The sequence below is a fragment of the Hesperophylax consimilis genome, chromosome 13, assembly GCF_061612785.1.
Source record: "Hesperophylax consimilis isolate HC1 chromosome 13, BYU_Hcon_1.0, whole genome shotgun sequence".
Classification (NCBI taxonomy): Eukaryota; Metazoa; Arthropoda; class Insecta; order Trichoptera; family Limnephilidae; genus Hesperophylax; species Hesperophylax consimilis.
The window spans coordinates 6,115,727-7,269,159 of NC_142848.1; the positions used below are offsets into that span (position 1 = coordinate 6,115,727).

Sequence of the window (1,153,433 nt, forward strand, 5' to 3'; positions counted from 1 at the left end):
AAGGTAAATCACAGATTATTAATACATAAACTAAAACGCATGGGTGTTCATGGTACCTTGCTAAACTGGTTTCACTCCCATCTAACTGACCGTGAACAAAGAGTAGTATTTGATGGTTATGAGTCAAGAGGATTAGATGTGCCGTCTGGAGTACCTCTAGGGTCCCATTTGGGCCCGATCTTGTTCCTTGTTTTTATAAATGACTTGTGCGATGTTTTTTTGGATTCTTAAATTTTATTGTTCGCCGATGATTGTAAGATTTTTAAAATTATCCACACATTACTTGATTCAATACTCCTTCAAAATGATATCAACAGAGTTTCTAAGTGGTGCACTGACAAAAGAATGTTTCTGAATTCTTTAAAATGTGTCCACATAACTTTTACACGTAAACGCAACTCAATCTCAACTCAATATTTTATCGACGGTACTAAACTCCAGGAAGTCACAACCATTCGGGACCTAGGCGTAATATTTGATAAAAAACTAACTTTCACACCCCATATCGACAGCATTATTTCTAGATCCCTAAAAATGCTAGGATTTATCAAACGAAATAGTAAAAATTTTCAGAATCCCAAATCAAAAATAACGCTATACAATTCCTTCACCCGCAACGTGTTGGAGTTCGCAAGTTCTCTATGGAGTCCAACCTAAAAAGTTCATATTCAGCGAATAGAGCGGGTTCAAAAACATTTTATGTACCACCTAGCGTATTGTGATAAGCGAGCTCGATCACTTCCTCACTACACCGATAGACTAAATTTCTACAATGTACGCACCCTTGAACAGAGAAGACTAAATATTGATTTAAATTTTCTTTTCAAAATTGTTAATGCTCTAATAAACTGCCCTTTTTTACTCTATCAAATTATGTTCAACGTTCCTAGAATTGGTTCCCGACTCATACATTATATTTCGTTACATATTAAAAAATATAAAACTAAGCTGGGGTATGACTCACCTTTACCAAGAATGTGCCGTTATTTTAACGAGACATATAAAAGTCATCCCATTGATTTGTCAATGTCATCACTGGCCACCTTCAAATCAAACGTAAACAAGACTTAAAGCTACCTATCGTGTTGATCTATAAAATAATTACTGTTGCTGTTATGAAATGTATATGTAAGTGTATGTATTTGTGTATACATGTATGCATGTAGGTGCATACATGTACATTATTCTTTACTTATAGTTTTGTGTTCATCAATGTTGTATTTGTCTGTAATTAGTGATAGTATCAACCAAGTTTAATTAGTGTAATTGAATTTCGAGAGCTTTGATATGAATCACTGTTGACAAACCTAAGAAAAAAAAAAAAAAAAAAACTAATATTGTAGGTAATAGGCATTAAAATCGCTTAACAAACAGAGTCTAGAAACGTTCGATTTCAAGCACAAAATTGGTTTTTATTTATTTTGTAAATAACTTTATAAGAATGCAAAAAAGTTAATCTGTCACAGATTATCTTAGCTAAAATAATTATTTTTCAAAAGTTGTTTCCATTACGCGTTCATACATTTTGATTGAATTTTTTTATTTTATTAGCTTACATTAATATTTTTTATTGAGTAATTTATTTTTTATTTGTATTCTACTCAAGGGAAACGATAGAAAAACCTTAAATTTATCTAAAGCATATTCTTTGGTATTCATAATATACACCAATTTGTTATAAAGATTAATCAAAATAGTGATTTATCACTAAGCTTCGCCTTAACGCCCCTTTTAGGTTTTAGCATGCATACGTTAACATTACGCTTTATTTTTTTTTTACACACAAAACAAAACTTTCAGTCAAAATATGTTGTATTTTTTTTAATTTATATTATTCGATGTACAAACATATTAAAATATATTTTGAGATACAGATTGTTCTAGGCTAATTTCGAAAAGGGGTTTTTTTATCGAAACTGCCCAATTTCATTGAGAAATTATTTCTCGTTTGAATTGGGGAGTGGGTATACATTTAGTGTTGAACTGAAGATGTCCACTGACTTGGTATAACTATCTCATTTCATTAGTATTCTGGGCAACGATGAGTAAATAATATATAATATGCTAGTTAGTCCCAGAATTTCCGCCCTGAAATAAATCATGACTTCTACTAGGTATTAAGCAATGGAATTCTTAAGCTTATTAATGTAAGCGATTTTTGACTATCTTGTCAGATTGTCAGACAATTTTAAGTTTACTAAATAATACCCATTCTAAAATTTAGTGTAATATTATGTATTATTTGTGTATCATCGTAGGTTATCACCGATAACGCAAATTATTTCAAGAGTCGTACAAAAGAACAACATTCGACTGAAACAGGAGGGAGTGCTAAGATAAAACAATAGATATGTTTATCATCTTTACGAGACGGGAGATGTCCAAATATCCTCCATAAACGGGTGCTTACACACATTTTTATGTTTTTATTTTTTAAATCTTAGTCATTAAAATTCCACATTTTTAGTGCCTATCTATCTATCATTATTTTTCTTACTCTAATTATTTTATATATTATATCGAAATATGGAATGTATTGCATTGCACTACCCCTGCATGGATACTGGAATATTTTTTTTATTATTATTATAAAATTTATGATATTTGAATGATTTTTATAGCGCTATTTTTGTGCAAAATCGACTCAAGAGCGCTTTACCTATCCCAGCATTACCTACATAAATTAATAAATATGGCCCTGGTGAAAGACTTCAATTCACAAACGAAACTTTGCAACCTTGATTGAAAATTGCTTAAGACGAGTTAGTAGACTTGTAATCAGATCTGAATAGCAAGGTATCTACTTTCTAATCATCATAATAAAAGATATATTACAAAAATATTTTTTAAATAAATTAAATACAATAATGATATTCACACACATAATACGATAAGGTGTAATGAAATTAGGCTACCAAAAATGGACAAAGGATCGTAGGAGTCATATTGGTTGAAAGAAAATGTAATGATGTATCTATATAAATAAAAAAAATATATAAAGTTGGTTGTATATGTACAAATGGCTAAAATAAAATTAATAAATATACATAAAATATCTCATTTTCTTCCCTTCTACACGTCCCCCAAATGGGATTGTCATAGTCTAACTGGTTTCGCGCACCGCGATTTTGGCTAGCTATCGAGGTATGCAAAAAAACTAATCAAATTTGGTCTTATTTTTCTAGGTAGACAAGGTAAAACTCAAATCAGTACAATTCCTTAAAATTACCGCAGTAAATAATGTTTTTAATACCACGAATTCAGCCACAAAAATGATTTCAAGCAAAGTAATCCGAAGATAATTTCAACGAATTGTCCATCACTTCTGGTTTTATTATTATTTGTAATGCTGCCACCCTTTGCGACGATTATTAAACTCCCCTTACCGGGAAAAAACACATTCCTCGATATAAACCGAAGGACGCTCAATTTATTTAATATTCAAACATGGCAGTTCTTCGGAATTATTGCTGTTTTACGCTCCTCGTCATTACTTTGCCTGAAATATGGAAAAGCATCCTCGTCGTAACTTTTTTTATAACTCTTTTGTTCCAGAAAAGCACCTGCGGTCTAAATGGGCGCAAAACCGCTCCCGAAAAAACGCCGCGAACCGCGGATACGCAGTTGAATAATGCTATGTATAGAACCTGCCTGCCACCGTCGCTCCTTTGCCATAACATAGGCACAACTCGAAAAAGCTTTTGCTGGAGAGCAGCAAATATATAACATCGTTTTAGCGTATTACGTAGGTACCAGTGAAAAACTAAATAACTAGGTTTTCTTTTTTTTTAATTGTTCAATGCATTTGGTAGTAGCCTCTCTATACGTGTAAGACGTGGAGTTACTACCGAATTTGTTCGATGGAACGATTCCGAACCTAATACAACAACGCCTGTAGAATTATATTTGGATACATAATGCAGCGCACCGACAACGTTTACGCCTGATAAGACACCGGGTCACCGGAGTCAGATGCGGCTAATGGTCTTCGAAAATCCGGTGGTGACCGCAGCCTACTAGTACAAAGCGTCACTCCTTAGTGAGCGTTGGGCCCGAGTTCACTCATGACCACGCCCTACATAATCAATCATTTTTTTTTATTTATCTAAAGATTTACTACTATCTCTTAAAATTCATTGCAATCACAAAATTATTGTTTATTTTTAGATTTACTTGTATTTACTAAGAATTATTATTATTTTCAATATATATAACTATATGGGACGTGTGGGATTGTGCTAACCTTCCCAAATCTTAGAATAAAAATTATCATTATTATTAGAAGAATGTTTAACTATCGTGCGATAAAACTAAATCAAATTTAACTTATTTAACCTAAATGAGATTCGTGCCACGGCAAAAAGACGTGGAGAGAAAAAAATCGCAAACCATGAAAAAGGGGTAAATGGCACGGTCATGGTGACAAAATGATAAAATTATTAATGATATATAATTATAATTTTGCTTTAGCTACTGTGTAAATTTAACGACAATACAATTTTTAAAAAAAATACATTATTGAAAAAGCATTTTGAGGGGCTTCAATTAAAATTACAAATCATTCACTGATTTTTGTTAAAACACAAATTTGTAACCCTTAACTTTAAAATTTCAATCGATATAATAAAATAAAATTTAATATTTGCTTAGTAGGTAAGTAAGATTCTTTTTTTAATAATTAACGTTAATTTAAAATAAAATGCCGAATTCTCTAATGGCCTATATTTTATAATTTAAATCATAAATGTGTATGACTTCCTTTGATTAAAAAACATACATATCAGTTCGGTAAAGCAAATTTGTGTGGAAAAGACCGCACAGACGATTTTCTTATATCATCTGTAATAATGGACCATTCATATATTTTTCATTCAATTTTAGTAAAGTAGATATATTAATGAAAAGAAAATTTGTATTTTTGAACATTAAAATATTTTAAGGATCTGTTTCGCTATCATTACTCAGGTGCGATATTTCCTTGAAATATTAAGATGGAGTCACTTTTATTTTATACTTTTGCAAACTGCCACAGTTAGTTAGAAGGATATCTGATTGCCGGGTCCAGTTTCCGAGTTTCAGGAATAAGCCATGTGAATTAGGGTATTTCTTAAGTGGCACTTTTTTAGATTTCCTCACACCTCTTCATGTATTTCGAAATTCTATTCTTTGGTAAATTTTTTTTTTTCTAAAAAGATATTTTAAAAAAGAACATTTACAGACATTTATTTTCAATGTGTACTTATCTACTCTAACACGATTGCATACACAATTTGAACAGAAACAGTTAAAAATCGTCAAAATTGTCATCTTTGGGGATGCTGGAGGCCTGTGTGGAGCAAATGTAAACAAAAGGAGAGGAATATCTGGGAGGGAAAAAGGTACGAGTGACGGTTAGGGATCTAGGGTCAGTGTGTCCAGGAGTGACTGACGTTTAAATTGATCGCTCCCACTGCTATGCAACGCAATGGGTCAAGAAAGTCTGGAGAGGTAAAAAGAACTCGCTCAACCAGTCTTTCCAAATCTGGCCCGCCACATAGTTGGTAGACAAACAAGAGGTAGACGCATCCGCTGCCAAAACCTCGACAATCCTCACTTCATGAACTCAGGGACCCCTTCTAAGTCATCAAACGTAGCGAACTATTTAGAGTGACCTATGACACGGGTGTTGAATAGCAAATAAATGGTTCTCAAGGCAGCTGTACCCATACCCGCCTCCCATTTGAAATGGGTAATTTATTTATTTAAACGCCATAAAATGGCTTTTACAATAGAATGTTACATCGGACTATAAGCGTACAATGGTACACGGGAAAATATGAGTAATAAATTACAGAACAAGTAATGTGTACGCAAGAATATTATTGCAAGTGATACAGTTATTAATAGAAGTTCAGTGAGACATTACATAATTAAAATAAATATCTACTAGTGTAATAATAGTTGAATGAATACTAGGTTTGTAAGACCTGACATACATTGAGGTACGAGGTGTTTATGATAATAGATAATAATCAATATAAAATTAATTCTATAAAGGTATAGAATGTTATAATAATAGAGAATATTTTATTTGAACAGTACATTAATATGTATTGTAAAAAGTGACTTGTCAACATGTATAATCTAGCAAAATATTATAATCGAGTAATTAGTAGTGAGTTTATGCTGTCAGCGATTTAATGATACTTTTGAATAAGAAATAATCGTTTTTAATAAAATAATACGTATGATAGCTAACACTATAAGATATCTGGAGTAAATAGTTAAGATGTGGTAAGTATGGATTAAATTTAGTAATAAGTCAGTTTTTTAAGCCGATAAATTCAAAAGAAACTCATATTTTTCTCTTCAAAATGTTTATTAGGGCGTCATTGTGTTCCCTAAGCCAAGCATTTGTATTATTAATCATATGATGCACCCGGATTTCCCATAGGTAAAATTAGAACTTTGTTGCAAACGAACAACGCTGGGCTGTGGATCAATTATTCCCCATGAGCTGTGTTCCCTACTGCAAGGTACTGACTAAAAAAGGTAACTTGTTATTTTCAGAGGTAGTTTATTCAACTAAAAACTAGTAATAAGGAATAAAATATTTTTTTAGCCTAAAACTACAGCGTCTTTGTAAACCATCTTTGGCATCTATAAAAATAAATAAATGTAATACTTGTCCGCCATATTTATTAATTTGTTTGTTATTTCTACTTCACAGTAGCGATGTGTCATGACTCATTTTATTAAGAGCTGGAGCCTTGGTACAGCTCAATATTTTAGTATGGCTCAAAGAGTCGACTCAATTCAACGAGAACCTTGAGTTCAGAGCATATATGAGCAATGAGAATACTGTGCTTGCTCGGCTCCCCTGGCACGAATACCCGCTACGGCTCCGACTCCACCGGTACAGTTCCCACGATAAGGCTCCCAGCGCAAGCGTTTGAATGATCGTATGACTCTCGGTAGTGGTACGCCGCCTCGTACCACGAGAAAAATAAGATGCTAGGTATGTAGTTATGTAGTAGGTGTAGGCGCATATATCCAAGTCCAGATGCCGTACTGTCAGACACCATTCACATCTCTGAGTATTTAAACAATGAATACTTGGATAATTTTTAAGGCGCTATTTTTCTAAAACATCTCTGATGAAAAAGTAACCGTTCAATTGAGCTGTGGTACGGTTTATATGGAGTCGTACAAATACGGCTCACCAAAAAGCGGTAGCTCAATTCGGCGGCTTGTTCGTGAACGACCCATTGAACTTTACAGGTCCCGAAAACATATATATCAAAATTCAGGGTGGGGGCGTAAGCGGATAACGGATGCTGCTCAATGCAATCAACAGAATTGATAATGACTGACAGCTTTGATATTGTGATAGTATTACGCTATATCTAAAAGTTAAAGATTGTTGATCTACATAATTTAATAGTAGGTATATTTGCCGCGGAGATGAAACAATTTACAGATATAAAATATTTTTATAGGGGAGATATGATTTTATTGTGTAGTAGGTGTGTATTTTAAGTCATTACCAAGTGCATTATTTTCTTCGGTGGGTGAAGATAAAAATACTGAGTGAAAGCGTTTAGTTTTCTTCTTAAAATAACAATAGTTAACCTACACCCCTACGGTATTATGAAGGAAAAGTTTTTGGAACGACCGTTATCTTTTTGATATTTTAGTAGGAACATAACTTGTTAATTTTTGATAACAATTTTGCTTAATGAATCAATCAACGACCGATAACAACTCAATATAAAATATGATAAACCGCTTTTGGAAAATGTCAAATGGTCAGAATTTAAAAAATGATGCTGGTTGTCCATTTCTGATGATGTCGATGTGACGGTCGGTGGAACAACTGGCCCTAAGTGTTCCAAAAATAGAATAATGCCTTATACATAATAATGGTGCCTACATTGTTAATCTAGGCAATTTATTGCCAATTTACTAGTTTGATAGTCGATGGGTGTTGAACCCGTGATTCCATGATTACAAACCGCTTGCCCTTTCAACACCGGGTCGAGGTTACTTCGAGGCAAAAGTCAGGGAAGGTTAAATGGCTGCAGGCTGTGTTCCTTTGGCCCGTCTGGCCGGCGATAATTTACTCAAAATTGAAATTTCACGGAGCGCTTGTTTGAGAACAGTTTGATACAATCTATAGCAGGGGTGACAAACAAGAAGTGGTAGTGACAAAAAAAAACAATAAAACTAAACAAAAAATTTAAAAATAATTACTGGAAATTGAAAAAAATCATTGGTGTGAAATAATAATTATATTTGGATATTTTAAAAGCGTATTTTTGTCCTAAGAACCCACATAAAATTATCATTACTACAAGATATAATAATAACCCTTAACGTCATCCTAATTACAATAAAATAATAATATAATATGGTTTGTTTCAGCTATTACACAATACAGCTAAAAATTGGTTTATATTGAAAACGTATCAAAATAACGCTCTATTTAAAAGTAGGTACACCATCTTATTTTTTTATTTTTTTTATTTATTCTTTAATATATTTGTCATACAATGGTATAGTATATTGTCCTCCACGCTAGAAGTTCACCTGTGTTGTGAAGGACTTTTTCAATTGTAAAGTTATATAATTCTAAAACAATACAGTGGAGTTGGTTACACAGAGAAACATTCAAAATTAAAATATAAAATCGATTTTTCCATAGTTATAACAGTAGTTTTTCCATAGTTATTCCAAAAAAAGTGAAATATAAAAAATTAAATATTAAAAGGATTGAAGCCAGTTCCGTATGTGTTTTTTGTATTCTGTAAGATTAGATGTCTTATATTGTGTTGGAAGTGAATTGTATAGTTTTATAGCCTGGAATCTGTAGTGTTTTTGTCCAAAGGATGTGTTGTTTTTTGGTATTAGTAGTTGGTGTGCATGTCTTGTTCTGGTATTGCGAGAAGTTTGTGAAGTTTTAAATGTGTTTAGGTTCTTGTAAAGGAAAGTAAGTATTTGTTTTGAATATAATTTTTGAATCTTCAACACTGGGAATTTTTTAAATATGGTTGAAGTGGGTGTTAGTATTGGTACTTTAAGTATTACTTTTATTAAGTATTACCATTTGTTAAAAGCCTCTGTTTTTTCTTTTGACCGGTCGGTGGCTGAGTTGATATCGCGTTTGGGTCCCACCCGGGTGTAGTGTTTTCAATTCCTCCATCACAACAAAAGCAACATTTTCCGCTAACTGTGGTGTTTGTAAGAGATTTTCAAATATTTTCAGGTTTTTTGTAACTCGGAAATGTTTGCCTTTCTTTTAACATATATATATACACATAAATTCTTTTCCTTTATAGTCTTAGTGCTAAAGTAAGCAATAAAATAATAATTGAAAATTTTACTATTCGTACTTATCTACTTTAACGAATTACATTTATATCACATTTACCAAAAATAAAATGTAACAATTTTTACTTTCTCAATGCAATGTACCTACTTACTACAACACCTAATAATTACCATATTATGAATTATTTATAAATTACTACAATAATGTTCTGTACACTCTTCTTCCAAACACAAGTTAATGCTTCTATGGAAGAGTAGTATTAAAATCTCTGAATAGGTACAGACCCAAAGTAAATACGATTATATTTGTAATTACATCATTTCTTTAATAAAAAATAAAAATAACTGGGGACAATAATAAAAAATCCTTCTCTCAAAAGTATTTGAACATAGTAGGTACCTAGCTACATTAAAAAAATGATATCCGCTATTTTAGAAATTTAATTTTATAAAAATACGTAAATCCAACATGAATTATGAAATAAATTAAAAATGTGTGGAAGTTTTAAAGTTTATTTCTTTAATTTTGATCATTGTACATACTAAGAATGTGTTGTTTTCATATATTCATTAATAATTATTGACTTCATAAACAATCTAAAACAGCACATTTCGAAATGGTTCTATCTGGCTACAACCACTACCGGTGGTCCGTTTGATAGATTCCACTAGTGAATAGCAAACTTAAGACCACGTGCATCAAGTAAGTATGCTATTCTTGTTCTATCGGTATTACAATGAAAGATGCTCCGAGAAACTAGCGTCATTGATCCCTTCAGCACCGGTGCATAATCAGGAAACAAGCCAAACGGGCGCCCAACATATGTACATGGTTGACATTTGTCACATGGGTACGGGTCGCTTCTAAAACTCGTTAAAAAGTTAAGGTAGTCGAAGTTAAAAAATCATCGTAACGTAGAATACACTACTAGCTGGTAAGAGGGCTGGGACCGACGTTGCCCGGCGTGACGACATATCGCCACATTCGCAAATAAATCTTTTTCAAAGTTTTAATAGAAAATGATACATTTTAAATTGTCATAGAAAATTTATTCGTCATTATAAAAATAAAATAAAAATTCCTTCTCTTTCGTATTTTTTTCGTCAATAAAAAAACGGTAAAAAATACTCTATTACTTCAATAAATCATGCAAATTTATGTAGGTAACGATTTTTTTGGTTCCATCAATTCAATATATTCTATTTTACTTGCCGACATATTTTTTTATGTTGAGAGCCCCTGGCCTGAAGGGCGGTCATGAAGTTTAGTGTAAAGTGGGTGTAGCGTTTTGAATTATTACTTTCTGCATAAAATTTCCATACATTTAAAATAATATACCTCCTGAGCCTACATTCCGGGCGTTTTTCGCGCTGCCAACTTTTTACTAGTTGCCAAACAATAATAACTGCGATATATCCATTTGCATTTAACTAGAGATTGAAAAAATATTTGCCTTTCTCATAACAGTTTCAACGTGCTCTTCAAAACTCTCACCTGATGCACAATGATTTGGGATTCGATTTTAGAAAGGTGCTAACGTGGAAATTAAGTCTTCATACAAGTTCACAAACTTTTGTATGTAATTTCGTTATGCTTTTTTTTCATTCCCAGATGCTTTTGATGGGACCTTTATATTTTTATTTTTCGTTTGTAAATTTATTTTTATATGATTTGTCGGAATATAAACATCTTTAAGAAGTGCAGTCAGTTTTTATTAAAAAACTTTTGTTACAAAATAATAATGTTCATTTTAAATTTTAAACATGAGAATAACAAAAATTTCGTACAATAACTAGATGCCAATTCCAATGTTCAAGTGATTTAAGACCTTGTTCCGGTAAGACCGAAATCCTGGGTTTGGATTTTTCTGTATCTTGTTTCGTTTTGATTTATTAGTATTATCTTTGTAATCAATGATATTTACGTTTATGGGTATAAACTTCAAAAGGTATTAAAAAAAGTGTTATAAAAAAAAAATAAACCCTTTTTTTTACCATCAACCACTGTTCAACAAAAATATGTAAATTGAAGACGTTGTTGTGTTATTTTATGTAATAGTTTTAATTAGTTAAAATAATAGTTAAATTTTTTTTTTAACTTTCGAAGAGGTAGAGTTTAAATTTTGAAGTCTTGTTCATTTATATAATTCATTGGAAAATTAAAGCAATTTATTTAGTTTTTCTTGTAAAGTATAATCCCTTCACTGTTCATTTTGCGCTGAATATATTTGTGATCAATAAAAAAAATATGTATGTCACTGTTTACACTAATAATTAAAATGAATGTTACCATTATATGTGAAAATAAAAAATTATTTTCGAAGAGCAATAAAGTACCAAATATTCATGGGTCAATAACCACTCCATGCTGGGATATTATCAAAGCCCAAAAATTTTATAAATATGTTAGTGTTAAATGGTTCAACCAATTGCCTGTTAGTACTAGCTTCGAAAAAAAATTATCAAAATTTAAGAGTATTATTAAAAAACTATGTAAATAATATTTCTCAATATGTTATTTGATTTATAATTTTTATTGTTTAAATATTTTAGAATATTCATACTATAGGTAGGTAAGTATTGTTCATTATTTCAAGTCAATTCATTTCTGAAACATATAAAAATACTTTGTTCTACTTAAGTTGCTTTTAAAAAGGTAACACAAAATTTAATAGAAAAACAACTAGATATTTTATCTTAATCATTAGTTATTGTGATAAATATAAATTACACATGCATTTATATAGGTATGTAATTTATCTTTTTTTTTTAAATATTGAAATGAGGCAATTAAATTTATGACATGTAATCTAATATTTTATATTTATAAAATCTTATGATTTAAAAAAAAAAAACATAAAAAATTAGCTTAAAAATCATTATTTGCGATAAAAATACATAGAAAAGTTTTATTCACCTTGTAAAATATTCACAATCTATTCCTGATCCATATTCACAGCTTTTCCTGTGATAATATAATGAACTTTCCTATACAGTCCTCTGACGCCTACTTCGAACCTCATCCTACCTTTACGAATAGCTTACGTTACGAGGATATTCTATAAATAAAGTCAAAGCCTCCCCAGGTGGGGGTGGGAAGTAGGGGTAGGGGCTGCGTGTGAGCCTTGGTGATTGTGCAAATAATGTCAAAAAATCGGAAGAACCACCCTTCTGAAAACTGTTTGCCCTTACTTACGCAGCACAACCTCTTTATCATGCCTGACACCCTGTTAAGAGTTAATTTGTGTATTTGTATGAATAAATCAATAACCGCGTTAGTTCAATAGTGATTTTCACACAAATCTGACATTATTTTTACGATTTTTTCATAAATATAACGTGATGTTTTTTTCTTGTTGGTTTCTCTTAAGCTTTTGTGATTGTGAGAATTTATTCTCAAGTTTGGTTGAAAATGATTAGTATTTTGTTTTTAAAAGCTAAAACTACTTATTCTATAATACTCTAATGTATCCCCGTTGAATCAACAAATTATTTATTTTAAAATTAAAATAACTAATTTTTAATTTTAAAATACAGAATAGCCCCAACTGCCCCCAACCGTCTGTAGCCAGTGAGATAACGGCATTCCCAATTGGTGTATGTTGTGAGGCTGAAAGTAGAGGGGAGGGGAAGAATATGAGAAAGAGGAAGATGTGGAAGTACTTGGCTATTCAGATCTGGTCACTAACTACGGCCAAAGCCATTTCAAGCAACGTTTCAGTTCCGAATGGTGCTTTTACACCAGGGCGATACACAGAGTATCTTGAACGCTAGAATGTGCCGCAAATATACTTTTTGTTAATTTTAATGAGTAATATCACAAAATCATCAAATATAATTTATAATAATTAAAATAAAATAACTTTGTTTAAATACCACTTTATTGTATATATTTATAACCAACCGGTTTCAGTTCAGCCCGAACCTTCATCAGGGTTAATAAAAACATATTGTTTTATTAACCCTGATGAAGGTTCGGGCTGAACTGAAACCGGTTGGTTATAAATATATACAATAAAGTGGTATTTAAACAAAGTTATTTTATTTTAATTATTATAATTATGTATACCCACAAAGTGTTTGCTACAAGTGAAAAAATAAATATAATTTACTTTTGGATTTGAACCCGCGTCCTTCAGCTTACTAGTTGAGAGCCTTACCCCTGGATCACCGAGGCCAATTACATCGGAAAAGGTGTAGGTCCAACGCTTCTAACTAACTGTCATATTATTTAATGACCTCTGCCTACCTTTGAAGAGATCGGTAGTTGGCGGACACAATTGAATGCAATAAACTCCAGAATTCTCAGTCACACATGATGTATTTCTGTCAGTGGAACTCTTCCCATGTAACCTATTATGCGTGACCTCTTCCGCACAAATCTTACATTTGGATTTGAACCCGCGTCCTTCAGTTTACTAGTTGAGAGCCTTACCCCTGGATCACCGAGGCCAATTACATCGGAAAAGGTGTAGGTCCAACGCTTCTAACTAACTGTCATATTATTTAATGACCTCTGCCTACCTTTAAAGGGATCGGTAGTTGGCGGACACAATTGAATGCAATAAACTCTAGAATTCTCAGTCACACATGATGTATTTCTGTCAGTGGAACTCTTCCCATGTAACCTATTATGCGTGACCTCTTCCGCACAAATCTTACATTTGGATTCGAGGCCCATATACTTGAAAAACTGAATAATTATTTATTTTGATTTTTTGAATAGTTTAATGAGTCAAACCAGCCAAATAAAATTGTGCGGTGAGAAAATAAAGATAATGTTGGTAGTTCTTATTCGAAGTATGATACAGTTAAATATGACCGAAGAAAATAAGGTCCCAGCTCAGTTGGTAGAGAGGCGCTCCGGCAAGGCGAGGGTCCTGTGTTCAAGTCCAAGATGCGACCGTATCTTTTTCTGTTTTTTCGGTTTCAAATTTTCGATTGAGAATCGATAATATTGTCATCAATATTTAATATTTTTTTGATAAAAATGTGTAACAAATATGTACTTATATGTAACAAATGTGTATGGACATGTACCACTTTATTTATGTACGCTTCAAATTATAATTCAAATTCCTTTAATAAAATCAAGTATTAACGATTTTAGAGACAGCTTTGTTAATTATTTGTGAGTTAATGATAATTGTTTTAAAAAATAATCTCTCCTTACCTACTACATAAATACAGTTAAACATGAAACTAAAAATATTACCAATGAAAAAAGCATTTTGATGAGGTTGAATTTAAATAATAAATAACCGATTTACGTTAGAGCACACATTTGCCGCACGTAAATTAAAAAAATTGAAAATGCTTATTTTTACGATGATTCTGATAGTATTATTATCATACTGATTGTGGAGTTTATTATTGTTGGAAACGGAAGTGGCGCCCTCTGTTATTTTCGAAAAGAACCGTTGAAGTTTTCAAACCGCGGCAGAAGATTTTCATCTGCTAGTTTATATTATTCGCATGGTACAGGGAATTTTTCATTTTTTTATTTGTATTTATTTATGTGCATTTACCAACACACAAACATTGTGTGAAACACTTGCTTTTAAAATCATGAAAAATAAAATGCTTCAATGGTCCATATTTTATAATTTAAAACACAAATAAATAAGATAATACAAATCCTTACTAGATATTCTGTATATTTCGATTAAAAAAAGATTTCTCCAGTATATTTTCCTCAAATCAAAATTTTATTTTCTGTGAGAAAAAGTGTCCCTCTTAAGTATTTGATTCATTTATTCATTTTCCTATGGCATCTATGAAATCTTCTTCTACTATTCAAGTTGACCAATCAAATGAAAGTAGCTTGACGTTAGCTAATGTATAATATTCAAGAAAATGTTCAAGTTCTGAGGCCTGTGTGCGATTCAGTCCCCTAGCGTGCATGTGACGGTCAGCTCGACCAATGGCGGACTCTCTATTTAAGTGGCGAATATAAATAAATAAAATCTGTCAATAAAAATAGACACTTGGCTGTGCAATATTCAGGGGAAAATTGCTTTCTGAACACGAACTGGGATGCCTGTCCGAGACCGGATTTCGTGATAAAAAGTATTTTTAAATGGACGAAAAAGCTGATAAATCATTTCCAAAAAGAGTTTTACCTATGGTATGAAATTATTTTTTCCGTTCTGATCATTGGTTTTTATTAGAAATCAACAACAATAATTTAATAATAATTAAAAAAATGAGTCTAGTTTTTGCACTGTTAATTCGTGGTGGAATTCCATTGTAATAGAATTAAAATTAAAAAACTTTTTCACTTTGTTCCACTTATTTAAGTTTTTTAATTTTAATTCTAATAAATAAGTGGAACAAAGTGAAAAAGTTTTTTAATTTTAATTCTATAAATAAGTGGAACAAAGTGAAAAAGTTTTTTAATTTTAATTCTAATAAATAAGTGGAACAAAGTGAAAAAGTTTTTTAATTTTAATTCTAATAAATAAGTGGAACAAAGTGAAAAAGTTTTTTAATTTTAATTCTAATAAATAAGTGGAACAAAGTGAAAAAGTTTTTTAATTTTAATTCTAATAAATAAGTGGAACAAAGTGAAAAAGTTTTTTAATTTTAATTCAATTAAAAAAATATATTACAACTATCCTTAGATCATGCAATACTTTTACCTACCTTTATTTCGCTAAAAACTTTATGCATAAGTGTGTTTTAAATAAAGAAAACATTTATTTACGAATTAATAAAATTAAATTCGGTTTTTATTAATAAGATTTAAAAAAATCGAATTATTTATTTTTGGATAGTTAATTTTTTCATAATATTTTAAACGCTTAACTATTTCGTCGGTTCAGACTATTTTCGAAGTTATAAGATTTATAAATGAGCGCGGAAGACTCGGCTCGAAACTCATGTAGCTATATAGCAAACATGATAGCCCAACTGGAGATTAAAGAGGCCAGAAAATTGAAAACAACTACTCAAAAGGAGTTGGCGACCTCATGTACGGTCCCGGAATCGCAGAAGATAATTAAAAAAAAAATGTTCTGAGACGCTGACACCGTACTGTTTTTTCGTTTTTTAGAGACGTTGACTTAAGATATCTCAAGATCCACTTTACCGATTTTGTAAAAATTAACAAAACATATTCTTTATAATTTTATTTGCTAAGATGTTGCATAGATTTTTGATTAAAGTTTAAAATTTTAAAAGTTTAAAAATTTTAACCTAAAAAATTCTAGTATTTTTTTCAAACAGCTTTAATTTACACCATTTGTTTCAAATCCCTTCACTTCATCTTCTATAACCTTTCTATATAAATAAAATTTAAAAACCTTTATGTCTGACAGAAAATAAGTGCACCAAACATCATTATTTAAAAAAAAATTATCGTTATTATTTTAAAAAATTTCGTAAAACTATTTAAAATAAAAATTATTTTATATATTTAGTCAAAAATTATTACCCCTTAAAGTTACTGGGTTATTTCCGCTGCAAGAGAATTGAATCTACAACCTCGATATTCTGGTATGTTCCAGGTTACCTGCCTACATTTATTCAAAACAAGAAAAAGCTTACTTTAAAAGAAGTTGATAATCGAAGAATAAGATATCTTTTCGTCAAATATTTGATGATATGATGTGGTCATGTAGAATGTAGATGTGTTAGTTAGTGGTCAAAAGCATAGGTTCGCCACTCTCGTTAAGTAATGAAACATACTAATTTGGGTTTTCTGTGATCAACTCTGGATCAATGAATACAAATTTATTTTGATTATAAGGGTCATTTTCTAAACCGGAACATTTTTTTTAAGTTAACCATTCACATGAGGCTAAGAGGAAAATTATTTCTCCCAGGGCCTATGTTATCTTTGGGGATGTTGTGTGGAGGTTTTTTTTAAGGAAATGAAGGAGATGAAGTTTTGGGAAAGAACAAGTTATAAGGGATGGGAAGGAATATAGGGATCAGCGTGCCCAAAAGTGGCGAACGATCTATCCCTTCGATGGGTTAAGAGATCGAAAGGTCTCCCCAAACAAGCCTCTCCAGTAGGCGCATCCTGAACACACCTCACTCGATGAACCTGGACACCCCTGCTAAATCACCAAACGTAGCCAACTACTTGGAGTGACCTATGGTTGAGGTGTTGGTCTTGATGCCTCCCAAATTGAGGCATTGTTTGAATGCAGAATTCAGACAACCGATTGTACATAACTAGTACTATGATATTTTGATCTGAAAATTATTTTTGCAATTTTCTAAACTGGAAACGATTTGTCAGTAATTCAAACTATTGCGTGATTTTTCAGGAAGTTACGTTAGTCTTCTATAATATTCTCCATACATGATACTATAATTATCATATTTGAGATATAAGTAGGCAGCTACACAAAAACATAACAATCATTTTTTCCTTCTGGAAAATTCTTTCAAATAATCCGAATTCAATATACGCCTCTGTTAACTGTAATGCAATAATTTATGGATAGCAAAAATTGAATAAAGACGTTTATGTACTCGATTCCTTATTCAAATTTATATGGTGAGGAAGGAAGTATGACGAGCCTGGCGGGAAGTGATTTTCGCAATATCCTGTTAACAGTATTGGTTTTCGTAACCTTTTTTGATGCCCTCTCCGCTGTAGTCTTGACCACCCCACGCCCCTGGTCCCTGAGTGTTTGATGCCAGGGTTGAAGGCTACACGGGAAGGTTGAGATTAACTAAGGCTTCGATGGACGGCTTAATAGGGTCCGAGAAATTCCATTTTGTTTAAACAGGCCGGAAATGGAAGGCCTATTGATAGTTAATATTGTATCAAAGGAATTCATCAAAGGCTTTATGGAACTTTAAATCAATATTGATATTAATTTTAAAATAGCTATAATAGTTTTATTATTTCAACAAACATTAAACACAAAATAAATGATGGTGGTAAAATCGTTCTCTGAAAATTTCAGCTTCTATAAATTTTTATTGTTTTTTTGATGTAATAGAAATAACAGTGAATTGTACTGTAACCGAATTTTTAATTGTTATTCTTAATTCGGTGAATAGAGAAATATAGCGTTTGATAATATGGAGTGGAGGGTTTTATGTCGATATTTTGAACAATGGTAGTTTTAAATGGAACGATATAGTTATTTAATTGACATTTAGAATTATCAAAACATCGATATTTCAAACTTGTGACGTCTTACTTATAAAATCGTCACATAAAACCCTGCAAATATTAGTACATTGGTCAGTTTCACAATACCAACGCTAAACCGACGCGTAAAAATCTAAGGTGACGGAATATATCGATAGTTAAGGAGTAGATAGAGAATTTTACAGAAAACACGGAAGGTTGCTTACAAATGTATTGTTATGTAACATAATCACTTCTGTTGTCAGTGCATGCAAGTGTAGTGAAATATTCAAGTGTGATGCGTAAAATATTCAAGTGCAACAAACTTTTGAAATCATAATAATAGCTGGGAACAACTTTATTTTTAACTTATATTCAAAGTTATACCAATCAAGAAGATAATAATTATAAATCTAAACGAAACATGAAACAGAACAAGACAAAGAAAAATAAAAAGATTACGGTCACAGCAAGAAATTGAATTCCTAGTTGTTGAAAGTCAGTTCCTAGTTGTTTTACATCAAAACACTAAAAATAAATATTATTATTTGACGGCCAGCATAGTCCAGTGATAAAGCATTGGACTGCCATTCCGAAGGTCGCGGGTTCGAACCCGGCGTGCGCAAATAAATTTTATTTGATTAATTTGTGTTATTTCACAATTAATTAATTAAAATAATATATAGTATATTTGCGGCACGTTCCAGAGTGGAAGATACTACCAGTATCGCCCTGGTGTAAGACCACCATTCAGAATTGAAACGTTGCTCTAAATGGCTTTAGCCGTGTTTAGTGACTAGATCTGAATAGCCAGGTACTTCCCCACTTACCTTCAGCCTCACAACATCCCCCAATTGGGGATGCCATAGTCTCACTGGCTCCAGACGGGAGCAGTTGGGACTCTTGTGAGGTATTCACTATAAAAAAAAAAATTAAAAAAAATTGGCGAAATCAATGTATCGTCAATTAATAATGAACAACATTACTATATTTATTTATTTAAACTTTAATTTGTAGAACAAAATTTTTTTTTCCCTTTTAGATGTTCAATAATATTATTATTAAATTAACAAAAAAACAGTTTATTTACTGTGTAATTATAATTAGCGTGACAGCTGTTTTGCCCTCTGAGAGAATTATCAAACTGTTTTATAATAATTATTCAGCAGAACTTGTTTATAAATAAACTGTTTTATTGTAAATTTAATTTAAATATCGTGAATATTGAAAAAAAAACATTACCAAACAATCTATATATACATCCTTTATAAATCTTGGATACCGTAAAACCTCGTCGCCAAAAAAAATGTGGTGTTCGTAAAAGGTGAGACCGTTCTATAAACAATATAACGTAAGTCCATGAATGATCATTTGTTGAAATTTTTTTCATTTTATTGTATTTGTAAGTAAAATATAAATAGGTAGTAAGCCTTTAACATGTTGGTTCAATATTGCCGTCACGTAGCGATTTCACTTGAGAAAGTCAAGAAGATTTTAAGCTTTGTATACGCGGCACGTCGGACCAGCGATTCTTAAAATGTGAGGCCAATTCGTTTATTTTAAAATTATATTCAAAACGTACCCGCGTTAATTTTCGTGATGGCTGCTAAAATTACTATGTATACCTACCCTACTAGCAGATAGTCCGTAAATGGCGTGATTTTTAAATCTTTTCTTTTCTCGCAATTTAATAATTCAGTTGAAATTCCGAAAACTGCGTATAACTTGTAACTTTGTGCAAAATATTATCTGTTTATGTACCTTTGGTATATATACCTATAAAGAAGAATATTTCTGGTGGGCGGCGTGGATTTTTTTAAAAAATTCAAATATTCAGTTATATTCCGAGATTGAAGAAATTTTACACACTCTTCAAAAAAAGGAAAGTCTTATGAGATTTTGAAAAACCACCCATTTTCCCAAGCTCTCAAAGCAAAAATAAAAAAAAAAATAAAAAAAACTAAAATCTCTTCACTTTATATGTTTTTATGATTCTTTTTTTCTTCTATTTACATATGTATGTTAAGTTTTTATTATTTTCCCTTTACACGCGAGTTTTAGACTCTTGTAAAGGTAAACATGTTAATTTTTATTGAAATATGTAAATTACTATGTAAATTTAAACATTATACTGTATTTTATAAAATAAATAAAAATATTTAAAAAAAAAATGTTGATACTTAATAGTGAAATTTTGCAAACTTGACATTCAAAATTACAGGAAAAAATAGTTCACATCTGCCTTTGAAATACTCTGCGTAAAACCCGGGCAACGCTGGAGACTGACACTAGTTAGGAAATAAACATCTATATAATAAACAAAGTTGACAAATGTAATCCATTAGATAGCAGGAAAGTATATAAATTAAAATGTATAGTAATAATGACACGGAGAAGCGAATTAAGTACTAAAGCGGGTTACATTAAGAGTTGTGAAAAAAAATTGTAGGTATTTGACACTTTGTGTAAATGTGGATGACGTATATAATGATTACTCCCAAATATCAATACGAAGGTCGCGGTTTCAAATCTCTGCGTGCGCAAGTAAATTTTACATAATGAACTTGTGGTATTTCTTGATTTATTCATATAAAATAATGTACGAGTATAGTATACTTGCCGGACGTTCCAGAGTGGAAGATACTCTCAGTATCGCTCTGGTGTTAGACCACCATCTAGAAATGAAACTTTGCTTGAAATGGCTTAGGCGTTGTTTGGTGACCAGATCTGAAAAGCCACGTACTCCCTCACCTCCCCTTCCCCATCTCTTCCCCTCTCAACTACTATCAGCCTAAAACAAGAACCAATTGAAAATACAAAAATACAAGCTAGTATTTAAAAAAATAATAATTGTAAACAAAAAGATCCCAAAAATGCAAAGCGTGGATACTATTTTTTTTTTTAAATATTCATAGAATTTACGGGTTTTAAATTATACTTAAAATATTAAGTGGGATCCAAAATCTTAGTTTTCTATAAAAAATTGTAAAAAATGAAGTTATTAGACAGATTATATAATTTGATAAAATGAAAAAAGGTAACATTCCGACTAATAAAGTAAATACTATGCTTTATATAATTACTGTGAATGTAAACCAATATTATATAAATTATATAAAGTTATTGCTCTGATGCGACATAGTCTTTTCAATATCAATTAGTGTGTTGTACATTTTAGGGGCATAAAAATTAATATGTCTTTGGGCTAATCAAATTTTGCAATGAGCTACTGCAAACACACAAGTGCCATGTATTTTGCAATGAGGTACTGCAAACACACAAGTGCCATGTATTTTGCAATGAGGTACTGCAAACACACAAGTGCCATGTATTTTGCAATGAGGTACTGCAAACACACAAGTGCCATGTATTTTGCAATGAGGTACTGCAAACACACAAGTGCCATGTATTTTGCAATGAGGTACTGCAAACACACAAGTGCCATGTATTTTGCAATGAGGTACTGCAAACACACAAGTGCCATGTATTTTGCAATGAGGTACTGCAAACACACAAGTGCCATGTATTTTGCAATGAGGTACTGCAAACACACAAGTGCCATGTATTTTGCAATGAGGTACTGCAAACACACAAGTGCCATGTATTTTTAGCTACAACGAACGGTTTGAATTTATTCTGAATAAATTTCATAATTTTAATGCTGTAGGCAAAGATATTAGAAGAACGAGATATGCTATGTTGGCCGCCGGACCGTAGCCGGAGTACTACCTAATTAGGGTACTTTGAACGGTATCGGGACGTGTACGCACAGAAATCTGTTCTATGTATTAGTGCGGATACCTTAGCGCAAGCGAAGGTGTGCAGTAGTATTGGTGAACAAAACCGGCGACACTGGGCAAAACAATTCCACTCAGTACGAACTGCTCATAGCACATCTCATTCTTCTAATATCTTTGGCTGTAGGTTAAAATTTTTAATTTCTTGCAACAATTCTGTGTAGGAGTAAGTGTTAATTTGATTATACATAATATTGATAACTGATTTTTTTGCAATTTTTAGGGGTTTTATATGATTTACGTAGGTTTCACCACAACCAATTATAAGTAATGTGGTATATTGTAAACAAGTTTCATGTATTTTTATTTATTTACGATCTTACTGTTTAGTTTAAATATATACAATATACATTAAGTAACTCGGTAATAGTAAACTAGCAAAATTCTGGAATCTTTCAGGATATTAACCATAATATTATTTTATTCTCAATTTATTCTGTTTTCTTTTCTTTGGTTTTCTGTTCTATCTTTTTGTTTTTGATTATATATTTTATTGTATCTCTATATGGAATGTGTGGGACTGCACTAACCTCCCCACATACCGGAATAAACACTTTATTATTATTATTATTATTATAATACCACCCCTCAATATAAAGCAAGAACATTATTTAGGTAATAGTTTTAATCAAAGTTTGAAAGTTGAAGAAGCACAATGACCCAAAGCTATAATTTGTATTCTAAAACAATCGTACGGGCCATCAAGTTAACTTGCCCTATGACCGGCGGGAAATCTTGACAAACGGAATACTATCCAATTTTATCTCTTTTCTTAAAATAAGGTGGTAATTGAGATGGAAAATCTTAGATAGGCTCCCATCAGATCCTCTGCTTCACGTTAACACTTTTTTTGTCGAAGGAAAACACTTACCAAATTGGTTCAATTCAAGAACAAGGGATGTTTGTTGATATCTGAGGGAAAGAATATTAAATTTAAAAAATTGGGCGTCTGAATGACATGAACTGATTTAGGATTTTTTATTTGTTTGAGATTATTACAGCAATAATAATTTATTCCAGAAGGTATGCAGATGTGGTAAAATGCAACATATGCCATAATTCAAAATACCAATTTATAATAAAAAATACGAATGAATCGAAAAAAAATAACAAAAAGATCTAAGTTTGGGTTAAATCTATCAAATGTGAAAAATAGATACATCATGTGCAAGTAGGTATACCCTTTAAGTTTATTTTTGAAATTCATTGTCTATTTACTTTGCGATGGGGAAAATACCAAAGGATAGTTTTACACCTACGTGTTATATAATGCAAGTAAACAGTTTACCTAACGTAATAAAACGTTGTAAATGTTACATGTTTGCAGATGATACTTGCATCATATGTGCTGACAGAAATCTACAGAAAATTGAGGAATTTTTACAAACAGACCTAAATAACATAATTAAATGGTCCCACGACAATGGAATTATTATTAATGCAAGAAAACAAAATATATGCTTATACACTCTCCATATGCAAGTTGTCAGGATAAAGAACTGCATATAAAAAGTCATTCATACGATTGTTTACACACAAAAAACCAATCTCTTCCATGTAAATGCCCAAACATAGAAAAATTTTATCAATATACATACCTTGGTCTTACAATAGATGTCAATTTTAACTGGTCAAATCACATTGAAAATGTATGTAAAAGATTAAGATCCATATAAGGGAAATTTTATCACCTAAAAAACTTTGTTAATAAAAATATATTATACTTGAGGTGTTTTTGCACAAAAACGGCGCTATACAAGTCATCCAAGTATTATTATTATACTGTATATATAATGCATTAGCGGAATCAATTATAGGATACGGAGTAAATAGTTACGGATTAACGTATAAAACGTACTTAAATAAATAGAACAATTACAAATCCGTTTCCTAAAATTGATATCAGGCAAAAAAAAATACAATTATGTGAAGGCGATTATAAAAAATGTTTTCTTTGTGTTATGTGCTCTCTATACATAGTAGGATAGATTACCAACTAACGCTAGATGAACTCTGGAACACAGAATTCAAAAAACCTGTAAACCATAACTACCCTACTAGGCGTAGAGAAGCACAAATGTTTATTATTAAAATATCGCAAAATGTACACGGAGATAGAACAAACAGACATAAAATTCCGGAATTATTTAACGCATTACCTGAAGATATTAAAAATGAGAAATGTTATTCAAAAATAAAAACGAAAATTAGATCGTTCTACCTCCGTCAAACATAAAAACAATTAATATTGAGGATCAAGATATCAAGTTGAAATTAAAAATATTATTATAAGCTAATAAATAGGAAAAGTGAGAGATTTCTTACAATTAAACTGATTGATCAGTTTTGTAGGATCTAAGTAAAGAGAAAATAATGTAGGTACAAATAAAAAAAAACTGAATAAACACATTAAAAAAAACATCCTTTTTGGGACTTGCACAATGCTCAAATAATACCATAAGTGAATTATACCTATTACTTAAGATTTATGAAATATTTGAAATGTCCAAAATCCAAAGCATTTCTTTCATTGCAGCACAAAACTTTTCTAGATTTCTTCTCATTCTACAAAAATTGGGTAAATGCAAGGAATATCTGAAAATGCATGAAAATAGCAACTGAAAATGCATGGAATATGAGAACATTACATTTTTACTCTTGTTTACAAGAGAAATTTTTATTGAAATCTACGGTTTTATTCCAAGAATGATGAATGAATCGTACAAAATTAGAGTTAAATTAATATTTACATCTGTTCTTTGAAAAAATCTTCGTTAAGAAGGAACTTCAACTAGTAAATAAATAATCACTAAAATTGTTATCATATTTTACTGTTATGTTAATAATATAACGGCAGGCATAAAGACATGAACTCAGTAAATAATATGTACTTTTTCTAAAAATTTTGTACAAATCGAATTGAATTTTAGAACACGAATGATATATTTTTAAACCGAGTCCAGAATGTTCGCAAACTTTGTTAAAATATCACTTTTTTCTCGAAAAAATAACAACTATCATTTCAAAAGTTCTAGGTTTACATACACTTTCTGTTTCATATTGAAAAAACCTTTTGTGCAATATTCATATATTTGAATTTTTTATATATTTCCAAAACTACAGTAAAAATGATCGTTTACGCAGGTTACGTCGTAGTTAATGTTCAATTACATATAAATTTCAGTAAATCGACATAGAAATCTATTTGGAATTTTCATCCATATCGACATGCTGGAAAAGAGTTATTGCATTGCGTGAAGCGGGTCCGAGTCAATAAAGACCAGTATTCTTAAATTTAAGTGCTACAGACGCCACTGATAGCACCGTTATAACCTCTCCCTCTTTCACATTAACGACCCGGGCGCCAGAGAAAGATGTTATAACTGAGCTATCAGCGGTAGGGCCGTACGGGCCATGGGGCAGCTTGGTCGTTTGCAATAAGGGGACCGTAATTTTGCATATTCATGTGGCGTGCGACATATTTTGCTTTTCTCGTAATATAATATTATTATCGTTTTGCGTATCGGTGGATGGAAGCTTGGCAGTTTTATGAAAAACTTCGAGTTCCTATTCAAAAAAAATAAAAAATCTTTTTGTTACACAAGTTGTACGTATTAGCTTGGCAGTTTTATGAAAAACTTCGAGTTCCTATTCAAAAAAAATAAAAAATCTTTTTGTTACACAAGTTGTACGTATTTCGTTCGTGATCATCAGACATTTTGCTTGAATTGAATTTTACTTAACACATGGAGAAAACTTCCTTAAATATTGCTAATATATTAAGAATATTTTCAAATTATTCGTATTCCTGTTAAAAATGGGATTGTTGGCCATTAACGAATGAATTGATAGGAATCCTGATCCCGATAAACTTTAAGTAAAATACCAATGTTTTGTCACGATGTTCGAAACCGTGACCATAAAATTCCTAACATTTCTGCGTTATGTCATGATGTTTAATGTATTATGTATTATGTATACTCTATCAGTAAGCTGTTTGCAGACCCGTTTGTAACAAGATTACCAATGATTTTAAATTCTAAATATCTTTACTAAATCAGCAAAACTCATTTATCTCCGTGTAACAAGGTACTTTCCAACCTTAATCATTCCTATCTCTCTCACTCCTCCCAGTCTCACAACACACCTCAATTGGCGATAACACAGAATAATCTTAAATCATATCATGATATTCCGAGAAAAAAAATTATAACGACATGTGCACCCTCACCAGAGAGATGCTGAATATATATTTTACTGCTTTAACCAGTAGGTATTATCATCCGCTTCTGGATGAAGACCTGCCCAAGTTTCTTCCACTCCCCATGCTTTACGCTGCCACGTATTTGTCTTGATTATTTCATCGATCCCTCGTGATGTAGGGTGGCCTTGAACCTTTGGGAATCCTCTTGGGCACCACTGAATGAGGCGATCTTTCCTTTGATCTCTCCCGTCTTAGCGACGCACGACGTGTCCTGCATCTTTTTTGGCCTATACAATTATGTCGGTTACTTTCGTTGACTTCTTTATCCGTTATTTTTCTTTCAATCCCTTCGATAGGAAAATGAAATTAATCTACATTACCGATTAGTGGCTGACTTTCACTAGCTTCTCCATCACGAGCATCATATTCTGCTTATAATGATGGTAAAAAGAGGTTTTAAGATATTCTATTTATAAAATATGTTAGGTTTTAGAAATCCGTGTATTTCTTTCAGAAAAAATGCAAAAGTAGGTTAATACATCTGTGCAAACAAATTTTCAACTTGCAAGTATAAAATCGTGACTGTTATGCTTTTCAGCTGATCACAATTTGATCAAAAGCTAAAACAGGCCGAAAATCGGCGTTTAATCGGCGACCTTATAAAGAACAAACATGTAAAATGATGATGAGTTCAAAACGCCCCTTACTGTTTGCATATTTTAAAGCGTCTGAAGAGTTAAGAGTGTTTTTTTTAGGTAATTGAGCAGGCAGGTGTATATATTTTTTTCATTTGTTGGATGCATTACCCATTCATGTATTCCTTGTCGCTTTAAAATTCCGCCCACGTAGGTCGATTCATAATGCTATTATTTGACCACTGTAAGGAGCACGCCACTCGGTGGACAGCGGTGACTGCGTGTTGGACGGCCTCACTGAAGAGATACACCGATAGAAATGTCTTGTGGGCCTGCACGTATTATTCATTTACTTGTTAATTCGTTGTTTTCTTGCTTACGTTCACGACCTCCAATCCAATCAAGCAGAAGAAGCAGGCTCCTCCTCTCCTCACAGTCCTGCGCTGCATGTGATCCTTCATGCAATGGTGAACTTCCTCTGATTCTCTTGCCTTCCTTTTACCATTGACCATAAGCTTATCCAGACTCGAGTTCTCAGTTTAGTGAGCAATATGTTCAAAGCATGATTTTGACTAACGAGCAACTTTTCACGATAATTTCCTGCCCGCTGGGTATTTACGTCAAGATTTCCGTGTAACGATCAATATAGATGGCGCAAGGTTCAATTCGATCGTGAATTGCCTATTATTGTCTTGGCGTTGAGTTCGCTTAGCTACCGATATAACAACCATATTGACGGGCCAAATCTATTTTCTTCTCGCTCTGTTACATATACAGGGTGTCCAAAGGTAAGTGTTCAAGGTATGATGATAGAAGTAAAAAAGATGAATGACTTTTTTCGAAATTCCGTCGTTTTTTCCAATACAAAATTTTTTTCCCGTTGAAGAATATTATTTTTTCAATACAAAAAATTCAACTGACGTATATGAAATCCATCTCAAAACGTTGAAATTTCTAAAAAAGATTTTTCTCTTTATTATTTGTAATATCATGTAGAAAATCACCTCTTGAAATTAGTTCGCTTTACCCGGGACACTACCCATATACGAAGTGTCTCGGCTTGTCACCTACCTGCTAACAAAGCTGTGATAATTTTTAACGCGTTTTCGATTTTTTTTAAATTTATGCAATTTTGGTAGAGTTGTTTCAAGAAATGTTGACAGTTTTGTGTTGTTTTATTGACGGGACATGGTAATATTGAGAGCCGACACCTAGTCCCTGCAAGTATATTGATAACAAGTACAATAGGCAATGATAAGCATTTTATCTTGCTCGTTTACATTATTTAGGATACGTTGTAAGCAATTATCTAAATTCAACAAAACGATTTCATTGGCCTGTTTTGCTGGGTCGTATGAAGGGATCACACGAGGAAAATACAGAAGACAGTATAGTATTGTCCTGTCTCTGCTCCGTGAGCAGCCTCGACTGCGCAGAGTAGGACAATGGATAAATAGAATAACTAGTATCACCATAGTTCAAATGCAGAATGAATGGAATCGAAAATGGATGCACGACATGGGTCCGGGAAAAATGTTAAGTCTTTTATACCATGGTGTAAATTCCATTCATGCGACTTTTTTCTGCTGAAATACGAGATCCGAGTGCCGAGAGCGCTGAGAGCCAAGGTGAGAGTATCGAGCAACTGGCTATTGTCCTACTGTCTTGTCCAATCACGTTTACAAGCGGAAAATGCAGCTGGGCCTGGTTGTGGAAGTAAGACTATCCTGCAGAAATATGTAGCTTTCCGTCAATATCTGGAACAATGTATTGTCCTGTTCTCCAAAATAATGTTCATACTAGGACAGTGGGTCAGAACTGGGACAAGCAAGCATTGTCATGTCCTCGTGTGAACCCGTCATAGTAGTTGAAAGGTTGTACTCTTAACTAGTGATGGGTATCAGTTGTTTTCAAGTCAGTATGGATCACGCTTCTAGCGATTTCTGTTCAGTGGATGGCCTAAAACAATATTCACTTGTCGTGTCTCATATGACGGATTCGTTTGACGACAGGTTATACAAAATATAAATGTCTTTTCTGTATTAGTGATGGAGTTTGATCATCAAAGAAAAAGGTAAATTAAACTTCATACCAAAAAACTAATTTGTTGTTAATTTCAATATAACATTATTAAACAATTGCTCCGTGATGAAATTTAAGTATCGAACTAAATAACATTTTGGAGAAAATAATAGACAGTGACAATAAAAACAGTCAAGTGGCACAATGATCTTTGTATTATCCATGATATAATTAATTGTAAGAGCTCACCTACTGATGGCACTATGTCAGTCTGTTAGGTTACCCATAGATGGCGTTTAGTTGTCGAGTATTGTAGAGACCGAATGAATAATAAATAAGATTGAAACCTCAAGGTATCAATATTATTCTAACCGCCTGCTTATTAAGACATCAGAGTTCATTGTCAATTTATCACATTAATGTTACAATTGTTTTGCTGAAGTTGGAGTTTTATTTAATAAGAGAGTTTGTGAGAAAATCCGGAGATACAACAATCGTCGTCTTTCATAACAAAAAATGGTCATCTCCACCCTGCACGTTGCAGCAAGGAATGACCCAGCTGAACATGTCATACTAACATCGACCAACAAAGTCTAGACAGGACATGTGGATGTTAAAAATGACACCGAAACCAAAATTATTGGTTCCAAAAATTGGGCTACGAAAACATTTAAGTATCGAAAAGAAAGTACTTTATTTCGCAGGATTCGCAAATAAGAAGCTTTTTATCTTTTGTTGGTCTGTGAGGACCAAATTTGTCTCCCAAGATATTATCCTTTCGAAGCAAGACGACGGAATCAGATGGGGAGTTTGGTTATAAAATTACTCGTTGGTGGGCCGAATTATTCGACCGAATGCGTATGACACGCCATATCTAGAGTTAATATATCGATGCATACTAAGTATTACAGATTGAAGTATTAAAGTCTGACAGATATTCTTATGTTCAGGTTAAAAAAACTTATATCTTTTTTAGGTGAATACCTCACAAGAATCCCAAATACTCGTAACCTTCTGGATCCAGTCAGACTATGACATGTACGATTGGGATATGTTTTGAGGCTGAAGGTAGTAGGGAAGGGAAGGTTATGGGGAGGAGGAAGGTGGGTCATTAACTGGCTGTTCATATTTGATCACCAAACATCGCTAAAGCTATTTCAAGCAACGCTCCAATTGCGAATGATGATCTTACACCAGGGTGATACTGAGAGCATCTTCCACTACACATTTTTTTAAAAGAGTAAATTGTTTATAAAATTTACCTGGGTACGCCGGGATATGAACCTTCTGGCCTGCTAGTCGAGAGCTTTACCCCTTGACTGCGGGGCCGTTTATGTAAGTATAGTGGAAGACTTCGAGAGATAAGTTTGTTAAAAACAACCAAAGAAATCTCGCTTGGACTTGGTTTCGTATAAAAAACAACAACAATGTATGTGATGTGGGTTACCATTGTGCTTATATTCCTAAAACCACACAGAAACGCGGTTTCGCATTAGAGCTACCGGAGTTGGGGGAAAAACTATACCAAAGGCGAAGGAGTCCCACGTTGCCCCGTCAACATGGCATAATCTTCCTCGCCTTTGTAAAAGTTGTTTAATGCAAGCATTGTCCTTACACCATTGAAGTCATTTATGGACCTAGCAGGAGATAAACGTGTCGGAATAGCGCGACTCGGCAAAAGGACGCTATTCTTCAGTTAATTAAATTGTGCCCCATGGCATGGAATAGAGGAATGGTGGAATAGTGAACAGAGAATATCACCCCAATGTTTTCACGAGTTGTGGTTCTGGTGGAGTTAATCTTGATGAATGTAAGGGCCATGTGAGTACTTAAATATTTGACTTGGAATTATGTTTCTTGTTTAGTAGTTTATTTAAAAAAAATATTCTCCATTTACACAAAGTGCTATTGTACTCGTAACATGTTTTATTCGTACGGTACCCATGTATATTGTTCGTGAATTTCAGAAGCTCTTTTTTTAATAATAATATATTTTATTGACGTGTTTCAAGGAAAATATTTTCTTCTTTAGTGTAAAATGTACAGAAACGTTGTACCTATATTATATCCTTAGCATACATTCTATCTTGGTGTAAAAAATATTGGGCTTGAAACATGTTGATATGATCAAAAAATTGACGTTAAAACTATTATTCGGACATTTAGAATAATTTACACCAAAAAATTTCTTGAATACTTTTTAGCTACCATCTAAATAGTAACACTACGAAAGCGTATCTTCTAAAAACGCAGGATTAAGTTAAATCAGAAAGAATAAAAAATTAAGAAATTTAAATAAATATTTCGATAGTTCGAGTAACGAGATATAGATCATAATCATCTAGTTTATATAGATCATAAAGGTTATAAAGTTATCCAACAGATGATGTTGGTAGTCGATAGTATATAAGTGGGCATATAAACAAACGAGCCGAACCGCCGAGCTGAACCACAACTTATAGGAAATGAATGAAGCAACCGCAAATGTCGTGAAATGCCGCTCGCGGTGTCTTCGTTCCTTTCCCACAATTCGTTGGCTATGCTGTATTTCTATATACAGCATAATAGCGAGGAAGTTATCCTCCTGGCCGACCTACACACTTGTTTCTAATTATAAGAGTTCTTCTAAAGTAGAAATAGGTTTTGATGTGACGAAGGAGTTTTCATTTCAAGAATCCATTTAATTATTACATTCATTCACAACTCACGATGCTTATAATGTCGCTTCAATGAAGCCAAAGAGGTCTAGTAAATAAATAACATATCCGAAATATACTTTTACGCCCCCTTATTCACGTAAATATAAACCTTACTTATATAAAAAATGTCTACTTCCTCCCCAGGATTTCCTTTTGAATTTATTTGTGGGTTGTATTATATGAACGAAATATTGAAAATTAAATGAGTCGTAGAGGAAAGTGAGTCTTAATGCGGGTCTTTTTCCTTTCTTTCCTTTCAAGGGTTTAGAAGCAAAAAAGCCAAAGAGTTTTCATTGAAAAAACATAGCTAGGCTCCGTGGAATTGAGTAGAAATGTTGAATCAGCTTTTCAAAACATACAAATTTTCTGAGGAAACGAAAAAGATTTTTTAATGAATTAGTAAATTTTACCCTACGTTCGAAAATTATTCCAGCTTATAAGCTCGGAAATATGAAAAGTAAGTCACGTAACGTTTTTATGGAAAAGGTACGCTGGTTTTCTATAGTTTGAAAAATTATTAAAGAAATACGTTGAACTTTTTTTCGAATGGTTTTAATTTGCTTGACTTTGTTGAATTTTGATGAATCTTAATAGTTATTACTGGAGAACTATAATCTTTATTGCTCGAAGATATTCTCGACTATTGTTGTGGAAAAATATTACCTTTTGTGATATTTATTTTGCAACCAGAAAAGTGGTAGGCCGTTTAGTAAAAGGTTTGGTGTAATTAATAAGCCTTTAGAGTTGAATTATTGTTAACGGACTTTTTTATTGTATATTGTTCGGAACAACAAAGGTCAAATGACTAAAAGGAATATGTGCCTACATGATACTTAACGGAAGTATTACTAAAGAATTTGATTTCGCATCTGCGTATGTATCATTCTATTGTGGGTATATACGTAATTATCAAATATAGTAAAGTATAGTACGTAATTAGCTTACATTTTCAATATCTACACATAATACATTTATGCCGCCTTACTTACAATTTTTTTAAGTATATTAAATTTAGTTTTAATATAAAACATTTTACATCAAGTGTATATCTATTCTAAAACTACTATAAAATATTCCATAACCTACGTACTAATATGTACTTGAAATAAACAGATTAGACATAAACCAAGAAAAAATACAAGATTTTTAGCTTCCTTAACATTTAAAAAGAGTTCATTGAAGATTTTGAAAACTTTACAATAAATATTATTTTGTGTTGCCTGGACTGTACACATAATCTGGTAACATTTTTAACATGTATATAAATACTAGGGTATTATAGACCAAACGTTGCCACACACTTAGAATATTGAGTTCCAATAATAATTGTCTGTCTAATTGTCTGAATATTTGCCGCCCAAGCAATTGGTCGGCCGTTGCAAATTTAATTTAATTAATATATATATTTTTTTAAACATGTTAATATTTTTAAAACACTTTTTTTTAAAACTTCAAACCAAGTAATTTTTCGCAAACTTAAGTCACGATAATCTTAAATTATTAGACGTTCCTCAATTGTTCGTGATCAATGGGCTAATATTCATTAATGATCTAAATTAATGAACTTGTCTTTTGAATGCTCCACTTCTTGACACAATCCAGCGAAAAATAAAGCAATGGGCCTTTAATTTAAATTAATTCAACCTAAACACATAATTAGGCAACAAAAAAATTAAAATCCTGATCTCCATCGACTTAAAATCGATGAGTTAAAGTCAGGAAGTATGGTATATGTGGGAAACATTGAACAAGTTACATCGAATGACTTCCGAGTTATATTAATTCAGACTGTTATTTATTCAGACGTCCCTAAAGTCTCAGCCCTAATAGGCAAATTTGATAGACACCGTTGGAGAATTTTAATTATCCTCTGCCCTTCCATTCCTCGCTTGGGTAGTGGTAGATATTAGGTAGATGGTAGTAGGTAGAGGATAGTTTGGCCAGAACGGGGCAGCCTGCCAATATCTAGTTATGCCCGACCCTTGCAAACTTGCTAACCGAAATAGCTGAAACTTGCCTAATAGTTTCCACTGAAAACTGTAGTAATCAGCAAAACTAATTAAATACTTGTTGACAGTTGTTATTAGCTGATATTGAATAAATAAGCCGCATTTCATGAAAGTTTAATGAGTTGGTTACTAACATCGGTGGTACTTGTTCTAACTCAGACATTTAGTGCGTAGAGATTCAGATTGCTTTTAAGATCGTCGAACTTGGTTATTTCTTGGCTTTGTCAAATTATACTAAATAACTTGCGTAAGTTTTTTCGAAATTTATCTAGTAGTCTACTACAAAAACCTTGCGTGATTTCATTAAGGGCTTTAATATATCCAAAAATTGATTTTAAATAAGAAAAGTAAAAACAGGCATTGGAACTAAATTTAATTTTATGTGATGATTGGGTTTCGGGAACTTTTCTCTACATAATTAGATATTATGGTTCAATGACGATTTCAATTTTTAAATGCTTAAGTAAAATGTTACATAAATTTACCCTTTATAGATGTAAAGGAGTCTTATTACAAAAATAAAGTGGTCTTATTGAAAAAATCTAAAATAGTTTGGTCAATAGAATCAATGTGATACTATTAATAAATAAGATTTTTAATTAGAAACAATCTCTTGTAAAATGAATGTTTTTTTAAATCATTGAAGACAATATTAGCGACCTTTAAACGAAAATTTGAAATTTGTTATTGGGTTTACAAAAACAGTTTATTTTTAAACAAAAAAAAAAAAACAAAAAAAGATAGGAATTGAAACGAGAAACTTAGCTTTGCCGGGGTTTTGCTCTAACACTGAGCTAATTCGACCCTATTCCCTTTGATCATATTTAACGGTATCATGCTTTGACTAAGAACAACTAATATTATCTTTTTAACGAATATTTTAAATGACTGCTATTTTTATGTATGATTTTCCCGGAATGAATGCAATCTAGATAGTGTCTTGGATAAATATGTTTTTTTTTAACGTGCGACATCTATTGACTTTTTTGCCATTTCTCTGATATTTTTAATGTTGAATATTACAATTTGAGGTTTTAATCTTAAAGTTATGTACTTAAAATATTGTTTTAATTTATTTCTTGGGCTAAATCGGTAAGCAAGTTCACATTGGTTTCGATCTTCCGTGATGTGGCTGTTTAAAAAATATATTGAAAAACTAAGGTATAAACAAAATTTACACTTGCATCAAATTGTGTTGAAAAGTCAAAAGCGAAATTTAACAAAATACGAAAAGTACGAAATTTCTTCACTTCAATAACGAATTGTGTAAAAAAAATGTGAAACGAAGTAATTTAATATTCGACAAGCATCTTATTATTGAATAAGACGATATTTTGGAAAGCCACTAGGAACTAGGAGCCTACTGCATATGCAATTAATAAATATAGTGCGGTTGAACTTAATATTTAAGGTGTGTCGTGAAACGTACTAAGCGTGTATGTAAAACGTTTTTCTTTGAGTCTTGAAATGCGTTAATCCTGCCGAATTAACGGGATGCTGTTAATCACACTACAGGGTCTCGATTCTCAACGAAGTCATTCCACTCGAACATTGAGTGGAATGACTTTTGACATTTGGCGTATGTAAATATGTACCTTCGACAAGACTCAACTTCGAACGATGCATTGGAGAATCGAAACCCTGAATATTAGTTCGGGTACCTTTTACCGAACAGCCTACACTTCGTGCATAGAATTAAATTAATTAAAATAAGCAATGTAGTAGCCCATGAATTCATCCACTACGCAAAGCGCGTAACGAACCTGATATTTATCTCTTTGAATGTTCTGTAGGGGGCAAATTTTAGAAGTTAATTTTCAGTACCACCAGTATTTCAAGAGAAACATGTTATTTCTTCATACTGACCAAAGTCAAGTTAAAAGTTTATCTTGATACTTAGTTAACACTCAGTGTCCAAATAATATTACTTGTTATGGCATCGTTTTGCTATGATGTTCATTGATGCTCGAAAAAATACTTACCTACTTGGACTTAATTCCGCCAATTAGAACCAACCCATGCAATATTATATATTCAACAAAAATAGGATTTTTTCTCCGTGTGCAATGTCTCCGTGTGAATAAAATAATATACATAACTATTTTCGTATTTCCAATGCTTAAGTCTTTTATAAAATTAAGAATTATACACTGCCATAGGTCACCCTAAGTGGTTCGCTACATTTGATGGCTTAGCAGGAGTGCCCAGTTCATCGGGTGAGATGTGTTCAAGATAAGCCTACCCACCAGCTGAAGAAGCTGGTTTGGGGATACCCTTTGACCTATCTTGACCCATCGCCTAGTGCCACAGCGGAAGGGATATATTCATGGACACACTAATCTCTAGATTACTACCCAACCCTCATACCTTTTACTTTCCCAGATTTTTTCTCCTTCTTTTCTTAAAAAAAAACCCTCCACACAGCATGCCAAAAGATGACATAGGCACTGAGGGAAATTATTTTCCTCAGGGTTAATGTTAAAAAAACTATATATATTTCTGATTTCATATATATATGTAGTTTTTCATTAACTCTTCTCCTTATAGTTTAGTAGGATCCAGTTTGCACAACTATCTCGGTACAACCAGCTGTGGACCAATTTGCTAGTATATAGTCCAGAATTATTACTTTCTTTCGTACAAACAGAAAGTTCATTTAAATGGCTTATGGTCCGCTTGCCTCTGAAAAGGTCCCTCTTCCTCGCTCTAGTAATTCATTAGACCTTTATGTCCCAGTACGAATAGCCTACAGTCTGTAAGAGCACAGTAGTACGCTCATCAGGTCTCGAGCCCTATTAGTTTGAATAAGAAAAAATACGCTCATTGGTCTGGGGGACGTGAACTGCGGCCAGCCATGTGAAAGGAAGACTTTATTTACTTGAGTGTAAATGTTAACAGGAGCGAAATGTTACGTGAATGCTGCAGGACTAATTAATTAAGGTGTACGAGTATTCACTTTAATTAATAAAATAATATAGTTTCTTTCCTAAAATTGGATGGATAACATTTGTTGGTGTTGGTTGGATTGTAATTTTGTAACGATTTTCAATCGAATTGCAAATTTAATGAAAACCTAACCTAACTTATATTACCAAATAATGATTTGTTATCCATAACTAGAAAATACTCCTACCTACTAATATTCCAAATCAATAATTTTTTATAATTTTTGGACCTTCGAAAGCCTGTGAGACTAAGGCATTCTCGTTTGGGATTAAAGTGAAAAGTCATTTCATTTTAATTTGGGAGGCGGGTATGGGTACCGTTACCCATTTATTGGATAACCAACACCTCTGCCATGGGTCGCGCCAAATGGTTTGCTACGTTAAGTGACTTAGCATGGGTGCCCGGTTCATGGGGTGAGGTTGGCAGGCCGAATCAGTGACTGGTTAATCAGTGACCTCACTTCCGAACTCACTAACCCCCGGATTCCTACATACCCCTTGTACATTTTTCCTTCCCAAAACTTTCCAATCTTCCTTTCCTCAAAAGATCCTCCACACAGCTTCCCCAAAAATGACATAGGCCCTGAGGAGAAATATTTTGAAGCTAATGTAAAAAAACTACGTTTCAATTCTAAAACGTTTTCTCACACCAGGGCGATAATGGAATGTAACGTATTCTACTCTGAGACGTTCCGCAAATACACTTAAATTATTTTAAATAAATAAATTGTAAATTGAAACAAATTAATCAAATTAAATTTACTTGCGCACGCCGGGATTTGAACTGTGAGCTCAGGATTGCTAGTAGAGAGCCTTACTCCTCGGCCATGGAGACCGTTAAAAATATGTACAATAATAATATATTATCTTTATTGTAATAAATTTTCAACAATAACTAAAAATATATATTTTTTAATTATTCCAGAAAGTGGGGAGGTAAGTGCAATCCCACACATTCCATAGAGAGTATTGTTATAACATATTTATTAATAAGAATAAAAGTAAAACAAAATCAAAAATAAATAAAACAACGAAATATAGTAAAAAAAAGAAAGTGTGCATAGTGTATATTTGTTTATAAAGAGGAGGTTTATATAAACGAAATTAAATGTATAGTTATATGTTGAGGTTTCTCATAACCCACCTCACTAGGCTGGCCAGTGCTGAATCCATCATTTTACAAGTTAATTTATTACACATTTGAATATACCTACACTTAAATGCAAATATATTCACTCAATAGTTTTGTTAAACCAATTATTTCGAATTTGGGTGAGTGCACCGGTAAAAGGCCATGTCATTATTTTTGATCCAAATTATTATGTTATCATTGAAAAAAAAATTATCACATTTTGATCGTGTCTGTAAGAATGTTGTAAAATCTTGTCGCATAAAATTTTGTTGATCGAAATTCGTATGCATTACAGGAATTTGTAGTAATGCTTTGTTATCGTTTCGAATAATGGGAGTATTTAATCTTGTCATGTAGAATTTATGTTTATTTCTAGATAATATATGCATGAGGATTGTTTTTGCATTCACATTTGTAAAATGAAAATATAAATACAAGTCATATTTTTGGAACATTTTTGTGCTTTGTAACTTATTTTTAAGATTATATATCATTGAAGAAGAAGCTTATACTAATAAATCTTAGCGAATCATGAAACAGTACAAGATACAGAAAAATAAAAAGTTAACGGTTACAAATATGAATGTATTCGATTCCAAGTTGTGACCGTTATGCTTTTGTTTTTCTGTGTCTTGTACTGGTTCATATTTTATTTAGATTTATTAGCATTATCTTTTTCTTTAATTAATATTTTAATTCTTGTAGAGTAGTTTAACTTTTAGTGAATACATGAAGTCGTCAGGACATAAAACATGATTGTAGTTTTTAGTATAACTCTGAGATGCCAAGTACATAATGTCAGGGTTTATTGTTTCCAGTGGCATGAAATTAAAATTCCTAATGGATAGTAGTAAAATTTACTCAAAACGCTACTAGTTTATTTAAAAAAAACAACAGTTGTTCTTAATTCATCTGACTTGTTATATTATGAGTGATAAGATAAACAATCATCTTCAGTAATATTATAAATTGTTTCCTTAAGATTCTACGAGATGAATTATACAATCAGAACGCATCGACGATTGCTTGCAAAAATTCATTCAAACCAATGTTTATGTTAATCTCCTCTCACAAATACTCCGCTAAATTGCACACTGTTGAATCGCTACAAATAACCACTGTACTGTATTGTAAATTGTAACTAATCCCTAGTAACAGGTAGGTTGTGTCTCCTCCTTAATCTGCATAACCGCGCCCTAACATCCTCCGCAGGTAGTTGTAGGTTGGTACCGTTTTCACGTGTCACCTGACTACTGCTTCCTTATTAAATCAGACGAATAAAGGCTTATTACTAATTAATAGAAGTAGAGTTATCTTCTGGAATGTCTATGGGATCGTATCCTGATATATTAATATTTCTCCCTACATAATAAAACACATAGTTCACTTGAATACCAAGCCGTTAAAACATATATCGTTAATCTAAGCTTTAAAAGCGGTTCCTTCTCTCACCAACTTAAACATGCAATGGTTATCCCAATACATAAAGATGGTGATAAAACAAATATAAAAAGTATAGACCCATTTCCTTGCTAAGTGTCTTGTCAAAAATCATTTTTATTTTTATAAGCAATAATTGTTCGCCTGAAACACTCATCCACATTGAAAAAATCTCCTGATAAAAAATACATGACGCCAACGGGACACGAACCCGTGTCCATTCGATTTCCGGTCGAAAGCTCTGACCACTGAGCTATGGAGGCTTATCTCTTACCCGCGAAATTATTCAATATATGCTAGTGTTTCATTCAACAATTACTGCTTGTTACATTTTTTTTTTCACCTGAGAACAACCAACTTTATTTTATATGTATTTTCATGTATTTTTTATCAGGAGATTTTTTCAATGTGGATGAGTGTTTCAGGCGAACAATTATTGCTTATAAAAATAAAAATAATTGACATCCTTTGTGCTATGCATAAATAAAATCTTGTCTTAAAAACATTAATTTATCAAAAAAATAATAATTGAAAAAATCGTTAAAAGTAGGCTTGTCTCCCATCTAGAAACCCAGAAGATTCTCCTACCCAATCAGTTTGGATTTCAAAACAACCTCAACACAGAATCTTCAATCTTAGACATGACTGATAAGATCACTAACAGCCTGGATGAAGGCGATTACTGCTTAGCCATATTCTTAGACTTAGTCAAAGCTTTTGACACGGTTTCCCATCCCATACTTCTAAAAAGGCTGACTCAAATAGGTATTTGAGGAAGAACTCTTAACTGGTTTTCATCATATCTAACTGATAGATCGCAAACGGTGAAAATTAACAACATAACTGTAAGTAACCCTTTACCTATCCAACTCGGAGTTCTACAAGAAAGTGTCCTAGGCCCTATTATGTTCCTCATTTATATAAATAAACTCTGTAACCTTCCCATTACCGGAAAACTAATATCTTTTGCAGATGACACTGTGCTTATATCCCGATACAAAAACTGGAAAGAAACATTCGAAATAGCTCAAAACGACATAGAACTTATAAAAAAATGGTTAGATGATAATTTCCTTACCGTTAATGCTGGAAAAACAAAATTCCTAACCTTCAGTCTGTCAACTGCAACCCAACCTACAAAAAACCAGAAGATAATAATTCACTCCTGTCTGAGAACTTGCTATTCCTGTAATTGCCCAGTTCTGGAACAAGTCACCCACACGAAATACCTGGGGGTCATCATTGACCAACATCTTCGTTGGGATCAGCACTTGGCCAGTCTAACCCCACGCATCCCCAAGCTCTCTTATGCTTTTCGAAATCTAAGAAATATCCTTACCACCTCAATTCTTAAAACTGTATACTACGCTCTCTGCCAATCCCTACTAGCTTACGGCATTGTAATTTGGGGTGGCTGTGCACAATCTATCATCGAACCTCTTTTAGAAGCCCAAAAAATGGTAATACATGTCATTAACAAGCGATCAAAAAGATACCCCTCCACTCGACTCCTCATAGAGTATAAGGTCTTAAACATATGACAAATCCCTTAAAATTTTCGCTAATACATTTCCTGTTCAAATATAAAAACAAAACTCTTTTACAACACAACTACACCACCAGAACAATAACCAACGGTCACTACAAAGTACCTTCACTACATACCACGTGAGCTCAAAGACAATTTTTCTTCCTAGGTCCTAAAATCTTTAACCTTATCCCTGAAAACCTAAAAACCGTGAGTCAACCCCATCCCTTTAAAAAACAAATTAAGAAATGGATCCTTACACACGGAATATATTAAAATTACAATACCCATTCATTTTACACTTTATCAATTTAATAACCTTTCAGACAAAACATAACATATCTTTATTCCCTAACTTAGCGGTATACTATGTAAATAAATAATTACTCTGATCTTTTTACTAATAATTACTCAAATTATTAGTAAATAGATCTTATAATCTTCTTATAATTCTATAACTTCTCCATTCTCTTCTTGCAACCCAAACTAGCTTTTCATCATTTTTCTTATTTCTCTTTTTCATATCATAGTAATGTATAGATTCTGTTCAATCTGTAAAATTCACCCGCCATAACACAGAGTCATCCCTAGCATAGAGGGTGAAATATCACAAAAAGTGGCCGAAACCATATAAAGCATTGTTTCAATTCTGAACCGTGGTCCTTACACCATGGCGATACTGAGAGTATCTTCCACTCTGATATGTGCTGCAAATGTACTTAAATTTGTTTGTAAACTAAATAGTCTTGGATAAACTAAACATATCCATATTACAAACACATTATTTCGAACTTTGCAATAATTCAAAAAGATAACAGCTAAACACATGGGAAAAAATAGTTGAGAGATAATACCTATTGTGAATTCTAAATTTGTTATATGATATTGACATAAACTAATTAAGTGCCAATGGCTGAGTGGTAAGATACTTTCTCCCAGTAAGACAGAAATCATGAGTTCAGTTCCCAGTTCAGACCGATGCATTTTTATTTTCTGTGTCTTGTTTTGTTTCTTGTTTCGTTTAGACTTATTAGTAATTTCTTCTTCTTCAGTAAAATGATCATTTTCTTCTCCTTTCATTTGCAAATAAATTTTTTTATAGACTTTCCCATCTTTTTGGTTAGGTAGAAAAGTTATTCTACTTCAAGATTTATCGAGCATTCGTAAAAGAGATAAATTAAAAAAGCTTTAAAGCACACATACGTCATATTGCGTTGTGAATCCGTTAAATTAGACGAAAGTGATTTTTTATTAGGAACACTTTAATGTGCTTATTTTAAAGCCCGCATTAAAAAGTGTCTTTTTACTGATTTACGCAACAGAAAACAAATCTTTGAAGATGTAGTTGTAAAATTACAACAAAATGAGAATTTCTAATGAAGTCTTCTTGTTTTAACTTTTATCCATAAAATGTCATAGAAAAATGGCAAGTGTTGATATACTAATCAGCAACCTACACGGAAAAAAAATACTTATGTAAAATATTGCTTATTTATTTTGAATCTCTTCAAATTATTCGTTGTCCGGTTAAAAATGGGATTACATGCCTTTAACGAATGAATTGATAGGTTTCCTAGTAAAAAAAACTAAAACATCATAAAGTTATCGAATTCTTATATTTTCGTATTTCGTCACTGCAGGACAAATGCAGGTGCGTGAACAAGTTTTTGCATATATTAGGAATATACTAAATGTGTATTAAAAAACGGCCACCAATCCTGACCTTAACTGGATTTTAATAAATCAGCAATAATATTTTTTCTCCATGTGTAAGGCTTTAAATCTCCAATGTTTTTTGAATTACTGAAGAAAAAATCAATTTTTTTCTTAGTAGTTCTATTGCAGACTCACTATAAAATTACATCAATACCGTTCGTTTCCCAATTAAGCACGAGTTTCACACCGCTGCGCATAATACCGAAATATCAGCCCAAATGAATGGCTCCAGGTGAGGAAGATTGTCTTGGATTTATGATGCGATTAGTTCACTTGTCCATTTGCTTCAGATTCAACACACAACACACCAATCACACGCAGGGAATAATCCATACAAACGCTGCTATTATTTATTCGGTATTCTTGGAGACATGATTTCATGGAGATCACTTATATTTAACTCGTAAAGGATAGGTAGGAATATTAAAAAAAAAATGTTTTTGTTCTAGAGTCTTAATTCTATACAGTAATAATAGTAATAGTAACCTTTTGTCAGTCTCACTCTGTCATAACCACAGAACCAAATTATAGTGGTTCAAGAAAAAAAAATGGAATCAGCGTAAATATCATTAAAATTATAATATTATTGTAATAAATATTTTTTTAAATCCAGAACTGAAAAGAATATATTTTCGTCACAAGCTATCACTCTGTGTTTTGATACAATGAAATAAAACAATAAATTTCATTAATCATCAGAGGATCGTGCTTGTGTTTAGCGAAACCAGCCGGTCTATAAAGATTATAAAAATTAAATAATTTTCTTGGTTATAAGCAAATTTATCGTTATGCGGTATTCTGTCACCATTCCAACCATCTTCAAAAAGAAAAAGGCTTCCAAGAAACACATTATTTCCTATAAATATTGTAATGTTACAACCGTCTTAAACAAAGCTTCCAAGAAACACATTATTTTTGCTAAATATTATAATGTTACAACTGTCTCCAACAAGGCTTCTTAAGGAGCACATTATTTTTACTAAATATTATAATGTTACAACTATCTTGAAAAAGGCTTCCAAGAAACACAATATTTTTACTAAATATTATAATCTTACAATTGTTTTGAACGAGGCTTCCAAGAAACACATTATTTTTGCTAAATATTATAATGTTACAACCGTCATAAACAAGGCTTCCAAGAAACACATTATTTTTACAAAATATTATAACGTTACAACTGTCTTGAACACGGCTTCTAAGAAACACATTATTTTTACTAAATATTACAATGTTACAACCGTCTTGAACAAGGGTTCTAAGTAATGCACTATTTTAGGAATAGTGTCATCCATTACTTGCGCATCTTTGTCACCTGGGTAATAATTTGGTATTCTTCAAGTGAACAGCGCGTGCCGAAGTCAATTTCCTCCAAGCAATGGGCAACGGGGACTACCTATTTGTTATTTTGATTTGGGAAACTAATTGCGCGGCTCCCACACCGAATTAAGATAACTGTGCTAAGTCCGTGATTTGTCGACGTATCCTGATTTCGATATAAAATGTACAAAACCCAGTGATTTCATTGTTTTGTACGACATTTAAAAATTAGTTAAGAACGAACCTATTAATTAACTTGAGATTAAGTATGATAATTCTTAGCAGTCGTGTTTCTTCTAAGAAATCAACTGGTCCATGAAATTAACATGTCCGATCTTTCTTTGTTCGCTTTGTTAAAATATTAATTCAGGTAGGTACCTACCTACTTCAGATTAAAAAAGACATGCAGTTCTCAGTGATGGCTGATAATAATATACGTACTCGTAGGTATATATTCTGTACACAAATAAAAATAAATAATGCGTATCTCATCAAATTATTGGTAATTCGGTTAAAAACGGGATTGCAGGCCGTTTCTTGATGAACTTTTAGTCATATCCTTATATATCGGAACATATAATGACGGATTGCGAAAATATTAGAATTTTCATGAACACGCGTTCCGAGATCGTGATATAAGTCGTCACAAATTTAGTAAACCTACTAATTCATTCGTTAAGGCCTGAAATCACATTTTTAAACGAAACAAGAATAATTTGAAGAGATTCTTATCAATTAGAATACTCATTTTTCTCCATGTAAAGCTGAAGTTTTTTTATCATAAATTCGATCTACATTTTTTGGAAATTCAAAATCCCGGGACAAACTGACCCCCGGATTTTTATTCAACCCTCATACTTTTTTTTACCTTGAAAAAAAATTGATTTGATGTTAAGAGATAGGTGTGCTGCTTAAAACTTTCTGTTAGAATTCGCTTTCAACGAGTTCACATTATTATAAAGTTTATAAAAAGCGCCTCACAAATATATTCTATCTCAAGAAGGTCTGTCTCGCGCAAAATCCCGAGAAATGTTTGCGTCGAATGATACCCAAATACAAAAATTTGAATAACTCCGATGTCAATCGGTGCCCGCATTACGTATTCAAAATATCTTGCCTTTTAAAATTCAATTGAAACGCCAAATGGCAAAGCTATATTCGTCTGGGTGAGCAGAATTTCCATCTCAATTTATGATTTCATTTTTTTATCCGTTCGTGGAAATCTGTAAGTAATTCCTTTACATTTCTACCCTAGTCAATACAATTACACTTATCCGCCCTTTGCATGCTGCTTCACATTAATTATATCTTTAGAGCTGAACCTGAAAACAATAAAAAGCGTAGGTTTTTAGTATAAAAAAAATTTCTTGAGAAAAATTAAATCAAATACATGGATTTTTTATGTGCTTTTGTCACAAAATTATTCGTTAAGTAAGAACTTTTTTATTTTAACTTGATTTGAAGGTTAAACCCATCAATTTAATGTATCATTGTATACGAATTAAATACTTATAAATCCAAATGGAATTTAAAACAGTATAAGACACAGAAAAATAAAAAAAAATAACGCGAATTTTGAAGCAACCTTTATTACTGACTATATATTTTTTAAAGCAGAAGTTTTTAGATTCTGATTAAGGCAATGAATAATCTTGAAGTTACGATACAAAAAATATATTTTGAACATAATATTTATTAAGACAGTATGACTTTTGATGTACTCAGTACGTTGAACATGCTATTTCCGCCCCCAGTCTTAGGTACTTATTCCAGAGCTGTCTGATCCTAATAGTTCATCATTATTTTAGCTAACTACCTCATACATTATTGTATTCATCTTCAAGATATTTATTTTATATTAGTGTTATCTTCGAAGAATATAATACTATTAAATCGAAACGAACCAAGAGGCAGAAAAAGACACATAAAAATAAAAAGATAAATTTAAGGAATTGAACCCAGAATCTCTGCTTTATCAGGACAGGCGTCTTTAACTACTCGACCATTGGACTTATTATTATTTTACGTCATTTTTGTCGCTTTCGTATTTCAAATACAGAATTATCAACATTATCTTGCAACTAATTATAATAATATTATTTCCCCAGTTTTCGTTTCGAATAGTGTCAATAGTTTAGATTTATTATTTATTATTAATTATTTACTATTAATTATTTATTATTTATTTTATATTATTTATTTTAATTTAAAAATTATTATTTATTATTGTAGAAAGCAATCACTTTGTGGTTTGACATATTTAATAAAATAAAATACTTTTTTATTTTAAAACCACGATATTTATTAATTTAAGAACCGACCGGTTTCGCTTTACTTAAGCATCATCAGGGTACAAATTAATACTAACCAAGAAGTACATAATGTGTGCATATATATAACAAAATATAGAGGGAGACAACATGATACAAATATAAGCAACACAAAGACGGTCATAAAATACATTAACATAAGTGCACAAGTAATGGAAAAACGGCCAGATAATTATGTAGACTAAAGGGTTATACCAATAAATCGGGAGAAACAAAGCATCAACTGGCATGGTGGTAAGGAGGTAAGGAGAACTGGGATTTTTTTTTATGGGTTCAGCCATAATTTTACCTCCTTAACATATTCTATTGTTTTATTTATCATTTGAGTTTGTAGTGGTAGAAGGTTAAATGTGCGAGGACCAATTAAACTGCTATGTGTCTGCATTAATTTAGTATTTGTTTGGGGGGTGTAAAATATATTATTTGTTCTTTTGCTCATTCTATTTTCATTTATTTTGAAATTATTTTTGTTTTTAAATAAATATTTCATAGTTTGTAATATAAATAATTTAGATTCTTTGTATAATAGGTCGGTCGAGAATGTTTTATTTTTGTTATATATGACTTTAATTATGTGTTTTTGAATTATTTGTAGGGGCTTAATAAATGTATCAGATGCACCACCCCATCCTATTATGCCATAAGTGATTGCAGATTGCACCAGGGAGAAGACGATCATTTTCAATTTTTCAGCGTTTAAAATTTCCTTGAGTCTATAAAATATGTGGGTAAGATATCTTAGTTTAGAAGTGGTTTGATTAATATGTGATTTCCAATTAAGATTTATATCTATTGATACTCCTAAATATTTTATATTTTTGACATTAGCGAGTTCGTTGCACAGGAAGCACATGTCTTGATTGCAAGTTGCATTATGGATTCTAATTTTAAGGTTGTCTTTTGGTTTGTTTTTTATGTTTTTGTAAAAAGGTAAGTAAAACGTTTTGCTGTAGTTTAAGACAAGTTTGTTGTATTTTAACCATTTTGAAACAAGTGAAATACATACAGTTGCTTTCGAAAAAGTTTCTGTCCAATTATTACCATCCACTATTATTGCCGTGTCATCGGCGTAAGAAACAATTTTACCCGGGATGACAAAATTACATAAATCATTTTTATAAATTAAGAATAAAATCGGGCCAAGCACAGTTCCCTGCGGAACTCCGTTTTTTATCTGTGTCTCTGAACTATAATTATTCCCAATTTTTTTTTTTGTGTTCTGTCTTTAAGATTGTTTGATAGTAGTTTTAGTGTGTCTTTTTTGAATCCCAGTCGAGTTATTTTTTTAATGAGTAAATTATGATTAACGGTGTCGAAAGCTTTTCTTAAATCTAGGAATATGGCAAGACACTTCTTTTTTTTATCGATAGATGTGTAAATGTTTTTTGTCAATTCATATATGGCATCCTCAGTGCTTAGATCTTTACGAAAGCCGTATTGGTTTTTAGATAGAATTTTATATTTTTCTAAGTGTTCAATGACTCTAAATTTGATGCATTTTTCGAATATTTTTGATAGGTTTGAAACAAGGGATATTGGTCTGTAATTGTCTAATTTATGCGTATCCCCAGATTTATGAATAGGTATTATAGAGGAAATTTTAAATTGTTCTGGAAAATGACCATCTTTGAGGCATAAATTAAAAATATGTTGTAATGGAGTTAAGACATGTTGTTTTATTTTTTTTAATGTATCACATGATAGTCCATCATTTCCCTTAGAGTTGGATGGTTTTAGGCTATCAATATATTTTTTTATTTCATTAAATGTAATAGGAGAAAAATATTCTATAGAGTTAATTGAATCGTTGTTAGAATCTAATTGAGGAGATGTCTCCATATAATCATCATTAACATTAATGCCGGAAGATTCAAGTACCTCGTCTACTATATTTGTAAAGAAGTTATTAAAACCTTCTGCAACGGTCGATTTGTTAGTTATTATTTCATTATTTATTTTAACCTCATTTACAATATTTGAAGACATAATTTTTTTGTTGGCAATTTCATTTATAATATTCCAAGTTTTTTAGTATTATTTTTAGCATTTTCAATTTGTTCACAATAGTATTTCTTTTAGCAGTTTCGTATCAGTCTATTTAGTAAGTTTCGGTACATTAGATATTTTGTTTTCAGATAAGGCATTGTTCTCAGATTATTATTTTGGCAATCCATTTGATATTTTAACATTTCTCTACACAATTTATCCCTTTGTTTAATTGATATAATTGATCCAACTGTAATCCAAAGTTTATTTTTTTTATATTTTCTGTTTGTGACAACTATTTTACTTTCACTTTTTAGAATATAATCTCTTAGAGTATTATAGAAATTTTCTATTGATATTACATTTTCCCAGTTTTTTGACTGAAGTAAAGAGTTTAGAGTTTTATAATCAATGTCTACTTTTTCAAGAGTCACGGAATTTCTGTTTAAAGGTGTATTTTTGAAATGGTGTCCATAAAAGGTCGGGTAATGATCTGTGATATTAGTTTCGACATTTGAAGAGATAATATTGGCCGCTTTGTGCGACTTGACAAATATGTGGTCTAAACATGCAGAGTTACTTAAGGTTACTCTTGTTGGTGAGCTAATATATGACATATATCCAGAACTTGATAAACAATTTAGATACTCATTTTGACAATTTACATTTATATTGTTATCATTAATACTTATATTAATGTCACTTGTCAAAATGGAAAAAGTAAAATTGTTTCTGTCAAGATTTCTAACATAAGATTTTAGTTCTTTTATAAATAAAAAATCATTTAATGATGGGGATCTGTAAATGGCTAGTACATGATACTTATAGTTGTTTTGAAAAAAGGTTAATTTTATTGCATTGGCTGACTTAAATTCAATAAATTCAGTAGCAACATTTTTCAGAGTATTATGAAAGAATACAGTGACTCCATCATGACCAGTATGCTTACAGGCAGAGGAAATTGTGGTATATTCTGATAAGTTATATGGAATAACATCTTTCGTTTAAGTTTCAGTCAAAATAATTACACTTGGAGAAAAATCTAGGTTATTTATAAGGATACAGAGCTCATCGAAGTGTTTCCTTAAACTTCTTATATTCATGTTTAATATCGTGAAATTAACATTTTTAAAAAGTAGATTTAGTTCATATGGGTTGGTACATTTATAATTTTCATGTATATGGTTTTCTTCAGCCATGTTAAAGGTTGATTGGTGTTTACTATGTGGCGTATTATTATTTATTCGGAGGGGATATCTTCTGAGCTTCTTATTTGTATGATTGGAGATTTTTCATTTTTTCTCATCCAATTTTTTCCGTTTTTTGCCCAAATAAATTTGTACCCAAGCCTTGATGATTTAGCTAGGTAAAGTAGGTGTTTATTGTGTTGGGTCAGTTGTTCGTTAATATATGTTGTGTTGTTTTCTTCAAAATTTATGTTTTTTGCATATAAAATACCATATTTCTTTTTATGTGTTATGATTACATCTTTACTATCTTTGTTTTGTAGACCAACTACTATGGGAGGATTTTTGTTCGGGTTTTTATTTTTGCTTCTGAAAATATTTGCCACTTTTTTAGTTTCTTTATCACATTTGAGAGGTTCCAATATATTATTAAATACTTTTGTGATATTTTCATTTTCCTTCAAAGGAACACCCTGTATTTCGACGTTATTTTGTTTTTCATTTTGCTCCATTTTATTAATATGTAGTTTTATTTCTTTATTTTTGCTTGAAGTTGTTTAGTCAATATTTCTTTATTTTTGTTTTTTTCTTCATATTCGTCTAGTTTATTTATTTATTTTCACATATACGGCACAACATGTGCCATTCACATACTAAATTACAGAGAATAGTACAGCAACATAAGAAATGCAACAATATAAATGTAAGTATAACGGTATAATCAGTAAATAGTAGTAAGGTTAAAAGTATGAAAAAAAGAGACATAAATAAAATATAAGTAGCAATCTGTAGTATAGTATTAAGTCAAAGTAAGACATTATATGTAATAATCTACAATAAAGTAGTATAAGCAAGAATGAAGTGCTTATAAAATGTCTGAAAGGCAATAAGAGTTTGTAAAAAATAAAATAAAAATTTTTAGAAAGGTATAAACTATTAGAAAATGAAAAGAATAAAATATATACTATTATGATATGAAAAGGAAACAAAAAGAATAAACTATTAGAAAGGTATAAACTATTAGAAAATGAAAAGAATAAAATATATACTATTATAATATGAAAAGGAAACAAAAGTAATAAATGGGAGAATCGCGTGTATAATAATAATGTGCGACACTGCTTGACAGTCCGATAAAGTTTTACATAGTATCTATGATGACTATGATAATATATAATGCACTGATATCAGCTTCTACCTATCGAGTACTAGTAGTTTTTAATCTGAAGTACATAAACATTATGATGGTATGGTATTATTCGACAATTTTTGTTTTATGCATCTTTTATATGATAATAGACAATCAGCGTGATCGATGTTGGAATATTCATTGCCTAATCTGTGCAAGCGATGTATTATTGAATTTTGTTCTGCGTTAGTTCCAGTATTGTTGCAATAATAAGGTGACTTGAGTCTAGTTTGTCTACAGGGAACATGGTAGTTTATCAACGAAGTTAATTCAGGGGAGTCAAACCGGTGATTGATTATTTCAAATAAAAAAATTAGATCATTAAGTATTCTTCTATGTTTTAACGATAAGAGATGCATCAATTGTAATAATGAATCATAATCAATGTCGTCAGAGGGAATTCCTAATTTGAAGTTAATTGTTCTGAGAAATTTATGTTGGATTCTTTCAATGGAGTTTGCATAGTTTTTGTATGAAGGGTTCCATATAGACGAATTATATTCTAATTGACTTCTGACTAGAGTTGTATAAAGTAATTTTAATGTATGGATATTTTTGAAATCTTTAGATATTCTAGTAATGAAGCCCAACATTTTCATTGCTTTACTAGTAATGACATTTATGTGATTATCAAATGATAATTTACTATCAAAGATTATACCGAGGTCCCTAATTTCAGGTACAGATAATAAAATGTGGTTGTTCAGTGTATAACTATATTTGATGGGGTTTTTTATTCTGAAAAAACTCATAATTTGACATTGACATTGTAGGGACAAACAGTCATTCATATTTTTAATGATTTTAAATATTTTCATATCATCAGCAAATAATAATATGTGAACATCAGAGAAAATAGAAGTGACATCGTTTATAAACAGTATAAATAATATTGGTCCTAAGTGTGAACCCTGAGGCACACCGCTAGTGGCTTCGAATTCGTAAGACAAGTGTTCTTTGATACATACAGTCAGTATACGTTTCGATAAGAAATCCTTAATCCAGTGTAATAGTTTACCACTTATTCCAAGTTTTGACAATTTATTTATAAGGATTTTATGACAAACCTTGTCGAACGCTTTATTAAAATCCGTATAAATTGAGTCGACTTGTTGCCTGTTAGCGAGAGCACATGAGATAAAGATTTCGTATAGTGTAAGATTAGTTAGAGTAGATCGGCCAGAGACAAAACCGTGTTGAAAAGAAGAAATATTAAATTTTACACTAGAACATATTTTATGAAGAATTAACTTTTCAAAAACTTTCGGTATCGACGATTGTATGCATATCGGTCTGTAATTTTCAACAAAAGACTTGTCTCCGCTTTTAAATATTGGAGTAAGAAAGCTGTTTTTCCATATTTGCGGGAACTTACCCGATGAAAGTGATTGTTTAAAGAGTAGGTATAGTGGGTAAGAGACGCTACCTGCACAGTTTTTAAGGAATATGGGGGGAATTTTATCTGGTCCTGAGCAACATTTAGGTTCCAGTAGTTTAATACAAGCCGCTATGTCTTTAATTTCAATATTAATCTGGTATAATTCTAAATTTATATCTGACTCGAAGTTTGGAATTGGTTCGTTAGGTATATCTGCTTCATACACATCTTTAAAAAAATCTGCAAATAAATTGACAATTTCATTAATTTTACAGGAAGTTTTCTGTTTATGGTGCATAGTTTCAGGTATTCCAAGATTATTGTTATTTAGTGATTTATAATACTTAAAAAAATGTTTTAAATTATTTCCAATTGAAAGTTCAACATTATTAATATAATTCTTGTAACAAATGTTCGATAGTTTATTGCAATTTTTTCGTAGCATGCTGAAATTTGAATAATCAGAAATGTTTTTAGTATCTTTGTAAATTTTATGTGCTATCTTCTTTTCAATTACTAGGTTAATGAGGTCCTTGTTGAACCAGCTAGGGAAATTAGAGGATGATTTAAAGCTGATTGGGACAAAAGTTTCAATGGCTTTATACAAGTGGTCATAAAAGGCTTTAATATTTCCATCGAGGTCACCTCCCTCTAGTATAGACCAGTCAACGTTATATAGATAATCACGTATTGTGGCATAATTGGCTTTAATAAAGTTTGGATACTGGGTCTTAGTTTCAAGTTGGTATTTCATAGGGCTACATAATATAACAATGTCTAAAGGTGGGTGATGGGAGTCGGGTGCAAGAATCAAATCCATTGACTCATCAACCTTAGTGGCCGTGTCAGTACAAAAAACAAGATCTAGTTATCTGTTATTGACATTTTTTACATTGTTTAATTGATTAAGGTTAAGGAAATCACATAAATTGACAATTTCTTTTTCTGTTTCGGATAAGATTGAGTTTTGAGAATCAGTAGAATTATCGCAGGTGCCCCAGTGGATTTTGGGTAAATTGTAATCGCCGATGATAGTTATTTTACTATTTGGAATTTTGTACGACAATTGCTCTATATCCTCAAAATGACTTTTGTATACACTTATATCCGACGATGGCGGAATGTAAACACTGCCAATGATATTTTTTTGGTTTTTACCGTTTAATAAGATGTAAACTTGTTCCACATTACAGTTTTTGGTTTTAAGAAGTTTTGAGCAATGCACCTTGTTGACGGCTATCATGACGCCGCTGCCTCTAGGATTGAGCTGGTATGTTGACTTCTGTCAGCCCGGTAAACGTGATGGTGGGGAAGTCCAAGCTCAGCTGTGTTGATAGATGGTTCTAGCCAGGTTTCTGTTAGTATGATTATGTCGTGGTGCAGAGTTGGGGCATGTATTTTGAAGTCCTTTAGTTTTGTTTTTATTCCTCTGACGTTTTGGTAGTAGCATTTCAGTTGGTAATTATTGTGTCGTTTTTTGGAATAGTTGCAACAATGGTAGGTTTAGAGTTAATGTATTTAATGGTGAGGTTTGGTTCGCCATTTTCTTGCCGGGACAGCAACTCTCTTCTTAGTTCAATTAAGTGATTCCGCTGGAGAACAGTTAGATCTTTACCAGCTTTGATGCCGTTTTTTAATTTTATGCTGTTACGTAACACAGTTTTTGGTGTGATTTTATCATTAAATTCAAGTTTGATTGGTCTGTTTTTGTAAGGAGTTTTTTTGGCACCCAGTCGGTACATTTTTACATGAAGTAGATCGAGAGATGGGTCAATATTTTTAATGGCAGAAAAAACTTTATCTGTGTCTTCGGCAATGCTTATGACTTTTTCTTCTGACGTGCTCTCCGGCACGTTATATAAGATAATGTTTTTAGATCGATTAGCTCTCTCTTCCATTTCGGTTCTTCCTAGTTTCTCGCAACAGGTTCTGTAAAGAATAATATTCAATACCCGTATTCAATAAACATGCTTTTTAACACACAGTTTTTATAAAGAAACATTCAACATTGAATCGTTAGTTCCATTGGAGAGTAGCAGACAGGAAACGGTGCTTGTTTGAAAACTTTGCTCCCGCTAACAACTAACAAGTTGTCTGTGAAAGACTGTAAAGGCCCAGCGGATGCTGCGAGCAGAGAGCACGTATCTGGAATAAGTAATTTCCATTCCGATTAACGAGTATTATAACCGTTGTCAACTATTATCCTAACTGTACTTCAATGCAAGATGTTCATGTTGAGGATGTCAACAACTGTAGTGGATATTATTTTTATTGTTTCGAGTAGATATTTTTTACAGGTAAATATTTTAAAACCTGAACATTGTATGAGATCCGCATCTTAATAAACATTTAGGTTTCAATAAAGTTATTCAAAATGAGAAAATATAGGAACACGTTATATTCACAAATTGTTTGGGAAGTCAATAATAACCACAATGGTTTAAATACGTCGAAAATAATGCTTATTTATAAGGTGTTTTGTAGTCAATTAATTGTAAATAAAGCTTTTTTAGTTTCATAGAAAAATTTATAAACCTACAGCTTTTTTAGTTTAGTCACAAATTATGGATAAAGGCTTTTCAAATTGTTACCATAAATCGAATCAAAAGATACATAATTATGCACGTATCTGCATACTTTTCATACGTTACATTTAATGAACCATTGTAAATTCTTAAGTTCTTATCAACCGTAAAAAAACAAAATCACGTTATAAATGTGTCTACAAAACACTATGCGTGTAAGAAACGTAATTAATGCGTCTGTGCTGCCGTTTACAAAAAAAATAAAGCACGATTTTATTGCATAAAAAAGCTTTAAGGCTTAAAAGGTTAATAACTTCGCTAAAAAGACGAATGAACTTCAAAACAAGCGAACGCCTCGCCATTTCCCCGTGACATAGAAAAACATATGAAAGTACTTAAGGAACGAGTCGTGACCGTGTTGCTAACCGGTTGTACCACAACAACATTTGTACCATGCTCTTTAAAGTTAAGTTAGACTCAAACAAGAAGTTGAAAAAACATGAGTGAATGCAGGGATGAAGCAAACATCCAAATGTGCCTTAATAATAAAAGATCGTTAATGTCTATAAACAATGACGCAGTATTCGACACACATACGTAGTATAAGACACACGAGACCACACAATGATATCAATATTTTTATTAACATAAACAAAACTTACATTTCTTAAATTACACCGATACTATTAAATACCACAACTTCAACTCCCTTCACACACGACGTTTGATTTTTGATCAAATCTTATTATTTAAAATTCTTAACAATGGCCTCGACTCACCAGAGCTAACCAATTTAATAAATATTCATATTCCAACAAGATCAACACGGCAATCCCATTTGTTTCATTTACCTACATATAGAACTAACTTTAGAAAAAAATCACCCATTCCACGTATATGTGCCCAATATAATACTAAATTTCAAAACATAGACATTTTTAGCAATACACTTCACAAATATCGATTAGAAGTAACTCGTACGATCGAAAATTAATACAATAGTATGGAATGTATCCAGAGCATCTCCTATCCTCATCCTTAATTCCTATTCCTCCCCTCCTCACCTATAATATATTTATATATATATAAAAAAAAATTTATGCAATAAAACTCCATCTCCAATCAATTCTAATATAGGAGACTTTTTTGGCTTGACTATAATTAACATTATATATATTTATATTTGCTCTGTTAAAGCTGTTTGTCTCTCTACAAAAATAAATAAATAAATAATATTTGCGATCTAATAATCATTCACGATTATTGACAATTTCTTATCGCGATGTTTCGCTTTCAGCTATGCCTTTTAAACGCATAGGTACTCGTATGATGTGTGGCGCGACGTACCAAAGTTCATAATTTATTTAAAATATTAATTGATTTAGTCGAATCGTTTTAGTTAAAACCACAAATCCGTGAAAAAAATTATTGTGAAATACTATTTGTGAGATTTTAAAAATTGATCCGGCTCGGAGGACCAATTTAGAAGCTCAAATTTATTTATTTCGCCCACAGGAACCAACATCAGTAACTTGAGTGCAATTAATTAATCAACTTGTGGGTGTGATGCATGGAAAGAACTGATATTATGCAATTATAGTTTTTGTAGGTTGCTTGACAAGGTTGTAGTTTTACTTGCGATGAATATGCAATTAGTTTTCACTGATACCTTTTTATCTCGCACAATGACTTAAAATCAATGCCACATTATGTATCACGTCATCGTTTTGTTTCCGATTTCATGTCACTTTCACTATCGTCCTGGTGAATGAACAGGTACATCCTAACCCTCATTCTATATTCTTCTACTTTTCCATCCTCATTTCTTACCGCCTTACAATAACCAAAGTAATACAAGCTATATTAACGTCACGTAGAAGGACTCTTATTATAACATATTAATCAAGTAGGCAATATTAAATTAATATGTAGAACTCCATTTTAATTTTTATTTTTTATGTATTCAATAATATTTGTTATTGGGTTTATAAAAACAGTTTATTTTTTAACAAGTTCTGCTGTGTAATTATTTTTACGCGTGACAGTGCCTTTGATAATGTAAGTTTGATAATGCCTTCAGAGGGCGAAACAGCTGTTACGCGTAATAATAATTTCACAGCAGAACTTGTTTAAAAATAAACTGTTTTTATACATTAAATTAATAGATTATTATTTTTAACAGTTTATTGGTTTAGGTCATTGATTAATGTTTGGTTAGATTTCTGTTCAAACATCGTCATATTGATGTTCAAGAAATAGCTGCATCCCTGTTGCACCGCATTGAATTGGAGTGGTCTGGCATACTATTCGACTGGAGGTGGTGCTATCTCTCTCCGCATCAAGACAATCATACAGCTGGTTGAGATGCTTTCTCATTCACACGGGGACCCACTTTGCAAGTTACTGGTGTATAGGAGATCAAGATCCTTGAATAGGGATGCATCTCCTTTTTTGTGTCGGGAAGAAATGGTTTAAATGGAGAGGTCTTACAAACAGAATGAAAAATAGATTTCAGACGACTTCTTTAGTTGGAAAAGACAAAAAGACAAAAGATAAGTACAAGTTATTTGATTCTGAGCTCGATTCCCGAACTCAGAATCGACGTTAAAATTACTGCATTACTGGGTACAAATATGTAAAATTGTTTATTAATTTATTTACGCCTCAGTAGGCTTTCACACAAAGGAAATATAAATGTAAGTAATACAGTTGTGTTAACTATGTATTTGTCGAACATTGTAACAATGTTAAAGCAAGTACATGGAACTGATTCAACTCAATTCTTTAAAAGGAGAAATATCATTAATTTATTAAATGATACTATTGTATAAATTAAAAGCAAATAAAAAAATTAAGAACATATGAAAAATAAAGAAACATATTAAAAGATGTATATTCTATACGGAGTGGTAAACTCATACAATTCAAAAAAGGAATAATGAAGATTTATGTTCACACTGATATAAAATCTTTAAACATGTATAAAACATTCCCAAACCTATTACCAAAATTATGCAGTTTATTTATAGGTGTATAAGCCTGATAATTTGTTTTAAAATTGTCTCAGAAAAAGGTAGAACTTTTTCAAGAATTTCTGGTAGGCACATATAGTTTTATGGCGAGAATCAAAGCGCTGTCAATACAAACATTCATAATTTTACTTAATAGAACAAGGTCAGAAATAATCTGCCAGCGTAACAAAGTTGGGTTGCTTAGTGAGAAGGATATAGTTAATGCTTGAATTGAAATAATCAATTAAAAGTTAATAAATCTAGGAAATTTGTACTGTACCCTTTCTATGCTGTTGGAATGTATTTTATAGAATAGAGGCTAATTAGGCAAATTATATTTTACTTGACTTCTCACTAAATAAGTGTCGTGCACAGTGTTTTTGAGATTTCTAGGAACTTGAAATCACTTGCAGTTCTGCATATAAAACCAAGCATTTTTATAATTTTATTGGTTATTTCATTTACGTGTAGAATAATTGTTAGCTTTTAGTCAATTAAAACACCTACGTTCCTGATTTGAGAAACTGGTGTACATTTAACATTATTTAAAGAGCATTTATAAATTATGTAACTATAGGTATTACAAAAACGAATAAATTAACACATTTTAATATTAAAAAAATAAAGATACGATGATTCAACAAAGATTCAGTCGATGTAAATTAAATTATGAGATGTAAGAATCATCTATTCCTAATATCGTTTTGTACATGTTCAAATCGTCAGTGAAGAGTAGAGGGTTAAATACACTTTCATTGTCATTTACAAATAATGAAGAAAAAAAATGGCCCAAGATAAGATCCTTCGGGAACCCCACTTGTAGACTCGAAAATGTATGATTCTACTGAATTTATTTAACAAAAAGTTTTCTTTTACTGAGGTAACTGTTGATTCAAAATAATATAATCCCAACTGGCTTAGTTTGTTCACATTGTTTGGACTTTATTTAATTTAGATTGTGAAAAAGCTTTTATCGTTTTGCATCATTGCTGCATTTCTTTCTCAAAGTCTAGGACGGGATGTCGAGAACATTTACGGAACTTGTAAATCAACTTCGAAATTTAATGAATTGTTCGAATTCTCTGAAACAACCCATACATAGTTGTGCATTAATTTATTCTTCTGCGCTATTTTTCTAACAACCTGTTTTGTTTTAGGTTTATCAATTTTTTAATGCATTAAGTTGTGACGCTATGCAACTTTTTTATAAAACAAATGTCAAACTTGCAAAAAATCGTCGTTAATGGAGCTGCTCCTATAATGCATCCCATGGACCGGTTTTTCCTGTCCTAAGTACCGGTTTGCAGACCGAGAGCAAGTCGCCCGACAGCCTGCTGCTCGCCCGTCCGGTCTCCTTCCCTTCTCTTCTCCCTCTCTGCGCGCCATCTGTCCGCGCTCACAGAAACTATGCCTTTTCGCGGTCATCTCCACACCGAGTCCCGCATTATGAAATCACTGCAGGGGGGGTTATTGTTGCATCAGATGGGTGGGGATCTGAGGTTGCATTTCTCTCAACTTTTAATGAATGATTTGCTACAAGGATTTTTCGTTCTCTTATCATATGGATTTCTTGCAACTGAATAGAAATCATTTTTCCGTTATTGTTTAGTTTACGATACAACAAATTAAATTCTTTCAACATATAAATATTTATAATTAAAATAATAATATAATTAAAACACACTTTATGACGACGTTTTTTCTTGCATAAATCAAAACAGGCGACTTGTGTATGTAGGAATTTAAAAACTGTATTTAAGGACGGTTGTCGTTTGCGGCCCGATTACAAATGTTACATGACGTGGTGCATCGACATAACTTCAAAATCCGGCGGATTTTAATGTTTTTTTAGCTAATCCGCACAAAATTTCTGACGCCTCTAGTGAGCGGAACTTTTTTTTTTTTATTCCTTTATTTTTCCCAATTTTAATTTTTTTTTATTTATTTTAAATACATAAACGGCTATACTGCTTTTATAAATAAACATATAATAGAGTACAAAAGTAAGAAAAATAATATCATTACATAAGAGTAGTTTTAAACTTAAAAATAACATACAATTATTTTGTGTATCACAACCAAAAATAACAAAAAAAGAACAATGAGAAATATCATCATTTCATTTCAACATGTCCATATTGCATATTTAAAGTTACATTATGGAAAAATAATTTTTGAGTGCATGTTTATATTGCGCTAATTTTAAGAAATAAATGTCGCCGATGTTAGCATGTTCATTTCCCAAAATGTGTAATCGACTGATTGGTGAGTAATAATGTGATAATGTATGTGTGTTATTATAGTAGAACGGTAGAGTCAGTCTATTGTTAGCGCGACCAGGGCAATGAAATCGTATTGGTTCTATTTAATCAGGGGTATCCAGGACCGAGTGAATTATTTTATATAATATTAATAGATCACTGATTTTTCTGCGATCTGATAAATTTACGAGATTAGTCCAGTTTAATAACAAATTATAGTCCACGGATTCTCTTGAAATACCTAATTTAAAATTAATATACCTAAGGAATCTGTGCTGGACTTTTTCAATCACTTGAATAATTACATACTTACATACAATATATAATAATAATTACATAGAATATTTTATAAATATATATATAATATAAATTATTTTATAAAAGTAAGAATCCACTAAGGCGCAGTATGAGCGTGGGTAATAAATTTAAGTTATTGTGTTATTGTACCTAGAAATAAACAAACTGTGGGCATATAAAAAAAAACAAGATTACATTTTGTCTAAGCGGTTTGTATAAAAAGTGTTTACAATAGTGTATAGTGAAGTAATAAGTGTTTAGTGTAATATACGGTGAATATTTTATGAGAAATATAAATTGATTAAAATTAAATAAAAAAATTATCAATTGCTGTATTAAAAAGCCATAAGTTTAGTAATCACTAGAATATTTTTCGGTAACAGATTGAAAGTACGAGGTTCAATGAAACTGGAGTGTGTTTGCATTTGTTTTGTGTTCGTTTGGGGAGTATAAAATACATTATTATTTCTAATATTGATTCTTTTTTCATTAATTTCGAATTTATTTTTGTTTTTAAAGATGTTTTTCATAGTTCTATTACATTAAGATTTGGGATATCTAGTGAGTCTGAATGATATCGTGGGAGAAATGAGATAGAATTGTAGAATCCTAAGGATTTGAGATACTAAATTTATAGAGCTGTTCATAATTTTGACAGATGCACGGAGAAAAATAAATTCTGTTAAAAAATTGAAAGCATGCACACTTCTTAATAAAATATTAGTCATTCAGAATATATTGAGAACTCGTGTTCTTTTCCTTATAGATATCATGACGGAATGCTAAAATATAAGTACCTATTTCAGTATCAATATCAGTATTTGTGAACACGTGTTCCGCTGTCCTCATAAAACATTTTCTTATGACTGTTTTTTTCTGTTAGGAACTCTTTCAATTCGTTTGTTAAGGGCTTGTAGTCCTATTTCAACAGGAAAACGATAAATTAACAGTATTTCATATCAGTAAGTTTTCTCCGTGTGGTGAGTCATAAAAAAGATAAATATAATAAAAATAATAATATTTGGCTAATTTATATAGCGCCATTTTCGTGAGAAATCACCTCAAGGGCGCTGTACAAATATATTTCTTAAATAGTTAATACTAGAACTACTGACTTAAACTAGTGACTTATCTCTAAGACTTATATCTAGTGACTTACGACTAAGGCCTATAACTACTTTCTTAATGACATATATACGAGTATTTACATATTTGGCAACTTAAAACTAAAATTACGATTAACAATCTAATCTTACTAACGCCTGTACTAATATACTGAAAGGACTCACTGGCTCCAGATAGATGAAAGTAGTTCGGACACTTGTGTGGTATTCGCATAAAACAATATTACCATTATTTCAAAAACAGTTCGAAGCTCGCAATAAATTCCGATGTCGAAACGTCATCAACTTTGATGACGTTTAACTTTATAAAATTATTATTGGTTTTCAGAAAAATATTTTCTCAAGGGCGCTAAATATTTTTTTGTTATAATTATTGTATTGTTTTCTTGGTAAAATATTAAAATAATTTTCAACAGTGGCGTCAGAAATGTAACGATAAAAGTCAACAATTTTTGATTTCACTGATGCAAACCGATAGGTCGTTAGCAACTTAGGTTGGCATTGCGTTAATGGGTCTCACCCTGGCATCGTGAGTTCAATTTCTCGGCTGGCTAGTCTTCCATTACGATAAAAGCAATATTTTTTGCATACTGTGGTGGTAGTAGAAGATAAAAAAAATTAAAAAAAAAAAAATTCTCAAAACTTTCAGTACCCACCTATTGTTGAAATAATGAGTCACAATTTCAATGTTATACTACGTTATTTCAATACATGCTATGATAATTTTTTAGATTCAAGTATAAAACTACTCTCGGAGCTCTATAATAAGATAATATGAAATGACCAGTTTATAATATCTTTGGCGGGAAGTTCCCACAAAGCGCCCTCCCGTAGACAAGTTCACAATTCGACTCAGACAGCCGAAAGCTTTTCTTCCAAAAGCTCTGCTCAACTTTAACCACAAACAGTGTTCACCGGACAAGTTACGTTGTCTGCTAAAATCTTTACATAAACTTACATGCAAACTACACCGTCGGTGGGGTTTATTTTGCCTCTCTTAGGTTGCAGATACTCAAAGTAAATAGTATTTCTTAGTTATTTTGCTGTACACACCGAGTAGTCGGCCAAATAACTTAATGATAATGTAACTGGGTTATTTCCTCGAGCAGGTCATAAAGTGTTCGCGACATTTTAATTTTACATATATACCATATCATAAGTGGCTTTTAGTTACGGTATTTCTAAAGAACTAACTAAGTTTAAAGTTAAATTTGAAATTTTTTAAGACTTTCAAAAAACCATAAAATACATTGGAATTCTTTACTTTAGCAAGACAATACTATTTTGTATCAAAAAATTAAAAATAATTTTATTAATTTATACGAAAAATGCACTGTCATTTTTTGACCACGCGCGATGGAAAAATGGATGAACACTGATATTTTAGAGAAAATTTAAAAAAAGATGTTTCGTTTCGAAGATGGAAGAATTTTCCTACTTAAAAAAATTATAAAAATGTTTAAAAGCTCATACGAAATAACGTAAACAAATTAATTGCAAAACGAAAATCTTGTTTTTTTTAACGATAAATTCAAAAGTGGTGTTAATGATACTAAGCAAAAACTAAAAGTAATTGCGATGAAGTCATTTTGTGATATGTCTCAAAGGAACAGACAGTAGATAGTGTAACAAACCAACATGTAAATTATTTCTCAGGTAAAGCTAAATTTTGCACAAACGTGATTTTAAAGAATCTAATGTCGATCCAGTAGAATTACCTCGAAGCATGTATTTAGCCAAGGTACTGAGATTCAAAATATTGTTCACAAAATGAAAAATTCTAATTCTGTGTGAATGGAAAATATAAGAATATACGATATAAAAAAACTTTATATTATGAAATTACCAAATAGACTTCTTACCCAAGCTAAAATGCCTGATGGCCTTAAATGTGCGACCTTGCGTCCAGAAAAGTGTTCATAACGTTAATTTATTTAATAAATCGAAACATTAATTGTCTGAGAAATCGTAAGATTTAGTAGGTACTATGTATATAGTTAAGTAGATAATTAAATACCTACCTACTTAATTATATACCAAAATAATACTGTACGTAACATTTGGTTGTTTTAAATAACGAAATAAACATTTTTCTAAAGATATGTCGTTATCTCAATTATAACTCTTTTAAGGTTTCTTCAGACAGATAGCTAGCATAATATTGAAAAGCTCAGTCAAAGTTCAGCCAACTAGTCAAAGTAAGGCTTCCCAAATAATAAAGTGGATGCTGCAGATTTTCTTAACTGGAAACGGAACGTATAATCAAATACGCAGACAGATTAAACGTCAAATCGTTAAAACAGCAATTTGCTATACTCAGTTGATAATTCGATAATATTACCTCAAGTATAAATGAGGTTGTTTTAATCTATTATTATTCGATTAAAATCTATTATTTTAATCGAATCATTTCACATGAAGTATAAGCTGCTAGAACCACCTTTTATTGGTTATGGTTGATATTACAATTTAAAATCAAAATATTTTTATATTTACCTTTCATTATAAATAGTCATTCTATAATAATTATCTTATATACGTAGCAAATTCTCAAATATTTCCAAATCAACTTTTTAAAGCATTTATTACGATCCGGCTTCGTTCAAGATTTTTTTTCCTTGCAAAGAATTAATGAAAATTTGAAATAAAATGTCTACTTCATTTTAAATTTATTAAAAAGAAGCCGACAACTAAAATTTTATAATACATCACATTATATTTATATATAAGTTATATAACTATAACTTCTTTACCTCGTGATGGAAATGGCGCTGGAACCTGAATCGTCTTAAAACGCTGTCGTAAATCACTTCAGCCAGAGAGTATTGATTTTCATGATGAACGCATTATTGTTTCAAAACAGCAAAATCAATCAAAGTACCAAAATAAAAAAAAGTGCAATATTAGACGTATAAACCGAATTCATGTAAATCACATCAGTTCAAACCTGAAAAATTCGAAATTTCTGCTGCCCGTTCTATCACGATTTCAAAAACAGATTCGATGTTTTGTTTTTCAAAAAATGATGGCATTTGTTTTCCAATTTTGAAATTTAAAGTCTGCATGTGACTAGTAGCCGGGCAAAGTTCCTGCCGATTGATAGTTTGCAAAATGCATCCAGCTTTGGATACAGCCAAACTTTGCCCACCAGTTTTTTCATTAACTCCCGCCAAGAACGGCGTACGCGGACGGAATAACCGACGGATGGCTGTTTAACTGGCAGCGAGTTTATAAATTTGTTTTGCAACTTTTGTTTGTTTCAGAAATTCATGTAAAAAGGCGAAGTAGTTGTGAATAATAAACCATTTTTGTTTGTTGTTTCGTATGGTTTGATATTGAATAGTTAGGTTATTTTTAAAAGGATTTTTATATTTTGTGTACCATGTATAGATAATATTGTGTTGTATGTACGTATTTGACTATGATCATTTTTAGAACCTGAACAAGACTTTTTTAATAATTTTGAACTCCTGTTCAACATTTGTATTATTCAGACTCACATACATACAATCAATTTAATGCGATAAAACTCAACGATTAATTTCATTAATTGAAGATTTCAATATTTTTATAGAAATCCAGCTAATCCCGTGCACCCCTGTTCTAAAATTAATTATAAAACACCTTAATAATATATTGAATATTCTTCTTTTTAAAAAATTAAGTTTTGTATTTATTAATGTGAATAATGTATGTGGAACATGGTACGTACGTATAGAATCCTGGATTCACTCACAATAGATAACTTCTATGTTACCTTTGTTTAACAATTGATATGTCCCTATATCTACAGAGCTTATTTTTTATTATTAACGTATATTTTTAAATGTAAGTATGTTAGTTGTAAGCTTTTAACTTTAAGCCACAGTTGTAAATATGGATGTCAATGTAAGTAATTTTACATCAGTAGTTATTAACCTTTGTTAAAGTCACTAGATATAAGTCTTAGGTGACTGGTTAATATTACAAATTTTAGGGTTTTTTTTCAAAGTTTGTCCTTAAGGTATTATCGCGTTAAACTGCAATGAAGCAATTTGTAAACAGGATGTACATGTTCAATTACAATGTAAATATGTATACATAGTAGGTATTATTACTAATTATAAAATCTTCAGTTTATCGTTATTGGCACACATAATTTAAAGTAACACTTAATCTACATCCTAATGAATTACTATTGACCAACTATTCATTGATAGTGATGACTTTTATGAAGTATTGCTACTTATCAGACATGTTTTCAGCATATACCTGAATCTTTTGGAAATTTTCAATTTCATAATAATAAATATTAAATCATTACATACGTATAATTTTTTTTAAGGAAGACAAACATTCCCAGGATATGAGTAGCCTGACAATATTTGAAAATCCTCTACAACCACCACAGTAAGCGAAAAATGATGCTTGTGTTGTGATGGAGGACTTAGCCAGCCGAGGAGTTGAACACACTACGCCTGGTTGGGACCCAAACGCGATGCTTAATAAAACACTGAGCGGTCATATATATAAACATTGTTGATGATGTGATTTTTCCAAAAATGAGTTATAGAAATCAACCTTTTATTATTATACTTTGGAACATGTAAAGATAAAAATAAAAATAACATTATTTAACAATAAAATTATATATTTTTTTATTTTTCAGAACGACTATTGCTAATGTTGTGTGAACGGAAAAAAATTAGTATTGCGTATTTATTAAAAAAATCTTCAGATTATTGGTCATCTGGTTAATAACGGGATCCAAGCATTTTAAATGAGTCTTTATTGAGGAGGGTGCTTCCATCACATTGCACCAGAAAGTCATTGATCTCCTTTTTTGCTGACTCGCTTTTTCAGACACGCTTGGTTTTTTGAGAAACTGGCCATACCTCAGGCAAGAACCTTCTTGGGGTGGTGGTTAACTTTTTGTCACAAAACTTCCCGAACTGTTCGGACATCATAAGTGAAAGAGGGCTTGTCAAAAATATATCCCTTGTGAACGGTGTTTTCGTCAGCGTGTTTGGCTTGATAATTGTAAATGTATATACTTAAATAATAAGTTTTAACATTTAATTTTGCAATTTTCTCTTAAATTTGTGTTACATTCCGACTTCATAAAAATCTTAAGATATTGAGAAAAAAATTTCAAATTTAATAGGCCAATTTAAACTAGAAAATATTTTTTCTCAAAATATTTCCAAATAGTAAATTCCATACAGGTCCCTTGATATGCAGGAAAAAGGAAGCGAAGAAAGAATCCTTGAAAAGTAATCATTTTATTTTTATTTTATTTTTGTTTATTGCAGAAACAAACAGTACATAATTACATAGATGACAATAGTTACAAAGTTATAAAAGTTAGTATAATAATTGGTACCAATGACATGTCGCTGACATATATACATAGGAGGTATATTATACATTTACGGTTAAGTTACATTTTTAAGTTAAGTTAATTAGTGTGCTGGGGAAGGAGAGAGGTGTGAGGGTGTGTTTGTGTGTGTGTACGTGTGCGTGTGTGTCTGTGTGTGGTTGTATGTGTTATGTTGGCGAATTTAGTGTGCTAAAAAAGTTTTTCTTAAATAGAGGGAGAGAATCAAAAAATATATCGGTACTTGTGCTTGTTTGAATTGAGTTGAATGTTTGAAGGATGCGAGAAATAGGGGAATTGGCTGCAGCGTTTGTATTATTACTAGTTGTGTAAAAAAGGTTGGTGTGTCGAGTTCTTTTAGATGGGGTGTTAAAATTTATTTGGGATAGAAGTTCTGAGCAGTCTATTTCGTTGTGTATTATTTTATGGAGAAATGTCATGTCAGCTACCGTTCGCCTGGATTTCAGGGATTGGAGAGTGCAGATATAATTATTGTTGTATTTATAACCTAGGTACTTAATAAATTTATTTTGTATGCGCTCTATATTATTGACATAGTAAGTGTATTTGGGATTCCAGACAGGCGATGCATATTCCAGTGTACTTCTGACTAGTGAGGAATAAAGCATTACTAGCGTACGTGGATTTTTAAATAATTTACTCAGACGCAGTATGAAACCTAACATTTTGTAAGATCTAGCAGTGATTGAAGAAATGTGCGTATTAAATATAAGTTTACTATCTACGTAGACTCCAAGGTCCTTACATTCGGTTTTTGAGATCACGGGTTCATCGCGGAGTGAATAGGGAAAGTTAATTATATGCTTGTTTCTGGTGAAGGACATAGTGTGGCATTTTGAAACATTGAGGTCCAAATAATTAGCTGTGCAGTAGTTGCAGAGCCTATCTAAGTCACTTTGTAGCTCTCTACAGTCCGATAAAGAGATGACCGTTTTATAAATTTTCATGTCATCTGCAAACATTAAAAATTTTGAGTGTTGGAAACATGAGCCTATGTCGTTTAAGTATATATTAAAGAAAAGCGGACCAAGATGGGAACCCTGAGGAACGCCCGAGGTTGCGTTTATTATTTTGGATAAGACACCATTTATTGAGATAACTTGACTACGATTACTAATGTATGACTTAATCCATCTAAATAAATCACCGTGTATTCCAAGACGAGTAAGTTTATTTAAAAGAATTGAGTGAATAACGCGGTCGAAGGCCTTTGAAAAATCGGTGTACATAGCATCGACCTGTACCCTTTCGTCCATATTGCTGTGCAAATAATTGACAAATAGGACCAGGTTAGATGTAGTAGACCGGTTTTTCATGAATCCGTGTTGGTTGTGTGTAATTGCTGTAGCGATAGTCGGGTAGAGTTGGTCGTAAACGATTTTTTCAAGAATTTTACTTAAGATAGGAAGTTGAGAGATAGGTCTATAATTTGTAACGTCATGTTTATCGCCTTTTTTATAAATAGGAGTTATTACGGCAGATTTCCACTTATGAGGAAACGTTCCTTCACTTATTGATTTTTTGAAAATTGCGCTGACCGGAATAGTGATATATTTACTACAGTTACGTATGAAGATACCAGGCAAACTATCTAAACCAGGTCCTTTGTTAATGTCAATGGATGAAAGATATTTGTAGGTGATGTCTTCATTGATTTTAATTGAGTTTATGGCTATATTATTTAGCGGATCAGGTTTGTTAACATCAGGTGCTAAATTTGGGGTATGATCAGTGAAGACGGTAGAGAAATAGTCAGCAAACAGGTCAGTGATCTCTTTACTGTTGTGTGCAATTTTAGAGCCGTATGTTAGGTGTTCCGGCATGTAGGGAGATTTTCTTTGCGTTTTGACAAAGCTCCATATTTTTTTTGTATTATTTTGTATGGCGTGTTCTAAGTGTGAAATATAATTGTGGTATGTGAGAGTAGCGATTTTCTTTTGTCTTTTTCGGAGCAGTGAAAAGGTTTGGTAATCTAGTGGGTTCTTGTGGCGTTTCCAGGCTCGAAAGAACTTCAGCTTTTCTTTTGTAATGTTAATAAGAGCCGATGAGTACCACGCTGGGAAGTTGGTTGGTTTCAGAACTTTCTTTGGAACAAAGTTATCTATCAAGGCGTCGATGATTAGGTAAAAGCTGTTAACCGCCGTGTTAACGTCCTGTGCGTTTAAAACAGAAGACCAGTCAGTTTTTGACAGAGCGTTATTGACTAGGTCATAGTTGACTTTATTGAATAACTTGATCGTCTGGGGTGAGGAAGTGGTTGTGGGGGCGTAAATATTGAGTTCAATTATTAAGGATGTGTAATGTGCATCTTCCGGAACCAGAGGAGAGTCAGCAGGAGAGACGCAGACTGTGGTGTTACAGAGCACTAGGTCAAGTGTTCTACCGTACCTGTTTGGAATGTGGTTGTATTGTTTTAAATCCGAATAAGATAGACAGTTAAGGAGGGTGGTGGAGCAGATGTCAGTACCACGGGGATGATATGCGGTGTTCCAGCTGATGTTAGGCATGTTGTAATCGCCAATTAATAGAAAGATATCGTTTGGATAGTTTGTGGTTAAGTCGGAAATTCTGGACGTATGACTGTTGAGAAAGGATAAACGCTGAGTATTTGATAGCTTTGGACCGACTCCGGGTAAGTACGAACAGCAGATGTGAATATTGGATTTACGGCGTTTTGGGTCTTTTAATGCTAGTGAAATCCAAATGTCTTCAGCTTCCGAGCTCCACGACTCGCGTGAGTGAACAGTAAATTCTTTTTTTATAGCAATTGCGACACCACCTCCTTTGATTTTACCCGTTAGGGGCGTGTCTCTATCTTTTCTGTAAATATTATACCTGGGGTCGAAGAGCTCGTTGTCAGATATGCTGTCTACTAACCATGTTTCAGTAATTAAAATTATATCGAATTCATTTGACAAAACATTATGATAAAACTCTTTCGTTTTACTGCAAAGGCCACGCGCGTTTTGATAAAAAATTATTAATTTTTCTGACATAAGAGGGCGAAGTAAATTACCGATTTATTGTTGTCTGCCACAAGTCCACTGGGATATGCATTAGGCGAGTGTAACGCTTGATAATATATTGAATGTGCAAGTGTGTAGGTATGATTGCTAAACATTTTAGCGGCTGTTATGGATAGAATGAGTGTGTTGTTGTGATGTGTTGTGAGCGTGGGAGTAAAGGATGGATAGTTATGATTTAATGAGTTATAAAAGAAGTAAGTAGACAAGGTAGAGGGTTTTGTAGTTATAACAAGTTTGATAATTGAGCCAGGCCAGATATTAGGATTGCGGGAGAGGTATCGTTCTTCCTTATGTATATTTTGGAGTTTCGCACCCATAAAAAATTGAAATTGTTAGCGTTTTTAAACTCTTTCGCGGAACGTAATAGATATTTATTTTTTCTTGTAAGTTGGTCGTTAATAAATATTTTCCCTCCGGCTAAACCTATGCTACTGCAATCGAGTCCTTTCTTCTTCTTGATGGCGGCAATCAGTTCGTCCTTCAGTTTCTTGCTAACAAGTTTGGCCACAATGTTTCGGGGGCGGGTATCGCGAGGAGTAGCAAGTCCGGAACCATCGGGTAGAGGATGTAGGCGTATTTTTACCCTGCTGGCGTAAACAATGTCTTCTCTGTTTATCTTTTGTCCCACTTTGGTTGCAATTTTAACAATCGTGTCGGCAATGTCTTCGTTGGTATTTTCAGAGATGCCGAAGATTTCGATGTTGTTTTCCAGCAGCTGTTGGTCGTGGTTATTATTCCTTTTGTCTAGGTGGTTAACTATTCTCGTAAGCTCCGCAATCTCGCCTTCGAGCCTAACTGATTTTGTTTTTTCTTCTTTAAGGTCCAGGTCCATTGTTTTTAGTTTTCCTTCATAATCATCGATTTTTTTTTGACATGTAGTCTATTGTTTTTATGAGGTCCCTTATTTCGGATTTAAAAGACATTTGAAAACTATCAAATTTTAAGTCGATGTGCTTCAGTATTTCGGAGTCCTCGGACTGCAGCTTCTTAGGAGGCATTGCAAGTTATTTAAATCTTTTGGAATTTGTTTACCTCAGTCACGGCCAATAGGAGTGAGCAACAACAGCAGTAAGCCAATAACGAGGCAGCAGAAGAAATGGCGGCGATTACACCCAATCACAGCTGTCAAAACAAGAGTGACAGTTAGTTTTACACGGATCACTGATATTAGGTTATAAATGCTGAGTTTAGATTTGAATTAAAAGCAATTTTTTCTGCACAGAGTCCGTGGATAACAGTCACACTTATGGATTGCACTTAGCACTATTCGTTTTACTGGAACTAGATTCCGATGGTGTAGAAATGAACAATATTAACGGTTAATACAACAGGTGTAACTTGAGCCGGTAAATGTATCTATGGTTGATATCATTGGTCAATCAATACAACAGGTGTAACTTGAGCCGGTAAATGTATCTATGGTTCAAATCATGAATGCTTGACGTTTTTTTAATAATAATTGATTAGTGATTGTAGTCAAGTTTTAAGGATTTTGCTTGTCAATTGGGTATAAATTTGCTTGAATGCGTTTTAATGCGTCCTTCATTATTGCGTAACATTTTTTTCAAGTATGTCACATTCATCACTATAAATACGGAACGGTATTTTCTCACGAAAGACTTCACCACGAATCCCGTAAGCTTTACGCTTGTTCCCAAGCATTACAATTTCGAACGTACATAATTTGAAATGCACATTTGCCCATCGCCATTGGAAGAGAATATACTATAATGGACTATTCGTCTCTGAATATAATCCATTTTCGATGGATTAAAGCTAAACATTACGATTACCGTAATGACCACTATGGTGTAAATCGTTGACTTAAATTGGCAGTATTATTTGATCATAGTGCTTTCGCACAATTGAATTCCTTAATTTTAACTTAAGTTTTAAATCAAAATAAGTTGCTGGACATCACTAATGTAATATTGGGTTTAAAATTATGATTCGTGTATGTGTCTTGTAGGGTAATCTAGCATTCCTTATTTCAACAGATACAACGCATAAATCATTCGCCTTTGCTCAATATTATTTGTAAGGAACATTGAGTACTTAATGCTGTTCGAACGTCAAAAACAAAATAATGAATAGCCCTCAACTTACGTGCATTGTGGAGCCATTCAAATAACAAACAGTCGTAGGACAGAATGCTTTCAACATAATGACAGGAATTATTATAGTTTTGAAACGCTTCCCATGACGCCCACACATAGAGTTCTTGTCAATTGGAGCATTAAAATAACACCTAGTTTTATGAACACGAAGTTAAAATATCACAAGGTAGTGGATATATTTTTTTTTTCTCAACCGGCTGGAGCGAGGCCTTGGCATTTTTTTGGTTGGTGTTTGGAGGACCTTTTTAAGGAAATGAAGGGAGTTTTGGGAAGGAAAAGGGTATGATGGGTGGGTGGAAATCTGAGTATCAGTGAGTCAGGAGTGAAAAACGTATGAATTCTGCTCTTCCGCAGTAGTGAATTGCAATGAGCCAAGAGAGTCCATCTGGAGAACAAAAGATAATTATTTTTTAATAATTAATGAAGCACAATGAGATACTTGTATTTTTTTCACATCATTACTCATACCACGTCTGCCCAATTCACTTTTTTAAAGTAATTATAAAGAAAATCGTAAAAAAGTGCATTCGTTTATTAATTGCAGGATAGACACTAACTTAGATTTTATTTCAGAGTGTATATCAAAATCGCAAGATAATTTTTTTTTTTTAAAGAACAATTAATTTTCCATTCAAATCTATTTCGATATCTTCCCGCACAAACCTGCAACTTGCTTATTATACAGGCACCACATGCAAGATTTCCAGGCAGGAATTCATGGTGGAGTTTGCCGAGGAAAGAAAGACTTCTGGGAATGTATGATAATATTTTAAGTATATTTGAGCAAGAAAAAGCTCAGTGGAAATTGTGAAAAACAGTTGAAGGGCTTATTTTAATTTTAAAATCTGTATTTTTATGATAACTTAAAAATAACACGTAAAAAATATGGATATTCGAAACATTTTGTAAAACATTTGTACCGATGTTCATACATTTGTACAGATTCATGTTTGTGCGTATTAAAAAAATATATTTTTGTCTCAAATGTTCTTCATATTATTATTACACCCCACATGTGGGTTAGAAGTACTTGATTGGTGTGTTAGAGTTTTTTCCATCTAGCTTGTATGAAACGAAACACTGTACGCCGTGTCATACACCTGCGCGGAGGTTCGTACACAGGTACATGTTGGAAAAAAAAGTTAGCAGTCAAAAACTGTAAAATTGTATTGTTTTAACTCTAAGTACACTTGTTTTTATACACAATGCAAACATTATGATTTAGGGTTCTATTGTATTTCATTAACCTCATTGTAGAGCATCGCATCCAAATTGCCCTAACCACGGATAAATCATTTAACTAAAGAAAATCACACTAACAACGTAAAAGAGGTTGAACCCAAGCACTACCTTTTCTAGAAATCGAGCTAGAAAATAATTATATTAAAACTTGTAGCCACAAGGGATTTTTTACTTCGCAGCTACACTAGAACACTGTAATTGCAGAGCCGCTTAGTGTTTACTCACTTCAAGTCGTAAGCGGTAAACGTGTATCCATTATTTGTTATTCCGCCGCCGAACAAAGAAAACCTCAAAATGATTTCAGTAAGAAAAATAGGGGAAGGACGGGGAGGTTAAGTTACGGGGCAAGAGCAAACACAAAGGGAAATTTCGGGTGAAAAATCACTCTGCCGATCGAACTAAAGAACTTCGGCGCTTCGAGTCAAGATTAGCTGATGCTAAAGAAAGTGATTTTAAAATATCGCTCTTCTATCGAGACATGTCTCATCATTTTTTTAATGACATTGGATCCCTGAGTATTTGTGCGAAATCTTATTGTTTTGAATTGTAGAGCGAGTGGGCAGAGAAAAGCGTATGATTCTTTTTGACGCTCAAGAGGATAGAAGATCTATAGATCAACTCTATTGGAAATTATATTGAAAGTTGAAAACAGTTTAAATGACCTAGATTGTCCGCAAACATCGAAGGGCGCAAATTTAATGACGCCAGAGCTGACGAATAGTGATTGCTTCAGTAACAAGTAATAAGATTGATTGTTTGTCATTGTTTCATAACTTGAAGATGTCCAATGACCAAGATAGGTGTTTCAAGTTTATATGGAATAAGTGGTGAAATCCAGATGGAGTAATTGGATTTAAGCCGCAGTAAGCAGTTCATATACGTTTCCATATTATTATTTTTAGATATTAATTTAATCAAATGGTCAAATCGAAAACCAAACACCCTTTCCCAGAGTGGTTACGTGATCCGATTATTTACTAATTTTAACAAAATATTTGCTTAATGAATGAAAAAATTACTTTAAAAATCTTTGTGTAGAACTGCGTTATAATTTTAAAAGTTAGACGAGAACTCATATTTTTTTGATTTGAATTGAATTTTGTCATACTCTTTTTAAATATCTAATTGTTTTTTTGAAGGAACGTTAAAATTATAAAACTTTTTTTTGTTGTAAAGCACTCCGTCTATAAAAGCAGTTTAACTAGGATTGTTACATACTTACTCTATAAAAATGTGAATATAATAAAAAAATATACCTATTTATATAAATAAATAATGTTAATCAAATTAAATGAATTGAAATTTATGAACATAATTTTTACAAAAATTAAATGGAGTTCTACCATAGACATATGAATATTAGTAGACCTGCCCTAAGTGATTAAAAGCGTATTATCCCCACTCCCCATACCGGTTCCATTGGAGCCGGCTGTGCTCGCGTATGGCCTCAAGTGAAATTTGAAAACGTGACGTCATCATTCTTGTGCAAACTATGGTCGAGGCATCATCGGTTCATTTTACGAAATAACACTGCAAAATGTTGACTTGTGATATGAAAACTTGTAAAAATAGATGTGAAAAAGAGAATAAACCCAATTGTCGTATTACATTCCATAAGTAAGCATTATTTTACTTTATTTTAAGCTTATTCACACCGTATTATATGGATCAGTTTTAGAAACATATACTATCACATCACAATGTAGCGATTCTCAAGTGTGCTCATCGTTGTTTACTGGGGTAAGTAAATTATGAAACATTTGTAAAAGTGTCTTAACTAAATACTCTGAAACTAACTACGACTCTGAAAATAGAAGCTGCCTTACTTTGCCGAATTTGGACTTCGCAAATTAGTTCATAACGTGGCGAGTAATTTGCGCTCCCATGTAAAAATGTCTATTCATTCAAAAGCAGATTTTCTTTTAAGAACTAAATGGTGATATTATAATGCGAGATGCCTATTTACTGTCAGATTGATTTATTGACGAATCACAGTCAGCCTTACCCCCTTCGTTCTTCAACAGTTGATTTTACCCCTCGCCATTATCTTCTCGTCTATTAATTCCTATGTCTGTGAGTTCTACATATTAAACACAAAAACATTAATTATTAAATTTCCTGGGCAATCTATATTTTTTTTTAAATTTTGTTCAATTTGCTTTCGTCGTAATAATAGCGAATGTAGGTTGAATAAAATAAAGTGGTCTTAATATCCAGCAAAATAAGAATCTATAAAACTGAAAAATTGTATGTGATATAATATATGAATGCGTATAATGTAGGGAAAATATGTTTTTTATCGAGAAATCCACATTTTAAACTGAGTTCATTTTGATTTCGTCGTACACCCATCTAGGTAAACAAATAAGTAGGATTAAATATCGCCCAGATATCTGTGGCTGCGCACACCGTTCCTGATAGTCAGTAAATAGTAAACACCCCATCCGGCACATCGCACCGTTCAAATATTTACCGTCAACAAAAAATATCGCCCCTATTTGCCCTCGCGTCGTTTGACAAACGAAGGGACGTAGCACGTAGCACGAAGCCTACAGCCTACACGGGGAATGTACACGGGGATGGCACAGGCATAGCCTCGCAGGATGTACAAGATATATTGTTTAATACAAGGCGCTAGTACAGGGGAGGATTAATGTGGACACGGCTGTATTAGAGATTTGCAATGTTTATTTGGATATTTTTTGTTGTCATCTTGATATTTTTGGATTGAATAAAAAAGTAGAATTTCTACCTTTCATAATAACTACCTTCTAACACTCTAATGATATACTAATAATGTTATTCCGGAGATAAAGATAACGAGAATGGTCCGTTTGACAACTTTGTCCTAAAACCCGCCACTGATTCATTTTCATTCTTATCTTGTTATGAAAAACATACTAATTACCCAAATTAGCAAAAATTAATTTAATTAGTGAAGTTATTAAGTATCTAATTTATTTTGTTTTCCGGACGATATTGTTTTTGATGTTATCACAATTTCATCACTTTTGGTATACACCGTTGTTACAAACACAGTAAACGTAGGGTTGCATTTTCAGGCGGTTTATCATAGGGACTGTAATTGGTGATTTGATAATGCGGGTCTTGAAGAGGATCGGATTATATGTAGGAAGAAAACAGAAGCCACTGGTTCATTCCACCGAGTAAAAACCGACGTTTATTTTTAACTCCTGGGGCTAATTTGATATTATTCGTTGAGTCAATTTGCTTGCTTCTCGGAACAGCTCATACGTTCTTATGGAAATCGTTGTTTCTCCCATACCGTCATAGTTAAAAACAAGAAATAAACAGTATTATAAAGAAAAACAAAAATGTTTATAATTTATAAAATATGTGTTTTCAGTAATTTTAGTTTAGTGTTTATACGATAAAACGGACGATGAGCCATTTTTAAACTTTTTAAGTTTGATTTAGAAAATTTAAATACCAAAAAATCTAAAGAACGGAACGATTGCCCTGAAATTAGAAAATTAAATAAAACATTTTTGACTGAGCGTAACGAAATCCTGGGTATCGATTCTCCAATCCAGGTCGCTCGCAATAGCCGTCAAAAGTACATACATTGATCGACATTCTTATTCCTGAGTGTCGTCGAAGGTACATTCTTACGTACGCTAAACGTCAAAAGTCGTTTCACTTGTTGTTCGAGTGGAATGACTTCATGGAGAATCGAGGCCCTGTTCTTTGAGACTCGACCGTTTAGAATTTCGTCTGTCTGTAAACTTGTTCGTATGTTCCGTTTATGTTTCAAAATGGTGGCCATTTTAATGGTTTGGAGAAGATTTTTTTTTAAATGTGATTTTGTCGTTTTATTTGAACTTTTGAATGTTATTACCCACCTGCCGGAAGAAAAGTTGAAGAAGAATTGTCATTGAGATGGCGGCGTTTCTTTGAAAAAATTGTCTGATTCATTTTATAAATATGCATTAACTAATCTGTTAAATAAAAAAAGCATGGCTTATAATTATGCAGATAGATATTTGTACCACCTCACATATCCCGTGATTTTCGAAGAAACAATATTTTTGATTCACTAAAAAAGGTCAAATTAGAAATGTACTTTTTCGAACTCGGGATGTACAATATTGATTTATTTTGGAGGTATTATGCCGTGTTGCGCTACTCCCTAGCCAACGTTTCGGATATCATCATAGTGTCCATCATCAGGGTAGTTGTGTACAAGATCAACACAAATACAATAACAGAACCAATTAGAACTGTCCGAAACGTTGGCTAGAGAAGGATCAATAAAACTTTTGCTTGTGAAAAAATTAAATAATATTTGGTGAAGCGAGGTTCACAGAACTACTAGTTTAACTAGAGGTCTTTTTAGCTATACGCAGTAGATTGTTAAATAAAATCGAAGTGGTGACGTATTTCATATTTTTTATATGAACCGTTGCGTGCCTTCTCATATGAATTCATGTCTCCATCAGAACAAATTACCACCTTTGCCGATCACGCGAAGATACCTTTTCTCGTGATCCACAATATGGTATATTCAGAATTCAAACATCAATCAAACTTTCCGCCACATAATTCGCTTTCTGTCAATTCCAACGATAAACTCAAGTTCCATCAGAAATTTTACATATTATTTCTTTGAAAGAAAAAAGTTTCAGAAATTCTCGAAATTGGTTCCCATCATGTATTAGGTTATTTTAAAAATCTGAATAAATTTTGGAAACTCGAGTCATCATTTCAGTATATGTTTTAAACTTTATTGAATTATTTAGCTTTTTATCCATAACTCTATTACTTCAATGACTCTGGGGAAATAAGGTTTTGAACCACTCTCCTTCCTGTCAAGTCAATGATAACTTTGGTACGCTTTTTGATACAAAAATATGAACTCTAAATTAATATTTTTATTTGGTTTGACAAAATTGTGATTAGTAGGCGAATACATAAAATACAAAACATATACGAAGTTATCACAGGGTGTGTTCAAATTGTCATAACGTACACATATTAAGTACATTATTCAAATCATATTTTTTTAGACGTATTCATAGTCATACCCGAAAGTTTTTACGATTTATTAATTTTAAGTTGGATTTGAATATTCCCTTAGAACAAATACACTATACTTTTATATTAAATACATTAAAATTACATGCACTTGAGTATCGACAAAGGATAACCGACTTTTGGATGATTTTTTTTTTAAACTGTAAATTCAGATCTCGACTATTTCGAACTACTGAGTCTAGTTAATGTAAGAGTACTTAGTCGACATACTAGGCATAAGGACCTATGTCATTTTTACCGTTCATTAACAAAATAAGTTGTAAGATCGCCAAATCCTCGTGTATTCTTTAGCAGACGACTATGTAAATAATATCGAAATTTTCAACATAACAAAATGGATGTTTAAAACTTAATTAAACAAATCTTTTATGTCAAAAACCTTAGAACACGTTTGAATTTTTACACATATTTTTCAAATTTATCCCATTGTAAACCATCTGAAACAATTGTTTATTACTAAACCTTGTGCTAAAAATTGTAAACATGTATACCTAATTTAAAAGCCCTATGGGTTACAATAGTAATAGAAAATATTAAAATATATATTAGGGTGTCCCAAAAAAATTAAAATTGTTATTTTTGAACGCATACCCTCTAATTTTGTTTTAATAATGACAAAACACTTATAAAAAAAACTTGTTTACTTTGGACAACTGCAACCCGTGCCGATTTGCATCGAAAGATGTCAGTACTTGTACATTAAGACGCCAGCGAGCAAACGTGTTGATGAGCTTGTAGTAACTTGCTATTTTGTTAGGAAACGAAAATCACTCGTTCAGGCAAGATGTTGTTAGATTTACGCACTTCTAAAAAGAGTATATTTTTAATAGGAGTTGTAAAACACCAAATATCGGGTTCTAAACTGCCATCTAATTGACAAGTTCTTGAAGTTTTGTTCTACAATATCCGGAAAGTGAATTTAACTGTCAATATATATCAAGTATAGCCATAGTTGGTATTAAAAGCTGTGTTTGAAGTAAAAATCAGTCAAGTGACTACAAGCCCTGACATACCACTCTTCAAAAAGTTTCGAGATAACTGTAAAAATGTTGATCCCGATAAAATTCAGTGCTACAGAGAAAATTGCACACACACATTGCACCTAACCGCTTCCAAAATCGATGATTTGCTTGACTTTTACCGTACTGCACTGACCACAAAAATACTTGGAGATGACTATTGAGAGTTTTTAGAGCTCTCTGTGATAGTTTTAGGAGGAGATACAGCGAGAAAATTTAAGGTTCGGCCTCCAGGTGCTCGATTGGATGGCAAAGGCGCTTTATTCCTTGAAAATATCATTAATTTGTGCGCAATTTAAAATTACCGGTAAGGATAAGGCGGCACTTTTAGACGTTTGCCTGTTCATAGTAACATCCTATGTCAAGCCATAGTTACAATGTATTATAGCAGTTAAAGCACCTTACCAGGACTTGTGCTTTTCGAAATCGATGAAGGCTTAGGAAAAAATTGATGAAAACATCTCAATGGCAGCTTTATTTCTGTTCAGTAAGCAGTTATGGTATTTGACCGATGAAGGATCTATTTTATCGCTGTTTGACGACGCTGTAGATCAAACAACTAAAATAAAAATGCTCGAAATATCAAAAAAAAAAATTTATCAACCCATGACAAACGTTACATCCCATCGAAGGAAGATCTTGATGGTAAATTGAATGGTAAGTTAATTAAGTAGTTTAAATTATGTTTTGTATTGAGGTTTTTGTTCATATCATAATTTAGTGACTTTTGTTTCAGAGAAAAATATTTACGACTTCATTTCAGTCAAGAGCAAGTATTTGTTTGATCGTCTGAAAACAGATGCCAGTTTTCTTAACGAATTCCCTACGATGTGGTCAAATAATGCATCGTATCAAGAAGTCAGAAAGAAGGTGTCGCCGCTGAGGGTAGTGAATGATACAGCTGAAAGAACTGTTAAGTTAATGCAAGATTTTCATGGCTTAATCTCACGGTCGAAGAGGAACAAAAATATTTTTTGTTACGATGCGTTTAGGAACAGCGGATGATTTATCCTGACTGTAAAAAACAAACTATGAAGAAAAAATTAAATCAATAAACCATTTTTAAATATAAAATACTACATAATTGAACATTTGTGCATTTTTAATTTTTATTTATCCGACAAAAATTAAAGTTGAAAATCCTTCCATATTAACTCTGTACCATATGTTTGGCATCAAGTCGGCACGGGTTGCCGGTGTTTAATCAAAATAATATTTATTATATGAGTTATTGAAATTAAATGGAATAAAATAAGACGGTATGCATATTTAAAATCATGAAAAAAATATTCTTCCTTATGTCCTGGGACACCCTAATATATATACTACGAAAAGGGTCAATACTTTTAATTTGATGTGTAAGGCAGTGAAAATTCTTAAATTTTGAGATCTGGCGTAATATTTACAAAGCATTTATAAGGAAGAGGGTAAAAATTTAAATTAATATCACAAAAAATTACAATTCCACTATAACTATTTTCAATGGTATTGGTTTTTTGTTGTTGTTAATTTTGAAAGAGCATTTTATGCCTATCAATAATTGAGCGAAAATATATTTAATGTCTAGAAGTTATTTATGTGTAATTTACATTCTGTCATGATGTGTCAGAGATGAATTGAACATATCGCTTCCCGAAGGAAGGCGATGATTACCATGAAAATCTGAAATAATAACGTATGCGGTCAGGAAAACGGCGCGGATATGCTACCCGTCCGATAAGAAACATGTGTTATTGCTGAAAAAATTCTGATAAAAACGTCTGAATATTTTAGCAATGTTTGTGTTCATGAGCGCCATACCCGGGCTGAAATAATAGCTTTACAGGAGATTCTTCAACTTCGGGGCACTTTTCGGAATTTGCGATGGGAAATAATTTTTTATTTTCATTTTTTCCGACTCTGTGTCTGGGTTAAATCTTCCCTATAGGAAAAAATAAACCCTTTAACACACTTTCCCACAAATTATTATCTAGTAAATCCACATTATGAAAGTGCATTATATAATCAAAATAAATACAAAACCAGAGATCAAATGTGAAAATAATTCACCGACCCAGATATTTTCATATCAGAGGGTTCGGCTCGGTGGAACTTCTAACAGGGCCTATAAATCCTACTGATCCCTGAATATAAGTATTAAAAAAAATCGTAATCCTACATGCTTTTAAAATGACTTAATCCTACATGTATTTAAAATGACTAAATAAATTTATATTATTAATTTATCAATATTATTAGGTTAATATTATTAATTAATTGATAATATAAATAAAATATTATTAATTGATTTATCAACATTAATATTTTATTTATACAAACTGATTTTTGTAGTAGAAATGGGCGAATTAGTATCATCATTGAAATAAAGTTGATTATATCAACTTCATAGTTTGAGAGACTTTGTTCAAAGGCTGTATCTCTATACGGTATACAGCCTTCGGGCGTGTCTTCACTGTCAGTGATACGGAGTTGGTAGAAAAATTAATGTGAAGTTATCTACGCCTTCCTGGAAATTCATGGAACTTTTTCTGGCCTTCTTGTTCATCTCTTGCAAAAAACTTTTTCAGAATATTCCCAACAAAGTATGAACATGATTCGGGTGTTGTTGTATTTTATATTCGAAAAATAAACAAGATTATGCTACAAGGGTACTTTATTTTTTCTTGGTATTTCATAGTTAATCAAATAGCAACAACGAAAAGAAAACAATGTTTACTGATAGATTTTCCGGTTACACAGACTACAAAATATTAGACATGGTAATAATTATTCCGTTTTCAATTAACTTCAGAAGTAGTTTCAATGGTTACATAATTGAAAACAGTTTGATCAATGTTGGATGAATGGTTACAAGCATCGGCTACAACTTCAGAGGTCGTGGGTTTGAATTGTTCAGTGTAGGCAGAAAAAATATGTTAACACTTCTAAATTTTAAATAATAATTTAATCATTATATTTGCTAGTTGAAGATTAATTTAACGACTCTAAAACGGATAATATGAAACAGAAGACATAAAAAAATTTAGTCGCATCAGTCGCAATTGAACCCAGGACCCCTTTTTTACTGCTAAGTGCTCTGACCACTGAGTTAATGTAACCATACTAATTTACGTCATATTTAATATTGACATACTTCGACTGAGAGCTTCCAAGATTATCTTCCTTTTTGATGGTTTTTTTTTCTATTTTTTATACAAAAATTTTGAGGTTTCACTCATAAAGAGTAGTATAGCGCGCTTCGTAGCAGCCGGACGCGTCCTAACGCGTCCTAAGCGTCAACCGCTTTGTGTTGTTTACGTATTTTCAAGGGAAACGAGGCAACATCCCTTTGAAATTATTTTAAAATCAATCAATCCACATTTTAAATAAACTTATTAACAATTTATTAGCACTTTATATGTGATTTGTGTGCAGTGTGTTAAAAGTGAATATTCAGATATTTTACTCAAAATATTCGGCATTCAAAACGAACGTCGATCTGTAAATGCACCCCAGATGTTTTCAACGCAATTCTCGGAAACTCTGAAGGGCCTGGCAAGTGTTAGCAAGCTAAGCCCAGGGTAATTTATTATTCCGACTGACGCCTTTTATTGCGGGCAGAATGCACTGCTTCAATAATCGCCCGGATGGACTCGCCGAACGTCTATGTGAGGTGTCAGCACTTTATTAGCAGCAAAAACATACCTCGACGGATGACGAACCTTGTGATGGCACTGTTGGTGGACGTGGTGGACTCTCTCGCTGCAGCAACTGGTCCAGTTTCTTCACCATCTAAGATTCATGCTACAGAGTCTCCATCTTCTATCTTCGTCGAACGTCACAGCGGTGCTACCAAAGTCTGGTATCTGTGAGAGGATATTTTGTCAGTGCTTTATTAGCAGCAGGCAATTACCTGAACGGATGACGAACCTCGTTCTTACACTGTTGGTGGACGCGGTGTACTCATTTGCTGCAGCAGCTGGTCCAGTTTATTCACCACCTAGGATTCTTGCTGCAGAGTCTTCATCTTCTACCTTCGTGTCACCTGTTCCTGTACTTCATCTTACTTAACTTAACTTTATTTTTGTAATATTTATATATTTTTTTAATACCTTCATCAATTGTAAAACGCCCCTGTGGTGATATCTCACAAAAGCGGCGCTATACAAATTGTCCAATAAATAAATAAATAAATTTATTTTACAGTATAAAAATATATTTGCCCCACCTTCAAGAGTGGAAAATACTGTGCAATATTAAAATATCTAGATTTAAAAAAAACGTTTTAGAAATGGTCTAAGCAGTGTATAGTTACCAAATCTGAATATCCAGATATTCTCACAACCTTCCTATTATCTACCTCTTTCCACTCCCCATTTTATTCAACTTCACAACGTTTTCTAAATGGGGATGTTATAACCTTACTGTTTCTAAGCAGACAAAACTCTTATGTGGTATTAACGTAAAACAAGTACTTAACGTAAATTTTTTATAAGTTTATTATTATCTCAAATACATTTTTCTATAACTGCCTTATCTACAATAGAGTTACATATCAATGCAAAAACAATTAAAGTTCAAATGTATTTTATAAATGCTTAAAATAACTAGGAGCACAAATTAAAACTGAAGGTAAATGGCGTTCAAAATAAACATTTCGCAATGATGCAAGAAGGAAATACATACGAGGCCGTTTTACCGTATGTGTAGGCAGAGAGGATGGACTGCCACACAGCTCTATCTTGGCACACACTCCCTGCTTCATTCATATTCATACATCGCATCGTCTCGAATGGAATGATGTATAAAAATGAATTTGAATGAATGAATGTGAATTTATATAGATATTTTTTATCCGTTATTGTGACTTGTGACGTAACTCTTCTCGGGTAGGTAGATTGATTGATTGATTGATGGTAGGTTGATTCGCTTGATCGTGTCATGTCATCCTCGGGCCCCCATGTTAAACCAGAAAATTAGAGCATTAAAACCATTTCAATTGTCGTTTTAGGGCCAAATCACACTAAGCGTGTCTTGCGCAGATCATTTAATGTCGCGCTAAGCGTATACATCGTGCTACATCCTAATTCTCCTGCGCAGCCTCACCATGCGCGTTATACGTCATTGCGCCGAGTGTAATAGGGTCTAGAAGTCTTATACATACTGGCTTGCCATTTTTACACGATTTAATATATATTCAATCATCATTTAAGCGTAATTTTGTAATACTGGCATACACAGCTCCGGGCCAAAAAGGCCCCTTTCTCTTTCATCATGAGTTTAAATTGGTTGTTGAAAAATATTACTATTGACGCCTTAGTATGTTTTAAACCATTAAACATTCTAAACCGACCACGCAAAAAAATAAATTCATTCGTAGCCAAAAAAGTATTGTGAAATGCCCGAATTTAAATGTAGCCCCTGAAAAAAACACAGTTCAAATGTGTACTTAATTTAGTATAAAGCTTTATAACACCATTTCATAAAAAAAGTTGCTGTAAAAGCATCCCGGAGCAAAGATAAAACCATATTTATAAAAAAAGTTATTTCTCCACACATCCTGGGGCTAAAGGGGTGAATATATTAATATTCCTTCAAAGGGATGCTGCCTATTTCACCAGTGGCTAAATCACCAAACCTTAGGAAAGTAGATAACTTTTCCCACCGCCAATTCAATAATACCGAAATATATTATTTCATTTCTCGTTGCATGCAGAAAAAACTTTACCATTTTACATAACCTTGTATTACGTCGGTTTACGTGCAAACTTTCGTTTATTTTTTGACACAGTGTTTGGGGTGACGCCCTTTGGTATTATATTTTCTAGCAGGGGTAAGCATAGAGGATCGACTGCCTTATAAATCTGCTTCAACACAGATACCTTGCCTTATTCGCATTCATATATCGTCACATACACATTATTACCCGTTATTCTGACACTTGACATGACCTGACTGAAGAATATATTATATGATTCACTTGATGTTATTGTCTTCCTCGAGCATCCTGAGTTTTATTAAGTTACATTGTTTTAAAATGAAAATTAATTTTCTACACTCGTTAAAAAATCAATTACTGACCTACACGAGTAAATTATTTAAAAAAAAATAAAAAATATATTAAACGGCAATTAATCTCAAGTGACTCCGAGGTAAGTATGGTACTGTATATTATCGGCCTGTACAGAATATAAATAAATATCTATATATCGCACCTCCGGTGCTAAACTGTCACTTATGCAAATAATGTAATTTTTCAGGAGAAGCGTTTGAAAATTCGACATCCTATTATAATGTTTAGTTCTTCTTGTCTAAAAGATGAACTGGTAATTATTTAAACTACAACTTTAAACTTCATATCAAAGTAAAAACAAACGGCTCACAACTTTGTAATAAAAAATATAAACATTTTAAATTTACAACCCTCCCAGAAGTGACGTTATGGCACTAGAAAACAATTTACCAGGCAATTATGTCATAACAATCAAAACACGATATCATACTTTTCTAAAGTTTTATTAATTAAAATATCAAAGCAGTATAACAAACTTTCTTAATTCTACATATATAACTTTACTATTAATCAGACTTTTTAATCTCAGTCTTTTTACCATTTTACGAACGGTTTTCAGCGACGTTTCATATTAAATCAGTCATTGGTCACGTATGGTACCTATTTAAATACTATAATTACGCAATTAACAACAGTATCAATCAAATGAAATTTCTTTTACTTATTATTATTATTTAATTAGCATTAATTTTGTACTTATTGGGTACTCTTAAAAAATCAAAAACCTTAAATTTATTGTCACATTCCCAGGAAAATCAGGGAGTCTTTAACGCTGCGGTTTTAATAAACTTGTTTTCCCTGCAAGTGGAAATGTGACTTTATAGAATGTAAGAAGTACAAAAAATTAAATGAGATCATTGTAGAAACTTTCATAGTATCTTGATATGATATTTGCTTCCAATAATTGCAATAAATCAAGTGTATGCTTGTGATGTTATAAACATCCACATAAATAAACGAACGTGCTCAAAAAAAAATTTTTGTTTAGACAACGACGGAAGATTTATTGACAGAAGGCCTGGAGTAAACAGATTCTCACGGGAAGGAGAGACCGGAGGGGCAGTCGAGTCTTGAACTTAGATACGTGGGGAGCTCCGAGAAATCAATACAAATCAGAAGTGTTGTGTGAAATTAGAGTTAATTAGTGGATTCAAATGGTATTAGAGAATATTGTGGAATATTGAATTAAAGTGAAAGATTATTGAACCAGTGCTTGTGTGAAGTGAAAGTGGTTCGACTCAGTGAGAAAACAATTAAAAATAATGACAATAATAATAATTGGATAATTTGTAGAGCGCCGTTTTGTAAAAACCCACCTCAGGGACGCCCGGTGTTGTGCAATCGCGATTGTGTTATAAAGTTGTGTTGATTTAAACGTGATTTCGTATACAGTTCGAACTAGATTGCTTGTCTTAAAAACATGAAAATAATAAAATAATGATTGCGTTTTTAAAGCAGAGTGAATGTACTTAAAGGCAGGAAGTGTTTAATCGGGCTAAGTTATTGATTTGGCGAGATGGCATTCTATCCACGGAGACCGAAAACCAGAGAATCAAATAGATTATTAACTGTGGGTTCGAATCCTAACAGATTAGGGAGGTACAATTTTATTTACAGGAATATTTAATTACCCTTTTATAAGCGTAGGGAGGAGGTCGAAAATTAAAGTGATTTAGCTATATAGTGTAACCAGGTAAGTTTCACACGAGGATTTGGAGGTGACTAACAGGGTGAGTTTTTTTATATTATTTATTAAATTTCAGAGGACCCTTTTAATAATAAGATACAACCGAGGTACAGGAACCGAGTTTGCAACGCCTGCAACCCAAATAATCTTCCCATAAGAAGGGATACGCTAGACGCATTGTCAATCAGCTGTGAGCGAGAGACGAGTCAACGACCTTTTCATATATAGGACAAGACGCAGGTACAGTCAGTCAAAGGGGAAGTTTTGCTAACGTATGCCGTCCCGAATTGAAAGCGTTCGGATGCAACCAGACGGAACAAAATGAAAACTTTTCTTCTGTTATTTGACTTTTCTAATTTAATACTTTTCATCTATTGTTTGACTTTCTAAGTTACGAATTGGGATGCACAAAAACAAATCTAAAGTCGGAAGAGGGAGATGGTAATCTCCGAAATAAAACTACCAACCGAACAACTTTTCTCAACAGGTACCTTTCGAGAGGTAGGCAGCCTCTTTAAATTAAATGCAAAAAATCAAACCAATTATCCGTTTATACCTTACCTGAGAGGATAGGTATTCAGTAGGAGTTACCCATACCTAATACACGAGGATGCTAGTAACCTCATAAAATAAATACTGGAACCAAATATTAAAATACAGACAGTCCTCATCCCAAATTTGACATATCGAGTAGACCTTACATATATCTCACATGATAATTGGCTGAATGGGTAGGCACACAACCTATCGTTAATAAGCGGGCAAAATGTCGACAAGATCGTCGTGTGTTATATATGTATTGACCTAGAAAGGGATGTAAATCCCCGACGACGTGGGAGTTACAATGTTTTCTAGAGGTGGCTCGTAACTTAGGACCTTACGTGTCACACTTTCGCGACTAGATTCGTGATAAAGGGATGTCATGGCTTTCCCCTTCTACACTCAGTAAAGTAGGTTATCCTGGAGGTGTTTGAGATTGGGGCAATTCTGAAATTGGTGATGAGACCTGGTTTTCTTTATTCTGGCGTGAAGGTTGCCGATTTGGAACAAGGGGAGACCCGGCCGGTTGTGATATCCAGACACGCAGATATCGATCGCCTTGCTCAAATTATCATCCATCAGTTTTGTTTGGTAAGAGGAGGAGTCAATCTTAGCTTGAAAAAAATTCATTTCCTTTCCTCTCCTTCCCCTCCCAAAATATATACATGGATGGCGCCGACAACTAACACCATAAACTTATCGTATGTATATCACATATATAAAATCTAACACTTTATTATATTCACATTACCCTACGATAGGTAGAATCGAGTAGCTAGTGGGGGGAGAGCAGGCGACTTAGAAGATAAGGTTTATAAAATGGTTTTAAAACACAGCAGTAATGAATTCAACTCACTCTATCTCAAAAGAACCAAGGGATACCACACATATATAGATAACTAGGTTTCTAAACCGAGAAACAAAAACCCAACACAACGTTCGGTGAAGCCTTTTTATACTGAACCGTCACGTGAAATGAGTACGTTCAAGGTCGTACGTCACGTAGACAAACTAGGATGTACACACTTGAAGGGGTGTGAAATAAAGAAAAGACGGCAGGGAGGACCTTCCTACCCCGGATATATACATAACCAAAGCCTTATGGAAAAGTTACCTATGGGACTTAAAGGAAAATTTATCGTAGAAAGAAGAGAAGGAAAAGTTGAAGTAGAAAGGGCAGATCATTACATCTGATGCCGCAAACCAGGAGAGATAGATATAAAAGCTGGCTTGAGTTCATTACTGTTGTTGAGAAAAAAAATGGATTTCATAAACCTTATTAATTCACATTAACAGCAAAAGAAATGGTACCTATCGTCAAAAATGATAACAGAGACATCGTACTTCAAAGGCAAAATAGAATAAACAGACAGACCCGGAAAACATTGAATTCATTGTGACGACAAAAAACATCTAAAATGTTCATAAACAACGAAGCCAAAGGATAAACAAACATCGAAATCGGATTAATTATAACACAAGAATAAGATAGCTGGGACAAATCTAAAATAAACATTGCATCGGATATCGTGAAGTATATGGCATATTTTATACCATTGATATTAGAATAACTGTAAACAATTATTGTTTATTCCAGATCTAAAAGGCAGAGAATGTTTAAGTCATAAATAACACAGACGGACAAAAAACCATCGGATCACAGCCGAGGACACAAAATAAAAACAAATCAACATGGAAATAAATAACACTCGAATATAATACAAATAACGCATTGAGATGAAAAAACACAAAGTTAAGTCAAGTACTATTATGTAATAAACAAAACTCGGAGTTTAAAATTCAAAAATAAACAAGTGTGACATGACATATTGAATTTCTACCCATAGAGACACAAAAACACTTGAAAAAGCTGAGGGCGGAAAAAAACTCACCAGTAGAACAAGCCGATAATCACGGGAACCAAAAAATAAACAGATGCTAGGTTAGAAACGAAGAACAGGGGCGCTCAACATTTTGGAAGAATTAAAATAAAATTTAAAATAAAAATAAAAAATAAATACAGAGGTATTCGAGAAACGTAAATTACCTATAGTTATTTCTAATCCCATCGACTAACACGTGGAAGCGAGATTACCCGCTGGGCTTAGAACTAAAGGGAGGCTGTGATGTTATAAACATCCACATAAATAAACGAACGTGCTCAAAAAAAAATTTTTGTTTAGACAACGACGGAAGATTTATTGACAGAAGGCCTGGAGTAAACAGATTCTCACGGGAAGGAGAGACCGGAGGGGCAGTCGAGTCTTGAACTTAGATACGTGGGGAGCTCCGAGAAATCAATACAAATCAGAAGTGTTGTGTGAAATTAGAGTTAATTAGTGGATTCAAATGGTATTAGAGAATATTGTGGAATATTGAATTAAAGTGAAAGATTATTGAACCAGTGCTTGTGTGAAGTGAAAGTGGTTCGACTCAGTGAGAAAACAATTAATAATAATGACAATAATAATAATTGGATAATTTGTAGAGCGCCGTTTTGTAAAAACCCACCTCAGGGACGCCCGGTGTTGTGCAATCGCGATTGTGTTATAAAGTTGTGTTGATTTAAACGTGATTTCGTATACAGTTCGAACTAGATTGCTTGTCTTAAAAACATGAAAATAATAAAATAATGATTGCGTTTTTAAAGCAGAGTGAATGTACTTAAAGGCAGGAAGTGTTTAATCGGGCTAAGTTATTGATTTGGCGAGATGGCATTCTATCCACGGAGACCGAAAACCAGAGAATCAAATAGATTATTAACTGTGGGTTCGAATCCTAACAGATTAGGGAGGTACAATTTTATTTACAGGAATATTTAATTACCCTTTTATAAGCGTAGGGAGGAGGTCGAAAATTAAAGTGATTTAGCTATATAGTGTAACCAGGTAAGTTTCACACGAGGATTTGGAGGTGACTAACAGGGTGAGTTTTTTTATATTATTTATTAAATTTCAGAGGACCCTTTTAATAATAGGATACAACCGAGGTACAGGAACCGAGTTTGCAACGCCTGCAACCCAAATAATCTTCCCATAAGAAGGGATACGCTAGACGCATTGTCAATCAGCTGTGAGCGAGAGACGAGTCAACGACCTTTTCATATATAGGACAAGACGCAGGTACAGTCAGTCAAAGGGGAAGTTTTGCTAACGTATGCCGTCCCGAATTGAAAGCGTTCGGATGCAACCAGACGGAACAAAATGAAAACTTTTCTTCTGTTATTTGACTTTTCTAATTTAATACTTTTCATCTATTGTTTGACTTTCTAAGTTACGAATTGGGATGCACAAAAACAAATCTAAAGTCGGAAGAGGGAGATGGTAATCTCCGAAATAAAACTACCAACCGAACAACTTTTCTCAACAGGTACCTTTCGAGAGGTAGGCAGCCTCTTTAAATTAAATGCAAAAAATCAAACCAATTATCCGTTTATACCTTACCTGAGAGGATAGGTATTCAGTAGGAGTTACCCATACCTAATACACGAGGATGCTAGTAACCTCATAAAATAAATACTGGAACCAAATATTAAAATACAGACAGTCCTCATCCCAAATTTGACATATCGAGTAGACCTTACATATATCTCACATGATAATTGGCTGAATGGGTAGGCACACAACCTATCGTTAATAAGCGGGCAAAATGTCGACAAGATCGTCGTGTGTTATATATGTATTGACCTAGAAAGGGATGTAAATCCCCGACGACGTGGGAGTTACAATGTTTTCTAGAGGTGGCTCGTAACTTAGGACCTTACGTGTCACACTTTCGCGACTAGATTCGTGATAAAGGGATGTCATGGCTTTCCCCTTCTACACTCAGTAAAGTAGGTTATCCTGGAGGTGTTTGAGATTGGGGCAATTCTGAAATTGGTGATGAGACCTGGTTTTCTTTATTCTGGCGTGAAGGTTGCCGATTTGGAACAAGGGGAGACCCGGCCGGTTGTGATATCCAGACACGCAGATATCGATCGCCTTGCTCAAATTATCATCCATCAGTTTTGTTTGGTAAGAGGAGGAGTCAATCTTAGCTTGAAAAAAATTCATTTCCTTTCCTCTCCTTCCCCTCCCAAAATATATACATGGATGGCGCCGACAACTAACACCATAAACTTATCGTATGTATATCACATATATAAAATCTAACACTTTATTATATTCACATTACCCTACGATAGGTAGAATCGAGTAGCTAGTGGGGGGAGAGCAGGCGACTTAGAAGATAAGGTTTATAAAATGGTTTTAAAACACAGCAGTAATGAATTCAACTCACTCTATCTCAAAAGAACCAAGGGATACCACACATATATAGATAACTAGGTTTCTAAACCGAGAAACAAAAACCCAACACAACGTTCGGTGAAGCCTTTTTATACTGAACCGTCACGTGAAATGAGTACGTTCAAGGTCGTACGTCACGTAGACAAACTAGGATGTACACACTTGAAGGGGTGTGAAATAAAGAAAAGACGGCAAGGAGGACCTTCCTACCCCGGATATATACATAACCAAAGCCTTATGGAAAAGTTACCTATGGGACTTAAAGGAAAATTTATCGTAGAAAGAAGAGAAGGAAAAGTTGAAGTAGAAAGGGCAGATCATTACATGCTTGCTTGAAGGGAATTTCATCTATTCTTTGGGCGTTGACTCTACTTCCGCGTAAATTTTTCCTCTTGGTTGAATTATAGCTTTTGCTTCCTCCCAGTTTTCAGTTTTGTAAGTTGTTCGATATTGGTAATTTTCACAATTCTTTGTGAATTTAATGCATTTAATACCACCAGTTTTGATTACATCTCCGTTTAAATTTTTTGCCATATTGAACTTTATGTTTTCCTCAAGTGATTTCAAATCAAAGAAATCATCGTAGTTCATTTATTTTACCACAAATGGTTTACCAGTCTTCTTCGCCCCACGAATCAGTGATATGTATTGGTCGGGTACATAAATAGATCCAGCATTTTTTGCTCTTGTTACAGCTTTTTCAATAACCGAATGCCCTACGTCGCCTTCGTTTTGCGTATGACCTCGAATCAAAAAGTTATGTTGAATGTAATTAATGTCAAACTTACTGACTGCATAATAGTACATCGCAAACACAAACCTGTTCTTTTGTTGGTCACAGCAATTGTCCGAGTAAATAATTATATCGCAGCCATGACTTTCAAGTGCAATCTGCACCAGGTATTTACACACACGATCCTATTTCTATGGCTCCTCTATTGCCCAAGCCTTCGTTCCAAAAATAACAGGTTGTTTCTTTCTTTTTTGCATTAGACATTGTTAAATTATAACAATTTAGTCTCGATTTGTAGTAAAAAGAGCTTGATTTGCCAACAGGACAGAGTAACACTGCTTGTAAGTCATAGATGAAAACAATTGTGTTGGTGTCAGGTTCATGACACTTTTTCATATCCCTGTCTTTTTCAAGTCTACTTAATTTTTTTTCTTCCTGATGTAACTTGAACCTGTCATGTAATTTATTATTTTCTTCTTTAGAAGCATTTTCGTATGCTTCGCACTCGTCGCAGCGATCTTTTTCGGGTTTGAAAAATCCAATATTAAAATCTTAATTGAAAATCCGTGAGTAGGCGTCGTAGTTTACAATAGGCTTATTTTTTGTTTCTGAATTTCGGAATAATTTCTGTGCAACTCTGCGACTGTCAAACCCCCATCAATGAATACTCTGCTAGTACTAGCCCTGAGATAGTGACTTTCGATATTTGGGATTGATTCGATGTGATCCTTTACGGCTTGTATGACTTCAAGTTGCAATTTGCAATGTTTTCCGTTTTTTCCTCGTAGATCAGGTGGAACAAAACCATCATTCCGTGCCTTGCCATCGATAACAGTCCGTATAATCCGTTATGTGATGCCCAAAGTGTTGATCAGAAAAGTTTTACAGACGCGAATATCTTTATTTTCATTAACCAAGTAATATGCAGTGTTTTCTTTTCTGTCGTATATTTTGTTGTTTTTTATGCGGCGGTAAGTACATTTTAGTCTTTTTGTAAAAGCATTCAAAAAATCCCGTTGCCTTTCTATACTTGTCAACTTACAGTAAGATTCAAATATTTCCGTCCTCTTTTGTTCAGTAAATTTTGAAACACAAGACAACTGACATTTAGATGTACATGTAGGTCCCATTGTTTTACCTTGATTTATTTTTTTAGATTTTGCTGAGATATAAGCTTGGCCAGAATTTTTCAATCGCTGAGCAACATTCTTTTTCCAGGTGGTTGGATTACGAGTTCGCTTTTTGCCTCTTGATTTAGTTATAGGTTGCGCAGGTTGGTTATGCTCGTAAACAAGGCTCTCGTTGTTAGAATTATTATTTTCAGCAGGAGAATCACTGGAACTGCTACTTGAGCTGCCACTGGAACTACTGGAACTGCTACTGGAGCTACTGGATGAAGACGTCCTCGCACGGGGGCCAGGAATGTATTCATCATTGGAATTGGTGCCGGAAAAATCGCCTGTTGAGAAGTCACCTCGTTCATTCGATTCATTAGTGTCAGCTAAAATAGACGAAGAGTTACTGGGATTCCCTAAAGTAGTATTATCCTGCTCTGGAGTAGTAGTTGTTGGTTCATCTGGGTTGGCTGGTGCTGCTTTATTCTCGGAGATTGTATGATGAGACACTGTATTTTTTGTTCTGTATGTTGCACATTTTGCTCGATCCTTGTAGCATTGTTGGCTAAAGCTTGCACTTCAACCAAGTTGCCAAGTTGTGCAAGTTGCACAAGTGTTTTGCTGCGTTGATTCATTGAAGGTCTGAATAGAAACAAATTACCTACATAATAATAACAAACCTAAAAAAAGGTTATAAAAACAAAACAAACCATTGACCGACCAAAATATTGATATTATAATTACCACTAAACAATTACTTAATAGATATTCTAAAAGGAATCACACACCCCATTAAAATAATATTTGTATGCAAAATGAAAAGCATTTTAAAGCAATAACGTCATTACTTGTATAAGGTCATTTTTTATACAAAATAAAAAATTAAACCTTACTATTCTGGAGGAACATTGTCACAATTGTTAATCGAACGAAAACTTTATACCATAAAACATAAGGATTGGGGAAACAATGTCACTACGTACACAAGTATCTTTATTATTTCAAGAAACAAATGTCACAACAAACTTAAGTGTTGTTATTGCTCCAAAATCATAAAAATGAATTGTCACAATTACCTTAGTGGCGTTGTAGCTCCAGGAGACTGCTACTCGTGCGGGGTGCAGCGCGCAACTAACCAATCAAACGTTGTTTCTCCCAGTGGAGGTTAGATTTGCACCAAAACCATAACGACATAACTGCCCTCACGCGGAAATTATACGCACTACACAAGCGACGAAGACGCACCAAGTAAAGAGGTACTTTAGTTATTTTTTCTCCTACTCAGATCAATTTTGACAAAACTTGCATAAGTGACAGTTTAGCACCAGAGGTGTGATATGTAAATTCTAACATTGCATCACGTTAATTGGTCAATTGCGTTGCACATTGTGATGTTTTGGACACTCACATAAAATAAACGAAACGAACGTGCTCAAAAAAAAAAAAAATTGTTTAGACAACGACGGGAGATCTATTGACAGACAGGCCTGGAGTAAACACATTCACACGGGACAGGGCGCAGGGACGGGCAGTCGAGTCTCGAACTTGGGTGCATTGACAGCCCCGAGAAATGGATACAAATCAGAAGTGTTGTTTGAAACTACAGTTAATTATTGAATTCAAATGGTATTAGAGAATATTGTGGAATATTGAATTAAAGTGAAAGATTATTGATCCGGTGTTTGTGTGAAGTGAAAGTGGTTCGACTCAGTGAGAAAACAATTAATAATAATGACAATAATAATAATTGGATAATTTGTAGAGCGCCGTTTTGTAAAAACCCACCTCAGGGGCGCCAGGTGTTGTGCAATCGCGATTGTGTTGATTTAAACGTGATTTCGTATACAGTTCGAACTAGATTGCTTGTCTTAAAAACATGAAAATAATAAAAATAATGATCGCGTCTTTAAAACAGAGTGAACATATAAAGGCAGGAAGTGTTTAATCGGGCTAAGTTATTGATTTGGCGAGATGGCATTCTATCCACGGAGACCGAAAACCAGAGAATCAAATAGATTATTAACTGTGGGTTCGAATCCTAACAGATTAGGGAGGTACAATTTTATTTACAGGAATATTTAATTACCCTTTTATAAGCGTAGGGAGGAGGTCGAAAATTAAAGTGATTTAGCTATATAGTGTAACCAGGTAAGCTTCACGCTGAGAATGAGAGGTGACTAACTGGGTGAGTTTTTTATATTATTTATTAGATTCCAGAGGACCCCCTTTAAAAGACGGATACAACTAAGTTTACGACACCTGCCGCCCAAATAATGTTATCATTAAAAGGAATACCCTAGACGGATTGTCAATCAGCTGTGAGTGAGAGACAGGCCAATGACCTTTCATATATAGGCTGAGAGGCGCGGTGTACAGTCAGTCAAAGGGGAAGTTTTGCTAGCGTATGCCGTCCCGAATTGAAAGCGATCGGATGCAACCAGACGGAACAAAATGAAAACTTTTCTTCTGTTATTTGACTTTCTAATTTAATACTTTTCATCTATTATTTGACTTTCTAAGTTACGAATTGGGATGCACAAAAACAAATCTAAAGTCGAAAGAGGGAGATGGTAATCTCCGAAATAAAACTACCAACCGAACAACTTTTCTCAACAGGTACCTTTCGGGAGGTAGGCAGCCTCTTTAAATTAAATGCAAAAAATCAAACCAATTATCCGTTTATACCTTACCTGAGAGGATAGGTATTCAGTAGGAGTTACCCATACCTTATACACGAGGATGCTAGTAACCTCATAAAATAAATACTGGAACCAAATATTAAAATACAGACAGTCCTCATCCCAAATTTGGCATATCGAGTAGACCTTACATATATCTCACATGATAATTGGCTTAATGGGTAGGCACACAACCTATCGTTAATAAGCAGGCAAAATGTCGACAAGATCGTCGTGTGTTATCTATGTATTGACCTAGAAAGGGATGTAAATCCCCGACGACGTGGGAGTTACAACGTTTTCTAGAGGTGGCACGTAACTTAGGACCTTACGTGTCACATTTTCGCGACTAGATTCGTGATAAAGGGATGTTATGGTTTTCCCCTTCTACACTCAGTAAAGTAGTTTATCCTGGAGGTGTTTGAGATTGGGGCAATTCTGAAATTGGTGAAGAGACCTGGTTTTCTTTATTCTGGATGGAAGGTTGCCGATTTGGAACAAGGGGAGACCCGGCCGGTTGTGATATCCAGACACGCAGATATCGATTGCCTTGTTCGAATTATCATCCATCAGTTTTGTTTGGTAAGCGGAGGAGCCAGTCTTAACTTGAAAAAAAATTCATTTCCTTTCCTCTCCTTCCCCTCCCAAAATATATACATGGATGGCGCCGACAACTAACACCATAAATTTATCGTATGTATATCACATATATAAAATCTAACACTTTATTATACTCACATAACCCTACGATAGATAGAATCGCGTAGCTAGTTGGGGGAGCAGGCGACTTAGAAGATAAGGTTTATGAAATGGTTTTAAAACACAGCGGTAATGGATTCAACTCACTCTATCTCAAAAGAACCGAGGGATACCACACATACATACATAACTAGGATTCTAAACCGAGAAACAAAAAACCAACACAACGTTCGGTGAAGCCTTTTTATACTTATCCGTCACGTGAAATGAGTACGTTCAAGGTCGTACGTCACGTAGACAATCTAGGATGTACACACTTGAAGGGGTGTGTAATAAATAGAGGAGCAAAGGCTTATAAAGACCACAGGGAGGATATTCCTACCCCGGATATACATAACCAAAGCCTTATGGAAAAGTTTCCCATGGGACTTACAGAAAATTTATCGTAGAAAGAAGAGAAGGAAAAGTTTGAAGTAGAAAGGGCAGATCATTACAACATATAGATTTATATTAGTGATCGACGAACCGGTGGATGCAATCTGGTAGCCATAGGTTGATAATACAGGGTTTTCCAATAAGAGGTGTTATTTTGAATAGCCCGCTATTTCGGTAGATGTTACTTTTGAAGCTGTCATTTTTTGACATTTGTTAAGTTAAAACTACGTCGTTAATATAAGTGGAACGATATAGGCTTCAACAACGCATTAAAATTATTAAAATTCACTTGAGTGAATCAAATTCAAATCATCTTGAGTGATTAGGCCATAGACTAAATACAACTAGACAAGCCGTGTAACCATTGAAAAATAACCTGAACACAATTTAGGTTTGGTTCACGTGCACATTTATGAAAAGGCGAACGTGCATTGTGTCGCAATGCGAAATGGGCACTGTGCATTGCGTTTTACCTTTTATTGGTCTAGAGTTAAGCTATTTTGCTTGTCAGCTATGCTGGGCAAGTTCATTTTTTCAATCACAAAAATAACCCAGCTTCAAATATTTTAGATTGTACCTATCGCGGACTTTATTTTAGAAAATGTAATCAGCTATCTGAATAAAAAAATATATAATTACCTTACCGATAGATTGAAGGCAACGCATTAACAAATATCAGAAATTAATAGAATTTCACTAACGACAAGTAAATTTTCTGACGTCATCTTTCAAACTAGTCATAATCATGACGTCATGCAGTGTGTAATACGCTTTTAACGAATACATATAAACAAGAGTACATGACACGAGCTTGCCACATGATAATTATTGATGTGTTGCTTAAAATCACGCGTTTTTACTTGATTCGCGCAAAAAACTTTAGAAGTATTGGTTATTTTTTAGTCATGTCACTAATTCAGGGTTGTATTAAGTCCACAATTATTTGCGTGTTAAATTATATGAAAAAATCGCGTCGTTGAGTAATTTATTTTGTGTTTACTATTTTAATTACATTTTTCTTTTCATTGAAAAAATATATACTACAAAGTATTTATATATTTATATTACACTTACCTTTTTTATTATAACTATTGCTGTAGAGGCGATGAAGGTGGTGGAAGATATGTTACATGAAAAGGAACGTTCATGTAGGCTTAAAATGTTAGGTACAGGAATAAATATTTTCTATATACATTCCGATAATTATTCTTAAAATGTCTCATTTTCGCTTAGGTTTCCCCACAAACAGAGAAAAAATTGAGAAATGGAAACAAGCAATGAAGAATGTGAAAATAACTAGAAAATATTTATTATATAATATATAACATTCGAAAAAATTCCCCGATTCCTCGTATATGTGCACAATCTAATACAAAATTTTACAGCATTGACATTTTTGGTAATAACCTAAAGAAATATCGATATGATACTTCATATCGTACGATCGATTATTAATATGAGAGTATGGAATGTATCAGGAGCATCTCCTATCCTCTTCCTATTTTACTCTTCCTCTCCCCTTCCTTTAGCACCAAATTAATTTTAAGGTATTAAAACTTAATTTCCAATGAACTTTAACATAAGAAACTTCTGTGGCTCGACTTCAGTTAACTTGTATATTTATATCTATCATTGTATATTATATAAAAGCTGTTTGTTTCTTACAAAGTAAGTAAATAAATATTTACAAATACGGAAAAAAGAGTGTTTGCTAATTTATTTAAAAAAAACGGATTGCAGGCCTTTAACAAACGAATGAACAGGTTTCTGGTTGAACTTTTATTAAATTTAGAATACATTCATTATCACGATGTCGGAACAGAGTTTTTCTCATTTATTTAAAAAAAGGGATTGCAGGCCCTTAACGAATGAATAAACGGGTTTCCTGTTAAATTGTTAGTAAATTTTGTATACATTAATTATCACGATGTCGGAACACTTTGACCGTACCATCATCAGGAAGCCATTTGTGCTCAAATCATTTTCATCCCAAACGTTTAGACTGCAATTTCCTTCAGGTCCTTTATAATCTTTGAGCATTCTGTGTGGAGGAGAGAATGTAATATACCCACAAATTAGGTATCGTTGCTTAATCTGAGAAAGGTTATTTTAATTACTGGTTGTTATTGTATAGCTTTGATTAAGCACCATCTATATATTTCACAAAAATGATACTACAAAAATAGACCGAATAGGCATTTCTTTGAAATCGTATGACATTACAGCAGTTCATATACGAAATAAATGTCGGTCCGATCGGCATGCATTTGGTAAGGTTGTTGGCGTGGTTCACTTAAATCCTTGGGAAGGAAGGTACATTAGGGTGGAGTGACGTTGTATGGGACTTTTTTTTTAAAGATGCCAGTACTGTAATAGCAAAAAAAAGTTGCCTTTATATAACACCTCTTTCGTCTAAAAAAATCAACTCGATCGAAACATTCCTTTATTCAACAACCAGCACATTTATATTTAGAAAAAAATTGTATGAAAAAAGTCGCTGAAAACTCTGCCAAGCATTATAAACAAGCGATATTCATACCAAAAATACAATTTTATTAGGGGTTTTATAGCTAATAAGGTGCATAACACATGTGAAAATAAAAATAAAATTACCATAGTTTCAAGGCGGGGTCTATTTTTGGTTTTTTGAAGAGGAATATTGATTTTTTATTGTTTTTTTTTGTGTTTTTGAGAAACATGTTTTTTTATTAAATAAAATACTTTAACAAAGAGAATTTTTTAAACATTATCGAAGTTTTATAATATTTATCGTGTTTTGAAATGAGATTTGGTGTGAAATTCGGGCATTATATGCCTAGATTTTATTGTCGCCCGAATGCATCCATCTCTTGCTTCAGGCCCAACTGTAGACAACGATGCCTGGGTAACTAATTTGATGCACCTTTCGACTGCTTGAGTGTGGCAGGGAAATCTGGGAAATTCAATACTGTCCTTTTCTTCACCGAAATTATTTATCATTTTGACTAGGTCGTCATTACTGATTTCGGATAGTATCAGTGGCGGTATAACTTCGCATTCCTGCCAGTTATATATTATTACCGTAATATTTTCTTGCTGAAAAGTTTATTGTTGGAATAATAAAGTCTCTAACAACAGATGGACTCGGACATCTATCTCGCGCCTTTAATATTCGTCTCAAACCCAATTTGCTAAATTTGGTGGGCAGTGACCTGTTGTAACTCCAAAACATATTTCGTACAAGTATTTTTGGTCCGTGCTCAAATTTTTCAATTCCTCTGCCTTGAGTTTGTGCATCTCAAAGTGTATTGGTGAATAATTTATAACGGTGTTTTTAGAGCTGCTTGAAAGAAGTTTTCCAATAGGTCCTGAAAACCCTTTAGGTCCTGTTGTAGCACCATCTAAGTGTTGAAACAAGTGGCGAAGGGGAAGTTCGTTTGCATGCAGCTGACAGATAAACCATTGTAACGGATGACCTAATTCCAATTCCATGAATCTAATAGTTCCATTTTTTCTACCTGTATTGACAGCAGTCCCATCACATCCAATCGCTGATAAATCATTCAAATTAAAACCGTTCATTTTTAAATGGTGTAACATGCTCTTTGCGATGTTTTTGCCAGTTCCTGATGAGTCCAACATATTGAGACCCCAGCTCAGATAAAATGGAATAATGTTCTTCTGAAATCGTTCTCCAATATCGAAAGCAACATCGAAAAGTTTATTCATTTTGATTTTATAAGAATTTAACTTAACATAATAATGCACACTTTTTTTTGGCCAATTTTTAAGTTTTAAGTATTCGTTATAATGATCTTGGATCAGTTTCATCACTCGATTGTGTGAAACAATGGGAATAGAAGCGCGCTTCCAAATTCCTTCAACAATTGCAGATATAACACTTTTTATTTCGAATACTGACGGTTTTTTTGTAGAGTTAAGATTACGCTCATATCGTAAGAACAAATAATGTTTAATCACTTCTGAGACAGTAGGTAACACTTGAGAGTTCATTTCAGTTGGTGCCCCGAATATTGGACATAAAATTTTGCTTCTCGTGTAATTTGCATTCATTTTCACAACAATTATATGTGTTACAATTTAATCGGACAAGGATTCTAACACGTCTACGGTCAGCGGTAGCCGAAACGAAACTAGATGCAAGTAACAATAGGAGCGAAATTATCCCCCCCACCACCACAGCGCTCACAAACTCACTAGTTTAAGAGCAATTTTTGCAGTGTTTTTTTTTATAAAACATGTAACGTTCAATAAGGTAAATGCAATTGAAAGTAATGGATATTATTTTATATTTTTGAGACTGTATTCAGATTTTGGGAAAAAAGGCTAAATTTACGTTTTTTACGTTACGAAATATCTAGGTTGTTGAATGAAGACATAAGTTTAGATTTTTTTAAGTATTTTTACGAGAATATGAATGACATGAAGCATCTTTTGGCAGCTATTACAATACCGAGATTTGATTTTTGCAATGTCGCTCCATGCTAAGGTACAATCATATTTTTTTCCGTAGATATGTAAAGTTTGGCCTATATTAAAAAAAGGAGACAAACACAATGTAAAAATGTAAAAGCTTATTTAATGGGCATAAATAAATTGATATTATTACCATGTAACCCCCACCCTCCCCTGTCCCACCCCACCACACCCTCTCTGAAGCTCTGTCCTCGTCTAATATGATTTCTCTCGCTTTATTTTGATATTATATTTTATACATTATTAATAAGTACCTAGACTAGTTTCTTATAATGCTGTCTTATAAACCTAACGAAGCGGTTAAAAACAAAATAACTTTTCATTTGATTAGTGTCAAGCCACAAAGAAAACGCTTTCTTTGATAATTATATACTATTTTATTTAAATAATTTTGTAAATTCATAAAACTTCTACTCAATAGTAAATATGTGTACGTTTCCCGTTTTGGTTCAATATGTAGTGTACAGAATCCAAAACTTAAAATGTGAAAATAAAAACTTTTTTGTGTTATTTATTAGTCCTTTACCTGATTCAGACCTGGTAAAGCAAAAAAATGTTATTTTGGTGACTGTTTTGTATTCAAATTATAACAACAACTCGATAACAAAATGAACGCTGTTCCTTGGTTTCGCTTACGAGTTTGAACGTTTGTACAAGGAGTTTAAACAGAGTTGGGTTGTTGAGTTCATCTCCATATTTGTGACGTACGCTATGCGGTGTCATTTTTAAAAAGGATTTAACTAGACAAGGCTAATCTAGTATAATACATCAATGGATGAGGCCCATTTCTTCCTCGGTGGCTTCGTCAACAAGCAAAATTGTCGCATCTGGGGCTCGGAAAACTGTTGAAAAGCCTCTCTATCTTTAACGTGTGACTGTTTTGTGAGGTTTATGGTCCAGAAGAGTCATTGGACCTTACTTTTTTTGAAAATGAGGCTGGAGCAACAGTTACGGTGAATGGATTGCGCTATCGAGAGATGATTAATGATTTTTTATGGGCGAAATTAGATGGTATTGATCTGAACAACGTTTACTTTCAACAAAACGGCGCTATGTGCCACACAAGCAACGTAACCATTGATCTTTTACGATTGAATATCAAAATAACACCTCTTATTGGAAAACCCTGTAGTTTGTCTAGTCTATAGTTAGTATTAGGTAGGTTGTAGTTCGTAATGAGATACATTCAATCTTTTACCGAACTTTCTCAATACTTAAAAGAATTAAAATTATGGCTTTTCGATAGAGCAGTTGAAAATTTTTTTAAATTAATTTGTATCAATTTATGTTTCTCATAAAATATTCACCATATATCACACTAAACACTTATAACTTCACTATACACTATTGTAAACACTTTTTATACAAACCGCTTAGACAAAATGTAATCTTATTTTATTTTATATGCCCACAATTTGTTTATTTCTAGGTACAATAAAATAATTACTTAAATATATTACACACGCACAGGCTGCGCCTTAGTGGGTTCCCATTATTCGTATTGATTTATATAATATTGAATGTAATTACTGTAAAAATTGAGAAAAATAAAGGAATTAAAAAAAAAAAAAAAGCTTTGACCGTGTTTTGTGACAGATCTGAATAGCCAGGTACTCCCCCACGTTTCTCGCATCTCCTTCCCCTACCCACCACCTTCAGCCTCACAACATACCTCACAACATACCCCACGAGGATGAGAATATCACGGTTGGGAGCAGTTGGGACTTTTGTGCGGTTACACATAAAAAAGAGTTTCAATCACAAACAGACCCACGATCGAAATTAGTAATATTGTTGTGTTCAGGCAGCTGGGAGTAGTTGGGACTCTTGTGCCGTATTCATTTAAAAAAAAAACGGAAACGCTCATCAGTTTCAATTTAGTTCGTTTCACTTCAAATAATAAAATTAAAGTTCTAACAATTTCGAACGTTATTTTTCATTCCTCTCTGCTTGTGCTTGGGTTTCGGCTTATCCAATCAAAATGCTCTTCCTAAAAATATTATGTAATAATGATTTTTTGTTGACGAATTAGATTGACTAAAAAAATAACGATTTTTGCGACTTCTATAATTTATTGCAGCTTGAGATAAAATTCTATCGGATAGCAATATATAAATGGGCGCAAATGCGGTAGGCATTCAGTAGAGTGGGGTAATATTTTATTTTATTTTTGATCAACAGAAGACCAAGAGGAGCTCCGCGAACAGTTTGAACTCCTGAAAATGGGGACATGAGGACATCTCAAGGCTAGAGTATACGAGAACAAGCCCGAACTCTGGACGAATTGAAGGACGCAATTCGCGTGGAAGTCGCCCAAGTTGAGAGAGCGATGTTGGAGAGAGTCTACGTGAACTTCCAAGAACGCCTCCAGCACTGCATCAACGATTTCGGCCACCACATGCCTGATGTGATTTTCCACACTTGACTGTCTCATATTCTATTTCCTCGCGGACCTGATTCCATCAATAAATTTGTTTTTGAGTAAAAATTAACTATTTTTTGATTTTTTAAAAACCGTCCGTCCTCTCTGCCGCACCCTGTATATATAGTCAACTGTCCAAAAATAAAAACAATGCGCAATATTGTTTATTCCATGTTTTCGAAACCAAATCTCGGGTGAAGCTGCTTAGCTAAGCCAGTAGTTTATTGGCGAAATAAACAATTTTTATTTGGTTGCGTCTATTCTCAAATTTCCTCAAAAACATTTTTATGTATTAGTTTTTACATGGAAGAAGAAAAAGAGAGAACTTATCCTCCATAAATCTTTTGGCCAGGGGTTATGAATTCCCTTTTCGTTATTTTTCGTTACATTTAGCGAATTTATGGTATGGCCCGAAAAAGAAGCCAGCGGAAGGGGATAGCAAAGGGGAAGATTTACCGGGAAAGTGAAAACGCTACATCACTCCTTTGATCCGAGCAATATTTGACTGATTGGTATTTAAGACAATCCTTGGTAAAAATGTTTGGATAATATTAACTTATTTTGCAACAAGTAATAATGCGTAGCTCCGTTGGAACTTCAATCTACGAAACTTAAAAGAGAATGGTTGAGGATTCGATGTTCGATTAAATTGTTTTAGGTCTGCTAACTGCGGGTCGGGTCGTCTGTGTTAATATGTTCAGTGTATTTGACGCTACGATTGTGGCGTCTACACTATCATTTTACATATTATACTATCATTTACAGTTTTCTGATTTTAGACCATAGATATTTCTCCACGGTATGGGCGGTCTTCAGATAAAGGCTTTAGAATTATGTCATGGATGAAACATTCCGATAGTGTCAGATCAAGTTATCGTGAATCAAAAACAAGGTGAAAATTAATATTTTCTGTCATCGATTACAGTTTGATTACCGTGAAAAAGATTTTGTTTTTGGGTTTGTGCTAGTTTATATTTAAATCTCAGTTCTTATAATGAAAGCAAAATTTGTTTTATCATAAAAGATATTTCAAATATTTGCTAGGAGACAATTCGAACTGTTAGCGATCGGAATAGTTTCAATCTTTTAAATTCCAATTTTGAAATATCAATAAAAATATTTTTACTATTATATAATAACAGGTTTTTTTTCGATTGTTTTCATAATTGATACCGATTTTGAAAGCGACTCGATGGATCAGTTTTTATGCAGGAATAACTAACGCACATAAGAGACAATGTTAGCAATGGTGACCGGATAAACCATCACAATGATAATTCATCACATCTTTAAAAAGTTATATAAAGTCATGAAAAGTGATGAAACAAAAAACTTGGATGTATCAGATTTCCTCAAAAGAATGCGCCCTCCTCTGGACCAAGCATGTTTATAATTATGATCTCTAGCAAATTTTTTTTTTTATCACAAACAAAAAAATTTGCTAGAGATCATAATTATAAACATGCTTGGTCCAGAGGAGGGCGCATTCTTTTGAGGAAATCTGATACATCCAAGACAATTCCAATAAATAATATTGCTGATTTGGACCGTGGAAAACGGCAATTACTGTGACTAATGATACAAATTACTGTGCTGCTATACCACTCCACAATATTAGACATTAATGTTTGATTTATAATATGTTTTTATCCGTTATTCAATAATTTTCAATATGTATTCTTACTTTTCCTGATGGATAATTTAGACAAGATAACACGTACTCATAATAATGTACTCGCTCTCTACCTAATAATTTTAATATCTAGATTGACTGTTTTTTATTTTTGTTTTATGAGTCATAACACAACCATGATATGGTACACGAGATATAAATTGTTCTCCTATAATCTATCAAGCATGTACATGAATGTTTGTTTTACAATATGCTTTTATGACACTACATATGTATTCTTACTTTCCCTGTTGGCTACTTTCGACAAGAAAACACATACTCAAAATAATGTACTTCCTCTCTACTTATAATTATTATTATTATCTAGATCGACTGTTTTTTATTTTTGTTTTATGAGTCATAACACGAGTCAGAGTCAGTACACGAGATATAAATTATTCTTCTTTAATCTATCAAGTATATACATTAATGTTTGTATTATAGTATGCTTTTTTCAGTTATTTTATAATACTACATTTGTATTCTCACTTACCCAATTGGCTACTTTCGATAAGAAAACACATACTCAATATAATGTACTCGCTCTCTACTTATCATTATTGTTATTATATAGATCGATTGTTTTTTTTTATTTTTGTTTTATGAGTCATAATACCACATAATGAGATATATTATAGTCATAGACAAATCACACACTTTCACATATTTTTGGTTTCTTGGAACGGGCAATTTGCCTAGTTAGGAACCAATAATTTCGACCTGATAAGGTACAATAACCTATAATCACTAAAAATAGTTTAATTATATCTCGTATCATATTGTACTGTATATAAATCTAAAGGAATAAAAAAAAAAAAAAAAAAAAACTTTATTAACCGAGTTAAGTAGGTGAGGTTAGGTTAGGTTATTTTTTTTTGTTTTCATCTTTTCTAATGAATTTATATCACTTTTTAAAAGTGTGTTTTTAAATTGACACTGTGTTGAGTTATCATGGAACCGTTAGTAATAACATGAAACATTAGCATGTTTCATGTTATTTTATAACTGAAATAAAAAAGAACTTAAAAAAGAAGGTTAAAATTTGATGAATTGTTCAAATTCTCCTAAACAACCCGTCCCGGTTGGAAATAGTGTCACGCGTACCGTCGGACAATCGACGACGTAGCACTGATGAGCTGCACCGGTGGTCCTCGTAAGCAGCGCGTAGCGAATGGCGTGGCACTACAGTTCTTCATTAATTCTCTTACAAATTACTGCAAACGACCGACTACCGCGTAGCAATATTTTTTACGGCCTGAGTAATGTAACTGTCAGGGATCTGTAACTAAATGGGGTGTTCTGGTTTTCCCTCTCTACTAACCTTTGCCCATGTGATGTCTGGAAGACAATTAAGTCGTGCTTTTTGTGATAAGGTTTATGGTAATTTCACATACTGGCAAAACAAAAAAATAATAATATAATAATTTTAAACTCGGTATTCACATTGAAAGCATCAACTTAAATTACTCGATGAAAGAATTCAATTTATTAAAACTCGAATTATTATCAAACTTAATATATATGTTCAAAATTGAAAATGGTAGCATAGACAGCCCTGATTTAATTAACCTCATTGAATTTAACATACCTACGAGAACTACTCGTTCCAAGATCCTGAGTAAATTTAACAACACCAAAATGAAGTTAGTAATAGATACGCAAATGTGGCGGATCTATTTAACTGCACGGAAGATAGGTACAAGCAAGCTATGTTAATTTAACCTTGGTCTAAATAAACTTGTATATTATATTTTGTATGTAGGTACTTGTACGTCCTACTTATATGTCTTACTAGAGCTGGTGTTAATATTATACTGCTTGTCGTCATTTAACGTTCAAATGCCACAGTTAATGGTTATTTTTAATAAAAATTTCCTTGTACACTGATTTTTCTTGTATACTGTAACATACGATTATTATTTATGGTATATTTATACCATCAATATTAAATGAATAAATAAATCTTGTTTATCTTACCGAAAAACTCAAGCAAATCAAAATTATAAAGATACTATCGCAAACCAGTGAAAATCACAGAAAATTATAATTGTCGGATTTTGAAACCGAAAGTATTTATAAAAACAAAAATATTTGCCTCATTGTTTTTCAACAGAAGAAATTCACCCTTTGAACGTACGTAAACATGAAAAATTGAGATATCTATTATTCCATTAAAGAGCAAAGTTGTAGTGAAGTTGAGAGTACTGTTGATAGTATTTTGGCCGCCTGCACTGATTACCATGTACGTAAATACAATATAAGTATTCATAGGTACCTAGAAACTTAATCAAGCTAACTCAACTACTAGCCAAATAATAATAAAATTTGACGTTCTCTTTTCGTATCGAAGCCAAACAATATTTATGAGAGTTCATTTATTTTCTTTTTTATTGTCATATTTGAACATGTACTTGAATTTTTTGATATATTGATATTGATTGACATTGATTTTACAATAAAAAACATGATGTCCTCACAAAAGGAACTAGACATCAATAACAGAAGTAAGTAATTCACATAAATGTTTAACATAAATCAACTACTCTTCACCTGATTTGCAGGAAAACTTGCAGGACATCATGCTGAAATAAAATTGTGCGCGGGCCAAACTGCCAGCATAATTATTATTATTTCGGGCAAACTTGTCTGCGTGCAAAAGCTCTTTAAAAAACAATGATATGGTGACATCTATTTAAGTCGGAGGTTTAATTTATTGATTTTTATGTGGTTTTTCTATTCGGTGGGGTATTTTGACATCTGTTTTCCCCGCATTAATGGCAATATATTCTTAATTGTTTAATAATTAAGTGACTGCTATTTAAATGTGTTACATTGTTTAGGTGTTGTGAACATATTGAGAAGTGCGGAATAAATAATTTGTCTTTATTTATAAATGAATGTTATGTTAGGACCATTCATTCGTTTATTGATTTCTAATTGTTCAAGGAAATAAACTAAGACCCTTTCTTTAATAATAACAATAACATTTGGATGATTTGTATAGCGCCGTTTTTGTGCAAAATCACCTCTAGGGCGTTGTTCAATATGTAAGGGTTAAGGCTCGACGTTGTTAAATGGAAAATGGTAAATATTCGGAATCGCTGTACACGGATTATACGAAATATTTTTCGATAAAACCTTCTGATTAACCTTAATTACTTTAAAAGGAATCTGACTGCATTTGTGATATTTTTAATTTTAGCATTTTAATTTTTAATTACTTAAATCGAAAATTCACTTTCGTTGTATGGGATGACAGCTGGAATTGGGTGGAATGATTTCTGTTGATGAAATTTTCTCTTGTTGGTATTTCCGATACAAGTAGCTAGAATTTGAATCATTTCTGAATGCAAATTCTAGTTAGGTACTGTTTTGGCAAAACTCGAAAAATAAAATATTTTTATGTTACTTAAAAAACTTAAATTATTTATATTTAGGTATTATTATAATTATTGTTTCATTTTACCTAACTTATAGTAACCTAACCTATAATAATCAAACCTAAGCTAACCTAACCTAAATCCTAACTTAACCTATATCCTAACTTAACCTATAATAATCCAACCTAACCTAACCTATGCTATAATAATCCAACCTAACCTAACATAACCTATAATAATCCAACCTAACCTAACCTATGTCCTAATAATAAACCAACCCTATAATACTCGAACCAAACCTACAATAATCCAACCTAACCTAACCTAAGCTATAATAATCCAACCTAACCTAACCTAACCTATAATAATCCAACCTAACCTAACCTATAATATCCAATCTAACCTAACCTAACCTATTATATCCAATATAACCTAACCTAACCTATAGTAATCCAACCTAACCTAACCTAACCTATAATAATCCAACCTTACCTTTAATAATCCAACCTAACCTATATCCTAATAAAAATCCAACCTAACCTAACCTATAATATCCAATCTAACCTAACCTAAATTCTAATAATAAATCAACCTAACCTATAAAAATCCAACCTATCCTAACCTAACCTATAATAACCTCACCTTTTTTAATTTTTCTATTTTATAAAACATACCTAAATATCTTTATTTTATTTTTCGAGTGTGTAAAATAGTACCTACGTAGTATTTTCATATGGTAAAAAATCTAGCTACTGGTATCAGGAATGCCAACAAAAGAAAATGTTATCAACAGAAACCATTCCAGCTGTCATCCCATACAACGAAAGTAAATTTTCGATTTACGTTATTAAAAATGAAAATGCTAAAATTAAAAATATCCCAAATGCAGTCAAATTCCTTTTATAGTAATTAAGGTAAAGCAGAAGGTTTTATTTTTAAATATTTCATATAACCCTTGTCCAGCGATTCCGAATAATTACCAATTTTTTTTCATCGTTTGCAGTGGATTACGATAAGTTCATCAAAAGTTGCATAAAAGTTTCTGTTTGTTCAATAAAAGTTGAAACATTCATGTTTATTGTCAATTCAACTTGACAAAGTTAAATAAATAATAAAACGTAACCAAAACTAGGAACCTAATAACCTAGATTGTGCAGTGTTTTCCATATCCCCCCGAAGTAAATAGTTTTTTCTATTACAATTATTATTTTGCTTTAAAGCCTGCAGCGGGATATTGTAACTTAACACATTCGGAGAAATCAGTTAAATATTTTAAAATATTAAATTAAATTATTAATTATTAAATTAAATTAAATTCACTAAGAAAATCTTGTAAGTAGATTGAGACATTAATTTTATATAATTCTAGATGTTTAAAAAACGTAGTTTGTTTTGAAAACAATGAAAATAGCGTATCGTGCACTAGTGTAATCATCAATATGTTATTGAATAATTTATTGATTGTGGAGGTATTTATAACACAGCGATCACACGAGGATAGTGCAATACTGTTCTGTCCCAGCTCCGGACAGTTTCGAAGATAAAACAATGAACAGAGACACAGTCCCAGAGATACACGGGCAAGCTGTCTCTGCAGGATGGTGCCTTGCGTCCATCACCGCGCCCGGCCGCATTTCCGCGTCTACATACACGCGTTTTGACAAAACAGTGCAACTTGGTGATCGGATCTCGTAATTCGGTTAAAGGTTAAAAATGTCGCGTAAATGGAACACTACAATACATCTTGATTTAAGACCGATAGAAAGACAAAATTTTTGCGAAGTCGCTCGTACGCGCGTCGTTGTGTATCCATTTTGATACCATTCACTACAGTATACCACAATGTTACTGCTAAAAAACTAAATTACACCAATTTTAATTCGACTCCGTATCTCGTTACGGTGCTGATATATTGCGTTAAGTATTCCTCGGGAGTCCCAGACTTCGTCTACAATTTAAACATCTCAACACTCCTGGAACTAATAACAACAAACTTTGAAATTTTCAGCGATATCGGTCGACTACTTTTCGAGTTTTGCGAGCACAAACATACGCCAGCTGAATTTTTATAAACTAAGATTAGAATTAAACTCAACCATTTGGAATGTATTTTATAATATAAGACGTTGTCGTGCCACAGACCGCTTTCTATGAAGGGAAGTTAAAATTTGTGGTTTAATGTATTTTGATCTCGACAATAGCGCAACCTATCGGGTCTAAAACAATCATATATTTCAAGCTGGAACCAACAATACACGTTCACAAAATTTGATTGAAGTCGGTTGGGCGGTTCTGGAGATTAACGTGTACAAACACAGTGACATGTGCTTTTTATATATTAAGATTATGTTTTTACATTTTGGTGCTGGAAAATTATGGATATAATAATGTAATAATAATATAGAAATTAATGGTACAGTGAAAAACTAGAAACATGGACGTTTGTGTTTTAAAATTGCTGGAAAGAGTATACATTTTTCTGAATTTAATAAGTCAGTGGGAACTTTCAGGAAGCACACCGCCCAGACTTGTCCCCAAGAGCACTAAAAGCAGCAGGGCGCGGGAGCTGCTGAACCTTAAGAAGAACCCATCATCCAGCACTGCCCCCAATACGCCAGTAATGTACATTTATCATCAGCCACCTTATCACCTATTTGTCCAGCTGCACAATTCACAGTCTCAGACAGACATTCTGGATAATATGGTTTTGGCATGAGGTTCTTCTACGCGGGGCGGGGTCTTGGCGGCGGATGCGTCTGGCGTGCCAGATCGCTGGTTTGCTGTTGTGCTGGTTTAAGAGACTCTTTGACCTCTCCAACTAGTTACTAGACCCATTGCTCTAAGCCACAGCGGGAGGAATAGATTCATACGTCCGTAACTCCGAATGAGTCTGGCAGACCCGTTGCGTGGCGTACCAGATCCGGAGAGGCTGGTTTGGGAAACCCATTGACCTCTCCAACTAGTTACTCGACCCGTCGCTCTGAGCCACAGCGGGAGGAATAGATTCATACTCCTGGATACGCTGATCCCTAGATTTTTACCCACCCCTCATACCTCATTCCTTCTCAGAACTTTCTCTCCTTCCTTTCCTTAAAAAGACTTCCACACAGCATCCCCAAAGATAACATAGCCCTGAGGAAAATTATTTTTCTCAAGGCCTCCTATTTCGAGGCGGATAGTAGGTTATTGCTAAATTAATTGCTAACGTATGGGTGTTGCATCATGATTTCCTCATACATGTTAATTCCAAAAAAAATATCAAATTCATGTTAGTTGACATTAAATTTTGTTGAGTTTTTTTAAACTTTTTTAAACTCCATGGTTTTTGCAATTTCATTTGGAAGGGTATTATTTAGTTTTGTAGAATGGAAACGATGTTTTTTCTGGCCAAAAGCTGTATTTAATTTTGGGATGTTCAGTAGATTTGATAGGAATTATGAAACATCTCTGATATGATAAAACCTGCGACAGATCATTATCTGGCTTGGCCCATTTCAGCATAACGCTCGCCATACATTCCCATTGGGAATTCCTTCTAACACTGTTTAAATCATGCACCTTCCCGTAATATAAAATTAGAGCATTACTTCCTTGAGTCCTCATTAGGCCGGTAGAAATATCTCTCAAAAATACTCTAGGCGTTAAAAACCTCGACTTTTACTCCCATGTCTCTGAAATGTTTATTAACAAATATTAACACATTGTAATAATTACAGCGCACTTCAATGAATTCATTCAAACTGGACCTTGGAACAAAAGAAGTAAATAAATATGTCGCATTTAAAATATTTAGTATTGACACAAGTTCACTATTTAAAAAAATAAATGTTTTTTCATAGAAAAATACTTTGCAAAAAAAAGATGTGACCCCCTTGGAATGTGTGGAACCCGTAGAGGAAGTGGGAACAGATCATTTGACATCTACGGACGATATACAATCTAATTTGGGTACGAATTCTGTTGATGAAGTCACATTACGTAAATACTTGTATATAGGAAATAACATAATAGTTAATACATATTTTAACACAATAGTTTCGGTTTCGGTGCATTGGTGTTTGATTTGATGTTGTAATCCAGCATAACGAGTAACATTTTCAAAATTGGATTTGATATTTATTCATCTAATGTCTATTGGACATATACGAGTGGATAATTTCATTTTCACTCACTCATTCTTTGGATGTCTATTCTCTTCATAGACAGTGCTTTATTTTTTGTTCGATTAGTATAAATATAACTTATCTTGTATTTTTATAATGTTATTTTATGGATGTCGTAATTTTTCAAGTTTACTAACATTTGAAAGGTAAATTTCTTCTTTTGAAAGGCATGATTATGAGGTAAATATTTGTTTTTATAAATACTTTCAGTTTCACAAATCCCACAATTATAATAACCCAGATTTTTCACGGGTATTGCGTTATATATAAATATAACTAATAAATACGAATTGAAAAACTGAAAATATTTAAAATTACATAAACAAATTTTATAGTTCTTCTGAAGTTAACGCTTTGGGTTCGTTCTGTTGTGCCAGTAAAAGTAATGGAGAAAAAAGGATGGACTATTAACAACAATACATCTAGAACGATTTTATACAGTCCTTGTGGTATACTGCAGGGGTCTGTGCTGGGTCCCGTTTTGTTTATTTTCTACAACCAGTCATTTGGAAATTCGTTTCACAATTGTATTCTTTTTTGTAACAGATAGATATAAAGATATCTTCGTAAGGATCACCCGTGCTGAGAATTTCATTAACATATTATTATAGTAGTATGGATAATATTAAGTAATTATAAACATTTAAATAGTGTTTTTTTCTGAAATAATTATACGTGTTTTACGTTACGTTTTTTTGTTGTGAGGTTTCAGTTTCAGTCTGTATTTGGTGTATTCTATATTGTCTATTTCTGATCTCCCTATGTTTTGTATCCAGCTTTTTATTTGAGATTTAAATGTTTAAATATTGTTGTGAGTTTTGAATGAGAGTGGGATTTTGTTGAAGATTTTAGTACCATGGTAAAATAAGCTTTTTTGCCCAAATATTATATTTGTAGTCACTAGTTGGATATATTTTTGACCCTGAGATAGTATTTCTTTCAAACATATGTATTAGTTGTTATTTCTTGTGTTTTTTATTTAAGAATATAAAGGAGTTTTTTTTAGAATATAGTTGTTTATGTGACATGATGATAAGTTTCTTGAAGATTTCGTCAGTGCTAGTTCTTACAGGAACTTTCAGACTTATTTTCACTACGGCTTTTTGGGTTTGAATTAGTTATTTTGGGATATTGTCATTTCACTGCCCCATCCAATAATACCGTATTGTAAGAGCAATTATCAAAGAGGCTAGAAGATCTTTGCTAAGCCTTTTTTTCTGAGAACATTCTAAATGGTTTTGAAGAATTAAATTAATTTTATTATTTAAAAAGTTAATATGCTCTGTCCATTTTTAATTTTTAACAATTTTTACACCTGGATAAGTTACATCGCCAAAGTAAAGCGTTATATGTTGGGGTATTATGCGCAACACGGCATAATACCCCAAAAACAAATAACAAAAATACGTTTGGCCGTGAAAATCTTAAATCATATTCGTTATATGTTTGTATGTTTGCAGAGAACGTTCTACCAAATAAAATAGCAGAGTTGCCGACGCAACTTACAGTCCTTTGTAATGAAATATTGACTAAATGGGATACCACCATCAAAAGCATGATGGTTACGGGATCCTCTCAAGTAAGATAACAAAATAAATTATATTAATTTGTGGTATCGACCGATTCCATTAGTTTTTGAATAATTGCATATTTTCAGGAAATGGGGGGAACCATGTTCACGACTAATCTCGTCAAGTGGGGTTTGCAGCATGAATTCCTGCGCAATCAGTTGAATGTCGCAACAAAACAAAGTGAAGAAAATGCCCGGAGTATTTCTATGGAAGTGTCTGGATTGGTCCAGAGGGTAAATAATCATCTCAGTTGTAGAGCGTTTCCTCGGCACGGAAAGTGTCCTGGGTTCAAGTCCTAGATGTGACCGTATCTTTTTCTGATTTATCAGTTTCAAATCGCCAATATTGTCTTCAATAATTAAATATTACGATTTTTTACGATTTTTTACAATATGACAATTTTTTTATTAGTAAAGAAAAAAAAACTCACACAAACACTTAAATAAAAATGGATCCCAGACCAAGCGAGTCTGTCAGATATGTCTCTCTATTTGCGGTATATAAGCATATTATCTTCATAAGTACCTATATTGCTATGGTGTTAATTTTTGTCTATGAAAATAGACGCCATACGGAATATCCTTAACAAGCGATACGGAAAATACTGGCTTATTTGTTTCACAAAATTAAGAGATATAGTTTTTTCTCTTTGTAATCCTCGGTAAAAGTGTCTTAACTAAATACGTAAACTAAATATTCGACTCTGAAAATAGAAGAATTTTTTTTTCCGAATTTGGACTTCGCAAATTTGTTCATAACGTGGCGAGTAATTTGCGTTCCCATGTAAAAATGTCTATTCATTCAAAAGCAGATTTTACTTTTTAGAACTAAATGGTGATATTATAAGGCGAGATGCCTATATACTATCAGATTGATTTATTGACGAATCACAGTCAGTTTTACCCTCTTCGTTCTTCAACAGTTGATTTTACCCCTCACCCTTAATTTCTAGTTTATTAGTATTCATATGTGTGTGGCGCTAGCAAAATAAGTCCAAATTTTTTTTATTTTTTTTTCTAGATTCTTATATTCCATGAAGTGGTGAATCATTTAAATTTACTGAATTTAAAGTTAATGTTCTTTATACAAATAGACGGCGAAATATATGCGCCTCACAATTTTTACCTCATATGGGTTTATTCAAATATTACCTGGCTTTTATAAACTTAGAGGCCTTGTATTTTCTCGGTAGGAAAAAATTTGTTACCTAAAAACCCTAATAAAATTGCATGTATTATCCAGCATCAGCACCGCCAGCGACCAACGGCGGCCATATACTACATACGTGTCTGTTTGTGTTGTGTTGGGATCGGGGGGGAAATTCGGCTGCGTCCTTTTGTGGGAATCCTACCGCATTGTGGTAAGGGAATCCTACTGTTGGGGTAAGGGAAACCGCAGAAAACCTTACCCAGGAAGGAGCGGCCGATCGTCAACTTGAAACGTATGCGGCCTTCGGTAACATCGGTATATGATGTTCTGCATTTTTGAGGTGTGTGTGTGTGTGTCTGTTTTTATGTTAATATATACTTATGGGAAGATAAGAAGAGAATAAACATACATATATATATACATTATAAAGTATTATATAAATATATAAATTGATATATAAACATTATATATTAAGGAAGGACGTAGGAAGGAGTTTAGGAAATACCTACTGCTCGCTATTCATCCGCGTCTGAGTCTGGTTCGAACTATATGTGATCATGGTCCATGAGGATGTGTTTGGGTAGTCTGTGTGAGTATTTGAATGTCAAGTCGCTCGGGGCATTGCATTGTCCTATGTCTCGTATGAGTGGGTTTTTACTAAGTCTGAGTGATTTGTAAAAGCGTTCAGTCAGTCTGTGTGTGAATTCGTATAGAGTTGGAATTTGTTCTCGTTCGTGTAATCTCTTCAGGTTTGTTCTGAGTCTCGTGTTGTATGTGATTTTAATGCAGAGATTTTGAAGTGTTTGTAGTTTTGTGTGGTCTGTGTGTGAGATGCTGCTCCATACGGGAATCGCATAAGAGAGTACCGGGTGAATGAGCGAGTAGTAGATGAGGAGTTTGGTTTTGGGAAGTAGCGGACTCTGTCTGTTGAAAATTGGCTTCATCATGCCGATCGCTTGTCGCGTGCGCGTGTGCATCTTGGCTTGGTGAGATTTCCAGTTGAGGCGCGAGTCCATGATCAGGCCCAGATATGTCACTTCATCTTTCCATTCAATGCTGTGTCCTCCCATTTCGATGTTAAAGTCAGGTGTTCTATTTACAGGTTTTCTCGTGAACATGATATCTTCGGTTTTTGCCTCGTTCAATTTCAGGCGCCAATTTTTGTAGTATTCTACGAGCGCGTCGAGCACCCTCTGTAGGTAAATAGCGGCCATATTCGCTTTCAGCGAGGAAACGTATAGTTTGACGTCATCTGCGTAGATAGACAGATTGCATCTCTCGTCTCGGGGGATGTCATAGGTGAACAGAATGAAGAGGAATGGTCCCAGTAAACTTCCTTGTGGCACGCCTTTTGGAATCTCACGCGTTGAAGATAGCACGTTCCTTATGAACACTCTGAAGGATCTATTCTTTAGGTATTCCTGTACCAGCCTCGTTAAGTATATGGGCGTGTTAGTGCGGTGCAGCTTGTGCATGAACCCGTCTATCCAAACGGTGTCGAATGCCTACTCTAGGTCGATGAGCGCAGCGGCGGTAAAGCGGTGTTTGTTGAATTTTCTTGCGATGAATTCCGCTACTCTGGTTAGTTGGTGGGTCGTGGAGTACCTCTTTCTGAAGCCAAACTGCTCGTCTTGTTGTCGTCGTGGTGTGGGACAAGCCTGTTGAGTATAATTTGTTCGAATACCTTGCTCAACGTAGATAATAGGCTAATCGGCCGGTAACTTGTCGGCTGTGTACTGTCTTTATTCGGCTTTGCAAAGGGCAGCACGGTCGCCGATTTCTAAATCTGGAGAAAATGCCCGGTCATGAGGCAGGCATTGAACAGTTTTCAGTGTAAATGATGGCTTTTTGAGGGAGATGTTTCAGGAGAATATTGTGTATTTGATCGCTTCCCGGCGCCTTGTTCGTTCTTAATCGCTTAATTGTGACTGCAATCTCGCTTGGCGTAGCAAAATGAATATCTTCAGCGTTTGTCTGCTCTGATTCGCTCAAGTCTCGTAGAGAATCTGCTACGATCCGGTCCGTAACCGGGTAGGAAAGGCTGTTTGTAGAGGCGTAGGCTCTCTCGAACCCGTCGGCGAGTGTGTCTGTTTTTTCTTATAGCGACAGCGCCGTCCCTGAGCCGTTCAATTTCACTAGAGGTGGGATCGTGAAATCTTTATATCTCAGCGCCCTTTTCATTTTCCATAGGGAATTATCCTTCGGCGTGAGCGACGCGACTTTTTTGTTCCAAAGTTTGCGTTTGAGTTCTGCGATTTCGGTCTTGATTTCCCTCTGCAGGCGGTTGTATGCTGTCTTGAAATATTTGTCGCGCGTGCGGTGAAACATGCGTCGCAGGCGATTTTTGTCCTTGATGAGCGATAAGACATACTCGGGAAGCTTGATCGTGTATGAGTGCACTTCTTTGAGAGGTATGTGTGCGTCTTGTGCTGTTTGAAGTGTCTCCGTGAGAGTGCTATCCTCTATCTCGATCCTATCCTATCCATCCTCCAGTCTATAGAAGAGAAGCTAACAGTCCACAGTAGAGTGCTGGTACATACCCTGATGTATAGCAGTGAGGCACGGAACTGGTAAAAGATTGTTAAGAGTAGACTGATTTCTAAGGCATATGTGTGGTAAAACTATATATGAGAAATGTAGAGATCCGCAAATCATGCAAGGCTGATAAAATCATAATGAGTCAGATTTAGAAAGGAACGTTAAGATTATTTGGGCATGTAGGGAGAGCGAATGAATGAAGAAAGGAGTATTATGAGAATATCTGACGCAAATGTGAATAGTAGAAGAAGTCGGGGTACGCCCGAGGAAGACATGGCACGATCAAGTGAATCAGATACTTGAGTCGGGCCATGTCAAGAGTCAGAATAATATTACAGTATGTATGATACGATATATGAATGTGAATGAGGAAAGGAGGGTGTACCATGACTGAGTTTTTGGCTCTGAGTTCTTTCGTCCTCTCTGCCTACCTTTCCATCGTGGAAACGTCATGATAGCTAGTTATTTAGTTAGTTACTTTTACTTTACTTGACTTACCTGCTTGTTGTATAATACAGGCTAAACAGAAGGAGGACCTGCACATGTCTTCCATGCGCTTATTAAAATACGAAGCAAGTGTACGGGAAAAACAAATAAATGAACTTACTGATGAAAGAAAAAAACTACTATCCAGGTATTTGGAAATTTTGTATTTCTATTTAATATATATTTTTCATTGAATAGGTTTGAATAGTGGAATAACCTTAAAGATTAAAACATCAAATTGGAGCATTTCATTATTGAAGACAATATTAACGACCATCAAACGACAGACTAGCTCTCAGTAGAAGAGTGATTCAGTTACAAATTACGTTGATTTGTTCGAGTTGGCTAAGTCGTCAGAGCACTTCCCCGGCAAGGAAGAGGTTCTGGGTACAATTCCTAGATTTAACTGAATCTTTTTCTGTTTCAAATCTGTCATTTGAGATTCGTTTATATTGTCGTCAATGATTAAATTTTGAATTAATTCAATTAATTTATAAACATTACAAAATTTTACAATTTAATTTGTCTTAAAATAAATACATACGAGGGCCATTGATCCAGCTCATCAGCGCCAAGTCGTCGGTCGACCGACGGTATGCATGAGTATAGTATTGTTAGTTAGTAAGATAGTCCTGCAGTCTGGGATATAGAACATTCTATGCTGTCGGTATAACATTGATGCGAGTATGCCGATATCCTAATTGATTCTATGCAACAGCTATATTGCTATTGGCAAGTTAGTCCTGCAGTCTGGGAGATAGAACGGTCTATGTTGACGGAATAACATTGATGCGAGTATGACGATATCCTAATTGATTCTATGCAGCAGCTAGATTGATATTGGCAAGTTAGTTCTGCAGGCTGGGAGATGCATACGAGGGCCATTGGTCCAGCTTGTCAGCGCCAAGTCGTCGGTCGACCGACGGTATGCATGAGTATAGTATTGTTAGTTAGTAAGTTAGTCCTGCAGTCTGGGAGATAGAACATTCTATGCTGTCGGTATAACATTGATGCGAGTATGCCGATATCCTAATTGATTCTATGCAACAGCTATATTGCTATTGGCAAGTTAGTCCTGCAGTCTGGGAGATAGAACAGTCTATGCTGACGGTATAACATTGATGCGAGTATGCCGATATCCTAATTGATTCTATGCAACAGCTATATTGCTATTGGCAAGTTAGTCCTGCAGTCTGGGAGATAGAACAGTCTATGCTGACGGTATAACATTGATGCGAGTATGCCGATATCCTAATTGATTCTATGCAACAGCTATATTGCTATTGGCAAGTTAGTCCTGCAGTCTGGGAGATAGAACAGTCTATGCTGACGGTATAACATTGATGCGAGTATGCCGATATCCTAATTGATTCTATGCAACAGCTATATTGCTATTGGCAAGTTAGTCCTGCAGTCTGGGAGATAGAACAGTCTATGCTGACGGTATAACATTGATGCGAGTATGCCGATATCCTAATTAATTCTATTCAGCAGCTAGATCGGCAAGTTAGTTCTGCAGGCTGGGAGATAGAACAGTCTAGACTGTGGGTATAACATTTTTTAAATAATTAAACTAGGTTTATTTTTTTAAATTAATTTAATACTGATGCGTCCGATGAACTTTGCTCATAATTACAGGAAATTTAATGCATATCAAGAGAATGAAGACGTGTACAAATGCAAAATAGCAGAATTAGAACAATGTCTTGAAGAACAAACCGAAAAGGCGGCCAACGCCAATAAAGACATAGCTGAATCCGAAATCTACATGAAGAGAACGGAACAGAAACTACAGTTAGTTTTAAAATTAGGAAAGTTGAAGGACAATCAACTGAGAAGTAAGTTTTTACCATGTTGATTATAAAATAACATATTTTTCATAGGCCTCTGAAATATTCACTCAGAATGTTGGAGTATAGCTTTGCAATAAAATCCAAATAAATGGAGTACTTATGAACCTATAAAAAGCTTAAAACGAATACATTTATAAATACTAAAATGTTGATACAAACATAAAATAGTATTCAAAATAGCTCACTTTATGTTTTTTAAACACTGAACTTAGTTTATTGATAGTGAAAAAGTTACATTGTATTAGACAAATGCATTGTAAACACTACAATACATTATGGTGATTAACATTACTGTCACCTCATTTTTTCCTACAATAATAATCCATAAATTTCAAGACATAAATAATTTTCAAAATGCGATCGGAAATCCTGGTTCCAAAGAGGTGTACATTTTAATTCTTATTTGGTTAACTTCTAGATTTAAATATAAAGTCTGGTGTTGTCTCTTCCTAATACCGTTTAGATCATATTTCTAACCACGACAGTAAGAGAGACACAACATGAGACCATATGAACTGTTCACAAAAGAGAACAAATTAGCCTGAGATTAAAGTATTTTTACGATGTGCACTAGATTCGTTAGCTAATAAAAACAATAACTCTCATTTTAAAATGAATAGATGACAAAGCGTTGATAGAAGAATGCAACGCCCTGAGGTACAAGCTGACAGAAAAAGAAGACAAATTGAAAACCCCGATGCACGAAAACTGTGGAGATTCGAACTAAAGGATTTATCTTATACTATAATATTGTTAATGATTTAAATAACAGATACATTACCACTTTAACAATGTAATTTATTATATAGTAATTACGAAACTGCTAGAGGAAGCGGCCCAATTTTGTTAAAAAAATAAATAAAAAATCTTATGGTTATTTGATTTTTAATTGCCTTATTTAACGAAATCTTTAGTGTTATAACACAAAAGGAAAAAAAAGCTACGCTTCATTTAAAAAAATATATTTGTAAAACTTGAGAAAACAGATTGAAATTATGAAGGAAAAACACTGAAGCCTAGTGCTGGATACCCACGGAGACCTTAACATTTGAATTTGTCACGACTAAAATAAATGAAAGCGTATTCAATTTTTATTTAAGTTAATTCAACATTTCGCGACCTCCGATGATCTCGGTGGTCATTGTTACTGATATGATTTGAGATTTTCATGGCTAAAAGTATTATCGTGATAATTTTTTGGGTTATTATGCTGTTTTGCTTTCCTCCTTCTTTAACTAACATTTCTGATAACTTTACAGTATCCATCAACAGAACAGATGTTACTGTAAAAAGACTACATTATATTGATTTAATTCGACTAAGTATTTAATTCCAGTGCAGAGATAATGCGTAATAATGGAACAGAAAAGATCGAAGGATATATAAATACTAGTGAGCCCGGGCTGACGTTTTCTTGCCACAGACCGCCTTCTATGTAGACCAGATTTTGTATAGACCTCATTTTATGTAGACCGCCTTTTATCTGTTGTCGTATATTTTATGCATTTTACATACATAGAATACATGCGCAAGTCATATCCATCGTAGATATTGTTTTGACGTTTCATTTGATGTCGATCATTTCAGCGTATAGTGATTAAATGTATATATATATATATACATATATAAAAAAGATGTATATGATTACCAAATCAACTTAAATGAATTAGGTGCTTATAAGTGACCATCAAAGTTGATAGTTTTATATATTACACGTCACGTTATCAATGCGTTTTATACTGATTTTTTAAAAAAAAATTATATTAACTCCACACAGGAGACCCTGAAGAAAATAATTTCCCACAGGGCCTATGTCATCTTTGGGGATGCTGTGCGGAGGGTCTTTTTGTGGAGAGGAAGGAGTGAACATGGGTCTTGAAGAGTCTCATGTTGTAGGAGGGAGGAAACACAGAGGCCGGCAGTTTGTTCCACAGCCGAGCTGTTGAACTTAAGAACGAATCGTAGAAGCGACCCGTTCTCATGTGACAAATGTCAACTGTGTACAAATGTTGGGCGCGCGTTTGGCGTGTATCCCGACTACGCACCGGTGCCGAAGGGATCAATGACGCTAGTTCCTCAGAGCATCTTCCATTGTAATACCGATAGAACAAGGACAGCATACCTACCTGACGCCTGTGCTCTAAAGATTGCAGTCCGCTTGTTAAGATTGGGGAATCTATCAAACGGACCGCCCGTTTTTGCACAGAGTCAAGGGTTTTTTTCAGGTATTTAGGGGCTCCGGACCAGAGATGGTTGCCAAATTCGACAGTAGGGCGCACTTGTGATTTGTTCAAGGTCAGCAGTTGTGTATTATTAAAGTATCTGCGGGCCCTGTACAGTACGCCCAGCTTCTGAGAGGCCAACTTTACTCTTGCTTCGATGGAGCCCCCGTACCTGAGCTGGTCACTTATAGTTATTTATTTATTTATTAACGGACATCGTCCAAATTACAAAATAATAACACGAATAAAGTAAAATGCAAAATATAGGAGTAGACAAAGGTACATGAAAGCAAAGACATATGGTAGATATAATATTAGAAAATAAAGTGACAAGTCGAATCAAGTCAAGAATACGCCGTGGGTCAGGACCACAGGACACTTAATATTCCGTCACTTGTTTAGCGACTGGCAAAAATCATTTAGACTTATCCCAAAAAATTTAAGGTTTTGACTTGAGTTGACCAGTCTACACATTCTGGACAATGGTGAATAATATCCATAATTTGTCGAATGATGGTTGAGGAAGAGCAGTTCATTATTTCTGAGTCTTTGCGAGGGGATATTGAAGGGAATGAGTTGCAGTAGCGTAGGTGAATCAATAATACCATTTATAATTTTGAAGAAGCAAATGAGGTCATTTCTTTCCCGACGGACTTCCAAAGGAGAGAGGTTTAGAGTTCGTTCAATTTCATCATATGAGTATTTGCCTTTTTCTAAACCTAGCCTCCTAGCAATCCCTCTTAAGAACCGATGTTGAACAGATTCAATGCGTCGAATGTAGACAGCATAAAAAGGAGACCAAATAACACAAGCATATTCAAGATGGGGGCGAACCAAGGAGCAGCAAAGAGTTCTAAGGGTATTTACGTTTTTGAAGTCCGAAGTGATTCTAGTGATGAAACCAAGTAGTTTGAGCGATTTATTAACGATTGCAGTTATGTGATCCCGAAAAAAAAGCTTGCTATCAAGAGAGACACCAAGGTCTTTAATAGATGTAACAGTTGTTAAGCAAATATTATTAAGTTTGTATTCGAAGACAATCGGTTTTTTTGATCTATAGAAGGACATAATTTTGCATTTATCGACATTTAGTTTCAAGCAATTAATTTTACACCAATCATTGAAAGAGTCGATATTCGATTGGAAATGAAGGCAGTCATCGTGATTTTTTATTATCTTTAGAATCTTATTGTCGTCCGCAAAAAGCCAAAAGCGTGTATGAGAAAAAATACTAATAATGTCGTTTATAAACAAAATAAAAACAAGCGGTGCTAGATGTGCTCCTTGAGGTACGCCGGACGTTACTTCAATAATAGTAGACACAAAGTTGTTTAATTTAACTCTTTGTTTTCTATTGCTTAAATAAGAATTGAAGAATGATAGCAAGCTATACCAAGCATATCAATGGAAGGCCTGTTAGGAAGATTGTTTCCGTTGAAGGAGACTAGATTATCATTTGGATCCCTTTTAGACGTAATCAGACAGGATTGGGTCTTTGAAACATTAAATTTGACGAGATTATTTTTACTCCAGGAGGAAATACTCTCGAGATAACCGTCCATTCTCTGCTTCAAAGCCTTCCAAGCCGTTGGAGTTTGTGTGCCCTTTGGGGGCTTGTCAAACAAAAAGCTATCATGAACTGTACTGTCATCCGCGTAACAATGAATCGGTGCACATGTCAAAAGGTCATTGATGTGCAACAAAAACAAAGTCGGAGACAAAACCGATCCCTGTGGGACGCCAGCATTTATGGAGTGCGAGGAAGAGGTGAAACCGTCAGCAACCGCCTGAATCAACCTATTCCTTAAAAAGTCAGCAATCCACGTACACAGGGATGCGGGAAGTCCGTAAGAAGGCAATTTGTTGACAAGTCCTCGGTGCCAGACCCGGTCAAAGGCCTTGGATATGTCTAGTGCGACCGTTTGGGTCTCACCGTGACGTTCCAGGCACCGCCCCCAAACATGCGTTACATACGCGAGAAGATCACCGCACGAGCGGTTCCGCCGGAATCCGTATTGACGGTCGTTGATAATTTTGTTCTTCTCGAGGTATGTGAGCAGTTTGTCGTTGATCACACGTTCCATCACTTTGGACAGAACTGATGTGATCGCTATGGGGCGGTAGTTGGCTGGGTTGGAGCGGTCACCTTTCTTGGGAATAGGGTGAATGACCGCTTTTTTCCAACCAGAGGGCACAGTGCCACACTTCAGGGACATTTTGAAGAGCTTTGTCAAAACTGGAAGTATTTCCGTAGCACACCTCTGCAATACCAGGGCAGGTATTCAATCAGGTCCACTAGCTTTGTTAACATCGAGCCCCCGTATGACGTGGAGTACATCCCGATGCCGGATCCTCAGCTTTTTCATATAGAAGCCGCAGTGAGGAACCGATGGCGGAACAGCACCTCCGTCGTCGAGGGTCGAGTTTTCCGCGAACATTTTCCCTAATAGGTTTGCTTTTTCGGTGGCGGGGTTTGCTAGTGAGCCGTCAGGTCTGGTAAGAGGTGGCAAACTGGGTTTGCAAAAATTTCGACCTATTGAGCCCGCAAGCGACCAGAATGCTCTGCTGCCATGCGGGCAGGCAGCCAGCTTTTTGCTGATCTGCAGGTCGTGTTCGAATTTTGACCTATTAATGATTCTCTTGCATTCCTTTGATAGACTGATAGACGTTACATTAAATTATAACCATTGATTATCACTACGGCAAATTTTGCTACTATTGTAATTATTAAAAAATTAAATAAAATTTTTGACGTGGAAACATTTTATTGTAACTGAAAAATAAATTAACCGAAATAGAGTAAGTTTTGCACAAATATCAAGAATTTCTCTTTTTTAGAAATTTTCTTTGAAGAACTACACACTGCAATGATGAATTTATTTGTAACCTTGGAAACATTAAAAACTTTTTGCGCCGATAATAAAAACGAAGTGTGTGAATAGTTACAAGGAAGTGGTTATTATGAATCAATGGGCGAACACTTTTATTAATGCCGTCAACCTTCAGGTATTTAGTTCGGAAAATATCTTGGAGCAGTCTTAAATAATATAAGAGTACTTCCCCAGCGGTTGTTTTTCGTCTTAAATGAAGTAGCTGCTTATGGGTGGCTATCAAAGTTGAGAGTTAACCCGGCGAGGCTGTGGTGGGGTGTGACATACCCCACGCTTTACTTCAACGATCGTTTTGTTTTAAATTTTTGCTGTAACGGTTTGTCTCGCCGCATAGCTGGAGCTAAGGAGCTGCGGGAGGGGATAGTGGCGTGATCGCAGTGTTGCGCTAACCGGCGCTTGAGATATACGTGTGAAAACTCCTGTTGGGTACGTAATACCCCACCACATAGTTGGTGTGTGGTTATTTCGGTAAAATTGAAAATTGTTTTTTTGGTTTATTAGCTTATTATTTGTTTATTTTTTTAGTTTTTGAACGAAAATGAGTTTCGAAAGAGATCAAAGGCATCTTGAGTCCATGATAGAGCAGGTTTTCCAAGAATGTTCGGACGAGTCAAGCTCCAAACCCGAATTTGATCATTGCAGCAAACATAACCTAGGATCTGAGACAGAACAGGAGATTAGCGATCGAGAACAAGAGGTCAGTGAACTTGCACTAGATTTTAATGATTTTGACGATGATATCCCGCTGTCAGTTTTGAGAAATCGAGGTTCTTCTTCTGTTCAAGTTCCTTATTATGAGTCCAAAGATGGTCAGAAAAGGCTCAAAAAACCACAGCGGACTAATGTACGTACTCGCAGCGACAACATAATTTTCGAACAGCCTGGCGTAAAAGGAATTGCAAAGTTAGCTAAAACGGAAGTTGAATGTTGGAATATTCTTTTTACTGAACAAATGAAAACTTCTGTTTTGACATACACAAATAAAGAAATTATTAACCGGCAAACAAAGTGTAATGATCCAAAAAAATGTACTATATGAAAGAGACAACAGCTTCGGAATTCGACGCTTTTGTTGGTTTGCTATATATTACTGGACTCAATAGATCTAGTCGCCAGAGCCTCAGAGATTTGTGGAGAACGGATGGTACAGGTGTTGATATTTTTTGCACAACTATGTCCCTACAAAGATTTTACTTCCTGCAAAACTGTGTACGTTTTGATGATAAATCGACAAGGGACGAGCGAAAGAAAACTGATAACTTAACTCATATCAGAATGCTTTTTGACCAATTTGTTGATAGCTGCCAGCAAGCTTATATTCCTCATGAATATATGAACATTGACGAAATGTTGTTAGCCTTTAGAGGGAAGTGCGGATTTTGCGTATACATTCCGAGCAAACCTGCTAAGTATGGAATAAAAATCCAAGCTCTTGTAGATGCAAAATCTTTCTACACATTCAATTCAGAAGTTTATGCAGGGAAACAACCCAGTGGACCTTATGCAGTTAGCAACAAACCGTTTGATCTTGTGGAAAGACTTGTTCAGCCCATATCACAGTCCAACCGCAACCAGACATTCGACAACTGGTTTACTAGTCACGAATTAATGCTACATCTACTGGCTAACCATAGGCTTACATCTACAGGAAAAGTTCGAAAGAACAAAAAATGCATTCCGTCCGCTTTATTGAAAACTGGAAAAGAACCAGGAAGCTCATTGTTCTGTTTCCAGAAGGACATTACATTAGTGTCCTACACCCCGAAAAAGAATAAAGTTGTTATAGCTATGTCCACTTAACACCATGATGATAGAATTGATGAGACCACGGGAGATAAAAAGAAGCCTGAAATTATAACATTTTATAATGGTACAAAAGCAGGAGTAGATGTTGTCGATGAACTCTGCGCTACTTACGATGTTTCGCGTAACAGCAAGCGGTGGCCTATGACCTTATTTTATGGGATACTAAACATAGCTGCTTCAAACGCAACTATTATTTTTCGGGAAAACAAAAATGAAAACATAAAGCGAACAGAGTTTATCCGTAATCTAGGGTTAGCTCTGGTGTATGAACATTTACGATTACGGAAAGACCAAAAAAACATTCCAGTCTATATTCAAAAAAGGATCTGTTCGCAAATTAATGAAGAACCAAGTCGTTCACTTCAGAATAGTACTGGGATATATACGAGATGTGCTGATTGTCCAAGGAAAAAAGATCGAAAGACAAAGCACTCTTGCTCAACATGTGGGAAGGCCATATGTATAGAGCATGCAAAATTTTCCTGCGAAAATTGTTATGATGATGACCCTAGTTCCTAAGCTGTTCCAAAGTATTATGATAGTTTTTTATTTCTAATTCAAAGACTGATGTTTTTTCTTAATTAAATAGTTGTTGTTTAAAGTAAAATTTTGTTTTTGTTTATTTTAGAGGTTTATTAAGATAAGGCCTATTTATGATTAAAAAAAACTCAGTTTCTTATATTTTACTAAATAATAATAAAAAAATTATTAAAATATTAAAGTTTTTTCATAAAAAGCTGTTTATTGTTTATATTAATATCACAAAACATAAGATTAGAACTTAATTTATCGATATTATGATATTTATGGCCAATTTAATAAGTGGGCATGTCAAACCCCACCACATACTCATTGTTACATTTTGCCACCACAGCCTCGCCGGGTTAAATTTCATTTATCAAAATGAATAAATAAATATCATGAATTAATTTTCGAAGTATTAAAATCACTGAAACGATCCTGATGTGTCAAGATATGTTCTCTGGGCATAAATTTTGATAACCGGCGGGCTAGGACAACATGGTGAATGGTGATAACTGGTCTCTTGATTTGGTGCTAAGCGAACGATGTCATTTTTATGAGGCATGGTATTGCATGGGATCGTAGAAACCTCTGGAGCCAGCGGAACATTAGTCGAGGAGCTATTATTGGTATCGCTGGGAGTGCAAGGGTTAGGAGGATAAGATGGTTGAGTTAGATTTACTGGATGAGGATGGCAAACCGTGGGACAAGCATAAAACGAAGTTCCAGGTAAAACCCATTGTTTATACTGATCACATTGTTCATACTGACATACTGGACCACGCGGATCACTCTGGCTAGATTGAAAACAAGGACCGTATGGAGCACACGCAACATATTGGCCATTTTGACCAAATTGACAATTTGGAGCAAAATGGGCGCCAGTGGCACATTGCTGACAGTATCCAAACTGATTATGTGGATTTTGTGGACTGCAAAATGAGCAATAGGTTAAGCCTGGACCAAACCGACCGGATGGTATAAAATGAGCTGCATTAGTAAATTGTCCACATTGAACACATTGATTCCGTGGGTCACATTGACCACATGAAACACACTGGCCACTGGAACCACACTGACCACTGGAACCACATTGGCCACATTGTCCACAGTGAGCAAATTGACCAAACGAAACACATTGACTACAGAAACCACATTGACCACATGCACTACCCTTCCTGCATAAACCACACCGAATACATGCCCCACATAGGTCGCATTTTTTACCATCCGATCCGCAAACATCGCATGGACTAAACTGGTAGCATGGATCACATCGGCAAGCTATCCCGAACTTTCCACAAATTTTGCACTTCTGCAAAACCTCTTCGGATATTGCGGCAGTTGGAATTCTATCGTTTCTAGGAACTTCTTCACAGGTTTCACACCGTCCAACTAGTTCAAACTTCCCACATTCTCTGCATTTTGCACATGGTACCCACTGCCCGCATTTGCCACATTTTTGTAGACAAGATTCAAGATAAGCAGGATCCTCTCTAAGTTCATATCGTCTTGAAGCAGATATTGGAGTGATGGAAGGTCCACAGTTGACCCACGAGGGTTTTTTCGACGGTAGTTTTTGTTTAGCTTTTGCTTTGCCGTGGGTTTTAGATTGAGCATAGGAACTTCCACTGGTACAAGGACTTCGACATGGATTGCAGCCACTTCTGAACATTGGATTAGGCTCTACGTTTCGTAACACAATCTGTAATTGATAAACATATATTTATATATATATATGTGTGTGTGTATATCTGCTAGTCAAAGGAAAAAAGTGAACCACATCACATAATAAGAGATATATGGAAATTTGGATACTTACATGGATTGAAGTGGTTTTTGTTTACTAAATAGTTAATGATATTTAGTTTAGGGACAGTTAAATAAAACAATAAATTTTACAATGTTCGCGAGGACAATTTACTTCAAATTTCATTCAATTTAGATTGGTATGTTAGAAGAAAACTAAAATTTTGATGACAGTTTGATTTAGGATTGTTAAGGATGGTCTGCGATAGTCTACGATTTTTTGAAAATGTAAAGTCAATGGAATGTTTTTTTCCGGATATTTAATTTTAAAATATAAAATTTAAGTTCTTACTTTAATATCTTACAACAATCTTTATATGGTAGGTGGCTACCCCAGCAGTTTTTCATGTTGGGTTTTTGATTTATTTCTTAAATAGTAATCACAAATTCACTTTGAATTTTTTTTGTTGAATTAAAATTACTGGTTTCGACAAAGTTTGTTATTTACATTTAATTTTTTACTTATAAATCAGTTCATGGATATGTAAAAATTTATAATTTCCTTAAAACACAAGCGTGAATTAATACTTTACTATATTTATTCATATTTTATAATTAATTAATTTTAATTGTGTTTTACAAAATTTATTTTCTCTTAAAAACTTGTCATAAAGAATATTTAATTGTTATGTTAAATTGAATTGAATTTAAATGTTAAATTGATGCATAAGAATATTTGTTTCGTATGGTTAAAAGATGTCCAATTTTTTCCGTGTTTCATGTTCAATTATCCAAGATTATAACAACACGAGTTTACCTGCAATAAATAAGATATTTATTAATACAAAATATATTTAAAATTCTATTTTTTATACTTTCCAGTTTACCTTCTCACATAGAAAACAATATCCTATTTTTTACAGACGTAAGATATTAATTACATAAATAAAGAAAATAGAAATGGAAACGAAAAATACTAACGATGTCATAAGTATTGGCAGGCACATAAGCCACGAATGGGTTGGTGATGTCACAAGGCTTTCTGTCCAGCTCCGTGGGCCTGAAGGATCTGCAACTGTTGTGGACTATGAGAGGTCTGCAGGGGTCATCAAAAAGCATCTTATCAGCACATCTGGAAGTAAAAAGGAATATTTGTATTCGACTGTAGCTGGAACGGTATCACCGGGCAGTTAGTACTTACAAAATGTTGAAACCGATAAGCAAAAAAGCTTCTCCTAATGTGGCTGGGTACTGTGGAGAAAACACTGCGCATGTAGGTATAAAGGCTCTAAAGGATCAGCAAGGTATTTTTGGAGATGATTGCAAGAGGATTGCCTATTCTTGTCGACGTATCGCCATGTCTGACCTCGCTCATCTATCGATATTACAACAATATTACCGAGCCAAATTTGATTCCGTCTCGCACTGTAACATATACGTTGATATTTTTTCGCTGCCCGCTATCAAACATGTCATGATTTCGAACGCGATTAATATAAGGACGGGTTGTTTCGGAGGATTTGAACAATTTATCAAATTTCAACGTTGATTTCCGGGTTCTGTGAAAGTCCTATTCAAGTTCTGTTATAATATCAGCATAGGGTAGTTGCTTGACAGAACTGAAATGAAAACAGAACTTGAAAAAATCTATCACAGAACCTGAAAATTAACTTTGAAATTTGAAGAATTATTCAAATTTTCCGAAACAACCCGTCCTAAGTAAAAATAATTTTACTTCCAAGTTTATAAAAGTTCGGGAAGTTGTTGCAGGAGATCGTTTTTTGAATTGTGAATTTTTCTTAATACGTTACGGCAATCTTGATGGGATATGGCAATATTGACGGCCAACAACTTGCCCGCTAAGACAATAGGCATTAATAAAAAAATTAACTTGCTCATTTACCAGCACCAAGGAATTGTAATGAAATAGTAGGATATTGGTAAGAGTGTAGTAGACAATAGTGGACAAAACTCTACGAAGGTTACAATAGTGCCAATGATGTATGTATTTAGTGTAAAATATTTATATTTTTTTAAAGGAAAGACTGACCTTAACTCTATAAATTAATAATGGACACAGGTTTATACAAAGTTACTGGACATTGTTTTATGTTAGCTCAGACTTTAGACTATTTTGTACAATAGCCAAGATGCTAGCTTTGCGGATATCAACAGGAACGACGGGGCTTAGATTAATAGTTTTTGATATTCGGTAATTGACGGTTAAAACAAAATTAAACTCCAAAAAATACACTTAAACGAAAATACAAGCCATATAAGATGAGATTTGACAGGATTAACGCTTTGAACACGGTATCGCTTCTAAATAGATAGTTGCATACTTCACCAAAATCTGATAATGGACACTGTACCACTGTCCAAAACTTTAGTAAATAATGAAGAAGAGCTATATTTATATTTTAACGTCACTGTAAAGCACTAAATGGCATAGTAACCCAAAAAAATCATAAAAATTAAGAACCAATTCACATTCCATCACATACAGAAGAGACTGCAGCACATAACTGACAAAAACAGTTGATTATTCAGAATATGTACCTCTTTGGTTTGCAGTTAGGGCCAACACAGGCAGGGATGAAAGGACACGGGGGAGGTAGCTTTATCACATTCTTACATCCTTTAGGCACGGGCTCACAAGTCCAAGGTGCTGGACAATCCATGGAGGTCGAGCAGCACTTACTACAGGCCGGAAGAAACCTGCAGTAGTCATTATACAAACGTAAGTCGTGCATTTTATTTTTAATTTACCGTGGACTGATCGAAGAATATAATTTAATCAATAACTATTTTGGTTTTTTAATTTTTTTTGCTCTTTTTTGACAACGCTGCTTGAGAATTTGATAGTATTATAAGTCTTTTGTTTTTGAAAATAATAGGAAAAAGAACTTATTTTGCTTTCAAAATTTTAATTCTTTTAAATATATTTAATTGATTTTAAACAGGTTTTTGAGTTAAAAACTTTTTATTCAACAAAGATGTATGAAGTTTTTTGTGTGGTCAGAGGCATCGCAACTGTTGATCAATAAATATCATTTTTCAAATGTGAAACCGTACAAGAGTCCCAACTGCTGTCAACCGTCTGGAGCTAGTGCGTCTATGGCATTCCTAAGTGGGGTATGTTTTGATGTTGAAGGTGTGGAGATGGGAAGGAGATGGGGAGAGGAAGGTGAGGAAGTACCTAACTATTCAAATCTGGTCGCCAAACAAGGCCAAAAGCCATTCCAAGCAACGTTTCAATTCTGCACTGTGGTCTAACACCAGAGCGATACTGAGAGTAACTTTCACTCTGGAACCTATCGAAATTATAATCTATATTTTTTATATTAATAAATTTTGAAACAACACAAAATAATCAATTAAACTTGAGTTGCGCACGCCGGATCTGAACTCTCGATCTCTGGCTTGCAAGTCAAAAGCCTTACCCGTCGACCACGGAGGTTGACTGCTTATTAAATATTGTAGATCCTCTTTCGCAGCCAGCAAACAGATGAGGTATATTATCAGTCAAGCCAGGTTGACACAATTAACTTTGCAGGTGAGAATATAAGATACTGTCGAACTAACATTTTTTTATAAATTTTACATCACAAAAAATATTGCACTTGGCACGCTTCAAGATGTTTATTAAATTTAATATTATTCACCATAGTGATATTATTAATAATAATTAAACATGTCATTTTATATATCAATCATTATTCTAGAGATTGCATGTAAACTATTGTGAAAAATCGTTAAAAGGAATGACACGTTTAAATTTGTTTTTTATGCATCTAAATAAATAAATAATATTATGAATTAATTATGTAAATATGTTATTCTGCAGTGTTCTTGCCGTATGTCATACGAGTATACCTTATACCTTGAGTAATCCATTTGAATGCTAATCACTGGTGTTAGATAAAAACAATAGCTGATTTTCTAAAAAAAAAATATAGTATTATTATCTTAATGACTGCACAGTTTTTCATGATTGTTGTAAACGTATGTGGCGCCTTCTGTTATTTAAAAAAAAAACAATAAAGTTTTTAAACCGCAGCAATGGGGCTTAATATCTAGTATAATTTATTGCTTGAAAATATAAATATGTTCAAAATTTTTCAATACTATTTTCACCTTAATTGCCTCATGTTCGCTTCATATAGTTAATCATTTTCTTTAAATTTCACTACACAATCACTATGTCTATATTATACCATTATGATGTATTTTAAGTGCTAATTAGCAAATAACATAATAACATCTAAAACAAACACAGCATAGGTTCTCCTAGAGAGGTATTCACAAAACATTACGACATTACATTTACATTCAGTTACTGATGATTTTACACGTATCATGTTTTAGGTTAAGATCATTTTTGAATTACTTGCACGTATTATTATCTAATAACCTGTAAAGTATATGTACGAGTATAGAAATAAATAGAATAAAAATATATTTAAAAATGCACCCCACCACAAGATTTTATTGTAATCGATTTCTTAGATTTTTATGTTGGCTGAACAATTAACTTTTCTTTCCAGGAACTGGAGTCGACAACCATCTTGCTAACGGCCGATCGGGTAGGACCGACATTTATTTCGTAGTTTAGCTGCTGTACCTACTTTAAATGTCATCCGATTTCAGAGAAATGCTTACATGTCCACACGTGTGTGTGCGTGTTTGCCACCAAAAGTTAATACGATGTATTTTCATCAACAAAGAGTCTAACTGCTGAGTTTCAGCACAATCGGAAGTAGAGAAATCGGAAAATTTTTACTTCATCCATTCAATCAAGAAAATAAAATCAAAATTCTTTTTTTTGTGTTTTAAAAATAACTCATTATTTCACTTTTCATTCACTCACTATCGAAAAAAAAGTAAAATTTACCTTTTATATAATTTACAAGACTATAATTTACCTTACAAGATTCCCAACTGCTTCCACCCGTCTCGGGTCAAAAGGACTATTGCATCCACTACTGAGATATATTGTGAGGCTGAAGTTAGTAGGGAGATGAGAAAGTACCGAATATTCAGATCTGAGTTTAAAGCTGGGTGAAAAAATAATGAATCACATTCATGGGTCATGCAAAGAATCGAAATATTTTTGTATATGAATGTAAATGAATCAAAACACTTTGATTCATTTACATTCTTCATTGTCTCTGTATACTCTTGTGGAAAATTTAACGTTGATTATTTACTTAGAATAATGAAATCTTTAACCTTTACCCATAGATGAAAGAGCCGGTTTTGTCTTTTCAATATATAAATATTCTGTTCTGCCAAAAAAACTTATAAAGAAACCAATACCAGATATAAATCCAAATATTCTATGGATAGTATTGTAACATAGTTTGACCCGGAGTGACGTGCATTTTGTGCACGGCTGCTCAAGTTTTAACATCATGGACGTGCTAAAATTAATCGAAAACATTAAAAGTGACCTAAAAACTATAACTACCGTAAAAGATTCGAAAGTGCGAAATAACCTCGAATTAACCATAAACCTCTTAGAAGAAACCTGGAAACAAGAGAGAAACAATTTCCAGGAACAAATAATAGATCTTCAAAAAAAAGTTATCACCAAACTCGAAAAAAATTATGAACCATAATCGTACGCAATGGTACTAAGAGAACGAACAGTACAAATCGAAGAACCCAAATATGCCGTTATGATTGCTGCAGAAGGCAAAGAAACATCTGAGGACATAAAGAAAATTATTACTAAAACAATCAAAGCACCTAACCTAGGAATTGGTATAAATGGGATCAAAAAAGCATCAAACAATAAAATAATTATGACTTGCTCTAAAAAAGAAGACGCAGACAAACTTAAAACGGAAATAAATAAAAATAAAAACGGAATATCTGCTACAGAATTAAAAAAGAAGAGACCGTGCATGGTCATTAAAGGTGTGGGAGGGGAGTATATGAAGATAATTTTCTTAACGACTTTTTGTTGCAAAACAATGAACTAAGTGATGCCCCAAATGATTCAATTAAAGTAACTAAAATATTAAAAAACAAGAAAAGTGACCAACTCCGCAATGTTCTAATAGAAACAACAGGCCAAATCCGAAAGATATTACTTGATAAACAAAGTGTCAATATTGGTTTTGTTTGAGCGCACATAGAAGATTGCAATCCCTTAATGCAATGTTACCACTGCCTTGGTTTCGGACATACATCACTAAAATGCCTGAACAAAATGAATAAGCCTAGATGCATACACTGTGCAAAAAACCACAAATTTAGTGAATGCGAAAAAACCAAAGATATAGTCAAATGCTACAACTGCGACAAAAACAACAATTTATTCGGAACAAAAAACAATACTGAACACAGTGCGAATAGCGATAAATGTACTTACCGAAAACGAATGGTTATCATAGCTCAACAGAGAATCGATTATGAATAAGTGATGGATGATTTTCTAGTCGAGGAAATTGACAAATTAACAGATGTTTCACAGCACATTTGCGAAAATTCACAACATTGTAGAGATCTGCTAAAACAAGTCCCAAGTGCTTTCATTGTTCTGCACCAAAACATCCGAAGTTTAAAAAAAAACCTAGATGAGTTTGTAGTAACACTAAACCTTCTTGAAACATTACCGGACCTCATTGTTTTAACAGAACCGCACTTAAATATAAATAACGCTGACACACTGTACAGTATTCCGAATTACACATACTTTTCGTCAACTACCTATATTAATAAAACCAGTGGTATAGCGGTGTTCATTCTAAATAAATATAACAATGCCACTGTCACAGAAATTAAAATGCAATTAGCAAACTGTTTACAACTGAGTGTAAAAGTGAACGACATTATGTACCATATTATTGCCATCTACCGGACGCACGGATCGAATCCCACAAAATTCATTATAGAAATCGAAAAATTATTACTGAGTCAAAAAAGTACCATTAATATTATTGTTGGTGACATTAACATTAATATCGGACACTGGGTACAAAGCAAAACGAAAGATGATTATATAAATGTAGTGATTTCGCTAAACTATAAATCATATATAAATAATGCAACCCGAAATATCAGCGGACAAATCTGTTACAAATTCATAAAGACCATTTCAATTCAACGATTTCTACAAAAATAAGTAACCGATCTAGATCACGTGGTAACTTAGAAATTCCTAAATGTAATACTAGTGCTGGTCAACACCATTATAATTATCAAGGTATAAAATTGTTTAATGCCCTTCCGGATAAAATTAAAACTGAAAAAAATTACAAAACTTTCAAATCACAAATCAAACAACTATTAGATAAACCCAACGGAAATCACAAGTTTTAATTTCATTGGATACATTTTTCAAATAATTGTTAATGTGAACTCGTTTGTAATTTTTATTAATTAAATTTTCCTAAATTTACGTTATGAATTTAGGAAAATTGATTAATGATTAATAAAAAATATATATATATAAACAAAATTTAATATTTAAAAAAAAATACATATCCTCTAAAGTTATATTATCCGCTTCCTAATATGTGCTAATATGCGTTTATTGTTGTTGCATTTTATTAAGTACCCATTTCATACAAGAATGCCAGCTCGGTCTTTGAACAATTTACTACCAGTACTGTACCTACCTACTATTATTTCGTACCTAATAAGTACATTTTTTATTTTTATATCTTATTTTTTCTAAGTTTAATAACTATTATATTATTTAAGTTATATTTTTTATTTTTTTGTTTGTAATTAAATTTCTTATTTTCTTAATTATATAGTGTTATCAAATTTATCATCTAGTTTTATAGCTATTTGTTAATTTTTAGCTACATCAACTAGTGAAATTTTACAACCTATAAATCATAATGACTCACAACACTCCCCAACTCAAACACGAGAAATAATTTCTCAATTGAGTTGGGCAATTTTTTGTTAAAAAATATCTAATTTTTTCGCAATCAGCCTCGAAATATCTACATTTGTAAATTATTGTAATGTGTTTATATATTCAATAAAAAAATCTCAATATGGGAATTACAGTAAAGTAATGATACTTACTTGTTTAAATTATGTACATGGAACTAAAGCAAGGTAATGGTACGTACCTGTTTGAATTATGTACACGTGAATTAAAGTAAAGTAATGGTACGTACCTGTTTAAATGTGTGCAATTTGTGTGGTAAGTTAATTAATATGAATCAATATGAATAATAATTAATATTATCTGCATGAGCTAAAAAATTGTGTTAAAATCTTTCAAACAAATGTATTATTTTATTTTTACCATCTCTGACCATCAACTTATTATATTTAAAAAAAAAGTTTTAATTCATGATTTAAAGATATTAAATATTTCAAGGTAGGTACCTAAGATATGTATCCGTGTAATGTCTCATATGTGGTGTATTCAGTAGTTACCGGATGACGTGCGTAGTGTAAAGGATTGTTTGTGTATGTGTGATTTTGTGTGTATATGTATTCGCATTGAACAGTTTATAATATTATTGATATGATGTCTCTTTTAAATTTTCTGCAGTGAATCCTAACAAACGTTATTTGATGTTAGTTATTTTCAATGTTAAATGTGAGTTATTATTCATATTAAAGTCACCTTAGGACACAGTGTTTCGAAGAATGTGAACAATTCTTCAAATTTCAAAGTTAATTTTCAAGTTCTGTGAAAGATTTTTTTAATGTTCTGTTATTAATTCAGTTCTGTCAAGTAACTAGCCCATATTGATATAATAACAGAACAGTACGGAAGACTTTCACAGAATCCGAAAATGAACGTTCAAATTTGAACAATTCATCAAATTTCAACGTTCATTTTCAGCTTCTGTGAAAGTCCTATTCAAGTTCTGTTACTATATCATTGTAGGCTAGTTGTTTGACAAAACTGAAATAAAAACAGACCTTGAAAAAATCTTTCACAGAGCTTGAAAATGAACGTTGAAATTTGATGAATTGTTCAAATTCTCCGAAACAACCCGTCCTTAGTATTTGACGTTCAAATGCTTATTTTACAGTTGCATGAAAAAAAGTAGCTAAAGAATTTTTTAGGAGTACCTATAAAGTATGTGATGTAAAAAAATAATGTAGATACCCTACAAATCTCTCGTTTGGGGTAAGTGTATTACCCCACTTCGGAACGGGAGTGTTAAATACTACACATAATCAATAGTAATAAATTTGATATGTACTTCTTTGTTACATTCATATTAATGTTTTTAGTTTTTCAGTTAACACGGTAATTAATTACACAGGTAATGTGACTTCAAAAATTTGTAAAAAAATGTAATTATTACATAATCACCTTGTCTTATTGTTTGACAGTTAAATGTGATTATTTTACAGTTTCGTGAACAAAATGTTAAGAGCTGAAATGAGTTAGTTTGTCAAAATGAAAAGACTGCATAATTAATGACACCAGATTTAACGTTTCGTTAGATTTAAGTGTTCCTGAAAAGAAACAGATATTTGCTTTATAGTTTATGCTCATAATTATTACTTTGTTACGTATCTAACTCGACTTTGAATTACGCAAAAAATCGTACAACTTTAGCACATAATTTCTCAAAAGCGTATTTATTTCAAACTAGCTCTCACTAGCCCCGCCACGCGTTGCTGCGGCTCAGTTTATCGGTGTAGTTACGTGTTGCTTTTACGGCCAAAATTGGCGCTGTTTTTCAAAAAAGCATGTTTTTACCTGTCACAGGTGACATCTATATAATAAAAGTATATAAAAACACACGCGTATTCGAATGCAATGTTGTTTCAAAATTTCAAAGCTATCTGTGAAGGACTTTCGCAACTTCGCAACTGGGTCCCTGTAAAATTAGAAAGTTCGAGTGCCAGTTGTGACCGTTGAATTTAGTTGATATTATCTTCGTTAATGATAAAATTATTGAAGACAATGAAAGCGATTGTGAAACGAAAATTAACTGTAACAACAACATATTTTTCCTAATAAAAATTGAAAAACGGGTATTTTATAAAAACAAATCGTCGATTTACATAATACCTTGGACTCGTAGGCTTCACACAAACCAATGCTACTCTTCCGCTGTTTGGGCCCCATACTAGCAAAAGTACCTTGAACATATAAATTATTATTGTGAATTTATAAAATATATTACTATAAAAAAATGAAAAAATGTTTCTAGTATATATTTGTACGAGAATGCATGGTGAGTACCCCCTATTCGTGGATTCATAGATTTCTTCTCTGAACTGTGCTACGAAAGTCTCCAATCTAGAAGGAATGGGGACCTTAAAGTAACAGCATCTTAAATAATAAACTCTTTTATTGACACCCCATACCTCTTGGAATGCTATAAATTGTTTGTATTGAATAACTACCACTAGGGTTGACATCACGACTTGCTCTATATTCCACATTGCAGAACGGTCGTTCATAGCATGACAAGAGGTATTGTACTGCTAAATGAAATCTCTTGGTCTCTTGACATTTACAGTAACGATTACGACCTTTCAGGTTTCAAGAGTCATTTTACAAAAGAATTCTAAAATATATATTTGTTAACAGTTTAATGATTTGTAAATAATGTCATTTGAGTTGTAATCTTCTTAATACATAAAAATATGTTCGTACACGCTAATCTCTGAAACCGCCCAACCGATTTCAATGAAATTTTGTCAATATGTATGGTTGGTTCCAGCTTAAAATATAAGATAGTTTTGGACCCGATTAATGGCGTTGTTGTAGAGATATATTTTGTTATAAGAATTCTCATCCAAAAATACGTTCAACCACAAAATTTTACTCCTCTACACCCCCTCCTCCTCAACATTTTTAAAGCGATTTTAAAGATTTTTTATAGGAAAAAAGGTCATTATTCATTTTTAAGGTTGTATTAGCTTTCATTAGATGACGGTGTGAACAAATCTATTGACATGTGTATTACGCATATAGAGAAAATACCACAGTCAAACATCGTTTCATTTTCAGTGCTGATTTAAGTGTTTTCCTGAAATTGCAACGATGTTTGTGTGAGGTATTTTCTCTATATGCGTAATACAAGTCAATTCACGTAAGGTGGTCTGTGGCAGGACAACATCTGCCCGGGCCCAGTAATCAACATAACTTTACATCGGGCGCACATGCACTCCCACTACAGACTTCTAGCATTTAAGATGATATGATTTATTTTCTTTCAGAGTGTTTTTAACGAATTAACCTTAAAAGTAAATATAATATTTAAAGCTTATCTTGGCTGCAATATGCATTAGACACAAAACTTTTCAAATCACATAATAATTATTTCACTATAAAAAGACGGCGGTTAGGCGCTAACGAACCAACTTTAAACTCGCACTCAGGAATCAATGCCCCATTTGCTTATCTGCAGGCATTAAGTTGTCAGGTTCATGCGCGGGCCACCCCTCCCCGAGGACTTACTATCCCTCGCATTCCAAAGTCACCCCTGCCACGAGTGGGTGCCGGTACCAACAACCTTCCCAAAACAGAAATATACCCACTGTTTACTCTGACGCAGGGTTGGAGTGCTATTTCCCAAGTCAATAATAGCTTCACGCTATTTACTGTGTGCTGGTGTTGTTTATTTTACGTTTTGGATCAGAGTCAGTGGAAGATTGACGATGAGGTTGACGGCGATATCGAAAATCGCAATGATATATAACACTACCTGAAGTTCTTGGCGTTGCGAGGACTTTTTGGAGAGTTTTTCGAAATCAGACGTAGAAAGTAGTAATTCTTCTGTTCAATATATTTTGAACGTGAAGTGTGCAAAATTTCATCACGAACTATCAACATTAAATACGAAAAGGCATGGAGTGGTTTTTCGAAATCTCGCATAGAAAGAAAACTTTCTCTTCTTTGAAAGGTTACTTCGTCTCGGAATAAAACTGTAGATTTGTATAAAAATCAAAACCAACCACCCACAGACGCGCTTCTTTTTATAGCATTATACAAGATAGAAGATAAGATTATAACTTTGAACACTATTTGCAAACGATGGTGTCTTTTGACTTATCTTTATGTATGAAATTAAATCTTACAAAACATGATCCTCTTCCAAACTAGTTGCTTCTCATGTAGCTTTGCATTAGTCTTCATCAATCAAGATTTTTGCTCTCATTATTGTATTATCCTTGATATTAGTACATGAGCTCATCCATAGATGACATTAGATTAGTCTTTTAGGTTTTAGGTTAAATAACCTCAAGGTTGGGGTCCATATTATTCCAACCGCTTGCTAATTAAGATATTAGAGCCGTTGCCAATTTTCCACAATAAAAGTCCAAGTGTGTTGTTGATGCTGGAGTTTTATTGATTGAGATAGTTTGTGAGAAAACCCCGAAGATTAAACAAAAATCATTATAATTTTTGTCTTTTTCCTGCTGCACGAAGGCCTCCTCTGCCATCTCCCTTATAGTTTTTTTAAGTGGTGTTTTTACATTTTCCATTGACCTCATAGCTCAGCTTATTGGGTGACCTTGCAACCTCTTAGTTTGTTATGTGTGCCACGAAATAATGAGACTCGCTCATTGGTTATTCAGCCTTCGAGAGATATGCCCATCAATCTCTATTTGTTTTTTTTTAGGTATTTGGTTAAACAATACAACATATCCAGTCTACATATTAATTAGTATTCATCCCATTTTGACGTTTTTGGCTTGACTTGAATTTAGATTTGGTGTTCCGCACTCATAGCTTTGAATCATCGGACATTTTTTACATTAAGTGCACAAATTAATAAACCTAAATTTATTAATTAATGATTCTTAAAAAAGTCGTAGGAGGTACGAAATAAAGATATTTTAACCTGAACGTACCTGAAGGTAAAATCACATACGATCCGTTTGTTTCTGTTAATTTTTATTTTTTTGCTTATTGATTGCTCAGATATTGGTTACTACTTATTACTTTTGGGTTCCGCCGCCCCGGGAACTTTTTATTGTATAAGCAGCACCTATGCAGTAGATCACCCCAAGTGGTTCGCTATGTTTGGTGACGGGTGCACGGGTTTATCGGGTGAGGTGCGTTCAGGATTTTTATTCACTAGCTTCGTGGCGTGCTAGATTGAGAAGGGCTGGTTTGGGGAGACCCTTTGACCTTACACTTGGACACAATGATCCCTAGATTCCTACCCAACCTTTAGACCTTCCCAGAACATTATCTCTTTCATTTTCTTAAAAAAGACCCTCCATACAGCATCCCAAAAGATGACATAGGCCGTGAAAAAAAATATTTTCCTCAGGGATCCTGCGTGGGGTTAATTTTTAAAATAAATTGCACATCGCTAAAAATTGAAAATCAACCAATAAACATATTTGGAGCCATTTCCATAAAAATGCAGCTTTTACGACGACACGAAGAAATAAAAAAAACAGCTCATCAAATGGAGTAAAAAAATTTACATCAAAAAAAATAAATTCAAACCCAAAATCGGTAAACACTCACCAAAATTTGACACCCTATTTCATACTAAAACGTTACGTGTATATTTAATTTAAAAAAAAAGTAGCTGACATAAAAAAAAAATGGGTGTGTCAAGCCTACGCAAGACAGAAGTGAAACTTCTAGTATTCTTCTCTCTCTCTCTTTTCATTTCATTCTCTCTTTTTTTCTGTCTATTGACATATTTATAAGTAGCATGTGATAAAAAAAATTAAAAGTTATAAAAAAAGAAAAAAAAAATTAGTTAAAGCGGGGATCGAACCTCGGTTCTTCACGACCACAGTCGTGCGCTCTGCCTGTAGACAGCGAAGATGAGTTAGGAGAGTGAGTTAAACTAGGTATATAATATTTACACCTTGCTAATGTTTTCAGTATTATTAGGGCTTTTTTATACTAATTTTCATATATTTATTGGCAGGTAGAGTAGAAATTAATATTGTTTAGCGTTTGCCAACGACCATACCATGTTGAACACACCGGTTCTCGTCCGATCACCGAAGTTAAGCAACATTGGGCGCGGTCAGTACTTGGATGGGTGACCGCTTGGGAACACCGCGTGCCGTTGGCCTATTTTTTATTTTAATTTCATGTTTTTTTTATTTTTTTATCATTACTATAATTAATAATATCATAAAATTCTTTAACTTTTCAAGTATGCTACAGGCCTAAAATATTACTTAGTGGATTGATATTATGGTCAACCATTGAAAAAAAAAATTCCTACAAACTTATTAATGTAATTACGATCTTTTTCAAGCGCGTATGTAATGATTATTTTTATCAACCTCGCACACACCTTGCTAATTTTTTCAATATTATTAGGGCTTTTTTATACTAATTTTCATATATTTATTGGCAGGTAGAATAGAAATTAATATTGTTTAACTTTTGCCAACGACCATACCATTTTGAACACACCGGTTCTCGTCCGATCACCGAAGTTAAGCAACATTGGGCGCGGTCAGTACTTGGATGGGTGACCGCTTGGGAACACCGCGTGCCGTTGGCCCATTTTTTATTTTAATTTTATGTTTTTTTTCATTTTTTTATCGTTAACATCATAAAAAATTTTATATCATTCTTTAACTTTTCAATTATGCTACAGGCCTAAAATATTACTTAGTGGATTGATATTATGGTCAACCATTAAAAAAAAAAAATTCCTTAAAAACAAAAAAATAATATTCCATGGCCGAGAATCGAACTCGGATCAACTGCTTCGAAAGCAACTATGCTGACCATTACACCACCAACGCCAGTTGTCGAGATGAGCTAAGAAGCATTTATATTTTACTTCAAAACTTTTACTACATCAAATGAACTTTAATCGGTCCCGCATTTTCGTTTCGGTCATGAGTTGGTTTTACTCCTCGAAATTGCATGACGCGCGTAAAGAAGTTTCACTTCAATAATACCGTTTTCTCATAAATAGTAAATGTTTATCAAAATTTGAATCCCAATTATTCTGAAATGTTATCTAAATATGACCCTTTCGTTACTCTAATAAAATATCTGCTTCTAAAAAGAGATTGATTTCTTCAAAAAAGTAAGGTTTGTTTTCATTTTGAATCGTATTTTATTCTTCAATTGATTTTCAATTATCAGGGTGCCTATTTTAAATCTTGTGATGCAAGAATATAGTCTAATTATGACAAATAGTAGAAATCGCTGCCTTATCAATGAGGCCCCTAAATTGTACTTACTCTTTTTGTATATGCCTGTTTTTGATGTAGAACTGTTTACTCTTCGTCAGGAAGAAAGTCAAAGAGTTTTTAGATAGTAAATAAAAGTCATTAAGGATTTTTTTATTCAAATTTTAATAGTAAAGTAGTAATCCATCAACCGTCGAAATGAAAGATAAATATTAAATTATCAAAACTTATTTTATAACTTTTAGCTTATTAGATATCGCACAAATCTCTCGTTTGGGGTAAATGTATTACCCCCGTTTGGAACGAAAGTGTTGAATTCACTAAAAGTTTATTACGTGATTTATTTTTTGCATATTTTGTATTATTGTGGGTATTGAATTCTCATTATAATATTAGCAAATAACACGTCTATTTAAATCACAGCCCTGTTTCTGAGTCCTGGTCTACCGGTCTACCCAACCCCCTCCGATCCACCCCCTAGTTCCACCCACGCCCAAATATCTATGGCGTATAATCAATACAAACATCAGGTATCAAATAACTAGAGGAGAGTGCAGCGCCCGGACACCCTAGATCTAGGAACACTGGACCTGGCTATACAGAAATTTGATGATCATTAACCCCCTTACTTATAAACGCGGTGTAAATATAACGCGGCGCGTTAAGTCGGAACAGTGATAAACTGGACTTATTACCACGGCGTTTGAACGCTTAAAACGGCTTTGAGCCAGGCTTAAGGCCGACTTGAACGTTAAACCGGCATGTAAGAATATAATTAGTAAGACGGAAAGTTGTTAAATTTGTAATGTCCGCACCTCATACGAACCACGTGGTGACGTGCGAAAAAAATTAAATCCAGACAAAATTGTTGTGACTCCGGGATAATCTTAAACTCTTAATAAAAACTCCGGTTTCCAACAAAACGGTTTGAACTTTATTGTGATATACAATGGAATCGAATACAAACGCTGGAATAATCTGGACCCCGACCTTGAAGTTGCCACTTTATTTATTATGCTGTTATTCTCGACAACTGACGCCATCTACGAGTAAATATGGGTTATATATGTGCTATAGATAGGTGAGCTCACATAAAAATATCATGGGTAGTATAAAAATCAAAATGAGTAGGTACTGAATACATTCATGATTCCTGCATTTTGGCTGATTCTAAGACATTTATTATCAAGAACAAACGAACACAAATCATATAAACTTATCTACGTTTCGTTCGAAAAAATTAGAGTAGGTTCTCTGATTCATACCTAAAGCGTTAATCATAGGTTCTGGCCACACAAAAACCCGCACAAAGCACTGAGATGCTCCCAACTAGCAAAATGCAAAAATAAAGAGTGTATGGGCTTTCAATCAATTTTCAAGTATTTATTAACCTACATGAAGTTATATTTTTATCAAATTATTTAAACTAAATGTATTATTTATATTTTTATGGGTTCACATCTTTAATAAATTTAATGTCAAGACGAATTTCAGATGATTCAATAGAATATTTTCAATTTTGTTTTTCTTTTATTTGCTGGTAAGCATTTAGCGGTGAAATAATATTATTTCATTTTGTTATTCATTGTTAACAGTAACTTATCTACTTCATATGGAAACTGTTTTGGAAATTTGTGGTTTTTAAAATCATTCATTTATTTATTTATTTTAATATCAACGGTATAAAATATTCCATATACAGTAAATTATAAACAGTGACATCAGAAAATATACAATTAACAGAAACTCTAGATGGATATAAAAAGTTAGAGATACAAGTACATGCAAAACTTATAGGTAGACTAGGTTAGATTAGTATTGATTGAAATATATGATAGTATAGATACATGATATAATATATTACAATAGCTAAAATGTAAGCATTTATATTCAGGTTTTGGTTGAAAGTAGTTAAGTGCCAATCAAGCTGTTAGTTCACCTTATTGACTATTTTTATTGACCCAAGTTTCCTCAGTTGCCCCAGGCAGTTCATTTTATATACATATTTATTTGACTTTTTACGTAAGTATGAGTAGACTTACATTTTATTGGCCATTATTTAAAAGATATGATATTAGTATTTTTAATTTTAAATGTATAATTTTTTTTTTTTTTTTTTTTTATAAATTTAATTTAGATTAAATTTGATAATATTATTATTAAGTTCTGCAAGTGTTTTAGTTTTTTATTATTGTGACAGCTGTTTCGGCTTACAAGGCCATTTTCAAACTGTGGTTAGTCCACATTGAGACGACGTTTTTATACTATTTCAAATGTAAATTTTGAAGGTGCATACATTGATTTATTACTGGTTACACCGATGACATGATCTATTGTTGGTTAAACCAATCTATGTTTTCCCCTCAGTAAATGGTAATGGGTTCTTAATTATTTACTAATGACTTTATTGCTATGAATTATTTGGGTGCATTATACTGCTTGGGTTTTGTGAAAATACTAAGAAGTGGTGAGTAAATTACTTTCCGCACTTTATTAATTAGTGTTAAATTTGGGTCATTCGTTCGTTTATTGATTTCTAATTGTTCAAGTAAATTTAATCTAATGCCCTTCTTTTCTATATGCAATGGTTTAGGACCCTTGTTGTTAAGTGGGGTATGACCATTCACCAAGAGATGCTCTGCGAATTTTGAGGATGTGTCTTTATTATTATAACATCGTACATGTTCTTGGAATCTAGTTGAGAATGCTCTCCCCGTTTGTCCGATGTAAGTGGCGCTACAATCGGCGTGGTCACATTTTAATTCATATATGCCACTGTTATTGAGTATAGGGATTTTACTTTTAGAGTTTTTAAGGCTTGTTCCTAAATTATTGTTTGTTCGAAAAGCTATATTTAAACCACATTTTTTAATTTCTTTTGCAATTTTTTCAGATATTGGGCCGAGGAATTCGAGACATGCAAATTTTTCTATATTTTTGTTATTTACCGGATATATTAAATTGATTTTATTTTTATATTTCTTATTTTTTATTATTTTTTCAATGTTATTTGCCTCATAGCCGTTATTAATCGCGATCGTTTTTATCGTTTCCTTTTCTTTTACATAAGCTTTATTGTCTAAGGGAATGTTAATGAGTCTATGTACCATTGAATGGTACGCTGATAATTTATGAGACCAAGGATGATTTGAATTTGAATTTATTGTTGTATCTGTAAAAGTTGGTTTTCTAAATATTTCAAAGGTATGTTTATTATTACTTTTACCAATTGTCAGATCTAAAAAGTTTATTTTACCTTCAATCTCATGTTCAACTGTGAAGCAGATTTTATTATTAACGGTGTTGGCCCAATTAGTAAAGATATCTAACTGTCGGTTGGTACCATTCCAACATATAAGGATGTCGTCTACGTATCGGACATAGTATACTATATGTTTAGCTAAGGGAGATTTAAGAATTATATTTTCAATATAATCCATAAATATCTCCGCTAGAAGTGGACTTAATGGTGACCCCATGGGGAGACCATCATGTTGTTGGTAATATATATCATTGAAAATGAAATAATTTGTATCTACGCAGATTTTTATGAGCTGGAATAACTCTTTTCTTATTACCGGATTGATATTGCATTTTTCCAAGATATTTTCAATTATTATTAGGCATTCTTTAATGGGGATGTTGGTAAATAGGGATTTTACGTCTAGAGAAATGAATTTACAGTTATGCGGGAGATTAAAATTCTTTATTTTATTAACTAGTTCTATCGAGTTTTTGACACTGTAACGTGGTGAAAAATTTGTTAATTTTTTGAAGATGAAGTTAAGTCTTTTAGCCAGGTTTGATGTAGGGGCGTTAATAAAAGATACTACGGGCCTTATTGGATTATTCGCTTTATGGAGCTTAGGTTGGCCATACAGAGCTGGGGCTCTTGGGTTCATGACCCTTACGTTTTTCTTTGACCATTCGGTGGGAAATATGGCATTGCAATTATTTATAAGGATGTTGACGTTATTGACAATTTTATTGGTTGGATCCTTAGTTAAAATTTTAAAATCTTCTGGTAACAAGAAGTCTTCCACCTTACTGATGTAATCAATTCTATCTAAAATAACGATTGAGTTACCTTTGTCAGCTTTGGTTATAGTTAGATTATTATTTTTAATTTTATCTCTAATTTCTTTCAATGTTCGGGTTTCTGTACTGACAGCATATTTATTTTTATTGTTTATCGATTTTAGTGTTTTTTCTAAAATAACTGCCGTGACGTGTTTTGTTAAATTATTATTTTCCACTTTACGTAGAGAAATTTCAGTGTCGATAGCTAATGATTCTATTTGTTTGGGTGTTACTTCGCTAGGGATTTTATATTTAAAGCCTTTATCTAATAAATTATTTTCATCCGTTTCAAATGCAGTTTACCATTTACTGAGGGGAAAACATAGATTGGTTTAACCAACAATAGATCATGTCATCGGTGTAACCAGTAATAAATCAATGTATGCACCTTCAAAATTTACATTTGAAATAGTATAAAAACGTCGTCTCAATGTGGACTAACCACAGTTTGAAAATGGCCTAATGTTTGAAATTAACATTTAAACTTCACGCATGGGAATTTGATACCCTAGATTTTGATACACGTGAACATATTAATGGAATTATATTTGAAAAATTTAAAACACAACAAAATAAACTTCAAAATTTGATTGATAACAAAAATAAAAGTTCTAAAATAACTAAGATTCCCACCAGGAAAAATATAGAATTTTATAAAAAAACTGTGAATTTGTCAAACACTGCATTTGAAACGGATGAAAATAATTTATTAGATAAAGGCTTTAAATATAAAATCCCTAGCGAAGTAACACCCAAACAAATAGAATCATTAGCTATCGACACTGAAATTTCTCTACGTAAAGTGGAAAATAATAATTTAACAAAACACGTCACGGCAGTTATTTTAGAAAAAACACTAAAATCGATAAACAATAAAAATAAATATGCTGTCAGTACAGAAACCCGAACATTGAAAGAAATTAGAGATAAAATTAAAAATAATAATCTAACTATAACCAAAGCTGACAAAGGTAACTCAATCGTTATTTTAGATAGAATTGATTACATCAGTAAGGTGGAAGACTTCTTGTTACCAGAAGATTTTAAAATTTTAACTAAGGATCCAACCAATAAAATTGTCAATAACGTCAACATCCTTATAAATAATTGCAATGCCATATTTCCCACCGAATGGTCAAAGAAAAACGTAAGGGTCATGAACCCAAGAGCCCCAGCTCTGTATGGCCAACCTAAGCTCCATAAAGCGAATAATCCAATAAGGCCCGTAGTATCTTTTATTAACGCCCCTACATCAAACCTGGCTAAAAGACTTAACTTCATCTTCAAAAAATTAACAAATTTTTCACCACGTTACAGTGTCAAAAACTCGATAGAACTAGTTAATAAAATAAAGAATTTTAATCTCCCGCATAACTGTAAATTCATTTCTCTAGACGTAAAATCCCTATTTACCAACATCCCCATTAAAGAATGCCTAATAATAATTGAAAATATCTTGGAAAAATGCAATATCAATCCGGTAATAAGAAAAGAGTTATTCCAGCTCATAAAAATCTGCGTAGATACAAATTATTTCCTTTTCAATAATATATATTACCAACAACATGATGGTCTCCCCATGGGGTCACCATTAAGTCCACTTCTAGCGGAGATATTTATGGATTATATTGAAAATATAATTCTTAAATCTCCCTTAGCTAAACATATAGTATACTATGTCCGATACGTAGACGAAATCCTTATATGTTGGAATGGTACCAACCGACAGTTAGATATCTTTACTAATTGGGCCAACACCGTTAATAATAAAATCTGCTTCACAGTTGAACATGAGATTGAAGGTAAAATAAACTTTTTAGATCTGACAATTGGTAAAAGTAATAATAAACATACCTTTGAAATATTTAGAAAACCAACTTTTACAGATACAACAATAAATTCAAATTCAAATCATCCTTGGTCTCATAAATTATCAGCGTACCATTCAATGGTACATAGACTCATTAACATTCCCTTAGACAATAAAGCTTATGTAAAAGAAAAGGAAACGATAAAAACGATCGCGATTAATAACGGCTATGAGGCAAATAACATTGAAAAAATAATAAAAAATAAGAAATATAAAAATAAAATCAATTTAATATATCCGGTAAATAACAAAAATATAGAAAAATTTGCATGTCTCGAATTCCTCGGCCCAATATCTGAAAAAATTGCAAAAGAAATTAAAAAATGTGGTTTAAATATAGCTTTTCGAACAAACAATAATTTAGGAACAAGCCTTAAAAACTCTAAAAGTAAAATCCCTATACTCAATAACAGTGGCATATATGAATTAAAATGTGACCACGCCGATTGTAGCGCCACTTACATCGGACAAACGGGGAGGGCATTCTCAACTAGATTCCAAGAACATGTACGATGTTATAATAATAAAGACACATCCTCAAAATTCGCAGAGCATCTCTTGGTGAATGGTCATATCCCACTTAACAACAAGGGTCCTAAACCATTGCATATAGAAAAGAAGGGCATTAGATTAAATTTACTTGAACAATTAGAAATCAATAAACGAACGAATGACCCAAATTTAACACTAATTAATAAAGTGCGGAAAGTAATTTACTCACCACTTCTTAGTATTTTCACAAAACCCAAGCAGTATAATGCACCCAAATAATTCATAGCAATAAAGTCATTAGTAAATAATTAAGAACCCATTACCATTTACTGAGGGGAAAACATAGATTGGTTTAACCAACAATAGATCATGTCATCGGTGTAACCAGTAATAAATCAATGTATGCACCTTCAAAATTTACATTTGAAATAGTATAAAAACGTCGTCTCAATGTGGACTAACCACAGTTTGAAAATGGCCTTGTAAGCCGAAACAGCTGTCACAATAATAAAAAACTAAAACACTTGCAGAACTTAATAATAATATTATCAAATTTAATCTAAATTAAATTTATAAAAAAATTAAATGGAGTTCTACGAATTAAACACAAAAACAATAAATATATATAATTTTTCTCACTAAATGTATTATGAAGTTTATATTTCATACTATAAAATGAAGGCCTCAGCACGGGCAAGCCACCCAGTGAGGCCTACATTACTGGAAAACATGAATTGTAAAAAATATTGTACCTAATAAAAAAAAAAACAAAAAAAGATTTTTTGTACCTAGCTTCTGTGCAGTTAAACAGATCCGCTACATCTACGTACCTATTACTAATTATAATATTATATTAAAAAACAGAAACATGTTTTTTTGAGTAAAGTATTGGCGTACCCATCAATAAAAATTATTTTATGTATCTGTTAAAATGTTAGCTAACTCAATTCAACAATTTTCTTCATTTTCGATACGGGGATAAAAAAAAACAGAAGAGACAGCTTACACCACTGCTTTGCTTCTGACACTTTTCGATTTACTTAAATTTGATTATGTTGAAAATAAATCGCATATTTAATATGTAAATAAATTTTAAATGCCAATCCGGAATCCACAAAAAAGTTGTTTTCCAAGATATTATGAAAATAAACCACGAAAACAAAAACAAAATTATCTCCACAAATGTCATGAGTAGGTACTTTTGAAAGTCATTGTTTCCGTACTCCAGATCAATAATTCGCTACTTTATACTGTTCATATTCCATATCCCTTGCGACATGTTTCCATTTGGACACAACGAACTGAGAAACACGCAACGCGCGACGTGCACTGGGGGCACGAGACCACGCACGCAGGTACAATGTTCCTATCAATTTGCTCACTTTTGACAGAATCATCTATTTGGATGTCAAACATAGATAGGTATCTGAAGTACCTATATCTTGAATTGGATTAAAGAGCACGAAAGCACGGCATATGTCACGCCTTAAAGCCAAGACTTTGTAACTCCAATTTTTGATCAAAAAGAGCTATGAATAAATAGGATAATTTAAATTTCTTAGTGTAAAATTATGATATCTTTGACTCAAGCCATTACAAATAAACTATTTTGGTATACTTTACCAAATCTTTCTTCTTCGAAAAAACTTATAAATCCAAAGAAAATTGATGTCATCGACCTATAATATTTTTGTCATTTATTTTAACAGTTTTTACTATTATTTTTCGAGAGATGAAAGAATAAATACATACGATCAAATGCAAACCCCTTCGATTAACTTTTTTGCGATGAAACGTATCACTGCACACAATTTTATTTATGATTTACATACATGGGATATGCAAAAACCACAAATTTATATTTATTTTGCACTTACATCATCGATTGCATTCTAAAATGCATTATTCTGCACACAAACAATTGGTCGCTTGTGTTAAGGGCAGTAGAATTACTGTGGCTATAACATATTAATTATTAATATCACTAATTACTATTAATTGCTAACATCAAATGGATGTCAACAATCTTTTTATTCGATAATTTTATCCTAATACCATTATTCCAGAATATTTACTTATTGCCATTTCCAAATCAGTTTCTAAAAATGATGTTTCAACAATGTTTAAAATTAAGGTATAAACCACTAAGTCATGAAATAACTTTAATCATGCGTCGGTCTAGCTGCTCGAGTTTTTTTACTGCGTTATATATGGCATTATATCCGGTAGAGAGATTTTTGAAAATAGCGTTTACATATTGTTATGATTTTAATTGAGAATTTTTAACCGGTATGCATTATTTTACTTGAGAAGTTTTGAAGTCATGATCTAAATTAAGTTATATCTTTAAAATGACCCCCGAATGTATTGTCTTTATCTCAGATTGATATCTTGAACCCAGTATCACCCTGATAAGAGACAAAATATAATTTCCGAAAAGTTCGTTGAATTGGCTTTAGCCAGGCTCGGGGACCAGATCTGAATAGCCAGGTACTTTATTTCTTTCCGGGGACCACATCTACCTTGTTTATCACGTACTCAAAAATGGGGGTTAAGTTTCCCATTGAGTCTCCGGATCTCTTGTATTGTGCGATATTCACTATATGAAGCTAAAATATAAAAAAAATAAAATTTGTTATAAGTTGGATGGATTCCCAACGAATGATAAAAATAAGTCATTTAGATATGCAATAAAATATTTATCGCTAAAAAATGTAAAAATATAGCAAAAATTTGATCAATACAAATGGGTCTTTACCGGTGCACTCGCCCAAACTCGAAGTTTTTGATAACAAAACCATTCAGTGAACATAATTTATTATTCATAAGTATTATAAAATGATTTAAAAATTTACTGCATCATCACAGATTAATATAGTGACTAGTGAGACGGAAGAGAAACCATAACATAGAACTGTGCATTTCTGTGCCTTACATAATATAATCTGATTTCTCTTATTAATTTTATGTTTCTAACTTTTAAACTACTGTACTTTAGTTTTTGATGCTAATTTATTAAATCAAACTGAAAATTTGGGAGCTATTCTAACATTGAGCCAAGACCCGGAAATGGCGGTGCTTAAAGAATGCCAAGGAAATGAAACAGAGCGTAAGAAGCTTACAAAACGTCATTTCACTTGAAGCGTTATTCCATTATTTATCACTTTGTCGTACCAGCGAGTTAAGCCTTCGACCACGTGGTGTGATTCTAGTTGGCCTGACATTGTTTGGCACGCCCGGCACGTCTTTTCTTTCAGCGATCGGTGCTCTGGACCCAGGATGCTATGTGACCATCAAAGAGAGCAACATCGAATGGGCTGATTCGTGAGATGTATAATTGTGCGGCTCTTTTTGTAAGAAGTCTTATATAAATTAATCATTGATTACCATATTCAAAATAATTGATTGTGGATTCGGTAAATTCTGTCAAAGCAATCTATTGATTGCTAGTTGGGCGAGTCGGGTCCCTAACTTGATTATAGTCACACGTCAGAAAAGTACTGTGTGTACCTCTAGTTTTTTTTTAAGCCGCTGTGACGATATTTTTCCGCCAATGTGACGGCTAGGGCCATTACATGACATACAGTGAGATTTAAACAACATACAGTGCTATTCCATAAACTTAATTATAAGACAAATGCAGCGTCTAATTCGCCAATTAACCGAGTTTTTCATTCTCTAAATAATATTTGTCTAAACTCAAAAATTGGCCTTTTTTTATTCACTGTCCAAATTTTTTTTGGAGCTAATTGGTAAAGCTATTTATTTAATATCCTAGTAAAATATTTTCTCAAATGGTTTATCAAAAACAAAACATGATATTTCAGCTCAAAATGAAATAGAAACGTACTTCCAAGAAATCAAATACCGTACAGCAAATCAGTCATCAAATTTTCCGTTTTACTTCCAGTTGTTCTCCGTACGTAAAAACACACAAACACTTTCTGGGAAAGCTTACACCTAACTGAGTTTAGTTTTGATGTATGAAGCGCATGACTGACACCGAAAAATATTTTTTACCCAGAGGCATATCAGTTTTATACGAGCAGATAAAATAAATGTGTTCGAATATAAAAAAATATCAAAATGTGACGGTCTATTGTGAGTCTTTGGGTATCGATATGAAAGAGTATTGAGCAAGCTAAGATTCGAGATAACTCCCAAAAAACGTATGACTCTGGTTCGCATTTTTACGGCGGAACTTTATGGCGGCGGTTTGAGATTATTTTATATTTATTATGCTCGGGTAGCAGAAGGAAAAGGAGTGAATATTTTCTAATAAAGGAAGCTATGAATATTTCGGGAATTTATTAAATATCTGCGCGGCAAAGGGAAATATATAGTTAGTTTTTTATGGAAATAGTTCTGTTAAATTGTAGATGTAACATAAATTAGTGTTTAATCAAATTATTTACTTCGTTTTGCAGTATTCTTGGAATAATCTGAAACTATTGCTTAAAACTAACCGTATGTAAATAGATTTATGTTGAGTAACCAGATTTTAAGAGCTATATAGTTACTTGCCAATAAAGTAAGTGAAATCATGTCTTTAATATATTTAGCTCCACAATATTCAAATTTGTGAATGCCAAAGTCAACTTACAGGACATTGCGCGCTGGTGCGTTTTAAAAAAAATTATGAATTTTATTTTATAAGACCGCAGAGACCGTGGAGGAAACAATTTCCGTCATGTCATTGTTGGGGATGCACTGGAGATGAATCTATTTTAAGAGAAGGAAGGCACTCATCCCGGGTTTTGAGAAGGATAAAACACGGATAAGTAGGAGCCGCAGTCCAGATTGAAAAGCGCTGAGATAAATAAAAAATACTCTTATGTTTCGGATCCATTATACGTAATTATTCGTAGGGTACGTACCTACTTTTAATAATGTAAAGTATTAATGGAATCAGTATTACTTAAATGGCGTTTAATCTTATTTAGGTAAAAATAACCAATAACTCACTTGTATTCAAAGAACCTGAAAATGCTTCAGATGACCTAGAAAATTATAGTGAGATAGGAAATTCACGTTCGTTACTTATCTAGTAATATTTCACTTATCGCATATTTTCTTTATAGTTCTAACTATGAGAGAAGGTACCACACATCACACGGAGTGCGGTTAACATCAATATAAGAACAGATTTTACTTTTACAGTGCTGATAAAAAATATTCTTAGTTTCTTACACACCTACAAGGCACATATTATTTACAGTAGTTGGTGTAGGATCTGAACTGGTGTCTATTTAAAAATAAAGTTTTCTTACTATAATACGTCTATTTTTTACAATAGATGAATTTAAAAATTAATAATATGTTATATATTTTTTTGTTTGACTAAGGATAGTACACATATTTATTTCATATATTGACTGCTGTACATTTTTATTTATTAAATAAATTTTCATCCACTTTCAGAAAAACGCACTTGTGCATGAGTTCCACCAAAAGCTGATACAATTCATTGTCATCAACTAATACTTTATCTGCCGAGTTTCAACTCGACTGGATACTTCATTCATTCATTTATTCAATCACGAAAACAAAATCGAAATTCAAATATACGAATTTCAAAACATAGGTAACGTGTGATTGAGAAGAAAATAATAAACAAGAAACCTAAAATCATTGAGGGCTGCAAAAAAAATCATTGATGACATATCAATTTTAAACGGCGGTACATGAAAACGATCACAGTTTTTGTTGCCTGTTAATGCGATATGTATTTTTGAATTGTACCTACTAGTATCAAATATATATATTTTAAATAACTAAATGCGTTGACCTACCCCATACTTTAACTGGTCGACTAAGTACCCCTTCCCTATTTACCTGTGAAGGGGGGAGTGGGATGCAATGATGCCGTAAAAATGAAAAGCGTAATTTTCCATTTATATCCGCAGGCGATAAAACGTCCATGGTTGCAATAAAAATCATCTGCGGCCGTTGCGGAGCTACGATACAATGAAGCTGTACAGTTTGAATTCTGTTATAGTTTGTTTTTTTATCAAATCCTCGTACTGGGAGAAAGCTATTAACAGATTGTTTTTCTAGATTTTTTTATGTAAAACCGCACAAAAGTCTCAACATCTCATATAAACTCATATAAACATCTCATATAAACATCTCAACTATTGCCCTGAAAAATTACGCATAACGAATTCACTGTCATTGTAAGCTATAACCACAGACAATTTATGTTTTTGAATTTTTGAAATCTTTTTGAATTTGTGAAGAGGTTTTTTTTGTCATAGACAAATAAGTTAAATTAATTTTAACTCAATAAGGGGTATTTCTGAACAACTATAAGAAACCTACCTACAAACTAAGATATAAATCAACCAAAATGTCTAAAACTCGCAAGGTTTGCAGTGCAAAGAAAGATACATCTTCACCTTTAGCAACCACGTCTGGCCCTATTGATTCACCGTCGGCGCATCAGTCAATGATTAACATTGACACTGACTCATTAATCAATTTTTTTGAGTCGAAACTTGAAATCATGCGCACTGAAAACAAGAAAGCAATTGACGCTGTTCAGTTAAAATTAGATGCGCTATCTAACGAGTGGAAGGACCAATACACAAAAATTCTGGGATGTGTGAGCGTTCTCCAAGAAGAAAACTCAAACCTCCGGCAAGAAGTCCAGTCACTCCGAGATGCACAAGATGAGATGGAGCAGCGCAGCAGAATATGCAATGTAGACATCCATGGGATTCCCGAAGCAAAGGGCGAAAATTTGATGACATTAATAGAGAAAATAGGATCCAACATTAACGTCCCGCTTCCAAGTAGCTATGTGGTTTCTGCGCATCGCGTCGCTCGCGGCCACTCCTCGCCCTCCAACCGTCCGCGCAATATAGTCGTACAGCTATCCACAAAACGACTTCGTGATGATGTCATCGCTGCAGCAAGGACTCGCCGCGGCCTTACCACGGAACAATTAGGATTTGGTGCTCCCACCACCAATTTTTATATAAACGAGCACCTTACATTGAAAAATAAAATCCTATTTGCCAAAACACGAGCCGCCGGAAAAGCTAACGGCTTTAAATACATATGGGTGCGAAACGGCAGTATTCTGGCGAAGAGAAACGATCTCTCTCGGGTTTTCACCATTCGCCGTGAGGGAGACCTTCAAAAGATAATCACACATGATCAGCAAAACATGTGACTACAAACATGTTACTGCTGTCTTTGGTATCCGCTTTCTCACAGTATTCTGTATCCTGTAATTTGTTTCTTTCAAAGCTACTTTATATTTTTGTTTAGCGCGCAATATCCCTATAACTTTAAACCAATACCATGTTTCTCACATATTCATTCACATTCTAAAATGTCAACATATTTCACATTCATTGATCTAATAAGTAGTCTATGTTTTTTATGTAATTTCGAAGCCTCATATGCCCTGCATAATGTATCACTCGTGCGATTGTGGAATATGTCAAACGGCACTCCCACTCTGGTGAAATGATCTCATCATCATCTATAACCGTTTATTACCAGAACTGTGGTGGTATTAGGACCAAAACCCAGGAGCTACTAATTAATGTATTATCGAATAACTACGACGTTATAGTTATAGTTGAAACATGGCTTGTAGCAAATATAAATACTGCTGAATTCATAGATTCGCGTTACACGGTATTCCGACGTGACAGGGACCGTACACTCACTGGTAAAATGGATGGAGGCGGTGTTTTGGTAGCAGTGCGCAAGGAGCTTGCATCTTCCCGGCTCGATGACTGGGAAAATGGTCAAATCGAACAAATCTTCATTTCTATTCCGGTAAGGTCTTTCAATCTCATCATATGTGCAGTATACATACCTCCTGCCTCACAACCTACGGTCTATGATACGTTCTCCAAAAACCTGGAATCTGTATATTCATCACAACCAAATAATACTTTTTGTGTACTAGGAGATATGAATCTACCAACTCTGACTTGGTCATTTTCCGAAAACAGCAGTCAAGGTCTCGCCTCCTCAAATACGGCTGCATCGAAAACGTTGCTTCAAGCAATGTCATTGATGGACTTATTCCAATATAACTGTATACCTAACCATAATGAAAAATACTTAGACCTCGTATTCTACAGTCGTGAAACAAATGTTACACGTAGCAACAACCCTCTCATCTCAGAGGATAGACACCACCCAGCCCTTGAATTTGATATATCCTTCGTAATTCAACCAAAAATCAAAAACAAAATACAGCGTAGGCGCAATTTCAGGAAAGCTAATTATGCTCAGATTAATGAGGACATTAATTGTATTGATTGGTTATCTGAAATCGCAAATTTATCAGCCGAAAAAGCAGTAGATCGATTCTATTTAAAAATAAACAATGTAATTGATAAGCTTATTCCAGTATTGGCACGACGAAATGACAAATTCCCCATATGGTTTACTCCAGAACTTATTAGGTTATCAAGGAAAAAAGATAAAGTCTGGCTCAAATGGAAGACATATAAAGGTCTTTCTGATTATCGTGAATTTTCCTTCTTACGTGCTACATACAAAAAATTGACTTATGAAACCCGAAGGTTATTTTTTGACAACATCGAAAGTTCATTTCAAAATAACATCAAAAGCTTTTGGTCATACATATCCTCATTAAAATCGTCTGATGGATACCCTGCTGCAATGTCCTTCGAAGGGCGCAAATCTGACGATGCCCAGGAAATTTGTGATATGTTCTCTGAATTCTTTAAGTCAACATTTGAACCTTCCTCTATCAATGACCCAATTATTAACATTGACCAACTTGAGGAAGTTCAGGACTCTGGACTTGCGCACATTCACACAATTAAACTAACGGAAAAAGAAGTGCACTCGAGTTTAAAATCGATGGACATAAACAAGGGTGCGGGTCACGATGGAATACCGGCGTTTTTCCTTAGATCTGCTGCGTCGTCACTGTGTGTGCCGCTTACCATAATATTTAATAAATGCCTGAGTGATGGAGTTTTCCCTGATAGGTGGAAGTTGGCATATATTATACCGGTCCACAAGGGTGACTCGCGTCAAAGAGTGGAAAACTATAGACCAATATCCATTCTCTCGGCGATCCCTAAACTATTGGAAAGACTTGTCCATAACAATATATATCCCCAGCTTGCTGCCAAAATTACTGAACAACAACACGGGTTTGTAAAAGGCAAATCTACCATGAGTAATTTACTTATTTACTCAAATTTCTTATTTACTAGTATGGATCGAGGCCACCAGGTAGATGCAATATATTGCGATTTCAAAAAAGCTTTTGACAAGGTTGACCACCTTATTCTTATCAAAAAAATTATGTACAACGGAATTAGAGGAAATTTATTACGTTGGTTTATCTCATATTTAACAAAAAGACAACAAGCCGTATCATTACGAGGACACACTTCTACATGGGAACCAGTTACTTCTGGCGTGCCTCAGGGGTCAATCCTGGGTCCGCTGTTGTTTATTCTTTTTATTAACACTGTTACTAAATGTTTCGTGCATTGTTTATATCTTTTGTACGCTGATGACATAAAAATATTTGCCATTGTTCGGAATCTAAACGATTGTCTGCTCATACAAAGCGACTTAGTAAGGTTCGAAACGTTTTGCAATGAAAACAAAATTTACCTAAGCTACAATAAATGTAAACAAATAAGTTTTACTAAAAACCACAACGCTATCAAACACAATTATTGTATTGGTAATTATTTACTCGAGCGCGTTTACTGTATAAGAGATCTAGGCGTTCTTTTTGATTCCAAACTCCACTTCGATGCGCACATTGATAATATTGTGAATAAAGCTTACAGCATGCTAGGATTTGTCATCAGAAACAGCCGTGAATTTCGAAAACCTGAAACATATCTTCTTCTTTACCACACTCTGGTCCGTTCTCAACTTGAATACTGCACCTCCATATGGAATCCACTTTACGATATCTATAATGAAAATATTGAAAGTATTCAAAAGAAATTTCTGCGTTGCCTCAATTACAGAATGAGCGCACCCAAACGCGGGTACATAAATATGCTCTCGAGTTATAAAGTCTCCACTCTATCTAACCGGCGAACATACCTTGATCTCATGACTCTGTATAAAATCTGTAACAACGTTATTGACTGTCCCGACTTACTGAAATTAATAAACTTCAAAGTACCACCCAGAGTAACAAGGCTTAACGACTTATTCCACATTAGCAGGACGCGTACAAATGCTGGTGTCAGGGATCCAATCAGAAGAATGTGCGAATCACTTAATCAGAACCAAAACCTCAAGGACTCTGACTTATTCTTTGATACACGCACTACTTTTAGTAGAAAAATGAAGACTGTTTTCCTACAAAGTTCACAGTAAAAAACTTAGACATACTTGTTTAAATATGTATATATTTTTTAATTTCTGTTTAACATTGTTTATCTATTTATATATATATATATTTTTTTTTTGTTTTACTCTCTAAATTTTTTCAAAAATAATTTGTAAATTCTTATAAGGATATTGCGCATTTCTTTCATATCTCTATTTGTAAAATAATATTCTTATGTATATATTTTTCCCCTATTTATAAGTCAAAATATTTGTAAATGTTTTTAACTGCTGTTTAAGTTAATTCGTGAGAAATAGTTTGGATGCAGGTAAATTCTCTAGTTGATGTTTTGTATATTCTTGTCAATTGATATCTGTATCTGTTTTTTCTCCTAAATAAAAAAAAAAAAAAAAAAAAAAAAAAAATCTCCCAACCGTCTGAAGCCAGTGAAACTATGGAACCCACGATCGACGTACGTTGAGAGGACAATGGTAATGGGGAAGAAAAAGGTGGGTAAGTGGTTAAGTAAGGGTTCAGACCAGCTAGATTTACGGCTGAAGTTGGATATCCTGAAAATTTAATATACATTTTTGAAATCTAGTCATTTGTTTCCGGATACCGTGTGAATACGCATTTTAAAATTAAATAAATTGTAGGAACCAACAAAATAAATAATTTTTGGTAGTTATATAGTTAATAATATTGGTAGTATCAAAACGGATGTCCTTTATTTTTAACTGGGCCTTCTGTTGTGAACCTTTGGACATAGATATACATCTCTCAAATACATATCGGCTTTCGCCCATCTGGCTATATAGCTAGTTTGGTTTGCAAGAAGAGGATGGAGAAGTTAGAGAATTATGAGAAGATGAAATTTCCAATTTTGTTTAGAGATTGGGATGTTGAACGACAGTTGTTTACCAATATTCAAAAACAAATCATTTTAACTGGTTTACAAACGATTATCAGCAAATCACGACTAATCAAGCCATCCATTCTATTCTAACGTTCGTGGAGGCAACCTTCCCTAGGAAAGGGGCAAAGGGGAAATGTCCACTAGAAAAATAGCCACCGACGATGTATGGAACGGAAAAAATAATCCCGGGTTTCGTGACGCATTTTGCGCATATTCGATAAATATTTTAATATTCGTGTTTGGGAATGGCGGACACACATGCACGAACCTTCAAACAGATTCAGTCACACAATTTTACAACGCAAGTTAAACAAAAAAAATAGCTTTTGGAAATTTTTTTTAGAAATTTGTTTTCTAGAGCAGCAATAACTCTCAAACTGTGAACTACGGTGTTACAAAATATGGAGAACCTCTAACAAAATAAAATTTCGGAACAATGCAAAATCCTAAAGCTCGCTAGGATATTTAAATATTGAGTTTTTACGATTTGGATATAATTTGAGATTTTCACGGCCAAATGTAGTATGGTGATTTATTTTTACCTTCTTCATTAGCCAACGTTTCGGACAGCATTATAGTGTTCGTCACCAAGGTAGATGTGTTAAGATTGTGGTGAAGTGTGTGCTTATGTATATAGATCATCTACAAACATAATAATAATAATATTTGACAATTTGTATAGCGCCGCTTTTGTGAGATATCACCTCAGGGGCGCTTAGAACACACTTCACCACAATCTTTGCACACCTGCCCAGATAATCGACACTGTAATGCCGAAACTTTGTTTAAATAAGTAGATAGAGCAACATGGCATAATACCCCAAAAATAAATTACAAAAATATCGGACTTGGATTTATTTCATTAAGAAAATAATGGTTTTGTACTACTAGATTACATACTATTGTAAAAGACATGTAGGTATATATTTACTCTAAGAATACAGACCAATTTAAATACATACTTCATTTTTCAGTTGATTACATCACATTTATGGATTTTGTTAATATGAAAAATCTGTGTATCAAAACATAGCGCCCTCCTTCGTGGATGCCTACAATTTACACAACATTAAATAATAAATTGATTTAAACTAACTATTTTTTATGAAAAGATATCCTATGCAAAATACAAAGAATAACAAATTATTATACGCAATAATTATTAGCCTTAAATATCTTAACGAGTTGAAAAAATATTCCGAGATAAAACACGTGCCGCCAACTGGAATTTAACCCGCAGCCTTCTGTTTGCTCTAGAGAGCAGAGTCATAAGTCAATCATAAGGCTGTGGATTCAATTCCCGTCGGCGGCATGTTTTTTTTCTAGGAAGATTTTTTTTAAAAAATTTGTATGTGTGTTTTGGGCTAATAATTATTGCTTTTAATAATTTAATATAATCTTCTTTATTAAATGTAAATTTACTTGGTGGCAACTTTTCAATTAAAAATAAATATTGAAATTTTTAAATAAAAATGTGGTTTAAATAAAGTACTGTATTGTCAGCGTCATAAAACGTAGGCATTGGTAGATATTTAAATATTCATTGGTGGAAATAGCTAACGCATAAGGATTAATCATTAAAAATATATTGTCGTGCACATTTTTCCTTATTCCTGCTGTGGAATTTTCTAATAGCTAATTTTATAAATATGACATCTGGTTAATATGTGCGTTAATTACATCATGAGGCAAGAAAATAAATCGTTTGTCAGCGTAAAATAATACGAACGGGTTGGTTGCATGTCGCATTCTGCACATATTCGTTGAATATTTAAATATTCGTGTTTGGAAATTGCACACGCACACGAATAAGTTGTCAAATGCATGATTAAAACCGTGATAGATATTTTTTTTTATTTTTGTCAACTTTAAAAATTGATCGGTCTGAATTATAATATTGTTTTCTTAAATGAATGAATGAATAATTTAACTAAACGGAATATGGAAGTGGAATCCGAACGATTTGATACTCGGTAAATATACTCGTTGTCGAAAGCAATGCATTCTATGAACTTTTGGTAACACTCACGTACACATACGTGCGCACACACACATTTTTTCTGAAATTGGATGACATTATACAAATTTATAGCAGATTATACAAGAAATAAATCTCGGTACCATCCAATTAGGATTTTGCTAAAGTTCACTTCCTGGGGAGGAATGTTCAATCCTCAGTCAATTTTTTTTTGTTTTAAATTTTCAAAATTAAGCTCCATTCCCTGGAGAGTAAGGTTAAAGCCGTAGTAAAACCAAAAACAAAAAAAAAAGTATATCGATTAGTAAAATTGGACGAATCATAGTAAAAAAGATGTTTTGTAGAATTTGATTTTTAGACAATAAGTATTATATCTGTTTATTAATCCCAAACAGGAGGCCCTGAGGAAAATAATTTCATGCCATCTTTTGGGATGCTCCGTAGATGGCTTTTTTTAAGGAAAATAAAAAAAAAAGTTCTCGGAAGATAAAAGGCATGAGGGTTGGGTAGGAATCTAGGGATCAGTGTGTCCAATAGTAACAGACATATGAATATATCCCTCCTACTGCGGCGCAAGGCGATCGGTCGGGATGCCAATTGTAGAGATCTAAGGTTCTCCACAAACCAGCCTCTCCTTACCTTGATACCTACTCAGCCGTCATATCTTTTACCTTTCCAGAACTTTCCCTCCTTCTTTTCCTTAAAAATGACCCCCACAATATCCTAAAAGGTGACATAGGCCACAAGGGAAATAATTCCCTCACTAATTTCCTGTAAGGGGTTAATTTTAAAAACATTAAAACAAGTCATATTTAAATGTGTTTACTGAATTTCTTTAGATAACGAAAAATAACCCATTCTCTGGTATTGAAAAACGCCACAAAACTTAAATATAAACAATTGTAACATTGCAGTTTTTGTAATGCCTATAATATTATTTTATGATGGGGTTTTAGAAAAATAGAAAAAATAAAAGAAATTCATATTTCATGTTTTTTTCGAGAAATCTATCTATACAAAAATTTAAACATACCTAATAAGGAACTTGAGTGGAAAATATTAAGTTTTAAAAGTATGTTGATATTCATACAGATCAACAAAACGCTGATTATGATTATTTAAGCTAATTACATATTACAAACGTAGAATTAATAAATCGTTATTTAAAAACGATTTAAACCTGTAAGACACGCAAACGCTATGTGATTGGTTGGAGCGTTCTGATAGCACTTACATCAGGGCGATACTGAGAGAATCTTCCACTCTGGAACGTGCCATAAATATACTATACATTATTTTAGTATTATAAATTGTACGGTAACATTTCATGTTTACATTTATGTCTTTATGTATCCCCTTAAAATTATTAGTTTTGTCATATATTTAGTTATTTGAAAGATTTTTATTATTATTTGTTATCAATGAAAACATTCTTAACAGGTTTTTTTTAAATATTTCTTTGTATTTTTTTGTTGTTGTTTTCAGTACATTTTTTTGTTTGTGGTTAGAATTTTTCAAAGCTTTCAGTAAGTGATGTCATGTTTTCTGGTAATTTATTAAAGATTTGTGTTCCTATTTATTTATTTATTTATTCATTTAGATTTACACACAGTACAATATGATACAAGATATAATTAAAATATTTTGTGATTATTGATGACCTATGTTTGTGTACTCTGTTGAACCAAAGTATTTTACATAGCGTAATCGGTAACATGTATTTTTCCTTAAGATTTGTTGTTTTCTGAATGGTGCGTCTTTATTTATATGCCATATTGAAAAAACCTTTTAACAAATTGAGATACCTAAAATATATTTTTACAAGAATGATTAATGTAGTAAATATAAAAACTATGAAACTAGTTTATGACTCAATAGTTCATTCATCTCTTTCCTATGGAATAATTGGCTGGGGCGGAAGTTTCAACAATCATGTAAAACCACTAGAAATTGCTCAAAAATCAATTATTAAGATAATGTACCAAAAAACTCAATCCTATCCCTCTAAACAACTGTTCCAAGAAACTCAAATTTTGGACCTTAAGCAGACCTATAATGCTCAGTGTCTTAAATTTATTTACACGCGACCAAACAACTTTATTAAAAATTCAAATCGTGCCAGCCAACGACATGGCGCTTGTGAATATGCTGTGCCTCACTGCAAAACCAGGTTGGCCCAAAGTCATATTAGTTTTATTGCTCCAAAAATGTATAATTCTTTATGTACAACCTTTAAAAGGGCCACGTGTGCAAACATTCAATCTTTTAAAAACTACCTCAAATCTTGGTTAAAAAAACACTGAACTAGATTTTTTTTCTTATAAGTTTTAGCAAAGCTATCTGTAACATTTATATCCATAGACAGATTATTTTTTTATTATTTCACAGACATACAAAACATCGGATATACTTTATGGTTTGTAATGCTTTGTCTGCTAATTCACTTTTTGAGATGTCTTCTTTAAAAACTAGTATTTACCTTATTTTTCGTGTTATTTTAAAACTCTTAATAGTTTCTTGTATTGCATCTGTACAGAAACTCTTTAAAAATAACATAAATTTATATTTGATATTGTATCTCCACTTAAACCATGGAAATAAGATAAAAAATACTTATAATACCCACACTCAGGCTTCGCCTTCGTGGGATTTTTTTTTAAATTACGTACATTTATTACAATATTTTTTATACAGTTTTCAATATTTTATATAACTATCCACGTATGTATAATAAAAATTAAATAATAAATAAAAAAATAAAGTATATTCCTCACTTACTTATAACGTATAAAACAGAAATGTATAAAAAATAGAGTTCCTTGAGTAAATAACGCTAACAATTTCGGTAGACCTAATCAAATTCTATACTTTACAATATTTCCCAGGCGCGGTTATTAAAAGGCGAACTAACTGTATTGCCGCACTACTCCGACGTGAGCTAATATTTCAGGTTTTTCGGGGTTTCAAATATTTTTTCAGTCTAACGGCATAAAAAATTGAGCAGACATGCAAGGCCATTAATTACGGCGGATTATGTACGGATCCGTTCACATTATGTCAGCTTAGTTCGAGCTTCTTTAAATACGCGAGGCTTCGTTCGCCGTGTTTTAGCGTTTCAGCGGCGTCATTCTGAACTGAGCGATTGGCGTTAATAAAGTGTTATAAAACTTTGTAATCCAGTGTTATAAAACTTATTGGGTGTAATCGAGTCTCATAAAGCTTTTGAAATCGAGTGTTATAAAACTTATTGGCTGTAATCGAGTGTTATAAAACTTATTGGCTGTAATGGAGTGTTATAAAACGTATTGGCTAAAATCGAGTGTTATAAAATTTTGTAATCGAGTGTTATAAAATTTTGTAATCGAGTGTTATAAAACTCATTGGCTGTAATCGAGTGTTATGAAACTTTGTTCAAAAATCAACAGTCAAAAACTCGTAGAGAAAACTGTAGAATTACATATCGTTAAAAATGATTTTATTTCATGTGCATTAATCGTTCCTTAAGACAGCAAATATATACAGATGATCAATATGTATAATAATATAACTATTGGCGATGAAATGCGAATTAATTAAAAATCGTGTTCGTATTTTTGGTATGAAAATATGATCGCTTAGAATTAGTAAAGATTATTATTTTATTAAATACTGTGAGTAGAACACATCTTGATCTTTAATTTTTGTATTTTTTTGTAAGCTTTTTATAAGCCTAGAAACAAAAATAAAGTATCAGGCTTTCAAAAAATGCCTTGAGTTGTAAAATTTGCTACTTACGAACAACTTTTCTAGTACTTTAGTACTTTTTTTATTGTATTAGGTGGAAAATTTATTTTTCTAGGAGGAAATAAGGACAAAAGAAATCAATGATAATTGTTATATTTAAAAGGTGTTTTAGATAATATAAATTATACAAAGTTTCTGAAGTAAAAAATTATATATGTATATGTATATATATATATAGTTGATCAGTTTGTGTCAAGTGGTTAGTTTGAGACAAAACTCAAGGCATAAGACCTCTGAAGATGGACAGCGAGATCTGCCCGAAACGTCAGGAGTTAAAAGTCCTTTTAAGGACTACGTTATGCGGGTAAACCGAGAAAATTATTGTACATCTTACACCCGTAAAAACCTTAACCATAACATATATATAAAATATTAAATTAAATTATTATATGTACATAGTTATATGCAATATAATAAAGGAATGTGTGTTCAAGAATGATGTGTTAAATTTAATTGCATAAGTCAGTTTTTAAGGAATTTTCCATTGTTCCGCCAATTCTGACAACTTAATGAAAATAATACTATTTTTCGAATTTTCTAGTTTGAGAATTCACTGAAACATGCTTTTCGCCAAAAAATACTTAAAGTTAGTGGGTAAATAAAAATCTTAGATGAAAAAAAAAGTGTTAAAACTAGACCGAATTTTTCAACGTCCAGATGTGGAAATGTATAACGTGTTCAGAATAAGTCTTATGATTGCATACTGCAACGCCTTTTTACACAAGTAATATTTGAATATACAGGAGTGAAATAGGTTCTCGCAGTCCAATAAAAGTGACAAACGATATTGATCCGTGGCACGCGAGCTGCAAATTCGACAATCGCATGACCGCCTGCATTTAAGGCCGGCACAGAACACTAGTGGGATTTTCACGTAATGCAAAATACGGTTATTGCATTTTTTTAATTTCACAAAACACAAGTAAAATAGGTTAATCTCTTACGTGGCATTTTTTTATTCGCAAATATGACGGTAAAACTGTTTGAAGTTGATTAAAATATGTTAGTTTGCTCGAACACATTTTGTATTTAAAAAAAATAATTATCTAATTTGCAGCGGAAATTCAAAACGGAAAGGTTCCCAGAACTGCTTGAATACCAAAAGATTGCTTCAGTAAGCCACCTTTAACGTTTGTTAACGAAAGTAAAATAAATATATTGATATAAACCTTAAAGGACATGCAAAGTGAAGAGAAATTTATGGGATTGAATTCATTTTCACCGTTGTTTCAGAATCAAACATTTGATTTTACGTATTCCAAAAAAGCATTCATTTAATTTTAGGCGTTGGAGTGAGAGGTCATAAAATGAAAAGAGATAACTAGGGGGACAACGGGGAACTTAGAAGCACTTGAAATCAGAAAATCTCTTAATAATAATTCAAGTTTATTGAATAACCAACTAAATTTATCTCATAGTCCTATTCTAGACATATTTTCGGAAAGCCGCTATTTACTCACAATAATCCTCATAATTACCCCTTCTCCTTTGTTGACCTCCCACTCCAACATCTAACATATTTATTTGAAGCCTTTTGAATGAAAGCCTCTCAATTTGTTTGCCACTCCTTTGTGCCAGGGTTTGTATTGTAAGCCCGCTGAACTAAATACATGCTTGTCACCAGACAAACAGGTCTTGATTCGTCCAGGTTTATTTAGTCTCGTTGGTCTCAAGTCAATCACTCTTCACATTCACCTGTTTTTCTCAAATTGAATAAAGCGACCAAACCAAGAACACACCAGTTTTGGCAGGTATTCAACTACACTTTTTAAACTTTTAGTTTCAGGATCAAATACGTTTTACGTGCGGTTTCTGTGGTTTCATAATTGTAAGTAATCACAGACGGAAGTTTTTTCTGATATCTAGCAAGAAGTCGCATAGAGCAAAAACACGAATGAAAATCTTTTTTAGAAGATAAAGCTTGCTAGTTTATGTTTAAAACGTTATAAAAACAACATCAAACGTTTTGTATCACCTCCCCGACAGTTAACAGCGCAACATGAAACTATAAAAAGTTGAAAGGAGGCAGTAAACGGCGAGCAAGAACTTGGCTTACTTGACATAACGTTATTACTTTTTATTGAATCGACATTATAATTTTATTTGAAAACATGGAAATGCACCCGGCCAAAGTTTCCGTTACACCTGTTAGGAAAATGAACCACTCGTGGAAAGGTCTGTGTGTTCACAAATGCGCGCGGGACGACATCCCAGCAGCATAACGGATATTTATTACACATCTGTAACAATAATACCCAAATTTCGCAACTTTACCCATTTGACAAGTTATATCACAATACAATACCCACAATTTCATTTTTTCCGACAACTAACTCGGAAGCTATAAAATAATAGCATATTATAACAGTTTTGAGAATTGAATTAAATTTTTTTTACTTAAAAAATACCATAAGATTTGATAATTCGTAACATTACGAAATTATATTATCTATACTGTATTTTTTAAATCTTGGTACAAGGATTACAAAAAAGCCCAATGCCAAAAAGATGCAACAACCTGCTTCAACTTTACTGTTTAAATATATAATTTTTTTAAATTGAATTTGTTTTTACCTTTACTAGTAATTTATTTTTGGGGTATTATGCCGTCTAGCGCTACCTCCCTATTTAGTCACATTTTATACATTTGCCTTGATGATGGATACTATAATGCTGTTTGAAACGTTGGCTAAAGAAGGAAGTAGCGTTACACGACATATTACCACAAAAATAAAATACTACTTTTGGCCGAGAAAATCTTAAATCAACTTGTTTTAACCTGTGATTTTTTTACAAATTTAATTGATGATTAAATAAAATCCACTTTTATCTAAATACCTATTAATAAACGATATTTAAATCTTTAAACTAAAATTTGTATGCCTTCATGAAAATAAATATATCACGCTACAATACAAAATTGTATCTTTCATAATATTTATACATTCAACTCATCTGGTAGGTACCAAGTAGTTTTTTTTTCTTCTTAAAACATCAAATTAAATCATTTATCTTAAGCCAAACAAATCCCTAAACTAACAACGGCAACCTTATAAAATAGATCATTCCTGCAGCATATAAAAAATTATGATTTTAATTTTATTAAATTGAATTCATTTTCTTTCGGCGTATAAATCTGTCACCCGATCAGAATATTAAAAAGTAGTCGAAATTCCTGAAAAATATTATTGATATTATATGATTGAATATATTTTGTTTCCTCAGTTCATTTCAGAAATTTAAATTGAAGCTATAATGCTATTATACAACGCCGAAAGCAGACAGAGTTGCCAGATGTCAGCGATTATTGAATTCACTCTCCAATCTGAACTTGGGAGATTGAAATTTCCACTTGGCCTGTGCGATATTTCAGTTCCGAGGAGCAGTCGAGCAGGCGGGCAGTTGTCAGTGGTGAGTTCTTCCGTCATTCGCAGAAATGTCGGGATGCTGCCAAAATAATATGCGTGTGTCAATTAGAATAAGATCTAAACTCAGCGAGAAGATGGCTGGTAATGGCTCTGTGCGACACGTTGACGTCTGAACTTTTTTAATAATATTGATTAAATATTTGCACCACCGGAGTTCTAAATTGTAACAAAGTGTTTCTTAAATATACGCATTTTGACGATTTTCCAAATCATTTTTATTATTAGTGGTAAACAATAGAATAAAGAAGAGCAATAGAAACGTCTTTGTGGACGTGTTTCGTGTTCCATATATTTGTCCAATTGTTGCTTAAATTTTCAACACGAAACTGTGTTTACAAAATTAAAATGGGGTAGAGATCTACGATGTTAGGCGAATGTCAGTGAGACAGAGCGCTGCTGGGCTATCGGGTTATTTCGCGTCGGAGTATTTCTTGATCAAAATATTTTCCTAATCGAGACTTAATTCCAATACAACACTGTGCTTACGTAATTCAAATGAGCGCTGGGCTATTGTTCTAAATAAAACATTTGTTTCCATTCAAATTTGTGTGGAACGCACTTTTAGTTTTGTTTCATTCTACGGTTACAACCCTCTGATAGTCCAGGTAGCCTCCTGAAAACACCTGAAAACATTATTGTCAATTTCCTGCTGTTGTCCTACAGTTTTTAAAAGTTGCGATATTTGCCTTCCATCCCCCACAAATGTTTTAGCCTCCTAGTAGCTGCATTTCTTCATTCTGTATGCTTTTAATATTTGAGGAGCCTCATTGGAGGTCAGTTTCATCCAATCTCTGTTTTATATACCCTTGAAAAAAATGGTGTTGCTTATGGTTGTAATAGAAAAGGGTTAATAGTATTTTTGTATCACTGGTTAAGTTAAAACTTATTTATTTATTAATGTTCTCCATAAAACCAACAGTTTTTGCACCGATAAATTATGGAATAAATATATTGTATTTTTAACAATTATGTATATCGTATTATAAACAATGTTGATGATCCATGCAGAATCGTTAAGCATCTGAGTCGCTCTTTTGATTAGCGTGTTCTGATGAACGAGAGTCCTCGCTTCCGGAGTGTAAAAAGTGAATGGGGTCTTCCAAGAGTATTCTTGTTAGGCACGTATTGTTAGGTTACCTCCTTTATATGGCACGGGGGACAATATCAGATAATAATATGTGGGATTTGTTTAAAAAATTACGCCAATGTCTTGAATCTCATGCGTGTTACATTTTTATTAACGTGGAAGCATTTGAATTAACGTGGAAAGGGAATGTTTCCTTGGATCTTGCAAATGTGATAACACTGCATTTATTGATTGAATTCAGTAGTCGGTTTTGTTTTTGTGAGAAAGATGGTGTCCGTAACTGGCATAATGACGAAGATTGTGTTAGTAGCTAGCAACAAAAGCAAAAAAAAAATCAGAGAGAATTCGATGTCACTCAATGTTTTTAATAAAACATCAAATGCTTTCTCGAAGTCTATAAAAGACACATCGATATGTACAAATTTGTGAAGTTCATAAGATTTGTTGAAGATAACAGAGAGAGTGGGGGCAAAACCAAATAAAATCATCTAAAGATGATCTGCAAAGATCTTTCCTTAAGTCTGATAATACTAAGTTGCATTAGAAAGACTTTTCCCCGTCCCTGGAGGGCATCGGGACTGGACTACCCAAAACGACAGTGACTTTGTCTCTCATCTTCGCCGACAAGGTTGAAGTTTGTTTTCTTCAAGTTTTCCGCGAATTTCCCTCTGACGCACCAGTTATAGAACACAAGCTTACATGTCCCTCCACGCAAAGTAGATGATGGGACCCGCATGCAATATGCATACGTGCCAATGGGCTGGTAGTAAAAACATAATATTTTTTAAGAATTGAAGATAATAAAACAGAAAATGAACATATCATAATTCATTTATTTTCGGGGTATTATGCCATTTTGCGCTGACGTATCAATCAGGACTATTTTTTTTCTCTAATTACCTAATGCAAAACGACACTGAGATTGGTAGTTCATATCAGTCGAGAGCTGCGAGTTTAAAATTGACATCAAAATTACCAGCAACGTATTGTTCTGCTTTGTGATGTTTCTAGTGTTCCAAGAAAATGTAATTGAACCTGATTAAAATTACCACCAAAACCCTTCAGATCGAGGTTTTGTTTTTCAAATGATAGCTCTGTCATTGGCGTTTGATATTTCGGTCTTGTTTCGGTCCCGCACCCAATAAAACAATAACTTTACAAAGCGACAAAGTCAAAGGACAACTAATAGTAATAACACTGTTGCAGTTGCCAATTAAACTGCAAATACGCCAAGAAATTTCCACAGAAAGCAGTCGTTAGCTAGCTGGTGATTTAAAAAAATAATTACTGAACACTTTGAGTAAGGATTGCTGTAGCAGTACCGCTTGGTTTGTGGCAAGGTTTTTTTGTTGTTTTAAATACTGCTTCCGAGTAATTAGTGACATATTATGAAGCACTTGGGATAAATCACAGCTAGGGAGTTTCTGGCAAATATTGAACGGCATCCAAAGTAAGTTTAAGTTGGGATAGTGAAATGAGACATATATAATATATTAATATAAAAATATGTACATGATTTGGCGTAAGTGAATTGTTGTAAAAATGTTTAATAAAACACGACATATTTGAAATACTGAAGAAACACTGTCACATACCTATAACGTGTTAAATAACAGAAACAAATTTGTTTTTTTATAATTTATTTTTTCCATCGTGGGAATTTTGTAAATACAATAATTACCTTTTCAACTCGGCTGATTTTATTTATTTTTTAAGACATATACAGTACAATAATATACATTCAAGGATATTTTTCGTTACTACACAGTTTTAGTACCTATTATTTATGTCCATAAATATAATTACGTAATTTCCCCTGAGATTGTTCTGAAAACTTAACTGATGATTTTAATTTAAAATCAATGAATTTAAATTTAAATTATATGTAAAGATTTACTTCAAAAATAGTTATATCTTTTTTTAGAGCTTAAAAATTTGCGGTCTTACAAAACAGAAACACTCCACAGCCGTTAAACGGTGTTTTTGTTTCACATTGTACGAAGACTATAATTTGTATTTTTATTTTTCGGAATAACTTTATTGAGTAAAACCTCAAATAGTAATATTTAAATATTGAAGACAATATTAGTGATTTCTAAACGAAAATCTGAAACAGAAAAATCAGAAAAGGAAACGGTCACATCTGGGACTCGAATCCAGGACCCTTGTCTTTTCCTTTTTTTCTTTCCCAGTGCTCTGTCCCGGAAAGACAAGGGTCTTGGGTTCGAGTCCCAGATGTGACCGTTTCCTTTTCTGATTTTTCTGTTTCAGATTTTCGTTTAGAAATCACTAATATTGTCTTCAATATTTAAATATTACTATAATTTGTTTTTAGAATTATTGGAAGCGTACCATTTTGGTAGACTGATGCGCCTGATGAGCGTGTTTTTGCCGGGAAAATGACAGCTTTGATTTTTCATTTGTAATGTGTGATTAAGAACATGTTTTTGTTCAAAATATCTATTTTAAAGACCAATTCACTAGTATTCTTTTAACTTTTTTTTAAATTTCATTAAAATCAAATTTAATAATATAATTATTAAGTTCTGCGTGTTTTTTTGGTTTTTTGTTATTGTTACAGCTGTTTCGGCTTTCATGGCTATTTTCAAACTGTCTAGTTTGAAAATGAATAAATTTACTAACGAAACACAAAAACAATAAATAATAAAAAAAATAAAAAAATATATATTGTATTATCATTCAATATATTTGTTTTATTTTTTATGAGTTTTAATTCGTTCAATTTCAAATTGTGAATAAATTTTCATATTATCGTGAAAATCGATGTTATTTCAGACACCTTGTTTTTTAATTAACACTTCAATGAAAATGATTTCTTAATAACATAAATGTCTTTTGCGTGTGTATGTAAATTAAAATTTAAACAAAATCAACGCCTTTATTGTGCCAAAATGAATTCAAAATTGTTATGGTTATTCTTTGGGAATTATAACTATATTATTTTTTATTGTATGGACCTAATAAAAGGTGAAGTAACATCTTTCTTGTAAACTTCTCAAATAAAAGGATTGTGTTTTTTGAATTTTGCTTTATCCAAAATTTTTATTGGTAACGTTTGTGGTAAGATTTATATAAATTTGTTTTACTTTTGAAATAACGATATAAATTTTTTAATCGTTTAAGTATATTTCAAATGCAAAGATCGAAAGGCAATTTTGTTTAGTTTCTAAAATAGTAAATATTCTTTCGAAATCTTTAAAGTGAAGAAATACAGGATTTTTTTCTTCTAATATCGTGTAGAATTACCCCCCAAAGTTTTGAAATAATATTAACTTCTCATCGCCCTGATAGTCCACTCTGCCAGTGCGGCATGGAAAATGAGACTCTTGATCATGTTTTCTTTAATTGTAAAAATCATTCATCTTTCAAAGACATTTATCGTTTACTTATAAAAATCACCCACCAATCAATAATCTCCCATTAGTATTCCTTATTTACTTTCTCTCAACAATTCTCGAATTTTCTCAGTTCTATACAAGTTCATAGACTTGAATGACTTCAATATTTGAGATTTCCTATTCCCGTATAGATTTCCCATAAAATTATAACCATCTCCCTTAACTTTAACGGCACATAACACTCTTTTTAGGGTGAATTGACTAATACAAAAAAAAAAAAAAAAAAAACTTCTCATCGAAATTTTAAAATTTTCCAGTGTACAGTGTACAGTGTACATGTGAAAACCTGACTGATTGAAAGATAAAATAGAAACTGATATAAAATAATTATTTTACAAGAAATAATTATTCGCCTGAAACACTCATCCACATTGGAAAATCTCCTGATAAAAGATACAAGACGCCAACGGGACTCGAACCCGTGTCCCTTAGATTTCCGGTCGACAGCTCTGACCACTGAGCTATGGCGGCTTATCACTTATCCGCGAAATAATTCAATATATACTAGTGTTTCAATCAAAAATTACTGCTTGTTACATTTATTCACCTGAAAACAACCAACTTTATTTTATATGAGCAAAGCATTGTAAGTGATAACTCTCTCACTAGATGGCGTCGAGACAAATTGTCTACATTTTTAGGTGAAATACTAGAACTTGTCAAATATTAATTATTATTACTAGGCGAATAATTATTGCTAGTAAAATAATTGTTACCCTTTGTGCTATGCATAAAAAATCTTGTCTTAATCATTAGTTTACCAAAAAAATAATAATTGATATAAAATAGTTCATTTAAAGATATTTTATATACCTTTAAGTCAATTAGTCAGGTTTTCACAGACACGGTCGTTTATCAATTGAATATCATTTTCACCACGGTTTTTAGTGAAACTGTAAGTGTTCAAAAGAAATATGTTAAGTAGAAATTCGAAATACGGGGTCTTTAACAATACCCATTATTTTTAATATCTATTGTAATTTATACATTTCTCTATGCATTTCTGTATTGCAATACTTATTTGGGGTAACCAAGTGGCTCATGAAATGCTTTCTAGACCAGATAGCGGTAACAATCTACGACATAGTAAAATCAAGAAATAATTCAATTTAGCGTTGAGTTCAATGCCAATAAATGTTTTTTTTCAGAAACCGTTAATTAATGAACTTGAACCCCGTATTGCAATCCCTAGTTGGGACCACCATGCGTCCCAACAAACGCTTTCCAGGTAATTACCGGATTCACTTCAAAGTTAATCACTGAGGCGAAGATCAAAGTAATTGCACACGCGTTTCATTATTTATAGTCATTTTTCTTGGCATTTTTAGCGCGCGTTTGTCGTCGCCTGTCACCTCGTCCGTCTCGTCAAAATAACGTCATCGCCCCAACAAACTGTGGGAACTAAATCATTAAAGGAATAATTACTGTCCTTTGAAGCGTACATAAGACACTTATTATAATTATAATTCACTTTGAAGAATCCGATGATTTTGTATGTTTGTGCTGTTTGTGGATGTTGTTTTATATGTAGCAATAAAATAATATTCATAACGAGCTGCAAAAATGACTTGCAACAACTTTCGAGAACGTAAGCAAATAAAGTGAGTTGTCAAAAATATATTTTTTTTTACACTTGTTTTTTTTTAATATAAGTTTTAAAAAATCAATAAGGCATAAAATATTTTAGAGGTACATCAATTATTATTGATAGATTTTACAATTTAGTGTTTCTGGTTTGACTGAGGATTAAACCTTCCTCCCAGTACGGCAGTACTGCGTTGAAACACGAACGGGTTTGTTACGCTAATTCTCTTTCTAAACTGAAGTACTACTGTCTTCTATTGAATACGGAGAAGGAATATGCATCTCGATTGGATAGGCCGATATTTTAAAAAATGCGTATTTGTCAGCAGGCGTACGCTTGTTTTACCAAAAGTATAGTAAAATGATATGCATCATCATTGACAACGAGTCTATCTGGTGAGGTTCAGATCCATCGTATGTCGGGAAGTATAATTCAAATAGATGCATTTTGATATCTCTGCAAACCCCTTCCTACCAATTGAACCTCAATAATGCATTCAAATTTATCGGCGTATAGATATCTTTTTGGCTGACGAAATATTAGGTATTGTAACAGCCGAAAAATCATATTGTTTTATTTATTTGCGTTATTATTATAAGTATCTATCATATTTATATAATTGATATCACGTCTGTCGTGGTTTCCAGATAAATAACACATATAAAAAACAACCTATTCGTGATAAAACGTGTTTTTAAACAACATAATAACTCTTGCAAGACTTTGCTTGCAAACACATACAACATAGTCCCGTGCAACAGCGCACAATTGTAATACATTTTTTTCGCTATGCTGTCATGTCTATAACAGTCGATCCGCAAGAACCTAAAACTTATATTAGTAAATAACTAATAATCGTTCATCAAAAAGTAATTTCATTTTACTGCTGCGTTATTTTTTAATGTATGTAGTCGTTCGGGTTTTTTCAACGTGTCTTTGTTTTGTTATCAGTTGGTTAGAGTCAGTGGTGGGGCGTGACGCGCTCGGTGCCAGTTCGTCTACAATTCCCGCACCAACACATGCAGACATTCGTGTTGTTAAGTGTGTGTAATACACACCCACACACCTCTGCACACCTGGCGGAGGCGGTAGTTCATTTTCTCACCGCTAGATGACACTGGCTATCACTTTTTTCATAAACTAACATAAAATATTAATCAATCTTGACTTGTCTAGTCATTTTAGATTGATTTGGGAGCAATGAATTGCAGCGAATAGATCACTTCGATGATTGTTCTGTTTGACATTGACAATCGATTAATTGTGTTGATTTTTTAAATATCATTGACTCCTGAGAATGCCACCTTCGTACGTAATTTAATGCTTTAGAGTTGTACGCAAATAAATAAATGCTGAGGCAAGTAAATGATTTTAGGAACGTTTGTTTTCGAGAGTTGTTAATTTGATGTACAAAAAAACGCAAGTTATGGTGAGTTTATACTTACTAACTATTTTGTTCAATTTTATAAATATGATCAAAACTTGTCCAAAAATATTATAGGTAAGTTTATAGTGATTTTTTTGTTTTTATTTGTAGGTTTGTCGGTGTGCTTTATGCCTTTCCATTCCTTAAATGTTTTATTATAAATTATAAAAAAATAATATTTAATAATTAATAATGGTGGAAATAACTCCAAACAAAGAGTTTAAATACGCATAACAAATATTTGCCGTTTATCTAGGAAGCTTATCTGAAGAGCTACAAATCTAACAATTACAAATATAACGATTACGCAATTTGCTGTTTTTAATCTATGGGTGGTTCGTATTTAAGGACGTGTTGTTTCACAGAATTTGAACAATTCATAAAATTTCAAACGAGATTTTCAAGTTCTGTGAAGGTTCTATTCAAGTTTTTATTTTATTATTTCAGTTTTGTGGAACAACTGGCCAACAACGATAAAATAATAACTTGAAAATCAACTTCAAAATTTGATAAATTGTTCAAATTCTGTGAAGTTTATAGGTCAAGCAGATTCTTCAATAGTGAGCATCTGCTAACCTTTTAAAAATCTCAAGTTCGCTAAGCAATTAAATTTCGGGGCCACCTTTGGGCTGGAGCCCCACAAAGGAGGGCGGCCCGTCTGATTGAAAATCCATTGATTACCGTCTTTAATACACAGATGCAATGTGGGCATGCTGAGTCTGTCCTTCAGATATTTTAATGTAGCCTTTAATCAAAAGGCATAGCAAACATCTAGTATAAGTATAAACTGTTTGTTTTTATTTATGTTTAAATTATAAAATATTGGCCAAATTCGATTTTTTAATGATTTTTTGGTTCATAGTTTATTTATTTATTTATCAACGCCCTACTGGGCTTTTACATAAATATAACAAAATAAATTTAAAACCACAGTTTAACACAAATAATAAAGCATAAAATACAGTAAAATTGAGTTAAGTTATTATCACAATAAACTTTAAAAGAAACTCTTTAAATTTATACACGTGTAATAAAAATTAAAAATAAATTATAAAAAGATATTTTGTATATTTAAATCAGCATATTATGTTTAAATTATGATTACCTACTCGTTATTTACATGATTCGAAAATTGCTGAACTTGGATTTATACGGGTCTAGAATTAGAACAAGAATATCAGCGACATCCATAAACTCATTGCCATGCCTATTTACCCTCTCGATAACTGAATTGAATACAAAGTTATTGTTGTGAAATAAAATATTCCATCTAGTATGTTTGGGAGTATCATGTAGTGACAGCAAACATATAATATCAGGGCTGTCAAACATAGAATTAATAATTTTATACACTAAAAGAAGATCAAATATTTTTCGCCTTTCTGATAATTTAGACAAATTTAGTTAACTTCGTAGGTTAACATAATTGATTTTTTTTTTATTTATTTATATTACACGCCCATTGTGGCTTTTACAAACATGTGATATAAATATAATAATTTAGCACTAATATAACACAAGTTAATATACATATTTATTTATGAGGTATGTTACTATAGCCTTTTTGTAACTACATTCCGTGCAGTTGAACACATCAACTACTTCTGAGAAAACATTGCCAACTGCATGTAATCTAGGTAAAAGCGAGTAAGTTGAGGGGTAAGGCTCCCGACTAGCAATCCGAAGGTTGGGGGTTCAAATCGTGGCCCGCGCAAGTATAATTTAGTTAATGTCTTTGTGTTATTTCACAATTTATTAATTAAAATAAAGAGTAAAAGATACTCTCAGTGTCGCCCTGGTGTTTGACCACCATTCAGAATTGAAACATTTATTGAAATGGTTTAGTCGTTTTTTGTTTTTAATGAGTTTTTATTATTCACAATGTACATTTGTTACGTATAAATTTTTTATAAAATTAGCGACCGGTTTCGACACGTCCGTGTCATTAACTAGCTATTTTAAAACTAAATTTTTAAGTGCAGAAATATGGGGTTTTATTTAGTTTGGTTCTTTGATGGGAGGGATTTGAGGGAGGGGGAGGGGGTTGAGAGGGAAACGGAGGGAGGAGTCAACATAACGGGGAACATTGTCAATAGAGGTGATTTGCAAGGTGCTATTATTTTATTTACTATATTAATGTTTGAATTAATTTTTTTGTTGATTTCTAATGTTTCTAATGCGCACAAATTAAAATATTTATTAATGTTAGAATGTTTAAACTTAGTTTTATCCCGGTTGAAGCTATGGCCTGTCTCTATCAAATGATTAGCAAACTCGGAGAAATTATTATTTTTTAAACATAGTTCGTGTTCCCTAATTCTGGTTTTGAAATTTCTTGTAGTCATACCTACATACTGCGAGTTACAATCATTACACTCTAAAGTGTATATCCCATTTTTATCTAATTTATTTGAAACATCCTTGTTATTAATTAAGTTTTTTATTTTAGAATTAGTGTAAAAAGCTGTCGAAATATTAACTGGTAACAAGCGGGATATTTTTAAGGATAAGTCGCCTGTATAAAGAAGTTTTTTATATATTAGATTTTTACTAGATTGAGTGTTATTATCTCCACTATAAATGTACTTTTTAGAAAATATTGTGGTTTGTTTCTTATTAACTAAACGATTAATTATGTCAGGTTTATATCCGTTGTTTAGAGCTATTTGTTTTATAATGTTAATTTCATTATTGAAATTCTCCATATTTAAAGGGACATTAATGGCTCGATGTATCATTGAGTTGAAGGAGGCGAGTTTATGGGACAAAGGATGAATTGAAGAAAAAGGTAACCTTTAAACAGTCAGTGTGTGTAGGTTTTCTATAGATGTTAAAAACACACTTATTATTATCTAAGCTGATGCTTAAGTCTAAAAAATTTAAATTGTTATTATCGTTATGTTCCAGTGTAAATTTTATACTTTGGTGAATGTTATTAATAAAAGTGAGAAAACTAAAAAAAGTCACTTTTATTAATAACATTCTGACTTTTGACTTTTTTTAGTTTTCTCACTTTTATTAATAACATTCACCAAAGTATAAAATTCACACTGGAACATAACGATAATAACAATTTTAATTTTTTAGACTTAAGCATCAGCTTAGATAATAATAAGTGTGTTTTTAACATCTATAGAAAACCTACACACACTGACTGTGTTATACCTTTTTCTTCAATTCATCCTTTGTCCCATAAACTCGCCTCCTTCAACTCAATGATACATCGAGCCATTAATGTCCCTTTAAATATGGAGAATTTCAATAATGAAATTAACATTATAAAACAAATAGCTCTAAACAACGGATATAAACCTGACATAATTAATCGTTTAGTTAATAAGAAACAAACCACAATATTTTCTAAAAAGTACATTTATAGTGGAGATAATAACACTCAATCTAGTAAAAATCTAATATATAAAAAACTTCTTTATACAGGCGACTTATCCTTAAAAATATCCCGCTTGTTACCAGTTAATATTTCGACAGCTTTTTACACTAATTCTAAAATAAAAAACTTAATTAATAACAAGGATGTTTCAAATAAATTAGATAAAAATGGGATATACACTTTAGAGTGTAATGATTGTAACTCGCAGTATGTAGGTATGACTACAAGAAATTTCAAAACCAGAATTAGGGAACACGAACTATGTTTAAAAAATAATAATTTCTCCGAGTTTGCTAATCATTTGATAGAGACAGGCCATAGCTTCAACCGGGATAAAACTAAGTTTAAACATTCTAACATTAATAAATATTTTAATTTGTGCGCATTAGAAACATTAGAAATCAACAAAAAAATTAATTCAAACATTAATATAGTAAATAAAATAATAGCACCTTGCAAATCACCTCTATTGACAATGTTCCCCGTTATGTTGACTCCTCCCTCCGTTTCCCTCTCAACCCCCTCCCCCTCCCTCAAATCCCTCCCATCAAAGAACCAAACTAAATAAAACCCCATATTTCTGCACTTAAAAATTTAGTTTTAAAATAGCTAGTTAATGACACGGACGTGTCGAAACCGGTCGCTAATTTTATAAAAAATTTATACGTAACAAATGTACATTGTGAATAATAAAAACTCATTAAAAACAAAAAATGTCTAGAAATTGTTACATAGTGAATGCCAAAGAAATACAAAAAAATGGTTTAGTCGTGTTTGGTTACCAGATCTGAAGAACCAGGTACTCCCCTACATTTCTCTTCCCCATATCCTTCCTTTCACCTACCTTACCACAATTGGAGATGCGATAGTCTCACTGGTTCCAGACGGTTGGGAGCAGTTTTCACAAAAAAAAAGAAAATGCCCTAGATAAAACATATAAACGTAAAAAACGTAAATTTATCACATTTTCAGAAATTCATATTATTTGTCTCTGCAGTTCGTTGACTGTGAGAAAATATCCATTCCCGTGTCAAATCGGCACCATAAAATATTCACCCATAATTATCTAGATAACTATCAGAAATTTTACTGATTCAAATAATTATTTGATTGCTTTGAAATTATACCTAGATAGCAGGTATTCACTTAAGTAATGATATGTATTTTAGGACCCGGTGGAAAACCTACGAGAGAATAATAAACTTGACGACGACGGCCGTAAAACATATTTTCGTTTTTTAAATATTAGTGTTGATGAAACATTTATTTAAATTATTTTCTTACTGTTCAATATCTAGTAATTCCATTTTTACAAATCACCTTATAAACTAATTACTTACAGCGACACGTGTTTCGTTGTCTTTCGATAGAAATACTATTCTTTGAATCTATTTTGAATAAGAGTCGGTACTTAATGTAACTACGGGACAATGCAGGTACCTTCCAATTCAACGTATTAATGTGATAAGGATTTAGGGGTCGCGGGTTTAAAACCAGGCTTGAATATTTTACTATAACATTTTTGCACATCGTTCCAGCGTTATAGATACTCTGAAACATAGTACCGCTTACGTGATATAACCCGGTTGGAAACATAGTACCGCTTACGTGATATACCCCGGTTCGGAAACATAGTACCGCTTACGTGATATACCCCGGTTCGGAAATATAGTACCGCTTACGTGATATACCCCGGTTCGGAAACATAGTACCGCTTACGTGATATACCCGGTTCGGAAACAAAACGTTGCTTGAAAATGACTTTAACACATAAATTAAACGTTCTTAATAAATAGGCTTAAAACAAATTCCCTAGAATATAGAAGAAAAATAAATTACTTCAATTTTTTGTTCAAAATTATTAAATCTAAGGTAGATTGTTGTGAACTCCTGCATCTCATCGACTTTAAAATACCAAATTTAGCAACCAGGAAAAATATATTACTCTACCCAACAATCTTGGGTCTACTATTTTTCGTCAAATTCCACCAAATCCAAATCTAGCAAACCAGGAAAAATATATTATTCTACCCAACAATTCCGGGTCTACTATTTTTCGTCAAATTCACCTTAAATATCGACATATTTAATATAAGTGTAGTCGTATAACGTAATCTCTTCCTTTACCTAAATCAGCATTAAAATAAATATATTAATTTATTTTTTTAAGTGACATATAAATTTCAGTATTACTACGCCAATAAAAAGAACTAGCTGTTGAGCTTTGTGTGGGAGTAAAATTTATATCATAGAGTGTATACCAGTATAGTAAAAGGATGTTGTAACATTATATCAAAGAGTGTATACTAGTATAGGATGTGCTAACATTAAATAATAGAGTGTATACTAGTGTAGGATGTAGTAACATTATATCATAGAGTGAATGCTAGTATAGGATGTGGTAGAGTTATATTATAGAGTGTATATGATAGGATGTGCTAACATTATATCATAGAGTATAATATACTAGCATGGGATGTGATAACATTAATTAAAAAAATTACAATAGATTTATCCTGACGAAGATTAGTTTAGAAATACGTTGTTTTGATTAAATAGCGGTGTATAAATATAATTTCATTTTCAATGCAGTAATTGCATTTTGTTAATGACGTGACGTGTGTTTTTTTAAACATTATTTTACTTTTTTCTTGAATAATTCAAATTCATTTCTTCTTTTTAGTTCTTCGAAAAGACAATCCCTCTCTAAATATAATTATTATGCATTTTTGTGTCGAAAATAGAGGAATTTGGATATAATTTATATGTCTTAATAATGAATTGAGTTTAAATTTATTATCTTTTAATATTTAAAATATTGAATCATTTTTTATAGATAATCAATTTTTGGAACTTCGAAAATTAAGAACAATGTTGGTGAAGTAAACGTAGGTAATTTTTGAATAATGTCGCTGAAGGAATCGTAGATTGTTTTTTAGCAAGGTTGCTGAAGGAAACGTGGGCTGTTTTTATGCAAGGTTGCTGAAAGAAACGTAGGTTGTTTTTGAATAATGTTGCTGAAGGAAACGTTAGTTGTTTTTAAGCAGAGTTGCTGAAGGAAACATAGATTGTTTATGAACAACGTTGCTGAAGGAAACATAGCTTGTTTTTGAATATAATAATCATAATAATAATAATGATTTACTGTCTTCTTTTCTTAGTAACATATAGAGATAATGATATCCTCACTGAGATCTCCCATGCTGAGGATTCCATTTACATATTATAATTTGATTATAAGAAGTTAATATTACAACAAAGTAACATATGAATTTAATTATAATCATATATCATGTAATATAATTTTGTTTTTAAATAATTTTAAAATAATTAAGATAGTGTTTTTTTGGATAGTTCAGTTTAGTAGATTTGGTTTTAGTCTGTGTTTGATATCAGTATATTTTCTATTTCAGATCTCCCTATATTAAGTATCCAGCTTTTTATTTGAGATTTAAATGTTATAGTGTTGAGGTTTTTGAGTGAGAGTGGTATTTTATTGTAGAGTTTAATACTATGATATAAGAAGCTTTTTTGCCCAAAAGTTGTATTAGTAGTTATTTGTTGGATAAGTTTTTGGCCATGAGATCTAGTGTTTCTATTGTACGTGTTTGTTGTTAAATCTTGGGTTTTGTACTTATGAATGTAAATGACTATAGTTTTAGAATATAGTTGTTTGATTGACATGATTTTAAGATTGGTGAAGATTTTGTCAGTGCTAGTTCTTACAGGAACTTTCAGTATAATTTTCAACATGGCTTTTTGAGTTTTAATTAGTGGATTTAGTATATTTTTATTTGCACTGCCCCATCCGATAATACCGTATTCTAACAGTGATTGGCAGAGAGCCATGTAAATTTTGATTAAGTCTTTTTTAATGAGCACATTCCTGATAGTTTTGAAAATTAATCTTTGTACCACTTTTACAGAGCCTACAACTTTTCATATGCACCTCCCCATCCAATAATTACATACCGAATTAATAACTGGACAAGCATATAATACACTTTTTTTGAATTATAAATACATTTCCGAATGCGCTTAACAAGTTCAAACGTATTTGTTACATTTCATATGTTGGTCTATAACTACACCGAGGTATTTTATTTCAGTTGATTAGTTTGACATGGTACATGAGATATTACTGGTAGTTTTGACTATTTGTAATAATTTCAATGTTTGGGCAAGTTTTGCATTTATTTATTGAGAAGGGAATGTAATTAATTACTTAATCTGTAAAAAGATGTATTATTTTAATTATCTTTAAAAAAACAATTTTCTAATTTGTGTACCCATGTTAATATTATGTTTGTATTTATTTCAAAAGTTTTTGATTATTGTTTAAAAAATCATTAGAACTAAATGTAAAGACTCCTCCCATAAACACGAGCTCCTGGAGCTCAACTTATGGAGAAATAGAATAATAACGAAAAAATTATTTATAAGTCTGCATATTGTAATCATTTATAATGTTAAATAATAAATAAATAAAATAAAAATAAAAAAAAATGTTTTTTTTAATTGATAATTTAGATACACGTTATTTCTATTCCTTCGTTATGATAACCACTATACAAATGTATTGTGGTTGTCACGTACGTATTATTTATTGTAAAAAATAATAAATAATTCAGGTTGTATGGATTTGAGAGAAGGCACAGCGCAGGAGGCGTGGTGTCATTCTAAGTACATTAATATTGAAACACTTATTGTGCAACAACATGCTTATAATACTTGCAGATGGTTTGTCAGACACGATTTAATAATAAATGCAATTTAAATGCAGTAATAACGGATGATGATATGGTGATGATTCGAAGCGATATTTCTCTTGGAAATACGTTTTGAAAATTTTCCAGAAATAATTCGATCTATTACAACAAATCAAAGTGAATTATTTATTATGATGTGGGATTCTATCACAGATAATAAACTTGCTCTATTTTCTAATAATTACAACCAACCGTTAAATAATGCATATTTTATTAGCATTTGTTTAGTTCACTAATTACGGTTAAAATTCATAACGGTACGTACTCTCAGTATCGCCCCGATGAAAGACTACCAGTCTAAATGGGAACGTTGCTTGAAATAACTTTAGTTATATTTGATAAACCAATCTAAATAGTCAGGCACTTCCAAATTATTCTTTTCTCCACCTCGTGTCACTCTCCATTCCCTTCAGCCTGACAACATACCCTGATTGAGGATGTCTTAGTCCCACTGGTTCTGAACCTTTCCATTTTGAAAAAAAAGTGGGTGTGTCAAGCCTACGCAAGACAGAAGTGAAACTTCTAGTATTCCTCTCTCTCTATTTTCATTTCATCATCTCTATTTTCTCTCTTAGGTTAGTTTGAAAATTAGAGGTTAAATAATTCAACGACGAAGCATGGATTTGCTTTTTCTGATATTTTCTTATAGATGAATGACGTTCGATTAATGTATAGTTCCAAAAATTTTCAATTTATTCACAAGTATACAATATTACATAAATAACAATATTACAATTAAAAATTACAAAGAAATTACAATGACAATTTACCAATCATGTGCCATTTTCATTGTCAATTTCATGAATATCATTTCCTAATGTCGTGATAATTGGGTTATGGTAACTAAAGTGCGAGATATATACATGAGCACTTAAATCCTTAATGAATCGTGCAAAAACTGCATCGATTGTTGTCCCGTGTCGGGAGAGAACGTTCGTGAGCGGCTCCCCCACCTCAACAAGCGCATATGGTGAGAGAGGGACAGTGAACGGTGAGCGGTGGTGGGGGTACCCGCATTTTCGTGTCGATCCTGACTCGGTTTTACTCCGTCCCAGAAAATTCATTACGCGCCTAAAGAAGTTTCACTTCAAAAAAAAATTGTCTCAGAAAGAAAAAAAATGAAATAATATAGTTTGGTGGTGGTTCGTTAAAACGTTTCAGTGTAACCTTACAAAACTTAAGCGATTGCATTTGAGTGTAATGATTGATTTACAACTCGAACCAGACGGTTTTTTACCCGCACTATTTCAAGTAGGTTTGAAAGTTCGTTGCCTTGCCGGACAGTTCACGGGAAGTTATTTGTGTAATATGCAATAGTTTTATTAATCCAATATTCTTTCTACTTCATTTATTTTGTGTGCTAACTTGTACATTGATTGCCACTTTATTATTGATGAAGTTAATACATGTTACGAGAGGTTAGGTTTTACTTGAAGTTTCTTCAAATTCGAATTTATGATAATACTAAACTTGATGAATGCAACCCTCCTCAAATTACCCACAACGAATCTACGTACGGCTCACCAAACAAAACAACCAACTTTACCTTTCGAGCAGTGCTCAAACATAAAATAAAACTATTGTATTATTGTTTGTGCTAGTCATGCACAGCATACATTTGTTTAGTTCGTAGAATATAAATATTTTTATTTTAAGAAAAGCATTTTCACAAAAAAATATCATTGAATTCATCTCCAAAACTTTCAAAGGCGAAATCTCACAAAAAGATTTTTTACTCATTGTTGAAAATCCAAAAATTCTGAAAAATTCCCAGTCATCATGCGGATAACATTAAAAAATATTAAGTTTTAAAAATAAAAGATTATCATCAAGAAGTTCAGAGCTTTAAAAGTGCTAAAGTACCGGTATTTATAATACGAGTTAGTTGGGTAAACAGCCTGCAGTGAACGAAACTTCGGCCTCGCGCCGGCCCTTGACCGTGCGAACTGCGGGCCAACTGCGGCTAAGGTCATACGGACGGACGTCGGACGCCGCGACGCGCCTGAACGCCCGACCGCCGGCGTCGCGCGTCGTTTGAATCTATCCCTGAACCGAACGTGGTTTAATGGACTTTATCCTTATGAATATTCATACTGTTTTGATCATATTCTGTAAATTGGAAATATTTGATAGTTCTCTTTATGGCGTACTCGTGTCGAACAGATTGTTGAATAATTGAATCACTGATTATATTCCTTTTTTATTCACGATGTTGCTTGCAAATTTATGTATGTTAACAAATACATAAATTCTTCTGGTGGATATTCTCTGTTTATTTAATTTACTTTTTTTATAGTTCTTCAAAGAACTAGCTTCAATGACCTCATCGGCACCAGGGCACACTCAAAAGCATTCCCCAAATTGGTTTACAGCTGGACTGTGATATTACTTGCCAACTTTCCCACAACGTGGGTAATATTAAGACAGGGTTTACTGTTTTATTTTTTTTTAATAATTTGCATTACTCTATAAGTATGGTAAATCCTTAGATGATCCGAAGGAAAACTAATTACGCAAAAAGTAAAATCTACCCAATTATCTGGATTCAAATAATAAGTTAAAATAACTTTAACATACCTTTTCTAACCATGTAAATTCGAGTTGTTGACCTCGTTTTTCTACGAAAATCGTTATTGCACATTTCCTGAAAATTACTAACTTATGAGATTAACAAATTAGCAGTACTAGTAACAAAAGCAGATTTTACGAAAAGCGACAAGAACAAATTGAACATACCCATTCGACTGTGGGGAAATGAAGTTAACAAGGATTTCATTCATTACAGCTTTGCTCTGAAGAGAACAAATCTGCGACACAGATGTGTTAATTTGAAGTCTAGGCCGCAATTAAAACGATAGGTCTTTGACTTGCGAACTAATTATAGAGTTTTCTCAAAACGTTTCCAGATTCTCGACTCCCAATGTCAATGGCAAAGCGGAAAAAAACTTTTCCGAGAAAAGCGCGCTAGTTTAAAACGCTAATGACAAAAAACGAGAAAATAAATAAGAATCCAACCGTTTCATCATTTCTGTGTATTTTTCATCACAGTTGATTATACTTTTGAGCAGTTGACAAGAGGGATTTTAAAAATACGAAAAGATTTGATGAAATCATTTTTATTCCCAGATTACGTGTCATGCGTTATATGTTTTTGAGTTGTTGCCATAATTAATTTACCCAATTTGTTAACTTGTTTTTTCACTTATCCTAAACGAAATTGAAAAATGCCGGCAGAATATTTCACGCTGGAATCAGTGTGGTACTTTTTGAAAAGGGTTGCATTCTTTAAATAAGCATCTAGCAAATTGGTGGGTAGGGAATTTTATTCGCAGGGGTTAAATTAAGGGCTGACTGGGGAGGCATAAACATGGCAAGGGTTACATAATATCATTCTAAATTTCAAACAAACCCTAAAATCTCTCTTAGCCTATATTCAGCAGTAATTGTTGGCTTTTTTATGAACACTGTTTTAAAAACCCTTATCCACGTCGTTCTGTGCCTTATGGGGTAAAAATATACAAATATACGTGTATTCATACCACATATAAGTGATTGAGACTTTAATTTTATATTGTGCAACATCTTTTTTTTTTCAAATAATAAGAATTCGTAATGAATCACATGCTTAGTAATAATATTTTTCCAAGGAATTACAATTATCTTCTTACTCTTAAAGAGTATGGAATGAAAACGTGGCGGCTTGCACGTAGATAACGTGAGTTGGAATACCATTTTATTTTTACTCAGAGGAATAATTTTTCACAGTTGCTGTCATATAAATAAAGCATTAACGATATTTTAAACACTTAAAAAAAATCTTTTATTTACTCTCATTTTTGTGATATGTTGCGATAATTTATTTAGAGCAAGAATTTTTAAGTGAATTAAATTAGAAAAGTAGAAAAAAAACGACCGTGAACTGACAATTAGGATGACAGACATTTGTTATGTAGCCAGAGTCTCACAACTTGGATCCAGTGGGTCTATGATATCATCAGCTTAGGAGTTTTGTGATGTGCGAAGGAGGAAGGTAGGAAGAAACAAGTTTGTAAAAAACTGACTTTTCAGGTCCGACTTAAAATTTTAAGTGCTCATCATAGGCTCGTCTACAAAACTCAAGTAACATTTCATCGTGGATTGTAGCGGCTCACTAATGCAATACTGAAAATAAGTCTTTATAAATAATGAGATGTGATATTGAACGCTATTTTTAAAAGCTTTTTTTTTAAATAAACTCACTCTTAAGGGGGGAATAATTTTTAAATGAAAATTAGTCTTTATAAATAATGAGATGTGATATTGAACGCTATTTTTAAAAGCTTTTTTAAAAATAAACTCACTCTTAAGGGGGGAATAATTTTTAAATGAAAATTAGTCTTTATAAATAAAGAGATGTGATATTGAACGCTATTTTTGATGTTTTTTTTTTAAATAAACTCACTTTTAAGGGGGCAATAATTTTTAAATTTAAATTTCTGCAACTGTACACGCGGCATGTGTATTACGATGATAAAATTTAAAACATTTTTGTGGGTTTATCACGTTAACCCTTTAGGCTTTTTTGTTCGCTTTTGTGAACACTCATAATCTTTTGCTCTCACATAAATAATTTTGTGTCCTTTACTTCCATGGTGAGAAATATGATCTAAACAGTGCTAGAAATAGAAAACACCACGTTTTATATTCAAATCCACAAATTACTCACAGAATAATTAAAATGTACACCTTTATGAAACTTAAAGTTCCAACCGAAATATTAAAATAATTTACGAAACTTTTTATGTGTTATTATTTTTTTTTATAGGAAACGACAAAAAAAGTGACGCTACAATTAAGGTTTATAATAAAAATGTTTAATAAAATAAGCTTATTTTTTTTCAATGGCATTATTTTAGTTGGCAAAAACTGTTCAATTTATTTCTAATAATGAAATGTATTATTGCATTTCATCACCTTTGAAAAATATTTTTTAATTTTCGGAAACGTTCAGAAATATTCAATTTATTTGGATTTTATTGCAAAACGAAACTCCTCCGACCTTGTGACATAAGGTGTAAGGGGTTAACAATGAATACAGTTCAAAACACATCAAAAACCAAAGCGATAATATTTCTCTTTTGTTGTACAAGTATTAATTTCCGGTCCCAAATTCAATTGGTTTTACCCCTCCTCCACGGAGGCCATTAACCCAACTGATTACTGAAAGTATTCCAAAATCGGATGACTGAGCTAAAACCAAAGCGGTTCATGCGATCAACTCAATAATTCAGCAACACTTCTTACGGGTACTTCTTTCCGCATAAATCAATTTAATATTTCTCCCCAGTTCAACCCCTAGTTAAATGTTTAGCCTTCATTAAGGAGTAATAAAGACGTAGCGCAAGAAGGCAGTTGCGATAGAATATTTTATCCAAATAATTTTCGCTACATAAGCTTTTGCAACGGCCCGGAGTGGAGCATAAGATAGATAAAACGAGCCATTCTCTCCAAAATATCGTGCACAAGTAATTGCTTTGAAATGGTTTATCTTTTGAAGTTTTGCCTACGAAATTGAAACTTACTTTTTTAATGGACTGACTCAGAGAAATATTTTTTCATTTATAATTTTAATTTTAATTTTCAATCTTATTACGATACTATATAAGTTTGACGTACTCATTACATAAAATATTTCTCTTGAACTTATTAAGTTCTTAAAAAAATTGTTTCCGAATATAATATCTACACAATTGTAGAACCGAAACGGCAATTATATGAAATTCCCTCGGTAGATAAAAGTCGTAAAGTATGCTTCGAAAAATATTAAAATCACATGTTGTTCTATTATTTAACATGTCATAGGTATGAGAAAAATCACAGTGTTTCTTTTAATGTAACTTTAATGCATTTGTCATTTTTTCTATCAATTTCGCTTAATTATTATCATATTCCTTACACTTGTGCGGTATTACTGTAAAAAAAAAAAAAAAAAAACATATCTTTCAAACATTTTTTTCTTCTTTTTGTACGCTTACTACAGAGCCTTAATTGTATGCGTCATTTTTAATATATTTGTGAGGCCGAAGACTGAATATGGAAGGGTAGAAAATTGTGTTGCTCTATGTGAAAACTGCGCAGGGGTCCCAACTGCTTCTAACCGGCTTTAATTACATATAATGAATATTATAATAATGAATATTATTATAATGAATATTTATGTTCAAAATTGTAAATGGTAGTATAGACAGTCCAGATTTAATTAACCTCATTGAATTTCATATACCCACGAGAGCTACTCGATCTAAAATTTTGTTTAAATGCAACAATATCAGGACTGAGTATTCCAAACACTCGCTTGTACCTAGGTTGCATGAAGTTAGTAATAGATACGCAGATGTGGCAGATCTATTTAACTGCACGCAAGGTAGGTACAAGAGGGCTATGCTATCAAATCTTTTCAATCAATATTAATTTAATCTAATTCTACCTTATTTGCACTATAGAAACTTATGTACTTGTATCTCTTGTTCACTTACTTACTTACTCTCTAATGTCATTTCACAATCAAATGCCACATTTATTTGTAATTCTTTTTTAAAAATATTTCTACGATTTTAACTGTGACATGTTATCATTGTTTATGGTATATATATACCGTTGATATTAAATAAATAAATAAATAAATAAATAAATCAGTAGGTACAATAACCACTCGATGATTAGTGTCATATATATATATACAAGTCTTATTATGTCTAGGACGGAGGACACGGGTTGATAAGCACTCACTTAGGTTTTGTTATATATCTAATTATATATATATTTTTTTTTTTCATATTATTAAATTAATAACGTACTTCGAAAAATTGATATATTGATTGATAATTGATTATCGTGAAATTTGCGTACAGGAGTTGAACAAGTTTATAATTTTATTTATTTATCTATTAACTACCGTTAAATAGACTTTTACATATATATTTGTACATTGTATACAATAAATTCACAAATATAAACAAGAAAAAGTATGAAAAATTAAAAAAAAAATTCAGACATCAAACAACTTTATTTTGCGCATTCAGAGTTCACTAATATTGATTGATAAATACGTTAAACTTAGAATTACTTAACAGAGTAATGACCTTTGCAAACGAACAAAAAATGTCGGTTTTTCTTAGTTTTGACTGAAAAAGCCGTAGGCCATGAACCACTCCCCTTTTTTCCCTTGTAATCTCAACGAAACAAGAAAAATATACAAGAAGTAAGAATCAGCGATGCGTATTTAAGATTATTAATACCCGGCCATTTGCGAAGGACAACAAAGTGTGTGGGCGACTTCGCAAGACAGGGCTCAGCAGAGGCAGACGGCCTGGTGTCTTCTCGGAACAGAGTCTCTTGCCTCTTGCGACCAGCCGAGCGTGCCGGGTATTACAGAGCAGAGAGGCTGTGTAAGAATTAGTTCCGAGCGTTGACGACTGTAAAAAAACACGAACGTCGCTGTCGTTGGCGATTGTGAAACATTAAATATAACCGTTGTAAATAACGCCGACGTTAACGCGAACGCTAACAAAATAATATACAACGTTCTTATTTTATTGAAATCCAACGCTAGGTATTCAAAGTCGTCTGGTAGGAATGTAAATAACTGACAATCGATAAAACACCCAGGTGTGTTCAATTTCTTGGCTGGCTTACATCACAACACAGGCAACATTTTCCGCTTACTGTGGTGGTAGTAGGAACTTTTAAAATATTGTCTAGTTATTCGTAACCCGGGGATGTTTGTCGTTCTTTTAATAATATATATATATAGTGGATTCAACCTTTCTCCCAGGAGACTGAATTAGGGATGGGACTGACATATATTTATTTCTTATATTGATGCTGTATATTTTTTAATATAATGTTATCCGATTTCAGCGAAATGCTTATATGGCCACGTGTGTATGCGTGACTGCCGCCATAAAATAGAATGTATTGCTATCGACAACTAGTCTCTCTGCTGTGTTCCAGCTCGATCGGGTGTCAGGAAGTGGATTAATCTCCATTTCCAAGTTTCCATTTCGTTAATTCATTCAATCAATAATGCAACATAGTAATTCAAATGGATGTTGATTCAAGTAGATAAATCACTCTATATAAGCATATACTACCTATTTTTTCAGAAATTTACATTTTGAATTATCACCGTTAGTAAACTTGATAAATCATTGATTTTAAACAAAAGAAATACACAGTTCAAATGTATAATTTTGAATTAATTGCATAATTCTGGTACTTTATCGCTTTTCCGAATCGTTCCGACAGTCGGTTTCAATTTTCAAAATAAAATAAATCCCAAGTCTAGAGGTCATTGGACCAGAGTTAGAACATAGAGACACGGTAATTATTATTGCTATTTAATATGTTTCTCATTCTTCCTAAGCTTTTCAGTAAATGTACTGATTGATTCATTTAATCAATTTGCGAGGCAGTTTCAGGTACCGCCGCTTCGGCAATCATTTATTGGATAACCAACACCTCTGCCATAGGTCGTCCCAAGTGGTTTGCTACGCTTGGCGACTTAGCAGGGGTGCAAGGGTTCATCAGGTGAGCTATTTATTTTTTTATTTATTAACGAACATCGTCCAAATTACAAAATAATAACACGAATAAAGTAAAATGAAAAATACAGGAGAAGACAAGGGTACATGAAAGCAAAGACATATGGTAGATATAATATAAGAAAATAAAGTGACAAGTCGAATCAAGTGAAGAATACGCCGTGGGTCAGGACCACAAGACACTTATAATATAAGAAAATATTCCGTCACTTGTTTAGCGACTGGCAAAAATCATTCAGACTTATCCCAAAAAAGTTAAGGTTTTGACTTGAGTTAACCAGTCTACACATTCTGGACAATGGTGAATAATATCCATAATTTGTCGAATGATGGTTGAGGAAGAGCAACGTTATGAAAAAAAAATAGTTATGTTCAGAATGCGCTTACCCTCTAGCTTCCCAGAACTTCCTCTCATTCCATTCATTAAAAAGACACTCCACACTGCATCCCAAAAGATGACATACGCCCCAAGGGAAATTATTTTACTTAGGGCTTCTCGTGTGGGGATGATGTTAAAATAAAATAAACGTTTCCAGAATTTAGCTGCTATTTCCAACGCCTAGTTATACTAGTAGGAATCAGCCGAATTATGTACCTATAGTGCGCAGGCAAAATAGACAGTCTTATCTAATTAAGTTACGAAGCCTTTTTAAATTTTTACAGGGTTGACAGCTTATTTGATCAAATTCGGTAAAGGGGATCGATGCTTCTATAGAGCATTAACCTCTAGGTCATATATCAGATAGCTCTGTTTTCAAGCTTATTGTGAGTGGGGAATATTATATATTGTGTACTGAACTCATTGGTGTTTTGAGATTGAGTGGAGAGTCAATCAAATGATTGTCTGTATTCATTAAACATAATGGTACTCATTCTAAGTACATCGCATCCCTACGTGGAAACAATTCTATATAATACCTTTCGATTCTCCAAAAAACTGTGCTATGTTTTTTCAGGTGTCCGGATAAATGATCAAAATGACAATTCATCACATCTTAAAAAAGTTATATAAAGTCATGGAATGTGTTGAAACAAAAACTTTTTTAACTGGGTGTAGGTTAGGTTAGGTTCAAAAAAATAAATTTTTATCACTTTTTAAAAGTAGGTTGAATAGTAACTTTGTTAAATTAATAAATTATAAATTTTTCATCGCTTTTAACGACTTTATATCACTTTTTAAAAGTGTGTTGAATAGTAACTGTGTTGAGTTAGCATGGAACCGTTTTTTCAATGCGAAGAATTTCTTATGCTTCCTATTTTTTTTATATTTAGCTGATGTAAATTATTATATTTTATTTATTTTTCGGAATAACTTTATTGAGTAAAACCTCAAATTGTAATACGGTAGAGCTCTGTCCCGGAAAGACAAGGATCCTGGGTTCGAGTCCCAGATGTGACCGTTTCCTTTTCTGATTTTTCTGTTTCAGATTTTCGTTTAGAAATCACTAATATTGTCTTCAATATTTATATTATATTTTAATTTCATTTAAATAATACACAAAACACGCCCTAGGAGACGAACCAAAAATTAACCACGGTTTCATAATTCGTAATGGTTTCTGAATATTTTTTCTTGTAACCTTTGCATTATTGTATGATTCCTAAAATAATTTCTAATACGTCCGTAATCAATTCTTCCAACTAGTGCACATTACAGATAATATACCGTTTTATGACTAAAATAAATGGAAAATCAAGTACCAATAAACGGAGAATAATGTCAGAAGCGTTGAAAAAAATAATACCTACATACATATTATGTTAACTCAAATTCCGGAAAATAAATAAATATTTAAATAACCCCCTACAAACATGTAATTTTATACTATTAAATACTAGTACCCTTGATTTGATTTTTTTTTTCACAAAAAAGGAACTATACAAATTATCTAATTGTTATCTTTACCTAGATAGTTATCTTTCTGATATAAACTTAATGACCATTGCTCTTTCAATTTCATTTGTATGATTATTTCATCACGTCATATTTTTTGTGATTAATGAAGAACAATAATTATAAATCTCTTCGATTTACTTGCATTGTTTTCATCTGTTTCAATAGTTATTGGTTTTCAAATCGTGATCTTTATATTGTGAAAGAGTTTTATATGCTCATTTTGTATATTTTTTTGCGTTTTTTATTCAGAAATATCAATTGTCTGAAATTTAAATTGGCACCGCGACTTGTACGTCTCTTTATCCGTCCAAAAGTTCAAAACTTGACTGCGAGATATATTTAATTCCTTTTAGGAATAGGCCAGAGAAATGGTTCCTTTTATTGTAGCTACTTGCAAAGGCATTGTTCACAAAACTTTTTCTGATGAATTTTATCTTTGTCGCAAGAACTTGCGATAGTATAAAAAGAAATTCTAGAGCAAAGAGTTTTTGGGAAAACCCGGAGTGATTTTTTTTCCTTTCCGTGGGGCATAATTTTTCTTTTGAAAACTTTTAATGTTTCGGGAATATTCTAATACAGCAGATCTTTTTTACGATTTTCTTCTGAAATTCGTCACGGTATTTAGGTATAGCGGATTCCATGAAGATTTAATAGAAGATATTATAAAGTTTCTTTTGAGAAAACAAAACATGACACGAACCATTTAATAATCAACAGAAAGATATACAAATTTATCATTTTTTTTTGTTGGCTTGGTTTCAAATTCACTTGGAAACTGAAAAATTGATTTTTCAGCAAGCGTGCGAAATACCATTTAAATTATCTAGGAATTAACTATTTTGGCTTATAGAAAATCAGTATCCATTATTATTAAACAAAACACTCTAGTTTATTCTCTGATAAATATTTACAGTGGGTTTTTCGTAAAATATGATATTATTTCGTGTCAACTGGGTAGATACTGTATAGCAAATAAATAATATTACAGTCGAATACCTACTTGTTACCGAATTCTAAAAATGTGATATCAATATAAATACCCTTTGGGAATAATGTATCTGAAAGTTAAAAAATCAACCAGTAAAAAACTATCAATTAAAATTATAATATGTCTATTTTAAAATATCTTAAATCAACAAAAATCTTTTGACTAAGGTTTGAACCTTCCTACACAGGAACTGGCGTGGACAATTTTACCAACCTCGCCAAAGGCCGATCGGTCAGAACCGACACTAATTTAGCATATTAAGCCTCGCACTCCCATTTTCTACAGATTTATATTTCATATCAACATATTTCTCTTTAACTCTAAAGTTTTTAAGTTCCGAAAAAATAAAAATATTTTTTGAAAATAATATTTATTCATTTGTTATGCCGAAACGGTAATTATATGAAATTTCCTCGTTAGAAAAAAATCGCAAAGTAAGATGCAAAAAGTATTAAAAACATGTTTTGTTCTGTTATTGGTATGAAAAAATTCACAGTGAATCTTACAATGCAACTAAAGCATTTATCGAGATATTTTTGCTCTATTTCAAACGAGTCGTGTTTTATTAATTTTTTTTTAACATTTTCGCTTAATTATTATTATTTTGTTATATTAGCGTGCTCCCTCCAATATTCGCATATAAACATCTCCCTTTCAAACTATCTTTGAACGCTTACTACGGTGCTTTAGCTGCGGTAATGTTAAGGCACCGTTTTTCATAAAATACAGATTTCAGAAAATATGTAAACATCCGCGTCTGTTGTTGTCATCAACAACGAGTTCATCTGCCGAGTTTCAGCTCAATCAAATGACAGAAAGTGAGTTAATTTCCGCTTTCAAGATTTGCATTCATTCATTACCGAAATCAAAAGTGAAATTCAAATAACCGTTTTTTAAAATGGGGTAACTGAAAAAAATAAATTATGTATTGATTTTTTAAAAATGGGGGCTCGTGTTAGTAAATCGTTGAATATGCAAAATGGTTTTCCAGATTATTACTAGACATGAAACTGTCCATAATCATAAAATTTTATTATTAAAAAAGCATTTTATCCGGGTACCATTTTATTGGATTTAAATATTTCAAAATGGCGGAGATTCAACACCAGTAGTAGAAAATGGAACAGAAACAGGTAGTAGCGGCAAGGAGCGCAGGAGGTACAAGAGGTAAAGGAGGTAGGAGGTTTAGTCTGATACAATACCGGGAGTAGACAACTGTAGATTGCCTTTCACCGGGAAATGCTATTCCATTTGACAGCTGGACGTGCATTCTGACATGAAATGGCGGCAACAAATCGTTCGCTGGAAATGGCACGGGCTAAATTATGCCATTTGTTACAAAGTACCCTTTTAAAGCGAGTCCGTTTGTGCATCGGAGTTCAGATAAAGGATGCTCATAAACAACTGAATATCCATTCGTTCAGTGTCGCACTTTTTTTAAATATGTTCTTGGAAAGACTCTTAAAATGATCATTGATGATAAATAACATAAAGAAAACAAGTCAGTTTCAGCGGTGAATAATTGTTATTTAAGATTTTTTTTGTTTTTGTTTTAAAACTTTGGTGAAATTTTTACATACTTTCGATATCCGCGTCTGCCTGTTTGTGCGCTTAGTTCTTCTAAACTACGCCACGGATATTGATAGGGTTTTCAATATCAATTAGATCATTTCTTCCGAAAGGTTTATACATATAATATTTGCATTTAATATTTATAGAAAATAGAAAAAAACGATGTTTTGTAATCAAATAGTAAAAAAATATTTTCGTGTACTTTCATTACTTTCATTAACGCGGCAAGAGGTGGTATAAGTTTATCTCCTAAGGTTTATCTCCAGCAACACCGGGTTAACGTCATCTGTTTAACTCATTGTTAAACTATATAGTAGTTTTGTTTTTTTTTTCTCAAACGATTTATGTTACTAACAATTATTTTTAATTGGAGTTAGTAAACGTGTTATTCTACAACTTCATAAAAACTTCATAATTTTGTGGAAGTCAATAACCGATTTTTAAAAAAAAAAGTGCTCCATGCTCTAAAATTATATTTCGATCATAACATTAAACTACAAATAATATACTATTGATAATATAATGAAAACGATACCTACGTATATTGTGTGTATTCTGTTAGTAAGTACTTCACACGATTCATTTTAAGTAAGTAGTGTGGTTTCTTCATTAAATTACATTTGTACAATAATTCTTATGTGAAACCTGTACCTATGTGTGTTGTTAATGTTTTGTTTGTATCTTATACATATTTACGTTACATTTTAAGAAAGTAGTATTTAAGTAGGTATATTTTGTGTCGCCATGTCACGTACATATAATTTTCAAAAAATGTATCTCTTTGGAACCTTAATATATGTCCTGATAAACCTTTGGAAATTTTTTTTTGTCTGTTAGACTTGCTTAACAAATTTATTTTTAGAACGGGTTCAAATATTAGGTATATGTAGGTACCTATTCATATGTTTAAGAGGCATCAATGTATTGTATAATCTATGATAAGAGGTGTATTTTAAGTTGAAGTGAATTTATTTCAGAAATATGTAGAAAAATAATATGAGGTTGAGAAATAGTATTGAGCAGTCGAAAAGGATAGATCAAAATAACATATATTTTTGTACAGATTCGAATATTTAGTTGGTGTTAGACAACCGACGATACGAATGTACCACCCCAGCCAGGAGCACTCCTGGCACAGTGTGAACCCAATCGGTACACCAGGGAGCACTTCTTAGTTAGGATTTGAAACACGTACTCTGAGAATAGGAATGATATATAGAAATGACCGGTATACTATACATGACAACTTAAAAGCCAAGATTGGAATAGTGATTAGGCAGGAATAAAGTAATTAATTGAGCGTTGTGTTTTCCTCATGTCTTTCTTGCCTCTTTTTGGTTTTTCTTGGCTCTTCATGGTTCTCATTGGCCTTTACGACTCGCCTTGACTCTTCTTGTTTCTTTTTGCCCCTTCCTTCTTATTCTGCACTTGTTTTCTCTTCTCGATTTTTCTTACCTCTTCTTGGCTCGCCCTGACTTTTCTTGCATCTTCTCGGCCCTTCCTGGCTAATCTCGGCTTTTCTTGGCTTTTCGTGGTTCTTCTTGACTCGTCTTGACTCTTTTTGCATATTTTCACCCACACCTCCCTTTGCTTCTTCTTGACCCAATTAAAAAAACTCGTCAATATTAAATGTTTTAAAAATTGAGGGAAAAACTTTCTAAACACAATCTTCGTGTGTAGTTTTATGAGTTGCCCATATCCTCCGTTAATCAAGCATCTCCACGATCACAAATCATTGAGGACACGCCAACCACATCAATTACGCAGCAATGAGGAAAAGTTGAGAAAAGTAGTCCCTTTAAAATATTTTACCCTTACTCATTCACCTCTTTAAAATATAACAGTTGGTATATAAAATTAATGTTGTTCGGTATAAGATTTGTATCTTTACTTCTCTCTAGCTTAGGTAAAAGAGTTGAACTATTGGCAAGTATGTAATGAAACCTCAAATAAAATGTTTTTAATTTAACAACAATGGCTATGAGTTTAGTTGCATTCATTGAGTGGTCCTGTAACAAAAATAACATATTATGAAAGAAATCATTGTATGAACGAGATATTTTAGAATTCCTCTGATTTTACGGTACATTTCAAACTGACACGGTGCCAGCAATTCTAAATGAAAATAAAAAGTTTTTTATGGTAAAACCTTCACCAATTCATTGCGCATACCAAAAGTTTTTTACTGTAGGGTGGCATCTTTACGGCAAAACGGTTATTTCAATATGCAGTAAAGGTGTCTCGCAACATTGCTGCATTGTTTTAATGTTAAAATGTACGTCAGGATTATTGTTGGTACATCTGTTACACCCTTGCAACCGCGTTACGCAGCCATTACGACTTGGACATTTTCGCTTTTTATATACCTGAGAAGCAGTGCGATCACCGCTGTGGAACGAAATAATGTAAATCCGGCCATTTAATGGTCCAGCCACCCAAAGGATAAACCGACAGAAGTGTGTTGGGGGCGTGTCCATGTGCATAAAACAGTGTATTTCCTTTTATGTGGCGGTATTCAAGTATTATGAATCTTCGATATTTTTTTCTGACACTAATGATTTTTGCATAGAATGTCAATCATTTTTTATTTTCATTCCCCGTTTACGAATAACCTTTGAAAATTTCATACTACAGCCACAGGAAACGGAAAATATTTCTAGTGTCATGATGGAGAACTTAGGCAGCTGAGGAATTGAACTCACGACGCAGGGTGGGACCCAGACGCGATGCCAACACAGCCACTGACCGGTATATACCTATAACTACGGTCTGAATATCTATCTTTTCATGTGTCTTTGGCAGAAACCGTTTGAATTTAGTTGTATATAAATCTATAGTTTTATAGTAAATTTCTAAAAAATATGCATAAACCCTGGTAAACGCTGGTATAATAATAATAAACTTAAAATGTATTAAAGTTTGTCAAATATAGAAATTATTTCTTGAAAAAATAGCAATTTCAATAGCCTGTCTATAAGTCGTATTATGTAAGCTTGAGACATCAGTATCCTTTCTAATTGGTATAGATTACACTTCTAGGGATTATCCGTTCACTGTCGAGTGGGTCCAGCCCTGCTAACCGCGTTACGCACGCTGGATGAATGATGAGTTATTAATCTCCCGGCCGCCGACTGACAGCAGCCGTCAGGCGCGGAATGAGTTTCTGCTTTATTCGGAGTGACCGCAAAAGACTTGCTGTTCAGATCTGCTCTCGAAATCGCAACCGCAACTTTACTGTGTCGCGGTGGAGACCTACAGGGCCTAAGAGTTTATCTCTGTCGTCTGATGCAGGGATTATTTACCAGCTGTACAGGATCTAGAAAAATCAAATGATGTAATAACAAAAACGAAAATTTGAAACAAAATAATCAAATTGTAATATTTAATTATTGAAGACAATATTAGCCTAGATATAGGATGTAAGACAATATAGTACTAGATGTGACATATCTTTTCTGATTTTTATGTGTCAAATTTTCGTTTAAGTCAATAACTAAAAAAAATAATTAGTAAGTTATTTAATGAATGATTAAAGTGAAAATAAGTTTCCGATATATATAGGTATTAACAATCAGTTCTAATTTAAAAAAAAAACGCCACAGGAAATTTTATTTCATCGTGCCAGATGTCACGCAGAAAATACTAACGCACACACAACTGAATTTAGTTGGTAGATGGATTTAATGAAATATCACCTCAAAGGCCACTCCATTATTTATTATTATCTGTATTAGGACATCCTCGGTGACCGATGGTGACCAAGATCCTCGGCTACGATTGCAAAGGTCGTATGTTCGAATTTGGCTTGGCCAAAAAAGTGATGTATTTATTACAAACCTACCTGCCAGTATGCATGGTGAAAAAATCCATTCAATATCAAAACAGTGCTTGAAATGGCTTTAACCGTCTTAATTTACCAGATCTGAACAGCTAGGTATGACCAGCCATCCACAAAACTTACTCAATTTGGTATTCCATAGTTCCAGTGGCTCCGGAACGTTGGGGACAGTCGTATTTTGGTGTGAGCTTGATTTGTTGGTTGGTAATCTTTCTCTTACATAATATGTTATATTGATATGATAATGTCAACCACTAATCCTAGTTCTTAAAAGAGGTTCGCGGTTTTCATCTGATTCGGGCAGAAGAGTTCACATATTTTATGGTCATTTTAAAACAGTGCGATTTTTATTATTTATACATATAAGAAATTTGAGTGGGTTGTTTCAACTTCAAAGAGGTTCAAATAGATCCTACGTTTGATCTTTTATTACCCGTCAAATTCTAGAAATATAAGCATTGGGTTCAATCCTATTCGAATTTCAGACATTTCACCATCGAACATATTTTCGTACAGGACTTTAAAATATTTTAAAACATTCTACTACCGTCACACGAAACGGAAATATTGCTTATGTCGTAATGATGGGCCTAACCAGTCGTGGATTTGAACTGACGACGCCTGGGTGGTTGCCAACTCAATTGACAGAAATTATTCCTTGAACAGAGTATCTGGGGCCCAGTAGCCGAATGGTCTAATATTAATAGACGACATCAGTTTTATTTAAAATCTTTAAATCACACTTCTTGGGATTATTCAGTGGTTGCGTTCATTGGTTATGGTATTAATAATTATTTTAAAAAATCAACCACTAAATAATAAAGTTTTTCTTACTTTATTTTTATATTTAAAAAAAAACACTTTTTTTTTCCTTTTTTGTGTTAGACTTAGTATTCCTCTTAACTGCCGTTAAATTTAAAATGTAATCTGAAAAAGATTTTTTTCGTAATAAAAACACATAAATTTTTTTTTGACCACGATAGTTTTATTTTCACTCTACCGGCTTCGGAAGATCCCTTCCTTCGTCAGGAGAATATTTAAAACTGATCTACTACACAAAATATTGACACATAAATACAAAAATTTTAAGTGTTTGAGGGAGATGTGGACAAAGTGGAAGGGGTAATTACGGGAATTCCAGGAAGAACATATTTATTATTAGGAAGAACGGTTATTTATTAACTTTGCAAAAAGGCTATATAATTTTGCAACAACGCTATATAATGCTCTCCCACTAGCCATTAGACTGAACGAACTTTTTTTGAAATATAAAACAGACATCAAGTCTTGGATCATCAGCCAAGACAGATCCATGATCAAAAATTTTATAAAAATCCCTACATAAGTATGTACTCCAAATAGATGCTGATTAACAAATTTATCATTTATTATTATTAATTATTATTTTTTTATCTTTTTCACAATGTCATTTAATGTAATGAAATATTTTATGTATCAAAAAATATGTAAACATTAATTCATGTATTAAATACGTCTGTCTCGACACAGGTTTATCCAGTGAGACAGACATCGAAAAAAAACCTGTAAAAAACTTTATATTGATAATAAAAAATAAAAAAAATAAAAAAAAATATACTGGAGTTATTATTGAGGGATTTTCTGATTTCAAGTGCTTCTAAATTATCTAATTTTTTGCCTTTATTACTACGGTGAAGAATTTTAACCCCTGTATCTTTACTAAAAGTATGATCGGTGGAAATGAGATGATTGGCAAACTCCGAAAAATTATTGTTATTTAAACATCTTAAATGTTCCATTGAATCTTCCTCCCCAGGAACAGAAGTCAACAACCAAAAGCCAAATCCCAATTAGGATAATACCGATATTTATTACGTATATTAACTGCTGTAAATGTGTATTTATTGAATATAATGTCATCAAATTTCAGAAAAAAATGTTTGTGTGCTTGTCATCGACAACAAGATTATCTGCCGAGTTTCACCTCGATCACATATCGGGAAGAGGGTTTATCTCCACTTTTAGGATTTCATTTCATACGTTCATGCATTTATTAATTTACTCATTCATATAAGAAAACAAATTAGAAATTCAAATTGGCGTATTTAAAAATTAACTAATATTGTGTGTTGCTGTACCAGTCACGTGTTGTATCGGCCTTATGAACCTGTAGGAGGTGTATGCAAGGTATATTTGTATAAATATTATCTGTAAAACCCAGTCGATTAATCATGTTGGTGACGGATCGGGCCGACAATGCCAGATCTGGGTTCAACGCTTGGCAAAATAGTTCAAGCGTTGATATAATGTGAACTGGATACCCTTCAATTAAAATAAAGTCTCGAGCATAAACATTTTGCCAGCAGAGATGTTGTATTTTTCATTTTTGGAATGTTTTTTTCCTCTCAATTATGTATTAAAAAAAATATGTAAAAAAGCAGTGAATAATAAAAATAAAGAAATAAAAAAAAAAATATAAAATAACAAAAATTAAAAGTTTAAAAGAAAACTTAGGGTCTCATCTAATTTTTTGGGGTGCTATGGGTAGGATCTTTTAAGACAAAGGAGGTGAGAAATTTGTGAACCGGTGAAAGATGCTATGGTATGATACGAAAGATGTTGAAGATATGAAATATAAATATATAGTAAACCACTGCCGATTACATATGGAGTTCCACAAGGTAGCATACTAGGGCCCGTTTTTTTTACTATTTATATAAATGAACTTTGCAGCATGAAAATAGACGGTCAAATAGTAAGCTATGCTGACGACACAGTTTTACTCTTCAAATCTAAGGATTGGAATAATGTATATTACATCGCGAATTTGGGAATCTTGCAAGTGAAATCATAGCTAGACTCAAACATGTTTTTTTTGCTCATATTTTGCAACAATCAATCGATGAGTTCACGTTGTGTCGAGTCATTTACAATAACCATAGTGGTGTAGTATTACAATTAACTGAACACACGTAATTTACGTGATACGTAGTGCAGTTTAGAAACCTACGCTGTTGCTTTATGATACTCTCACTTCTTTACCATAACTACCCTGAATTAGATATAGAATAAGGATGTTCATTACATTTATTGAATATCATATCGTTGATCAACTATTTCAAGTGTAAAAACCCAACATGAGAACAATTCTATTCAAATGAAAGGTATGAAATTAAAATAGCTGACGAACATTGTAATTATTTCGAATTAAATTAACGACAAAATAAATTAAATGTATGATTTTTACTAACAGAAAAAAATGCACCCTAAAATCACTTTCAACCCATTCTAACTATAAATATTTTTTTAAATAAATTAAATAAACTACACAATTTGTTTACAACTTGAAAAACTGTAATGTCATCTGTTATCACTCGTCACCCCTACCAGACTGATGACGCAGTCATAGTCTTATTTGCCTACGAATTATTAGTGTAGGTTTACCACAGAAACATGTTATTTTTGGCAAGAAACATACCGTGTCCTATATTCTATATCGGCAATTTAAAGTGATCGATTGGAGCCAGGTTTGCTAGTTCGTTAACCCATCAGATAATTAATAAATTAAAAAGTCGTGAGTTTGCTTAATTAGTTTTGTTTTTAAAGACCGCATAACAGGGCTTATTCAACAATAATTTGTTTCTTGTCTCTGTGGATCTTTTGCCGTTTTTTTACACGGTTTTATGGGGAAATTTTTTAATTTGACTATTTCATGCGCAAAAGAATTTTACCCAAATTCTTATATTTTCTCAGTGTTTGAAAAAAAAGCGATCCTGTACTGAAATTTTATTTGAGTCTACCACTTTATTATAACTGCCCTCAGTATTTAAACTTAAACTAATGCAAAAACATTGTTGTCATTGAATAAACAAGAAAACTAGGAGTGCCTTCCAAATAAATTTGAATGGAAAGAAGTGTGCCACTGACTTTAGTACCTTTTGGTTCTAGACCATTTAGCGTGTGGTCTATTTCTCTTATATGGTGAAACACACTTTTGTACTGAAAAATAATTCAACATATGTTTGGATCACGAAACACGCCCACTAGGCACTTCTTGTGTTATTCTTTACTCTGTGATTGAAACAATAACCAAAGATTTTTTTAAATGTAGGGGGCGTCGACTCAACGTTTTTAAACTTCACAGAGGTTTCACTAGAAGTCGAAAGAAGAATGAACAAGTGTGATGTGGATGTATTGGAATTTTATCTTCTCCGATTTCCGAGTACTAACTGCTGCTAAGACTATGGCATCCCCTGTTGAGGTATGTTCTCAGATCTCTACACCAAACACTGCCATTTCAAAGTTCAAACAACGTTTCAATTCTGGATGGTGGTCTTACACCAGGGCGATGATACGAGTATATTTTTTAAGATGAGAGTGCAAATGAAAAATGGTTGAATTCTTCCAAAACACAATTAAAAAATGTACTACAGAAATTTGTACATTGCCTTCATCGATTTACATAAGATAATAAATACATATACGTTGATATTGCTGGCCCAGCCACGCGAAAATCAATTGTCCCTTTAAGGTTACGGGCTTCGTTGTGCCGTCGTGTGGTCGGGGCCGTTTAGGCTTTTTTTCCTTTATTTGTGTCTGCTGATATGTACACGGCCGCTCGACAAGAGAAGCCCGTCATTTTTTGCGATGAACTAAGCGCTATCAATTAGGCAGACCGTTTGGGTAAGAATCTATACCCGCTAAGCCAGCTGCAGGTAATAAACGATTTGCGTGTTTTCATCGAACTTTGAGAAGGTCTTTATTGTGTTAATGAGTTTGGTAGCTGACTAAGAAATAATATAGAAGGTGAAGAGTTTTCCTTTTTTTACTGCTTCTCACCTATGCAGGCTGTAAGTAAAGATAAATCTGATTTCGAAGGCAATGCATTGGAAGGTAGCTAATTATTTACCTTTTTAATGCGACAACAAATAAGATATTCAATCGTAGTGGGAGTTTATGAAATTTTTGCATCGCTTATTTGGGTACTAGCAAAGCCCTGTGAGAAAAATTACGGGATGATTATTATAATATTAATTTTGGGATTTGTGAAACTGAAAGTATTTATAAAATATTTGCCTAAGGCTTGCATTGCCTTTCGAAAACAAAAAGTGCCAATTTTGCATAGTTTATTTGGGTAAGATCACAGCCCTGTGGAAAATTACGGGATATTATAATTGTTGGATTTGTGTTGCTGAAAGTAAAAAGATTTGCCTAAGTCTTGCATTGCCTTTCATAAACAAATATTGCCAATTTTATTTATTGTTAAATTAACTTATATTTTTTGTTGATAAATTAGAGAGACCACAGAAATTTACTTTTCGATTGCTTATTAATCCTTTTCGGTCTCCGTGTATACATTATAATATAATGTATTCCTTCGCCGCCCTAATACCAAAATCGGTTGTCTGAGATGTGGTTTACATTGATTTTTTATAAATTGGAACTAATAATCATGTGAATTCTACAATAGTGAATAAACGATAAAGTAGGTGCCTACCTATAATTATAAAACTATTTTAAATTTGACCAACCATTTCATCAATCAATTTTTTAAGTTGGTATCCATTCGACTCTCTAACTTAACAACAGCAAAAAACTACATAATTATGAAGAAAAATGGTAATATTTGTTTTCAAAATTCAATGAAGATGATGCAAAAAGACTTCCTGCTTCACAAATCGAACAAAAAAAGAGTATCTGTGGCAGGCGGGTGGACGTCCTGGATTTGATTTTTATACGAATACTATCTATAGTTTTATTTCGAGAATTAGGAAATTTTGAATGCATGACCTGCAAAACGAGAAAAACGTTACAATCTACATCTTCGGCAAACTCTGTGTATATCCTGGAAAACGCCGGGGACTTCAGCTAGTTATATTATAATAAGGAAGTCTCTAAATTAGCGCCGTGAGGTATGAATTTAATTCTTCGCACAGTTTTTTTTTAATGACAACTAAAAAAATTGCTGATAGGAATTGTAGTATATTAATTATTATCGTTCGGATATTGACAGTGGGAAATTTATCTGTTAGGATCGGTACACTCCTACTTATTGAAAATTGTATAAAAATGACGAAATACAATAATATATAGGTGTTTTGTTAATCCACTGTTTACCTTGACAATGTGTTATACAAAGCAAAAGTAATATAAGCCTTCTCGCACATCGTATTTCAAGGCCACAGACTAGTACCTGCTCATTCTCTGCACTTCCCATCAGATGCCCGCCATATCGTATTGTACTGCGTATTCGAATGCAGTTTGGATATTCCTCACAATTTTATATTAAAAAAATATGTAAAAAAGCAGTGAATAATAAAAATACAGAAAGTAAAAAAATAAAAAAAACAAAAATTTAAAAAAATAAAAAGTTTAAAAGAAAACTTAGGGCCTCGTCTAATTTTTTGGGATGCTATGGGTAGGATCTTTTAAGACAAAGGAGGGAAGAAATTTGTGAACCGGTAAAAGATGCTATGATATGATACGAAAGTTGTTGAAAATATAACCACTATTTTATATGCAAATGCCTTATTTTACATTAGGTACCTACTCCTGTTCGCGAACTGAATTGAATCATTCGAAAAAATTGTAACGAACTTGCGACAGACGTCTGGTATAAAGATAAAATTAGAGCATGCATTGGTGTCCAGTATCCCTTTGTAATCACCTTTCACCCCAGATAACAAATTGTGTTCATTACTCAAAAATTGATCCATAAATTAATGTACAAAAAAAAATGATGTTATCCATCCAACCTACTTTATAAGGAATGTAATGTTATGTGTATAAAACAGCTATATATCACTCAAATACTTTGTCGATTTTTTATCAATATTAAATTTTCTGAAAGAACACAACAAATGCGGACAACTAGAATTAGCTCTACATTGAACTTTCTGGTTGTACATACTAAAACTTCTTTTGGTCAAAGAAATTATTTATATCAGGCACCACTTAATATTCTTCAAAATCATATTAAGTCTACCAATTCCTGAGTTAATTTTAAAAAGTTAATTAATATTTTTGTACCGACAGACGATTGTCTTAATATTTTTTCATACTTGTCCTTTTTTTAAATAGTAAGATTTTATATTCCAGTAACAGAGAAAAATATTTTTTTTACATTAAGCCTACTATATCTATACTGTGTGGAGGGTATTTTTAAGGAAAAAAAGGAGAGGAAGTCCTGGGAAAGTAAAAGGTATAAAGGTTGGATAGGAATATAGGGATCAGTGTTTCCAGGAGCGTCGTTTATTTGAATATATCCCTCCCCCTGCAGCGCAAGGCGATGGGTTAAGAGACCAGTTGAAGGGTCTCCCTAAATCTGCTATCCTCCAACTAACCTCTCCCAATCTTGCACGCCACGCAGCTGGTGGGCCCGATGAACCTGAGCACCCCTTTTTTTTGTGACACCTCACAAGAGTGTCCCTGCCTTTGCAGTGTACAGACAGGGGAACTATGTCACCACCCGGTTGGGCGGCGTTGTGAGGCAGAATAAGGTAGGGGCTGTAGGAAGGGATTTGTTAATGCGGGCCTTGAAGAGGCTCGGATTATAGGAGGGAGGAAAAACAGATGCCGGTAGCTCGTTCCACATACGAGCCGACTTACACAAAAACGAGTCGTAAAAACGGCCAGTTCTCATGAAGCCAACGTCAACCGTGAACGGGTGTTCAGTTCGTGTCCGTCGAGTTTCGCGCACGTGCACCGGTGCATCAGGAATCAATGCTGCTAGCTCCTTGGAGCAGGCTCCATTGAAATACCTGTAGAACTATAGAACTAACCTGTAGAACTGTAGAACCCCTGCTGAATCATCAAACGTAGCGAACAACTTCAGATGACCTAAGAGAATGTGTTGGTTATCCAATAAATGGCGGCAGTACCCAAACCTTCCCAAACTGAAATTTAAATGTGAAAGGCCACAAAACAATTTATTTGAATACCAGTCCAATTGCTCCCAACAGTCTGGAGCCAGTGAGACTATGGCATCTCCAATTGAGGTAATTTGTGTGGTTGAAGGTAGTGGGGAGGGGAAGAGGAAGGTGGATGAGTACCTGGCTATTCAGATCTGGTCACCAATCACGGCTAAAACCATATCAAGCAACATTTTAAATCTGAACGGTGGCCCTACACATGGACTATACTGAGAGAATCTTCCAATATGGAACGTACCGCAAGTATACTATATATTATTTTTAAATGTATTTATTGTGAAATATCACAAAAACATTATTAAAAAAATTTACTTGCGCTTGCCAGGATTCGAACTTCAGCTTACTAGTTGAGAGACTTACCCATCGACCACGGAAGCCGCCAATGGTAAAGACATTGCAATAATGAAATTAATATATTTTTTTATGACATAGTACTTGAATCAGATTTCTCTAGTGGGTAACGAATAAAACACGTAACGGTATCAAGTTACAATCAGCGTAAAATAATAACAACCCGCACAAAAGGTTCATGATTACTGGTTAAGAGGGAGACCGCAATAAATCGTGAATCTGCAATAATTCTGCGGGTTCAGACAAACGCTCCCCGGCCAGGTCGCTCGCACTCGCGCTAGCAATACGCGGTCAAATAATCAAGCGCATTAACACTGAACACATAATGTCTAGAATTGTGCTAATATAAAAAAATATGCTGGAGCCATATTACATACGAACTCTCGACTACTGAGGTGCAGGCCTGAAAGCCCGATATCGACAACAACTTCATGGTTAGGTTTATTGCTATTATGTATTATTATTATTTTTTATTTTTTTTATTTGGTACAATATTTTTTTACATTTCAAAGTTTTCCAGTAATGTTGGCCTCACTGGGTGGCTTACCCGTGCTGAGGCCTTCATTTTATAATATGAAAATATAATCTTAATACAATCAACAATATAAGATAAAATAATACATTTAATATATAATCTTGTGTGTTTGTGAATGATGTGTGTTTATATTGGTATTGTGTGTTACGTGTAGGTTTTATTTTTATTTTATGCTATGACATTTTGGTAATATTGTCTTTTTTGTTCTTTAATCCATTTTGTAATTTTGTGTGTGAATTTATTTTTATTTTCCTCCATTTTAATTTCAATTTTTACACTGTTGAAAGCTTTTATAGCTTGGTATTGGTAGTGTCTTTGTCCAAAGCTTGAATTTACTGTCGGAGTTTTTATGTTTTAAATCTTAAATCTCTAAGAGCCAATCTTAAATCTTCAATATTATTATCATTACTTCTTTTTACATTCAGTTTTATAATGCCTTCCGCGGGCGAAACATCTATCATGCGTAGTAAAATTACACAGCAAACTTTTTTTATACGAACTCTTTTTTTTATGTATAAATTGAATAATAATAATTTTTATTTTTCTTTATTCAGTTTAGTTTCGTAGTACTTTTACATGTGTAGGTAAACGAGGTATAATTTTGGACGATGCATAATTAAGAACAAATAAAATATGTAAAATACACAAACGAAATTATTCAAAAATACTGAAACCTTTACAATACCGCGTATTCATCAAACTAGGTCAAATAACAATGACATAAAAAATGTACCAGGTCATAAAACCGCTTTCGCACAAATAAATTATATTTATTTTGCTACGAAACTCCACAACATCCTGCCCCCTAATATAAAGCAAATAGAAAAATTGAATGATTACAAATCAAGAATAAAAATCTGGCTGAAAGAGATTAATGAAAAAACCCAGAAAAAAACATTAAAGCGACATATAAAGAAAACTAAAACAGAAATGAATAACTTTAGGTTGCCTCAGCACAGGTCACTCTAGTAAGGAGCACTAAAAAATACAATTTACTATCCAAATATTCAATATCATATTTTCATGTAGATTGTTTAAATAGTCGCTTTGAAAAAAATAAAAACCACAAAAATATATGTATGTATTCATGGTTTGGGTAAGGTTTTTTCAGTGACTTTTATGATGATATTTTTAATTAATTTATCAGTTCTTTTGGTGATCACTATGTCAAGGCTGTAATGATTTTTTTAATATTTACTGGATGGCGAGTTTGTTCTTTACCATTAATGCTAAAAACTCAAGCCATAAAAAACAAAGTTTTTTTCACTACAATACAACTATTTTCAATTTTCAAACTAGTTGCACTATCTCTTCAGCCGGCTTAAAGCCAATTCCAAAATTAGTTTTTTTCGGTTTGGCTAAGGATCTAACCTTTCTCTCCAGAGATTGGCTCTTAAAACTGAAAAAAAAATGGATTTTCTAATATCTTTTAAAAGATTAAAAGCGTTCGAAAATGTTTGACCGATTTCCGAGTTAGGAAAAATTGGGCTTATTTCGGGCATACGGACACGCCCACAACACTCGCCTATCGGTTTATTTATTCAGTGCGCCTTTATAACTGCTATAGTCGTAATGGCAACACTTCATATTGTTATTGCGGGATCACTGGCGGGATGGAGGTCAGCTCTTGCCAATGCGATCCTGGCATCAGAGGGATTCGTCAAGACTCAACTCAACAACTGGTTTTTACCATTACCTTTTCCACCTAGACCTTGATACCATGTTTTTGCTTCCAATAGCTCCGTTGTTACTTAACTTTATTTAAGAATAGCTGATGTCCTCGGCGTTGCCCGGAATTTATGGAGAGTTTTCGAAATCAAATATAAACAGAAATTTTCCTTTTATTTCGTACGTCAGGGTGCATTATTTTGTACACGCTAGGTGGAAAAAAGAGATGGAAGCGGTCCTTGTAGACAAATCTGATGTAGACAGTGATCATTCTCATGTTTTGGAGGTCAAATCTCTGAATAAAACTGTAGATTTGCACAAAAAACATAGCCACCCATAGACAAACTTCTTTGTATTATACTAGCAACAGTTACTTGCGTTTCCTGGGCATTAAACCGAGTGTGTAAAATTTCAGCAATTTCGGAATAAAAGGGTAGATTTGTTTAAAAATCTAACAAACGCCTCCCGCCCGCCGCCGCCACCGACAATATTCTTTGTATAAATATAAGAGAGAGAGATAGATGAAGAAGGTTTTTTTGCAATAACATAAAAGCCAGTTATTTTTACTTCGTTAATAACATTTTACTACGTATTTTGTCGCTAACACCGACAGAGCTATAAGGAAAACGCACATAATTTCTGCAGCCAAAAACGAACAACTATTACTCGGAAGATTATTTGCGGCCCGTTTTCGCCCAGCAATGCCAAAGTAATATTATACGTGTAAGTCACATCACTTTGAAAATAAAAAAAAGAAGAATTTTGCAAAACCCTCTATTGCGAATTCGTTTTATTGCATAGTATCGGATATCGGCACTCTCATGATTTGGAACTGTGTTGGAAATGTGGCTATTAATATTGGATGTGTCGGAAATGTGGCTATTAATTTAAGATGTGTTGGAAATATGTCTACTAATAATATAAACAGAAATGTTTTTGGTGGATAAGAAGCATCGAACAAGTATTATATTAAAACAATGATGAGGACGCTTCATATTGATTCTCTTAATTTCTTCGATTTCTTCATAGAACATAGATTTCTTTTAATAAAATCTTTGGTTTCGATCACATTTCCGGGAAGCCATAGATTTGAATAGAATGGCCAATTTTCGAATCTTTTTTATTATTTAATAATAAACTTTAACAAGCCGACAACACACTTCAATAAATAAATAAAACGTTTTAATTGAAAACACCGCGAATACAATTTCATCCTTCATGCGTTTCCGGGGGTACAGTACGCAAACTTCGGGAGGTGCACATTTTTTTTTTTTTTTTTAAATTTTTTATTCTAGATAAAAGAAAAATACATTTTTCACTTATTTAACTAGAAATAACAAATACGTTATACAAATATATTACACAACGATATTATTCACTTTCATTTGAGTTTTGTTAATTGAGCATAAAACTGAACAATTTTTTTTTAAATGTACCTACCCTTTTTTCATTTTTAATTTCGTCTGGGAGGCAATTATATATGTTGCTCCACTCGTAACCAATGGATTGCTTGCCATAATTAGTATGTATGATGTTTAAATGTATTTTATCGTGTTGCCGTGTAAAGTGTGTGTGTACTTGGGACGTTTTAATGAGTTCTGTATTTGTATGTATGAGTTTATGATTTATTTTGTAAATAAGGAGACATGTATTATATTCATATAATTTTCATAATTTTAATAGTTTTGTTTCCATGGATAATTTTTTTGTTGATGTTCTAGGTTTGAAATGAAATAGCTTTTTGATTAGTTTGTTTTGTGTTACCTGTAGTTCATTTATATATGTTTCACATGCATTTCCCCAGATTTCAATTGATTAAAATTATAATTAATAATTATTATTAATATTATAACAAACATATTACCTCCTAACATCCTGTATGGTGCTTTATTTTAGTTTTTAGATAACTTACTGGAATATAATATATACAATAAAATATTATGGGAGCTGCACATTACCAACGAACATCCTGTATAGTGCTTTATTTTTGTTTTTAACTAACTTAGTGGATGTAATATCTATCCGAAGGCAAAATGAACACATTATTTCAAAACTTCAATTGCAATGCTTCGTACCGTGTGCCTGCATGGGTAGCGGTGAGTCGTTCATTAGCGAGCCGCACAATCGATCTAACTCTTTTGATGAGCCATATTCATACGACTTCCGGTAAACCGTACCACGGCTCCATTGATCGGTTACTTTTTTATCAGGAGATATTTTATAAAATTAGCTCCATTAATATTTCCCAAGCATTAACTGTTATTACATACTCAGACACGTTGACGACATGGGAGTTGTTACCGGGAGAGCTGCATCGAGCGAATCGTATCGGGCGAGCACAATATTCTCATACGCTCAGACGTTCTGAGCTCGCGACTCCCGTTCAATTGAGCCGTTGATCAATGGAGTCGACTATTTGAGCAGTACCAAAATATTGAGCTGGTACCGTGGCTCCCGCTCTTAATAAAAAGAGTCATAACATTTTTTGTAAATATTTGTTTATTTCGAATGCCTTCCTACAAAGATAGGTAAAAAGTTCAAAATGAGAATTTCGTTATGTGTAGGTATATATTGGAACATCTTTGAAGGAATTCAAAATAATTTGATTAGAAATTTTTCGTCTTTAACTAACGTTAAATTCTGCTTATTTATCAGACATGCAGCACACTGCTAAATGTTATTCAATCCCTTTATTCCAGAAAAAACTGCTTTGTAGCCGTAAAATTCAAACTGAAGCGACGCACGACGTACAGAGCGAAAGTACACAATACAATTACTCTAGACATCAGCGCTAAAGCACAGTCCTTTGAATAATATCACGGAGCTTTTTACGATGAATTTATTACTCCTTGGAACGTATCCCGTGAACACCATTCTCCCATCCCGTCAAAGAGTCTTCTGTAGGAAATTGAATAGCCAACTTAGCCTATTTGCATTGAATAAAACATTTTTTTCTTTGCTTCTTTCCACTAAATTATAGTCGTTCACATTCGTGATAAGATTGACATTGAATACCGCACGACTCGTGGCTTCTCGTGAGAATGGAGGGCAATTTTAATACTTTTTATATAAACTAATTACATATTTTACTAAAGGCTTTTCTGTATCGGTATTCTGCATGTAATTATGCATAATCTTTGATTGCATGCGACAGTCGACAGGCCTTGGATTATGGTTTTGTTGTTATGCCTTATTTAAATGCAATTTAGATTGTCTAGAATACGTCACGTATTTATGTGATTCCTAGCGAATAGATATCAAAAATATTAGATATGGAAAAATAAATGCCTAAATTTGTACAACTTTTACAAATACGAGCATTTTTTTCCACTACGCATGAAGCGGTATTCAGAACAACTCATTTCATAAATTTTGTGTAGTATTTTTAAATAAATTAAATAAAAATACTTGGTTTTAAGTCACTTAATTGATAAATTTTATTGTCTACCGGTTTCAGTACCTCCGTACTATCATCAGGACAGTTATAAAAATAATTATGCTGTTAAATACGGAAGTACACATATATATTTTTTATATATGACCGGTCGGTGGCCGATTGGCATCGCGCTTGGGTCTCACCCAGGCGTAGTGTGTTCAATTCCTCGACTGGCTAAGTCCTCCATCACAACACAAGCAACATTTTCCGCTTACTGTGGTGGTAGTAGGAGATTTTCAAATATTGTCAGGTTATTCGTAACCCGGGAATGTTTGTCTTTCTTTTTGAAAAAAAAAATATAAATACATAAATTATTAAAAAAGAAAGAGACAGTATACTAGAGTGGGACAGTACGTCAGTTGAGGGAGAGAGGTGGGGGAGGGGAACATGGGATAAGTGAAGTAGTGGGGAACATACTAAGAATTGGGATGACAGTTAAATTTCATTTGTTTTTAATAATTTTTACTGATTTTTTTTTATTTCCAAAACTTCTAAATTATTTAGTCTTAAACCTATTCCATTTTTATGTAGGACTTTGATACCTGTATTACGGTCAAAAGTATGGTCTTCATTAATTAAATGATCCGCGAACTCTGAAAAACCTGAACTAGTTAAGCATCCTACGATGAACACTTAAGATACAATTTCATCAAACTGTATAACTGCTTGCCACATAATCTGAAACAACATGGTGATAATTCACCAATACACAAACAGAAAAAAACAGATCACAGAATGGATAAAAACTAAAGGTACAAAATTTTTCCAAAACATGCTCACCCCAAACCAAATGTAACACATTTTAATTAACATGTACATTAACTCTTAGTTCTAGATAACTAACAAGATTATTTTTGGTAATGTTTTAAATACCCTGCATTTTAAATACTTCTATTGATTATCATCTACTTCCATTTTATTTTATTTTCTTTCGTCTTAACTGTATCTTTAAGTACACTTCATGTAGTATCCTTTTCTTTTCTCTAAACTATGTCTATATAATGTGTAAAATTATGGTTTAACAACTATTAACCTATTATGTTTACATTATTGTCGCCATGGATGGAACCACAGTATCCTCCTTGATTACCTGAAGGACGATGATGTGTTTTTTTCTTATGACGTCATAATAACACTTTCCCAAAACATGCGAACACCTCAGCACAGTTTTTCCTAGTTAGGTGTTGACAAAAATTATGTACATAAACTTTATATTAAAAAAATAGAAATAAATACCACGGTCCTGAAGAAAACAATCTAAGGGCCTATGCCATCTTTGGGGATGCTGTGTGGGGGGTCACTTTAAGATGAGGAACTTTTGGGGGAAAATTGAGTAAGGGATTGTTTGAAATCTAGGGATCACTGTGTCCAGGAGTGAGTGACTCATATCCTTCGCACTGCAGCGCAAGGCGATGAGTTGAGAGACCAGATAGAGAGGTCAAATGGTTTCCCAAATCCAGCCTCTCCTGATCTGGCACGCCACGCAGCTGGTGGGTAGGCGCATCCTGAACACACCTCACCCAATGAACCCGGATGAGGTGTGTTCAGGTGTGTTATATCATAATCGTGACGTGGCGACCTTATCTAGTTACTCCATTCTGTTAAAAAGGGGTTTATAATAATATCATTTCTGATACCATACTAATACGATATAATACCGTTAGTCATAGATTTGACTCCGTTCATGAGCAATATTACAGCAGTAGGTTATATCATAAACGTGACGTGACAAAGTTTTCTAGTTATGGCTGTCAGATGATCAATCGAAAGGTAGATTAAGTCACGATACAGACCATTTTGCCTGTGATGAAATATTAAAATTTATTACATTTATAATCAATGTATAACATCATATTATAAGAAGGCCTTTTTCTCGTGTTGTGTAAAGGAAAATCATCATCTCTTATGGATGGATCACCACGTTTTTTTAGGATACGTGGTAATACGACAGCGTTAATGGTAATGATTATTGTAATTTTCCGTGCATGGATATGTTATATCTGATGTAATGTTATGACCTCTATTTGAAGATGGTTTAACCAAATTGTTTTATAATCACATATAAATTATTGTATTTCAAATATTGCAACTAAACATATATAACATATTAACAATGGTATGAAATTTGTTAATAATGTTAAATAATTTACAAGTAATAAATAAAAAAATAAAAAATAAAAATAAAAAAAATATTAATTCTAGTGGAAATTTCATTCAACTAAATCAAAGTTTGAAGATTTTTTAATTCCTCAACCATCAGCCAGATTCTTTCAGACGGCCCTAAAACTCAAAACAGTTCAAAAATATTTGAGTAATTTGTTAACAAAAGGAGAAATCATTCCATTTTATTTTCTGGAATCGGATCACTAGGCTAATGGGAACATAACATACTTCTTCCATTTGAAGGTTTAATTTGTAGATTTATATATTTTATTTATTTATTAGGTTCATCTAATTATTCTCTCACCCTTACTAATAAACGTGTTTCCATAATTACACAACCGATAAACTATCCCCTAAATTAGAGGTTGTTAATTATTTGTGTTAAAGTTAATACACCATTTAAGGTCCAATTGAGCCCCACTAAAAAACTTTTATAATGTCATCTACAAAAGTATAAATATGATTTAAGATTTTCACGGCCAAAAGTATTTTTGTTATTTGTTTTTGGGGTGTTATGCCGTGTTGCGCTAACTCCTTCTTTAGCCAACGTTTCGGACAGCATTGCAGTGTCCATCATCAGGGCAGATGTGTTATTAAATGTGTTATTATAAAGAAGGAGTTAGCGCAACACGGCATAACACCCCAAAAACAAATAACAAAAAAAGTATAACTAATTCTACACTTTACTTTTACCGAAGTTAACCTAATGACAATTCGCAAATATGTACTTAATGACAACACAGTGACAAATACAAATTTTTAAATATCGGTGGTTAATTTCTTTCTGATATCTGATAGTACGATAATCAAGATGCATTGATTATGTTGACTCGTTTTTTCTATTTTTCTCTGGAAACGATTTTATGATGTCATTTGTCGATTTTCACCACATAATCAAGATTGAAAAAATTACCCACGGAAACCTTGTCGTGACCATTTTTCTATTTATATAAAATAATTAAAAAGTGTGTACAATACACTTACTCACGTGTATCTACCTCCACCTAGTGTGACTCACATGTTTCTGTAAAGCATAAATTGCTTTGTTAGGTTTACCCTACCGTATACCGTGGATATGAGAATGATATTGTCGTGCACAATACCCTTGAATTACAGAAAAAAATCCTATACTTTCAAATAATGAGCTCAACAAATCCAATTTCGTTAGTCATTGTAGATATATACTGTTCACACTGTCGCAAAAATTGCATTAAATTCAATAAATTGCATTGCTCGATTCATCAATATACCAACACTTTTTCAACTACTTTATACTGCACATGAGTTGCAACTGCTCAAAACCGCTTGGAGTCAGTTAATGTGGGTATGTTGTGATGCTGAAGGTAATGGGAAGGGGAAGGAAATGTGAAAGAGGATAGTGCATATGTACCTGGCTATTCAGATCTGCCCACTAAACACGGGGAAAGCCATTTCAAGCAAAGTTTCATTTCTGAATGGTGGTCTTACACTAGAGCGATACTGAGAGTATCTACCACTCTGGAGTCTACCTGAAAAGTGACAATGAATTGAACAATTATTCTAATTTATTATGCTAAAATTATTATGAATGTAACATTTAATAATAAACTCATGATCAAGGTCGTCAAATTTTGTTAGATATGTTTTGGATTCCAAGAAGAACGTCAACATGACCCACAACCTTCATGGAAAGATGACTGAAGAAATAATAGAAAATATAGTATTAAAACAGTTAAATAACCTTTTCGTATTTGTTATAGCACTAGCTGTACCCCACCACACGTTGCTATGGCTGAGTCTGTTTGTGCAGATTGAGAAACAATAGCGCGTTTTGCTTTTACGATTTTGCCTGTCACATATAACATCTATATAATATAGACATAAAAAACGTACGCGTATTTAGATGTGTAAAAATTTGAAAGCAATCAGTGAAAAACTTTCGGAGATTTATAATTTTGAACAAACGAGCGTTAACATTTTTATTTACATAAAATATATGAATGATATAACGGCCATGAAATCTATGTTGTTTTATCAATTTTACATCTAAAAATGATTATTTAGATGTTTATATCAAAAATAAAAATAATTTCAATATATCTATAAAACACTACCAAACCCGTCAAAACAAAAATTAATGATTTTCAAAGGCTTTCAATATGCATGACTCCCGCGATAGACTAGCTCATTTGGTTTACCGTTTATCAGTACAATGAATTCATGCAACGAATTCTAGTTTATTATTCATTTAATGTCCAGTCCTCGTGTAGTAGGACATAAGGACGTGTACCAACACGGGCATAAAGGATATAATAATATACTTGTGTTTCAAGTATAATATATTATACTTGAAACACAACAAACAATCTAATTGATGTTGTCACATTATTTCTATTGTTGCATTAAGAAATATTTATATAATGTCTTATTTCTGTAACTTATGTATGTTATGAGAAAGCCGGAAAAATCAAAGAAGATAATAATTATATTAGCTAGGTTTATTTTTCATGAATCGGTATGCACTTCGTTTAGAAAAAATCAAATCAATCGATAAGATACTACAGAATCATGTCCGAAAAAATAAAATTAACCTCTATTGGCATCGAGTAATAAATATGACACAAAACTTTGATAACAAACTACGACTATATTATAAGTGATATGAAATCAGAACTAAAAATTTAACAATTATCGAAGAAAGTAATGTACTTATCCAATGTTTATACACATCTATTACTAAAAAATACAATGTTTTCTGATAATTTATTTCTACTGGTAATTCGCTAACTATCTTCATACTTCCATACATCAGCAAATTTTAAACAATTTTTTTTTTTGAAGGGAATTGTCTTCTTTAGTTGCTTTTCATCATCTCATGTGTGTTAATGCTGCAGGTTTTTAAATTTTTCTTAGAAATTCATTTGATTTATGGCCATTAATTTTTTTAATGATTATTATTACTATTTTAACTATGAAAAGTAACTTAACAACTTTATTAGATTTTTAGCACTCCGTCAACTATTTTCGGTTGCATCCTAAGCTTATTGAGAACAATTCATATTTTATTATCAAAAAAGGAACAGGAATGTTCAAATACTATTTCAAAGTGACATTTTAGGTTAACATCAAATATATATTACAATAAACATATGTTTAGCTTGTGTTTTCTTTTAAAACTACATATTTTAAAGTTTTATAATAAGAACAGCTAAAATATATATTATGAGAACAGTAATAAAGAAAAAGCTTATCATAAAAACCTGCTTCACTGAGCAAAACTGTAGTATTGAGGCAGATAATATATATTTTTTTAATGGTTTTCCAATTAACAGACAGCATTACACTGTTATCCCCTTACTAATAAACGTGTTTTAAATTTTCACAACTGATAAACATTCATTTACCCTAAATTAATGATTGTTTATGAGTTGTGTAAAATTTAAACATCCTTATTAATAAAGTCCTTCGTTTATATTTATTTATTTATTGTTTGTTTGTAAATATTACATAATACAATTAATGAACTTAAAATGTCCAACTAGGCGATTGCCCGTTTTAGGACATTCCAATATGATAATGTTTTTACATGTAAATTATAGTAAATTATAGTGTTGACTATTCTGTTGTTAAAAAAATACATATGTATATTCATATTCTAGAATACTTTCAGTTATATCACGACATATTTTACTATTGTTTAGCTGACATAATAAACTAAAGAAATATTAATAGATAAAAACAAGAAAATGAATTTGAAAATGAATCTGAATTGAAGAAATTCTGTTGGTAAAGTAATACAAATGTATATTCATAATCTAGTATACTTTCAGTTATACCACGACATTTTTTTTTTTTTTTTACTATTGTTTAGCTGATATAATAAACTAAAGAAATATTAATAGATAAAACAAGGAAATGAAAAATAACAAAAAATAAAAAATGAAAGTAAAGAAGGAACTTTTCCTTTACGGAAAAATATCACGAAGAATTGAACAATTTTCGAACTTTCTTTAAGTAAAAATACAGTTCCTGTAATGCTAATATAATACCAATATAAGTTAAAATGTAAAGAAGAATGTAAAGAAAAACAAAATTTACAATTTAATTACTGTTTTTTAGCATATTCTCGCATTCAGCTCTCCCCAAGACCAGAAGCCAATTGTTTACCTGCATACGCAGAATATTATAATATCATTATATCACGTAGAAGCTTACGATATAATCGAAATCAGTTGGCGTAATATATAAATTGTAGTAAAGTTTTTAAAAACAAAATAACTTTTGAATTGAGTGATTCGAGATTATACTGCAAAATTATTTTTATTTTTATAAATAATGGATTAAATTTAATAACTTTTCTGTAGCAGCGACCAAAGAAGAAACCGTCCAATTAACGAAAAATATTTCATTTAGCAGGCAATCGCATTATCTACAGTAGCTACTACTACAACTGCGTAGATAATTTTGTGTCATACCATGTACATGATATTATATAACACACAAATCTTTAGTATTACTATCCACCATATTTGTTCTCCCATTATCAGGTAATGCTAATTAAACAATTTCGCTCGATAGTTGCCTGGTAAGACGATGAATACATGTTTTTAATATTCTCGAACATCGAAAAAAATTACGAAAAACAACACTGTTTTTGTTGTTTTAAAGCAGTCAAAATATATAATGGTGTTTTTTTTCTCGCTACATTTTCATAATGAGTAAAAAAATACATTTATTTTCATTTATTTATTTACCATGCGCAATTAGGTTATACAACTTTGTATGCATTGCCTGACTTGGAATACAATTTAAATATTTATCAATGTCTCGAGGTCTCAAAATGATAATAGGTATTATTATTATTAAATCGATCATTGAATTAGATCTAATATTTGTCAACAGATGGCAGTAATAGTACGATTTTAAGATCGTTAATAAATTCTCACATCAAATAATAATTATTTTACTAGCAGTTAAAAATCCGCTCTGCGGGTTTTTTTCTGCTAGGCCCTGCGGGCGGCTCTTCGTTGGGCTTCGCCCATTTTAAGTGATATTAACAACAGTTACATTTAATAGATAGATATTAGGACGTTCACAGAGAGAGGGTGAGTATATATATTGTTAAAACACGGAACAGAAAGGAGTTAATTAATAATAACATGCTAAATTTACGCATAATAAGAATGACAGTTGTTTGAATAAATTAAATTTTACGTATTTGTGATGGATTATTTCAAATGAAACACTATTATTGACTACATGTCTACAACTGATATTAACTGTTATCTTAGGTACCTAATATAATTAGCTCATAGGAGACTTGCAGTGCTTAAATATGTGTTACAACCGTCAATGTCTATAAATTGAATCAATATCGTTTAGTTTGTCACAATTAAAGATAGTTATAACAAAGTTGACTTAAATAATAGATTATTACATATTGATTAATTGTACCCGTGTTTATGAATAAAAGGAGGGTAATTGTGCGATGAGATTAGAAGTCGGTTTAATTAAAAGGTGTTAATTTTACTCCAACTGGTGGTAATTCTTTACCTACAACTGTTACTGTATCTAATAAAGTTTAAAGTTAGATTATATATACAACATCATCAGGAGAGTAAAAATCTATATATAAAGGTAGATTATTACAATATAGCGCCCCTGAGGTGATATCTCACAAAAGCGGCGCTATGCAAATTGTCCAATAAATAAATAAATATAATGTTTACATTTTATTGTGTATACACCGAAGTCAAAAATTAAATATAGATTGCAATTGGGAAAGAAGAAGTGGAAAGAGGGAGGGGGGAGGGGTAAGAGTAGGCTGGGTTTATAATAATTAGGAATTACAATATCGTTAGACGGTAAAGACCAGTTGAGTGGGAAAATATTTAAAAGAGAGTTTATAAAAAAATTCTTGTTAATTATATCTGCTTTTATATTAACATGTTTCCTCGTTTCCAAAATTTATATATTATTAATAGTGAAGTATTTTAAGACCTGAAAAAAACAAATAGCATACAACCTTAAAACAATATATCCATAAGACAAATAGCATTTAATAACGGTTATTCTAATAAATTGATAGTTGAAATACTAAATAAAAAAATTAAACATATTCTCTTCAAACGGTCTTTCTAAAGATAGAAATAAACAATGGCGTAGAATTCTGTTTGTGGATAACGATACTTCTAAAATTATATATAAAAACAATCCTGATACTATTCAACTGGCGGTTTACACTAATAACAATGAAGAAATATATTCTTAATAAGAATGACAGTTGAACAAAAAAATCAGGAGTTTAAAAACTCAACTGGGATGATTGTAATTTCTTTTACAAAGGTAGAACCAATAGAAATTTTGAAGTCAGAACTAAAGAATATCGCACGGCTCTAAATGGAAATAGTGAATCTGAGTTTGCAAATCATCTTTTGAATAATGATCACACTTTCGATAAAAAATTCAGGTCTTAAAATACTTCACTCAGGATATAAAGCATCGCAAATAAATAATTTTGAAATTAGAAAACATGTCAATATAAAATCAGATATAATTAATAAACAAAAAAAAATATAAATAATAATGAAAAATGCCATTACAAAGTGATAAACTTCCAGAAGAAATCTGCTTGTTAATCGTAAGTACTCAAATATTGTGAGCTGCATATTTAAATATTCGCGCCATTCATTTGGTTCGTTTTTAGACCGCCAGAGGTGCGCTCTGTCGGCGATCTAATCTAAAGCCGTGCGTATCGGCCATTGAAGGATCGCGTGATTTTTTTATAAACGTCAAACATAATTACGTAACTGTGGATAATTTTCACTGTAATGTAATTAATCCAATGAATTATGAACTTTCTAAAATATATTTTCTTTGATATTATCCAAAAATTATATGAGGAGAAACGATGCTTTTGAAGAAATCTCGTATTATTATGAGGCGATCCTATTTTAGTATGAAATCGTGTCATTTTCAAGTTGGCGGAATTTAACCGAAACAGACAAATTTGACCAATCAGAGGGCCTACACCGTCCAGACGCTGAAGTATTAATACTATCAGATTTTATGGTTTCATGATATCAACAATGACTTAGGATAAATGATTCCAAAGTTTATTATTTAAATAATAAAATATGAACCTTCTAATGTTAATAAATACATGTAAAAAAGTCAAAATATATAATTCTACAACAATAATTCCGAGTCTAATTATCACTTATTTCCCGCCTTCATACACTTAGAAACAAATTCATATCGAATATCGACATATAAAATAAGTTTACCAGAATATAAGGCATGCCAGAATTATGTTTTTATGTAGCATTATATTATTATTTAAGAGCATCGCGTAGGAGCGATTAAATTTTTTTCTTTATATTCTTCTTATTGTAAATTACTTGACACTTGATAATAACTTGTATTCAATTTTAAATGACTTGTATTCACTTGAAAATTACTTGCATTCACTTGTAAATTTTTTGTATTCACTTGTTAATTACTTGTATCCACTTGTTAATTACTTGTATCCACTTGTTAATTACTTGTATTAACTTGTATTCTCTTGTAAATTACCTGTATTACCTGGTAAATTATTTGTATTCACTTGTAAAATACTTGTATTCACTCAAATCTTGTATTCACTTGTAAATTACTTGTATTCACTTGTAAATTATGAATTATGAACCTAGTATTTTACATTATTTATATGCCATCTGCCCTTTTGAACTGTTTTTTTCTCTTTTCTTATATTATTTACATTTAAACATAAAACTAAAATTACATAGAGTCGCTATATATCTCGTCGAAACTTGTTTCAATATTAGAACGCGATAAGCGGTGCGCGTTTTTTAGTCAGAGCGTTGGGAGAGTTGGAGTATCATCTAAATATAATACTTCAAAGCATTTAAATGCATAATTATATGGAACATGTATAATTATCTTTGAAAGAAAAACATTCCGGGGTACGAATAACCTGACGATTGGAAAATCTCCTACTACCATCACACTATGCGGAAAATGTTGGCTGTGTCGTGATGGAGGACTTTGACTTTGACTTCGACTTTAGGACTTCGAGGCAGAAGAGGAATTATTGAACTATTTTAATGTATGGTTCATGGGACGTGACAAAATGCATATAGGTTACACCCCCGAGGAAGGTATGTATTTTGGAGCCGTGATTAGAACATTAAGAGTTATTTCAATGGTTAACTCCTAAAAATGTCTATCGTCGGGATTTTATATGGCTTTTTGGGAGAATGTTTTATTTTAAGAAATCAAACTCACGAGGTTCTGACGAAAACAATTTCCCTCAGAGCCTATATCATCTTAAGGGATGCTGTGTGGGGAATTTAATTAGGGAAAAGCGCGAAAGACGGGAAAAGAAGATCTTGGAAAGAAAAAAGGTATGAAGAGTGGGTAGGAATATTGGGTTCAATGTGTCCAGCGGTGACAGACGTTTGAATTCAGTGATAATTGTGTTGCAAATTTTTCACGATCAATTGTATTATATTTTACAATAAAAACACATAAATTTGTTTTTGACCACTATAGCGTGTTTTTATTGTAAATTATGGTGAGCCACAAAGTGAATGCTTTTTACAATTAGGTATGTATTATATTTGTTTGTTCCTTATTTGCGGAGAAAAACGAGTATTGCTAATGTATTAAGAAACTCATAAAATTATTGAATACCGTTTCCTGATAAAATATGTGTTTATGCATATGCATCTTAAAAATATATTATGATGAAATGCGAAAATGTTACGAATTTTAAGAATACGTGTTCCGACATCGTGACAATAGTACATTGGTAGTCTACAAAAGTTTATCAGGAAACCTATCATTTCATTCGTTAAGGGCCTGCAATTCCCTGTTTTTAACCGGATTACGTATAATTGAAGATATTCTTTGTAAATTAAATTTTTTTTAGTAATCTTTCGCCCTGTTATTTTTGGGCCAATAATTTGAACGGGTTTGTAGTAGGTATAATTCTGTACCAACAGAAGGATTTCATCGGATGGTAAAACCCCAAATGATAATCTGTATAAAAACTAATCATGAACAATATATCTGAACCAAAGTAAGTTTTCATGTGGATAATAGTCATTCCCCGCGAATCAAATCATCGCGTTATTAAACCATCATCATTATCATCGGTGTAATATAAGCAAGCCTTCTTGCCTTGGCCTTTTTCATGAAAATCTTCCACTCCTGATGGTCTCCTAAGGGGCGATACCGGTTCTAATTGAATAAAGAATTGTCTTTAACACTCCCGTACCGGACGGGGGTAACACACTTACACTAACGAGAGTTTTATGCTATATCTAAGTTGTTTTTTACACCACATACTCTGTAATTTAGTTAATCCTAAAAAAACTATTTGGTTATCGATCTGCATTTAAAAAATATATATTTTATTTCTAGTTTCTTAGATATTAAATAATTTGTACAAAATTCCGGCAAAATTCCTGTCCCCTGCCCCGCACCTCAGCTTCGTAGCATCGGCTAAAATTCCCCCGTCCCCATCCCCACTATCCGCTCACCACCGAGAACGATCCAGCGAGCTACGAACTGGACCGTAAAAGTTGCATTTTATGGAAAGGGCTAACTCCCGGTCGCGTACACTGCACTACTGGTATTTCCTTTTGCGATGCTAAAATGTTCACTTGCCGGACAAAGATCGGCCTGTCTAGCTTGCATCCGGTAAATGTTTCATGTTTAGAGACAACATTAAAATTATATCTGTCTCTGTTTCTCACATGGAAAAGAAATCGGTCAGAAAGAGACACATATTTTGTATACATTTTTAAGTAATTTGAAGGAACTTGAATAAAAACAGAGTACTATATGGTTAAAAAGTCTATCGCAAACGTCTGTTAAATTTTATATTGGGTTATAGTTGCTAATTCTCTTAATTTTCGTGGTAAATAATTCTCTGCAAAACCGGACTAGTTTCGCCCTGCTATGGGCATCTTCAGACTGGTAAGTAGTTCATTCACACCTACTTGTGAAATGGTGTTTATAAATTAATATCTATTTCAGGATTGTAAAATATTTATTCTGTACTTTTAATATTAGAATTTATGTAATCAGTCGGCATGTATTTATTGCAGTTTCTTACGGCATATTTACCAATGTTTTAAATTAGATCATAAAATTCTATGGTTTTAATTAATTTGTGTGAAAGCTGCACAAGAGCCCCAACAGTCCTATCCAGTGGAACTATGGCATCCCCAATTGGGGTATTTTGTGAGGCTGAAGATAGTGGGGATGGCGAGGGGGAGGATATGGGTAAGACAAAGGTGGAAGTACATGCATATTCAAATCTAGTTACCATATAGGCTTAAGTCATTTCAAGCAACGTTTGGATTCTACATGGTGGTCTTTCACTAGGGCGATACTGAAAGCATCTACCGCCCTGCAACTTGATATTATATATTTTTTTCTTTCATAAATATTACAGCATCCGTTGTCGAAGGGTAAGGCTCTAGACTAGTAAACCGGAGGTCGCGGGTTCAAATCCCGGTGTGCGCAAGTAAATTTTAATCTTTGTGATATTTCACAATTTACTGACTAGAATTCATTTAGGTTGTTGCTTGAAATAACTTTGACCTTGTTTGGTGACCAGTACTGAATACCCAGCTATTTCCCCAACTTCCTCTTCTCCATCTTCTTCCCCTCCCCACTACCTTTAGCCTTACAAAATACCAGTACCGGCTCGTGACTTTTGGGTCTACTATTAATTGTAATATTATCACTCTTTCAAATTTTATTTGATTGATTTGTGTTATTTCACAATTAATTAATTAAAATAATATATAGTCTATTTGCGGCACGTTCCAGAGTGGAAGATACTATCAGTATAGCCCTGGTGTAAGACCACCATTCAGAATTGAAACGTTGCTCCAAATGGCTTTAGCCGTGTTTAGTGACTAGATCTGAATAGCCAGGTACTTCCTCACCTTCCTCTTTCCCTTCCCCACTTACCTTCAGCCTCACAACATCCCCCAATTGGGGATGCCATAGTCTCACTGGCTCCAGACGGGAGCAGTTGGGACTCTTGTGAGGTATTCACTATAAAAAATAAATAAAAAAAAGTATCGCCCTGGTGTAAGACCACCATTCAGAATTGAAACGTTGATCCAAATGGCTTTAGCCGTGTTTAGTGACTAGATCTGAATAGCCAGGTACTTCCTCACCTTCCTCTTTCCCTTCCCCACTTACCTTCAACCTCACAACATCCCCCAATTGGGGATGCCATAGTCTCACTGGCTCCAGACGGGAGCAGTTGGGACTCTTGTGAGGTATTCACTATAAAAAAAATAAAAAAAACTCTAGTACACCTAAAAGTTCCGAGCCGCCACTCCAACATACCCCATTTGGGAATGCCATAGTCTCACTGGTTCCAGAGGATTGGATAGGAGCAGTTGGGACTGTTGTGGTGTTTTATATAGAAAAATCAAAAGCAGGAATATCTGAGGTTACAGTAAAATATAATTTACTCCACGTTTAAGTTCTAAAAATACCTTTTTTTTCACTATATTCGAAAAATTCGTTGTATTTCGAACCCCTCGACATACAAACGAACCCATTATTTATGGTAAGGCAAACACTACGATTTGACCCTAAATGTAAATATACTACATAATATCATAAATTAGGAACTATAACCTTCACTAACATCTAAATATTCCATAATATTCGAAATAACATCCGTACCTAGTTTAGTAGTGGTAGGTTTTTAAAACTTAAAAATATGTATTTATAAATAGATCCATCATTTACGGACCACCCTGTGCAACAAACTAGCTACGCTGTAATCGCCAATCGCCAGTCGACATTCAGAATCGAGGAGTTATGCTCGTTATCGGCCCGCCTTCCCTGTTTTGTATGGAAAAAGGCGCATTATTATCTAAATTCATTAGAATATTAACTACGACTTTATTTATGAAAATATTTTGATAATGACTTCTGAAACACTTCGAATATACTCCCCCCTAATTATTACGAAAACAAATTACACAATATTATGCCATTAACATCCTTTAATAAGCAAAACAAATTGGGGTCTCTAGTGACCCCCCTTCGGATCTTATGTGATTTTTTTCTCTCCGGGACGAAAAGGTTAACCTTAAAATTAACGACTTTTTTGCTGTCATTTGAGAGAACTAGAATAGCTGTTAATGAAAAAGTCGTTAATTCCAAGGCTGAGGACAATTATGCTGTCATCCGAGAGAACAGATGGGCGATGCCGGTTCGATTTAAAGATGGGGTATTGTCCTTAAATTTAACCACTTTTTCGTTGTCATCCGAGAAAAATGGAATCGCAATTAACGAAAAACTTTGGTTTTCAGTTTAATGACCACTCTTTATCTTTAAGTTGAGCCGGAATCGCAGTTAATGTATAATTCGTTAGTAATTTTATGGAGACAATATTTCTTATCCTCCAAAGTCACTTCTCGTCTGCTGTTTCCATATAACGCATTATGCCTAACAATGCTGTATTCGATGTATTTCATGTTTATTTTTAGTATTATGAACAAGGTTACTATATATTGCTCTGGAACTACTTTCTAGTACCCTTGTTATTATATATATATTTATAGAACTGCTTTATACAAAAGAAATCTCTATAATAACTGTTATAGAACCTGCTTATATTGTTCATACTTGGCTTGTTATGTTATTATTGTATTCCTGAATAACTCACCTTTAACAATGTATCATTTGCCATGTATCTTCATGACATGAATAAATAAATGGTTTAGATTAGCTTTCACACACCACTATCCTTCGTAATGCACTGCTACCTACTTATAAGAAATAAGTCCACTAGAATATCGATTATCTTTCATTGTTCCTACATGAATAAGCTTTTGCAGTAGAAACTTGTTAACAATTCAGAAAAATTAAATTTAACCCACTTTGTTCTATTTCATAGTAGGTGTATCAGACGTAATCGTGTGACACACAAGACTGTAGATGGGCCGGTGATCCCAATCTGTGGAGGCGGAAGTCGTCGTCCTTCAGTGGCGTGGAGGGGTAGAACGGGGCCGTCTCTGAAGCCGCTGTAGAGCTGGTCCGTTTGCTTGTCGCTTGTTCTTGATACTGATTCCGGGTCTGGTCCAAAGAGGTAGGCAAGTCCGTGGTCCAGGGTGAGGCGGGGGTCAGAGTGAAAGAAGGCGAGCAGAGGCAGAAGTCGGAGCGAGGTAGAGGGCAGAGCAGAGAGAGAGGTGTAGAGCTGGTGGTGGTTTCTGGAGTTCTGACGTTTTTAGGGCCTGTTGCCCGTTTTATAGGGCGCCAGCGGGCGCGCGACGCGCATACGGGCCCACTTTCTCTTTGATTCCTGGCTGGAATCCGTGAGCCGTATTGCGACGCTATGGCGGCGCCCCGCCGGGCCGTTTACCGCCGCTCGGCCGGTAGTTTCGGGCCGTGGTCGAACGTGACCACGGCCTTCCTTTGTTTGGGCACGATCTTCAGAACCGCGCCCGTGGGACGTAATGACGGCGTACCACCGGTCATTTGTGACGCTATGACGGTGCATGGTTTTGGCACGGTTCTAACAATCGTGCCCGAATTAAATATGATTATGATTTTACCAGCTCTCACAATACTTCTCTGCTCGTATACCCCTAGCCAAGCTCCGACGTTTCATTTATTGTATTGACATTACATAATTTTTCATACATTAACAGGGAGTTTATTCAATTTAAATGGCAGATTTTAATATGTGGCGACCGCGTCCGATCCCGGAGCAGTACGTCCGTTACAGTAGGTATGCGTACCTACCAGGAAAGCTACATAGATATTTGTATAAAGGCATGGATGCTGTTTGCAAATTTTTTCTTAACAGTTAATAACTGACTAGATAACTAACCATCACGCCGTTTCCCCGCAAGGGTAGGTAGAGAAGAAGGATCGCCCAAACAACTTGTCATGTCTTGGCACACTCAACAACAGTCTTGGCACACCCTCCTTGCCTCATTTACAATCATACATCGTCTCAGACAAACTCTCTATTATTCTGACTTTCAACGTAGTCCGACTCAAGTATCTGATTCACTTGATCGTGCGATATCTTCCTCGGGTGTCCACGACTTCATCTACCATTCACATTTGCATCATATATTCTCCTTACACTTCTTCGTTCATTCGCTTTACATGCCTAAACCATTTAAGCGTCCCTTTCTTAATCTTACTCATTACGCTTACATCAGCCAAGCATTCTTTCCGGTTTTTTCTATTTCTCCCACGGTCATAATGATTTTACCAGACGTACGAAATACTTAATCCTTAAAGAAAGAAATAATAATTCTATGTGGACAGAAACAACTTTTCCTTGTTTTTAACAAACCTATAATTATTAGAGATTTCCTAGAAACGGTTAATGCAAAACTTTTTTTTCCTCTTCCGAAGCACAAAATAGGAGCATCATCAAAGGTTAAAAGAGAAAAGGGAAGTGAAAAGGAACACAACTATTTTCCCAATATAAATCCCTTTACAATGCGGTGGGAAAAAGGCTTTTTCGACGCAAAATATTTACTTAATCCTTATTTTCCTCGAAGGCACAAGTTTTATTCTTTCAATTTGGATCTCTATTGTAGAGGGACCTGGTTTGCTCCATATAAATATTTTTCAACAATCTTCTTATGGTAATCCAAGTGAAATAGTTTTTTTTTCTCACAATGAAGGCGTTCGCCTTGATCCTTTGAGAACCTCGAACAATGAACGGATATACAAAAGTTAGCTATTTTGAGCCGGCACTGAGGTTTGAATATCAATCGAAAGGATCTAGGAATTTTATCAAAGTCTGCGTAAATTTACTTATATCCCAATGTAACTTAAGACAAAAAAGATTACGCAATTTTCAAAATTTTTGTAAGCGATGGTTTTTTTGTAGAGTTCCATAAAATTTTCTTCGCTCTTGGGCATAATATGCAATGTACTCTCCACACGGGTACATATATATATAATAAATATAATTTTATTTAAATAATATAAACAAATAGTATATTAGTTAAGGTGTTAAAACAATTTATAGATATTGAATATTTCAATGCTGTTACCTATGACTTTTTATTGTAAGTGGTATGTATGGTATATTACCGTATAGGTGTGTGTGTGTGAGAGTGTGTGTATGGGCGAGTATATGTGTATGTGTATGGGCATTGAAGAGTTTATAAAATTATTGACATGACACCACTTTTAAATTGGGCAGTGAATTCGAAAAAAATGACGATTTTAGAATTTAGAAAAATACTATTGAATGAGAATCTATGATCAATTTTAAGAACAAAATTTGAATACGATTAAACTCCATTCCATACCTCAGAAAACCCGTTCTCACTCTTTTCAACAGATTATATTATACAGGGTGTCCGGAAACTCGTAGTACAAGCGGGAAACTGGTGAATCTACATCACATTTGGAGTCGATTTTGTAGTATATTTTTTTTTTATTTGAGCTTTCGTTATCGAGTAAATCGAGTTTGAAATTGATTTTTTTTTTTTTTTTTTTTTTTTTTTTAATCAAATTCTTATAAATTATTACTGAAGATCAAAGTACCCAACTAATTAAAACTATTTGAAAGTAAAACAAATGAAGAAACTCGGATTTGAAGCATTATTTTGAAATCACCCTTCATTTAACCCGGTGTAATCATAAAATATTTCTGCTCTGCAGGGTTAAAACATCTGTTATTCAACCCTAAACACCAGAAAAAACTTTAACCCTAAAATAGCCGAAAAATATTTTTTTTTGGTTTTTTTTTTTTTTTGAAAATGCTCAAATCAAAAAATTTTATGTTTTTTTGGGTTTCCCATGTGGTGTAGATTCTCCAGTTTCCCGCTTGTACTACGAGTTTCCGGACACCGTGTATATATTTTTTTAATTTAGACAAACATTCCCGGGTTACGAATAACCTGAAAATTTTTAAGAATCTCCCCTATTACCGTCGCGGTAAACAGAAAATGTAGCTTGTGTTGTGATGAAGGACTTAGCCAGCCGAGGAATTATTGAACTCGCGACGCCTGCGTGGGACCTTAACGCGATTCTAACTCAGTCCCTGACCACTCTATGAAAAATATCAGGGATCCCAGAAAAAATTCCTTCGGGGCCTATGTCATCTTTGGGGATGCTATGTGGAGGGCCTTTTGAAGGATAGGAAGGAGATGGAAAAATAAATGAGGGGTTTGTAGGAATCTGTGGTCAATGGGTTCAGGAGTGACGGACGTATGAATCCATCCCTCCCACTCGGTGCAAGGCGATGGGTTAAGATATTCCGGTTAGAGAAGTCAAAAGGTCTCCCTCAATCAGTGTCTTCCGATCCGGCCCGCCACGCAGTAAGTGGGCAGACGCATCCGCGGCCAATACCTTGATAACATTACCCCATGAACCCGGGCACCACTGCTAAGTCACCAAAGCGAACCACTTGGGGAGACCTATGCATGAGGTGTTGGCCTCCCAAATTACATTAAGTACTTATAGCAGGATGAGTCTCTTTACTCTGATTTATTTCCGTAGGCACTACTTATGTGGACTTGATCTTATCTAGTTCTTTTCAAATCCATATTCAGTTCTTATAAAGAAAATGTTTGACTTGAATAAGGAAATAATGGTAGGTACCTACTAACGTAATAATATTATGTTATGAATTAGTGTATTCTTATTTCAATCGTAAAGTAACAAAATGTGCGTTCTGATGAACATCAATACTATATTATAAACAATATAATAATCATGCAAGACATTTTAATACGAATCCAACCACCATCTCCACTAAAGTCGTAAATATGAGTCGTTGAGGTTTCTCATCCTCCTTCCCGCCCCCTTATCACCTTGATGTCTATCTGCCAGTGATTTATTAATACCTTTGCCGACTCTTGTGCTGAGTTCCTGCTGGAGAATGTTGTCATCGGATGATCTTCTCAGCGCGAAAGCCAAGGAAGAATTCTCGACTGCATTTTTCTGAAATGGGTTAACAAGAAGTAGGTATGCAGTTTTAATGGATATTTCTCATAGCAAAAGATTAGATGATTATATAAACAAATAAACAAACGGGTTGAATATTTTTATAATCAATATAAGCTAGGCTATAGGAATGGTAATTAGTGCAAAATGACTAAATTACACTAGTGACTCGTTTGAGCAAGTACTCCCTCGACATTTCACTCGCTCCCCACTCGGTCAGTGCGATCAGATGAGTCAGTCAGTGAAAGAAAGAAAATTAAATATTTTATTCGAGTTTTTAACGTTTGTTGTTGTAAAAATCTCGCAATTTTTCTCTTTTAACCCAATTCGAAACTATGTTAACATCACATCAAACTAATCTCAATTAACTGACTCGCCTACTGTTTCTTCTACATGTGATCACCTCTACTCTCCAATAAGTTCCTCGGTAAAGTAACAAAGCATGAGACTTGAGGCCGCACACTCAGCAGGTGTAATTGGGCCTTAAGGATTGAACTTTATTATTGCTTCTTAAATATGTTTAGGTTTTTTTAAATATAATAATAGTTATGTGTCGCATGTGTTTGTAAAAAAATGTTTATGATTGCATTACATTAATATAAATAAATCAAGGCTGATGAACTGAGATGAATATATCACGCGACAATAATTGTTAGAAAAATTCGAGAACGTATCGAGAAAGACGTAGCACGATCAAATAAATCACATTATACTTGAGCCTAGTCAGAATAACAGTATTAATGAATGCGATTGGAGTGTGAAGTATATCTACTATTGTCTATAAGACAAGATTTTTTTTTATACACAGCACAAAATATAACAAATTGATATCGGCAATAATTATTCGCATGAAATATCAATACAAATTGAAAAATCTCCCTAGTAAAAATAAACAAATGTGCAGCAAGCTGCGCTAAGCCACTAAGCTACTTCGGCTAGTGCCAAACTGGCAAATGATTCAATATAAACTGGGTTAAGAGCAGCTTGTCGGCAATCAGAATGCTGTTGGTTCAATTCCCTTTGGCGGCATTTATTTTTTGCTGGGAGATTTTTCAGTTTACAGATTTTAAAACATTATTGTTTGGAATTTTATCCCCCTTTTCCTGCCCCTACAAATAAATGGTGTTATGCAAAGTTAATTAATTGGAAGTACAAATAAAAACTAATTTAATCTCCACGCAGGTTTGTTTTGATTGAACGTGTGCTGCCAATAAAACGACTAGGGTGACCAATATCAAATAGATCATTTTTTCCCATCTTATTATAATATATTTTTTTTACTTGATTCAGACTCTGGACCAGCAAAACGCGGCCCGCGAGCCACCTTTTGACCAAATAATATGTCAAAAATTTGCGGAAAAAAAATTCAACGATTTCTATTTTGCAAAAGAGGTTTAGTCTTTAATAGTTAGCTTTGCTTACAAATTCTTAAAATAATTAGTTATTGTAGAAGTTTTTCACCTTCGTAGTGCAGAGTTTTTTTTTATAAATGAAAATTTGTTTTACTTTACAAACAATAAAAATCAACAGCATTAATTAATGACTTGATCTCAAGTTCTTCAAACCTAGCAAAATTTTTGTGAGCAGATCTGAATAGCCAGGCACTTTCTAATATTTTTACTCTCTATCTCCTTCCCCATATTTCTTCTACAGTATCTGTAATGTTCCTTAATATTTCAAACTTATGAAAATTTACAGAATGTATTGGTTGACCTTGATATAAATATATATTTTTTTGGCATTATGATTGCTTTATTAAAAATTGCAGTTTTATAAAATATAAATAGTTTTGCATCACACATCACCGACTGCAAAGTTAAAAATGCCAAGCTGCATGTACCCTGTCCCCTTCGTCCCGCGAACAATTATAAAATTGATAAATTGGCCCTCGGGTTAAAAAGGTTGCTTATCACTGCTGTAGACTAATAAAAAAGCCATATTAACAGGCAATAATTTTTAATCTTGATTAATTTTTTGCGAAAAATGGAGCAATCAACAAAAACCGGTTTTCTGAACAAAAAGGTTAATGCAGTCGTTTGAATGAACAAGAACCAATAAATAAATAATGTTTTTTTCAGATGAATAAGCAGTTTTTTGTAAATGTCTTTGAAAACTTTTTTACTAAATTTAATACACTTCAATCCTGAACACCAGTTATTTAAATTTAATTTATTAGTCATAACATTTTAACTGTCACATGAGAAGAATGATTTACATAGTAACAAATTAAAAAACCCAACTGCTTGCAGAAATATTTACGATCAAATTTAAATAAATACAACTATCTGCAATTTATTAAATACTAGTACAAAAATACAAAAACTTGATTTTAATCCTTTGCTTTGAGTTTTTCTTTAATATGTCACGAATGCCTTATAAAAATATGACTTTCCGATTCATTTTCCCTTTCCGGATGCAGAAGCCTCACTACAGCCTTCAACCAAATACAATATAAAAATGAAAAAACTTATTTAGAGCTATGGATCGCTAGACGCTATATATCGAATAATTTCTATAAATAAAAATGTGTTGCCCTAAAGCACACTTAAATATTTTTCTTTGGTGGAATCCATCCTTAGATACGAAATACATACCTGGGGACATACGAGTATAAGGAACACTAATGTATAAAATATTAAAATAATTTTAAAAGGTCAGTAAACATCTTTCATTTATCACTTAAAAAGTATAAAATATTGTTACTGAGACAGTTTACTTATGTATAGTGAATAAGAGTATGTATTGTATTCATATATAATTTTTACTAATTATATGTAAACGCCCCCAAAAAGGGCGTTAATAAAACAAAGTAACAAATAAATAAACAGACAAATAAGCAATGTACAGTCATTGTTTTGTACGGAGGGTTCCTTGCTATTATGGACAAATGGGGAAAAAAATATATATATAAACCAATACTGCACAGCCACAGGACACGTTTTACGCAAAACAAAGGTATGAAAATTCCACTAATATCTAATAAGTATGGATGCTGAAAATATTGTGTGCCAGTGATATTTAAAAAACTAAAAAAAATAAATTACATTTGATAGTAAAGAAAAATCCATGTTTCCATAAAAGTGTTTTATTTTTTTTTATTAATTACACCTTCAAAGACATTAGTCCATAACTCTTTGCGTTCTTCAACATTCTCTAAGACATCAGTCCATAACTCTTTACGTTCTTCAATATTCTCTAAGACATCAGTCCCTAACTCTTTGCGCTCTTCTACATTCTCTAAGACATCAGTCCATAACTCTTTACTTACTTCCACATTCTCTTAGACATCAGTCATAATATATTTTACTCAGCATATTGTTGATTCTCCTGGTGTTTAAACAGCACAAACAATATTTTTATCTTTTCCATGAATGTAATATGTACAATTCTTATTAATTAAGACAATATGTTAAAGTAGAACCGGGATACAAGAAGCCATGTAGCAGTTTTACTGGACTACTTTTTATCATAATTATATATTATTATTAAATTGAATTAAAAAATACATAAATATACATTTAATCGATTTTTTATGTAATTTTTTTTAAATAGTGAAAATAAATGAAAAAAAGTAATCACCGCGCATTTTTACCCACTTCATAGAAATAAATAAACCGTCCAACAAAACTTCATTAACATTCATAAATGCGTTATCTAATGCATCCACTTCTGTTGTATCAACTGTTTACATGCCCAACTCAAGAAATTAATTATTGATTAATTTTGCAAAAAACAGCACAAAAGCCAATATGCAAAAGCGATATATTGGTTTTTAGAACAAAATTTAGAATAAAAAAGAAAGTTAAAAAGTTAAAGGACATGCAAAAATATCCATTATTTCCTGCAAGGCGTTTAATTAACCAAGAAAGTCTTTCCAAGGGCATCAGCATTGGTAAGATTTTTGTGCAAATGGGAAGAATTCGAAGGCTTTGTTGTTGGCTTTGCATGAAATTATACGGAAAAAGAATACTAAATCAGCCAGAATGTCTTCTATTGAGACGAAACAGTGTAGAATCTTTTGGGTCATCAGCAGTATTGTGTCACTGTCCTGCTTTTCTAACAACTGAAAACATCCATGGATAAAAACTGAACATCTCATGTGATATTGTAAAAAAACTTGGTGACCACTTGGCTCTTTCAGATGTCCCACATCGTCTTACATCTCCTAGTGCTTCTATGATTCTCCTGACTCCTGACAATCCTTTCTTCTTCAATCCGCTGTAAATATTCGTCATTTGAACTATCACATTAACCAACTGATTAAGCTATAATTCCTATTCACTGCAGGATAACGCGCCATTAATGGGTTATTCATTAAATTCGATGATGACGTTGTGAGTAACAAAAAACCCATTCTTAGAACTCAACGTTTGTGGTGAAACTTTGTTTGCTGGAATCGTTGATTTGATTCGTCGAATAAACCGAGGAAATAATAATGGTCGATTATTGTTTGGACTATCCCATTCATAAACAATTTAATAAGCACGTGAGGCATTATTGTAATTTATAATAAAGGTTAATGGCAGGTCAATGCCATTGTTGACTGTGCATCACTGGAAATAATTACCAAACACGAGGAAAATGTTTTAAATCCTACATTGTTATGTTTGTGATTTCTTACTATGTGCTAATAAAAAGTTAATTATTCTACCTTATTTACACAAAATAATCGACAATCATCTCCTGTTTCCATTTTCATCTGAAGACAGTTCTGTTAAAGTTTACTGCGAATCGCAAGTGAGATCACCTCTGATCTATAGAATGCTTGGCACCGGGTAAAACTCTCGACGCCCTACGATAACGAACAGTGTGTTTATCTTTGGAATAAAGGCATCAGATATTCTGATTCAGAAGGTGGTCCGAATAGCCGACAGCCAGGATCTGCAAGTCTTGCAAATTTTTACGACGCGTTCCTCTTTCTTGAAGAAAATGAACCCCTACACAACATCCCAAAAAATGATACCTTTTATTTGTGAATACAAGAGTCCAAACTGCTCTTAACCGTCTGGAGCCAGCGAGGCGATGGCATCCATAATTGGGGTATGTTGTGAGGCTGAAGTTAGTGGGGAGAAGAAGGAGATAGAAAAAAGAAGGTCAAGAAGTATCTGACTGTTCAGATCATTTGATATTGATTCTTTCAGAAAACAAAACAGCTGTCACGCGTAATAATAAATACATACTTTTTATTATGATTATTTTTTAAATTACTAAGTGAGTAAAACCTCAAAATGTAATTCTTAATTATTGAAGACAATATTAGTAGGACCTAGATGTGACCGTATCTTTTTCTGATTTTTCTGTTTAAAATTTGCAGGAATTGCTAATATTGTTTTCAATAATTAAAAATTACTTACTTGTTAACGAATAAACTTTTTTTAATAAATTGTATAATATGTGGGAACTTTTGTTTAATATCATTGAAAAATATACATGAAAAAAATTGCAATAAAATATTTATTATTTTGTTTTATTAATTGAGCGAAAATTTAAATTGATTTATCTCAAAAGTAAGAAAATGGGGATTGGCACTGTCTGTGTCCAGGCCATTCAAATGCAAGGTTAGGTTCGGCCAACGGTCAACAAAAAAATGAACCCAGTCGTCGTGCAAAACTACAAACTAAATCATACTTATTATGTTTAATATTATGCTGGTATTATTTTCATTGTGTTGCGTAGTATGTGCGATGTAATGGCAGTAATCTGTAATGCAACAAGAAACATTTTAACAGCAACTAAATTGATGCCGGTATTGAAATTTCTCGCGCTCGGGAGTCTTCCAGTTCCCGTTTTCCCTGATTTATTGCCTTGCGGTGTGTAATTTACGACTTGCGCTGAAGGTCTATGATCAGAGGATGATGTGACGCCATTTTCTTTCAATTTTATTTAATAGTATAAAATACCGCAATATTTTATCGGCGTATTGAAGTGAAATTTGGGCCTTAAAATTATTAACAACTCTTTTTGTAATTATTTAAAGGTTTATATTCTTAATACCCGGCGGCGGCCCTGACCCGAAGCGCGCTTGGCCCTAGTAAAAACCACGAAGGCGCTGTATTAGGTGTCAGATATTATCAAGCTTCTTGGCAACAAAAGCGAACTGCTCCTTTCCTCCTGAACTGCATAAGAATTCCAACTAGCTAGACCCAGTATACCTACACAAAGTTGCAATCATTGTGGAAGGAAGGAAGGCAACCGAAAATATTCCTAAATACAATTATTGCAAAAGACAGTCATTAATTTTTTTTTTAAATATGAATGCCGCACTAGTCCTTTATTGTTCAAGAATACGTCCCAATTCGTAGACCCAGAAGGTTTTTGTTATTAGTTATTACCATTAGGGTATTTTCCGAGTATTTTATTTTTATTTTTATTTTATTTGGAAAACCAACAGTTATAATAATTACAAGGTATGGTGTAGTAAGTGTTAATTATTTAACCAATAATAGGTTTTCACTAAGGTATTTTAGTTATTTAGTGAATATGTATAATATTTATATAAGAAAAAAAGTTACATTAGCCTATAGGGATGGGATGGGGAAGGGATTATTTTTAATTGTATTTTTTTATTGAAGAAATAAATTACGATGTTCATGGATTTTTTTTAAATGTTGACGACTACTTTTTCTATATCGATTTGAAATCTGCCGCCAAAACGGCAGGTTCGTATATGTTAGTGAATGTGGCGTTGTTGACTTACCAAACAGTATCGTTATATACGTTATGTACATCATAATGACTTTATAGCCAATTTGAAACGCTTAGGATCGTGGGGTTCTTAAATCCAATAATCTATATAAATAAAAATATAAGGGCGGGTTGTTTCACAGAATTTTAAAAATTCTCCAATTTTCTTCAAAGTTAAATTCAAAGTTAATTTTCAAGTTCTGTAAAAGTTTTCTTTAAGTGTTGATATTATTTCAGATGTGTAAAAGCCCCGAAAAGGGGCGTTAATAAATAAATATGTCACGTAACTAGCCTATAATGATATAATAACAGAACTTTGATAGGACATTCATAAAACTCGCAAATGAACGTTTACATTTGATGAATTATTCAAATTATATGAAACAACCCATCCTAAATGTAGGTTTTTCAGAATCGCAAATCTTCGAAAGTTTTTCGTCGATTGCTTTAAAATTTTGCGTGAAAAATATACGCGTGCGTTTAATGTACCATTTTTTTAGATATTACCTATGACAGCTATAAACATGTTTTTTTTTCAAGTAAAAGCAACACGTGCCATTGTTTCTCTATCTGCACAGACTGTGCCACAGCAACGCCTGCGTGGTACGTCTAGAAATTTATAAATATATTTATATTACACATATTCGATGTTCCGAATAAGAATAATAAACTTAAAATATTCACCATATTTGTTTTAAGCTTTCGGGTAAAGCAGTCAAGGTATATTGTGAGGTTCAAGAGAATGGTGAGAAGAGTGAAATTGGTAAATGGAATATTGAGAAATGTTACCAAACGAAATTTGGTAATATTTATCAATAGTGGGAGGCGAGAATAGGTAACGCCGACAAGAAATTAACCATTTATTGGATAACCAACACCTCTGCCATATGTTACCCAAACCTGTTCGATACGTTTTGTGACTTACCAGGGGTGCCCGGGTTCATGGAGTAAAGTTTGTATAGATTCTAATTTGTGGATGCATTGCACAGTTGAGGAAAGCTCTTTGATTTCTCCAACAGGTCCATCAACCCATCGCTCTCGCACGCAGCGGGAGAAATGGATTCATACGTCCATCACTTCTGGATACACTGCCCCCTAGATTCTTGCCAACTCTTCACACATGTTTCCTTTCCGGAACTTCCTCTCCTTTATTTCCTTAAAAAAAACTCTCCACACAGCATTCTCGAAGAGTCCATGATGTAAAAAAACCTATGTTTTGCGCTCCGAATCGGCAAAAAATTCTGAGTCTGTCTATCCCCACCACATTATTCTTCGATTAGAGTGCCGCAGTTCAATTAGCATTGAAAATAATAACGACTTATCGACTTTTTCTTAGTGAAAAAACTAAATAATGAATAAATTGTACAACATGAATTACTACATATTTTCGTTTCCTGTGTGGAAAATGGGGATAGAAGATAATGTGAATTTTAAAGTATCAACTTTCAAACATTCAAATAACAAATGTGCTCTTGGTTGATGGAATCAATAAATGAATTGCTGGTAAATGAGAATTAATATTAAGAATGACGAAAATAGCGCGTTCAAAGGTTGTGGAAAGGGTTGACCGCAACTGCATATATGTAATGGGAACATTATACGAAACACTTCATCGTAATAAGAAATGATACGTTGCTTAGAACAACCCAATTTATGCGTGAAAAGAAACGTGAGGAAAAATGTAAATATATTTTATAAATCTTGTTCTATATTAGAAAAAAGTAATGAAAGGAAATTTGTTAAACTTTACAATGTTGATTTTCATAACTTTTATAACAATTGTTGAATTTATGAATTTATGAGGTGAGAACCTTATTCGATCAGCAAGGACACAGTAATTCGTTTTATAAAGATTTAAAGTTACTAGAAACCTAGTTCAAAAAGTTTGGATAGTTTTTGTTGCCTCACAGTACGAATTGTAATAAACGTACATCAAATATTGAAACCTCGAATACCTAAATATTTGTATTGAAATCTCGATTACCTAAATATTTGTACTGAGAGCTCAATTACCTAAATATTTGTACTGAAACCTCGATTACCTAAATATTTGTACTGAAACCTCGATTACCTAAATATTTGAATTGAAACCTCAATTACTCCTAGATTTATTTTTAAACACCTACTTAACGGTTAAAAATTTTCAAAAAGTTTGAAAAAATAGTTATTTATCCAAAATAATAACATATCTAACAACCTAACTAATTTATTTTATTATTTTATGTTACCCGGGAATCTTTTTAGTAAGATTTAATATAATTAGGTATATAATAATAAATATTGAATTTTAATTAATAACAGTGCACCAAAATTTCATAGGGGCGGAGTAGTACGTATTCCCTGTCTTGTATTGGCATCAATGGAAACATTGTTTTTATATATTTTTCCTGCAATCTGGCATCTTATATAATTTACTGCAATAAAACTGCGACACAAACAAGATTTTCCGCTTACTGTTGATGGTAGTAGTAGATTTTCATATTATTTTAGGTATATACTTTAAAGGTTTCACACAAACCACCTATCTTTTTAGGTAAATAAAAATTAATATTGATCTCAGTAAGGATTTTTGTTTGTATATAGACTGTTCTATTGAAATATATTGATTTCTTTTTATTTTTTTAAAAGAAAGACAAACATTCCCGGGTTACAAATAACCCGACAATATACACTTTTTTAACACGAGCGTTTGCTCCGGAAAAAAGTGTTTTACGATACTGTTTCAGATTTTTTTTTTAAATTGTAATAAGTATAAATTGTTATTGTACATATTTAAACCAATAAAGATTAAAAAAAAATTGAAAATCTCCTACTACCACCACAGTAAGCTGAAAATGTTGCTTGTGTTGTGGTGGAGGACTTAGCCAGCCGAGGAATTGAACACACTACGCCTGAGTGAGACCCAAGCGCGATGTCTACTCGGCCACCGACCGGTCACATTTAGAGTACAAGATTTAACAAACAAAAACAGTTTTAAATATCCTATTTATCTGGATTTTATTGAAAAGATTTAGAGGGAAATACGCAAAAATTCTCTGACTTTCTGACAATATCTTTAAGAAATATAACAATCAATATGCCTCAAGCCTGAAGGGTTAATAATAATGAAAATATAGATAAAAAAAAACAAATAATCAACGCACCGTTTGACCCAAACGAATTTTGTTTTTAATAGTCAGTTAGGAACAAAATGTCAATTGAACAAGATTCAAAGGAACGTTAGAAGTTGGAACCTTTTCAAAATAAATGAAAATTAAAAGTTTATTTTTTTGAATAACTTTATTGAGTAAAACCCTGAAATTTTAATATTTAATTATTGAAGACAATATTAGCGATTTCTAAACGAATTATTGATTTTCGTTTAGAAATCGCTAATATTGTCTTCAATAATTAAATATTAAAATTGTCTGATGCAAGAACTTTGGCACTTTACTAACTTCGCTAATTCAGAAGGACTTAAAAAGGAAAATTATTTTGGATGAAGGTATTAGCTAACTGATTAACTATCACGTCGCTACCCCGAAGGGGTAGGCAGTGAGGACGGACCGCCAAACAACTCGGTCTTGGCACACACTCCTTGCATCATTCACATTCATAAATTGTCTCATACATACTCTTCTATTATTCCGACTCTTGACATGGCCTGACTCGAATATCTTTGCATCATATATCTTCATTACACTCCTTTCTTCGCTCATTCGCTCTATATGCCCAAACCATCTAAGCGTCCCTTTCCTAATCTTACTCATTACGCTTACATCCGCCTTTCACTCTTTGCGGATCTCCACATTCCTCACACGATCATACATGGTTTTACCACACATACGCCCCAGGGATCTCATTTCAACAGCATTTAATCCACTTTAATCCTTTCTTTGCCAGTTCCATGCCTAACTTCCATACATCTGAGTAGGTACCAGCACTCCATTGTGGACTGCTAATTTCGATTCTTTGGACATTTTTTTGTTAGCGCCAACTGCGTTCAGTCCCCCATTAATGGAGTTACCTGCATTTACTCTTCTTTCAATATCTAAAATTAGGTATTAGCTAAATAAACGGTTTCCATTTCAAAGGTCATTTTAGTCCAAAATATCAGTTAGAACCTTGTCAACCCAAATTGACGATAGTATTAAAACAGTGAAGAATCTCAACCTTCAACAAATTTAGCTAAAAGGAGCCGGTAGGAAATTTAGCAAAAATATGATAATAAACAGTATAAACAAAATACGTGCATCTTGCAGCGCATTTTTGTAAATTATTAATTTTATTTAGGACTGATTTTTGTCAAATTAAACTGTAAGTTATTAAGTAGCTAAATTAGAAACTATTGTCGATTTTATATTTTTATGCAGTCTCTAAGAAAATGAATACTTAAGTTTTTTTGCTACTCTGTAAATTTAGGCGTTTTTTCTAATGCTAACATAAATTAATAGGCCAAAAGTACATTTTTGATTTTTTAGATTTCTATTAAGAAAAAAACGGCCCGTAAATACTGAAAACAAAAGAAATAATTTTGTTTTTGTAATAATATGTAATAATAATGTGTAATAATTGTTTCTAAATTTTAATTCAAATCGGGGGTCAGTATGGACCAAGTAATAAGGGTTAATGGCTGAATTGCAAATAAAACATTAATGGAAAACAAAATTTTTTTTGAAAGATTCAGACATTATTCAAACACTTCAAAAATTTTAATTTATAATATCGAAACTCGCTTTTATGGGTTACGTTGTTCTTTCACATGGGTCCTCATTATATACGAAACAGACTAATAACTTAGTCCAGAAAATTTCATTTCATAATACTTACAGTAAACTAAGTCTCAATAGTAAATACTGAACATGATGTTACGTGCCACTTTGTCTCACTGAGCGTAACGTTCGTGGTATGTTCGAAAATTATTATTATTATGATTGTTAGCCAGACGTAAAGTTATCGTTATCAGTTATCATCTTCTCGCAGCTGCAAAAGGTACCTACACAGAAAAAAAGCAATTGCGCAGCGGTTAAGGCAGATAAAATAATTATATTAAATACAAATAAACGTGTCCAGACTGGTCTGGCTATCAAAACCGCACGAGCCGCGAGGCTCGGGTGATAAACTTGATAAAAAATTAAACAGCTTCTACACAACAATAATTAATTATTATTATTAATTTATATGATCACTTTGATGATAAAGTACGCTGGTAGGTACCTAATACTAATCAAGTTAGATATTATTTCTTTGAGCACAAGCATTTTAAGATCTCGACTTATATTATATTATTATTTTTTTGTGCGACATTTCACAAAAGCACCCTTGTAAAGGTGGGGGAACTATGTCGCCACCAGTTGAGGCGGGTTAAGGTAGGGGTTGTACGAAAGGATTTATTAATGCAAGTCTTGGAGAGGCCCAAATTTTATGAATGAGGAGAAACATATTATGCCGGTAGCTCGTTCCACATACGAGCCGACTTACACAAAATTGCGTCAACATCATGTTTGAACGGGTGTTCCATCACGTTTCACACACGTGCACCGGTGCACCGGGATCAATGCTGCTCACTCATTTAAGCAGGCTCCGTTAAAATACTTGTATAACAAAGTCAGCATGCCAACTTTGCGTATGTGGATTATATATGATGGAATCGGTCTGCTGACAACGGATTGTCAATCAGACGGACCGCCTTCCTCTGCACAGAATCAAGTGGGTTTTTGAAGTATTGAAAGGAGCTACAGGCTAGAGGTGGCTGCCACATTCAATTGTAAGGCGTGCTTGAGATTTTTTATATGGTCAGCAGCAGTTTCTTGGAAGCCAGATTAACTATAGAGCCTCTATAGAGCCCCGACACCAGAGCCGGTCTGATGTATTTACTCCAAGTATTTCAATGGAATCTTTACTGAAGAGGGTGTTACATTTAAAATGGTTCAATAATAGTCAGACTCTAGTATTTTATTTACTTAATCTATGCCTCCCTCAGACGTTCACTTCTTCCATTCACTTGCGTGTCACGTATCGTATATTTTCAAAAGCTGTTGTCTCTGGTCAAACAATCTGAATGTAGTGTTGAGTACCCCAAACAAGGTGCACTACAAATGTCACATACAGAAAAGTAAAATGTTCTGCCACCTCACAAAATATATTAGTCCCAACTCTTTGTCTTTGTGTCACTACAAAATGTTTTGTATTATTTTAAATACATATATATTTTAATCTGTTCAGAAACTAGAAGTAAGCCTGTGACCGACCACGATATTAGTGCGCTGTATTCTTGTGGCTTGGCTTATTTCAGCATATCGCCCGCCATACATCCCGTTGGTATTTTCAGGCGACCAATCTGTTGAAATAGACCAAGCCATGATGCGTATCGTGCAATTTGTCATCCCTATTAAGAGAGCGAGAAATAAAGTATGATGGGTAACGCTCTACTTATCCCTGTGAATATGGTGGATAACGCACTACCTATCCATGTGAATATGGTGGGTAACGCTCTACCTATCCATGTGAATATGCTGGGTAACGCTCTACCTATCCATGTGAATATGGTTAGTAACGCACTACCTATCTATGTGAATATAGTGGGTAACGCTCTACCTATCCATGTGAATATAGTGGGTAACGCTCTACCTATCCATGTGAATATGGTGGGTAACACTCTACCTATCCATGTGAATATGGTAGGTAACGCTCTACCTATCCATGTGAATATGGTAGGTAACGCTCTACCTATCCATGTGAATATGGTAGGTAACGCTTTACCTATCCATGTGAATATGGTAGGTAACGCTCTACCTATCCATGTGAATATGGTAGGTAACGCTCTACCTATCCATGTGAATATGGTAGGTAACGCTCTACCTATCCATGTGAATATGGTAGGTAACGCTCTACCTATCCATGTGAATATGGTAGGTAACGCTCTACCTATCCATGTGAATATGGTAGGTAACGCTCTACCTATCCATGTAAATATGGTAGGTAACGCTCTACCTATCCATGTGAATAATTTGTTGGAAAAAATAGCCATATTTTTTATAAGGAAAATCATATTGTACCCACTTTTATTACATTTTTGCCAACACATTTAAAATGAAGGCTCTTTTATTTGAGTTCTCGGAAATTGAATGTTCAGGAATTCTTTCAGTTGATACTATTGCGTGTTTACAGTATGCTGTTTCTTTGATCAAATAATGATTCCACGTATTCTCATTCCCCACCGTTTATGACCCATAATTGAACAATTTTGTGTAGCGCCGTTTAGTAATAAAATCACCCTCAGAACGGTTAAAAAGTTGTCATTTCAAAGTAACTATTTTAGCAAGAATATTTATTAAGAGAAATTGCTTTAAAATACTCACAGATTTTTAAATATATATTTTTTAATAGATATTTTGAACTTGACTAACGTAGTAATTATCAACAATACAGGGTGTGGCAAAACAGACAGTGCAATTTTGAAGGGCTATTAAAAAAACTGAGCTTTTTAAATCTGACTAACGAAGAACATCTGATCTGATGAAATATTTGGCATTTTTATGAAATATTTATTTTTTTCTCGAAAATCGTTACAAAAAAGTTGAACACTCCAAATTTTAAGAAATAATCATTTTAATTTAATAATCTCTTATTCTCTGTTTGTATGCTTGCTTGCAAATATTATCAAGAAATATAATCATAAATTATTTGCCTATGTAGAAATACCCCATGTCTAGTTAGTTATGTTTGTTTTGCATTTATTTTATTGCTTCGTAGTTAATAAATCAATTAAAATCAATAATCGCTTTAATATTTAGAAAAAAACTTTGTTTTGAAACAAACATTTAATTATATTATTCAATTCTGTTTTGTTTACAAGTGGAAGATGATACTTATCTGTCAATCCATGAACTGAGATGTGCAACATTGCGTCATTATTTTCAGAGATAACGGAAGTCGCATCTGGTAAGAAATATGCAGGGCTGTTGTATAAGTTCATTCATATATATATATATTTTTTTAAATATAATAATTTTAAATTTTAAACACAAATTTCTCCAGGAAAAACTCAAATTATTTTCTTAAATAGTTGCTTGCGTAGCGATAAGAGCTCGTAAACGAAGTAATTAAATAAATCAGTAAACTTTAAGAATACAATAATATATGCTGCAAGTTGTTGTTGTTTTTTTTTTTGGTCAAAACGCATTAAGTTCTGTGCACCACAAAAACCACAAACTTTGACGAAATTGGTAAATTCAAGGCGTAATTATCTAATACGATTAGAGCGCTAGAAATATTGGAAATTGAATTATTATTATATTATAAATTATTTTGCATAAGATTCCCACTTACAATTTAAAAGATACTAGCTAACGTGTACCCGGCGTTGCAGTTGGTTATCTATAGGAAATAGACATTATACCATCGCAGAATTTTTTGTAGGCCTTTTTAAGATATACAATTCCGTAGTACATAATTTTTTAAATTTTTAAATTTTTTTAAATAATTTTTATGGAACATACATTGGTATAATTTTACAATAAAGGGAACAGTTTTTTTTTATATGAACAGTTAAAAAGTAAAGAATAATACATTTAGCAGATTAACCAAAAAAGTTATGTGTATCATAAGTTTTAAACCAGCTTTAGCAATGTAAGCGCCCGAGAATATATTTTTACGACTAATGTTAACATAAAAGGCATGTATTATATATATAAACGTTCCGAAAAAAAATATATGAAAATGAAAACCCTATCAAAATCCCTCGCATAGTTTAGGAGAACTAATCACACAAATAAATAGACGTGGATTGTGACTTGTTTGGAGGTTTATAAATTTCGCTTGTATAAGTTGTAATTGTAAAATCTTAGAGTTTGATAAATTTTCATTTCGCAAAAATGGTGGAGAGACTCTAACTATCGATATTTTTCTATTTAAGAAATATTTCGATTAGTTTTAACTTCATTGAAGAAGAAGATAATACTAATAAATCTAAACAAAACACGAAAAAGAACAACACACATAAAATAACAAAATAACGGTCACAACTAGGAATCGAACCCAGGATATCTTATATTACCGGGACAACGTCTTAACCACTGACCAATGAGACCTAGTTATTTAACGTTTGTTGATCTCATATTTCAATATCATGTTGCAACTAATTTTTTCCATATTTTTGGCAGCTACCTTTTAAATGAATCGGTTTGTAACCTAGATAGTGTCTCGGATAAACATTTTTGATTTTTACTTATATGGGATTCCTATTGACTTTTTTTAAAAGTCTCAATGAATATTTGGGAAGATTTTTTTATTTTCCTTATTTTTTTTTTTCGTTTTCATGTTTCGTTAAGATTTTTAATTATTATTTTTTTATCCAATAAAATATTACGTTAACGGGTATAACCTTCAAATTAAAAGTTGTTCTTAAGTTTTTACTTCATTTTAATTAATTCTGCTATCTTTCAAATAACACCTAAAGAACTATTATTTAAATTAAAACGATTCATAAAAAAATTATCTGTCATTATAAAATTAATATTTCAAACACGGCCATCACTAGTTCTCACTATCAGAAGAGTTGATTGACATACAATTTTGATTGTAAGTCAACAATGATGATTAATATAAAACGAATGATGATTTATAGTTGAAAACAGACGTCTTGTATAATATTGATTTTACTTGTTGAGTTGTCACAATATTACTTAAGTGAAAATCAGACTGATCAAACATGGATGTTTTTTTAGGGTAAAAATCTATACATTCTTCTTCGAATAAATTTATTCAGTGTTGACTTTATTTCGGGTTGAAACACAAAATTCTGATAACGAATTAAAATATTTATCTTTTTTAGTACTAAAATAATATTTTCCTTACTAAACATAGTTTAAACTCGATGACACATAAAAACGAACGTTATTTCATCAGGTGTTCTTTCTTACACCCATACGATATGTAAATAATATGTTGTCGTTTTAAATCACTTAGGAATTTCTAAGGTTAGGTGTAAAGATGTCTCTTCAGAAATGAGAAAACCCACAATTCACAATTAAATATCATAAGATTAACCATTTATAATTATTAAAGTTAAATGTATGAAATAGTGATTTCTTCTGAACCTATCCATAATACACAGTATGTTTTTCATGATGTTATCTTTGAATCGTACAGAGTCATTTATAGTTGAGCAATGTGTGTGATGAATCTAGGACATAATGCACAATAATAATTAATTATGATTAAATAATTATTATAAATAAAGATAACTCAAGCGATGTGATAATCAAATCAAAATTGCGTCACTTAATTAGTAGGCGATCTGCAAGTTTTCAAATATATATATTTTTTTGAAATGATAATTGATCATGAGATCACACAGTTTTGTCGGTAATATGTAGGTACTTGTAATACTTTATAATACTAGCAACGACCCGTGAAAAATCAAGGGATATTATAGTTTGTGAAACTGAAAGCATTTACAAGAATAAAAAATCTTTTACACTTACCCCACGTAGGAGAAGTGGCGGCTCGTGCCTTTTGAGTGTGATGGGTTCTAGGTTTGATAAATTTGACATTTTTTATGTTTTTTTGTTATTTGTTTTTGGGGTGTTGTGCCGTGTTGCGCTAACTCCTTCTTTAGCCAACGTTTCGGACAGCATTGCAGTGTCCATCATCAGGGCAGATGTGTTATGTGTTATCTAAATAAAACATCTGCCCTGATGATGGACACTGCAATGCTGTCCGAAACGTTGGCTAAAGAAGGAGTTAGCGCAACACGGCATAACACCCCAAAAACAAATAACAAAAATACTTTTGGCCGTGAAAATCTTAAATCATATTTTTTATGTTGTTTAGTCCAAAACGAATTTTTTTCATTTTCAAAAAAAAAAATTTAAAAAAAATCATTTTCGGATACAACAACATCAAGAATGCAATTTTTTGTAATATTAGCACTCTAGTACACCCTAATACACTCTAATACACAGTCACGAGCCGCCACTGCACAAGAGGCCTTGATGAAAATGATTTCCTTCAAGGCTGATTTTATCTTTGGGGATGCTGTGGAGTGGGTATTTTTAGGGAAAGGAAGGAGAGGAAGTTTAAGGAAGGAAAAAAGTATGATGAATGGGTAGGAATCTAGGGATCAATGAGTCCAGGAGTGACGACTTAATGATCTATGCCTCGCACTGCGGTGGAAGGCTATGGATCAAGAGAGTCCAGTTAGAGATGTCAAAGTGGGTAGGCGTATCCTGAACACAACTCACCCAATGAACCCTGCTAATTCACCAAACTTAACAAACCACCTGGGGTGACCTATGGCAGAGGCGTTAGTTATCCAATAAATGGTTCCAGGGGCAGCGGTACCCAAAACCCGTATCCCAAAATGAAATTATTTGTTTCACGATCATAGCCTATCAAATACAAACTGACATTGTCAATTTTAGAGACGTTCAGAAAGTTTTCATTCGAATGAACACTGTTAGGATACTCGAAAAAATTACTACATCTGTCAAAAATTAAAACAAAACAAGTTGCCATTTCGAAGATAGAATTATGAAATAATTATTTAAAATAAAATAATTTTGGCATTTCTGCTTTATCGCTTCTCTGAATTGTTCCCACAATCAGTTAAATTTTTTTTTATATGACACTAATCAAAGCAAATCAAGGCTCTAGAGTTCATCGAACCTTAGTCGGTTGACTGTATCTATTTAGGAAAAGCGAAAAAAACGATTGAATATTATATGTTTAAAAAAAAACAAATACATGTATAAAGTAAACAATCAGATTGAGGCGAGCAGCACAAACCGGCGAAAAAAAAAAAAAAAAAAACGCTGTTAACTTATTGATATGTTTGGTGTTAATATTTTTTGGGTTTCAAAGGCAAACCAATTCAGGCCTATTTGCTCGTTATTAAATTTTATCATTTCTTATTTTTTTAAATCTTGTTCATTGTATACCTTTAATGACTGTATACATGTATGAACATACTTGATTTATATACTGTTATTTTGTGTTCTTGTTTTAAAAATAAAAACCTACTTTTGGCACTGTATTTTGCAGTAAGTTATTTAAAATATGTTTAATATCATGTAAGTCCATCAGGGCGTTTAAATTAATAATCTCTAGAGTTATGAAATTAGGACGGATTTTTTATATTATCTTGTTGCATATTAGATTTTTCAATCAAAATCACATGTGAAGTGGGTAGTATATCTAGAGATCTATTAATAAATAATGTATCGGAATCTTGTTATGAAATAAAAAAGCACATATACACTTAGAAAAATGTGTATTTTCAATGTATTAAGAATCTCTATAAATTATTGGTAATACAGTTAAAAACGGGATTGCAGGCTTTCAACGAATAAATTGATAGTTTTCCTGAAAAATCAATGTCGAAATGAACAATGAAGTGTTCATAAAAATCCTAATATTCATTATACACGGTTTAAAGGGACGTAATGGACTTTAACAAGTGATTCCAACATAACATTATTTCGAGTTAAAAATAAACCTATATGACATTTTGGTCTCCAGTGACACTATTGATGTTTTTTCGACGACGTTTATAAAAAAAATAAATAATTATATAAGAAAAAAAAGTCACCGGGAACCAATTTTTTTTCTCGAAATAATGTCAGGAATCAAGTATCAATAGTAAGTCAAATACGTCTCTATTATCAAGTCAATGCAGGTGATTAAACACTTGTTTTGATTAATTAGGAATTTACTAACAGTTTATCAGAATACAGTCTAAAATCCCGATTTAAACCGGATTAACAATAATTTGAAGAGATTATTAATAAATTAGCAGTAGCTAGGTACCTATTTTTCTATGTGCAGTTTTATTCTAAAATATGTTTTTAAGTGCGGCAGCAAATTCTTCGTATGATTATCAATTAATCGGAATTCAGTCGTGTGGTAACTTATCATTTAACAGATAAAATACACTTCTCACAAAAGACGGTGTTTATTGCACGGTATTGTTGTGTTCCTAATAGGAACTTCAAAGAGACCGCCATTACCGCCTGGCCTCCAATTGTGGGAACAAAACGTATCGCTGCGGCTTTCGTTTTGACTCCGATAAGTCAGCATTCATTAAATGATTAAAACCGATGTATTTTTAATTAGTTCTATTTAATTAAAATTAGTGATCACTGACAGGCCAATTGCGAATTTCTTGATTTAAGTCATTTTAAATGATTTGTGATAAATACAACATGTACTGTATTAAAGTCACATTGTTTTAGAATAGATTTTTTAAAACAAACAAAACTGAATTTTAATTAAAGATGTAACTATGCAAATTTGTTTATGGATGAATTTAAGATATGACAAAATGGGATTTTTTTATGGATAAATTTAAGATATGACAAAATGGGATTTTGTGCATGGATGATTTTAAAATATGACAAAATGGGATTTTGTATATGGATGATTTTAAAATATGACAAAATGGGATTTTGCTTATCGATGAATTTAGGATATGATAAAATGGGATTTTTTTGATGGATAAATTTAAGATATGACAAAATGGGATTTTTTTTATGGATAAATTTAAGATATGACAAAATGGGATTTTGTATATGGATGATTTTAAAATATGACAAAATGGGATTTTGTATATGGATGATTTTAAGATATGACAAAATGGGATTTTGTTTATGGATGAATTTAAGATATGACAAAATAGGATTTTGTACCTATATGGATGATTTTAAGATATGACAAAATGGGATTTTGTGTATGGATGAATTTAGGATATGACAAAATGGGATTTTTTTATGGATAAATTTAAGATATGACAAAATGGAATATTGTAAGAACGGGACACAATATGTACCTACCGCTTATATTGTTGTATTTAATTTAATTTCATCTCAGTTTTATTTCATTTGATTTGAATTTATTACTCTTATCGAATTCTGCATCATTCTGCTTTATGAAAAAACAACACTTGATTTCAACTTAAATTTCAAATGGAGACAACTATTTAAGTCGATCATCCACAACATAAGTTTATAGAATTTAATAAGGCTTATTTAAAAAAAATGCGAATTGCCTAAACTTCAAACATAATTTTAATTTGGATAAAATGAAACATAAATGCATCGCTTAGCATATTCCATCACATAAATACTTATTATAAATAATAGTTATTTAATCATAAATAATTATTATTTATATTAATAATTATTATTCCTCATTTCATATTTTCTTTTTTACTTAATATTATTAAATTGTTAGATGGCAGATACCCACATTATCATATATAATGTTTGAAAATAATAATATTGTTGTATCAACATATACTAAAATGCACGGCTTGTTTTTGTAGTTGCTATTTTATCCGTCTTTACTATTGATTTTTTTTTTTTCGTTTTGTATTTTTTTATTTTTTATTTAATATTTGTATGTTTTTTACAATAAATATACAATTATACATATTATACAGTGGTATCAAGGTAAATAATAATAGCTTTTCCTCACCATAAAGAGACGAGGCTCTTGTGTTTGGTGAGTGAATCCTAGCTCAATTATATGGAATCATGTAAGTAAGTAAATAATATATTTGCAAAACCAAAGGGATAAGTAAGAAATAGGCAAGATTTATCAATAATACAGTTTCAAGATTTGAAGGAAATAATAATAAGAGTAAGATATGGACTTTTATAGTAGTTTTAGGTATTTTTTTCATTATATTTTAAATTCCTGAATATCTTCAATATTTTTTAGATATAATGGGAGGATGTTAAAATATGTTATACCTAGATAGAGATAGGTATTTTGTGTGTGCTTTGTATTAAGTTTTGGGATTTTGATAGTTTTTCAGATAGACATTATTTGTAAATGTGAACCTTATAAGTTGCTTGCCTATGCTGAGGCCGCCACATTACATTAATTTAAAGATTAGTGGAAAGAGGAGAGTTCATATTTATTAAAAATATTTTTATTTTTACTGTTCAATTTTCGCTTTGGGATTTTTTTGATAAAATGCCATTAAAAAGCTTCGTAAATCAACCCATGAAAAACATGTTTTTTTAGTACATGTATTTTTATAAATAGATGATGTATTAAAAAAATCATCATTTGAAAAACATGGGTTTGACTGAGGATTGAGCCTTCCTCCCTAGGGACTGCAGTCAACCGCGCTAACAGCTGAGATAAATCCCAACTTTTATTTCACAAATTAACCGCTATAATGGAAACTTATTTCAGATAAATGCGTATATATCCGGGTGTATATGCATAATTGCCACCAAAAAATGATAATAAAAATGATTCAGCTCCATCGAATTTCGGAAAGGACATAGATTAATTACCACTTTCAAGATTTGCATTAATTTATTCACAAAAAAAAATCAAAATTCAAATAGATTAATTTAGAAAGAATATCACTTTTTTTGTTTAAATATGAAATTATCAATAGTTATTTACATTTTTACTCATTTAGTTATTTACAATGCACTCCAACTGTGAAAGGTTGGCGTGTTTTGACGCAGTTCGCGCTGATGCATGAAATAATTTACATATTTACTTATTTTATATAAAAAAAAACAAACGGTATATTGGTAATAGTGAAACAATTTACAGATATTTATTTCAAGGTGGGTACCTATATGTTTCCTTGTAATGCCTCATGTGTAGTATGTATTTTCAGTATAGACGGTGTGTGTGTGTGTGTGTGAGCGTTTGTATGCGCATTGAACAGCTTATAATATTATTGACATGATGCCACTTTTGAATTTAGGCAGTGAATCCGAAAAATGTCGATGTTAGGGTCTAGATAAGTATTACTGAACGTATGAAAAGCACGGTAAATTGGAAAATTAGATGCTGCATTTGTTTTGTAATTAAGCGTGTGGAATAGCGCCGTATGTCGTGTACATCTTAAAGGTACGTTAAAATGATTTGTTATTCCATAAGTGACTTTAGGTAGGAACTCACTAACCGACTAGCCCGGCAATGCAGTTTGGGTATGCATTTGTTACATTTATGGATATGATTGTTTGAAAAAATGAGTTTCAATTTAGCAAGTTTTTTGAATTGGTTGAATATGTAAACATATGTAAATGATTTATATTAAGGGTTAATCTTCATCACTCTGGAGGGCCTTTCTGACCAATGTGTACTTCATTAAACAAGTGTTAACTATTTATGCATTAACATTCGACACGTTCTAGTGTAAATATTTTATTTTATTGAAGTCGGTTGTAACGTCGTTGTTAGTAGGGATCAGCAAAGATTTTATTCAATCAATTACGATTTATGATTCTACCTTTTAATAACAATACATTTTCATTTCGATCGGGATACATGGCATGGACTAATAAGTATAAAAGTAATCATGTTGCTCAAATATATGTCCATGTAACTATGCAATCTATTTGCTTTAAGATAATAAGATATAAGTATACATATCTACAAATCATATATTGGTATGACCTCGATACAGGCTTAGTCCTAGTGAGGTTGATTTTTACGAGAAAAACGTGATTTATGTAAATAAATAAGTGTAAAACTAATGTCTAATTAAAACATATAACAGGAAAAGCCCTAGAAAGAACATTTAATTTATATATTACAGAGTCATATATATTATTTAGTATAATTTACGTAAGAAAAACATATATGCTTACTAATAAATTCAACCAGGAGCAAATAAGTCGATAGAGATAAGCTACCATCAGGCACACGTACATTACACATAGATTGCTACTATCGTACATATCAGAATATATGTGTAGCGCAACGCACATGTATATAAAGTAGTAGTATATATTAACACATCATGATTATTCTATAAGTGTGTATTAGAGTCGTAATCAAATATGTATCCTTATCTGAGTAGCAGCAGCTGCGATTGTGCACGTCACGAAACGTTGACATATAAAAATAATGTCAATGTTTACTCTTGCACTATCATGGACTCCTGGCACTCTGTTTAATATTCTGTCAAAACACATCATAAACATTACATCAAAGAGTTATTGTACCCATTATTTCAGTGACAGTTAAAAATTGGTTTCGTTTAGCATGATATAATTAATTTTATACCCGTACAACGTTCATAAAAAAACTAAACATGCTTAAATATTGGTACCTAGCGGAACAATGATCACGTTGCAATACAACAAGCAGAAGTCTCCAGTGATGCGCTGGCTTTACGCGGAGTTTTAGTAATAATTTCATTCCTATGTTGAACGTCAAGTGTGCAACATTTCATCACGTAGTACCAATCAATATTCGGCTTATAGGGGTGGTTTTTCGAATCTCATTTTAGACATCTTTTTTTGTTTTGAAGGAAAGCTTGCGTTATTCTCGGACCACACTTAATAATTTTAGATTTGTATTAAAAACAAACCACGGACATTTAAAAAAAATATTATGTTTACCAACTTAGGTATTTATAGATATGGGTAGTCCGAAGATGTTATTTATCTTATGACAGCATTGAAAATAAAACGGAACAAACGATAAAATAAAATAATAACTGCCAAAGGGTTTCGACTGCCCGGATCCAATGAGACCCAGTTTGGGTTTGTTGATATGTTGTAAGATGAATGGAGTGGGAGAGTGAAGGAGATGAGAAATATAAGAAGGTTGAGAAGTTCCAAGATATTCTGATCTGGTTACTAAATACGTAACGCTTTCAAGTAACATTCAGATTTCTTATTTTTTTCCAGGGCGATACTGACATTATCTACGGCTCTGTACTTCGAATATATCGTTTTGTCTTTGTTTTTTACATAAATCAAATATATATCTTAAAGAATCATTAAATATCCCCCATATAATAATTTATTAAGTATGCTGTGAGATTTATATTTTTGGTTTGACTTATACGCACGTTTCATGATGACTAAATTCATCTTTCCAGATATGCCGCTGTTAATATAATATTGTCGATTTATTCAAAATCTGGTAAAATTATTCGATTTCCCGTTAGAAAACGAACATGTTTTGAAGATGTCGGAACACGTTTTCATAAAAATTCTAATATTGTCACATTTCATCATTATATTTATCAGGAAAAGCGCAGATATATTCTGAATGGAATAATGTTTTAACAGGTAATGGGATGCAATCACGTTTTTAACAAATCATCTGTTCTCATTTTTTCCGTGTACTAACCAACCCATTTATACATATTTTTTACAAATACGAATCCAGTAATATTCATATTATGATAATGGAATTGTCAAATGAACCTACTATTTATGTAGTTTTGAGAACCTAAATTGTAGTAATAAGCAATTTTACGTATCTACTACAATATAAATAGAAATAAAAGAAAAAATAAACAATAAGAAATTATAAGAACAGTGAAAACAGTAGAAGTGAGCTTGAGTATTAACAATTTTCGATAAATTCAGCCAGTTTGATTTTAATCATATTACGAATAAACTTGTTTTATCTTTTACACAACTGATAAACAACTATTTAGCCTACATTGTTGTTAACCAGTTGTGTAAAATTTAAAAGTTTTATTACACATAAATTGACATTGGAAAACCTTTTTAAAATTTATTTAAATGGCGTAGGTATTTGCGTTACTCATATAGCTAGACGTAACATTAATATTATATTATTTAATACACTTGAGCTGTTAATATTATTAGTAAACTTACTACACGTGGAAATCTGTCATTATTGATGATAAACAAGTGATTATTATTTTGTTTATTTATTTGGATATCAATTATCGATAGGTTTATAATAATATTCAATTTCCAATAGACACGTGAAATATTGTCAATAAAACATTAATCAATACGCATATTAAGTACCTACATATGAAGTTACATAAGGAAACTACGCATATCATCTATATTTTAATTGACTTAGCACTAATTAATTATAGTAAATAAAACTTAAGTGTGTGATTTACTGCGATTAACTGTCGAGGCAACTCGTAAGATGTGTAGACATCAATATTTAAATTACACACCGGCCCTGATGAAAGACACTGTAAAGTTATCCAAAACGTTGGCTAAATAACAAGGTAGGTGAACACGGCATAATGCCCCGAAAATAAACCACCATATTACTTTTGGCCGTGAAAATCTCAAATCATATCTATTAAGAATCTCTTCCAATTATTGATAATTCCGGTAAAAAATGGAATTGCAGGACGAACAAATTTACAAGTTTTCTGATAAAGATTTAGTAAATTACAAATTCATTATCATGATGTCGGAACAAGTATTCAAGAAAATCCGAATATTTTTGCATTTCGTCATGATTTCAGAAAAGGAATAAAGTACCTACCTACTACTGGTTGATATTTCTTTTGCCAGAACATTATTTTAATTCTATATTTGAAATTCTTATTTCCTTACTTTGAATTTCTTAGGGTTAATTGACGAGTAATGTCAGATTTCGTGATTTGTCAAGGGTCTGCACTTTTGTCATTTTCAAGAAAGCGTTATATAGTAATTGACAAACTAGATTTACAAACAAAATATCTTGTGTTTTTTCACGACTATTATTACTAATAATTCTATTTTCTCTAGTACTAATAAATCTAAACGTAACATGAGAGATATAAAATAAACATTCAGGATAATAAAGTTAATTAGGTCCAATGGCATAGTGGTTAGTGACCAGAATTCTGACCAGAATTCATTACATCCCTGACCAGCACATTAGCATTTTTAAAAAAGTAAGATTCACACAGGAGGCCCTTAGAAAAATAATTCCCCTCCGGGCCTATGTCATCTTTTGGGATGCTGTTAAGAGGTTCTTTTTAGGATGAGAAGGAGAGGAATTTTTGGGAATGAGAAAGGTATGAGGGGTGGGTAGGAATCTGAGGGTCGGAGTGACGGACGCACGAACCCATCCCTCTAACCACGGTTCAGGGCAATGTTCTAAGAGCGTCCTGCTGGAGCGACCAAAAAGTCTTTCTTATCTCATGAACCCGGACACCTCTGCTAAGTCACCAAACGTGGTGAACCTATGGTAGAGGTTTTGTTATAAACGGGTTTCCCAACCAGCACCCCAAATTGGCGTTGAAATAAATACTTAATAAGATATTCTCTCCGTTTAGTTTTTACCGACAGAATCTTTACTCGATTAAAATCAATGTTATTTATTGTAATGTGGTGTGCGTCACTTCCAAAGGCGCTAACAAGTCTCGTGATCGCGATATTGCGCTCTATTCCGCATGGTTATTAAACTAAAAAAATATTGGAAAATGTGATATTTCCTTATTCTATAAATTTATTTTATCCTTAGTTACTGGTTTATAACCTCTATACGGTAATATCAAAGTATCCTTGCCATTTAACATATTAAATCCATATAAAGAAACGTTCTCACACATAGCGAATAATAAAATTACACATTACGTATTTAGCTCCATAAGTTGAAATATCGTGAACTTGTACAGGTGTTTAGTTTTCTTATTCCGGTTTGGTGTGAAATCACGTAGGTAATGCATTTGACTTGATATTTATGTATTCTTATAATAAACTGACGGATTTATCAACATTCTTTAATCGCCTAGCGACGAAGGTGATTGCGACAAATGAAACTTTTCCTGTGTTGAACGATTGCATCCACAATTAAAATACAAGAAGAATATCCAAATCCAAATCCAAATCCAAAATTATTTATTGTAAAATTAAAATTACAAAAGGTATAGCTTATGGGTAGACCCCATTTCTTCCAGCTAACCACATTTATTTAATTACAATGTTTATACAGATAAAATAACAATATACCAATGAAAAAATAAAAAAATACAAATATATATACCAATAAAAATAGGTGTTTCATTTACGTGAGGTATTCACTCAACGTGTAGTGACATTTATTAACAAGGAAAGTGTTTAGTAACGTTTTGAATTTGTGTGTATCTTGTATTTGTTTAATGTTATGTGGAAGGTTGTTATATACTTTAATGGCCATGTAGTATGGTCCTTTTTGGAATATTGTTTTGTTTGCTTTTGGTATTAGTAAGTTTTCTGTGAGCCTTGTAGCGTATTTATGTGTTGAGTTTTTTAGTGGGAACTTGTCTGTAGATGATCGCACTAACATGCATAACTCCAATATATATATGTCTGTGACTGTCAGAATTTTCAGATTTTTAAACATAGGTCTACATGAATCTAAACGATCAGAGTTTTTAATTTTTCTTATGCATCTCTTTTGTATGATGAAAACATCTTTAGAGTTTACCGAGTTTCCCCAAAAAATAATACCGTATTTTATTATTGAGTATACATAACCGTAGTATGCGGCTATTACTGATTCGGTGTTTAATATTTTTCTTAAGGTACCCAGAACATAAGAAAAACTACTGATTTTTGCTACAATTTTTGAGACATGTTCTTTCCAGTTTATGTTTATATCTAATTCCATTCCCAGTAGTGAACAGGTTTGGGAAGGTTCGATAATATTATTATTAATGTTTACATTTATATTTATAGGTGTAGCTTGCACTGGACAAAATTTTAAAATTTGAAATATTCGAATGAATATTCGAAATCAAAATAGTTTAATTAATTATATTTTTTACAATTGATCTCTCGTATAGCAGATGGGTCATTATCTTTACCCTAGAACAACACAACTTGAACTGAAATCGTAGTCATGCAGATTTAAAAATCACGTGTATTTTAAGTCTATTAATTTAGATAATCTAATAATACATTGTTCTCATGAGGAAGATAATTGTGTTTTCCACATGCACATAATAAATTTTTTTGTTTCTCAACTTAATTATATTATTTCAAAACTCATTTTAGGATGGGAGTAACTTATAGTCATAGGTGAGAGGTAATGGGTCAATTTTACGTAGGTATTTTGATATCAAAGTTATGAGTTTCATATGCAAAACATTACAAGAATCAAAAAGAGAAAAGTATAACAAACAAAAAAGAATTCATTAATATACTATATATTCATTAATATTTGGTATTAATATACAATTGCAAGTTATTAGTGTAACAATACCAATTTTGGGCGTAGGTTGAATTCACCCTTTCTTCTTCGTTATTAATATATTGTTGTGAAGTTTAATTTGTAGAATTCAATTTAATGTTTTTATTATATAAAAGCAATTATATTATTATTCAATTTAAAAAAAGGTTTCTTTATTGATTAATGTACGCCTGTCCGGCTTTTACATAAAACAAGATAAAATTTATTCTATTACATAGTGCTTTCAAATTAACATAAAAGTTTTCAACTAGCAATAATCGCACCTCGGATAATCCTCATTGGTTACGATATCGCCACTGCGGAATTTATGTATTATTTTTTTAATTATATATATTTAATTAACAAAAGAAGATTTAAAAAATATATATATATCGAGGGATCCGTAGGATTTATAGGTCCAGTTAGGAGTTCTACCGATCAGAACCCTCTGATATGAACATATCTGGAGTCGGTGAATTATTTCCCATTTAATCTCTGGTGAGTTGACGTATTTTTCTTGTATTTTATGTATTTATTATGCTTATATTATGTACTTGCATAACGTGGATTGACTAGGTGATCATTTGTGGAAAAGTGTGTGGAAGGGTTTAGTTTTTCCTGTGGGGAAGATTTAACCCGGACATAAAGTTGGAAAAATATAGTAATATACATCACTACCAAACAACAAAAAATAGAGAATAGAGAATATAGAAATAGCATTAATACCTGCCTGGAGTAATTAACAAAAATCAACATTAAAGATTTAGTTAATTACAGATTGTATTATATAATAATGTTAGCAAAACAAAATGTTAGAAAATTTCTGATTCAAATTTTAGTGTGGAGTAAATAAAAATATAAACAAGCTCTGCTGTGTGATTATGAGTACGCGCGACAGCTGCTTTGCCTTCTGAAGGCATTATCAAACGGTGATTACATCTCCGTTGTTGTTTTCTAAATAAAGATCGGGCAGTGTAATACTTTGATCGTGTTATATTTTAAACAGGTAATGTATAAGAAACTATAATATCTTACGTATTTTTTTCCGTATCAAATGCGCAGTAAAATAATTAAAGAATTTTACACTACTTGCTTCTGAAAATAAATAACTATCTAAAGCAAGATAAACTTTTTCGAAGAAAACGAACATTTGTGTCAACTTCTGAGCCATTATGTAGCTTCTGAAAAATTTTATAAAAATACCTGACGAATGATTGCATCGGTAAATAAAATGTGTTTATTATTTGTACGCTGTGTTAGCGTATTGTTATCAACATAAGCCGGTTGTGTATCAAAATATTTACTTAAGTTTGTAAATAATAACAGTCGTTCCTGTATAAATACTCAGATCTCTGTTATCCGGCATTCATATTTATACCGGAAAACTCTAGTGCCGTTTAATTCTCTTTTATTTATTTCATTGACGCACTGATTTTTCAATACGAATTGTGGGAGAAACATACTATTTCTTTTAAAATACAATACTTATCGAACACCACTTTTATTTTAATGCTTAAGCTTCTTCAGGGATGTATAAAACATTACATATACTTTAGTATTATATAGCCCTGAAGAAGCCGCGGTTGAAGCGGAACCTGGTCGACATTAAGTTCAAGGAGAAAAATTAGTATTACGATTTATTAAAATCCTGTGAAAATTTTGATAGAACGCCATTTACGAATAATCTATTAGTACTTTCATAATATATCGAAAAACGTATTCTGAATTCTGACATCCCCGTAACACATTCGTGTTTTACTAGATTTTTACCAGAAATTAATTAGCAATATTTTATATGGGTAAGTTTTCTCCTTTTAGACATTGGAGTTGTATTTATGTTCTTTAAAATCAACCTTTAATATAATTGAATAACACAAGTAATATTAATAAAAATCAAATTATTTAAAAATAAATTATTCTCAGACTATAAAAAAATGAGATAAAAAGAATATGGCATTCAAAAATATTACCAATCGTTATTTCGGCTACTGGCATTATACCCATCTCTCTCATTAAAAATTTAGGCGTATAAGATCTATCAAAAAATTATATATAAAAATGCAAAAAACAGTCATTTTAAGTCCATGTAGGATTACGAAATATTTTTTAAATATTTATGTTGAGGGATCAGTAGGATTTATAGGCCCTGTTAGGAGTTCTACCGAGCCGAACCCTCTGATATGAAAGTATCTGGAGTCGGTGAATTATTTTTCCATTTGATCTCTGGTGAGTTGACGTGTTGTTCTTGCATTGTTATGTATTTATTTTGCTTATTTAATGCACTTGTATAATGTTGATTGACTAGATGATCATTTGTGGAAAAGTGTGTGGAAGGGTTTAGTTTTTCCTATGGGAAATATTTAACCCGGATATAAAATTGGAAAAGATAAAAAGTACGTAATTATTTCAAAAATAAAAAAACAATTATTAATATAATATTATTTCTTACTCTTGTGGTCGTCATGGTTATACGATTACGGTCAAATTCTTGTAAAAAATACTTTAAATTTGATAAGAATATCATGTACCTAATATTAAAATATTATTATAAATATAAAAATGTGCAGTGTATATGTAGAGTATACAATATGAAAAATAATCACGCAATTACTATTGAGAATTTTGACAAAAATGAGCATTGGTAAATTATTAAGAATCTCTTAAAATTATTAGTTATCCGGTTAAAAGCGGAGTTGCAGACCCTTAACGAACGAATGAATAGGTTTCCTGATAAACTTGTAGTGAAATACGAATAAATAATCACGATGTCGTGTTCATGAATATTGGAATATTTTCGAATTAGGTCTTATTATATCACATTTTTTACAAGATTACCGATAATTTGAAGAGATTCTTAATAAACCAGCAATAATAATTTTTCTACGTGTACATCCAACCGTAATCTGCTTACCTATTCTTACTTCTTAAAGTAAACATCTATCTACTGAAAAGAATAATAAGTACTTATTTATCATTTTATCGATAGACAAAAAAATATCCAAAAAAATATTTTCCCACTGAAAGATAAAGTAATAAATCCAAACGTGATTCATTAGATTTCTTATTGCAGTACGTCACCAGTCACTAGTTTTTATATCCAGTGCACTGACTATCTCTAGATGTGTAATTTATACAAATTTGAAAGAAAACTCGATCGTCAATTTATATAAAACCAACTTAGCCCCACTGGAAGTAGTCCAAAGAAGATTTATTCAAATAATTCATAAAAAACGTCAGATTATTCGACTCGTGAATTATTTCAGGAATTTAAAGTTTTAAATTTTATCAGAATCTATCAAAAAATGCATTACTCCAAATACCTAGTTCAAATCCACCAAAATAAACTAACAATAGAGTCATTGAGCACCAGAAAAACTACCGTGGGACAAATAATAATCCCTAAACTCAACAACGGCATGACACTTTTAGGCATACTCAGCCGTTAAATGTTTTGACAAACTCCCTAAAGACAAGCTAAAAAAATAATTGAAAATTTTCAGAATAAAATTAAAATACACTTTACTTAATTTGGTTGTGTGCTATAATATTTTATACAAAATCAGTGTTAAAAATATATGTATGAATTCACTTTATTATTCAATTTTATTTTAAATTAATTTCATTTATTTATTAAAAAAAACAGTTTTTAACATAAAAAACATACTTCAAAATACATATTTTTTTAATTGTGAAATAATTAGAGGGTTCTGTACACATATGTTAATAATTTTAAAGCTTATATGTATGGTAGTATTCCTGAAATTCATTTAATTTATAAAACTCAAGATTTGACTCCTATGACTAGAAGAAATCAGTACTCGAAAATGTTTGATTAATTTCAGCATAAGTAAGAAAAACAAGGCTTACTTCGGGCTTACAGACACCATCAACCGCTTCTACTGGTGTATATCTTCAGTGTATTAGTGACATAATAACTCTACTATAGTTGTACGATATAGATATCTACTAGTCATGAGTATATCACGAACACAGTTCCCTGATTCGAATGAAGTCATCGTCGATTTTAACGTAAAATATTCCGCTGCTTATAAAAACTAACAATGATAACCTAATTGCCGTCGGTACGTTATCCACGGTATAAAAAACATGCCAAACTAACATCTAATTTACGTATAATGATGTGGAAAATTGAAACTTTTTACTTTTTCATTCGAATATTAAAAACGTACTTATTTTTTTTATTCTTAAATTTTACCATAAATTTTTTTTTCAACAGAAGTGATCCCAACTCTTGACACATAACTAACAAACGAACTAACTAACTAACTAACTAACTAACTAACTAATCATCACGCCGTTTCCCCGCAGTGGTAGGCAGAGAGGACGGACCGCCAAACAACTCGGTCTTGGCACCCTTCTTGCCTCATTCACATTCATTCATCGTCTTATGCATACTCTTCTATTATTCTGACTTTTGACATGGCCCGACTCGAGTATCTGATTCACTTGATCGTGCCATGTCTTCCTCGGGCGTCCTCGACTTCTGCTACCATTCGCATTTGCATCATATATCCTCCTTACACTCCTAACTTCGCTCATTCGCTCTACATGTCCAAACCATCTAAGCGTCCCTTTCTTAATTTTACTCATTACGCTTACATCAGCCTTGCACTCTTTGCGGATCTCCACATTTCTCACACGATCAAACATGGTTTTACCACACATACGCCTCAGGGATCTCATTTCAACAGCATTCAATCTACTTTCATCCTTTCTTTGCCAGTTCCATGCCTCACTTCCATACATCAAGGTAAGTACCAGCACTCCGTTGTGGACTGCTAACTTCGCTTCTTTGGACAATTTTTTGCTAGCGCCAACGGCGTTCAGTCCTACATTAACGGAATTACCTGCATTTACCCTTCTTTCAATATCTCTGTCAGCCTTTCCATCTCTCGTAAACATACTTCCTAAATACACAAACTCATCCACCTGCTCCAAGTATACATTGACACATTGAATCTTGACACATTAATTTTAATGATTTAGCAATCCTGTTAGTCTAGCACAGATGATCGATGAATCCCTATGTCAATACGATATTGACTACATTCATCATCTATGGTCAGTGAGCACGGTCAACGATTGATAATAAATATTCTGTCGGCTGATAAAGACTGTCAATATATACATCTTTTTGAATAATATCGTTCGTTATGCAAAATTATTGGCCTATTAACGAACGTAGTTGAACTAACGAATAATATCGGTCTGGCTATTAACAGTTTGACTGTGCTCAGGAAATCGGTATAAAGTCATCGGTTGGTACGCCTATTGATAGGACATTGTAAAGTTATCGATTTCACTGTGTTAGAACCCCAGGATTATTTTTTTTTTTGTTTAAATGAAACCAAATCAAAATACCTACTTTTTTTACTTTTGCGAACGTATATGTGCTTAAAACCCTTTTACACGTTAAGAGATGGGTATAGAAACATCGATAACCTGTGAAAAAATATGTACCACCTTTTTGCGTATTTGCATCTTGTTTTAAGAGCATAAATTCACACTTTATCAGTTGTTCCTGTCAGAAACCATTCGTCAAATTCAAAACGTTCACTAGACGTGGCCTAGCTCTTGTAAATTATCAAATATGCAGAGGTATTCAGGTAAATATCTAGTATTTTTAAATTTATCTGTTCCCTCATCATTTAAAATTTCTACTTTCTTTCTATAAAATGGGAAAACCGTTGTTCCACAAGAACCAGGCAGTTAACACATAGAGACAAAAAGATATCTTGTAATCAGCATTTGGCAACTATTTTCATTGTTTCTGCTTCTATCATGATTAAAATTTTTACGCAATAAGGAAACATGAAGAAATTCATTACCCTAAAAGCAAAAACTTTGTGCTTTTCGGCTTTGACAAAACTTTTCACACTTATCAATATTTGACGACAGCCATGTGACGACCACATCATTGCGTTTTTTTTCCATTTCGCGAACCAAAAGCCGCTGGTTTTTGCTCTTCGCCCGGAATCACGGTAAGTAGGTTTTAATTTATTTTGTCGTTTTTACCGACCCGCTCTCGAATAATCACCTCCATTCAGCCTTTAATGATTCCGCGGTTCGGACATTGCCTCTCGATGAGGGAATTATAATTTATCAACCGAATTTACCAAAGGATATTTTTTTACCATATACTTAACCCTTTATAACAAAAAATGAAAATAAGATATAACAAAAGAAAAAAGTCTGTTTAAAAAAAAATAATAAACAACTGAACATTAAAAAAACTAATTTTCGAGTCGATTAAGATTTATAAATTTATGTATTTATAATTTAGAAGTATTTGAACAAGCACACCTACTACATTCAAACATTATATATCATTATACACTCTCACACACACACACACAGAGGCCCGCACACCGGAACTTACACACATTATTACACACCCTCCCTCTCTCTCTCACACACACACACACACACATTATAATGAATAACAAAATAAAACTTTTTGAATATCAACCAAGAACTGACAATAATAATAAAAATAAAATAACTCATCAAGGCGGGCTTTTACCCAACAATTCGGAGGATACTGGATCAAATCTTGGCGTGCGCCAGTAAATTTTATTTTATAAGCTTGTGTTGTTTCAGAAATAATTTAATTTAAAATAATATTTAGTGGATTTTCGCCACTTTTCAGAGTGGAAAATTCTCTCAGTATCGCCCTGGTGTAACACCACCATTCAAAATTGAAACTTTGCTTTTTTTCTTGTGCTTGAGGTTGATGTAGTCTATTTGGTGACCAGATCTGAACAGCAACCTTCTTTTCCACATTTTCTTACCCTCCTCAGTACCTTCTGCATCAAAACATATCCCTATAATTGAGGATGTCATAGTCTGCCTGGATACAGATGGGAGCAGATGGGTCTCTCGTGCGGTATTCAAACGATTTCCTTTTGCAGAGTCAGGTAAATCTTCAATTTATCACAACAAATACAAAAAATTGTTTCTCAGGCATTTTTGTTACCCATAATAAGAACTGCATAATTTTTACTATTCATATGTAGAAGCCCCTAAAAAGGCATTAATAATAAGATAAATAATAATAATAACATTTTGATGATTTTTATAGCGCTGTTTTTGTGCAAAATCACCTCAAGGGCGTGTACAAATATATAATACCTACATTTCTACAATGATCTATATTATTACTAACTATATATGGAGATAGTATACAGTAAAATACTTACCTGGTAGGTGTCCTTCTAGGATGCGTCCTAATATAGATTTCATAATACATAGAAAATATTAAATATATGCAGATATCTATTTTTTAATAATAATAGCCTAGTACAAACTGATACAAACTATTTCTTTCAGCGAAGCATAAGTCATAATGTGTTCAGTGTTCAATTGCCGCGTTGTTTTAAACAACTGCATAATTGCATCAACTTGTCTCGTTGGACTATCGAAACTGCCTCATTTGAATTAGTCAGAATGCTTTTATGTATGTTTGACAGGTCATAAAAAGTATGATGTACCCATCAATACATTAATTAGGTTCGCATTGTTTTTTGTGGGTTTTTTTTAAAGTGGTTGAGACGGCAGAATTTATAAATGAGTAATAATTGTTTGGTTTGTTACATAGGTAGAATGTAATAATTGGCGTCCTTGACAGATTGGCAAGGTCATTGCTTCGGACACAAAAGTCACGTCTTACCCGCTATAGAACTAGTAAACCGCAACGACAATTATTTTTGTGAAGTGACAGTTTAAGATTTTTGTAATATTAGCAATAAAGTATCATTACGATTACCTTGGTGAAAGATATATTGCACCATATTGCGTTTCAACTTTTAACTTCCTCTATTCCAACGCGTTTCACAACAAATTGATTTGATTGCAAAAAAACGAAATTCTCGTAATAATTTGTGTGCGTTTTGCTAAACTGATTAGAACTATTACGTTTAACTTGTAAAACATTTTCATTTATTCAATTTTGCCTACTGTTTTGTCAGAGGCTTGTCAAACAGGTCCCGACGTTTTATAAAATTATACAGTAATTCTTGATAAGGATGCGGCCCGTTTGAAGTCTCCAAACCGCATTTATTTTAATGTTATACATTGTTACCGTTTCCATCTAAAAGTCAACATCTACCGCAGATTGATTACAAATCTCCATTTAATGTATGCGGTGATTAACAGTCGCATCCGGATAATTTATCGCACACTACAAAGGATATCCAAGAAACATTTCCACATACTAACGGTGTGTGGGATTTTCAAGGATCCCTTTCTCACTAGACCAAATATACTTGATGTTTGAGAACATAGTTTTTATTCACTTTCAGATAGGTAGTAGGTAACCTCGTGTTTAGGAAGAAAGTGTTTATTTATTTTCAGATACGTAGTAAGTAACCTCGTGGTAAGGAAGAGAGTGCTTATTCACTTTCAGATAGGAAGTAAGTAACCTCATGTTTAGACTGAGAGTGCTTATTCACTTTCAGATAGGTACTAAGTAACCTTGTGATTAGAAGGAGAGTGCTTATTCACATTCAGATAGAAAGTAAGTAACCTCATGTTTAGGAAGAGAGTGCTTATTCACTTTCAGGTACGTAGGCAAGTTTAATATAATATAGACATTTTTAGAGGCAAGTATTTATTAAATTACAACTGCCCCATACAATAGTCCGGAGCCAGTGGGTCGAATATTATTGAAGATGTTTTTAATTTCATTTTGTGTGTGTACGGCATAAGAGTCCCAACTGCTCCCAACCGTCTGGGGCCAGTGAGACAATGACATCCCCGATGGTGGTAAGTTGTGAGGCTGAAGGAAGAGGGGGGGGACAGGAGGTGGAGAAAACGAAGATGGTGAAGTATCTGGCCATTCAGATCTGGTCACCAAAAATGGCTAGAGCCATTTCAAGCAACTTTCGATTGTGCATGGTGGCCTTTCATCGGATGATAATGAAAGTATCTACCATTGAAATATATTAAATTAATTATAAAATTACACAAATTCATCACAGAAAGTTTCGCACGCTGGTATTTGAACCCGCGACCTCCGAATTCTTAGCCGAGGGTCGAAACCCCTCAACTACAGACGCCGTCGAATATTTAAAGCAGTCAACATACTCAATAAAATAAATCTGTTCCGTTTAGGTTTTTGCAGGCTAAGTTTACTGCTAAGGTAATTTTTTATCTTTTTAATGAAAATTCGAAGTCCAGTAAAATTTATAAGAACTTCCAATCAAGAAATAAATGAAATTGATATTATAGTTTATTTTGTATAATAGAAAACGAGCATCATATTCTCAAAATAGTACGTACGAAGTTACATCCAATTACGTACGTTTATATTCTATCAGCCTTACTAAATAATAATTGTGTTGAAAAATTTATTCAATTCAACAAAAACATGATTTGAATCATACATCACAAATCATCAAATCAAACCATATTTTTTCCACAGATCTGCCAAAATAAAATGTTGGCAGTTTTTTCACAGCCATTCAAAGACATTTTTTATTAGTAATTATTCGAAATACAAATTTAATAATCATATAATGTGTAACAAAAACACCGTTTAACGATTGGGAAGTGTTTTCTTATAAGTAAGGCTGTATTATGAATTTAAATGTTTTGTATTGTTTAACGCATAACATATTGCATTGAAAGAATATTCATTAGCGGCAGTTTGTATTTAAATGGGAATCAATTAAATCACGTCCAAAATATATTCACGTTCATCGTTACGGGTGATTGATTTGGGATACGCGGCTTAAATTTGTTTAACCCGTGATAATTACTGCAACGAATCGGTTGATGCATTTAATCAATTCTGAAATCTTAACAATGTTTTGATGTGTTAGTTGATTAGATTGATGGATAGTGTTAGGTTTGTAGCTCTAGATGCTAGCGGACCCGAAATGTAAATTAGAATTTTAAGAGCTCGACCGAAAGAAATATTGATTGAAATATTTCGACTAGTTGAGTCTTTTTATAACTTTTGTAGGCATGGAATTGCTTATTTTTTAAACATTTTCAGAAACGTTCGTGGTTGAGCGGTTGAGTGAGAAAAGGGAGTTATTTAACATTTACTTCAAGTAAAGTTAGGTATATATCACACGAGTAGGTATGTATATTTTCATTATGCACGGTGGTCGGAAACTCGTAACACAAACTGGAAACTGGTGAATCGGCATCACAGAGAACTCATAACAACATATTTTTGATCCAAGCATTCGGGTCTATGCTTGAATTTAAAAATATCATAAGCAGCTTAAATTAACCCCCTATTGAAAGGAAACTTTGCTTGTAATGGTTTTATTCATGTTTATTTACCAGATCTGATTAGCCAGATACTTTCAAGCCGTCCTCGTTGTGAAACGTTGTGCTACACGGTGAAAAATGAGTATTAATCGGGTTAAAAACGGGATTACAGGTCTTTAACAAATGAATTAATAAAGTTCCTGAAAAAAATAGTTAATTTCGAATAAATTAGTAGAAACACGTGTACCGACATCGTGATAGTAAAGCTTCGTCAGGAAACCTGTTAATTCTCATTCTGTTAATTTATATTTCGTCCCCATTCCATTCAGTGTAACCCAATCGAGGATGTCATATTCCCACTGACATTGGGACTGGAATCCTTGCGCGATATTGACATAAAAATATCAATATCCATATTTAGATCCGAATAGTACGATACGGAACAAGGGTGAAATTGAAAGTACTACCCTTTAATTTATGGACGTTTTATGTGATTTTTGGCGTATTGCCTATAAAACAAAGAAAACTGCCATGAATAAGCGTTTAAATTGATAGTATTTACATGCTTACACGCTTAGACAAGTTTGATAGAAATAAAACAAGCCAAAAAAGAGGGAACATTTTTTGCTGATAAATTATTATTTGATATTCACAAAGTGAGCGGCAATGCATCACAGAGCGCGCCGCCGCGGTCGGCCAACTCAAAGGGATCAACAGAGACGCTTTTTTATGGTTTCCTAAACATTCGCAGTTGTCCTTTTGGTTACTGTAGGACTGTTATATCACCCAATGTCCAGGTACAGTAGGTAAAATGTACGGTCAGCCTGCGCTTGACTCACCAAAGACTTTGAAAGATTTTTTGTTTGTTTTATGTTTAAATGGTTATTTTTTATGCATGTTGTTTCGTAAATCTTATTTTTTTAGTTATTGAAATTGAGATGTCGTTATTATGTATTGTATGGTTTGTCGTTATTGAAGGTAGCGATTAATCGTTTGAATTGATATCGATAGGATTCTGGAACCTAGTACCTAAGCGGGAAACTGGTTAATCTACATAAGATTTAGAATTAGAATGTGAGGTAAACCTTTTTTGATTTGTAATTTTTTTTTCGAATAAATCGGTCCAAAGTTGAAAATTTCTAGAATTTATTTTTAAAATTTTCGCTAGGGGGATAATATCAGCTGTTTAATGTTTTTTTTTAAATGAGTCGAAGAATAAACCCGTTTTTAACCCTTTAGAAAAAAATGTAAAAATTTAAAAAAAATACCTCAGAAACATTTTTTTTGGGTTCTCTATGCGATGTAGATTGACCAGTTTCCTGCTTGTAATACTGGACACCATGTATATATTGTATATACCTACCAAAGTCCGTGATATTTAGGTTTTTTTTTTTTGCAGGGACGTAACCACTGAAGAGATAAGGTAAACTGATAGAAATGTGTTACTGGAGTCCGCGGAATAATTTTTCCTTACTTCGAAAGAAATTGATACAAAATGTCAAATATCGATACTCTTTCTTAAACAGATAATCAATGGGATTGACCTTTCTGGGGCCTAACAGCCGAAAAGTGTAATGAAAACTGGTGACATTGGTTTTCTTTCACCACTTCTTCAGGGTATCCTTTTATCTTTACCGATGATTTTCCAAAAAAATTTGATAAAACTCAGATTAAGATAAAGAGCCTGAGGGTCTGGCACAGTGAAATCGATAACTTTACAATATGCGATCAACAAGCGCAATAACCGAAGATTTTATACCGACTTCGGGAAACCGCGACCGTGCTCGGTAGCATGGTCATGAAGCTGATAGCCAGACCGATATTGATAAATTAATAAATATGAAATCGATATTCGAAGCCATACACGACTTCTTCCAATTCTAAGAGCTTTGTTAGTTCATCTACCTTCGTTAATAAGTCAGCGATTTTATATAGTGAACGAATTTTGACAGTTAACTAATAACCCGACACTAGGCCGCGCTAAAATTTGTCTATCGGCTGTCGGAACATTACTTATCAATCGTTAACCATGCTCGCAAATATCGTTAATTGACCATAGATCACGAGCTCTGCCAATATCGTATTGACATAGGGCTTTATTGATTGCCCATGATAGATATTCTGGTTGAAGTCAAATAATTTTACGTTTGCTTGATTCAATTTGACGAGCTAGTTTCTAGTTAACTAATGTTTCTTAACTTCTTAAAATTTCAAATTACACTTGTTTGGTGTTGGTTTGGTATTACTGAGCTAATGAATGTTTGTAAATTATCCTGAACCAGGGGCCTTCCGTGGTAATCTATCATTAAGCTCTTAATTACCTAAGTCGAACGGTTAAGTTCAAAAAGGTTTAAATAAAGTCATTTTAGTCAACCTAGACAATGAACAAATAAACCTGTAATATTTTGTTAGCAAAAGTATGGCAAATCGATGTACAAATCGATAATACAAAATCAATGTAAAATTAAAATAAGATGACGATATACGATGTGAAGAAAGAGTGTGTGCTAAATTGTTTTCTTTCATGGTACATTGGCCTCAATTCAAATCTACATGAAGGCATTTCTAGTATTCAGTGTATTCAGTGAGTAAAACGAACGTTATTTTTGAATTTCAGCTTTTCTTTGAATGTTAGCTTTGAAATGAGTGTTTGGAGAATATATTTATGAATTAAATGTGGATGGCAGAAGAAGTCGGGGGCGTGCGAGACATGGTATGATCGAGTAAACAAATAACTTGAGTCGAGCCACGTCAAGAGTCAGAATAACGGGAAAACATGTATGAGATGACAATAGATAATATAGACAATTTAAATGAAACAAGGAGTGTGTGAGTTGTTTTGGGGTCCGTCCTCTCTGCCTACCACTGCGGGGAAACAGATGGTTAGTTAGTTAACTTTGAATTCTTCAAATAATAAAAAATTATGTTTTATATAAGTTGTAAAAAGATTTTTTTTTAATGATGGGAAATATTTGGAAAACTTAAAACTTTTAAGGAAAATATCAAAGATTTTTTAAATATAAAAACTATGGCGGCCCTCCACACTTGCGAATAAAATCTTGTTAAAGTGTTTTCAAGGTTTATCCTAAGATGTATCCTGTGATTGACAAAACAAAACGATATCCATGTTTTATGTTTTTCAAAATTAGGTTTGTTGCCTGAATAATAACGTATGATGTTGCTTTAAGAAGAAAATAAGTAAAGTCCTTGATATTTATACAAAATATGAATCTTACATTTCTAAACTAAAAAACTTTAATTACAGTTTTTGTGTTTTTTAATTAGCGCATGAAAAATAGGCAATGGATATATTATTGGCTTTGCCCCCGCAACCAGTTAATTTTTTCAAGAAGCGTAAAGCTGTTGATGATGACAAAAATGTTAACTAAGGAAGATAATGTAATATTTTATCATAAACAAATATTTTATAGTTGTGTATTGCAATATATTATATTCCTCAGAATTAAAATTTTATTATTTTTTGTTGTTATTTTTTTTTATCTGAAAATAATATCTTCTTATAGCCGGCACTCCCCTGATGTATTGTGTTGAGGTTAAATAATTAATTATTATCATTATTTAACACAAACGTAGGTGGAACACATCATCAAGCGATAAACACGCTTTTGGCGTGTCAATGACGTAAGTTTTTCGTTATAAAACCGCCATTGAATTGATTTGTTTTGTTTGGTATCTTATTACAACTACAATCAGTGTCTGTTAACACATGACAACTCACCGAAAAGCCAATTTAAACCTTCGGTGTAAGAAACAATATTTGTTGAACATTAAAACATTTATACATATTAGATAGGTGCTGGTTTGCGCTATTAATTGTACTACACAGTTCAAATAAGACAGTTATTATTTATACAGTTACCTATATGTACCTTGAGTATTATAATCTGTAGGTGCTTCATCAACATCACCATTGCAATCATTAGACTTGTAAATCGATTGTTTTAAAATGAGGTCATTCTGATATTGCTTCAAATACCCAACACCGATTCAGATGCACCTATCATGAATATCTAAAATGTTAACTTTACATGTTTGATGTACGTTATAGTTTTAAAAAACCAATTAGTTTACTTAAAAAGCGAAACATTGTTTTAATATCCAAACAAATTTTGCATAAAAACACAAATTTTACCCGTCACCACACAGATTCAATATCTTCCTCACAAAAAACAAAAACTTACATTACTCCAAATAATCTGAAATGGCTGCTTAAAAGATTTGTTATATGGTTGACATAACAAACATTTTAAATATTTTCAATTACTAATAATTCATATTATGAACACACTTCATGCAATTTTTTAACGAAATTATATAATGTTGAAATATAATAAAACACACAGTGTACCTACTACTCTTTTTTAATGTTCATTTCGTGTACTTACTGTATTTCTAACTGTTATATTTTAATATTTCGTAGATAAAGAATGTTTGTAATTGTATTGAATAGTAAAACATAGTCCGTCTAACTTGTAATAGATAATACGGGAGGATAAGAACTGGTTAGTAGAACACGTTACTCATAATCACGCGCATGCGTACTGCGTATATTGACCTTAATAAGTAATAAGGCAGTATTAGTAGTTTTCAGATTTTTAAACAACCTAAACTCTAAGAATATGAGCGTATTACGATCGTAGTAAGATAGAGATGGAAGATTTTGTTAAAAATATGGTTGATTTGACAAATATTGATCGGTCGCGTAATGAAAACGTGAAAAAATTACAATACCAATTTGCAGAACTATCGGAGTTATATTTTAAATCGAAATAATGATTTCGATGCAATTCAAAACCGACCGGGTCAATGACATTACAATGCCATCTAAAGAAACGTAAGATTAGCAACAAAACGCGAAATGCGAAAATGACCGTGTTTTTGAGGTTTCACGCCGATTTGCTTTTGACAGGCCGTGTACTGACCAATAGTACCTACAGTCAGATTTTGAACTGTACGGTTTGGAATCACACACGTAAGCTATAATCACCGAGTGCCGTGAGCCGTACTATCGCATCGAAACGTTCGTCTTTTAAAACCAATGTATGTACTATCGCCGGTTATTATATCGGAAAAATCCCTTAAACCTATTTTATCGCAATTATCGCAATGCAATTCCACATAACGAGTGCTACTGTACAACGATCACCGTTCCAGTGCTGACAGATGATTCTCGAAATGCAGATTTCGTGCGCCACCCGGTATTCGTGCGGACTGAGAATTAACCTTACAAATTGTCATAAGCCTTAGGCGTTATCCATGCTTTATCTGTGTGGCCCTTTAAAATACGGCTATCCCAACCCTTGTTCGTTCCTCGAACAGTCCGAGTTTTAAAAAAATTGCATGAATATTATTAAGAGTAAAAATTTTAATCAGAGAACTATACGGCACTCTTCCCCGAACAGCTATACCAACGCTGCAGTGTCGTATTAGGGAATATTTATAAGTAAGACTGCCTGCTTGTCTATAAATGATTGTATTACTATTTAAAATAATAAAATATTATGTGGTTATTAACGGGATGGGTAGGGAAAACCAACGTTTTGAAAATTTCAATAAAATAAACGCCCTAGTTACCGGCACTGAAGTTGAACTGATATAAACTTTGGCTTTTGTCAATTTCTTCCAAAAAACTTAAAAAATATAAATTTTTGAGCAAATTTTACAACTGCGAAAACAAAATAATGAAAAAGTAAATTGAAGTACGAAATTATTATTCAACAGATAATCCAGATGATCGATGATTGATATAAATGAAGATACAGCACCTCATGACTTCAAACTTAAGATGATTGGTACAAGTGCAGTTTTCTTGAATTGTTACAAGCTATTAATTGTAGCTGGCAGGGTTAATCATGCCCCCGTATTAGCAAACCCCCATACAGGTATTGGTTTCAGATGGAAAAGTAAAGCAAATTAAATTATTCGTGTTTTTATTTGAGCATTCGAGGTAATCGGGCAACCCCGGAAAGTGGCAATTAAACACACTCTTCAAAAGTGATAAAAAGCTAGGTTAAAAAAGTAAGTTCCTTTGCTATGTTTTTCATCGCCTCTAATGACTTTGTCACTTTTCAAAAGTGTACTGAACAGCCGCTGTCCTGAATTACCATGGAACTAAAATAGAAACGTTCGATTCGGAAATTTGATAAGAATCGAACAATTCAGTTCTAACCGCACATGGAATTGACCATAAATTCTCGATTTCCTTCTCTTCCTGCACTCTATTATCACTTTGACGATGCTGCCTAAAAAGAGATCATTGCAAAACCAATATAGTACAAATACTTATTATTTTGTTCCAAGCTCCATGCAGGGGTTTTGCAATTCAATGTAATGTATATTGGAATTTCATACAAGATTAGATAACAAAGGAAGAAAATAATTTTTCATTTTACAGCTGATAAAATGATAGTAAAAAGTATTGGTACATTACAATTTAATATCACAAAAGCTTTATAAGAGGAACTACAAAAAAAATATCCTAAAAAATAATATTTTTTACTATAATACATCCATTTTAAAATGTCTTTAAACCATTATTAAAACTTGGTAAGAGGAAGATTAAACCTTTCTACAAATACTGAACGGATGGGACCAACATTTATTAACTTCTGTAATGTCATCCGATTTCAGAGAAATGCGTATAATATATGTGTGTGTACGTGATAGACACTAAAAGTTGAAAGAATGCATTGTCATCGACAACGATTCCTATCATCGAGGATGCTGGGAAGTGGGTTATTTGCCGCTTTAAAGAGTTGCATTCATTCATTACCAAAAACAAAAGTGAAATTCAAATAGAGGTATGTAAATGAGATAAATTGATATTTTAATTTTTACATAATAAGTTCCTCTTATGGAAGATTTTGATGAATCCTTTTTTTTTGCACTGGGGCATTTAACCAATCGATAGTGACTTTTATAAAAGGTTTTCGGGAATTAGGTTTTTATTCTTGCATTGAATAAAAAAAATTTAATCTATCTGATGTAAGCATTTCGATGGCACTGCAAGTCCTCAGAAACCGAGACAATTGTCTATAAGCGTTGTTGTATAGAATCTCTATAGCATTCCGTTGTTCTTGGGTACAGTGCATCCAAAGTATTCAATGTAATATATATTAAATAATTATACGCTTAGGTACCTATTCCGATTTAAAAAAATTGTAAACATAAATACGGCAACTGAGATTGCAAGCAATGAAGCAGGAAAAATCATAGTTATTTCTAATATGCTAAATAATGCTGGGTATCAGGGAAGGTCCAATATTTAATATCGCGCGCCCAGCTCTCGTGTTGGTGCAGTGTTTTTGTAGCACCTTGAAATCGCGTCACGATACTTCGAAGCTGAACATTTTATTTCGCTAACTTATGGAAAATGCAACATAGTCCGAGGTACTCCTGTTTGTTTAATGTTCGTTTACAAGCTTCATGTATAAAGTTTTATGGTTACTTTAGATATTAGCTGAAGTTGTTATTCCTTTGTCCTTGTACTATACGAAACTTTTTATTATGCTTCTTTATCATTTGCTATATAGCATACATCGTTATTTAATCATTTGGACAATTTATGGTCGTGTAAAATTTCGCAATTTCAAAGTTCGGTATTTGGCTCCTTGGGAAGATTGAATCTACAATGTACGGATGATACACACCCTTCTAAATATAATGTGTTTTATAAATTTTATGGGGCAATTTAAAAACTATAGGCAATATTAACCACCAATGATCATGCAAACGATCGTAAAATTTTCATCATCTTTTTGATCCCACAAAGTATTAATTACATTATGGGTTAGTCATTCGAATCTTATTTTTATTTCATCCGAAATGTAGGTAGGTACCTGTGTATCTATGAAGTAATAAAGCCGTTTTTTGCATATTTAAAAAAATCTGACTCTCGACGGCCTTCGTGGTCAAAGTGTAAGGCTCTCGACTACGAATACCGGAATGCGCAATCCATTTTTATCGTATTGGGCTGTTTGTCTAATAATTCATTTCAAATAAAATAAAATAGACAATTATTGCAGCACGTTCCAGAGTGGAAGATATTCTCAGCATCCACATGGTAAAACACCACCATTCGGAATAGAAGAGTTGCTTGAAATGGCTTTAACCATGTTTGGTGACGAGATTTGAATAGGTACTACCCCACCTCCCCCTCTCCATTTCCTTCCCCACCCCACTGCCTGCTGTACAACATACCCCAATTAGGGATAAAATAGTCTCATTGAAGCAGTTAGAAATCTTGAATACCCCATCACATTTAAAAAAAAAGTTTTATAATCAGTTTATTTTATTTTATTTATTTATTTATTTATTTTTTTTTTTTTGTATTTCTTTGGCATTCACTATGTAACAATTTCTAGACATTTTTTGTTTTTAATGAGTTTTTATTATTCACAATGTACATTTGTTACGTATAATTTTTTTATATATGACACGGACGTGTCGAAACCGGTCGCTAATTTTATAAAAAATTTATACGTAACAGTTTATTTATGTTAGAAAGAATGTTAAAATATGTTTACCTTACGAATTGTATTTAAGAAGCGGGTATTTAGTAATCAATATAGGGTCAAAGTTATATTCCTTCCTGGTTTCGATAAATATAAATCGTGGTACATAAACAAACACATGTTTAACAAATTATTACAAGCAATAATTACTTGCCTGAAATATCTCCCGAGTAAAAATAAATGCCGCGGACGGGAATTGAACCCGCACCTTCTGATTGCCGGTCAGGTGCCCCGAACCACTTAGCAACGTAGGCTTTTTCCTAACCCGCCAAATAATTCAATATGTACTAGTATTTCAACTAACAATTATTGGTTATTATATTTGTAACTGTTAACAAACAACTTTATTTTTGTAGGAAAGGCTCTGTTAATGCTGAATTGTCCACTAGATGGCGTCGAGGCAAATTATATCTACATTTGTTGGTGAAATATTATGACTCGTCGATTATTATTATTTTTTAATGATAAATTAATGTTTATAAGACATGATTTTTTTATGCATGGCACAAAGGATAACAAATTATTATAAGCAATAATTTTTCATACTTATATATATACTTAGCAATAATTGTTTATTAAAATACTAGTACGTATGGAATTATTTAGCGGGTTGGGAATAAGCCGACGTAGCTTAGTGGTTCAGATCACTTGACCGGCAATCAGAAGTTGCGGGCTCAATCACCGTCGGCGGCATTTATTTTTACTTGGGGGAATTTTTTTGATTTGTATGGATATTCCAGGGGAGTAATTATTGCTTATAATTATTGTCCTTTGTGCCATTCATAAAAAACCTTGTCTCATAAATATTAGTTTATCATTGAAAAATAGTAACACATGTTTATTATGCATCCTTTGAAAACCATATATATAATAAGGCCAATTTCCATCACAATGGAAAACTCAATGTCCTCCACCTGAACAGCTTAGAACTGAGAACTGAGTACTGAGCGGTGTGGAAACGTAGAAACCATAAACAATTTATGTAATTGACCGGTTCTGTCTTGAGGCTATAAAATATTAAGTGCATGCTTCTACTGCAGAACTAGAACTAGAAGTTCGTTCGTAGTTACTGCGAATGGTGTCTACCATACAGCACTGCGATAAGTGTTTGAGAACCATAAACTCTATATTTCGAATGGTCTGCCATTTCATTCTAAGTAAATGTGCTTTTGTAGCAGTCGCGACTGTCGACTTTTTTCAAAAATTCTTGTTAACTTGTACTTTTCTTTATTTTCTATGTGATCTTTGTCTACAACTCCGGGAAAGCCCGTCTAAGAAGTTGTTAGTAGAAGATACTAAAAAGTTGCATATCAATAAGTAAATAAATATAGTTTTAAATTTTGCACTTCACTCTATCTTTACATTTACCTTCATATTTTACTTTCCTATTTGTGTATATTATTTACAATATCAGATTGAAAAAGTCATTAAAATTAAATAATAACAATTTTGACATGTAACTCAATTATGCAGGATATAAAACTAAAACCAAATTATACCCATAGTGAATTATTCAAACATTCTTTTCATCACTCTTTTATCCATATCTTGTGTTTCACTTCCCCCTCCCCACCACCCCTCAACACAGTTTATGTAACTGAAAAATTCAGTTAGATTACATTAAGGCGATGCATTACGTCGTGTAATATTTTAAATCGAGCCGCTATCAATAACACCCCTCACGTAGATGGAGATAAGGTTTAAATTCCCGCTTATTACCATCCGCCTATTTTGATTTATGCAAGAAAAAAACATAGCCAAAAAGTGCCTTTTATTTTATTTTGTGGATGTTTAAGCATAAATATTAAATTTTTTTCGATCATTTTATAAATAACTTTATTTTCCGCATTGTAAAATAAAATCATTACCGAAAATGCGTTCGCAAGTAGGAGAATTTGAACTTTAAACAGTTTTCATAGGCCTTATACATTATTTTTTTCTGGGCTTATAAAAAGACTTATCCAAAAAATACTCGATTATTTTAAAGACTAAGGTGTATTCTACTCGCAGTATTTAATTTAAGCATCTGAAACATTTCTAGGCGACCAAATTTTCAAACCAAAAACACATGATTTTGCATTACTACGTAGTGCATCGCCTTAATAACATAATTTACATATGAAAAACCCAATTAAGTTGCATTAATTACCTAGTTCACTGTACAAACTATATTATAAACAATCGGTAATAAAAGAACGGTAAACACAAATAAAAAATAAAAACATAATTATTGAATGCCTGAAGATAAATGTACAGTAACATTAAGAGAGGGTCAAAGAGGAGGGGTAGACAACCCAAATTGGCTGAAAATTTGGTGGAAAGTGAAGAGGGTAGGAGTGGGGGAGGGCATTATTAGAGTATTAGATTTACATGGTCATAAGAAGGAAGAAAATTGTTATGTGGGAACTCATTTTGATCGCTAAATAAGTTACTTTCCGATTCCGAATATTGACATCTCACTGGAATACAGAAAACATACATTAACCTCCTCCCCGGAACGCGTTGCGAAAAGCACGCATAAATTAAATGCATTTCTATTCGCCATCACCGTGTTTTGACCTCCGAACTCCAGGTACAGAGCCGACGCGCTTTAAGTTACTAGCTATACAGCACAGTCTTGTCGATCAGCGTACGTACAGTAATACATATATAGTCATTTGGCTTAAGAGAGTAAGTACTGGTAACTGGATAACAGTCGTAATTCACCTCGAGATGTTTTCGGGCTAAGCGGCCTTATTAATACAAAACTTTAATTAGGATTTCTGGCAATGGCCGCTGATAAAATCTGGAAACGATTTACATAATGTATTACCAACTTGATTTTAATAATATATTTTGATACCTTGAAGTTAAAATAAATTAATAATGTTATCACTTCGTTTAGTATCAAATCATTTTGAGATGAATAAAATTGTGTCAATGTCCTATTTATATTCTATAGAATATGGTTTTAAGTTTATTTAAATATGAAATCATCTTTATTTGAATTTGGGTTTTTTAATTTTCATTTTCGCGGTAAATCAATTTTCGCTTCTTCAAGGCTGTATAAAAATAAGTATTTCAAAAAATAACAAAACCTATTCGGTTTTAAAAATATAAACCTTCTTTTGTGATGTTAAAAGAAAGATTTAGAATTTATAACGTCTCTAAAATATGCGAAATTCATCCTCAACTCAATGTATGCTCATCATGAAAAATATATTTATTATATTATTTTAGCCATTTGTTAATCCAAGTTTACAAATTTCTAATGTATTACAACTTACAAACAAACCTAATTACGTTTTTATTTCATTAGCATCATCATTTTCATTGATCAACTTTAATCCATCAATTGGTGCAGACTTTACAGTTTTTGGCAGCGCATTATAATATTACATTCTTTTGTACAGTAAACTGTTTTGTGTATTGTTTTTGTCCTTTTTTGATAGCCTAATTTCATTGCATGTTCTTTTGTCTATTTGTGAATGTCCTTGCTGCATATATTTTTTTGTTTGAAAAGTGTTATATTAATTGGTTGTTTATTATTTTATATATAAATATCATCAATATGATTAATGTTTTTCCTAATTAAATTAACAATGTTAAACGTACGTATGCATATTAGATTCCTGATAAAACCTTACTTTGTGCAAATAATGAACACAATTAATTATTATTTGATTTAGTTACTGATACAAAGTCTTTTAAATGTAAAATTTGCATTTTTCAAATAATATCAAGAAGTTCTTTAAAAACCCACTTACAATACAGGCTCCAAAAATATTCATGAACAAAGTATCTTTATCTTAGGAGAGCTGTACCTATATATCAAGATACTTTGTGGCTTTTTAGACACAAGAACATAGGTTTATTCTGAGAGGACACTTTAAATTTTCACAGTGATAATTTGCATATGCTTGCGAGAGTTGCGGTTTTGGGAGAATTTATTAACAGTTTTCTAGATTCAGTTATTTGTGTAAGTGGATAAGGGTTAAGTGAATGAAAACCTCGAGGATATAAATTCCACGTTCTTATAAATTTTGAAAGATACATTTGCATATTTGCTTAAAATCTTTTCCCCCACAAGCCATGAGTTTAGGGCGTAATGGATGTTAAGTGGATTGAGTAATAAAAATGTTTTAACAGTTAAAAAGTAAGAAAAAATACAACTGACTTTAAAGAAGAGATATTATAAAAAAGTATGTTTCGGGATCCAGGTTTAGGTTTAAATGATTTGCTAACAAAATAGATACTTAGATGTCAGTGGTATCAATTAATGCGAAAAATCTTAAACCGTGAAAGTCACCATAATTTTTTATGAGAAGAGGGGAAGGAGATGGGAAAAGGAAGGTTGAAAAACTGGCAAGTAAATAAATACTGCTTTTGGATCATATAGTGGTCTTTGATATATACTTACTTTTATCGTTTTATTATTAGTAGTTCGTTCAAATTAATTACTTGCAAATCTCACAATGGTGCGAGAAAGTACCCACATATCTTAAAATAAATGTAAACAGACGCCCCATGTCATAAATACTATTTTATCGTTGAGGTTATATCAAAAAATATCTTCTTTCTTATATTTCCCAGTATCAATACATCAGGTGTGACACAGGGCATAATATTTCCAAGCATGGCATCAGGCTCGCACGTTCGTATAAGGGGCAACTTATATCCAATTATTTTTGCAGGGGTGTAAAACATACTCGCTTTATAGCACTGGCACTGGAGAGTGCAAAGTGTGGACTGTGGACTAAAAAATAATATTTTTACGCTCGGAAGGACGCAGTGATTTCACACGTGCATTGTGCAAAATGTATCATATGTTCAATCAAATAATTTTAACGTTTCACCTAACGTAAGTACATTTTTGTAACACATTTGCTTTAAGGATGGGGTAGTTAATGCTTGCACGCAATAATTATTTTGTTTACTTGTGAAGTGTAATTATTCTCTCTACATAAATTCCATTTGAATAAATAAGTCATGGATGCGAAATTGGGCAGGGGACGGGCAGCCAGGAGAAGAGAACCAAGAAGGGACGAGAAAGGAAATAAATATGAAGAAGAGGGGAAGAATGAAGGAAGTAAGAAAAGGAAAATGTTAAATAATGGGCGTTAAAAGCTGGAAGAGAGATTATTTACCCAAATGACGAGATTGAGAGATAGCGAACATAACATTTTTGCCAGAACTTTTAGAAATTCTATTGAAATTTTTTGAGATGTTCACTCGGCTGTTTTCGCCGTAATCGCGTTTGAAATATTGCCTTACAATTTGGTAAGAATTTTGATGGAAAGGTGGCTTTTGTCGTCACAAAAAGATAACCATGAAATTGTTTACGGTATTCTATTTCTCTAGTCAATTGCAGCCAGATTTTTTCAATTTTTTTTCATTAAAACGTTAAATATTTACAATAACTTATTTACCCAAAGACGAAACTTTTGCCTTGATTTGTTTTTATATATTTTTTATAGTTTATAAAATATTGTATCAAAGATGAATCAAATGATTTAATGTTTATAAATTAAAAAATAAAACCAACAACATAACCTTAACTTATTAAAAATGATTAATTTGGCTAATTATTAGTATCACTTTATTTTTTTACTATTTATTACACATTTTTTCAAATATTTATGTTAAGTTGATAAATTATTTTCGCTTTACACACGAGTGATTGTACTCTCGTAAAGGCAAGCGTGTTTTATTTACAATTAATTGGATTACCAACACCTCTGCCATTGATCACTCCAAGTGGTTCGCTACGTTTGGTGACTTAGCCGGGGTGCCTGGGTTCATGAGTAAGGTTTGTCCAGGTCTTGACAGCGGATGCATCTGCCCATTAACTGCGTGACAGGTGGTATAGGGTGAGACCGTTTAAGGGAGACACTTTTTCAGGTCTTCATCCGAACTCTCTCTACCCATCGCCTTGCATCTCAGTAGTAGGTTTGGATTCTAACATCTCTCCTGGATATACTGATCCCCAGATTCCTACTCACCTCTCACACCTTTTTTCTTACCAGAATTTTTTCTACTTCATTCCCCTAAAAATGGCGGTATTTTCTTCCCGCATCCTCAAAAATGACATAGGCCCTGAGGTAAATTAATTTCCTGTGCCTCTGTGAAGTTAATTTAAAAAAAAAATTCATTGAAGAAATATATTCATGGATGTTTAATTATTGAAAATTAAAAATATTCCAACAGAAATAAAGAATTCGAATTTGAATTGTAAGGTTTCAGTATATTCAGCGCTGAATGTGGGCAAATTGAGATAGCGCCAACTTTTGGTTCAGTAATTGAAACAAGGAACAACTTTGACCGATACTTTTTCAATTAAATCGTGGTATCTCGTCGTTACAAGTTGTTTGATTTTGTTCAAACTAATTTAAATTGAAGTGATGATTGTTGAAGAGCTCTTATTGAGTATGCTTATGCAGTGCGGAGTCAGTTACTGTCTGTATATTTTGATAGCGAAAATAATTGGATTCAAGCGTTCATCATACAAACTTTACTATTTCATTTTGAAATTAATTGACAGCATTATTAAATCCTAATATGGAACAAAAATAAACGAATAATGCCTTTGCTTAAATGAAATACTAGCGCACACCCGTAAAAAATCACGGGATACTGTAATTGTAAGATTTGTGAGGCTGGAAGTTAATGTGAGGAACACATCAGAACACAGACAATTTCTATAAAAGACAAACATTTTTTTTGATCAGTCATGTATCAAAGCATGTCTGAATTCTTGACATATCATTTCCAATTTTGAAAATGACAAATCTAATATTTATTTAATGGAGGGGCGTACATGAAGCAACGTGACATTTGGAAGACTTTTGAAAATGTCCCCGTATCTTTAGTTAGTCATGTGCACCTGGACTTAATCGTTAGTCAGAAATTTTGAAAAAAAAAATTAAATAAAAAAAATAATAATAATATTTAAATAAAATGAAACTTAAATTCAAAAAAAAATCCGAGTTCATTGAACCAGAATTACCCACAACCAAAATTAGTATTATTTATAATAATGACCTACCTTCGATAGTGAAATAGGTAGGTACGTATCTACGTTTAAAAAACGTATAATATTTTCGATGACCGTTGAAGACATAGAATACAGAAAATAGTTGCCTTCTTTACAAATTTAAATGGAAACAAATGTTCTACACTAGCTTGTCATCGTAGATCTTAAGCCGATTTGAATTTTTTAAAATCTTTTTTGGGTAAAAATTTGATCACGAAACACGTGTCAATTATTGTGTTTGTTATTCTTTGAAGCAAATAACGTTAAAAATTTTAAAATATTTGTATTTGGCGTGTCGATGTTTTTTTAGTCATTGTCCTACAATATATTATTATTACAGACATTTAACAATAAAATTGAAAATAACAGTTTCACAAAAAAATATGTGTCTAATGCAGCGACTGCATGGATTCTCGTTTACTAATGGTAAAGTTATTCCAACAAGTTAAGGTAGATTGTTTATGTATGACTAAACAAATAGTTATCTCGCGTCATTGTTTAACTGGCTCGGGAAATCGAAAGCAACACATCATAATTTACGGTTTAAGTAAATATGGTTTCCCCGCATTGAACATTCCTCTGAAAATATTCAAACAGTTACGTGTTTAACTCAGAACTGAGTCAGTCTTGTAATTCGATGAGGAATGCCGCATAAAAAAGTCTTCTTACTGCAAATATATAACAATAAACAATATTAAGTATACTTACTACGGCGGCATTCCATCATTCTTCCCTACAGTCAACTTCGTTAGCCGAAATAGAGGAAGGTTTTAAGCCGGGGGAATTCCAGCGAAAAACAATTTTCAAAGAAAATCCAGGCTTGCATGCCAACACGGTGTTCAAGATTTCACTAACTAGCAGTTTAAATCTGGGCTTTGTGCTTTGAAAAAGAAAGAAAACTCATAAAGAAGAAGCGTGCCTGTGTCATTTGTAGATACAAGATGGGGAAAATTAAAGCGGATCAATTGGCAACATAAGGTTAATAGATTTTTTGTTCGCGGTTCTCAATCATAGACACGACATTAGTTTTGTAACTATTTTACAACGGAGTTGTTTTTACTTATTTTTATTTTATATTCATTGCTATTCAGAATCAAAGCGCAATACTAGGGTGTGTTAGAATATAGAAAGAATGTAGAGCTATTTTTTTATTAAAGGTAAACTTATGTTTACAAGACAAGGATTTTATGTAAAGCAAAGTTGATAACAAATTATTAAAAGCAATAATTATATCCTGAAACACAAATACAAATTCAAAAAAATTTCCGAGAAAAAATAAATGCCGCCGATAGGAATTGAATCCGCTCCTTATGATTGCCGGTCAGATACACAGAATCACTGTGCTACGTCGGCTTATTTTTTAAGGCGATGCACTACGTCGTGTAATATTTTAAATTTAACCGCTATCAATAACAACCCTTACGTAGATGGCGATAAGGTTTAAATTCCCGCTTAAAACCATCCGCCTGTTTTGATTTATGCAAGAAAAAAACATGGCCAAAAAGTGCCTTTTATTTTATTTTGTGGATGTTCAGGCAAATTTTTTTTTTGATCATTTTATAAATAACTTAATTTGCCACATTATACAATAAAATATAACCGAAAACGGGTTCGTAAGTAGGAGATTTTGAACTTTAAAGCAGTTTTCATAGGCCTTTACATTATATTTTTTCTGGGCTTGTAAAAAGACTAAAAAATACTCGATTATTTCAAAGGCCAAGATGTATTCTACTCGCAGTATTTAATTAAAGCATCTGAAATATTTGAAAAACTCATGATTTTGCATTAAATTATAGGTGAAAACAATCAAAAAGCAATTTTATTTATTTTTCTTCAAAAGTACTACCCTGTTAAATTGCATTTAGGTAGTTTGTCAAGAACTCGAAGATGATAACAATCAATCAATCAAACTGATATAGTCGATGTGTAGAGATCCTTTTAATTTTACAACAATATATTTTCAGACTTTCAAAACATGTTTTGCAAGAATAAAATTCAAAATTTAATTTGGGAAGTGGGTGTGTGTACCGCCGCCCCGGGAACCATTCATCGGATAACCAACACCTCTGCCATAGGTCACCCCAAATGGTTATCTACGTTTGATGAATAATGGGATTTTCTAGGTCTTTGTGGCGGATCGTCTGCCCACCTACTGTTAGGCGGGCTGGATTTGGATAGACTTGTTTAGGGAGATTTTTTTTACCTCTCTAGCAGAACTCTCTCAACCCATCGCCTTCCACCACATGGAGAAGGATGAATTTAAATGCCCATGTCACTTCTGGACACAGTGAGCCCAGATTCCTACCCACCCCTCATACGTTTTTCCTTCCTAGATCTTCTTCTCCTTGTCCTCCTTCCTTTTTTTAAAAAACACTCCACTCAACATTCCCAAAGATGACATAGGCTTTGAGGTAAATTATTTTACTCAGGGCCTCCTGATTGTAGCTAATATACAAAAAAATCAATATTCGTATTTACCCTTAAATACAAGGGGTGCTAATAATCTAAAAAAACGATAGTTTAGCATTTCGAGTACTCGAGTACCAGTGGTACTAAAAGAGATTATGTGCTACGTATTATGCATTATTGTTATATCAAAATTGAGCAAGTTACCGACTGAAGTTTCTTGCGAAAAGAATTTAGTTGGTAAAGCGTCTAGCCCTAGGAGCGCTGCCGTTACCGTTGCATGCCAGCGGGGTGTTTGCACGGGGACAAGTCACTAACTAGTAACTGGCGCTCTAAGCTGGCCGGAACATTACAAGGGAAACTTCTACTGAAATTTACATGATTCACCGTTAAGCTGAATTTAACGCAGTCTTAATATTCGGCGTTGAAAGGTTCACGGGTTGATTCACCCCTTTCAGCGATTACTTTTAATGTAATCGATTTAGGATGTTTATTTTCCGTATTCTAGGGACTTGTATGATTCTTGAGATCGGAAAGTTTCCTAGATATTTTCACAAAATCGTTATTATTATATATAAAACATAACTATATAAAAGATTGTAAATACAAAATATTATGGTGAATTTTGGTGTAAAGTAATGGTATTTATTAGTTCTCACAATTTCGTGTGCTGAGGCGGACTAAAATTATTTATATCTCTTTTATTTGACTTCTTTGTCATATTTAACATTTAAAAAAAAAAAATTATCCCTCTTTTAGTCAGATTTTCATTAGTGATTTGTACTAATTCAACTTTTCTATTTTATATTTGAGGGAAGAATGTTGAGGATTTTGTCGCATAATAAATGTACTTAGTTTCTTTGTACGAATGCGGTTTGATAACCTGTTTTTAAAGTTTTTTATGTAATTTTAATTCCATCTAGCGTGATGGATTTACGATTTAGTAGAGCAATCTGTATTTTTGAAGACTTTCAATTGTCTATTTTTGGCGTATATTTCTTGTAGATTTGTTAAGTAAACAATTTTCAATCTAAGGCGTTCTCTAAAGACTGCACTTTCAGTATAGTCTTTATGATGCCTTTTTTAATTGTATTCAGGTTATGTATGTACTTAAAGAAGGTAAAGGTACGTACTTTCTAAGAATTACCTTATTTATTGAGTATTTGATTGCTGGTCTTTTTTAGGGAAAAAATTGAATTTTTTTGGCAAGTTGTATTGTTTGAGAAATGGTTAGTTATTTAGAGCTCAATCAATTTTTTTTTTAATATGAGTATTGTATAAAATGGAAACTACCCAGAGGCGGTGGAACTATGACATCACCTATCGGGGTATGCTGTCAAGTTAGTTATGGCGATCTTATTTTTATTTTATTTTAAGTATTTTTTTAAATAACGAGTTTATTTGTTTTCAAATAAAATAATCGTCACACTTCCTATCATCTTAGATAGCTTAGAAAAGCTAATGTTTTTTTTCTGCATTCAAAATTCCAGTCAATTTACCTGGTGAATTATAGCCTTTTTCAAACCTTCTAATAAATCTTTTTCACATAGTAAACTATTTACAAGCAGGTACGTGTAAAGAAAAGGAACTTTTAGTTATAATGCGATACAATTAATAATTAATTTACCAGTTATCATTCGATCTCAAAGCACGTTGTAAATCTTTCTCTACGGTACAGTGGCTATGGTTTGATTCTCATTATCGATTACAGTTTAACGCTGTCTATTGTCTAGTACCATTTTCAATTTAAAGTTATAACGTTTTGTATATTTTCTCCATATTCAATGATAATATTTTGCTTCATATGATCATATTTTACAGAGCAAAAACAAATGGTTTATTTTGTATATATATTATTGGAAGGAAAGCAATTGAGAAGAGAAAAACAACAAGAAAAAAGGGTATTCAGCGGAAAACAAAAGTTTGAAATGAGTTTTGTATAAGTGATCCAACTACAAGGGGTCACTTTTACTATTTAATTTCCTATTGGGCATGTTGTACTTCTTACGGAATAGTTGAGGAAAGTAGAGAAGATGGAAGAGATGATGGTTGTTAAGTACTTACCTGAATTTTCAAGCAACGTGTCTACTCCGAACCATGTTATTTTCATCCTATTTACTGAAAAAAGCTAACACTGAAACATATTCAATATAACGTAGAATAATAACAAATGGAATCCCTGGGGGGGGTGTGTGGTAAAACCATGAACGAATGAACAAAGAAAGACGCCCAAGGAAGACAAAAACGATCAAGTGAACAAAATATTTGAGTTGGACCATGACAAGAGTCAGAATAAAGGAAGGGTATGTATAAGACTATGTATTTATCCTCTCTGCTTATCGCGACGCGAAAACGGTACTACGGATAGTAAATTAGTTAGTTACTTGGAATTATACCTGGAATAATGTTACTGGAAACATTCAACTGTTTGCTAATTATCGGTGGAGATCCAACACTGCTTACTCTTTCAATGATAATTCGAGTGTAAAGCATTTCATGTGCATAATTATATGCCGAAATTTTCCACCGTCCGCATCACGCATATGCAGAAACGCACGGTGGTTTCGCACAAAGGGCCAACTGTCCAACATCCACGATGAATTCACAACAAAAAAGCCGGCATTATCAGCAAATTGTATGTTGTAACGATCCAACAATCGTCCCATTATCATAAATGATTGTTCTCTGTCTATTATGCGTATCTTTAAATGGAATCAGTTTTCCGAGTGGCTGTGTTCGACGGTAGGTACTTAGTACCTGGTGGCAGTTCTGTGGTGTGGGATGTTTGCACGTGGCTAAACTGACTAAATAATTTACGCAGGTAAATGCCACATTTACAATAGTGGGTACAAGTATTGGAGTAGGCACTTACGCCAATTTGCACTACTTATCATTATGTGTGCGGATTAGATAACTGTACCGATTGTGAATAGTTTTATGTTACGGCATCCGCGTAATGTTGACAGAACATGCTATTAATGGCCTCGGTGGTCGAGGGGTAAGTCTCTCGACTGGCATGTCGTTGGTTCAAATCCTGGAGTGCGCAAGTAAATTTTATTTGAATAATTCGTGTAATTTCACGATTTATTCATTAAAATAATATATAGTTTATTTGAGGCACGTTCCAGAGTGAAAAATACTCTCAATATCGTATTGGTGTAAGGCCACCATTCAGGATTGAAACGTTGTTTGTAATGGTTTTGACCGTGTTTGGTGAACAGATCTAAATATCCAGGTACTTTTCCACCTAGCTCTTCCCTTTTTCCTTCCACTTCTCCTTCCACTCCCCACTACCTTCAGCCACGCAACATATCCAATTTGGGATCCCATTGTCTCACTCGCAACAAATGGTTGGAAGCAGTTGGGACTCTTGGAAAAATAATAAAAAAATTGATGCGAATTTTAATGAAACTTTTAATTAAAAATTTTTTAGTAGTTATAATGAATCTTCTACAGTCATATTAGTAATAAATGTTTTATTAAATATTTTATTTTTAATAAAGAGAGATAATGATATCCGTGCTAAGGATTTTATTTTCATACGTTTAAAATTTATTATTGCAGTTTAATATGAAGTAATTATAAATAAATTATGTAGTGTTTTTTTCTTAAATAATTATTAGTTTTTACACGGTATTTTTTAGATCAATTTAGTTGTTTTGATTTCGGTCTGTATTTGGTGTCAGTATATTTTCCATTTCTCATCTCCCCATGTTGTGTTTCAAGTCTTTTATTTGAGAATTAAATGTTATAATATTGTTGTGAGTTTTGAATGAGAATGGGATTTTGTTGTTGAGTTTTTTACCATGTTATATGAAACTTTTTTGCCTAAATGTTGTATTTTGTTGCTTGTTTGATGGGTTTTTGACTGTGAGTTCTAGTATTTCTAATATAAGTATTCGTTTTCATTTCTTTTGTTTTGTATTTACTAAAAAAATTGAGATGTTTCATATATTGTTTTTTAATTTATTTTAATAGTTGCAATTTCAAAGTATGTACATGATGTAGGTATAAAGTATAATATAAGTACAAATATTTTAAAAAAAAATCACAGTCCTCATCACTAGGGTTTCGTTTTCTGAGGCGGCCTGTAGTTTTTAAACTGTTGTATTTTGTTTTATTTTCACGGTCTTCGTAATGTTTGTAAGTTAAATATCACTTTGTTTTCTCATCGATGTTTTTACATTTTCTTTAAATATATTCATTTCTGTTATGTTTTGTTTGATTTGGCAGAGCATAATTTTTTAGTACCCACTTCCAAAAAAGTTATTTCATAGCTTGGTGAAGCAACCTTGAGTTCCCATCTGAATATGATTAATAAAGACTTGATAGAAAACATAATTTCAACAGACTTTACGACTAGGCACAGGCTAGAGAAAAATATGATTTAAGATTTTCACAGCCAAAAGTATTTTGTTATTTGTTTTTGGGGTATTATGCCGTGTTGCGCTAACTCCTTCTTTAGCCAACGTTTCGGACAGCATTGCAGTGTCCATCATCAGGGCAGATGTGTTATTTGAGGTTGTGTTAAAATGTGAGATGCAAACTGTGTGGTTGTGTTAAAATGTGAGATGTATACTGCAGATGCAAACTGGAAAAACCGAATCGTGGATTAAGGATTCAACAGATCTGATTAGTAAGCTCAAGAAAGTTAAGACTGAGGAAGGAGATATTCTGGTCAGCTTTGACGTCGTGTCACTTTTCACAAATGTGCCTCTAGAAGACTCCATGACAATGCTAAGGGAGATATATGAGGAAGACATTTGCAAACTTTTTGAACACTGCCTCAAAACGGGATACTTTGCGTTTCAGGGTGAACTATTTGAGCAATTGGAGGGAGTTGCGATGGGCAGTCCGTTATCGCCAGTACTAGCCAACTTTTTTATGGAGAAGTTTGAAGAAGTGGCACTCGACACAGCTTCGGCTGTCCCTAAAGTATGGTGGCGCTACGTCGACGATGTCTTCGCCATTTGGCCTCATGGAACGGAGAAACTAAACAAATTCCTGGATCATCTTAATTCTCTCCACAGCAAAATTAAATTCACAATGGAACTGAAAAACGAAGATAAAATCCTGCCCTTTTTAGATGTGGAGGTGATGCGGAAACACGATGGTAGCCTAGGGCATACTGTATATAGGAAACCAACCCATACGAATCGGTACTTACACGCTGATTCACACCACCACCCAGCGCAGAAGAGAGGACTTATCCATACATTGGTGACCCGAGCGACCAGAATATGTGAAGAACATAAAATCGGAGCGGAACTTACGAAGCTGACCGATGCACTGGAGCGTAACGGCTACCCAGCAAGTCAGACAAGGCAAATCATAAGAGCCAAATCTGCACCAAACGAAGACAGAATTGAACAAGAGTCGAAAGGCTGTGCCTTCCTGCCTTATGTGCACAATGTGACAGATAAAATTGCCAGGCTATTGAGAAAGGAAAATATCAAGACTGTCTTCGGAACAACAACAAAGATACAGGACTTACTGAGGTCTGCAAAGACTAAGTTTCCTCTGGAAACAGATTTATTTATTTTATTTTATTAATACAAGACTTAGAAGGGTACATATGGTTTTTGTGATATTTCACCCTCCATGCTAGGGATGACCCTGTGTTATGGAGGGTGTATTTTACAGTTTTTGAGAGAATAACATTAATTAAACAAGTAAGTATACATAGAAGATCTACAATCGTAATGGTTATTAAATGCAATGAAAGTATCAGATTTATTTGTTTGATTATAACTATGTAGATAATTATAATGGTGGAATGGATTACATGTATAATCAGAGTTACGCAAGTAAGGAACGTAAGCGTTGGTGTTGAGGGTAAGTGGTGTAGGATATGACTTGTGGTTATGAGCACTGATGTGTGAGGGGTTAGTTTCACTTGAGGTTATTGCTATGATGTTTTTGTGTTTATGGATGAACCTGGTAAAATGATAGGAATTATTTGAGTGCAAAAGAGTGAAAGTGGTGCCATAGGTGTTTAAAGATGATAATGGTAGTGAGAATTTTTTACAGTATCTATACATAGTTCTGTCATAACAGAGTTCAATGACATTTTTATTGGTGTAGGTGGTGACTTTCTGGTACTTAGATAATAATATTTTGGTATTGCAGGGTAATAAGCAATGTTTACATAAAGACTGTTATAATACAAAGATATAATCATTAAGTAATATTTAGAGAGAAAGCAAGAATTGTGGCTATAGTATGCTGTTTTTTTTTAATATTTATAGATAATGAGAGTGGTGTGATTGAAGAGGATTACGATGTTGGCAAGACTAGGAAAAAAATAAACCTGGATAATTTGGATTTAGTAAGTTACAGTTACGTGTAATGATAGTAATGCTATTGTTAATTAAAATATGTTTTTAGTGGTTAAAGAGGTATAGAGTGGCGGTACTTGGAAATGTGTACATGATGACATTAAATATAGGCATATCGTGTATCGTTAGTCATATAAGTTGACGTTTCACTCGTTCAATATCTCCTTCATTGTGTATTGATATTATGTTCGAGTCGTCAGTCTGCCTAAGTAAGATACGGCCAGATTTTACCCATGTGTATTTGAATTGATGATCTTTAGCAAGTTTTTTTGTCTGGGCCAGTAGAAATTTGCCTTTTGGAGTTATGTGTTCCGAGATGTAGATTCTATTTCTTTCCTGCGAGAATCCAAGATCTACTGTGTTAAGCTTGTTAAGATTGCTATTAGTAGATTTTATATATGATTTAATCTTGTCTAAAAAGGTGTCTCGTGCTTGGGTGTTATTAAATGTCGCTATAATGGATCTCGTGGTTTTTTCGGATGTTTTTTGTCCCAGCCTGCAGATTTTTATGATTTCGGTATTCAGAGGAGAAGAGGTGTTATTGTGGTTAATAATTTTTGATATTTTCTTCATTAATTCCATGTTGTTTTCAGCGGTTGTCTCGAGAACGCCTCTTATATCGATGTTACAGAGAAGGCTTTGATACTCCAGTCGATCAATTTTTTCATCTTGTTTGGAGATTATGTTTTGTAAGACAGCATACTGATTTTTTAATTCGATTGCTTCAGAGTTGATTTTGACATTTGATTTTTCGACAGTATCCAGACGGTTCTTCATTTCTTGTTGTTGGTCAGCAACAAATTGAATAGATTTTATGATTTCGTCGTTCTGTTGGACGATTGCTTCATATTTATTTAGAAAAAAATCGAATTTTTGCTCTACAAGATTCATTATTTCATTTTTTAATGTTTGAATTTCCGATGTGAATATTTCTGTAGTTTAGATGGTGCGATGAGCGCCATCTGTGTTTGTGGGTATGATACTTTCTGTGTTATTGGGCAGAGCATTTTCCAGTTTCTGTGGTTGGATTATCTGTTTTGGTTGTTTGGCAATAGATGGCAGGTCTTCGTTTTTTGTTGTTTTGTTTGGGAATTTTGGGTTTTTTGTGTTTTTTATGCAGGTTTTACATTTCCACTGGGAGTTTCTTGCAGTGCGGCGAGGTGTTTCATAGAAATCAGCACAAGCAATGTGGAAGATGCCTTCGCAGATGCAGCATGAAGTGCAGTCTGAGGGGTTATCGATGTTTATTCCACAGGTAGAGCACTTAGTATTCATGGTTAATGTTTTGATTCAGGCTTTGAATAAGAGAGAATCCACTAAAGTTTTTAACTGAATAATGAGGAGCACCACTGAGTTATTTTCACTTTTTGATTTGTAGTGATAGCCGAAACGTTTTGATCAAGTGACAGTTGTAGAGGTGTTATGATGAGGTTTATGCACTAAAAAATCCACTTCTTGAGATAAAAAATATGCTGGTTTGTCGCGCAATATCCAGTTTAGGCTAGTTAGGCACTTTTGATTTAGTTCACTGTCTTTTTTAATGTTTATTTTTGATTATTTTGATGCGGGCATAGAGATGCGTCAATACTATACTAGGATGTAGGTAACTATGTTAGATGGAGTGTATAAACTCAGCTGTTCCGGATGTGACAAGGTCTATTGTAGGCCAGACAGAGCGGACTATCTCCAAAAGGATTTCAGAACACTTCAGAGCTTGTAAACTCGGCCACCCTGACAAATCGGCAATTGCCGAGCATTTGATTGACACCGGGCATTACTTTGGATTTGTTCCTGAAATTCTGGGGAGACCGAAAACTTATAGAGCACGGCTGATTACGGAGGCCATTGAAATTCATAAAAATCCCGTAAATATTAATAGAGACGATGGAGCTAAGCTTAATAGTTCTTGGTATCCGGTAATTGACGGATACACCAGAGCTAAACGAAGAAAACCGCTTTAAATAAAAAATAAAATAAAATAAAAAAAATAAAAATAAAATGATACGTTAATATTAGCTCAGAGGGTTGGAGCTGGCAACACGGTATCACAACATCATACATAAGCTCACATTTTAACACAACCTCAAACAACACATCTGCCCTGATGATGGACACTGCAATGCTGTCCGAAACGTTGGCTAAAGAAGGAGTTAGCGCAACACGGCATAATACCCTAAAAACAAATAACAAAAAAAACAGGCTAGAGAGTTCAAGAAATAAATTTCGATCATTTTCGCAAAAGTAAAGAAAAATTCACATCACTTAGTACACAAACATGCCCACCATATACTTCTGTTTATCTTTTCAGTGAATCGGCTGGTGAGCCACTACTTCTGGCACAAAAAAATGCCCACCACATACTTCTGTTTATCTCTTCAGTGAATCGGCTGGTGAGCCACTGCTTCTGGCACACAAACATGCCCTCCACACACTCCTGTTTATCTCTTCAGTGAATCAGCCACTGCTTCTGACACACAAACATGCCTACCACACACTTCTGTTTATCTCTTCTGTGAATCGACAGACGAGTCGCAGATTCTGGCACACAAACATGCCCAATACACACTTCTGTTTAGCTCTTAAGTGAATCGGCCGGTGAGTCACTGTTTCTGGCACACAAACATGCCTACCACAAACTTCTGTTTATCTCTTCAGTGAATCGGCAGGTGAGACACTGCATCTGGCACACAAACATGCCCACCACACACATTTTATCTCTCCGGTAAATGGGCCGGTGGGCCACTGCTTCTGGCACACAAACATGCCCGCCACACACTTCTGTTTATCTGTTTAATGAATTGGCCGGTGAGCCACTGCTTCTGGCGTGATTATCTAATGCATAAATTTTTAATGTTAAAATAGTTTTCTTAGGCATTATTTACATATTTTAAAACATTATTTGGTAATGTGGGTCCCATTTTACAATTTAATAAATTCAATAAATAAATTAAATAAAATAATGATATTTAACACAACTAAGATGTAATCATTTAAAATACAGTGATAAAGGCTGTAACAAAAAATGGGCAAATTTTATGAGTTATAGTTGTAAATAATAAAGTGTATATTGTGATGGTATTGTGTATTACGTACAAATGTTTTATTATTTATCGTTACAAAATTTTTGATTTGCTTTCTCAAATGTCTTTTGTTTCCCTCATTTTTAGCATCGCGTGAAAGATTGTTCAATGCTTTTATTACCTGGTATTTGTGATGACTTTGTACAAAGTTTGTGTTTCTCGTTGGAGTTTTTTTATTTTTGACTCATTTGTCTTACGAAAGAATTAATCTCACCTATTTATAAAACCTATAAACAGGTATATATAAAAAAGAACGTCTGTGGCGGGCTGGCAGGGGTGCTCGTCGGGCGGGCGGCATTGCTATCTTATTTAAAAAAAAATCTATAGTTTAATACCGAGATTGATGAATTTTTGCACGCTTGACATAAAAAACAAATTTAAGGTCATTGTCTTGATTATATTTATGAAAGTCGTCCCCATCATCTTTTTCCATTCTATAAAGAAGAGTTTTTATACGTCTTGATGAAATTTAAGTTAAAACATATGAAAAATAAAATTACTGTTCACATCTGATTTCAACATCGGGCAACGCCGGGTCTTTAGTTAGTAGAATATAAGCCGAGCACTCTATACAGAACTACTCATAACCTTCATTGCAACACTACTGTCTTTTGTGACTCCGGCTAATGTATTGTGCGGCGCGCGGTGGGAGAAATAAATCATGTTGACAATTGTATCAATTTATTGTCCTTATATAAGGACAATGGAAACAATACAGAATTGGCTCCCTTTTATCTATGCTTTGGTCAGACCACTCAACCATCGGAAAGGGCCACTCAAATGGGTGAGTTTTATCAGTTATTCTAAGGAATTAATCTGCTTATGTCAACGTACCTATTGCCTATTGGCAAGTAGAATTTTGTCTGAAGTGATGGAGATAGGCAACAAATAGGATCGTATTAAGTATAGTCTTTAAACCTGACAATAGGGGAAAAATAGTTGAAGTAGTCCCAGAAAGAACTCGTAAGCACATCATTGACTATTGTCCTCTTCCTTCTCACGCGTCTTGTGTGAAAACATAAAAGACAGAAGATACCAGAACGATGACTTTCCCATACATGCTCTCTCTGGGACTAGTTTATATTATGTACTGTTAAAAATATCCCTGTTTCACAAATTAATTCTCACGTTTTACTGGTTTCAAAACAAATATGAAAAAAGTATCTACCTACTCACATTTTGTTTATCTTAAATAATAAATAAAAAGATATTTATAAATTAAACATTATAGGAGCTTCAACAATCAGGGCCTTATTATAAGCAATAATTAGTCGCCTGCGACCTGTCGGTTGGTTTACAGGTGAAAAAAATAATTCTCAATTTAGGAGGCAGTTTTGGGTATCGCCGCCCTGGGAACCTTTTATGTGAGGTGTATTCAGGATGCGCCTGCACACCAGGTGCATGGCGTGCAGGATTGGAATAGGTTGGTTGGTGGAGGCCCTTTGGCACTGAGGCTTTTTTGGGGCACTGGTCTCTCTAGATCCATCGCAGCGAGGGATAGATAAATATGTCTGTCACTCTTGGACATACTAATCCCTAGATTCATACCCATCTATCATACCCTTTGCCAGAACTATCTGTCTTTGATTTTCTTAACCCATTACCTCCATGATTTTTTATTTTATTTTTATAAACTCGAATCATTATAACCCGATAGTATAGACTTAAAGGAGAGCCCAAAATCAGTTTTAGAATTTTCCGCCCGCCCACCCTCTCACCGGAGCGTCTAGAAAATTGATGCCTAAACGAAACGCTTGGAGGTAACCCCCCTAAGCAAAATTTACGTCAAGTATGGGTAAAATGCTGTAAACTGTATGATTTATATTGATAATTTAAAATAAATAATTGCCATTGTTTATAATTCAATGAAAATACAATTTATTAATGGAAAATACACAAAATAACAAAAAATTCAATATTAGAAAAAACCTTCTAGAATGAGGAAAACTACAACCGTTTTTTTTTGCATGCTTCCTTCAAAACTTTGCCTTTTTTGTCTTTCTTCAATTTCTGCCAACTATGCACTTGACTTACTGGCTCCATTCGATCATAGTTCGTGGCCACTGTTACTTCACGGTTGTCCTAACCAACGGCATATGAAGATTTGGCTTTCTACGTCTACCACCGCATCAAATTCACCTGCTAAGTAAATGTTCGCTATGCGCAAGGGAAATATAGAATAAAATGTTACCTTAAGGCAATTACTTTCCTGTCTTCAACTTGCCTGAAGCTTCAAGGTTAGGAAAGCGAACTGGCTTACATATGCCAGTAGCGCACATTCTCTTATCCTTCAGGATACACATCAAATGGTGAAATGTGAAGAAATTGTCCATAAATAACTCATGGCGTGCGGGGAACTCTATATATTCCATCATAGACAGTACGAAGGATAATCTTTGACCTAATACGGGGTCATATGTATCAGATGCTCAGGAATATGGCATTGCTTGGAAACAGGTAGCCTTCGGAGGAAGCAAGACACCAAATCTCGTAGCCAACTTTGATTGGCTTATTCTTAATGTACATCTTGCAATAATGTCGACCGAAATATGGCACCATTTGCTCGTCGATGGAAAGTTTGTGTTCAAAAACATCAAATACGAATAAAGATGGAACGTTAGTCATTATTATACCTTAGCCATTCTATCGGTTATATCTAGATTTTTGTTATCGCAAAAATGTATATAGCGCTTTATAAGCTCGAAATGTGGACGTTGGTTCCTTTTTTGATGACGCTTACACCCAAGGTCGGGTCAGACGAATAATAATCTGTGGTAGATGGCAATGTATTGTAGCCGGTCAACACAGAAACCAAGAAAACGCTTCAATTCGTATATATCTTACTGGAATTCGGTATTGGTATATTGGTAAGTGATTCAGTTTATTCTCTCAAGAATAAACTGAATCACTTCGTCATCAAAGAATAATGAAAACACGTGAAAAGCATTATAAGACTTCAGCTTTTCGTACATATCTTTATGCACCACATTCGGCGGTTCAGGAACGCAACAGTTTACTGTAGTTTTAATTTTTTGGCTGGTGGTGCATTTGAAATAGATATTCGCAAGGTATTACGACTCGCACCAGAGGATGTCGAAGGCTGATTCCAGTCAAGTCGTGATTTGCCATCAAATCATCGTCAATCAGCTCTTCGTCCGTCTGTTCATCAACATTCTCTGTTTAAAAATATCCGAAAACTGCAGACTAACTATTATTTTTAATAAAAATCACCCATAAAAACACAACAAAACCGTATTATTTGAAGGCAAGCTAACCAAAAACATATGAAAACACTGTCACAGCTAACCTCCAAACGTTGCGCGCAGGCATCACCTGATTTCAGTGACATCCGGCGGTCATCTAATGCATATAATACTATGTTGAAACAGTGTTGTCGACTATTTCATCTTTTGATAACAATATGTGATTCACACATGTTTTATTTTTTTCCGTTTTAAATTTTTTTTTTATTAAAAATGGGTCTATTTTCAGGGCTTTAGTAAAAAAATATTAAAAATAGAATAATTAATAAAATTTATTAAATTATGTTAATTATTGAAAGCTCACATACCAATCTGTAAATGCTGCATAACAACTTGGTGGGATTTAGCTTTATTCACAGTGAAAAAAAATCATACTTTTCATCTATTTTTTTGATGCCTATAGACATCGTCATGGAGGTAATGGGTTAAAAAGATCTTCCACACAGCATCCCTTGTGTGGGGTTAGGTTTTCTTCGTATACACTGGTTATGCTATTACAATTGTTCATTCCAGAATGAATTCAACAATACACATCGCAAATAATTTTGATAAAAGATTCATTTTCCCATCACCAGTTACAATAGCACAACATAATATTTCTTGCACACATCTGCAAAGTAAAATCCCAAATAAAATATATATCTAACAGCCTGTTTAATTGAAAATGCATTCCTAAGGTACTGTAAATATATTTCTATTGTTCATGCCACGTCCCTTTGAAATTTTTATAAGCTAAGATAAATATATTCCACACGCACACCCTGGCGTGTGAGAAATTAGCCTTAGCAAGTTCACCTTTTTTATTGTGTTTCCTTGTAGTTTTAACTTCAAAGAGCAGATACCCCGAGTATCGAGAGTCAGTTTTCGAAAGTGAGGTTTGGACAAGCAGCCTCGGAGAGTAGTCTGTGACAGTAGTCTATCAGAAGTGGTAGGTAGTGGAATTCCACCATTGATTAAGGGTAATTAGAACCTCAATCTGGTACATACCAGTAAACTTAACCTGCGGCTAATAGTCAGTAATATTTGGGTAGATATTTTATAAAAATTAAAATGATGTGCACAAAAAACCGAAAAAAGTGTTTTCCTGCCTACCATTGGGTGTTCTCGTACCAAGATAGTAGAAACAACCATGATCCTAATTTACTGCCAAGTAATTACCTTAGCGGTAGGAAGGCGAAGCTTAATGCCAAATTAGTATTTGATTAATATTTATAACGAATTGGTGTACATTATGAATACCAAAAAATATGCTTTAAATAAATTGAAGGTTTTCCTGTCGTTTCATTTGAGTGGAATATAGATAAAAAATAAATTACTCAATAAAAAATATAAATGTAAGCTACTTAAATTTTTTTTTTTTTTTCAAAAAAATGTATTAACGCATAAATGAAGGATAAGATTATCTGTGACAGTTTCACTTTAGTAACTTTTTGGCTTTCTTAAAAATTATTTACAAAGTAAATAAATACCAGTTTTGTGCTTGAAATCGAACGTTTCTAGACTCCGTGTATCAAGCGATTTTAATGCTTATTACCTAAAACATAAGGTATACCAAAAATATACACATTTTTGGCTTGTAGCATCCTCTTAATAAGCTTAGAACAGCATTGATGACAATTTGAATGAACAATAATTTCAAGTAACGTTTTAATTCACTGACGGTCTTTCACAAGGACAATATTGAAAGTATGTATTAATAATTAATATTACGAAACAACAACACAGATTTATTGAATAAATTAAGAAGATGAAAGAAAAATAAATGGGCTTTTGTATAAAGTTATTTATTCCAAACTATTGTGGACGCCTGCATCTCATCGACTTCAAAGTACCAAATTGAGAAACCAGGCAAAATATATTACTATGCAAAAATAATGCAGAGACTCTTAGGACGGGTTGTTTCGGAGAATTTGAACAATTCATCAAATTTCAACGTTCATTTTCAAGTTCTGTGAAAGATTTTTTTAAGTTCTGTTTTTATTTCAGTTTTTTCAAGTAACTAGCCTACAATGATATGATAACAGAACTTGAATAGGACTTTCACAGAACCCGAAAATGAACGTTGAAATTTGATGAATTGTTCAAATTCTCCGAAACAACCCGTCCTTAGTCTTACTAACCACCACAAATATGCACTAATTCTTCGCCTTCATAAATTCAAAATTCGAAAAATAATTATTGCACAAAAAAAAAACAAAGACTTTTTGCAGTAAGTAATGTAAAGCCCATCAGGGCGTTAAAACAAAAATAATGACTTGCCCATACCGGGATTTGAAACCGCGAACCTTCGGATTCGTAGTCAAGGGGTAAGCGTCTGATGAAGGTGGCTGTCTAATCGTAAAGTTTTCACAACGAAGTAGTGAAGATTGGTTTAAAACAAGACTATTGGAAATTTGAACAGTAATATTGAAAATATATGACGGCCTCCATGGTCAAAGGGTAAGACTGTCGAATATCAATCTGGTAAGTTTTTGTTTGATTAATTTGTGTTATTTCACATTTTATTCATTCGAAATAATATAAAGTATATTTGCGTTACGTTCCAGAGTAGAAAACACTCGCAGTATTGTCCTAATATAAGCCCACCATTGAGAATTAGAATGGCTTTAGGCGTCCTTGATTACCATATCTGCATAGCCAAGTGCTTCTACACCTATTTCTCCTCTATACCTGCCGACCTACTACCGTCAGCTTTAACCCCAACTGGGGATGCCATAGTCTCACTGGCTCCAGACCGGTGAGAGCAGTTGGGACTTGACCAAAAATGAACACCAATATGTAATTCAGAATAGATCAATTTTTTCAGAAAAAGAATTAATTTATTTTGCCTCTGAATAAACTCAGGTTTTAGACGAAAAAATATTTTTTTAAAGATCAAGATTCTATTAAACTATTGTCGGCAACGAGCGAATAATTGTTTGGTTCTGTATTAAAAATATCGGTAATAAGACATCAACCAATGATGTATACATCGATGGTAAGAACACCATACACCGGTAAGTGTATATATTTTAACTCCACTAAACCGAGACCATCTTGAATTTCTAATCAAATCTGCAAGCACCCACCGCCTTGTCCGATTGTATGAGCAACAACAATTTGAATATGAGACGTGAAGTGTACAGCAATAACAATACCAATAATAACAAGAGCTACAGCGCGTTTGGAGCTTGGTGCTATTTGTTCGGCGCTTGGCGCTTGAACGGGTCCGGGCAACTGACCCCCGGGCCGGGCTCGTGGCCCGTGACGGACATTGTTTCATGGGGCCCTTTGTTAATTCGACCTCACCCATCTATCTGACACTGGATAGGGTAGGTATGCACTGCCTTCCTTTGCCTTTGCCTTAACCCTCTCCAAACAAATATCATATAATTAGATCATTTTTTACATTAATATTTACTTCTTGCAACTATAAGGTCAACACACCTGTTTTTAGCGATGAGAATTGGTACCTACCTTAAATTATTACCTATCAGTCTTTCATAAAATAAGACGTGACCCCAAGTTGTTACTTTAAAATTAAAAAAAACGTTATCGACTTAATTAAAAGAGTAATATTTAACCATTCTTACTTTTTAGAACTTATATACTTTTAGAGTTTATATATTGATAATTTATACTGTTTGAAGGTAATAATAATATTATAACCTTTATGCATGAGAACTGAATAGAGTTATTTTAACATTATCCTAACTCTTGACGTCTGATCACATCCTAATTTATATGTATGTATTTTTGATTGTGTTAAATTATAGAATTTATTTAACGGTGTGCTCTACTTCTACTATAAATTTCTTATAAAACCTTACAGTTTATCACTTGATGATGATTGTTATGTGGATGTTTCTTTGTACTGTGTGTGCGTAAATCTTTATATGGTTGTCTTTGATCAATTTTCTAACGTGGCCTTACAAACGAAAACGGAAAGGGAAGACTTTACAAGATGCGACGCAAGGCTGACTACAATACAGGACTCGACACGCGTGTCAAGAGATCAAGTCAGTGCCATCGAGCAACGACAGTTTGCAAATGGCGGCGATAGTTGTTGATACTCATCGTTACTACTGATTTGTGTGTTGTTTTACCGCAAGCATATTAAATACACAGAGTGATTAGACTTTTATTTACACACTGAAGTTTACGTTATTTGGCGGCTGTAGACGTTGAATTTTATCTTTTTCTTTTGATACTATACACTTACAGTACTTGTTGTTATTTTCGATTTATTTCAGAACCCAGGTAGCAAAATGTTTAACATTTATTGATTTGGACAGTTAAAGGGTTAATTCGATGATAATTCACCGGTAAGTATCGGTCCGATTGTTGATTGCCCGGGTGAATCAAATGAATGGGAATCAAGATTAGGAATCAGATCATGCTAACCATGTAATTGTTTCCTTTTCACCCAACATGTCAAGAAAGCATTGCGTTCCGAGAAAGCTAATAAGTACGCAAACGTACTCAGCACGGAATTCAACTTACAGACCGCTACCAATAATAAGTGGATAATTTATCCGCCAGGAGAAAACACACGAAGCTATAGATTAGGTACCTTCCACGGACCAATACAAGAACTGAATCTAATTCTACGTATCATTTGTATTTTATAAAGAAATAATAAACCGATATAAGATTGCTGTGGGCGTGTGGCCGTTGTGTTTGAAGTTGGGTTAATAAATGAAAATTTCTCATTTTTTACCCAGACAAAGCTTTTGCTTAATGGAACAAGTTGGTGATCACATTTAAAAAAAACTTAAGAAGCTTAGAAAAAAAAAATTGTTTCAATTAATGAATTTGACAAACCAAAAATTAGATGCTTTCCATGAAAAAGAAACACTACTTGTATCATTCACAACATTAGATAGGGTGTGATCCCTTAAATATTTAGAAGATTTTTTTTTTTTAAATTAATTTTAAAAAAATCTTCAACAATCGTCAATGGCCACTGAGCTAAGTAACCGCTTTATCTCCCTAATTGACCTTAACTGTCCAATACCTTGTGATTTTCAACGTTTTTAGTGTGAAAAAAAACATTAAAAGTGTCGCCGGAGATAAACAATTTCATACAATTATTTTTAATCCAAATAATGCCAGGAATCACTTGAAAATCACGGGAGACACTCATTTAGGGAGACCTTTTGACTTCTCCAGCCAGACTCTTTCGACCCATCGCCTTGCACTGTAGTTGGAGGGATGAATTCATACGTCCGTCACTCCTGAACACATTGAACCCCAGATTCCTACCCACACCATATAAATTTTTCCTTCCAAGAACTTCTTCTCCTTCCTTTCTAAAAAGACCATAATTTAAGAAACCTACTGTAAAAAAATATTTAAATAACCATTGTAAAAAATTGTGTGAGCCCTAATTATTGCATAATAAAAGTAATAAGTAAATACATTTGGAAACACAAAGTAAATCTCAGTTTTAAAGTTCATTAAACCATAGTTACACAGAGACGCACCACCGAAATATTTATTTTTATTAGTTGCTCTAAGTTATATAAAATTACTTTTTTTAAAATACGTACTTGTTCACTGGGTTGAAGTTTGAGTCAATTAAAATACTACTAATTTTGACTTAAAGGTAAAAAAAAATGTTCTGTCACAATATAATATGTAATACATAGGAGTTTTTTTAAAAACGAACATGCCTGTGAAACTTTGAACTACCGCATTCTTTATACCAAATTCTACTGATTGTTTTCTAATCCTCGTCTTTTTCCCACTGAGCTTTCCTCTTGCATTTATTTGCTGCTCTAAGGGTCATTTTTCTCAGTGGTAACATTCAGACACATCTCCCTTGACTATTTTTCATATAAACAGAGGTAGACAATTACAATTGACAATATTATTGATTACAGTGATCACCTACCTAGGCATCTACTGGCTTTGACAAAGGGAGCCATCATTTGACTCGCGCCAGGCGCTGCTTGGCTCAGGGCCAGCCCTGTTAACAATCCTTAAAGATAGAAAGTGTTATCTGATTTGGAAGCCCAATACAACAGGTAGGTACCTAATTATATTTGGATACATACTATCTTATTTACGATGCAATCTGCTCAAATCCAATTAACATGCTGTAATTAATTGTTTTCTTTTTTTCTGTTAAATTTATTTCTGGAATTTGAAGAGATATTACTTATAACAGTACTTCAACATTATGCTCCACTGGTCCAAACTCAGCAGTAGTGGCATTATATAAATTACATCCTTATCGAAATGATCAACTGTTCAATCAATCTTTAAATTGGTTTTGATCTGTTTTAAGAATCTGTGATGTTTATAAGCATTTAAAATAACAAAATGAAATAAAATAACATTTGTGTAATCTTATGTGAAAACACCCAAGGTCTTTCAATTTGAAAAATATTAATTAATAATTAATTTTTAAGGTTTTTTAAAGAATTAACATAAAAAATTATTATAATCAAATCAGAATTAGTATCGGTTGTTTCCCAGAATTTGAACAATTCATCAAATTTCAAAGCAGATTTTCAAGTTCTGTGAAGGTTCTAATCGTTTTTAATAAATATTATGTAATTGTACGGCACCGGTAATATTAAAAAAATAATAATAAAAGACAAATATTTCCAGTTGACAAATAACCTGAAATTAGTTTAATTTCTCTTACTAATACCATAATAAGTAGAAAGTATTGCTTGTGCAATGATAGAAGACTTATCTAGCATAAAATTGAACTTGGGAAGCGAACCCGTCGCATTTGTTAACTCTTCTATACATAGAACTAGGTATTTCTACATACATAATTTTATTTCGGATTTAGATGATTTTCTAATAATACTAGTATGATTTTTATAGCACCGTTTTGTGAAAAAGCACCTTAAGGGCGCGGTACAAACAAGTTTATTTCACACCAAACTTTATGCTGACAAAATTTACTGGATATGATTTGATATTCTCACGGCTAAAAGCATTATCGTGATTTATTTTTTGTGGTGTTATACTCCTCTTTTATTCAACGTTTCATACACGTGACATTGTTCATCATCAGGGCAGATGTGGCTAAAGAAATAGATATCACAACACGACATAATTATTAAAACACGTTGCTTTTCGCAATAGACAAAAGAATAATCTTTATTGTTCTTGAAATTTATTTGAAATGTTACACATTGTTTCAATATAGATGGCGCCACTAAACACATTTGATAATTTTGTTACCATTATTCTAATACTCCCACTTAACAAAATAAATGTGAATTTTTAAACAGAATACATAGATATTGTTTTATTTAACTTTAATTCCCAGCATGTGCATGAACTTATAATGCTTAGTTGACAAAAGACCCTTGGTTAACAAGTCAGCGGGCATTTCCTGAGTTGAAATGTATTCAATATTAATTAATTTATTTTTAACTGCATCTCTAACATAATGATACCGAACATCAATATGTTTTGATCTAGCATGTGCCTGATGACTTGTTGCTAATTTTATTGCACTTTGATTATCACAATTCAATTTAATTACACATTTTTTACCAGTAAGTTCATACATAAGATTTCTGAAATAAATAGCTTCTCTAGATGCCTCTGAGAGAGCAACATATTCTGCCTCAGTACTGGATAAGGAGACAGTCTTTTGTTTTTTACTTTGCCAGGAAATCCAAAAACCACCCATTACAAAACAGAACCCAGTATAAGACTTACGATCCAGACTATCACTAGCCCAGTCTGCATCAACAAAACCTGTCAGCTCTACATTTTCCTTACAATTCGTTAAACAATAGTGTTTTGTCTTTTGTAAATAATTTAATATTCGTTTAGCATAACTAAAATGAGTTTCATTATAACTGTTATTGAACTGGCTGAGATAACTAAGGGAATACGACAAGTCTGGTCTAGTCAAAACTGCCAAATACATAAGGCTTCCAATTAGCTTTTGATATGGAATGTTTACTACACAATTTTCAGCCTTTTCTATGTTCAACTTACTCTCAATGGGGGTATCCGAAGTTTTACAATTGGACATATCAAACCTTAATAATAATTGCTCTTTATATTCCTGCTGATCTATAGTTATAGTCTTACATTCTTTGTTTACACTAATTTGCATGCCTAAGTAACGTCTAACAGGACCTAAATCTTTTAATTTGAATTGAGAACTTAATACATTTTTTATTTTTTCTGTTTCTGCAATACTATTAGAAAAAATTTAGAAATCGTCAACATATATAGCTACAACAATCTTGAAATTCTCATAAAAAAATGTAAACAGGCATGGTTCAAATTTACTTATTTTAAAACCAAAGTTCAGCAAACAATCTTTCACTTTTTCATACCAGACTAAAGCAGACTGTTTCAGTCCGTATATAGCTCTTTTTAATTTCAAGACCTTTCTAATTTGCTTATTTACAAAACCTTCTGGAATTGACATGTAAATATTTTCTTTTAAATTTCCATTTAAAAAAGCTGTTGTCACATCTAGATGTGTTATGTCCATATCCCGCTGTACACTCAGAGCAAATAACATTCTCAGCGTAGAATGTTTTATGACAGGAGAAAAAGTGTTCTCATAATCAATACCACGTCGTTGCGTAAAACCTTTAGCCACGAGTCGGGCACGATACCGCACTTTATCATTCACATATAGTTTTTTATTTAACACCCACTTGTTTTGCACAATTAATCCATTACTTGGTATATCAACAATTTCCCACGAATCGTTATCCTCGAACGACTGAAGCTCCTCTCGCATGGCCTGTCTCCACTGATCAGCTTCTGGTCCATTCAGCGCTTCTGAGAAGTCTATTTGTTCGACACCTGGATTGGAATTGGAAATACAGATATTACCAAACCCAAAACGTTCCGGAGGTTTTCGTGTTCTCTTCTCCTGTTCTGGTAATTCTGGAATTGGTTGCAACTCACTGATTGAGATATCTGTCTCTACGTTTGTGATGCTTGTATCGTCATCATTTTCACTAGCCGGATCAGTATATACAGATGTATTTGAATTTTGGAGAGATTCATCCATTGAAGATTTCCCCACTGAATCTCTGCCATCTTTGTTTGTTGCCGGAGACTCATGCCCTTCAAATTCAACATCATCCTGTATCCATTCTGCTATGTTTTCTGCATTGATTTCCGATGATACTGTTTCTTCTTCTATCACTATTATATCTCTCTTTATAGTTATAATATTTTTTATGGGATCATATACACGATATCCCTTTACTGTTTCTGAAAATCCTACAAGAATCTGCATTTTAGCCTTCTTGTCCCATTTTAATCTTTTTTCCTTCGGTATGTGGACCATTACGGGGCTGCCAAATAGGCGTATATGACTTAAATCTGGTTTCTTTTTATACCACACTTCATAGGGTGTTTTATTTCCCAAACTTGAAGTTACAGATCTATTTTTTAGGTATACTGCTGTATTAGCTGCTTCAGCCCAGAACTTTTTTTCTAATTTCGCATTAAAAAGTAAGCATCGCGCTTTCTCTATAATAGTTCTATTAGCCCGTTCACAAACACCATTTTGTTCAGGTGTGTATGCAGTTGTCTTCTGGTGTATAATTCCTTCTCTGAGTAAGTAATTCTCCATCTCACCACTGCAAAATTCACCACCATTATCTGTGAGTAATATTTTTATTTTTGTTTTCTGACTATTTTCAGTCATTGCTTTAAAATTCTTAAATATCTTGAAGACTTCATTATTATGTTTGTGGAAGTATATGAAGGTCATACGACTGTGATCATCAATGAACAAGACAAAATACCTAGCACCACCTATGGACTTTGTTTCCATAGGACCACATACATTTGCATGTATTGTATGTAGTATTTCTGTACTTATTTTTCCAACATGATGAAATGGTTACCTCATTTGTTTACCTTCGCAACAGGTCACACATTTCGCCATTGTCATATCACTGGTACCCGGGTAGGACAATCCATCTACAATGCCGTTCTTCATTTTATTTAAATCATTACTGTTAATATACGCTAACCGACTGTGCCAAAGATCTGCATTTGCTACAGCAGGTGATGCCAGTATACAATCTGCTACTTTGATATTTAGCTTGTACACTCCATTTATTGACGTTCCTGTGGCCACCAACACATTCTTAGTGTTACGTATGTAGCATTTGTTTTCACCAAAAACAACATTGTTTCCGTTCTTGATTAGTTCGCTCACTGACAACAGGTTTGTTGTTAAGCTCGGTATGCAAAGCACATCTTTAACCATGATATCGTAGTTGCAGTTAGTTATTATTTGTACATCTCCGGAACACAAAACTGGCACTTTCATATTATTCGCGACGGTTATCTCTGAAAAATATGGCGTAAAATTTGCGTGTTTTATCCACTCTTTGTTGGCCGTCATATGTGCACTTGCGCCACTGTCAATGTACCATTCGTTTTTATTGTATTCTTCGTTCAAAAAAACTACACTAAAAGCATTTGAAGGTTTGTTTTTTTGTAACACTGGACACTGGTTTCGATAATGACCCGTCTGTTTACATTTGTAACAAGTGATGGTCTTGTCACCTGTCACTTTTGAATTTTTCGATGACGTCGCGCCATTTTTAAATTTCTGCTTGTAGCTTTTATTTGAAGCAAATGCTGCGCCGCTGGAATCCACGTCATTCTTTGAAACCTCCATATCAATCAACTTAGATTTTATTAAATCGGTGGTAATCTGCATTCTTGAGTGCTTCACCGCCATAATCATTGGCATGAATTTTTCTGGCAGACCTGCGAGAAGTAACGATCTGACCCATTCTTCTGTAATTGTAAATCCTGTGCCCTTCAATCTCTGAGCTGTTTCGACTACTTGCGTGACGTAAGAAGTCATGGAATCACAATTTTCCTGTCGTAACGAGATTAAATGTCTTAGTAGAGATATTTTACGAGAAAAGCCTGAGTCATCAAATATAGACCTCAGTTTAATCCATAACTCTAAAGTTGTTTTTGTTTCCTTAATATGCACGTACAATCCAGGGTCAATAGTTAAAACTAGCTTCGCCTTGGCTCTTGCGTCATCTGATGCTTTTGACTTTTGACTCGAAATTTTTATCTGGCTCCGACTTGATATAGTTTGCGAGGTTGTCAAGCACCAACAGATTTTCGACCGCAAAACTCCACTCATCATAATTCTGGTGTCCTGTCAGCTTCTCAATACTTTGAAAATAGTTTACAGCCATATTTCCACGAAAAGTCAACAATTTTCGACTGTTTTATACTAAATTTACACAGTAAAAACCGAAAATATATATGGATATTTGCCGATAACCTATTAAAACACGTTGCTTTTTGCAATAGACAAAAGAATAATCTTTATTGTTCTTGAAATTTATTTTTTCAATTTCAATTCAGTGCCGGCAACCCGGGCGTTTATTTATTATTAGTTATGTACATACATGATTTTTCTCCTTACCCTCCTCACTAGACAAAGTCTGTTCTGAGGCTGGTAACTAACAATTTCTAATTACATAAAAACAAATAAGTGGTAAAAAAAATATATATATATATATATTATAGTAAAAATAATAATAATAAAATAAGAGGAAAATCAGAATTTAAAAACAGAGTAGAAAAAAGAAAATATATAATTTTAGATATTAAGAATATTACTTATCTCTCTTCTTTCATTGACATTCAACCAGTTTAAAAATCTTTTGAATACCCAATTCAAATTATTAGATGCGACGTAGGTCTTTGTTTGGGCTACAAACTTATTGAATATATGTGGTGCCAAGTAAGATTCATGTTTTTTTGCAAAATTTGATTTGATATATGGTACTTGTAATTGATTGTGTGTATTTGCTCTTGTGTTTTGCGAATGAGTTATGAAGTGTGGTGATATTTTTATGCAGTTTTTGTAGATGATCTTCTTTATGAATAGTTTATTTATGTCTAATAGGTTATTGTTGATCATTAGCTGTTCTGTCGGATGTAGATAAGGCTTTCTAAACATAATTCTGATTATTGTTTTATGATTAATTTTAAGTGATTTGAGATGGGTCTCTGCTGCTGCTCCCCATACTGAAATGTTACACATTGTTTCAATATAGATGGCGCCACTAAACACATTTGATAATTTTGTTACCATTATTCTAATCATAATACCCCGAAAAATAAATCACGTTATATGTAGGAACAACGTACATTAAACTTATTATCACCTATGATCGTTTTTCTGCGTAAAAATGTACATAATATTGTATTACGTACAGTTAGACAATATAATTTACCTTGTAGGTCATTTTAATTCCTATATTTTATTTATCAGTATGTGCCCACTTATTTGATTGAAAGATACATGTTTATTTATTTTTATTTTTTTATTAATTAAATAATCAATCAATTTACAGAGTATGTTAATTAAGATAACTCATAAAACTAGTTTTCGTTGCATTTTTATGTTTCTTTTCTATAGAAACTGGCTTTTAATAGCTATATCTACTACACTACGGCACGTTTATTTTATTGGTAAAAATCTATTTTGGGTGTAAATAAATCAAGACGTGCAGAGTTTTAATCAATCTCCCCGTGATCAGATTTTTTAAATAGTTATGACACCGTGACAAAAACCACGTTGAGCAAACAGTGATTGGTTGAATAGATATTTATGAAATTAAAGTGTATTTTTTTCTGATTTATTTAAATGGACACGGGCAACATTTTTTTAATCACGGGCCAGTCATTTTTACACATAATTATTTTCTAGATTAGCGGAGTCCCGTGAAAAATCGGGATATTATATTAGGATCATAGCCTATCGAGAGACGATAAGGAATTACTCTTTCACATTGATCCATATTTAAATCATTTCATCTTTGACATATTTAGATTTATCAACGATATTATCAAAAGAAATACACATTTCAATTAATACAGAATTAATATTTAAATAAAATAATTTCGGCACGTACTTTATCGCTTGGTTCCCACAATCAGTTACATTTTTTTAAATAAAAAATAATTTTTACACATTACATTACGCAGCAATATTTGACATCAAGCACATTATCACAGACAGCCGATATTATCGTGTTTGATTATGTTGTGTTATTGTTGGAATGTACTGCAATGTTGATGGTAGTGTTTACTCACAAAATGCTTAAAACTGGGCGGGAAACACCCTAAGGATGGGTTGTTTCACAAAATTTGAACAATTCTTCAAATTTCAAAGCTGATTTTCAAGTCCCGTGAAGGTTCTATTAAAGTTCTGTTGCTATATAAAATAAAACACAAATCTTGAAAATCAACTTTTAAATTTCATGAATTGTTCAAATTTTGTGAAACAGTTATCGCCCTGGTGAGAAATACACATTCAGAATCACAACTTTGTGTGGCGTTGCTTGAAATAAAATTAGTGGTTTTTAAAGAAAAGATCTAAATACGAGTGAATTTTTTAGAATTTCAAAATTCCTAAATTTTAAATCACTAACCCTTTAAAGAATTAGAAATAAACAAAAAACTTTATCGACCTGCGATGGTGGCTGCGACCAGCTTCAGGTGGCGTGGTTAATATTGAATTTTAAAAAAACATTTTTTTACATATTACTAAAGCTCCGCGAAGAAGCGCAACTTAACTCGCTTTTGTGATTATTATTATTTAAAGTGGCACGTGTTCGACTATTTTTTCTCCCTCTCGCAACTCTTTCTAGTGACTTACTTTAAAACAAACAGTCGTAAATTGTCTTAGACGCGAAGCGCATGAAACTCTAAATCTCTACTTCGCATCAATTTCTTGATGCCACACTTATTTACTAAAAAATACCCAACACAAGAAAAAACTTGTCCTATCCTGTGTTTGGTGAACAAATACAGTTCAAATTTCAAAGTTGATTTCCAAGTTCTGTGACAATCTATTCAAAATCGCTTAGTTTTTCAGCCGATATTGAAGAACAACTGGCCCGTAATGATGTAATGACAAAACTTGAATAAAACCTTCACAGAACTTGAAAATCTAATTTGAATTGTTCAAATTTTGTGAAACAACCCGTCCTTGGTGTTTGTAGTTAATTATGATTTTTCAAGAAAATATATGTAAATAAACGAGATGAAATTTATATTAATTATGAAAATAATTTTATTATTTTGGTGTTTTCAAATTGATTTTCTCTTTAATCGCTTATAGTAGGTTTTTATCGTTTTTATTTTTTGGAAGACTGTTCAAGTATTTTTTCCCTAGATATATGTAATGATGTTGTACAAAAGTGCTGTTACATTTTTGTGTTGGAAATATTTGTTTTTGACGAGTACGACTTTCAGTTAAAACCTGTGATTCCGTTTATCTTTTATTATTTGAATTGTTATGTTTTTTCGGAAAAGATCATTAAATTTAAATGCTTTAAATTCTTCAAAAAATGAGGTGTGTTGGATAACCTTGGTTATTTCAATATTATTTATATAATTAGACGTTGAACAATTTGAACAGGTAGTAGATTTGTTTTGTATGCAGCTCCCCATTCCACAGCTGACGACAGCGTATTGGAGATTTGATTGTACTATGTTGTTAGATTTTCGATTTATTTGGTTATTTAAAAAAAATATTCTTTATCTATTTTCTATGTAATTACCTTTTTATTTATTTAGGGGTGAAATGCAGATTACGCCAAACTCTGGGAATTGAATAAAAATGCACTTTCTAGATGAGAAAAGTGTGTAGAAACTCATTAAAAAAAGAATTAAGGCGCGGAAGAATAAATTGAGGGAGATACAGCCGATCAAAGTTTAATAAAATTGCACTTCGCGATCTGAGGGTAAAATTAGGTTTATGGGAGTATAACCGAAATTGAAATTTGAAAGAATTAGGTGGGGGTCGGCACTATTAACTGAGTTATAGGGTTTTGAAACTTCGTACGCGATACATAGAAACCATGTTTTATTTATCAATTATGACTTAAGAAAATCAAATTAACAACTATTTACTTTTGAAATTTCAGTAGTGCCAACCAAAAAAAAAAAGTGTTGCCATATAATAATAATAATTTTTTACAAAATAGGTTAGGTTTTTAGTTTGGGTTAGAGTAGGCAGAAGAACATGGGAAAAAGGTATTAGAATTAAATCACAAACCAGTCTATACAAACCTAGCGTAGCCCACAAACTACTTGAAAACTGGGATATAACTCTAAAGGGGACGCGAGCAGGCGTTATTAAAGGGGCAATTTTGTGTAACAGGAAATAACATGGAAAAAAAGGTATTAGTATTAAATCACAAACCGTCTATACAAACCTAGCGTAGCCCACAAACTACTTGAAAACTGGGATAAAACTCTAAAGGGGACGCGAGCAGGCGTTATTAAAGGGGCAATTTTGTGTAACAGGAAATAACATGGAAAAAAAGGTATTAGTATTAAATCACAAACCGTCTATACAAACCTAGCGTAGCCCACAAACTACTTGAAAACTGGGATAAAACTCTAAAGGGGACGCGAGTGGGCGTTATTAAAGGGTCATTTTTTTGTTATAGAAAATAACAGTTAGGTTAGGTTATATATATACATAAATTAAGTATTTACAAGATTTTAAATAATAAACTACCAATCTGGCAAATGATATTTAATTTTCAGAATTTTCCATGCATTGATATTATTATATGGCAACACTTTTTATTTTTTGGATGGCACTACTGAAATTTCAAAAGTATTAAAATAGTTTTTAATTTGATTTTCGTGACAAAATATGGCGGCGGACTGTCCGAATATGGTGATAATATCAGATCGCGAAGTGCAATTTTATTAAACTTTGATCGGCTGTATCTCCCTCAATTTATTCTTCCGCGCCTTAATTCTTTTTTTAATGAGTTTCTACACACTTTTCTCATCTAGAAAGTGCATTTTTATTCAATTCCCAGAGTTTGGCGTAATCTGCATTCCTCCCTTATTTAGTCCTTCTATGTTGGTTGAGACTGAAAAAATAAATGATGATTTTTTTAATTATTAACATTCTTGAATATCTAGAAAGACCACGGGTGGTCGATGACTGATATGAACGATGATTGGTTATGACTGTGATGGGATGCACGTTCAAACCGGCAAAGTGGATAGAGGTCAAACACTCGGATGAAGGTTGAGCTGCGGTTTTCCTCAAATATTTTATTGTTTCCGTTTAATTTTGCGTATTCGGTGATCAATCGGATTGGTTTTGTTCTAAAAAAAAAATTATTGTGTTTAATTGAAAGGTTCCCAAAAATGGTGATTCAGGTAGATTCATTCGCAATTTGGTTTGAAAATATTATGACGGATGTCATGTCGGTGACCGGATAAATCATCACAATGATAATTCATCACATTTTAAAAAAGTTATATAAAGTTATGGAAAGTGATGAAACAAAAACTTTATTAACTGAGTTAAGTAGGTTAGGTAAGGTTAAAAAATTTTTTTTTCATCCATTTGAATGACTTTATATCACTTTTTAAAAGTGTGTTGAATTGTCACTGTTGAGTTATCATGGAACCGTCATGACATAGGTGATTTTGAAATATTACGACAAATATTTGGGAGTAAAATTTTTTTGACCAAATAAACCATAGCTAAAAAGTTGAAGAAATTTTAAACCTTCATGTATACAATACGGTACAGTTGATATTTCACTCTTCAGTATATCAGAAGCGTAGAAACTGACAATGCTAATGGTCGAAGAATGGCCACTCTGCAGGTTGCATCTCCGAGAAGTGGAATAACACTCGTTCTAGCTATGTAAGTTTCAAAGTCATGTACGTTGTTTTCATCTGCTACGTCTTCCATCAACCCATTTCCCTGAATTATTAATGTGACTCAAATATTTTTGCATGTTTTTATATGCTATCTTTGAAGTGATTGCAAAGTTCTTACCATTAAATGTGAACCCTTAAAATAGGAAGAAAAATAATCGAAGATAATATTAGCAATAATCATTGCTTTAAAATAAAATAAAAATAAGCTGTTTTATTAAACAGCTCTGATGAAGTTACGGTTACCAATTATCCGGTCAGAATTACGTATAGAAAAGTGGTGTTTATTAATTTATTTTAAATTATAATGTCAAATCACAAAGTATAAAAAAATATATTAAATTGAAATATGAGATCAATAACAGTGAAATAATTTAATTAGGTCCCTCTAGCTTAATTGGTAGAGTGTTGGTTGAGCAGCGTCCTCGTGTTGACTCCAGAAGCCTCCAGTCAGTTTGTAAGGCTGATCGGCTTGTGTTGGCTTCTTTCGTTTCACGCCAAGGATTGGCTTGCCCTTGAGATAGATTGAGAGATTCGCTTCTCATTAAAACACTTGTGTTTTTTGTTGATACGTTTAATATGTCACAAAGAAGAGGGTAGACATTAAAACTTAGAAAGAGAAGCGAGAGTTGGTTGATAATGAATGTTGAAGAATGCTAATGTAGAATTGAATCGTATTTGGATCACAACAAGCTATTTATAAACAAACATAGATTTGACGTGACTACAGACACAAGATATTATAGACGCAAAATTATGACAATATTACACTATGACGTGCCATAGACAAAAATATTTAACATAAAAGGTGGCATAGACAGAAAAAGATAATGTAAAAGGCTCTACACATCGAGATTATAAAATGAAAAAGTGAAAGAGTTTAGGCTTGACTGAAGTTAAATAAAACAGGACAATCACAAGATACGACACGCAACATTGGTGAGACTAGAGGATCTGGGTTCGAGCCTCAGTTGCAACCGTTATCTTTTTATTTATTTTCGGTGTCTTTTCTATTTTCATAGAGTTGATAGTATCATTTTCAATTATTACTAAATATAATGAATTAAACATCAATAAGTTGATCATCAATGTCTCATGAATTTATTGCTACAAGCGCCCCCCCCAAGGTTCTAACCTGACACCTTTATTATTTATCTTATTCATCAATTTTAGCATTTTCTACAGTATTGAAGTTTTACTCTTTTCTTTCGTTTTATATTTACAATTGCATAATCTTACAAAAGAACGTTAATACTATTTTTCAATGATAAACTAATGTTTATAAGACAAGATTTTTATGCATATATAAGGATATTATTTTTACTCGGGAGATATATATGCAAAACTAAACATCCAATAATAATTCTATGTGTTCAACTGAGCTTTGTATCTCAGATAACTTCTGTCACTAACATGCCTATGAAAATATTGTTTTTTTTTAGTAAGCATTACCAACGATTTAAAAAATATTCACACATTAAAAATTCTGTTCACATCCTTCGTTAGAAGCATTCTAGAATATAACTACAATTTGGTCACCTGTATTTAATAATCACGTTCATATTAGTGAAAGAGTCCGATGCAAATTTTTGAGGTGTATTAATTTTTTTGATACAATAAATGAAATCATTATATTCAAGTGACAGAAGAAATCTTATAATTTTATATTAAATTGTAAAATAAATTATCAGTTGAATTACATTGATAATTTATATTCTTTAATGTTCATTCACTTTCATATTTCTACCATTACCTCGTATTGTAGACAATTGGTAATTCTTATGCTATGTTGGCTTATGTTTCTAACATGCCTTTATTGAAGTTTTAACATTTAATCTTAACATTTAAGCAGTGCATATTTTAAAGTTTCTTTTGCATTTATTTAATTAATACCTATATATTATTTATCATCTTTTTTACTTTCATAATCAAAAAAAAAGTTTTCTTTTTCTTTCTATGTTGCACTATGACGGTCAATAACTATCATTTATGTAACTGGCATTTTTACTATTATTTATAAATAAATAAAGATTACGTATTAAAAAATACATAACTTACAAATTTCCTTAATATCAAATAATTGCAACACTCCGCTTGACTTCATTTTAAAGTGCGGCGTGTGCTTGAAAGGTGCGATCACACAAAAAAAAGGAATACAATATTCCTTCACGCTTCGATGGCCTGTAATGTCCACAATTAGGGGTCCATGAATTGGAAAAATAATCACCCTATGGAACAATGGGCGGTGTTTGTGCTTCGCACGGCACTATAGGAGCTGAACCCTGAACTTCTGGATTGGACTTGGAGGATGCAGACAATTTGGGTTTATTACGCATCATCATTATCGCGATGCTTTCAATTGGGGTGCAGATTAGGGCGGAGTGAAAAAACTTTTTTTCAAATTTCGTGTTTCCTATATTACCAATGGGTGCCTTGGTAGTACCCTATAAAGTACACAAAATATCATCAAATTCCAACTTCATCTTCAGGTGGCGCACTGACCCTAAAGTTCTACAAAAAATGGTGTTTTTTCAGATTTTGTTAGTAAATAAGCGCATCATCTAATCCAGCTTAAACCTCACAAAATGTATTTTAGTTTTAGCCATCTAACTTACTCCTCTTCCCCCCACCCTTTGACACTATTTTGCGTAACAATAGCTGCAGTTAATCAGTAATTAACAGACATTAGCACGTTCGTTGGAACAGCTGCGAAAACTTGATTGTGATTTCTTTGTAATATGCCTAAAACAAGTAAAAATTCAATGTGTTCTATGTTTGGTGGCCCAGAAAAATTAAAAGACAATGTGTTGCCAACTTATTCGGATGTAATAAAGTATTATTTGTGGATTAGAAATGACTTGCAGTGGTTATCAAATGGAAAAGATCCTTCTGAGAAAGATATATGTGAAAAATTGCAATTGATCTAATTACGTTGTGGAATAAAGCGTCTATTCCTATTGTAACTGAACGTCAAATTATAACTAAACTAACCCGGTATTATCACAAGTACAAATGCTTGAAATGTCGAGTACCTACAAAGAAAACTGAATTTTATGAAGATGCAACAAAAAAACTCTTTGATATTGCTGTTTGCAAGTGCATTTGTGTCGATTTTTGTAAATGTTTAGTGAAAATACCCAAGAAGGAGCTTAGAATTCCTGCAAGATCAGAGAAGTACCCGCAAAATGCATATCGGCTCAAAAGATATAGTGGCATCCAAGGCTTTGGAGCGTTGGCAATTACGACTGATGAGGCAAAATAAATTACTTCAAAAGCAGACTGTTGAGAAACCTCTGAGCCCCTCACCAGAGACTTCAGAGACCTCGGATGATAGTGTAAGATTATCAGACAACAATCAATATCCAGACTTTTATACACTTTTTACGACATACTCTACGCCATCCACATCGAAATCACAAACAAATCAGATGAGGCATCGATTAAAAAATCTTGCCACTGCCTGTGACAGGACTGGTGTCTCCGACAGATCAGCATCAACCATTGCCAGTGCAGTTCTTCAAGATATTGGTTTTATTTGTAAACAAGATTTCTCAAAAGTAATAGAAAGAAGTAAATTACGACGCGAGCGCCGAAAAGTTCGAGAAGAGTTGCAAAGAAGGCAGATTTCGAGCTTCGGGAGTTCTGACGGTAAAATAAGTGGGTTATATTTTGATGGTCGGAAAAACAAGACCATTGTGCAGGAAAAACATGATAACAAGTACCACAGGAGAACCATTACTGAAGAACATATTGTTTTGCTCTCCGAGCCAGATTCTCAGTACATTGGCCACGTCGCGCCTCCTTCTGGAACCGCTAATTCTAATAAGGATTCAATTGTAGAATTTTTAAATTTGCACTTCGGAGATTTATCAACCATTGTAGCCATTGGATGCGATGAAGCGGCTGTAAACACGGGCTTCAAGAATGAAGCAATCGCACTGATTGAAAGACATTTAAATAGACCATTACACTGGTTTATATGTTTGTTGCATGCCAACGAATTACCACTGCGTCATCTTTTTAATACTTTGGATGGCAGTACTTCAGGTCCCAATTCGTTCGCAGGAGTCATTGGAAAGATGTTACAGCACTGTGAAGACCTCCCTGTGGTGAAAATTGATAAAATTACAACAGTCTTACCCGATATCGAAAATTCTAAGCAATGATCATCATAGATGTGTGAAGCTGGTCACTGAAGCTAGCTTAGCTATTTGCAGAAGTACAGCACGCGATGGATATATTCGAGCAATAATAAAATCGTGAAAAGAAATGCCGAAATTCGGAACAAAATTGCACTTTTCCTCTGGAATTCAGGGAGCTACCCCATACGCATATGCCACGACTGAAGGCTGAAATGATTAAAAAATATATATTTTCTTAATTTTCCTTATATTTTAATGCAAATAATAAAGTTAAATATGAAAATAATTTTGTTTTAAATTTTTTAAAAATTTCTAGAATCGATCATTTTTTCAAAATTTCAGGTCCTCTGCGCCACCTGAAGATCATATGTCAAAAAAAAATAAAAAATATTTTTCAACAGCTATTTATCTACAGCAACATTAAATGATATAGGGTTTTTGAAATTCGAAAAAAAATTTTTTTCGACCTCTTTCACTCCGGGCTAGTGCAGATTCTGAACGCAATGGGAGTGCGATGAATCCTTAGCACAATTATATTTTTTGTTGGACTCTTTCATTGCTAGTTAAGGAATTTCACAATCGTGAAGAAATGATTTTGAGGTTTACATATTGCGAATAAAATACATTACATGTAAACGCGCAAAACATTTCTTAGGCTGAATGCATGTAACAGTCATGTAAACATGTTTTTAGATCGTTTTTTTAGCATCCAACATTCCATTTAATTAACTCCACCCATGAAGCCCCGAGGAAAATTAATTTTCTCGAAGTCTGTGTCATCTGTCTGGATACTGTGTGGAGGGTCTTTTTGAGGAGAGGAAGGACTGAACACGTCATTTCACAACTGACCTGGTGAACTCGAGAATGAGTCGTAAAAGCGACCCGTTTTCACGTGACAAATGTCAACCGTGTACATATGTTTGGCGTGTTTCAAAGACGCAGAAGACCCAAAGACGCTAGTTCCTCGGAAAATCTTCCATAGTAATAGCGTAGAACAAAGACAGCATACTTGCCTGTGCTCCAAAGATTGCAATCCGTTTGTTATATATAGGGAAATCTATCAAATGAACCGCCCGTTTCTGCACAGAGTATAGGATTTCAGGTATTTCGGGTCTCCAGACCAGAGTAGGCTGCCAAATTCAACATGGGACGCACCTGAGATTTGTACAGGGTCAGGAGTTGTGTACTGTTATAATATCTGCGGGCCATGTACAATACAACTGATCTGACTGATGTGAGACTTATAATAGGTTCCTTCTTGTTATTTATATTCTAAGAAAATCTATGGTCAAGTTATAAAATTGATAGTTGAGATCGATTCTACTTTGGGTTTTTTCGCAGAGAAACCTGTGCATTGATCTAATTTATAGAAATAGATCATAAAATAGATCAGGTAGCAACCTACCTTTAAATAGTTATTTATCAATGAATTATATATTGATGAGCTAGCTTTAATTCTTGTCATTAGAATTCAAATATTATCATGCATTCAATACAATCATCACCTCACTAACCGGTAATAAATCATTCTTAATTGCGAGGGGGTAAAATAGAATCATGTAAATAAGTCGTCTAAACGTGGTTATAACCACAGTTTGAAAATGGCTTTGAAAGCTGAAAGAGCTGTAACAATAACAACAACTTGCAGAACATAATAATTATATTATTAAATATGTTTTTAATTAAATTTAAAAAAATAACCTTAATACATCATTTATACCGATTATCCACCTTGGTCTAAGCAAGCGCATGTTTTAAAATCCATCCATACATCACAGCGGATTTCAGAAAATTAACTTTTAATTGTAAAAATAATAATGAAATGCTCAAATTTATATATTAAGCAAATAAAAACATACTTTATTTTATTTTCATTAGTAAGAACAATTCAAGGAGTGAATTCCGAATCTATTTTTAATGCCAAATCAAGTTAGTCAAACGTTCACGAGAGCCGATGAAATTTTAATTTTAAGGAATATGCCAAAGCTTACAATAATTTAATCGATTAAACTTTTTTAGTTAGTCATTGAAGCATGATAATTACATTATATCGTCTATAAAAAGCGGAACGACAAAATTACTCGTGTTTCCTATTTTGTTATTATCTGTGGCAAAATAGCATTTTTTTAGATAAATAAGCTTTAAAAGGGGTTCAATAAAAAGTCCGGACAAAGTTCACGAATAATAGTTCATTTCTAACTAACTAACCAAGACCGCCGTGTTTAAATTGTTTTTCTATTTCATAAAAGTGAACAAACTTTATTTTTCAAGCAGATGTTGCATTATATTATAAATTATAACATTGATGACAAAAAATATAAAGTAACAGTGTTAATTATCTTGGCAGTAATAAAAGGACTTGACATTATTATATAGGTACTCAATATCATTTATAGTAAAAGTGTTCAACCGTGCATATGAAAATACCATCGGCGCTTTAACTCTTGAATCCTGTCCTAAGAATGTCCTACTGTTTCCTTTCAGTTTTCTGTGCCCAACGACCAAGATATAAGAATATAAAATTCTTATATCTTTGGTCCAAGGATAAGGTTGTCCCTCTGCATCATCTTCCAATCTAAATGTGGATCTTCCAACACCCCTTCGTCTTGCATTTACAAGTACCCTCTTGTGGTCAGATATCTTCCAGTCACCCTAGTTTCATGTATCTTGTAAATAATAAAAAAAAAAATTCTTTAAAAAAACTTGAATTTTTCATAATATCAATAAAAAACCTAACCAAGTATTATATACAAAAGACGTAGAGAGAAAAAATAGAAATTTATTTTATTAGATATTTTTATTTTTAAAGCCAACTGTGAAATTTACTAACTAAATAAAAGACCAAATCAAAAACCTTTACTGAAATATGCTTTCTAAATATGGATTCTACATTTTTCCAAGGTTATAGATCTGATAGAGAGAGTACAATGATGATTTACAAAAATACTAAGAGCTTTGAAAGACCATCAATACGAAGATACACTCAAAGAACTAAGATTACCTTTATTCTTATTTTTTATGTTTCAAAGTATCTGTCAAATTAAAATTATACTACCAACCATGTAAAAGCCCTCTGGGCGTTAAATAAATAATAAAAAAAAGATATCTTTAAAAGAAAGAAAAGAAAGGAGTGACAAGATTGATACTTTTAAAATCTAATCTGGCTATTACAGAATCTTAGAAATCTTTTCCACCAACAAAAATATAAATCTCCGTGGGCACTAACAAAATACCTTTTGCCTCTAATCCTATGAAACATTTTCTGCAAATAGAGTAGTGGATGCATGGAACACAACATTCAAAACAATGTGTCGATGCTACTAATATAAACCATTTTAAAGCTCGATTGGATTCTAATTTGAAAGGAGAAAGGAGTAAACTTTATTTTAATTAAACTAAAATATGACTGTTAAACTTACTGTGAAACCAGATTTGAGCGCATCAGAAGAATGTTGACTACTCATTTAATAATAATAAAATCACTATTGAAAACGAAATTTTGCCATTAAAAAATATCTCTTCGTATTCAAAGCATCATATGATACAATTTTAATATTTGGAATAACTTGATAAGTAAAACTTCAAATTGATATATTTAATTATTGAAGACAATATTAGCGATTCTTAAACAAAAATTTGAAATAGAAAAATCAGAAAAAAGATACGGTCACATCTAGAACATGAACCGAGGACCCTCGCCTTGCCATGACCTAGTTGTGACCGTATATTTTTCTGTTTCAAATTTTCGTTTAAAAATCGCATAAACTATATTAATCAAACAATTATCATTGATATTACTTGATTTAATCTGTACACTAAAAATAAATATACATCTATGTATAGGTCGGCCCGCATCAAATAAAAAGCAGCAAACATCGAGCATCGCCGGCAAGTAGCTATTAGGCACTAAGATCGCAATACTTTTCCCATTCCTCCGTAACATCAAAGTGGCATTCTCCACCTGATACGAAATTCCCTTCGTGGAACTCAAATTATTTGTCTGCCTTCACAAAAGAAGATTTCAAATAACACGAAAAAACGAGAAACAAGGAAATGTAACGAGATGAGTGTTTTTAACGTACAATGAAGCTTTTTGTAAAATTGAGTGAGTTTCCATTATTTTCTTGTTTTGTACAACTTGGTTTTCAGAATTTCCCTGTTGACGTTTTTGTCGGATGTTCTTTTCGTTTATTTGTTTTTCACTTGAAGTACCTGAGAACAAGATCTTTGATAGCAAATTATTCCCATTCTTTTTTTAATGTAAAGTTATACATTTATTTTAGGAATTTGTTTTAAAATATTTACCATTATTTTAAGTGTTTTTAATTTCTGAATAGAATCACCTTTAGAATTTGGGTATTTTAAATCGTATCAAAAATATTGTTGGGTTATTCAATTCATAAATTAATATTTTTTAAATAAAACATTTGTTTATCTACCCTGGTTTAAAACATTGTTGATTTTTAGAACTAGGCTAAAATAATATGTAATAAAAAGAAATAACAGCTTTTCCAACTAAACTGTTGTATTAAAAGGATAATTTAGAAAAATAATTAATATTTTTTTACATTAGATAGGGATAAGTTTCCAAAATAAAAGGCAAAAAATTATTAAATATAATAAATTGGGGTGTCTCTGTACCTACGTGTAATTCAGGTTCAGTTCGAGAACTGGGAATTGCTTTCATTTTTAAATTTGCAATTTTGTAAACGATTTAGCAAAAGGGTACGGTAAGCACGAAAATCATTTAAATTAATTAATAACTATATATTTTTTGATTGCGTATTTTATTTGTTTAAATATTTGACTGAAGATCTCGATTACACATTTTCCCTGATCATGGACACTGCAATGCTGTCCAAAACGTTAGTTAAAGAAGGAGGTAGCGAAACACGGCATAATACCTGTTATAAAACAAATCGCTATAAAACATAACCGAAGATGTCGTAGTTTTTCATGTTTACTAAAGGTTTTAAATCGAAAGATATATTTGTGATCGTCTTTTGAGAGCCAATGTAACTGAAGCAAATTTTTATCATTTTTTATAACAATTATAATATCCCGTAATTTTTCAGGCGGTCTGAGCTAGAAAGAGTATAATTTCGGTTGTGAATACATATCATTCTAAAAATCAAAAATTCATTTATATTTTCAATCTATGCAATGTATTTATTTTGTTGGTGGTTTAATGGCCATGATAGTTGCTTTTCAGGCAGTTGATCTGTAGATGTAACATTTTTTTAAATTTTAAAATTTATACGTTTCATAAGTACACATTTTTTCTAAACTTTTATTTAAAAGAACGATGTACATCATGCGCCTTGAGTTTAGTTCTTCCGAATTTTTTTGTGATGAGTGCTTTTTATGCATAGGAACTTCAAACGTATGCTGTCGATCAGTTTTTATTGATTTGACATTAGGCATTTTAGACGTGTAAATATAAGCATTCATTAATAACAATTATCTCATTATAAGTAGATATCTACTATTTGCCAAATATGGGAAACCAAATCTAAAGATCATGCAATGGCTTTATATCAAATTGTATTTCCTATCCATCATGTTCATAAATTATTTATTTGTACTAAATCATCAACGTGCTTATTCCTAGATACTCTTGTGTAAACAAGTAAGTATTATTATCCTTAATTTATTTGACCTTTATCATTATTTTTTCAGCCTTAATCTACCTGGGTGGAATACTGATGTACAAATATTGTATTTAAATTAAGGCAGATGGACGTTAAACCACAAGAATTATGTTAAAATAGTCATTCGTTTTCCGGATACTCGGGTATTTTTAAGCAATTATAATAGTTATTATTGAGAAGAAGATAGTACTAACAAATTTGAACGAAACATGAAGCAGAACAAGAACGTAACATAAAAATATAACGGTCACAACTAGGAATCGAATTCAGGATCTCTTGTCTTAACGGGATAGCGTCTTAAGGCCCCGTAGTAAGCATTCAAAGATGGTTTGAAATGGAAATATTCAAATACGATTGCTAGAGGGAGCGCGATAATAATAAAAAAACGATAAAAGTTAAGCGAAAATGGTGAAAAACTTAATAAAACACGACTCGTTTGCAATACAGCAAAAATCTCTCTCAATGTTTTAGTTGTATTTAAAGATACATTCTGATTTTTTTCATGTCTATAACAAAAAAAAAAAAAAAAACAGAACAAAACTCGTTTTAAATAATTTTCGAAGCTTACTTAGCGATTTTTTTCTAACGAAGAAATTAAATATAATGAACGTTTTGGCATAACAAATGTATACATATTATTTTAAAAAATAACTTTTTTTTTCGAACTTAAGAGTTATCGAGAAACTTGTTATAAATCGGTAGAAATTGGGTATACAGGGGTTTAAATGTGACGTTTAATAAGTAGGTCCCAATGGTCGAGTGGTCATCACCTTTTTTGAAAACGACAATTTTAAAATATGTTAAAATATTTTTATTTTTTCAATTTTTCTTTTTATTTTATTCGTGTTTATCATCGGACCAAATTCACTGAATCATTGAATGACTAGTTCAAAAGGTAAACTTAGTTCCGTACTCTGTATTCGTCTAGATACGCTGTTAAACTATTTAATTCACAATTCGAAAAATGTTCTTTGCTTCTATGTCCAGTAACTTTATATGGATTTTCTGAAATTAATATATGTAGTTGGCAATAAATGTCAATTTTCATACCATGTGTGACTGCACACTTTGAATAAAGGTTTGGATTTTTACGATAGTACTAAAATATTGTTGTTTTTTCCACTCCAAGGTAAACCCTTTGGCAATACGAGTTTAAAAGGTTTTCGTAAAGCGTTCAATTAAACGTCACTTATAATGTACTAGACTTTATTTATGATTAGTTTCCATTTAGCAATTAGCAAAGTTTGTGCATTATCGTGATATATTTTGGGGTATTATGCCGTGTTGCGCTACTTCTTTTTTTAGCCAACGTTTCAGACAGCGTTACCGTTTCCATCACCAGGGCAGATGAGTAACATTGTAAAATTATTAATTATCAATTTACTGTGTTTTAAAAATATTTTTTTTAACACACAGTCTGTAGTACACAAATTTAAAAAAATATATATACATATAAAGCGCAACACGGCATTATTATTAACCCGTAAAATTAAGCCTATTTCTCCATGAATTTATTGACTGCAAAATATGATTATTACCGTAAGCCCGTCGTCCCACGGGTCGGTAAGCAATCGACATAAAACGAATGCTGTAAGACCCTGCGCAGAAAAGTTCCATACTGAACTGCGCTGCAGTTATACTATTTTGAATTAAATTTTCATGGGACGTCGAGCCAAGTTATATATTGAATTAAGGAGTTCATAAATTAATGATTCAAGTTAGTTTAATTCGTGTTACATTATTTAATAAAATTTAAGCATTATATAAATAACATAAGTAATATTGCATAATTATCAAAACTGCTCGAAAATAGTGGGACTGTCAACGCAAGTCTGTATTCCAAATAGTGGTCCTACCGATATTGAGAGTATTTTTCAAGCTGGCAGACATGCCTTAATCAACAGATGTGTTAGTCAACATTTTAGAATCGATAATTTTATTTCGTAAAAAGCTAAGTAAATATAAATTAATTAACTGAAATTTTACTTATTTACAAAATATAGATTAATCAATCTATTTGAATTTTAAGTAATTTGTTACTATGAGAATAAGCAACGTAGGTACTACACGGCTTCCAGGATTTCAATATGAAATTATTACGTTCAGTAAGTAATTAATTTCTTTCTCAGAAATAATTTGGAAAGTTGTCTTCAACAGATATTTCGAATTCTCTGAAAATTCTCCGAAACAATTGATTGACATTTAAAGGTAAGTTTTGCGTCACGAAACTCCAAGCGATTTACGTCGATATCACGTAGATACTCACATTTTAAAATATACCTTGTACCACTGATGAAATAAAATAACAGAAATGCGTTGTTGGGATGTCCGTGTGCCCGAAGTAAACTATTTTTTCTTGATTCCGGTGAAATAAATCAAATTATCGAAATTCCTTCTTTACAACAAAATCAAATCCATTAGCCCAGTGGTTCTTAACCTTTTTGGGGGTACCGAACCCCACCAGTTACATATGCACATTCACCGAACCCCTCCTAATTTGAAAAATTAGGAGTAAATGTCTATGGTCCGTATATAATGACTATGGTCATTTTCGGGCGGCCATCTTGACCGGTAATCGCAAGCTCTACCGCTGCGTGATCACCTGCAGCCAATGATGGACAAGCGGGGCGTGTCACCACGAATCATATAAGTCGGGGGTCTTGACCTCCACCGAACCCCCGAGACTGACTCACCGAACCCCTGGGGTTCGATCGAACCCAGGTTAAGAACCACTGCATTAGCCTGTCTGGGCCTGGGACTGGGAAGCAGTGGCGCACTTAGGATTTTGTCTTGGGGGAGACTAAAAATATTTAAAATATGATAAGCTTATTTCGAATGCCTCGGTTTTCGAGGGGTAAGCTTCTTGACTAGCAATCCCATTGGTTCGGGATTGGATCCCAGCGCGAAAAAGTAAATTTTATTTGTTTAATTTGTGTTATTTCACAATTTATTAATTGGAACTATATAGTGTAATTTCAGCAAATTTCAGAGTGGAAGATACTTAAAATATTGCCCTGGTTTAAGACCACCATTCAGCATTGAAACGTTACTTGAAATGGTTTTAGCCATGTTTGGTGACCAGATCTGAATAACTCACCCTTCTTCTCCCCCATCCATTTCCCGTCCCCACCACCTACAGTCTCACGACAAATCCTAATTAGGGATGATATAGTCTCACTTCATAGTCGGCTTCAGACGGTTTCGTGAATCTTGTTCGAGATCCACATATAATAAATTATTTAAAATTTTTGAATTCAATATAACTCGTAAACGTAAAACCTTTTACAGATGTTCTCAGGTATGTGTGAACAAACGAATTTCAAAAACATAGGATTAATAAATAAGAATAATCCAAATATTTTTTTCCCTTCAATACCGCACAATAGTTCAAATTTTAAATTTGAGTTTATCAAATAAAATGAATAGCCTTAGCATAGAAGCAAAGCAAGGAGCAGCCAGTTTCTCAAAATTTTGCCCCGTGAGCAACAATCCAATAACTGTTAAGTTATTGGATAGCAATAATGTCAAAATTACAATATGGCTATTAAAAGGTTTGCCAAAAGAAGCCTTAAACAGTTGACTGGGGTGACCTCCGTGACCTTGTGCAAAATTGACAGGTCGTAAAATCGTAAATAATTTATTCCAAAGCCGTCAGAGAAACTGCATAAATCAAATAAAAAATATTTAATGCAACTGATACTGAATCTATTCTTCATGCAGTTATTTTGCAAGTAAGGGATAAAATCGCTTTAAAAAAATCATAGACATTTTTATGGAAGACACCGGTGTCTACGAGTTCACAGGTTAAGAGTCGTAAAATCTATTTGAAAATATGCAAATATTTAGATGTTATATACGCACTTATAGAAATCTATTTCGATTTGTTAACATTTAAAATTGACGATTGTGTACGTGCATTCCACAAAAATGCTGATATTTCAGTTAAAACTGTTGAAATTCGAAATTTTTGCTCACTCATTTAGAAGTACGCAACATACAATATAAATTATCTCAAAACAACAGATTTGGACTTGTTGCATATATATATATTAATTTTTGGGAAGGAGAAAGATGGCCCGGTGCGCCACTGCCTAGGAGTAGGTACCTTAGTTTTCTATCAATATTTTTAATTTTTTTTAATTAATTTTTATTTAAGGTTATTAACAAAATCATTTACGTTACCCGACTCACTAGACAATATCTGTTCTGAACCGGGTAGCAGTATAATTACATATATTTTGTAGACAAATCAGGGCTTAGTAAAAATACAAAAGAATACGTAAAATAATGTAGATATAAAATATTACATACATATTAAAAAACAAAATAATTTAACAAACTTTAGTGTGAGAGTTCTCATTGAAATAGAGAGATGGATTTAGATATCACTTCTAGAGATTATCTGTTCATTGCCTAGTACTTAACAACTGACTAACTAATTGGCCCGCCATTTCCCAAGAACGGTGGACTAAAATAATCGAGCACTATCAAATATTTCAATGCTTCATCCTCTCTATATTTTCGTACATCATATTTTTCTATTATTTAAACTACTTGATATCAACCGACTCAGACGTTGGCGTGCCTTTTTACTTACTGGGACTACCCCGACACCTCAATCCAACCACTTCACATATTTTACATTCAGAAAAAAAAAATGTTTAAAAATACGTTATATATTTATTTAAAGCAACATAAACTATGAAGCATTGGGTTAATTCGTGATGAAATTCGAACAATTTGTTACTGTTTTGAATGTATATGAAGTGACCTATGTTCAACTCACTACCTCATTTCTATTGTAAGTCTTTCATCAAAATCTTCTAACTGAGCTAACTTTGTTATACAAAAAAAATATATTTTAGACAAACGGTGTGGAAATATCAGAAGAATACGGGAAGTAGGTACCTAACTACAAGTTACGAAAAAATTCTTTGAATAAACTTGCGTAACGATCGGTAATTAAAATTTGTCATTTTATACAACAATAATACCGGGGAATAGCTGATCGTAGGTGTACAGGCTCTCGCCCGAAGTCCCCTCTTACCCCGCAAATGCCCAGAGATACAGAGTGTGTAGCTACGTTTATCAATTCCGCTTAAATTTAAACTCGCGATTCAATTCGACATATGACATGATATTTTTAAATAACATTGTCGAATTAATATAATTGTTTTATTTTTGTTATTTTAAATAACATTGTTGAATTAAAATAATTGTTTTCGGGAATGAATCCAAATCTTGAATGCGGAAATCAAAGCAATTTTTAACGTCCAATCGAGCTGAAGCTCGACAGGTACACTCGTTGTCAATGAAAATGTATTTCATAAACTTTTGGTTGCACTCATGCACCATTATGACATTATGGGAAAATATTTACAGCTGTTTAATATACAAAATAAATGTCGGTTGGCACCATCCAAATAAGATTTGACTAATTTGTTTTTTTTTTCTTTCATTATTCAGCTTCCTTACATGAACAATATTATTATCAGGTTAATTAATTTGTTTTTATTCATTCAGTACACCACTGCGTAAGCAAGGGTCAATATAAATGACAAATATATTATGATTTACCTTACACTTATTTAACATTTCAAACACATTTCTCTGGATTCTCTGGAATCATTTTCTATTACAATTATACATTTTTTGGTATTATTTGTTTATCAAAAAAATATAACCTATCTCGATTACATGAACATTTAAAAAATATATTACAATAGTTTTTTTTTCCTCACGTCTAGCGCTTTACCGTCTGACATTACAAGAAAAAATACACTTGAAGTTGGCCGTATATAGACAAAACTAGTATCAAGATGCCGTCTATGGAAGCGGGCCCCAACCTTGAATATGTCAATGCTAAATAATTATACCCCGGATGGATTGGACTGCTATAGGACTGTGCCGTGTCGCTGCCTCGCAACACAGGTGTGCTGACGTCATAACTCTGCCAGGGATCATTACTTGTGTGGATTTATAATATTAAACATACATAACTGTATACGGCAAACACAAGCCATGTATGATTACACGATCCTTAAATCAGAAAAGTCAAGGTGTACATGCTATTGTCTGGACAGTTATGTGATCCAGGGACTGTTATTATTCAAGCATCAATTGGATTTATTTTTGGGATGCCTTTATTGGATGGCTAAGTTTTTAAAGAGCGAAAGTATAGAAACAAATGTATTACTGTATACTATTTACAGTTTTAGTAAGGTCAGTTTTTGATGTAATATATAGGATGAGATGCTGTTCATGAGCAATATGTATTTATTTATTTATCAAAATAAATGATTGCTTAATCTTGTATTGTTAACTTATTTTTGTATGAAAATTTGCATCAGTCAAATAAATGTATAATATGAATTGATGTTTATTAACACCTCCCAAATTGAAACGATCTCGTGTATGGGGAGAGAGGGCAATGTAGTCCTACATTTCTTATCTATGATGTCACTGACTAAGACAAATAGCTGTGTTTTTGATATGGCTTCGCAGCAATCTGAATAAGTGGGTAGCGGCATTGCCCTCTTTTCTGAGCTGCAGGGAGTGAAGTCCAAGCATGCCCAAAACAAAGTTCATCGGGTGGTGCCATGGGTAGTAGCCGAATTCCCTCATGCAAAGAAATCTCAGAAACTTTTTTGAACCCTCTCCAACATTAGAGAGCATCTCATGATAATTCCAGATAGTTATTGTTTATTGTACATGCGTCAACGCTACCCCTTTCAGTCAATTTTTAATGCCAGGATCATACGAGAACAATGCAGAGACAATAAAATATTTTCCTGTCCTTGAATCGTCAACAGTTTTGACAGCGCAAGGAATGGGAAAATATAACAATGATTTAAAGCGAGTTCGCCAAAAAATATTAGGTATTTTATACACAAATGTATGGTGATATTTAAAGCCGAAATACGAGATTCGAGCGCCGGGAGCGCAGAAAGTCGAGTAACATTCGCGCAGAGCGTTGGCTAAATTGTCCTGTCAAAACGCGTTTACATGCGGACAATACCGCCGGGTGCGGCGATGATGATTAGACACTGATGATTAGACACTTATCACTACTACCTGCGGAGACAGCTTGCCCGTCTATCTATGAGACAATGTCTTAGTTCATTGTCCTGTCATTCTAAATACAGTTCAAACTATGACAATGGGTCCGGAACTCGAACAAGACATAATTGTACTGTCCTCGTGTGATACCTGCATTACAGATGTTAGATTTAAAAAAAATAGATTGAACTAAAGTGTCAATTCATACAATCTACAAATAATAGTAAAAAGACCAATTTTTCATCCACAAGACGAAACATTCTTTTTAAATTCTAAATTAATGAATTTGAATTAATTTATCAATTGCCTCATTGATGTATTTACCTAATCTGACCTTATTTTGTTCGTATTCTAAGGACGGGTTGTTTCGGAGAATTTGAATAATTCATCAAATTTCAACGTTCATTTCCGGGTTCTGTGAAAGTCCTGTTCAAGTTCTGTTATTATATCTTGATAGGCTAGTTGCTTGACAAAACTGAAATTAAAACGGAACTTGAAAAATCTTTCACAGAACTGGAAAATGAACGTTGAAATTTGATGAATTGTTCAAATTCTCCGAAACAACCCGTCCTAAGTAAGCAATTACCAATTAATAATTATTACAGAATTCAGCACGTAGGTGAACCAAAGATTATTTATGTTTTTGGATTATAATTTTCGGATGTTATCTTGTTTTTTTATGACTTGACATGTAAGACTCTTTTTGTTAAATATCACCTGGAAAAACTAAAAATCTGGAAAATAATGAACTATAAACTACCTTGAAGCTATTTTCTTATGTCATAAATCAAATAGACACCAACTGGTAGTTTTAAGGGATAAAATACCAAAAAATTCAACAAATTTACAAAATAGTCCAAAAAATAATGAACGAATATTGTACAATTCAATTTGAGAAGCGGTAATGGGTACCACACAATATTGGATAACCATAACCCCTGCAATAGGTCACCCGAAGTGATTTACTACGTTTGGTGACTTAGCAGGGATACTTGGGTTCATGGGGTGATGGTTTGTCTAGGGAGACACCGATTGAGGGAGACCTTTTGATTTCTCCAGCCTGATTCTTGCGACCTATCGCCTTGCACCCCAGTGGGAGGGATGGATTCACAAGTCCTTCACCAATCTAAACTAACTACTAAACACATTGACCCTCAGGTTCCTACCCACCCATACAACTTTTTACTTCCTGAACTTCCTCTCTTACTTTTACCTAAAAAGACTTTACCTACTACTTACTTTTTACCATACAGAATCCCAAAAGATGACATATGCCATGAGGGATTGTTTTTCCTCATAACCTCATATTATAATTTTTTTTATTAAGTTATTTTTTATACTTCCTATGTGAAACCATCATGTTTTCATCAAATATACTGTGTAATGACTGTTCGAAAATTTATATTTTTTAACCAACTTTATGTTCCATATCATTTTGTTTTGTAAATGCTTCCATATTTCTGCATTATGCCATCAACGTCTTCTGTTATAATTCATATCACAAGATCTGTCTCCTTTCAATATAGATAAATTGTCTTTTCAAGCAATCTCGGTAATGGAATGATGCGAATCAATCATATGTACGAAATACTCAGAAAAATAATATAATGATATTTAATATAACCGTAGTACAAGATTGATTACGACATTTCCGCGGCGGGACTTTTTTTATGGACAACTAATGGAAATAACTACCGAGGATATGTTTCATTCATATTAATTTTTCAACCATTATTTTTTTATTATTATGTTCACTTAGGATGAGCGTATGCTTAATTTAAAAGTAGAAAAAGTTTCGTACATAATGGACTTGACTCTGTGAAAGTTTACAGAAACAGAAAAAAAAAATTGTAAAAGTTTTTTCATATTTAGGTGTTTCACATGTTTCTCCCAGGCAACCTGCTTTTTATACTACATGATTAGAAAGGAGTGTAAGGAGAATAAGAATGTAGAAAAAGTCGGGGATGTCTGAGGAAGACTTGAACCAGATACTAGAGTCGGGTCATGTCAAGAATGAAAATAATATAAGAGTATGTATTATAAGATGTATGAATGTGAATGAGGCAAGGAGTATGTGCTAAGTGCGAGCTATATTGCGATATTTCCTCACTGCCTACATCTACGGGAAAGTGACCAGATTGTAAGTTAGTTACCTTTGAACGAAAAAACGCAATACCCGAACATGAACCGATTCGATATGAAACAGGTTCATTATTCAACAGTTATGACTATGTTCCCAAAAACGTCATTTTCAATAGACAAAACGTGTATATCATGCGCAACACAGAAAACTTAATAAATTCCAAAAAAATATTAAAAAAATTCGGGATCCTAGCAATCTCGCATCGTTTCCTGATATTGATGCTTCAAGCTTTTCAGTTATAAATCTTCGAATGCCTTACGTTTCGACGCAGACGCAATTAAACGTTCTTCAAAATCATAAAGCATTCAAGTAATGAATGGCTGCATTACGTACATACATACATAAATACAGGCAGCGCGCATACATCATTGCTGTTACATACAAAGTAATATTCAGGTACACACATTCATCATTGCGTTGCTGGGATACAAATGTACATCATACAATTATACCTAACCCCTTAGCAATTCATCTCTATATATTACTGTGTGAGTAAATACGCCATCTAAGTAATTTATTCATGGCTGCGAACGTATTCCGGTTTTGATCAAAGAACAAAAAATGTCAATCGTCTCAATTCTCAATAGGCTGATACTTGGTTTTAATCGGTTTTGTTGAGATGTGTTTTTCAGAACTTACATGGCGCCGTGAGATCAAATATCGCACTCCCGCAACTACACTGCCATAAATCAAAATTTATCAAAATATGATAGTAAACTTTATTGTGTTTTTAAAAGCACTTTCTTTGTTGATTGAACTCTTTTAGGACAATTCAGAGGACGCCCAAAAATTACAAAATTACGCTTGGTAAACATAAAAATAAGGAAACTTCAAATCCTTGTCAGAACATGAGAGGTTATCGATTTAATTTTACTCTATATCATATAATCATGTACATTGAAATTGTGACCGGATAAATCATCACAATGATAATTCATCACATCTTTAAAAAGTTATATAAAGTCATGAAAAGTGATGAAACAAAAACTTTATTAACTGGGTTAAGTAGGTTAAGTTAAGTTAGGTTAGGTAAAAAAAAAATTACATTTTCTAATGACTTTATATCACTTTTTAAAAGTGTGTTGAATTGTCACTGTGTTGAGTTATCATGGAACCCATTGAAATAGTTTACAAAAAATATATATATTTATACGATTACAGTTGTTTATAAAGATAAAAATTAAATTAAATTAAAATTATTCTACGAATCAATGGTTTTTGTTGTAAGGAGAGACGCAACACCGTTTACCTATATAGACGATTGGATTCGTTCTTCGTAATGGAAGAACATTATTTAGTAACGGAATCGCAATATGAACTAAACCATATCCTAGAAATAAAAAAAATACAAAAGATATTATGCGTTATCAATATATGAGAGAAGATAAGTACTATCCATACGTACATCCATCTACATTCATTCCATCTACCTCCATTCTCATTCTACATCCATCCTTGTTCTTAACAGGAATGCTCGATTGCAACATCGTAGAAGCATGCCATAAAATATTTTAGGCAATTTTTTGAACTGACTTATATTGAAAGAAGTTAACTTATATATCCTTAAAAAGTATACTCGTGGAAGATTCCATGCACTCTTTTATACTCCGAAAGACTTAGAACGCGCCCATCAAAAGAGCGACTCATTCTTCTACGTTGACCATTGAAATTTTCAACCTCACTTACATATAGTTCAGCAACTATCTTTTGACATACGTCACAAAATAGTAAAACTGCCTCCATGACTTTTTATACTTTCATAAACCTCAAATTTGTGATCTTCTCCGTAATATAGGGTATCCTTTTTACTTATAATATCATGTAGTGCCACCTCCTGAAGTTAACACACTTTACTACCGGACACCCTGCTATTGGTGCTTATATTTTTACGGAGAATATGAATTCATAAATAAATAAATAAAAATTGGTTTAATCTCGGTCGGTGAGTGAGTTGACATCGCGCTTGGGTTCCACCCAGGCGTAGTTTGTTCAATTCCTCGACTGGCTAAGTCCTCCATCACAACACGAGCAACATTTTTCGCTTACTGTGGTGGTTGTAGGAGATTTTCAATTATTGTCAGGTTATTCGAAACCCGGGAATATTTGTCTTTCTTTAAAAAAAAATAATGTTTTCCGAGACACTACGTGAATTACAAACCAATTTAATTAGAAAATTTGAAAAAAATTGGTTGCAAGATGACATTGTTAATTCTGAATTTGAAATATGATATCTACAAATATGATGCTTAATAAATAGGTCCCAATGGTCGAGTGGTTTAAGATTCCGGTCCCTTTAAGAAAAAAAAACCTGGGTTTAATTCCTATTTTTGACCGTTATCTTTTTATTTTTCAATGTCTTGTTCTGTTTCATGTTTCGTTTACATTTATTAGTATTATCTTCTTTTTCATTGAAATAAATGTGTGACTGCAACAAATCCAGTTCCACTAAAATGTAACGCGATGCAGTATGAAGAGTTATAATAGCCTATCTATAGATTTTGTCACGTTGTTATACTTGAGATCTGCTTTAAAATTTCCAAAAAAAGACGAGTAGAATAAAAAATTATCGCACACAAAATATATGAACAACTTTTATTTTTATCCACTTATCTCCTACGCCTTGTTTCCAACAAAAACGTTTTAATGTCTTAACACAATTGTTCTAAATGCCTTCCACTTTGATCTTGCATTGTTGAAACTTTTTTTGCAAAAACTATGTCTCTTACGAGAAGCGTCCAGTTTTAACACACATTCACAAAGATTGACTTGGAAACATTACTTTTATATACAAGTAAAAAGACTATACCCATATCTTACATATTAGCCGTGATGATGAACCTCGTACATCTGTCTAAAATATTTGATTAAAGCAGCCAAAAGCGCTATGCGATTTTTTCCTATTTTTCACCCTAGTATTATTTAATTGCTTTCTTGACAAGGTGAGAAGCTAAAACCAAGGGCGGGTGAAAAGCGATCTTCATCTTCATGTTGGATTATTCATATTGGGGTAAACAGTTTTATTACTCCATCGATTATTCCACTCTGTTAGGGCAGTCGCAGAAAACCTACCTGAAAATAAACTTTATCTTGTCTTAAACTCTAGTGTACCGAGAAATTCATTGTGAATTTCTGACATATGTTCACATTTTTCACGTCGTGTGCTGGCAACCGTGGATTTTCTTGCCTTTTATTTTGAATTTTAAAATGCTCAAAGCATACTTAAATACATTTTATTCGCTTGGCAAAGAAATAATGTAACTTAATACAGGGTTTTCCAATAAGAGGTGTTATTGAAGTGAAACTTCTTTAGGCGCGTAATGGATTTTCGGGGACGGAGTAAAACCGAGTCAGGATCGACACGAAAATGCGGGTACCCCCACCACCGCTCACCGTTCACTGTCCCTCTCTCACCATATGCGCTTGTTGAGGTGGGGGAGCCGCTCACGAACGTTTTGCTTTGAGTTACGAGCGAGATACGAGTTCGGTTTAGCAGGTCGGCCGGTAGCGCACTTGCGCGGCCACGCCCACCACGGCCAGTGAATCAGTTAGCAGCGTGCTCCCGCTGTGATAAGTTGTGTTCGCGTTTTGTGTTGCGTTTACATTTACATTTATAGTTGTAGTTCATTTAATTAATTAATTTAATTTTTGATGAAATGAAAATAGAGAGAGAGGAATACTAGAAGTTTCACTTCTGTCTTGCGTAGGCTTGACACACCCACTTTTTTTGAATAGCCCGCTATTTCGGTAAATGTTTCTTTTAAAGCTGTCATTTTTTGACATTTGACAAGAAAAAACTAGACCATTAATAAAAATGGAACGATACACGCTTCAACAACGCAACAAAATTATTAAAATTCACTTGAGTGAATTAAATGCAAATCATTTTGAGTGATGAGGCCCATTTCCACCTCAGTGGCTTCGTCAACAAGCAAAATTGTCGCATCTGGGGCTTGGAAAACCCAAGAACTATTGTTGAAAAGCCTCTTTTTCTCAACGTGTGACTGTTTGGTGCGGTTTATGGTTTGGCGGAGTCATTGGACCTTATTTTTTCGAAAATGAGGCTGGAGCAACAGTTGCGGTGAATGGATTGCGCTATCGAGAGATAATTAATGATTTTTTATGGCCGAAATTAGATGGTATAGATTTGGACAGCGTTTTCTTTTAACAAAACGGCGCTACGTGCCACACAAACAACGAAACCATTGATCTTTTACGATTGAATATCAAAATAACACCTCTTATTGGAAAACCCTGTATTATTCTAGCTCGTAGTTTCGTCACTTTCAAACATGTTTATTTTATCTATGAAGAAGAGCGTCGCAAAACTTCATGTGTAATGATATTATTCCGATTCTTACAAGTCATATAACTGTATTTATTTACAGGAAAGCCTCATGTGACTTATTCTTATTACCATGATTGCATATATAGTTGGAAATATAATACAACTCAAGAATGTTTTCTTATGTAATGTATGCCTGAATACAAGTGGCAATCCTGGTGTGAATATGTACATATTTTTAATAATATTTAAATACATTGTTCGGTAAGACGGTACAATTTGCTAAACAATATATATTTAATTTTAAAAAATCAGAATTAAGGTTTTCAAAGCGTTCAAATTTGTCAACGTCGTATCCCGAATAATTGAACAAAGTCTATACAATAATTCGACTTAACAAAAGCTTTGCATTGAAAAGTTTTTTATTCAAACAAAAACCTATTGCTTGACTCAAAGGTCAGCGGAATCCATTATTTTCAATAGTTTTACCGAAAATGAGTGTTCATTTACTTGTATTGCAATTTCAAGGGGGTGAATTTTTGAAAACGTTGTTGAAAACATATCTTTTCAAATGCCAATAAAATGAAACAAGCAATAGATAACCCAATAAATATCACATTTAATGCGGTTGCATGGGATTCATTCTCATGAACTGCGACCATAAAATAGGTGTTTTATTTCATTTGAAGTTTATGGGAAATGTGTACAGCACTGTACAGTTGTGCACCGAGTACTTGGTGGTGGATACTGTTAGATTTATCTCCCAGATAACCATGCAATCCCAGGAACCGAACCCTTGACCTGGGACTTAATGACTGTGGTTCAACGCTCGTCTGAATACAAATAGCACAGATGATATTGCAAGTACAATCGTACTATTGGACAGAAATTATATTCATTAGTCTTGTTTATATCTCGACATCTTTTACAACCTTCGGGACTGGTGCACTTGCTGTTATTTGTGAGGGAGTAAGAAGTTATGCAATATGAATCGTAGAATCTCTGATGGCGTAATTATTTTAGAATAATTGCACCATGGAATGAGCTCTCATGATCAGCATATTATCTGTCTAGCTATCTTGTACTATGTACATATAATGAAGAATGTTTGCAGGTGGCTTTGTTTTTTAATACAAATCTACAGTTTTATTCCAAGTTTGGTGAAATTTTGCGCACTTGTCCTTTAAAACAAGAGAAAGGTCACCCTCTACATGAAATTTTGAATAACCAATCCTATTTTCCCACTCCTTAAAATACAATTTTGACTGTTTTGGCATAATTTTGCATTCTTCACGTTCAAAATAAGAGGGAAATTCCAGTTGACATCTGATTTCAAAAAATTCTGTGTTAAACCTGGGTAACGCCGGGAATAGTTTAATTATTATTTATTACTATTATAAAATCTTATAAAGTTTATACGATTAAAAGAGGAAAGTCCTTGAGTATGTGTTAATACTGTTTCTATTTCTCCTAACATCTCGTTCTGTTCTTTTATTGGTCCGTTGATCAATATTTTTCATTCGTCAATGTGGTTAGCCCATTACAAAATTGCCTTAGAAAAGTTTTTTTCCACACAATATGGGTAAATTACCAACGTCGGTTTTCAAATACATTTTCCACACTCGCCTGCGATATATTTTGTGAGCCACCCTGTTGAACACCTGGGACTTCAGTGAGTGTCAATTTTATCTACACCAGGAATACCTACTCATGTAGATAAAATTAGTTTAAAAACTCACCTGACTATCGAGCTAAAGTTATTCATTTTATCCATAATTTAATTTACTTATGTTGATTTAATTAGAATTCCGCATTTTATACTTCTTGTTTTAAAGTGTGCGATCTACCGGGATGTTCAAAAGACAGTATAAATTGTCAATCAGCTGTTGCACATTTTGATCAGTAATCCAAGTAATTAATTTAATTTCCTTTATTGTAAAGCAGGATGCAATAACAAAATGAACGCTCAAAAGCAGATTGACGGTACTACTTGCAAAAGTTAGAACACCAGTTAAAGGTTATAATTTTGGGCGCGTTGTGCTCAAAACTACAATTTTAGTTATAAGTTGTTATTGCATCCAGTTCTTCAATTAAGAATTTATTGATAGATATCTCGAACTTTTCCGCGATAACATAACGTACAAATTTTTAAATTTGATTGAAAATATTTATTCGGGTTAACGTGATCGTAGATCCAGGGTGACTTAGCACGGACGATCAAAAAAGATTTATCGAAAATTTTGATAACTTGTCTTCGTTCCCGAACACGACTGCAGATCGACAATTAAGAATACGTTGAATAAATTAAGGATACTTAGTGGTAAGACTTGTTTGTTCGTTGACGATCTGCAGCTCGTGCTCATGCTCAGGAACGATGAAAAATTTCAGAAATTATCGATAAAACGATATCGATCCGATGGTTGGACATAGGTTCGAAATTTTTAACGATTAGTTATGAATTTTTGTTGAAAACAGAAAACATCGAAAAGCTTATCTTGATTAAGTCAATCCTGCTGATCAGAACGGGTGCTAAATATTTTCTAATAAATCCAAGTTGTTGACGGATTGGATCCACTTCTCGCGTAGAGAAGATCAATGCCACGCATTTTAAATCGGCATTTTAATGAGGTTGGTCCGTACTGCTGAGATGGAGTGGAGATCTTTAAGCCAGTGATATAGTTATAATAAACTTTTGGTTTGTGCTGCTGAAAAGAAGTGGATATTTTTAAGTTGGTGATATAGTTATAATAAACTTATGGTTCGTGCTGCCGAGATGGAGTGGAGATTTTAATCCGGTGATATGGTTATAATAAACGTAAGAAATCACACACTGGAACCAATAAACTATTATCATGTTACAGTCATACACTATTCACGAGAGTAATCGATTTTTCCCCCCGATAAATTAACAGATCTTATTAAAATCTATCTATGGCTATTTTATCGATTTGCCTTAGAATATAGAATGACCTTTCAGTAAACTAATGGAGGGAAACAATTATACCAAGTCAGTGGATATCTTCAATTTATCTTTAAAAAAATATAAAATGTTTTTAATGAAGCAATTTAGTTATGTATAATAAATGATGTATATTTCTTTATATTCTTATGTAAAAGCCCCAAAAAAGGGCGTTAATAAATAAATATATATTACGATGTTCCTACGAAAATTATATTATAGACCTATTCCCTTGAGGGATTTTTAACCAAAACGGCGTTATATAAATCATCCAACAAAAGGTTAGTAACTACTCATAAAATATCATGAAAGCGAATAAAATGTGAGTTATTTACCGCGAAATTACCTGGAAGATTTTGTATAGTTGTAATTGAAAAATATTTTGTTTTTAATGCACACATTTTTCGACATCGTGATAATGTATTCATAATTTAACCAAATTTTACCAGGAAATTTTGATAAATCGCGTCCTAACCTTTTTTAGTTCACCACTTCCTTCTAATTCATTCGTTAGTCTTGCAATCCCGTTTTTAACCGGAAATACAAATAATTTGAAGAGAATTCTTAGTAAATTAGCAAAACATTTTTCTCCTTGTAATAACGCGATTACCGCTAGTAAAAATTGCTATTAAATAACTATGATCGTGCATTATATTCAATTAATATTTTTTCAAAAACACAGAATTTTTATTTTATTCGTTTTTACGTCCTGTTGGACTTTTACATTTCACCGGTCAGTGGTTGAGTTGGCTTTGCGTCTAGGTCCCACTCAGGCGTCGTGTCAGCTTGATTCTTCGGCTGACTAAGTCCTCCATTGCGATACAAGCAACATTTTACACGTACTGTGGTGGTAGTAGGAGATTTTCAAATCATTGCCAGGTTATTCGTAATCCGGGTATGATTGTATAACTTTTAAAAATATATCAATTTCAAATAATATTTACTCAATTAATAAGTTTTATAAGACTGACGGCTTCCGTCGTACAGGGGTAAGGCAAACTAATAGAAATCCGGAGGTGGTGAATTCAAAACCCGTCTTATTCAAGAAAATTATATATTTTTTTTATTTTTTTATTAATTTTTTAAAAAACCTGACATATTACATATTACAGTGATCTTTGGCTGTCCAACTAGGAGATTACCTGTTTTAGGACAGTTAGAAATAGGCATATTTATTAAAAGCGATTCATGTTTAGTCTAGTGTATTGACTTTTACTTAGTTATTGCACTTTATAAATAATATGAAAAAAATTTATATTTTACAACTCATTAATTTAAAATAATGCTATATTCATATAATATTAACGCATTGGCGAATTATATTTGCCACACGTTCCAGAGTGAAAGATACTCCCATTATTGCCCTGGTGTAAAACCACCATTCAGAATTGAAACGTTACTTGATATGGCTTTGACCATGTTCGTTGACCAGATCTGAATAGCCAGGCATTTCCCCACCTCCTTCTTCCCTATCTTTTTCTCCTCCCTCACACATACTCCAATTGGATATATCATAGTCTGAACACCTCCAGATGGTTGAAAGCACCTGTGCGGTGTTCACTATTAGAGTTCTGCATTTTATAAAAAAGGTCTTACTTATTGTGTTACTTACAATTAAATCATGTTAAGTATTTAAAGTAAATGTAAAACTTAAATACCCGATCTAAAATAGAGCACCTCGGCAAATAAAACAATGCCGAGTAGAGGAGTAGAGGGTGTTTAAATTGTAGCGAATTAGTGACATCTATTATTCTATCAGGGATAGAACGGAAAACTAGTTTGCCTCGGAATAAAACATACGTACAAACTGTTTCTGCATTATACATTGAGAGTACTGCCATTGGCGTTGCGTGGTATAACAAATACATTTTAAAAACATAGGTACCCAAAATACTCAAAATTTAATACAATTAGGTATAAACATAAATGCTGGGCTTCACTATTGGTACTGATTTTAATCTAAGAGCACTTCAAAATTAACACGTAAATAACAAAGTTTTTTCTCTGTGGTACATTCATTTTAAAACTTGAACCTTTCTACACATGAACTGGAGTCAACAACTCTACTAACTACGCCAAATGCTAATCGGGTATAATCGAAGTTTATTTTGTTTATTTTGCCGTTGCCCAGTGGCAGGGAGCGCCTCTACACCGGAGATGGAGAATTTCACTCAAGCCACCATAAAGTCCTAATGTGCACATCAATGTATTGATTTTTTATTTATTATTTTTATTTTCATGTATGTCTTTATTCATTTTATTTTTATGTATTATGTAAACTTTTATGGCAGGCAGAGCAATGCACACACCGCTCTGTCCAGCTGAAATAAACATTATTATTATTATTATTATTATTATTTAGTATATTATCTGCTGTAATGCCATCCGATTTCAGGTAAATGCGTATATGTCCGGGTGTATGTACGCGATTGTTATCAAAAGTTGACAGAATGCATTGTCATTGACAACGAGTATTTCTGAAGATTTTTAGCTCGATAGGATGTGGGTTCATTTCCGCTTCCAACAATTTGTATTAATTCTTTCGCGAAAACCAAAGTGAAATTCAAATAAATGTATTTAAAAAAGGGAAATTATAATTAATTTTCTAAAACCATTAAAATATTTTAATTTTTCCTTAAAATTCAACTTATATCTACTGACATATTTTTTGATTTTAGTTTGAAAGATAATTATTTTTTTCCAGCGACGATAAATATTGGCTGAAATATAACATATTGAATATTTTTTTCTATATTTTATTACACTAGTTAGTTACATATTATTTAATTTTGTTATTCTAATTTTCACATTAAAGTGACGTGTTTTATGTTAGTTTTACATGTGTTTAACTCACGTATTATTTGTTACTTAATTACATGTAAATCAATACTACCTGCTATATTATTGTTACTACAACAAATAGTTAGCTTATTTGTGTTAACCCTGTCATAGACACTGGGCCATAAATACATACATTTACATTGGCATTGAATGAATTATAGCGAAGTTTATGGTTCCATTGATAAACAAAGACTAGAATTTATATAGTATTTTTTTCAAACACAGCCAACTTATTTTTTGGCACCATTTTAGTAAAAAATAATTTAAAAAATTCGTTGTAACAACTATTTAAATACAATCGACATGCTTCGTGAGCAATCTCTGAGCTAAGCGTCCCGGAAAGCACTGGTCTGAGGCAGTCAACTCTTAGATCAGCAACATCAGCAGCTGTAGGCAGACTGATGGAACATAAGCGCAAGCCAAATACTAAGTTTGGTGATCGCGCTTTCGGAGAATCTTGGCCGAAGGCTTGGAATAAACTCCCTACGGAACTAAGATCCATAACACGTCCAATAGAATTTAGGTCTTAAATAAAAACTTACCCTTTTAAGCTTTCATATCTTTAAATTAAATATACAATTCCTGAGAGAAAGTCCAGTTATATCTATTTTTTTTCCCTGAATCCTGTATTTCAATTTCGCTAATAAACAATTAGTTAATGTTAATTAAGTGTTAATCTTGAGTGACCTACCAGGTAAGTATTGCACTGTATATTATCTCCATATATAGTTAGTGGTAACATAAATCATAGTAGAAATGTATTAAATATTTCTACAGCGCCTTTGAGGTGATTTTGCACAAAAAACGGCGCAATACAAATCATCCAAATATTTATAACCTACTCGGTGAAAAACTAAATTACAAGATATTGTTAAACATGCTCACTTATTTGTAATAGGAGAATGAGTGGGGGTTTAAAATGAGAACAAATTAAGCAGAGGATCATTTAAAACGTTTTTTGATTATTGATAATAATTAAATAGATCTTAACACTATTTCTAAATTGTAAAATTTAAGTTAACAAATATAGGTTATATCCTAGCAATGAAAGCAATTATTTATATGTAGTTGGGGCATGCATTTAAGTATTTAGCCTCCCAGAGCCCAGAGCTTTAATTGCGCCTTCACTGGAAGCGAACCCGGGCCCAGTCCACCGCGCTCTGCTGAGTGTATGTAGTCATCACTTATTCAGCGGCATCAGGTTATTCTAGGTACTTACCGACTACCGACTATCCAACAACCAGACAACCAAGCCGCGAATTTACCAACCCGGGTGGGTTAGTCTGGCTTGCTACTCTTGTGGGCGATAAAACAATAAAATCAAACTTTATAGTTTGATTTCAATATGTTTTACATATCCCCTATCTATACACGGTATCCGAAAACTGGTAGTATAACCGAGAAACTTGCGAATCTACATCATAGAAGGAACCCAAAAAAAAATTAAATTTTTTAACTTTTGTAGACATGGTGTATGAAGAAGAGTATTTGTGGGTTTGTTTTTAAAACAAATCAACAGTTTATTTCCGAAAATGATGAACTTTTGCACACTTGAACTTAAAAACAAAAGGTCACTGTCATCCTCCCCCATTTTATTTTCCCACCTCTTAAAGCAAATGCAGTCCGGACAACGATGGGTACGTCAGTTATTAGTATTTAAGTTGTAAATAAATATAACATATTACTTAATTATCACATCTAAGTAGGGCTTATTGTTGGCCGAACTTTAGTTTTCGGGGTGTCTCAAGGAAGTATTAAGAGTTACTGTATTACCTACATTTATATTTACTTCATCTGAAAGCCCATTGTGGCGTAAATAAATAGATTAACTAACACATTCGCTGCCAGGAGCTTTGGTTATCATTACAATTATATATGATTGGTTAGCCTATGGGAGTGATTGGCACTGAACTGGACAATATAAATAACAAATTCGCTGCCAGGAGCTTTTGTTATCATTAAAATTACATATGATGGGTGGATCATGGGAGTGATAGGCACTGAACTGGTCATTATCCATTACATCTTCAGGTTAGAGAGAAAAAATACTAATATAATATATTATGCAGGTGTGCTTATCAGAAAAATATATAAATAAAATAATATACCATAAAAAGTACATCTATGAAACATAATAATATATAAAATTTACGATATGTTTTATCCATCCATTTTCATTCGAAATAATATCGTTTTGCCAATCAGTCACAAACTAAACATTAGTCATTTTCAAACGTAGATTTTTTTACCGTTAAATGTTCAAAGTAAAATAATAAAAAAAACTGTCATTCTCAAATCACAGTCGATGTAGATTAATGTAGCACAGTTAAATACGTTGGAAATAATGTGGATTTCTCGTTTTAACTTGTTATGTCATAAGTAATTACTTATTTAAATTCTAAGAGTTCTCAAAATCATCCCGTTGCTTAGAATTTTTTATGTTGTACACCTTCAAACAAGCTTTAAAATTTCTTTCTATCGAGTTTTTTAAAAATATACAAATAGTCGTGGTACCCAGGTATTGTTATTATAATCCACATGGTGATGTGATATGAATGGTGTCTCTCTCGTAAAAATACAAACATTTTTTAACCCCTGCATTACATTTTTCAACGCTTCATGTTTTATCATTATTCTCCCCCTTCCCCTATCCAATCACTCACGTGAAATTTGCAATATTGCAAAAAGAGTCTCATGGAAAATTTTAATATTTGTTTGCAATTTGGTCGAACACGGTAAAAAAATATTGCAGCGCCTAAATGAACTGCAATTTTAAATTTTTCGGTAGAGGTAATTTGCGAAACCTGATTATTTATTTTCTTTAGGTGGAATGCAAAAACAAGTGTAGCTTTATTAATAACAGGGGATAATTAATTTATATTGAAAACCCAATTATTTTGTGTGCATTTAATTTTTTTGTGTAATAATTACCAGTGTTGATGCGATATATTTTAGGGAAAAAGTAAAACCGGATAAAAACCTCTTTTAAACAGTACCTACAAAATATGATTTTACCTAATAACGTCCACTAGGTATTTATTGAAAGCAAAACCAATTGTATTTACCGCGCCACAAGAAAAAATATGTTTTCTGAATCGTGATTTTCATAACAATTTTTTTTTTTAAATACCGAAATATTTTTTTACCCTTTACGCACAACAATTTAGAGAAATACCTATTGTGGTTCCATTAAATAAATACATTAGTAGAAAAGTACTTTACAAGTTCAGTATTTAACCTGATTAGGTAATTATTATTATTGTATGGGGCTAGCAGATTCTTCAATAGTGACCAGCTGCTAACCCTATACAGATATCAAGTACGCCAAACAATTGAATTTCGGAGCCACCTATGGGCTGGAGCCCCACAATACTTGATAAACCTACTTGAGTCTGTGCAAAGAAGGGCGATCCGTCTGATTAACAATCTATTGTAAGCAGACCAATATCTAATGCACAGACGCAATGCGGGCATGCTGAGTCTGCTCTACAGGTTTTTTAATGGAGCCTTCTCTAAAAAGCTAGCAGCATTGATTTGCGTGAAACTCGATAGATTTGAGCGGAACACCCGTTCACAGATATCGGCTTCATGAGAACGTGTGTTTTTGCGTAAGACGGCTCGTATGTGGAACGAGATACCGGCATATATTGTTCCTCGTTTATATAATCCAGTCTTATTCAAGATCCGTATTAATAAATCCTTTTCTATAGCCCCTATCTTAACCCGTTTCCTAACGCTGCCCAACCGGGTGCCCATGGTTCCACTGCCTCCACGCTGTACAGAGACGGGCTCTTTTGTGAGGTGTAACATAAATGAATAAAATATATCTAAATAAAATTGCTTCGTAGTCATTACTAAATATAAACTATTTTCTTGTATTATTTTTTTAATGATAAACTAATTTTTATAAGACAAGGTTTTTATGCATGGCACAAATAATTTATTATTAGCAATAATTAGTCGTCTGTAATAGCAATACAAATTGAAAATATCTCCCGAATAAAAATAAATGCCGCTGACGGGAATTGAACCCGCGCTTTCTGATGTCCGGTCAGACTCTCTGGACCACTGAGCTACGTCGGCTTATTTCCAACCCACTAAATAGTTCAAAATGTACTAGTAATTCAATCAACAATTACTGCTTATTATATTTTTTCTATCTGTAAACAGCCAACTTTATTTTTGTATGAAAGGCTTTGTTAGTGCTAAATTTCCCACTAGATGGCGTCGAGACATATTATATCTAAATTTGTTGGTGAAATATTTAGACTTGTCAAATATCATTATTTTTTTAATGATAAACTAATGTTTGTAAGGCAAAGTTTTTAAGAATTTTGTATGTTTGTTTTCAGTAATGGTTGCTCCAGATAGTGCAATGACATTCTACTTCTTCCTTTCACCCTCCATTCTTCATGAATTCCCCCAGGACTAATTGACCCGCCAAAAATATTCACAGCGATTCTCCCAAAATATGAGAGAGTTGAAAAATGTTTGACGCGAAGGTTGTGATAAACAAAACAATTTTTTAAGTTTTTGTTTTTCGTCGCATCATTTAATAAAATTTTTATTTTTTAAGTCAATACGTTATAAGCAATCAGTGATAAAATTAAAATAACAAACAAACAAAAAAAATCATTTAAGTATAAATTTCAGCCTTTTTTGATGGTAAAAAATAATACATGTGGGTACAGAAATTGTGGAAATAATACTAATAATAATATTTGGATGATTTGTAAAGCTCCGTTTTTTCTCAAAATCACCTCAAGGGCGCTGTACAAATATATAATTCATATCTACAATGATTTATGTTATTACTAACTATACTATACTTACCTGGTAGGTCACTTGAAATTAATACTTAATTAATATTAACTTATTGTTTATTAGATAAATTTAGATACAGGATTTAGGAAATAATTGGATATAATTGGACTTTCTCTAAGGAATAGTATATTTGATTTAAGGGTATGACAGCTTAAAAAGGTAAGTTTTTAGTTTAGACCTGAATTCTGTTGGACTTGTTATGGATCTTAGGTCGGGAAGGAGTTTATTCCAAGCTTTCTGCCCAGATACTGCGAAAGCTCGATTACCAAACTTAGTATTTGGTTTGCGCTTAGGTTCCATCAGTCTCCCTACAGCTGCTGATGTTGCTGATCTAAGATTTGACTGGTGACCATTGCTTTCCAGGACGAATAGTTCAGAGATGTAGGGTGGGACTATTTCATTTATGGATTTAAACACAATCCAGGACAATTTGTAATAGACCGGTCAGTGGTTGAGTGGGCATAGCGCTTGGGTCTCACCCGAGCGTCGCGTGTTCGATTCCTCGGCTGGCTAAGTCCTCCATCACAACACAAGCAACATTTTCAGCTTTCTGTGGTGGTAGTAGGAGATTTTCAAACATTGTTGGGTTATTCGTAACCCGGGAATGTTTGTCTTTCTTTTTAAAAAAAAATAAAAAAATTCTTTCAGGACACTTGAGCCAGTGAAGGTTACGAAGGTGTTCTGAAATGTGCGAATAATGTAATAATGAATAAGGAATTGGACGATATTTTATTAAAAAAATTATAGCGGTTAATATACGAAATAAATTTGGGGTTTAGCATTTAGCATTTGGCTTAGAGGTTAATAATTTTGATTCCAGTCTTTGGGGAAAAAAGTTCAATCCTCAGTCAAATCAAAAAAAAAATTGAAACTGTCTTATAGCCGGTCCAAGAAGTGGCGCAACTAGGTCAAAAATTGAAAACAGATTCTAGAGGAAAAACTTTGTTTTTTATTTAGATATTTATATATATTGTGTCGTAAGTTTTAGTTGAATCGATTGTCGAATATAAAAAAAATGATCAAACAATTACTTCGAAAATGTAAATGCATATTATAAATCTACGTATTTCTAAAATCCCGGCCTTCCCATCACTAGACTTTTAAACCTCTTGCTTGAAGTACACTGCTCGAGTGACAAAAACACAGAAAAAAAATCGTGTTGAAATTCAACTCATTCAAATGAGAAAAAATATCACCTGGAGAGTAGTGTATCCTACCGGAGGTTGTTGGAAGTTCTCTCCCTAGGAAGAACATGGGACAAAGTCGGCTGAAGAGTGAAGAACGCGGGCGTTGATTAAATGCTTCCAAAATTGCTATTTTGGAGAGGTTCCTGATATATTTCACACTAGAAAGGTTTTTTTTAATCTTATTTTATTTATGAAGAAATCAGCCTAGTATTGAAGATACTGATAAAAGAAACCTTGTGAAAGACCACCATTTGGAAATGACCAGTTCTGAACAGCCCAGCAATATGCAACTTCCTCTCTTACGTTGCCTACTCAACCCCACTCCCTCCAGCAACACAACATATGCCATTTTGAGATGCCATTAAAGTCTTACTGGCTCTGGACAGTCTGAGGACTCTCAGCTTGTACTTGATAATAGTAAAATAATCAATACAGAAGTTGAAAAACCTCATTACCATATATTATTGCTTGTTAGCTGCTATTACGACGTAAATAAAACATAAAGAATTTCCCTAGCTGACTTATTTGGTCAAAACTGATTATTTTTGTACTTTTTACCAATAGAACAACATACGTTGTAATGATCTGCCCTTTTTACTTCAAACTTTTCCTTCTCTTCTTTCTACGATAATTTTCCTTAAGTCCCGTAGGTAACTTTTCCATAAGGCTTTGGTTATATATATATCCGGGGAGGGAAGGTCCTCCCTGCCGTCTTTTCTTTATTACACACCCCTTCAAGAGTGTACATCCTAGTTTGTCTACGTGACGTACGACCTTGAACGTACTCATTTCACGTGACGGTTCAGTATAAAAAGGCTTCACCGAACGTTGTGTTGGTTTTTTGTTTCTCGGTTTAGGAACCTAGTTATTTATGTATGTGTGGTATCCCTTGGTTCTTTTGAGATAGAGTGAGTTGAATCCATTACCGCTGTGTTTTAAAACCATTTTATAAACCTTATCTTCTAAGTCGCCTGCTCCCCCCCCACTAGCTACTCGATTCTACCTATCGTAGGGTAATGTGAATATAATAAAGTGTTAGATTTTATATATGTGATATACATACGATAAGTTTATGGTGTTAGTTGTCGGCGCCATCCATGTATATATTTTGGGAGGGGAAGGAGAGGAAAGGAAATGAATTTTTTTCAAGCTAAGATTGACTCCTCCTCTTACCAAACAAAACTGATGGATGATAATTTGAGCAAGGCGATCGATATCTGCGTGTCTGGATATCACAACCGGCCGGGTCTCCCCTTGTTCCAAATCGGCAACCTTCACGCCAGAATAAAGAAAACCAGGTCTCATCACCAATTTCAGAATTGCCCCAATCTCAAACACCTCCAGGAAAATCTACTTTACTGAGTGTAGAAGGGGAAAACCATGACATCCCTTGTCACGAATCTAGTCGCGAAAATGTGACACGCAAGGTCCTAAGTTACGTGCCACCTCCAGAAAACGTTGTAACTCCCACGCCGTCGGGGATTTACATCCCTTTCTAGGTCAATACATAGATAACACACGACGATCTTGTCGACATTTAGCCCGCTTTTTAACGATAGGTTGTGTGCCTACCCATTCAGCCAATTATCATGTGAGATATATGTAAGGTCTACTCGAAATGCCAAATTTAGGATGAGGACTGTCTGTATTTTAATATTCGGTTCTAGTAATTATTTTATGAGGTTACTAGCATCCTCGTGTATTAGGTATGGGTAACTCCTACTGAATACCTATCCTCTCAGGTAGGTATAAACGGATAATTGGTTTGATTTTTGCATTTAATTTAAAGAGGCTGCCTACCTCTCGAAAGGTACCTGTTGAGAAAAGTTGTTCGGTTGGTAGTTTTATTTCGGAGATTACCATCTCCCTCTTTTGACTTTAGATTTGTTTTTGTGCATCCCAATTCGTAACTTAGAAAGTCAAACAATAGATGAAAAGTATTAAATTAGAAAGTCAAATAACAGAAGAAAAGTTTTCATTTTGTTCCGTCTGGTTGCATCCGATCGCTTTCAATTTGGGACGGCATACGCTAGCAAAACTTCCCCTTTGACTGACTGTACACCGCGCCTTGTCCTATATATGAAAAGGTCGTTGACTCGTCTCTCGCTCACAGCTGATTGACGGTTCACCTAGCACATCCCTGTTAATGATAACATTATTTGGGCGGCAGGTGTCGTAAACTTAGTTCCTGTACCTCGGTTGTATCCGTCTTTTAAAAAGGTCCTCTGAAATTTAATAAATAATATAAAAAACTCACCCAGTTAGGCACCTCTCATTCTCAGCGTGAAGCTTACCTGGTTACACTATATAGCTAAATCACTTTAATTTTCGACCTCCTCCCTACGCTTATAAAAGGGTAATTAAATATTCCTGTAAATAAAATTGTACCTCCCTAATCTGTTAGGATTCGAACCCTGTAATGGACCTGTTTGGGGTAAAGGAACGTAAAGAATTTTTTTTTCATAAATTAAAATACGTTCAGAGAATAGGGAGAAACGAACAGACTATGGACATCTCTGGGACATACTAGAAGCTTTATTATAGAAACCTACGTCGGTAATAGGTGTTAACCACGTAATAATTGAAAAGAGGCGTGATGGAGCTCAACGAATCAGATCATTCCCAAAATCAATTAAATAATTTTTCGCCAATCACGGAGACTAAGGGCGGTCTAAAGACACGAAACACTCTAGGTTGATTTACTGTTGAGCTAACCTTGGGATCCGGTCTCACGATGCGTGTAAGGGCACTTGGAGAACGACGATAAATTTGCATTCTAAGGTAGAAACGAAGCGATACCCAACCAGCGATAACGAAACAGGGGGGTGACGGTTTGGCGAAAGAAGATGGTTTTTTAGAATGTTTTGGTCCAGAAGACATATTACGAGGTGATCCTCATAGAGAGAATTGTTTACGATCGCTGAGGTTCTGAGTGCTATTTCAAGTGTTGACAATGGACACGAATTTTAACTTAAGATGGGATGTTTGGCCGAAATTGCCTAATTATATTAACACGGGGGAGATGCAAGTTGGGTAATTAAGAAAAGACATAAAAGTTAATGGGTCACGAAGTCTTTGATTAACGATCAAAATTTTACGACCTTTTTTTGCGCGTAAACAAAGTTACGAGGATAATATATTGAAATTCCTGGATGGAGCGAGAAAGGGGTATATGGGTTGGGCTAAAACTAGACGCAAAAAAACTGTAAAAACAGGGATGTACTGGGCGTAGATCACCGAAAAGGAAGGACCAGGAATCGAAAAGAAACCCGAAAGGTAGTTTAGCTCATGATGGAAGAGGTGTCACCGACTCGGGTAGTGGACAGCGATGGGTTACGAAAAATTACCAGAAGATATGCGGCGGATATCACGAAAAGAGTCAAAACAGGTAGGCGAAATTACAAAAAACGTGTCGAATCAAATTTTGGAACGAATGCCTACGTATGTCATCACCGAGAGGAAGGTATATGTGTCCTGGGATCACCCACGGATCGTGTAGACACCAATCAAATGCTAGAAGGCAGCACACAAGGAAGGATACTGGATTGCGCAAGCGCTGGACATAATAGGTGAAAAGCTTCCGTTAGTTGGGATAATTTATCGATTATATTATCGATATCAATAGCGAATTTCTCGGAAAGATTTCGAAAGCAACGATATAGAAATGAGCTACACCTAGTCTATAGGCCGGAAATCAACCAATATTACGGACACAACACGCGTACGAGAAAAAATAATCAAATAATTTTGCGCAATAATCTACATCGCCGAAAATCATTTACGGGAGGGCGCCCGGAAGTCAGGTCACCGAGTACACGCCTGTACCCGTCTCGGCAGGGGGGTAGGTGTCTACCTCAACTCGGCAGGCGGGGGCCAAAAATCCTGAAACGGGGTTATGCAATTCTAAACTGAACGGGAAGTGAAACCTTGGATTCATAAAGGCGAAAGTCGCACAAATTTTAAGTCGATTTATTCGAAAAAACATGATTAAATAGCGTTGTTCGGAGGAAATCGGGGCTTTTTCGTTTTAACTTGGTTGGAGTCGGGCTTCGATAACTTAACGTCGCGACAGTTTGGTGTGCTATCTTTAAACTAAACTGATAGAGTTTTAAATATAGTGAAGTTGTGGTTTTAATATTAATTGAAATAATTGAAGTGTTTTAAAATTTAATTAGATTCAACCAAAAAAAAGGGTAAACTCATAATTAGACGATACTAAATTCACGGGTTGGAGTCTCTTGGTTCAGACTAATATAAAACGATGAAACTCGACTGCGGTAATGTTTAATAATAACGCGTGTGCCATTAGAGGAGAAAAAAATAGAGAACCATAATAATTATCAAATGACCAGACGAAAACGGCTAAGTCAAAGTTCTAAATTTATTGTGAAATTGAAGAGACAGCGTACATTGATCAAAAAGAAATAATAATAAAAATCGTGTAGAAACGCGGCGAATGAATTTACTCGGAGAATAGAATTTAATAAGAGCTAAATACATCATTCGTAAATCACATGTGGACCTTCTGGTCAAAATTAATAATAATTAATTTCCAATATATAAAACGTAGGGTAAATTGCTCATTTGAATTGGGGGTATAGACAGTGTTTTCCTTGCGAACACGGGAAGGTTTTAACGGTCTACACGATATAAGAATTGAGTGAAAAAATCGAAGTGAACGTGGCAGATAATATATGAAAGGTTCTAGGGAGGGGAAGGGGGTTCTGGGTAGATCTCGGCAAATACTTACTTAGATACTCTAAAATAGTCGATAGGGAGAGATATCTAGATTAGGTACAGTGGAGGCCAACAGATACCGATGCATGTCAACTATCAATTTACGGTTAGGGAGGAAGAGACCATTCTATTGAAAGAAATGATCCGCTTAAACATTCCGAATTCCAGTATCAGGTAATTTATGTGCTATCTACGGAGCGGCGTATGAAAGTAGAAATTTTAGCTAGAAAAATTAGATACAATATGGTTATAGTTTCTACCGGCGAGTAGACGGGTGACATAGAGAACCGATTTCGAATTTAATACGAACCCTTAACGGCTTAGGGGCTTCTACATCCTACCTACAGCCCCTGGACGTGGATTAATGTACATGTCGTCGATATCCCGACTGGACTGGTAATATAACGATTTTGGGTGAGTGATCTTGCATGAATATATATTTCCAGAACGTTAAAATTGCGACGAAGATGGGGCTGCAACTGATAAAATAGTATCACATTTAGAACTGTTTGCTTGCTTCTAACAGCTGTGTTTAGCACGAGGCCAATGACCTACTTATTTGTAAGCAGTTAGTGGCGACACACGACCAAAAGGAAGAAAGAGGACCCCATAAATCACTCGACGTCCGTGCCTGACGACAAAAGTCGTACACTCTACCGAGTTGGCGGCCGCGCAGAGGCACCTCAAATCAACATGGAAGCGACTAGCTGCAACCAACTCATGCTCAAAACAAATAAAAAAATAAAATTAATAATATTTGTATAACCTTATATGTTCACTAACAAATTCCTACATACCTTTGGCCTCGGCTTAGAACTCACCGTTGGAGTATGTTGTCCGTAAGCTGTCTTGGGAAAGCACACAACTTCCTCGGCTCAGAAGATTTTCTACTTTCCTCATCACGCGATTTCGGGGCGTCAACGTTGTATGGAGAATCACGAAGAGTTCGGAGGGTTATCCCTTTTCGCGGAACCGGGTCGGATGAGAGGACACGAGAGGCAGTATGAAAATTAATGTCAAGTTGGAATGTTTGGGCCTTGGTTCGCTGCGAAGGCGTTTAATTGAACGGGCTCCAAGTCTTTCAAAATCGCGTGGAGGGGACGTCGGCGTGATGAACGAGGGTTCAAAATCGGAGGACGAACACATACTAAAGCGGGGTTTACCCGGAGGTTGATGCAACTCGACTGGAAAACCCTCGAGATCCTTTGCAGCATCCTTCGTGAGGTGGATAGTAGGCCTGGCGGCTAGTGGACGTTGAAAGCCTCACCAGAACAAACCTATTTGAAACATGCACGCGTTTAGCATCATGACAAGGGACGCAATGAAAAATTCCCCTTTTACAGTCAGTAAAGTAGTCCGTTGGAGGAAGCGGGGCGGGGTGATTTGGGATATTCCAACAGGTGCATTACCTCTCCCTCTGACGTGAGCGGTCCGGAGGTGTCAAGGCGACTATAAGAAGAAGTTAGACCAGACCTCGGGGAAAGCCAGACACGTATTGGTTCTTGGGGTTTTGCATTTGGAAGAATAGCGACCATTTCATTTGGGGCAGTGAGGTGCCGACCCAGTTTGCAAAAAAAAACCTTTTTTTTCTCGTCATTTAATCCGTTCCCATCTCCTTTTCTCTCGTTTCCACTTCCATCCGCAACACCCAAAGTTTACTAACCACAGCTAAATCCATTTATCTAGTTTTAGTACATCGTTACAGAGGTCGACGAGAGAGTCCCAGTACTTATGCGGAAACAACACACTATTCAACGAAGGGTTTAATAGCCCGTACACAAGAGGGGGGGGGGGGGGGGGTTCGGTTCTATGTCACAATCTAGAATTTATAAACACGGGGACATTAGGTAAGGGCGGGGATACAAGGAAATTGTAAAGATATGATATAAGCTGTTAGGTCGATTAGTAATAGGGTCCAGTATTCGAAAGTTAGGTGAGACACGTACTCGTTCCTTGTAGAACTCGCTGAGGGTCGATGGACGTTTTCCCCACGCTTTGGCTAAAAAGAACCGGGAGTTACCACAGAAAGGAGACATTAAATACCTACCACCCCATAGCGGGGGGGGCTTCGAATTAACAAATCACACAACGTGAAGTTAAGGGATTTATTGTAGATCAACCCCAAAGCGTAGGCCTTATTTTACTGTGTGCGATACCACAGGGGCGGGGAATATTCAGAGTTAGCTAGGCCCAGCACGATATCGTTTTGCAAAAGCGAAACTGAACGCTGGAGAGAAGGAGGTATAAAAACCTCATTCAAGCGAGTTAGGACAATTAGGGGGTCGAGTCAACACATTTGGTGCCTTGAGAACCAGGAGCCGAGAGTTTTACAAGTTGGGGTGGCTTCATTGACCTTATAAGCGATAGAGGTACGAGTATGGTGTCTCAAGAAAAAAAAACATGTCAGGAGCGAATAGAAAAAAAATAGGTCGAAACGAATGTGGGTCAGTTGTAAAATAGTCTAGACAGGTGAACAAAAATTAAGCTGGACGCACTGTTAGACTCTAGTGTCATTTGTGATTTAATTACTTACGATGGAGACGGCGAGGCGCCGGACAATAGTGGAAAAAAAAAAGGTTACCTACTCTTACGTATCTACAGCCGGTGGTAGATTTATCGCTCTGAACACGGCAGGGATGTCGGTCGGCTGTTTGTTGGGACTCGTGTGGCGCCGTTTTGGGTAAAGTCGCCTCAGGCGCGCCGTACAAATGAATAAAGAGAATTAATACACAATACGGTAGTTAGTAATGAATAATATAAATTGAGTACTTTCACGAGACTAATAATAAAAGGGAAAGGTTACACAGTTAAATGGAAAAAAAAAAAACGTAAGCTGATGTTAATCAACATTTCATGAGAAAAAAAAAGAGAAAATAAATAAATAGACAAGTTAATTACGGAATCTTTATTTGAGTGGAGATTTGTATTAGTTGATATTGCGAAATGTACGCCAACCTTCGATAAGGAAAAAATATACAAATCAGTTAAATGATCATAATTTGAGAAGGGCTCGCATTTAGATGGTGAAACGTAAAGCATCTGACTAGTATTTTGTAGACCGCTTGAAAAAAAAAATAATATGAAATGAATATTATTCAAACATTTTAAATGCCTTACGAAAGTGGGTAAAAACCGTACTAATATCGGTTTGTCGTTTCGAAGAGACCTATCGATGGTCACTTGAAAATTATTGCAAGCTAAAAGGAACTAATAGACCTTTTCATGATTTACAACGGTCGGGTCATAAATCTTAGAAAGAAAAAAATATCCACCGAGCATTTGCGAGACGATTTGTAGTACATAAAAACGGTTTGTTATCTTTGGATAGCGTGATATTAAGGGGAAACCTAACCGGTGAACATTTTGAAGGAAACAGCTTCGAAAATACAAGCTTTCATACAAAAGGGATCCGTCTATCCTCTTAATATAGAGTTAAACTTCGCAATGGGTGGTGATAACAGATAACAGATATTGTATGAGCTTTTGTACGACGTAGTTTGGAAACGTTATGCGTGCAGACATCGGTAGTCTCGGAATGTGTATATTACAAAATGGTCGGTAGACAACGGTTTTTCGATACCTAGCAAGCAATATAAAGAGGGAGAAAGTGTGGGATAGTAATAATAATAATGTAAACCGAAGACTAGTGAGATTTGACTTGGTTACGAATCGGGACAGCCGGGATTGTGAGAGAGGGAAGATAATAATTATTTTGTTATGTTTTCGTAAAGGTTTAAATTAAACGTAGTGAGTACAAGCAGGGATACAATACGTTTGCGTACCACGACGAGTTCATTGAACCTACAGTGTGTTTGTGTAATCTAAAAGTGAACGGTTGGTAACAATTTTAAGAAAAAAAAAGGTTAGACGATAAGAGACCGGGGCAACGGTTTCGTTTGGAATTTTACTGCCTGGTGAATAAATTCAGTGTAAAAGTGTTGAATTAGAGTCAGTGGAGTTTAATCACTTAAACGGGGTTTTGAGAAGAGACAACGCAACAATGCCCGGGAATAAGCGCCGCGTCGGGGCGAGGCAGGGAAAGACTGCAGGGGAGATACAGATGACGGCCGCGTTGGAGAGCCCTGTGAGCGGGACTGCGCAAATGGATATGGGTCAAGTGACACTCATTATACAACAAGCTTTAGGACCGTTGGTCACGAAGATCCAGGAACTAGAGAAAAATAAGGAGGCGCCCGCAGCAGCGATTGTCCCGATAGCCGAAGAAACGCCGACTAGGAGTGTTATTCAGCTGGTGGAAATGTTGCCGGCACAGGAAAAACCTACGTTCAGCGGAGGATCTCAAAACCCGATAGCATTTTTGGAAGATATTAAAGATTACGCGCGCCGTACGAAGAGGGCCGACGTCATGATGCAAATCAAGGAGAGCTTCAGGGGTAGCGCCCGCAGTTGGATGAAATTGTATTGGAAGCGATGGGGTAACATAGAGGATTTTGAGCGGGACTTTCTTGCTAACTACTGGGGCGACTTGCAACAAAAAAACCTTCGCCGGAAGTTGCAAGATGACGTGTGGCAGCCGAAGAAGGGGGTGTCGATGCTGGGGCACTTCGCCAAATACTGGGAGATGGCGAGGGCCTTGAGAATAACCGACTCACCTTTGGGGATAATAAACGAAATAATGAGGCACTTCCCTAAGGATGTACAAGGCTTATGGTTCTCGAAGAGCGGGGAATCAAGTCTGGATGAATTATCTGCGGGCGAATTTCTAAGAAGACTAGATAACATGGTGTGCGCGCCACAGGAAAGGACTGGAGAAAAGAGGGGGCGAGACGACGGGGAAATGCCTGACCGATACCGGGAGCGCCGACCGGCAATACGGCCGAAAGTTAATATAATCGAGGAGAGGATAAGGCCAGGTTGCGGTAACTGCGGAGGAACTGGAGCACGGACAAGGACCGTTCAAGATGACAGCTCAGCGACCGGGGAAGCAGAAGTATATGTCGTCGGAGTCTCGGGAAACGGGAGCGAGTCGGTTCAGTAGCGCTGCAGATTACGACTCCAGAAAATAGCCGGACAGCGACATCGAAACATAACATTGCATTAAAAATCATGTTAAAGTATAATTGGGATGTGAGTAAGGGTTTAGGGAAAAATAATCAGGGAATAACAACTCCTATCAAAGCGAGCAAGGCGGTATGTAGGAGAGAGCGCGATGGTGAAAGAGAGGAGAGTGAAAGAATGGAATTGAATGCGTATGTGAATTCTTTACAACAGTTAAGTGACGTATGGAACGAGGTACAGATGAGGGAACGCGAGTGTGAAAAAACCAGCGTGGGATTTAACACAATATTTGAGGAGGAAGGGTACGATGAGCCAGAGAAAGGCAGCACATTACCGCAGTTACCCGAGGCCAAGGCATACATAGATGGGTTGCAAGTAAATTGTTTGATAGACACAGGTAGCCAGATAACCTGCATTGCGCAGGAGTTTTGGGAATGTCACCTGGGTGATCAGGCGAAGTACCCAATTATGCCTGTAAATACAATGCAGATAAAGGGGGCGATGGGACAGAAGAGTATAAAGATATCTAGATTAGTTTTAATACCTTTACGTTTCGGGGACTTTCAAATAAATACATCTTGTTTAATTGTCCCAAAATTAATAAGATCCGTTATTCTAGGGGTAAATTGGTTAGACAATTACTCAGCAGAGGTAAAATGCGGGGAAAAACGGGAACTTATAATCGGTACGGAAAGGGGAAGGAAAAAAATTGAATTAATAAATTCCGGGGTTGTGAAAAGTAGGTCAGAAGAGCAGTTTTGCGGGGAGACCTTAGATTGCGCCAATAAATCAATACATGTCATCGAAAATAGTCACGTGTCAAACTTTGAGGAAGAAACTAAACAAAGGATAGGGACATTGGTAGCAGGGTTAGAGTTAGATGAAGCTAAGAAACGGAGTTTGAAGAGAGTGCTAGATAAACATAGCAGCGTGTTCAGAGACAGGCCAGGTTTAACAAATAGGTATATACATGAGATAAAAATGACAGACGGAACACCTTTCGTGAAGCGTTCCTACCCGGTCCCATTCGCCTATCGGGAAAAGGTGGATGAGAAGATACGCGAGTTGGAGACCTTAGGAATAATCAGCCGGCAGCCAACTCCATTCGCCAGCCCTTTGACGTATACTATTAAGAAGGATGGGTCGGTACGAATTCTGCTGGACGCGCGCGAATTAAACGCTCATATGCAAGGGGAGGTAGAGACGCCCCCCTTAACGTCCGAGATATTGCAACAGTTTCACGGGGTACAACATGTAACCACTCTAGACCTTTTATCGGCGTACTTTCAGATACCCTTAAGCGAGGATAGTCGTAAGTATACTGGCTTCGTCTATAATGGGAAATCTTTTGTTTATAATGTACTCCCACAGGGGTTGAAGACTTCGGTCGGAAGCTTCTCGCGTGCTATGGGCAAAATCTTGGGGGACGATGTGAGAGGATATTGTACAAACTATCTTGACGATCTAGTAGTATTCTCCAGCGGGGACTTTGATGAACATCTTGACCATTTAGACAAGGTTTTGGGGAAGTTGGGGGCCGCGAATATGACCTGCAAATTAGAAAAATGTCAGTTTTTGTTCACCGAGGTGAAGATGCTAGGGCACATTATCACACCGTATGGGGTACGGATGGACCCCGACAAAATATCTGCAATTAAGAATTTCCCGGCACCGAAAAGGGTGAAACAAGTACGCGGGTTTTTGGGATTGTGCGGCTACTACAGACGTTTCGCGGACAAATATGGGGGAGCTACCCGGGTGTTGTGTGATCTGTTGAGAAAAAACAGGCCTTGGAGATGGACAGCCGTCGAACAAAATGCGTTTGATAACGTAAAATCACTATTCCTAGAATCTGTCATGTTGACTCACCACGATCCCAGTAGTACCTACTACTTGCAGACTGACAGCTCGGGTTTTGCTATCGGATCCGAGCTATACCAACTTGATAACGAGGGACATCACCATGTTATAGGATTTGTCAGTAAATCATTAACCGGCGCCGAACTAAAGTGGACCGTGTCGGAACAGGAGCTTTACGCGATTATTTATTCATTACATAAATTCGAAACTTATCTGCGGGGCGTGCGGTTAGTAATACGTACTGACCATCAAGCTTTATCATTCCTGAAGACATGGAAGTTGTACAGCGCGAGAGTCACGAGGTGGATTCTATATCTAAACCAATTCAATTTTACAGTTGAGTACGTGAAGGGAAAGGATAACATTGGGCCCGACATATTGTCTCGCTATTCTCAAGATGCGGTAAACGTACAAGAGGGGAAGGCGTTATGCCCAGAGGTCGCTGCGTTTGTTGTAAGCGGGAAACGACTGATAAGGACACACCTAGGAAATTTGGAACAGTTACAAAGGCGAGACGAGTTTCTAGGAGAAATAAGAGATTGCTTAAAGTGGGGCTCTCGAATGGCACTCACGAGGAAGGTGCGTAGGTATTTGAAGAATTACAGTTTGAGGGATAGGACATTATACTATAGAACAGGGAACAATCGTACTGTGTTGGCCATACCTACCGAGTTATCTAAGGGACTAGTCGAGCTTGTGCATCAGGAAATCGGCCACGCCGGCGGACTGAAAACGGGTCTAGCATTGAAAGAGCGCTATTTCTGGCCGGGAATGAACAAACAAATAAAGTGGGTGGTAAAGACCTGCCACCTATGCCAGTTAGCAAAGCGCGAGATTCGTCCGACAGTAGGACCGGGAAAATCAATTATAACCCAGAGGGTAGGTGAGATAGCGATGGCCGATATATACGGGCCTTTACCCAGGAGTGTAGGGGGGGTAAGGTTCGTCTTTGTAATACAAGACTCATTTAGTAGGTTCATTCAATTATATAAATTAAAAGTGGCGAAAACAAGTTCGGTACTAAGTTGTGTGGAGAGGTTCGCCAAGAAAATAAAAGTGGAGGCTATGCTGACGGATAACGGGTCCCAATTCTCTTCAAAAAAATGGAATCAAGGTTTAGAAAGATTGGGAATAAAAGTTATGCATACTTCAGTGCGGAATCCAGGCCCAAATATCACCGAAAGGGTGAATAAGGAGATGGGACGTATCTTTAGGACATATTGTCATGAGAAACACACCAGGTGGTCATTGATCTTACATGATATTACGAGGGCTTACAATAACACGGTGCATTGTACGACCGGATTCTCGCCGAATGAAGTCGCGTTTGGGAAACAACCGCAATACAGTCTAGACAAATTCATGAGACAAGTCAACATACCCAAGCTAACGAAGACAGAGGTTCAGGACGCGGTGCACAAAAACCTAGTAAGGAACGCCACTAAACGACAGCAGTTCTACAACATAAAGAAGAGGCTAGCTACATACGAGGTGGGGACCTACGTTAAACTAAAGAAATACACGCAGTCTAATTTATTGAGAAGGGAAATAAAGAAGTTCTCCATGGTCTATGAGGGGCCTTATGTGGTCGCCGCTGCTCCCTACTCCAACACCTATACTCTGGTGGATCCGAAAACAAATGAGGTAAAAGGGGACTACAGTGCAAAACATCTAGCTAGATATTATTTCGCGGAGACGGAAAAGCTGCAAAAAAGGGGTGCAGAGGGTGAGGGCTTGGGTGGGGGTTAACCATTTGAGGGATAATTGTCTTACGGACATGTGTTGTCTAATGTGGTTATGTGTTCGATGGGATAAGAGGGAAAGGGAGGAAAAATGAGGAGAATCAATCGCGTAGTGACTATAGGAAGTGTTAGGTTAGGGCTAGAACTTGTTACGGGAGGGATGAAAAGAGGTTATTTGGACGAAGGGAGGAAGCAGAGCTAACACCGAGCAGTGAGGGACTTTGGATATGTGTAGGTTTAGGGGGGCTTAGGTATAGTCGGGAAGAAAAAAAAAAAAAATCAAGATCACTATAAGATTCGGGTAAGGAAGTATATTCGAGGGGCGACAGGGGGAGTATGAAAGCAACGGATGCTAGAGGAGTTCCGCATCAGGCAGAGTGAAATTGTTAATTTAGAGGTAAGGGATTTTTTTTTGTTATCTTAGCGTAAGGAAAAAAAAAAAAATTTTTTTAGTTATAATCCTGTAAACCACATGGGGTGCGTATGGGTAGTGAACCGAAGTGGATTCAAGTAGACTTAAGTTTTGAAATTATCTACACCATAATAATGCTGCAAGCTATGCACATAGACATAAGAAAAATTTAAATACGTCATTTCGGCGCACCTACCGTAGCTCATATGGTCGGATAGGACCGCGAGATTTCTAACAATCTTATATTTTGACCATGTACAGGAGGCTTCGGTCCACCTTAGGTTGGAAGTCACTTGGTGGCGCGGGCGGGGGCGTCACCATAACCACAACAAGATTAAATAAATAATCTATTTATATGTATGAAAAAAAAAAACAACGCGGAAATTACAACAAAGAACTGGTCACGATCTAGGGTCGTTTGAGATCTCAAGGACTAACACAAATAGGGAGGAAGGGAGACGTTAATGGAGAGGTGCGTAAATAGATTCAAGTTGCGTGCAAATAAAAATGGGAAAAAAAAAACATACAACCAAAACTTCAGTCAGGTACCCATAGAACTTTGCTTCGACCCTTTGGGGGTGCAACAAAAACTTAGCCATAAATGTGTAGTTAAGAGGAAACACGTTTACTGACGAAGCGCCTAGAATATAAGGCAAAGTTACGAGTTTTGTGACAAATGAAACCGTGTTTCATCTTAATGAAATCACGAGTGGTAGGAGGCGGCAGATTTATGAATGGCATTGTGCCTTACGTTTTGTTTAAAGGCATTTGAGTTAAGACACGTACAGGGGCGAACTTCGTGGGAAGCAGATAAGCCAAAAATTAACGGAAGATTGGAAAAAAAAAAAAGGAAAAGACCCATTCTAGAATTTATTTTGCATTTAGGGAAAATAGGAACATCTCCTCTTACGGAGGTAAGGGGTACGCAACCTTTGGAGTACGAAAAAAAAATTTTGAAAAAGGAAGAAAAATGAGTCAATCTAAACCTATTGTTAGTAATGATTTCACCAAATAAACACCAAAACGTGTTTATCCGCTGTAATCCTTACTAAAGGGAGGCTGTAATGGACCTGTTTGGGGTAAAGGAACGTAAAGAATTTTTTTTTCATAAATTAAAATACGTTCAGAGAATAGGGAGAAACGAACAGACTATGGACATCTCTGGGACATACTAGAAGCTTTATTATAGAAACCTACGTCGGTAATAGGTGTTAACCACGTAATAATTGAAAAGAGGCGTGATGGAGCTCAACGAATCAGATCATTCCCAAAATCAATTAAATAATTTTTCGCCAATCACGGAGACTAAGGGCGGTCTAAAGACACGAAACACTCTAGGTTGATTTACTGTTGAGCTAACCTTGGGATCCGGTCTCACGATGCGTGTAAGGGCACTTGGAGAACGACGATAAATTTGCATTCTAAGGTAGAAACGAAGCGATACCCAACCAGCGATAACGAAACAGGGGGGTGACGGTTTGGCGAAAGAAGATGGTTTTTTAGAATGTTTTGGTCCAGAAGACATATTACGAGGTGATCCTCATAGAGAGAATTGTTTACGATCGCTGAGGTTCTGAGTGCTATTTCAAGTGTTGACAATGGACACGAATTTTAACTTAAGATGGGATGTTTGGCCGAAATTGCCTAATTATATTAACACGGGGGAGATGCAAGTTGGGTAATTAAGAAAAGACATAAAAGTTAATGGGTCACGAAGTCTTTGATTAACGATCAAAATTTTACGACCTTTTTTTGCGCGTAAACAAAGTTACGAGGATAATATATTGAAATTCCTGGATGGAGCGAGAAAGGGGTATATGGGTTGGGCTAAAACTAGACGCAAAAAAACTGTAAAAACAGGGATGTACTGGGCGTAGATCACCGAAAAGGAAGGACCAGGAATCGAAAAGAAACCCGAAAGGTAGTTTAGCTCATGATGGAAGAGGTGTCACCGACTCGGGTAGTGGACAGCGATGGGTTACGAAAAATTACCAGAAGATATGCGGCGGATATCACGAAAAGAGTCAAAACAGGTAGGCGAAATTACAAAAAACGTGTCGAATCAAATTTTGGAACGAATGCCTACGTATGTCATCACCGAGAGGAAGGTATATGTGTCCTGGGATCACCCACGGATCGTGTAGACACCAATCAAATGCTAGAAGGCAGCACACAAGGAAGGATACTGGATTGCGCAAGCGCTGGACATAATAGGTGAAAAGCTTCCGTTAGTTGGGATAATTTATCGATTATATTATCGATATCAATAGCGAATTTCTCGGAAAGATTTCGAAAGCAACGATATAGAAATGAGCTACACCTAGTCTATAGGCCGGAAATCAACCAATATTACGGACACAACACGCGTACGAGAAAAAATAATCAAATAATTTTGCGCAATAATCTACATCGCCGAAAATCATTTACGGGAGGGCGCCCGGAAGTCAGGTCACCGAGTACACGCCTGTACCCGTCTCGGCAGGGGGGTAGGTGTCTACCTCAACTCGGCAGGCGGGGGCCAAAAATCCTGAAACGGGGTTATGCAATTCTAAACTGAACGGGAAGTGAAACCTTGGATTCATAAAGGCGAAAGTCGCACAAATTTTAAGTCGATTTATTCGAAAAAACATGATTAAATAGCGTTGTTCGGAGGAAATCGGGGCTTTTTCGTTTTAACTTGGTTGGAGTCGGGCTTCGATAACTTAACGTCGCGACAGTTTGGTGTGCTATCTTTAAACTAAACTGATAGAGTTTTAAATATAGTGAAGTTGTGGTTTTAATATTAATTGAAATAATTGAAGTGTTTTAAAATTTAATTAGATTCAACCAAAAAAAAGGGTAAACTCATAATTAGACGATACTAAATTCACGGGTTGGAGTCTCTTGGTTCAGACTAATATAAAACGATGAAACTCGACTGCGGTAATGTTTAATAATAACGCGTGTGCCATTAGAGGAGAAAAAAATAGAGAACCATAATAATTATCAAATGACCAGACGAAAACGGCTAAGTCAAAGTTCTAAATTTATTGTGAAATTGAAGAGACAGCGTACATTGATCAAAAAGAAATAATAATAAAAATCGTGTAGAAACGCGGCGAATGAATTTACTCGGAGAATAGAATTTAATAAGAGCTAAATACATCATTCGTAAATCACATGTGGACCTTCTGGTCAAAATTAATAATAATTAATTTCCAATATATAAAACGTAGGGTAAATTGCTCATTTGAATTGGGGGTATAGACAGTGTTTTCCTTGCGAACACGGGAAGGTTTTAACGGTCTACACGATATAAGAATTGAGTGAAAAAATCGAAGTGAACGTGGCAGATAATATATGAAAGGTTCTAGGGAGGGGAAGGGGGTTCTGGGTAGATCTCGGCAAATACTTACTTAGATACTCTAAAATAGTCGATAGGGAGAGATATCTAGATTAGGTACAGTGGAGGCCAACAGATACCGATGCATGTCAACTATCAATTTACGGTTAGGGAGGAAGAGACCATTCTATTGAAAGAAATGATCCGCTTAAACATTCCGAATTCCAGTATCAGGTAATTTATGTGCTATCTACGGAGCGGCGTATGAAAGTAGAAATTTTAGCTAGAAAAATTAGATACAATATGGTTATAGTTTCTACCGGCGAGTAGACGGGTGACATAGAGAACCGATTTCGAATTTAATACGAACCCTTAACGGCTTAGGGGCTTCTACATCCTACCTACAGCCCCTGGACGTGGATTAATGTACATGTCGTCGATATCCCGACTGGACTGGTAATATAACGATTTTGGGTGAGTGATCTTGCATGAATATATATTTCCAGAACGTTAAAATTGCGACGAAGATGGGGCTGCAACTGATAAAATAGTATCACATTTAGAACTGTTTGCTTGCTTCTAACAGCTGTGTTTAGCACGAGGCCAATGACCTACTTATTTGTAAGCAGTTAGTGGCGACACACGACCAAAAGGAAGAAAGAGGACCCCATAAATCACTCGACGTCCGTGCCTGACGACAAAAGTCGTACACTCTACCGAGTTGGCGGCCGCGCAGAGGCACCTCAAATCAACATGGAAGCGACTAGCTGCAACCAACTCATGCTCAAAACAAATAAAAAAATAAAATTAATAATATTTGTATAACCTTATATGTTCACTAACAAATTCCTACATACCTTTGGCCTCGGCTTAGAACTCACCGTTGGAGTATGTTGTCCGTAAGCTGTCTTGGGAAAGCACACAACTTCCTCGGCTCAGAAGATTTTCTACTTTCCTCATCACGCGATTTCGGGGCGTCAACGTTGTATGGAGAATCACGAAGAGTTCGGAGGGTTATCCCTTTTCGCGGAACCGGGTCGGATGAGAGGACACGAGAGGCAGTATGAAAATTAATGTCAAGTTGGAATGTTTGGGCCTTGGTTCGCTGCGAAGGCGTTTAATTGAACGGGCTCCAAGTCTTTCAAAATCGCGTGGAGGGGACGTCGGCGTGATGAACGAGGGTTCAAAATCGGAGGACGAACACATACTAAAGCGGGGTTTACCCGGAGGTTGATGCAACTCGACTGGAAAACCCTCGAGATCCTTTGCAGCATCCTTCGTGAGGTGGATAGTAGGCCTGGCGGCTAGTGGACGTTGAAAGCCTCACCAGAACAAACCTATTTGAAACATGCACGCGTTTAGCATCATGACAAGGGACGCAATGAAAAATTCCCCTTTTACAGTCAGTAAAGTAGTCCGTTGGAGGAAGCGGGGCGGGGTGATTTGGGATATTCCAACAGGTGCATTACCTCTCCCTCTGACGTGAGCGGTCCGGAGGTGTCAAGGCGACTATAAGAAGAAGTTAGACCAGACCTCGGGGAAAGCCAGACACGTATTGGTTCTTGGGGTTTTGCATTTGGAAGAATAGCGACCATTTCATTTGGGGCAGTGAGGTGCCGACCCAGTTTGCAAAAAAAAACCTTTTTTTTCTCGTCATTTAATCCGTTCCCATCTCCTTTTCTCTCGTTTCCACTTCCATCCGCAACACCCAAAGTTTACTAACCACAGCTAAATCCATTTATCTAGTTTTAGTACATCGTTACAGAGGTCGACGAGAGAGTCCCAGTACTTATGCGGAAACAACACACTATTCAACGAAGGGTTTAATAGCCCGTACACAAGAGGGGGGGGGGGGGGTTCGGTTCTATGTCACAATCTAGAATTTATAAACACGGGGACATTAGGTAAGGGCGGGGATACAAGGAAATTGTAAAGATATGATATAAGCTGTTAGGTCGATTAGTAATAGGGTCCAGTATTCGAAAGTTAGGTGAGACACGTACTCGTTCCTTGTAGAACTCGCTGAGGGTCGATGGACGTTTTCCCCACGCTTTGGCTAAAAAGAACCGGGAGTTACCACAGAAAGGAGACATTAAATACCTACCACCCCATAGCGGGGGGGGCTTCGAATTAACAAATCACACAACGTGAAGTTAAGGGATTTATTGTAGATCAACCCCAAAGCGTAGGCCTTATTTTACTGTGTGCGATACCACAGGGGCGGGGAATATTCAGAGTTAGCTAGGCCCAGCACGATATCGTTTTGCAAAAGCGAAACTGAACGCTGGAGAGAAGGAGGTATAAAAACCTCATTCAAGCGAGTTAGGACAATTAGGGGGTCGAGTCAACACAACCCACAGTTAATAATCTATTTGATTCTCTGGTTTTCGGTCTCCGTGGATAGAATGCCATCTCGCCAAATCAATAACTTAGCCCGATTAAACACTTCCTGCCTTTAAGTACATTCACTCTGTTTTAAAAACGCAACCATTATTTTATTATTTTCATGTTTTTAAGACAAGCAATCTAGTTCGAATTGTATACGAAATCACGTTTAAATCAACATAACTTTATAACACAATCGCGATTGCACAACACCTGGCGCCCCTGAGGTGGGTTTTTACAAAACGGCGCTCTACAAATTATCCAATTATTATTATTGTCATTATTATTAATTGTTTTCCCACTGAGTCGAACCACTTTCACTTCACACAATCACCGGATCAATAATCTTTCACTTTAATTCAATATTCCGCAATATTCTCTAATACCATTTGAATTCAATAATTAACTGTAATTTCAAACAACACTTCTGATTTGTATCCATTTCTCGGGGCTGTCAATGCACCCAAGTTCAAAACTCGACTGTCCCTCCGGTCTCTCCTTTCCCGTGGGAATCTGCTTACTCCAGGCCTGTCTGTCAATAAATCTTCCGTCGTTGTCTAAACAAAAAATTTTTTTGAGCACGTTCGTTTATTATTTATCGTTTATTTTTGTGGATATTCAAAACATCACAACGTGAACTACCAAAAGTTGCCATTGCTCATCAGCATGTCAGCATTGCTTTTCTATATTATTAGAATAATTTTCGAACTCGCTTCCTGGAAAATCGATAATTTTGAAACGTGTCATTATTGGAGTCAACAAGCGATTAAATATTATTATTATACTCTAAATTTCAAGGTTTTAAGAAATTCCATAACTCTATAAACCAAAACAGTAACAAATCACACTTTTGAAATTGGCTATAAAGTCGGGAAAAGTGATGAAAAATGGTTTATAAGGTAGGGTTAGACTAGTTTTATTTTAATCACTTTTGATGACTTTATTTCATAACTTTTAAAAGGTATTCTAATTGGTCTTTGAACGGTAAAGCCCCATAAAATTAATTCCTCTGTATCTTTTTTTCCTTTCTTTTATGATTTTATTTATTGCTTTGGTGATAACTTTGTGGAACTCCATTTTAATATAAAATTACGTTAAAAACGGATTCACCATGGTTGATAAGTATGCAAATGATATTGCAAGACGAAACGAACAGCATCACTTGCAAAAAACTATGATTATTTTTATCTAAACATCGTATTTATTAAAAAAGTATGAAATATATTTTTATTTACTATTTTTTTATTTGAGACACAAACAGGACATTTAAACTACATTCTTCTATAGTATAAAATAAATTTAAATACAAATATAAATGTCCCTAGACCAATGTGTCTGCAGCAATCACATTTGCACATTCACTATCAAAACAATATAATTTTTTTTATACAAAGCTTAGAAATTACCGAAATTATAAGACATAATAATTTTGAAAATATGTTTAAATTAGGTATATAATAGAAAATATTAAACCATAAAAAATCAACAAACAATATTTGTTTTTTATTAGTTAGCATGCACTTTATTTAAATTGTGGCATTATGTTTGAAAACCGTGCATTGTTTTATCATAACGCTACCAAGAATGTGAACTGTTGTTGAACAACTTAAACGCTGACTGGAGTGAGCAAGTCATCGTTTGAGAAAATTGCATTAATGTGAAGGCAAAATGTCACTAATTTACGTAATTCTAAAATAAATATGCACCTTCGAATCACGGAAAAGTACTATGTTATGCTCTTATGTACCCGTACCTTTCGGGATGCTGTACGACTGTACATCCACATATCTTGGCAATTTATATCTATGGAATTCGGTCCACGGAGCAATGAAATTTTTATGTCACACATTGATATAAAGGTGGCAATAAAATTGTTTATCAGAATTGGCGGTTTTGTGTTTGTTCACTGGACAGGTAATCTCAAAATGATTTATGAATTGAACCCGCGTGGAATTATTTATTATTTTCCTTCGGGTTTTGTTGTAAAAGCGATGGGTAAACACAGGAATACTCCTTTTCCGTCCCTAAATTGCGCTTCGGAGAGGAGGCTGCGCTGCGAATGGAACATAAAAATAATGATACGCGGCAGCGCCAGTTTTACAATATCGTACGCCAATAAATATAGAATAGCTTGTTCCTAACTTATTATTGTCCATGGTTTATGGCATCAACACATAATTTTTGCTTTTACCTTGTTATGTAGGATAACATAATATGTATGTACATATACATATTAAAAAGAGGTTTATGCGTTACCTATATATGAGAGAATATACGTTCTCCCAATTCCTGTATCCATGTTCTTAACAGGAATGCTTGTTTTCAATACCTCCGAAGCACCTCGAAAAATATTTTTACTCAAACAATTTTTAAACTACTTAAGCCACTTATATTGACATAAGTTAAATTATATCTGCACAAGAATACTCGTTTAATTTCCCAAGAACTTTTTTATAATCTGGACTTCTGCCCATCAGAACGCGCCAATCAACACAGCAACTAAACTGCTTAAAGATTCTGCATTTACCATCAAAATTTTGAACATCACTTAAAGACAGTAGAGCAACAATCCTTACGTGTATTTCACAAAATAGTAAAACTGCCCCCATGACCTTTTATTCTTACTTATTTTATTTTATAAATTTTTATTTTTTATAAATTTTAAAAAAGAAAGACAAACATTCCCGGGTTACGAATAACCCAACAATGTTTGAAAATCTCCTACTACCACCACAGAAAGCCGAAAATGTTGCTTGTGTTGTGATGGAGGACTTAGCCAGCCGAGGAATCGAACACGCGACGCTCGGGTGAGACCCAAGCGCTATGCCCACTCAACCACTGACCGGTCTCTTAATATACTTGTATCTCAAATTTGTAATCGCCTTCGTTATATATTGGTGCGGAGTCATTTCCTAGAGAATATGAATAAAAATAATAATATTCTCTGATTTACCTACATTATTTTATAATATAATAAAAAAAATGAAAAATGAGTTTGAAAGACAGACCTGCTTATCGTTAAAATAAAATAAAACACTTTTACCTACACCGTTTCATATTATTAAATAGAAATTATAATGAACAATTCATACGCATACGAGTATAAATAAATACGCCAGTAAATGTTCTGTCAAAAATATTTTTCGCTTCACGAAATTTAATAATAATATGCAAATCATATTTAAAAGTCATATTGGAAAAATAAACGAAATCCGAGGGTTGAATTTTATTCTCATATAGCGAGTTAGCAACCCCATGTATTATGCCCCATTTCAGATTGAATTTTGCTTTCCCTATTTTAATAGCCAATGCATCGTAACTCAATTCAGAATTTCAGTGCAGAAAATTCCATTAATGGTCTGATAGGTAGATGTCAATATCTGAGAAAGGTACTTTATTTGCATTCATTACCTTTCTCCTACTACCCCAAAATCACCACTATACCCTCATCTACAAATACTAATTATTCTGTACTTGCTTAATTTTTAAATTAGTTTTTGAAACCGGTTGGCAAACAATTGAAAATCAAGTAAAAAATGTCCATGTGAAATAAAACTCTTCAAAACAAAATGTCTACAAAATGTTACACAGTTAATGCCCAAGAACTACAAAAAATAATTTAATGAGAGAAAGAGACAAATAGAAAAAAAGACACCTTGTTAGTGAAAAACAGAGATACGTACGATATGTCTTATTTCTATTTGTCTCTTTCTCTCATTTAATTATTTGCTTCCTTCGAACATATTATCATGAATAATAGTTTTGCTAACATTGCGTTTTTAAGCTCGCTATCTGTCTTGGTAAACATGAATAAATAATAACAAAAACTGTTATTATTTATTCATGTTTAAGTATTCTGTGGTATCTATTTGACAATATTTTTACTAGGGTTTGTTAGCCTTATAAAGTAATGCTTGAGAAAAATAGGTTGTGCCTAATTTAAATAATAATAAAGCAAATATTTGAATAGAAAACGTGAGAAGCTCGCGAGTAAATTTAAAAGGGCGAATCCTTAAGAAATAGCTCACGTATTTTATATGCTCCGAGATAACTTTGAAAGATTTTCTTTTGTGCTTGCCTTTCATAAGCTTATCATCCTGATAGCTTTTATACCAGATGCCTCGATATTGAAAGCTTAACATCGTTTTGCTTAATTTTTGATACGAGCTCGAGTTACGTGAAGAGTTTCACGTTAAGTTACCTTAGTTTTATTTAAAGTTGGTCTCGTACAATGCCGCTCTTCTTGCTAGCAAATGCATGAGTTGGAATTTGAATTTAAATAGGAAAATATTGTTTCAGAAGCATTATTACGTGGAAGTTACCGCGTAGGTACCGCAGAAGTTATTTTTACCACCACGGAGTATGAAACTCAAACTAAACTTACTCAACGAGTGAATAGTTAAGTTGGGGACATTGATAGTGATATCCTTTAAACGTTTATGATATAATAGTGAAAAAAGATTTTTTTTTTTTTAACGAAAAAATTATTTTGTTGGTTTACAGGTGGAAAAAATATGGTAAGCAGTAATTTTTTATTGAGGTACTAGTACATAAATTGAATCATTTGGCGGGTTGGAAATAAGTTGACATAGCTCTGTGGTTTCGGAGCACCTGACCGGACATCAGAAGGTACGGGTTCAATTCCCGTTGGCGGCATTTATTTTTACTTGGGAGATATTTTCAATTTGTCTTGATATTTCAGGCGATATATGCAATATATGCATAAAACCTTGTCTTATAAACATCATTAAAAAAAAATCCGCATGTTCATGTTGGCTAGTAAATTTGTAGTGTTGAAGATTTTTTAAATTTTATGTGCTCGTTTTACTTGTTTAAAAATTAATCTTTCTTAAGAAAAAAATGTACATTAACCACTCAAGAGATATTCGGCATATTAAGCCAAGTTTGTAAAATATCTAGACTGATTGCACGCCATAATGTGCCATTTTTCTCAATCTTTTGTAAAATATTTATATTTCAAAAGTATCTACAATATTCTCAGTTTATGATATTTATCTAACACGAACATTTTCTACCATTCAAGTTCTAAGAAGGAAGCTAATTTACGATTTTTACGTTTATCTTTGATATTTTTCGATAGGGAGTTTTACGATGAGAATCTTTCCACGGCGTAATTAAACTTGACATATTGTTACATTTTTAAAGAAATTGTTTTCCAATATTAATTGGAACCAGTGAGATGAAGCATTATAAGATAAATATTTAGAAACAAACAATAATGAAGACGATGGAAAAATATTAAAAAGTTATTAGGAAAATCATAATTTTCAGAATCTTGACACGAAACAAATAATGTATTTATTTATTTTTCATGGTGGTACTTAACCTGTGAGATGCCAAGAGGGAGGCAAAATATATGAATTTAAAAAATTGAATCGAAAACGTTCACCTATACAGATTTCAAAGTATAAAGGTTAAATTACATCAAAGGCAAAATTTCGGTCGTTATAAAATTTTTTTGCGTGTGAACCTGTCTATGACAACTTAAAGTTGTTTAATGTCAATTTTGGAGGAAAAATTGTATCCCTAACTCTAAAACTAATATTTTCAATCTTGAATTCAAACGAGATAATAATAATTAATATGCGAAAATTCAAAACCGGTTGAAGCGAGGTGCACTTTTTCTTCGTTGATAGCAATTTTTTTTTTTCAAAAATATTTTAAAAATACACAATCAAAAAAATTACAATCCAGATATAATGTTTGGAATTCAACTTTGACGACAATTGCAACTCCAACTATTTTAAGAACGACGGCATAAATTAATTATATTTAATCATTGAAACAACTCTCAGCAGAAAAACAAGAAAAAGATTTGGCCAATTCTAGGAATCGATTTTTCGAACCTCAGCCTTGTCGGGTCTTCACTAATTATTTATTTTAAAAATAAGATTTCTATATTTTTAAAATTTAGCATGTTTTTTGTAATTTTTTGAGTCATTTTTCTCAACACTTACCGATTCTCTTTATAGTCGTTATACGTACAAATACAGCAATGTTTATATTTGAAGTGCACCGTTCATCTTTTTGAGCCGCTTCCCGAGAGGTTAGTTCGCGAGGAGCGAAGAGAGAGGAGCAGTCCTCAAAGAATGCCTCGGATTGTTGGCTCCTTTAAAACAACTAGTGAGGAAACTCAATCCAAACTTCCTCCTCAGCGGTAGCCATGTAAATATTGTTTCAATATTATAATCTAAGGATTAGAGTTGTGGAGGGGATACCTCGAAAGTTTGCTGGCTTAAACTGAAGAGAGATTGAATTTTTTTTTGCCTGTGAAGTTTTTACAATCGTGAACAGGAGGTTTGTTGTTTGGATAACAAGACATTATACTATATATTCAGTAAATTTGGTTAAACCTAATAATGGGAGATGAAAGTCATTCATTCAGGTCAATCAATGTTTTTATTATTTTTCAGTAAAAAAAGTAAAGTAAAGTTAACTACTTTCCGAATAAATAAATAAAGATATATAAGATATATAGATATATAAAGAAAAGAAAAATAATTTTCTAGAAAATCGCCAGGGTTAAATAGTTCGTGCAGACGGGCCGCACAACACACGTGAGCTGCTCCCAGCTAGTATATACGTGCTTTTATAATTCCAAGGGTTACGCCCCAGCAACGCCACAAATAAAACAAAAAATACGTACGTATGCAGTATGTAAGAGAGTCTTGTTGATAACGAAACAAACTATGTACCTACGTATGTCTGCTTCCAATGCATCATAATGTAATCATCAGTTCAATAATTACAGTTTAATTAGTTTACAAAATACAGTTAAATTGAATTATATTAGTGTCTTGTGCGGCCCGGCTTGTATGTACCAAGATAATTGAAAGCTTAGAAAATCTTTGTTCAAATTCCATAAGAGTAATTGGAAACCAATATCACAACGACTGTGGTTTGGTAAAACCCTTCAAGCCACAAAATGGAAACTTTACAGAAGGCGACGAAAACATTTTGTATAATTTCGTAAAATGAATTTGAAATCATTTTACAATGAAAAGTTTATAAAAAAGTGGTTATTTAATTCTCAAAATTTTGATATAAAAAATGCAATTTTATTAATAATTATGAGAGTTTTATGATTGAGTAATTTCAACTATGGCATTCTCGAATTACCTAAAAAAAATCGTGTAAATAAGTAAAATGCTTTAATCAGCAAAAATTACTTTAGCATGTTGTACTTTGAAAACTATTCTATTTGACAACTCTAAAGGTAACATTTTCAAAAAAATATGGATTGAAGAGTTTTACCAAAACAGTCGACATGTGATTTTGAAGACTCATAAATTAGGTAAAAATCCAAAATAAAGAAGCATATTCAATTGCTCTTTGTTTCTGGGCTAAATACAGAAGAAAACAACAATATTCATGTGTTTATCAGATTATATTATAATAAATGTCATTATGCTTTTAGAATTATATTGATTATTGATTATTTAGAGTTGTGTTAAAGTTATTTTTAAAGCTTTTTTTAATTTTAATATCTTTTTTTTTAATATCATCTACTTATAATAATCTTTTTTTAATATCATTCTTAGAACAGAAATCTTCTAGTGAGGCGGGTTACTTTCATGTTTGTAATATTGATCATGTTATTACAATAAACGCCCGGGTTGCCGGCAATTAAAAAAAATATTTATACAAATATATATATATAAATGCTATGTTAAAGTTCATGCGTATTTGAGAAAACGTATTTAATTCAAATAAATAAATAAGTATGAGAAGTACCTACGTATGTTTGTTGCTAGCTGCTAGTAAGTAACGTAAGAAGACCAAATAATGCTTCTTCATCCATATGATAGAGGCATGCTGTGTAACTGAGAAGTTTTATTTCCACCGGAAGCAAAGTGGAAAGCGGAAGTATTGAAACTGCTTCCTTCTGGATGTTGGTTGCGTTTTCTCCAATCCACTGACTTCCCCGACATTACTTCTTATTACCCGCATGACTAGAGCTTTTCGTTTCCTTCATTTTTACCCCTTTGCTGAATAAGTGAAATTAGGTACTCTACTCTAACATAATAATATACGTAGGTACCTGCACATTCTTCAGGAAAACTAATATTTCAACGGGGTAAACAAACTGTCGGTTTTATATTAAGAAGCACGAGTGGTTCATAAATGTATTGCTTATTTTGAAAAATTATTACGTAAAAAAAATTATGGTTGTATGCAGATTGCATTTTCAAAAAATGTACTGGAAGTGCAATTTAAATGCAACCTACGCAGGGTTCTAGATTTTATCAAACCTTACTTTACCAAACTGCAAAATTTGAAAATAAAATTTATTTGTTTGTACTGCCTGTTTTTCATGCTTATAATAATATGTCGATACTTGAAAGGCAAAAGAGCGTAAGAGACAATTTTGTCAAAAATGAGTTAAACTTACAGCTTTGATGAAACAACAATTCTAATCGAAACTGTATAAATAACTTATTTTTGACAATATTGTCGCTTATTCCCTTTTGTTTTTCCGCTTATTTCCTTTTGCTTAGTGCGCTGTTTATTTTTCACAAACAATACTTAACATTTATTAATAAAAGTTAGAATTAATGTAAATGAAAATAATTGATCTTGAAAAACCCATGTCTTTTATTGAACGTGTGATAGAAATTCTTTGAAACATCAACTAGTTAAAAACAAAGTATTTTTCAACAACACATCTTTTTCGACTTAGTTTAACGATTTCAGAGATTTTTTTTGACTGAGGATTGAATTATTCTCCCCAGGGGATATCCCTTAAACTGCAATGACATTTTAAAATGTCTTATAAAACTTAAACAAAAAATTATATTGGTCAGTTGCCGAGGTGGCATCGCATTAAGGTCTCACCCAGGCTTAGTGTGTTCAATTTCTCGCCTGGCTAAGTCCTCCATCACAACACAAGAAACATTTCCCGTTTACTGTGGTAGAAGTAGGAAATTTTCAAATATTGTCAGGTTATTCGTAACATGGTAATGTTTGTAAAAAATAAAAAAATATCTATAAATAATTTTTTTTTTTGGTTTCACAGAATTGAACTGTAGCGGTTATGTCACCGCTCCTAGAGTCATCAAAATCATAACAAGACGGAATGTGTTAAACAGCCGAGACAGCAATCATTCTTACGAAACTTCGGTACCACCATACGTAGACTGCTGATTTGCATATAGGGTGATACCAACGCTCATACAATAAACCGAGTCAGCGGTCCTGCGGGTTCGAAGTCCAAACGCTACTCCAACCCGTGGCAGACGGGAACAAAGGAATCAGCAGCTATATAAGCGGTGGAGGACCTAAGTACATCAGTCAGTAGTCAGTAGTCAGTAGTCAGTAGTCAGTAAGTCATCAATCTGCCGCCAACGTTTTACTAATCTCACGAGTGACAACTGGGGGGCCCCGCGCCCCTCCGCGAAGGACATATACCCGGCTTCGCCCGTACCATCATGGACTCTATCGGAACATCATCTTAGCGCCTTGTCCGGATCGCCGTCCCTGGCAAGCGCTACTCGGATTACAAGCGCCTTGGTCCCAGCGTTTCTGACCAGCGCTTCTTCCACTCATCATGACCACCACAAGGACACGCAGCATCCTCAATGGTCACGCCGCGCCCGTTCAACCGCCTACAAGGTCCACCGCACCTTTGGCCGTCTCGTCAGCACTGGAGTGCCTGAAGACCTACGTTCTTCGCCAGTACCTGACCTTCATCGAGTCCCGGTCACCAGCGCCCGGCGTCGACTCACTGACTCGCGCTTGACCACTACATCATCGCAGCAACCGGAGTATTCAACGTATGTCCTACATCATCTCCTCGTCACGGCAACTGACTCAATAAATGTATTATCCTGACACCAATAAACACTGTGACAACAACATCATATTTCATTGTCTCACTACCAATTCCCATAGAAAATTTCACCTCAGGGACAGATTTCAACACCTCCACCACCTAAGCCAAATTAATCCTAATCGGAAAGTACTGAAATTTATTTCGCATATCAACTGCTGTAACATGGTATCATCCAATTTCAGAAATATTTATTTATTTATTTATTTATTTATTTATTTAGACGCCGTAAAAGGCTTTTACAATATACATGATTTATGATTACAGAGGTTCACAGGAGCGAAACAGTATTATGTAAAACAGAATAATTACTGAGAAATTATGTTGAAAATTAAACAAGAATAACATCTGGTATACATAGGTACAATAGCATTTTTATTTTCAATCCGTACAGTAGTTTAGTATTGAGGTTATTGTTACCTTCAATATTAGATTTGGTTGAATTTGCTGAGAACTAAGAGTTAGCTCTATTGAAACAGGGCTGTCAGTAAGACATCTCATAACAATTTTGGGAAAAATTATAGTTTTGATTAAGTATATAAAATTATTAGATAACACTCTTCTGTCTGAAATCTGATGTAAGTGCATAGTTTAGGTTCTGTGATAACTTATGAATAGAATGGTATTATGCCTAATAACATTGATAATTACGACAGAGGTATGTTATTATAGCCTTCTTATAACTATATTCCGTGCAGTTGAACACATCTACTACTTCTGAGAAAGCATTGCCAACTTTTTTTTTTTTTTATAGTGAATATCTCACAAGAGTCCCAACTGCTCCCGTCTGGAGCCAGTGAGACTATGGCATCCCCAATTGGGGGATGTTGTGAGGCTGAAGGTAAGTGGGGAAGGGAAAGAGGAAGGTGGGGAAGTACCTGGCTATTCAGATCTAGTCACTAAACACGGCTAAAGCCATTTGGAGCAACGTTTCAATTCTGAATGGTGGTCTTACACCAAGGCGATACTGGTAGTATCTTCCACTCTGGAACGTGCCGCAAATATACTATATATTATTTTAGTTAATTAATTGTGAAATAACACAAATTAATCAAATAAAATTTATTTGCGCACGCCGGGTTCGAACCCGCGACCTTCGGAATGGCAGTCCAATGCGTTACCACTGGACTATGCCGGCCGAAACTGCATGCAATCTAGGTATAAGCGAGTTTCTAAATGACTCAGTCCTGATATTGTTATTGAAATTAAAAAGAATTTTGGATCGAGTGGTTCTAGTGGGTATATGGAAGGTAATTAGGCTTAATATATTAGGGCTGTCTATAATACCATTGACAATTTTAAAAATAAAAGTCAAATCGGAAATAAGTCTTCTATCTGAGAGTTTAAGTAAGTTTAATTCTTTCATCAAGTGATTGTAATTTATTGATTCTATAGGTAGACCGAGTTTATAGTTAATGTATCTTAGGAATTTATGCTGAATTTTTTCAATAGAGTCGGAGTGGATTTTAAAGTAAGGACACCAAATAGGAGAATTATATTCGATTTGACTTCGAACAAGTGAGGAATATAAGATTTTTAGTGTTGAAATATTTTTAAAGTCTCTGCCATTTCGGAGAATGAAGCCGAGCATTTTTAATCCTTTGTTGGTGACTGTTTCTACATGTGAAAGAAAGTTAAATTTTGAATCGAAAATAATGCCGAGATCGTTAATTTCACTTACAGAGGCGAGAGAAACATTATTAATTTTGTATTGATAGTTAAGGGGTTGTGTTGTTCTAAAAAATCTTATAATGTGGCATTTACTAATATTGAGATAAAGTTTGTTAGTTTTGCACCAATCTTGAAGTTTATTTAAGTTTAATTGAATTTGAATACAGTCATTTATTGTTTTTATAATTTTAAATAGTTTAAGGTCATCGGCAAAAAGTAGCACTTCAACATTTTTATCAAATACAGTAACAATATCGTTTATGAAAAGGAGAAACAGTATTGGGCCTAAATGTGACCCTTGGGGTACACCGCTAGTAGCTATGAATTTGTGTGAAAGGTTAGAATTATTTTTTACTTGTAGATTTATATTTGTTAAGTAGCTTTTTATCCATTCCAATAGTTTACCCTCAATTCCGATTTGACTAAGTTTATTGAGAAGAATTTTATGGTTAACTTTGTCAAACGCTTTTACAAAGTATGCGTGTGTGCGCGTGTTTGTATGCATGAATGCCATTAATTGGCAGAATGAAAACATTGTCATTGAAAAACAGTCTATCTGCTATGTTTTTCTCAAATCAGATATCAAGAATTGGGTTAATTCCACTTCCAAAATTATTTATTTATTAAATTAAGAAAAGAAAACCAAATTTCAAATTGATGTAGGTATTTAAAAAACTGATTGGTGGACCTGCTTAAATAAATAAAACATCATTAAATTAGGGATGACATTTTTTATGTGTGCACTATATATAGGCACCTACTTAATAGAAAAAGTTCCTACATATTCTATTTTCTGTACATACTAGAAGGTAACAAACGAAATGCATTAAAAAAGCTCCATTTGGAAACGTTCCGCCAGAAGCTGACAGGCACGTGGCTTGTAGAAAGCTCCGTCCACACTGACAGAAATCTCTCGAAGTAAATCAAATAGAAATCGAAAACATGTTACGTATGGCAAAATAAAAGCAATTCACTCGAAGCGCGAGGGCCCGGGCTAGACCCCTAAAACCAGGCTTTGTTTAAAATGTAGATTCATTCAATACAATAAATATATATTTTACATTATGTTTTTCACCATAGAACCTTATCACCATATTACCTAATTAGATATTTACTAATTTGTAAAATGTAAACTGGATATTAAATAAATGTTTTATTTGTGTTTATTATTTAGTATCTGAATAATATAATTTATTATAAAATAATGGAAACTAAAACATTGGGTAAGCAACGACCTCGGTGGTCGATTGGTAAGGCAATCGAGTAGTAATCCGGAGGTCGCGGGTGCAATAAACTTAAATTGATGTGGTATTTAACAAATTATCGATTTAAAATAATATATAATTCTTGCGGCACGTTTCTGAGTGGAAGATGCTCTCAGTATCACCTAGAATTGAAAAGTTCCTTAAAATGGCTTTTCCTGTGTTTGGTGAACAGATCTAAATAGACAAGTACTTCTCCACTTTTCCTCTTCCTCGTCTCCTTTTCCTTCCCACTACCTCCAGCATTACAACATACCCCAATTGGGGATGTAATTGTCTCACTGGCTCCAGACGGTTGGGATATTCTAGTGCTGTATTCACATAAAAAATGTAGGTACAATCGGTTGTTAGAGAATTTTTTTTTAGTTAACTTGACATTTTTTTAATTTTTGAGATTATTATTTTATATTCAGAGTTGTTGACATTATTTAATTTTACATTCAATGGATTTCGACATTCAAAGCGCTGTTAGTTTTTTGACATAAAAATCTTAGTAAACGTGCTGCACGTTAATTATAACTTAATATTTTTGTAATAAATGATTGCTTTAGAGCAGCCCGCACTAAATAATTGAATTAAAACACAATGACAAATAATAACGTATAGTTGATTAATCAATCAAATTAACAAAAAAAAAATGACAAAATTTTCCTTTCCATAACTAAAAGGTAAATTTATTCATTTATCGCTTAACATTCAAGGCCTACTATTTTATCTTTATTTAAAGTTATACTGTACAAAACTTATTGTAAAATTAAGTGAGTTTGTGAAAAAGATAAGAAGTAATATTTTTTTATCAAAACAATATTTCGACGAAGTTATAAAACTTTTGAGTGTTTCTGTATTTGACAAAACAAGTATTCCGGATGTGTCGTTTGTTTGCATTGCTATCCAATGGTAATGGTGTGAAGCTTTTTGTATCACTGCTGAAAACAGAAACTGAATTACAGAATAAAAAAACACAATAGCAACTTCAAACAATGGAGATGGACTAGCGGAGGTGGCTACAGGAAATGGAACTAGAAAACTCCAAAAACGTCCAAAAAATGTATTCGTTTATTGACGTAAATAAGGGGGAATATTTTTCAACAGATTTTTATCGTAATTTTATTTTCAAATTCCTTGCCATCGGAATGTCTTCAGGATTGTTTCAGAAAAGGTGAAAAATGTTATTCTGGTACAAGGTATGTAGGCAGGTACTAGGAATGAGGATTTTTATCATCGCCTTTATGTTTAATTTGAGAATATTTGTAAAAAAATTACAAAGCTAATTGATGGCTACGAGCGGCAACCTGGTGCCGATTTTTAAGAAAGTGGATTGTACTGAGCAATGTAGTTATTATAAAAACTGAATTTATTCCTACATATTTATCCCATTTATAAAACCACTAACGATACTATTTGCGGTTTATGACTTTTTGTGCCGAATAACGATGCACATGGAGAAAAATTATTGATAAAAAATATTGCTAGATAAGAATGTCTTCAAATTATTCGTAATTTGGATAAAAACGGAAATCCAGGCACTTAACGAATGAGTTGATAGATTTCCTTATAAACGATGCTGGAACACGTGTTCATAAAAATCCTAACATTTTAACATTTTGTTATTTTATATTATCAAGACATTCGCATGTACCTACATGTAAATGTGTTCCGATATTATCGGGAATTTACTAAAAGTTCAATTAAAAGATCAGGAAACAATTTGAAGAGATTCTAATGAGAAATACTCATTTTTCTCCGTGTAGTAGATAATTTTTTAAAACATATTTACCTGAAAAAACACGCTTTTGCAAGATTATTTCGGAAAAAATTGCTTATTTTTCAATCTCACAACAAAATGATGACAGCAAATAAATTCAGTGTTCTCTCATAAGGAAATCTTATAACCTCACCAAGACAAATCGTTAAAACGTCATTCATCCATAAATGAATAGGTGAAGTTTAATCCTTCCGAAGCATTCGCAGAGTTGCTTATTACTGGGTTGACAGCCTTAGAGGGTTAATCGAATAAAAGCCACGTTACACGTCGCTCACAGTAACACTAAGTCACCTACGTTTCACACTGTAAAACGTTTATTATGTTAACGAGTGGTATTCCCTCACTACGCTTACTAATACTGACAACGTCTCCGTTATCTCAAGGGACAAATAATACTTACTTGAAACTCGAGTGAATTTCTCGAAGCAACGATACAAATAGTTTTCAGTAATAAGTTAATATTGATATTAGACAAGTTTCCCCTTCTGAGTGGATGTAAGGCTTAGAGTGATAAGTGATGGATGGAGGAATGTTTATTGTGGCCTTGATGGAAGATGTCATAGAATAATTCAAGCTATTTCTGCATTTGATCGAGTTTATTATTAAATTACTATTTATACGAGTCACGTGATCTTGTGAAAAGTTGAACACAACTTCTAATGTAATATATGTACTTAACCTATTCTGATAATATTTAAATATACCATCAGTCTTTGTATGATAAACAAGTAACATTCAACGCAACAAATTATTATTTGAATCTACTCTATCAATTTTTTTGCATATAATGGAAAGTTTTCAAAAATGTTTGGGCGATCGCTTGTCATAGAGTACCAAATTTATGGAATCTGAAAATATGGGATCATGAAAAATCAAGTTGAATTGATTGGCTTCAACCCGCAGTAAGCATTAATTAAATAATCTGGTAAATGTATATGAAAAACCAGTCGATTGAGTGAATGCGTTCACTTTACTACTATCCACATTTGTCTTATGGAATATAATGAAAAAGTGTATATTTTTATTTACTTTATTACACTTACACGATGTAATATATTTAAGTTAGATATATTTTTGATTTATTTTGCTTAGTTAAAAAAACATCGTAAATAGTTAGTAGCAAAAAACCATTACTCTATTCGACTTATATAAAAAATTATCCCTTCGAAAAAAAAAATTCACTAAATTTACATCGCGAACAGGGTATTAAGAGTTCTGTATTGAGACAGAAAATATAATTTCAAGTTGTTTCAATGTTGGAGTCGTAAACCGGCAGACTGCGCTAGAAGCAAGCAATATGCTACAAGGCCGTAGTTAGCAGTTTGCAGTTAGCAGTACCTAATTTCGATACAGGAATATAGCTAGGGGGTTTAATTGGCTGTTTACTGACCATTCCAATTGGAAGTTGCGTTTCGCTATGCGGCGGTTATTATCCCTATTAATATCCAAATAAGTCGCTTTGGGTCGGCGAAACAGCCGGCCTGTGGGCTAAAACAACATGAGAGAGGAGAATGTAACGGTAACATTCCCTTTGATCCTTACCGGCCATTTCAGCAAGCAAAGAATAATTTAATTTTATTAAGAACTTCTATCCCAAATAAATTTTAACACCCCATCTAAAAGAACTCGACACACCAACCTTTTTTACACAACTAGTAATAATACAAACGCTGCAGCCAATTCCCCTATTTCTCGCATCCTTCAAACATTCAACTCAATTCAAACAAGCACAAGTACCGATATATTTTTTGATTCTCTCCCTCTATTTAAGAAAAACTTTTTTAGCACACTAAATTCGCCAACATAACACATACAACCACACACAGACACTCACGCACACGTACACACACACAAACACTCACACACACCTCTCTCCTTCCCCAGCACACTAATTAACTTAACTTAAAAATGTAACTTAACCGTAAATGTATAATATACCTCCTATGTATATATCTCAGCGACATGTCATTGGTACCAATTATTATACTAACTTTTATAACTTTGTAACTATTGTCATCTATGTAATTATGTACTGTTTGTTTCTGCAATAAACAAAAAAAAAAAAAAAAAAAAAAAAGGGATTACAACTTTGTATGTGGCATTGCATTTGGTTATTGAATCCACTTCCACGTATTTAATAATCCTGTTATAGTCAAACATATATTGACATATAGGTAAAGTGGCCACTAAGAAGTTGACAAACTGAAACTCTGAGTAAAGCAAACAAACCTTTTAATAACACAATTAGTTTACCGTATTATTTATTTCACTAACAACTGGAGTTGTGTTGAAAAATTTTATTAAGAAACCTTGACGAAAACCAAAACTGTTTTTCAACAGCGTTGATATTGCTTGAGGAGGTTGGAGGAGAAGTAAGTCAATAGTAATGAATCTTCACAAATGGATTGTCATAATCAAGGAAATTGAGGCTTTGTGTAAATATAAAGTATTTTTGAAGAATTTTAGTTAATTTTAAGGTTTTTAGCACACCAAGCGAGAAGGTTGATAGCCCAATGTTTTCAGTTAAATTGAACAGTTTAATTGCATACTAAAGCTCTCTTTTTTTCATTTAAAAACCTTATTTTCTTTATATAATGAATAAACCTTATTTAATAAATCTAATGAGTATAAATTATGTAAATAAATTTTATGAATAATATACCTTATTTAATGAATCTTCAATATATATAAAACCTCGTTATAATAAGAATATAAACAGCTCTTAAAATATTGAAAAAATATTTTTTAACAGTAAAATAATCAGGTTTTTCTAATTTTTAAGGTATTTAGTTCAAAAAATTTTAAAATTATGAAATTCATTGCAATTGGTACTTACCGTGAAAAACTAACCCGAATTTGATTGGAGTGGCACTAATACACCCTCTGCACTATTATTTGACAGTTTATACCAAAGGGTTGATCTGGCGAGGGTGGTCAACTAGGTGGGATTGGATGGGGTGGTGGTCACAGGATCTGGGATGAAGTGGGCTGGCTGGGTGTGGTGGGGGGAGGGGGAGTGTGGTTTCAAAATGGAACCGGATATGAAGTCTGGAGTGTTCGATTGCACTGACTGAATATTTCGAGTTAATTAACACTATCCGTTAAAAAATAATACGGAAATATGATGGTATTTTACTTTTAAAAAGTCAAATATCACAAAAAAGGCTAAATAAACATAATATTATATTATTTTAATTTGAAATTAATAATCAGTTTAACATTATTCGGCAAAATATTACAAAGATTTTTTTTTTAATTTGAATACCTAGCATGAATGCAAACTGCTCCAAACTGTCCAGAGGCAGTGGGACTATGTAATCCCAATTAGTGTAAGCATGTTGTGAAGCTGAAGGAAGTGGAAGAGTAATGAAGTTGATTATGGCCGAAATGTACAAATAAATGTTTTTTTTTTAATGAAGTCAACAAAATCACTGAACGGTTTTGGAATAAAAATGAAGTCTAAAATATTTTTACAAAGAAAACATCGATACCTTTAATATTATCTTGAATCAATGATCATTTTTTAAATTATGATTTTCCCATTTCTGGCCTAAAAAATATATAACATTTTTGGACGGTTAGTAAGTAGGTTTAGACATAAACAACTTACAAAATTAAAGTTTCTCTCACATCTCGATTTCGGCATTGTGTTAGCTACCTTATTCTATGAAACAACCCTCAATCTAGCATCTTTGAATAATATTGTTGAACCTCCGTAAGTCCCAAGACTCATTCCAATTACGCACGTTTGCATATTGGATCAGACAGCAACTGTCACGAACATGAGCTATTTGCGGGTGGGCCCCTTTTAGTTATATTTACGTCATTTCTAAAATGCAAAGCAAGGAATAATACACGATTACCTACTCCTACGTAAGTGGAATGCTAATTTACAGCGGTGCTCCCGAATTAATTAACTAACCTGAGTGTACAAAATGATTGCATTATAATCTAAGAATATTTGCTTGTTCATGATTTCCTGAGGAAACCGTTACCTATTTATTTTTATTTATAATATTCTGTTTGATGTTTCGTTTAGATTTATGATTATTATCTTCGTCTTCAGTGATTTATATATATTATGTTGATGGGTAGACAAAAGTTCATAAACAAAAAGCATTTAATTGAATATTAAGGTTTAAATTATTAAAAATAATTAATTAGTATTGTAGCGGCAAGCTACTACTAGAAAGAACTAGAACAACAATATGTGCAACGTGCATCGCATTTGGAACCAACGAGATAGCGGCGAAAGCATCTACCTCCTCACATCTGCTGTAATATTTTCAAATGAGTGTTTCTTCTTTTCAGCTTCTTGAAACCATAGATAAAATAATTTACAACAAACAAACAAAACTTTTATTCAATAATACCCCCATCACCGAATACATTTTTGATTTTTGCAAAATATTTTCCAATCAATTTTACGAAAAAATAAACAATATTTAAAAATGTTTCACGTGAATTTTAAGAATGTGCGACGACTTCATACAAAGACACATTACTTCTTAAATCAGGTCCCTTTCCAGGATATTAATAAGCTTTGAATATATTATGCGAACAACCAACCTGGAAAAATGTAACACGATATCTTTCACCAAACTTATTTTGTACAAAAAGAAACATACTGGCAGGTCACTTCAGATAAACTTATTAGAAATTTTAAGACTGGTGAAGATAGATTAAGCACGCAGGGACACTAAACACAGAGGTTTAAACCTTTATGTCATTAAAGTTAGCACTGTCTCTTGATATTATATTTCCTTTTAGCGTTCAGATTTACAGTAAGTAGGTTTATGTTTATTTTAGACTGGAGACGATTTTTCGACGTTTGCACTGTCAAAAAGTATTGTTGTAATTGAGTTTATTGAACGTATTATCATTTTTCTTTTTTTTTAAATTTAATCACCCCAAAAATATGAAACCTGTTACACTACCCCTTAAGTACTTACACCATCCATATCTTCTGGAATGAATTGGATTTATTTTTATTGGTACCATAATTTTGGCAAAAATAATGTTGGATGATTAAAACACAGACATGGGTTGTTTGCATAAGTGCTTTAAATGCTGGAGAGCCGAGTTTTCACACCATTACAGAAATTAAATAAGAAATAATAATCCCTCCGCTTTCGGAGCTCTAAATTTTACATGACGTCTGTTATTTACGGCATTTTCTCCATTGCCTCGCATGCCACGTCTATTCAGGTTGTAAAGAACCACTGAAGATAAAAACGATAGACGTTTATTCTGGGCTTGTTTGTGTGCCATAATTAAGCTCATTTCCTGACTTTTAATGAAATTTTTAATAAAAACTATTATTATTTTAATGACAGTACAGCTTAGGATTATTATAAACGTAAGTAGCGCCCTCTGATATTTTCAAAAATAATCATTGAAGCTTGCAAACAACATTCCCGGTGAAAAATTTTCAAAAAGTGAAAACTGAAAATAAAAAAATACTTATGAACCCAGCCTTAGGTATGACGGAATCAGTGCCATTTGGCTTTTATAAAATTCGAAAATTTGAGTTGTGCCCATAAACAAAAAAATTTATCTAAAATGATACATATTATATGTTATGGTAATTTCGAAATTTTAGAAATTCAAACCAATTTTATTGCTATGGGGAAGATTGGAAAGGGGGGATAAACTCGAATTTTAGGCTTCACATTTTTTTTTCAATTTTTTTTTCACTTCACTGTCGGGGAACTTTACTGATTTAGGCAAAGATCCATCAATAAGCCGCCAGCAGGGCCTAACAGCAAAAACCTGCGGTAGCTATTGGGTTAAATATTGAAATTCTTTTTTGAACAAAAAGTCGTTTTCAGTTCCTTGATAGGGGCCATGGGACCCTTCAACCCGGTGTCGATCACGATTCTTGGTTTTATCTGTTCATTGTACAAAACCAACAAAAATGTTCAGATAAAATTATATAATTTTAAGCATTAAATTATAGGCCAGAATGGCTGTTTTTTTTCTAGAGAGATGAAATAAAATTTAATTTTAGGATAGTGTAATTTTGTAATCTACAGAATACAGAAATACAGAAACCCCCTGGAAAAAATATTCATCATTTTCAATTAGGCCAACTTAATTATATTTCCATAAAATAAATGCGAAACGGCCATTTAAAAAGTTATCGAATGAACGAGCTTTAATCACATGTTCTTACTAACAATATTATTTTTTATTCAATTAAATCTGTTTAATTCAATGTATATTTTAAAAGAGATTGAGCATTTGACGTCGCTTTTTTTGTTTATATCAGTTAACTAATAAATCTACTAAATTAATTCACCTGCAAAACAGGACGAAAAAACAAAAACACATTTTTTTATACTTTCTGCGGTGTTTTTGCAAAATATTTCACTGTAATATTCTTTCCCTTTATTTCTATAAAGAAGGTTGCAGAAAAAAAATATGAACACAGAAAAAATCCTTTTTAAATCACATTGCAGAGAAGAAAATGCAAGACTGCACTATCAAAAAAACCTTAATTTAGTTTTGTTGCAGTCATTCAGATTGTCTATTTAAGATCGCTTTTGCCGGAAAACTCATTTGTAAGAAAATCTCGGAACAAGGTGGGAATAATTTAACCGTAAATCCCTTTACACATCGTTAGGTTTGTAATGAACTCGAGTCTTGTCGTTCTACAGAGATTCTAAAAGTATTATCGTTTAATTTTTCAGGAATATTTAAAACATTCGTTTCTTACCACGCAACTTAAATCTTTCCTAAAAATTAAATGATTATACATACTTTTCCAAGCCAACATCATAACATTTGACATATTATTATAGTTAATTTTAATGTATTATTGTCATAAAACATCAAAGATCAGTTAAAACGATCTTTAGTTGTTTACTGGCATTAAAGCTTTTCTTCTATAAAACTAGTAGGTACTCAGAAAATTATTACTTCAAAAACAGAACACAAGAGAAAGAAATAACAAGTTAGGTTCAAAAACATAGATTATTCGTTTATTGAAATATTAGGGGAAGTCCTGTCGTTTTAATCAACATCAAAACACTCCATTCATACAAAAAATATGCGGAAATATAAAAATCCGACTAAAACTATAATAATGTGTAAACAAGTTCAGTTACATCCTTCTCATAGACCACGATTTGTTATTAATTTTTTTATTTAAAAATGCTCAACGTATATTTTAAGAATGTGCGACGACTTCGTACAAAGACATTACTTCTTAAATCAGGTCCTTTTCCGGGATATTAATAGGCTTGGAATATATTATGCGAACGAACCAACTGTTCCGTTACCTGGAAAAATGTAACACAATATCTAATAAAATAAAATACTTTTTTGTTTTAAAACCACGATATTTATTAATTTAAGAACCGACCGGTTTCGCTTTACTTAAGCATCATCAGGGTACAAATTAATACTAAACAAGAAGTACATAATGTGTGTATATATATAACAAAATATAGAGGGAGACAACATGATACAAATATAAGCAACACAAAGACGGTCATAAAATACATTAACATAAGTGCACAAGTAATGGAAAAACCGCTAGATAATTATGTAGACTAATGGGATATATCAATAAATCGGGAGAAACAAAGCATCAACTGGCATGGTGGTAAGGAGGTAAGGAGAACTGGGATTTTTTTATGGGTTTATTGGAAACAGACCTAATATTGGACTACTTGATATGTCTAATTGATTATTAAGTATCTGACTTTTGGTTTTTACAGCTTTTTTAATTTCTAGTGCCTCTAAGTTGTTTAGTCTGTTACCATGCCCGTTTTTATGTAAGATGTTAGCACCGGTGCTATGACAGAATGTATGATCTTTATCGATCAAATGATTTGCGAATTCGGAAAACCCGTTATTATTGAGGCAACAAAGATGCTCCTTTATCCTAATATTAACATTACGTGATGTCTTACCGATATAGAAAGCCGAACAATTATTGCAATTTAATTTATAAATCCCCGAATGACTTAATTTATCGTCCTTATCTTTAGAATTAATTAGAAATTTACCTATATTGTTATTAGTATAAAAGGCCGGTTTGACTTCAGAAGGAAGGTTTTTTACACTTAAGGTATAAAAGTGATTAATAAATAAAATTCGCCGCCATTGATAATTAATATTATTATCATTGATTTGAGGACAAGGACTAGCAAAGAGGAAGCGATTAATGGCTATTTGTTTTAGCTTTTTATTTAAGATTAAATCTATAAAATTCGATTCATATCCATTATTTACTGCTATGTTTTTAATTAGTTTTAGTTTACTATCAAAATTACTATCGGACATTGGAATTGTGACTAAACGATGGACCATTGAATGGAATGCGGAGTGCTTATGTGAAATAGGGTGATTGGAGGTGCTGTGTATGACAACGTCAGTATAGGAGGGTTTACGAAAAATGTTAAAATTAATTCTGTTATTAACGATCGATAAGGTAAGGTCTAAAAAATTTAAGGTTGAATTTATGCCTATTTCTAATGTGAATTTAATCTTATTATGAAAAGAGTTTATAAGTTTGAGGAAGGAATTCAGTTGACGCTTAGTCCCTGTCCATATACACAAAACATCATCAACGTATCTTTTCCAGTACAAGACATTTTTAATAAGATGTGAGGTACTAGATAAAATTTTATTTTCTAAGTTATCCATGAATATATCAGCAATCAGAGGACTGGTAGGGCTCCCCATAGCTAGGCCGTCACGTTGCTGATATATAACATTATTAAATTGAAAATAATTTTGATTCAGGCATATATTAAACAAGGAAGTTAAATCTTTTATAAAATCTATAGAGAGATCGGAACTATTTAATAAATCAGAAATTAAACATTTACTCTCTTCTATGGGAACATTGGGGAACAAATTTACAACGTCAAAAGAAATTAGTGTAGAATTACTAGGGAGAATCATATCTTTCAATTCTTCCACTAATGAAAAAGAGTTTTTAAGGGTATGTTTAGGTGAAAAAACATTGGTATTTTGAAACACATTAGTAATAACGGATGATATTTTAAAATTTGGGGCGTTACAACATGTACATGCACCTCAAACTTATAAACTCTTTTCATAATAAGATTAAATTCACATTAGAAATAGGCATAAATTCAACCTTAAATTTTTTAGACCTTACCTTATCGATCGTTAATAACAGAATTAATTTTAACATTTTTCGTAAACCCTCCTATACTGACGTTGTCATACGCAGCACCTCCAATCACCCTATTTCACATAAGCACTCCGCATTCCATTCAATGGTCCATCGTTTAGTCACAATTCCAATGTCCGATAGTAATTTTGATAGTGAACTAAAACTAATTAAAAACATAGCAGTAAATAATGGATATGAATCGAATTTTATAGATTTAATCTTAAATAAAAAGCTAAAACAAATAGCCATTAATCGCTTCCTCTTTGCTAGTCCTTGTCCTCAAATCAATGATAATAATATTAATTATCAATGGCGGCGAATTTTATTTATTAATCACTTTTCTACCTTAAGTGTAAAAAACCTTCCTTCTGAAGCCAAACCGGCCTTTTATACTAATAACAATATAGGTAAATTTCTAATTAATTCTAAAGATAAGGACGATAAATTAAGTCATTCGGGGATTTATAAATTAAATTGCAATAATTGTTCGGCTTTCTATATCGGTAAGACATCACGTAATGTTAATATTAGGATAAAGGAGCATCTTCGTTGCCTCAATAATAACGGGTTTTCCGAATTCGCAAATCATTTGATCGATAAAGATCATACATTCTGTCATAGCACCGGTGCTAACATCTTACATAAAAACGGGCATGGTAACAGACTAAACAACTTAGAGGCACTAGAAATTAAAAAAGCTGTAAAAACCAAAAGTCAGATACTTAATAATCAATTAGACATATCAAGTAGTCCAATATTAGGTCTGTTTCCAATAAACCCATAAAAAAATCCCAGTTCTCCTTACCTCCTTACCACCATGCCAGTTGATGCTTTGTTTCTCCCGATTTATTGATAAAACCCATTAGTCTACATAATTATCTAGCGGTTTTTCCATTACTTGTGCACTTATGTTAATGTATTTTATGACCGTCTTTGTGTTGCTTATATTTGTATCATGTTGTCTCCCTCTATATTTTGTTATATATATACACACATTATGTACTTCTTGTTTAGTATTAATTTGTACCCTGATGATGCTTAAGTAAAGCGAAACCGGTCGGTTCTTAAATTAATAAATATCGTGGTTTTAAAACAAAAAAGTATTTTATTTTATTAAATATGTCAAACCACAAAGTGATTGCTTTCTACAATAATAACACAATATCTTTCACCAATTTTTTTGTAAAAAAAACCATTCGAAGGGCGCTGTACAATTAATGTTACTTTTTAGAATAAATCTTATTTTTTACAAAAAGAAACAAACTGACTGGTCACTTCAGATAAACTTTCTAGAAATTTTAAGCCTGGTGAAGATATATTTAGCACGCAGAGGACGCTATATTAAAAAGGCTGAAAGCTGCACGATTTTCCAGGTGCAATGTTTTTCTTTTGTACTATTATTTTTGGTCAGGGGAAGTTTTTATAAAATGGGTAGGTACCTTTATTATATGTTTTTTACACTCTTCTCTTTCTCCCTATTTTCATCTTCCTCACAATTTTCTGATCGGGAGTGCCATAGTCCAACTTGAGTCAGGTTCTGCATTTTACAAGTAAAAAAATTTTTAAAACCTTTTATATACTTAGTCCTAGCTCTACATGTTTAGTTCTTTAAAAACACATTTTTACAAAGTTTTAGCGATAATAGCGAAATATTTATCATTTGTAATGTACTTATAATTGGGGCGCATCAAGTAAAAGCATTTTAAGCTACACAAGCTACACAAATCTTTCCCGAACAAAGAAAATTATTATGTTTTTTAATGTGTAATATTAGAATTCAATAAAATATATATATTTCATTTTTATACCACGAACGTATGGAGAAATGAATACATTATGAAAGTATAATCGACGAAATAGACTGTGGCGAAACAATAATTGATAAACAATATACAATAAACAATAAAAAATAATCAACATAAAAAACAATAAACAACAAACAATAACAAAAAACAATAAACAGATTTAGGCAGAGAATTTCGTTGACACAAGTGCAAAATTTAATAATTTAGCTCGGAACAAAATTATATATTTGCATAAAAATCAAATCAACGCCTCCCGCCTGGTGTCCGCCACAGCATTTATTATATAAATAGACGACAGGATACTAAAATGGCATTCCATACTTGATTAATCAAATAAAACTGTTGAAAATAGTGTCTGATTTCAGTTATTATTCAGACAGGTTTCTCGTAACAAACTCCTTAATGGAATAGCTACTAAAATATAGAGCGAACTTTGAAAGTGTCATTTACAATTGCGCCCTGAAAATGTATAACATCTTCTTTATTAAAACTGTAATTTTCCACCCCATATTCCGTCATTCGGCAACCTTGGCCTTCAATTACAAATCCAAGATAAAGCTTTTGTCTCAACCTTCAAGCAAAAGCTATTTATCCCAAGGTCGTGCATTCGCCATCTGCGCTCCGGCTAATCGTTACAACTTCCTTTATCCCTGCAGATGCATTACAACGTACCTATATTATATTATTTACTATCGTAAAGTGATGTGACCTTGGCCCTGATTTGTTCTTTTGATACGGTCCTGGAAACTATTACTTTATTCAAATACAACACATTTTCCGCGGAAATGTCGGATATAACCGAGGGTGTATCCATAACGCGGTAAGCCCGCCTTGAGTTTTGATAGACTGTACGTGGCATAATGCAGTATATCCTTGAATCGCTTTGCTAAAAGATGGAGATGTGGAAAATTATCATACATTTCTACAAGTTGCAGCTACTGTACAAATTGAAATTATTTTTAATGTAGATACAGCAAAAAACACTGTGTTTCTTAAGCAAATAATAATGGGACAAACAAGGACTAAACATAATAATCAATATCGAATATTTTGCTTCATTGCATCGTACTTTTGAATGTGAGGTATTACTATCAGTGCAAGGTGTTGAATTTTACTCGGTAAAAACATATTTTAACACGTAATTATTCATTTGCAAACTTATTTCAATTTGTGGGGCGGGTTTGGGGGCATTTATTGCATAACCAACACCTCTGCCATCGGTCACCCCAAGTGATTTGATATGTTTGGTGATATAACAGGAGTGGCCGGGTTCATCGGATGAGATGATGTGTCAGGATGCGCCCTCCCAGCAGCGGGAGACCCATTGGCTCTCCAACAGGTCTCTCTTAACCCATCGCCTTGAACTGCAGCGCGAGGGATAGATCATATGTCCGTCACTCCTGGATACACTGATCCCTAGATTCCTACCAATCCCTCAGACCTTTTGCTTTCCCAAAAATTCCGCTAGTTCCTCTCCTTAAAAAATCTCTCGACACAGCATCCCCAAAGATGACATAGACCCTGTGGGAAATAAGTTTCCTCAGGGCCTTTTGTGTGGGGTTTAAGTAAAAAAAAATGTTTATAGCTTTACGATGATCTTAAATGATAGCTTATTCAATGTTAATAGCATTTTTATTCATTTGTTTACATTTCGTGTGACTTAAAAATAAACAAAACAGTATGATAGATGCCAAAAGAGCAAAAAAAAGTTTGAAGGAGATAAAAAGCGAGTGTAAAAATTATGCTATAGGTACCACTAATAATATTTTTAATATAGGATAATAATAAAGATGAATTTTTAGAATAGTAAGGTAAATAAGTTTATTTTTTATGTGAATACCGCTAAAGATTGTCTGGAGCCAGTGAGACTTTGTCTAAGGAAAGAGATGTGGAAGAGGAAGGTTGAGAAGTACCTGGCTATTCAGATCTGATCATTTTACCATTTCTAGCAACGTTTCAATTTGAATGGTGGTCTTACACCTGGGCGATACTGAGATTATATTTCACTCTGCTTAACTTTTTATTACTAACCTGTGTATCAAAAAGTTCTATAATGGATAATAATGCTGTATCAATTATCTCGATTAAACAGATTTTAAGCAAATTTTGTGAAAATGAAGAAGCACAACTATAAAATTCTAAGTTGTTAATTATTCTCAGAGCGCGGCTGCGGGGAAGATATAGATAGGTATTGAAAATATTAGCAAATAGCAAATAAAAACGATGGATACTGCTTAGGTCTTATTAGGTACTCTTATTTTCAAATATGTTTTAATAATTAGTTTTTGCTTAAAATAAGAATAGTTTATTTATATATTTGAACGTCTTTATTACGTATGACGTCAAATCCCAACATTCAGAGAGAAACTGCAACGTAATGTTGGTTTTATGTTCTAACAATGGGGCCCCGAGGTTTCGAGTCTGGGTTAAGGTTAACCCAGATATACTGTTAAGGATGGATGACGTATTCTGATGTAATTCAAATAATTTTGAAGTACAATATGTGGAGCAGCGGAAATACAAGAAACTTATTCAATTTTTTTGTTTACCAGCGTCATGTTCCGTCGCAGATTATATATTATTATGAATCAGAGTTTAATTAATTTCTCGTTATATGAAGAAACATGAATATGTTTTAAATTTATTTTTTCATATTTTTATCCACCGAGAAGGATATAAATTTTGTTCGTATTACACTTATTGCATATTCACATTGATAAAACCACTGTTGAATCAGAAAATGTAACAAAAAACCCAGTTTATAAACGTAGGCAATACTAAGCCGTAAATATGTAATAATGTAAATATGTATAAGTATTTATTCATTTATTTTTACTATCCAATATTTGGTGAGTCAACTAATATTAAAAAGACAGTACCGAAAACACAAGTACGATCAAGGTTTTCGCAAAAACAAAAAAATTGCTTGCCTCTGAAGCAAAGCAAATCTACTAAGGGAACTGATCCATTTGTAACTCTTTTATGCTTTTTCTTGTTCCACTAAAGTATACAATTTATTTCTTAGATTTTATCGACTTTATGTCCGGGTTAAATCTTCCCCATAGGAAAAACTAAACCCTTTCACACACTTTCCGCAAATGATCATCTAGTCAATAAACACTATGCAAGTGCATTATATAAGCATAATAAATATAAAACAATTCAAGAACACCACGTCAACTCACCAGAGATCAAAATGAAAAATAATTCACCGACTCCAGATATTTTCATATCAGAGGGTCCGGCTCGGTAGAACTCCTAACAGGGTCTATAAATCCTACCAATCCCTCAACATAATTATTTAAAAATATTTCGTTATCCTAAATGTATTTAAAATGACTGATTTTTGCATTTTTACAAATAAAGTTTTGATAGATCTAATACGCCTAAATGTTTAATGAGAGATCTAGGTATAATGCCAGTAGCCGAAATAACAAATGGTAATATTTTTATAGTCTGAGAATGCCAAATTCTTTTTATCTCATTTCCTAAATCTGTGTATTTTCTTTTTTTTTTCATTTACAGATTTTTGAATATTACAGGCATTTGGAATGGCGACATCAATGATATAAGTTTTTTTTTAAATTTTGTAATGTAAAACTATATCGGGTCTATTATGACTAATCGTTCGGTCTGTTAGTATAGTTTTATCATGATATATTTTGTAAAATTCATTTTCTAAAAATGAATTTGGTTCGTATTAATAATATGGTATTATATTGCAGCATTATATTATTATATTTTTATTATATCATTATATTATTTTTACTATTTGTGTGCATTTAACATTATAAATGTCTTATTAATTAACTAATTATAACTTACATTCACACATTATTATGTATTTATCATTTATAACCTATTCTTTCGATTAATCTACAAACCAGCTTGAATCTATCAACTTGTGTAAACTTTATGTTTTTCCAAAAGTGCATTATAATTTTGCATTTCTTTGAATGGTGAGCTGTTATTTGTATTAGCTTCGTCCTTTTTTGGTAGCCTTATTTCTTTGTTCGTAATTTTTATCTCTGTAATGTCCTCGTTGTATGTAATTATATTTGAAAATTATTTTGGTAATTGGTTGTTTATTATTTTATGTATAAATATCATCGCAAAAATTTTTGTATAAATTCCAAAAAACAACGAAACGAAATACGTGTCTCCGAGTGATTTAAAAAATGAAGAATGAAAAATAAATCATGAATAAAACGTCAGAGAACACAAAAGCATTTTAAAATATAAAATATAGGTAGATAGAATTGCTTAGATCATTCTCTCTAAGGATCACTTGTAATATTTCACCGCTGGCAATAAGCTTGCCAGTGTAGAGAGCTTTTATCTAAACATCAGTAATAATACAAAAGCTTATATGCAGCTGTGAAGGCAGCGCTTATGTTGGTTCTATAAAGGCCAAGGTCGTCTTTGGCTTTGCGGGAGACTTACCCAAGGTCTAAAAGAGCTTTTAATATTATTTCTGACATTAAAACCTTTTGTTTATTGTATCAACATTTCACGTAAATATTTTCATGAGGTTAAAACTGTTTGAATGAGGGCCAGTAAATTATAATATGTTTAATTTAGTTTATGTTACAGTAAAAATACAAAGTTTTTTTTTCTTTTCATAACACACATCTACGCTACGGGATTTCAATTCCATTGAATCCAGTTTAAGTTCACCTCTCCTCTACCAATTGGGTGTCTAACTATACGCCAAAGGGTTAAACAATAACCTCCCTTACTAATAAACGCGTTTTAACTTTTACACAACCGATGAACAACCACTTACCGTACATTAATTTATTAGTCTTGCAAAATTAAAACTCCTGTGTATTTATTCCGAATTTGGTAGCTAAAGTTCATCATAGTGACTATCATTCAGGAAACCTAATCAAATACTTAACCCTGAAATATATTTATTTATTAGTGGGTATTATGCCGTGTTGCGCTTCCCGCTTCTTTGGCCAACGTTTTGGACAGCGTTACCTTATTCATGATTAGAGCATCATCAGATCTGGCCTGATAATAGACACTGTAACTTGGTCCGAAACGTTAAGGAGCAAACTGTAACTGAAAATTAAGGAAGAAGCGCAACAGGGCATAATACCCCAAAAATAAACCACGTGAATACTTTTGGTCGCGAAAATCTCGAATCACTTGAAATGATAAATTATAACAAACAAAAAGGCAGTTTTTTTATGAAGCAGTAATCATTCTAAAACTGTGAGCCATTAACTATGCATAGTTCACAGTTTTATCTGTTAGTGTTTTAACTGTCAGTACTATATAATAAAACAATATTAAATACCTACTACTTTCAGCTTACAAAGACAAGTTTGAAATATCGATGTAAATATTTCAACAAATATTTATTTTAATACATGGGTACCACACAACATGTGCCATTAACGTAAGTATAAATTGAAAGTATAAAATATTTTTTTTAAATTATAAAAAAAGTATAAAAGTATAAATGCAGGTATAAAAAGTTATAAAAAAATGTCATTAATTATTTATTTATTGTATTATCAAGTTCAATATTATTGACATGATAATTAAATAATTAGCATGAGACAAGTAACTTCAATTTGATAGGCGGGTACGGGTACCGCTTCCCCGGAAACCATGTATTAGATAACCAACACCACTGTCGTAGGTCATCCCAAGTGGTTCGTGACGCTTGGCGACTTGTTTGTTTGACGAGCAGGGATACCCTGATACCCTGGTTTTTGGAGTGAGATTTTTCCGAACTTGGAGACAAATGCGTCTGCACTCCGACTGCGTGGCAGGAAGGATTGGGAAATACTGATTGAGGGAGACCTTATGACCTCTCCAGCAGAACTCTCAGAAAATTTACTGACACCGCACTGACCCTCAGATTTCTACCCAACCCTAATACGAGTACCTTTTTCTTTCCCAAAACTTCCTCCCATTTCTTTTCTAAACATACCCTCCACACAGCATCCCCAAAAATGACAAAGGACCTGAGGTGTATTATTTTTCTCATGGCCTCCTGTGTGGAACTTATGTTAAAATAATGAAGAAATAATTATTTATCTTTTCGTGTAGAGTTATTATATATATATATATGTATATGATGCCAAATGAAACGAAACTGTCTCCAAGTCTGCGGCTTAAATATCGACAAGCGAGAATTCGCCATAAAATAAATGATCCAATGTTTCACCCTGTTTTCACACGTCACCCCTTTATTTTTATTACGCTATTCGGTAATTTATCAAATTATCTCACTGTGGATTAGAATTCAGAGGTTTCATGTATGAAATAATTCACAGTTAACGTCCTGACGCCGCGAACGCAAACAAACCATCCCCCGAAACGTCGCATTAGATAATTATAAATCTCTTTATGTAGTAGATATTTCACCCAGTGTATTATACGGCGGGCTAAAGGAGGTACGTACTATCCCTTGTGTCATTATTCACCATGTTTCTGGGCCCATACACGGAAAAGGGTAGTTATCCCAAAAGACCGCCAAAAAAGTGTTCCGAATTGAAATATGATGTTTACTAGGAAGCCGACAGTTTATAGTGGAAAAGATGTTGCATTGGGGAATTCCGATGTGACCTTGACCTCAGTTTTTATTCCTCTTACGACATTTTTTATTTGTTTGTGTTTGAAGCATTACATCTTTCTTTTTACATAAATTCACAGTTTATGGAATGCTTACAATATTTAAGATTTTTTTTTTTCAAAACTACGAGAAATGGGAAGGCTGATAATTAAAGAAGCGTAAATGCAGGCAACTCCATTAATAGAGAATTTAACATGGTTGACGCTAGCAAAAAAATTCCAAAGGAGCGAAGATAGTAAGTATGGCAGTGAGGCAAAAAACTGGTAGAGGAAGGATGAAAGTAGACTGAATGCTGTATAAATGTGATTCCTGGGGCATATGTGTGGTAAAACCATGCATAATCGCGTGAGAAATGTGGAAATCCAAATAATGGAAGGCTGGTGTAACTGTAATGATTAAGATTAAGAAAGGGACGCTCAGTTCGTTTGGGCATGTAGAGACTGAAGAACGGTTCCATGATAACTCAACACATTGACAATTCAACACAGTTTTAAAAAGTGATATAAAGTCATTAGAAACGATGAAAAAATATTTATTTAACCTAACCTAACCTAACGTAACCTACATAACCCAGTTAATAAAGTTTTTTTTCATCACTTTCCATGACTTTATATAACTTTTTAAAGATGTGATGAATTATCATTGTGATGATTTATCCGGTTACCGAAGAAAACAGTGTACGGAGAATATATGACGCAAATGTTTATGGTAGAATAAGTCAAAGACGTCAATCAGATACTTCAGTCGGGTCATGTCAAGAATCAGAATAATAGACGAGTAAAAATGATGTGATGTATGAATGTGAACGAAGCAAAAATGTGTGCCAAGAACGAGTTTTTTGGCGGGCTGTTCTTTCTGTTTACCTTAGTAACTTAGATTTTAAAGATAAAAAATTTCCTCATGTTACGTGGGTATCGCGAAAAGAATCGCTTTCTTTAAAAACTTCCAGAAACCAACTTGTCAGACTGGATATTACAACAAAGCTATTGTTACTATTTGTACAAAGTTTTTAAATATGAATCGTCAAACAAACTGAAATTTAAGTACCCAAATATAAACATATTTTTCGATAGAAAAATTTGTCTTCTTATTTCTCTTTTACATTCGCAAAACGCCTTATAAAAGAAACATATTTTCATAATTTATTGGGCGAGGAACTTAATTCATTTAAAAAAATAACGTACCAATCGATACACAAATTTAGACGTATTTATGGTAGCAGAGTAATAATTGTACTGCAAGTGTCCTAGAAAAACATTTATTTAAACCTTTTAAAATTAACTATTTTACTATTTATCGATGAAAATTTACTGTAAAGAAAGTGACTTCGAGTACAAGGAAAACTGGATAATTTGTATATTTGATACATTTTGTATGTACGAATTAAACATGATATCAAAAACGGTGTTGAGAGATTATCTCTCTTCGCTCAGTATAAGATCTTGAGTTCTTAACCCAATGCTCAGTATCATTCCTAGTTAAAACATACATTACATAATCTCTCCCATAAGTAGCTTAATTATATTAATATGAGCTTCAGCAATACAATATGAGCAGTTTAATTCCAAGCTTGTACCCGCCTCTTCGTCGAGTAAGCTCAAATTAATTTTAGCTTAGTGTGTCCAATCCCAGTTATCGTAAATATTTCGAGATATATTAATAAAACCGTTTTACATTTTGAAATTTCTTAAAACGTCTTAATTACGTTGATTGGTGATGTTAGTTTTTTTTAAATTGGTTGAGATTGTACATCTAGATATTTCTGTTCAGTGTCTTAGAAGTAATTAGTTAGACTAATTATTTGACTTTTCTTGTAGCTCGTCTGTAACACCGGTAAGAGTGAAGCTAGGATTAGCGAGGCGTGGAATTCCCTCCGCTAAGAATTTTCCAGTTCTTTCTGGAATATTCCTCCTGCAATTTCCTTAGCTGGCTTTCACCGTGTAGCGGATTACAGCGGCTGTCTTTATTTGCGGTTGTATTCATCAGAGTTGAGCTGAAGATATTATGGAGCTGTGTGCTAGCGGAAAATGCATTTTCGACTTTCAAACATTTTATTCATGTGAAAATTTCGCCTGATTGCAGCTTTTTAATAAATTTGTGGTATTCGTTAGGAAATGCTTGATGCGATAGTTATGTTACCCAAAAGGATAGTTGAAACCATCGTTTATTAATGTAAAATGAAAAATGCGCAGAGATTCTTAAAGAGTCTTTAATATTTTTAAGGCAATCCTGATTTTAACTCGGAAAGTACTTGAAATAAGCAATACTTTTAACATAGCTCTACTAAAACGTGAGTCCGAAGGTCGCGAGTTCAAATCCTGTCGTGCGCAAGTAATTTTTATTTCATGAATTTGTTATTTCACAATTTACTAAGTGAAAATAATATATAGTATACTTGCGGCACGTTTAATAATACAAAATACTCTCAGCATCATCCTGGTGTAAGACCAACATTCAGAATTCAAAAGTTGCTTGAAATGGCTTTAGCCGTGTTTCGTGGCCAGATATGAATAGCCTTTGTACTCCCCCACCTTCCTTTTACCCATCTATTCCCCCCCCCCCTTACAACAAGTTTAAGTTTTTTTTTTTTTTTTTCAACCTTTCAGCTTCACAACATACCTTAATTGGGGATGCCGTAGTCTCACTGGCTCCAGACGGTTGGGAATAGTTAGGACTCTTGTGCGGTCTTTACATAAATAAAAAGTCTTTCAACAGTACTAAGCATGTGGTGTGTATATTGGACTGGGTTGTCAGATACTGACATTTCAGTTTTTACAACTGCGGTGAGGAACATAATATTTTTGAAAAATGTGTTTAGGTAGATTTTATTTATGCAAAATAAAATTTTCACTTGCATTGCAGTCGTAAAATTGTCAAATATCAATCAGTTTTTTATAGATGCAATTTTTTTTTAAACAAAGACATTATTGAAGAACAAGTTGCACTGAAAAAAATTATAAGAAAATTAAGTTTTTTGAGATGGGTTCAATTTACTCCTGGATGGGAAAGATCATTTTTGATGCTAAAACCATATCTGTTTGTGAAATGAATCCATTTTTACGCAGCAGGGAATGAGTCTTGATAACACAATAAACGCAAACATCGAAAGGTTGATTGTTAAAGTATTATTAAAAAAGAAGGTTGCACTAATAAGTCTAAAAAAACATGAAACAGAACAAGCCACATAAAAATAATAAGGTCTCTGTCTTACCAGGATAACGCCTCTAACCACTCTACCATTAGGACCAAATAATTATATACCATTTTCGTCGATCTCATTTTAAATTCAGAATTTTATTCAGAGATCTTATTTTAAATTCAGAATTAACAATATTATCTTGTGACTAACGTTTCCCATATTTTTAGCAGCAATCTTTTTGAATGATTATAAAGTACTTAAAAATTGATTTGTAACCTAGATATTGTCTCGATTTGTGTCTGAGATCCTGGGTTCGATTTCCAGTTCATACTGTTATCTTTTTTTATTTTTCTGTGTCTTGCTCTAGTTCATGTTTTACTTAGATTTATTAGTATTATATTTTTCTTCAATGATTTATAACATTTATGGGTATAACCTTCAAAAGTTGTGAAAACAAAATATATTTTTTTTTACAAATATTATTATTATTATCTGTTATGCAAGCGCACTTGAAGTTAAATAATAAAAAAAACTTCGCTAAACAAGAGTGTTATATAATTATTACTTACGAGGTTAGACTTAGAGAAGTTGAAGTCCTTAAAATCGGTATTTATTTCATATTTAATTTAATGACTAAGATAAAGTAAATAGTTTATTCACAGTCTTCTTCACCAGGGACTCCTGAACGACGCAGACTGTAATCTGTTGTACTCGTATTAAATAAAAAAAATATGATTTCCTCATTTGCCCTCACATTTGTAGACCTCATCTTCATTTTTGTTGACTTCCTTATCTGTGTGTTGTCTGATCCTTATATATGTGATTACCTCATTACAGTTACAAAAATTTGACTATATTGGGTTCTAACAGAACATGATAGCTGAGGGCATAAGTTACTCACTCTCTATCGTTTTAAGATCGCTTATTTTACTTTCGTAATCCTCATAAAAAAGTACCTAAACCAATATATTTTTTACAGAAGTTGAAGGTGTAAAACACAAAGATACATTACATGAAATTCCTAAAATAATTACCTAAGCAAATAGTGAAGTAAGTAAATAACATACCCGTAGTGTCATTTTTGCCACGAAAAAAAAAACAGTCGCTTAACCACGTTGTGTCATACGTGCCACTGAACGACATGACTTCATGGGGTTAAAGATTTTAAAAATACTAAACATATTATAATCTGTATTAAACTTAAGTAAGTTACTTACTTACAAGGTCATTTATATAATGCTTTCATATATATTTTGATAATTTTCTAAATCCAACAAAACAATTTCAAACTTTTCTAAAGATAATTGTCGGTAATATTAATGATGAAATAATAAGAGTAATTATTAACGCTTCTTGTAAATCACTTAAAAACTTTGATCAGATTTCGATATCAGATTTAGAGGAGACAAATCTCTCAGATTCTTGAATAGTACTTCACATTATCGCTTTGAAGATTTAATTACAAATTTCAGATGACGATCTCAAAGCCAACGATGGCATTCCATTTTGAAACTGAGATTATCCTTGAGAAAACTTAAATTATATTAATCTGAAAATGACTTAAATAATGTCAATGGTCAATGCAAAATCGTTTAACAGTTGAGTCGATAGAAGAAGTCGTAAACGGCCAAGGGAGACATGGTGCGATCAAATGAATCAATAATTTCATTAGCATTTTACCTCATTTTTATCATATGAACACTTCATAAGAGTCCGAACTTCCTGAAGTCATTTCTGTGTCACGACTTCAATACTATGGCATCCTTAAATGTGGTATATTTTGAGATCAAAGGGAGTACGGATGAAAAAGAAATGCGAAGAGTAAGGTTGAGAAGATGATACCTTATTCAGTTCTGGTCACCAACACTAACTCAAACAACGTTTCAATTCTTAATTGTGGTTTTTCACCAGGGCCATTCTGACTGTTTCTACCACTCAGCATTCAATTTTTAAATCGTAATGTACTTTGTCTCGGTTTATTACCCTATCCAAACTATTTAGGGAGTGGGAAGCTAAAATTAAGTTAAGATCTGGAAACTCAGAACGATTCGATTCTCAGTGGTATTTCTCCAGGGCGGTACTGAGAGTAGAAACTGCTCTGCAGTCAATATCAAAGCTGTAAAGTAGGTAGGTGCTCCGTCTCAGGTTATTATCCTATCCGAACCATTTAGGTAGACAAACGTAAAAGCCATTAGATCTTCCCGAATGTAAATCCGATGTATTGAGTTAACCTCACTGCAGCTCCACTTAGCGCACGAGTTTCTAGGGTCATGATCCGGTCGTGCCCTTTGCCAGTGGCTGCCACGAACAAGAGATTGCCCAGTTAAAATGGACATTTACAAATACAGTTTTTATCACTGACTAACAACAAACGTATATAATGCCCTACAAAATTAAATTGATAATCCCATGGAAATAAACAAGTTTTAAAAAGACATCAAAATAAGGCTAAGTAAACATGAAGATGAGGAAATCATAAAAAATATTAAGTAACACCAATACAACACAATACCGAGATGAGGATATCAACAAACACAGTTAAAAACACGAAGATGAGGAAATCAACAAACATGAAGGTGAGGCCTACAAACATGAAGGTGAGACCTACAAACGTGAAGAAGAGGTCTACAAACATGAAGATGGGAAAATCATAAAAAAATGAATAAACACAAACACTAAAACCCTCAGTATGCCTCAGAAGAGGAATTCCTATATAGGAGGAAAGTTATTATCTATCCTATTATGCTTTGTACTTACCTTTAATGCAAATTAATTTATAAAATAAAACCATCTCGCCTTTTTTCGCAATGATAGACAGAATAATAGACACAACTCTTTCTGGGCATACATTCTTTACTTTATTTACATATGGTAAAGAGTGTCATTATAAGTGCTATAGTGTTATTCAGACTCCTGACACGGCCAACTTAAAAAAAATAATAATTAAAAAGAAATAGAAACATTCCCGGATTGCTAATAACTTGATAATAGGTATTTAAAAATCTCCTACTTCAATCACAATAAATGAAAATGTCGCTTGTTTCGTGATGAAGTACTTTGGCTAGAAGCCACCGCGGAATTGTACTTAGGACGCCGACATCTTCACTTTCACTTTATAGATACATTCAAATTACACTCCTTTTTAAACTCTAAAATTTAAACTAATTAAAAAAAACATATTTTTTCATCGTGTAACCAGTAGGTAGGTTTTGTTCTCTTTTAGATGAAATCTTCGAACAATTTAACTACTAGCGAACTCCATGCACATAAGCTCCCTGGTGGGTAGCTCGTTCCTGTTTGCAATCCGTATTTGGGAGCGAAATCGTCCCGGCTATTCTAACTGCCATTTCGTATCACGATTTTACGTTTGTAGTTAATTAGCCGGTATTATCCAGCGGAGAATTTGTTATTTCGTTTCCTATTCCCAAACTACACCTCTAGGCTCATGGCTCACGCTGTCGTGGACTCATCGCTCATGTGGTTACTGGCGATACATGGATACTTGTGGTCAGGTCCAAATTCTTCCTAAATATTGACAGCCGTGGTTGTCCGTCAAAATATATATCTTAGTCATATTTTGAATAACGGCTGATACGGACCGGAAGTAAATGGGGACTGTTAAAATTCTAACGTCAGAAATATTCATAATAGTCTTGATCGTAGAAATGATTCTTATTATGTGATGTTGTATGACACACCCCAATCTTAGGCTACTTCGATCTTACTGTTTAGATTATTACACGTCGATTCAACGTTGGTGTGGTAGAGTCAGCCTTAAGTCTGGTTTAATACCGTTTTGAACCAATCAAACGCCATGGTAATAAGTCAAAATTTTCACCATTCTAACTTTACGCAATATTTACACCGCTTTTATGAGTAAGGGGTTATAATAAGGTACATAAGCAATAGTTTAAGAAACAGTAATATAATTTTATAAAATGGTGAACGAAATTTAAAGTACCAATGTTCACCAGATCAAAATAATTTTTTAACTTCGGAATTCTATTTTCTAAAACCTGTTTTCAAGTTCTCTCTTCAAAAAATAGATTTTTATTACTCGGCATTTTATAATTTGATTTAAATGAAATATCTCTAGTCCTTGAAAGCTTTCCGTCCGTTTTTTTCCCATCAGAATTTATTTAACTTAATTTTTGGCGCTGACTCAAGCACACAGTTCGCGGTAATGAAGTGCGAGCAAATTGAAAGCGCGTAAAAATTAATTTGTATTTCCGAAAAAATACAATTAAATTTTCAGAACTCGGTTAATCCGGTTAAAAAAATCCACGGAAAATATTTTCCGCCCTCCGTCTAAATGGCCGCCCCTTGGCAAGGGAAATTTTCTGCCAGTGGCGTAACGAGGGGTGGTCTGAGATAATTTCTTGTTTTATAATAACAATCACCGAGGGACGTGTTTCAATTTACTTTTAAAAGTAGGTACAAACACCAATAATACACTTGATGTACTAATTGTGTCATTATTTATTAAGTTTCGAAGAATCATGGATCGATCATAGACCACTGCATGAAGGAGAAAATATGTTATAAGGAAAAGGAGAAAGACTCAAGATATATTTGCAACAAAGTACTCTGCTTCATGCAGTTAATCTTCATTTGCGAATTAGCGACTTATTGGTTCACTGTGTAAATGACACGCGAGGCACTCTAAAAAATGGGCATGAACTTAATGAGGCTTTAGTGGATCTGCGGTAGGATGTCATCTTGAAGAAAGCGTCGAGTGAACTGACATGCACAAGCGGTGACAGTTATGACGGAAGACAAGGAATTTTGTATTAAGTATTTAACAACAATATTATCTCAAAGGACAGTGGTTTTAAATGTGTGTGTAAATGAGGTGAGTATTGAGTAAATGTTGTATGAAAAATATTTTTTCTAAGCGCAAAATACATTTGAAGAAGAGCTAAAATTTAATTAAATTAATTTAATTTATATACAGATATTATGGAATAGGAAATAAATCACGGTATGCTGTTCAAACAAGATGCGTCTATATTGCTCCTGGCATTTTTTCAAATAACTAGTATTTTGTGCAAGCTGCACATCTGAAATTTGTCATACGCATGCGTTACAGTTATTAAAATCTGCAAAGCTTCGCGAGATAATTTTAACTATTCTGAAAAAGAAGTTACGTTATATTTAAAGTGGAGGTTTTAAAACTTGATTCAATTTCTTTGGGTAAATAACTCGTTAACAAAAGTAGGAGAAGCATTGACGCATCGCGAAAACTCAAGTGGTTACTGACAAAAAAGTTCGCATTTAAATGTCGACGCAGTTAATGTGCATTGCCAAAGAGTTTGAGTGAACTTACATAAATATTGATTGTGTAAACGCATGTGATAAATGATTTATTTCATTAAACATCGTTTTCGTGATTAAGTACTGGGAAAAGACATCATAAAGGAACGCACTTAAAAGTGTTTGATGCCTGAAATGACAACTCACTGGCGCCTACACGACCACAAAGAAGACTATTAACTAAGATTAGATCTTTTCAATTTAATTGCTAATATAATCTAAGTAAAACATTTTTTTATTTCAGTCGGATTTTACCGCATTTTATTGACAGCTTTTTCCTACAGAGCACTGGTATTTTTGATTTACGGCTCCAGGAGGTACGTTTTTAGGAATTAAGTATCGCTTATTATTTTGGGACACACATAGACCAAGAATCGAACAGATTAAGTCAAAGTGAAAAATTGATTCTCTTTTAATATGACGCAGTTTTTACTCACGAATTAAGTTAGTAGGAAAAAGAAAAACACGAGTAACAAACGAGGTTTACAGCTAAACACAACGTAGGAAACAAGAGTTTAATAAGGCTCAGAGCCAAGGCTAGGTATTTTAAGGAAGTTTTTAGGACACACATTGTAGGTACTTACATAATAAATAAAGTTATGTTTATTTCAGTCAGTTTTTATCCATAAGAGGACTGTCTTTTCTTCTCCATTTGATTTATTAGATTTGAATATTTAAGAAGAAGAAAGAAGAAGCAAGAAGAAGCAATAAGATATAAGAAAAGCGAAAAAGAGCGAAACTTTGGGGATCTGGTGAGGAGGCACGGAATGAAAGATGTTGTTGTGAAGGTCAGAGTGTTTATTTGTGAGTCAGGGTCGTGATGAGAGTGGGCGTAGGAATGATGTAGTATTCTCCGGATGCAGGCGGTGATGGCAGGTCAAGCGCGGGTCTGTGAGTCGACGCCGGGCGCTAGTGACCAGACTCGTTGACTGTCAGGCACTGGCGATCTTGGCAATCAGTACTCCAGTGCTGACGAGAAGGCCGAAGGTGCGGTGGACCTTGTAGGCGGTTGAGAGGGAGCCGAGTAGACCAGTGAGGATGCTGCGTGTTCTTGTTGTGGTCATGGTGAGTGGATGAAGCGCTGGTCAGAGACGCTGGAACCAGGGCGCTGTAATCCATGTAGCGTTGGCCAGGGACGGCGATCTGGGCCGAAGCGCTATGATGATATCTCGATGGAGTCCATGATGAATACGGGCGAAGCCCTTGATCACTCGTTGAGCACCTTGTTAACTGATGGCAGATTGATGACTGACTGACTAACTAGATTCTTCATGCTGTCGCTTTTAAAAGGTGAAGAAGCTTCTGGAACAATTTGGTTGCTATGTAAAATTTTCCAAACAAATAAATAAAAGAACATCCAAGAAGCTTGTTTGGAAAAATCGAGACTTCTAGAATTTCGTTCGAATGAAGTAGTTGCGTACCACTACAAAACAAAGAAGAAATAGATAAGAAGAATCAAAAAAAGGCAGAAAGAGGCTAGAAAATATAAGAAGAGAAAAGAAAGGCCATGATAAGGCAAGAAAGGTCAAAATAAAGCGAGAAGATGCCTGCAGAAAATAGGAGAGCCAAAAAGAACCAAAAAGATACAGGCAAAGAAAGAACAGTCAATAAAAAGTAAAAAAAGCAAGATCATGAAAAAAACTCAACTCAAAGCCAGAAAAACCATAAAAAGTTTAGCAGATATAATAAGATGAAAACAGAGGCCAGGAGAGCCAAAAAAAGCTAAAAAGAAGCAAGAACTGAAAACTAAACAAGACATAAAAAGTAAGATGAAGAAAAAAAAACCAAAACGACACATGAAAAGGCTTGTAGACCCAGTAAAATACAGGCAGAGACTTGAAGTTACTGAATTAGTCAAGAAAAAGCAAGAAGATCAAGAAGAACCAAGGCAAAGTAAGAATAGGCAAGAGAAGATCAAAATAGGCAATATGATTACAGAAGCGAGAGTCTGAAAATCAGAAGAGGTAAGATGCAAAAAAAGAATTCGAAAGTGAGAAACCAACTCTTAATCAATCTCTTTATTCCTGCCCATCCTACGTTTAAGTATTGGCTTATTGGGTTGCTATGCATACCGGTCAAAATAATAAGTAATAAAAGCCAAGAGAAACTAAGAAAAGACAAGAAGAGACAAGCAGAGACAAGCAGATCCAAGAAGAGGCAAGACGAACCAAGAAGAGCCAAAAATATAAAAGAAGATTTAAGAAGAGCCAAGAAAAGGCAAGAAGGAGGAAGACACAAAGAAAGAAACAACACTCTGTTATTCCTGCCCATCCTAAATTCCAATATTGGCTCATTAGGTTGCTTGTATACCGATAGATTAAGCTCCAATCTCATTCCCATCCTCAAAGCACGTCTTCCATTCTTAATAAATCAGTCCCCCACTGGTTTACCGGTCGTACCAGGACAGGAGTAATCCCGGCTGGGGATGGTACAATCATATCGTATCCTGTAGGTACAAGGGTCAAAAGATATGAATTGAATTGAAGACTTTTTAGGCATGTGCAAAAATTACCGTTTCGGTTTTTTTTTAACAAGTACTTGTAGCGTATTGTGCGAGTACGTATAGCGTCTGGTCCTGGGACACTAATACTCATACGTATATTATCAGATAATAAAAAATACGGCATTATTTATAAAAAATAATCTTGAGCAAGACAAAAGCATCGATACTTACTTTTCACTATTTCAGTAACTAAATGCATTATCAGTGAGGTGGATACTCTGAAGAACCGGTTGTCTCAAAGAATTTTAACGATTCATAAAATTTCAAAATTAATTTTCAAGTTCTGTGAAAGCTCTATTCAAGTTTTGTTATTATTTCAGTTACGTGAAATAACTGGCTAATAGTGATATAATAACAAAACTCGAAAAGAACCGCCACAGAACTTGAAAATCAACTTTTAAATTTGATGAATTTTTAAAATTCTGTGAAGTAACCCGTCCTTAGTGTCGCTTCACTGAAAGCCACCTTTTAGATACGAAAAATATGACTAAATCTGAATATTTGATCCAAGACAGGTGCTGAGTAAAATAGGTGCAATTAGGGATACTATAGAAACACAAGCTATGTGCTTTATTTACAATTGAGCAAGTAAAAAAGTTACAGGTAAAATCTATATACGTAGTTTCACAAAGATTTATTTGACCTCTATGTAATAACTAAGCCACTGAAGCATCAAACAAGGAATTTAAAAAACGTATATTTATATATCGCCAGCGTCATTTCTCACCAAGTTATTTTCTTAATTTTTCATTCAGACAAAGCCTGAGAAAACAAAAGCCACGCATGAAAGAAAGTGAAGTAATTAATAGAACATCCCGTTACTTTCAATCAAAAGCAAAGAGCTGAGAATATTTTAGGGTAATGAGAGCTTTAATAAAAGATAACCGATTGCCAGACTTTAATGAAAAAAACTTCGAGATAATATTTACCTTATTTATAACCTTCCTTTTAATAATTTTCACATTAAGTTGGTTTATTTTTTTACCCACTTAAAAATTGAGGATTTTTTATGAAACTTTTAAGACTCGGACGATAATGACCGTGCTAGGAGAAAAAACTTTAAGAAATGAGCCCATAAATGTGCTAAAATAATCTTTTTCATTTTGTTACTTTCACTCTCACATTTCCACACGTTAAGAAATCAACATTTATAAATTATATTTGAGGCCTTGCCCGGAATAATGTTGCAGTCAATGTAATTATCAATATTGAGTAGTTGATGGAATAATGTTGGATACGTTAGTATGCATGCTATTTATTTTCTGCGATATAGCATTATTTATTTCTAATTTGCTTCAAGCACTTTAAATTATTGGTTTGTGAAAGAACATTGCTGCCAAAATAGTGTTGTCGTCACCCAGTATCACAGAGCGTGGTTTATTTCATGTAAATAAAGGAAGGAAACTAACCTAATGTTTTAAACTGGAAAGATATCAAATGCAAGAAGTTGAAAGATACAGGAAAGGAGTTTTTGTTTAGGAATAATATTACTAAGCCAGCACACGACCTGCCGAAACAGGTTCGTGTAATATTGTTGTATACGATCGAACAGTTCAGTTGATCTCATGACAATAAAATGTCGAACGCAAATCGATCACATTCAATTGATTTATCCTATTGTTACCCATTTTTTTTGAAAATGTTATGGTATTGTAGTACTGTAACTGTACTTGCAACTTGTTTCAAATGTTTCAAAATGAAAACTATTTATTAATCGCTAATTCACTAAAAAAAAATTGTATAAAATTAGAGTTTCAACTTTTCCTAACCGTGTGGAGATAGGAGACTATATCATCCCTAATTGGGGTATGTTAAATTAAATTTATAGTTAAAAAAAATAATGCATATTCTAATTGATGCTTCTGTATCTATCTATTATATGAAGTTGATTGTCATGACAATCAACTTCATGCAAACGGGCAGACGGCGTGGATTTGATTTGTACACATATGAACAGTTTTATTCCGAGATTGATGAAAATTTGCACACTTGACCTCCAAAACAAGAGTAAAGTCACCGTCTTAGTCTGATAGTAAAAACTGTTTGAAGCCCGAGCAAGCCCGAGAGTTTAGCTAATTATATAACGCAGAATGTCTATGATTGGGGGGGGGTGTGGATTTGATATGTATACAAATCTACAGTTTTATTCCGAGATTGATGAATTTTTTCCAAACTTTAACTTCAAATGAGAGAAAGGTCACTGCTTACATAAGATTTCAAAAAACCACCCCCATACCCTTTTTCCACTTACTAAAGCAGTATTTTGATACCTATTGATGAAATTTTGCACACTTGACTTTCAAAAGAAGAAAAAAATTACGATTTTTATCCGATTCCGAAAACTATGTGTAAAGCACCGGCAACGCTAGGATCTTATGGTGGTCATAATAAAGCAAACAATATTTTTTAAATGCTTAGTTTTTGTGGAAAAGTACTTGTATCGAACATCATATCAAACAACTAGATAAAGTTGTTGCCAACCACTGTATAAATAACTTGAAGTAAACACCTAAAAGTTTGATGATTTTTCCAAATCGTAATATTTACCAGTTGAAAAATCCATCAATCTGTTACTAGGCGGCAAAATATTGACAAAACAAATCGAAAAATTATTCGCACCTAAAAACACTTGCGTCTGGAATGTAAGCAAGTTGTGGTGATGATATTGACGTCACAAGAAGGCTTGTTAGAGAAATTATAAATAGCTGAAAACAACACAATATAGGGCATTAAAGTTTCAAAAATTACCACGAGTGGACGGAATACCTCCAATTAAAACGCGATCTGTTAATTATAAATTCCTAAATGTCAACTGAAATCTGTAGTCGCTTCTGCTCCTACATCACGCACAATTATTTTAAAGATTACAACTATTTGCAACGAGCTGTTTACGGCCGGCACTCTATCAGCTGAGCCAGACGCATCTGTCATCATTACAATAATGGGGCGTCTCCGTGCGCCGGCTCTTATAATCAAATGACCATGCTGCCGCTGATCACCTAGAGGCTGGCCAATCCCTGCTGCATTGATGCTGACAACCTAGAGGCTGATGAATTCCTCCTGGCTACCGACTGAACCAGCCACAGATGCTGACAACCTAAAGGCTGACGAATACCTGCTGGCTACCGACTGAACTACTCACTGCCGCTGATCACCTAGAGGCTAGCCAATTCCTGCTGCATTGTTGCTGACAATCTAGAGGCCGGCCAATTCTTTAATGGCTACCAACTGAATTAGCCATTGATGCTGACAACCTAGAGACTGGGCAATTCTTCCTGGCTACCAACTGAATTAGCCATTGATGCTGATAACCTAGAGGCCGGCCAATTCTTCCTGGCTACCGACTGAATTAGCCATTGATGCTGACAACCTAGAAGCCGGCCAATTCTTCCTGGCTAACAACTGAATTAGCCATTGATGCTGAAAACCTAGAAGCCGGCCAATTCTTCCTGGCTAACAAGTGAATTAGCCATTGATGCTGGAAACCTAGAAGTCGGCCAATTCTTTCTGGTTACCAACTGAATTAGCCATTGATGCTGAAAACCTAGAGGCTGGCCGATTCCTGCTGGCTACCGATTGAACTGGCCACTGCTCCAGCAGTCGCCTACGCCATTTGCTGTATCGTATGGCGCGATGATGCACAATGTGCTCCAATATGAAATTATCGCTGAAAAAATTTCGATTGTCTCAGTTTTCTATCTGTGTTTTAAAACCCAGTTGTGTTGAAATACATATAACTATTTCTTGTGAATTGGGTTGGCTGTAAAAAATAGGAAGTACCTATAAGCTACACCCCTTTGTACGTTCTGGATACCAGTACAATACTTGTAATTAAAATATGAATTTTGATTTCAATCGTCTTTCCTTAATGATGGTTTGGATAGAACGCCTCACGGTGTTTTATTTAAATCATTACCCAGGTTGAGGACTGATGTGTACCGGTGCTTATTATTTACAGTCTTTTCTTGTGCTGGCAAGCACGTCCCGTACAGCACTTTTCGGTATATCCTTAGATTAAGTACTTACCACATAACATATTAAAAATCTGTAAAATTGCTTTTTCAATTATAGGTGATGTTTCACAAATATTTTAATCTATTCACAAACACTGACGTTCTAAGCACAATTAAAAATTTACATAAAATAGTATTGAAAATAAAATTTTGCAAATATGCTGCAAAACAACAACTTTTGTTTATGGTATAAATTGTACTAAAATGAATATTTTATTGAAAATAGTATTAGTATCTAATAAGTACTCGTAGTATTGATTGCCATCTTGTTTCTGCAAGCATTACTTTCATGTAAAAATAACACTACCTTCCTTGAAAGCTCATAGGATTCAGTTAATTTATGGAAATAAGTTTTCCTCATTGCATCCGCATGAGCTTGCATCTCTTTAGCAGTTAAAGTCCGGGGTATTAGGGCATAATTGCATGAACTGAAGTAGTATCATTGCTTTGCAACTCATAATCAAACGGTCCCATATTAGGGACATGATTTTCATTAATTTACAATTGCCGGCCCCGCAAAACTATCCCACATTAGAATCCATATTCTCTGACGCATTTCTCCGTGATCATGGAAATCATGGGACCCTCGTTACAACCAGAGGGTATCGTGAGAATGCACTTATACAAAGTAGATGTTTCGAATGATTGCGAAAGGAATGAAGATATTTTAACGAAATAATCGTCAATACACCAGGTCTAGTAAAATTACAATAATAAGAAACTTGTATGGCGCTGTTTTGTGCTATTTCACCGCAAGTGCGCTCCTCCATAAAAATAAAGATTTAGTATAAAAACCTTTCAAGACTCGGAAGGAAATTCCTAGCCACAAACATTATATTCCGTTAGAAGCTCTGAAGGACAGGTTTGACCGTGGCGGTATAAGTATTTTATTTCTTTTTTTTCTATAATGCGTTAATATGTAATTTTTCCGTCGTTGGAAAGATAAATAATTATTCTTCTCAGTTTGTCTCCAATATTTATTCGTGATTCCATTCATAAAATACAAAAAAAAATTGAAAGTTATGATTACAAATTGAGGAAATTTTTCATTTACAATTAATAGTTTTAAAAAAAATTATTTTTTTAATATTCAAACGGCATAAAACGTGAAGATAGAGTTTTCATGCTACACGTTTTGAGTCAAAATTTCACAGTAAGTTTTTTGTTAACATTTTCACGTTTGATATTAAAATCTTATTTTAAATACAATTATTTAAAAGGTATTTTTATCTAGTATTGATAATGGTGTTTTTTTAACAACTTCAAAAATAAGAAATATATATATCATTTTAAATACCTCAAATTTCACCGTGTCGGTGGGAATTGTGGGTAAAATTATTTTAAAACGTAAGGGGTTAAGTATTTAAATCCAGAATTTCAGTCATAATATCACCATCAATATATTTATATATGTCGTTGGCTTAAAGTCAAGATATATATATTGTATCTCTATATACCAATATTTAGAGATAAATCTAACGTACAAACTTCGGTGGTCTTTGTTGTGCATTACTCCTGCGTGAAATTATTCACGTTTATCAAACTCAACCCGGGAAGAGCCAACGAAATCAGATATATAAAAAAAAATATTTGTTCAGTCGCGGCAGTATTAAAAAATATGGATTGAATTATCACAATATTACCATACATGCTGGAACGAATATCCGTGGATTGTGTACATTGCGTGCCGCAATTTTGCTAGGTCTGATCTACTTACACACCATGGAGGCACATTTCGCACAAGGTTAAAGTTTTCATCACGATGTGCATTAATCCAAAACGTTGAAGTTAATGCTTTTAACATAATTGGTAACTGGGAATCAAACCAATAGCCTTTGACCCTTACAATCCCTATTATGTACGTAATTCACTGGATCATTCATGAAAGAATAACCTACTATTAACCATTAAAAACTTTGATTGTCTTATTACTAAAATATCAGGTTTATTCAATATCAAAATTTCTTAACACGTTGAAGGCCATGTAGGTCACCGGTGACTTCATAATGAAAATCGTCATTTTTCTCCCATAAAGCCATTGCGGTCACCGGTGACTGCAGTTAATTTTCTTGATTTTCATGGAAAATTATGGTAAAAAAAATGAATACATTTTAATGGTCGCCGATGCCATCTGAGTATTTTTTTCCAATTTAAAATGGTAATTTTTCTTCATTTCCACAATGGCGTTCAACGTATTTTAACCACACCGACACCTTGGTTAAGATATTTTCATGTCTACTTTTAGTGGAAATGAATTGTTTACTAGATTTTTCTAAAGAAAACCATTTTTAATGTATAAATATGACATTTCTTAAAGACAATATAGTGAAAATCAAACGTTTTCTGATAATGAAATTTATTACTTTACAAGAGCAGACCCGCGAAAAATCACGAGATATATAAGAAGTAAAAATATTATCGCTTAAGAATATATGTATTCATGTGGATCAAGAAACGCTGATTCTGACAATATAAGTTTTATTATATATATTATCTTACGTATATCCAGCGTTGCTCGGGACTTATCCATGTTTTAGGGTAAAGTTTTGAGGTAATGATTTCTAGAGTAGTTCGTTTTTAATTTGAAAATAATATTATCGGATTGTAAGAAATACTGGTTTCACATGATTGTGATTTCCTCGGGCGTCCTCGATCTATTCAACCATTTACTTCCAAGTCATACACTCTCCTTACACCTCTTTCATCGTTCACCACGTACGTCTCATTTTATTTATTTATTTATTTTCACATATATGGCACAACATGTGCCATTCACATACTAAATTACAGAGAATAGTACAGCAACATAAGAAATGCAACAATATAAATGTAAGTATAACGGTATAATCAGTAAATAGAAGTAAGGTTAAAAGTATGAAAAAAAGAGATATAAATAAAATATAAGTAGCAATATGTAGTATAGTATTAAGTCAAAGTAAGAAATTAAATGTAATAATATACAATAAAGTAGTATAAGCAAGAATGAAGTGCTTATAAAATGTCTGAAAGGCAATAAGAGTTTGTAAAAAATAAAATTAAAAATTTTAGAAAGGTATATATTAGAAAATGAAAAGAATAAAATATATACTATTATAATATGAAAAGGAAAAAAGAGTAATAAATGGGAGAATCGCGTGTAAAATAATAATGTGCGACACTGCTTGACAGTCCGATTTACCACATAATGTATGTCTTATCTTCCTCGGACATCCCCAACTTGTTGTACCATTCACTTCATGTAGAATCATAAAATACACTCTCTTATTGTTAAAATCAAATATTATGTCGACTTTAATTCGACTTCGTATCTCATTCCAGTGCAGAGATGATGCGTTAATAGTTTTATAGTATATACAGCAGGAACGAATACGGGTCAAATAAAGGAAATTCATTTATTTATATATACTAGTGGGCCCGGGCAGACATTTTCCTGCCACAGACCACCTTCTATTTAGACTGCATTTTAAATAGATCTCATTTTATGTAGACTGCATTTTATATAGACGTCATTTTATGTAGATCATATTTTATCTGGTGGTGCTGTTGTCAAATATTTTATGCGTTTGACATATATAGAATACATGCGAAAGTCTACTGCCTGGATGTACATATCTTTGAAAGTGTGATCTTTGTGCCGTACAAATACGATCCATAGAAAACACTTTTGATGTAATTTTTTTTTTTTATTTCAGTTTTTAATTATCGCGTACTCAAGTGTAATTAAATGAAATGATTTTTTTAAATTGATTATGGATAAAAACGTAATGTTATAAATGCGATACAAAAAAATTAAATCTTAAGTCTATACACTATTGTTGTTTTAAATTAAAGTAATGAATTTAAATTGAATGTAGTTCGATTTGGTGAACAATATTTTATGTCAATCCGTCTTTTGCCAATTTGAGTAGATTAGATGGTTTTGGGAGAAACATAGATTTTTTAAGTCCAGGCTACAAATGGACATTGTCTGCCCTTGTGATTTGTTGATTGCCATTTGCGAATGTCAAACGAATTGGAAATTGAAGCCTAATAGGATTGTAGTCTCCGACGGTATTATTGGGATACGTGGCAACAAACCGATTTCTTCCTTAATCTTAACATTTCCGGTGATCAATTTTATGACCGAAAGTGTGCCGTTGCATAATCTGGGTGGTTTTAAATTGCGAAGCAGTATTATCGACGAACCAATCTTCGATCGAAGATTGCGTGGTGACATTCCTGGCTTATCTGGTGAATTTAAAAATTCAGTTGGATAATTTACTGCTTCATTTTCATTAACGATCAACATTAGTTTTTCGAAAGGGTCTTTCGAAAGTTAATTTCGTCGACATCAACATTTTTACTGCCGAAATAGCACATTCACTGTGCCAATTATTGTTCAAGTAAGTATTCAGTATGGCCGGGAAGATACTATGAATTGATTTGTGTTTTGAATTAACGCTAGTGCAGATATTTTCTGGTAATTTGATGCATTGTGTGTCTGGATACAGTTCTATTTTACAGTTGCCAATATTCAGCAATTGTTCAGATCAAATTTGTGCCGACGGATCATTTTGCAATTGTATTTGCATGTTGATGGTCAATCAAACTGTCCTGATGCTTCGCCCTAAAAAAATATTGTTTTAAACATGCTTTAATCTCATCGGCATAAATAGAGTATGGAACGACTGGCAATGTCTGTCGGAAATCAATAGACAGTAGTAAGTAGCAAAAATGAATTACATCCATTTTTTCTTATAAAAAATATTAAGGTGGGTGTTATTATTAATCTTTCTTCACTCCATTTGAAAATCCAATCGAGCAATAAATTGAAATATGATAATAGCATCGATGACATGCTGAAGAAATTTGTCCCATGCTTCCACTAATCTGTTTGCAAGGAAGTGTTTCTTAGGATTAGATACAAAATATGTTTCGTTCGTATTTTTGAGGGCCACAGAGGTTTGTATTTCTGTTAATGGTGAAGATTTCTTAAATACCAGGGCAACTACAAAGTCCAGATAAAATTTCCAAAGTCAAGAAATCCCTATCTTTCAAGCTGGTACCAACCATATACATTCACAAAATTTCAATGAAATCGGTTGGGCAGTTTCGGCGATTACCGAGTACGAACACACGACACTTGATTTTTTTATATATTAAGATCATTGACTTAATATATAACACATCAATAATTAGGAAATAAAGACTTTATACGTAGAATTTATATAATATCATTTAAAAACGAATAAAACACGATTTTGTTAAAACACGCCGTTTGGTTAGTACGTTTCAATTTGTTATTCATCACAACCAGTCTACGTGAGAAATATTTCTATGGTCTACAACATCCACATTGGGGTTACCAGTTCGTGGAGAATTCCCTAAATTGCGGAGAATTTCTAAGATTTTGAAGAATTAGGTTTTTGCGGCGAGATCCCTTCGATACCCGACCACAGCAGCAAACTCGCGCTGTGGTCGGGAACAGGAAAAAGGAACAGGCCCATATTAAGCAAGGACAAAGCGGCTACCCCAGGACTGATCGGCGCCCTATTTTACAGTCTATGTGAGGGACGTGAGAATGTCCCTCACAACATTTGTTAACTATTTACCTGTATTTGCTACCATTTATATTATCATACCGTATTTGTGAGTAAAAAAGAAATAAAAATTCTTGTTTGACTTAATATAAATATTTTAACTATAATATACTTGATAATAACGTTATGTATCACCACCATTACAGTGAGTTAATTAATCTTAGGCGCGGTTGAAACACGTGACAATAGACAACTGTCTTGAAGATATTAATGTTCTAGATTATTACAATTCAATGTAATGTTACAAGTAACATCTCAAATAATAATACGATCCCGGAGATTTACGTAACACCAACATTACAATATTCATTGGGAACCGTCAGAGGGCAGATGGGTTTCCCAAATAGAACCTTTCTGAGCCCTTTATACTAAACTAATGATAGTAGAGTTGGGGAGTCGTTTTACAATGTAAAAGTAAAATTAGTTTAAGTTTAAGTCTTAATATAATTTGTCACAATAAGGAAACTCTGTCATAATATTTTATTTATTTCGGCCCTAAGGGTTTTTACGTAACTAACCATTGCGCTGTTTCTCCACTGGGGTAGGCAGAGAGGACGGACCGTCAAACAGCTCAGTTTTGGCACACACTCCTTGCCTTATTCACATTCATACATCGTCTCATACATACTGTTCTATTATTTTTGACATGGCCCGACTCAAGTATCTAATTCACCTGATCGTGCTATGTCTTCCTCGGGCGTCCCCGATTTCTGCTACCATTCACATTTGCGTCATATATTTTCTGACATTCCTTTCTTGGCTTATTTGCTCTACATGTCCAAATCATCTAAACGTCTCTTTCTTAATCTTACTCATTACGCTTACATTAACCTTGCACTCTTTGCGGATCTCCACATTTCTCACATGGTAATACATGGTTTTACCACATAAACGCCTCAAGGACCTCATTTCTACAGCATTCAGTCTATTTTTCGTCATTTATCTGCTAGTTCCATGACTCAATTCTATACATCAAGGTAGGTACCACCACTCCATTGTGGACTGCTAGGTTCGCGTCTTTGGACAATTTTTTGTTAGCGCCAACAGCGTTCAGTCCTCCATTAACAGAGTTACTTGCATTTACCCTTCTTTCAATATCTCTGTCAGCCTTCCTATCTCTCGTAAACATACTTTCTAAATACACAAACTGATCCATCTGCTCCAGGTATTCCTTTTTCACAACCATATTGCACACTGTTTTACTTTCTCTTACCAATACATTACTATTTTACATTAAATAAATAAAATAATATACATAGTGGATTCAAAGTCAGGTTTCAAAATATGTATACTTTCGCTTCAATTTTAAACTTGTTTTTTAAAATTATGTAAGTATTTTTAAATTTCTAATTTTTTCTTTAATCTGAAATAATCAAATAAGAAATAAACATGGTTTTAATAAAAATAAAAGTATAGCAATTCAATTTTTAAAATCAGAAAAAATGAACTAAAAAAATAATAAATTAAAATATGAAAATAAACAAAATATGAAAAAACTACAGTATGCGTACACTTACCCTGGCTACGGGCTGACGGCCATCGGTCAACGGGAGGTTGACGGCCTCCGTGGTAAAGAGGAAAGGCTCTAGCCAATCCGCAGGTTCAAATGCCGGCGTGCGCAAGTAAAGTTTATTTTATGAATTTGTGTTAATTCACAATTTATTAATTTGAAAAAATTTCACACGTTTTAGAGTGAAAAATACTCTCATTATCCCCTGGTGTAAGACCACTATTCAGAACTGAAATGTTGCTAGAAACGGCTTCAACCGTGTTTCGCGACCAGATCTGAATAGCCAGGAATCCTCCCACCTTCCACTACCCCATCTCCTTCTTCTCCCCTCTACCTGCAGCCTCGCAACATACCCTAATTGGTGATGCTATAGTCTCACTGGCTACAGAGGATTGGACGCAGTTGGGCTGTTGAGCGGCAATAAAATTAATAAAGTGCACGCAATCGAGATGCATGTAAACTTTTCAAAACCTTCAACGTTTGAGTTACAAACCGTGTGAGTTTTTTTTAAAGTGAAACTTCTTTACGCGCGTTATGCATTTTTGAGGACCGGAGTAAAACCGACTCATGACCGTCACGAAAAACCGTGATCATTTCGCTATAGGAGCCTAGTAATAAATAAATTTATGCTTTTTAAAACTATAATTTACAGCATTCTGAATAATAATAATATGAAATGAAAAGAGAGAGAGAAGAATACTAAAAGTTTCACTTCCGTCGTGCGTAGGCTTGCCACACACTGTATTTTTTTGTTTGTTTGAGATACCATGGCATTTTTTGACGGCCGGCGTGGTCTAGTGGTATACGCTTTTGACTACAGATCCGAAGGTCGCGGGTTCGAACCCGGCGTGCGCAAATAAATTTTATTTGATTAATTTGTGTTATTTCACAATTAATTCATTTAAAATAATATATAGTATATTTGCGGCACGTTCCAGAGTGGAAGATACTCTCAGTATCGCCCTGGTGTAAGACCACCATTCAGAATTGAAAAGTTGCTTGAAATGGCTTTAGCCGTGTTTGGTGACCAGATCTGAATAGCCAGGTACTTCCCCACCTTCCTCTTCCCCATCTCCCTCCCCTCCCCAATACCCTCAGCCTCACAACATACCCCAATTGGGGATGCCATAGTCTCACTGGCTCCAGACGGGAGCAGTTGGGACTCTTGTGCGATATTACTGTAAAAAAAAAAAAAAAAAAAAAAAAAAAAAAAAAAAAAAAAAAAAAAAAAAAAAAAAAACCATTCAGATTAATAAACCAAAAATTGGAATAAAATATAATTTAACCCTTAAATGCATACTGTTGCAAAACTGCAACATACCGTTCAAACCACCTTTAACTCTTTGGTGTATACTTAATGCATGCCGTTTTAGAATTATCAAGTTCACGGTAATATATTATTTTATCGAGTGGCATCACCTTTTTTTTCTTTCACGAATGTCAAATGTCACTTTTTCTTTAACAAAGTGAAGATTCTCGAAAATTGGTTGGAGGTTAGAATTACAGTTTTGTTTTGCTGTTATTATTTTGATTTTCTCAGGTAAGTAGATACAATAATACAATACTTATATGTTATAACTCGTATTTTTCCGGTACACTTATTAGTATTGAGAAATTTTTTTAGGTTTTTAATTTTTTTTTCATACGTAAATTGTTCATATTAATTTTTATTAAATACATGGTGTTGTAAACCTGCAACATTTTTTCTAATCAAATTTCATTAAAAATTACAAAAAAATTAAATTCTTTATATTTCCTTGCATATGCATGTAAATATCTACAAAATATATTTTTTTCCAGAAAAATAAATTAATCATGAATTTAAGGGATAATACAAAAATCTGTTTGCGTACTGTTACCCCACTTGACTCTAGCTGATTGCTGGTAGCTGGTACTAACTCGGTTCAAGAACACGCGTCATCTACGCGTGTATCTCGCTATAGAAGCCTACCGAAAGACCTCCGCTCCTTCTTTTCCCTCATCTTCAATTTTATAGATATTGCGGTATCAATAAGGCTCCCTGGCCCATATATTCCGGTCGTCAGAGGAGTGGGAAGAGGTGACGAAAGTGGGGAACGATGTTGATGTTTCCTGTTTGCGATACATGCCCAGAGTGATGTGTGATATATCGAATCGGTTGACGTACACAAAGTAACAATGACCAATAAATAAAAGGGAGACGTTGAAGGATAGGGAAAAATATAGAAAATGGGAGAAAAGGATAAGAAAAGAAATAGTGATGGGGGAAGAGGCTTTTGTTCGTGACACTATTTCAATTTATCAGAAATAACACACGGCCCTAATCTTTCGTTTATTTACACACTAACCAAGTAAAACTGTTTTTAATATTTCTATGTTCATGTTCAAAAAGGTATAAATGTATTTATATCGTCGAAAAATATTGCATTAGCATAAAAGATCTTAGGTTATTAATTAAAATAAATATATTATTTACTCCTCAGTCTCAGTCAATAATAAATTAAAAGCTTTCAGAATTATTTTATCTCCTGAATTATCATATTATTATGAAAAGTTAACTTACTAAGAATCACGCCGTTTCCCGCCACACAACTCTGTTTCGGAACGTACTTTATTCACATTCATGTACCGTCTCAAATACGGACTTTTGTTTTTCAGACTAAAAAAAAACAGAAAACAATTAAAAAACAGTAAAACGGGTTATTTCATTACCCGACTCCAGTATTTGATTCAATTGGTCATAATGGTCATACCGTATCTTCCTCCGAAGTCCCTAACTTCTGCCACTCGCTTTCGAGTCATATATTTTCCTGACACTTCTGTCTTCGTTCATCCGCTCCACGCTCATATTCTAATATATTTGACTCCACGTGTCCTTCTATCTCTGCGTCTCTTTCTGGCGTATGTTATTATTTGCTTATATGACCTTCCACATTTCGTCAGTCAATAAGTTTAAAAAAATATTTTATGTGTTAAACAAAATTATAATAAAAGCAAAACATAAATGATTTCTTAGTTTAAATAATGGTATTTAATATTACAATTATTTAAGTGTAAAAAAGTAATGAAGGTGTTTAAAAACATAAAATCGTTTTAATATATTTATACTAACATGTGATATAATATCAGAATCCTTACAAATTTTCTGTTGACTTTAAAAACACGTGTTCATAGAAATGGCAACCAACTTTAACTTGAGAAGATTTAATTATAAAACGACATGACGTTGACCATGTATAGATAGGTTATATATTAACAGTAAAAGTAATATTTTCAATATAGTTTTTTTATGTTTGTTCTACATTGTATGTAAAAGCCCTTAAATAAAATAAAATGATATATAATCAACGTTAGTTTTTTTTCTTAATTTCCTTTTTTGATTAAAATTTATTTATTTAAGAAAGACATTCCCGGGTTACGAATAATTGACAATATTTTAAAATCTCCTACCACCACCACAGTAAGCGGAAAATGTTTGTTTTGTCGTGATGAAGGTCTTAGCCAGCCGATCAATTGAACTGGGGAGACCCAGACACCATGCCGACTTAGCCGCTGACCGGCATTCCCTTTGAAATTTCCACAGCCAGTATTATAATAGGTGTACGAGTTCAGACCATGAGTCCATCAATCACTCATCTCTCCACACGACCGTTCGGTCGTTGAAAGCCCGGCCCGGTCACATCGCACATTGCAGATTACAGGTACACATTCAATCCGCTCTCATTCCGCTCCGAGTGCAGGCTGCAGTTTACTGCCCTCGGGAGGTACGAGCAGAAGGTCGTGATGTTTAGTGCATTTACCCTGAGCCTTGGTCGCGGGTTTACGTACCGCCCGCTGCACCTTTTTTCTGAGCTCACGACCGCGGCTTTAACGCACATTCACCTGGCGATCTGTCGGACGACATGGCTGTCAAAAAAGAACATTCAATGGATATTATATTAATTTACTACGTGTAATGTCAGATGTGTAGTAAGCTGAATAAGTAGTAAAAGATGATATTTCCCAATAAATAACTATATTACAAGAATCTGAAGAAGTTTACAAATTAAAAGCAAAAATAATATCATTTGCTTACGATATGTGCCATTTTCACATAATATTTATTTATTTCATTTGTTTACAGACCATTATTAAATAATAATATAGTACAAAGTATATAATATGATCTAAAAGACAATAAGAAGCATTAAATGTAATACGTAGAAAATATATATGTTCGTAGTAAGAAAATGGTAATTATAATAGTATTTTAATATCACTTTTAATATTGTTAATTCATTTTTCTAAAAAAAATCTTTTTTTCAATCAGTTATATCTTTATTTTTATTTCTAATATGGTTTCTATAATAATATGAATTTGTAATTACAATAAAATTTTCCTTTTCGTTGATGTTTTATTATTGTTATTCTTAGATAAATCATGTACGACTACCATAATACGGGCATGAGAAAATCACCAAAATTGTATTTTTTTATGAATTTATGAAATTAATAATGATTTTGTGTAATAACTACATTGCTTCTAATATTTAGAAATTTAAAAAAATATATTATTTATTTTTGACGCGTATTGTCAGCCACTATTTTTTAATAAAATATTATATTCTATTTGGGTGATGGATATCCCCTAGTATATCCCAGAAACCATTCATTGGATAACCAACACATTTACCATAGTGGATCGCTACGTTTGGAAACATAGCCGGGTCTTACCGGGTTCAAGAAGTTTGGTTTGTCCAGGTCTTGGCTCGGTCTGCGTAGTGCGCAGGATTGAGAGAGGCCGTTTAAAGGAGACCCTTTCATCTCTTCAGACGGACTATCCCAACTCATCGTCTTGTTTCAAACTGGCCACACTGACCCCCAGATTCCTACCCACCCTTTATACCTTTTTACTTCACAGAACTTTATCTCCTCTTTTCCTTATAAAACCCTCCACTCAGAATCCCCAGGGATTACATAGGTTCAGAGGGAAATTATTTTTCTTAAGGCCACCTATGTGCAACTAATGTGAAAAATTAAAGAAAATAAAGCATTTCGTAAGAAGGAAGCTCGATCGAAGGGTTTCTTTCAGCATTTTCTTATTTTGTTCTGGCTCATCTCGAAAGCGAATCTTTGAAATTTGAAAGGGATGTTTTTTATGAATCTTCTATGTTTCATCCCTAGTTAAACTTTGGTATAAAACTTTACGTAATTACAAAAAAAAATATGACCAGGTTATACTTCTTTAGAAGCATCCGTAATATTCTCAGCATAAACGACAAAAAGTATACTACTCTTTGTGTCACTAATAGCGTATGGGATAACTGGATGGGGGTCGGCCTTAAGCACTCACGCAGAGCGGCTCAACATAGCCCACAAATGGTGCTAAATAACAATTCTGAAAGTTCTGGTTAAAACTCTAATTGTAATATTTAAAAATTTCAAGTCTACAAGTAACTTTATTAATTTTGTTATTTATTTAAACAAAAATAGAAAAAACATTAAATTATATGCTAGGCCAGTTGGAGAGGTTAAATGGTCTCCCCAAACCCGCTTTTCCTGATCTGGCACGTCACGCAGTTGGTGGGCAGGCGCATCCTGAGCACACCTCAGCCGATGAACCCGGGCACCCCTGCTAAATTACCAAACGTAGCGAACCACTTGGGGTGACTTATGGCAGAGATGTTGGTTATCCAATAAATGATTCTCGGGCGGCGGTACCCAAAACCGACTCCCAAATTATGAAGACGATGTAAAGACAACTTGAAATTAAATACAAAAGTTTAAAAAACTACAGGCCGCCTCAAAAGAGTAAACCCTTGTGAGGAGGACTGTAAGATTAAACTTATATTATACTCTACACCTACATCATATACTAACGTTACCATTAAAACTAATAAAAAAATTAAGCTATTTACAATTGAAAAAATACAAAAAGGAAGCATTCTGATGAGAAATCTCAAATGTTATCAAATTGAAAGACTTTTCATTTCTTTTTTAATATTTTGGATAAGGTCTTCGGTACCAACACACACGTGACAGGTAAATATGGACATCATTAAAAAAATATATAAAATTATGATTATCTAACATTTCTTATCTTGAAATATTTGACAAAAGAATTTTGTTATTTTAAAGAATCTAGTTATCTCCAATGATATTGTACGATATAGAAAATACATTTTTTTCCCAATCAAAATGCAATATTCAATCAGAAAGTTTTTAGTGGGACAATGCAGCTTTTCTATCTATTCCTTTACATACTATGCTTGTATTCATTGAAACTTACTTATGAAATGCTATTAATTTTTGCTGTTGTAATAATTTGTTTGTATGCAAGCATTGAATGCCACACAACAATATGATAAATAAACTTAACAAAACATTATTCATTCTTACGAGAAATGAATTTGCATAACAGAAAGATATTTCAACAAAAACACTTTGTATCGTTTCATCAATATGAATAAACACCAACTTTATTTCATTACTCAATATAATTACGAAGGCATTGACAGATAAAAAAGTACACTGTAGCAACAACGTGTCATGATGGTATGCAATCTGCCCAAGAATGAAGGATAATCTGACAGAATTATTACTCATCGATTGTCCGGAGAGTTGAATGGACCGAAAAGTTCAGCAAAAACCTCGCTGCAAGTTCATAATACTACCTTACGTATCATTCGGGTTTCTTTTGTTGTTATATTTGTGACCGTCGAGTGGGGATCGCTATAGCGAATCCCCAAAACACCGGCTCATTATGCACGCAGATGAGGTGATATCATCAATTATTTTGTTTTGACCGCTTAAAGTAATACAATGCAAGCAAAAATGTGGCGTTCATTGTGAAACGGTTTTTTAAAAATTGGTTAATTAATATTATTCTTCTTATATTTGTTTTAGAGTTATAAATAACTAATCGTCACGCCGTTTTACACAGGGATAGGCAGAGAGGACGAACCTACTCCTTGCATCATTCACATTCATACATCTTCTCATAGATACTCTTTTTTTATTCAGACTCTTGACAATCACGACACAAATCTGTTGACTAAATATCATCAAACCAGAGTAAGTGCAGAAATCTTATTAGTTAGTTATTACTTAATATGTTGTTCAGGGCATCACAATCCTACCGAATTACAAGTCTTCCTAGAACAGAAAGAGGTTCGAACTCTTTTCTTTCACCCATTTGCGGTGACACAACCTATAGCATCATCATACACTTATTAATTACAGGATTACATCACCATTCATTTTCAAATCTGGAAGATTCGTACACGTAATAAATAATAAAATTATTTACACCAAAACAAATTATTTGATACTCAGAGAATACCAAGATCACTAAACTTAACTAATTAACAATCACGCCGTTTCCCCCACAGGAGTAGGCAGAGACGACGGACCGCCAACCAACTCGGTCTTGGCACAAACTCCTTGCCTTATTCACATTCCGATTCTCGACTCAAGTAACTGGTTCACTTGATCGTGCCATGTCTCCCTAGGGCTTCCCCGACTTCTGCTACCATTCAAATTTGTGTCATATATTTTCCTCGAATTTACACTTATAGATTAAACACTCTTTTTTTCGTTCATTCGCTCTACATGCCCAAACCATCTAAGCGCCCCTTTCTTAATTTTACTCATTGCGCTTACATCAGCCTTGCACTCTTTGCGGATCTCCACATTTCTCACACAATCATACGTGGTTTTACCTCTTTTACAGCATTCAGTCTATTTTCATAGTTTCTCTGCCAGTTCCATGCCTCACTTCCATACGTCTGGGTAGGTACCAGTACTCTAATGTGGACTGCTAGCTTCACTTTTTTGAACGATTTTTCGCTGGCGCTAACTACGTTAAGCCCTCCATTAATGGAGTTACTTGAATTTACCATACTTTCAATATCTCTGTCAGCCTTCCCATCTCTCGTAATTGCACACTGTCCTCGACTTCTACCATCATTCACATTTGCGTCACATATTTTCCTTACATTCCTGTCTTCATCCATTCGTGCTTCATCACCAAACCATCTGAGCTTACCTTTCCTGCGCCAACCGCAGAGGATGACATACATGATACCTCATGTGTGGGGTTAATGTATAAATTAAAAAAATATATATACCGCGTTCAGTCCTCCATTAATGGAGGGACCTGCATTTACCCTTCGTTCAATATCTCTATCGGTCTTCCCATCTCTCGTAAACATTTAAAATATTAATAAATATTTTCAAGAACCTTCAATTGTTTTCTGATGAAATTATTTCTTAAACGGTTACTAATCCAATTTGGTTGGAAAAGTTATTTTCTGTTCAAGATAAGAACTTTTTTTTATATTTGAGATTAAAATAGTTTCGGTGGTTTCAACGTGTTGGTAGTTTTGATTACTGTAAAAAATTTTAAATGCTTTTTTTACACATCCTTTCAAGGACTATTCAGAATCGTAAGTTGAGAGTTAAATATTCTTTGTTTTGTTTAATACTCATAATCATTCCATTCGACGAAGAGTGATCAATCAATTTCAAAACAAAACAAATTAAGCAAACACAAAATCTACGCTTTATTTACCAGCACAGTAGGTACCCACAAAAAGTAAAAAAGATATCAAACATTATCCCAATTATTATTAAAAATATATATAAAAGTTACTTTAAATATATTTATTTAAAAAACAGTTTTTTAACATAAAAAACATACTCTGCACATCTCATTAGGGCATTCATGTATCAAGATGTGCAGCTTTACAATTACATCATTTAAAGAAATACATATATATTATGTAAATTGCCAAAAAATAAATATTCCTTAAATCAATTGCTTACAAAACTATCCAAAAGAAGTAGGAAAATTACACTTTTCAATTCTCTCTTGCACACCTTCAGTTTATTTATTTATTTATATTAGACGCCCATACTGGCTTTTACAAACATGTTAAGTATATACATAATAATCTAGAGGAACAGTAAAATTTTTGTATTAGGAAAAAAGTTATCTTTCTTTTTTTCATGTAGACTCACCCCTTGAAGTCAGCGCATTTTACTCCCGGATATTCTGCATTGTTATAAAGAGTTATTTTTTACTTTTTCAACATTATGTCGGAAATAACCGATTATTTTCAATCTCGGTGAAAATGTCATGGCAACATTATTTCTACGGTATTTGGACAGTTTAAAACAAACCTCATAATGTGAATAAAAACATTATAATAATGATGTTCAACGTTTTTACTATCCGGGATGCATTTATAACTGAGACGCGTTCGTAATAAACACTGAACAAGAACGGTGTTGCGAGAATGATGGCAATTAAAATGATTTTCATGTTATCCTCGGCTAAGTGCAATAAGACAATGCAACATCCTCTGCAGTGCAGAAAATCCGATACACTATTGCTCTACAGGAAGTTTTTAGAGAAATTGTTCATTTTTCTTCCAAAATAATAAACTGTGAACAGAAAAAAATTATTTAATATTTTTAAAGAACTGTTTTCATGAATCAATTGCATCTAATAACGCTTTCTGAATGAAGAATTAAGTCAGACATGGTTGTATTACACAGTCACTAAAAACTTAATTGACAGCCTTACCATCGTCACCACTATTATATTCCATGTACCGAATAGGATTACAACACAACATTTAAATTCTTCTGAAATACACACACGACCATTCACACACACACGAACTATCAGACACACTCACTAATTAATCGGATGTATGATCCGGGCAAAAATTTGGGTGTAGGTAACTGACTCCAAATATAGAATTAATTCAGTACTTTGTTGAATCCTACAGATTATAGTAGTTTTAGTGATTTGTCAAGTTGTATTGTTCTAGTTTCTATTTTATTTTATGTTAATGTTACATATTTTACTAACATTGTTTCGTATTTAGTTTATCGGTTTAACGTTATATCATACTTTAAAAATGTTGTATATAATTTTCAATGTCAACAAGTATATTCTGTTCTTATGTAAAAATTCAGCTGGGAGCAAAACCAACTACCAAAAATGACTTAATAAATGAAGTAGGTACCAACATATGAGATGACAACCAAACTGGGTCAAGTTCTGTGGCGAACCATTTTGCTTCCAACCATGTAATACAAATAAAAATCCTTTTGAACTTTCATAATGCATAATATAATATATTTATCGACAATCTAAATAAAACGGCCACCGCGCACAAGGACCTCTTGTGAAATTATCTCAATATAATTAAAATGCCTTGAAAGGAATATATAAACGAAAAATATGTCTGTTCTTACTGTTTATTCTTAAATAACCACGAACGTGAAATAATAATTGTCATAAAAAATGCTTGCTTAGCGTAGTCTGGATTAAAAGTTAGGTTTATTAGGTCAATTTATTTTTTATTTATTTTGTAAGAAAGTAAAGGAAAATTTTTCATTGAGCGTTCATAATTTTCTAGGAATTTTTTTTTTTAAATTTTTCCACGTAAAAAAACGATGTTATTTTAAATCCACTGAAACAAAACTAGGAAAACTTCAATTTATCAAAAGCATGTTTTTTGGTATTCTTAATGTAACCAATAATAATTAGTTGTAAAGATTAATCTAAAATAGAGATTTTACTGATTGCTTCGGCCTAAGCGGTATTTAAAACCCAGATCTGAATATCCAGGTGATGATCTTCAGGCTAACTATTTATCCCAAATTGGGGATGCCGTAGTTCCACTGGCATCGGTCGTAAAGGAATTTCGTGCATTTTTCACAGAAAAGGGGAAAGCATCTAATAATATATTCTCAAAACCGATAAGCTTTTTCAATCACCCAGTACGTCATGCCGGCAATCTCTAGATCTATCATGAATCTCAAACATTTTAAGACGGTGTTAAAGGCATCAGCAGCGGAATTAACACCTATCTCCCTTTTTATTAATCCTTTTATTAACTCATAACAAAAAGATTATGGCCTCAACATGCTTCGCCATGGTCTTGCGGTTTGATTTATGAGTTAAAAATACAACGCTATTAAATATTGTGATATTATGAATGCAAAAAACGTGTTTTATTTTAATTGTCCATCTGAAGGCAATATGGATTCAATTTAACGTTCTTTGTTGAACAAAACTAAATCACCTACAAACTTTGTTGATTTTATCAGATTGTAGCTTCTGAATCATAAATAACTTTTATAGAAATCCTTATGAGGTCCTTTTTAATGAATAAAAATGCTTAAGGAAAACAGAGTCATTAATGTGTTGAAGGATAATTGAAAAGTATTAGCCATTACCAAGCGTTGTGTTTTTTTCATGAATCACAAGTATTTTAATTATCAAGTATTGAAGTTAATGCATTTTTAAAAGCAATATTTTCTTTCTTCTTCTCGAGCCTTCAGGCGTCAAGCTGTTAAAAAAAGCCAAGGTAGTTAAAAGGCTGTTTTTCGGACGCAAAAAAAACTATAAATAGTTTTGCGTGACTGTATCAACTGTACAAACCTCATTGTGCCTTACCCACTAAACGTTTACGTAACTAAGGATAAAACTCACGTATCACCCAAAGAGGGGTCACCGGGATCTCCCATATATGTCTCAATATTCTTTTCGCTCTCAATATAATAATCCACTCTAAGTACCCTTCCTTTATTGGGGTAACTATAGTGGATTTAAAAAAAATAATGGGTATTGAGTCTGAGTATGAATCTTTCTGTAATCTTAACTCAGGTCATGTACCTAAGAGTAGACAAATGGTACTGCAACTTAGGATCATATTAAAAAACACTGATTTTGCAATCAGCAAACAACTAACTAACTAACTAACTAACTAACCATCACGCCGTTTCCCCACAGGGGTAGGCAGAGAGGACGGACCGCCAAACAACTCGGTCTTGGCACACACTCCTTGCCTCATTCACATTCATACATCGTCTCATACATACTCTTCTATTGTTCTGACTCTTGACATGGCCCGACTCAAGTATCTGATTCACTTGGTCGTGCCATGTCTTCCTCGGGCGTCCCCGACTTCTGATACCATTCACATTTGCATCGTATATTCTCCTTACACTCCTTTCTTCGCTCATTCGCTCTACATGCCCAAACCACCTAAGCGTCCCTTTCTTGATCTTACTCATTACGCTTACATCAGCCTTGCACAAACAAATATATGTATAATGAAATGTTACAAAAAAATAACCTACGAAACCTGTAAGGGACTCTACCTTAATTCACTTCACCAAGGAGCAAACTTTTCTGGTTCCTTCTCAAATGACAAATGTGGTCGTGACAAAACAGACATTACTCCAGGCTTTGGCGAATTATCTTACAAATCCTTGATCCAAGATTAAAGGCAGGGAGTTGCCTATGTTTGGGCCAGAACCTCTTCACATGAATGCTGCATATCCATAGCAGCATGGACATTAATAAAATCACGACTTCACCAAAATGTTGGGAAACAATATATAAATACGACCTTTTTGATATGGTTTGTGATTATCCAATCATTTTGGTAAGAAAATGCCTCGCTGGGCCAAAATATATTCAGATTCCTTCGGATAAGCATTGTTTCACTTTTAAAAAATGACTATGTCGTTCGATCTTGATTCATTGTTAACACACCAAGCAAGAGCTCTTGTTTTATCTCGTGATTTAATAAAGAATCATCTTTGTACATAATCGTAGAAAAATATCGGAATACCAGTGCGTAAAAGCATCAAAGACAAATTAATGGCTGGGAATGAAGTACCCTTTAAAGTTGCATATTTTATATTTAACAACTTAGAACTTAGATATTAGTGACTTTTTTAACGCGAAACGTTAAAGAGATAGTACTTAATCGAGCGTAACTCAAATACATACCTACATAGTATTACTATATCTTTTTTCAGTAAAATGCAATTTTTACGTCAGCACTTCTTTGCGGCGAGGATTTTTTAAGTCCTGGAATCAGGATAAGAGGAGAGGTGAGTAATTTTGTTGGATTTCAATAGATATTATTAAATATCTAAAATTGTGACGAGGTATATCGATAGGATTGCCTAAATTATAGAGAATTCGTTATGTAAAAACACAATTTAGATAACGCGCAAAAGTTTGTTACTTAACCCATTCCTATAGCGTATAGTACTTGTTTTAGTGCCCAGTTTTGCAGATCCCCGCATGTATTCTTCATCTATTGGGTTATATTGCAAACGATCTTAGGTTTTTTCTGTGTAACGATTATATTACTAAATGTATGTTCCTAAGCCATCAACAAATTTAGTATAGTTTGCTAGAACCCTATGTTGATTTTTTTTACCTTTACTGCATACTATTAATAATAATTTCCCTCAGGGCCTATATCACCTTTGGGAATGCTGTGAAAAGTCGTTTTGAAGACAGCATGGAGTCAACATGTGTCTTGAAAAGACTCATGTTGTAGGAGGGAGGAAACACAGAGAAAATCGTTTCAAAGCCGAGCTGTCGAACTCAAAAGTAGTTGAAGTAACCCATGTTACAAAGGTCAACCTTGTAATTAACTTAATAATAATAATAATAATAATAATAATAAAAACGTTTATTTGACAATAATTTTTTACATGTTTGCATATAGTTTGTACACATACATTTAGATGATTATATTGTCAAAAGGGCAACTGCTCAGCTGTACATTCCGGATTTCTCCGGGAATGTAGCTGGTTTTCAGCAGTGCCTTTAATATAATGTGTTATAAATCGATAAATACAAATTTCTTTAAAATAAAATAAAATATAAATTCAGGATTAAATTTACATAAAATACATAGATAAAAATAAAAAAAAATAATAATCACAAGTAGGTGTCCCTTTCATTTTAAATTCAATCAATTATGATGTTGTGCGGTTGACTGTGCTGTCAGCAACCATTCGCTGCAGAGCTTCTTAAAGCACTGCAACGATGTTGTTGTTCGAATAGGCAGTGGTATTTTATTCCAAAGTTTTGACGATGAGTAGCTAAAACTACCCTCAAAAACAGCAGTTTTATGTTTGGGGAGAACAAGTAAATGGTCTCTTTGGCGTGTACTATGTGCATGTGAGTCACGGGACCACTGCAGTCTTTCAAACAGATAGGAAGGAACCTTTGAATTCATCAAGTTGAACAGTTGACACATTTGATGTAACTTCCTTCTGTTCGACATATTCAGTATTCGATGCCGATAGAGGTAAGGCGAGATATGCTCGCGTCTCGGGACATTATAGCAATATCGGACACATGCATTTTGGACTCGTTGTACTTGTTTTTGGGTTTTTTTCAATAAAGATGGACCGTAAACTGAGTCTCCATAGTCCAATATTGAGAGAACAAGACTATCAGTAATAATCTTGCGTAGTTTCACTGATATGTTATCTCTTATATTGTACAATAGACGAAGCCTCGAGTAGCACCACTGTGACCTGTTTTTAACATGTTCATCATACCTCAATCTACCGTCCACCATTATTCCAAGGTTGCGCGCAGCATCAACAAAGGGAACGGTGGTTTCATGTATTTTTACAACATGTCCTCCATTTTTACGCATGATATTTTTTGCTTAGTTCCCATTAATAAAGCAACAGTTTTTTGAGGATTGAGAAGTAACGCGTGCTCCTTTGCCCAACTGCAAACTCTACGTAGGTCACCATTTACCATATCCACTGCCACATGAGTTTTACTTACGTCAAACGATAAATATAGTTGTGTGTCATCAGCATACATGTGCGAACCACAGTGTTCAATAGATTGCATCATGTCAGCGGTATATATAGCAAAAAGCAATGGCCCTAGTATCGATCCCTGGGGTACCCCTCTTGTTATTATAATGTCAGATGAATATTTTAGAGTTCCATTACTATCCTTGCAAACTGTGCGCTGAGTTCTATCTTTGAAGTAATTTTGAAACCATTTTATTGCTTCATCGTCAAAACCAAAGTAACGCAACTTTGCAATAAGTAATGGAATGCTCAGTAAGTCAAATGCCTTAGAGAAGTCCAGCAGAACTAGTATCGAGGCTTTGCCTGCATCAGTGGAGGCAAGAATATCATCTGTAATACATTGCAGAGCTGTTGTAGTGCTGTGGCCTTTACGAAACCCCGATTGATGGCGAGGTATAATCCCGCATGTTTCAGCGTAGACTACTGTTTGCTCAAACACAACTTTTTCGAGTACCTTGGATAATGCTGGTAATATGCTAATCGGTCTGAGATCACTAATACTTGAAATTGGTTTCTTTTTCGGAATTGGTGTGACTAAACCATTTTTCCACAGTGCTGGAACTATACCTGTCCGTAATGATTGGTTAATAATGGTTGTTATAGTGCTGAGTGCATACGGAAGTATGAGTTTAATCATTGAGATACTTATTTTATCGCAACCGATAGCGTTTGATTTGATAGTATGAATGTGTTTTGATATTGTAGTTTCATCAACTATTTGAAGTGAAAATGATTTTGCTATAGAGTGATTTTGTGTATTATAATGGTTGACTAAAATTGGACTATGTTCTAGATTTTGACTGTGATTAATAAAATGATTATTTATGGCTTCTGGGTCATTTAAATGTGTTGGTATATCTCCGACTTTGTCTTTAACATGAAGGCAATTTTCTAAAGATTTCCAGAGTTTTTTTGAATCATGTACATTATTATTGATGTTATATTCAAAAAATGCTTTTTTTTCTCTTTTCATGGAAGAGGTTACTAGATTTCGTAATTGTTTATAATAAGTGTAGTGTGAGTCTAATTTTGATTTTAAATACCTGATATACGCGCGATCTCGAATTTTCATCATATATTTAATGACATCTGTTATCCAAGGTTTTTGTTTGTCTTTAATGGTTATTGTCTGTTTTGGTGCATGCGTATCGTAGATATTCAATACGTACGCATTGAAGTGTGTGACCATACTGTCAACATCATTCAAAGCGCTTATGTGTTGCCATGGCCCGTTAGCCAAATCGGCATTTAGCCTATTCATGTCTATGTCTTTAGTGTTTCTGTAAGTTATTGTTTTTGGTATATATTTTGGTTTTGAAAATTTTAAGTCGCATATAACTAAACCATGGTCGCTTATAGTTTTATAATGGTAAATTTGTGTACGTGTAACTATTTCAGGTTTATTAGTGAATACCACATCTATAAGTGTCGAGGAAGTACCTGTTACTCTTGTTGGTTCGTTTACAGTTGACGACATATTAAATGCTTGCAATGCATCTATTAACTTTTTTGCATCCGGTTCCTGTTTGTTTAATAAGTTTATATTTAAATCGCCAAGTAAAAAAAGTGTTTCACACTGAAACATGTGGTCAGATAAATTATCACTGATACAATCGATTGCGTCATTGACGAGGTTTTTACAAGTTCTGTATGCTGTGCCTAAACATATATCGATATTCGGAGCCTTAATTTTAAGCCACATTTGTTCCAAGTACTTGTTTTCGTGTGGTAGTATAACGCTTGATAATTCACGACGTACATAGAAACCAACACCTCCCCCACGTTTAGGACGAGGGGAAAGATATAAGTTATAACCCGGAATTGCTCTATCAGTTGTACCTCTGCTCGCATCAATCCAAGTTTCGTTCAAGGCTAATGCATCGATTTCGTGTTCTCTAATATAGATACATAGATCATCAAAGCCTGTACCAAGCGATTGTGCATTTAGAAAACCAATAGTCAGTCTACGTTTTTTATTATTATTTGGAGCCATTTATGTAATATGCAATCATCTTGAATGGTAAAGACAAGATATTGTAATATACAGTATTTGAACATAGAGAAGTTGAATGAAATAACAACATGGATAATTTAAGCAAACACAGCACAAGATTTAAATAATCTGGAGGTAATAAATAAAACATAAGGTTTTTAGCGCATGAGAAGTTAATGTAATGAACGTGTAGGAATTGTAAGATAAAGAGACATAAGAATAGAACAGAAAAAATAAAGTTGGAACTCAATACCACTGCCCGTCCGGTAAAATTAATAATATAATATGGTTGACATAATGTCACACTACGCGCATAACAACAGCAATATAATAAATCGAGATCATCAATATTGGTAATACTTCGTATATTCTGGTGTACAATTTTTAGACTGTACGATTCCCAACAGTATTTATTTATGTCTTTAGGATTATCAACTACATAATTGTTGCATGTGAGCATAGATTCATCGGGAATTTCAAAAGAATGTTGGATCATTTTTAGAGTAAGTTATCTGTAAGTAAACCCACACGGTAATATTAATTTGGGATGGTAAATTTATGTTTTTGATGTGTGAACAAAGAGTACATAAGTTTGGTTGCTCAGTTATTGACATAAAATAATATACATAAATTATTGTAATACATAAATTGTGAGAAAACTTTAGCCATTTCATGTTCTTCGAATGGTACAAATAAAAATTGCAATTGGTATTAGTGGTGAATTGAGGGTTAGCTAGTAATTTCTTACAATAAGGAAGTAAAGTAGCGGGGTCAGAGAGACACAATGATATAGTTGTAAATTTGTCATATAAGAATTTCCTGATAATGTGTGGGTAATATAAATGCACCACGATGTTAATAATTAAATTATTAATTGAAATGTCTGACATCGTGCGTATTTGGGGATTGAACAATGCAATATTGTAGTATTTTTTTGAAAGGAATAGAAATATCATGAAATATAGGAACACTCTGATTAACATTTTGAAAAGGGATACAGGTAGTATGGGTATGATTGCATTTGTGAGTCATAGTGCAAGTAAGATATTCTCAGAGGTGATATGTATAGCTCTCGATTCCGTGGTTTGGCGTATATATACTCGTCCCGCTTTTACCCATACGAATGCAAATTTTTTATCAATAGCCGTCTTCTTCGCTAGGTAAAGTAGGCGTTTATTTGTTGAAGTCAGGTGTTCCGATATATATACCGGCGTGCGCGGTCCGGAGAGTCCTATTGAGGTCGTGTTGAGTTTGTCTTCCTTAGTCACAGCATTCATATTGTACCTTTTTACATCGTTTAAAAAGACATCTCTTACGTGAACGTGCTTAAACCGCACAATTATAGGTCTGGTTTTTTGGGGGATTGTCTTACCCGGAGACCTATAGCTGGTCTCAATGTCATTTTTCGTAGTGTTTGTTTTTATTTCTTGATTTATGTTAAATAAAATATTTGCCAAATTCTCACCTTCAACCTCCGGTATACCTCTTATTTCGGCGGCAAAATTTTTTTGTTGCCGATCTTGATCGTCGATCTTTAATTCGAGCATAGTTAGTTTTGCCTCGAGTTCTGTGTTTTTTTTTTGAATGGAGTCTATGCTTTGTAGTTTTATCAGAGATTTTTTAAAGTCTTCTTCAAATCCCTCCATTTTGCTATTAAAGAATGTTAGCGAGGCCTTGAAGTCCTTGAATTCATCGAACATTTCGTATAATTTCGTCTGGACATTCTTGAATCCCTGTAGCTCAGTCTTGATTTGACGTAATTCATGTGTAATTAGGTCGAGCTGTGTTTCACCTACTTTAGTGGTGCTGGCCGCTGGGGTCTCCTTACTGGAAATAGAAGTAGAACGCGCCGTACTGCGCGTTTCCGTCTTGCAGCCAGTGCATTTGGTATTATTGCGTTTTTCTTGGGAGAGTTTTCGGTAATGACCTTCACTTACGCCACCGCAGGCGAAATGTAGACTCTCCTTGCAGGAGGAGCACCAGAACATTGATTCCCTCGTGAGTATGGGTTCCGGGCACTTGCTGCAGGTGGTGCTCTCCATATTGCAGGGAGTTATTATGTATTACACTGAACAATCGACACAGAAACTGAGTTGTAAAAAAATTATATTTTAGTATTACAGTTTTGAAGGATTTGTATTAGAATATTATATTTAGTTTATTTTGTTGTTAGATTTAATATCACATTTATTTTTAAAATTACAGTATATATTTGATTTAGTATTGGATTTATTTTGTATGATTTATTGGATTGCCATCTGTTGGACAAAATGTAAATCAAACTTCACAACGTAAAAAATAAAAAATAAATGTTTACTCTGGGTTTCGAACTCACGTCCCAGGAAGGTAGATCGGAATGTGTCGGCGCCTCTCACCACGCTGCCAAGTACCGATACACAATTAGCGTGATTTAATCCAATATAACTGGTAGACTTGCGAAATAGTCGTACAAAAGGTCTAAATTGTGGTTTAGTTGTTTGACACTTATATAACGACTGTTTTTTTTTTTAAATAAATCATGAAATTCACGTTCGCGCACAACGGGTTCACTGGTTTAGTAGTAATTATTTTTAATGTTTGTTATTTAGATTCACTTTTCACTATGTTTATTACGATTGTTTGTTACCTTCTTTTGTATGTCAGAAGGTGTTGATATAAAACACAAATTTAATGTCGGTTTGTCGTTTTTTAGAATAGCGCAGCTCACAGATAGTGCGCAAACGCAAAAATGATTATATTCACTTGAATTCTAACTTTAATTCTAACTTTAAGATTGTTTTATTTTTAAATTAGTTTATAGTAAAATGAAATGCGACTGGTCGGTAGGTAGTATTTTTGTATTATCTTAACTTAACTTAACTTAACTTAACTTGGTGTAACTAAAATTTCAGAAGCCAGCTGATACTTTTACCTCTTCACATTAGTTAACTGTTAACATCAAGAGTTAATAGTTATAAATCATAATCCATTATTAATAGGAGAAAAAATTGTCGTAAAATAGCTGTTTTAATGTTTGCTAAAAATGTTTACGCTTCAAATAATTCATATTCCAACTATTTGAAAATCTGTATTGCCATTTGCGATATTCATTCCGGTTTTGGGAAATGTTTTAATTACTTTAGCACAAAACCTATACGTATTTGGTCCGATTGGAGCCGCGTTGATCTGAATAGTAAATTAATTCGGCTGACGGAACATCCGCCGCTCCACACGGAAATATTTTATTAATATTTACGATTTTCCGATGTCAATAATTGACTAAATTGAGTATTTGTCGGTTGCACTCGAAAATCAATAGAGTGCTTTAATGATGATTTGGTGATGGGAAATGAGTCTTTCGTTCAAATCGGATTATTGTGATTTATTCGCTCTTATATAACTTATTAAATTATACATGAAAACAAGCCATATTATCGGAGATTGAAACATTTCGAAAATTAGGTGATAATAACAAAATTAAGTGAAAAATATTATGACTTAAAAATATGTATTCATATAGATCAACAAACGCTTATTCTGAATATAATTTTTTTTACTATAAATTATTACATTTCATATTAATAAATTGTCATTTAAAAAGCTATTGAAACCGTGAGATACTTAAACGCCGTATTATTGGTTATCAGGGTCTGCCAGCACTTAAACCACTACCTCAAAAATTGTCCGCATTAAGAATGTGAACAATTTTGGGTCAAGTTGCACAGGGTTTACTCGCAAACGGGTCACTACTGGAGTTTACAAAGTATTTCAAAAGAATTTTGGAAATCTTACAAAATATTTAAATTGTTTTTTTTTGTTGTTTTTATACCGGCCCAAGAGGGATTGACAATACTATTAATCAACAAAACCAAGATACGTAAGACTTCAAGCGTACCCGGTCAGATTTTGATCGATTTACAGGCTTTGAAACAGTCAAAATTTGTAAATTATTTTAACTACGAAATCTACATTTTACAAACACATAAAAAACTGATATTTAATTTAGAAGGCAAAAATTCACAATCAAAATAAATTCAAAATTGACTGGAGTTTCTGTTCATCAAAAAATGTTTAGTCGCAGTTCCCGTAGTTATCCATATTGTTTATTTTCGTAAAAGAAAAGCTAGTGTTTTGCCTGCACTTATTTGAAATAAATGTAGCCTGTGTAAAATGGACGAGGTACAATATTTCGGCATTTCAACATTTTTTAACGTACCAACGAGTAATTTATTCCGATTTTTTTTAATTTTTGTCGACTATCTGGACTAGAGCACCTGGTTTGCAATCTGTTATTTAAGGCTGAATCCCCATAAATCTGAATCATTTATCTCATAAATCGCTTAAAACCTGTGGTAAAGTTATTAATATCACTATTTGAAATGATTCCAGGTTTATCTTGATCTCATTATGTTCCCAGTCTTATTAAGATGCTCACAATACAATTATTTCTTTATAGATATTGTTAAAAATGTACGAACCATTAGCAAAGTTCACCACCAGTTACTTTACAGGCTTCTGCCTAGCACCTAGCGGTCAGAGATAAAACTAAGACTAACAGATAAAACAGATGTTTTGCCTTATCAATTGGCTTTCTTTGACAGTGTTTGTTTACAATTAGCTTGTCAATGTGTTTTACTTGGTTGGATTATAAAAAGCCTCGCCGACTGGATTCCTTCTTTTCTCTCCTATAAAATAGTAACTAACAGTCATTATGGTTTACAGACCATTAGTAAAAGTGTTTTGTCCGGGTCGGGAATAATTTAACTCTTTGTTACATTAAATAAAGTGAAATGCAGTTTTGTGCAGTAAAAACAAAAAAAAAAAACATGCGTCTGTTATTGAAGACTTCATTAAGCCCAAACAACTCTTAACAGATATAATTACGGGGTATTTTCAGAAACTATAAATAACGTTAAAATTGGTGGAAGTTTTGATGTTTATTTTTTTGACGCCGAGTTATTATCACTCATAGTTAGTAATTTAAAATTTATCTAAAACGGCACAATTTGAAATGGTTAAAACTAGTTATAACGTCATTATGACGTCATATTAACGCCGCCGAATTCTCGAATAAAAACAAAAAAATTGGTTTTAGCGGCATATCGAAAATGGCATATTTTAAATCTTTATAGATAATTTATTTGTCAATATATAAATAAAATAAAAATACCTTCATTATCGTTAAAAGTTGAATATATCTTATTATTTATTAAAAGGAAAATTTCTCCTAGTTAATTAATATTTTAAAAAATACGACTAATTTTTGTAATTGCATTTTAATTAACGTATCTTAACCCAAACCGGGCCACAAACTTTACCGCTTTGAATATTTCTATCTTAAAGCAGATGAAAATTAAATCTTTGTTTTTAGGTAGGTAAATCAAAAACCATCTGGGCTCTAAGATCTCTGGCGTTGGTCCCTTTAGTTTTCCAAATAATTCTAAAGGGGCGAGGTTTAGGAGGGAGAAGGGAGAAGGGAGATGAGATTACCCTCCAATCCTCCCCAACTCCTGCTAACTTCCACCCCCTACTGCTCTCCCGGTGTTGATGGATGAAATACACCCAGTAAACGACACATAATTCCTAATAGCTTTTACAAAAGTATAATCCATCTAGCTGATGTATTCCTTGTGAAGGATTTGCGGCGCATCTGTCTGTCATGGTGTCTGCTTTGGTAAACGTTTATTTTTTCAACCTTTATCGGATTTGTCGACAATTTTTTTTTTATTGTAATGATAACATTACCTAAAAATATAAATATTTTTTAAAAGACCAACAGAAAGTCAAAAACATTTTATCTAGTTAATAATAAATTATCCTCCTGAATAAAAATTATGCTTCGTGCATATGACATCATCAATATTTGCAAATGTTTTCGGACAGAACTTACTTTTTGATATCGATAATAATTTTCATGATGTATATGTTGTGCTGGCCAATTTTATAAATGTGTCTATTAAAACATCTAAAAATTTCATAAAAAAATTTCATATTTAAAAATTTCATTATATTTGTTTGTTATCAATGAACAAATTACCATCTATTTAAAAGATCCGCCAGCACGGAGAAAAATTACTGACACAAAAATATTGCTAGTATATTTAAAATCTCTTCAAATTATTCTTAACACGGTTAAAAATGTAACCCTTAACGAATCATTTCCTGAAAAAGTTTTAGTAAAATACAAATGAATTGCCACGATGTCAGAACACGTGTTCGTAAAAATCCTACCATTTTGCATTTCGTCATTTTATATTATCAAGACAAACGCAGATTCATGAGCACGTGTTCCGATATTATTACAATTTTACTAAAAATTGCAATTTTTTCGTAATATAATTTGTGTAGGCTAATAATATTGCATACCCAAAAATACCCCTAAATGTGCGCAATTTTTCAACCTTAGCACTGACGCGTTTGTTTGCAGTTAATATTCATGGCCGCGATAATGGACCGCAAAGGGTAAGGCCAATTAGCGCCTTGATGATAATGCACTTTAAGGGTTGAGAAGAATGAAACGGGTGACTTTTAATACAACTTTAGTATGCGGAAGTCAAAAGGTCGAGTGAAGGCGGTAAAGGCACGCACTAATGGGGATATTTTCCATCATTTAATGTAGGTCGAAGAATTAGTGGATGGACTTCGGGGATTTTCGTGGAGTATTTTTAATTCTAGTTTTGGCTCAGAACTGACTTCGCTAGTCAATGCTAATGAATATTTCGATTTTTGTAATATTCGAAAGTGTACTTTTTTCCCGAATTAGACTTAGGTTTCCACTTTTTCATATTTATGTAATTACACAAAGTTTTATTGCATCGCAGAAGAGTACCTACTGAAGAGCGTTTCAAGACTGAAGATATGGGCGGGGGGATTATAAGTTACGACGAACTAAATATTTGTATTTATTTCGAGATCCGCAAAGAGTGCAAGGCTGATGCGTATGATGGCGTAATGAGTAAGATCAAGAAAGGGACGCTTAGATGGTTTGGGCATGTAGAGCGAATGAGCGAAGAAAGGAGTGTAAGGAGAATATACGATGCAAATGTGAATGATAACAGAAGTCGGGGACGCCCGAGGAAGACATGACACGACCAAGTGAATCAGATACTTGAGTTGGGCCATGTCAAGAGTCAGAACAATAGAAGAGTATGTATGAGACGATGTATGAATGTGAATGAGGCAAGGAAAGTGTACCAAGACCGAGTTGTTTGGCGGTCCGTCCTCTCTGCCTACCCCTGCGGGGAAGCGGCGTGATGGTTAGTTAGTTAGTTATTTATTTAATGCGAACGAAACAGAGAATTATTTTATCGCAATGACATCAGAAAGTATAAAATTAACAAGCTCTAGAAGCACACAGAAGAAAGAGATACAAAATATATAAGTAGACTTAGGATAAATTTCCTTTCGTGCAGTTAAATCGATCGGCCACCTTTGGGTATATATGTAACTTGGTATTTTTTTATTTTTCATTGCTGTACAACAGATTATAAATCCATTCTGACACTTTCAACACCTGGAAAATCTACAAACAATCTTAAGGCCATTTAAAGAGGAATTAAATACATCCACTGTTTCGGAAATTTCATCTGCAGTGTGGTATCTTGAACAAGTCATGGCGATGACTACGTCTGAAGTTTTTTAACGTATAAGCCATATCATTCCAAGAGGAATGGGAAAAATGTTTGCCATTTAATGCTGTACTCAAAAACTTTTTATATTTAATTATAACTTGCTGCTTGCCATTCTGCTACGGTATCAAGGTCATATTGCATTTTTAAGCAGTTTTGGTAGTAGATCATTTACATCAAAAGTTTGAGGTCATCCGCAAACGGAAGACATTTGTCATATTTTACACAGACTTGGAGATCGTCCATAAGTTTGAGGAACAACAAAGACCCGAGGTTTGACCCCTGGGGAAAACCTGTCAATTCGTTAATTTTTTTAGATTTAAGTCACTAACACATAAGCGAGCGAAATGCATATCCTGGTATTTTAGATTTAAACTTGATTAAGGAACAAGTAATTCTTGTAGGTAAATAAAATTCTATGAGGTTAAGTAAATCAAGGCTGTCTAATGTCAATACTACCATTTACTATTTCAACAACAGTAATAATAATGCATGGATCATACATGAAGCGTCGTTTTGTTAAAAACTCTCCTCGTTGGGTATTCTAATTAATGGACATACCATAACAACAAAACAAACTTTAATTGTGGAATACACCATCGGTTCTTTACATGTAGGTATTAAAGATACTTACGTTGATATCCCAGAGATTTTAATGTGGAATTATTTTGAAAGTGGATTAATTAGTGGAAGGTGACAGATTCAGATTTTTTTAAGGCGGATGTATTTTACAAAGATAGATTTTTTTAAATTTAATTTAAATTGCAAAAATTTTCTGTATATTTTGTCCATCTAATATTTGCAAAACTATTTTGCCAATTATTTCAATGGGTCGTTTTTTTATAATGTGTTTTAGAAAACTGATTTCATTATTATTATTTGGTTATCATAGATTTTGTGAAAAGTGAATACTAATTACGATTATAGTAGTAGGCGAGTATATGCAATGAGCAAGCGATGAAAAAACGCCCGATGTATTTTTATAATTTACACAACCTATCCTCCGTATTGTAAAAAACCAAAAGTCTAACTTTAAGCATTTGAAAAGAATAATTTCATAATTCCCAGAGAATAATAATTATATTCCGAGGCGTTGACTCTAACCGTATAAAGGTCGCTTGAGAATCTAATTCTTTACATTTTTCACTTTAGCAAACTTATCCGTTAAATTTTGAAGCGGTTCAATTTGGAAAAAGTTTCAGGGAAATTTAACCATCTAAGTAAAACCTGGATTATATAGCTGAAGAGGATACAGTACTCAACACTTATAACGCTAACTGTTTTTTTTCTGTTCTATATAAATATGTGTACCTACCTCCTAATTTCAGTTGACTGTGACATGGCTTAGTTAGCCTTGTGTTAAATCTGATTCAATAAACTCAAATTTACTTTGCAATTAAGTGTCATTTTCAAAATTGGAACTGATAATTCGGAGAAGCCATAAAGTATGTAAAATAATGTTTGAACAGAAAATTGTTGATTGCATTTTTCAAAAATTGGATTTATAATATCCCATGATTTTTTGCGGGTCTTCGATAGTCTTCGGATCGTCTATATTCATTTAATATCATTCGCCATAACTCAGAGAAATCCATAAAATGGCTGGTGAAATAGGTAATACTAAATTAATTTAATCACTGCACAATTTTTTAACTGCATGAAATACAAAAATGCAACGATCCTGCACAAGGGTGGTGACTGTCAACCAGTGGCAATCCTATTTGCGAAATAATTGAGATTGAAAATAATAGTAGATGGAAAGGATTTCTATTCCGTATTAATGTCTTCCCTTCGGAAGACTTAAAAAATTCAATTCGTCTTTTCACATTTGGTAGCTTATTTATTAATTAATCAAAACTTAATCCATTTAAATTAACGACAACAACTGCCTTCCAAATCTCTTTAGGTAACTGACCAGGGTGATTTTACAGTTAACTATTAAATAAAGAGCCTAAAAGTGCAAATGAAAAAAAAATAATCTTGCATTTTTCTCACTAAAATGAAAAGACGAAGAAAACCAACGTTCCATTAAAATGATTCGTCTTCAAGAATCGAGGTTTGGTGAAAGTCAACTTGCGATGGTCGAGTTCGAACACAGTAGAAATAAAACGTGATTCTTATCTTTTTATTAAAGGTAAACTTTTGTTCACGTCTATGTAGAAAAAAATCGAAAAACAATAATTGTTTAATGAAATACTAGTATTTATTGAATTATTTGGCGGTTAAAAATAAGTCGACGTAGCACCGTGGTTCCGTGCACCTGACCAGCGGAATTTATTTTTTCTCGGATCATTTTTTCAATTTGTATTTGTGTTTCAGACTAATAATTATTGCTTAAGGCGATGCACTACGTCGTGTAATATTTCAAATTGAGCCGTTATCAATAACGACCCTCATGCAAATGGCGATAAGGTTTAAATTCCCGCTTAACACCATCCGCCCGTTTTGATTTATGCAAGAAAAAACATGGCCAAAAAGCCTTTTATTTTATTTTGTGGATGTCCAGGCATAAATATTTAATTCTTTTCGATCATTTTATAAATAACTTAATTTGGACACATTATACAATAAAATCATAATCGAAAATGGGTTCGTAAGTAGGAGATTTTGAACTTTAAAGCAGTTTTCATGGGCCTTTACATTATTTTTTCTGGGCTTATAAAAAGACTTATCTAAAAAATACTCGATTATTTCAAAGGCCACGATGTATTCTACTCGCAGTATTTAATTAAAGCATCTGAAACATTTCTAGGCGACCAAATTTTCAAACCAAAAACACATGATTTTGCATTACTTCGTATTGCATCGCCTTATATGTAATAATTTGTTAAAACGTAATGCATTTAAACCTATTAGTATGACAAAAATATTTTATGCATTTTTAGATCACTATTATTATTATTTACACGTATGTTGGCTTTAAAGACCCATGATAAAGTCGCAGACAAACAATAAATATAATTGCAATTGACACCTGTCTTTATTAAAACCTCATTATTAAAAGTTACTCGCCCTCTAAAAGTTACCTGTCGTTGAAGAAAACAGAAAAGACGGAAAAGTTATACGCCCGCTCATTTGTTGGCCGGTTTCAAGTTTTTTTTTATAATTCTCTCCACTTCTTTCACAAATAATTTTAAATTCCCTTAAAAATAAGAAATTACAAGAGAGCCCTCATAGCTCTTAGCCCCATTTGAGGAGAAAATTTGCAGAGATTTGTGGAGGTTGTTAAAATGGTTTAATTAAATTAACCGAGTTTGTGTTTTGGCTGAAAACTCTTTTATCAATCTTGTTTTCGTATTAATTGGCTCAGAAATAATTTATAATCCGATTTTGAATTTATTAGTTCTACTGATATAATTAGGTTTCTGCCGTATTTTTTGGAAGGTGTTTATTTAAGAATCGGATATTTCATGCAAAGCTACACACTTAGCTACCTATTAGTAGGTACTGGAAATTATACTAAGTTTATTGGAATTACTTTTCATCGATGTCAATGTATAGTTTATAGCGAGCGACATGGTGAAACAGGCCAATACACATATTATATTATGAGGGTATAGCTTTTGTGTGAGATTAGCAACACAGTAAGTGGGGATCGAACCCAGGGCATCTCTCTTACCACTGAGCTACTGAGACCTTGTGATTTTATGTCATTTTAATCGATCTCACATTTCAATTTATTTTGTTATATCCAATATAACCTCAATTATTCATTTTTTACTGTTATTTTTTTTGCATGACTACAAAGTTTTACCCGAATATATTTGTAATTTAAATAGTGTCTCGAATGTATCGATTTTTAATTTATTTTTTATTGCGTTTTTACTGTTTCATGCTTCGTTTATATTTAATAATACTCTCTATTCGATGAGTTTTATACTATTTTAATGAAGGTGTTAGGTAAGTAAGTAGGTAAGTTTGTTACTATGAATTATTTATATTTGTGAAAAATTGTAATGTTATCACTGCTTTGCTTCTTGCCTACGGCGATACCTATATATTAATATCAATTAGCAGCCACAATAAACATTAATTAAAAGTGGAATTCAAGAACTTTGCTGACGCAGATGATCACCGGGGGTTGGGGAGTAGATAGGTACAATGCTATGGATGAGAAAATAAGAAACAGCGGGTGGGGATGAAGCGGTATGTCTAAAATATGAGTGGATAGGGTAGTTCATTTGAAACAGTGATAGGCCTTGTGACACCCCGTAGGGTGAAGGGTGAAACATGTTGACTGGCACGGAGGAGGCGGGATGGAGTGAGTGAAGCAGGGGGAAGCGGGGAAAGCAGGGGGAGGTAAAGTTGACGGAAGTCAAGGGGTGGGATGGGGCGAGATGAAAATGTAAATGAAAGGATTTTGTAATTAGTTGTTGCGAACGGGCTCCCATCTCGTAAGGCATAGTGGAAGATTTTTTAATGTAAAATTTTGTAAGGAAAAACAAAATTATTATTGTGATTTTTCTGATTAGAAATTCTGCCAAAAATCTCATTTTAATGCATTTAATAAAATACTTATTTTTTCTGAAAGCCGTCCGATAAAAAAGTCAGAGTTTTAATTTATATTTACCCCCGCTCTTAGAGCTTTGTGACAGAAGCAGTCCAAGGAATTTGGGTCACGAACCAGAAAAACAAGAACTATTTTTGAATGCTCAATGAGATGGAAAACAGTTATTGAACTAAAAAATATGTACAAAAGGGTTTAATTATAATTGTAGAAAACGTAATACATCATCTCATTTATTTACTGGATAATATTTCGTGTAGATCGCCATCAGTAAATTTCATAATAATATTTAACAAACTGCAAAATACTCGTAGAACAGGGTCCAGATCATATCTCTGACACAAAATTTCCTTTATTTAGATGTGTTTCTCTCTATATATACAATTATTTATGTAGATATATACGATTCAATTTTCTGTATTTTTATTGGTTCTAAATAAATTAAATGCTAACATTTCCTCTTCATGATTGCTAGGTAACATGCGTTCAATTACTTACAAACTTGGGGTAGAAATTTAAATTCTCAAAAGGTTGTACTGTGCAGAGTTTAGGGGGAGTAAAAACAGATTGTAAAGAAGGCAGCTCTTATTAATTTACAAGCATTTACCCTACACTCTAACCCTTGAATAAACAAACCTATGCCTAGTGTCCAAGCAATCAAAACACCCATATTTCAATATTTTATAGACACTCAAAACAAGTTAGGATTGCGTCGTCACAAAGTCAAAAGTAATTTAATTTCTGTACGCAATCCCGTTATTGAGTTTATTCAAAAATATAATTCAATTATATTTTTGATTCCAGTTTGTAGATACATAAATTGAGAAGTATTAAAAATCATAGGCCTATTCAAAAATAACTTGATCATCAAACATACCTGTACAGCATCCCAAAGGGGTGAGTCAAAATATAAATGGCGGCCGGCTTAAACTACTGGGACGTGGTATTAATGACTAGAGGAAAAGTACTGGATTTTGCCTCAAAATACTTGGTTGAAATGTTTGTTAAGGAAACTGGGGTGAGCTTTCGTTCGCCAAGAAATCCGTTTAAAATTTGTACGTTTTGAAGGTTAAGATTTTGATTCTGCGGAATATTTCTGGTAATATTACATTTTTTGTTGTTTACTTTAATTCATTTGCTATCAATATATTACACGTGGTACGAGGGGGCTTAATTAAGTTCGCGGAATGGGTAGGTAGGTGATTAGTAGGGGTGTCACTGAATTAGGTACTTACTGAGCAACTCATTATTAGTATAAATACCGGGTTTTATCGTAATTAGGTTATTAGTCTTGGAGCTATCGTCGACCATACAAGTCAATTAAGGGGATAATTGTGAATATGGAGAAAATCGAGTTCCGCGTTGTTATAAAATTCCTTGCCAAGCAAGGAAAATCAGTTCGGATCATATTGAAAGAGATGTCATCCGCGTACGGGGACTCATATTCAAGTAAAACTATGGCTTATAAGTGGAATTTCTCTTTAAACAAGGCAGGGAGTCGCTTGAAGACGACCCACGGCCAGGAAGGCCTATCGAGGTGACCACTCCGGAAATTATTCAAAAAGTCGAAATATTAATTATATAAGATGCCCGACTGAAGAAAAAACAGCTCGCAGAAATGGTTGGAGTATCAGATACAACCATTTTCAAAATTCTTCACGACCATCTTGGCATGACTAAAGTCAGCGCAAGATGGGTGCCGAGAATGCTCAAACCGTCTCAAAAACAACAGCGCGTGGAGTATTCTCGTGCATTTTTGGACCTCTGTAGGGAATACAAAGATTGAAAGTTGGCTCAAATTGTTACTGGTGATGAAATTTGGGTCCATCATTATGAACCTGAGTCTAAACAGGACTCTATGCAGTGGCACAAGAAAGGCACACCAGCACCTAAGAAGTTTAAGGTGTCACAATTGGCTGGGAAAATCATTGCCACAGTCTATTGGGACTCAGGAGGAATTCTTTCGATCGATTACAAAGATGTTTCCATAACCAGAGCTTTTTTCGGTATACATAAGTTAATTGAAAGATCCGAAAAATGTATTATGGTAGATGGTTAAAAAGGAAAAATAAATTTGGATTTTTATTTCCACTCCTTATTCCCCATTCCTCTAACTTAAAAACATTCCCTCGTATAAGCAAAAGAAAGGACGTTAATCTTGTACGTATTTACTAATAATCACATCTACAAAAACTTTGTAATTACAAGTACCTACATTTTTATTTTTCGCATATTTAATATATAATCTATTTAAGAGGAAAATACCTTTTTAAGAGGAAAAACAAAAATATTTGGATGTAAGTTGGGTCACCAAAATGCCGGTAAAAATAATAACATTTCACCATGTCCAATTCTCCAAACCTAACCATTTATAATCGTACAGCGCCAGGTGCAACACTGCTAGTCAGTAAAATTTTTCGAATTTACATGTAAAATATATATTTTAATATGTTCAAAAAATTATTTTGAATCATTTACATAAAAAAAAATCATGTTACAAAGTAACGTACCACCATAATTAAGCTGATGTGAATGCGGTGTGTGTTATTAAAATTATATCGTTAAAATTTGTTCATTATTTATTAGTTTACATTTCCAATGTGTTTTTACGGGGAAATTTAAAAACTTGTTTTTTTAATATTGAATCGTCGTGGTAATAATTTGATGTAAAATATACACCAAGATATTTTCAATATTGAATTGCCCCACTGTTTTTTTTATTATTTTGGTGTTGGTAGAATTTATGTCTGTCTAAGATTTCTATTATTTTTAATTTGTGCGGTGCTTGGAAGAAGAATAATGCATTTAGTTATCAGACTTGAAATTATTTTAGTAGTTCTTGTCAATATGTATTTGATTTAAATTTTATTTATTATTGTTAATTTTTTGCTATGTAACGCGGTAGTGTTGGTTTTTAATAATTTTCACCCCATCCTATCATCTATATAGAAGGCAAAGTACGTCATTCTAAGCATACCTTTATTAAGAATATGTCTAAGTCATTTGTTTATATTTTTGCTCTCCATAAATATAAACAAAAAACGTACTCAAAGATATATTTGCAGAGAAGATTAAAAATTTAAAGTACATGTAATTATTAATGGTTATGAGGTAGTTTTACTATTTCCTAACATCCGTCAAAATATAGTTGTTATACTATTTATAAGTGACGTTGAAAACGTCGAGGGTCAATACAGAATCGTTAGGAAGTTGGTCGCTCTCTTGATTGGCGCGTCCTGATAACCAGATATCCTAGTTTTTGGAGTGCAAAAAAAAGTGCATGGGATCTCCTATCTATCGAGTATAGTCGTTAGGCACATATAAGTTAACCTCTTTCAATATGGGTTCATTAAGTATAGCTCCAGAGATCAGTTTATAAAAATGTTTTGGCGGCGTGTGGAAATCGAGCATTCCTGTCAAGAACAAGAATGAATACAGAAATATAATTATGCATCATAAAAAACAAACAGATATTTCCAACTCGGCCAACGTTCTAAAGAATATTTCGATGGCTACAACTTTGTCTAGAACCTTAAAAGTCGAGTGGAGACAAGAAGAGAGACAGACAAGAAGAGGAGAAAGTCTTTTATTGTGATGGAACGTCACTCGCCCTAGGGGAGCTCAAACTTTTATAATAAATGAGAGGCAACTTGAACAAGCAATGTCTTAATGGTGTGCCCAACCAGGCGGAGACGGAATGGGGACTGGATCATCCCCCACCAACTTCGGTCCAGAACAATGTTTCATTTGGAATACGAAGAAAGTGTTGTCTTGGTTACAACATATTAGAAGTCGCTCTCTGCACCTATATAGTTTATGGTATTCGGTTAATTTGATTTAAACAAATTAATTCCAGTATTTGTATATTAGTTTCCAATATCTACAAGGTGTTAAATAGATATTCTAAGTATCTAGCCCAATCTATGAATTTTATTCATAATAATATATCACATAATACCCCTAATAATATTTGAACATTTATGAAAAAGCCAAACGAATATTTAACCAGAATTGCAAATGTCTTGACCTCTGTACTACAAACATTTTATATTACTTTAGCGTGAACATTTTATATTACTTTAGCGTGCTCGAAGAAAGTATATCGGGACCGTTTAGACACGAGTGTGTCTCATTCTAATCTACATATATTGCAGGGTGAGTGTTTCAGCTAGCAGTTTCACCTTAACACGTATATAATAAATGGGATGAAGATTAATTGCTTTTGCAAATGTACTTGATTATTATAAGTAATGCAACAACGAGTTAAGTATTTGCGCCAATCTCAATTTTAGTATTATTCTTCAGTAACAAAAGAAATATAAAAATATCGGTTGTTTTCGAGAGGTGCATGCAATCAGATTGTTGGATAATTGACGCTTCATTTCACCTTATTACGGTATTGTCTAGAAAAAATATGAATAGTTTATGATTTGACTGTAGACTTTCCTAAATACGCCTGTTACGCAAGTGTATTTCTATATCCCTTGTCCGATTTTTTGGTAAAATCTTTATTGTAATAAATTAGCACCCATAGTGTTAACAATTTTATTAGATGTTGTTCCGACGAATTCCCAACACCTGAATTTGTGCCGAAGATATTCCCCTCCTCACAAACAATAATTTAGGATTATCTCTAAATAGTAAAGGGTACTTAATAACCATTAATAATTTTCGATGTTTTCTCGGAAATCAATAATGGCATGGGTAATTAAAATAAAATCAATTAATTTTTCATTTCAAGTGCGTGAAAATCATATAAATATATTATCTGCAAGTGGTTTTACTACTGATAACGTCTTTAGAAGAAGAAACTGCTGTTTTTATAAATAAACTGGGTTTATAAATTGAATAATAGTGTTATTAAATGCATAAACAAAAATCTTTTATAAAATCTGCCAAATTTAAAGCAATTATTGCTTTCAGCTTCACAACATTACTAACTTTGGGTTGCCATTGCTGATAATTGGGTCTCTCGTATGGTTATCATTATCATAATATTATCATAGCAACAGATTAAATCGCAGATATATTAGTTTCGTTAGTATCAGTAAGTTAAGTAACTAAAGCAGCCCACTTAAATTTGAACGAGTATTCACGTACTTAGCGAGCAAATATAGAAAAGAGTGACTGACATACCGGCTTATAGTACAACAGGTAGGTTGGATACCGCAGTATGACGTCTCATAAAGACATAGAATTAAGAATAAAGCGCCCTTGAGGTGTTTTTGCACAAAAACGGCGCTATACAAGTCATCAAAGTATTATTATTATTATTCAGAAGAGAACACACGTCTTTTTCATACATGAATGAAACAAATGTTCCATTCAGCCCAATAGCCTAGCGCTCTGTTTCATTTACACTCGCCTGATATCGTAGATATCATTTGAATGTCGTTAACAGTTTTATGTTGGAAATAAGCCTTGATTGGATAAATATTTGGATCACGAAACCCGGAATTTTTAGTTTTCTTCTTGTGGTCGAAGGATAAGACTCTCGACTAATAAGCCGGAGATCAGGGGTTCGAACCCCGGCGTGCGCAAGTAAATTTTATTTGTTTAATTTGTGTTATTTTATATTTTTTTAATTAAAAATAATATACAGTATATTTGCTGCACGTTCCACAGTGGAAGATACCTTTAGTATCACCCCGGTATAAAACCACCATTTAGAATTGGAACGTCGCTTTAAATGGCCGCGTTTGGTGACCAGATCTGAATAGCCAGGTATTTACCAAGCTTACTATTCCTCAACATACCCCATTTGGGGATAACATAGTCTCAATGACTTAAGACGGCTTGGAGCAGTTGGAACTCTTGTGCAGTATTCACATAAAATAAAATATGTGTTTCTTTAGGTATTTAAAAATATGTATTTATTTAATTTGCGTAGAAATTGTGAATTAATAGTTTGCAAAATATTTGCTTATATAATGCTTTCATATTATAATTATATAGTGCAGAGTTCTAAATGATATATTTTCAAAACACAATTAAAATTGCTTTCAGATAATTTATCACTATCGTTAAAGGTGAAAGGCGGCCTGCAATTTGTAACAATTTGTAATAGTTTCGTCACAGTTTGATAAACAATTTATTATGCGTAGCTTACTAGAGTTCGATACATACCAAAGATTGCGGATAAAGGGTGCCTTTTTGATATATATTTTTAATATATATAAGATATACCAATATTAAATTAGTTGTCTAAAACGAAGCAAAAAATGTTATAATTAGTAAAAACTCAGGATGCAAACAGTTCATTTATAGATAACGCTATATAAATAATTGCATTGAAATACCGATTGCACTTCTTGTCTTCTAATTTATTATTTTATTATTGCTCTTTTTACGGGCATATGAATATTAAAAAATATTTAATAATATAATACATATCTATTACACATAATTAAACTGTTTCAGTAAAAATCTTTTGTTTTTGATAAGTCATAAAGATTTCCACTGACTAATTATTTCCCTCCATAAGTATTCTGGGCAACGAGAAATACATATGGTAGTTAGTACCAGAATTTCTGCACTAGAATAAATTCCGGCTTCTTGTTTCATATACTGGAATCAGAAAGTTTATCAATGCAAGCAATGTTAGACCATCAAATGCATTATTTGGGACCGGTTGTTTCGGAGAATTTGAATAATTCATCAAATTTCAACGCTCATTTTCAAGTTCTGTGAAAAAAAATTTCAAGTTCTGTTTTTATTTCAGTTTTTTCAAGCAACTAGCCTACAATGATATAGTAACAGAACTTGAATAGAACTTTCACAGAACCCGAAAATGAACGTTGAAATTAGATGAATTGTTCAAATTCTCCGAAACAACCCGTCCTTAGAATTTTATATAGAAATTTGAATAGGTCGGTAAAAATCCTTCTTTCAGGCATTTCAGACAAATTTATTTTATTTAACAGAGTGTTTTAGTTTTAAAAAATGCTATAATACCCATTTTAAAACTTTAAAATGTAAAAATTTATTTTGTATTATTTTAATAGCTTGTACATGAATATTACAATGTGGGTTCCAGGCGGGAGAATCGTACTCCCGTTGACTTCTAACAAAGGCAAAACATAACAGTTTATTACATTTAACATTGTTAGTATTTCTAATTAACCTAGTTATAAATGCTAACATTGTAAGCCCTTGTTAGAGATTTCCGTTGTGGTAAACAAAAGAAAAATTTGATTGAAAAGTGGTGCTTAAGTCTTCAATTAGTGTACATTGTACATAACCAAATGAGAAATCAAAGAATTAAAAAAACTTTTTTTTTTTCGATAAACAAACCACTTCTTCACAATCTCTTAATAATTATTACAAGACATTTCAAAATTGAAGTACAAAAAAAATATTATTTAATTAACATTTTCTTGCAAATAAACCTGTTTTTTACTGTGCGTCCCTGTGCTACTATGCTAATGTGCTTACATAATCTTTGCATCTAATTTTATTAAAATATGTATTTAAATATACAAATAAGTCTAATTATTTCGGTTTCACCGAGAATAAACCTTCGTACCCGGTAACTGAGTCAGCCGCACTAACGACTGAGCCAAATCCCAAAATCTTAGGCCCGACATTTATTTCGTATTTTAACTACTGTAACGTCATCCTACCCCAGAGAATTAAGTATATGTTCGCATATGTATGCGTGATTGCCACCAATCATTAATAATACATTATCATCTGCAACGAGCCTACTTGCCGAGTTTCAGATTGATCGGATGTTGGTAATTGGGTTAGTTAACACTTCCAAGAATTGCATTAATTTATTCGTGAAAACAAACTATTAATTCAAATATGTGTATTTAAAATCTTGAGTTTTTTGTCTAGTTAATAGGAACACCCTTTCTAAGGTTTCTTTATATCAATTAAATGCTTAGTATGCAAACGTCAGTAGGCACCAGAAAGGCTGATAGTTAGACCTGTCGTCTATCCTGAGTCTTGCTTCCGACATGTTTTTATCAAAGTTTAATTTAGCAACTAAACTATAATTATTCTATAACGGATGTGTAAAACTATTTACGTATTGAAACATTTCCTGTACCGGGAAAATAAATGCACTAAGTAGTGCATTCAAAATGCAGTACAAATTACTGGTTACGAAGTCGTTCTTTAAAAACTTATTTTTATTTAATATTTTTCTGAATGTGAATATTAAATAATTAATAACTAAATCTGACAATATTAATAACTAAATCTGACAATATGGAAAATTCAAATTACCTTTATACATATTTTTTCAAACATTATTGAATTATGTACAATTTAGTGAAGTAACGCATTTTTCTGCATTTGCTGAGAAGAGATTTTTAATTTTAAAAATCTCATGCACTCTCAATAGTTAATGTCATGTGATGTTAAAATAAATCTACGAAGCTTTGTATTTGAAACGTGAAATATTGAACCAAAAATATTGTAAATCGTAATTTTTCGTCTGTCAGAATTTTACGTCGCTCGGTGTAATGCGATCTTCAGAGACCAAATGTTTTGGATCAAACATTGGTCGGGGCCACACGTTTCCATCTGCCCCAGAACGCAAATACATTATGGCCCTGCCCCAATATTTCATATTTGCCCAAACATTTTTTTCAATGTTTAGGGAAATATTGTCGCTGGAGTCTCGGTTTAATACATATTCCATTACACATTCAATCGGGGATGAGGGAATAATAGTATATTATCTCTAGTAAAATGATATGAAGAAGGAATTTGGGACATTTTTGGTTTGTTTAAGTTATAGTTCCTAGATGTCAGCCCCACAGTCATTTCTAGAAAAAAGAATTACGATGGTAGGATTAAAAGTACAAAATTTAGATTATTTGTTTTTGTATTTAATTCGTAGAACTCCATTAATTTTTTAAAAATAATGTAAGTCAATTTTTTATAACTTTATTATTAAGTTCTGCAGGTATTTCAATTTTTTGAATTAGCGTGACAGCTGTTTCGGCGTTCAAAGCAATTTTAGAACTGTTGAGACGTTCTATTTATATGAATCAATTTCAATTTTTGTGGTGTCTAAAATTATTTATTACCGATTGAACCGATTTATTATAATTCTTAATTCTATTTTCGGCGAGGAACTTTGAAATCTATTTTCTCCACATTAAGTGGTAGATAATGTTTGCTCTACTGCTTAGTAATGAAATGACTGCTATTAGCTTATTTAAATGTGTTGCTAAATGTGTTGATAAATATTGCTTAGGTCTTGTTAACATAGAAGTAGGAACGATTTTCCTTGCTTTTATTAATTAATGTTATATATCAAGATCATTCTTTAGAATGGCCTGATTTGGTTGCATTCTATAAGTTACGTGATGTACACTAAAAATTATTGTACATTCCCAAGAAAAAATATGAAAATTTGATGCTTTTGTCGTCAACGAATATAGCAAATTTCTTTTGATAAAATAATACAATATATACAGTATTCATTTTTACATTGATGATGCTTCAGCATAGCGGAACCGGTCAGTAAATAAATTAATTTAAGATTCATGGTTGTAAAATAAATAAGTTTTTTATTTTTATCGTATATTATTTTAATACGAGCTTGCCTTGCTTATTGACTTGCATGAATGCACTAACGGTTCAAACGAATTATTATTCAATTATCTGTCGAGTAATTCGTACGCTGAGTGAATCCCAATATAACCTTAGCGCGGCGGCCGAAGATAATATCTCAAAAATGAAACAATAAGAAATGTTGATTATTCCAATTCAAGTCACATTGGGCAGTCAGCGGAGCAAAAACATCGCGGTAATAATAAAAATGTGCATTTTGTTGAAGGATTTGCGATATGATGGAGAACACCTATGATGAACCGCATTTTTTTATTTTCTGTCAGATACCTGTATGCATATATTTACTATAGTGCAAACGAGATGGATGCTTGTCAGTTGATAAAAACAGTGTGAATGTGTGTCTCGTCCTCTTTCACATATTTTTATCTCCCAAAAAACACCCGAACTAAAACTACCAACATCACCTCATTTAGATATTAAACACCGCTCCCGCAAATATTACATTTGGTGCAGCCATATAAGAACAAAAAAACTACGCAAAAAGACGAAATTTTCAATTATCGTGATATATGGGCTATATCACTTTTGGAAGAGCCAATGCAATTGGACTCAAGATTCAGTTATAAATACACAACAATTTTACTATTTTTTCTACCTAGAATTATTATTATCACAGTTTCATTTTCAGGTAGCATGCACTTAGAAGTTTTGATGAATTGTCTACTGTAAATATACAAAAAAATGTAGTTACGCTTTATACGCACATTTATTTTAAAACGCTGAAGTTGTTTGATTTTAATGAGAAGTACGTTTTTCAGATTCTGGAAAGAGAAATAATGCGTTTTAGTGGCAATTTCGTTATAATTAAAACCGATTGTTACTAAGAGGCCATTATAATTGATGTCGAAGTTTTAAGGTTAGTTTTTTTTAATATCTTATTTGAAGGAAAATATGAACATATGGCCCTAAAATATGTTATTATGTTGTCAGTTTGGGAATAATTAAAACATAAATACATAGTGGTTTTTCTATTAAAAGTGCGTGTTGACCGTGTCCATACTTTCTATATATTTACCTTGTCTACAAATGAGAAATAACGCCACAATGTTTAATTAATTAATTTATTTATTTATTGGACAATTTGTATAGCAACGCTTTTGTGAGATATCACCTAAGAGGCGTTTTACAGTTGATGTAGGTATTACAAAAAATACAAATATTACAAAAATAAAGTTAAGTTTAGTAAAATGAAGAACAGGAACAGGTGACACGAAGATAGAAGATTGAGAATCTGCAGGAAAAAATCTAGGTGGTGAAGAAGCTGGACCAAATGCTGCAGCGAGAGAGCCCACCGTTGTATATTTTCAATTAAATTGTAAACTTTACATGCATACAGTAGTTAAAAACCACCATTGGCGATTTTTGTCGAGATTGTGGAAAGTCACTAGCTCTTGCTACTGCCTAAGCATAAATAAGAATTAAAAGTTATGTTTTTGCGTCCTTTATTTGATACAAACCCAAGATACAATTGAGTTTGAACCATTCTGAGTGTAAATTTTATTATAATACAAATTAAAATAGTCAATACTATTTTGCAATTAACTAATCAAGAATAACTTAATGGTAGGAACATAAACAAAGCTTGCTCCTCGATTTTGGCTTACCTTATCATTGTTAATGCATTTTCAAAAATATTATGATAAGTATAAAAAATATTTTGTTTGAATGAACCGAGTAAAGAATATGAATCCAAAATCGAAAATAAGGTACGAACTAAATTTTCATTGTAACTTAATAATAACCTTCTTCACACTTCTGGAAATAACTCACTGAGGAGCAAAAATACCGCACATTGTTTTAGTAACATATACATATATATTAAATCCTCCATTTTACTTCCCACGTCCGAAAACTTACAATATGTGCATAATGTATCTTATCACAAATGTTAATTATTGCAATATAAATAATTCATAGTATCACCCCTTGCGTTAGTTATCTTGCGAATTGTAGCGAACCTATTGCATTATTAATTATATTGTATTCGAAATAATAATAAATAAACATAAAATACTGTAATCTGATTTGACGCAGTAATTTTTGAACACCAATATATATGTGCTGTTAACCGGTGCAACGAGGAAGTCAGAATTATTTACTAACTAGATGACTGACCATCAAGTTTTTTTTCCAAAGACGTAAGAAGAGAGGTGCACAAGTAGGTGTAGTTATGTACCTACTTGTATTGGAATAACTTATTTTTATTGTGAAAAATAACAATTATATTTGGATGATATGTATTGCGCCGTTTTTGTGCAAAATCACGTCAATACCGTACAAGCGTCCCAACTACTGCCAATTGTGTGGAGCCAATGAGACGTTGGCATCCCCAATCAGGATATGTTATGAGGCTGAAAGTAGTGGAGAGGGGAAGGAAAGTAGGAAAAGAAAGAAGGGGGAGTACCTGGCTATTCAAATCTCGTCACTAAACACGGCTAAAGCATTTTCGAATAACGTTTCAATTATTAGTGTTCTTACACCAGGTCGATACTGTGGTCGAGAGCCTTACCTAGCCCCTTACCTTAGCCTTCCCCTTGACCACCGAGGTAGTCATTATTATTCCAGTCCTTATTTTATTGCCTTAAATCATACACCTTCAAAACAATAAATAAAACAACGGAAAGTAATGCAATTTTCACAAAATAAAAGTAATTAAAGTTTTCCAAATGGTATCATTTTATATGATTTCAAGTTACAGTTGAAAACGTCTACATCTCGTGAGAAATGTGAGTTTTACAGATACGACCTACTCTATTAAAAACCATAACACAGGAGCGTTGATACGTAGCTGTCAGGTAGTTAAATTAAGTACAACTCCAAAACAAGAATAAAGAGTCAGTAGATGAATTCGTTTGCTTTTTTTTTTATATTTTGACATAGACGGATATTATGCAGCCAATTAACACCAAACAATGAGTGAAGCCCAGGTGTGTATGAATATTTGTTACATTTTTTGTGCACAATCATAAATTACTATTTCTCCTTTTTCTCCGGCTGCTAAAAAACCGCAAGGTAACCTTTAAAACCGACTCAGCAACTCAGTGGATATAAATGTTCTCAAAGTCGTGCAATTCATTGAGCGGTGAGCAGTGCAATTTTTCATATGAAATTATAACTATTTAATTAATCAACTATTGCGCAGAGATATGAAAATATCTAATAATCATATAACAATTTTTAAAAATGGCGTAATCAAATTAACATTTTTTTATTTGTTTTGATAAATCGTTAAATTTGTGAAATTATTTCTCAAATTGAGTTTTCCTTTCTTTTTTATACTTTGCCTAATACAAATATTACTGTGGTATTCTCTGTTTTAAATTTTCATGAGAATTCAATTCCCTTGTATATTTTGTCATCTTTTTATTAGACTTATTTTCAACTTTAATTTCATTAATTTTCTGAAATTAGGCTTCAAAAAATCCTAATGTTACCATTGCAAACCGATGTTTTAATTATGTAAAATTTTGAAAATTATTGTAATAAGCCATTAAAACAACTTTCGATATGAAAGGTTTTGTGATTAGGAAATGGTAGCATTAACACAATTCTTTTTAGACGATAACAGAATATAAAATTAATCAGTAAGACTTCAAAATATATTTATATAAATCTACATACATATAGTTTGTATTGTAGATAAATATTTTATATAGATTCTAGTAGCATTTTTGAGTGTTACTGTTTGTGTATTATGTGTATTGCACATCATCTATATACTCGTAGGTATAATTATGTTGAAAGTATACCACTTTTCCTAATAATAGTGCTACATTATTTATTTGGCAATTCAGAGTAAATTAAGATGTTAATCGACTATTGAAACAGCACTTACTTAAAAACGAACTAACCAACTTGAATAAGGAGCTATTGCGGAAAATTAATTAGGTCTGTTCTAAAATAAAATGATTAGAATTTTTTAATAAATAATAAGTATTTTGAATAATTTTTTTTATTTATATAATAAACGCCTTTCGGCTTTTCACACGATACATATAGTATAAGAAACATGAGTAAATAACAAATCATATTGAGATCCTGTTTAAGTATATATTTTGAATTTATTATAGGTATTCTGAATGTATTATAAGAGTTTTTAATGTATTATAAGTATTTTGAATATATAGTGATTATTTTGAATGTATTTTAAGTAATTTGAATGTATTATAAGTATAAACGCAAACAGATATTATAAATTTAATAACTATTATTGTTGTTTTTTTCATATAAATTATTGTTTTTGTAAAATTTGCCATAAAAGAAGAAAAAAATAATTTGAAAAAAATACTTTGGGGATCTCTCGCACACGCACTTCGACCAATTTATTAAGGAAAGTTTGTTTATATTTTTTGTTTCTATAATAAACAGACTTATTATTTCAGTATTTTTCTGATTGATTTGAGATTTTTAAGGCATGACTAACGACGTTTCATTGGGCAGAGTGGTAAATTAACAAGTTTATCTAAAAAGTCAGTGAAAACTTTCATGTTTTTAAACCTGTTCTGATTAAATGATTGTGATCTTGGTTTCAATACGTTGTATCAAAGTAATGTTTAACTATTTTAGTCAGTTTAGCGAATTTACATAAAATGTTTAAGAACAGGAAATAAAGCGCAAACACATTTAAAAAATCTTTTTAGCTACTGGTCACTGCCAGTTTTAAATAAGCTAGGTAGGTACCTATATAATTATAAATAAACAATATTGGTTTTGAGATCTCCATCCTACGAAAACCCTTTGGCTGAAATGCTAAAAAAAACCTTATATAAAAAAATAAAATAATCGTTGAAAAAATGTTCATGTCTCTTATTCCAGTCTCCGTATTATGATTCAATGTTTAGAGAGGGTTTATAAATAATTATTGATGAAATGAATCGTGTTTTGATAGATATAATATTATGAGTATCTGTTTGAAGTGGATTCACCGAACACTATTTTTGTTTGTTTAAAAAACGACAGATATAAAATTGAGTTTGAGTTTCAGTGCCGGCAACCCGGGCGTTTATTTAATTTCATGGTTATAAATTAAATTTTGTGACAATTGAATATAGATATAGCGTTTACATGATAATTAGTATTGCAAAAATAAAGAAGTTCGTCTTATTTTGTTATGATCATTTTAATTATGAATTTGTATCGATATGTATTAAATTTATAAGAAATAAAATTATATATTCTAAAAAAATATATATATATCTTCCGTATTAAATTGGTGTAATTTTAATTCATTCAATTTTAGTAACAAGTTGGTACATAATTGTTTAACAATAAAATTAATGGTAACTTTTTTTATAAAATCATGTAGTAAATTTAGTAAGAAATCAAGAAAGTGAAGTAAATTTTCTTATCATACTGAGGACTTAATAGCACCAACACTTTCCGCTAATTTCATTGTGAAAAAAATTATATTATTTATTCGCTAACGTCTGTCGTACATACTCGCTCCACGTACTGGGTATAAATGTAAGTGCTTCTATCTATAATATTCAAATAAAAGTATTGAAGCTTTCACATAATAGTTAGCCCGCGGAAGCTGGTTTTCACATGCAAGTTGTTATTAATACTGTTATTTTGTTATTTTCACTTCATATAATTAAACGGCAGTTCTTAATTATGTGCAGTCCGTCAAAAAATAAATAAAATACTACATACATGATGTTGAAGACTCCCAGATCCCTAGTAAATAAGCAGGAATCAAATCCGCTAATTCCGAATAACTTTACAACTGGGCAACACGTGCTGAAATGATGACCTACATTACAATAACCTTCGGAAAACCAAATTGGTTTCAATCCTTATGAAGAAAAATACAAGCATACCAAATGGAGTCCCCGACACAATAAAGCAATCTTGCATTTTATAATGAAATTATCTCTACTATCTTATCCATTCTTCTTTTATTGGCCGGGAAAAGTATGGCAGAGTGTTTTATGATTTCATTGTCTTGAAAATAAAATAACGATTAGAAACTGAAAGGAAAGTCTCATGGGAGATATAATAGACCGACTTATGTCATACCCAGGAGGAAGGACAATGGATGATTTAAATTTCATGCGATTTTCTGCGTAATATGTTCAGATTATGCGCATGTGTTTAACTGAGAGAGCCATTAGAGATGCTAAATCGAGAATAATGCCGGGCTTGCGGTTTTCTGGATTATTGTGCCAGTTGATTCTATGTTTCACGGCTTGACTATAATATCAAACACGGCTTTGGTAGTAGACATTATTAAAAGCATTAATTAATTATGTAATCATGATTTTAGTATCGCTATTTGCAACACACATGCACCCGCAACCTTATATCACGTAAATGTACCTAGATATGTCCCAATTGATAAATGTGTTTTATGAAATTTGGAAAAAAATATTCAAGTCGTATTAATAGGTTTCTATCTGAAATAATGACAATTTAAAAAAAAACTTTTTTATATTTTTTTGATTTGAAAACGTTCGTATAATTTTATTTGAAGTATTTTTAAACTAACTAACCAGAACGCCGTTACTACAGAGGAAAGCAGAAATAACGGACCACAATTAGGCCTTGGCATACACACCTTGACTCATTCACATTCATAGATCGTCTCAAATATACTCATATCAGTTATTCCTATTCTTGACATCACTTGATCGTGTCATGTCTTTCTCGGGCGTCTTTTTCTACCATTCATATTTACGTCACGTATTCTGCTAAATCATTCGCTCAGCATGCCCATCTGATCATCCCTTTCTTAATCTTACCCATTAGGCTTACATCAATCTTCTTTGCGAATCTTAACATTTCTCACAGGATCATACATGGTTTTACTACACATACGTCTTAGGAATCTAATTTCTACAGCATTCAGTCTATATTATTCTTATGCCAGTTCCAAGCCTCACTTGGAGCCAGTGGATCTACGGTGTTCCACAGAGTGAATTGTATGAGGTTGAAGGAAGTGTCTTAAAAGAAAAAAGGGGAAAATTAAGGTTGTAACGAATTGAAAAGTTAAGCCCAGGAGTTTGTTACAATAATAACAATACAAACTGAATATCGATCAAACGGTAGTCAATAATGTCAGCATTGGTGAGATCGGGACATATTCATGACTTCACACGGAGAAAACATACTGACATGAATTATCGTTAATTTTTTTTTTTTTTAAAAGAAAGACAAACATTCCCGGGTTACGAGTAACCCAACAATGTTTGAAAATCTCCTACTACCACCACAGAAAGCCGAAAATGTTGCTTGTGTTGTGATGGAGGACTTAGCCAGCCGAGGAATCGAACACGCGACGCTCGGGTGAGACCCAAGCGCTATGCCCACTCAACCACTGACCGGTCAATGTTTATTTATCATTATTATTTTTCAATAACTGGAAAAGATTTTTACTATTAAAAATCTTTTCCAGTTATTCGTTTTCCTTTAAAAAAACGGGACTGGAGGTCTGTAACGAATGATTTGACAAACATCAAAAAAATTTCATAACACACTATCAGTAAAGCACGAATATGTCATGAGGAAATCGGAGCACGTGTTCTTCAAAAGTAATAATATTTTTGCATCTCGTCCATTGTATTTTTTCGGACAAGGTCACTTGCATTGAACACGTGTTCAGATATGTTCTGAATGACTAATATGTTACTAAGAAATGGTCATGTAGTCACATTTTAACAGTATCTTAAGCCGTACTCATTTTTCTCTGAGTAGTCTCTGAGAGTTTCTCTGAGTAGTTGGCGAGTGGATAAGAAGAAAGGTTTTTTGAGCGAGTTTTCCAGAAGTTGATTGGAAAGCAATCAGCTGGTATTATTTATAATTGTATGCTTGGTTTTACCTTTTCATTATTCTTTTAATTTTACGGCGCCCACGGATTGATTAATATTTAAAGATATTGTAATTGACTTACCGACATGTGATAATCACATAAGTAAATTTAAAGTTATTTTAACTTATGAGACTCATATTTAACCCTGAGACATTTAAACATCTTATTAGAGTCAATATTTAACCTAACATTTAAAATGTTTAAATCTTTAAAACAGTTAAGAAAGGTACAGAATAATAAGATTAATTATCTAATATCACTACAAGAGTAAAGTCAGTTCATGAAGTAATGTCTTTTTATTATCTACCGAAAACTATTTCAACAACACTTTAATAGTGAATCACTCTCAGAATTATGAAAGAGATTGTGTAATGCACTCTGACAGGAGGTAATAGTAACAATTTGAAAATTTACACCGCGCCATGTCCGTAAAAATATATATCCTCAACCAAAGTTGCATCACCGGGTTCCGAGTAATCAAGAGCTAACAAGCATACCAAATTGCTTTAAGCTTTTTTATTTATTTGAGGAGAAAACACAGATACAGACAGTAATTAAAAGATAGTTTTATAAAAATATAACTTGAGAATTCGCCTGCATCCTAACTATTTCTCACGGATTGACTTGGTAGATAGTTTTACTTTAAACTAGGGATTTGTGAAGCGTGTTTAAAAATAAATATTTGCCTCAAACTTGAAAAATTACTGCGTGTGTCAAAAATTTAAACAAAACATTTCAAATGTTAAAGAATTATTTTATGGCTTACCTGAATAGTTTCCACAATCACTTTCGATTTTGAAAATCAAAGAAAAACTCTCGTTTAGAGTTCATCGAACCATAGCTACACACATACACAGAGACAAACCAATGACAAATAATTATAAAATATTTTTTTAAAAATCATCACCTACTTAATACAATAATAATGTTTATGCAAATACTTGCACAGAAAGATGGCAAGATTTTACCATTAAAAAGTATAAATTATTGAATATCAACCCATCGTTATCTGTAATCCGTCAGTAGTCAAGCTTCATATTTCAATTATGACCGTCAGATGTCTGTGTTTGAATTTGTGGTTATTTAATATCATCACTTCTGACAATAGGCGATTGTTTCGCAAAATGATTGTCTACGAGTGGAGTTATACAAGTATGTAGCTCTCGTCTTCAAATCATTGAACCTTACGAAGGATGTCTCGTGTCCTACGGGAGATTGCAAGAGAAAACCTATTGTTTTCCGAGCATTACGTATTCAGTTAGAATACTAAGATATTGTGTGATCATAAAATGCACTGACTTTCACGCTCTATGGCCACCATGAACAAGGATATTATGCAAACTGTGTACGGATTTCCTTTTGACTTATCGCTCCCGTGTTAGCGAAGTGAGCACGTCGCTAGGAAGTGCAAAATGTAATGTTTTCTAAAATAACGGGAATTTAAACATTACTACTTCATCTTAGCAAAATCTTGTTACTGAGTTTAAAACATTGAAATATAATTTAAACAAGTAAAGCGTTTTAGAGATGACTTGATGAAAATCTCTGCATTGAGGATAAGGGACTTGTTTGTCATAGTGTTAGGCAATCCGCAGAGAAAACTTATGATTTGAAATATTATAAATACACGATAACGGTAGATACCTACTTTTTCAAATGGATTCTTTCGTAATCCTGTAACTAGTTAGAGCTTATAACGGTGACCGGATAACTCATCAAAATGATAATTCATTCCATTTTTAAAAAGTTATATAAAGTCATGGAAAGTGATGAAACAAAAACTTCATTAACTGGGTTAAGTAGGTTAGGTTAGGTTAGGTTATAAAAAAACATTTCATCGTTTCTAATGACTTTATATCACTTTTTAAAAGAGTGTGTTGAATTGTCACTGTGTTATCATGGAACCCTTAAAACAATACCCTTTCATGTATCGATAATTAATTCATTAATAATGCATACACTGCATGAATTTGATGGCCTTCATGGTCGAAGGGTAATGCTCTCGACTGGAGGTCGCGCGTTTAAATCTCGACGTACGCAAGTAATTTTTATTTGATTAATTTTTGTATTTCACAAGTTTATTGAAATAATATGTAGTATATTTGCAGCACATTCAAGAATGGAAGACACTCTCAGTATCGCCCTAATGTAAGACCACCATTCTGAATTGAAATGTTGTTTGAAATGGCTTTGGCCATGTTTGGTGACCAGATTTGAATAGCCAGGTATTGGGACCTACACAAACCCTAATAACATACCCTAATTGAGAATGCCATAGTCTCACTGGTTACAGATGGATGGGAGCAGTTGGGACACTTGTGCAGTTCAATTAAAAAAATTACGTAATTTAATAGTTCGTACCTACCAGTAGCGTGCATTGCTTTTACGACTAATTGTCTGTGGTTTTTCAAGTTCACGAATGAATATTTAAAAATGTTAATTACCCTATTGTTATCTTACTAAACAGTATAAATGTATTTATAATAAGTGGCAATAATAATGAATGCCCTCGAGTTGATTTTTCATATAAACGGCGCTATTCAAATCAGCCAAATAGTATTATTGTAGAATGATTACTTCTAAAAAATTTCACACAAAATTGTTGACGATTTTACTATTTTTTTTTTTAAGTAGTAATTTTTCTTAGAGCAGGCAAAGCTTTTCAGCATTTATTTGCTGCACGACAATGCTTAATATATACAATTATAATTACATTTTGAATACGAGCATTGAAAAATCAACGCATATGTATTGATACTAATTTCAAATGTATTTTATATCAGTAACAAGAATGTAACGACGTATTGTTTCACAGTGTATTTCAGGAATAATAATAGTAATAGTTGGCTAATTTATATAGCGCCGCTTTCGTGAAAAATCATCTCAAGGGCGCTGTATAAATATATTTCATAGTTAATACTAGAACTACTGACTTTCCTCTAAGACTTCTATCTAGTGACTTACGACTAAGGCCCATAACTACTATCTGTGAAAAAAATGGTTCAAGATGAAATAATAACACCACTTGAATTAACTTTCACAGAACTTGTATTATAACTTTCATATAATTATTCAAATTCCATGAACAAACTCGTCCTTTAAAGTGCAAACGTATTACAAACCTCATTTGAGACGCAGACTCAAAATGACAACAATTAGATATTACGGTTACAAATACATGTAGTGGAAACCAAAACACGCTTTTACACTAAGGTTTAAATAAATTATCACATCATATCGTTATTACCCCTCAGAATACGTAAAGGGGAATCAATAATATATTGTGGCACAATTTTTGATATACTCAGAGGCACTTAAAGTGGTAGGCGGGCTGAATACTAAGGAGTTGCCATTTGTGATTACGGTGGCGGAAGGAACGCTTGGCGACGTGTGCCATGTCAATATATTTTTTATTCTAAAGCTTTGGCCTTTCTTAAAATTAACCAGGTCGAGCGGGTAATATCCTTAACCATGAATCCAAAGGTCGAGAGTTCGATGTATGATTTATGATGCGGAGAACATATGAGCCCTTGTTCGCAGTATCCTGGACTACAGATCGATAATTTGGGCTCCTTCTGAACAAAACCATATCTTGAAAATAGAAAAAATTCAAAAGAGGTTCATGCTTTACCTGTACATGAGGGAATGTAAGTACCATCTATTTCTGTATCCATCCTTGTTCTTAACCGTAATGCTCGATTTCAACACCTTTAAAGCACGCCGAAAATTATGTTTACCTCTGGAACTATACTCAATCAACCTATATTGAAAGAGGTTAATTTATATACCTAAAGAGTATACTTGTGGAAGATCTTATGCACTCTTTTACAATTCGAAAGACTGGATATCTGCTTATCAGGACGCACCAATAAACAGAGGGACTCAACTTCCTAACGATTCTGCGTTGACTTTCTTTTCAGCAATTATCTTTTGACTTATTTCAACAAACAGTACAACTGCACCATGAATTTTTATATTTACGTGTAGGTACATCAAATTTGTAATTTTTGCCGTAATATATTGGTGAATAAACTTTTGACAGAAAAAATGAATACATAAATTAATAATTTAATTTTTTATATTTAATATTTCATATATTGAAAAAAAAATCTGATATTAAAAAATATAGGCACATTCCAGAGTAAGAATTGGCTATAACCGTGTTATTGCTTAGTTATCACATTTGAGTAACCCGGTCCAACTTGCCAACAGTTTTCTATCCCATTTTCTTTTCCATCTTACCCCCTTCCCCCACCACAACTCGCACAGTACATCAATAATAATTGGAGACGTCATATTCCAATACTAACAATTTTCAGTTCACACTCCGTCGTGAACTGGGTTCAACAAAATAAAAAAAAGTATTATGACAGTACAATGAGGTTATCATGGTACTATTAGCTCCAGAATTCTGACGTTTTTTGGGTATTCACAAAAAAAGTAATCACCTGCTATTTAAATGCACATGGAACACCACAAAAGTCACCCGCCCGCATGTATATACGAATGACTAAGTTTAACGTATCGCCCTCTCTCGTATAGACGGCGCAAGTAAAGTAGTGGGAGATAAAACCATTTTATGGACTTAGCTTTTAATTTTGAAAAATAAATGATAACAGTTATGGACTAGAACAAAAAAAAATAAACAAATCGTACGTACAAGTGCCAATTATTTATTGTTGCTTGAATGTCATGTTTTCCAAGAGCAGTTTATGGCTTGCCTACTCGTCATTTGATGGATGGAGATAACCTTTTTGACAATCAAACAGACATCGCTGGCTGCAGTAACCTTAAGTTTATGTGCAGTTTTGTTGACGTACAAAACCATTAAATTTGATATAGCAGACAAATCGTAAACTGGGTTATCTGATTAAAATTAATGTTACATTTTATGTTCATTGTCCACATAGCCTAATATCCTAGCAAAGCCATAGTAACTTTACATTTTGGGTTTACTTTACCTGGTTCTACCGAGGTAACCTTACATTTAAGTTTGCAATCTAGGCAGCCTAATCCGTTAATGTGACCAGTTTAGGTAACCTAAGTGTGTATTACATCTAGGCTATTTTTTATGCATGTGTAAAATTTCAAAACATTACTGAGAATATTATATTACCTAGGTATTAAAATGTTTTCAAAAGTATCTAATGTGGAAATGTTTATCATGTTGTACCAAAAGTCTTGTAAACTCACCGTAGGTTTCAAAGTATACGAAGGTTTCAAAGAATACGAATGAATTATTAGGTATATCCTGATAAAATTAAAGTAAATTTCGAATACGTATTCTGAATTCCGACATCGTGATAATACATTCGAAATACACTAAGGACGGGTTGTTTCGGAGAATTTGAACAATTCTTCAAATTTCAAAGTCAATTTTCAAGTTCTGTGAAAGATTTTTCAATTTCTGTTTTTATTTCAGTTCTGTCAAGCAACTAGCCTATAATGATATAGTAACAGAACTTGAATAGAAGTTTCACAGAACCCGAATTTGAACATTGAAATTTGATGAACTGTTCAAATTCTCCGAAATAACCCGTCCTAAGAGTTTATCATCAGGAAACGTGTTTATTCATTCGTTAAAGGCCTGCAGAATAATTTGCAGAGATTCTCAATAAATGAGCAATAATCATTTTTCTCTGTTTAGGTACCCTACTATATGCGGTACTATGAAACCTAATATTCCCTTGGCCAATTCTGGAAATCTTACATTTCCTCGCTCAACCTAGTATTTTTACTAGGGTCAACATTGTTATTGTTTAACCTTAACCATACTTTATTTGTCTTTTTTTTCAATTTTATGGCTGTGGTGACCCTGGCTGTTTTGGGCAAAACATAATTTTCAAAACTTAATGCGATTAACAGATGTTTTTGCTTGCTTGATTGGCTCTTAAGACAATGCTATAATGTAATAAAAACATTCTTTATTTCAGGAATACAATTAATTCTCGCTGATCGAAGCGTTGATCTTTTGCCAGAGATTAGTAAAATATTTTATGAGTATTTTACGTGTCACAAAGAAAAAAAATTACGTGCAAGTATCTACATAAAATAAAGAAAAAAAGTTACGTGAAAGTATCTACATAAAATATTACCAAAAAATACTTTTCATCTACTTCACATACAGTAAACGGGGAAATAAACAAAAAATAATATCAATCATCAATAAATTAACCAAAATAATATCAGCAGTCAGGTTATTTTAGATTAGGTATGCGCGTTAAGTAAATGCAATTAAGGCTATCCATGAAACTAAAAGCAGTGATGTTGTTGATGAAAATTTAAAGCATAGCTTCACAAGTGTACATGAACATAGTTAGTTTGTTGCGGGCGTTTTATTGGTGTTTTGGCAAATTATTTGCACGCGCCGCGCGACAGTGATGGATGGCTCCTGCCGCCGAGAGCTCGGACTTACTACGCCATACAGCGGTGCAGAATTATCATATGCTTTGAATCTAAGTAATAAAAACTCACGATTAGAAATTAACTTTTAAAAATTGTTGAAATATTGATACCGCACAAGTTGAAGTATCACCCTGGTGAAATAACGATAAAAAACTCTGCTTGAAATGGTTTTGGCTGTGTTTGGTGACCAGATTTGAATAGCCAGGTACTTTCCATACCTCTTCTTCCTAATTTCCTACCCTTGTCAACTTTATGCTGCCCCACAACTCGAAACATGCCGTTCTTGAGAGTAATTGGAACTCTCGTGTAGTTTTGGCATTAAAAAGGTAAAGGCAAATATATTGCAATTTGAGAGAAATTTTGTATTTTTCACTCAATTTCATCATTTATTTCTAATTCTCCAAATATTTGTGTAAGTACTGTTTACTTTACATTTGTAAGATCTATAAATAATATTTTTTTAAATTTAAACGCTCCATAAAAGAACGCTAAAACTCCAAGACCAGTTTTAAAATGATAAAAAAACAGTGCTTCCTTTTTTTGTAATTCATCTATAAATATGTAACTGCAGTGAAAAATATATATTCATAAGGATCAAAAAAACCCTGATTCTGAATATATAAGTTTATTTTATAAATACGTATAATTTATAAATCGTCATTTAAAGACGAATAAAACACCATGTCATTAAAACACACCGTTTGGATGGCTGATTATTTACTCCCAATCTACTTGAGTAATATATTTAGATTATTTATAACTTTCACATAAAGGTTTGCAGGGAACGTCTTATATTTTGAGAATTTGGTTTTTTATGGAGATAACTTTTTTGTGGGGAAAATGCGGGTATTCTGGGAATTTCTCGATTATCCAACCATATTAAAAAAAATAATTACAATCATTGTGAGAATACATTATATTCCGTTTTCGTTCACAGCAATTTTTCAAAAAATGTCTATATTCAAAGCTTGAATGAAAAACGAAATCCGAAAATGACTAGATAATGAAAAAAAAACAATTCTAACCTCAACAGAATTTTTTTTCATTATGGAGGTAAAGGAACTTGTGGAAAATTAGAAAATCTCTTCATTTCTGATGGGTATTTTAGAACATATCTATATACAACTCTGGTCCATATTCACATTTGAACCGATGAAAATATTTTATTGCAGTTTTTTAAATACCGGTAAATTATATACCACGTAAGGCCATGGATGCTTTTTGCACTTTGATTCAAAATGATAATATTAGCGACGAAATGCTGACATTAAAATGTTTTTAGACTAGTTTTATTTGATGTCAAAAGCGGTAATTTTGAGAGTAAAAAACGTGTCGACTACTATACGAAGTACAGCGCCGGTTGACAAAAAGAACATGAGATTTTTGACGGGTTGACCCAAAAAAAAACCTTGACAGTTAATTTAACTATTAAAATTAAATATTACATTAAAAAAATATATTGAAATTTAAGTCATTGTTAAAAAATTAAATTAAAAATGGACTGTATTTCCTCTTTCCACAGTTTTATGTGGTGAATTTAAAAACAGCGATATGTTTTAAAAAGCCGCTTTCACACTAGACGCTTTTCAGGGCCGCGCCGCACCGCGTCGTGCCGTATCTCCCGCGCGGATTACATTCAGGTGATTAGGGACGCTATTGATACTGCCGCCCGTGTATAATGCTATACTGCATAGTAGAGATGCGCGCTTTACCGGGTGGAGGTGTTTAGATACATTGTACGGGTATGCTATAGCGCCGTGTGCTGAGCGCGGTGAACGGCAGGGTCGCACACAATCTGCACCGCGATTACTGCCGTGTAAAGGGAGCTGAAAAATATCCACGAGGATTTTCCGTATACATGCATACGTAGATTTTTTGTTAGGATGTTTTAAAATCAATCATAACAGCCGAACTTACACAAGTTGTGGTGCGTTGCATTATGTCACATATCCACACCAATTAAATCTTCCTTTCCGGTTCCTTCTTGAGCGGTTATGACGCCAGAACTCGTCACATCAATTTACATAAGTAGTGCGTTACACGATATCACATTCCCTCACCAATTATCAATCTCCCTGATTGTCACAGGTTAGTTCTCGGACAGTTCTTATGTCGCCAGACCTCGTCACATCAATCTCCCTTTTCGGTGACTTATGTTCTTATGATCCAGAACTCGTTGATCAATTTTTAGATATCCAATGTTGGTTAATTCTGTTATTTTTTCTTAATCTCCTAATCAATTGCATTTGGAAAACCACACGTAAAAATGATTCATATTTTGAATCGATGCTTGCTATTCTTATCTATTTGATAATATTATGCACACCAAAATGCTATTTTATAAATTATTGGCTAGAAGATATTTATCATATAACAATAAGTTAGAATAAAAATGATTTGCTCAATTTCTGTGTAAAATCAATCACTGCGTTTCATAAATCAGGAAACTCAATGCTATCTTTTAATGATATACCTAAATATTTTTTAACTATGTATCTTTAATTTTTCCTGTACCTACAACGTATCAATTAGTGACTGGGTTCAGACCTACAATCCTTCAAGTCCTCCATCATTGCACAAATAACATTTAATGCTTTCAATGATAGTAGTAGCATGAATTTAAATATTTTCTGATTATTTGTAACTCGAGAATTTTTGTCATAAAAAAAAATAAACTTTTTAAAATGTCTCGGAAAAGAAAGAATGACCGTCTCAGAGTTAGTAAGTACCTCTATAAACTTAATTATTACGAAAACAGTTCATTTTTCATCATTTTTAGCACGATGCACAGGGTGTTTCGGCAGTTTTTAACAAGATTTGAAATAATGTAAAAAAAATAGCACCGGTTACTTTTCAGAGCACCCTGTTGGAAGCGTTCTATGCACAATGCGGGCCATTGTCACAACCCTGATAAGGCCAATAGCACGATGTATGATGGTTTATCGTGGTTTTTTGAGCAGGATTTGGGAAATACAATTGCATTATAAAGCTAAATAAAAAAAAAATACATTCTCCACATTTTCAATAAAATTATGAACGCGCTTTCGGAATTTAATTCCCCTTTGTGATATTGATTAGATTTTCTTATTTTAATATTCAAACAGTTAATAATTAATAAATTATTAATTTTATGGCTACTGCAATTTTTGATAGAATTTTTTGTTGTTTTTTTTTTAGTAGCTAAGCAAGTACATTTTTTAAAGTATTTAATAATACACCAAATCCATATTGCAAAATTTTATTTAACTAGTTCTGTTACCTTACTTTGGTTCGAAATAGGATCCGGGCGGATTTCTTGTAAAAATCCTATGGAACATGCTTGTAGATGATTAAACAAAAAAAAATCTGTAGCCACTAATGCTTCTGATGAAACACACGTTATTGCAAGCTAAAAATTGTTTCCTCGACCTATGAAAGAGCAAATCTCGATCGCCTGATATTTTGAAACCGATCGCGATCATTACTAATAAAGACGCGCGTCGGTGGTATTTTTACTCCCGGTGTGAAACTGGAAAAATAATAAAAATCCAGATATTCCTTGTAAATCTGATAGTATTACTACGCCATCGTCTGGACGGTTTCGGTCCTCTGATTAGTCAATTTCAAATCTTTTGTTTCAGTTAAATTCCGCATAGCCTGCCCTGATGGCCGACAGAGCGCACCTCTGGCGGCATAAGAACGAACCAAATAACTAGCGCGAATATTTAAATATGCAGCTAACAATACTCATAATTAATGCAAGATTACTTGACCATTAAAAAGTGTTTGATAAGAAAATTTCTTCTGAAAGCTGATCACTTTGTGATGGCATTATTTATTTTATTAAAACACAAATTACTTTGTTTACATCACTTTATTATATACAACCTCTACATGTTTCATGAACGAAGTTCACCTCACCAGGAGTAAATATTTGCTCCGCGGGTTTTTAATATTTATTTATTCTTGCAATCTTAAAAAAATAAATTCTAAATTAGTTAAAATGTACGTGACACGCCTGTCCGTCGGTAACGGGCGGAATGTTCTGCGCCGGGCGCACTTTTGGGAGGCGTCAATTTATTTTGCCTATCGAATTATTTTCAGCCGGGCCTCGGCTTGTCACGACCGTTAAAAAATTCTACAAGCTTAATCGGGCAAAAAATGGCACGGATTATTTTTGTATTAAAAATTTTCCTGCTCAAAGGTAACTGCGAAAAAATCTGATAGAATATATGGCATGTTAATTTTATAATATAACTCAACACCGAAATTATGAGAAAAACAATTTGTCTTAGGGAATGTGTCATCTTTGGGGATGCTGTGTGGTTGTTCTTTTACAGGAATGGATTTAAAAGAAGTTTGGTGTTAAAAAGTGTATAAGGGATCTTTAAGAATTTGGGGGGTCAATGTGACGGACCTATAAATCAAGATGATATAATAATATTTTTTATTTATTTATTTATTTATTTATACGCCCATTGGGCTTTTACATAAATAGTTCATAAAGAATAATATTCTAAGATTGTAAGTTCACAAAAGTAATAGTAAAAATACATAAAACTATATCCATCTGACATATTATAACAGCAAGTAAATAGTAAATGCATACAATAATTATTTGTAGGTATAAACCTGTTGTACAAAAATAAGAATAAGAATATTCCTACTCTTAAGTTATACAGACTTAAATTAGTAAATAAGAAATGTAAAGTTTATATGTAAATGCTAGGTAGTGGCAGCAGTAACATGATACAATACGACACATAGTGTATGAGGCCTTTGAGTTAGAAAGTTAACGAAATAATTATTGGCAGTATTGTTAACAAACATACTGCGTTTGACTGGTTGTCGTGGCCTGCTAAATCGAGGACGATTGGTCAGCCATTTTACATAGTTTATATAAAAAAAATATTGTGAAGATTATAAATATAGAATCTTCTCTTCTTCGATGGCGCTACAGCCCATATCGAGCTTTGGCCTCCTGCAACAGTCGCCTCCAACTCCTCCTGTCCTCAGCGGCTGACTTCCAGTTTGTCACCTGGAGAAGCTGTGCTGCATCCCCTCTTACCTCATCTTCCCACCTCAGTCTGGGTCTTCCCACTTTTCTCTTTCCACCTGGGTGACCAGTCAGAATTCTTTTTGGGACGCGTGTATCCGGCATTCTCTGTACATGCCCAGCCCATCTCAGCCTGAGGAGTCTCATGTGTGCAGAGATGCTAGGGGCCTTATATATATCGTACAATTCTATATTGTGCCGGATACGCCACTGTTCGCCCTCTTTCACGGGTCCACATATTCTTCTCAGCACCTTTCTTTCAAAAGTATCCAGCATTTCAGCCATCTTTACCGTCAGTGTCAGCGCCTCACATCCATATGCCAATACAGTTCTTACAATGGTCTTATATATGGTTATTTTGGTTTTTCTGTGGACACTACGTGACTTAAACACTGGCAGCAAAGAGAAGTATGTTTTGTTGGCTGCTGTGATTCTCCTTCTGATTTCTGCTGGATCCTCATTGTTCTCTGTCAGGCTGGAGCCCAGGTAGGTGAATTGGTCGACCACTTCGTATGAGTAGTTGTCTTTAAATAGTGCACTACTTCTTCTTCTGTGTGAGGGGTTCCTGCTCTGTACCATCATTTTTGTTTTGTCAACATTAACTCGCAGTCCTACTTCCCGCGCCGCTGTTTCTAAAGGGTCGAAGACCTCCTTAATGGCTGAAATTGATCTTCCGACAATGTTGATGTCATCCGCATATCCGACAACTTGACTGCTCTTGAAACAAATATTGGAGCCAGTGTCTATTAGTGTTTTTCGTATTACATGTTCGAGCACAATGTTGAAGAGAGTGGGAGCCAGACTGTCCCCCTGTTTAAGTCCCTGTGATACTGTAAATTCTTCCGACAATTCTCCGTCTATTTTGACCTGACATCTTGAGTCTGACATTGTGGCTTTTATGAGCCTAACCAATTTAGGTGGAATCTGGAATTGTAGTAGTATGTCATATAGACACTCCCGATCTATGCTATCATATGCTTGCTTGAAATCAATGAATAGTTGGTGTATGTCTATGTCAAATTCCCAGCACTTTGCCAAGATCTGTCTGACGGTGAACAGTTGGTCTGTTGTGGATCTACCGGTGCGGAAGCCTGCCTGATACTCTCCCAGTAGGTTTTCTGCATATTTATCAATTCTTTGTTTCAGTATCATGGTGTAGATTTTATATGCTGTGCATAGAAGTGATATTCCTCTATGATTTTCGCATTTTAATTTGTCACCTTTCTTGTGAATTGGGCATATTATGCTTATTTGCCATTCCTCTGGGATTTTTTCCAGTGTCCATATTTTAGTTATTAAATTGAGTAGCAGATTTCTCAGATGCTCATTTCCATATTTGAACAACTCTGCCGGGAGGTTGTCTTTCCCAGGTGATTTGTTGTTTTTAAGTTTTTTTAGTGCAGCATTTATTTCTTGCATTGTTGGTGGATTCGCTGATTCTTCATTACTTGATTCAGTGGGGATGTTGGTAGGGTGACTTCTCAGGTCGCTATTAGGGTTGAGAAGTTTATAGAAGTAGTTTTTCCACACTGTTTTTATTCGTTCCTTATCTGATATAATTGATCCATCAGCGTCTTTGCATAGTGTTGTATTCGGTTTGAAACCCTTCTTGAAGAAGTTTACTCCCCTATATGCTTCTCTAGGATTATTATTGACAAAGTCCTGTTCCATTTTTAGCAGTATATCATTCAAGAATTTTCTTTTCTTTCCCCGTATCAGCTTACTCGTTTCTTTTCTCGCTTGTTCGTACGCCTGTCTTTTGTTTCTTGTTGACGTTTCCAAGTACTTCTTTCTGAGTATATTCTTTTCAGCTATCTTTCTTTCACACTCTTCATCAAACCACGGGTTCCTGGGCTGTCTGGGCATGTTTCCGACACTTGATTCCACTGCTCTTACAATTGCTTCTTTTATATCATTCCAATCTTTTTCGAGTGATTCTTGGGAGTTCTGCTCAGTGATCTGATCTGGGAGGCTATTTAAAAGGGCGTTGTGATACTGCTCTTTGCCTTCTGGTGTTTTTAGAGCTTCCGTATTGATTTTTGGAATAGTTGGTGATTTTCGTGTCCTGTTGATTGCAATTTGGCTCCTATAGGTGGCCACCACCATGTAGTGGTCTGAATCACAGTTGGCACCCCTATACGTCCTTACGTTTGTGATGCTCGTTGCCCCCCTTCTTTCTATCAGGACATGATCAATTTGGTTATGGTGTCTACCATCTGGCGACGTCCAGGTCCGTTTGTGTATGTCTTTTCTTGGGAATTGAGTCGAGGCCACTATTAGGTTTCTTGATTCTGCGAAATCAATCACTCGGGTTCCGTTATTATTAGCGTGCTTGTGTAGACTGTTCATTCCTGTAATGTGTTGGAGCAGAGGATCCTGGCTATCTTGGCGTTAAAGTCCCCAATTACCATCTTAATGTCGTTCGATGGTAATGTGTCGTAGACCTGTTCGAGTTTCTGATAGTATGTATCTTTCATTGTGTCCTCTTTATCTTCCGTTTCAGCATGTACGTTGATCAATGTTACATTGAAAAATTTCGTTTTTATGCGTAAGCTGCACATTCTTTCATTGATGGGTTTAAAGTCTAATATGCATTTTCCCATTTTCCAGTCAACAATGAAGGCCACTCCGAATTTATGATGTCTTTCATTTCCACTATGCAGTATCGTATGCGTTCTTGTGTCAAATGGCTCAGATCCTATCCATCTGGTTTCTTGCACCGCCATTATGTCAATTTTATATTTCGTCATCTCCCTAGTGATCTCTCCTAGGGCTCCACTTCTATACAGCGTCCTTGCGTTCCAGGTAGCTATTTTCAAGTCCTTATTATAAATATAGAATAGTAAAGCAATAATATACATAATAAAAATAATGATTTACTGTCTTCTTTTCTTATAAACATATAGAGATAATGATATCCTCACTGGGATCTCCCGTGCTGAGGATTCCATTTACATATTATAATTTAATTATAAGAAATTAATATTACAATAAAGTAACATATGAATTTAATTATAAACATATATCATATAGTATAATTTTTTTTTAAATAATTTAAAAATAAGTAAGATAGTGTTTTTTGTGTAGTTCAGTTTAGTAGAATCGGTTTTAGTCTGTGTTTGATATCAGTTTATATTTTCTATTTCAGATCTCCCTATATTAAGTATTCAGCTTTTTATTTGAGATTTAAATGTTATATTGTTGAGGTTTTTGAGTGAGAGTGGTATTTTATTGTAGAGTTTACTACTATGATATAAGAAGCTTTTTGGCCCAAAAGTTGTATTAGTAGTTATTTTTTGGATAAGTTTTTGACCATGAGATTTAGTGTTTAGAGAGATGGGTTTAGAGATGGGGAGTCTTGCTGGAGTCTTCCAAAACCGACCTGTCCGATCCCGCCCACTATAGAACAGACGCGTCGGCAAGACCTTATCCTATGAAGGACAGTTATTAAACAATATAATTTCGGTTGTGATGTGATGTAAGTACGTAAAAATCAAAAATATTCAATACAAAAAATATATAAGTCATATTTTGTTACTGATATCTACATAAATACGTAATGAATTTATGGTGAATGATATTTATGTGGTGTAATTCTCAGCATAGTTGCCTTCGAAACTGTTCATCAGGGTTCTATACTCAGCAGGAGGATTTAAAAAAAAATTATTATTAGTAAAATAAAAATTATTATAAAAATCATTGGTTTGCGCTAATTAATAACAAAATATTTGAACATGTGACTATCTCAGAAGTGTCCACTTTTAAATGATTAAAGTTTATTACTTTTATTTTATCTATGTAAATATGACATTTTTATATCAATTCGGTTATGTTATAAAGACATTTTAAAAAGTATTGTTTCTTGGTCCTACTCACGTAATAATTTTTTTGGTAAGTTGTCATTTCGATTCGTCCTTATGTTATTTAAATAGTTTTATTTAATCTATTTTTTTTAACTAGACGGTTTGCCGATCACCGTACTTAATTCATCCCTTGATATCGGTTCTGCCTATATTCTATAATGGCTCTACTTTGCCGTGTACACATAACATCTTTGAGTCCGAATAATAATAATAATTCAGGTAAAAGTTCAAATTGGGACCGGAGTGTTCCTTGCGGGTGTATAATTTGAATCCCAATCATATTTGAACATGCGTCAAGAAAAAAATCAGAAATAAATAGATAATTGCAACATTTCATCGTCTTAATATAATACAATTGCACCTCGAAGTTTCGACCAGGATTTAAAATGTTATTTCCCGCATAGATTATATGTACAAATAATATTATATACAAGTTATCGAAATAGTAATTTTCTACAGTATCTCTTCACAAGGGTACACTTATTTCTAATCGCATTATTTCTTCCACACCCTCGCCTCTCTGTCTTTCTGGTATTTCTGATTTTACCTACGTAAAAGTTAGAATCAAATTTAACTGTCAAATATTGTTTTCTTTGTGGAAGTAGCTATAGATCTACCAACGAGTTATTTATATACTAATGACAACAATGTACGATACGAGTTTTTTTATAATGTTATTTTCTTGACCTGCCTGATTCCAAATTTGATAATACTTTACCATTTGGATATTACATACATTTATTATACGTTTAATAAATTATGAATTTATTTATTTTAAATTTTCTCCATAAAAACAAAAATGAGTCTTATGCTTTAATTAAAAAATACATTTAATTTTCTGAACAAGAATAAACCCACATTTCACACTGCAGCAGCAGTATACTTGAAAAAATTATTCGTATATTATATGTTTAATTACTCCAATAATTCTAGATTCCTTTGAATAATTCGGTAGCCAAGTTAATTGCCAAATTTAAACCACTGACATTTAGGGATAAAATAGTTTTCTTTAGATTTAAGTCGAAAAAAAAGATTTGATTATTTTCATTTCGATTTTATTATTTTTTCTTTCAGTTTATGTTTCAAATAATCCGGCTTTTACACCAGACTACTAATATAATAAGTGGTTGTTATAATTAAATAATGACAAAATCTACTTATGTAAGAATAATTGTTAAATCTCACTCGATACATTACGTGTTGATTTTTTTCATTGTGCATATTTGCAAAAACTGAACATAAGATCGAATCATTTTTTTATTCGTTGACTGCTATATGCAAAAAATATGTGGGACAATAAAGACAGGTATTTGAATCCGTCAGTGCAGAGCGAGACAAATATATGATGGTAGTATTAAAGCCCTTGTATTAGTCTCATCTCTTTCATACATCATATCTCGCAACTAGTAAACACGCATGCGTAATCTCTGTACTCACTTGATAATAAATTAAGTAATCAATCTTATAGTAGCATTGCATAAATAATCCAAAAACATTTAAATAATTCTGGGACAGCAAAAACAACCATATTATATTAACGTATATCACCATAAAAATAATATTTTTTTCTTTCATTTTGTTGTGCAACATCACTTCGTAAATCAACGATAAATAATTTTACTATATAGACATGGTTTGAGCGAAATGAGATTCTTGCAAGTCTTTCATGGTTGTGGGTTGTGGGTCATACCAGAGCTATACCTGGTAAAATCACAGTAGCTAGTAGATACTGCCGCTAGTCCCGTCTATTCAGATTTGTATCAAGTTTGACAAGAGGCTCCTGCTGACGGCTCACGGAGCACTCCAACATGTCAAAAAAAAACTTTTCATTTTACATTTTTGACTGCGGACGATTAATAAACACATTTTTTGTGAAAAGTTATTTGGTGGAAAACGGGAAAACGAAAATAAAATTTTTTTGCGTGTGAGAGAAAATTGGAGATGTTTGTGCTTGGAGAAAAATAATAATTATTTCTGCCATGAACATGTTTAAATTAACCCCCTTATGACACTCGTCATAAAATATGGTGTTCGGTGTTACCCGCGTTCAAGAACAACTAAATATTTTCGTAGTGACTTTCACCTCATCTTAATATTCTAATGTTTTTTTTTTAATATTAATTACGTGCTGTTAAAATATATGATATTAATATTGTTTTACAAATGAATTGTTACAAGGCATAACATCTTTGCAGTGGCAAGTTTTTATTAAATATATTTATCATATGGATATTTATTAATAGATTTTTTTCTTTAATCATTAAAGACAATATTATCTGTATGGGGCGTGTTTGCCTGCACAAGAAAAGACAACCGTGAGGTGTTCTATCCAAACCATCATAAAAGAAAGAAGATTCAAATCAAAATTCACATTTTAATTACAAGTATTGTACTGGTATACATAACGTACAAAGGGGTGTAGCTTATAGGTACTTCTTATTTCTTACAGCCAACCCAATTCCCAAGAAATAGCTACATTTATTTCAATACAACTGGGTTTTAATACACATATAGAAACTGAGACAATCGGAATTCTTTCAGCGATAAATTCAGATTTTTAGCACATTGTGCATCATTGCGCCATCCGATACAACAAATGGCGAAGGCAAATGCTGCAGCAGTGGCCAGTTCAATTGGTAGCCAGGAAGAATTGGCCAGCCTCTAAGTTTTCAGCATCAGTGGCTAATTTAGTCGGTAGCCAGGAGGAATTGGCCAGCCTCTAGGTTGTCAACATCAGTGGCTAATTCAGTCGGTAGCCAGGAGGAATTGGATAGCCTCTAGGTTGTCAGCATCAGTGGCTAATTTAGTCGGTAGCCATGAGGAATTGGCCAGCCTCTAGGTTGTCAGCATCAGTGGCTAATTCAGTCGGTAGCCAGGAGGAATTGGATAGCCTCTAGGTTGTCAGCATCAGTGGCTAATTTAGTCGGTAGCCAGGAGGAATTGGATAGCCTCTAGGTTGTCAGCATCAGTGGCTAATTTAGTCGGTAGCCAGGAGGAATTGGATAGCCTCTAGGTTGTCAGCATCAGTGGTTAATTCAGTCGGTAGCCAGGAAGAATTAGCCGGCCTCTAGGTTGTCAGCATCAATGCAGCAGGGATTGGCCAGAATCTAGGTGATCAGCGGCAGTGGGAAGTTCAGTCGGTAGCTAGCAGGTGTTCGTCAGCTTTTAGGTTTTCAGCATCTGTGGCTGGTTTAGTCGATAGCCAGGAGGAATTTTCCAGCCTCTAGGTTGTCAGCATCAGTGGCTAATTCAGTCGGTAGCCAGGAAGAATTGGATAGCCTCTGGGTTGTCAGCATAAATGCAGCAGGGATTGATCAGCCTCTATGTGATCAGCGTCAGTGGGCAGTTCAGTCGGTAGCCAGCAGGAATTCACCATCATCCAGGTTGTCAGCATCAATGCAGCAGAGATTGGCCAGCCTCTAGGTTGTCAGCATCAATGCAACAGGGATTGGCCAGCTTCTAGGTGATCAGCGTAACTGGCTAGTTCAGTTGGTAGCCAGCAGGTGTTCGTCAGCTTTTAGGTTTTCAGCATCTGTGGCTGGTTTAGTCGATAGCCAGGAGGAATTCTCCAGCCTCAAGGTTGTCAGCATCAATGACCAGCAGTCGGCAGCAGCAGGGATTGGCCAGCCTCTAGGTTGTCAGCATCAACGCAGCAGGGATTGGCCAGCCTCTAGGTGATCAGCGGCACTGGCTAGTTCAGTCGGTAGCCAGCACGTATTCGTCAGCCTTTAGGTTGTCAGCATCTGTGGCTGGTTCAGTCGGTATCTAGGAGGAATTTACCAGCTTCCAGGTTGTTAACATCAATGCAGCAGGTATTGGCCAGCCTCTAGGTGATCAGCGGCACTGGCTGGTTCAGTCGGCAGGAATTCAGCGGCGGCATGGTCATTTGATTATAAGGGCTGGCACACAGAGACGTTCCACTATTGTAATGGTGACAGATGCGTCTCGCTCAGCTGATAGAGTGCCGGCAGTAAACAGCTCGTTGCACATAGTTTTAATCTTTAAAATGATTGTGCCGTGATGGGGGAACAGAAGCGAATACAGATTTCAGTTGACACTCAGAAATTGCAAGAACAGATCGCATTGTTACCGGCGTAGTTTTAAAACTTGAATCCACCAATATTTTATTTTAATGGGCTATTTATAACATCTCCTACAAGCGTTTGTATGACGTCAGCTTGCAAAAACATATTTTCGTATTGTGGTGTGAATAATACGTATTTTGTCCAGCAACTGTTTCATGTTCGATCCAGTCTTTTTGCCGCCTGGTAACAGATTGATGCATTTTTCAACTTGTAAATATTATGATTTAGAAAAAGGGGTCATCAAACTGACAGTTGTGCAACTTTAACCGCAATTGATATTAATAAAGGACCCCGCTAGTTCGTGAATAGATAATTGAATGAATGAATAAATATATAGACTAGCTTTTATGTTTCGCATAGATATTATGTTAATACCACTACTCTCTGGTATGTTCATATAAACTTAACATTTTTATAAATAATTTTCGTTTTTATACCTTAGAAGTAGGCATATTATTATTTTCTTATAACAGGCTTATACCTACAAACTATCATGTTTAATTTGCTTTTTGCTTGCTTTTATATGTCAATGGTGAAGGTTATATTATTGTTTTACTATTCTATATTTAAAATCTTCAAAATTTTTTTTTATATAAACTATGTAAAATATGTATGTAAAATGGCAGGCCGAACGCCTTCGATTTAACAGGCGACGATAACCTGTCAAATGCTCTATATTTTGTTAAAAATAATTATTTCGTTAACTTTCTAATTCAAAGGCCTCATACACTATGTGTCGTATGATATCATGTTACTGCTGCCACTACCTACTATGAACATATAAATCTTACGTGTCTTTTTAACTAATTTAAGTTTGTACAACTTCTTATTTTTGTACAACAGGTTCATTCTTACAAATAATTATTGTATGCATTTATTATTTACTTGCTGTTATAACATGTCAAATGGATATGGTTTTATGTATTTTTCTGTTACTGTTGTGAATTGATAATCTTCAGAATATTATTTTTGTATGAACTATGTGTGTAAAAGCTCAATGGGCGTATAAATAAATAAAAAAATGCAATAAAATCATTTTTCATGTTCGATACAATTAGCAACTTTCAAACGAAAACTTGAAACAGGAAAATCAGAAAAAGATTCGATCACATCAACTTTTAACACAGGTTTATTGGCTGCTATCTTTCTGTATGATTGCAAGATCTCGAAATAAATGCAATCTAGATAGTATCTTGTATAGGTTTATAATTTTTTTTTATGTGCCACGTATATTGACTTTTAGTCTATGATGACTTGCTTACTGAGTTGCTTATATTGTTTTCAATAATTAAATTACAGATCAAATATTACAATATGAGGTTTATTGATTAAGTTTTATATGTTTATTTTTTTAATTCTACTCTCATAACGATGCAGATGTCTTTTTTTGTTTGAATACCGCAAAAGAGTCACAACTGCTCCCTGCTAACTGGAAGTACGGCTAACTGAAGGGTGTCGGGAAGGGAAGGAGATGGTGGAAGTAAGGAGGGCAAGCATTTTGGCTCATTTGGTCATCAAACACGGCTAAAACCATTTCAAGCAAGACCTTGATTGTGAATTTCTGTCGTTCACTAGGGTGACACTGAGAGTATCCACTGTACTATTACTTTGGTTTTTACTAACAGTAATTAGTCTTATTGAAAAATGTACAAATATATTATAATTTTCTAAGTTTCCGACGAGATACGGTTAAAAATATAAATGCTATAGTTTATTATTAGACTTGAAAATTATTCTTTTTTTAAGAATCACGATTTTTAAAAATCGTAACAAGTACCTACTGCGAAAGATTATTTGCGTTATGAACTTGTTAATTTACACTCTAAAATTAGCCAATTTTCTTTGGAAAATTATGACAGCCAAATTGAAGCAGTTATTTTAAAAGCTAGATTAGCAAATCGTAGCGTAAGCACATATCTACTTTTCATGTATATTATGCTTCCATTTCCTCAGAAAACAATAATTTCAGTCGAAGCCTTTCCGGTATTTTCGCTCTTGCGTTCATTAGTAAGAATTTCATCCCCTCGTAGCAATAATCACCGTAATGCTAAAAGACTGCTTGTACCGTAATCACAAAAGAATTTAATAAAAGAAATGTGCTTAAGGCGTGTGCGTGTGCCAAAATAAGTAAAAATTTTAAATTTTTTGTAAAGGAATTCAGGAACATATTATGTTTAAGAGAGATACGTATAATTGCGTCAACAGGTACAAAATAATATAAACAAGTTGTAGATAATCTTAGTATTCCAGAATCGAAACGTTGTTTGAAACGGCTTTTGCTATGCATTTAACCGTATCCTACCGGCTGCGCCAAATGTAATGAATGGTGTATTGTAGCGCGTGAAGGTCGTATTCATTAATGATACTTGATCTATGTACTGGTATTTATTGGAGAGCTGCTTGTAACAAAAAAGACACAATCCTAGTGTGCATCGCCTTTTATAGCATCTCGAAAGCATGCTATCTTGCTTGCAATTACACACATTCATACAGACATCATAGTTATGAAATTTGATTTGTCACACAAACTTCCCCATTTCCTTCCCCACCTCACTTTCTTTTTATTTTATTGTAATAGTTGCCATAGTCCCACTTATTCTAGACTGCTGGGAGCAGTTGATACTCTTTTGTTTTATTCACATACTAGCTGAAATAGCCGGCCTTACCACAGAGTTATTTCGAAATCAGATATATAAATCAGACAGTTTCCTTCCAATTGTTTAAGGTCAGATTTGCAAAAAAATATCAATGTTGGAAATAACATGTTAATTTATATTAAAAACAACGCCACAAATTTTACAAACATAAAATATTAAAAAATGCCAGTTTGGCACATTGGACTTGTAAAAAAGAAAGGTTTTATGTAAAAATGCAGCAACCGTTTACTTTCAAATCGCTGTACGTTCATGATCACTTCTAGGAAGAATTTGTTCTGTTACTGTAATATTATAACGCGGCGTGTGCGGTCACTCCGACATATAACTCAGATCTCATGATCCATAATTATTACGTTTTTATGCCTTATGTGTGGGAAACATGCGATATTTTTATCACGTTGCGTGTCGGGGGGTTTTTCCAGCCATCCCTTGATTCGTACGAGGAAGTTCCCTCCCCTGCCCGACCTTTTTTTTTACCAAAGACTTCCTCACAACAGATCTTTTGCTACTATTTGTTACAGCAAAATGAATACAATTGATAGTAAACTAAGTTTTTTAGAATACTGCATAAGAGTTTTAACTGTTTGAGGCAGTGGAAATACAGTATTCACAATTATTTGGTACCTTACGAGGATGAGGGTAGTGATTTCGATTATTCGAAGTGGTCCACCTTCTCTGCCTGCCACTCCTGCGGAGAAACTGAGTGATGGTTAGTTACTTAGTTTAAATTTCATTTGTTTAAGCATAATATTGTAACGTATATGAATATGAAGGAAATTAACTTGGTATTTTCAGTAATTATATTACTCACGCTTTTGTATTTTTAATGATTCATAATCTGAGATGAACTGGAAATTTGGTTAAAAACTATTAAAAAATACTATAATAACAAGTTAAAAATATACATTTATCACACAAATAAACAAAAAATATTTATTTGTGTGTCATCGTAGGATTACGGTATAAAAAATAAATAAATTAATAATGCAATAACAAACTAATGATTTTCATAGTGTCAAATTAAAATAAACTGAATGAAATCTTGTATTCAAAACAAAGCATCTATTGAACTCTGCAGCAGTCCTTCGTGGCAATTTTAAGTCGATTTCCGTGGCGTGCAGTATTCAGCGGTGGAAACCAGGTTTTTATCTATGATTTGTTTAAATTTTTTAATTGCATTTACCTCCCTTTGCATTTTATTTGAAAATTTTGGCCGAATATTCAGTGAGATCATCAATAAATAACATTCGCAAAGCAAATATTTATGAAATAACGAATAAATACGCAGTGATTGCTTCTTGTTCAAACGTTCAAAATGAATAATTGCATTTTGCTGTGCTGAATTTGTGAAATCCGGACTAATAATGTGAGTATTAGCAGCCTGCAATATTGTGGAAAACATCATTACGTACAGTTTAATCAAAATTCAAATATATAACTAAATACATTTCAAATAACAATTTATGTAAAGGTTTTTGTGTAAAATATCCAAAAATCTAATAGTGTGAAACCACCGCGTTAGGTAACTTGAAAGCATTATGTCAGCAAAGCGAAAGTATAAATATAATAATTTTTTGCATAAAAATAGTTTTTTTTTTCTCTCGCGTTTATCAGAGAAATTAGTTGAATATCCTACCTGTCAGTGGCGGTCTGTGACTTTTCACTGGGTGGTGAGATTGAAAATATGATATGTATGAAGTTGTTAAAGAAAAAAATATTTTTTCAAATATTTTTTTGGGATGTTTCGCTTCCCCAAATGTGAGAATTCTGAAAATCTTGCTAGAAAAGGTTACATATTTTGAAAAAAATATTTAAATTTAGATGTTTTTAGCTACGACAAACAACATCAATAATGTCGTATTTAAAATCTTACTTCTCTAGCTCAATGTACCTAACCATTCATAGTTAAAGGGTTATGCTAGGTTTCGTGCATCTAAAAGACCTCTTTAAAAAAAACTTTATTTAATTATTAAAAAAAAAACAACTAAATGACACATCCTCCATATACACAAGCCTAGCTTTAATATGGTTGTACATCTTATTTACAAAATTAGGTGAAATATCTAACATAAGAGTATTTTATGTAAATTATGTAATTTTTATAAAATTAAAATGAATGTGTAGTTCCAGCCAACCTCTCGCCCCCATTCACTTCCTTCAAGGTTTTAATAAAAATTTGATAACTTATACATTGCTGTTTTTTATTAAAAATCACCTCAAGGGCGTAGTAAAACCAATTATTTTGTTATTTTATAAAATAATTATTTGATAAAACAACAAGATATCTCTATCTATAAAATTAATTTATAATTTTTGAAACAACTGTCGTCTGTGACAAAACCTATATTTTGTGGTTAATTTTCGAAAATAGTTAATGCGATATGCCACGTCGTGTGATATTTGGAATTGGGCCGCTAGCAATAACATTCCTCATGTAAATGGCGATAATGTTTAAATTCCCCTTTAACACTGACCGCATGTTTTGATTTATACTTGAAAAAAAAAATCGTCAAAAATAGTAGTTTATTTTACTTTCCGAAGTAAGCCAATCTATCCCTACCTCCTGGAATTGTCGGTAGACGAACTGTAAACTAAAGTGGCGAAAAGATTACGAGGCATTGGCAAGCGCCGTTCATGTTTCGGAGAAATTTCAAAGCTGTGGTCAAAATCCACGCTCAGTGCGAATAGATAATTGATGTTCCCGGGTGATGTTTCACGATGAGCGATATGGAATTCGCTCTCACCACGTTATGACACGTGATACAAATAACAAAAATTCGAACCAGTTGGATAAAACTTAATACTTTTATTACATTTATTTGCTTTTATTTTCAATGATAGTTATTATTTTAGACGGACTGAAATTTTGGGAGTGCGTTGGTCCGACACTCCTTAGAGCTAGCGGCCACTGTTCGTAAATAGGATATTCTGAACAATAAAGCAGTTTTTTAAAGGCTTAATAATTTATTATTTTCTGGGCTTATAAATTCTCAAAACGCTCGATTATTTCAAAGGCCAAGATTTTATTTTATTTTTTATTTTATTTTATTTCATTTAAACGCCCATAGGGCTTTTACATATAATAATGTACATCTTTATTTTTTTAGTTATACATTTTATATTAAAAAAAATACATATAGATTACATATAAAAATGTCAGATTTAGCAAAATATAGGTTACATAAAATATAAGAGTTTAAAAAATTAGGTATGATAGAGTGCAAATAAGTGCGACAAAAAATATAAAATTTGCCAAAATCCTCCAAATCAACGATAATGTTAATAAGAAGGTATAAAATTAGTTGATAACAATAGTTTACAAAGTATGTAAAAATAGTTCGCACATACTCCGTTTAAAGTTGGCCAAGTTCAAATTATTGTCAAATACATTTATATTATTTAAGTATTTGTTACCAAGACTGTGTAAACGTTGTATTGGAGAGTGAAAACTATAGTTGGAATGAGATGTATGTATGTAAAATGTTGATATTTGCCTAGTTGTTCGTGTAGGTATGTGTAGATTTATTAAATGCAGGAGTTCACAACAATCGAATTTAGAGTTCAATAATTTTAATAAAAAGGTTAGGTCGTTTATTTTTCTTCTGTTTTCTAATGTCGGAATATTTAAATGATTCAATAATGACTGGTAATTTATGTGTTCTAAAGGGATGTTAAGTTTAAAATTGACGAAGCGTAGAAATTTTCTTTGAATTCTTTCAACATTATGAATATGTACATTGTAGAAGGGTGACCAAACTATGGAGTTATGTTGATGTGTTATACTCGCAGTATTTACTTAAGACGTCTAAAAAATTTCTTTCAAAACAAAACGACATGATTTTATATTTGTTCGTGGTGCTTTGCCTTAATTAATTATATTTGTGCGCAACTTTTTAGGCCAATGTAAGTCCGTTTACTTTGTGTCGTACAAAAAAAATTGCAAGATTGTAATCCAAGAATTAACCGTAAATTTTTAGTGCATCTCAAATGACGGCCCATTATTACCCCAATTCAGAAAACAATAAATCTAGTACTTTTCCTTTGTAAGGCCCGCCTCCCCAGCGATTCGTGGCTCGGCGGTGTAACGAAGGCAAGCCGTGGCTTTACGATCGACACATTTGCTACATCTTTTTCATTATCACCACTGCTGTGATGAATCGTAAAACGGACGGGGAGTGGGGTGTTATTATGATTATTTCCATTCAGCCCCCTTTGATAAAACTCCTGCTACGGTCTCGAAACGTCTTGAAAATCTGCCGGTGAAATTATTTTGGCAGGCTGCGGAAAAGAATATTAAATACTTTTCCAGTAATTTTGAAATTCTGTGATGATGTAAGTACAGATTACCTTACAAAAGCGTGCAGGTTATACAGATATTTTTCTACTAGGACCTGTGTCTTCTTTGGGGGATGTATTATGGAGGATATAAATTTAACCCAATATCCTAAATCGGGAAAATCCTCCTAGTTGGACGCTAAATATATTTTTTTGTATTCTCTCATATATAATGTGTTCTTTATGTACTAAATAAAATCAAATAATTGAAGAGATTAGAAAAATTGAGGGAAAAGAGATAAAACACAACATTATGTAGATAAACAAATGCTGAATTTGAATATATATGTTTTATTATATATAATACACGTAAAATTAATTGATCGTCATTTAAAATTCATTCAAACCGTGTGACACTGAAATACCACGTTACGCTGCATATACTCGCACACGGGTCACTGCAGCGATTTACAAATTATTTTAAAAAAATCATGTTTTTTTTTAAATCTTGCTCACTTGTTTTCATACCCACCCGAGTGGGATCGACAAAAACTGAGGTACGTACGCGTCACGCGTACCCCGTCAAATTTCGATCGTTTGGCAGAATTTGAGAAATGCAAACTTTGGAAATTATTTTAAGTATGAAATAGACATTAAGAAAAAAAACAGTTTTTTAAGTTGGCAGGTGAACATTCATTTTTTTAATTGACTGGAATTACTTATTCGAAATACTTTATAACAAACAGCAAACATATTTTAAAAAAGGAAGGTATATTTATTGTGTACCAATCTCATTGCACTATATTCTTTACAATACGATTATGTAAAGGTATAAGATAAATTATCTTCGTATCTCTTATAATTGGAAAACTTTTACAAGACTCATTGTGTAATTAAATATTATCATTAAGTGCACAAAATTAATTTAGATTTGATTTATCTAAGCAGAAAATATAATACTTGCACCACATCGATGCCAAAGTTGATTTCTTCTGTACCTACTTCTATTCATTATTTTAAGAAAAGCACTCCTTGTACCAACTTCGTATTATTAATGGGAGGAAATTAGAAATTCGTTTGGTAGTCCAGAGGACAGGTGTTTCCCGTCATTGTGTTTAATTGTCACGGAGTGCTTTTAATTTTTGCTTTCATTATTTTTAGAGCGATAGAACTGACTCCTTATAATTTTTTGTATGTACAGTTTATTGCTATAATTTTTTAACAATACTAAAATATTCTGCATACGCATATTGACACAAACTTGATAAAATAATTTTATACTTTTCCGGCAACGTATTGGGTAGTTTAAAACGCTCGCGAATGAAAACGTACTTATATGAAATACTGTTATGTATCTGGTAAAATTATTCGTTTTCCCGTTTGGACTGCAGGCTTACAACGAATGAATTGACAGAGTTCCTAACAAAGTATCAGTCTAAAGCGAAGGTTTTATGAAGACGGCAGAACACGTGTTCACTTAAATATTGTTATTGATATTTATATACTGATATTGTCGCAATCCTCCACTATATTTACTAGGAAAAGGACACAGGTTCTCGATATAAATTATTCGGAATGACAAATATTTTATCAGAAAATTGGCATGCTTCAATTTTTTGACAGAATTATTTTTTCCATGTGTATTCATATTTTTAAATACATGTTTGGAAACCTGCGGAAGTAAGTGCTACTAGCACGAACCACAACAGCACAGCATCACTATATATTCAAGGGTGTAAAATTATTTAATAAATTACCCCTTGATATACGATCGGAAGAAAACTGCGAAAAATATTTAAAAAAATTAAATTAAAATACTCTTGTACCACCTCATAACTTTACTTATTGTTTAGAAATATGTTTTTGCCTTTTCAATTCTTTGAATCATCTATTAACTAACCAATATTTTTATTACTTTTATTGTTATTTTTTGTTAAATTACAAATATTTTTAGTTTAATTCAAACAAATGTAAAAATATTTTGTTGTCCTCTCCTAAACACAAGCAGCTGCTTTATTAGGAGAGTGATTGAAGTATTGGTGTTTATATTGTCATTAAATTGTAACCTTGTTTATATGTTTCAATAAAAAAAAAATAAAAAAAAATAATAATAAAAAAAAAATAAAAAAAAAATAAATAAAAAAAACAGTGACTGTTCGTAGCCTATGTCATTGGGAGTTCAATCGGAGATCAAAATAGGTAGAAAAAAATTGACAAAATATTATTTTGGTCTTTTCGATGTTATATATTTATCCATCGACTAAAGGAATCTTATCATATTAATGCGCCAGAGATTAGTAAACTAGCAATAAAATACAATTCTGCAATTCATTAAAATTTTCGTTTTAATGAATTTACACAAGCAACTGTTAATTTGGCTATAGAAAAATTTAACGTTTTCAGTAATTAATTTATTTACTGTTGATTCTTGCAAAATGTTATTACATACAAATTTCGTGTTTAAAAATCTCATTTAAGATTAAGATTTGCACGTCTACTGCTCTGACGCCACTATGTGATTTTTCGTAAGAACTATCTCTTACAACAGAAAATCTCGTAGTCGTTAACGTTCATAACGCACACATAGTGGGATTCATTTCGGACTCGGTCTTTTTTTTTAAATTTGAATGGATGGTAAAATTATAATACAGGTTTGTCTTATTTTCTTCTCTTTTTTATGGGAGTTCAATGTACAAACTCTTCTTAGAGAAAATCGTCACTTGTAAAAACATAATAATTTGCAAAGATTTATCGACTGAGCATTGTGCGATTGCCTCTGCTGTGGTGCCTAAAGGGATTCCGTGACTTGTGACATCGCCATTCTGAGTAAGGACACAATGTCTGCTGGTATTTCCCATACGCTGCAGCCAATATATTAAAGCGTAAAGTATTTCAAACCATTTGCTTCCACCCTACGGGTTTTGGCAAATTCAACGTCCCAGATAAGGGTTGGTGGGGCGCTGCGCGAAATAGGGATGAATATTTCCTCAGAAACATCGATCGAGGGGTTGGTATAAATATCTAAGAAAACTGCATACACTTTCCTAAAAATATTATTGGCATTTTAGGAAATACTTAACTACTTCGTCCCTTCGTATCGCATCAAAGATTATGGCAGATTACATAGCAAATGGATTATACAAAGGTTCAATTTTATTGTGAATTGGAGCATTTTCACAATCGTACTAAAAATAGGTATTTTTAATATTTTCATTAAAAATTATTGATTTTGAAGTATTACATTCTGAAATGGTTACAATTAGCTACAACGTCATTATGACAGAGAAAACTCTAATATCTGCTAAGACAGCAGTTACCAATGTCGCGTCGCCCGGCGTGAGTCAACGCGTATTCATATCGTTTTGTCGGAAAATCGGAAATGGCTTAAATCGTTATGGAAAATTTATTCGTCTGCATAAAAATATATTTGTCATCGTAATTTTATGTCTTTATTTTTTTCGAGAAATGATGAAAATAATCTATGAATAATATTACTATTTTAATTATTTAGATACATTACGCTTTTTGTAAGGTAGGTATATTAAATTTTACATCAAATTTTAGTGTTTTTTTAAAAGTATGTAAGGTACCTATTACATATGTCCATAAAATATGTTGGTGATTTCGTCTGCAATGAGAATGATTCTTAATCTTTACTACTGAAGGTGGTTATGATCAATAAAATAAAAAGTAATTAACACGTTCAAATTATGTAAAGAAATCAATAATTATATGCCCCCTAATTAATAAATACTAAAATTTATGTGGTTAATTAAGCGTAAGGCGTGTTAAATTAATTTAAATGACGCTAAAAGAATCATTATTCAATGTTTAATTCAATCTTTATCTACAAATCAAGGAAAGCCTTCCTAATCTGTTCTTAATCTTCACGCTTTCATTTGCATCGCAATGCATTTTCAAACAACTTGATTATCATTATTTTGTCAAAAATGAATCTGAAATAGTTTTTTACAGCGTAATATTTCTTTTAGTATTTATTAGGGTGATTTATGGAAACGATAATTGTTCTTATGTGACTTTATTAATCCAGACGCCATTAGAATTATTACTTTAACAGATCGCAGGCGATAATAATATCTTCGCTTGATAATAGTGTTATGACAGTTAATCAGATGATCATATAAATAGCATCCAATTATCACTTTATCTTTACTCAGTGCGCGTGCAAGTCTTTTAAGCCTGCACTTAGATATGAAATGATATATTACGACTTAGAAATTAAGTTATATCAATTGAATAAATTCTTTTTCTTTATGAAGAATTGCGTTTTTAGCACATCCCTGAAAAAAACAGATTTCCAAGTAAAATCGATACGCACTCTAAAAAGAAACATCTAAATAGCGGATGTTTTTTCCACCCTTGGCAAGGGGTGCTTGTAGTGGAGGTGGGCAGCCCCCGCCCCCTGCTCTCTCTTGCTAAGCCAAGGATGTTCATGATGTTAATGATCATATTCCTCATTGCTTCCTTTCACTTCCAATGTAACGTGCAGAAGATAGGCCGAGGAGAGATTTGATTTTATCTCGGAGGCAAATCTTTATTTGAAAATAACAAGGATTTGTGGAAACTAGTCAAACGGTATCAGAAATTATTCATGTCTTGGATGTTAAATTTCTACAAAGATTTTAAAACGGTAGTTTTCATATTGTCGATATTATAATAAAACTAGCTCAGACCCATGAAAAATCATGGGATATTATGTTAGAAAATCTAGTTAATTAGTAAATAACGCTACCTTGAAAACCGAAAAATCTTGCTTTACTTGTGAAGATTAACACTAAGAAATTAAAAAAAAGAAATACATACAGAGAGTTTTAAGATGATTTACTTTAACTTCTTTGTCTTAATTATATTAAAGTCTGATTTCTGACATTATTTGGAGTAAAAAATGTGAATGAAACTTTGGTCTCCGGTGACATTTTTGATGTTTTTTTTTTCAACTCAAATATATTATTATGTAATAGGTAGGTGTTCCACTTCTCTGATTTTTTAAAACTTCAGTCCCCGTTTTGAAAATGATTATTAAAATTATTTTCTTTTAAAATTTAATGGTAGATACTTTACCATTTGTTAGAATTATTTATACAATCAATCATAATTCTAATGATTTCACTTAAATCCACACTCACAATCACAGACAAACCAACAGCCGAAATTAGTAATTTTGTTGGCCATAATTGCTGTAAAAAGATTTAATTTATCAGTCTGGTGCGTCACATCTATCTTTTATGGGTAATACGGTAGAAAAAAGCTGTGTGCATTCATCCAGCGGTGCATCTTGTAATGCTGGCAAAAAGAGGGGGCTTATTGATTTCGTGTAAATCAGTAAAAAATACGCGTAATAATGTGAAGATACATATATTTTATTATGTACCTTCGCTTGCAATATTATCAGCTCCGTTTACTCAAAATGAATAAAATAATTCCATGTACTGAAACTGCCTACTACCTACTTATTAATCGAAATGTAATAATATTATTTCTATTTTACTACTATTCTCAAATTAATGTCAAATGTAAATAAAAATATTCTTAAATTTATTTAAATTTACTGTGTATCTAATTTATTAACTACTATTTTTTATCTATACTTTTGTTATCATGCTATATACATTTGGTTTATTTCTTACTTTATAAATAAAAACTTTCTTTCTTTTCTTTACCCTATGTATATTGTAATGGCACTACTCCCCAACTCAAACACGAGAAACGTTTTTTTCTCTATTGAATTGGGTAGTTACCACAGACATATTTCATATGTCTATGGTAGTTACGTTAAAAAGAAAACATTTTTATTGTAATTGGTTTTTTTAGTATAACATATTTATATTTTTATATAAAAGAAATATATTTTGAAAAAAAAAACATTTCTTAGTACAATTTAGTAATGTTGGCCTTACTGAGTGGCTTACCCATGCCGAGGCCTCCATTTTATCATACAAAAGAATATTCATAATACATTTAAAGTAAATGTGTATAATGTTGGCGATGAAAAAAAAAACTTAATATTAAGATAAATTTAAACTAAAAATAAAGATTTACAACAATAGAAAATAATGTAAATGCAATGAAATAAAGAAATCGGTATATTTATATTATATGTTGTGTGTTTGTGAGTGATGTGTGTTTTATGTTGGTTTTGTGTGTTACATGTGGGTTTTATTATTTTATGTTATGAAATTTTTCTAATATTGTCTATTGTAATTATTGAGAATCTGGTTATAAACTGGAATGCAGGCTTCTTCCTGATAAACTTTTAGTCAATTCGTAATAATATCGGAACACTTGTTCATGCACCTGCATTTATTTTAATAATATTAAATGACAAAATACGATTTTTTTTTAAATTTATATCTCGAGATTTGCATTTGATAAACCACAATTATTTTAATGTCAAAGAGCTACCAGAGGTACAAATAATTAAAATAATATATTTTAGAGGGCATTTTCATGCCAAGGTATCTAAATTACCCAAATCTCAGGTCGGCACTTCTTGCGTTAACCCCAAGCAAATAAAATATGGCTTCTGAACGTTACCAAGTAACCAGAAGTGCTGACTTGGATACGTCAATGCAAATAATAAATTTCGGACCAATTGCCCCTTTCCTCTCTCGCTCGCCTCTCCCCTAGGCTTGACTGATAAACGCCGGGAGGCTCGAGTGAAACGGTCCTACAAATAATATCTCCCAACACTCCAGGGGTGGTGTCCTTTGCGAGGGGTGCATTAAAAGCGGAATATGGAGTATTAAACAATCCAAATTTCACCAAAGTGTTCGGCTGAAGGTGAAAATTTTTATTATTCTTCATATTCACCATATCTTCATGCTTGAAAGTATTATATTATACTAATTATGTTAGCTTATAATTTCGGAGTTAAGTACACTTTCGAAAATTAATAAAAAATAAAAAATTACAAAAAAAACATGTTTTTTTATTTTCGGTGCACATTATGGAATAATTCCACCGTTCTTACAATTGTTATTTACATATCTAATTACTATATTTCTTTTATTTATATTTCTTATCCGTATTATATATCTATATTATTTGTTATATGTATTTCCAAACTATAAAATATGTTTGCCATAAAACATGTATTCATACAAATTCTGATATTGATATACTGATTTTATGTCATGAAATTTACTAGAAAAAGAATCGGGAAATTGGCATGCTTTCACTTTATTAACAGGATTTTTCTGTATAAACCCCGCATAAAGCCGAATTAATTTTCAACCACTACTGCACTCCGTATACAGACTGTAGTAGTGCACAGAGGGCTGTTGTGTATTTTCTCGCCTCGGTGCATCTTTTAAAGTGCTTTGAACAGTGTTCAGTAATCATGCTCATCATACGACGAACCCAAGTTGGGCAGGTGTTCCATGTTTCTTGTTCGGGAGCTAGTGAAAGAAGCTCACGGGTGGAGGCACACGAATGGCAATGGTAGCCCGAAGGGGAGCTTATTGAAATATATACTTACTTTTAATGAAATTAGGGTAGTGTGTAAAAGTGAAGTTGATTGTTTAATGCTTTTGGGATGAGAGGAAAAGGCTGATCTTGCACCTGGGGAAACTTATTGTCACTGGCAAATTTAATCAAATGGGGACACAGGAAGATCGTTGATACGAACTGAAGTGTCATAAGCGGCCTGAACATCGGTTTTCTCAATTTTTCTTATTCAGCTAAGCAACCATTATTTTATAATGTACCAGTAAATGTTGAAAAAATAGAATAAATCTGCCTTGACTCGACGGTTTTGCAATTCCCTCATGGCCTTTGTCATCTTTGGAGATGCTGAGTGTAGGTTTTTTATTAGGAAAACGAAAGAGAAGAAGGAAAAAATGAACTGGAAAGAAAAAAGTTATGAGGTTTGGGCAGGAATCTGAGGGTCACTGTCTCAGGAATGACATGCGTTTGAATTTATTCCTCCCACTACTGTGCGGTCCTGCACGAGAAGTAAAAAAGTCTCCCTCAACCAGTCTCTCCAAGCCCGGCCCGCCCAACGGTAGGTGGGCAAACGGTTCAGCCGCCAAGACCTATACAATCCTCACCCTATGAACCCGGACCTTCTTGCTAAGTCACCAAACGTAACCACTTGAGTGGCAGAAGGGTCTGATAATCAATAGAAACTACCACGTGGCGGTTATTTCTTTTGACCAATGATAGTGCTTTTCTATACTAACGTCTACTGTATTTAATATATGTAACTAAATTTTATTTAATATCTTTCCAAACTAGCAATTATTTTGTTCCATTTCAGATTGTTTCACCGTATTGACAAAAAAATCATATTACGTAGTTCACAAAAAACTTAATTCAAAAAATTTCCAACGGTGCTAAAATATTCAATCTAATTTGAGATATATCCAATCAACATATTTGAGTCGTAAAAAACGCTGCGGTGTCGGGCACGAACCCCGGACAGAAATTTATGATTTTTCAATCAAATTCAACACCATTTAACGAGACACTTAACACCCTTCGAGCTAAAGCGTTCACGCCCAAGGGAGAAGGGAACAACTACTGCTGGGGGTGGAATCAATCGATCAGATTGTAAACGTACCAACTTTGGTGTAGAAATTAAATTAAATACTCTTAAATTTATATTAAAAGTTCCATTTAACATACCTACGCATTAATTATTTTATCACATATCTATCTCATAACTCAGTCACGTGTTGTAAATAATTGCATTAGCTAAATTTACTCTACCATTACTATTGAACTTTATTTATTTTATATATATATAAATTACAAATTACATATCTGTTATTATTGTTTATATCGTATGTATGTAAAAGGCAACGTTTGTATAGTATGATAAATACATAACTTACTGTCTTTTTTAATACCAATTAAAGGCAATATAAAGCGTTTAAAATAGTGTGGTAGATACCTACTCTCAGTATTGTCCTGGTGGTAGACCACCATTCAGAATCGAAAAACTGCTAGAAATTAAAGATAATCATTTTACACTATCTGGATCGATAACCACCCACGTGCGAAATGATCGGGTCGAAAGTACCAGCTAATTGATCTGGTACTTTTATAAATGAGAAAAATCCGCCAAAAAGAAGAGAGATCGATGCGCCGTCCGTTACTGGTCAACGTAACTCAAAAATACCCATCGCTTCTGAGACTCGAGTACCAGAGACCCAATCATGGATCGAATACTTTCATTTGACTGTACCTTTGAGGTAGGTAGTAAGTACTGGAGATAAAGCATTCCGATGACATATAACTGAAAATTGTGTGAGCCAGGCGTCTCGAGCATTGTTCTCGTGATACAGAAATGGAGGTGAAATATTATTTATCTATAGTCGGTCACCACACCGGCACCCACAACGGGACATGGATCCCGACGATCAAATCATTGGTGGATCGTGAGCGGGTTACAATAATCTTGTAGTTGATGATATAATCAAGCCTACTATAAAAGCTTTTAGTCATGTTTGATGTCCAGATCTGAAAAGCCCACTAATTCCCGATCTTCCCATTTACTTTCCTTCAAACACACACAATACCTGATTCTAAACAGTTAGGACTCTTGTGCGGTATTCACAATACAAATTTAATTCTTATTTTAATGGTACCCTCTCTTATCAAAGATTATCTATCATCAAGGAAATCTTCACCCTGCAGACTACAATCCAGAACAACCCCGTGGGCATGCACTATTCCCAGCATTGATTTCGAAACCAAGAGACTTAAAAAAATAAAAGTTCTCTTATAGTGTAAGTTTAATCTTCACTATGATTATCCACTTATTATTATTGTATTATTTATTGTGATTTCCTGTAAATACTAATATAACATCTTGGTTCTTATCAGTGAGTTTACAATATTAAAACATCTTTTCATGGAAAACTTTAAAAAAGTGATTAACCCTGCAGCATAAATGAGTCGTCGACTTGCGAAACACGCTCTGGAAATCTCCAATGGTTTTGATACATTCACAAAAAGTGATTGAAATAAATTGAAAATAAATGAATTATCAATATTTTTCACTGAAAAAGAACTATGTATAATTTCGTTGATATTTAGCAAGATATATTCTTTTTTTATATTTAAAGAGTTTTAAACAGTTTTTCAAGAGATCCACAGATTCCCATATATATACAATATATCTAATCCATATATGATAGAAAAATGTATATCATTCACCAGATTTAAAAAAATACAAATAATAAACTTTATATAAACGATCATTTAAATAGTGGTCTAACACTTAAGGCCTCTGGCATATCGACCGTTATATTTCTTAAAAGTCTGTCAAAAAGGTAAAAAATATGTGGGTATTTATTATTTATTATTCTCAGTAAAATCCAAATAAATGATATATTTTTTAACGTATCCGAAAACTAAAAACTGTATGTCAAGGGTGATATAAATAAATACGCTTTTCTTATTTTATTTTTGAAAATATATATAAAATTGTGTAATTTAAAAATTTTCGAATAAAACAAAAACGTTTTAAAAATGGCTCCACTCCTTACGTTTTTTCATCAGAACTGAACTAAAATTACTGACTACGTAAAAAAACATGTATTATCAGACAAATTTATTATTGACATTACTATTTTCTTACTTTTCATCTATTCATATAAAAATAATTAGTAAAATGTTCACAAAACTTCATAAATTTTATCAAATTGCTGTAGGAATTTTCGGTTTCATAGAGTTGACTATTTAATTATTCTGTGGTTTTTTTATACATTATGTAAGTATAAAGTATAATATAAGTATAAATTGAATTTGAAGTTTTGTGTTTCTTCTCTTTCTAACACCATTTAGTTCATATTTCTAAGTATAACGGTAAAGGAGACACAACGATTTCTATGAGACCATATGAGCTTTTCCGGAAAGCAAACAAATTTACTCTACGGGTGGGTAATAGCTATTACTTCCAAAAAACCGAACAAAGCCACAAATGATGCAACCAAGAGAAAATGAAATTACTGAAGAAACCATATTTTTATTATTATGTCTGTGAATAAGATTACAAGCATAATTTATGTTTTGCTTACATGAGTGGCTTCATTTTTATCTCAAAGAAAATTTGAGGGTGAACAACCATATCACCCCTGAGCAAAAAGCTGCGTCTGGCAAAGTGAATTGTGAATTATGAATATTGAACCAAGGCAAGGGAGTGATAAAGGATTTCTGTCAATCATAAAAACCAAACAATACAAATCAATTTTGAATCCATTTAGATATTTTTCACATTGGGGTGACGTTAGAGTGCCTTAACGTGTTTATCAGACATTGGTTTGTTCGTTTTACTTTTCCGTCCCTTTGGAATTTAAAAGTGAACGAATAATGATATCATATTGAAATGATGCTGGGTCTCCAAGCAGTAAGTAGTCATTGCACATTTGATTAATTCTCAATCAAACCATACCGTATAAAATTTATAAAATTTGACGTGAAGGCTTACCATTTTAAGTACCCATATACTAATTAGAAGTATTGGCCAAATTTAACACAACGGGAATCTTTTCTTTTAGCCACAGCCTTCATATCGCTGGGTGAAAGTCTTCCAAACGAACTTTGAAAGCTCTTTATTCACTCATCGTATGGTTTCACATGAATATTTAATTTGGGAGGTTGCCACCCGAGAACCATTCATTGGATTACAAGCATCTCTACCACAGGTCACTCCAAGTGCTTCACTACATTCGGTGACTTAGCAGGGGTGAGGAACTTAGCACGGATTGAGGTAGACCCATTGACCTCTCCAGCTGTACTCTCTCGTCCCATTGCCTTGCACCGCACTGGGATAGATGGGTTCAAACTTCACTTCAAACGAAAAACGTTTTCCTTCACAAAACTTATTTCCCTTAATTTATTTAAAAATACTCCTAAAACAGCAACCCCAAAAATGTTGTAAACCCTGGGGAAAATTGTTTTCCCCAGAGTCTCCTTTGTGGAATTAACGTAAAAAGATGGACATCGTCTGTAATGAGCTTAAACACCCAGGCTGCAGGTCCATTCACCTTTTTCTGTATCGGTTGCATAATCCTTAATATGAGCGAGTTGTAATTGGGTATTTGGCGAAGTCTTTTATGTGATACGGGCTTTTATGAATGAGTATCTCTTTATCTTCATGTACACGTACAACTACAGGTGATAGTGTAATTAAAATGTCCTGCTTGGTCACTCGGAAACTTTTATATTGATTTGGTACTTGGCGAGTTGGTTTGCGATTGGGACTGTCTACGAGTACCTACTCAAGATCGTCTCACTCAAAGAATACCTATCTACAAAAAAACAATTATGTCAAGGACAGAGAGGTCATTTATTGTTAGTCTGCCCAAGAAGTCTGCGTTAAGACAACTGGACATAATTAAGAACTTTTTTGTGAAAATATTTCAAATTAGCAAAACGGTCGTAAAAGAGAATTTTCGCAAGCAATATAAACATTTTCATCAATCTTTATATTGCCAAAGTTTTGGCGGAATTGGTAGGAATGAACACAAATATGATACAAGTTTGTACACAATCGGCAATAGTTAGTTTATTTTCTGTGGAATTGCCCAGAAAATATGGTTTGTACCGCGTTCTTCCACGCGTCATTTGCCATAGTAATCAGATCCGCTCGCAGTATCTTGCCAATGGAAAAATGAAACCGTTAACAGTTAACCTGAGGTTACGGACTTTGATTAAACGTGTCCGCAAAGTTCGAAATTGCATTTTATTCTAACAGTATGAAACTGAACACACGTAAACGAAAATATATTGTAAAACACAATTTATTCTATCGAGTGAAAAGTTTTACCTTTTCTCTTTGTATTTAGCTTTTCAAATGTTTCCTAAAATTGATTTCGCATGGGTGATAGGAGATCCATGTACATATTCAACTTACGTAAAAATAAGTTTTAGGAACTTCGCTCTACCAATTCACTGCGGAAAATTCACCGCGTAACATTCACCGTCCAGAATTCACCGTTGACGGCGCACAATGGATAAAATAAAATATCTGATTGGTCATAGTGACTTCTTTTTTACATTATCTACACACAGGAGGGTATATTTGGAGATGCTGTGTGGGGCGTTTTTTTAAGGAAAGGAAGGAGAAGAAGTCTGGGAAGAAAAAAAGGATAGGTAGGAATCTGAGAGTCAGTGTTCTTACTAAAAATAGTAAAGAGTTAATCTTATCTAACCTAAAAAACTATTAAATATATTTAATTTCTCTTAATAAATTTGTAATAAATTATTTCTGTGAAAAACAGTTTTTAAAATACTTGCAAATAATTTTGTAAATTTTCTGTGTTGATTTGTGGGCAGTGATTTGATCTGGTAACTTAAAAATGATGTGTTTTTTTAAATTATAATTCACAAGATACATATGTATAAGTTTTGCGCGTCGGTTGAAAACACATTGTTTCGGAAGAGAAGAAAATTTATTCCAAATCAGAAATACTCTGCCAGAATATGCCAGATACCAGAGAGATTAACACACTCGCTTTCAAGAGCTTTTGTTACCATTAAAATTATCTAATATGATTGGTCCGCCCATAGGAGGGATTGGTACTGAACAGGTTAAAACAAAATGATTCGCATTAATCAAAAAATAATTATTTTGAGTGCAACAAGGAGTTACTAAGTAATGATTAAAGTATAATGAAACAAAAATATTTGTCTAAAAGGGTTTAAAATTCAAAAATTGTAGCAAACTTTAAATAGATCTTTAAGCTTATCCCGTGCTTTCATTTCCTCTAAACTGAAATGTTTTTTAACTCTTCACGAATTATTATTGCGCTGTCTGTAAAATAGATCTCCAAAATTTGTAAGAAACATAAAGCATGCACCATCTACCTTTGTTTCACATCAATACATTGATGTTACACCGTATCGCAATGTTGTACAGTTGAATGATTCACTACCAAACTAATTTTAAAAGTGATAAAAGTAATCATCCCATTATGGCATCCATGCCCGCTTTATTGCCCAAAATTTACGACCCACTTCCAACTTGCCGCTCCTCCCCTGTTCCTGCGCCACTGGGTTCCAGAAGAACTACCGCACCACGCCACTGCTACCACTACCAGTGGCGTAGATTTCTCTATTATAATAATAATATTTGGCTAATTTATATGGTGCCGTTTTTGTTAAAAATAACCTCATGGGCGTTGTACACGTATATTTATTAAATAATAAACACAGCTGGCTTACAACTGGGATTCATAATAACTAGTTCCTTACATCTAAGACTTATATCTAGTGACTTACGACTAAGGCCTATGTCCACTGTCTTAATGATATAGATATTTACATATGTAGAGACTTATAACTTATATTTAAAAATACAATAAATACTCTTTCTAATTTGAAGAAGAAGGAAGTTCTATAATATTAGGGTGTTTCATAATTAATTTTAAAACATGGGTGCAAAATGCACCCATTAGGTTAGCTGGATTTATAGAAAAGTAACATATTTCTTAAATAAAAGAAGTGAATAAATTAAATTAATCGTCGAACTTTTTAATTATTTAGATGATTCATCTGCCAACAATTAAACCGGTTGACGTATTATTATTCCAATACGCAAGTCACTAGCATTTTTATTTATTTATTTATTTATTATTATTACACGCCCTAATGGGCTTTTATACTCTACAAAGTTTAATAGTAGAGTATCACAGTTATTATAGATTCTACAAAATTAAAACAATAAAGGAAACATAATACAACGAAAAAAGAAAAAATATTAAATGTTACATTAAAAACATATAATAAAATAAGATACATTAGTAAAAATGATAAGAAGTCTCACATAAATAGATATTTAAAATAAAAATATATATATTGCGGAAATTATAGATGTCTATTTGTGTCTCGATCTATAAATGAATTGAAATAAACAATATTTATATTGATTATTTTTAAGATGAAATATATCTCCCAGATCAGAGTATTTATTTCCGAGACTGTGAAGTCTTAGAATTGGAGAATTTTGATAGGACAGTGTCCTGGTGTTGTAAAAATAAAAGGGTAGTAAATTTCGGCAATTCATTAAATTTATTGACCAGTTGAACGAAATTTCAAGAGAATTTATGTGTATGGATAAAAAATATCAATATTTTGATAGAATGACGGATTTATGGAAACGAGTGTCTGAAAAAGTGAGTTTTAACTGTGGATCTAAGTTTTTTAGGGTTGGTTATACCTCAATTTCATAGGAAATTTATTTTTATTACTCTAAATGCACTTTCTGAAAACTTGAACACTGATTGTAGTTCATCAGTTTGGCATTTAAGGGGACATTATACCTTGAAAGGTTCCTACGAACTGACTGAAGTTCTTTTAGGTAGAATAACCCCGTGCTGATGATCCTATTTACCTGACTTACTAACGAAAGGTGTGAATCCAGATAAACTCCCAGAAGTTTGACGGTTGTTTTAGCAGTTACATCGTTGCTGGAAATAACAATTGGTGAATTGTCTATTAAATGTTGGCGTCTATTTGCGGTTGCCCTGAGAAACTCGATTTTTGAAGGATTTAGGTTAAGTTTATTTGAGGACATCCAGAGAGAGGTTTTTTTTTTTTTTTTATGTGACACCTCACAAGAGTGTCCCTTCCTGTGCAGTGCACAGACAGGGGAACTATGTCACCACCCGGTTGGGTGGGTTGCTTCTAGATACTTAACTGTGCGAATTTTAAGACCGTTGATCTCATTTGGTGAACAGTAAAAGTATACTTGCTGATCGTCAGCATAACAGTGAGATGAAATACCTAATGACATCATTTGTAAAGAGAATGAAGAGAAGTGTACCCAAAACGGATCCTTGAGCTACCCCTGAAGAGAGTTTTGTGAAATTGGAGTATTTATTTCCAACCTTTACTGCTTGCGATCAATTGGATGGATAGGATTCTAGCCAATTTTTGATATTAGAATGTATACTAAACTTTACTTCTAGTCTCTTGTGTGTGTGTTTAATGTGAAAGTAGTGGTCAATGGTGTGAAATGCAGCGCTCATATCTGAAAGTGAAATAAGTGCTAACTTACCTGACTCTATGGCGATAGTTATATGTGACAGGATACAAAATAATCCAGTTTCTGTTGAGTGGAACTTCTTATATGCAGATTGATGATTGGTAATTAGTTTGTTCGGGTTTAAGTGGGAGGTTATTTGAGGAGCCCCAATTTTTTCTAGTAGTTTAGCTACGAAAGCAGATTTGATAAAGGTAAATAATTACCCAAGTTGTCGGCATAAATCTGTAGTTTTTAATAATTGCTCTGACTACCGCAGACTTAAATGGCTCCGGGAAGTCAACTGTGCTTTTGATCTTCGAAAATATCATCCATATTTTTTTGGAAGAAAAGTTTTGTGATATAAGAACTGCACAAGCATTAGAAAAAAACGGTATTATTAATAATATAAATTTAACATTTCTTTTCTTTTAGATTATTTAAGTCCATTTTTAGCCTGTGTAGACTGCACGCTACTGACTTTACTACTACATACTGTATATAGGGAGAGTACGGTTGGAATGGTGGTGTGCCGGATTCTATTGAGGCAGCTTCCCGCCTGCATAAAACTAAAACAGGCGTAAACAAACCCGCTCTCCCCGTGGATGACATTGACGACCATTGCGTCCAGTGTATGTGATAACATATAGGGTGGTTGCGGTGTGTTTTAAAACAAAATTACAAAATATAAATCTTATCCCTAATTTATTATTAATTGAAACATGCAATGCATAAACTATCAATCGACTTGGATGATTGTAAAGGTGACTTTTCGGCTGAGTGTCTTCAGTAAATAAAAACATATCACAATCAACCGTAAATCTACACATCAATGCTATCAACAAGTTGAGTAGTGGGTTCAATGGTTTATGCAAAACATGAACCAATAAATTAATTGTTAAGACCCAATCTATAGATATATTTTTTTTATGTGATTACTGCAGAAGAGTCAACTATTCCTGGCCAATCGGTCTATGGTAAGGCTTAATATAGTGGGGTAATAAATTAAATTGTTAAGAGGAAGGTTGAGAAGTACTCTAGGCTATGCAGATCTGGTCACCAAAAACGGGTAAAGCCATTTCAACCAACATTTTGATTTTCAACAGTGTTCTTTCACAAGGCGGTCCTAATAGTATCTATGTCTCATTATGTGCACAGGTCTGTGCCCGTTTACCATGGCAATACTACAATAATTTGTAAGTTTTAACAACAATATTGTTTTTCATTTTTCGGAATAACTTATTGAGTAAAACCTCAAATTGTAATATTTAATTATTGAAGACAATATTAGCGATTTCTAAACGAAAATCTGAAACAGAAAAAGATACGGTCACATCTCAAGGGTCCTGGGTTCGAGTCCTAGATGTGACCGTATCCTTTTCTGATTTTTCTGTTTCAGATTTTTGTTTAGAAATCGCTAATATTGTCTTCAATAATTAAACAATATTGTTGTTCATGTACCAGTTCATTGGCAGTTACCATTTTTTTACTATTTTTATTCCTTCAAAAAAATTTGCAACAAAAACATTTGTGAAGATTATGGAAAACAGCATAATATGATGTATAACCCGAAGAAGACGGATTTTTTTGCGTTCAACCACGGAAAAATCCAGGTACAAGTAAGATGCTCCCCGTATACCACGAGGCAAGAATAAATACATGTTCAAACGTAAAATACTTGAGGCACATTAATCAAGACCTGTCGGACGATGGCGATATCGAATGACAAAGGATATGATTGCCCGCAGATTTTGAAAATGCAGCAATACCGTTAAAAAAATACTGTTCAACGCATTCTGAACTGGCCTGTATACGTGTGAAACATGGTGTCATTACCGAAATTGCTCGATGGAAAGTCTCCGAATTCAATAAAATGACGCCTGTAGAATCATATTTGGATACCGAAGATACAACAGCGCATCGACAATGTTCACGGAATTAGGACGAAATGGATTTGCCGGACTGGTGAGACACCGGGTTACTTTTTTTTTTTTTTTTTTTTTATATTTACTCCACACAGGAGGCCCTGAAGAAAATAATTTCCCTCGGGGCCTATGTCATCTTTGGGGATGCTGTGTGGAGGGTCTTTTTTTGGAGAGGAAGGAGTGAACATGGGTCTTGAAGAGTCCCATGTTGTAGGAGGGAGGAAACACAGAGGCCGGCAGTTCGTTCCACAGCCGAGCTGTTGAACTTAAGAACGAATCGTAGAAGCGACCCGTTCTCATGTGACAAGTGTCAACTGTGTACAAATGTTGGGCGCGCGTTTGGCGTGTATCCCGACTACGCACCGGTGCCGAAGGGATCAATGACGCTAGTTCCTCAGAGCATCATCCATTGTAATACCGATAGAACAAGGACAGCATACCTACCTGACGCCTGTGCTCTAAAGATTGCAGTCCGTTTGTTAAGATTGGGGAATCTATCAAACGGACCGCCCGTTTCTGCACAGAGTCAAGGGTTTTTTTCAGGTATTTTGGGGCTCCAGACCAGAGATGGCTGCCAAATTCGACAGTAGGGCGCACTTGCGATTTGTACAGGGTGAGCAGTTGTGTACTATTAAAGTATCTGCGGGCCCTGTACAGTACGCCCAGCTTCTGAGAGGCCAACTTTACTCTGGCTTCGATGGAGCCCCCGTACCTGAGCTGGTCACTTAAAGTTACACCAAGCATATCAATGGAAGGCCTGTTCGGAAGATTGCTTCCGTTGAAGGAGACTAGATTATCATTTGGATCCCTTTTAGACGTAATCAGACAGGATTGGGTCTTTGAAACATTAAATTCGACGAGATTATTTTTACCCCAGGAGGAAATACTCTCGAGATAACCGTCCATTCTCTGCTTCAAAGCCCTCCGAGCCGTTGGAGTTTGTGTGCCCTTTGGGGGCTTGTCAAACAAAAAGCTATCATGAACTGTACTGTCATCCGCGTAGCAATGAATCGGTGCACATGTCAAAAGGTCATTGATGTGCAACAAAAACAAAGTCGGAGACAGAACCGATCCCTGTGGGACGCCAGCATTTATGGAGTGCGAGGAAGAGGTGAAACCGTCAGCAACCGCCTGAATCGACCTATCCCTTAAAAAGTCAGCAATCCACGTACACAGGGATGCGGGAAGTCCGTAAGAATGCAATTTGTTGACAAGTCCTCGGTGCCAGACCCGGTCAAAGGCCTTGGATATGTCTAGTGCGACCGTTTGGGTCTCACCGTGACGTTCCAGGCACCGCCCCCAAACATGCGTCACATACGCGAGAAGATCACCGCACGAGCGGTTCCGCCGGAATCCGTATTGACGGTCGTTGATAATTTTGTTCTTCTCGAGGTATGTGAGCAGTTTGTCGTTGATCACACGTTCCATCACTTTGGACAGAACTGATGTGATCGCTATGGGGCGGTAGTTGGCCGGGTTGGAGCGGTCACCTTTCTTGGGAATAGGGTGAATTACCGCTTTTTTCCAACCAGAGGGCACAGTGCCACACTTCAGGGACATTTTGAAGAGCTTTGTCAAAACTGGAACTATTTCCGCAGCACACCTCTGCAATACCAGGGCAGGTATTCCATCAGGTCCACTAGCTTTGTTAACATCGAGCCCCCGTATGACGTGGAGTACATCCCGATGCCGGATCCTCAGCTTTTTCATATAGAAGCCGCAGTGAGGAACCGACGGCGGAACAGCACCCCCGTCGTCGAGGGTCGAGTTTTCCGCAAACATTTTCCCTAATAAGTTAGCCTTTTCGGTGGCGGTGTTTGCTAGTGAGCCGTCAGGTCTGGTAAGAGGTGGCAAACTGGGTTTGCAAAAATTTCGACCTATTGAGCCCGCAAGCGACCAGAATGCTCTGCTGCCATGCGGGCAGGCAGCCAGCTTTTTGCTGATCTGCAGGTCGTGTTCGAATTTTGACCTATTGATGATTCTCTTGCATTCCTTTGCCGATTTGTTGTATGCTGATCTGCTTTCGGGCGTTCGAGATGTGTTGTAGGCTCGGTAAGCCGCGTTTTTTCGTCGAACTGCTTCGGAGCATTGTCGACTGAACCACGGCTTTGAGCCCACACCAGTTTCTTTAGTAGTCGATTGTATGAAGCCATCCATTGCCGATTTGATGACTTCACCAATCTCCTGGGCACATCTTGAAGGGTCCGAAGTCCGAAAACAAACAGCTGACCACGGAAAAGCGTTGAAATGGGCCCGCATACCGAACCAATCTGCTGACCTATAGTGCCACACTTTTCTCCTCAGCCTCTCATTGGTTGGTCTTGATGTCGTCACTAGGCAGTGGTCAGATGATCCCAGAGGCGCTGTGACGTCAATCTTATAACCGTGTGGCACAGTAGTTAAGAATAGGTCTAACAGATTGGAGCGGTGAGTCTGGACATCAGGAACCCTTGTAGGCTCCTGAACCAATTGCTCTAATCCGTAGCAAATGGCAAAGGATTCCTCCTGTCGGCCAGCCGAGTCCGTTGGGCCTGAGAACTTCAACCATGATTCGTTATGAACGTTGAAGTCCCCCAGAACAACAAACTCGGCCGAAGGGTAGCGGGGCAAGAGATCATCAATAGTATCGCTCAAATGTTTGAAGAGCTCGGAAGTGTCTGATTCGCTATGGTTCGGTGAGCGGTATAGACATGCGTAGAATCTTGCCGTACTGGCAAGATTGACGCGCACCCACATTACGTCGAATCTGGAGTTTTCCAGACTCAATAGTCGCACACAGTTGACGTCAGCTCGACTATAGAGGCAGACTCCTCCTTTCAGTCGGAATTTGCTTGCGAGGGTAAAGTCCGGGCAGTCCAGATAGGAGGAGTCTGGCGGCTCGGCTATCTGAGTTTCGGATAGGAAAAGAAGGTTGGGACGTTGGGACAAAAGATGGTGATGGACGGAATTTAAATTTGTGTGCAGGTCGCGAATGTTGGCAAAATTTACCAACAGTTTTGGCCCGCACCGGGGACGCCTGCTACTCGCCGCTGTAACGATGTTAAAATTGTTGTGTTGTATGTTCATGAATTTATTTATTTATTATTATTATTTTTTTTTTTATAAGGGTAGGAGGTGAAAGGAAAGGTCTGGAAAGGAAAGGTATGAGGGGTGGGTAGGAATCTGGGGTTCAGGCTGTCCAGGAGTGATGAGCGTTTGGTTCCAGCCCACCCACTGCGGTGCTAGGCGATAGGCTGGGAGAGTCCGGCTGGAGAGGGCATCCAATGCGCCCCAAACGCTGCTGCTGGGTCCCCTCCGGTCACGAACCGGCACAACAGCAGTGGCAGGGTTTTTTCACTCGCTGATGGGGCAGCCCACCCTTAGTCGTGAGCCTGAGGGTCGGGCCCCTGTACTATCGAGCGGCCCGGACAGCGGTAACCGGTTGTAAAGGGTCTCCCTCAACCAGCATCTCCCAACCGGCCCGCCACGCAGAAGGTGGGCCGACGCACCCGCCACCAAGACCTGGGCAAACCTTAACCCATGAACCCGGGCACCCCTGCTAAGTCACCAAACGTAGCGAACCACTTGGGGTGACCTGTGGCAGAGGTGTTGGTAATCCAATAAATGGTTCCCAGGGCGGCGGTACCCATTCCCGCCTACCAAATTGAAAAGTTAAAAAAATTGGAGCCAGGATGCGGCTAATGGCCTTCGCCAACACGTTGGTGACCGCAGCCTACCAGCACCAAACGCTACTCCTGAGTGAGCGCTAGGCCCAAGCTCACTCAAGACCACAAAAAATTTAATAATATATATTTTTGTGCAGTTTACAAAACTTTTCGCTGTTCTATAAAACACATTGATTTTTAGTGAAACTGTTTTATTTTTTTAACTTTTAAACGTAACTTCGCTTGTGAGCAAAAGTAAAGATACGATTACACCAGACAATTTTTATTGCAGATTTTGTTCTTTTTGGTAACTAGAACTGCTTTGCCCAAAAAATTTGTATTTTTTTGTTAGATTATTGTGATTAATCACCCCCCAAAATTTCGTGGCATGAGCGTAGAACACTGTGTTTATAAGGAAAATAGACAGGTAGATTTCTGTGGGTTACAGAAATGTTAATTTGTTATATTTATAAGTATAATATAAAATATATGTTTTGAAAAGAGGAGTTAGTGAGTTTCTGAACAGTCCATGTTCGTCAGAAAGAAGAGGGAGTAACACAAGGAGTAATGGGGTGGTGTTAGGGTGAAACTATAATAGGATTTTTTTGACAGTGAGTCAAAAATATATTCATTCAGTATGTGATATTATAAAATACACGTACTTCCAGGCTTTAATAATGCTTGAAAATATGATATATTATTTATTTAATGTTTTCAAAATCGATTCTGTTCGACAAAACGTCATTCTCAAGTCGTTGGCAATACCTTCGATAGATTGATATAAAAGTTCATTTAGAAAAAACCTAAAGCATGATATAAAAGAACTGCGATTGGGGTACTATATTAACGATTTATCTTGTAGTATGAAGTTTTATTTTAGTGATCATTTTAAATATTTATTTTTTAATGTGAAAACAAGAGTATCAACTGCTACTCAACTGTCTGGAAGCAATTAGACTACGGTACCCTTAATGCTGTGAGGCTGAAGGTAGCAAGAAGGGAGAGGATATAGGGAAGATTTAGTTGGAGAAATATCTTTACTTTATCTGATCACCAAACACAGCTAAAGCTTCAAGAAGCGTTTTGATTCGGAATTATGGTCTATAACCAGAGCAATGCTTCAAATTATTTTGATTAAATACATGTGACATAATACGCCAAAAATAAACATGGCTGTGAAAATGTCAAATTATATCAAAAAATTAATAAATTAAACTTATTGATGTATAAAAAACAACTAATATTTCCATGAAATCTACAATTCTATACCTTGAGATGAATGTGTGCGTAACTAAATTAATATTTAGTCACTTCGTAGGTTGTGTCCAATAGCCATGAATCCGGCTATCAGCACTTATAGAAATCAAACATTCAAATTGAATTATATATTATTTAATTTGTTTGAGTTGTCAGAACTTTGAAGTCGGTGAATGAATCTAAACGAGGTTCTGCTGAGCGGAAAGGTAGCCGCTATAGATTGTCAGTAGGCTCAGAAGAACTTATCCCTTTTAGGGGAGGAATCATTTTACATGGGGTGGCGGGCGGAATCGCTTCTGGGGAGGAGTGGATCATTCAGAAAAGGGGGAATTATCGGGAGCGCGGGGATTATTCTAATACAGGATGCAAAAGATTTGAAGAAGCTTTTTAAAAGCTTCAATGTTTAAGGTTTTATAAAACTCTACTCCGAAAATGCTATGTATGACTTTTTATGACTACTAAACTACATTTTTAACAAAAAAAATAAATTTCAACATACACAAAATAACACTAACAGACCAGTTAGACAAGCGTACAAAGAAAACATTAAAACTCCAACAGTAAATTCAACATTTGGACAAAGACACTACCAATACCATGCTATAAAAGCTTTCAACAGTCTAAAAATTGAAATTAAAATTGAGGAAAATAAAAATAAACTCACACACAAAATTACAAAATGGATTAAACAACAAAAAAGACAATATTACCAAAATGTCATAGCATAAAATAAAAATAAAACCTACACGTAACACACAAAACCAACATAAACACACATCACTCACAAACACACAAGATTATTTTCATTGTATTATTTTTTTAATTTTAAATGTATTATTATGTATTTTTATTTTTAATTTTAAATTTATTATTTTCTTTTCAAATTTACTATCTTCTCTTTAAATGTAATATGTAGATAAGATTTTCATATTATAAAATGAAGGCCTCAGCACGGGCAAGCCACCCAGTGAGGCCTACATTACTGGAAAACATAAATTGTAACAAAATAATGTACCAAATAAAAAAAATAAAAAAAAAAAAAAAAAAAAAAAAAAAAAAAAATAATACTTTACTGACCAACACACCCACACGGAGAAAAATGATTAATGCTAGTTTATTGAAAATCTCTTTAAATTATTAGGCGTTCTCTTTAAAACGGTACTGTAAGCCACTTCCTGATAAAGTGTTGGTAAATTAAAGACATGAATATCCACCTGCGTTTGGTCTATAATGTATTAGGAAGAAATGCAAAAATGAACACGTGTTCGGACATCATGAAAAAACATTTGTATTTTACTCAAAGTTTTTTGGGATACTTATCAATTCTTTCGTTAATGGCGTACAATCCCGTTTTTAAAAGAAATATAAATAATTTAAAAAGATTTTTAATTGCATAGCAATTTTGTATAAAGATTTTTTCTCCGTGTACTAGGATTTTTACTTCATGGTCAGAAACATAAAATCTAATCACATACAAATTAAATACCTACGCATTTTAAAAGAAAAACCATCAATTTCATGCAACCAAATTATGCAATACCCTTTAAGATGAAGTTAAAAATGCTATGGAAATAAACAAGTTTTAAAACAACATCATGTTAAGGGTGATTTAACACGAATATGATGAAAACAATTATTGAGTAGTATCACCGCAACCACATGCAGTCTATAAATACGTAGATGAGGAAATCAACATACCTACTTAAAGATGAGGAAATCAACATACCTACATAAAGATGAGGAAATCAACATACCTACTTAAAGATGAGGAAATCAACATACCTACATAAAGATGAGGAAATCAACATACCTACATAAAGATGAGGAAATCAACATACTTACATAAAGATGAGGAAATCAACATACCTACATAAAGATGAGGAAATCAACATACCTACATAAAGATGAGGAAATCATGAAAATGGTGAATTATTTTCATTTTTATAAAAAAAGGAAATATGAAGCATAATTTATCGATTAAGTACAGACTAATGAAACACTGTTTTGGGGGCGTGTTTGTGTTCCTAAAATGAATTATTTTTTTCTCACTTCCGGTGAAATAAATCAAATTTTTTCAAATTTCAAAATTCTTTCTTGATCAGATAATTAATTTCAATGAATTGATCTTAAAAATAACCCTAATGATAAGTGACGCTTTCTTCTCCAAATGTATTTATAATATTATGTTTTATTAATAATAACATTATAACTTCTTATATTTACTAAACATGCAATAAAATAATTATTTTTTTTACTTTCTCACTGCAATTTACTTACTACAGCACTTAATACATGTACCTATAGTATTATTAATTAGTGATAAATAATTGCAATGATGTACTGTACACTCTTCTTTTAACCATGGGCTAACACTTGTGGTTGGATTTTAATACTATCTTCCGTGGAAGAGTAGTATTAAAATTTCATGCTATGTAGAAACCCAATGTTAATATTTTTTTATGTACTCACCTTATTTCTTTAACAAAAAAAATAAAAATAAATGAACAACAAAAAAAATTATTAAAAATGGCTTTTCAGGGACACAGGCGACATTATATTATAGTATTTTTAACGTAGAGAAAATATTATTGCTTACCTCACTCCTTCTCTTGCTAAATTATTGATTATCTACTTGTAGGCATGAAGTAATAGAAATTAATTGATATTGGTCAAAAAGTATTAGCACAGATGTTTTACATATGCGTATTGATTTTAGTAGTGAAGTTAGTTCTAGCTATCTATTCTCCTTGAAAAATATATATACATACTGTACAATGAGAGGGGTTCTGGGGGAGGGTTCGTTTGGGAGTTGGAAAAGGTCCGAGGGGGAACAAATGGGCCGGTACGCTCGGCAATGGGCCCTTCTTAAGGGATGAATGTATGGATCAACGGCGAGACCAACTTTGCACTTAAATGCAGGCAGCTCCACCAGCAGAAAACCAAGCCAGGAACTGCAAACTGCTTTTAGTCTCATGTTGTATTTCACCACAGAGTTGGTTATTTTGCCAACTACGCGTTCTGTCGTATGTTTACTAGGTAGAAATGCATCCGAAAATCACAACAAAAAATAATGAAGGTATCGCTGAGCTGGATATCCCAGAAGGTGAACTTTTTGTGATTAATATTTCAACATACCAGGAGGCTGATTCCCGTTCTTTATCCTTGGCTAGTGATATGTCCTTAGTGTACCTATCTCACTTATTTTGGTTTTGGTATAGACCGGAGTGAATGAGTTAGCCACATAGCTTAGCACATAAGCTTTCTCACTCGTTCTGGTTTGTGCCAAGGCTTCAATGAGGGGGTGGGAATATTAAGGAGCATGTCTTTAGCAAGGGATGCGGAGCGGGAATCAGCCTAGAGAATCCGAATTTTGTGCTTCGCTTTCGAAACAGTTTGATTACATGAGAATGTAGGTACTACAGGTAAGTTCATAATGATAATGTGCTTTACAAATATTTATTTGGTCTACAAATGAATTTAAAAACTCATTATATAACGTGTACCAAATTTCAATCGTGAAATATAATATCTGCCTGCATATCGCTGATCGGTGAGCTAGGAGTCATTCAATTCCACGGCTTTTCTACTATAGAAAGTTCGCAACGTGATTCCAAACTAAATATTTTTCAAAATATTGTTCAAAAGTAAGTACTTACCGACTCTGACTGTACAACACCCCTTTGAAAAGTGATATTAAGTCATGAAAATTGATGAAAAAGTAGGTTACGTTAGGTTCTTGACAAGTTTTTTTCATAATTTTTAATGATCCTATACCACTTTTAAAAAATGTGCTGAATTACCACTGTCCTGAGTTATCGTGGAACGCATGTACCTATTGTTGAACTAGAAGGCAACCAAATATCAAATACTACTGGCTAAATATTACACATATTTTTTATCGTGAGCGACATTTACTACCCCTGCTTTGTTTCCGTTCAGCTTCCTAAAATAAAAAGACCTTTCCAAAGAAGACCATTTAATAAGTTGAGCAATTCACGAGAAACAAGGTAGGTAATTATTTAGATTAAGAAAGAAAAAATTTCTCCTTAACGATTTGCTCCGCTCATCCAGAGATCCTACTTTCTAAAGATGTGACTTTACCTAAGAAAAAATGGATATTCATTTAGCCCATTTTGGATTCAATTGCGTAAAAGTGCATATTAGAATGAACGATTGGTTTTTATGGACAGGTACAAACCGTTTTCTTTCTGCTCAATTTAACAGCAATCGGCTGACTGTTAATAACAATTAAACGTTCCGGGGGGGAAAACGGGTCGTTGAAAGTTATTTCACGAAAGAATGTTCGAGAAAATGAATGCAGCGTGAAAAAATCTGATAATTTAAAAGATACCTACAATATATTAATATGTATATATATTTTTTTAATAATAAATATACAATGTTTACGTTTAATACCGTATTATAATGTAAAATAAAAATACCCATTCTTAACCGAAAAAGATACAAAATTCTTGGTTTTGTTGAGGGAATTATAGCTCAATCAAACAACGAGTATATCATACAAGTTAGTAATTTATAAAATATTGTAAGGATGAGTAAGAAAAATTAAAGATTTATAAAAAAATAAAATTAATGTTTTAAAATAATAATAACAGATGTTAATTATTATTTTTTTTGATAAATTAAAGACAAGATTTTATTTATGCATAGCACAAAGGATAACAATTATTTTTATAAGCAATAATAACATGTCCCGTTGGCGTCATGTATTTTTTATCAGGAGATTTTTCAATGTGGATGAGTGTTTCAGGCGAACAATTATTGCTTATAAAAATAATAACAAATGTGTTAACTCTTATGTTTACTCTTATAGTAGCCCAAGATAATTTTTCAATTAGCCGATACTGAAGAATATTTTCGAATTTTTTTAGATTTATAGGAAGGTTGTCAAATTAAGTTATACCTAGATAAGAATTTTTAATGTTTTTTTTTATAAAATTTTTGGATTTTAGTATAATTCAGAAATATTAAATGGTTAGTAATGTTTTATACATTTTGTATATGGTAGGTACATTGAATATTGATAGCAATATTATTTTTTATTACATTTAAATAGTATTTTCAGCAAGTTTCTGAAAAAACAGTGAGAATACCTAAACGCGCAGTCAACCGGTTCAGTGCCAATCACTCCCATAGGCGGATCGATCGTATGTAGTTTTAGTGTTAAAAAAACGCTCCTGGCAGCGAATGTCGAGATAGTAAAAGTGAGTCACGGTAGTAATGTACTTAGATATATGAAAATATATAAATTATAAAGTAGAAATCAAAAAAATTAGGATTAGTGTTTTTTTCGCCCTCCATAATGTCAAAATATTTTATTTCAACACGTTTTTACATGAAAACACTTGTTTATAAACTCGAAAAATTAATGAGCTGGTTTTTAGAATTCCTTGAAAGGCAAGAAAAAATTTTTATGATGTTTTCTTGGTCTTGGGTGGGTGTAACATCCCGGTCATTTAATCCTTTAATTCATTTTTTTCTCAAATAATATTTCGTCATCAGTTATTTTTACGTTAGTAAGATTGCTCATAATTTTTTTTTTATCTATTTCGCTTTCTGGGTCAATATTCGCAAATATTTTAAAATGTGTTCAAGATATTGTTCTTTTAATTAATCATACTTGTGAAAATACGAAATGCATTTTGTATAAAATATTATGTTTATGTAAAAATATATAAATACACAATATCTAATAGTGTTATCATTTTTTATTAAAAAAAAATCAAATAAACAAACAAAGGATAAACATATAAAACATGTTTTTTTTTAATGTTGATTAATACTAACCTATTTGAAATTACTCATGTTTAGTAAAGGAGTTTATCATCAAATATAAAAATTAAAATTAAAATTACTGAACATACATGTACAGAATGACGGATTTATGGACGATTAATTTATCAACAGTTTTTTTTCGCAAAAAATTAAAAACAAGAAAATTCATGTTTATATATGCATGTAATTTACTTTACATACTAATCTTTTTCACTAGTGAAAATAAATATGCCATGGTCTTGACAACGACAAAAACGATCTCCCCAGTCATGTATTTAATATGACACTTTCAGCCTTAATTCATCAAACACTATAAAACGGCCGCGTGCCCCACATCGTCGACTAACTTAAAATTTGCATTATTTATCCCAAATATTAAAATATCCCCCCGGATTTGTCACTTCGACAGAGGGATGAATCTATTCGGGAAGATATTTAAGAGGCTTGTCTCCCCGTTTTATGATGTTTTCGGGGGCTGGATGGCATTTAGGGCCCGGGAGGGGGTGTTACATTGTTTTTTGGATATTTTCGAAGGCGAGATGCCCCCGTGTGCGCCTAACGCCAGGCATACATTGCCGCGGAAGGGTTCATTTTGCATATATGCTAACTTGCGGAAGTTTGAGGGTTGGGAGTTGACTGAGAGTGCGGGTGGTTTAGGCTGTGGAATGGGGCGGAGAGCATGAGCCCGAGAGTTATGGATATTTGTTTTGGAAATTTGTGCAAACATCGGTGCGTGCCATTAATAAAATTGAGTGCCAGGAATTTTTTTATGCCCTAACCGAAATTCGCACTAGAGTAAAGATTGGAATAAGGTGTTGATTATGATGTAAAAGCAAAAATGATTTTTTTAGCAGCATTGGTTTTGTGTTGGTTATTTCATTTGATTAACTTTGTCATTTCAAAATGTATTCGTTAAAAATAAAATAAAGTATATACATGTAATTCAAGCCAGACAAGCGTACAAAGAAAACATAAAAACTCCGACGCTAAACACTACCTTTGGACAAAGACACCATAAATTCCACGCTATTAAAGCATTCAACAGTCTTCCACTTGAAACGAAAATTGAGGAAAGTAAAAATAAATTCAAACACAAAATAAAAAAATGGATTAAAGAACAAAAAAGACGATATTACCAAAATTCAATAACATAAAAGAATAAAACATATAAACGCAACACAAAAAAATATATAAAACACGCAACACGCACAAACACATAAATCATTATAAATGCCGATTTCCATTATTTTTTAATATTTTTATTTTAGTGTGATAATTATATTTTAATTTTAAATCTTTATTTTTAGTTTAAATTTATCTTTATTTTAATGTTGTTTTTTTTAATGTATAAATTCTTATATTATAAAATGGGGGCCTCAGCACGGGTAAACAACCCATTGAGGCCAACATTACTGAATTAGAATATGAAATATTGTAAAATAATGTATCAACAATAAAAAAATAAAAAAAATTGAGTCACGTTCCAGAGCGGTAGATACTTTCAGTATCGCCCCGGTAAAAGAGCATCATTTAGAAGAAAACGCTTATTTGAAATGGCTTTAGCCGTGTTTGATGGCTAGATATGAATAGCCACCCGATAACAAAGGTAAGGAAGTACCTATTCACAGCACATTGTATTACTAACATTAAAATATGTGTAAATAATTGTCGTTTTATTCGTGGTTAGTTTATTGCCCTCGTTACTGTTACATTTTTATACTTATTGTTATTATTTTATATTCAGTTATCAATTTATTGTTATGTCAAGTTGTAATTTTTTTTGGATAATTTACTAGGTATACTCTAATAGCTCAATAAGTATGCCCTGTTTTTAAATTCCATGTAAAAGATCGTCTTGGCGTGAAACCAAATAAAATAAAATGTAAATTACATATTGCTTCTAATGAAAATCTTCTCTTACGCCAACCCATGCAGGCACCGTACAAAAAAGAATTAAAAACGAACTTATGAAAGTAAATAAATTTTTTTATTTTTTTTATTTATTTAATTTTTGTATGTTTTTTACAATAAATATACAATTTATACATATTATACAGTGTTATAAAGGTAAATAATAATAGCTTTTCCTCACCATAAAGAGACGAGGCTCTTGTGTTTGGTTAGTGAATCCTAGCTCAATTATATGGAATCATGTTAGTAAGTAAATAATAGATATATTTGCAAAACCAAAGGGATAAGTAAGAAGTAGGCAAGATTTATCAATAATACAGTTTCAAGATTTGAAGGAAATAATAATAAGAGTAAGATATGGACTTTTATAGTAGTTTTAGGTAATTTTTTAATTTTATTTTAAATTCCTGAATATCTTCAATATTTTTTCGATATAATGGAAGGATGTTAAAATATGTTATACCTAGATAGAGATAGGTATTTTGTGTGTGCTTTGTATTAAGTTTTGGGATTTTGATAGTTTTTTGATATCTTGCTGATGAATTGAATTGTAAGTTATTTAACTGTATTTCTTTATAAATTTGTAGAATTTAATATTTTTTATATATATTTTCTATTGTGGGTACATTGAATATTGAAAAGAGAATCTCAGTAGAAAATTTGAATGGTTTTTTCAATATTACTTTAATTATCAATCTTTGAACTATTTTAAGTGGATTTAATATATTGTTATACGTTCCTCCCCAGCCAATAATACCATATTGTAATATAGATTGTACAATTGCATAGTACACTCTTTTTAGGTTTTCTAGTCTAAGAATATTTCTAAGTCTTATAAATATATAAATACATTTTCTAATTCTTTTGACAAGTTCACAATTTTTTTTCCATTTAAAATGTTGATCTATATATATACAAAGATATTTAATTTCAGAAGTTAGACTAAGTATAGAAAATTCTTGCTTGCAATTAGTTCTGTTACATTTAAGTTGATGTATTATAATTTTTAATTCTGGTATTAATTTAAATTTGTTGATAGAGAATGGGATACATTTTGTTTTTTCAATATTTAATGTGAGGAGGTTTTTATCGAACCAATTTTTCAGTATATTAATATCAGTATTTGCTAATTTATTAACATTATTCCAATCAGTGCCTTCAATTATTATGACAGTGTCATCAGCATAAGATATTATTTTTCCATTTAATCTTTGATTGAATATGTCATTGACGAGTACATAAATGATAAACAGTAACGGTCCCAGGACTGTACCTTGAGATATGCCGAAGTGACTTGTTTATTGTTTACTAAGTACATCGTTGATTTTTACGACTTGAGAGCGTTTGAAAAGGTAGATTTTTATCCATTCTATAGCTGTACCACTTAATCCAATGTTTCTTAATTTACCTATAAGTTTGTCGTGTGATATGCTATCAAAAGCTTTTTTAAGATCTATGAAAATTCCAATGCATTTTAATGAATTATGAACAAGACTAGTTAATTTTGCAATTGCATCCTGAGTGCTTCTACCTTCCATAAAACCGAACTGATTTTCATTAAATAATTTATTACATTTTACAAATTGGTTTATCCTTTTTTAATAATGGTAAACAATTAAAATTTTACTTTAAAACTGGAACTATCGAAAACACCACAACATTCATACATTTTACTGAAGATATTATATTATCATTACTAATATATTTTGGCGCATGTACAAATTGCGAATTAAAATGCGTTTTTATCTCGCAAACCAAATCGTTATTTATTTTCGGAAAGTGCATCTGAGCCGTGTAATCTGCTGTTTCTAATAACTTCCGAGATGTTCAACAGATGCCTCCGTTGAGCGTTTTATCGGTTCACGCTGGTACGCAGAAAATGCATTTTCGTATATTTAAGCAACAGCTTTATGGAGTGCCATAAGTTCACTTGGCGTATTTACATACACAATTACTTACAATATGTTTCTTTAATTCCGATTTAAGTAAATAGACTGCTTTTAATAAAGTTAAGATACTCGTGTTGTTTTTTTTAATTTATCACATCTGGTATGTAGCCCCAAAATACCTGAAAATATCACATTTGGAGAAACAGGTAATGAATTTGATCTCTGGTAGGTTGACGTGTTGTTCTTGTATGTATTACGTAGTGCACTTGCATAATGTGGATTAACCGGATGATTGTTTGTGGAAAAGTTTGTGGAAGGATTTAGTTTTTCCTGTGGGGAAGATTTAACCCCGACATAAAGTCGAAAATAAATATATTTAATGTGATAAATAATAATTATTATTAGAGTAATAAATTTTTTTTTTAAATTTAAATTTTAATGACGATTAAAAAATTAATAATTTATTAATTAATAATAATAAAAACAGTAAAATAGTTACCATTATTGTGTCTTATAATAATAATAACGATAATAAAAATAATAATGACATCAAAAATAATTACGCCACATGTGAACAGCTTGCCTCACTGATTTGTTGTTGTATCCAAAAAAATGATTTGCCGGCTTCTGTGTTTCCTACCTCCTAAAGACCCGGGTTCACTTCTTCCTCTAGCTAAAAAGATAATTCAAACAGCATCCACAAATATGAGATAGATACCGAGGAAAGTATATTGAATTGTAGTAATTGTGCTCACCTGTAAAACAAAGAAAAAAATTATCAAGACAAAAGTTCTAAAGGACCGATAAAAATACAATTTAAGAAATACTTAATTTTACAAGGATATTAAAAATTATAAACATCTTGAAATTATTTTCGAATAATTAATAAGTATAATGTATTTGAAAGAAGACAAAAATGTTAAATTATTGAAATAGGAATTTTTTGTGACAATTGGCGCGACATCAAAGATTAAAAACAAAAAATTGCCACCTCAACTAATTGAATGATTTGGTTTTATCACTAATTGTGCACAAATCAAATAATGTGTCGCTTTTTAATTTATTTTAAACATCCTGTGTGGTCACCGCATTTTTATTTTATTTCAGCGGTTATTAAAATTGCTCTTTGATGTTCCCCTCGTTTAAATCTTCTTTTGGCATTTACAATCAATTTAAATGTGTCTTCATTAAAAATGTTATGACCTTTACAATGTGGCTTAATGTCATGTAACGAAGGAACGTGAGTGATTAAAGTTTTATTACAAAACCCATGTACCATCTTCTAACTTGTATTCAAGTTGATTGGACGTGGAATGTTAAAAGGAAGATAAGACTGACGATTGAATACTACACTGCCTACCCTTATCAGCCGGATGTATGATGACCACCGTAGTAGAGTGGTAAATGCCAAGTTGAAAGACCAGCATTCGGAATCCAAATGTTGCATAAAATGCCTGATCATTTTATTACATGAACTCTACGCGAGAGGCCATGACAAAAATAATTTTACTCATCATCCATGTCAACTTTGAGGATGATGTTTGGAAGGCCTCTCACGATCAGTCACAAAGACTTGGAGAAACCTCACCCCATGTACCCGGACACCCCTGAGCAGTCACCAAACGTAGCGAAAAACCTGATTCAAATACCTGAATAGTCAGGTACTTCTCAACCTTGCTTCCCACTTCATTCAGCCTCAAATCATATCCTAATTAGGTATGCTAAAATCCTTTAAAATAAGTGGTTTCGAAATCTAAATCCGATGAAAATATTTAAGTGCTTTTCACATAAACAATATAATCAACATAGCATTCCTAAGCACGCTTTGGACATGACTGGGAAAACTGTCGTCGGGATGTAGAATATGCCATCGCTAGAAAAAAAGTCACCTCAATATTTTTAACAAATTTAAAGTAGGTAGCTAAAAAAAATTTAATAATGTTTTTATTTAGTTCCACTTGACTCTCTTCCGGCGTTCAAGGCCATTATCAAACGGTTTGTAACAGCTGTCACAATTATTAATAATTAAATATTTTAAAAACTTCATTAAATTTGTAAGTCTGTAAATGTCTTTGTGAAATAAGTATGTATTAATGATTGTGACAGAGATAATGAAAAAAAATTATTACGACTATGATGTTGCTCTTTAACTATCTAACCAACAATTGTATCATATTTTATATTCAAAACATAATATAAACATAAAGGCTTGTATGATCCCTCGACGTTCTGCATTCCAGAATCCTGTTGATACAGCCACCAGACAATTAAGAAAAAGTACACTCATGTTAAATCCAGATTACCCAATTCCGCAAGAAAATAATCTATTTGCAGGTACCATAATTTATATTACAAATGCACAATAAGTCGTTAAAATTTATTACTAACATTTTGGAATACGTGGGATCTTAACATCTCAACATATTATGCATAAAATTAATTGTTGCAGACATTTGACTTTTCCAAAATCGTTTTCAGGAATCAATGCAACTAATAAATACCAGAATGCTGCTTAATGGCCATAACTTCCTTTGAATAACAGATGCAATTAAAAATAATTATTGCAGAACAGCGCGTTGCATTATTCTCCGAAATACCGAAATTAACGGACCATACTGTCAAGTGGCATTCGTGTCCACGACGTGGAAGACTACTTTTGGTAGCCAGGTGTTCTTTATCTTCTTCTTCTCCCTTTTCCTTTTACCGTATTCCTAACCACTTTTCAGAAGTGTTCACATAGTTTAGTGACAAGTAACAAATAAATCTTTGTATTTAATGTTTGCTTAAGAATTACATTTTTTTTGAACGCACGTAATTTTTACCTTAAACAACGTAAAGATACGCAAAACGTGGAAGTCAAATTGAAAACAGTGAATTTATCGTTATTTTTAAATTCTATAAATATCAATTTCATCACACACCTGGAATATTCTTTCCAAAAACCGAAAACTTTCAGAATATGCATCTTTGGTTAATTATTAAGAATCATTGATTTTGGGAAATGATTTGGATACAAATTGCTAGGCACCAATTAGTAGGTTAACAATTTGCATTTATGACGTAACTATTTGAAACACGATGGAAGGTTTCTAGAAAAAATCATGTAGGTACATGCCAGTAATTATAATTAATTATTTTTATTTTTAACTTAATGAGTAAAACGCAAAATATAATTGTATTTCCTTGATACGACCGAACCTCTTTTGATTTTTCTGTTTCGAATCTTCAAAATATTGTTGTGAATAATTAAATATTATAATATGAGGATTTACTTATGGAGTTATTTAAAAAAAAAAACATACTAGAAAAGTCAACAGATATCGCACATTAAAATGAAAATGGATATATTTGTCAAAAACACTATCTAGATTGCATTTAGTTCGTGGGGACTCTTGCAATCCTACATAAAGATAGCAGCCAATCAAAATATGCGTTTTTAAAAATCAGATTTAGACGATGATTTTTCTCTTGTTTTGAAGGTCAAGTGTTCAATTATTTATTTATCTAACTATAGATTTGTATACAGATCAAATCTACGCCACCCACTACAAACACACAATTAACTTAATATATTAGAAGATGGTAGAGTAATGTCTTTTTGAGGCGACTCCAAATTCTTCCACCATTACCTACTGTATACCACAAAGTTATTATTATAAAACTACATATTATTTCATTCCGGTGTGGAGATATTGCGTGAAGTATTACTTGGGCGTCCCCGACCTCTTCTACCATTCGAATCAAACAAAAGATTCACTAATTTCTGCACAAAATTACGCAAGCTGATATTATATTATATTATATTTAAAAAAATTATATATATATAGTTTTAAGAATCTTATATATATATATTACATATATATATATATATATATATATATAAAATTCTTAAAACCGCTTATCTGCCCACCATACAAATATAATACAAGAATCATTTTACAAAAATATTGAAATTTGATTTTACACTAAAAGTTAGTATAAAAAGAGAGACTTGTGGATTTAAATAATATATGATAGTTCTGTGAACAGTAGGCCTCGAGTGATGATGATTACTCCAGACTTGACAGCTCGCAACAGTCGCAAACGCTCATGCGCTCTGGTAGAATAAAAGATACTATCAAGCACGGCTACCATCTTGACAGCAACACACAAACAAATTTACAGACAGGCAATATGCAAAGTAGTCTAGTCAAAACAGAACAAGAAAATAAAACACATTTGTGCATCGCCCTTGAGGTTATTTATCACGAAAACGGCGATATTGAAATAATTCACATAATATATTATTATCAATAGAGTATCTGAACATGGTTTGATGCAATACAAATAATTTGACATATTGATATAATATTTTCCTACGCCATACTTTAAGCGTGTTGGTGCTATTTCATTTATTAGAGGGCATCGTACACAAATATTTTATTATTTACTCTGTTGGTACTTGTACAGTACACACGTAGTGAGAATTCGACCTTGCTAGGTTAATCCCGCTGCCCAAAAGATATTTATAAATAACATGGGCTTGTAATAAGGTTTGAATGTCACGAACAATCTAATTGCAACCATAAATTAAATTTTTCAATCTAATAGTAACTACCGAACCTAAGACATCGTTAAGCGTAAATTGTTTAATTTACTTCGTGTATTTTATACAGTCTCCTGTGTCAGGTTTCTCATCACTTTTTTTATAATGTTTTTCAATTTAGGAGACGGGTCTGTGAACCATTTATTGAATAATCATCACCTCTGCCATAGGTCACCCCGAGTGGTTCACTGCGTTTGGTGACTTAGCAGGGGTGCCCGGGTTCATGGGATGAGGATTGGCAAGGTCTTGGCGGCGGATGAATCTTCCTATCTGAATTTGGAGAGACTGGTTGAGGGAGAGCTTTTTACCTCTCCAGCAGGTCTCTTGACTTAATACATCAATGCTGTGGACCCATCGTCTTGCACCGCGAAATCAAAGAAGTCACTCGTGGACACGTTGACCCCCAGTTTCCCACCCATTCCTCGTTTCTTTTTCTTTCTCAGATATTCCTTTACTTTTTTTTCTTTAAAAAAAACCCACACAGCATCCCAAAATATGGCATAGGCTCTGGGGAAAATTATTTTCCTCACGGCCTCCTGTGTGGAGCTAATGAAATAAAATGCGTTAGATCTGATTGCATTTTAAGTTTTTTTCCTTAAACCACCAGGAAAATAGCACGCGAACTTCACCCAAGCCAGCAATAGTACATTAACCAGAAAATATACTCTCCAGTCCAAGGCAATTTGGTCGCATTACAAAAATTGCAAAAAAACAACAACAAAAAAATCATAAGAGAAACTTTAAAGTATTTACGACATAGCCGAGGATTAAACTCTCACCTATGTACTTATCTAAATAAAACACATGTGTAAATTAATAAGTGTGCCTGTAAAAAAAATACAACGCGCTTTACACCGAAACTTTTTTTCTCAGTTATACAGAAATTTATCTGTTTTTAAATGTACAACTATTTATTTGTGTTTAAATAGACTGCACGATTGATTTACTGTACAATATTTTTGGATACGGTCGTTATTGGAATATTTACCCCGATCACCTACAATTTTTTTTACTTATTTACGTATTCAATAACATTACTATTTTTTTTACTATAAATTGTCGGAAACTCGACAAATTTATTCGCAATACAGTTCATTGGCTAGCTCTTACAACTATCATGCATGTTTTCTTGCAGTACTTTATTATGTTTAGAGTTATTCACATGAATAAACAATATCTAAGCGAAGAAGTCATTTTATTGCTAACGCTGAAAGCTCGTGAAAAATATTATGCTCTTGTATCTTGTTTTTATGAAAAAACTTAGAACAACAAGGTTTCATCCGCCATTGGTATGAAACTCAAATATTGAGATTCAAAGATAGAAACACGAGTAAAATACTAACGCTTGAAATTTGTAAAAAGTTGAATATGCAGAACGTATTGCAATTGAATTTTCTTTATATTTAAGGACATTTGAATAAAAAACATGGCTTAGAAACAAAACAGGAGAAAATTTGCTAAAACTTTGTTGCTCTGAAAATGAGCTAAAAGTAAAGAAAATTCAATTTCCAAACGTATTGCATTGTCTCTTATTCATTAATGTAATTTTCTTTTATTTTCTCAGTTTCAGCCGATTGGCAGGTGCAACCTTGTTGCCCCAAGCAATGAGCTTGAACAGAGTGCAAATGGAACCATGTTGCAAAAATATTTTATTTGTGGCAGTTAGAACGAAGTTGCCTTTAAAATTTGCAAATCAAACTTAGTTCCGAAAATAAAAATAAGTTTTTTTAATACATGGAACAAAGTTGCTCACATTGCAAATGAAGATTTATTGTTCTAAATATAAATATAAAATATTTTAATACAACTTTATTGCATATTATCTGCGAACTTGCATAGAAGGCGGACATGTTTTAGACGGGGTTTTAAAGAGAAAAAAATCCAAGAAACTTTATGCAAAAAGTAAATTTTGGCAAAAATATCAGATAGAACAAATAACCTGTTTGCTGTCTCTAGACCACAAAGATAAGTCAAAAAGGTCAAACAAGTAACGACGTAACATTGTCCTATTAAAATTATTCTTTTTCTCTAATAACTAACTTGCTTGAAATTTGTCCGAATCGAAATAATTTTTTGCATCAAAATTAATAAATCAAATTGAATTTTTGTATATCTAACTACCTAACGACAGCTATATCTATTTCTCATCAGTATTTACTCATGTCAAACCCTTATTGAAGTATCAGCATTGAATGCGGTCGGAATTAACCCTTCTGTTATTAAAACATTTTCGCCTGCAAGTACCAATGACACTGTGAAATTTCATGGTATTTTGAAATGCTTCCGAGATATTTAAAATGTTCTGAACATTTTTTAGTTTGGAAGTTGTCGTAAAAAAATACAATTTTTGAAACTAGATAAAATTATCTTTGAAAATTTTGTATGTGAAATAATCACTGACCTTTCTTACTAAAAAAAATATTTTTTATATCATACATGACATTGTTAACAAAAAACTTATCGGGACATTTGACAAATTCGAAACTTATGTAATTTTGAAATAATTCAGTATTTAGAAAAAATATTCCGTTTGTGGATGATTTTAGTAAAAAAACTGTTATTTTTATGCAGTTTATACAATAAACAATAATTATTTTTTTAACTTAAAACTGTCAATGAAAAAATCTCGCCAATTCGTAATCATTGAAATTTTTTGGATTTTATTCATGTAATCATGTATAAATAAGTGAGACAAACTATGAAAAATATATTATTATTATTATTATTTATATAATTACATATCTACACATTATAGAAAAAAAGTTAAAAATACTTCTATAACGTATGGACCCCGGTCAGATTTGTCCTTCAGAGCTTCTAATGGAATACAATGTGTGTGGCTAGTAATGGAAAGTAAAGGCTTGAAGGGTTAACGAATGAAAGCAATTACATAACCTTAAGTAACCCTTCAATAAAAGATACAAATTTATCTTCTCTAATATGAATATTTTTAAAAAATAAATCTGTTTGAATTTCACTTTTGTTTTTGGGAATGAATGAATACAAATTTTGGAAGCGGAAATTATCTCACTTCCCGACATTCAAACTCAGCTGAAACTCAGAAGATAGACTTGTTGTCGATAACTATGCATTCTATCTATTGGTGGCAATAACGTATACACACGCGGACGTATGCATATTTCTCTGAATTCGGTTGACATTACAGCAGTTAATATACAAAATAAATGTCGGTCCTACCCGATTGGAATTTGTCGACATGGGTAGGTTTAATCCTCAGTATTTTATGAAAGTTTTTATCAATACATTTAAAAAAAAACTGAATTAGTAAAAATTATTTTTTTCTTCTTGTATGACAAATTGTAAGTAAAAACAAAATCTTACATCCAACTTGGTTAGTCTGTTACCATAAAATATTATGCACGTTTATTTGGCGCTGTTTTAAATTATTGAGAACGGCTACTGCAGGAGGCCCGTACGAGATGTCCGGGCGACCTTGCTGGTTCAATACTCTTACGCTGCCGATGCGCCACAGTGGTGGGTGTATGTGTATGCGTACTCACTTTGTACGTAGTACGTCTCTGTACGTATAATTCTCGAGTAAAGGATGTGACTGTACTGAATAAGAAGTAATCTTTCAGGAATTATTTTTCATAATCTGATTAACAGTATGCAGCGTAAGTATGATTTAAAACTTTCGAGCGGAATATCGTCAAAGGAAAATTATATTGCTGTTACCGTCGCTATGAACGAAAACCTTTTGTGAAATATTACCAAATAATGCGTTTGTTCCTATTTATCTCCAGGGCGTCTAGCACAGTGAAATCGATAACTTTGAAATATTGTGTCGATAATTTCCTTGGAGCACGGTCGCACTATTGATATGCAGACCGATGTTGATAACGTAATAAATAATAACACTGGCAACGCTCGCGCATCTCTATAATATGAATTGGCATTTCGAAACTTAAGACGGCTACGTAAAAGTTTTAAATACTTTTAAATTGACAACATTGAATTGAAGTACTAACTTTTATATACATTGGCAATCCGCTTGTAATTTTTGACACTAAAACGGGGAATTAATTAGTTAATGAGCTCATTGGCCATAACTAACAACTTTTGTATCTGGATGCTGGAACGGAATAAATTTATCGCGTCTTAGTATGAATTAATTAATACTACGGATCGTTTGTCCGATTTCTTTCAGTTCTAAGAACTTAGCTGGTTCATTAATGCTAAATCACTATTTTGATTAATCTTTATAACGAATCGGTGCACATTATGAATACCAAAAAATATGTTTTAGATAAATTGAAGGTTTTTCTATTGTTTCGCTTGAGTAGAATACAAATAAAATAATAAATTACTCAATAAAAAATATGAATGTAAACTACTAAAAATTTTTTTTTTTCAATAGATATGTATGAACGCGTAAAGGAAACAACTTAAAAAAATAGAGTATTGTAGCTAAAATTATTTATGACAGTTTTAATTGATTAACTTTTTTGTTTTCTTATTAAATTATGTACAAAATAAATAAAAACCAGTTTTGTGCTTGAAATCGAACGTTCCTAGACTCTGCTTGTCAAGCGATTTTAATGCCTATTACCTACAATATAAGGTGTACCAAGAATATACAAATTTTTGGCTTGTAGCTTCCTCTTAATAAGAAAGTTATTTTGCATTACGAACGACTGTATCCAAAAGGTGTGCATATCCGACACCTTGGGGACCGCGCTAAAGGTAGCGACTTTTGTCTATCTACTGTCGGAAAATTCTGACCATCCTCGCAAATATCGCTATCGCAGGATGACGGATTTTGTCAATATCATATTGGCATATGGCTTTATCGATCGTATGATATAAATTGAATAATGTTCCATCATTTCTTGATAGTTATTTCATTTGGCTTTCATTTAAGAGGTAGGTCCGATCTGAATGGTTTGCAAAAATAAGTAGTGACACATTACTAATGTATCAATTTACAGGCAATAGTAAATCGTACGAAAAAAATGATATTGCTGCGATCGAGATTTGAACTCCGGTATCTTCAGTTTGTAAATGCTCGAAACTCTGAGCTATCACGGTAGTAGGTGTTAAAACCCACCGCCATCCCCTGATTCATAGTTTTCAGTAAGCTTACAAAATATTCTGAAACACAGAGTTTTTTTTAATGGTATTACAGCTAGTCAACTCTTAACTGCTCCCAATTATCTGGAGCAAGAGGGGTTATGAAATTCCTAATTATTGCGGTATATTGTGGGAATGGAATGGGCAAGGGATAGTGATGGGAAGAGCAAGGTATGATAGTGTTTGGCTGTTTAAATTTTGTCACCAAATAGGTTTAAATCAATTATTAAAGCAGTGTATCGAATCTGAATGATGGTCTTTCATCAGAACAATTCTGAGAGTATTTACTTCTTAGGAATTTTATATTTATTACTTATCTTTAATCTAAAAATATTAATAATATTAAGTTAATTAAATAAAAAAATATTTCTGCTTGCTGGGAATTGAAGCCGCAACATCTGGATTTGTATTCAAGGATTTTAACCGCTCCACCACGGTTGTCATCGTTAAATTATGAAGTTTATTTTTATCACTTTAATTTTTAGGCAATCTATTCAGATGACCTAACCATGCGAGATAATAACGATTTCTGTTGTGTTTTTAAGGCCAGTGCAAAACTTGGAAACTCACGCTTGCTCTTATAAATTAAGCTTTTTTAGGTGCGTTTACCTCTGTTCATACTTATGATTCATTCAATTGAAGTAGTATTTATATATACCATATACTATTAAATTCTTGAGGTTACAAGCATTGGCAATGTCAACCACCTTTTGATACGTAAAATGGAATATGCATTCATCAGGATTACAGTCGGTTATGTTGTGGTGCTCACAATAAATACAGTCATTTGCTGATATTGTCCAGTTTTTTTACAAAAAGTACAAAACTAATCGGACAATAATTTATATTGCGTCGTTTAGTAAATGCTGCATCTCAAGGGCGTTTATATGTGTTGTAGTTGTTTGATACTGATGAAGAATGTTGGCACTAAATGTTTGTTGTAAGTTGTCACTGACATCTGATCGTAACAATAACAGAAATTTATGTAGGAGGATGTCTTGTTTCTTCATTATAGCTGTCATAACAAATCTTTTACCATTTGCAAACTTGCCTTTGTAAAAATATATCAACTTTGTTTTTGGGTTTTTACTAAAAATAATAATCATAAATATAATGCTTTTTTATGTGACTATTTGGCAATAGGATAACGCTGTTTCATTTTTAAGAATTTACTTAGTTTTTGTCCTTTAAATGGTGTTTCACATAATATAGAAATACATCATATATTAATCAGTGGTCTTTCTAAAAAATTAAGGTGGGAAACTTCAATATATAGGACAACTTTTTTTTATTATTAGCGTATTCGGAACATTGATGTATTATATTTAGATAAGACATGAAGTGAAAAAATAGGTTCCGCTTTTTTACTTCCAACTGACATCCAACTCTTAACTACCGAATGCGGTCTATGCGCACTGCTTATTGCGTTCTAATAGTGGAAGAAGTTTCGACGAGATTAATATGCTCTATGATTCGGAAAACTTGTTTTTTTGAATGATTAGTAAAACAAAGTAGGTTTAAATCACAGTTCCTGCTTATTTTAATGAACAATAATTACTGTTATAATCGAACTGCAAAATATAATGCACTAATTTAAGATTAAAAGTACCTCATAAAAACGTATTATCAAATGAAAAAAGGATTTTGTTTGTGATTTTATTCTGATGATCGTCAATAGCTCATTTTTTTTACTAAAAAAAAAAAAACTAAATTTCCATAATTTTATGAAGTATTTTTCACCATTTCCATTGCTTACTGCAAATGTGTACTGCAGGGTTGTGACGAATGTCGTTAGTAACGTGGTAGTTTTTTGTTGCATAATTGGTACTTAATAAATAAATATATATACTTATATATATATATTATATTAACTTAATGCAGGAATAATGTATAATGTCAGATATTCTTGCCACAGACTTGTAAAAAACGTAATTTTAAATAACACTATCATAAGCCAATAAAGAATCAGGCGAAAGTAAGAACATCGACCTTACTCCTTCCCGAGGCAACGACTCCGTATTTTACAGATCGGTACAAACCTTCGTATGGAAAAATACATACATTGCATTTATGTATGCGTAATTGTGGTTAAGGTTGAAATTATGTCGGCCATCGGCTGAACAAAAGGAGAAGATTGGGATCACCTGGAAACATCATCATCGGCAGTATGTCTGGGTCCGTAAAGGACAAAGACCTGCTTAAACCGCTTTGATGATACGCTGTTAAGAATTGACCAACAATATGGTGACATTCATAGACATATGAATATTAGTAGACCTGCCCTAAGTGATTAAAAGCGTATTATCCCCACTCCCCATACCGGTTCCATTGGAGCCGGCTGTGCTCGCGTATGGCCTCAAGTGAAATTTGAAAACGTGACGTCATCATTCTTGTGCGAACTATGGTCGAGGCATCATCGGTTCATTTTACGAAATAACACGGCAAAATGTTGACTTGTACTATGAAAACTTGTAAAAATAGATGTGAAAAAGAGAATAAACCCAATTGTCGTATTACATTCCATATATAAGCATTATTTTACTTTATTTTAAGCATATTCACATCGTATAATATAGATCAGTTTTAGAAACATATACTATCACATCGAGAAACGTCTGGACGCGAAACACAAAGCTGGTTGGTTGCTGGGAAGTAAATTATGAACATTTATAAAAGTGTCTTAACTAAATACTTAAACGAAATATTCGACTCTGAAAATAGAACCGAATTTTTTTGCCGAATTTGGACTTCGCAAATTTGTTCATAACGTGGCGAGTAATTTGCGCTCCTATGTAAAAATGTCTATTCATTCAAAAGCAGATTTTACTTTTAAGAAGTAAATGGTGATATTATCAGTTAGTTAGTGCGGACGTGTTTTAACCGCTCCGGTTTGTTTAATCCTTTCAGAAGGTTTCCCTTGTTAAGAGATCGCTGAAAATTGTTCAGCATCCGTGTTTTATATAGTGCTTACCTTCTTATTTCACGAAATGCGCGTAACTTCTACCGTTTAGCCGGAATTTGCAATTATTATAGCATTTTAAACCGATTAAATTTTGAAAGTGAAGCTAGAACAAAGATTTCTCAATGCAGTCGAAGATTTTATACCTGACTCAAGTGTCTAGTGGTGTCGGGATTTACGGGACCTTTTCAAACGAGGATGTCTGCCTGGAGGACAGATAAGCCATATTTTGTTTAAAGTTTTTGTTTTTGTTTTTATTTTCTGTTTTTGTTTATGTATTTTGTTACAGATGACACACATAAACTTCATTTTGACTTTGGTTCAAGATTTTGCTTATGATAGCCTGCGATAAGCGAGCCCTAAGGGTCTGAGACAGAGGTGTGAAATCGTCGGATCACGACAATAGAAATAATGTATTGGAGCCAGAAAGGAGTCTGAAAGGGTCGAGAGGATGCACTAGGTGGCATGAAAGGCTGGAAGGTGACTGGAGAGACTAAGGTAAACTAGGATGAGGTGATTTTGCCCAGCGGTGCTGCCAAGGTCTGTTATCTATGTGAGGATGTTGTGTCGGCGCTCTTTATTGGCAGCAGATACATGTCAGCGCTATATTAGCGGCGGACACATGCCTGAACGGATGACGAGCCTCGTGCTGGCACAGTTGGTGGACGGGGTAGTCTCTCTCCCTGCAGCAGCTGGTACAGTTCCTTCGCTACCTAGGACTCTTGCAGCAGAGTCTCCATCTTCTGTCTTCGTCGAGCGTCACAGCGGTGCTGCCAAGGTTTGTTGTCTATGTGAGGATGTTGTGTCAGCGCTCTTTATTGGCAGCAGACACATGTCAGCGCTATATTGGCGGCAGACACATGCCTGAACGGATGACAAACCTCGTGCTGGCACAGTTGGTCTAATTAACAAATGTAGATCCTAGGAAATAAATTGTACAGCGCCCTTGAGGTGATTTTTCACAAAAACGGCGCTATACAAATTATCCAATTATTATTGTTATTATTATTATAATGCGAGATGCCTATTTACTGTCAGATTGATTTATTGACGAATCACAGTTAGCCTTACGCCCTTCGTTCTTCAACAGTTGATTTTACCCCTCGCCATTATCTTCTCGTCTATTAATTCCTATGTCTGTGGTGACATTGAATGAAATACAATCATTTTTTTCTGCCTGTCGCAAATGTATATAAAATACGAAAATGTGTAGATGTGAAAATGTATTATAAATTGTGTAAACGTAAAAACTTTGGTGAACCATATATCCTGCATGAAGTTATCAGTTAGTTACATTGGGCGACATATATAATTTCCTTCCAGACAAAGTTAAAAATTAAAAAAAGTATGGGGACATTTAAAAAAAAATTCAATCAACAAAACACTGAAAGTGAATAATATTGTTGTTTAATGTATTTATGTGTAATGTATTAGTTATTTCTAGTTAAGTAAGTGATATTGTAATTTTCTTTTATCTAGAATAAAAACTAATCGGTAGGTACCTACCCAAAACTTATTTTAAGTACCTTCCTACATACTTAACATAAAATCACATCTTATCTTATTACAGAAATATTTGAATATGTTTCAGTCAAAATATTATTTTAAAATGTTTCTAATACAAAGGTACTCATTCTTCTTTTTCTTCAGGAAAGTATTTCACAAAATGAGAGAGCGATAAAAACGTACCTCTTACTATTAAAGTAAATTCCCGGTTCCCGGTAGCCGAGCAAGTTTGTGTAGGGAATATTTTACTTGCACCAGTTACTGTGTAATTTTGCATACAAGTTAAATCAGTGTCTCGAGAGGATAACAGTCGCCCAACGATCTTCGTTTCGTTAAATCGAGGTTACACTTTTACAACGCTATTGTGGCACATTGGTACTTCAATAAAGTCCTGGGTCTACGTCGTAATTTTGTAGGTAGCGTGTAAATCACAAAAGTATGAAATATCGATGAACGATCAAGTATGGGGGAAGGGTGAGGGAGATGGAAGAATGAGGAATTATCCTGCCGATGGTATTGAGTTAACAGGCAAATACATGATATATATTTAATTATAAAAAGGATACATGCACAAATACTGCATATTTGTTTAGAAAATTTCTTGAGGCCCCGTAGTAAGCGTTCAAATGAATTTGAATGGGAAATATTTATACAAAGTTTGAATGGGAAATATTTGAATACGAATATAAGAGGGACCTCGCTAGTATAAAAACGATACTAATTGAGCGAAAATTGTAAAAGTATTTAATAAAACATGACTCGTTTGAAATACCTGTTGCAAAAACCTCTCGACCAATGCTTTAGTTCCATTTAAAGATACACTTTGAATTTTTTCATGCCTGTAACATATATAATAACAGAACAAAACGTGTTTTTAATAATTTTTGAGTTTACTTTGCGATTTATTTCTATCGACGGAATTTCATATAATAGACGTTTCGGCATAAGAAATAAATAGATATTATCTTAAAAAATAACATTGATTTTATTTAGATCTTAAAAACGGCATGCTGAGCCCCTGAACAGAGAAAGTAAAGTTGAAATGCGTAGCATTATTTTTTAGTTCATTGCCGTCAAAAGGTTAAATAAAAATATGCATAAAACAAGTAGTAACTAATTATTATGTACAAGAACGCACCCATAGTTATTCAATTCAATTATTTTTTTTTCCTTATATTTTATAGATTTTTAAACATTACAATTTTCAACTACCATAGGCTGATGCCCGTGTTATGGTAGTTATTAATTTTAAAAATATTACAAAATTGTTTATTTTTATTCGTTTTTAAATACATTTGTTATGGAAAATTCTTACATAAGTATACGCAGTGGGTATATCAACTATACTAGTAAAAACAGAGCTTGCCTCTTAAAGGCAGCTTCATTGATGCTAAAAATGTCGATATCCGAATTAATTCTGTTCCACAGCAAGATCGCTCTCCCCACCGGCATGACCGGGAAAGTTAGTCCTGCAGGCCGGGAGAGAATAGTATAATATGTTGTTGGCGACGGAGATAACCATCGGGAACATGGAAATGATGCTCTCCATTATAACCGAGTTTTCAAACCATCCACGCTTCAGTCTAAAGAAATGTTTAGCAATGCCCAAATCCCTCTTGACCCGTGGGTAGTAGCCATACTCCCTTAGGTAGAAAAAGCTCTAGAATGTCTTCTGAACTTTCTCTAATATGAGAGAATACTTTGCCTGTTGTGGACTCCGAATTACCTACCATTTTCACATCTACTCCTTACTAAGGATTTAAAGAAAACGATGAGAACCCGGGTATCTCTAAAATTCTTTAAAACTATTTGGGGCGTTATTGCAAAAGTTTATTTGTCACTTTTTTAAATTTGGTTTATTTTCTCAAAGAGGATTCTCTCGCCAGAGAGGACAGTCCTTGCAGTGTAGTGGCAAAACTTCATATTTCTATCGATACACAATTATGAGGTATTTTCGTTTGACTAAACTCAATATGTCGATTTCTTAAAAAGGATTATTAGTAAAAACATGATAATTGTTACATGTAATTTTTGTCATCACACTCATAAAAAATATTTCTCGTATATTTATGTAGTGGCATTACTTGATATGGATAAATATATCAACTTTTGGCAACAAAACTTTTTTTAAACTCAGTGAAGAATTAAATATGATTTAAGATTTTCACGGCCCATATCTGCCCTGATGATGGACACTGTAATGCTGTCCGAAACGTTGGCTAAAAAAGGAGTTAGCGCAACACGGCATAACACCCCAAAAACAAAAAGCAAAAATCAGTGAAGAATTTATTTTAATAATATGAAATCAAACCGGATTAAACAAGTTTCGGTTTAGATAACTATATGTCGAACTGAAGCTTGAGTGATTTATTAAAATAGGAACTATACATGTAGAAACAAAACATCATAAGTCACAAATCTGTATTTTGAAGCTTAATATTATAAATAGTAATATTTGCATGATTTGAAAATGACCTCACCAATCAAAAGTGCAATATGTGTTCATTCTTAGATATGTAGAGCACAAATTACTGAAAAATTATTATCTTTCTATTCTGATTTTTCGTCAATTATTTAATTTAATATTTCCTTTCCTATAAAGTTCTGTACATCACTCTCATCAACTTTAGCTATAACGGCACGGAACTATAAACCTACACACTGTAACTTATAATTCTAATAAATATTTTCATAATTGATAACAAGTCATAATTGACAACAATACATGCTCATCTGTTTTACTATAAATCTATTTGATACATTTAATGTGATATCAGTATTACCGACATTTGGGTGCTTCATACGACATTCTCATCAATAAAGCATCATGATGTGTCTACAAAGAACACCGTGAAACTTACAACCCAAATAAAACACGAATCAATATTTTCACCAATAGTTCTTTCAATTAATAACCTAGGATTTGTCAGGGCTGACTTACAACAAATTATTATATAACCCTGACAAAATTGTTACTAAATTGTTTAAAGCGTACATCCCTGAAGGAGTTTGGGTAAAAGCCAAGCCAGATGTAATATTTTAACGAAAGTGGTTTCACAAAGCTGCTGTTTAAATTTTATGTAAATATCACATCACTAAGCGTCTGCTTTAAAATTCAAAAAAACTTTAATTCTTTAAAATGTAAATATTATAGGTACAAAAAATTTCTCGGGGTAAATAGTCATATCTTTGTGATTTGTTTGTTGTTGAAGTTTTGTTTGAAGAATATTATTATAATTGCATAAAAAAATCAGTCATGTGAGAATTTATAAGAATTTATTTTTACGCTTTGGCGAAAATCAGCATTGTTCAAGTCGAGGGTACCTCTTGTAATAATACTGCGTGGCCCGAAATACCACAGCATTACAAAACCATTATCACATTTCTGTCTCTCTTCAGATGCTTCATTCAAAATGCGACCGTCAAAACGTCCCTCGGGCTCCCTTCTTGCTAATTCAGCATTAGGGACCGGGCGCCCCGAAAAAAAAACACTCGCGCAGTTGTTATTCGTAGGCAAAAAATATTATTTCTCCGTGAGGCAAAAAGAAACGCTCGACTTGTTGGAAATTCTTCGAGCGAGATAAGAAAGGCCGACAGGCACATTAAAAATACACTTTCCAGGGTTTAATTTCTCCCTGATAAGGAATTATTTGAAGCGATTCGTTTGGAAACCCGGCAAGAAGCTGACTTTATGTAGACATACGATTTTTTAAAAGTATTATTAAACCCAAAGTAGTACAATATTTTTGACTTTTTACCAATAAAGCCGATCTCGAAAAAACAAAGCGAAAATATACAAAATGGTACGATACAAAATGAAAAATTAGTAAAGCTGATTTATTGAAAATCTTATTTGTTATTATTTTTTAGGTAACCTAATGTTTAAGACAAAATTTTTTATGCATAGCACAAAGGGTAACAATTATTTTATAAGCAATAATTATTAGCCTGAAACACTCATTCACATTGAAAAATCGCCTGATAAATGATACCTGACGCCAACGGGACTTGAACCCGTGTCTTTTCGATTTCCGGTTGACAGCTCTGAAGCAGTAATTGTTGAATGAAATCCTAGTATATATTTAATTATTTCGCGGGTAAGAGATAAGCCGCCATAGCTCAGTGGTCGGATCTTTTATTTGGAGATTTTTCAATGTGGATGAGTGTTTCAGGCTAAAAATTATTGCTTATAAAATATTGAAAATCTCTTCAAATTAATCATCCCGTTAAATACGGGACTGTAAGCCGCAATCTGATAAATTCTTAATAATATTAGAATTAAATCACAAACCATCTTAAATCATAAACCGTCTATACAAACCTAGCGTAGCCCACAAACTACTTGAAAACTGGGATATAACTCTAAAGGGGACGCGAGCAGGCGTTATTAAAGGGGCAATTTTTTGTTATAGAAAATCACATTTAGGTTAGAATATTTATTTAATATTTTCACCACATTTTTACGCATTACATCACATCATAAATATAAATGTAGGCACACACCTCTTACTCCACCCGCATTCAACGCCAAATCACACATTCAAAAGTATTTTTACCCATTAGTTGCCTGCAACGGGCAAAAAGCTAGTTCTTAATAATCAGAACACGTATTCATCCATCTGTGTTGGTTTTAATAATATATCAGGACGAAATGCAAAAATGTGAGGACTTTTACGAACACGTGCTCGGACATCGTGACAAAACATTGGTATTTTAAATAAAGTTTTTTATGATAACTATCAATTTATTTGTTAATGACCTAGAAACGTTTTTAACAGAGATTCGAGTAATTTGAAGAAATTTTTAATAAATTAGTAATATTTTTTTTAACAGTAAGTATTCTTCGTGCAGTTTCTGATATTTAATCGCAACCAAACGGGTTATTGTAGGTTGTTGTCATTCTTCACATTAATATGTTTTTTTAATAAACGTTTCGGAAAGCCTTTCAAGTCAGTATCAGAGCAGATCTGATGATGGACACTACAACGCTCTCCGAAACGATTGCTCTGGAACTAGGAGAAAGAGGATGCATAACACTCGTAAAAATTGTAATTGTCCTGTAAAATTTTAATTAGGTCATTAACTTTGTTTGTGTTATCTCTATACTTAAGTCCTTACAGACACACCATTTTCTAAGCACCTTAGATCTCTAGAAAGAGGAGCTAAATTGACATTTTTTTTATACTTCCTGCCTATCTGGTTTTTAACCCGTAACCATCAGGGGGGGAGGCTCAGACCCAGAGTCATGAATATCATCGCTCAACTCTTCACTTTCACAATTTTCATGATTCTAATAACCAATGATAATACATAATATTATTTACGTTCGCGTATGTATCATCTTATCCCAGTATTTTGATAATTTTAAATTATTTATTAGAACTAATTTGTAAAATGAATTTTCGGCCAATCTTTGCTTCTAACATCCGTGTTTAATAATTGGTAAATAATAAATTTCTTGCATAAATTTAATTTGTGTTTCATTTATTGTAAATCACGAGATATTATAGTAATTCTAGAATTTGTGAAGCTGAAAGAGGTTATAAAATGTGACCAAATAATGACCAAAATGGCAATTCAACACACTTTTAAAAAGTGATACGAAGTCATGAAAAGTCATTAAATAGGTAAAAACTATGTTAAATAGGTTAGGTTATATGTTTTTTTAATTAGTTTTAATGACTTTGTGTTGAATTGTCACTATGTGGAGTTATCATGGAACATTCAAATATTTAAAAAAAAAAATAAAGTTTATTCAATAAAAATAGTTTTTTTACTTACTTTATCGATTTTTTGATAAAATTTATGCGTCAGTTCTGGAACTGATGTATAAATTTTATCAATAACAGAATGAAAATTAAAAGTTTATTGAACTTGAATAACGCGTTTATAATTTTTTTTTTTTTTTTTTTTTTTTTCTCCACACAGGAGGCCCTGAAGAAAATAATTTCCCTCAGGGCCTATGTCATCTTTGGGGATGCTGTGTGGAGGGTCTTTTTGTGGAGAGGAAGGAGTGAACATGGGTCTTGAAGAGTCCCATGTTGTAGGAGGGAGGAAACACAGAGGCCGGCAGTTCGTTCCACAGCCGAGCTGTTGAACTTAAGAACGAATCATAGAAGCGACCCGTTCTCATGTGACAAGTGTCAACTGTGTACAAATGTTGGGCGCGCGTTTGGCGTGTATCCCGACTACGCACCGGTGCCGAAGGGATCAATGACGCTAGTTCCTCAGAGCATCTTCCATTGTAATACCGATAGAACAAGGACAGCATACCTACCTGACGCCTGTGCTCTAAATATTGCAGTCCGTTTGTTAAGATTGGGGAATCTATCAAACGGACCGCCCGTTTCTGCACAGAGTCAAGGGTTTTTTTCAGGTATTTTGGGGCTCCAGACCAGAGATGGCTGCCAAATTCGACAGTAGGGCGCACTTGCGATTTGTACAGGGTGAGCAGTTGTGTACTATTAAAGTATCTGCGGGCCCTGTACAGTACGCCCAGCTTCTGAGAGGCCAACTTTACTCTAGCTTCGATGGAGCCCCCGTACCTGAGCTGGTCACTTATAGTTACACCAAGCATATCAATGGAAGGCCTGTTCGGAAGATTGCTTCCGTTGAAGGAGACTAGATTATCATTTGGATCCCTTTTAGACGTAATCAGACAGGATTGGGTCTTTGAAACATTAAATTCGACGAGATTATTTTTACCCCAGGAGGAAATACTCTCGAGATAACCGTCCATTCTCTGCTTCAAAGCCCTCCGAGCCGTTGGAGTTTGTGTGCCCTTTGGGGACTTGTCAAACAAAAAGCTATCATGAACTGTACTGTCATCCGCGTAACAATGAATCGGTGCACATGTCAAAAGGTCATTGATGTGCAACAAAAACAAAGTCGGAGACAGAACCGATCCCTGTGGGACGCCAGCATTTATGGAGTGCGAGGAAGAGGTGAAACCGTCAGCAACCGCCTGAATCGACCTATCCCTTAAAAAGTCAGCAATCCACGTACACAGGGATGCGGGAAGTCCGTAAGAATGCAATTTGTTGACAAGTCCTCGGTGCCAGACCCGGTCAAAGGCCTTGGATATGTCTAGTGCGACCGTTTGGGTCTCACCGTGACGTTCCAGGCACCGCCCCCAAACATGCGTCACATACGCGAGAAGATCACCGCACGAGCGGTTCCGCCGGAATCCGTATTGACGGTCGTTGATAATTTTGTTCTTCTCGAGGTATGTGAGCAGTTTGTCGTTGATCACACGTTCCATCACTTTGGACAGAACTGATGTGATCGCTATGGGGCGGTAGTTGGCCGGGTTGGAGCGGTCACCTTTCTTGGGAATAGGGTGAATTACCGCTTTTTTCCAACCAGAGGGCACAGTGCCACACTTCAGGGACATTTTGAAGAGCTTTGTCAAAACTGGAACTATTTCCGCAGCACACCTCTGCAATACCAGGGCAGGTATTCCATCAGGTCCACTAGCTTTGTTAACATCGAGCCCCCGTATGACGTGGAGTACATCCCGATGCCGGATCCTCAGCTTTTTCATATAGAAGCCGCAGTGAGGAACCGACGGCGGAACAGCACCCCCGTCGTCGAGGGTCGAGTTTTCCGCAAACATTTTCCCTAAAAGGTTTGCCTTTTCGGTGGCGGTGTTTGCTAGTGAGCCGTCAGGTCTGGTAAGAGGTGGCAAACTGGGTTTGCAAAAATTTCGACCTATTGAGCCCGCAAGCGACCAGAATGCTCTGCTGCCATGCGGGCAGGCAGCCAGCTTTTTGCTGATCTGCAGGTCGTGTTCGAATTTTGACCTATTGATGATTCTCTTGCATTCCTTTGCCGATTTGTTGTATGCTGATCTGCTTTCGGGCGTTCGAGATGTGTTGTAGGCTCGGTAAGCCGCGTTTTTTCGTCGAACTGCTTCGGAGCATTGTCGACTGAACCACGGCTTTGAGCCCACACCAGTTTCTTTAGTAGTCGATTGTATGAAGCCATCCATCGCCGAATTGATGACTTCACCAATCTCCTGGGCACATCTTGAAGGGTCCGAAGTCCGAAAACAAACAGCTGACCACGGAAAAGCATTGAAATGGGCCCGCATACCGAACCAATCTGCTGACCTATAGTGCCACACTTTTCTCCTCAGCCTCTCATTGGTTGGTCTGAGGCTAACGGGGATTGATGTCGTCACTAGGCAGTGGTCAGATGATCCCAGAGGCGCTGTGACGTCAATCTTATAACCTTGTGGCACAGTAGTTAAGAATAGGTCTAACAGATTGGAGCGGTGAGTCTGGACATCAGGAACCCTTGTTGGCTCCTGAACCAATTTCTCTAATCCGTAGCAAATGGCAAAGGATTCCGCCTGTCGGCCAGCCGAGTCCGTTGGGCCTGAGAACTTCAACCATGGTTCGTTATGAACGTTGAAGTCCCCCAGAACAACAAACTCGGCCGAAGGGTAGCGGGGCAAGAGATCATCAATAGTATCGCTCAAATGTTTGAAGAGCTCGGAAGTGTCTGATTCGCTATGGTTCGGTGAGCGGTATAGACATGCGTAGAATCTTGCCGTACTGGCAAGATTGACGCGCACCCACATTACGTCGAATCTGGAGTTTTCCAGACTCAATAGTCGCACACAGTTGACGTCAGCTCGACTATAGAGGCAGACTCCTCCTTTCAGTCGGAATTTGCTTGCGAGGGTAAAGCCCGGGCAGTCCAGATAGGAGGAGTCTGGCGGCTCGGCTATCTGAGTTTCGGATAGGAAAAGAAGGTTGGGACGTTGGGACAAAAGATGGTGATGGACGGAATTTAAATTTGTGTGCAGGCCGCGAATGTTGGCAAAATTTACCAACAGTTTTGGCCCGCACCGGGGACGGGCGGACGGGTAAATGTATAAATAAAATTTATACATTTACTTACGTAAACGCGTTAATAAACTTGCATAACGCGGGAATATAATTTTAAATCACGCATGCACCCATGCAACGAAAGCAGAAATTAATATGTTTAATTACACTATCTGGAATTTATTTTCTTTACTTGAATTAGTATCGGAACTGAATTAAAGAGAAGTTAAAAATAATTATACTTTTATAAAAACGTCACATCATAGAAATAATATATATATTCTATGAATAGGTTTTGGCAAAATCGATTGAGTCGTAACTTTTGACGTATTACAATCAGTCATGTTGGTGAGTTAATATGACAGGCAGAACGATCTGCCTGGGAAGGGCGGCAGTTCCTACTCGTATTGCCTACTGCCTACTGTGCTGTATATTGATCCGCCATCCAACCCCCGCCCAAGGGTGTACCTCCCCCTGAGGGAGGTACACCCTTGGTCAGTCAACGTGATAGCGGGGTGCGATATGTATGCAGGTGCAGGGCGTCTAGAGAGGCAAAAATTATGATTACAAAAATGTCTAGTCAACCATACTTAAATGATAAAAAAATGATGATTAAATGATACTTTGTTGTTACCTCGTCAATATCATCCAAACATAAACATGAAATCTTCATGCATCTCAAACGGTGGTTTACTTTAAATAATCGTGTAGAATCTGGCAGCAAAGCGAAAATTTATAAAAAACTCTGTGTAGTCTAATTGAAACTCCAGGAACAATGTCTTCTTTGTGCAGATTGTTAATCTTGATGTAATTAATTTTAAAACATGGTAAAAATAAGAGAAAGAAATGAATTTTAAAAACTAACCCATCCTGCGTTTTAGCATTTTAAATGACAGGGCGTTCGTCTTTTACAAAAGTATTTTTATCTTTTTTTATATGATGCTGAAATACTTTTTTTGATATTAGAAAGAAAAATAATAATTCTTTTCAGTTTGCCTTTAAATATATATGCTGAAATTCATTAGTAAAATCATAAACATAGCCAAAATGAATAATTCATATTTCGCGCCACTAACGTAACAATCGGTTAATACATAAAAAAATATTTTTCTTATTTCTATTTGTCTTCTTACAAATTCCCCAAATATCGAGTTTTCTCCATTTTTCTATGATATGACGCTTGGCGTTTTCGACAACATTTTTCACGTTTGGTATTAAAATTTTATTATTTAAAAATAGCAATGTTTATTTTAAATGCATTCACCGGAAACAAAATTTTATCAAGTTTTTAAAACAGTATTTTTTACGGAAAATTATTAAAAAAAAGATGTTAATAGCGCATTTGAAATACACAGAAAACATTGCAAACTGTACAAAAGTGATAAAAGTACCGAAGGTTTAAGAGGTAAGTAAAAAAAGTTTCATTGAATAAAAACATATCTTTTATAATATAAAGACTGGAAAGCCCAAGAAGTTTCGTATGCTAATATTGGTAAGAGATGGGTGTTTTATTTTGCGATTAAATAATTAATGGCAAAATAATTAAATTTAAAAAAAAGAATTCAAAAATTGAAGATTTAAAATTAATAATAAAGTATAGGAAAGATGATTATAGGATAAATATAAAAGATGCTCTCGATAAATTATATACTTGTGTCTTAATTCTCGGTTCGATAATTCTTCTAAGTTTATTGTCAAGAATTACGATTTTATGTGTTACATAAATGGGAATATTTTATAATGTTAGTTCTGCCCGTGGACAAATGAACATTTCGGTTTTTCGTGCTATTCTTGATCTTATATGGGTTTTTATAAAGATCTTAAACTCAGACAAAATGTGGCCATTATTTAAAACTTAAAATAATACCTTTGCATTATACAATACTTAAATATGAGTTGGGTTGTCAACATCGTCCGATTTTCTCTTTTTTCGATTTCATTTACACATTTTTATCAACAACGTGAACTGATAAGAGTTTTAGAATTTGAATAAAAAAGCCTTGCTGTCCGATTACGAAAAAAAACAAATTTTAATAGAAATATTAATCTTTATGTGTTAATTGTTCCTTAAAATTATGAATCATATCCCAACCATTAAATGCCCATCTAATTTCCATTCTTACCAAATTTTAAATAATCATTGCACACGAAATATTAATTTTGAATGAAAATTTAATTTTCTATAAAAGAAAGCCGTTAAATTTCTTGCAAAACCTCTCTAAATAGAATGTTAAGAACGCGCTACATAGCCTGAAACATCCACCTACCCAACAGCTTAAATTTCGGATATTTATAAAATTATTCTTGTATCAGTCTCTAATATGTTCGTTTAATCCTCGGTACCGCACCCTGTGCTTTAAGCGCGAACGTTTCTGAGTTCGAGCGGTGCATTCCCCAGCCCTAGCCGGCGGTCGGCCAGCGTGGGAGGAACTAAGTGTTCTATGAATATCTTATGAGCCGGACAAGCCCGATGTAATGATGGAATCACGGCAACCGGCAAACCTTCTCAGAGGCACGAGTGCGACCAATGGCCCTACCCTACACCCTGCAAAGCACAGACTACTCTCATGCTCCTTAGAGGGTGCACAAATAACAACGTATGCATAAGAAAATCAATTAAAAGAAACCCTACTTGTGTAGTAGTGTACTGGATGGATAAAAATTGTAGATTATGTACCTTTTTGATGCTTGACGTATGGATGCAAATTCAATTTTCAAAAATCTTTATTGAACAAATATATCTAATGTATGTAATATTTATCTAAAGTTAAAATCTACAGTTTTAAGATGTATGAAATTTGGCACAATCAAAATAACGGGAAAATTGCTCTCTACACCTTATTTCTAAAATTTCTAGATATAGTGAAAAACATCAAGCGTGATTCCGTCGCGGTCGGGTGACTAATATTATTATTATTAATTATTACAGCACCTCGCCACTTCCGCCATTCCGCCTGAGTAGGCGGTATCTTAACACTTATTTTTAGAAATTAAACATTTTTTAGATTAGATTTCATTTTTAAGTTCATTTTCACCTTTTAAGTGTACCCACAGCGGCAGCGAATATCGCCTATACGTGAATAGGCTTTGAAGCCTGGTAAACGCCGAGAATTTCATGTGATAAGATTCTATTTCTGGCATTTATTTACTTCAATTGCGAAATGACACACATTCATGCCCTTGTTTTTTTTTTAAAGTATACCCAAATTTTACGTCTTATTCCATAGAAATGTGTTAATAATTACTATAATTCCCATGCACAGGCTTTGTCTTCCCAGAATATTTTGTAACATACTAAGAATGCATTTTTATTTTTACAAGTGTTCCAATGTCAGCAAAAACTGTTAATATTTTAAAAATATCTTTTTTTTGAAGAATCCATAATTAATGAACAAAAAAAGTGCATGTCATGATCTTGGGTCATAAACCACTATTATTATAATCAAAATGTTACAAAAGACATGCCCAACACTTTAATGCGCGCTTCCAATCAATAAATGCAAATCGGATACTGTCCCAGCGACCGTAGGTATTTAAATATATCGGCTCGTAAATTCACGAAATTCATTAGAGCTATTTAATTACGAACACTCAACTTGATTATGCCTTAAAACTCGCCGTGTCACTAGAATAAATATATATTTTTGTTTAAACGAAGGTCAGTTCAAAGACAACCAACAAAACAACAACAAAAGCAACAGATCGGTGTAATATTGAAGATAATTTGAAAATGAGATTTGTGAGGTATTGGAATGAGGCGATGTAGATAGGTGTTATACCTGTGTTTAATTGGGAACAGGTAATGTAGGAAAGAGATTGAAACACGCATTCATTCGTCTATATAAACTGTGCTAGCATTCTTTCTTGCTTGCACACATCTTCTTTCACGCGCACCCATATTTACAATATAAAATTCTGTCAAAATTTATACGAAGCAAATATTTAAATAATTCATATTTTATTTTAAAAAAAAAATTATTTCGGATATTTTGTACGGCTTGGCTTTCTGAAACGCAATATCCCTTCCCATGGTGTACGGAAACTGGAAAAAAATATTATTATGTCCAAATCAGACCGTAGGTAAAGCAATGGTAAAAGTAAGTTTTAGGTAATTTGTGGAAAAAGAAGATACAAGAAAGTTTATTTATAACTATAACTGGTTGTCGTAATATTATTTTAATTAGCTGTTTGTGTTGTAGGCTTGTCTGTGTTCCCGAAATAAGGTCAATTTTATCTTATTTCCTGTGAAATCTAAACAAACATAATAAACAGGGTGTATAGGCACGTTCCCAAAATATTTTGAGCAGTGATTCCCGAGCGTATTTGGAGTAAAAAAAAATAAACCCGCAAAAAGCAAAGATTTTTTTATTACGTCTGTTTTCAAATGTGTTTTTTTACTAAAAATTGAACCTTCCCACCCAGCAACTGGAGTCGACAACTCTACCAGACTCGCCAAATGCCGATCAGGTAGAACCGATATTTATTTCGTATATTCACTGCCGTAATCTCAGCTGATTTCAGAGAAACGCATACTCGTATATGTCCACGTGTGTGTTCGTGATAGACATCAAAAATGTATAGAATACATCATCGACAAGGAGTGGGTTAATATCCGCTCCTAAGAATTGCATTCATTCACGAAAACAAAAGTGAAATTCAAATAAACGAATTAAAAAAAGATATATATACATATATTATATAAATATATATATTTATAAAAATACACACATATATAAATATATATATGTGTGTGTATTTTTGCTGTCCGATGATATCACACTGCCACACCTCGCAATGGATAACGTATCACGCGTTCTGTCTCGCCTACACGGTGCTGCTGAAAAGAGACGGAGTGCGTATCACGTGATGTTCTAGATTGCCAGTGGCGATGTGTGTTGGAAAAATATATACTTTTCAATTGAAAAAAAATAGTAAGTCGTCTCAGTAATAATATTTGGATGAATTGTATATTACCGTTTTTGTGAAAAATCACCTTAAGGGCTTAATTAATTAAGGGCTTAATTAATAACAATTATTTTTAGGTATAAACCTCTTCAACAAAAATAAGAATATGTATTGTTAACAAAATATAGAGCGTTTGACTGGTTATCGTGGCCTGTTAAATCGAGGGCGATCGGTTGAAAACAATAAATAATATAACATATTTTAGATTACAGTGGCAGAAAAAAGTTGCATAATATACATTTACCATTTTTATGTAATTTACAATTCATAGTTAGAATAACCTTTTGTGTGTATTTGAACTTCATTTAATATCGATATAATAATGTGTACCTACGTATCAATGCTCTGCACTGTAAACTGAAGTTCGTTTCTGCTCTCCGATACATATAATTAGCTGCTGAATACAAATATTTAAAGTCTGTGAGGCTCTAGGCCTTGTAACCTTGGCTGGTACACTATGGGCTAGTCAAATGTGGTATAAGCATCATATGATATAGGCTGCTAACACTGAACCGGGAGAAAAAACAGATGGTGTAATTAAGCGCCTCTGTGGTGATTTTCCAATCCAATCATTATACCATATCATATTAGGAAGGATGTATTATGCCACGATGAGATAAAATACATAAATGTGGTCAGAAATACTGATCTACACCGATTAAAAATAAAACTGATTTTTACATTTACCTTTCTACAAGACAGGCCAATTGGTATTGATCAGGTAATTGTTCAAGAAATTACTCGCCACTCGGGAACCATTCATTGAATAACCAACACATCTGCCACAGGTCACACCATTTGGTTTTCTATGTTTAATAATTTAGCAAGGTGTAAAGGGTGGTGTTATCCAAGTATTGTTGGTGGATGAATCTCCCCATCAGCTGCATTACGGGCCGGATTGGGAGAGGCCGGATGAGGGAAACACTTTGACCTCTCCAGCCGGACTCTCTTTCAACGTAGTGGGAGGATTGACTCATACTTCAATCCTGACGCACTGACCTCCAAACTCCTACCTACACCTCATACATTTTTATTTCCAGAACTTCCTCTCCTTCCTTTCCTTACTTCCTAACCCTCCATACATCATCCTCAAAGATGATCCATCCCTAACAAAAAATATTATACTCAGGAACGTGTTTTCTATATTTATAAATATTTTATCAATTTTTAGCAGTGAGAAAAATAGAATATATCGGGCTCACGGACACGCCCGCAATACATTTCTATAGGTTTATCAATTCAGTGGCTGCTAGGTAGCCCCGAGCGCGGCTACTGCCCTGGGATTTTTCAGGGTTTAGTTTTACCTTCTTGGATATAAGTTATTTATTAGTTAGAATTGAGTGTTCGAAATTACAAGGCGTAATTATATGCAATTTCCAGCGTTTGATATAAGGAATGTGAACCCTATATAAAAACTTAGATTTTTTCAATTATGGATAGCTAATTAATAAACCATCACGCCGTTTCCCGCAGACGCAGGCATAGAGGACGGACCGCTAAACAACTCAGTCTTGGTATACATTCCTTGGCTTATTCACATTCATTCCCCGTTTCATAAATACTCTTATATATATATGAGAAATAGCATCTGGCACAAGTGTCACTATCAGCTATATTAAATTGGGTTAATTAGGTACAATCAAAAGCTTGACTGTTGGATTTCATATAATGATTGAATGGTATTCCTTCTAATCTTTTGATGATTGAATGGGGTTTCCTTGTAATCTTTTAATTAGTTTAGAAATATTTTTTAATAAATTTTCTAAAAGAGCGGGTTTGTTTAATGTACCTGAATCATAAAATAAAACTATCAATTTATTAACCTATTTGCGTAGATACAACTTATTTTATCAATGATCTTCATAATAATTATTATAATTTGATGGTTTGATAAATTGGTTAACTGGATTGCGCCGTTTTTGTGATTTATCAAATCACCTTACCTCTCACATGTGGCATCAGTCATTTTCTGATTTGTTTTTTTTTCATTCTTTTAGGACGGGTTGTTTCACAAAATTTGAACAATTCATCAATTAAATATTCTAGTTCTGTTAAAGTCCTTATCAAGTTCTGTAATTATTCAAGTACTTTGAAACAGCCCATGATGAAATGATAAGAGAACTTGAACCTTCACTTTGAAATTTGACGAACTATTTTAAATCTATGAAACAACCAATCTTTATTCTTTTTTAAAATACTTTACTCAAAATGAATTAACATTTTGTTCATGCTTAACAGCATTATGTCAATGTATCAACGTGCAAAAACCCATCTGGACATCACAAAAAAAACATATTTTAAGATAAGTACGTGAGAAAAAACATCTCTTCATAAATTTACTGTACGTTTACGTCAATAGAACCTTTCCTTTACGATTAATCATCTGACGACAATATTGTAAGCACACATCCGTAGGTCAGTACCACGTGAATCACCGATAACTGGGAAGTCATCCGGTATACTGTACTTACAACAAATTGCTGCCCTGCGGATTTAAGAGATATTTTAATCCGTTTTTTTAGACATTTTAACACCAAACTACGAATAAACGTATTAAATGCTACAATTTGAGGCAGATAAGCAACCATGTGGCAGCTTCGTGGGACTATCTATCTATTGTATAAATATATATACTATGCCAAATGTGTTTTGTTAGAAATAAAAAAAAAAAAAAAATAAAAAATAAATAATAATAAAAAACATAAAAAATGGTTCATTGCATTTATATTTTAATTGATCGTTGAAATTGTCAGCCTTCAATCGTTAATGAAGAAATAAATTATTGACATTAGATCATACCGATTTCTTCGAAAAAATTTGTGCAGACTGCAGTTAGTCAGTTATTTAGCAGTACTATTGAAAATGTACCATTATTGTTTCAATCTGTCGAATGCATAACAATGAGAATGCATGATTAGCTTGAGAAAACAATTATAAATATATCACAAAAAATTAAAATTCTGTAATTAGCTGAATCACATTTTTTGAATCAGAGATAAATAGCATAAACATTTTTCTTGCTTATATATTTTTATACCGCACAAGAGTCGTAAGTGCTCCTTTTCAACCGTCTGGAGCCAGTGAGACTATGGCATCCCCCATTGGGATATGTTGTGAGGCTGAAGGTAGTAGGGAGGGGAAGGAGATTGGGAAGAGGACTATAGGAGTACCTGGCTATTCAGATCTGGTCACCAAACACGGCCAATGCCATTTTAAGCAACGATTCATTTATGAATAGTGGTGATATCACCAGAGCGATACTTAGAGTTACACAATAAGCGGAATCGATGGAAAAAGAAAATCTTTTAAAAAAGATAAATAGTAAAGTAGAAAGATTGATAGTGAAAAATTAATCCAATATCCATAAATGATAAAAAAAATAAAAAAAAGAGAAAAAAATTATGAAAGTTACACACAGCAGGGGTAAAGGGTTTGTTATTAACTTTGTTATTAAATATTTTCTAATATGCATTCCGTAGTCGGGATACACGCCAAACGCGCGCCCAACATTTGTACACGGTTGACATTTGTCACATGAGAACGGGTCGCTTCTACGATTCGTTCTTAGGTTCGACAGCTCGGCTGTGGAACGAACTGCCGGCCTCTGTGTTTCCTCCCTCCTACAACTTGGGACTCTTCAAGACCCATGTTCACTCCTTCCTCTCCACAAAAAGACCCTCCACACAGCATCCCCAAAGATGACATAGGCCCTGAGGGAAAATATTTTCTTCAGGGCCTCCTGTGTGGAGTTAATACAAAAAAAAGTAAATTGACCCGAATCTATTGTCACCAGCGTTGTTGATGATTTGTATAAAAAAACTTGTTCTGATATATTTATTCTATCTGAATACCTACACTAATTTCGTATGGCCTTTATATAAAAAAAAACAACTAAATAAAAAACGATAAAAACCTGGATACATTCAACTATCTCAGGTTACAAGACTTACAATTATTTCTACATTAATAAAATGACTGCAATAAAATCATTCAATTATTTTTTATTACGTTCACTTATGAAAAGCGTAAAGAAATCAACTTCTCGTATATCTTTATTTTACGATAAAATTAATAGGTAATTATTGAAAGTAGGTTCCAACTAAATTAAAATGATGACAATTCGGCATTTTTCAAACGAATGCCGACAACCAAATTAAACATATTTGACTGTAGGATGAAGTGAAGTGGATAAAACTAAGACATTTTGATGTTTAACATAAATATTTCAGGTTCATAATCCATACACAATCTGTAGTGTAATCCATAAATGTACTCTGAAATTAATTTGAGAATTTAATTTTCAATGCTTAATTTCGCTCTAGCTTTAAACTGATTTCCTATTTTTATTCTACAAATAAGCAATACATATACGTTTCATTAACCCTGATCATATGGCCTTGAACTGGAATAAAATTCCTGGAATTATGATCTATGCATACCATTTATAAAGAAAATTGATTTCACCGATTTACAGAAAACCTTTCGTCATATCGGCCTAAGATTTGAAGATGATATTGATTATAATTATAATTTTCTATTTTTATACTACTCATTTTTTTACTTCTATTTTTTCTTATTATTTTTAAATATTTTTTTATTAAACATTCAGTTTATATATAAAATGTTAATTACCAGCCTCAGAACAGACTATGTCTAGTGAGGAGGGTAATGAAAAAAAAAATCTGTACAGAACCAACCTTGAATAAACGCCCGAGTTGCCGGCACTGAAACTGATAATTTCAAAAAGAATTATTTATGAACCGTCGTATGAATTTTTTTTAAGAATCACACCCGTTTAGAGAAAATTTACTATACTTCTGGCACACAGACACGCCCATTAATCATCCGGCGTCGTAAAAATATAACACAACCATTTTGCCGAAAAGAATGCAAAGTCGATAAAAACGTTGTATTTAAAACTAATTTCAAAGCGTGGCTTATAAAACTGAGTGTTAATCAATTTGTACACATCATGAAGACAATGCAAAGTCAAATAGCTATTTGATGAATACCGCACAAGAGGCCCAACCGCTACCAACCGTCTGGAACATGTGAGACTACGTCATCCCCAATCGGGGTATGTTGTGAGGCTGATGTTAGTGGGGATGAAACGTAGATGGGGGAAGAGGAAGGTGAGGGAGTACCTGGCTATTCAGATCTGGTCACTAAACATGGCCAAAGCCATTTCAAGCACCGTTTCAATTTTGAAAGATGGTCTTACACCAGGGCGATACCGAGAGTATTTTCCACTCTGGAACGCGCCGCAAGTAAACTATATATTATTTTAAATAAATGAATTTTGAAATAAAACCAAATCATTAAATACAATGTACTTGCTCACATCGGTATTTGAACCCGCAATCTTCGGATTACTAGTCGAGAGGTTTACCCCTCGACCATCGAGGCTATACAAAATACAATCAATACAAAAATATTTAAAAAAAACTACAGGCCACCTCGGAACAAGATACCTTATTTAGAAGAATCGTGAACACCATAACATTATTCTATACAGGATGTTAAGGAACGTACTTACGTTAAAAGTAACTGGTTTAAAAACCAGTGACTTTTTTGGTTTATTTTTGGTTTTCAATTTTTTTAATTAAATCGAATAATTTTAATTTTCTTCCGCATTTCATCATTTGTCACTCAACAGAGTAACTGCTCAACCCCTCGGCTTTAACTATCCAATGCCCGCTGATTTTTTAATGTTTTTTTTATTTGGAAAATAAGACTAAAATTTGAAGTACATTTTTTACTCCAAATAATGTAAGGAATCACTAGTTAAAGTAAGCCAAGCACATCCCTTAACACCCTGTATACCTACTTTATTATGCATTAATTTATTACATTCATATATACTATAATTAACACTGAAGTCATAATCACGTACAAATGTTGATTAAATAGAAACTCAAAACATAAAAAAGGTCTACGAAAAATTTCCACGGCGCTTTCAGACCTTTCTCCGATAAATTTCTACCCGCTCTAAAACAAACTTAGCTTGATATAATATAATAATGTAATCGTTTGCCTGTTCCCTTTTTATCCTAAGCTTTAAATAATTACCAACGTACCACGTTTCCGAAACCACGGCTAACGACATCCGCCAAACATGTGAAACATCCCGAAAACAAATAATATGGTGGGGTGCAGCAAAGGCGAGTAGTTTGCAGTAAGCAAAGCAAAGCATCCTACGAGACGTGTGAAGTGGTAGACAGTGTTGTATAGGGTATAGTACAGTGTTATGGGTATAGCAACGTAGTATTTACGTCTCGCACACTCTCACGCCGCCATGCCGACTGATTTCGCAGAAATGCAAATAATAATCGGCCTCTTCCGGCGAGACCGGTGAACGTACCATGTGACCGGGGCTTAACCTTTGCCGGCTTCGTACAAATTGCTGGCGCGCGGTTCTCGCTTTAGTGTACAAACCCTGTTGGAAGTACAAACACGGGTAAAGCGGCATTTACACGATCCGAATATTTGCCAATTTGAACAGAAATCATTCAAATCATCCTGTATTAACATAATTATTTATGATGTAATTACAATACAGATTCTAATTCTAACCAAAAAATTAAAAATGAACGCATAAACTGTAATTACTTGATGAAATAACTAAATTTACTAAAACTCTCAGACGAAGAATTATATCCGACTAAATACTTTTGTTTTTAAATTGTAAATGGTAATACAGACAACCCTGATTTAATTAACGTCATTGAATTTCAAATACCTATGAGAGCCACTCGTTCCAAAATCCTGTATACATGTATGAAGACCAGAACTGAACATTTAAAAACTAGCTTGTAATAGATAGAAAAACAGATGTTGAGGATATATTAAACTTTACCAAGTGTAGGTACAACTGGCATATCTTTTCAATGAACATAATTTAATCTAAGTCTACTTATATTTGTTTACGAGTATAATAGCTTGTATGTCCTTTTAAGGCTAGTATTAATTTTATACTTTCAATAGTTTATACATTTGTAATTTACTTAACGGTGATACCAATTATAAATATCCTCATTAAAATAATACAAAAAACATTTAAATATATATATTTACAACTAAAGATTTTTTATTTATAACTATTTATATTTTTTTATTTATAACTTTATTAACGCCCTATTTAGGGGCTTCTAAATGATAAAAAATATATATTAATACAGTACATAATTAACTAAACTGCCTAAGTAAAAATCTTTTGTATCATTATTATCTACATTTTTTTAGTTTGGTTTAGTTGAGATATAAATGACTTTTTAATGTGGAATTAATATCTATATATCTATGTAACTCTAGATGGCTTCGTATGTTATGCAAAGCACGGTTATTTTACAACGACAATTTTCGTGAAATATTTAATATTTTGTATATTGAAGCCAAGCATTTTCGCTGCTTTGTTTGTTATTTGATTAATCAACATTTAGGTAGTAACTTATTTTCGAGAATCACACCAAGATCTCGAATATTGGAGTGGGTTACAAACTTACTTAATGTAACAATTTTTTTGTCGATTCTGAAAAATATGACCTGGTGACATTTCACATCATTTCATCAAAACTGTTTATTCTGACAATCAATAGAAAGTTACACTACTTAAATCACCTGTAATTTTCTATAATTATTTAGGTTATTTTAGAGTTTGTGAGGTTTGGCATAATCGGCAAATACTTCAATTTGGAATTTTTTTTCCAACATTCACTAAATCACCCTTGTTTGATGCACGAGGAGATTTCTTTGCAATCAGATTTATGTCATTTTATTTCTATCTCCTGTAATCTTTTAAAGATATTTAATGTTACCCAACGAAATATGTTAGCACGTTTAATAATACAATTATTAATCAATAATCTTTATTGATTTTATCAAATGCCTTGGATAATTCAGTATAAGAAGCGTCTACTTGAGTGGTAGTCCATGTGATTAACGAGAAAATCGGTAAATAAAACATAATTGGGTTTTTTTTCATTTCGGCATTTTTGAGGCCATGTTATTTTTGTGTTTTGATATAATTTCATTGTGAACTTAAACATTGGCTGACTATTTTTTCCATTAATTTACTAAAAAATTATAATTCAGAAATAGGACGATAGTTTTAACCAACATTTCTATCACGATTTCAGTGGAACATAAAATCTTTTTTTCATAAATCTGGTACAATGCCTTCAAAAAAAATATTATACAGATAGATTAAGCAAGTCTTTCAGCGCAATTGACGATCTACTATGATGGAATATCATCACATCCAGCGCTGTGTTAATGTCAAGCGCGTCAAGTGATGTTTATTTTGTATGATGTATATGAGGTTTCTAAAGTGAGTAAATTATTATCAAGTAAATCAATATACATATTTTAAATATATTCCACGCACTAGTTAAATTTCGTATTTCGTCAAAGGTTATCCTTTCTGAAAGTTTTCTGAAAACTCAGTGTGATGAATGTTTTTTGTGCATTAGCTCCACCCAGCATATAATTTACCTCATGGCCTATGTCATCTTTGAGGATGCTGTGGCGAGGGTCTTGTTAAGGAAATGAAGGAGAGGAAGTTCTGGGTGGAAACAGGTATAAGGGGTTGGTAGGAATATGGGAGTCAGTTTGTCCATGCTTTCTATTACAGCGAAACGGCAAAAGAAACTGACGCTAAAATACACTTTTTGACGTAAAAGTTATAAAGAATTACAAATCGAACACCAAAATAGTACATGCAAATATTGTTTGTGGCGATTATCATATTGGTTTGAAGAAACTTATTGTATTTAGTTTGTTTAGTAGTATCGTAAATATGTTGCATATTGGTCTATTGTTTCCTAACTGAAAGTTCTGCAAGCCATTAGGTAAGTTCTCTCTGCACTTGCCCACATCTGTTACGGAAACTGCGGTCCATCCATATCCCCCCGCAGAACTTCCAAGACACTAATCGAATACCTTGACCATCGGGAGAGTAAACTATACTAGTACTTGCGGCTCCAGTTCCCGGGACGTCATTTGCATCCACCGCTGCGCTGCGGCAATAACACTGACTGAGGAACCATCGCGGTGTCAGCACTTTTAGGTGCTTACTGCCTTCTGTCTTATGCCCTCTGGCTTCTTTGTCAGGTATTTGTTTAAGAGGCCACGAGAGATATGTATTTCAATATTTTATGGTTTTTGCGTGTTTTTGAATTCGCCTGTGTCCATAACAGGAACTCAACTTTTTTTTACGTGAAATAATGATTCATACATGTTCTATCCCACGAGTTATAATCATTTTATTATAACTATTTTCAATAAATCATCAATCGACCTCCACATTTAATCTTTTATTAATCAACATCAACTGCACAAGAGTTCCAATTTCTTTGTTGTGAGGCTGGAGGTAGTGGAGAGGGGAAGGAGACGGGGAAGAATAAGATGAGGTAGTAGATGGCCATCCAGATCTTGACATGGAACACAGCCAATTTAAATTAGATTTTTGAGCCCGTTTTATTTTTATTTTCATTGCTTTCAATGACTAAATATCACTTTTCAAAAATGCTTGATTTGTCACCGTTCTATTTATAACTTTGCTTCAAGATTACAGCATTCATCAAACATAAGCAAGCAAAAAAATAAAAATACATGATATTAAGAAAGCGCTTTATTATACAATTGGTCATTTTTATGTTGCAGAAGCCACTCCCTCTCCTTCAATCTTGAAATAACGTGTAATGCTAACTTGGTTCTCAGGAATAATATTTCCATTGTTTCGGCTAAGTAACTAAATAGCCCTAGCAGTTTGCCAGCAGCGGCTCCCAGAGGAAATCGTCCTGTAGACTTGCCAGGGGATATTTTAGTTTCTCTTCTAGCCTGGCTGGAGCGCTCTATTCAACTGAGTTTAAACTTTTCCTAACTAGTTTGCATACCTACAAAACCAAACGATCTCTTGATAAGTAGGTACCATGAAAAGTGTTATAGAACTTGAGGGATTATTTATCATTGAAATGTCTTCAATCTGAAGTGGTAGAACACTTGAAGTTGTTTGAGGATTTTCAGAGTTCAATTCTGTTTGTTCGATGATTTAATATACCGACAGAGTACGTTTCCATTACACGAGTGATAATTTAATTAAACTGAAATATATTTAAAAATAAATCAACAGTTTATTTTTTTTCAAACATTTATCTATTTGACTTCCTATTTTGTTTTTGTGAATGAATGATCGTAAATTTTGGAAATTAACCCGCTTCCCGACAACTGATGACCCGAGCTGAAATTCGGCAGATAGACTCGTTGTCAATGGAAATACATTCTATTAACTTGGTGGTAATCACGTACACATACGAGGGCATATACGAATATCTCTGAAATCACATGACATTAAAGCAGTAAAGTTAATATACGAAATAAATGTCAGTCCTACCCGATCGGTATTTGGAGCGGTTGTTAGCATAGTGAACTCTATTCCCAGGTAAGGAAAGTTCAATCCTCTGATGAAACAAATACTTTTATTTTATTTTTTTGTTTTTTTTTAAGACATTTTAAAATAGACGTGGGTATTATAGAAGAGTGGAAGAAACTGTCAGTATCGCCCTGTTGTAAGACCATCACTGGGAATTGAAACGTTGCTTGGCCGAATTTGGTGATCAGATCTGAATAGCAAGGTACTTCTCAACCTCCCTCTTCCCCCTCTCCTTCCCCCCCAACTACCTTCAATCTTACAACATACCCCAATTGGGGATGTCATAGTCTCACTGGCTCTAGACGGTTAGGAGCAGTTGGAACTTGTGCTGTTTCACATTTCAAAAAAATATTATATTATTTATGTTAGATTTTTATAAAATATTTGTTTAAATTACAACTTTTCATGAAAATATTTAACACGTTTGTTTAAATACCAAAAATGAATGATAAACATGTTGGATTGAATCAAAATAACATGCATCTTAAAATTACGTCCGTGATAATAATATTGTACTTAACATAAATTTATTATCTTATCATTAATGATTAACTTTGAATAGAGGTATTATTTAAAACTTTCTCGGCCAAATGTATAATAGTGATTTGTTTTTGGGGAATTATGCCGTGTTGCGCTACCTCATTAGCCAACGTTTTGGACAGCATTGCATCGCAGCATTGCAGCGTCCATCATCAGATTACACATCTGCTTTGATGATGGACACAGCAATGCTGTCCAAAACGTTGGCTAAAGAAGGAGGTAGCGCAACACGGCATAATACCCAAAAAAATCACTATAAAGCTTTGTATATAGTTTGATTTGATAAAAATCGTAAATATTTTGTTGTAATTAAATCGAAAATTAATATTTTATTTAATTAACAGCGTAATTATTGAATACTGTCAAATTCATAATACTTGTGGGCATGTTTGTTTTGTAGTATATTTTTTGAAAAGGGTATAAATAGCAATAATGAATATCTCATATCAGAGCTGATGTCAAAAGGGTATAAATAGCAATAATGAATATCTCATATCAGAGCTGATGTCAAAAGGGTATAAATAGCAATAATGAATATCTCATATCAGAGCAGATGTCAAAAGGGTATAAATAGCAATAATGAATATGTCATATCAGAGCTGATGTCAAAAGGGTATAAATAGCAATAATGAATATCTCATATCAGAGCAGATGTCAAAAGGGTATAAATAGCAATAATGAATATCTCATATCAGAGCTGATGTCAAAAGGGTATAAATAGCAATAATGAATATCTCATATCAGAGCAGATGTCAAAAGGGTATAAATAGCAATAATGAATATCTCATATCAGAGCAGATGTCAAAAGGGTATAAATAGCAATAATGAATATCTCATATCAGAGCAGATGTCAAAAGGGTATAAATAGCAATAATGAATATCTCATATCAGAGCTGATGTCAAACATAAACGACCGTTAGAGCTGTATTATTTTATTTGAGAGTTACTGAATATTCAGAACAATTGAACTCCTCATTCTGTGAACTCTAATACAACAAATGAAATGCAATCGCTTAACAGGGGGTCTGTCAAAATATGATCTACCAAACAAAATAAAATATTTCCCGTTCCCTTAGCAATAATTCCATACGGTAAGGAATATGCTGAGGAGCGAAATTTTATATCGGGCAAGCGGAAATTAAACCCATAAGGCTCTCATACCAGATACCCGCCTGTTGCAATAACTTGCAATATTTGTTATTTAATAATACGAATGATGGGAGTTGGTGAATATCAGGGATTATATTTATAGGGAGGGGTTGAAGAGAGCGATAATATACAGTGCATTTCATATGAAATAAGGGTAGAGCGCCTGTATAAGTCAGTATCAAAAGGATTCAAATTTGCTGCGTGAGATATCCTAGCAGCGGCTTTATTGATGTAGTTGAATTACACAGTCCAAATAAAGTAGCCAGAGTAGTCACAGTTGTAGCTGACAATGAATGACGGGGTCGTCATTGTAGTTGATGTGCATCACGATAGGATGCATGTAGGTCACATCACGGTGGGATGTGAATCCGTGGTCCATGATCACTGCGATGAAGACTGGCCTAGGTACCGCGATGTCGCCGTGTTTATATGGGTATCGCTTATTCGAAAACAAGCGGTAGGTAGGTTGGCGGCTTCACTATTATTCTAGACAAGTAGATGCAGCGTACATTCGCCGTCTTACTCGTAGGTTCCAATGTGATGCGCGTTGTGTGTTTTGAGTTTCCAGAACCTTCTCTTAGCTACCGCTACAAATATAATGTAGTAATTTTTCATTAGGTGTAACTTAAATGTGTACAATGTAAACTAAAGGGTGCCGAATAGGTTTCGATTTTCGCAGTTAAAAGTAACTAGTTTATATTATAAAGGTGAGTTAACATCGAAACCAGGTAGGCATTAAAAATGAACATAAACATCTAAAAGTTTTTTTAAATGGTAGACTCACATGATATATTTGTTATCGTGTATTTACCGGAGATCTGAGTAAGCACCTACTTTTGTGGACTCGCGTGACATATTCGTTATTATGCATTTAACGGAGGAAAGAATAAGTTCCCAATTTTGGAAGGTGGGCTAATATGACATATTTGTTATTGTAGATTTTTCGAAGGAACGAAAAAAGAACACACTTTTGGAAGGTGGACTCATATGACCTATTTGTTATTGGATATTTTTTGGAGGTTCAATTCCCTTTTTTTTAAGAGTGGACTTCGATGACATATTCGTTAATTTATATTTTTTTCAGGTTCAAGTTTGTATCTACTTTTTTAAACTAAACTCATATGTCGTGTGCATTATTATCATATAATAAAGGAAAAAACCGGTAGGGCTCCACAAACAATTTGAATTTAAACAAATGATCCAATTAGCCCAATAGCCCAGTGCACTGTCTTTATGACACTCACCTGACATCGTTATCTCCATCCCATTTGAATTTTGTAAGCATAGTTTTGTATTGGGCCAAAGTTTGGCAAATATTTGGATCACGAAACAAGTCCACAAGACATTTCTTGTTTATTCTATGGTTATAGTTTATTTATCGAAAGTACTAGTAAGTATCTAATTGTGGAAGCTAGAGTCATGTGACCTATTTTTATAACTCATATTTTTTAAACTACACTATTTTTAGATGTATTTTTTTATGTCGTGTTGCTCGAAAATGTGTAGCAAAATTATAAGTCTATTATAAATATTACGTGTGTCTTGTGTCTCTTGTGATTCTTGTTTCTGTTTGAACTATTCCTCATTTGAGTGGGTTTTTATAATTTTGTAATTTATGTAAATATCTTGTATTTTTTATCTGGGTAGGTTTTGTATAGTAACTGAGTTGTTAAATTAGATCGTTCTCACGTAACTAAAAATATTTGAAAATTGTATCTATTATAAATATACAATATCTGAACCCAGTGTTAATATTAATATAATCAAATAAATATGCTATCGGAATATCTCTTGTTTTCCATTTAGTGTCCACTTTTCTGGGGGCGTTCTTAATACGAGGTGCATTAATAAATTACCGAGCCTCTGACCCGTGGGGTGGCATATTGTAATAGTTGAGATCGCGTGACAAACTAAATACTGAAATAAAACTAAATAATAAATTAAGGACATAGATAAAATGGTACGACCGCTTGCGCTATTATTACCTATACCTTTTATGCCCGGTGTTTTTCCGGAATCGCTTTTATTGGAGTTCTATTTAGCTTTGATTTTCATTTCAAGCATATCTGTGGTCAATAAATAATAAAATCGAACGTTTTGTGAATGTTAATTGAAATATAATCAAAAATGATTCTAACCTGATGTTATATTAACATTATTCTCATAGTTTTAATTTCTTATTTTTAATAATCGATTGAACGCGCCATAGTCCCAGTGGCTTCTATATATGTAATAAAATATTAAATTTAAAATTATGGTTCATAAATATTTATAATATGGTATCTTAAACACGTACAGTCTATGGATCATGCAAATTATTACATGGTACATTATTTACGCACGAGAAATGTGTGAATAACACATTAGTTTTGATTTGTGTATTTCTAATGTCAATAGGTAGAGAATTGAATAGCTTAATAGCATTGTATTTGAATCTTTTTTGTCCATAAGAGGTTTGAAAAACTGGGATGTTAAAAGATTTTACATGTGAATATCTCAAGGCTCTAGTGCTTGTTCGTTCTTCATACATATGGGTATTTTTAAATTGATGAAGCAGGATATTTTTTGAGTATAATTTTTTCAGGTTTGGAACATTTAGGACGGGTTGTTTGGGAAAATTTGAACAATTCATCAAATTTCAACGTTCATTTTCGGGTTCTGTGAAAGACTTATTCAAGTTCTGTTTTTATATCATTGTAGGCTAGTTGATTGAAAAAACTGAAATAAAAACAGAACTTGAAAAAATCTTTCACGGAACTTGAAAATGAACGTTGAAATTTGATGAATTGTTCAGATTCTCCGAAACAACCCGTCCTTAGTGTCTTCAAAATAAAAACAGTTTTTGTCCTTAATGGGACTTTTAGAATAACCTTCAGAATTATTTTTTGAATCTTTGCTAATGGCTCCAGACAAGTATGTATGGCACTACCCCAACTGACAATACCATATTCAAGAGGCGATTGAACAAGAGCACAGTAAACTTGTTTCAGTTGTTTTTATTTCAAATATCCCTAACATTTTTCAAAGAAATAGATGAGTTTCCTCAGTTTTGTCGTCAGGTTTGCAACGTGTTTATTTTTATTTTTTTTATATTTACTCCACACAGGAGGCCCTGAAGAAAATAATTTCCCTCAGGGCCTATGTCATCTTTGGGAATGCTGTGTGGAGGGTCTTTTTGTGGAGAGGAAGGAGTGAACATGGGTCTTGAAGAGTCCCATGTTGTAGGAGTTCTCATGTGACATGTGTCAACTGTGTACAAATGTTGGGCGCGCGTTTGGCGTGTATCCCGACTACGCACCGGTGCCGAAGGGATCAACGACGCATGTTCCTCAAAGCATCTTCCATTGTAATACCGATAGAACAAGGACAGCACACCTACTTGACGCCTGTGCTCTAAAGATTGCAGTCCGTTTGTTACGATTGGGGAATCTATCAAACGGACCGCCCGTTTCTGCACTGAGTCAAGGGTTTTTTTCAGGTATTTTGGGGCTCCAGACCAGAGATGGCTGCCAAATTCGACAGTAGGGCGCACTTGCGATTTATACAGGGTGAGAAGTTGTGTACTATTAAAGTATCTGCGGGCCCTGTACAGTACGCCCAGCTTCTGAGAGGCCAACTTTACTCTGGCTTCGATGGAGCCCCCGTACCTGAGCTGGTCACTTATAGTTACACCAAGCATATCAATGGAAGGCCTGTTCGAAAGATTGCTTCCGTTGAAGGAGACTAGATTATCATTTGGATCCCTTTTAGACGTAATCAGACAGGATTGGGTCTTTGAAACATTAAATTCGACGAGATTATTTTTACCCCAGGAGGAAATACTCTCGAGTTCACCGTCCATTCTCTGCTTCAAAGCCCTCCGAGCCGTTGGAATTTGTGTGCCCTTTGTGGGCTTGTCAAACAAAAAGCTATCATGAACTGCACTGTCATCCGCGTAACAATGAATCGGTGCACATGTCAAAAGGTCATTGATGTGCAACAAAAACAAAGTCGGAGACAGAACTGATCCCTGTGGGACGCCAGCATTTATGGAGTGCGAGGAAGAAGTGAAACCGTCAGCAACCGCCTGAATCGACCTATCCCTTAAAAAGTCAGCAATCCACGTACACAGGGATGCGGGAAGTCCGTAAGAATGCAATTTGTTGACAAGTCCTCGGTGCCAGACCCGGTCAAAGGCCTTGGATATGTCTAGTGCGACCGTTTGGGTCTCAACGTGACGTTCCAGGCACCGCCCCCAAACATGCGTCACATACGCGAGAAGATCACCGCACGAGCGGTTCCGCCGGAATCCGTATTGACGGTCGTTGATAATTTTGTTCTTCTCGAGGTATGTGAGCAGTTTGTCGTTGATCACACGTTCCATCACTTTGGACAGAACTGATGTGATCGCTATGGGGCGGTAGTTGGCCGGGTTGGAGCGGTCACCTTTCTAGGGAATAGGGTGAATTACCGCTTTTTTCCAACCAGAGGGCAAAGTGCCACACTTCAGGGACATTTTGAAGAGCTTTGTCAAAACTGGAACTATTTCCGCAGCACACCTCTGCAATACCAGGGCAGGTATTCCATCAGGTCCACTAGCTTTGTTAACATCGAGCCCCCGTATGACGTGGAGTACATCCCGATGCTGGATCCTCAACTTTTTCATATAAAAGCCGCAGTGAGGAACCGACGGCGGAACAGCACCCCCGTCGTCGAAGGTCGAGTTTTCCGCAAACATTTTCCCTAATAGGTTAGCCTTTTTGGTGGCGGTGTTTGCTAGTGAGCCGTCAGGTCTGGTAAGAGGTGGCAAACTGGGTTTGCAAAAATTTAAAAAGATCGTCTATTTGAATACCAAGATATTTAATAGTATCAACTCTACTTATAGAAGGACAAGTACATGGGGGTTATTACAGGGTTGCAGCTGTGCAGTTTGAGGCTTTGTTGCGACGGAATGAGCTTATTTGATATTCGAAATGTTAAAATTTTTGTTTTGTCTGTATTCAAGGTTAGTATCTGAGCATCAAGCCAATTTTTAACAATACGAAGGCCATTTTCTGCCGTTTTACAGACTTCATACCAAGATTTAGCATAAAATAGCAAAACAGTATCATCGGCAAAAGTTGTGATTTGTCCACAAATTTGTAGGTTGCATAGATCATTAATCATACGCTTATCACCAATATTATTTAACGTCTATATTAGGGTGTCCCAAAAAAATTAAAGTTGTTATTTTTGAACGCATACCCTCTAATTTTGTTTTAATAATGACAAAACACTTATAAAAAAAATCGTTTACTTCGGACAAATGCAACCGTGCCGACTTGCATCGAAAGATGTCAGTACTTGTACATTAAGACGCCAGCGAGCAAACGTGTTGATGAGCTTGCAGTAACTTGTTATTTTGTTAGTAAACAAAAATCACTCGTTCAGGCAAGATTTTTTTAGATTTACGCACTTTTAAAAAGAGAATATTTTTAATAGGAGTCGTAAAACACCAAATATCGGGTTCTGAACTGCCATCTAATGGACAAGTTCTTGAAGTTTTGTTCTACAATATCCGGAAAGTGAATTTAACTGTCAATATATACCAAATATAGCCATAGTTGGTATTAAAAGCTGTGTTTGAAGTAAAAATCAGTCAAGTGACTACAAGCCCTGACATACCACTCTTCAAAAAGTTTCGAGATAACTGTAAAAATTTTGATCCCGATAAAATTCAGTGCTACAGAGAAAATCTCACATTGCACCTAACCGCTTCCGAAATCGATGATTTGCTTGACTTTTACCGTACTGCACTGATAACAAAAATACTTGTAGATGACTATTGAGAGTTTTTAGAGCTCTGTGTGATAGTTTCAGGAGGAGATACAGCGAGAAAATTTAAGATTCGGCCTCCAGGTGCTCGTTTGTGCGCAATTTAAAATTACCAGTAAGGATGAGGCGACACTTTTAGACGTTTGCCTGTTCATACTAACATTCTATGTCAAGCCATGGGTACAATGTATTATAGTAGTTAAAGCACCTTACCAGGACTTGTGCTTTTTGAAATCGATGAAGGCTTAAGAAAAAATTGATGAAAACATCTCAATGGCAGCTTTGTTCAGTAAGCAGTTATGGTATTTGACCGATGAAGGATCTATTTTATCGCTGTTTGACGACGCTGTGGATCAAACAACTAAAATAAAAATGCTCGAAATATCAAAAAAAAATAATTTATCTACCCATGACAAACGTTACATCCCATCGAAGGAAGATCTTGATGGTAAATTGTATGGTAAGTTTATTAAGTACTTTAAATTATGTTTTGTATTGAGGTTTTTGTTCATATCATAATTTAGTGACTTTTGTTACAGAGAAAAATATTTACGACTTCATTTCAGTCAAGAGCAAGTATTTGTTTGATCGACTGAAAACAGATGCCAGTTTTCTTAACGAATTCCCTACGATGTGGTCAAATAATGCTTCGTATCAAGAAGTCAGAAAGAAGGTGTCGCCGCTGAGGGTAGTGAATGATACAGCTGAAAGAACTGTTAAGTTAATGCAAGATTTTCATGGCTTAATCTCACGGTCGTAGAGGAACAAAAATAAATTTTGTTACGATGCGTTCAGGAACACCGGAAGATTTATCCTGACTGTAAAAAACAAACTATGTTGAAAAATTTTTATCAATAAACCATTTTTAAATATAAAATACTACATAATTGAACATTTGTTCATTTTTAAAGTTTATTTATCCGACAAAAATGAAAGTTGAAAATCCTTCCATATTAACTCTGTACCATATGTTTGGCATCAAATCGGCACGGGTTGCCGGTGTTTAATCAAAATAATATTTATTATATGAGTTATTGGGATCAAATGGAATAAAATAAGAGGGTATGCATATTTATCATGAAAAAAAAATTCTTCCTTATGTCCTGGCACACCCTAGTCTATATGAATGATTTAAGCAATAAACTCACCTCGGCGAATATAGGTTGTTACCTGGGAAACATTTGCGTGAATAACATTGCGTACGCAGATGACATGGTTATATTGTCTCCAAGCATTAAAGCATTAAGAAAGCTATTAAAGATATGCGAAGAATATGCCGCTGAACATAACATGGTCTACAACCCAACTAAATCTGTGTTGCTAGTATTTAAAACGGGCGCAGGACCTACAAAAGTACTACCCGTCAGCCTAAACGGCACAAAAATAAGTGAAAAACTGGAGGTCAAATACTTAGGACACATTGTAACAGCGGAGCTCAATGATGATATGGATATTGAGCGACAGAGAAGATCACTGTGCATCAGAGCAAATATGATTTCTCGACGATTTAACAAGTGTAGCCAAAAAGCAAAAAGGCAACTTTTTAATACATACTGCACGAGCCTATATACATCGGAGCTGTGGACCAACTTCAACAAAGCATCTCTAAAAAGAATGGAAGTACAGTACAACAATTCCTACCGAATACTTTTTGGGCTGTCCTGGTACTGCAGTGCCACTGAGATGTTTGTAGAAGGGCGTGCTCCCAGATTCCGAGCACTAATGAAAAAACGGATCACCAGCTTTCGAACACGACTAGCCACGAGCGAAAACGGTCTTGTGATGGCAGCACTGCACTTCTGGCAGGGACCTATTTACAAGCGCTGGAGCCAAATCCTGATGTCATAGATAAAAAAATAAAAATAAAACATATATATATATATATATTTTTTTTTTTTTAAATATTTTTTCTTTTTTTAAAAAACATTAATAACATTGTGTTTTTTGCATTATTATTATTATTATTACTGTCTTTTGTTTTCGTTTATTTTGTATGTATTATCTTACAATATTTTTTATATTTACTTTATATATATTCTATGTATAATATGGAGCTCGTGGGATTGCACCACCCTCCCCGAGATCTGGAATAAAAATTTAAAAAAAAAGAAAAAAAAAAAATATATATATAGAATAATAGGGGTCCTAAAATGCTACCTTGTGGGACGCCACAGACCGTTTTTTAAAGACGACTATACGTACTGTTTATTTTAACGCATTGCGTTCGATCTGTTAGATAACTACAGAATAATTGCAGGACTGAGTCTGATAATCCTATCCTCTTAAGTTTATCTAAAAGTATTTTATGATTCACAGTGTCAAACGCCTTTGCAAGATCTAGGAAAATTGCTAAACATTTATTTCCTTTGTCTACATTACTTATTATGAAGTCTGTAACGTTGGCGATGGAATTGGAGGTTGATAAGTTTTTGCGAAAACCAAACTGGTTTGCTGATAATATTTATTAGAGTCAAGGTAAGTAGTCAGTTGATCTCTTAGTAGTCCTTCAACAATTTTTGAGAGTTCACTTAGAACAGAAATTGGTCTATAATTAGTAATTTCAGTTTTTTTTCCACCTTTAAAAATTGGAGTGATAATACCTTGCTTTAATACATTAGGGAAACAACCTTGAGAGAAGCTCTTATTGATTAGAAATTTAAGGGGAAAGGCTATATGAGATTTCAGCGATTTTAATAGTTGGCTTGAAATTTTGTCATGTCCAGGTGATGTCCTCTCTTTCAGTGAGTCTATTTCTTTGATTATATCCTCAATTAATACCTCTTTTAGAGAGAATTTTTTTAAGGTTTCTTTTGGGATATCATCTGGTGATGGCATTTTAAAGCTGCAGTTGATGTTTTCTTTTATTTTACCGGCTAGTTTCGATCCAACGTTTGTAAAAAAGGTATTTGCATGATCGGCAATGTCTTCGGGTCCGATTTAAAAGTCACACTATGAGTATCAATTGTGAGTTCCTTAATTTGACCTTTTAATTGTTTTGCATAAGTTATCTCATTAAGAATTTGCCAAATCTTTCTGGAGTCATTATTACATTCCATAATTTTTCTTGAGTAGTATTTATTCTTTGCATGTTTAATTAGTTTGGTAAATATATTTCTATATTTCTTGTAGAATTTAGTAAGTAAGTAATTATTTGGATCATTTCTGACTTCTTTGTGTATGGTGTCTCTTTTCCTAATACATTTTAATAGTCCAGGTGTAATCCATGGTTTTGTGATTGTATTTTTTTTCTTCGGTAGCTCTATGAGATTGGTGTGTAGATTTATTTGGTTTTGAATAAAATTGGTGAAATAATTCCATGCCGTATCATTATCGGTAATTGTGTACAAATATTCCCAATTTTCTTCTAAATCTTCTGTATCTTATTCGAACACGGGAAATGTGTGGATGACACAACAATATTATTACATCGTATTTTATTTGAACTCGGGAAATGTGCGAATAACACAATAATATTATTTCATCGTATCTTATTTGAAAACGGGAAATGTGCGAATAACACAATGATATTATTTCATCGTATCTTATTTGAAAACGGGAAATGTATCACACAATACTATTATTTAAGCGTTCTTTTTATTTAAAGACTTGGACTGGGTGGACCACGCAAATTTTTACAGGATATCTTATTTTAACATGGAAAATGTGTGAATCACGCAAAATTATTACATCGTCCTATTTACACTTGAAATGCATGAGTCACCAGATATTATTACGTCGTATCTTATTTATGGACATTTTTTTTAACTGAAATTCCATTCAAAAAGGTTTGCAAATTTGAGCAACGCTCAAACTTTTTTACTTGAGTATATTTTTTTATAAGAAAATACTAATCTTTGACCAGATAACACCTAGAAGTATGATCTTCGCCGATTTAAAAAGAAACCGTAGTCGCAAATTTACCTAGAACCTTTCGACCCCGAATTCGCTGACAGGACAAATAATTCATAATCTGCTCGAGAAAGCAAAGAATTTTTTTTTAGATCAAATTCACCAGAGGTAAGGAAAAATTGAACTTGCTAATAAAAAATTACATTGGATGATAGATTTTAAATGTTATTTCAACCGCCATGCTAGAGGTGCTCATGTGTTATGGCGGGTGAAGTTTACAGATTGAAGATTTTCCAAATAGTTAGTAAATTATACAATTCTGATTTAGTTCACATTTTATGTGACAAATAATAAGTTAATAATTAATTAAACATTGATATTTATTATATTCGAAATGAATTAAGCCAATTAAGGAATAAGAGAAGGTGTGGAGGGAGATTATGGGGTTAAAGTGTAGAATGTATGGATGTAATTGAAATGTATTGCAGATCTAAAGATCCATAGAGTTATTTGTGTTTTGAATGTATGGAGTTTCTTTTTTAGGATATCAGGGAAGGTTTTGGGAGATAGGTAGGTGAATTGTCTTTATGCTGATTTAGTGTGATGTTTACCTAAACTTCACACTACATGTACTATATGTACCTACATTGTAGTGTCATTTGGTTATATTTTTGGTGGTGTGATTGTGTTATAAGCGTGTTTTTTTATTCTATTTTAAATGCAGTTAACGTATACTTAAAACATTATAGTAAATCGTGTCGGTCACTTGTTGATAGTACGTATTACTATTTTTATGCTCTTTGCAGCGGATCAGTAATAGTTTGATCACTGCCACCCCAAAAAATGATGCCGTTGCTAATATGGATTGGCAGAAAACGTAGTATGCTGATTTAAGTGTTGTAGGAGTAAGGTAAGAGTTCGAAACACATAAGAGAGCTTGCAAATGCGGGGAATAAGGCTGGCTATATGCTAATCCCAGCGTAGATGTTGATCAATCAAGACCCCCAGATATTTTGTATTGGTGATTTGGAAGAATCAGGTTTTAGACAGAAGTGAATTATTATGTTTTATTGTTAGTAGGTTGAGTGGCAGAGGACAGACTGAAGGATATAAATTTAGTTTTTCCAGCATTGAGAGTAAGGAAATAATCATACAACCAATTATTTACAAGGCCTATGTCATTTTGAGCTATGTTGAATGTTCCTTTCCAATTTTTATGTCAAACTATTAGCACAGTGTTATCTGCAAAAATATTTAATTTATTTCCCCTTATTTAATTTATTGGGTATATTACAAAGATTGTTAATATATAGGAAGATAAAAGGGTCTAGGACACTTTCTTGTGGGACACCAAATTGAATTGGTAGAGGGTTACTTATATCGCTATTGTTAATTTTCACGGATTCCAATCTGCCAGTTAGGTATGAAGAGAAACATTCTAAATTTCTATCCGGATTCCTATAAAAGACAATCTTTCAAGAAGCATGGGGTGGGAAACTATGTTGAATGCTTTGGCTAAGTCTAGAAATATGTCTAGGCAGGAGTCATCTCCGTCCAGGATGTTAGTGATACTCTCCGTCAGATCTGTATTAAGTTTTTTTTTGGAATCCAAACTGATAAGGGAAAAAGAATCTGCTGGGTTTGCAGACGGGAGACAAGTCTACTTTTAACAATTTTTTCAATGATTTTCGACAAGACGCTTATCAATGAAATGGGTATATAATTTTCAATATTTATTTTAGCGCCACTCTTATAAATTGGGATAACCGTTGCATCTTTTAGTTGGTTGGAATGGATCCGCTTTTTAAGCTTAGATTAACAATAGCTTTAAATGGTGCGGTAATAAAGAGTATGTATTTTAATATGAATGGTGAAATTTTATCATTTCCAGCAGCTTTATTTGTTCCGAAAATTTCTTAAGCAGATGTTGGGGCTAGGATAAGTGCGGGATGAGGAGAGTTCTGTTGTTTTACCCGTGTGGTCTAAAATTTTGAGTTTTATTAGGGTTTTTAGGATTTTGTTGGCTAATTTCGTTCCGATGTTAATAAAGTAATAGTTGGCATGATCAGTTAAGATTTTTGGGTCTTCAAGGACAAAGAAATTTTCCCCGTTAATATCAAGTGATTGAATATTGAGTGAGATTTTTTTTTATTTCCGAGATATCACGAATCTTCATTTGTTTTGCAATAATTTTATTTGGTTATCAGGTTATTGCCAATATTACGATACTTATGTGGGATATGGATATGCGGGTAAAGTAAGAAAACTCATATATTTATTTAAGAACATATGAAACATAATGCAAACGAAGACTCTAAAAACAATATATTACGCAATAACCTAAAAAATTATCACTCAAGGTATGATTGGTTGGGGTGGTGCTGCTAAAACTAATTTGGAAACTATTTTGAAAGCGCAAAAAGCCTTAATTAAAGTTATCATAAAAAAACCGTGCAGATTCTCGACAATACAGTTATTTAAGAACTTCGCCTCACTGAACATACAGCAACTGTAAATAAAAATTATAACTTTTATTACCAAAAAGACAAATTCAACCATCATACTATACAACACAATTACGAAACAAGAAACAGATATCAACACATGACCCAGAAGACAAATACCACCAATGGACAAAGACATTTTCATAATCTGGCTCCAAAAATTTTCAATTTAATGGAAAAAGATATTAAAGACCTGGCAACAAGTGTAAATATAAGACACAAAATGCACACATGGATAGTCAACAAAGGCATTGTATACTGCGGACAGATAACATCTAAAATACTATAAATTATAGCACACTCCACGCCTGTATTTTTCTCTTTTGTTCTCATTCAATAATGAAAATCCAAGTATTTGTATTTTCATTATTTCTTATATTTATCTATCTAATTATTTTTTCTTTTTATTTATCTTTTCTATATATCCTTTTATTTATATCTCTGATTCTGGGTAAATTCGCATTATATAAAATTAGATTAAACTCCCGCTACCTCGGAACAGGCTCAGCCTAGTGAGGTAGATTATACCAAAAAAATGTATGTTAATTTATTGGTTAGTAAATAATTTAAAAAAACTTTTAATAGAAACGTAACAATTAAGGGTCTGGGTTAATGAGGGCTTGTTCATGAAGTATGTATCTTTTACCTATGCAGCAAATAAGACCGTTCGTAATCCACGGTTTCAGCTTTTTTTGTTATTGGGACAGATGCCTCATTGATGTGAGCAGTAAGTGATGCGGAAAAGTTGTCAAGGGCAATGTTAAAATTTTAGGGAAGCAGAGTTGTCTCCCATTTTTCTTGTTCTACTACTTTATCAGAAGATCCATGTTGACAATGTTATGGTTAGAATTGCTGGGCTTAGAGGGAGATGACTTTGAGTTGTGCCATTCTAGGAAGATTCAGTAATTATCTGTGACAGTGTGTTGAGCACTGCAAATTTAGCAGCCCACTTTGATTTAACCGTGATGTGATCTATGCATGTCTAAGTAGTGAGTTTGACTCGTGTAGGTATGTTAATGTATGTGTAAGGCCATGTAGGGCCATTAGGTTTAGGTTGTCTGTGGAGTGCGGGCTGGTTTAGTTTAGTATGTCTATGTAAATATCACTGATTATTAATATCATCAAGTTTTATGTCGAGAGAGTGGAGAAAGGGTGCAACAGCGCTAGGCTTATGGAAGCAATATATGGGAAAAACAGTTAAGTTATCAATAGTAACGTTGAGACAATTTGCATGGTCGACAGAGATTACAGACACTATATATGAGTATTTTAGATTGGATTTGACATAAACTATGTGCTGGAGTTATCAAACCCCCCTTTTGGCAAAAATTATTTATATTTATTTATTTATTATATTTATTTATTTGTATTATTTATTTTATTTATTTTATTTAGTTTATTTATTTTATTTATTTTATTTATTTTATTTATTTTATTTATTTTATTTATTTTATTTATTTTATTTATTTTATTTATTTTATTTATTTTATTTATTTTATTTATTTTATTTATTTTATTTATTTTATTTATTTTATTTATTTTATTTATTTTATTTATTTTATTTATTTTATTTATTTTATTTTTTATTATTATTTTTTTAATTTATATTATTTATTTTAGTTATTTTATTTATTTAATTTATTTTTTTCATTTATTTTATTTATTTACTTTATTTATTTTATTTATTTATTTATATAGCGCCGCTTTTGTGAGTACATGTACATTTAGTAAATACAATTCTCTTAAACCCATATTTAAAAAAATGTATTCTGACTTGCTTATGTTTCGCCGACCTGTAGATTAATATGATTTTATTATTTTTGTGAAATAAAATATGAATTCAAATAATCGTTCAATGTAGCACAAGTATGCAAATCGGTTTTCGTTCGACACTAATGACAAAATAAAAACAAATCAAATACCCCGTTATGTACGGGTAATACCAGAGTGCCGCCGCTATTCTCGAATGAATGTGAAATAATATTTGTTTTATGCATTTGCATTACTTACGAGTGACATATTATTGCTATAAATCGTTTGTAGTGGAACACGCCCCACGATTAAATAAAAGCATTCAAAATTATGGGGTACGTAATTCGAGTAAGTAATTTTGACGGCTTTCACCTTACAATTTTAAACTTTGTTTTCGTGAAACCACGGAACACTGTTTTTTGCACTTTCGCACGTATATTATTATAATGCACCCGTAGGGTATAACTTCTCAAAATTTATGGAAATACTCTAATTCGTAGATAACATACTATATATATAATATAAATTATTATAAAAGCATTCAAAATTATGGGGTACGTAATTCGAGTAAGTAATTTTGACGGCTTTCACCTTACAATTTTAAACTTTGTTTTCGTGAAACCACGGAACACTGTTTTTTGCACTTTCGCACGTATATTATTATAATGCACCCGTAGGGTATAACTTCTCAAAATTTATGGAAATACTCTAATTCGTAGATAACATACTATATATATAATATAAATTAAATTATTGCCTGTTGTATGCTGATGATGCGGTGCTGATTGCTAATAGTATAGATGATCTACAGTCTCTCGTGTCTAGGATGAACGAAGTATGCATGAAGAATGAGTTAATGATGAATGTAAGTAAGTCTAAAGTAATGGTGTTTGAAAGAGAGAGTACGAAAACAGTGTGCAATATAATTGTGAATGGGGAATACTTGGAGCAGGTGGATGAGTTTGTGTATTTAGGAAGTATGTTTACGAGAGATGGGAAGGCTGACAGAGATATCGAAAGAAGGGTAAATGCAGGTAATTCCGTTAATGGAGGACTAAACGCCGTAGGCGCTAACAAAAAATTGTCCAAAGAAGCGAAGTTAGCAGTCCACAACGGAGTGCTGGTACCTACCTTGATGTATGGAAGTGAGGCATGGAACTGGCAAAGAAAGGATGAAAGTAGATTAAATGCTGTTGAAATGAGATCCCTGAGGCGTATGTGTGGTAAAACCATGTTTGATCGTGTGAGGAATGTGGAGATCCGCAAAGAGTGCAAGGCTGATGTAAGCGTAATGAGTAAGATTAAGAAAGGGACGCTTAGATGGTTTGGGCATGTAGAGCGAATGAGCGAAGATAGGAGTGTAAGGAGGATATATGATGCAAATGTGAATGGTAGCAGAAGTCGGGGACGCCCGAGGAAGACATGGCACGATCAAGTGAATCAGATACTCGAGTCGGGCCATGTCAAGAGTCAGAATAATAGAAGAGTATGTATGAGACGATGTATGAATGTGAATGAGGCAAGGAGTGTGTGCCAAGACCGAGTTGTTTGGCGGTCCGTCCTCTCTGCCTACCCCTGCGGGGAAACGGCGTGATGGTTAGTTAGTTAGTTAGTTTTAAATTATTGCAATGTCTTATAATATGTCATAAAATATAAAAATGTATTATAATATGTCAAAATATATTATTATATGTAATAACATATTACGATATACACAAAATATCACTGTTTATTATAATATGTTATAACGTATTACTACATATAATAATATGTAATAACAGATTACAATATATTATAATGTGTTATAACATACTACAATAGGTTATAATATGTCATAACTTATGACGATATATTTTAATATATTATATTTTCCAAATACTCCACACAAAATGCAAATAAATACTTTTTTGTAGGTTTAATGTCATTTTGTGGTAGCTCAGTAGCAGGAATTTTTATGATTGTCTTATAATGTATTTTACATATAAGTGAACAAATTGACAGCCAAGAATTAAAATTTCACTTAGTTAAATGTCAATTTTCACAATTTCGTTTTATAATTGGTCATTAGATGAGTGGACAAATACGTCGGGTTCGTGGGGTAAGTATATTTCCTAGCTAAGTCTTCGATTATTGCTCAAGCTTGTATTATGTTTGTTTTGTGCAATATAACTTTACGTATGAAGAAATAAAGTGGTAAATCGCTTTTCACTATAAAATAAAAGAATCTGTTAGTAAAAAAATCAGCTGGAAAAAATAAGCAGCAGTTCTAATAATATTGTTTCAAGAAAAATGCTAAAAGTGATGGTTATTATTTTGTTTTTAAAATATATGTTATATTTTTGAGACGTTACAGGGTGAAAAATACTCTCAGTATCGCCCTGGTGTACGATCACCAATTGGAATTGAAACCTTTATAGAAATTGTTTTGGCAGTGTTTGATGACCAGATCTGAATAACAAGGTACTTCCCCAACTTCCTCCTCCCCATCTCATTCCGCTCTCACTACATTCAGCATCACAACATACCCTATTTGGGGATGCTGTAGTCTCCCTGGCTCAAGACGGTCGGGAACAGTTGGGATGCAATCTTCACATAAAAAAATATCTGCATTTAAAAACAAAATTCTCTACGCAAACAACCGGGAGCCAAGTGCTATTAATCTCTTTCACCGTTTTGAATTACCTAGAAGATCTGGGATTCTGAGTATTACTAGAAATGGGAAAAAATAATATTAGTCAGGGTCGCTTTGCAATTTTCTGAGGGACGCTAGTGATCACCATTCGGATCCCACGTTATTTTGTTACCTTCTGGTACCTACGTACAGGTTTATATTATCAAGGAAAGAGTACCTACCTGATTTTTTTTAATACTTTTAGGTCCTGCTATGCAAACGTGACTTGTTAGCAAATGCTCACAAACTATAACTATACAAATATAAAATATAATTAAAATCTTTTATTGATAAATCTTTCGTTTTTTTTACTTAATTTCTTTATGTTACTATTTATAATATTTTATTTTGTATTTATTTATTTGTTTTAAGGAAAAAAGAGTCTTAATATTAATTTAATATACAAAGGAGGATGCAAAAAAAAACAGACCAATTATAAATGTTAACAAATGGTTGATTTGGTAATATACTACTAAGTATTTAGTGAATGTAGACTGAAATATAAAAAGCAAATTTAAAAGCCGAACTAAGTAACAAGTATAAAATGAAAGTAGAACAAATGTAATACACCTATATAATGCTTAATACAAGAAAATATGTGTTTTTAAGTATAAAGGACGGATAAAGTGGGAGACAGGTTTTGGCGTTGTAGCGGGGTGGGGGAGGAAAGGGATGAGGGAATGTTGCCGCGCAAGTAAAATTTAAAAAAATAATATATTACCAATTTTAATATAAAATAAGGTAGGATTAATTTAATCGTTATAATGTTGTATAATTGAACAAGAATTTCCTCACCAAAAACAAGAAAAAATATCTAACACTAGAATAAGAGTTCATACATCTGTTATTTTAATTTTTTTAATCCTAAAATATATTTTTGATAATTTATTTTATATTTTCGTATCTTTTTAGTTATTATTTACAATACTTATATTAATTACTTACTTCTGTGATATTGTTCAATTGAGCTAGAATTCCTTCACCAAACCCAACAGCTTTGTCTCTTTATAGTAAGGAAAGGTAATTTTTGTTTTACATCATACTACTGTATAACATGTGAAAATTATATGTTTATTGAAAACAATGTTAGCGATTTGTAACGAAAATTTGAAACAAAAAATCTGAAAAAGATACGGTCGCATCTAGGAAAAGATGCTTCAATAACTAACTAACTAACCATCACGCCGTTTCTCGCATGGGTAGGCAGAGAGGACGGACCGCCAAACAACTTTGTCTTGGGACAAACTCCTTGCCTCGTAACTCTTGGCATTTCCTGACTCAAGAATCTGATTCGCTTGGTCGTGCCATGTCTTCCTCGAGCGTCCCCGACTTCTGATACCATTCACGTTTGCAACATATATTCTCCTTACACTCTTTTCTTTGCTCATTCTACATGCCCAAAATATCTAAGCGTCCCTTTCTTGATCTTACTCATTACGCTTACATCAGCCTTGAATTATTTGCGGATCTCTACATTTCTGACGTGATCATACATGGTTAGGTACATACGCCTTAAGAATCTCATTTCTACAGCATTCAGTCTACTTTCACCCTTTTTTGCCAGTTCTATGCCTCATTTTCATACAACTTCGCTACTTTGGTCATTGTTTTGATAGCGCCAACTTCGTTCAGTCCTCCATTAATGGAGTTACCTGGATTTACCCTTCTTTCAATACCTATCTCTGTTAGCCTTCCCATATCTCGTAAACATACTTCCTAAATACACAAACTTATCCACCTGCTCCCAGTATTCCTCATTCACAACTATATTGCACAATGTTTTCGTATTCTCTCTTTCAAATACCATGACTTTAGACTTACTAACATTCATCATTAACTCATTCTTCATACGTATTTCGTTCATCCTAGACATGAGAGGCTGTAGATAATCCATTTTTTTAGCAATCAGCACCGCATTATCAGCATACAACAGGCAACATACTTTCAGATTACTCAAATTCGCGCCCAATCCCAACTCTTTCAATTCTTGTATACAATTCATGTATCAATTATCAAACACTAAATACTTCAATTTCAGGTTTGATTTACTAAGTTTTAAAAAAAATGTTAGAAAATTATTATAACATAATATATATAAAGTATTATTACATTTTTTTATTATAATATCTACACCATGAAAACATTTCAATAAGTCCGTAGTCGAATAACACATTGGGAGAGAACATGAATTATTTATATTTAAAACAAACAGCAAAATTGTACTTTTTGAAACTGATAAAAGATTTCAATAATAATTACCGTTTGGCTTTCCAAATAAATTAAATCAAACGCGTCTTTTGACGTGAGCTTTATCCGTTGGAAGATTTAAGCTCGTAACATTACCGTCAGAAATTCCGCATTGAAATTATAATTACCCAGCGGTATTCTCACCGTAATCTGAAAGTGAAAAAAACTTTATCATTCCCTTTCGCAATTTGCTGCATTTTCCGTGGCGCTGTCACACGTCAGTTATTATTAACCATTTCATATGTCGGCCCCGACTAGAAGGGTCGAAGCACAGAACCACCACGTCCCTAGCTCTAGGGACCGACACTTTTTGACATCGAATAAGCAAGTTGGGTTTGGGAAGTAAAAACGAAAAAAAACTTTGGACAGTCTAGGTGAGATCTCAAGGTGTAGGTAGGTTCTTAAGCTGACAAGAATTTATAATTTTGGTGTAGCCAATTGACAATTTTTACAAACGTTCAGGCTCGTTAAGGTGAAAAACATTTATAGATTTATTTTTGTTATTTATAATATGTAGTTAAAAAAATTTATAAATATTTCGCTTTATAAATAACTACGTAATTCAAATCTATATAATGTTAACAGAAGTAATTTTACATAAGATAACAATCTTCTGTAATACATACTCGACCAACTATCAGACACACTCACTGACCAATAGGATGCATGATCTGGGCAACAAGTATGGGGGTGCTATTGATTTATTTATTGACTCCATATATAGAATTAAGCATAATCTACACCAACACTTTGTTGAATCCTACTAATTAGAGTAACGTTGATAAATTAGTTTTAATGATTTGTCTTATATGTAGTGTTGTTGTAATTTCCTTTTTACTTTATGTTACTCTTACGTTTTACTAATATTGCTTCATATTTTATAACATTTTCTCATTATACTTGTAGTCACAATTTTACAAGTGTGTATTTTTTACCTTCTTTAAAATGGATTACATCTATTTACTGTAAATATCTCCTGTATAATACATATTCTCTTATTGTACTGCATCATGTATCACTTCTTTTTTAAAGCTTTTTAGGCGTATATATAAATAAATAAAAAAAATATTAAAGTGATTTATTTTGGGGAAATTATGCCGTTTTATGCTACCTCCTTCTTTAACCAACATTTCGGACGGCATTACAGTTTCCATCATCGGGGCAGATGTTTAAAGATTGTGGTGAAGAGTGTGCTCGTGTATTTAGATGTGATACTCTGTCGCCAACTCAAATCCTCAAGCGCTGTAAAACATTATAATTTAATTTTTTTTGCGTTTAGTTTTGGTGTAGCCGTCAGTTATCGAATACCAAGAACTATTGAGATTATATTTACGGGATTTTTATGAATTTCCTCCGTAGTAAGGCGTGTTCTATATGTTTTAGGTCTTCCCAGAATTTTAGGAACAAATCCAACATTAGTTCATCAGTAACATATTAGTTATCAGTAATACATGATTTATTAAAGTACATTATAATTTTGTTAACTTACCGTATGATTTAACAATTTATTATTATTTATTTTTTTGATTCTTCTCCAAAGTAACAAGTTTTATATAGGTTATTCCTGTTTTCTATGTGAAATTTTGTTTATTTCTGGGCATACTACATATTGATGAAATTTGTTAAAGTTGGTTAGTTGCTCTGAAAAACCCCAAATATATATCTCCCAACTGGACACATGACACCATACATAGAGAGACGTAGAGGTGCTGCTGTGATTAAATATTTTTACCTTTTATTAAACGGTTACATATCAAACAATGAGATTCTGGCTCAAATAAATTCTTTGTACCAGAGCTTCACTCTCGGGGACGTTTCAATAACCTCTTTTACTGTGAAGCGAGCCGCATCAATTAGTTCACGAACTCACCCGTGGGGAGAGCCACGTACTTCTTACATAGTTGATCAAAAGATTGACATGTTTTTCATGTCCACTTTTGGCATAGCAAATACACTTTGAAAATTACTGTAAAAATATTTTTAATATTGCTTTTAGAAGTAGATTAAATGTATTTGTTTATCTAAAGTATTGCTTTTAGAAGTAGAGTATTTTAACTTATTAATGATGGTATTATTCCAAATAATAAATATTTCTACACAATATCAATAAGATAAACCATTGATTATGATATTACATATGATTTTGTCGGTACAATTACTCATATTTTCATAATGACAGATGTGTGTTAATTTTGACAAATTCAATCAACAGGCTTTCGAGATGTTTTACTGCAAACCCTATTTTGTGAACGCGTCTGTTTGTTATAATATAGTATCTATCATTTTCGGTTTGGTTAAATTTTTTTCATATTATCGTTTACTCACTGACATGAAGTATCCAGCTGTCAACTAACTTCTTCAAATTATGAGTTAACTTCCTCAGTTTCTTTTGTAATTTCGGCTACAGGGTGTGACTTGGAGTGTTGCAAATTATCGGGTACGAAATATCCGCTCTGCATTCCAGCCACTAAGCTGGAGTCACATATTTTGTCAGCCAGCACGCGATTCTTTGATCGGCGTCAGTGACGTGTGGCGTTAGAAGGAGCAGTGTGGGTGCTTATCGTGGGGGACTTTTAATCCAATAGTCGCCAATGTCACCTGTTACCAGCCGGTGGCAAAGTAACGACACTTTACTGCGTTAGGAACTGTTATTTTTAAATTAATGTATGCACTCATTTTACTAGATTTATTTTAAGTGTGTTTTTATGAATAATTGGTCCTTAGTGGAAACGCTATTACGCTGTAGTAGTGAATTTTATGAGCTTTCAAGTTCTTTAAAATGGAATTTTTAACTCAGAAGAATTTTCATTGCGATAAAATACATGGCTTTCTTGGAAAATTACGTTCAAATTTTACGTTGACTCACCGTTACGAATGTTGACTGGGTCCTACATTTATACATGTATTGAAATTATGATTCTTTGACTAGAAGCAACCACAATGAAACAGAATATGGACGGTCATTACTAAGCAAAAAATATAGGAATAGCTTTATTAACACTTACATATTAAAACTATTCACACCTCAAAATACATGCAAACAATATACATACTCAGCCACCTCATTTCGGAAGTCCCAAAATACTCTTCTAAAAAAACTTTTGTCAACTCGTTCCGCTGGTCAAAAAAATCCTCCACACTAGGCCGTAGTATTTTTTTTTTAGAATTTAAAAATCCTAATATTTTTAATAACTCACCGAATGCCATCTTCATGTAAAGCTTTTTACAATACTTTTTCTGTAATCGAAATTCTTTTTCTTTTACTAAAGAATAATAAATCATTTTACAACACTAAATACACCACAATAAGTCAGCAACATGTTGTATTTAAAATTTGTTGGTTCCCAAATGCCCAACACAACAAATATTTCCTTTTTATTTTCGTTAGTTCGTTTTAACGGAAGTATTTAGAAAGAGTTACAAGAGCGAGAACCAGTAGTCCGACATATGCCACCATATATTTTTTTAATTGAATTGCCCTTTGTGGTGAGCTCTGGAACATTTTTTTTTTTAATTTTAAGGTTAACCGCGCACCTGAAGATGTCATTGCAAGTCAATAATATTAAGTGGTTTTTTCATATAATAAAGTATAAAAAGTAAAACATAAAATATTTTTTAAAATCGTTCCGGCCTACTCCGCACAGCATCCTTAAAGATTACATATTCCACTAGTGAAATTATTTTTATTTAAAAAAACATAATGGCTTCCTACGGAACAATAAAAATTGTTAGTAAAACATTCTATTTTTTTGCTTAAAAGCTCTGTCGTACAATGGTTTGCCTTTAATGTTTTCTTCCTACTAAATTACGTGTCTCTTCAAGGTCAACGTTTACAACTTTTCAAATTAATCATCCGCAAATAATCCCTTTAATTCTAAATTAACAGGGCTTTAAGGTTTTCCTCCTGAACTTCAACAAAAACTATCCTGCCTTTGATCATTCTCATTCCCGTTGAGGAGCCGTCGCTTCGATAAGGCGCATATCCTTGGCTACTTCATTTGCATTATCATTAACAACGTCTCCTCGTACAGCGGTAAAACTACAAATGGATCACCTGCCTGCTAAGTTTCAAAACTCCCCTAAAGTTCCTGCACCTACCCAAAATGTCACTTACCTAACCCATGTTCTCCGTGCGGGCGACGGGCAGGAATGTCTTGAAAATCGCAAAATAGTTCGCTTTCACCGAAGACGCATTGTGCCTCACAATGGGGCGCATTTAGGTAAATGAAGTTCCTCCCCGCTCTACCCCGCTGACATTACTAATTACTTCTGTAACATTTCTCCCGACTTTCCCCACAATACCTACCTACTCCACCTCTAGACCCAACTGAACCCGTTTCAAGTGAAGAAAGAACGACGGAGGAAAAAAATCATTTCAGTCATCGTACCCATAATTCTATAAGATGCTAATATGTATTGTTGTGTAGTATATCCTTTTTTTCAGTGCTGTTTTCTTATAACAAAAAATATACTCGTGTTATATTACCAAAACTTTTTTTCGGTTGTTGTGAAGAAAATTTTCAAAAATTTATGATGAATACTGAAATCGCTTGTTTTTCTAGTAAAAAAATTACAAACAATTTAACTGTACCATTTTTTAATCTTAAAAGTAAATAGAACAAGCAGATGATCGATCTTCGAATTCTTCGCCCACTCATCTGAGCCCCTTTTTCTATTTAAAATTTTCAATAATTAAGAAAAGAATCCTTCATTTAGTATCGTCAAGTTTATTTTGTAGAAGTTTTTCTTGATAACATATAAAAAACAGTTTACTTAACAAGTTCTGCTGTTTAGTTATTATCATGTGAGACCGCTTTTTCACCTTCTGAAGGCATTGTCAAACTGTTGATTATGCAGTGAAAAGGCGAAACAGCTACTTCATGTAATTTTTAATCGTAGCATTAGCTCTTAACAGGTCCTAAAGAAAATAATTCCCCTCGAGGCCTATGTCATCTTTGGTGAAGCTTTGTGGAGGTTCTTTTTAGGAAAGAAAAGTTCTGGAAAGTAAAAGTTATGAGGGTCAGTTTGTTCAGGAGTGACGGACGAATGCATCCATCTCTTCCGCTGTGTTACAAGGCAACGTTTAGAGAGATCTGATGCACAGTTTATAAAGTCTCTCTCAAAAAGTCTTTTCCGATAGGCAGACACATCTGTCGCCAAGATGTGTCTGCCCATCCCAGCCAAACCTCACTCCATGAACCCGGGCACCCCTACTAAGTCACCAAGCGTAGCGAACCACTTGGGGTGACATATGGCAGAAGTGTTGGTTATCCAATAAATCTCGGGGCGACAGTGTCTGTACCCGCTTCTTAAATTGTATTAATAATAATAACACAGCAGAACATGTTTCATAAATAATGCTATAATAAATTTAATAATAATTTGTATAATACCACCAAACTAGGCCCATGATGTGGTGGTTGATTATTAACCTGGGCCGCCACTGTATGGCGAAAAAAATGTTTACTTATTTCAATAAGCGCTAGCGATAAAAAGTTGTCTTAGGTCTTTATTGTTAATAAAAAATAAAAAAGTCATTTAATGTTATCATTTTTAAGTTCCATTTTGCGATCGAAAATTGATTAAACTACATTTTTGTGAATTATTCCCAAGTGATAAGGTAATGAAAGAGTTATAATTACAATTTTCACAATAATTTATTTAGTATTAAATGCTGTTTCAACATTAAGAATTTAACTCATAAATATTACAGATATCGTTTAGAAATAAACGTAATCAATTATTCCGGTATGAAATCACGCTTTGTTTCAATTTTTGGCATATTTTTTCTGGAGATTATGGTGGTAGTAATAAAGCCTTCCCTATTCTTCTTGCCACACACTTTCGAAGATGCTTCAGTTACAACCTTCACACAGCGTTCTACCGATTGTGTGTGACAGGGGAATTTCTCAAATTTTATGAAAATGGAACAGATTTCTGAAGTTAGGTTAAGATCCTCCAGGTCTTGTTTTGTTATACCTTCTAAAATGGGAGGACATTTGGTCGGCGTATCTTGCCAAGATATCATATCAATATGGCATTGTGTATTAAAATTCAATGTTGGTACTTTAAATGTTCGGAGCTCTGTCCGGGAAAACTCTCTGGCTTTCAACAAACGTCTTATCCCAAGTTCTTTGATGATAGGCGATTCATCGGTTGTCATTGATGAATGTAAGACATAGTAAAAAGTAAACAATTTAAAGAAACAACAAAAAAAAGTGAGAAGTTTTTAAAATTATTTACATATAGCATCAAAGTGAGTATGTTTTACCAGGTAAGCAAATGTAAAAACATGGTAAACTGTTGATAAGTATGTGCGAGTTACGAATAATATGGATACATTATGCTTCAGCATTTTAAGTATAGATTCTTGTTTGAACTCCGGCTAATAATACTAGAGTGAAAAAACTATTGTCACAATATTTAAACAAATACTGAAGCGATCCTAAATTACATGAAACTTATCAGCGCTGTCAAACCATTTTTAATAATTAATGCAAAAAATAATAAATCTTTCTGCTAATGTTATTGTAATTTAAACACGAAAACTTTTTGTGGTAGTATAGATTCATATGTTCCTTAAAGAAATTTCGCCCCTTTTCAGATATCTATTTTTGGACATCCGTTTTAAAACGAGTACTTGTCTTGATCTTTTGATGTCATTATTTAGTGCGTTGAATATTTAATGTTCGATATATGAGTATTGTCTCTGTAAAAAGGTAGTTTTTGTTACAGGAATTTTGCATTTTATATGCGTTGAGTAGCGTGTGTGTATATTTTTTTTTGTGTAGAGTTTACAAAACCATTTTTCCAGATATGGATGAGAATTGTCTTGATGTATAGTTGGCGAATGTCTAGGACTGTAAGTTTCCTAAAAAGTGGCTCTGATGGATGAGAAGAGAAACATTTGAAGATTATTTTAAACACAAGTTTTTGAACGGTCACTAGAGGGTAGAATAGGGATGCTGTACAACCTCCCCATCCTATAATGTCATATGTTGCTATCGATTTAAATAGAACAAAATAAACACTTCTTAAAGTTTTTATGTCAAGGATTGATCGAAGACAGTAGAAAATATAGCACAACTTCCGGAGTTTCCTTGTAATGGAGCTAATATGAGCCTCCCAACGTAATTGGTTATCTATAATGACACCTAGGTACTTTATGCCATTAGTCGGTTTGAGAATTGGGCATGCACAACTGTCATTAAGAGATAGTGGAGATGTGTCTAGGTTTTGTGAGCAAGTGTGAATGATTAGTTTAGGAAGGTTTTCTGGAAGCTTTATTTTACGGATTAAGAAATGTATGAATTGTGTTTTTCGAACATTTAGGGTGGGGAGGTTAGAGTCTTATCTTTTTTTTGTTCTGTCCACAATTAGCTTTCTCTTTTGATGTTTTTCATGTTTTACTTGTAAATATTATAACCGTATCGCCTGCGAAAGATATTACATTACCGTCAATGTCCAAATTCAATAAGGAGTTCATATATACGAGAAATAGGAGCGGACCTCGAAAACTTCATTAGAGCAAACTTTTTTAAAAAGAATTTAGTGTGAAATTGTATCGAAGGCTTTGGACAGATCTAGAAAGTCAGCAAGAAGTTTATAATATTGTACATGTTTTGGTTTTATATCTATTTAACTAACTTAGTATTTATTTTTGATTTTCGAAAATTCAGCATAATATCATATGAAAATTAAATTTTATTTTCATAGAATCGTTTCGTCCTTACACCTAAGGCATCTATAATGGATAAGTCCCATTTAGAGTAGGCCTGTCTCACCTGCGAGGCAACTTGCAGATGACGAGCAGTGCGCACCTCACACTTGTCTTCCAATGACAGTGCCAGAGGTGTTGGAGAAATACTAGAAGGTCTTGCTAATGATCTTACCTACTCCTGCACCTTTCTCGTCTCCTGTGGTTTGGGGAGAGCAAACAATCACATTTACAATACTTAATCGACTTCTGAGGAAACGCACATGAATATGCATACATTAATGAATTAAAGTTAATGCAAAATAAGGTAATCAACAAGCCTTACTTTATTTATTCATGGAACACCCGCCAAATAATAATTCTATAAAATAGAACTGCTATCGATATGTTATGATAGAGCTAATAATAAATAAAAAAATAATAAGCTCATCCGTACAAACGAGTACACGCACACTTTGCACGACAACATGATAACATGTGTAATAACGGCTCGTGCAAATTATGCAAGATCATTATTTAAATTATAAATTTAAAATCTTCACTTAATTATAAAACCATAAACGAATTAACGTTTGAAAATACGCAAATCTCATTCACAAAGCATCGGACAAAATTACATCAACGAAGAAAATCACAATTAACACATAGCATTTTACCAAAAGAAAATGAAAACGTAAACCACATAAATAGACTAATGTTAAATGAAATGACCAGTACTGAAATTGGAAATGTAATTGCAATCCTTGATGCTGATTAATAGACGGGAACTGATAAAATCTAAAAAAAAAACAATAAATCATTTTCAAAATAAACCGACCTTCCCATTGACATATTTGATCAATTTTTCTAAATCTATAAGTGCCTTCCCTTCTCATCTTAAAATAGCTACAACTTACACATCTTTAAAAATGGAAAACCAGTAGGATATTTATATAATAAATCTCAAACTGTCATGAAAATTGGATGTCACCATTTTGTGAAAAATCACCTTTTCCTGCACCTTTCTCGTCGCTTGTGCTCCGGGTAGTATTTTAATGACAACTGTGTCAATAAAAATATTGTGGACCTTTTTCGATTGATTAAGGACAAAATAAAGACTGGGGACTGAGCTACAATAAATCTGATCAAGTTTAAGAAAAACAAAAATAAAAATGTCGCGTATTTGTAAAAATCATTAACTTTATGGCTCGTCATAATTTACAATAAAATTATTACGAATATTTTTTTAATATTCTCCTGATGGAGGAAGGGTTCTTCCAAAACCGGTAGATTGTAAATAAAATTTAAGTAGTCAATAGCAAATTTATATGTATTTATTATAAAAATATTGGACTTTGAATAATTATTTTTTGTTGTTCCATACTTAAGACAAAGCACAATCCACTAATATCTTCGTGATTTCCCGAAGAAAGCCCATATGAGATTCTCCTAATCGAAAAACAATAATTTAATCCAATCATTGAAGTGTTCTTTAAGTGAAATATCATACTTTTATACGAATACTACTTCAATTCGTGTCCATTTTGAAAATAACAAGTTCAGACCTAATAATTACCATAATGTATAAAGGTCCACAGTCACACGTAAAGTTTTATTGCATTTCTTTTTTGATTCGTACTGATTGCACTCTCTATGCAATAAACTTTCCCCTGTCTTTTTGTCGGGGAACTTAATGCGACTTCCTTACATAAATAATGCCCAACACTAAAGAAAATGGCTTGGTCTAATGCATTTTCATTTTTCCATTCCCTGTCGTCATGCATTCACTCTGGCCGGACAATGGAGAAATTTATTATGAATTATTTCCTGCGCGATTCTCAACGTTTCTGACCGCTGCCGCTGTTATGTTATTAAATTCGCAAAATGTTTAAAAAATTGTCGTATTTTTTGGAAAATTTTTCAGAAAATTTTCATTCTAGACAATGAAATGGGAAACACTAGACTAACCAATGCGATTCTGACTAAAAAATACAGATACTCACTCAATGAAAGTTGAAAATGAATAAAAACAGCAAATTATAAATATACTATCCATTCATAAGAAAACATCTATTGTATGCACAACTTTATATTAGGTCCAATTTTTAGGTATTTAAAAAATATTCTTAATTCAAACCTGTTGAACAACTACTACAGTCTTACTTATAAAATATCCCTAATACGCCGCTGTAGCTGTATACTGCTCAGGTTAAATATTCCGCGATCTCCTTCTTTTTACGATAGTAATACCGCTCTAATCCTGTGGGTCTGGCGGTTTAAAAATCTGTTAGCCCCTAATACTGTGGTATTACGCTCGGTATACGCAGTACGCAATGTACGCATGCGCGTGATTATGAGTAATGTACAGGAGCGGAACACCCGTTCGCAGTTGTGTTGGCTTCATGAGAACTGGCCGCTTTTTCGTCCTTCATATAATCCAGGCCTCTTCAAGACCCGTATTATAAATCCCTTCCTTCCTTAACCCTACTCACGACGCTGCCAAACCGAGTGGTGACATAGCTCCCCAGCCCTTGCACTGTACAGACAGGGACACTCTTTTGAGGTGTCACATAAACAAACAAATAACTTTCTGATACTGAAGTACGCTTTACGAAACCATGAAGTTTATTCAATTTGTTAATTTTGAAATAATCATATTTGGAAATACATGTTAACCACTGTAGTGATTGGTGTCATATATATACATTTACCATAATATTTAATTATTACCATTTCTCAAAATATGAATGTAAACATTTGAAACTGCTTACTACGGCTTAGAGCCAATAAAAATCCACCTAGATTTCGCTGTATATGTCATATTTTTAGGTTCTACAAGCGATCTCAAAACGTTTATGCAAAATGGTAAAATATGCCAAGAAATCACTACAGATGATTTTAATTCAACATTATTTAACAAACGAAAACTCTTGATACATGTACAGATATTTTGAGGGTGGAAAGGTAAAGGTGGAGAAGTAATATTAGGTGCAAATAAGAAGTTAGATGATTTATCTTGTAATGATCTAAAGTGGTGTAAGGTTGTCAGTATTGGGATAGTGAATACGTTATCAGAGTTCAAAATGTAAAGTTAGCAAAATAAAAACTCATCTAGTTTATTTTAAACCTTTGGTCCTATACTTACAGCCACCGGACATAGGATTATGGCACAGAACGCCAGGCGCCATTATTTATACCCTTTGAATTAAAGATTTCTCTTATCAAGAATTTCCAAAGAAACAAAACGCAACTTATTTTACTATGAATTATGGGTTTCGTTCGCCGTTAAAGGAATTCTCCATGAATTGTTGCTGCAAACTGAAAAGTGAAAACTGAATACCAAGTTCTTTGTATTATTTTAAGCATTCATGTCGAAATCATTGGTTAATTCGCACTGATATACGGGTCATTTGCATACGTTAATTTACGAAACACCACAGTTGTGAGCGCGCAGACATTTTTTAGGGTAGGGGTAACTATTAAATGCCTAATATTGAATGCACGAGATGTGTTTTTTATTGTTTTTATTTGTAGGTTGCGCTCAAAAAGGCTATTTTTACGCGTAACAGCCATATCGTTGTTTGAAAGCATTTATATATTGACATGTGGTGTCATTGGAAATAAGGCATATTGATATTATGATACGAAAGCAAATTAAAAAAAAGATAAAGAAATAAGGGTGAATGGAAAAATAATGTTAACAGAAATGTTAATAGTAAATAATCTTCATTTGGTGAAACTGATTCCGCAATTTCAAATAATACCTACAACTTGCATTGCACCTGTGAATTCCCTTAATGCAAGAATATAATGTTTTAAGGGGAAATTAATCGGTAATTAGGGTTTTTCGAAAATATTATCCAGGTACAAAAATAGTGGGCAGGCTTTTGACATAATATATCCGACAACGCATTTATAGCAAATATTATAAAAGTACAAAAATGTAGGGCAGGCATTTGGTGAATATTCCGGCTACAGATTTTTTGGTAAATATAGTATACAAAAATGTTAGCCAGACGTTGAAGAATCTCCCAGCTTCGCATTTGTGGTAACTATTATTGATATATAAAAATGTTGGGCAGGTGTTGGTGAAACTTCCGGCTACGCAGTTATATCAAACATTATGAGTTTATTTATTACACTGTTATACGTGGTGGAATTATATACTATTAAAATAGAAAATAAAACATTTTTAAACTTATTTCCACTTGTTTATTTTACCAGTACGGTACGTACAGTACAAAGTTGATCGTAAATATGTCATGAATAAACAGTTGGAACATGGTGCTCAGTCGCCATTAATATATACATTGTAATTAATTTTAATAATGTTACCTTAGACTCTGAGGTAACATTTTATTCTAAGTAATTTGCGATGTATGTATTGATGATTATTGAACATTTTGTTATTCATGACTTATTTACCTTAAATAACAGTTGTGTAATTTAATTATGTAATCTTCTGATCCTTTGTTGCAAACGTTAAGAGTTTTGACATCTCTATCTTTGTAGAAATAATTTTCGTTTTCTGGTAAATGCAAAATTATGTTCAATAGATCATAACCCCCCCCCCACTTTTTGATTTGCCCAACTAAGGAGGTGTTCTTTTGTACAGTTTGATTCTTCTCTTCCGGATTGTCCTGCGTGGTATGCAGGAAAATTCATTATTTTATTTACTAAATTATCGATTATTCTGCTATAGTGACCATTGTTATATTATTATTTCTTATTAATGACATATTAACCTTAAAGAACCATTGTAATTTAATAACCCAAACATATGTACCTACCTTGACATTGTGTACCTAATTTTGTATAAATTCTGTAACAAAAGAATTTCAATTGCCAGCCTGAAGATGTCCATAATAGGACGAAACCGGTACTGGTAAAATAAACAAGTGGAAATAAGTTAAAAAATGTTTTATTTTCTTTTTTAATATCAAACATTATTAATGTTTTAAAAAAATGTTTGGCAGACGTTTGTTTAATTTTCCTGCAACGCATTTTGGCAAATAGATTAGTGGCATTAGCCTAAACGCTTAACTTGCCGTATTGATATATTAGTCACAGCATTATCAACTAATGATTACGATTAAATTATTGCAATCCATCTGTTAAAACTAGAGTTAAAACTCTGTTAGAACTAGTACCTATCAATGGGAAAATTTTAAAAAGGGAAAGCGTTTAAAAACTCCTGCAATATTTTACAATTACTAATGTGTTGATAAAAATCAACCAGTAAAATAATAAAGTTTTTTACAAAAAATTTTAAATGGCTCTTACAATAAAAATATATAATATTTTTCGTTTGGTTGACGATTGAACTTCAATTGGATTGGACTGGAATTGGATTCAACAACTCTACCAACCTCGCCAAGTGACCAATATTTATCTCGTAATGCTGTAAAGTCATCCTGTTTCAGAAAAATGCATAATATATATATTATGTGTGTAGCATTGTCATCGACAACGAATCTATCTGCCGAGTTTCAGCGCAGTTAGATGGGTTGTGGGTTGATTTCTGCTTCCAAAATTTTCAATTTCCGAGAAAAATGTTAAACTCAAATAGATGTATTTCAAAAAAATAATATCAATTGCCTGTGTTAGTTTCGAATTCACTCCATATTTGAACACCAGCTTTCATAGTTTTTTTCTTGTTGACTCGGTCGGATGCTTTTTGTAGTAACATTATGTAGATCGTAGATCTATAAAGGCACAAAAAACTTTCTATTTTTTTTTTGCCAAAAACTTCTCAGTGAGCATATACAATGAGGAGATCTGGTCCATGTACCCCCTTTCACTCATAAATGCACCTTGCACGTCCCATTTTTTTGTCTTTTATTTCCTTTCTTACCCTTTCAATCAAAATTCTACCATACAGTTTGCCAACTAAGCTTAAAGGCCAATAGCCTTATAATTCACATATTCCATACGTGACCCTTTGCCTTTTTATAGCGCATAATAACAGCCCTTCTCTAATCTAAATGCGTGTAACCCTTCTTTGAACATTGGTTAAAAAGATTGCACAACCACGTCAGAATTACATGTCTATCTCCTTTTAAATATTCAGCAGCAATATTGTCAAACCCGACCGCCTTTCCATTCTTCATACATTTAATCGATCTTTTTATCTTATCCATGATGATTTTGGTAACATTCACCCAATCATCATTCATTTCTGATTCCCCGCTGGTATTGCTGCCAACCCTATTTTATTTCTTCCTTATTCGTGAACATTTTGGACTGGACTTTTTCACTCCTGGACTTTTTTACTTCCTTCCAAAATAGTTTAATATATTCTTGAAAGTGGTCATTTTGATTCCCACTTACTTTTCTAGGTTTTCTTCTTTCGTTATTTTAGTCCAACTCTTACTCTTTTATTGCATCCCTTATACACATACTCTGGAAGCACAGCCGGCCTCTATCAGACATAACCATGATTTTTTCTTCTATGAAAAGTGCTTTAACCTCATCATCCCACCATGCATCACCTTTTTTCCTACCTTGCATACTTATTCCACATACCTCTCTAGCAGATTCACAAAGACTCATTTTTATGTGGTTACACGTTTCATCTATGCTTCGCCCGTCCATTTCCTTCTCATTCAATCTCATCTCTGCACAATTCACATACCTCCTTCTCACATTATCGTTTTGCAGTTTTTCTATTTTATTTTTAATGTTTTTTTTGTTGGAGTCAAAACCGTTTTCACTTTAAAAATGTTTACCTTCGACACTACCAGAAAGTGGTCAGTTTCAACCTCAGCCCCTCTTGTGAAACTCTTGTGTCCTCGGTAACAGCTCTCAATGTAGAGTCAATTACTACACAGTTAATAATTGACCTCTCATTTCCTCTTTCCCGTGTATATTCGTGGATACCTTTATGATCGAAGAAAATATTCGACAAAAACAGGTACTACTCTAAACATACTTCAAGTATTCTGTTCTATTTTTGTTGTTTATTTTTGGGGTGTTATGCCGTGTTGCGCTAACTCCTTCTTTAGCCGACGTTTCGGACAGCGTTGCAGTGTCCATCATCAGGGCAGGACATCTTCGGATCTACCGGATCTGCCCTGATGATGGACACTGCAACGCTGTCCGAAACGTCGGCTAAAGAAGGAGTTAGCGCAACACGGCATAACACCCCAAAAATAAACAACAAAAATGCTTTTGGCCGTGAGAATCTAAAAACTTACCTATTCTGTTCTAGATCACTGAACTTATACGTTCAAAATCGAAAAAAAAAACTTTTGTACTAAAGTTCCGTAATTATTATCGGTCGAAATGGGGTCAAGGGATCTTTTTAATTTAAGCCTTACATATAAACATATTTTTAATTCTGCCAGAGCAATTGAACCATTTAAACCCTATAAAACAATAATAAATAAACAATAATTAATAATCTTCTCAAAATGCCTTCCTATGATATGCTTCGTGTTACTTTAGTTGACCAGCTCAGGCACGGAGGAACGTACAGTGGAAGATGCTCCGAGGAACTAGCTTCATTGACCCTTTCGGCAAAGGTGCATAATCAGGATACACGCCAAAAGCGCGCCCAACAAATATACGCGGTTGAAATTTGTCACTCGTTCTTTGTAATTTGTCTTCGACTCGTTTTTGAGTTCGACAGCTCGGCTGTGAAACGATTTGCTGGTATCTGTGTTTCTTCTCTCCTACAACATGGTTATCTTCAAGTCCCATGTTGACTCCTTCCTCTCTATTTAAAAAGCCCTAGAGGTGAAAAAGCCTGCGAAGGAAATTATTTTCCGCAGATTCTCCTGTATGGATTGAATGTAAAAAATCGTACGTGTTATTTAGATTTTATCGTAATATTGATTTATTGCATATTTTTATACACTTGCATTACGTAAAGAATTTTCAAAAAGGGGTAACGGGGGTTTATCAGTCTTTTCTCAACTGATTTTGGTTTAAAAAATTGCACCAATGTTTTCACTTGATTTTTTAATGTTGCAAAATTAATTGTAACGTCAAAATTTTGCTACATTTGTACACAGTTGACATTTTTCACGTGAAATCGGGTCGTTTCTTCGACATATTCTTGAGTTCAACTTGAGGTTCTGTGTTTCCTCCCTCCCACAACAAGAGTCCCATATTGACTGCTTTCTCTTATCAAAAAACCTTAAAAAATGGCATCCCATAGGTAACGTAGGGTCTTAGGTATATTGTTTTCTTCAAGGCCGCCCGTGTGGAGTTCAAGTAAAAAATAACTTCATAAAGGATTACGGAACATCAAAATTTTATGTGCTGAAATTAAAAACAAGGCAAATATGTATTACAAAACTTACTACGAAGCAGGTGGCACTGTTTTTATAGCAGAAAGCAGGCTTTTCAAATTATTAAACATTTGAATTCCTCCAACGTCCCGTGGAGGAAATCATTCCTCGTGGCAGTGCGGCGGCCACGCGGTAATGCGTGCGCTTTCACGATTTATAGTCGCCCATACGTCACGTGACGTTTGCAAATCGGGAACTTGAACCCGCAACCCGGCCACGTTGCTACACGTCGTTATATCTGTAACGTGTAACGTGTATGCATGTTGTTTCAGATTAGTGGCGGAAGATGGCGAGGTGCATTATAGTATGTAAATAGTATGTGGCGTGCGCAAACCTTCCAAACTGACATCGTGTGTAAAAAATGTGTTAAACATTTTACCGACAAGTTGTTCATTAACAATATAACATCAGACGAATGGAGAAAAAACAGAGCTGACTGCGAAAGGGGAGCACATGATTAGAGTATGAAAAAATAAAAATGTACATAAAGAAGATACGTAATGCAAATCCTGAGCAAGTTCATCATATGTTCGTAAAATCTTCACTGCCCAATGTAGGCGATTAGCTACATACTACCGAAAATGTACAAATTCTAGTCACTCGGTGTCATATAATCATAGAAGTGCCAGCCAATATGATTTAGTTCCATAAACGGCCACCGAAGGAAACTTGTCAAACAATATTTGATATTTGTCAAACATTATTTGGAATTTGTCAATCAATATTTGGAATATGTTAAACAATATTTGAAACAAAGTAAGTTGTTACGAAACAGGTCAAAAGTGTGGGTGAGCTGGTAGTGATTTCGGCAGATATTTATTTATATACATCTATTAACATTAAAATGATTTTATCGTGTAGGTATTTAAAAAAAATATTTGTTTTCATTGACTTGATAGAATTAGAAAGTTAAATGATTGTTTTTTATGATAAAACGGTATATCGCAGATCATCTATGATGGGCGTGCACTGACAGTAAATATTAATGGCAAGCCGTGGATGTAATGACAAACAATATATTAAATTTATTGGTAGATTGGAATGACAGTGAAGACAATTTAGATAAAAAAAATTGACGGCTTTATCAACCTTAATGAGTAACGAAGCCGAAACATAATATTTTTACCTTACCAATCGATATTTCTGGAGGAAATTCTCATACAACTCAAATCATTGAAATATGCAAGAAAATAATTATATTTTTGTTATTTGTTTTTGGGGTATTATGCCGTGTTGCGCTAACTCCTTCTTTAGCCAACGTTTCGGACAGCATTGCAGTGTCCATCATCAGGGCAGATGTGTTATTTAAACAACAAACAACACATCTGCCCTGATGATGGACACTGCAATGCTGTCCGAAACGTTGGCTTAAGAAGGAGTTAGCGCAACACGGCATAATACCCCAAAAACAAATAACAAAAATACTTTTGGCCGTGAAAATCTTAAATCATAAATAATTATATGTTTTTGGTTTGAAAATTTGGTCGCCTAGAAATGTTTCAGATGCTTTAATTAAATACTACGAGTAGAATACATCTTGGCCTTTGAAATATAATGAACATATTTAAAAAAAAATAATCTTAATACAAAAATATAGTAATATTTTTTTTTCAATAAGAAAAAATGATCTCAATTTTTATAGAACCCAAACTGATTTTGAGAAATATATACAATTATATTTATATTAAATATGTATGTATATATATATATATGTAATAAATATACATAGAAATATATACGCAAACTCACCCACCACTCGAAAGAACTATATACTCAAATAAGGGTCTTGGATATTCGTCAGTTATTTACTAAGATAAGCATGCTTGTGCATGCTTGTGCATATTATTGAAAAATTCATGTTATCAAAATTTTAAATAATACAAAATGTGTACCTACTTAAAGTTTTTGAAAGCACAGCTCGTATCCACGTCATCATGGGACCATTCGAAAGCTACGTACGGCGTAATTTACTTCTTGTAATATTGATGGGTGACAGTGACCATTTTTCTATACTTGACGGGACCTTAACAATATAATATTGATGGGTAACAGTGAACATTCTTCTATAGTTGACGGGACTTTGCCAATATTATGTTTTTATATTATTAATCAATAACGTACGCAGATCGATGATTTAAATAGATAATATTTTACTTTTAAGCATAAATTAATAAATACGTGAAATCGAAATAAAAAGAAATTTGAAATCTTTTCCTTAAAATAACCAGACAGAAAAAAAGGCGCACATGCTTAAATCTAAAAAACTTAAATCTTAAAATTATAAAGTCATGCCTGGAACATTAGTCTCAATTGTAAAGAAATTGTACTTGACCAAAAAAATCCACACCGTATGTGTTGTAGCCTCATCTTGTTGGAAACACAGATCACCCAGATTACTTTAGTCACTCAATTGTTGCAAATTGTTGCTGCAAGAAAAGCAGCCCAAAACTTCAGAAATAAGCTAAATCAGTATTTTGCTGCTAAAGGCCGCCATCTTGCACAAGAGGTATTCAAAGCTTGATTATATAAAAATGGATTATATACAGATCATATAAAGAAAATTAAAAGGTTCTAAGTTTATTAGTTTTTTTATAACTTCTCAAGAGCCGGGAACTTCTGCCCTACCCTGAATATAAACAATAACGACTACAATGCTACGAGCTTTAACTTAGCATCGTAGTAATGAGAACACTAATAAATTGTAAAAATATTTGAATACAAAAGTTACATAAAATATTTAAAAACATAAATGGGTTTCGAGATTTGAGTTTTATAAAAAAAAACATTTGTTTGCGAAACAAAAACCATCTGGACTTGTACCAAAACATCTCTGTTTTACTTGAGTTGACGAGTCTCAACATTTTGGACAAAAGAAAATAGTAGCCGTTATTAGTAGTGTTGATTGAGAAACAGCAATAATTATTTTACATTTCTTATTCATTGTTAATGGTATATTAACTATAAAAACCCTTCGACCGATTCAAACCGCCAATCATGTATTGTAATATTCTGTGTGATTTGGAGTTACTAGTCTGGACACTATTGCCTAAAATTTAGCCTGTCACAGCTCGGCATACTCTGTAGAGCGTTTAGGTAACAAATGTGCGAGCTACTTTAAAGATGGCAGCCACCTCTTGTCCGGGGTCTCCAGAAAAATGAAAACAAAACCCTCGGCCCAAAATGGGGCAATCCGCTTGATAGATTCCCCTATCCTAACAGACGGATTGCAATAGTTAAAATACAGAATTTTTATGGAAAGTGCTCTTAGGATGTAGAATCATCGATCTGTACCGCATGGATGCACCATCGCATATTGAATAGGTGCATTATATAAATAAGTATGGTCAATTTTTCCCAAAGTGTGTTTTTCTCAACATATTGGTTGCAGAACAAACTACTCGTATCTGTTTTTGTTTGGTATATTCTTATGATAATATAAAGACTCAGGTGCATTTTCAATATCACATAGGCCTTAACACTAGAACCACTAGAAGTGTGGACCTACGCCGATTTGTAATAACCAATAAATTTGATTATTACTGTTTTAAATGCAATTGCTAGCATTTTTCCTACATATTTTTATTTTTAAATACAACTTTACTCTATACATATGATAAGTTTTTATAGGTACTCCATCTAAATAAGAACTCTCTTTATATATATATATTATGTAATATTTTATAATCAAGATTATTTTATGCTGCTACCCGGCTCTGAATAGATATTGTCTAGTGAGTCGGGTAGCGCACATGATTTGTAAATAACTATTTATGTTAATAAGCGACCGTGTTACCGGCAATAATAATAATAATAATATAATTCAATTAAAGTGGTTTAAAACAAAATTTAATAAAAGCATTTCTATAATTTCAAGCAACAAAGTATTTGCTTCTTCAATGATTTTGTCTTTTTTAAAGAATTTCGATGTTTAAAAAGGTGTGTTTAATTTCGGCAGATGTAAGTAAAAGTTTGCTTGTCAGACTAACGGATACGCCCACACTATAATTTTATCGTTATATTATCTCGTCAGCTGACCCAAAGGAGAACCTTAGTTCATTACCGAACTCATGGTAGGAGTAAAGAGAAAAATAAACTCTTTATACGCAAGAATTGTACTAAGATGATCAACCTCTATTGTTTCGTTGTAAAACTTATTATCATAGCGAGATATTATTTTCATAACATGGCATCCAGCTAGCGTGTAACAAATTAAATAACTACTTCTTATGACACAACTATTCATTACCCCAGACCAAAGTCACACATCCTATCACTCGGCGAAAGGGATTTTCTTCCTACCCCGGGCGGAAAATACTAAATATAAACACTTGGCACCATTTTCCTAAAATGTGTTCACCGCAAAGAGAACACAATAAATTACGGAGTCAAAGAGAGAATTTATGTCATTATAAATATGGTGGCTAACAATGGGATACAAAATCTGGAAAAGGCTCGGAAATTTTAGTGTTCAAAATAAATCAAACACTTCATAAAATAAATAAAAACAGAACATTCTTTCTGTTTTGGTCACACAAGTTTTTATGTAATAACTGGTTTACATAAAGTAAAGATTTATATTAGCTCCACTCAGGATGGAGGAAAAAAAGTTTCATATGGGCCTATGCGATCTTTTGAGAATGCGGTGTGGAAGGTATTTTAAGAAAGGGAAATGCAAAGGGAGGGGAGGTTTTGGAAGGAAAAATTTATAAGGGGTGGGTAGAAATCTGGGGTCACTGTGTCCAAGAGTGACGTGCGTATTAATCCACCCCTTTCACTGTGGTGTAAGGCGATGGGTCGAGGGAGTCCATCTGAATAAGTTAAAGGGTCTCCCTTAACAAACCTCTCACAATTCTTACGCATTTGATGGTTAGGCACATCCGCTACCGTGAACTGGACAAACCTCCCCCACGAACCCGCGCTTTCCTGCTAAGTCAACAAACTTCTTTGGGTAGTTAAGTATAGGAACGTTATAAGGGGATAATTCTTAAAATTACTGCTGAAATATTGAGATATAACAGTTTGCACACTACTTATTAAAAAAAATGTTCTGAACCAAGGTTACTGAAATAAAAGTGAAATTAACAAGTACAAAAAATACTTCTATGGCTTTTATTAATTTTTTTTTTTTTTTTACAATATTTTACATTTCATATTACAATCCAGTAATGTTGGCCTCAGTAGGTGGCTTATCAGTGCTGAGGCCTCCATTTTATAATACAATGAATATTTATACAAAATACATTTAAAGAAAATATATGTAATGTTGGTGAAGAAAAAAAACAAGATAAATAAAATATAAGATTAAGATAAATCAAATCACTGATGCTGACAAACTAGAGGCTGGCCAATTCCTCCTGGCTACCGACTGAACTAGCCACCGACGCTGGCAACCTAAAGACTACTGATGCAGCAGTCACTTGCGCCATTTTCTGTATTGTATGGCGCGCTGCTGCACAATGTTCTCTAATCTGAAATCATCGCTGAAAGCATTCCAATTGTCACAGTTTCTATCTTTGTACTAAAACCCAGTTTTTTTGAAATACATTTAACTATTTTTTGTGAATTGGGTTGGCTGTAAGAAATATGAAGTACCTATAAGCTACACCCCTTTGTTCGTTCTGTATACCAGTACTATACATGTAATTAAAATTATTAAATTACATTAAATTGATTTGAATCGTCGTTGAGGGCTGATGTGTGCAGGTGCTTATTATTTATAGTGTTTTGTTGTACAGCCAAACACGTCCCGTACAAGAGTTATCAGCAACTACATAGTCGAAAAAATTATGAATTTAGCCAAATTTTGAAAAAATAATGTCAGCCCGGTGTTTATTATTTAAAAAATCTACATACGTCTATTTTAAAACGTCTATAAAGTGAAAAAAATATTTTTTCTTGTTGTTTGATTGATAATTATCAATTATATTAGGTTCAATTATAATTGCAATTATAATTGAACAATTATCAATTATATTAGGTTCAATTATAAATAACCTTCTTGCCCAGGAACTAGCCTTAAATTCACGGCTAGTGCCTATCGGGTAGGACCGACACTCATTTATTATTGCTACCAATTAAAATAGCAATAATTATTAAATTAGTGTTTTTAATATTTAATAGATTTTTTTTGATTTGTCGTTTAAAAGTTTTAAATTTTATCTTCAATGATTGCATAATATGTATGTAGGTCTAATAAATTGACAAATATAAATGCGATCATGACGTAAATAATATACAAGTAATTTTACTGTCGTCAGATCAGAGCTATTTTTTATGTTATGTTTGAGAATGCACAATACCTTTCACAATTGAATGATTCAGCAATATTCTTTGAAAAGCCGTAATACAGGATAACAGTATTAGAGAAGGCTCTGAAAAAGTCACATGTCCCGGCCTAGGTGTTCTCATTATTGGACCTTAAAAGTTCGACATAAAAAATGGACAGTCATTGAAGCAGTGGCGTAGTCTCTCTTTTTTATGTGAATCATTTTTTGGGACGCCTAGGGGTTAAAACTGACTCTAGCGTAGCAGGGATGGCAAGACGGAAAGACGGAAAGACGGAACGATGCTCTTACACGGAACGAAGTTTCATTCGGCCAGACTCGTGATTCTTCGGCTCTTTCCGCCCAGCCGTCAAAACTCTGTGCGAGGAAGGCCGATTCTTGTGTGGTGTGACGGGACGACGCTTTATTCGGTCTTCATCTAGTGACTCGTCGGCTCTTTCCGCTGCTCAGCAAATTTCTGTGCGGGGCCGATTTGCGAGGCCGAAGGCCGATTCTTCTACTAAATGCTTTTTCGCTTCATTTTTACATAACGGTGTGAATCTCCATGTTTCACATCTGCCAGGCGTCCGGTGACTTTTTTTAAAATTATTTTTTTTGTTTAAATAAAAGCACATAACACTGAATATTAAAGAACGTTAAAGAAACCAATCAATATGTCCGTAAATGTATACCAATTAAATGCACTTTCAATTTTCTTTTTTTCGTCGGTTTGGTTTGATTTAGACATTAGTGATGCAAACGCGACTTTTTTTTATTTATTTTCAATATTTTTCAACTTTGTAAATGAAAATCTTAAATATATTGATAAAGTAATTTTTGATAAGATATTTTACACAAATTTGTGTAATATTATTTTATTCTAGTATTTTTATTAATGAAAATATTTTCGGGATATTTACAGTACTTTTGTTAACAACCTACTCATAGGAAGAATTTCCCAGTTAAAGGACAGCTAAATAAAACCAATTGGATCACATAGTGCTAATATAGTATTTGTCGCGAAACCAAAATAACATCTGTTGACGTTGTGCTATATCCGTCACCAAAAGACACGCCCTCACGTTTTCATAAAACACTTTCAATCTCCTTTTCTAGTATAGTCAGACATATGAAATAAACAGTTGTATGAAGAGAGTCGTAGAAACATTAAGCTTGTTTTTTGCATTTAAAAGTTTACAGTACATTAAAATTAAATTGAATGTCAAGTGGAAATATTTCTAAATTCATCTTAAATCTGAAAATGTATGTAAGTAACGTGAAATCATATTATCTTCTATTCTGATTCACTCAAATTATTAGACCAAAAAATATTTCTAATAAATTAAAACCCGTTTTTTTATCTCCGTCCCAGCATCTTTACAATGTTCTTCTCACAATAGTATCAAATATGATGATGACGATGCAAGTCTACAAACTTCGTGAGACTAGCCTTTGGTATCCAGTACGATCTTCACAAACCAAAGAGAATACGCAAAAAAACCAACTTCAACAAAAGCTATAGTGTTAACCTGACCTGAAATAATCAGTAACTTTTTCACCAGTGGTCAAGTTTTACGGTGTTTTTATCGGTGGATGGGGCTGTGTTTTCGTCCAGAGGATGACCCATTTGTTTCCCTGTCCCTACTAAAAGAAGTGCTGTCTAAGAGCTGATGGGACCGACGCAACGGTCTGTGAAGACAGCTTTTTACTCTATTACTGGAAGTTATTACGAACCTTCTTTAAAGCACACGAAGTGTCGGTGTACTTTTTGGCTTAGTTAAAGCTTATAGCCTACTACTGCAGGGGTTGCGAACATTTTAATGTGACACGCATGCCTTTTGTTGTCAGCCAAAACAAATTGGTTGCGCACTCAATTTACATATAGAAAACTTCTAGAACGTTCATTCAAATCGAGTTTTGAAAATATTTATTGATAATATATGAATAAGATTATCCGTGGGTGTAATTTTAACCAAAAATACTATCTACTTCTTCCTCAAAAACATCTAACTGATTTTTTATTAATATATATATATATATAAAGAAGAGTGTCTTTATTTTTTAATATATGTACAAGTCTACGGTACTTTTCCGAGATTGATGAAATTTCACACACTTAACCTTCAAAATAAAAGGAAGGTTACTGTCTACATGAAATTTTAAAAAACCACCCAGTCCCCTTTTCCCATCCTTTGAAGCAGAATGTTGGTACTTTGTAACGGTTTGAGAACAACAAGCCCTAACCTTCGTGACTAATATCGATTCGAAGATCTAGGCAATCGTATCAATGCGTACTACACAACTAGAATGACAGCTGCGTTTGTTTCGATGATCGCTGATGAGGAGAGCAACAGGGAACACGTTGTGGACACCGGGAGACCAGGGCGAATCACGTGGACGCAAGATATTTCAACTCGTAAACAATTAATCATATTTTTTAGTTTTCTTTCTTACAACTTTTTGGTTTATAATTTAGCATTTATACTAACTTGCTTATAAACAAATTGATGCCCTATAAATTCATTGATTATTCGACTAACTTAAATATAATATTGTGGTGATATTTTGTAAATGAACTCTCAGAAGTTATCTTCAAGTTTCTGACCACCCTTGATATTTCATTTAAATTAACCCTAGAAGCCTAATCTATTTTATAGGTTTATAAAGCCTTAACATACGTTTCAGAAGCGTACAAATGTAAATGACAGCATGTAGGCCAAAATATACCTACTTGTGCCCTATTTTTCAACGGAAAGTTAAGGTTAGTATATAAACTAATAATAAAACACAGTTTAATCAATGAAAACTACTATCACAGGTATTTATTACAACGAATCAAAACATAATGCTTGTATTCAAACATAAAAATCATCTTCTTGAAAATCCAGAAAAAATAAGAAGATAAAAGGTAAACCATATGTGCAGGTTTTGGCTTATTCAATAGGAGTGTCAGAGGGCCATCAAAATAATAAGTAGAACTGTCAACAGGTCGAGATCTCGAGTTTTTCACTTGTTCGTGGATTTCCCGCTTATTTGATCGAATAATGCTCACTAGATTTAATTTGTAATTTGAGCTAGTCCTCGAGAGGTGCGGACTGTATTCATAGCTGAAGTGTGAGATGATTGATACTTATTAGTTGACCAAATATCCCGTGTCCATAATATTTCCAGAAACACGATGAATTCGCCCTGAGTTGGCAGATTGCAAAGCATGAGCAGAATCAGATGCTAAGTCAGCTTCTGCAATTTCGAGTTGGCTTATTCAGTGGGAGTAGATGCTTGTGAAGGGAAAGCCCTAGTTACATAGTAGGGTGGATCGATTTTTTGTTTTTGTGTTTTTCTTAGCAGCGGGGTGTGGAATGGATGCTCTATGGGGATACTTTTAAAATTCATTATAACAGCATTAAGATATTTCGAGTGCAAGTACTGCCCCAAGTCAATTCAAATTTAAAAAAACAGCGTGAAAATAGAAAAAGAAGGGTTTAGTCTTTGCTCAATAAAAGTAGTTAAAATATAAAAAAATAACATTTTATTTACTAATTACATTATCTATTAATCAAGAAACAATAATAGTATCATTGCTACACAAAAAATCACAAACAATGTTAAAAATAAAGTCAAAAATCATAAAAGTTATTGTGTTTTATAGTCCTTCTTCAAATTGAATACTGGCATTATACGACAAGATTCAAGCTTGTTTTGTATCCACCCTTCACGTCTTTCAGGGCCGCAAACAGCAGAGCATGATGCCGTAACCACTTTGATGCATCTTTCCGTGGCTTGCGTGTGACAGGGCATCAGTCGGAATCTACACAAAATATTGGATAATTGATTGATAATTTCGTGGTCTGCAATGGCATCAATTATTGTCTCGCTAAATATCAGTTTTGTAAGAGGTGGTTCTGATGGATTTTTCCCAGTAGATCAAGTCAAAATAGTCTGTTGCGTTCAAATTAAAAGTAGATTGCTTAAATACTCTTATTGGAGAGAACCCTGACTTACGTCCTCGGATACTTAGAATCCGTCTTAGAGCCAACTCTCTAATTTGTCTTCGTTCGTCGTTTAACATACTAATAAGTATATTTTCGCTGTGGCCAAAATACCCGTTGCGTTGAATTACGGGATCTACCACCTTTTTCAAATGCTTTGAAAAGTAATGAGACAATTTTATGGTTTCGTGGAGGTGTCTCGCCCCGTAAACAAACGAAAGCTGTGTTTTTTATTTTAAACCACATCAAAGCATACACTCTTAGCACACATTCAGTCAATATCACCTGATTTTCTGTCGAATTCTTGAAGTTTTCGTTACATTGTCCATATTTTCAATAAATAAAGCTGGTCTGTGCTATGGTGCTAACGGGATTTTGTAATGTCCGGTAAGTTGCATTCTATTGCTTGAAATTTTATCACAAGATCATGTTCACAGTTCTTGAGTAACTTTCCTAGTTGGCCGCTAAAGCTTCTAGGACCACCAAGGTATTTGAAAAGGTGTCTTAAACTTAACTCGTTAGCATATAACTGACAGACCAACCACTGAAGTGGACGATGGAGCTTTCCTTCAAAAAGTCGAATAATGCCAGACTTAGTTCCAGTATTAACTGCTGTTCTGTCACATCCGATAGCCACGATGCACGCTAAATAAATTAATTTTACCACAAAATATGCAAACAATTTGTGAGCTATTGTTTTAGCATCACTGAACTTAACGCCTACGTTGCCAATGTATTGTGAGCCAGGTTCTTTCAAAATACTGATATGTTCTTCTATCACAACTTTTCTGCGTCCATCCTCCATGATTAATATTTTATTCTCTCGACCGTCAAACGATATGCAAATGCACGAGTCAAAATCGGACTGACTGATGGCAGTCAAGTGTGTTCCTAGTTTTTCCACGAGCACGTCGAATCTTATTACGATTGATCACGTCTGTTTGATTATCTTTTGTCACTAATCCAATATCTTGCAATGTAGCACCTGCCCGATCAAAAATACTGTATCGATCCAATGTTCTGGATACAATAGATGGTCCACTGTCTGTTGGATTTATTGCATAAGGAGAAGAAGTAGATGAGGCAAAGTATTGTTGGTCAGTTGAAAGATCAACGTTAGTAAAACTTGCAACTGTACTGCGAGATATGGACGGTTGATCTAAAGATGCGCGGTGCGCGAGCGAGGCGCAAAAGTGGACTCAGCAATTTGTCAAATTTTCGCGGGAAAATAAATATTATCTAATTTTTTTAGTATTATTATTTAAGGCGCGGCAATTTTTATTCATTATGAAATGTAAAAGTAAAAAATAATGTATTAATATTGACACAAAACTGTTTTATAAAGGGCCAATTTTTTACCAGATTTTAAATAATTCAACTGCTTTGGGGCAGTACTTGTTGTCAAAATTTTAAATTGATATTTTGTATGCTTAATTGTATGTACCTAGAGCATCTATTCTGCACCCCGCGAAAACTGATTTATAAAAATAAAAAAATTCCATACAATGGCGATCCACCCTAATGTATAGGACGATGTACGAATATGAATGTGCATTACGTGGTTAGTAAGTTAGTTAATATAGTTTTATAATTTTAAATTTGGAAGGTAGGTTTGGGTACCGCCGCCCCGGGAATTATTTATTGAATAACCTACACCCCTGCCATGTGTTACCCCAAGTCGTTCGGTACGTTTATTTATTTCGGACATGGGGTGGGGTGTGTTCAGGTTCACCCCAGCTGGTACACCAGCTGCGTGGCTTGCCAGATCTGGAGAGGCTAGCTTGGGAAGACCCTTTGACCTCTCAAACTAGTCTCTCGACCCGTCGCCTAGCGCCGCAGTGGGAGGGATATATTCATATGTACGTCACTACTGGATACACTGATCCCTAGATTCCTACCCTACTCTCTTACATTTTACATTCCGAGAACTTACTCTCCTTCCTTTCCTTAAAAAAGACCACCCACACAGCATCCATATAAGATGGCATAGGTCCTGAAGGAAATTATTTTGGAATAAAAATCCGAAAAATGTGTTTCTAAAGTTTTTCTTATTAGTAGAAAATCAAAAAATGTTTTCCAGAAAGAATTTTATTAATCGGAGAAAGCGATATAATGGCTTTGTAATATATTGGATTGCATAGTGCGTGGGATAAAAAAGCTCAAATTAACATCAGTCAAAAATATGTTGGTTTTTTTCGTAAATATGAAAATACATATTATTATTATGTACTCGTTAATATGCCACCTACTTCATTTTATTGGTTTAATTTAAAGAAAACGAAAATTTGGGGTGATTGATTTAAAAATATATCTGGATATTTTGGGTAAGTATTTATTTGACTTCTTTATCATCTAATGATACCCACCATTCTCTCATTACGTCAAAAATGAATCAAAATTCGGTATTCTGATTGGAAATTTTTTTACTGTATTTCCGTCCACGGACGAATATTACTTAATAATTATTTTCGTGTATATCCTCCTCAAAAGACGATGACCTTTGTGGGAGAGCGAGAAGTTCCTGGTCTCTTCGATCCTTGAAAGCAATAAAAAACCATGTGCTTTGTCTTGATTTATTAGTTTTTTAAAATATTTACTACGAAGTAATATTTGGACCTCGTTCAGAAGTAATAAAATTTGAAAGCATTTTTCAGGTAATGCCAACCTTCGTAAGGTTGGCGTCACTTAAAAAGGCTTTTGCTTTTTTTATTAAATTGGCCTATTAAGCTAGTTATTAAGTACCAAAAAATCAACTTCCCGCTCTCCTTCCCCAATTCATTTCCAGTTTTTCAACATTTCACAAAAACTACCAGCAAGCATTCTCACTGATTTCGGGATAAAAAATATAAATAAAAATCTTATGTTTGTTATTACGCAACGGCCTTCATGGTTAGTTAATTTAATTTTATTTCATTTAAACAATTTTTTTCAGAATAAAACCAAGCTGCCAAAACATTTTGCCAGCACAATAATTTAACAATAATTATATAACTAACGTTGCTTAAGATGGCATTAGTCGTGTTTGGTGGCTAGATCTGATTAGCCAAATACTTCCCCACCTTCCTCTCCCCCACCTTTTTCCAATCCCCACTAATTTCAGCCTCACAATCCAATGTTTGATGCCATAGTATCACTGGCTCCAGATAGTTGGGAGAAGTTGTGACTCTTGGCCGGTATGCGCATAAAAAAAGCGTAATAGAATTTTGCAAATATTCATTTTTCTCGGGTATGTTGCGAGGTTGAAGGTATTGGGGAAGATAAGAAAATGTGAAAGAAAAAGATTGGAAAGTTCTTGGTTATTCAGATCTAGTCGCCGAACACGGCTAAAGCCATTTCATGCAACGTTTGAAATCTGAATGGTTGTCTTACACCAGGACGATATTGAGAGTATCTTAACCATTACCAAACTTTGTTGTAGACGTTTGTCCATAAAATGATTGTTTTGTTGTTTTATCAAAATTGCCTTCAAATCTGCCCTCTTCGCGTCGCCCGGTGTGAGCAATACTGTAGGGAATAGTAGCTTTAATAATTGTTGAATTTTGTGGAAATCATTACGATGGTAGAACATACAGCCTCTATTGTCTATCAGGATACAAGAGGAAGTGGGGGAAGAGAGAAAAGAGATGATATAATAAACCCAGGCAGAAAGGAAGCGATGTTTATGTGATAAAGTTGTTGGGAATTTCCGGAGGACGATTGTTTGTGTTGCAGAAGTTTCCACATATTTTTCGGCTCAGGCCATGACGTGTCCGCTATGAAACTTGCTTTTACTGAAAAGGGTTGAATTTCGGGAACAGAATGCTTGGAAAACTGGTAATTATATTGTATTTCTATGTTTACTTATGTGATAAGTTTTTATTTTGCTTAGCAAAATCTCTTTTACCGACTTTGGTGTCATTACCGGAAAATACTGGTCTAAGGCAGTCAAGTCTTAGATCAGCGACATCATCTGCAATTGGAAGGTTGAAAGAGCCTAAGCGAAATCCGAACACTAAGTTTGGTGATCGTGCATTCGGAGTATCCGGCCCTAAGGCTTGGAATAAACTTCCTATGGAATTGAGATGTATAACCAGCCCAACAGAATTTAGATCCAAACTAAAAACTCACTTTTTCAGACACTCATTTCCATAAATCCGTCATTCTATCCAAATATTTCTTTTTTTTTCATTTTTTTATACTGTAATTGTTACATTATCTAGCGATTCCGTTCATTCAATTTTTCTATTGACTTGCCTACCAATGGACAATGGACAATATCAGCGGGAACATAACAAGTCAATCGGTTTAATTGTTGGCAGATGAATCATCTAAATGCGTTTAAGATTGACGATTGATTTTATTAATTAATTTCATTCATTTAACATATATATCCAGCTAACAATAAAAACACCCTAATATAATGTAACTTCCTTCTTCTTCTGGCGTTAGTAAGATTAGATTGTTAATATTAATTTTAGTTGTAAGTTGCTAAATATGTAAATACTCGTATATATGTCGTTAAGATAGTAGTTATAGGCCTTAGTCGTAAGTCACTAGATATAAGTCTTAGAGATAAGTCAGTAGTTCTAGTATTAACTATTTAAGAAATATATTTGTACAGCGCCCTTGAGGTGATTTCTCACGAAAATGGCGCTATATAAATTAGCCAAATATTATTATTATTATTATTACATTTGTTCTGTTTTTTTTCGAACGGAGTGTGTTGTCTATGAATGTAGAATGAATAAATATAATGATGAGCTACAGAGCTTTAATATATCAATTTATTAAAACTTTGTTTGATATGTGCATCTAGGTTTATCGTTTTTGCTAAAAAAAATTATGAAAACTAGTAGGACAATGGAACGTTTTTGACCACATTTTGGCCAATTTACAAACAACTGTGAGCGTCCGATGGCCACAATGTGGCCAATGTGACTACGAACAGCACCTTTATAAAGTTGAAGTTTATTTGCCTATGCAGAACAAATTATGTTTTGGCCTATTTTATTATGGTTAGCACAATGAATTTTATATTTAAATTCCAAATACTAAAAAATTAGATATAATTAAAAAAATGATTATGTTAAATAGTATTTTTCAACTATTTCTTTAATACTATGAAAACCAATTCAAAAAATTAAGAGAAAACCACAAGTAAAAAAGGGGTATGTTTTCAGTGAGCCTTATATCGCCACGAATATAGGTAAGAGGTATAAAAGTCACTTTTCAAACAGAGTCCAGAAACGCTAGATTTCATGCGCATTGTGGTTTTTATTTATTTTTAATAATTTTACAAGAAATAATTTTTTTCAAATGAATCTGTCATAAATCACATTAGCCATAATATTGCATTTTTTAAACATGTTTTTTTTTATACGCGTTTATATATTTCTACTTATAAAAATTTTGTGTTTACGTAAAAAAAAATTAAAAATATATTTATTGTTTTTAGATAAATAATTTCATTTTATTTCTGCTCAAAGTAAACGAAAGGTAAAGTTATAATGTAAACCGATTCGTAGTAAAGATTAATTGAAATTGGTGATTTATCATTTCGCTTCACCTTTAAAAATCTATAATGGAAAGATATGTATTAAGCATGAGAGAAGATGTAAATAATATGTTCAGTTATCATAAAAGTTATATTTATTTCCAAAAATGATCAATATTACCAACAATTTTTCCAGCTGTTTCATAAATTAACATAATAATGTAGGTAAGACATTTGTATATATACCCAGTTTATTTGAATTTACTATCTTAAAAATATCAAGAAATTCTGGCTAGAAACCTCCTTAAAACTTTTCACTTGTGAACCGTTGGAAATGTATTATTACAATGTTAACGGAGCTTTTGTTAAAGTGAAATGAGCATGAATATTTGATACAGAGAAAGGAAAGGCACTGTTCCAACGAATAAAGCTTAATTTTGAATTCTGACAGGTAAATTACGATGTTTTAGAAAATGCGCAATCTTGTAACCTAGATATTATAAACGTAAGAAAGCAAATTCATCAAGAAATCACAACTCGGTTCTATTACAATAAACACATTATTCATATATGTCAGCAAGTCGGGTCGTGTATAATAAGTGATTGACTCGACACAAATAGTTGTCTTACCACAACAGCGTAAATCTAACTCCATTCCGCACCCACCCCATGCCTACGCAGATTGCGCCATTTGCCTAGAAACTGGGTCACGACAACTTTATGTGGGCAATCCAATAGTTCGGAACTTACGTGAGCACGCATTTGTCTCACATATCCAGTGACTAGTATCTTGATTGAATATTATTTCATCCGAGGAAAAGTTCTTTGCGATTACTAATTTCTTAGCAGTGTCTATCTTCGCCTGTTTCTTTATCATCCATTTCGTTCAGAACAATATATTAACAAGTAATACATATAATATATTTTGATTCTCATTACAAACAATTGACAAAATTTAAGGGTGGATAAATTGTTTTTAGTTTTTGTTATTTTAATGTTTATTTAAGCGTTCCTGGAAACCATTTTTTGGATAACCAACATCCCCAAGTGATTTACTACGTTTATTGATTTAGCAAGTTTCCGGGTTCATGGGGTGAGGTTTGTCCGGGTTCTGGCGGCGGATAAGTCTTAATGGATTTGTAATGATATGAAAGGGTCTTTTATGTAAATGACTTTATTACCTTGAGAAGGAAGATACCTTGACGAGTAAACTCTGACAATGAATGCTGACCTGAGCGGCGACTGGAAACGAATACAAAGAAGCCGGGTCTGCAAGTGCAAGAATTATATATGCAATAATTAGTCACCACAGAGTCATACTCTTGTACATATTAAAACCCAGATTCATAGCCACCACTCATACATTTTTCCTTTCCAAAACTTTCTTCAGAAAGACCCTCCATAGAGCATCCTCAAAGACGACATTCCTTGAGGGGATATTATATTAATCAAGGACTCATGTGTGGAGTAAATGAAATAAAGTTTTAATTTCTGATGGTGAGCGGTCGCGAACTTATGTGAGTTTTGTTAAATGACTTCAAGTTATCAGTGGCTATCACAAAAACATATAGGTAAATGACAGATTCCACAAAATTGAACAATTTAAGGAGGCCGAAGGTTAAAAGATCTCTAGATATCGGAAATATTGTCTAAGTTGCACTGGTTCTAGACAACAACGGTGTCAAAGATTCCTACCACAGCCAACAACCTAACACTTACCTACGTGTTACGAAAAACATTGTACCTGATTTAAAGCTTTTAAAAGAAACTCTTATTTCGTGTTCTTCAATTACATCACGTTTTAATGCCCCTTTAATCCGGTTTAGCGCCCCCTCGCTACCTCCGTACTTTGTGCATTGTTTATTCTAAGTTAGCCGGTGCTGGCAGGGATTCCAGAGACGGCCAACTTTGCTAAATAACTTCATGAAGATTCCAGGGGCGGAGCGAGGTGCGATTTTTGATTAATGCTCCCGCCAGGCGCAGGCAGAACTTTTTTGACGTGAAATAATGCACGCTCTTTGCGAAATATTGTGCGCAAACCTTCCCTCCGCTGAATCTTTTATACCAGTTTGCAACACCCGCGAGGCCGTATGGGGTGTTTTGTACCCTCAAGGATAGTTTCTTACAAATTAACTTATTTATGAACTAAATAACTCACCACAATTTCATTTCCCTGCACGGGTATACAAAAATGATCAATGATCGTTCCACAATTCCGTCTTAGAACACACACCTCGCATCTTCTCGTTCATATAAACTCTGCTGTGCAGACCTTGATCCGACTCTAGTATTTGACGATTTTTTGAAATCAAGTCTCCCTTGGGTGTCCATAACTTCTTTCCCACCTACTTCTGCTTTAAATTATATTCTCTAAACACCCATTCTCTAACGTTCTAAGCCTTTCAGTAGATTTTCTGAAATTTTTAAACGATTTTTCCATATAAACTCCTCAAGTATATAATTACTTCTATATTCTGTCTACTTTATGTACCAACTTCTTATTAGAAACCGGTCTGTTAATAATAATGCCACTTAAACGGTTTCCAGTTGTGCAAAAAAGCTATGTTGTTTATAATGATATGACCTAGTAAGCCAGTATTTCCTAGAGTTTAAGTAAACAAAGCTATACAACTTAAATTTGCCATTTTCATCACGTCTTTTTGAGGGTTAATCTCTTTCACAACTGCTTTCGATTGCCCTACCTGTCAAAACTCAAATAACTTGTTATATTGAATTCTGCAAAGCTGCAAGTCATCGCCGAATATTTGAATTACACCAACGCCTTAACAAATGACGTCTACCAGGGCCTTTTTGTTGAGCTCGCATTTGGTCGATGAATTGCAGAAATTATTGTCAAAAATGCACTCTTCTAGCATTATGAAATTTAATAACTGATAAGTGGAATTTCGGGTAACATTTTAGTTAATCGATTAAAGTAAAACTATAAACTGTGTGTTCTTACTCGATTTATATCATTCGAAGTCTTACTCCTCAATATGTCTCATACCAAAGAATTGTTGACTTTTAGGAAGATAAATTCTAATCAAATTCAAATATAATAATTGCTTTTCCTCCACTAAACACGCTCATTAAAGAACATAAATACGCTTTTTGAAAAGGAATTGCAGAATAAATAAAGGCATTTCTAATTACATGTCTTCCAATTACGTCAACTGCGTGCAAACTATATCTAAATTTCTCTAATAAATAATAAACAATGTTAATCTCAAATGATCTTCCTGGTAAGTATTGTTCTGTGTATTATATGCCTGCACAGAAAATAAATAAATAATATATTCATAATACATATATATGTAAATTCTATCGCAGCATCTCATTGGTCAAATTCATGTTACATATAGTTTTGTATTAGTGATCTATAAACCAGTGGATGCAATCTGTTAGCCATAGTTGATAGTAATTTGTTTAGACAGTATTTAGTTATAAGACAGATCATTGTAGAAATATATCATATATTTGTACAGCGACCTTGACGTTATTTTTCGCAAAAACTGGGATAAGCAAATAATTCAAATATTAGTGTTATTACCTCTTATTAACGAAAATTAATTAATCCACCTAATTACATTTTAAATTGAATGTATTGGACCCCTTGTAAAAAAATGTTATTACATAAGCTATTTTGTTTAGTTAAAGTTGAAAGTAAGTAAGTTGTTGATTGAAAATTATACGCCTTAAAATTTTGTTTAAAATCTACAAATATAGAAAACATCCATGGCAGAGTGGTTTTCAAATCGACTCTAATAATAAACATAAACATAGAAACGTACCCTGCTTTCATAAAATTTAAAATAAATTTTCCTCAAATATAGACATATTTAATATTTTGGCCATTAAATAAGACATACCTAAATGATGTTTTAATGTAGCATTATATTATTATTTAGGAGTATCGCGTAGGAGCAATTACATTTATGGTTTTTCTTTCCATTCATATTGTAAATTATGTATTATCAACCTGTTCTTTCAATTTATATTATATTTATGACACTCCACCTTAAAACTGCTTTATTTACGTTTCCTTAGATTATGTACATTTAAATGGAAAATTATATGTACTATGTATTATGTAAATTGTTAAGTTTTTTTTATTATTTTAAAAATAAAAAACCTTCTGTTCTTGAAATATGTATGATATAAAACACTATCTAATTAATAAATATTAGAATCAGACAGTTTTTTTCCGTTCATTAAATAATCAATTTACAGAGTATGATCATGAATGTAAACTAAAATAATTCACAAAATTAGTTTTCACTGCTTTTGATTTTTAATGTTCCTCTTCTATAGAAGCTGGCGCTTGTGTCTAAAAGAGTGGAGAGCATCAAGATGAAGAATATTTAGTGTTTGTAATTGTAATTTAAAGAAATATGAATATTAAAATTTATGATTAATTAAAAAGATAATCTCATCATTTTGGTATTTTAACATTGAACTTCTCTTTTATTGCTTTTAGTACGTGTTTATCGTTTTCGATTGTTCTGATATTTTCGTGTAGGCTGTTGAAGTATTTTTCCCTAGATATATGTAATGAGTGTGGTGTTACATTTTTGTATTGAAAATATATATTTTGATGGCTACGACTTTCAGTTAAAAAGCTGTGATTTGTTTTTCTTTTATTATTTGAATTATTATGTTTTTTCGGACAAGATCATTAAATTTTAATACTTTAAATTCTTCAAAAGTTAGGTGGGTTGGATAATCTCTTAGTTTTTCAATATTATTTTTTATAATAAGTCGTTGTACAATTTTAAAAGGGAGTAGATTTGTTTTGTATGCTGCTCTCCAACTGATTACAGCATATTGGAGATTCGATTGTACTATAGCGTGGTGGACTGATGTAAGAATTTCCGTTGAGAGGAAATTTCGAATTTTCAAAAATATTTAAATTATTTTTCTTATTTTGTCAACATCGTCAACGATTAAGGAGGGTTGTTTCGGAGAATTTGAACAATTCATCAAATTTCAACGTTCATTTTCCAGTTCTGTGAAAGATTTTTTCAAGTTCTGTTTTAATTTCAGTTTTGTCAAGCAACTAGCCTATAATGATATATTGACAGAACTTGAATAGGACTTTCACAGAACCCGGAAATGAACGTTGAAATTTGATGAATTGTTCAAATTCTCCAAAACAACCCGTCCTAAGTTGATTTGATCTTTCCGGATAAGGTTTGTGTCTATTATTATTCCTAAGCTTTTAATTTTATTTAAAATTTTCAATTTGGAACAGTTTATTGTTTAGTTTTTTTATTATGTGTTTTTAAATTGTCATGTAGGTATAATTATGCCAAAATTTTGTTGAACATCATTTTATTTTATTTAAAATGGTATAACATGAGTTTTTTCGCGTTTTAGAGATAGTAAGTTTATGTCAAACCAGTATTTAAGAGTATTTATATCCTCTGTTGCTTTTAGTTTTACTAATTCTCATGTATTGTCACTTTCAATGATGACTGTATCGTCATCACAAGAGGTTATAATACCATGAAGTGTTTGAGAAAATATCCCATTTACATATAAAATGAATAATATTAGACCCATTACTTTTATATCCCATACAGCGCAAAAATATGTTAACTTTGCTTTATTGAGATATATTGTGTATTGTTGTACTTCATATAAGTGGTGTCATTACGTACCCCACTCTTTTATTTTTATTTTACGTTAAACATCACCAGATCGCTCATGTCCGTATTTTTTAAAATCAGGGAGTCTATAACGCCTTCCAATTAGGTAACGTCGTGGCGCGTGTTAAGGTAGGGGAAGTAGGAAGGGATTTATTAATGCTGGTCTTGAAGGATAAAAACATGTTGGAACGAAATATTGCTAAACAAATAAGGGTTTGCTGCATTTGTTATTATTTCTTTTAAGTAGTCAGGTAACCAATAAATTTCAAAATAAGCAAAATCATTCCATTAAAAATTTAAATTGGTTTATTACTATTCTAAAAAATGTGTAAATCAATGGCGTATTGGATCTCTCCCCAGATATCAATCTTTCATTTAAAAGACGATTAACTTTTAAGTATTTGCAGACTTTCATTTGAAATTAAAGCAGCATTTGAAAACGAAGCGCGTAAAACAATTTCCTGAGTCATTTCCCTTTAATATCCGTGAAAAGGGAAAACGCACTGAAAATCGACTGAAAAATTTTGTTCCTGAAATATTATTGAATTTGCGTGTCCTTTCTTACACCCCGTCACTTCCTGAAATGGACGACTTTCTTTTTCATCTCTAAATCAAACAGAAATTATTTTATTTTCAAAGTTCCCAAATATAACAGAAAATATAATGATTCAGTTTCCCTCGACCTTCAAACAGGCCAAAAAAATTATTGAAAATAAATATGATATTCTATTTCATTGAAATCGTTGTGTTATTAATTTGTTACAAATCATATCAAACTTTTTTATCTATTTTCCCATCATCTACACATATCGATATAATATATACAAAGAAGAGTGTCCACAGATTTTTTAAAAATCAAATCTATAGTTTTATTTCGAGATTGATGAAACACGAAAAGGATCGCTGTCACATGGAAAACCACATCAATCCCCTTTTCCCTTCAACTTTGCAAAATATTGCATTCGAATACGCCTGTTTTTTATATACCTATATTATGTAGATGTCACCCGTGATAGGTAAACATGTTTTTTTTTAAAATAGCGCCATCTGTTGTTCGTAAAAGTAACAACTGAAATTGATTCTCTATCTGCACAGACAGACTGAACCAGAGCTTAAATTGTCTTAAATTTAAATAAAAAACTATCGACTTACACAAATTTTTCGCATACTAAAAAAAAATTTTCGACCTGAAAACAGCTTATTTACATATTTTTAATTTTATATTTCATTATTTATTTACCAACGCCCTACAAGATACCCAGCTACTCCCAATCGTCTGGAGCCACTGAGAATCCCTAATTGGGTTATTTTGTGGATGTGGATACATCGTGGATGGAGATGGGGGGAGGAAGGTGGGGAAGTATCTGATGATTCAAATTTGGTCTCCAAACACGGCAAAAGCTATTTCAAGAAACCTTTCAATTCTGAACGGTGGTCTTATACCGGGGTTATACTGAATGTATCTTCTACTCTGGAACATGCTGAAAATATACTTAAATTAGTAAATTGTGAAATAACCTAAAATAATCAAATAAAATTAACCTACACACGCCGGGGCTTGAACCTGCGACCTAGTCAAGAGCCTCACCCCTCGACCAAGGAAGACGCCATTGTAATTAAAACTAAAGTTTCTAAAGGAACCATTTTTATTTTGCTCTCGGAATTTTTTTTTAAATTTTTTTATTAACTTCACACAGGAGGCCCTGAAGAAAATAATTTCCCTCAGGGCCTATGTCATATTTGGGGATTCTGTGTGGAGGGTCTTTTTGTGGAGAGGAAGGAGTAAACATGGGTCTTAAAGAGTCCCATGTTGTAGGAGGGAGGAAACACAGAGGCCGGCAGTTCGTTCCACAGCCGAGCTGTTGAACTTAAGAACGAATCGTAGAAGCGACCCGTTCTCATGTGACAAATGTCAACCGTGTACAAATGTTGGGCGCGCGTTTGGCGTGTATCCCGACTACGCACCGGTGCCGAAGGGATCAATGACGCTAGTTCCTCAGAGCATCTTCCATTGTAATACCGATAGAACAACATACCTACCTGACGCCTGTGCTCTAAAGATTGCAGTCCGTTTGTTAAGATTGGGGAATCTATCAAACGGACCGCCCGTTTCTGCACAGAGTCAAGGGTTTTTTTCAGGTATTTAGGGGCTCCGGTCCCGAGATGGCTGCCAAATTCGACAGTAGGGCGCACTTGCGATTTGTACAGGGTCAGCAGTTGTGTACTATTAAAGTATCTGCGGGCCCTGTACAGTACGCCCAGCTTCTGAGAGGCCAACTTAAACTACAACTACAACTTTACTCTTCTCCCGCAAACCCCTGATAATTACTCACTTATCCTTGTATAATTTTTCATTACACTTCTTAATGATCTCTTATGCTTTCATTACATTACTTAATGATTTCTGATTTTTTAATTTATTTTTTTGTTATTTCATTCACAATACGAAGGATGAAAGGTAATTCCGAAACCGATCAATATTATAAATATAAACATTAATTCTTTTTTGAAACATGTGTTTTTATAAACGTTATTACACGTTTTCTTAAAAGCGCCAGTAATGAGTTATGATTATGATTAATTTCAGGTTTTAAAGATTTTGCTTTCATTTTAAATAAATAACACAAATACCCACTTTTATTACTTTTAGAGGCATAAAAAAAAAAGATGTAAAATATCTTTTTGGGGAAGTTAATATTTTATACAAATTCCATTTTGTTATAAGCAGATTAATAATTTTGTAAATATGCATTATCGCAAAACATAAGAATTTCATATCAAAATAGCTGATATCTTAGCGACTTAACAGCATTACTTCCTCTTCGATTAACTCTAAATAATGAGCAATATTTCCAATACTGCGCGAGCTGTTCATGCGATCGGTTTTATCTAAATACTCAGATAAAGTTCCACGCCGAGTTAGGTGGAGATAATAAATCCATAAAAGTGCCTGGGTAAATCCCAGCGCGTTTCTTGCGGTGGGATTGGAGCAGAGAATGGGGGCTTCCGAGCAGCCGATAGATTCCCGTTTTGATCTTGGAAATGCATTGCTGCAAGTCAATTTCTGTTTACCTACGTGCCGTAAAATTCCACTTCTTGTCAGGTACGTACCATTTTCAATGTTGTACGTCTGCTAACGGGTAGGCGTAACAGTTTCCAAAACGTAGATTCCGTTTTTGATTTGGTTTTACGTGGAACTGCATTATTGTCATGATCGTCGCGAATTTGTGTAATTATGTATTCTCAATTTGGAGAAGGTTATAAATTTGATATAATCACGAAACAAATAAAATGTGGGGACGTTGGTAATTGGGATATACCTGAATATTCAGATCTAGTCAGAAAAGTTATTTTAAGTCACTTTTTCTGGTGGTCACAACTCTCAACCAAAATTAAAAAACCTAACGGAAGATAGTTTTGTTTAGTTAATGTAAAATGTTCGACGGAGGTTTTTGAAGAATAACCTACTAATCTCAACAAAAAATAAAATCAATAAATAAGCAATTTGGAGTACCATAACAATTCACAAGACCTCTGTGCTAGGGCAATAAGCTCCTTGGCTCTGGACTGTGATCTTGTATTTAAAGCCCGACAGGGATAAATAAATAAATCTTCAATTTTTTGTCCCAACTGTTAAGTGCAAAGTGAGCCCAAGACATAAATGAATAAATTGTCAAAAAATCAAGAGAATCAAATAACATTTTACATGCGCACGCCGTGATTTGAATTCACAACCTCCGGCTTTCTAGTCGAGAGCATTACCCCTCTACCACGGAAAACGTCAAAAAATAAAAATGGGGTAGACATTTTACAAATTAATTTTGATATAATTTTTTAATATATTAATGCCTCACTCAAGAACTTTAGATATGCTCAGTATCATTCCGATGAGAGAATACCAAATGGAATCGAAAGTTGTTTGGAACCTAGGCTAAACTAATCTTCGACTTCTCCTTTTCCTAATCGACTTAGTTCCTCAAAAACTTTTTACCTTCCAAAGATTAAATGAAGTAGGAAAAAACAAATCTGCAGACTTTGAAAGAAAGTGGTAAAGTTGTTCATTAAAAAAACTATTCTCGTTGATTAAACACAACTTGTAAAAGTTTGACAATCACGTATGGTAACATCCCATCGCCTTTTAAAGCCTCAATCGTTTCCTTTGAAAGCGTCCACAAACAAGAATATTTACATTCAGTACTGGGCACCGAGTCAAATAACCCATATAATTTTCATGCAACCTCATTTACAGTCTTACAACAATTTTATTTTTGCAAAGTGCCTCCCTCCTACTCGAAGCATGAAGATGCGACTATTGGACCAGTTGCTTTCGATTAACGCGATACCGGAACCTTAAAGCGGCTTCCGGTTGATCTTTTCAGCAAAGGGGATTTCACATCGAATTGTCTACATACCTAAGTTAGTACCTATATGATACCCCCAACTTGCTATTGGAGTTAGCTTTGAATTGTCTTCTTGACTCAGAGCTTAGCTTTTTTCGTTTCCGGTAGAACAGCAGGATGGATTGACGCGTTTAGGATTAAAAGTTAGGAAAATAAAATAAAAAACATTTATGGTTCGTTCTGGAGAAAGTGCTTACAGGAAATCACAAGGGATATAATGGTATAAGTTGGTGCCCGTTGTGAGATTTGAACTCTGCTCTCCAGCAACTAGTCACCACAACATGCACAGATAATGCATAAATGCTAGAAGTCCAAGGAGTTCTTTACGTTAAAAATTCGATTAGTTTCATTACTGTCCGTAACATCATCAGACCAATTAAAAGCGTAGAGAATTTAAGTAGGTAGGCACCTATTAGTGAATTCAATCTCAGTGATAAACTTTTTATTTTACTTGACATCAAGTGGTCAACCGAAAAAACTTATTACACAATATTATTAAAGGTTTAAACTAATACAAAAATGTGGATTTTAAACGATTTCTTAAACTTTTTATTTTTAGTATAGTAGAAATTTCTGTTTTCGTTCTCTTTATTGTTATTTTTTTTATTTAATTCCTTTATTTTTCCCAATTTTTACATTAATTACATACAATATTTTATAAATCAATACGAATAATGGGAACCCACTAAGGCGCAGCCTGTGCGTGGGTAATATATATAAGTTATTATATTTGTCTAAGCGGTTGGTATAAAAAGTGTTTACAATAGTGTATAGTAAAGTTATAAGTGTTTAGTGTAATATATGGTGAATATTTTATGAGAAACATAAATTGATACAAATTAAATAAAAAAATGTTCAACTGTTGTATCGAAAAGCCATAATTTTAACTCTTTTAAATATTGAGGAAGTTTAGTAATCACTTGAATATTTTTCGGTAAATGATTGAAATTACGAGCCAATGAAACTGCAGTGTGTTTGCATTTGTTTTGTGTTCGTTTGGGGAGTATAAAATACATTATTATTTCCTATGTTGATTCTGTTTTCATTTATTTCAAATTAATTTTTGTTTTTAAAGACGTATTTCATAGTTAAAAGTCTGTCATAAGTTAGTTAGCCATAAGTACTGTTTGTACCTGACTTAATCTATGCTTTACTTTTAACAGGAAACGATTTGTTTTACGGTAACTTGTCATATTTCCAAATGCAATAGAAACACCGCTCCCCGCTGACATTGCACCCACACGAATCTGCATGTAACATTGTTGAAAACGTATTTCGGTTCTACCAAACCAATACGTCTTAATCACTAAAGGGATTAAATTTCCATAAATATAGAAAAGGGGTGTATTTATTCAAAGTACTTACCCACTGCAAGCCGCCTTATCAAGAATTCACTGGAAATTACAAAGTAAATCGCGTGAGAAAAATTGCACAGAAGCATAACACAGCTACGAGTCCCTAATGGTACACATTAAAAGGGAAACTTTGTTCCTCAAAGGTTGTTATTCTGTTAGGGGAGAGTTCTGTATTTTATTTGCACGCTAAAAAAATCAGTTAGCAGTCGCGTGCTCAATAATATTACAGATTTATAAACGTCAAACACCCAAGTAAATGTAATTTTGTTTGCTGTTATTGGATTGTAAACTTATTTTAGTGTTTCTGAAAAGCTAAAAGATGAAAGCGTTCATTAAAATATATCACATTCTTACAATGATTTTGAATCATTTTAAAATCATTACTTGTGCTATTTGAACTCTGTTACTTATCTGCAGTTTATCAAATATGATTTCTTCAGAATAATTTATAGTAATATCCCACGATCTCTGAACGTAAAAATTTTAAATTAAAAGAACTGTTTCATTTCGTAACACAAATTTGATTCCAAAACTAGCACATGGATCTGTGTTGAAATATTAAAGTTTTTGATAATAAACATTAACTTTGCAAGCACAATACAACACAAAATATTTCTAAAGTTTTGGGTTTGAATGTGAAGTCAAACTGTTGAAGTAAAAGTAACGCCCTACAGTTTTATGACAAAATGATAGAACTAAAACCCCGAACGAAACTGAATGTAAATGTCTTCAGCAATATCAGTTAGAGGTTAACAGAAGTAAATAAGCGTAAAAATCCATCGGCATAAAGTACACTAGATCGACCCTATATACTTTGAAAGATGTCGTGAAATTATTACATTGAAGAGATAAAACGACAGAAATTTCTCGTTGGCATGATTAGTGTCTAAAGTGAACTCATTATTTCTCTTTACTTCTTCGGAAATTTATAAAAACCTTCATATGTCGTTTTCTTTCTAATCCATGTACCTATATGTAATTTTTCGGGAATGTCTGTTCAGAATATTTCTTCCCAACTAAGGATACTTCATGTGATAAATGTAGTTCGGGGACCACAGGATAATCGTGGATGTATATCTCTGATGAATGTAAAACGCGAACTGTAACACGAATTACAGGAAAGGAACGAATCATTTGCGGTTGCTTTATTTCATTCCCATAAGTTGAGGTTCAGTTCGGCAGTTTGGCTCGTGTATATATACGTTGTATTAGGTATAAAAGGCCTCTAAGCGTGAAGTTTCTTAGATTTATAATCGCCATTCCAGTTGTACTTCAATTTGTAATATGCTTACTGCCTGAGTTAATATTTTATCGAATTATTATAATAACAAAACACCAAATTTTATAACAACTTCACGGGTTACATTTATTTATGAAAGGAAATATAAGGTCGATTTGAAAATCAATGATGTTTTCAATGTTCTAAATTTTATCATTTCATCATTCAAAATTATTGACTGAGCGTAACATATTTTCCTATTTTCACACGCACGTCAACCTTTTTTTCACATAGAAGTGTTTATTGTCTGTTTGTACGTTCCGATTCCGTTACAATATGGTGGCCGTATTTATGGTTTAGTAAAAATTATGGTTTATGGTTTTTTTCAAATAGTGAAAAATCGTCTTGATAATTTTTTCAATATTATGGTACTTACCTCCCCAAAGAACGTTTGAAAAAAGAATTGTCACTGGGATAGTGAGGACGTTTGCTTGGATAAATTGTATAATTCCTTATTTTAATTTTCGATTTACTATATAAAGGAAAATAAGAAATAATATACTTTTTTGGACGTGAGATCTACAAACTATTCACAGATTTTTTTTAGTTTGAAACAGCACTGGAGTCCCAACTGCTCCCAACCGTCTGGAACCAGTGAGACTATGGCATTCTAAATTGAAGTATGTTATGAGGCTGTAGGCAGTGAGGAAGGGAAGATGATGATACAAATAAAGGTGGGGAATAACACGATCTAGTAACCAAACATGGCCAAAGCCATTTCAAGCAACGTTTCAATTCTGAATGTGTGTCATTTACTAGGGCGATAATGAGAGTATCTTCAAATCTGGAACGTGCCGCAAATATACTGTATATTATTTTAAATGAGAGTAATTTGTGAAAAAACACAAATTTTATCAAATAAAATTTACTTGCGCACGCCGGGATTTTAAAGCGACCCCTCCAGTTTGCTAGTCGATAGTCTCACCCCTCTGCACGGAGGCAGTCGACTACTAGTAGTTCTTGTTACTTACCGTTTGAGAGATAAGTATGTTTGGTGTATTCCTTATGTTAATTAGAGAGATATGATATTACGTTCTTATGTATTATAAAGTATTTAAGCCCCCAATGTAGTAAAAAGTGTATCCATGGATAGGGGGTTCCAGAGGGGTTACCTTTGGGCTTCCGAATTGTTTAAACAATGGCAATAAAATGAAGTTTGACCATTCAGATTTGAAAATATCAAGTTGTTATGGCTCCAGTAATAACAGTAGCGGGCAAATTTACCGCGCGGTTTATACGCTTTAACAAATGCGCATTTAAATTTAATTGTAGTAGCGTGCTCTTTACACTATTAATTTTTATTGGTCAATATAACGAGATGAAACAATTTAACTGTGTGCCGGGATATTGGAACAGGACTCCCAAGTCCCGTCTAAATCAACACGAGCCGAATGTAAAGCCATATTTAATTAATAAGCTGGGAATTATTGCACAGCGCCGGGATTTCAAATATTTTATCAGTTTTAATTACTTGGGCTGCATTATGCAAAGTCATTTTGCAACGGGAAATTTTAACTTTATATTCAACTTCAAAGCCCAATTATGCGTTGATCATTTTTTTTACAAAGCATTCTATGTTTTAATATACAGGGTGTCCGGTGGTAAAGTGCAGTAACTTCGGGAGGTGATTCTACGTGATCGTAGGAGTAAAAAATATAAATAACTTTTTCTGAAATTCCAACTTTTAGATGTACTTTTAAGCTAATAACGAAAAATTTCTCCGACGTGCCTAGACGGCATTATTTTTTTCGTCGTTGCCAAATCTACATCCCGCGCCCCCCCGGTAACGAATACCCACTACCCCCGGCACCCGAATTCAGTCGGTCAGCTGGTAAACTGTCCCCCGCATCCCCTCCTGCACCCCCCGCTATTAGTAAATCGTGATTTGAATGTAATGTGTCACAAAATTTGACGGGCGGAGTAAACAACTTTGAAAATTTAATTTATCTAAGAATTTTTGAATTCTTTCACTAGATTTATTGTTTGTTCTCTGCGAACTTTTCATTTGGTTTGAATTTTTGACAGATGTGAAGAGAACCCCGTACAATTTAGATGTCGGTACGTGTTTTAGAGGTATAATGGTTATGGTGCTGATTTTATCAAAATCAAATTTTATAATATTCTTATTATTATTATAATTTACAAGTACAAGTATATTACAATGGATTTATTAATATAGACGTTGTACATTATAATGATTTATGATCAATAAGATGGATCAAGGAAAAAAATATTTATGAGATGTAATATTTTTGGTATGCCTCGTTATTCTGCTGTGTCATTCGTGTGGAAAACGTTCTTTTTTTTAAATGATTTTCGGCTATGTAATTATTGTTTTTTCTCACCTATAAAATTATGTCCCGTCTTTCCGGTTTATAAAAAAAGGTCTGATTTTTCGGATTGAAATTTTCAAAAAATCCCCAGGGTTTCAAAAATACGATTAAAAAAATAATAATAGTACAGAATGTCTTAGAATGTTTTCCTTAACCGGAAAAAAAAATAAAAAAATATGATGCAAGTGGCCTTTTAGTAAAAAGCGATGAAATTAGTTAAGTGTTCAATGAGTTATTAATATTTTTTATAATAAAAAGTGTAACGTGATTTTAGTGCAGTTCTCTTTTTGAATTTGGTAAAATATCAAAACATACGGCGAACTCTGTGTTGTTATTGTTTACAATTCACATGCGGTTTCCATGGATACGCGCCACTCACAAATGTGCAACGTTGCCACGTTCACACTTGCGAATTTATCGGGTAAGTTTGCACCTACACTATGGCTTTTTAGCAGGTATGTCTTTTTGTATGAAAAATAAAAAATTGGAATTTCGGAAAAAGTTATTTATCTTTTTTACTCCTACGATCATGTAGAATCCCCCCACGAAGGTACTGCACTTTACCCCTGGACACCCTGTATAATGATACATTAAAGTGTTACTACTACTTTGTAAAATTATATATTTTCTTTTTAAAATACATATCAACATTTGAATTTCACTTTTGTTTTCGGTAAGAAATTCGGTAAATAACTTCAGAAAGAAAAACTTCACTTTTTTTGTCGGTAATAAACTTGGTAAATAACTTCAGAAAGAAGAACTTCACTTTTGTTTTCCGTAATAAATTCGGTAAATAACTTCAGAAAGAAGAACTTCAATATTGTTTTCGGTAAGAAATTCTGTAAAAATCTCGGCAGAAACTCGGCAGATCAACTTTTGGTGGCGATCACGTACACACACGTGAATATATACGCATTCCTCTGAAATCGGATGACATTACAACATTAGGATATATAATAAATAAATGTCAGTCCTTGTCGACTCCAGTTCCTGGGTAGGAAGGTTTAATCAACAGTCAAACCAAACATATTTAAATATTGAAGACAAAATATTGTCTTCAATATTTAAATATTACAATTTGAGGTTTTACTCAATTAAGTTATTCCGAAAAATTAATAAACATATTTAAATTTATGTGTTCAAAGATTTTTTAACATTATAAATTAAATTATAAACACACTTCGCAATGCACAACGCAATTCAATTTAACATACTTATTGACAGGCTTTGTGTACAGGGTGTTAAGAGATGTAGGTACCTAACTTACTTTAGCTAGTGATTTCTGAGGTAATACAGAGTAAAAAATGTACTATCATCATTTTGAAAACATTAAAAATCATTGACAAGTGACGACATGTGAAAGATCATTGGTTTTGGAACAAAAAGTTGAAAAAATAACCGAAAATATTGTCAGAAATATTTCAAATTCAATAAAGAATTATTTAACAAATATTTGGAATTAAATATAAAGCTGGCTGACTATATATTAAATTGAATAAAGTGGTGCATTACAAAGTGTATTTATTTGTACCATTTGGAAATTTGAAAATCTGAGCCGCAAAATTAAACTCTAAAATGAATGCAAATTAACAATGTGTAATATTTCTGGTCGAAATCGTAACTCATAGCAGATAACAACTGACTTTCTCTCTTTCAACCTATGTAATATTTATAGGCGAGGTATGTACTATAAATGCAAATGGTCAGGTGATTTGATTTTCATAGCGTTAAATAACTCATTACACGTTTGTATAGTTTATTTCACATATTTAAATGCAGTATTTATTTATTTACTATCCACAATATAAATATACTATAAACAAGAATTGCATGCACAGTATGAAAGCACAAGCAAAACTAGATTTTTATAAAAAATAACTATTAACCGTGGTATTTTATCGTAAAATGATAAAAGAAGGTATACAATTGGCTCAAGCTCTAAAAAGACACAATAGTAGGAGATATAAGTAAATAACCATATAATTTACAAGTATAAGTAGACAAATGTTGATTCATTGCAAATTGTTGAATTAATGTTGATTGATGCACCTTCGGTGCAGCAATAAGATCCGCCACATCTACGTCTCTATTACTAACTTCTAAACTCTGTGATCTTGGTACAAGAGAGTGTTTGATTATGCTCAGTCTGGTGTTGTTTCATTGTTACAGGATTTTGGAACGTATACCTCTTGTAGCTACATGAAATTCTATTATGGTAACTAAATCAGCACTGTCTATACCATCATTTACAATTTAAATATAAATATAAAGTCTGACATATTACGGCGATCTGCGAGGTTTATATAATACGAAATATATATATAATAATCTACTGGCTGACGTGAACCCGGCGTTGAACGACTTTTCTCTACTTTCAATAAATATAATATTCATGTATTGTATTCATAAAAACCTTTCGGAAGAAATTCTCTCCATGATAGTGAAAACTCTATGAAACTCAGTTGCATAGGTCAGAAGAACTAAACGTACAAACAGACAGACGCGGATAGTGACTTTGTTTTATACTATTTAGAGATGTGGAGTTGAGTTTCGTGGTTTATCCAACCATAACACTGTCATATTTGATACATCGTACCCACTATGATCTTTACCAATAAATATTAAACTAATAGTTAAATTGCGGCCTCATATAAACACAAGTTGAATTCTTAACCCATGTGACTTGTGACGTAATTCTTTTGAACTCTCTCTAGTTCGCATTGCCGGGTTTCACCCTGTGTAAAATAATAACGTGACTCATCACAATAAATTGTGTAAAGTCACGGATAAAACACACAGTTTTATAACTTATCTGTGTTTATGATATAACTATTAATATTTGTCAACCCTTTTAATGTTCCCTGCAATAATATGTTAATGGCGACAAAACGCACGCAGTTCGAACACGAGGTAAATCAACTACAGGGAACATATAAATAATTACCTTTATTGTCCATTACCTAGTACAAAATTTTTAATTCTTTTATTTTCTGTTGTTGGAATAGAGTAACATGGTGGCACCAAAACCTCCTAGACAACAAGGCCGGGACATTAAATCAAATTAACCTCCTAACTTATACGAGAACCTCCAAATAATGTATTTTCATTTCTTTTTTTAAATTAACTAAAACGTTTTGAGGTGTTTAAATAAATAAACATTATATTTTGGTAAAAAGCAGTCACTTTGTGGTTTGACATCTTATTAAATAAATAAAAAATTGTTTAAAAACCACAAATTATAATATTTTATTAAGACCGACCGTTCTTCTAATATCTTTGGACCGACCGGTTTCGCTTCGTAGAAGCATCTTCAGGGTTCAAAATTTAACTAATCAAAAATACAATGGATCTGCTTAGAATATATACATATCATAGAGTGAGACAAAACATTATCTATAATAGAACAGTGAGATAGCAGTGAAATAACAAATTTACAATAATTCGTGGTTTTTAAACAAATTGTTATATTTTTATTTAATAAATAAAAATAAATTGAAAAAAAAATAAAACGAAACTTTTGTAAAATGGCGTTGTGATCTAGGAGGTTTTGGTTGAACACGTATTTCCAGTAACTAAAAGCACTTACTATCGTACATATTAATACAGTAAAATTACATAACCCGATCGTCTGAATTTTTAAAAAATAGTGTAGGATCATCGACTAAGTATGTGTATGTAGGGTTTGTCCAGGAGACAAATAAAAATAAAAAGCATTATTCAGAAAATAAAAATTTGTGAAACCGCACAAGCGTCCCAACTACTCCTAACCATCTAGAGACATTGAGACTATGGATCCCCAATTGGGGTATGTTGTGATGCTGAATTTAGTGGGAGGAAAAGGAGATGAGGGAAGGCGGGAAAGTACCTGGTTAATCAGATCTGGACACCAAACACGGCCAAAGCCATTTCAAGCATTGTTTCAATTCTGAATGGGTCTTACACTAGGGCGATATTGAAAGTATCTTCCACTCTGTAACGTGCCGCAAATATAAATGTATTATTTTGAATGAAATTTTTGAAATAACACAAATTAATCAAATACTTATTTGCGCACGCCGGGATTTTAACCCTTGATTTTCCGCTAGCTATTGAGAGCCTCACCCCTCGGATACCGTCAAAATGTCCATAAATTTGAAGGTAAATAAAAAGAGAGTCAGTACGATGACTCTTGACAAAGTAGTTTGATATGGATTATATTATCAATCTCAATATTCTATGATTTTAAATATTGAAGACAATTATTATAATAGTGCAGACCCGTGAAAAATCCTGGGATGGTCTGAACTTAATTAGAACTTAGTGCTTCTAAGTTACAATTAGTAATTTTTTTAGTAATAACTCTAGTGTATTGAATAATCCAATAAATTTATCATTTAGTCCTAGTCTAGACTTATTCTAGTCTAGTCTCTGTTCTTCCCAGAAATCCCCTAATTGCCCATTTCCTTTTATTCACCTCCCACTCTTAAACCTAAAAATTCATATGTATTTCCTTCAGTATTGTGTATCTTTATTTAGTTTTAATAATCTCCTGATGAAGGAAGGGCTCTTCCGAAACCGATTGAGTGCTTAATAAAATTAAAGTGGTCTAAAACTAATGTATTTTTACTGTAAATTATGGCTAACCACAAAGTTAAACTTTTTACAAATACATAAAATAATTTAGTTACAAAATATTTTATAGTACATATATACTTAAAAATTTTATGAATGTTATTTTTAATGATAAACTAATGTTTATAAGACAAGGTTTTATACGTAGCATAAAGGATAACAAATAATTATGAGCAATAATTAGTCTCCTGAAATACCAACGCAAATTGAAACTAATTATTGCTAATAATTATTTGTTATTCTTTATGCTACGCATAAAACCTTGTCTTATAAACATTAGTTTATTATTAAAAATAATAATATTTGACAAGTCAAAAATATTTCACCAATAAATTAAGATATCATATGTCTCGACGCCATCTAGTGGGAAATTTAGCACTAACAAAGCCTTTCATACAAAAATTAAGTTGGTTGTTTACAGATGGAAAAAATATAATACGCAGTAATTGTTGATTGAGGAACTAGTAGTACATATTGAATCATTTGGTGGATTGGAAATAAGCTGACGTAGCTCAGTGGTTACAGAGCACCTGACCGGACATCAGAAGGCACGGGTTCAATTCCCGTTGGCGGCATTTATTTTTACTAGGGAGATATTTTCAATTTGTATTGGTATTTCAGGAGACTAATTATTGCTTATAATTATTTGTTATTTTATGAATGCTTCACAATATATATTGTGATTATGGTACATAGATACTTAAACGTTTGTATGAATTCTTCATACTACTAGTGTCTATTGTAATTATGGTACATAGATACTTAAACGTTTGTATGAATTCTTCACACTACTCGTGTCTATTGTAATTATGGTACATAGATACTTAAACGTTTGCATGAATTCTTCACACTGCTCGTGTCTATTGTAATTATGGTACATAGATACTTAAACGTTTGTATGAATTCTTCACACTACTCGTGTCTATTGTAATTATGGTACATAGATACTTAAACGTTTGTATGAATTCTTCACACTACTCGTGTCTATTGTAATTATGGTACATAGATACTTAAACGTTTGTATGAATTCTTCACACTACTCGTGTCTATTGTAATTATGGTACATAGATACTTAAACGTTTGTATGAATTCTTCACACTACTCGTATCTATTTTAATTATGGTACATAGATACTTAAACGTTTGTATGAATTCTTCACACTACTCGTGTCTATTGTAATTATGGTACATAGATACTTAAAAGTTTGTATGAATTCTTCACACTACTCTTATCTATTGTAATTATGGTGCATAGATACTTAAACGTTTGGATGAATTCTTCACACTCTATTGTAATAATGAAATTTAATGTAAATTTTAGTTCATCGAACCAGAGTTACGCAGGATGCAGAGATAACTGAAAAATATTTTTCATTCTGTATCTACAGAAAAATATTGGTATCAAAGCCAACATTACTATTCAAACGGATTTATGTGTTTTTAAAATGCAATGCCATTATCAATGTCGTGGATACTGCAGATATCCATCTATGTTTCGCAGGCTTCAGTATTTCTAGTATTCCTTCTCGTCAAAGCAGAGCCTCCCGCACAGGGGTAGAGACTTTCCCACCCTTTACTCCCCTGGTAGAGGTACCTACGCCTGCACCCCCATAACGCTGAAAAAGGAGATGTGAATTATAAAACTGTAAAACAAACCATGGAAAATTTTGCTTTTCAGATGTTACACTGCATACTCGTATCGTATGGAGCCGGTTTTTCTTTATTTTCATTTCCCTTCCTGCCGCTCCTTCGTAATAGGATTCCGGGGTTAATTTTGCTCATTTTACTCCCGAGCATTGAAAATTCTAATAATGCGAGACGGTTGTTTTGTTCTATTTTTATAAGCTTTGTTCATTGTGTTCCGCGACGGACTCCCATTTACCAATGTGAAATTTCTTTATTTGAATATCGCTGACGAGTTTCTCGCAAAATGGTAATAAATTTCTCCCCCCGATAAAGGAACACCATTAAAGAATTCATGATGGACAAAATGTAATGATTCAATTTGAATCCCGATAAAAAACATAGTAACACACTTTTCTCTTATTAAAAGTCAAGAATTTTAAATTTGAATGAAAAATATGGTTGCCTTCCCTTTTTTTTCCCGACCAAGGATTTTTTTGCTCTACGCTGATTTTATTAGTAAATTAGATGTCACTTTCTTACAAAAAAAAACACTTCACATTAGTTAAACAGTGTTTTTGCTAAACATTGTATAAGGACTGTGAAAGATTAGATTCGAGTTGGTACTAGTAAAAATATCTTTAACCGGACTCCGAAAGAACTGGCAAAGTCGGATTTTCCTCAGACTGACAAGTGAAATTCCTGTCTTGAAAAAGTTAGGTTACTTCAGACACTTTATTCTTTAATTGACACATTATTCTTAAAATGATATTTGTTTTTGCAACTTCTTAAAAAATAATAAATGCACAGCACATTTAAAATAACTTGAAAACATTCCGAAATTCGATGAGAAATTTCAAGTTTATACAATAGATAAACAACCCTCCTTGACAGTGTAAACAATGTATATATCTTTCCATAAACTATTTTATTTCAGTTTCTATATTAGTAATGTTTCCGTATAAATGGTGGTTTATCAATTGAATGCAAATTTCACTACGTTTTTTAATAAGACCGGTGTTCAATCCTTTTTATTAAATATATGGGGTATTATTTAAACTTTCTTCGTGTTCTCACTTGAATCTTTAAAAAAAATACTTTATGAATAAGGATAGTTTTGTTGAAAAAAATGGCGTTGATCATATATGAATTGTAATGGTCATAAAAAAATAAAAAATATATATTTATCTTCAAAAACTGTTTTATATAGAGAGAAGAGTGGTAAGTATAATTAAATGGACATAACCTAACTTTGCAAATTAGTTTAACATGTATTGATGCAGAATCATACACGGTTTACCAATTCACAGGTATAACATATGAGTTCCTATAAAACTATTTATTTACTAGTACAACATTACTGATTTTTGCATGACCTTTATTTGGTATCCATTGTTAAATGCCGATTTTTAATTGATTTAAACTTTTTATTTGTCTTATTTTTTCGGGTAAGTTATAATATACTTTAGGCGCCTTCAATCTGAAGGTTTGTTACAAATTTAAGGTAACCAGTTATTGTTTTGGGCTTTTTTTATTTATTCTTAAATATATAGTATTACAAAGGTATTTTATATTGTCCTCCATGCTAGTAGTTCACCTGTGTTGTGGAGGACTTTTTCAATTGTAAAATTATATAATAGTAAACAATACAGTGTAGATTAGTTACACAGAGAAACAATAAAAATAAAAATTTAAAATGGATTTTTACATAGTTTTAACAAAAAAAATGTGAAATATAACAAAATTAAATATTTAAAGGATTGTAGCCAGTTTCATTTGTGTTTTTTTTATTTTGTAAGATTAAATGTTTTATATTGTGTTGGAAGTGAATTGTATAGTTTTATAGCCTGGAATCTGTAGTGTTTTCTCCAAAGGATGTGTTGGTTTTTGGTATTAGTAGTAGTTATCTAGTATTGCGAGAAATGTGTGAAGTTTTAAATGTGTTTAGGTTCTTGTAAAGGAAAGTTAGTTTTGGTTTTGAATATAATTTTTGAATCTTCAAAAAATATATTACATTATCTTTAGTAGGTATTCTTTTGATGCATGTCGCGTTATTCAAGTTTTTTGGATGGTATTGAAAACAGAACATTAAAATTGATTTGGCGTAAATTTTCAGAACATCTAGTACCTCTTGTTGAAATTTGTTAAATATATATTCAGTGCTTGTTTTTAAAGGGAAGGGGAAATAATTTCCCTCAGGCTTATGTCATCTTTGGATATGCTGTGTGAAAGTCTTTTTAGGAAAGGAAGGAAATGAAGTTCGATCCGAAAAGGAAAAAAATTAGGAGGGGAGGGTAGCAATCCGAGTATCACTGTATCCAGGGGTGACGGAAGTAAGAATCCATCCCTCCCACTGCGGTACAAAGTGATGTTTCAAGAGAGTCCTGCTGCTGGGTCTCCCTCAACCAAACCGCAACCACGCTGTAGGCAGACGCATCGTAGGGGAGGATCTAAACGTATGAACGAGTAATGATGGAAGTTGTTTATATATTACAATGTATATAATGACATAGACATAAAAAACATATGTAAATAATAATGACATAATATGTTTGGCTTAGACAGACTATATAAAGTATCGGTAAATTTATAAATTAAAAAAAATGACAAATACCGCACTAAAAATAGTATTTTTAAGCAAACACATTCCATACAACACACGAACATTCGTTTTTTCGCTTTAAGAAGTAGAAAAAAAAAAAAACATTATTTTAAATAAAATATTTAGTCTACTCTCCAGCGAGAGCAGGTAATTTGCACCTGTAGTTGTACAAAAGTATAAACATTGAATGGTTAAGTTGAATAAGCTGAATAAATGCCATGAATTTCGGTTACCGGCGAATTTATGAAAAGCTTTTGGAATAGCGAGCTTAAAACTTCACCGACGTCACATGCATAATTGTGCAAATATTTTATGAACACGCGAATAAAGTAAAACGAAAAGCGCTTTGAAATGAGGGAGTCAACATTGTGCTGAAGGTTGCTTTTGGAATGAATTTACCAGGCTGTGGTTTCCTCCGAACAAGAACTTAACGTTTTGGCTGATGTACTCAAAGAGGCTTTATGCTTTGCGTATAGTTGAATGGATGATGAAAATATATCTCACTCAAAATTGCCACCCCAAGAACCATTTATTGGATAACCAACAACCCTGCCATAGGTTACTCCAAGTGATTGGCTATGTTTAGTGACTTAGCAGGGGAGCCCTGGTTCATGTGGGTGAGGTTTATCTTAGCAGCGGATGTTTTGAGCCACCTACTGCCGTAGCGGGTCGAATCGGGAGAAACTGGTTGAGGTAGATCTTTTGACCTCTCAATCCGTATTCTCTCCCTCTCTCGACCCACCGTCTTACACCACAGTGGGAGGGATGGATTCATACGTCCGTCACTCCTGGACAGTGGACACATTTACCGCGTAACCAAGCCCTCATAACTTTTCCTTCGCAGAACGTTCCTTCCTTTACTTAAAAAAACCCTACACATAGCATTCCCAAAGATATCATAGGATATAAGATATATCTTGGATCCTCTCAGGGGTGTTAATGAAAAAAAAGTTAAGTTCTCAAAAACTGTATCATTATAAAATAAAAATAAATCTCAAATATATCTATTTCATCATGCTCACTTTTCAATACATTGTCCGTAAAATCAGATGTTTACTGTGAAATGAGTTAACTTTATAGCGTCGCGTCGTTTGGCGTTTCAATTATATCAAGGGTTTTACATTGTTTATTGTATAGATAAGGCATTCTTTCCCAAAAATGTGTTTCCTAATCAAAGTAGGAAATGCGTAGCCAAACAAAATCATAATGTTGATCTTTCACCGTAACGAAATTGAACAATCTTAGTAGGTACCTACATAAGTATTATATTGAAATACATTTGCTTAAAAATAATATTTCATTTCTAATCATATCTACTAGGAATATTACGCACTCATACCAAAAATATACATCATACCGGAGAATCCAAATAAATATGTTTTAAATTTTACGCAACTGAAAAGCAACCATAAATGTATGGTAAATGATTCTTTGTCATCAGTTGTGGCAAATTTAAAACAGGTTTATTAGTTAGGGAGTTAGTATATTACATACATATAACACTGGGATATCGCTGACAAAGGGATCGAAAATAAGCAAAAAAAATAAGTTGATAATTTAACCCTAGAAACACATTCAAAATTGTGCATAAAATTGAGTCATCACTATTTTTTCAATATGTTTATTTGAATTTCACTATTGTTTTTGAGTATGATTGCAATTCTTGTGTAAATTAACCCAATCGTGCTAAAACTAGACATTCTTTCACGCACACAGGTAAATATATGCATTTTTCTGAAACAGCATTTAATAGACGCAATCAATTTCGGTCTTATCCAATCGGGATTTGGTTAGGTTAGTAGAGTTGTCAACTGTAGTTCCTGGATATGAAGTTTCAATTCAATTTTATATATATATATATATATATATATATATATATATATATATATATAAGTTTTAAATGTTGAAATAGATGTATTATGGTACATAAGCCTTTTTTACGTGTTGATTTTTTGCAAATTTTGATACGGTAGATTTAATTATTGTCAAAAATCATTGAATTTCATAATTAATTACTATCTCCCTGACATGTGACCTAATTGTGACTTCATAATGCAAAATATTCCATATATTTAAGCTAGGCTACATATTAAATTTAAACGAAAGTAATTTACACTTTGTAGCCACTGGACTAGTTTGCATTCCTTTCAAACAGAGTGGAACAAATTTTAAATAACGTAATTTACCGTAATAAATATTAGCCTCGTAGAGAGAGCTTCAAGTTGGGATTCGTGAAAAAAAATACCTTGCACTTATAATAAATGAGTAATACTCACAGCTAATGACGGCTCATATATTATTCCACTAAGATATGCAAACTGAATTCATACAAAGGCGTGTCCCATTCGAAGGCGGTGCCAATGGCTCAGTCACGCGAGGTGGTTTTCGCCAGCATTATTATTTTTCGTCTGTTTTAGTGTTAGTTTTATTTTAACATCGTGTTTTTCTCAATAAAAACGTTAAAAAAATTCGGCAGGTACTTGTCAAACACCGTAATTTTTTTATCAAAGCGATAATCAAGCAATCTCAGAAATTGTCCTGTTTTATTCAAAATTAAAATTATAACCCGTTAATAGAGAGTGGTGCAAAGCTTTAGAAGTCCTTCAACATCTTAATGATAGGAAGGAACATTCTACTAATGAAGGTTTTTACAAGTAAGGAGGGTTGTTTGGCAGAATTTGAATTTGTCAAGATTCAAAGCTAAGTTTCTAGTTTTAATTAAATTCTGTTATCTTATCATTATAGGTAAGTTGTTTACACAACGAAACTTCAAAAACACCTTCACAGAACTTGAATTTTTACTTCGAAATTTTAAGAATTTATAAAATTCTGTGAAACAACCAATCCTAATTTTAATTTTATTTATTTTTCATAAAAAACTTAGTAGTTATGTAAGGAGGTTTGTTTGTTGTGAATTTGGTGACTTAATAAACATATCGGCGTATTTTGTGGCCTAATTAGTTTAAAACAATTTCGTTTGATTAAATTAAGTTTATTTCACAATGTATTTTTTCTAAATAATATATAGAATATATTTGTGGCAGGTATTTTCTCACCATATTTTTAGCCCCATCTCTTGCCCCAACCTAATACCTCCAGCCTCACAACATACCTCAACCGATGCCATAGTCTAACTGGCTCCAGTTGGAAGCCAAAAAAGCCAACTTTCCTCCCCCTTTTGCTTTCCTTTGTAAATTCTATCAATTCGCACCTTACAACATTAAACCAACATTTTTTTTCAAACAACAAAAATTTTAGTGTTTGTAGTTTTATATCACCCCATATTCAGGGAATAACAACCCGCCACCCCCTTTCCATACAAAACTGTTGTGCTCGTTAAAATCGGTGTGCGAAAAAAACTCAAGAAAACGCTACTCAAAGAAAGCATGTAAAAAAACCGAAGGTTTTTTTTTTTGCACTCCATTTGAGGCTCCGTATAAAATAATGCACTTATACATAAGCAACATTTCGATGACCGCGTTCAATGCATAATTTTGTTTATAATTTATTCAGAAAGCTTTTTTATCGATTGTATACATTTTTTATTTATTTGTTATTGTTTAAGTTTATTTATTTATTTTAGTTTATTTAGCCATTTCAAATTCTATTTTAACCATTCCCTCATTGCATAGGATTATGGCTCCAACTCCTTGCCGTGATGAACTAGACTTCTCCACTCCTGATGGTTTTGAGTCGGCTGAAAAGTTTTGTTACTATGTCATCAATTAAAAATTGGAGATAAGATATTTCCATTTTACAAAAATTTTGTCTTTTCCTAGGTAAAGCAAATTTAAAGTGACATTTGATGAAATGCTACATAAACAGAAGAAAATATTTTTTAATAATTTGTGAAAAATTACTTATTACGACTAGTAGCCTAGTGTTTTGTTTCACTTTTATTCAAGCATTAGCATGTCGTATAGAACAAAATAAAAGTATTATTATTTCAAAAACTGTGAAAAATCTTTTTCGTATTGTTGACATTTCTCACATAAAAAACAAATAATTTCAACAAATATTCAAAAACATGTCTGTGGAATAACTTTTCACCTTTCTAAAATAAAGGTTTCTTCAAAAGCCAAGTTTGCTCCATTATTCCTCAAAAACATCCGCCACACAATATCCTAAAAGATGATATAAGTCACAAGGGAAACTATTTTGCTAAGACCACCGGTTAGATTGTGGAGAGTAAATACAAATTTCATAAGTAATCTCATGACTCTTTATATGCCAATCTAACTTCTTATATAAAATGTTCTTTTGATTGTCATCTGATAAAGTAACCCCTAGCTTTGTCTTATATCTAATATCGCATACAAAATAAATTTATTAAGTACCTCGGTTATAAATACATCAATAATTATATCAGCACTTTCCAATCCCTAAAATCAAGGCAAACGGTAGCTGACATGACATATCTCCATAAAATAATACACAACGAAATAAACTGCCCAGAACTTCTATCCCAAATAAATTTTAACACCCCATCTAAAAAAACTCGCCACACCAACCCTTTTTACAATATTAGTAATAAAACAAATGCTGCAGCCGATTCCCCCATTTTTGGCATCCTTGAAACACTCAACTCAATTCAAACAAGCAAAAATACCGATATATTTTTTTGATTCTCTCCCTCTATTTAAAAAAAACTTCTTTAACACACTGAACTCGCACACATAACACACACATCCCAACACAAACATGCACATGTACACACACAAAAACTTACACACACCTCTCTCCTTCCCTATCATACTAACTAACTTAACTTATGTAAAATTTATAATGTATAATATACCACATATGTATATATATAAGCGACATGTCATTGGTACCAATTATAGTGTTAAGTTGTATGACTTTGTAACTATTGTCCTCTATGTAATTATAAACTGTTTGTTTCTGCAATAAAAATAAAAATAAATAATAAAATAAGTTTATCTAATACCCTTTTGGATTACATAATAACTACTGGATACAGTAATCCCTTGATTCCTACCCCCCCCCTCTTACTTTTTTTCCTATCCTGAACTTCCTCTTCTTCCTTTCCTCAAAAAGACCCTCCACACAGCATCCCTATAGATACATAGTCCTTGAGGGATTTTTTTTTTCACTAGGGCCTCCTGTCGGGAGTTAATGTAAAAAAATGAATATACTGAAAAAAATGGGTTGAAAACAGTTTGGGAAGATCTGGCATCATTAACAAATAATAAGCTGACTTTTCAGAAACTTCACATTCTTAAGCTGAGCTTAAAGCTTGTTTTCAGGAGTCTACTCACAAGCACCTCATTAAGCTCGTATGCACAAAATGTACACTGCGTTCGTTCATCCTGAAAACGTATGTTTCTTTATTTACTTACTACGTGCCTATTATCTTACATAAAAAAAATCATTTATGTACTAGGTTATTGATTCTCTTTAAAATGTTATATCAAAATTGAACATCAACAAATTAATACTGCCAACAGGTTCTGCTTTTGTAGGTAACGTTTTTGTAGCAGTTTTGAAAATTCAAATTATCACGAACCGTCGATGTATCATTTTTCTGTAAATTTAGACAAAATATTTGCGTGGGTTCCGGTGATGCTGATTTATTTAATGGTGATGAAATTTTTTAACAATTTAAATAATTAAAATGTAAAGTATTGCATTTGTGTCTCTACACCTATACTAAAAATTATTAAAAAAATAAATTGTTTTAATTGGTGAAATTTCACCCTAAGTGGTTCTACGCTACGTTTTGTGATTTTAGAGGGGTGCCCGGGTTCATCAGATTAGGTATGTTGAGGATGTGTCTACCCACCAGCTGCGTGGCGTGCCAGATCGAGAGAGGCTGGTTTGGGGAGATTTGATCTCTCAAACTGGTCTCTCGACCCATCGCCTTGTGCCGCAGTGGAAGGTATATATTCACTCTTAGACACATTGATCGCTAGATTCCTACCCAACCCTTATACGCTTTACCTTCTCCGAACTTCTCCTCTTTCCTATCCTTAAAAAAAACCACACACCATCCCAAAAGATAATATAGCCCGTGAAGAAAATTATTTTTCTCAGGACCTCTTGTGTGGGGTAGTGAATAATAAATAAAGGTCCTCTCAATGTAAAAAAAAACATCAAAATATATGTATCATACGGCTGGCGTTAAGCGGGAATTTAAATTTTATCGCCATCTTTGTAAGAACTGTTATTGTAAGGCGGCGATTTCAAATGTTGCTCGACGTGGTTAATCGTGTTAAGATTTTTTGTGTAAGATTGAAATTTTCACAGAAAAAATATAGAAAAAACGATTTTAATTTGCACTCTATATGCTCGTACGTAGCGTGATAGATGTACAATATTATCAATAATTAATAATTATTAATAATTAAATCATGAATTGAAATATGTAAATGTGTTGTTTTTATTGATCCGAATTGTTAAGTTTTTTGGAAAAATTACATTTATAGTGCAGTAAATGAACTGACAGTGGCATAAATTTAGCAGAGTAACTGCGGGCAATACGCAATGTATTCTTCTTCTGACCCGTGTGTTATACACTCGTAAGGAGAACAGTACGATCCTTGTAAGGTGACTTTTCTAAGTTACTGTTGTACAGAATGGTGTTTGTCTGATTGTAACAACTGTTAGTTAACTACTGGACCGGAATTACAAGTAAAAACTATATTTGGGATATTTAATCACGAGCATAAAATAAAGGGGTTGTAATTATCTGTAGGTATAAAAAATTAAATGATTAGATTAAATTACATGTATATATGTACAATTAAATGGTTAGGGTTATAATTACCTGTAGGTATGTACAATTAAATGATTAGGGTTTTAGTTACCAGTAGGTGTGTACCATTAAATGATTAGGGTTATAATAACACGTAGATATGTACAATTAAATGTTTAGGGTTATAATTACCTGTAGGTATGTGCAATGAAATGATTAGGGTTTTAGTTACCAGTAGGTGTGTACAATTAAATGATTAGGGTTATAATTACCTGTAGGCATGTACAATTAAATTATTAGGGTTATAATTACCTGTAGGCATGTACAATTAAATTATTAGGGTTATAATTACCTGTAGACATGTACAATTAAATAATTAGGGTTATAGTTACCAGTAGGAGTGTGCAATTAAATAATTAGGGTTATAATAATCTGTAGGTATGTACAATTAAATGATTGCACTACATGATGAATCATTAGAAACCAAAATTATTTTAGGTTATGCTTCAGAACAGTCGTGCGTCGTTCTAGAGAATGAACTTAAATGTTTTATTTCTTGGCACAGCACGTCCATTTGTTTTACATGCCAAATGTCACTTTATTATTTTGTTTGACTTTTTGTCTTATAAAAGAGAAACGAGTTGAGTCGAGAACATTTGCGAGATTGAAAAAGCACCCAAATTTAATACTTTTTCAAGCAACGAGTATAACTTATGGGACATAAAAAGACATTTACTCATATGGAAATTTTAAAACTGAAAACAAGAAGTCAGTCACCTCTCTCAATTCGCGGATCTAAAAAATACTTCAATTCATACATGAAAAAATGTATTCAATACAATATTTATTAACTCAAGTTTTGGAGCAAGAGCAAGTTTTGGAGATAATATTTATACAAATAACAACCAAGTGTAGAGTCTCTTCTGGAGATATTCATCCCAGCCTGACATGGTCGCATGAAAGTTAAACTATTTTATTTTGCAATACTGTGAAACATATTATACTTTAAATTTAAGAAAGAGAGAATACTGCGCTAGCATTAGAAAAATTACTGTTATTTGAATGAATTTATTATTTGAAAAATATTTGTAAGAGTCGGTTTTTTTTTGTAGTGATTTTTTGTTACTAAAGTAAAAAAAAAATAAGATACATTGATTTTTATAATGCTTAATAGTAAAAAATTCTTTTTTTGGATCGTGTAATGTAGTAACTATAGTTTAAACAATAAAAACCATCGGTAAGGACGTCAAAAACTTTATCTTTATTTGCGTGCAAAACATTAATTGCATTCAACGATTTGTAACATGAAAGAGTACATTTTAAAACTTAAAATCTTACTTATTTAACTTTTATATCGAAACTTTGCACACTTGACCTTCGAAACAAGAGGACAGTATAAGATAATCTTAATAAGATTTCCGAACACTACCCTTTACACCTTTTACCTCCCCTTATAGCAGAATTTTGATACATCGTGATAAAATTTTGCGAAACATTAAATTCAAAATATGAAGATCATTACTGTCTAACTGTCTTTATCTGAATTTAAAAAGCTAAACATTCGCGGACGTTTAATTTTCTTTGACTATCGTGACAAACTTATAGACCACAAACTAATATTTTATAAAATCCAAAAGTACAAAACACAGAGCTCGAACTCAAATCTCGAAGCTCAAATCTCAAAGTTCAAAGCTCAAATCTCTAAGCTCTAAGCTCTAAGCTTATGGCCCTAATCTCAAAGCTTATTCTCAAACATTCTTAAAAAGGCCTAAATCTCAAAGCTTATTCTCAAAGCTTATGCTCAAATCTCAAAGCTCAATGCTCAAAATCCAAAGCTAAAGACCAAAGCTCAAAACTTAAAGCGCATAGCTCGAAACTAAAAAATTGCATTTTCAAATCCAATTTATTTACTTGTTATATGTGTAATAGAAAATGTGAAACATCTACATACCTACAACTATATAAAAGTGAAATAACTAGGTAGGAACACAATGTCGAAGACCCATTATTATCTTATTTCAATATATCTGGATAGTCCCACCGGTTTTATAAAAAAAACATTTATTTCTGATAACCTATCAACTTGTTGTGTGGACAAAGGTAGGAGTTATGTTTTCATTATTATTTTTCTTATTTATATCCATTTGATAAATTAACAAAATGATGCTTTGATAGAGAATGTTGTGAGATTATATGACGTAGAAGTGAATGGTAGATGGAGTCAGGGACACCGTAGGAAGACATGGCAAGATAAAGTGAATCAAATTCCTACAAAAATTAACTCTTCCAATTATTGACAATATTATTTGTTCCACTTTGAAACTACGCCTAGTTTTATAGAATCACGACCCCAAAACTTTACTTCAAGCCCTTAATAACCCCGAGCAAACCCGGATTCACTTCAGCTGTTGATATAAATTAAATTGTCTGCGGCGGCCGGCATTTGTTTGATGTTTATAAAAATCTACAGTTTTATTCCGAAATTGATAAAATTTTGTATACTTGACCTACAAAACAAGAAGAACTTCGCAGTTTAAGTCTGTTTTTGAATAACTCTATGTAAAGCCATAGCTCCGCCGGGAAGCTCTGCTAGCATAGTATACAAATGGATTATAAAACCGTTTGGAACGTCCTGTAAGTTTTATTTTAGAACCCGACTAACATAACGACTTTCGTAAAGGACATTTAAATGTCTTAAAAAAATCATAATGTGGTCTTTCATAGATGGCGCTAATTTAATTAAATTAGACAAAAACGCAAATAGGTAGTTACTTAAAAATATTAAATAGATTAATTTTTTGCCCCCATACATACGTAATATGAAAATGAATAGTTTCGTCCGCATACAGACTCATTTTTTTCAAGAAATGTATACAAATACAATATTTGATTGAACCAAATTGTAATTATACGCCTTTCTTGAATGCATATATATTTTTTTTTAAAGATAAACTTATTTTTATAAGAGAAGGCAATTTGTTATATTATGCAAAGCACAAAAGAAAACAAAATACAAAAGCAATAATTATTTTTCCTGAAACACCCCTATAAATTAAAAAATAAATACCGCCGACGGAAATCGAACCCACAGCTTTCTGATTGTCAGTCGAGTGCCTTATACCCACTACGCTACGTTGTCTTACTTTTAAACCGCCGAATAATTCAATTCAAGTAATAGTATTTTATTGAACAATTATTGCTTACTAGATTTTTTTAAACCAATCCCAGGATTGAAACCAGAGAGAGAGAGAGATTTTTTTTCAATTTATGTGTGTATTTCAGGCAAATAATTATTGCTTAAAATAATATATTTATTAATACTCTTTTTTTTCTTCTTTTCAGCATATACTTAAAAATATAAACATAGTACCTACATACAAACTTTTTAAATTATTATTATTATTATTAATACTTAACTTTACAAAGTACCGTTTAGGTATTCATCATATTATTATCAAAGTTTGTAGCCCTTTATAAAAAATGTGTGAATCAATAATAAATTTAATGCGTATTTATGACCTCAAACTATAAATATTACTCACACCGGTTGTATATTCCTAAAAATTGTTTCCTCCAAGCCTCTTTTAATAATAATGTGGTAAGCAATGAATAATGCTTCGAAGAGTTTTTTGTATTCAGATTTAAATTGGAAGTAATCGCTTGGAAATGAATTTAATATCGCTCACTGTACCGATGTTGACTCTATTAATGTTGGCATTAAGCTCTTATTCTCTTCGTTTATCAAATTACCCACTAAGATTCCTTCATTAGTGGGACTTGTACGCGCTTTCCACTGAAAGTAGAACAGAAAGCAAAAGACCAGCGAAAAAAAACTGAAAAGTCGAACGCAGTTGAAAAACCACAAAACGTCGCGAAAAACTAAACGGCTCGCTGAGAAAAAGCCCGCCACTTTTCAGTACGAAGTTGCCAAGACCTCGCATCTTACGGCAAGTAATAAAAAACACATCGGCGAGCTTTAATAGCCGGTCATAGTGAATTATTTATTTCGACAATGTCATTTTCCAGAGCGCCGGGTCAGGCATACGGAGTACGGACGCCGAGCGGCAATGCATAGAGACGCGCGCGACGCCGGAATACGCAGTCATATGGACAAGGCAACGATAAACTTTGCTTTGAAGCTAAAGTGGTCTCATACAGTAAAACACTTTTTTAATTTATGGACGTCATTTGGGAAAGAAATCGTCCAAATATTCCCAAGTAAAATAAGTGATGTACAAGATTTTAAAATATTCGCTTTAATTTCATAAAATTAATGAATACCGACGTCTCGAAACTTGGACGGAGAAGTTACATACTAGAGATTGAAGGTAGAGATAAAAAATAAAATGAATGCATAAAATAGCCACCTTAAGTAACAGTAAATTAATTACATATAGCATTACAAATGGTGATTGACTGAAAGGATGGATATCATTATGGACAAACGATGGTCGAAAAACATGATTCAACGGATGTCACCTGAGGCTTCTTACCTATTATAACGGCAATTATATTTTTTTAACTTTTAGATAGATGCGATATAATTTAAATTTATGTCACTTACAGTTTCCAATCTTAAAAGAAATACTAACAGATGCAGCGAGTCTGTAAATATGTGGTTAAACGTCACGGGAAAGTGACGTGTGATAAGTAAATTTGTGATATTATTAAAAAGTGCTTATATTATACAAGAATATTTTAAAACCACATCGATATGCGACATGAATTCTTTTTTATATTTGAATATGTCTTTTTTGAGGTTTAAAAAAGTTAAGCACTTTTTTTCCATTAGGAAATGTTTATTTATGTTGTATTTACCGTTTGAAGTATTTATGCACAAATTAATAGTTATATATATATTAAATTATATATAACATTATTTGTATCAGTACAATACTTTTATATTATGTAATACAGTATATGATGCAGCAATATAAATTTAAATCCAAATGGAATCATGACCGAGAAAAATCACATAAAAATATATAAAATATCCTGTGTGTAAGTTGAGTGTCTTCTCAAAGGTAAAAAGGAAGAGGTTCTAGGAAGGAGGAAGGTATGAGGGGTGGGTAGGAATCCGGAGGACAGTATGTCCCACAGTGACATTAAGGTGAGTGGTTATAGGAGTGATACACAATAAATGTTTGTGAAAGTCATATAGTAAATAAAATATTAATCTGAACGATTAAATTAACAGAAATTTCTTCGAAAAGTGAAAATTTGTACTTACATTCTGGTCATCATATATTAACGCAGATACTTACTTAAGGCCGTGAAATCATGGGATATGTTTTATTAAATCTAAATATGTAGCTAATAGATAAAGCTTTTTCGAAAATGAAAAAGAGCAGACCCTTGAAAAACCATAAATTTGAAAATCAGTTCTAATTTTGAAGATGACACATAATTTTTTTTTTTAAATCCTAACCAGAACCAGAGTTACAATAACTCACAACCAGAATAAGCATTATGTTTGATTATAAGAGAACATACGAATACAGGCGGGCCAATCAACCCGTATAGGTTTTTGTGAGAGAATTTGTTTTTACTTCTCATCGTAATGAAAAGTATTTATTGTAGCTACTGATATATATATATATATATAACATGTACTTAAATATATTATATTCCTCCCTAATTTGTATTTATTTATCTATTTCATTTGTTTGTTCATTTTCTATCACTTTACATACAGTTTACATAATAAGTACCTGTTATAAAAGTATGTTAAAATCAGTATCTGAATGGGTTAATAGGAGTGTTTGTGAACAACTCACTTGGAGAACTGGGCTGAGGTATGCACATACTTTAGAAAAAGTGTCATTATTCTGTCATAAGTAAAAACACATAATAATCCTTGTATTATGTCTGTAAAAGACGTACGGGCGTTCAATAAATGAATCAATAATGATAGGTAGTTTAGAAAAAAAATTAAATTATTATTAATATCCGCAATACTCAGGTACCATTTTTAATAACTTCAATAGTCAATTACACACAAAAAAATCACATTTTGACCAGAGTACGTATCGCTCAAGATATATAACGAGATAAAGCAATCATAAAACAAATCTAAATAATTACTCATTTGGTCAAAACTGACAATTTTCATTTATTTTACAATGACAATGACAATATTTTACTGGTTGGACAACATTCTCGAACTACCAAAAATTAACGCGAGACATCAGTACGTGTTACTATTGCTTCAAATTTTATTAAAACAACTTAACATTTTCTCGTTTCCGGAAAAACAAAAATGTTTCGAATTTTATCATTAATACATTTTACGTTAAATAGTAGTAAACAAAACTTCAATGCAATCGATAATCGATCGATGCTACCAGTTTTACAACAGCAAAAATATCATTTTTCCGGGGTGGATAGTAGAATGAAAAACAAGGAAGCAGATTATAAATAGCTGTGGACAAATTAAATGCACTAAATGCGGGCCGGTTTGTACCGCCAACCATTACGGCTACAAACGGTGCCAACATTTTTGTACGTGCACAGTTCTTTGGCGAAGGTAAAAAAAATAAGTCTGAACTAAAATACACCGTAGCGGATCGTTTCGTGAGATTTACTTTCGTTGAGCATGCATATTTTTAAATAATTTATCGAGACCGCAGGAGAATTTCCCGGAAAGAGTGCAATGAAACGGAGCGTTTGTTCCTCGTAATTTACAATCGGACTTTTCGTAATTAGTAATTTGGTTCATTGGTATCTAATCAACCTAACTCATCAGTTAAAAAAAAACACGCTTTTAGTATAGATATTTTTAACCAGACAACAGTAACAAGATAAAGTTTTGTAATCTTTTGTATGTGAACGAACCAACTTACTTGCTTTTTACCTGAGATAAATCACAGTAAAACTTTTATTCTCGTGATTTATGATTGGCTGGATTTAATTTGTGTACTACCTACTTAATATCGTAATGCGAAAGAAAAGAACTATTGCAGAGATTTATGAAAGTTGTATTGATTTGTTTTGTAATTATGATTATTGTCTAGTCAGAAACGATAACCACAACTAAACACCCAAAATTATAGTGTAGTGTATTATGTTATATTTCTTGATTTTTCTTTAGTAATCAAGTAGGTAACAATGGACAAACATGTAAATTCAAATAGGTAGTGTATTTAAATTTACAAGTCTTTTAATGTTTGAATACTCTTTTCATTTGATTTTCATCTCCAACCCTCCAGGCCTCTGGCATATTAACCGTTATATTTCTTAAAGAAGCTGTCAGAAAGCCGGAAATTATGTGTGAATTTCCGCTTTTCAATAAAATCAAAATATATTGGATATTTCTAAACGAATCCATAAACTAAATACTGTTTTTTAAAGGTTTTGAAATAAACTTTCAAATTTTTCTATTAAAAGACTTTTTTCAATTCCATATAAAAAGTTTAAAAAAATGTTTCATACAAAGACTAAACTAAAATTACTGATATCAAAAACATCAATGGATAACAGCCGCAATGTGAAAACCTTACTCATATAAAAAAACAGACATAAACTAGTTCCTGAAAGGTAAATACATGATTATCCAGCCAAACACGATTTAATATCTGATATTATATTAATATTAACAAAAACAAATTCTAATAGAATTTCTGAAATTTTCCAAGGTATTCTTAATGTTTTACATATTTCTTCAATTTTAAAATGTCGTACAAACAAATACCATTTTAGAAACTAATTACTTTTTAGAATTTTTGAATTTGAAATATACTTATATATTAATTAAATTACGTTATTAATGGATTAAAACTCACAAAAAACAACACAAATAATAGTAATTTTATTGGATTATACTTAAATATTAGTGAATTGTTCATTAGAATAGAAATGGTGAAGAAGAACAGGATTTGAATCAAAAATCAAAAATGTCATTTTACCAGGGAACGTATGTCTGCCAAAACGCGAAATTAACAAATCTTTCGCCAACAGTTAAAGACTTTTTTTATAAGTAATAATTTGAAATAGAAATTGTGCAGTCTATATACAATTCGTATCAAAAACACATTTTAACTGTTGGTAAGTGTTAACTAGTAAGACTGTTTAAAAATACTCGGAATAAAAAATAATTAATATTCTTACAAAATATTGAAAATCAATTGTATCCAAGAATTGGCTACTCAGATCGATAATTCTAATGAAATATCAACAATAAATTCTTCGCGTGAGCCGTAAAGTAGTAAATACTCCCGCTAGCTTTCAACTTATTTTCAAAACATACACAAAACTTGAGAATGAGCGGGTTATTCAAATAAACTTTAGACAATATTGGAGTCAAAAACTTCATTGATCATTTTATACAGCATGTTTTTTTTTACATTATGCCAGAACATAGAATTTAGCACCGCATAATAAACTTTGAAAACTGTATTTTTCACGTGCTTTAAACAAGTATTCGAAACTTCAACTACGTAAAAAATAAAAACATCACTATAAGCTCGCCGCCATATTCAATTAAATTTACTTATCATGTAGAAAAATACCTAAATTTTGATTATCTATTCGCAAAAAGATTAACTTTCGATCGAAATTAATTTAGAAGATGAAGCTTTAGATTGTCTCTGTTCACTGTCAAAATTTGTAGATAAATTAGATAGGTTATTTTAAAATACATGCAAAAATTCCGTAAACAGTGACGGGAACCAGGAGAGCAATATAACAGGCTCAAAATTTTGTTGTTTTTGAAAATTGTTTCGCGAAATTTAAGATTTTCATATGTTAACTCTTCAATTTCCTTAGCGAAATATGAATATAAAATTTACTTCGAACATCAATTAAGACAATATATAATAAAGATTTTGTTTAAATTCTATTATAATATCCATTAACTCGAACACATCAGGATTATTGGGTAAAATTCTAAATAGTTCACCGATCGTGAATTTTCAACTACTCCCGACAGCTTGGAATCCCCAATTAGGGTATATTGTGAGGCTTAAGGGAATTGGGAGATCTGGTCACCAAATACGGCTAAAGCCAATTCAAGCAACGTTTCAATTCCGGACAATGGTATTAAACCAGGGCAATACTGAGAGTGTATTGGCACGGTACAACGTGCCATAAATATACATTATAATTTTTTAAATTGTTTAATTGTGAAATAATTACATATCAAAAAAAGTTTTCCCTGTGTTACCAAATCCCCATACGTAGTAGGGTAGATTACCAATTAGCGGTGGATGAATTCTGGAACACAGAATTCAAAAAAACCCATTAACCACAATAACCCTACTAGACATAGAGAAGCAGAAATTTTTGTAATTAATAAATGACAATATTTGTACCGAGATAGAACAAAGAGGCATAAAATCCCTGAATTATTTAACGCATGAGCTGAAGACGAATTTTTAAATATAAATGAATGTATAATACCATATATGCAATATTTAAAAAGACGTACCGTACCCATATCAAACCTAGTTTATGTATACTACAAAAATTTTGTATGTTGCATCACGTAATATATATATAATTAAAACTAAAATCCAATTATCAACATATAATACGTATCAATTAATAAATTAAAAGTATAAAAAAAATAATGATAATACATTTCTATATTGAAAAATTGAAAAAATTAGAGATTTTTTACAATCAAACTGAATAATACTCAGTTTTGTTAGACACTACCTAAAATACAAATACCTGGAAACGAATACCTGGACCATCTTAATTCTCTCCACAGCAAAATTAAATTCACAATGGAACTGGAAAACGAAGATAAAATCCTGCCCTTTCTAGATGTGGAGGTGATGCGGAAACACGATGGTAGCCTAGGGCAGTGTTCCGCAAACTTTTTATGTTCACGGTACACCTAACTAATCAATAAATTTTAACGGTACACCAAAGAAAAAAAAAACAAGGTAAATTTTGGATAGGATTGGCTAGGCTTATTACGAATAACGGCGAACTTTGAGGTTAAACTACGAAAGCTGCATGTCATCATAATTTAAAAAAATATCCCAGGTTTTGAATGGTTTGTTTGGCAAAGCAGGGTTTGTCTTGCCGGGTTTGTGTAATTATGATTGATATTTATCACATAACAGTGACAGAATGACCGCGAACTGTCACCGAATCGGTTCGAGAAGTGAATTTTAATTTTACGCAATTGATAATTAAAATGCTTCTTTTTCCGTCGCCACCAAGCCAAAAAGTTTCCTTTTATAGTAAGTACGGCATATCTAAAGTTTTTTTCTAAAAATTATTCATAATAAGCGTGGCCACTCCGAATCAAAATTTACCAAAAACAATATTTTATTAATATTTATTATTAAAATCAATATTACATGAAAAGATGTTTAATGCGAAATGTGGGCCTGTTTAACTGAACACAGACGATCAAAATTTGGAACAATCGTTGATAACGCTGCTCGCATCTCTTCGTCGATCGTCCTCAGGCGTTCTCTTTTTTTTGACTTTATCGTTGTGAGAGTTGAAAACCCCAATTCGCATAAATAGGTCGTAGCAAATGGTAATAGAATTGCAATAGCTCGCTTTGACAGGAGTGGATACTCATTTTTTACGTGGAGCCAAAAATATGCTAACTCTGTTTCAGAAAATTTTAATTTTAGTGTCCGATCAGTTTTAAGCTCCATGAATCTGATTTATTCCTGCTCGTTTATTGGTAAATGTCCAAGGGAAATGCTTTCCGAAAATGGATTTCTTACCCAGTCCATAGGTTGCAGGTCACACTTAGGAAAATATGAGTTCATTTTTTCTGCTAACAGCTCCAAGTGTTTCACTATCAAAGCCACCTCCGGCCGCCGCGCCGCACAGAAAAGTAAAGACCGATTTACAGAGCACTTTGTGAGAAGTGACGCGGGACTCGCGGCACACTTACAAATGGCCACGGCACACCAGTGTGCCGCGGAGCACACTTTGCGGAACACTGGCCTAGGGCATACTGTATATAGGAAACCAACCCATACGAATCGGTACTTACACGCTGATTCGCACCACCACCCAGCGCAGAAGAGAGGACTTATCCATACATTGGTGACCCGAGCGACCAGAATATGCGAAGAACATAAAATCGGAGCGGAACTTACGAAGCTGACCGATGCACTGGAGCGTAACGGCTACCCAGCAAGTCAGACAAGGCAAATCATAAGAGCCAAATCTGCACCAAACAAAGACAGAGTTGAACAAGAGTCAAAAGGCTGTGCCTTCCTGCCTTATGTGCACAATGTGACAGACAAAATTGCCAGGCTTTTGAGAAAGGAAAATATCAAGACTGTCTTCGGAACAACAACAAAGATACAGGACTTACTGAGGTCTGCAAAGACTAAGTTTCCTCTGGAAACAGATGGAGTGTATAAACTCAGCTGTTCCGGATGTGACAAGGTCTATGTAGGCCAGACAGAGCGGACTATCTCCAAAAGAATTTCAGAACACTTCAGAGCTTGTAAACTCGGCCACCCTGACAAATCGGCAATTGCCGAGCATTTGATTGACACCGGGCATTACTTTGGATTTGTTCCTGAAATCCTGGGGAGACCGAAAACTTATAGAGCACGGCTGATTACGGAGGCCATTGAAATTCATAAAAATCCCGTAAACATTAATAGAGACGATGGAGCTAAGCTTAATAGTTCTTGGTATCCGGTAATTGACGGATACACCAGAGCTAAACGAAGAAAACCACTTTAAATAAAAAATGATACGTTAATGTTAGCTCAGAGGGTTGGAGCTGGCAACACGGTATCACAACCTCATACATAAGCTCACATTTTAACACAACCTCAAATAGATAGAGATAGGATAGGTTGATAGATAGATAGATAGAGATATCGTTTTTGTGGTTTGTGACACAACCACACAAGCGTTTTTGTCTGGCTTGTGTACTCAGCCAGGCCCCGCTACTTTTGCCGGCCGGAGGAATCCCGCCGGCCCACTGAGCAGGCGCTCGCGCCCCCCAACTGCCTTTCTCAAGGCAACACTTTTCACGCAAAGTATTACTCAACATAAAAATCCACGCTGGCCCCTACAAACCGCCCGCAAGCACCCGAGACGTGCTCTCTTTTTAAGAGGAGACACAGACTTCCGCATGTCAAGATGTTCCCGACGAGGATGCTACCTGAAGACCACGAGGACTCCCCGGTCGTGGTACCGCCCGGCGCTCACCAAATCGCGCTGCGTAAGAAGACCGGGACCGTGCGCTATACGGTCCCCGCACCACAGCCCCGCCCCGAGGACCCAAGGACCCGGAGACCATCCACCACCACGGCTCCCACGACGCCCGACGCCACCGAGATGACGGAGCCCGTAGCAGGCCCATCCTGGGCAGCAGGACCCAGTCCTGCCCCCACGCGCCCCCCGATAGGCCCAGCGTCGGCCTACGTGGCGCCCCCGAGACCGCAGCAGCCGATGGAGACGGCTGCCCCCCAGGATGGAGGCTGGACGAGGCCGTCCAACCCCGTGAAGAGGCCCATGTCCCCACGGGGACCACAACCGCTCCAGTGTGGCAACCGATTTGATGAGTTGCCCGAGGTAAGCGAAGGCGCCGGCGCGCCGCGTATAAAGCGTGCCAATACTAATAATAATTTCTCTCCCGCAGGTACCGGCAGGAGAGACCGCGTTCCCCCGGTTGTGATGACCCTGGGGAACATGACGCACGCGCAGATCACAGCTGCGGTGCAAGGACATCTGGGAGCTGGTAAGCATTTTACTTTCAGGTATAACAGGGGCGGCACGGCCAACATCTTCGTGCGCACGATGGAGGACCATCGCGCCCTCACCAATGGACTGCGGGCGGAGGCTCGCGGCTTCCATACATTCACGGCCGAAGCAGAAAAGATGAAAAAGGCCGTCATCAAGGGCCTGCCGCTCGTAGAAGTGGAAGATATCAAGGCAGACCTGGAATCGCAGGGATTTCCAGCAGTGAAGGTGGTCAAGATGACCGCCTCAATAGAATATCCCATATACTTAGCGCACTTCAATAAGGAAGTCAACATGGGACAGCTGCGCGCGGCCGTCAAATACCTGTGCCACTGCCGAATTCGACTCCAGAAGCACAGGAGCAACCATTTACAGCACGGCACCCAGTGCTACAGGTGCCAAGACTTCGGGCATGGGTCCCGAAACTGCTCGCACACAGCAAGGTGCGTAAAATGCTTACTGGAGCATGCTTCGGCAGAATGCCCCAAGAAGACGAGAGATGAGCCCGCCGCATGCTGCAACTGCTCAGGCCCGCATCCCGCCAACTACAGAGGCTGCCCCAAGCGGGTAGCATACGTCGCCTCAATACAGCAGCGACCTGCCAGAAGGGCCCAACGACCACCGGCAGAACAGAACCCGAGCAGGCCACCTCCTCAGCCGAGGACGGATGGACGCACATGGGCCAACGTAGCCGGAGGCACCGCCCCCGCCCAAGAGCAGCGCGAGACCGCGCCGCCCCCACAACCCCGCCCACAGCAGGAGCCCGTGCGCGCGTCCACCTCTTCTGAAGATAACCTGGACTTGATGGCCCTACTCCAAGGCCTCCTGAGGATGCGATCACAGCTCGCCCGCTGCGCAACAAGAGCAGACAAGCTCGTCATCCTGATTGAGCTCCTAGACACCCTCGATGCCTAATACCGAGACGGTGAAAGTCCTCGTATGGAACGCATTTAGCGTGCGCAACAAGACAGACGAACTGATCGCTTTGGCAAACGAATTACACACCGACATTATTCTCCTATCAGAATCTCACTTGAATCCAAGCGTACCGCTGAGAGTGCAAGGTTTCGAGATTTATCGTGACGACCGACAAGGAAGATCAGGCGGAGGAACCGCAATATTCGTTCGGCAATCTATGACGTCCACAAGAATCCCCACTCCGAAGTTGAAGTACGCCGAAGCCACGATTATCGAAGTCACCATAGAGGGTAGAGCGCACACCATCATCTCCGTATACTGCACCCAACATAACCTAGTGAGAGAAGATCTCAATAAATTGCTCAATCTGGGACCGATTGTTGTGATGGGAGGCGACTTGAACGCCAAACACAACTATTGGAATAACTACAGAGGAAATGCGAACGGAAATACGCTCTTTACACACATGCAGACAAATACCTATTCGATAATGGCGCCCGACAGACCTACGTACTACTCGCAACGATCTAGATATCCGAGTACACTGGACATAGTACTCGAGAAAAATGTCAAGACAATATCTCCACTGCGCACACTAGACGAACTGTCTTCGGACCACCTGCCCGTGAGCTTTACTATAGGCGGCACAACTTCAAGGACCCCCAGAAAACAGCGCAATTACAAGGATGCGAACTGGGAAGGATTTAAAAAGGAAGTCAACGAACGAATTCATCTCACTTCGGGAACTCTGCGCTCGCCACAAGAAATCGACGAAGCTACAAGCACTCTCACAGAGATTCTTCAAACAGCACAAGACACACACATTCCTCTCAAAGAAATACATTCATACACGATCAAGCTTCCCGAACACGTTTTATCGCTCATCAAGGACAAAAATCGCCTGCGACGCATGTACCACCGCACGCGTGACGAATACTTCAAGACAGCGTACAACTGCCTGCAGAGGGAAATCAAGACCGAAATCGCAGAACTCAAGCGCGAACTTTGGGACAAAAAAGTTGCGTCGCTCACGCCGAAGGATAATTCCCTATGGAAAATGGCGAGCGCGCTGAGACATAAAGATTACACAATTCCCCCGCTACAGAAATTGAACGGCCCCGGGACGGCGCTTTCGCTACAAGAAAAAGCTGAAACACTCGCCGACGGGTTCGAGAGAGCTTACGCCGCTACAGACGGCCTTTCCGACCCGGCTACGGACCGGATCGTAGCTGACTCTCTACGAGATTTGAACGAAGCGGAGCAGACAAACGCTGAAGATATTCATTTCACAACGCCGAGCGAGATTGCGGTCACAATCAAGCGACTCAGAACGAACAAGGCGCCGGGAAGCGATCAAATACACAACATTCTACTCAAACATCTTCCTCAAAAAGCCATCATCTACACAACAAAATTGTTCAATGCCTGCCTCATGACCGGGCATTTCCCCCAGATTTGGAAATCGGCGACCGTGCTGCCTTTCGCAAAGCCGAATAAAGATAGAACGCAACCGACAAGTTACCGGCCGATTAGCCTATTATCTACGCTGAGCAAGGTATTTGAACAAATTATACTCAACAGGCTTGTACCACACCACGACGACAACAAGACTTTGCCAGACGAGCAGTTCGGCTTCAGAAAGAGGCACTCCACGACCCATCAACTCACCAGAGTAGCGGAATTTATCGCAAGAAAATTTAACGAACATCGCTTCACCGCCGCTGCGCTCATCGACCTAGAGAAGGCATTCGACACCGTATGGATTGACGGGCTCGTGCATAAGCTGCACCGCACTAACACGCCCATATACCTAACGAGACTGATACAGGAATACCTAAAGAATAGATCGTTCAGAGTGTTCATAAGGAACGTGCTATCTTCAATGCGTGAGATTCCAAAAGGCGTGCCGCAAGGAAGTTTACTGGGACCATTTCTCTTCATTCTATTCACCTACGACATCCCCCGAGACGAGAGATGCAATCTGTCTATCTACGCAGATGACGTCAAACTATACGTTTCTTCGCTGAAAGCGAACATGGCCGCGATTTACCTACAGAGAGCGCTCGACGCGCTCGTAGAGTATTACAAGAAATGGCGCCTGAAACTGAACGAGGCGAAAACCGAAGCCATCATGTTTACGAGAAAACGTATAAATAGAAAACCTGACTTCAACATCGAAATGGGAGGACACAGCATTGAATGGAAAGATGAAGTTACATATCTCGGCCTGACCATGGACTCCCGCCTCAACTGGAAATCTCACCAAGCGAAAATGCACGCGCGCACGCGACAAGCGATCGGCATGATGAAGCCAATTTTCAATAGACGGAGTCCGCTACTTCCCAAAACCAAACTCCTCATCTACTACTCGCTCATTCGTCCGGTACTCTCTTATGCGATTCCCGTATGGAGCAGCATCTCACACACAGACCACAAGAATCTACAGACACTTCAAAATCTCTGCATTAAAATCACATACAACACGAGACTCAGAACAAACTTGAAGAGATTACACGAACGAGAACAAATTCCAACTCTATACGAATTCACACACAGACTGACTGAACGCTTTTACAAATCACTCACACTTAGTAAAAATCAACTAATACGAGACATAGGACAATACAATGCTCCGAGCGACCTGACATTCAGATACACACATAGACTACCAAAACACATCCTCATGGACCATGACCACATATGGCACATACCAGAACTAGACGCGGACGAATAGCGAGCAGTAGGTATTTCCTAAACTCCCGACCTTCTTCCCAAATATATAATGTTTATATATCTATTTATATATTTATATAATATTTTATAATTTGTATGTATATGTATGTTTATTTTCTATCTTCCCATAAGTATATATTAACATAAAAACAGACACACACACACACATCTCAAAAATGCAGGACATCATATACCGATGTTACTGAAGGCCGCAAACGTTTCAAGTTGACGTTCGGCCGCTCCTTCCTGGGTAAGGTTTTCTGCGATTTTCCTTACTCCCAACGGCAAATGCGGAAGGACTCCAACAAAAGGGCGCAGCCAAAATTTCCCTCCCATTCCCAACACAACACAAACAGACACGTATGTAGTATATGGCCGCTGTAGGTCGCCGCTGGTGCTGATGCTGGATGATGATACATGCAATTTTAGTAGGGTTTTTAGGTAACAAATTTTTTCCCTACCGAGAAAATACAAGGCCTCTAAGTCTATAAAAGCCAGGTAATATTTGAATAAACCCATATGAGGTAAAAATTGTGAGGCGCATATGACGCCGTTCTATTTGTATAAAGAACATTAACTTTAAATTCAGTAAATTTAAATGATTCACCACTTCATGGAATATAAGAATCTAGAAAATGAAAAAAAAAAAAAACAACCTCAAATAACACATCTGCCCTGATGATGGACACTGCAATGTTGTCCGAAACGTTGGCTAAAGAAGGAGTTAGTGCAACACGGCATAATACCCCAAAAACAAATAACAAAAATACTTTTGGCCGTGAAAATCTTAAATCATATTTGAAAATTATTGTACATTTTTCTTAGAATACGAAACATACTAAATTTTAAATTATTAAAAACCATCTATTTTTCACTAATTCAATATGTATTACAATATGGAATTGTTGGTTGGGGTGGAGCATTCAAAACTTCTCTCTTACCTTTAAAAATCATCCAAAGAATATTAATAAAAATAATTTTGAAAAAACCGTACGATTACCCCACAATTAGATTATTTCAAGAATTTAAAGTCCCTTCACTTCATATTATTTATAAAAAATAACTCTTTTTCAAATACATAAAGATTGTTTCAACAATGACAACTTAATAACTTTTTCGAACAGCAATAGACATAGTATTCTTGGCTCTATAACTATCCCACGCTGTAACACCACCACAGCCCAACAATTTTCTAAATATTTTGGTGTCAAATGGTTTAACCAATTACCTCTTAACTTAAGATTGGAAACGAATTATAAAAAATTCAAAAACTCAATAAAAACACTATACCAATAGCATATCAAAATCGTTTAACTTAAAAACACAATATAATCTCTCATTTTATTATTATATTGAAATCCTTTTCTCTTATTTCTTATTCTTATTTTCTTATTTCCTATTCTTATCTCTTTCCTTCTTTTACAGCCTTTTCTTTTTGATATAATTATGTTATATATATGTTAAATTATTATTTACACGCGTTTTCTCCGCCTTTTCAACACGAGCAGTTGCTCTAAAAAAAGGTGTATCAAGATGTACTAAAAAGAAAACAAACTCAATGTAATGTAATAACATGTTATTGTAAATTTAATGTTATATTTGAACTTCATCATAACTTTAAATTACCTAATAAAAAGAAGAAAAAAAATAGTATTGGACAATTATTATAGCGCCGCTTTTGTGAGATATCACCTCAGGGGCGCTTTACAGTTGATGCAGGTATTACAAAAAATATAAATATTACAAAACTAAAGTGAAGTTAAGTTAAGTAAAATGAAGAACGGGAATAGGTGAGACTATACAGCAAGAATCCTAGGTGGTGAAAAAACTGGACCAACTGCTGCAGCGAGAGTATACCAAGTCCAACAACAGTGCCAGCACAAGGTTCGTAATCCATCCAGGTATGATTACTATGTCATGTCCAACCCAGGCGTCGTAAGATCAGTCCTCCATGATGTCATAAGCAAAATTAGCTGCTTACTCTGGTGGTTGTAACAGATTTTCAAATATTGTCAGGTTATTCGTAACCCTGAAAAGATTAAAAATAATAGTACATATTTACAGGTCAGTAGCTCAGTTGGCATCGCGTTTGGGTCCCACTTAGGCGTCGTTCAGTTTTTCGGCTGGCTAAGTCCACGTTCACTATACAAATATTATTTTCCGCTTTCCGTGGTTAAAGTTGTCGATTTTCCGTTCGGAAATGTTTGCCTTTCTTTAAAACAAAAATAAAATGAATTTAGACATGGTTTACTGATTTCTTTGAAATATTTAAACGACTAATAGGTACATGCACATGGATACATTAAAATTATCAAATAAATATTGTGCGTATTGTACCCGAGTCTGTAAATCAAACGCCCCTATATCCGCATAAGTGAAAAATCCCTAGGAATTCAGGTATTTTATCAATCAGATATTTCGTCATTTCCAGCATACAAACATACCTATAACCTATGAACAACATGACAACTTTAGAACGATGTGGTCGATTGCCAGTGGGTTGGACGCTCGAAGAGCATTCTAACATTCTATACTCACAGCGGGTACCAACTTATCATTTTCAGGACAAATCAATTCGCGGGAAGATCTGCCTAAAAATCTCATTTAAAAACTAGTCGAGGTAAATTTTCGGGATCGCTAGCCACGTTTAATATTTTTTTTTAAAAAAACCTTTTATTCACCTTGATTTGTATGAAAGTCAACCATCTGCATTCGGGAAATTTTTAATTTTAACATTATAATTTTCTGTTAAGTAAAATGAATATTCGCTTTAGTTGTATGGGATTACAGCCTGTTTGTCTATGATATTTTATTTTGTTGTTGTTCCTGCACTACACGGGGGAGAAGTAATTACCATTTACTTCAAGCATATTAGATAGGCACTATTTTGGAAATAAAATTAAAATTTATAGGGGTAAATAATGTATTTTTTTAAGTTAACTGTTTTTATAAATTTTGAAAAAAAAAACCTAACCTTACCTTATCTTTTTTACAAATATTTTTTGTTATTTAAAAAACATGTCTACATACCTTTATTTAATTTATTTTTTGCTTCGTCAATGCAGTAGGTACCTACCTTATATTCATACATTGAATGGTAATAACGTATCTTTTAGTCACTCGTATAGTATCAGGAATATCAACATAGGAAAATATGATCGACAGAAATCATTGTAAATGGCTATCATCATATACATCCCATTTTCATGTAACTGAATCGAAAATGAGAATATTTAATTTAAAAATGTTCCAAATGCAGATGGTGATGATGCAGTTTTTATTTTAAAAAAATTCGTATTAAGCGTGGTCAACGATCCCGAAAAGTTACGCCAGTCGCTTATTAGCTGAAACTCTCAACTATTTGAATGTTAGTAACAGCTTATCAGAATTTGATCAATTACTGAAAGACCTTCCAAATATGTCAAAATTTTAAAAATTTTCTGATCGACGATTTTACGGTAGGGCAGATTATCGTGGATTCTCAAATTACTAGTACTCATTTCTACGCAATATTTTATTTTTATACCGACAAATTATAAAGTTGCGAGCGCGCAAATCTTCGTGAGAATTTCCCGAACTTAGCTCCCGAGTAAGTCAGCCGAGAAGCTGGGACTCGGCTCACAAATCCAGATCTATAGCCAGTAGTGGTAGCGGCCAATCTGTTTTCGCGTGTTCCGAAATAGCAACTTTTTCAAAGAGTGAACGTTCTCTCGCTGAGATGAAAAAATAAACACAACTCAACGCAGGTACGGGAGTGGAAGTGATAGGATACACAGATTTACGAAAAGCATAAGTTCATTTGAATATTATTTTGGCGAGGATTGGCGGATTCCAGGAGAAGATTCGAAAACTTGTTTATTAAAATAAAAAAAAAACAGGAATAAATTTCTACCAAACAATTTATTTCTGAATAACATTTGGATTTTCTTACAGATTGAAATGTTTTATGTAGAGTTATTATTATTTATAATTTTGTAAACTTTAATTTATAGTAGAATTCCATTTCAATATGTTTTTTATGGATTTAAACACCTTCACTTTACACCAGCCCCCCAGAGACCAGAGTAAACAACGCTAACAATTAAACAAATACCGATATTTATTACGTATATTAACTGCTGTAAATTTTGCTATGAAATATAATGTTATCCAATTCATCCATCCAAAGTGTGTGCATAATTACCAATAACGCGTATATGTCCGCATGTGCATGCATGATGGTCGACAACATAATTAATTATGAATGAACTGTCAATGAGAACCAGTCATCTGCTGAGTTTCAGCTCGATCGGATATCGGGAAGTGGGATAATTTCCACATCTGAGATTCCTCTTAATTAATTCATTCCTTCATTCAATCAAGAAAACTACATAGAAATTCAGATAGCTGTATTTTAAAAAGTCATTCATAGTTTGGAACCGGTTTACTTTAGAAATCATTAGATTCGATAGATTTCCAAGTCCCTTTTCAAATTAAGTTAATAATTTTTCTATTTTACTAAAGTAGACTGAATGCTGTGTAAAAATGACACCTGAGACGTATGTGCGGTAAAACTATGATTGTTAGGACACGTAGTTTATGTATGAGACGATGGACAAAGAGTATGTATGAGACGATATATGAATGTAGCTAAATTTATTTATTTACACTATATGTGACTTTTACAAGCAGGTGATATGTAAGTAATATAAAAGTGGAACAGATTCGTACTGTAAAATTTGCTATTTAAATAAAATAGTACCCACGCAGACGAATATTCTTATGCTGACCTTAAGTATTATTGTTATTGGGGTATGTGTAAACTACCTTCTTGTAACTGTATTCTGTGTAATTGAACACAACTATATTTTCAATGAAAGTATTGCAATTTGCATACAATCTAAGTACAAGAGATTATAAGCTTGGTTTGTGTACGAAGACAGAGTTGTCGGACGGTTGAACCTCTCTGCATACGAGGTAGTTGAACTGCTCATTGAAAATGCATGTATAATACATAGCATCAGTAGTGATATTAGTAAAATAAGTGTACACGAAACAAATAAATTGGAATTTGCAATAGTCAACGGAATAGCAGTGCAAGTGCACTGACCATTGCCAAGGATGAAACGCGGCGAAGTCCTGTCCGAATTAAAACCCCATTTTTGCGCGGTTTTTTTCGCGCGCAAATGAAAAATTTGACATCTGTCAGGCCGCGCGCATCACCTGAAGCCGCAATGGGCCGTTGCTGTCACTCGGTGGACTCGTATAGATAACTCGCTGAAAATAGAACACCGAGGAACTGTTTGTTTTAATGGTAAAGCGGCTTTCAAAGTTTTAGAGGGAAGGCAAAATTACCATGAGAAACGCCTTAGCAGAATAAAAAACTAGACGGTAATAATGTGTTACGTTTAGTTGTTTCTTCTCCTAAACGGTCCTCCACAATAGCGATCAAAGTCATGTAAAATGAATGCGATAACGACATAATGATTTAATCGACTGTATGCTGCAACCCGCAATAAAATTTGAAATTTTGGCCTGTTACCTAACCCTAAATAATCGGTCGATTTCCATGTTTAATCTCCGTACACACATATTTTGTCAAATACCAAATATTTCACGTTTTTCCAAGTGAATTAGGAAAATAATTAATAAAAGTAAGATCATTTTAACAAACACACGTATTTGTTTGTTTACGTAGTGCTAAAAAGGTCGCGAATCGTAGAAATGAATGAAGAACAACAATCGTTCGATAAATTTCTTTTATTTTAAATCACAAGATACACGCGACATATTTTTCATCAGAAGGCAAACGGGGGAAGGAACTATTTATTTAGTTTTACGCCCAGCTGGGCTTTTACATGGATTTTAAGAACAGAATATATCTAGTGAGCTACTAAAAATTATACACAATTTTTTTATGCATGATATAACAGTAAACTTATAAACTGAATATGAAACAGTAATAGTAAAACATGTATCAGTAACATAAAATAATATAGAAACTAGAACAATACTAAATATAAAACAAATCAGTAAAACTACATTACCGAATCTACTATAATTTGTAGGATTCATCAAAGTGCTGGTATAGATTACGCGTAGTTCTGTAAATGAAGTCAATAAATAAACAATTATATTTCAAGCGAATTCATTGAATGAACTTGAAATAGTTGCTAACAATGATATCAATACGTTAAAAGAATGGTTTGATAAAAACTTATTAACATTAAATATTGAAAAAACATATTATATAATTTTTAGTTTAAACAAAATAAACCCTTTTATTACATTAAATATTAAAATACATTCAAAAAAATGCATATCAAAAAAATCTACTTGCCAAAATAATGACTGTTTATCCATAGGAAATAAAAATGAAATTAAATATTTAGGTGTAATAATAGATAGTCAACTTAAGTGGAAAACTCACAAAAACAATATCATAAATAGATTAAGAAAACTCATTTACATATTTATTAGTAAGAAATATACTTAACTTAAAAATTCTTAAAAACATTTACTACGCTCTAGCCCATTCAATAATACAGTATGGTATCGTTGCGTGGGGGGGAGCTTACAAATCATCACTTTTACCACTGGAAATCACTCAAAGGCTGTTAATAAAAATTTTAATAAAAAAACCATCAGACTTCCCAACCTTACAACTTTTCCAAGATTTTCAAGTCCCATCACTAAAAAATACATATACGAAAAATACGCTACTTTAAATCCACAAAGATCTGTATAAGAAGTCACACCATGCCATTGTTGGTGTCGAGAGCAATAGGCAAAATACAATGGGTCGCTTATGGACTCCATTAATGCATACCAGTTTTGCACAACATTATTACACGTACACTGGAGTGGTATGGTTTAATAAATTAACGACAGAGATGAGATTAGAACCGGACTTTAATAAATTTAAAAATAAAATTAACTTCACTACAATAAATAATTTAACGAATTAGAATGAAGATGATATCTCACTATATTATTTTATAAATTATTGTATAAAAAAACTAAAATCTCTTCACTTTATATGTTTTTATGATTCTTTTTTTCTTCTATTTACATATGTATGTTAAGTTTTTATTATATTCCCTTTACACACGAGTTTTAGACTCTTGTAAAGGTAAACATGTTAATTTTTATTGAAATATGTTCTTACTATGTAAATTTAAACATTATACTGTATTTTATAAAAAAAATAAATAAAAAAAATAACAATAGTAACCTCAAACTGATTGCTCACAACAGTTTTTTTTACTATGTAAGAGAAAGAGATATTATTTCTCTACACGGTCGGAATGTTTCATTTTTCGCCGTGCTGATAGGGGCTACGTATCATTTCGGTGTGGCAAGCTGGTAAACCTTGCCAGTAAATAAAAATTAAATACGCGAGAGTAGTTCCTACAGGGTCAAATTTTGAGGTTGAAGGTAGTGGAGAGAAGAATGTGATGAGGTAGAGGAAGGTTATGAAAGTATCTGGTTAATCAAATATGATCACCAAACACTGCTAATGCCATTTCAACATTAGAATGTGATTTAATTACGCCGCCATCTTGAATAAGCTTTCATCAAATCGCTGCATCCCGGCACCTAGCACGATGATATTTCATCATTATGGCGTGTAGGTCCCGGCGAACAGCAATGGTGGCGTTTATCGTTCCCGGCCTTCTCCGGTAATATATCGCCGGCGGTGTTTTCCTCTTGTCGCGCGGCTGTTTGTTTTAATGCTGCGCACAGATTTATGTGCAAATAACCGAAAACAAACTTGCCAGCACACTGCATAAAAGTGCATACACTGCTGTTGAGTTGCATATAATGCACACATTCATTCCTCAGCACTCTCTCTCTTATATTCACTACATTCTAATAATTTATAATTGTGTTTGATGACCAGATCTCAACAACCTATCTCCTTCCTCTCTCTTCTACCTTCAGCATTGGGAATCTTGGACTTTATTCATATAAAAAAATAAATATATGTTTTGACTGAGGGTCTGGCTCTTACAACTGTGAACTTTTAAAATGACTTTTAAAACATAAAAATCTTTTGTTTGACTGAGGACTAAACCTGCCTCCCCAGGAACTGGAGTAAACAGAATTGGGTATGCCCGACATTTATTTCGTATATTAACTGATGTAATGTACCTAATCCAATTTAAGAGAAGCGTATTTAATAATAATAATAATAATGTTTATTTCAGCTGGACAGAGCGGTGTGTGCAATGCTCTGCCTGCCATAAAAGTTTACATTTAAGTTAATACATAAAAAAGAAAATGAATAAAGTAATAAATAAAAATAATAAATAAAAAATGAATACATTGATGAGCACATTAGGACTTTATGGTGGCTTGAGTGAAATTCTCCATCTCTGGTGTAGAGGCGCTCCCTGCCACTGGGCAATGGCCTGGACAAGAGTGTTATCCGATCTCTGGTAGCGCTGACTCGTCCCGGCTGTTCTGTGGCGCATCAAAGCAGCGAACATCTGTGAGGCGCTGCATCGCCAGGGGAGGCCAAATAGGGCTCTGTATGCGTGGTTGTACTGTACTCGGAGTGTGTTCATGACGCCTTGAGCTGGGTCCAGACATGTTCTTTTGTCCGTACCGTACCTCCGTTTCGTACCAGCGTCGCGATCCAAAAACTCTGGACGCATCATCTTTTGTCCGTACCGTACCTCCGTTTCGTATCCGCGTCGCGATCAAGAGCCCGTATCTCCGTAACGTCGCTGCGATCATCGCGTGTCCATTTCCTCCCACCATGTCGTCGACTGCGGAAGTGTTTGAGAATTTGACGATTGCTTGCGCGTCCTTCATTGTTATTCACAATAATATAACGAAAAAAAAACAAAAAAGGCGACGTTGGTGGGAGTTAGAATTGTTCAAAAACAGAGAAAGATGTAAGACGCCGCGAACACGTCCAGACTGGCGCAGACCCGTACCGTATCGCCTTTGAACGGGCCGAAAAACCGACTCGCGATGGATCGGAGCGTACCTCTATCCGTATCGAGATGCCGTACCACCGTACCGTACCGAACGGGCGTCCAAACTAGTGTTCTTGATCGCGACGCTGGTACGAAACGGAGGTACGGTACGGACAAAAGAACATGTCTGGACCGAGCTTTGTGTGTATGTCGTCCATAGCTCGCTAGTGTAGAAGCTCATACAATATGCTTGGAAAAGTTGCTTCTTCACCGGAGGACTGCATTTGTTGAATCTTCTGGCAAGCATGTTTGCTCGCACACTCAGTACTCTTCTTTGACGTTCTATGTCTTTTTTATCATTTAGGTCATCGGTGATGACATGCCCCAAATATTTGATTTCGCTGAATAGTGTTATGTGATATTTTTTTCTGTGTAGCCGTGTTATGTGATATTGATAGATACACCAAAAGTTGATAGAGTTTGATATTTATTATTTTATATTTATATAATAATTATTATTATATATTAAATAAGATTGACAACGAGTCTATCTGCCGAGTTTTAGCTCGATCGAACTGTTATAAAACGATACACATTTGTAATCACTATCATTTGTGCCCAGTAGCTACAAAAACTAATCTATGAGTTTATGCATAAAAACAAGATGTTGATTATTATTTCTTTTGATTAATCACATTGTTTACTTTAATATTTGAGATTGCATAATTTATTTGTTTCTGAAACCCTAATTTACCTACTGTATCAACTGATCCACATTCCTACACCCTGCACCCTGTGACATAATATTCCTTATCTATGTATACAGTACTAATGACTCATCTTTGTTCTTAGTGTTAGTTAGCTTTTAGACGGTACAGACGTAACTACCATTATTTATATACCTGTTTTTTTTACCTGGTTTTGTTGTTGTTTCTGTGTGTTTTAGTAAAAAAATCTATACTCTCTGGATAATATAATTTTGGTGACATATTTATTTGAAACTCCTAAACCTGAATACAATGGACGGTATTTTGCGTACAAAATAGGGAAAACACGCGTGCAGAGAAGAGGCAATATAAATAAGTTCTCTTAAGGATTAATCACCAAACAGCTGCCCTCTTGATAGGCGTAACTATTAGTGGTCATCGTAAAAAAAAACCTAGGAACCATCAGGAAACAGGATCATGCACCTAACAATTAGCTTATTTGATGGAATCTCGGACCAGCTTCAAAATAGTCCTAGTGGCAGAATGTCGGGAAGTGGGTTAATTTTTACTACCAAGATTTATTTATATTCATCCCGGCGGGGCGTTGACATTGCAGATAACAGAATAATTGTAATTTATCAATGTATTAATTAATTTATATCAAAAGTACATTGCGGCACGTTTTAGACAAGTTTGTTTTCAAATAAAATCATTGCTTGAATTGAAAGATTTGTTCTGTGACCAGAACTAAATAACCAGGTAAGTGGGTACATTAGTATTTCTCTTCCCCATCTCGTTATCATTATTATGAATTTCATAGTGCCGCTGCATCCGGACAGTTGGGACTCTTGCACAGAATTCACGATAAAAAATTGGGACATATTTAGAAGACAGTACCTACCTACGAATCAAAATAAGCAAAAAATGTTTACCAATACAGTATTATGTAGTTATCCATACTCTCTGCTTATCGGAAAATGGCTTTTTCCATTATCTACCCGTTTTAAATAAATATTAATCTATGGAAGAAGAAGATAATACCAATGAATTTAAACGAAACATGAAACAGAACAAGACACAGAAAAATAAAAAAAGATAACGGTCTCAGCTGGGAAACGAATCCAAAATCTCTGTATAACCAGGACAACATTTTTCACCACTCAACCATTGGGACCTAATTATTATACGTCATTTTTGTAGATCTCATATTTCAAATTCAGAATTAACAATTTAAGTATTTTTTCCCTTATTTTTGCCAGCTACCTTTCGAATGATTTCAAACTTCTAAATAATTCTTTTGTAACCTATAATATAGTCCCTGGAATAACCATTTCTGATTTTTATTTACGTGGATTACCTATTTATTTAAATTTTGTATTGATTGGAACAACTTTTGAAGGGAATAACTATCAATGTAATATATCATTGCAGAAGAAGATAATAATTATACATCTAAACGAAATATGTAATAGAACAAGACACAGAAATATTGAATGTTAAATAAAACAAGTTTTTCTAATAAAAATTATGTTTTTCGCAAAAACTCAAGGGGCAGTTTCCTGGTTTTCCACGGGTTCCGGAAATATTATCGCTACGCTGCTGGACTCAATACTAGGTGATATTTTTGATCTGTTTACCATCTTAGTCCCACTATTATTATCAATACTAAGAAATGGTCTTCACCCACTCATCTACTGGCACACAACTGAAAACAACTCATTGATTAGATTTTTATATAGGCCAAACAACATCGTTACTGAGAGAAAATTGTAAATAATTTGAACGTCTATCTATTCCTGGAAAATCTGTTAGTAGTGGGTACAAATGTTGCATTTCATATGAAGTTACCTACGCACACTTTTTATTACAAATATGTCACCTACACTATGAAAACTTTTTTTCGTGGAAATTCAACGTAGACTTTTACGTATCAGCGATGTTGATGCAATTCTCACATTGAATTGTTTATCAGAAAAAATTTTAAAAGATATTTAAGTACGCATTTACCAGACGTTACAGTATTTTTATTCCCAAAACTTTAATATTTTCGGTGGAGAAGCTAAAGATATTGTCATATTTATTCATTTTTTTTAAAACTGATGACGGGTTGTTTGGGAGAATTTGAACAATTCTTCTAATTTCAAAGTTAATTTTCAAGTTCTCAGACGTGGCTCAGTGGTCCAGAGCGTCTGACCGGACATCAGAAAGCGCGAGTTCAATTCCTGTCGGCGGCATTTATTTTTACACTTGATATGTTTTCAATTTGTAATGATATTGCAGGCGACTAATTATTGCTTATAATAATTTATAAAAAAATGTTTATCACAGTCCAATTTAACATAAAAAAATGCCTACATCGATAAAAGCTCCATAGGACAAAAATGAAAATTAGTGATAATACATTTTGAAGATCTCCAGAGCGTAACGGTTTTTACAACTGACCTTGAGTCGAATGTACGTGTGTTCAATGCACAACGAAATACAAAATTTGGATAAATGGGTTATCTTATTACAAAACTTTCGTGCGATACCTGTCTAGATGGAGTGAATTATAATGCTGATGATGCAAATATTTTTACTAAATATTGAAACAAAGGACTGATGTCGTTTAGAAGCCTTAGAAAACATTTTTTTTAAATTTTTTATGTTTTTTTTAATGATGTGAACTAAAAGTATCAGTTTATTTTACGTCACCCTGCACTCTCAACCAAAGAGCGACACATGGTAATCTGCATTTGTGCCCGGCGTGCAGTAATGTGTGGGCAGAAATGCGATGATTTAGTGCACGTTTGTTTTCACTGTATCGGGGCAACAGACTTTAATAGCCGGTGGACCGAATTAATTTTAATTTGCCAGACGTGATGATTTAGACCGCGGGTTCCCTCAGAGATGGACGATGCGATGGGGGGAACGTCCGGCGGAGTCAATGCCTTTGCGCGTCCTTGCCAACTTGGAGCGGACGCCGAACACCGAATGCCGGACGTTTTGGGAATGCTGGAAAAGACCTAAGACAGCATCCGCTACGGAAAATATCTCACATTCCTTAAAGTGCGCTGACGAGATTGTCCGGTACTGCCTACCATTGATCTTGCCCACTGTACCGTGTCACATGGCTAAGTATCAAGGTTACGGCGCGCATCATGGATTCGATATAAAAAAACGTAATTGGTTGTAATGAACTACATAATGTACCAAACGCCCTTACTGCAGTGGCGGACCGTGGCATTTTTTAAAAATATTTTGAATCATTGAAGAAACATAGTTATTTATGCGAGAACGAAAATTCAAATAATGTATTATTTAACAGTTACAAACAGTTGTAACGGCCAGAAAACAGTCTTCTTGTCATGTTTTGAGTAGTAACCGGACAATTTAACAAAATGACAATTTAAAACACCTTTAAAAGTTACATAAATTCATATTTGTAAGTTTTTATTCATCACATTTAATGACTTTATTTCACTTTTCAAAGGTGTGTTGAATTTTCCTTGTGTAGAGTGACCTTAAAACGCTTTTTCTGATTTATTGTTTATAATTTTGGTTTGAGAATCGCTAATATTGTTTTCAATGATTAAATACACAGTATAATATATTTGTATACATCTGCCTACTTGTATTTTATCTCAAATGTAAGTCGGTATGATTTCCTTCTGACGTAATTTGGTCTATCTGTTTTTTTTCTTCTTAAACTTGGCAAGTTCCGGGGTATTCCCCATTTCGTTTAACGCCAGTGTATCCATTCTCAAATCCAGGCCGCTTACAATTGCCGTCGAAAGTAAATACATTGGTCTACGATCATATTCTTGAAACTTGTCGAAGGTACAAACGTATATAAGCCAAACGTGAACATTCCACTCGAACAACGAGTGGGTCGTTCGAGTGGAATGACTTCGTCGAGAATCGAGGCCAAGATGTTAAAATTAATGTACTCGTACATAACGCTCTATTTCAAAACATATTCGTCAATGGAAATAATTCGTAGGTAAAAACTGCGACATCGATGTTTTGATCTCTAATAAAATATAACAAAACATATGTTTACTGCGTACACATCATTTACTGCGTACAGTCGTAAGGCTACGCAGTTGATAATAACGCATAACAAAATCACGCGACTTACAATTATTTACTATGGTCCTATCAAAATGATAAACACTTTTAAAAACTAATAAAAATTTACACAATTGATTAAAAGACATTTACCATAACCCTTTTCTTTAAAAAACCTAAAACCTAACATATTCTGTGAATCGGTAGAATTTAATAATCTGTGGTCTAAAAAGTCAAGTCAAAAGTCATAATGGTGACTGCTACTAGTATTTCATTGAAAGGAGCTTAGAACAACTATTATAGTAGTATCTTTAAAAATATATATTATCCCTATTATCCCTATTATCCCTAAAAGGTCGTAGAGGTTTTTATGTCGAATTTGAGCCAGGGCTATATATTTATGAGAAAATACGACAGTGATAGTTTGAGCTACGTAGCATAGATGGATCTAGTGATAGTAGCTGATGAAGTTTGTAGATTTCTGCAAGAGATGTCTCTAGTGTATATATTTATCTCTTCATTTTCCGAACACATGTGAGCTAGCAGTTAGATTTCTAGCTAAATAGATATTTTAAGAGCAAAATAAAGAGTACTTAGTCCTCCCGGCCGTCCTACATGGTAGTCCCGATTACAAGAGTTTCTAGCCTGGAAATAAACGTGTAATAATATTACACAGCTGATAAACAATCATTTATCATAAATGAAAGGTTGTTTATCAGTTGTATTAAATTTTAAACATGTTTATTAGTAAGGCCCTTAGAATAATACATTAATGTTATAAAGAGCATCCGTTCAATTACTATCCCTCTCGATCATATGTCATATTATTAAATAGCTTCAAAATATCGCTTTTACGAAACGCGCCACGCATAAACAGGAGGCTTAAATTAACAAGCAAGCATTAATATTCCTTACGATGAAAACGTCATCATTTTCTTGGAAAATCACATCTGTATCCACGTGTGCTGGTCACTACTGGATATGTGCCAGCTAGCATTGGCAATGTCAAACAGCACGTGTGATTTTTTCACTTGGTTCTAGCAGAAATTAGGAAATCACAAACCGTTATACTGTAGATTAAGGCTGTTTTTTGATATTTACTCAGTAAAATGTACAATGATTTTGAAATCCGTAATGCGGAAGACACTTAATTTCCTTGGAATATTAGAAGAATTCTAGAATCTAAATCTAACTCTGCCTAACCTTCCGGAAAGAATTCGCGACGTTACACAAGATTTATGTATGATAATATTACAAAATATCCATGTTTTAGATGAAAAGTTTCTTTTGCATTAATTTTTCCTCCGCGTTTATGTGTTAAGTTCAAAAGATGGTTTTCTGAAAGTATTCGACAGAAATAGTTTATTTTCAAAATAACGTTTTTAGCTATTTTTTCAAATCATTTGTTTTAGAAAAAACTGTAATTTTATTTAGACACCGTAATGCAAATAGCAACATTTTTAAAATCTGTTGTGCTTAGTTATTTAATTTATAGGTAAAATATCTTGCTATTGTGGGTTCAAAGTCCAGCGAATGCAAGATAATTTTAATTATAATTTTGCATCTATTTTAATCTTACTTTTGATATTTTTATTTTCTTTAAAATGTCTTTTTTATCAATCTATTTTTATTTATCTTTACTTTTATTTTCTAGTATGATTAAAAAAAAAAAAACAATTTTTGTATTAACATAACATGTCCCTTCCCCTTATGTTATATTATTTATTCTACAAGATATTACTTTGTTATTCTTACATAAATCATGTACCATAATACGGACATGAGCCTAGTATGGTAGTTGTGAAAATCACCAAAATTGTAATGAAAAAAATAAATATTTAAAATAAAAAAAAATCATCACTTTATACTAATCCATAATTAATTCATAACGTTGACCAATCGGGTGGCGACATAGTTCCCCTGTCTTTACACTGTGCAAGGTACAGACAGGGGCGTTCTTGTGAGATACTCGTGTTCACCAATTTAACCAATTTTCCTCGTGGAATTTGTGAAAGCTTCTAATATTTATAGTTTGAAGTCCTTTCGATGATAAATCATTAATGTTTTTTTTTTGTATTTCTTTGGCATTCACTATGTAACAATTTCTAGACATTTTTTGTTTTTTAATGAGTTTTATTAATCACAATGTACATTTGTTACTTATAAATTTTATTAATTAGCGACCGGTTTCGACACGTTCGTGTCATTAACTAGCTAGTTAATTTCGACACGTTCGTGTCATTAACTAGCTAGTTAATGACACGAACGTGTCGAAACCGGTCTATAATTAATAAAATTTATAAGTAACAAATGTACATTGTGATTAATAAAACTCATTAAAAAACATTAATGTTTTTGTTACAAAATTGACTGAATTAAATAACTAACCATCTCGCCGTGCCGCAGTGGTAGGCGGAGAGGGTAGAGGGTAGGGCTTGGCATACACTATTTGCCTCATTCACATTCATCCATCGTCTCATACATACTCTTCTATAATTCTGACTCTTGACATGGCTCGACTCAAGTATCTGATTCACTTGATCGTGCCATGTCTTCCTCAGGGCGTTTCCAACTTCTTCTACTATTCATGTTTACTTACTAATTTTCTCCTTTCACTTCTTTCTTCGCTTACTCACTTAACATTCCCAAACCATCTAAGCGTCCCTTTCTTATTCTTTCTCATTACGATTACATCACCATTGCAATTTATGCAGATCTCCACATTTCTCACATGATCATTAAGGGGTTTACCACACATATGACTTAGAGAACTCATTTTACATCATTCATTCTTAAAAATTGATTAAGTGACAAATATGCCTACTTCTATTAAATATCTTCTTTTTTAACCTTTGCTTCTCGCTTTGAATACACGAGTTTGTGCTTCATTCTATTAAGCTTTTCTAACTTCCAAATGCATAACTGTTTTTTTTTAATTGTCTATAATAAAATGATTACTTGACATAAGTCATTCTGTTGCACCTGAGAGTGAAATTTTATTTTCATACCAAACTATAAAACCAATTTTTATGACTGAACTTGCTTTTGCTAGATGATCACGATTAAGTGAATTGAAAGAAATTAAACTTTCACAAGTAAAAACGTTCGGCAATATTTTATCTCTACACCTTTTCTGCACACCCAGAAGCGAACAAGAAAGCTTAAATAAGTTTCAGTAACAAGAATAAAATTTATCTTGTTCTAACTGTCGCTTCTGTCTGTTTTTATTTCAATCCAATTTATCCTGGTCTCAAGCTATAAAATAATAATAACATCAGGTAGTGACGTATTCCTCTCGGTATAGAAACAGTAATGACATTGTCGAGTCGTTGAGGTGACTTAACTTTAATGGAAGACTATTCCTAGAATTTATTAATGTCTCGAAATCCCTTGAATTGTATTTTAAAACGGCACAACATAACTATGGAGCAACTCGTATATTTACACAGCTTAACGTATGAATTAACACAACAGACGGTAAGAAAAACTGTAACAGTGCCAAAGAAATTAAAATTTTAACACGAACCATTTAATTATTAAATGATACAAGTCAAATAAAAAAGATTATGATTATCTTTGGTTTCAAGCTGAAGATAAGTTTTGAACCTAACTCATGTAAACATTTAAATAGTCTTGTACAAATAATTTACCCCGTCAATTGAACATTGAAGATAACAAAACTTGCTGGCAACATGTGCAGGTAAACACAGGTGTAGCTTTTTTCCAATGCTATTAATTTATGAACGAAAGATGCTCTCAGTAACAACCTGGCGAGACAACTGTTCAAAAAAGATTTATCTTTCTTAAATGGCTAGTTTTGAAGAGCCAGGTACTTCCATTCCGTCCTTTTTTTCAATCAAAGATGTTGGATATCTAATAATATTTACCCAACAATTTTCCACTCGATACAAAAATATGAGCTAAACAATTTTTTTTTAAATATATATTATAAAAATATAAAATTCCAGACACAAATTATGAAAAAGTATAAAAAGTAAAAAAAATAAAACGTAATATATACATTTGAAATGTTGGCTAAAGAAGGAGGTAGCGTAACACGGTATATACGCAATTCATAATACACACTTCATTATAGAACCGTATCTTGTAGTTGCCGATTTTAGTTTTCATTCCTGCCTTTTTTTATTGTATTTTATTTTATCTCAATTCATTTTAATTTTATTTAAATTTATTATTTTACATTACCTTTTTTATTGGTTTTTATTAAATTGTAAAATGGAAGCACGGACAAAATACCCGGTGAGGCCAACATTATGTAATAATATTTTAAAAGATATAATATTATTGTAGAAATAAAAATAAAAATGGTTCCGGGACGTGAGTACCCGTAACCACCTCCCAATTGATTTTAAAATGATTGGAAAAATTGAGCTTACTTCTGACTCCCAGGCACTAACATAATACTCTTTTATATGTATATTTCTTCAGTTGGTGACACAGTAATGTATTTTTTATTCCCCTTGCTGCAACATTAATAAAGTTTATTTTGCACCAATAACTTTGCCTCAATTTTTCCAAAGTGGCACTGACACGCCTCTCGTGCGCGATGTCCCTCTTGTAGAATTAATTCATAACATGTGACAGGAATGAGCTTCCTGTATCCAAATATTCTGTTGAAAGCTTTGAGGTGACCTTCTAGCGAGCACCTTGACACTTGGCACGTATCACGGATTGATTTATTATATTTCTGGTAAAATAAAATCACCGAGGCAAAAAATCTAATTCCTGTGAACGTCGTAGGTAATGCAAATATATTAAAGTGTTGTCCCCTTTTATAGTGAAGAATTTTATTTTGTTTTGATTGATTTTAGAAGAAATGTAGGTAAGTGTTTTTAAAATAGAAAATAAAACATTTTTTAACTTATTTCCACTTTTTTATTTTACCACTACCGGTTTCATCCTATTATGGACATCTTCAGGCTGGCAATTGAAATTCTTTTGTTACAGAATTTATACAAAATTAGGTACACAATGTCAATAAAAATAATAATAAAAAAGTGGAAATAAGTTAAAAAATGTTTTATTTTCTATTTTAATAATATATAATTCCACCAAGTATAACAGTATAATAAATAAAGTCATAAGTGTTTTTAATATCGGAATTATTCAAATATTTGTTACTCTGTCATATTATGAAATTGGTTTTACGTAGTAGGTGCAACGTTGAGTTCAAACATGGAACTTAGAAATAAGTGTAATGAAGTATTTATGTGTTAATAAGGGCAAACAATATGTAAAAGAGATACATATACAATGATTTTATGAATAATTGCTAGATGGGAACATTAAAAACGTTTTTATTTTCTATGTTTAAACATTATTTATTACAAAGTTTTTTTTTGCTGAGGAGTTCCGGTACTCAGACATGTGTAATAAAATTAAATATAATAATTTAAATAAATATATAAATAAGCATTTTAAACTGGAGGGAAGGAAAAAAGTAAATGGAAAAAGGTGTTCCGGTGCTTATTCCAGCAAAGATTCTTCACTGAATTTGTATAAAATTGTAAATGTACTGCTGTATTCCTGTACTGTGGTTAGATTAAAAAAAAACTATCAAGCAAAAAACTACATAACCAACCTGCCAAGCTTGGCGTGTAAAAAAACGCACATTGTAAAACAACGGACATAATTATTGAAATTTCGCATGGCGTGTTAAAAAAGCACCTGGCGTAAGGAATAAATCGCAGTACATGAAACGCAGTATAATATTACACAGTGAAAATAACTTTGTTGATTTTTATACAAAACTTGCTTTGGCATTATGTAGGTATTTTTTACAGGTAAATCTCTGAGAGGTAGCTAAGAATTAAGCAATTGAGATTTGTTATGACTTCTGGAAATTTGTTGAGCCGCGCTTTCAGTAATTTACTTACTAGAGAAAATTTAGAAGCCATAAATTAGTCGAGAGTAGTTAGATATTGTATGCCAAGATTCGGACGGGAATTTCAGTATTCTGTGAAATTATAATACTATGTTTATAAATCTCGGACAAAGCAAATTCGGCATTCTCAGAATTCATTACATTACAAATGGTTAAAAAAACGGTTCCACGATAATTCCTTAAAATGACAATTCAACACACCTTTAAAAGGTGATACAAAGTCATTAAAAGTTATGTAACAAAAACTAGGTTAAGTAGTTACTTATGTAACCTATTTAACAGAGTTTTTGTTTCATCACTTTATAACCCTTTTTGTAGGTATGTTGAATTGTCATTTTGATGAGTTATCCGGTCGTTTAAATTGATGTTGGTGAACACAACAAATCAGAATTCGAACACTTGAATTAATGTATTCCTAACGTCAGACGGCTACGTAAAAAAATGAATTAATTGACCATTTCCAATTGAAATACGAACTTTAATACACGAGTACATTAGCAGTGTATTTTTCATGTAATCACTTAAAAGGCAGTTATGAGATCAATTAGTTAATGCGATCATTAGTCATAACTCATAACTAACAACTATAAAAATGTATATTTCTTAATATGCATATGTTAAAACCCCAAAAAAGGGCATTAATTTATAAATAAACTTAGTTTCTCAGTGTTGAAATGGAATCAATTGATCGCGTCTTAGATATTATAGATTGCTAAATTTTTAACGATTTATTTCAGTTCTAAGAGCTTAGTTAGTTGACCCCCCATTCATTAATAGGCCATTTATTTTACATGACAAATGACATTATTCAAATAGTTGTGCATATTGACTTTTATAGCGGCTTTTGTCTACCGACTGTCGGAATCATATTCTGACCGTGCTGCAAATATTGCTAACTGACCATAGATGACGGATTTCATCAATATCATATTGACATAGGGCTTTATTGATCTTCCGTTCTAGACCTCAATGTCTTTCCTTTATCCGCCTCACAACGTTACCTAATAAGTTTACAATTTAGTGAATGAAGTTCGTATGAGGAGTCACGAAAACGCCTCTAGATCTAGTAATAATAATTGCTTTTAGAAAACTTTTTAAAGCAGATTGTGAAAGATGTACTCATTTTCATCTGATATAATTATTGAGAAATTAAGGTATTTAAAATAATACTTTAAATGATTCGTGATAGCTTAAAATACGCATCGTGTTGCTGGCTACGTATTACTATATGCGAAAAATCATGGAATAATAAAACAATTTGTTTGTTCAACAAACTTTATTTCTCATTTTCCAAGGAAAAATGATTAATGTCTCTCAAGACTATCACCATACCTTATAATAGTTGACTATTTTGGAAAACTTTATTCAAATGGCGAATGGTGCTAAGCATGCTTTGATGGTGCAGAGTGGGCCAAAAGCGGAGTGTAACAATTGTTTTTACATGAAAATATTTTTTCTGACAAATAGTATTATGATAACTTAGCAATCTTCCGATGGCAGAAAACACAAATCCTATAGCACAAAAAATACCTATAGCACAAAAATCAAACAAATTCGGTGTGTTTAAAAACTATATTTTTTTTGAACCATGAGTTTGCAACTGATAGAACTTCCTAAATAATTGACGCTTCAAATCACCAATTTCTTAGTTCTTTTCTGAAAACACCAAAAATGAAAATAGCTTAAAAAATTTTTGAATAACTATTTTTATTCCAAATTTTAACAGGAAGCCTTGAGGCTAGTTGCTTGAACCCCCATCACATTTTATATCGTTGTAAATAACAATTAGCGACAATCTAAATTTTTAGACAAAATCACTTCAAATAATCACCTAGATTATTTCTTAAATTTTTCGCCCAACATAAAGATTTTATCAAATTTCTAGCGTGAAGTTTAACTATACGACCTTTATGCAAAATCATTGCTAAAGTTGCTCGGTATTTGCAGCCTTAGTTCTAGGAGGGATTTCGAATTGCTGCTGATGGCTGGTAGCTTCTGAACGGTTTATTATCAGGATAAAACACGATTCAATGCCGCCAACACAGGCTTCTAATATTTCTCAGGTGCAGAACTAGCTCACCAATGCTGATGCCCCTGGGAAGACTTACCAGATTAATCAACTACCTCGCAGGATAGATATATGTAGATATTTTCGACGTGTCCTTCAACATCTTTAAGCACGAAGTATCATTTAACTTTTAATTTTAAAAACATTTTTTATTTTTTTATTTAGTAAAAGATTATACATTTATATACATTATTTAAGAAATGTTTTGACTGCCCAACTAGGACAATCTAACATTTTTTCCTACATTATCTATGCTAAATTTTTTGTCGCTTTTGCAATGAATTGATTTTTTAACTGTTTTCCAAACCTGAGCCACTCAGTATACAGCTTTACAACATCATACCTTTTATTTGTATGCATGCAGCTTTAGCTTTATAAAGGCGCTATCACACGATAAGTTTTACGTGCAGTAACGATCCTGTCGGAGATTTATTCTCTTTAATACATCGACAGTTATAAATGAGGCGCCTTTCTGCTCCTCTGAACTCTCTGTTGATGGCGCTGCAATATTTTTGAGTAGGTACCCACTTTATTTTATTTAAATTTTAGTGCATACAACTAGAAACATTAACTTACGTCGTTTAATTCTATTGAGCTGAACGTAATTTGGAAATGCTTATGGGATTTCTCAAACACCTAATGTAGTCTATAATCTATCAAATTCAGGAATTTTTTGGATAGTGAAAATATTCATTTTCCTTGGTTTTATTATTATTATTATTTTGCACAGTATCTTAAAACTACAAGAAAAAAAAGTGGGTGTGTCAAGCCTACGCAAGACAGAAGTGAAACTTCTAGTATTCCTCTCTCTCTATTTTCATTTCATCATCTCTATTTTCTCTCTTAGGTTAGTTTGAAAATTAGAGGTTAAATAATTCAACGACGAAGCATGGATTTGCTTTTTCTAATATTTTCTTATAGATGAATGACGTTCGATTAATGTATAGTTCCAAAAATTTTCAATTTATTCACAAGTATACAATATTACATAAATAACAATATTACAATTAAAAATTACAAAGAAATTACAATGACAATTTACCAATCATGTGCCATTTTCATTGTCAATTTCATGAATATCATTTCCTAATGTCGTGATAATTGGGTTATGGTAACTAAAGTGCGAGATATATACATGAGCACTTAAATCCTTAATGAATCGTGCAAAAACTGCATCGATTGTTGTCCCGTGTCGGGAGAGAACGTTCGTGAGCGGCTCCCCCACCTCAACAAGCGCATATGGTGAGAGAGGGACAGTGAACGGTGAGCGGTGGTGGGGGTACCCGCATTTTCGTGTCGATCCTGACTCGGTTTTACTCCGTCCCCGAATTACGCGCCTAAAGAAGTTTCACTTCAAAAAAACAAGCGTTTTCATCCATTTCTCGTTACAAAATTTTGTTTCAACATTATTATTTTACGTTCATAGCGAATGGCGTTTTACAAGGAGAAAATAACAAAATTAAACATTCACAGTAGAACTACTTTATGTTAGCATTTATTTACTTCTTTGTAAAATGCTCTACTAATTTATTTTATCCAAAGTTTTTCTTTAAAATTAAGATTATGAAGATTATATCCGTTTGATTTCACGCAGTTGATGTATTGCAAACATCTTCAAAGGAAAGCTGCCATGTTAGTTATGGCATGTTAATTATGTTATGCTGCATGAGGCATTTATCATTTCTGGCTCACATATTTTATTCAAGAAATGCAAAAAAAATAAGGAAACGATGTAGATTATCTTTTTTTCCCAACCTTCCTTTCCCTCATATCCTTACCTTCCTCATTCCACTTAGGGCCCGTTCCCACTTCCGTTTTCAAATCGGAGGCGGGTCCCGTTTTAAAAACGGATGCCCTAGTGGCTGTAGTGGATGTATGGAGCTGTTCACACTTGTCCGACACGATTTGAAAACGGATCCGACATTTTTTGTCGGATGGCTCGCCTACGCAGCGCGTCCGTTTTCAAATCGTGTCGGAACACGCTCGCTCATAGTGTTGTATGGAGCTGTTCACACTTGTCGTCCAGTCGTTCCGGCAGAGTCCCCGCCAAACCCCGACCCCTCCCCGCCCGCTCCCTGTCGCAAGGAAGCATGCACGCTGCGTGCTTGTATTTGGTTATTTTGTTAAGTAAATAAATCAAAACTACAATAATGGATAAGGAAAAAAATCCCGAAAATTTAATACCGCTGGTCGAAGAAAGAGTATGGTAATATTTTATCTTTAACCAAATAAAAACAAAACACTTGGTGTACACAACTTTTGTACATCAAAATTTTTATTTTTATTTTTTTTAAGTTTACTTTTTTTAAATTTTAAAGCTTTAATGAGATGCACGGAAGAGCTTATTATTTTAATAAACACATAATAAAAAATATTTGAGTTGTTATTGTTTTCTTACTTTAAAATATCGATAGCCTTTCTTCAGGACAAATGCACTTTCTCAATTTTGTATTTTGATATGTTAAGTTCTCTGAAACTCATTCCAGTAGATGGTTAAAGGAAGTGATAGACATTCTCTTAAGCCATTAAGCGCCCTTGAGGTGATTTTTCATGGTGAAAACGGCGCTATATAAATAATCCAATCATTATTATTCTAAAATAATTAAAGAACTTTAGTTCATCACTTCTCAACTCACCAATTAACACTTGGAAAATTCCTACAGAAAATCATTCGGCTATGATTGGGTGTACCCAAAATTTTCTTTTCACTTTTTTCCTTCTTTTTAATAAGTACAACATGACAACAAGAGCTTCATCGTCGTTCATTGCGCACCATTACTGAAGAATGAGCAAATAACATGTTTTTGTTGAATCGACAATCATTTTTTTTCGTAGAGTATGGTCCGTTTTTAAAACGGTAGTGTGAACAGGGCCATTGGCCATCCGTTTTTAAAACGGGACACGCCTCCGATTTGAAAACGGAAGTGGGAACGGGCCCTTAGCCTCATAATACCCCCCATTAGGCATAGCATTGTTTTACTGGCTATGAACTGTTGAAAGAAGTAGAAGAAAATAAATCATTCTTAAGCAATAGGTATTCACACAAAAGAGTAATAAAAATTGATGAAAGAAAAATCGTCATCATACTTTTCTTATTTGAACTAAAATTTCACATTACCCCATTTAATTCATCTTCACAATATTTCATTATTTGACTGTCATAATCTTACCTTCTCCCGAAAGTGTGAAATCTGATTTGAAAACGTAGTTGGGTACCTATTTGTATTAATCATCGTTTAACAAAATCTGTTTTTTTTCGCAAATAATTTTGTCACCTGCTCCGTCCACAATGCAAAACATTTTTAAGTGTTTATTTATTTAATAAATTAAATTGAATATAATTGACCTTAAATAAAATCGCTGTGAAAGCTCTAATGGCCTGAAGGTATGCAAATGTCTCTAAACGAAGATAAAAACATTTTTGCACTTTTTCCTTTTTTCATGAAAATCTTGCCAGCATCGCTGTTTGCTGTCGGAGAGTCCCATTTCAGATGTATTATTTTGGCAACAGCCAATAAAGCTTGTTAGAAATACTGCATACATCTGTGTTTTTAAATTCTTACATGCACTTGCTCATGGCCGAGATGAAATGTTTACAGTAATATATTGATGTTCAGTAAAAATTAATTTTCTATGTATATAAATTGTATTTTTTTCCTACCACCAACAAATAATAAGTCTATTATTAATAAAAAAAATATACTTTTTTACAGCTCCACCTTAGATTATACCGCGTTTACATCCTATCTCCTCCTCTCACTCTTTACCAATCCCTAGTCACCTGTCACCCCCACCTTAACACCTTATATACGTTCACCAATAATAATTTTCTAATATTCAGTTAATATTTGCCCCACGGAAAGTTGTCCCAAAACAGGTCGGCGCTAATATTTAAAAAAATATAGTGGTTATAAAGAATGTATTATTCTTTCATCTTAATTTATCGTTTTATGAAAATCTTGGTCATTCCTATGTGGGTTAATGTAAACATAAACACACATGAAGTATTTCTTGACCTTGGTATGATGTAAGAGGAATTAAAAAAATATTTTTAAACTCTTTAAAGGTTGATTTGTACAAACGGAAGCTAGTCGGAAATTAAATGAACTGAAATATGTGTGACCCACTAAGAATTTTAATGGTTGTTTTTAAAGAAAATTGATTTAGTTTTGAAAGCTTTACATTTGTATTAACAATAAGGCCACCAAAGTTTACATTGTTGGTTGATTTTTTCTGCAATGATGATTGGAATGATCGACCACTCGTTCTTCCTGACTTCACCTTCCATCTACTTTCGCGATATTTTTTATTCTTCACGTTACAAACTCCTCTCTTCGTCTATTTGACGAAAATGTACGAATCATCTTAACGTCACTTTCTCAATCTTAACAATTAAACCATAATATTGATTTTTTCAGGTCTTCTCATTTGTAAATCGGTCAAAATTGGTTTTTACCGTACAAATGGATCTCATTTTCAATGAATTCACTCTCCTCTCCGTTATATGCATAGTTTACGACAACACATCAAGGTAAATATCAGAACGTCACAATGGACTCACAACCAACTTCGTGGATACATGTTTATTAAATATTTAAATTATTGCAGAAGTTTAAAAAAGTTTTATTGACCGCATATACAAGCTGTATAAAAAAAATACTACGATAAAAGAATTTATCGTTTATTTACCTGTGTTATAATTTATGTCGCATGATACATCGTTATTAGCGCATGCTTAACTATTTATCTACGACTTATTTCTGGCTTCACGGAAATCAGAACCACGATAATAATTTATATGTCAACACGGCTTAAGGGTTTTATTGGAATACAAATTTCCACATAGTACTCGGATAACATAAAATGTTTGCTGAACTTAATGAAACAACACCCATTTTTTCCTATCATATAAACAAGTAAAAACTCTAAAGAAGAACTGCATATAATAACGTCTAAGATTTGCGATTGGCCCAAACAATTGTGTTCTCACACAAACGTGTTCTCTAATTATACTACCGATAAACGCAAGAGTAGTCAAATAAAAGTGATAAAAGTGGACAAGGGATATGCATGATGTTTAAACAAAATTTGAATTAGAAAAAGATACGGTCGCATTTGGGACTTGAACCCATGACCTTCGCGGGGCGCTGATCTACCAACTGCGCTAATAAAACCCTATTTTATCCGGTCATATTTAACAATAGGTGACCGGATACCGGATAAATCATCAAAATGATAATTCATCACATCTTTAAAAAGTTATATAAAGTTATGGAAAGTGATGAAACAAAAACTTTATTAACTAACTTAACTGGGTTAAGTAGGTTAGGTTAGGTTAGGTTAGGTTAGGTTAGGTTATGTTAATTTTTTTTTTCATCGTTTCGAATAACTTTATATCACTTTTTTTAATTAAAGGAATATTGTTTCAAAGATTATTTTTGATATCTTTTAACACTCTGAAGGAATGTTAATATAGCCGGGAGAAATTGCTGAAGCTCAATTTTCATTTAATCGTTTTGTAGTTTTAATATTTTACTTGATTTTATTTGCTTGATCGCATTCCTCCATAGATCGCTAGTATTTTTATCTGACATACTTTTCTATTTACACAAAACTGTTGTTCGGGAAAAAAACACGTCGCAAAAATCCAGATATATTTAATGGCGCTTTATATTAAAGCGGATCACAAGGTTACTTGTACACATCGATATAATAATAAGAATATTTGTTTATTTCAGCTGAACAGAGCGGTGAGTGCAATACTCTGTCTGCCATATAAAAGCTTATATCTAAATAAATTACATGATATTAAGTTGAAAATAAAATAAAACATATTTAGCACTTGTACTACGGTGGCTTGATGGCGACGACCTTTTCCGATCTCCGGTAGCGCTGACTCGTCACGGCTACTCTGTGGCGCATCAAGGCAGTAAACCCATGCACCCTTCCCTCTGCTAAAAACTGTGAGGCGCTGCATCGCCAAGGGAGGCCGAACAGCGCCCCGTATGGTTTTACCATACTCGGAGTATGTACCGGACGCCTCACATGCAGTATCTTATTATAAATTATTAATATAAAGTCGAGGACGCCCGATTGAGAGGATTGACTGCCCGATTGACTCAGAGGGCAATGCAAAGAGCTTGCTTGGAAGTCCGCAAGATAGCAGCTAGTAGTAAGTAGTCGCTAGGGCCAGTTAGGCTGCTTCCAGACAAACATGGTGTTTGCAGATCTCATTTAGCCAGCTCCTAGTTAGGTCGACCATCGAAGTCACTCTTGTAATACGCGAAGTATTGAATAAATCCCTGATAAAGAACTTATTCTCTAAAATCTCCTTCCACGACGATTTGGAGAACTGTTTGTGGGAACACAACAAATACCTACTTAACGTAATATCTGTGCACCGTAATGAGATACGGAGTTGAATGGTGGAAGTAGTCAGAGGCGCCCGAGAAAGACATTAACAATAGCGAAACGTTGCGGGAGATCCACTAGTGTTATATTAATATCACATCACCAAGCGTGTTGAAATGTCTTAAAAATACACAAACGGCTAGTAAAGTTATCTAATAAACCTCCTGATTTTTGCTTCCATAGATCTATGTTATAACACTTTTCGTCCATGAGTTTCTCCTAATAACAAAATCTCCTTCGACATTATTTGATAATTTTGTTAAGTTCACCACGAGTTAAAGAGATCCAGTTTACATTGATTTTCTATTTTCCCGAAGGCAATAAAAAACATTCGTGACAAAAAAATTCAAATCGGTGAAAACCTTTTCATTTTAATGCGTTTTACATTCATCAAATTTCTGGTGAAATTGAGGTACCTATGTACCTACTGTAAAAAAACATTGCCGCATCATCCATAGCTATGCTTCTCAATACTTTTATTGTTACTTAGTATAGAGGGAGGGTAGATCACACTGGTAATCAGTGTGTCCAGGAGTGACGGACGTATTAAATTTTCCCTTCTGCCGCTGTTATAAAAGAAATGAATTTTTGTTAGCATTATCATTTCTAACACGATTAATCAGAATTGACACATGTTTTTTTTAAATTAAATATTTTAGAGAGTTTCCACACCTATATTGTCCATTTAATAAAAAAATATCTAAGAGAAATAAGCACAAATACACAAGAAACCAGGAAAAAAATTACAATCACAATTTTTTTTAATACTCAATTCCATTACAAAAACATGTTTTTATTTGTTTTTCTCCAGATCTTCATGGAAACTTACTGATGGAATTGATCCGTCCTCCTTGCCACGATTGGCTGCTTCCTCTCAAAGGATATTGGATACAACTTGATGATTGAAACACGTGGCCGATAACAATATTGTATCTGTATAAAGAACTTGAGCTGAATAAATTTTCCTTACCAATACCGCAGGCCTATCATTTTACATGAAAACAAAAAGATTACTTTATCTCATAGGAATCTTAATGCAAAAAGATCCAATACTTTCTGTAAAACCCGCGAGTTTTAATTTAATTTTTACCACCGGTATTGCTTTGCTCAAGCATCATAGGGGTGCAAATTAATACTGTCGGTAAATTAATCAATTTAAAACTCGTGGTTTTTACACAAAAACCCGAGAGTTTTAATTTAATTTTTACCACCGGTATTGCTTTGCTCAAGCATCATAGGGGTGCAAATTAATACTGTCGGTAAATTAATCAATTTAAAACTCGTGGTTTTTACACAAAACAATTGTTTATAAAGTACCTACTGATTCGTTTATTGCCCCTAAAACAACTTATTTTGCTAATATTTTTTTATATTAATAAACGTTTTGCATGTAAATGTTTTTTTTAATACACTGGATACCTGTTACTTTATATATTTTAATAAATATGTAAATAATGTAAATAACTTTTTATTATTGATAACTGGATTATATCTACAAAAACTCATCCATGAAAAAAATTACAGCTTAGAAAAAATTGCGCAATTTATTCCAGAAACACCAATAATTTATCACCTTTGATAAATAATGTTTATTACCGAAGTTATGATCGTTTTGGTTGAGAGAGATTTCGTATAATAAAACATTAATTTTCATGACTGTCATCAAAGGATTTAGTGACGATAGATTTTTTCTCAATATATCGCAAGGCGGTTTCGATAAATTATTTTTTTTATAAAGTCTTTTAAATTTTCCCTGACTTTCGAATTTGATTTTGAATATAAATCGTATTGGTTGACAGACGTATGGACTGGATACACTTCATTATAGATTTATTAACAGATTTATCTATCCAGTAAACTGACGATGCTTAAAGTCTACACTGATTCTAACAACTCAGGGAAATCTAATATAAACATGACGGCCCTCCACACTATTGACCAAGTTCTTGTGAAAGTATTGCGCATTAATGCATACATATGTACTACCTAACCATTTCAAAACCTCTCTGCCACCCTAATACATCTTTTTAATTGTTTTGATTTTTTTATTTATGTTCAACAATAGACGTATCATTTTGAACATCATGTAATCATTTACTCCTGCTTAGAAGAGCATCGTTGTAACCCATCTTTGTGTCAAATGTATATTTTAGAAAAGTGCTCCGCAACCTTTTTTCATCTTCGGCACACAAAAGTTCTTCCCAGAATTCCGCAGGACACCAAAAATAAAAATATGTTAAAATACATTGGATACCTAAAATTCTCATAGACATTTTTAATTGAAAATGCAATAAGCAAGAACTTTAGCTAGGCTAATCATTTTTTTTAATTGTGACAATTTATCAATGTTCGGGACTGTAATTATAGCGGGGGGTCCCGTGGGAACAATGGCCCCCCATCTGTTTCCGAGTCCCACATCCAACGTATTTTATTTAAATAATACTTGTTGACGTGTATTTTTTATAAAGTGAATTTAACTTACTTATGTTACTTGTGTATTTTGAAACAAAAATTGGTCGCGTACCAAAATGCGAAAAGATAATGATTGTTATGGACATTTGTTCCTACATCGCGCTAATACATTCCTTTTTTACTAAAAGTCTAACAGGAAACCTATCAATTCATTCGGTAAGGGAACGCAGTCCCATTTTTAACCAAATAACGAATAATTTGGAGAGTCAATTTATGTCGGTTAGTTTTATTCGTGCATGTCCGTGTAACTTGTTAGTCCTAGAACTGAAATCAATTCGTTTTTATAATTGATTTTCATGAATATTTAACCATTTATTCAATGTCGTTTTCAGTCCACCTGAAATTAAAATTGAGAAAAAATATTTGTATTGCAATGTCGCACGAATCACAGGCCAAATATTCTTGGCAGCCAATCTGCTATTTCACAATATCGAATAAAAATGGAAATGAAATTAATCAATTTTCAGGTCTATATCACGATTCGAAAATATCTGCAGTCTTTGAAGCCGAAAAATATTTGTCAATTTGATTTATTTTCCGGTATAACTGTTCTCAAGGTAACTTTCAGAAATATATTGTCATAGAAAAAAATTATGCACATTTTATTTCAACACGACGTTTTTTGGAATTGTACGATTGACAATTATTAACAAGAAATGGGCAGGTACCGTGTAGTCAGATTTATTAATTTCGCAAAACGTATGTTATTTATTTTGTCTCTAATATTATACATTTGTTTTGATTTATGAATTCGCATGTTTATCTCTAGACTTAGCTATTATAGAAAAACACACACCTTACCTCGTCATAGTTATAGTCCAGTTCAATCGATGCGTCACCACTCAGAGTAAAATATGAAGATCCGCAAAGAGTGCATGGTTGATGTAAGCGTAATGAGTAAGATTAAGAAAGGGACGCTTAGATGGTTTGGGCATGTAGAGCGAATGAGCAAATAAAGGAGTATAAGGAGAATATAAGATGTGAATGCGAATGGTAGCAAAAGTCGAGGACGCCCGAGGAAGACATGGTCGGGCCATGTCAAGAGTCAGAATAATAAAAGATTATGTATGAGACGATGTATGTATGTGAATGAGGCAAGGAGTTTGTGCCAAGACCGAGTTGTTTGGCTGTCCGTCCTCTCTGCCTTCCCCTGCGGCGAAACGGCGTGATGGTTAGTTAGTTAGTTGTATTCCTATATTACACTTCAAACTCCATTGTACAACTTTAGATTTATCATTATATTTTTCATAAATCAAATCAAATGAAATCAAAAATTATTTATTGTAAAATTAAAATTACAAAAGGTATAGCTTATGGGTAGACCCCATTTCTTCCAGCTAACCACATTTATTTAATTACAATGTTTATACAGATAAAATAACAATATACCAATGAAAAAATAAAAAAATACAAATATATATACCAATAAAAATAGGTGTTTCATTTACGTGAGGTATTCACTCAACGTGTAGTGACATTTATTAACAAGGAAAGTGTTTAGTAACGTTTTGAATTTGTGTGTATCTTGTATTTGTTTAATGTTATGTGGAAGGTTGTTATATACTTTAATGGCCATGTAGTATGGTCCTTTTTGGAATATTGTTTTGTTTGCTTTTGGTATTAATAAGTTTTCTGTGAGCCTTGTAGCGTATTTATGTGTCGAGTTTTTTAGTGGGAACTTGTCTGTAGATGATCACACTAACATGCATAACTCCAATATATATATGTCTGTGACTGTCAGAATTTTCAGATTTTTAAACATAGGTCTACATGAATCTAAACGATCAGAGTTTGTAATTTTTCTTATGCATCTCTTTTGTATGATGAAAACATCTTTAGCGTTTACCGAGTTTCCCCAAAAAATAATACCGTATTTTATTATTGAGTATACATAACCATAGTATGCGGCTATTACTGATTCGGTGTTTAATATTTTTCTTAAGGTACCCAGAACATAAGAAAAACTACTGATTTTTGCTACAATTTTTGAGACATGTTCTTTCCAGTTTATGTTTATATCTAATTCCATTCCCAGTAGTGAACAGGTTTGGGAAGGTTCGATAATATTATTATTAATGTTTACATTTATATTTATAGGTGTAGCTTGCACTGGACAAAATTTTAAGATTTGGGTTTTGTTTGTATTGAGTGATAGATGTTGCGATAACAGCCAGTTTGCTATTGATTGGCAAGTCTCGTTAACTTGTTTGTTAAATTCGTCAAAGTCTCCATTACATTCAAACAACAAAGCGGTGTCATCAGCAAACATTGAACATTCTGTGCCAGCAATTATTGGAAGTTCGTTTATATAGATAAGGAAGAGGAGAGGCCCAAGAATGCTTCCTTGTGGCACACCCTTGTTTATTGTTCTCCATTTGGATTCTACCATGTACTGGACCATTTTTTCATTGATATTTGAAATTTGAACTTTCTGCTGACGATTTTTTAAGTACGATTCAAACCATTTTAATGCTAAACCTCTAATACCCACATGTTCAAGTTTAGTTAGAAGAAGCTCATGATCAACATTGTCGAATGCTTTTGAGAGGTCGAGAAAGATACCTACAGTTTTTTTACTAATATTAATATTTTCTAGAATTTTGTTCAAAAAATTGAAAACTGCCTGTGTTGTTGAACGGCCTTTACGGAATCCAAATTGTTGTGGACATATTATCTCAAAGTTTTCGAGAAAGTTATAAATGCGATTGTACATGGCTCTTTCAAATATTTTTGAAAAGTTTGGTAATAAGGATATCGGTCTGTAGTTTGAGATTTCCTGTTTAGGACCCTTCTTATACAAAGGTACAATAATAGATTGTTTTAATTGTTCTGGGAAGGTTCCTGATTCAAAAGATTTGTTAATTAATATTTCCAACGGGTAACTTAACGCTTCTGCACATGCTTTTATAATTTTTATAGGGATTTTGTCAGTGCCGACACTGCTTTTATTTTTCAGTTTTACGATGATTTTAATAATTTCCTCCCTGTTTACAGGCGTTATAAAGAATGATCGCGACTGTTTGTTTTTGACTGTTTTGGCAGATTGTGGATGTAGAGATGTGTTTTGTGGTGGTGGCGGTGGTGCAAAGAAAATGTTAAATTCATTTGCAATGTTTTTTGGTTCTGATACCAGGTTATCATTTATTTTAAGACAGATTTTTGGTTTACTTTTAGAATTAGAATTATTTGAGTTCTCTTTTATTATGTTCCACGATGTTTTGGTTTTATTTTGCGCGTTTTGAATTCGTTTACTATTGTAATTCCGTTTAGCTACCTGTTTTACTTTACTGAGAATTTTTTTTGTATTGTTTGTAATTGTTTATGATTGTGAGGTCATTTGTGTTTTTTTGTTTCATGTACAGATGTCTTTTTTGTTTAATAGATATCTTAATACCAGTCGTTACCCAATTTATTTTGCGTTTTTGGGGATATTTATACTGTTTAAAGGGGAAACAAAGCTTCATACCATTATTTATTTCATTAATGAAGTATTCGTAGCTGTCATTAATGGATTCAAAGGATTTAAGTGGTTCCCAACATATACACGATATGTAATTGTTAAAAATTTTTGTGTTTTCTGTGTTAAATAATTGTTTTTTTGTATACCACGTTTGGTTTATATTATATTCTGTTTTTACGTGCATTAACTGTGCCATATGATCTGATACAGCTAATTCTGTGACTTCCCATGTGTAAGAGCTTTTTGATATATTTGTACCTATATGATCAATCATACTTTTTTATTTCCTTGTATACGAGTAGGTTTATCAATAATCAAGCGTATGTTGTGAGATTTTAGTGTGTTTTTGAGTGAATCTGCGTTTTTGTTCTTGTAGCTTGTATCAATATTTAAGTCACCGCAGAGTATTATTTGTTTTTTGTTGTTTTTGCAAATTTTGTTTAATAATAGTTCAAGTTGTTCAAAAAAAATATTTATATCAGAGTCATTATAGTAAACTGTACAAATTATCATTTTAAGCTTTGGGATTTCAATACCAACACATTCAAATACAAATTCTTTCGTTATATGTTTAACACTTTCTAGTTCTGTAAAAGCAATGTTTTCGTTTAGGTAAATGCAGACACCTCCATGAATATGGCTCTCACGACAAAAAATTGAACCTAATTTATAGCCCTTAAAATTACTCCTTTATACTCCTTTATGTGCACTTTTCATCGCTGTATTAATTTGGCTATGTTCTTTAAAAAAACCAATCTGGCCTAATAAAGGATTGCTAAATACAAACACGCTTACAATAAACTAGTCTTGTTTATTTTTATAAATATCAACAAAGTTACTACACATTGCTCTGTAACCCCTTTCATACTACCAGGACTTATTTTATACTATAGTTATTAAATACAAAATTAATACTCAATTTATTTGTTGTGTACTGATACACTTATTATTGTAAAACTTACCTATAATAATTTATACATTTTAAACCTTTCAAGGCGTGAATCAATAAATTAATATGAAACCTGAACTTTTTTTATTATTTTAAGGCGATTTCACAAAACGATCTAGTAGGTATAATTGCCCGTCGTTTCAGAGTGGAAGATACTAACGAAATATTAAAATATCAATGAGAAACCACAATACAAAATCGAAACATGACTTGGAATGGCTTTGGATATATTTATGCTGTTACATACTCTTCCTTTTATCCTTCATGTCTTTCTATTTCCATTTATTCCACAACATGCCCCGAAAATGTGGATGCCATAGCTCTACTGACAGTATAAAAAATCAAACAAACACTTCACGAAAAAAAACACTGTCCAAAGTATAAATTTTTTTTAATTTGGTACAAAGACTTTTGTCACACCATTTGATAATTTCAACATCATTGGTTCCTCTAATCGTATTGTATTGGAAATATAGCATTCGTATTCCATAGAATACTCGTACTCACGACGCCAGTGTTTTTGGTGCTTCAGATATTAGGCAAATAAGATTTCTTCTCTAGAGTACCTTTATTATTATTTTTTTGGGTAGGTAAAACATTACCTTGATGCATCCTAACTAAATACACAACAGTGCGAATCTGTTTTACATCAAATCCTTGGGCGCAGTGTATTATTTATTTGCGCTTGATTCCGCTAATCTGCGCAAACATCACGGACGGAGCGGGCTATGAACGGGCGGAACGTACGGACCGCGCGGTCGGTAGCCCGCACATACGACAGCACGCACGGTCGGCAATCCGCACGGGCACTGTGTACGCGGGCGGGTCAGGGGCTTTAAACTCTGGGAGTTCTTGACACCGGGCGGAGGTGATCTCCAGGAATAGACCGCGGCTACGGCCGGCCGGGTGCCAAGCGGCAAGCATTGACAGCGCGGTTGGCCCGATTTATTGACCCGAGTTCTCCAAATACTAATTACGCGTATTTATTTCATATATTTCTATAAACTAAAATACACAGTGTCGTTAACATTAATCTAAAAATAATGGCATTTAACATTGTTGTGGAGTGTAAAGACAGAGTAGGTATGATTTATTATTCTAGTGCCATCGCCTATCGGAGGTTGGCTACCATTCATACAATATATTACGAAACCATGATGTTCAACGTCGTACTATGCTTCGTCTTCCATCAATCTTCCCCTGGGAATTATCACTTGATTTATCAATCTCCAAAATGTGTCAAAGATATTAGAGTTCTCTTAGAACGGTTAAGTTCGCAGAATTTGAACAATTCACCAATTTACAAATATAACATTGAAAGTCCTATTTAAGGTCTGTTATTATCTTAGAAGGTACAGTGAAACAACAAGTGATAACAGAAATTGAATAATACATTTACAGAACTTGAATTAAAAATTGGATGATTTGTCGAAATTCTGTGAAAACCAGTCCTTTTTATGATAAATAGCTGGTACAAATGTACCATTCTTTGTCAATCATGTATGAATTTCTTAGTTGGTTATTTCATCAATCAAAATGTTCAGATAATATAAAAAATTTATAATAATTAAAAAATTTATAATATCATTTACATACATCTAGGTACTCATCAACCCGGCAACATACTAGGAAACCCGGGATTATAAATGGTTCATTAATTTGTGATTCAATTTCTGTAAATGTCCATTTATGTCGTTATTTTCCGTGAACACGTCTACAGAAAATAAAATTTTGAAAAGTGCGTTTTTACGTTTACATGTTTTCATTTAATTGCTATTTATTTATTTATTTATTTATTTGTTAAGACATACACAGTACAATAAGATACAGTTAGAATTTTTTTAGTTATTACATAGTTGTAGTACCTATTACGTATGTCCATAAAATGTCATTACGTAATTTCGCCTGAGATTGTTATAAAAGGAAGGAAGTGTGTGGATAGATAATAATAAATGAATTGAAAATAAGACTTATAATAAGCTCACGAATTGTAATTGACTGTTAATACATAGGAGTTTTGAAAAATGATGTGAAAATATTTTTGAAATTTGTCATGCTAAGAAATTTAATAAGTTAGTTTTGTATGTTAGAAAGGAATCATGAAAGATGTCTAAATGTAGTAATTTTTCGTAATGGGTGTATGTTGTGATTGCGCGAGTAATTACTGAGTTGTTTGCTGCATTGGTATTGTTGGCTTCAATATGAAATAGTGTAGTGTGCCTGGTACGCCTCGTTGGAACATTTATTTAGCAGATTATCTATCTATTTTATTATTTAGCAGATTATGTAGAAACAACAGGTCTGACAATGTGCGTCTTTTTTGTAAAGTTAACATATTATTTGTAGTATTGTTGTATTTCTTGAGTAAATGTTTCGAAAATTTATTCTGTATACTTTCTACTAAATCTATGTATACCTTATATTGAGGATTCCATATTGTGGAAGCATACTCCAGTGGACTTCTGACCAATGAACAGAACAAAATTTTCAGAGTCTTAGCACTTTTGAAAACTTTGCATATTCTTAATAAGAAACCTAGCATTCTGTAGGATTTAGAAATAATGTGTTCAATGTGCTTGTCAAAAATTAATTTGCTATCTAAGTAAACACCTAGATCTTTACACGTAGACATAGGTTGTAAAGGTTTGTTATTCAAGTTGTATGGATAGATGATTTTGTTTTTATTTCTAGTAAATGTAATTGAGTGACACTTAGATATGTTTAAGGACAATAAATTTGATTCACAATATACGCACAAATTATCAAGATCGCTTTGCAATTCCATACAATCGGATAAACACTGTATAGCTTTATAAATTTTCATGTCATCCGCGTATAAAACAAAGTAACTATTTTTAAAGCATACGGAAATGTCATTTATATAAATATTAAATAAGAGTGGTCCAAGATGCGATCCCTGGGGCACACCTGAGATGATTTCCGCTAAGCAAGATGCAAAACCATTGACAACCGTGATTTGGTGCCGATTATTGACGTATGATGCGATCCATCTATAGAGGTCACCGTGAATTCCTAGACCTAATAACTTTTGTAAAAGAATATAATGATTAACACGGTCAAATACTTTAGAATAATCCGTATAAATGGCATCTACCTGGCATCGCATATCCATTTGAGCATGAAGAAAATTTGTAAAAAATGCAAGATTTGAAGTTGTTGAGCGATTTTTCATGAAGCCGTGTTGATTATTTAAGAGTGAGGGTGAGATAGTAGAATATAATTGATCGTAAACAATTTTTTCCAATACTTTACTTAGTATCGGTAATTTGGATATAGGTCGATAGTTCGAGACATCATTTTTACTGCCATTTTTATATATTGGGGTAATCAGGGCTGTTTTCCATTTGTCTGGAAATGTTCCTTCGGATAGCGATAGTTTGAAAATAACAAAAATGGGGGTTGTCAATTGTTTACTACAATAATTTATGAAGATCCCTGGAAGTTGATCATCCCCTGGTCCCTTTTTGATATCAATGGACTTGAGGTATTTGAATGTGATGTCTTCATTGATTTCGATTGAGTTGATTATGCTATTTGAATTAGAGCAAAGACTGGCATTGCTTGTATGTGCTGGTTGAGCATTCGAAAATACAGATCCAAAATACTCAGAAAATAAGTTGGCTACTCCTCTACTGTCATTAGCAGTTTTTTCACCGTAAATCATATGATCAGGGATGGCAGGAGATTTTCTTTGAGAATTGACGTAGGACCAAATTTTTTTAACATTGTGCTGTATACCGGATTCTATTGTAGAAATGTAGGTTTTGTAAGCTGCTGAAGCGACTGTTTTTTGCCTTTTGCGAAGCAATGAAAATGAGAGATAATCAAGGGGGTTCCGATGGCGCTTCCATTTTCTAAAGAATTTTAATTTTTCGTTTGTTATTTTTATTAAGGCTGCCGTGTACCATAGTGGGTATTTTCCAGATTTCACAACTTTCTTAGGAATAAACGCTTCGATAATCTGTTCAATTATAACATAAAACGAATTTAACGCTGTATTTACATCTGGTGCATTTATAACGGTTGACCAGTCAGTTTCTTTCAGTCTCTCATTGATCTCTGCATAATCTGCTTTATGGAATAATTTTATTGTTCGAGGAGTTGAGAGGGTTGCAGTAGTGGATGGAAATTCTAGTTCTACAATCAATGATTTATGATGAGCATCTTCTTTAACTAATGGGTGGTCGGCAAGCGACACATTAACTGAAGTGTTACAAAAGACGAGGTCCAAAATTCGACCGTATTTGTTAGGTAAATGGTTAAATTGGGCTATAATATAAATATAATCCCGATGCTTTATATAAACACAAAATCACTGATCCGTTATTCCTAATCCGTTATTTATGAAATCCTATCGTTAAGTTAGTAGTTTTTAAATTAAAATTTTGGCAAACAGATGAAAAATAAACGACCTAATCTTTTGATTGAAATTTTTAAACTCTATATTCTATTGTTGTGAACCTTTGCATTTAATAAATCTACATGTACCTATAAGAAAACATCAACATTGTTTATATGAACATCTCATTCAAACTATACTAGCATTCTCCAATGAAACGTTTACATAGTCTTGGTAACAAATATTCAAACGATAGGTTGTATTTGATAATAATTTAACTTGGCAAACTTCAAACGTCGCAAGTGCGAATCATTTTTTTACAAAGTATAAATTATTGTTAACAACGGTAACGGGACAACTCAACAAAATGACAAAAGTGATGTAAAGTCATGAAGAGTGATGAAACAAAAACTAGGTTAAATAGGTTACGTACGTTAAGTTAGTTATTTAAAATAGGGTAATTTTTTTCATTGCTTTAATGACTTTATTTAACTTTTTTAAGGTGTATATATACGCGCGTTAAATTTAGGTGAAATAATATAAATGGAATATAATGAAGCACGGAACAAGGAACGTGAGTGAAGAGTGAAATAACCAAAATGCTTTCGATGTTCACGCAATCTTTTCGAGTGCCAAAATTACACGGGTATAGTATAATAAAATCGTATCCACAATTTCACGTGTTATAATAATACATGTTGTATATAAAAGCGTACAAAGTGCAGTACGCGTGTAACTAAGACACTGTAAACATCTCGCGACCTCTCATCCCACAGGATCTAAATTTAACTTTGTCGTTTACGGCTAAAAATTCCTGCGGAAATCAAGGCGAGGTTTGATAAAAATACACTCTTCCCGTTTGAGGTTATTCGATGAAATTATATTACTCTTTTGATTCTTCGTTTATATTGTCAAGGATATTCGCATAAGGACTGCGGGTTATTTTAATACGATGTAAAATTAAATTCGATAAATCGTATTAACGAATTATTTATAAGACTCGTGTTTCACCGTTTCATGGCCAGTTGAATATTCATCTGTTTTGTTGGTGTTGTCACTTCGAATCATTGGATTGATGCTTTGGATATCGTAAGGGCGTCTGTCGTCGGAATAAATGAGCGATCGCAGCGTGCTGTCAAGACAATAATATAAATCCAATTAATTAAAACAGAGTTTATCTGACACTGCTACTGAGAAAAAAATATACTCGAAGAGCTTTGATAATTATTTGACTTTATCTGTATTTACAAGGAATATTATTAATTTAGGCGATTGACTATTCGAGATCAAGGTACATCGTCCGTAGATGTTTTGAAAGAACAATATATAATAATTTATTTATTTTTCGGAATAACTTTATTGAGTAAAACCTCAAATTGTAATATTTAAATATTGAAGACAATATTAGTGTTTTCCAAACGAAAATCTGAAACAGAAAAATCAGAAAAGGAAACGGTCACATCTGGGACTCGAACCCCGGACCCTTGTCTTTCCGGGACAGTGCTCTACCAACTGAGCTAATGGGACCCTATTCCCCTCGGTCACTTTTAACTGTATCATACTTCGAATAAGAACTACTAACATTGTCTTCATTTTTTCACCGCACATTTTTATTGGCAACTATCTTTATGTATTATATATGTTCATAATATTATATATATTCATAATTACATTATATAACATTATATATATTCATAATTATAATAATATAATTATGAATATATATAATTATAATATATAATAATTTCACGAGCAATATGTAATAATTATATCGACTGAAACATAATTATTACGCCTGCACTTAAAATAATTTTTAAACTATTTATTTTTTCTTCCTAAACTAGAAGAGAAATTGGTAATTCAGTTCGCTGAAAAGTAATGATTTGGAAAAAAAAACAGTGGGTAGGTAGATAAATAATTTATTATGGCTCAACAAAGCTGGAGGTAGCGAGTTTAAATCCCGGCCTGCGCAAGTTTTTTTTTTATGTAATGACGGCCTCCGTGCTTGATGGGTAAGGCTCTAGACTAGCAAGCCGGAGGTCGCGGGTTCAAATCCCGGTGCGAACAAGTAAGTTTTATTTAATTCGTTTGTATTATTTCACAAACTATTAATTAAAATAATATAATTATATTTGCAGCACGTTCCAGAGTGGAATATACTTTCAGTATCGCTCTGGTGTAACACCACCATTCACAATTAAAACGTTGCTTAAAATGGCTTTGGCCGTGTTTGATGACCAGAACTGAATAGCTAGGCACTCCTTCACCTTCCTTTTCCCCATCTCCTTCCCCTCCACACTACTTTTAGCTTTAAAACATCCTCCAATCGGGAATGCCACATGAATGGCATTGGAATGGCTCCAGACAGTTGGGGAAGTTGGGACTGTTGTGCGGTTTCACATAAAAAGGGCTTACTAGTTGAGAGCCTTACTCTTTGACCACGGAGGCCGTAAAATTACTTTTTCATCTCTAATTATTAATTTAGAAACGGATTGTTGATGTAGATTACTAAAAAATCAAATATGGAAGTCGATTTATGATTTATTGAAAACAGCTCTTTTATAAAAAGTTATAAAAGAGCTAGCCAGGCACTCCCACATTCCTCTTCCCTAATTCCTTCCCTCTGCACTACCTTCAGCCTCATAATATGCCAATTGAGGATGCCATAGTCTCACTAGTTCCAGACGGTAGGGAGAAGTTGAGACTCATGCGGTTTCAAATAAAAAATTGCACATTCTGGAAAACAATTTCTGACAAGAAAACAAATTAAAATATGTATTTAGCTTATTTTTGACATTTTTAAAAATTTAATGTAATTGTTTTATTATTAAGTTCTGCAAGTGTTTTGATTATTATTGTGACAGCTCTTTCGGCGTTCAAGGCCAATTACAAACTGTTGTTAGAACACGTTCAGACGACTTATTTATATGATGCCCCAACCAACTGAACTTAACATTATTAAATTTAATTTAGATCAAAATTTTCATAAATTAAATTGAGTTCTACAAACGAAACGAATATACAATTAACAATGTTTATATTGACAAAATGAATTGAATTAAATGCAAACATACACCTTTTGGCAGACATTTTTCAAGGTCGTTTCTGAATACGCATCGCTTTTAAAACTTTGTGCTGTATTACAATCATGAAACTATAAGAATCATTAACCTGCCGACCTCTGACGTAGTAACCGTTATACTTCTTAAAGATGCTGTCAGTAACTCTGAGAATTCATATTTCCGCTTCTCAATAAAATCAAAATAAATGTAATAATTCTGAAAGTATCCGAAAAACAAAAATTGTTTTTGAAAGGTGATAAAATTTACTTTCAAAATTGATTATTTGAAATAAAAATGTAACTTTAGATATAATATAAAAAAGTTATATAAATAAAATATGTTTAGAATAGATATTTTACAATAAACATGTATTGTATGTATTCTAAACATTATAGCCACCTCGTTTTTTCGTCATTTTATATAAAAATAATTTCTAAACAATTCACAAAATTTCATAAACTTATATCAAATTGCGGTCGGAACTTTTGTATTGATAAAGGTTTACTTTTTATTATTCTGTGGTTAACATCTATTTGCAATATAAAACTTGATGTTTTTCTCTTTTTTAATACCGTTTAGTTCATATTTCTAACTAAAACGGCAAGGGAAACAAAGATTTCTTTGAGACCATATGAGTACAAAAAAGCGAACAAATTGTCTCCACGGGTACTAGCTGTTTTTTCGCAAAACCGAACAAATTAGTCTAATGAGTTAAATAATGACTTATCAAATAGCTCACAACTCTTTCATTAATTATTGATGGAATACGATAAGAATATTGCTGGCAAAGAAAACATAAAAAAAATTCCTATACAATTTCCAGACTTATATTAAGATATTAATGTAGGTAGGTAGATACATACATGTATTAAATTAAATAAAGCTTTGATTCACAAAAAACGATATTCTTAGTGCGCCTTATATCACCACGAATATAGGTAATAGGCATAAAAATCGCTTGGCAAACGGTGTCTTAAACAGTCGATTTTATCGCAAAAGCGGTTTTTATTTATTTTGTGAATAATTTTACTGAATGAAAAAACACATAATTTACTAGTTACGCTTATAAATAATAAAGTAATTAGAACATAATTTTATTTTCGTTCAACACAAGTAAAACTATAGAAAAAGCTTATTTTAGTTCTACCTAAGCAAAACTATAGAAAAGGCTTATTTTAATTCTACGCAAGCAACACTATATAAAAGGCTTATTTTAGTTCTACGCAAGCAAAACTATAGAAAAAGCTTATTTTAGTTCTACGCAAGCAAAGCTGTAGAAAAAGCTTCAATTTATGCAAATAATGTTTTTGGTATTTATAATATAAACCTATTCGTGGTAAAGAGTAATCAAATGTTTTCCCTTAGAGCTACATCAATGGTTGATAGTAAATAACAAATACATGCTTCGTTTGTTACCTAATACACACTCGACATTTTTTTTTCCGACATATTTGTCGATCAACTGTTTCAGATGTTTCGACTGTTCCTGTTCGCTTCCTACCGGATGTATTATGTATGGCATCTACGTGTTTACCAACTAACTTCTTACGCCGTATCTTCTGTGGAGTCCCCTCCAGGTGGGTAGGTAGGTAGGCACTCGTATATTTCCGTGAACTTTATCGGTGAAACCTGTCAATTTATTGAATACCTACCTCACGAAGCTCTTTCATTGTCGACTCGAAATTTCAAGTCGGCTTTCAATCAGATTGTACCAATATGCTCGCGCTCAAGGGGCTCCAAATTATTTGAATAATTGAAATACGGGATTTATTTACTTACAAAAATCCAATATCGTGGGTACAACGTGATATTCGGTAAATCTGTAGTGATTTGCCTGGAATTTAATTCAATATTATATAATTTAATTCAACACTTTAATTAATTTTTATAATTTAAATTAAACATACTTTCGAGTCTTATAACAGTCGTGCGATTTTTATTGTAAACAAGAATCTCAACTGCCCGAAGCCAGTGGAAGAATGGCATTCTAAACTGCTATAACTATATTGCCTACACACTCTATAACTCTCTTTCAGATATGTATAAAAACAGCTAGCATAATCCAAAAATACAAAGTAAGGCTTTAAAATAATATTTTTTAAGAATACATGAAAACGAAAATACGTAATTCTTGTCGTGTTGTACTTTGTTTTGTTTCTATCTCTCTCCTTTTCTATCCCCTGTATTTGTAATTGAGCATAATCTATTTTTAACAGTGTATTAGTAGGTAATTACCTTTTTGCAAATTCCTACCTTGGCTTTGTGCTTATGTACCTTGTTTGTTTCCTTTTTTGTTGTTTCTTGTTTGTTCTATTCAACCTCCCTTTTTCTATTTTTGTACTGTTTTGTATGTGAAACTTATATATTATTGTTATCAAAATATGAATGTGAAACTGTACCTATCAACTCCCACCTGTGCATTGTAAATTTCTCTCATCCTACAGTGAGTTTTGTAACTCATCGGGATTGCTCAAGTAAGAAATAAAAATAATAAAAATAAAATAATAAAATTGAATTATTTTATTAGTGAAGTTGGAAAGGAGAGGAAGAAGTTGATGGTTGACCGGGGCTTAACATCTATTAGATAGTCATGATTTTTTTTGTTTCGATGTAAATACCGCATAAGAGTCCCAACTTCCCGGGTCAGTGGGACTATGGCAACCAAATTTTGAATGGATGGGAAGAGGAAAGATATGGAGAATAGGAAAGAATGATGGAGTCAATGATACTACGGCATCACTAATTATAGTAATACGTTTTACGGTTAAAGATAGTGGGGGGAAGGGAAGGAGTTAAGGAAGAAGAAGTGGAAGGTAGGAAGGTATCTGACTCTGCAGGTCACCAAACACCAAACCATTTCAAGTAAAGTTTCAATTTTGAATGGTGGTCTTTCACCAGGGTTATAGGTACTACATTAAGTAGTATTAGAAACGAGTCGAAAATAGAGTGTAATTTTTTATATTTTATTTGATAAATTGTGAAAATAACACTTATTAAATTTTTTTTTTAATTATCTACAATATAAGAGTAGTTACATTAACATGTTTACAAATTATTGATTTACCACAACTTTGTAATATAATTGTAGGTGAATTCAAATGTATTAATTAAATCGTAAAATGACTACCTAAACACAGGCTAGCCTAATGAGGCGGATTATGATAAACTTTAAATTATAAGTTTACATTTCTATTTGTTTTAAACTACCTAATGTTTATAAATTTCAATTTTTAATTTGATTTGCTTATCTAATTTGTAAACAAGTATACACACATAAGATGTATTTTTAGTTATAATTGCAAATTTCTTAAAATAAAGATATACTATCATAACTATTGTTAAGTAAAATAAGATGGTTTCGTAAAATAGATTCTCTTTTCATAAGATTAACAGAGACTTTTCTAAATTTACAGATATAAACATATTTCGAAAAATTATGGTTTTTTACGTAATCGAATTTTCCGTCGACAATTTTCTGTTTCTGGCACCCCTGTCTGCCTGACACGTGCCAATCGCAACCTCCCCACTTCCCACACCACGCGTTTGGCACATTCCGAAGATGTGACAACCGAGATACGCTGATAGCGCCCCAGCATCCTTACCTATGTCATGGAGATCAATTGTTGAAATACTGACTCAGAAAGCGCGTTGTAGAGTTTCAAGATTCGATTTGAAACTTCAAATCGAACGTCTGTCAATTTCGGATGAGAAGTTCATTTCATTATGTTGCCTAGATAAAAGATTGTGTAATAATGCGATTGCTTGAATTTCATTTTCTGGATTAAAAAAAAAACACAATTCTAAGAATTAATCATTCTACTTTATCAAATACAAACAGAAGTTTCATTAATTATGGCTACTAAGGAAGGTCTAACGATCGATCAAATAAATTGGAGCAATTAAAACAGGTCAATTTTTCTTACGCAGTCCTATCACTTCAGTCAGCGTGAAAAACAATTTTAGTATTTTGGTTTTTACTTTTTCATTTGATATAAAAGCTTATCTGTCTTGCAAAGTCAATAGTAAAAATAATAATATATGATATAAATAAAATAGCATTTATGTTGAACAAATCGTTATTTTACGTTAGCTCATTTGGTATGGTTTTTACCTAATAGAAAAGCAAAGCATTTATAGTTCTGGTGAAAATTTCGGTCTCCAACTTCGGATTCTTTGAATAGAATTTGAACAATTTGTCAGATTTCAACTTTATTTTTCAAAATCTGTGAAAGTCCTGTTCAAGTTCTGTAGAACTGGAATAATAACATAACTTGAATAGAATTTTCACAGAAGTTGAAAATTGTATTTGAAATTCGATGAATTGCTAAAATGTGATAATTTTTATTTTTTATTATGGATTTAAATATATTTTTAATGTATCTAATAATCTGCTGGTAGAAGAAAATAGAAAATATTAATGTTTATTATGTAAAACATTCATAGTCAAATTACTTTGCGTATCAATCTATCAACAAATTTACGTTTGAGTATCTACTTATTTTGAAAAAAGTTTGTTTGTAAATCTTCACAGCTTTCTGATTTTGTCGTAAGATGGCACCCAATGGAGCAAACTCATTAATTAATTATCAATATTATAATTTTAGCACATAAAACGCCACATTTTTAAATATATGTATCTGTTGTGAAGTCTAATAATCTTATTTTCTAGCGAATTAATTTACCTACTGGAATCATAACGCGAAAACGTGTCACACAGAAAATAAAACAGTTGGGCGTGAACAGTATTTTCTAATTATTGTATTATTTGTAATTTTGATATCGAAATACTAATGTAAAATTGAACCTATTAACTCCCACCTATGTATTGTAAGTTCCTCCCGTCTAAGTAAGTTCAATCCATCGGGATTGCTCTAGCAAGAAATAAAAAATAAAGAATATATTTTCGTATATTACTAGCATCTTTATATTACGTAACACATGAACACGTGAGTGACTAACTAACTAATCATCACGCCGTTTACCCCAAGCGGTAGGCAGAGAGGAAGGACTGTCTATATACATCGTCTCATACATACTCTTCTATTATTCTGACTCTTGACACGGCCCGACTCAAGTATTTGCTTCACTTGATCATGCCATGTCTTCCTCGGGCGTCTTTGAATTCTCTTACCATTCACATTGTCGTCATATACTCTCTATACGCTCCTTGCTTCGTCCATTCGCTCTACATGCCCAAAACATCTTAGCGTCCATTTCGTAATCTTACTCATTACGCTTACGTCAGTCTTGCATTCTTTGCGGATCTCCACATCTCTCACACGATCATACATGGTTTTACTACACATACGCCTTAGTGATCTCATTTCTACAGCATTCAGTCTACTTTCATCCTTCCTCTGCAAGTTCCGTGCCTCACTACCATACATCAAGGTAGGTACTAGCACTCCATTGTCGACTGCTATCTTCGTTTCTTTGGACGTTTATTTACACACACGCTAGTAAGGCAGAGATTAGGTCCGCTTCTGTTGTTTAATTTGAGGCGAGCCTTAAAAAACGAACACTTAAAGTTAAATCGATCATTTAAAATTAGCTCTAGCGCTTTAGTGGCCGATTTTTTTTTAAGTGGAAGAAGAAAGACAAACATTCTCGGGTTACGAATAACCCGACATTATTTAAAAATATCCTACTACCACCACAGTAAGTGGAAAATGTTTCTTGTATTGTGTTGGAGGACTTAGCCGGCCGAGGAATTGAACACAATACGCCTGGGTGGTACCCAAACGCGATGTCAACTCATCCACGGGTCCCCGGTGTTTGGTTTCGTGATTATTTTTTATCATCCGCGGCAATACCTACATACGAGTAATGCGGCTATTTGGATTCATTTAGTGCCGCGAATTTGTAGGTCTATTTAGTGTCCGCGAGTTTAGTAATTAACTTGATTTACACATTATTATAACAGTTTGACGGAGGCAATAATTGTTTATGTCTCCTCACTTTTCAACCCCGCAAACTGCCACTGAAATATAAGTATAACAGCTTTAACGTAGGTACGTATTTAACACAGATGCTCCAGAGACATTCAAAAACACCTCTATCGTCGTAAATCGCACTGCCAGTTGGTAAAGATCTCATCTTATTGCGTTAACCCACAGTCGTAAGCTTCACAGATGACTTGTCAAAACAACTCCAAGTTCAAAGAACTTTCTTGGCCGTGATCTAAAAGTGAGAGATGAATCACTGACAATACGATGGCCCAATCTTTTTTTTAGCCTCACGGAATTAGAATTGATTGAGGTTCTAGTTTGTTTTTTAAACTCATTTGTCATGGCTATCTTAAAACTGTGTAAGATAAGTGCAAAGTTTCTAAATTAACTCAATTAAAATTGGTTTGGATTAAATTGTTCGACACGTGACCGCGAAACGAAATAGTACGGTAAAAACTGTTGTAATTCAAGGTGGCTTACATAATTAGTTATGCGATGAATTGTTTCACTAATTATAACCATTTTCTCGTTTTGTTCCATGGTGATACTAGATTAGACGTGATAATAAGATCTGTAATCAAATTTGCCGCGTCAGCAGATCAAAAACTGCCTACAACTTATTGCAGCCTAGCGGTAACAAATATTTTAAGAATTCAAAAATAAATTCCTTCACACTAATTATGAGTATCTACTTACACACTTGCCCAAAGATTTTACAACTGCCTAACTTGACATATTTTAGCCCGTATTTTGGCAGTTTTAAAACCATTACATGTAATGACTGTATTTAATATAACTTTCTCACTTTTGTTTTTTGATAAAATTTTTATAAAATTGAATCCTCTAAATGTAATATTTCTGGTTTCCTTGAATATCAGCTATAATTTCTGATTACCGAATATTCTGGCGTCATGACGTCTGAAGTTGCACAATGGACAAAGTATTCCGTAAATTTTTCTAAGAGGCTCTCACAGTGACTTCGGAAGGAATAATTGTTATAAAATTAAATCCTCTAAATGTGGTATTTCTGGTATCCTTGAATAGCCCTTTCATTAGCTACAATTTCTTATTAAAAAACCCTCTTTTAGGGTGAATTGCCTAATACAAAAAAAAAAAAAAAAACCTCTAACGTCATGACGTCTGACGTTGCACAATGGACATACTATTCCATCAATTTTTCTCTCTTTTGGCTCTCACAGTGACTTCGGAAGGAATCTTTTATTTAAAAATAAATAAACACAGAAGACGTTTGTGGGTGCCAGATGAGATGAGTAGACGATTGGAAAGAGAACTGAATATTTTCAAAGAGTTAAAAACCTTCAAAAAATACAAACTCCTAAAAGCTGAAGAGGGATATTCCGGATCCGTATTCTTAGATGATATGGCCATGATCTAAAATGTGGTGATATACTCACAAAATACATTTGATACGGATGCCAATATAGCACAATTTTAATGCATTCTCGCGTATGATACGGCGATTCTACGACTAATGATATGCCACATTATTTACTAATCAACTTTTTTGATTAATTTGTGAACACAATACTGCAGAAAAACCGAAAAGTTGTTTCTGTTTCCATGGACCAAACAAATTTATCCGGTGACTTACTACTTCATTATACTATTTTCGGTCCAATGGACGCTGGGTTCATTGTTCTCCTGTATTGTGAATAGCGGAAGATTCTTAATTAGAATTGAGATAATATTTTGAATAAGAAAATTAATGAATAAGTATAACATACATACAAAAGGTCACTTATTAGAAATATTCCAACAGTGTGTATTAACAAGCCTTGGGTAGACTGTAAAAACTCATCATGAAGTTCTACGAAGAATTCCCAAGAACATGTATAGGTACATATCAAAATTATTATGCGTGAGGAAAGAACTTTACAAAAAGCAAAAATTCGTAACGCTTTATCTTATAATGCTGGAAAAACAGGGGGCCAAAGAAATGCAAGCTGAAGGCAAATATAACTACAGAGATCAGTTTGACGGTTTTGCAGCAATCCAAGGTTCAATCCTGGAAAAATTGTCAAAAGTTCAGTATATTTTCATGATATTGTACCTGATGTTAAAATGCTATGTGAAATTCACCATTCCTGCTCTTTTTCGTGACCTATAAGATAATTAGATATACCAAAACAGTGTCCTATTCTTCATGAGACTTTGGCGTCCTGTATTGAACGTAAACCTACTGCAAATTGGTCCACTTTTGCCTATTCTTAGCAGTTCTTGCCCAGCCAACGTCAGCAGTTCTTATCAAGTCCTCAATTCGGGAGGCGGGTTTGCGAATGGCTTATGCTTCTCTTACCACTTTCAGTATTTACTGTATTAGTGCACAATTTATTATGTTGTCTTGTATAGTGTTCATAAACTTGTGACATCTTTATAAATATTGAATTCATGTTTATTAAGTCCAATTAAGTCCAATTTGTGGATAAAAAGGCATATAAATACCTGACCTTACTAATAACTATACACAACAAAAAAAACTTTTCCACTAATATATATTATACTTTAGGTACTTGAAATATAGTAATCGTTTTATATTACCCACACTCAGGCAGTGACTTAGTGGGTTTTCATTTCTTGTGTATACTATTTGGTATTATATATTGTGTTATTATATACTATCTATTAATATGTATAATATGTGTAAAGAAATGAAAATAAATAAAGTAATAAAAAAAAATTAAAAAAAAAAGACGTAAGAATTTTACTCATGTCACAAACAAAGATTATTGGTTTATCAGTTGCATAAAATTTGAAACACGTTTATAAGTAAGGCTCCTAAGAGTTGAAAAACTTAGACATAGATAATTCAATAGTTCGTTTGTGTGAAAGCAACATGAAATAAAACATATTCATGGAATTTCAAAAGTATTGAAATTTTTGAATCTCGAGCTTTAATTTGACCTATAAGTACATAAAAGAAATATAATATCGTCGCCGGAAAGGCAAAGGGGCGTATGCGACAATTTAGTGAAAAATTAGTAAATCATACAGTTTTGATTTGAGTTAACTTATTTTTATCTAAGCTTGTCGCTTACGCCTTTTTTTTCTTTTCAACGTCGGTATATAATACAAATGTAGATACTCGTGCTTTTTAATACGTCTATGGGATTAAAATAAAAGCATTTTTTTATTCCATTATTAAATATATTTTCATCGTATTACAAATCTGTAAAAAAACTTCTTCAAATCCAATTTACCGAACTTTCATGGCCTCAAGTAATTGTTTATTACTAGAAGGTGTGGGCATAAGCAGAATAAGGTAGGTAGGAATATTATAATGTTTTTATCGCTTGCATGATTCATGATTAGAATGCTTCACGAAGTCACATGAACACGAAATATAATATGTATTAAAGATAGAACTATAATTAGAGGTGCTAATATCTCGTCGAAACTTGTTCCACTATTATAAAGCGATAAGTGGCGTGCGTAGACCGGAATTGGTAGTTTTAGTTAGAACGTTGGGAGAGTTGGAGGTCGGTTGGAGGTCAAAAAGCGGAACCTATTTTTTCGCTTCATGTCTCATCTTAACATAATAAATCAACTGTTTTTTATTCACGCCACACATCCAGCTGTTAAAGAAAAACATGTTGGTGAGGAATAGTAGTTGTATAGTATTGTAGTAAAGGTAGTGAAGGAAGATCGTTGGCTGGTGTCTGGTTATTCAAATCTGGTAACTACAGACAGCTCAAATCATTTTAATTTGCAAAGCAAAAAATTATGATAATAAAAGAAACTCGTTGTAAGAAAAGTAATGGCATATTATTTTAACCTTGCAACACAACAGAACACAGATAAAATTAGATAAAACATTAAAAAAATAGCAATGTATTAAACATTTTTAAAAAAATTATAAAATTTTTTAAATAATAGAAATAAAATCAATATAATATCATGAGGCAATCCAATTACAATTATATTGGAGTTTTTTGAATTCATTACCAGAAAGATACCGAAATAAAATTTAAAAAAATTAAAAATTAAAAAATTTGGTATTTAATTATTTTATTATTGCAAGACAGATTATTCACCTAATTACAGTACAACGTCTAGGAAGATAATTATAAAAAAAGTCTTAAAGTAATTAAAGAGAAATTCAATATTCCACTATTTCAGAAATTTCATTCAACAGCACCATTCGTTGTGTCATGCTATGTTGTGTTAAACCATCTGTTATGTGGTGTGGTATCTCCAGATATTAAGAATATTCCGCAGAAGAATATGATCATTGTGTCACAATGATCGAGTGAATAAATACGTTGTCCCGGTAAGACAGATCCTGGGTTCGATTCCCAGTTGAGACCGTTATCTTTTTATTTTATGTCTTGTTCTGTTTTGCGTTTCGTTTAGATTTGTTAGTATTAGCTTTTTCTTCCATGTTATAATTTCGGTTAATCAACACTTTGTTGCGTTTCCTTTAGACATATTTATTCGATATGAGTCACCCACGATCTGCAATAATAACGACTACAAATCATTAGATTTCCTCGCGAAAACGGATTAAATAATCGAAAATTACTCGAATTAAGCAATGATTTCTCGGATTTTTGCGATCACAGCTGCAGTTTATCTGAACCGAATTGAGAATTGCACCGGAGGTCGACTGAAAGTGACTGCAATTATATTCAGATACAATTGCAGCTTTATAATGCAAGGCCATTGGAACAATTTGCAGATCGGAGTCATGCAAAGGAAAACAAAACATTATTACTTATTTCGTCAGTAGTAACTTTGTTTTGCCGCTCAGAAAAGATCGTAAATAATAAGTTTTTTAATGCATTTCTTCAATTACCAACTTACTTGAACGTTCACTAGATAGCTAAAGGAATATTTTATTAAATTCGCTGTGATGAATATTCCATCATTTTTTAATGTTTAAAATTCACACATTGAAAATAATCAATAATTTCCTTTTTCCACCTTTCTTGAAAAAAATAAATTAATTCAAAATAATTAACACTTAGTTTTAACCGCTTTCTTTAACATTGACGGCCTTCGTGCGAAAAAAAATGAATTGCTGATTTTATTATAATCCGGTTTAAAACTGTATCGCAGGACGTTTCCTATTACTCTTTTAGTACATTTCTGATATGTTGGAACATGTATTTTTATATAATGATTTTTATAAACACGTGATCCGACATCTCGAAAATACATTCCCTTTTTACTAAAAGTTTTACAGGAAACCTATCAGTTTATTTTTCAAGGGCCTGCAGTCCCGTTTTTTACCGGATTACGAATAATTTTAAGATATTCTTAATAATTTAGCAATATTTTAAATCTGTAAATTTTCCCGTGCGGTCGGGGGGTGAGGCTCTTGACTAGCATTCCAGCGGTCGCCTTTTCAAATAAAGTGAAAGAAAAGTTTATTTTATTAAGTTGTGTTATTTAACTTTTTTTAATTAAAAAAAATATATAGTACATTCACGCCACGTTCTAGAGTGGTAGATACTCTCAGTTTCGCCCTGGTGTAAGACCACTATTCAGAACTTAAACATTGCTTGAAATCACCTTAGTCGTGTTTAGTGGCCAGCTCTGAACAGCCAGGTACTTCTCCACCTTCCTCTTCCTAATCTCCTTCCACTCCGCAGTACCTCAGTCTTACAAAATACCCCATTGATGCCAAAGTCTCACTGATCTCATGCATTTATATCTTATATTAGTTATGCATATTTACTTTTAATCTGTGTTTTTTTAAGATTCTGTTTTTCATATCAATTCAAATTAATGTTTTTCTTTTATCATGTATGATTTTTTTAACAAAATATGAATCTTTTACAATAAACCAAACTACAAAAAAATCATGAATCCATTATTTTCAGCAAGTCTTCTGGCTGCACTGTGTTGTTAACTGTTACCTATATTTTAGGTATAAGTGCAAAACCAATAAAAAATATTTAAAAAAACAGGCATGGCAATCCCTTCGTGTTAAAGGAATTCCTCACTCACTTAAAACACCTGCATAAATACGAGTATATGTGATGGCAGATGAAAACATCTCAACAAAAACCATAATTTGTTTATTGCGTATACAATGTGGTTGAGATCGGGTACGAAAATTAGTAAGTATGTAAAGAAAACATTTTCAATGTTTAATTTCATTCAAAAGCAAAATTTAAACATCGATCATTTCTTTGTATTGTTTCCAATTAATAAATCACTCACTACACATAGATTATTGCATGAAAATTATTTCACAGAGTTGAATGATTAAAAATGTTAATTGAAATATGAATTGATTTCGGAAATTTACTATTATAGGCACAATGTGTTTGGTTTAATATTGCAATGTTAAACCCAGTACCACATCCATTTATTATTGACTGTGTTGGACTATTATTCCGAATTCATTTTGTACTTTACCATTTTGAATCGGCCGGTTATTAATCACGTGGCTTAAAGCATTATGACGCGGCTACATTTATTATCAATATTACTTTTTAAAGCTCGATGTTGCCTATAAAAAATGTAGAGAACTGAGAATCATAATCAAAAATTTATTCTGGTTCTTCTTTGTTACGCTGCAGTCTATTTATTCGGTAACAATAATGAAATAACACAGAGTAATTTTACACGGGTATCTAAAATAACACGTGAAGTAAATTTTATCACTACAGAAAAAAAATACATATAAATACCCACTGGAACGTTCTACTATATAATCAATTTCAGCCTTTAGCGCTCGGAAATTTCCTACCCTCTTTCAAAAAATTATGTATCCAAATTTTAATATTGAGACATATAAACTGCTTATAGTACTAGGGAGCCATTGAATACACCTGTATTTTATCTTTTATCGCATATTTTTAGGATAGTGAAAAAATATTTAAAAATGGTTAAATTGATAAAACATGAATTCCGCTTGTTATCTACTATAAAATTGCCGTTTATAGTACCTACTTACTGTATGCTGTCTATTGCCTACTTGGTAAGATTTAAATCACATTTAAATTCTAACATGCAATTCTTAGTATGTAAACAAATCAATGGTTTGTAAGAAAAATACTTGAATAATTTCGGTTCATGGAATATCAATAACAAATAAGTCTGAAGAGATTTGAGACATCTTTTGTTAGAGTGTGAAACAACGAAGTTGGATTTATGATAAGTCAAATTTTCCAATGCATTTATGAAATAATTCCAATAAATGCTTTAAAATATCTCTTCAAATCACCAACATTTTGGCCAGCGTGAGTTTGCGGACGTTTGTAAATTGGCCGAAATGTGGCCAAATAAGTTCCAGTGGATACAGAAAAAATATACTCGTTCAATTTACACAAGGTGAAAATGTTTTATTGATTTTTGTTGGTTAATATTGCAAAAAATGGATCACAATTATTATTACACTGGACTCCCCTTTTCCATCAAATAACATGGTGCGTCGTATCAAATGTGTATAAATGGATTAGTCTATTATCTAATAGTTATTGTAAATAATCTTTGTTACGATTAATATAAAAAAAATTCCTAAAGCAAATTCAGAAGATACCTAAAACAATAATGATTTTTATTTTTGATACCCTGCATTTATTTTTATACAAGGATACTTTTTACACAGTGTTTCGTGGAACGTATCCACCGTATAAAGAATAAGTCCAGTGTATTGCTTATTTGCACAGTAAACGAAAATAAATCAAATAAAACCATGGTTGATATCGGACTCGAAAAATTAATACCTTAAAATGTTTTTTTTCATGTTATTGAAGTTTAATAACTTCGGGAATATTGTAAGTGCGAAATTGGGTAGGTATCAACATTCAATCACAGTGGCGTAGCGTAACTAAGTTGAGGGTCAGGATTCAAATAACAACACGAAAATGATTAAAGACAAAATGTAAAATTATTCTGTAATACATACACAACCAACAATCAGACATAAGTTTGGGGGTAATATTGATATATTTACTGACTCCACTTTTAGAACTAAGTGGAATCTACAGCAACACTCAATATTAAACGTTATTTTATGATTTAAAAAACTTAATGTAGGTGTATTTTTCGATAATTCATTGGGTATAAAAGGCATATTCTTATAATCCATGTAAAAACCAACTGGGCCGAATACCAGATAAACTAAATATTTTGAAATTTCATACAGGATAAAAAATGTGTTTGGGTAACTAAATAATTTCCTTTCACGTGATATTTATAAAATTAAAAAAAAAAAAAATATTTAATTATCTCACACCATTAGGTACTTTACCTGTGATTTGCCAATGATTTTCTAATTGCCCCGCGGGTCTTAGACCGGTCGCAACGCCACTGCACATATATATCGGTATCAACACACTTATTCAGTTCTCTGAAAAGGAATAAGAATGATTGTCCAAAAATATGTAATTTGATTGAGCAAAAAATATTTTAGTGTAAACACGTAAATGCAATTTATTTCAACGACTATGCAATATATTACCCACCACGATTAATCGATTTAAGGTGTGACTGAAGTAAATCAACATCCATTAATGGCAAAAAAGCACTGAAATTTTTAAATAATTAAAGTAATTTAAAAACATATTTTTATGGTTTTGCTGTTTACTGATAAAAATGTTGTGTGTAGAATTTGTAACAGTTAAATATTTGTTATGTTTGCACAAAGCTAGCAAGAGCTTACTGTATAGTTATGTATGTCAATCACGCGTGGCTGGAAATCAAACATGCACCCAAAGCGTGTAAACACACTAATATATACGCATCTCGGCGTGTCTACAATCGGGTGAACACCAATACATACGCAGGAGCTCGCGACATCACCGCCTGATATTGGTCACGTAGGCTTACAAGTACCTACAACCAATCAAATGGATAGTTGACAAAAACGTATCCTTATATGGGCATCGGCCAGGCACCTAAAAGAGAGGTGGAAGGGACAAGCTTCCCCCCGCGAGCGACCAACGCAGGTCAAGTACTTGCAGCTAGCAAACAACGCGTCAGTTTACCGCCGACCTCGCTGAGCTCCACACGATGTAGAGTTCAAAGTTAACATTACCGCCAAATAAGTGACGCCGTAAATATGGATCGGCGGAGTTGTTTCATCTCGCGGGCCGCTGCTCGAGTACAAGTTCTCAGCTTCAAAGGGACCCCCAGAACCACAGCCCACTTGTTATAGAGCTGTGTCCTGTCTCCATCTGCCGATGGCCACCAGCCCCATACGTTATATAATTGGGTCATGTCTCCATCTGCTTGAGGTCCACCAGCACGCAACATTATATAATTGGGTCATGTCTCCTCCGTCCGGGCCACCTGCTGTCCACGGCCCAGACACCGCTGCTCACCAAAGCCGGGTCGTGAAGAACCCCTTGGCGAACCGACCCGTGCTCCAGCTCTTCCTCGCCGCATCCGCCCTTGCAGCGAGCCGCCTACCTCTGTTGTTGTCGGCCGCCCTATCTACCGTCCACGCCAGGCTGAGACCAGTGAACTTGTAGACCCCTGCCTCAGTCCTGGGCGTCTGCCGCCCTAGCCTGTTGTGTGGAGCCCCTTGGCCCTCCAACCAGTGCCCCCGCCCTGCTCCATCGTCTCTGCGCCTCCAGCCGCCGCCTTGGCGCCCCCCTTTGTCATCTAGCGTGGTGCGCCTTGGGGCCGCCCTTCTGCATCCATCCGTGGCACCTGCCCTGGCACCTGCCGACCGTCTCACCGCATCCGCCGTAATCCACGTGAGCTAGTATTATACCTTGTCCGTCAGAGCCTAGATTCAGTAGATCGCCAATATTAAGGATAGGCCTTAAAGAGCTTTGTACCTTTCATAGACCTGTTGATAACCTGTTTTACCTGTACAATAAACACTCATATCAAGAGACTTGTTTCATTTGGGAAATTGACTATATATTAATCCACACCCTGAAGATTGGAGTACAAGCTCAGCTTGTGTACTCACCTATAGTATATTACTTGGCTTGAATGCTAATGTAACAACTTATAACTATAAGTTACGTTATCAAGCCCTAATGTAACATATTGTTCATTTTTTGATATTTTTTTTAACTGTGGGTAATCGAAGAATTGTAAATGGTTGCCAATGACTGTCTATTTTTGTCTGTTTGCTGGAACTTAAAAAATCATATTAAATGTGAAAAACAAATATGGATTCCAGTTTGTAGTCGAGTGTTCCAATGCACACATGCGTTGCAGGTTCAACCCTCTGCAAGATAAAATCTCAATAATTGTATCACTGACATTTTTACATTGTTCACAAATTTTTTTTAGTATGGAGAAATCAAATATATCAAATATGTTATTCGAAATACAAAACGTAAGATTTATAATATTATTTAATCGACAAAGAAGATAATTTATGTAAAACTCTCAATGAAAAAATAAAAATAAAATAAATAAATAAATAAAAATAAGCACTTCAATTGAGCTACCAGGACCTCGTTATATTCGGTCGATTTTTCGATTTTGTATTTCGATTTTTTTTACCTAATTGCCTAATTAATATTCCAGTTTTTCATGTGAGTGTTTCGTGAGTTGTTAATAACATTATCTTCTGTGTTGATTAAATTTTACAATAGAGATTTTTAAAAACATTTTCAACTTATTTCAAATAAATTGAATTGTAATGCATATTATACGTATTTTAAAATAGGCCCTCGCAATAGCGTACAGTTGTAAATTTTTTCCAAAACCTAAAGTGCATGGTTTAACTATAAGTGACCAGCTCAGGTACGGGGGCTCCATCGAAGACAGAGTAAAGTTGGCCTCTCAGAAGCTGGGCGTACTGTACAGGGCCCGCAGATACTTTAATAGTAAACAACTGCTGACCCTGTACAAGTGCGCCCTACTGTCGAATTTGGCAGCCATCTCTGGTTCGGAGCCCCTAAATACCTGAAAAAAACCCTTGACTCTGTGCAAAAACGGGCGGTCCGTTTGATAGATTCCCCAATCTTAACAAACGGACTGCAATCTTTAGAGCACAGGTAGGTATGCTGTCCTTGTTCTATCGGTATTACAATGGAAGATGCTCTGAGGAACTAGCGTCATTGATCCCTTCGGCACCGGTGCGTAGTCGGGATACACGCCAAACGCGCGCCCAACATTTGTACACGGTTGACATTTGTCACATAAGAACGGGTCGCTTCTACGATTCGTTCTTAAGTTCAACAGCTCGGCTGTGGAACGAACTGCCGGCCTCTGCGTTTCCTCCCTCCTACAACATGGGACTCTTCAAGAGCCATGTTCACTCCTTCCTCTCCACAAAAAGACCCTCCACACAGCATCCCCAAAGATGACATAGGCCCTGAGGGAAATCATTTTCTTAAGGGCCTCCTGTGTGGAATTAATATTAAAAAAAAATCTAAGCTTTGTGACAAAAAGCAATTATGATATTTTCTACTCGACATACCGAAAATACATTTTCTATCGATTTCCCGTTATATGCTAAATGCTTTCCTTATAATAATAAATACTTATAATCTCTCATATTAAAGATTTTTTAATATTTTATTCCCGCTTGATATTCAATTTAATTTTTAATACATATTTGATAAACGTATTAGTGCCAAGAAGAAAAATTGTGTTTTCGCTTTCTGAAACTCTCTATATCATAATATGATTTCAGATCCTAATAGAAAAGGAGATATGTATCAGTTTTATCCTCATGTCAGTTGATGACCTATAGAGCACAACATAACTCAGTGGTTTTGATTTTTCGTGACAAATACAGCACAACGTGGGCTGAGTGATTTGGATGTTAACTTAGAAATGAAAAAAATAACTACAATGAACAATAATCTTGTTAAAAGCGCTTATTTTTTTGCAATTTATAGCCAAGATCCTTGATTGATCTTAGAATTCATTAAATTTTAAAGAAAATTATTTCCAAGAATTTCATCGAAATATTTGATGGCCATTATGTATTATAATTTACTTCTACATTATAATAATATGTTAACTTCAAAACAACAGTAAAAAATATGAGAATTTCCTATGTCAAGCAGTTTTTTTTTTACATATTTCAGCACTGCAGACTTCCTTGCGAGACGGTGTGTAGTGTATATCCTTCAGACATCTTTATAAATAATAAAAAAAAGATTAAAACCCGTCTGCAATTTTTTTCACTCGGCTTTCTTTGAATCTCAAAAGAAAAGACTCCCGAAAATACGACATTTTCCCTTCAAAAGGCAACTCTTCATGTTGCCAAGCTGCATTAATTGAAATTCGGATAGACACCGTCAGGTATGAAGTTAGAATGTAGATTTTTTGTAAAAATGTAAATATGATACTTTGATAGGGAGATACTTTGTACCGAGACATTTGAAAAATTGTCATTTTTCAAGTGTGGATAAGTTAACGTGTAGAATTTTTATTATATGTGTAGCATAGAATAAAGAATAACACAAGAAATACTTAGTGGGCGTGTTTCGTGATCCAAATACGAGTATTAGCTCAATTTGAGCTTATATTTCCATACAAAGTTGTGTTTCACCATGATAACGAAATTTAAGTGGGATAGAAATATACGCTTTCAAGCAAGTGTAAGAGAGACAGACCGCGTGCTAAATGGTGTAGAACCAAAAGGTACGAAGTCAGTGGCACTCTTGTTACCATTCAAATTTGTATTGAAGACTCTTCTAGTTTCCATTCTTTATTCTAAGTTTCAGAGCCGGCAACCAATTCTTTGTTCTATGATATGTAGGCACGATTAAATAACAATCAGTACGCAAAACTATGATTATGTAAAACAGATAAAAACGATAAAGATTTTAGATTTTACAAAATTATTCTGCTCTTAAGTAATAATAATAGTTTATTCCAGAATGTATGCAGCGGTAGTGCAATGCAATACATACCATATTTTGAATACGATTCAAAATTCTTAGTTACTTAAGGAAATCACATCGCTATTTTTTTGTACACATATATATTTGTGTTATTACAACTTTTTGTTCCATATTTTCAAATAGTGCTCATTGAAAGAATTTTCGTGCTTTAAAATAAAATTTAAACTCATGTTTTCCACAATATGTAAATTCCACATAAGCAAAAGTACTTGTATACTCGTAAAATAGTTAGTTTGCAGTCACCCTTAAAAGCCTTTCACAAACAAGAGAGTGGAGGGTTTTGTTTTCAACGACGTTTCCCCTCACATTTCCCACCGGGCGAGGGTAGGAATTTGAGACGCCGAAATTAAAAATATTTCACAAAAATAATGCGCCGTCTACTGCGCCCTTGTAAGGTTGTCGCCCCTCCACTTGGCTAGAAATTTTAAAATGGTGTATCTGTGCTCAGGCACACTTCTGCTTCATTCCAGAACCTTTTTCCAGCTCTAGTAGGTACTCTGGTCTCTTCCAGACTCGAGACTGGGCGAATGAACCGGAGTGAATAGACGCCTTACCCAACTATGCCTTAAAATGGTAGATTGCATGCAGTTGGTATTACATGTACAATGTACTAAAGTCGCTGAAGCATTTAACTGCTCGAAAAACAGATACATGAACATTTTAATGAATAATCTGTTACGGAGTAAAATTAATTTACATTTTTTTCAAATTTATTAAAAATCGCTCCAAATTATTCGTTATCCGGTTGGGAACGAAATTGCAGGCCCTTAACAAATAAATCGATTTTTTTTTCTGATGAACTCTTAGTGAAATACCAATGAATTTTCACGATGTCGGAACACTAGTTCATAAAAATCCTAACATTTTCGCATTTCGTCATTACATCTTAAAATATAGAAATCACGTGTCACTCGTTCGTACACGCTAATCTCCGAAACCGCTCAACCGATTTGAATGAAATTTTGTTAATGCATATGATTGGTTTCAGCTTGAAATATTTATGTATTATTTATTAATTTATTTTACGACCAGAGGGCTTTTACATGGTTGGTAGTATAATTTTAATTTGACAGATACTTTGAAACATAAAAAATAAGAATAAAATTACATTTGATAAAAGCTATGCAACAAGTCATACAAACACAAGAAACAAAAACAGAAAATTACAGCTATTTGTAGGTTCACATGATGTGCTTAGGAGTATTGTTGAAATAAATATAGGAAATATAGGAAAGTTTTAAAACCAAGATGGCGCTGTTAACGGGATCTAAAAACAAAAATTAAAAAACAGATTTCTCATCCAAAAATGCTTCCTGCATAGAAGGCGGTCTGTGGCAGAACAACGTATTATATTATAAAACGCTCTTCAAATAGTTGAGTTAAATTCTAACTGGTTTCTATCTTAACATATAAATATTCAGCTTGCTTATGTTTGTGTTCGCAAAACTCTAAAAGTAGTAGGCGATATCGCTGAAAATTTCAAAGTTTGTTGTTATTAGTGCCAGGAGTTTTTAGAGATGTTTAAATTGTAGAATGAGTCGGACACGCCCGAGGAATACTCAATGCAATATCTCCACACTGTAATGTGATACGGAGATGAATTAGAGGGTGACCGTATAACTCATTAAAATGATAATTCATCACTTCTTTAAAAAGTTATATAAAGTCATGGAAAGTGATGAATAAAATTTTTATTAACTGGTTTAAGTGGGTTAGGTTAGGTTAGGTTGTTTTTTTGTCGTTTCTAATGATTTTATAGCACTTTTTAAAAGTGTGTTGAATTGTCACTGGGTTGAGTTATCATGGAACCATTCTGTTCTTAAAATCCTTGCAAAAGCCCGGCTGGGCGTAAAAAACCAAATAAAATAAAATAATATATATTTTTACGAAAATCGCAGGTGCATTAACACGTGTCCCGATATTAGTACGAAAATACTAAAAATTTATCAGGAAGCGGCTTGCAGTCCCGTTTTTAACCTGATTACGATTATTTGAAGAGATTTAAAAAAATAATGAGTAATACTTAGTTTTCAATACGAATGTATTAATTAATTATTGATTATTATGAGTGATTAATAATATCGAGTAAAATACTAATTACAGTTGTGATTCTACCTGTTATTCCGGTTCAATGAACGCTGGAACTTTTGCTTTGAATTGTAGTTTTATTTTATAAATTGGAAGTGCTAGTATGAAGAATTAAAAAAAAAAGTGCCTGCCCACTTACAGTACAATGTCACAACAGAAAATTATTTTATTTACCATTATCGAAATTGGAACCGATGTATTAATCGCACTTTACTATATAGATTATAACAATGCGAAAAAAATGATTAAACTTTTTCCTTAAATTAGTTCGATTCGACCTCCAACGCTCCCAACGGTCAAACTCCGGACGACCGGAAACTACCGAATTCGGTCCCCGCGCACCAAAACTCGCGTACTCGATACTAGAAGAACATGAGATACGCCATAGCACCTTAATCTCGTGATTTTTCCCGTTTTAGTTGAGTAAATAAATAAAATAAGCAAGAACGCAACAAAGTGATTTAACCTCAATTTGATGAACCCACTGAAGAGATTAACAAAAAGGTCTGATGTGGTCGTTTCTGTACCCTCCAAGTGAGGATAATTTGAACTTCCTTCTTGCGAAAGACTAAACAGAATAGTACGATTAAAATCGACCTATAAAAAAAACTGTGGTCACCAATTACTCCTAGGCACAGACAGTAACAACATAATTGATTTTCTGCTTAAGATAAAATTTCGTGCATTTGAAAAGGTATGATTTATTTCAACAGTCGTACAGCAAAGGTGACAAACTTCGGGCATACACACAGACACAAACGGCACAAAACACTTATTTTAGTTTACCTCTTTAGTTGAGTGAAAATATGTAAATGCTTTCTTGGACAGATCTTTACAAAACATATAAAAACACAGCCGATTAAAAGCTTTCCGTATTTACGTACTATAAAAATCACATCAACATACCTGCCGTTTCTCTGACTCGCTTTATTTTCGAATTCCGCAGTAACACATGGTCCTGTCAGCAGAAAGTTATATAACTTTCAATGTTTTAATGTAAATAAAACACAAACAACCAACCTCACATTTATTTACTGAAATTTCCCGAAAACACGACGTTAATCATTTTAATTATCGAAAATTAAAAACTAACGTGCGTGCGGTCGCGGTTGGCGGTGGCAACGACCAAACCGAACCAAATACAAAAAATATTACAACATAAAATACTATCAACCGGTGATATAAATCACACTAGGAAGGTTGATCACTTAAAAGCAGTGGCGGCTCGTGGCTTTTGGGTTACTAGAGTGCTAATATTACAAAAATGGCTTAATTGGTGTTGTTGTAGCTGAAAACGATTTTTTTTTTCGAAAAATTGTTTTTTTGTAAGAAGATTTTCAGGAATTCCGTGCGGCGCACGTCTATACTGATATTTCCTGAAAATCTTCATACAAAAAATCGATTTTCAAAAAAAAATTAAAAAATCGTTTTCAGCTATAACAACATCAGAAATGCCATTTTTTATAATATTAGCACTCTAGTACACCCAAAAGTCACGAGCCGCCACTGTTTAAAAGTTGAGAAACGAACGCCAGTAATACATTATTCACCAAAATTTCCAGAATTGATAGTTTGTACAAATGGCTGTATTTTAAAAATTGACGAAAGTAGTAATACTACAAACACCTCAGTGAAAATATATAACAGACAAAGACACAAATAAAAAAGTTAACAATCGCAACTGGAACTCAATTCCAGATCCTCTTGTATTACCGGGATTGACGTCTCTTCCAACTGAACTATTGCCACCTCATTACATTGCTTATTCTTATATCATATACCACGTAAATCGCTGTAATTCTAGATGTTAAGTATTAGGTAATCTTTATGAATTACCGGACACGCTTAGTAAGCATTTTTTCAAATCACACTTGTTTTCGGATTCATTACTACAAGTTACCACTATTTATGTCGCGGGAGACGAAAAAATGTGCACAAAACAGTTATTAATAATGTAAGATCAAAAACATAGTGGTCGAAACGGTGAAATGATTGAAAAAATAAACTTTAAAATGCAGTATTTTCCATGTCCTCTGAAGTAAATATAGCAGTCGTTTATAGTAATTGAGTTAAATAAAAGTGCTATCAGTTCAACAAAATGTTCGTATGAAGCGTGTTCAGCGGTTATGAAATTTAATCAATTATATTATCCATTCGGTTAATTTTTGGTGGGAAATAATTGATTGAAAAATCGATAAAAAAAAATTTCAAATGTATTTTACAAATGCATTTATGTTTACAGAATTATTTTTTTATTTTGTTTTAAGAAAGAATTTTGTTTTACGAATCACCTAAAAATATTTGTGTTTGGTAACGTGCTCTAATTATATCCCAAAATATATCACTTAACTAATACTGCGCCAAAACATCTTACATTATGTTATTAAAATATGTTTTGTTGTTGGCACCTATGTAATATTTTTTTTTATGAGCAGCATTCGGGTAGTAGATACTTAATATAACAATTCATTACTATAAAAATATATATTTAATTAATTTTAATGTTAAACTTTGACATCTCGCATTTAAATATACTGTAACAATATTTTTATAAAAACAATATATATTTATACATACATTATTATTTCTTACATTTTCAAATATTTATAATTTTTTTTTTCAAATTGTAATGTAATTGTATCAAATCAAAAAATATTTCTATATTTAAAATTTATGTAATTAAATTTCGACTTCATAACCTTGTGGTATAACCCTCGGTAAGTTAGTTCCTACACTTCCCACGTAGTACGTAGGTAGTAGCGTTGTAACGCAACTCAACTATTTTCTCCTACATAATACTAACACGTATTTATCTCATTACACCACTGAGCTAGTCTTATTTTAGTGGTAAAGTGGTTTAGTGATGAAATGTCAAAAATTGGATAGATAAAGCAATAATAATAATTAATTATTCATGTCGTGCCAAGTGTAAAAAACGCACCTTTATTTTTTAGCATAAAGCGCACGCCGGATTTACATACGTTCATTAGTGTGTTTTTTCGTTAAATAGAAAATATCTATATAAGCAGCATTCGGGTAGTAGATACTTTATATAACAATTCATTACTTTAAAAATATATTTAATTAATTTTAATGTTAAACTTTGACATGTAGTATTTAAATCTTTTTTTTAAATCTACTGTAACAATATTTTTACTAATTTATATATACAATATATATTTATGCGTTATAACGCGTTAGTCAACTATTTTCATTTTCTCCTATATAATACTAACACGTATTTATCTCATTACCCCACCGAGCTAGTCTTATTTTAGTGGTAAAGTGGTTTAGTGATGAAATTTCGAAAATTGGATAAATAAAGCAATAATAATAATTAATTATTCATGTCGTGCCAAGTGTAAAAAACGCACCTTTATTTTTTAGCATAAAGCGCACGCCGGATTTACATACGTTCATTAGTGTGTTTTTTTTGTTAAATAGAAAATATCTATGCTTGAAGATTATATAACATTAAGAATCAGATGAACGATGAAAATTTGATAAACGATATATTTTTTTATTAAATTAGTAGTTGAATTAGCACCTACATAACTCGACAAAATGTCAAAAAAGTATAAGATTTTCTAAATGTAGATATTATATGATTGTACCACCCCAACCAGGAGAACTCCTGTCCCTGTGAGACCGGAACACTAGACGGCACTGATTTCTTGGGACTTGTAACACGTGCTCTGAGGATGGGAAGGATGTTAGATTTTAATCGACCGGTATACATAATAACCCTATATTAGATTTTAGGATGGGCGGGAAGAAAGTATTGGACAGAAAGTTGTTTTTTTCCTTCCCATATTTCTCCTCGTTGCCTCTTCTGGGCTCTTCACGGTTCTTCCTGGTCCTTATTGTCTCTTATTGCCTCTTAGAAGATTATATATATATTTATGTACATTTTATAGAAGCAACTCGTTTTTTTTTTGTTGTTTGTTTTTGGGGTGTTATGCCGTGTTGCGGTTCTACATCTTCGGATCTACCGGATCTGCCCTGATGATGGACACTGCAACGCTGCCCGAAACGTCGGCTAAAGAAGGAGTTAGCGCAACACGGCATAACACCCCAAAAACAAACAACAAAAATGCCTTTGGCCGTGAGAATCTAAAAACTTAACTCGTTTATTGGTTAAATATTTTTTTTGTATAGTGATCGACAAACCGGTGGATGCAATCCGTTAGCCATAAGTTATTATAATTGTTTGTCTAGTGGTCTAGTATATATTTAGCAATAAGATGGAGCATTATAGAAATGTAATATATTTGTATTGAGCCCTTCAGGTTATTTTTCACAAAAACAGCGGCGTAAAAATAATTCCAGTACTATTGTTACTATCCCTTTTAGCTAATGGAATTGTCAGGCGTAAAAATAAATAACATTTTTCCAGATCAATGGTTTGGTCCTCAAAAAAAGCAGTGTAAAAAAATAGTTAAGAATAAACAAACAAGTGTAGACAAACAAGTACTTGTAGACAAAAATATAACGATTAGAGGTGATTAATTAAAAAAAGAAAAAACATCTTTAATAAATAAAATAGGTCATTATTGCAATTATGTAGATATTTATATGAAAAACTTTTATACATTAACACACTAGTTCAAGGAGTAACTTAGATGTCTGAATAAAAACAAAATAAATTATTTTCAATATAGGTATTAATATGAGAGGATAATTTAAATATGTTGATTATTTTTTAAATTGTGGTGTGTACGAAGTTATTTATTTTCACCATTAAATGACGCCGCAAAGTGAATTTGCGATTATGAAGATATAAACGAATATTGTTTTTTTACCTTCCTTTTCTAAAACGACATTTTTAAACCTTTTATATGTGTGTAGTTCTTTGATCTCCGCACCTAAAATAATGAAAAAAACATCGTTGGTACACACATATTATTATTTATTCGTTGATTGTTTATCAGATGATTAATCATGAACAAACTGTGAAGTATTGTTGGGCTGATTGCTTTTTAGGATGGTTTTTATTATTCACATAGCGTGGATAGAATTAAATAAACTTTCCGAGTAATTTAAATAAATTAATGATTCTGCAATAAGTAATAAGCTTTTTCGAAATACGCTTTGCAACATACTATCAATTGTGTGAGCAGGATGCAAATAAATTTTACTGTATGTAGTTACGCGCATTAACTATTAAGTTACTTAGTGGTAGATACTCTCAAGGTCCTCCACTGAAAACGCCGCTTCAAATAGCTTTGGTTTGTTGATCGGATCTTAATAGCCATGTACGTCCCAATCTTCCTCTTTCTTCTCTTCCACACTCTCTTCAGGTCACTTAATGTCCAATCCAAAATAGGGATGCCGTAGTCCTACTAACTAAATTTTACAGTATTTACATTAAAAAACCTTGGTATATATAATATTTGCTTCATCTTTAGATTGCCATACACCACTTTATCATGATCAATCAATAAAAACAATGAAAACTAATGTGTGACAGTTAAGTTGATTTCTGTCCATGATACAAAAAAGCCTTGTTTGTAAAACACCTCTGGATAATTACGTTAAAAAAATTGACTATCTCAATCCAGCTGATTGTGTTTTTAGTGCTTAGTTTTTCAAGAAATTTTAATGAGTTAATCTCAGACTAACCCGGAACTAACACAGATTTGGATTCAGTCATCTGTGTGGGAGGACACTGACACGTGACTTATGAGTCTTAACTATAAGATAAATACTCAATTTTAAAATATATTGCTGCTTTATTGTCAGTTGAGGAGAGTTGGATTAAAGAGGCTACCTGAGTAAGAAAAGTAAGTTAAAGAAAAGTAAGTTGTGACTTTTAAGGATGTTGTCTTAAATTAATCAAAAAATATTAAATTAAAACAAAATAATCTTTCGGATAAATTGTTCTTACTTTGTTGATGATTTGTTTCCAATGTTTAATATGTTTATGTATTTTCGGAACTATGATTTGTGGAATAAAAATTTGCTGGCTTCTTCTTGTTGGAAATAATATTTATGAGTACCTTTCAAACAAATTTTTGATCATGTTTACTCATGTAAGAATTATTTTTTTTATTTACCTACTGCCGAAATGAAAGTAAGATATAACATTAAAGAATTTTAGTTTTTTTTAAATAAGTTAATGTTATGCTTATAATTTAATTTAATAAACATAAAACATAACAGATAGATAAATCCGTTGGTTTTGCATTTACAAATTCAAATCAAAACTAGGTAATCAGCATTATAACCGAGCGGTTTCAGAAGGCGGAAACTAATAACGAAATAAATCAACAAAAAATAATAAAATTACGTAAAAAAAGCAATTACGAGACATTTCTTTCGAGTCAGCAAAAAGCCTAGAATATCTACCGCCACTGGTGTAAATGTTATTTACCAGAGGTCACGTCCAGTTAATTTATTTTTACTAGCAGTAGTTTTGAGAGCTTGGTGTTTTTTAAATAATATCCGCTTTTAGGAACTAGTACCACTGTTTCAAAATACAACTAGCTCTTGAAAATTACAGCTAGGTGCCGCCAATGCTCAACGCTGTTTACCAAAATTTGCCTCAATAGTTGGAAGCAATTATTGATTATTTCAGTAACTACCACAACATCAAAATGTGGCTCAGCAAACATGAATATGAGGAAGTTATTAAAATCACATATTTATTTATTATTAAAATAACTAAGAAATAAATACCCGTATTATGATGGAAACATAATACATTTAAGATTAAGATAACAATAATTTAGTGACATTGTAAAACTTATAATAGTTTAAAAACAAAAACCAAAAAATTATTCAACATTTTCGAAGTCAAACAACGAACACAATATACGACCATCAACAACGCGAATACTTACCGAACTTACACGAGACGTACACTACATACAATGTTATTCCACACCCTTAATTACAAAACAAATGCAGCATCTAATTCACCTATTAACCGAGGTCTAATATACTATATATAATCATATTTAATATTTGTCTATACTCAAACATTGACATTTTTTCGGATTCACTTCCCAAATTCAAACGTGGCTTCGTGTCAATAATATAAACTGTTCGATGGGCACACACATACACACACTCACACAAATATACATACATACATACACACACAAACATACACACACACACACACTTGCACATTGATATACTACTATTGTTTCATCACTGTAACTGATGTACTGTTTGTTTTTGTAATATCGAATAAATATATAAAATTAGGAAATTAACAAGCATGAAAATAAGATCTACAAACATGAAATGAAGTTCACAAACCTTAAAATGACGAAATCATGTTGCAACATCAACACAAAATAGGAATCCCTAGTGAGGAGGACTTTTGATGTACAATTATTATACTACGTATCTTTTTAGTTATTAATTAACCCTCCGCTTGCCTGGTAATTTTTTTTATTATTTGTATGCATAAATGTTTGATTTTTTTTCTCTTGTAAATAAATACAAAATAATAAATTTTCAGAAATCTCTCTTATTCACCATGAACCAATAACCAATCTCCTAATTTTTATCTAACAAAAGTGTAATGATTTTTTGTAATCTCATAAAACTCAAAATATAATAAAATTATCAGCAACACCACGTTTTGTGTGTTGTATAGGAACCATTAATTTTTAATAGTTTATTAGGAAGAAAACATTTGTCACTAAACATTTTTTGCAGGAGAAAATTTGCTGCTCTACACAAATATGAATAACGCAAGAATGACATACATACGTGCCGGGTAGGGTATGTGGCACCTACCTGAACTTTGACGACGTGTGTTTTTTGAAGGAAGTGTGAGTTGAACTCCACATGTAATGCTAGCGAAGTAGCGGCAGTTACTGAAACAAATGATAATCACGCTCAAAATTTTAAATAATCAGACCCTACCAGGCATACCAGGCATAGTATGTATATACAAATCAATAATTTTCAATGGTATTTTATTTACTATGTACCGTTCTACTAGACGTCTACGTGGACATTCCTATTCCATGCGTAGCAGTTAGCATCACGCAAATCTTCTGGTTGCAAGTAAAAGCTGTCTTCTAATCTGCCAACGATAACGACATTGGCGTTTTTTAAATTATCATCAACGCCTGGTTAGTACTTACTTTTAACGTACCAACGTTACATTAGTATTCATGAGTTTCTATGTAAGGCGCGACTACATCTTGGCATTGAATTTGCCTTGAACCTTAACATATTATCATATATATGTTAAAAATAATATCTAAACATATAATCCACCGTGAAATAATGATTCGTACGTAATTAGGTAAGCCCACGCACAAAATAATAGCATTTATGAAGGCAGTGTTACTAAATAAGTACATTATTTTACAAGTAATTGATAAGTGTTTCCATTTTGAGTTTTAAATTTAAAGATAAGATTATGTTTATAATGCTCACATCAAAGACGTTGTAGCAAAACACGAATCGAATTGATATGTTGAAAACATATTAGCCATTAACAAAAATTTTTACCAACTGGATTATTGCCATTAACAAAATAAACTGTTATATCGATTCCATTTACATTTAAGCGTGGGTATAATCCAATGCCTCGATTTTTAAACATTGAAGATTAGAATTTTTTTGAAAATAAAATCAAAAGTATGTTAGAAGGTATCAAATCAAAACTTGAAAAATACCGCTATAAAGCCACACAATTTGCAAAAGTATTTTTTACAATATTTTCTAGTCATAAAGCCACGAAAACTTAATTTGTTGCATTACACAATAATATAAAATCTGATAGAATGGTTTGTAAATGGAAGATATTCCACTTCAAAACAGGTTGGAATGTAGCTTTATTTTTTATAAAAAGATGTGCTAAAAAATGCCTTCTTAAAACAAAGGTTGTGTTCTACTCCCAGTATTTAATAAGTAAAATTATATTCTATGAGAACATTTCTAGGAGATCAAAATTATCAAACCAAAAACACACGATTTGACATTATTTTGTAAGGAATGACTTTTTCAGTAGTAATGAAAATTGTAGTATGTTTCCATCAAGGCACCCAAGATCGTAATTTTTTCTTATTTTAGGTTATTACTTACTAAAAAAAATGTTTCAACCGAAACCGTTGAAATGATATAATCTGTACCAAGTTATTAGATCGAGGCAAAAAAAAATACTAAGTGAATTCGTAATTATCTTGTTCGCATTCGTCTGTAGGTACTCTGAATCATAGTTCATAAAAACGCTTATTTTTTTATTTATTAAATAATTAATCAATCTACAGTATAATAGTATTACAGAGTATAATCAATGTTGACTAAAATAATTCATACAATTAGTTTTCACTGCTTTTGATTTTTTAATGTTCCTCTTCTATAGAAGCTGGCGCTTGTATCTAGAAGAGTGGTGAGAATCAAGATTAAGAATATTTAGTGTTTGTAATTATGAATATTAAAATTTATAATTAATTAAAAAGATAGTTTCATAATTTTGGTATTTTTACATTGAACTTCTCTTTAATTGCATTTAGTGGGTGTTTATCGTTTTCTATTGTTCTGATATATTCGGGTAGGATGTGGAAGTATTTTTTCCCTAGATATATGTAATGATGTTGAGCAAAAGTGGTGTTACATTTTTGTGTTGGAAATATATGTTTTTGACAAGTACGACTTTCAGTTAAAAAGCTGTGATTTTGTTTTTCTTTTATTATTTGAGTTATTATGTTTTTTTGGACAAGTTAATAAAATTTTGATAATTTAAATTCTTCAAAAATTAGGTGTGTTGGATAATCTCTTGGTTTTTTTCAATATTATTTTTATAATCAGAAGTTGTACAATTTCAACAGGGAGTAGATTTATTTTGTATACACTATCAAACGATAGCACTTTTCGTATGTATTAGCGTCACTTGCTAGTTGCTCTATTAAAGAAATATCTTATCAGTTGTGGATTCGTTGAATGTGCCATTGAACATGAAAAGCCAGTTTGCATTATTAGCGTAAAATCAATAAACACCTTGTTCGCACCATATTTGTTTCGCTTCCTTTTAAAGTGGTTAGCAAACTCAATCAGTATTTATTTTGCATTTCTCAGCACACGTTCTAGTTCAGTTCAGTTCTAGTTAACTGTTTCAAGTTCAACGAATTCCTTCAAATTAAGTATTTTTTTAATGATGTTCATAAATACAATATTTGTGATATTCTAACCTCAAAAGTAAGGCCGCACTTTGATCATATTCACAGAACATTCAAAATACATCTGTTTTAAAATGTCTTTTAAAACCAAAAAAAATAATTATTTCACTGAGGATCACACCTTCCTTCACATAGAGTCAACCGCACTCGCAACTTGCCAAATACTGATCGGGTAGTACCGACATTTATTTCGTATAGTAACTGCTGTAATGTCATACAATTTTAGAGAATTTGGATGACATTACAGCAGAGAGGTGTCCTCGTGTTTGAATGGGATTACCACCAAAAGTTGATTGAATGCATCGTCATTAATAATGAGTCTATCTGCCGAATTTCAGCTCGATCGGACGTTGGGAAGTGGGTTAATTTTCGCTTCTAAGATTTGCATTCATTCCCGAATACAAATGTGAAATTCAAATAAACGTATTAAAAATTTATGACAATCGTAAATTACAATCGGGTGCGTGGACGATTTTAATTAACTAAGATAATTAACTATCATGCCATTTCTCCGCAGGGGTAGGCAAAGAGAATGATCTGCCATACTGCCATGTCGTAGTACATACTGCTCCATAATTATTCAAACAGCGTCCCATATACAACATATCTACCCTTCTGTCTTTCTGATTCTTGACATGACTCGACAACTATTGTATGTTATAACGTATAAAATTAACTACTCGGGTGTAGACCATGTTAACTGACAAAAACAAGTTCTGAGAAATAGCATTTTGAATGTTTGAATGCATACAAATAACATAATTCGTAATAAATTAAGAGTTATTTTTTATATTTTTTTATTATATGACAATACACAATGTTAATCTTATCGCAGTAATTTGATTTAAAAAAAAAAATAATTCAAAATTTTAAAATAGATTTTTGGTAACGATCCTTTACAGGAATAAACGAACCAATTAATGGTACAACCCATAAAATATAATACATGAAAAAAGGAAGAAAAATAAATACCAAGGCGAAATATACGGTAAGTTCATTGAAAGTGAAATTAAAGTTAGTTCAAAAACGATATAATTTTTTATCCACGATTAATCATCGTGATCGTAAATCACAGAAGATGTGATTTGATTAAGAATTGACTGATAACATGACATACCCTGAAATAATAAAATTTTCAGGTAAACAGTGGTAAGTGCATAGAGATACCATCAATTAAAGTTATAGCGCGTATAACGTGTTAAATAAAACAATTTAGATGCTATACACAAGACAGGTAAGAAATGCATCAAAATCTTATCGTCATCATATGGTCACTTCTTGAAGAGTTTGGGTTATTGTTTTCGGTAGAAAACGTGAGATCAGTCACACTGTCATCACTGTCAAAAAAATCCACAGAACTTACAATGTTCACTTCATCCATTAACTGTGATGACCCAGAACATACTATGTGTTGGCCATCTGCCATCTTGCATTACTTACCATTCTTTACTAGAAACAGTATGTCGGAATACGTAGAGTACACATCACAAATTGTACATTTAAATAGTGCTGCTACTACTACGATAGTGGTCTCCAGCGAAAGAACACAATAAAAAACACTGTTTACACGAAATACGATTTTCTCCAAAATGTCAGTTAACATGGTCTACATCCGAGCAGGTCAATTTAAAAATCTCATTGCCAAGTAAGCTCAAAAAAATAATTTTTTACTTTCTAATAAATGTCTTAATATACCTATGTCTTAATATACCTATCCTTCTGAAAAATTCGCATAAATATTTGTGTCTTAAAATAAACAAAATTTATTACATCGTCAATGCATCCATCGCTTTGAGTGCACGTAAATTCGACGTATCACCTTCTGTTAACCGTTTTGCTTTTATTGCAGAGAAGTTTGCATATTTGCTAAAAGCATCCAAAAAGATGCCCCTTGTCAAAGCTTTTGTTGAATTTATAACACACCCCTTCTGCTTAAAAATACATGCTAAAGGTGTATGTGGAGCAGGATGATAAAATAACGCAAGGGTGTGTTATGTTATCAGTGGCTAGAGGAAATAAAGAAAATATTGAAACAGTTCATAATTTCTGAGAATCGTGACCCCCACTACTATTTCCGCGTTGCTCAGACCCCTCTATTCCTCGCGGTTCTGCACTGTACAGAGAACCAATCCTGAACTAATTCATTCTTGATCGAATGAATTCCCTTCGACAAGCACTTTTTTTTAAAATCCCTGTTGCAACTGTATAAGGCGGCGAGAATCAGATCAAATTAAATTAATGATATACCAAACTTAATTTTTAACCTAAGAGATAAGAATAAGAACTAAGAATTATAAACTTGGTCATGGAAATAGAACGGAAAAATATTTTTGGAAGGATAGCCAGATTTATAGCTCTTATCTTCAAATGACTCTTTGAAGTCGTACTACTTTCTAATTTATTTATTTACCCCCAGAGGGCCTTAACACGTTAGAGCTAGCATAAATAAATTAAAAAATAAATCCCATGTGATATAATTTTTAATATGATAAAGTATTAACAAAAATACGACAGTGTAAGTTTAATAAATTACAAAAAAAACGTAAATCGGTTTACAGAAATACAACATGTCGTTAAATATTAGGGTGGGGATAAGAACTTAACGCTATCCATAAAATTCACAAAGTTGACTTTGTGGCAAGCGAACACAACAGCGATCTAATAACAGAGTGCCTTATATTGGCGACTAGTCTAGCAATAATGGACGTGATGACTGGCACGGTCTCCAGCACTGCGATGCACGGTGTCTTCATCCCATAGAACCGATGGGACGATATGTTAGATCAACACTTTTTATGATTAAAAATACTCTTTGATAATCTTGATTTGATTTGAATGTAAATTGTTGTTGTTGTTTGTAGGTATAACTTGACTCTATTTGAAGTAATTTAAACGTTGGTAGTTTTTTGGTTGATTTCGAAGGCTCGTAACCAAAGATATTAGAAGAACGAGATATGCTATGTTGGCCGCCGGACCGTAGGCGGAGTACTACCTAATTAGGGTACTTTGAATACTATCGGGATGTGGACGCACAGAAATCTGTTCTATGTATTAGTGCCAACTGAAACGATACGTCCTTAGCGTAAGCGAAGGTGTGCAGTAGTATTTGTGAGCAAAACCGGCGACACTGGGCAAAACAATTCCACACAGTATGAACTGCTCATAGCACATCTCGTTCTTCTAATATCTTTGCTCGTAACATTATTATTGTGAATTTTAAATGTAAAACATCTTTTGGTTTTAATCGTAGATATTTTTTTCTACATTTCTACTTTCGGATTTTTTACTGTCTTGAAAACAATTCAATTTGTATATATATTTTTAACTAAAATATAGTTTCACACCTGAGTCCTCCAGGAAACTTATAAGTAGGGAGCTAGGTTAAAATACAGATTGAATTTTTGATTTATAAATACAGTTAACATGTCCATTCCCCAAGTATTGTTTTTCCATAGTATGAAACCTATGTAACAGGAATGAGCAAAATAGGGAATGTGTGCATTGGTAGGTTGCAGTAGAAAAATGTATTTCGTCGGATTGTTACTGCATTGGTAAGGTGAGTTCAGGAGAGTCGGATTAGGTGATTGTATTCGGAATTGGCTAGTGGAAAGCCGTTAAGGAAGAAATATTGAAGCTACAAGCGTAAGAGATGAGAAAATTATAGGTTCTTTCTGTAATAATATTTGGACGATTTTTGCAACACGGTTTTCGTAAAAAATCACCACAAGGGCCTTGTGACTTAGCCGGAGTGACCGGGTTCGTGGGGTGAGGTGTGTCTATGTCTTAGTGCCGGATTCGCTTACCCACCTACCGCGTGGCTGGTCAGATCGGGAGAGACTGGTTAAGGCAGACCAACTGAATTCTCCAACTTGACTCTCTCTCTTTATCCATCGCCTAGCACCGCAGTGGGATAGATACTTATACTTATCTTCAGGGCACCACCGGGTGGTCGGCTAAGGGGTGTGGAAGTCCTGACCTGCACCAGTTGCCCCAACCACCACCAATTTCTCAACAGGACTGCCAGTCGTGGTTCGGCGAAACTCCCCCTTCACTCTATTGTTTATTTTACTTTTATGTGTTTACAGGTACTGGAGTGTGGGTCCCCTCCACCAACTATCTGCCTGACACTTAATCTTGATTTTTTTGTTGTTTATTTTTCTGTGTTGTCCTTAGTTTAGTGCTTGTAAGCGCTTGCATACCGCTTCATAACACCGTATGCGGGGACTTTGAAGGCCTAGCTTCATTTATATAAATTGTAGAGCCTTTTATTCAAAAAAATTAGATTCATGCGAGAGCTCCGAAGGGGTGACCATAAGTCACCTATACCGGGGTGGGACAGGGTGGGTGTACCTTCAAAGTGGGATAGATGGATTCTTACATCCGCCCTCACACATTGACCCTCAGATTCCTACACACTCCTGATACCTTTTTCCTTCCCAGAACATTATCTCCTAGCATTCATAAGCCCTGAGGTAAGTTTTTTTTCTAGTTTTCCTTTCTTTTCTTCCAGTGAGGCTAATGTTAAAAAAGGGCACCGCACAAATATTTTTTTTCCTTACTATAGCCAAATATTGAATTCATTATTTAAATATTATTAGTAGTACCGTTCAGTATGTAGATAGATACGAGTATTTGGGCACTGCATCCTCTGCAGCACTCCTCTCCATACAAGAGTGCAGATACACACTGTTTTCTTTGTCAGACTTTACCATATGCAAACGCGTTTCCATCAGCAGTTTCCTCGTAGCCGTGAAGAAATGGAGGCAATCGATGCATTTCTCATTTCCATCGATGCAGTGGTTGTACTAGCTACGAACATAGTAGCAGAAGTATCGGGAATTGTGCAAACCCGCCGCTCAAACAATTCCGAAACAAAAATTCCAGCAATGCATTTAACTGCACTGCAAATACTTTGTATAAGAGAAATCATTTTGACTGTGTTAAGATATAACGTTAACTACCATTGATAAATAACCCGTTAGAGTGTCTGTTTGATACAAACAAAAACCTTTCATAAAATGAGCTAGTGTAAAAGTAAATTGTCTTCTCTGAAATTTACTTTACTTTCTAGTACGTATAATGTAAGATGTGAGCTATGAAGTGAAATGGTCATATATTATTAGTTTTAAATGGATTTATATAACAACTCATTCTTAAAAGTAAAACACTATGCCTTTATTTAGATTAAAAAACTCGTATAATTAAGAACGAATGCCTAGGGCGGCCTGGAGGCTAAATTCCCTTCTCAAAATATCTCGGATTTTCTAAACTTCATAATTCCTCGTGCCTTGCTACCCACCGTGGAGAGGCGATCTTATATACTACCGACATCTATTATTAAGTCTATAACCTCAAAGCTCCATCTACACTAGAACCACCTAGGTACGCCGTGTAGTTCGAACAATCACATTATACTTTTTATATGATATTGGGTTAGGCGACAAATTTAGAAAATTGACAATTTGACAAATCTCAGTATTCCCGTAACAGCGCCATCATAAAGGTCATATTTGACCCCACATGCAGTGGCATCAGTCTGGATCGAGATTAAGTACCTAGAGGATTATCGTACAGTTTTAGCAATGTTTTTCAACAGCAAAAACTACCAGATACAACTTTTTTACGCTAATGTAACGTCAACTAGCCAGGATTACTTCGTTCCTTGTGCGACTGTGACCAAAATGAACTATAAATTTTTTGGACTAAACGATACTGATCCGAGGAAAGGAAATTAAGGTTCAGCCAGTTTACCAAACAATCTTACCAGCGCGAGACCTAACTTCGATCCAAAAATTCTTTTTTTAAATTTCTGCATTTTGCGAAATTTATGTGTTTGTTTTGTAAATGAAGAAACTGCAGTATCTGGGCTCCTCGTCTCAAAGTGCGCTTGTTCTGGTGAGATAAAAATTCAAAACATCTTCAGAATGAAAACTGGTAAAACAGTTTGTTTTGAATACAGAGATCTTCAATTTTTATTTATCCTCTTACTACTGTTTGGAAGCCAATGGAGTCAGTTAAGAATTTTTGAATGTACCCCTGTAAGTATGTACCCCTAACAACGCGTTGGTACAACCTTCAAATTTGAATAGAATGTACAGAGATAACCTCAGTACAACAGCACTTTCGTAAGTTTTGTAAGTACGTACTTACCATTTTGAGATCTGACCATTAAGTTTGTGTATAACTGAATTAACGTAGTTTATTCAACGCATATGCACGTATAATTTATATGCATAAATAAACCGTACCTTACCTTACAAGAAACTCAAATAGTTCCCCTATTGGAATAATGTGATACGTAGCTAAATGGTTAAGGAGAAACCATTAGTATAAAAGCAATTACACATAAAATATGGTTCTTAATGTAATATCGCACAGGAATTTTTACTGATCAGTACCAGTAGGACTACGTCACTAGGAATGGAGACTGATCAAAGTAGGAAGGGGATAAATATGTGATTTAAAAGTTAGGAATTACAAGATTATTTTAATTGGGTCAAATGGCCTAGCTAAGGCCGTTTACGTATTTTTCATCGCGAAACATATATATATTTTTTTGTTTACACCACGGTTGAATAAAAAATTTGAACATTTTTTTTTTTTTAATTTATTTATTAACCAATATACATATAATACATAATTAACCAATATATATAATATATAATATAAGTGGTAACAATACCTCCCTAATTGTGAAAATCTCGTGTTTAGGGAGGGAGAATATAAAAAAAACTATTATTATTCATAACAATATAGGTACCTACTGAGAAATTCTTCCGTCGTAGATTCAATAAAACGTTGATTTAAGTTATAATATCTTGTAACGATATCTGAATAGCCAGGTGCTTTAATTTTACCGCCTCCTCATATAAATTTTAGTAAATTCTTCCCAAGAGGTACAATATATTTCGTTTACAAAAGAGTAGTAGATATCTACAATTTGTGTGTGGTATAATCTTATCAACATTTATCATATGGAAGAAGAGGTCGGAGTCGCCCGAGGAGACATGGCACGATCAAGTGAACTAGATGATTCAGTTGGGCTTAAGGCAAGAGTTCAAATAATACCCGTGTATGTATGAGACGATGTATGAATGTGAATGGGGCAAGGAGTGGGTACCGAATTGTTTGTAAGTCCTTCCTAAAAATGATAAAAAAATTATTTGCATAAATAATACAAAAAAAAAAGAAAAAATTGTATTATTTATTGGGTAGGTAAGTAGGTATTCCTAATATCTTTTTGGTGTTAAAAAGTTGATTCCTAAAGAAAAGTGTTATATTTATAAAACTGGCCACCCAATTAATTAAATGATGATGATTGCATTTATGTATCTACGGGTTTTACAATGGGTATTTTTACACAATGAGAATTCATCGTTCATTTTACCGGTACCTACAATTATTCAACGCTGTTACAGAAGTAATGATTCAAGGCATTTCTGGAAAGGGAGCCGCGTCCTCAAAGCGTGACGGCAGGACACAATCAATCCAACACTAATCTACAACGACCGTATTTTTTTATGGCTGCATTATCTCCTCTGGTACAAGCCTGAAGGATAATTTGTCCTTTCTTTTTTACAAAGTGTTATTACGGTTAATCTCCCGCCTTTGTTATTATGGGCCCTGGTCTGGACAGGTTCAATAAGTTCAGAGGAAATAATAAACAAATTTAATGAATATTTATTTTTAAATTTGTAAATGGTTGTGTAGACAGCCCTGATTTAATTAACCTCATTGAATTTCAGATTCCCATAGGAGCTACTCGTTCTAAAATCCTGTTTAAATGTAACAATTCCAGGACTGGGCATTTCAAACACTCGTTTGTACCTAGATTACATGGAGTAAATAGGTACGCAGAGTTGGCGGATCTGTTGCATGGAATGTAGGTACAAGAAGGCTATACTATAATATATTTTCAAACAATTTGAATTAAACCTAAGTAAACTGATACTTGTTTACTATATTTTGTATGTACTTGTATCTGCTTGTGTTAATTTTATACTTTCTGTCGTCATTTTACGATCAAATGCCATAGTTAATTATTATTTAAATTATTTCTAGTATTTGTTTATGCTTGTATACTGTGACATGCAATTACTTTGTATATTTGAGGCGTGTTGAAACAAAGACAGCAATCTCCACCATTGGTGTAAAATGAGTTAGATATGGCGATGGATAGAGAATCAAAAATACTATCGACTGCTGCAAAGGTTTCGGATCATAAATGACAATATTCCATACATTTTTGAATTTTAATATTTAGTTCCACAACAAACATGGCGATTTCCTTCAGGTTACGGAACAAAAACAGCAGTTTTTGTTTGAGCCAATCAGAGACCCAGAAATATGATATTTAAAACCGCCACCCCATACAACGTGTGAACAGCTGGTGTGATACATAAGGTATTGGAAAAATACAAAAAAAACATTTATTGCATTTTACTCAAAATGAAAAGAAGTGGAGATTGCTGTCTTTGTTTCAACACGCCTCATTTATACTGAGGATATTAAATAAATAAATTAATTAATTGAAAAGACGTTGACTTTGTAAGTTCCTCTGATCAACCGGCTATAGTGAAATTGTGATTTTATTTATATATCCCTGCTTATTTATGGGGGTACATCAAATACTAATATTATGTAATATAACTGTACTATATTGTGTAATTATATTATGTAATTGTTATATTATGTAATTCGTGTATCTTTTTTTAACTAATAAAAAAAAAAATATATATATATATCGCTATATAAAATTTAAGTACTTATGTAGCATTTAGTATTCAAGGGTATGTGTACCACTGCCCGCGGAACCATTAATTTGGTAACCAAACTCAGCCACAAGACTCCCCAAGTGGTTCGCTACGGGTTCATTGGTGATGTTAAGTTTGTCTAGATCTTGGCGGCGGATGTATCTGCCCACCAATTACGTGGCGGGCCAGACCAGGATAGGCCGGTTGAAAGAGACCCTTTGACCTCTCCTGCTGGAATTTCTCGACCTGTGGCCTTGCACCGCAGTGAGTGGGATGTATTTATACTTCCGTCACTCCTTGACACACTGACCCGGATTCCTACCCACCCTTCATACCTTTCTCCTTCCCGGAACATCCTCTAATGTTTTTTTTTCATTTAAAAGACCCTTCACCCAGCATTTCCAAAGACGACATTGACCCTGAGCAAAATTATTTTCATGAGAGCCTCCTGGGTGTACCTAACATAAACAAATAAATACAAAAGTTTAATTTTACTGCCCGAAACCATCCCTACGACATCGACTATGACATCCCTAATTCGGATTTTCTATTAGGCCGGGTACTGGTGAGAAGGCGAAGACGATTTAGTAAGTACCTGATTATTCATCGTGTGGTACATAAACACGGCTAAAGCAATTTCAATCAAAGTTTCGATTCGGATTTTTGTAGACTTGCTCCAGGGTGATATCTGAGAGTACCAACCACATTGGTTCTGAACAACAACTTACCTACTTAACTTCAACTTACTTATATTCAATTTGAAGAAACAAACAAGTTATATATAGCAAAGATCTACCTGTACATATTAGATTAATTAAGGTTAAGCCCATAAAGTTTCTTATTCTAACTTTGCTATGAGTACTTTTATTTTGTCTTATAACTAATTAGTGAGAGGGATAGAAGAGGAATACAGGATAAGGATAGGAGATGCTCTAAACATAATTATGTATAAATTTATGATCTTTCCCGCTACTTCTGAAGTTTATTGCTAAGAATGTTTACATCGTGAAATTTTGCGTTATACAGCGCAATATTATTTAATAAGTATCAAGGAAAAAATTAACATTTTGTTAATTGAGAATTGATGTTAACGAGTTTTTAAGGGTCAATTTAAAATCTAATATAGTGAGCTAACCATAAAAAACGATTTAAAAGTATTTTATCATTTTTTTTCAAATTTTAGACTATCTTGCAACATTGCGTCTGTAGTACCTCTCAACTCATTCCGATACTGCTCTAGTATTGTGACACGTCGTACCGATCTTGTACGGAAGGTGTACAGTATTGTACAGCCAATGTTTATTCATTCCTCTCACGTTCCGTCATACATTTTTAAATAAATACATCACGTATCGAAGATCAGGAACATGGGTAATGGATCAGGGAGGGGGGAAGGATGAAGGACGTTCTTGAGGGATAAACAAATAGATACAAATCTCAATACAAAATAATACACTTTTCTGGAAAACGAAGCTTATAAAAGGATCTGTTGTATTTTGTCCCGCACCTTCATATGAAATGTAGAGTTTTTGTGAGGTTTGGTGATTAATTTTTGTGCTTACTTAATAGCCTTTGTTCCAAATCTTCAATTGGAAAAAATCTAATGTGATCGCGGGAAATCAGTTACAATTTTTAAATAGTACCTTCTTTATATTTTGCCTGAATTCTTCACAAAATCAGTTCCAAATTTTGAAAATGTAGCTTAAATTCAAAGCAAATTTGATTTCATTGAACCAGATTTCACACAGGACTAACGCACAGATAACCGTAATTACTGTTTTTGTTTATGTAAGATTATTTTCGGAGCGTATTTTTACTCCTTATTTTATTTAAACAGATCCTCCACACAGCATCCTTTAAGATTAGATCGATAAAATAAGGCCTAGACATTGTATTTGTAATCTGTACGGCAAAAATGAGTTATGAATACCATACAATAAAGATATTCTAAAATTTGTATGCATAAAAATATTGCACCTCTATCTCACACCATTCCACAGCATTCATACATTTCAACTGATTAAAATCCAAATTTCAAAGAGATTCTTATTTCTTCATCACTTATTTTGAAATAATATGGAGATTGGAGTTAAAATATCTCGGCTTTAATTCATATTCCCGGAGAAGTGATATGCCCCAGGGCCCCGTGTTTACAGTTAAAAAATTACGATTTTCACTTTGCTGTTTAGATTCCCTGCTTCTATCCGACTTAGTGCCGTCTAGCCGAGACATTACCTACCTATTACTCCCTTCCTCCAGGACCTCACTAACGTCCTACAACGACAGTAGTTCTACACTACATCTGATAAATGAAATGATAATTGCTTCACAGAAAATGAAATTACCAGGCCATTTTTCGCTCCGACTGCCTCGCCGGCAAAGGGAATCGGGTTTTTTGATAACTAGTTAGTGTTTAATTCTTCAAACAGAGAAACAATGTTATTTTGTACTAACTGCCGGCATGCCGTGGAATTACCACGTACGTGGACGCATTCGAGATTCAGCTTTTTGGTTTTGATTCAGTTAGTTTTTCATTAAAATTCTTCAAGTTTCTGTGTTTATATTTTGAATTGTCATGCCAATGATTTCTCCGTACAGAGCGAAATAGGAATTTCAACCAAAGGAAATATGCAAAATAGAAACCTGCATGAAACGTTAAAAGGGAACGCTCACTTGAATAAATAGTCAAAGGAATAGTATAGTTTAAAAGGTTAAAATACTAATTCAACTACAATATTATACATTAATGTGGATCATAAAGGGAAGTATTCAACCTAAAGCATGCAAAACATCGAGAGAAAAGATCAGAAAAAAGTTTATGGTTAAAAATTGAACAAGTGATTCAGCCAAAAATGTCATAGAAATAGTTAAGGTTGCTCAGGGGATGAACTAATAATGTACAGTTAACCTATGAACATTAATTGTGTTTTGGATATTTTCTCCTAATAGTAGCTTTCAATCGAAAGGAAACAAGAATGCACAAAGCTACATAAAAACCCGTTGTATCTATCAAATAAGAAAGCTTGTCGCCGCTGATGATATTCATATTGATGACTTAAGATTATGGATACCAACTTTTGCTATGTTTCCATAACTTTGCTGTTAAAATGCTTCACCAATTATCAGAGCTTCTAGAGAGATAATAAATCACTTAATGTATTTATAAAATGTTGTATAATCCACGTTGGTTGCTTTCCGAGAAGAAGATAATAGTCAATTGTTTGCTATATGGGCCGTAATAAGATTTTCTCGGTAAAACTAAATTTAATACAGCGGAATTGTTCATGCGTCACTTTAGAGTGAGGGCAATTTGTTTAAGATACTTAACGTACACGTTAACGTTAAATGGTCCACGCTAACAAAAACTTGGCCCGCTGTTTCTTTTCGGAAGATACACAACCTTCTTCCGTTTGTAGAACTTTCCGCTCTTGATCATCCTTCCAAATATTTTAAATGCTAAGAGACTTTGCTAATATTGAATCTGCTTTCCTGAAACAGTGTGTCACGCGAATGTTTTATATAATAACTTGTCTCATCTATTATAGTATATGTATAACTAGCAATGTAGTTTTGCTGATTTTTAATCCATATGTGAATTAGGTTGAATGCGTGTGCCCATTAATTAAACAAAACAAGGGTACGTCAGAATGTTTGGCACCAAAAACAATCACATGAGTACTAGGTAGTGGTCATCAATAATATAATAATGTATTCCATATTAAACCATACTTGTCTTTTTTCCTTATCAGTGCAATGTACCATTATTATGATAAACTAATAAATTTTCGCAAAAATGTACACTCCTCTTTCAACTATCAGCAAATATTTCCATGGAAGGGTAGTATTAAAAATTTAACATTATGTAAGACAAAAAATTATCCAAAACCTATTATGGCTAAAATGTCTGACATATATTTATTCTTTTTTACATAGTTACCATTGACAAAATAAGTTTTATTTTTAGAAAAAATTAATTTTATAACCACCAATTGTAATATTCAATCATTAAAAACTATTTGAACGACTCTCAAACAAAAAATGTGAAAAAGATTCGGTCGCATCTAGGAATTGAACCCAAGACTCAGCCCTGCCGTGGCTTTGCGTTTCCACTTAACTAATTAAACTCCTTTCGGTCATATTTAACTGAATCATACTTTGACTAAGAGCTACCGACATGATTTTCATTTTCTTAACGTATATTATTATTAGCTGTTTGCAATGTATGTATGATTGTAAAATTGTACCCGAACCAAATGCAATCTAGATAGTGTCTTGAGTAAATATACCTAGTTTTATATAAATGTTCGACATCTATTAATTTTCCTACAAGTCAAATGCGTATTTACGTATAACTAATTAATATCTTTATTTTTGGAATAACTAATGAGTTAATTAAAAAAAAATTGCCTTGAGCACAGTCTTCTTTTAAATACATATTTTGACTGGCTTCGATGAAAATCAATTGTTGTCGTGTCAATCATATCTGTCCTGATGATGAACCTTGCAAGGCAGTCTGTTTGACTTAAGACTCAGGAAGAATCGCAACACGGCTTTTCTTCCCATATATTTTTTTTCCATGTACTACCATCTTCCTGTCATCACGTATATTTTTAATTTCTGATATTCGAGCTTAAGCCATATTTTTCGTTGACTAGACTAGACTGACAAGTCTAGAAATCGTACTAATTATAATGGTACGTATACATTTGCGAACCTAAACGCGAACCGAGCAACAAATTACGGAAAAGGAAAGAAGCAACTGCAAGCAACGTTTCGTGCCATTTGCGGATGCTTTGTACCTTTCCCATATGTTGTGGTTCAGTTCAGCAGTTCGGCTCGCGTATGCATACGTAGCATAATGTATCGTATTTATGGTTAGTTTCTCGCGATGAATTGATATCCACTTATTACTAAATAATTTAACTGTTTAACATATAATAACAATCTCTTTGGCGTAGAGATCTTTAATAGTAACAAACAAATTACCCCGATTAAAACAAACCATATAAAAATAATGATATATTATTTGATGACGGATATTATTGAGTATATCTTGTTATAATTATATACTAGTAATACCTGCTAATTGTTATGAAAATGCTGTTTAATTTTATTAGTAAAATGAGGAAATCTTTAAACCAACCACATTATTTATTTATTTTGTTAGAAACAAACAGCTTTTACATAATATACAATGATCGATATAAAAGTTAACTGAAGTCAAGCCACAGAAGTTTCTTATCCTAAAGTTCATTGGAAATGAAGTTTTAATATCTTAAAATTAATTTGGTGTTAAAGGAAAGGGAGAGGAAGAGGAAAATAGGAAGTGGATAGGAGATGCTCCCGATACATTCCATACTCTCATATTAATAATCGATCGTAGGCATTACTTCATATCGATATTTCTTTAGGTTATTACCAAAAATGTCAATGCTGTAAAATTTTGTATTTTGTGTTCCTTATCGAAGCCTGGAATCAATTATGAGAGAGAGCTTGCTCTTTCGCCCTTTTCATTTACGTTTCGCGCGTGTTTATTCCCTATATTTGCCCCTTTTCTCCACTTGCCACACTTTCTCTCCCTAATAAATTTTATCGGTAGGTAAAATTATTTCATTATATTGTGCACATATACGAGGAATCGGGGAATTTTTTCGAATGTTTTTTCTACACGAGGCTAGATAAAATAAATCAGATTGTCGGGTTGATCTAGACGGAATATGAAAATTTATTAAATTGGTAAGTTCTTGTGAGTCCAGGCCATTATTTAGGATTTTAAACAATAAGATATGATCAAAAATTAGACGTCGTGTTTGGAGGGAGTTAAAATTTAATGGATTCGGTATAATTTGAGAAGTGTAAGTTTGGTAATAAGTTATGTGTTTAATTTTTCTTTTAATTCTTTCTATTCTTTCAATATGGGCTTGGTATAGAGGAGTCCAGATCGGTGTACAGTGTTCCAAGTGCGGGCGAATATATGAGGTGTAAAGGAAATATTTAAGGGAGGGTTTTTTTTTGTTGTGGAAGGGTTTTGCTATGTGAATTATAAATCCCAGCATTTTATTGGCTTTGTTAATGATTTCATCAGTGTGTTAGATAAAGTTTAATTTAACGTCCAGTGTTACCCCAAGGTCCCTGATAAATTGTACTTCATTGATGTGTTTGCCGTTTAGCATGTATACAAATAAAATTTTATTTTTATTACGTGTAAATGTTAATTTATTGCATTTTGCGATATTAATAACAAGTTTGTTTAATTCTGAATAGACAAAAAGGAGATTGAGGTCTTCTTGAAGTTTAATGCAGTCGTTGATTAATTTAATAACTAAGTATATTTTTTATCATCTGCATATGCTAGGTAATTAGCGTGTAAAAAACATTTGTAAATATCGTATATATACACATCAAATAATAATGGTCCTAAATGAGAACCTTGGGGTACACCGGAGGGCACAGAAAAAAAGCTGGACTTTGTTCCCTCAACTGAAGCACTTTGAAGTCTACTCCAAAGGTATGAAGTGAGCCACTGGATTAAGTCACCATGGATGTCTAATTGTTTTATTTTTTTAATTAGAATGAAATGGTTTACCTTATCAAAGTCCTTATAGTAATCAGTGTAGATTACATCTACTTGGTTTCTATTGTCCATATTGCTCGTTAAATATTCCGTAAAATTTACCAAGTTTGTTAGTACTGATCTTTTTTGAAGAAATCCGTGTTGTTGGTTTTGTATATTACGAACAATTGTTGTGTAAATTTAATCGTAGACAATGCGCTCAAAAAGTTTACTGAATTCCGTGAGCATTGAGATCGGGCGGTAATTTTCAATGTTCATTTTTGAGCCTGTTTTATGAATAGGGATAATAATAGCTTTTTAAAACTTTGTGGGAAATTTACCTGCTTTTAGTGACATTATAAATAAGTTAGTTAAAGGGCAGGACAGATTTTTGGCACATTTTTTGATGAAATATGGCGAGATACCGTCACTACCAGCACCCTTATAACATGTAAATTTTTCTGGTATTTATTGATTGTCAATATTGATGTTATCAATCGAAGAATGATTATTTGCATAAGTAGAACTATCGATTGTGCTGTAAAATATAGATATGTTAGTTAATGGGTAGGAAAGATTTTTTGCACTTTTTTGTTGAAATATGGCATGGGTATGGTAATTATACATTTGTATAATTAATTATAAATTACCTGTATGTAAGTGAATAGCTCTACAGAGTATGTTATTATTATATACTTGGTGGCATAGTGGCTAAATATTTTGGCTTCTTGTAAAGAGGAAGCAACTCTCCCGAAGTGCAACAGTTATGGTTTTATGCAGAAATTGACGTTATCAGTACATTTGCTGTAATGATATTTTAAATATATTGTTACAAGGTCTTTCAATTATCGCGGAATATTGGTTAAAACCTGTAATGTACGGGTATATAACGATTTAAAATCAGACAGCCAACATAGGTTCACTTCACTTTTATCTTAAATATCATTCATATGACGTTTTTTAAACGGTAGCAAATTGCTTATTCACCTTACTGCCACGAGTTTATCAAATGCGTTGTATTAACAATCGTCAATATAACGAAAACACATATTTTATGACACAAATTCTCATAAAACAATATTTAAATAACATTCTCCGAATCTATCACCCTTTAAACAGTACGTAGTACAGTACTCACTCAATTATAATTACACGGAAAATAGGTGAATTGCGAAATAAATGAGGTCGCACCATAAATAATACCAAATATTTTCTAGCTTTAAAATGCGTAAGTCAAATATGAAAAAATCTATTAATTTTATAATGGTTATATTATTATCAAAGTGATACTGTCATTGTTATAACGACATAATAATGACGAAGGTAATTCAAAGCTTTTATACTAAAGCTACATAATTAGGAGTGCAGTGAGTTTTTTTCAATTATAATGAAATTTTAAATCTAACCGTTTACTTGTGTTTAGAACGTATGTGAAATGTCAAAAAGTATGGCATTAATTATTTATTAATGCCTTTACCTTCAATTAACTGCACTTTCAATGAGTATATGACGTACCTACTTGTATTTATTTATAGGGCGGAGACGGTTTACATTTAGTTCCCGTGAGCACTTAGGCCAAATGCCCATTGTCCTATCTCCCATTTATCTCATTCCTTTAACAGTCACCCAATCCTTTTTATAAAGTTCATCAGAGTTGTCATTGCATCTGTAGCTATGTTGTCTGATTCCACAATGTGTCTTCTCAGGTCTCATATTACCTCTCCAATCCCCCTTGTTCCCTGAAGACTCCACAAAAGAAGAGTTCAAGGAAGTGACCTCATCTCTCCTTTAAATTCCACTTTACTCTCCCTTGGTTCCCTAAAATCCCCACGAGGGAAAAACTCATGGAGGTCACCTCAGCTATCTTCTCCACTCCTCCTTGTTTCACCGAAGGCCCGACAGCAGAGGGCCTCCGGAGAGATCCCTATAAGGGCAGAGGGTCTCATCTCTCCTCTCCACTCTTCTTTGATTCCCTGTAGGCCCCACAAGGGAAGAGTTCACGGGGTGGCCTCAGCTCTCCTCTCCACTCATCCTTGGTTCATTAAGGCCCCACGAGGTAAGAGGGCTTTGTTTCTCCTCCCCACTTCTCCTTGGTTCCCCAAAGACCCCACGATAAAAGAGTTCACTCCTCTTAGGTTCCCTGAAGGCAAGGTAAGAGGATTTCATCTCTCATCTCCACTCCTCCTTAGTTCCCTGAAGGTCCTATCAATGAAAAGGGAGTTTTAGAATGGTCCTCTAAGGAAAAAGAAGGTTCACTCCAGTAAAGCCCCGAGTGCTGGGGTAAGGTCTAAATACTTTGAGACGCGACCATGTTTCCCTGTGGTACCTAGTTAATTTTTTAATTTTTTTTTAGCACATAGCGATTGAAGCAATTTGTTCCAATCATACTTTCCACACTCAGTACACTCTTTTTGTCCACAGCGGAGGTTAGATCACTATTAATTTTCCAATTATTTGAGATGTTTCACAAAAAACGTACTTGCATTAATGCTAGTAAAGTTAATCAGCAAATTAAAGTAATTCATAATTAGGTGCACAGTGGTACAATTCCCGGAATTGGTTGGACAGATATACTTTACTCTTTACTCACATGTCGTCAAATTAAGTCTAATCTACAAACCGGATACACCTAGTCCGAATTAATAAAATAAATGACCACTGCGCAATGGTCTCTTTAATTCTGTACCCCTCATTGAGCGTAGGATGGTCACAGCGCTTAACTACACAGGCGCTAGGTGATTGCGCTAACAGCTGACTTATAATTTAGAGTGACCATCAATTTTCAGTGTACTATAAATAATTTGGAGATAAATTAGTCAGAGCGTCGAGATTGATAAAAAGTGCGCAATAACAGTTAACTAGAACATTTAATTATTGTTTTTAATGTTTCTTTCCATAACAAAATCATAAGACAGAATCAGTTTCGTAATATTTACAAACCTGCCGAACATTTATTTTTTTTAAATAAAAATTTCAAATAGCAAGTAGCATTCTGAATTTATTTATATGATACCTATTGCATAGATATTTATCGCTTACCAGTTTCAATTATTCTAAATTTCGTTGATGTTGTATGATGTCGACTCAACTGTTAACCGTTTGGTCAACTAATTTAATTTATATTACTGTAAAAAAGTGACATTCAATTTGTTTAATGTCAAATATTCAGAAATACGTAATTATTTTCTATAAATCTACCCATTTATCAATTAAACTTTAAATTATGGAATAACAACTAAACGTGCGATTTTAAAATTATTTTTTAAGAATCTGCCTTTCGAGGAAGTAAATAATTATAAATGGAAGAAATCTTATAAATTCACATAAAATATATTTTCTCCCCAGAAATTATAGTCCACCTTCATTGCGATTTTATAAATGGGAAATAATGGCGTACAATAATTAGCAAGCAGTGATTTTCAATAAAAACATAAACGCCATCGTCAGGGTCACAACACCCGTTTGTGATATTGACTTCGGCAAAGAATTGCGGCAAAAAACTGCTCCATTCATCAAGATTCCTTGTACAAATGTTGCAAAAATGTAGATCGTCACATAATTGCGATGATTGTCCGGTTTAATGTATCAAATGGTCACTGCACGGAGCCGTAAGAACACATGGAATATTCAGGAGAAAAGCTATCAGGACCCGAAAAAAATGAATAAATGCTAATAATAAATATAATAGTAATCATTTATTGCAGAAGAGGTGCGAATATAAAATAAATTATAAAACTTTTCAACTGATTTGAGAGGATTTTAAAAATATGTGATTATTAGATATTTATGTTTCATTTACGAATAAATTTTATGTATTTTTGTCATTGATTTAAAAAAGTTGTCATTTTAAAAATATGTTATTTAATAATAATAATAATAATAATTGGATGACTTGTATAGCTCTGTTTTTGTGCAAAATCACCTCAAGGGCGCTGTACAAACTTATAATACATTTCTACAGTAATCTATGTTATTACTTATCTATTTATGGAGAAAATAACTATTTACTAATACAAATAGGTAAATAATTATATCAGCTGCACGACCTTGAAATGGTGAACACTATTAAATAATTTTATCAGCTGCACAACGTTGGAATAGTGTATACTAATAAATAATTATATCAGCTGCATGAAGTTTGTATGGTAAATACTAATAAATAATTATATCCGCTGCACGACGTTGGAACGGTGAACACTAATAAATAATTGTATCAGCTGCACGACGTTGGAATGGTGAACACTAATAAATATTTGTATTAGCTGCACGATGTTGGAAAGGTGAATACTATTAAAAATTATCTTAATATTTCTATAATGTAATTTGGTTTAAATTGTTAGTTAAAATCTTTAATGAGTCAATAATGATTGATTTTTTTCAGAAATGCCCTAGGAATTGGAATGTATGAGGAAGAGTGGTTGTCATCAGATAATTATTTGATTAAATTATTTTGTTATATTTGGGGGTCTATTAAGTCGGATCCGGCATAATGTTTCTTTTCATTTACCAACACTCTAATCCCCATTCTCCCGAGTCCCCATATCAGTTCAGGATCCCATCGGATGCTGTAAATCTTCTTTTTGTGTCCATTGCTCAGCTTCTATGGCGCACCGAAGACCGCGACTTGCATCCGGTTCTGGCTTGCGTTAACGCCTCATGATCCCTAAGTGCCCCTGGAACCTACCTTCAACATTTTATGTTGCAACTTTTAATTATGAGCCCTTCATTGAGGGCAATTATACGACAAAACACAAGTCAAATTAAACACTTTATCGAATATAAAATGTAGAAAATTTAAAGCTGCATCCATAAAATAAATAGAATATCCAATGTTCGGTTAGTTGGTCGAGTTGTCCTAAGCGTAAGATTCCTACACAGTCGTCGTAGGTTAATTCTCTGCTAGGCAAGTCCTCCACATTTAATAAACAATATTTTCCGTTTTTTTTATGAGAAAAGGAGGAAATGCCAATGACGTTTCGTTATTCTAATTATAATCTTTATTTTTTTTTTAAATCATAAAGATTATTCATTTAAACAAAAAAACATTACTTTTCTTATCGGTACATTGTTTTGATTGTTTAATTTTTCATTTGCAAGAAAAAGCATTTCAAAGAAAAAAACGTGTTTAGATTAAAACAAAAAATAAAGAACTATAGGCAAGTAGGTTGGGCGAATAATATCCAAGGAAAGATAGCTAAAAAAAATCCCGACTTATCCAAATTGATGAAATTTCTTTCAGAGAGATAACAAAAGTGATAACAAAATGTTTAAAATATCCGGCCATACAAGGAGAAAAGTGAGCATTTCTATTTTATTGTGAATCTCTTAAAATTAAAGTTAATCCCAATAACAACGGGATTGCAGGCCCTTAACGAATTAATTAATAGGTTTCCTGATAAACTTTTAGTAAAATACAAACGTATTACGGACTGTCATCCTGTTTTTAACCGGATTACCAATGATTTGAAGAGATTTTTAATAAATTAGCAAGACTTATTTTGCTCCGTGTAGAAACCAACGTACGCAGCTTACTTCCTCCAGGGCAGGTAGGTTATTAATATGTACATTAAATAAGATTAAAGTTTCTATTTTGCGAATGATTAGTGAAACTCCAAAATAGAAACTTTGTAGTTTGACTAAGCATTCGCTAGAATTCATAACTGAACAAAAGTTTGACTAAGCATTCGCTCAAATTCGTAACTCAACAAAAGTTTGACTAAGCATTCGCTCAAATTCGTAACTGAATAAAAGTTTGACTAAACATTCGCTCAAATTCATAACTGAACAAAAGTTTGACTGAGCATTTCAACGAATGGTTAGTCAAACGTGTTTACGGTGTTGATATGAGCAATTATTCATGAGTTTTTATTCATTATCTTTTGTTCAGTTATGAAGTAAAAGTGAACCTCACTGTCAATCAACTTTAAATTAAATTCGGTAATTATATAATTATCTTTTTTTACAAATAGCTTTATATCTACATATATATATATATATATACTTAAAAAAACTGATTAAAATTTAGGTGTGAGGTGGTAATACCAATTTACACAAATGTTAAGTTACATGATACTATGTTCATTGGTAATACGTGAATATTGGTAGATATGATTGCTTGGTTGCATAAGAAAACACTTTTCATTATGCGGGTGGGTGTATCTTGCGCAATCGTTTTGCTGAAGGATTATATCTTTTAATAGATGGTAATTACGCAGTACCCAATATATAATACAAAATAATTACCAAATATGAATAAAGTTACACGGTAATTTTTCTATTTATGTCGGCTTTTAAACCTACCTTAAAAGTAAAAATATATAATTATTTCCAGAAATTGGAAGTATAGATTGTAACAGTATTTGTATAGAAGGTATTCAGTGGAAACTCCACTGTATTATGCAAAATTCTTGAAAAAACAAATTATATAAGCAATGACAAGATAATTAATGATAATTTAGAGTCAGAATAATAGAAGAGTATGTATGAGACGATGTTTGAATGTAAATGAGGAAGGAGTGTGTGCCAAGAGTTGTTTGGCGGTCCGTCCTCTCTGCCTACCCCTGCGAGGAAATGGCGTGATGGTTAGTTAGTTAGTTAGTAAAGCAATGTGCATACAGATTCCAATGGTCAATTTTTTAAAAATGTAACGACATCAAACAAAAAATAACAATTTTTTACTACTATTTTTACATATTTTCACTATTGTAATAAATTATGTAGCCGTGTCTACATGTTGTATATATATATACGGTGTAGAGTGTGTGGAAGTGTGAATTAATTTTAATTTTCATTTGCCTACGACTATATGTTTACACTACGTAATATATATATATATACACTATAATAAAAATTAAAATTCACACTTCCACACATTCTACAAATTATTCTATATATATATATTTATAGAGACAAATATTTCCGAGTTACGAATAATCTGACAATGTTTGATTATCTCCTACTACCATCACAGTAAGTGTATAATATTGCTTGTGCCGTGATGGATAACTTAACCAACCGATGAATTAAACTCACGACGCCTGTGTGCGATGCCAACTTCAATATAATATAATAGATTAAAGGCAAGAACTGAACATTCTATAGGTACAAATTAGCAATAAATAACGTTGGCGCAATAATTGATAATTTGTATAAATGGAAACACGAGAACAGTTTGCATTCATCGACAAACGAATAGGTTTCCATGATTACTACAGTAATGTTTTCGCCACGCCCGATTTTTACGTTTGCCATTGCGCATACCATCATAAGTTCTTGAATTAAATTCAATACCAAAATAATATACTTATCGTTCTGATTCTGCTTTAAAGGCGTAGACTAGCATTATCGTGACAGTTAATTGCACAGTTCATGGTGAAATAATTAGACTCTATTTGGTCTATTTTGGTTGCTTCTTTGAATCTATAATCTAATTGTGTACTTGAAACTTGAGGCATTAATTTGTTTATAAATCGTGTAAATATAAGATTGTGTAAGATCTTGATAGTCTGTGAAAATATACGAAGTTTGTTGAAATTCGGGTAGAAAAGCAATTATATTTACGTAAAATATTGATTCTCCCTTAATCTTCCCCCAGTTACCAAATGCATGGAGAGAAATGAGTACGAATTGTTTTTATCAAGATACCGTTAAAAATTTAACTGCATGACCATTTCCTAATAAAATATTAAATAATATCCTAAAGTAGTTAATACAAAAAAAACATAAAAGTCGCTACTATCCAATTAGGATTTGGCTTAAGTGTTAGGCGATGTTGACTCCAGTCCATGGAGAGGAAGGTCCAATCCTCATTCGAACCAAAAAAAATCTTTGAAATTGGCTACTAGCCGGCCAAAGAGATGACTCAACTACACGGAGAAGAATAAGTATGGCTTTTTTTATCAAAATGCTTATAAAAATGTGACTACATGACCATTTCCTAATGCAATATTAGTTATTTATAATATATTTGAATACGTGTTTACGCAGGTGGCCTTGTCAGAATAAATATATTGGACGAGATGCGATAATATAATTATTTTTAAGAACACGTGTTTCGAATTTCTAATAACATATTCGTGCCATATAACCAAGAAGTTTTTTATGTGTCTTCAATTGTTACCTACTATTTTAAGAACTTCTTAACCATTCAGGTTTTGTAAATATTTTTACCAACGACATGCGACATGGTGAATTTTCTTGGAATTTCGGATTGCTTCAGAGGTATCTACAATGTGCTACATATTACTTATTTTTGAAGTTGTCGTTAAAAGAAATACTATTTTAGAAAATTATCTTTGAAATATTTGCATTTGAAAAAACATTGATCTTTCTAAAAAATACATTTTTAATACCAAACATGAAAATGATAACAAAAAACTTACCAGGACATTTTGACTCGAAACGTTAATCATATTAAAAGAATTCGAAATTTATAAAACATATTATTTTTGTGTAGGTAATTAATTAGTAATAAAACTATCACTTCACTTTTTATGCCGTTTAAAAATATTAATATTTTTTTAACTTTCAACTGTCAATGAAAAATGCCGCCAATTCGTAATCATGCTTTTTGAAATTTTTTTATAATTTTATAAATGTAAAAATGAATAAATATTTGATAAAAACTATGAAAAATAATTAATTATCTTTTCAATGACGAACAAATCGAATATGTAAGCATTATAGAAAAAAAGATAAAACTACTTTTATAATGTATTGAAGCCCCAGTCAGATCTGTCCTACAGAGGCTATAATAATATTCCTTCAGAGAATATGATGTTTGTGGCTAGTCATGTCCTTCCAAGGCATGAAGGGTTATAAGTTACCCTATCTCTCCAGGGTAATTTGGGAACTCGCCTCTAAATTCACACTTCAAAGTATTCTACAAAAACAACGAACGAACCTTTTTAATTCTTAAATTAGGTCATATGTTTCAGTAACGGAATAGATTTGTCTTCTAAGTGAATGTTCTTCTTATATCAAAACTAACTTCTTAAGATTAAACTAATTTTTATATATATTCATTACGAATAAAGTTTTTCGTAAAGAAACTTGTTTTTTGCTGTTCATTCAAAAATGAACCCGACTGTTTTAAATATACAGCCTCCATCCCCTACACATCCATTTACTATTCCGTACAGATAATAACCTTGTTTAAATTTCCCATACAATCCCATTCCATTCGTTGTGCATAAATATCCCGGCTTATCTATCGCGTTTTATTAATTCTGTTTACATAAAGCCCTCTTCGACACCCACTGGAATTTATAACCCCGGCCCTTTTGGCTTTCGATTCAATCTCGGAATTAATTCCTCGAACCGCCATTATACGTAGTTGGTGAGGGAATCCATCTTGGATAATGCAACTGTAAAGGAAAGACGTAATATGGTGAAAATAATCAATTGGTATACCCGCAACTATGCTGCAGCACGTCAAAATGTATAAGAAGCTAAAAACAGAGTTCTTGGGCAGCTAGCATAGAGGACACCCTTCTGGTGCTATGTGATCTGAACCCCTCCACATTCCTACATAACACAGTAATAATATAACAATAATAATGATTTATTGTCTTCTTTTCTTAGTAACATATAGAGATAATGATATCCTCACTGGGATCTCCCGTGTTGAGGATTTCATTTACATATTATAATTTAATTATAAGAAATTAATAGTACAACAAAGTAACAAATGAATTTAATTATAAACATATTATATCATGTAGTTCAATTTTTTTTTAATTTTAAAATAAGTAAGATAGTGTTTTTTGCTCTGTGTTTGATATCAGTATATTTTCTATTTCAGATCTCCCTATATTAAGTATCCAGCTTTTTATTTGAGATTTAAATGTTATAATGTTGAGGTTTTTGAGTGAGAGTGGTATTTTATTGTAGAGTTTAATACTATGATATAATAAGTTTTTTTGCCCAAAAATTATATTAGTAGTTATTTGTTGGATAAGTTTTTGACCATGAGATCTAGTGTTTCTATTGTACGTGTTTGTTGTTATTTCTTGGGTTTTGTATTTATGAATGTAAATGAGTATAGTTTTATAATATAGTTGATTAATTGACACGATGTTAAGGTTAAGATTGGTGAAGATTTCGTCAGTGCTAGTTCTTACAGGAACTTTCAGTATAATTTTCATCATGGCTTTTTGAGTTTTAATTAGTGGATTTAGTATATTTTTCTTTGCACTGCCCCATCCGATAATACCGTATTCTAACAGTAATTGGCAGAGAGCCATGTAAATTTTGATTAAGTCTTTTTTAATGAGCACATTTCTGATAGTTTTGAAAAATAACTTAGTTTTTTAAATTTTACTATCTAAATAGCTAATGTGTTTGGCCCATTTTAAATTTCCATAAATTTTTAGACCCAGATACGTTATTTGGTCAACGTTTTCTAATGGGGGACAATTACAATGCTCATTTAAGTGATGTGGGCTATGAATTTTCAAGTTAAGGCTTTCTTCAGAGTTTTTTGTTTTTTTATTTTTTATTTTAAAAATGATGAATTTGGTTTTATTAGCATTTAGTGTAAGTGAATGGTAGTCTAGCCATTTTTTAATCCTGTTTAGTGTGTATTTTGCTTTCTTAATTGTTTCTGTCCAATTTTTCCCATTTAATAAGGAGAACAGTATCATCCGCAAGACTGATGATTTCTCCGTCATATTCTATGTGACATATTCATAGGTCATTAATGTAAATTAGGAACAGAATCGGACCCAGAATACTCCCTTGAGGTACCCCGAATTTTACATCAATTCACTCACTGGTTATGTTGTTATGTTTTACAGTTTGCTTTCTATTTCCCATGTAGCTTTTAAAAAATATCAGAACAAATGCTTAACAAATACTTAACAAATGTATCAGAAGCTACAAACATAGTAGTTGGGCAACTAGCACAGAGGACACCCTTGTATAAGGTGCTTTTTGATCCAAACCCCTCCACATTCCATCACGTATTCCTTTACAAATAAAATTTCTAAAAGAATTAAAAATTATTTGACTCTTACGCCTATTAGAGAACTCCAATTGGATAGCTCCATACCGTTCACAGGCTTAAAACATTGAAACATTGTTATAGCTATCTTAAGTGACCAGAAGGTCTAGTAAGGACGTTTAATAAAGCCCTTTGTCAATATGATTGTTTGGTGCCGACGGTTAGATGAAATCAAGAAATCGTGTTTATTTATCACAAGGAATACTAGAAGTGAGAAACGGGAGGCATTTACCTTTTAAATTATGTTTATGATGTCAGTTTAGACAATAGATCAATTATTATTTATTTTATTGTTTGTAATATGAACACATCTTCCCAGTTCCTTCGTCGTTGGATTCCATACACCCTGATAAAATTCCCTCCACGTAATGGCGAGCTACCAGTTATGTTTCAACTTATTGAAATAATGTTCTTGACGTCTTTAGCCGCCTATATCCGGCCCGAGTCTCTCTACGTTCTGACGTTGCTCTACGCGTGACTTCCATCCTATTACACATTACACAAGGCACGAGGGCTAAAACAATCCCTTCACATTATTATGTAATATACCGAAAGAATCCAAATTGTTTATTTTTAAGCACAATGTATTGTTCTTTCGAATACGTGTTCACCGGCATTGTGGCGTTAAGGGGAATGTGTATAAATGGTGTTTTATATAAATATATACTGGCATAATGCTTATACACTATATCCGGAAACTCTCAGGTAGGACAAGTAGAAAATTAGTGATTCTACATCACATTAGGAGTCGATTTTTTTGTAACTTTTTTGATATGAGCTTTCTATTTTGAGTAAATCGAGTCCAAAGTTGAAAATTTTTTTTAAAAAATTTTAAAAATCACCCGGTTGTAAGACCACCATTGAATTGAAGCTTTGATTCAAATGGCTTTGGCCGTGCTTGATGGCCCAATCTGAATAGCCAAGTACTTCCCCACCAACCTCCTCCATCTCCTTCCCCTCCCCACTAAATTCAGCCTAACAAAATACCCCCAATCGGGGATGCCATAGTCTCACTGGCTCTAGGATGGTTGTGAATAGTCGAGAAACTTATGCGGTTTCACATAAAACAAAACAAAATAAATTATAAAACTTTAATCCAAGTCATTGGACGCATCAAACCTCTAAGCAAAGTACATATTAACTGAAGTCTTTACTACTTACAATGCAGATACATTTGATGCTTGCGAGAAATTTTGTCAAGGAGCATTTCGATCAGTGGCGTAGCGATCCCCTGCCCCGGTTGGCGTGTGTAGCCGCTTTGGGGCCCGCGCGCGGACACCAATAACGTGTTGATAATTTAGTGAAAAATTATTACGCTGACTCTCTCCATTACTCTAAGTATTGGTGGAAGCAAAACGTATTTTTAATTGCAAAAAAAACTGAAACCAAGTCATTTTGAAATTTGTGAAAATATTGTGCAAACCAGATGCATGTTGATCAACTTATTTGCCACCTTTCTTAACCTTTTTAGGGTCTGAATAATTAATCTATTTTTCGAGAAACGGCAGGGAGTTAGTTCGCCTGCGGTACATTTACTAATCTGTCTTAACCCCATACGTACGTACAAAAATATTAATGTTATCAATGGTTCCCTAGTGGGTCTAGAGCTACGCCACTGATTCATAGTGCTCCCTAAGAATTACACATACTCCTAAATACCAAGGCGGTACAATAACATAAACTGTAGAATATACCAATGGAGTTATGATGTCATGGAGGTTCTAATATAATATAAACAATTTAGAATAATTACACAGCGAAGAGTCACTAACACAATCGTAGCATACTTCTTTCGGCTCAAACCTTCGGGTCTAGACAAAAATATATAATATTCCCGCTTGACATTCAATTTCAAATTCATTCTAAGTTTTATAATTTAAGATACCTACTGTTTTAGATAACCGATGAAAGACTTTCAGGTTTTAATATTACATATAGATACCATTAGCTTAGGTTTTGAAATCATTTTTCATCCCTTTACAAAACTAAGAATCACGTTTGGTTAGACAAATTATCGTAACTTCACAAAATTATTGTAACTTCACAAAATTATTGTAACATCACAAAATTATTGTAACTTCACAAAATTATTGTAACTTCACAAAATTATTGTAACTTCACAAAATTATTGTAACTTCAAGAAATTATTGTAACATCACAAAATTATTGTAACTTTACAAAATTAATGTAACTTCACGAAATTATTGCAACTTCACAAAATCATTTTAACTTGGCAGAGTGAAATGTTTGGCGGTTTTCCGTTTTATGAAATTCTTTCAAATTATATGGGAGCATCTATAGTAAACTCTTCAATGTAAAGAGAGATTAGTGCTCTCTCTTTCTAAATCTATACATATTGCATATCTGACCGTAATTGGTGACAGATAAAGCACTACATGACCCGAGTGGTTTTAAATTACTTGTTATAATTACTATCGGATATAAAAGCCTTCCACAAACAAGCATCCAGTCCCGAGGAGAAGCTCAACACTCTGAACTTAGGGATTGCCGGACCAAGCTCACCAGTCTACGTTGCGGAACACCTGACATTTCGTGCTAACCACTTGTGGTACCTGGCCCGCAAAGCTACAAAGGAAAAATTTTTTAAGTATTCGTGGATCAAATCAGGGCAGATCTACGTACGTAGAGATATCGGAACACCTGCAATTCGTGTTTCTAATGCGGAGACACTGGCACTACTCTCACCAAATTCATCACAATTATAGTTCTAAAATTATCATGTGTAAAACTTTTATTGTATCGTATTATTATTTTTTATTGTACTTGTTTTGAGGTATCACATATATTGTACTAGTGTCAGAATCAAGAATCCGGTAAAAGATACTATTCCTATTTCTATTGCTTTGAAACATCAACATTATTTTCTAACATTGCCAACAGTAAAAACTCTACATACAACTTGTTTTCTAAATTGCTCGCCAAGTTTTGTTCAGCTTCTAGTCTTCATCCAAAGTTTAGCTACCAACACCCTACACCAATTTAAAAAATGGAAGATAATATAAATAATATTTTAGACAATTTGTCGCAGATTCCTTGTATCGAAACAAGTAGTTCTGTAGAAGTTCAAAAAACCCTAAATAAATCCAACCTAAAAATATTTTCCATGAATATCAGAAGCATGAACAAAAATTTCAATGAACTAATGATACTACTTACAGAACTTGACTCAGACTTTGACTTGATTATTCTGAGCGAATGCTGGATCAGAGATAACTATATTCCTAAAAACATAAAAAACTATAATCAATACAGTACTCAGAATAACCAATTACAAAATGATGGCGTTATTATATACATAAAAAATCATATACAATACTCTATAAAGAAAATCACAATAACTCACTCAAATTGTCTTAAACTTGAAATAGAAAATAGCGTTACTGTTCTAACTATATACCGATCACCGAGCACTTCCAATATAACACCATTTTTAAACTCGCTTAATCAGTTTCTGGCATGTATTAGAGATCATGAAAATGTTCTAATTATTGGTGACCTAAATATTAATATTATAAATACAATGCATCCCCAAGCAAACGACTACATAAATTTATTAACTCTTCAAGGATTTATCCCAGCTATTACAGCCCCTACTCGTGTCTCAGAGTTATCCGCCAGTTGCATAGACCACGTCTTTGTCAAATGTAAGCTAAATATCAAATCTCTCATATATCAGTGCACTGTGACAGATCACTACGCTACTATCACCTCCATTTCTCATAAAATTCAAAAATTACCAGCATCCACTATACAACTAAAGAAAATTTCTTATGACACTCTCTTCAAACTGGTTTCCAATGAAAACTGGTCAAATTTCTACAAAATTAGCGATCCAAACTTAGCGTGTGAATCTCTCATCAACATCCTACATAAGCATCTGAAAAATGCCACATCCCACACACACAACAATCAAAGTAGTCGTACAATTAAACTAAAACCTTGGATAACTACTGGTATTTTACACTGTATCCGCAAACGTGATAAACTTCATAAATATTGTAAAAATAACCCCACTGATTACGAATCTCTCTTATTTTATAAAAGATACAGAAATGCCTGTAAAAACATAACCTGTACGGCCAGAGAAGATTATTATAGGAAACAGATAGAGGAAGCTGCGAATGATAATAAAAAAATCTGGAAAATTGTCAAAGAAATATGCTACACCGACAAAATTACCACACCCATAAATAAAATAACCATCACAAATAAAACACTAAATGCAACCGAAAATTCAGAAACAATCGCAAATCACTTCAACCAATTCTTCTCTACAATCGGATCGGATCTAGCAAATAATATTTTAAAAAGAAATAGCAAGTCTGAAAATAATCTTGCAAATACTATCTTTCTCGATAATCTGAGCTATGACCCTTTCAATCTCACACTAACAACAGAACAAGAAATCACTGAAATCATCAATTCACTCAAAAATACACACTCCACGGGAGTTGACAATATATCCACTAAACTAATTAAACACCTTAAACCAATCATTGCTAAGCCCCTTGTATACATCACAAATCTAAGTTTTCGAACTGGCCTTTTCCCAAACACTCTAAAACATTCAACAATTATTCCTATTTTTAAATCAGGGGACAGATCAATCGTCAATAACTATAGACCAATATCTCTACTGAGTCCAATCTCTAAAATAATCGAAAAAACAGTAAAACAAAGGCTCTACAAGTTTCTCGAAGAAAATAAAATCCTGTCAAAAAACCAATACGGCTTCCGCAAAGGTCTTAGTGCATCAGATGCAATTGCAGCTTTTACTAAATTAATTTCTGATAACCTCGATAAAAGTCGCAAGCCCCTCGCTGTATTCTTGGATCTGGCTAAAGCCTTTGACACTGTATCTCACCACATACTTTTGAAAAAACTCTCACAGATAGGAATAAAAGGTGTTCCTCTTAAATGGTTTGAGAGCTATCTAACAAATAGGTCCCAGTCAACTATTATTAACTCCGCTAAAGAGTATAGAAGTACAAGTTTGCCAATCACATATGGCGTGCCCCAAGGCAGTGTGTTGGGCCCACTTCTGTTTCTAATATACATTAACTCGTTATGCAATTTGGATACTGGTGGCACTATAATATCTTTTGCCGATGATACGGTTATAATATTTGCAAATGAAAATTTGAATTCAACATTTGAAAAAGCAAATCATGGTATAAATGAAATAAAACACTGGTTAGATTCCAACCTCCTCACTCTAAATATTGAGAAAACTAAATACTTACTTTTTTCCATACGCAAACCTAATCTCCCTCAAAACTATCATAAACTTACCATACATTCATGTTCACAGAAATTCAACATGGCTACATCACCTCACAAAAATTGTTCATGCGATAACCTTATAATATCAAACGAAATTAAGTACTTGGGGGTCATTATAGACAATCAACTGCGATGGGAGGCCCATATAAATTCTACAACAAAAAGGCTTCGCAAATTATGCTACATTTTCTACTCTCTCAGATCTATCCTTAACCTACAAACACTAAGATGTGTATACTTTGCACTTTTTCAATCAATTACTACATATGGTATAGTGGGATGGGGAGGTTGTGCAAAAACGATTCTTCATCCCATGGTTTTAATTCAAAAACTGTTACTAAGGATAATATTCAAATGTAAGCCAACAAACCCATCAGAACCACTTTTTAGAAAACTCAGAATATTAGATATTCGACAATTATATGTTAAGACCATTCTCATATACATACGGAAAAATGACTTGGTGAATAAAACACAACAAAAAATTAACACCCGTTACTCGTCACACCTAAATTGTAAAATTCCCCAAACGAAAACAGCTTTCGCCCAGCGGCAGTTTTCTTATATTGCTCCCAAAATATTCAACTCGCTGAGTATTGATATCAGAAAATCAAAAACTCACAATTTGTATGTCATAAGTGTTCAAAATTGGTTATTTATAAAGGGAAGGAACTTTTTCAAGGAATGCCTGCCATAATTAAATTAAATTAAGCTCATTTTCTTTTCTTTATTAGTCATTTTTGTTTTTTCATTCAATTCTGTAAAGAAAAAAGTTTAATAATTAATTAATTAATCTTTATTTTCATTATTTCAATAAGTTCATTTTCATAATTTCTACTTTATTTTCATTATTTTAACAAGTAAAGTAACCTATTTATTTGCTGATTGTGTTCATTTTATCTCATTAATATCAACAGTTTAAAATACGGTTGATGTACACTTGAGCAATCTACTGAACTGGGAACCAGTAAAAGTGTCACCTATTATACACATACATTGCATGTAAAAAAAAAATACTTAGATTAACAAGTTATCAAATATTACATTTATATAATTATATAAACCTATGTATATAAATTTCGACTACCATAATACGGGCGTGTGTCTAGTGTGGTAGTCGAAAAGCATGTAAAAACTGTACACATTAATATTTCATGAATAAAGAAAAAAAAAAAAAAAAAAAAAAAAAAAAAATTTATACATCTGCATCTAGGTCTAGGTATAGGAATAACATATGTAGTTACAATTTTTACTATCGACAAGCTTATTGCCAAATAGAAATTTTGCCGTGTAGCGCCAATTTAACATATGTTAATATTTTAAAATGAAAAGAAACAATACAGTCGTCTTTTCAAATACATCTATTTGAATATTGATTTTTTTTATGAATGCAACTTTGGAAGTGGAAATTAATCCTGATCGATCTGAAACTCGGCAGATGGACTCGATTTCGAAGACTATGCATTCTATCAACTTTTTGTGGCAATCACACATACACACGTAAATATATACGCATTTCTCTGAAATTGGATGAAATGACAGCAGGAAATATACGAAATAAATGTCAGTCCTATCTTGTCCCTGGGCGAAAAGTTTTAGTTAAATTTTTTTTTCAAAGTTTTAAAGGACAATTTAATAGTTCACAGCAGTTAAAAGTCAGTCCTTGGGAAAGAAGGTTCAATTCTCAGTCAAACCAAAAACTATATATTTTCAAATACTACAATAAAAAAAAATAGTCGTATTAAAATAATAATCTTTGATTTTTTAAATTTGTTAAGTACGCTTGATGGTCAATGTGAGGCTAGCATCATCCACACTCTCCAAATTCTGAAATATCCCAACATTTATATGGCAGTCATATTGCACTGTGGAGACGAATAAAATTAGCGTGGACGCATGACAAGAATTCCGAATATCATTTTTGGCTTTTTCGCTACTCTTGAAAATTTGCAAACATGTTTATTGCCTCTGGGATAATTTAATAAGCGAATGCCCCGGGCTTTCGTTGTTAGGAATATATCGCGTTTTCGCATTACGAAATGGGAATGAGATACTTTGCAAGGGGACGCTTAAAATCCTCCGAGAGATTAAACAGATCTAAATTATGGTATTATTGTATTACTTTTTGGGTGTAAATCTGGAGTGAAATTATTCACATAAAAATTTTGTCGGAAATGTATTTTTTCAACGTGAAATAAAGCCTGACATGGGCCATTTGAAATGCTTCGTGAAAATGAGGATTACTGGTGAAACTGTGTGAATAATAGGAAAAATTAAAGCTTCCACCACGAACTTCATTCAAGGGAAGACTTGTTTAATATATGGATGAAAGACATAATATTATGTTAAATAAGACAATCGCATAGATAAAATAAAGGTTATCAAAACTCATAAGTTTTTTTACCATTTATTTATTTAATCCAATTAGATTTATTTTTTTATAACATGAGAGATTTGGGGTGTATGTAGTTATAATTGTACCGTTTATGTAATGTTTTTGCAATGCCAAAAATTTTTTTAGTTATAGAACATGAAAACCTCTATCTTTTGATCAACTGCATTTGAGAAGTACCTCTCCCCGAAGGTGAATTCATTATTCAATTGCTGTGGCTGGCTCTACGATAAATATGGTGACGTTCACAAGAGTTGGACTCTGATACAAAGAAATACGTACTCCTACGTAACTTTTTAAATTATACTTTCCTACCTATCTTTTTAAAGTATACTAACCATCCTTACTTTTTCAAAGTAAACTAACCTACCTAACTTACCTAAGTATACTTACATTATTTTAAGTGCCTGCATACTAAAAGATAGGCACATATTATACATAGATATTGCGTTAAAAATAACAATAATTTTATTAATAAATTGCATTTTTATTCCGCTGGTTTACATTCCACCACTCATTTAACCAAATAATAATTTTTAAAACATATCAAGCTTAGATTTCATACGAAATCTTCTATTAAATGCATATTTTGCATATGAATAGAAAACAGGTGTATTATAAGACTGCACATCAAATCAGTAATTAAAAATATGTGAAAGTATTTAGTATGTATCATTGTGACCGCTATTTCACTACTTCACCGAGGCCATTATCAAACTATTTAATATCTTAAAGTAAAAAAAAAATAAATTAAAACTAAAATACCTGCAGAACTTACGAGTAATAATAACATTGAAAAAAAATGGAGTACTACAATGGCTGTTACTAATTCCATTTTTACATGCAAGTTCAACATTGGAGTGGTAAAGCCGGCCTTGAGCCTGGTTTACGGCCGTTTTAACTAAACAAACGCCATGGTAATAAGTCTTTCACGGTTCTGACCTTACGCGTCACGTAATATTTAAACCACGTTTTATAGTAAGGCTGAATGACGATAAATTCACAGTTTCTCAATAGTACATTATATTACTTTACTCGCCTTACACCATAAAAACCCACAGACAAAACTTTAAGCTGATATTTAATATAATTTAATTAAACTTGAATTACATCGTCTTTGCTATGCAAGAGCTTCTTAGTTAAATGTCAAGTGCAGATACAAGCGGTAACTTGTTAATTACGCGCCAAAAAGCGCGGGGAAAGCTTGATAAAATTATTTAGCTTTAGAGATAAGATATTTCTGGAAAGGATTTCAAAAAATTACAGTAGTAGTAAAATTCAAGAGATTGGCTTTGGTCGTTTTCTCTATTCACACAACTATTTGTCAATATTTCTATTCTACCAAATTTTTCTGTTTTAGTTTATTTTTTTTATATTAACTCCCCAAAGGAGACCCTGAGGAAAATTTCTCATAGCCTATATCAGCTTTAGTGATGCTGTGTAGACGATCTTTTTGAGGAGACTAAGGAGTGAACATTGTTTTACAAAAGCATATTTTACTCGCATGTGAAAAGAAGTTTACTTCTTATGCTTTTTATACCTTGTGAGTGAATACTTCATCATTCAAAGCAATATAATATATGGGGCTCTAGCAGAGTGAAATCGATAAATTTACGTTATAAAATGATTTTATACTGATATCCCGAGCACAGTCGCACTGTTGATATCCAGGCCGATGATGATATCGCAATAATAACGAATCTCTCTATGAATTGACATTCCTAAATGACAGACGGATACGTTAAAGATAAAAAGACTAATACATTGACAATGTTAAATTGAAATATTAATTTTAATATATATTGGCAGTCCGCATATACTTTATAAAAGGGACTTAATTAGTTTATGAGGTCATAAGTCTTGACCAACAACTTTTGTTTCTCGATGCTGGAACAGAATCAAATGATCGGGTCCTAGATGGATTAATTAAGTCTATGGATAATGTACAATTTTTTGTCAGTTTTAAATGCTTAGTTCGTTCACCCGCATTTATTGGTTATCCAGTTATTTTGCAGAACGAAAGACATCACCCGAAAAACGTCCACAGTAGCCACTTTTGTCTACCAAATGTCGGAATCATATATTATTCTGACCGTGCTCGCAAATATAACTTCCTGACCATATATGACGGCTTTCATCCAATATCTTATTAATATAGGGCTTTATCGATCGTCCGTGCTGGACCTCCAGATACAAGATACACACAAACATTATATTATATATTCGCCTCTAAACATAATAATAATAATCCCTTTAATTCAACTCCATGGCTGCGTTTTGTTACATAACATCACTGAAAACTGATTAATTTTGATTCATTAATCATTTATCGTGAAATATTAATTCATGTACATCAAAAAATTAAATTAACGATTTCTGAGTGGCTTAATACATTCTTAATTCATTCAAAATAACTAATTAGAAGATCAATGATGTTAAGAGTAATAATTCAACACAGTAACAACTCGATAGTTTTTGTTGAATTTTTAATTGTATTGTACATCAACGTCCGTACTTACAGTAGAAAGAAAATAAAATTAATATTCTCTTCCCGTCTTTAGAATGCCGGATCCATAAACTTAATGAAAACATAAATATTTTTCATAGGATTATCCATACGTTATAGCGTGCAGTTTATGATGCCCGAACCCCAGGGTTTTGTGTGCACGGCGGACTGCGTAATCCACACTCTGGTAAGCAATACACGTCCTTAAATGTTAAGTTCCACCCCGATTTATGTACCTCCAAACAGGACACTATCATAAAATCATAATACTATAAGGGTTCATTTCGTCGTTTTACAGTTTGGCAACACCGCAACGACACTTACTAAATTATGACGAAGGTTATGCAACGTTGCATTAAAAAACAACAGGTGACCTTCGTGGCAGAGCGGTTAGTTTAGATTCAAGTTCAAAACCTGGCATGAGCACATTTTATTTTTATTTTTATTTTTTGTGAGTATCGCACAAGAGTCTCAACTGCTCCCAACTAGCTGGAGCCAGTGAGATTATGGCGTCCCCAATTGGGCTAAGTTGTTATGTTGAAGGTAGTGAGAGGTAAAGGAGATGAAAAGGAAGAAGGTGGAAAAATACATGGCTTTTCTGATCTGGTCACCAAACTTGTTGGATTCTAAATGGTGGTCTTTCACTAGTAAGAAACTAAAAGTATCTACCGCTCTGGAACGTGCCGCAAATATACCACATAAGATGTTTATTAATAAGTGCTATTTTATCTTCTATTTTGCAATAAACATAAATAATGATATCATCACTCCCCGTGCTGAGGATTTCAATCACATATTTTTTTTTAAATTTTGTAGTAAGAATTATATGAAATACTTATAAATATATTAAGTAGAGTATTTTCAGAAAAAAATATAAATTTATTACATGGTGTTTTTTGTTCAGTTAAGTGGTTTCGGTTTATGCCTGTATTTGGTATCAGTATATTGTCTAATTTTGATCTACCTATGTTTTGTGTCTACCTTTTTATTTGAGATTTAAATGTTTTATATATAATATTTTTGTGCGTTTTGAGAGTGGGATTTTATTGTAAAATTTAGTACCATAGAAAGGGAATCTTTTTTGCTAAAATGTTGTATTTTGCTTGTTGTATTTATTGTAAAATTACACATTTTAATCGTAGCAAATTTACTCGCAATTCCATCCCACGAACTCTGGATTCGTAGCCAAAAATCATAAACACGGGGCGTCATATTTTGTATTAATATAATTAAATTGTATTGTTGTAGATATACATTCGTATTCTTATGTGGTGGAAGATAATCTTTTTACTACCCTGATAGAGAAAATTAAAACATTGATGGAAATGAAATAATATGTTTTAACAAAAATCTATAGTTGCCTTTCTCATTTCTACTTAGTCATCTGTTTTTTAAATATTTCCAATCTCTTTGCTCTCCATTTTATTATGGGTGAAAATGACTGCAGCTTCCGGCCAATTGTGAGTGCAATAGTCTTGTACCGTTATAGTTTCATTGTGACAATCGTGTTGAACAATAAGCCCTTTCTATTTAAATCTTTTTTTGACAAAAATATTCGAACATTCAATCGAATCGATTTTCTATTAGTCGTACCTATGTATACTTCGATTAACAATATGTGTGTATATTATTCCACGCAGAGTAAAAAAGATTCTCAAAAAAACAGCAATACTCATTTATCTCTGTGTACGAGTACATAAAGGTTAGTTGGACAGTCAAAAATTTCTTTCAAAATTACTGAAGTAATGTTTTCCGTTCTTAGTAAATTAATGTACCTATTAATTGGTATTACGTTTGACATTTGTCTATTGTTAATGCGTTTTGTAACTGCCGACGGCAAAACCGCAAAAGCCATAATGCGTTTACTGCATAAATGCATGACGCCAATGCGTAAATCAGTTCAGTATATGAAACCACCATGTCACAATACGACATAACGGCCCATCAAATTAACTGCTCCATTTCACAGCTTCACCCGAAAATTGTCCATTAGTCCATTGCAGAGTTAAAACTAATGTCTCATGCGTACTAACTAATGCAGTCAAATTTAAGTGTTTCAGAGAGCTTGCAGATATATTCAAAAATAATACTGTCATTCTAAAACGAGCTGCGATTAATGAAGCATGTATCAAACAACGCAATAAAGTTTTATTGTTAGAAACGAAATTAAGTTTTGCACAATAAACACAAAAATAGATCTTGAAAAACACAATTTTATGTTTCGTTAGTTACGATTAAAAAACTTTAATCCACGTAGATATTTATTTAGTACTTATTTGTCTTGTTTGCCCGGTTTCTGACATCTTCAAACTGATGCAATTTAAACAAATGCTAGGATGTATGATTTGAGATATTCATGGCCAAAAGTTTTATAGTGATTTATTTTTGGGGTAAATCTGAAAATTAGATTCTGATCTAGTAATCTGTGAGTAAACTGATCTTTAGATCAGAATCTAATCTTCAGATTACACATCTGCCCTGATGATGGGCACTGCAATGCTGTCCGATACGTTGGCTACAGAAGGAGGTAGCGCAACACGGCATATTACCCCAAAAACAAATCACTATAAATGAGGATATTTTCACTATTTGGTATTGATGGTGAAAAACATTAGAAGAGTATCCCATATTTTAATGTTTTATAAATTTGGCACGCTATGGCAAGCGATCGCTCAAAACGTTTTTGCATATTTTATAATATGCCAAAAATCGATCGAGTGGTTATGTAAAACGCTAAGAGTCGTGTTATGGATGTGATACATTTCTCAAAGACAAGGCTCAAGATGGAACTGACATCGATAGATAAAACTAATGCGTATTACACAGAAATGTTTCAATTTCTCCATTTGGTAGCAGGCCTTCCATCGAAATGCTTAGTATAACTCTATGTGATCAGCTCAGGTGCGGGGGATCTATCGAAGCTGAACGTACTATACAGGGTACACAGATACTTTAATTGTACATAACTGCTATCCTTGTATACATCGCAATTTCACCCCCACTGTTGAATTTGGCAGCCACCTCTGCTCTGGAGCTCCAAACCACCCGAAAAAAATACCATCGAATCTATCTACGTTTGATAGATAAACCTATCTTAGGGGCCGTTCAAGTATTATGTAAGCACTATAGGGGGGCAGGGGGGTCTTTGCTTTGCTTATTTTTGATGACATGGGGGGTGGGGGGGTCGAGATAGTGATTACGTCTGCACTGCTCAGCAGTAGTTATTTTTTTTTACACATTGGCAACCCACACATTGTCTATGTTTGAAAACCGAATACATATTCGGGGATTCCCACAAATAATTAATACGTTTAGGTACTCGCTTAGTTTGTTTAAATGAATATTATGTGCATTAAAGTCCTCTAACCTAAGTCTATTTTATAAGTGCTGCTTATGAATCAATAAAAAAAAAACAGAATACATTAACAGAAAAATGCATATAGGTACCAATTTTTACGTAAGCATGGGAGGGGGGGGGTGGGTAAGAGCTTTGCTTACTTTTGGTGACAAGGGGGAAGAGGGGGTAAATAATTGTTATAAATCTGCTTACGTAATACTTGAACGGCCCCTTACCAAACGGAATTCAATCTTTACAGCACTGGCGTCGGCAGGAAATTCTGTCCTTGTTCTAGAGATATTTCAATGGAAGATACTTCTAGAAACTAGTGTCGTTGATTTCTCCGGCAGCGGTGCACATTCGGGTAATACGCCAAATACAGGTTCACTCCGACTTTTCTACAAAAAATACCTACACACAGCATTCCCAAATATGACATCCTGTGTGGAGTTAGTGAAAAAAATATGTTCGTTAAACTCTATAACGTATTTGCAGGTTTGGAGGAAATCGCAGCTGTGCCGTGGTTGTGTCGTCCGATGGCCGCAAATACACGACCGTCGATAGGGTGAACCACTATACATTCGTACGTATGCGAACCGGCCTAATGCATCAGGTTGTACGACAGGCTTTATCATCTGCAACTATTTAATGTAACCTACTGTACGTAGGTACTAACGCACGGTTACATGATGAAATTACACAGGCGTGAATTTTACGTACCACTGCCACTGCCAGAATCACTCATGGACGAGACCACGCGTAGAGAGAATTATACGGAGAAAAATGAGTATTTTTGCCTATTTATTACAAATCTCTTAAAGTTGTTTTTAATACGGTTAAAAACGGGATCGCAGCTCGTTTCCTGTTAAACTTTTAGTGCATTCCTAATATATCTGAACAAGTATTCATGCACCTGCACCGTGCCTTTTTTACATAAAATGGTGACCGGATAAATCATCAAAATGATAATTCATCACATCTTTAAAAAGTTATATAAAGTCATGGAAAGTGATGAAACAAAACCTTTTTTAACTGGGTTAAGTAGGTTAGGTTAGGTTAGGATAATATTTTTTTTCATCGTTTAAAATGACTTTATATCACTTTTTTAATGTGTGTTGAATAGTCACTGTGTTGAGTTATCATGGAACCATTAAAAAATAAAACGATCTCTTTTGCTCCACGAATGCCGCATTGAAGAATATTACGGCAAATGCTTGAATCTCTTTAAATGAATTAGAATGATATAGATTCAAGGGCAGGGAGTAACTGTCAGTCATGACCGACTTTTTCAGCCCTAAAAATCAGCGAGAGCCTCTCGAAGGATCCGTGAGTTCTGCTGCCTCACGGATCTTTCCAACTGCCCGTTCCAACCCCCTCCCTTAAAACTCTCGAGCAATGCAAATGCATTTCAGTGTTACCGTTTTTTGACAACCAAATATTAAATACTCAGTACTTGACGTAAAATATCTTACGGGGTTGAATATTAAACTTTCAGGAAATTCATTTCACGACATTGTAAATCGGAAAAAGATCGTTGGCTTCTGTTATATTCTATTTCACAATAATATAATTTATTATTTATTCATGTTCTCCATGAAACAGTTATGTATTACAGAGCAGATGACAAATTTGAGATTTATTTTTTTTATTTATTTATTTATTACATTACATTAGATACATGTATATAGCAAAAATGATAAGATAATAATATTGCAATTAATAACTGTATATTAAAAATAAGTACAAGTGTTATTATGATTTGTAGGTCGATATTAGTTTCTATCTAGGCAGATTGCCCGTTCTAAGAAACCAAATGCTGTTAAAATTATTCAAATTGAATATATAGTAATATTTTACTAAATGAGCCATTAAAAGGTAACCATGTAAAATTTTAAGTGACATTATTTAATAGTTTTTCAGACTTCAAGACTCTCAAGAGTTATTATTGATCCGATGAAGGATGTTTTGCAAGTTTTAATATTTAATTCTTGGGGAATTTCACTATTTGATTTCGGTCCCAGATATGTTTTCGACTTTTGATACTAGACCGTATTTCTCCATGTGACCACGAGATCCTTTCGGGTGTGACTTCTTGTGTTTTAATTGTGATCATTTTATCAAGATTTACCAGATTGTTTTGTAAGTGAATAGCAACTCTTTTTATGTTATGTTGACGAACATCAAGTACATTAAATTTTATGTAGAGTTGGTCGCTAGAGTACTTATAGGGTTTACGCAAAATGACTCTAATAACGGATTTCTGGGCCTTCACAAGCGGATCTAAAATTGTTCTACCTGACGCTCCCCAACCAATGCAACGAGATATACGATATACTGTTACTGCTTAGTGACATGCGTCAAAAGACAGAAGCTGAACTGTCTGTGAGTATCGTTGAAAATATCGATGGTCAACACAGAATCGCCAAGCAGTTGAGTCGTTCTGTTGATTGGCGCATTCTGATAGGCAGAAGTCGTTTCAGAGTATAAAAAGAGGCATAGGATTTTCCGCGGGTATACTTGTTAGGCACATTTAAGGTAACCTCTTTCAATATAGGTGAATTTAGTACAATCCCAGAGATAATTTAAAAAAGATAAATGACATAGGAGGTTAAAGAAATTGAAAACCCCTACTTAACCGTACATACTTATTTTTGGTGTATAAGTACCTAACCTACGCAAAACATGTTATACGAGTACAACACCGCAATTGTTCCTGTAAGGTAAAATAATGCTATCCATCTTATCGTTACATACATAAACATTTGCGGCTTCATTCGTGACAATCACGAAAGTGGATAATTTTCATTTCAGGCTGTTTTCGTCCTGTAATAAACAGAAAGGAGCCTCTTCAATCTGAGCACTTCCGTAAAGAAGATCCTTGCTATTCCTTTGTTCAGAAAGTAATCAGATAGCACTTTGCTTCCAGTTAGGTTTCCCTCGATCCTTCGAGTAATATCTTTTGTCGCTTTTCAGAAGTCTTATTCTCGTGATTCCTACAGCTAGTAAGTTAAGTAGAAAGATAGAGGAGCTTGCACCGCAAGTCCTTTTATTGTTGCGTCATGCTTTATAAGTCTATTTACAAAATATTATGTCTATTCATTGAAGCACGGAAATTCTCAACCATTTGCAAACAGTGTGAAATCTACCTGCTTTCAGCAAACTTATACGTATCGTAAAATACAGGAAGATATTCCAACACTTTCAATTCTTAACTGTCAAGAGTTTGCGGGCGCCAAAAAAATAGTTTAAAATTCGCTTTCCTCGAATCATGTTTCCTTGTTTTAAGTTGTAACTGACTCCAATTGATTTGTTTACAGATTTTTAAACGTTAACTTTAATAAAATACATGACTAACGTTTGCGTGTAAAGCTTTAATGTCGTCAGGGCAGAGTTTTAAAGGAAGGAAGTGAAGTTTAGGTTGGGGTGTTTGTGTTTCGCAAAAATACGAATGTAACATGATTTATCATTGAAGAAGGTAATAATACTTATAAATCTAAGCGAAACGTGAAACAGAACTAGACAAAGAAAAATAAAAAGATAACGGTCACAATTAGGGATCGAACCCAGGTTTTTTTGTCTTACGGGGACAGTCGTCAAATCACTCGACCATTGAGAACTATTTATTAAACTTCAAAGTTGTATGGAAAATATGAGAAAAATAATTGGAAGATGATATTGCTAATTCTGAATTTGAAATATGAGATCGACAATTGTGAACTATGAAAGAGGTGGTCCAGTAATATGTTTTTTTAACCTCGAATAGAATCGGCGTTTCAGCAATTCTATGATAATGCTAGAATAGAATTTTGATGGTTCATCCCAATGTTCCCAAAGTTTGAGAAGAAGTTGTCTCCTTGAAGCCAACCAGTATTCCTCTTCTTCGCGAGGTTTGGCAATCCGATATCGTGACATATAACGGTTAATTTAACGCTGGATTATTCGGATGGGCTCCTCTACATACCCGGTACCTGCCCGAATCAGATTAAAGCTGTAACCAAAATAAAACAAACATTCAAATTATTCACATATCAAGGAGAGAATGTAGGTACTATGCTACTGCTGAGAACTCCATTATATCGTATGTTTTAACACAACCCCTTCCCTTTCTCATATACGAAGCGTGAAACAAACTTTTTATAAGTTTAGAAACATAACTACATACCTACCTTAGATATTGGTTAGGTTAAAAATAAATTTTATTGCAACATCTCTGATGTACCAGGCCGTTCAACTCTATAACAAAATCCCGAAGGAAATTGCTGTGATAGAAAATATTAATAAGTTCAAAAAAGAATTAAGAAAATATGTCTATCTCAATTATTAATTTTTCTTTTTTTGTGACTTTATTGAAATATTTAAAGAAAGATTATGTTTGCCAAACAATGTACATGTTTATATGTTTATAAAACTATAAGATTAATAAATAAATAAATAAATACATTTTTTCTACAGAAGAATTAAATATAAATTGTAATTTTTTCTATTGTAAACGAATTTCCTTTAAGACCTGAATCAATGATCATAAACGCTTTTAAAATAAAGTGAAATCTTCAAATCTTGATCATAATCTAATAACGAAAGGTGCGTGTTTTTGCTAAATATCTAAGAAGACTTAAATAATATGAAATGTGATATTTTAATCGCTAAAGTTAAAGAAACTATGCAAAACTGGAAGCTTAACAAATCATTAACTTGCCAACCTGAAATTTCACACTATTTGTGATTTGTAATATCTAAAGATTAGCTAATGTAAAGCTGCCATTGTAGAGCTTATTTATCAAAACCTAACAACATATGTTTCATATTCGTGCTTTCAGATTGCACTCTGATAACTGCATGCATAGTTGGTTCTAGTTACGGTCACGAAAAGCTCTAAATACGTAAAAGCTCACTGAAAAAAATATGAAAAATTGGTGGTTTCATCATAATTCGTGATATTTTATCGCAACTTAGCACGGTGAAAGCGTGAAATATGCGCTTAGAAGTAATGGTCACGATTATAATTTTGTTTAACTACCGTGCAATATGTTTTGTTTGACTATTTTCTTGAAAGCTCATTTACAGTCTGGGTTTTTTTTTTTTTTTTAACATTATTTCTGGCTTTCACCCTTCAAGGGTGTTCTTGGCCATCATTTAAAATTATTGAGAAATGAAAGGTGAATTTAAATATTAATTTTATTTAAATGGGCAAATTTCAAAATTATAATGAAAATTGGAGTCGAGTTCAGACTTAGAAGAGATGAGATGTTGAATGGAGGGGAGGCAATTTTAGATAAGGCTTGATAGAAGAGAGGATATTTATTTAGAGAGGGACAACCAAAAAATATGTGATCTAAAGTTCCCACTTCTAGACCACAGAATGTACAATCTGGGGAGTCAACAACGTGAATTTTAAAAAGATGGGAAGGAACGGAACAATGTCCGATCCTCATTCGAATGAGAGAAGAAATTTCTTTTTTGGAAAAATGAGGGAATTGCTGAAACCACGGTTTTGATGGAATAGTTCATTGTATTGAGGCATAGCAGGCTCCCTTGGATTGACTAGCAATGTGCCAATACTCTGCCCAAACATTGCGGGATCTATCTTTGATGATGGAAAAAATGTCAGATAGGGGAATGTGGTTTACGAGGGTAACAACAGGGTTGGACGCTCCTTGTTTTGCCAAGGCATCCGCAATATCATTACCCATGATACCAACATGTCCAGGAATCCAAATCAGAGTTAGAGTTTTACCAGAGCTTTGAATGGAGGCTATCATCTCTCGAATAAGGCATACAAAGTGATCATCAGGATGAAGAAGAGGACTGGATTTAAGTTTTTGGAGGGAACTGAGAGAGTCAGAGAGAACGAGGGAATGTTCGAAATTATTTTTGATTATATATTTGAGAGATTCTATTATTGCAATGCACTCGGCTGAAAATATTGAAAATTGATTTGAAATTGAATGAAATATTCTGTCATTAGAATTATTGTGGTAAACGTTAATACCTATACCACAGTTAGGAGAGTCGGGAGATTTGGATCCATCAGTAAATAAAAGAGAAAAGTTAGGCCATTTAGATGAAATAATGTCATTGAAAATATTATTGACAGTTCGGGCCGGGAGATTGGAATGACTTTTAAGGATTCCGATCCCTTCAAATATTGTTGGGGATAGGGTGACGTGACTATATTTTAATTTGTATAAGGGAAGTAGATCATTTTGGATGATGTGAAGCTCTGAGAGAGACTTAAAATTTTTACAGATGTCAGGAAGAGGTTTAGTTGAAGCTCTGATTGTAGATGAATGGGTTGAGTCAATGAACAACGAGACGCTGGGGATAACCTGATGACATTTAGAATTTAAACATTTAAGAACAAATTTGTCAGCAAATAGTTGGCGCCTTAAATAAAGAGGAGGATCAGAACATTCTACTTGAAGGGAATTGATGGGTGACGATTGCATCGCTCCAGTTATAATTCGCAAAGATTTAGATTGAATTTTGTCTAATTTATCAAGTACATTTTTTGAGGCAGTACTAAAAAGTGGGCAGGCATAGTCAAGATGGCTTCGAATAAGTGCGTTGTAAAGCAACTTAATGCAAGTAGGGTGAGCTCCCCACCAAACGCCAGATAAGGATCTGATGATATTTAAATTTTTTTCGCATTTAGTAACTAAATTATTAATATGGGAAGACCATTTAAGTTTCCTATCAAATGTTACTCCCAAAAATTTTACTTCAGAAGCGTTGGGGATTGGAGAATTTTTAAATAAAATTTGAACGGGGGGGTTTTTATGGCGGTTTGAGAAGGTGACACACTGAGTCTTTTGGATTGAAAGTTCAAAACCATTTAAGGTGAGCCATGTGCAAAGGGCATTCATGGCTTCGTTAAGATATTTGACGGCGAGAGGGATGATTTTGGATGATAAGAAGAAAGCTATGTCATCTGCGAACTCAATAACTTTTACTTGTGGGGGAATAGTGACATGCATATCATATGTATATATATTATACAGTAAGGGGGACAATACATCGCCTTGTGGTAAACCCTTCCAAACAGACCTACTTTGAGGAGAAATATCTGGAAGTTCAATGAAAATTTTTCTATCTAGAAATAGATTAATAATAGATTGGACAAACATGGGGGGAAGGCCAAGGCCTAGAAGTTTTTTTTTCAGGATTGGGATGGAAACATTGTCAAAGGCGCCTTCTATATCTATAAAGACGGCAAGACAAACTTCCTGTTTAGAAATTGATAAATTAATATCAGTGCTGATGATGGCAAGGTTATCTTGAGTGGATTTTTTTTTCCTAAATCCAAATTGAGATGGAGAGAGAAGCTGTTTACTCTCGACAAAAAATTCTAATCGGTTTTTAATTAATTTTTCATAAAGTTTACTGAGGGTGGATGAAAGAGCGATCGGCCTGTAGTTGGATCCAGAATTTGGTGATTTGTTTGTTTTTAAAATAGGGATGATTATTTGACAACTCCAGTCATCAGGCATTATACCAGTCTGGAAGATTTTGTTTAAGATGCTTAAGAAGTGGTTTAGAACATTATCATTACTATTTTTGATTATGCTGTAAGGTATACCATCTCTGCCTGGAGATGAGTCCTTGACTATTGATAAACAATTTTTTAGCTCAATTAAGGTGAATGGAGAGTCTAGCCAATGATTAGACATAGGAGTATTATAGATAGGCGTTATTTCATCTAAGTTAGGTACAGAAGGGGGGGCAATTTTGTCCAAGAATTCATCTATCCATTTAGAATGAGACGCTCGAGGAGATGGTGAACTGAAGGAGGATCGAAATCTTCGGATCATAGACCAAACTTCCGAAATTGGAGTGTTCGGAGATACTGAACTGCAGAAGTTGTACCACCCAGATCTTTTTTTTGACCTCAATACCCTTTTGGCATTGGATTCAGCGTTTTTGTATATAAGATAGTTCTCCATAGTCATATTGTAACAATAGGAAAGAGATTTAGCTTTCCGAATTCTTACTACTTTGGAACATTCCTCATCCCACCAGGGAGTTGGAGGGAGTTTTTTTAAAAGAGATTTAGTTTTAGGGGGAGGATTTGATTTATTTATTGCAGTTATGAGCATTGAATTGAAGTTATTATAGTCATCTTTGACGGAAAATATATTGGTGTCGGGTAAATTTAGTAGGAACTTGTCCATATGAGAGTTAAATTCATCCCATTTGGTGTGTTTCGTTTTAATCTTTGTCGAAATATGAGACTTGTCCGATTGGAAAGAAGTTTGATAAGTAATGGTGATCGGGAAATGATCACTGGAGCAAGGGTCGGGGGACACCACCCAAGAGGAGAGAGAAGCCAGACTAGTAGAACATATCGAGAGATCCACTGCACTGGGGTTTGTGCTGGGGCGAGAGATCCTAGTAGGAGATCCGTCATTCAAAAGGAAAAGGTTGGATTGATCTAGGAAATCCATCACACTTCGACCATCTCGGTCGGAGAAAGCAGAACCCCAGACGGGGGAATGGGCATTAAAATCGCCGAATATAAAGAAAGGAGGGCTTAGTTGACTTACAATTTGCAACCAAATTTGTTTATTGAAGTGGGCTGTTGGGGGAAGATAGACTGAAATAAAGGATGTGTCCTTTATTTTAGCTGCAACCATTTGGAAGTCAGCATTGGGGGGTTTGATATTATTTATTGGGGAAAATGATATGGATTTCTTAATAAAAAGGGCAGCACCGCCGCCCGAACCTTCCGGGCGGTCGTCGCGGAGACAGGAATACCCTCCCACATTAAAGTGGGTGGATGGAGTAAACCAAGTCTCCGAGATAGCAGCCAAAGAAATAAAGTTGGAATTTAATAGGTTAAGGAGATCAGATTTGTTAGAAATAGCACTTCGGCTATTCCACTGAAGTATTTTGAAATCTTGAAGAGTCATTTTGAATAAATGATTTTAATGTGGAAATAATAGTAGCAGCGTTGGACGGTAGATTAGTTTGAGAAGAAATAAGGTCAATTAGAAGCATAATGAGAGTTTGGATAAATGCAGAATTGTCTTGGGAGAGTTTTTCAGAAAGTTTTAGAGAGTTCATTGAGGACGGATTATAATTATTTGCACACCCATTTGTGGCATTTGAAAGAGGTGAACCATTGGGATTTAAGAGCAGTGAGTTGTGTTGTTGCTGATCGTATCCAGGAGCCGGTTTAGAGATATCGTTTTTGTATGTGAATTTAGTTGAACGAGAAGAAGTTGTTGTAGAAGAGGGAAGAGGGTTGGATGAGGAGTTGCTGGATAAAGCCTCAGCAAATGATTTTTTGACAGGCGGGAATAGTTTAGAAGCCTGCAGAAAAGACAAGTTCTGAGAGGCCATAGAAATTTTTATATTTTTTTGGCGAGATTGTTCTGGGCAAGAAGTGTTGATAGCTGTATGTGAGCCTGAGCAGTTAAAACATTTGGGTGAGGAGGAAGAAGGACATTGGTCAGCTGCGTGGTTTTCTCCACATTTAAAACATCTGGGTTGAGATCTGCATGCAGCTTTGGTATGACCAAAACGGCAGCAATTGAAACATTGAGTGGTGGGATAAGTATACATTTCAACTGGTAATGAGTTGAAGAATAAATATATATGGGAGGGAAGAGATTGACCTTCAAAGGTGATAACTACAGATTGGGAGGGCTTCCAGGAAATTATACCCTCAGAGGAGTCCTTGTAATTTAGCCTCCTGGCTTTTATGGGATTGCCAATGTGTTGGGGGGTTGAAAGTGAAGACAGAATTTCTTCGATGGACAGGTCGGTCGAGATACCTCTGACCAGGCCCATGCGAGTGACATTGAAAGTAGGGATATATGCCTTGAACTTTGAATTAGATGAAATGAAGATATTTTTGATGAAACTGTTGGCAGCTGACCCTGAGAGGAATTCGACGGAGATTCGGAAGCGACCCTCGGCTTTTACACCTCCAGGCTTGATTGAAAGGTTCTTGCTATTTGATAGGAATTTGCCAAATTCAAGAGGGTGGATGGTTTTTCCTTGCTCAGTTTTTTGGGCGTATACTATGAATGGGCCACGGGAATGAGGAGAATAAAAGTTTGTTGGAGGAAGTTGAGAAAGTGCTGGTGGGGATTGTGAAGTCGAAGGAGAGTCAAGTTTTATTGGGGAAGAAGGAGTAAATTTCCTTTTTTTAGTAGAAGTCAAAATGACAGAATCACTGTCAGAAATTTCTCCATTTTCCCCGTCTGGGGGGTCTGGAGAGGGATCTGGGGGCTTTGTAGGGGGTCCAGGAGGGAAATCTTCCTCCATTATTCACAACAGTAAACAACTACAATAATAGTATGGAAAATGACAGAAGTAAAAAAAGGTTATAAATATCTGGAAATCAGCAGCGAAAAGTGACTCCTGGAAGATCAAGAGGGAGAAGAAACCTCAAGGCACAACACACTACACTTTTTTTTTGCCAGAAAACAAAAAAAGAATGGTAAAAAATTAATTTTAGATAGAGCAAAACAAAACAACTGATGACAGCCAAATGTTATTGTTGCAATCTACAGTCTGGGTTATTTTGTTGTATTTTAGAAGTAATAGTTTATTTAAAGGAATAACTGCCACTTGGTCATCTACACCGCGGCCACATATTGCTGTGCGTGCGGCTAGCACGGTTTTTTGCAAGGGGAAGCAGTCTACGAAATATTAAAAATCATTATTTCCGCTCTGCACGCTCTATCCGCACTCGACTTTTCATCACATATCAGTCACAATCGAGTTACGACTGTTAAAGGTCGCTCAATTTGGTGCCAGTCTAATTCCTAAGTCAGGACATTAAAGAGAGAGTGAGGAAACTAACATAAATCTTTACATATCTAAGACGTATACTAAATAAAAATTTACTCAAAATGGCACACGTTTATTTCTGGGAATCAATAATATTTTTTTATTTTTTTACTTTTATTATTTAATAAACATTTACACGATGATACATCATGATACGAAATTCCAGGATGGAGTCAAACAAAAACACACCATTATTTTACATGGCGCAAAAAATAATTTTAATAACAATTCTATTTATACCATAAACTCGTAAGTATTCATCAACTTCTATTAAAAAAAATTAGTCAGAAAACTAAATGCATTATACTCTTGCAATATAACAATATACAGATAATAAAGTGTTTTGACTTTTTTGAGTGTGAGTGGTATTTTGCTGTAGAGTTTAATACTATGATGTTAGAAGCTTTTTTGCCCAAAAGTTGTATTAGTAATTATTTGTTGGATAAGTTTTTGATCATGAGATCTAGTGTTTCTATTGTAAGTGTTTGTTGTTATTTCTTGTGTTTTGTGCTTATGAATGTAAATGAGTATAGTTTTGGAATATATTTGTTTAAATGACATGATGTTAAGATTGGTAAAGATTTCGTTAGTGCTAGTTCTTACAGGAACTTTCAGTATAATTTTCACTATGGCTTTTTGAGATTTAATAAGTGGATTTAGTATGTGTTTATTTGCACTGCCCCATCCGATAATACCGTATTCTAACAGTGATTGGCAGAGAGCCATGTAGATTTTGATTAAGTCTTTTTTAATGAGCACATTCCTGATAGTTTTGAATAAATAACTTAGTTTTTTAATTTTATTATCTAAATAGCTAATGTGATTGGTCCATTTTAAATTTCCATCTATTTTTAGACCTAGATACGTTATATGGTCAACGTTTTCTAATGAGGGACAATTACAATGCTCATTTAAGTGATGCGGGCTATGAATTTTCAAGTTAAGGTTTTCTTCAGAGTTTATTGTATTTTTTATTTTGAAAGTGATGGATTTGGTTTTATTAGCATTTAGTGTAAGTGAATAGTAGTCTAGCCATTTTTTAATCCTGTTTAGTGTGTCTTCTGTTTTCTTAAATGTTTCTGTCCAATTATTCCCATTTATAAGGAGAACAGTATCATCCGCAAAACTGATGATTTCTCCGTCACATTCTATGTGGCATAGATCATTAATGTAAATTAGGAACAGAATCGGACCCAGAATACTTCCTTGAGGCACCCCGCATTTGACATCATACTTGTCGTACGACTCACAAATGCGCGTCCAGCCCTAGGTTCAGACGATTTTCGGATAACCCAATTTAAAAAACAGGAAAAATACTTATTTGTACCATGTTCAATAATATCGAATAACAATGCGAGTTAAAATATTGGAATAAGCTACCATTTAAGATCAGAAGCACTTTTTTGGGAACGCAATCTAAAATAACTATGCAAATAGTGATTGAATCACTAAACGGTTCTGTATAAATTTGACAATAAATTTATTATTTTTATTATAAGAGATATTGGCCAATTTTATGTTCAAATCTTTATTTGTAAGCAAATGTAAAAAATAAGAAGAATGGGAGGAACGGGAGGGAGAAGGAGATTAGGAAGTTCTTTGATACGGCTTTTCATTTCAAGTAAAGTTTAATTTTGAATGTCCACATCTCTAACCATGGTGATACTGATAGCATTGTCAACTCTAAAATGACTGGTATCTTCAAAGATAGGCTCACCTCTGGTACCGTAAAACGTTATCAGGTGTCAAACAACTGTTTGTGTTTAATTAGTAGGACTCCACATGAAAGCATGCAATAATATTACATCCAAAAAAATATTATAAGCAATAATTATTTATTTTTCGGAATAACTTTATTGAGTAAAACCTCAAATTGTAATATTTAATTATTGAAGACAATATTAGCGATTTCTAAACGATAATCTGAAACAGAAAAATCAGAAAAGGATACGGTCACATCTAGGACTCGAACCCAGGACCCTTGTCTTGCCGGGACACCGCTCTACCACTGAGCTAATGGGACCCTATCCCCCTCGGTCACTTTTATCTGTATCATACTTCGATTAAGAACTACCGACATTCTCTTCATTTTTTCACCGCACATTTTTACTGGCAACTATCTTTATGTATGATCGCTAAATTCAACCCTACTAAATGCAATCTAGACAGCGTCTTTTTTTAGATAAACCTATCTTATTTTTTATTTTTAAACCCCTGACGAATAAAATAATTTTGACTTCTTCTGATTTTGAAAAACTTTGCAATAATGCAAAGTTTTCTCGGAGATTTAAGCTAGTATAAAATAAAATCAGTATTGGTGACTTTATTCTACCTAGTTTTTGAGTGGAAAATTAAAATCAGTGGAATATCTCACAGTCTCATGATGAAGGTGTCTGATGATGAAACGTCTCATGGGAGATGAGAAAATTGGAAAGATATTAATGTGTCAATGTACATAATAATATAATAGGTAGGTAATAAGCTACTTTAATGACGAAGGTTTGTCGTGGAAGCCATTTAAGTTTACTTTAAACTATAAGGTATTACTATTCACATGACGAAACGATGGTAGTTAGTATAACCGTTGAGTAAATTATATATAGCGGGATAGTGTAAAATATTATATGTAAATAAGTTATTACAGTCACTAAAAATGTTTTATCTGTAAACAGATCAACAAGGATTGGATTACGTATTAGAATTTTGAAAATTTAACCGTTTATGAAATAAAATATAATATATATGGCTAAAAGATATAAGGCATGAATAGGTAGTGAAATGCAATATATTTTTAACATTTATGAAGTAAATAAACTTTTTTTTAACGGGTGTTCAATTAGATGTATGAGCACTTGGATGTTTATGTGTAGACACTTAATAAATTTAATTTCATTATTGACTTTTCATAGCAAATGAAATGAAATAACTTAAATTTCTATTTGCTTGTACGAAACTTTAGAACATGTTTGCAAGTAACGTATTTTGTGAAAAAAAATCATTACGTGAAAAAACAAAGTTTTTTGTGCCTAGTACAAATATTAAGAAAAAACATTTTTTTAAAGTTTAGCTGAGGATTCAACCTTCCTTCCCAGAGACCGGGGTCAACCGCGTTACCGACCTTGGCAGTTAGCGATCATGTAGGCCCTACATTTATTTCTTATATTACCTGGTTTAATTTTGTTCGATTTCGGAGCAATGCGTATATGTCCACGAGTGTGTACGTGATTGAAACCAAAAGTTGATAGAATGTATGGCCATCGATGAGTTTCAGCTTGATCGGTTGTCGGAAAGTAGGTAAAATTCTGCTTCCAAGATTTGCACTTTTTAATTTTAATTTGAAATTGTTTTAAAAAACTGAGTCTTACTTTTTACTAACTACGATTAATCAATCCCAGATACACGGAAAAGGGGTAATATGCCTTTTGTTGTGATTAATGAAACAATGTAATTCATAAATTTCATTAAAACGTTTGAAATATGTATACTACCGTCTTACTTATAAATATAACCTAAGTATTACACGGTGCGTTATGTTGGAATAGTGAAAATCTTGATTTATTACCACGGTCTAGGTTTTGTTAAAACCGGTCTTACACAAAGCCAATGCCTTCCCACCGCTGAACTAGCGCGTACGAATGTAAGAAGTAAGATGGGATGCGTAGGCATAAATTAATATAGTTTTACTACTCACAAACTACCTACAACATTATCACACATTTTGCTCTCGTGTAGAGATAAACGAATATCCTGACAAGTAGCCCCCATTGACTGGGTGTTTGTATTGCACAGAGATAAAACAATGGCCCTTTCTTAAATGTTTGTTCTTAGAAATGATAATATTATTTCTACAAACACTTCTCGCAATTCACTTATTCTCTCATTCCTCATAAAACAGTTTCTTTGTTCAAAATTACGAGACATTCTGGTTCGGATTTTAGAAATTACAAAAAGGTTTTCATTATAATATTATAATGGCATTATTAGCTTTAAGCCAACTTTATGTGCGATATTAGTATGCCCTAGAAACCCTGAAAAAGTTTCGAGAGCAAATGTTGGATCATTATAACCCTTACATACACTTTGATTACCATATACCTACACGAGTCTTCAAGCGTACAGGTTTTGACGGCCGGCATAGTCCAGTGGTAACGCATTGGATTGCCATTCCGAAGGTCGCGGGTTCGAACCCGGCGTGCGCAAATAAATTTTATTTTTATTAATTTGTGTTATTTCACAATTAATTAATTAAAATAATATATAGTATATTTGCGGCACGTTCCAGAGTGGAGATACTACCAGTATCGCCCTGGTGTAAGACCACCATTCAGAATTGAAACGTTGCTCCAAATGGCTTTAGCCGTGTTTAGTGACTAGATCTGAATAGCCAGGTACTTCCCTACCTTCCTCTTTTCCTTCCCCACTTACCTTCAGCCTCACAACATCCCCCAATTGGGGATGCCATAGTCTCACTGGCTCCAGACGGGAGCAGTTGGGACTCTTGTGAGGTATTCACTATAAAAAAAGGTTTGGACAAAGTCCTCTCTTATAGTTTTCGAAAATTGCCAAATTGTTGAAGCTCTCACCCATCTAAAGCCTGCAGCTCCCTTCATAGTATAAAACCATCTCATCTGTGCTTACACGGAGAAAATTATCACTATACTGTTATTATATATATTTTTTTATTATTTATTAAAAAGAATGACAAACATTCCGAGGTTTTGGAATATGATCGGCGTTGAATTTTTAACACAGCAACTGGCCGGTCAATGAGTTGAAAAATTCTTCAGGCTGCAACCCAGGCATCGTGAGTTAAATTATTAGGCTAGCTAAGTCCTCAGTCATTCTACAAACATCTGAGCCGTGTTTAATTACCAGATCTAAAAATTCTGGTGTTCCCCACCTGCCCCATTTATATTTAATAATTACTTTGCCGTTAACAACGACATTTTTTTTTAAATTGTTTATAGCGGTATAATAGATATGCGACTGATGTCTTGGGTGAGAGTCGGCATGAGAGCGAGACAACTGTGATAGGTAGGATACAAAGAGGATCTACCTATGCGTAGTTGTCAGGTTTCTCTTAATTATCACCTGTCATCCGTGATAATACATTGTGTTATTGACAGTCCATTCATTATGATTCCGCCATCCAATATCCTTATAAAATCTTAGTGTTAAATGCTATTATTTAGAAGAAAAATACATTACAGAAAGTAAGCTAAGAATTAAAATTTAACCATAAATATTGTTAATTCTAAGCACGAAGGCAGGATTTAACCTTCGACATCCCAAGATGCGAATCAAAACTCAAGTTGTCATTAGGAGTGATTCTGTTACCCCCGCATTTTATCATGTTAAGCCATTTTTTCTGTTTTTTCCTAAATTTCTTTAGAAATTATTCTTATGGATTACAAATTTATTTTTGGTATTAAAAATAAATATATAATTTTTTTTATATTTAAAATGCATATCTTGGATATAAAACACACATTTTATTAGACACATGTACTAGTAACATTGTTGCAACCTCACTTTTTTGTAGTTTAATACAAAACTAATTGATAAAAAATTGTCATAAACTTTACTCAAAATTTGGTTTCATGGAGGTGTTTATTTTAATTATTCTGTGAATAACTTCTATATTTGAATTTAAAGGTTGGTATTTTTTCTTTCTAACACCGTTTAGCTCATTTTCTAAGTATGACGGGAAGGGAGACACAATGATTTCTATGGGACCATATGAACTGTTCCAAAAAGTGAAAAAATTGACTCTGCGAGTGATATCTGTTTGTTTCCAAAACCGGACAAAATATCCTGAGAAGTTAACGTGTTTTCGTGAAATAATTATAATAATGAGTTTAATTTTATTTAAAAAAAAAACCTATTCATTCATCAAACGAACTTGGCCTCCGGCCGACGGATGTGCGGAACTTATATAAAATTTCTCTACCCGCTCAAGCCACTCTGCTGATGGCGTAAGCGAGTGAGATGGCGCGCTTCACCAATGAGGGAGTCACTGTATGAGTAGAACTTGTAAACAACTCTGTAATGGTCCCAGCGCGCAAGAAATGATATAATTAGTAGCAAGAAATGTTCCTTCATATTACAAAAATGTATCTATTTTTTTAAATTCACACAAACGTCATGTACCCTACATCATATAATTGTTTTTAAGTTGTGTACGAAACACACCAAAACGATAAGGTCGCCATATAAAATTATGCTTGAAGTATCGTAATTTTCGAGATTTTGTGTATCCCTGTTGGCAATGGCAAGGTTAATACAATCCGAAAAACAACATTATTTTTTGTCTTGTTTTAATACTAATCTAACCATAGTCGTGATCAATACCACTTCAACGGGAGCACTCCGTTCAAAATAATTAACAAATAACAAAAACATTTAATGAGTTCATGTTTTCGATTAAAGCACGGAAGTCGATTCTGTCTGAAGTATATAATTGCTGTTTTGATTTACAGATCAAATAATATCTCACCATGAGCATTTTAGTGTATTAAATCAAGAAATTATCATTTTTTAGAGTAATTCGTTTTTTGCAGCATTTTTTTATTAAGTTATTGCTTTAGCGCAGTAACTCCAATAAAATGTGAAATGGGTTGTAATTGAGTTACTTCACTAAAGTAAGACATTATATTATAGCAATTTGATGTACATTTTAAGTGAATTGGTATAATGTTTCGATTTGATATACTGAAGCAAAACTCTAGTCCATACTATAATTATATTTACGCTTTTATCAGTAATAAAATTGAGTATTTTCATTTTTTCACATTATTCTCAACCCAGGAAAGATTTCTTTTATTGTTTACATTTCTTGTCATTTCATTGTTTTGAAACTGACAAAACTTTTAGTTCATTTTGAGCAGGTTTGTGACTAAACTTGACGACATGCACACTATCGTTGTATAGTACGTAACTAGGCATATTATGATAAAAAAAATAATGGTGCGCGTTTACATCAGAATAAATTTAAAAAAAATAATCAATATTTTTCATGCTATCTTAAATAATTATTTTAGCATCCCGAAAAATAAAATATAAAAAAGTAAATTTGAATTTATTTTCGTAGTTTGCTTTAAGTGGAAGTTACAAGCCAAAAATGTGTATATTTTTGGTATAACTTATATTATCTATAGGTTATGGGCATTAAAATCACTTGACAAACGGAGTCTACAGACGTTCGATTTCAAGCACAAAACTGGTTTAAATTTATTTTGTTAATAATTTTATAAGAAAGCAAAAAAGTTAATCAAGTTAAACTGTCACAGATAATCTTAGCTTTACTGTTTTTTTGTAAATTGGTTCCTTTACGCGTTCATATATTTCTATTGAAATATTTTTTTTTGTAGTTTAGAGTTATATTTTTCATTGAATAATTTATTATTTATTCGTATTCTAGTCAAGCAAAACGATAGGAAAACCTTCGATTTGGTACATTAGTACACAATTTCGCTATAAAGATTAATCAAAATAGTGATTTCGCATTAATCTTCGCCTTAATGTATTTATTAAAAATATTTTAACCAATTTACGTCTGCCTATTTTAAGCATGCAATTATTTTGACGCGTGACAGCTGCTTCGCTATCTGAAGGCAATATCAAATTGTGTAAGCTCTACAGTGGTGTATTAAATCAAAAACAATTAGAAATATTACACAATATATTGTAAAATTTGCTTGTGAGACAACCCAAATCCATGTAATATAGAAAAAAACGGGACGCCTGGCAGAAGTGAAAATGAAAGTAAAAAGTCTTTATATTTTTGAAAATAAAACAATATCATTTAATTATTATTAAAATATATCAAATTTTTATTTCATCATTATTAAAAAAAAATAAGCAAATATACCGCAACAGAGTCTTGGCGACTGGGCGGAAAGAGCCGACGAATTACGAGGCTGGCCGAATAAAGCGTCGCGCGTCGCGTCGTTCCGTAAAAAAAGATACAGTGTACAGAAACAGTAAACACTGTAGCAGACGATTACACCCAGCACGCGTGTTTGTGAACCCAACGCTTTGAACGGTTCGACCAACTTACCAATCTCAATGATATATTTCGTGCATAATTTCCTGTTATGGAAGTTTATGGTAAGACAAACCTACCTTTAATATTTTATTATTGTTAAGAAAGTACCAACCTAATTTCACGTTTGAATAACTTGTTAATTATTAATAAATGCTCAGTTGTAATTCAGGTACCTGCTGCGTGCCTCTAAAGTATTAATACAAAAATCAAGTTCACGTTAACGAGGTAAGACGATTGGTGAAATACTGACTGTACTGACGCCAGTGACGTCACACGACAGTCTGATTTAACTGTTTGGGCCGGTTTTACATGAGCTCGATGATAAAAATACTTTTTTGTATTTTTTTAGCGGAATGTTCAAGCGTTTTTAATTAGGTACAAAGTTAACGATTTTTTTAAATAAATTACGTTTTATGCATTTCCAGAGAGTTGGTATCGTTCGTAATGATGAAATAAAGAGTGTACTTACTATCTATTCGATGTTTGTTGTATTGTTTGTAATGCAGCAAAAGTCCAGTTCGATAAAATTGGACGTAGTTACTGTCGGAAAAAATAATATAAATATATTTGTGATACATTTGGATGTAGTGCTAAGTTATAAAATAATTAGTTAAGTTGTTAATATTTTTATTAAAATCGTAAAAGATCCAAAACATCTGTTATTTGAACCAAAGTCATTATAATTCTAAATTCATCCGATTCACATGATACTTTTCGACTTCTAGCTACCGGACACGTTATTGAAATGGTTTGTTTTTACCTACCAGACAGGACAGTGAAATTGTTCATTTTTACCATTATCAGGTGATTAAAATGATTATTTTTTTACAAAAAAAAAAATAATAATAATAATTTAAGTATGTACGTACTTACGTACATACTTAAATATTTAATATTTTAAAATGTTTGACCTATTCCACCCAAATTAAGAAAAAATAAGCTATGGTACTTGGAACACTAAAACACGCCTACAAATCCCTACTTCGGTTAAAAACTTCAGTGGGGATTTAGTTTGTTTGTTTCTTACAATAAACAACACAAACAATACATATTTTTCTAACTAACTAACTAACTAACCATCACGCCGTTTCCCCGCAGGGGTAGGCAGAGAGGACGGACCGCCAAACAACTCGGTCTTGGCACACACTCCTACATTACATCCTACACTCCTACTACTACATATTTTTCTGTTTATATTTATGTGATCATATTATTTGCAAAGTGTTTAATTTTTTTAATATTATGCATATGTTGATGCAATCACAGATCTTACACAGGGAAATTGTTGCACAGGCACATCATATTTCAACTTCAGTTATTCAGTATCGGAAAAATAAGTGTAATTATTATTGTTAGTTAGGACGAGTTGTTTCACGGAATTTGAACAATTTATCAAATTACAAACTTGATTTACACGTTATTTGAAGCTTCTATTTAATTTCTATTATTATAGCATTATTGCCTAGTTGTTTCAGAACACAGAAATAATAAAAGAACTTGAATAAAACCTTCACAGCACTTGAAAATCAACTTGTCCAACAACCTTGTGAAAAAACCCGTTCTTAGTCTAAGAACGGGTTGTTTCGGAGAATTTGAACAATTCATCAAATTTCAACATTCATTTTCAAGTTCTGCAAAAGATTTTTTCAAGTTCTGTTTTTATTTCAGTTCTGTCAAGCAACTAGCCTAAAATAATAATATGATAACAGACCTTGAATAGGACTTTCACAGAACCCGAAAATGAACGTTGAAATTTGACGAATTGTACAATTGTACAAATGTATTCGATAAGTTTTTTTAAAGTTTTTTAAGTTGTTTGAGTATTTCACAGTGTCTACTTAACTTAGTTAGGACGGGTTGTTTCGGAGATTTTGAACAATTCATCAAATTTCAACGTGCATTTTCAAGTTCTGTGAATGATTTTTTCAAGTTTTGTTTTTATTTCAGTTTTGTCAAGCAACTAGCCTATAATGATATAATATTAGAACTTGAATAGGACTGTCACAGAACCCAAAAATGAACGTTGAAATTTGATGAATTGTTCAAAATCTCCGAAACAACCCGTCCTAACTAAGTTAAGTAGACACTGTGAAATACTCAAACAACTTAAAAAACTTTAAAAAAACTTCTCGAATTCTATTCTCTTTTACACTAAACTTGTCCTCACCTCTTTAGTAAAAACTGTAGGCGTGAGCTAGACAAAATGATATTTTTCAGTGACACGCTTCAAGGACATCACTGTCAAAAATATATACATAATATGCACCTATACACACAATCCTAAAAATGTATCGTTCACATCACCTCGAATAACTACTTACCTTTATGTAACATGAATTTTAAAGAAAAAAACTATTATTCAAATTTAAGCCCATTTGATATTGGCTTCTGCCGTAGAAAGTGTTGGCGCCAGCTCTCAATTTGTAGTAATTTATTTTATCAAGCCGTAATAATATTAATTTGGTTGACACATTTTGGGCCATCCTGTCCGCCCGTGAGAGGGTAACGGTGTTTCTGACTTTTTATATTACACACCCGGTATCCAATCGCAGCTACCGTCTTACGATGTTATTAATTTTTAATTCACGAATGTAATAATGTTATTATTGTATTTGCCGCGCGCGTGATTCTAACATTCGAACATCATTACTTTTTTTGTACCTATCGCTTTAGTTCTTTATAACATCGACTTTTTATATTCGTTTTAGCTACCTACATACTTGTAAAGCTCGTGCATACTTAACTAAATATTTACCACTGGAAAGATAAACTGATTTAAGTGTGTTGTGGTCATTTCCGCGTGCCCATAGTAAGTTTATATTTTCCTTTTTTTTTTTTTTTTTTGGGGTGTTATGCCGTGTTGCGCTAACTCCTTCTTTAGCCAACGTTTTGGACAGCATTGCAGTGTCAATCATCAGGGCAGATGTGTTATTTCCTCACTTCTGATGAAAATTTCATGTGCCTGTCTTGCCTTGGTGTCGAGAGATTTAATGTAAATCAGTTTTATACTAAATCAATAGAGATAACACTTATAGGAATTACCAGAAGTCAAATGATGACTTTTCAATGGACTGTAGGAATATAAAATGTACAATTTTACAAGTTTTTTTTGTAAATATTTTGATTCTAAAAACAGGTCGTCAAGGAAAAACTAGATATTATTTCAAGCTAACATTTTTTCCGTAAGTACCATAAGCTTAAATATCACATATATATAATTTGAAATTTTCACGTTCAAAGTATTACAGTGATTTATTTTTGAGGTATTATGCCGTGTTGCCATTTCTCCTTCTTTAGAAAACGTTTTGGACTGCGTTACAGTGTAATCATCAGGGCAGATGTGTTAAATATTCTGTACTTCGTGTATTATAATGTTTGTCAACTAAAGAGATATATTTTTTTTTTAGTTATATTAAATATCATTAATTTATTATAAGCCATGGCAATGACGATAGGATTTGTTGGATTGGATTGGCGTGGTCTCCGATACAAATTGGTTTTGTAGTAAATTCCGCACCTTTCTATTACTATTATACTATTCCCGCAGGATTCCGTGATAGAATTTAGAAATCCCGCGGGATCCCGTATTAAAGGGTTTTAAATTGAAGAAATGCCAACGCTTCTTAAACATTTTTTAATGTTCTATATTAATTATATTAGATACTAGTGGGTATTTAGAAACATTTCATCGCCCTTGAGGTGATTTCTCACGAAAACGGCGCTATAAAAATTAGCCAAATATTATATTATTATTATTGAAAAGGTATCATGGTACGTCGTTTAAAATGATATGGTAGTAATATTATAAAAAGTTTTCCAAAGGGTAAAATAATATAAAAGAATTTTCAGACTGATATAAAACTGCGAAAAAATAAATTCAATTGTCACTTAAGGGATTTTCTACAGTCGTTTTAGATCAATCATCTTTGGTAGTAGTAATATTATCAAAAAAATATCTTTAAAACGTTACGTAATGAGCATTTTAAGAGGACTTTGATTTAAAAGAACACCACACATGAACGGACACTTCCGGGCACTTCCTGGCGTTTACCTATCACTTGGTTTGCAACTCGCAAGTGCGTGCAAATCAAAACAGCATATTTTAGGTGCAGTTAGACCATTTTTTAAATCCCGAAATCCAGTACATGAAAATCCCACAATTCGCGGGATCAAATATTGCTGTCATTCCGCGGGATAGCGGGATGCGGGATTTCGAAATTGCAAACCCTAGCCATAAGCTTCCCGCGCGGTTGCGGAAAAGTGGTCTTTATAAGGGTGATATTTTTAAATTTAAAACTGGAATTATTTTTAGATTCTTCTCAATTCCAGAAGTAATTAAGTTGGTACCTACTTATTAATATGCTTCACAAGACGATTACTTTTTCTATATTTGAAAATAGCTAAAATTTTGATTGTGTGATCTCGTGAAGTTTCACTGGTACCTACTTGTAAATATAAATAAAGATTTCGTTCCTCGAGAGTTATAGGTGTGATATTTTCAAAGGTCCTTAAAAGTAACATCTCATGATGCAAGTTTAACACGATAATAATTAGTAAGGTTTGTGGTCCATGACCAGCGCAACTTGCCAAGGTCTGTTTTCTCTGCTTCATCACAACTGTTTGTTTATTATTCGTAAGTGACCGACATGGACCAAAACCACCTCAAGCAAGGCCGGAATAGTGAATAAAATCAGTCTCTGACTTATATCTTAATATGAGACCCTATACTATCTACTTTATTATTTTTTAAAACAGTTTTATCGCACAATACTTTACACATAATGCTAATTAGAAGCATTCTTAAATATAATCCCTCTCTCTCTGTTCCCTTTTATGTGGCACGAATTCTCATAAAATTGAAATAATTCTGCCTAATTTTTTAGGGCACGATACAAATAATAATTTTAGCTTTTTAATGCATTGAAGCAAAGATATTAGAAGAACGAGATGTGCTATGAGCAGTTCATACTGTGTGGAATTGTTTTGCCCGGTGTCGCCGGTTTTGTTCACCAATACTACTGCACACCTTCGCTTACGCTAAGGTATCCGCACTAATACATAGAACAGATTTCTGTGCGTACACTAGGGTGGAACACTTTTGTATGAAAATTTTTTTTTTTCGAAATTCGAATTGGAATACCAGGGAAAAGTTGCTTTATGTAATTCTAAATAACAGTTCTCAATTTGGAACTTCTAGCTCGACATCTTGAGGTCCCGCCAGAGACTTGAAATTTTATTTTTTTAAGTTTTTATAGACGTTTTGTACAAAACACCCTATAAACAAATTAATAGGTAAATATAATATCTTATGCATAAAATTATAAAATAAAAGTAGATTATAATTAATAAAAACATTTTTTTCAAAATTAAACACAGATTAAGAAAGTTATGTTGGTATGAATAAAATCATTTTTTATAGCAAAAAACCATTTTTAGGTTCAAACTTTGGCATGAGTTTTCGAGATGCTAATTTAGATTTTATGAATCCCTCTCGTCTTATCTTGTCGAATGCACCTAGAACTGCTTCTGTCACAACTTTTACAAATCTTTCCACAGCCTGGGTATGGCAAGTCAGTCTCATAAACTTCAACAATGTATCTTCTCCATTTTCAATAAGATCTTGTAACTGATCATCGGAAATATTCATCAGTATTGAGGGTTCGTATATATTTTTTTGCCAGTCAATCATGTCTATGTAAGAACATGCATTTAAGTTCACGTTTGGCACCTCAAAAATGCGCGAAACAGATTTTTTATTAACTTGACGAGCCTTTAAAATGCGTCTTGCAGCGAGTTCTCTAATGTGCTTACATGAATCTGTTATCATACTCAACAACAAGTTTTCTGGATGAGCGAAGTAACTGTTACAAATTATAACAGGGTCAACTATCACTAACAACTCGTTGAACAAATATCTAGTGCTGTTAATGAGCTTCCATAAATGATTTGAACCATCTTTGCAGGATGAATGTGTTTTGATAGTAAACCAGACAGGAGCGTATGATTATACGACAAACGTTGCTAAAGTCACAAGATTTTGTTGTGGATTTTCTGTAGAAATATACAAATGCAGTATGCGATTAGCTCTTGTCAACCAGCGGGCATGGGGTAGTTTACCTGGCCTTCTCTTTAATAAATCCAGGAGACCAGGATCCATTTATGACAGCAGTAGTAATTTCTTGTAAATATTTCTGGTCTGTACTGAGATCTGTGGATATTTGTGGAGGTAGTTCACCTTCTATCTTCTCAAAGTTAGCCAACGGCAGCGTCTTGCATATCTCTAATGCTTTACCAATTCGACCTGCAAATGATTTAGGTCCTGCAGTAGGGCCATCCAAATAGGTAAACAAATGCCTCAATGGTAACTCATTGGAGTGTAAGAGACAAATTATCCATTGCAATGGTCGAGATAGTCTGTTTTCCCTGTATTTGTGTTTTTTCCATCACAGCCAACAGCCATTAAACCATCTAGTGATATCTTTTCAGTCGTTAAAAATCTGTGGATAGCTCTTTCAATATTTCTTGCACTGCCCGATTTTGGAACCCCATACCCAACATAAACAGTACCTGGTTCTTTTATAATCGAAATATGTTCCTCTTGTACAATCACTCTAAGCCTCTTCGATCTTTTTAAAACAGTTTTAGCCGTCTTATCTTTCCTTCCATCGAAATATAATGAAGGAATTTCTGTTACTCTTTCTTCGGTTAAAATTTGCTCGCGTCTCATTCTGCCTTATTGTTCATAGTTTCATCCTATCTATTATACCTCATTTCTTGTTTGAGAGTACGTAATCTTCTATTCAGCAATTTTTTACTATGGATAAGATCAGTTCTTTCTAAAGCCATTAGTCAGTTAGTGCGTTGGTCTTCTTAAAACATTTGTTCCTCTTTTGGAACTTTTTTTTCTCTCAAACAAGTACAGCTTACAAATTCTTGACATTTACTTGCAGCTATGTCAAAAATCTTTATACTCTGTACTCTGAACTCTTCTAACTTTTCTTCCTTAAGTTTCTTCAAAGACTTTTTCAAATTATAACACTTCGAGTGATAACTTTTTAGTAACTGTAAGATTATTTTGTGTGTGACAATTGGAATCGAAGATTTTATCCACAATTCTTCAATTTTTGTTCAAACTACTACGGCAATTTCCAAGTACGTTGGTTCTTTTGTTGTGTTATTCCTTACTTATAAGTCTTGTCTAACCCATTCGTAGAATTTCATCACATTTTCATACGTAGGTAGGATATTCTCTTTCAACTCTGCACTTACACCAAATATCGGACATTTTAAATTTTGTCTTCTAGAAATCAGTTTAATTCACTTAAAAAACGTTTATCAATAAGTACTCGTGAATATAATTGACGCGTTACCTTTCACCTGAGACAATTATCGACAATAGTTTAAACAAAACACTGCATTTCGTAGATTGTCAGGTGCCGCTCTCCGCTTCGTCCCGCACTTTGCAACTCTGTTACAGCGCCAAAGTATATTAAAATAAAGAAATATTTGATTGCAATAGCTAGTTAACTATATTTGAATATGTTTTTAAATAAAATAAACCTATTTTAATAAATTCTGTACTATTTTCTAGGCCGCGCAAATATCCCCTAAACTGTCGTTTTTGTAAATGTTCGATGTCTTGGCGGGGGCTCTTACCGTTGTCTGATATTTTTTTATATTTTTAATTGAGGTAATTGATGGCAATTGGCAACTTAATACAACTATTCCAAATCAGAATTAGAAAAAAAAATTTCGTTCCGCCCTAGCGTACACGTCCCGATAGTATTCAAAGTACCTAAGTATTAGGTAGTACTCCGCCTACGGTCTGGCGGCCAACATAGCATATCTCGTTCTTCTAATATCTTTGCATTGAAGTTAAGTTTAAGCCGATATAATTAAGTGTCCCGGCCTGGTTTGTAGTGGCTTTGCATTAACGCATGGCGCCTGGGACTGGTAGATCCCCTCCCACCTCCCACTTTCAACAATTGACCCCAATTAACAATAAAATTAACAATCGTACCTATCAACATGAGTATTCCGTGAAATTAATTTTATTCCACTGAAAAATTAAACAGAATTAAGTATTGTGGGGGCGTGTTTTTGTGACGGAACATATATTTATTTTGTATATAAACGTGTGAAATTTATCGAAAATGTTCAATTTTTGAAAATCTTTTTAAAAACAAAAATCAATTTCGTGTGGATTTCTGGGGCATAGGAGTGAAAATGTTACATTTGTTAAATATATTGAAATTGATAGAGATAAAACTTCTAGGGATTTTCTTGATACTTTTTAACAATTCATGTTACGAAATTTGTAAAGAACTTCGACTTTAATGAACTTTGGCTAAACTAATTGGGTAATAAAGCTCTTTATTTAACGGATTTTGCGAAACAGCAACTTACGGTCGGAACCTGTGAAACTGTGGAATCCACATTTTTGCAGAGCTTTTGAGGATGAAGAAAGAGAAAGAATGGAAGAAGAATTTTCAGAAAACGGTAGGCACACAGCTTTGCCTGTTTATTAACCGTAGCTAAAACCATTTTAACAAATGATTTGATTCTTAATTTTTGTCCTCACCAGGGCAATACTGACAGTTTATTTCAGGCTAAATCAAGATGCGTAACATAATAGCATTGCTTAGTGATTCAATCGCTGCATTATATAAAACAGTGTATATTTATTAAGTTGGTAACTACTTAATATTTGTTTTTTTTTCAATGAAATGTTAAATAATTTTTGCTAATTAGAAAATTTATGTTCTGTTATATTATTATTATTTATTTTTATGTGATTATCGCACCAGTGTCCCAACTGCTCCCAACCGTCTGGGGCCAGTGAGACTATCGCATCTCCTATTGGGGTATGTTGTGAGGATGAAGGAGAGGAATTAAATGGAAAGTGAGGGAGTACCTGTCGATTCAGATCTGGTCACCAAACACGACTAAAGCTAAATTAAAACTAAATACATTTCAAGCAAAGTTTTATTGGTTGTGAGTGGTGGTCTTACACCAGGGAAGTACTGAGAGTATAGAGTGTTTAAAAATAATGTAATACAAAAAATGAAATATAAAAAAATTCTTGAAATCGCATAATGTGGTTATTAAAGTATATGATGATGTGTTATTGCAAAAAAAAAATTTTTTTCACTCATTATTAAACTATTAACCCCATTACGGTTAAGAAAAACTAAATAAAACAGCCACTTATTGACTTTGACCTTCTACGTAATGCCTTTGCTGAGAGGTCAGCTCCACTCTCTCTCAACATAGGCCTTACGAAGATCGTGCTTTTTAAGCAACGCTGCAGTCGATCGAGGCAAATGTTAGACATCTTATTATTTTCAGCTTGGGCTGAGACCGGTTTTCAAAACTCGTTCTCCGACAGCTGAGTTCGTACAGAAACATAGGTCCGCACGTTTAGCGATACCAAATCACGAAAGATATGTACTCATTATTAGGCATACTCAACTTTATATGTCATTATACAGACAAAATAATTGTATGTTAGTCAGTGTTAGTAACACTGACAGTATTACAGTGTTACTTGTGATAAATAACAAGTCGTATCATAATTTATTAATTAATAAGTTGAGATTCAAAACACGAATAACATGAATATCAATGATATGAAGGCGGAAGCTTATTTTGGGCGGCTAACAAAATATGAACCAAGCTTCAGACAAGCACCGACTCAATTGGTTAGCGGAACCAAAACGATATTTTGTAGGTTGGTAGGTACTGAACTATTAACGAGTTTCTTTACTGCCCGACTGATACTTTGAAACTATTATACTATGAGACTTATACTATAAGATTTCGAGATTATCAGACAACGAGACTATTACACCATAAAACAATTATATCATGAGAATATGAAACTGAGACTATACTATAAGACTAAAAGACTATCAGACAATGAGACTATTACACCATAAAACTATTATACCATGGGAATATGAAACTGAGACTATACTATAAGACTAAGAGACTATCAGACAATGATACTATTACCCCATAAAACTATTAGACCATGAGAATATGAAACTGAGACTATACTATAAGACTACGAGACTGTCAGACAATCAGACTATTACACCATAAAACTATTAGACCATGAGAATATGAAACTGAGACTTTACTATCAGACCAAGAGACTATCAGACAACGAGACTATTACACCATAAAACTATTAGACTATGTAAGAATGAAACAATAATCTGCTTCACGTCCATACCTATGCTTGTCTTCTTGTAAAAAGAAGTCGGATATCGGAGTTAGTAGCTACCTTAACACTCAACCTAAAATGAACTAAAAGAGTCCCAGAGAGATGTCTACATGTCATCATCTTTATTCTCGCTCGGCTTGTATGAAAATGAAAAAGACAGAAGATATCAAAACAATGACGAAACCTCTTTCTGGGACTACTATAATGAAAGATGTCGCTATTTTCTATGCACACAATTTATTCCTCAAAAATAATATTTTGGATGCGGTATCGCAACAGATTATATATATACATATATAGATATGAAGTAAATTGAAATCAACTTTCAATAATCAAGTATTCAAACTACAAGTATGACGCCACTATTCTCAGTAAGTAAACAAAATAGCTAATGAGGTTGTCTTCAGAAATGATACGCCTAATGAATTGTTTGACAGGTACCAATAGGTAATTCCAATGGCAGTTGTGATAAACGAGTTCAGATATCAATACGTTCATATTGAACGATACTTTAACGTGTTCGCCTTACATTTATTTAATTAACGGTTTCACATTCATTTATTTAACGGTAGTGTTGTGTTAATGCAGAGATTGAGATGTCATACAAAGTGTTAATTTTGGTATTTTTTATTTTGTCCCAAGTCTCGGGACAAGATATCCCCACTTCGCCGTGTCCAGGAGTGTTCAGCTATAGCAACGATAGATACCAGTGGTTCGCCCTTATAAATATACCTAATACCTACCATGAGACCACAATGCAATTGAATGTAACACTTTCCCTGGATATAAAACTACCATCTTCATATGTTGGCCGCATTGAGCTCTTAGGCGCGAGATCAGAATTAGTCAAAAAACTTTTGAGTGGATCTGATATCCAGTACAAGGTACACTTTCCACTACCAAATGTATTCCCCGTTGTAAGATATATCCGGTTTAATGGGAGATACGTCTGTGTCGGATACAATGCACCAACACCTATCACTATTATTCAATTACAACATCAATTACGAACAGGAAATCTCCAGCAAGACTCACAAAGTAATATGCCGCCTGTGACTACTCCCGATTACGAATCAATTCTCGAACCATCAGAAGATTCAACTCCTGATGATCGAAAAACCAGCAATGATTTTAATGTTAAGATTAATCCAACCAATGACTCATTAATCTACTACGCACAAAGTGAAAATGGAGGATCGAAAATTGGAAATTCAAGGAATGGATACCGACAACCGAATAAAAATACAACTCCAAAAATTGTAAGTGAGAGACCAAATCAGGATACATTCGCGAGACTTCCGTATACAAGTAAACGACCGAAATTGAACGGTAATGCTAATAAAAATTTCCAATACGCATCCAACAAGAACGAAATTCAAAAAATATGTGGTAAAACACACGGCATGATCTCAAATGGTTTGGTTGTAAACGGAGAGACCACCAAAAAGGGAGAATGGCCATGGCTCGCCGTCTTATATTCCAAGAAAGTCACCGGATTCAACTTCCTCTGCAGTGGATCACTTATCTCAAATAGTTTCCTAGTTACGGCAGCCCACTGCGTCATCGAGAAAGGTAACAGAGAAGTCAAAAAGGAGGAATTCATCATCAAGCTGGGAGTCTTCAACTTACAGGACTGGGAAGACGAAGATACAAAAACCAAAAATGTTCTGGATATAATTATGCATCCATCTTATGACGGGGGTATAGGTTTTAAAGGCGATATAGCGTTGCTGAAGTTCAGTCCTGTGCAGTTCACGGATAACATCACTCCCATTTGCTTATGGTCAGGTGATGATAGCCTGAGTCTTGTGGTTGGCGCACTAGGGACCGTGGTGGGTTGGGGACGAGATGAAAATGGATTGCTCGTAACTCCCGAGCCGCGCCTCACCAAGCTGCCCATTGTCTCCACCCAGGTATGCAGAGGTTCCAAGGTGGAGTTCTTTAGTATCACGTCTGACACGACGCTTTGCGCCGGCAATAAGGACGGCTCAGGACCTTGCAATGGAGACTCGGGTGGAGGTCTCTACTTGTTTGACAATGGTAAGAATCGTTGGGTCTTACGAGGGATTGTGTCTAACAGCCTAATAGACCCCAATTCGTACAATGTTTGTAATCTTCGTGAATATATCGTTTTCACTGATTCCGCTAAATACTTAAAGTGGATACTTTCAAATATATAATGCATCTAAGTATTTTTATTCTATTCCTATTCTGTTACATTAAAATCATGCGGTTTTGTGGAAGTATATGAACACTAGACTATGTTGATATTATCTTAGCTTCAGTCCGATATAATCTCTTTCAAATTTTTGCCCGCCAAGCCTCCCAAAAGGTCACACAACCAGTTTTTAAACGAAATCATTACGATATTTTACTCCAAAGGCGGTAGATGAAAAATTAAACTTATGTTTAAATCCAAATATCAAAAAACTGTCACTAGAGTTTGTAGGTGAATGTTTGCAGTGATCTAATAAGAAGAATAATGTTACCCTTAGTGCAGTTCCTTTCAGTCATGCAGAATTATATAATTAAGTGATCGAAAAAAATTTCATTAATATCTTTTAACAAGTTTTCTTCGATAACCTAGGTATGTACCAATCTACGCAATTCAAGAATTTAGTTGGTTTAAAATGTTGAAAATAACACCTTATGTTTTCCGTAGCCTAGCTTTGTTTTTCTCATGAGTGATAACCGAGAGTTTTTTTTGTAATTTAATTTATTTCTTAAAAATTACTTTCATTTAATTTCTTTAATTATTTTTAAATGGAAATCCAATTTTTGCATCGCTTTTATGATTTCACAGAATGTAAGTAATTATGCGTTCATAAATAATCTAAAATGACACACTCATTCTTTAGCTAATTCGTTAATTAGCAGCCAAAATTAATTTTTATTTTTTTTTATTTATATAATTATAAAAAACATGGTTTTTAATTTACATTAATAGAACACTGATACAATAAATCACCATACTTGCAAACTGCTCTACTCACTGTGACAAAAACATTAAAGTTATTGTATTTAAAGTGTAAACAATATAATGTAAGATTTTGGGCCTCACTAATAAACGATGTTTAACAAACGAATATAAAAAAATACTTTAAGCAATAATTTGTTATCCTTTGTGCTTTGCATAAAACTTGTAAAACATATACCTTTAATAAATATATTAATAATATAAACATTATTATATTGACATTTTAAAATATTAAATTCATAATTTAAAACTTTCACTATTTACTATAAATGTTTTATATACATCCCAGATGCGCCCGTATTTTTTCAAAAATTTCTGTTTTAAATTTTCATTTGAGAATCATTAATACTATCTTTAATAATTAAATATTACAATTTGAGGTTTTACTCATTAAATTATTACAAAAAATAAAATATTTACATAGGTCAAGTTTATGTTTAATTTTATTCATTTGTTTTTATCATTCTATTGTACTTTTTTGTGGTATAACAAAAAAAACAATAGTTTTGCATTTGGGTTGTTATAAAATAAGGTTTCATAAATGGTATCCATTTCCATTTAATTTAGTTAAAACATAACAAATAAAATAACAGTAAAGAAAGAAGCAATGACAATAGCCTGTTATGTAGTGACCTCATTAAAATAAGTGGCGTTAAAATTTGTTATTAGTGCAGCTTTATAGATTTTGTTGTAAGGGTAGATATTTTAGTATTACTTTAATGATGATTCTTTGCTAAAGTTTTACTGGAGAATATTTCGTTTTTATAAGAACTATTTTTTTTAATCTTGAAAATTTTTGAATATATTACAGTATTATTCATATTAGATTCACAGTTTCACTATTTACCGTAAGAATGTAAACCTAGTATCAACATTTTGAATGTACCGTTGGACCGTCCCTGATTTACGAAGGATGCTGATATCTGCTTTAAGCAAAAACAGGTTGGAATCCAAACCAAGTTAAATATGTGCTATGTCGTCAATCGGTCGTCACTAGAAATTTGATAAGAAAATTAGTGGTAGTTTTAAGTTGATTCTAAAGTGAATTAAACCAAAATGATGGAATTTCGAAAACTATGGAGTGCAGTGGTAGTGACCGTTGTCATTTTTGCTGTTTTTTCCAAGGCCACGAACAGCAAGAGATCCCCGTGTACAGAAGTGTTCATTTATCGAATGGATGTAAACGGAATTTTTGGAATAGTCACGGTTCCCATCGACAAAATTGGATCTGAAAACATTTTACTGCTTAATGTCTCCTTTGCACATAACAATATTTTACCTGCACTTTATCAGGGGCATATAGAAGCAAATTACCAACTATTAGACATTCTAACGAACGGAACAAAGAAAATTGTGTACAAGGTTCAGTTTCCTACAAGAGATGATTTTTTTTATCTACTATCTATTCATTTTAATGGAAAATCATTATGTTCCCGTGAAATACAGCCCTATATGGGTAAGATGTACATCAACTTATCACATTACCAAATTATTAGAAATGAAAGACCTGCATCCGCCAGCGTTGTGCGAACAACCATCCATACACAAAATATTTATCCACCAATACACAGTGATGTTTTCAACAAATCCAGTAGAAAAACATTTTCTTCTTCCTCACATCCTGAGGAATGTTCAACAACAAATAGTAACATGTTCGTTGCGTCCAAAGATAAAACACCTCCAACAACACCTTTGCCGGAAATTAAAACTATTAGACAATATACGAACACAACCCAAACATATCGCCCATCAATTACAACAACAACCGAAGAAGCTGAAAGACATAATCCTGACAATTTTGTGAAGGACGTGAAACAAAATCTGAATGAAAATTATAATAGTCGGATTAATCCAGCACAATTAGATATTATATGTGGTATCGCAAAGATCAATACACTCAGAAAGTGGCCATGGGCTACAGCCGTCTACCAGAAGGGGCAAACCAAGCTCACAGTCGTCAGCAGCGGAGCTCTGCTATCAGATATTTTCGTCATTACGGCCGCTGTGCCAATAAGCAAATTTAACAACAGACCAACTAGACCTGCAGAACTCTCTGTCAGAGTGGGAGCTTTTGATCTAGATGATTGGATCGATAAAAGTTCTAGACCAAGGACTGTGCTAGAAATAATATACCATCCAGATTTCAATCCAGCTGCATTGGTTACGCAAAACAACATAGCTTTATTGAGAATCACACCACTGAAATTCAACAAATTTATTTCACCAATTTGTTTGATTCGAGCAAACCGTCCTAATATTTCGAATATGATCAATGGAATTACTATCGGATGGGGATATGATGAAAATTATATGTTGAACGTTAGGCCAAGTGAAATACAAATGCAAACACTGCCGCAAGACAAATGTAGAAGTGCTAACAAAGCGATCCCCTACCTAATGACCGCTACCACCTTGTGCGCCAGGAGTGAGGCTGTCCCGCTACTATGCCTCGAGGAGCCAGGGCAAGGCTTTTATACGCCGAGATTCAATGGCACAAATAAATGGATTATCGCCGGAGTTCTTTCACAATCTATAAAAAATAATCCGACTGTCTGTAAAATTGCAGAAACTCGTCTATTTACGGATTTGACCATGAATGTTGTTTGGATCGAGGAACAGATGTACCGTCAAAATTACTAAGGCAGGTGTGAATTTAGTATTTATTGATAACATCTGATAGGATAGGATAGGATCTGATTTCAACAACATCATCAAACCAGTTTAAAATATGCAGGGAAAACAATTGCTTCAAAAGGAAAAAACTCAAAAAAAAAAAAAAAATATATATATATATATATATTGGATTTTCTACATTCATTTATTCGGAAGTCAGTGATTTTGTATCAACATAATCTAAATATTTTGACGCATCTCCATGCCTCAAAATATTTACATTATGTTGATCACCATCTGACTCACCTTCGTGAGTATTTTATTTAAATTATGTTGATAGAAAATCACTGACGTCCTAATAAATGAGTGTAGAAAATGCAATAAGTATTATGTTTAGTTATATATATTATATATATTTATAAATATAATTATATTTATGATAAAACCCAAATACTGCTCTCTGTCAAGAGACACTTTAAAAATATTCTGAAAAAAAAAACTACTGTCACTTAATTAATCTCACAAATATCCTTAGTTTTCCATAACTTCCTTTCTTTTTTAAAATTTATTATATTAATATATTATCCTTCACTACTATCAAAAAAAATACTACAGCAAACATACATTTATGTACAATGAATTATTTAAGTACTAACTAACAACAACATTTATGTACACTCCCCTTCCATACACAAGCAAATGCTTTCAATGGAAGAGTAGTAAAAAAACCCAAGATGTAAAATGAATTATATACCATGTAAACATATTATTAAAAATAAAAAAATAATTCCAAAAAAAAAAAAAAAATATATATTTATATTTATACGAACATAACATAATACTTATTACATTTATAGGTCATCATTATTATTGGAACAATAAACAAATTACCACCTTTAATACAATATCTTTTTAGTAGGTACTGGTGTGATGAACTATTATTAGAATTTTTTGAATTAATATTATTTTATGACCCCTTTATTTTATGTACCAAGTCGTTTGTTAGTCTTCTTTAGAAAATATTACTTGAATCAATCACAATGGGGAAATTGTATTTTATAACATGTAAGTATACTTGTATTTTTTTTTAAATGAGTATGTAAAACTAATGATTTTTTCGAAAAAACATTGCACTTTATCATAAATTAAATATTTAAATTAGTGTCATTTGTTTTATTTTATTATATTTTCATTCATTTAGGAACCAACATAACTAGCGGCATTAAAAAAAAATCTCAGTGCATTGGCGTGGAATGAAAAACTCTGCAGCAGATTTCTAAGAAAGGGTTGTTTTACAGAATTTTAACAGTTCAGCAGTTTTTTTTAGGTAATTCTGATCAACCTACATTCTAAATCCTACGTACATCACACTGTATTATTGCACGGGCGCCCTTATATGGCGGCCTACTTATATTGCACTGCCACCCATCGTGTATTGCACGGACTCGGGGCCTGTATTTTTTTAATTTAAATTTTTTTTTTTTTTTTGTGTATTACAGACTGTGTGTCCATTTACAATACACATGTAACATTAACTACATATAGATGATACGAAACAATGAATTAAAAAAGAATAGAAATAACAAGTTATAAATAGTGATTTTTGGCATTGACACGCCTCTTGAATTCTTCAAGGCTACTATTAAAAATATCGATAGTCTTGGAGGCGTTGTTTAACAGCGCCATACCTCGTGTCATGCTATGCTAAGCCAGTACGTCCGTTCTCCCACGTGGGATACATAGCAGATCATGGTGCCGTCCCTGGCTGTAGTTGTTCGGTACGAACAACTTCTAGCATTCCAAAAGGTTTGGGCTATCTATTAAATTATTAAGAATTTTGTACGCCGTTACTGCAAAGGCCCCACTCCTCCTCGAGTGGAGACTTTGGTAGCGCGTTTCGGCAAGCAAATCTTCGTGATGCATGAATTTAGGGTACTCTCCGTGCATTCTCAAATACATGTATCTCAAAAACTTTTTTTGAATCTGTTCTAATTTTTTAGTGTATTTTTGTTGGTATGGGGCCCATACAGCAGAGGCGTATTCAATTTTAGACCTTATGATGCAGTTGTACAAAGTCATCATTGCCTCGGGATTGGAAAATTGTTTGCAGAGTCTTATGAAAAATACGAGGAGCTTGTAGCATGATGTCGTCAACTGCAATATATGGTCCGAAAACGTAAGTTTGGGATCAAAGACTACCCCGAGGTCCTTGATGGATTTTACTTTTGACAATATATCATTTTTGATGCAATAATCGAATTTGATAGGGTTTCTCGAACGTGTATACGACATAGCGATACATTTTGTTGTATTAAAAAATAATTTATTTTCATCACCCCATGATGAAATTGAATCTAAATCGGTTTGCAATTTGACACAATCTTGACCATTACAAATTTTCTTAAGAAATTTTAGATCGGCAGCAAAAAGCAGGCAAGTGGAATGATTGATGCATTCTTGAATGTCATCAATTAAGATTATAAATAGTAGAGGCCCTAGGTTTGACCTCTGTGGCACTCCAGAGAATTGCACTGGGGCCCAACGCTGAATTACTACTTATATTGCACTAGGTACAAGCGAGTGTTCGAAATGCTAAGTCTTCGTAGGGTTAGATTAAAAAATAATTTTCGAACGAATAGCTCTCATGGGTATATGAAATTCAATAAGTTTGAGTAAATCCGGGCTGTCTATGCTAATCTTTACAATTTTGGACATAAATATTATTAAATCTGATGTAATCCGATCGATTTGAAAGTTTCATAAAAAAATATTGGTAATGCTTTCAACGAGAATACCAAATTTAAAATTAATGTGTCTTAGGAATTTATACCTATTTTTTTATTGAAGCTGAATGTATTTTAAAATGGGTGACCAGACCAGACTTGACTTTGAACTAAAGAAGTATACAACATTTTAAAAGTTACAATATTCCTGAACTCTCCGGAATTTCAAAGAATGAAACCAAGTTGGGTTCATAATAATATTATTCAAAATTTTTTGTTTATATTTGCATCCTGATACTTGTTCTGTTTAGCGATCAAATTAGAATAGCCAATTTAGGTTTTAGAAATATTGATTTGTGACATTCAAAATATATTCTATCGCTTACTCATTCTTTGAATAATTTTAACATCCTGTACTTAATAATCAAACAGAGAAATGATATGGGTATTGGAATCGATTATGCGTGGTTACAATGTTACTGAACTATGCGATGGGTGTTCGGGAGGGTTGGGAAGTTCAATTAATGTACGTTCGGCTTAGTAAGGGTTCCCGTTCAAAAGGAACTATTTAAAGAACAGCAGCCTCAAATACAAAGTCTTTCAGATCACCAAACCGAAATATTTTAAATAAATTACATTTTGGGCGTAAACTCTGGAACGTACTTGTTATGTACCTAGTACTTGTTTAATCTATTCTTAAACGTTGACCATTGGTTAATTATATCAAAGTAAGTTTATGTACCGCATTTTGTGATAATTCATCTAAGGATAGTTAATTCACCTCAAGTGTGATAGTTCACCTCAAGTATGTTAGTTTACCTTAAGAGTGGTAGTTCATCTCAAAGGTGATATTTCACCTCAAAATAACTTGTTTGCTTCAAGCGTTTTAGTGTACCTCAAGTGTGATATTTCTAATTCAATGTGTTAGTTTACCTCGAGTGTGATATTTTACTTCAATTATATTAGTTTATCTCGAGTGTGATAGTTCACATCAAGTGCGATATTTCACCTCAAGTATAATATTTCACATCAAAAGTGTCAGTTCACATCAAGTGTATAAGTCCACCTCTAACGTGATTTTTCACCTCAAGAGTACTAGTTTACCTTAAACGTTTTAGATCACTTCAAGGGCGATACTGTACATCAAGTGTTTTAGTTTATCTAAATCGTGATAGTTCACTTTAAGTGTGTTGATAAAACTTCAAGTGTGATTGTTTACTTCGAAAGTGTTAGTACGCATCTAGCGTGTAAGTTCATCGCAGGTGTGATGGTTCACCTCAAGTATAAGTAAATTATTTATTTATTTATTTATTTATTTAGACACCGTAAAAGGCTTTTACAATATACATGATTTATGTTTACAGTGGTTCACAGGAGCGAAACAGTATTATGTTAAACAGAATAATTACTGAGAAATTATGTTGAAAATTAAACAAAAATAACATCTGGTATACATAGGTACATTAGCATTTTTATTTTCAATCCATACAGTAGTTTAGTATTGAGGTTATTGTTACCTTCAATATTGAATTTGGTTGAATTTGCTGAGACCTAAGAGTTTTCAACTGGTAAATATTATGATTTGGAAAAAGGGGTCATCAAACTTGCAGGTGTGCAACTTTAGCCGCAATTGATATTAAAGGCAATTAAATCATTTTTCATGTTCGATACAACTGTTATTTTCTTATCACTTTTTATGGAACCGTAATTGTACATTGGACGGGAAAAAAAAGAAAACGAGATTAACTAGGATAAGTAAGGTTTTCAGGCTTGTATATTATTTTTTGTCACTTTTCATGGTACCATAAATTGTACATTGGAATGGATAAAATTAAAAAAATGTTTTTATTAGGTTAGGTCAGGTTAGTTTAATTCATTTTTATCACTTTTATACTTGTATACCTTAATATCTAGCACGGTCGATTGATAAAGGCTTTATTGATAATGTCTGAAACTTGTCATTGCTCCCGATCATGCCTGCAGACCGCTGACTGTGAACTTTTTGCTGCGGTTTAAAGCCAATGAATTCACCGTTTACCCCAAATTCTTAGATTCTCAAAATTTGGCACTTTATGGCAAACGAACGCTCAAGACGTTGAGTAAACTTGGCGTAATATTTTTAAATTCTTTCCAATGGTCAATTTATTCCACGTGAACTGTTGTTTGTACATTAGCCATCTGCAAACGTGCTCGGGGACGTTGACAATTTACTGACATTATCCATAAAACTTTCATCGATCGACCGTGTTAGATACCATGGTCCATCACAGAAACACCGTAAAAAATAATCCAGCGTATGAAATAATCACATAATAACCTATCCTTTTGTTAATATTAAAACTGAAGGGGTAATTATATTCATACGAGTAATAATTCAGTCTGTCGAGTCCATAATGCAGTCCTATTCATCAAGACTCACGTGTGGAGATGGCAATTATAACATTATTACTACACAAAACCCCGTCTGAAGGCGTACAAAGATGGTTGAAGGAAAAAAGAGTAAGAAACAAAATGATTTGGTGGCTTAAGAATCACTTAGGACCGTATAATTGTTAGCTGCCCGTCACGTCGGCTTCAGGCGATGACCCAAACATTAAAAAATCTAAATAATTCAAGTTCCACTTTGGGACTAATCCTGCACATTAAATACCAGCAACTCTCAAATATTATTGAAAAGATATCGGTATTTTAAAATCCTTCCACCACCAGAATTCCTCGTTTTTTTTCAATAATAATTTATTATTTATGGTTACATACCAAAATTGAACAGTGAGAAAATGAAACATGGAAGAATGGTGAAGAAAAAATAAACCCGGTTGAAACATTATTTTTTTTTATAATACATCAATTTAAAAAAAATAGAAAATGGTTTCACTGAGTATTGAACCTTCTTACCCGGGGACTGGAGACTATTTATTCCCGAAAACAAAAGTTAAATAAAAATAGATATATGTACAAATAACAAATATCGAAATAGGTGATTTTTCTTTATTAATTTTAGTATTTCTGTTATTTTAAGAAGCCCGAACAACGATTGTGAATATGATGACTGGAGATTGGACAGTATTTTTCTTCCTCTGTTGATAAAACAATGAAACAACTTGAATGATTTTCAAAACATAAATATGTAATAGAGAAATTATTTTCCATAGAAAAAGAGGTAATTGGGTCGGTCTAGTAATGTAGAAATGTAAAGAATAGATAGTTCTAAAGATTGTTGTGTTTTCAATGCTATTTATTTATCTTTGAGAAATCGACTGATTAGTTACTTTAAACTTGAAACTAAATACAAAAGTTTAAAAACTATAGGCCACATCGATCAGGAATCCCTAGTGAGGAAGACTATGAAAAAATTATACTTTTACCAACATCATTTACAAACTTTTCAATTCCAACTAATAAAGAATAATAATAAAAACATGATTTCTTAGATTTAAAATAAAATTAATTATATAAAAAATACCAATTATAGATTTCCTCATTGTGTTAAGAAATGAACAGATTTATATAAAAGAAAAACCATTATGTAATAAGCTTATTAGAAAAAAATAATATTGGTTTTTGTTTTTTACATCCATGTCGTCCATACCATGATTGGTTAGAAAAATCTAAGTGTCGTAAACATAGATTTATTTAAATAACTATACGGGCCTTGCTAACAAAGTTTTTACAATTTTATTCAATTTTTCAACAACCATTTACAAATGTAAAGTAAATGGTTGTCAATCGCTTGCAGTGATGGTATGCCCAATTTTTTTCCAATTTGATTTATGATCAAAATTTCCCAAGATTTCCGTAGATTTTGGAGTATATACCTTCGCGCTTTTCATAGGGTGTTTCCCGGAGTTGGTGGGGACCTGTGGATTAGAAAATTTCCCTAGAAGTTGTGCTTTTCCCATTTTTTCCTCGATCTTTGGGGAAATTTCCCCAGACATACCATCACTGATAGGCTGTGTAAAATTTAAAATACGTTTGAAGGAGTACTGTCTTCTCTTTTGCGGCATTTGTAAGCGGAAGTAAGGAGGGCAGTTTTTAAAATAAATGTATTTAACTTGTGAGTTATGTGTTTTTTTATTTCTTTATCTGAGCCTATTAAATATTTTGGTCAATTTATTTTTCATTAGAAGAATATTCATTTTCCCGTACAATAAAATCAACTTTGCCTATTTTAGAATTTTATTTTTGGCACATCCAATGCAGGTATCGGGTCATATTTGCTCCAAGAAAACCGAAGGGTTAAATGGTTACACTTAGGTATCACATATTTGAAAATGTATTTTTTCTCTTATTTTATTAGATAACAAGGATCTGCATTAAATAAAAAGCCATACAGTTTGAGGACTAGTAGGGTGAGCAATCCTTACTTCGTAGACTGTAATTATCTGAATTACCATTGTATTCTGGATATCTGAAGGTGACCTGGACCCAGGCAGCATTTCTCTGCAGGTAAATCTGACAGGATCCTGATTATAATGCACCAATGCGTTATTACTGGGGGTCAATGGTTCCGATTATATTTACTTATTGCCAAACGCTACGAGGCCGGAAAGGTTAGTTGACCGTGGCAGATCGGTTAAGATCCTCGACTACGAATACAGAGGTCGCGGACTCAATTATTTAAAATCATGGTGTGCAATATTACAAAACTAACTATTATCGTTAGGACAAAATAATATACCTACACGGTGTCCAGAAACTAGTATTTATAAACGGTAAACTGGTGAATCTACATTTATAGTCGATTTTATTGTAAAAAAAAACTAAGTTGAGCTTTCCTTTTGGAGTAAGTTGAGTAAGTGAAGGTTGAAGTTTTTTAGATGATGTAATGTCTTTTAGAGTGTGTTGAACCTGGTTTCAAAGGTTTTTACAACCTTCATTGATAAAAAATAAAGAAAATCGAAATGCGCAGATGGAAACAAAAAACTTTTATTTTTAGGTTCTCTGTGTTATGTAGATGCACCAGTTTCCCGTTTGTACTATGAGTTTATAGACGCCGTGTATACATGTATATTTTCAGCAGGTTCCAGAGTGGTATAATATGCTCTAAGTATCACCCTGTTGAAAGACCGCCATTGCTTGTTTAGTGACCAGGTTTGAATATCCAGGTATCTTCCTCTTCCTCATAGCCTTCTGTCCCTTTCCCTTCCAGCATTAAACATGCCCCACTCGGGAATTTATATATTTATTTGTGGAACAGTCAAATGAACTCGAGCGATTTCTGGCAAGTTTGCAAAAACCTTTTAAGCGATCGCTTGTCATAAAGTTCCATATTTATAGAACCGAAAAATATGGGATGAACGGCAAAATATAGGTGGATTTGTTGTCTTTAAACCAAAGTATTGTATATCTCCAATATGGGTTGAATATCTCCAGACTTTGATTCGCTTGTCGGAAAGTTACCATCTTATGGGTTCCATTCAATCCTGCATAGTTGGATTGCGGATTTTCTAAAAGGAAAAACAATTCAAACCGTAGTTGACGGCTCATCTTCCACTCCGCACCAAATCAATGCGGGGGTGCCACAAGGATCTTTGATTGCGCCGACGCTGTTTTTGTTGCACATCAACGATATCGTTGAATGTGGATCATTTCATTGCTACGCTGATGATAGCACCGTTCACGGCGATTATCTTTTTGACAAACCACCTTCCATTTTTGATATTCATGCACCGCGGGTAGTTTAGAGACAAAAATTTGACCATCACCTCGAGAAGGTTCGTGCCTGGGGTAAGGCCAACCTTGTCAGTTTCAACGTATCAAAAACCCAAGCGTGTCCGATTTCGGCAAAGTGGAAAATAAAAGACTGTCTGATGCAATTTAATAGAAGCACCCTCCCCAATAAAGACTCCATTGAAATTTTTGGAGTACGTATATCAGACCGGCTGAAATATCGGAGCTCTGTAGAAGCCCGGGTAAATCTGGCTTCCTAGAAACTGTGCGTCTTGAATGGGGCTAGCAAATTCTTCAATATTAACTAGGTGCTAACCCTATACAAGTCTCAAGTATGCTCAAAAATTAAATTTGGAAGCCACCTTTGGGCTGGAGCCCCACAATACTTGATTCTGTGCAAAGGAGGGCAGTTCATCTGACAGACAATCCATTGTTAACTCTAATACTCAGACGCAATATGGGCATGCTGGGTCTGTTCTACGGGTATTTTAATGGAGCCTGTTCCAATGAGCTAGCAGCGCTGATCCCGTGCGTGAAACTCGACGTACACGAGCGGAACACCCATTCACAGTGGATGTTGGCTTCGACTCATTTGTGTGTAGGACGGCTGGTTTGCGGAACGAGCTACCGACATCTGTGTTTCCTCCCTCATATAATCTGGGCCCTTTCAAGATCCGCATTAATAAATCCCCCCTTACAGCCCCTATTTTAATCTGCCTCGCAATGCCACCCAACCGGGTGACGACATAGTTTTCCTGCCCTATAACATACACAAATAAAAAGGTAAGATTTTTACATGAAACCAAATTAATATTTTGAGGAATGATATTAATTAAATAACATGGTAAATGTGCATATATATACAGAACCAATCGCTAGAGCAGATATAATAAATATAAGAAATTGACAAACACATATCAATTATATTATTAAAGTTCACAGATAGGTGGATCTAGGTCGATCTTGTGCAGTATTAACACAGAATTTGGATATTCGAAAATGTTTGATTATTTTTGTTAAATAACTGTTAGATTGTTATTTACAGACTTGGTGGGAACACAATAATAGAACGCGTGTTCCAATATAATAATTTATTAACAATTAAGTGCGGATTGTCTACGTCTTATCTCTGAGCTGTCGGTTTGGTAAAAGAGGGCGAGCAGATGCATCCGTCATCTTTTATACCCCTATCAGTCATCTCGCTCTTACGCATTCAACAAGCAGGCGTACCACCAAAAACCTTTCTTACATCCTCCCCTACTAAAATTGAATGCCCCTATCTATATATATCATACCCTATTACTACATATTTCATTTACAATTTTATTTTATATATTTCATTTACTAAACAATTAACACAACATATATTTTTTTATAAAATTAACTATCATATGCCGCGTTTCTTTCTGCTTCCCTTCTCTTGTCTCGTCGCCCGTCCACTCCTCCTCCTGGACTGCGAGGTCCTCATCTTGGCCGAAGTCTTCCCTGCCATGGGTTAGACCTGAAACATGGAGAAACAGTATTAGAGTCACTTCTATTACGTAACATACCTGAGAGATTAACTTCATCCATCGACAGTTCCCTAGTGTCAGACGTACCGACTTCCGGCTTATCTCCCTCCTGCCATGAAACATGTAATTCTTTTATCTGGTCTAAATGTCTTTTCCACACCATATTAGACTTGTTAATTTTTATGATATATATTTTTCTACCTTTTTTTTCAACAATAACCCCAGGGACCCATAACCTATTACCCTGAGCTCTGAAATCTCTAGTCATCACTTTCTGACCTATATTCAAATCTGACTTATTTCTACCCTTATATTGTCTTTTCTGATTGACTTGACTCTGAATAACCTTTCTTATTACTTTTTGTTGACGAGTAGAACTTGAAGTATTCGTTCTTTCCTCAACCTTCCTAGGAATCAGAGAGTCAAATACTGTTCTAATTTTTCTTCCCATTAATAATACAGATGGTTCACACCCTGTTGTTGCATGAACGGTATTTCTATAGTCAGTTAAAAAGTTACCTAACTTTTCTTTATAATCTGAAGGAAATCTATTATTTTTACAAATTTTTTTAAGAAAATTTTTACAGGTTTTAACAGCATTCTCAGCTTGCCCATTGCTACTCGGGTGGTTAACTGGACTAGTAATATGTTTCATACCATTTTTCTTACAAAAATTTTCAAAATCCTCAGAACAAAAACACGTACCATTATCACTAACTAAAGTTGCTGGAAAACCAAATTGTGAAAATAATCTATGAAGTACTTCAACATTTTCTTTTGAAGACAGACTGTTTACTTCCAGACACTCGATCCACTTCGAAGAAGAGTCTATCACAATTAAAAAGTTTTTATTATGTAAGCTACCATGATCAATATGCATCCTGAACCATACTTCAGGTTCATAAGGCCAAACTGCTAATGAACTCTTTTGTGATTCTGGTTTAATTTCTAAACAATCTCTACAATTTTCTGTTATTTTCTCCAAATCTAGATTAATTTTTGGCCACCAGACAAAGCTTTTCGCAATGCCTTTAGTCTTAAAAACCCCTAAATGAGATCTGTGTAACATCTTTAAAACTTCTTGTCTTAAAGACTCAGGAATAACAACTCTATGTTGATATAAAATACACCCATTTATCAATGACAATTCCAACCTTTTTTCCCAAAAAACTCTAATAAAATTAACATTTTGTGCCTTTTTTACTGATGCTGGCCAACCCTCGATAAGAAATTGTTTTACTTGACTTAAAATTTCGTCCTTTTCGGTCTCACTTCTTATCACGTCTAAAGACAAATTAAACCCGTTATTTTCAAAATAATTAATGTAACCAGACTCTATATTATCTTCACAGCTAACCTTTTCAATTGGACACCTGCTCAGAAAGTCTGAACAATTATTTTTCGACTTTACGTATTCAATCGTAAAATTGAACGATCCTAACATAACTGCATAACGCTGTAATCTTGACGCCGCAATCTTAGGAATTTCTCTATTCTGACCGAAAATTCTGACCAAAGGCTGGTTATCTACAGCTAAAATAAATTCTCTACCATACAAATATTGATAAAACTTCTTAATCCCAAAAATTATAGCTGTTGCTTCAATATCCAAAATCGAATAATTTTTTTCCGCTTTATTTAAAGTTCTGCTTGCGAACCCTATTGGTCTTTCTACGCCGTTTTTAAATACATGGATTAACGTTGCTCCGATCCCATTCAAACTTCCATCCGTGACAAGTTTCACAGGAATATTCTCGTCGAAATGCGTTAAAATCCTATCCGAAGTTAATATTTTTTTTATTATCGCAAAACTGTTTTCTTGTTCTGTATCCCATTGAAACTTAACATCTTTTTTAAGTAAATCGTATAATGGTGACAATATATCTGCCATGTTTGGAATAAAATTACGATAATAACTAACCATACCTAACAAACTTCTCAATTTATTTAAATCACTAGGCGCTGACGCGTTTAAAATGGCTTCTTTATTCCGCTGACACGGTTGAATTCCTTGCTCACTTATTTTATAACCTAAAAATTCAATAACTTTTAAATTGAATTCACACTTTTCACTATTCACCGTTAAATTACAACTTTTTAACCTATCTAAAACGAGACACACGTTTTTTTCTAAGTCGACTTCATCTTTTCCTATAACAATAATATCATCCAAGTAGAACGTCATGTTCCGTAATCCTGATAAACAATTTGCCATTGCTTTAGCAAAAACTGCTGGCGCTGGTGCTAACCCAAACACTAAACGTTTATATTGAAACAATCCCAAGTGGGCATTTATTGTTGTGAAACGTCTACACTCCTTTTTCAAAACAAACTGATTATATGCGGATTTTAAATCAATTTTAGCAAAAACCTTGCCTCCATTCACTTTGGTTAATAATTCCTCAATTCTAGGTAACGGATACTTGTCAATTAATAACTGATTATTCACTGAAGATTTATAATCACCACATAATCTAATGCTACCATCTTTCTTAATCACAGGTACGATTGGACTCGCGAAATCACTATACTGAACTTGTTCTATATTTTTTTTTTTTTTTTTTTTTTTTTTATTATTCAGTAAATTTTATGTATTACAATTTTTGTATACTTAATAACTCCCACACTAGGCTTATGCCCGTGTTGTGGTAGTCATAGGTAATTCTATAAATTCAAAATATATGTTTTTTATAAATATATATATACATATATATATACATATATATACACATACATACACATATATACACATATATATATAGGTCCCACAACATTTATTGCGTCCGTGCGTAAATCCGTCTTTGGGCGTCCAGCACTTCTAGTTCTTTTTTTTAGATTGTTTTTGTGAATATTGCACTATGTTTTACTCACGATAATCGCTAATATCATATTTTTTTAATATTCATAATAATGCAGGTTTTGATGTTTATTACACTCTCATACATTTCTAGCGTCACGTACATACTCACGTCCGGGTGTATATTTTTTGTATATTGAAGGTTCCTTTTAATATAGGTTTCACGTCCGTTCACTCTAGTTTAATTGTTACGTCTGCCGTATATTGCTGACTATTCTAATAAAGGTTTCACGTCCATACTGAATAATATATTCTTGCGTCCGAGTGTATATTATTTGTTTGTTACATGGCGTTTTGAAGGTCGATTTAATTTTTCCTCATCTTCTTCCCCTCCCCAATACCTTCACCCTAGTACTCAGATTGGGGATGCCGCAGTCTCGCTGTTCCAGACGGGAGCGGTTGAGACTCTTGTGCGGTATATAATAAATATATGTATATATATTTATGTTTTATTTTTTTGACATCCAAAAACACACCAGACCTGACAACAAACTGTCTATTGATAGTGAGAAGTTTTAATGAATATCTTGTTGCACCTTGTATACAAACGTACCTACTGGGCGCAGGCGTGCGACAATTTTTTTTACAACGATATCCTTAGTAAAAATGTATCATTTCATAACGCGCCAGTTCGCTATATTGCAGAGGGCGGTCGGACATTTTTAGGTCGGGATATCAATTTACCGTCCACTGTAAACCATCTTACAAAAATGTCCACCCGCGCAAGGCGCTTTTTAGTTCTGAGTGGTGGCAACGTTGTAAATGAACTGAATGTTGCCAAATCTGGGGTTTTGCTTCACCAAGGACTCAAACAATACATAAAAATGTACAAATTCGCCAACGGCCATGGAGACGCCATACTATCGACGAAATGCGTGGACGCAGCACGGCCGTCGTTAGGTATACAAAATAATATCTACTCGTGATTGGTCACGAGGATACAATACCATCGACGCAGAACTTCTGTCGTTACGTATTCAATATAATAATATCTGTTTTTATATTTAACTTAATTAGTTCAACCTCAAATTGCAATATTTTAATTAATGAGTTAAACTTATTAATACCATTAAGTTCAAAATAAAAATATTTTTTTTATTTTTATTTCTTAACATCTTTAGTGTTACAATATTTACAACATAATATTAAATAATATTTAAATCACTTTTCTGATAAGTAAGATGCTTGTGCTTAGGAGAGGACAACAATATATTTTTACATATTTATATTGCAAATATTATTACAAAAACTATTAATAGCCTTACAAGAAAATACAATAAAAGTAATAAAAACAGGTTAGTTATAAATAATACCAAGGAATGATTAGCAGAAACATAATATGTGGAGTTTATTAAGCAGAATTGATTTGAAAGTACCTACACGGCACACACGCTCATGTAATCTAGTAAAATAAAAATGCTTGTCTTAAAAGAATATGTTCAACATATGTATAATAACATTCTCTCTGATTCTATCTTCGATGTAACCAAAATAAATATAAAAACTATATTAAAAATGTATTAAACGTGTACCAAACTGCATAAAATGTTATTATATTATGTAATGACATATATTATGTAGTATTACGTTATAATAATCTTCTGTTTTAATAATCTCCTGTTATAATAATCTCCAGTTAAAATAATCTCATGTTATAATAATCTCCCTCTTGAATAACGTTATATTTTTTACAAAATGAAACAATACTATGTTTTATACCACTTTATATTTATTTTATACAATATTTGGGTTCAATCCAAACCGGTCGACGAAATATAAATAAAAATAAAGTGGTTTAAAACAAAGTATTTGTTTCATTTTGTATAAGAAAATAAGAAAATTTATTAGGTAGTATTAGAGAATTTTAAATTGTTTTTTTTTGTAACTGTCATAATTTTCCTCAGATATATCCAGGAGTAATTTATTGAATAATTTTATACCGTTAAATAAATAATGATGTTTTGCTGTTGTAGTTCGAACTAGTGGTACGGTTAGTCCTCCAATATAAATAATTATTTAGCTTAAAATTAATTATGGAATATTATTTTTATCAAATAAATCTTTATGTAATTGAAGTTCTTAATGTACGAGTATTTTTGTCATAAATTTTTGTGAGAAGGGGAACCGGGAAACCTTGGAAAACATTTATTGTTGGATAGTTATATGGCTTTTTTAAATATGATTTTTATTAATATTTTTTGAATTGTCACAAGTGGACGTAGGTATGATTTATACGCACCCCCCCCCCGCAAACCACGATTTCATATTGTAGTAGTGTAGAATGTGCAAGTGCAAAATAAATACCTTTAAGTATTTTTAATGATACAGTATTTCTAAGTCTAAAAAACATAAAGATGAGTTTTCTCATTCTGTCTACTGTGGAGTTTATTTGACTTTTCCATTTGATGTTATTATCGATAATTATTCCAAAATGTTCACAGCCTAAGCACCCTGATCAAGTTTCTGAAGGAATCGCTTGGGTACCTACTCACGCACTCTACACCTCCTTCATTGACTGGACTATAAGGGTATAATAGAGCTATGTATTCGATACATGCGATTATATTAATTGGCTAATTATTTAGATTCATTAATTGACAAACAGTTTGCGTTACATACTGGTATTTCGTTAACATTGATATCAGTAAATTTTTCTTTAGCATAGACTACAATTCCACTACTTTTATTTTTGTGAAAATTTGTGACATATTGTTTGTAGTTTGGAATACTTGGTATATTTTTATGTATTGCATGCGAGTGTGCCTCGGATAGTATTAAAAAATCTGGTTGTGGACATAATGTTAAATACATAGGTATACCAGAAGTTCGTCCATGTTTCAAATTATACTCCTTATGTTTAAGTGCAAGATTGTTAGTAGATTTATTATATTGTTCTAGATTTTAGTGCATTCGCTGTATGTTTCACACACGTATTCTTCTATATTTTGATTTTTTGTTGATTTCATTTAAGTTAAAGTTTTCATTACATTTATGAAGGTGTGATAAAATATATATTTATAATTCTATGAATATATTAATAATAATCCTCACAATTTGTGTTACGATATTCTTGCTAGATTTCAATTCATATCTTGAGGTTTTTATTTTATTCTATAAGATTTATTTTATATTCAGATAATATTCGGGAACTTATAAATTGTTTGTTTAATTGACAACAATATTTAATTTAAAATAAAACAATAACTTTGTAAACACCACTTTTATTTTTTATACTTTGTGCCGACCGGGTTTCGCTCCCAAAAAAACGCTTTTTCTTTTAAAAAAACAACAACGGACGCAATACTACCAACGTAATGCGTAAACGCATCACGATCGTCGTTATGCATTAAAAACTACGCAGGATGCTTCTTAGTTCTTAGTGTCAAGCGGCATCGTTGTAAATTAACCCAACGTTGCCAAATCTGATGATTTACTCAACCAAACGCTCAAATAATTTATAAAAATGTACTCGTGAATGGCCATGGGGACGCAGTACTATCGAAGTAATGCGTGGACGCAGCAAAATCGTCGTTATGCATTAAAAACCAAGCAAGACGATTCTTAGTTCTGAGTATCAAGCGGCATCGTTGTAAATTAACCATATGTTGCCAAATCTGATGATTTACTCAACCAAACGCTCAAATAATATTTAACAATGTACTCCGAATGGCCACGAGGACGCAGTACTATCGACGTAATGCGTAGACGCAGCAAAACCGTCGTTATGTATTCATAATAATATTTCAACGTGATCGGCCAGGGGGACGCAATACTATCAAAGTAATGCGTGGATGCAGCATGACCGTCGTTGTATATTCAAAATAATATCTACTCGTGATCGTTCACTGGGACGCAATACTATCGACGTGATGCATGGAAGCATCATGATTGTCATTATGAGTTAAAAATAGTGTATTCTCATGAGCGGCTACGGGGACGTAGTACTATCGACGTAATGCGTGGACGCAGCACGACCGTCGTTATGTATATAAAATAATATCTACTCGTAATCGGTCTTGAGGACGCAATACTAACGATGTAATGCGTAGACGCAGCATGATCGTCGTTATGTATCGAAAATTATATTACTTCGTGGACGCGGCAAGATCGTAGAAATGAATAAAAACATACACTGCTCGATATATACATCGTGTAGCGAACCTGTCGGCAAAATGTCAAACGTTCAATATTCGTTTCCAGACATTCTGAGACATTTTTTGCTTCCACAAAAATTTTTGCCACACGATTCTACATGGGGTAAGCATCGTTCTGGCCAATTTTGAGGTCAAAACATTGCAGCGTCCGTATATCGGACGCTGTAAGTCGGTGGACGCTGCAATGCTATGGAGTTTTTAGGGGTCGGACGCAACAAATGTAGCGGGATATATATATACATATATATATATACATACATACAATCTATGTATATATATGCATACATGCATATACACAGACATGCACACATATACATACATACACAGACACACATAAATGCATATATAAATACATACACAGACATACATAAATGCATATATAAATACATTCATATACATCTATATATGAACACACACAAACGTAATGTGTATTCACATATATACATACATATATAGATACATGGTTAATTTTATTATAATGGTTTAAAAGTTAGGAACTCATGTATTCTTTAAAAAAGGCTCGTCCCCTTTCAAATATCTAGTTTTGGACACGTATAATAAAAAGGGATATAGTACCGTTAGAAAGTAAATTACTTAATTCTTTTTCAACTTTATCCTTCAAAGCAAACGGCATTATTCTGTGATTACGAAATATCGGTACAGCACAATCTTTTAAGGTTAAATTCACTTCGTACTTGTTAAACTTTCCTATTTTATCCGTAAAAACTTCTGGAAATTTTTTCACTAATCGCTCTTTTAATGTATTTTTTTTTACACAATTAACGATCCCCGCTATTCCCACGTTAAAAAGATTCATGAAATCACGTCCTAAAATCGAAAGTGACGAACTACGCACGACAATAATTTTTAGTCGGTGTTGTAGACCATTATACTCTAGTATCGGTGTGAAAGTACCTACCACACCAATGAGCGTATTATCAAAACTCCGTAAGCTCACGTTTTCGTGCAATAACTCAATACTGCTGAATTTATTGAGATAACATTCTTCCGGAATTACGCTACAAGATGCTCCAGAATCTACCATGAATTTATTATTTATTCCGTCGAGTGAAACTTCTATATAATATGGCTCAATACTTAGTACATCACCAACCATTCCATCCGATAACAAAATATTCACGTTTTTACGTGTTGTCACCTGTTTACACCGTTTTGCTAAATGACCTTTAGTACCACAAATTTTACATACATAATTTTTGAATCTACATTCTACCGCCGTGTGATTATTATAACCACAAACCGTACAATTACGCTTTGTAACATGATGAATCGGCGAATGAGCCCGATTACAGCTACTGCTTCGCTTGAAACTATATTCATCTCTCTTTTTCCCATGCGTATTAGGTGAGACACGACCTCCGCCGACTGTTAAATTAGCTAAAACTCTGTTATCAGCTGATTGAGATTGGGTTGATGCTACAAGTTCAATACACTCTGCTACTTGCACAAATTTTTCGAAAGTATATGATTCACTATCGAGAAATAATTTTTCTCTAATCTTACCGGGTTTACAACCTAATACAAAGAAATCTCTTAATTTCTCTGATAAACTATTCCCGAATTTGCAATTGCTAGAAAGAGATTTTAAACGAACAGCAAAATCGCGAACTGATTCGTCATTCCTTTGTTTAGCTGAATAGAACTGTGACCTTTCCTCAAAGAAACATTTTGTCGTACAACAATATTCATTGAGCTTAGATATTAAAACTTTTAAATCAACCTCTGTTACTTTTTTTGGAATACACAAATTTACCAGTAAAGAAAAACAATCATCTTGCAAAGCATTTAGGAAAATAGCTCTTTTTTTAACATCCGATGCGTACTTTTCATCATTCACAAGGAGGTACTGCTCGAGACGGACCTTGAAGTTCTCCCAGTTACCGTCACGCAAACTGAAGGACCCCAATCCTGACTCCATGCTTCCTCTACCCAGAAGGTACCCACAAGACAAGAAAAGAAAAACAGAAAAAAACTTCCCAAAGATTTCTCCGCTCTCCAATCTGCTCCTTGGACCCTCTCAGGAAACCGCTCCTTGACCCTTGTTGCTGGATGGCTCTTCCCAGACCGCTCTGAGACCTGGCAACACCGATCCTTGACCCTGGTGCTGCTGATGGCTGCCCCCAGACCACTCTTGTGGCCCGGACCCCTCCGATCCTTTGACCCTTGGAGATGCTGCCGCTTGACGCCCTGGACCCTTCCGTGCTTCCCCCTTCCGAGAAGCTGGCTGGCTCCAGTGGCTTCGTCTTCTTCACTCCTTTCAGTGAAGAATAATTTCGGTCCGGCCTTTTTTACCGACCCGAATAATATGTTGCAATCCGAACTTTTTCGACAATATCGCGTATATTTTTCGTGCGAAATCTCGCGCGTTGATTCTTTTAATCGATGTTTTACGATTTCCGTAGGCTGCGCCACTGTTAAAATAACTGTTAGATTGTTATTTACAGACTTGGTGGGAACACAATAATAGAACGCGTGTTCCAATATAATAATTTATTAACAATTAAGTGCGGATTGTCTACGTCTTATCTCTGAGCTGTCGGTTTGGTAAAAGAGGGCGAGCAGATGCATCCGTCATCTTTTATACCCCTATCAGTCATCTCGCTCTTACGCATTCAACAAGCAGGCGTACCACCAAAAACCTTTCTTACAAATTTTCATCAGATGTGAAAGTAGAAATGAGCTTACTTCGGGTGCAAAGAAACGCCCACAACACATATCTATGGGTATATTTCTTCAGTTGCTGAAAAGATGTAATTTATCGCATCTCTTGCATCTCTCTGAACTGTCTCTTTTGGTAAATGGGGAGACTAGAGGACTGGGAGACGGAATAAAACAAGCGCACTATACGCAGAATATTTACAAGAAGCGTGCAGTAAAGTGGATAACATATCTCCAATACGTTGTCGGCACGACTGGCCAGTGACTAATCAAGGGAATATCAGCAAAGGGTTTCCTCGTGCCTGGTTAACAAATTGCAAATAATTTATTTTTAAATTCTTCTCACAGGAGACCATGAGGAAAATATTTTTTCTCACGGCCTATGTCAACTTTGGGGATTCTTTGTGGAGGGTCTTTTTGAGGAGACGGTGGAATGAACATGGGTCTTGAAGAAACCCATGTTGTAACAGCAAGAAAACACGAAGGCCGTCAGATCGTGGAACAACATAGCAGTTGAACTCAACAACGAGTAGTAAACAAATAATATCGACCAAGTATTTATGTTGGGCGCGCGTTTGGCGTGTTTCCGGACCATGCAGTATGCAGTTCCTAGAGCATCCTCCATTGAAATGCCGTTAGAAAAAGGACATCATTCCCATCTTCCGCCTAAAGGCTTGCAATAAAATACCTGTTCTAAAAGTTGCAATCCGTTTTATTAAGATAGAGGAATTTATCAAAGAGACCGCCTGTTTCACAAGTCAAGGGTTTTGTCAAATATTTTGGGGCTATAGACCAGCGATGGCTGCCAAAATCAACAGTGGGGTGCACTTACGATTTGTACTAGGAAAGCAGTTGTGTATTATTAATGAAAATATCAGCAGGGATCTAGTATGTATAATACAAGCTTTTACCTTTTTTATTTGTGAACGTATCGATCTCAAATAAAACCCAAGTACCAATACATTTGACGGTAGCATGACATTCCCTTTTTTAAACCATTTTTTTGTGAAATACAATTCAAAAGCATTAAAAAACACCTTTCAAATTTCGAGATATTCAAAATGGCGCTGTTACAATAGTAATTTTTGACGATTTTAAAATTTGACGGTCGACTAAACGTAAACAACTAGCCCTTACAAAAACTGTCTACTAATTACTCGTCGAATAACTTTAATTATTCGATCAAGATGGCTGTAAAAACAGACGTTTACTCAACAAGTAGTCGACAAATGGTTGTGAAACAGATAGTATAAGCTACTCGATGAGTAGCGCTAATCTACAGTTTAGTCAGCGGTGGTGAATAACTCCCTTAATGTGGTTTTTATTAATAAATTAGTATTTTTTTATAACTGTTACCGATATAATCAGTGTAAAATATAATGACATATTTACTTACGAGTTTGACAATTTCTTCAAAAGGCAAACTGATAGCAAAAACATTATAAAATCAATATTAAGCATCACTAAATCCATTTTTATGACTAATGTTGGGATCTGCACTATGCAAATACAAAACTAGGAAAAATATTTAAAAACGGGAATTATTTGAAATATAACACAATTCCACTTCAACCTACCCCTTAGTGATAAATTATTACAGATTTATGAAATTAAAATTACATTTCAAAGAACTTTTCGCAAATATCAGGACATCAACAACAAAATCAATCAAATAATTCGTTCGAGCGCGCATAGTTCGAGGGGAGATACTTCAATCAATAATCACTGAGCAGAAAAGCGCCTTGGTAAATATCGTTAACTCTCACCCACAAGAGCGCCGTATAATATATCAAAAGTTTAACATAAAAAATAACAAGGTATTAACGCTTTCGATATAAACTGCTAAAAGCTTTTATGCTCCAGAAGCTTCCTCTCGCCGTTGACAGAAAGCTACATATCTCAAAGTCGTCGAAATATCCTGGTTCTATCCATTCACTCGGATAATTTATATAATCATCTGCTGGATCTATCTCTACCATTGATACTATTATGACAGTGGACGATATGAATAGATGATGGAAAAAATTTGTATTAATGCGCCTTCCAGAAGTGATCAATTACACTTAGTGAGTTTTTCTAAAGGTAACATATCTTCGTGTTATTTGTTTCTGTCCAGTCTCCTGGGCACGTCTGAATCAAATTAGTATGCCTTTCGGAAATGGGTTATGTATCAACATTGAATCAGAAGAAACTAAAAAATATACATGCTTTTTCAGCACGTGTGCAAAACACTTTATTTTGAGTGATTTGGAGTGTATTTGAAGAAATAAATGCAAATGTCATTTTGCTGTCCGATTACGGTTTTTTTAAATTCATTTTATAATTGAAGAAGAAGATGGTATTAATAAATCTAAATGAAACATGAAACAGAACGAGACACAGAAAAAATAAAACGGTCACAACTAGGAATTGAATCCAGGATCTCTTGTCTTGTCTTAACCTTCAAAATAAGTTAAAAACAAAAGTTAAATTTCATTATATTCTAATAATATATTTCGTTGAACTGTGTAAGTAACTGCGAGGGGTGACTGTTACCACACGAATTTTATCATCCGTCATTTTATTCATAAATTTAGTTGAAGTCAATCCAAGCCACAAATTTATCAAAAAAATTTTATTGGTGACTGGCCGGGATTTGAACCCACTACCCTGGATTTTTAATCGAGAGCCTTACCCCTTGACCACAGTGGCCATCAAATAGATGTTTATAATAATTAAATTTTATCTTTTATTGCATTTTGTTGAAAACGATAGTCCCAAACCACTTTAAAACAATTAATTAGTTTTTTTCAACAAGAAAAAAGATCATGAAATTTCCTTTCAAAGAAACGCAAATAAACGACTTCTAGCAAGACCAGACTTTAGTTCGTACGACCTTTAAAATTTTCAACGTGTTTTGGCAATGGTTTATTTTCTCTATCTTAGTTCAGCGCACCAGGTCTAGTAGATTTCTTGATTATATTATTTTTTACTGTCAGATCAACGCGAGCACCCATATCAAAACTAGTTGATTTGTGGCGGCTCAGATTTATTAAAAGAATCTTCACTAATATTATCTTTGTATTTATCTCATACAATTATTAAAATAGAGACAATAATTAAAATTTAAATTACTATTGTTTTTAATTCTGAAACAGTGATACTATTGATGAGACGAACGATATGTGATTCAACGTGTCAGGTTATGTGTAGAAAAAAATAACAGTTGGCTCCAATCAAATATCCTAACTATGAATGTTAAAAAAAAAGGATACATGATTTTTAGCTCAACCCGTAAAATCATTGCTCCTCATGTACCCTTAAAAATGAAATATAACAACCTCCAAATCCTAATTTAGGAGAAATATCTTAAAGCCCAGCTACACTACTCGCGAAGTTGATCGAAGTTGACCTAATACGATAGTGTGGGCACGAACTTCGCTTCGCTTCGGGCATCTTCGCTTCGCTTGGCCCGACTTGGATTGTTGTCGGTAAATGCGCCCGAGTCAAAGGACTCGAAGTTCGAACACGAAGTGTCTGCCCACACTACTCGGTTCACTTCAGTTCGCTTCGAGACGTCGTGTTTGGTGGTTGTGCGTGCGCAGAGTCATAGTGACTATACGTAATAAAATATGGCTTCTACACTGTGGTCACAGGACCTAATTTTTTTGTTTCTAGAAACACTCCAATCCGAGGCGGTTATTTGGGACCCAATTGAAAGGGACTATAAAGATAACTAACTAACCATCACGCCGTTTCCCCGCAGGGGTAGGCAGAGAGGACGGACCGCCAAACAACTCGGTCTTGGCACACACTCCATGCCTCATTCACATTCATACATCGTCACATACATACTCTTCTATTATTCTGACTCTTGACATGGCCCGACTCGAGTATCTGATTCACTTGATCGTGCCATGTCTTCCTCGGGCGTCCCCGACTTCTGCTACCATTCACATTTGCATCATATATCCTCCTTTTTTTTATATTTTTTTTATAGTGAATACCTCACAAGAGTCCCAACTGCTCCCGTCTGGAGCCAGTGAGACTATGGCATCCCCAATTGGGGGATGTTGTGAGGCTGAAGGTAAGTGGGGAAGGGAAAGAGGAAGGTGGGGAAGTACCTGGCTATTCAGATCTAGTCACTAAACACGGCTAAAGCCATTTGGAGCAACGTTTCAATTCTGAATGGTGGTCTTACACCAGGGCGATACTGGTAGTATCTTCCACTCTGGAACGTGCCGCAAATATACTATATATTATTTTAATTAATTAATTGTGAAATAACACAAATTAATCAAATAAAATTTATTTGCGCACGCCGGGTTCGAACCCGCGACCTTCGGAATGGCAGTCCAATGCGTTACCACTGGACTATGCCGGCCGTCACACTCCTATCTTCGCTCATTCGCTCTACATGCCCAAACCATCTAAGCGTCCCTTACTTAATCTTACTCATTACGCTTACATCAGCCTTGCACTCTTTGCGGATCTCCACATTCCTCAAACGATCAAACATGGTTTTACCACACATACGCCCTTGAGGTGATTTTTCACAAAAACGGCGCTTTACAAATTATCCAATTATTATTATTATTATTATTATACGCCTCAGGGATCTCATTTCAACAGCATTTAATCTACTTTCATCCTTTATTTGCCACTTGAACGTCCATGTTGCCTAGTGCACGGACTCCGAGAGACTGAGCTACTCGCGAAGTTGCACGAGTGTGTGGGCACGCACTTCGGACTTCGGCTAACTTCGTCGAGGACTTCGTCGAAGCGCCGAAGCGAGTAGTGTAGCGGCCGCTTTAGGCTGTGAATTGATAAAAGCTTAACATTTGAACAGCATATTCCAGATATTAAAGATAAAATCACACCCTTAATGAGCGTACTTAGCCGGTTATCATATATGTTACTAAATAAACTTTAAAAGGTCTTTATAGCCTCGAACATTCAAATTTAAAATACTTGATTAAAATCTGGGGAAACACATATGAAACATACATAAATGAACTACAGGTAATACAAAACAAAGTAATCAAAAATCTATTTCACTTCAAACCTAGATCATCCACAAAAGAAATTATGTATGTTAACAAAACAGTTTACACAAAGAAAATTATATGAATATAATACATGTCTCCTTATATACAAAATAAAAAAATTAACTCATACATACAAATACAGAACTTATCAAAACGTCCCAAGTACATACACACTTTACACGGTAACACGATAAAATTTAAGCACCATACAAACTACATACTCACTGTAGCAAGCAATCCATTGGTTACGAAGGGGGCAACATATATAATTGCTTTGGTTTTTTTTCATTTTTTTTTTTTATTTGGTACATTATTGTGTTACAATTTATGTTTTCCAGTAATGTAGGCCTCACTGGGTGGCTTGCCCGTGCTGAGGCCTTCATTTTATAATATGAAAATCTTATCTACATATTACATTTAAAGAGAAGATAGTAAATTTGAAAAGAAAATAATAAATTTAAAATTAAAAATATGAAATACATAATAATACATTTAAAATTAAAAAATAATATAATGAAAATAATCTTGTGTGTTTGTGAGTGATGTGTGTTTATGTTGGTTTTGTGTGTTACGTGTAGGTTTTATTTTTATTTTATGCTATGACATTTTGGTAATATTGTCTTTTTTGTTCTTTAATCCATTTTGTTATTTTGTGTGTGAATTTATTTTTACTTTCCTCAATTTTAATTTCAAATTTTACACTGTTGAAAGCTTTTATAGCATGGTATTGGTAGTGTCTTTGTCCAAAGCTTGAATTTACTGTCGGAGTTTTTATGTTTTCTTTGTACGCTTGTCTAACTGGTCTGTTAGTGCTATTTTGTGTATGTTGAAATTGATTTTTTTTGTCAAAAATGTAGTTTAGTAGTGTTTTAATGTATAATTGGCGTATATCTAGTACGTCACAGCTGTTGAATATTTGGTCTGTATCAGTCAGTCTATGTTTTTTTAGTATTACCTTTAAGATCGTTTTCTGTGCGGTTTCTATGTAATTGATAGCCGAGTTTGTTGCTCCTCCCCAAGCAATAATTCCATATTTAATTATTGATTGGCAAAGTGCCAAATATATTGTTTTCAATTGTTTTATTTTATATATGTTTCTTATGTTTAGGAAAATGTGTATTGTTTTGAGAAGTTTATTTGTGATTTGTTTGATGTGAGGTATCTATCTAAGGTTATAGTCAATTACGATTCCTAGATACTTTATTTGTTCTGTTTTTTCTAGAGGAGGGCAATCGCAGATGTTGGTGTTTAAACATTCGTGTATTTTTATGGTGTTTGTGTTGTGTTTTGGCTGTCCCGTGCTATTTATACTGTATGTTGTGAATTTTGTCTTTGATATGTTAAGTGTAAGTATGTTTGAGTCTAGCCATGTTTTCACTTGCGAGATTCCCAAATTCGCTATGTTATATACATTTTTCCAATCCTTAGATTTGAAGAGTAAAACTGTGTCATCAGCATAGCTAACTATTTCACCGTCTATTTTCATGCTGCAAAGTTCATTTATGTAAATAGTAAAAAGAACGGGCCCTAGTATGCTTTCTTGTGGAATTCCATATGTAATTGGCAGTGGTTTACTAGTTTGGTTGTTAATTTTGACTTGTTGTGTTCTGTTACTCATATAACTTTTTAATAGTTGAAGTTCCTTGCCTTTGATACCCATCTTTTCTAATTTATTAAAAAGTGAATTGTGGCAGATTGAGTCAAAGGCTTTAGCTAAATCTAGATATATAGCTATACATTTGTACCCTTGATCTAAGTTGCTATGTATATAATCTATTGTACATGCCAAAGCTTCTTTTGTGCCTATTTTGTCTCTAAATCCATATTGGTTATCCGAGATTAATTTGTTTTCTTCTAGGTATTTTATAATTTGGTTTTTTAATACTCTTTCGAAAATCTTTGAAAGCGAGTTTAATAGAGTGATTGGTCTATAGTAAGTTATTTCCATTTTGTCTCCGGATTTATAAATGGGGATAACTAGTCCTTTTTTAAGAGCACTAGGAAAGCAGGAGTGTGTTATACTAAGGTTGATTAAGTGTGTTATAGGTTTTAAAATTTCATTTTTTAATATTTTAATGCAATCCGTTGTTATCTCATCTAATCCAGGAGCAATTCGGTTTTTCAATGTGTTTATTATTTTGTCAATTTCCTCTTCCGAGGTTGTTTTTATTGTAAATCTGTGTTGTGTCGGGTTTTTATTGATATTTGATCTATTTGTTAGTGGTAGTGTGTTTGTGTTATGCAATTTGCGGTTTGCTAAAACTTTTCGTATATTTGCGAAGAAGTTATTCACATGATTTGCTATAGTTTCTGTATTTGTATTGACATCTAATTTTTTTGAGTTAATATTTAGATTTTCAATAGTATTTTTCTGTTTGTATTTTTGTGTGTATGTAACTAATTTTAATATTTTCCATATTTCCTTTGGGTTATTTTTTTTCTTTTTTAAGTTTTTCTCTGTAGTACAATTCTTTAGCCACTCTAATAATTTTCGTGCAGATGTTTCTATATCTTTTATAGTAGTTAAGTTGTTCCATGTCGTAGGGTGTATTTTTAATTTGTTTGTGAATTTTTTCTCGTTTACGAATACAGTTTAATATTCCCTGTATTATCCATAGTTTATTTTTTTTTGCTTTGTGTGTGAGTTTTACTTGTTTTATAATAGTGTTATTATTTATTTCTTGTGCTAACATGTTATTAAATTTATCCCAGGCCTCTTGCACGTTCTTTATTTGGTATATTGTAATCCAGTCTATTTTTTTGAGTTTTTCTTTCAAGTTTGAGTAGTTAATTATTTTTTTTGTGAATATTGTATGTTGGTTGGGTTTTGTGTTTTCGGTGTCTATTGCTATCATATTCATGTAGTGGTCTGTGATAGTGCTTTCAAGTACTACGGTTTTGGTTTTTAGTTTTGTTTTGATCATTATATGATCTATACAACTTTTTGTGTTTTGTGTGACTCGTGTTGGAACCTTTATCGTTGGCTCCAGTCCATGCTGTGCTAGTAGTGTAAGGTATTCTATGTTTTGTGGGTGTCCGTTTTTGTAAGATGTTTATGTTTAGGTCTCCAATGATGATGATATTTTTATTTTTGTTGATTTATTTTAAAGTGTTGTTAAGTGCAGTTAGGTAATGTGTAATAATGTTTTTGGATGGAGATCTGTACATCGCAAGAATAGACGTTTCTTTATCATATGTTATGTGTATGCAGTTGGAGTCTATTATGTGTATTTCTTTGACGATTGTATTTATTTTATCATTGATGTATATAACTATACCATCATTTTGATTTTTGTGTTTTTTTGTGTGGTGTGTGTTATAGTTTTTGATAGTTTTTGGTACATATTTATCGTTCAACCAGCATTCTGTCAACACAATTATATCAAAATTATTATCAAGCTGTTGTAGGTATATTGTAAATTCATCAAAATTTTTATTAATTGACCTTATGTTTTGGTGTAATATTTTGATTCTATTTTTTTCTTTTGTGATGTTTGTCCATATATTAAAATCGTTTGTACTTACACAGTAGTGTTGGTTGTCCGAGTCTGTATATTCCATGTAATCCGTTTTAACAACTAACATGTTTTAGCTTATAAGTGCGAGAGTTATTCGTTACTGTATAGTTTTAAATAGAGACCATATATAGAAAACTTTTATTTTTGTTATTTGTTTTTGAGGTATTATGCCGTGTTGCGCTAACTCCTTCTTTAGCCAACGTTTCGGACAGCATTGCAGTGTTCCAGAAAGAAATTAGCAATGGCGAAGCAATGTGGGGTCCAATAACATTGTGGTATACATAGTAAATATTTGAAGAAATCCGAGACGTCCCAGAAACAAATTAGCAATGGCAAAGCAATGCGGGGTCCAGTAACATTGTGGTATACATAGTGAATATTTGAAGAAATCCGAGACGTCCCAGAAAGAAATTAGCAATGGCGAAGCAATGCGGGGTCCAGTAACATTGTGGTATACATAGTGAATATTTGAAGAAATCCGAGACGTCCTAGAAAGAAATTAGCAATGGCGAAGCAATGCGGGGTCCAGTAACATTAATGTATACATAGTGAATATTTGAAGAAATCCGAGACGTCCCAGAAAGAAATTAGCAATGGCGAAGCAATGCGGGGTCCAGTAACATTGTGGTATACATAGTGAATATTTGAAGAAATCCGAGACGTCCTAGAAAGAAATTAGCAATGGCGAAGCAATGCGGGGTCCAGTAACATTAATGTATACATAGTGAATATTTGAAGAAATCCGAGACGTCCCAGAAAGAAATTAGCAATGGCGAAGCAATGCGGGGTCCAGTAACATTGTGGTATACATAGTGAATATTTGAAGAAATCCGAGACGTTCCAGAAAGAAATTAGCAATGGCGAAGCAATGCGGGGTCCAGTAAAATTGTGGTATACATAGTGAATATTTGAAGAAATCCGAGACTTCCCAGAAAGAAATTAGCAATGGCGAAGCAATGCGGGGTCCAGTAACATTAATGTATACATAGTGAATATTTGAAGAAATCCGAGACGTCTCAGAAAGAAATTAGCAATGGCGAAGCAATGCGGGGTCCAGTAACATTGTGGTATACATAGTGAATATTTGAAGAAATCCGAGACGTCCCAGAAAGAAATTAGCAATGGCGAAGCAATGCGGGGTCCAGTAAAATTGTGGTATACATAGTGAATATTTGAAGAAATCCGAGACTTCCCAGAAAGAAATTAGCAATGGCGAAGCAATGCGGGGTCCAATAACATTGTGGTATACATAGTAAATATTTGAAGAAATCCGAGACGTCCCAGAAACAAATTAGCAATGGCAAAGCAATGCGGGGTCCAGTAACATTGTGGTATACATAGTGAATATTTGAAGAAATCCGAGACGTCCCAGAAAGAAATTAGCAATGGCGAAGCAATGCGGGGTCCAGTAACATTGTGGTATACATAGTGAATATTTGAAGAAATCCGAGACGTCCTAGAAAGAAATTAGCAATGGCGAAGCAATGCGGGGTCCAGTAACATTAATGTATACATAGTGAATATTTGAAGAAATCCGAGACGTCCCAGAAAGAAATTAGCAATGGCGAAGCAATGCGGGGTCCAGTAACATTGTGGTATACATAGTGAATATTTGAAGAAATCCGAGACGTCCTAGAAAGAAATTAGCAATGGCGAAGCAATGCGGGGTCCAGTAACATTAATGTATACATAGTGAATATTTGAAGAAATCCGAGACGTCCCAGAAAGAAATTAGCAATGGCGAAGCAATGCGGGGTCCAGTAACATTGTGGTATACATAGTGAATATTTGAAGAAATCCGAGACGTTCCAGAAAGAAATTAGCAATGGCGAAGCAATGCGGGGTCCAGTAAAATTGTGGTATACATAGTGAATATTTGAAGAAATCCGAGACTTCCCAGAAAGAAATTAGCAATGGCGAAGCAATGCGGGGTCCAGTAACATTAATGTATACATAGTGAATATTTGAAGAAATCCGAGACGTCTCAGAAAGAAATTAGCAATGGCGAAGCAATGCGGGGTCCAGTAACATTGTGGTATACATAGTGAATATTTGAAGAAATCCGAGACGTCCCAGAAAGAAATTAGCAATGGCGAAGCAATGCGGGGTCCAGTAAAATTGTGGTATACATAGTGAATATTTGAAGAAATCCGAGACTTCCCAGAAAGAAATTAGCAATGGCGAAGCAATGCGGGGTCCAGTAACATTAATGTATACATAGTGAATATTTGAAGAAATCCGAGACGTCCCAGAAAGAAATTAGCAATGGCGAAGCAATGCGGGGTCCAGTAACATTGAGGTATACATAGTGAATATTTGAAGAAATCCGAGACGTCCTAGAAAGAAATTAGCAATGGCGAAGCAATGCGGGGTCCAGTAACATTAATGTATACATAGTGAATATTTGAAGAAATCCGAGACGTCCCAGAAAGAAATTAGCAATGGCGAAGCAATGCGGGGTCCAGTAACATTGTGGTATACATAGTGAATATTTGAAGAAATCCGAGACGTCCTAGAAAGAAATTAGCAATGGCGAAGCAATGCGGGGTCCAGTAACATTAATGTATACATAGTGAATATTTGAAGAAATCCGAGACGTCCCAGAAAGAAATTAGCAATGGCGAAGCAATGCGGGGTCCAGTAACATTGTGGTATACATAGTGAATATTTGAAGAAATCCGAGACGTCCTAGAAAGAAATTAGCAATGGCGAAGCAATGCGGGGTCCAGTAACATTGTGGTATACATAGTGAATATTGGAAGAAATCCGAGACGTCCCATAAAGACATTAGCAATGGCGAATGCGGGGTCAACTAGTTTGAATAAATATATAAATATTTTATCCTTGTACTATCATTTTAAGAATCACCAAACTTCATGAGAAACTGCCTTTTACACCCAGACACCTTATATACGAACATTTGAATATTTTTATTTGCCAGTATACAAGTATTAGAGTTTCAAATAATTATTTCTGAGTGTGAAAAGCCGAAGTTACCAGATCGTTGATGGGAATACTTCGGGAATTGTAGAAGTCCAGAGCCCGTAATGGCTTTAAACGTTTACGAGGAATCCGAGAATTCCAAAGTAATTTCGGAACATTACATTTCAAAATAGAACAAAAAATGAAGGGTACGTTTTTTAGAATGTTTTTTTTTCCATTTTTAATCTCACCTAAAGAGTATTGCGCGTCGATCACCGACATAAGATCTTAAAACATCGATGGTGTCGATATTCTGGTACGCGCATTTTGTTCCCGTGTTCTAAAATTAATGATAAAAACACCCAATTTTTTTTTTCTTTATTCATAAAATATATTTGAATACAGTTTTTTAGATGCTTTTCGACTAGACACATGTCCGTATTATGGTAGTCTAATGTAATAGAACTTCCTTCTTTTTCTGGCGCTAGTAAAATTAGATTGATAATATTAATGAAAGTCGTAAGTTTCTACATAGGTAAATATATCTCACTAAGATGATAGTAGTTTTAGGCGTTAGTCGTAAGTCACTAGATATAAGTCTAAGAGGTAAGTCACTAGTTTTAAGTCAGTAGTTCTAGTATTAACTATTTAAGAAATATATTTGTACAGCGCCCTTCATCTGATTTTTCACGAAAACGGCGCTACATAAATAAGCCAAATATTATTAAAGTTTATCTATTTCATTGAATTTTGTTTTCGGGAATGAATGAATGCAAATCTTGGAAGGGGAAATTAACTAACTTCCTGATATCCGATCGAGCTAAAACTCGGCAGAAAGACTCGTTGTCGATGACAATGCATTCTATCAACTTGGTACACATACACATACACGCACTTGCACTTGCACTCCTGAAATTTGAGTTTGATGGCAATCACGTACACATAGAACATTTATACATTTCTTTGAAATCGGATGATATTACAGCATTTTATATACGAAATAAGTAGCTGTCCTACCCGATAAGTTAGTGTGAATGACTTCAGTCCCTGGGAAGGAAGATTAATTTTTTATTCAAACCATTTTTATTTTTATTTTAAAAGACATTCTAAATATATGTATTGTAGTTAAAAAACACTTTTTTCACTACAAAACGTTTATATACGAAATAAGTAGCTGTCCTACCCGATAAGTTAGTGTGAATGACTTCAGTCCCTGAGAAGGAAGATTCATTTCTTATTCAAACCATTTTATTTTTATTTTAAAAGACATTCTAAATATATGTATTGTAGTTAAAAAAACACTTTTTTTTTCAAATTCACTATTTTTGAAAGATACAGCTCAGTCCTTTCCTTACCTTTTTTAAGGAGGTATCTGACAACAAATTCTGCTTTTCTTCTCACAATGGTGGTACTACAAGAATCTCCCATTCTGGAAAGAGATCCAAGTAATCGACTTGTTAGTGGCCAGGTGGTCTAAAGCAGCGATTTCTCACGCAGCAAAGTGGGCTCAATCCTATGCTAATCTTTCGTCACTGCACAAGCAACACTGTCCACGTACAATGTTGCAAGGAAAAATTCAAATATTGGTAGAATATTTGTAACCCGGGAATATTTATATTATACGTAGGTAATTTGAGTCTATGACTACGCCATTTTATCCGATTTTCTTAGGGCTAATTACAAACAAACTTAAGGTATTAAGTTTAAAAAAATTATAAAATCACCTAGATTTTCACTAATCAATGCGTTAAAAAACCGGCTTCGCAACTCTGTACTTATATCATTTTGGTAATTATCTGAAATTTTTAATTTTTGTGTTTAAATTTTTATCATCAGGGCAATACTGAGAGTATCTTCCACTCTGGAAGGTGCCGCAAATATGCTATATATATAAAGAAACACAAATCAATCAAATAAAATTTCACTGGGATTTGAACCCTTGACCTTCCGCTTGCTAGTCGAGAGCCTTACCCCTCGACCACGGAGGCCGTCAAAGACATATGACCTTTTCCCCGTCCATGAAAGAATTATTGTCTTTTCAGTTCATCGTCAATTAATAATAAAAGTAGGATGCCAACATTCTTAAGTTCAAGTATTAAGTTTCATTATGGTCCATTTGAAAGCGATACACTCCCAATCCCCGCAGACAGACGTGTCGATGAGACACTCATTCAGTCTGATTTACATTAATTACTCGGTACAGTAACCGCTGCCATTGCTTTGATGGGAAGACAGAAGACAGGCCGTGAACGTGCGTGGAAGTAATCAACTAGTCATAGTAATACGACAGCCTTATTTCTTATGGGAACTTAACCGAAGCATTCAGATTTTATATGCCTCTCGTAATAATAATGTTATTAATTACAGAAAAAAAAATAGCCGCTGAAGATTGTAGGTATATTTGTGTGACGGAACTAAGGATAATTTAATTTTATTTCACACGAATAACTATAAATAAAATTATCGAAATATTGATACACTTTCTTGAAGGGGAAAATCAATTTCAATGGCCTTTCTATCGCATAAAATTCCAAAAGTCTTAGTGAAGTTTAAGATTTACATAATACTCTTTCTTTTCAAACAACTTTAATTGAATTAAAAAAAAATTGAATGAGTGATTGAAAAAATGAATGAATTAACGAATGGAATGGATTCTTGGAATTGGAAATTAACCGACTTTCCAGCTTCCAATCCAACTGAAACTCGGCAATTTGGTACTCATGCACACACATACGTATTTTTCTGTAATTGGAAGACATTATATTTAATAAATTAAAATTTACCGCAGTTTATATACGAAATAAATGTCGGTAGTATCCAATTGTGATTTGGCTTAGGTGTTAGGGTTGTTGACTCAAGTCCCTGGGGAGGAATATTCAATAATCAGTTACACCAACATCAAAAAACGGTTTTAATAGACATTTTAGAAGTTCACTGCAGCTAAGAGCCAGTCCCTGGGAAGGAAGGTTAAATCTTCAGTCAAACCAAAAAAACATGTTTTTTCAAATACATCTAAATAAAAATAGATACATCAGAGTTAAAAAAATCATGTTTTGGGGCTGATTTTTTAAATTATTTCCTGTTGATATTGTTTCTTTATTTTTAAATAAGTGATCGCTGTAACCATGTAAAACTTTACGAAATATTGGTTAAGGGTGACAATGTATCGATGTTAGTAATAAGGATACAGTTCGCACAATGCACACTTCCTACATCATTGTTCTTTTTACCTCTGAAATAAGGTAGACCGAAGACACCCAGCGCCAAGTCGGTACGCAACACTTTTCGATGTTTACAAGCAATGACAGATCCGAGAGAAAGGCCACACGTTGCTATAAAACCGCAGGTTAAACCGCTTATTCATTATTTCTTCAACTGACTAATACTAAACAAACACAGCCAAAGGTCGGCAGAATAGAACATATCGACCATATTCAGCGGCGCCTGCGAAAACAAACAAAAGTCTGTTTATGTAAAGTGTGCGGTTTTATCCGCGCGATGAATGCAAATGAGCCTATTAAAACGCACGGCCAAGTGCGTCTAGGGCCTGATGCCTCTGTTAACCCATTGTGCATCTGCTTGCAAAAATTACCGGCTTTGTTGCATTACATACGCCTGCCACGTCATATTATTACAATATACGCCGCGCACAGCTAGCGGTCCATCCAACAAAGGATTCGAGTTGGCAAAGTGGTTCGAACGCATTGAAACGGTTTCAGATGCTTTGGTAATTACACGTTCTGACATTGTGCAGTTTTGTTGCGGTCGCTTTTCATAAAACAGGAGAGTTGTTGTTTGTGTTATGGATTCTAATGATACGGTGATTGCCAGTTGCCATGCTGGATTTGTTTGCTCGCGATCATATTATACAATTAACTCCGCGCTAAATTTCAATCTGTAATAATTCTAGTCAGAATTCAGAGAACATTTTTAAAACATGAAACCGACACAATGTACAACAACTTAATGCTACCGACGTCATTCATAAGTGTTTTAACTGCCTACCTAAACGTTACGTAAAATATTGCCGAATTACATTTTATGTTGGACCTATCCCTTTCTTACACGAGCAGGGAACTGTTCAAAGCTGCAAGTTCTGTGAAGTCAGTAACTAACTAATAAGTAAATTACTGATTATTATCTCCACTGAATAGAAAATACACTCTAAAAAAGCCTTTCATGTAGATTTGAATGGAAATCAAATACAGACTTATAAAATTTTAGTTCTCGTATATTTAGCAAGCTCTCTGCCTCTCTTACTCTTTCCTGACATTGTTTATCACCGCCCCATCTATAGAGATAGAAATAAAAATATAGTAATGATGATGAGATGCAGTTCTGTAGTTGAAATTTAAGCAAGAATGATCAGACTTTTGCTTCACGAAACACAGCCACATCGAATTTATGGTGTCAATATATTTTCTGGGATAACGCCTTTTCTCTTAGGATAGGCAGAGAGGAAGGATCGCCAAGCATCTTGGTCTTAGCACACAATAATCGCTTCATTCGTATTCATACATCATCTCATCGACTCAGTATTTGGTTAACTTCATCGTGCCATGTCTTTCACATATTATTCGTCATATTATCCACTTAACATAATACTGGCGCACAGTATGTCGATACTATATATTTGTAAAAGAAAATTGTTTGTTAAAAGTCCGGGTAAAAGATGATTCCTAAACAGCCATAGGAGTGATGATCGGTGATAGCTTAATGAGAATATGCAGTTAAATCAATGTTGATCAATAAAATGTGTTTTACAAAATAATTAACAATGAACTAAAGAAACATATTGAGATAAGTGTGTTGTATGCGTGTCATTTTTACTGTCAACAATTGCTATAATATATATGCACTGTTAAATCATAGAAAAAAAATCCCCTAACTCCATACAAAAAAATAGAACAATCAAAACTATGTACTAATTATTTCCCGCACTGATCACTACTTTTAGACAAAGGATACATTAATACCTAAGACCTAAATTGTGAGATATTATTCCAGTCGTAATTTAACACAAAATAAACAATCACGCTTTCAAAAACAAATACAGAACCGAATCAAGTCAACAGGAAGTTTAAACAGTGATTAAAAAAAATGCTGAAAAAAAGAATAACATGTAAACACAACACAATTCGAAGAAGCAACACACTGAGATTTTTTACTATTTGTTAATTTTTATATTAGATGCGCAAATCTCAAAAGAAGAATAATTTAAAATATTAATAATATAGTCATATGTTGACCTCAGAACAGGTATAATAGCTAATGAGGTCTATATAACAGAAATAAATATATTTACCTGCATTTTAAAGCATTCAATAAAAATAAAAACTAGTGTTTTTGTGTTTTTATATTTTACGACAGTACGCAAAACAGGCAAAAATCATTAATACACTTTTTATGACAGAATCAAGGAGATTTCCTACTAGGATCCGACTAATTAGCGACTCAGCACACAGTGGTATTGCGCAGCGCACTTGGCACAGATTCAATCACAGATGCTGACGATGGGCCGCGGCGAGATGACGTCACGGATCCAACACTCGCGGGAATCCTTGAAGAATAGGAGTGACATGTTCCTGAATGCATCAGTCAGAAGTGCCGCGAGAAAATGCTGAGAGCAGGGAAACAATTCTCGACCACGAGGCCGCGCATTGCGTGGGTGCGGCTTCAAACTTCTTTGATGGAGCAACAAACTGTTGGTCTAAGAGCGGTATTAATACTTACGAATTTATTTAACCGCGATAGAAGTGTCAAAAATAAATATCGAATAAGTTAAAAACACAAAAAAAAAATTTAAATAATCACAACAGATTCTTTATTTTTTTCCCAGCCGGACATGGTCAAATAATAAGTTTTAGTTAGAGTTGCCTAATAGACGGCCGCCATAACTCTGGGGCATCTCTAGCACGGCCAACGAAAAAATATTCTAAAAATTTTTCAATTAACGCAGGCAATAAAATTTTAATTTAAAAAAAGAGAAGTAATCCAAAAAGGTACGTCTTATCACTAACACCCTTGCTGAAAGAAAAGCTGGAAAATGATCAGTAGAGTCACGTGGGGTAACCGTACGCGGAGTGTAAGTGTTCGCAGTGATGTTTCCGATAAGATTGTGCCTGTTAAGCGCCCGCGCGTTCCTTAATTCAGTAGCCTTCTGGATCGCGCCGAAGCAGGACATGTGTAAAGTGGATGCTGATTTGTCAATAAAAACTGGTAGGTAAATTACTTTTTTTCGTGCTTTTCTTAAATTTTTCACATCTGTTACCGATGTTTGCTATTGTGTAACCAGCTGTGTCAGAGTGACGTGGTCTATGTTAATTTTTAGTGAAATATTGTTAGTTAGACGGGTGCAAAGTGATAATTCTAATAAAGATAACCACTAATCTGATTTTTAAAGTTTATTGAATTTTGGTGTGATGGGGTAAGTGTGCTGGGGTAAGCGTTCGCAGTTGGACGAGTGCGAACACTTACCCCGATAGATAAAATTGATTTTATAGCAAAATATTTCAACTCTCGTTATTTTTTTACAGTGAAATATTCCACGCGTGTACGTGAGAAAGCACCCGGAGAGGTCAGTTTTTCACTCAAGAGCAAAAAAAAACTGAAAAAGGCTTATGAAAGAGGGGAATAGTATGCGGGCTGCTGCATATATTGTTTGGATCAGCGAAGCCACTCTGCGTAAACGCCTAAAACTAAAATTAATAGCAACTTCAATGGGGATATATCGTCCGACACTTACACCATTTAAAGAGGTAGATTTTCAGATAAATAGATACTCAATTTATCGTGCAGATATCATTTTTTGTGAAACTATTGATCTAATAATTATTCATTTATTTTCAGGCCAAAATCGTTGATTATTGTAAAAAAACTGACGAAATGTTCTACGGCCTGACTATGCAGACAATGAGAAAAATTGTTTACGATTATGCTGAAATCAACAAGATCGAGAACAGATTTTACAACATTACAAAAACGGCTGGCAAGGATTGGGTGTATGGATTTCTAAAACGTAACCCTGTTTTAGCTTTAAGACAGACTACTCCCACAAGTATTGCGAGAGCTATTGGGTTTAACGTTGTTCAAGTTCGGCGGTTTTACGCAAACTGAAAAATTCTTGCAAGTCTAAAATAATTACCTCAAGTCCTTATAAAAAGAAACTTCAGCAGAAGTAGAAAGATGCAGTTGCAAAAATTGTCCGAAAACCAATATTTAAAACCATGGAAATCGGACGACCACCTCTTTTCAAGAAAGTCACACCAGAAAGAATCACCACAAAGCTTAAGGCGGGAGATTCCAGCGTGCATAACTGTTTAAAGAGAGCACAAAAACAGGCTTCTAAGGACTATTTTTGCCCACAATGCAAGGAGAAATATCGAGATCCACCAACAGAAGATTGGATAGAATGTATTGTGTGTAAAGCATGGTGGCATGAGAACTGCACAGACTACGATAAGGGGCAATTTAAGTGTGATAATTGCAATGGGGGGTAACTCTTTGCGGTGCGAACACTTACCCTACGGTATGCGCACACGGGGTAAGTGTACGCAATCGACATGCATGTAAACTTTTTTATATAACTGTTTGATTTATGAACCATATGAAGTTTTTATGGTTGTTTGAGATGCCTTAATAATCGATCATATTAATAAACAAAAAAATTGAGTAAAATACCTAAAGCTTTTTAATACAAAAATCCCAATGTAAAAATTGCGCACGGTTACCCCACGTGACTCTAAGCATAGACAGGTAAAAAACAGTAATGTCAAGTTGGTGTTAGAAGGCGATACTGGGATAAGCCCTTCGCAACACACGGGATGGTAAGGTAAGGCAAATGAAAGATTTTGTGTGTTATCACAGTGTTTATTGGGTATCACTGAAGATGTACGATGACTCCGGACCGACGCTCGACGCAGTCGGTGGACGTGATCAGTAGCGAATCTCCCAGGCCAAAGATCGCCACCGCGTTGGTAGATATAGTCGAAGGCAATCCTCCAAGCCAATGGTCAACACCGCAGAAGCGGAGATGAACGGTGGTGCAGCGGTTGTGGCGATTAAGTCGGTGGCTCTACGAGTAAGTAATAAAGTCGATATTCTAATAAGTATTATGTATTAGTCTAGAAGCGAACCGCTACAGAACAATGAAATTTATACCGTCAAAATTTTAAACCTGGGCTTCTGGAACATACGTAATATAAGTCCAGATAGGAAAATAGTAGAAACCAGGGCTTATCCGTCGCTGTTAGGGTCACAAAATATGCCAGCTTCTAGATGATTCACTGATAACATGAATGTTAAATTCACAAAATTTATTCCGCGGTCTCCTTTATATTACACATCAATCCTTGCTGTGTGAGGTTTAACTTTACACTGAGTTTTTAAACTATGAGTTCCACATCTTCTTCTTCTTACAACAACTATTCCGGTCATGGCGACATTTAAGGAAGGGAACATAGGGCAGATAACACGATTGTCGGATTTAATACTGAGATTTCGTTTCCATCAAGCCTTTGTGAATACATACCTACCTACTCCCATACAAACTGCGCGAATAAAATGATTAACTTTTTTTTAACTCTTAAACCCTACCACTCTGGGAATGTAATTATTCCTACCACGGGGTACTGCAGTACCCCGCGCAAAATAAATGAATAAAATAAAAGCCTTTGATATTTTTTAAAATATTATTTTTATTATGGCAAAGTAATAAGAAAAGACAATAAAATTTATTAATAAAAACTAACAGACATTTTTTTCGTTACATGAAGGACAGATTTTGTATTGATGGTCAACACAAATATGGCGGCGACAAGTGTTACAGACAGATCGAGATTTTCTGTCCTTTGTGCGCGGCTAAAAACAGCAGCGACCAGGTTTGAGATTATTAGGGACCGGCCTATGATCTTCACTATGAATATTCAAGACTGCACGTATAGTTTCTCTGATATCCCGGGGTAAACTTTGCTATTGTAATTTTGCTCTCATATGAGGCTTTATGAGTGCCATTGACAAACTCTTAAGAAATTCACGCCGCTTGGTTATTTTCTCTTCATCAATGTTAGTTAACAGCTTGAATAAGACCCAAGAGTTGACAATAACGGCATTTAGCAACCCGTAGAAGAGACACATGGGCCACCTTTCGATGTTCCTGGACGTCGAGTATTTCTTAGAAAGTTGGTCGAACACATCCACCCCGCATTTGGTTTTATTATAGAAATGTATTATTTCTGGAAGGTACACTTCATTATACTTTTCAGAGCTGTCATGCATGGTGGACAGCATGATTACAAGTTTCTTCTTAGCTGACTTCAGAGGACAATACGACAAAAGTGTGAGAGGTCCGTCGTAGGCAAACATTGATTTGCATCTCTCTCGATTTTTAGTGTCCAAGAAAACAGGAGGAATTTCTCGTTTATTCTTCTTTACAGTTCCAATTAATGTTATAACTTTTTCCAGTAACTTCTTGGCTGTGGGTATAGACGTGAACCAATTGTCACATGTCAGGTTTCTGTTAAGACGTTACCAGGTGGGTGCAACAAAATATTGCGGCGAGGCATTCTTGAGCGAGAAGGCTTAACACCAGTCCACTTTTGTCGATTATTATGACCTTTTCCATACATAACTAATGGAGAATCAACCAAGCGCCTACCGTCTTCATTTATACCAGCCCATTCATTTTCAGGCACTAAATACTATTCATCTCCTTCCACACTATCTTGATCACCGTCTTCACGAGGTGCGACTTCAGAATGGTCCCGGAAATCCTCGATAACACCGTCGGGCTCATCTTCTGAATCTTCTCCTAGGTTGAGCTCTTCGTCATCAGATACCAACAAAGCAGCTGCAATTTAACCCTCCCCCCCCAAGAGTTCGAGTCTGGGATGCATTATTTGAAAACAATACAGACACCTCATTACACTGCATACACTGTCATTACATTCATAACACATTATTAGTCCATGAATGTCTCGTTATTGGGCGCAGGCCCTTCCTATCAACACTGTACTCCATAACCATTATCACAAAGTAAAGTAAATCATAAATAATGTGTAAACTTATCAGAGAGATGTCGAAAAATACCTTCAGTAATTCAAGTATAACTGGAAGGAATAACTAACAGTATTCCTACCACGGGGTACTGGGGTACCCCGGAACACCTGTGAACGCGACTGCACTTGCCGGGCGGTGACGGCTTCCTGACGTACTTACGCGCCAATTATCGAGAGTAGATTAGCTAGAGCGATTTTTGCAACAGTGCAATATTGTTAAAATTGTTGATATTTTAAACACCATGGGGGTACTCCAGTACCCCAGGTAGGGTTTAAGAGTTAAATGTGTTCTGTGCAAAAAAAAACACAATAACGCTCAGATTATTGCCTTGTGCTTATGTTTGATATTTTAAAATTGAAACTGACATATTTATCGTGGAAATTATCATATTCTAAAAACAACGTTTTCAATTTTATTTATTTTTTTTTTTTTACATTATATATATTTTTAGGTTAGAATTGTTAACCTCACTAGGACAAGCCGGTGATAAGGTTAATAATTTTACAAAATAGCACACAGATTATATATTACAAAAACAATATTGTTACATTGACTTTTCTACGAATTGGATACCTACATGCAAAGAAATAATATATATTTTACAAGACGATTGATCTGACTCTTGATCTGGATTCCTAACAAAAAATTGAAATTCCTTTTTTTAGATACATAATCTCGATGCAATGTTGTTTATCCCTTCAGTGTCGTGCTAATGCAGTCTGCGTTAATCTGTCAACTACAATGACATTTCATCGCATCTCGAATGATCTCGAGTTGATTTTATTGTTTATATTGCGCTTGTCAAGGTGACTGCGTACTAAATGTTTTCCTGTTAAATACATTTACAGTATTTTCTAAAACAAATCTTTTCGATCTCTGGAAAAAAAGCAATATTTTTGCTTTATGTCACTTCTTCCATACGATATAATTATAATAAGCAAACTAGTCGAAAAACTGAATTATATCACGGTTAAAGATGAGTATTAAAAAAAATACATTTGGATTTTATTTCAGAGACCTTCGTGACATAATTTTCTTGAGAAAATGGCGGCGCGTCCCAGACAGGAAGATGCTTTTAGTATCATCCTGGTGTAAGACAGCCATTCAGAATTGAAACGTTGCTTGAAATGGCTTTAGGCGTTTTTGGTGACGACATCCGAATAGCAATTTACTTCCCGACCTTCATCTTTCCATGTCCTGCTCCTCTCCGCTTCCTTCAGCCTCACATTATATCCTGATTCGGGATGCCATAGTTTTACTGGCTCCAGACGGCTGGGAGCAGTTGGGAGCAGTTGTGTGCGGTATTCACATAAACAATTTATAAAAATATACACATTTTTATTTTCTTTTTCCTATAATTTGTTAGCTCTTGTGCATTTTAAATGTAAAAAACCCGTTGGTGTCATAAAATTACTAAACGGAGCTATATGAAGTAATTTTTTCCATGATTTCGTTCGTCACCGGGAAAATGGAAGTATCCCCAAAAAAAGCCATGATCCTATCCTTATTATTAGCATAGTGCTTATAATAATGAACACGAATTTTCTCAAAAAAATCACAGTAAAAAATATGTTAGTATGTGGATACATACTTATTATTGAAATCTGATCACGGATCTAACTTTAAAAACCCTTCCTCCCCAATCTTTAGCAAAACTGTTTTAATTTTTTTTTTCTTACTAATTTTCTTCTGGGTGACTCAATTCATTTTGCCTACCTTTCGCTAAAGCTCCTAATCAAAATAAACAATTCGTAATCCAAAAACAATTAAGAACAACTTTCTACAAATTTCCAAAAGATCTAAATCCAATAAATAATAAAACTTTACAATTGCGCAGAAACTTGATTAAACAAAATTATTCAAATTCCTTCCGTGACCTGTTTCGTATTACCTATCCATTTTATTGTTCCAAGGAACGGAGCTAATTCGGCAATCCCAATGTAAAACGTCCATAATTCACGAAGAAAGTACCGACACTTAAAATTTTCCAAGAGACAGCAATTAACAAGCCAAATTAACGACCGGAAACAAAAGTAACACATTAAAAGCAGCCCTTTTATTAAAGCCCATTAAATTTTTAACCTTTTTCGTGATTCAATTAAATGAAACTCTTATTTTACAGGTCTAATTAAAACTTTTATAAAAGCCTACTTAACATTGAAGTTCAATATAAAATTAAGATAAGCGTGATTATTGATTAGTTTTAGGGCGAAATCAGGAGACACGCCACCCATTATTTTGTTTTATTGACATTCTTCAATAATTGAGTGGTTCTTCCTGGTTTCACCCTATCACTAATCACTAATCACTTGCATTTAATAAAATGATTTATCATTGTTTAAGCTTAAAAACTGAAATTCAGCTCGTATTTAACTTTGAGGGCATTAGGATGAAATAATACAGGGCTTAATTTCACGTTGGTATCAATATACATGGCAAGAATTACACATGGGCGAAATTACAGATGAAGAGAAATACACCTACTTATATCAGGGTTCATTTTTTTTGTATTTCAAAATATAAGAGTAGGTATTAATATATTTTATAAATATATTTATTTTCCTTAAACATATCTAAGTGTCACTCGATTACGTTTACTAGAAATAAAAACAAAATCATCTATCTATACAACTTGAACAACAAACCTTTACAACCTATGTCTACGTGTAAAGATCTAGGTGTTTACTTAGATAGCAAATTAATTTTTGACAAGCACATTGAACACATTATTTCAAAATCCTACAGAATGCTAGGTTTCTTATTAATAATATGCAAAATTTTCAAAAGTGCTAAGACTCTAGAAATGTTGTTTTGTTCATTAATTAGAAGTCAACTGGAGTATGCTTCCACAATATGGAATCCTCAATATAAGGTATACATAGATTGAGTAAAAAGTATACAGAATAAATTTTCGAAACATTTACTCAAGAAATACAACAAAACTACAAATTACAAGCCAACAATACCAATGCAGCAAACAACTCAGTAATTACTCCCGCAATCACAACATACACCCATTACGAAAAATTACTACATTTAGACATCTTTCATGATTCCTCTCTAACATACGAAACTAACTTATTAAATTTCTTAGCATGACACATTCCAAAAATATTTTTAAATCATTTTTCAAAACTTCTGTGTATTAAAAGTCAATTACAATTCGTGAGCTTATTATAATTCTTATTTTCAATTCATTTATTATTATCTATCCATACACTTCCTTCCTGGCGAAATTACGTAATGATATTTTATGGACATACGTAAAAGGTACTATAACTATGTAGTAACGAAAAATATCTAACTGTATCTTATTGTACTGTGTATGTCTTAACAAATAAATAAATAAATACAAAAAAATATTTAAATTAGTCAGTAAAAATATTTTTTGCATGTAGAGAAAAAATAATTCAGCAATATTCCGCACAGAAGCGAAAATTTATGAAAAAATCACGTCATAGCGCGAGACTTTGAAATTATCTAGGAAAGTATTCATCGTAAAAAAAAAATAATATTCGCTAAAACACCAAATTAGGCAGGTGTTTCGTCAAACCTAATTTTTGATTTTTAAAATATGAATTTTATTTAGCCTGCACGTTAACACTTGTAACGATTTATTTGATGTGCTCTATTCCAGTTTGAATAATTTATGTATTCATGGATGCATTCAAAAAATATTTATTTCTCTCCATGTGTAATTTCAACCGTGTGTAATTTCATCCATATGTAATTAATTTCCTGTGTAATTCTGAAGTTCACTTGTCAAGTATTTTTCTATGGATATTAATGATATTGTGGCCATAGAGCTAAAATTCGACGTGCTACTGCGTACTATCTCGTTGAAATTGCTTCATTAATAGAGCACGATAAACGATGCGCGTAGACCGGATTCGGTAGTTTTAGTTAGAGCGTTGGGAGAGTTGGAGGTAAAAAAGTGGAACACATGTATTCGATTCATATCTTATCTACTTATAATAAATCAACGATTGTGACTCATTTTTTTCCGGTAAATTATATTAAAATATCGAATATGATAACCAAATGAAATTTGTAAATAAACATTAAAATGGTATAAGTTATTTAACGAATATAAAAAAAATAACCTCACAATATTCGAAAATCTTCTACTTTTTTTAATATTAATTCCACACAGGAGGCCCTGAAGAAAATAATTTCCCTCAGGGCCTATGTCATCTTTGGGGATGCTGTGTGGAGGGTCTTTTTGTGGAGAGGAAGGAGTGAACATGGGTCTTGAAGAGTCCCATGTTGTAGGAGGGAGGAAACACAGAGGCCGGCAGTTCGTTCCACAGCCGAGCTGTTGAACTTAAGAACGAATCGTAGAAGCGACCCGTTCTCATATAACAAATGTCAACCGTGTACAAATGTTGGGCGCGCGTTTGGCGTTTATCCCGACTACGCACCGGTGCCGAAGGGATCAATGAAGCTAGTTTCTCAGAGCATCATCCATTGTAATACCGATAGAACAAGGACAGCATATCTACTTGACGCCTGTGCTCTAAAGATTGCAGTCCGTCTGTTAAGATTGGGGAATCTATCAAACGGACCGCCCGTTTCTGCACAGAGTCAAGGTTTTTTTTTAGGTATTTATATATTATTTTAAGCCACATTAAGCAAAAAATGTTGCTTGTGTTGTGACGGAGGACTTAGCGAGCTGAGAAATTGAATGTACAACACCTGGGTTATTGTTAGAAAAATGCGTGTGAGTATATAATGATTTATCACTATGACTTAAGTAATACCTACAGAGCGGTACATACTCTCAGTATCGCTCTGCTGAAAGACTTCTACTCAGAATCAAAACTTTGCTTTAGCCATGATAGATGATCAGATCTGAATAGCCAGATACTTCTTACCTTCCTCTTTTTCATCTACCTCCCTTCTAAACTCCCTTCACCCTCAACATATCCCAATAATTATGAATGCGATATTCCCATTTGCTCCGGATAATTGGAACTCTTATTCGGTATTCTCTTTTTAATATGTTGTGCGAAATAAGGTAATTAACATTGCGCTTAAATAAAGTAAATATCAGGCGATCTCATCTGTTGCCGCGTCGCATCGTAATCCCGTTGAATCTGTAAGAAAATAAAACAAAACGCCTTACTCCGTAGTGATTGTATTCGTCACAATAAAATGTGCGAAGCGTATTTCCTTTTGGCCTTCAGTATTTCCTCGTTGGATCTTCCTCGTTTACTCGCGGTCAATAGGTACCTAAACGTAATACGACGGAAAGGATCACATGATCATCAAACGATTAACTTTCAATCTCGAAATACCCCAAGCGTGGAAGATACTCCCACCACCATTAAGAATCGAAACGTTGCTTGGAATGGGTTTAGCCATGTTTAATATACTATCATCTTCCTCATCTCCAATCGGGTATGCCAAATTCTCACTGGCTCCAGATGGTTGGGAGCAGTTGGGACTCTCGTGAGGTATTACTTAAAAAAAATATTTATTTTTTATTATTTTGATTTTCCTCCAATACTTACGCACTGACTTCCCTAACATAATACATTCTTAAAACGAAGCTACTATTCGAAATTATGTTGCTTCCATTGAAGACACGTCGATGTGTCAAAGGAAGCTGAATTTTGCTTTACTTCGAGTGAAATTGTATCTTAAATATTACCTGTTTCTTCAATACAACATGTCTCTTGCCTGTCTCTTGAGTATTACTTATCTGGTTTTATTTTGGTTTTATATATGGTTCATGATAATGTCCTCAATGACTGTTTTAACTTTAAAAGGTGGTCTGTAGCAGAAACACCGTCTTATATTATAAAATGCATTCCAAATGGATAAAAAGGTAAGTTAAATTCTAACTAATTTATATGCACATGTTTAGACAAGTAGTCGTCCGATACTGCAGTAAATTCCAAAGTATGCTTCTATTAGTGCTCGCAGTGCTTAGAGTTTTTTAAATGGGAAAAAGAAGTCGAGGAATCCCGAGGAAATCTTAACGCAATATCTCTGCACCGTAATGAGACACGAAGTCGAATGAAAGTCGATGTAATTTAGTTTTTTAACAGTAACGATGAAGTTTACAGCAGTGAATGGTGGAAGATGCTGGAGGCCCCCAAGATCGGCATTAACAATAGCTTAGGGTTCCAAGGGATATATATATATATTTATATATATATTAAAATACAAAAAAAATCCGGTTTACGTATATAATAACCAGATAATATTGTAAAATCTCATACTTTCATATTATTTTACTTTCATCATACCTACTTTCATCATATTATTCAAAATACTTAACTCTAAATTCGACTGTTGTGAACTCCTGCAACTTATAAACTACATACACCCACAGTAACAACACGACAAAATACAATATTCTACAGCAGCACACATAAGCGTAACTACATTACCCACTCTCCGATACAACGACTTCACACCATGGGAAATCATTACTTGGGTGATGTTGACATATTCAATACCAACTTGGCAAGTTTTGTGGATCATTTAAAACATTTATTTCAACATCAAGTGACCTACCAGGTTAGTATTGTACTGTATATTTTCTCCATAAATAGTTAAGTTATAACATAGATCACTGTAGAAATATATTATAAGTAGCGTAAATGTATTATACAGCGCCCTTGAGGTGATTTTGCACAAAAACGGCGCTATACAAGTCATCCAATTATTATTATTATTATTATTAATACTCCTAAACACATCATGTAAACCTAAAAATAGCTGTAATTTTCTGTTTTTTTTTTTGTTTCTTGTGTTTGTATGACTTGTTGCATAGCTTTTATCAAATGTAATTTTATTCTTATTTTTTATGTTTCAAAGTATCTGTAAAATTAAAATTATACTACCAACAATGTAAAAGCCCTCTGGGCGTTAAATAAATGAATATTAAGTGGAAATTTTTTGCTTTTATCCTGATTAGGCAGTCAACTGATAAATATAATTATTATAATGTTTTGATTGCTGAAAATCTGCGTATAAAAATATGGTATCTTAAAAATAAATATTTTATCCTTATAATAGAAAATTACATATTGAGACTTGGATATCGAGAGCTAAGTATAGCTTTGTTTGAGTGACTTAGTTGCATTGTTATATAGATTAATCTTTTAATCTTCAAATCAATCATAGATTTGGTCGCATGTATAGAATGCCACAAAGTCTCCTACAGGGTTTTAAAAAAACCGTAAAAATATCCTTTTTTTATACAAAACATCGTTGTATCTCATGGGCCGACTAGTAGTCAATTTCAAAGAAAGAAAAAAAAAGTAGTTTGATTGATGATTAAACCTTCCTCCCCAGCGAGGCTGGAGTCAATCAAATTAACAACTGCGCCAAATCCCAAATGGAAAGGACTGACATTTATTTTGTATATTAACTCCTGCAATGTGGTCTAATACATATGATATTGTCACCAATCGATAAGATTTGGCCTTCTATCCCACTGCTACGCTGATGACCAGCAAGTTTATTTTTACTGCTTACCAGAAGAAATAGACTGTGTGAATATTCGTATCGAGTGCCTAGAAGCAATTACGCGGTGGGTGACCACAAACAGATTGAAGCTGAATCCGTCAAATACTGAGTTTCTCTGGACGGCCACAAGCAGACGTCAGCATAACATTAATCACCCACAAATAACCATTTCAGGTTGTGACATTACTCCAAAGATATGTATCAAACTACTGAATGTCAATCTGGACCCTGATATTTCCCTTAAAACTCAAATGAACAGAACTGTAAGCACGGGGTTCTTTCAACTAAAGCAAATTAAGAAGAAACCTGCCGAGCAACTACCTGCAAATTAAGAAGAAACAGAGACGACAAAATTGTTGATCAATTCTTACGTTGTTTCACATCTAGATTATTGCAATGCAATATATGCAAGTCTCTCCAGATATCAAATTAACAAATTGCAATCCGTTTTCAATGCTGCGGCAGGACATCGGCGTATCTAAATATTTCCACATTTCAGAGCATCTTAAAAATCTTCCTTGGCTCAAATGTCCTGAATCCAGTTCAAGTTCTACTGGAAAATATTAATTCATGACAGTCAACCCTTAGGTCAGCAGCGTCATCGGTTATCGGAAGGTTGACGTAACCAAAGTCTACAGAAGATACTAAGTTCGGTGAGCTGGCTTTTGGAGTGTCAAGACCTAAAGCCTGGAATGGACTGCCACGTGATGAATAAATGATCACAGACTGGACAGAATTCAGAGCTAAACTGAAATTTTTTTTAACATTCATATCCATAATGTTAGAAACTCTTCACCTTTACAGTCCGCGACTTGGGACAAAAGTAAATTTCTAAGAAATACAATTTTTTGTTTGTTAGCTTCGTACGATTTTTAAGGTCATTACATTAAAATTCTCCTGTCTTAAATTCTCCAGTCTTTTAAAAAAAAAATCAACTCTACTTTTGCGACTAATCTTTGAATAAATGTAATATCAATAGTAATGGAGGGTAAAATATAAAATACTAAATCAATGTCAAGTGTTTTTATTGTAGTGTCCTCTGTGTGCAAAGTCGTAAACTCTTTAATAAGAGTATTTTTATGTGAAGTGACCAACCAGGAAAGATTATTTTTCTGTATCTGTTTGTATATAATAAAATAAGATAGAGTCAAGGAATTCGTAATAAATTGTTCAGCGCCCTTGAGGTGATTTTCGGTGAAGTATGTTTTTCGGAATCTGTTTGTATATACCTACTACAATTTAAAGAGGCTAGAAATTCGTAATAAATTGTACATCGCGGTTGCAGTTGATCTTTCACAAACAATGAGCTTTACAAGTTATCCATTTATTATTGTTATAAATGCATTATTATCGAAAACCAAAGCGAAGTTAAAATATATATGTATTTAAGAATTAGTGATTAATCGGAAATTCCTCTTGTCTTTTCTCGTTTGTCCTCGTAATCACAAAATAATGGACCTCCAGTCCTACAAGGTCACACTTCCCCAATCCTAGGATTCCACTGGACTTGTGACTAGTGATTTGTGACTTCTGAGTTTCCCCCTCTTTCGTTGCTCACGACCAATCCGCGGTTGTAACGAGCGGAAGATTTCGCCTCATTAATTCGTACTGCTTGGATTTAGAACAATTCGCACTTAATGTATTCAGTTGCAAGGTCAAGGATGATGTTGCACTTGCGCTTGGAGATAATAATTATTGTTATTCAGTTGCAAACGAGAAGCAAATTCAATTAAATAAATGCGTCAAATCCACGATGCTTTTATTCCTTCATGAATATCGTCAATGTGATCTAATTATTTAGTCTGAAATTGTTGATTGCTAAATTTGATTGTTGTTGAAAAATTGTTTGCGTGCTGTAGTTAACGATTGTTAATAAATAAAAAAACATTCACATGTAGCAAAAACTTTTTGAATATACATAATTATAATAAATAACTTATAATTATACTATAAATTTAAACTTGTAAACTAAAATATATATTTTTTAAACTTATAATCTTATAGACCGGGTGGTTTTATATTTTAAAAATATATTCAATAAAGTGGTATTAGAAACAAAATTATTTTGTATAAACTAGATGTTTTTTTTATGCTTGTTGTTTGCATTTTTTCACAGTATCCTGGAAAATAGCTCCATTATTATATCCATTTACTACAAATTAAAAAGTATAAAAGAGGTTTATACGTTACCAGTATATGGGAGAATGTACTTACTTCCCATTTCTGAACTGCCTGGAGCCAGTGAGACTATGGCATCCCTAATTGGGGTGTGTTGTGATGCTGAAGGTAGTGGAGAGAAGGAAACGGGAAGAGGAAGGTGAGGAAATACCTAGCTATTCAGATCTAAGACGGTCAAAGCCATTTCAAGCAACGTTTCGATTCTTAGAGAGTTGGTCTTTCACCGGGTCTATATAATGTATCTACCACTCTGAAACTTGCCGCAAATGTATTATTATTTTTACTGCAAAAATTGGGGAAAACATACTAAGATGTGAGCTATATTACGATGAACTTAAAATAATAAAATTCTATGCACCTATTGACGGCTATCTTTTATTTTGAATTTTGATTTGAATTAATACTCTAACAAAAACAGACTTACCTTAGATAAGGAAAACGTGTGTGAGAATTGAGTTGGGTATTTTAATAATATAGGAGCGCGAAAAAATTCTTGAATTTTACCTTCAGCAACGTTGATGTAATCCTTATCGTTGAGGTGAACAAAACTAATAATGTTTCTTGATATTTTTTGCAGATGTCAGTGATATACCAAATTTAAATTTTAAATAATCTAATCACCTATTATCACCTATATAAATAGGTACAGAGATGAAACACTGCCTAGTAATGCAAAATAATGGGTTTTTGGATAAAAAATTTCATCGCTCAGAAATATTATAGATGCTGCGAATAGAACACATTTTGGTTTTCGAAATAATCGAGCAACTTTCTGATTAGTCATTTTATAAGACCAGAATAAAATAATGTGACAGGCCTATAAAAACTGCTTTAAAATTCAAAATATCTTACTTTTGAACCCCTTTTCGTTTGTGGTTTTATTGTATGATGTGGCGAACTATGTTTTTTTAGAAAATCATTGTAAAACATTGAAATATTTGTGCCTGAACTACTTTTTGGGGACGTTTTTTTCTTGCATAAATCTAAACGGACGGATTGAGTTAAGCGGGAATTTAAACCTTATCGCCATTTATATAAGGAATGTTATTGTTAACAGCCCGATTCCAAAATTTACATGACGCGGTACATCGCCATTAATTAACTGGTTTAATTCAATCATTTTTCTTCTCCTTTGGTTAACAAGTCGAGTGCAACTGGCACATTTTAGGAACCAGAACGTCAAATAATACAATCCTGTCAATGGTCCGTTATAATCATCAGCCCTTAATATGAATGCACTATTTCTAACACCCCAAAAACAAAAACAAAAAAAAAAACAAAAAAAAGCACTATTTCTTATTTAATTAACTTATCTCTTTTCAAGCGTATAATTTATATACCATATCAAGGAGCCACTTTGATCATCGCGGATATCTACACAATTTCCGCCACCACTAAGAAATTACTCTTCGAAAATAAGTGTCACATTAGTTGACTTCTAGTTACATTAAAACGTTTTAATTATTAATAGTATAAAACTGTTTCTCAACAATTTTCTGACCAAGAAAAATGTAAATACATTTTATAAATACCACAACGAATACAATAGTTTTGTACCATTTATGTTGTAAAGTATTAGAGTCTATCGAAATATTACAAGAACTTGAATATTCGAAATTGTTTTTTTTTTAATAATGTTTTTTTTAGGATTGGCGCATCATTTAAATAAGCTCATGCTTATGGTAGTTTATGTCAACCCACTCCGAGAGGTGTTTGTTCAGCATGTTTTAACTTTTTAACTTCACGGCACATAAATAAATTTTAAAAAAATAAATGTATTTCGTTTTATAAATATTTGCAAAGAATACGAAATTAAATTTAAGAACACAAAATAAAATTCATCAATGCAACCCCATTACAAACAATTAGCCATTTAAAGTCAGTATAACTGCAGGTATTATAGATGTTTGTCGTTGACATGTTTTGCGAAAATCATCTTGTTTCGCTAACAAAGCGCATTAAAAGATAACTTGCAGGTTGATGGAAGGCTAATTTAAGAGTGAATATCAGTATCGCCCTGGTAAAAGAACACCGAAACGTGGCGTGAATTGGCATTACAATGATCAGATCTAAATAGCCAGGTCTTCTCAAACTTCCTCTTCCCACCCTCAATCTACTTCATTGCGCCAAGCTTAAAATACCACGGTTACCGGATTACTCATCAAAATAACAATTCAACTCACCTTTAAAAGTGATATAAAGCCATGAAAAGTGATAAACTAGTTAGGATAATATACTTTCGTGGTAAGTAAAAACACAGTGTTTCCCTGAATGTTCGAAGGAAGACACTGTGTTTTTAGTTACCACGGCAGCATAGGTTAGTTTAGTTATATAGCTATTAAAGCTTTTAATGTCTATATAACTTTTTAAAGGAGGGTTGAATTATAATTGTGTTGAATTATCATGGAACCCATTGCCATATGCCTCAATTGGGGTTGCCATTGTGCGCTGTTAAAATAAAAAAATCAACTTTTTAATATTTTCGTTCGTGGAAATATACTCACAGATACTCGTCCTTGCGAAATACAGCAATTATCTTAATTTTGCACTCCCGTCAGTCCTTCATATTCCTGGTGAAATATTTTTGGAAATTGTTTACGGACAATGTCGACCTGCGGACCCTAATTGGCCTGTTTGTTTTAGAAATTTAAAATAAACTTCTCCCACTGTGGTTGTGATAGACGAATTAAGTTTCGTAAATAAGGGTATTTGCTAAATTTTGCGGATTCTGCGCTATGAGCTTGTCTGCCTCGTGGAACTTAAAAAATCATTTCGCAAATTATCCGAGAAACTTTGAAAGTTTTAATTTTTTATCGTGTTGGTGATTTTGTTTTGGGTTTGATAATATAAAAGTTTTTTCGTTGTTGTTGATGTTTTCTAATTATGCTGTTTGACTCAGTGGAAGGCAGAGAATTTGGCAAATCGCACACCTTTGTTTTGACATAATTACATTTCTGTCTAGATGAATCACATATTTTATTACGTTCAGAACGGTAGATACTGTCAGTATCGCCCTGGTGAAAGATCATAATTCAGAATCGAAAAGTTGATTAAAATGGCTTTAGCCATATGTAGTGACCATATATGAAAAATTAAGTACTTCCCTACCATCCTCTTCCTGATCGACTTCCCCTCCCCGCTCCTTTTTTTTTAGTAATATAACTCTATTATATTATTGACATTAAATAATCTTAAAAACTTAGCCCGTAAAAAACTAAGATTTTTTACTATAATACATTTATTTATATGAACAGATGTATTAAAAACGTGTTTGGTTTGTTTGACGAAGTATTGAATCTTTCTCCTCAAGGGTTGGAGTCAACCGCGCTGACAATCAAACCAAATCCCGATTGGGTATGTCCGACATTTATTTCGGGTATTAACTGCTGTAATTTCATTCAATTTAATATAAGTGCCTACACCCTTGGCTTTACCCATCGATTTATATATAGGGCATGACCAATTACCACTCCCTAGAGACACGTAGAGGTATTGCTTTGCTTAAATATTTTTTCCAACTAATAAACGGTCACTTATCTAATAATGAGATACTGGCCCAATTAAATTTTTTTGTACCAGAGTCTCACTCTCGAGGACGTCATCACAATCTTCTATATAGTAGAGCAAGCCGCACTAATTTATTTATGAACTCACCTGTGGGGAGAGCTACGTGCTTTTTGAATGCGGTAGATAAAAAAATAGATTTCCTTTTTGTGTCCTATAGCGCATTTGCGAGATTTTTGGCATTGCATATACACTGCATAAATGGTACAATTATAACGTCTTAGGCTATATTACCTGCAATTGTTATAAATAAATGTACAAATTAAATAAATAAATAAAAATAAATAAATAAAGAAATATCCGCATGCGTGATTGCCACCAAAAGTTAATAGATTATATTGTCATCAAAAACGAGTCTATCTGCCGAGTACAACTCGATCGAGATCTCGCTGTCAGGAAGTGGGTTAATTCCCACTTCCGAAATTTTCATTCATTCATTCACGAAAACAAAAGTGAAATTCGAAAACATTTTTTCCATAATAAATCCAAATTCAGTTTGCGTCGTAATTTTAATTTAAATCAAACAAAACCAATCGAGTTGTTATATATATACATTTATCATATTATTTGATTCACAACAATCCTCAAAATATTAATATAGAAACAAATTAAACTGCTTATTGCGATTTAAAGCCAATTACTTCAACAATATTTCACCGTTTAGGTTATATACGAGTACATTTGGCACATTACTGCAAACGATCGCTCAAATCGTTTTTGCAACCTTGGCATAATATGCCAAAAATCGCTGGAGTAGTTTTAAACACCACTTAAATCAAAATAATCGACATGTTTAACCAATGGTTTCTTTGTCAGGATAAACGTATTGTTCGTCAGAATGTATGTGATTCCCTGCAAGCTTTCACTATAATTTTTTTTTTCGTATATGAATATGTTTCAATTAAATACTGTTACTAACTGTCTTGTCTGAGTCTGATTTTCACTAGAATGCCCAGTGTTCATGTATGCGAAGCTACTGACTCATCGTTGCCTATTGATAATTGCAGTACACCTTTGTCTATAAGCATTACTAACTTGTTCAGGGTTAACAGTTTAAAACCAACCATTTCTTACCACTACAGATTTTACGACAGTGACCATACTAGCATGAACAAACAGCTTGCCTAGTACGACTGGAAATATCTCTTTTTGAATGTCAATATTAACGAATGCGTATTTAAATTTATTGAATTTTCATCCTACGCTATGAATTTGTTTATTCCCAGAGGAATTTAGTCCCAACCAAAGTTCCATAAAAGATTCAGAATTAAACTAAAACAATTGATTTATATATTTTTTTAAATCCTTAAGTTAATTAAAGTGACTGGCAACTTAATGTTCTATCAAAAATTTTCTCAACTTAGAGAATTGTATAAAATTGAATCAGTTTACTGCTATAAATTCATTATTGAAGTAATCGAGACAAACATATATCTCAACCTTAAACAATTTTGGCAATTTGTTTCCCAAAAACGAGCTGATAATGATCTCACTATAAGGATAATGAAACTATTGCTACCAACGGTCTAGACATTGGCTGACCTTTTTTCTACTTCTTTTCTGTCTCTTCTGTTGATACCTCGTCTAACATTTCCCCACTTATTAACTCTACCATTCCGATACTATTAATTTGAATGATTGCCAAATCTCACTTGCAGATGTTTTCCAATCCTCAAGGAATGTATCTAGTAAGAAATGTGTTGGACATGACGGTATTCCCGTGATTTTATAACAATAATGTTAAAATGTTTTGTCTAAACCAATTGGATGTTATACAACTTATCTCTTTCGTCTAGTATATTTCCTGATTCTTGGAAATTTTTTTATATCCAACGTCAAAAAAGTCAAACGTTGGAAACTACAGACCGATCCCAAAATGTTGAGTCTATCGTTACGAAGAAAATCACTCCAGTTTTAAAAAATGTTCTGATTTAGGAAAAGCAAAGATTTAGATCAGATAAATCTAACATACCTTATTTACTTTCCTTTACTGAAACCATTGCCAAAGCTCTTGGAGACAACTCTCAGGTAGATGTTCTTTGCACTGACTTCTCTGAAGTCTTTGATAAAGTTAACCACTCAATCTTTACGGCCAAACTACATGCCATCGATATGAAAATTCTATTACTATCCTTCTTTAATTCTTACTCGAGGGAAAGGAAGAGAAGAGTTAAAATAAATAACTTTGAATTTATTAATATTGATGTAATTTGTGGCTTGCCCCAAGGGGCTCATCTGGGTCCGCTTCTTTTTAACTTATTTAATTATATTATTGGTGTTTTTATCTCACACGCGTTTTCGGCTTTTCGTAGACGATAATAAGATCCTCCAAATAATTAAATTCTACCAAGATAGTTTTCTTTTTGAAAAAGATATTAACTAATTTCATGATAAAACGTTGAAAAATGCAAAATGATGTAATTTTATCGAGCGAAGAAACCAATTATTTTTGATTATGTCTATCTATGTCGACCTTGGTGTCACTTTGAATTACAAGCTATCTTTTCGTGAACACATTGATAACGTGATTAATAAATCTCTTAAAATACTTGGCTTCATCAATAGAATTACCTCTTACTTCAATAATACCCTAGAAACTCTTTACTGTTCGTTGGTTCGTCTTCATCTAGAATATGCCTGCGTCATTTGGTCTCCATTCTGTGATGTTCACATTAATCATATCGAATCTGTACAGCATCGTTTTTTAAGGTGTTGGAATTAGGGATAGAAATAGGTGATTACTCACACGATGAACTTGAAGTAAAATTAAATCTTCTTTTGAAAAAAGTAAGTAGGACTTCGATCTTATCTGCATTTTTTAAATTATTAATTGTATGAATGACTCACCTTTTTTGTTGCATAACATCCCTTTCACTTATCCCTTTCACGTCCCTTTCACGTAGACTCAGAAATAATTTTTTGATTTTCCTCAAGCAACACTCCATAAATTATGGATCCCATTCTCCAATATCCAGAATGGCAAGATTTGTCAACTCAAGTGGGGACCTTGAATTTTTTTGTGTAAGCTTTAATGATTTTTGTCAGTCACTACGCAAGTAATATTTTGCATCGATGTGGCAGAAGTTGTGAACTCCATCAAAACCTTGTTCCTGTCTTGGCTTGACATTATCTTTATTGTTTATGTGCCTTTTTTAGTTATAGCAGTTTTTTTTAACTATCCCGTATTGTAACATTTCTCCTTGTATTAACTTTGTATAGTATATAATATGTCGTAATTGGACATGGTCCGTTAGTAAATAAATAAATATAAAACCCAATATATATGTACTATATCGATTTTCAAGATCAAGAAATGAAGATCTTTTTTCGGATTAGTGATTTTGTAATAGCGTGGCACATTATTATCCTTTTTAAGTATGTAGATAACTACCTTCTATCCTTGTTATGTTAGTGATTTTGCTTGTCTTTTATTTACCCAACCAATATCATAAAATCTAAAATTAAACCATTGACATGTTCAAATAAAATAGTAAATGTTCGGTCTCTCTACTAAGAGGTTCAATTGGAGCTGAAGGCGGGAGGGGCGGGAATCCCCTAACGAGGCCCGGGGGAAATCATCCGCCTACCGTACTGATGCTGGCGGAAAGTTCATGCGATACCCGCCCTTATCAGGGGTGGTGGGCGTCCCTAGTCTTGGCAATTCAACCCTTTGATTATCCGACATACATTTGCGAAGAGTTTGTGAAATACTGCCTCGCCATATGTGCCGACATCAGTTCACTAATGTTACAAAAGACCTTGAAATGTTATTAGACTTTCTAGAATTCGTGGTAGGCAATTTTTTATTAAACCTTTACAAAACAAACATAAAATTTTGTTTTATTAAGTTTTACCAACACCAATTTAATCAATAAAACATTTCTTATATGTGAGGGAGGATGACATACGCACGAATAAAAATAAGTAGGTATTGCTTATTTATTAAGAAGTTCTTAGAATTATTGATAATCCAGTTAAAATGGGATTTCGGGCCTTAAAAAATGAATTAACAGGTCTCTTGATATTTTTTTAGTAAATTGCGAATATATTATGCTGGTAAAATAATGAACTCATTTTTTAATGCATTTTTTATAATTTATTAATAAATGTTAGCGTTGAAATGGTTATGAAACGTTATTTCAATAGGTACCCTTAATTACCCTGCATTAGCGCCACGATAATTCTGTAACTTTTTTTAACATCGACCCCACACAGAGGCCCTGAGGAAAATAATTTTTCTCAGGGCCTACGTCATCTTTTGAGATTCTATGTGGAGGTTTTTTTTTAACAATAGGAAGGAGGGGAAGGTAAAAGGTATGAGGGCTGGAAGGAATCTAGGTATCAGTGGATACAGGAGTGACCTACATACGAATATGTCCCTCCACGGCGGCGCAAGGCGACGGATCGAGGGACTAGTTTGAGAGGTTAAAGAGTCTCCCCAAGCCAGCCTCTCTCGATCTGGCACAACACGAGTATGGTAGGTGGGCGCATCCTGAACACACCTCACCCGGTGAACCCCCGGGCATCTCTACTTAGTCACCAAACGTAACCAACCGCATGAGGTGACCTATGGCAGAAGTGTTGGTTGTCTAATAAATGGTTCCTTGGACGGCGGTAACCAAACCCACCTCCCGAATTTATCGTAATGTAACGTTTTTAAATAATCTAAAATGAATTAACCTGCCACCGCGTCGGTTTCTATCTTGTTTTGCGTAAACACATTATTTCGCGGTTATCGTTCATTACTAATTTCATTATCAGTCATTTGAAAGTTGTCGTCGGTCAAAAACCTTCTCAGCACACTGCTCAGATGATTAACTCGTTTGCAGAGTCATTTATCATAAATCTGATACCAGAATGCAACTCAACAAGTCTTCATGTTCATTTCTTGCATGTACGGAGAAAAATGATCATATTTAAAATTAGTCATTCAGAAAAAAAACGTGTTCTTTTCCTAATATCACCCATCGGAATGCCACAATATCAGCATGTCAATATCAATATCAATATTTGTATGAACATGTGTTTCGCCGTCCTCATCAAACAATTGCTTTTAACTGATGCTTTGTTAGCAAGTCTGTCAATTCATTCCTTTAAGGCCTGCAGTCCCGTTTTATCAGGAAAACGAATAATTTGACCAGATCAGTAAGTTTATCACGTAAGTATGTTTTAAAGCAAAATGTTTCAATCAATTTTTCTTCATGGGTCTTCTTGCATAGCCATTATCCAGTCCAGAGTCCAGATCTGAATAACCAGATAGGTATATTTCAACCACATTCTTCGTCATCTTCTTTCCCTTTCCATTCCCCTCAGCCCCATAACCTGTTTTTTGTTAACATTTTCATTTTTGATAATAAAAAAATATTTTTACAAAGATCAATGTCGTTTTTCAATGCGAATATTACCAAGACAATTTTATCTGGTTTCTAAAATAGTATTTTTTCAAGGACAACTTCAAAAATAAGTAATATGTAGTATATTTTAGATACCTCGGGAGCATTCCGAAATTCCAAATAAAATCACCATGTCGTTGGGTAAAAATATAAAAACCTAAAGGGTTAAAATTTTATTCACATGTATCTATTTGATTGTGGCTTCTCTTCATATAATTAATATTGTGAACATGATCTGCTGACAAACGGCTTCGGCAGGTGTCATGAGTTGCCCATATCCTCCATTAAGCAACATAGTGTAAAACATGCCTTGGTCACGTGCGATCAGAGGGATCACCTTATATGGTGATCGACAAAAGGGGGATAAGCGCTAACGCAAAAATCATGTGCACCACAATAGGAATGATTAACTACGGACGAGGGGGAAATAAGAGGGGGGAAAAACGAAACAGAGGGGGAATTGGGAACACAGGGCGGCGTGAGATAGGAAAACTCGTCACTTCAGTTCCGAAAGCCGTGGACTTCAGTTTTGAATGTCGGGAGACGGCCCATTGATCACCCACACATAGCGGTGAAGCCGAATGCAGATATACTCTAAACTCTAGGGGTTGAAGCAAGCGATGAAGCCCAAAGAAGCAGCCCAAACGCCGCATATCGGTTCACAGCAGTAAGCGCTCTAAATATCGTCACCTTAAAGCAATAGTGGGATATCTTGAAAAATGCTGTTCTGAGATAATAGGACTTTTAGGTTTGCGTGAGCTCTAGCAGCATCAAATTAACTAATCTTGCAGATTAATGATATGGTATAAGAGAGGTTAATTATTTAACATCAACACAAAATTGTAATAATAGAAAAATAATTAATTTTTTCATACTAATTTTGACAAAGTATACGTAAATCTGGAAATATCTCACTGTTGCGTGGAGTGTTTCGTAATCATCTCAAATTATCTCAGTGTAGCATTGTAATAATATTACGAGTTTAGATGGATAAATGAATTAATAATTGTTCCTCGCGAGATTTTTTCAATGTGGACGACTGTTTCAGGCTAATAAATGCTTAAAATAATTAATAATTGCTTAAAATAATTAATAATTCTTATTTCTGCATGTTTTTCCATGATGTTTATAATCATAAATACATTTTAAACAGTACACACCCACTCACTCCTATAGTTTGTCAACACGACAATTGACGATAGTAAGGTGGTATAAAAATGAAAAAAAATATATATATTTGTGCTTATAAATTTATTTATGAGAAGCGTGATATAATGTATGTAACAAAAATAACAGAAAAACCTTAAGAATAAAAGTATGTAACAAAATTAACAGAAAACCAAGAATAAAAAGTAGGTATGTATCAAAAATAACAGAAAACCTTTAGAATAAAAAGTATGTAATTTTTTTTACAGAAAACTTTAAGAACAAAAAAATATAACAAATATGTGTTGATTCCCTGGAAACCTACAATGAACCTTCACCGTTATTTTCTTCTTGTACATCGCAGTCTGTATTTGCAGTATTAATTAATTCAAAACAAATTATGAGGTTTTTTTGGTATAACACCACTTTGGCAAACAAATAAGAAATCACGATTTTTATTCGGTGGAATTGTAGGTGGAACTGTATAAGCTGGTCCTAGAATTATACTATTCTCATTCCGAACATTCTTTAGTCGCTCTCTCACATTAATACTCTGATTAAATGGATCCTCGGTGTAGGTGCTTTTGTATTTGATAACTGACGGTTCGTCTTTAGTGATCTGTAAAATCTTAACTTTATTCCAAATACATTTATTTTTGTCCATAAACATCCAGAATTTTTCCAGTCTTCTCACATACCTTCTTCCAGTCAATGAAGTGCGTTGTTTCCATTTCTGTTAACTTATAACGAGGTTCATTCTTCTTGGAACACTTTATGATCATCGCGAACTCCGTTGGAATAAATATTAGGCCTTCTTTTAAAACCCTGACCTTTTCTCTGTCTATGCAATAATGAATGGAGTCTCCTTTGTTCTCTGAGTGCCCAACAATTAGGTATATATGGGTAATGATTTGAATATCAAGTGTTCATAGTGCATGCATGTACATAGAAAATAAATAAAATTGTTTTTATTCTGTGCCACACAGTTATCAGAATAAAAGTTCACTTCCCGTTTCCCTTGTCAAAGGTCTTTTAAAAATGTGTACAAGCAGGTAGACATTTCAATTGCGCATCTTTTAGCTACACCCTCATGCCGCATGTAACAATGGCCCTGTCGTGTTTGATATTGTAAATACAGAAGTTATAACGTTTAACTTGCTCTTATAAAAATAGATATATTGCCATTTGGCAACGACATAACAGCTTGAAAGTCAAAAATGGCAACTAAAGTATCATCAGTATGGTCTTGGTGATGTTTTTATCTTTTTCTTGTCGAGATAGCTTTACATTCTGAATGTGTTCAGAATATTATTATTTTTTTCTAATATCTCATTTGCAGTACTATAGTTGTATTATAAATGCGCAAAGGTTCTTTTTTGGTTTAAAAAAATATATATTGAATTTGGTATTGAATATTTCCTGTATGTAGAGTGTGTAACATAGAGATTACCTACCGAGACACACTTCTATTTGTTCAAATTGTACATCTTTTGGATATTTGGAGATCCGAGCTGATCCTGCACGACAATAGTGCGATTCCACACTACTAAAGCTGTTGATGTGATTCATAACACCATCAACTAAATCATCCTTTTGCAGGAAGCTGTCTGTTTTCTTTTTTAATGCAGTGCTTATGGTATTATTGCTTATATCTAAGGTTGCCATAAAAAAATCTTACACATACGTATGTTATGTCCATCTCTCTCAAAATAATAACCACTATTAGCTAGCATTCATGGAATCATAAATATTAAAATATTTTAATCGATCAACTTCCAAAACAGATTCAGAACATTTGTATTTACAATTAGTACACAGTACAGGCTTAATTTGTTTTGCTCTGCGTATCTTTCCTGACTTTGCTACATACTCCTGACCAGTATTCACCTTCAGTTTCTTTATGTTTCTCTTCCAAGATCACCCAACTTGTTGAAAACTATAGAGCTACAGTGAGACAATAAATTTATTTCAGTATTTTAAACGACCTTTTGAAAGCAACAGTGGGACAACATCAATATCTCAGTGTTGCTCTGAGTGACCGAACATTTCAATACTGAGATTTTACTTGTAACACTGGCAATTTTTTTTTTACAAAATATCCCAGTAATGCATCATGTAGAGCTCAAAATTTTACATCGAACTGCATACTTATCTCAAAAGTGTATTTTTCGAAGATATCCCACTATTGCTTTAAGGTGACGATATATGGTACCTTTAAGAAACGTAATGAAACAGAGCCAGTAACTTCCAGCATATAATTGTTCCATGCAATAGTTTTAAGATAATGTCATGATAATGATGTCAATGTTGCTACACAACAAAATGCTTGGATTTGTTCTTCGTAATTCAAGATCATTTACCAACGGAATCGCAATCCGAAGAACGTATGAAGCACTTGTTCGCAGTATCTTGGAATATAGCTCCATTATTTGGGCCCCTTCTGAGCAAAACCATATTCTCGAAATAGAAAAAGTACAAAAGAGATTCATGCGTTACCTATATATGAGGGAATATATGTACTACCCTTTCCTGTATCCATCCTTATTCTTAGCAGGAATGCTCGATCTTAATACATTAGAAGCCCGCCGAAAAATATTTTTAGGAAAACATTTTTTTAAGATAATCTCTGGAACTATACATAATCCACCTATTTTGAAAGAGATTAACTTATATGTCCCAGACAAGTATACTCGTGGAAGGTCCCATACCCTTTTTTATGCTCCAAAAGCGAGGACTTCTGCCTATCAGAACGCCCCAGTCAACAGAGCGACTGAACTGCTCAACGAGTCTGCATTGACCATCGACATTTTTAACGTAACCTACAGGCAGTTTAACAATTATCTTTTGACGTATGTCACAAAGTAGTGAAACTGACCTTTTTATGTGTTTTGCTATACTTTTTGTCTAATTTGTAATCTTCTCCATAATGTATTGGTGAATAACCGTTTTACGGAGAACATGAAAAATAAATAAATAAATAAATAAATAATATGCATAATTTTGTTGCCAAATAAATGGTATATCAGTATAAAGTGTTTTTATTTTGATGGTTCCTTGAGAGATTGCCTGAACTAGCAATCCCTGAGTTAGTTGCAATAAACCAGTAAGTGTTATAAATATATTTTTATTAACACAGTTTAGGTGGTGTTTATATTGAAAAATAAAAAGAACAAATAAAAATTATCATTTTCTAAAATGAAACTGATGTGTAAAGAATTCAGACAAGCGATGAAGTTTCTACCTGTAAATAACATTTTCACAGAGAATTGTTTTAATTTTATATTTGAAATGTGTACTGTGTAAGTTTTTCTTTTGTTTAAATTTATTAGGGTTAATCTTGATAATCAAAACTATATTTCGAGATTCTGCGCTTTTTAGTTAACATGTAATTATCAATCCTACAGTTATAATATCCCATGGTTTTATTATAATAGCTCATGAACACCTGGCCTAAGACCGCTATTGTTAGTGCAGGAACATAATTAACAAAATACTGTTCTTAATTAAATAAGAGAAGAATACATATTATGAGGAGATAAAAAATAAACTGGTTCTATCATATTTATTATCACACTGGACATGCTTAATAATAGTGGTACTGATATAAACGTTATACATTAAAAACTGCGAAAGCAAGTAACTTTCCAATTGCCTTGGAAAATGTGATAAACTGCGGTCAAATTAACCGCACTGCAAGTAATTAAGCTAAAATCGTGTTTATAATTGCAATCACCATTAAAATCTGAAGTTGCGATTATTACACTGAGGATTTTAAAATGGTCAGGATATGTTCAAGGTCATGCAATCGTGCTTTGATGAAATTGTATAGTGCTGTTTATGAAACCACAATAAAGATGGTTAATGAGATTTTCGTTAAACCAAAATTGTAATGACATTATCATAAGATATCTAAACTATATTTGGTATCTATATTAATTTGGCTAACGAATAAACCATACCACACGGAGAAAACTTCCTTATAATTCTTTTTTCTGATTTATTGAGAACCTTTTCGAATTATTCGTATTTCTATGAAATAAACGAATGCATTGTTCAAACACGTGTTCATAAACATCCTAAAGTTTTTGCATTTTGCCATGATATATATATATATATATTTTTATATATTTTTTTAAATATTTTTTTTGGTACACACATTGGTATAATTTTACAATCAAGGAAACACTTTTTTTATATACAGTTAAAAAGTAAAGAATAATACATTTAGCAGATAAACCAAAAAAATCCCACATAGGCATCGCCAGTTCGTGGTTATACTTGTGTTTACTAACAGTTAAAATTTTACTCACATACAAACATCATCTTTGTAGAAGATTAGAAAATAAAATTGAAAAATAAAAAAATCAGTGTTTACTGAATTACAATTCAAAAGACATGATTGAATAATATAAAAAAATAATAAATTAAAATGTTACGTTACATCAGGTCGGATGTTACGTTAAGTAAAATGTTTGTATCAATTGTGTTTATCCAAGACTCAAAATGATTCATCAAACAGTTAAAAAGTAAAGTAAAACTCATTTAACAAAATAATAAAAAAATCAACAAAAAAAAACAATTTATTAAAATTAATCAATTTACAGAGTATAATCAATAACTAGCAGTTAAAAACCCGCTCCGCGGGTTTTTTTCTGCTAGGCCCTGAGGGGCGGCTCTTGTTTGCGCTTCGCCCATTTTAAGTGATATTAACAACAGTTACATTTAATAAATAGATATTAGGACATTCACAGAAAGAGGGTGAGTATATATATTGTTAAAACACGGAACAGGAATGAGTTAATTAATAATAACATGCTAAATTTACGCATAATAAGAATGACAGTTGTTTAAATAAATGAAATTTTACGTATTTGTGATGGATTATTTCAAATGAAACACTATTATTTACTACATGTCTACAACTGATATTAACTGTTATCTTAGGTACCTAATATAATTAGCTCATAGGAGACTTGCAGTTCTTAAATATGTGTTACAACCGTCAATGTCTATAATTTGAATCAGTATCGTTTAGTTTGTCACAATTAAAGATAGTTATAACAAAGTTGACTTAAATAATAGATTATCACATATTGATTAATTGTACCCGTGTTTATGAATAAAAGGAGGGTAATTGTGCGATGAGATTAGCAGTCGGTTTAATTAAAAGGTGTTAATTTTACTCCAACTGGTGGTAATTCTTTACCTACAACTGTTACTGTATCTAATAAAGTTTAAAGTTAGATTATATATACAACATCATTAGGAGAGTAAAAATCTATATATAAAGGTAGATTATTACAATATAGCGCCCCTGGGGTGATATCTCACAAAAGCGGCGCTATGCAAATTGTCCAATAAATAAATAAATATAATGTTAACATTTTATTGTGTATACACCGAAGTCAAAAATTAAATATAGATTGCAATTTGGAAAGAAGAAGTGGAAGGAGGGGGGAGGGGTAAGAGTAGGCTGGGTTTATAATAATTACGAATTACAATATCGTTAGACGGGAAAGACCAGTTGAGTGGGAAAATATTTAAAAGAGAGTTTATAAAAAAATTCTTGTTAATTATATCTGCTTTTATATTAACATGTTTCCTCGTTTCTAAAATTTCAAAATTATTTATAGTGAAGTATTTTAAGACCTGAAAAAAACAAATTGCATATAACCATAAAACAATATATCCATAAGACAAATAGCATTTAATAACGGTTATTCTAATAAATTGATAGTTGAAATACCAAATAAAAAAATTAAACATATTTTCTTCAAACGGTCTTTCTAAAGATAGAAATAAAAAATGGCATAGAATTCTGTTTGTGGATAACGATACTTCTAAAATTATATATAAAAACAATCCTTGTACTATTCAACTGGCGTTTTACACTAATAACAATGAAGAAATATATTCTTAATAAAAAGATAGCAAAATTCAAACAAAAAAATCAGGAGTTTAAAAACTCAACTGGGATGATTGTAATTTCTTTTACAAAGGTAGAACCAATAGAAATTTTGAAGTCAGAACTAAAGAATATCGCAGGGCTGTAAATGGAAATAGTGAATCTGAGTTTGCAAATCATCTTTTGAATAATGATCACACTTTCGATAAAAAAAATCAGGTCTTAAAATACTTCACTCAGGATATAAAGCATCGCAAATAAATAATTTTGAAATTTTAGAAATTAGAAAACATGTCAATATAAAATCAGATATAATTAATAAACAAAAAAATATAAATAATTATGAAAAATGCCATTACAAAGTGATAAGCTTCCAGAAGAAATCTTCTTATTAAACCCTTGTTAATCGTAAGTAGTCAAATATTGTGAGCTGCATATTTAAATATTCGCGCCATTCATTTGGTTCGTTTTTATACCGCCAGAGGTGCGCTCTGTCGGCCATCTAATCTATAGCCGTGCGTATCGGCCATTGAAGGAACGCGTGATTTTTTTTATAAACGTCAAACATAATCACGTAACTGCGGATAATTTTCACAGTAATGTAATTAATCCAATGGATTATGAACTTTCTAAAACATATTTTCTTCGATATTATCCAAAAATTATATGATCAGAAACGATGTTTTTGAAGAAATCTCGTATTATTATGAGGCGATCCTATTTTAGTATGAAATTGTGTCTTAATTTTCAAGTTAGCTGAATTTACCCGAAACAGACAATTTTAATTTGACCAATCAGAGGGCCTACATCGTCCAGACGCTAGGACAATAATACTATCAGATGTTAACAAAGATAATTCATACAATTAGTAAAATTAGTTTTCACTGCTTTTGATTTTTTAATGTTCATCTTCTATAGAAGTTGGCGATTGTGTCTAGAAGAGTGATGAGTATGAAGATGTAGAATATTTTGTGTTTGTAATTATAAATAGGTATTAAAATTTATAATTAATTACAAAGATAGTTTCATCATTTTGGTATTCTTACATTGAACTTATTTTTAATTGCTTTTAGTAGGTGTCTATTGTTTTCTATTGTTCTAATATTTTCGGGTAGGCTGTTGAAGTATTTTTTTCCTAGATATATGTAATGATGTTGAGCAAAAGTGGTGTTACATTTTTGTGTTGGAAATATATATTTTTGACGAGTACGAATTTCAGTTAAAAAGCTGTGATTTTGTTTTTCTTTTATTGTTTGATTATTTTTTTTTACAAGATCATTAAATATTAATACTTTAAATTCTTCAAAAATTAGGTGTGTTGGATAATTTCTTGGTTTTTTAAATATTATTTTTATAATTAGACGTTGTACAATTTCAACAGGGAGTAGATTTGTTTTGTATGCAGCTCCACAGCTGATTACAGCGTATTGGAGATTTGATTGTACCAAAGCGTGGTAGACTGATGTTAGAATTTCCAATGAGAGAAAATTTCGAATTTTCAAAAATATATAAGTTAATTTTCTTATTTTGTTGACGGTTTGTTTGATTTTATCTTTCCAGTTTAGGTTTTTGTCTATTATTATTCCTAAGTATTTAATTTTATTTGAAATTTTCAATGTGGAACAGTTTATTTTAAGTACAGTTTTTTTTATTATTTTTTTTTAAATTGCCATGTATAATTATGTCAAAATTTTGTAAAACGTCATTTGATTTTATTGCAAATGGTATAACGTGAGTTTTTTCACTATTTAGAGATAGTAAGTTTATGTCAAACCAGTGTTTAAGAGTGTTTATGTCTTCTGTTGCTTTTAGTTTTACTAATTCCCAATGTATCATCACTTTCAATGATGACTGTATCGTCAGCATAAGAGGTTATATTACCATGAAATGTTTGAGAAAATATCCCGTTTACATTTAAGATTGATAATATTGGACCCTGTACCGTACCTTGTGGGATTCCATAATCAGATGTATCTTCATCGATATATACATTGTTTATTTTGAAATATTGAGGGCGATTATTTAGGTATCTTTTTATCCAATTTGCTACACTCTTTTTAATGTTCAGATTATCTAATTTTCCCATATTTGTGTGGCATATACTGTCGAAAGCTTTTCTCAGATCTATGAAAATACCAGCACATTTAAAATATTAAAAAAAACCCAGGTACAAGAGCACGTGTCCCGATATTATTATGAAATTACTAATACGTTATCAGGAAGCGGCTTGCAGTCCTGTTTTTAGCAGGATTACCAATAATTTGAGGAGATTTTTAATATATCGGCAATACTCATTTTTATTCGTGCGTTTCCTAGGAAATCCAGAATATTTTTAGGTAAGATAAAATAATTATTACCGAATTTAAATTTCACGTCTTTTAAAATAAGTATTCATATCTTTCCATTACTTGGATAAATAAATATTCTGCCCCTGTTTTTGGTACAAAGCGCAAAGGGGTTTTGGAGAATAAAATTAGAACGGATATGATATAGTGAACACAAATGTACCTATAACCCGGTTCATGAAATTCCTGAACAATTTGACTATTGATAGCATTTGGGCGGTATCGTTTACTCAAGACAGACAAATGTATGTAAATCCCAAGGCTTTAACTACTAAGAGGGTTGCTTGTGTCTCCAAGAAAGACTTAGCTAACGATTAGTAAGTAATACATGCTGTTTATCTTCAAGTCTTCTGTGCTACCTACTACCTATAAGGTACACTAATAATCGTCCAGTTTATCAAATTGATTGGTTGAGCTGAGAGCATTTGAAAGCTTTTTTCCATTTGGAAAAACCATTAAGAGCTTGCCTTATTTCGGGTAACTTACGCAGTGAATAAACCGGGTAGTGCAGGACTAGTCAACCCATTACAGGATTTTCGAAGGGTTGTTTTCCTATAATGAGTAAAACAATTATTTCCAAAGTAACACAAGTAGGTGCAAAGGGTATGTGAGGGCTAATTCCAGCAGATAACATAATACAACGGTCCCCAGATAATTCTAGAACGAACCACTAACCCTCCTTGAAGGGGGTAGAAATACTTTGAAGTATCTCGAGTAAGCCAAGTGTCACTCCTTTAAGGAACCATTTGTTTCGGATCCAACTAACTCCCGCCAGCTGAAGACGGATTAAATGGCTCAAGGAGGGAAGTGTTGGATATTTGGAGAAGATCATCTCAAATGGCCTGATGAATCTTGGGATACCCTAACTCCTACCAGTTCTAACCCGACTAGGCGCAATTTGGGTTACGCTTGTTTATGTCTTAGGATAGAATTTATTTACTTTGACAAGTGCGATCATTGTTGTTAATTTTGTGTATTCGCAAAGTGATCGCAAATGATATCAAAACAAACTGGAATATTAATTTAAATAAAATGTTTTAAAAATTTGGTTTTATTCTCAATTAGTTTTACATTTGCAACAACGTATTGTATCAGCGCTCTCACATACAAATAAAAAGTGTAACATACAAATATATATTTTTTAATTTATCTCATTTGACCTCCTTCACAGTTTCTCTTAAACTGGTAAATGAATAATACCTAAATATAATGGTTTGAGAATTGAGTAGGTATTCTTACAGCAATATGATTACGGTTTGTTCTGAACATGTTTTAGTTTCTTGATTTTTAATAATTCACATAAGTTTACGAATAAAATAATATTTCATAGTAATTTTAATCAATAATGGTAATTGGCGATGTTTCGATTCAGAACCTAGTGCGTTAGAAAACAATATTATCACGTGGAGCGTTGAATAATATTGTTAATTAGAAAAAGGGTAAAAGAAAGAGATAAGAATTTCGTAACTTCAAAACCTAAATGACTGTTACTAGTGCAGTTTGGCTGTCATTTTTAGAACTGCTATCTACAGGAATACTCTAATGCTAGCTAACCTCTGGTAGAAACGAAAATAGTAGAAAAAGTTGATGGTGGGAATGGTGTGTTCTTCTTTTCAAAATATTATGCAGAAAACTTGCAACGGTACCCAAGCAGTTCTCAAATACATTCCAACCACTAAAGAGATGAACTGATAGATACGCACGAAATAAATTTAATTTTTCCTTCGGTACTTCTGATAAAAATGATCAAAAATTCTCAAGCATCGAACATCTTTTTTGAACATATTGTTAATTTTATCGGCCTGTCTGAGGCCTGATAGTCGAAATTTTCTTTTAAAATGCATTATTTTTCTAACTAAAACAGCTTTTGTCCAACTCAGATCTCTTATATTGGTCCTAAAATGTTCAACTCACTGAGTTACAAATACTATAAAATCGAAATCTTATGATCTTTATAACATCAGGGTTCAGAATTGGATATTACTTGTAAAGGGAAGTCATTTTTCAATTTGCAAGGCGGATATGGACCTCTGCCATTGGTCACCCCAAGTGATTCACTAGATTTGGTGACTTAGCAGATGTGCCTGGGTTCTTGGGTGAGTATTTTCTAGGTCTTGGTGGCGTATGCGTCTGCCCACTTACTGTGTGGCGGGTTGCATTTTAGGAGACTGATATTTTTACCTCTCCAGCAATTCAAACGTCCATCACTCCTAGACACACTGACCCCCGAATTCCTACCCAACCTAACCTAACCTAATCTAACCTAACCCAACCCTAATATCTTTTTCCTTCCCAGATCTCCCTCTCCTTCCTTTCCTTAAAAAACCTCCACACGGCTTCCCGAAAGATAACACAGATCCTGAGAAAAAATATTTTTCAAATGGCCTTCTATGTGCAAATTATGTAAAAAATAAAAAAATATGTTTGCCTTACATTATCGACTAATACCGATGCCTTACATTTTCAAAATCGGTCAATTTGATCTAATTCTTTATATTTCACATAATCAAGTTTTCTTTAAATTTCTATTACTATTCTGTCAATATTTATCAAATTTCAACTTCCGTAATAAGGACATGAGCCTAGTCTGGAAATCTAAAATCATATAAAAAGTAGTGTATTGAAAACCTTATTATTATTTTATTAATTCGCTACAGATCATACAAACATTTTAAATATTGAAAATAAGCGGAATGCAAACGATTTAATTCGCTCTGCATTATTTATGATTTCTGCCAATAATTTATTTATTTGATCATATCTGCCGTTCCGCTATCTGAGTGTGGAGTTATCGCGAATTAAGTCACATCGGCCCAATACCAGAACAAAAAATAATAATATATGTGATGCAGTTTATTTGCGAGCTATTTCGAACTGATGCAACGCCTCTTCTGACCTACATCAATGACAAACAGATAGTTGGGTTCAACATACTTTTATCTGATCAACAGATAGTCGGGGGAGTGTTTATCGGGATGGCTAAAGTCCGCAATATTTCGGTATAGTGACTACTGATAACATTCTGAATACTTATTCCATTTACGTGAAGATAAATCGAGGTATATAAAATTTATTGTACAGTAAAATATTTATTTCGAGGAAGCTTAAGGCCGATTTGTAAGACACCACACCTATTTCGGGGAAGCCTGAGGCCGATTCGTCAGACAACAGACCTATTTCGAAGAAGCCTAAGGCCAATTGTGTAAGGCTAATGTGTTATCGCGATATCAGAACACGTGTTCTAATATTTTCCCATTTTGTCATTGTAAATTATCAGGACAAATACAGGTGCATAAACACGTATTTCGGTATAACAGCAATGTACTAAAAGTTTAACAGGTAACGGTCTCCGGTCCCGGTCAGGATAAATCACATATAGGTACTCATTTTCTCCGTGTATCAGAATTGTTATTCATATTTTATCTACTGTGAATGCCACTTTTACAACGAAGAAAAAAAAACTGATAGAAAGTGTGTTGTGGGCGTGTCCGTGTGCCAGAAGTAGACGTAATTTTTTTCAAATTATATTTTTGATCAAATATTTTCAATTGTCGTAATTATTTTTTGAAAAGATAACTGATTTAATTACCTGTCAGAGGCCTTGGAGTCGAAAGGTACCATTTAATTTACAACGCACTGAAGAGATAGTCAGTACGATACGATCGATGAAATTTCCTTTTAGAATGCATTATTAAATATGATAATATAATATAATTTTACATTATTTTTTAATGTAATTTTATTTTTATTATTTCTTTATCATGTTTCAAAACTGTCTGTCATTAAAATTGTACCACCTACATGTAAAAGCCCTCTGGGCGTTAAATAAATAAAAATAAATACACAGAGGTCACTCACAAATGAGATGGATTATGGCATTTAAAACTGTTGAATGGGTCAGAAAAATTGAGAGATATCTTCTAAGCTAAACATCAGAAGCTTGATGAACCCATTTAATAATAATAGTTCGGCAATGAATTAATGCAAATTTTAGAAGACGAAATTAACTCATTTTCCGATATCCGAACGAGCTGAAACTCGGCAGATTGACTCTTTGTCGATAACGATGCATTATTTGGTGGCAATCACATACACACACACGCACATGTTTAATGTGATTACCACACAAGAGTCCCAACTACTACCAACCGTCTGGAGCCAGTACGACTATGGCATCCTCAGTTGGGGTATGTTGTGAGTCTGAAGGGAAAGAGATGGTGCAGAGGAGAGTAGGGAAGTACCTGATTATTCAAATATGGTCACCAAACACTGCCAAAGCCATTTCAAACAATGTTTCATTTCTGAATGGTGTCTTACACCTGGGCAATACTGAGAGTATTTTACACTCTGTAACGTGCTGCAAAAATGCTTCATATTATTGTTAATGAGTAAATGGTGAAACAAAAAAAATTAATTAAATAAAATTTACTTGCGCACGCTTGGATTTGAACCTGCTACCTCTAACTTGCTTGACGAGAGCTTTACCCCTCGACCATTTCTCTGGAATCGAGTGAAATTACAGCAGTTAATATACGAAATTAATGGCAAACCTACCCGATCGGAATTCGGCAAGGGTGGTAGAGTTATCGACAGTTCCTGCGTAGGAAGGTTCAGCCCTCAGTCAAACCATTTTAATATAGATATTTTATAGTAAAAAACTTTCACGGGTTGATTTTTTATCTGTTTTCAATAAACCTGTATGACGAATTCTGTGGGTATTGCAAAGTGACCTTTAGTTTACCAAGATTCCAACAATACATAGGTATATTAACTGCGAAATTCATTATGCATTTAGATATGTACCTAGCTCTCTTGCTCGGGAAAGAGACACAGGTGTTCCCTACAGATGACAAAGGATTTGGAAAAACAGAATTATTTATACAAATTATATAATTGAAATTATTTCGCATAAAAAATAATTAAAAACAAATTCATAAATTTTTTTTATCTACTTGATGCTTTTATGGAATTCAATGTGATTGTATTAGTCACATTTGTTTATTAAACTCGTATGCATACCGTGTACAATAATTATGTACAAATGTTGCATCGAGGCTTATCTTTCGGTGATAAATAATAATTTTAACATGAGTTAGGTAATGCACACAGCTGCGTTAAGGCGTAATACTGTGACCTGTTTCAATTCGTTCTGGGGTGAACGCTTCGGGAAGGTTGTGGGACAAATTTACGATAATTTATCGTGTGAATCAAAAACTCGTTCGTCCGGAGAGTGTACAAGTTCAACAAACAAAGTCATAAAACTGATAAAATTATTTTGGCATTGAAAACATTATTATTATTTTACACTCTAATGTTCTGTGCAATTGTTTATATAAGCTGTATTTACGACCAAAATAAACAACTTGTTAACCAATTAAAGCAGTCGATAAATAGATAAATCTCAGTATTTACTTTCATTGATCTAAGTATTTCTTCTTTTTGGGTCGGTTCCTCACTGCTGAAAATCGGGATCCACACTCTGGTTTCCATGGTGGAAAAGGCTCTTGCCGCCCGTTTATGGCAATATGCCGTATCTATAGATACAGCATTGTGGCTGCACAGCGCTTAATCACTTTAATTTATGGAGTTACATCATGAACTTAGTTTTGTTAGTTTATTGTGATTACTTTCCAAGGAATTAACAGTGGAACAATGCTGTAACTTAAAAAATAACACATATGTAATGGCAGAAAATTTCAATTTAATATACAGCATTCTGCTTGGAAAACTACACAATTACTTTTTTTGCCATTACAACGCCGTTACCGTGAGGGAGACAGTATTTATGAGTTACAAGTTGGCCCAAAACCTGAGTTTTGATTCGTAGATCTTTGCCACATGCACATCTCGTGATGTGTCAATATGCTGTATCTCTAGAGAATCAATTTTGAGGTTAATGTTTCATTTTATTTTTTTAGCAAATAACTATTAATGTTAAGGCTGATGTCTTACTTGTGGTTGTTTCGGATGGGTGAGATTGGTTTTGAATTTTATTTGTGCGTGTTTCTTGAGTAACTCTTGTTCAATAAACTCTACAACTCGATTTTGCTCGAATATGAGTTTAATTTTCAAAACTGGAACTTACTGTGTGAATAATTAACAAGGAACTATAATAATAACCCGCCAATAATAAATTATTGTTTTAAAGAAAATTAAAACCTTCCGGAAAATATAGATTCCTGAAACGTTTAACTGAAATCCTATTTTCATCAACCACTCGAGTAATGTCATGTTATTAACGATTCTTTAATTGTCATAATGGAATCATCTCCACAAAGAACGGTAAAATTTTGTTTGCAATGATTGTATGTAGGTGCCTCCGCAGGATACGGTGTGAATCCCCGCCCCCGCTGGTCGGTCTGGTCAAAATATTAGCATAATAATTATAATGACGGTCTGACTGCCGAAATGTTTTCGTTTTAATGATGGGTTTCAATTTCAGACCTTTTTTATATATAAACTGGTATTTTACCTACATAAACTAATAAAATAACATAATTGCTTGCTGATAGGTACTTATTTACGCCGTAACAATTAGTTTGTATTTTCTTTGATTGAACGCTGATAGTGATAGCAGAGAATCGACACTTTTTTTTACAATAACCTCACTCACGATGCACTGCGGAAAATAATTTCCCTCAGGGCCAACGTCATCTTTGGAGATGCCGTGTGGAGTGTATTTTTTAAGGAAAGGAAGGAGAAGAAATTCAGGGAAGTAAAAATGAGGGGTGGGTAGGAAACACGGGCATATGAATATTTCCCTCCCGCTGCAGCGCAAGGCAAAGAGTCGAGAGTCAAAGGGTATTCCCAAACCAGCCTCTCATAATCTGTCACAACACCTGGGAACCCGGGCGCCCCAAACGTAACCCCAAACGTAGTCATCAAACGTAGCAAACCACTTAGGGTAACCTAGGCAGAGTAGTGACAATGTAAGTTATAACTCGCTTAATAAATGATTTCCGGGGCGGCGGTACCAAACCCGCCTTTCAAATAGCATATGTAGCTGTCAAAGAAATCAAATTGCCATTGATCCTCTAATTATGATGAAGTCGATGTTCAAACACCAAATCATTAGTGTAACCCTACTATCATTTACAAACGAAAAAAAATTGACGTATTGTTTCTGTACAAGATCGTGAACTGCGTTATTGACACACCGACCATATTAGAAAAGATTGCATTTCGTTGCCCTGAACGAAATACCAGATTGAATACCTACCTTATTTTACATACAATATTTCAAATCAAAATACGTCCAAAACTCTTTACTCTTTTAAAACAAATTAACCTCTCAATGTACATCATTTTCCATTGCTCGTCGATTCTTTTCATTTATTTGTTTACTAATAACTTTAAATATATATTTTAAAATAAAACAATAACTTAGTAAATACTACTTTTATTTTTAAACTTAATGCTGACCGGGTTTCACTACAACCGTAGCTTCATCAGTGCTGTATAATACATTAGGCATTAAGTATAAAAAATATAATACCGGGATTAAGTGTAAAAAATAAAAGCGATGTTTACTAAGTTATTGATTTTATTTTAAATTATAATGTCACATCACAAAGAATCTGCTTCATATGAAATTTAAATATCTACTTTTGTCATAACCTGTAACCGTAAAAAAGATTGTAAATGAAACTTAACTGGTTGATTTTATATTAAACTTAAATGTAAAATTAATTCACATGTAAAAATGTATGTTTCCTAAATAAAAATTAGTGTCACAAAATTGGTCAACGGTGTTAGACAGGTTTAGGAATGGGATGAAGAAAGATTAGCAATCTGCAAATCCGCGGAGTATCTAATACCAGGGCCATCCTTGTGATGACAGTAAGGTCCTGTGGTCTAGACCTAGACAGATAAACGTTGTGGTCGCGCTCGCAAAGCGCCAGGAAAACTGCCGGTAATTCCATGGGTTCGAAACGGATGTGGTTTTTATAGAATTGTATTACTTACTGTCCAAAATAGATGAACAAAAGACAAGTAAGAACAAATTAACATTATTTAGCAGTAATTATTTTAGCAAATGCGTTGGTTAATTAATGCATTTTAGATTAGTTCTTAAGTGTGTAAGGTTTCATAAGAATTGATTTTCTTATTATTAATTTTTATTTCACACGATAACATTAAAAAAACTTTATTTGATAATGCGTGTTTCTCCGAAGTTTTTCACCCGTGCTGAGGCCCCCATTTTACATAATTTGTTATGCAAATAGCAATGTATTGTGAGATACTGTTATGCATCTTGCGTATTATGTAATATGTTTTGTAGGTTAGTTTAGAAGTGCAGTTTTTTTTGTAAGAAAATTGTTTAATATTGCCTTTCTTTCAATCGAAATCTTAATTTTGTGAAATCTTCTCTGTTTCTCTCATTCTTAAATCGTTGTTTCAGTGTCAAATCATTAAATGCTTTTATTGCCTTGTATTTGTGGTGTTTTGTCCAAAGCTTGTGCCTTTCAACGGAGTTTTATTTTTTGCCTACGCATTTCTAACTGGTCTATTTACGGTAGTTTGTGTTTGTTCAAATTATTTATAAGGGTTTTATTGTACATTTAGCGTATATCTAATTCCTCAAACGTGTTGAATACTTGATCTGTGTCAGTCATTCTATATTTTTAAATAAATATATGTGAATTTCAATATTGTTTTCTTGATTGATTGAATGAATGATGTGGAATCTTCGAAGTGGAAATTAACTCCCTTTACCAACATCCGAAAAAGATGAAACTCAATGCATTCTTTTAACTTTTCATGCAAACTTATTATTTTATTGATGTGAGATAGCACGGTGGGTAGATAGATTGGCTAGCACTTTGACGGACTGACTTACCGACTCATAGCAATTTTTCGATTAATAGCACAAAAATGCTGCATCATTTTTTTCAATATTTTTTGTAAAATAAATGGGTTACTTTTAAAAAATTTTCTAACATTATACAGGGTTTTCCAATAAGAGGTGTTATTTTGAATAACGCGCTATTTCGGTAGATGTTACTTTTAAAGCTGTCATTTTTTGACATTTGACAAGTACAAACTACGCCATTTTTAAAAATGGAACGATACATGCTTCAACAACGTATTGAAATTATTAAAATTCACTTGAGTGAATCAAATACAAATCATCTTGAGTGATAAAGCCCATTTCTACTTCGGTGGCTTCGTCAACAATCAAAATTGTTGCATCTGGGGCTCGTAAAACCCAAGAGTTATTATTGAAAAGCCTTTCTATCCTCGACGTGTGACTGTTTGGCGCGGTTTATGGTCCGGCGGAGTCATAGGACCTTACTTTTTCGAAAATGAAGCTGGAGCAACAGTTACGGTGAATGGATTGCGCTATCGAGAGATGATTAATGATTTTTTATGGCCGGAATTGGATGTTATTGATCTAGACAACGTTTACTTTCAAAAAGACGGCGCTACGTGCCACAGAAGCAACAGAATCATTGATTTTTTACGATTGAATATCAAAATAACACCTCTTATTGGAAAACCCTGTTTAAGAATTAAAAATTTAAACAAATAAATTAAATAGTTTTTGTTGTAATTTATATTGCGTGAATATTATTAATATTTTTTCAATAATTAAAATTGTAATGGCGTACAAGCTCTGATATGGTAAGTTTTTAGATTCTCACGGCCAAAAGCATTTTTGTTGTTTGTTTTTGGGGTGTTATGCCGTGTTGCGCTAACTCCTTCTTTAGCCGACGTTTCGGACAGCGTTGCAGTGTCCATCATCAGGGCAGATCCTACCGGATCAGGATCTACCGGATCTGCCCTGATGATGGACACTGCAACGCTGTCCGAAACGTCGGCTAAAGAAGGAGTTAGCGCAACACGGCATAACACCCCAAAAACAAACAACAAAAATGCTCTGATTTAATAAAAAAATTGCTGTAAATATTGTTTGTGCTAGAATGTCATGTTTGTGTATTCTAGTTGATCGTGTTACATTTCTGACTTGAGAAAGCATCATACTAGGGTAAAGTAAAGTCAATTTTATTTTACCAAAGATGCAATATCGCTAGGAAAATGGATTATAATTAAGTATTATGATTTCTAATGTACAAAGATGAGTGCTTCGCATAATTGTGTATGAGACAAACTTAAATACTTGGAGCTTCTCTCGGAGAGGTTGCTATTCTCGAGAGAACTTTTCCACCTCCAAACTTGGAAATTACAGCACATAGTGTTTTGGCTAATTAAATTGTGCCACAATGTTATTAATTTACCTCCATAATGAAAACCATGAAAACTACCTTCGCCATTAGGATAGAGTTAACATTATGAACTAGGAACTTGCCATAGACATTCAAATTGATAGACCAGCCCATAAAATTTCCAGGGAAAGGGGAACAAACCAAGTTGCGTGGAGCGGGGATGAGGCATGACCGTCACTCGTTCTGTGTTTTGTTGGTACGAGAAATAAATCTAATTGTGTATAGGCCATTAAAATTGTAATTTCACTATTTATTCCGCGAAAATAAAATCTGCTTACAAATTACTAGTGTTTGTTACAATGATGCGCAAATCGCTGGCTGGAACTAACTACAAATCCCAAAACGGGATATTTACAAATGTATTTGTTTTAAAATTTGCCCACCTCCTCATTTTTAGCGTCGCTTTTTTAGGAGGTTAGTTTAAAAACGAACATTCAGATCCTGCGCAGAAAATTATCACAATATACTGCGCCGCAGACCATTGCCTTACTTTAGCGAACTTTACTTAACGTACGATTAATGTCGCAGTTTATTAAAAATACTCTCCCATCCTTCTAGTGCCAAAATAATGGTCACGTGGTTTGCCTCCAGCTCGTTGAAATGATACTGAATTTCACTTTAGGGCAAGTCTATCAATTTTCGTTTCTATGGAACTTATATTAACATCTCGCACATATGGAAAGGTAGTTTCATATATGCGCTTTGTAGCTGCTAGCTGCAAGACATGGTTTTGAATCTTTCATATTATTTTCTTATTTCTGCTGAAAAGACGGACTGTAACAATGTTTTGGCAAACTGTAATCAATACGTACAGTTCCATTATTGCTCTATATTTTAACTACTGCTCAGCTATTATGTTCTTCTATGATGACGAAGAGCAAAATAAGTTGTAAATTCTCCAAATTAGAGCAAGGAGAATAATACTTTATTATAATTACAAAATAGATTTTCAAAAGTAACTACTCAAATGTTAAAAAATAGAAACATATGCTGACCTTAAATGCGATGATATTTATGCACAAAATAACAAACAACATGCTACCAAAATACTTTTGAACAAAACTATTTACAATATGGACAAGCGCAGACATAACACAGGAACGTTCAATGAAATCAGAATACCAAAAAGGACAAGGCCAATAAAAAAGCAGTTTAATTCTACAAAGGGAAAAATATTTTAATGCTAATCTACACCAACTAATCAATTCAAAGTAGATTGAAAAACCACACACAGCAAAATGTTATAGTATTTGAGTTTTAAATAGTGATTATAATTTAAATAAGTTTAATGCACAAATAAAAAAAATTGCACAAATATGAAATTGTGATTTTGTTTCGATAATGTTAATTTTTGTGGGTAATTAGTGTTTGCTTCGGTGTTATCAATAATAAGCTTACAATAGTGTTAACGTAAATCGCCCTTGAAAATTGACAAATATTGAGGGAATTCCTGCTGCATTTGCTGCATTGACTGCTGCAGTGACAGCATTTCCGGAGTGCTAAATACTCTTTCACCATTCAGAATCGAGGTGTTGTTTAAAATGGCTTTAGCCGTGTTTAAAGAACAGATGGTAACAGACAGGTACTACGAACCTCTATTTGTCCCATCTCTTTCTCCCCCTTCATACTTAAACGTCACAACATAGCAATATTTTAGTCTCAACAGGCTTTGGGAATTTTCAAAAATGTTGTTTACTTTGTGTTACGATACCCAACGGATTCCAATTCCACGTACAATACCCCAATACGTCTCAGTTTTAACTTAATTAAAAAAAAACATTAACTAAAAATTCGCAAAACAATTTTTACAAATGTCGTTATTTACATTTAATCGAATCCCAGCCTGTCCCATCTTGCAATAAATACTTTTCATAACCAATTATCAATAACTCAACGCGAGCGATACCTGTGTGTGTGTGTGTGAGTGTTTTTTTTAAATGAATCTACAACTCAAGATCAATCACACCATTCTGAAAACATGTTTAATTTTGTATCAGATCGTTGACTCTTTATCAATAGAATTGAGGGCATTTATATTTAAATATATACGTACATGCATACCGATATTGTTACGTTATTTTTGTCTGTAAGACAGGGTATTGCACGGTTGATGACTTCTAGAAGTCATTCACAAAGATAAAAATACATTTAAATCTAATTACATGCGAGATAAGAAAAATGGATCATATATAATACCTTCCGAAAATAAAGAACTTTTTAGAGAATTCTTGTTTGTGTGCATTTTAATTTCATAAGGTTCAAAAACACCCATTGCTCCGATAAGATTGATTATATTTTAAATTAATTATGAGAAACAATAGATCTCAGAAACTAGCAAGCAATTGTTAAAAGTTCACAATTATGAGGTCATGATCAAGCATTTAAAATATTTACGGTTTAACCACCTCAAGTCACCTTGAAAACGTTGACTGTTCACAATAAAATCTGGCAAGAAACGTTTTACTGATCAGCAACACATTTAAGATTAATTTACAGGTCCCGTTTCTAAATATCCGATTCGAAAAACAGAGTACCTAAGCCTACCTACCTATTTAATATAGGGCAAGTCGATGGAATTTCATAGGTTGGCAATACGATTTTTTTAATAGATTTCTCCATAACTCTTGATATAAACGACGCTGCGAGCAGAGAACCTATTTTCTGAATAAAAAATGATTAAACTTTTCAAAACGTCGAGGATTATTTCTTTATCGAAATTTAGTATGATCCACTAACGACATAATACATAATAGTAAATTATCTTCTTCCACACGTCGCTACTGATCACACTGCCAAACGTCGCAACGTGTCACGTGTTACACGTTCCGTCTCGTTTGTGGTTGTTGCTGGAACTAGACGGAGTGCATATCTCTACTGTATCCCATGCACTCAGTGGTACCTAGAGGCGACTTATTATGGATTTTTTTTATTGAAAAAATTACATCTATAATTTTTACTCCAAATGAGCTCAGGAATCAGGCTCAGGTACGCTAATACAATCTGTTAATATGATAAATTATATTATGTCCCACTTTTTTGGATTTTCTGTTCATTAGGTACGCACAACTACGAATGCTTACGAGTACCTTCGAGTACCCATGAGTAAACCCGCGTTAGTACCCAAAGGAGTATCAATTTCCCCGAGCCCTAGCCGGTGAGATTGTTGGGTGTAATTCGAGGCCCGTGCACCCGCATCCATCATCTCATTACGTCTCATACATGGGGCAATGTTATTATTTGGACACGCCGTTTGGACGATGTATCTCAATTTACCGAACGCAGCCGATGTTACTACGTGATCACACGTAATTAGAGCTTGAATTGGCGCAAATTTGCGTGAACCACGCGTCAAGATTTAGAACTTAACCAACCGGTTAATTACTTATCAGTACATTATATTTATTACTATGGCGCTAATTTACATATTAATCATTTATTTTATATAATTTATCCTCTAAAAAAATATTAATATTTTTTTATGTGAAAGTCTTAATTCATAATTATTACTATAATAACCATGCACATGTTACATATTTCTTTGTATTATAATTTTGTTACTGTTCTAATGAATGAAGTTAAAATATTAATTTAATTAAAAAAAGTTATTAAACAAATCTTTTATTATTTGACAATTAAGTTTTCTATCACTGGTAGATCAGGCTTTAAATTATTTTTATTTATTATTATTTTTATTTATTATTATTTTTATTTTAGCGACTATTTAAATATTTTACATACAAAATACGATATTAAATATATGGTTGACCTGTGCTGGGGCGGACTAAAGTTATTAATGTCTGTTTTATTAGTTTTCTATGTTGTTTTTAACGTTTTTTCATTATTCTCTTTCAGCCAGATTTTTATTCTTGATTTGTAATCTATATATTTTGAAAGTTTCAAAATGATCTTCGAAAAAGCTATCACAATAAAAAAACTACAGAGAACAGAACTTATTGATAACATTATTAAAGTTGATTTACTTACAGAAAAAATACCCTTACAATATTTGATGTATCCAAATATTTACATTTTTCTTGTTTTATAGATTTTTTTGTAGTTTCTTTTAAAAATACAGAGAGTAATATACTGTCAACATCACCCTGGTAAACGAAAACTATTTCATAATCACATTCATAAGAAATAGCTTCAGCTGTGTGTGTGTGAGCAGATCTGAATAGCGAGATTCCCAACCCTCCTCCTCTCCTTCAGCCTTACTACGCACCTTAATTTTTTAGTCTCACAGCTCGGATTCAATATATATTGTAAAATGAGATAAATGTAAGGTTTAAATAATAGTGACAAAAGATGTAAGAATGGGGATGCATTTTTAAAAACTTTGTGGCACCTGGCATCATTGCTAGAAACATTGAATTGACACATGGTGTGTCTATAGAATTGACACATGGTGTGTCTATAGAAATTACACAGAGTACTGTTAAAACCTTGCGAGAAACATACATGATCGAGTAATTTCGTCAATCTACCCCCTGAACTGGAAAAATTCTAGATTTTTTAAAAAACTTTTCTTGCATTCGCTTTTTTATCCTTACACAAAGAGAGAATCACTGTTTCAACAAAATAACGTCTTTAAAAGAATCTCCTTTAATGAAACAAATGAAATTAAGAAGTTTCTGTACACAAACAATGGCGTCCCTCTTCAGGGGAAAGAGTCAACATCAGAAATACCTTCCCAGCTTTGATTCTAAAGTATCTCTTTTTCGTTGAACAGATTAAACTGATAAAGTATTGCAACCAGTCAAAGTTTCTTCCCGTTAATATATTTTGTTTTAAAAAATAAATAAAATAATACGTATATATTAGAATGTTTATGTGGTTACAGCGAAAACAAGCATAATTATTTAAATTCCAGAGTGGAAGATACTCTCAGTATTGCCAAGGTGTAAAACCACCAGATTTGGCCGTATTTGGTGACCAGATCCGAATAGCCAGATACTAACTCACCTTCTTCTCCCCACTTCCTTCAGTCTTACAGTTTAACCCAATTGGGAATGCCATAGTCTCATTTGCTTCTGACGGGAGCAGTACTGCGGGGAGCTGAGCTTCTGCGGTTTCACATAAAAACAAATTAAAATTAAATTAAATGTTTGTATTTTTTTTAAATAGGTCTGTTTTTTTCATAGGGAAGCATTATTTTTAACCATACCTATGTGGTGGGGATTGTAAAAAGTTGTACGAGAATTACAAGAAACCTCTTAAATAATGGAAAAAAATATTTAATTTTTGCAGCTAAACGAAAACGTTGGCTTTTGGTAAGGGTTACCTTATAAGCATATAAAAAGTTTTCTTAATATTATCAGTTATTAGTATTTAAATTAGGAATTTCGAAATCCATATCGTCTCCACAAAAATCTCCGAAAAAACTTTGAAAGCTTGACCTCAAGCTTTGTACGACCCTGTCTAATAATATATGTAAATGCCCTATCAATATTTTTTTTATTAAAATTGATTTATTATAATGCAAAACAATTTTTTTTAATAAAAATTACTAAGTTTTTCGTATCTATATAAACTGGGCAAACTTTATTGGGTTGATAACTATGCTCAAATACAAAAATTATAATTAGTTGATGAAAAACAGCGGTTATTTCGATAGTTAAACATCGGTAATAAATGCTTGCAGAACCATCTGGGTACCAGAAATAGGTATAAGTGGCCAATCAATAAGATGCGAGTACCTACCACATAATTCAATGTCTTTTATGTGGGTAAATTAATGAACGTCTTAAGTCTGGATTGTAATCTTAATGCTTTCAACAAACTAAAATGCATTAGCAGTAAGATGGCGCAATAATAAAAAAAATCGTGACTGGTGTTCAATGGTGTAGATAAGTATAAGTACTTAGATAGGCTGTAGGTATTAAACTTAAGTTATAAGAAGCTGTCGAGAAAAGTAGGAAGGTAGTTAGTTACTTAAGTCCGGATTAAATATATTGAAACTGTCGTCGAGATATTGTTATTCTAAGCAGACTGCTGTCACTCTTTGCTGTAACGAAAATACAGCTGATGGTTGGACAATTGGACATGCTCCCATTATTATTCTTCATACATCAGTTCTTATTTTGAAAAATTCGATACAAATAATTTTTCTGTTAATATATTATATTTTAGGTAGGTACTAAATCTCAAATTCGCAGCAAATCCAAGTTCATTGATCCATGATTACACAGTACACAGACCCACAACTAAATTAGTGACTTTAAAATTTCTTTTAAAAATATCTAACTTTGGAAACAATTGGATTCGATGGCAAAACATATTTACTATAAAACTTTAGAAAATATTTTCACAATTTGAAACGTAACTAAGAAAAAGCATTTTATTTTGTCTCTTCTTTCAAAAAAGTAAAAAAGTGACAACGTTAATTGAATTTTAATATTCAAAAGGTTTCGTCAGTTTTAAAGTGCGTTCTTTTAAATATTGAGAGCGGTATTCATTTAATGCATCTGTGTAAGTACTGTGTTCAAGTCACCTCAAACTGTGATATTTACATGAATCACTAAAGCTCGTGAACGATAAGCGCCAATTTTTTTTTCTGGCGAAGTTTTCTAGGTCGAAGTTTACTGCGGTTACGCCAGTTTTTAAAATTATTATATATGAATTATAATAATTTATTTGTTAAAAATGTAATTCTTCAAATAATTCCTAATTTATTTCATTGCTTTAATAAGGACGGGTTGTTTCACAGAATTTGAACAATTCATCCAATTTCAAAGATGTGTTTTAAGTTCTCTGAAAGTTCTTTTATTATTTCAGTTTTGTGAAATAACTGAAAAACAATGATATAATAACAGAACTTGAATAGAACCTTCAAAGAACATGAAACAACCCGTCCATAGTTATATATTTATTTTCTTACAGGCTTCAAGAAGTCCGTGTGGATTTTGCAAGTTGCTCACCCGATCCCTGCTCCTTGGCCGATATTACAGTGGATTAGGTATACTGATGGTAAAATCGGCAGTACCTCCTTCCTTTCACTTTGTGGTTCATTAATCGCCATTTCATTATACGTTAAACTTAAGTCAACGTCTACCTCGTAGATTTCACTGCAGACATGAAGTGTTGAATTGTATAAGCGCTACCTTTCCAAAAAGACCGAAAATTTTCACCAGCCGCTAAATAATGAAAATAATTAAACTTAAAAACGAAATTATCTATAATAATAATGACTATATATTATATAATTTTGTTTTTAGCCGCTAAATAGTAAAAATAATTATACCTAAAAACGAAAGATTTTTTAAATATTTATGTTGAGGGATCAGTAGGATTTATAGGCCCTGTTAAGAGTTCTACCGAGCCGAACCCTCTGACATGAAAATATATGGAGTCGGTGAATTATTTTCCCATTTGATCTTTGGTGAGTAAACGTGTTGTTCTTGTATTGTTTTGTATTTATTTTGCTTATATATAATGCACTTGCATAATGTTGATTGACTAGATGATCATTTGTGGAAAAGTGTGGGGAAGGGTTTAGTTTTTCCTATGGTGAAGATTTAACCCGGACATAAAATCGGACAAAAAACATAATTTCGTTTTTAAATACATGTAAGAACATTTAATAAGATTTTTGTAGGTAATTTAGAGGTTTTATTTTCGTATCTATAAAAAAATAATGTTTTTTGTTTGTGCCTTATTGACTCAAAAACTACTGGAACGATTTTGCTCGACGTAATGTAGATATTTAATGGTAACAATGTGAATTTCATGATACTATAAGAAGTGACCGGCTGAATTAGTCAGGGACGCCCAAGAAAGAGTTGAATCAAATAATGATTTGTGATAAAAATAAGCCTATATGTAGATCGAAGATCAAAGTAGAAGACAAATTCAAAAACAATAATATAACTTCAACTTTAAAAATGCACCCAGTTTTCAGGTACACTAGAATTCACAACCACAAAATTTTACCATAATTCCTAACCATTTGTAAGTCCCCAAGCAACGCCAGGTACACGTCAGTTAGACATAAATTAATTTAAGTAGAGCTATTTATAAAGCAAAGAATATCCGCAGATGTTTTTTGTTATTTTTATCCGCTATTTATTCCATTATTTACTATAATTTTTTTTTATATTAACTCTACACAGGAGGCCCTGAAGAAAATAATTTCCCTCAGGGCCTATGTCATCTTTGGGGATGCTGTGTGGAGGGTCTTTTTGTGGAGAGCAAGGAGTGAACATGGGTCTTGAAGAGTCCCATGTTGTAGGAGGGAGGAAACACAGAGGCCGGCAGTTCGTTCCACAGCCGAGCTGTTGAACTTAAGAACGAATCGTAGAAGCGACCCGTTCTCATGTGACAAATGTCAACCGTGTACAAATGTTGGGCGCGCGTTTGGCGTGTATCCCGACTACGCACTGGTGCCGAAGCGATCAATGACGCTAGTTCCTCAGAGCATCTTCCATTGTAATACCGATAGAACAAGGACAGCATACCTACCTGACGCCTGTGTAGTAGGGTGTATCGATTTTTAACTTTTTTTTTGTTTTCAAATTCCTAGTTGAAAAAAAGTTGCTACTAGGTACCACAACTTACCACAAAAAATTTTGGATTTTTAAAAAAATGTTTAGGTCTCCCGCACAAGGCCCAAAGTTTTAATTTTTTTCAAAAAAATTTCAAATTTTTTAAAAATTAAAAAAAATAAAATCGAAATTTTTGTGTTTATTCCAAGTTAAAAAACAGTAATATTAGGGAATAAAAATAAATAGGTAGTTTAAACTTAAAAAAAAACATGGTTTTTATATGTACACAAAATTTCATCAAAATTAACAAACTTTAGGGCTTGTGCGGGAGACCTAAAATCCATTTTTTTATAAAAAAAATCGTTTCTACTTATTTTTATGCCCTAATATTACTGTTTTTTAACTTGGAATAAACACAAAAGTTACGATTTTATTTTTTTAAATTAAAAAAAAATTGATATTTTTAAAAAAAAGTTAAAACTTTAGGCCTTGTGCGGGAGACCTAAACATTTTTTTAAAAATCCAAAACTTTTTGTGGTAAGTTGTGGTACCTAGTAGCAACTTTTTTTCAACTTGGAATTTGAAAACAAAAAAAAAGTTAATAATCGATACACCCTACTGTGTAGGCATATATAATGGTTTGTCGTAAAAATGTCTACTCACCTAACTCTCTTTGGTAGCTAGCTACCCCACTTGACTGAAAGTAGCGAAGTTCCGTTTTGACTTAGACTAATTGAACGTTTTGCATTTCGTCTTTTTGTAAATTTGTTTATTGCGTTATTAAATTTGGCGTCAGTACACGGCGGGTTAATGGTACAGAAAAGATTATTTTTTTCAAATGTGATCGATATTAAAATCCTCATGTTTATTAATTAAGTGGGTAGGTGTTTAAGTTATCATCTAATTACAAATCTTATGATTTCAGAGAAAATTTTCGTTTTAATTAATATATTCTTCTTTTTAATTGCAACAAAATTATCAGGACTGAGTCCTTTAGATACTCGCTTGTACCTAGATTACATGTAGTTGGCAATGTTTTCTCAGAAGTAGTTGATGTGTTCAACTGCACGGAATATAGTTACAAGAAGGCTATAATAACATACCTCATAAATAAATATTAATGTGATATGTAATATTAATATGATATCGATAGACAAAGACGAGCTCTCAGCGTTAAAGCAAACATGCTCAGTAGACGATTTCGCCTTTGCAGTACCGCAGTAAAAGGACGCTCTTCCTTTCCTTCTGCGCAACGTTGTACACGTTCGAACTATGGGCAAACTACAAAAAGAGTAGTATAGAAAGACTACGGGTCCAATACAACGCATTCCGCACAATGTTTCGTCTCCCCAGATACTGCAGCGCTTCCCGTATGTTCAGGGAGGGGCGATTTCCCGGATATGCAGCCCTTATTAGATAAAGGGTGGCAGGAATGAGGGAAAGGATAAGAAGCTCTGGAAATATCCTCACGATGGAACCCCGCCTCACTCCATCCTCCAGCATTGACGCACACTGGAGAAAAATACTAGCGCCAAATACAGTCACGGCTCCCTAAAGGCTTCAACTTTCTTTTATTCTATTAATTTTATCATTTTATTCTATTTTATTTTCAATTTATTCTGTTTTTTTTTCTGTTCTATCTTTTTGTTTTTGATCATATATTTTTTGTATCTCTATATGGAATGTGTGGGACTCCACTAACCTCCCCACATACCGGAATAAACACTTAACTTTTGTTATATTAGTGCTAAATTATTATTATTATCATATCACATGTTTATAAAAACCACTATGGGCGTGTAATATAAATTAAAAAATCAATTATGTAAACTTACTAAAACTAAATTTATCTAAATTATCAGAAAGGCGAAAAATATTTGATCTTCTTTTATTGTATAAAATTATTAATTCTATGTTTGACAGCCCTAACATTATAAGTTTTCTGTCACTACATGAACCTCCCAAACATGCGAGATGGAATATTTTATCTCACAACAATAACTTTGTATTCAATTAGGTTATCGAGAGTGTACATAGGCTGGGCTATGAGTTTATGGATCTTGCTGATATTTTTGTTCTAATTCTTGACCCGTATAAATTCAAATCAGTTCAGCAATTTTCGGATCATGTAAATAACGAGTAGGTAATCATAGTTTAAGCATAATATGCTTAATTAAATAGACATAATATCTTTTATGATTTATTTTTATTTTGTATTACACGTATATAAATTTAAAGAGTTTTTTAAAGTTATTGTGACAATCACTTAATTTAAGTTTACTGTATTTTATGCTTTATAATTAGAAAACACACTTGAATCACAGATCCGATTTTATTTGCTTTGCTCAGTAATACACGTCTAGAGTTCATTTATTATTTTATACTAAGATTGTTTGACGAAATGTAGTTAGAAATGACCGTAACAGCGACGATTTTTATTTTACTTGTGTCAATTTTTAACCAGATTAGATGAGCTTATTTGGAATACAAAATGTAGATGGCATTTTAGTCTTCTTTTTTCACCTCAATACATAAAAAAACAGAAGTACTCAGCTGAAAAATCAGTGACAATATGTGAAACATTTTTTTTAATTTGAAAAAAAATTGATTTAAAAAAAAAAAACATCGGATTTTAAATTACATTTTTTACTTTAAATAAGTTCAGGAATCTGTTTGTCAGATATGTCCATAAGCGCCCTGAAACCTTAGGTAAGTACTCGTATCACATCTAGGTCATGGCTTAGTTTTTGAATAAATTAACCATAACCATGTCATCTGCGTGAATTTTACACACGTTGAATAAATATCTGGATATATTTTTGTACCTGCAATAAACTGCCCATCCCATGAGAAGTGGAACCCAACATCATCATAAATACATTATTTTTGATTCGTATCATCGCGGATCGCAGATTTCATAAGCCCATAAAAAGCATTTAAATACACACCTCACGCTCGTGTGTTTGCACAGACGATAATGATAGTGCAATTGGAACTTTGCATAACAGAAATAATAAGCCATTCCTATATGAATCAGGAGTGTTAACGTTTTGGTAAGCGAACCAACCGTTTGTTGTTTTCGTCAGGGGTGTGGTTGGGGAAAGTTTTATTAATCTGTACCTATTAGCAGCGTCGGTTCGTGGTCTAAATCAGTGGGGAGTTCAACATTACACCGATTAAAAAAAGGAAATTAATCGTTTTTTTTTGTGGGGCTTTTCTTCTCTATAGAATATAATATGGAGTCACTCCATTTTAAAAGACTGCAGATTGAGATGACCGAAACGAATTAACACAATGTGCCTACTACAATAGTGACTTGAAATAATACGTTGACCAGTAACTTAGTGGCTTCGGAATGTGTATAAAAGTTGGCATTGAAAAAAATAAATTTAAATACAAAATATCAGATAATTTAAAGCAATAATTAGTCGCCTGAAATATCAATAAAAATTGAAAATATATCCCAGGAATTGAATCCGTGCCTTCCGATGTCCGGTCAGGTGCTCTGAAACCACTGAGCTATGTCGGCTTATTTCCAACCCGCCAAATGATTTAATATGTACTAGTACCTCAATCAACAATTACTGCTTATTATAGTTTTTCCACCTGTAAACAACCAACTTTATTTTTGTATGAAAGGCTTTGTTAGTTCTAAATTTCTCACTAGATGGAGTCGAGTCATGTTATATCTCAATTTATTAGTGAAATATTTTTGACTTCACACATATTATTATTTTTTAATGATAAACTAATCTTTATAAGACAAGTTTATGCATAGCATAAAGGATAAGAAATAATTTTAAGCAATTCTTGCAAATTATTGAAAAACTTGTCTTATAAACATTAGTTTATCATTAAAAAATAGCAAAATATCAGCTTACCTCAAATCTGGGCGTTTAAGAATATGTTTATTTATTGTCAAAAACCAAATAATGGTTGATTTGCAGAAATATGCAAAATAAAACATGAATGTATAAATATATATGATAATAAGGCTAATATTTTTACAAAGGTGAATAAGTCTGCGTAAGTGCTTAGGCGCGGAGTCCACAGACGCAGAGCAGATATTGTCACCCGAATGCATTCGTTAATGTTCCTTTCATTTCCTAGTCCAACGACGCACACAAGAAACGAATTTTGGCCTACCTATATATACCTACTAGCACCTTTTGATACATTTGCCATAGGTTTTTTAGCTTCCTTGTGCGTTGTGGAATCCGTGCTGGGCCGGAATCCCATTGGTGTTTTTTTTACCTTGGGTTGACAATAATTTTAATAGTTTTTTTTCAAATAGGCGAATATCACATTATTTATAGGGATTGTCTGCCCATTGCCCACAATACACTTCAGTTTATCACATAAGTGATACCGTTTCACTATTTCCCAAATCAGTTAGCCTCCCCTGACAAAGGAGTAATTATAATTTCGATACGAATCTCTCGCTAAGCGCATTCAATCATAAGGCTTTGCGGGATATGATTGCGAGGGTTGTGGGCGGGTCGGGAGAGGGCGCCCGGACGATTTCACCCCAGGAGACATTAGAATTAATTAGCAGTGCGAGTCGAGTAATCAACACATCTAGGCTGTGCGGCTCTGAATGCACTCGTGACGGGCAAATAGAGACACCGAGAAGGCTATCCGTACGTAATTATTATTCTCGTCCTGTCGATGGTCGACGAACATTGAGAATACTGCATATCTGAGCAGGTATATTTTTCATTTAATGCAGAGCTTTGGCTTCAAAACACGGCTGTCCCAAAGAAACACTGAAGATTTATGATATCGGGAAAAATGGCTAGGAAATCAGGAAACGCCGAAGCTCAAATGAAATTGCAGTCATAAAACATAATACAATTCAACATTTTTAAAAGAAATCAAAGTTATTATTTGCACATGCACACTAAGGTGGAGTGAAATTTTTTTTTTGAGAATTTCGAAATCGGCATAATTGGAAAAGATGCTCCATATATTAACAATTACAACAAAAATAATTTAAAAAATATATTCACAATACCTGGACATCGCCAAAGCTTTATATTTTATCATTTTCACGATTTTACCCAAGTATTTATAGCTCATATACGCGAAATAAAACACACATAAAATTTGTATTTTACAGATAATACATTCATAGATTGTTAGAATGGAACAAATAGTGGAAATAAAAAATGTACATATATTATTTACCGCATTGAAAAACTTGAAAATTACAAAAGTTACTATGAACGGTACTGCATTTTGGTGTTAAACATAGGCATAAGGTGTCGTGACTCTAACCTTGTTTTTATTAATCCATCTCGCCTCAAGGGTCCACAAACAACGGCTGAGGCTTCTGTTACAATTTCCACACATCTCTCTGTAGCTTGAGTGTGGCAAGGAAAATTCTTTACCATTGGTAGTATGACATCCTCAATTATCGTGTGATCGGTAATGGCTTGTAAAATTGTCTCGTCACTTACAAATTTGGTTAGTGGTGGCTTGGTTATATTTTCCCACTTTATAACATCAATATAATCATCTGCTGAAAAATCAAAAACAGGCACTTTGAAGGTACGAATAAAGTCTGATTGAATTTTCATTTGCCGAGCTTTCAATATTCTTCTCAACGCCAGCTCTCTTACGTATTTTCGGTTGTCGTTTAACATGGCTAACAATATATTTTCGTGATGCCCAAAAAAGCCATTACGCTGGATTACTGGATCAATAATATTTTTTTAATCACTGGGCAAATACCGTGAAAGCACTATTGTTTCGTGTAAATGCCTTGCACCGGAAATACATAATGGTTTGGTCTTAATGTTGAACCACATATGTGCGTAAACTGTTAATACAAATGTCGTTAAAGTTACCATATTTTTTTATGGTTTTAGGGTAGAAATGTAAAGCCGAAGAATCCGATTCGCTGTAGTGAGCCACCTGGATTGTACAATTTTACCGGGATTTGTTTTTGATAAATTTTCATTGCAGAATCCGGAGTCAATAGTTTTACACATTTTCAGTAGATACAGCTGATCTGTACTTAAATCCTGTGTATTTGTCATACTTGGTAATGAACATTGAAAGATTTTAAATTTCACGACAGGAAGTTGTTCACACTTATTTAAAGATTCACCAATAACTCCAGTGAAACTTTGCGGTCCAGTCATGGTTCCGTCGATGTTCTCAAAGAGATGTCGCAAAATGAGTTCGTTTGCATGTAATTGACAGACAATCCACTGAAAAGGCCGTTTGAGATGTGATTCAAGGCGCCGAATAACACCTCATTTGTAACCCGTATTAACTGCAGTTCCGTTGCATCCAATTGCAACATTTTTTTCCAAAGCAATATCTTTCGATGACAGTAATGAAATAATTCCATTACTTATTGCTTCAGATTTTCCGGTTTTTAATGAAATGTGTCCCATGTACTCGCTACCTGGTTCTTTTACTAAACTAACGTGTTCTTTAGTTATTATTTTTGGCCGGTTGTCCTCCATGCTTAAAGTTTTGTCCTCCCGTCCGTCGAAGTATAAACCAAATTGATTGGTATCGATTACTAACGGCTTACTAGTAAGGGCAGTTCTTTTCTTCATTCGAGCTCGACTCCTATCCACAACGCGAGATGTATCGTTCTGTGAAATTATGCCAAGATCTTGTTATTATAAACAATTGCAGCTCCTGTTCGATCTGAAATACAATATCTGTCTAATGTTCTGGCCACAACAGGGAAGTCTTTCGCCTCATGGTGAGAATTATTTGGTTGTGCTTCACATTGCATTATTTCTTAAGGAATTGAAGACGAAGCACATTTTTTGAGAGTCTAAAGTTTAAACCACAAGAAGGAATAGCGTCAGTGCCCCGATCTACTAGATAATTTCTAGCGGATCGGAAACTTCGCCAAGATGATACGCGATACACTTCACTCTGTTTGATACGCGTTTGGGGTAGAAGGATTCGTTGCTGTGTGGGAATTATTTAACTATTCCTACAGTCCTACTTAATAATTATATTATAAAATAATAATGTAATTATATCATAGGTAATAAATAAACACTCAATTTTTTTTACATAATTATAAGCATTTCTAAGAATCGGGAGAACATTATTAGTGTTTTCAGTGTTTTTATCAAAAATTCAGAGTGGTGGCGATGTCGTAATTATGAATAAATATTTTTTATATTTTTTATTTAAGATAAGTACATAACGGAGCACCAATCCCGCGTATGCCGAATTCTATATTACGAAAAAAATAATTCTCCATACTAGACCGCTCCACCTTAATGCACACTGCAGTACAAAAATTAAAAAGAGCGGTAGTTAAAATTTTTCGAAAATGACTAGAAAACTTGGATGTATTTCATTTCATTCCCAGTTGAAATTGGATTTAATAAAACGCAAAATCAAAAAAATGTAATTTAAATATTGTTCATCGTTATGACAACACCGATTTTGGAAAAAAATATGGTACATTCGGATAATGGGAGATTTTTCATGGCTCCCGAATGTAAAATTTTGGCTTTTGACAGGAAAAACGAAACACCTCAAGTTAATGTTTTCTTGCATTAAGTGCGAGTCTCTTCCACGCTACTTATTTTTTTTTTAAATTCGCTCTAACAATATATGACCTTTTCTAATCACCTATAAATAATACGGCTGAAAAGTATTTTTATAGAATTACCCGTCTACAACTTTTTTCATAAATTATGTCAAGTGTGAAAAGCGATCATTATGGAAAACGAGGTAAAATAACAGCAGGAATTCTGAATTTTCCAGCCTTCGAAAAGTTTGGCATTGGAAAAAAATAGATGTTTAAATTCGATGTAGTTACATATTATAGTTTAAAAAATTATTGCACGCCATCGACGTTTTTTCATTTACGCAGGTACCTCTAAGCATATTATTATGTTTCGCAATCAACCAACAACTATTTAAAATTATTATACTATGGGAGATACCCATCCAGCATTCCAACCACTTACCAATCTATTGATTAATTTAAAATGTTTTTAATGGGCACATTTACTTATTATTTAACAAATAAAAGTCTTCTGAACATAGACATCACTAATTGATATTTATTGCCACTTCTTTATGCAAATGTTAACCAGTGTCGATTTCCACAATAAAAACTGATAAACTGCGTTTTATTTATATTCGCGGATGAAAAGGGTATTCGATTGATAAATATGATCGAATGCCTCAAATACAGGGTGTTAAGAGACGTACCAGACTTACTTTAATAAGTGATTCCTGAGGTTATATGGAGTATGACATTTTGGCCTACGGTATTTTTTTTAACCTTTTTTAAATCAGTACCTTGGTGCTAGACAGCTAATTTCGGGGCTAGGGCGGTTACTCAGCTAAACGAACAGTAAAGAAGCTGAAAGAAAAAAAATCTATTAAAATAAATGTCACCGGAGACCAAATTTAATTTACATTTTGTAATAATATAATAATAAAATGGTATTTATATAGCACAGTTTAGTGTATTTTCACTTCAAGTACTATTATAATACAGATGATTGTTCCTCACCAACAAAAGTTTTATTTTAGTATGTTTTAAACATAAACTTTATATAAATTTTCAATATTAAACACTAACTTTAAATCCAGATTTGCTGATTTAAATTCCACCAACCATAACATTTTGATTTAAAAAATACTTTAACCCATGTTTTCAGCAAAATGGCTCTAGTTGTTTATATACCTCAACCCTTGAGGTGATTTTCTCCAAAAATGGCACGACTTAAATAAGTCAATAAATTATAAAGTACACCATTAAAAAAGATTTTTTATGTATTCTTATAATATTTATTTACAGTATCAATGAGAGATTATTTTGAAGTAATTATTTAATTTCTCTTTTATTCAGTTTTTGGCTCAGCCCTGATTTGTATAATGAGATTCATAAAAATTAATTTTATCACCAACATTAAGATATTATATCTTTGAGATTTGGGTAAAGAATGGCGTTTTAATTATGGAAATATTTTAATACTAGTTGAAATATAACATGGGAGTTTTTTTAACTGTAATAGGTAAAATATATTTTCGTATATTATAAGCTAACGAATTGTTGCTTTGATATTATTATTTCAGTTCGGTTTCTTGAGAATCAAAACCGTTGTTGCTTGAAAGTGGGATTAGCTATATTTGGATACTTATTCTGAATAACCAGGTAAACTTCTTCGCAAGCCTTTCCTCCATCCCCTACTTCCCTTCTTGAGTCTTACAACATAAGCCCCTTCGGGGAAGCCACGGTCTGATGATGAAAAATATATTAGGTATAATACAAGTATTTTTTAATGTAGTAGGTGTAAAGAGACTTTTATATTTAGTGTTTATTTAGTTGTATATCGTAACCATGGTAATAAAATTTAAAAAAAAAACATATTTCTATCTACTTAGAATAAAATTAAAAATACAAATATTTATTTGGAAATAAATAAAATACTCGTGAAGAGTAGCAGACTTGGCAAAAAAAAACTGTATGTTTCCAAAAAATTATTTTCTCTTGATAAATCTAACCGAAATTACCTCTTTAATCATAAGACTTACTTAAATATTCAATTACTTTATTATACACCATAAATATTTTATGTAATTCAAATAAGGCGTTATACAATTTGTCCAAAGAAAATTCACTTTAATGACAATGAAAATTTCTTCATGCAGGTTAGTGCCATAATATCGATTTTTCCGATTTCACAGCTACGATCCACGCTCATGCGAACTCTAGCGGTACAAAGAGGTAGTATCCTACACAACCACCACCTCGTACTGAAAACGGAACACTCGAACACGAAATAAAACTGGACTTCGTTATGCTCTGACAATTAGAGGATTTTTTGTATGATTAATTAGATGAATACTGGAAACAGTTTTTTGCCCATAAAATATTTGTATTTTATCATTAATGCTTTGGAAATTTATATGAAACAGTATAAATTAGTGGTAGATACTCTCAGCAATGACCTAGTGAAAGACCACTTGAATCGACATGCTGCTTGAAATTTGAAATGGAATTTGCTATGGTTAGACTGTTTAGTTACCAGATCTGAATCACTAAGTATCAACCTACTTCAGTTACTTGTATATCTCCGTCCTCTCCCCCCTACCTTCAGCCTTTTTTTTTTTTATTATTTATTGAGTTAGTTTATACATTTGAATATAAACTAATATAAACAAGATCATATTTCATTTTGTAATTTTACATATTTTTACAATAAATATAACATTTCTTTTTAAATACATTCATTCTTCCTTCATTCTTCAGACTTTCAGGCATTTCATCATACATTTTTAGTCCTTTGTACATTAGGCAGTTCTGTGATTTTGTTTTTTTCATATGTGGCAATCTAATCCTATTTACATTTCTGGTTTCGTAATTATGAACATCTCTATTAAAAACAATTTCATCCTTAAAATATTTTGGCATTTGGTTGTTCATGATTTTATGTACAAAAATTAACACATTATATAATAGTCTCTTTTTTATAGAAATCCAATTTAGCTGTTCTCTCATTTGATCTATGCTTGCGTATTTTCCTTTTCCTAGTATACATCTCATAGCTCTATTCTGTATAACATCTAGCTTGTTCAAGTTTCCTTCATTGGCCAAATATAACATAGTAGAGCAATAATCTAAATGTGGAGCAACTATAGTTTTATAAATCAGCTCTGTAGTGTTTCCATTTAGTTTATTTCTTAATCTTCTAAGAAAATTGACTTTTTTAGATACCTTCTTTAGCACATATTCAAAATTTGCTGCGAAAGTTAGTTTTGAATCTAGTATCACACCTAGGTACTTAATTTCATTTACTTTTTCAATTTTTTCGTCATTAATTGTCAATTTTAACTCTGTGTTATGCGTTTTGTTGCCTATTTCCATATATTTTGTTTTGTTGACATTCAGTTTTAATTTGTTTAATTTCAGCCATTTCGCTATATTTTGAAGGTCTTCATTTAATTTATTGATTGCATCTGTGTACTCTTCACATGAAATATAGATTAATGTATCGTCTGCAAATAATCAGACAACATACCCCGAAAGGGTATGCCATAATTCCACTAGCTTCGGCCAAATAGGACCCTTGTGCGGTGTTCGCTTATAAAAATGAACATTTAATTAGATTATATTAGTTAGTTACTTTGTACAATCGGAAAAATGTATGATGCTGATTCGTTGCATTTTGTAGCAGACTCGTTGCCGTCTGTCTGCGATTCAGCCTCAGGCGTCTTATCAGCTGTGGGGTCGTCAACTTCCCGACATTCACGAGTTCTTATGGAGATAGCATCAAGATAATTACTCCTTTTGCGTTTCGACACTGACGTAACGCCTCGACACCGGGTCAAAAAGATTCAGTTTTAATGTCACTTTAAATTCATATTGGAAGGCTCTGAATGACGTGTTATTTGTTCCGAAACGAACCAATTTTTTTTAAACTGCGGTAACATCAAGTTACATAGGTAGTAGGTATATAATTAATTTATGATTCTTAAGGTTAATGTACATTGATAATAATTAAGTCACAATAAGAGCTAGATTAAGAAAGGGACGCTTGGTTTGGACATTTAGAAAATACGAATGGAGAAATGAGCGAGAAGAATAGAATGGTAAAGAAAATCGGATACGCCCGAGGAACACAAGACACGGCCAAGTAAATCAATTATTTGAGTAGGGTCATGTAGAGAGTCAGAATAACAGATGAGTATATAGGTATACTTGTATGAGAATATTCATGAATGTGAATGAAGCAAGGAGCGTGTTATAAGATAGAAATGTGCGGAGTCCTCACTCCTCACCGCTTTCCGCTCCGGAGAAACGGCGTGATGGTTAGATAGTCAGTTTTTTGGTGGTTGATATTCTTCAATTCTTGGTACGAAATTATGAATATTTGGCGTACGGAGGTCACAGATCTTTGCGGTCAAAAAATAAATGCATAAAATGAATACTATAGACACCTACACACTACATTTTGCACAGACATCTAGTTTGACATTCGCAAATATTGACGCGGATTTATAAAAAGCACACGAGTCATGATGTAAATTGCCCTGATGGCTATCGTATGAATAGAACGTAGATTTCTCAGAAACATTAGTGCAAGATAAACAAATGCGCCAGACCTCGACTCAATCCATCCTAGAGACCTCAGAACATTTCAAAGTCACGAGAACGTTGAACCTTCTCGCCAATCGGTTGATATTTCTGATAGCAAACTGATAAATTAATTATACTCGTATCTGGTTATAATAATATATATTAAAATCGATATTACGTGGTACGATTTCATGGTTAATATGCAATAAGGCAGGTGTATCGGGTAGAATATATTAGTATTTTATATGTGTATTGATGCGCAGCATGTACAGAATGTCCATAAAAAATTTAAAGTTTAAATGATATTTTATAAAAGTTTATTTGAAACTATTTACAACAACTCATACATCAATTTATAGGTAAAATAACATAGTTTTTCTTACAAATGTTCAATATGTGCTCCTTTATTTGTCAGGTATACATCCAACTTTAAGTCAATTTATTCCCACAATTTAACACTGGAAAGTAAACACGATATTTTATAAATCTCTAAAGGAAAAAAACGCACGGCTTTATGTCAGATGAACATGGAAGACAGCGAGAAAGAGATCTGTCATCTCGACCATACAACCAATCCAACGGTCAGGGACAACCAATCCGACGTTCAACCACTCTCATACAAAGTGATTCCAATAGGAATCGGGAGAGGCTCAATCTTGTTGCAAAATAACACCCTCTATTAATTGGGGAAATAGCCATTATTCCAACATATCCACATAAACCGCGCCTGTTACGGTAGCTACAGCGAAAAAATATCAGGGAAGAAAATATTTAATTTTGGGGAATATCTTTGGTGTTCTACAAGTTTGTGAGGATGTTCTGACCCCAGATACGAATATTATGGGTATTTAACTTCCCACTTAGATAAAAAGTTTACTCAACACACCACACGATCAAGAAAGTCAACTTCCCGCTCCTACACTTGACTTGCCAAGTTAAAACGCACATCCTAGAAACTGGGACGTTATTTTATGGACACCCTGTATACCAGAAAAAATCGTGATTTTATATTTCGGTATAGTGATTTGATGAAATTGGATAAGTGGTCATTGAATCTACCTGCAGCTAAAAAAACGAATAAATGTTTAACGATTAAAGGTTGCCGTGGTGATATCATAATATTTATGTTGCTGTAAATATTTTGTGATCGTATTTAAATGGATGCTTTTAGTATTGGTAAATTGGTTATATGATTTACTAAATTCATAAAATGAAACAGAGGATAAAGAAAAAAATTCAAATAACAAATCTCTTTTACCGCTATCGAATCTATAGTACAAGTCCTTGATAGATAGTGTTGGTATTTTTACAGCTTTCTTATTACTTATTGTCTAGTGGCACCTATGGCGATAAATGTTTTGGAAAACATTGATATTTGTCAGGGTATATAATGTATTTTGTCATATACATATTATGTATATGACAAAATACACCGTTATTAAAATACAAAAGATATGGATTGACGGAGTCAAAACGATGAACATCAAAATGAGACCGTTACATCAAAATGAGACCGAACATATTTGCGGCACGTTTCAGAGTAGAAGATACTCTCAGTATCGCCCTGGTGATAAAAATTTAAACCCAAAAATTAAAAATTTCAGAAAATTACCAACTTACTCATTAAAATTCAGTATATTTGCGGCACGTACCGGAGTGGAAGATATCAGTAACATCCTGGTGTAAGACCACCATTAAGAATTGAGACGTTGCTTGAAATGGCTTTGGCCGTATTTGGTGACCAGATCTGAAAAGCCAGATACTTCCCCACCTTCCTCTTCCCCCATCTCCTTCCCATACCAAGTGGCTTCAACCTCACAGCATACCCAAATTGGAGATTTCATTATCTCATAGACTCCGTTTGGGACCAGTTGGAACTCTTGTGCGGTTCCACATATAAAAAATCAATAAAAAAGGTTACTCGCTGAACTAAGGACTCCAACCTGGAGAAACTCATAGTCACTGGCAAAGTGGAACGCAGGAGAAATAGAGAAAGATCGTTAATGCGCTGGAGTGATCAAGTGGAGCAGGACATTGGAGGGTCTAGATTCATTTAAAAATAAATGTAGCTTCTTTTTACAAAATTAGAGTCCTGACGTGTGCGGCTAAGGAGGTTAAACAATCAGTTTCCTCACACAGCCGTCGGGAAAGGGTGGGTCCCCTCCAATGGAGTGATCAAGTATCACTGGCGTTCGATAAGTCTGTGACGTGGACCTTGTCCCAGAACCGTGAGGAGTGGATAAGACTTATCCACCATGGAAATTGGGTGGGGGTCACAATCCTCAGAAAAGGGAACCGACATGAGAAGAAATTAAAAAAATTATAGATTTTCTGTTGGTGATAAGCGCTTATAATTCAAAAACTCGCTAGCTAACTAAAAGTCATCAAATTTTCCTGAAGGAGTAAGTGGAGAGAATCGACCGCCATATAACTATGTCTTGACACCTCTCATATCTTTATACGTCGCGTCGTCTCGTACATAAATTCACTTGTTATTCTGACTTGTATGTGTATGAAAAACATTCACATACCCACATGAACCGATATCAGATAAGAGATATTTATACATGACCCTACACAAAAATTTGATCCACTTGGTTCTGCTTGGGAATAGTAATATAAATAGCTAGGATGACCCTCCTTAAAATAAAAGTGATAAAAAGGATCACTAAGGGTAAAATGGATTTTGTACGCAGCAATTTTTATTTAGACTTCTTATTTTGCGTATTAAATAATGTGTTAAAAAAAGGACTGACATCCAAGCTTGAAATTATTGCTTCTTCAATAATTACAAAATCACTTTGAATTCTCATTTTAATTTTATTATATATAATAAGTTTGTAAACATTACTATTTAATTTAAAAAAAGGATTGCATTGTTTCAAAAGCAAAGGTTTCTTGTTTGAGGATAAACGTATAACATATATTTAAGCGTTTATTTTATCAACGTGTAATATATATTTATGCATTTATTTTATAAACGTATAATGATTATTTTTACGTTTATTCTAGAAACGTGTAATATATATTTATGAGTTTATTTTATACATGTGTAATATAATATTGAATCGTTTTTATTTATAAACATGTAATATATATATATATATATATATATATTTATGTGTTTATTTTAAAAACGTGTTAAAACGAAGAAGAAACTATTTGTTTTGAAACATGTCAATCCTTTTTGATTAAATAGTGGTATTTAAAAAAATATTAATTTTATTTTAATTGAAATTGTTGATTTATGATTAACAGAAAATATGTATTTAATTATTATTACAATCTCCACCAAAAGAAAAAAAAATTAAATATAAACGAACGTTTGCGAGTTTGATTCAAAGAAAAATGATTACATGGCAGTAACCTATTGTGAAACATAGTAAATTTTAAACAATAAGAAATCATTTAGCCTTGTTCGTTTTATTTCAAAGATGCAACGTATTTTGTTCACCAAGGAAAATTGAATATTTAAATCCGAATTATCATAGCGCGCATACGCTAGATTCAATATTGCGTTTCTATTCTAATTTAGGTCATTTGTATACAGCATACAATTAAAACGCATAATTCTAAAGTAAGAACTTGTTTTTCGTACAAATAAAAATCAAATAACTTCAACTAAAAAAGGTTTATTTTATTCGCCTTGCGATACTATCTACCATAATTAGGCAGTGCTGAGCAAACTGTGAGTCTAACAACGTATGAATACAAAGAAATTTAGATTTAAAAATAAACATTCTTTCGCATAACGAATATGTTAATGATTACGCATAATTTTTTTTTTCAATACAGGTCAGCACACGATACTCTGTTGTCAGAACCAAAATGAAACAAACTAAACAATAGACCGAAATCTGAGATTAATTTAGAAAACAAAAATAATAAATATTACAAAATTTTAAAAATGAGACCTGCAGACCAGAAAATAACAAAGTATCATATAAAAGCAAATATTTTATGAGGACGGCAAAACACGTGTTCATACAAAAACTGATATAGTCGCATTCCTTCATGATTTTTATTAGGAAAGATCACGTGCGTGAACACGTGTTTCGTAATATATTGAATTGCTAATATTTTATCAGGAAATTAGCATGCACTCATTTTTTAACAGTGTAATTTTTCTCCGTGCATTTAAAATAAATATATGATACAGCTTTTATTTCGTATTCTAAGCACACCTTATCACAATAATATATAGATAAATGATAAATAAAAACAATTTAGTGAAGTATATAGAGCTGTGGTACAGCTTGATAAAATTATTATTCTGTTTATAGTAGTAAAAAAATGTATTCGCGAGTTGCAATTCAGAGTACAAAGAATTTATGCTATTATCTGGTTCCAAGAAGAAAATTACATTTGAAATTTGTATAATTCTCTCGAGGGGTAAGACTTTCCAAGAAATACCATGTAATAACATTACGCGTTGAATAAACAATATAAGTGTATTATTATTTTCTTTATTAATCTCTGCTAATTCAACGCCGTATTGAAATGAAAGTGAATACATTGGATACATGACAGAAGAAATGGAATCATGTAATTTTAACATAAGATACCAATCTGGCTTCTTATTTAATTATTTTTTTTTATATTAGCTCCACTTAGTAGGCGCTGAGAAAAATATTCTTCAGGGCCTATGTAATTTTTAGGGATGCTGTGTGGATGGTCTTTTTATAGAAAGAAAGGAGAAAAAGTTTTGGGAAGGAAAAGGGTATGAGGGGCGGATCTGGTGGTCAAAGTGTCCAGGAGCAACGGGAGTTTCAATCCATCCCTCCCACTGCGGTGCAAGGCGTCGAAGAAGTCCGGCTAGAGAGGTCAAAAGGTCTCCCTCAACCAGTCTCTCCCGATTCGGCCCGCAACGCAGTAGGTGAGCAAACGCATCCACCGCCAAGACTTAGACAAACCTCACCCCATGAACCGAGACACCCCTGCTATTTCAACAAACTTAATGAACCACTTGGGTATGGAGCTATATAACTTTCACTCTCTCGAAATCTCACAAATATTTTATCTTGATTCATCTCAATCTGGTTAATTTTTTTGCTGTAATAACACTTTACTTTTTTTTTCATATTTTTAGTAGATGGATGCAGTCTGTTACACATGGAATAAAGAAGAACAATTTTTCCCCAATCGGGATCAATCATGATTACGAAATTCATTTGGGATGATGATGTAAAATTTCACGCAAATGCCAGAGACAGAGAGCGCATGCTAAATGGTCCAGAATCAAAAGCTACTATGCCAGTGACGACATTTGTTTCCATGAAAATTTGTATGAAACGTAATTTTAGTGATTATAGATAAAACAAAAATTTAAATGCAGGTATATAACCACTCGAGTTTTTTTTGGTATATTATGCCAATTTCGAGCAACCGCTTGCCGTAATGTTAAAAATTTATAGAACCTAAAAATATCAGATAAACGCTGAAATATACACGAACAAAAATGAGTACAGCTTGTTTATCAATATACTGTTGAAAATGTGACTGCATGATCATTTCGCAATAAAATATTAGTCATTGAAAATATATCTGAACACGTGTTCACGCAGATGCCCTTGTCCGAATAAATATAATGGATAGGACCAGTGGCGGCCGGTGGTCAAAATATGTGGGGGTTCACCGGATTACAACATTAAGTCATAAAATAAATTAAATAAAGGTACACCTATTTATAAAGAAGTTCTATTCTCTGTTCATTTTGTTTAGCAAAGACCTCTATCAATGCTTAACACTGATAGTGCGTTCAGTCTGTCCTGGCTCAACGTGTTAAAAGATTTTATTCTTTTTAACGTTGAGAAACATCTTTAGCTTTCAACTGAGGTCATTCCAAAGGTCATGAATGGTGCACAAAAGTTTTAGTAATTTCACAGTCTCGGGAAAGTCTTCTAATAAACAAGTACTATAAAAAAGTTGTAAAATTGATAAAGCGCCGTTAGCTTTTGAAAAATCGTCGCGGGCGTAAATTGCACAGAGTTTACCTTTTAGGTACTGAACTTTATTTAGGAAGTCATACGTTTTAAGCGTCACATTGAAATCATGTTCTGGGAAATTTGACCTGTATCGATTTTTATTAAATAGCTCATTATGGTGTTTACCTTAGGCACGGTAGCCTGAATCCAATTGCATTCTGATGTCAACTTTTCCTAAAACCTTTAAGATCAAAACTTTTTGTAAATGTAAATGATAAGAATTATGTTTTTTTGATTTTTTCAGAAAGGTGAGTTACATCAGTAACACCGCTGATTGTCCAAACTGAATCAACATCGTAAATTAAACACGTAAAACAAAATAAACTATTCAATTGATCACATGCACAGAGCTACAAGCTTTGTTATACATTGTTTTGTTAAATGATCGAGTAAACTTCTTCGATCCAGATTTGCACTCTTGTTTTATTATCAGTTCAGGTTTTAGGTGGACCGGCATTTTTTATTATCACTTTGTTTTCAAAACTCTACCTATTATTCTTAATGTATTCCACATTCAAACTCATTCTTAATTTATACGTTGAACAAACACAAAAGTAATCATAAATTAGTATAACATGCAATTGATATGCCTTATTAATAATTGATATACAAGATCGATATAACCTGCAATTAAACTTCAAAACTTTCTCAGAGTAAGAAAAGTTTTAAATTCAAGAGACAATGCCTGGCAACGGCGAGTACTGACTGAACTGATAATAAGTAATCTGACCATCACTCATCTCTTAATGACAAGTTTTATCCTGTATGCTTGTATCGAAGAAGCGTAACATTCGCTGAAAAATAGCAGATGGTAAATTGAAACAACGATATCGACAATAATATCAAACATACGCGTTTTAGTTTAACTTTCTACTGAATAAACCGTTCCTTCTGATGTGGTGGTAAAACTCCGAACGCCGTTCTTGATATGGTATTATTTGCAAAGAATAGTATGTAATGGTATGGAGTGTATGGACCCACGCTTTCGACTGTTCCACAGAATATGCGACAAAGCAGTTAAATTTTGGATCGCAATCGAAAACGAACTGCTACGAACATAGGCACAAGTCAAAGTCGGTCTGCAAGTTAATCGCGCTTAATAAGTAGGTACCTTTTGAATGAGATATTATAACCGAACCGAGTTTCGTATTGTGATTAGCCATGTCGGAAATCTTGTTGGTTGTTCGGCGCTCGGGAGCACATATTAGCTGGCCGCCACTGGATAGGACATAGTCTTACTTTACTGATAGTTAGTTTTGAAATTTCAAAAATCATTCGATATAGGCCTCCAGTTCCATTTTTAACACAAAAACGAATAATTTGACTAAATTTTTAACAAATTTACAATATTTCGTATCAGTAAGATTTTTCCGTTTATGAATCCACCTATAGGTGGATTCATTGGCTTTAAACCGCAGTAAGCTGTTTCCATGTTAATATTTTCAGGAATGGTATTAATTAAATAATATAGTAAATCCTTGACATCAGTTACTCGAGTGGATCATAACATAAATTTTTTTAAATATGTTTCAGTAACAAAGGTAAAAAAAGTAACGATTTACACAAAAACGATGATATATATTTCAGCAAAATATTAAGTTAAGGAAGTAAAGTAAACGGATATCGTAGGAACAGAAGCTTTCATGCAGTTGTTGGTTGTGATGATGATGCGGGTACGATCATTCCATAAATCTAAATTTATCGCCTCTGCCCTTTTCAACTGCTGGTATCTCTGGTGATTTATTCAATCGGTTTTTTATACTATGGACTATCGATGGTATTATTTTTATCGTCTAAATTTGACAAAAAAATCTATAAATGTTCTTCGGATCTCCTATAAAGCTCTTAAGCACTTTGATGTTTTGTAACGCGTAACGTAGAATTACGATAACGAACACGCTAATTATTGCATAAAGGTTATGGGTAGGTTCTATCGTAAATGTAAGCTTTTCGTATATCATATAACCACCGGTGAATTAACCTATGAAGTAATCATTGTTTCCATTCATCTGTAGAACGATTGTTTTATGAGCGTTAGCCAACATAAAATTACATTATACTTATATAAATAAAACACATAATTTTTAAAGAACATCACTATTTTTTTCTTCATAGTGAATAATGTAAGTAATTATTTTTTTAATTCTTTTACATTTATTTTTATTAATTCTTTTACATACAGCTAACATAATATATTGTACCAGTTCAGACAATCTGTGCTGAGGTGTTCGAGGTGCATATTTTAAGAAAAGTGTTATTATGCCGTCATGAGTAGGAGATTCTCATGATACTGTGGTTCAACCCATGACGGCATAGTGGTATACATGTTTGGTTGGTTCAATTATTTAAGATATTACAAATTTAAATGAAAATTTGAAACAGAAAAATCAGTAAATGGTCGCATCAGGGACTTGAACCCATGACCTTCGCCTTGCCGGGCGCTTATCTCCGTTGCTCTCTATTCTCATTATATTAAACGCTACAATAAATTCCCACTCTCATTCTGAAATCACAACAATAACGCATGTAAAAGTGAAATAAAAAAAAAACTGAATACATAATACAGGGATATCCGAAATAGGATGCATAACACCAAATACAGACTGAAACAGAAACGACACAAGTGCAGAGCGGAGCAACTATAATATATTCATAATTTTTTCAGTAATATCATATTATTCGTATGATTAAATTTTAATAAATGTAATTGAAAACCTCAGCACGGGAGATCCTAGTAAGGATATCACTATCGCTACTTGTATCAAAAAGGAAGTTGGTAAAAGGGTAATTATTATTTTAGTATTCGGATCTCAATAACCAGTCGTTTTCCAAAATTGTTTTCCACCCCCTCTCTTGTTTGTGTCTCAAAACATTGAACATCTTACCCACGGTAAATCTCAAGATATATTAGAAGTTTCCCTCTGATATTTTAATATCCCTTTTGGTATATCTACAAATTTTCTACTAAATATGATAAATTATCTGACCACAAGAAGACTTTTTTACTCGTTTCAATGCACAGAATAATAAATAATGGGTAACGAAGCACACAAGAAGTGCCTTGTGGGCGTGTTTCGTGATTCAGGTTTTTGTCCAATTTTGGCTCATATTTCCATAAAAAACTATGTTTTCGAAATTAAAATGAGATGGAAATTTACGATTTCAGGCAAGTGTAAGTGAGGCGGAACGCTGGACTATTGGGCTAAATGGAACATTTGTTTCCATTCAAATTTGGAAAGAAGGAACTTCTATTATTATATTCTTCATTTGATGTTTTAATATTGTAATAAATGTGGTAATCAGTCTATTTTTTTCCCTGCTTTATACCTGTGATAGACCACGCTATAAGCGAGCTATGTTCTCTTGGCTTGGCCTATTTCAGCATATCGCTCGCCATACATTCCCATTGGTACTGTATGGCGAGCGATATACTGAAATAGGCCAAGTCATGGTCCATATAGCGTAATGTATCGCCTACCTTATTTATTATACATACATTAGATCAAACGTACTAATTTTGACTGTCTGTGATGTGTGTTATTTCTGCGTGACATTATTCACGTTCAATTGACTCATATTAACTTTTATACTCTAATTTAAGCATCGTTTTAAAATATATAACTGATGATGTGAAGAATAATTTGGACAAGCAATAAAGTAGGTAAACCTACATAATGTAATATTTGAATAGGAAATTATTATGGCTATCATTTTCAAAATTGAAATTATAAAACCAACACATTTCAGTAGTTGAGTAAGAATACTACAAGTAAAACAGCATATTAGTGTTTCAACAATATTATATTGGTAAACAATAGAATGTTCGTAAAGATATTTTAACGATCTGTTTTGTACGCATCGTCGTTATCGCCATTTTAGATCACGTTTTAATCCGTCCCGAATTGGCAGTAAGTCGCAAGTCGCAATCGCAGTATTTCGTCGCAGATCGCCCAGTTCAGTGTTTCGGTCGTTTGCCGGGAGATTAACGGTTTCACAGCCTCCCGTGCAGTGAGTGCTGCGGACCGAGGCAATCTTGCAGTAATCGCCGATTATTTGTCATTGTCCCTGGCCAGATGAGATGAATGTGTGGGACTCCAATGGGCGTCATTAGTCGCCGGGCCGACAGCGCGCTCCAGACCGGAGACTGCGGACTGCAGACTGCAGACTGTCTACAGCGCGGAGACTTCAGATGGATTTGCGCTGCACAAGTCACACTCATCATGGATTATCCGCATCTGCAAAATAATTATAGTAAATTGTCATGTATTATTCTTCTAACCCCGTTTAGTGCGTTCACCTTTGCATCTCGTGCCCTTGGGACTACACGGTTTTATCAGCCATTTGCATGAAACTGAGGTATTGAGGTTCAAAGATTCAATCACGTATAAAATAATTAAATTTATGAAAAAAGTGGATACGAAGAACTTATTGTAATTCCATAAAATTCCATTATAGAAATATGTGACATTCAGTCAAAAAACTTTGTTGCCTTGAAAATTAGCTAAGCTCAAACCAACAGGGTTCTATCATTCGTTTTGCTAAACGCTATGTATTTTGTATAGAATGTTCTAAAACGTAATTTAAAAGATTTGTAAAAGATAATTCAATCAAAACACGTTCCACATAAATTCACTTTTTCATTAATGTAATTTTATTTCATTTTCTCAGTTTCGCGCAAATGGCATGCGGTCCCAAGTTTGATTTTTTTTTTAAAAGAAAAGAAATTCAAACATTTTCAGGTTACGAATAACCTGACAATATTTGAATATCTCCTACTACCTCCACAGTAAGCTGAAAATATGTGTGAATGAAACCATAGTGTTTTATTTTTACTGTAGAAATGAGATCCCTGAGGCATATGTCTGGTAAAACCATGTATGATCGTGTGAGAAATGTTGAGGTCCGCAAATAGTGTAGGTAAAACTGATGTAAGCGTTATCAGTAGGATCAAGAAAGAGACGCTTAGATTATTTGAGGAGTGTAAGGAGAGTATTCGATGCACATGTGAATGGTAGCAGAAGTCGGCGACGCCCGAGGAAGACATGGCACGAAAAAGTAAATCAGATTATTGAGTGTTCCATGTCAAGAGTCAGAATAATAGAAGAGTATGTATGAGACGATGAGGTAATGAGTGTGTGCCAAGACCGAGTTGTTTGGCCTTTGTCCTCTCTGCATACCCCTGCGGGGAAACGGCGGGATGGTTAGTTAGTTAGTCATATTGTTTGATTTATAAAAAAATAATAATTAGATGGTTGTGGTTTTCAAATGAAACCTTGTTGTTCTAAAAAATATATATAAAGGTTTTAATAGAACTTTGTTGCTTGATCATTAAGAGAACTTATATAAAACTTGGTCATATTTATTATGAAGAGGGAAAAAAAGTTGAATTCATTTCAAAAACACTCAATTTTGGCCAAAAGCCGATATGAACATCTAAGTCTCAGATGATGGATTTTATCTCCAAATTTGACGACAATGAGTATGAGTAGGTACTAAGTACAACCTACGTATACTAATTCATCAAAGATGAATCCATGCTCTAATCTATTACAACATCTCTAAATAACGCTATCCCAAGGACGTTTATTCACTTAATTTTTGTTTGAGATATATAAATAGAAATAGAAAAATAGAAATCTTTTTCAAGTTAAGGAGCGACGACAAGATATACTCCTGAAATATGTACGCTTGTGTTTCTTTCAAATTGTAGATGTTCTCGATATCGCTCTGATTATATACCATTATTCAGAACCGATACATTGCTTGAAATGGATTTAGTAATCAGATGTTATTATAAGGTAGGCTAAACAACTATTTTTCATACAATGATATTGTGAGATTGATTACTTACTTTATTGTTAACCGAGTACAGAGATTACGAATACGTGCTTACTAATTGCGGACTGGGATGTGAGAGAGGGATCAAACTAATACATGGGCTTTTATATTTTCATAATATATCTGCCTCGCTCTAAACTGACGGAGTCAAACACAAGCCTTTATTGACCCACAGTTAGGTATTTCCCAACCAACTTCTTCCTCTCATTCCCTTCCCACACCCTTCAGCTTCGCAATGTACCACAATTGTCTATGCGGCTCCGGTCAGTAACAACAACAAAAAATAAAATTTTATTATAGTTGCATACCCAAATGAACAGGTAATTTCAACATGCTCATAATTATTCGAGAAATTGTTTCAACCGAATCGAATTACTGCAAGACTTCTCAATGATATATTCAAATGGCTTTTATACCTAATAATTAGCTTCCCGGGTCTTTTACCTGGCGAAAAAAAAGTGACACGTTTTGATTTGGCTAAGAAAAAACAACCGCAAATCATAAATGTGTTTGTACGATTTTGTCTAAAAACTAAGTTCATACGGCGAAAGACTTAAAGCCTTGAACCTGGTCACACGATACATTATTATCAAAGATTAAAGACATACAAGATTAGTCATATTGATAGAAAAATTATGACCGCTTTTCGCATATCGACCAATTGACTATGTCCCATTGTGTGAAAAAAAAATCCGTATAATTGGTATCATAGATTATTTTTTAATGTGAAATCTTAAGTATGTTGGGTGGCGGAAGGGAGTAGAGAGGAGAAAAATATAGGTTGAAAAAAGGTATGGAAGCATCTGGCTATTTAGATCTAGTACCAAACAAAGTTCATTTCATTTTCCAGAGCTGTACGGAGAGTATCCACCACTATGGAACGTGCATCAAATCATGAATTGCGGAAAAGAACCACTGCACTTCATATTTATTTCATTTGATAATAGAGGCCGCACTGGTGTAATGTTTTTCAATGCCTAATCTGTTCTTCACGAATGCATTCTCATACAAGCACATCATGTTCATAAATAAGAACTACACACAATAATAACTGATTGAAAAAATAATTATGTTGGTTAGAGTTATCAAAATCGGTCATTATCTTGTCATTTTGATTCGGTAGCAAAATGTATTTATCACTGTGATTTATTGCATCTTCTTTTTACATTTTACCATCTTTGTAATGACAAATATGAATATAACACCTATTCATCACTTCCAGTGTCGACAGTGTCAGTTATTAGCCGAGTGGTTCAAGAGGCGGGTATTCACAAAGCAGACGTGGGTTCAATCATCTACCAGCTAAGAACTTCACCACTGCACTTAATTTGTTTGCTTAATGGCGGAAGTAGAAGCAAATTACAAACATTCCAGGATTACGATTAGGCAACACAACTTACAACATTTGAAAATCTCCTGCTACCATCACAACAAGCCGAATATATTTCTTGTGCCGTGATGGAGAACCTAGCCAGCCAATTAATTGAACTCACGAAGCCTGGTGGGAACCAGACACGATGTATTGGTAAGAAACACATAGAATTACAATACCTACAAATATATTAATAACAAATGACGCTGTGTAAGTTATCCAATCATTATTAGTATTATTTAATATAAGGTTGCTATGTTTCTTCTGCTAAAGTTAGTTAGTTTGCCATTCGTTTTTTTACATTAACCTCACACAGGAGGCCTTCGAGAAAATAATTTAAATAACACACCTCATTCGATGAACCCGGAAACCCCTGCTAGATCACCAAACGTGACTAACCATTTGGGATGGCCTATGGCAGAGGTGTTGGTTATACAATAAATGGTTCCTGAGGCGGCGGTTCCCAAACCCGCCTCCCAAATTGAGAAACATAAAACTGATAACAAGATAAAACGGAGAAGTAGAGGCACATAGGATAAGGATATATGTACTCCCGATACATTCTATACTTCAGCATTAATAATTTACGATTCGTAAAACAGAATTGTTTATCTTAAAAAAATAAGAATTGCCCTTGTGAAAGAACCGAAACGTTGGTTGACAGGTACTACTTAACCTTCCGCTTTACTATCTCTTCCTCTTCCCCAAATCGTCCAGCCTCATAACATTCGCAATAAGGGAATACCTACTTCTTGAATATATGAAGATCATGGATAGTCTATGTCCAGACAGTTGAGATTTAGAATCAGTAATTTATTGCAAGCTTTGGTCATAAATGTGCAGAAATCAAGTTTTCATTTTCCATTACAAATTCATAATCGGTTCGACGGAACCAAACGACTCTTATTAATTATGATTTAGTGGGTTGATGGTTGCTTGATGATAATGCCTAACAACATAATATCCGGTTTAAGAGCAGCGTTTAGAAATGGATGCAGTGTCCGTCATATCCAGGACTGACACTCCAATCTATTCTCTATTGACAGCTGACAGAGGAGATGTGAGGGGGCCAACGGCCTAGGGCTATACATATCCACCATCCTACATCTACCAACTACCAACTATCATGTACATAACTACATACAATCTATACAACCACATACTACAGTCCTACACTATGTAGGGATGTAGGTACAACTATTACAGTCCCCGGATAATTTATTATTGCCACCCTCATTTTTATGGAACTTAAAATTTCCTCCAATTTTTCTTGCAGTTATGTCTATTTTATTTATTCTAATCAACCCATAGAAAACAATGTTTTTTTACTATAATACATCAATTTTTATTTTGGTTTGACTGAGGATCGAACCTTTCTCTCTAGGTACTGGCTCTTCTAAAACTTTTTAATTTTTGGTGTGACTAAGGGTCGAATTTTCCTCCCAGGGATTGGAATTATGTGAGAAAAATCAAGTCATTGACAACGAGTTTATCTGCTGAGTTTCAGCTTGATCGTATGTCGGGGAGTGATTCACGAAAACAATATCGTAATGTAAATATATGTATCATATCATTATAAAAAAAAACTAATCCAAATCCTTACAAAAACCTAAAACACTATCGATTTAAAAAAAATTATAATCACAAGTTAAATTATGTGATCACTAAAAATAAAATAATCTAGAACTAAACTACACTTGAGCCCCACGGTTACAGAATATGAACTGACACTAAATCGCTGCCAGAATACCGGTATTGCAAGCACGATAGTAAAATTATCTGTTTTGTAAGCAGTTGAGACAATATTATTATTATTTCATTAGATTTTTAGTGGATAAGTAATGTTTTTTTTTTAGTTTGAAAGCCAATATTTTTTTCAGAGAAATAATTATATTTGGTGATAGCTATATTATTTTTCAGGGGACTGTAATATGAAAGTATAGATCTACCGTATGCATATTCATAATATCTGCACCAATCCATCTGCAATTTGTAATAAGCTTTGACTTCGAGATCTTATTGGTAAAACTCAATTTGTTTATTTACTACTTGTTTTACGACACTGCTTTGCCGTAGACTTATATTGAAAAATATTGAACAAAGTATTTGAAGTTTTGTCTTATTTTTTATTTTCCTGTACTTATTTATTTAATTGCGTGCAAAAATGGGAAACTCCAAAAATAGAAAGTACTCATTTATATGTCGCCATTGGTAAATACCATAATTTAGTTGTACAGTTGCTCAAAATTAGTGAAAACATCACCATTTCACCATATTTTCACTTCAATTATTTCTCCTTCCCCTACATAACTCTCGCGCAAGCTGTAACTTTTATAATGAAATAATATACGTGGTCGTCGGTTGAGGGGTAAGCTAGCAATCTAAAGGTCGCGGGTTCAAATCTTGGCTTGTGCGAGAAAATTTTATCTAATTAACTTGCATTGCTTAGCAATTAATCCGTTCCATACTGGAAGATCCTCTCGGAGAGTGAAATACCACCATTTAGAATGGAATCGTTGCTTGAAATGGCTTTTGGCGTGTTTGATGACCAGATCTGAGTAGCTGGGTACTTTCCACCTTCCTCTCTCCCATCTCCTTCCCCTCACAAATTCCCTTAGCATCACAACTTACCCAATTGGAGATACCATAGTTTCACTGGCTTCAAACAGTTAGGACTCTTATGCGGTACCTATTCACATTAAAAATATATACATATATATTATATTATAATTATAATAAAACACAAAGAACTTTGCTTACATCACTTTAATATATATAACCTCTACATGTTTCATTAAAAATGTTCACCTCATCAGGAGCAAGCATATACAGATGAGGTGAACATTGTTCATGAAACATGTAGAGGTTATATATATTAAAGTGATGTAAACAAAGTTATTTGTGTTTTAATATAATAAATAATGATAAACATACACACATAGTGATAAACTTTCAGAAGAAATATTCTTCGAAAAATTTATATTTTAATCTCATTAAAAACAACAAATCTATCCAACTATTTCATTGATGATCATGCTTAACAGTAACTTAATTTTTATGTCATTGCTTTTTCATGGTGTCAATTTTGACAAAGCCATAACCTTGTTACGTGAAAGAAAGCAATCTTTTCCAAATCTAGTAGACATGTAATCATTTCTGGTTAAGAGTTAATGACACATCATCTGAAATCTTAGTCATGTTTTCAACCAGTCGAAGACACCAGGACAAGGAACTTACCTTCCATCTGCCATAGATGTAATAATGCATTGGTACAGTCATACTATACAACACGGTATATCCTCGCGCCCATAATTTCGGCCCAACCACAATATAACCGCAGTGCATAATAATAATATTATGCTCGCCGATATGTCAATAAGGACTACAATGCCGTGTCCGAAGGCTGACGTATCATACATCCAGTGTACAGGAACAATGAATCTTATGCACATGTTATCAGTGGTGTAGAAAGAGCTTTGACAAAATGGGCAGTCGCTAGTAGGACGGAGTCCTAAGACTTATTAGTAACGGACGTTTTACACTATGCTTTTTTCATACCGATCCCTACTTGAAAACTAATTCGGGACTCATATAAAAGATCTTAGCTTTTCACGATTACTATTTTTATAATTGCGATTTCATACAAGTGGTTGCTATAAGATAATAATAACAATCGCCTAAGAATGGCAACACCTTAAACATAATCATAAATCAGAATAATGAAAGATCTGTCACTTGCCTTTGCCGTTGCCGTCCAAAAACCATCAAAAGAGCACGCAACATTCACAATACTGAGTAGATATACACGATCACAATCATAAATAAACACAACATATTAATTAAAATATTGGTTTAAATAAATATCTTTAAATACCATTATTTAATCAAAATTATTTACACGTTCCGAAACGTCAGGGCAAACGAATGATGAAAATTAACAAACATAATATTATAATAATAATAAAAACATAATATTATAATAATAATAAAAACATAGCATTTATATGGCTCAGTATAGTGTCATTTCACTTCAAGTGCATAGACCAATAAGTACCAATGGTCAATTTTTTGTACCACGAGAGGTGATTAATTAGTTTTTATTATTAAAAAAAAAACAATTATGTAAAATAAAAAATAAAAATTGAAATTAATTCTATTAATTATTTTATTAATTTGTGAATTTTCGATTATTGAACAAACAGTATATTATCAATATTTTAAATATAAAACGAAATGAACATGTACCATTTCTACATAATATGAAAACGTCCTTTTCTATCACGAATCCAGGTGAAAAGACGACCCATATGGAACCTGAACGAAAAAGCTTTGTTTGAAATGCCCGTAAGGCTACTAAGTAAAGAGGAAGGATTAATAAAGAATTGAACTAGATAGACTTATTAAAACTTCAAGTTACTGTAGTCAATTGAAAACTTTAAAGGTAATCGATTTAGTTTTGAGAATTAGTGAAGTTAGGTAATTATACCAATTAAATTACTGTATTTATAACATCTCCAAAATACTTACTATATTTATATAAGAACATTTCTAGAATAGGTAGAAGCGTTTTATAGATTTCAGTTGATTTATTTAAGAACATTTTTTTTCAATGTCGCACCTGCGCAGCAAATACTTGGCTTCAATAAAGAATAAAATGGTGAAATTCAGAGCAATGTTTTCATTACCTTCTGAGATATTTTTAAAAAGTCGGCAGTGTATAACTGACATATTTTCATTCGTTATTAAGTGTTGGAGCCAGCTTGTAATTTTGCCTGGGAACTGTGGACTGGCCTACGCCACTGAACACGATGCTTATAATGATCTTGGTGAAATACGCTTAAATCATTATTTTGGTTTGGAAGCTGATGAAATTGTCTGATCATCAAAATGATGACCTTGTGAAGTTGATTGACTTATGATTTTCCGAAAGACATGTTTCAACTGAATTTTTAAAATATTAAATGAAGAAACACACTTTGTAATAAATCACTTTTTTATTGAAAATGACAGCCAAACAGGTTTCGTTTATCTCAATCTTCACCAGGGCTTATATATTAACTTAAAAATTACACATAACAAAGTGCGTTTTTTTCATTTAATATATGTATAACGTCGAACCGTAAAGTATTTGCATTCTTGGAATAACTGATTTTTTTTTAAAATTATTTTATTCGTTCACTTTTTTGATAACAGGGTGAAAAAAAAAAGTTGGGTTAAAACTACAATGAATTCAACCTCATATAAAACTTGTAATTCTCAATTATGGAAAAATAAGAGATTATGATATGATGTGAACTACATTAAACATAGAAAGAACCTGATTATTAAATTTTAGTTATATAAAGCTTATCTTTTATGTAAATACCTTCCAAGAGCCCCAACTTCCAAAAGCCAGAGAGACAATGACATCCCCAATTGTATGTTGTGAGGTTGAACCAATCGATTTTCAATTACTATAATTATTCTGTTTGAGAATCTTCAGCATTATCTTTGGTTTTTGTTAATCAGGTAGTGAAATTGAATATTAATAAAAGTACAGCATTTCAATACACATAATAATGTATGCTCGCATCAAATCATTATAATAGCACAGTCCTGAACCTGAATCGACTATATATCTCAAAGCTTAAACGTGACGGCTTCGTGAATACCGGTAACACGACTGCGAGGCAAATGGAAACGTACTATACTCGGATTATATTGTTATGATCAGATCAAATCTTCCATTTGACTGTCTCAAAGGGTAACGTTGCTGTTCTGTGCTGTTTGGTGCTGTTACGTGTGCTGTTTTATTGCATATGCCATAATATGGGCTGCGCGGTACGCTAACAACGGCGGACTGAATACATTGTGCTAGAAAAGATGCACGTTGGAATATCGACATTCGTATATATATATTAATAATGACGTTCAAGATAACTTTGTGTCAACGTAACACGTTATATGTTCATAAATTTTAAAAAAGGAACAAAGGTACCATAATTATTGAATACCATATTGAAAGTCTACGACTAGTAATTCCGTGAACAGTTAGTTGACCTCTATTGAAATAAAGGCTTGCTTGAATAATACCATTATTTATGATGCAACAGATTTTTGAAAGCGGAAACCGAAAGTACAAAGAAACTTACAGACAGATAAAATTTTAAACGGTCGAGTTAAAGCAGGACTTCGCGGCACACTCAATCAATTATAGAAATTGAAAAGTTGCTTAACCTTTTGGTTATTAAGATGACCTTCAGGGTCACCTTTTATTAATCAAAAATTTAAGGCTAATACGTAATACAGGGTTTTCTAATAAGAAATGTTGTTTTGAATAGCCCGCTATTTCGGTAGATGTTACTTTTGAAGCTGTCATTTTTTGACATTTGACAAGTACAAACTACGTTATTTATAAAAATGGAACGATACACGCTTCAACAACGTATTGAAATTATTAAAATTCACTTGAGTGAATCAAATGCAAATCATCTTGAGTGATGAGGCCCATTTCCACCTCGGTGGCTTCGTCAACAAGCAAAATTGTCGCATCTGGGGCTTGGAAAACCCAAGAGTTATTGTTGAAAAGCCTCTTTATCCTCAACGTGTGACTGTTTGGTGTGGTTTATGGTCCGGCAGAGTAATTGGACCTTACTTTTTCGAAAATGAGGCTGGAGCAACAGTTACGGTGAATGGATTGCGCTATCGAGAGATAATTAATGATTTTTTATGAACGGAATTAGATGGTATTTATCTGGACAACGTTTACTTTCAACCAAACGGCTCTACGTGCCACACAAGCAACGAAACCATTGATCTTTTACGATTGAATATCAAAATGACACCTCTTATTGGAAAAACCTGTATAATAGTCTTATATAATTATGGCGTTTCGCCATTGTAAAAGACCACAATTCAGTTGTTGGTTTTTATTTGGTAGGTTAGTTCAAAATGGTTTTTAGCCATGTTTGGCTACCAGATTTGAAAAGGGTGGTACTTCTCACCATCATTCTTCCAACTATTACCTTCCTCACACTCTTTCAATGATCTCTAGTTCAGAGATTTTCTTTGGAACTGATTGCATAACGATACATACAAGCGATAAAATAGACAAGTACCGAAAAATTTTAATCAATTAATATTCTCGTTTTAATTTGTGTATTTATTTGTTTATTTTTGGCGTAATTTTTCAAGTTTATTAACGGTTTTCATTCGAAATATACATTTCGGGTCGTCTTTTGAAGGGCTAAGACCCTTTGGCAATAACTAAAATTCCCAACAATTACTATAATTATAATTAATTGTAATAATTACAAGTGACTATCATAATTTTAGTTTTTAACGCAACACATTTTAATCGGAAAAAAAATTTCGCTGCTTTTGATTACACCTTTACTCGCCCTAATATATTCACTTCAAATTTGGTAAAAGTCCTTCCATTGAGGTCTCTGAGCGTACGAAAACGAGCAGCGATAAAGCTAGCAATCCTGCGTTTTACACTTTTTCAACTGCTCAATATATTTTTTAACACAATCGAATATTTGAAGGCAATCATCGAGGCGTATTGTCGACACGTCACATAAATAAGCCGGGCGCGCATTGTATGGAGGCCAGACAATGGGATCACTACCTAACTACCCGCGCAGTCTCCAGCCTCCCTACAGATGAGAGATGCTGAACCTGTGAGGCTAACTGACTAACCAATTCCGACCAAAAATACTACGACTTTCAAAGCTATTATAAGAAATATTTTCAGAAAGAACAGCAAACGTCTCTAATGTGAATTTTAAAAAACATGACGGTGGCTCAGAATTAAATGGAAACAAGTCCGAAAAGCCATAATTCTGGGTATGAAAAGATTTACCGAAGGGAGCTCTTCCCAGTTTTAAACAGCAACAAAATCAATAAAAATAGATGACTGAAAAACCGGTTTGAATATCCAAATACTGAGATGTACCCAGTTTTATACAAATCTATTTCGAAATGTGTCCATTTAAAACTGACGACTGTGTTAAACTGTTGAAATTTAACATTTTTGCATAATAATTTAGACGCGCGCAAAAACAAAATATTGATTACCCCAAAACAACAGATTTGGACTTGTTGCAATTTAATACTGTGCCATCGATAAGTTTTATCCTGAAAAGTTATTCTCGGGTATGTTTTAACTTGTTCGTTTTGCTTTTCGTCTGTCGCCATTTGTTTGTGTTTTTCACATTGGGTCAATCTTGTAAAGATGGTAGCCGTATTGGGTAGTACCTTTTTACTCCGTAAGAGTGAGCATATACATCACGAGCTCTCAAATCGGAACAATCAACATTACGCTAGTTCTACTGTTGACAGAATTACTATGGTAATCATAATAATTTGTATAGCTCGTTTTTGTGAGAAATTACGTCAAAGGCGCTGTCCAAATGTCACTTCCTAGACCTTTTTTCTAATGATGAACAAACATATTGAGAAAACATACTTATCTGGCAGGGTTATAAAGCTGAAGCTTGAAAAGATTCAATGTTGTCTATAGCGCAATATTAAAAACGCTGCTCATTGTACGACTTTACAGCTGCTGTATATATATATAATACATGTATATTATATTTATTGAAAATAGAGAAAGTCGAGTAACGCCAAATACACGTTAGCTAGTGTTTACTAATATTACATTTATTTGAATGTTAGTGGCAAAAGTAGAGTTGTTATTTATTTGAAATATTAACATTAATCTAAGATGCCAGATTTTTTTTATAAAATGACTTTAAAAAGCTTAAATGTTCTACTCGGTCTGTAAAGGTGAGAGATTTGTAACTTTATGGATATATGATTGTCTGAAAATATGAGTTTTTAGTTTAGCTCTAAATTATGTCTTGTCTGTAGCAGTTTAATCCAGGTTTTAGGTCCTGACACTCCAAAAGCACAGATACCGTAATTATATAGTGTCTGGTGTGCGCTTTGGTTCCTTCAACCTTTCGATAGCTAATGACGCTGCTGACCTTAGTGTTTACGGTCGTGAATTGGTATTTTCAAGACATCACAGATAAGTAATCCGGAGTCATTCTGTCATATAAGTGACTTAAATATGTTAAGTGATTGAATCATATTATTATTACTAAACTATACTTCACAACTAACCAATAATAGATGTTATTTTTTTTTAATAAGATTATTAAAAAAACTTGACATAAAAAAATACTGGCATTTGAGTTAGTTGTTGTAATATAATACCATTTGTATGTTTCTTAAAAAATGTGTCATATACAATATTATTTTACATCTTAATTATTTTTTTCATTTAAGAGCCAACGCGTCGTTTCGAACATTCTTGCAATGTCCATCATCGTTGCAGATATATAGTGTAATAATAATACATCCAAATAATAAACACCGTGAAAAAATATTTTAAAGACAAACTTACAAAAAATAAAAATGTTTCCAATTGAATTAATCTTAAGAATAACTCACTTCAAATAAGTTTAAAATGATTTTATTTTTAATTACTTACTTATTGTAATAAAACAATGTACACTCCTCTTCCAGCCACAAGCTAATGATTCTATGGAAGAGGAGTCTTGAAATATTTGATCATATATTGTAACAAATAAACAAAAATGTACTTATATGATAAATAAAAAATAAAAAAATAAAAAAAAAAAAAAATATAAGTGAAACCGTATAGCAGCAGAGTATCCCTTTAATGTGGTTTTAGAAAAATCTTGCGAAACTGATTGCCTAGAACTATCCTTAACATTTTGAACCTCATTACAGGATATAAATAGTATCAAAATTCTAGTTGTAGGAAAACTGTATAGTCAGGCATGGTTTTAGAATAAATCGTACTTGACTTAAGACGTATTTCGGTTATGTGCTACATTAAATAGATTATCGAGTTTTGGCTCTTTTTTGAACAATTTTGAGAAGCTTTGCGGCGATTGTCGGGCCATGCCAATGGTCCCGGTTCGCATAAATAACAGGTCGGTTTTGCCTTTCATTTGTCTATAGGGCCAGCTCTAGCGCAGGGCAATAGAAACCTTTGCCTTATTTAATTCCCAATCTCTTCTAGAGAGAGATATAGTCTTAACTGCCAGCTCTGAGGACGATTTTCTGCAAAATTCCAGGAAGACGACAAAAGGCAGCATTGAAGGTTTACTGAAAGGAAACGTATTAACTTTGCATAATGTGAAGACTCTGTAATATATAGTATTATGACACATACAAATATTTAGTTCATATGTTTCTCGGAATCAATACATTCGTGAACTGGTCTATTGAATGCACAATTGGAAGCATGAGAATAAAGTTAAAACTACTACTATCTTCATCACCCCGAATCATTCGTTTTAACGTTTAAAACTATGAATTTAACGTTCACCATAAATAGATTCGTTTTGGCTTTCATCGAATGCATATAAAGTGTATTATTGTTAGATATTTTCTCCACAACGACGACTTAAATTAAATGTACGACCGATTTATACCGCAAAACGCGAGCGCAATCGAGAATTTTCTGTTAAATATAATATACTTAAGTATTCGAACTATGATATAGATTATAAAAATGGGAAATCATTTCAAATCGATTCTTATACGAATCGTTTGAATTGAAGTGAACTTAAAAAGTTGATTTTAAAAATAAATTATTTAGAAATCCTACTGAATAGCTTTTATTTGTTTTTCTGTATTTCTAACATTATACCTTTTTTGTCTAACTTAAGCTTTACTGGTTCTAAATTATTTTCAACGTTTATGTTTTTAAATTATTTTAATAGATGATACATTGATTTTATTTAACATATAACATAATCCAACCTGGACATCCAATCCTAATTAATCCAAGCCGGACATCCACCGTAAATACCTTCTGAATACGGATAAGGGCAATATTTCAGCGCGTAAATGAAATGTTCATGTACTTTTAATAACATGTAATTGAAAACAAATTATTAACCCTCTAACCTCTAATGCATACATTTTTTTCTGAGCATGTAAATTCAGTGTGCGGCAATTAAACTATCAGAAGTAAGTAAGTATCGGCTGGCATAAATGGTTAACATTTTCAGCTTACTGTGATGGTAGTAGGAGATTTTCAAATATTGTCAGGTTATTCGTTACCCGGGAATATTTGTCTTTCTTTAAAAAAAAAAAAAGTATTAATACGCTGTTTTTTTAGTGGCAACTTTTCCAGATACAGATGAAAAAAGAAATCCACCTTTAGGCGGACCAGTGCATTAAAAATATAGACAGAATACTATAATTATTTTTTTTTTTGTATTTCTTTGGCATTCACTATGTAACAATTTCTAGACATTTTTTGTTTTTTTTTTTATATTTTTTTTAATGAGTTTTATTATTCACAATGAACATTTGTTACTTATAAATTTTATTAATTAGCGACCGGTTTCGACACGTTCGTGTCATTAACTAATAAGTATTAATAAGTTTTAAAATAGCTAGTTAATGACACGAACGTGTCGAAACCGGTCGCTAATTAATGAAATTTATAAGTAACAAATGTACATTGTGAATTATAAAACTCATTAAAAACAAAAAAATACTATAATTTTACTTATTAGGCTTGTTGCGGAAGTCATTGAGGCATACATTCGCAGGAGAATTATACACGCTTAGATTGAATTTAATGCAAAATGCTTGTGTTTTGGAAGTGCATTTTTTTAAAATTATACTACTTCTTTGTTGGCTTACACTTCTTTTCTTTTCCGAAATTTCTTACTGGTAGAGCGATTGAGACCTCAATGTTTTCCCACATTGGATGGATCCTATAGTAAACATTATATGCAGAAGAGACAACAGGTATATCATGCACTGGACACTTATGACTTTCAGATATGCGTGGTTCTTTTTCTGCCAGTGAGCGTCGGTCGGTACTCTATGATGTTGACCGATTCATATTCAGTGTTTACCATGTGCAACTGGCATCGTTGCCGTAAAAATCATCATTTTACTCCTCATAACCGGTGCCTTCATCATCAGTTGGAACCAAATTCTTCAGTTGCGCAATTTCATCATCAAACAAATTAGGCGAATGATGTCGCTGATAGGCCATGCCTAAAATTTTATCTCAACACAACAAAACAATCAAAAACTTTTTGTATACTAATGTACTACTAATATAATTTATGTAAGTCATCACAATAGTGTAGTATATACGTAGTGTGTACTATAAATACAATATAAACAAATAAAATTAATTATTGGACTACTTCAGTCCGGGCGGGTAATGAATTTAGTAATAGGAATAGATGTGACAGGTAAGAAACAATGAAAGCTACTTACCAATTTTAATACTTAATTTTTCAGATTGATAAACAGTGTAAATGTATTTATTTATTTCCAAAAAATAATATTTCTATATTCAATTGATTGTAGGACCCGCCTTTAGGACTGCAACAAACTGTGTAGTGGTATGTAGAATCTGATTTAATGATCTATTTTAACAGTAACATACTTTGGATGTTTATATTCATTGATGGAAGATCATCAACAACATAACCTCAAACCTGTAATTATTTTGATCATTAAGGTTTATAAAACAACGGATTAAATTAGCATTTACAACTTTTTAATGACTTTGTATTATGATCAAATAATATTGATGACACGAAATCAAACATCGTTAATCCCACTCACTAATGGATGATAACGATAATTGGATATGTGTTCACCCACGTGGTCTCTGAACAATGTACACCGACAATTAATAGACGGCCATACATTATATAATTGATTATCCAGTTTTGCAAGAACTTTTCAATAAGTATTTATTCCCTTTGAAACGTGCTTAACACATATTTCATAGTTGTTGTTTAATTTGTTGAGTTGGCAACAAATAATAATGTTTCTGGTATTTTGATGAACAAATTATAAATTAGAATTTTAAAGTGTAGGATGAGAATTTAATTTCGACAAACTATTAACAAAATTGCAACTAATCTAATATATTATGCACTATGCCAATCAATAATAGAATATGGAATAATTGCTTGGGGAGGAGCAACAAACGCAGCTATCGCTCAAATAGAAATCGCACAGAAAACGATATTAAAGGTAATACTCAAAAAACATAAACTAACCGACACAGACCAAATATTTAAAAGCTGTGACATACTTGATATACGCCAATTGTATGTTAAAACTCTACTAAACTACATTTTCGACCAAAAAACAATCCCCAACAAACACAAAATATCACTAATAGACCGGTCAGAAAAGCGTATAAAAAAAAACATAAAAACTCCGACGGTAAACACTACCTTTGGACAAAGACACCATAAATACCACGCTATTAAAGCATTCAACAGTCTTCCACTTGAAACAAAAATTGAGGAAAATAAAAATAAATTCAAACACAAAATAAAAAAATGGATTAAAGAACAAAAAAGACAATATTTCCAAAATTCTATAACATAAGAGAATAAAACATATACACGCAACACAAAAAATGTATAAGGCAAGCGGCACGCACAACCACATAGATCATTGTAAGTGCCGATTTCCATTCCCTTCTAATGTTTTTATTTTGGTGTGAGAATTGGATTTTAATTTCTAATCTTTATTTTTGGTGTAAATTTATCTTTATTTTAATGTTGTTTTTTGTTTTTGTTTAAATGTATAAATTCGTATATTTTAAAATGGGGGCCTCAGCACGGGTGAACAACCCAGTGAGGCCAACGTTGCTGAATTGAAATGTGAAGTACTGTAGAGTAATGTATCAATCAATAAATAAATAAATCGTCAATTCTGAAAATTTACAACCATTAAAGTATTTTGTTTAAAATAATACGAATTTATAGCAAAAAATCAAACCAGTTAATATATATTTTGTTTATTAATTACGCGCCTACAAAATACGTACCCACAAAAGGAAGCAATACTCTTTAATTTTTAACATTAACCCCAAACAGGAGGTGTTGGGGAAAATAAATGGAGGGTTTTTCTAAGGAAAGGAAGGAGAGGAAGACTGAGAAGGAAAATGTATGAGGGATGGTAAAAATCTAGTGTGTGTCCAGGAGTGATGGAAGTATGAATCCATCCTCCCCACTGCGGTGCAAGATTATGGGTCGAGAGCATAGACCAATTACATGAATAGTCGAGAGAGACCAGCTGGAAAGGTAAAAGGGTGTCCGCTAATCAGCCTACCTCCACACACCTTACCCGATTAACACAGGTACCCCTGTCGTGCAGAGATGTTAGTTATCCAGTAAACAGTTCCCACGACGGCGGCACCTGCACCCGGCTCAATTATTTTTATAACTATTCATTTTATATGTTTACGATGTTCACCGCTCAACATAAGGTGGGCGACACATCACGCTATACGCATAATGGCTTGGCTTATTTTAGCATATCGCTCGCCATACACTACCAATGGGAATGTATGGAGAGCGATATGCTGAAATAGGCCAAGCAACAAAAATATAGCGCGCCTACAGCGTAGTGTATCACAGGAATAAACGTCAGCTTTATTTTGTTTTTAACGCGTTTAAAGCAAAACAAATATTGGTAGTATTGTAAATTTGTGGTGAACCATTTCATCATATTTTATAACTACTTACAACATATTTATGAAATTTTTTCAATGAAAAAATTATTAATCATTGAAGACAATATTAGCGATTTCTTAACGAAAATCTGTCTAAGACAAGGGTCCTGGGTTCGAGTCCTAGATGTGACCGTATCCTTTTCTGATTTTTCTGTTTCAGATTTTCGTTTAGAAATCGCTAATATTATCTTCAATGATTAAATATTACAATTTGAGGTTTTACTCAATAAAGTTATTCCAAAAAATAAAGAAAAAAATTTATATAAAATAAACTTTTTTAATGATTCGCCTAAAAGAAACCAAAATTTGGGTAAGAACCCAGAATTCAATCTAAGAGAACTTGTGTTCTGGTTCAAAATGATTTTTATTCCTTGCGCTAATTTGCCCTTTACCCATTGTACCAATCAGCATTCATCCTTCCACGGAGCTATAAACAATGCGAATCTCTATTATTGAACGACCTTTTTTCGATATTACAAATCTGGTAGATATTTAATAATTTTATAGCCTATGGGAAAGTTTACGGTAAATAATATACTAAGGCAAAAAGTGGGGCTGTGGTGGGGAAAGGTTTTAATTGTGGCAAACCTTTGAAAAAAAAACTTCTGGTTTTTATTTCTTCTTGGTACAAAATTTAACTCTAAAAACTTTACCAATTCTCGACTTAGCTCAAGTCTTTGTTTCACTTAACAATGCTACGTCTTCTTCATGGCTTCTTCTCATTGACTGATTACTACATCAATGCTTCTTCTCAATCTTCAATTCACAATAATATTATCTTATTCTCCTCATACTCCTTTCTCTTTTAAAGAAAAAATTTGGTGTTTGGGAATAACCTGATAACTGCATTTTTTCTGTAGTTACTTGTGCATTTATTTTTGGTTAGGAAAATATCTCTATTTCATTTGAAAACAACCTAAATACCATGATCATAATATATTGTGATAATATGTTAACAATCATAAAGGTTAGTTTGGTCAAAACATGACAAAAGATCTTAATGTATCAACACATCGTTTGTCACGTATCAGGTTATTGCCAAAAATAATTTTTTATTTATTTTCTAAAGCCTTTTGTAGTCCAACTGTAAACCTTCCCAACGATTTCGATTGGTTTTTCATTGTGACGTATTGTAGAATATTTGATTTTTATATTTTGAACATGCAAATTTATAATTTACTTTATTTAGTTAGTTATCTACAACTATTGAACGTTTATACTATATTATTTGATTAATTATTTAGATCAAAAGCTCTTTTCTGTGGAAACATTGATTTATAACAGAAGTGTCCCAACAACAATCTTTTGCATTTATTAAGATAATAGCTGTACCCCGCCACGCGTTTCTGTGGCTCAGTCTGGCTGTTCAGATAGAGTAACAATAGCGCGTGTTGCTTTAACGTCCAACAGATGCTGTTTACATCTTTTTTTACCTATCACAGGCATAATATCATATAGGTATATAAAAACACACGCGTATTCGAATGCAATGTCGTGTCGAAATATTAAAGCAATCGGTGAAGAATTTTCTGAGATTTAAGATTTTAAACAAACATCCACATTTTTATTTATAAAGATATATTTACTGACGTTTTCCACTAAATAATCCACATTATTATCTTCCATTAGTATTCCGGGCAATGAGGAGTACATATTTGTTTTGTTTTGTCCAAGTATTTATCGACTTCTAATAATCTGGTATTTGTGGAAAATTAAAATAAACGTAATGGAAAGTATAAAAATTATAAAGACATAATATACAAATTTCGGCGAAAATGCCCATACGTCTCCCTCATTTTTGTCCAGATTTGCCTATTCTTGGCGACTGTCGCTCTTAGGGTGTAATCTCCTGAATATTGAAAACTTTTTTGATTTTTTGTTAAAAATATAATTTTAAAGGCAAACCAAAATCCTTTGCACATCCTCGATCCACATCCACATTCACTTGTGGCATCCAGTAAGTCACTGTACGGATCCGCCCCCACTACCCGCAGTCGTTAAGAATTTACTTTGTACAGGATCAGTAATAATGATAGCCTAGCTGGAGAGAGGAAGGAGTCGGAGGCGTCCCGGCTACTCGGCAGCAATGTCTGACCGATACATTTCGTTGATAGCAGCCGTCTGACTTTTTGTTTCTTCATTGACGAATAAAATAAATTCTTTGAGGTAAATTTTTAAACCTTTACTATTATGATATTAAAACAAATATTTTCATTCTTAGATAAATTATCAGACAGAAATATGACTACAACCAGCTTCTTGTTTTTTGGTAGATATTGAGCTGATCAAAAAGGATGACAATTCATTTGAATTTGGCCAAAAATAAGGTATAAATAATTTTACAATTTCCATCTCATCAGGAAGTAAATCCACATCCATACTAACTTGATTCACAGGCTTGTATATTTTTAAGTTTTTGATAACATACACACATTAAACACAGGATTAGTTACGATTTTAAGTACAATTTTTTTTTTCAAAACAACACTTATTTTCTCAGATCCTATAAATAGCCTATGAGATATAATCCCGTTTATGGGCGTGTATCGATTCCGGAAAGTAGAAAATCACGGGATTACTGGTATATCCATGTGGCACAAACTTTAATCTATGTTCTTTAAAACAAGACTTAAATGGTGATGTTATGTCTATTTTTAGCCGAGTTATTGAAGTTTGAAAGTACCCCGACAGAAACTGTCGCTCATTTGGGCGAGATTGCCTCCTCACCCCCGGCATCGATTTTAAAGACGTTTTCATGTCAAACATAGATTAGCAGTTAATTTTACAACTACCAATGAAATATACTTGTAAGACGGTGAGTTAGGGTGACACAGGCAACTGTCATGATCCAAAATACTTCTCTATAATCCTCGACATCACAACATAACATGATTTAATGTTATATACCACATTCGCATGAAATAATACGTTTTTGTGGTGGTTGTTAGCCCAAAGGGTGACCCGGTAAGAAGATCGGGTTCGATAAGTACAGCGGGTACTTATATAATCTTTAGAACAAACTGTTCTAAGTGATACCGTAGTCCCTACAAGGGCCAAAGACTACCAAAAACCGTTGTCTACACGTAGAACTACAATTACAGGCTCTACTCCTTACTAATATCTCATCGAAAATTATTCCACTATTACAACGTGATAAGCGGTGCGTTTTAGTTAGAGCTTTGGTAGAGTTGGAGGTCAGTTGGAGATCAGTTCGAGGTAAAAAAGCGGAACCTTTTTTTCCGCTTCGTGTCTAATCTACATTTAATATATATAAATGAGTCTACACTAGGTAAATCTCAGGTCTAATTGTTTTTTTTATAATAAAGTGAGGGTTCGAATGTTTTTTACGAGCTATTGATTAATTTCAGTGAGTCGTGGACTAAAGTAACGTAACTAATGCTGTCCTCTGTCGGAAGACAGTTGGTTATTATTTCCATTGTGCCGACAAATTACTTCCGAGTAAGGGAAAAGGTTATTATATGAAGTATATTAAATGCATTACCAGAATAAAATTGGTATGATAAGAAATAAAAGCATATTATAATCGCGCATACACTGTATTACGCTGAGGCCAATGGCATTTCGTGCAATGATGCAGGAGAGGCTGCGCTTCCTCTAAAAAAATAGAGAAGAAAGGGAGGAAAAGATGTATCCAAACATCCAAAGTATAGTGAAACTTTAATTTAAATGTTACCAATTTATAAACTGTATTAGTCGTACTTACTAATATTTCCGTATTATTTAAAACTGGTTGTCTTCATATTATGTAACTCATCACATCAGTGCAACGCGGCTGGACACATGTGGATTTCCGCTTGGCGCACCGAACTACTATACATCGCCGTACAGTAATGAGCTAATGAGGCGGAGATGGGGCCCGCCTCTGGCAGTCGCTGATTTCGTATATCCCCCAACCAAAGGTGGGGAAGTAACAAGTGATCGAAATAAATAGTAGCCAACATAGTCGCGCGTTTTGTTTGAGGCACACCTCAAAAAACGATCATTTACGATTAGCTCTAGCACTCTAGTGAGTTTTGTCGGTTTTGTAATTACTTATGAGGGTACGCGGCATTAGGTACCTACCGAATACGGCTATTTGAATTAATACAGTACGACAGATTTGCAGTTGACGGTTTATCTTTTTTAAGGCGAAGCTTAATGCCAAATCACTATTTTGATTAATCTTTATAACGAATTGGTGTACATTATGAATACCAAAAAATATGCTTTAGATAAACTGAAGGTTTTCCTATCGTTTCGCTTGAGTAGAATATAAATAAATAAATAAATAACTCAATAAAAAATATAAATGTAAACTACTAAAAAAAATATTTTTTCAAAAGAAATGTATAGACGCATAAAGGAAACATCTTTTTAAAAATACAGTATTATAGCTAAGATTATATGTGACTTTTTTTCTTTCTTATAAATTTATTTACAAAATAAATAAAAACCAGTTTTGTACTTGAAATCGAACGTTTCTAGACTCCGTTTGTCAAGCGATTTTAATGCCTATTACCTACAATATAAGGTGTACTAAGAATATACACATTTTTGGCTTGTAGCTTCCTCTTAAGGAACGTTTCTATTCTGAATGGTGGTCTTACACCAAGGCGACACTGGAAGTATCTTCCACTCTGGAATCTTGATCATGTTTGTACTTTATTGTTCTTATTATAGTTCTACATAAGTATTAGTTCCATTGTTTAAGTTATAGATGCAGGTACACCTTACATAATACTTGCATTAAATAAATGTTTGTGCTGTTTTTCATTTCGCAAACCGCCACTGTTTGAGGCCATACAGAATGCCCTCGATACATGCGTTACACAAAATGCTTCTTTTACGTCGCTTTTTCCTTGATAATTTATCATGGTCTCGAAGACCAGACATCGAGTTCATTCTCAAGTCATTGGACTCTGCTGCATTGCCTTAAACTTGCAATTAACACGTAAAACCATTGCACCTGGGTTGCTTTGTCCTTAAACAATAAACTAATAAATGTGTTTCAAATTTTACACAACTGATAAACAACTATTTACGATACATAAATGGTTATATATAAATCATGTTTATTAGTAGGGCTTTATGTGTGTAATTAACCAACGAACAGATGTATATTAAAACAATGCATTCCATCAATCCGTAATGACTAATAAATTTTAAATATGTTAAAATAGTTTCGCTCAAGTATTCATTCATTTGTCTAAATATTTTACAAATTGTATGTAAGAATTTTGCATTCAATATAACTCAATGGAATTTTTATACACCCACCTTCACTTTTTTATGTGAATACAGTCCCAACTGTCTGTAGCCAGTGAGACTATGGAATCCCCCATTAGGGTATATATTGTGAGGCTGAAATTAGAGGGGAGGGGAAATATATGGTGAGAGGAAAGTAGCTGGCTATTCAGATCTGGTCACCCAACCTGGCTAAAGCCATTTAAAGCAACGTTTCAATTCTAAATGGCGGTCTTACACCAGGGCAATATAGATAGCATCTTCCACGCTGGAACGTGCGGCAAATATACTATATAATGTTTTAAATTAATAAGTTTTAATTTAACACAAATTTAACCTTTTTTTCGTGACATCCGGATTGCTAGTCGAGAGCCTTATCCCTCGACCACGGAGAACGTCTCGTCTTGCGAGAAATATAAATTAATACTTGACTGAATAATAATAATAATAAAATTTGGATTTTATAATTTTTATAGAACCGTTTTCTGTGAGAAGTCACCTCAAAGGCCCCGTACAAAAGTAGGATGTGTGGGAAGAAATCCAATTACTTTTGTTGATGAAAGGCATGTGTAATCACGTTTCGTGGTTGGAATGAACGGGAGAGGGTTTTATTAGAAGCTACAAAGAGAAAAGAAATTATTTTATATCATTGAAGGAGAAGATAATACTGACAAATCTAAGCGAAACACAAAACAGAACAAGACACAAAGAAATAAAAAAGACAGCGGTCACAACTAGGAATCGAACCCAGGATCTCTTGTCTTAACCACCCGACCAATAGTACTTAGTTATTTAAATACAGGTTTGTTTATCTCATATTTCAAATTTGGAATCAACAGTATCATCTACCAACTAATTTTTCTCATATTTTTAGCAGCTGCCTTTTTAAATGATAAAAAATTCTAATGAATTGGTATGTAACCTGGGATAAAAATATCCGTTTTTATTTTTATGGGATACGTATATTAAATATGTAGGAACCACATTTTAGTTAACTTGTTTGAAGGTTTATACCCATCGATGTAATAAATCATTAAAGACAAAGATAATACTAACAAATCTAAAAGAAACATGAATCAAAAGAAGACAAAAAGATTGAAAAACAGATCGACAAATATAACGGTTAATAATTAGGTTCCAACGGTCGATCCTGGATTTGATTCCCAGTTGTTGCAGTCAACTTTTTCTATTTTCTGTGTCTTGTTGTGTTTCATGTTTCATTTAGATTTATTAGTATTATCTTCTTCTTCAATGATATATTTCTAAAAAAGTTAAAGAATTTTTTTTGCAATAAATAATTTTGTTCAATATTGATTGATATTGACGACTAGTATAGTATATATTTATTTATTTACTTTACGCCCATAAGAGCTTTTACAAACATTTGATAATATGAACATAACAATTCAGTGAAACAGTAATCAATACTAAAATTTGCATTTAAAATTATACAGAACTCATGCAGAAGAATGGTATTATGCTAAACTTAATTGTTATTATTACTGAGGTATGTTGTGATAGCCTTCTTGTAACTATATTCCGTGCAGTTGAACACATCTACAATTTCTTAGAAAACATTGCCAACTGCATGTAATCTATGTACAAGCGAGTATCTAAATGACTCAGTCCTAATATTTTTATTGCAATCAAAAATGTTTTGGATCGACTAGTTCTTATAGGTATATGGAAGGTAATTATACTTAATAAATCAGGGTTGTCTATAATACTATTAACAATTTTATAAATAAAAATCAAGTCGGAAACAAGTCTTCAATTTGAGAGTTTTAATAAGTTTAGTTCTTTCATCAAGTGATTGTAGTTTATTGTTTCAATTGGTAGACCGAGTTTATAGTTAATGAATCTAAGGAATTTATACTGATTTTTTTCAATGGAGTCAGAGTGGATTTTGAAGTAAGGGGATATATAAATACCTATATACCGCTGCCTAATTTTTATTCAATCTGCGAGACATCGGTAGCACTTTATAGAAATGATTCGATAATTTTCAGCTTATTTTGATTGAAAAACATGAATCGATATACACACAAACATTTAATGATAGATGATGACTCTCACGCATTAAACTATCAACTGCCAACCTTTTATTACGCCCTTCTGGTCACCGTTAACCGACCTACCACAACGTGGTGCGACTACGCAACCGATGATGATGACGATGTCATAGACTGGCATTTTATAATGAGTAATGTATTTAACGATCATCATCACGGCTTTCCCTGAGGAGGATACCACGTGGAAGTGTAAAAACAAGTTACAAAACTGAGTTGGTACAATAAGCCAGAGGCGTGCGATTCTTGGTAATTTTTAAAAATATTTTACTAATTTGCCATACAAAAAGAATAGGAATCAAGTAAAACAAAAATTAGAAATTATTTTTACTTTTTATATGAAGCCGCACAACAGTCCCAAACTGATCCCAACTGTCCAGAGTAAGTGAGACTATGGCATCCCCAATGAGATGAAGCCGAAGGTGGTGGGGAGGGAGAGGAAATGGCTGTTCAGATCTGGTCACCAAACACTGCCGAAGCCATTTCAAGCAACCTTTCAATTCTAAACGGTGGTCTTATACCAGGGCGATACTGAGAGTATTTTCTTCTTTGAAAAGTTCCGCAAATATACGATCAATTATTTAAAATATGTAAAATGAAAAAAAATTATCATTTAAAACATTTATTTCAACAATACTCCTAAACACATCATGTAAACATACAAATAGCTTTAATTTTCTGTTTTTGTTTCTTGTGTTTGTATGACTTGTTGCATAGCTTTTATCAAATGTAATTTTATTCTTATTTTTTATGTTTCAAAGTATCTGTCAAATTAAAATTATACTACCAACCATGTAAAAGCCCCCTGGGCGTTAAATAAATAAATAAATAAATACATAAATAAATTGCGAAATAACACAAATGAATAATATTATTAATTATATAAAATTTACTTGCATACGTCGGGAATTTAACCCGCGAACTTTGGCTTACTATTTGAAAGCCTTACCATGGGAATATTTATAATGCTAATTTTAAGTTCACCAAAAAAACTGCAAAGTAAATGTGGTCCTGAGTATCGCCGCACAGGTTAGGGAATAGCGCTAGTATCCATGACTATAAAATTGAGCTGTAAAGTAAGAAATATTATCATCTGCCTTCAAGAATTGAAGAATCACCGCACCACAATAAATACTTAAATATTGAATTTTTTTGCACATAAGAATCATTTCATGTGAACCGCACGCCACTGTTGTTACAATATAGGTTTTTTTTACAAATTAAAACAATAATTTTATCACGCGATGTTAATGATCATTGCATGCATTACAAATAATTTAATAAGGTTATAGTTATAACTAATTAGTTGTTACTTCTTGATCAACTTCTAGAAATACTATTTTTTTAAAAGACAACGTAGGTTTTTTTCTGAATCCATTACACATGATAGTAATTTCCTAGTTGCAAACAGGTTAAATTAATTAACATTAATGAATATTCAATTTCGATTGGTAATAAGATAGAAATAATATCCATTGATAGTAAAAACACAATGTTGTCAATAGTTGATAAAAAAAGTATTATGTTGAAAAACATTACACGGTTTTTCCACTTGATTATTTTCTGATATTTTGTGAGCAAAACAAAATCAATCCGATAAAAAAACATTGTGTAGCAGATTAATATAATATTAATTTAATAATGGAATTAAGCAATGATTTAAGAGCATTGTTATATAGTACAATATGTAGTAAAATTTCTTTATTTAATTATATATGACAATATTAGCGATTCTTAAACGAAAATTTTGAAAGAGAAAATCAGAAAAAGATAGGCCATATCTAGATTATCTAGGTCTTGAACTCAGGACCCTCGTCTTGCCGGGACGTCGCTCTACCAACTGAGCTAATGGGACCATATCTTCTTCGATCATATTTTACTCAATCATTAATTTTCTCATCGCTCGCACATTTTTATTGGCTATCTTTAAGTATGATCACGAGATTCAACTTAAACTAAATGCAATCTAGACAGTGTCTTAGATAAATATATCCTATTTTTATTTTAATGTGCGACATCTATTGACTTTTCTGCAAGTCTACGATGCATATTAATTTTTTATAATAAATTTACGAGCAAAACCTCAAAGTATAATATTTCATTATTGAAAACAATATCAGCGATTTTTAAACAAAAATTTGAAACAAATTCATAAAAAGATACGGTCACATCTAAAACTTGAACCCAGGACCTTCGTCTGTTTTACCGGGACACCGCTCTACCAACTGAACTAATGGAACTCTATCTCCTTCGGTCATATTTAACTGTATCATACTTTGAATAAGAACTAACAACATTATCATAATTTCGTCATCGCTCGCACATTTTTATTTGCTACTATATTTATGTATGATCGCAAGATTCAACTCGAAATAAATATTTCAATATTACAATTTGAGGTTTTACTCATCAATTAATCCTAAAAAATAAATAAAAGTTTTTTTATATTCACAGTTCTCCTTACTAGGGATTCAGGTTCCAATGCGGACTGTAGGTGTAGTTTTATTGAAAGCCTTATTTATAGCAAAATCAAGAACACATGACGAATGACAGGTCATTTGTTAAAATAATCATATATGAACTTATCACGTCCTATATTAAAAAATATAAATCATTAAAAGAAAAAGTTTGTTATCTAATATTTTTAAGTAAAAGAATCCTTTCCTTCCCTACACTTTTCAACGTCACAACATTTCTTAATTGGGGATGCGAAACTGCAGCGTTCGCATAAAAAGAGAACAAACAGCAGTTCTTCGATTCGTTAGTTCTTATTCTGAAGATCTGGACAGTTTAGTTACAGTGCCAATAAACAGGCGTTTAATAAAATATTGTTTCCACAATTCCAAAATTTTTTTAACTTACTTTTTTACCTACCTCGTTCAGTTAACTAGGTATAACCTGTTGTAAGTTAGGTGACAGGAATGTACCTGCAATAAACATATTTCAGTGAATTGTTATTGACAGATTATTACACGGCGTTAAATTTAAATATGCGAAGAAAAATAATTAATAAACTAGATGGTCTGTTTAAGAAGAAAAAAGGAATACATTTATTGACTCATGTATAATTCATAATTAAATGAAACATTAGAACAAAAAAAAAAGAAAATAGCACTGCGTACTTGGGGTTATTGTTTTCATTCTAAGCTTTTGTTTGGTAATTGCTTCGAATTAAAAACAACATGGATATATGGAGGAACTTAAAATCTCTCTAATCCTCGATGATATGCAAGTTCCTTCTTATGTTTACTTAGATATAATCCATCACTTTGATTTGATGTATTTCAAGTTTCGTAATGCATATGATTATTTATCGGAAGGGCGATGAGAGGTTTAGGCCACGTGGAGCTATTTCTAATACAAAAGCCCTTTGAATATCTACAAACAATAGATGTAGAGCTATTAGTGGAAATTTAATTGGAATTTGAATAAATTATGAAACTGCCACTACGTCTTGATACACCTAAGTACATTCTCTTCATATACTTATTTATATTATGTGTCCATACGTGCTTTTACAAACATGAGATTTACATAATAATTTAGCGGAACACTAATCATGAAGTAAATTTCTAAAATCGCCTATCTCTTAATAGTATAAAACATCATTTATCCGCGTCTGTTTGGGCGCTCAATTCTCCTAAACTACACAACAAATTTTGATAGGGTTCTCATTATCATATAAAGAATTTCTTCTGGAAAGTTTATTTTTACCTAAATCTTAGAAATGAAATGTATGATTCATAGAAGTATTATAAACCATCATCATCTGTAGTATTATTTAGTTATAAAAAAAAATATTACAAATTAACAAATATAAAATATTAAAATCCAAATCCGACAGTTCCGAACTCCTGCAACTTGCAAATTCCCCGATACAGCGGTTTTGTACTATGCGAAACCAGGACCGAAACAATAATGTTTTAATTCTATGATCACGTTACCCTAAATTTGTGTTGCTATAATTTTATAACTTGTATGTATTTTTTATCGTAACTTTATTTTTCTTATTTTTCACTTTAAAAAAAAAAAATGTTGCTTTTATTTTTAATTCATGTATGTATGTATATTTCTTTCTCGTGTTAAATTGTACTGCCTTTATGTATACATGTAAAAGCCCTCTGGGCGTAAAATAAAATAACTAAATAAACATATATAAGATATGCATATTATATTTACAGAAAGTAGAGAAAAGTCTCCGATCAACACCGGGTACACGACAGATAGTTTAAATAATGTAGCAACCTTGCCAATTAATAGTATTATGCTACTATTTGATATTCTTTTATTGAGGCATGTTTTCTTCTTGGAATTATATTCCGTGCAGTTGAACACATCTACAATACAGGGTGTATCGGCACGTACCCGACAAACTTTAACCAGCTATTCCTTAGCACATTTGGAGTAAAAAATGTTATGGGCACATTGAAAAAAATGTTGCTGTCCGGTAACATTTTTTTCAATTAAAAACAAAAAAAAATCAAAAATCCACACTCCGTCACTGTCATTGGAATGGTTTCTCGTATTCAACAGCTGTTATTAGCAAGTGTGTCAAAAAGTGTCCTCGCTCTTTCGTACACACTAAATAATAATAGTTAAAAATGAGACGAATGGTGCCGTGCCATTTCGTTGTGATTGTAAAAGCGCGCCAACGTAGGTACGTACGTACATTATTCAACGAAACTCGAACAAAATATTGCCAGACGGGTTTTCAAACTTTGACAAAGGATAAAACATTGGTGACATGTGGTGAAAATATGAATAGTAAATTTTTTATTAAAAAAAAATGTTACCGGACAGCAAAGTGCCAATAAATTTTTTTACTACAAATGTGCTAAGGAATAGCTGGTTAAAGTTTGTCGGGTACGTGCCGATACACCCTGTATAAGCGAACATCTGAATGAATCAGACCTTATATTGTTGTTGCAACTAAAAAAAATTGTTGATATAGTAATTCTGGTTCTTCTTCCCCATAACCATCCACTCCCCACTCCTTTCATTTTCTTAACATAGGTACCCCCACTTGGGACACATATGTTATTGCTCATCCATTTCTTAATTTATATTTAATTTTGAAGGATAACATTAAGGATAAGGTTGCTACCGCAGAGTGACTATAATGTAACCAGTGAACCCTTGTATTACCTTCCTACATAAATTATGCTACCTTCTTCCGTTGATATTACAAAGAGCGGCCGCGGTCAGGTGAATAAACTATCCCCAGAAATGGAACCATTATTCTAATTGTTATGTGCGGTACCGGAGTTCATTTGGTGTCTTCATTTGGTGTAGGTATTATTTCAAAAACTACTCTTGTTCTGAAATGGGTAACAGCAGAGTTGACGGAAATAATAAGTTGAATAATATGTCTGTCTCTTCAAGGCGTTCCTAAACAAAAACAAAATTAAATAGGTTAATTTATTTATAAGAATTTTTTTCATATAATCTATTTATTATTTAATTATAATGCAAGTGTGGAAACCCGCCCTAATATATTTTTTTCAACTTCTGTGTTTGTTTAAAATGACATTATACATGAAGCGTATTTTTTAAAACATTTATATATCTGCATAATGAATTATTATTTTTAGCACACGACCAATCGTTGCCTCGTGACAATTCCTTCGAGTCACGTTTTTTGTAAGATAATTATTCTTGTGGGTAAAGAAACTACACGTGGCAAAAAGGGTAGTGAATCTACATTGAGCTGGAGTATTCAGAATATGCGTCTATAATTTTGTCAAATATGTCTTTTGAGACTTACATAAAGTGTTCGTAGCTATGTCATACCGCAATGTGCTATTTCACATTTAATTCACAAAAAATAATAAATGTGTAATAATATAGACTATGTTCTTGAGGCACGCTCCAGAGTGGTAGATACTCTCAGTATCGCCTTGGTGAAAGGACCACCATTCTGAATCGAAACGTTGCTGGAAATGGCTTTAGCCATGTGTTTGATGACCAGTTCTGAATATCCAGGTACTTCTCCGTCTTTCTTTTGCTCTTCTCCCCACCGCTCCTGCTCCAGTTAGCTGGGAGCAGTTGACTGCTCTCCGGTATTCTCAAAAAAATTACATATTATAATTTTTTTTTCAAATTTCAAACATTTATCAAAATGTTTATTTAAATTAACATTTTTTACAGATCTACACTATACCACAATTGGCAGAAGATAAATGTATGTAACAGAAAGCAAAGGACTATAATATAATAAGAAGACAGACCGTATTTACGTAAAAAAATCATAACAGATTTAAATAAACAAAAATAGAAATGTAAATTTTTATTTTTTTATTATGTTTTATAAAAGTCTAAAATAATGCGAATGTAATAAGGTCCCGTTCTAGGGTCACACTATACGAGGTACTTTATTTTAAGTAAGTTTTTTCAATAATAAAAGAGGAAAATTATAAAAATAGAATCTAGATTAAAAACATAACATAAGAGTTAATCTTTGTTAGGTTATGACATTATATCCATATTAGTAACTCCCAACAAGTCAGAAAATCGCTCATCTCAAATCAGGATAAATAAACATACATAATATTTAAATATGACTTTAAAAAATATTATGCAATTGCGTGAAAGGGTAACTCTTGATGTTCATATGAGCAGGAGGTAATTGTAGATTAATTTAATAAATTATCTGAACGTCAACCGAGTTCGCTTTTTCAAATGATATTATTTACAATTTACAATACCTACTCTTCAAATTTAATTAAAATTTACCTATCTTAATGTCTAAAAATCACATGACACTGCGTTCGAACATGCTAATCTCTTAAACCGCCCAACCGATTTCAATGAAATTTTGTGAATTCCAGTTCCAGCTTGAAATATAGGATAGCTTTGGAACCGATAGGTGGCGCTGTTTTTCTTTCCAGATTTCTCATCCAAAAATACATACAACCACAAATTTTAATTTCCCTGCATTGAAGGCTGTCTGTGGCAGGACAACTTCTGCTCGGGCATTACAATGACTCGATAACATTTTCTCATAAATATTTTGTAGTTTTTTTGCCACAGACAAGAATTATTTAGAAAAAATAAATAATAATTTAACACAAATAGAAATAAACGTTGAGAAACGAGAGGGTTTACGCCGTGATCTGCAAGTTGGATAAGTATGTATGAATATTCCATGCTTTTTCCATTAATTTGAGGCCGCTACAGAAGCCATTTTGCATCCACTTATAATTCCGTTGTGCTAGTCAATTTAGTCTCGGCGTTTCTTCAAATTAACAATTCGAAATTAATTTGACGGTTCTCCTCAAATAACACACCTTGGCAGCCTGTAATAGAAGCACGTGAATTTCATAATTGAAGAAAGACAGCATAAGTTCTGGTAAAATTAAGCAAAATAGAGGAATTAACGACGACATCAAGACGCAAGAGTAAATTAAACTATTATATTATATTATTCTCAGTCAGAGTTAAGATTTTAAATGGTTTGTAAACTCAGGCGATTAAGATCTTGAAATTAAAAGTTTTTTGACTCGTAAACGCCTTTACCAGTTATTCATAACAAATGTTTAAAAAAGTAATCCGGTCTTATTTTGGGATTTAATGTCCCATACAAGAAAATGTTAATTATTCTTTCCTCAAACATCACTTTCGGGTAAATAAATTATCGAGCATAAAAAAACGTAGAATGTTGCAAATTATATTCGTAGTTTAATAGGAAGACAGCTTACGGTGGGCAATTATTTTTTTATGGGAACTCTGAGCTCTTAATGCCTGTCATATTGCAATGTTGCGAATCGAATCGGTAATTTCATTTACTCGGAATTACAATATACGATTGAGAATTATAAGTACGAGCTGAGGAGATACTTCGTGCCCGATGCGAAACACTCAAACGGTATACAGCTATTTTATAACACAGGTAGATATCTAGTTTATGCCTTCTTTTGATCAATACAACAAATAAATCCTGTAAATGATCTTTTTAGGACAATGAAAAATAGTCATACAGTTAAGTATTTTATTTTTAAAAAGAAATTAATACAAAGGAGAAAATTTAAAACAATAACTGACAAATTTGCATGCATTTTAACTATTCCGTTAACGTTTCGTTCGTTTGCGTTAACTAAAGGCGACAAACACTCTAATAACGGAGTTTGCTTGACACTCACATTTTAATTTTATTTAAATTTTCAAAAAGAATAACAAACATTCCCAGGTTACTAATAACCTGAAAATATTTGAAAATCTCCTACTACCACCACAGTAAGCGGAAAATGTTGCTTGTGTTGTGATGGAGGACTTATGATTGGGTGGGACCCAAACGCGATATCTACTCTGCCACTGACCGGTCTACTTCTGATGAAAGTATTATTAAAATCTCAAATGTTTCTAGAGGGATCCCTACGGATGTAAGTTATTTATATTTAAGGTTAATAAAAACATGACCTTACATTGAAATATTTTACGTAAAACGGTTTGAAAATGTTATAAAACGTTTTTTAAGTATAAAATTAGCGATAAGCACCAGATTTTATTTTTCCAAACGATAGATTAGTAACTTTCCGAGACATCCCTTTAGAAAAATTTGAGGTTTTAGTAATATGTTCATTAGAAATAATGAAACTAAACCCCACGGAAAGATCGATTTTCAAGGCCAGCTAGGCCTGCTTGGGCTAAATCGACCGTAGGTCCGTCTATTACGCTGGGCCTCGTGCCGAATATTGTTTTTACACGACATCATCACTTATGTCGTTAAGATTACCACTTTATTTTAAAGATTTGATAGTGAAATTTAATTATCTTATATCATCTTAAATTAAAATGTATTGGCAGCCCAGGATTGAAGTTGAGAACAGGGTATCACATCTACATACATAAATAACTTACATAACTTAACCACAATCTTTACACATCAGCCCTGATGATGGAAACTGCAATGCCGTCCGAAACGTTGGCTAAAGAATGAGGTACCCCAAAAATAAACCACTCTTATACTTTTGTAATCTCAAATCATTTTTACAAATAGGTTTTTTTCATGTATATTTAAAGGGGAAAATATCTTGTAAGATTAATTAAAAGATAATAATGAGAGGAGTGCACAATATCTATGAATAAAAGTTTAAAAATAATTTGTAGAAAAGTTAAAATATTTACTGAAGAAAGCAATCACATTGTGGTTTTGATTTATTTTACAAAATAACTATTTTATTTTTATTAAAATGTTTGTTGTTTCCTCCCTCCTATATAAGTACCAACACAGCGGCATCCTCTTTAACAGACCTTCCACACAGCATCCCCAAAGATGACAGTTAAGAAACAATATGTTTCGTGCATTATTTAAATTCACTCCGCACGTCTTTCTTGATTAATTTTAAGGTGAGGTACTACGTTGTAATTCCAAACCATGTGTTTTTATTCAGAAAAATTTATCACTTACAAATATTTTATATGATTTAAAATAAATACTGCGTGTAGAACACATATTGGCCTTAGAAAGATCCGAGTATTTTTTTATCAGCCCAGAAAAAAAGCATCAGATCCATAAAAACTGCTTTACACTAAATCTCCAACTTACGAACACATGTTCGCATTTATTATATAATTATGTTTTTATTATTTAATGTGGCCAATTAAGTTCTTTCGGAAATTATCGTAGTAAAACATTGAATTATTTGTGCCTGAAGGGTACAAAATATAATTAAACACACTTTTTGGCGATGTTTTTTTCTTGAATAAATCAAAACATGCAGCTGGGGTTGAGCGGGAATTTAAACGTTATCGTCATCTACATAAGGAGTTGAATTGTTAACCGCCTGATTTCAAATGTTACACGACGTGGTGCATTGCCTTAGCAATCAAATTTGTTGTTTTCATTGTTTCTTAATTTTTCTACGTATTTTTAATTTTATCAGTAACGCTTAGTCACTATCACAGCGTGTTCCGCTTAATTTCTATTCTGGATGTTAGTGGAAATGTATTGAAACGTTTAATGTTGCATTAAATTGCCCGGACTTAAACGAGAGACTGCCTGGTTGCACCATTGGTACAAGAGCGATTTATTATTCTAATTAAACACACATTTGCTTGCTGATAGAGCTGTTAAGCTGTTTTTCCTTCTTCATATAATCCTGGCCTCTTCTAGACTCGCATTAATAAATCCCCACATAAAGCTCTTACCTTAACCCGCAACAGAACGCTACCCAACCCGGTGGCGATATAGTTCCTCTGTCTTTACTCAGTATCTACAGACAAGTGTGCTCTTGTGAGGTGTCACATAGAAATATAAAAGGGTCTGATGGTAGATATTAAACAGCATCGCGCTAGTGAAAGAACACCGTTCAGAATCGAAACGTTGCTTTAAATTATTTGTGGTGTCTGGTGACGAGATCTGTTTTATCAAGTATTTCCCAACCTTCCCCTTACCATCACTTTCCATTTCACATTCCCTTCAACCTCGCAACATGGAAACACCTCACAACATCCCCAAATTGGGATGCCGTTGTTTCACTGGCCCCGTAAAGTTTGGAGCTATTGGAACTCTAATGCGGTAAAAAAAAATTAAAAAAACCATAAAACACAAACCGTTAACCGAAATTCCAAGCAAAATTTCAATGAATAATTTTTTTTTAGCACTCTCGTTTATTAACATGTGTACATCATCACCATCGTCATTACCGTCAGTCTAATTGAGCGCCCCTGCGTCTGGTCCAGCGGCCGTGCGACCAGCATCCCGGCAGGCAGCGCAGCGTGTCCGCTGATTGGCAGAGAGACGAGTGTACTGCCAGTCGTGTCGACCGCGGCCCGACCATTTTTCTTCCTGCCAACTCGTCTCCACGCGGGCCACGATTCCGGCGTTGTTTTTATTTGGTCGTTTTGCTGAACCTTCGATCGGAGATTTTTAACAAACACTTTTCATTCACTACTCCCTTTTCCTTTTTTAGTAGTTTATTTATTTCTCTGTCACGAGAATTGGAATAACGATCCGAGGTAAAAAATAATGATTTATTAATATGCTTTGATAAGTATTTACCTACCTAGATGCCTGTTATTTTTAGTATCTGCCAATAAACTGGACGATTACGCGAAAAAAGGGTCATTTCAAGTGCCCACCTTAATTTTTTAAATCTGATTTGGTGATTCACTTTGTCGAGTGTTTTCACAAAGAGAGATACCTACAAAACTTTTTTCTTTGTTAAACAGTTTTAAGTGAATAATCACACAGGGTTAGTATCTTATGATATGAGCGCTGTTTTTATCTCCATTTCTTTCTTTTTCTTACCTATTTTTGGCTCTTCGTGGTTCTTCCTGGTCCTTTTTTCTCTTCTTGGCTCTTCACGACTCTTCTTGGATTGTCTTAACTCGCCTTGACTCTTCTCGCCCCTTAACGGCTCTTTTTGCATCTTCTCGCTCTTCTTGACTCTTCATTGTGCTTGCTAATCCTTCTTGTCTCTTCTTGTTTCTTCTTAGCTCTTCTTGGTTCTTTTTGCCTCTTCTTGGTTATTTTTAGCTTTTCTTGGTTTTTATTAACATTTCTTGGCTCTTTACATTTCTTCGTGGCTTTTCTTCATTCATGTTGGCTTCTCTTATCTCTTCTTAGCTTTTCGTGACTCTTCTTTGCTTTTCATGTTATTTTCTAGATTTTAAATCTTTAAATAATCAAAACGAAAATCTCCGTTTATTGATTGGTATCTAAATAAAACCTGAAAGCTGTGAAAAAAAAGGATTTAAACCGGTTTTGTCTTGTTTACGCATGATACTTCATCGTCTTTGGAAACCGTCCACTTAGTCAATTACACCTTAAAACTTGGTGAGTAATAATAATTATTACTTTTAACATACATATTTAAAACCACGTTCTTAAAAGTGTTGAATAAAAAAACCAAGCTTTAAATGTATTTTTAATTTTAAGCCATCTTAAATTATAATTTGTCTCCGTGAAATTATTAATACAACGCATTAAAAATGAGCATATCAAATTACCCCAATCTCTTCTCGAGAATCAAAAGAGAACTACATTAAAAAAGCAACACACGTAGATACATAATACGTCGTCCAAGTTAGTAGGCGAGTAGTTAGATGCTCGACGTATTCGTGTTGGTACGGCATTATATTAAATACGCGAGTAGGTACCGTGTTACGAGGTAACCTATGTGTGTTGAAACGATATTATCATCTTAGCTTAATACAGAAGCTCTTTAGTTAATTTAAAACCTGTTATTTATATCTTAAATAAGTATGGAGTATTACAGTATGTGTGTCACGATCGATCAGAGATAATATAACCGTCCGTTACCGAGAGACTAGAGACTGGATACTGGAGACTGGAATAGGTAGCTAGAGTAATAGTAACTAGTAGCTACCTGGCTCAATATAGTAATGTAGAAAGGTGGGTAACTAGCTACTGAAGTTTCTCAATCAATGGGACACGTTGCACTAATGTTATGTAGTCACACTGATGAAACTAAAGGCTTCTTAACATGTGGGAATTATCTTACATGTTTATTTAATATTTAATGCTTTTGACAGTCATAACTTTAACTTTCAATTTACATTAAAGTAAGTAAGCGTGAAGGTTTCATATCATCCCACTATTTGGCTATGCAAAGTATGGAACCGAGAAGAATCAGAGAAACTTAAAGAGGAGAAAGTGGCTGAGAAATCTTTGGTACGGGTGAAATACATATTTATAAATCACCAAGCACTAATGTTTGCAAGATTCAAATTAGGTCTTCGGAAATATGCAGACATTTATTTAGTCCACCGATGAATACGTAAAATTAAAAAAAAATGCATTTATCTTTTCTACACCGCCGTTGCCGATAGGCACAAAAAATGCTTTTCTGAATATAAGTCGCTATTTTGGGGAAACTACTTATCGTAGATTATATGCTATTTTTAATAAATAAACAAATAACTTGGTAAGACCGTATACAAATAATGTTTTTTTTTCCAAAAAAAAGTAAGTTAATACGAAGAATTTAAGAATCAGTTGGTGCACGGCGAAAATTTTTCGTCAAAATTTGCGTCGAAATCATGGCGTCGTCGGCACACCAATAGTGGAAATAATTACTATAAACACTTCGATCATTTATTAATAAGTACACGTCTCAATAAACAAATTGATTGAAACCAGAATCGTCGGAATTAATAAGATGTAGAATTGAAGATTGGTTCCACTTTAAATCAGAAATGTCTCTCGTACTCTCAAATATTGTGGATTGTACAAAAAACACGAAATATTGTACCTCTCTGTATAGTTAACGAAAAATCTTTAAAATAAATTGCAGTTTTTTTAATTTGAAGAAACCCTGGCAAAGACTGTAATCGAGTCTGCGTCGGATTAAATCTCAATTTCAAAATGCCTTCCAAAGTATCTATGCTTTTAAGTTAACTTCATTATAACGTGCAGGCAGCAGATTGATACCTGACAGTTATGCCAGCACCTATAGCACCTTCGTCTACCGCCGCACCTAGCACCCAACACCCAGCACCCAGCATCTAGCACCTTCCGACGGAACTAACAGTAGTTCTTGAGAACACCTCAGATTGACCTTTGAGAAATTGATTTCATGGGGTGGTTAGTTTTAATTTATGTCGAATTAGAAACTCATGATCTACTGTTAAGCGGTTTCTTTATGTTCTGCTAACACCAAAGGTAAGAAAACATCATTGCGGTAATATTAGATCCCTTTACGTTGAAGTTCAAAATGGAGATAATGTACAACTGTTAATAAATCTGCTCAGTTGTGATGTTCGCTTTACGCCAACACTTATTTTGTAAGATATTTTTTCACTGAAATTTAGGCTGAAGACTTTTTTTTTGTTATGAATAGTAAGCAATTTGGACATTGTGTAGCATAACATAGTGATTACGGCAGGTAAGTACCATTATTAAAAATACCATTTTCATTTGGTCGACAAATTTCCATTCAATTTTTTTTTTCTGATTTGTGTACCTGCGTTTTAAACAGATAATAGTTTCTATTTGAAACATATAATAGTTTCGCGATTTGTAATGATAAGGATTACATTTATATAACGAAAGAGGCGCCCTTGAAGTGATTTCTCACGAAAACGGCGCTATATAAATTAGCCAAATATTATGAGAAACCGTCCTGCATAATATTGTAATAAAATTAATTTACAGTGGAAATAACATGATTATCTATTATATATAACATGGTTTTGTTATTAACAATTCAAAGAAGTTGACCAGCCTTGCAATTCTCGAGGGTGGATCTCAGGTATGAGGGCCTGAGGACACGGTTTATGTACTAATGGTCGAGAAAATAAAACATATTTTTTCACGATACCTCTACAAGAGAGAGATCGATTTTCCTCACGGCTGTTTCAATTAGCATTTATCTCTGAATTTCAGAGTATCTGCAGCCTTTTTTAGGAGGAATGGTGCATTACTGCTTATGACTTATAAGATTCTAAATGATTTTTTATCAATACCAAACTTTCTGGAATAGGATTACATGTCCTGGATAACTTTACACGAGACCACCAACACAGGCTTCTGATTCTTCCCAGATGCAGAACTGACTTGCCCCTGGGAAGACTAACTGCTTAGCAGGAAATGTGGTTATTTTCCAATTGTCCCTTAGAACCTTCAATCACGAAGTGTGTATCTTTTAATTTGTAAGTATATGTACCTGCATAAAACTTTCTTTGTCCTACATATACATGTATATATTATAACTGTATTCTTTGTAATTTTTAAATTTTTATATTTATTAGTTTTCGTACTGTTTTTGCAAAATCAATAAATTACATTTTTAAAAGAACGTTGTTAGCGATTGGCTCCTTCTTGCTACAATATATCGTTTTTTCTCTGAGAAAAATACAATTTTCACTAAAAAATAATATACTCTAAAAAGCGGATAGTAATTAAACAATTTTAAAACTGTCATGATCCCATTGATCGTAATTCATAATCCACTTTCTACTTTATATCATAACATAAATATGATATAAATATTTCAAAACGCCGGTAATCCAATGCAGTCTGTTCCGCGAGCGGATAATAATCTGCACAATACAAAAATGGAATTCTCGTAGCATAAAACATAATGCAAGATCATTTCGAATTGCCTAATTTACATGGAGGGAACGAGGCAGGGGCATTTATCTAAAGTCTAAAGCCGGCCGTAATCTGCCGCTCGGTAGGTACGGCCAACAGCCTCTAATGGTATAAAAGATGGAAGAATGATTAGTTTCGTGATCTGCTCAGATCAAAAATGGATGGTTAGATTTATATTGTGGCTCGGGCTTAACACGATATATCCATTCGGGACGGGGCCGCCACAGGAATGGTACCAACTCGTAATGCCCGTTTCAGTATTTCTTACGTTAAATTGGCACTGTGTTGCGAAATTACATCTTATTTTAAAACACTCTCCGGAAGCGATACAAAATTATTAATATCCAAAACGGTTTGGTACACAAATTTTAGTAACCTAATTCACTATTTTCCATTATCACCCATTATGGACGTGGGAAGACCGGTTTCTTTAATAAGTGGTACTTTCTTGTTTTATAGCACAGTGAACAGATAAGAAAGATCCAACCATTTTTGTAATGAACAATAACTAATATTACTACTAACGGTAAGTTTTCAAGATTTTTGACATTTCATACTAAACGTATCAAATGTATTTTTACAACAAATAAGATAATTTTATGTAACCTGTAATGTTGTAATTTTATTTACATGAATAAAAAATTAAATTAACAAAACTACCATCGACGAAAAACATCCATACACTAAAAAAATATTCTACTGAATTGCAAATTCATTAATTTGTGTGTACAATGCGAAGCCACATAAATGGGTAAATTCCAATTCAAAAAGATAATTAGATTTTCTGAAATTATTGAGCCTCACAACGCGCTGTTAATCAGTCAGTTAATTGGAAAATGATTATCAGAATGAAATACATTTTATTTTAACTACCTGCTTTTACATTATTATTATCATTGTTGAATAACACATCCCTAAATTATGAAGAAAAACATATTAGTTTTCAAAATCTTTTGAACTGTTACAAAAGATTCATTTTAAAATACTTAAATGTCTTCACGGAGTCCTACAAGATCTTACACATTTCAGAGTTTTTGAAAAAAAAATACCGTCGCACGTAATTCTGAATCTTCTCATTTCAAACGTCATAATATGTTATGATGACTCTCTATAATTAAGATCAACCAACTACTCTTTTGATTTTTTGATATCTATTGCAGACGAGGCTCATTCTCTAACTAGCACCAAAGTGTTTGTATATGATTTGAGGTTTTCACACACAAAAGTACTATCATTTTTCACTTGGGGTATTATTTTATCAATTTTTAGCCAACTTTGAAACCGTCCACTACTTTGATTTGTTCCTGAAGTCCCGGGAAAACTCAAAACTTATCGAGCACACCCAATTTATGTACGCAATTGAAATCCACAAAAACCCCATTAATATTCATATAAACGACGGGGTTAGGCTTTATAGTTCTCGGTATATGGTAGGTACTTGACGGCTACACCAAAACTAAACGCCGAAAACCACATTAATTTAACTAATAATTCTAATAAAATATTGATTGTAAAAGTTTTGACTCACGGAACGTGGTGGATTTCAATATTTTACCAAATCTACTGATGATGGACACTGTAACGCTGTCCGAAAATATTAAAGAAGGACTGAGCACCACACGGCATAATACCCCAACATAAATCATATAGTGTTTATTCCAAAATGTGATTTTAATGTTATGATTAGTTTTACTCTTTTAGTGAAATCTAAAACCTAATATGTTACTTTTTTGCGAAACTATACTGCTTATGTAAAACTCTTTTTAATGTATATTTTGTAGTAAGACGTGCTTGATCGCTTAAAAAAGAGTGAACAGTGAAGATATTCACAATTCACAATTCATGTTTCATTTTTTTTTTTGTCCAATCAAGGCATGAATTTAGCGGAACAATCGAACTGTTTATTTTATACTAGCTGTAGTCCGCCACGCGTTGCTGGGGATCAGACTGTCTGGGCAGATCTATAACTAAATAAAACACCCTATACAGACAGTGAAACAATTTTTTTCTTTTACGTCCAACAGATGGCGATGTTTTTCATTTAAAAAAGAGCATGTTTGTCCAACAGATGCGCTATTTTAAAAAAAAAGCGTTTTTTACCTGTCGCGGTTGACATAATTATATAGGTATATAAAACACACTCATATTTAAATGCAACGTTGCATTGTGTCAAAATTTCAAAGCAATTGGTGAAGAACTTTTGGAGACTTAAGATTTTGAACAAACGGACATTTACGTTTTTTATTCATACAGATTACATTACAAAACCAAGTTATTTATTTTATTTTACGAATTCAGTTTAATATCGGCATTATCTTATTTAGCTTCTACAGAAGTTTATTTGCAACAATTTCATGTTAATCGCATTACGTTAAGTGTTAAAACAAGCTTCAACTCCTTTACAAGAAAAGGGAGACTTGTTTCTTAAAAAGAAATATCTGCATTTTGTTAAAACCGTTTTACCTATTCACATTATAATTTGAAAAATTGATAAACTGTGGGAAAATTTTTTCATTTGCTAAAGAAGGAGGTAGTGCAACACGGCGGAATTCCCCAAAAATAAATTACTATAATGCACATATTTATTTCGTTGGGTTATTTTTTTAAATAACTATGAAAGTTATACCAACGAATGTAATATATCTCTAAAATTAGATAAAATTGTATATTCATGTAGACTTTTAGAAAGAGTCAATAGGTGTCCATATAAATAAAAATCGGAAATGATTATCCAAGAAACTATCTAGATTACAAATAAATTCTTCAGAAATGTGTGATCATTCAAAAGGATTATAAAAATTATTTTGAAGATAATAATGTTAATTCTGAATTTGAAATATGATATCAACAAAAATGACTTAAATTAATTAGGTTTCAATAGAGGTTAGAGGCGTAGTTCCGGTAAAACAGGAATCCTAGATTCGATTCCCAGTAGAGACAGGTCTCATGTTTCGTTTTGATTTATTATTATTATTTTCTTCTTCAGTGATATACATTTTACTTATCTTAAATATTTAATGAAATCTTTCGTGAAATTTAATTGAATACCAGAAAATGTTTTCAATACGTAATTTATTACAACCCCAGCATAAAAAATATTTTTAAACATAAAAATTAAGAGAGTTGCCAATTATATACATTTTAACCTTTATATATCAATATACCTTTTAACCTTTCTACTATAATTTCTGAGTTTTCCGCTGTCTCTTTTGCAAGAAAATGAAAAAAAAAGCGTTCTTATAAAATATAAAATAAAGGTTAAAAAACCTTAAAACCCTATTCATTAAAACAAACGCTTTCAAATTAACCGCCCGAATGCAGTTCAAAGCTTTCTTGACTTTTATACGGCCTGACATCTCCTTTCCAGGGAACTTCTCTACCGACGACTCCCTAAAAATTCTATCGTGGAACTTTTTCCAAGAGTTTAACTTCCACAGGACAAGCGGACGTCGCTAATTACTTTTAACCAGCTGAAGTTTTACCGTAAGTTAAAAAAATTGAGTTCGACCTGAGTTAGTTCCCGGCAAGTGCACCACACCCCTTTGAGACACCCTAAGGGCCCGTTCCCACTTCCGTTTTCAAATCGGAGGCGGGTCCCGTTTTAAAAACGGATGCCCTAGTGGCTGTAGTGGATGTATGGAGCTGTTCACACTTGTCCGACACGATTTGAAAACGGATCCGACATTTTTTGTCGGATGGATCGCCTACGCAGCGCGTCCGTTTTCAAATCGTGTCGGAACACGCTCGCTCATAGTGTTGTATGGAGCTGTTCACACTTGTCGTCCAGTCGTTCCGGCAGAGTCCCCACCAAACCCCGACCCCTCCCCGCCCGCTCCCTGTCGCAAGGAAGCAGGCACGCTGCGTGCTTGTATTTGGTTATTTTGTTAAGTAAATAAATCAAAACTACAATAATGGATAAGGAAATAAATCCCGAAAATTTAATACCACTGGTCAAAGAAAGAGTATGGTAATATTTTATCTTTAACTAAATAAAAACAAAACACTTGGTGTACACAACTTTTGTACATCAAAATTTTTATTTTTATTTTTTTAAGTTTACTTTTTTTAAATTTTAAAGCTTTAATGAGATGCACGGAAGAGCTTATTATTTTAATAAACACATAATAAAAAATATTTGAGTTGTTATTGTTTTCTTACTTTAAAATATCGATAGCCTTTCTTCAGGACAAATGCACTTTCTCAATTTTGTATTTTGATATGTTAAGTTCTCTGAAACTCATTCCAGTAGATGGTTAAAGGAAGTGATAGACATTCTCTTAAGCCATTAAGCGCCCTTGAGGTGATTTTTCATGGTGAAAACGGCGCTATATAAATAATCCAATCATTATTATTCTAAAATAATTAAAGAACTTTAGTTCATCACTTCTCAACTCACCAATTAACACTTGGAAAATTCCTACAGAAAATCATTCGGCTATGATTGGGTGTACCCAAAATTTTCTTTTCACTTTTTTCCTTCTTTTTAATAAGTACAACATGACAACAAGAGCTTCATCGTCGTTCATTGCGCACCATTACTGAAGAATGAGCAAATAACATGTTTTTGTTGAATCGACAATTATTTTTTTTCGTAGAGTATGGTCCGTATTTAAAACGGATCCGTTTTTAAAACGGTAGTGTGAACAGGGCCATTGGCCATCCGTTTTTAAAACGGGACCCGCCTCCGATTTGAAAACGGAAGTGGGAACGGGCCCTAATGCATTTTATGTGAATTTGTATTTTATTTTTTATTTTTTTATTTATTTCTATATATAATTTACAGTTTCACATAATTATTTATATTTGTATATATATAGTTCAAACTTATAACTATAATATGTTGTGTGTAAGGTAGGATTGAGAAAGTGATACTGTATGAGAGTAATATTGTATGTTTCGTGAACACCTCACTAGGAGAACCTGTGCTGAGGTGTTTACGTGGTTATGTATAGGTGTGACAAGTATTTATGTGTTGTAGAAGAAAGTTTTTATTTTTTTGTATTACTGATATAGTTCAATGAACTTTTAATTACAAATTGGAACTAGTAGCGTATCAGATGAAAATTATTTTATTTATATTTTTTAAATGGTATTTATAATATCCCGTTATTAGTGATAAATAATACATTTAAAAATATGAATATTTATATGCGTGAACAAAAAAAAACTGCAATCTCAGCAGCCAACACTGAGCATATGAGGCAATGCTGTTTTTTTGTGAACACGCCAACCGGTTTCGGTATTTCCGTGGGTAGTTTTAAAACCGGTTAGTTGGTATTTTATAATATTTCTTCACAAGGGCAATCATTTCTTAAATTTTAGAGAGTCTTTGACAGAAGATATTTAGGACGGGTTGTTTCGGAAAATTTGAACAAATCATAAAATTTCAACGTTCATTTTCGGGTTCTGTGAAAGATTTATTCAAGTTCTGTTTTTATATCATTGTAGGCTAGTTGCTTGAAAAAACTGAAATAAAAACAGAACTTGAAAAAGTCTTTCACAGAACTTGAAAATGAACGTTGAAATTTGATGAATTGTTCAGATTCTCCAAAACAACCCGTCCTTAGTAAAATTTATTCCTTATTCACAATATTTGAAAATCAGATCATCAAAAAACTAAATTTTATTTAGAGTCCCGAAATGTTTTGTATTGATGGCCTCATTGTGTAATATTATTTACGTTAGTCTTCCATTCAGCTGTTGCAGGTTTGACTTTTGACTTGATTTTGTACAATTACATTGTCAGAAGCTGAACTTTGAAGTTTGTTGTAAACTGTCGTAAAGATGTTGTGTCTCCAGGATTTTTTCACAATCTTCGTCAATAAACACCGGCTTCAACAAAACACTTTGGATATTATCGTGATAGATTGACAATGGGTTCTGATTATCTTGACTCGCAGGCGGATGGAATAATCTGGACCTCGACCTTGAGGTTACCACATTATATATTCTAATATTATTCTCTACAGCCAGCGCCATCTATGGCTAATCCAATATATTAACCTATTGCCATCTACGCACGCAGAAAACTTACTGGTATTAAATACTGTTAATTTATTCATATCTGGTCAAATTATTAATTTTCCTGTTAAAAATGGGACTACGGGCCTATAACTAATGAATTGAAAGAGTTCGTGACAAAGGATCAGTCATAAGCAAATGTTTTATGCGGGCGGCGGAACACGTGTTTATACTGACATACTTATATTGCAGCGGGCCCTCATGATATATCTACACGTATATTCGGAAAATAATACGAGTTCGCGATATATTATGAATGATTTATGTTTTATCAGGAACTTAGCATGTTGTCACTTGTTTAAGGCGATGCCATACGCAGTTATGAAAAATCATGTGTTTTTGGTTTGAAAATTGGGTCACCTAGAAATGTTTCAGATGCTTTAATTAAATACTGCGAGCAGAATACATCTTTGCCTTTGAAATAATCGAGTATTTTTTAGATAAGTCTTTTTATAAGCCCAGAAAAAATAATGTAAAGGCCTATGAAAACTGCTTTAAAGTTCAAAATCTCCTACTTACGAAGACATTTTTTGTTATAATTTTATTGTATAATGTGGAAATTTAAGTTATTTATAAAGTGATCAAAAAAAATTGAATGTTTATGCCTGAACATCCACAAAATAAAATAAAAGGCACATTTTGGCGATGTTTTTTTCTTGCATAAATCTACGCATGGGTTGTTATTGATAGCGGCTCAATTTAAAATAATACACGACGTAGTGCACCGCCTTAACAGGATCATTTTTCTCCGCGTGAGTGAGCTCTCATACCGATATAAAGGATATTACAGATCCTCTATTTTTTTTAAATACGACGTAATGGGCTAAGGTGTGAAATTCTCACAGCCAGAAAAGGCTGATTTTGCAGCAAATCAGTTTTGTTTCAGTGTATCCTACCTCTTCCACCTATGAAACTTTCCACCATTCAATACAAGATTGTTGCTAACTTTGTGGTCGGGTGCAGAGCCTTGATACCCACATAAACAGTGTCGGCAATCCGTCTGATACAAAGTTATGATTATTATGATTGTAAGAATCCCATGCATATACCTATACGTACGTGTCGGCAGTTTTACGATTCTCCTTGCAAATCCTGCCTCCCTGGTGGTCGAGGCCAATCAGGATCTTATCGGTCTCTATTAAAGGGTTTTATCCTTTGGCAGTAAATCGCCGATTACCATCAGATTATGGGTAAGCCTTGTTTTATGAAATACTAAAAGAAACACTCGCGATTAAAATATTACTATCTTATACAACATTGAATGTGTTATCTTCTTGTAGGTCAGTTTTTTTAACCCTTTTACTACCATCATTATTCTAATAGATAAAAAATTGTTTTTATACAAAGTCACTTTAGACAAAGTAATTTTTATGAGAACTTGTAATAAAATATCTACGATTAGATGATTCTGTGTAGTTTTGTCATGTCAACTTTCCGACGATACCTAATCATGTAAATATATAGTCAATATAACGGGTTTTTATACATCTACCTATCAGACTAGCATTAGCCAGTGGTTTTTAACATTAGTTGGAGTAAAAAAGAAAAATAAATTTTGGTCTCCGTTTTTTTTTAACAACAAAAATAATCTTTCAAATACCGTAAATGGTCACTCCGCTGAGTTACCGCCTAACCACACACCCAACCCTAACTGTCTAATGATGTCTGAATTGAAAAAAAAAATTCACTTAAAATTATGTCGTTTTTTTTTTAGTGGCTCCAGAGGCGTTCTAGAGAGCCTTCCGCGGACAAAACAGCTGTAGGTATACAAAAAAAAGAGAAAACAGCTTAAATTTAAGTACTTACTCCTAAAAATTTGTTTTAATATTCATAACACGCTTGTTTGTTATGATCAATTAATTGACAGCTACATGAAAAATGTTACACATTCCTTTTTGTCTTATAAATCGGGAATGGACGCGTGACGCTTTCGACAATCAAAAACCATAGATTTTCTTGGGAGATGTCAAGCTTACCTGTTTAACTCCACCATGCTTTAAAAATGCATTAAAAGCGGCTTTCCTCTGCTGAAATACGTCTGTCTTGTTTTGATTGATCACTGAAAAGGTAATAAATCAATAAATTTGGCGTAAATTCTTTTGGCATTTTCACAGTCGATATGTTACGTTACCTACCAAAGATATTAGGTAACACCTCATTATCTGTGTATTAAAACACACACATAAGGACGAGCTTTTTCCTTTACGCAGGCCTTCGTATTGTATATGTAGCTTACGACAACATTATTTTTTCTGTGAGATGATAACCATTTTTATTTTAAATATTCTAAATAATAATACTCAATTTTATTGGAATAACTGATTTTGATCATTTTTGAAGGGTAAGGTTAATGCATCAATGTAATATCTGATTGAAAAAGATGATAATACTAAGAATTATAAAATAAATATGAAACCGAACAAGTCATAGAAAAATAAAAAGGTCTCAACTGGAAATCGAACCCATAATCTCTTTCTTACATAATTCTTCTTCTTATCAATAATGAGATAAAATAATTGGGTTCAAATGGCCGAGTGGTTAGAGGCGTTGTCCCAGTAAGATCCTAGGTTCGATTCCCAGTTGAGACCGTTATCTTTTATTATTCAATGTCTTGTTCTGTTTAATGTTTCGTTTATATTTATTAGAATTTTCTTCTTCTTCTTCGTATATATTGAAAAGTCTAGCGCAGACCACCTGTTTTTTCACCACTTCCTAGTCTGACAATATATCTAAGCTCCATGCAGTTAAGACCCTTGTACGGAATTAATATTTTTTAAATATATGTATTTTCATATAAAAAATCTATGAGCGTAAACGAACACGTAAATACTTGAATTTTTGCTTTCGTGTAAATTAAATTATTTCACCGAAAAACGTGAAATAATTTAAGAAAATTATCCGTAATATGCAACACCTCCATTTGGAAATTCTGTTTCACAAGTAAATAATAGCCGTAAGCCTTATGATGAAGATGCCATTACGGTTGTTACGGCGCTCAACATTATGATTGTAAATCAGACTTGGATGGCTTCACGTCTCCTACTTACCAATTACCCCATTTGCTACCGAAGGTTGCACGAGCTGAGGACGAGACGCGAGACCGCCACGAAACGCCGGGAATATCATCGGAATTACATCGCATGTCATTATATTAATAAAAAAATGTTATCCGTGTTGGTAATAAAATTTCCAAAATGATTCAAGTCCCAATGAGAACAACCGGCATGCCTTTGTGAGATTATAATAAATTGAGATCAAGACAATTTTTATAAAATATTATATTACGAACTAAAGACTGCAGATATAATATACCGGTCATTCTCTTCCCCAATATCTTGCTTGCGTTCAAGTATATAAATTTATTTTCGAGATCCCGATATAATATGTCTTTTTTCCGTCAAATGATTATCAAGTCATTTTCAAGACACAACGTTTACAAATCCCTTACTACTGCAGCCGGCCCTGACCCGCCTCACGATGTTTCCTAACCGGGTGACGATGTAGTTCCCCTGTCTCGAATCTCTATTTACCATACAAACAAGGGCGCTCTTCTGAGATGGCTCATAAAAAATTACGTGTAGGTAGGTACTTATATTTAATAAGAAGGAGACAGTAAAATGACCAAGGTACATATATGTGGCAAATGGATAGGCCCTTCAAATCATCAAATCATCAAAATCGAAGGTTATCGTAATAAATCTTCGGTTGTAATAAAAAATTCAGTTTTCTAATTATGTTCTCAATGCTCTGTTATCTATAAATAGATATATTTACTGTGTATTTATTAATACACGTTCTACGAAAGAATCATCAAAAACAATATCTAATTTCTGTTGTGCGTGTGAACTCTGTAACTCCGATGTGCTTTAAATTTAAGAGTAGTTTTTTTCATAATTTGAACTGATAAAGTACCTATCTATTACCTATAATATAATTTTTTTAGTAGAAAGAAATTTAATATTTATTTTGAAAATTGAAACTGATTTGTTAAGAATTAAAAATATCCCGCGATTTTTCATGCATGCTAGTAATATCCCATTTATGTAAATATAATTATTTTAGAAGGAAAATAAAATATCTGAGAGACATATTTTAGATGGCTTCCGAATTATTAGAATAAATAAAACGAATCTCGAAAGCAAAAAACGTTATCCCTAAGGTTACTTCTCTATAATGAGGAATGAGGAATACTTGGAGCAGGTGGATGAGTTTGTGTATTAAGGAAGTATGTTTACGAGAGATGGGAAGGCTGACAGAGATATTGAAAGAAGGGTAAATGCAGGTAATTCCGTTAATGGAGGACTGAACGCAGTTGGCGCTAACAAAAAATTGTCCAAAGAAGCGAAGTTAGCAGTCCACAACGGAGTGCTGGTACCTACCTTGATGTATGGAAGTGAGGCATGGAACTGGCAAAGAAAGGATGAAAGTAGATTAAATGCTGTTGAAATGAGATCCCTGAGGCGTATGTGTAGTAAAACCATGTTTGATCGTGTGAGGAATGTGGAGATCCGTAAAGAGTGCAAGGCTGATGTAAGCGTAGTGAGTAAGATTAAGAAAAGGACGCTTAGATGTTTTGGGCATATAGAGCGAATGAGCGAAGATAGGAATGTAAGGAGGATATATGATGCAAATGCAAATGGTAGCAGAAGTCGGGGACGCCCGAGGAAGACATGGCACGATCAAGTGAATCAGATACTCGAGTCGGGCCATGTCAAGAATCAGAATAATAGAAGAGTATGTATGAGACGATGTATGAATGTGAATGAGGCAAGAAGTGTATGCCAAGACCGAGTTGTTTGGCGGTCCGTCCTCTCTGCCTACCCCTACGCAGAAACGGCGTGATGGTTAGTTAGTTAGTTAGTTAGTCTCTATACATAATTCGATTTGTAGAAAAAACTGAAAAATTTACATTTATTTATTTTTAAACTAGCTGTACCCTACCACGTGTGCTGTAGCTCAATCGTTCTGTACCTATAGAGAAACAATAGCGCGTGTTGCTTTTACGTCAACAGATGGCGCTGTTTTATAAAAAAAACATGTTTGTCCATTTTTAGTTCTACATCTATATACTATGGTTATATAAAAACATGCGAATATTCGAATGCAACGTTGCGTCAAAATTTCAAAGCAATCGGTGAAAAGAACTTTCTCACCAGGAACAAGATTACATGAAGATGAATGACGGACTTGCCGAACGTCACAGCGGTGCTGCCAGGGTCTCTTATCTAAGTGAGATATCAGCGCTTTATTAGCAGCAGACAAACACCTGGACGGATGACGAACCTCGTGCTGGCACTGTTGGTGGACGCGGTGGACTCTCGAGCTGGACCAGTTTCCTCACTAACTAGGATTCTTGCTGCAGAGTCTCCATCTTCTATCTTCGTGTCACCTGTTCCTGTACTTCATTTTACTTAACTTCATTTCACTTAATTTTTGCAATATTTATATATTTTTTTATACCTGTATCAACTGTAAAACGCCCCTGAGGTGATATCTCACAAAAGTGGCGCTATACAAATTGTCCAATAAATAAACTTTCGGAGACTTACGATTTTGAACAAACGACATCCGATCGAGCTGAAACTCGACAGATAGACTTGTTTTCAATGACAATGTATTCTATCAACCATATTTTGGTGTCAATCACATGCACGTATAAACGCATTTCTCTGATATCGGATAACATTACAGCAGTTAAGATATTTTATTTATTTATTTATACGCCCATTGGGCTTTTACATACATAGTTCTTAAGAAAAATATTCTGAAGATTGTAAGTTCACAATAGTAACAGTAATAATACATTTAACCATATCCATTTGACATATTATAACAGCAAGTAAATAGCATGAAATAAATGTCGGTCATACCCGATCGGCATCTCGCAAAGTCGGTAGCGCGTTTGACTCCTCCGGTCCCTGGCAATAAAGGTACAATCCGCAGCAACAAAAAAAATTATGAGTTAAAATAGATGTATCATGGTAAGAAAATGTTTGTTCTTTACAGGTTAATTTTTTAAAGTTAGAATATACTATTATATCTTTTTCATTCAATCAATGAAAAATATATTTAGGTACATGCTAATTTTATTTATTTATTTATTAAGACATACACAGTACAATTTTAGTTGGTTATTAGTATATCAGTTAAATTTAAATTTTTGAAATTTAGCTGGTTATATTATTTGTGTTCCTAGATCTGTTATTATTTTTTATTTATTATTTACAATTTTGTATTTTTTGTAAATTTCTCAGGCCACGGGTACAGAACCCTTAGTTTCTTGTTTTAATATTTTTTATTATTATTATAATTTTAAGTGAAAATCTGTTATTGGATTTTATCTTTATTATTTAGTTTATTCTTATATATGTAAATAATCTGTTGATTTTCCCAAATAAATAAAATAAAATAAAATAAAAATAAAAATAAAATATACAGTTAAGGATATTTTTCGTTATTACATAGTTTTAGTACCTATTACGTATGTCCATAGAATATCATTATGTAATTTCGCCTGAGATTATTCTGAAAACTAATGATTTTAAGTTAAAATCAATGAATTAAAGTTTAAATTTATGTATGAGTAGGTAATAGTTATAAAAGGAAGAAAGTGTATGGAGAGAAAAAAATAAATTGAAAACAAGAATTATAATATGCTCACGAATTGTAATGCTTATTTGAAAGTTTAATCCTTCGCAAGGTTAGAAATTTTACTCAAATAATACCAAAATTAGTATAATACTCAATATTTCACAAGAAACCACTGTTGCCGAGGGTGAGGCTTTTGAGTTGAAGGTCACACGTTCAAAAGTAAAAGTACGCAAGAAAAAAATATTTGATTAATTTGTTTTATTTTACAATTTACTCATCAACAATTATTATAACATATTTGCGGCACGTTCTAGAATTGTAAAGTCGCTTGCAATAGCTAAGACAGGTACTTCCAAGCCTTCCTATTTTTCATCACTACCTTCAGACTCACAACATACCCAATCAGGGATGTCTCCTGCCATAGTTTCACTGCATCCAGATGGTTGGGACTCTTATTCACATAAAAAATGAACAAAATTATAATGGACCATTGTCTATCGACTCTCGACTACTACTATTTTCCATCACCGTCCAAAAAGGTTGAGCTCAATCATTTTATATTCCGTTTTGCTTCATGCTCCAAAATCTCAAAACAAAATCGGCCCTGCGTTCTAAAAATGTTATCATGAGGAAAAAGATTGGGATTTTTATTAGCAAACTCAAGTTCATTGATCTTCGCATCGTCTATTATTATATTATATTCCCAGTATCAAACTTTATCCAAATGGAAAAATTCGGCGTATTTTTTTTATCTATTCTCAGAAAAAATATAATTCAACCACGACTGTGTGCTAATGAAATGTTTTGCGATTCTCGAATCGTGGTTTACAAAAATACAGATTTAATTATACAAATTTTATACATGAGTCCGCTCATGTCAAGAGTCATACACAATAGTTGAAGAGTGGGCATGAATCAGACCATGTAGAAACATGAATGAAGCAATAAGTGTACTTATAACAGTACGCATGTGGCTTTCAACCCTCTTAAACCTGATTATTAGTCTCATTACCTAGAAGTAGGTTACAAGTTCGCAATCAATGTAAAATTAATGTTCAAACACGAAAATTGTTATTCTATTAACCTGGGTAGTTGGGTAACTAACTAACTACGATGCAAAACGCCGTGTAACATTTGGAATCGGGCCACTAACAATAACACTCCTTATGTAGATAGCAATAATTATCATATTCCCGCAGCATTCCAGTAGCCGCATATTTTGATGTGCCAGAAAAAAAGATCGCGAAATGTTGGGTTTTATTTTATTTTGCGAACATCATATTTAAATGTTTTACGGTCATTTTCTAAAGAACTTAATTCGCCACATTAAATCATAAAACCATAACCGAGATTTCGAACCCTAAAGCTCTTTTCATAGGCCTTTTCTGACTTCTCTGGGCTTATAAAAAAATATCAAAAATGCTCGATTATTTCAAAGGGCAAGGTGTGTTTTAATTGCAATATTTAATTAAAGCATCTAAAAAATTTATGCGCGTTCAAATTTTCAAACAAAAAATACGTGATTTGGCATTACTACGTACCGCTTTGCTATCTGCAGATACTACTTAAGCTAAGAGCTTATAGATGTGCCAAGATCACCGTTAGTGGGCGAAATCAACCCGTAAAAACAAGTTTTTTAAACTGTAATACATCCATTTTAAAATTTTGTGTATTTTTTGTTTGTTTGACTTATTAACTGAACCTTCTTATCAGGGAGCTGGAGTCGACAACTCTACCAATCTCGCCAAATGACGATCGGGTAGGAACTTGTATTTTAATATCTTTGTTTTGGAACGACATTTATTTAGTTTATTAACTGCTGTAATTCCATTAGATTTCTGAAAAATTCGTAAATATTGAATTCATTCGTTCTCGAAAATAAAAGTGAAATTACAATAGACGTTTTTAAAAAACGTGTGTAGGTAATTAGTAGAAATATTCGTATTTTAAATTCATTTATATTAAATAATAGTATTTTTTTAAATAATGAATTATATTCACTTATTTAATATTTTCACATGCAGCGGTCATAATTTAAACATACATAATGGGCAAGAAAATAAATATTATCATAATAATACAATTAGTTAATAAGTTGCTTATAAAGGCACTAACTACACTTTCACAGGGTGTCCCGGGGTAAAGTGCGCTAACTTCGGGAGGTGATTCTGTATGTTGGAATAAGTAAAAAGATAAATAAGTTTTTTCGAAATACTAATATTTATTTTCCTATACAAAAATACTTTTCTTGAGAAGAATATTTATTTTCCCATACAAACAACTATTCTACAATAATCAACCAATTATCTTTGCCTTAAAACGTTGGAATTTCTAAAAAAGTTAATTTCCTTTTTTACTTGCACTATCATTTAGAATCACCCTCCGAAGTTAGCGCACTTTACCCTCGGACACCCTGTATTATGTAAAGTCTGAGGTAATATTATATCACTCTTAATGTGTATGCAATAAAAACAGAAGCTGATAACATCTTTTAAAGGACTATTATGTGTCGCTATGTATGGTGATAATTTATCGGTTACTTGAATTCACAGACAATGATATTTCATAAAATATAAGTTCTTTAGTGCATTGATGTAATTTAAAAAGCTATTATTTAAATGTATTACCAAAACAGTGAGCTTTATTAATTATATGGTTGATGGGGTAAGGTTTGTCTACGTCTTGGTGGCGGATGCGTCTGCCCACCTTCTGCATGGCGGACCGGATCGGGTGACACTGGTTGAAGGAGATCCTTAGACCTCTCGAACAGGACTCGATCGACCCATTACGCTGCACCCCAGTCAGAGGAATGGTTTCGTACGTCCGTTACTCCTGGACACATCAATCCCCAGATTCCAATCCACCCCTCATACATGTTTCATTCCCAGAATTTCCTTTCCTTTATTTAATTTAAATCCCCAAAGATTACATATGCCATATTTTCTAATGAGCCGCGTGCGTGGAGCTAATGTAAACAAATTCTTCCAATTTGAGTTTATTTAATTCCAATCTCATTCAGGTCTCCTGAAGCAAAAAAATGAGCTTGGTTAATTTGAACAGCGGTTTATATTGAAAATTTTATCAATACGATTTAAGATATCTCACAACTCACAACGCAGTTTTAGGCAGGGGCTGTGAAGCTTTGAAATAACAATCACACTCACAAGATAGGTACTCAAATATAGATCGTTAAAATGTTTTCAAAATTTTCAATGAACCGTCTCCAAAAAATAGCAAAAACAGAGTTTTGTTGGGTTGTTTCATCAGATGAATTTTCCAGAGAATGATTGCTTTAGCTGGAAAACTGATTAGCAAATAATATCAACAAACACGAATATTTCACAACAAATAACAGTTAATAAACAAAAAAAACATTTAAAAAAATAAGCGGTACATAAATCTAAGCACATCATATCACATGAAATAATAATAAAACAAACAAATACTTGTGTGTTTTGAATCACGTAGGCAGCTTGCAGTTTTTTAGATTCACTGAATTACAAATAATATGCACGTTCATAAACGCATACGTGCAAGACAAAACTTCTGATAATGTGCAATTATTTATTTATTACACTACTCTTCAGATGACGTTTTTATGTAAAAAATAATGCAATAAAGCAATGATTGTATTACTACTAGGTTGATTATTGGTTCATTTCTTCTATTATGGACGTTTTACACGATACTATTTTTCTTCCAGTTTACATAGTATAAATATTATCCATGGGTCGTTTTTTCTCATGGATTATGGGTGAAAAAAAGAACGCGTTCTATTTTGGTAACGATTTTTGTACAATTTAAGATGGCGGACGCTATTCTGTCATTGATTACGGTGCAGAGATATTGCGTTAAGTATTCCTCAAATTTTCAACGATTCACTCGACTCCTTTTCGAGTTTTGCGAGCACAAACAAAAGCAAACTGAATTTTTATTTATTAAGATTAGAAACAAGATAGAATTTAACTCAACCGTTTGGAATGCATTTTATAATATAATACGTTGTTCTGCCACAGACCGCCTTCTATGTGGGGAAGTTAAAATTTGTGTGAGTGTAGTATTTTTGAATGAGAATTCTGAAAAACATATATATTTACGTTAAAAAGTTTAAAAAAATGTATTCGCCATCAGCGCCACCTATAGGGTCAAAACTATCCTTTATTTCAAGTTGCAACTAACCACATACATTCACAAAATTTAATTGAAATCGGTTGGGCGGTTTCGGAAATTAGCGTGTACGAAAACAGTTCACATAATTTTGAATATATTTAGACTTTAGACTTTGATAGGTTTATTGATGTGCTAAATATGTGGCAATGTTTGTTTTATTTGACACTCTGGCATCTAAATTACAACAAAAAAGTAAACTGAACTATCGGAAAGATTATTGATTTCAACTAAAAAAACAGTAAAAAATAAATAGGTCACAAAACTTTTGTCATTTTCCTATTCACAACCCGTTTTCCATTGATGGAAAAAATGTTACTAATTTCCGATTTGAGCATGCTTCACAAGAATTCGATTCGTAATATCCACAAAAAAATTCTAAAACAACAATAAGAACAATTAAATAATAAAAAAAATATTTAAGCCAAATATATTATTGTTAAAGTTTCATTGCTTTTCCTTTTTTAATATTTGAATCGATATTGCCTAGTTTGTTAAATTCGCGATCCATCACTTTCCTTTCAAATAATTTGCATACAAATTAAAAACTTCCGTTAAGACTGACAGGTATTGTAATATTATTAATGAAATACATTAACACTCAATAATCAAGATCGGAATTGTACTAAAATAAGCATTGGAGATCATTAACTACTGCTGATTATTTGAAACACAAAATAAAACTTTTTATGCAAAGCTTTCTAAGGAAGCTGAAGTATTATACAATATAAAAATTGAAGAAGCTTCTGGTGAACATGCATTTGTACGATTCATACGTAGATGAGACATGATGCAAAAAAAATAAGTTTCGCTATTTTACCTCCAACTGACCTCCAACTCTCCCAACGCTCAAACTAAAACTATCGAATTCGGTCTACGCGCACTGCTTATCGCGTTCTAATATTGGAACAAGTTTCGACGAGATATTAGTAGGTGCCTCTAATTGTAGCTATTTGTTTACATGACAGTTTTTTTTTTATTTCTACCTTAGGTAACTACAGTAAAAAATAATAATGAGTAAATAACAGAATTAAAACTACGGTAGCCAATGAATTCATCTATATTTCACTGTTCTAATATTTTTAAGTTCATAATTTATTGTTAATCCTTAAATTTATAATTCATGAATTTGCGAAGCCATTGCTCGAGTAAATCACATTTCATCCATTGGAAAATTTTTACCGAGTAAGAACACTGTAAAACCCATTTCCCAAATATGCACCGTTTTTTTATTATTATTTTAGTATGTTAGGAATATGATTTTTAACAAAACTTACCTAAAATATTGAAAAAATAATATTAATTAATTTATAAGCAGGTACATTCATTACTAAGCAATACTCATTAATGGTGAAATTTAAATGAGCAAAAAGTAGAATACAAACGTACATTACACTCTTCAGAATTATAGTAAACGGTGTTTTGATTTGGTTTCGTGTGGTAATTTTGTTGAATTCTTGAAATATTTACAATAATTTTTTTGAACTTCTTTCTCTTTTCAAATTAGCCACATTTTGGCCAGCGGACGAACGCGTGTGTTTGCAAATTGGCCAAAATGTGGCCAAAAACGCTCTAGTGGGCTTAATGGTATTTCCAGTTATAACACAAGTTACGTTAACTCTCTAGTCTATATTTTAATGATATCAATATCAATAGTATCGATTACGCGTGGGTTCACAAAAATTCAAGACAAAACCGTTTATAAAAGTGGCGTTTCCATAACATTTTACCGTATGGCATGTACTTTATAATATATAGACCTTGTATTTGGGAAAACTGAGGTTTTTTTTATGTTTAACAATAAAGAACTCGAGTGAAAATTTTTATGGCTTATATAATATATATCAACTATACCGATTCTGAATAAATAAGTTTTATAATATCTTTATATATACATAGAATAAATAAATCGTATTTTAAAAAGAAATGTGACTCAAACAAAGATATTAGAAGAACGGGATGTGCTATGAGCAGTTCATACTGTGTGGAATTGTTGTGCCCAGTGTCGCCGGTTTTGTTCACCAATACTACTGCACACCTTCGCTTACGCCAAGGTATCCGCACTAATACAGAGAACAGATTTCTGTGCGTACACGTCCCGATAGTATTCAAAGTACCCTAATTAGGTAGTACTCCGCCTACGGTCCGGCGGACAACATAGCATATATCGTTCTTCTAATATCTTTGGACTCAAACGACCTATGATTGGTCGGCCTGCCTCACGAAGTAATTTAAAAAAATATATTAGCAGAAATTTCATATTATAACGTATTTCAAGCTTACTCTAGTCAGTTAAAAAGTTTTTTTTAAATTATCGGTTATGCGTGAGTTTATAAAAATACAAAAGAAAACAGTTCATTATAATACCACAAGTAGATTAGTTATTGAATGACAATCACGTTTTGGCGTTTCCTGAACATTTTATTCGATGGCATAATATATGTATAGTTTTTGTATGTATGACTGCTGGTAATGCCTTTTTCATATTTTCCACGGACTGGAATATTTTTATTTCATTATATTTGAGAGTGGACATTATAAATCCCAAAATTAATATTTCATGCCACAGAGCATTAGGTAGATCCTGCGCACTTTAAATGTAAAGCAAATTCCTATAAAGAATCCCTGTTCCCTTGTTGACGACCCTTTTCATTATACCTTTAACTTTTTTGTAAGGACAATGTTAAGACCTCCATTAATTTTTATTCTTTGAAGTAGCACTTGATACTTGGTACAAAAAGACTATTAGATGGATTATGCCTTTGTTACGTAGCATGGAAACTGAATATTGTGTAAAGAGATGAAGAAGAAAAAAAACTGGAAAATATTTCGAAACGTTATTATTTATCCATCTATTGTGAAGTCGTCGACTTGCGAAACCCGATAAGGAATTTTTCAGAAATCTGTAGATGTCACGATAAACTGTTTGAAACACTTTGAATATAAACTCTTTGGAACGCATTGAATATAAACTGTTTGGAACACTTTGAATATAAACTCTTTGGAACACATTGAATATAAACTGTTTGGAACACATTGAATATAAACTGTTTGGAACACTTTTAATATAAACTGTTTGGAACACTTTGAATATAAACTGTTCGGAACACTTTGAACATAAAATTTTTGGAACACTTTGAATATAAAAGAATATTCCTTCCATTTATCCATTATCCTTTTTTATATTCAACGAAAAATATCAATTATTTATTTATTTTCAATTTATTTTAGCCACTTTTTGTGAATGTACCAGAACCAGCAGAAATTTCAACAAGAAATTTTTTTTGTTTGAGAATCACTTATATTATCTTCAATGATTAAATAATCTTTCAAGCACTATATATTTTATTTTGTTTTGTAAATAATAGGTTAATCGATTGCAACTCTAGATTTATGTGTTTCGAATTAAATTAAGTGTTATTAGTTTATTTCTCGACAAAAAAAGGCAATACCTATTATTAAAATAAAATCATTTTTTAGAAACCAAATAAAGAAACTTCATTGTCAAATGTTTCATGATTTACCAATGCATGTTTTTTTATTGTTGGTGACAGGTTTTTACATGTAAAATAAATTTCGTTCTTAATTAAAAAATGATGAAAAAAAACTGTCGCAATTTTGTGGAGGTTTTTCAACTATTCACCGTTTGCCTTTCAAACTACGTTCGAAAACTTTTACAGGTTTTAAACAAGATTAGCTGAGCAGTGACCAGTAGACACGATAAACAGCGTTTGGTAATCCAATATAAGTAAGGATATTGTTGGTTTCTGTTTACCAATCGTATCATTTTAGAATCATCTACCACATTTGTATCGTCTATCGTCTTGATGAAATCAGAATCAGAATCGAAACTCTGCTTGAAAGTTATGGCAATAGCCATATTTAGTGATCAGATCTCAATAGCCTGGCACACTTCCTAACATCTTTTTCCACCGAGTTCTTCGGGGAACACACATATCCTTCCTCCCTTATCCTTTCAGACTCACAACTTAACATACCCCAATTTATTGACAATACACTAGTCTCACCGGCTCCCGCACTTATGCGTTATCAATTAAAAATAGTGAGAAGAACGGTTATCCTAATTTAAATATAGATAATTAACATTTATTTATATAAAGAATAGTGTCTGTGACGGGCGCCGTTTATTGGATATTTATACAAATCTACAGTTCTATTTCGAAATTCATGAAATTTTGCACGCTCGACCTTCAGACATTGAGAAACGTCTATTTAAATAAATAAAAGATTATTTTTTATACAAGTATATAGTTTTATTCCGAGAGTAACGAAATTTTCCACCCTTGACCTTCAAAACAAGAGAAAGTTAACTCTTTAAAACTGTCCGTAAAGCCCGTGCAACGTAAATGTAACATGAAGATTGGGAAATCATAAAAAAATATCAAGTTACATTAACACAACACGTCGTTACAGTCAATAAATATGTAATGAGGAAATCATCACAAATTGTGATGTTACACCAATACAACAAATAATAGTTAACAAACATGACGATGAGGAAACTAATACACATGAAGATGAGGTTTACAAACATGATGATGAGGTATACAAACATGAAGATGAGGAAATCAACACAAATGTAGATGGGGTATACAAGCATGAAGATGATATAATCAACACACATGAAGATGAGGTATACAAATATGAAGATGAGAAAATCAACAAACATGCGGATGAGGAAATCATAAAAAATTCTTAACAAGCCAACACAACAACTTACAGTCCACCTGGAAATAGGAATCAATTTTGTAGGAGGACTGCGAATATACTTTTTTTATTTATTTATTTATTTACACATATACGGCACAACACGTGCCATTAACATAATTGACATACTTATAATAGTACAACAACATGAAGAATAACAGTATAAATGTTAGTAAAATTTAAGAAAATAGGTAAAAAGTAAGGTAATAAGTAGTGTATAAAAACTATAATGTATAAAAGTAAATTGTAAAGTGAATAGTTTAAAATATAAAGTATTAAAGTACAAACCATAATTTATTAGGAAAAAGTAAAAATAAAAATAAAAATTTAAAGATTGAAATAAAACAATAAAATGTACCAATAAGATACCTATCTCAAGGTACCGACAATGATTTAAATATAAAAAGTAATAAATCCTGGATTATGTTAACCGATATGATAAATTTTACAAGTACTTATGATTTCAAGTGCATCAATAGTTTTAGAAGTACTGGTAGGCATATTATGTTTACATGATGTATTTACGTGGTACTAGCAAACAAATTTAGTTTAACGCATCTTTTGTTCGAAGACAGATTACCGGCAGCGTGATCAATATTAGCATATTCATTGCCTAAAATATGCAAGCGATTTATGGTTGAGTTTTGTTCTGCGTTCGTCATACTGCTTTACTTTGTATCTTTAATTAATAAAAAATAAATTTATAAAACTTACACCATCACCGCGCATCGGCGCAACCAACAAATTTAATTTATTTCAAGCGTATATTTAGAAAAAACTCAATACAGCTTACAAATAGCCATTTCTATAATATTATCATACCAGAATAAAGATTCCATGTATACATGAGGCAAAACAAACAATATAAAAGCACACCTCTTTAAGAAGCCTCTTCCAAAATTGTTGTTTATTTTGCAAGGCAAATGCTAGGATCAATATCAATATCACGGTCATACAATCACCCATGGAAACATTATTATTTGACTCTGAAATGACCCGAGTCAATGAACGATATAGGTCCGTCTCAAGCAGTGGAATGTCCCGTATATCTATACAAAAAAATCTCGACAGAAGGTATCATTAAATTATTCATGAGTCCCGTATTCTGTATACTGAATAGGATAGTATATGGCAGCCGGGACATCCAACCTGATTGATGGGTGGCCAGGGCTGTAGACTGTATGTTTTGGGATATCCCGAAATTCCCGTTATTCCCTTGTCCCGCATTCCTATTATTATATATTATGCAGGGATCAACACCATGTTTGAAGAACACGAGATTAAACGTGTTGTTTTCTTGAAAGGGATGGTTTAATCATTTCTTCTCACCCGGTAAAAATAATGACAATGAAAGAAAGAAATTTTTCGTACATTATTTAAAAAGAAACATTTATTTATCTACTTATTTATTTATTTATTAAGACAAACACAGTACAATAAGATACAGTTAAGGATATTTTTCGTTATTACATAGTTGTAGTACCTATTACGTATGTCCATAAAATATCATTACGTAATTTCGGCTGAGATTGTTATAAAAGGAAGAAAGTGTGTGGAGAGAAGAAAATAAATTGAAATCAAGAATTATAATTTGCTCACGAATAGTAAGTGACTGTTAATACATAGAAGTTTTGAAAAATGAAGTGAAAATATTTTTGAAATATGTCATGCTAAGAAATGTTATCATTTAGTTTTGTACGTAAGAAAGAAATCATGAAAGATGTCTAAATGTAGTAATTTTTCATAGTGGGTGTAAGTTTTGATTTTGCTAGTAATTACCGAGTTGTTTGCTGCATTGGTATTTTTGGCTTCAATATGAAAAAGTGTAGTGTGCCTGGTACGCCTCGTTAAAACATTTAAACCAATGAATGCAATTCGGGAATATTTATTATATTATTTAGCAGATTATGTAGGAACAACAAATCTGACAATATGCTTCTTTTTTGTAGTTTACATATTATTTGTAGTTTTGTTGTTTGTTTTTAGTAAATGTTTCGAAAATTTAATCTGTATACTTTCTACTCAATCTATGTATACCTTTTATTGAGGATTTCATATTGTGGAAGCATACTCCAGTATACATGAACTAATTAGCTCTCAAAAGATCATTTTTCTGGTTGGTATTCATTAATAATAAGCAATATATGCAAAAATGTGTTCTAAAAATTGAGACATTGGCAATAAAAAAAATCGAGACGGTACTTCCATTTTACAAAGTGCAATAAAGTCAAATTTAAACAAAAAAAAAGACAAATACATCATTTTTCGCGTTTTATATAAAAGTCAAACTTCTGAAACTCAAAGCTTGATTATACACAATTGTGTAGATATGTACTATAACCCTTTAGAAAATGTAGAAAACAATAAATACCTTGGTGTAAAAAATTTATAAATTTTTGAGATGGAACGAATATATCGAAATGTCAGTAAATAATACCAGAAGGCTTACCTAATTTTTTAGACATATTCTTGAAAAGAAAATTAAAAACAATTTTTTCAATAATCCGGTCTCGATTTTCTTATAATATTTCCCACTGAACCACCCAATATTGCCCGAAAACTGATTCTTAAAATTACGTTCAAGAAAAAATATGATATCAAAAATAGTTACTTTTTAAAGAATTTAATGTTATGAATGTAAAACAGCTATTTATTGCACACACGATTTAAAGATTGTTTAACCCTTAATAGGACAACTTTTTTTTAACGATACGCCCTTTATGGTTTTATTTATGTATTCTTTATTCATTTTGATGAACAGAAATTACATTTTTTTTGCTTAGTCTTTTTGAAATTTTCGATTTTCAATTTTAGCCTTTTTTCTGACCGGTGTCCATTTAGGTAAAAAAAATATGATTTAAAATTTTTGTTTTCATTACAAAAAGACAGGTTGGTAAGGAAAAAATTACTTTTATTTATTTGCGTTACAAGAGAATAACTGCTTTGATAATTTTATAGAGAAACTGACAAGGACGCGATTTTCGTAAATTTACTCAACATGTGCCAACTTTGGGGCGGTTGGTTCGATTCAAAACCTCTGTGCGTTACCTCAGCATGATTACAACCCACAAGGGCGATTATAACTTGTAAACATAAAGACATATAGACATAGACTAAATACATCAATGCATATAGACCTTAATGTTGCAGGTCTCAAAAGTATCTGTTTTTAGCTTAGGACCTATAAAGGGTTAATAATATTAGTATTGCAAAAAGAACACAAATTCATACTACTATTACTATTGGCTCTATTCTGAAGTTTGTGGCAATTCACACTCAATCTTCATTTGGTCAAAGAAATTATTTATGTCACGATCCAAATTTCAAAAAGCCACTGGCTCTAAAAATAACAGATAAAATAATCATCTCAACCGGTTTGATCAAACATCGCCCACAAGGTGACTGATTGTTCACAAAACGACGCTATACAAATTATGCAATTATTAGGTATTATTACTAACGCAGGCCCATTAAAAATTAACAATTTTGAAAAATTTAATTAAATTTGAAATAGACAAATAAAATATTGTTATGTAAAAATATTATATTACTGAATCCTTCAAACAATCAGTCCCAATTTTAAAAATGACACTTAAATTAAAAACAAATTTAAGTTTATTGAACCAGATTTTACGACGACAAATTAAACGCACAGACAACATAGTTAGTATAATAATAATGACAGCATAATATGATTTTAATAATTTTCTTTGTTAAGTTTCTGTGTTCCATCTTAATTTATTATTTACGGGTCTATGTCATGTTTGGGGATGCGGTGTGGGGAGTCTTTTAAAAGAGATGAAATTCTGGGAAAGAAAAGGACTTTTTTATGTGAAAACCGCATAAAAACAAGAGTTCCAACTGCTCCCAATCGTCTGAAGTTAGTGAGAGTATTGCATCCCCAATTGGGGTATGTTATGAGGTTGCAGATAGTGTGAAGGGGAAGGATATGGCGAAGAAGAAGGTGGAAGAGTACCTGGCTATTCAGATCTGGTCACCAAACACGAGCGATTTCAAGCAACGTTTCAATTCTGAATGATGGTCTTACAGCAGGGCAATACTGAGAATAGTTTCTGCTCTCGAACCTGCCGAAAGTATATTATATCTTATTTTAAATGAATAAATTGTGAAATATGACAAATTAATCAAATAAAATTGCACTGGGATTTGAACCCTTGACCTTCCGCTTGCTAGTCGAGAGCCTTACCCCTCGACCACGGAGGCCGCCAACATATTTTTGTTAAAAAAAGTTTACGACTTTGGACGCAACATCATAGTAAAAACACTGAACAATAAATAATCTTTAATTAATTGCTAATTTACCCTCCATTACTGTTGATTGACACTAAGGACGGGTTGTTTCAGAGAATTTGAACAATTCATCAAATTTCAACGTTTATTTTCTGGTTCTGCGAAAGTCTTATTCAAGTTCTGTTATTATATAATTAAAGGCTAGTTGCTTGAAAGAACTTGAATAAAAACAGAACTTGAAAAATCTTTCACAGAACTTGAAAATTAACTTTGAAATTTGGAGAATTGTTCGAATTCTCCGAAACCACTCGTCCTTTTTAGTATAAGATTAGCGGTAAAAGTTCAGCTGATATTTATTTTAAAAAGCTGGAGAATTTATGACTCTTTAGGACAGGAGAGTTTTTATGAAATTACCTCTAAAAGCTAACAAATCAATAGTTTAACATTTGTAAACATTTAAATTTATATGTTTGATTATAAAGTAAAGTAGGCACATATTTTTACACATACAGTGGTTGGGTAATCGTGCACAGTTCTAAGTTGACAATATTATCTGATTTGTGTACGATTTTTATACTGATGAAAAAAAAAATGTAATTACCCAGGTACATGTTTACAATTAATGGTTTTAGTTAAATGTGTAAAAACATTAAGTATTTACTTCTGTCAACAAGCGGTTTATGAAAAACAACATGCATTACATTCTGAATATTACTGATATACTTTTGATGATGCAATATTGTATCATTATTGAATCATTTTCTAAGTCGAAATAGGGCACGGCACGTGGAACTGAAAAATACCTGCCTATTGATGTTTTCATTCTGGACCCCGAATACGACGCGATCCTAAAATACAGCAAAACACTACGCATTATTTACGAATAATTGAGAATCTCAAGGCCAAATATTGAGATTTTGTATACGATCTTGATACGATTCTCGTATTTTCAAAATGCGACACAGGGTTTATTAAGTAAACCGCATTATATTGATGTATTTACGAATATCAAACATATATGATACTACAAATAGAAAAAAAGCAATACGAAACGGTGGAGATAGGGATAAGTTAGGGAAAAAATATTTACATTACCTTACCCAACCCGTTAATTTGTTTCATATCACAGGTATGGTAATCACCATTCACCAATCTTTGATGATGGACGTTTATTGATTTGATAATTTATTTTCGTTTACCAGCACAGTCCGATTTCCAGTTTTTGATGGACCAATTTTTAAATCGTAATAGCATATTTACTCAATTGCTTGTTATGTATATTTTGTTTTGTGTATTTTTGTTTTATTACTTCTTAACATAAGAAAATAATTTAAAAAATTAAGTTTCCAGCCCTGTAAAATTATTTGTAACGCATAAATAAATTGAAAGACATGCTTTTTTATTTTAACATATTATTGTTTGCGAATTTTCCAAAATGACGTACCTAATTTTGTTAAGTGAATACCAGAGACTACAGTATCCGGAGTATCCCCAATTGGGGTATATCGTAACACTGAAGGTACTGAGGTGGTGAAGGAGATGAGGAAGAAAACGGTGTGAAAGTACCTGGCTATCAAGATCTGGTCACCAAACACGGCTAACGCCATCTCAAGTGACGTTTCAATTTCGAATGGTGATCTTAAACCATGATGATACTGAGAGTATCTTCAACGTTCCGCAAATAAACCTTTTATTAGTTTAAGGCGATGCACTACGTCGTGTAATATTTAAATTGAGCCGCGATCAATAACAGCCCTTACGTAGATGGCGATAAGGTTTAAATTCCCGCTTAACACCATCCGCTTTTTTGTTTTATGCAAGAACAAAAACATGGCCAAAAAGTGCCTTTTATTTTATTTTGTGGATGTTCAGGCATAAATATTTAATTTTTTCCGATCATTTTATAAATAACTTAATTTTCCACATTATATAATAAAATCATACCCGAAAATGGGTTTGTAAGTAGGAAATTTTGAACTTTAAAGCAGTTTTCATAGGTCTATACATTGTTTTTTTCTGGGCTTATAAAAAGACTTAAATATAAAAATACTCGATTATTTCAAGGGCCAAGATGTATTCTACTCGCAATATTTAATTAAAGCATCTGGAATATTTCTAGGCGACCAAATTTTCAAACCAAAACACATGATTTCGCACTACCACGTATGGCATCGCCTTAAATGATTTAATTGTAAAATAACCCATTAAACCTCAAAAGAGCTGGTAATATATACACTGACCTAGAAAATCCGTGTAGAATATTGTGGTTGAAAAAAAATCATTGCCGTTACTATCAGTATACGGACCCTATTATTATATGCACAAGAATAATATTATATAAATATTGGTTATTCCTCAAATTATTTTTAAACTCTTAGAAAAATTCCGCCACGCCTCAGTAAATTACAGGCAAATAACCTCAGTAAAAAAACTTGACCTAGCAATTCAAGTTCAAGGAAAAACCGTTTAAAAAAAGTTAAATGAGTAGGTACCTAATTATTTTAATGTATTTGTGAGACAATGTGATTCTCATACTGTTTTAATGCCTTGATTTACCACATTGATCTATCAGAAATAAATACTGAATCAATCTGATTACCGATCCCTAATCTTTGATTTAGAGAAAAGGTTTCCTAGTGAAACCGAACAAATTGTGGTCACAGCGTAAAAGTAAAACAAATTAACTTTTCGATCTAAACAATTTCAAATTGCACTACATTATAATTTTTATGTATCAATTCCACCCTTTCCCTATTAGTTTGAACGTAATAATCGACTATGGCATATTAAAATACGGTTGTGTTATGCGACTGAAAAAGTGGGAGAGAGAAGGACATTTCTTTTTAAATTCACAGTCATAATACTATTGCATATCCCTAAAACTTTTCACGTGCAGTTATTTACAGGATCTTAATTTATGAAGAGATTTAAGCAGGAGTAATTATTTCAAGTCAAATAATTTTCAAGTAAATAATTAAAAACAAAGTCAAGTCTAATTTCAAACATAAAGCCATTTAAAAAAAATATTTTTTATTGTTTGTTTGGAACAATTTACAGAGCGATAACAAGAATACAACATATTGATAGAAGCAAAATCAGCAATCCATTTAATATTCTCACTAAATGTTGAGTATTTTATATAAAAATTCATAATTATATTATTATTCCGATTAGAAAAGAAAGTGAAATTACAAGTTAATTTTCAAGTGTAATTTAATTGTATTTTCTACTGCAATTTCAAGTATAATTTACTATTCATTTCTTCTCTACCTTTAAATTTAATATAACGTGTAATTTCAAGTACTATTAGAAAATTATTTCAAGTGCAATTACAAGTTAAATTTAAAGTGTAATTTCAAGTGTAGGTTTAATTTAAAAGTAATTTGAAGTGTAACTTCATTATTTATTTCAGAAATCCGTCTTTCGGCATCAGGTCATCGATCCAAAGCAGACATACACTCCCACAGCCCATACTCATATAATCGGTGTCCTGTCAGATGTGTTAAGTACTAAATACGCTGCGTCTATAATAAAGTGAGCACGCCGCCCGCGCCAGAGTTGCGGTAGGTCGCGGGCCGCGGTTGACCTTGCAGTTTTTTTGCGTCGAACGGGCGGGCCATTGACATGACTAGAGTGCTAAACAAAACTTCGCGCGAATTATTTTATTTTTTCATGGAAACTTCTGTGTTTTTTTTTGTAATCTACTTGATTAATTCAAATCCTCGATATATGGCTAACATGTTGTGCTACCTTTTTTTTGTTTTACATTCAGGCTGAATTGTAAAGTTTAGTTGTTTTAAAACCAGTTTTTAAATTATAATTAGATTCTGTGTTGAGACTTAAAAGCTTATTTGCAGGCTTTCGATAAATCATTGGAATAACGAGGTTAATGCTATTTCAATCGAATATATGTTTTTTTAGGTCAACGACCAAATATAAAATGAACAATCGGTATTAGAAAATATAGTATAATACGTTTTAGTTTAAAGGGAATCGATACTGCGACATCCCGACCAATGAACAAATTAATACTGCTATACACTTCTTGAATAGGAACCTTATTAAAATTGTAATAAGCTTCTAGCGTGATTAGCAACTAGCAGAATTTGATAGCTGTTTTATTACAATCTACGACTTTTTTCCAAATGATGAAATTGAATTCGTTTTCTAAATTCTGTAATTTTCTTAAAACAAGTTTTGACCAAAATAAATAATAATTTTTGGTCAATTTTCCAACACTAGTTTTCATGTTTTTACAGTCAGACTCTCTGGCTTTAAAATGGTATATATTTATAGAATAAATGTACAAAATTCAAAGAGAAAATTACTTCTTTAGCAAACGTTTAGGACAGCGTTACTGTGTCCATCATCAGAACAGCTGTCACCGTAACGGTGTAACGTAACGTTTATAACAGCGTTACATTGTCCAACGCCAGGACAGCTATCACCGTAACGGTGTGACGTAAGGTTTATAACAGCGTTACAGAGTCCAACACCAGGACAGCTGTCACCGTAACGGTGTAACGTAACGTTTATAACAGCGTTACAGAGTCCAACACCAGGACAGCTGTCACCGTAACGGTGTAACGTAACGTTTATAACAGCGTTACAGAGTCCAACACCAGGACAGCTGTCACCGTAACGGTGTAACGTAACGTTTATAACAGCGTTACAGAGTCCAACACCAGGACAGCTGTCACCATAACGGTGTAACGTAACGTTTATAACAGCGTTACAGTATCCATCACAAGGTCAGCTGTCACGTAATGTGTGTGAGCTCAAATCCCATATTTCTATCATTCTTTGGTTTTTGTAATATTGGTAACTTACCATCTTGGTATGAAAGAAATCTACACCCACGTGCTTTAATAATACACATTTTATCGTTGTATACCAACTCAGGTATTGAAATATTACTATTAAATAAATTTCAGTAATGGTAATTGAGCAGAGCAACGGAACCTATATACAAATAAGTTAAGAAAATATATGCAATAAGCATATTCATAATGTAGTGACTGTAAATTCAAAAAATATGTAGTATTTATTATCCGGTGACGATGTGTAAACACCAATTTAGATGAATAAATTTCTATCATGTTTTACAAAAGTGATTTACTATACGTATAATTTTTTCGAACCACTGACTTTATTTTTAATTAAAACATGTGGGCAGAATTATAAATAGTCAACGCATTCCAGGTAAAATATTGAGTGCATATAAATTACGTGAATAAAGTAAAGTAAGTAAAGGATTGATTCAGTAATTCATACAAGAAATTATTTGTATTTTAAAAATCAATGTCAATGTTCTTGTTTTATTTTATTATGACCACAATAATAAGCAATGCCAGCTGGCATGGAAGGGATAAACATTATTTGCCATATGTTATTATTGTTTTTACAAAAAATGTTATTTACAATTACAGATATATCTACCGATAATTTAGACGAAAAATGAAATTATCTATACGCGGCAATTTTTAAAGCCTTTTTGATTGATTTCATTAAAAAAATATATTGAAAATCACAGAACTTCTGAAGTAGCTTGCAAATTTTCTAAAAAAAATTAGTTTTCCGAATTTTTTTCAACGCATCAGAACGCGGCTTTTCACTAACGTAGAACATTTATATAAGAACATTATAATGGGTTACAATGGACACTTATTTTAACTACTTTTGGTAATTGTTGGGATTATCCACATTGAGCCGATTATCCACATTGAGGTGATTTTTCACAAAAACGGCGCTCTACAAATTATCCAATTATTTTTATTATTAAAGGTTTGCAAATAACTGTAAAAATCTTGTTTATTTTTATCACACCTTTTATCGTTGTGTAGGTTGTTTTATTTATTTTTAGGCCCGTTAAAAGGCTTTTACATATGTACATTTATATAATATACTCACAAACAATGCAATAGATTGGATAAAGAAAAAATTAAGTTTTATAGGTACACGGTAGGAAGTAATAAAAAACCGGTTGGTGTCTGAGTTGACATCGCATTTTTTATATTTTTATTCTTAAATATATTAGTATTACAAAGTTATAGTACATTGTCATCCACGTTAAGAGTTCACCTGTGTTATGGAGGACTTTTTCAATTGTAAAGTTATATAATCATAGACAATACAGTGGAGATTAGTAACACAAAGAAACAATAAAAATTAAAATATTAAATCGATTTTTACATAGTTTTAACAAAAGCAAATGTGAAATTTACCAAAATTTAATAAAGGATTGTAGCCAGTTTTATATGTGTCTTTTTTTATTCTGTAAGATTAGATGTTTTATTTTGTGTTGGAAGTGAATTTTATAGTTTTATAGCCTGGAATCTGTAGTGTTTTTTTCCAAAGGTTTTTGGTATTAGTAGTTGGTGAGCATGCCTTGTTCTAGTATGGCGAGAAATTTGTGAAAATTTAATTGTGTTTATGTTCTTGTAAAGAAAATTTAGTATTTGTTTTGAACATAATTTTTGAATCTTCAACACTGGGAATTTTTTTAATATGGTTGAAGTGGGTGTTAGTATTGGCACTTAAAGTTTTTACTTTTATTAAGATTTTCTGAACTTTATACAGCGTGTCTATGTATTTTTTACTGGCATAGCCCCAGGCAATAATGCCCTATTCCATTATGGATTATGCTATTGACAGGTATATATTCTTTATATATTATATGTTTAGTATATTTCTCACGTTTCTGAAAAAGTAAATCAACTTGTTTAGTTTTCCTTTAACCGACTCTATATGTCTGTCCCATTTTAAATAATGGTCGAGTATGTACCAAGATATTTTATATTTTCCGTTTGTGTGATTGGAGGACAATTGCATGGGGTTCTGGCCGAGTGACAGGAATGTATTTTAAGGTAGATGTTTTTAGACGTTTGGGTCCCACTCGTATTGTGACGTATTGTATTCTCCATCCAGCCCAAGTCCCCCATCACAACACAATTACCACTTTCCGCTTACTGTAGTGGTAGTGGGAATTTTTCAAATATTGTCATGTTATTTTTAACCCGAAAATGTTTGACTTTCTTTTAAAAAAAATACAAGTAACAATACAATTTGACACCTTCAGGCATCGAACCTACATTCCTTCATACATCCAGAATCAAACAGTTTCACTAAATAAATCAGCTCTTCTAGATGAAGGAACCCGTATTAAAGTTGGATTATGTATTACAACATTGACGAACTAAATATATGAAAAGCATCAGAGGGCATGATTCGAAAAAAAAAAATTCTCTTCGGAGTATTATAATATAATATATTATGCTTGCCAGAAGATTCAACAAATGCAGTCCTCCGGTGAAGAAGCAACTTTTCCAAACATATTGCATGAGCTTCTACACTAGCGAGCTATGGACGACATACACACAAGGCGTCATGAACACACTCCGAGTACAGTACAACCACGCATACAGAGCCCTATTTGGCCTCCCCTGGCGATGCAGCGCCTCACAGATGTTCACCGAAGGAAGGGTGCATGGGTTCGCTGCTTTGATGCGCCTCAGAATAGCCGGAACGAGTCAGCGCTACCAGAGATCGGACAACACTCTTGTCCAGGCCGTTGCCCAGTGGCAGGGAACGCCTCTACACCAGAGATGGAGAATTTCTCTCAAGCCACCATAAAGTCCTAATGTGCTCATTAATATATTGATTTTTTATTTATTATTTTTATTTATATTTATTTCTTTATTCATTTTATTTTTATGTATTACTTAAATGTAAACTTTTATGGCAGGCAGAGCATTGCACACACCGCTCTGTCCAGCTGAAATAAACATTATTATTATTATTATATTGCAAAGTCCAAAAAAATGTTATGATAAAGAATAAGAAGAAAATAAATAAGTTTAGGGAAAGAAGAAGTCGTAGTCATCCCACACGACGAGATGAAATGAATCCTGAATGAAATAATGTTGAAGGCTGATCGTATCAATAGTCATAATAATTTTATAATATGCCTAAAATTAAAGAGGCGTGTATCGTTCCATCTTTTATGCCAACAACTGTGCAGAATCATTGTGAAGGCGTGTTAGTCGAGTCTTACATAAAACTATCATTTTATGAAGGTATTGGTTTCGACATCAATAAATTTGTTATCAAAGTATCAGCTCTTGTTATCGTAATGATTTAAAAAAATATTTACTACGCATACAAATATCCTCAATGACGTTAATTTTACACCAATATGCCAATACGAATAGAAAACTACCATGAAGCTCCAAAATAATGTATTTTGGTATTATTAAGGACCTTAAATAGATGTGCAAAATATCATTGAAAATGTTATTAACTATGAAAAGGTTTTGGGTCAAGTGAAATATAAAATAATTAACGCATCAAAAACCTATTCGCGCAGCTGTATAATTTAAAATAACATGAAATAAAATAAATAATTTAGACTCTGAATGTAATAAATAGTTATGTCTTCTATATTTAAATTGAATTAAAAATTAACAGACTCCATCCCAATACCGTCAGATCATTTTGTGCTATAGAAGTTCACAGGGAAGATATAAAAGCAATAAAAATGATAAATAGTGACTTACTTAAACCACTAATGAATTTGAAATTCGTAGTGTTTCAATTACTTTCTCACTACTTATCTCCTTTCATCTCCCACAACCTCGCAACATAGTCCAAAATGCACTGCACCACAGGTAATGCAAAATTTTGTATTTCAATAACTAAAATTTACAATAACCTCTATTATGGTAGCAGTGGGCTTAATATCTATTCAATACGATTAATTTGAAAGTTTTTTATGTAAAATAAATTATATTTCACAAAATTTTACTGTAAACAGCAGAGCCTAAGGGTACAGTGTTCAAAATAAATAAACACGCTCAAAAAAATTAAATAAAGTATGAGGAGAGAACAAAAGAAAATTTATAATGAACATTTTATATTTTGAATAGCGTCACATTTTTTTTAAACTTTATTTTACAAAGCATGTCCAAAGAAAACGTAAAACGTTTCAAATAATAAAAAAAAATCAAATAATTTGCACGGAGTCAAAAAAAATGTAATTTATTGTACCTAAAAAACAAACATATAAATTAGAAATAACTCATTGTACCCCAATGATTGAGAGTGCAGATTTTTTTTTATTTTTTTATAATTTTTTTTTATTCGTTTTAGTGACATATAAAACTGACAGTTTGAAAATGGCCTTAAAATCCGAAACAGCTGTAACAATAACAAAAATCATAAAATACTTGGAGAACTTAATAATTATATTATTAAATTTGTTTTTAATTAAATTTAATACAATTACACAAAAACAATAAATAAGAATTATTATTTTTTAATTTGAAAATTTGTTTGTATAAAGCGATATAAGACAGTTAAAGTGATTAAGTGTTAAATGATTATAAATATCTAATTTAATTATTATCTATTGAACAACAAATAACATAAAAGAAAACATAAATTTTTGTCATCTCCTTTTTTTAAATTTGCATTATTTTTGTATAAATTAGACCCAAAGCTAGCGTAAGAGTTAAAAATTCTAAGCAAAAAAACGCAAATAAACCTAAAGTAGGTAGTCAGAAAAGATAACACAAAATATTGTAAACAGAAACAAATAACAGGCAAATAACTTATTGAAGCCCGCTCAGAGTTGGAGTGTGCCACCAATAAATAGTGATGTACAAATAAAAATATGCATGAACCAAGCACAGTCCGGAGAATTACTGTTCACTTTCACAAGTGGAAGTAAAAAAGGAGCAATCAGCCATAGAATGAAGCGTTTGCATAAGTCGGAGGAGTAAGGAGGAAGGAGCAAGGAGCAAGACGAGTCATTGAAACAACAAAACTCCTGAACACGTGAACACAGGTAGAGTTTCTTGCACTCCGACCAACAATGAGAGCGGTCGACCAACTTTAGCCTATACACTATGCACTGCAGTCGGTGGGCAATAAACTACGGACGATGTGTTTCATTTTATATTCGGATGAAATAGCTCTCCCACCTTTTAATAAGAATTTTTTTAAATAAAATATTATTTATATTAGTATCATATATAAATAGATGTTTCTATGTCTTTTATTAATATGTAAGTATTATTTTTGCTCTAAGATTAGCAATTCTGAAGGAAATTACAAACAGCAGCCAATGATACTAACTCCAAACGACGATAAATTGAGCTAAAATGTTATCTATGTTTTTTTTTCGGTTTATTTTTTTATTTTTTATTATTTATACCCACTAAACTGCCAAAGCAGTTTGTCAGCAAGTTTAAAATTTTATTCCAAGATTAAAAATAAATTGCAAAACAAATCTTAGTAAAAATAATTTTACGGACAATATATCGTCTATTTTTATATATGTATTTATCGAGTTTTGTTAGAAGTTGAATTTTTAATGACACCATCACAGTAAAAGTAGTTTCTTTGTTTAGTCTACTCTGAATATCTACGGATTTCTTTATTCTAATTTAGCTTGTTAACTTTAATGAGCCTGTTGTATTATCTGATCCCCACGATTACACAAAAATGTGCTAAGACTATTACTGTACAAGTTCTAGCGTAGGTATTTGTGATTGCTAAGCCATGGTCAGCTGGAATATTCTTTTAATGGTTATTTAGTCAAATAACCATTTTCATTAAATAACTTTATTTTAGTTAATTTATGAGGTTATTTAAGTAAATAACTATATTTTAATGGTTATTCAATGAAATAAAACAAAAATATAAAGTCTTTAATGCGGTTTCTTTTTAAATATCAAGATGCACGCAGAAAAACGATTACGGCGTTTTTTTAACAATATGTTGTTAAAAATGTGAATGCATTACCATTTTCTAAGAAAATATTAGTCATTCAGAATAAATCTGAACACGTGTTCATGAAGGTGGCCTTGTCCGAATATATATATAATGAACGAGATGCGAAAATATTATTTTTTAAGAATACGTGTTCTGACTTCCTCATGTCATATTCGTGTTTTACTTATAGTTTTTTTATAAAATTCGTTAATTCGTCAAAACGAATAATTTGGCCAGATAATTTGCAAGATCAGTAAGTTTTCTCCGTGTGGATATAAAATAGTGATGCATCCTATACAGTTCTTTAGTTAAATATATGCCTTACAAAAGGACTTTGTCGTGTGTATAAATTTCGTCCTCGGTATCGCTTTTGTTTCTTTTTACAGGAAAAGTTTTTCTTTGGCGGGAAGAAGACATTATAATTCCCTTTTCCTTTTTTTGTATTTCTCGTTCTTTTCGGCTTCAAGTTTTGAGAATTTACAGAATACTCGTATGTTTAAACTCTTATCGCATTTATAAGTTGCTCGATATATAAATGACGTGTCAAATTTGAAGCATTTTATTGAATATATTATTCAAACTTAATAATGGCATTTCCAATTACAATTATGTTCATATACAATAAAGAGTGTTAATCTCAAGTGACCTACCAGGTAAGTACGGTCCTGTATATTATCTGCGTGTACAAAATACAAATATTTAATATTATTTGTTCATTCTAGCATCACGTTCATTAATCAAATTCATTGTAAAATTGTACATATAGTTTTGAATTAGTGATCGACGAACCGGTGGATGCAATATGATAGTATATAGTTAATAATAAGATAGATCATTTTAGAAACATATTATTTATTTTTACAGCGTCCTTGTGTTATTTTTACATAAATGCGACGCTATACAAATCATCGAAATATTATTTTTAATATTATTATAACCATTATAAAAGTACTTAGATGCACAATAAAAATATAATTTAATTGTTTTTATTTGGAACTGCCTGAAAAAAAGAGGAACCGTACCTAATTAAGAAGTAAATACTCTAGAATGAACTCCTTAATTTTAACGATTTTTTTTAAATACCGAATACCCTTTAAGTTTTTAAATATTTTTACTACAAGACCCAACGACACGATGAAAAATTTTGGAATGCTTCCGAGGTATTCAAAATGTGCTGTATTTCTTATTCTTAAAGTTATCGTAAAAAGAAGTACCATTTTAAAAACAAGATTAAATTTTAAATGTTCGAATTTGAAATAAATATTGATATTTCTAAAAAATAAAATTATAAAAAAACTTTGCATGACATTTTGACTCGAAATGTCTATTATTTTGAAAGAATTCGATATATATAAAACATTTTTTCTTTTGTATGGGAAATTCTTAAGAAAACTGTCACTTAACTTGTTACGTCGTTTATGCAATAAAAAATATCAATATTTTTCAACTTTTAACTAACTGTCAAAGAAAAATCCCGCCAAATTGGCGGAATTTTTTCATTGACAGTCGAATGTTTACAAAAATATTGAATTTATTCTTCCAACGACGTATGGACGTTTCTGACCTTAAGAGCCTCTAATTTGATATGATGTTCGTGGCTACTAGTCTCAAAGCTTGAAGGGTTGACTGATTCAGCGATTCCGTCCACACGACGCCTGCATAAAGTGCTGAGCTGCGAGAACTATCAAAAGTTTTAATAAATACTTGAACATTGATGAGAAGCGCCGCACACTTCGATTTGCCCTTTTACTATTTGTTAGTGGCTGAGCGCGTTGTGTGGGTTTTGTGTGGACATTATCGTTCATTATAGTGATTTATTTTTTGGGCATTATGTCGTGTTTATCGTTCATATTAATAATTTATGGTCGTCAATTTATTTTTATTTTTTCATGCATTCCTATATATTATAGTGGAAATCTGAATTATTCAGTAAATTCAACGATTTCGGTTTTAATTTATAACTTCACAAGAATTTAAAGCACGCGTGGAGTGGAAACGAAGTGCTTTAGTATCTACACAATTTTTCAAGGACAGATAAGTAATTCAATACCCTGGATTCTATGAAAAAACTTAAAGACATTATGCGATGTTTTCATTTGCCTCGTATATGCCGTTCTCGTTAGAAAACTACGACATATTCAAACATCCCCTATATTGCCGCGATAACTAAAAACACTGTGTCTTTCTTGAGATTCTTAAGGAATACACGGTGTTTTTATTTACCACAGTAACATTGATCTCCGTCTAGTACACTGAACAGATAGTATCTATACAGATGAAATTGTAGAAATAGTAGTGAAATAATAGATTGTATTTATACCCAATAAATGTATCTATACCGATTTTACCCTTTCAGCACTGCACTTTTGTTTCCACATATAGATCATATTTTATGCTTCATAACACCTTCAATAATTATTTGAAAAGTTTAAGTGTACAATTTTTTTTGTTTAGTAATTTAGATTTTTTTTTCTAGTTTCATTCTTATTATTTTTAGGCATCGATGGGTTATTTTTTATTAGTAACATCAGTTTTCAGTGTAACATTCATAAATATAAAGAACATTAAAAAAAATTAATAAGGTATCCCTGTACAGGCAAAACAGCCAAAACGGGATCTCAAATAATATTTTCAGTATTATCTGTAATAATATTCTTAACAAGCGATACGCAAAATACGGGACTACTTGTTTCAAAATCCAGAGATATGATTTTTTTTCTTCACATTCCTGCGGAAGAACTCTGGTATTGAAAGGATTAAAATGAATTTTTGTCGCCAATTTACCAAGGACCTTTCGACTCTTAGGCTCCAGACAGACTGATGTAATTATTTGTTTGAAGAAGTAATCAATATTATTTAAAAGCGTTACTTTTAACAGAAGTGGGGAAAATTATACTTACTTTGGGCACACTTCTGTGGGTATATCTCTTTGGTATCATTCCGTAATGCTCTCCATCTAACATTTGACACCGCGGTTTCATACTTTTCGTGAAAACCCATACTAAGGAATTCATTCTTCCAACTTCCATTGGTAATAAATAATACCGTAGGCACATTAGTTCTACTTGCGTTCACGTAGAATCACGAAGAGGTAAAGGCGCTATTGTCACTGTGAAAGCTCAAAAGCTCCTGATAACCTCGCACCTGTCCGAGTGACATGTCCTAAGGTGATTCACCCACATCGTAATGTCTAGACTAGCCCACATAATCAATATTACCCACCCCCACCCCCTCCCCAAACCTCTCTCCCACTACACCGAGTTGAGATGTCAACCCCTGGAGAGTTCCTGGAGACCTGTTATAATTGTATGGATTCGTGTAAACAAGCATTTAAATACACCTATTTGTCCAGCAGCGCTTAGTTACATATATTAAATACAATATATAGACCATGCAGTGTTGTATTAGTCTTGTGGTGGGCTGTAATCAAATTATTGTACATTGAAAAATATTAAAGATTAACGTTTAAAGGCCTTCAAGTATGAATCTTGTTGGAAATTGGGGATCTTATTTTGCATCGACAATTGGAGTCCACGCAAAAAAAAATAACAGACCAACATAATTAAAAAAATAAACAGAATACGTTAAACTGCTATAATTCCACTTCCTTCTCCTATAACATGTAAAAACTCGCATCGTTTTTGTCACTTATCTACTTCAGTTAGGGAAGCTATAGTTCCACAGGATCCGAGATTATTGAGGAACTGAGACTATTGTGCGTTATTCTTTAGGTTATTTACTAGCTAGCAATTAAATAAATATTTAATTTTGATTTGACCTTTCCTAATTCAATATTATATTTTGATACCAGAATTCAAAATATATAATAGCGGTATTTTGTATTCATAAAATTATTTTTTAAATTTTAAAAGCTCATATATCTGCAATTCAGGATAAGGTGGCATAGCACTATCTTTCACGGAATCGTTCAGTAAAATTATATTCACATTTTTTGCGGTTCCTTGTTTCCCTGTACGTTTTTACTGTTTTCTTGTAGGTTTATGGTTTTTAAGTTTACTATGAGAAAGGCCGCGCTTATGTTCCCCTTTTTTACTCGATTCTACATAAAAATAATAATCATAATATTGGTTATGTTGGCTGACTGCCTTTTAAGTCTTAGATCCGCCCCTTCTTCTAACTAGATCCACTCCTACTTCTAAATAGATCCGCCCTTGCTTCTAACTAGATCCGCCCCTGCTTCTAATTAGATCCATCCCATCTTCTAACTAGATCCACTCCTGCTTCTAAATAGATCCGCGCCTGCTTCTAACTAGATCCGCCCCAGTATCTAACTAGATCCACCCCTGCTTCTAACTAAATATAAACTTTTCTATAATATCTAATTTAATATATTATTCAACGCTTTTAATTAATCACTTCGACAAAGTATCCTTTAGATGCCACTATTAAATACATCTCTCTGAATGTCACTGTTGATGTAATGAATGAACCTTAGAAGCGGAATTGACCACTTCCCGACACATCCGATCGAGTTAAAAGTCGGAAAATAGACTCATTGTCAATGACATTCTATCAACTTTTGGTGGCAATCACCCACACTCATATACGCATCTATCTGAAATTGGATAACATTACAGCAGTTAATATACGATTTACCCTATTTTACCCTATTTATTTAGTTAATAATACCCGATGGGCATTTGGCGAGGTTGGTAGAGCTGTCGACTCCAATTCCCGGTAAGAAGGTTCAATATTATTTTTTTTCAAGTTTTAAAGGACATTTAGAAATATATGCATTATAGTAAAAACTTGTTATTCAACGGTTGATTTTTTATGCATCGTGGACATAATTGTGTTTTCCTTTATGCCTCGTTTCAATAAATATGCACCTGTTTATACTAGATATGAATAAGATATGAAAACTACATCAAGTACCTCTATTGTGAACGTATATTTCCATATTTATTTTACTAACCTCTAAAAAAGCAATACATTCCTAATAGAGAAAAAAATCAGTCAAAACAATAAGTTAAATAATTTCATGGGACTAATATTATTATAAATGTGTTTTGTTAGCAATATTTTTATTACATTCAATATATTCATATGTTCAATATTTTCTTATGTTCAATATTCTGCACACACAAATATACACTGCACTCCAAACTTCGTACCAAGAAAAACAGCTTGGTACGAACCTGTGGTAAAATTTCAACCGATAAATGCAATAAAAAATATTGTTTTACGTACTCGCTAACTTATCAAGGTGGTTGTGTTCATTTTTATATTCCAACGTCTGGAAAATTTAGGTTTCAATAAATATATAAAGGTTTGAAATATTCCAAAGGGTATTATGCTTTTCCTAAAAATTACTAGTGATTTAAGTAAAATGAAAATAATGATTTTGCACATTATCAATGCTTATTTCAACCTAAATTAAATTTCAGAAGACAAACAGATTGCCATCTCTGATGCACAGAGGCAATGTGGGTATGCTGAGTCTGTTCTACAGGTATTTGAATGGAGCCTGATCTTTAACTTAATGCTGAAGAACCATCAACATTGATCCCCGATGCACCGGTGAACTTGCGTGAAACATGACGTACACGAGCGGAACACTAGTTCACAGTTGATTCGTTTTCACAGCAATCTGTTTTTCCTTACTTCACATAATCCGGGCCTCTTCAAGACCCGCATTAAAAAATCCTTACCTTAAGCCGCCTGCCCGCTGCCCGACAGGTGGCGACACTGTATATACAGGGGCACATTTGTGAGGTGTCACAAAAACAAATAATTTTACTGGCTAATCTCTCTTATTCCTGGTGTTCGACAACACGAAACAAATAATGTGTAAATTAATAGATTACGTTCTAATTTAATTTATGAGATTCATAATATTTGTTGAGTTGAAATTCAGTTAAAATATTTAACAATCAAATCAACATTTGCGTTTTGTCTAATCTGAATCGCACCTTATTGACATTTTGTAATTACATTAATATGTAAATAAATGAAATGTAGCATGCCAAGAGGTGAGACTGATTGGGTTATTATTTACAAGTTAATATACTCTCTTTCGAAATAGTTTTAGACGGTTTTATCTCCAAAAATGATTTGTATCTGAACCGGACTTCTTTAAGAATAGATGTATAAGAATCTATCAGTATCACCCTATTGTGGGATATTTCTGTACAAGTAGTTGAATACATTTTTTTTACCTATGATAAACAACTTGAAAGATTTTGCGAGGACAGGCCGGACTTGCTATGGAGAGAGACCATTGCGCATTGTAGCAGCGTTAGTGGTTAGTTGTTTATGGTAGCAGCGCAGGACAGGGACGCCTGGAGGCGCATTGTCTTTGGGATAGGAATCCCCACCCAAATAGGACAAGGGGAAGACGATGTATATATGTTTATACTTACTTACAATTTGATTGAATGTTAAAAATGCAAACATTTTGGTATAGCAACTGCTCTGAGCGAGTGGGACTTTGGCATGCTAATAATTTTATGAAGTACATACGTTATAAGAAAGGAGTGGGGAGGGAAAGTAGATATTTTTTAATGTGACACCGCACCAGAGTCCTAACTGCCCCCAAGCATCTGGGGCCAATGAGATTATGGCATCCCTTATTGGGGTATGTTGTGAGGCTGGAGGTAGTGGAGAGGGAAAGGAGATAGGGTAGAGGACGCTGCGAAAGTTTCTGGCTTATCAGAATAGGTCACCAAACACGTCCAATGTTATTTCAAGCAACGATTCAGTTCTAAATGGTGCTCTTACTTATAGGGCGACTGTGAGAGTATCTTCATTAGAACGTGAAGCAAATATACAATTTATTATTTTAAAAGTGTGAATTGTGAAATAACACAAAAAGACAAATAAAATTTACTTGCACACGTTGGGATTGGAACCCGCAACTTTCAGCTTGCTAGTCGAGAGCCTTACCATTCAAACATGGAGGCCGTCGGAAAGATTGCTGGTATACCTGGCTATTCAGATCTGGTCACCAATCAGACAATTGCCTTAATATTTTTTCATCCTTGTCCTTTCTTAAATAATAAGATTTTATATTTAGTCCCATTTACTAAAAACTGAATGTCACCCTATCTGTCTTTATTATATTCTTTGCTTCTTCTTTTGAATAATGATTTATGATTAGTTATAGTTCAAATATTGTTACAATATACTGTCAAATTACCCATCTGGTAACACATCTAATACTTATTTTTTCTTTAATTTTGAAATATTTTGGTTTGTATGTAGAATTACTTTATGTTTGTGATTACTCTTATGTTTGCTTCACTATAATGTAAATTGTTAACCTCAATACAGGCTCAGTCCTAGTGAGGTTGATTTTTATGAGAAAAAAAGTGTTTTATGTATAGTGAGATGCAATAAATAAATAAATAAACATAGCTAAACGGAGCGCCACTTCTATTCACATTCGCAAGAATCTCTATTACTACCCAATTTGCAGATAAGAAATCCATCTAAATCAAATATATGGTTTAATGATACGTATACATCGGCGAGCCAAGCTGCCGAACTGAACCTCAACTTATGGGAAAGAAACGAAGCAACCGCAAATGGCGCGAAACGCCGCTTGCAGTTGATTCGTTCCTTTCCCATAATTCGTGGTACGGTTCGCGTTTCGGGTCGCAAATGTATACGTACCCTAACATCGCCAGTTCAACCAACCATTTCGTTCGATCAAACGTCGAACTATATGGAATAAATAAATGATAAATTGTTTGTTCTAGCTCAATTACGATCGTGTTTCGACACGGTAACAAATAACAAATATAATATTGTTGCATGAGAAACGTATACGTACGACTTATTTACATATCTCTAGAAACACATTATGTCAACATCGATTCAATCAATAATAAAATTGACTTATTTTTCATTTTTTAATCAGTTTCAGTTGAATGCACCCAAAAGGGCGATGGCGCGTTAATTAAATATTTACAGCCACTTAACATGATTGCAAATGTTGAATAAAAACCTTGTAACGAAATAAATACGAAGTATTGGTTTTTTATGTTTTTATAAAAAAATGGCTTGGATGTCAAAGAACTTTTACCAATCAGAGTGTTTGCGGTTTGAATGTTTTAATTCTGCTTGGAGACATTGTTTGTTATGGTCACAACAATAATTCTGATTTCTTCAAAATTATCCAATGTGTGTTATAATGAAGTGTTTGTGTTTATTGCTTCTCGTGATGTAAGTGATAGGTTAGCACTTTTAAACCCGCACAGGAGTCCCTGAGAAAAATATTTTCCTTCGGGGCATGTGTCATGTTTGGGGATGCTGTGTGGAGGGTCTTTTAAAAAAGAGAAAATTCTAGGAAGGAAAGGGATTATTTTTATCTGAACACCGCACAATAGTCCCAACCGCTCCCAACCGTCTGGAACCGGTGAGACTATGGCATCCCCAAGTGGGGTATTTTGTGATGCTGAAGGCAGCGGGGAAGGGGAAGAGATGTGGAAGACACGGTGGGGAAGTAACTCGCTATTCAGATCTGGTCACCAAACATGGCTAAAGCCATTTCAAGGAACGGTTCAATTCAGAATGGTGGTCTCACACCAGGGTGATACTGAGAATATCTTCTACTCTGGAGAATGCTGCTCGTATCTGCTCAGTAGCTTCTGTGGATATTGCGGTTACAGTGGTGACAGTGATATATTCTGACAGTGACGGACATATATATATATACATATAATGGAATTATGCCTGTTAGTTCGATCATCTCCAGAAAAGTTCCCACAACACTTAAACACGCTACAAGGTTCACAGAAAACATATTAATCCTAAAAGCAAACAAAACTATATTTCAAAAAGGACCACACTACATGGACATTAAATTATATAACAAACTTCCACGTAGTATCAAACAAATAACCGACATACTTTAATTTAAATCATCACTAAAAAAAAATATTTTAAACAAATGTCACTACACCTTAAATTATTACCTTACATAAATGAAATACCTGTTTTTTTTATTTTTTATTTACATACATTTGTTAATTCTTGGATTATGTAATATAATGTGTATTTGTTGGGTTAGCTGGAAGAAATAGGATGTAACCTATAAGCTGCCTTTTTACTCTGTGCAATAAATATTTTTTTGAATTTTGAATTTTAACAACTGTTAAAGATACGTAATTAAATTAAATTAAAAAAAATTTTCATCTCAGCTTTTATTCGTATATCAAAATTTTAATCCCGCATCGCCGATAAATAAATGTTCAGTACCTACCTCTGCAAGAAATAATTGATTTCTTATTATAAATTTGCCGTTGTGAAATATATGGGAAATATTTTATTACTGCAATTTCAACGAGATTTGGGGCGAAAGATAAAGCCTTTTATAAGTGTTTAATGATAGAACGTCCAAACCCTTGTCCTGCCGGAAGGAGCTTCCGGAAGGACAATTCGACGAGTGTGCGTCCTGCCAGCAGTACGCAATTTTTTGCGGTTTTTGTATGAATATAAGAGGCTGTCCTTCTAGCAGTACTCGACTTTTATGCATGTTAAAAATAGGCAGAGGTGACAAACTTTCTGTATTTTATTTAATAAAATTAGATATGGGCGCTTATTAACATAACAGGGTAGAAAATAAACAAGAAAATGAAAAAAAAAACGAAAGTGAAAATTGTATTTATTTTGAGAAAATTAAAAAAAGGTATAATAAAATAAGACATGGGCGCTTATTAATATAACAGGGTAGAAAATAAACAAGAAAATGAAGAAAAAAAAACGTAAGTGAAAATTGTATTTACTTTGAGAAAATTAAAAAAAGGATTATGCTGGAATTCCATTCGCGATATGGTAGGTGAAGCAGTTTCTTCCTGTCTGTGGAGAGCATAAAACACATCGCGGACCACATGTCTTGCAAAAAAAGCTCGCCTTCTGCTGTTTTTTGTTGACTCTGGAGCAAACTATACATTTGCGTTGAACTCTCTTTCTGTCATCTGATTTTGACAGGGCCTCAAGAATGTGTTCTCCGCTGTGAGCGATGTTCTCGTGTGGTGGCGGCTCATTCTCTTGTAGGTTATCATCGTCATTAATAGTTAGAGCTAATACCAGGTTGGTAGTAAACCACCTGTGAGACACCTGATCATGTTCGGAGCGAAAGAAATTATTAAAAACCAAATACGCATTCGTTTCTATAATGCCCAGAACTGAGGCATATATTCTATGTTCCCATTTTTGTGTGCCCCAAGCTTTCTCCAATGCCAATCCATCCTGCCTAATGTGATTGTGAATATCGATAGCCGCAGCCCCGTCAAAATATTGCTGGACTAATTTAGGCCGATCGACTTCTCGGTAAAATAAATTTCCTTCATCGTCCCACCTTCTTTTGCGTGATGGCAGGCCAGGCAGTGTCGTTTCGCAAGTGGCTACAAATGTATGAATCTTTTTGTCTCTCCAGGCACAGGCAGTGAGCTGCACAGAGTCTTTTTCTGCTGTACTCACAACAGATGCCCCCTTATGCGTAGGACACTGAGCTGCCATCTCAGACACAGGATAGAAACTATGTGCTGTCTTTACCAGTCCAATAAAATACAATCCAACTTTGAATAACTCCACAGCTGTTTTGACTGAAGCAAACCAAGAGTCACCAACTATAACTCTGCCAGAACCATACCATGGCTCTGTCAATCTCAAAGTAGTTGCAGTTCCTGCGCCAAATTCTCTTTGCCATTTCTTCGTACTCATTGCTTCTTTGCCCTCATTAATTTCCATTCTGATCATAATGTTTGTGTCACTATCACACGCTGTTTTTACTTCACAACCGACTCCTTTTGGTTTTCTTTTAATCTTCATAACTGCTGGCATTCCGTTTTTGAAGTACGCACCCCTTCCATACCAGGCGAACATGGATTCATCTACAGTTATTTTTGACCCAGGATGGATGGTATCTTTTAGTTTATCATTCACCATCGTTACTAATGTTCTAGTGTTACGCCATTTATCAGAAAAATCAAGGTCTGAGGATTGTGTGAAGCGCAATGCCATGAGAATGATCTCAAATCTTTGGCGGCTCATACCAAATCTTTGTCCAAAATTTGCAGGGGGATATATTCCATCAGAGGTGGTATTCCAATAGGATCGTCGATCTGGAAGTTCTTGAAGAGTCATAGCATATAATATGCCAAAAACAGTTAATAATTCCTTCTCGTTCAACAGTTTTTGTCTTGCTGGAAACGAATAGTTGGTGCAATGGACTATGTAACTAAGCTTCTCTCTCGGAAATATCATGAAAAATGCATCCTTGATACTTCGTGCGGGCCCCAATGGTACTAGCAAGGTAGCTTTGAAATAGCCTTGTTGTCGTTGATCGACACGTATTGCTTCATGAAAAGTCCAGGTAACACCCTTTGCAACTGTTGTATTTCGAGCAGAATTTACGTTGCTTGTACTTGAATTCGGATGTACTGAAATACTTGTCTCGTCATCTTCGCTCGAAGAAGAAGAACCCGATTCAGACGATGCTGAAAAAAAATCCATTATTAGTGATCAACAGACGCAAAGGGGTGTAGGTACTCAATATATTTAAACTTAAAATTATTTTCCAAATAAATATAAGCAATAATTATTAGCCAGAAACACCCATACAAATTGAAAAAATCTTCCGAGAAGAAATAATAACCGCCGACGCGTCGCGACGGTACTCACACCCTCCTGATTTCCGGTCAGGTGATCGATCCATTGAGCTACGCCGGCCTATCTCCTGTCCCGTCAAATTATTCAATATGTATTAGAAATATTTCGTTCAACAACTATTGCTTATTTTATTATTTCACCTAAGAACAACATACTTTATTATAGTAGGGAAGGCAATTTTACTTGCTAAATTCCCCACTAGATAGCGTCGCGACAAATTATGTCTACATTTTATTGGTGAATACTTAGAATTGTCAAATATTATTATTTTTCGTCGTCGGCAGTTATTATATCTTCTCGGAAGATTTTTTCAATTTGTATGGGTGTTTCTGGCTAATAATTATTGCTTATAATAATTTGTAATCCTTTGTGATATGCATAAAAACCTTGTCTTATAAACATTAATAAAGTTTATCAGTTAAAAAATAATAAAAATATTTTTAATACACACACACCCAGGCACAGACACACAGGCAAGCACGCGCCCACACACACAGACACGCAAATACATACGCATACATACCCATACAAGTCAAACTTAGCAAAGTTAATTTATGTTGTGCCTGTCAAAAAAAAATTGTCAATCACGTAAATAATGGAAACGAACAAGCAACCTCCAAGTACTATTTTTTCTATGGGAATATACTAGGCTTACTATAAACGTAAGCCTATGAATAAAATAAGAAAGTTTGTACTTACAATGTTCTTCATTTGTATTTGCTTCCACTAAATTGTCATTTTCGGTTTCAGCAATTAGAACTCCAACGGGCACGGTTGATATTTTTTTGTCAATTTCCCAATATACCCTTGCATAATTGTTTTCTAACTTTTTTACAGTGCCCCAACAATAACTAATGTCGTAATTATCACCAAAATGTTTGCGACTCCATGTGTTTAGGCCATCATTTTCGTCGAAATACGTGGCTTTGACGCGAACGCGGACCCCACGTCTTATACTCGCCGCCATTTTGGCCAGACTGATCGCAGAAATACGATTCAAAAACTCGCTGAATCAGAAAGAGACGCACTATGCAATGCAGTTAACGGCATCCTGCTAGCAGGCCTACAAAGCCGCATATAAACAAAAAACTTACGTCCTACCGGTAGTACGTAAAGTCCTGCTGGCAGGACGCTGGACGTTCTATCATTAACCGTTATATCAATGATGTGAAACCAATCCAAGACTCAAGGGATTAGGTTCACAAAAATGCAAGATGTATTAATGGCATAACGGTGCAATAACCTTTGCGCAAGTGTCGGGTACAGTAATTATTGTAAAAGTTTATTGTTGATTGGCTCTCCGCTGTAAGGGATTATAATTACAATTGGTTGAAAGATATTAAATACGTTACTAATCTGCGAGGTTTATTTTAATCTTTTGATTCATCTGACGTTGGAGGGAAAGCTAAATATTTTTTTATGATTTCCGAAAACGAAACAAAAAAACCTTACTTTTATCTTTCCAGATAGATAAAATTCACATATAAAATAAAGGTGGAAAGGGTGGAGTCATAACCATAAATCTGAAGGTATTAACTTAATCATTCCTGCAAAAATCATATCATGGCAAGGCATTCTTCCGTCAGTGGGTAGAGAACAAAACTGACCGTAAAATTATTGCACTGAAAATTTATTTTATCAATGGTTTTAAGCAAAAATACTATAATATACATTTGTATGAATAATAGTCAATCATTTTATTTTGGACAATAAGAAAACTATTCCCAAACAGAGGCGGTTCCTTGGTACTTGCATTTGTGCATTGCACTGCTTGTCTTCAATCTTCACATATCAACTTACAACGACATATGTGTCCCGGTCATCGATGTACGAAAGTTCCCTCCAGTGTAATTCCTGCCAGTTCATTTTTTGATATATCTTCTAGTACAAGACTTCAGCGCAAGAGCAAGCGGGCCGGGCGTACCCCGATATGCACAGAACCATGTTTTACCATACTACTCAAACAGCATCGGGCGGTATTGGGATAGCCCGACCTAGCCGAAACGGTGAAATGAGCGAGGCACATTACACTCTTAACGTCAAATCACGTGTTAGAGAAGTGTAGACATAATATAACTCCCCACGTGCATTATTGAAGCGATTTCACGGCAAGTAAATTTTGCATCACTTTAATTATACATAATCCAATGCGTCTGAAATAATAATGTACAATGTTAGCGCTACGACATTCATACCTTGAAATTCGTGCGGGATGAATTCAAACGGTTTCGCTATATTTCAAACAATGAATTGAATGTTCCTTACTCTCCAGATAATTTTGGGAATGCTGAAGTAGGAGTATTATTTAATCAATTAGCTAGTAAATATAACTTAGTAGATATAATGAATCAGGCTTCGCCTTTGTGGGATTTTTTTGTTACTCTTTCATTCTTTATTACTATGTATGTACCTGAATTGTATATGTATCAAAAATTTTGTTAATAAAAAAAAAAAATAAATAAAAAAGAGTGGGTACCCCCATTCATCAATTCGCTCCACCTAAATTACATACTAGGTACATTTTAAAAGTGAAATGCACTGCTGGCGAATCAAGTCACAGCCCGCCTCTGTTCCCAAATAATCCCTAATAAATCATAAAATTTGAATTTCACTAATCTTTTCTTGAATGAATGAATACACGCTCATTTCTTTGAAATTGTATGATATGACAGCAGTTAATTTGCGACAAAAATATCGGTCTACTCAATTAGGATTTGGCTCAGTTATTAGCGTGGTTGACTCCAGTTCCAGAGGAGAAAGGTTAAATCCTTAGATCAAAAAAACGAAATTTAAGTTAATTTAATGTTAATTGTTCACAGTAGTTAAGAGCTAGTCTCTGTGACATTGGCTTCTATCTGGCAAACTGTCGCTGGAGATGTCACAACTAAGTCGAAATCGATGTATTGTAGTAAAAAAACTTTTTTAGTTTATTACCGCTTGATTTTTCCTTTTTTGTCGCGCAGAAAATACTTACAGTAAAACTTTAACTCAACTAAGAAGGTGAGAATACCTAATTTGTCGTCGATGTTCTTGAGAGCTATAATAAATTATGCGTTTATCGTATAGTGGGGACAGTGGTGACAAGGAAGTCGGCGACTACTACCTCTAAGGTGCTTCAAGACAACCTTAATAGATCATTGTTCACGCTACTACTGTGCCGCAATATCGTTAAATTTGCATTATTGTACGTCTGCGGTTGACTATTAAATCGTATTATGCGTAAAATATCACCACGTCATAATAAGACGAAGATAGAAATATCATAAGGTCTGAATAGGCTTATTTTATAGCTGCAGTTTTGACTCCAGTTGCCATCTAGTGCCGCCTAGTCATTTCTATTTACCAGTGATTCCTAAACTGGTCAATATCACCCACCAGTTATTTTTACATTTTTTTAAAAATATTTATACAATTTTTTTTACTTAAACATAGTAATTATTTCACCTAATTTTACACATAAGATGTACCGCAATAAAAAAATCTAGGCTTGTATGTGTCATTTTGGTGTGGATGGGGGATACGTCATTTTGTTCGCTATTTTTTATGTCATATGCCAAAGTATTCAGTTTAGTGTTTTTTTAAAATGAAGTTTAAGATATTTGTTGTTATTAACATATCGGATACTTTTCGGTAATGAATTCAAAAAAATATTCCAAGATATAAATGATATTCCCCATTGTTTATTTTTAACATTTTGCAGTTGGGAGTATTGACGTTTGTCTGAGTGCTATGGTTTTTAAAAGATGCATTTTTATTAAGAATATTATCTTTGTAAATTGGTTATGTTTAATTTGATTTGAGTTGCTTATTGACGCTCAACAGTTAAAAGTGATATGTGAGGAAAGTTTTGTGACCTTATTTTATTATAAACAATAATGGTAATTCCGCGTTTGTAGACATCTACGTTTGATGAAATTTAAAAGTTACGTTTGATGAAATTCCAAAAGATTTTTTTTCCGTTTTTTTTAATTTTCTTTGTTCTTAAATCTAGTAAAATTTTCTAAATGGGGCATTAAAGAAAAAATTGCAAGTCAGCCATGTCCTCAAAAAGGTTGGAAACCTTCATTCTATAAGATAAATGATTGAGAAACATGCATCACCCTTTAATTGAAACCTCAACCAATGCCAGCCTCATTATATTGTGAAAATAATGAGAATCTCAATAAAGGTGACCTTAGTGAGGTTTATACGAACAATGACAATAAAAAAAGCATTTATCGTAATTCATTTCTACGCATACCTCAAATTTCAGAACAGAAAATTCTATTAATTGCACTAGTGTACTCGTAGTTATTAAACAAAAGGTACATAAAAATGTAACGCGTATTTATGAAAAAAATTCTTCATGTTTAATATATTTTGTGTAGGTAGATCACTTCAAGTAATAATGATAAGCCAAGCTGTTTCAGAATCAACCGTGCCCCCATCAGGGCGGCATAATAGGTCATGCACGATGGTTTTCAAAACCAGTTGGAGATCTTTTTCTTCTTCTTATAGATAACACCTTGAGGCTGCAGCCTGAAACCTACCTCTGCGAAACTGCACTTGTTGTCATGCAGATTAGATACAAAGCCAAAAATTGTGGGGTCTTCCATATTCTGTTCGGTCTTTCTTCAATCTTCTCTTGCATTATCAATTGAATTAATAAAAAAAACTATATATAAAAATTTTTTAAATGGTTTCCTCGTCTTGCGTTTTTTAACAACTACTTTTAGAGAACAATAAATGTTTATACTTATAAACAAATGAAAATTATCCAATTTGAAAGGTTCGCGATTTGATGTTTATTATTATTTTGTATGTGTTTTATGTATTAATGTTACATTAGCGCCACTGCATACATTAACACAAATTACCTTTATAACATTTCTGTGCTCCTTGTATTTTATTCCTGTTGACAGATACACCTTTTAATGTTTATTTTAATTATAAAACAACTCTTTATAGCGCAAAAATATATTCTTGAAAAATCAGTTCCAATTTTTAATATGGCAATTATAATTATTTTCTTATAAGAATATTTTATTATCAGTATGCAATTTAGCGTTTGTCTGAATTTTTCAAATAAACTCTTACACTTTTGAAAATGACACTTAAATTCAAAGCAAAACTTCTAGAGTTCATTGAACTTTAGTTACATATTATTGTAATCAAATTCAATGTTAATTTTCCATGAAAGTATATAGAAATAAATCAAATACAAAAATATTAAAACGTAAATCTTTCAGCGTACAAGATGTCAGTATCGAATTTAAAATATATACTCGGTACAAACACTTACATTAACTAGTATGAATTGCATATAAAAGGGAAAAAGTTTGAATGTCTGAGAAGGATTCAACTCTGAATGAAAAGTAATTTATTTGATGAATACACCTGGAACCTGGATGAGTATCCCGGGACCTAAAACCCGTTATGTTAATGCGGACTCCCGGAGGAAACGTACCGCGGGATAGCTAAATCCAGAATGGAACTGGCCAGCGCCAGCAGCTACAAACAGGATTGGGACATGACTCCGTGTTAGTACTGTACTGCAATGCGATTCTCCACACTATTGCAAGGTACTGTCAGTGGCGGAATTTCAAATTATCGGCCCCCGCAACACAAAAATTGGTCTCCGTCTTTTACAAATTTTGGCCACTTCTACAAAAAAATAACACACCCAATCTTGTCGGTTACTTAAAAAATATCTGGTAATGCTAGGAAGTCAAATTTTCACAGTGCCCATCAGGTGATTTTTCACAAAAACGGCGCTACACAAATTATCCTATTATTATTTATCCTAGTATTTATGTGTGTGTGTGGGTGTGTGCGTGTATGAGGGTGTGTGTGTGTGTGTGTGTGTGTGTTATTGTGTGTGCATGTATGTTTGTGTGTATGTTTGTGTATGTGTTTGTGTATATATGTATATGTTTTGGTAATATTTATGTTAACTTAAGTAAATTTATACTAATATATTTTTTTTGTCTCTAGACTATTGCATCTGCAGCATTCATATAAAATTATACAAAACTGTATTTACTTAGTTAGAATTAGTTAAACTAAATTATCCTGGGTATGATTATTACCTAGAACATCTTCTTATTTAAAAAAATACATGCACACACAGCATACGTTATTTCATCCATTTTTTTGGTTTTGGTAGACCCTTTGTCCTCTCCAACTGATCTCTTGATCCGTCACTCCTGGACAAACTGTTCCTTAGATTCCTACCCAACCCTCATGCATTTTACCTTCCCAGAACTACGTCTTCTTCTTTTCCTTAAAAAAACCTCACACAGCATCCCCAAAGATTATATAGGCTCTGAGGGAATTTTTTTTCTTAGGGCCACTTGTATGAGTCTAATGTAAAAAAAACTTTAATAGTCGTGTTCAAGCTCTAACTGCTGTAAAGTTTTATAACTGTTAAGAGCCTAAAATTTCATCAAGAAGTATCAGAAATCTTCTTTAAGATGTGGAAAAAAGGGATGGGGTGGTTTATCGAAATCACATGCACAAATTGACCTTCCTCTTGTTGTGAAGATTAAGGATGGGTTTTTTCAAATAAATTTGAACAATTCATCAAATTTCAACGTTCATTTTCGGGTTCTGTAAAAACTCTATTCAAGTTCTGTTATCATATCATTATAGGCTAGTTGCTAGACAGAACTGAAATAATAGAACTTGAAAAAATCTTTCACAAAAAAAAAACTTGAAAATTAATTTTGAAATTCGAAAAATCGTTCACATTCTCTTAAACAACCCGTCCCAAATGTGCAAAACAAAACTGTAGATTTGAATAAAAATCAAATCCACGTAGCCCACACGATGTCCGCCACATGCACTCTTCTTTAATAAATATTAACGGTGTTGCTCGGAGACTTTTCCCTTCTTTCTATAAATTAATATAATATGCATGTATTATATATCCAAACCTTACGGAAGAGATTCTCTAAATGTAAACAAATATGTAAACCCTATCAAAATTCTTAGTCTAGAGCAGAGGTTCCCAAAATTTTTTGCCCCGTAGACCAATTGCCAAATTTTTTTTTTTAGGTAGACCCCCTGCCTGCCGAATATTGAATTTTCCTAAAACTATTAACGTCCCATGTGATAATCATTTATTTTTTTAGTAAAAATATTCCCTTCCCTTGCCTGCCCAACGACCGGGTGGCGGCATAGTTGCTCTGTCTTTACATTTTGCAGACAGGGGCACCCTTGTGAGGTATTACACCAAATGAAAATGAAGCAGGATAAGCAACGGGAATTTCTTTCTGTAGCTAGCCCTACAGAACTGCCCCTTAAGTTCTTTGTCAGTGCTTATTCCGGTCAGTTCTTCTTGTCACATGATATCCGATTCTTCAACGTTGCATTTCCATAATCAAAATGTCCTCAAACTTAGTGTTGAAGTCTGTGTGAAGTGCATTTAAATGTTGAACGTCATTATTACCCTGGACGTTTTTCAAAAACAAGTTGGGGAACTAGGAAAATTCAAGGCTTCCAATGTGCAATTTTTTTCTTGAATATATTAATTCTGACGAGAAAAGGAACGTAGAGTCTATTTATTTACCTCAATTAAAAACTTTACGAAATATAAAAATACAAAAATCAAATAAGTAATTTCTTAGTCTATTATATTTGTGTTATGTCTATTGTTTCATTTACGAAACTGCTAAATGTTGACTTGAGGTAAATGGGGGTCCGTTCGTATGTACCCCCATTTGAATCTCGTGGACCCCCAAATTTTTTTCTCGCTGACATAGACCCCCAGCATGCCGATATCGACCCCTGGGGGTCCATATAGACCACTTTGGGAACCTCTGGTCTAGAGGAACTAAGCACACAAACAGAAAGACGCGGATACTAACTTTGTTTTATACTATTTTGAGATTTACCTAAATAGATTAGATGTAGTAGATTGCATTTATTTTATTAATTAAAAATTTATCAAAACTTATGAAATGATTTTTAAAATGGATGGGTCTTGCACCATTTAGTTCCGCTACTGGCAGCCATGCCGTTGACTCCTTCCTACCTGTGAAAAGGATTATGACACGTGTCTTTATATTAATGAGACGTGTTTGTGCAGGAGAATGATTCACATTTTAGGTAGATGTAATGGATTATTGATTTCATTATTGAATGCCAGTTTCTCAATGCTAGTTGACATCTGAAACACTGCACGGAGTGTAATGATAATGTTAAAAAAGTGATAGCATGCCAACTTCCTGACAAAATATCAGTCATTCCGAATATATTGAGAACAAGTGCTCTTTTCCTAATAGATATCATGAAGGAAATTGACAATATCAGTATGTTAATATCAAAATCAGTATTTGTATGAACACGTGTCTCGCCGTGTATATAAAACATTAGCTTTTGGCTGATGCTTAGTTAGTATCTCTTTCAATGCATTAGTTAGAGGCCTGCAGTTCCATTTTCATACAGGAAAATGAATAATTTGACCAGATTTCTACTAAATGAATAGTATTTCATATCGCTAAGATTTTTTCCTATAAAAGTCACGCAAAATTGATATTACTTCAGTGAGAACTGTATCAAAGAATGATACGAACTCTCAGTATCACCTTGGTGAAAGACAACCATCCCGAATTGAAACGTTGCATGAAGTAATGCAGTGTTTGGTTTCTTAGGTAACCCAACAAATATCTTATAATACAAATACAAATACTTATAAATACAAATATCCTACTCTCTAAAGCCTTGAGATTCCTGTAAGGTATACACATAATTTTTTTTTTAAATAAAAAAGTAAAATGTCAAATTAATTTCCTACTTATTCCAATTCCACATCAAATTAATGTTATCATCAAACATACTCGGATCGGTTGTGAGCATAGACATATGAATATTAGTAGACCTGCCCTAAGTGATTAAAAGCGTATTATCCCCACTCCCCATACCGGTTCCATTGGAACCGGCTGTGCTCGCGTATGACCTCAAGTGAAATTTGAAAACGTGACGTCATCATTCTTGTGCGAACTATGGTCGAGGCATCATCGGTTCATTTTACGAAATAACACGGCAAAATGTTGACTTGTGATATGAAAACTTGTAAAAATAGATGTGAAAAAGAGAATAAACCCAATTGTCGTATTACAATCCATAAGTAAGCATTATTTTACATTATTTTAAGCTTATTCACACCGTATTATATGGATCAGTTTTAGAAACATATACTATCACATCACAATGTAGCGATTCTCAAGTGTGCTCATCGTTGTTTACTGGGGTAAGTAAATTATGAAACATTTGTAAAAGTGTCTTAACTAAATACTCTGAAACTAACTACGACTCTGAAAATAGAAGCTGCCTTACTTTGCCGAATTTGGACTTCGCAAATTAGTTCATAACGTGGCGAGTAATTTGCGCTCCCATGTAAAAATGTCTATTCATTCGAAAGCAGATTTTACTTTTAAGAAGTAAATGGTGATATTATAATGCGAGATGCCTATTTACTGTCAGATTGATTTATTGACGAATCACAGTCAGCTTTACGTCCTTCGTTCTTCAACAGTTGATTTTACCCCTCGCCATTATCTTCTCGTCTATTAATTCCTATGTCTGTGGTTGTGAGTCTGTTTACGAGTAATTGTAACTCTGGTTAAATGAACTCGGATTTGTTAAATTTAAATACTGTTTTGAAATTGGAACTGGTTTGAATCTGACTATTCAGACAAGCGGTTAAATATCTGTCTACAATAAAGAAAATATGTTTTTATCATTTTTAAATTTGGAATTGACGTGTTAAAAATTCTGACAAACGATATATACCTACCTACAACAGAATTATATACCTACCTACAAGATAATTTATTTTAAGATGATTATTTTAATTTTGTATTTGCAGCGTGTGTCTTTTGTTTACAATTAAGGTTAATCTTAACAACCACATAAAGTCAGATTTCGTGATAAATCAAGTTTGTGCGCATTTTGGCATACATGCAATTTTAATATCCCGTGATTCTTCACGAGCCTGCAACAGTTAAATATATTTTTTTTATTAGTGCGTAACTACGTAAAATTCTACTCTGAAAATGCACTAATATTAAAATTAACTTTGGCGCAGCGAAACGCAGTGATTATGGAAATGGACGTCAGTGTAAATAAACATTAAACCCTCTGGAAAACTAATGGATTTCAATTATTCGCAGGTCGAGGTTTAAAAACCAAGGCCTGGGGGGGAATCGATGAGTGTGTTCTGGAAGCTTTTATTATTTCAGTAATGGCAAAAAAGCTGACGAGTTATGTTCATAATTGTGATAATGGTTAATAATCCATTAGGATTACGAAACCAGACAGAAATAAAAGGTTAGGCTTTTAATCGTCAAAATTTCGGGATTTATTGATCTGATTAATCTACAGTACCTACTTGTTTTTGTGCAAATTACATCAAAGGCGCTGTACAAATATATAATACAGCTGTCCGGGGGTAAAGTACACAAACTTCGGGTGGGTTATTCAACATGATTATAGAAGTAAAAAAGATAAATTTAAACTTTTTCCGAAATTCCAATATTTCAAGGTAGTTTTTATTATAAAAAATGAATTTTTTTGTTTAAATATCTTCTATAAAAAAAATATTTTTCAGTATTGCAAAATGAACATTGGAATATTGAGAAAAAATCTTTTGTACTTCTACCATCATGAAGTTAGTGAACTTTTCCCCCGGACACCCAGTATACTTCTACATGTCTATGTGTCTGATCTACATAATATTGATGTGACAATATCCTTCTAAAGGCTCAATAGGGCGTTTATAAATAATAAATAAAAAAGTTAAAATAAATAAATTGCATGACTCGTATTCGTTATAATGATAATAATAATATTATTGAGTTAGAATTTATTTTGTGAAGAAAGAAAAGGGAATAAATCTGGCACTTGATGAGTTTTGCCTTGAGAACCTACTCGCATCGCAGCGCGGCGAGTCGTAAATAAACCACTTGAGGTTTTATTACCCCAATGCACACACATTTTGTGCAAGGACTAGTGCATTTGTGAACACTGGTAACTGGCGGTACCTAACTGGTGCATGTGCATTCGCGAACGAACTAAGTACTTTTTTTGTTGTTTGTTTTTGGGGTGTTATGCCGTGTTGCGCTAACTCCTTCTTTAGCCGACGTTTCGGACAGCGTTGCAGTGTCCATCATCAGGGCAGATCCGGTAGATCCGAAGATGTACCTATCTTCGGATCTACCGGATCTGCCCTGATGATGGACACTGCAACGCTGTCCGAAACGTCGGCTAAAGAAGGAGTTAGCGCAACACGGCATAACACCCCAAAAACAAACAACAAAAATGCTTTTGGCCGTGAGAATCTAAAAACTTACCGAACTAAGTACTTTTTACACTCGCGTCACTTCGATGAAAGTGGTGCGAAGTGAGGATTTGATTGCGGTTCCTCTTTGATCTCCGCAGTACTGGATATTTGAGATTGGAGACCGTGGCAAGGGTAAACGAAATGCGATTAAGGTAAGAGGGACGATATAAATAATTATTATAATTTTTTTTTAATTTTTTTTATTTCTTCATAGAGCAATCCCGATGAGATACGAAACTCATTGTAGGAAAAGAGGAAATTACAAAACAAGGAGGGAAGTTGATAGGTAGAATGTTATGATATGTAATTTTTAAGTTTATTATTTGCATAATATGCAAAGTTTATTATATGCAAATAATAAACTTAAAAATTACATATTAAATAATAAAGATAGAGATTCAAAAATGAAAAAAACTGGAATTTATAAATTGAAGTGTAATGATTGTCGTTTCTTTTATATAGGAAAAACTTCGAGAAACTTTGAAATAAGGATTAAAGAACATATGAAATCTTTAAATAATAACAGTTTCTCGGAGTTTGCCAACCATTTGTTGGAAACTAGTCATACTTTTAACTTCAATACTGGAATAGAATTAATACATTGTAATGTCAATGGCATCCAGTTAGATAAACTAGAAATTTTAGAGATTAGAAAGAGTGTGAACGCAAAATTGAATATTATTAACAATCAAAAATTATTTTTAAATGACCCAATATTAAACCTATTCCCTTTGTAAATTGTTCCATATTGCCTCTCTTTCCCCTATCCGTTTTATCTTTTCATTGTTGTCATTGTTTTTGTCTATTATTTTTTAATGACACCATTGTCTATGTCTATTATTTATCTATTGACACCATTGTTTATGTCTATTATTTATAATTAGTTTTATCAAAAAACCCTGAAGAAGTGAGCGTTGCTCATGAAACATGTTGGTAATAAACAATAAAAGTGGTTAAAACGAAGTATTTTATTAAGTTTTAATTAAAATGGTGCCACAAAATAAGTTTGCTGAGTTAGAAGAAAAAATATTATTCATACAAAGTATTATTTTTATAAGGGCCCGTTTTTTCACCAACGGTCATCACATTTGAGGTCATTGCAAATCGACGATCAGCGCCATATTGAATATTTATGTTATCAACAGTCTCCGATAACTTTCAACTTTTAGCTTTTGCAATTTATTAATTTTTGATGACCGTTGCATAACGACTGAACAAACAAGCCAACATAAAATTTGACAAACCGTTGTTGGATTCGAGAATCGGCGGTTAATGGGGACATCTGATCAAACAACTGGCCCTAAGTGGTACCTACTTTGGTGTGAATCGATCTTGCTTACTTAAGAATCCTGGACACGTCTAATTAGCATAAACTCATCATTATTTTAAACCTTGGAGGGCGTTTATTACCTTGAACTAATATGTATGGTAAAGTAGCTAAAATTGTCTACCTATATTGAGTACCCACATTTAACACAATTAGTTCAATTAAGAGTCAAGTTAATGAAGGTCAAAAGAAGTGATTCCAACGATAAGTGTTTTGTTCTTCCTTCAATCGCCGCTTTCATTTTTCGCAATTGAGTCATTAATTGCAAAATTATGCGTTGAATTAATGCGCAAATTAATAGGTACGTTTAAAAATGCCATTTGACGCCCTATTAAACACGTGAATTAGTAGTTTGTGGCTTTATAATAATATTGTAGTTTAATTTTCCGGGATCAAGAAACCTGAGAGCGGAATGATTTATTCATTTGAATTCATATTATTGAAGTTCTTAGAAATGCCTTGCGAAAAATGTTGATGGGTAATTTGCGTTAAAATTTAATTTTAACGATTTCCACAAATTCAGTGATAATCTGTTTCATATTGTATACTGCAGATAATGAGTGTAAATTGCGTCGTAACGCCAAGTATACATTTGACATTTTCTTCCTCATTTTGTGGGTATATGTAACTAGAATTAAATGAAATATTGTAATCACACAGATGAATTGTTTGCGAACAAAGAATTAAACCCTATGTTTTACTTTAATGCTCTCAGTTTGGTTTACTTTGTCCGCATGATCCACTCCTATCGACAGCAAAGTTAACGCCTGTAACCTTGGCCCTGTTGCACATCGGCCAAACAACTAACAAAGATTCCTAAGTGATGACGGTGACCAAAGATATTATACTTATATTCTACAATCTTTGACGGTGACTCATTTTCTTCAACCTCCTTTTGGAAACATCTCTTTAGCTCTCTACGACTATTTCACATTTGTTTCACTCTACGACTAGGTCCAAGGTAGTACAATTTTGCTTCTTTTTTGTGTTCAGTATTTCCTTGCCTTTGAAAGTTAAGGAAATACAATTATATAGTTATAGTTCAAAGGATTCTAGTTTCTCCTCTGTTGCTATTTAGTAAGAGAATAGGAGAGCCAAGAAGGGTGATGAAGCAGCTCGAAGAAGTTATAGGAAGCCAAAATAAGCAAGACGAACGAAAATGTAGCAAGAAAAGATAGAAGAGCCAAGAAGAAACTAGAAGAGACAATAAGAGCAAAGAAAATGTAAGAAAGGCCAAGAAGATGCGAGAAGAAAGAAAGAAAAAACAACGCCCATCCTAAATTCTTATATTTGCTTTTTAGGTTGTCTTACATACAGGACGATTAAACTCCAGTCCCCTTCCCATTCCTTGGAGCACGTGTTCCAAATCCTAACCAATCAGTGTCCCGTGGTGTGCCGGTTGCACAACGGCAGGATTACTCCTGGGTAAGATGGTACATTTGTACCATATCGCATTGTAAGTTGCATCAGGGTCCACGCTTTTGGACTCTGTTTCATTTGCACAGCAGTATCGATGAAAAAATGGATTTCGATTGTTAAAACGAAGCTGCAGATGTATGGATTTAAAAACAACAAGGACTGGAAGGTTTTCTGAGAAGGATATCATCATTCTCATGCATCTCCATTACATATTTATTATATTAATCTACCTATCCATCCATATAAATAAAAATATAAATGTTCGTTTGTTAAAAATCTTAAATCTCTGAATGTTCTTCACCGATGGCTTTGAAATTTGGACACAACTTTGAATTCGAATACGCGTGTGTTTTTATTTATTACATAGATGTCACCTTTTTTAGGAAAAAGAAGTTTAAAAAAATAACAGCGCCATCTTTTGGAAGTAAAAGCAAAACGCGCCATTGTTTCTCTATCTGCATAGACATACCGATCCACAGCAACGCGTGGCGGAGTAGAGCTAGTCTTATTTGTATATACAAATTCATCCTGCTTATATTTGCGAAAAATAATCGACCGATATCGCAGAAAGTTTTACAGTTTGATATTATTAGAGCCAGGAGTGTTTAAAATACGGTCAATGTTAGAAGAAGTCGGGGACGCCCGAGGAATACCTTACGCAATATCTCTACATTTGAATGAGATACGCAGTTCCATTAAAGTCGACGCTGTTTTTGAACAGTAACATTTTGATACACAGTAGTGAATGGTGTAAGAAGTCGGAGATGCCCAAGGAAGATTATAGCAATAGCGAAGCATCCACTAGTTTATCAATAATTAGACGATAACAATTGGTAATGTACCTTTTTTTTCATAAAGCAATATTTTTTTTTTTTATTAGTAAAAAAAAGATACACGAATTACATAATATAACAATTACATAATATAATTACACAATAAAGTACAGTTATTAATTACATAATATTAGTATTTGATGTAACCCCATAAATAAGCAGGGCTTGTGTGTATGGGGGTGTTGTTATATTGGTTTATATTTGATATGATTCAGTTCAACTATTCGGAATACTTTTTAAGGTGGCTTTTGAATTCGTTTATTTTTGAATTCATGTTTCTTATTTTTTTTGGTAATGAGTTAAAAAATTTAACTCCGAGATATTCATGGTTGAACTGCCCTATTGTTTTTTTTACATTTAGGAGTAGGAAGTATTGACGTTTTTCTAAGATTTCTGTTATTTTTAAAGGGTGCAATTTTATTTTTAATATAGTTTTTATAAATTTGTAATGTTGCATGGTAGAAGTATAATGCACTTAATTTTCTGACCTTAAATTGTTTGAATAAAAGTTCGGACGAATATGAATAGGGTTTTTTTAATATGGTTTTTATTATTAGTTTTTGTGATATGTAAATTGTTTGAGTTTGATTTTTATATGTACCGCCCCAGCCTATAATGCCGTATTGTATAATTGATTGATAGAAAGCGAAGTATGTGGTTCTAAGTAATTTTTCGTTTAAAATATCTCTTAAACATCTAAATATATATGTTAGTTTCCTTATTCTGTTGTTCAGAATATTTATATGTTGGGACCATTTTAAACGCTGGTCTATTGTTATGCCTAGGTACTTAATATCGGTCTTGCTTTCTATGTTTGTGCATAACATATTGCATTTGTGGTTTTCTGTATTTTTCACAGAGTGGATAATTATGTTTATTTCTTTAGGTTTTTCTTATTTTTTAATGAAAAATGGTAAATAATAAGTCTTTTTAGAATTTAAAGTCAACACTTTTTCATCAAACCATAATTTTAGTTTATTGATATCTGTATTTGCCATGTTATTTAATTCTGATCAGGTGTTTGCTTTTAGTAGTAGGACTGTATCGTCAGCGTAAGAGACAATGTCTCCATATTTGGAAATATTGAATATATCATTGACGTATATAATATATAACAATGGTCCCAAAACCCTGCCTTGGGGTATTGAAAAGTCGCTATATTTTGAATCGCTGACTTAATTGAGTAATTTTACTTGTTGAGGTCTTTTATGTAAATAACTAGTTATCCATGCTAAGACTTTTCCACTAATCCCTACTGATTTTAATTTACTTATTAATTTTTTATGTGAAATGCTGTCGAAAGCTTTTTTGAGGTCTATAAATATGCCAAGACATTTTTTATCGGAATCTAGGGCCGTATATAAAAAGTTGGTTATTTTTTCTATCGAGTCGTGAGTATTTGTATTTTTTTTTAATCCGAATTGGTAATAATTAATTATTTTATTTTCTTCTAAAAATGTCCAAATTTGTTTTTTTACAATTTTTTCATATATTTTTGATATATTCGATGGAAGTGAAATCGGGCGATAATTTTGTGGATCTTTACGACAGTCTGTTTTATAAATTTTATAATGTTAACTTATTAAATATTTACGCGTTATAATTGATGATAACCTCAAATGGAAGAACCAGATTGAAAATGGAGCTAAAAGAGTGCGCACGTGCGCACACTGATTCACATAATATGTATTTCACTACGGGAAATTAAAAAAAAAACAAAACTTAAAAAACACATACTACGGGCTGTGTAACTCAATCATAACCTACGGTTTGCAACGGGTGGGGAGGTACAGGAAGAACAACATTGAACCCGTTATTGAAAGGACAGAAATCTATTTTACGTGTCATTATGAAGAAACCTTTCGAGCGACGCTCTCTTCAAGGAATTTAATGTACTAGTTGTCCGACAGTGCTATATAAAAAAATTGTAATCCATGTTCATAAAAATAAAAACAAAATGAAAACAGCCGAACACAAACATCAAACCAGAAGTAAGGGAATAAATGACCTTTCCATTCCAACAAGCAACAGAGCGGCTTATCAAAAAATATTCTCATATCTCGGTCCTATAATATATAATAAAATCCCCTCTCAGCTGAAACTGTGCGAATTATCATCATTCGGTCCAAAAAAATGTAATTTGATAATTATTTATCACGAACGCCTTTATGTATCTTTTTATGTATCTCTTTGTGTATGTTTTATGTATCTTCGTTTTAACATACTTATTTTATATAGTCTTAAATTCTGTATTCGTCTAGGATAACTTGAAACCTGTAAATTTGACTGTCCTAAAACGGGAAGTCTTCCTAGTTGGACAGTCAAAAGCATAAAATGTAATCAATATTATAAAAGATAAATACATTTTAGCAAATCATTATTTTTTAATTGCTTTCCTTTTTTAATGCCACACAAGAATTCCCACTATTCCCAATCGTCTGGAGCCAGTAATACTATGGCATTCCCAATCACAGTATATTGTGATGCTGAAGGTGGTGAAGAGGGAAAGTAGATGGGAAATTACCTACCAGGCTATTCAGATCTAGTCATAAAGTAGGATAAAGTCATTTCAAGAAACATGTTGATTCTGAATGATGGTCTAGATAAGTAAGAGCAAATTAGCGAATCAAAATGTATGAAATCACACTTAACCCTCCGTCGGGCGCACCTTATCTGACAGGCACAGGCCGGAATCTATTACAACCCCCATCCCACCAGAGCGGCGGGCGTCGGATGCCGCCCTTCCCAGTACATTCCTGTCTTCAGGAGGCGCATTGAACCCCCCTTCTCAGTTTCTCACCTGACAACGTGGAGATTAGTACTTGACGTCCGTGTTCTGTTTGGCTCATTGCGCACTATATCGTAATATTTTTTACTACTTTTGTTCATTTTACGATATAAAAAAAAATATTTTATGTATGTTTTATAAAAATAAGTAGAAAAGCTTGATGGCCTCTCAGGCAATCTTAAGCAAAATATTATGTGTACGGGACGGCACTGTAGTCGCCGGCCGCACAGACGATATAGCGGGAGTGGCCGGCTGGCCGCTTCGACGCCTTGGAAGGGAAGGTCGGGAAAAAGTAGGGAGAATGTTGAAAAATGGAAAAAAAGGGGGAAAAATATGGGGAAAATAAAAAAATGGGGAAAAATTAGGAAAGGGAAAAATGGGGAAAAAATTAGGAAAGGGAAAAATGGGGAAAATGTGGGAGAAAGGTATAAGGCAGGGGGGAGGAAGGTAGGGGGGAACCTGCGCCCTGACTAGGGACGCTTCGACTATTGTGAAAGTTTCTTCTTGATGAACACCAGGGAGCCGGGAGAAAGAAGAAGGCCAGGTTGCAGTGAAGGTCCAGGGCAGAAGAGGCTTGAAGAAGGCAGTCAGGGCAGTCCAGGAGAGATGTTGATCGTTCGATGGTTGCTGGCTCTCTGCCGTATTGCACAAGTTTTCTGCCTTTTAAAGGACCAACGGGCTTAGCTCTCCCTTTGTTAGCGACAAATTCCGAGAATTATTTTCGGGTTCCCGGAATTTGTCACAGGAGAGAGCGCCGTTGTTGCGTAACTTGGAAGGGGACGATTTTGACTAGGTCCCTGACTGTTTTTCAATCCACTTTGCCCGGGTCATTTTTATTCAGATACATTTTGTGAGTTTGCACATATTACAGAGAGAAAATATATTTTACAAGGCAGCTTTGCACAATATTTAATTTGTGCAAATTTACATATTAAAGAGAGAAAATAGCTTTGCACAATATTCAATTTTGTGCAAACGGCAAGTTTTGTAAAGGAAACTGCGTTTGCACAATTTCAAATTTCATGCAAATTTAAATATTAAAGGGAGTTGGTATCTAAAAGGGAAGATTTGCACAATATTCAATTTTGTGCAAACGGCAAGTTTTGTAAAGGAAACTGCGTCTGCACAATTTAAAATTTCATGCAAATCTTCCATGTTTTGTACAAATTTATTATGATAGGTATTTTAATTTATAAGAGGGTGTTGGGGGGTCAAGCCTTTGTTTTTTGTCTATAATGATGACTGCTTGACCCCGTGGTTTTATTTATTGATCAGTTTTGCATATAAGATTTACAGTTTTACACAAGTGCAGATAAGATTACAGATTTTTATAGAGAGAATTTTGTTGCCTAAATTCGAATATGCGCAGAGGTGAGTTTGTAAAGGAACTGCCTCTGCGTAAATTCAGATTTATGCAAATTAATATAAAGTCGGTGGAGGTACGTCCGGTACATTATGTTTATGTTCGTTTAAAAATTTGATTAATGTTTATTTTGTTACTTGACGGATAGTACAAATTATTATTGATTCATTAAATTATTTTTCTTAATATTTCATTTATTCTCTTAGTATGCATCTCTTTAAAGGTCAGTGATTACTTTTGGAGAGCTGAAATAAATATAGGTATAGAACGGCCATTTTCGAACCAGTGCCTACCAGGCACATTGCGCCCGAACCCAGGTGGGGTCGAGGTGCCCCCGACGTAATGTTAATTAAATAATTAACACTCCTAATGAACCCATTTTAATCTTCATTGAGACGTATGCAAATTAATGTATCCTATGTCTGAGTAGATGTTTGTAATTATTGTACCTATTCGTGTATTAACTGAGTTTGCATAACTGGATTGTTTTCTCATGAGTGAGATCTTCTATGAAAACCCAGAATAAATTTATTAAAATTAAAATATAAAATAATAAGCTATTTAATTCTGCCTTATTTGAAAACAAAAACTCTTAATTCATGTTGATTGAAAAAATACGAACAAATTACGATAAAGCAGGCGCTCGGGAAAAGTGAGTTGCGAAACTGATGTACACAAACAAAACAGTGATCACATTATAACTACGTTGGAAGAACGACACAGAGGAGACAAGGACTACACGAGTGGGCAGTCCGACATCTCCAGTCGGCGGCGGATAAAAACATAATATTGTTATTGCACCTTTAATTCGACGCGGCCACATCTGCACACGAGTACCCATAATAGTGCTCAGGACTCACTTAAGAGTGCAGCGAACTCTGGAAAACATCTCACTGACAGTGTCACTGTTGTTTCAATCCTTGAGAGATCAGTGTAATTGTAAACTGTTGTTACCCGACTGACTAACTTAAAGTAGGGCATGTAGCATACACATTCAAATTAATAGACCAGCCAATCATGGAAAGGGGAACAAACCGAGTGGAAGGAGCGCGGGAGGCCACTCTCATTATACAGGCAACTCGCATTGTAATATCACCATTCTGTCCTCAAAATTAAAAATCTGCTTACGAATTACTAGTGCTTTTTACAATAGCGCGCAAATTGGTGGCTGGGTAAAACTTGAGTGAAAAACAGAAATTGGGTAAAAAAAATGTCTGGCTCTTTTTCAAAATTTAATATTTTGGTACAATACACTTTTAAATATGTGTTATAATTTACCCACCTCACTCAATTTTAGCGTCGCTATGCCACGTGGTTCGTTTATAAACGTAAATTGAGATCCTGCGCAGAAAAGTCCCACAATGGACTGCGCTACGAACCTTTGCCTTTTAAGTCAACTAACTTTGCCTTTCTGTGGAGGATCTGGTTATTTCAATGTGCGCTCGGTGTTCAATGTACTAATGATGACTATTCATTTGGATGTAGGGTAAATAAAGTTTGTTTATCAGTTGTGTAATATTTAAAACGCGTTTATTAGTAAGGGGTAAGTGTTTAACTTACAAACGTTTCTTCTTGTAAGAGACATCGTGTCGTCAAAGTAAACCTAAGATTAATTTCTGTACTTCATTTAAAAAAACATGATTTCCTTATAATAAACCAAAAAAAGCAAGTTCTACGAAATCAATTTACGCAAATGAATTTATATCGTTTATAAATAATCATTAGCGTTTTGCTACAATGGTTATTTGTAATATGTTAAATAAGTAGGTACTGAATCATTTGCAAAATTATGCAGTTTCCATATTAAATTCACCGTAACACTGAGTCTCAGTGTTTTTGTAAACGCATTTCAATTTCCAATAACTTTCACTGTCCTCCAAGGAGTTTCGAGATATGTCTCTCCTTTGCAATAATACTCGTACAGTATGTGCGTCACAAATGTCCAAATCAATAAGTCTTGCAGACAAAGAAGAAAGTGACCGGTAACGCAGTGAGCTAAGACGGGAGGAATTAGCAAATTCCGTTTCGTTTTCTATTGACCGATGTCCTTTTTCAATCTCTGTGTTTGTCGTTAATACGCAACTGCAAAACCAGACTGTGAAATAAAATTAAAGGGGTGGTCAGCATTTTAACAACACGTTAATTGACTTACCTTATTTTACAATGTGAGATTGTTCTTCTTCTTAATATTATTAGGTCTCGTAAGCGACTCATTATAATTGTGTAAAAACTAAACATGATTCAAAATTCCCATGGTCAAAACTATTATGATTAGTATTTTTTGGTAAAATAAGTCGAGTTGCGCTACTTCCTCCTTCTCGTGACAAAGATTCAGGTAGCGTTGTCGTGTTAATCATATTTGTCCTGATGATGGACCTTGCAAGGCAGTCTGTTTGACTCAAGACTCAGGAAGAATCGCAACACGGCTTTTCTTCCTATTTTTTTTCCATGTAGGTACTACCATCTTCCTGTCATCACGTACATTTTTAATTTCTGATATTCGAGCTTAAGCGATATTTTTCGTTGACTATACTAGACTGACGAGTCTAGAAATCGTACAAATCATAATGGTACGTATACATTTGCGAAACTAAACGCGAACTGAGCAACAAATTACGGAAAAGGAAAGAAGCAACTGCAAGCAGCGTTTCGTGCCATTTGCGGATGCTTTGTACCTTTCCCATATGTTGTGGTTCAGTTCAGCAGTTCGGCTCGCGTATGCATACGTAGCATAATGTATCGTTTTTATGGTTAGTTTATCGCGATGAATTGATATCCACTTATTACTAAATAATTTAACTGTTTAACATATTATAACAATCTCTTTGGCGTAGACATCTTTAATAGTAACATACAAATTAAAATCTATTAAAAATTTACCAAAAATATATTTGCATCCCGATTAAAACAAACCATATAAAATATTATGATATATTATTTGATGACGGATATTATGGAGTATCTCTTGTTATAATTATATACTAGTAATACCTGCTAATTGTTATGAAAATGCTGTTTAATTTTATTTTTAAAATGAGGATCTTTAATAGGTGTCTTAGAGAATTAAATTTTACATGTATAAACCAACCACATTATTTATTTATGTTGTAAGAAACAAACAGCTTTTACATAATATAAAATGATAGATATAAATATACAAGTTAACTGAAGTCAAGCCACAGAAGTTTCTTATCCTAAAGTTCATTGGAAATGAAGTTTTAAAATCTTATAATTAATTTGGTGTTAAAGGAAGGGGAGAGGAAGAGGAAAATATGATAAAAAGAGGATAGGAGATGCTCCCGATACATTCCATACTCTCATATTAATAATCGATCGTAGGCATTAAATAATTACTTCATGTTGATATTTTTTTGGGTTATTACCAAAAATGTCAATGCTGTAAAATTTTGTATTATATTGTGCACATATACGAGGAATTGGGGAATTTTTTCGAATATTGTTCTACACGAGGGTAGATAAAATAAATCAGATTGTCGGGTTGATGTAGACGTAATATGAAGATTTATTAAATTGGTAAGTTCTGGTGAGTCCAGACCATTATTTAGGATTTTAAACAATAAGATTTTATCAAAAATTAGACGTCGTGTTTGGAGGGAGTTAAAATTATGAAATTTAATGGATTCGGTATATTTTGAGAAGTGTAAGTTTAGTTTATAATTTATGTGTTTAAAATTTTTTTTGAATTATTTCTATTCATAAATAAACAATGATGCAATTTTTGATATGGTACCTACTAGTATTAATGAAACGTACACATTTTGATAATTTTGACGGTTGCTCCTAAAACATAATTTAAAATAATTAAAATAAAACTGTAATATTTCATAATGCATTGACATATTCTGATCCCAGGTCATTGATGTACTATATTCAGATGAGACATGAAGCGAAAAAATATGTTTCGCTTTTTTACCTCAAACTGACCTCCAACTCTCACAACGCTCTAACTAAAACTACCGAATCCGGTCTACGCGCACCGCTTATCGCGTTTGAAAAGTGGAACAAGTTTCGACGAGATATTAGTACGCAGTAACACCTCTAATAGTAGCTGTATGCCTCAGGTCAACTTTCATTTGAAGACATCCTTAAAGTTATACATGAACTTTGAACTAAACACTCCGTGCGTCAACACAGAATTCTAGATATTATTTGAAACTTCTCAACGTTATTAAATAGGTTTACCACATCTGTCGTATTCTGGTTTGCAAACTAGAAGTCCGTCTAAAGTTTACGTTCTCACTCTAACCAATTATCAATTATTCAATGCTTGCACTGTACCTAAAGATGACCACCATCTATGACATTCAAATTTGAACAACAAGGTATGACCTTCTTTGAGATGTGTTTTTTTTTATAAAAACAATCTTCAATAATTGTTTCCAAATAGTTCTTATGGTTTTATATCGCTTATGAATGCGAAAATTTGAAAGAAGTTTCATTTATTTTGTTTTCTTTTCAAAATTATAAATAACCATGCAGAATCTTCCCTTTTGCCTCTAAAACGAATTCAAAGTCAATATCAATCACCGTCTAAGTATCTACTAAGAATCCCGGAAACTTTCCATATTCCTTTCCAAAAAACCAAAATAACCTTCTCCCAACCTGTTTGACTCATAAAAAACACTATATTGGCAAGATTCCGAACGTATTTAATCATAGCCTCCTCGGCTTTTAAAATTCTTTAAATCTCTTGTTTTAACTTGATTTTCCCTTTTTACACACCTATTTTTGTTCGCTATTATTGAACGGTTGGAATCTTTAATTTATTATTTCTTTGTATTTCTTTTAAATAAACTAATACATACACTTTAAAGTGGTCAAAAACTAATTTTCTGTGTTTTTATTGTAGCTAGTTGAGCCACAAAGTTAATGCTTTTTACAAACACGTTATACATTTATTTTTTTAATAAATTTATGTACATCTTGCATTTGATGAACTTGCAATTTATTTTCTAATATTGTTTTTTTTACAAACGTAGGTATCTACCTACGTCACACTACCACTACCATAACTAAATTCTACCGATTTTAATGAAAACTTTTGTGGCTAATTTTCACAAAACCTTCAACTCCTAGGCCTAAGAGTGGCTTATGATATGTTTTATCCGCTCAAGACATCTTTTTAAATGTTTGATCAACTTCCGCAGAAGTGTGATAATTGACCTCTCTTCGGGCACACGGACACGCCCATAACACACTTCTACCTGTTTATCTATCCAGTGATATCTAACAAACTTGCCTGTGAACTAAGAACGATAAAACAAACCAATTGGTCGTAAATATAGTGTTGTTGTCGCGCGGAAGTCAGACCAGTTCATGAATAGTGACTAGGAGGGGAAATACTAACATGTTTATTGTGGCTTTTATGCACTCTATTAAGTAAAGATTTCCTAATTGGCAACTTATTTATTCCGAGAGAGTTATGATTCAATGTAAGTTGCAGGTCTGAACGGTTGAGATTGTTGTATTTCTAAGAATATATTTGATAATATGATTTGAAATGTACAATACAATAAGCATAACATCAAAATATTTCGCAGAAATAGTAGATGTTTTCAACTGCGTGGAATGTAATTACTAGAAGGGTGTAACAGCCTCACATTATGATATCTTTTATACTAGTGTACGAGCTTATCCACATATGAAACTTCATTAGTATATTAGGTTGCGCATAGATGGCGTTGCCTCTCGAATATTGTGAAGACCGAGGGGATAGAAAATAAGTAAGTATAAGTTCAAGGTAAGTGTAAGGCGCTTCTCGACTAGCAAGCTGGAGGTCACGGGTTCAAATTTAAAAAGTTAATTAAGATTTTTTGATTGAGAGAAGATTGTCTTAATATTTTTCATCCTTGTCCTTTTTTAAATAATAAAATTTCATATAAGTCCCATTTGCTAAAAACTGAATGTCACCCTATCTGTCTTTATTATCTACTTTGCTTCTTCTTTTGAATACTGATTAATGATTAGTTATGGTTCAAATATTGTTACAATATACTATCAAATTACCCATCTGGTAACACATCTAATACTTATTTTTTCTTTAATATTGAAATCTTTTGTGTTTGTTTGTAATTACTTTATGTTTGTAATAACTCTTATGTTTGCTTCACTCAAATGTAAATTGTTAACCTCGATACAGGCTTAGTCCTAGTGAGGTTGATTTTTATGTGAAAAAAAGTGGTTTATGTATAGTGAGATGCAATAAATAAATACAGGCGTGCTTAAGTAAATTTTATTTCATTAATTTGTGTTATTTCACGAATTACTTATTAAAAATAACATGTAGAAGAATGGGAGATACTCTCAGTATCACCCTGGTATTGGACCACGATTAAGAATTGAAACGTTGCTTGAGATGGCTTTCGCCACGTTTGGTGACCAGATATAAATAGGCAGGTACTTCCCCATCTTCATATTCCCCGTCTCCTTCCCCTCTCCACTTCCTTCAACCTCACAACATAGATACCCCAATTGGAGATGCCACAGTCCTACTGGCTCCAGACGGTTAGAAGCAGTAAGTGTGGTTTCACATTTAAAAAAGAAAAAAAAATATATATATATAAGTATTTTATCCCAATTTGATTCATGTGACGTGTTTTGCTCACGGAATTCACAGACTCGCCGAAGAAGTGAGATCCACGTTTGAGAATGTAAATAACCTGATTTCATCAGCAAAGAAAGTGTTTCTTAAGGCGCCTGCTCGTATAAAGGCCTATATATATATAAAGCTTACGACAACGTAATATATATATATATATATATATATTACGTTGACGTAAGCTTTGACGTAACAGATCCCAATAAATGTAATGGGGATGAATCAAACGATTAATAATAATTTGACCATTTCGTGATTATTTTATAATTGTTATTATATATACATGGTGTCCGGAAACTCGTAGTACAAGCGGGAAACTGGAGAATCTACACCACATGGGGAACCCAAAAAAACATAAAGTTTTTTGATTTGAGCATTTTCACAAAAAAAAAAAAAACCAAAAAAATATATTTTTCGGCTATTTTAGGGTTAAAGTTTTTTCTGGTGTTTAGGGTTGAACAACAGATGTTTTAACCCTGCAGAGCACAAATATTTTATGATTACACCGGATTAAATGAAGGGTGATTTCAAAATAATGCTTCAAATCCGAGTTTCTTCAATTGTTTTACTTTCTAATAGTTTTAATTATTTGGGTACTTTGATCTTCAGAAATAATTTATAAGAATTTGATTAAAAAAAAAAAAAAATTTTAAAAAAAATCAACTTCTAACTCGATTTACCCGATAACGAAAGCTCAAATCAAAAAAAATATACTACAAAATCGACTCCAAATGTGATGTAGATTCACCAGTTTCCCGCTTGTACTACGAGTTTCCGGACACCCTGTATATATATATATTATTTTATATTAATTATTATTTATATATATATATATATATATACTTAACACACATATACTTAAGGCCTTTTGGTTCTAGCACATCTGGGAGGCGCTCTGTCTCTCTTGCACTTGCTTGCCATAGTATATCACCATCATAGAATAATGATATTTAACATTACCCACCAAAGTGTCCCCTACTCAAACCTACCTTACACACAGCATAAAACAAACACCATATTAACAACAGTTTTATATATATATATATAATTGACCTCTCTTCGGGCACACGGACACGCCCATAACACACTTCTACCTGTTTATCTATCCAGTGATATCTAACAAACTTGTTAGATATCCAGTGATATCTAACAAATTTGTATATATATATATATATATATATACAAATGTAAATAATTTGGTATATAGATATATTATATAAATTATATGTCTAATATAATTTATTTTACACATTTCCGGGCGATTTCAGGAACTACATACATTTCCTAGGAATTGAATACAATGACGGATTACATACATTCCATTAACATATATATTAAATACACAGAAAATAGAGACACGCTTTATACTAACATTTTATTTTAAAAATACTTTGCAGTTGTTAGATAATAATGAGAAGTAAGCATTTCAGTTTCTGAAAATGGAAAATAACGCATTTTAAATGTAAAGTTAAAACCGGTTGTTACTTGGTGGCCATTATTATTGATTTCAACGTTTCAGGTTAGTTTTTTTTTCTCTTATTTAAACCAACATATGAACCCATTACTCCTAAATAAGTTATTAGATTATTAGTTTGTGTTTAGTTAAAAAATAAAATTTAAAAAACTAGTGTAAAAAAAAACAAAAATTATTATTTCAAAAGAAGAAAATACGTCAAATTATACGTTTTTTTCATGAAACATCTACTAAAACGCATTATTTTCCATTTTCAGAATCAGAAATACTTACTTTTCACTGTTATCTAATTGATACATTGTGATATTCTTTATTGAAATTGCGTATTAACCGTGTCTCTATTTTCTGCATATTTACCAGTTTTTCTACCCAACCCCGCGAAAATAGCGTGATGGTTAGTAAGCTAAAGTTAAAGAACAATAGTATCAGATATAAATAATAAGTTAAAGCAAAATAGTATTTGATATAAAGAATACGCTAAAGTGCAATAGTATCTGATATGAATAATAAGTTAAAGTACAATAGTATCTGATATACATGATAATTTAAAGTATCTGATATAAATAATAAGTTCCGCCATTTTATTTTATAATCTGGAAGCCCTTATTATAACTAAGGGTAGGATTATCTCTCTACAAATCTAAATAACACAAAATCCGTATCAATATTAAGCACATCAATTTCTTCATTTGTATGGCTAACCATAAACTTATCACTCGTAAATAAACAAGTTATTATGTTTAGATAGAAACAATAAACCTGGTTCGATAAAATAATCACGAAACGGTCAAATTATTATTAATCGTTTGATTCATCCCCATTACATTTATTGGGATCTGTTTCGTCAAAGCTTACGACAACGTAGTGCCCTACCAAAGGTTGGTTGGGTGGTTGCAATATTTTATAATTTTAACACGGCGTAAAAATATATTTTTACACTAATGTTTATGTATAATCTCCCTATATAGAAAGAGGCAATATTTTACTAAAACTCAAGCATCATTCAAAAATCGTTCCTAATACCGAAAAAAGCGTTTTACGAACTCATAATTTATTTTTATTTTTTATAATTTATAGGGTATTTAATAAGCGATTAAATGCATAAATGGATGAAAAACATCAGCTGAACTCACACCTTCATTAAACGAATAAAATTCAACCTAAAAAAAATGTTTTTTATTTGTAATCATGTTAGATTTTTAATAAATTTCTGTTAGTATTAAAGTAGACAACGTTCTTTACAATCAATAAATCATACAAAATAATAATATATTTAATAATAAATATGCATACCTGAAATAAGAAGAAAAAGTAGGTGACCTTCGTCGTAGTAATCTTTTTTATTTATTTATCTGTAAGAAAGGACACGTGTTTTGGGAATATCTGGAAAGCTTACAATAGTTACTCTATCACAATCCGACTTAAATCTTCATGAACTCTACCCAAATAGTAAAAATATAAACTTATATTATAGCATATTTGAAAAAAGCATTAAGTTTGTGGCTCACCATAATTTACAATAGAAACACATAAATATGTTATTGACCACATTATTTTAATTACACTCAACTGGTTTCAGAAGTACCTTTCCTCCATCAGAAGAATATTAAAACTAACCTGTAAGATAAACAATGCTGATATATATATATACATATTTCTAGATGTTGGAGTGGGAGGTGAGAAAAGGTTAGGGATAATTAAGGGATTTCTGTGAAGAACTGAGCGATTTTTTGGAAATATGTCGATCTTTTAATCCTATTCTGGACATATTTCCAATAAGCCGCTCCATTCTTCCTAGAAATCCCTCAATTACCCCTACAGAATATGTCCATCTTTTAATCCTATTCTGGACATATTTCTAAAACCCCTTTACCTATGCTCACCTGCCGCTCTGACACTTAGACATATTTATACATATCAGTATATCTTATAAGTAAGTATGTATTAATCATAGACATATGAATGTCTGTGGTATTAATATACTCCTGATGAAGGAAGGGTACTTCTGAAACCGGTGTTGAATTAAAATATAGTGCTGAAAAAAATTACATGTTTCTTTTATATTATACAGACTTCTTTTATTTATTTATTTTTCTTTACATGGAGTATCACTGTGTTCATTTTAATTACTAAACTCACTCGAACTAGCCTTTGTCGAGGTTAATAATTTTACAAAATAATAAAATAACACAAAGTAATATGTATATTGAAAAAACAATATTGTTGCATGAATAATGACAAATAATGAGTACTTACTAAGCTGAAGGAACCTATTTTAATAAAGTAGTAAACATGTAGGGTGACCAAGCGAAATAACAATATTTCGCTAATCATTTAAAAGAACAAAGATTTTATTTATATTTATTTTTTATTTGAGACACAAACAGGACATTTAAAGTACATTCTTGTGTAGTATAAAATAAATTTATATACAAATATAAATGTCCCTAGACTAATGTGTCTGCAGCAATTACATTTGCACATTCACTATCAAAACAATATCATTATTTTTTTATACAAAGCTTAAAAAATTATAGAAATTACAAGACATAATAATTTTGAAAATATGTTTAAATTAGGTATATAATAGAAAATATCAAAAATCAACAAACATTATTTGTTTTATATTTTTTCTTTTTAGGTACAGAAATCGTGAAGATATCTCATGAAACAGGTTATATTATTTACGAAAATATCTAGGTACGCAAGTATGTGTTTTAGCAATATCGTTGTATGATCGAGACATTCTAGACATAGAATTAAATAACCAGTGTTATTGGTAAAAATTTCGGTCCAAAATATGTTAAGGTTTCTAGTGAATTTGGCCTGGCGTTTAACTTGATTAGATGACTATGTTACTATCTACTTGATTATTCACAATTTTGTAAAGCATTAAGAGGTCATTTATGTTTCGTCTTTTAACTAGACTATCTAATTTGAAATATGTAAGACTTTGTTCGTAACTGTCTAGTAGATGTTAGACACCTGATCGATAGGACGAAATCCGTGTAAATTTTCTTTGGACAGATTTAACTCTAGAAACCTGTGTGATATAATGTGGATTCCAGACTGTTGACTCATACTCAAGAACACTGAAGTGTAGAAGAAAAAAGGTATATATTATGTGATTAATGTAGGAATCGAGTGATTTTACAATTATTAAATTAATTTTTTATTATTATGTGACGTACTTTACAATTATGTATATTCCTTTGTACAACTTACCTATAATATTGTATCTACATATAAAAAAGCCTTCCAGGCCTTTAAGGCGAATAAATAAGAAATAACATTAAATAAATGAAACTTGAAAGAAACACAGTAAAAATGGGATATCCTTGAAAAAATATTAATGTCGCATGTTATTACGATTCGATCAACAAAAATAATCTAGGCATAGGCTGATAGTAATTTCAGCAAGTCCTGGGGCAAGTGACTTATCAATTCCTCTGTTATGTTCATCCTGACAATCCTTGAGGGATGGTATCTACCTTAGCTGTTGCCTAAGGGTGTTCCACCACATTGTGTACACTGTTCATGCTTCTACCTAGAAGATACTAGCGCAGACTCGTGGAAAAACATGGGATATTATAATTGTAGGAATTGCTTAAATAAAAAAATATATATATTTGCCTTTTAAAAGAAGAAAATTACTTATAGAATAATAGTAATCTTGAGTAACATTTTTAAAATACAAGGCACTTTTTATTCACACTAATTGAATAAAAAATAAAACACCGCTTATGAAAATGATAGCCATTTAAATAATATTTGTATGAACGGGCCGCTAAAGTGTGCCAGCTGGACCTAGTTTAATGAAACAAGTCGCTTTGTGTAGGTAACGTATCTTCAATCACGTAATTCATGTAAGCATCTGTCAAGCATGAAAAAAAAAATAGACATTTCGAATAAAAAATTCCTTATTTTTGGGCACTTACTTTATCGCTTGTCTGATATCGTAATAGTTTTAAAACAAATTAAATGTTCACGCATTACGCAGAATATCATTAGATCACCGACAGCCGAAATTAGTAATCACGGCATAGGATTTTTTTCTTATTTAAATTATTTAAGTTATTTAGAGTAATTAAATATGTGTTCTGTTTATAAATTTCATTTAATGGCACCATTACTCTTGTCATGCTATGTTGTGCTAGAACATCTGTTCTGCCATGTGGTATCTTTAACAAGTCGTGGTGATGAATAGTGGTGAAGTTTTCAAGCACGTATAAGCCAAAACATTTTGAGAGGAATGGGAAATGGATATGATTATCATTCTTTTTTTAATTTCATGTTTGTTTATTTTATTTTTTTACAAAAGTGTTCTATGTACTCCAAGCTTGGAGTTCTCCTGCATTGCATCTGGGTCATTAAACTACATAGATGTGCTGACGATAAACACCAGGAGTTTAAAACAAGCTGGAGTGAACCGTTTTTAAAAACCTTTTTTTACCTACACTCTTGATTACTACAACCTTTGTAGATGAGCGGTTAAGGATCCTCGGTAAATTGAAAAAACAAAGTAACCTACCTACGTCTTTTTCATATATAAAATTTATATGAAATGTATTAGGGCCACATTCTACAGTGGTAATCGCTCTCAGTATAGCTCTTGTTAAAAACACCATTCAGAATTTCAGTAATTTTAGTTAGAGCATTGTGAGCAGAGTTGGAGGTCACTTGGAGTGGAGCCTATTTTTTCGTTTCATGTCTCATCTAAATATAATACATTCATACTGTAACCGGGCTTTGTGACCGGATCTAAGTAGCCTGAAACTTTCCAAACTTAATCTTCCGGTCTTTGTCTCTCTTCAGCAAATCTATAAAAAGTTTAATTTAGTAAGTTCTTTTCGTACCTGCAGAATGCGCTTGAAACCATTGCTTACCATTCTTACTTTCTTGACATTCGATCTCGCTTCGTCAACATACATATTACACTAGTAAGTAAAGTTTTTTTTTAATGAAAGTATTTTCTCCATTTTTTTATGTATCTACCTGCCAACATGGTTAAAGTTTCAACTTTTTCTTCGGATATTTATTTAAGCTCATCTACAGACTATAGAGTTAGATGTTGGTTGAGTGCCTCTACCCTCGAAGGGGGTAGGTTTTCCCTGAGCAGTTTGAGACAAGAGTTTAAGTTCAAAGCGTTCAAAGTGTCGCTTATGGGTGGATTAATTAAGTCTGAACTGAACGAGCCATTGCACAGTGATACGATCCAGTACACAGATGCGGACAAAGTAGTTACATAAATAATTAATATTTCTACTGGTTTTATGATTAATGCATGGTGCTAATAAGCAAAGAACTATTTCTCAGAAATAATTTTAGGTAACTATAAAAAGGTTATTAGACAATAAACATGATACATTCTATAAAAATTGGAAATTATAATTCTACATTAATTGTTCTGCAAAGCTCAGAGTATAAGCATCAGTAGGTGATAGTTACATATAATCTGATTTTCGATTACGGAGGCTACTAACCAAAATTAACAAAAACAATTAACCAAAATTAAGCAGGGTTAACAAAGATTAAATAATATTAACCAGGATTAACCAAGATTAATTAGAATTAACCGTGACTGTCCAAGATTAACCAAGAGTAAACCATAGTAGACAAGAGTAAACAAGGGTAGACAAGAGTAAACAAGAGTAAACAAGATTAAACAAGATTAAACAAGAGTACTCAAGATTAAACAAGAATAACAGGAGTAAACAAGGGTAAACAAGATTAAATAAGATTTAAACAAGAATCAAGCTGATTAAACAAAAGTAACCTATTATTTTCACACAAATGTTATTTAGGCGACATTTTTTTTTCTTTGCCCCTAATTGGGTATAGCATCACAGCACTGTGCGTCGGATGGAAATTTGATGTGAGATTTTCCAGGCAAAGGGAAAACTCCGGAAAAAAGCAATTTCATTTACAGACAAAGGCACGGTTCTTTATTTTCACAGGCGTATTCGACTTAACAGGGTTACGAAACGCCTAGGTTTTTTCAGTTTGCAGATACTGAAATTATTTGCTGGAAACACGTTGAATTTTTAGGCGTACCTTATCAACGGTGCTTTTAACATTATGAAAGTAATGCTCTATTGAATTTTCGTGACCTTTTAAAATGTGCCTGAAATGGGATTATTTCAGTTTAAAGTAAATACAAATTGAATGCGTTTTATACATAATATTACCCAGTGGAGAGATTAACCGATAGAATTGTACTGTCAATGTGCCAGTGGGTTGCTCAATTTTATGTTGCTACGGGTAAAACTGGTCAAACATCTTAAAATATCAAAATTCTTTCTTGAATGCACAATCAATTTCATTGACCTATCTGGGGCCCAGGAGTTGAAAGATTTTAATTCATTACGAATTCACCGCTGAATATTTACCGCATGAAAATCACAGCGGGATATTCACCGCGGAACATTCACCACGGAATATTAACCGCGGAATATTCACCGCGGTAAAATATACCGCACACAATTCACTGCAAGAAAAAATATTTTTTATTGTCTTTTTTTACTTAATAATCATTTAGTATGAATATTAGCCAAGTATTAAAGAATATAAATTTAATCACATTTCGATTAGGTTGCGTAAGATTAACTCGTTAGCACAATTCATGATTGTATTAGGGCCGTCTGTTTCAACGCTAGCTATAGTAAAAGTAAGAATAAAAGTAAATGCTAAAGTTAAATTTCACCAAAATGCGTTTTTCAATCAATTTAACTCCTGGTTTTACGTCACTTTTAACTACGTTACTTTAACTGACTCTTAAATTTTTAAACTTAGCTCACGATTTAGCATTCTGTTGAAACAGACGGCCCTTAGTACAGTATGCGGTGAACCTTCAAATGTAGAGTACGTTAAATATTTTTTTTTCAGAAAATCAGACGTCTGCCATCTTACCAAATGTAAACTGAATAGTTTACCTACCTTATTATGAAATTTTAAAACACTCTGGGTTAATGTATTTTTTTCTTAACAAGGAAAAATAAACTATTTTGTATTTCATATGTACATGAAAAGGTAGGTACTATTTCATTTACTTGAAACATTAGCATTTTCTTGTAAAATGAAGAGACCTCACCAAAAGGGAAAAAAATCTACCGCCATGACATTATGCTTTGAATCTTTAACAAAATCCTTCTACCATTTGCCAGTACTTACATAAAATGCAAACCTTCAGAACCAACTCTATATCGATTGTGATCTTTATATGGCTTGTGCTGAGTTATGGCAGTAGATAGCTGTAGGACAAAATAATATTGGGTTATATCGCTCGTAAAGTAATAAAACGAACAACGCTAAGGGGAATTAAAAATATTCGTTAGTTACACCCTTTAAAATTTCGAAAATCACGTCACGGGTACGAGAAATAAAGATAATACTGGTATATATTTCATATCTTAAGGTATTAATTATTAAATGCAAGTAAAGTAATAATAAGGAACTCTTATGATATTATAACCTAATAACTAACACGTATTATTTATTTTTATAGTTAGTTTTAATAGTTTTCAATTTTTCAATGCCCGCTATAACGCCCGTGACGTCAAGCTTACATTTTGTTTCAACAGGTCTCAACTGAAACAGACTCATAATAAAACTAGTTCTATTTGATTTTGTATTACGGTGAGATAAGTGATTTAAGCAGTGTTAGAAAGAGATAACACCACGTTTTGTATTTACTACTAAAAGTTTACCCCTGCTTTTACGAAAAATTGTAATATATTCTCATAAGTCATCGACCGTAAGATGTCGCATGTTTATGAAAGATTTGTCAAATATTATTATTTTTTTATAATATAAAATTAAAAAAAGTAAACTAAGAATAACATTTTAATTTTATGTTGTTTTCCTTTTTATGCTGTCCACATTCGAAGCACTGAATCTGTTCAACATCGGTTCTTAAGAAGGATTGCTAGGAGGCTAGGATTAGAAAAAGGCTCATATGATGAAATTGAACTAACTCTAAACCTTTCTCCTTTGGAAGTCCGTTTGGAAAGAAATGACCTCATTTGCTTCTTCAAAATTATAAATGGTATTTTTGATTCGAACACTCTACTGCAACCCATTCCCTTCAATATCCCCTCGCACACACTCAGAAATAATGAACTGCTCTTCCTCAACCATCGTTTGACAAATTTTGGATATTATTCACCACTGTCCAGAATGTGTAGACTGGTCAACTCAAGTCAAAACCTTAACTTTTTTGGGATAAGTCTGAATGATTTTTGCCGGTCGTTAAACAAGTGATGGAATATTATAAGTGTCCCGTGGTCCTGACCCACGGCGTAGTCTTGACTTGATTTGACTTGTCACTTTATTTTCTTATATTATGTCTGCCTTATGTCTTTGCTTTCATGTACCTTTGTCTACTTCCGCATTTTTCATTTTACTGTATTTGTGTTATTATTTTGTAATTTGGACGATGTCCGTTAATAAATAAATAAATTATACAGATCGATTTTTGTGTAGGTTGGGGCGTAAGTAATATGTACTAAGTGGGCTTAGTATTTTTATTTTTTATACATTAACCCCACATGGTCCATCAGGCCATTAGGAAAATATTTTCTTTCAGGGCCTATGTCATCTTTGGAGATGCTATATGGAAGTTCATATTATGGAAAGGAAGGAGAGGATGTTCTGGGAAGGAAAAACATATGAGGGGTGGGTTCGAATCTGCGGATAAGTATGTCCAGGAGTGACGAACGTATGAATCGATCCCTCCCACTGCGGCGCAAAGCTCTGTGCTGCTGGAGAGGTCAAAAGGTCTCTTAAAACTCACCTCTCCCGATTCGGCAAACCACGCATCTGGTGGGCAGGCGCATCCTGAACAAACGACCAAAAAAAATCACCAACGTAGCGAACCAATTGGGTTGGTTTTTCGGTAAATGGTTCCCGGGGTGGTGGTACCCAAACCATCGTCCCAAATTGAAAAGCTTAGGTAAAAAATTAAGTGGTGAAAAGTAATAGCAGATAAATTTGTATATTCATTCCAATCAATTTTCCTTTAAGAAAATTCTGTACATGAAATAAGCTACATTATACCTTTTATTCATAAACATTGTTTCACTTTTAGATTTTTGAGGTAAAAAAATCATATCTAAAACAAGTCATATATGTAATCTTTATTTTATTATTTTAATATTTTTATGTGAAACCGCAAAAAAGTCGCAAATTCTCCCAAATGTCTGGAGCCAGTGAGACTATGGCAACACCAATTCGGGTATGGTGTGAAGCTGTGGGGAGGGGAAGGAGACGGGGAAAAGAAAGGTAGGGGAGTATCTGGCTTTTCAGATCTGGTCACCAAAGACGACCAAAGCCATTTCAAGCAACGTTTCAATTCTGAACGCTGGTCTTACACCAGGGTGATACTGATAGTATCTTCTGATCTGGAACGTGTCGCAAATATACTAAATATTATTTTAAATAAGTTATTTTTAAAATAATACAAAATAATCAGTTAAAATTTATTGGCGCACGCCAGGATAATGCATATTAATAATTAGATAACTGTATTATTTGTGGTAGGTACACTAATTTTAATGTGATTTATGTGTTATAAATGGTGATCTATTGAGATGAAGATTGATCAGCTATCATCATTGACATGATGCTCCTTTTAAATGTTGTCAGTGTTTAATTTTGTAAATGATAAGTTCGTAATAATTCTGGATACAGTCGCCATCTATGGATTGTTTGAATAATTGATTATTAGAAATGGTGTGAATCTGCACTAACGTTCTAGAGCTCTAACCCTGTCGATAAACAGTTGTTTCTTTTTCATTGTGTATGTCCGAATCTGTCAATGGTTTAGTATTTTAACCTATAAAGGGACTGTTACCAGTCAAAAAGTGTTCTTTCCTTCAGAAATTTATTACAGTAAACAGTGTTTATTTGTACAAGGGTCGGGCCCTTTATCAATAAATTGTTATTTTTGATATTATAAAAAGCATGTTTTGTGATTCAAAATAAAAAAGTGAAAATACGCTCCAAGTGTTTCCAGTAAAGTCCATAAACTAGAAAAATATACAGTCAGTGAATCTGAAAAAATGTTTAGGCAGATCAATTTCATCACAGATGTTTTTATTTCATGGGCAATGTTAGCCCTTTTAGTTATGTTAATGTATCTCATAGTATAAGGGCGTAACGAACAGTTTGGGCAGGATAGCATCGGCAGCCCCTCGGGGCCTAACCTGGAAGAGCCACACGCCAAATCATTCGAACTTCGTTCTCTAGTTCTATTTGTTTACGAAAACTTTTTCCAATGATTAGGTCATAATAAAATAGTAATTAATTGGAACTAAAGGTAGTAGGGAGAGTAACGGTGAGAGTTACCTTGATATTCACAACGAGTCCCTAAACACTGCATTTCATCTTCTGTACATTTTTTGTATTTTTTTTACGGAAAATTTAGTTGTATAAAAATATAAAAATGATTATCATATACATTCACACTTGACTTATTTTTACCGGTGATTGCTGGCGTTGAGTAAACAATGATTTTAAATTTTGGTAGCAGGAAATCAGTGTGAATTGGACAGCTATAGTCGATGTAAGGAATTTGGTGATTACTCGGCCGAGTAATTTAAAAAAAAATCTTTCAAAAAGTCACCGGAGACCAAAAAATTTCTTATGTAATCTTTACTCCAAATAACGCCAAGAGTCAAATATTAATTTAAGTCAAGTACGTACCCTAACACCATGTATAGTAACATTTCGTTTTATGTACAGTAATTATTTATCTTATTTTATTTTTATTTAAAGATGTACCCCGTACATTTTATTTATTTATTATATATACTCGTGCAAACAAACAGTACAGTTTTCAAAAAAAAAAAAATATTAAATACTTCCTTATTATATGTTTCCTTGTAGTGTCTCATATTTGTTATGTATGTTCATTAATTGATAGGTGACGTGTGCAGTGCATAAGTGTGTGTGTGTGTGTATTTGTATGTGTGAGTGTGTGCATTGAACAGTTTATAAACTTATTGAGACTATGCCACTTTTAAATTTGGGTAGTAAATCCGAAAAATGCCGATGTTAGTTAGAATTTAGACAAATATTATTAAATGTATGAAGAACACGATTAATTGGGGAATCAAATGCTACATTTTATATGATTCAAGAAAATTTCATTCCTACTAAAGATTTGTGCGTAATGGGACAAAGGTTTCGATTTAATAAATGGTTGAATAAAAATTCTCAATTTCTTTGGTCTGGGATGCTTGACAATACCTCGTAGCAACATTAAGTCGATTGTTAATAACAAAAATTCAAACATCAGCATATAAGCAATTATTTGCCGATAAGAACAACGCGGTTCCGATAAGGCCATAAATCCCAAGGGGAGGCAAGGTGGTGGTTGTTAGGTTCGATACGGGATGAGAGAAGAACTGACGCAGAGAAGAAAGGTCGTGATTGCGCCGCGGGCAGTTTGGCATCCTCTCGCATACACACGTACGGCACACGTGGACTTGGTTCAGATATATCAATAGTATTGAAAACAAGTCGATAATATTGCAAAAAGCAACTTACTCTGCAAAAAATCAAAATAAAATTATCGCAAATAAGAAGACGGTTTAAATAATTTTAAATAGAGCCCGCCACTCATAAACGAAATGTAAATATTGCGCTAAAAGTAAGGTCGGAATAGTGATAGATATAAAACCGCTGCATATTTCCTCGATAAGAGGATAACTCTTTTAGTCAGGCGGTAGTTTATCACCTGATATGAAACCTGTATAGAATTTGTGGGCAACATCTAAGGATAGGATACGTACAATGGATTGCACACAAGATTATAGAAGCAGTAATTCAGGCTTACAAGATCAAACATTAAGTTAAGAGAAGACATATAATTAATAGTGTTTTTTTATAACTAAACTAGCTGGAGTCTGACTTTATTCTTGTTTCGAAGGCTAAGTATGCAAAATTTCATCAAACCCAAAATAAGACTATAGATTGGTGTAAAAATGTGTTGTAGTGATTATTTTTTTAAATTTTCGACATTAGAAAGGTCCTCGTTAAAATTTGATTCTGAGCAATCTCAACATGTCATTGTATAATGAAAATGTCATCCGCTGCTAAGCATAACCATCTTGTTATTATATTTATCAGCTTGATCATATTTTAAAAGTCGAAAATAATCGTTTTAGGAGGACCGTTTAAATATCAAACATTCAACATGATCAGTCATAAAATATGACAATGATGTTTAGTTAGCGAAATTGTGTTTTTTTACTTGAGCCATTGCACTCCTGAGCCGCCGTGTACCTCCCACTCTATAAAGTATGATTAACCCATGAAGTCTTGAAAATCGATGGACGAAACAAAAACCCCAGTCATTATATTTTATGTGCTTCATAATGTATATTTTTAATTTCAGTTCCAAACCCATAAAAAATAATATATAATCCGCGGAATTAACTTGGGTAATATTCATTTAATATTGGAAAGACGGCTTAAATTTTAATATTCTTCATTCCTAACAAGTAACCTTTGACGAATTTCACAGTCAAAATCCTCGTTAAGATCGTCGAATACGAATCGAGAGGTCGCGGGTTGAAACCCAGCATACGCAAATTAATTATATAAGTAGATATTGATGGCCTCCGTGGTCGAGAAGTAAGACTAGCAAATTAGAAGGTTGCGGTTTTACATCCCGGCATGCGCAAGTAAATTCACAGTTATTCATTTAACATAATATTTAGTATACTTGCGGCACGTTCCAGAGTGGAAGATACTATCAGTATCGCTCTGGTGTAAAACCACCATTCATAATTGAAACGTTAATTTAAATGGCTGTAGCAGTATTTGGTGGCCAGATACGAATAGCCAGGTACTCCCCAACCTTCTTCTTCATCATATCCTTACCCACTACCTTCAGCCTCACAACAACCCCAATTGGGGATGCCACAGTCTCACTGGCTCTCGACGGTTGGGAGCAATTGGGACTCTTGTGCGGTATTCACATAAAAAGGTACATATGTATAATCAGTATGTGTCATCCTAGTACTCACCTATATTATTTGCGTCAAGATTTAGAGTGATCGATAATCGGAACAATACAATCAGAATCGAACTTAGCTTTAAATGGCGTTAGACATATTTGGTGACATCTAAATGATCAGATACATCACAACCTTTCTCCACCCATCTCCTTTCACTCTCCACACTCTAAAGTCTTACAATATTTCCCAACAATTTTGGATGGCACAGTACACCAACCATTGACGGAAGTGTGGTATCCACATAAAAAATAAAAAGTTTTAATTTTTCGTCACTTTATTCAGAGGCCAAATTCGCGATTCTAACCCACCAAGTGTGTACTTCTGAAGTATTATAGCTACATTAAAAAATAACATTATCCTTGATTGATGTTCAACAAGTTACGTTTTTACACGACTAGGACAAAAGCGCCGACAGAACACCGCCATAATTGCTGGTGTTATTTATTTACATAAAAAATAAAAGGCAATACGCACGTGCGAGCCCTATAGACTCAAAAACTACTGGACTTTCAAAGTTTTTTCTTATTAGTGCCAAAAGCGTTTAGAGATTGGTTTGAATGGTAGAATAAGTCGAGGATGCCCGAATAAAAGTCGACATAATGAATTTTAGTAAGATGGTATACAGACTCCCAAGGAAGACTTAACGCACTATCCCTCAGCACTGAAATCAGATATGGAGTAAAATTAAAGGCGATATAGTGTACGTTTTGATCTTCAGTATTGTAGATTTTATAATACTACACGAATTGAATAGAAAAAAAGTCGGGTACATCCGAGAAAGTCAATAATTCAAATACATGTTTTCTAAAATGTGGCGTATGTGATGAACCAAGAAAAGGGTTTAAGGATAATGTATGACGTACCTGCAAAACATGACACAAAACATTGGCAAAACAATCCAAAACTTTGGCTAAAGCACGACAATAATTTTGGCAGTGAAAATCTTTAAATGATATCGAATGTCTTCAATCATATTCCCAGAAATATCGCAGAAGTACCTACCTCAGTTTCTTTCGAATTGTATAATTTTGTATGGTATTGTCAGTAGTAAAAAGATATAAGAAGAAAAATATGTTTAATTACTAAAACGCACACAATGACAATAAAAATCGGATTGCTGAATACATACTTATTCGTTAATAATTTTACTGTAAAAATAATATGACATTATGGTTATAATCATTGCTAAGTACAGGGTTCCTATCAGAGAACCCTCTACTTCTTTCGAGACTTGGACCATATTAGAGTATGTACTTTATATTTTATATCATTTTACTAATATTGCTACATATATATATATAAATATATATATATATATTTATATATATATATTTGACTGTTTCATTTATATATATATATATATATATATATATATATATATATTTATATATATATATTTTTTAAATTTAATTTTTTTTTATATAATTATTTCTTAATATTTTCTCATTATACTTGTAATCACAATTTTACAATTGTGTATTTTGTACCTACTTTACAATGGGTTACATCTATTAACTGTCAGTATCTCCTGTATAATACCGATATTCTCCTATGTACACTGCATCATCACTTTTATGTAAAAGCCTTTTTAGGTATATATATATATATATATATATATATATATATATATATATATATAAATATAAAAAAATTATAACTCTGGGATTTGTGAAGTTGATAGTGTTTTCATAAAAAAAAATTTGCCTCGTCGTGACGACGATGAGAAAATTATCTTTCAAATGAACACCGTTAGTTAACTTGAAAAAATTTGACATCTGTCAAAAATTTTAGCAAAAGATATACACATTTCAAATACAGAAATATTAATTAATTAAATTTAATCTTTTTGGTAGCTACTTTATCGCTCTTCTGAATAATTGTTCCTACAGTCAGTTTCAATTTTCAAAATGAGACTAAAAGCCAAAGCAAATCAATGTTCTAAATTTCATTGAACCGGAGTTACGGACAGATTTACAACCGAAATTAATATTTAAATTATTATTAAGCTTTGTTAAAAAATAAATTCTCTATCACTGAATGGGATGTTTCCTAGAAGTGTGATTTATACCGATTTGAAAGAAAAATGATGCGGATAAACCTTTCGACCACTAGACCAAAAGAAGTCAATTTAATTGTTTGAAAGTATTATAGTGCTTTATTTTTTGGGTATCATGCCATGTTGCGCTACGTCCTTCTTTAACCAACGTTTTGGACAATACAGTTTCCATCATTATGGACACATCTAATCTGATGATGGACACGTTAATACTGTCTGAAACGTTGGCTAAAGAAGGAGTTTGCATAATACCCCAAAAAATCACTTAAGTTAATCGAAGAGTTTTCCAGACTGTTTCATTTATTCTATTTTAAAAAAACCTAAATTTTCCTGGAATTTTATTTTGTGAAGTCGAATAATATAATAGAAATTTGCTAGTACTATGTCCGTGCAAACTCTGGCTCCGATAAGTACATACCCGTTTTTCTGTTTTACGCAAATATAATATATTTGTTTATTTATTTTTCGGAATAACTTTATTGAGTAAAAACCTCAAATTGTAATATTTAAATATTGAAGACAATATTAGTGATTTCTAAACGAAAATCTGAAACAGAAAAATCAGAAAAGGAAAATGTGACCGTTTCCTTTTCTGATTTTTCTGTTTCAGATTTTCGTTTAGAAATCACTAATATTGTCTTCAATATAATATATTTGATTTTATCAATAATATTACTTACCAAGAAGTCACCAGCCGCGAGTGGAAGAGAAGTAGGTAGCTACCAAGGTTTTAGCACGCTACTTGGAAAGATGTATAATGTATATCATACGTGTATATTGAAAACAATAACAAAATCATAAATGTCACATTAAGCTCTTTCTGTATTGGCTTGTATTGTTCCACGTACGTAATATCATACGTGTTCACACTGTATATTATATTACGTACATGCGCATTTATCTCGCCGACTTACTACCGTGCGCTTTTATCGTCCATCAATTAAGTGCAGCAATGAATGTCCCCGGACGCTCGGGGTCCAAGCTGGTGCTAATAAAATAACGCTTTCCCCGGCCTCCGAGCAGTGAGCACGGAGCAGTTAAGTCGCCAGTCGCCAGTCGCCTGATACAAAACACATGTTCCAAGCTGTCGACACACACCACTAGGAATACGACTTAACCTTAGGTATTTTCGACCATTTGCCCGTAATTATTGTTATAAATTCGAAGTGTTTGAGTTTCGAAATATATGGGCGTGAGGAAAATAAGATGGACTTCAGCGTGCCCCAGTGTCGGTGTCAGTATTTAACTGCCATCGTTGATCGTGAGATTATTATACTATATTACTAGTTTTATCCTACATTTGGTTTTGTTTGAATTGTCCGAACATTTAATCCTTAACTATGTCTTGTGATAGAAATATAAAAATAATAAACCGGTACATCGTGTACGATTTTTTTTGATTTTTAAATATCACTAAACTGCGTGTTGTTATTGTTGCAAGAAAAAAATTAAAAATGAGTAAATTATTTTTAGTCCGTATTTGTAAAAAGCATTAACTTTGTGGCTCGTCATAATTTACAATAAAAAACACACACATTTGTTTTGACCACTTTAATTTGATTTAAACTCTACCGGTTTCGGAAGAACTCTTCCTTCATCAGGAGAATATCAAAAACAGTTATCACACTATCCTGATGAAGGAAGGGTTCTTCCAAAACAGGTAGAGTTTAAATAAAACTGAAGTGGTAAAAACAAATGTATGTTTTTTTTAAACGTTTATAAAATAAATATTTATATATTTTTTAAATTTATGTTTATTTTGAACAATTTTGAAACTTTTTTGAAGTTGTAACATTTGCTATTGTTAAATCATTCCGGTTTTAAAAGAAACAATAAAAATTAATCTTAAAATAAAACTTCTTGAAATTTATTAATATTATTTATTTTCATATTTTCATTAAAAAAAATATTTTTATTTTCAAAGAAAAATTTAAGTGATTGAGATTTCACATTATTTTTCTTTTCATCTATCTAAGCATAGATATAAACAGTAAAATAAGATATTTTTCAGATCTAAATCCTAAGATCTATTTAGATCCAAAAATTCAAGCTTTTAATACTTATTTAAAATCTTCCTTATGCCTAAAGACTTTTTTCTATCCGTGGTGTAATGAATCAAGTAGTCGATAATGACGCTATGTTTATGAAATCAGGGTTGAGTGCAACACTCACCTCCACCACCACATTTGACGTCCTTACATTTGAACGGTCCACTTTAAACGAAGACTCTCGGCCTATTTAAGCTTTTTATTAAATTGTAATGCCATTATCAAGCAAGCGGCTATGTAATAAGCTTATCAGCTGATCCAAAAGGTGGAATATGCCGAGAATCGGCTTTTAATGGTAATATTACGTACCTACCAACTATATACCCAAATGTTGCAAAACTATACAATAGCTTGTACATAGTATAATATATAAATATCTGCCAACTTATAGTATGAAACCATGAAAATGCTCAAAATTATTCTACCAAAAGTAGACGATATTTTAGGCAAATATGGTTTAAGATTTTCACGGCCAAAGTGTCCATCATCAGGGCAGATGTGTGATTATGAAACGTTGTCCGAAACGTTGGCTAAAGAAGGAGTTAGCGCAACACGGCATAGCACCCCAAAAACAAATCACAAAAAAGGTATTTTAAAAATATTTCAAAACTAAACTTAAGCGTGTTTTGTGAGGAACAAAAACTTTATAATAGCCTACCAAAAGCCATAGAGAAAGCCACACGTATTGGAGCTTTTATTAGAATATGTGCCGTATACGTGAAAAAAATTATGACTTTTTTACATACATACACTTTTTAATTTTATACTAATTTAATTCTATTTCTTAAACTGCACTTTTAACTAAATATTTCTGTACTTTTATATTTTTCCTACATACGACGTATGAAATAAATCTTGCATACATCGAATTAAAGAGTCACAAACAAAAAAAAACGGAATGCTATTTTCACTTTAGTCGTTTCGCATGATAATTATTTTTGTTTTTCATCAACAAAATATAGTAATTTTCTGATTTACTGAAACGCTTTCACAAAAAAATTCGGTAAACATTGTATACGTGTTGAGTAGGCAGGGAATATGTTATTAAATTATGTATGTATAAAGATTACTGTCCTGTTAAAATTCGTAGATTTCATCCGTGGACCTTTTGACACACATTAATCGCTTAATACAAATTTATCCGAGCAAAAAATGTGAAGCCATTAACAAGATTTAAATTTAATCTATGGCATTTTTCCAGAAATCCACTAAAACCTAACTCACATTACGTTTGGGAGCTTTTTCTCTTGTAAAATCTGTCACAACGGAATAATTTAAGATTGTTATGTTCTGTTTAATTTAATAAATGGAATGGGAAACAGGTTAGGTAGTTAATTAAATGAAAATATTTCATACGGTGACGTTGGCGCCACTTCTTGACTTCCTTTTTGTAATTATTGTACAATGTTCAATTGTGACAATAAAGGTCAGTTGTTGGAAGAAATAGATCGTGATAAAAGCTCGACATACCCTTACTCCTCAAGTAAGATAGAGAAATAATAAATTAATATAGAGGATATTTTTGGCACCTCTCAGAGTGGTAAATATTGTCAGTATCGCGCTTCTGAACGAACACCATTCACAATCGTAACATTGCTTGAAATGGCGTTAGCCGTGTTTGGTGTTCAAATCTGATCAGGCAGGTACTTTTTAACTATCCTCTTTTCTGTCTGCTTCTCTCGCCTACTCTGTTCAGTACCACAATACGCCACGAATGGGGATGCCATAGTCCCACTGGCTCAGGACAATTATGACGAGATGGGACTATATTATAATAAAATAGCTAAATAATAACATGGCTTTAAAAAAAGGGATATGAATTTACCGCACAAGAATTTCAAGAGCTTCCAATCGTCTAGATCCAGTGAGACTGGTTTCCCTAATCGGGGTATCTCGTGAGGCTGAAGGTAGTGAACGAGAAAGACATGGGAAAGAGGAAGGTGGAAAAATGCCAGGCTATTCAGACATGATCACCAAACGTGTCAAATCTATTTCAAGGTCATTTCAAGCCACCTTTCAAATTTGAATGGTGGTCTGTCACTAGGACGATGTTGATAGTATCTTCCACTATGAAATCAAGTACAGAGTACATTATTTTTAATTCATTTATTGAGAAATTAAACAAATTAACTAAATAAGTTGTACTTACGCACTCCGGGATTTAAACTGGCGACCTAGTTGATAGCTGTACCTCTTAAGTGGCACTTATTTTTCTTTTGTGCATCGGCGACATCAGTTATCTTTCAAATCGTTGTGGAATACATTTCTTGTGAAAATCTGTTTTGTGGTCATTTGTATAAATATTCACCGTGTATTTAAGAAATATTTTCGGACCCTCAATGCCATCGGATTTCCGCAACTGATGTTTGATCGTTTTTATTTGTTCCGAACATCTAAGTTCTAATTTGGGAACCAAAAAGTTATTCAGCCTCTGAAATATTTTAAAATTTAACTTAGTTATAGCTCATAATATGTGATGAAATTAATCGAATATGCCGCAATTTTAAAAAATCACAAATAATAAGTTTTTTCGAATCGGTACCTACTTATTTTAATTTTTTTTTTCTTGGAAGAAATCAAAAGATTTTAAGCAGAAATGTGATTGCAAAAACTCTCGGACCGGGTGTTCTAGTGAATTTTTCATGTATCTTTTTAAATGGTTCATCTACCGAATAAATTATCCCGAGATGTGTGATTAATACCAATTTTAAATTTTTAAATAAATCTTTTCAACTCGAGGGCAATGGACTCATTGAACAATTGCAAAACCTGTAGGCAAATCATTTTATAGATTATATGTTTGTGTCACATGTTATATTTATATATTGGAAACCATAAGACAGTGTGTTAATTAATTTTGCTCAAAATTCTACCTAAATACATGTCGTCATTTCTATGCTATTACATTTTTTTCTATTTTTTTTGTCTATTACTGTTCGAATATATCTGATGTTACCTTTATTTTGCATGTACGTTAATGTTCGTGTTGATAAATAAAATAAATAAACATGTTTATTCTTCAATAATGGCAAAATCACATTATGGCGTAATTTTATTTTAATTTAAAAAAAACATAGGTTTTATCACCAAAGCCATTTAAATTTTCATTGAAGTTAAAACTAGGTTGGGGCACTCAACTACTGTCGCCTCTTACCAATCAATTCCGGTTAAATTGGACTTTTTTTTATATTAACTCCACACGGGAGGCCCTGAAGAAAATAATTTCCCTCAGGGCCTATGTCATCTTTGGGGATGCTATGTGGAGGGTCTTTTTGTGGAGAGGAAGGAGTGAACATGGGTCTTGAAGAGTGATGTAGGAGGGAGGAAACACAGAGGCCGGCAGTTCGTTCCACAGCCGAGCTGTTGAACTTAAGAACGAATCGTAGAAGCGACCCGTTCTCATGTGACAAATGTCAACCATGTACAAATGTTGGGCGCGCGTTTGGCGTGTATCCCGACTACGCACCGGTGCCGAAGGGATCAACGACGCTAGTTCCTCAGATCATCTTCCATTGTAATACCGATAGAACAAGGACAGCATACCTACCTGACGCCTGTGCTCTAAAGATTGCAGTCCGTTTGTTAAGATTTGGGAATCTATCAAACGGACCGCCCGATTTTGCACAGAGTCAAGGGTTTTTTTCAGGTATTTAGGGGCTCCGGACCAGAGATGGCTGCTAAATTCGACAGTAGGGCGCACTTGCAATTTGTACAATGAGGACTAGCGATTAAATTCGACAATTTTTTTATTTTCATCTTTGTAACAAAGCGAAATTATTATTGAATTAAATAATTATTTGATCATCACTACACAACTACATAAGCAAGGGTCTCTTTCAAAAGATTTACTTGCACTTATCAATGCAATTTTTTTGCGAGTCTTACTAAAATTTTATCGAACATTTTAAAAGAGTAACAACAATTTATTGATAATATATAACAAATAAATTACAGTACATATATGAGCTTGGTTCATTCATCAGTTCCATATTAAATTCCAGAATATTCCAGATTAAAATTTTCCAAAAAGGCTAATATGATACATTCCAAATAGTATGGTCAAAATAGGTTACTGTGTTATTGGTAGTATACATTGTGGGATGGTTGATACCACTGATACCGATACGTACGACAAAGCCTGTTTAGCATATTGCAGTAAAGGGAGCCCAGGCAGTTAATTTCAATGACACGGTAATGAATGAAGAATCAAGGTGTGGTGGCTTTCATTTTTCAACAATTGAAATTAAACTAAGGAGCCGACACAACAATAGCGAGCCTTCATTGTTATTGTACCGTCGACTTTCAAATCAGTCTTCGCGTTAATTTATGCAGGATGTGTCTGATACAATCGATTACGTAATTAATTATTTTATTATCTTCGCTGCTGCGATAGGAAGATTAATAATCGAGCATTGTTTCGAATAATTATTCCTCGTTTGTATTTCAGTGAATCGGCACGTGCTTTTGACGTGGTTGTTTTCCAAAATAATAGAACTTTCTGAATATCACTTCGGTAAACTATTAATGGTTCCTACACAAAAAAACCGTCTGCAAATGAATATGAACCGGATAAGACAGTTTTCTTTGCATTTTTAAGGACTTCACCTTATGTTCAATTTTTTTTTTTTTAAATTACAATTTAATAATAGGTAGAAGGTAAGTTGTGCGTAGGTATTTATATATTACATAATAATAAATTATCATATTACTTCTGAAGCAACAAAATATTTCGTTTTTATTATAAGTCTAATAAGTATTCTAGCTGGTGTCAAGTAAAGGTGATTGTGTAGTAATGAGTTACTAGTACTTAATAAAGCACTAGTAAATAAAATACGCTAAACAATCAAAATATAAAATGAATATATATTTTTTTTATTCAGAGGAAAAATTACTTCTGTTTTGGAAATCTCAAGATTGTGATTTTGTATGGTTCGATGCAATAAAAATACGTTAATGTGATTTATTTACAAATAAAATTAACAAAACACTAACAGCCTTAAAAAAACATGTAAGGTCAGAACGGCGAAAAACTTGACTTATTACCAAGGCGTCTGTTTGGTTAAAATGATCTTAAACCAGGGTCGAGGCCGGTTTTACCACAATAACGTTGAACGGGCGTGTAAGAATCTAATTAGTAAGACGGTAAGGTTGTTACTAATTAGATGATTACACGCCCATTCGACGTTGGTGTGGTAAAGTCGGTTTCGATCCTAGTTTAAGACCATTTGTCTAAAAAAACGTTGTGTAAATATAACGCAGCGCGTAAGGTTAGAACAGTGAAAAACTTGACTTATTACCATGACGTTTGTTTGGTTAAAACAGTCTTAATTCAGGCTTGAGGCCGGCTGTACCACACTTATGATATGGGCGTATAAGAATCTTATTAATAAATCGGTGAGTAAATACGGAAGTAGATGAAAAAAATGAATATGCACAACTATTGCAATTACAAATTGATGCCGTTCATTTTTTTCTTATTGTGAATGCACTATTGGCCATACAATGGGCACCATTTTTGTATATATTTTTTTGCTTTCATGGATTTAGTAAAGGTAGGCACAATCTTTAGGTTATGATCTAAAAAATTGGTAGTTCATAACCATAATAGTTGGAGTTCGTTTAGTTACTTTATTTGTACCCGCAACCAGTTTTGTCATTGGTTCTGTCTCTATTACATTTTTTGTGGGCGAATATGACATAAATTATATTTGGTTCTGACAACACAGGGCTAACCATAAACTAGTCTCTAGTCTATATTTAAGTGGTATTTTTGCACTTAAAAAGTACAGCAGACAAATGTAAAAAAGTCAGAATTATGCAAAACCATCTAAAATTTTAATCCATTCGCAATCACATAATCACCTGGATTATTGTTTCTGTATTTCAATTATTAAAAACATAGTAATTGCCCTTTTAGATTTATTTAATGTTAAGCTTCCGAAAACATGTATTTATTTTAAATTGTTTACCAGGTCTTAAAGAAAAATTTTGATTTAAAAATAAGAAAAAATATGATTTCATTGATATTTTTATATTTGACACAAAATTATAAGGTATCTTCTTCAGTTGTTATAAACTAGCATTGACAGTAGCCTAAATCGAATCCCCATTGAGCCTTGAACAAAAAAACAAGTAGCATTATTATCCACAAACATAGTCAAACGATGCAACGTACTTGTAACAAAAAATAATCATTACTGTACTAAATAGATTAGAACGAGGTTCAAATTTACAAAAAAATGATTAATTGAAGTTTTTTGAGAAAAACGGAGAGAAATAGCAGATAATTCAAAAATGAACCCAACAATATAAAACATGATAGAATTTTCCGAAAATATCCACGGGATTTTTGAACGCGACAATAAACCGTAATGAAAAAAATAACTCGCAACTGCTAAAATTTGATTGTCTGCAAAAACATTTCTAAAGTATCTTAGAGATGCGAGACATCTCTTATTAAACTGTTAAACTACTAAGTTAGCCTTGTGAATATTGAACGCGGGAATTTTTTATATGAATACAAAATTTTTTCGAAATATCTCTTCAAAATGGCCACATTTTGGCCAGCGAGCGCACGCTTTATTTGTGAATTGGCCAGAATGTGGTCATAAACGCCCCAGTGGATATTTTTGAATGGCTCTCGTCGGGTTTCGAACCCGATACTTCTAGGTTAAAATTTAAGGATCTGAACGCTTTTCTGCGGATGCGAAATTATGCTAGATTGACACTCTGCATTCTGTCTCTTTCCTGTGAACAATGCAATTGGCTGAGAGAATAAAGATAAGCTCACAGCGACAAGACCCCTGATTGATTAGAGTTTATGTTTTCCAAATCGACCCCAAAGGTGGATTTTTTTAGATAAAATTTGAAAAAAAAATCGTAACTAGCGTTTTAATATTGACTGTATAATGTCTTTTAAAAGGCGTTGAAGCGTAGACCTTACTAAAAAATTGTTATTATCCTTTTAGTTGACAAAAACAGTGAAAAAATCGGAATACTCAGACAGAATTTTTGTAGGATTATGTGTAGATGTATTTATAGGTTCACTAGTGATCTTATATGCGTACATGATGTTTATGTGTAGATTCAATAGTTTTCCGATTATAATACGAGTTTCCAGATACTGCGTATATGAATTTAACTGATAAGTCGAATTGTAAAAATCATTGGGCTGCACTGTAGCGGGATCAATCCTTTCCTAGCTAAATACGCCATTTTTGCATAAGCAAAATTTTCCACTTCAACGGGTGAAAGCAAGATAAAATCAAATATGTAAAGTTATTCCCCCTTGGAGAGTCCAGAAATAATTAAGAAGCGAAAAATGACTGCAATATTTAGAATTATAAAAATACTTACGATTTCTACTCTATCCTTAGGTACATAGCACACCAAAGGATTGGTCGTGTCCTTGGCCTTATCACATAAAGAGGTGGGACGGAAGTATCGGCAGGAATTGTGACATATGAGCGGGATGGCAGGGCAGCTGCAGGGGGGCAGCACCGGGCAGAAGGGGATGGGAGGGGGCTCACGGGTCACGGGGCGCTTTATTTCTCTCGGGGTGCATGGGGGCGGGCATTGGGGTAACACTGGGTCCAACCATCTGATCTGGTTCGTGTGGCAAGGTGGTGGAGGAAGCGGTCTGCAAAACACAATTAAATTTAATAATTCTAGTATTTCTATGAACAGTAGACCTCAGGTCCAAAAAAAGATGATAATTTTAACTTTTAAATAATAATGAAAGCCGAATTTTTCTTGGAAATCATAAGATTTATTTGACACCTAAATATCGACCTACTTAATTGGAGGCCCAATATTTTTTTTAAGTTTATTTTTTCAAATAATTAATTATCATACAAATAGTGGACTCCGCAATACTTCGCTATTGCTAATCTCTTTCTCGGGCATCTCCCGACCTTTTCCAACATTTACTATTGTATATCACAATGTTGCTGTTAATAAACTACATTAAGTCGATTTTAATTCGATTCCGTATCCTTTTTCCTTAACTTTTGGCGTCCCGGACTTCTTCTACGATTCAAACCTCTCTTTAAACACTCCTGGCACTAATAAGAAAAAATTTCAGCGACATCCGTCGCCTACTTTTCGAATTTTTGCGAGCGCAAACATACGCAGACTACATTTTTAAATATGAAGATTTGTCCAAAGAACCATCACTATCTCAATGACATTTTTATATTCAAACCTTTTTCAGGTAGATAAGTACCATAATATTGAAAAAAATCCTCATGTAAATGTCCACATAAACTCGACGATTTCAGATTTTCCGCCTTACTAAAAAACGTGGTGTAAATATTACACGGCGCGTAAGGTCAAAACAGTGAAACATGGTGTTTGTTAGGCTAAAACGGGCTTAAACTAGGCTCAAGGCTGGCTTTACCGCAACACAGTTGAACGAGGGTGTAATAATCTAATTAGTAGGACGGTTAATATTTATAAAACCATTAAAACGGTCACAATCTTGAACCGGAAACTGAATTTATAGACAGACAGACACGTTAATGGATTTAACACTTACAAATGGGTACTTCTTCCAGTCTTTTACTTCTTCACTTTTCACAATATTCTCCACATTAGAAAGCTGTAGTTTCTCTAGTTCTAGACATTAACTCTTATGTTGAATCACCTAGAAATAAATAAATCGGTACTATGGAGTCAAAAAATAATTTCTACCTGCAAGGAGAATAGGGCGGTATCAGCGGGGGGTAGTCTTTCAGCGGGATCTCAGTCAGAACCTTCTTTTTACATTCTTCGGGCGGCCACCTCGGAGAACGGCACCTCGGGAGAACAGGCAGTGCCATCGGTTCCTCCACGCGCGGCTGTCTGATGCAGCACTTGCAGCAGACGTGTGGGTGCATGGTGGGCCAAGTCGCGGGGCACTCGCACCTCGGGGACTGGCAGGGACCGTAGCTCTTCCACGTAGAGCGGGGAGGGGCGCACATCGGACGGCAGCTGACATCTGGATTCCTGGTGCAGTATTTTATCGGCCGGCAGTTTGGTGGACATTTTGTAGGGCGCTTTTCATTTGATTTAGGCGCTGGACTTCGTGGTAGGGGCGATGAAAATTTATTTCCTGAGGGACACACATCAGATTTTGCTCTAGGAACCATTTTTATTGTGTGGTGTTTACTTTTATATGTTTTTTTGAAGATTATATGTTATTTTTTACTGCACTAAAATTTTGACATCATTCCTGATGTGTTGTTTTTTTGTGATACAGTTGCTATCGATTTTGTTTTCGATTTGATTCTTATTTTTAAAAAAAATCTTCTGACAGTTGTTCTAAACGCTCGCGTTCAAATATTTCAGAATAAGAAAATTTCCGAGTGAGTTTGTACGAAAAAAATATGTAAAGTTCAAAAAAAAAATAAAATAAAAACATAGAAGAAGTCACTGAATTGCAACAAAAGTGTTCATTGAAGTATCTATCACTCAATTATGTCCGTGATCCTTTGTGGTTCCGAAGAAATAGCACCAGCCAGAGAGGTCTGCCACAGAGAATGGAAGGCTTTTCCTGTAAGAATCAAGCCTCTGAAGGTGCCCCCTCCAGAGCCCGTGTACAAGGACGAGTGGCCTCCTTGCTGCTATGACTTCCCCTGCAAGGCACACTGCTTCAAGGCCCCTGTCTGCAAACGCCCCTCAGGGAGGTATGATTGCAACCCAGTGTTTCCAGGATGCTGTCCACCACCATCTCTTAAATGTCCTCACAACTATAAAAAAAGGGAACCCAGAGATCCAGAAAAACGGATCAAGTGTCACCCACAAAAGTGTGCTTTAATAAGAGACTGCAAAGTTTGGGTTTAGGAATACAAATGAGTAAACATCTTTATAAGACTAAACAACGAAGTTTGTGGACATGGCGAATTAAAATTAAGGTTAATTGACCAGCTTCTGACTGCTAACTGTAATCTGGGATACACTCTAGCCTCTCAATTATCATGCTGTTTGGTCAATGGACATCTTCTTGATGTTTGTGGTGCTTTTTCTTAAAGAAACACTGTTTTTGCTAATCCGCACTGAAAATCATCAATGCAAAACAATGAAGATCTTTCTAAAAGTCCTTTACATTTTTATTTATTTACTCTCTGCTTCTAGTTTATTTATAAAATACTACATTGACTTCGTAAAAAAATTGTAAAATAATTTGAAAACATTTGCATAATGATTATTAACTAATTTAAGCGCATAAGAAGCTCCCATCAATACAGATGTATGATTATTTATTTTAACGATCTAAAAAATTGACTAAATAATATATCCAGTAACCCTATTTATTAATAAAATTTATTAACATACAAATTGATTTTATTAAACTGTCATTTTACCACCATTTAACAAATTATATGATCATAGCAACAGTATTGGAACTAAAAATCATTTCAAAAGACAACCTCCACGTTATATTTGTGACGTGTATATTACAATTGAGCAAATCCGGAAAGGATGCTATATTGATGAAAGCATTATGAGAAAGATTAAGAAAATGACGTTTAGAAGGTTTGGACATGCGGTGCGGATGAACAGAGCACCAGGAGCGTGAAAGAAGAAGTTGGGGATGCCCAATGAAGGCATCGCACAGTCAAATTAATTAATACATGTCGGAAAAGCGACAACAATTAAAGTGCGCCAGTCAGAATTATGTGCGCAGCTCACCATCACAGTAAAGAAAAGATGTGATTGTCAATTAGTTATGTTGGGATGAACAGCGCAGATGACTTCGGTTCTGTATTATTTGCTTCCTTCCCTGTCATGCACACTTACCTCGTTCACTTGTTGCGTCGTTATGATACTAATTGGCTTTTAATATCCTATTTTCATTTCCACGTAGCCTATTTCAAAATCTGTTGCACATCGCTCCGCCCGTCCATTTGTCTCAGTTTTATTTGCCGAACATGTTAAACGCACTTTATTAAAGCATTGACCTTTTGCAATAACAAGACGATAATGCTGGATAACCAAGCGCATTGAGATGCATTTGTGTCATATATTTGTGCAACGATCACTTACATACATTGGCTTTGTAAATATCAATTCATTCTCTTGCAAATGAGTGCAGAGCGAGGTCTTTCACAAAAAATTATTCATAGCTGCTATAAACCGCTGTTCACTCCTTGCTGAAATGAATTATTTTTGAAGAGGTCTCTCCAAATTAAGATTACATAGTCATCTGTTCAAGCTTTTCGTTATATATTTTACAAACAAAAGCACTAATCAACTCTCACAGTTTGTGCAAAAGGGTGAAAGTCTTGTTTAGATCAATATTTCAAGTGATGTGGGACATTAAACATTTTATTGAAGTGGCGCTGGCTTAAATTTACTCTCACTCCCTTTGGATTTGAACTTAAAACACGGCTAAAACTGGTCCCTGATTTAAATAAACCGGGTTGCAAAACAAATAATCGTAAATATCACAAATGGAGCGTAGACTCAATATCTTTAGGAGAGAAACGATCAAACGGCTTTTTAACAAACTTTATTATCTTATTACTTATTGTTTTGCTCAGGTTATAAATATGAATCCTTGCACTTTTCGAAAAATAATTATAATAATAATATCTGGGATTTTTTATGAAATGCTTATATGATTTGTTGGTAAATATTTACCTACGACTACCGTTTTTAAAACACGCATTTAAAAATAAACAATCATTTGATTCATCTTAATGACAATAAACAACAACTTTTTGCATTTATGATTTCGAAAAATATTGATATTTAATATTATTTACGTAAATAATAATTTACGAGAAAATTTTCCGTACGACACACCATTTTGACACACCGAGTTCTCGCATACTTCGCGTTTGTTATTACGTATTGTAGGGCACTGCCAACATAACAATTTGTTTTTTATATCATAGACAATGAAAAACATTTTTTTAAATGATGTGTTAATTTATTTATACATAAAAAATCTTATAAATAAAAAACCCGTTATTTATTAAAATTAACGTATTAAGGGAAGGTTTTTTGGTAAAGGTTACGAATTCCGCTTCACGGTAAATATGGAATGTTTACTTTGAATTAATACTTGAATTTAGTTATATTATTAAATTATTACTAAAAGTTACTATAGATGTTGGGGAACCTTTAATAACGCCTGCTCGCGTCCCCTTTAGAGTTATATCCCAGTTTTCAAGTAGTTTGTGGGCTACGCTAGGTATGTATAGACTGGTTTGTGATTTAATTCTACCTAATCCAACCTAACCTAACCTAACCTATCCTATAATAATCCAACCTAAACTATCCTATAATAACCCAACCTAACCTAACCTAACCTATCCTAATCTAACATATATATTAATCCAACCTAACCTAACCTAACCTATCCTAATCTAACATATAATAATCCAACCTAACCTAACCTATCCTAATCTAACATATAATAATCCAACCTAACCTAACCTAACCTATCCTAATCTAACCTATAATAATCCAACCTAACCTAACCTAATCTAACATATAATAATCCAACCTAACCTATCCTAATCTAACATAATAATCCAAAATAACCTAATCTAACCTGTAATCACCTATAATAACCCAACCTTACCTAAAATGAAAACGTTTTATTTAAAAAAAATCGTAGTAAGCCTTTAAATATCAAGAAACTAAATTCATCTGATGTTTGGTATCAAAGTTGATCGCCTAACAATTAACGGGTGCGTGTCTAGCGATCTCGAAAAATTGTCTATTATGCCGATTATGCCTTTCGTGTTTCCTACACTGCCACTACACAAACAAACGCGAAGTATGCGAGAACTCGGTGTGTCAAAATAGTGTCTCGTACGGAATATTTTCTCAAACGGTAGTCGTAGGTAAATAATTACCGCTTTGTTTTTTTACTTTTGAATTTAAAAAAAAAATATTTGTATCGGAACAACTTTTTAAAATAATATTATTGGAACACATATATCATTGAAGAAGATAATACTAACAAATCTAAACGGAACAACACACAGAAAATATAAAGATAATTGTCTCAACTGAGAATCGAACCTAAGATATCTGTCTTACCGGGACAACGTCTTTAACCACTCGACCATTGGGATCTAATTATTATAAGTCATTTTTGTCGATCTCATATTTAAAATTGAGAATTAAAAATATTATCAATCAACTAATTTTTTCCTTAGCTATCTTTTATGAATTACACAAAGTTTTAAAGAATTGGTTTGTAACGTAGATAGTGTCTCCGATAAACATATTCGATTTTTATTTATATGGTAAACCTATTGACTTTTCTAAAAGTCTAAATGAATATTAGTTTTTTATGGAACAACTTTTCTTTAACTTTTGAAGGTTATACCCATTAATGTAAAATATCATTAAAGAATTCACTAAATCTGAATTTTAAATGTGAAATCGACAAATATGACGTATACTAATTAGGTCTCAATGGCCGAGTGCTTAAAGACGTTGTCCCGATAAGATAGAGACCAGTTGAGTCAGTTTTATTTTTAGTTTCTGTAGTTTGTTCTGTTTCATCTTTCGTTTAGATTTGATAGTATTATGTTCTTCAATGATGTAAAGAAATATTTTTTTACCTATGTATTTTACGCCAATGGCTAAAATCAATCAATCCGGTGGCTGTGGTACCTATAGAACCTTTAACAAACAGGTTTTATTTTCTATCAATATTTTTTGAAGAATCATTGTAATATATATATCCTTTAAGGAAATATATAAAGCTATCCTTATAATATCCAAGCACAATTAATATGTACATTTAATTAGTATGTGTTTTTTTTCTGGAAGCGCATCCTGAAAAAGAATTTTTATCGTAATAATTTTGAAAATGGGTAAAACCAAATTGTTTTCTGTTTAGTAAAGATCTATGAAGTTGCCATGTGGAAGAGGAACCTCGAAACACTTGCGCACTGTCCCTTATAATAAATGAGTTTTGGGGAATTGTGTCCTGAATTTTGGTTATTAAAGATTTATCTTTCCGTGCGACGCCCTCGACTTGAGGGGGGACCAACAGTTCTATAAATAAGCATATAGCTACATCAATATGTTTGACTATAGCAAATATTTTTTTTTTAATTTATAAAAAATATGCTCCAAATCAAGCGATTGCAGTGATCTCCATTTTTTCTAAATACTCATATGCAATTTTTATCACCTTATTAATGGTCCAAAGAAATGTACATTTTTGGATACGTTCAGCTTTTGATCGATTCGAGATCAGCTGACAGGCTCAATTGTAAAACTGTTGACTGATAACAAATTGATCAAAAGTTGAAACCGACTGAGAATCGCTCTTTAATAGGGACCGTTCAAAAAATGCACAATGACGTTGTTCGTCGATTTGATGTTCATCAAATGTGATGTAGTTTGAAACATTATGACGTATATATATATATATATATAATCAACATGAAAACGAAAAAGACAGAAGATACTTATATGTTCAATTTATGTATTTCAAGCGCCCTTGAGGTGATTTTCTCACGAAAACGGCGCTATATAAATAATCCAATCATTATTATTATTATTATTATGTAGTACTAATATGTAGGAATATTTAACTAATATGTAGGAATATTTAATTATCTATTTTTAATATTCTAGTAGAGTTAATTTGTTCGTAATGAATTTTGATAGTGTCTACAAATCGCCAAAATAAATCATGGTCAACCTACGGAGCAGTGGCGTTACTCTGAGAGGGGACTCTGTCAAGGAACGGTGAGATGGGTCGGACAACAAGCCGGAACATGGAAAGGCTCTCGTCCCATCGGCCTGCAGAATTTACGTTAATTTATTAATGAATAGACTTTGGAAAAAACGGCTGTTTGCGGTGAAACAAATCGGGGGCCACTAACCAATTTATCACGATTTTAATGTTTTATATTTCCAATTTTGTTTCTCTTCGATGTAGCCGAATTTAATTCTTGGAATGAGGTATAAAAATCATTCAACTCGATCAATATTAACTACTTCCAAACACTTCTTTCTCCATTCAAAATTGTGTTTTTACAGCCGAAAACAAATATATTTATATACTCGCACGTCAATAAAAACGTTTATCCAAACGTGAGACCCAAAGTTTGTATGCACCTTGCTAGATAAGAAAAAATATATACCAACTTTTCCTGTCAGAGGCAAGCCAAACTAAGTCATCCACAATGGGTATGTTTTGTGGCTGAGAGAAGTGGGGATGGGAAAAACATAGATAAGAGAAATGCAGGGAAGTCCCACCTGGCTATTCAGATCTGGTTAGCAAATACGTTAAATTAATTTCAATAAATTTTTCAATGATATTTCGCCAGGGCGACACTGACTTTTTTATGTGAAACCGCACAAGAGGCCCAACTGCCAAAGACATTTCGAGAACGTTTTGATTCTGAATGGTGGTCTTATATCAGGGCGATACTAAGAATATCTTCCACGTGCCGCAAATATACTGCATACTATTTTAAATGAGTTATTTGGGAAAACACACAAATTAATCTAAATAATTGCTAGTTGAGACCCTTACCCCTCGACCAGGAAGACTACTTCTCTGAATTGTTTGTCCAATAAATAATAATATTTCGATATTTGAAACTGATTAATGTATTTCAACCCAAGTCAGAAAAGAATACCTTAATTTGGACACACGGATAAGCCCACAACACACTTTTAATAGGAAATCCCAAATTAAATGCTAAGAAAGAAATTAGATACCCAACATCAACATTGGCTAATTTTGTAAATACGTCATTGAACTGTTAAAAAAACACAGCCAACAATTCGAAAATATCCAAACAATGCGAAACTTTACAACAACTGGTCCGCTCCAGTCTTCCTATTCCATTCCGGTCCACAATCGTCTCGCGGGGATACATCTGTGAAAACTATTAATTTGACCATTTCCGAATCACGTGGCTGTTTGTTTGCCGGGGACCCTTGGCCATTTATTCCCTGGAGGCGGACGGGGCGGGGGACGCCACTGCCCATTAAACTGCCGGATCGAAAACGGAAACGACAACGTATCTTCCGAAAGGACCTATCAGCGGACATATTGGATTGCTTTGTGCATCCAAATACTGAATTAATTAATCTTGAGAAGTTTTGTGATCATTCTCTCTTTTTTTTCTATGTGCTCAATGGCTATTCTGTTAACGGTGCCATTTTTATAGTATTCTGTACATATGACTTTAATCGGTGTGTGGTTGGCTCTATACCCACCGTGATAAAATAATCAAAGTTTTACAGTAATAAACAATGTGTGTGAAGGGTTTGGTTTTTCCTGTGGGGAAGATTTAACCCGGACATAAAGTCGGAAAAAAAAGTCGCCTTCAGTTTGTGAAATAGTGTGATATTTACTTTAAGTACTACATATCTATTTAAGTTTGTTAGATCTTACAAAAACTGGAATTAGAATTAATTATCAAAAATTTAAAAATAAAAATTCCAAAAGAATTCAATTTTTTTTTTATTTTCCGGCAGCTGTTTCGGTATTCAATGCCACTTCGTTCGACTTCTTAAGATGATATTATTTAACCCTACCCTATTTTTATTTTTGTGATGTTTAAAGTGTTTGTGATGTTTTGTGATTAATACAGGGCCTGCAGATACTTTAATAGTACACAACTTTACTGCTGACCCTGTACAAATCGCAAGTGCGCCCTACTTTCGAATTTGGCAGCCATCTCTGGTCCGGAGGCCCTAAATACCTGAAAAAAACCCTTGACTCTGTGCAAAAACGGACGGTCCGTTTGATACGAGTATATTCCCCAATCTTAACAAACGGACTGCAATCTTTAGAGCACAGGCGTCAGGTAGGTATGCTGTCCTTGTTCTATCGGTATTACAATGGAAGATGCTCTGAGGAACTAGTGTCATTGCTCCCTTCGGCACCGGTGCGTAGTCGGGATACACGCCAAACGCGCGCCCAACATTTTTACACGGTTGACATTTGTCAAATGAGAACGGGTCGCTTCTACTATTCGTTCTTAAGTTCAACAGCTGGGGCTGTGGAACGAACTGCCGGCCTCTGTGTTTCCTCCCTCCTACAACATGGGCCTCTTCAAGGCCCATGTTCACTCCTTCCTCTCCACAAAAAGACCCTCCACACAGCATCCCCAAATATGACATAGGCCCTGAGGGAAATTATTTTCTTCAGGGCCTCCTGTGTGGAGTAAATATAAAAAAAATATATTAAATATTTCTTTTGTCATTTGTAAATATATTGTGTGGGTGCAAATACGAAATCAATAATTTAACTTGATGGAATTTTATAGGTCCAGAACATACGAAAAATTATTTTGTGTATTTTAATGTACGACTATTTCGTAAATAAATAAATAAAAAAATTAAAAATTAAGGAAAATAAAGTCACATAAACGAGTCGCCTCAATGTGGTATTGATAATGGTCTTGAGCTCAGAAACAACTGTGAAATGAGTCGTCTCAATATGGTGTTGATAATGGGCTTGAACGCAGAAACAGCTGTGAAATGAATCGTCTCAATGTGATGTTGATAATGGCCTTGAACGAAGAAACAGCTGTGAAATGAGTCGTCTCAATATGGTGTTGATAATGGCCTTGAACGAAGAAACAGCTGTGAAATGAATCGTCTCAAGGTGATGTTGATAATGGCCTTGAACGAAGAAACAGCTGTGAAATGAGTCGTCTCAATATGGTGTTGATAATGGGCTTGAACGCAGAAACAGCTGTGAAATGAATCGTCTCAAGGTGATGTTGATAATGGCCTTGAACGAAGAAACAGCTGTGAAATGAGTCGTCTCAAGGTGATGTTGATAATGGCCTTGAACGAAGAAACAGCTGTGAAATGAATCGTCTCAAGGTGATGTTGATAATGGCCTTGAACGAAGAAACAGCTGTGAAATGAGTCGTCTCAAGGTGATGTTGATAATGGCCTTGAACGAAGAAACAGCTGTGAAATGAGTCGTCTCCATAGACATATGAATATTAGTAGACCTGCCCTAAGTAATTAAAGCCGTATTATCCCCACTCCCCATACCGGTTCCATTGGAGCCGGCTGTGCTCACGTATGGCCTCAAGTGAAATTAGAAAACGTGACGTCATCATTCTTGTGCGAACTATGGTCGAGGCATCATCGGTTCATTTTACGAAATAACACGGCAAAATGTTGACTTGTACTATGAAAACTTGTAAAAATAGATGTGAAAAAGAGAATAAACCCAATTGTCGTATTACATTCCATATATAAGCATTATTTTACTTTATTTTAAGCATATTCACATCGTATAATATGAATCAGTTGTTACTATCACATCGAGAAACGTCTGGACGCGAAAGACAAAGCTGGTTGGTTGCTGGGAAGTAAATTATGAACATTTATAAAAGTGTCTTAACTAAATACTTAAACGAAATATTCGACTCTGAAAATGGAACCGAATTTTTTTGCCGAATTTGGACTTCGCAAATTTGTTCATAACGTGGCGAGTAATTTGCGCTCCCATGTAAAAATGTCTATTCATTCAAAAGCAGATTTTACTTTTAAGAAGTAAATGGTGATATTATAATGCGAGATGCCTATTTACTGTCAGATTGATTTATTGACGAATCACAGTCAGCTTCACTCCCTTCGTTCTTCAACAGTTGATTTTACCCCTCGCCATTATCTTCTCGTCTATTAATTCCTATGTCTGTGGTCGTCTCAACGTGGTGTTGATAATGGCCTGGAATGCTAAAAACAGCTGTGAAAATTATAAAAATCATCCCGTAAAAAGAATTTTTTTAACCAAAATACTTACATCTATTCTCATTAACGGATGGGACTATTTAAACAACAGAATTCACAGAACCTTATTATAATGTTATTAAATTTGATTTACTTTTTATTATAAAAATGTTAAATTAAATGGAGAAACATATCAGAATAATAAATACATTTATGTTTTGTGATATACTCCAAATAGCTCAGATGTTCATAGATTCACACGTCCTAATAATATCAGTTGTCTGTTTCTACTGTTAATTTTCATTTTCTCATTCTCTTCTCGAATTAGAATGGTGTTATGCGCCCGTACAGTCACGTTGTTACAATAGTATAAAATGGAACACAAAGTTAAATAATTACTAAAATGCTAGTAATAATGAATCAGTCGTGTATAAATAATTGGCAAGGAATGGCAATTTATGAATAGGTAAGCTCGTACAAACAAGCACCGAGAACAGGCTGGCCAAAAATTAACTTCTCAACTTAAATATAATTGTACAAAACCAAAATTTGATAAAAGCTTATTGGCCTGGAATGCCCTTGTTTCGGTGTGATTGTCTAGTACGCCAGTGTCAAAACGCAACGTCTTCCGAGGAGGAAGAAAGATTTGGTAATAATAACCCAGAGCCAACGTTGGAATCAAGTGAAGACTACGCATTGATGTTTACGTTATTATCAGTATCTTCTAATGATTCGCTGAACGTTTTATTTTTCAAAATAAATATATTTATACAGTCCGTGAAACAAATGTTATTGGAGTGTTTCAGGATAATGAGGTTTGGTGAGGAAAGTAAAAGGTCTATTTTTATCTAATAATTATAAAACAAGGTAAATTCCACAACCTAAGGTAAGAACAGAAGGATAAGAGAACACACATAAAGAGACTCATTTAAAAAAGCTTACAGGATGGAGTATTGTGTCGAGATCTAAGAGCTTGGATAGGCTAATCCCACGTTCTTCGGCATGAGAAACCGCAGGAAGACAACAATAAACCGACAGGAGGTGAAAAGTTTTCTGAAGGCATAAAGAGTCAGTGATCGAGGTTATTATGAAATGACTATGATGACATAATTTTTTGTGGAATGCTACAATAATGCTCTCAAATATTTCCAAAGGATCGTGAATCTGCATTCATGGCTCGGTTCTCTAGATTTTTTATGCGAATATCGCACAAGTATCTCGACTATCTGGAATCAGTGTGACTCTGTCATCCCTGATTGGTATGTGTTGTGTGGCTAAAAGAAATGGAGAAGGGTAGGAAATGAGGAAGAGGAAGTTGAGAAGCGCATGACTATTTGGACCTAGTCATCACTCATGACTAAAACCAAATCAAGCTACATTTTGTTAATAAGTAAAACTAACTAACTAACTAACTAACCATCACGCCGTTTCCCCGCAGGGGTAGGCAGAGAGGACGGACCGCCAAACAACTCGGTCTTGGCACACACTCCTTGCCTCATTCACATTCATACATCGTCTCATACATACTCTTCTATTATTCTGACTCTTGACATGGCCCGACTCGAGTATCTGATTCACTTGATCGTGCCATGTCTTCCTCGGGCGTCCCCGACTTCTGCTACCATTCACATTTGCATCATATATCCTCCTTACACTCCTATCTTCGCTAATTCGCTCTACATGCCCAAACCATCTAAGCGTCCCTTTCTTAATCTTACTCATTACGCTTACATCAGCCTTGCACTCTTTGCGGATCTCCACATTCCTCACACGATCAAACATGGTTTTACCACACATACGCCTCAGGGATCTCATTTCAACAGCATTTAATCTACTTTCATCCTTTCTTTGCCAGTTCCATGCCTCACTTCCATACATCAAGGTAGGTACCAGCACTCCGTTGTGGACTGCTAACTTCGCTTCTTTGGACAATTTTTTGTTAGCGCCTACGGCGTTTAGTCCTCCATTAACGGAATTACCTGCATTTACCCTTCTTTCGATATCTCTGTCAGCCTTCCCATCTCTCGTAAACATACTTCCTAAATACACAAACTCATCCACCTGCTCCAAATATTCCCCATTCACAATTATATTGCACACTGTTTTCGTACTCTCTCTTTCAAACACCATTACTTTAGACTTACTTACATTCATCATTAACTCATTCTTCATGCATACTTCGTTCATCCTAGACACGAGAGACTGTAGATCATCTATACTATTAGCAATCAGCACCGCATCATCAGCATACAACAGGCAACATACTTTAAAATTATTCAAATTCGCGCCCAATCCCACCTCTTTCAATTCTTGCATACAATTATCCATGTATAGATTGAATAACCACGGTGACATTACGCAGCCTTGTTTAACACCTTTTGTGATATCAAACCACCCCGTAAAACCACCGTTTACCCTAACACATGCAACGCTTCCCTCATACAGAGACGCAATTGCCTGAATCAGATTCGTATTCACTCCATACTTGGACAACACCTTCCATAGCTTTTTCCTGTCGACTCGGTCGTATGCTTTTTGTAAATCTACAAAGGCACAGAAAAGTTTCTTGTTTTTTGCCAGAAACTTCTCAGTGAGCATACGCAATGAGAAGATCTGGTCCATGCACCCCCTTCCACTCATGAAAGCACCTTGCACATCCCATATTTTATCCTTTGTTTCCTTTCTTACTCTTTCAATCAAAATTCTACCATACAGCTTGCCAACTGAACTAAGCAGGCTAATAGCCTTATGATTCCCACATTCCATACGTGACCCTTTACCTTTGTATAATGGCATGATCACAGCCCTTCTCCAATCTAAAGGCGTGTAACCTTCCTTTAAACATTGGTTAAAAAGATTGCACAACCATGTGAGAATTACACGGCTACCTCCTTTAAAATATTCAGCAGCAATATTGTCAAACCCAACAGCCTTACCATTCTTCATACATTTAATCGAGCTTTCTATCTCATCCATGCTAATTTCGGTAACATTCACTCCATCGTCATTCATATCTGATTCGCCACTGGAATCACTGTCATTCACTTCGCTTTCGAAGACTTCCTCGAAATAATTCATCCATCAATTTTTAGCAGTAAAGGTATATAACAAACTCCCACTTAGTATCAAACAAATCAAAACAAAAAACAACTGCATTAAGAACATTAAATCTTGGCTTAAGGAATTACCGGAAAAAGAACTTACTAGCATATTTAAAACATCGTCGTAGAAGTTTCTGGAAACCCTTACCCAAAACATGAAGTCGAACCATAGAAGTCGCTGAAAAATTATTCAAAACCTAGTCCCCCTCAGCACAGGATCTCCTAGTGAGGAGGACTATAAAAATCTATATCAATTAATCATATAAATATATATAATTCTTATAAAAATGTTTAAAAAAATGTAATATAGTAACTAAATAAAAAAAAAAAAAAAAAAAAAATCTCTCTTTTATTTTTTCCTCATTCGTCAACATTTTTCCATCTTTTGATTTTATCACTTTCATGCTTCCGTTTTCTGGGCCACTCCGGGACCTTTTGACTTCTTTCCAAAACAACTTAATGTTTTCTTGGAAATGGTTTGTCATTTTCATTCCTTCTTCCTCTTCCAGGCGTTTCTTTCGTTCTTTCACTCCAACTCTTACTTTTTTCTTACATTCCTTATATACTTCTTTCGCTCGATACTTCTCTTCGCTGGAAGCACTGCCAGCCGCAATCAGACACAACCATGCTTTCTTCTTTTCTGAGACCAGTGCTTTAATCTCATCATCCCACCATGCATCACCTTTCTTCCTACCTTGCGTACTTATTCCACAAACCTCCCTAGCAGATTCACAAAGACACACTTTTATGTGGTTCCATGTTTCGTCTATGCTTAGACCATCCATTTCCTTCGCATTCAATCTTATCTCTGCACAATTCACATACTTACTTCTCACATTATCGTTTTGCAGTATAAGTAAAACAAAAGTAATAAGTATAAGTAAAACAATTCACATACTTACTTCTCACATTATCGTTTTGCATCAATAAGTAAAACAAAATGCCAAAAAACGTAAATAATATAGTGGATGATGTACATAAGTTCTTGGCCAGCCTGTGCGAACGAGTTAAAGCTTTACTAAACGATATAAAACAGATTTAAATTATCATCAGTTTCAGAATCGGATGGATAATCTCCCAGTTATTTGGATTCATTCCAAAACTTATGATACATCAATTAATAATCGGCAATATTAATAGGTTGGATTATTACACAAATAAATCTTTGAGCGACTTTAACGACTTGAGCGACTGTTTATTCTATTCAAAGTTTTACGAGAATTTGTACAAAATAATCACAGTTTTATTAACATATTAATATGACATGGAATAACATTAAGTTTTTAGTCGTGAATTCGATTCAGTCAGTTCATAGGCAGAAGTAGATATCGCACTTGTGAAACAAACAAAACGTCGCTTAAAATTACATTTTAGCTATATCAGATATGAATAACCAGGTAGTTTTCAACCTTTTTCCTCCCCATCTCCTCCTCTCTCAACTCCCTTCAGCATCGCAAAATAACCCAATTGGGGATACCATAGTCTTACTGCGTTCGGGCAGTCGGAACTGATATAGGCCCTAAGGTAAATTATTTTCCACAGGGCCTTCTGTGTGAAGTTAATGTAAAAAAATAACAAAACTAACACTTTACAAGTGAGTTTATTTATAAATACTGAACTAAATATATATAAATATAGAAATACCAAATACCTGGAGAAAGTCTAAAGTTATTGCGATCCTCAAACCCAACAAGCCAGCAGAGGATCCGAACAGCTACCGGCCAATTTCACTTTTAAGTACCATGTACAAACTTCTTGAGCGAGTTGTGCTCCGCAGACTTACTCCAATTTTGGAGAAAGTGGTCCCACAAGAGCAAGCTGGCTTCAGACCAGGCCGTAACTGCTGCGATCAGGTGTTAGCACTGACAACACACATTGAATCTGGTTTCCAGAAACGGCTGAAGACTGCGGCAGCGTTCATTGATCTCTCTGCGGCCTACGACACGGTGTGGCACAAAGGCCTCCTTGTTAAACTGTACGACACCATAGAGGATGGCAACACAGTACGACTCATTGAGCAACTGCTAACTGGCCGTACCTTCAGGGTTTTTCTAGGAGGGCAAAAAAGCAAAAAAATACCCCTCAATAATGGCCTTGCCCAGGGCTCAGTGCTGGCCCCATCGCTATTTAACATCTACACTCAAGACCTCCCTCACACTGAAGGCAGAAAATTTGCTTACGCAGATGACATCGCCGTCACAGCTCAAGCCAAAACCCTTAAAGCAGCAGAAGATATCCTCAATTCTGACCTAAAGGCTTTGGAAGAATATTTCCTCAATTGGCGACTAAAGCCAAATGGGTCGAAAACAGTTGCGACAGCTTTTCATCTTAGCAATTCATAAGCGGATGCCAAACTCTGTGTTCAGTTTGATGGAAAAAATATTTACCATGACCCCCACCCCCGCTATCTCGGAGTTACTTTGGACAGGAGCTTGAACTACCGGCAACACATGGAAACAGTGGGTAAAAAAACCAGGACAAGGCTTAACTTAGTTAATAAGCTAGCTGGAACTAGCTGGGGATGCGACGCCAACACGCTCAGAACAGCATCCATTGCCCTGGTTTTCTCAACGGCTGAATACTGTGCTCCAGTATGGGCTAGAAGCGCCCACACTTCCGTGGTAGACGTTCAGCTTAATGCCACAATGCGAACCATCAGCGGGACTTTAAAATCTACTCCTCTCCCTTGGCTCCCCGTACTTGCAAACATAACCCCGCCAAACATCAGGCGAGAAATTGCAACACTGAGGGAATACAAAAAGGCGCTGCAAAAAAGCGCAATACCTCTACACGAAGATGTCGTCTCCCACCCGGCATGCCGCTTGAAGTCCCGAAAGCCCTTCTGGGCGGAAGGAGAGAGGCTCCTCCGACTACCTCTCACCCCAGAAGATAGGTGGAAACTTGAGTGGCAAACGGCCAACGTGGGAAATGCCCATCTCATACAGGACCCCACCGAGAGACAGCCTGGGTTCTCACTGCCTCGCAAAACCTGGTCCGCCATCAATAGGTTAAGGTGCTCCCATAGCCGCTGTGCCCACATGATGCACAGATGGGGCCTTAAAGAGTCGGCGATGTGTGAATGTGGTGCGGTGCAGACTACCGAACATGTGGTCAACGAATGCCCGCTCCATTCATTCCCCGGCGGGATTGATGAGGTTCACATGGCGACGCCTGAGGCCCTAATATGGCTCGCAGATCTAGATGTCCCCCTCTGACCCCCCACCATACGAAAGAAGAAGAAGAATACTGAACTATTCTACCATCGACAATGAACATATGCAACGGACGGACAAAGAAGATTAAAATAAGCAACGGTTGCAACTGGGACTCGAATCCAGTTCCTCGTTTAAATATTATGATGAGGTTTATAAGCATCGGTGACCGGATAAATCATAAAAATCATAATTCACCACATCTTTAAAAAAATATATAAAATCATGGAAAGTGATAAAAAAAACTTTATTAACTGGGTTACGTAGGTTAGGTTAGGTAAGGTAAAAAAAAAATTCATTGTTTTCAATGACTTTATATCACTTTTTAAAGGTTGAATAGTCACTGTGTTGAGTTAGCATGGAACCATAAGCATCATTAAGTTATCCCTAATAAAATTGAACGTTTGAACTAAATGAGTGTTGTACCAATTTTCCTTAAAATTACTGATGTTTCATTTGATGTTGGCATAGGTTAAGTTATTATTAGGTACGGTTCTTGAACAAACAAAAAACATAACCACGCAAGAATTGTACTCAACACTTCAACACGATGGTCTCACAATAACATTTTACTCTGCAATATTACATTACCCGTTTATAAACAATTTAAGATACTAAGGATAATAAATCAGCAAAAAATGGATATTTCTTATGCACTCCAAAATTGGATTCCACCCATACCAAAAATGGTGTGGAAATAAAATAAATCGAGTGACTAATGACGGTCGTCATATGGATAAAGGGTCGACAGTGAATTATTAAGAATCAAAGATTTAATCGGCATTAAGTGACGTATTGGGTTAAGCAGCCAACTACTCTCCCTTGAAGAGGTGAACGAATAGGTAATTTAAACTTGTTTTGGCTGGAGATGTCCTCAGTGAACCGCGAGGATGTTTTCTAAAAGGGACCTCACGGACGCATCAATGACTACATATCCTCATAAATATTTTAGTGCGATCGTATAAACCGGGGGTTAGTGTGGTTGTTTTAAAAAATTGATTTCCCTATATATATTCTACTTCATTTCATGAGAATTATTTCAATGTTGTAGAAATATAATTTATTATTAAGATTAGAAGGTATTTCCCTAAAATAATTCTAACCACTTTTTTTTATATATTAACTCCACACAGGAGGAGAAGGAAGAAAATAATTTCCCTCAGGGCCTATGTCATCTTTGGGGATGCTGTGTGGAGGGTCTTTTTGTGGAGAGGAAGGAGTGAACATGGGTCTTGAAGAGTCCCATGTTGTAGGAGGGAGGAAACACAGAGGCCGGCAGTTCGTTCCACAGCCGAGCTGTTGAACTTAAGAACGAATCGTAGAAGCGACCCGTTTTCATGTGACAAATGTCAACCGTGTACAAATGTTGGGCGCGCGTTTGGCGTGTATCCCGACTACGCACCGGTGCCGAAGGGATCAACGACGCTAGTTCCTCAGAGCATCTTCCATTGTAATACCGATAGAACAAGGACAGCATACCTACCTGACGCCTGTGCTCTAAAGATTGCAGTCCGTTTGTTAAGATTGGGGAACCTATCAAACGTACCGCCCGTTTTTGCACAGAGTCAAGGGTTTTTTTCTGGTATTTAGGGGCTCCGGACCAGAGATGGCTGCCAAATTCGACAGTAGGGCGCACTTGCGATTTGTACAGGGTCAGCAGTTGTGTACTATTAAAGTATCTGCGGGCCCTGTACAGTACGCCCAGCTTCTGAGAGGCCAGCTTTATTCTGGCTTCGATGGAGCCCCCGTACCTGAGCTGGTCACTTATAGTTACACCAAGCATATCAATGGAAGGCCTGTTCGGAAGAATGCTTCCGTTGAAGGAGACTAGATTATCATTTAGATCCCTTTTAGACGTAATCAGACAGGATTTATAATTCTTCAATTTATTTTATTTTATTTAATAAGTTAAAAGAAATTTACATTTCACTTTCTTAACTCAAATAAGTACCTACATAAAAGTTGTTTTCTAATTTTTTTCTGATAACTTAAGATTAAAAGTTTTTTTTAATACATTTATACTCTCCGTTTTAAGGTTATCTGAAAGGAGACTGTATATTTGTACACCTCGTGGCCAATGCCTCTTTTGCCACTTTCAGTCCTTACAGTATTTGTGTACAATTTGTTATGTTGCCTAGTATGATGTTCGTTTACTTGTGACGTTTGTTTAAATGTTGTGTTTGTGTGTATAAGTCCATTTTGGATTTTGTAGATTAGGAGGCATATGTTGTATTCGTAAAATTTTCTAATTTTCATGATTTTCATTTCCTGATACAGTTTTTTTGTGGGAGTATCCGGGTAATAATTGAAGAGTTTTTTAATAACTTTGTTCTCTATTGTTTGTAAATCATTTAGGTATTTAATGTATGTGTTTCCCCATATTTCTATTAGATAATTTAGATGGGACTGGATTAAACTAAAGTATCAGTGCATCTTTATCTCTGTTGGTAGGGGATGGGCAATTCTACCAAATACACCAATTAGTGGAATAATTTTTGGTTTTAATGTTTCTACGTGTTGTTTAAATGTCAGATGTTTATCAATATGTAAGCCAGGGTATTTTTCGCTTTCTAGAATAAGCAGGTCCCTTCCTTCTATTTTTAAAGGTTTATGCGACGGTATTATTATTATAATTGATGTAATACGACTTAAAACAGCTTATGATAAGATGACTAAGTAACCATGGTGCCGTTTCCATCTGTTTTGGCACAAACTGCTTCATTCGCATTCATACACCTTATGAGAAACACTTTTTTTGTTTTTGTGACGGCATGACTTAAATATGTGACCAAGTACGCCCATGAAGGTTGAAAACCAAATACAATAAGAAGAAGAAAAAACACTGGGTGGTTGAAAGCCTGTAAAGTTACCTACCGCTTTCTAAAATACATTTTTTGTTTAATTCTTTATTTTTCCCAATAATTTCACAACGTTTTAAGAAAAAAAATACGCACGTTTAAAATATTTTTAAAAGTTGAGAAAAGGGAACACTAAGGTGATATAACACTTTGTTATTTCATATATCACAATCTTGGTGAGTTCCTCGTTTGGGTAATATAACAAAGTGTTCCAATAGGTCACCGAAATGGACATTAACTTAACAGAAATATATTTTTTAAATAACATAAATTCAGCAAGCTATATGCAAAACATTAAAATTACTATAATAGTAATTTAATATTGTTATGAAGAAGCGCGAAACATAATGTTTCTAGGTTTATTTTTTCTTAATGCAATAACAAGTAAGTATATAATATAAATTTTGTAGTTGTATTAAAAATGTTGTGAAAAATGAAAGTTTACTGAAGAATTTACAGAAATAGTGTTTCAACACCTTAGCCATTATTTTAATTCCTTTAATTCATTTATAAGTCATTTGTTACGGTACAAGATACGTTCTGATATCATTTCTTTGATATCAAACTGACGTGTACCCGGCGTTGTTTGGGGTTGTGATTGATTTAGAGTAAAGTTTTGATGTTGTGAATTCTTGGATAAACATCGAATTTCTATACTTTATAAATATAATTTGTAAACCTTCCGGTAGAAATTGTCTAAATGCAAGTGAAAACGCTTTTAAAATCCGTTTGGTAATTTAGGAGAACTAAGCGCACAATCAAACGGACGCGGATATTGACTTGGTTTTATATTATTTGTTGTTTGGTGTATATTTACCCCGTGGAATTTAAGATATATACGTTTAAATGTACAAAGACACACGAAATTGCTGTTGTTTGCATTAATCTGGTACTGATTTGGGTGTGTCAAAAATATTGTAATTCACGGATAAAACTTACTGACATAAAATACTGTTAATTTATTAAAATTCTTGTCAAATTATTCGTTTTCCTGTTAAAACGGGACTGGGGGGCTTTAACAAATGAATTGATAGAGTTCCTTAAAATGTATAAGTTTAAGGCGATGCACTACGTCGTGTAATATTTTAAATTAAGCCGCTATCAATAACAACCCTTACGTAGATGGCGATAAGGTTTAAATTCCCGCTTAACACCATCCGCCTGTTTTGATTTATGCAAGAAAAAAACATGGCCAAAAAGTGCCTTTTATTTTATTTTTTGGATGTTCAGGCATAAATATTTAATTTTTTTCGATCATTTTATAAATAAATTAATTTGCCACATTATACAATAAAATCATAACCGAAAATGGCTTCGTAAGTAGGAAATTTTGAACTTTAAAGCAGTTTTCATAGGAATTATACATTATTTTTTTCTGGGCTTATAAAAAGATTTTTCTAAAAAATACTCGATTCTTTCAAAGGCCAAGATGTGTTCTACGCGCAGTATTTAATTAAAACATCTGAAACATTTCTAGGCGACCAAATTTTTCAAACCAAAAACACATGATTTTGCATTACTACGTATGGTATCGCCTTAAAACGAATGTTTTATGAGGACGGCGGAACTAGTATTCATACAAATATTGATATGGATATTGTAGTATTCCGTCATTATATATATTAGGAAAAGACCACGTGTTCTCGATACATTCTGAATGACTTATATTTATCAGGAAATTGGCATCCTATAAACTTATTATTTTTTGCCGTGTTAAGGTTCTTCGAATCGGTTTATCTTGATTTCATCGTTCCTCAACGCAACACCTCGGAAACTCTATTTCAAAGTAACCCCGGGTGTGTGCGGGTGTGGCGTGGAGCTCGTTCAGCGGTGATGGACCGAGCCGGTATGTTTGTATTTTTAGGAAACATGCCATCGCGCATTATGACGGGCCCGTTTATCGCCGGCGAAAATTATTTATACAAATAAATTTCGAAAACGGGCAAACATCGGACGCAATATGCACGCTGCATTAATCGACGCATTCGCAACACACGGCGAATGTACCTATGTATTGAGGGCGTGTAGTGGTAGAATACTGGTAAAGTCATAAATATTTGAGGGAATATTAAATTTATTTGGGAGGTTGGTGTGGGTACCGCCGCCCCGGGAAAAATCTATTGGATAATCAACACCTCTTCTTTAATCATCCAAATGTTTCGCTGGTTTGGTGACTGAACAGGGGTGCCCGGGTTGACTGCTTGAGGTTTGTCCGGTTCCTGGAGGTGTCACTAATTGCGTACTGGAGAGCCTTGTTGAGGGAGATCTATGATCTCTCTAACAGGTTTTTTTTGGAACATCAACTTCCACCGCAGTGGGAGTGATGAATTCATACGTCTTTCACTCCTTGACACATTGACCCCCCGTATTCCAACCCACCCTCATACCTTCTTCCTTCCCAAAACTTCAACTCCTTCCTATCTAAAAAAAGCCTTTACACAGCATCCCCAAAGATGACATATGAAAAAATATTAAACAGCACAATAACAAGGCATTTATAACAAATATTTCTATACTCAAAGATGACCGTTAGATGTTTGCGTGTAACCATCGCCTATATCATTAGCTCCCCCTTTTGCTCGCTGTATGCAGATTTACGTTTATAATACCACCTGGAACTAAAAATATTACCAAAGTAGAAGAGGAGTCGTTGACAAGATTTCAACAGCAGAAAAATAAAAACGGTCGGCTAAGGGTAATGATCTGGTCACCAAACACGGCTAAAGCCATTTGAAGATATATTTCAATTATGAATTTTGGTCTTTCATCAAACGATACTGAGAGTAAATTATTGTGAAACAACGCAAATTAATTAATTAAAATTATCTTGCGCTCGCCGGGAATTCAACCCGCGACATTCGTCCTCGAGAACGGAGGCCGACATAAACGTTTTGAATGTTTTAAAGAAATTTGCCTTTATTTCAATTTTTTTTATTAAAGACAGTTAATAAAAACAATCGTTATAATATAATGTACAACTATATTCTCGATTTACAGAGAAATTAAAATATATATGTTTTGTAGCGCATCTCCCTGAAGGTATATTTTTTCGTTTTTTTATGCGGAATATTTCCATATTTAAGCCATTTTTGTCAGACATAGTGCCAAAATGATTGCATTCAAACAGAGATAAAATACAGAAAATGCATTACGTGTTTTGATGGCAATGACCATTTATTTTTGTGCAATATGCGTAGTTGCTCTCACTGAATATTTGTTACATCATTATCATTACTGATGGCGGGATCACACGAGGACAATACAGAAAAAATACAATAGTGTCCTGTCACTGCTCCGTGAACCGCCTACGCCGCGCAGGGCAGGACAATGAGATAATACAACAATCTACCGTAGTTCAGACGCGGAAAATAAATGGATACACATCAACGCGTTATGAGTGAGTGTGCGAAAAATAGTATCTTTCTATAGGCCTTTTATACCAAGATGTATTGCAGTGTTCCATTTACGCTACATTTTAGCCAAAATACGAGATCCTAGCGCCGAGAGCTGAAATACTAAAGCGGAGCGACTGGCCATTGTCCTATTGTCTTCTCAAAACGCGATTACACGCCGAGCGCGCGAAGCGCGCGGTCGTGCGCGGTGGACACTTTCCTGTGGAGATAGCTTACACGTCAGTGTCTTGGTTAATTGTCCTGTCTTCCAAACTACTGTTCAAACAAGGACAGTGGGTCTGATGCTGGGATAAAACAATATTGTACTGTCCTCGTGTGGTCCCTGCATTAGAGTGCTGGGACAATAGTTTTTGATTCAAAATTAGATATGTTTGATAACTTTATGAAATTTTAATCCTAGTTGGAAGATGCAGCTTCTTGGTTATATATAACATACTAATTTTAGCTTTCGGTGATAGGTGCATTGGGGATTGCTCTTTGTCCTATCCTGTACACTGTCCCTAATGTTATTGCATTGAATCAAATTGCAAATATACATCAATGACCGCACCTAATAAAAATACAGGTACTTAAAAACTCGCAAAACAACATTTTCATCGGTTCTAATGTGAATCTGGACTAGGGTTAGCAATAATATTTTTGGATGACTTGTATAGAGCCGTTTTTGTGCAAAATTACCTCAAGATACTTATGTTCTAAAATACCCACAAGAGATTAAAAGATGAACAAACTCCCCACAAGTTCTTTTACTTCCAAAATGAAACCAAATTGACATTCATTTTTATCTAGTCATTTTCGTATTTTCTCATTCGTTCAGGCTTTAAAAATATAAATTTTTTGAAAATTTTGAAACACAGAAAACGAAATATAATACATTCTCCTTAGAAAATTAAGAAATGCCCATAAACCCCTCACTATCCCTACAAAAAGTTCTCCTCGCAAAAAACCCAAATCTTAAAAAATCTTAGAAATTCCTTGTAAATTATCCACGAATTGCAACCCTGATGTGCATATTGTAGACCATAGATACATTACTCACATAGACCGGTTGTAATGAATCACTAAATTCAAATGTACCAACCAAACTGTGTGTCTTTAAGTTATGGTATTTTATTCATTTTTGAATGACGGTTTATAACTTCTACGTATAATAAATACGAATTACCTACTGTGAATTATGAACAATTCAAAAAGTTAATTAAGTCCCTAAAATTGGATAATGATATATTGTACCCCTAATTTTCTTACACTTACTCAATCTGTAAAAAATATATATTAATTTGATTGTCTTTAAAAAAAACTACTTTTCTAAATTTTTCTTGATATATTGTACCCTTAATTTCCTCACGCTTACTTAATCTGTAAAAAGATGAATTATTTTAATTATCTTTAAAAAAACAATTTTCTAATTTGTGTACCTATGTTAATATTATGTTTGTATTTATTTCAAAAGTTTTTGATTATTGTTTAAAAAATCATTAGAACTAAATGTAAAGACTCCTCCCATAAACACGAGCTCCTGGAGCTCAACTTATGGAGAAATAGAATAATAATGAACAAATTATTTATAAGTCTGCATATTGTTATCATTTATAATGTTAAATAATAAATAAAAAAAAAAAAAATAATAATAATAATAATGATTATGAAGTGGATGAAATTTAAAAATTGTTTTAGTAAATAAGTTAGATAAAAAAATGTTTTCTTTTATTTATAATCTGAATTGATTGGAGGTTCCGATAAGAAAGTGACTTTTGCTCAAGAAATTAATTATAAAAATCACTTGGTATTGAATTGTGTCGTTGTTTTATTTGGGCCACGAATTCATTGTGACATTAAAACTTGGTCAATAGGTCATTGGGTCATTGATGCCATCATTTATTTACCTGTACTGTTTTCTTTCATGAACTGCATCGGCATGAAATTATTGTTGTTTATTGACTTAACATACTATGTTAATATCATGGATAGATTGATAACTAAATACAAAAGTTTAAAAACTAAAGGCCGCCTCAGGACAGGACACCCTACTGAGGAGGACTGTGATCATGTAATAAATAAAAATTAAAAAATTATCATTTACATAACCTAAAATCTGAACCGTATTATAAGTCTCCTATCTTTACTTGATATATCGGTGTCGTGGAATAAACTTGAGAGCATTTTTTTTTAATTTACGTGATACTACTTACCCGGAGCCAGATAACCCATTGTGGGGGTAATGCAGAAAAGAGGACTGTTGAAAATTACCAGAGCGAGTAGATAGGTATCTTCTGAAACGAGGTGGAAATAAACTTATTTAGGTATATAATTTTCAATTTATTTTGCCCCCTTCAAGTTTCTGTACTGCAACTAACGATCACATAGCTTAGTCGAGGGAGTTGAAGTGACAAAATCTAAACAAAATAATAGTACTCTGTAAATCAACATGTTTCCTTATTTGTACTCCTACCACCTTGTTACCCCTTCCAACTCTCAACCCCCACTACACTCACCTTGAAATATATAATAATTTCTGAACTTTTAAGTTAGTTTTACGAAGGCTTGTTAATGATTTGTATGTATCTAAACCGGTAGCGAAATATACAACAATTTACAATTTTAGAGGCGGTTATGGGTACCGCCGCCCCGAAAACCATTTATGGGATAACCAACACACACGCCATAGGTCACTATAAGTGGTTCGCTTCGTATGGTGACTTAGCAGGGGTGCCTGGATTCACGGGGTGAGTTTTATCTTTCGTGAGAGACTGGTTGAGGGAGATCTTTTGACCTCTTCAGCCGGACTCTCTCGACCCATCCACGTTTTGGCGCACGTCGCCATTCTATCTAATGCGCTTATATCATTCTGTGATCATAAAATTTAAAAGAAAAATGTAATAAAATGTTTTGTGAGGCATTACATTGACTCGCTCTAATTATAAGTCAGTTCCTACTTCCTACTTACTTGCCAAAATGTTTTTTCCCAAAAGCATGTGCTGAATTCATACGCGTTATGTCTAATTTTATTTTGGAATAGTCTTTTTAGTCCAAAACATATTTCAGTACTCATACCAAGACGAGGAGTACTGGGCATATTTCCATATTAAAGAGTGAGTTTTAAAATGGTCTATAAGCCGTCAGGAGGTGTTAAAATATCCGTCAAACAGAAATAACTGACGGCAAAAGCGCGCATCCAAAACGAAAAGCAAATCCCGAAGCAATGGCCATGATACCCGCTAGCGACCGGGATTATACACCTTTTCGGGATGCAGAGTGATGATGAAAGTATTTTCAAAATCATTATTTTAATGAAGAGATATGTTCCATAAAAGTTTCAGTACAAATATATACTTGATACCAATGACGTTACAATATATGTAGTCGCGTTTTAAAAATCTCAAAGTTGCAAGAAAAAAATACGTCAATTGTAGTGCTTTCGATTTCGTAGTTTTATTTCTAAATTGCCACGCTTCAAATAAGGTCATGCGTTACTTATAAGTAAATTTCTTGCCAAAAAACTGCCTAAGTGACTTCGTGTGTGATGAGAAGAGTAAAAAATATTAAAAGCCAAGGAAAAACATTGCATTTGTGTTTAGAGGCAAATTACTTATAATTATCGAATATTATAAATAATGCAATTGATTCCTGCCCGAAGATATTATGCGTCGTTAGAGTCTCGATGAGCAACTGCTAAATAATATAAACTGCAAAGTAAATTTCAGTGTCTTAAAGAGTCTTATCGAATACGAAAACGCTACCCGGTCCAACCGTTTATTTGGTTCATACACAAATATTTTTTTAATATCTATCCTGGTCATTATAAACAGCGTTTGAATTAAGAATTTACTGGAAATATAAAAGCGTTTTTACTTGCCATATTAAACGTCATTTTCTAAGACAATAACGAGTCTAGATATATTTTAAGGTCATTGCTTGATACGATCATTCATAAAAAATGTTAAAATATTTGTATCGTCTGAAAAAAGGACTAAGAAAATAGGAAAAGTATCCATAGAAGGCAGCAAGAAAGAGAGGTAATAAGTAAGAATTTCGTAAACATAATTTTCGTATACAAAATTATCGTAATCAAATGATAGTAACTCTTAAATAGAAGAAAAAGATCGTATCCAATTAATAAGCAAATGATTGTAAGTAAATAATACTGTGTGTCAAGTTAAAGTAAAAAGATTTGCGTAATTTACGTGTAATCATTTAATTTATGAGATATTGTATAGTTTACGATTAAATGGTAATTTGCGATCTTTTTACGGACTATCTTTTGCATACGATCTTTTACATACGATCTTTTTCATACAATCTTTTACGTGCGATTTTTTACATACGATCTTTTGCATACGATCTTTTTACTAACGATCATTTGATTACGATCAAAACGTCGGTTACCAGAAAGGGAGTAGAAAATTTAGTTCCTTTGTACGAGTAGGTACTACCCGTTGTAGATAAAAATAAACTTTTACATAGCTAAAGTATCTACGCGTTTTATCGTGATTATTTTTTCGGGATATTATTCTGTATTGCGCTTCCTTCAATAATCTTTCCTCTTATTTACACCGTAACGCTGTCCGAAACGTTGGCAAAAGAAGGAAAAATCTTAGTATTATACTTTAAAACATGATATACTATTCAGTTATGGGTTATGACAATAAAACAAAATAAAAAAATCATACCAGCGGAAATGAAACTGACGCTATAGTCTTTCCACTGGAAGCTTCAGTATAACATCTGTTTTATTATAATAACCTTTTACGAGTTATAAGAAAGGGGAAGAAGTTTAAACGGACATTTTGATTTGTTTACCACTCAAAAGTTTTTACGAAAGTGCCCGAAGCCAGTGAGACTATGGCATTCTCATACAGGGGGATGTTAAATTGATGGAAAAGTGCGAAAGGAGATCAGGAACCTGGTTATTCAAATATGGCCAACTAATCGCAACCAATAACGATAGCAGACCACCACATAACTGTTTCTCGGCACACATTCCTTGCTTCATTAACATTCATATATCGTCTCATACATAGTATATTGTTATTCCTACTCTTGACATGAATATAACCAACATTATATTGTGGAAAGTGTTTATTTGGGCAAATTTGCACATCCTCGTTTAAAAGGGTTTTTTGTTTCATCATTCCTTCAACTCGCTGCAGCCTATATTTAAATATAAATATGAAGTATTGCTCACGATTCGGAATATAATATATTTGTGATAGTTTAGCGAATGTCATCCGAGTTATTGCGGATTTATTGTGCTCGTATCGTACGATTCTGTGCCATAGTACGCATGGTTTATTGCCAATAATAGGCGCCGGCAGTTAGCGATACGTCTGAAATAACTTGCGTTTATTAAAACAAATCTAAAAATTACAGTTACAAACGCACACGATGATTTGAAAAATGAAACTCAAAAAAGAACACTTGAAGACTTTCGTTGATCAGTTATTAATTTCTTCTCCGACTTCTTTCGCTTTCATGTCATACTAACATTTGGCCCGTTACACCCGACGGAGTTAATTAAATTTGATTAGTATTTCTAAACGTAAATTCTTAATTTTGTGATAGAAAATTGATATTTGACTATAATGTTCATTTTTATTCCCTAATTTTAAATTCTGAATTAATAGGTACCTTAACTACGATTCGATACTTTAATAGTTTTACGTTGCTTTATTATCTTATATATAAATAAAATGGTAAATGTTCGTTTGTTCAAATCTTAAATCTCCGAATGTTCTTCGCCGATTGCTTTGAAATTTTGACATTCAAACACGCTGTCACCTATGACAGGTAAAACATGCTTTTTTTAAATGACAGCGCATTCTAAAAGTAACTTCTCTATCTGCACAGACAGATTTAGCCATAGCATCGCGTGGCGGGGTTAAATAAAATAACAAAAAATGATGGCCTTGCGAACGTTCAAAAGGTTTTAAATGGCAACACTAACATATTATTAACATGTAAGTTCAGAAAATCACAGTGGTCCAAGTGCGTACGTTGACTTTAACTAAACGGTGTTCAGAAATTAGTGGTTCTTTTCGAAAGGATAAGATCACTACACTTATATTGAAAGAGGTTAACTTATTTGTGTCTAACAAATATATTCGTGGGAGATAACATGCACGTTTTTAAACTCTGCATTGATTAATGCAAATAAAAAACAGGAAGCAAAAAAAGGATTTTTATCTTGTCAATCTGTCTAAGTGAAATAATATTTTGGAAATCAGTAACATTCCTACGAGATATTGTAATTTTTATTACTTTAATAGAGTTTCAAATCATGCGACGCTACTGACGTGCACGAATTTCAGGACACAATGACGTCACTCTGGCTCCAACCAATCACGGCGCTTTGCATAAATCCTGCATTTATCATCGGGTGTAATTAATTACCGGATAGCGATAGCAGAAGACAGTGGCGACGCGCGGGACAGCCAGGAACAGGGCAGAACCGGTTTGGAGTTCCCGTCGTTTACCGGTTCGGCCCTTCCGAATCAGACTATTTAAATTATCATTATTTAATTAATTATTTAGTCAACTTGAAGAGCAGGATTGATTGAACACGTAGCATTGGAGGATACAGCGGAGTGTGAGGATTGCCCTGATAATAGCCAATCTCCATTGGGAGACGACACCATAAGGGGAAGGCCGTTTTGATGGACCACGATTTAGTGGTTCTAGTCATGGATTTTTTTTTCGCGTTTTTACTGCTAAGCCTTCTTCCCGAAGCATTTGTCTAACAAACTAACTAATCAACCATCAAGGTGTATCCCCGCAGGAGTAGGTAGAGAAGACGGAGCGCTAAATAATTCGGTCTTGGCACACACTCCTTGCCTCTTTCGCGTTCATACATACTCTTCTGTTATTCTTACTCTAGACATGGCCCGACTCAATCATCTGGTTCACTTGATTGTGCCATGTCTTCCTCGGGCGTTCCCGCCTTCTCCTGCCATTCACATTGGCGTCATATATTTTTCTTACACTCCTTTCTGCATTCATTCGCTCTACATGCCCAAACCAACGAAGAATCCCGTTCTTAATGATACTTATTGTGCTTACATCAGCCCTGCAAAATTTCTACATGATCATGATCATACATGGTTTTACCACACTTACGCCTCAGGGATATCATTTCTACGACATTAAGTCTACTTTCATCTTTCTTCTGTCAATTCCATGCATCACTGCCATACATCAAGGTAGGTACTAGCACTCCATTGTGGACTGCTAGCTTTGCTTCTTAGGACAGGTTCTAGCGTCAACTACGTTCAATCCTTAATTAATGGAGTTTCCTCCGTTTACTCTTCTTTCAATCAGCCTTTTCGCGAGCCATGTTTTCATTGAACAATAAAATGGTATCATACAAGGTCGCTGAGCCGAATTCAAAGATTTATTTAAAAAGGGACAATCTGTTTTTTTTAAATATTTTTGCCCTACCGTTGGCCAATAAATAAACAATAAGTTTTTCGGCACTTTCCAAGAATTCCTGAATTAAATCCTCAATCCGGTCCTGCAGCTAAAATATTCTGGAATAATTAAATGGGGTTGTCAAAGGAGAAAGGGTAGGTACTTTTAGAAGCGGTGAAATAAAAACATCGGATTTTTCTTCTCTGTTGTTTTCGTGGTTTATTAATAGTGTTAGAAGCATTTTGACAACTTGGGAGATTATAATATAATTACATAATTTCTTCCTGGAAAAATTTTATGAATATTTTTACTAAATACAATACTCGTAAAATACACTGTTATGATAAAGTTTTACGAATAACGCTATAAGTAGATAATAACGAATCTACCTCCTCACTTTAATTTTATACTGTCGTAAAAATCCTTTTTCCGTTTTCAATAATTTGAATGAAATGCTTATTTATGAAAAAATAGTAGAAATCTAATTTTGAAAAACAAATCTAGTTTAAATTAATTTTTAAATAAATAAATTAAGGTTTCGATTTATTGTTAGCATCCAATGACGTTAGAAGGAAAGCAAAAAGTACGTCAATTGCAGTGCTTTCGATTTTGTAGTTTTGGTAATAAACTGTCACGCATCGCGTAAGGTCATGAGCCACCTGTAAGTGAATTGCCTTTAAAAAGTTCCAAAATGCTCACGTGATTGATCAGAAAGTGTTTTAATTTCTTGGCAAACATAAGTGAAAGTCAAGGAATAACATATTATTTGTAAATTCATTCATGTCTATTAATTATTTATTTCGATTATTAAAAACAATACAGTCATTTTTCTACCAAAGATTTTATGCGTCATAGAGATAATGCAATACCGACTAGAGTAGAGGTCTGAGCACGCAATAGCAAAATTACGAAGTGAATGTTGTCGCCTACTAATGTTCACTGTTTATAATAGTCTCATCACTTTGTTTATTTATTTGCTTGCGGTAAAAAACATATAAAGCAATATCAATGATTATCGACAAAAATCGCCGCCATTTGCAAACTGCTGTTGCTCTATTCTTTAAACATTTTTCTCTTCTTTGCATTTTTTTTTTAAATGTGAATTCCGTACAAGAGTCACAACTGCTTCCAACCGTCTGCAGCCAGTGAGACTAACGTATCCCCAATCGAGGTATGTCGGGAGGTTGAAAGTAGTGGAGAGGTAAAGCAGACGTAGAAGAGGAAGGTTGGGAAGTGCCTGGATATTGAGATCTGGTCACCAAACACGGTTAAAACCGTTTCCCTATTTCAAATAACGTCTTAATTCTGAATGGCGGTCTTACACCAGGGCGATACTGAGAGTATTTTCCACTCTGGAACGTGTCGCAAGTATATAATATTATTTTTGAAACAGACTTTTTGCCTAGATATAATCCTCATTTACAAGATTTTACAAGACCGAGGAAAACTAATTGTTTTGGATAAATATAATAAGACTTTTAATTTAGCTTGAAACATATCTTTATGGTTGATCAGATCTGATTCTATTCGTGAACGGATGTGTTCAAGATGACTGTCATGAAACCTCTCTAAATATTTGAGAAGTCATTGAAAATGAACCAGTCAAAGATAACTTCAGTCTGCAGACACAACACACTCCACCAAATGTATTCCTTCACGTACACATATAACCTTGGTCTCTACGAAATCACTTCATATTTAGTACAGGGAAATGGCGAGGAGAGGACTCGTTAACGTCGTCAGAAGAAAGTGAAATCATCTTTCATATTTTCAATTTATAACAGCACCCTAGATTTTAAGAGGTCCTATGAGTGTGAGAAAATGAAAACTAAAAACTATTGCTTTAAGAAGTTAACGAATAGTCCCTACTTAAAAAACTTTTTTATCTAAACAATTTGTCGTTTTCATGGTGATCCTTAAAAGGACTAGAGAGGTTATGGTAGATTCATGTAACTTATTTACATGTCAAATAAAATAGCGCACACCCTTAAAAAATTGTGAAATCTCACAAAAATTTAAACAAAAGAATAACACATTTCAAATATAGTATCGAAATGATTTACTGGTTAAAAAATATAAAATAGTTGGGTACTTTATTGCATGACTGAATTCTTGACACATCGGTTCCAATTTTGTGAATATCTCATTAAAAAAAATCTGTTAAAATGTTGTAGGTAGGTACTTTATTGCTTGCCTGAATTATTGACACTAACAGCTACAATTTTGAAAATGATACTTAAATTCAAACCGAATCCGAGTAGATGAGTTAGAGTTACAATCACTCACAACAACAACCGAAATAAGTATGTTCGATTAATATAAATATATTCCTGAAATGGCGTGAGTCGTGTATACAGAACTGAATAGTTAGGGAGCTCCCAACCTTTCTCTACCTTTCTGTCTTTAACTCCTTTCATTCCCAAATTATTTTAATTCCTCAACATATTCCATATTGGGGTGGTTCCACTGACTCCGAAAAATATAATAAATTTTATTCTTTATTGATTTTCTGGAATACTTAATTAAATCTTCATAGAATACCAATATGAAAGAGGTCATGAAAATTTTATAAATTATTTTGTTTAGTTATTTGTTGTAAAATAGAATTCTACGCTGAGCAATTCATTTGTTTTGATTTTATGTGCTAACTGCACACATAAGATGAAAATTGACTGTCCCGAGTTACTCCAATTAATCAGCATCCACATACCCAAAAGATCTTGCCGAAATTTACTACCCTTTTATTTTTACAACACCAGGACACTGTCTTATCAAAATTCCCCGATTCCAAGACTTCACAGTCTCGGAAATAAATTCTCTGATCTGGGAGATATATTTCATCTTAAAAATAATCAATATAAATATTGTTTATTTCAATTCTTTTATATATCGAGACACAAATAGAATATCTATTTACGTGAGTCTTCTTATCATTTTTACTAATGTATCTTATTTTATTATATGCTTTCATTGTAACATTTTTTTTTTCTTTTTTCGTTGTATTATGTTTCCTTTATTGTTTTAATTTTGTAGAATTTATAATAACTGTGATACTCTACTATTAAACTTTGTAGTGTGTTAAAGCCCATTAGGGCGTGTAATAATAATAAATAAATAATAAATAAAATATTCGTGGTGAAAGTTCCTTCCCGGGGGACTCCCACAGAGGGGTGTTTAATAGATAACCAGCAAGACGACATCATTAGGAGTGAAAAGATGATAGGTGTTCTCAAGAAAATACAGTGCGGTCTAATTTAATTTCTAAGGGCACAAAAACAATAGAGATAATGTAAAATTAAGTCAGCAACAAGATTTTGATGGATTTCACCACTTCAGCCATATCAATACAAAATAGTTTTACTGAAAGTTTACTAAGCAACCTGCAGGCTTCTTAGTAAGCTTTAAAGTCCAGAAAATACAGTTTTTAAACAAATTATGAATAATTTTAAGAGATTCTTAAAAAATTCGTAATATTAGTACACCTATTCAGTTACATCTCCTAATTAAATATTAGATTAATGTGATGAAAACCCTTAGAGCTCTAAAAAGCTTTGTGAAAGTTCTTTACAGACAGTAAAAAAAATAAAAAATTAGCATTATTCCAAACATCGTGCAGCTTTTTCCTCAGCTATTCGAGATATTATTTGATACGCAAAGTGCACCGGTATTTCTTACACACATATTTCGGGTAAAGTCTGTTCAAATATAACATGGATAATCTCGATCATATTTCTCCCGAAATCGCATGACATTTACAAAGTGAATCTCCGTAAGCCACTGTCACAACCGGGGCGAGCCGGGCGGGCTGGGCGGGCTGCGAGCTGGATACTGGAAGCTGGAAACATCCTCTTCTTCTTTATTTTGTCAGGCGGGGTCGGTCGAATCCATCAATATCACTAGGCACTGCACTGTCATGAAGTAAAGAATTAGACACCATTATTCATGTGACACAAAGGATATATTAAGATGTTTCCAGATAACGAGAAAATGATTAACAGGTAATATCGTCAAGTTTGATTTTCTTAAAGAGGGGTTATTTATTATAAAACCTAGATGAATGAATTGCACTGAAGTGATAAACCAATGGGCGAACCGTTTGATAGATTCCCAAGCCGACTGCAATCTTTAGAGCACAGGTATGTACGCTGTCCTTAATCTACCGGTATAACAATGTAAGATGCTCCGAGGAACTAGCGTCATTGATCCCTTTGGCACCGGTGCATAATCGAGAAACACGCTAAACACGAGCTCAACAAATGTACACGGTTGATTCCTGTCACATGAGAAGGGGACGCTTCTACGACTCGTTCTTGAGTTCAACAGAGATTTGAGTCTCTTTAAGACTCATATTCAATTCTACCTCTTTTGAAAAGACCCTCCACACAGCATCCCTCAGCTGACATAAGCCCCGAAGTAAATTATTTTTCTCAGGACCTCTTGTGTTGAGTTAATGTAAAAAAAACCTTAAATTTTTCTTACTTTTGGTTTTATTCATCTAATGTGTGTCTGTATTAACATTCGTATTTTTATGCGAATACCGAATAAGTGGGATTTGGAAAAAGAAGTTGGAGTAGCAATCAATTTACTATGCATGTTTGTGACCTTGGAGGCCGACAGGTCTGATGTAAGCTGGCGACAACAGTTTTCTTTCAAATCGGTATTGTTTACACTTCTGATATGTATTTTCAGTGTAAAAATGCAATTAAGTAAGCCAAACTCTTTTTAGTAAAATTTCAAAGCCATTAATAGATATTGGAAATATATTTTTCTGTAAATGGTAGTAATTTTCAATTGGTAATATAATATTTTTGTAGATCGGAGGGCGACCAATTATTCACCATTTTCCCTTCCTGCGTTCCCGGGGATACATCGTGATGCTTTGGAGTTGGTATAATGCACATAATTTATCTGCATATTAATATGAAAGCACGGCATAATCTTGTGAGAAATGATCGAAAGTCAGCAGAATTTAGTAAGTGCGTCCCAAATCCAAGACATTGATTGATTATGAACCAACATTTTGCTGGCAACTTTTTTACAACAGTGGAGCTTAAACTTTGGATGTCCGTAAGTAATATAAGTTACAATTTTATATTACTGGGAGCAGTTCGGTGTGTGGTGTTCACATTTTTTGTTTCACAAGTATTTTTCGCACTTAACTAACTTACATTTTTCAAACAGTATGCCTCTTCCCAAGCTCCGGAAGAGTTATTACGTAACGTACATAAAAATATTCTAAAGGCACTTAACTTTTCCAAAATGCTAAGGCTTGGAAATAAATAGGATAAAGCAATGAAGGTAAGCAATTCGAGAGTAGTCTAATACCAATAACAGATATGGTCTAAGTAGTTTTTGGTTAGCAGGTTGAAACTCTGGTTACTTTTCAACCTTCCTTTTCCCCATCTCCTTTCTCACCCCTCAGTCTCGTTCCCTAATTGGAGATGCCGTAGACTCATTGGCTCCGGGACGGGTATTATGAACCAAACAATAGTGAATCAATAACAAAAAAAAAACAAAAATCTATAACATACGAATGTGATTATGAAGAAGTTTGCGACCCTTAAATATTGCAGTATCTGTGATTTAACCAACAAATGGCCAATTTTCAGAGGAAATATCAAAATCCTGCAAAATAAAAAGACACCCTGACACGTCAGTTCTTGGTCAGGCCATCCTAACCACTAACTGAAGTCATCTATTCATGTCAAACAAAACGCATTGACTTTTATAAATCGTATCCTTCCAACAACATAAATATCTCTAAGTAATTACCTTTGCTTATTTGTGACAGCACATTGCAGTTTATTTATTTATTTATTTATTGGATGATTTTTATAGCGCCGCTTTTGCGAAATATCACCTCAGGGGCGCTGTACAGTTAATGCAGATATTACAAAAAAATATATAAATATTACAAATTGAAATTGAAATTAAGTTAAATAAAATGAAGTACAGAAACAGGTGACACGGAGATGGAGAATCTGCTGCAAGAATCCTAGGTGGTGAGGAAACTGGACCAGCTGCTGCAGCGAGAGAGTCAACCGCGTCCACCAACAGTGCCAGCACGAGGTTCGTCATCCTTCCAGGTATGTGTCTGCTGCTAATAGAGCGCTGACACAATGTCCTCTCATGGATTCCAGACCTTGGCAGCACCGCTGTGACATTCGACGAAGGTAGAGGATGGAGACTGCAGCAAGAATCCCAGGTGGTGAGGAAACTGGACCAGCTACTGCAGCGAAAGAGTGCACCGCGCCACCAACAGTGCCAGCACGAGGTTCGTCATCCGTCCAGGTATGTGTCTGCTGCTAATTAAGCGCTGTCACAGTATCCTCACATAGATAACAAACCTTGGCAGCACCACTGTGACGTTCGGAAAGTCCATCTCCTTGTACACTTGTTTATAAGTGTTACACTTGTGTTACACTTAGAAAGTGTAACACAAGTGTAACAGTGTAAGTGTTACACTTGTACACTTGTTTCTAAGTTAGTAATATTAACTAATCCATTAGAATGTTTTTGGTGACAAACCACAGAAATTTTCCCTTGAAAAAGTTGTATATACTCTCTGTATCGCACAGATGAAACAGTATTCAGAATCGAAATTTAGCTTGAAATGGCTTAAGACGTGTTTAGTGATCAAATCTGAATAGCTGTATGTTTCCCGATTTTTCTCTTACCAATCTCCTTTCCATTCTCTCTCTATTCTTCACGATATTCCCCAATTTAATTACCACTGGGATACATAATACGATTTAACATTTTTTATGTGACACCCCTCAAAAGAGCGCCCCTGTTTGTACTGTGCAAAGGTAGGTGTACTAAGTCGCCACCCGGTTGGGAAGCTTTGTGAGTCGGGTTATGATAGGGGCTGTAGGAAGGGATTTTTAAAGCGGTTCCAGATTATGTGAAGGAGGAAAAAACAGATGCCGATAGCTCATTCCATATACAAGGGAACTTGCACAAAAATGAAGGTAACATCAACTGTGAACTGGTGTTACACTCAGCATACTCCCATTGCGTCTGGGCATTATTGATTGCAATCGGTCTGTTAACAACGGACTGATTATATAATCAGTCGGTCCTTTGCACAGATTCAAGTAGGTTTATCAAGTATGGTGGGGCTCCAGCCCAAAGATGGCTCCCAAATTCAATTGCTGGGCGTACTTGGGTTTGTTTGTTCACTAGTGAAGAATCTACTTGACGTATACAAGCTTTCATTATATATAGATTATGCTTACTTATCACGTTTCCTATTGGTTATCACTTAACGATACGTTATCAGCTTAGAAACATACCAGAAAATGCATTACATATTTGTTCGGTTCACGGAAAATTTTCCCGTATATCACCAATCAGCTAAAAACATTGCTCGAAGCTCACAATGAAAAACACCCGCCGAAAAACTGAACGCGCACTTTTTGCGTCGATTTTCTCCGACCAATTTCATCGCGCGTTTTTCGTCGTATATTTTCGCAACTATCAGGTAAATACAATTAAACGCTCACACGAGATTTACTGTGTACCATTATTGTACCTATTTTGTGCTTAATGCATTTATTCATTCATTTAGGTACTGCTTGCTGACCCTGGTTATTAATAATAAACCGAATGCCCGCTACAAGACACAACTCCCTACGTATAGTCGCTACATCGCACATGCCAAATCCACCCTTAGAAACATCGCTGTAAAAAATGTATTCCTATTTTGTTCAAGCGATCATATGGTTCTGTTTGAAAGATGAAACAGTATTATAAATGTTTAGCATAGCTGTCAGCAAGCACAACCGTTATCCAGGGTAAAAGTGCATTCACGTGGAAATGTTTACGGTAACGTCAAATTTCATATATTTTAAAAATATTAACCGTTTTTATTTTAAATTTATTTATAAACTCATCTCGTTGATTAAAATTTTGTATTCTATTTCTCCATTCTGCGGAAGAGACTGATGAAATTATTGGATTTTATTTTAAAAATGTATTAACAAAATATTCATAAATTTTATTTCATCGTATACAAAGAACATTTCCGATATCCAATTACATTTGAACTTTTACAATACAAAGAATTCGCTAATTTATATACCTAATACGAACCTTATTTTCCTACTGGCTGTTAAATTAAAAACATGGATACGTATTTGCCTTTTATGCGTTGATAACAAAAAATGGAAAATTAATCAAATTATTTTCCTCCCGATATTCTTGTAAAAATGTCTGATTCATAAAATTAATTATAATTTCGTTCATCTTTCTTTGGTATAATGACGAACGAATATTTAAAAATAAAGAATGTTTATTATTGTTTTTTTCTCAAAGTCATGAATGATGTGATATTTTTCGTTATTCTGCAAATTTTATTAATTTATTTTTCTGGAAATTTCAATGATGGCTTACGTTATATTATAATATAAATATGTCCTTTATATAAAATTTTCGTCAAAACATGTTGAGTTATTTACCAATGTTCGTTATGATGATAGCAAATCAGGAACACCTACTAATAGCGCCTAGGAAAAAATAAATTCAAGAAATTCAGTTGAAATCCTTTTTACATCGGAGATAGACAGAACCCTTAAAAACCTCTATACTATCAGGTTAATAGTAGATAAATACTGTCAGTATCGCCCTGGTAAAAGACCTCCATTCAGAATTGAAAGGTTGCTTAAAATAGCATTAGATTTGTTTGGTCAACAGATCTGACTATTCAAAAATTTATCACCTTCTTCTTTCCTATCCCCCCTCCCCATTCTATCATATTTGGAAATGTTGTATGAAAAAGTATATTGTTATTGAAAAACCCTTAATCACACGTTCAAAGCAAAAAGCAATTCTTAAAGCATTTGTTCAACCACTGAAGCAAATATGGTTTCATAAAACTTATTATATTTACTATTTTTTATTTATTTTAGTAATGTAGCGTATTTTAAAAAAAAACTCACAATCGATGAAATTAAATCCGAAGAAGATTCCTTCGGCATAAATAAAATCCATTTTACCTGAAAAGATCCGTCTCTCGCATAGGATGAAAAGTGCCATCCCGCTGAGAGCAAATCCAGTTACAATCTTAATAATCACTTTGATTCCTGATATATATACAATGGCTTATTTGTAAAAGAGGAAAATTCCTTTGTACAATGAAAATCAGATTTCCTGGAATTCAGGAAAAGGAAAAAATCCAGAAAGGCCTTTGAGGAAAATAATTAGATATTATTGTCAGGAATTAAAATATTTAATAAGTTAACGCTTTTCGATGGCATTTTTGGAGCTCAACATTCCTAAGAAACTCGTAAAGATAATTTGAAACCTTTCACAGGCTGGTTTTATGTTAGTAAGTTGTTTCGTCTTTTGTTAGCAATTGAAACAATATTTTGGGGAAAATTTATAACAATGAGTAAAACAAAAGGATGATCAATATCATTGTTACTCTTGGTCTTCATATTGAGAAGAAATTCTTCAAATTCTTAAGAGTGTTGCTTTCAAGAGTTTAAGTGGAATTGTAAATTAATATTGTTTTATGAGCTAAAAATATTTTATAAAGGTAACAAATATTATTTCCTTTTCTTGCAGAGAAAATCGTTATCCTAGACTTAAATAAATTATTAATGTAGATTCAAGTGAAATTTTTTTCATTTTGTCTTTGTTTAGCGATTTTCGATAAATATTAGTAGAAGGTACTTAGGTATATACCTACGAACTTAATAATGTTCCATTCTTAATGACAGACTGTGTTAGAGCGGAAAACGTTTTGACTCGTGCCCGGTTCTGGGCTCCAAAAGTCCCGGGTTCAAAACCCGACTAAATATATTCAATTTCTTGAATAAGCAGAATTAAAACTCATTTAACATTATACTGATCCCCTTCACTTCATACTATAAGATACTCTCCGTGTCAAACTAATAACCTAAAAAAATGGCATATTTGATGTTTATGAACTGAAAATAAAAACCAAAACATTGGAAAAATTAGTTGTAAGATGATATTGTTAATTCTGAATTTGAAATATGAGATGGACAAATATGACGTTTAATAAATAGATCACAATGATTGAGTGGTTAAGACGCCTGTCCCGGTAAGTCTAAAGATCCTTAGTTCGATTCCTAGTTGTAATTGTTATTTTTTTTCTGTGTTTTGTTCTGGTCCATGATCCATTTGGATTTATTTGTATTTTCTTCTTCTTCAATGAAAACACAAGTATACACCTTTACCTATTCTTATTCCTCTATTTTTTCTCCAATCGCATTTCTTTCTATATCACAAAAATCCCTATTACTATATCAAGCATGCCATGCTTCTACAGGTTCCATCAAGTATCAGTTGTGAGTCACATAAAAAAGACAACTCTTTTAGCGAAAAGGAAAAGAAAAAAACATGAATTATTTCGCTACACTCCTTCTTTGGATAAAGCCATCCCATGAAAATAATTAATTCTGGTTACAATAAACCTTAACGACCCCACTAATTATTACGTCCATAAAGCATTTTATTTCGCATGTGAAATTGCACGTAAGCCGTAAAATGCAATATGCAATGAAATAAAAATAATAATGGTCTCCGCTCCCAGCGTCAAACGCTCAAACGATAATAATAGGTGACGATGAGATACAGTCCGTTAACAAAGTCTAGAAATTCAATAAAACGGAATCAAAATATGTATTTTTTACAGCAACACCGGTTTTAGAACAAATTATAGTAGATAAAAATGTGACGATATGTTTTATGCCTTATGAATTTGACAAATTGACAATTGACAAGAAAATGGAAAAACTCAAATTTACTCAACATTTTTTTACACTGCCAATTTTTGTTATTATAATTTTATTTATTTTGAGTAGCATCTAATAAATGGTTCCTTTGATAAAACATGAACATTCCAAACATACAAAAAAGCGTTTCTATGAAATTTAACCAGCATAAAATAAAGTCTTAAAAATAACAAAAATCTTAGAAAAACCTCCATCCAGGAAGTTACCACTAATTTTTGAACATCGTTTGATATTGATGTGAAAAGTTTTCACTTTTATCATAGTCTGGATCATATTTTAGCTCATAGTCACTGTCTCCAGACGGTTGGGAGCAGTTGGGACTCTTGTGCGATATTCAAATAAAATAAAAAATAATTGTGTTTTTTTTTTGTATTATATTAGTGTTTCCATTAAAATCATTTAGGCGATCATTGCACTCCCTATACGTGTATACAATCTCTAAACAAACTGTACGATGGCGAACTTATTACTTCTCACATAGGTGGAAAAGATAAATTTATCGCTGGCTGCGTTCAATGACCGAAAGCGTCGGTGACATTGGAGTTATCAATATGTCAGTGAGACATTAATGTCACTGGGGAAATGTGCACTATTGATTTCATAACATACCTAATCCGTGTAATCAATCATTTTATCTCATCGAATCCGCATTGCATTGACAGGCAAAGAAAATGACAAGGATTTTTAAATGTAAAATGCTTTTTCTTATTGATAACCAAATAACTTATATTCATATACTTTTTATTAATTTTTATAATTGATATGAACAGCGACGAACGGTGATTATTAGATATTCAATTAATATCTTTGATCATGGATATCTTTCCTCTAAATAAATTATATCAGCTATCGAAATATTATTGTCATTAAAACTTATCGTGTCATTATTATCTCTGCACTTTTTGTTGCATTTTATTGATAATTATTTCTTTTAATAATATTGTAAACTCTATTCCAAACATACTGCGAACCTACTACCAACCACTTTAGAACAAACTCGCATGTACATATTGTACACCTGCCGATTAAGAAAGTTTATTTCTAAATAAGTATTTCTATTTTTTCTGTTTTTTTAAGTTAAGTTAATTATTCATTTGCCTCCGTCATTTTTAAACGTATTGTGCCATTAAGGCGATGCCATACTACGATTTTTTTTTAAAAACATGGTTAACGCGAGACTGTTAAACACGGTTTATTGATAACATAAAATAATATTATTATCAAAAAATTTAATGTAAATAACAAATGGATTATTTATTTGAACATGATACTAAGTACGTACGTTTATTCAAACGATAGCGTATATACCTTCTCCTAGTGGTTTTTATTTCGCTTTTCAATCGCATAACTTTCTTAAAATTAATAACTAACATGAGAAAAAAACAAAAGAAAAATAATATTAATACATTGATTCTAGATAGAAAGGTCGTGGGTCCGATATCATGCATTCGCAAATTAATTTTTTTAATAATTTATATGCGTTAAGTCATAAAATGTGTTATTATTATAATCAACATTAAATTTGCTACACATTTCGCAGTAGTAGATTCTTTCTGTATCACCCATGTGAAAGACCATCAATCACAATCGAAACTCTGCTTGAAGTCATATTAACCATGTTTAGTAACTAAATCTGAAGAGCCAGATACACACTTCCTAACATTCCTCCTTCCATCTACTTGTCTCAAATTCTTTGTGCTTCATTAATATCTTCAGCCTCGCAATATGCCTAAATATGCCTGCCCCAAATTGGGGATGCCATACTTTCACTGACTGATTACAGATGAGACTCTTATGCGGTTATGAATTAAAAATAGTATCAATACAAAGTTGATACTCTCAGAATCGCCATAGAGAAAGACGACCAGAATTGTCAATTTGCCAAATGGCACGTAGCAAATTTTCTAACAAGTCTGGACATCGGGTCACGTGTTCGTATGTCCGGTGACAGACGGATTGTTTGTTACCAGGGGCACAGATATGCGAAAAGGATCCTCCGCTACGAGCTGCGTGGGTTGTTACAAGGGGTTATGCCGGACAGTGGTACGTATCGGAATAGGGGAGTTAGGGGTTATTGATGGGTGGGGGTCGATGGGCTGACCCTGTCACTCTTTTTCTTTTCGGATAAGCAGGTGCTCTAAAACATTTATCATTCAAAATAGTGTCTACAGTCTGTTTTCATTGTTAAAATCGTACTCTCCCAGGAAAGCTGTATATCGTATGATAAAAAATCACTCGTTTTTGCAAATAAACTGAAAACTGGAGCATGGAGAAGCGTAGGGTTGAAGATGCAGGTGTTCTTCGATATTAATTCCATTTTTTAGAAATATTTCAAAATCTATAGAAATAATTCTGGGATTGACCCTTGAAGGACACTATAAAAAAACCAAAAACTCGGATTGAAAGCTTTCGTGTATTATGATCCGAATTCTGTGTAGGACTGTGAGCTTCGTTCATCAGGGCTGGTGGGAAAAGAGTTATAATCGTCAGAAATGAGGAAACATCTCAAAAATATGGTAATTAACTAGGCAATCAATAATTAACTAGACATGTTCAATTGCGAATTTACTAAATATAAAATGACCTTAAAAGAGTATTTCACTGATGTTTCTTGAATTGATGTTTCTGATGTTTATGTTTCTAGTATTTATATATTTATAATCCTGTTATGGTATGATTTATATGCACAACATTGTCTTCTTATGGTTATGGTTATGATATGATTTATATGCACAATATTGTTTGTATTCTTATGGTTACCAATGTATCGATAATCCTTTATTTTATATAAATTTTAGTTTTTTTTTTCCCCCTTTATTTTTGTTGTATTATTTTGTTCTATTATTTTATACAATTCTTTTATTTTATATAATTATAACTTCACATTTCTCATAAATTTAATTATTTCTTCTAATGCTGTCTTACGTAAAGTCACAAGGAGGAAATCCGTAATTGGTTTTATTTTGGCTATTTCACTTATGTACAATCTGTAAAAATGTAAACTGTTGATTTCCCAAAAAATTAATAAATAAATAAATATAAAGATTATTGTTTCCTTGATTCCTTATTTGTGAATATGTGAAAAAATAGTGTGAAAACCGAATACAATGAATGTTAAATGTTCTTTGATAACATTTTCGCAGCAAGTAAGAGATGTGCTTTGTTAGAGAATTTAATCATCAATTTAAAATGGGTAATAGATCTTTTGTTTTATTTTTGACAGTTAAATTAATATTTTTTTGATCCAAATGTTAACTTATTTTTTCTTTTGCTTTCGTGCATTTTTGGTTACGTACTCATTATGCTTCCTTTTTTTACTATACATCATTTATTTTTTTATTATAATACATTTTATAGCCATTTTATTATATTCATTTATCATACGTAATATTCATCAATTTTCGACTACAGTAATACAGGCATGTGCCTAGTCTAGTAGTCAAAATCATGCAAAAAATTTATACAAAAAAATTATGTGAATGAAAAAAAAAATGTAAATAAAATAAAGCTTAATTGCTATTATTATTTTTTAAATGCGTACTTGAAATTCACCGGATAAACTTTGAATCGCAAATTAATATTGTTTGCTTAAAATAAAAAAGAACCTGTATTAGTATGAATTTATGTAGACATATGTATACCTGCAAGCCCAGACGTTTGAGAAGCTTTTCTGCCTTCGGCGAATCGCTAGCAGCGAACCCATCTCAGTATTTTAAGTAAGCAGTCATGGAAACACGCCGTGCCTTACAAGAGGCTATTCATCTTGCGTCCGAGTTGCCTATTAGATAAATGTTATCCCCCGTTGATATATCGGATCCATTATGAGGGATGAGGCGGCCCCGACCGCGGATCCCAGTTTGGCAGCCCTGCGTAGGAAGCAGGAAGGAAGCGGACACGTGTTTCTAGCGAACTACATCTGAATAGGTAATTACTTTAAACTTTAGGGTTAGCCATTAATATGTATTTACACCTACTTGATGATACATGTGGCAAATATTCTAATATTGAAATGTAGATTCTCTCAGAATCATTGCCCTGGTGAAAGACCAACATTCTAAGTCGAAACGTTGCTTGAAATGGCTTTAGCCAGGTTTGGTGATCAGATCCTATTAGCAGGGTAATCTCCTCCCCATTTTATTACCTTCTCCATGCCCTTTAGCCATGTAACATAATATTTATTTATGTATTGTGTAGGAACATTTACAGGGTATTAACATGATTATATTTATAAAATAAGTATTGGGAAGTTTTAACAACCAGTAGAGATGGGTACATTCATCTCAACCCACTGGGTAGAGATGCCAATAAATAGAAAATAGAAAAATAGAAAGTAATTCATTATTAGATACCTGTTGAAAGTGATGAAAATACAAAGCAAATTACGACGTTTCGAATATCTGCACTATTTTCTCCTTGGCTTGTTATTATATTGTAAATACTAACAATAATAATTTATTCGAGAAGGAATTCAGGGATGCAATGGAATATATTTTATATTTCATATTTAAGTAATTAAAATATATGATACTAGCCAAATAACAATTCATAGAATTGGTATAATTCATAGAGCCCTGATATAATTTTAATTCACCTTAATGTTAGTTTACTTTAATAATATAATAAGGTTTCCTAGTATTATGTATTGTTGACAATATTTCGGTCCACGGTTTTAGTCTATATTTCTGTTACACATAGTTTTCACACCATTGGTAACCCTTCTGCTAATGTTTCTGATAGTTTTAATATGTCTCTATTATTGCAGTATAACGGGACTGAAAGATTACGCTGTTCGCATAAAGGCTTGGCCTATTTCAACATATCGCTCGCCATATAATCCCAATGGGAATGTATTGCGCGCGAAATGCTAAAATAGGCCAATCCACAAGAATATAGCGTGGTCTGTCCCAGGCTTAAAGCGGTACTAATAAAACACGTCAGCAGTGCATATTTTAACGAGGTCACTGCATAACAGGTTTTTTGTTCTCATTTTGTCTCCTCATCATTGCTTTCATTAACTTGCACTAATGTCATTTTTTTTATTCGTTTAATTAAGAAATCTTAAAGTTTTTTTTTCTTTTTTCTAAATTGCACCACGACTATCAATAAACATCATGTATATAAATAGCACTTGTACCGTTAATTCTGAATAAATTAATAGGAAATTGTAGAGGCTAATTTGTATATAACTAATGCATTATAATATTATTTATAATACGCCAATTTGCGATGCCACCGGCTCCGAAGACTTTGGAGAAGGTGGGACTAACATTTAGTTAAAAGATAGATCAGATTACATCACATTTATGTTTGAATCGACTGATCTAAAAAAATATTCAAATTTCCATAGAACATTGGACTATATTGCACTCGAGGTGATAATGACCGTTTGTCGTCCTCAAACCAAAGCCCACCTGTGTAAACCAAGTATATTCCTTTGCCACATGCTGGGTATTATATGTATCGAGTTAAATGAGGTTATACACACATAATCGTACGATACACTATCAATTCCGTTGCATGATGGACATAGCTCGAATGATGTTTTCGAGCCAACAAATAATGCAAACGATACAAAAGGTAAATAAATTGATAAATTTGTTTACTTTGCAACTCATTCGAAATTTAATATGATGCAAAATTTTGTAAAATTATAGGGTAGGGCGGGGCTAGTTGAACATGATTTTGCTAATTTGACCCCAGACTCGAAACCATTATAGATATTTTTGTTTTTTAAATTTATTAAGATAGCTTCATTATCTGGCTATATAATTTTATTCATGAAATGATATAATCGTTGACCTTATGCAAGATATTTTAATTTTCACGCAGAAGGAGAAATGGTTCAACTTGCCTCATAGGTGGGGTTAGTTGAACCACCCCACGGGGCTTGTTGAACAATGTAGTATCATATATTTATTATCATTCACACTCATGGTTTAGTAAAACAAATTAAGATATTAAATTTCTTTTATTGAAATAATACAAAATTATTTTATCTAAAAAAACCGAGTATAATAAAAGAGGTAACATTTCTTAGATTTAGTTAATCGATAAAATCGGAAAATGTACATTGGAATAGTTCCAGATATGCACTTTTGGTGTGCCCACTTTGGACATGCGTGACAACGAACCCACTCTTCTCCTGGAAAGCTCTCTGAATAAATCTCATCACAAATTAGGCAAAGCATATTCTTCACAATTGTCGGATGATGAGTCTGACAATGTGAAGACTTTTTTCTTAGTTGCCTTCTTTTTTGCCTAATCTGTTCCTGTCTTTTTCTTCTTAGATTGCTCTTGGGCAAGAGAATCCTTTGCAGGAGTGTCTGTTAAAATAGCTGCTCTTCTTTTCTTCCTCGCTGTTTGCAGCTGTTTTCTAGGCCCTGCCTTTGGAAATGGTCTAGAGGTCTCAGGTGAAAAGTAAATGGAACTTCTAGATGTAGATGCTACAGTATTTTTGTTGATATTGGGTGAAACATTCTCTTTGTCCGTTGTCGGTATACAGTGTACGCATCTAGACAATGAAAAAAAAATCGGTATTATTGATGTGTTGACGAGTGAAATGAATGCACTACGTATAAAATTATAGTTAGGAATCTGAATGGGGCAAGTTGAACCAAATGGTTCAATTAGCCCCACCCATGTTTTATTACAAATTTAATCGGATAACTCATATACCACTAAATGTATTACAATTTTACAGTTGACAAGATACAGTTAAGTGAACACCAATTTCAAATTGACTTACCTTGACTCGGTACCTTTTTCCTTGGTATCTATTTTCAAAAAAGCAGTCGATCGTCTTTTTTTACTTTTGGGCTAAAAATCACACAAAACCTCCGTACACACTCTACGGATGCCATGTGCCTACTGAATGCTTGGTGGCGCGGTCCACACACTTCTAGCTTGCTATAACATGTTCAGCATTCTTCGTAAGTCTTTCGGCTCCGAAGATATTGGCGTGGCCCAACTAGCCCCTTGGTTCAACTAGCCCCGCCCAACCTTACTAAATGTATTATCTATCCGCTGTCCGATTGTAAAACAAATAAATGTAATATATTCTGTTTTTTATTGGAACAACTTTTCTAAACTTTATTTTCTTTTTTTTTAATATTAACTCCACACAGGAGGCCCTGAAGAAAATAATTTCCCTCGGGGCCTATGTCATCTTTGGGGATGCTGTGTGGACGGTCTTTTTGTGGAGAGGAAGGAGTGAACATGGGTCTTGAAGAGTCCCATGTTGTAGGAGGGAGGAAACACAGAAACCGGCAGTTCGTTCCACAGCCGAGCTGTTGAACTCAAGAACGAATCGTAGAAGCGACCCGTTCTCATGTGACAAATTTCAACCGTGTACAAATGTTGGGCGCGCGTTTGGCGTGTATCCCGACTACGCACCGGTGCGGAAGGGATCAATGACGCTAGTTCCTCAGAGCATCTTCCATTGTAATACCGATAGAATAAGGACAGCATACCTACCCGACGCCTGTGCTCTAAAGATTGCAGTCCGTTTGTTAAGATTGGGGAATCTATCAAACGGACCGCCCGTTTTTGCACAGAGTCAAGGGTTTTTTTCAGGTATTTAGGGGCTCCGGACCAGAGATGGCTGCCAAATTCGACAGTAGGGCGCACTTGTGATTTGTACAGGGTCAGCAGTTGTGTACTATTAAAGTATCTGCGGGCCCTGTACAGTACGCCCAGCTTCTGAGAGGCCAGCTTTACTCTGGCTTCGATGGAACCCCCGTACCTGAGCTGGTCACTTATAGTTACACCAAGCATATCAATGGAAGGCCTGTTCGGAAGATTGCTTCCGTTGAAGGAGACTAGATTATCATTTAGATCCCTTTTAGACGTAATCAGACAGGATTGGGTCTTTAAAACATTAAATTCGACGAGATTATTTTTACCCCAGGAGGAAATACTCTCGAGATAACCGTCCATTCTCTGCTTCAAAGCCCTCCGAGCCGTTGGAGTTTGTGTGCCCTTTGGGGGCTTGTCAAACAAAAAGCTATCATGAACTGTACTGTCATCCGCGTAACAATGAATCGGTGCACATGTCAAAAGGTCATTGATGTGCAACAAAAACAAAGTTGGAGACAGAACCGATCCCTGTGGGACGCCAGCATTTATAGAGTGTGAAGATGAGGTGAAACCGTCAGCAACTGCCTGAATCGACCTATCCCTTAAAAAGTCAGCAATCCACGTACACAGGGATGCGGAAAGTCCGTAAGAACGCAATTTGTTGACAAGTCCTCGGTGCCAGACCCGGTCAAAGGCCTTGGATATGTCTAGTGCGACCGTTTGTGTCTCACCGTGACGTTCCAGGCACCGCCCCCAAACATGCGACACATACGCGAGAAGATCACCGCACGAGCGGTTCCGCCGGAATCCGTATTGACGGTCGTTGATAATTTTGTTCTTCTCAAGGTATGTGAGCAGTTTGTCGTTGATCACACGTTCCATCACTTTGGACAGAACTGATGTGATCGCTATGGGGCGGTAGTTGGCCGGGTTGGAGCGGTCACCTTTCTTGGGAATAGGGTGAATGACCGCTTTTTTCCAACCAGAGGGCACAGTGCCACACTTCAGGGACATTTTGAAGAGTTTTGTCAAAACTAGAACTATTTCCGCAGCACACCTCTGCAATACCAGGGCAGGTATTCCATCAGGTCCACTAGCTTTGTTAACATCGAGCCCAGGTATAACGTGGAGTACATCCCGATGCCGGATCCTCAGCTTTTTCATATAGAAGCCGCAGTGAGGAACCGACGGCGGAACAGCACCTCCGTCATCGAGGGTGGAGTTTTCCGCAAACATTTTCCCTAATAAGTTAGCCTTTTCGGTGGCGGTGTTTGCTAGTGAGCCGTCAGGTCTGGTGAGAGGTGGCAAACTGGGTTTGCAAAAATTCCGACCTATTGAGCCCGCAAGGGACCAGAATGCTCTGCTGCCATGCGGGCAGGCAGCCAGCTTTTTGCTGATCTGCAGGTCGTGTTCAAATTTTGACCTATTAATGATTCTCTTGCATTCCTTTGCCGATTTGTTGTATGCTGATCTGCTTTCGGACGTTCGAGATGTGTTGTAGGCTCGGTAAGCCGCGTTTTTTCGTCGAACTGCTTCGGAGCATTGTCGACTGAACCACGGCTTTGAGCCCACACCAGTTTCTTTAGTAGTCGATTGTATGAAGCCATCCATCGCCGATTTGATGACTTCACCAATCTCCTGGGCACATCTTGAAGGGTCCGAAGTCCGAAAACAAACAGCTGACCACGGAAAAGCGTTGAAATGGGCCCGCATATCGAACCAATCTGCTGACCTATAGTGCCACACTTTTCTCCTCAGCCTCTCATTGGTTGGTCTGAGGCTAGCAGGGATTGATGTCGTCACTAGGCAGTGGTCAGATGATCCCAGAGGCGCTGTGACGTCAATCTTATAACCGTGTGGCACAGTAGTTAAGAATAGGTCTAACAGATTGGAACGGTGAGTCTGGACATCAGGAACCCTTGTAGGCTCCTGAACCAGCTGCTCTAATCCGTAGCAAATGGCAAAGGATTCCGCCTGTCGGCCAGCCGAGTCCGTTGGGCCTGAGAACTTCAACCATGGTTCGTTATGAACATTGAAGTCCCCCAGAACAATAAACTCGGCCGAAGGGTAGCGGGGCAAGAGATCATCAATAGTATCTAAATTTTGAAGCAATCTTGAAAAAGCACATCAAATCTTCCTCTTCCATTATAAAATACTCTCCAAAAACTAAATTTAAAAAATTAAAACCATGGATCACTCAAGGAATCATAATTTCAATTAGACATAAAGAAAAAAATTATAAAGAACATAAAAAGTTTCCAGAAAACTATAAACTATACGAATACTTTAAAAAATTCAGAAATAAACTATGCCACATTATTCGGAAAACCAAAGAAGATTTCTATAAAGAAAAAATCAATATTGCTGGCAACAATAATAAAAAGATATGGCAAACTATAAATGAAATTATCAATAAAAAACCAAAAAAATCTAACATAAACAAAATCACAGATATTGATAACAAACTTTACGATGTAAACACGGATCCAACGAAATGTGCAAATATTTTTAATAGTTATTTTGGGTCAGTTGGTGAAAAATTAGCACTCAAAATAAAAAACACTGATAATAATGAAAAATTAGCACTTAAAATAAATAACACTGATAATAAAGATCTACCGTCACCATCCAATAATTGTAACAACTTGAGTCAATTTCAACGAACTAATGTTGATGAAATTAAACAAATTGTTAATGAATTAAAAGGTAATTCTTCCCCTGGTTTTGACAATATTTCTGTAGAAATACTTAAAAAAAATTCTGACTCACTCTGTAAACCATTGGCTCACATCATAAATACAAGTTTTGAAAATGGCAACTTTCCCTTTACCTACAAAAAAACTATTATTTCCCCAATTTTTAAATCTGGGGACCCCAATCTAAGTAGTAACTATAGGCCAATTTCTCTCACCTCAAACATTGCCAAAATATTTGAAAAAATTGTAAAAAAACAAATATTTAAATTTGTTAAAGAAAATAATATTTTAAATGCACATCAATATGGTTTTAGAGAAAATATGAGCACTCAAGATGCTATCGTTGACTTAACATCTGAAATTTATAAATCTTTAGATAATAAAAAAAAATGCATTGGAACATTTGTCGACTTAAGAAAAGCATTTGATAGTATATCACACTCTAATCTTATCTCGAAACTAGCGAAAATTGGTATAACTAACAATGCTTTAACGTGGATTGAAAATTACCTTTTTAATAGAGAGCAATTTGTAAAGTTAAATGGCTCTCTGAGTGATTCGCAGACCACAAATTTTGGCATCCCGCAGGGAACTGTTCTAGGTCCAATTCTTTTCATCATTTATGTCAACGATATTTTTAATCTCTCAATTATGTCTAAACTTATTTCATACGCTGACGACACAGCAATTTTAACTGAGGGATTAACTTGGAATGAAACCCAAAAAACAGCAGAGTTAGATATAAACATACTAAAAAAATGGTTCGATAATAATTTGTTAACACTTAATACTGAAAAAACTTTTATAATACCTTTCACCATTAATAAAAATTCATTCCCTGATAATTTAAAGATAAGTATACACTCATGTAATTGTAATAGAATTTCAAATTTATGTAAACCTGACTGCTCTGTACTTACTGTTAAAACTAATGTAAAATATCTAGGTGTAATTATAGATAGTAACATAAAGTGGAAATTACAAATCAATGCAATAGTAGAAAGATTAAGAAAATTATTGTACATTTTTCTTAGAATACGAAACATACTAAATTTTAAATTATTAAGAACCATATATTTTTCACTAATTCAATCAGTATTACAATACGGAATTGTTGGTTGGGGTGGAGCATTCAAAACTTCTCTCTTACCTTTAGAAATCATCCAAAGAATATTAGTAAAAATAATTTTGAAAAAACCGTATGATTACCCCACAATTAGATTATTTCAAGAATTTAAAGTCCCTTCACTTCATATTATTTATAAAAAAATAACTCTTTTTCAAATACATAAAGATTGTTTCAACATTGACAACTTAATAACTTTTTCGAACAGCAATAGACAAAGTATTCTTGGCTCTATAACTATCCCGCGCTGTAACACCACCACAGCCCAACAATTTTATAAATATTTTGGTGTCAAATGGTTTAACCAATTACCTCTTAACTTAAGATTAGAAATGAATTATAAAAAATTCAAAAGCTCAATAAAAGCACTATATCAATAGCATATTAAAATCGTTTATACTTAAAAAGACAATATAATCTCTCAATTATTATTATATTGAAATCCTTTTCTCTTATTTCTTATTCTTATCTCTTTCTTTCTTTTACATCCTTTTCTCTTTTCTATTTGATAAAATTTTGTTACATATAAAATTTTTATTTTGTTATATTAAAAAATAAAAATTCTTTTCATTATCATTACACTCTCTGAAAAAATATGTTAAATTACTATTTACACGCGTTTCTCCGCCTTTTTAACACGAGCATTTGCTCTAAAAAAAGGTGTATCACGATGTACTGTAATAAAAAGAAAATAATCTTAATGTAATGTAATAACATGTAATTGTAAATTTAATATTAAATAAAAATTAAATATTATAAAAAAAAAAAAAAAAAAAAAAAAATCTCTCAAATGTTTGAAGAGCTCGGAAGTGTCTGATTCGCTATGGTTCGGTGAGCGGTATAGACATGCGTAGAATCTTGCCGTACTGGCAAGATTGACGCGCACCCACATTACGTCGAATCTGGAGTATTCCAGACTCAATAGTCGTACACAGTTGACGTCAGCTCGACTGTAGAGGCAGACTCCTCCTTTGAGACGGAACTTGCTTGCGAGGGTAAAGCCCGGGCAGTCCAGATAGGAGGAGTCTGGCGGCTCGGCTATCTGAGTTTCGGATAGGAAAAGAAGGTTGGGACGTTGGGACAAAAGATGGTGATGAACAGAATTTAAATTAGTGTGCAGACCGCGAATGTTGGCAAAATTTACCAACAGTTTTGGCCCGCACCGGGGACGCCTGCTACTCGCCGCTGTAATGATGTTAAGTTTGTTTTTTTGTATATTCATGATTTTAATATTTTCTTTTTAAGGGTATGAGGGGAAAGGAAGGTCTGGAATGGAAAGGTATGAGGGGTGGGTAGGAATCTGGGGTTCAGGCTGTCCAGGAGTGATGAGCGTTTGGTTCCAGCCCACTCCCTGCGGTGCTAGGCGATAGGCCGGGAGAGTCCGGCTGGAGAGGGCATCCAATGCGCCCCAAACGCTGCTGCTGGGTCCCCTCCGGTCAAGAACCGGCACAACAGCAGTGGCAGGGTTTTTTCACTCGCTGATGGGGCAGCCCACCCTTAGTCGTGAGCCTGAGGGTCGGGCCCCTGTACTATCGAGCGGCCCGGACAGCGGTAACCGGTTGTAAAGGGTCTCCCTCAACCAGCATCTCCCAACCGGCCCGCCACGCAGAAGGTGGGCGGACGCACCCGCCACCAAGACCCGGGCAAACCTTAACCCATGAACCCGGGCACCCCTGCTAAGTCACCAAACGTAGCGAACCACTTGGGGTGACCTGTGGCAGAGGTGTTGGTCATCCAATAAATGGTTCCCAGGGCGGCGGTACCCATTCCCGCTTACCAAATTGAATTTTTTTTTAAATTTGAACTTTGGTTTTACCCATCAATTGAAGAAGAGGATAATACTAATAAATCTAAACGCAACATGAAACAGAACAAGACACAGACAAATAAAAAGATAACGGTCTTACAGGGACAACGTCTTTAGCCACTCGACCACTGGGACATAATAAGTACACATCATTTTTGTCGATCTCGTATTTAAAATTCAGAATTAACAAAATGATGATACATAGTTGCAAGATAATTTTGTTCTATTCCCAATTGAGATCATTATCTTTTTAATGTCTTGTTCTGTTTAGATTTATTAGTATTTTTTTCTGCTTCTATTTTCTGTATAATTGTTATTTATTACGTGAAATTTTTTCTTTTTTATCATGTAGAATCAACTCTCGAATTTTGTGCACTTTACTCCCGGACTCCCTGTATATAGAGTGTATATCTACTATTTTAGTAATTTCATTCAAGAGCACCATTTTTATTGTCATGCTATGCTGTGCTCGAACACCTGTTCAACCATGTGGTATCTTGAACAAATCGTAGCTAAAACTGCGGATTGTTGGATTAATTTTATTAGAAGTTTAAGTAAGTCAACCTCACTTCGGCCACAAATTTAACTCACTTCTATTAGTTAGTCTCTTTTCTAGCCTAGTAGTCAGATAAATCTGTACAAATTTTGAGACACCAGAACTCATCGTTTAATTTTTATAAACTTTGATTTATGCTGATGAAATAAGAAAGTAATTTGCACCATTTTTTGTTCACTAAAGAGGGTGAATACAATATTCATGAATATATTGGAGATTTTAAGGCCTCATTTTTAAGGCTTTGGGGGTGCCTTAATGTACAGGGTGTAAACACGTTTCGACAGTGTTCTTCCACCCATTTTTATGGTTCAAAAACTTTAAATAGCATGGGCCTTTAAAGCCCGACATTACCAGTGTAGATTAACAGTTGTAGTTCTTCAAAGAAGCGAGGGTAGCAGCCCATAGTGGAGTACTCATGGGTGCATGGCAGTGATGCATAGAACAAGCAATGAAAAGATGAAAGTAGACTGAATGTTGTAGAAATGAGATTCCAGAGGCGTATGCGTAATGAAATATTACTTTACCATGTTACAAATGAATGTGGAGTTCCGTTAAGATCGCAATACATTGCACGACCAAGTGCATCAAATAATTGAGTCAGACCATGTCATCAGTCTGGATAACAGAATAACGGTACAATACCTATGTAACCTGTTGAACTTAGTTGTTTTTTCATCGCTTTTCATGACTATAGACCACTTTTTTTAGGTGTGTTGAATTGTCGTTTTGATGATACACCCGGTCACCCAGCTGAACACAACTACAATTTAGGCGAAATTATTGCCAACTGCATGTATCTAGAAACATTGATATACTATAAATTGATATGAGACATGAAGCAAAAAAAATAGGTTTCGCTTTTTACTTCCAACTGACCTCCAACTGTCCCAACGCTCTAACTGGCTCTTACTAAAACTACCGAATCCGGTCTACGGTACCGCTTATCGCCCTCTAATAGTGGAACAAGTTTCGATGAAATATTAGTTCACATTAGCGCCTTTAACTGTACAAAAGTACAAGGGAGTATCTAAATGACTCAGTCCTGATATTGTTGTAATAATCAAAAATAATTTCGATCGAGAAGTTCTAGTTGGTATATTGAAAATGATTATGAACGTAACGAAGCAAGAAATATGTGCCTTGATAGGTATCTATGGCGGTCCATCTTCTCTGCCTACAGTGCCCACCCTGAGAAGAAACCGTGAAATGGTAAGATAGATAGGTAGATAGTATATGCATTAGATTATAAGTTCTTTTCCTTTACATATATCAAAATTATTAACAGAATTTATTATTTTCACATTAAATTATTTGTAAACATAAAGTTTTATTTGCCTACAGAGATAAAGACATAATATATTATAATCCGGGAACAGCGATGTAGGGTAGGGCAGGGCTAGTTGAACATGATTTTGCTAATTTGACCCCAGACTCAAAATTCTTAAAGATATTTTTGTTTTTTCAATTTATTAAGATAGCTTCATTATCTGGCTTTATAATGTTATTCATGAAATAATATAATAGGTTGACCTTATGCAAGATATTTTAATTTTCACCCAGAAGGAGAAATGGTTCAACTTGCCTCATAGGTGGGGTTAGTTGAACCACTCTACGGGGCTTGTTGAACAATATAGTGTCATATATTTATTCTCATTCACACTCATGGTTTAATTAAACAAATTAAGATATTAAAGTCAATTAATTGAAATAATGAAAGAATACAGAATTAGGTAAAAGAACGATTATTTTATCTAAAAAAACGGAGTATAATAAAACAGGTAAGTTTTCTTAGGATTATTTAGTCGATAAAATCTGAAAATTTTCATTAGAATAGTTCCAGATGTGCACTTTTGGTGTGCCCACTTTAGACATCCGTGACAACGAACCCACTCTTCTCCTGGAAAGCTCTCTGAATAAATCTCATAACAAAATAGGCAAGCATATTCTTCACAATTGTCGGATGATGAGTGTGACAATGTGAAGACTTTTTTTAGTTGCCTTTTTGTTCGCCTTATCTGTTCCTGTATTTTGCTTCTTAGGTTGCTCTTGAGCAAGAAAATCCTTTTCAGGAGTGTATGTTAAAATAGCTGCTCTTCTTTTCTTCCTCGCTGTTTGCAGCTGTTTTCTACGCCCTGCCTTTGGAGATGGTCTAATGGTCTTGGGTGAAAAGTAAACGCCACTTCTAGATGTAGATGCTTAAGTATTGTTGTTGATATTGGGAGAAATATTCTCTTTGCCTGTTGTCGGTATACCGTGTACGCATCTAGAAAGAAAGAAAAAAATCGGTATTATTGATGTGTTGACGAGTGAAATGAATGCACTACGTATAAAATTACAGTAAGGAATCTGAATGGGGCAAGTTGAACCAAATGGTTCAATTAGCCCCACCCATGTTTTATTACAAATTTCATCGGATAACTCATATACCACTGAATGTATTACAATTTTACGATTGACAAGATACAGTTAGTAAACACCAATTTCAAATTGACTTACCTTGACTTAGTACCTTTTTCCTTGGTATCTATTTTCAAAAAAGAAGTCGATCGTCTTTTTTTACTTTTGAAGCAAAAATCACTCAAAATCCCCGTACACACGCTACGGATGCCATGTGCGTACTGAATGCTTGGTGGCGCGGTCCACACACTTCTGGCTTGCTAGAACATGTTCAGCATTCTTCGTAAGTCTTTCGGCTCCGAAGATATTGGCGTGGCCCAACAAGCCCCCTGGTTTAACTAGCCCCGCCCAACCCTATTTATTCAAAGGCATCTTGAATGCGGGCTGCCTGAAGATCTGAGAATGATTCGAACATCTCAAAGAGGAAAGTTTCATAATTAAAATTTCATAACTACGAGATTTTCAAAGGATCCGTCTGCAACCGTAAGGACTTAATGTATTTACAGTACAAACAATAATTATTTGTTCGGTAATCTGAACGTGGAGCCGATTTCTTCTCGAAAGAGTACCAGTAGCGTAGATTTTACATTAGGCCTCTTTATATTTATCAAGACTTCAATTTACATTTTTAGATAAATTTTCGTAAGCCAAGCTATAGCGTCAGCTACACTACTCGCTTCGACGCTTCGACGAAGTCCTCGACGAAGTTAGGTTAGTTAAGTTCCAAGTGCGTGCCCACACTCGTGCAACTTCGCGAGTAACTCAGTCCAGTCCTTTGACTCGGGCGCATTTACCGACAACAATCGGAAGTCGGGCGAAGCGAACCGAAGTTGCCCGAAGCGAAGTGAAGTTCGTGCCCACACTATCGAATACGGTCAACTTCGATCAACTTCGCGAGTAGTGTAGCTGGGCTTTAAGGATGTCTTTGTCAAGAGGGATAAATATCACTTTTAAGTACAAACAGAAATTTCATAGTATTAGGCATCAATTATTTATGGATAGCGTCCCGAACTGTCTGTATTTCAGTTGCCCTTTGACTCGGCCGAACGCAAAATAATAAACACTGACAGCCTTACTTAAAAAAACGCGGTGTAAATATTACGCGGAGCGTAAGGTCAAAACAGTGAAAAACTTAACTTATTATCAAGTCCTTTGTTTGGGTACAACGGCTTTACCAACGTTGGACGGGGTGTAAGAATCTAATTAGTAAGATGGTATATATTCTAGCTACCATTTTTCTAAATTAATTCTAAATTGCGGAGCCGCCCTTCCCATCATGAAAACAGAAAACCTACTGTTTTTTAGGGGTATGTAATTTGATTATGGTAATGTTATATTAATTTGTGTTATGGTAATATTAAGGTGGTGTTGGCGTATTTTCTCGTCAAATGATTCTTGTTGAAAAATCAAAAATACGGAAAGTGTATCAATTTTTTACATAATTGAATCAAATTTGTTATATTATTACATAACGATTCAACACAAAATTAATGCTATTTATTTAAAAAAAATTCTGGGATATTTCTCGGACTTCAAATACTCATAGATCCGGCTGAAAAGCTACTTTGGGGAGTTCATTTAAATTACTTAAGAATTTAAAAAATAATCTTTTTCTCTTAAATGGTAGAAATATTTCAATATAAAATCGATTTTTATAAAATGTGAACTAACCCAAATAACAAAAATAGAACCTAAATAATTAAAAGTAAAATACTTGTAGAACTTAACACTAACATTGTTATATTATGTATCGAATCGCCCAGCAATAAATGAAAACAAGTCTGAAAAACCATAAATTACGAAATATCAAATGATTCGCCGAAAGCAGCACTTCTTAGTTATAAACATCCCAAAATCAATAAAATTTTTACTACTTAAGAATCGAAAAAAACTTTTTGAAAATATTTATATGCACCCAGTTTCATACAAATCTATTTCTAAATGTTTCCATCTGTGACGATTATGTCCGTGCATTTCATTAAAATGTGTAAATTTCAAGGAAAACTGTTGAAATTTGTTACTTTTGCATTAGACATGCGTAAAAACAAAATATTGATAATCTCAAAACAACAGATTTGAACTTGTTGCAGTTTAATAAGATGACGAACGTTATGAGGTTAATGTGAATGGCAGAAGAAGTCGGGGACACACGAAGAAGACATGGCGATAAAGTAAATCAGATACTTTAGTCCGGTCATGTCTAGAGTCGGAATAACAGAAGAGTATGTATGAGACCATGAATTATTTTGAATGAGGCAAGAAATTTGTGCTAAGACCGAGTTGTTTGACGGCCCTACCTCTTTTTTTAAATTAAATGAAGTTCGAATTTATCACAATACCTTATACAGAACATTGATTTTTATAAATATTAATTACCATACAAATAGGCTGAGAGAAATTTAAACATCGATTTAATAGATCTCGAATCATGGTTCGTTTGACACCGTTTCAATACTATCGCCATTATTTAATGTTCAGTATTATTAATGAACTGATGGATATTTAAACAGCCTGTCAGTATTCCACTCGGTTTATTGATTCTCTTTGAATATTACTACCACCGACAGATATTCCGGTAATTTATTTTTTTCAGTTATTAGGTTAGGACATACACAATCGGCCTTGCAATGCCGTTGGAGTTTGTTCAGCCAACACAGGTCTCGACTAACAAGGGTTCAAAGAACTCGAGTTGTTTTGATGGCATTCTTTCTTCCTCTGTTTTATCTTCAAAAAGCTTTTCAGTGATTCTTTTTTTAAATATTATATTTCATCGATATCTTTGAATCCAGTAGCACCCCTTGTTCACCGTAGAAAATTTAGAAAGATTTTTAGACCCAAATTCTGATCGATTTAATATCCCATTTTGTTGGTTTCAATTTCATTTATTTTAACAAGTAAATTCTCTTAAAAAACTAAATATATTTATAAATTATAAATTCTATTAGAAGTGCAAAACAATGAGAAACCAATGTTAAGATCTTGATGAATTAGATTAAGAAATGGACTTATTGGCATTTACTTTTGGTTTGTAGTTTGAAAATGCGAGTACTAGAGTGGTAGATACTTTCAGTATCGCCTTGGTGATAGACCATCATTCAGAATTTAAGTGGATTTATCCGTGTTTGGTGACGCGATCTGAATATCCATGTAGGTACTTCCCTACTTTCCTCTTCCCCATCTCCTTCCCCACCCCATAACCTACAGCCTGTTAACATACCCCAATCGGGGATGCCATAGTCTCACTGGCTCCGGTTAGCGGAGAGAAAGGAAAGGTGTACGCAGAAAACTTATTGATATGAAATATTGTTCTAAATCTGGCAGAATTATTCGTATTCCTGTTAAAAAATGGGACTGTAGGCATATAACGAATGATTTGACAAATTTCATAACAAACTATCAGTAAAGTGCACATATGAGGAAGTTGGAACACGTGTTCTTCAAAGTAATAATATTTTCGCATCTAGGCCAATATATTTATTCAGAAAAGACAATTTATTGCTTAGATATATTCTGAATGACAAATATTTTTTAAGGAAATTTTCATGCAGTCACATTTTGAACGGTATCTTGATAAATAAGGCGTACTCATTTTTCAAGTTTGCAAGTGCATGGAATAAATCAGTGACATTCTAGGAAAACGTGGCAGGTTTATGTGAAACCAACAATCAAGGGCCATGTCAAAAGATCAGATAATACATACAAGGATCAAAGACAGATGTGAAAGAAATTTTTACGTTTCTGCCCGCCTCTATAGTGAAGTGTTGTCACGTAAGCTACCTTTTCAAAGTTTATCTGTCGATATTTAATCATCAAGTAAAGCCGTTTGAGGAAGAACATTATATTGTATACACGGTGTTTGTTAAAATCACGGAGCGTGGCTTAATTCATGCAAAAAGGGAGAAAACTGATGTCTTATATGTATATATGACGGCCAATAAACTGAGGAATGCGGGAAATAGTATTTGTTCAGAAAAAAATTGATAAGCCTGCTTTTTACCTGTCGAAACAGGTTTGTCGAATAATGTTGTAAGTTGATCTCATGACAATATCTCGAACATAAATCGTTTGATTTATGTCCAAATTGATTCATATTGTTAATAAGCTATAGATAAGCCTATAGAAGTTTGAACGGACGTGTCTGTGTGCCTAAAGAAAGATCAGTTTTTTTCCTTACTTCAGTAGGTCTAGGCAACGATTTATAAGAGATGTTCCGATGGCCGATAGACAAATTTAGCGAAACCTTCACGGCAGTAGACAAGATTCTGTTAACTGTCAATATATACATGTTTTTAATAGTTTCGTTCATTAATTGCAAAATTACTGGTTTACTAACGAACGGAGTTGAACTAACGAATCTCTTAGAAGCTCTAGGCCACCTCGTGAAACTGGTCAAACGTTTTATCGACATTCTTCCTAGAGCAAAAACCCATTTTACTAGTCTTTCTGAAGTATATATGCGTCGAAAAGTCTTACACAAATTGGCGACATAATTTTTCTCTCAAAACCGGTATAGATCACACTTCCATCAGCTTATCTCTTTATTGCAGTCATCATAATAGCGCAGCTGCGTTGATAATCGAAAATGAGTACATGCAAACACTGCAATTATTCAAAATGCGTATTATAGATTCCACCTCGCCATTCTGATATTTGCGACACTGTTTGCACAACAGTTTCCGCAGTATCTGCACGTTATTACCATCAGTTCTATAATCCAAATAAATTGTGGGATGCCTCGTGAAATGCCGTATAATTTGAACGAATAACCGTCTCCTTCAGACGAGAAGTTTATTGCTTAATTCCCCACGCACCAATCACGACCGATATGATTAGATCAAGCGCATTTCTGAATTTTACGACCGGCTCAACAACGAGATCATTGTATTCAATTAGAGCCACTATTAGTTTAGTTGATTTTAGGGCAGGGCAGACTCTCTTGTATAACTGATAAACTATAATAAATATATAAAGCTTTAATCCATGGCGTCGAATAAATATATCACTATTATTTTATCATAATTACAGGGTCATTTTAGTGATTAATCTTCATAATAACTATAAACCATAAAAATAATAATAATATGACCATTTTTATAAACAACAATGCCATGTCCCCTTCGGGAAAAAAAAATTATACGTAAATAAGTGGCCGCGTACACACATGCTTTTCTCTGGTTTATTTAATTTTATTATATAATAAAAATAACAAAAGTTCCCCGCGACTCTTGGACTTTTGCTGTAAACCACGCGAATTAAAAAAAATCTTAATTTTGCGACAACCCTCGTATACGGGTTTGTGGAAAGAATAATGCAAAATATTTAACAATATTTCAGGACGTACTTCTTCTCCCACTGCGCTGAAATTTCGCAGCCTTGTATTCGTATTTTATTTATGAATCATGTTATTATTTTATAACAAGATATTTTTATGGCGAAGAAACGCTTTTATAACACACTGTGAAATGTAAAATAATTGGTATATTTATTGTAAAAAATATATACAACACGTTTTCATAAAAATACTAATATCATTATATATTATTCAAACAAATGCAGGTGCATAAACACGTACTCCGATAAAGAAATAAGAAAGAAATAAAATATAAGAAAGTTATTTAAAGTTTATAGGTAAAAAGCGCGCAATCGCGTTTTTAACCTGATTACCAAACAGTTTTTTTTCTAAACCTTTGCATTTTCATGAAAATATATGTTTATTTAAAATATAAAAATGCAAGTTCATAAGAAAACATTTGTCAGTACTGTACTTAACTCATGTTCGACCTATGTGGAGATCGTATATGCATCAATTTGGTTTTTTTGGTATCCTTTTGTCCATCTCCTTCCCTTAGTGGGGGGAGTCCTCATAGTCTTAATAAATTAAATATGTATAATAAATTGAATACCAAAAAAATATATTTCTATTTTTTTACTTCTACAATCATGTAGAATCACCTCCCGAAGTTAGCGCACTTTACCTCCGGTATATGTATATCCATTGTATAATACAATTTTTTTCATTTGAACAAAGATAAAGTTTTAATAGTCGCTTAGCGATGGTGTTTTTAGCTTTAGCTTAGGTTTTTCTCGTGTAAACTGTAATTAATACTTCACACAAAACATATTTGTTTACACAAAAGTACCTATTATAAACGCTTTTGTCACTTGACTTTTCTTCAATGAATTTAAAAATCTGCAATCTTGTTGTTTCATAGAATTATTTCGGAAACATTACTGGTATTTGTAATGCAAACTGTTTTCTCTTTCTAACACTGTTCAAATAATATTTCTACCGTAATACAAAATGAGATAGTATAATTTTATGAGACCGTGTTAGACTGGGATATACAGTGATTCTAGATGATAGTAAAATTAAAAAACATGATTTTTTTTTTCGACATTCATAGGGGTACTTTTCAGGTAAAAATGGAAAATTGGTCCGCTGTGTGCGGCCGGCATTAATATTTTGCGCTGTTGCCAAATCTACTGTCCGATGTTTTATCAGGTAAGTTTGTACATCACACTAAGGATTTTTAGTAGGTATGTCATTTGTATGGAAAAAAATGTTGGAAATTCAGAAAAATTAATTATCTTCTTTACTAATCATCAATTGGAATCGCCTCCCGAAGTTAGTACACTTTACCCCCGGACACCCTGTATATCTCCCCAAAAGACTTGAAGGTTGATCTTTATCTGTGAAGAATATCTCCCAAAATTGTCGAAGGGAAACAATCATCAAAACTTAGCCTATATCCATTATGATAGTAAGTTTTTCCTTCGTTTTGCTAGGATATTATATTTTAATAAATAATACACAGGGTTCCGGAAGTAAAGTGCGCTAACTTTGGGAGATGATTTTACGTGATTTTAGAAGTAAAAAAGCAAAAACAAAAACAAAAAAACACAACAAATTTTTACGAAATTTTAATGTTTAAAGTTAGTTTTTAGATAAAAAGGTGAATTAAGTAAGGAAAAATATTTTTGTAAGGGAAAATGAACATTGGATTTTCGAAAAAAGTTATGTATCTGTTTTACTTCTACCACCAAGTAGAATCACCTCACAAAGTTTTAATAATAATAATAATATTTTGATGATTTGTATAGCGCCGTGTTTGTGGAAAATCACCTCAAGGGCGCAGTTTTACCCCCGCACTATAACCCCGGACAACCTGCACAAAAAAAATAAAAAATCTTGATTATTGTCAACAGTACTGGATCAATGAGGTTTGTTGTGGGTATGTTTTTTCTTCGTTTTATCATTTTTTTAACTGTCGATTTTATCTATTGAACATATAGATACTCAGTTTCATTAGCTAGGGCTTATGGGTCGAAAACTCGTTTTCAAATTGTCGACATTAGTTTTCTTTCAAATCGGCGGAGATCACACATTGTCATATAATCACAATTAATAAACAAATAATAATAAAACATTAAAAAATGAGGTAGATACATAACCTTTAAAATAAGAGCCAATACACGCCTAAAAATGTTACATTCTGATCACTATCTCGCCCACGAGATATACGGCTAGGTTGCGAATTTCATTCAGCATCATATTAATGTGTAATAAGTCACAAGTCAAACCGCGCTGAAGTTTGATATTTCAGAAATGAATCCTTTCCTAGCATCCTTCGTTCCCTTGATCTCGCATTGGCAAACTCATCTCCGACGGGACAGAGTCCTAAGCCTCTACCAACACTTTTCATCAAGCCTGATCCTATTACGCTCAACTTCTACTGTGAACTTTACTCGTCTACCTGCAACACGAGCATGCACCCTTCACTGGCTGTACTTGGCTGCATTCACCTGCACAATGGAAGTGCATTTCCACCCGTAGACTGCACAATTATTGCATATTGCACATGGCCACGGAGAAACGATAATTTGAATGATAATGCAAAACTGGGGAGAAGTAACTTCGCTACAAAGTTACAAGTCAAAGTTATTAAATATGAATACTGAATACCTTGTTCTTGATAATAAATGAGTTCCTTTGCTGCTGAGAACTTTTGCGTTCACTTTTGTATTTATTTATGTGTGGAACTTTTGAGCATTATAGGGCAGAAATATTTATTAGATTTCTTCTTAAAGCTGATTTTAATGAAATTCATTTTTGTAATGTGTTTTATTTATTATTAGTTTATTAACGTAGTTACACAACAAAGGGTTAACAAAACAAAATTAAGAAGAATAAATACCAACCGTCCAATAACGCCGTACCTACAACAATATGTAAACATATAACAATAAGGACGGGATGTTTCAAGTCTTATTCAAGTTCTGTTGTTTCATCATTATCTTCCAGTTATTTTTCAGAACGGAAATAATGGCATAACTTTCACAGACCTTGAAAATAACTTTTAAATTTGATAAATTGTTAGAATTCTGTAAAACAACAAGTCTTTAGTGTGCAAAACAACAAAAAAATCACGAGAAAATAAATTTGGTCAAGTAAAGTCAAGTGTAGTCAAGATAAAAGAGAAGCACTTGGAATTAGTGAAAAATCACGTGTTTTTGTTTGAAAATTTGATCGCTTAAAATTTTATAGATTCTTATAGATTCTTAATTAAATACAGCGAGTAGAACACATCTTAATCTTTCAAATGTTCCAGTTTTTTTTAATATAGCCAAGAAAAGAAAAGAATTTGGCCTATAAAAACTGCTTTAAAGTTCTAAATCTCGTACTAACGAACCCCCTTTTGTTTTTCAAATATTTTACAATGTGGCAAATTAAGTTTCTTCGAAAATGGTCGTAAAACATTTAAAAATTTTCGCCCGAAAATCGAAAATAAAATAAAAAACACAATATTTGGAGTGTGTGTAGCCGATTCAAAATGTTACATGTCGTGGTGCATCGCCTTGTAACGTTATCGGGGATATCACTTGTAATACGGGGATATCATAATTGTGTCTGGAATCTTGCCACTGCAGTGTTAATTATTAATATATTATAATGTAGTAACAATGTATATAAATAATGTATTCAAAATAAATAAGAACAGAATCAGCAAACACCCGATTGTGCGTAGCAGCAAAACGTTTATAACGAGGATCCCTGACATCGTGAAATGTTAACTGCGTTTTTCGGTGAAATTATTTTTTTTTTAATACCTTCCACTAGTAGGTACCTTTATTACAGATAATAACTACGTAATAATTTGAAAGTCGACTTAATTACAAGTGACTGGGGAATTTCACATAATGCTAACAAATGAAAATCAAAGATTTTAAGAAAGGGTGAGCGGACAATTTGCTTGTTATGTCCACCATTGGTACTTAGTTATTTTATGAAATGCTGCGATTAAATTAGCCTTAAGTACATGTAGGCAGCAAATAGCGTTGAAACTATGAAGCCAGATAGTGCAGGATTTTCCAATAAGAGGTGTTATTTTGTTATTCAATCGTAAAAGATCAATGGTTTCGTTGCTTGTGTGGCACGTAGCGCCGTATTGTTGAAAGTAATCGTTGTCCAAATCAATAACATCCAATTCCGGCCATAAAAAAATCATTAATCATCTCTCGATAGCGATCCATTCACCGTAACTGTTGGTCCAGCCTCATTTTCGAAAAAGTCAGGTCCAATGACTCCGCTGGACCATAAACCGCACCAAACAGTCACACGTTGAGGATAAAGCGGCTTTTCAACAATAACTGTTGGGTTTTCTGAGCCCTAGATGCGACAATTTTGCTTGTTGACGAAGCCACCGAGGTGGAAATGGGCCTCATCACTCAAGATGATTTGCATTTGACTCACTCAAGTGAACTTTAATCATTTCAATGCGTTGTCGAAGCGTGTATCTTTCAATTTTTATTAATGACGTAGTTTTTACTTGTCAAATGTTAAAATATGACAGCTTCAAAAGTAACATCTACTGAAATAGCGGGCTATTCAAAATAACACCTCTTATTGGAAAACCATGTATAACAGCTTATATATATTACTTTTTCATTATTCCAAGGTTGAAGAAGTATTATTGCATTATATTTTTATTAATATAGCTAAAGAAATACTTATTATTTAGTTTTATAACTAACTATGTAATTCAAAGCAATATAAAATTAATAATAATTTTACATACTATGCCAATAATACATAATATTTTATCTTAAACTGATTCCACGTTAAAATAAATTATAATATTGTGCTTTGTTCTTAAGTAATTTTTATTAATTTATTTACTTGACTATCTATTTTCAGGTTATCGGGAAGGAGTTTCTAAATGTGTATCATGGCCTAAAACTTCCTTTACCACTTTCAGTCTTTACTGTAGAAGTGTACGATTTTTTTTTTTTTATAGTTGTTTAATTTTTGTTCGTGTGTATTAGTCCATTTTTTTAATATTTTTATATTGAACTGTGTATTTTACATTTGTTCACTTTTCTAATTTTCAATACCCTAACCAATTGTTTCTTTTTTAAATATAACCGTTAATCGGCAAAATTCAAAACCTTTGACAAAAAGCTTTTAAAATCCAATCGAAATCATGCATTAAAAAACAAGTAGTTATTATTGGATCATTTAGTGAGTTGAAAATCTCTTCAGTATATAAGAAAAGTGGTCACCCTATTCCGAACGGGATATGTGCGTCCTTCATTATTGTTAATTTAATGAATCGGTCGTAAAGTCTTGTAACAAAATATAAAAAGTCACGGCCAAGATACGATGGAAACAATTGTAGCATTCAATCGGCGGGCGGGGGTCATAGGTCAGGCGGGACCTCGGGGCGACGCGCACACGATAGCTCGGTACTCCATCAATAATCCATCTCTGCACTCCAATACGCCGAGTAGGTACTTCGAGTGTTATTACTGGTATCAGCGTTGAGATACGCGCAGGTGGGATGGACGGATGGAAGTCGTTCGATGAACGACAGATTGACAGATTTACGACGAAATTACTATACAGGGTGTAACAGCACGTAGCTAAAGGATTTAACCGGCGATTCCTGGGCATATTTGGAGTAAAAAATACGTACGACATTTTGCTGTCCAATGATATATTATTTCATTTAAAAACAAACAAAAAATATATGTTTCTATCAAGCGTCGCCATTGATCATAATGATCACCTCGTGAATCTTGAGTTATCAAAAAGGAACGAGGCAACCGCAAGCGGCGTTTTGCACTATTTGCTGTTGCTTCGTTCCTTTCCCATAATTCGAGGCTCAGCTCGTGTTTGGGCACACAAATGAATTCGCGACGGGATCACGTGATACGCGTTATCTCTCCTGTGTTTCTGTGCTGCTGGAACGAGACGGAGTGCGTATCACGTGATCTAGTCTGATCGTAACTAGTCAGTGTGAAGTGTTGGTACCAATTTTCGTGAACCATTCATTCTCTGCCAAAATAATATAATTACCGCGTTCCTTTATATTTTCTAGGAATAGTGCCATTCGTATGATTCCGCTCAATCTACGGCCGCCTTACTCACTGAATGAGATAACACACCCTAGATACCCCCTCACGGGTCAACACATTAATTACACATTAATATTCAATCACCGACATTTGACATGAATAAATAACACATTCGTCTTAGGGAACCTCATTATAATTATAGATAAATGTGTGGAGGCCATTGCATTACTCAAGTTTATAGCGATATAAAGTATTAAGAATGATTTAATTTTTGTGGTTTTCAATCAGTGGCCTAATATACACTTATATTTTTTAAGTAAATGGTACAAACACTTTAAACCACACATTTATTTACTTACCGGTTTCGCTTGGTTTAAGCTTCATTGGGGTTACAATTTAAATCGAACAAAAATACGATATAGTTGGCATATTATATAGGTAAATAGAAGGTAATAGAAGGAGACATAGTAAAAAAAATATTCAAATGATACATTTTTAGGCTCTCGACTAGCGGCTGTAGGTCGCAGGTTCAAATCTCGGCTTGCGCAAATAATTTTTCTTACGATTTGCTTTTGATTTCTCAAATTACTAAATTAAAATAAAATAAAGTCTATTTGTGGAAGATGCTTTCAGTATCGCCGTGGTGTAAGACCACTATTTAGAATTAAAAGGTTGCTTAAAATTGCTTTGGCCGTGTTTGTTGACCAGATCTGAATAGCCAAGTACTTCCCCACCTTCCTCTCCCCCATATCCTTCCCCTCCCCACAACCTTCAGTCTCACACCCCAACATACCCCAATTGGGGATGCCATGGTCTCACAGGCTCAAGACGGTTAGGAGCAGTTGGAACTCTTGTAAGGTTTCACATTAAAAGAAATATTAAAAAAAGGTACAAACTTTTGTACATCTCATTATGTTACAATGTAAGTTTATTTTTCTTTTTATATGTAATATGTCAAACAACATAGTTATTATTTCCATGAAAACATACGTTCTTTAGCTTTCTACCTGTAATGTTCGTATTTTGTTTATTTTTCAGCTTGTATATAATATGTCAAACAATAAAGTTATTCTTTCTATGAAAACATACATTCTTTAGCTTTCTACCTGTATTGTTCGTATTTTTTTCTTGCTTCACCGAATGCTTCAATTCTTGAATATTCTATTTTGTTGATTAATATCTGCAAGCATATTTAAGTAACGACGGTGTTTTGAATGATCGCGATACATTATCATCAACAACAACATACAACATAAATTTTCATATTAATAACATTTTTTTTTTTACAAATAATATGAGGGTATTTAAATATTTACCTTATTGAATTAATAACAGTATTTTTAAATGGGCATATAAAAATGTCGTTTTCTTAAAAATAATGTTTAAAGTCAATATTTTTGAAAGCCCGCAAAGATTGAAATCTGATGACGTACACGTGACGTCATATGTATGTTAAACCGTAAATTAATTGTGAAATAAAACAAATGAAATAAATTTGTGCATACCGGAATTTGAAATTGATTTGGCTACACTCTACAGTCTACATCCTTAGTCGCACGAAAGACGTCAACGTAAATATGGTTATACAGATAAATCTATTGACATGAACGATGAGCTGTTTTAATGTCATAACCAGGTTAGGTATATACAAGATGCCAAGGGACGTACTTGACTTACTTTAACCAGTGATTACTGATTTTATTTGGAGTGAAAAATGCAAACGAAATTGTCTCAGGGGACATTTTGAATGATTTGTTTTTTGTTTTCAACTTGTTAAAACAAAAAACAAATCATCAACAGTTAAGAAATCTCTAATTTTTACAATTTTTCAATATACAAAGGTATTATCATTATTTTTTCTTTTAACAATTAACTTTAATTTATTCATTGATATGTATTGTATCTTGATAATCGGATTTAGGTTTTGATTACACAAATATATATATTTTTTTTTTTCAATCTTTGCAGTATACTAAAAGTAGGTTTGATTTCTACGACGTCCATACTATAGGTACTAGGTATTAGGTACTATACATTCATTTATACTTTTACAATTTTTCAATATACAAAGGTATTATCATTATTTTTTCTTTTAACAATTAACTTTAATTTATTCATTGATATGTATTGTATCTTGATAATCGGATTTAGGTTTTGATTACACAAATATTTTTTTTTTTTTTTCAATCTTTGCAGTATACTAAAAGTAGGTTTGATTTCTACGACGTCCATACTATAGGTACTAGGTATTAGGTACTATACATTCATTTATACTTAGGTACGTTTTCATGTTCTACGGAGGTAAAAAGACCTGCTTTTTGTTTTTATTTTAGAGATAGATGTCTCTATTTTTATGTCTTCAGGTAGTGCGTTAAATATTTCAGGGATTTTATGCCTCTTTGGTCTATCTCCGTACATACTAATTATAAAAATTTGTGCTTCTCTATGTCTAGTAGGGTAATTGTGATTAACAGGTTTTTTTAATTGTGTGTTCCACAATTCATCTAGCGTTAATTGGTAATCTTCCCTATTACGTATGGGGAGTAAGTTACACAATGAAAACAATTTTTTATAATCGCCTTCACATAATTGGATTTTTTTTGCCTGCTATCAATTTTAGGAAACGGAGTTGTATTTGAACCATATTATTTAAGTACGTTTTGTAAGTTTTTTTTATTTTTTATAGTGAATACCTCACAAGAGTCCCAACTGCTCCCGTCTGGAGCCAGTGAGACTATGGCATCCCCAATTGGGGGATGTTGTGAAGCTGAAGGTAAGTGGGGAAGGGAAAGATGAAGGTGGGGAAGTACCTGGCTATTCAGATCTAGTCACTAAACACGGCTAAAGCCATTTGGAGCAACGTTTCAATTCTGAATGGTGGTCTTACACCAGGGCGATACTGGTAGTATCTTCCACTCTGGAACGTGCCGCAAATATACTATATATTATTTTAATTAATTAATTGTGAAATAACACAAATTAATCAAATAAAATTTATTTGCGTACGCCGGGTTCGAACCCGCGACCTTCGGAATGGCAGTCTAATGCGTTACCACTGGACTATGCCGGCCGTTAATCCATAGCTATTGACTCCGTATCCTTTTATTGATTGGGCTAATGCATTATATATACAGTATAATATATTTTTGCTAACAATATTTTTTTAGGCAGTAAAATTTCCCTAATACAGATCTTAATCTATTACATATGTTGTCAATGTGATTTGACCAGTTAAAATTGACATCTATTGTAAGACCGAGGTATGTATATTGATACACTTTTTTTTAATATTTGGGAATTTATATTCCAAAGATTGGTTTTCTGTAAGCCAACAATCGTATGATTGATTTTTTATACACAATTCCTTGGTCTTACAATAATTAATCAATTCGAGTTCCAACCAGTTATTTTGTGACTTCTACAGATTTCCGACAAATTTCAGCGCCGGTTTTGTAACTCAATTACTTAAATATTTTTTATTGTTTTTTTTTTCCATTTCACTTCATAAACAATAAAATAAAATATAGAGCATATAAACGTCATATCCCTTATATTCTTACCTAAACAGTTTGATGCATATTATGTAATGTAATGCAGGTAGTTATTTCATATTCTCTCTGTAAACTTTACCATATTTGATTTCAAATCTCCTCACTGCGTAGCTTACAATCTTACAATCTCTCGTGACAGTTGTAATATTGAATTGTTAAACGGAAAGTGTCCATTTATTTCTCATAAATACTTACAAATGCGGGAGAATATATCTTCTGTAGTCACAAAGGGAATCTGAGATTAATTTCTCCCTCTTTGAGTTTTCAATTGACTCTTCGATCTGATTTCACGAGAACATTGTTCTTGGAAAATATAATCTTGGTGAGAATTACAAATGCTTAACAAACTTTAAAAATAGCTTTAATAAAGTATTATTGACGTATTTTTTAACGCAATTGTATTTGATTCCTGAGGGCATACCTTTTATTAACAATACTTGCGCGCAAGCCCATGATAATCACGGAGGTTATAATTGTAGGATTTGTGAAGTTGAAAGTATGTATAAAATATAAGGAGCATTGCCTGAGAAACAAATATTGTCAAGTTTTTTATACACTTTATTGTTGAAATATAATTCGAGAGTCGACCAGAATTACATTTCGAATGATCAATGTTAGAAAGGTTTAAAAATCATTCGTGATTCCGACTAAGATCTGTCAATTTTTGACAGATCTGACAAACATTTAAAAGAAATACACATTCTAAAAAAATATTTATAAAAATAAAATTATGTTGGTTACTACTTTATCACGTGTCTGATATGATGTATCCTTATCAGTTCCAATTTTGAAAATTAAAAATTCATTTTTTTAAAGCCACTTAATATTATTTCAAATATGGAATGTATTGCATTCCACTACCCCTGCATACATTCATAATCCATTTATTATTATTATTAAACTTTAATAATTTTACTCATTACACGGAAATACAATTTCAAATTACGCGTGCTTAGTAAATCGATGCAAGGATGATTTGTACGTACGAGTATTTACTAAAAATCTGCGAACAGATTATATTAACAACACAAGATGTCAGCAACAAAGGTGGCGAAAAGTTATCATACTGTTCATGCCGTTCGGTGCGCAGTTCGAGCGCACATTAATATACACACTATGGTATTTTTTTGTAGCCACCTTTGTTGCTTTACATGTTGTGTTACTAATAAATGTACGCGGTGTAATATTTTTTAAAGCGCTGTGATGTGTTTCAGTTTGTGGAAGAAAATATTATTTTGTATTAATACATATAATAACCGTTACATGATTTACCCTTACTCCGGCCAATTGCGACTTTCGTGTGGTGTTCTGCTGGTAAGATTGTGGCGTCCTCAATTCGGGTTTGTTGTGAGGTTGAAGGGAGTGTAGCGGGAACGGAGATGAGTAAGAAGAATGTTGTGAGGTACCTGGCCATTTAAATCTTGTTAACAAACAAGGCTAACGCCACTTCTAGCAACATTTTTATTTTTAACGGTAGCCTTTCAAAATGCGTTACGGGGTTTATCTATACCTGAAAAATAGTTAATTTTTAACAAAACTGCTTTTATTGTAATCCCAGGTGGAGTTTTTTTGTTCATATATCACTTTTCCAGAACTAGGATCATATAGCACCAAGCTGAAAAATCCATTATATAGGAGATACACTCTCCTTTATACCTCTGTGCTCCTACATTGACTTACGTATCTCGTACAGTAATATGGGGCGAATCTACTATGATCTACTTTGGTCATAGGTCATAGCGGATGTCTGCATTGTACAATGTGTTTGTTTGAAATTATTAATTCGATTTTGAATACCCCTGAGTTGCTATATTTAATTTCGTTCCATATTCCTGAGAGGGCAGTTACAAGAGAGTACCTACCATATTATTGTAACAATTTTTCTTCACCGTCGCAATATTACATGCCATCAGATGGATCAAAAATTTGGGAAACATGTACCCGAATAGTATACGTTTTTATTCGTTTTTGTCTTCAAATTGAGGTGGTTTATAAATTGAAATTGTTTCTCTGGATGTGCAGAATAAAGTTGGTTGATTTGTGATTTTTTTGGGGTATATATTGTATAAAATATATCTGAAAAGTCTATATAACGGAAGTGAATAGACAAATAAATAAAATTATAAACTTGTTAAACTTCTGTATGCAAATTCTAAGATAATGTACATGCATTGACACATTTTAATTCATCTAAAATAATGTGACTATAAAGTAACATAAAATGTAGTTATTGTACCTAGTGAAATTTATTATTTGTACTTACACATATTATATTTATGTATTATTCAAAATTTCGGCTTGTATTATGTTTTTACAGAAGGTCTGGGCCTACGTTCGTTCAATAAATAAATAAATAATTCTCGCTACCACTCAGAAATTACTCGCTTCATTAAACGATTTTATTTGGGCAACGTCAATATTATAATGATGCTTTGAAAATAAGTGGAAAATTATTTAGTTTCTAGAAATATTAAACACAAATATCGATGGTTGAATTTTGAAGGTGCTTTTTTTCGATATTATCGGACAGAGAAAAACGTAAATGTATTTTATTGATCACTTATTATTATAGTTTCGTGGTATTTATATTGTAAAACATGACAGCATATATCAATATAGTTTTACAACTATCGCTGTGTGTCATTCTCGAATTGAATATGGAATTATAATATGGGGATCTGCTGTATCTAAGTATATACATAACCTGAATACAATTCAAAAAGGAATCATAAATACCATACTGAAAGTACCCATAAGAACGCCTTCAATTAAAATGTTCAATAGTTTTGATTTACCTAATACCATACGTTCTTTGTTTTGTTTAGCCCAGCTGGGCGTGAATTTCAAAAGAAATGTCAATTCGGGAGGTGGGTTTGGGTATCGTCGCCCCGTGAACCATTTATTGGATGACCAACATCTCTGCCATAGGTCATCCTAAGTGGTTCGCTACGTTTGATGACTAAGCAGGGGTGCCCGGATCCATCGAGTGAGGTGTGTTCAGGATGCGCATGCCCGCCACACTGATCCCTAGATTCCTACCCAACCCTCATACCTTTTACCTTCCTAGAACTTCCACCCCTTCCTTTCCTTGAAAACAACCCTCCACACAGTATCCCAAAAGATGACACAGACCCTGAGGGAAATTATTTTCCTCAGGGGTCAATGTAAAAAAAACATTTCTGCATTTTGGCCGCATCGTTGTAATAAGCTCATAAAAAATGGTATATCACAGTCGTACCACTCCAAATTCTCACCACATCTCACCACATTTTACGGTACCTGGTTGAAACATAGTGAAAGGCAGCTGGGTGGGGTATCGCAGTACCTACTTAGTAATCAACATTGGGTACCAAGTATCTAGCGTATCCAGTATCCAACATTACCCAGTATTCAGTAGTACCCAGTGATACCCTGCAGTACCCTGTATTCAGTGTCACATCGTGGGCTCAGTAGTGCGAGTATTAGTTCTTTGGTCGCATTTTTCATGAATTTTCCGACTCGCTTTCCGAGCGAGGCCTATTACACCAGCTGCTCTAAGTCAGCCTGCTGAAAATATTTATTGAACGAGCGGAGCATTTAGTCTTCTTTTCTGAACACTGCTTTTTAAGCTCAGTCTATATGCACAACTTTTCTTCTCCAGCCGGACTCTTTCAACCCCAGCCTTGTACTGCAGTGGGAAGGATTAACACATACGTCCGTTGCTTCTGGACACTCAAATTCGTACCCAATCATCATTCTCTAAATTCTTCTCAAAACATCCTTTCCTTCATTTTCTTAAAAATATCCTCCACACAACATGGCCTAAGATGATATCGGCTCTGAGGGAAATTTATTTTCTTCAGAGCTTCCTCTGTGGAACTAATGTAAAAAAAATTACAATCAGTCACAGACAGACCCATAACCGAAATTAGTGTGTTTGATTATACAAACCGGTGGAAAAAGAAACAGCTGTTATACGGCGCAAAATTAAAATGCCACGTGAAACTCAAAAATTGAAAATGTGAATGTAATCTTACATCTATAAACGTTTGAAATGTACGTGATTTTACGTAAACACTACCCAAGTGTCCGGAATCCCGCATCCACTAAAGTTAATTCGCCTTTATCCATTTCTCATTTTGAAATCCAATATTTTCCGGAAGTACAGCCTACCTTCGGTGCCGACTTTATTTCCCGAGGCATTCTCGGTATAATTATCTACCCCTGTACCTTGTGGCAGGTATGTACCGGTCCGAACAGGTGTTCCCAGCCTTGCGGAGTTCCCATATTACTTGAATTATTTTTTCAAACTTTTCCGTGCGAAAAAAGAGAATAATAACCTGGAGCAGTGTTTCTCGAGGCATTGTTTTAAAATTTTATTTTACGGCGCTCCGCCGGTTTTCTTTAGAATACAGAAGATACATTTGTTATGAGTTATGATTTTAAACCTGATTATGTTTAATTGAATAATACATTTTTAATTTCCTAACTCACTTACTTACTAACAATAACGTCGCTTTCTCGCAGAGGTAGGCAGAGAGTACGGACCGCCAAACAACTCAGTCTTGGCACACACTCTTGCCTCATTCACATTCATGCATTGTCTCATACATACTATTCTGTTTTTCGACTTTCGACATGACCTGACATAATGATCTTGTTTACTTGATCTTACTATGCCCTTACGAGTCCCCGAATTTCTGAGGATCGATACTCTAATTTAAAATCAAGATTTTCTACAAAAGCACGATAAAAACATGAATCGGCCCGTTTCTATAAGTTTCTTTACTGTGCAATATCGTATTTGTAAGTTTGAGGGTACAAGGGTTATTCAAATATTTTGTAAATACCGAAGCTCGTGGAACCATGTCATCACTAATTGGGATAGTTTTTAAGGCTGAAAGGAGATGGAAAGGAGGAAGATTGTGATGTATTTGGTCATAAAGATGGTCAGATCTGGTCATAAAATACGGTTAAAGCCATAATAATAGGCCAGAGCGACACTGAGAATATCTACCATTCTATGATGGTAAATTGGTGTGGCATCTGTAAAACAATTAGAAACGTGTCAAAATTTTACCCGGGAATAGAAAAAAACGCCATTAAACGTCAAATATCGTTTACACACAAGGTAAACACTTCTGTAAAACTATTTTCTTACGTATACATAATCTTGTATGTTTAACAATCAATATGGTGTATCCGATATTAGTTTCCAAGTTGTTCGTTGTTACTACACGCTTTTCAAGCACGAAACAATGAATAAATGGGGAGAAACGCTTGTTACCAAAACGGTAGAGAGCAACAACCGCTGTTCTGACTGTAATTCGATCTTAAAGACTTTTGCTTAACATGAATATGCAATATGCGCAGATTGCACAGCTTAGGCGATGCATATTCATTTCGATCGCGCAAGGGCAACGGAGGCTTCGAATACAAAACTTCGCTCACATTTGCATAATGTTGAATTTGTCGAAGGTATTATTTAGCATCTTATTGCAAACAGATATTATACCAACTACCGAACTTGTTGTTTTGAAATAACAAGGTTCACGTATTAAACATAATATATGACAAAACAACATTGCAGCATAAAGAAATATGATCAATTTATCACAAAGGTATTAAAGTTAGTCAGTAGATAAAAGTAACACATAATTATTGTTGTGGTAGTCAAACTCACGTATACTTTGGGTGGTAGCAGGAGAACGAAAGGAGTTCTGGACTTCAAAATTCAACAGATATTAGAGTTTTTTGGTAGTTGCAAAACTCGCTGATTTGATGATATCAGACAAGTGACGATAATGTGAATCAAAACTGTCATTGCCAATGAGGCATAACAAACCAAAGAGACATTCGTCCAACGCTAGCTACAAACCACCAAACTTATTGATGAAAGTGATAATTTAAGTCAGTTTTTGAAAGAAAATAAGTGGTCGTAAAACCATCAATTAATTTTTTGGTTTTGTTTATTATTTGGTTTTTAAAACTGAAATTATCAAGCCATACGATGTAATGCCGTGTGATGGGGACAGCGAAAATCATAAACAAGTGCACGTAGAAAAATGAGTACGGCTTGTTTATCGAGATTCTGTAATTTCCTAGTAAAATATTAGTCCTTGAGAATATATCTGTCCTTGTATTATCTTGACCTTGTACGAATAAATATAATGAACTATATAAAATATTATTATTTTTAAAAACACATGTTCCGACTTCTTTATAACATATTCGTGCTTTACTGATAGTTCATTACGGAATTTGTCAAATCATTAGTTATGGGCCTGCAGTCCCGTTTTGAACGAATAATTTGACTAGATTTTTAATAAATTAATAGTTTTCAGTGGATATCTTAGTGGAACCGACTAGGAGACAGATCGAGGAAATGGTAGACTCATTACGTTGAAGAATATCAGGAGAAGAAAATGGAGGAAAAATACTGAAGAACGTATATGGATTTGAGCCGATGCGTGATGGAGAAATCGACCACTTGATCGTGATGACTATCATATCACATATAATTGAGAAAATATGGATTTTATATCCATCGAGAGATTTGAAATTAACCTTGATTTGTTAATTAAATTCATCTTAAATTGGAACGTTCTGTATCTTAAATTTAAAAGCTTTAATTTTATTGCCAAACAAAAAGTAAGAATATAAATATTCAAGATGTACAAAGGTACACAAAGTAAAAAAGAATTGTAACTTTTTATGATAACGTGTTTAATAAAACACTTAAATGCTTTCATTTGGTGCCGCATTTTTCTTTTATTACGTCTTTTTCACATTTTCCCGTTTATCACCTCCATTAACACGAAATTTTCACATTCCTTTGAAAGTTCGTTTTTATTATTCCTATTCGTATCTTTTCAAATCTTTGGTACCTAAAAGGGAAAGTTTAATGAATATTAAAATACTGCATTGCAATGTCTTTGAAAACAGTTATTTTTTTGTAACAAAAGACTTCTGAGAACCTGGCATGGAGAATTGTTACTTGAAGCATTATAGTAGGCTTTAACGAAAGCAGTACTTACAGAGCTTTTAAATTGTCCAGACTGAAGGGAGCTTTTGAATGATGGAACGCCAATTTATGCCTCATTTAGCAGTTCTTACAATGATAATTTACGTACTGGTTAGAATATTTTTTGTTTTCCAAAAACAACAAAAAAATTAATGGGTTATTTGAAATTCTAGCATGTCTTCCCTAGTATTGCTGAAAAGTTATCACCGTCTATACAAAATGTGTTAAATTTAGTTACTTCTTCAGCGTGAACATTATGCACATGACATTACTGAATAAAGATGGAAACACACTGGGTTGACGTATGCAATACACGCATTACTACGTTCCCAGGTCAACGTGCACACTGGTTCTATGCGCGTAATATGCGTGACCACGTGACAAGTGTTCTCTGGTTCTTAAGTATACGGCAGGCGTGTCAGTTGCAGCGTCAGTTGTCAGCGTGGCAGGTTTATTTTTTGGTTATGCTACGTTTTAATCGGCGCAGAGATGGAACCGTAGGTTTCCATTGCGTGTGACAAGTGTGTTTCTAAAGGATCTATTTCCACAGCAAACGTATGGATTGTAATTAGTCTAGATATCTTAATGCGTTGCTTACGTAACGTCCGTCGACCCTGTGTGTTTCTACCTTAATCAATGGAATTAATAATAATAATTACTGTAGTTATTTAGCAGCCTGGTCCGCCTACGCAGCAATCAACGTTGTTTTTATTATTATTTTATCTCTGATAATTCAACGCAGTCTTCTTGTTGTTGCTTGTAGTTGACTCGTTGACTGGTCGCACAGCTCAGAGTACTGTGTTGAGTGCTCGTGTCTCGGCCCACATACTGTC

General features: G+C 33.5%; 2 protein-coding genes, 2 non-coding genes and 1 pseudogene across 4 annotated transcripts; 4 read left to right on the forward strand and 1 right to left on the reverse strand.

Moving 5' to 3' along the window:
* Nucleotides 1-143,980: 143,980 nt before the first annotated feature.
* LOC149418366 (5S ribosomal RNA) lies at nucleotides 143,981-144,099 on the forward strand. Its single transcript, XR_016303068.1, has one exon. It is a non-coding gene; the product is annotated as a 5S ribosomal RNA (ribosomal RNA).
* Nucleotides 144,100-144,421: 322 nt separating this feature from the next.
* LOC149418367 (5S ribosomal RNA) lies at nucleotides 144,422-144,540 on the forward strand. The gene has a single exon (XR_016303031.1). It is a non-coding gene; the product is annotated as a 5S ribosomal RNA (ribosomal RNA).
* Nucleotides 144,541-266,378: 121,838 nt separating this feature from the next.
* Nucleotides 266,379-266,507, reverse strand: LOC149418368 (U4 spliceosomal RNA; annotated as a pseudogene).
* Nucleotides 266,508-817,823: 551,316 nt separating this feature from the next.
* LOC149418369 (serine protease gd-like) lies at nucleotides 817,824-819,248 on the forward strand. The gene is made up of 2 exons (XM_089638705.1): nucleotides 817,824-817,952; nucleotides 818,436-819,248. Exons 1-2 carry the CDS (start codon nucleotides 817,824-817,826, stop codon nucleotides 819,246-819,248), a joined length of 942 nt encoding a protein of 313 aa, XP_089494831.1.
* A 1,748-nt stretch (nucleotides 819,249-820,996) lies between these two features.
* Nucleotides 820,997-823,779, forward strand: LOC149418370 (uncharacterized). The gene has a single exon (XM_089638472.1). The coding sequence runs from the start codon at nucleotides 821,102-821,104 to the stop codon at nucleotides 822,683-822,685; it is 1,584 nt and encodes a 527-aa protein (XP_089494598.1). The 5' UTR covers nucleotides 820,997-821,101; the 3' UTR covers nucleotides 822,686-823,779.
* Nucleotides 823,780-1,153,433: the final 329,654 nt, after the last annotated feature.

What these genes read in the sequence shown, in the direction of transcription:
- LOC149418369 (XM_089638705.1), top strand. Translation starts at nt 817,824, where the DNA reads ATGCAATTGAATGTAACACTTTCCCTGGATATAAAACTACCATCTTCA. An exon ending in GATCTGATATCCAGTACAAG is followed by an intron (nt 817,953 to 818,435) that starts GTACACTTTCCA and finishes GCATCCAACAAG; the next exon opens with AACGAAATTCAAAAAATATG.
- LOC149418370 (XM_089638472.1), top strand. Translation starts at nt 821,102, where the DNA reads ATGATGGAATTTCGAAAACTATGGAGTGCAGTGGTAGTGACCGTTGTC.